Below are 1,153,433 nucleotides of genomic sequence, written 5' to 3' on the forward strand. Positions count from 1 at the left end.
TAATAGATTTTATTGAAAGGGTTTGAAAGTGATTATTTCACATGAATGGGATCCATGGGGGGGTCAAAGCTGGCCTGATACTTTGGCATAAGGAGAGAGTGACGTAATTCTCATTAAGATAAGATAAGAAAGTCGTAAATTTAAGGCTTTATTCTTGTAAATTATGACTTAATTTAATTTATGCAAAAAATGCAAAAAATTCTATTCTTAAAATCGTAGCATTTTTGTTTATTCATCATGGCCCTATAAAACTATGCCCCAAAAAATAATGAACTCACTAAAATCACTGGGTTGAAAATGTAACTGATTAACCCAGTGTAGAATTATAGCCCCATCACTTTACCCAGTCGTAACAATGGGTTGTTGTGACCCAGGGTTTTTAGGATATAACTGTTGTGTTGCCAGTTTGCAACGATGACAAGAAACAACATACTACAATCCAACAGCGCCTGTTAGTGTAGAGTCATTTCTTCAAGCTTCAAGTCCAAATCTAATACAGCACGGCCCAAAACAATTGAGTTGTAAATCCAATTCATCTCCTGTCTTTTAGCTTTGAACCAGTTGCTCCCAAGTTATCTCTGGATGTTTGGGTTTTCTGTTGCTTTATCTTTCAAATAGATGTGTGGACTCAGATAACATGATATGACCTAAAGCACGAAATGTAAACACTCGCCCAAAAAGGGCCGTCAGTCCACTCGCTTCCCTCACTGCCTGTGTGGCCAGCTGGCAGAGAGGTCAGAGTTCACATTTGATCCCGGTAAGTAATACGTCTCCTCTGTGTCCACCCTCCCCATCCAATTATATCTAGAAGTACTGGACTAACCCGTGACTGCGTGGGGCAGGAGCGGTAGGGGTCGGACATCTCCTCAGGTCAAACGAGGATTTACCGTTTCTACATGTTGACGTTTCAGCCGCAGCCAGAGAATCTTAACTATGATTTTATTTTTTCTGTTCTGGTATGAAGATTATTTGCTGATCACGAAGTGCAGCAAGCAAAGAAGACCTGGAGTAGAACCAACAGGATTAAGCTAAAACTCAATTAGATATTTATGCAGAGAGAGAGAGAGAGAGAGAGAGAGAGAGAGACCAGGAAGAGGGTGAAAAGTACAATAATATAACAATCAAATAAAACGAATGCCATTAAAATAAAATAAATGAAATAAACATGAGGTAGAAATATGGATAAACTAAGAATTAGTGAAATAATCCATTCTATTATCCAGGGCCAGTATGTTCCACAGTAAAGGGGCATAACAAGTGTCCTCAGCCGTACTTTTATGGGACTCATGAGGAGCATTAAAAAGAAAAGCAGTGGAGGAACCCAGTGATCTGACTGCAAGATAAAATGAAAGATAATCTCTGATGGGCCGGTCTCAGTAGGAGTCTGCAGTTAAAAACAGTGGGATGTGCTCTGGAAAAGGAGGAAGACAACACAAACTTCCATCTTTTGCTTTAAACACAGCTTTGTTGCTGCAGTATTTACTAATAATGATCTGCAACTCTTTTTTCAGATTGGACTTGAACAAGCGGACAACTGCTCTATCAGGACTCATCAGACTCAGGTCTCCAGGGTGGCTACTCATTTATGGGAAATTAATGTATTGACTTAGACCTTGTCTTAGACCTTAACTTAGACCTTATCTTAGACCTTGTCTTAGACCTTGTCTGCGAACAGATTTCTCCCCCTACATCCCCGCGACCTTAGTTGAATAAAATATCTCAGAGAACGCTCAGCACTGGAACAAGCATGAAGAGTTTTTTAAACTGTTTAATGTGAAGGGGGAAGGTTGTAAAGAATCCAGGGAATCATCACCAGCCCTGATTAGCTCGGTAGCTTCTTTAAAAGTCATTGGATTGGTTCAATGGTCCCAAATAAAACAGTTATGGTTCATTCTTATCAACCGTGTTTCCAGCAGCAGCAAGCGACTGTTTTCAGTAAATAACCTCAGGTGAACCCACTGGAAAGCCAGAGTGAATACGAACTCAGGGTATTTATCTGCCGAGTGTTTAGAAGCTACAGGAGCAGATATTTTTCTCAAACCAAAACAGAGCTGAAAGAAGAATGATTGTCTCCGTGTCTGCCAACATGTAATCCACATCAACTTTACAAGGTGATTATATGTCAGTGCTGTGTTTACTGCTGGTGCAGCTCTGAGAAAATACACATGAACACGCAGGCACGTTTAAATATCTTGTTTTGTTCCCAGCAACAAACACATGTCACCAATCAGAAACCTCTGGAAATGCCGTGGTTCTTCATGAAGGAGACAATTAAACAATTTTTATAGTCACTTAAGTGTTTGATACTCAAAATGTCTTTCTTCTCATAAGTGTGAAAAAAACAATGACTTGACTTGAATAGAGTTGAATACCAAGGCCCAACAGTTTCCTCATGAAACCACATTATATTCACTAGATCTGGATTTTCATTTGTATCTGCATCAAATTAGACACGCTCATAAATTTCTGTCCTCTCAGCAGGCCAGATTGTTTTTATCCGGATCCAATCATTATCTCGGGATGTTAACGAAAGTGGAAACAAAATCCTGAATCCATCCCTTTGTCCAGATTCGTGTCAAAACTGTATCGGCTCTTTGTTGGCCCATGTTCCATCTTTCCACCACGTTTAGAGAAAATCATGCGGTAATCCTGCTGACAAACAAAATAACAAACCAGAATGTCACTTTGTAGAGTGGAAACCTCCACCAAGGCCAAACAGTCCCCTTTTGAAACCACATTTAAATTCACTCGATTCAGATTTTTATTTATATCTGCTCCAAATTACACACACACACTCGTAAATATCAGTCCTCTCAAAATTCCTGGTTGTTTTAATCAAGATCCAATAATTATCTCCAGGGAAATCTGGCAAAAACAATCTCACAATGTTGAAGAAATAAAATCTGGGATCTGCACCAAAACTAAATGGGTACCTTCCTGACCCAGACCATCTCCTTCCACCAAGTTTTGTCTGTCCTCAATCCTGCCACATAACAAACCAACAGACGAACGTAAAGGGGCAAAAATATAACCTCCAGTGGACGAAACAAGATTACATTACATCACATGTCATTTGGCAGACGCTTTTGTCCAAAGCGACTTACAATTAGTACACTCAACATCTATAAGGGTCCATTTTTTTAGGGGTACAGTATCTTGCCAAGGACACTTCGACATGCAGACGGGGAAGAGTTGGGATTGAACCGCCAACCTTCGTGCTGGAGAACAACCACTCTACCCCCTAGGCCACACCGCCACAAGATAAAAAAAAGATTCAAAGCAGCTCAGTTCTACGGCAAAGCGACGAGGAAAGGCCACAATGGAATTTCCCATGATGAGCTCACACTAAATGAATAACTATCACCAATTGGCCGAAGAAGACTGTGCTGTGAATGAAAGCTGTGACAAGTAGACCTTGACTTAAAATATGCCTCCAAAGACTGAGCTTAAATGATGTTCTTTTGGACATTGTGTAAAACCGAGTTGTGATGTGGAACGATGTCTCAGTTTTAGAAAGGTTCAAACAGATGTTCAAGCAGGCCAGGCTGGACGGCATCATTTCAGCCGAAGCGCTTCTTAACCCTCTGGTCTCGGTGACCTGTGAGCAGTATCAGTGTTGAAAACGGTGATCCCTGTTAATTATTTACATGCCTGTTGTTGCTGCTGCTGGTCGGGGAATAAATGGACGGAGCGGTGTTGTTGGCTCAGATCAGTGCACTCGGGTGTCCTCAGTGGCAGAACAGGAGCAGAGGCAGTTTGAATATTTGATGGCTGCGAGGGCAGACGAGGAGCGGGGGGGAGAAGAGAACACATCCACACTATATCATCACTATATCACCTCGGGTTTGTGTGCATGTTGCTCCATTTTCTGACTCTTATAGTTTTCTTTGCTCCTCATACACCTAGAGAATCAAAAACTTGAACTTTAGTAAAGTTTTAGGAATGAAAACACTGTGTTTTTTTCTGCCGCAGAATATACACCCTTCTAGGAACCGCAGTTAGTTATGTCTTATTTATTTGGTCATTGTAACAAAACAAATTAAAAGTCAACACTAAATAATGCAGGAGCCTGGAAAATGTTGAATAATTCAGTCAATGCTGATGATACGTATTAAAAGGGAACAGTGTCGGAGTTGATTTGGCAGCACTTAAAAAAATGTCCATGTGATCTTGACAATAGCCCCACCCTCTGCCTCCAATTGGGCTTTTATGCACAAGTGGGAGGTGTGCAGATGATAGCAGGGTGTGCACCCTTTATGACCTCTGTTGTCAGCACGCTGCATGTAATTGCAACTCCTTAACCGGAGCATCAGTTTAAATATTTCATACCGCTGTGTGTGTGTGTGTGTGTGTGTTTGTATGTGTGTGTGTGTGTGTGTGTGTGTGTGTGTGTGTGTGTGTGTCTGCCAGTGAGTCTGGATGTAATGTGCTTTAATTTAAATGACAGGTCCAACACAAAAGTAAATTATACGAATGAAACCCTAAACTGCATTTGTCAAATATGTCTAGAGAGAGTTTCCGTGTCCCATCCGCTAACATGGAGGGTTGGGCCTTAGGACCTATACTGCAGCAAGTCACCAAGGGGCGATTGAGACTCTTTGGCTTCACTGTTGGGAGCATTCTGTCTTTATACACAGCCTACAGTTAAATGTAACGACTGTATTTAAAATTCTAAAAACATCTCCATCGCCGCCTGGTGGCTACCTGGTAGATTTTCTCTGTATGAGAAACACTGGACACTGATGAGCTCAATGGAATAACACCTTTGCAAGAGAATGAAAATATTTGTAAAGACCATTTTTGTCAAAGAATTTTTGGAGTGCACACATATGCAAAATATTTTCAATAAAGAGATATGTTAGTGAAGGAATGCATGAATGAAAGAATGAACTCAACTAATCATTCAGGTGATCAATGAATCCTGAAGCTATTTGCAGGCCACAGAGCGTCAGGCCCTTCTCGTGGTTCTTCTGCAGCTCTGTAAAACAAATGCACATTAATCTTCATAACACCCAATTATCCCTGAACATTTCATGATGAACAAAGCTGCGTTCAGCAGCGGCATGCTAACAAGCTGGACTCCCGCCGTCCAAGGATTGCTTCCCCCTGAGTTGTCTCTCCACTCAGAGGATGCATGACCTGTTTTATTCATCCATACTTCTCATTTGCAACAAACACACACCCACACAGAAATAGCCACACAAAGACGATGATACAGGCACCAATGAGGGCCATGAAATATTTACTGAATTTCGTTGGCTAAGAGGTTATACTGGGGAGATGCACTCTGAAATGTGTCTCAGATTTTTTGCATCTCTCCTCTCAGAAGTCTACAATTACATCCTCACATTATATCTGTCATGAACACATTAAGGTTTTTTAGGAAGATGATGACGTAATTTTTTTACGCCACACACAAATGCCCACCAATGCTGGTAGAGCAACACATGGAGCAGAAGGTTAAGCCTTATAAGGTATAATCAGGGCGTTAATCATACTTACATGCGATTGTTGCTCAAATATGCAGAGCTGGCATTTATTGGGTTTTTCATTTGCACACTTTTCTGAAGATGGAAGCATTTGTTGAATCTGACGTCGCAGGTTAGAGGAATTTAAAAGAAGAAGATGAGCAGGTTCTTGCGTGAGGCCCAATGTTGGCATGAAGGTATTGAATAAAACATCTAGCAGCTGAAGAGCCAGATGAAAACGTTTGTGATTGTACCAAAAAAGATCATGGTAAAACAGTTTCTGAGCTATTTTTCATATTGATTTTTCCTCATCATTGAAGCCATGTGTGATGTACATGCTTTGATTTGACTGTTGCAGCATCAGTCAAAGTTGAGATCAGACACAGCAGCAGCCAGTTTTGTTTTGCATCAGTGAAAACATGAAGTCAGCGACAGCTCTGGTGTTTTTCAGCTCTCTAAGAGAATCTGAAGTCTGCACATATTTGGTTGAAATGAGAGCAAAGATGGCAACGTTGTTGATGTAGAAAGAAAATCACTGCATGAAGACGAAACACAGCAAGTTCACTGTCACCTCAGTGCATGATTTGGGGTAATGGTGGGAAAACATAATGGTTTCTTGATAAATAATGTTTATCAAACTGAAGCTTTCAGTATCTCCTACTCTTCATGTTGTTGTGCTGTTGCCATTGTGTGTTTACAGACTCTGACACAATAACAAATCACCAAAGCAACACATATCATTGGATTAGTTGTAGATATGCTCCAGAATCCAATGGATAAATGAACAACTACACATTGTAACTACAATGTCACAAGACTCTTCTGCATTCATGCCAATGCAGATGAGTCTGCATAGACTCAATTGCATTGAGTCTAATTGCAATTACTACCAATGAGGTCTCACTCCTTTGTGTTTGTCGTGCATGAGGTAATGTCACGACTGTAAGCCAGCTTGAAGAAACTTTTCATGTCCTACTAAATTAAAACAAATGTTATACTTTCCTTTGCTTTAGTGTTAATCACTGGCCTGTTATCACTATTTATTCCTGGTGTTTATTTTATAAAGTTTTATTTATCATTCTATTATTACATTACATATAAACCCTCCCCTCTCTCGCAGTGTGTGTGTGCGTGCTTGACCCTGCACTGTATCAATTAGCAATTAAATAATACTAATAATAAGGTAACAACCCCAATAATAATAATAATAGTGAAATTATTTGATAGTGTGTATGAATCCTTTCCGGCATATTTCAACAATACCGTGATGTCAGGGAACTTGTGACTTGCAGACCTTTTGATATGGTTGAGCTGAGAGGTCAGGAGGCCACAGCAGGATTGTGTTAGGTAAGATGTTTTATGCTTTGTGTCGGGAGTTGCTGTGATAAGATGAACCTCGAGAGAGTCTCCACTCTCATGAGGAGAACAGGGATCTTGACCTAGATCGTAATCTGAAGTGCTTCCATTGTACTTCAAGTGTTAGGGTTTGTTTGACTCTTCGCCTGCATGTTAGACCGAGAATCTACTCTGTCGACAGATCATAAACTCATACAGACAACTGAGGCTTTTATTCACCACCGATTAGATATAATTTCTCTTCAATTAACCGTTCCTACAGAGACAAACTCTCAAGTCAAGGATTAACATTTTTTCTCTGTGCACTTCTTGATATAATCATTTTGAATTTTTTTAAATGAAGATATTTTTCCTGTTGCCGTTGCTTCCAGCTGATACATTGGAGAATTAGACTTTGTTATAAACACCCCCAGCATCACAAAGGTGATTTGAGTCCTGTCCTTTGGAAACATCATTACATCTGCACTAAGTAGGGATTTTCTCAATTTCCAGAGACTGTACTGGTTTGCAAAGGCACAAGTTTACAGAGTTCTGAAGATGAAAAATAAATAAAAGAAGTAAAACAGTTTTTTCTGCTCAATTCTGATACAGAGACCGGGGGAGAGAAAGGAGGGATAAGTACACAGGATGACCCCAACTCAATCTATCAAAACAGAGCTGTTGAGTTTGGTCAAATTTCTGATGTGAAAGCAACACAATTTAATAAAGTTGTTGACAATAAACAATTTAAGATGCCTGCTAGGTTTTAATGTCATTAAGCCTGTAATCGCACAAACAACTATTCTCCCCATTTCAAAAGCTCACATGGCGAATGGAGCTTCATCCAAGATTTTAAAGCAGTGAATTGTGACTCCAACGTCTGTTTTCCACAATATACTGCCCTCACTCCCTTCTAATTTCGAATTCTTTACTGTAGCACATTTGTGTTCTGCCTTTCTCTCAATCCCTCTGGCCCAAGACAGCCAACGTTTTTGGCTGCTTTCGTCCTTTGAGTGTCAGCAGTGTACATTTAAAAAGGTGCCACAAGGCTTTTCAGCGCTCCCCTTCCATACATGCTGCTGTGGCGTAAAGAGACGTTGATGGACTGGTGCTCGCAGGTGGTATCACTATGCTTCAGTCCGCCGATGACCTCGTACTGGCGCCTGTACACGAGACTCAAGAGCCGCAGAGCATCACTGGCCAAGCTGCAGTTCTGACAGCAGAGAGTCACTTACTTGGAATATGTTTTGCAAAATGGATGCCGCCTGTTTTCCCTAGACAAGCTGCTCTCTGCTGTCTCTCCTCCACACCTGAAACACACACACACCTGTCCAAAATCCCGGCTCCAGTTACCGGCCACTGGCTCTGTTGACCCCCGTGGTGTATTACACATTTTAAACACCTCTGCTACACAAACCCATGACAGCTGCATGTAGATCAGGTTGTGAAGCAGCCATTTTGTCCAGCTGTAATGTTTCAGTTCACAGGGCTCCACCTTTGAACCCGGCCACACCGGTTGCACTGGTTCAACTGGTTGATATGGATGATGAGCGGCTCAGGCATCATTGTGAAGTCTCGATCGACACCGTCACCTCCCATAGGCCATTCAAAACTCTGATGTCATTTTCTTTTGAATTGGTTTAATGATGAGACCCATAGACACACAACACCTTGCAGGTCATGCTGTGACTCTGGAGACAGAATAGTAGACATGCATGCTTTGCCCTGCAGCACAATAAGCAGAGTTGTCTGCCCTTACTCCTGCCTGCATTTTGGCTGAGGGACAGTCTGCTGCTATCTACAGTGATGCCAGATGCTTTAGGTGTCGTGCATGATTTTGGTTCTATGTGGAAACTCAGATTGGTTTGCCTGAAGATGTCATGAAACCTCTAACAAGCAGCTCTCATATCTAACTTACTGAAGGCTGTTCTCCTGCCCACAGAACATTTAGCTGGTAAATGTCCAGCACACATACTGGTACTGACTCAATGAAAGCGTTAGCAGGACTTGATGCTAAACAACCCTTCTTCTATGGTTCTTCTTTGTCCTAAAATACACCCTACTGGCCCAAGTGGCTCATGGTCCCACACATGCAGTAGGGGAAGGGCCACTCTCTGCATGTACTTGTATTTTGAATACATAAGTACTACTTCTACTTTACTTACTTTAACTAAATTAGATAAGTAAATGTGGTACTTTTCATTTTTTGTCTATATATTTGTATTTTTACTAACATTTTTGAGTACTTCCTCCCCACTGAAAGCAATGATAGTTTTAGACACTGGCACTATGATCAGGAATTTTCATTCCATTCCATCTCCAGTAGAGACCGCAAAAAAAGAACAAGATTTATCAGGTTGCGAGTAACAAACTCCAAACTAATTGAAATGTTGCCTTGTCTGATCGACATTATTTTGAAATATGCACCTCAAACAGTCAGCAAACATAGCATGACCACATTATAACGTTGTGATGGTGAGAGTGTCAGCAAACGCTCACCTTCAGAGCACACTAAATCAAGTTAGCAATCATTTAATTGTCGCCAACAAGGTCATTTTGAACAGCTGTTTGCAGCATCTGGAAAGGACTGATGAAAGCACAGAGTGAGCTAAAAGTGATGAGGTAGAAAATGAGCCGAAAGACAGTAAACAACTCAGTGGAGCTAATAACTGCTGTGATAACCTCACTGACGCTATTACAAGTAACAATGTTTTATAAGAAGTATTTTAAGCATTGAAATATCTCAATCCAGGCCGAGAAAACTAAAATGACAACACTCAAAGAAACTTGCCAGGCCTGTAGGTGGAGATAAAGACTACATCACCGATGCTTCAGAAGGAGGACGCCGTGCTTCAAGTAATATCAGGTGAGGCAGACATGTGAATGTCAGTAATTTGGTGTAGTGATGATAAATTTAGGTGCTAATTTTTAATTAGAGGTCATTCTCGGGTTTAGAGACTTAAAATGCCATTTGCAGAGGACAAAACGCAGAGGGAAAAGTTTGTTCTGCAAAAAATCTGGGTTAGTGTGGACAGGGTGTGAATCCTTAATGTTAAATATTGATTAGTGCAGCTTTAAGAAAAGTAGAAGGAGTAAAAAGTCCAAAAGTATTTATTGAAATAAGATTTTGGAATGGTTCTGTAATCATTTCCAGGCTCTATGGTCTAGCACAGACGCACACATGCCCACCTTCATCCAATGTAAGTCACACCACCACCACAGTTTGATGGGATGTTCTGCCACAATAATGAGGCAGCCAATAATTGACCTCACTGAACCCCTTGATATTACTTCAGTTCAGGAACCAGAAAGCACTTTAAGACACTAGCACAACCTTAAACCACACACGCACCCAATCATCCCCCAACACACACGCACACACACACACACACATTCACACACAAGTATCTCCTCTTACATGGTCTAAAAGGTGTGACCATCTATTAGGGACCAAGCGGGGGGCTCCCCTCCTCTCGTCCCTTGCAGACAGCTCCCTGCCCCTGCAGTCACGCTCTGTCATCCCAGATTAAAAGTGATGAGCTTGATAACTCACCCTGGCTGCTGAACACACACCCCCACAGGAGGTAAACGAGGATCCCTGTGTCCCTAGCTCCACCAGTGCATGAACGAATGAATCTTCAGGCTTGTTTTTGCAGGCTACTGAACCAGTAAGTGTTTGGATGTTTGTGCCTCCATGCATAACAACGTGTACATGCTGCACTGTACCAACTTATGTTACTTTAGATACACCCGTTTACGTCCAAGCCGATGAATGCATTTATAACACAAGGTCAATAGCTCTGCATAAATGGTTCAAAAGCGAATCGCATTTCTCTTGTATTGCAATGGTGAAATAATAAAAACTGAGTTATAGGAATTATCATATTCCGCATTCACCAAATAGTTTCAGATACAGAATACCATCTTGACCATTATCACTAGCATAATTTGTATGCTCTATAATTACCGTCCGAAGGCCTGTTCCACTTCGTTTCGGTCATATAGAAACTTAGCAGAGTCAGTACTTCCATCAGGACGACGGAATACAGATGGACGGTTCAGGTGTCATGAAGCCAAGCAGTCTGTTTAAAAATTGTTGGAAGAACTTAAAATGATAATGTAAATGAATTACAAGCCTTCTACAAGGATGCTGCATCTGATGAGTTATCCGGAGGCCTGGCCTGATAAAAGCCTTGGTTCCAGATGAGCTCTCACTAGCGTCATCCCGTCGACAACACCAAGTTTGTGGTGACAACCTCCTGTTGAATACCTGCAGGTGGACTCACAAAGCATGAAGAGCAAGACAAGGGGAGAATGAAGTGACGCCACAAGTGACATCATATTCGATCTAATACACATATGATTTATCTCTACATCCCCTCAGTGCCAAACATCATTTTAGTGGCCACAGGTAGCAACAGACACTTGAGGTAATCGTATCCAGTTATGTCCTGCTCCTGGACATTCAGTTAAATGATTGTGCAAAAACGTGGTGAAAACATTGTCAACGCCTGGCGTCAGGCCACACAAAGACGATGAGTGATGTGTCAGTTCAAATGATCATTTGTTAGATAAGGAAAATAGTCAGCTAATTAAGCAATCAGAAATAAGAATTTCGAATACAGGAGGTATTGGAAATAAACAGCTATTCAACCATTGGGGAAAAGTACAACTCCAGACCAACAATTATATTAAATTAAAACCATTTAAAGATCCTCAATAATCTTTAAATGGTTGGAATGGTCTAGTTTCAGTAATGCTGACCTCTCCTTATTGACAAAGTGCAGATATATTCAGTGTCAGTGTCTTGTTGTGGTTAAAGCGTCCGACACAGCACTTTGACTATGACAGCACAATACACCTCTCCAGTAAAACTGAGGACAAGAACAAGCCCCACTGTCAGACGGTGATGAAATCGTCCTCCTGCACATTAAAAAGCGTCGGCTCCATTAACTTTCAACATCTGTAAACCCTCTTCACTGCAGCAATAAACACATCGCAGCAGTTTTACTCTGCCACCGCTTGATGGAAGTTTCTGCTTTGGGAATTCTCACAATACGTTTCCATTTGTCAGATTTCCCCCAAGAGCCGGGCCACGTTCCAGCAGCCTTCCCGCCCGCAACACCTACTCAATCAAACAGGCCGCTCTCCCCTGGGGTTTTTATTTTCAACAGAGCTAAACATCTGAGCTCCGACACAAGAGCCTCCCAGTGCCTCCACTTCCCCACCACCACCGCCCGCCGCCACAGCCCCACCACCGTGGACCCAAGCTAAGCCCCTGAAACGCACCCTGCTGCAACCACGCTAATTGTGACAGATTTGTTTACTGTGCAAGGCAAACGTCCTAATTGTTGTCAAGGGGGGGCGGCAAGGAAAGGAGGAGGTGGTGGAGAGGGATGGAGGGAGCGTGTGTTGGTGGAGTGTAGAGACTGGCATGCTCGTCTGTGGGGGATGAGGGGTAATGATGCGCTGTCACATCAACAAACGTGGCAGTGGATTAGAACTCCCATAAATTATTCCACGCTCAAGGTTAAAGCCTGGGGTCTTCAGCTATAGAGTCAGTCTGAGTTTCAAGACAAAATTTCAAGGTTTAATGTTTGCCAGACCCAAGAAGGAATTCAAAGGACAAGGCAGGTAGGAGGTGGGAATTTAATAACACAAGCAGACTTGGAGTGTAGGCAGGTATGGGAGTGGTTTAAAATTCAACGTCAACAAAACCCCAGAAAGCAAAGGAACAACCCGGGAAACAGCAGAAAAGCAGATCCGGAGCACAGAGAAACGAAGGGATGTCAACAGATAAACTGACAAAAGGGAAACAGAGAGAATTTCTATCCACATAAGGAGGCGGTGGAGACAATCACAAGAAGTGTCAGGAAGGGGAACAGGAAGTGAGGTGAATGTCAAAATCAAAACAGGAATGAAAATACCGTGCATGAGGGATCAGAGAAAGTAACTAATGCCCACAAGGAAGTGTACGTAAAGGATTATAATACAAAACTCAGGGAAATCCAAAGTCCTTCACCAGGAGCAGATCATGACACAGAGCCACAGAGAAGTTAGGGCACGGTCACACAAACACAAATGCAGGGGGAATGTTGTCAAAGTTCATTAAAGTTTTATTCTCCCCTTCTAATTATCATCTATTGAAACATAGAGGTCAAAGTTTTTAATCATTCTGTGAAATACCTTTCCAAACTGTAGCCTAGCAGCTTTTGTAGCATCATTATCCAGCATTGTCTTCATTTCTACTTATCTAGATGGCGAAATAAAAAACAAAAAAGTCAGCTCAGTCAGAAAATTAGGGCAAATTGGCAGTTGTTATAATCAAAACATCTATATTTTACTAAATTTAAGTGAATATTGAAACATATTTAAGGCAAAATCCAAAGATATTGTGCAAAGTGGCTAATAATTGAGGAGAATTGTCCCTCTGGCTGATAAAGATCTAGCAGGAGCCTTCAGTCAGGTAGTGTTAGACGCTGGGCTGGGGTTTAGTGATGCACCACCATGCCCCGGTTTCAGTGCATAGTGCAGAGGAGATGAAAAACTGTGAGAAGAAGCAGTGTGTATTCCACCGTGGTGTCATCTTGTGACTGACAGCTCTGTCGATTTATTTATATAGGATGTTTTGGTTGATACTGTTAACATGATTTAAAAATTATGTTGCGCTGCTTTCAGACCTCCACTGAGCCAACCTAAATCAAAGCTGTAGGGCTAACTGTAAACAAGGAATGACTTATTGATATCTTACTAAATCAACTATTTTGACTGGATGTTCTATACAAATAATTGGCCCCTCTGTGGCCCCTGATTTTGAAAAGTCCAGGATTCGGCACTGGGACCTCCCTTAAAACCATCAACAAACAGAATTAGAATGAAAAAATCAAGACCAAGTGTAAGCATAAGGACAGATGGGAGAGAGAATTGTGTAGCGTGAACACAAAACCAAACTTTAATGAAGCAAAAACACTGACTGTGTGTAAATCAACATTGTTGCACAGCGAGTGGACAAACCACTTAAACACTGTCGACACACGTTTTGAAATCCAGAACCAGCCTGATATGTGTGAGGAGCTGCTGTGAGACATTCCCCCCCTCCCCCACATACACACACACACACACACTGGACAATGTCCAATTGAGGTTGAGCAGGTGAAAACCAGGCAAGGCACCCGGGGGCCAGATGGCATCACAGCCAGAGAGCCGTGTCTCTGCCATGTCTCTGCCATGTCTTTCCATGTCTGTGCCATCGAGCTTTCTTTTACATCTTGCATCTTAGGGGATTCTGTCAGAACTATATATCTATCAATCCCCACCAGGAAATACACACCATCATTCTAGTACCGAAGAAAACTCATCCCTCACACGTCACAACACAAGCACCACTGAGAACGGTGCCCTGACAGAGCAATATCTACCATCATGCATAAAATAAATATTTAAAAGTTAAAAGTGAGGTTTTCCAACTGTGGACGTTTTTGGACCTATCAGTTTGCCAATGGAGCAGATTGAAGGACCGAGCATCCTGTGGCATGCATCCTACACTCCCACCTCCAACATCTGGATTCACCGGGCAACTTCACCTCAGCTCCAACACCGCCAGGTGTCATACGCAAACTCAGAGTACTTTCCGTCGGCCCTCGCCGATCACACGTTCACTACTCCCAAATTAATCTACCTCCCTCCCCTCAACCAGCCTTGAACACACTGCTGCCAGATTCACCCACATCTGACACGTGCAGGAAAATAACTGTTGGGTTGTGTGATCGCATCATCACTCACCTCTCTGTTCACGAAGACCTGAACAAATACAAACTTTCACCTCATCCAATTCCTGTCAAGAACCTTTTGATGAATAAAGCTATGTTGGTGTAAAGGTTGAGATTAAGTTAAGGACGTGAACATGTTGAAACTGCAGCACTGGCTGTACAAATAGATTCTGTTAAGGCAAATGTTTCATTCTTACCTTGACAGCTAAATGTTTTCTGTCAATAAATGTATTCTAAAAGCAACTTTTAAACACAAAACAGCAGCCTGATGAAACAGTTTGACTAAACACTGATTTAAAATCAGGGGAGAATGGCTGTAACTTTGGCTGTGATGTGTGGAACTGACTTTTTCACTGTTGTGATTCTTTTTTGCTGACGTTCAAGACTTTCAAGTTTATGGCAATAACGGAGGCCAGCCACGGACACAAATTATTATTTTCGATGAAGGGTGTTCAAAAAAAGAAATCCATTTGTTCCACTTTGAATTTGCATTAACCATCCACAGACAGTGAGTGACTGTGGATGGTAAATGCAATCGGTCTTTGTGTGGTGATTGTGTGTGCACTGGCAAGCGCTGTCTGTGATGCTGCTCGCCTCAAAAGAGGTGAACGAAAGAAGTTTTGTCACTTGAAAGCCTCTCTCTTGATATCTAATAGCGTGTGACTGCCCCCTGCTGGTCGTCGTCACACTCTGCACATCCAAAATCAGTTTGCCATCATCTGACTCGTGTGAGCTTATTTCCCCCTGTGCACTGACTCTGATCCGTGTAAACAAACATCCCCTCGGAAACACTGTGAAGGTCTTGTTAGTCATGTTGGATGAGAAGTGAAAGGGCTCAGAGAGCATCCCCGAACATGAATAATTGAACAACCTTGACTATGTTGTCTTCTCGTACAAAAAAAGAAACTTTCAAACTGTCTGTATCCAACCACCCATTCCTGCTCTGTCTTCCATTCCAAGTGGGCTTTGATGTGAGGTTTATTTCCCTTCATATCGTGGTGCTATCGCTCGTCGCTGCATGGGGTCTGTACTGTGTGCCCCTCACTCATTTGCCTCTGCCTTCCATCATCCCCCCTCCTCCCCCCCCCCCCCCTCCTGCTTTTATATGACACTGGGTGTAGAGGCAAGTTCTTCCAGCTTCTTTTATTAAACAAACAGAGAGCTCTGTCTGCCGCTCCGTCCCCGAGGCGGAGTGCTCACAATGACTATTCATAAGGACAAATCCTTAACCCAGATAGACGGCCGACAAACACACTCATCATGTGCTCCTGTAGTCAAACTTTGCAGAGCAGGAGGAGATGAGAGAGCAGCTCAACAGAAAGAAAAGACGGTATCCGATGGCAGTCATGGGGGTCAGTACCTCTCAAAGCACTATTTCCTCTGATTAAACCTTTTTAATTCTACTGAGCGCCGTGAACATAGAAAATAAACACAAACAACTGTAATCAACGTATGTGTGTATGTGGAAGGCATATCTCAGGAACCATTCATCTCATTGGCTTCAAACCAGAGAAAGAGCAGTGCCGAATTTGGTGAGATTTGGACGTGAGGCTTTCAAAATAAAAATAAAACAGGCGACCAGTGCTCTATATCAGCCAGTAGGGGCTGTTTGAGGAGGAGTCACTAATGACAAGGAATCATTCTGATGCCGCTCCGGAGCATTAACACAGGACGAGAGGACAGAACATGCAGGTTTAGAACTGGCACTGCACTAGTCCATATTGCAGCTGGGCCGAGTAATATTAAGTTAAGTTTAAATAATAGGATGATCATGTGATATGATTGAAAGTTGCTTCACTGACGGATGAACTCCAAAGCTTTGCACTGAACAACACTTTAAGAGCAGTAAAGCAATGTCCCATTCAGTGACTGCGTTTACAGGGGCTACAACATTCTGATATTAACCAGATTAAGAAAATAATCAGAATAAAACACTGTCATGTAAACAGGATTTTGTGATTACCTTAACCTAAAGAAGATCAAAGAAACCTTACTTTCAGAATTTATTAAAGAACTATTAGAAATATTATAAATAAATTCAGCCATCTCCTGCCCTCAGTTGAAACTAATACCCTATCAAGAATTAGCCTGGATGCCAGACGAACTTAGCCCCGCCCACAACATTTGAGGTCGGGAAGTTCGGTCTGGAGTCGCTCTGTTGGGGATTCATCCCGGTTCGAAATCATCCGGACCAATCAGATTGTCAGGGCGGGCTTTATACGATGATGGACAGATGATCAACGGTAACGTAATCAACCACGTCATAAAAGTGCCCTTGGGTTGAATGGGCATGTTTGTTTTCAACAAACATGCCTGCCGCTGGAGAGCTGAGATTTGTAGATGCTGCCATTGAGTCTGTTTTAGAAGACATCGACAGCGCATTCATTTTGAAAGAGGAACAGAGAACGTGGAGGCGATGCCAAAGCACCGAGCTAATCCCTATCGCGCCGGCGCTTGGCTGTTCACACCGGACACTGAAGCGACGCTGAACCGCCGGGCAGCGCTAATAATATCACCCGTTGATCCAGTAGATTAAAAGCATATACTTACTTGTTGCTCCAACATTAAGCAACAGCATCCCAACATGTGTCTTTCTTGGTGTTGTCTTTATACAACATGTTCCGAGGATCATACAACTCACTCCACTTCAATTACTAATTTAATGTCATCCATGTTGAAGAACTTCGCTGTTTGCTCCATTAAATGTCGGGTATCGAGGGTAAATTACGTATTCTCCACTCAAGCCTATGTGGAGAATACGTAGTCCCCCCCCCCCCCCCCCCTCTCTCTCTCTTTTTATCTGTATCACTGCTTGTGTGGCTGTAGTGGATGGGCAGAGGGGGACATTTAATAATGTCATTGGTCAAATTAAAAGTCCAGGACAACAGAAGGGGACTTCAAAGTATTTGAATAGTTGATCATTTATATCATATAAAATATGTCATCAATATCATTTAAGATCGTTTTTCAGTGTGTTTCCTGGTGCGATACACTCGAGTCAGGCGCAAAAAACTAGACTCGACGCCGAAACGATCGCTGCACGGCGCGAGGCAGCCTTGGCGCAGCGCGGTGCTTCAGCCTCCGGTGTGACCCGCACAAAGTTTTAACATGGGAGTGGATGGGAGCCAGCTGTTATTTAGGCTTGACGCTGCGCTGAAGCGTCACTTTGGCATCTCTTCAGCGTCCGGTGTGAACCCGGCGTTATTAAATAACTCACAATGCGTTGCTTAACATACGTCACATACTACGTTGCTCTGATTGGTTGTAGGTCTATCCAATTGAGCGAAATTGTCCTGGTCAGTTGAAACACGGCCCATAATCACAGCCCAATGGAGCGGTCTCAGACTCACATTCTGACTAGAATTGTGAGTCTGACAACGTCAGGCTAATCAAGAATAGAAATCTCAGAAATAGCTGAGAATCTTACCAATTATTTAGACAGCTTCTCTCTTATCACCCCAAAATAATCTCATCTTCTAAACCCAGAACTTGTATCTTAGATCCCATTCCCACAAAAATACTTAAAGAAATTCTGGCCTAACAGAGGACGGTTCACCAAGTTGCTGGGAAGGTTTTACTGATTAGCACTAATGCTTAGAATCTTGTTTTTATATGCAGTATATCAACAGAAAGACTTTCTACATGTTTTTGGGTGTGTTAGTGTGAACTAATGATCTAGATATGTTGGTTGCTTCTTCCACACGTCTTTATGAATGCACTCTCCTGAAAGCACAGTTTATATGTAGAACAGTTAACCCCTCCCTCTCTTACCTTTCCTGAAGCCTCGTTGGGAAGGAGCAACTCTTACAGATGTTACAGTAGCACGTTGGAGGCCCAGCGCAGGCTGCAGGCTCGAGCCCTTTCTCCATCCGAGAGCTTCGAGAACCTGATGACCAGGGTTTTTACACACAAGCTTTTGTGTGTTTGAGTATGAACTGCAACTTCACAAGGAGACAATCAGTTAGAAGGGTTGTGTTTGTCTTATATCATGTTTGTTTTATAAAATTGTATTTTTATACACAAAAATTATTCAAGCCCTTCTTAGAGGTGACACGTTTAAATATCGTTTGCTTTATTCATATATATCCATTAAAATAGTGTCCATAAATATTTTACAGATGTAACACAAAATATTTTAATTATTTCACTCACCACATTCATGAACGCAAAATAAATTAGCTTAATTGGGGGACCGCCCCTAGTGGTTGATTCTCCCCCGATTTTCTTCGAGCTGCAAGCCAGAGTCACTGCGGCAGGTGGGTAAATATATTTAATGTTTCCTGCTGTCAAGTAATGTGCATTCTGTAATATTGACCAAAATATGCGAAACAGCCATAAAAAAATAATCCAGGCAGTTTTTGCTCAGCTTTTAGTCAAATCGGAATTGGCGGCAATCTGGCAAACTAGCTAGTAATGTCCGCCCTTTTCCTTGCTGAAGAGTGACAGTGACTGTATCTCACTAAAGGTTTAAGTGAGTTACAGTGGTGACTTGCCTAGACCCTCTAGTCTTAAGCTACGGGCATAGAGGACTTAGTATCTCTTTATTATCAGATACTAAGTCATAATAATAAGAAACAGGATTTTTATTTTCTTCATCATGTTGACATGGGCTTCCATAGACTTTGACCCGACAACTGATGAAATTCCTTCTATGAAACTGCAGTTCATTTAAGAATTCTACTTTATATTTTTGTTCGTAATTTTTTATTGTGTTGTTCAGCATTGTACTTAAAAAGTGTTTTGTATTTGGGTTGTTTAGGCCTCCACCACTGAGGGTGCATAGAGGGACATTGCACTCACAATCATGGGGACATACACTGTCTGAAGAGATGGAGATGTGGAGCCAGAGGACGCGGGTATCGTGATTGAAGGCATCAGAGTCATGAACAACTTTGGAAGGGTGATAATGGGGTTCATCATGCTGTTTGGAATCATTAATGCTCTTGATCGGAGCTTTCCAGACAACCTCAATACACTTTCGAGTTTATTCAGAAATTAATTTGAATTGGCACAAGCTCAATGCAAAGATACAGAAGCTGAAAATAAAGTTGTTTGCATGAGCAGGAAACACAGCCGACAAAGTTCTGTGACCTCAGTGTTTTTTTTCTCACAGTCTGACATTTGTAAAGACTGGTTTTCCATGAAATGGGACAAGTATGTTCACACGTGAAAATTTTGTCCACATAACTTCCCCTTTTCATCTATGTGACATTGACTCTGCTCTACACCACTTTTGTGTTGCCTTTTATTTCCTGATCAGTTTTTTTCTTATGGAAGCGCATTTCCGCCACTGTGATGAAGAAAAAAAAACTTGTATTTTACATTAGAACGACAGGTCGGGCTGTTCCTGCTGCCCTCGCTCTTCCCGTCTCTTCACCACGTGTGCAATGCACTATGGTATATATTGTTTGGTTAGTGAACATTGGTTGTACACTACTTTTCATGATGCATTGTGGGAAACAATGAGTGGATTATATATGGTATAAACTCAGTAAAAAATACTGAGTTTGATGACATCAAATAACCCTGATGGAGATGAGTGAATACAAAGAACTCCTGCCAGAGAGGATTTACAATGCAAAGCAGTCAGAACAGTGGAAAAAGAGTTATCATGTTGACTCCTTTGAATTATTTTAGGATGTTGAATATTTCTTCCAGGCATTGCTGCTGTAGAGCTGCTGTTTTTGGCTGAGATCAGGAAACACACAACATGCTGGGGCTGAGTTGGTGCTCGGGCCTAGAAGGACTGGATCTGAGACATGTGGTGCAAATTGTGTCTCCATGAACACATCCATGTTGTAAAGATGAACACTGGATACCTGAAGGCAGGATTCAATATCCATAGGGGTTACAGCCTGAGGATATGCAATTTGGCTATGAGTTAATTCAATTTAATTTGTGTAGCATCAAATCATAAAATAGATTATCTCAAGGCACTTTACATGGTAAAGTTGACACCTTGTAAGATTATAGAGAAAAAACTATTCTCTCTAGAGAGAGAGAGAGAGAGAGAGAGAGAGAGAGAGAGAGAAAGAGAGAGAGTGTGAGAGACCAGGAACTATTGTCAGAATAGTTGTTATAATGAAATAATGCATACCAGTATAATAATAATACTCATCATCATCATTTCTTAGTCTTCTCTTTTTATCCTTATTTTCATTTGATCTACATAGTGGATGGAATTAGAGTTGATCACAACATTAATAGATCAACATTTCAAACATCCCTGTAACAGAGGTATCATTGGATCCACGGTGTGAGCAAGACAAACAGACATTCATTCACTCACCAGCTGCACAGGGGTGGAGGCAGAGACCAGACTGGGTCAGATACGATCAGAACTATCTGCATAGTGAGATGCCTCCAGAGGTAAATGAGAACAATGTTGTTGTTTGCATCTTTGCCTTTTTGCATAAAGAGTTCAACAGAACACTGTCTATTGTCAGTAGAAGAGGAGGAGCTGCTGTTACATTTCCCTAAAGCTGCATTAGAACTAGATCAGTCAGGTGTTAGTGGTGAACACTGGCACAGACAGTCCACAGAGCAGCATCAGGATGGAAGGGATCCTTATTGGTGTCTTGTGTCTCTCAGGTCAGTGAATTTAACTGTTTGTATGATGTCTAACAGGAAATCTGAATATAGAGATTCATTTGAGTCCTCATACATAACAAAAACAATTGGTTTCATCCTCAGGGTGCCTCACCTTCTCCACATGCCTCCTCCATCAGTACCACTTTGTGTCTGATGCAAAGACTTGGACTGAAGCTCAGACCTACTGCAGAGAGAAGTACACAGACCTGGCCACTATTGAAAACACTGAAGAATTGAAGAAACTTAACGACACAGTTTCCGCTGCTGGTAACAGCTCTGAGGTTTGGATTGGCCTGTACAGTCATATTGACTGGAAGTGGTCAGATGGGTTCAACCAGAGTGGAGCTGAATATAGGAACTGGTTGACTGGTGAACCAAACCATGGATATGGCAATGAGTTCTGTTTGGTCAAGTGTTACGATGGAAGATGGAATGATGATCACTGCAAAAAACACTATAGATTTGTCTGCTACAATGGTAATGTTGTGCTTCATATTGATCTTTACTATACAACATAATGTATAAGATATGATTTTGAAAACCATTGTGTGATCTCATCAATCCCTCTTTTGTTCTCAAACTTAACTGCAGGAAAATTAGAGGATTCTAACTTTGTGCTAGTGGATACAGCAAAGACTTGGTCTGAGGCTCAGAGGCACTGCAGAGAACACTTCACAGATCTGGTCACTGTGAGGAACGACACTGACAACCACAAGATACAGACCTTGATACCAAGTTATGCATGGATCGGTTTGTACAGAGATCCTTAGATTTACTGGTCCGACGGGAGTAACTACTCATTCAGCTCCTGGAATAATGGTTACAACCCACTTGGCTCGATGAAAGTCATATGTGGTGTTGCAGATTTGGAGAAGGGAGGAAAATGGAGGTTCTTTTCCTGTGAAGAAAGAAAACCATTTGTCTGCTACAGCGTCCCAAGTGAGAATCTTTTTTTGTATTTTTGTGTTGCTTATTTTTTATTTGTGAGTTTTCTGACAGGCCTGACCAAACTGCCTAGTGTGCAACATGCAGCCCAGAGACCAGAGGTTCCTCACTCGTTCAATCTAAAAACCTTGGGTTCTATCTCCACAGGAATAACTTTCAGAAAACTAAACACCACATTAAACGTCTGTTTTGTTTCTCTCCTCGTTCTTTGTCTAAGCAGCAGTGAAGACATTGGTGAAGATGAAGGTGAAGCTAGAGGAATCCTCCTTGGACCTGAATGACCCTGCTGTGAAAGAACAGATTCTGAAACAGGCAAGTCTCCAAAACCCATCCTGAAACATTAACTCATTCATAGACCCTGGACAGATGTATTACAGAGTTTGACATCATCAAATAAACACGAAGGAGACGAGTGAATGTAAAAAAACTCCAGTCAGAGATGTTCTACAATGCAAAGCAGCAACAATAATGGAAGGAAGAGTTATATTCATAATCCTTTAATTATTTTGACAGATTATTCTTCCAGGTTTTGCTAATGTAGATCTGCATTTTTTATTTGAGACCAGGATACATAAATCTGGATTTTGGCATGATGCTATGTGACGATCACAAAATACAAACTTCCAGCAGACAAATATCTTGGTAGCTAAGCAGTTACAGCTCCTGCCACGAAAATTCATAATTATCAGTCTTGTTTGTCTCTCTCTTCTCTTCCCTCTTTTACACCCCGCACATTGAGTCTGGTTCTGGAGGTTTCTTCCAATTAATGAGGGAGTTTTCTCTCCACAGTCTCCAAAGTGCTGCTCATTGTGGGAACGGTTGGGTTTCTCTATACATTTTAAAGTCTTGGCTTTCTATGAAATGTTCCTTGAGATGATATATTGTGATATATAAGCCATATCAATAGAAATGAATTGACTAAAAACAAAGAACTCTTTTTCTTAGAGAGCAAAATAATCTGTTAAAAGTATTTCAAATAGTCTACATTTCTGTTTTTCAGCTCCAGGACAGATTGAAGGAGAATGGACTGAGTGGCGTCACCTTGAAGTGGAAAGAACAGGCTGATGGGAAAGTTTTCCACAAGGAGGAAAAAGGTTCCGATAAGAAAAAAAAAACGGAACTTTAATATTTGAATTCAACCTTAATTGCATGCGCTAATGTTTCATGTCTGCACGTACACACACCACTGTCACTGTACACAGTTAGACCATAACAATGAATGATGTTGTAGAAAAACTAGCCTTTGTGTGCTTATATACTTAAACTGTGCGTCTGTGTATAAAGAGCATCAGGAACTGTATGCAGCCTGGGAAGAATGTCTCAATAACACCAGATACAGGGAGAGTCTCCATCGGAAGGAAAATCGAATTAGTTGCCAGGCAGGTTACTAATGTTACAGCTGATTATGTCTTATACTAAGGGAATGACAAAGACCCACAGCACAGGTCCAGACCATGTAAAACAGATTTCTGGTTGCAACTGTACACTTTCACCAGACAGCGCCATATATCAGGCATAAAGAAATGTAATAACGTATGCCCCGTTACTGGAATGATTGTTTTTTTAACCTATATTAAGTGTGTGGAAATGTAATCATTACAAAAAATGCAGATAAACATCGCCCAAATCTAATGGAGTCTGGAGACAGGACCTTCTAAATCGAGTAAGGCCTGAAACAGAGGCCTCCACAACTCAATTTATATTGGTGTCAAAGTCCAACAACCACAACTTGAATTCACCATTAGAATCGATCCCTGACATAGCTGTAGGGGGAGACAAAGTCAACTTGGGAAAGTATGACACCATTAGGTTCGGGACTAATCAGAAGTTTTGAACCAATCAGGAGATGGAGAGATTCACCTCTTGATTTGTTCAACGGGTAAAATCTGAGACAATGATGAGCATATAAGAAGAAGGTTTGAAGCTCAGTCTTCAGTTGGGTTCCAGAGCCATTTCAGGTTTACATCTTGTAAAATAAAATAAACTCTACTGCATTGAACTCTGACCATCTCCAGTGAATTCTTTTGACCAACTATTGAGACTCCAGTAAAAGCAAAGTATACGTGTTGGAAAAGAAGTCAAGACTTAGAATCTGGTCCAGTATTAGACTTTTGTATCTCCAACAATGCATTCTGTAGAAGAGTCTGACCCTCATCATAAAACTGTTATTTACACTTTATAAACAAATCCTTTGTTTTCTCACTCACAGGTTTGCAAAGGGGCAACAAATAACCACAGGTTTTTAAATTTTTTCTGAATAATGTCTTAAGAATTAGAATCACATTAGTCCCATAAATTCCATAAATTGACACTGATTAGGTTCAGTTTAGGAGACAGTATATTGCAGCTTCCTATTTGGCTCTGCTGACCCCTTGGGGTAAGACCATAGACTGCAGTAGCAATGTATGCAGTTTCAGCCCCATTTACACCAGCATTCCAACAACAGGAATGTACACGCACCCTGCAAGTACAACACACACACACACACAAATGTTTATAAGCATACATATATTAAATATATAAGGAGGAGTTATGGTAAAAAAATATTCACGTGACAGTGGAATAATTCATTTTTTTATTTGATAACTTTATTAAACATGGCTTTCTCATCTGAATATAGAGTGTAAACATTGTGTGGCTGTGACTACAAGCAGCTACAGAGCTCACAGTGTATGATAGGGTTGTCAGTGTTACACTCAAGCTGTGACTCTTAGTGAAGGGATTATAAACCTACAAGTCTGTGCTATTGTCTTATGATCGTATGAGACTTTTTCTGCATGTGTGTGTGTGTTTCCTGGAGGAGTCCTCCTTCCTCTTCCTGCTGCCGTGGCTGCTCTGCTGCAGCCTGTAGGTTTTCCGAGCCTGGGCTCTCTCCTTTTCCAGGACCTCTGTGTCATCCAGAATCTCCAGACCTGGGATCTGACTGATGACGTTCTGTCTGAAGAGGAACAAAATGAAGACAAATGATAAACACCATTCACAGGATATTGTATGCAAGTTTTACATAGATGCATTTTTCATGAATTTTAAGTTTAATTCAAAACTAGAAAGGAAGTGGCGATCCAACAACCGTGTTGAAAATCACCTAGCCTGAAATTCTAGTTGAGTTCAGGTTGGGGTTTTAAAAATAAGTATTGTCAGAGTGGATTTAATGTTATAATCATCATAATCTCATTCTCTGTAACAGGTTAACAGGAATATGAATGGAATATTATATTAGCATCTCCTGTCATGTAGACACCATAACTCAAAGGTACAGTGTGTAGCTTTTAGTGACGTGATAAAGAACCTGTGGCCGCCCTCAGTTGCCATAAAACCTCAAAAGGAGTTTAGTTTGGACGACTGTGAAAAAAAACATGGCGGCCTCCGTAGAAAGGACCCGCTCCTGAAGTAATTATAAAGTACCGCTTTTTTATATTGTTGTTTGTACAGTGCACTAACCACACCAAGGCAATTTCCTGTATGTGCAAATATACATGGCAATAAAAAGATTTCTGATTCTGATTCTGATTTAAATATAAAGGCCCATTCTAATGTAAAGGGATTTGTACAATTTAGATGAAACAAACTAGTGAAAACATCACTAGGATTATTTCATAAACATTTCTGCCAATTGAGCCCTTTCAACCAAATTTTAAACACTGAACCTTTAAATGAATGCCCCATTCCGATTAGGTCAAATGTCAATGTTGGAAAGAAATGTTCCTTGATCTGCCCCCTGATCCAAATCCTGACCAAAATGTAATGCGTTCCTTTTGACCCACATTCCACATCTTATCACCCAGTTTAATAATAACCTGCACAGCAGTCTTTGCATAATCCTGTTTATTAATGACAAACAAATTCCGATGAAATCTGAACCTCATTGGTGGAGGTACCAGATTGTGACATGAGAGGTGTGCTGGTGTTTTACAATTGCATTTTCCAGAAACCAGAAAGTGGGCTTAATTGCTAAATATGACAATAGTAACAAAGAGAATGTTCGAGACTTGAGCAGAAGAGGCCAAACTGTGCTTAGTTCTAGTCTCGTGTTGATTGGACCTGTAAGGGAAATGTAACATGTGACCATAATATAATCAAGTTTATGTATACTTTGATTGATCATCATTGAATCTCTAACAAATCTAACTTTGATGTTGCTGTTTCCTGTTGAACTGAGTGAGTATTTGCCTGATTACTCCAGTCACAGTAATCGAATTAGTCCGGACACAGTGTGATAGTAATTAACTAATCAGGCATTATGATTGATGTAAGGAACTACTTTGTTGTCTAGAACTGTGAGCCAATGTATCCCTGAGAAGTCAGGGTGTTGCTCGACCAACTGATGTCATAATGACTTTCTCACCCACAAATTCACCTGACAAAAACCTTACAGCACGGGGGATTTGTGGTGATTGTAAACACTAAGAAGGGATCTTGGAAACAGATGTTACACTCCAGGGGTCTGAGAGCAGGGGACAGGATATCGGTCACCTATTTCCTTTATATCAAAGAGGCTGATCGATACGTTTGTTCCTCTTTAGGAGGAGCTTGAAGATGTTTGAAGTGCTGCTTTTCCCGAATGGGTTGGGTTAGCCAAATGTATAAATACCAACCACTGTCTTCTGTCTGGGTGCATGTGACAAACTCAACTCTGTTGTATGCATCATGCTCGAGCATTAAAGTGTGACAATACTGTAAGAGAATTGTGTCTCGTTTCCCCCTTGCTAAGGTGGGATTATTATTAATTGCCACGACAATTTGGCGGCTCGTCCGGGATGCCTAACTCATTCACGCTTCAAACCATTCTCAAGACCAAGTTTAAATCCGCGCGCAGTCGGTGAGGGGATTTTTAATTGCCCAAGAACCAGAAGTCCACCTCTCCTGAAGGGCAAGTCGTAATCGACTCCCAGGATGAGAAGAGGCTGCTAGTGAGATTATGGAATGAAGATTGTTCGATACGGCATCTGAAATTTTACTTTGAAGGAGGATACAGTATTGAAGACCACGGGGTGACTTGTGAGGTAGAGTGACATTACTTAGGGGTGATGACCCATTGATAAAGGAATTAATAAGTATAATATCAATTAATGTCATCTGATCTCTGTGCGCTGGTAAGTGAGTGACTGCAAATTTGAATGGGGAAACTTTATAGCAAACCTTTTACTGAAGTGTGTGATCTAATGGGATGTGCAAAAATTATGTGTGAGAAACATGGTGGTGACTCCTGTAAACAGCTTCTGTTGTGGATAGAAAAGTTTGCATTTTCTGAGAATTGTAGTTTTAGTATAAATCAAATACAGCAATACAAGATAAATTGGGAAAATATGACCAAATGATGGGTAAAACAAAATAAATTAGATAACATTGATAATGTGTGATTCAGAATTGTTAAATGTAACAAATAACAAGTAGTGAGCAGGGGCGCAACAGGGGGGGATGGGAAACTAATACCCGGCTTTCAGCTCCCACATTCACACAGTACTGGATCTCCTCCCTGCCTCAGCCACTCATCAGAGCCACCTGAACCAACAGCCTGCTATCTCATACCGAGACATCCAAGGACGGTCTGTCTCTACAGGACGCACCACATCAGGCGCAGCATTCGCTCCAACCCCATGTCACCAGAATCAGGGTGAGGCCGCTGCAACCATCGCGGCGCAAGAAAGTCTCAGGCCAGAAAGACTCAGTCCCATCTCCACAAGAACAAGAGCAGACGCCGATGCAGTGATGAATATCTACAAAGCCTGGACACCAGAGGAGATGCGTTGAATTTCCAGTGAACTGTCAGACATAGCGACCCAAGGAGGGCCTGCAATTTTTGAAGTACTGTCCCAAATTGTATAACAGTAAAGGCAGACTTTGAGAGAAACCAGAAGTCTCTTGCTCCACAGCATGAAACTGAAATGGCAAGGGGCCAAGTATAAAGGGACTGGCCAGAGACAGACATGCGCTATGACTGGAGAACAGATGCTATTTTGCGGACATGTGAAGAGACTCTATGAGAACAACCTGCTGAAAAGGTGGTCAGATTGATTAAAGTCTTCAAAGAAAACCGCTGAATGTTGCCACCAGAAGACCCCGACCACTGTGCGAGAGACTGTAACACGACAAGGCTCAAAAGGAGATCCACTGGACTTATTTTTCACGTATCCAAGAGACTGCACAGAGGATGAGGCATGGCTTGAGGCAGAGGCGGAGGAGACTCAAGATTCAGGTGAACGCACCCCCAACACCACATACACGTACAAACATTACAAAGAATTGTTTAACATGGCAAAAAGCAAGTGGATCTGAAGTTTTACCTGAATTATCTCTACAGGTAGCAGGCAAAATATCTTATTTCTGGTTGATTCTGGGGCCGCAAAACAACATTATCTTCCAAAAATGGGTGGTATATATATATTTTCACTGTTGGGGCATCAGGCACCAAAATTTAATAATCATATACCACACTACGGTCTGTTACCAAAACAGATGGGGATATGAATTACATGTTGACTTGTAAATTTGTTAGCAGGACACCAAATGTGGTCTTAGGCTTAATTTTTGCATTGTAAACAGGAAGGGGTTTAAGTCACCAGAACATGAGATATCCATAGTGAATATGTACAACCAGATCATGGTTAGCCACTGTACCTACACCAATGGGACCTGTTACCCTCTAGGCCAAGGTATATAACCTCAGATCTGCTTGAAATAGCACACACACACACAGCGTCATGCAAGTATCTGATTTACATTGCACAGCAACAGTTAGTGAAGGACCAGACATAAAAAAAAACTGGTTCCAGGAAGATTAAAGAAAGCACTTGTATTACTAGTGATTGGGTGTATTATGATAATAGATTGTAAGCATTGACTGTGGTGTTTACCCCACAATAGGCAAATCTTTAATATACTTAACCCATCACCAGATGTATTTCTAGCTAAAGCAAATGATGTGCAGTGGGAACATTTGGCACACACGGTCACTGAGTGTTCACAAGATTGTAAATGGGAGGATAGGGGAGAAGGAATTCAATATTCTTCCTAAATGCAAACACACAGATGCCCATTTTCAGAGCACTTTTATGGGGGAAAACGAAAATGTGTATTTAGAACAAACTGCTAAATTTAAACAAAAGGTTTGCAGTTTAACAATTGACTCATCAGAGTTACAAAAAGTGCAACAAAATGTATGGACTAATGATAAGTATGATCTGGGATTATTTTAAACTGAACCTCTCAATGTGACACCACAGAGCACACAACGTTAATGTTCGAGCACAAAATCCACTCAATCCAGAAGTAGCAGCAGGGATAACACCAGCATTTTAAAACTGGCAGAAAACCGGAGTCATCATTCCATGTGCACACTCACCAGTAAGAATGCCTATTAAATAAATTAAAATAAAACAAAAAAGAGAGGATAATATAAAAGATTCTCTGGTTCCACCAGAAAGCATGTAGTTTTTGTTTATTTTGAATTGTTGATTTTGCTAATGCATTTTTCAGTGTCCCAGTTCATCCACACTCTCAGTATTGGTTTGCTTTCACAATTCCGGGCAAATCATATACGTTCAGACGTATGTCCAAAAGTTTTGGGGAACCCCGCGCAGTCAGGTCACGGGTTATGCAAGCGAGTCTGGAGGACTTGGCATTGCCAGCGGTGAGCGCGCTGATATAAATGTTGATGATTCGATGATTTGTTCACCAACAACGCAGGCCTTTAAAGTCGACACAGTAGCATGCTAAAATATCTTGCAGACCAGGGCCACAAGGGCAGCCTGGCTAAGCTGCAATTTGGCCAGAAAAGTGTAACTTTCCTAGGACACAAAATTTCTAGCAGCGGCAAAAACATTGAGCTCAAACGAGTGGAAGCCATCCTAAAGATTCCAACACCGCTTTCTAAAAAACAATTAATGACATTTTTTTAGGGATGACGGACTACTGTATTCAGTGGATCTGTGATTATGCATCCCTGGAGGCTCCACTCCTGTATGTTATGCATGGTCAAGGACTAACACCAACGACAACCTGACGTGGAAGACAGACGCTGACACAGCATTTACCCAACTACAACAGACTGACTTCGACGCCTACACTGGGGCCACCAGATCAAAACAGATAATTTACACAGACTGTAAATGAGAAACGGGTTTCATGACAACAGTTTAGTACAAACGACCAGTGGCGTATTTCTCCTCAAAGAAAATAGATAGCTTGATATTGGGCCAGCCTCTCTGTCTAAGAGCAGAATGATATCAAGAGGTCACATTGTCAATGCCATATTCTGTATCTTCTATTCTGCTAGAGCAGCAACCTAATTCTATTAATAGCCATTTTACTCTGTAAATTGTGAAGCTCACACTAAAGGTGATTGTGTTTTCAACAGGTAATGCTCAAGCAGATACAGCAGCAGAGGAAGCGGCAACTAACCAACATACTGTTATTGATATTCCTTTTTCCTTTCTCTCACAGATTTAGCAGAAGCACAGAGCCATGCTAACATCATAGAGAAAGCAGAATGTAAATGTTTTAACAATGTATGTCAATCTAAGGACGGCCGTCCATGTCTTTTTAAATGTTTATTTGTTGTTTTGTTTGTTTCTGTTTTATTGAAAATTGTCTGGTTTCCCAAAGTACTCCTTTACGTTTTATTTCAAAGTGTTTAAATTACATTACAGGAGACCAGGACGTACAACCCCCTGGCCAGCCGTTTGATCACTTGCAAATGGGTTGCATTGAACTAACACCATGTGAAGGAAAGGAATATTGTCATGTGTCTGTTGACATGTTTTCCCTACAGGTAAAGCAGATGCCTCTGCAGTCGCAAAGGTGTTAGTGCGAGAAAACATTCACCCTAGAAATCCCACATGAAATTAACAAGGGGTGGAGCAGTTGAAAGAGAACATTGGAACAATTAAAAACAAATGGTCAAGTGCTGTGATGACACAGAACTCTCAGGGATCAAACAGGTATGTACTGTGTGTACATAACCAAAATGTTGAGCCTTGTACACACAGGTAAATGCAGCAATCCCGCAACCAGCAGAGGGCCAGTTGCATAATTGGAAACCAGGATACTGGGTGCTGATATAAGTCCGCCACTTGAGACGAAGGCCCAAGGAGTAAGTGTTGCTTCCCTCACAGATGAGGAACAAAGCAGAAGAAAGACGACAGCTCTCACTGAGGTGTAAAACCAGATCAAGGAAGAAACGGCGAAAAAGAGCCAGAAGTAACTAAAAAAACAAAAAAATAAAAAAAAGAGAAGAAAGACCAGGACCAACTCATCATAAACCAACCCGACAGTGAAATGGACATCATTTATTTTATCTTAGAATTATTTAACAGAGCTCACAGACCAAATGAGTTCAAAACTGACTGTGGAAAATATCCAAATTCAAGATCATTGTGCATGCAATGCTCCAACCACGTGTAGAATTCCCAGCTCTGCCTGCAAGCTTCAATGACACAGAATGCTGGCCAGTAAGTAATCCAGAATATAATTTTAGCATCATAGCAGGAATGTGGATAGCACCGTGGAAAACTCAAAACCAAATAATGTTCTTAGAATTTAAATCTGAGTAATTGTTCAAAACCTATATTTTCAGCTAAATCCTCAGCCCGCAACTGCTAAGTCGCTTGGCCTCCTCTGCGAGTGCATCCTATGTCAAATGTTTCTTCTGTACAGGGTCCTAGCCACATAATTACAGCAAATGCTTATTGAAATCAAACAAAAACTGTTTCAACAGACATTCTGCACTGCCAGAGAAGGGGTATTTAGTCTGTGGGGACCAGTGTTACAGCTTCTTACCAAGAGAATCCCACAGTCGTTTGTTCATGTTTTTGATTGCTATTTCTGTTATCACTTGTATGATTGGTCTGATATGCAAACAATACACTAAGGCCATTGTTACGGCTATGCAAATTGACCTCTACCCTATCTCAGACTGGATTCCACAATATGATGACGTTGATGATATATCACACAACTGAAGTACCCTCAATCATCAACTTCGGACAGAGTGTGATTTCCCCACCTTATAAAGTGTTATTGATCCATTGTGATCAAAATGACGGATTGTAAGGGAAATGTAACATGTGACCATAATATAATCATGTTTATGTATACTTTGATTGATCATCATTGAATCTCTAACAAATGTAACTTTGATGTTGCTGTTTCCTGTTGAACTGAGTGAGTATTTGCCTGATTACTCCAGTCACAGTAATCGAATTAGTCCGGACACAGTGTGATAGTAATTAACTAATCAGGCATTATGATTGACGTAAGGAACTACTTTGTTGTCTAGAACTGTGAGCAAATGTATCCCTGAGAAGTCAGGGTGTTGCTCGACCAACTGATGTTATAATGACTTTCTCACCCACAAATTCACCTGACAAAGACCTTACAGCACGGGAGATTTGTGGTGATTGTAAACACTAAGAAGGGATCTTGGAAACAGATGTTACACTCCAGGGGTCTGAGAGCAGGGGACAGGATATCGGTCACCTAATTCCTTTATATCAAAGAGGCTGATCGATAAGTTTGTTCCTCTCTAGGAGGAGCTTGAAGATGCGCTGCTTTTCCTGTGTAATTAACTGTTTAACAACCCCCTCCCGAATGGGTGGGGTTAGCCAAATGTATAAATACCAACCACTGTCTTCTGTCTGGGTGCATATGACAAACTCAACTCTGTTGTTTGCATCATGCTTGAGCATTAAAGTGTGACAATACTGTAAGAGAATTGTGTCTTGTTTCCTCCTTGCTAAAGTGGAATTATTATTAATTGCCACGACAGACCCTCCACTTCTCATGATGAATTGTTTTTCTAATGGTCTGACATTTTTAAAGAATGGATTTCCATGAGCTGGGACAAGTATGGTCACAGATGGAAATTTTGTCCACATAACTTCCCCTTTCCATCTATGTGACTTTTACTCTGCTCTACATCATTTTTGTTTTGCCTTTTTTCCTGATCAGTTTTTTTCTTAAGGGAGCCCATTTACGCCACTGTGATGAAGAAGAAAAAACGTGTATCTCATAATTATGACTTAGCATCTAATAATTATGAGATGCTAAATTATTTAAAGCACTAAATAGTGAGCTCAAGGGAAAATAACAAAAAAGCTTTAAGAAACTATTCAGGGCATTTTGTCTGCATCGAAAAATGACGTCATTGCCGCAGGAATAAAATATACAACAACAGCAACGTGGAAAATCCCAAAGTAAATTTTAAATGTTTTTTTGCAGGTTTAATGTAAAAACCCATGTGGGGTGATCATCTTTAAATGTGGAAATAAACTTGTTTCCCAAACTTTGTGCTGTGATGCACCGCTCTGCTTCTATTTACATTAGAACGACAGGTCGGGCTGTTCCTGCTGCCCTCGCTCCTCCCGTCTCTTCACCACGTGTGCAATGCATGATGGTCAATATTGTTTGGTTAGTGACCATTGGTTGTACACTACTTTTCATGATGCATTGTGGGAAACAATGAGTTGATTATATATGGTATAAACTCAGTAAAAAATACTGAGTTTGATGACATCAAATAACCCTGATGGAGATGAGTGAATACAAAGAACTCCTGCCTGAGAGGTTTTACAATGCAAAGCAGCCAGAACACTGGAAAGAAGAGTTATCATGTTGGCTCCTTTGAATTATTTCAGAATGGCAAATTATTCTTCCAGGCATTGCTGCTGTAGAGCTGCTGTTTTTGGTTGAGATCAGGAAACACATGCTGGGGCTGAGTTGGTGCTCGGGCCTAGAAGGACTGGATCTGAGACATGTGGTGCAAATTGTGTCTCCATGAACACATCCATGTTGTAAAGATTTACACTAGATACCTGAAGACAGGCTTCAATATCCAGAGGGGTTACAGCCTGAGGATATGCAATTTGGCAATGAGTTAATTCAATTTAATTTGTTTGGCATCAAATCATAAAATACATTATCTCAAGGCACTTTACATAGTAAAGTTGACACCTTGTAAGATTATTGAGATAAAAAACTATTTTACTAGAGTAAAAGAAACCTCGAGAACCAGATTCAATGTGAACAGAGAGAGAGAGAGAGAGAGAGAGAGAGAGAGAGAGAGAGAGAGAGAGAGAGAGAGAGAGAGAGAGAGAGAGAGAGACCAGGAACTATTGTGAGAATAGTTGTTATAATGAAATAATGCATACCAGTATAATAATAATACTCATCATCATCATTTCCTTTTCTTCTCTTTTCATCCTTATTTTCATCTGATCTACATATTGGATGGAATTAGAGTTGATCACAACATTAATAGATAAACATTTCAAACATCCCTGTAACAGAGGTATCATTGGATCCACGATGTGAGCAAGACAAACAGACATTCATTCACTCACCACCTGCACAGGGGTGGAGGCAGAGACCAGACTGGGTCAGATACGATCAGAACTATCTGCATAGTGAGATGCCTCCAGAGGTAAATGAGAAAAAGGTTGTTGTTTGCATCTTTGCCTTTTTGCATAAAGAGTTCAACAGAACACTGTCTATTGTCAGTAGAAGAGGAGGAGCTGCTGTTACATTTCCCTAAAGCTGCACTAGAACTATTTAAGTTAGGTGTTAGTGGTGAACACTGGCACAGACAGTCCACAAGGCAGCATCAGGATGGAAGGGATCTTCATTGGTGTCTTGTGTCTGTCTCAAAGGTCAGTGAATTTAACTGTTTGTATGATGTCTAACAGGAAATCTGAATATAGAGATTAATTTGAGTCCTCATACATAACAAAAATAACTAGTTTCATCCTCAGGGTGCCTCACCTTCTCCACATGCCTCCTCCATCAGTACCACTTTGTGTCTGATGTAATGACTTGGACTGAAGCTCAGACCTACTGCAGAGAGAAGTTCACAGACCTGGCCACTATTAAAAACACTGAAGAAATGAAGAAGCTTAAAGACACAGTTTCTGCCGCTGGTAACAGCTCTGAGGTTTGGATTGGCCTGTACAGTGATATTGACTGGAAGTGGTCAGATGGGTTCAACCAGAGTGGAGCTGAATATAGGAACTGGTTGACTGGTGAACCAAACCATGGATATGGCAATGAGTTCTGTTTGGTCAGAAATGATTTTGAAAACCGTTGTGTGATCTCAACAATCCCTCTTTTGTTCTCAAACTTAACTGCAGGAACATTACAGGATTCTGACTTTGTGCCAGTGAATACAGCAAAGAATTGGTATGAGGCTCAGAGGCACTGCAGAGAACACTACACAGATCTGGTCACTGTGAGGAACGACACTGACAACAACAAAACACAGACCTTGATTCCAAGTTATGCATGGATCGGTTTGTAAAGAGATCCTCAGATTTACTGGTCTGACGGGAGTAACTACTCATTCAGCTCCTGGTATCAGGGTGTAAACCCACTTGGCCCAATGAAAGTCATATGTGGTGTTGCAGATTTAGAGGAGGGTGGAAAATGGAGGTTATTTTCCTGTGAAGAAAGAAAACCATTTGTCTGCTACAGCGTCCCAAGTGAGAATCTTTTTTTGTATTTTTGTGTGGCTTATTTTTTATTTGTGAGTTTTCTGACAGGCCTGACCGAACTGCCTAGTGTGCAACATGTAGCCCAGAGACCAGAGGTTCCTCACTCGTTTAATCTAAAAACCTCGAGTTCTATCTCCACAGGAATAACTTTAGGTTTCAGAAAACTATACACCACATTAAACGTCTGTTTTGTTTCTCTCCTCGTTCTTTGTCTATAGCAGCAGTGAAGACGTTGGTGAAGATGAAGGTGAAGCTAGAGGAATCCTCCTTGGACCTGAATGACCCTGCTGTGAAAGAACAGATTCTGAAACAGGCAAGTCTCCAAAATCCATCCTGAAACATTAACTCATTCATAGACCCTGGACAGATGTATTACAGAGTTTGACATCGTCAAATAACCATGAAGGAGACGAGTAAATGTAAAAAAAAACTCCAGTCACAGATGTTCTACAATGCAAAACAGCCACAATAATGGAAGGACTTATTTTTTACAGATTTTTCTTCCAGGTATTGCTAATGTAGATCTGCAGTTTTTTGTTTGAGACCCGTGTAATGGAATATTTAATTACATTTCACAGCAAAGACAATTATCAATTCTGGTTCATACAATTCTACCTAGCTGCGGCTAGGGGCCAGAACACCCTGTCACTTAGTCAGACTAGGGTCAATGGCACAGAACAATGGAATCACATTTGATTTATACTAAATAAGCCCCTCCTTTCACAGAGGTAGAATGTTTATCCAATCAGCTCTCTGCGTGTTGTCTTCAGGCTTAGATTTGGTCACCTCCAATCTGAATGAGGACCCCTTCGAAAGTTACAATAACATCAGGCATCTGCTTAGACTCAGTGAACCCCCGTCTCTGCTGGATGACCCATAAAAGACTAGGTGTGAATACCTTTTGTCTCAACAGAGGCACAGATGAATCTCCAATGAATACACATCTGAGTCTGCCAAGCTGACCCGCACATGTTTTCAGTCTTAAACACACAGGAACACATCAGAATAATATTTCCATCTATAACTGTCATTCCTTGCATGAAACATATCTAAATATAAAATCTCCCATCACACCCGGAAACATGAATCATAATTCAGGCATGATTTCGATGTGACTATCACAAAATACAAACTTCCAGCAGACAAATATCTTTGTAGCTGAGCAGTTACAGCTCCTGCCAAGAAGATTTGTCTCGTTTGTCTCTCTCTTCTATCCCCTCATTTCCACCCCCCTCTCCTTCTTGCCCAAATTGAGTCTGGTTCTAGAGGATTCTTCCTGTTAATGAGGGAGTTTTTTCTCCACAGTCTCCAAAGTGCTGCTCATTGTGGGAAATGTTGGGTTTCTCTATACATTTTAAAGTCTTGACTTTCTATGTAAAGTTCCTTGAGATGATATATTGTGATATATAAGCTATATCAATAGAATTGAATTGACTAAAAACACAGAACTCTTTTTCTTAGAGAGCAAAATAATCTGTTAAAAGTATTTCAAATAGTCTCCATTTCTGTTTTTTAGCTCCAGGACAGATTGAAGGAGAATGGACTGAGTAGCGTGACCTTGAAGTGGAAAGAACAGGCTGATGGGAAAGTTTTCCACAAGGAGGAAAAAGGTTCCGATAAGAAAAAAAAAATGAACTTTAATATTTGAATTCAACTTTAATTGCATGCGCTAATGTTTCATGTCTGCACGTACACACACCACTACACTGTTAAGTTAAACCATACCAACAAATGATGTTGTAGAAAAATTAGCCTTTGTGTGCTTATATGCTTGAACTGTGCGTCTGTGTATAAAGAGCATCAGGAACTTTATGCAGCCTGGGAAGAATGTCTCATTAACACCAGACACAGGGAGAGTCTCCATCTGAAGAAAAATGTAATTAGTTGCTAGGCAGGTTAATAACGTTACAGCTGATTATGTCTTATACAAAGGGAATGACAAAGACCCACAGCACAGGTCAAGCCCATGTAAAACAGATTTCTGGTTGTAACTGTACAATTTCACCAGACAGCACCATATATCCAGAATAAAGAAATGTAATTATGTGTGTGCCCTTACTGGAATGATTGTTTTTTTAACCTATATTAAGTGTAAGGAAATGTAATCATTACAAAAAAATGCAGATAGACATCGCCCGAATCTAATTGAGTCTGGAGACAGGACCTTCTAAATCGAGTAAGGCCTCAAAGTGTGGTTGGTGTCAAAGTTAGACCAACAACCACAACTTGAATTCACCATTAGAATCGATCCCTGATGTAACTGTAGGGGGACACAAAGTAAACTTGGGAAAGTATGACACCATTAGGTTCGGGACTAATCAGAAGTTTTGAACCAATCAGGAGATGGAGAGATTCACCTCCTGATTGGTTGAACGGGCAAAATCTGAGACAATGATGAGCATATAAGCAGAAGGTTTGAAGCTCAGTCTTCAGTTGGGTTCCGGAGCCAGCTCAGGTTTACGTTTGGTAAAGAAAAATAAACTCTACTGCATTGAACTCTGACCATCTCCAGTGAATTCTTTTGACCAAATATTGAAACTCCAGTAAAAGCAAAGTATACGTGTTGGAAAAGAAGTCTAGACTTAGAATCTGGTCCAGTATTAGACTCTTGTATCTCCAACAATGCATTCTGTTGAAGAGTCTGACCCTCATCATAAAACTGTTCTTTACACTTTATAAACAAATCCTTTGTTTTCTCACCCACAGGTTTGCAAAGGGGAAACAAATAACCACAGGTTTTTTAATTGTTTCTGAATAATGTCTTAAGAATTACAATCACATTAATCCCATAAATTCCATAAATTGACACTGATTAGGTTCAGTTTAGGAGACAGTATCTTGCAGCTTCCTATTTGACTCTGCTGACCCCTAGGGGTAAGACTGTAGACTGCAGTAGCAATGTATGCAATCTGGACTTCCTGTTTTTAACTGAGACTTGGATCAGCGCTGGAGTTGGCCAGTCTTCTGTTTTCGGCGAACTTTGCCCTATTAACTGCTCGTTCATTAGCACACCGAGGTGCGCTGGAAGAGGAGGTGGAGTAGCTCTCGTCTTCAAAAATAATTTTAAATTACGGCCACTCTCTGTTGGGAGTTCAGATCGTCTTCTCATACTTGGTGACTTTAATATCCACGTCTGCCTTCCAGAAAGATCCATGGTTAATGAATTCCGTGGTGTAATAGATGCCTTTGGTCTTACTCAACATATAAATAAAGCTACTCATATTTTGGGACATATACTTGATCTTATTTTATCTTATGGCTTTTCTGTAGATAATATTGTGATTGAGGATGCCACTTTTTCTGACCATAAGCCTATTATGTTTGATGTTACCCTCTCCAATCCATTGCGAACTGCCAGAGCTCAAGGTCGTTACTCTCGCCACATAAACTCTCTTACTGCAGCCCAGATTTCTGATAGCTTTCTTAGTAAAACTGTTGCATCTACCATTGCAACAGCGGCATCATCCTCTTCTAGCCCGGATGATTTAGTCAGCCTTTTCCACTCTTCTTGCTCTTCCATACTTGACTCTGTAGCTCCTCTCACATATAGCCGCCCCAAGCAAAAATCTCAATGTTGGTTGGATGAGGCCACCCGCTCTCTCAGACAGGCCTGCCGTAAAGCCGAAAGGAAATGGAAAAAGGATCACCTAACTGTCTCCTTTGACATTTTTAAAACTGCACTAGCTTCCTTCCAGGCAGCAGCAAAAAAAGCCAGGTCAAAACACCTCTCTGGTCTGATTAGCAAACACTCTAATAGACCAAACATTTTATTTAGCACTATTAATTCTTTTATCAACCCTCCTAACTCCCCAGTTGCTGATGTATCTACTGATACCTGCAAGAAATTCCTTACATTTTTCACTGATAAAATAGAGAACATTAGATCATTGTTTACCCCCTCCTCATCACCCACTCCACCATTATTCTGGTGCACCAGCTATTTTTAACCAATTTCAGCCCATTTCTCTCATTGAACTGCAGGATTTAGTATTGCACATGAAACCCACTGCATCCCCCCATGATGCCATTCCCTCTTCTATCATAAAGGATGTTTTTGATGCAGTTGGCCCCTCTATTCAGGTAATTCTAAACTCATGCCTCACATCCGGCACTGTCCCTACATGTTTTAAGCATGCGGTCGTCCAACCCTTGCTTAAAAAACACAACCTTGATGCTCCTCACTCTGGATTCTGGTGATAATGCCATCTTGATATTACTTGACCTTAGTGCTGCTGTGATCGTAGATCACAACATCCTCCTAACCCGCCTGGACCAGCAGGTGGGTATCAGGGAGACTGCATTACTTTGGTTCAGCTCTTACCTTAAACACAGGACTTTCTCTGTCTCTATAGGCCAGTTCTCTTCATCATCTGCCCCTGTCTCTTATGGGGTCCCTCAGGGGTCCATACTGGGTCCCATGCTATTCAGCCTGTATATGCTCCCACTGGGTGACATTATAAGAAAGCATAACATCTCTTTTCACCTCTATGCAGATGATTCACAGCTGTACCTGCCATTAAAATCTAGGGACTCCATCCAATCTCTCCTGGTCTGTCTTGAAGATATCAGAATCTTGATGGCCAACAACTTCCTCCAGTTAAATGGTGACAAGACAGAAGTCATCATTTTTGGCCCCCCCAAGGCAAGATGCACTACTCTAAATAATTTAGGTTACCTCACTCCATTTGTCACACCCTACGCCAGAAACCTGGGTGTCATCCTCGACTCTGAACTCTGTTTTGACAAACAGATTAGTAATGTGGTCAAAACTAGTTTCTACCAACTTAGAGTGATTTCCCGCCTCAAAACCTTCCTATCTCATAAAGACCTGGAGATAGTAATTCATGCCTTTATTACATCACGGCTGGACTATTGCAATTCCCTCTACCTCGGCCTCCCCCAATCCTCACTCAGACGTCTACAGCTGGTTCAAAATGCTGCAAGTCTTTTAACTGGCACCAAGAGGCGTGAGCACATCACCCCCATTCTGGCCTCCTTGCACTGGCTCCCCATTCTTTTTAGGATACAGTTTAAAGTTTTATTATTTGTTTTTAAGGCACTCAATGGGCTGCCCCCAGCCTACATCACTGACCTTGTACAGCCCCAGTCAGTCCAAAGGTCCCTCAGATCCTCTAGCAAGGGTTTTCTGCACGTGCCACGCTCACGGCTCAAGCAGAAAGGTGACAGGGCCTTTGCTGTCGCCGCTCCACGTCTGTGGGACCTGCTCCCTCAGAACATTAGATCCGCCCCCTCCATTTCTGCCTTCAAATCTAGGCAAAAAAAACACTTTTACTCCCTGGCCTTCCTTTCCCCCTAACTGTTCGCCTCCTGTTATTGAATGTTATTGAATGTTACTGCACTTTGTATTGGTTTTTAGTACTTATGGTCAATTTGTATTTTTATATTGTATTATTTGCCTTTTATTGTCATTGTACAGCACTTTGGTCAGTTATGCTGTATTTAAATGTGCTCTATAAATAAATTTTACTTACTTACTTACTTACTATGCAGTTTCAACCCCATTTACACCAGCATTCCAACAACAGGAATGTCCACGCACACTGCATGTACAAGACACACAAACACACAAAAAAAAACACACACATACACACACACACAAATGTATATAAGCATACATATATTAAATATGTAAGGAGGAGTTATGGTAAAAAAATATTCACGTGACAGTGGAATAATTCATTTTTATATGTGATAACTTTATGAAACATGGCTTTCACATCTGAATATAGAGTGTGAACATTGTGTGGTTGTGACTAAAAGCAGCTACAGAGCTCACAGTGTATGATAGGGTTGTCAGTTTTACGGTCAAGCTGTGACTCTTAGTGAAGGGAACATAAACCTACAAGTCTGTGTTATTGTGTTATGAACGTATTAGACTTTTTCTGCATGTGTGTGTGTTTCCTGGAGGAGTCCTCCTTCCTCTTCCTGCTGCTGTGGCTGCTCAGCAGCAGCTTGTAGGTTTTCCGAGCCTGGGTTCTCTCCTTCTCGAGGACCTCTGTGTCATCCAGAATCTCCAGACCTGGCATCTGACTGATGACGTTCTGTCTGAAGACAAATGAGATATAGATAGATGCATTTTTTTCATGAATTTAAACTTTAATTCAAGAAAACTAGAAAGGAAGTGGCGATCCAACAACCGTGTTGAAAATCACCTAGCCTGAAATTCTAATTCAGTTCAAGTTGGGGTTTTATAAATAAGTTTTGTCAGGGTGGATTTAATGTTATAATCATCATAATCTTATTCTCTGTAACAGGTTAACAGGAATATGAATGGAATATTATATTAGCATCATGTTAAAACCATAACTAAAAGGTACAGTGTGTAGAATTCTGTAACTAGTGGTGAAGTTGCATGCTGCAGCTGACTACCCCTCCCCCCACCCTCCAAACATGATAAAGAACCTGTGGCCGCCCTCTGTTGCCATAAAACCTCAAAAGGAGTATTTTTTGGACGTTTGTAAAAAAAACAATGGCGGCTTCCGTAGAAAGGACCCGCTCATGATGTAAATATAATGTATTTAAATATAAAGGGCCCATTCTAAAGTAAAGGGATTTGTACAATTTAGATGAAACAAACTAGTGAAAACATCACTAGGATTATTTCATATAATTTCTGCCAATTGAGCCCTTTCAACTAAATCTTAAACACTGAACCTTTAAATGAATGCCCTATTCAGAATTAGGTAAAATGTCAATGTTTGAAAGAAATGTTCCTGGATCTGCCCCCTGATCCAAATCCTCACCAAAATGTAATGTGTTCCTTTTTGACCCACATTCCACATTATTCAACCCAGTTTTATAATTACCTGCAGAATTTACATAATACTGTTTATTAATAGACAAACGAATGCCGATGAAATCTGAACCTCATTGGCGGAAGTAATACGATTGTGACATGAAAGATGTGCTGGTGTTTTACTTTTGCATTTTCGAGAAACCAGGAAGTGGGTTTAATTGCAAAATCTGACAATAGTAACAAAGAGTATGGTCGAGACTTGAGCAGAAGAGGCCAAACTGTCCTTAGTTCTAGTCTCGTGTTGATTGGACCCTACGCTTCTCATGATGAAACCTGATTATATCTTCAGAGAAAAGTCCAGGAACACAGTTAAAGCCTCCGCAAATGCTGCTGGTCTGAAGCAGAGCTGCTGGGAAAGCTTTGGTGACCATGCTGCCCAAGTCACTTCCTCGTAAAGTGAAAATCAAGAGTCTGTTTAGGGGGTTCATTACTGACGTCATTGAAAGTCCGACCCTGAGAGGCCTCATCAAAGCAGGGACAAGACAGATCTGTGCCTCACCTCAAGAAAACAAGCCTACTTCTAATGTGGAAGAGCCAACTTGTCTCCTCTGGCAACTTGTCCCTCTTCGTCCACCTTGTGTGAGCAGGTGGAGTCGCAGGGAGCGCAGAGAAATGGCGTGCCTATCAATTAGCTCCGCCTTGTCACATTTGCACTAAAAGGACGAGAGAGACAGGAAATGAAAAGGAGATTGGAGGTAGTGCATGTTTGTGTGTGTGACGGGAAAAAAAAAACTGATGAAAGATTTGGTCTCATCCACGGTGGAGCTGATTTGATGACGAGAGCCAGATGGAGTAAAAGGAGATCTTCGAATCAAATCAAATCAAAGTAAAGTGAAACACCACTGCCTCCTATCACAGTATTGACAGTAATGAAAATAAGTGCAGAGCCTCGTTCTAAACCTGCCTATTTGGAATATTGTGTTCTCTTGTCCTGTGTCGATGCTCCAGCGAAACATATAACATATGCTTTTACTTTGTGGAGGAACTGCCAAAAACAAGGTGATTTTTTTTATGTTATTGTCATGATGGAGATCAGCAACCGTGACTCCTGTGAATGTCTAGATCAGTCCGATATGGTGAAATAGTAAAGAATCAAAGTTTCGAAAATCATGTGGGGCCGATTTCGACCCGCGGTTGATGTAGTTTATCTGAGGGCATAGAAGAAAACGTGTTAAAGGCAGACATGTGATGCTGAATCACACCAGATTCAACACTGAGCTTCCTCGGGCCATTTAGGAGAAAAGAGTGTTAAGCTGATAAGATGAATTGTTTGCGAGATATGTGTTCCACAGACAGACAAACAGCAGGAGGTTTTGGAATTAGTAGGTAGCTAAAAGAGTGTTTCATTCTTCAATCAAGATTAGAGCTCAGTTCCAATGGCTGCTACTCCAATTCAGTTCAGAAAACAAATAATCCCAATACTCCTACTGCTGTGGCAGAAAATGATCAATAGTAGAACCTTACGCAGCAGCTTCTCTCACTCACACAGTGAAGGCGTCTTTACAACACAGGCCACTGGTTTGACTGCCAACTTGTTTCTCATGCGTGTCATCCTCCTACACACACACACACACACACACACACATACATACACACACATCACAGAAGAGTTTCTATATCCAATCTTCCAACAAGAACAAAAAACCTGACCTGAAGGAAAGGTCATGAAGGAAACAAAATAATTCTGACAGTATAAATCAAATTAATAATGTTTTACAATACCTCTTACACAACCAAATTTCTTCCTCAATCACAATATAACCTTCTTCTACTAACATTCTCACTTGGTTTCTTTCAGTAATCAGAATATTATCAGAAATCACCACATACAATTATTGTCGTTACATAGATTAATAATAAGTAATCAAAGTAGTTAAACTTCAGGAACGTCTTTTTTGACTTCTAAACTCAGACAAAACTGAAATCATTGTGCTTTGACACAACATTTTCTGGCCAGATAGCTACCTTTGATGGCATTAGCTTGGCCCCACCTCTATTACTCTACTGCTCACCCCAACCCGCTGAGGCAGATGAATGCCAACATAAGGTTTGGCTTTGCAAATTCCTCCATTTCAGAGGGAGTTTTTTTTCTCCCACACACCCCAAAGTACTTGTTCGATGTGGGAACTGTTTGGTTTTTCTATGATTTTGTAAGGTCCAGACCTTTATATGTAAAATGCCTCGAGGTAACGTACAGTATGTCATGATTTGGTGCTGTCCAAATAAAATTGAATAGAATCATTCCTCATACTAAAATGTCGGGGGGGGGGGGGGGGGGGGGGGGGGGGCTCTCAAAACAGGTTAATTGGAGGAGCGGTGCTTTAGACAGGGTATAAAGGGTGATGTTTTGACCAAAATATGTTACAGACATTTCTTTAAGACCCCAAGGAACCATATCAACTGTGTTAAAATGGGCATAATATGTCCCCTTTAAATAAACGACAGCAGTGGTCGGCAAATTGGTCAAACCACATGTCAAAATCTAAAATCAAATCTAGAGATCACTCTTTCCCCATATTGGGCTGGACACAGACAGTCACAGGTGCAGGGGGTGCTGGCCTCCATCAAGGCAACAACATTCATAGAATCACATCCTGTTCGGAAATTCATTTTGTTGCTGTGGTCAACAAAATGTGGTCGCAATTGTTTGTTGCGGTAAGTTGCTGGAAGTTATATAATATTAACGGAGATCACAGAGAAAGTGTCCGCAAATTGTAACTGAAGTTTGTCCTTAGAGCCCAGCGTGAAGCTGTGTCTGTGTGCGAGTGTGTGCCGAATTGTCCTTGGGCAAGATGCTGAACCCCGAATGGCCCCCCATATGTAGCGGGTCAGTTCTTAATTAAGCTTTATACTTTTAGCACTGTCATTTTCACTGTCACTGTTTATTTAGGGACACCTTAGCACTCTCCCTCGTTCTCTCTCTCGCTCTCTCCCCACTGTCGGTCCTGTGGGTGTGTGCGGACGTTTAGCGTGAGCGCAGCACGTGTGGTCGCAATTGTTTGTCGCGGTAAGTTGCTGGAAGTTATATAATATTAACGGAGATCACAGAGAAAGTGTCCCCAAATTGTAACTGAAGTTTGTCCTTAGAGCCTGTCAGGCGTGTTGGTTTATCCTAAATAAGAGAAGAGCCGGACTGGTCCAATTTAAATATTTATTGAGATGCAATGAAAGTTGAAAAACATAGCTATCGACAATTATCACAGCCTAGGCTAATTATGTTAGCAATAGGTAGTGAATAATGGCCCCAAACAAAAGGGGTTTGATATAGTTATAACAGTAGATTTAATATGATTGGTTATGAAAGATTGAAGGGGAGTCGCCGCAAATCAATTTGGTTCTCCCTTGTTGGTGCACAGGCATGTCCACGCCTCTTGGCACAGAAATCCAGGAAGTGACAAGAAGCCGCTCTCTATGACGCTTCTACTACTCTGATAGTTGCTAAGCAAAATGTTCTCTTCATGAAAGGCCTTGACACAGCTGATGCCATGTGGGCCATTGGAGAAAGGAATATGATGTTCCTGCTATATTCAAACAATGTCCTGTTGATGTAAACATTAGGATCCTCGAAACCAAAACAACGAGACAAAACAATGTCAACAAAGTCACTGTGTCCGACCTCCAGAACTTTATCAGACAGCTGCTTGAAATATATTTGGATGAGTCTAAGGGAATAATGGTTTAATACCAAAAGTTAGAATTCAGAACAATTATAAGATTCATTATTAACAATATGCAGCAAGGGTTATTTATAAATCATTTGAGTACAGGCCTTATATATGGCCCAACTGCTCATGCTCCCCCCCCCCCCCCCCCCCCTTTAGTTGCAAATAGTTTCAGTCAGACCCAAATACCAGCTAGAATTTAAATTCCTATCAAGCCCAGCATGAAGCTGTGTCTGTGTGCGAGTGTGTGCCGGCGTCACCTTGGATGCACGCTGTCCCTGCTTTATTTTAATGAATTAAAGGTATGAGATAAGGATGTGTTTTTGAGTTTGTAAATGTTTTTAAATATTGTAAATGTGTTTTTAAATTGTGTGACCTAACTATAATATGTTTGTTTTATAGGGCTGCTTCCAGCAAAATAGTTACGGTCACAGTTTTTTCCCACTTTAGATTTCATTTCGATTATTTGGTTTGATCATTTGTTTCTTTGTGTTATTTTGATTTGTTCTATGGCAAGGTGCAATATATGTGGTTGACTGGGACTGTGCAATTCAGTGGTAGTGACTTGAATGGTGGTGAATTATTGGCTCCATAAAGTAGAGGCCCTCTTTTGTAATTTTGTTGTATATCGTTTGCAGTGTGTTATGTTTGGTTTTTAATGCATGATATTTTAGCATTGTACAATTGGGTCTGGAGCCTCTAATTTCTCTCTTTTTTAAGCTGTCATTTATATCAAGTCCAGGCAAGCTTTTCCAACCTTTGCACGTGTCACTTTACTGTTTGAGCAGTCTGTTTTAAATCATTTGCATCTATTAAATAAATTGTATTTTGTTCTGATATCTCAGCCTCCTGTCCCGTCTTATTCTGGATATTTGTTGAACCGAAATGACATTAACTGTCATCTCTGAACCATTTTTAATCACTACACATAGAATAACAAAAGTGCTGCAAGTAGATGCACTGTTTGAATGTGTGTGTGAATGGATGAATGTGAAACTGTAATTTAAAGCGCTTTGAATGGTCATCAAGACTAGAAAAGCGCTATATAAATACAAATCCATTTAATGCATAGAATCTTGTTTTTATATGCGCCGGGCGGGTTGATTCTCCACATTTTCTTTGGCAGCCATTTTCTCAGTCTGCTTTGAGCTGCAAGCCAGAGTCACTGCCGCAGGTGGAAGAACAAACCTTGATGAGTAAATATATTTAATGTTTCCTGCTGTAAAATAATGTGCATACTGTAATATTAATCGAATTATGTGAAACAGCAGTACAAAAATTAATCCAGGCAGTTTTTGCTCGTTTTTTAGTCAAATCGGAATTGGCGGGCAATCTGGCTAACTAGTAATGTCCGCCTTTTCCTTGCTGAAGAGTGACAGAGACAGTAACTCACTAAAGGTTTAAGTGAGCTACAGTGGTGAATTGACCAGGTCTATAACCACTAGTCTCTAGTCTTAAGCCACGGGCATTTTTAGCAGCCACAATGTGTTATATGTATAGGAATTATGAGCTCATATAGCCAGACACCGGTGGCATAACGTCCGCACAAAGTTTATTGTGTTGTTCAGCATTGTACTTACAAAGTGTTTTGTATTTTGGTTGTTTAGGCCTCTGCCACTGAGGGTGCAGAGAGGGACAGTGCACTCGCAATCATGGGGACCTACACTGTCCGAAGAGATGGAGATGTGGAGCCAGAGGACGTGGGAATCGTGATTGAAGGCATCAGAGTCATTGGACAACTTAGGAAGGGTGATAATGGGGTTCATCATGCTGTTTGGGATCATTAATGCCCTTGATCGGAGCTTTCCAGACAACCTCAAGTACACTTTCTAGTTTATTCAGGAATTAATTTGAATTGGCACAAGCTCAATGCAAAGATATAGCAGCTGAAAATAAAGTGGTTTGCATGAGCGGGAAACACAGCCGACAAAGTTCTGTGACCTCAGTGATTTTTTTCTCACAGTCTGACATTTTTAATGTTCTACATCACTTTTGTGTTGCCTTTTATTTCCTGATCAGTTTATTTCTCATGGAAACCTATTTCCGCCACTGTGATGAAGAAAAAAAAACGTGTGTCTCATAATTATGACTTAGCATCTCATAATTAGGAGATACTAAGTTATATAGAGCACTATATAGTGAGCTCAAGAGAAAATAACAAAAACGCTTTAAGAAACTATTCAGGGAATTTTGTCTGCATCGAAAACTGACATCGCCACAGGAATAAAATGTACAAAAATAGCAAAGTGGAAAATCCCAAAGTAAATTTTAAATGTTAATTTTGCCCATGTGGGGTGATCATCTTTAAATGTGGAAATAAACTTGTTTCCCACACTTTCCCACACATGAAGGCAGGCTTCAATATCCAATGGGGTTATAGCCTGAGGATATGCAATTTGGTAATGAGTTAATTCAATTTAATTTGTTTAGCATCAAATCTTAAAATAGATTAAGGCACTTTACATAGTAAAGTTGAGAAATTGTAAGATTATAGAGATAAACTATTTTACTAGAACTAAGAAACCTTGAGAACCAGATTCAATGTGAACAGAGAGAGAGAGAGAGAGAGAGACCAGGAACTATTGTCAGAATAGTTATTATAATGAAAATAATGCATACCAGTATAATAATAATACTCATCATTTATTTTTCTTCTCTTTTCATCCTTATTTTCATCTGATCTACATAATGGATGGAATTAGAGGTGATCTCAACATTAATAGATAAACATTTCAAACATCCCTGTCACAGAGGTATCATTGGATCCACGGTGTGAGCAAGACAAACAGACATTCATTCACTCACCAGCTGCACAGGGGTGGAGGCAGAGACCAGTCTGGGTCAGATACGAACAGAACTATCTGCATAGTGAGATGCCTCCAGAGGTAAATGAGAACAATGTTGTTTGCATCTTTGCCTTTTTGCATAAAGAGTTCAACAGAACACTGTCTATTGTCAGTAGAAGAGGAGGAGCTGGTGTTACATTTCCCTAAAGCTGCATTAGAACTAGATCAGTCAGGTGTTAGTGGTGAACACTGGCATAGACAGTCCACAGAGAAGCATCAGGATGGAAGGGATCTTCATTGGTGTCTTGTGTCTCTCAGGTCAGTGAATTTAACTGTTTGTATGATGTCTAACAGGAAATCTGAATATAGAGATTAATTTGAGTCCTCATACATAACAAAAATAACTGGTTTCATCCTCAGGGTGCCTCACCTTCTCCACATGCCTCCTCCATCAGTACCACTTTGTGTCTGATGCAAAGACTTGGACTGAAGCTCAGAGCTACTGCAGAGAGAAGTACACAGACCTGGCCACTATTGAAAACACTGAAGAAATGAAGAAACTTAACGACACAGTTTCTGCCGCTGGTCACAGCTCTGAGGTTTGGATTGGCCTGTACAGTCATATTGACTGGAAGTGGTCAGATGGGTTCAACCAGACTGGAGCTGAATATAGGAACTGGGGTCCTTCTCAACCAAACTATGCATTAGCCAATGAATTCTGTGTGGGCAAGAAAACGTCTGGAAGATGGCATGATTTGTACTGCCTTGAACAGTGTCGATTTGTCTGCTACAATGGTAATGTTGTGCTTCATATTGATCTTTACTATACAACATTATGTACAAGATATGATTTTGAAAAAAACCATTGTGTGATCTCAACAATCCCTCTTTTGTTCTCAAACTTAACTGCAGGAACATTAGAGGATTCTGACTTTGTGCTAGTGAATACAACAAAGACTTGGACTGAGGCTCAGAGGCACTGCAGAGAACACTACACAGATCTGGTCACTGTGAGGAACGACACTGACAACAACAAGATACAGACCTTGATAGCCTATCAATGGGCAAGGATCGGTTTGTACAGAGATCCTCAGATTTACTGGTCCGACGGGAGTAACTACTCATTCAGCTCCTGGAATAATGGTTACAACCCACTTGGCTCGATGAAAGTCATATGTGGTGTTGCAGATTTGGAGAAGGGAGGAAAATGGAGGTTCTTTTCCTGTGAAGAAAGAGAACCATTTGTCTGCTACAGCGTCCCAAGTGAGAATCTTTTTTGTATTTTTGTGTTGCTAATTTTTTTTTGTGAGTTTTCTGACAGGCCTGACCAAACTGCCTTGCGGGGAACATGAAGCCCAGAGACCAAAGGTTCCTCACTCTTTGTTTTAAACTAAAGATCTGAGTAGTTAAATCTCCACAGGAATAACTGTAGGTTTCAGAAAACTATCATCATCATCATCATCGCCTACTACCCCTTCTGGGGCTTAGGCCGCAAACAAGAGTTCTCCATGCATCCCGGTCCTGGGCCAACATCTCAAGCTGTCCCCAGGTGTAGCCCATTTTCTTGGCGTCTGCCTCCAAGTCTCTACGCCAGGTGTTTCGCGGCCGACCTCTCTTTCTTTACCCTTGGGGATTCCACTTGAGGGACTGTCTTGTGGTGTTTGTGGCTGGTTTACGGAGAGTATGGCCTATCCATCTCCAACGTCGTTGGAGGATCTCTTCGTCCGCTGGCTTTTGGCTGGTACGTTCCCACAGTTCTTTGTTGCTGATGGTGTTAGGCCAGTGGATCTGGAGGATTCGTCGCAGACAGGTATTGATGAATGACTGGATTTTATTTGTTGTATTCACCGTAGTCCTCCATGTCTCAGCACCGTAGAGTAGGACTGACTTCACATTGCTGCAAAAGATCTTGATCTTTGTTGTGATGGCCAGGTCTTTTGCGCTCCAGATGTTTTTTAGTTGGAGGTACGCAACTCTGGCCTTGCCAATCCTGACTCTCACATCTGCATCTGTTCCATCCTGCTTGTTGACAATGCTGCCAAGGTAGGTGAACTCCTCAATCTCCTCCAGAGCTTCGCCTTCCAGCATGATGGGTGCAGTGTTGGCAGAGTTGACTCTCATGACTTTGCTCTTCCCTCTGTGGATGTTGAGACCGAGGCGAGCGGAGTTGGTTGCAATGGTGCTGGTCTTTTCCTGCATCTGCTGCTGGGTATGAGAGAGAAGGGCCAAGTCATCTGCAAAGTCCAGGTCATCGAGCTGCGCCCACATTGTCCACTGTATGCCGTTTTTTCTTCCTGCTGTGGATTACTTCGTTACCCAATCCATTGCCAGCAGGAAAAGGAATGGCGATAGTAGGCACCCCTGTCTCACTCCAGTTTGTACACTGAAGGCATCGGTAGGTTGTCCCTCGTGGATCACTCTGCAGGTCATTCCCTCATAGGTGTTTCTGATGATGTTAGTTAATTTCTCTGGCACTCCATAGTGCCTGAGAAGCTTCCAGAGGGTCTCCCTGTCCACACTGTTGAAGGCCTTCTCGTAGTCGATGAAGTTGATGAATAGCTGTGAATTCCACTCGAGTGACTGTTCCAGGATGATGTGCAGTGTAGCAATCTGGTCTGTACACGATCTGTCTTTGCGGAAGCCAGCCTGCTGGTCTCTAAACTGGGGGTCAATCACATCCTTCATCTTGTCCAGTAAGATCCTGTAGAAGACCTTTGCTGGGATGGAGAGTAGCATGATCCCCCTATAATTTCCACAGTTGCTCAGGTCCCCTTTCTTTGGCATCTTCACAAGATAGCCCTCCTTCCATTCGCATGGGATGTTTTCCTCTTCCCACATCTTCTTGAAGAGAGGGTGGAGCATCTCTCCCATGGTCTCTGCGTTCGTCTTCAGTGCCTCGGCCGGGATGCTATCTGGTCCTGCAGCCTTGCCGTTTCTAAGTTTTTTAATGGCTTTCCTGATCTCCTCCCTTCTTGGTACGCTGAGGTCTATTGGCAGATCCCTTTCTGCTTGTTGGATGTGTGGTGGGTCTTGTGGGGCTGGTCTATTGAGAAGTTCCTTGAAATGCTCCGACCATCTTTTCTTCTGTCCTTCCTCCCCCATTATTGGCTTTCCCTCTTTGTCCTTTACTGGTCTTTGAGGTTTACTGGTATTTCCTGCCAGCTTTTTGGTGGTGTCATACAGGTCCTTCAGATTCCCATGTCTGGCTGCTTCTTCTGCTTCTAATGCAAGGGCCTCTATATAGTTCCTCTTGTCGGTCTTCAAGCTTTTTTTCACGTTCTTATTTGCTTCCCTGTACTCTGTTTGTGCCTTTACTTTCTCTGCTCTTGTACGACTGCTGTTTAGAGCTGCCTTCTTTTCTTTCCTCTCCTTCACCTTGTTAATTGACTCTGCTGATATCCAAGCCTTGTGGTTATCTTTCTGTGGTCCCAGTGCTACATTGCAGGTTGTACTCGCCTGTGGGGGAAGACACTTCCTCCTATGACAAGGTTGTTATTTGCACATAGTTCTGCGAATCTCTCTCCATTTTCGTTCATCTCGCCTAGACCATGCCTCCCCATTATCCTCTCATAGCCTCTGTTGTTACTTCCTATTTTTGCATTAATGTCTCCCATTAAGATGGTAATGTCTCTTTCTGAGTATCTCTGGATGATGTTCTGTATTCTGCTATAGAATTCGTCCTTGCTCTCTTCGTCACTATCGTTGGTTGGGGCATAGCACTGAATGATGTTCATGTTTATTCTTTCCTTCTTTGTTTTGAATGTAGCTGCTATTGCTCTCGAGCCATGTGCCTCCCATCCCATGAGTGCTCTCTGAGCAGCCTTGGATAGCATCAAAGCGACTCCCTGGGTGTGGTGTGCATTGTCCTCCTCATGGCCTGAGTACAGCAGCAGCTCTCCTGTCACACCCCTCTCCGTCCAGAACCCGTCCATCTTGATTCACTAAGTCTGAGTATGGCAAGGTTGTACTTCTTCATCTCGGTGGCAACTTGTGCGGTCTTTCAAAACATTAACTCCTTCATAGACCCTGGACAGATGTATTACAGAGTTTGACATCATCAAATAACCATGAAGGAGACGAGTGAATCTAAAAAAACTCCAGTCACAGATGTTCTGCAATGCAAAGCAGCCACAATAATGGAAGGAAGAGTTATAATCATAATCCTTTAATTATTTTTGACAGATTATTCGTCCAGGCATTGCTAATGTAGATCTGCAGTTTTTTATTTGAGACCAGGAAACATGAATCATAATTTTGGCATGATTTCTATGTGACGATCACAAAATACAAACTTCAAGCAGACAAATATCTTGGTAGCTGAGCAGTTACAGCTCCTGCCAAGAAGATTTGTCTTGTATGTCTCTCTCTTCTCTTCCCTCTTTTAGACCCCCCTCTCCTTCTTGCCCACATTGAGTCTGGTTCTAAAGGTTTCTTTCAGTCAATGACGGAGTTTTTTTCTCCATAATCTCCAAAGTGCTGCTCATTGTGGGAACTGTTGGGTTTCTCTATACATTTTAAAGTCTTGACTTTCTATGTAAAGTTCCTTGAGATGATATATAGTGATATATATAAGCTATATCAATAGACACATAACTCTTTGTCATAGAGAGCAAAGGAATCTGTTAAAAGTATTTCAAATAGTCTCCATTTCTATTGTTCAGCTCCAGGACAGATTGAAGGAGAACGGACTGAGTGGCGTCACCTTGAAGTGGAAAGAACAGGCTGATGGGAACGTTTTCCACAAGGAGGAAAAAGGTTCCGACAAGAAAAAAAAAAACTGAGCTTTAATATTTTTGTTCAACTTTAATTTCCTGTCCTAATGTTTCATGTCTGCAAGTATACACACCTCTATCACTGTACACAGTTAGACCATAACAATGAATGATGTTGTAGAAAAACTAGCCTTTGTGTGCTTATATGCTTGAACTGTGCGTCTGTGTATAAAGAGCATCAGGAACTTTATGCAGCCTGGGAAGAATGTCTCAATAACACCAGATACAGGGAGAGTCTCCATCTGAAAAAAAAATGTAATTAGTTGCTAGGCAGGTTAATAATGTACACTTTCACCAGACAGCACAATATATCCAGCATAAAGAAATGTAATAATGTATGCGTCCTGACTGGAATCATTGTTTTTTTAACCTATATTAAGTGTGTGGAAATGTAATCATTACAAAAAATGCAGATAGACATCGCCCGAATCTAATTGAGTCTGGAGACAGGACCTTTTAAATCGAGTAAGGCCTGAAACAGAGGCCTCCAAAACTCAAAGTTAGACCAACAACCACAACTTGAATTCACCATTTGAATTGATCCCTGAAGTAACTGTAGGGGGAGACAAAGTAAACTTGGGAAAGTATGACACCATTAGGTTCGGGACTATTCAGAAGTTTTGAACCAATCAGGAGATGGAGAGATTCACCTCCTGATTGGTTGAACGGGCAAAATCTGAGACAATGATGAGCATATAAGCAGAAGGTTTGAAGCTCCGTCTTCAGTTGGGCTCCGGAGCCAGCTCAGGTTTACATCTTGTAAAGAAAAATAAACTCTACTGCATTGAACTCTGACCATCTCCAGTGAATTCTTTTGACCAACTATTGAGACTCCAGTAAAAGCAAAGTAAACATGTTGGAAAAGAAGTCAGGACTTAGCATCTGGTCCAGTATTAGACTTTTGTATCTCACACAATGCATCCTGTAGAAGAGTCTGACCCTCATCATAAAACTGTTATTTACACTTTATAAACAAATCCTTTGTTTTCTCACTCACAGGTTTGTAAAGGGGCAACAAATAACCACAGTTTTTTTAATTGTTTCTGAATAATGTCTTAAGAATAAGAATCACATTAATCCCATAAATTCCATAAATTGACACTGATTAGGTTCAGTTTAGGAGACAGTATCTTGCAGCTTCCTATTTGACTCTGCTGACCCCTAGGGGTAAGACCATAGACTGCAGTTACAATGTATGCAGTTTCAGCCCCATTTACACCAGCATTCCAACAACAGGAATGTACACGCACACTGCATGTACAACACACACATACATACACACACACACACACACACATACACACACACACAAAAATGTATATAAGCATACATATATTACATATGTAAGGAGGAGTTATGGTAAAAAAATATTCACGTGACAGTGGAATAATTAATTTTTTTATTTGATAACTTTATTAAACATGGCTTTCACATCTGAATATAGAGTGTAAACATTGTGTGGCTGTGACTACAAGCAGCTACAGAGCTCACAGTGTATGATAGGGTTGTCAGTGTTACAATCAAGCTGTGACTCTTAGTTAAGGGATCATAAACCTACAAGTCTGTGTTATTGTGATATGAACGTATTAGACTTTTTCTGCATGTGTGTGTGTTTCCTGGAGGAGTCCTCCTTCCTCTTCCTGCTGCTGTGGCTGCTCTGCTGCAGCCTGTAGGTTTTCCGAGCCTGGGCTCTCTCCTTCACCAGGACCTCTGTGTCATCCAGAATCTTCAGACCTGCCATCTGACTGATGACGTTCTGTCTGAAGACAAAAAATGTCTGAAGACAAAAGACAAATGAGATATAGAGAGATGCATTTTTTTCATGAATTTAAACTTTAATTCAAGAAAACTAGACTGGAAGTGGCGATCCAACAACCGTGTTGAAAATCACCCGCTCATGATGTAAATATAATGTGTTTAAATATAAACGGCCCATTCTAAAGTAAAGGGATTTGTACAATTTAGATGAAACAAACTAGTGAAAACATCACTAGGATTATTTCATATAATTTCTGCCAATTGAGCCCTTTCAACTAAATCTTAAACTCTGAACCTTTAAATGAACGCCCCAATCAGAATTAGGTAAAATGTCAATGTTTGAAAGAAATGTTCCTGGATCTGCCCCCTGATCCAAATCCTCACCAAAATGTAATGTGTTCCTTTTTGACCCACATTCCACATCATTCCACCCAGTTTTATAATTACCTGCAGTATTTAACCTAATACTGTTTATTAAAAGACAAACGAATGCTGATGAAATCTGAACCTCATTGGCGGAAGTAATACAATTGGGACATGAAAGATGTGCTGGTGTTTTACTTTTGCATTTTCGAGAAACCAGAAAGTGGGTTTAATTGCAAAATCTGACAATAGTAACAAAGAGTATGGTCGAGACTTGAGCAGAAGAGGCCAAACTGTCCTTAGTTCTAGTCTCGTGTTGATTGGACCCTACACTTCTCATTATGAAACCTGATTATATCTTCAGAGAAAAGTCCAGGAACACAGTTAAAGCCTCCTCAAACGGTGCTGGTCTGAAGCAGAGCTGCTGAGAAAGCTTTGGTGACCATGTTGCCCGAGTCACGGGAAATTAAAAGGAGATTGGAGTGTGTGCATGTGTGTGTTTGTGACGGGGGGGAAAAACTGATGAAAGATTTGGTCTAATCCACGTTGATGACGAGAGCCAGACGGAGTTAAAGGAGATCTTTGAATCAATCAAATCAAAGTGAAGTGAAACACCACTGCCTACAATCACAGTATTGATAGTAATGAAAATAAGTGCAGTGCCTCGTTCTAAACCTGCCTGTTTGGAAAGTTGTGTTCTCTTGTCCCGTGTCGATGCTCCAGCGAAACAAACAACATATGGTTTTACTTTGTGGAGGTACTTTGTGCCACATCCAGAGTGTTAAGCTGATAAAATGAATGGTTTGCGAGATATGTGTTCCACAGACAGACAAACAGCAGGAGGTTTTGGAATTGGTAGGTAGAAAAAAGAGTGTTTCATTCTTCAATCAAGATTAGAGCTCAGTTCCAATGGCTGCTACTCCAACTCAGTTCAGAAAAAAAATAATCCCAATACTCCTACAGCTGTGGCAGAAAATGATCAATAGTAGAACCTTACGCAGCAGCTTCTCTCACTCACACAGTGAAGGCGTTTTTACAACACAGGCCACTGGTTTGACTGCCAACTTGTTTCTCATGCGTGTCATCCTCCTACACACACACACACACACATACACACACACACACATCACAGAAGAGTTTCTACATCCAATCTTCCAACAAGAACAAAAAAAACTGACCTGAAGGCAAGGTCATGAAGGAAACAAAATAATTCTGACAGGATAAATCAATTTAATAAAGTTTTACAATACCTCTTAACATCACTCAAAAATTTACTAACCAGACTGAAAATGGCAAAGGAGATGAGCAGCATCTATTGATGACATATTTTACATTTTGATTCAACCAAATTTCTTCCTCAATCACAATATAACCTTCTTCTACTAACATTCTCACTTGGTTTCCTTCAGTAATCAGAATATTATCAGAAATCACCACATACAATTATTGTCGTTACATAGATTAATAATTAGTAATCAAAGTAATTAAACTTCAGGAACGTCTTAGAGACAGAGTCCTGGAACTTTTTACTTCTAAACTCAGACAAAACTGAAATCATTGTGCTTTGACACAACATTTTCTGGCCAGATAGCTACCTTGGATGGCATTAGCCATTTTTTTCTCCCCACAGACGCCAAAGTGCTTGTTCGATGTGGGAACTGTTTGGTTTTTCTATGATTTTGTCAGGTCCAGACCTTAATATGTAAAATGCCTCGAGATAACGACAGTATGTCATGATTTGGCGCTGTCCAAATAAAATTGAATAGAATCATTCTTCATACTAAAATGTCGGGGGGGGCTCTCAAAACAGGTCAATTGGAGGAGCGCTGTTTTAGACAGGGTATAAAGGGTGATGTTTTGACCAAAATATGTTACAGACATTTCATTAAGACCCCAAGGAACCATATCAACTGTGTTAAATGGGCATAATATGTCCCCTTTAAATAAACGACAGCAGTGGTCGGCAAATTAGTCAAACCACATGTCAAAATCTAAAATCAAATCTAGAGATCACTCTTTCCCCATATTGGGCTGGACACAGACAGTCACAGGTGCAGGGGGTGCTGGCCTCCATCAAGGCAACAACATTCATAGAATCACATCCTGTTCGGAAATTAATTTTGTTGCTGTTATGCAATACATTGAGCTAAATTACAGAGCTCTTATTTTTGAAAAGTTGAGAAACGTGGGTCTGAAGATTTTGTCAATTGTTTATAGACCTCTGAAACAGCTGACATGTTATGTATGAAACAAATAACACCAGTTAAGTTAATCGTTGGAACTTATATATAAAAGGGACACAAGTGAACAATAATGAACAAAAATAGACTTTGTTGAGTGGGTTAGGGATAGTTTCTTTTGGGTTCATCATAAGTGACCACTTTACATTAGAAATAGCAATTTGAACTCATCCACAGACTGGACTTGTGCACTGACCATAGTAGCTCCTTGGACCATTTTATTTGTTCTATGGAAACCATCTTTTTTGATGGGTGCAATTTCACCATCTCTAAACTTCTGAGACTATTTGCAATTCTAATCTACCAATATCCTCCAGGTTAACTTTTAGTATCTTTCTGTAAAAACATTTAAATGCAGATTTAAAAATGCTTTAAAGTTGCATTATGTGAAATGTAGGTCACTGACAGTCCTCCCTTGGCCTTTGCTTCCATGTTTTAAATAGTTGTCTCTGACATCAACAGTCAAACCCATGAAACTACAACTTTATAATGAAACAGGAATTTAAACAACCTCATACACACACAATCTATTTATAGATATTAGGAAACACTGAGCTCTCACACAGAGCTCTCAACTTTCTCTCTGAGGTTTCTACGTTTCTTTTTACCCTGTTAAAAGTGATTTTAGTAGTTTTTCCTTCCTCTTGTTGAGGGTTTAGGGCAGAGGATGTCACACCTAAAGCCCTATGAGACAAATTATTTGTGAATATGGGCTATACAAATAACAGTTGATCGATTGATTGAACTTTATTTAGGTACAACACTCAGTTACTGGGAAGGTTTTACTGATTAGCACTAATGCATAGAATCTTGTTTTCATATGCAGTATATCAACAGAAAGCCTTTCTACATGTTATAGGGAGTATTAGTGTGAACTCATGATCTAGATATGTTGGTTGCTTCTTCCACACGTCTTTATGAATATCCTGAAAGCACAGTTTATATGTACACCAGTTAACCCCTCCCTCTCTTACCTATCCTGAAGCCTCGTGGGGAAGGAGCGTCTCTTCCAGATGTTACAGTAGCACGTTGGAGGCCCATCGCAGGCTGCAGGCTCGAGCCCTTTCTTCATCCGAGAGCTTCCAGGCCCTGATGACCAGGGTTTTTACACACAAGCTTTTGTTTGCGTGTTTGAGTATGAACTGCAAATACACAAGGAGACAATCAGTCAGAAGGGTTGTGTTTTTATTATATGATGTTTGTTCCTCTAATATATTATTTATTTATAAAATTGTATTTCTATACACACAAATTATTCAAGCCCTTCTTGGAGGTGACGTATTTAAAAAAAATTTTTTTTTCATATATATATCCATTAAAATAGTGTACATAAATATTTTAGAGATGTAACACAAGATAATTTAATTGTTTCACTCACCACATTCATGAACGCAAAATAAAATAATTTAATTGGGGGGCCGCCCCTAGTGTTTGATTCTCCCGATTTTCTTTTGCAGCCATTTTCTCAGTCTGCTTTGAGGTGCAAGCCAGGGTAACTGCTGCAGGTGGAATACCAAAGCTTGATGAGTAAATATATTTAATGTTTCCTTCTGTCAAATAATGTGCATACTGTAATATTGATAGAATTATGCGAAAAAGCAGTACAAAAATAAAATAAAATAAAAATTCCCCCTCGCCGTCTCACTTCCGAACAGCCAATCCACTGTGGCACTGTGCAATAACTATGGATCTTTATAATACTCCCGAAATTATATTAAATTATATTATATATAATATATATTATAACTGTATTTAATTATGTTTACTTATTTCACCCTCACTGTATAATTGTAATACGCACACCTGCACTTCTTTTCTTAGACCTTCGCACTGTTCAGACTGTTTGAATTGTTTTGTTTTGTTTTGTTTGTTTTGTGATGTGTATTCTGTGTAAGCAACTGAGAGCCACTTTACCGAGTCAAATTCCCTGTTTGTGCAAACTTACTTGGCCAATAAACCTGATTCTGAATCCACGCAGTTTTTGCTCGGTTTTAGTCAAATCGGAATTGGCAGACAATCTGGCTAGCTAGTAATGTCCGCCTTTTCCTTGCTGCAGAGTGACAGTGACTGTAACTCACTGAAGATTTAAGTGAGTTATAGTGGTGACTTGCCCAGGTCTATAAACACTAGTCTCTAGTCTTAAGCCACGGGCATTTTTAGCAGCCGCAATGTGTCATACGTATAGGAATCATATAGCCACACACCAGTCGCATAACGTCCGCACAACGTTTATTGTGTTGTTCAGCATTGCACTTACAAAGAGTTTTGTAGTTTGGTTGTTTAGGCCACCGCCACTGAGGGTGCAGAGAGGGACATCGCACTCGCAATCATGAGGACATACACTGTCTGAAGAGATGGAGATGTGGAGCCAGAGGACGTGGGAATCGTGATTGAAGGCATCAAAGTCATGGACAACTTTGGAAGGGTGATAATGGGGTTCATCATGCTGTTTGGGATCATTAATGCCCTTGATCGGAGCTTTCCAGACAACCTCAAGTACGCTTTCGAGTTTATTCAGAAATGAATTTGAATTGGCACAAGCTCAACGCAAAGACACAGAAGCTGAAAATAAAGTTGTTTGCATGAGCAGGAAACACAGCCGACAAAGTTCTTTGACCTCAGTGTTTTTTTTCTCACAGTCTGACATTTGTAATGACTGGTTTTCCATGAAATGGGACAAGGATGTTCACACATGAAAATGTTGTCCACATAACTTCCCCTTTTCATCTATGTGACATTGACTCTGCTCTACACCACTTTTGTGTTGCCTTTTAATGACAGTAGAAGAGGAAGAGTTGGTGTTAAATTTCCCTAAAGCTGCACTAGAACCAGTTAAGTTAGGTGTTAGTGGTGAACACTGGCACAGAGAGTCCACAGAGCAGCATCAGGATGGAAGGGATCTTCGTTGGTGTCTTGTGTCTCTCAGGTCAGTGAATTTAACTGTTTGTATGATGTCTAACAGGAAATCTGAATATAGAGATTAATTTGAGTCCTCATACATAACAAAAATAATTGGTTTCATCCTCAGGGTGCCTCACCTTCTCCACATGCCTCCTCCATCAGTACCACTTTGTGTCTGATGCAAAGACTTGGACTGAAGCTCAGAGCTACTGCAGAGAGATGTACACAGACCTGGCCACTATTGAAAACACTGAAGAAATGAAGAAACTTAACGACACAGTTTCCGCTGCTGGTAACAGCTCTAAGTTTTGGATTGGCCTGTACAGTGATATTGACTGGAAGTGGTCAGATGGGTTCAACCAGAGTGGAGCTGAATATAGGAACTGGGGTCCTTCTCAACCAAACAATTATGAAGCCAATGAGCTCTGTGTGGTCATGTCAGCGTCTGGAACATGGCATGATTATGGATGCCATACACAGTTTAAATCTGTCTGCTTCAATGGTAATGTTGTGCTTCATATTGATCTTTACTATACAACATAATGTATAAGATATGATTTTGAAAACCGTTGTGTGATCTCATCAATCCCTCTTTTGTTCTCAAACTTAACTGCAGGAACATTAGAGGAGTCTGACTTTGTGCCAGTGAATACAGCGAAGAATTGGTCTGAGGCTCAGAGGCACTGCAGAGAACACTTCACAGATCTGGTCACTGTGACGAACGACACTGACAACCACAAGATACAGACCTTGATACCAAGTTATGCATGGATCGGTTTGTACAGAGATCCTCAGATTTACTGGTCTGACGGGAGTAACTACTCATTCAGCTCCTGGGATCAGGGTAACCAGCCTCTTGGCTCGATGGATGTCGCATGTGGTGTTGCAGATTTGGAGAAGGGAGGAAAATGGAGGTTATTTTCCTGTGAAGGAAGAAAACCATTTGTCTGCTACAGCGTCCCAAGTGAGAATCTTTTTTGTATTTTTGTGATGCTTATTTTTTATTTGTGAGTTTTCTGACACGCCTGTCCAAACATGCAGCCCAGAGACCAGAGGTTCCTCACTCGTTTAATCTCAAGATCTGAGTAGTTCTATTTCCACAGGAATAACTTTAGGTTTCAGAAAACTATTCACAACATTTAAACATCTGTTTGGTTTCTCTCCTCGGTCTAAGCAGCAGTGAAGACGCTGGTGAAGGTGAAGGTGAAGCTAGAGGACTCCTCTTTGGACCTGAATGACCCTGCTGTGAAAGAACAGATTCTGAAACAGGCAAGTCTCCAAAATCCATCCTGAAACATTAACTCATTCATAGACCCTGGACAGATGTATTACAGAGTTTGACATCATCAAATAAACACGAAGGAGACGAGTGAATGTAAAAAAACTCCAGTCAGAGATGTTCTACAATGCAAAGCAGCAACAATAATGGAAGGAAGAGTTATATTCATAATCCTTTAATTATTTTGACAGATTATTCTTCCGGGTTTTGCTAATGTAGATCTGCATTTTTTATTTGAGACCAGGATACATAAATCAGGATTTTGGCATGATGCTATTTGATGATCACAAAATACAAACTTCCAGCAGACAAATATCTTGGTAGCTGAGCAGTTACAGCTCCTGCCACGAAAATTCATAATTATCAGTCTTGTTTGTCTCTCTCTTCTCTTCCCTCTTTTACATCCCGCACATTGAGTCTGGTTCTGGAGGTTTCTTCGAATTAATGAGGGAGTTTTCTCTCCACAGTCTCCAAAGTGCTGCTCATTGTGGGAACGGTTGGGTTTCTCTATACATTTTAAAGTCTTGACTTTCTATGTAAAGTTCCTTGAGATGATATATTGTGATATATAAGCCATATCAATAGAAATGAATTGACTAAAAACAAAGAACTCTTTTTCTTAGAGAGCAAAATAATCTGTTAAAAGTATTTCAAATAGTCTCCATTTCTGTTTTTCAGCTCCAGGACAGATTGAAGGAGAATGGACTGAGTGGCGTCACCTTGAAGTGGAAAGAACAGGCTGATGGGAACGTTTTCCACAAGGAGGAAAAAGGTTCCGATAAGAAAAAAAAACGGAACTTTAATATTTGAATTCAACTTTAATTGCATGCGCTAATGTTTCATGTCTTCATGTACACACCACTACACTCTACGCAGTTAAACCATACCAATGAATGATGTTGTAGAAAAACTAGCCTTTGTGTGATTATATGCTTAAACTGTGCGTGTGTGTATAAAAGAGCATCAGGAACTTTATGCAGCCTGGGAAGAATGTCTCATTAAAAACAGACACAGGGAGAGTTTCCATCTGAAGAAAAATGTAATTAGTTGCTATGCAGGTTAATAACGTTACAGCTGATTATGTCTTATACAAAGGGAATGACAAAGACCCACAGCACAGGTCAAGCCCATGTAAAACAGATTTCTGGTTGTTACTGTACACTTTCACCAGACAGCACCATATATCCAGCATAAAGAAATGTAATTATGTGTGTGCCCTTACTGGAATGATTGTTTTTTTAACCTATATTAAGTGTGTGGAATTGTAATCATTACAAAAAAATGCAGATAAACATCGCCCGAATCGAATTGAGTCTGCAGACAGGACCTTCTAAATCGAGTAAGGCCTGAAACAGAGGCCTCCACAACTCCAAGATTTATATTGGTGTCAAAGTTAGACCAACAACCACAACTTGAATTCACCAATAGAATCGACCCCTGAAGTAACTGCAGGGGGAGACAAAGTAAACTTGGGAAAGTATGACACCATTAGGTTCGGGACTAATCAGAAGTTTTGAACCAATCAGGAGATGGAGAGATTCACCTCCTGATTGATTGAACGGGCAAAATCTGAGACAATGATGAGCATATAAGCAGAAGGTTTGAAGCTCAGTCTTCAGTTGGGTTCCGGAGCCAGCTCAGGTTTACATTTTGTAAAGAAAAATAAACTCTACTGCATTGAACTCTGACCATCTCCAGTGAATTATTTTGACCAAATATTGAGACTCCAGTAAAAGCAAAGTATACGTGTTGGAAAAGAAGTCAGGATTTAGCATCTGGTCCAGTATTAGACTTGTTATCTCCAACAATGCATACTGTTATTTACACTTTATAAACAAATCCTTTGTTTTCTCACTCACAGGTTTGCAAAGGGGCAACAAATAACCACAGTTTTTTTATTTTTTTCTGAATAATGTCTTAAGAATTAGAATCACATTAATCCCATAAATTGACACTGATTAGGTTCAGTTTAGGAGACAGTATCTTGCAGCGTCCTATTTGATTCTGCTGACCCCTAGGGGTAAGACCGTAGACTGCAGTAGCAATGTATGCAGTTTCAGCCCCATTTACACCAGCATTCCAACAACAGGAATGCGCGCGCGCACACACACACGCACACGAACACACAAGCACACACACGTCTATAAGCATGCATATATTAAATATGTAAGGAGGAGTTATGGTAAAAAAATATTCACTTGACAGTGGAATAATACATTTTTTATTTGATAACTTTATTAAACATGGCTTTCACATCTGAATATAGAGTGTGAACATTGTGTGGCTGTGACTACAAGCAGCTACAGAGCTCACAGTGTACAGTGTGTCAGTGTTACACTCAAGCTGTGACTCTTAGTGAAGGGATCATAAACCTACAAGTCTGTGTTATTGTGTTATGAACGTATTAGACTTTTTCTGCATGTGTGTGTGTTTCCTGAAGGAGTCCTCCTTCCTCTTCCTGCTGCCCTAGCTGCTCTGCTGCAGCCTGTAGGTTTTCCAAGCCTGGGTTCTCTCCTTCTCCAGGACCTCTGTGTCATTCAGAATCTCCAGACCTAAATTCAGACCTAAGTCTGGCATCCAGGCTAAGTGAAAACATCACTTGGATTATTTCATACACATTTCTGCCAATTGAGCCCTTTCAACTAAATCTTAAACACTGAACCTTTAAATGAATGCCCCAATCAGAATTAGGTCAAATGTCAATGTTTGAAAGAAATGTTCCTGGATCTGCCCCTTGATCCAAATCCTCACCAAAATGTAATGTGTTCCTTTTTGACCCACATTCAACATCATTCCACCCAGTTTTATAATTACCTGCAGTATTTACATAATACTGTTTATTAATAGACAAACGAATGCCGATGAAATCTGAACCTCATTGGCAGAAGTAATATGATTGTGACATGAAAGATGAGCTGGTGTTTTACTTTTTGCATTTTCGAGAAACCAGGAAGTGGGTTTAATTGCAAAATCTGACAATAGTAACAAAGAGTATGGTCGAGACTTGAGCAGAAGAGGCCAAACTGTCCTTAGTTCTAGTCTCGTGTTGATTGGACCCTGCACTTCTCATGATGAAACCTGATTATATCTTCAGAGAAAAGTCCAGGAACACAGTTAAAGCCTCCGCAAATGCTGCTGGTCTGAAGCAGAGCTGCTGGGAAAGCTTTGGTGACCATGTTGTTATCAATCAATCAATCAAATTTTATTTGTATAGCCCATATTCACAAATTACAATTCATCTCATAGGGCTTTAACAGGGTGTGACATCCTCTGTCCTTAACCCTCAGCAAGAGTAAGGAAAAACTACAAAAAAAACTTTTAACAGGGTAAAAATATGTAGAAACCTCAGAGGGAGCCACATGTGAGGGATCCCTCTCCCAGGACGGAGAGTCCTGGGAGAGGGATCAATAGATGCCACGTGCAGGACAACATCATCAATAATCAAAGTCTCTAGCAGCATTTGATGAGGGTAGACATCCCGAAGGATAACCCCAACATGACATGCCAAGCAGTCCCGCTGCAAGCACAGTCCATGCTCAGCAACCATCTAGACCACCATCCACCATCCAGACCAGACGCCACTTCAGTCCTCAGTCACCGTCCACCGCCGCCCACCAGGACCCATCACAAGCCACCACCGCGGTCCTGGTCCACCGCCCGTGCCCAATGCCAACGCGACACAGGATCCGCCACCAGCACCATGATCAGCCCACATGATTCAGAATCCACCACACTGGATCCAACACCGCGACCCCCGGTGTGCGATCCACAAACTGCAATCCATGGTGTGGCCACAGAGGCCCTGGAACTGCGGGTGATAAAGCAAAGGGATTCCGGGGAAGGGGGATAGGGATGGAGAAGAGGAAGGAGAAGCTGGAAAGAGAAGCTCCGTGTGTCATGTGTCATAAAATAAAACAAGTAACGTCATCCAGGTTTTTATGTCCTTGAGACATGTTCGAAGTTTAGTTAATTGATTACTTTGTTCAGGTTTTATTGACAAATATAACTGTGTGTAATCCGCATAGCAGTGGAAATTTACCGAGTGTGTCCTGATAATGTTTCCTAGTGGAAGCATATATAATGAGAATAAAATTGGGCCGAGCACAGAGCCCTGTGGAACACCATGGTTAACTTTGGTGCGCACAGATGACTCATCATTAATTTGCACAAATTGGGAGCGATCAGAAAAATACGATTTAAACCAGTTAAGGGCGGTTCCATTAATGTTAATTAACTGTTTGAGTCTTTGTAATAAAATTTGATGGTCAATTGTGTCGAATGCTGCACTGAGATCTAACAGAACGAGGGCAGACACAAGTCCCTGATCTGAGACTATTAGAAGGTCATTAGTGACTTTTGCCAAGGCTGTCTCTGTACTGTGATTGGCTCTAAACCCCGATTGAAAGTCTTCATATATATTATTTTCCTGGAGAAACTCACACAGCTGATTGGCAACAACTTTTTCTAAGATTTTAGACATGAAGGGGAGATTAGATATTGGTCTGTAATTGGCTAAAACCTCTGGGTCTAGGGTGTTTTTTTTGAGTAGGGGTTTGATGACAGCTATTTTAAAACACTGTGGTACATAACCTGATGATAATGACAGATTGATAATGTTAAGTAACGAACTATCAATTAGGGGCAGAATTTCTTTAAGTAATTTGGTAGGAATGGGATCTAAGATACAGGTTGTTGGTTTAGAACCTGAGATTAATTTGGCTGTCTAAGTAATGGGTAGGATTCTCAGCCGTTTCTGAGATCTCTGTTGTTGGGAGGGTATTAGTGCCAATTGAGGGCAGGAGATGGTTGATTTTATTTCTAATAGTTTGAATTTTATCATTAAAAAAGATCATAAAGATATTGCTATTTAGGGATCGAGGAATACTAGGTTCGGTGGAGGTGTGACTCTCTGTCAGCCTGGCTACAGTGCTGAAGAGAAACCTGGGGTTGTTTTTATTCTCTTCTATTAGTTTTGAATAGTAGGCGGCTCTTGCTTTGTGGAGAGCCTTTTTATATTCTTTAACACTATTCTTCCAGTCTATTAGATTTTCAACATTGTTGCTGGAGCGCCACTTCCTTTCTAGTTTTCTTGATAATTGTTTTAACTCATTTGTCTGGGAATTATACCACGGAGCTAATTTACTATGTTTGACATTTTTCTTTTTTAGAGGCGCTATTGAGTCTAATGTTAATCGTAATGAGTCTGCAGAGCTATCGACGAGGTGGTCGATCTCAATGGAGCTCAGGGTTTTAAAGAATTTGTTGTTTATATCTACTGCTAATTCGGGTTTAAATGTAATTGGGTTTATTTCCTTAAATTTAGCTACAGCACTATCAGGTAGACATCTAGAAAATGAATTTTTTATTAGTGGCATGTATTCAGTTATTGAAAAATCAAAGGTTATTAAATTATGGTCTGATAGAACTGGATTGCGCGGAAGTACTGTTAATTTTCAATTTCCTCCATCTGCCCTGGGCTCCCGGCTGCACGGGACTAGTCTGGGGACTGCTCGTTAAGGCTAAGCTACGTGCTAAGCTAGGTGGCTCCGCGGCTAGCGGGAGGTGGCTAACTACAGCTAACGGAGTTTCTAAGCTGCTGAGCCGAGCTTCTAAGTCATTAAGCCGAGCCTCCATCGCTATCAACACACTACATTTATTACATGTACCACTACTGTTAAGGGAGGCAGAGGAGTAGGTAAACATTAGACACTTGGAGCAAGAGAGAGCAGTAGAGCAACAGGGAGAGAGGGAAGACATCGCTGCTATAGAGCTACGAGGGTGAGCTCAGACAGAACACAGAAACACTAAGATAGAATAATGGTTGGTATGTGCGAGTGTTTAACTACAGACCGGTGATTTTAGCCGTAGTGCTACAGAGAAACAGTTGTGTTTAGCAGCGGAGCTAATTCGCAGAGCGACCACCACCAGTTGCAAGAAAACAGGAAATGACGCAGCACGCTTACCGTAAGTCGTAGGACAATATGATGACGTTGATGATATATCACACAACTGAAGTACCCTCAATCATCAACTTCGGACAGAGTGTGATTTCCCCCACCTTATAAAGTGTTATTGATCCATTATGATCAAAATGACGGATTGTAAGGGAAATGTAACATGTGACCATAATATAATCATGTTTATGTATACTTTGATTGATCATCATTGAATCTCTAACAAATGTAACTTTGATGTTGCTGTTTTGAACTGAGTGAGTATTTGCCTGATTACTCCAGTCACAGTAATCGAATTAGTCCGGACACAGTGTGATAGTAATGAACTAATCAGGCATTATGATTGATGTAAGGAACTACTTTGTTGTCTAGAACTGTGAGCCAATGTATCCCTGAGAAGTCAGGGTGTTGCTCGACCAACTGATGTTATAATGACTTTCTCACCCACAAATTCACCTGACAAAGACCTTACAGCACGGGAGATTTGTGGTGGTTGTAAACGCTAAGAAGGGATCTTGGAAACAGATGTTACACTCCAGGGGTCTGAGAGCAGGGGACAGGATATCGGTCACCTATTTCCTTTATATCAAAGAGGCTGATCGATAAGTTTGTTCCTCTCTAGGAGGAGCTTGAAGATGTGCTGCTTTTCCTGTGTCATTAACTGTTTAACAACCCCCTCCCGAATGGGTGGGGTTAGCCAAATGTATAAATACCAACCACTGTCTTCTGTCTGGGTGCATATGACAAACTCAACTCTGTTGTATGCATCATGCTTGAGCATTAAAATGTGACAATACTCTGTGAGAATTGTGACTTTTTTCCTCCTTGCTAAATTGGGATTATTAATAATTGCCACGACAGACCCTACACTTCTCATGATGAATTGTTTTTCTCATGGTCTGACATTTTTAAATAATGGATTTCCATGAGCTGGGACAAGTATGGTCACACGTGGAAATTTTGTCCACATAACTTCCCCTTTCCATCTATGTGACTTTTACTCTGCTCTACATAATTTTTGTTTTGCATTTTTTCCTCATCAGTTTTTTTCTTATGGAAGCCCATTTACGCCACTGTGATGAAGAAAAAAAAAAACGTGTGTCTCATAATTATGACTTAGCATCTCATAATTATGAGATAATAAGTTATTTAGAGCACTATATAGTGAGCTCAAGGGAAAATAACAAAAAAGCTTTAAGAAACTATTGAGGGCATTTTGTCTCCATCGAAAAACGACATAATTGCCGCAGGAATAAAATGTACAACAACAGCAACATGGAAAATCCCAAAGTAAATTTTAAATGTTAATTTTGCAGGTTTAATGTAAAAATCCATGTGGGGTGATCATCTTTAAATGTGGAAATAAACTTGTTTCCCAAACTTTGTGCTGTGATGCACCGCTCTGCTTCTATTTACATTAGAACGACAGGTCGGGCTGTTCCTGCTGCCCTCGCTCCTCCCGTCTCTTCACCACGAGTGCAATGCATGATGGTCTATATTGTTTGGTTAGTGACCATTGGTTGTACACTACTTTTCATGATGCATTGTGGGAAACAATGAGTTGATTATATATAACTCAGTAAAAAATACTGAGTTTGATGACATCAAATAACCCTGATGGAGATGAGTGAATACAAAGAACTCCTGCCTGAGAGGTTTTACAATGCAAAGCAGCCAGAACACTGGAAAGAAGAGTTATTATGTTGGCTCCTTTGAATTATTTCAGAATGGCAAATTATTCTTCCAGGCATTGCTGCTGTAGAGCTGCTGTTTTTGGTTGAGATCAGGAAACACATGCTGGGGCTGAGTTGGTGCTCGGGCCTAGAAGGACTGGATCTGAGACATGTGGTGCAAATTGTGTCTCCATGAACACATCCATGTTGTAAAGATTTACACTAGATACCTGAAGGCAGGCTTCAATATCCAGAGGGGTTACAGCCTGAGGATATGCAATTTGGCAATGAGTTAATTCAATTTAATTTGTTTGGCATCAAATCATAAAATACATTATCTCAAGGCACTTTACATAGTAAAGTTGACACCTTGTAAGATTATTGAGATAAAAAACTATTTTACTAGAGTAAAAGAAACCTCGAGAACCAGATTCAATGTGAACAGAAAGAGAGAGAGAGACCAGGAACTATTGTGAGAATAGTTGTTATAATGAAATAATGCATACCAGTATAATAATAATACTCATCATCATCATTTGATTTTCTTCTCTTTTCATCCTTATTTTCATCTGATCTACATATTGGATGGAATTAGAGTTGATCACAACATTAATAGATCAACATTTCAAACATCCCTGTAACAGAGGTATCATTGGATCCACGGTGTGAGCAAGACAAACAGACATTCATTCACTCACCAGCTGCACAGGGGTGGAGGCAGAGACCAGACTGGGTCAGATACGATCAGAACTATCTGCATAGTGAGATGCCTCCAGAGGTAAATGAGAAAAAGGTTGTTGTTTGCATCTTTGCCTTTTTGCATAAAGAGTTCAACAGAACACTGTCTATTGTCAGTAGAAGAGGAGCTGCTGTTACATTTCCCTAAAGCTGCAGTAGAACTAGTTAAGTTAGGTGTTAGAGGTGAACACTGGCACAGACAGTCCACAGAGCAGCATCAGGATGGAAGGGATCTTCATTGGTGTCTTGTGTCTCTCAGGTCAGTGAATTTAACTGTTTGTATGATGTCTAACAGGAAATCTGAATATAGAGATTAATTTGAGTCCTCATACATAACAAAAATAACTGGTTTCATCCTCAGGGTGCCTCACCTTCTCCACATGCCTCCTCCATCAGTACCACTTTGTGTCTGATGTAATGACTTGGACTGAAGCTCAGACCTACTGCAGAGAGAAGTACACAGACCTGGCCACTATTAAAAACACTGAAGAAATGAAGAAGCTTAAAGACACAGTTTCTGCTGCTGGTCACAGCTCTGAGGTTTGGATTGGCCTGTACAGTCATATTGACTGGAAGTGGTCAGATGGGTTCCACAAGAGTGGAGCTGAATATAGGAACTGGTTGACTGTTGAACCAAACCATTTATATGCCAATGAGTTCTGCATGGTCAAGTATTACGATGGAAGATGGAATGATGATCACTGCAAAAACCTCCATCGATTTGTCTATTATTATATTAATCTTTACTATACAACATAATGTATAAGAAAAGATTTTGAAAACCGTTGTGTGATCTCAACAATCCCTCTTTTGTTCTCAAACTTAACTGCAGGAACATTAGAGGATTCTGACTTTGTGCCAGTGAATACAGCAAAGAATTGGTATGAGGCTCAGAGGCACTGCAGAGAACACTACACAGATCTGGTCACTGTGACGAACGACGCTGACAACCACAAGACACAGACCTTGATACCAAGTTATGCATGGATCGGTTTGTACAGAGATCCTTAGATTTACTGGTCCGACGGGAGTAACTACTCATTCAGCTCCTGGTATCAGGGTTTAAACCCACTTGGCCCAATGAAAGTCATATGTGGTGTTGCAGATTTAGAGGAGGGAGGAAAATGGAGGTTATTTTCCTGTGAAGAAAGAAAACCATTTGTCTGCTACAGCGTCCCAATTGAGAATCTTTTTTTGTATTTTTGTGTGGCTTATTTTTTATTTGTGAGTTTTCTGACAGGCCTGACCGAACTGCCTAGTGTGCAACATGCAGCCCAGAGACCAGAGAGGAACCTCACTCGTTTAATCTAAAAACCTTGAGTTCTATCTCCACAGGAATAACTTTAGGTTTCAGAAAACTAAACACCACATTAAACGTCTGTTTTGTTTCTCTCCTCGTTCTTTGTCTAAGCAGCAGTGAAGACGTTGGTGAAGATGAAGGTGAAGCTAGAGGAATCCTCCTTGGACCTGAATGACCCTGCTGTGAAAGAACAGATTCTGAAACAGGCAAGTCTCCAAAATCCATCCTGAAACATTAACTCATTCATAGACCCTGGACAGGTGTATTACAGAGTTTGACATCGTCAAATAACCATTAAGGAGACGAGTGAATGTAAAAAAATCTCCACTCACAGATGTTCTACAATGCAAAACAGCCACAATAATGGAAGGAAGAGTTATAATCATAATCCTTTAATTATTTTTTACAGATTTTTCTTCCAGGTATTGCTAATGTAGATCTGCAGTTTTTTGTTTGAGACCCGTGTAATGGAATATTTAATTACATTTCACAGCAAAGGCAATTATCAATTCTGGTTTATACAATTCTACCTAGCTGCGGCTAGGGGCCAGAGCACCCTCTCACTTAGTCAGACTAGGGTCAATGGCACAGAACAATGGAATCACATTTGATTTATACTAAATAAGCCCCTCCTTTCACAGAGGCAGAATGTTTATCCAATCAGCTCTCTGCGTGTTGTCTTCAGGCTTAGATTTGGTCACCTCCAATCTGAATGAGGACCCCTTCGAAAGTTACAATAACATCAGGCATCTGCTTAGACTCAGTGAACCCCCGTCTCTGCTGGATGACCCATAAAAGACTAGGTGTGAATACCTTTTGTCTCAACAGAGGCACAGATGAATCTCCAATGAATACACATCTGAGTCTGCCAAGCTGACCCGCACATGTTTTCAGTCTTAAACACACAGGAACACATCAGAATAATATTTCAATCTATAACTGTCATTCCTTGCATGAAACATATCTAAATATAAAATCTCCCATCACACCCGGAAACATGAATCATAATTTTGGCATGATTTCTATGTGACGATCACAAAATACAAACTTCAAGCAGACAAATATCTTGGTAGCTGAGCAGTTACAGCTCCTGCCAAGAAGATTTGTCTTGTATGTCTCTCTCTTCTCTTCCCTCTTTTAGACCCCCCTCTCCTTCTTGCCCACATTGAGTCTGGTTCTAAAGGTTTCTTTCAGTCAATGAGGGAGTTTTTTTCTCCATAATCTCCAAAGTGCTGCTCATTGTGGGAACTGTTGGGTTTCTCTATACATTTTAAAGTCTTGACTTTCTATGTAAAGTTCCTTGAGATGATATATTGTGATATATAAGCTATATCAATAGAATTGAATTGACTAAAAACACAGAACTCTTTTTCTTAGAGAGCAAAATAATCTGTTAAAAGTATTTAAAATAGTCTCCATTTCTGTTTTTTAGCTCCAGGACAGATTGAAGGAGAACGGACTGAGTGGCGTCACCTTGAAGTGGAAAGAACAGGCTGATGGGAAAGTTTTCAACAAAGAGGAAAAAGGTTCCGATAAGAAAAAAAAAATGGAACTTTAATATTTGAATTCAACTTTAATTGCATGGGCTAATGTTTCATGTCTGCACGTACACACACAACTACACTGTACGCAGTTAAACCATACCAACGAATGATGTTGTAGAAAAACTAGCCGTTGTGTGCTTATATGCTTGAACTGTGCGTCTGTGTATAAAGAGCATCAGGAACTTTATGCAGCCTGGGAAGAATGTCTCATTAAAAACAGACACAAGGAGAGTCTCCATCTGAAGAAAAATGTAATTAGTTGCTAGGCAGGTTAATAACGTTACAGCTGATTATGTCTTATACAAAGGGAATGACAAAGACCCACAGCACAGGTCAAGCCCATGTAAAACAGATTTCTGGTTGTAACTGTACACTTTCACCAGACAGCACCATATATCCAGAATAAAGAAATGTAATTATGTGTGTGCCCTTACTGGAATGATTGTTTTTTTAACCTATATTAAGTGTGTGGAAATGTAATCATTACAAAAAAATGCAGATAGACATCGCCCGAATCTAATTGAGTCTGGAGACAGGACCTTCTAAATCGAGTAAGTCCTGAAACAGAGGCCTCCCCAACTCCAAGATTTATATTGGTGTCAAAGTTAGACCAACAACCACAACTTGTATTCACCATTAGAATCGATCCCTGACGTAACTGTAGGGGGACACAAAGTAAACTTGGGAAAGTATGACACCAATTTGGTTCGGGACTAATCAGAAGTTTTGAACCAATCAGGAGATGGAGAGATTCACGTCCTGATTGGTTGAACGGGCAAAATCTGAGACAATGATGAGCATATAAGCAGAAGGTTTGAAGCTCAGTCTTCAGTTGGGTTCCGGAGCCAGCTCAGGTTTACATTTTGTAAAGAAAAATAAACTCTACTGCATTGAACTCTGACCATCTCCAGTGAATTATTTTGACCAAATATTGAAACTCCAGTAAAAGCAAAGTATACGTGTTGGAAAAGAAGTCTAGACTTAGCATCTGGTCCAGTATTAGACTTTTTATCTCCAACAATGCATCCTGTAGAAGAGTCTGACCCTCATCATAAAACTGTTCTTTACACTTTATAAACAAATCCTTTGTTTTCTCACCCACAGGTTTGCAAAGGGGCAACAAATAACCACAGGTTTTTTAATTGTTTCTGAATAATGTCTTAAGAATTACAATCACATTAATCCCATAAATTCCATAAATTGACACTGATTAGGTTCAGTTTAGGAGACAGTATCTTGCAGCTTCCTATTTTACTCTGCTGACCCCTAGGGGTAAGACCGTAGACTGCAGTAGCAATGTATGCAGTTTCCATTTACACCAGCATTCCAACAACAGGAATGTACACGCACACTGCATGTACAAGACACACACACACACACAAACACACACACATACACACACACACATACACACACACACAAATGTCTATAAGCATACATATATGAAATATGTAAGGAGGAGTTATGGAAAAAAAATATTCACGTGACAGTGGAATAATTAATTTTTTTATGTGATAACTTTATTAAACATGGCTTTCACATCTGAATATAGAGTGTGATTTACTGGTCACACTCTATTTACTGGTCCGACGGGAGTAACTACTCATTCAGCTCCTGGTATCTGGGTTACAACCCACTTGGCTCAATGAAAGTCATATGTGGTGTTGCAGATTTGGAGCAGGGAGGAAACTGGAGGTTATTTTCCTGTGAAGAAAGAAAACCATTTGTCTGCTACAGCATCACAAGTGAGAACTTTTATTGTATTATTGTTTATTTGTGAGTTTTCTGACACGCCTGACCAAACATGCAGCCTAGAGACCAGAGGTTCCTCACTCGTTTAAGATCTGAGTAGTTCTTTTTTCCACAGGAATAACTTTAGGTTTCAGAAAACTATTCACAACATTTAAACATCTGTTTGGTTTCTCTCCTTGGTCTTTGTCTAAGCAGCAGTGAAGACGTTGGTGAAGATGAGGGTGAAGCTAGAGGACTCCTCTTTGGACCTGAATGACCCTGCTGTGAAAGAACAGATTCTGAACAGGCAAGTCTCCAAAATCCATCCTGAAACATCATCTCATTCATAGAGCCTGGACAGATGTATTACAGAGTTTGATGTCATCAAAAAACCATGAAGGAGACGAGTGAATGTAGAAAAACTCCAGTCACAGATGTTCTACAATGCAAAGCAGCAACAATAATGGAATCAGAATCAGAATCAGAAGTATTTTATTGCCAAGTAGGTTTACACCTACAAGGAATTTGCCCTGGTTATTGTTGCATACAATGAACATAGAAACATTAAACGCAATAAATACAACATACATAGGAAAAGCAATAAAAAATAGAAAACCAGTTTATATTTACTCACTTTTTTTCAATATTTATACAAAGTAGCATTTATTTTGACATTTCTGAATAAAAATATATGAAAGATAACAGAGAAGTAAAGTAAAAAGTGAAATACAAAATGCAAAACAGTAAACAGTGTCTGATTGCAATATGCAATGTAATACAGTATAATATAATATGAGATAATGTGTTAATTTATTAATTTAACACATCCTTGAGGTGTGGGGGTTGAATAAAAGTCTGAGTCAGGTGGGGGTCCCGGGCCTTGTTGATGAGGCCAACGGCAGCTGGGAAGAAGCTGGTCTTGTAGCGGGCGGTTTTGGTCCTGATGGACCGCAGCCTCCTCCCTGAGGGAAGAACCTCAAAGAGTTTGTGACCCGGGTGGGAAGGATCAGCCACAATCTTGCCTGCACGCCTCAGGGACCTAGAGGCAAACAGGTCCTGTAGAGATGGCAGATTGCAGCCAATTACCTTCTCAGCAGAACGGATGATACGCTGCAGCCTCCTTTTGTCGTTTGCGGTGGCAGCAGCGACCCAAATAGCGATGGAGGAGGTGAGATTGGACTCGATGATGCAGGTGTAGAAGTGCACCATCATTGTCTTTGGCAGGTTGAACTTCTTCAACTGCCGCAAGGAGTACAATCTCTGTTGACCCTTTTTTGGTGAGGGAGCGGATGTTCAGCTCCCATCTGAGGTCCTGGGAGATGATGGAACCTAGGAAGCGGAAGGACTCCGCAGTGACGACTGGGGCGTCTCTCAGGGTGATGGGGGTGACACCAGGTCACCAGGTGGTCGATCTCCCACCTGTAGGCGGACTCATCCCCATCAGAGATGAGCCCAATAAGGGTGGTGTCATCCGCGAACTTCAGGAGTTTGACGGAGTGGTGACTGGAGGTGCAGCTGTTGGTATACAGGGAGAAGAGAATAGGTGAAATAACACAGCCTTGAGGGGAACCGTTGCTAATGGATCTGAATTCAGAGACATACTTACCCAGCCTCAGGCGTTGCCTCCTGTCAGACAGGAAGTCTGTGATCCACCTGCAGGTGGAGTCAGGCACACTCAGCTGGGAGAGCTTCTCCTGTAGCAGATTCGGGATGATAGTGTTGAAGGCAGAGCTGAAGTCCACAAACAGGATCCTGGAGTAGGTTCCTGAGGAGTCCAGGTGCTGGAGGATGAAGTGAAGGGTCATGTTGACTGCATCGTCTACAGAGCTGTTGGCTCTGTAGGCAAACTGCAGGGGGTCCAGGAGAGGGTCAGTGATGGCTTTGAGGTGGAACAGCACGAGGCGCTCAAATGCCTTCATCACCATAGAGGTCAGGGCGACGGGTCTGTAATCTTTGAGTTCAGCGATCTTGTTTTTTTTGGGGACAGGGATGATGGTGGAGGTCTTGAAGCAGGCTGGTACGTTACATGTATCCAGTGAGGTGTTTAAAATGTCAGTAAACACTGGAGAAAGCTGATCAGCACAGTGCTTCAGGATTGATGGAGAGACAGAGTCTGGCCCGGCTGCTTTGCGTGGGTTCTGTCTCTTGAAGAGTCGGTTGACGTCCCCCTCCAGGATGGAGAGAGTCTTCACTGTGGTTGGAAGTTGTGCAGAGGTGCAGGCCCTTGCTTTGGTGGGGGAGCTGCGGCTGATGGGCTGGAGTGTGGTGTCATGGGGGATGGTTTCAGGACTTTCCCATTGTCTATCGAAGCGACAGTAAAACTCGTTCAAGTCGTTGGCCAGGCGTGAGTCATTAGTGGAGTGGGGGGCTCTGGGCTTGCAATTTGTAATCTGCCTAAAGGCCAAATTATAGTCGGGTTGCACGCATGCACGCAAGACACGCAACACGCCCCTTTCGAGCCCTCTGGCGTCTTGCCTGCGTCCGACAATTTTTCTAACTACATGACAAAGCGACGCGAGCCTCGCGCAGCCCACAAGGCTTGTGATTGGTCTGCTTACTACATCCCGTCCGGAGTCTAGTTTCCGGTTTCATGCCCAACAATACGCGGAAATCATGGAAGATTTAGAAGAACGAATATGGACCAAATAGAAGAGCACTTGGCAGAAGAGATCCGAAAGTATGACCACTTGTATAACCCGTCACTGACTGGTCGATTTGTCCGCCAGAAATAGGCTATGAGGAGCCGGAGTGGCGATGTAAATAAACAGTCGACGAAGAAGAAGACGTCTCTTCTTTGTGTGTTTTGTCTTTGAAAGAAGTATAAACCAAAACGAGTCGTCGATGCAGCTGCGTGGCCTTCCGCGGTTGCAGTCGCAGGACTATAATTAGGCCTTAAGCCCTCTCCAGACAGAGGCAGAGTCATTGGCTGAGAGGTGTCCAAAATGTCAAAAATATCGATAGATGAGGCTATAAAAGTCGGTAATAAATTATCAGGAGTTATGTCCCTGATGTACATGAGCATCTCTCTGGTGAAAGAGCCCCCGGTTTTTAAGCAGAAAACTGAATTAACTAACAAAACAAGACAAAACATCGCGCACCAAATCACCGAAGCAGCCTTACGCGGCGCCATCTTAGAAAGGTCCAAGGAAGAGTTATAATCATAATCCTTTAATTTTTTTGACGATTATTCTTCCAGGTATTGCTAATATAGATCTGCAGTTTTGTATTTGAGACCAGGAAACATGAATCATAATTTTAGCATGATTGCTATGTGACGATCAACAAATACAAACTTCCAGCAGACAAATATCTTGGTAGCTGAGCAGTTAAAGCTCCTGCCACGAAAAATTCATAATTATCAGTCTTGTTTGTCTCTCTCTTCTCTTCCCTCTTATACACCCCCCTCTCCTTCTTGCCTACATTGAGTCTGGTCAACCCAGTCTCATCAGAAAACGTTCAGTGGCAACGTTGGTCCACTTGGAACGACGTTACCATCTCACAATCTGGCCTCTCAGAGTGTGAGATGGTAACATTTTGTCCTCCCATTGTTTTGCATTGGCGTGTTCTAACGTCACGTGACTCACAAGCTCCCGTCTGCGGAGAGGAAAACATGGCGGATTTTCCTTGTTTTTTAAGATCAAAATATAATTTTGTAACTTAGTTTGGGCATAAAAAATCATTCTGACACCATTTCTAGCGAAAAATGTGCTCTTTGCTTCCACAGTCTTCAGCCAGTTCGTGCTTATGATAAATATTTGAATAGTTATTAGAATGTTTTTTAGCGTTGCTATGAGGGTTGCTATGACGCTCTCATGCGGAAGACCAGGTCACAGCGTGGTGTTAAAATCACCGTCCCTGCGTGGTGTCCTTCAGTGATCGTGAATGTTATTCATGTTATATAATATTAATATTTGAGGATGGATTACACCTCTAATGCGAAGGATCCTGCGAGTCTGTTCATACAGAGGCAGGTCCGAGTTCGCCGACGGACCGAGAGCTCGAGCGGACATGACGTGTGGCTTGTAAACAAAACATTCGGTCCATTTAACTCAGCGCTCCGTCATAGCTGGAGCGCTTCCTTCTGTCAGGTAAGTAGTTTATTGTTTTTAAAGATCGTTACGATCTAGGTTTACAGTCCGAGTGCTGAGACAGCGGATGCGGAGTCCGTTGATACACACAATGGATGCTATTCTTCAGCTAATACGCCATTGTTAGCCACATGCTACAGCCCACGGTAGCCTGTGCTACCTAGCCTGTGCTACCTGGGAGGTGAATACATGGTTGTGGAAACCAGTTCAAGATGCTTAGCTCATCATTGAGGGACGCTACAATATAAATATAAACATGAATTTGATTTATGAATGCTTTAGATTAATAAGGAGTGTATTTCTCTACCATTACTCCACAATATTAGGTCAATTTGGTTTAATGTATAGTATGCAATATGACAATGATGTTTCCATGTTATGGAGTTGCGATTCATTTTATAAAACAATTGCTATGTTCTGTTTTTTAATCAAGGAGGATCCAAGTGAAGCGACAGGAGTTTCATTAACGTCAATAACTTGGACCGACCAGTTTGTTTTGCTTGATGAAGAGCAGGAAGGGCAGCCTGGAGAGAAAGAGAAGCCGGGTTGAGCCCACTACCATCATCCACGTACCACGAGGAAGATGAGGGAGAGAAATGATCCTACCATTAAAGAGGTACTTTTAAGTTACATACCAGAAACACCATTTTATATAATGTGCCAAATATACATTTTTATTGAATCCCCAAAGTACGCTTGCTGAAATACAAGTTAATATCACACTGAAAGAAGTTTGATCAATCATGCTTCCCTGCTGTGATTGTTTAACTGGGAAAACAACTTTTTCCACAGGAAGGCAAGTCAATTTAAAGAATACATGTGCAAAGTTTTCCTCTGTTATGTATAATGATGACCCCCATCAAACATAATGTTAGCAATCTTTACACCTTTTAATTCATACTGATTATTTCTGTCTACATGTGTGAATTTGCCTTCATTAGTTTCAGAAAAGAGCGATGATGTATCGGTCAGTGGGCGGCAGCACGAGACTCCGCAAACTAGTCTGTAAGCAAAGTAGACGAAGGCATCGAGGTTGCGGCCTGCCATCATTGTTATTTTGCTTAAGGGACTGAATATGTATCATGTAGAAATATTAGCATTTCCCTTATATCTACCAAAACTGCTTGTTTCACAGACTGCAGTTTTGTTTTGATCCGATGTGGTGTGCAAATACAACCGTATCTGCAATGGGTTGTGGGGCATTAACATTTGTAACTCTAATTTTGTTTTGACAGACTGTGAAAAGAGCGTTGAGAACATCACCACTCTACAGGAAGACACAGTCCAGTAATGGGTGTCAGAAGTTCAGTAGTGAACGACAGGTACTGTGGAAAAATGTGTGTCATTGTTGTACAATGTCCTTTGACTCTGTTTACACAAGGTTAACACAAAAAGGTTTGATTGTAATCTGATATTGGTATGAATTCATGTTATTCTCCTCTTCACAAGAAACAAACAATCCAAATTACCTGCAGAACGCCCTTGATGGAGGCTTCAGCTTCATCGTCAGACTGGCGAGACAGCAAGATGCCAACTTTGATGCCAATTTATTTGGGTAACATTCTGTGACCAAATGTATAGATAACTTTTTGTAGATTGTAAAAAACGATAACCCATTTATTAAAAAAAAACTACACTAGAATTACCGCACTGCGTTGTATGACTCCGCTAACCAGTGCAGTGTCCGTCTACATATTTCTACATATTTTCTCTCATATAAATGACACTGTAATCTCTTGACAACTGAAACCATAAGATGAGGTCAGTGTGGCCTTGTCCTTTTGACTTTAAGACAAATACACAGTTAGACAATCCGAAAACATACAGTAATGCCTCGGACGACTCGCTATTGCAGAGGCATTAAAACGTTAGTGTAGTAGATTGGATTTTATTGGTGTTCCATTGGACATCTTGTATGGGTACACCAAAAAATATATTTGGTTTCACATTCTAGATGTCAATAAGCAGAGACATCAACTCAGGAAAAAGATTTCTGTAGAAAAGAAAGCCCTGTATGTGTGTTTGTATACGCACTATTGAGACATTTTGTTTTTTATCATATATTCTCAGGCAGCACTGAGGTATTGACTGAGACGGGACGTGAGGGCCTACTCTGCGTGCTCAGAGTTCAAGCCCAGCAGGCTGCAGCGGGCCTGACATATTCCGGAACAGCAGCACAGTCTTTGGATGACTCCTCTGAAGAGGAAAACATGGCGAGGTACTTCTCCACTGATGAAGAACTGTGAGGGCTGTGATTAGCTACACTCTCTTGCTACAAGGCTACTCTTGCTACTCCCTGGCAGCCTTAGGAAGGCATTAGCTTGCTGTTGGGTAGCTGTTAGCTTCAGCATTTTTTGTTTTTAGCGGCCTGTCTGACGTTTATGTTTTTAAAAAAATCAGAGGGAAACATCTTCATAATTTAACCCTATGGTTTGTTTGTGTGTCCTTCAGTTTTTCTCAAGAGAAGCAGTACAGGTGTGCCTCAGCTCCACGGTCCCTCCTGCAGCCTCCGCTCCTGATGCTAACGTCATGTCTCCATCACACCAAGCAGCAGACCTGGATTGACAGACCTTTCTCCAGAGCTGCCCCCTCCCTCTGAAACCCCCCTCTCCAAAACACTATTTGTGTCGTTTTTAAAGTCTTATTTGCATGAGAATTGTTGATCATAACATTTCCAGCAGATGCCTTAAAGTAATGTTTGTGTACAATAAATTACATTGATCATAACATATTCGTATTTCCTTGCACTTCTACACCATGATATTGGCAGATAAGATGCTGATTACATTAAAGCAGTGAATGCTCTGCTTTAAGCAACATAAACACACAATGATCCAATGGATCTGAAGTAGAATGGGCCCATTACATTCTTTAGAGAATGCCTCAGTTATTGAAGTCAGAAAATAGCATTCTTTATCTGAGGTTCCAGTCATTTGTAGTCACAGCAAAGCACACAGGTCTGGTTGTCTAGGGACACCCATATCATATTGTTTAAGATGTGTAACATCAAGTTTGTGTCTCAGTCCAAAATACACTAAAATTAGGTGACCCAGATGTTTCACAATAAAATCTGATAAGGTCTTATGAGAAACATTCTTAACATTAAAGAAATGAACACAGAGGTTAGCAATAGATGTTTGACTCAAATCAGTAGCTGGTAATCGGCAGCCTGACTTATTCAAACACATTAATACTACAATGAATGAGGAGGGTTATCTATCAGAAATCAACTATATCGTCACATTAGGTTTCTCTTGAGCTCATGGAAATGACCTTCACATTCCACTCACTGTCACCTGAACCATACTGTTGTTTCTGTATCTACAGTGACTTTTAGGAAAACATATACTAGTGGGCAATGTATAAACATTAATACATCTTATTTATATAGAGCTTTTCCAGAAGTGCAAGTACTTCACTGAGGGACAACTCATACAAACAATATATACATATATCTTATTTCCATGTGCTAGGACAGCCTCACACTTGGATGTAAACCAATTTTAGAACACATTTGCTTATACTTGAGATCTTTTAAATGAATGTCCCAGAAATGATTTCTGATAGATAACACTTGCCTCATTCATTGTAGTATTAATGTGTTTGAATAAGTCAGGCTGCCGATTACCAGCTACTGATTTGAGTCAAACATCTATTGCTAACCTCTGTGTTCATTTCTTTAATGTTAAGTGTGTTTCTCATAAGACCTTATCAGATTGCATTGTGAAACATCTGGGTCACCTAATTTTAGTGTATTTTGGACTGATACACAAACTTGATGTTACACATCTTAAACAATATGATATGGGTGTCCCTAGACAACCAGAGCTGTGTGCTTTGCTGTGACTACAAATGACTGGAACCTCAGATAAAGAATGCTATTTTCTGACTTCAATAACTGAGGCATTCTCTAAAGAATGTAATGGGCCCATTCTACTTCAGATCCATTGGATAATTGTGTGTTTATGTTGCTTAAAGCAGAGCATTCACTGCTTTAATGTAATCAGCATCTTATCTGCCAATATCATGGTGTAGAAGTGCAAGGAAATACCAATATGTTATGATCAATGTAATTTATTGTACACAAACATTACTTTAAGGCATCTGCTGGAAATGTTATGATCAACAATTCTCATGCAAATAAGACTTTAAAAACGACACAAATAGTGTTTTGGAGAGGGGGGTTTCAGAGGGAGGGGGCAGCTCTGGAGAAAGGTCTGTCAATCCAGGTCTGCTGCTTGGTGTGATGGAGACATGACGTTAGCATCAGGAGCGGACGCTGCAGGAGGGACCGTGGAGCTGAGGCACACCTGTACTGCTTCTCTTGAGAAGAACTGAAGGACACACAAACAAACCATAGGGTTAAATTATGAAGATGTTTCCCTCTGATTTTTTTATAAACATAAACGTCAGACAGGCCGCTAAAAACAAAAAATGCTGAAGCTAACAGCTACCCAACAGCAAGCCAATGCCTTCCTAAGGCTGCCAGGGAGTAGCAAGAGTAGCCTTGTAGCAAGAGAGTGTAGCTAATCACAGCCCTCACAGTTCTTCATCAGTGGAGAAGTACCTCGCCATGTTTTCCTCTTCAGAGGAGTCATCCAAAGACTGTGCTGCTGTTCCGGAATATGTCAGGCCCGCTGCAGCCTGCTGGGCTTGAACTCTGAGCACGCAGAGTAGGCCCTCACGTCCCGTCTCAGTCAATACCTCAGTGCTGCCTGAGAATATATGATAAAAAACAAAACGTCTCAATAGTGCGTATACATACACACATACAGGGCTTTCTTTTCTACAGAAATCTTTTTCCTGAGTTGATGTCTCTGCTTATTGACATCTAGAATGTGAAACCAAATATATTTTTTGGTGTACCCATACAAGATGTCCAATGGAACACCAATAAAATCCAATCTACTACACTAACGTTTTAATGCCTCTGCAATAGCGAGTCGTCCGAGGCATTACTGTATGTTTTCGGATTGTCTAACTGTGTATTTGTCTTAAAGTCAAAAGGTCAAGGCCACACTGACCTCATCTTATGGTTTCAGTTGTCAAGAGATTACAGTGTCATTTATATGAGAGAAAATATGTAGAAATATGTAGACGGACACTGCACTGGTTAGCGGAGTCATACAACGCAGTGCGGTAATTCTAGTGTAGTTTTTTTTTAATAAATGGGTTATCGTTTTTTACAATCTACAAAAAGTTATCTATACATTTGGTCACAGAATGTTACCCAAATAAATTGGCATCAAAGTTGGCATCTTGCTGTCTCGCCAGTCTGACGATGAAGCTGAAGCCTCCATCAAGGGCGTTCTGCAGGTAATTTGGATTGTTTGTTTCTTGTGAAGAGGAGAATAACATGAATTCATACCAATATCAGATTACAATCAAACCTTTTTGTGTTAACCTTGTGTAAACAGAGTCAAAGGACATTGTACAACAATGACACACATTTTTCCACAGTACCTGTCGTTCACTACTGAACTTCTGACACCCATTACTGGACTGTGTCTTCCTGTAGAGTGGTGATGTTCTCAACGCTCTTTTCACAGTCTGTCAAAACAAAATTAGAGTTACAAATGTTAATGCCCCACAACCCATTGCAGATACGGTTGTATTTGCACACCACATCGGATCAAAACAAAACTGCAGTCTGTGAAACAAGCAGTTTTGGTAGATATAAGGGAAATGCTAATATTTCTACATGATACATATTCAGTCCCTTAAGCAAAATAACAATGATGGCAGGCCGCAACCTCGATGCCTTCGTCTACTTTGCTTACAGACTAGTTTGCGGAGTCTCGTGCTGCCGCCCACTGACCGATACATCATCGCTCTTTTCTGAAACTAATGAAGGCAAATTCACACATGTAGACAGAAATAATCAGTATGAATTAAAAGGTGTAAAGATTGCTAACATTATGTTTGATGGGGGTCATCATTATACATAACAGAGGAAAACTTTGCACATGTATTCTTTAAATTGACTTGCCTTCCTGTGGAAAAAGTTGTTTTCCCAGTTAAACAATCACAGCAGGGAAGCATGATTGATCAAACTTCTTTCAGTGTGATATTAACTTGTATTTCAGCAAGCGTACTTTGGGGATTCAATAAAAATGTATATTTGGCACATTATATAAAATGGTGTTTCTGGTATGTAACTTAAAAGTACCTCTTTAATGGTAGGATCATTTCTCTCCCTCATCTTCCTCGTGGTACGTGGATGATGGTAGTGGGCTCAACCCGGCTTCTCTTTCTCTCCAGGCTGCCCTTCCTGCTCTTCATCAAGCAAAACAAACTGGTCGTCCAAGTTATTGACGTTAATGAAACTCCTGTCGCTTCACTTGGATCCTCCTTGATTAAAAAACAGAACATAGCAATTGTTTTATAAAATGAATCGCAACTCCATAACATGGAAACATTATTGTCATATTGCATACTATACATTAAACCAAATTGACCTAATATTGTGGAGTAATGGTAGAGAAATACACTCCTTATTAATCTAAAGCATTCATAAATCAAATTCATGTTTATATTTATATTGTAGCGTCCCTCAATGATGAGCTAAGCATCTTGAACTGGTTTCCACAACCATGTATTCACCTCCCAGGTAGCACAGGCTAGGTAGCACAGGCTACCGTGGGCTGTAGCATGTGGCTAACAATGGCGTATTAGCTGAAGAATAGCATCCATTGTGTGTATCAACAGACTCCGCATCCGCTGTCTCAGCACTCGGACTGTAAACCTAGATCGTAACAATCTTTAAAAACAATAAACTACTTACCTGACAGAAGGAAGCGCTCCAGCTATGACGGAGGTGTAATCCATCCTCAAATATTAATATTATATAACATGAATAACATTCACGATCACTGAAGGACACCACGCAGGGACAGTGATTTTAACACCACGCTGTGACCTGGTCTTCCGCATGAGAGCGTCATAGCAACCCTCATAGCAACGCTAAAAACATTCTAATAACTATTAAAGTATTTATCATAAGCACGAACTGGCTGAAGACTGTGGAAGCAAAGAGCACATTTCTCGCTAGAAATGGTGTCAGAATTAATTTTTATGCCCAAACTAAGTTACAAAATTATATTTTGATCTGAAAAAACAAGGAATATCCGCCATGTTTTCCTCTCCGCAGACGGGAGCTTGTGAGTCACGTGACGTGAGAACACGCCAATGCAAAACAATGGGAGGACAAAATGTTACCATCTCACACTCTGAGAGGCCAGATTGTGAGACGGTAACGTTGTTCCAAGTGGACCAACGTTGCCACTGAACGTTTTCTGATGAGACTGGGTTGGTCTGGTTCCAGAAGTTTCTTCCAGTTGATGAGGGAGTTTTTTCTCCAGAGTCTCCAAAGTGCTGCTCATTGTGGGAACTGTTGGGTTTCTCTGTACATTTTAAAGTCTTGACTTTCTATGTAACATTCCTTGAGATGATATATTGTGATATATACGCTATATAAATATAATTCAATTGACTAAAAACACATAACTCTTTGTCGTAGAGAACAAAGGAATCTGTTAAAAGTATTTCAAATAGTCTCCATTTCTGTTTTTCAGCTCCAGGACAGATTGAAGGAGAACGGACTGAGTGGCGTCACCTTGAAGTGGAAAGCAAAGGCTGATGGGAAAGTTTTCCACAAGGAGGAAAAAGGTTCTGACAAGAAAAGAAAAACTGAGTTTTAAAAATTTGAATTAAACTTTCATTACATGTGCTAATGTTTCATGTCTGCAAATATACACACCTCTATCACTGTACGTAGTTAAACCATAACAATGAATGATGTTGTAGAAAAACTAGCCTTTGTGTGCTTATATACTTAAACTGTGCGTCTGTGTATAAAGAGCATCAGGTACTTTATGCAGCCTGGGAAGAATGTCTAATTAACACCAGACACAGGGAGAGTCTCCATCGGAGGGAAAATGTAATTAGTTGCTAGGCAGGTTAATAATGTAGCAGCTGATTATATACACTTATATATATACTTATACTAAGGGAATGACAAAGACCCACTGCACAGGTCAAGCCCATGTAAAACAGATTTCTGGTTGCAACTGAAAGCTTTCATCAGACAGCACCATATATCCAACATAAAGAAATGTAATAATGTATGCGTCCTGACTGGAATCATTGTTTTTTAACCTATATTAAGTGTGTGGAAATCTAATCATTACAAAAAATGCAGATAGACATCGCCCTAATCGAATGGAGTCTGGAGACAGGACCTTCTTAATCGAGTAAGGCCTGAAACAGAGGCCTCCACAACTCCAAGATTTATATTGGTGTCAAAGTTAGACCAACAACCACAACTTGAATTCACCATTAGAATCGATCCCTGACCTAACTGTAGGGGGACACAAAGTAAACTTGGGAAAGTATGACACCATTAGGTTCGGGACTAATCAGAAGTTTTGAACCAATCAGGAGATGGAGAGATTCACCTCCTGATTGGTTGAACGGGCAACAGCGAGACAAGGATGAGCAGAGGGTTTGAAGCCCAGTCTTCACTTGGGTTCTGGAAACAGCTCAGGTTTACATCTTGTAAAGAAAAATAAACTCTACTGCATTGAACTCTGACCATCTCCAGTGAATTATTTTGACCAACTATTGAGACTTCAGTATAAGCAAAGTATACATGTTGGAAAATAAGTCAGGACTTAGCTTCTGGTCCAGTATTACACCTTTTATCTCCCACAATGCATCCTGTAGAAGAGTCTGACCCTCATCTTAAAACTGTCATTTAAACTTTATAAACAAATCCTTTGTTTTCGCACTCACTTTTATTGTTTCTGAATAGTGTCTTAAGAATTAGAATCAAATTAATCCCATAAATTCCATAAATTGACACTGATTAGGTTCAGTTTATGAGACAGTATCTTGCAGCTTCCTATTTGACTCTGCTGACCCCTAGGGGTAAGACTATAGACTGCAGCATGTACAACACACACACGTATATAAAGGCAGGAGGAGTTATGGTAGAAAAATATTCAAATAACAGTGGGATTTTTTCATTTTTAATTTGATAACTTTATTAAACTTGGCTTTCACATCTGAATAAAGAGTGTAAACATTGTGTTGCTGTGACTACAAGCACCCACAGAGCTCACAGTGTACAGTGTATGATAGGGTTGTCAGTGTTACACTAAAGCTGTGACTCTTGGTAAAGGGATCATAAACCTACAAGTCTGTGTTATTGTCTTATTATCGTATGAGACTTTTTCTGCATGTCCGTGTGTTTCCTGGAGGAGTCCTCCTTCCTCTTCCTGCTGCCCTAGCTGCTCTGCTGCAGCCTGTAGGTTTTCCAAGCCTGGGCTCTCTCCTTCTCCAGGACCTCTGTGTCATCCAGAATCTCCAGACCTGGGATCTGACTGATGACGTTCTGTCTGAAGACGAACTAAATGAAGACATATGAGATATAGATAGATGCATTTTTTTCATGAATTTTAACTTTAATTCAAGAAAATTAGAAAGGAAGTGGCGATCCAACAACCGTGTTGAAAATCACCTAGCCTGAAATTCTAGTTCAGTTCAGGTTGGGGTTTTATAAATAAGTTTTTTCGGGGTGGATTTAATCATCATAATCTTAAATTAAAATTTGCAACCATAATGACAGGTCACATGTTAGGCCTGTCGTTTCCACATACACTGCTGCAGCGATGTAGCCTCTGAGTATCAGTGAAATGTGTTAGAAATCACAGATGAAATCAATGTTTTCTGTGGGGCCTGTGTTTTCTGTGTAGTCTATGTCACCTGTTTGTAGATAGATAGATAGATAGATAGATAGATAGATAGATAGATAGATAGATAGATAGATAGATAGATAGATAGATAGATAGATAGATAGATAGATAGATAGATAGATAGATAGATAGATAGATAGATAGATAGATAGATAGATAGATAGATAGATAGATAGATAGATAGATAGATAGATAGATAAACTACAAACCAAGAAACAAAACTCTATAACATAATATAACTGATCCACAGTCTGAGTTCAACAACCAGAGGATGAGTAGCCTTCTGTTTGATAAACATTTTTGAAGTTGTCCTTGGTCACATGCGTCTCTTTCACCTTTAACTTCACCTCAACCGAACTACCACCCGCGTCAGGCTCTTCTCTAAATCTGATTGGACGGCTGCGAGCGGTGTCCTACACTCTGACTTCGTATTGGCTTAATCCGCACGCTGCTGACAGCTCGGTAGGTAGTCGCATCAACGTGTGTCGGAAGGAGGTTGTACCCATAGATTGTACCTGGTGCTGCTGAGGAAATGGCGAGCTGGTGTGTTCGAGCAGTGAGACAGAGCTACTCTCTAGTAGCCTCGCCCGCGTTGATACGGTAAATGGCGTTGTGTTTGTTCGCATAGACAGAAACGGCGAGTTAACTCCGGCGGGCGGTGCTAAAGTCCTGTTGTGTCCTGGCTGTGTACCCGGCTAGCAGCGTTAGCTTTCCTAACGGACCGCGCTCAAACACATACTTAGACCCATATAAGAGACGTGTGTAAGTCTGTGTGAAAGGGTTTTTGTAGTGTGTGTGTAGGACATGGCTCAGATACAGCAGGGTAGGGTATGCTAGCTGTTAGCATGTCACTGCGAGAACTGGGGGATGATGATGATGATGATGACATAAGGCGACACTCTTGCCTGAAGTGTCATACGAGTTCAAGTGAACGAAGTGTGAATGGAAGTGTGCTACTGTGCTAAGTACGATGATCGCAAGGGTACATTGACTATTGAATGACATTCAGGCTAGTTGCATAACATTCTTAATAGTTGTCTGATCCCATCAACTAGCAGAGGTTAAATAACATTCACAGTACAGACAGTGTGTAGAATCTCTTAGGGGGACAGCTGGGTTAAGATGCTGTTTACAATATCTATTAGTTATACTTATTACCCTCCATGCACGTAGTTCTATTAATTGCAGTTGATCAGGTACAGCATGTTGAAGGAGATGTAATAGAATTCTACCTGTGTATTTTAATTCATGGAAATATTAATAATTGTGTATGAAGATTGAGGGACAGTCCCATTACGTTCTCCTAGAACTGTTTATAAAATGCCAGAAAACAGAATATTCACATTATAAAAGCTAGAATTCTTTGCGATTTGAGCTTATCCACTGTTTAGATCAGTTTAAGTCAGTCGCCCTTTTTCCTTTTGGAAATACAACATTCTAGATCCTGAAGAGATACTTGGCCATAACAAACTTTTAATCCTGGGAGATTATGCAGTTGACTATGGGTGCAGAGCCTGGTTAGGTGAGGTGGCAGCCAGCAGCCCCAGACTAACGACCTACTGTGTGACCTTTCCACAACAGAGGGTCCCAGCGATATTTATGTGCAGCGACCCAGCAGAAGAGTGGCGCCAGGTCGGAGGAGGATGCGGCAGAGAAGCCGGAGCAGAGTGCAGCAGAGAAAGCCTTGACGGAGGAGAAGGCCCTGCTGGAGGAGCAGCTCAGGGGAATGACAGTAAGTCTGAAACAGAGACGAGGGGGTTTGGCTCCTGGTCCTGAGTAAAGATTTTTTTTTAAACTTTGACTTGCGTTTCCGCGAATTCTTTCCAGGATAAGTACAAGCGGGCCTTAGCTGACACGGAGAACCTCAGGACACGGAGTCAGAAGATGATAGAGGACGCAAAATTATACGGTAAACATACTGTAAATTCTTCAGTTACCCCAAGATTTCCACAATAACAAACTCCTCCAGTGATGGATCCTATTTTCCTACTAAATATTCTATTGCAGCTGCATCCATGTAGTCCAACCACTAGATATCTACATTTAGCATTACTTAATTGTTTCTTAGTGACACACAACTTGTATTTGCACTGTTGACTAATGTTTTTCGTTAAATCACCAGGAATCCAGGGCTTCTGCAAGGACCTGCTAGAAGTTGCCGACATCTTGGAGAAGGCCACAGAGAGCGTGCCCAAGGAGGAGGTGACAAGCCAGAACCCTCACCTGAAGAGCCTGTACGACGGCCTGGTGATGACCGAGTCCCAGATCCAGAAAGTGTTCACCAAGCACGGCCTGGTCAAGCTCAACCCCGAGGGGCAGAAGTTCGACCCCTACGAGCACGAGGCCCTCTTCCACGCCCCTGTCGAGGGCAAGGAGCCGGGCACCGTCGCCTTAGTGACCAAAGTGGGCTACAAGATTCACGGTCGCACCCTCAGGCCAGCGTTGGTGGGTGTGGCCAAAGCCCCATAGAAATTCTGAGGGAACTGTGACAAAGTTGGATTTGTTTTGGTTGCCTGGGCGACGGATGACCTGAGGTACAGTAGACTGGCAAAGGGCACACCGCTTCCCCTTTTCCCATGACCTGTCCTCACTCCCCCTCCACCCTAAGGTGCCTCGGAGAAACGGGAATCCAGCTGAACCCAACCTCTGTATCTGGACAAGAATCATCTGTTGTTAACACTTTGTCAAGCACGGGACAGTTTTTACAGTAAAATGTCAGTTAGTCAGCAGTCATGTCTCATTTCAGGCAGTTACCGTTAGAGATCATTAAAGTAATGAACCCGGTCACAGACAGAGGCTTTCATTTCTCCTCCAATTAAAAAAAAAACTGAACTGGATGATTAAAAGTAAAATTATCATTATCCTTGAATTTGTAGATTTTGGGGGTGAGAGGTGGTGATAAAACATCCATAAAGCGCGTGGCTGAGTCTGAACTGCTGGGATCATTCCGGACTTTTGTTTTTGAATTAATTGTGTGAATAAAATGAGAAACATTACTTGAGGATGTGAAGAAAGGTTGAAGTTTGACTGGGTACTGAGGGAGGCCTTCCTCAGCCTTTACATGTAGGTAAGACATCTCTGGTTCAATTGGATGGGACCAGGCTCCGGTAAGCCAGCCTCAGTCACAGTAGTGTCCCTTTGTCTTGTTGGGCAGTAATGAAGCAGTCATGTATCTTTAAACCAACCTAATGATGTAATTAGACCTTTGTCCAGACTATCACAGTATCAGAATAAACTGAAAGGCTTGTTTTTTCCTTTTACACATTTTATCTTCAAATAAATTAAAAATTAAAACCACTTGATCATATTCATTGTGTCCTAAAATAATGAACCTTTGCCTGCCACAAGTAGTAGTACAGGACAGTGGACTTGTTTTACTCTGCATTAAATAATGTGTGTTGATAACTGCACATCAACTACAAATTCCATGAAAAGCCCCAAATGAATTAAGTGATTTTACCAATTAGCTGTTATCCAAAGCCGGCTATCTTATTCCAAAAGCACTTTTCCTCTGTTTGAGTGAATCTATAAAAAAAAGGCAAATGTTGCAGGTCAAAGTTCACCACCGAAGCCACACGGCAAATTTGCTTCACCACAGGAAGCAAATGTGCAATCACTGCCTCGCTAAATGGAGGGTAACCAGGAGGAGGCTTACCACATATTTGTGTATGTGTGACCGGGTCCACAGTAGGAACCAATAAGCTTGGTAAGGAAAGACGAATAATCTAATAACATGCAAAAACGCATTGTTGGGTTTGTGTTTTTCTGATTTACAATTATTAAATTACTCGGCACAGGTCGTGTCTACTTGTACTGTTTCACCTACTCACTGAGAAGTGAAATTTCTGTCATAATTCCTGAAAACACTGATCAACAAGACCTCATTCAAATAATGCTCAGACTTGGTCCACTGCTACAGATTGATGAACTAGTCCTCGACTATTGTGTGTTGAAGATGAAACAGGACCATTTAGTATAATAAAGTATTGGCACTTTTAATACATCTCCATACACACCTCGTCGTGTGCGACAACAAGGCCACGGGACACACAGCTCAACATTATCAGACCGGTATCATGATCAAAGGCCAAACGCCATCACAATACCAAAAGCCTCACAAAGTTATTCTTTTGTCGGACGATTTTTTTTTTAATTACAAAAAACTATAAAAAAAAATTCCATGACAAAAATACTGTACATTTCACAGGTCAGCAATTATACTTTCATTTTTTTTTCTATTTATCTTACAAACTTATTTACAGTTGGTGACATGAAGTGAGCAACTCCCTCCCCACCCTCCACCTTTACAAAACACATCATTCCCTCCAATGGGAACAACAACAAAAATCTAATCGCCATATTTGCCTTTGAGACATTTCCACCAAAACACAACACCTTGGAACATTTGGTGGCACATGCAGAATGAAATGGACCAGATAGCTTCAGCTGCCACTTCAATGTCGTCGTTATCGTTGCTTCTGGAGAATAAGACATAGTATCTTATTTTAACAATACAATGCTCGGCCTTTTCAACCAACTGGTGACAGTCGACAAATGCAACACAACATGTTGGCAATGGGACAATATGCAGCAGCACTAGTGTAAAAGGTATCCCTGTGCTGGAGCTGATCATTATGAAGCTTGTTCTACTCAATCTTCAGTGTGTATCACAGACTGTAGCTGCGTGGTTCTACTGCAAAGAGAAAACAAAAAGATAAAGACAAACCAAGTAAAACGAAAGTGGTTCTTAAAAATCGTTGATCATTTGTGCAAATTTACATTTTCTTAAAACAGCTGTAGTTGTTCTTTCCCCGTAATATTGTTTTTGGCAAATGATCAAAGAGGAGGAAACTTTGAGGACTATTTCCCGTGGCGATTAATACACATTTAGTGTTAAAGCTATCCATCCATTATACTGCTTATCCTTTTGTGGTTGCAGGAAGGGGGGGGGGAGCTGGAGCTGTACTGATGCTATCAACGTTTTTATAGTAATTGGTGGATGAATGAATAGTTTTGAGGAGGACTGAGATCAGGCTTTTGAGGACAGTGAGGCCCTGTTCACCACCTGGTACATGTTTTGTTTTTCATTTGGATGAAAAGATATTTCTTTGATCAGGTTCTCACCTTAAGTATATGACAGAAGACCTCTAGGTTTGAGAAAAGAAAAATGAGTAGGACGATATTGTTTTTTCTTTTGGGATTTTGAGAATAAAAAGTAAAAATCTGGAAAATAAAGTTGAAATGTCTATAGTCTATGGCAGCTGCCAGCGTTCCATCTTTTCAAGCTTGTCTAGTTTCTCCCCCCCGAACAGACATACATCTCAAATCTAATACTGATTACCAATCTGGGTTCATGGCTGAAAGAAAAATGATTTCCTTGTTACTAAAACTAATTTAGAAGCCAATTCATCCACGTCAGGTGTTATGTAGAGGCAGTCGTATCCTTTTAATGTATTCTTAAAGTTCGACTTTATTCTTGAAATGTAACTAATACAATCTGAATAAATAATTAATGAATTTGTGTAATTGCTTTTTACTTTATATTACATCAGCTGATGCTACCATTTCTTTTGTAATACAAACATATAATTTGAATGTATTATTTTGATCAGGAACCACTTGCACTGAATGGAGAGTTTTGCGTTTGAAAAAATGAATTTGACAGCGCTCTCTGATGGACAGACTGTGCAATGCAACACTGACTTCCACATCATCTCCTCACATATCTTTGGCACTTCTTCTTTCTTCCTGGCCAACGTATGACCCCCCCCTGCCCCTCATACCGATACTTGATAAATCTTTGATAAGGTTTTTTTAACTTCATGCTAATGCATTTGTTGAGTACTAACAACCAAGGAAGATCTGCTTTTTCTTTTCCCTTGATGCCAGTAAGAAGGAAAGAGCCTAAAAAATAATAACTTCTGGGAAAATCTATCAGAAAACTCTACTTATTGCGGAAAATTACAGAATACAGCTTTAACTGGTGAAACAGGAAACAAAGATGACAGAAACCACAAACCAGAATGGCGATTAATTTAAATGAAGGTGTGAAATGCTCCATTTCCAGCAAATGTAATATTGGATTTTAAATGTCTCCATAGGCTTCTTCAATGCAGCTGTTGCAATAACACTTCAATATCTCCACTACGACATAATATTGGTTAGCAGTGTCAATATCATCGTGTAACAACAGTATCGACACAAACCTAGTCTGAACCCACAGATTCATATTCAACCCTTCCCTTTCCAAATGCAAAAATAAAGGCTTATTTTTCTTCCCAGCCTTGGTATGAAAATAAGTGTTTTTCTCAGCATCCTCCTTCTTTGCCATGTACATATTCACAAAGTCACCTTTGAATACAAAAAATGGTGAACCCCAGTAGTTTTGTCTAGCCAATCAGCTATCAGCCTCCTGACCAAAGCAGTATGCTAGGAGGCGTCTCGGGATATCCAGCCACTTTCTGTGAGGAAGGTGAGAATGCGCTTCTTGAGGACTTTGTCCAGGTAGCTGGGCAGCCGGCTCTTGGCGGGGATGCCTTGCCGTTTCTGCAGGTGATCTTTGATGATGATGGTTTTGACAGTCAGGTAGCGAGCTGGGCTGAGGTTGAGAGAGTTGCACAGCACCTTCTCTCTGTCCGACAGCAGCTCAAAGCCTGTGAGATTCTCGATGGCAGCAAACTCGCCATCCTTACCTTCTTCTTTGATCCCGCCTCCTAGCCCTAACCCTCCAGCAATGCCTCCTCCCCCTCCGGCTCCGCCTCCGAGTCCCATCCCCGAGCCAAGCCCGCCGCCTCCTCCGCTGCCCCGTTTGGAGGTGACCACACTCTTGTTCTCTTTGCGTTTCTCCCGTTTGTGGCGTGCGGCTTCATACTCGGCCGACTCCTCCAGACGGGTGATGCCATTTCGACGGTAGCGCTGCAGCTCACGCACCTTGGCCCTCAACCCGCGCTCTTTATGCATGTTCTCAAAGAAGTCTTCAAACTCCCGATGGGCCATGAACTGGCACAGCCCCCGCAGCCTCACTCGCTGGTCCTTCTCTTCCTTGGTGATCTTTCTTTTGGGTGTACTTGGAACGGAGACTGATCCGGCTGCTGTTGCCGAACCTGATCCAATTGCGCCACCGCCAGCTCCCACCCCACCCACACCAGTAGCAGGGCCTACGACTCCCTGGGCTCCTGGTTTCTCCTTCTCCTTGTCTTTCTTGTCTCGGCCAAGGAACACAGGCACCAGGTTGTAGTCTCGGGCAATGTTCTTACGTCTCTGTCGTTCTCTGAGCTTCCGCACATACATGTCCACGTGGGAGCGTTTCATCTCAATCTCCACGTCCTCGTCGTCGTAGTTCACAGAGAGGCCGCTGATGAGCTTCTCTGCGTCCTGGTCATATTCAATCTCATAATCGTCCCGCAGCGGCATGTAGCCCAGCTGCTGCTGCTCAGCCAGGGTGATATCCAGTGGGGGGAGAGGGGTGGTCAGGCTGGGCGACAGGGGACCCCCACTGGGGCAGGTGTGGTCAGTGACCCGGTTGGGAATATTGTCAGGGATGCAGGCCTTACCCAGGTTTCCGTGGATGTACATGGTGACATAGTGTTCCATGACCTCCTGAGGAGTACGTGATGCTCCGACGTGAGCGGCCATGTCCTCCTGAAAGATGAAAAGAGGAATTTGTTAATTAAAAAGGTAAACAATACAACAGTGATCTAATAATATGGGCTGGAGCACAAACTAGAGTAGAGCTGATATCAACTGATGAAGAAAAAAACTCTAGAAAATAGCAAATCTGAGTCCTGCTTCTCAAATCAGAGGTTTTTCTGCCCGTCTGTCTTGAATATTTTTCTAATTTACATCTTTGAGTTTTAAAGAGACAGCAGTCCCCCAAGCCTGTGGCAATCTCAATCAAATTCCCCCAATTTCACTAATTAATATGAAAACTTTGTGTACATACAAGCAATAAATGAAACCCATGTAGAAGATGGTACATTGAATAGTAAAGTTGGCAGTTCAGTGGTGAGAACCTTTGAGACTTCACCCTGTGCCTAACCCTGACCCCCGGGGTAAGTCCTGAAAATTGGGTCCGGACTTTCTGCGGAGTCCGCCTTTGACACATGCACAACACAGCAGGAGATTCCCTGGTCAGAGAGAATCAACCAGAGCATCAAGGTGACGGGTGCCGCAGCAGCCAGAGGCCGGAGGTTATGTATCAATTCTGCTGCGGAGATCAAATACAGCACAAATATTGGGATATTTATCTTCTCTGAAGGCTCTCCCACTGACTTCCAGTCCCTCCAGAGAGTTCCGTGTTCAGTGCCTGTCTGAAAGCAACTTATGAATAAGGCACAGGCTCAAGGGATTTCTGCATTTAGCTGAGCCAGCGAACACAGCGAGGAATAGTTTGGTTTCCTTTGAGTCTGGCAAACTTACTTCCAAAACTTCCACTTGATTATAAATAATGCTTGATTACGGCCCTGGACCAGATTCTGTGCATTATAATATAATATAATAATAACTTTATATAGAAAGCACTTGTCTAAACAAGGTTACAAAGTGCTTCACAAGAGTCCATGGCAAAAATGTATCATCTAAAATAAAATGGGGGAACCCCAGATACATTTCTTGCACCAAATCGTAACATAAGTTTTTAGAGAAACCCAACAGTTCCTGTTACATTATGGGATTGATGGACTGGTCGAAATGAAAACATAACTTTAGTCTGGTTTGTGCTGTATAACAATTGAACACAATCATATCTTGTCTTGGACATTGTAAACATTGTTTTGTCTGTCGTCTGCTCTTTGACGTGTCACTGACGCCATGTTGAACTCTGTAAAATACAGGTTAACACTTTTCAAAGTGGCAGAGATGCTGTCCCTCTCGTGTTTAACGTCCACTCGTCCAACTTGTGCGACAGTGTGGACAGAAGATGGACAGTTGGTGTCTCGCAGCATTGCCTCTAACTTTTACTCCCGACGTGTCCCGACATGGCGTCCCTCTCACTCACATGGGACAAATGGAGAAACGTAATAAACTTAAGAAAACAGTGATGTACCCAGTTTCCAAAGCCGTACTGCTCGATAGCATCGAGGAGCGACTGCTCTTCCCTGCTGGTCCATCCTCCCTCTGCCTCGGGACCCCAGAGGGAGAAGCGGCCGCCGTCGACCTGCTGGTAGCCGTGCCATCTCCGGTGGTTCCCGATCTCCGCCCCCGCCGAGAAGCACTCCGGGCACAGCTCGATGTCGGGGCAGTCGGTGCAGCGGAGCCGCAGGTTGGTGACGTCTGCCAGGCAGTTCACGCAGTACTTCTTGCCCAGGTCGGCCATGTTGCCTGGATCCTGCTTCTTGTTGTCGGAGGCTGAACTCCACGCATGCGCACTGCGGGCCCCGCCGCGCGAGCTGCTCAATATTAATGAGCTGCGGCCAGGGCGCATGTGATTGGCTGCCTAGTCTCCAGGACAACAAACGGAACATTTAACGTTACTGGATTTAAAGTCTTTGTCCTTTAACGTCACGGGCTTTTAACTCACTGGCGTTTAATAGATAACCTGTATTTGAAAGTCTGGCATTCACAGATTCAACAACACGTATAGGTTGTTGCTCCTGCAGTGAACGATGGACAGAGGGTCAGAACAAGGAGATCACGAGGTAAAGACACCAGAAGACGGTGATGATCTCACTTCCTCTGGTGATGGGAAAGAAGGGGTCCCAGCTGTGATAGAGGCCTCACACCACGGAGAGGAAAACTCTTCAGCTCCTGTTGAATCCGCCTCCTCTGAGAGTGGAGAGCAGCTCCCTGGCACCGACAGCCCCACAGCAAGTAAACACCTGCAGGAGGACAGTGAACAGTCAGTGTCCCATGTTGAGTTGGACATCAGTGATGGCGATGGACGTCCCACGCTGCACCTTGAGACCTCGGAGAGCGAGGGGAGTGCGCGGCCTGTGCAGGAGGAAGAGGAGGAGGCTGAAGAAGAGGAGATCGCCGCTGCCAGCCCCGACCCTACACAAGGTGAAGGCCTCATCAGTGAGGATGAGGAGCAGCGTCTGTGGAGGGAACAGTGTGAAGAGAGAGATGAGGCCCTCAAACGCAACAGCCAGCTGAAGATGAAGCTGGCCAAGTACCTCAGCAAGAAGCCCAGAGACACTGTCCAGCTGGAGACACCTGGCTCAGGACAACTGCAGGAGTATGGGAAGTCCAACATCCTGACTGACATGAAACGGCAGCTGGCCTCTGACTTAGAGGTGGCCCAGCAGGAGGAAGAGGAGCTGAGGTTACAGTCCCAGGAGCAGACAGACAAGGTTGGTCTTGTTGTCAGGTTACTTACGATTTCCTAACACCACTTTCTAAGTCGTTGAAAGCTAAATGATGAACCAAGCAGGGGTGGATCCAGAGGCCCAGCTATGGGAGCCACTGGCACTATAGTGGAAATCTGATTTGCAATTTGTTGTGAATGATCAGGAATTGTGAATGAACTTTGGTCATATCACCATTTGTGTATATTGGGGGCCCTTAATGGCCCCTGATTTAAAAAACAACAGCTAATATACTGCATATTCATTTACATGTTGATTTTACTTTTGATTATTGTACTCGTATACAAAGTAATATAAGTGAACACTATGAGAACTGGTCAGTGTGTGTTGAGCAGTTGCTGCTATAGTTTACCTGATGTAACTGTCAGAATTATGTCAATTATATCAATCATTCAATCAATCATCGATCAGGGAATTGAGTAGAGTTGAAGCGATGAGTAAATGTTCTTTCAAAAGTATAGTGACCAAATTTATCAGGGTTATCAGTTCTCATTAATTCAGTATTATTAAAATGTGCGATAAATGTTAAAAAGTTACTGATACACAAACTATAGAAATTTCACCAAGTTTTATATTAACAAAATATATATCATGAACATAAATAATGGTAGTATTTAGATTATTTATCAAACAAAATATCGTTTGTTAAACACAAATGTGGCGGCAGTAGATGCAAGCATTTGCCAGCTATGGCCAGAGATTACTAACTCTCCTGCTGTTACAGCCCCACCTGCCTGCCGTTCCCCATACAATGTTTTTATAACACACAATGAATCCTCGGTATACTGTGTAACCAGTTATCGTTTCATCCCTGCAATCGAGCACTAAGAAAATAAAAAACACTGGAACAAAACAGGAACTGAGGCAACACTAATACACCGATAGAGAAATACATTTTGTGGAATCTATGCAAAGACACACCAGGGTTTGACAGACAGGTGATCTCTGGGAAATGTAGTTTTGTGAAGTCTGACCAATGTCCTCAGGGAGCGGTACTTGTAGGGTGTGTTTTTTTGTGAATACAAATCATTTAGATTGTAAAAAGCAAAAATAGAGAAACTCGAGGTGTGAAGTTAGAAAGAAGTGAGTTCATGAGACCCTCTGTAGCCCGCTCCTCATCCTGTGTGGGACAGTTTGAGGTTACATTCACCATAACTACCATAGCCCACCAAAATCTGTGACTATATTTGAAGTTACTCTGTGGGTAATGCTGGCATCAAGGAGAAATAATCTGATCCTTTCTTTTTTTTCAAATTTCCATTAAGAGTAGATTAATCTAACCCTTTAGTTGGCCCCATCTCTGCAGGAAACAGGAGTACAAGGGGTCTACACATACTGCTACACAGTCAGCTGGATGGATGTGACATGAATACTGAACCATGCACACATTCTTTCAGGAATGTGGGAACAGGAATGGGTTAGGAAGACAAACTTAGGAATTAGTAAGTCTTGTAGGAATTCAGTTTGTAAAATATAGTGAACATTGGGAAAAACTAATAATTTTATAGACTTCATGTTGTCCAAAGTTGACTTGACCACGACAGGTACCCAGTAGGTGTTGATTTTGTGTGTTATGTGCTGATCAGTGGACTAAACGGTCTCATCCTCAGGTGGAAAAGGAATGGCAAGAGTTTGTGGCACTGAAGCAGGATGTAGCCGTGACAGTGCTGAGCCGATACCTGGGTAAACGGACAGCTCAGACCAAAGTGGAATCAACGCTGGCATCAGAGCAGCACAAGCAGGACAAGCTGATCAAGCTGTGGGGGATGTCCATGAAGCTGAAGATGAGGATCCACCGACTGGAAGCCGAGCTCCAGGAGGTCGAGAATCAGCGCAAGGACCCTGTGCAGCTCTTCATTGGACAGCTGCATGCTGCGAGGCTGGAGCATAAAAAACTCGTCGAAAGGCAAAATGAGGAATCGATAAGGCTTCAGAACCGGATCCGCAGCAGCTTGGAGGTAGGTTGAACAATGCACAGGTACAGATTGTGTCCGAGTTATTCCTGTTGTTGCTTATAGGATCTCCAGTCAATAAGATAAAGTCACTATTGCACCATTGTTTTCTCCATCAGGTCCTGTCAAACGTAAAGGAGAAGCTGTTCTGGAGTCAGAGGGAGGTCGAGGCCAGGCGAGAGCAGCTGGCAAAGGTGGAGGCCATTGTTGCGAGGAAGAGAGAAGTCCTGACCACGACCAAGAATGAACCTAAAAGTCTGCAGAGGGACATCCAGAGGCTGAAGGAGAGCCAAGGCTTACTGGGGAACAGGCCCCTGCTGCGGGACTTCGAGGACACTGTGAATGCATGTGACCACTTGGAGGAACAGCTGGAGAATCTGAAGTGCCGCAGATCTGAGCTGTCGGGAAAGATGGAACAAAACCTGCAGGCACCTTGTGACACGAACAAACAAAAGACTGACACAGTACGGATCTGAAAAACACCAGCACACAAGTTTAAGGCCTTAAAATTCATAGTTTTAACCCATTTAGTGCCTTTGTGTAGAAAATGACCAATACTGTGTTTTGGGCTTCCTCTAAAATATCTGTAAGCCAAGTCAGGACAAGAGTACGATCACTTGATTGACTGTGATAGTTTCAAAGGAATGGTTTGCCTTTCATAGACTCACATTTAGTAGCTTTTTAGCAAAGAGTTAGCTAGGAAGATGGATAGCACTCTCATGTCTGTGTGTGAAGCAGGAGGACAAAGCGAAAATGTACACGTCAAACTAAGATGTTCTTAAAGATGATTTCTGCTTATTATAGGTAGTTCCTATAACATTGAAGTTAGTTTTTAGTGTTCAAGTGTGGGTTTGGTATTTGGTTTTGGAATAAAGACGAGGTGAAACTGAGACTGACTCCTGATTGGCTCAAAATGAGGAAGATGGCAGCGTTCATAGCTTCATTTGTGGAAAGTGGGAAAACGTGGTGACACATCATCCATGTTTATGTCTCTGGTGAAGGATGATTGATGTGTCATCGCTCATTTTGATGGTTCAAATCATTGAACTATCATTGTTGCATTCCTCCATTTTCATGTCTCTTCTATTGCCGTCAGTTAGAGGATCTTTTTCCTTTTTAATTTTTATGACACTTTTATAGCAAATAACCTAAAATTGAATTAGTCATAGACCAACCATTACAATAATAAAACTAAAATGAGGTTAAATCAGGATATGAAATTCGATAAAGGGCCATTTTAGGCTTTGAAGTTCCTGACTCAGTCTGTTGTATTTCCTCAGGCAGGGTGTTCCAAAACCTCTGAGCTCTTATTTCAAAGCTCTAGCTCTATGGGGGGGTTCTTCAAGAGAGGATTTACTCTTGCCTCCTTCAGAGAGTTAGGGAAACAGCCAGTTGACAGGGAAGTGTTGATGGGTGAGAAAAGAAAGAATGTCAGAAGCGATAATCCCACAGCCCACATCCCACTCACACACCCCACATGAAATGATGGCACCTGGGCAGCCATGATTAAAACAGAGCAATACCGAACGTCAACTAAAGATGGCAAAGGTGGCTTAAATGTATTTTATGCCATATTCACCATTTACCATGTGGGCAACTTTAGATTAAACTTTAGCCTAGAGCACTGCATCCTTGCTAAAAAAAAAAGGCCCACATTTGTTTTGGGATATTTGAACCACATTAGTATGGTGGGTAGTTTTATCCATTTTGTATTATATCTCTGTCCCACCAGTTGAATCACTGTACCAAGGAAAGGCACCATCACAAGGGCACAAAAAAAAAAATCTCCCTCCTGCTCACCAGCAATTTCAACTGTAACCCACTAGGAGGCGCTACTGGATTTGATTTAGTCCTTTCCATAATTTTTCTTGTGTCATTTTGTAATGTCGACATCTTTGTAGTTTTTATGTTCATATGATCTTTAAAGTGCTGTGCACAATAAAAGTTGCATCTACGTGGTTGTGTGGCCATTTAGACATGATTCTTATTTTGATACGTGTGACAGGAAGATTGAATAAGATAAGAAGCCATCAATGCACATTTCCATTTTGTGTTCCATCAACATCAGCCAGGGCTATAGGTTATAGGGCAGCTGGTTTACAAGGATTCTTTATCCAATTGTTTCACGATGCGCTGAACCCACCGGAGCTTTGGATCTACACAGATATTACGAGACCTCTTTGTCGTAAAACTGAAACAAAGAGTGGAGATGTTAATGTCATCTTGAGGATTGGCATGGTTTTGTTATGAACATTTTGAAGGGATGCTAAATAGCTTCGAGAAAATAACAGTATTTCGTAGTAAATGCAGAAATGACAGAACAGCAGATATAAAATGCACATAAGCAGTAGACCAAAATTAGAATGTATTATTTAAAAGTAATGACAGAGGTTTTCTTCTTCTAAAGTCTCTGTCATTAAACATGTATTCAAAGTCCCTTATTTACGTTGGTGTATTACACATAATGATGGTGATGTAAACTCATTAATCAGCACTTACAGTACACGATGGCCTTCTTCGTACACCTGTCATCAGTCTCCTGATAGGAACTGATTCTAGTTTTCGGCAGTGTTACTTTGTAAAAACCAAAGCAGCAGTCACTGGGACCCAGTGCATCTGAAAAGACAAATGTCGACCAATGAGACAACAACACCTCCGACAGGGAACAGGTTTAAATATTAACATATAAGTTTGTCTTACGGTTGCAGAGCACTGAGGAGAGTAGTGCAGCTCCCAGGACACACAGCAGCAAGAGGTGAGGGGCCCTCAGGGTGTTGTGGTTTTAAGGGGACCGAAGTGTGAGAGAAACTTTCCTGTGTTCTAATAAATATGTATTATACACATGTCAAACAATCATTTTAATGGTTCAAATCATTGAACTATCATTGTTGCAGTCCTCCATTTTCATGTTTCTTCCATTGCCATCAGTCAAAGCAGCAACATTTGAGTCATTCTTAATCTATTGATTCATTTATTTTAAGTCCCTCCATGAAGCATTTAAAGCACAGACTAAATAGATTTAAACAGACATAAGGACATTTTCATGCATGGATGAATATACAATATTTGACAGATTTACTTTCAATTATGACATGTTTATATACCTGTAGCAAGTATTGTCCACAATGCGTTTTGTCTTTTATTAATCCATAAAGTAAAACATGACGTCAACAGAAAGTATCGCAACCCTACTAGATGTAATGACAAATCAGATGGTGTCATTCAGAAAGAAAGCTGAACATTACACATTAAAACACAGAGCCCTCCTAATGTTCCCACTGGACACAAGGAGCACAGCCACGTTTTCTCAGAATACCTGAATGTTTAAACACAACATTTTATCTGTATGTAATAAAATCTTTATTTTATAGCATTTTTATAGCAAATAACATTAAATTAAATTAGTCATAGACCAACTATTAAATTAATAAAACTAGAATGAGGTTAAATCAGGATATGCAATATGATAAAAGAGCATTTGAAGCTTTGAAGCTCCTGACTCAGTCTGTTGTATTGGTCCACATTAGTTATTGGTGGACAGTTTTATCCATTTTGCCACAAGAAGGCCAGAAGTGCCACATCACTAACTGACGTGGACCACAGCCGTATTATATCGGCGTCCCATCAGTTGAATCACTGTACCAGAAGGTGCTCCATCACAAGGGCACAACAAAAAGAATACATCTCACATTTGTTTTCTCTCTGATAGGAGATGAGACAAAGTTCTGACACAATCAATTGAAAATGTAAAATGTTTATTGTTTATGATAATTGTTGATAATACAAACACAAAAGACAGTGAGCAAACAGCAGCTGGGATCAGTCATGGCGGGTTTTCACTTTAACAGCGATATCATTTCACAGAATTTGATTTGATGCAGCAACAGACAAAGGAGTAACTTCTTTTTTTGTTGATTTGCAGACGGGCAGCCGGTTTACAAGGATTTTTCATCCAATTGTTTCACGATGCGAGGAACCCAGTCGAGCTTTGGATGCACACAGATTTTAGAAGGCTTCTTATGCTTCTTTGTCGTAAAACTGAAACTAAGAGTGGAGATGTTAATGTCATCTTTAGGATTGGTATCGGTTTTTTATGAACATTTTGAAAGGATGCTAAATAGCTTCAAGAAAAGAACTGTATTTCGGAGTAAATGCAGAAATGACAGAACAGCAGACATGAAATGCACATAAGCAGTAGCCCAAAATTAGAAGGTATTATTTAAAAGTAATGGCAGAGGTTTTCTTCTTCTTAAGTGGAATTAAACATGTATCCAAAGTCACTTAGTTACGTTGGTGTATTAAACATAATGATGGTGATGTAACCTCATTAATCAGCACTTACACGATGGCCTTCTTCGGACAACTCGGATCAGTCCACTGATAGGAACTGATTCTAGCTTTCGGCCAATCTCCTTTGTAAAAATGAAAGCAGCAGGCACTGGGACCCAGTGCATCTGAAAAGACAAATGTTGACCAATGAGACCACAACACCTCTGACAGGGAACATGTTTAAATATTAACATATAAGTTTGTCTTACGGTTGCAGAGCACTGAGGAGAGCAGTGCAGCTCCCAGGACACACAGCAACAGGACGTGAGGGGCCCTCATGGCGGCTCAATGTAAATTTCTGGAGCTGAAGGTGATGGAGGTGAAGAGCACGGCTGCTGTTCCGGGCTTCTGAGAAAAATGTGTTGCAGGTTTATGTTTATTGAGATCAGCAACCTGTTTTTTTTAAGGGAAAAAAAAAAGGTGTTGCTAGTGTGGAGGAGGGAGGGTGTTGTGGTTTTTAGGGGGCCGAAGTATGAGAGAAACCTTCCTGTGTTCTAATAAATATGTATTATACACATGTCAAACAATCATTTTAATGGTTCAAATCATTGAACTATCATTGTTGCAGTCCTCCATTTTCATGTTTCTTCCATTGCCATCAGTCAAAGCAGTAACATTTGAGTCATTCTTAATCTATTGATTCATTTATTTTGAGTCCCTCCATGAAGCATTTAAAGCACAGACTAAATAGATTTAAACAGACATAAGGATATTTTCATGCATGGATGAATATACAATATTTGACAGATTTACTTTCAATTATAACATGTTTATATACCTGTAGCAAGTATTGTCCACGATGCGTTTTGTCTTTTATTAATCCATAAAGTAAAACATGACGTCAACAGAAAGTATCGCAGCCCTACTAGATGTAACGACAAATCAGATGGTCTCATTCAGAAAGAAAGCTGAACATTACACAGTAAAACACAGAGCCCTCCTAATGTTCCCACTGGACACAAGGAGCACAGACATGTTTTCTCAGAATACCTGAATGTTTAAACACAACATTTTATCTGTATGTAATAAAATCTTAATTTTTATAGCATTTTTTTAGCAAATAACCTAAAATTAAATTAGTCATAGACCAACTATTAAATTAATAAAACTAGAATGAGGTTATATCAGGATATGCAATATGATAAAAGAGCATTTGAAGCTTTGAAGCTCCTGACTCAGTCTGTTGTATTTCCTCAGGCAGGGTGTTCCAAAACCTCTGAGCTCTTATTTTAAAGCTCTGGCCCCGATCGTCTTCAGCTGAGAGTCTGGAGCAGTTAAACAACCCCTGCCAGAGGGTCCAAAAGTGTGAGCAGGGTTATATGGGGATAAAACATCCACGATAAACTGTTGAGTCAGTCCATTCAGTGCTTTGGAAGTCATTTGTTTCTGATCTCCTTTTATAAAGGAACTGACCCACTTACTGAAAAGTGAAAATTCAGTCCACCATGCCCAAGAGAAGAAAAGTGTTAAGAAATGTGAGCAACACAAACCCTAGGCAACACACATGTTGTTTGCACCTATTTGCATAAAGAGTCAGAACACACTTCCACATTTTGCCCACATCCCAGTCACACACCCCACATGGAATGATGGCACTTGGGCAGCCACCAGTGAAACAGAGCAATACTGAACGTCAAGCAAAGATGCCAAAGGGGACCTAAATTTATTTTGTGCCATACTCACCATTTACCACGTTAGCCACTTTAGATTAAACTTCAACCTAGAGCACCACATGTTTGCAAAAAAAAGGCCCTTATTTGTTTTGGGATCTTTGGTCCACATTAGTTATTGGTGGGCAGTTTTATCCATTTTGCCACAAGAAGGCCAGAAGTGCCACATCAATGCCTGAAGTGGACCACAGCCGTATTATATCTGCGTCCCATCAGTTGAATCACTGTACCAGAAGGTGCTCCATCACAAGGGCACAACAAAAAGAAAACATCTCACATCCTTTTCTCACATTTGTTTTCTGTCTGATAGGAGATGAGACAAAGTTCTGACACGATCAATTGTAAATGTAAAATGTTTATTGTTTATGATAATTGTGGATAATACAAACACAAAAGACAGTGAGCAAACAGCAGCTGGGATCAGTCATGGCGGGTTTTCACTTTAACAGGGAAATCATTTCACAGAATTTGATTTGATGCAGCAACAGACAAAGGAGTAACTTCTTTTTTTTGTTGATTTGCAGACGGGCAGGCGGTTTACAAGGATTTTTCATCCAATTGTTTCATGATGAGCTGAACCCACAGGGGCGTTGGATGCACACAGATTTTTTTATCCTTCTTTGTCGTAAAACTGAAACAAAGAGTGGAGATGTTAATGTCATCTTGAGGATTGGTATTGTTTTTTTATGAACATTTTGAAAGGATGCTAAATAGCTTCAAGAAATAAACTGTATTTCAGAGTATATGCAGAAATGACAGAACAGCAGATATAAAATGCACATAAGCAGTAGACCAAAATTAGAATGTATTATTTAAAAGTAATGACAGAGGTTTTCTTCTTCTAAAGTGGAATTAAACATGTATTCAAAGTCACTTATTTACGTTGGTGTATTACACATAATGATGGTGATGTAACCTCATTAATCAGCACTTACATGACGCCCTTCTTCGAACAACTCGGATGAGTCCACTGATAGGAACTGATTCTAGCTTTCGGCAGTTCTTTTTCTTGAAAAAAAAAGCAGCAGGGACCGAGATCATGTCCATCTGAAAAGACAAATGTCGACCAATGAGAAAACAATCCCTCCGACACGGAAAATGTTTAAATATTAACATATAAGTTTGTCTTACGGTTGCAGAGCACTGAGGAGAGCAGTGCAGCTCCCAGGACACACAGCAGCAGGTGGTGAGGGGCCCTCATGGTGGCTCGATGTAAATGTCTGGAGCTGATGGTGATGGAGGTGAAGAGCACGGCTGCTGTTCGGGGCTTCTGAGAAAAATGTGTTGCGGGTTTATATTTTTGAGATCATCAATCCATTTTTTTAAAGAAAAAAAGAAAAGGTGTTGCTAGTGTGGAGGAGGTAGGGTGTTGTGGTTTTTAGGGGATCGACGTGCCAGAGAAACTTTCCCATGTTCTAATAAATATGTATTATACACACAAACCCATATTTAAAGTTTAAATGTGCATCTACCATATGACTGTATTTGTGGAAAGGAGCCTTGGTAGCCGGGTTTTATCACCAACCACCAAGAAGTGATTGACATGATTTGGCCTCGGCGTTTGTGCATGTTTGGTCCAGGTTTAACTTGTGTTGTGGGGACCTTGGTTTCAGGTCTGGGCTAGGTAAGTAGTTGCTATGGTTACGGTTAGAGTAAGTGACCAGGAAGTGAATCTCAGTTTTTCATTGTTGTGTCCTTTGAAGTCTTGGGGATGTGTATTTGTGTGTTTGTGTCAGTAACTGTTTTTTAATGCAGAGTTCAACCTCATATGACCAAACTTCATTTGTAAAATTGGTGTATTGCTCCTTTAACACAGACTCCTTTGATTCAAAGAGATGAACAACAGCAGAAGAAGATCAGACATTCTGCAACATGACTCATCACAATTACAGCACAGGTCATCATTTTTATACTCAACAATTGACTAAACCACTGTAATGTGAACATGAAGAAAATGACTCACTCTCACTCTACTCATCATGTGGCCAACACATTTGCTCCTTGGAGTTGGTGAAAGGTCCTCTGGGAAACGTAGTCATTCAAAAAGAAAAGTGGTCCCAGCTGGTTGGTTATGTACAGCTCTTTATTTTAATAAAACCATCGTTTATATACATTTCAAGTGAGATACAGCTGCATGGTGACGCTCCGTTGTCTCCATGTGTCCATCCCTCCTCTACAGTACACAGGTCTCAATGAGAAAACAAATAAAGACATGCAAATCAAACAGAACCCAGGAAAGTAAAGACATCCAGATAATCAAACAGATTGATAACAGTGTATTAGACTCCTTCATTGAATTTTAACATGATTGAATTTGTTTTTAGACGAATGTGGATTGATTAAACTGTGTTTTTTGTAGTGTTAGCGGAGCTGGGAGGGGCACTTCATGGAAAATAGACAAACCATTTAAATCTACAGAGTACTAATATGAACTGGTGATGCGAGGCACAACTCAGAGGCTTACGTATATATATTTATTGCAGTCCTGCGGTGAGGCACCATCTGTCGGCAGCAACGAAACAAGCTGAGGTGATGGTGATAATTTCCTGTTTCGTTAAATCTAGAGCACGTCCCATATTTAAGCTTGAAGTGGTCCAGTCATTCACGTGTGAAAGTGCAGTCTGGAGGTGCAGAGGCCTGATGTGGACATCACTGGAATTACAGGGCACAAAATGGAAGCGAATGCCATCACACAGGTTCAGTAGCATAGCACAAGAGTCAACGCAGCCTCACAGGCAATAACGATAACAGTTGCGTTGAGAGATACCATCACCCTGACAACTGCACTCCTCACAGACGTCAACAACCAATCAGATTTCTTCAATTCATCTGCCTTTTTTCAATTTGACAAACAGGTCTGTGCAAAACTGGCGTTGAAAGAAATAAACACAAAAAAATACATCTGATTATTTAGAGGTTCAGTGTGTAGAATTTAGTGACATCTAGTGGTGAAGCTGAATACCCCTAACCTCGTCCTCCCAAAAATGAAAGAGAACCTGTGTAAACCTTCAGTTATCATAAAAACTCAAAAGGTGAGAGAGGATCCGCACCGCGTGTTAATATATAAAGTATTTACATTTAAAAGGGCTCATTCTAGAATAATGAAAACAACAATTTGTGCAATTTAGGTGAAACACTAGTGGAAACATCACAAAGATTATTTTATTTCAATTTCTGACAATAAATCCCTCACACCTAAATAGTACACACTGAACCTTTAATAGTCCTGTGTACTGTCTTAGCACTTGCTAGATGGAGGCTGACTTGTCAAAAACATTGGTAGGATTCTTCAAAGACAAATCCTACCACCCCCTACTGGTCACGATGGAGCGAAATGTTAACCACAGTGCGAGTGTCGCATCGGACGAGCTGACGAACCAGCGACATCGACCAGGAAGCTGATGAAAAAAAGGCTACAGATCAAACAATCAGAAATGTTTTATCGTGTCATTTTTTCTTAAACGTGGCAACGGGAGTCAAAAGATAACGTGCAAGGACAGGTGAAAGCGACAGGTGTTAGCCAGTGTAGTTACCTTGGTTCATCAATGCGAACAACAGATGGCGCAGCAGCAGTGAACGCGTCACATGGACATTAAGGTGCTTTAAAATACAATTTGCTTCCAAAAATCGCATTTCTCGTCTCAGTCACTACTGAACATGCCCACATATTTTAACGTTAAATATAGCTTACACATCTTCAACATATCCTCAGATTTTTCAAGTCAGGAGAAAAAAAAGATTCTTCTTATATGTCCAGAACTTGCACGAGAATTGTCACACGTCACTTTTTCTTAATATCAAACTGATCCAGAAGTTGATTTCTGTAAATTTTATGGATACACTGCAAACAAGAAATGCTAACAGCTTCGGCATATTAGTTATAGCGTCAATTAGTCACAATTCCAGAATTTGAATCTTCAGTGTTTTGTGCATCATACGCGACTTGTCCACAACATGCAATTAAGCGGATGACCAGTGGGGGCAGTACAGATTAGGATATGAGGACTGGAAGTTAAAAGAGATGTCACTGCTGCTATAACTGCTATAACCTCCACATTAAAAAAATAATTCCTGGAAAAATATCAAATTAGATATTTTAACGACAAACAAAATTAGAAGTGGTAAGGAATTCCTTTTTCGCCCAGAGGTAATTCAGCCGAAATATGCCCCCTAGTGGATAATGTAGTCCTAAAAGTGCACAAATCTGCTCATGAATGATGCAGCTCAAGTCATAACCTCTTACGTGTTTAACTTGTTAAATCACAGATCCTTATAAGCTCCAAACACATTTGCGTGAGGGAGCAGTTCCTCAAAAACCCTTCATGTCACTGGAACAAGTCCCGTCATCCGTTAGATAAATATTAAATAAACGCACAATACATTAACACTCACACCAAGAGATAAGAATCAAAACACTAACCAGATGAAATGTACCTCAAAACGTAATCGGGGGAAGGGCCAGTCCAAGTCTGACGCTGTAATTTGTGTCTCCCAGAGTAACACGTTACTATTAATATTATCTCCTTTTCCCATATTTCATAAATTTACTGTAAAGCTCATTCTACAGGCAGCTTATCACCTCTTTCAGAGGCTGAGCACATTTCTTCACTTGTAACAATCTGGTGCTTCCAGAGACACCAAACTTCAAAAAGGTGTTTAACTCCCACAAAACATGAGATGATTTCGTGGAATGATTCAGGAACTAAAATGTTCAATGACAAAAACATGTAAATGAAAACCAAACTTAGCCCAGAGAGGAAACAAACTCACAGGACATGGGGGGGGGGAAATTTACATTCACAGATCTGACTCTGGAGATACTGTTTCGGGACATTCCTCTCGGGTGGAACCGTTGGTGGAAACCGAAACAAAAGATAAGTGAAGGATTTTCGTGTGAACTCCCCCGTCGTTTCCCCTGGACGTGAGTCAGTCTGCTGGGCACATGTATGCGGGAGTGTGTGGTACATTCTTCGGCGTCTGCGAGCTACAGTTTACAGTCCACTGCTGGGCCTCAGAGCAGTGGAGGGGTGGTGGAAGATAAATAAGGCCTCGTATTCTTCCTCATCACTGACAGACCCCTTCCAGATATGTCCCAGACGATCATAGGTCTCTCTCAGGTCCCCGGTAAGAGTCTGGAGGGGAACTGGATTCCGTTAGTGGGACCCCCTGATCGCGGCTCAGCGCTTCAACACCGGGCTGCCCCGCTCCGGATCTTTCTGTAAAGCCTGCAGGACCTGAGGGGAACGTAGGTATAATTAGGATAACAATTATTCAACAAACCGTATCGAAAGAGAAGCCTGAGCCGAACAGCTTTAACACCCCACCTGTGGCCATTTCCTGTTGCGGCTGGTCATGTGCACAGCAGCGATTTGCTGGAAGAGCTGGTCAGCCGGTAAGAAGTCCGGCAGGCGGGTGAGGAACTGAGCCATGTGAATGAAGTCCATGCAGGTCAGGACGTCCTGGTAGAGACGCAGCAGGCCAAGCGCCGTGCGGAAGAGGAACTCCTCGCTGTCTCTGCAGAACACGTCCCAAACCCGACATGCCAGGTCCAACGGCAGCGACTTACTGTACAGAGTAAAGATCCTGGAGGAGAGGAGGAAGCGAGGAATGGGGCAATAGGAACAGTTAATACTGGTTTTGAGATGACAGAGAAAGGAAAGCGCATCAGGTGCATTCAGCAGAATATTCGATCAAAGTGCAACAGTCCCCCATTAAACCGCATTTAAATTCAATGGATTTTTTTATGAAAACACTTCTTAAAAACAGTACCCTAAACATGTCAGATGTCTTTCCCTAAAGCTCAATGAATCATTCTATGCAAAATAACCAAAAATATTGGAAAACACCACATCTCAAAATTGATATAGTGATGAAAATAACCCGGATTCGCCCCCTGATCCGTCTCTGCACCAAAATGTAATGGATTCTTCCTCGCAGATAATACAACCTTCCACCAAGAAATCAGTCAAGGAGTTTTTACGCAACTGACAGAGAAACAAATGATAGATAACCCCCTTGGCAGAGGTAATGAATAACCAGATAGTGTGGCCGGCAATACATTAACCACCACCACACCAATAACCACTGTGCTGTGGACAAATGACATTCTGCTTCCCCAGCAGGGACTGATAAGTTGATCCACAGAAAATTCATTGATAGATATTTTAATTAATAAGGATCAATAAATCTATTCATATTTGGGGTTATTCTTTCAAGCAAATGCCAAGAGTTTCAGTAGTTCCTGGTTCTCAAATGTAATACTTTGCTGCTTGTCCTCATCTGATATTAAATGATTTTAGTGGTGTCGCCTATTTATCATTATTATTGTTGAACCAAGAAATTGTGTTTCATAACTCAGAGTTAAAAAAAAACTCTGTGGTTGACACTAAAGCACGAACCCCAACGTGTGAATACCAAGTAATACAAGGCAGGTGGGGTGTGAATGATGACGAAGTGAAGCCCGTCCGGTTTTCTCGGAAGAAATAACTCTACACTGACTCAATGTTTGAACAAGAGTTACAATTCTAGATAACAACATGTAACCGTCAAGCATGGGAACAAGGTCAACTCTGGATGTGGGGGGAGAATATATCGTACTCTCATATTGTGGCTTCATATTTATATATAAGTTTCCGTTCCAGTTGTGAAATGACAATTTCAAACAGGTTAGATTGTAATATTATGGAATATTGAAAAGATTAAAGGTAGTAAGAATATCATGAAGGTTTTGAGGAGAAAAAGAGATCGAATAACTAAATAATAGCAGTAGAAAACAGAGGAGCTGGAGACTCACCAGTCGATTAAATAAATATCAGGGGTCAAGTTGTTTTTCTTGAAATGTGCAAAGAGCTTTGGTAGATTTTCTTCAAAGAACACTTCAAATGCCGAAAAGTATGTCAACATCTGCGAGAGAGAGAGAAAGAGAGAGAGAGAGAGAGGAGAGAAGATGGTCACATGTAGCAGCACAGACGACATCGTCCCGTTCGAATCCGCAGGGCAGTGAGTCAGAGCTCAAAACATAAACACAGGTCAGATGTGTGCGAGACCACCAGAGGGATTTCTGCAGTGTGGACCAGTTTAAGACCCTGTTTGTACCTTTTATTAACATCTGTCCTGTGCGGTCCAATCACAATTGAAAAGCTCTAAGTTCATCGTTTCACACCTGGTGTTGAAATGAATCCTTAATGTATCTCCTGTGGTCACATGGGATGAGATCTCACTTAAAAACATGTGTTCATGATGTGCAAAATGGTGATTCTCCCAGTCTGCGTTATCAGAAGAGTGCAATGACAATAATTCTGTGTGTGTGTGTGTGTGTGTGTGTACTGACAAGGCTGTGGTCGACTCTGAAGAAGGCCATCTGACACGGTTTGTTGAGCAGATTGGCAAAAGCTATAAAGGCATCGGCTGTGTCCAGGTTCAGGATGAGCACTGCTGCAATGAAGGACATTCCCTGCACCTACACAAACAAATTGAAAAAACACATAATTGTCTCACTTGGAGCTTGTATGTGTAGAACTGTAAGTATGATTTGACCTCCATCTCTGAAAGTGAGTGCAGAGAAATGTGCAGGAGCAAATGAACACAGCAATTTGACACAGCACCCTCACTGACCCTCTTATTCATCTAAAACACTAATTCTATAAAAGGTAAATCAAATCAAAGCTTCAGTCTGAAAGTGTCCGGTGAATTACAACAACATCAACCTGTGCACACATGTGAATGCATAGACCGTGCATGTGAGGCAGCTCATGCGTTGGGGTCAGTGCAGGAAGTTAGTGACTTGTTGACAAGTAGAGTGTGGGGAGAGCGTTGGGCTGTGGTGAGGAGCAGAAAGACAAACCACAGCATCTACGGGCTCAACGTGCAAACTTCAATTTGCACAAAGTAAAAGCATGATGTTAAGACCACCAAGAAACCGCTGTCATACATTTTGAATTGACACTGACTTATTAGATAGTTTGATGTTGCTTGAAGGCAACATCAAAGTTTATGCATTTGTCCCCATGGGGGTATTAACAATGTAGCACATATCAGGAGATGGCATCAAGCCTCGAGAGGGAAGGAAGATATTAGCTCCCTAAATCAACTTTTTTTTAATCTACAGTTGGTTTAAGTTATTGAGCTTTATGTCGCCCTCACCATGCATTGAGACATTCAATCTTAGACCAATCTTAAAACAACTTAGTTCTGTTTTGATTCTAAGGACTTGGGTTCAGGCTTATATTGTTTCTATTCAGCTGCTTTCAGACATGGATTGCATTATGCATAATATCAAGGGGCTGTATGTGAAAACGCAAATGTCGGTCTAAAGTCAATTGTTGGACATTCTTCAGAGTTTCTCCTGCCAGCGACCTGTCAAACTCTGGTTTCTCAGTGCGAGCAAGTGGTTGTGTTGAAGACAAAAAGAATATCAATATCTAATTTACACATTTGATTAGAGGGAATTAACAGGGAAGAATTGCTTCTGTGAGTGTGTGACTTACGTAGCCAACGTCTGGCCGGTAACAAGTGTATGCTCCCAGAATGCTGTGCAACACATCATGATAGGGCCCGCCCTGGTAAGGAACAAAATAAATAATAAAGACATAGAAAAAAATGGATTTAAAATAAACCTAACCACACGCAACATTACTCAGGAAATCCAGGGTTAGGTTTTCTTTGGTACATTAATATCAAGGTTATGTCAACCTCAGCTTTGCTTTCTCAAACTAATGTTAACCAGTGTTAAGCCTCAGGCTATTAAGCTTTCTAAGAGTGTAGGAAAAGCTAAATTAAACAATAAAAAAGGAAAAAGATATTTCTCCATTAGTGTTTTTGAATTTTTTGTCAGTGATGTCTTTAGTGTATCCTATTACTTGCTTTCTGCATTGGAAACACATTGAACAGGTAAAAAGAAAAAGCAGCCGTGACTGCACCAACGTGTTGAGCTTCTCTCACTGACCTGCTGGAAGATGCACAGTTGGGGGAAGGTTCTCGAGATATCCAGCTTGATCAGCTCCAGGCTCGACTCCCTGTCTGAAGAACCAGCATCTAATGCAAAGATAATGGTGGCACGTTCAGAAACACACAGAAAGATGTTGGTCAGAACTCAGGTTTAAAAAAAAAGAAGCAAGAAACAGTGATCGACAGTTTCTTATCTATCTTTACCATTAATTTCAGTCTCTAAAGAAAATGCTGGCGTGGCCCTCCACTTCTCTCTCGCCCGGGACAGACAGATGTTATACAGCTCTGCAGGGAAACATAACAGCATTAAGAGAAGAAGGGAAGACGGAGGTTTAAAAGACAGACAGAGAGCAGGATTACTGGACAGAAACCACTTTAAGGTTTGAAAGGATTCAGCTCATGTGAGGCGATGACAGAAAACAGACCTCCTGCCATCTCAGAGGACTTTTATGTTGTTGCACTACGACTGAATGTACCCGTCATGGCTTTAACCTGCGGCTGCCTTCCAGTGATTGTACTCGATGGAAATAATGAGCTTTCTGAAACACGATGTTGAGCTCGACACTGCTCTGGCTGATTATTCATGCAGAGGGTTTGTAAGGAGTGGATGAGAACTGCAGTCTAAATGCCGAATTGAAATTCTGCATGTCTGTGCTTGTACTCGTGCTCAGTGGACCATGCTCCTGCTCTAATAGACCGTGCATCTCACTGCCACTTCAGCTCAATAACAAACGCGACAAACTGCCACACTCATCTATGTGTGTGTGTGTGTGTGTGTGTGTGTGTGTGTATGTATGTGTGGCATGTTCACACAAATATTCCAATGAATGAAAGGAGGAAGTATCAGAGTGAGCAAATAGGTAACAAATCAGTAAATGTGACAGTTTCACTATTTCTCCTCATCCGCTCGGAGATGCACGTTCACTCCCATGACGTACCGTGAGTGATGTTGAGATCGTTGCCCACAGCCAGGCTCCACACTTTGCCTCGGACACTGGGGGGGATGCCTTGCCACCAGAGGTCTCTCACACGCCGAGATGTGCACCTGGTCGAGTTTGAGATGTGGGAACAAAGCAAAGAGGCATATGTAGGTCAACCACTTGGTCAAAATTTAAGACTAATCTATGTGTGATTCCACCCCCAAAGACTTTTGACACGCTGCACAACTCGCTTCTTCAGCACTTCCAGGCACCGATTTTAACCAGCACAAACACTAAAATGCCCCAGACATGAAACTGGAAAAATTCAAATATCTCAGATTGAAAAAAGAGGAGCCTTAGATGTAGAGGACAACGACACAGATGTCAACCCCAGATAATATCTAGACCCAATTTTATGGCCGTTTTCCTAGGTTCATGTCTGAAAAACAGCTTATGATGCTGGGCATTAGAGACAATCAATAAATCTAAATGGTATAAAGTAACATTTGAAAACTATTTTCATATTTGGAAAATCAAGTACCAATCTTAGATTAAAGGTCTTCAAAGGTCTGTAACATGTACTCCTGTACTACGCAGCAGGTTAATGCTTTAATTTGCGGAGAAGTACAGCTACCTACAACAACATTATAAGGAAGATGATGTCCTCATGTTTGTCAAGATTATATACAACTATATATAGGCTTAAGAGCAAGCTGTGGATTATCAGCACTGGGTAAGTAATAGTTAAGAATTGCTGAATCAATGAGGACACTTCACTGTATTTAACCTGAAATTAACAGTGTCTTAAAATACGAATATGATAAATGGTTTTACAGGTGGAATCGTGTGGAAAACGAGGGTGATGCATTGATGAGAACCAATTCAGATAACTCGCAACAGTACCGACTTCCACCACTGGGTTGGGGTGATGTGCTTAAACATCCAGGTCCTCTACTATATTTGAAAGCACTGGACATTTCAAAGGGTGTTTTCTTGGGGAAATACTTTGTTATACTTCTCAACTCAATGAGAGCGGTTGTACTCACGTTGTACTCCAGTTAGGCAATATCTCCTGGTTCCAGACCTGGGAGGCTGTGCCAATACTCTCCTCAAGCTTACACCGATCCTCCAGCTGCTTCTTCCTCTTCTGAGCCTCCTTCAGCTCTACAGACAGGAGGGTGAGGAGAGGTGGTCAGATACAGTAGAGCCCGGTGACACTAACAACCGGTAATATCTGGCTTTTGTCTGCAATGGGAATGGATACGATCGGCATTCACCCCAAGGTCAAATGAATGTGCAGTAGATACTGGTTTTTATCAGCGCCGATCGACAGTGATGGAAACAAGACACCTGAGAAAATGTGCTAATTTGGCAAGACAGTGAGGTGAGAGATCACCTCAGTCGTCAGTGTGTTTGTGGCATTGTTTGGGGGGGTAAACCATGTATACCTGCTAATTTTGGTGTCAAAGAGGCATAAGAGTGGGTAAAGGAGGGGATAGATTTAGAGAATGGTAGAGTCCAAAAATACATAGCAGGTTCCTGTAGCCGTCTTGGTGAATTCCGGTGCCCCAGAGATGACCTCTGACCCTAGACAAAGACAGCAGGTGAACCTTGATTCTTTTGCCACCTGTCCTCACCTCTCTTCTTGGCCTGGGCCACCATCTCCTCATACTGCTGCCTGTGTTTCTGTGTCTCCTCAGCTGGCTTGGCAGGCAGATTCCTGTATCACACAGACATGCATTTAAGTAAACGGGTTAGCAGCATTGAGTTTCTCTGAGGATTACTTGCATTATTCATGTCTGAGTGCTTCTGTGGCACGAAGAGAGGAGAACGTGCACAGGAACACGGCCACCAGCACTTCCCTTTATCGCTCGGGTGGTGGGAGATGCGGTCAGCTGGGGCTTGGATGTCTACGCTTTGTTAAACATTTATATTGATGAGGTCACATCTTATGTACAGTACTTGGCCCTTTATTTTATCCTCTAATATCTGACTAACCAGTTGTTTTATAACACTGGGTATTTAATATAATTTCTGACTTAAGAAACAGCAATCTCCCCTCACGGTCTAATGCTAATTTAATGTCCGTAATCTCACACAACTGGGGAAACTCTGCTGGTGAAGATCACGTCATATGGATTAGTATTGATGAGTATAGATGTTTTTCAGGATCTGTCTGATGACACATGTTCCTACTACACTTGAGCAAGTGAATCAAGATAAAATCCTGTACTTGTTTAGTCTTACTAAATTCTACAAATACAGAGATGATGCACTATATTTCTAATAAATTACCCAATACATTGCACCTTTCTTAATGATTTCTACCACTAGAGGGTGCCACTGACAATGGAACAAGATAAGGAAGCATGCATGTTGCAAAAAGCCTGCAGCAGCTGAACTCAGTTTTTCTAGCCGTGGTGTTGATTTTCCTGAAGACACAGAAAAACCAGGCTAAATTACACTATTGTTTTAAGTCTACATGCGGTACAGCAGTACCACTAAATGTCAGGTGAAGCCCAGTTAGGCCAAGCATATGTCCGTCTGTTTTTATGTAAACAAAATGCAAACTCAACACAAAACAAAAAAGCAGGGTAATGGAGCCAGGCAGAGGGAGGGCCATTCAACTTTCAGCAACACTTCTCGTTTACTGTTTGTGATACGAACGGGGGAAGCGGTGAGAGCTGGAATGACTGACAGGGTAATGATCAGGCAGAGGAAGGAGGGCTGATAAAGACTAAATGATGGGGGAGGATGGAGACACAACGGCTTTGTTTTCTGAAGAGTAAACCCCACTGGCGGTGAGAGAGAATGAAAAATGTCCAACGACCAAAAGGATCGACGGTGTGCGTGTCTGTGTACATACGCAGGTCTGTCCTCCAGTATAAGTGCGGTGGTAGACAGTGGCTCAAAGTCCAGGTTTTTCCTCACACTCCGCCTGGGCGACGTCGGGTTGCCGGGTCCAGCTCTGCCACTCTTTGTTTCATATTCCTGCAACAAAAACAGAGGATTAAGACAAATACACATAAAATGAACCTTACTTACAGTATAACAGGGAAACCAACTGCAGAGACCGGTTTTATTCATATTTGGATTTTTAACCGTTACAATATAAACACTGACCAGCTCGGGCCCCCTCCCTCTCTCTTTCTCTCCCGCTCTTTTGGTTGCAACAACAAACACATCGATATATTCAGACTGGGTAAAAACAATATCATTTGGTCTTCACAAACACAAATGACGCGAATGTTTATTTGCATATAGAGCAGGGAAGTGAGATCCGATCCTGGTATTAAAATGCTTCCTGAATGTGTGTCCTGTGACCACTCAGGTCTGAACAAGGCCTTATTTTGACATTACCAGTGGCAATGAAGTACTGAGAGGTGGCAAAACAGGGATGCGGTTCCACATCCAGGGAATTTTCCACAATGGTTATAGCTGACATTTAATTCCAACTATAATGATTTTTAAGGAAAAAGGAGGGAGATTGGAAAAACTTGAAAAGAAATAAGAGGGGAGGGGGGCTCATACATCCACGTTAAGTCACACAGGAACACTGAGAAATGTCCTGACAACCTTGTGACACCGTTCTTATGCCCTCTGAGCATTTGTCAGCTGTGTCTAATGAGCGTGTGGTTGCTGTTCCACCCCTGGGAGTGTGATACAGGCCTATAGAAAGAGGAGGCCATGTGACTGTCAGTCTGTTACAGCTAAAGCCACAGAGGAGCACTTGAACAGAAGTATCAGCTGACTGACTTTCAGGTTCTGTGTGTGTGTGTGTAAATCCAGCCGTCAGAATTAGAGAGGAGATAGAGAACAAATAGTGCAGGGACGACCTTTAGAGGAGACCATAGCAAGATGGTGCGTTGTCTTACTAGTTAATGAGGAAGTACTTTAAATAGGGCAAGTGCAATATGAGCGCACGCACACACCCCTCTGTGTGTCCAGAATGTCCTCCAGTGTGCGTCGAGCTGGTTAATAATGCAGGCCGAGGTCTACAGGCCACAATACAGGCGGAACAATCTATTCTTCCGGTGTGTGTGCTTGTGAGCAAGCAAGTGTGTGAGTGTGTTACTGTTAGTGATGCAGCACATTATTAATCTGCCTTTGTGACGCTGTCTGATGTACCAGAGCCTGATATCTATTGGCCCTGAGGGACATATAAAAGGAAATTGAATCAGGCTGAATATCTGCTTGAGGAGGGGGGACACGACACCAAATGAATCTAAATAAAAAAAAAAGACAAAACTACCATGAATTACTTACAATAGCCATAAAATGTATGTATAGGGCACCTGCCAGACAGTTAGTTCTTGACAGGATGATAATACTGTAAAACAGACAAACAAAGATTCAAGAGTGTGGAGTCATGCTGGTGACTGTCTGGCGTTGTACTTCCGAGCTAAATGCTATAGACAGCAAGCTAAAATGCTCACAATAGAGTTGGGTTCCCTGACAAAAATATGCAAGTTATATTTTCATTCGGGTCAGCTACTCTAATTTGTTTATGCTGCACTTGCCTGTAATCAAGCTAAACACCAGATTGTTCATGTTGTTTCTTGATCTTGCAGACCAGAGTCATGGAAAATGGGAAAGCCTGAGAGGGAAATGCCAAAAACATCTCATGAAGGTTGGAACTCAAGGGAGAGACGTTAACACATAAGACCGGAAGAAATGAAGGCAATGGTGCATGAAGCAAAGATGAGGAGGATGCATGAAGCTGGAAGTTTGAGTGGTAATGAAAAAAACGTTGTATACCGCTGGAGAGTGGATGTGATTCATGGGAAGACTGCACCCTGAGCACTGGGCTGAGAGAACACCACACTAAAGGGTGAGTCACCCGTCTTATGCGAGTACTTACACCTACTTTTCTATTCATTCACCAACTATATCCTCACTTAGACTATTTTTTTAACTGTCTTGAGCACTTACTCTCCTCCCTTGTACCCGCTTTGACTGCTTGATTTAAGATATTCAGGATAATAACCCAGCTACAGGTTTAACAAGGCATTTTGCTCATATTTGTCTTGAAAGAGAAAAAGAGAAAGTTTCTGCGTGGTCCAACATACACAGTGCTGCAACAGGCTTTATAGACCGTACCAATAACACTTTTTCCTGTCCCTATCTAAGAGAGCAAAAGGAGCAGTAAGAGGGACATTCTATTTTAAAGCTGCAATTACATTACCAGTGGAATGTAATGTGAAAATAATTTCTTGTGGTGAGGCACCTAGAAAGAATTTTTACCCAACTCTACACTCCCCCCCAGCTTGGTCATTTATTTTTGCCCCGTTTTTTCAGCTTGTTCTTTGACAGCCCAGAACTTAACTGTTTTGATTCGCACTCGCCACTCGGATCCAACCAATTTACCTGCAGCAGGCGTCTGTTTCTCTGTGAGGAGGCTGTGATGAAGCCACTGCCCTGCCCAGCACCATATGAAAATGCACGATGGAGCGATATCACAGTATTCACATCGAAGCAATCAACTTAATAAGTGCAATCTTATCATAACCATGTTGGCAGAAAAACTTGGACTATGGGCAGAAAATTGGGAAGACATCAGACTGGAAGGTCTCTGGTTCGACTCCACAGAGTAATAACAAAAAAACGAACCTGGATGGACAACACTTGGATCTGTCTAAAAATCCATGAGGGTTCTCCCTACCCCAACTGTCTAGTGGCCATGAGCAAGGCACCTTACTCCCCTAACATCTGCTCCCTGGGCGCTCTACATGGCTGCCCACTGCTCTGTGTGTCCTGCACCAGATGGGTTAAAGCAGAGGACAAATTTCCCTCAATTGCATGAGTGTGTCTGTGCATGTGTTTGGGATAAATAAATGTATATTGTACCAGTCAAATCAAAGAAAATTAAAATAAGGTATATGAATACATATTGTTTGTCTCTTATCACTGTGAGTCTGTGCTTAACTCAACATGCATGTATTGCTGCCTGGTAGGCCAATAAAAAAAAAAGCAAAGCCGAGCTTCTCACCCTGGGAATGGATGGACACTGCAGAGACAGAGAGGGGAGGTAGAGAGACTGGGGGGGGAGGCAATTTGGCATCTGTTCAGCAGCACTGCAGGTGTTACTAAGGTTGAAACAGAAAACTGCACTGAGTTGTGTCTGTGGACAGGGAGAAATGTGTGGATACGAGAAAACGGGAGGTGCCAATAATGAAATGAGCAGCGAGGCTATTAAAAGAATGAGGGTGAGAAACACCTTCAACTCATTACCCAAGTTATAAAAACAATACTGATGGTGCCATCGCAAGACTCCGGCTAACACTCAACACACAATTGTACATTCCTCTGTTCCTAAAAAAACTAGTATGACTGGTGAATCAGCACTTACACTGACAAGAAGTGATTAGCGAGAGAAGGAAAGAGACTGCACATTATTACATTGCCTTCTTCCTCCTGGAGCTGCCAACTACTTCAACTGCAGCCCAATTTGCCTTGTCGTCTTTCACACAGAATGGTGTTTGTTCCCCCCACTTTAATATCCTGTCAATCATCTCGTAAAGAAATTCATTAAAACTTGCGTTGATTAGCATGCATTTGTCAAACGTCAGTATCCACCTCTTCTTCCTGTACTAACTACCTTAACTTTAATAAAAGTAAATTATTTATTGCAATTTAATTTTGCAATAAATATGTGCAAGCACCACCAACAAAGTATAACACGACTTTTCGAAGTGCTATTCCTCATATTTGTTAACCTAGTGTAGTGCCTGTTCTAAACCTGCCTGTTTGAAATGGGCTGTTTTTGAGTACTGAATTTATCACATGTACAAAGAGACTTTATCATTGGACTACATGGATTAATATGAAACATGTAAGTAATGAAACTCCCTTGGTGCATGTTTTGTTTTTTGGCAGAAAGAAATGTACAACTGCGTGATTTCATGAATGGCTATTTGGCAACACATATATTGTCACGTTTCTCTGAAATGTTCACAGATTTAACAATGAAACAAACCCTCCCGGTCCCACCATGGTAGCCCTGAGCTTGAATATTTACTACATCCCATGATAACCGGCTGCCAGAGCAACCTGCTTTGTCACACTGGCTTTCAGTAAAGTTCTCGGATTTCACGGTTGTGATGTAAGAGCTCTCTGGGCGCCTGGCTGCACTCACTGACTAGCTGGCTGGCTGGCTGGCTGTTCATGTCCTCTATGGTTTCGAACTGCAGACACTAGGAAGCAGCTCCAGTCTTCATCCAGTTGGTTTCTGGGGCCGATTCAAGTTAAATGAAAGCTTCAACGATTAAAAACAACTGCAGACGAATTTGATGAGGGCAAAAAAGGTGCAATGTGAAAAAAAAAAAAAAAACACACCAATGTCGCAATTGCTAATAAAACTGTCAAATATTGTTTTTGGTTGTTGCCTTTGCATTACAGCACATCAAAAACCCTGCTGGTTTCTCAATAATTTAAGCCGAGAGATGAAAGACCACAGCAGGACGCTTAGACTGGTTTCACTGCAAAACTGCTATAGCTAGGCAGAATTAATTTCAAAAAATGGAAATGTTGATACACACCAAATTAATGTGATGTTCTCTTCTCATGTCATTACGTAATTAGTTATTTCGCCTGTTTTAAAACCACTACCTGGAACAGTTACATGTATGATGCAACTGTATAGCATTTTTTTTTTTGGAGAAGCTCCGATTCCTTTTATTTTTCCAACTTGTTTGCACCTAAAGTATTCGTCATCAAGCAGTAGGTAACTGCTGTAGATGATGCAATCTGCAGTGAAAACTACAATAGGATGTCATAATTGGATTATGATGTATCCAGGTCTACATAACGGCCAGAACACTCCACGTCTTTATTCAATTATTGTCTATTTCAAGTATGACCTTATTCTGGTTAAGGTAATCAGAAAACGCTGTTTACACGGCAGTGGCATTCAGACCGATGGCTTAATAGAGTGCAAATCTATCGGTGTCCATGTAAACATTTGATCACACTTGGTCATTTACAGTAACTGGAAGAACTACAGATCTGATACAATATTGTCGACATAATTAAATGTATCTGAATAACTTTCAATAGCGATTTAATCTGTAGTATCACCAGTACCCACAACAGTTACCACAGGGGAGTTGGGGAGGAGTATAGGCATAGAGTATAGAATAGAAAAGAGACAAGGCCATCATGCTGCTGCACATGCTTTTTGTTGTACTAACATGCAGTGAAGATGGGGATTAGTCGATCAACGCATCAAGAAAACCATTCATTATCTTCATCTGTCTAGTGATTTAGACAGTCTGACAATCAGCATCCTGCCCCCGTCCGAAGCCACCATGAAACACAGAGCTACAACGAGCTGAAAGAGGCTACTGTGTGAAATCCGAGCCATCATCTTCCTCTGCAGTGAATACAGATGCACTCTGATTCGGCTAGACGAGGAGAATTACAGTGGGTCCCCACGTTCGCCCGCTTGTCCTCACAGTGTTAAGTGCTCACTCACCATGAACGCTGCGGTTTCTTACAGACGGCCAGTCCTCCGGAGGGGGTTTGATTCCAAAAGCCCTAGCCTAGCGTCATTGCTGCCCCCTGAGCGCTCACTCCTGGCAACCGGACACCAAGGAGGTGCAAAGGGAGGCCAGAGAGACAGTCAAGCTGCCGACAGAGGGACACACACCGCATTGGAAAGGATGTGGTAGCAGCATGACACCCCTCTTCTCGCTCTCTCCCTACTCACCCCACTCTCTCTGAGCAGTGGCGCTACACTGAGCAGCTCTGCATCAGGTCTGTCAAAGCTGCTGCTGCTGCGTGTGTCAGTAAATCAGCACTGCCGTGTGTTATTAGCCCCGGTCTCTCTGCTGAAGGTGCTCTGCGCTCGGCTGTGCCCAGGCATCATAATCAACCCCAGAATAACAGATCAGGTTTCAGCCACTCAGCTAACTTCGTCCAGTCAGGACTGATCGAGCAGCTGCAGCTTTAGTGCCAAAACAAGCTGAATCTACCAGCTGTGTCTTGAGATTTGTTTCCCTTGTTCCCTGATTATATACTGATCTTCTCTGTATTTAAATGCAATGCTCGCACAACAGCAGTCTTGTACCAAAGATGCACAGTTTTTAAGTATTCAGTGTTCTAATATGCAAGGAACTCTTGTGCTTTGACCCCAAGTCACCAAATCTACACCAAGGAACACTGATGCCATTCTGGAGGACCATACTTAGACACATAATGTTGGTTTTCCCACGTTTGAGGGATATATTTAACTTTAACCACCTCAGTTATGCTGATCGATAAAATGCCATTCGCTCAGTTTACAGCAGAAAATATTAGCCATCACCAGTTTCAGCAAAGTTGTATAAAACCATCTTCCTCCATAAATCCCTCTTTTATTAGAGTTGACCCAGGATTTAAAGCTGGGGTTGTTAATCCTGGAAAAATGTGCTAGAAGTGGACTTTTCCATGACTTGCTCACTAACATGACTATTTGCGCTGCTTCAGCAGTGTATGCCTCTCCGGCTTGTGAAGACTACGGGTCATATGCAGTAAGTGCAAGGGTAGGGAGGTCAGGTACGCCAGCCAATCATTTCACTCAGGATTACAGAGCAGCAGGGCCAGAGACACGGATCAAATAAAAAATGCATCAATTCAGCCTTACATCCAAGTCCCAGTAATTCTGACTTGTTTTTCGTCTGCCACACAATGCAATTCAGAGGCTCAGCAGACCACAGACCAGTTTCTTTTCTCACTGCAGCCACATATGACACTAAGGCCACCGAGTGCTTGAAGTCACAGATAAGTGGTGTAAATTAGAATGATAAACTTGATCCGTTAAAATGCTCTAAAAAGGAAAAAAGGGGGAGAGGTTGCTGGTAGAAATAGCACGGGATGTCCCGCAGTAGCTGGACAATAGTAGCTGGCAAATAAAGCATTACACGGAAAGAGTGTAATGACCCGCCTTTGAACAGCCACTGGCAGCACAAAAGCTTGAAAGCTAATCCTTGTTAACCGATTCCTGAGGTCCAATATAAGGTTACAACCACAGAGGAGATTGACTGAGGATATTAAACTCTTGAGGGTGTGTATCGTGAGTGTGTGTGTTCCAGGGTCTGGAACCTATCAGTTCATTATTGATTACACAGGGGCGTCATCAATGGACACAGACCAAGATTACTGTGGCTGTAAGAGGATTGAAACCTAAAGTGTGTGATGTAAACTCTCAAACATAGCACGTAGTAGTTTGAGCTTCTTTAAGATAAAACATGTGTCCAGTTAATGCAATACTGTCACATTAGCAGATTCAACCTCTCCACATCAGCAGGAGTAATCTTGGTTGTTAATGGAAACACTTCCAACAGCTCCTCTGGCTTACATTTATAGTTATTTTAACCAAACTTGTGACAGGTTAAATGGCTACAAGTGGTACATTAACCGGAATTTCCTCCCGGTGTCAACAGCTCAAAGCCCACAAGAGCGGGTTCCTTCCCTCATGTCAGCCAAAGGGGAAACGGTAACACAATTACAGGCTTCTCCAGGCTCTAATTACATACTGCCATCTTGTTCTTTGGTTGATTTTGCCTGTAGGAAACAACCGTGCTTTTTAATTAGGCCAGAGATAAATACACTGGCACTGATAAATGCTATGTCCAGTCTGTCCTGGCTATCTAACAAAGTGCTCTGAACGACCTGGACATTTTGAATTTCAGCTTGCTGAGTGACACAAACACATGCATGTTACTGACACAATGAGCCGAGCCTGGCCAAGAAAAATAACACAATTCAAGTGTGTTAGTGTGTTATTGAAAAAAGGCCTGGTGGAGACACAGGCCTTTTTTATCAGTAATTCTACAGCAGTATTACACTTTTGTTTAAAACGGGAGGCTAACCTCCAAGCTACTCAAAATGGCACCATAGTTAGCGCTAGCTGCTTCGAAGATGGATGAAGCAAACACTATAACCATTAGAACTCACTTTTTTATCATCATTTTCTATATATTATTATTTTATATAATATCTGATCATAAAAAATATTGTACAGGGTAGGAGAGTTATATGTGCAGCTACTGGATTTTGTGTCTATGTAAATCTATTCAACAAGAGACGTTCTTCATTTGCCAGATGACAACCGAACTCTGGGATCTCTCCCCACCAACAACAAAATAAATCAATCAAAATCTTCTACCTTTTGGATTTTCTTAGGATCCTTGATGGGGCCTTCCCGTGGGGGGACTTTCCCGAAAAGCTTCCACCCTGGATCCGGCTGCTCCACTGGTCGACTGTCCTTTACCCTCCTGGCAAACAGGCTCCTGAGAGAGACGCCGGATGGAGAGTGGGAATTAGGCAGGAGGAACAATAAATTGGCCATCAAAACACAGAGCAAAAGTACAACACAAGCTATGCTCATAGTCTTTTCTGGGTCACTTGTTATGACCGAAGTCTGTGTCCTCTCATAACTACTGGGATAGAAGCCAATAGAAATAAATCACCCAACGCAACCTATGTGACAACGATAACATACAGGACGTTGATTATGTAAATACAGTAATTAAACGTCGCATCGTTTACGTGCAACCCCAATGATGGTGGCTCCCATTACCTGTCACACAGTCATTCAAAGTGTGGGGGTTTGGATGTTGTTGTTCTTTTAAATAGAGACTTTATAAAAATGCTAATCCACACGCTTTGGAAAACTGAGGCTGAAAGCACAGCAGCACAACTGTTTTTATCATGTTCATCAGAATGTTAATGTGATTGGGGGGGATAAAAGATAACGACAGGACAACAACATTGCTCATTGTGTGATGTCTGCTTCTGGGCCCTTTTGTACGCGTGTGTGTGTGTGTTTGGCAGGGGGGGGGGGGTCGGGGATATGTTTATATAATTACAACAGTTTAAAGCAGTCATTCGCCATCTAAGGTGAATTAGAGATTAAAAATAAATCAAAATGCATGTATAGTATCTCACCCACAAGCCAATGAAAAATTATCTAAAAAGGTTTTATTCAACTGCCTGAAGTTTCTTCACCCACTAAATCTGAAATGCCTGCACACCTAAAAATAAACTTCATGAGTAATAGAAACACTGGCTCATACTATTAAATGCACAATACCTATAAAATGTTACCTGCTCTACTTTATATACACACACACACAGCACCTCAAAAGAAAACCCATAAACCAATGAAACAGCAGCGATGCCTGTAAATTCATGTCAATATTATTTTAACCTTTTTTTTTTTTTTTACAAGAGTAAAAGTTTGAGCAGTTAATGGTAGAAGTTACTGGTATTTTTTGGTAATTAACCAAAGCCTCATTCGACTAATCCGAATTAATAATCAAATAAACAATCAATAGAATACAACATTTTAAAAGATAGTTCCTGCTCAAAACTTAACACTAGCACACCCCATTTAACAGTAGTAAATCATTGTTTGATTAAATGTGATTTTTGCTGCTTTCACTAAAGAACTTCACTTCCACTTCAAATGATCACGACACAGAGTGCTCGACTGGAAGAGAGGGCCATCTGCATGGATTGTTTATCTTCCATCACCTGGTGTTTAAATACCACACGCAAAGCCTTATTTATCTTCAGCGGGAACACTATTTAGCCAGCTATTCCTTTCATTACTCCATCAGAGTGGTGTTATCACAGAGCTGTCTATCTGTGGGGGCTTTAATTAAAAGCCGCGAATGAAGTGGTCAAACAAAAGGCCTCATCTGACCGAGCAAGGTGAAATAACAGGCAGAGTAATCAAAGGGTCCACACCAGGCTGTTTGCCTCTGATAAATCTCAACAAGAGCTATTCACCGTGGCAACTGCCTTATGTAATGATAGTGCATTGACACCACTTGGACCCAGCTGCGAGGACCTGAGAGATGTGGAAAGGAGGTGTAAAACTAACAAAGTAGTTTCAGGAGGATCAATTTGACCTTTGACCTGCTAACTGCAGCACAGCATGGCCCAAGGGCTCTATGCTGCCTCCAGGGGAGTGCTGACAGGACAACATGCTGACAGACACTGAGTAGATACAGCTGATAGCGTACGGTGTCTGCGGCTGGCTCCTGTGTTTACTGTGGACAGCTGTAACGAAGACACGTGGCCTTTACCCGCTGATAACTCTCTGAAATCTGATTGATGATTTATCGAATCTGTCCGCACAACAAAATGTGAGTGCAAGTGCACAGTTTTAGCACAAGCAGAGCGCAGGCTTTTTAGTTAAACCATTGCAAAATATGAACGTGCACGTCAATGAGTCCTGCACCCAAACTAAAATACCCCACTCTTGAATAAAGAAAAAAAGGCTATACTGCAATTGCAGGTGAGAAAGACTTAAAAGACAATAAAATTATCATCCTTAAGCCTGCTGAAATGTGCAGCACTGCCTCCTTGATGCCTCACCTTGTAGTTAATAACCACACTATTAAAACCGGTAACTGGTTTGTAATGTTGTGGCTGATCACTGCATGTTGCCTGTGCTGTAGAATCTTCACTCAAATCAACAGCACATGCTTCTATTACACTTACACTGCAGCATCAGGTCAACGTATCAGGCTAGAGCTTATAGGAGCACAACTCTGAAGACACATCCAGTATGAATTAAGGTTCCAATTAAATTGTGAATTATTCAGGAATTGCACAAAGAAACATGCGTACAGCTGTAACTTTCAAAAGCAATGGATTGAATTTAAGACTCGTATCTCAGGTCATCATACACCACAGCACAAACCGAGGGTGGAAACAGTAAACTGTAACAAAGAATGGAGCTATGGGGAGTGTTGAACTTTAGTAACCACCATAAAACAATACTGCACAGATCAAAGTGCAGAGGCCGACTGAATTCTGCCTTTAAAAAAAAAGAGAACGTGACTGAGGCTTGGAATAATATATATGACCAAGTTATTTTTAGACCTGCCAACAAACAAATTTCCACAAACCCTGAGCATCATTTGCATTCAGTCCAAACCAAATGTGCCTCAATGTGACAGCTGAATGGCTGCCGCTATGGTCGGGTGCTCAAGTGGAACGGCTAGAAAATCCATAAAGAATGACAGGATGTGCTTGTTTGTAATGTTGAGTTCAAGCCAAGGCTTTGCACTGCACTGGTTTGTAGTCTCTCAAGAATGTCCTTATGTTCAGTCTTGAAGTGTGCAAATAAGGTGATAAGGGGTCCCAGTGGTTCGTATGGTTCACTTGACAATGAGGATGCCTCGTACACAAATACCGAGCAAGCTAGTAAAGGAAGGAAAGCAGAGTACACCAAGTTATTTTCCACACATCGTAAAAGACACAAATGCACTGGAGCTGCTCCAAGCATTTAACAACACTCAACAAAGCAAAAATTCTATCCAAGGTAGAATGTGTATTTAGTCAACAAGGAACCGGCAGTCCAGCACAAAAGCCTCAGTATTCAACTTCTCATCAAATCCCTGCTGTTTTCTCCCAGAAAAAATAAATAAATAATTATCTATAGGGAAGAAACAAAAACTGTGCCGTGTACAAATGTACAGGCTGAAAGAACAGCAATCATTGAACAAGCTTTTATTCAGACAAAAAGCAAATCATGTTTCTGTTATCCTACCTGTCGATGTACAGAAGAAGTGACGGGGATGCCATCCTGGTCCTTCACCACAAAACACAATGAGCCCGAAAAAATAATCAAAACAACACAGAGAATGAAGCAGCGAGTGGTTGATCTTTGAAAGAATAATGGGAGGAGAGACACAGGAGAGCAAAAACTCCTGACTAAGTCCAAGCTCTCCCTGAGTTCAGACTCATTGGTTCCACCGAGAGTCTAACACAAATCCTACACAGTCACCGGACTCAGGCAGAGTGAGACTGTGAAGAAACTGCTGCTCCTCAGAGTGCTCCCCCCCGCCCTGGGTGTGAGACACAGGAATCTGAAGGGTACTCAGGGAATGAGTAACTTCTCCTTGTGAGCGAGGAGTGATAACAGAGTGATAACTTGACCGAATGAGAGGGAGGTGTGGATTTAAATGAAGTACTGCTACTTCACATGTGATACATCACCCTGAATCAAAAATCAATTACAGTAAGCAATAGTTTACACTGTGAGCATAACAAATTTAATTTAACAGTCATCACTGTTAGTGGCCACCATTTCTAGGGTTAACCAGTGTTGGGAAGGTAACTTCAAATATTCATAACACATTACTCTTTAAACGTAAAAATCACATGACTCAACTAGAATGGCGATGAGCACAGGCCACCGGCAAGGTCCAACAGTCGCATTAAATTTAGACAAGCTGCACTAAATAATCTCCAAAATATCTCTGAATCGTTGGCCCCTGCGCCGAGGAACGCCATCGGACACAGGCCTTGAGTTTTCGTGTTGGCCGTCCATCTGTCCAATACCCACGAATGTGATATTTCAAGAGTGCTTTCAGAAAACTAACAAATATTCACTTTGACTCAAGAACTCATTACATTTTGGTGGCCGACGGTCACAGAGTCAAGGTCATGTGACCTTACGTTGTTTTGAAATTTCATCACATCTGGCATTCACTCGACTCAGTGATGACCTTAATAGAATTTGGTGGCCAAAAGTTCAAGGTCACAGTGGCCTCACAAAGCAATTTTTTGGGACTTGTGGAAGCAATATCTCCAAAACGCCTTGAAGGAATTCATTTAATTTTGACAGTCAAAGGCCAAAGGTCAAGGTGGCCTCACAAAGCATGTTTATGTTTCCCTTTGGCATTATATCTTAAGTTCCGCTTGAGGGAATGTCTTAAAATTTGGTCCAAACTTTCACTTGGACAGGAATCTAAACTGTCATTAGTGATTATCCTCAGAGCACAATGAATGTCTGTACCAAATTGAATTTCAAACAATCAAATAGCTGTTGATATTGTTGGATCTGACTTACAGACCAACACTGCCAATCATACAGCCAATGCTAAAGCTGTTAATGTGGCTATAAAGTAACAGGACAATCTAAAATGTAATTCTTATGTTCACCTGTGCCTGTTCAATCTATTTAACAATCAATACCATCATCAGTATCAGTATGAGCCACAGCATATGATAATACTGGTTATTATCAAATTATAGAATAGCCCTGCAATAACTAAGTGTTATGTTGTTTGTTTTTTACAACTTGCAGTTTATTACTTAGTGCTGTAACGCTACAATAATATTGTTTAATCGCAGGCTATGAAGCAATCCGTCTTAAAACCTTGAGGAAAATCTTAAGCCTTTTCCAATGACACGCACATTATAAAACAACACAGCAGGTGTGAGATTCACAGCTAAGGAAAGAATTTTCAGCAAGCAGCATGGTGCAACATACACCCAAAATGAAATTAAATAAAAAAAGTGTAGCGTGGCAAATCAGTGAAAGGAAATGACGGGCCTTTCTTATAAGGTTTGTTATGGCTACATGTGTATGAGGCAAGAGAGTGTGAAAACAACTTTTGCTTAATTTTGAGCAACATTTTAAAACTAGGGCTGTGAAGCAGCACTGTGTGGGCCCAAGCACTAGCGAACTTGGGTCCTAATGCGGCCACGGGAGGAGGGAGGACAGGGTCCGGGAGAAACGGCCCCGCATTGTGTGCGTTGTGTGCTCCGAGGGAACGATAACCACAGGCTTTGTTGCTCTACACGTGTACAACTGTGCATTTCTAGTCCTCAAAAGACTCTCATGGTCGTCACGTGCCTCGAGCTGTTGTCTTGCCTGAAGACATTTCCTGGTGCCACCATGGGGCGCTGTGATTTTAAGTCATAGTTTGTGTAGATGTCATCAGGCCAAGACTCTTTTCATACATGTCCAGTTTAGAGTCGATTGGACCATGTGAGTCATACAACAACCTTGTGTTTGATGGGGGTCAAAAGTTCGTCCGAAATGGCCACTAAATCCAAAATGCCCAACTTCCTGTTGCACTAATTGTACGGGTGCCAGGGACATCTTGTTTCGTCCGGTCATGATAAACGTGTGTACCCCATTTTTTTGAAGATCGGTTAAACCATAGAGAATTGCTGCGTTTTAGGAGGCGCTGTTGAGCAATTTGCAAGGGCCATTTCTAATTCCTCCAAAATACATACATTTTCACCTGGCCTGACGAGCCGATGGAGAGTTAGAGTATGTCCTAAGGAAAAGCAATAGGGCCTTCAAACTGTCAGTGCTTGGGCTCTAACAGGTCGTATTATAAACTCAACACCATTGTCAGAGCAAACTGCAATACTACTGTATGCAAGTTCGTAGTGGAGGAAAAGGTCTCTGAAGGTGAGGCTAAGTGCAGATAAAGGATCTTGTTTGTCTAAGAGCAACAGGCGGAACACTTCCCTGGTCATTTGCTACTCTTCAAAAGAATCTAAGAATGAATCCACAAGGTTACCATCCCCCAAACAAACAGTCACAGGACTGGGAAGTGACACTTTCTACATGGAAGAATTGAGTGGTCCCACAGGGCTGCCAACCAGTTTCTAAGCAAAATCGGTTGTTCTACTTTGTTTTCTCAGCTAAGACGGTGCTAATGAGGAACTTTCTTTTCCTCTACAGCAGTGGTTCCCAAACTCTTTACAGTCTCGTACCCCTTCAGACACCCCTCACCCAGAGCCGGCTCTGTCTGGGTCCGAAGGGGCTAGCTTTGGAGCTAGACCTCCTACTTGAAGAGAGCAGTGGACTCCTCAGGCGTTCATGGAGACGTATAGCTTTGCAGTGTTGGCAGTGAACGCAACAGAATTACGTCTATGACAAAATGTCATCTAGGAAATTCTTTAGGATCAATTAATCGATTGTCGATTATTCATGCCCATCCCTCGTTTTTACTAACGGTCACTAACCTACCTGTAACTTTTATTGGCAGTGTAATTATTTTGCTGAATATGGGTATACATGAGTATTTTTGGCAATGCGACTTGGCTATTTAGAATATTTATAGCTCAGTTTGAAAATGTAAAGGGATTTTTCACTTTGAAAACGCAAATAAAATGTTCTCCCCATGTACCCCCTGAACCACTTTGCGTACCCCTGGGGGTACATGTACCCAAGTTTGGGAACCGAGGCTCTACAGTATAAACGACCAGACTATATTATTAGATGTGCCCAAGCGTTGATCTCTGTCATTAATCTCAGTGTCCTGGATTTGGGGTGTCTTAAATCTAAAACTTTCCGAATGCTGTAACATATTGAGCTGAGGAAATGGTCATGCTCTGGAGAAACTGTAATACGCAAGAGAGGAGGGAGGGGATAGGATGTCTTGGCTAAACGAGTTTGTAAAACATTGAGCAATGTTTGCCTCTGTAAGGCTACAATAAGGTCTTCAGCAAAGACTGTAATGAGAGGAAGTAGAGAATGCACAATCATCTTGCTAGGGCTGCCTACATTTGACTGTAGACAATAGAATGAATGATAGGGACATATTCAATAGCACGAAATCAAAACGATAGAGATAACGTTTGTAAAAATTATGGTTGGTTTTTAAAAACGTATGCTGTGTCTTATGTGAACTCACCTGTTGAATAAGCTAGCTAGAGGTCCAAGTTTATTTTGCCTGACAACTTCTTCCTGCTGCATGACACCCGACCCCGGGTAGGGTCGCACGGGACTCCATGCGTCTCTGGGGTCCCCTGGAGAGGAGGACAGCGTGACGTCTGAGAAGTGAGCGGTGCCGCTGTCGTCCGTCTCCAAGGTGACAATGGCGCTGGAGTCCGACGTGACGGTGAAATCCAAGATGTCTTCGTTGGAGACCGACAGCTCGGTGCTCATGCTGGACACGCTGCACACAGAGATGTCGTCGCTGCGATTTAAGGCTCCGCCCCCGAGACCCATACCCGTGGGGGCTGATAATCTGACACTGGGGCTGAAGAGGCGGATAGAGTCATATCCGCTGCGAGGAAAGGTGGAGGATTTGCGGATGGTGTTGTCATCATTCAAAGGTAAAGTTGCAGGGGAATCATGGCCTGCGTTGTCTGGGCGTTGGTGGGTATGAAGGATGGGCTCGGGAGGGTTTATCTCGAGAGTGGGTATACCTGAGTCCTGGGAAGTCAAGCTGTGGCTGTCCAGGTCTGAGTAGCTTTTCTGGGGACTGCTGTAGTAGGTGGGGGTAGAGGAGCAGGACGGCTTGTAACTGGGCAGGACGGGATCACGGTGTGGGGTTGTGCTGGTTTCATGACAGTGATGGTTGGTGTTATCATGGAGGTCAGGGGCAGTCAGATCTTTGACCACAGAGCCATTCTCCACGACGGCTTCTCCAGACACACCTTTAAAAAGAACGTGACTGAATTAGTTCTTGATTTTACATCTTTTCTAAATGGGGGGGGGGCATAAAAAAGGGACGTAATTTAATTTAAACAGTGGGCCAATTTGACTTAATACATTTTTTTTAAATCCACATTGAAACATAACTGCCATCAATTCCACTGATTAACTGTGAAGGCCAGTAAAACACAGGTCACCTACGATTGCATTAAAACATAAGGTTACCAACATGTGGATGGACACATCAAACACATAAACATGGCACATGGTTCACAGCAGAATAAACATTAAAAATGTAATGTTTATCTGTCCAATATGTCACAAATAAATATTTGCAACACTTCCTGTATTTATAGTTACTGTAGTTATCTCCTGGCTGCAACCATATTTATATGTATACGTCTCACATTTGCTGTGTGTCTGTATATTATGCAATATCATTTCACAATTATTTAAATAACTTAATAAAAACCATCTCCAACATTTTAGATGATTGATTTATTTATAATGAATGAATGAATGAATACAAATGTGAGGATTTGCTGCTTTTCTCTGTTTGATATCAGTATAAATTCAATATTGTAAGATTATTTATTTTTTTAAACGACGCCTTCACCTCTACTGCATTGTAGTAAGGATAATTACTAATCATGCAGAGCCGGCCCAGAGGATTCACCTTCTGGCGGTTCGTTTGAGTAATTGATGATTTGTTTAGTGATATTGTCTGCACCACAGAAGCCAAATACAAAGGGACACTTGAATAATTACATTATATTAAGGTCTCTTCTGAGAATGAACCCTTCAATGTTTCCGTGTATCTTGTGCTCATCTAGTGCATTAAATAGATTTATGCTAAATCAGGTCACTAATTATAATTACAAAGTTGTATAAACAATGCAGATAAATGTGGAGATGAACAGAGAAAACTCATTTATGCTCCAGGAACACACTTAACCTGCCCTGGTTGTGAGTGATTCATGCTATTTTATAAACAAAACAATCATCAGTCTACAAATTGAGAAAATAGGAGATTATTAAAAAAGGGTTTCTGCTAATTAATCAGGGTCTTTAGATTCATACGAGTGTAGGAGCCTTGTGAGATGAAACCTAATCCCACAGTGACCAGGCTGTAACTGGAGTCTCCTGTGTAACATGAACAGGGCTCCAGCAGGGCTACACCATGCTGTAACTCCAGCTGGGAAGCAAAGCTTTAGCTAGTGTGTCTATAAGCTTCTCTCAAAGATGATGCTGTAACTGAGAACACAGTGAAACCACTGAAAAACCCCAACATGGGTCTCGTGTACTGGTTGACACACAAAGCTAGATTCTTGCCCAAGCTCTAAACCCCGACCTGCAGGTGGTCATGTGAGCCTGACAGACTTTGTCCCAAAACACAGCAACAGGTTCTTCCTGTGCCACAGTGGAAATAATGTACAACAAGGGCTCACCAATGAATGACAGGCGGTTTACACACATGTGCTATTACATTCACACTGTACTCAATTTCAATTTGATACTGTACCACTGACTCATGAGGCTTAATTCACTAAGGAGTGAACAACTTGAGGGCCAAACCCAGTCCTGTTTTGAGCTGCTGCTCTTATAGTCTGCTTTGTTGAGCGCACACACAATCCAACACCATTAGCAACAGGCACAATGAGTGGAATGCAACTTAACCATCATCTTTTCCACATAATGGATTCCATCACTCATTGTGACACGTGATGAAAGATCAACAAAGATACAATACTATTCAATTTTTAAAGTGGCCCTTCAGCCAAAGATCAGAATGAAGGGAGTAATATTACTATTATTACTCAATTTAAGAGGTTTTCAAATGTATGAGGCTGTTTTTCAGTGCAGCTACATTTCACACATCTACTTTCATTCAGAATCCTTTTCTGGCCCGACAGAGGATATGACCTCACATTTTAACTTGTGTGTAAGCTGGATGTTGAACTTTAGAGCCTGACACCAAACCTCACGGTTAAAGTGTGGAGTTAAACGTTTGAGTCATGCCCCACTGCAGACCGGCTTCTGCCCAACTAAAGACTGGTTTCAAATAATTCACAAAGTGGTATATTGGTTGTTTAGGTATACATGTCTACCTCAGGAAATGGCCTTCGGTAAATGAAAAGAAGGCCGCATTCTACACAGATATTAAATCAATCATAAATGCTGAGTGTTGTGGTTGATCAACGGGGTAAAGCTACACTATTTAGGGCCGCGTTTATGTTTGTTGATTTTTGTCTAAGGAGTTTGGTGCGGTGTTAGCAGGGGAAAACAACACGTGTGGTGTCGGGTTGGGAGTTTGCGTGTTTCTTGCCAACATTCATCCATCGCGGTGACTCACCGCAGCGGCTGTCCCTCCGCTCCTGGCCGGTCTTGTTCGCCATGCCGCCCGGGGCCGGGGGGATGCTACAGGTGGGTGGCAGGTGTGCGCTCCATGGTGATGCTGGGACTACCGCTGCTGCTGCTGCCGCTGCCGCTCCATCTCCTCCTCCTCCTCCTCTAACGCTGCTCGGTGGACACACACGGTGTCGGACAGCTCAATGGACGGATGCACAAACCACACTCGCATCCAAGGGCCGGAGAACACAAACACCTCGGACAAGCCGGACTCTCTTGCCGGACACACTTGCCGCTGTCGTACGTTTCCTCTCCGGCTCTTCCTCAACACACGCCAACTTTAAGTTGAAACACGACGGACGTTTTCTCGGTTCCGTCCCGCGGCATCAACACGGGAGAGGATATTCTTCCCGGGCGTTAAACGAACTGGTCGACCGGGCACATCTTTTTTATACGAGTTTATCCGGTATCGTTAATATTTCATACCTGTCTCCGAGCTTCCGCCGCCATTTTAAAACAAACTTGTGTGCAGGGAGTGCGGTGTAATCGAGTGGAGAATGCTCACCGTCGATGGATTCACCTGTCTGGACCTGCAGGCATTAATAATCGACCGCACAACAACCGTGGACCAAATATAAACAACCTGAGTTTCTGTCTTCGAACACTAAACTCTACAGATCCTCTACTTTTAGTGTCATTGCATTTTCTTTTTATTCATTACATTAGATGATATGTCTTCTAAGTGTCTCTTTTACTGAGAGAACATTGCTGTTGTTGGGGTTGACGTTTATCAAAATGAATGAACATCTAATAAACATGACATTAAAGTTACCTATAACTGTTGTCGATGTCAATATACAGTGCAAAACAAAATAATACAATATCTACTGTTTCCCATTTCAGGCCCCAGAACAATGATTTGTGAAATTTCAATATTAAATGTGCAATATTACAATATTGTTGGACTATATTCTGTTGCATATATGACTTTCAATTTTTTTATATTTCATGGGGTCTGAATTGTTTATTTATATTTTATTAGCAGTATGTATTTCCCTATTTCTCTCAGGTGGGACCAGTTAAAGATCATCTCCTCTTTAAGACCTTGGGACGTTAAGTGGACATAGACTGTCCTCTGTTAATCATATTCAGTCCATTTGTGCCTTTATTGTATGAATACATGTGGTTGTAAATATATAAGATACAGATGCGCAACCAAAAATATACGTATCTTTGAAATTCAGTTTTCAAAACATGTAGAAATATCACTTCAGTTTGGTTTTATTTTTAAATAATCACTTGTGACACAAAGTATATCAAGTTATTTCAAGAAATAGTCTCATTCCTTTTTACCTGCACAAAACTAGATACAAACTCCCAATAAATTAAGTAATGTTTTTGTTTTAAGGATGTAGTAGAAGTCCTCAAGCAGTACATTGTGTAGCCCCTTCAGAGACCTGCAAAATGGTCCTGCAGCATACTCACCCTGCCCTCTAGTGTCTCCAGGTGGTTGTGGAGCTAAGTGCGGCACCTTCCTTTCTCAGTAGCCACCACCAGGGCATATGTAACTTATAATTAACTAAATAACAAGTGTGAAAGAAGGACAGGGAAGTTTATGGGTTGAGGTTTGGTTTATTCCTTTATTAGATGTTAAGAAAATCCACAATGAAACAAAATAATTTACTCTGGGTGTACATGAAATTAGAACACAGCTACTCAGGGGAGGGGGGGAGATGGACTTTAGGAACACAGAGGTGGGGTGAGGGTGAAGGGCCTTGATCTACGGGGGAATGAAAGACGAGGAAAACACAATGTTTTCAGTGCAGGATATATTCTTCGAACCAAAGTGCAATTGAAAGCCACCCAATCAGTGTCGTTCCAAATGCGTATACCCTCACTGAATACATTTTCTCGTCATACGCTGTTTTTTTCTCTTTTTTTTCCTTTAAATACGGCCTATCAAAATGGAAGAATTAAATGAGTAAAGGTGTGATGCGTTCCTTTCAACTCCCAATAAGTGCCTTTTGTGACTCTTGCATACATTCATACACTCATACAAACAAGCATCACATTCTTTCACTCATTGACGCAACCTCAATCGTAATATTTTTTACTTCAACCAAAACTATTTTGTTCAACCCAACATAAGAAGATGGAGTGTGATGTTTGCATGCTCCTTTTTTAGGGACATTCCTTGGTTTGGTTTTTTTTCTCACTTGTCCCTCACTCATAATTTATCAACATGCAAAATTAACTGAATGAATTCTCTTCATATACTGTTGACTGTTTACATGCGCCAAGGAATTGCATAGGACTCAGGGTTTTTGGGACTCCCCTCCGCATTGCTTATGCAATCTCAATGGCTTAGTTCTTTTTTTTTTCCCTAAAACTATAGCTATAAATGAACAACAGTCCTCTCTGTGGTTTGCTGGGAGAGAACTGTCAGTAATTTCTGTTCTACAATCAAAGAAATGTTTAACATTAATGCACTGTCACCGGTCCGAGTGTAGATTATGCAGTGATGCTTATAAAAAATTCCTGAGTGTCTGATGACTGTCAAAGAAATGGGACATGACCCTGAAGTTGAATACCTTTCATTCAGCTACTGGGGGTTAGGGTGGCATCGGATTGAGGGGAAGGAAAAAAAAAGCGCGGTGGGCCTTTACTCTTTGCATTTGTCAAAACGAGGAAGACACTTCCAAAGCCATGCTCAGAATAGAGACACCTTCACCTGCGACAGTGCATTATTTCTAATTACTCATTAATGGAGGGATGGTTTGAGTTCATCTGTGCTTCAGTATCAAAGTATGAGCCAAATAAACTGCCCTGCTACTGTCCTCAAAACCTGTTCAAAAAAATGCATCTGTAAATGCTTTAACTAAATTTAATTTTCAAAGCACAGGTCACACAAAAGGTCAGCAAACCACACCTCAACACTAATCTCTTCAGGTTTTTTTTGTTTTTTTAATTCCCCGAACACGTTTGCATTTCTGTGAATGTGCGCATCTGCACAGGTTCACATTTCTCTGAGATGAGGTTCTCAGACACTCACTCTGAACAGGTGCCATCACAAGTTCTTTGCTGACAAACACAGTGAGACATTACTTAATATTCCGACAAGATATATTGTAAACCAAAAAAAAATAAAAAAAATAAAAAACACATGTCACATGGAAAAAGCATTTGTATATTAGTGTGATGATGTAATGTTTGTTTTTGGTTTAAACATTGCCCCGCTATAGATTTAGTTTAGTTGCAGCATGGACAATTGATTCGCTCGATGCAGAATTTGTCCTTTCTGCTTGGAGACAATGGACTGAAAGGATGTGATAAAAACACAAGATTTAAATACCTGCAGGGCTTTTCTGTTTCAGCTGTTACAGGCCTGACAACTAAGCAGCTACCTCAAAATAAAAACCAAGCCACATTTAGAACAGTTTTTCCTCTTTAACAACTTTCGAAAAAATATATTCATGTAGTCTCGACTGTCTGGACTACAAATAAAACTGGGCTTTGCCGTACGTCAGCCATATAATGGATCTTCAAAAAGATGTTTGAACATATTTATAGCACCAATAGTCTGTACCATAGAAATGACAAAAAATAATAAAACAAAGTTTCATTCAGTTGCAACGCAGGTGTCTGCAGAAATGGCTGTCGTCATGTCTTTTCACAAACCTTTTTTCTCCCCCCTAACTCTTTTACAGCATTGCATTTCAAGTAGATTATTTGTATTTTTGCCAACAAAACTTATTTTTGATTTTCCGTTTTTTTATTATTTTTGAAGAATTTTTATTATTTTAGCCTCACAAAAACCGTACTAAGTCTACTACTAGCTTTTGAAAGACAATCACCATTCAAAAATCAGACTCATTTATAGTAACTTCTCACACGTGGGGAATTTACGGATATTTAGAAGAAATCTGCACACATTCTCTACTTCACATTCAGAAAGTCTTCCAACCAAACTAACTCAGTGTAACTCAAACTTTTACACAACTCAAAAACCCTAACATCCTTTATTTTGCCTTTCTGAACACAAGATGGAAAGTAGAGGATGCGACTGCAGTCGTTTCACACAACGTTAGGTTTAACTAGAAAAAAGGAGTGAGACTGGCTGGACAAACACACATGCACAACCATTCAGACACCACCAACTACCAGTAACCTGGTTCAAAAGCAAATTGGTGGGAACAAAACTGACAAGGATGGAAAAAAAGATTGCCCCTACTTACTAACTGAGAGACTTGAATGAGGAGCAGTGTACAGAAGAATCAACTGAAATTCTAAAATGCATGTTCGCACATCACTGGCATCACTCAAAGACAGAACATATTTTTTGAGTTTTCCTATTTTTCACTCACTTCTTATTGATCTGATTGTTGATTACACATGGATTTAAGTTAGTAAATGAAAACCAGCAGGGGTTATGTGCGGGTGGGGGTTTTGAACTGGTGTCTCTTTGCTGGTAGAGGTCCAGTCAAAAAAGGAGAAGAGGGTTTCCTCTTGACGACAGGCATCCTCTTCAAAACTGGAGCTTTCAAATGTTGCTGCTCCCTGGAGAAGATAGTCAGGAAAAACGTGTTAGAATGTTACATAAGAAAATATCCACGCTGACACCTAGTTATACTAAACTGAACCTATATCTATTTTGTGTCAAATGTCTTCACCACATAAAAGTTCATACCAAAAATTTGGATTCTGCTTTGAGAGGTTAAACGTTTTGATGGATCAGCAGGTGCAGCAGTAACATACAGACTCCCTGACACTGAATGTATACCTGACTGAATGGCAGGATAATATTGTGGGAGTTCACACAATCAATGACTGATCGTTCTTTGTTTAAAAATATAAATCAAGGTTTACAATCAAGAAAAATATATTTTATAGATTCCTCTCTTTTTCAGTTTCACTTCATACTTTGCCCACATCCAGATGCAAAAAAAACCTTTTCATAACTTTTCCTGCCCCACACAAATAGCAGTGGTCATAGACCATATTGTGTTCAACATTTAGCTGTTAAGCATGTTTCGTAATTTTTTAGTAATGATTTTAACCCCTTATTTTGATCGTCCCTTACTTTGAAAGAATATACTGTCAAAGACATTAACAGTCAGAGGTTTGATGTATTGTGAAAAGAAAAGTATTGAAAATGAATTGTTAAAAATTATATATATATATAATTTCTAACTTTTTCTTTCTCCCAAGAAATGTACCTGTACATTGAGATCCAGGGAAAAGGGGGGAGCAGAGTGTGGTCTGCCACCAGCACTCATCTTGCTGGTTACCTGTTCCTCCCTGTCCACTTATATTTAACAGAGGGAACTAAACAGGACAAATGAGAAGTGGTTAAGTGTGTTTCAGTAAACGGCTGACTAAGATATCAGAGATGGAGCAGCAGACAGTAGATTGTGAAACACTCAATGGTTAGCTGTATATCTGTATTACAATTCTCTAGCACACTGGGCATAATTGCATATTAATCTCAGGGAAATTATTTCAAAGAAATCCTCACCTCTGGCATATCTCCAACAAAGTCATATGCAATCCCATACTTGGGGATCTGACATGCTGGTGCACATAAGTAGGACTCTTTTTCTTCTGAAGACTCCTCTTTTTGAATCTTGTCTACTGAGACATCCGTCTGTCCACCAGCAGTCGATGCAGCTGCTGCCGTTTTGCAGTCTAAGCAAATTTCTTGCTCAGCGATTGGCAGGAGGGTACTGGAGCCCTCCTGTGAATCCAGAGAAGTCTGGGCACTCTTCTCCATGCCAGACTTCTTTAATCTGGGTAAAAATTTACCAGATTCCAGTTCTGACTTCCCGTAATAAGGGCCCTCACATTCTGCATCCTCTTCCAGAGGTTTGAGGTCTGCCTGAGGATCATCAAAGACGTCCACCGGCGCCAGGACGGGAAAACTCATCTCCTCTTTGTCAGTCTCAGCCTCCGAATCGCTCACTCCAACAGGAGACAACTCAGAGGCCGAAATTGGTCGGAAATGGGTCCTGGGAGAAATGCGAATGGCCCTGTACTGTGTCCGGTTGATGCCATATATTCGTGGGTGGAACACTTCACTCTCCGAGTCCGAGCACAGAATAGATTTGGGCTTGAATCCTGGACTGAAAGAGGCCATGTCCTCAGGCTCGAAAGAACACTCAACATGGAGGACTTGAGAGAAGGGATTGTTTAGGTTGAAGGATGCGAACGGGTATTCTAAACCTTGCTCCTCACTATGCAAGCCTCCGTACGATCCAAGCAAATCTTCATGGAAGATGAAAGAAAATCCCTTATTCAATCCATCTCCGCCTCCTTTGATGGCCTGGTCACTCTGCCCAAAGGACACAAGAGGCCTCCACAGGGGCCTGTGCCCAGGGGCAAAGCAGCTGCTCCTGTTCATGAACACATCTGTGCCAGTGATGGTGAGCATGTCCGAGCTAGAAGCAGATGCAGCTGCGGCGGCACACTTCAGCAGGCTATCTTGGGTGTCACTTGGCGGCACGACAGCCCAATTTTTGTCACCACTCACCGTCTTCAGCTCTCCATACACCCCTCCTAGGATGAATGACGTGCTCTCCTTGTCAGAGCTCAAGTCCCAGGGCTTGGACGGAGTCATGTAGTCCCCAGAACCATCTACCTTTGAAAGTTTGTTTTTGGCTAGGTCCTGTTCTTGTTTCTTGCCTTCCCAAAGGTGATACTCTGACCGCTGCACTGCCTTTTTCTGAGGCCCCCGAATTGGAACGCCTTTTGCCTCCACCTCCAGACAGCTGCAGCAGTAACTGCCGGACTCATCTGAGAATAGCCCCTCACTTGGATTTTCTACTCCTTGTCTTGACATTACAGATTTGCCATCTCCAATTGCAGTCCAAATGTCCTTTATTATTCCTGAGCTGTAATCATCACTCTGTTGGTTTGTGTTGTCTGAAAACATGCCAGTGCTGTACTGTTTACTCTCATCCTCTTCCAATGCGATTCCACAAATGGACTCCAATTTAGATTTTTTGGTGGTCTGATTGGATGCTGTGACAACGCTGACCTCATCACACTTGTGGCAAGTCTCCACTTGCAAAAAATCCAAGATTTCGTCCTCTAGATAAGCACCAGAGAGAGGAGGGATCATACAATCAATCTCTTTGTTGCCAATTTGAGCAGCATCCTCTGTCGCAGCATTTCCTTGCTCGTTGTCTGAACGAGTCTCCTCTGAATGTGACCACGGACTGCATGTTCGAGTTGAAAGGTTAGAACAGTGTTCAGTTTCGTCAAAGGCACTATTTTTGGTCCATATTAGCAAACGAGACTGTTTATTAGAATGTGGGTCGAGACAGCTACTAGAATCTGTGTTGTTTTCGTGACCAACGGTGAGTGAGTCGCGGGGAAAAGGGAAAGTGGGACTGTCATACTGCAGCTCGAAAAGAGAGAAGCAGGATGAGTTCAAACCAGATGGTTCACCGGTGGCTTCAGGAACAGGTGGCTCCTCCACATTTCCAGATAGTTTGCTCAGGGTGAACGAAACACTATCGAGAAGGGGGGAGAGGCGAATGGGAGAGTCCCCTACGAAGCTTTCTCCATCGATATCCTCTGAAGTAGAGGGTGAATAACATCCCCACACTTGAGCCATGTTTTCCAGATCCTCCATTAAGAATCCAACAGATCCCGTAGCTTCCTGTGAGTCTTTCCGTATTGCACTTTTCCCTTGCTGCTCAAAGCCATCTAACACTAAACAACAATCTGCCTCAACGTCTCCTTGCTCTTTGCTTTTTTGTCGAATCATGCTTAAGATCCGACTCTCTTGTATTGAGTCTGAGGCACTAGTATCCAATATGGATTGATAAATATCAACTTCATAGAAGTGAGTGAATTCAGACAGATGCTTGTCATCTAAATCTCCATCCTCTGGCTGAGGGCAGCTGGAGGTCCCAGTGAGATCCGCAGTTTCGTCTTCTGCTTCACCAGGCCCTTCCACAAAGTGCCCATCCACAAACGAGCCTGCTGCAAGGTAAGCTCTCTGGTAGCTCTCATTGGCAATGCAGATTCCCTGGATTCTCTCCGGCAGCCTCTCCATGTCAGTTGACATGGCAAAGCCGTCTGAAGAGTCTATCTTACTTCGATATTTTGTTTCCAGTTTGCTTTGTCTGCTGCTGAAAGGTACAAAATACTCTGTGATGGGCTCAGTATACCAAAGTGGCTCCTCCATGTATTCCTTTTTGTCTGCGGCCTCAACCCCGAACTCTTTTGCTTCCACCCAGCCTGGATCTTTACGAATCTCCTTTAGCAGCCTTTTCCCCTTTTTATAAAGCTGTGGTTGTTTTGCAGCAATTCCGGTGACGCCGCTGCTGCTCCCCCCTGTGTTTCTTCGCTCGTCTTTGTCAATAACCTTCACCTGGAGCTTCACCTGTCCACTGTTGCGTGTTCTCTTGTTCTTTGCAGCCTCTCTGGATTTGTGCCTTATTCTAACTGCCTTGCTTCTGGATGACTTGGTGTCACCCTGGTTCCCACTTGAGCTGGAGCCCGCCTCACTAGAGCCTGACGACCAGGATCTGGGTCTGTATTTGCCCTCAGATCTGTGTCTGGTCTGTCTCTTAGAATGGAAGGTAGATTTCTCCTCCGCTGCTGCGCCACCATGATAACGGTTTTCCTTCTCCTTCTTGCTTCGTCGTTGCTGGCCCCGTTCACAGGTGACAATACACGCGTCTAGATTTCTCTCCTTTGCAGCTTCACCTTCACTGTTGCAATCTTTTGGGGAGGAGGTGTCCGTGCTGGTCTGTGGGGCTGCAGAGGATGAAGAACTTGAGTATGCGCAGGTCTTTGCCTTGTTCCACACCGTCATGATCTCTTGGAGACAAACAGGTTTCTCTGACAAAGGAGGAAAGGCTTCATAATACCTGCAGTTAAAACAGACAAGAGAGAAAATTTGATTTAAATGTATTCAGAGCAGTAGTTTAATAAAAAAGTAAATAAGGGTGTTTACATAATGGTACATGGTATCCATTATATGGCTTACATTTCCACCTGGTCCTTTGAAGAGGGGGACTCAGCTCGCTCTGGAGACTGAGAGCCATCAGATTTCTTTTGAATCTGCTTTTCCTCTGTAAAAGACATTGAACAATAAGACATCATATTAGAACAGTTATTACTCAACTTTATTTTTAAATTAAAAGGAAGGAATAAAGCAAACCTTTCTGTTTGTTTTGGATATCCTTAAGTTTAGAGCAAAGCTCTTCAACCAGGCTCTCAATTCCAGAGTTCTACACAGAAGAACAACACAAAAGACAGATTTATAGTAACATAGTGTCAAATAGGTCAGCAAGGAATGGTGGATGTTGAACGATCCAAGAGTCTTCGGTAAGAATGCAGAATTGCAAACAGATACTTTGACCCCATATGTGACACAAAAGAAAGAATTAAAAGGCATGGGGTTGACACACATCATACCAGCTGACTTGTGAGAGCACAGGCATGCTTGGCGATGACTGTGCTACATTTAGCTGCGGTTTAGAAACGCTTTACAAATAAACAAAAACAAAAAAAAAGGCCCAAGTTGTGAAACCTTTAGCATTAACAACATGTTTGGCTTAATGCCTTGTCAAATTAAGCAACATCAAATGTGAAAAACATAAAGGACTAGGATTGAAATAAACAAAACAGCCATGTTCAAATGTTAGCTCACTCCAAATAGTCACTGTCAAAACAAATGGCTAATCAAATCACAACAAATCTGCTCAGTGGTATCTGTCCTGCCACACTCATAAGCCATCTACTGTCCTGTTAATTCTTCCAGAAATAATATTCCCATTTCCTTACCATGCCACCTCATGAAAGGCAAAGCAAGCTTTTCTCCTGCCCCGTGTTCCCTCTTGCATCATTGTGCTAATGCCGGTCAGCTGACAGCCGACCAAGTCCACTGCTCATTGCTGCAATCCTGTGCAGCGTGTGCTGGTTAAAAAATAGACTGCAGAGTCCAGTCCCCAGAGAAGAGCTCAATACTCCTCTTGCCTTACAAACCCTCCTCCCCCACCGCCTGTGTCACTATCAGCCAAAGCACACCTTCCTTACTACTGCTGGCCTCAGACGAAAATGTAAGCTAATCGCTCAATCGATTTTCAACCAACATACAGAGGACACTATTTGAAGGTTGCTTATTATAAGCAGGTAGAGCATTTGTTTTTTGTCAACTAACAACGTAGAACGGCTGACCTTAAAGGTTCAGTGTGAATGTTTGATCGACATCTAGTGATGAGTTTGCAAATTGCAGCCGACCGAATACCACTCACCTCATCTTCTCATTTCATTTCCAAGAGTTAAGGCGAATCTACTGCGGCCTTCGAGCAACATTAAAAACAAGGAGGGGGCCCTTTCTGATTGGTTTGTCTATGTGTGGAAACATGACAGTGCAACATTAAGGACTCAATAGAGGTATTCCTTGTGTTGTAGATGTCCTGATGTAGATATACTAGGCTCATTCTAATGTAAATAAATGTTATTTTTAGTTTAAGGGGGATATATAAGTATTAGGGCCTCTTAAAGGGAGAAAACTACGAGAACAAAGTTATAATATTAAGATACATGTCATTTTACTAATATCAGATGATCAGCCTGTCATCTACGCTAAAATAAGGAATCGGGAGTATCTTGTTAAGTTATACTTTAGTATAGATTTCACAAATAACATACATCTTTTGGCTCATTAGCATGAATGATAAGCTCTATTCTGAAGAAAAAACGCAGACCTGGAGGAATATATTTGCTTAATGGTGACAGCAGAGACATATTTGGTTACATCTGCGTGATATTCAAAGGGTTTTGTAGTTTCTCAAGTAACAATGAAAGTGTTCCTTCAGTGATTCAGAAGAAGTGGAACACCAGCAAGCATTGCTTAGCCTTGCTGATTTATTATTTCCCTTTTACTCTAAATAATTTGACTTTTAAATTACATCTTAATTCTATAATATTAACTTTATTCTTTAAATATCTAATGTTTTCCCTTCAATATGGCCTTAATACTCAATCATAGCAATGCTCAAATGAAATGGCAAATAATTCTACACACCTTTAATATAACCTTTATAAGAAAGACTAACTGATTGTGCTTTTACACCTGCACTGCAAATCTAAACTTTTGTGACATAATTTAAGCTTTATGTGAGAATGCAAATGTCCAAATCAGTTAGACCAGGCATCAAATGGACTATACCCTGCCAGCCCCGGTGCAAAAACTGTGTGTAATATCTAATTGAGCCTCTGTGTGTATAGAGCAGGTCACTTGAGGTGAGAACACATCAGACACAGACCGGCTTTGGAATTCTGCTTCACATGTGCAAGAGTAACTCCCCGATTCTTTGATTCTCCGGACATTGTCCAGCGTTCATATGAAAAAAATTGTCTTGAAGGTGTGGCCATTCAGCTATCCACTCAATTAAGATCTTCTCTTGTTCAAAGCGTTAGCCTCCCACACCAACAAAGCTTCATTCACTGACTCATTGTGATTCATGCAATTAATATCTACATGACTGCACCTTAACAAGCAACCAGGAATACGACAGTAGCAGGTTTCTGGAATAATTACACAAATGACAACTTAAGTCTTCTCCATTCTGTTTTTCCTATTTTTCTTTCAAAAGCTCCATAAAAACAGGTCAAACTGTTTTTGTTTGCCATACCTCCAAAGCAAAAGGGGTTTAGCATAATGATTATTTCACACCTAAGAAAAGTGAAGCGTCATTTGTCCACAACTTGAACATTATTACAATCACAGTATTACATCAAACAGGCAGAACAATGCTTACTTCATCAGATGCGGAGCGGAGGCATTGCACAGCGGCTTGTTTCTTAATTTCCTCAAGACTCAGGTCAGTCCCTCCCTTCTTCTTACTCTTACCCCATTTCTTCCCAGTTCCCTTCTCCCAGCCCAAGAAGATGTCATTTTCCTGTCAGGCACAAACCAAGACAAGTCAGTGCCAAAGGACAAACTAGTGATATAAAGTAACATGGAAAAAGCCTAAGCATAATAAAATCCCACATATAAACTATACATACATATGATACATTAGTATGGGCATTTCTATACATGTGTATGCATCATAACAATGAACACATATCAGGCAAATTGGATCAGAGGAGTTAGTCAGAGGTACACAAGTCATGAGATGAAAGAAAAGCCTCATTGTTAACCTATCCTGTAAAAATGGACTTCCTCTAACAAGGCGATTATAACCCCCACACCAATTTCCCCTCATGAATAAAACTCACTTCTAAAGCATTCGACAACACACAGTGAAAAATGTTAAAAGCTTTCTGACTAGACTTGACATATATGTTTGAGGTTGTCTGAGCCCACCTGGTCCTGCAGGTCGTAGTCGTAACTGTCGTGCAGGAGAAGGCTGAGGACATAGCGGGTGTAAATCATCGCATCAATCCCGCACTTCTCAAGCTCCTGGCCAAGCCAGCTTTGCACAGGACCCAGTGACTGGAGAAGGGACATCTCTGAGGCAGGCAGGGGGCCCACGACGGGGTAGGGGCAAGAGAAGTTTTCAGGAGGAGCAGGACCGTCTGAATCGGTGCTCACTGGACGCATGGGACCTCAGGTGTTGGCCATTCTCAGCCGGAGCAGCATTATGATGGATAATTATGGGTGGTCGTGGAAAAGGGTACGGAGAGAGGATGAGGCAGAACCTATCTGGAAGAGGGGGAAGTCACTCCAGCAGGATGCACCCAGGGAGCTCTACATGAGGAGACATGTAGTAGCTTTTTTTCTTTTTTTTTTATTGCTTTAAGCAAAAGGTTATTTTACTCATCAGGCATGGCTTAAGCTGCTGATAGTTCTCAGCTGCTGAGAAAACACAAGATGTGTTTGCGTCTCAGTCGGAGGGGTCAATTGTTTGGGAAGGTCTCACTTCACCGGCACAACCTGAAACAGAGCAACATACATTCACAAAATAAATAGGTGTAAATGAGATCATTCACTGACACTCTACCAGTAGTCTGAGTTTAAATCATGGTGATTTGATTTTTTCCTGAAAATACTGCCCACTCAAAAGAAAGGGACATCTCACATTGACATGGATGTGTCTCAAACATTCACAAGAAAGTTATTCACATGTTTAGTAAATGCAATCTAAAGCCACCTTTCCACTACCACCCGCTAACATCTGGCTTTTTTCCGCAGCGGAAATGGATACAATCGGCATTCACTCATGGGTCAAAGGACTCTGCGCTAGACAGAGTCCTTTTTTTAATATTCAGGTTTTAATCTGCTCCAGCTCTGATTGGAAGTGACGGAAATATAAGACCCGGGTGAACGCACAAATTTGGCAAGACGAGGAGGTGAGGGGGCACCTCAGTTGCTGGTGCGGTCGCCACGTCGAAACTCCTTGACTGGCAAAGGGAAAGGAGTCAGACGTCTTTTTAGCGAATTAACCCAAGTTTAAAAAACCTGCGTAGAGGTTTGTCTCAAGGTTCGACTTGAGAAGTGTCGTGACCACATTGTTTTGTAATGTTTGAAGGAGGCAAGGCTTTGCTGTACATCTGAGAGAGGGAGAAACCCTTTAATAATAACAGTAATAAAAATAATAATCCATATTATTACTTGATTATCATGACCCCCAAAACAAAAAACAGCTGTGTGGTTTCAATAGGAACTGATTAATCCACCTACAATTAAAGACACGCGGTTTTAAATTAGAAACATTAGATGACATATTTAATTTTGATGAAGATCCTTGTGGATTTTGTCTAAAGACTATTGACCCTTTAATGTACAATGTACAGTCACATTAGTTTTGGTGAGATATCTAAACCTGGTTGTGCATTGGAACAGTATTTAATTTCCAGATTTGTACGGTCTCGACCTTACTATGTTAAGTGCCTTGACATAATGCATGTTGTGATTTGGCACTATACACATGTTTCAAGTTTTAATTTTCAGTGGGTATTATGTCTCTCTCTATATATATATATATATATATATATATATATAGAGAGAGAGAGACATATAGAGATAAATAGAGAGATATATATATTGGATTTACTTTTATGACTTTCATTCTTACTCATATGGGTAAGAATGACAGTCATTAAAAGTCAATCGAATAGCTGTCAACCCTCGCAACCTCGTTTTAAAATAAAAAAAAGTACTTCACAAATATAGTGTTTCTCCTAAACTAAATTGAATGATGTCATGTCCAAGTCTTTTGTCTTTTTAACAAAGTCCTTGCATCACAGTTCGTTAAAGAGAGGATAGGATGAAACATAATTAATCATATATATAAAATAGAATACAGTGGACAGAATAAGACTAAAAATAAAATTTAAATAAAAAAAAAAGTATATTTCAAATGAATAACAAGTACATGTATGTGTATACAGAGAAACACAGAACCAGTGCCTAAATATAGATACAAATAAGCAAGTTAAATCTTACAGAGAAACTTGGAACAAAAGTGGCAGTAAGTGGAAAATATAAAGGGGTTCGTAATATGGGATATTGCACAGGGTATTGACATATTGCACGATAATGAAAAAAACTGTAATATTACACATACTGCATGTGAATTGTATTATTGAGAACTACATATATTGAATATTCTCTGAGCTCAATCTTGTTGTCGTATACAAGCTGTTGTTTTCCCTCTCATGGTGAGGAATACACCCAAAATGTCCCGGTGAGTTTCCATGACAAAGCAAAGCGTGACATGCGGACACATGTATGCGAGTGTAACAGTGCGGGGAAAGTCTGCCTGTCATGTGCATGTGTCTCATATGGCAGCAGTGGGACGAGGCGGCCGACGCGAAGAGCAAATGGAGGCTGTGCTCGTTTGATTGGCTGGATCGCTCGTCAGTCGTACAGTATGGAGTTGCCCGTTGGAGACGTCAAAAGGGCAAAGATAAGAAGCTTTGCCGCATGCAGCCACGCGATCCCGGCACTCAACGCCATTTCACAGAATAAGGACGTGCCGGTCTGCTACATCAAGACAGAAAACAGCTGATGTGTCTGCTGGCTCTATCGATGAGTGCTAAACATGGCTGACCAGTGACAACTACAACCCAGCTGTTTCAGTGTGGATCTTACCCCCCGACTGCCCCGTCCACATTCCAACTTCACCCCACAATCCACTGGTCTAATCTCTCCGACAATGTAGTATATTTAGAGCAGAATTACGCTGCTTTCCTCCTGGTGTGTGTCTGGGTGCGGATCCTGACGGTTCGCTTGTATCAACGCTGCATCGCTTGGCTACACACGACGTTTGAGACCAATGGCTAATGTCACAAGCATGTTAAATTAATACCCGGTCGGTGGTGAGAGGGGAAGTGTCAGCCGACACCACGCTGACTTTTGGCTGTTAACTTCGGGTTAGCAACCACCACTTGGCAGTCAAACGACAAGGTTAGCTCCACCACCGACCTTTAGCTAATGCTAGCTTAGTTAGCTCCCGGGAGCTCCTCGTCCTGTATCCAGTTTAATAATATTAGTGATTCCTTGACATGCACATGACACACTGCGTGTTCTGTGTGAAAGTCGTCCAGTCCCAGTGTCTCCTCGAAACCAACGAGGCTAACGCAAGTTTCGGAGTCCGACGGTAGGTGAGCGGAGGCTATTTGTATACGGTGACATTAAAGCCCCGACGGTTCCCCATTACGGAGTTAGCCAAGCAGCGAACCCGCTAACGTTAGGCCAATGTGGACTTCCATTCGGAAACACGGTGCCAACGGCCGCCAAGCATGTAGCGGAGAAAGCGGATTCCGTGCGAAAGTAGCGTTCGCCTTCACGTCCTCTTGTTGTTGTTACCGAGGGGGAGGAGGAGCGGCTGCCCCGGTGAACTACCACAGGACTGTCAGTCAGTTTCCCTTCAAAAATGTGCGCCATAACGTCACACGGCGAAACAGTGCACTCACTCAGACGCGGGGACACTCAGCGGAGGCGCCGCGGCGAGAAACAAGATGCAACACCAGAGGTTCACGTACCTGCCGTGGGCTGAAGCAGAGAGGAAAGGGGAGCGGCTATTTCTCTCCCGCTGCCGTTCCGAGCTCAGGCTCTGGAATCCGCTGCGGTAGCATCGCGTATCATGGACGCCGACAGAAATGGCGCTGTCTTCACATCCAGCGCTTCTTCAACAACGTCAGGAAAACCGGCGACATTCGGGCTCCGGCCGCAGTGGGGTCGTCCCTCGATGACACATGCCACCTCGAGCCGCAATGTCCGCCACCGGAGGCCAGTTTCACTCCGTGCAGGGCCACTGAATGCGCCGCCCTCCGCGTCGTATCCAGGCAACACGGCGAAGTTCCGCCGTCCTGTTCGCGTAGGTTTGATTCCTCCGCCAGAGGATTGCATCAGAAGCCCAAGTAGTGCCCCTACCCTAATGGGACATGCTGCATAACCACTCGTTAAAGTCATCACATGGAGTTTAATCAATGAGAGGTTGAGGCTGTTATAAAAAGAAAAGACTAACAAAACATATATATGCATAATATGATATTATGTATAATTAATACTGGATAAAACCACCACAGTTTCTGAATTAGTTATATTGCATTTTGTACATTACATGTCATTTAGCTGATGCTTTTGTCCAATGCAGATGGGATAGAGTGGGATTCCAACCGGCAACCTTCTGGCTGCAGAGCACCCGCTCTATCCCCTAGGCCACACTCTCCCATACATTTTTGCATAATTCAAATTAATATTGAATATATATATATTAATATATTCAACAACAGTGAGCGGGTTAAACTCATTTGATTTAATCTAATTAATGAGGGTTTGAGGAAATTATAAAAAGACACACGTAACAACAGAAAAATCTGTATCTATATATATTAAACAAAATGCAATATTACTTACCTCAGAAACCTTTTGCATACTATTGTGTTGTAGATTTAATTATTATAGACCGCTGACGGAGCTTCACCTTCCAACCTCATCTCCTTTTATCTTGGCGGACTCTCACCACTGTTATCTCTTTTAACTTCTCGTACTACAAAACCATGAATTGTGTGTGAATGTTGGGGGCAGCGCATCATGCTTTAGATTGACCACCTGCCCTCTGCCATTGGTCTATAGTGTGGCACACTTCATCCGCCCTCTGACCCCAGGGGTTAGGATCTCTGGGACAGGAGGCGTCAAGGCCTATTGACCAGCTGTTGACACTCCGCTGCACACACACACACACAGATGCACACACCAACACACACACACAATACAACAGCATCCGCGTCTATCCCACCCTTTCAGTTTTTTTTACCGCAACAATGCCCCCCTCCATTCTGTCTTATACACAAGACAAAGACAGAATAAAGCTGCAATACGTTTACCTTCATCGGGCTGTATAAAATGAGCTACAACTACATGTGTAATAACACATGAAAGGTAATCATCTTTATGTGTTTGTGGAGTGTGTGAGTGTGAATAGGGACAGAGCAAATGAGGTCAGTACAGGAGGGTATGGAGTCTATGCACATTGGAGGAAAATCAAATAATGTAGACCATGCAAGTGTGTCGCCATGTTATAGAGACAATGTGTGCAACATCAGGACAACACGCACAGTCCCCCAGGGCCTGTTAACAGAGTTGTGCTTATGATCTTTATCTGCAGCCTGAAGAGCACTGCAGCCAAAGGCCTTATATTGACATATTGACCATCTGCAACACAGGGGACCAATTGATCAGGAAACTGTGTTGCTTTTCACCATCAATATATGCGAGAATATATGGACATGGAAATAATGAGCTGACTTACTGGAGTTGTCGGATTGTTATTATTTCTCTGCTGCCTAAACCAACTGCTTTTTTTCCTCCGTCACTGATAAAATCTCATCTGTACCTCAGCTTCGGGCGCAGCAGCACGCAGCACTTTAACATTCGCCCAAGTAACATCTCAGCCTGAGCCGCTCTCTCTCCGCTCCGTCGAATCTCTCGCTCTCTCTCTCATTTGCCAGTGTTAATTGAAAGTCAATTGGGAGCAGATGGCACAGTTAAAATATGACCCATAATCCCCTTGCTTGAAGGGGGTGGGGGGATGGGTTGTGAGAGGCCTCTGGGTGATTTCCCTCCTAATCAGGAGTTGTGAAAAAGCAAAGAGTTTTCCAACAATGCTCTCCACCTTACCAGCGGGTTCACAGTGCTGTCTGAGGTGAAGCCAGTCAGGTTGGGTCACTGAGGTAAATCCTTTATTAGTCACAGCTCACGTGTTAGACAGCATGTGGTGCAGACTTGGGGTGTAGTGGGAATGCAGACGTTTCTTTCCGCTTAGTTTTAAGAGCCAAACAGTGTCTCAATGACTGGGACGGTTCAGAGAAGCTGAACTTACATTACATGTCATGCTCAAAAAAAATCACACACACACGCAAAACGGATTCAATGCCGATTGAGAGGATTTAAAAAAAAATCATAGAGGGGCGGTATTTCTTCAATCTGTTGTATGGTAACAAATAAGACTAGAAACCTACAACTATAAATGGTGTTGACATATATGTTTAACTGCGTTATATATCCAAATGAATCAGGATAATAAATGAATAATTATTGCCTGGATTATTAGAAGAAATTGCTGCTAATTTTCAGTTTCAGTGATTAGTTCTATTTAAGATACTGTAGTTTGTCACTTTTCGTCCTTATGATGTTTTGACCAAACTCATGAACTGAGTCATCACTAGTATCCAGACAGTCACATGACAACATTCCTCCTAAGAGGGACTGGTGCCATATGCGCAGAAAGCAGCCACCAACTCTCCGCTGCTGTCAAGTTGACACACTTCTCAGGACACTGATCCTTTCACAGAATTAAAATACTTCCCCGAGTAGCCAATCACAGCCTGAAGCATTCATCAAAGAGACCAATCAGCATCTTTGGAGAAGACACAAATCCCGCCCCAAAACAAGCCATGTGACATTGGTTCCTCTTTCCTGTCTCCAGGCCTGTTTATCACCGTCTGCTCTCTGTACAACATTCGTGCATATTTATGTGCTCTCACCCGATGCTGCTGTAATAGTTCCTGCTTGTGTTTTCGTTTGTTTCCTGAGCTTGTAGTTGTGCAATGCTTCCCCCGGCATCAGCCTGTATACCATATCTCCTCTGCCATATTTATTTTTAATGACTGAAGACATGCCATTACTTGCAGCCTCCCTGGGCTCAGTCCATAGAAATTCAGGAGAATCCGATGAGAGAACAAAGCGGGAGATGATGAATGAAAAAGACTAGTAGGGTCTCCCGGTGAAAAGGCAGTGTCTCGGCGTTGAAGACCCATACGAAGATGCCACAAGACCTTGTGGTGTGTTGTAAAGACAATCACGTGACCTTCACAGCGGAGTTAATAGGTCAGGCCCGCATCTGTTTTCTGCACCTGGCCGTTGCTGATGCTGTTGATGTGTCTGTGCTGGGAACCTCCCTCTGTGTTGTGAATGTGTGAAAAGCTAAATTCTAAATTAGATGTCCTTACACAACAGTATTTAGCTCCCGAACAATACAAGTTAATTAAAGTGAGTTAAAGTTCAACAATGCCTAAATAGGTCATGTATAATTAGCCACAAATAATTAGTTAGTTTCCATTTTTTGTAACGATGTGGTTTTAACGAGCAGCAAAGTTTGTTCTGCCAGCAGCAGCACATAACACACAACACAAGAGAAAGGTCAACTCCAGTTGTAAACGATGTGTGAGGCTCTTCTTGATCTGAAGGAGCGGATCTCCCTGTGACGCAGATAATATCCCAACACAGAGCTCAATCAGTAGGTCAGTAGATACAGATCAATCCGTCTGATGGCTCCGGGTCATTGGTCTCTTCCTATTACAACAAAAGGCCCCCATCACTCCAGGCTCTAACAGCGACACCCCTGCATTCGAATTAACAGCCGACATCTTGGAGTCGGTTTTAATAAGGCTCTGAGGAGTTCTAGGGTTGCTGATGACATGTGCTGGCTGATGGTGACGCAAGACAACTGACAACGCCTAAATGTGTCTGTGCTGAAGGACTTCATGGGGCTGCTAAAGATAAAGGAGGACAAAGTTTGCTTGCCATGAGTTTCGCTGTGTGTCTGGGTATATGTGTGTCAGAGAGAGAGAGAGAGAGAGAGAGAGAGGGAGAGAGAGAGAGAGAGAGAGAGAGAGAGAGAGGGAGAGAGAGAGACAGAGAGACAGAGAGAGCAGGGCCTGTCCTGGACAGAGCACAAACATTGCTCGTTTTAATAACGTCACAGTCAAGTGGCTGTAAATGCAGGAAAATGTGGATTACATCATGGTGTCACAGTCTCTCCACAGAGGGCCTGTTATCAGCACAGAACAGACCTGAGTGTGCTCTCAATGCAAATAGCATGGCCTCAGTGCCCTCTGTTAACCTGCCTGTTGTCTGCAGATGATGAAAGACAACTCGCTTCCACAGGCCTGTTCTCTTTTCTTTTTCTCCTGTGTCTCTTTTGCTCATGTCGATCAAAGGCTACTCAACGACATACGCAAGCTTTAAAAGAGAAAATAAAAAGCAAATTCATCCACATGTACATTCTCATGTGCAATGATGGAAAAGGGACAGTTCCATCATTTTGTGAGATACACTTGCTTGCCGAGCAAAAACAGGGGAAGAGGTAAGAAAACAATTATCCAAACCCAGGAACTTCACAGCAAGGCCAGGACTTCAGAGATGAGACGGTCTGACCCGGAGAGGATTTCCGTGATCTGCGTCACATGTTTGTTACTGTCGTCACCTGGCAACAGAGCTGCAGTTGGACATGATGAGCAAATTTGAATGCCCCTCTTTTTTTTTTAGGCCGGTACCATTAGCTATTAGGTTGAGTTTAAGTCCAATACCACAGTTCATCACCACAGCACATCGAATCCTGGGATAGTTTGGTCCCAGAACAATTCCACCACTTGGAGCCTTCATTTCGCTGGGATGGAAAGAAACTTTTGTCAGCTGCATTTGCCAGAGCCTTTCGAAATGGGACAGTCTAGTCTCATCGCTGCTCCATCGCTTATATTTGCCCAAAACAATGACAATTTTGTGAGAACCTCCTTGAATTCTATGATCAGCCGTGTCAGAAACTTTGTAATGTTAAAAACCAGACAACACAACCTTTTCAGTTTGGTTTGGTCCATTTTGCCTGAGGCCCCAAAAGTCCCTTGAAACAGGAGTTGTGTGTAAATGTGTATTGTATCACCACTGGAAATATTCCCCGAAACATGAATCATTTCTTATCTTTTTAAAACAGTGCCAAGCTGATGTAAAAAAGGATAATATATATGTAGGAATACGTATGTCTTTAGTAGGAACTAATGGATGAGGGACTGAAACGGAGGAAATGTTGTCAGTGTTAAACGAGATTTAAAGTAAACATTAGAATTACATTCATCCTTAAAAATATTCAACCAGGAGTGATGAGGATAAAATAAGCGAAGAGCACTTTGTTTAGAGCACATCGACATCAGTGTCGGCCCTTGTCACCAAAAACTCTCTTGAGGTCTGTGTCGTCTATGTGCAGATCTGGGATTCATCTGGAGATACTTGCGATCCTTTTTTTTTTGCACCTGCCGCATTCTATTGAAATGTCATGAACACCCCCGCTAGCTCACTGTGAACCCTGCGGAGGATCTCCTGATGTTTTCTCGCATAAGCTCCTTCGGAGGCCAGAGCACTTAGGACTCTCACTCTGACATTTGCGTCAACAACCCATCTGGATGCATCTCCGGAGTCCAGTGCAGGACTGGAAGCAGCTTTAGACTTCAGCAATTCCCTTTTCACCTGCCTCAGGAAATTGTTCAGCAATCAACCAACAGACTAACGGACAGAGGTGAAAAAATAACCTCCTAGGTGAGGGTAACAAATGCACTGCTACCCAAGGGAAAATTCTCGCACAAGCACCCCCTTACACCATAAGCCTGTTTAGAGTGTATGTGTAGGTCAAAGGTGACAGTGCTGACACGGCTGTCTGGTATGACTGAAGGCTGCTTTCTGTCCCCCCCCCCCCCCCCCCCTTATAGTTTACAACCTTTAGGTCGTGTTGATAAAGTCGACGCAGCAAATCTTATCAGCAAATCAAAGATATTGTTGACAATGGCATTTGGTGGTGGAGACAGTGTCGCACAGCCGGGCTCATAAATCCGCAATCACGAGAGACAGGGCTTTAGTCTTCAAAGCAGGCGGATCCCACCATCCAGTTTGACAGAAATGGCCTTGGTGACACTAAGTTGAGAGGAATGCATGGCATGGGAGGAACTCTGTGCTGTGTTCTTTAAGCCCTGGCAACTGTTTGTTAGCTGCAACGCAAACCTCCAGTCAACAGGTCATTCTTGGAAGACAGGTTTCAAGGTGAAGAGGAATAAAATGGCCTTTAACAGAGCTTTTATTTGGCAAATGATCATCTTGTGGTCACATCCTCTTTTGCAATGTAGAAACAAAGAAGTTATTTCGGTTCTTGGTTATCATACAGTCTCAGGCTTTACGACTTACAAACCTGGGTCCCAGCAATACTTCTTCATTCTGTCCAAAACAGCATACCATATAGCAACATGGTACAAACTATAAATAGTATTTTCTACACTGTTTATTTTGATGAAAGAAAGAAATAAAAATGTATGTTTTACATTCTGAGGAAATCATCAACAAGGGGAAAATCAAGTATTCGAAACAGGGTTCATGTGCATGCGTAGGTCAAATCTGCTTTTACCAATGTGTATCTTTTAGCCACTGGGGGGCAGTGCAAACAAAGTTTAAACACAACTAATGAAGTATTTGGACAACGGGTTAGCAAACACTTATTAACAACAACATTTTTTCATAAATTGTTCATTCAAAAATATCTATTAGAGCGGCTTTAATGATATTTAATGCTATTCACTGCATTTGGCACAATATTCCACATTGAGACTTGAAATTATCTCTGTGATTACCCGCTATTATAACATATTTTATTGCAAATCTTACATTCATATTGTATTTGATTCATATTCCTATCCTTACCTTACCTTTGGAAACAACCACTGCAATTTTGCACGCTTGTTTGTTATTCATAGTTGGTCATCTCTTGCATTAAGTCTCTTGCAATGCCCTTGACTTGTGCTGTAACACAATTATTTACACAATTACATCTATCTATCTATATATCCATCTATCTAATCAATATTCAAACAGCCTGTTAGTCAAGCAGTCACCAATCAGGCAGCCTTTGAGTGTTCGCATCTGTATCACAGCTCCTCAGTAAAACCCAGTGACGGCTACCAGGGCAAGAAAAACCTGCTCGGTTAAAGTGCAGAGACAAAGACCAGCAGTGTGTTTATCGTGATTCTCCCCGCTGAGAAGCCAGGCCACGAGATGAGCTGGACACCCTGGCAGCTCATGTGACCAGAGATGTGTGGCTTGAAGACAGAATGAGGTATTCATAAACGCTCTACCTCACATGGCCAGAGCTGGCCCGTGTGTGTGTGTGTGTGTGCGTGTGTGTGCACAACACCCCAAACACCCTTCATGGACTCATGGCTTTAGATTGAAGCCTATGGTTAAAAAACATTGTTCCAAAATTAGATATTTGATATGGATGTTACTGTAAAAAACAAATTTATCATGAACTCACCCAACTACACAAAGGCTCCCTTTCAACTCGTTGACGGAGCCGATCAGACCTCGTTCCAGTCATATCTATTTACTGAGTGACTGAAACCACTGGATGCTTGGATTTTCTGAATCTTTGGATCTAGAAAAACAAATTGCTTCATTTCTAAAACTTTAAATATCCTCCTGGATTTCCACAGAGGGTCAGTAATATGGCTGTAGGTGGTACAAGCCATTGCTAAGGCCGGCATCTTTTAAACACCTGCAGTCTAAGAAAATAACAAACATATTAGTGAAAAGGAGTGATCTCTTACTGTTAACACATTATTGATGGTATTTGGTAGCGATGCTCTGCAGTGTGATGTGACGTGCAAGAGAAAGATACAAACTGAGGATTTTCCACCAGCATTTCATATGAAATACCTCTATAAAAGATAGAAAATAAATTAATAACAATTAATAATGTTATTCTTATGAGTAATGAAGGATTTGTAAAGGCCTGAGTATGGACCCACTTTGCCGGCATGTGCGAGGATCATACCTGGAGCTTTCGACCATCCCACGACCGGCCTCGGAGGATACAATGGTGTAAAGTGGTAACAGTGTGCCATGTGAAATACATTGTAAGGCATAAAAATGCTATTCGTGTGTGCTATTTGCATTTTATTTGCTCCTACTAAATCTTTAGGAGTGGACAAGGATGCAAATAAAGGAAAAAACACAACGGAAAAAAGAAGCAGAGCACACCAGTGCACCACCTTCCCACCTGTATCTCCTGACTCCAGAACGACATCCTCCCTCACTCTGGACACCTAATCCCCATAAGCCTCTGTAATGCAAAGAGAAAGCAAGGGACCGAGAGTGGAAGCGGCGAGAGGAGAGTCTGAGCTCAATGACTTTGCAAGCTGATTATAGGCCCGCCACGTTTCCCAATCGGCGCTGTTAGGCCTTAGACTCTGCATTGTCAGATCAGCTGCAGGCACGTGCAACCCGGAAATCATGCATATGGCAGCATTTCATGGTGATTGTTATAAATCCCTGCAGTGCATTTTGCAAGACTGTGCCAGCCAGTAGGAAAAACCTGAAAATGATAGTTTACCTGCCACTAGGGGGCAGCATAGGTCTTTTGTACTACTGCAACCAACTGGACGAGCGATACAGTGTGTTTCTTGGCCAGTGCTTCCTGGTGGGCTGACGGAGCGATGGCCTGACCCTGAGACTCACTGAGAATCACAGAGGTGGATTAAGAAGCAGCGTGTTGCCTTATCTATGCTCTGAGCATGATATAAAGAGAACTTCTTTCATTTTATTTTTTCTAATATAAACAGATAACTGTATATCTTCAGAATTCAGTAGGAACTGTCTACATTTTTAAAAGAATGTAAATAATACAATATCACTGCTTCTGGATATATGCGGTATATCTCATTGGCATTTAACTGTCACCTCAAGTTTTGGACTACTACATATGGGGAGAGAGACAGAGAGAGAGAGAGAGAGAGAGAGAGAGAGAGAGAGAGAGAGAGAGAGAGAGAGAGAGAGAGAGATTCATTCATTTATTTCAGGAATAACCATTTGTATCCTGTTCATATTCTTGCAACGTCCAGCCACATCTTTTCACACTAATCATGAAACACATGACAAACCTGTTTAGGTAGAAACATTTCTTTAATCAGCAGATTGAAAAAACTCTGAAAAACCTGTTACTACAGGGATTGTATGCTGCCGCTGCCTCTGGTTGGCTGCACCCAAGGGTGCGGTCGACCTGCTCATTTATTGCATAGCTTGAAACACCACGTGGTGATACCAGCAACAAGGGCCATATATTCCATGAAGTCGATCTCCTGGTCCTTATTCTGATCCAGTTCCTTCATCAGTTGATCGACCTGTGTTTTGCCCGCCGCCTGAACCTGCCAACACAACACCATCATTGTTGTTAAGATATTAAACCAACATTTTATTTTACATTCTCTTATCTTTACTTGTCTTCACAGCCAAATTAAGGTAACTGAAAGACACATGAAGAGGCATGAAGGACATGAAAAGATGGTCGTTGAACCTGAAACTAAAGCCTCGTCTTGCCACTAGTTGAAACAGGTAAATGGGCCTTATGAAGCGTCAAATATTACATTACATGTGATTTAGCCGACGCTTTTGTCCAAAGCGACCTACATTTTAAGAACTCTCAGCATTTATGAGGGGCCATTTAGGGGTTCAGTATCTTGCCAAGGACACTTAGGCATGCAGATGGGAAAGAGTGGGATTCTAACCGGCAACCTTCTTGTTGCAGAACACCCGCTCTATGCCCTAGGCCACGCTCTCCCTTATACTGAACCTGGATTCTTTAAAGATTCCTAACTGATGCCCTTTACACCACAAATCAACTGTCAATTTAAAACAAACCTCACATAATGCAGAATGAAGCAAGTTTAATGGATTGTACTGTACCTCGCCAAGGATAGGCATCTCGTTATCCATCAAAGTCTTGAACTCAGCTTTGGTTAAGGTGTCTTTCTTTCCCTCAGCCCCTGCATATTTTTTAAAGGTTTCCATCAGGAGGATGGTGGCAGCCTGGAATGTGGTAGGATGTGCCATTGCGAGGTGGTGAACAAAATGGAAGAAAAGCAAATGTCGACAGAATGGTTGATGTGTGAGGAGTGGAAGAGCTGAGAGGCGACTCTTTATATATCTTTTGATAAACCGGTTTGAGACCGTAGCTACAGCATTCTTTCAAAGGGTTGTGCAGATTAAGAGTATGACTAAAGGTACAACTATGTTAACACCTCTTCAATTGTACAACCCCCAATGTGTATGCATATCATTCAACAAACCACAGGACACAGGGGTATTTGATACTGTGAATTGGCTCATTTGAGATCATTTAACTGTGCAAGGTATAAGCTGTGTGCTGGTTGTCCCTTTGGGTGCCTGCACTTGATCCCACTGTAACACTTTTAAACCCACTGTCAGTGTCATTGTCGCATCTGCTGTGGCTGGTCGTAAACTTTACGCTACAGATAGGAAACATCGTGAAACACATCGTGAGACATTTTTACAGTTTTGCAAGTGGACTGATTGTGTGCAATTTGGTGTGGAAAAATTGAATTTAAGGGGTTTGTTGGGCCTTGTTGCAGCTCTGCCGAGATCTCCATTTTTGCTCATAGTTTTTTGTACTTACTTTTGACAACTTCTGATAAACAAACCTCCCTGTGTGACGACCACTATCTTTGCAAGCTGCTTTTTGCAAACATGCTGTATTGCGAGAGAGGTACTTCAAGCACTATTAGTTTCACATGCACGTTCCCCTTTCCTAGCTAGACAGGAAATGCGGTGAGTGTTCTTCATATGTCTTTTTTGACCACCTGCTGCAACACAATAAAGTCATTTCCTGTCCTGTACGACCTTGCATCTTCCACAATGCAAACATGCGTACATACATTTCCATATTTTTGGTTCCGTAGCTAAATTAAATTACAGCCTGTGTTTAAGTGTGCCTTTAATATTTTTTGTATTTTCATTTGTCATATATTCGACCTATATTAATGTTTAAAAACTCCTTTTCTTCTCATTTCACATGTACATAATAAATATATGTACATTTATATACACAAAGACATATGTGACAAATACATAAATAATAATAACTTTATGTAGCACTTTTCAATACTAGTATCAAAGTGCTTTACAACAAACAAGATGAAACTCATAAATAATACTAATATTCATAATAATAAAGATAATAAGTAATAATAAGGTTCACGACAAAGGCACTGTCTCTTTGGTTTTCAGTCCAGACTATGGAATGATTAGCAACGCCCTACAAGAGAACGTGTCTTAGCTTGTGAAGATAAACGGTTTAGGGAGGGGCCAGCCCAGGCCTATTTTTTGTATTATGTCAGAAGCCGAGCAGCAGCATTCTGGACTTACCGTTGACGGTTGCCTGATTTCTGAGCAAGACAATATAAAGGGAGTTACAGTTGTCAGAAAGACCTAACCTTGCTGTGTTTCTTAACTTATAAAATCCTGTTTCCACAAACCTCTTAAAGGGGGTTCAAAGCCAAGGCTTTAGTCAAAGACCACATCCTGATTTCTGGCTGAGCAAACACATGCATATGTGAGTGTGTGTGAGTCTGAGTGTGTTTTTGCGTGTGTACTACTTGTACCTAGACCTTACAGGGTTAGGACGTTTTGGGAGAGTGAGGACATTTTGGTCGGTCCTCACTTCATGACACACTTTTAGACTGTTTAAGACTAGTGTTGCACGGTGTACCGGTACTAGAAAGGTTCCCTTACGTTAAAAACGATACGGTTTTGCATATTTTTAGTACCGGTACTTCATTGAAATAGCAGCAATCAGAGCGCACTCGCTGCTCCGCTCCCAGTCACACTGCTTGCTGACTGCGAGGGGCGGGGCTGCCAGCTCTCAAACATGCAGGCGGCCCTCACTCTCAGCGAGTGATCTCAGGGGAGACATGGCTCTTGCCGACCGTCCTCGGCTTATTGAAAAGAAAGCCGCAACAAGCGGCTCTTCAGCCTCTCTGCAGCGGCTCCCTGTACAGTGTTCATATGTTGAACGGTAACGTGAGGGAACGTCACGTTAATTTTTCACGGCTCCTGGTTTTATCATGCTGGCCTGATACGATGCTGATTTGACAAATTAACGTGACGTTCCCTCACGTTATGCGTGTGTGTTTTTGCGCACTTCGAAACATTACACTCCAGTCACTTGAATGTGTTCTTGCCCTATTGCATGTATTCTCGTTTAAGACGTTGATCTAGCTTTCAATTTGGCTGCAAGAACGTAGCTCAGTTCATTGTCAAAATTAAACTCGATTAAGAATTAAGAAAAAAATTAAGAAAACGCTATACATGCAAAATAACCTATAATTTCACTTATGTGGGCCTGTAGGCTAATACTAATATAAATGCCATTTGTTAAGTATCCAAAAAGCTGGGCATGAACAAGCTGGTAAAAAAGGGAACCTTACAGATGTTTTATTTATTACTATCAGATAAACCAGTATCGTATCGTATTTGTGGTATCGTATCGAAAGTATCGGGTATCGTGATATTTTGGCAGGTATAGTATCGAAGTCATAATTTTGGTATCGTGACAACACTGTTTAAGACTTGATTTGAGGGTTAAGGTTAAGGAGCCAGGTAATCCATTATGCAAATGAGTGTCCTCACTGAGATAGAAGTACAAGTATGTGTGTTGGTTTGTATGGTATGGATATAAAACCAGTTACCTATTTTAATGTTGTTGCAGAAAACAAAACTCTGAGTAATTCAACTTGGACTGAGATATACTTGCATCTTCCCATGAGGGGGTTTCAAAATGTCCACGTGCAATAAAGCCTATAATGTAGAATCGTCTCACAAGGCATCATCTGTATTTTGGCTCCTGTTCATATTCTTGCACTTTCCCACCACACCCTCTTACTGCTCCGGATTCCACACTAATCACACAAACAGGTACAGTTAGATAAATAACTTTATTCAGCTTCTCCAAAAAAAAGTTACTACGAGGAATTTAAAGCCGATTAGGCCTCCATTGGGCTCCATCCAAGGTGTGCGGACAACATGCTCACTTCTTGCAGCCACGGTTGTGGGCGGCACAGGTCAGGGCAGCTACAAGCACCACAAACTCAGTGAAGTCGACCTCGGAGTCTCCATTAAAATCCAGGCTATTCAGTAGCTTGTCCACCTCAGCTTGGTTCTTTGCTGCCTGCACACACCAACACAATCATCAATTTGCTGGATATTCTTACCATGGTAAAAATTTATAAATACCTCATTTTATTTTGACAGGCAAATTCTATACCAAACGGTGATGGGCACTAAACCCTTAAATTAAAACATTTTCTTACCATTACTTAAAACCGTTGAAGGGGTTTTGTGATGTGCCAATATGTAGAATCCTCATTTTGTAATACCACAATCAACAGTCAATACATTTTCAGTGTTTTTGGCCTCTCTTGTAATTTAGCAAGAACCTAATATAGTACAGAATGAAGTAAGTTTAGTTGATGATTATCGTTCATGAGGCGCATTAAACAGGTCTCAGTGCTCCACCCGCCCCTCCCCTGGGTTGAACGATACCTTGAGCAAGCTAGGAAGCTCCTTCTCCAGCAAAGTCTTGGTCTCAGCTTTGGATAGGGTGTCTTTGTTTCCGTCACCCGCGGCATATGTATCAAAGGTCTTCATCAGGCCGGCAATTGCTGTCTCGAGCTGGGTCATGGTTGCTGCTTGTGAGGGTGGTAAACACGGTAAAAAGGAAAATCGGAGAATGGCAGAGGAATAGAGTGGGGAACCCGAGAGGGGACTATTTATATACCCTATGAAACATATTTGCAAGATTGCTGATAAGGCTTTCAACGGTCATGAAATACCATTTTTTTTGTGTTTGTTAAAGGTTGTGGCTCAGCCTGTGTTAACACAAGCTCAATTCTGTAACACCCAATGTACACATTACCTCCCAAACCAAACACAGCCTAGCCGTCTATTGATCGAAAGTGAGGTCTTTTCATTGAACCAGACACAGGGACATCAGATTCTGATTTCAATTTGTTTTGAAGTTAGCAGCAATTATTTTACAGTGAAAGGCAAAACGTGTTTACGAGAGGAAACATGACAGGGCTTATAAAAGTTCAAGTACAAGCTGTGAGTATACTTGTCTTCCTTATGGGGAGAAAAAGCAAATGCCCATAACATTAATCATTTCATTCAAAGTGAATACATGTTTTAAGGTTAAAATTAATGTTAATGTCTGCTAAGGTTAGGTTAATGTCAGGGTTTAGGTTCGGGTTAAGTTAAGACAAGGTTAAGGGTGGGTTATAAGGTTAAAGTTAGGTGAAGGCTGGGTTAAAGCTGGATAAGGTTAAGTTTAGGTAAGGTCTAAGGTTAGAGTTAGGGTAGGGTAAGGGTTAGGGTTAGGTTAAGATTAGGTTTAGTTTTAGGTTGGACTAGGGTTAGGGTTAGGGTTAGAGTAAATATACCTAAAATCAATGGACGACAATGGGGTAAGAGCTAGGTGTGTGTGTGTGAGTGCGTCACAGTATTCATATGATACACACTTTATGTACATGTATGTTTATGTATTTTTCTGTGTATTACAGCCATATGCCTTTAACAAATTGGACTCCATGTAATCAGCTTGAATGACATGTTAAAGACACAAGTGCAGAATATACAGCAGCCTACTTCTATATCCCGTTGATTTGGTGAGTGTGTTTCTACGTGGCCTTCTTCTGCGAACAAAAGAAAGGTGGTTGTTTGTTCACAGCTCCTGCAGGACAGAAAGACACTCCTTCTTTCTGTGCAAGTAAAAGACACTCCTTCACATGCACGTTGAAGTGTTCTATGGTACATGTACATTAAAGTGTTCCACCTTGGCACATGCACTTGAAGGGTGGAACACTTATCTGGCATGTGAAGGAGTGTCTTTCACATTCTTTCAATCCGAAGCAGGCTGAGTCATTGGGTTTGCATTTATGTTTGAGACTTGGTTGCCAATGGCGCCAGTATCTATCAACTCATTGACTTTAACACAGCCGCAGAGCAATTATGAAGGAATGTCACAAAGAAATCATGCGTTATGGGTTTTAGTGCCATCTGGTGTACATGCTCACACTCTGGCATACAAACCATGAAAGAAAAAGATGCAATGTTGATAATGTTTGACATTTCTAATGCTAACACAAATGATGCTTCGCGTTGTTAATGCAGACCTTAAGGGAGAAATAAAAATGATAGGCAATATATTTGTAAGTGGACAAGAGGCGCAAAGCAAAGCGACACAGTCAGTGCAAATGTTTAATTTTTAAGCACAAACATTTGATCATTCTGGGTTAGATGGAGGATTTGAAGTAGCTGTCACCCATTGGCTTAATTTCTTGTCTTCAAGCAGCTACAGCTTCACATCTTTTGTCCCAGTTGCTCTTTTGATATTTAGTGTTAACCTTCAACTTGAGTTTCATTAATGAACAAATGACATGGCCTTGACTGGAAAGCATGGTCAAAATGAATTTACAGTAAGAGCCAGTATTTATCTTTATAGATGTTCTGTATCCACTCGGAGGGCCTTGTGTGGTGAATGTACGCACACTGCTACTGCGACCGTCACAGGCTTTGTTTCCACTTCCTGTCCCTGACCTATTATGCAACAACCCCTCAACACCACAGTTTCCTTTCAGTGTCCTCATCGTAGGCACAAGTCACCATGGGACCTGCATCTCTGCTTCTGCCTCAACACCTCTCGCTGGTGTGGACCACAGTGTGATCACGTCAGACCCTTTCAGTGTGAGACAAGTAATACCGTCGGTAAATGAACACACACACACCATGTTGTGACTGAAAAGAATGTAATCCACAAAGAGGAATAAAAAGGCAGTTTATAGAAAAATAGTCAAATATTTGCAAATATATAAGCTTTTACATAATCCATATGGATCTGAGTAAATTCTTTGACATTATTCAAATCAAGAAAAAGTAAATACAGAAAACACTTGAATAAGAGGCAGTTTAAAAAATATATTTTACAGAATCAATGTAGAGATAAGTAAATAATTGTACATTATTCACATGAAGAAAAGTATAAACAGAAAATACTGGAAGATGAAGGATCGAGCTGAGTTGATCCTCATCCACTTTCTTTGCTTTTCACCCGTTCAAAGTAATCAAAGGATTCATACACTGGTACCTGACACTGAAAGAGCCAGAAAGATATAAACCAAAAGGTTAGTGTAATTGTATAAACACAAATGTCAGATAAGGCTATTACATAGTCTAATGGGTTTGTGGTGCTCAAAGGTCAAAAGACCTGATAATGTGCAAACTTAAAACTGAGTTGGCGTGACCCACAGGCACACTTAGTCAGAAACAGGATGTCATTATATTTCAAACTTACTGGATTACTTTATATTGCTCCAGGCTTATAATATAATTTTGTCTAATTAAACGATGCCAGACTTATAGGGGAACATTTCTGGCCAGCTACAAAGTGTGTGTAAACTTATAATAATTCAATTTCTTGTCAATACATATTGAGATCTTGTGTGTGTTAGTGTGTGTATGTGTGTGTGTGTGTGTGTGTGAGCTGCTGACATGCTGCCATTTGACTCACCCACTGAGAAGAGCCTGTGGAGGAGCTGGTGCTGTGTTTATCCATATCTGCCTCTTCGGAGTCAGTGTGGGGAACCTCGTATATCACCCTGACTGCATGTGCTGAACCCGTGGAGCCACACACACACATAACATATGCACACAAACACACACACACACGCACACACAAATAATTAGCAGGACTGTTACCCAAAAACACAATGAAATATACAGTTGCGACACAGAAGCTAATCCTGTTGCAACAAGCAGTGTTCTCATTTTCAGTTGTCAGTGGTGTACCACCTGGTTGAATTCTGAGTTCCTTACATTTTCATTAAATGATCCCCGATCCAATCTTGTTTTAAATCTAGTGCCCCTGACTAAATAAAGATGCTCCAAAATCAGGCTTTCAAAAATGAAGCGTATTGACAGTGAAACTAAAAATATGATAGAAAAGAGTGCAATGATTTATTTTCCTCAAACAACAGTGAGTAGTGGACTATCAGAAGCTTGACTCTAAATAAAAATAAATGTTACACTGTGTCTGCTTCAGGTCGCGCTTCCGGGGTGTGCAGCACAAGTAAAACCCGACCCGTGATGCGGCCTCTGTTCACAGCCAGTATAAATGAATCCTTTATCAAAATAACCATGGTCACTTTTGATTGACAATATCGAAGAGTTATTATTATGTTTATGATTGAGATTGCTGTGCCGTTTAAGTATTTTTCAGAGGTGTTACAATTTTTTACCCGCCCCAGTTACAACTCCACCTTGAAAACCAGCCTCTCAGATAAACATGGAATTGAATAAAAACAAGTTGTACAGTTTTACCATTTGAAAGCGGCCAGGGAGTGTAACTGCCAGCTCATTTGCGCAACATTTTTTTTTTTTGAGAAACTGAAGCCGTAATCTCGTGACTCTAATCTAATCTGGGTTTTAACAATAATATATTTACTCATATGCAACACTACTGATATTCTCTGGTTTTATTTGGCCCAATGTATCCAAAATAAGTCAAGGGATTTTAGTTTGGGGCATGGACATTAATGCATTAAAAGAATAACATCAATAATGTTTCAAAATCAAAATCAATATCATTATGGATAATTCACAGACTAATCTTAAACTATCTGCACAATTACGTACGTGGGAGAAAAAGTGTTTTTTTTCTAATTTGACTGATCTGCCCATTTGATGTATAGGAATACATGTAATTTGGGTTAATAATGTAATACACCAATAAGACAACATTTTTACTTGTACCACGTCTGATTCGCAGAATGCAGTAGCAGCTGAGCGCGATGAGGAGCAACAGACCCACAAGAGCCGCTGCAAGTATAATGGGGACTACAGCAGAACGGGCCGCAGGGACATCTGGATTTCCTGGTGGGGGGAAGAAAAAACAATGATAATTGCAGAAGATATGATTATGGTCATCTAAAATGGAGACTACATGGGTTGCACTTTAAGATGTGGAAAAGCACATTTGTTAAAAACCTTGCACTCAGCATTTTCTGTATTTAGAACAAGCTAGATTTGACTGATCTGCCGTTTTAAAGGCGATATAAAGCTTATATTTACAGAAAAGGCCAGATGGCAATTTTTGAACAAACATTATTTTTACTAGTTTTATCCATATGCAAACCAGTAAACCCTTAATTCACAGAATCAAGAAGTGGTGTTTTGTCACCCACCGGTGTTTCCTTTGGGCTTAACTGTGATGACGGTACCATTTCCTTCAATCTGGACATAAACCGGTATGTCCACATCCACTTTGCAGATGTATTTCCCTGATTCCTCTATTTCGATGTTGGAAAAGGTCAAAGTTGAACAGGAAGGATTCATCTGGGATCCTTGAGACCGATTATTCAAGACGCTGGACTGATTTCCAATTTCTGTCTGATTTTTCAGCCATTTGAACTTCATTCTTTCAGACGTCGAGTTGAAGCAGCAGGTGATGTTTAGAGCGTCGCCCTCCGTGACAGAAACATCAGGGGTCTGGGTCACAATGTCTGTACATGAAGCACCTATAAAGAGTACACAGTGGTGAATAAGGCCGTATACACTGCATCATTTCAAGAAAAAAAATCTATGTTCAGACCTCACAACATTCTGAAATGGACTGTTTACACTCATTTATCATTTAAAAAAACTGGAACAGCAGAAACAAATTGATCAAAATCATAAAATATTCCAAAAGATATTAGCATGAACTTTTGAGGAACAGGATTTCTACATATAGATAAATTCATTAGCTCTTGGACCAACACAGGATTACAAGATTCGTCCTCTGACAACAATAGTTGATGTAGTGAGCAGACTTGGTGACTTGGTTCTGAGAAGTCTTGCACAAAATCTCATTATTATGACTATTGTCTGTGATTAGTAAAAAAGTTGTGTTTCTACTTACTGCGAGATGAGATGGCACAGAGAGAGCCCAGCAGCAGACTGCTCAGAAGAAGCTTCATCTTTTCACTGATTCACCACTGACTACTGCCACTCATCTTTCTCTGGTTTATCTAAGTCCCTCCCACTTAACCCACTCAGAAGACATAACATGAACCAATGTCATTTAAGCCCTCACAAAATACTCATACCACACACAGGAAACTATGAGATTGTGCAACTCAGATTATTTTTTCTCTGTTCTCCTGAGAGAGTTTCAAGTTTTATTTCCCTCTTACACAGAAACTGAAACAATAAAATCGGTAACCAACTAGATATATGTTAGGAGAAAAATGTCATGACTTTGTATTGTTTTCGTATTGATCAATCATCAGGATCATAATTCAGACCGAGGGCTCAATGTGCGGAGCAAAGGAGGCTAGGCTGGAGCTGGGGTTCTCACAGACAACAAAGGCTGAGCTGAACAAAGATACTACGCATCCCATAAACCATTGCAAATAATCACAATGACTTCTAGTGCACTTCTTTAGTTTGACCTGGTTGTTAATGTAGTGTTGCAATACATCGTAGTACCCCACTTGTGTGTGTGTGTGCAAAGCATCAACATTTCCATTGTGACAGCAAGCTCCACCAGACATCGCTACTACACCGAAGGACCGTGAGTAGTGTAGTATTTATCCTTGACATTGAAAGAAAAACACAATTGTTTTTAAAGCAGCTGATGAAATACAGACTTCTACAGGAGAAAATACCATAATTTAATGATCAGGTAGCTTGTGGTAAGTCCATATGTGATGGTAACAATGTCATGGCCGATAATCAACATCTCTATTTATAAAATGAACGGGATTTTTACATCAGAAACCACTCTGTTGAGCATCATAGTGTGAGTAGGCCTTCATAAGGCCTTGTATAGTGTTGTAAGGCTGCAACTTTAAAAATGAAGGCTACGTCCCACTCAGGGAGCACACACAAATAAAATTCAAGACACAGGGTAAAAAATTTTAATTACATGTTTTGCAGAAGTTTTCAGAAGTTCTCAACATGTTTTGCTTGTGAATATTGAATCAAATGAGCAAGAGATGTGTAACTTTTGTTGTGACAGTAGTCCAGGGAGAATAGGAGGAATTACACTTAACAGTTAACAGTTTGATCTGACTTCATCCACTTGTCTTGCTGCTTCCATTTATTTCGTCTCTTTCCTCTAATTCTATTCTTTGGGCTGAAGTGTCCCGATTGCCAGGGGTAGCTGAAACAGGAATGCACTGATCAATAATTCTCCATATAATGCAACATTTACAGTATCATCACACTTGAGGTAGGTTGTATTTCACTTGGTACTTGCTGTTGAGCTTTAACCTTCCATCTGTAGACGCAGGAGAAGGTTATGATAAGGACAATGATGGGAAGGCACCTCAGGGTGTAAATCATCACTGCCTCCCAGGCACCATCTGAGAGAGAGACAGCTTTAAAGACCTTTGATAACACTGCTATAGAACCTTTTTTCCTGGATCTTGTTTCCTTTACTTGCTGTGTTTTTAAAGTGAACACTGACTTTTATTCTTTCTTCTTTGGGGCCAGACGCAATTATTTCCCTTTCTCCGTGTTTAGGTGTAGAACAAATTCTAGCACATCCAGTCACTGATTGGTTTGATGCACCTATTAAGCCCATGTAAGCGAGTGTAGTCACCTGATCACACTGTTATAGACTTGTGTGTCATCTGCATAGTGTATTTGGATCTGGACCAAATTTCATATACTCATATATATTTTTAAATTCTGATTTGATTCGTAGTCTTCCTTCAGTTTCCACTACCTCTTATCTGCAAATCAAACCGACAGACATTGCTCTAAACAACCTGAGCCCGCTGTTCGTGCGACCTGCCGACTGGGCCAATGAGAGTGGTCCCACTATCAGACACCAACACCTTTCACAGTTTTAGAAATGCTGTGTTGAGGCCTCTAACCTCACTGCACAGTGTGGGAACTGTTGACCAGTCGTCACAATAATGTCGACATCGCAATGAAGCATCTAAAGGCAAGTGAATGTAAGCTTGATACCACCTCCCTAAATCAATGTTATCAGAGCTCTCAGAACTTTTCACCCCACTCATTTGTTAGAAAAGAAATCAAAATATATATATATATATATATATATATATAAAAAAAAATAGCTACATAATAAAGAGTGAAGTTCCTGTTTTATCCATATTAAATATTAATCAGAATCAGGTTTATTGACCAAGTAAGTTTTCACAAACAGGGAATTTGACTCGGTAAAGTGGCTCTCAGGTGCTTACACAGAATACACATCACAAAAACAAACATAACAAAACAAAACAATACAAGCAGTCCGAACAGTGCGACGGTCTAAGAAAAGAAGTGCAGGTGTGCATATTACAATTATCCAGTGAGAGTGAAATAAGTAAACATAATTAAATATAATTATAATATATATAATATATAATATAATATAATTCTGGGAGTAACTGTACAGTGGTTATTATAAGGATCCAGAGTTATTGCACAGTGCCAGAGTGGGTTGACTGTTCAGTAGTGAGACGGCGAGGGAGAAGAAACTGTTTTTGTGTCTGGTGGTTTTGGTGAACAGCGATCTGTAGCGCCTACCAGAGGGGAGGAGTTGGAAAAGGTTGTGTCCAGGGTGAGAGGGGTCTGCAGTGATCTTTCCTGCCCGTTTCCTGACTCTGGATGTGTACAGGTCCTGGATGGTGGGCAGGTTGGCACCGATGATCTTTCCTGCAGACCTGACTGTCCGTTGGAGTCTGTTCTTATCCAATTCGGTGGCCGATCCAAACCAGACAGTTATGGATGTGCACAGAACAGACTCGATGACTGCAGTGTAAAAAAGGATCAGCAGCTCCTGAGGCAGGTTGTGCTTCCTAAGCTGGCGCAGGAAGTACAACCTCTGCTGGGCCTTCTTGAGGATTTTATTGATGTTGGGTTCCCACTTCAGGTTCCGGGAGATTGTGGATCCCAGAAACCTGAATGATTCCACAGCCAACACAGTATTGTTTAGTATGGTGAGGGGGTGCAGGGCTGGGGGGGCTCCTCCTGAAGTCCACTGTCATCTCCACGGTTTTAAGCGTGTTCAGCTCTAGGTTGTTTCGACTGCACCAGAGGATCAGTTGTTCGACCTCCCGCCTATATGCAGACTCATCATTATCCTGGATGAGGCCGATGACTGATGTGTCGTCTGCAAATTTGAGGATTTTAACCGATGGGTCTTCTGAGGTGCAGTCGTTGGTGTAGAGGGAGAAGAGCCATATCCCTGAGGTGCACCAGTGCTGACTGACCGGGTGCTGGATGTTATTTCACCCAGCCTCACCTGCTGCTTCCTGTCTATCCGGAAGTTTGTGATCCACTGACGGGTGGAGGCAGGCACAGTGAGCTGGATGAGTTTGGTGAGGAGGACTTCTGGGATGATGGTGTTGAACGCCGAGCTGAAGTCCAAGAAACAGCATCCTTGCGTAGGTCCCTGGGGAGTCGAGGTGTTTCAGGATGTAGTGCAGCCCCATGTTGACAGCATCATCCACTGACCTGTTAGCCCGGTAGGCAAACTGCATGGGGTCCAGCAGGGGGCCTGTGATGTCCTTCAGATGGGTCAACACCAGTCTTTCAAATGATTTCATGACCACAGACGTCAGGGCGACGGGTCTGTAGTCATTCAGTCCGGTGATGCAGTGTTTCTTAGGGACTTGGACGATGGTGGAGCGTTTGAAGCAGGAGGGGACTTCACACAGCTCCAGAGATCTGTTGAATATCCATGTGAAGATGGGAGCCAGCTGTTCTGCGCAGGCTTTCAGACAGGAGGGTGACACACCGTCTGGGCCTGGTGCCTTCCTTGTCTTCTGTCTCTGAAAGAGCTGGCACACATCCTCTTCAAGGGCCGTCAGCGCTGGTGGGGAGTCAGGGAGGAGGGGGGAGGTGATAACAGGGGGTGCTGATGGTTGTGTGAAGACCGGGTTGGAGCGGGTGAGAGGTGTTAAGGCCAAATTATACTTGTGTTGCACGGACGCACGCATGCACGCAAGACACGCAACACGCCCCTTTCGAGCCCTCTGGGGGCTTGCGTGCGTCCGCCAATTTTTCTAACTATACGACAAAACGACGCGGCCCGCAAGGCTTGTGATTGGTCGGCTGACTACATCCCGTCCGGAGTCTAGTTTCCGGTTTTAATGCCCCACAATACGCGGAAATCACGGAAGATTTAGAAGAACAAATATGGACCAAATAGAAGAGCACTTGGCAGAAGAGATCCGAAAGTATGACCACTTGTATAACCCGTCACTGACTGGCCGATTTGTCCGCCAGATATAGGCTATGAGGAGCCGGAGTGGCGATGTAAATAAACATTCGACGAAGAAGAAGACGTCTCTTCTTTGTGTGTTTTGTTTTCGAAAAAAAAAGTTACTCCGCCTAGTGTTCTGGCGGTGAATTGCGTTTAGGAAGCAAAAACCAAAATGGATCCGTCGATGCAGCTGCGTGGCCTTCCGCGGTTGCAGTCGCAGGACTATAATTAGGCCTTTAATGTGGGGTCATCAAACCTGCAGTAGAACACATTCAGATCCTCAGCCAGTATAGGGTTCTCCATGGGACGGGGGGAGGTTTTCCTATAGTCAGTGATGTCCTGCAGGCCTCTCCACACTGCAGCAGGGTCGTTAGCTGAAAACCTGTTTTTCAGCTTCTCAGAGTAGTTCCTCTTTGCCACTCTGATCTCCTTAAAGCCTGAAACATGCTTTTGCGTTTTCACGGGCCCGTAAGCGCAAGAGCCCTTCCGGGTCCCTTACGTGCTTATCCCTCCTTACGTGCAGACGGGTGTCGACCCCCTTTTCTAAAATTTACGGCAAAGCTCCGCAAGCTCACTCAGCCCGCAAGGCTGTGCTTGGTCTGCTCTACATCCCTTCTGGAGCTGCATTTCCGGTTTCATGCCCCATAATACCGGCAGAAATCACGGAAGATTTAGAAGAACGAATATGGACCAAATAGAAGAGCACTTGGCAGAAGATATCCGATAGTATGATCACTTGTATAACCTGTCACTGACTGGCGGATTTGTCCGCCAGAAAAAGGCTACGAGGAGCCGCAGTGGCTATGTAAATAAACAATCGACGAAGAAGAAAGAAGGCGTCTCTAAGGTCGTCTTGACAAAAAGCATTACTCCGCCTAGTGTTCTGGCGCGGAATTGCTTTGTAAGACGCGCAACGGTTGGGGAAGCATGAATGAAAACGAGTCTTGCGCCACAGCGGCGTGAAAAGACGCAGACGCAGTCGCAGAAGCATGTTTCAGGCTTTAGTCAGTGTGTTTCTGGCCTGGCTGAACAGGATCCTGTCCCCACTCCTGAAGGCCTTCTCTTTAGCTTGACGAAGCCGCTTGAGCTTTGTTGAGAACCACGGTTTATTGTTATTAAAGATGCAGTACGTTTTGGTGGGTACGCATATGCCTTCACAATAACTGATATATGACGTCACAGTGTCCGTGAGTTCGTCCAGTGATGAAGATGCAGCCTCAAAAACACTCCAGTCAGTGCAGTCAAAGCAGGCCTGTAGCTCCAGCTTTGACTCGTTGGTCCATTTCCTCACAGTTTTCACCACAGGCTTTGTAGATTTTAATTTCTGCCTGTAGCTTGGGAGGAGATGAAGCAGGCAGTGATCACAGAGTCCCAAAGCTGCACGGGGGACACAGCGATATGCATTCTTCAGTATTGTGTAACAATGGTCCAGTGTGTTTTTTTCCCTGGTGGGACACTTAATGTACTGCTTGTATTTTGGCAGTTCACGGCTGAGATTTGCTTGGTTGAAATCCCCAAGAATAATCAGAATAGAGTCCGGGTGTTTTCGCTCCGTGCTGGTTAGTGCCGCTGTGCCTCGCTCACGCAGGCTTGAGGTGGTATGTACACGCCGACCAGAATAAAGGAGGAAAACTCCCGCGGTGAGTAAAATGGTTTGCAGTTTATGGAAATGGCTTCTAGCTGAGGAGTGCATATTTTCCATAGCACTGTGGCATCCGTACACCAACTTTCGTTGATGTAAAAGCAGATTCCTCCTCCCCTCGTTTTCCTCGTTAGTTCCGTACGCGGTCCGCGCGGTGAAGTTGGAAGCCCGGCAGATGAAGGATGCTTCACTGAAATGCCAGGTTTCAGTGAAGCACAGGGCAGAAGATACGGATAAATCCCTGTTTATCTTCTTTAGGAGCAGCAGTTCATCCATTTTGTTGGGCAGAGAGCGGACGTTTGCCAGGTGTAACGCCGGGAGCGGAGTTCGGAACCCCCGCTTTTGCAGTCTAACCAGCGCTCCAGCGCGCTTCCCTCGCCTGCGTCTCCTCCAAGTTCCACAGAGAGCTGCGGCTCCTCCGACCAAAATCTCCAAAAAAGTGTCTGGGTCTGTAAAGTCCGGTGAAAGGGTCCAAGGAATGGAACGTCGGACATTCATTAGTTCTTCTCTAGAAAAAGTAATCGTAGAGGGAGTGCTGAAGACCGTACAAATAAACAAAAACGTGAAAAGCATGAGAGAGCGCAACACCGTGGCCGCCATGCGCGGCGGTGTGAAGTCCCTTGAGCGACACCTCAAGCTTGATGCTTCTGGCTCTTTTACGACAAAACCACTCTGTCATTTAGTCTTGCCTGTTTATATTAACATAGACCTTGCATGTTAATGTCAATTTTAATTTTAAAGCACCTGGGTTTGATCATATTTTGACTGATCCCAGGGATTAAATGTCATATAATAACGTTATCTTATAAATGGACAAATTCATTCTTGATGATGTTTTTTTGCATCAGCACCATTCATTCCATCCCTTGACAAACCAATATATGAGATGACCTCTGAGTGCATGTCAGGCCAGTGGTATTCTATCACCTACCGCCAAATGTGTGCAGAACTGTGTTGCCATCACTGATCCCTCTGGGCACAACTGTGATGACAGTACCATTTCCTTCCATCTGGACATAAACCGGTATGTCCACATCCACTTTGCAGATGTATTTCCCTGATTCCTCTATTTCGATGTTGGAAAAGGTCAAAGTTGAACAGGAAGGATTCATCTGGGATCCTTGAGACCGATTATTCAAGACGCTGGACTGATTTCCAATTTCTTTCTGATTTTTCAGCCATTTGAACTTCATTCTTTCAGACGTCGAGTTGAAGCAGCAGGTGATGTTTAGAGCGTCGCCCTCCGTGACAGAAACATCAGGGGTCTGGGTCACAATGTCTGTACATGAAGCACCTATAAAGAGACACAGTCGTGAATAAGGCTGTATAAATTGCATCATTTCGGAAAATAAATATATTTTCAGACCTCACAACCTTCTGAAATGGACTGTTTACACTCATTTATCGTTTTTAAAAACGGGAACAGCAGAAATAAATAAATCAAAATCATAAAATATTCCAAAAGATATTAGCATGGATATAACAGGATTTTCTACATTTATATAAATTCGTAAGCTCCTGGACCAACGCAGGATTAAATATTCACCCACTGACACCAATCATTGATGTAATGAGGAGATTTGGTGGCTTGGTTCTGAGAATTCTTGCACAAAATCTCACCAGCAACAGATGTGTTATCATCATAATATGACTATTGTCCTATATTAGTAAAATAAGTTGTGTTTCTACTTACTGCGAGATGAGATGGCACAGAGAGAGCCCAGCAACAGACTGCTCAGAAGAAGCTTCATCTTTTCACTGATTCTCCACTGATTACTGCCACTCAACTTTCTCTGGCTTGTCTAAGTCCCTCCTACTTCACCCACTCAGAAGACAGGCCCTCACAAAATAAGTAACACTTAGACCACAAACACAGGAAACTATAAGATCGTACAACTCAGATAGTTTCCTGACAATGTTTCTTATTTCCCTCTTACACAGAAACTGAAACAATGAAATCGGATATATATAGATATATGTTAGGAGAAAAATGTCATGACTTTGTATTGTTTTCGTATTGATCAATCATCAGGATCGTCATTCAGACAGAGTACTCAACGTGCGGAACACACGAGGCTAGGCTGGAGCTGGGGTTCCAACAGACAACAAAGGCTAAGCTGAACAAAGGAACTACGCATCCCATAAACCATTGCAAATAATCATAATGACTTCTAGTGCACTTCTTTAATTTGACCTGGTTGTTAATGTAGTGTTGCAATACATCGTAGTATCTAACTTGTGTGTGTGTGTGCAAAGCATAAACATTTCCATTGTGACAGCAAGCTCCACCAGACATCGCTACTACACCTAAGGATCGTGGGTAGTGTAGTATTTATCCTTGACATTGCAAGTAAAACACAATTGTCTTTAAAGCAGCTGATGAAATATAGACTTGTAGCTTCTACAGGAGCAAATACCATAATTTAAAGATGAGGTAGCTTGTGGTAAGTCCATATTTGATGGTTACAATGTTATGGCCGATGATCAGCCTCTCTATTTATAAAAATAATGGGATTTTTACATCATAAACTACTCTGTTGAGCATTATAGTGTGACTAGGCCTTCGTTAGGACTTGTATAGTGTTGTAAGGGCTGCAAGTTTTACAAGGACGGCTACGTCCCACTCAGTGAGCACACACAAATAAAATTCAAGATACAGAGCATCATTTTTTATTTACATGTTTTGCAGAAGTTTGCAGAAGTTCTCAACAAGTGTTGCTGGTGATTATTGAATGAAATAAGCGAGAGATTTGTTTCTTTTTATGTGACAGTAGAACAGGGAGAAGACGAGGAATTACAGTTAACAACAGTTTGCAGCTTCATCTGACTTCATCCACTTGTCTTGCTGCTGCCAGTTATTTCGTCTCTTTCCTCTAATTCTATTCTTTGGGCTGAAGTGTCCCGATTGCAAGGGGTAGCTGAAACAGGAATACACTGATCAATAATCCTCCATATAATGCAACATTTACAGTATCATCACACTTGAGGTGGGTTATATATCACCTGGTAGTTGTTGTTGAGCTTTAACCTTCCATCTGTAATCTGAATTTCCTTCGGGATTAATAAAGTATCCATCTATCATCTATCTATCTATCTAGACGAAGAAGGAGTTTATGATAAGGGCAATGATGGGAAGGCACCTCAGGGTGTAAATCATCACTTTCTCCCAGGCACCATCTGAGAGAGAGACAGCTTTTAAGACCTTTGATAACACTGCTATAGAACCTTTTTCATCCTGGATCTTGTTTCCTTTACTTGCTGTGTTTTTAAAGTGAACACTGAGTTTTATTCTTTCTTCTTTGGGGCCAGAAGCAATTACTTCCCTTTCTCCGTGTTTAGTTTTAAAACTGATTCTAGCACACCCAGTCACTGATTGGTTTGATGCACCTATTAAGCCCATGTAAGCGAGTGTAGTCACCTGATCACACTGTTATAGACTTGTGTGTCATCTGCATAGTTGAAATGAAAAAGATTCATCTCAATTATTATTCAACAATCTGAGCGACAGGGGATCATGCAGAAACAGTGGAGCTTATCAGAGTAGCATGAGGATGTCTGGATGGTGCAAGACACAACAGGATCAGAGATATTGTAAATTCAACTAAAAAATATAAAAAAAACGGTTTGATCTCCCACATAGACCAGTGTGTTGAAGTTTTTATCTCACAGCCTGGTGTCACATTTGCATGTGACTAAATGAAGGTAGTGGTCATAATGGCACTGGCCTCTGGTGTGGCACTTATCCATTCAGTGGCTTATTTATTAAAGATAAAGATTTGATACAATATATAAAATGTGTAAACAGTGATGCTAAGTATGTAATGTAATTGCAATATAAAAGTCTTTGTATACTAGACATATCCTCAGAATGCAGACTTCCGCCAAAGCCCAACAGTCTCCGCAGGAAACCACATTTATTTCACAAAATCCAGATTTTTTTTAAATTTATTTAACATTTTATAAAAACCTTGCACTCAGCCCTTTCTGTACTTAAAACAAGCTAGATTTATCCGCCGTTTTAAAGGGGATAGTTTTATCCATTTGCAAACCAGGTATTTTTTAATCCCTTAATTCAACATTATCAAGAAGTGGTGTTTTGTCACCCACCCGTGTTTCCTTTGGGCTTAACTGTGATGATGGTACCATTTCCTTCCATTGGCCATGAACCGGTATGGTCACATCCACTTTGCAGATGTATTACCCTGAATCCTCTATTTCGATGTTGGAAAAGTTCAAAGTTGAACAGGAAGGATTCACCTGGGATCCTTGAGACCGATTATTCAAGACGCTGGGCTGATTCCAAATTTCTGATTTTTCAGCCATTTGAACTTCATTCTTTCAGACGTCGAGTTGAAGCAGCAGGTGATGTTTAGAGCATCACCCTCCGTGACAGAAACATCAGGGGTCTGGGTCACAATGTCTGTACATGAAGCACCTATAAAGAGACACAGTGGTGAATAAGACCATATACACTGCTTCTACTTACTGCGAGATGAGAAGGCACAGAGAGAGCCCAGCAGCAGACTGCTCAGAAGAAGCTTCATCTTTGCACTGATTCTCCACTGACTACTGCCACTCATCTTTCTCTGGCTTCTCTAAGTCCCTCCTACTTCACCCACTCAGAAGACATAACATGAACTAACATCATTCAGGCCCTCACAAAATAAGGAACACTCACACCACACACAGGAAACTATAAGATCATGCAACTCAGATTATTTTTATCTCTGTTCTCTTGACAGAGTTTCAAGTTTTATTTCCCTCTTACCCAGAAACTGAAACACTAAAACGATCGTGGTCTGTCCCTCCTTATGGGCTGGGAACCAACCTAGTTTTGTTTGGGTTCATAGTTTCATAGGTTATCCTGCTGTTTTCATAAACAAGTTACCCACAATCCATCACTGATCATTGTCAGATCTAGGAATTATTTTTCATTTTCATAAACATTGTAAGATTGGGCAATTTTTAACACTTTCCTTGATTTCTCTGAGATTAATCCTGTTAAAAAATAAAATCAGGCATGTTGAGGGGACTAACGTTTATGAGTGTGCGTAATTTGGTACGGATCCAGGTAAAACTAGAGCTACGATGTTGCACTTGCGGGCCCGAGCACCCGCACATTGAAGCCTGTTTCGATGTCGATCCTTGCCTGCTAATTGCTCATTGCGGTCCACGCTATCAAACAGCACATCACACTGTGAAAATGTTATGTAAATCGAATGATAGTTGTCAAACAAAGCTTACTTCCTCTTGCCAGTAGGGGGTGCCATCACTATTATTACGCACAGACATATAGATCTGTTCAAGTAAGCGCTCTGATGTAGCTTGGACAATGCTACCACAACATCAACTGCTGTTGATACACACATGTAGTTTGAGTGAGATAGAACCATGAACACTGAAGTTACAGCAATTTCGTGTTTCACGGCAAGTTTATGAACTTTGGCGTTTGACGAAAAGTCACTGTAATCTCATTCCTACATTATCAATGTCTTGAGACCCATTTGATACAGTTTGACATGGTTGAGGTCAGTGGATGAGGAGGAATACATCAAAGTGTAAGACACTTGCAAAACATTTCCTGTTGCCACCAGGGGGCGCTGTGATTTCAAGTCATGATTTCTGTGTAGATGTTATCAGGCCAGGACTCTTGTCTTACATGTCCAGTTTAGACTCGATTGGACCATGTATGTTCTAGATACAGAGCCTTGTGTTATGATGGCGTTTAATCAAACTTTGACGCCACGTGTGACGAAAAAAATCGATCTCTAAATCAGTTTTTATCTCCATCTTGTTTTGATGACACTCATCTGAATTTGAAGGTGATCTGATGAAAGCCCTGGGACAAGTACTTCAAAGCAAAAATGTGGAATATGGCCTAAATAGCGGGCTTCCTGTTGTGTTTTCCATAATGCGCTGAGAGACTTTATTGTGCATCTGGTCATGATACACCACTGTCCTCATTTTGTTTCGATGTAATTCCTTGTTATCACTTTATTACTATACATTTTATTTCTGATTATTCAATGATTACACTGCTAGTCTGCAGGAAACATTTTTACAAGTTAACTGGACCTGCTGTGCACTGACCTACAGTCTATTGCACTGACCTTGGATAAGACTGTTATTGAACTGAAATGAATTAATTGCTAGTGCACTGATTTAAACCTGCCAATGCTTTTCACTGAGATTAGTTTTCCAATCACATAGTTATTTCCAGGTATGCTCATGTAAAGAGGTAGATAAATGTATCACCAACATTCAGCATCTTATCAGTTTGAGCCCACTACCTGAAATGATCATCTGAAAGTTCTTCAGGAAATCCTGGTAGTAAAATTGACATGAAAACTCAACTCTTGACAGTGTCTCCTATTGACCACCAGAGGTCAGTGACTGTTAAATGTTAAGTACATCCTTTGTCACAAGTTGGTTTTAATGAATCTGTAACCCCCCAAAAAATCTGAATGTTAAACATGTTTATCATATTAATATCAGCCAAAACCTCTTAATTATTTATTAAAAAGGGATAAGTGAACAGTGCCATTCAGGGTCCTGTCAAACATGTTACTGACTTTCCAGTTCACACAGTGACAGTGAATCCAGGCAGTGTGTTTTAAGCTGGTGAGTGGGCAGGCAGGTTAGTTCTTCGGCAGCAAGCGGACAGGAACTGAAGAGGACAAGTTTAAAATAAAATACAGGCAACAAGTAAGATAAAAAAACTCAAACCAGCCGTTGAGGTGAACCGATGGGGGAATATTTAATAAAAAAGCTGGTTTAATTTACACTTTTGCACATAAATGTTTGCTTGACAATTTAAGGTGCAGTAAAAGACTTGCGCTCCTGTTGTCGGTAGTAGGTAAGTAAGGTGTCAAAGTAAGGTTTCAAAAACTAAACAAAAATCTCAAAGTATAGTAAAGTATTGTCAGTTAGATAAGAAGGAGCTTAAGCTGGAAAGCTGACGTGGGTATTCTATCATGGCTTCTGATGGCGCCAATGGCACCAAGTCTGCAGAGATGTTCAGGTAAGGAAGTGGGACGACAACTGTGAGAGACAGGGAATTTTGGATTAACGGTAAACCTGGTCTTACTCAAATCACTTAATGATGTTCAAAGTTGTTTCTGTAAAAAACAAAAACTACTCGTAAACATAATGTGCAACTTGTTGTAATGTGAGGCATCAACAGCTAATGTAGCTTCTGTTTTTTGAATATAAAACAAGAAATGTCATTACCTAGATAATAACATGCATTCATATATTTTTGTCTGTTTTTTTACTGCGATTAATTAAAATACGATGGGGTTATTTTTACTTATATCATATATGGGAATTATTAAATGCAATTGTGGTCCTATGTTGTAAACTTTATGGTTTAAAATTAACTTGATAAATTAATCTTATCCTTTGATGAACTTATCCATTGACCTTCGATGACTTCTTGTGTTGTGTTCATGTAGAATAATCCTCTCTATGAACAAATCTCACTTGCTTCTTTGATCGCGAGATGAGCAGCTGCACTTTTCAAGATTCTGGCGCAAACTCTGCGATTGACAGAATACACAACTAAGTGAGATCATTTGACTTTTAATGTCCGTCGCACTGTTATATATTATAACATATTCATGTTTGGGTTAGGGTTAGGGTTAAAGCTCAAATACATTTTCATAGAGTTTGTTGAGTAAATTAATCACAATTGGTACTTATGATATCCAGTGAGCCATATTAATATTAAAAATACTGAATATCTACAGATCCAAAATACATAATGTGAATTTTTTACAAGAGTATGTGACTGAGGACCCGTTTATTCTTTCTGGTGTTAAGTAAATGTACTTACATGATTTCTGCTGTTCTGTGTTTGTACCCTCATAGTTGAAAGCACTGATTGTAAGTCGCCCTGGATAAAAGTGTTCAGTGTTTGAGTGGAATAAGTCCAATTTAACTCCTACAATGTCAGGGTACAGATTTGTCTCATCAGCCCTGTTCTCTTATACAAGCATTTAATAGATTCCACTTGTCCACTTCCACCATCTTCATTTAGTCTGACCCAGTAACATCTACACTAATGCTCTCACCTCTGCAGGAATCCATTTAGATACCAAGATTATTCATATAGACCCTGTAATTGCAGAGATGTGCACTTTTGATTTTACGGTTAAGTGGGAAAGGGCCGAGTTTATAAGAGGATAATAAGCTGATGTTAATAATGATGATAGCAAAACCTATTTAACAGAGTTCAAAGTTAAAAACCAGTGTGTTGAAGAGCATTTGGTGGATCCTGTCTCTTGTTGGCATATGATAATGGACTAGGATTACAACAAGCCTGATGACACTGCCTGATATATAATATTTCTCCTCAGATACTCAACCATTAATGACAATAATCCATCATTTCATTAACCTTCAGTTGTGCGACAAAGTATTTATTCTAATCAACGCTGCAAAAACCCTTATCTTGCTAATGTGCTCCTTTACACTTGTCATATATTAAACTACTGTCCATCCTGGGAGAGGGATCCCTCACATGTGGCTCTCTCTGAGGTTTCTACGTTATTTTACCCTGTTAAAGTACTTTTAGTAGTTTTTCCATACTCTTGTTGAGGGTTAAGGGCAGAGGATGTCACACCTTGTTAAAGGCCTATGAAACAAATTGTGATATGGGCTCTACCAATAAAATTTGATTGATTGATTGACTTCAACTACAGTTAAACGCTTGTCACATATTGTGTTAAGGTGGGACCGGAGTTTAAATCATGTTTCATTTTTCAGGCCATTCATGGAGCCCAAAAGTTCTCTACGGTGAAGACCAGATTGTGACTCTCAGGTTTGTGTCCAACCAGGAATTCACAATAAGTGTGTTCAAGCAGTGGAAACTGGCGTTGATGACTCAGCTTGCTCTCCCCTTTGAAGAGCTCAAGAGGATCTGCCTGCCCAAGAACAGGCTGGAGAAATGGTGCCACATGCCCTTCTTTGCCAACACTGTGACCGGCTGCTTCGTCAGGGTAGCTACTGAATCCAGCATCACCGACCCACCTCACTGTGTTGCTGAAATTGTGTGTGTGATGGAGATGAAGAAAGACCACCAGTTTGGATCAAAACGGCCAAACATGGTTTTCGAACTCAGGCAGGTAAAGACCAGATTGTGCCTCTCAGCTATGTATCCAACAAGGGATTCACAATAAGTGAGTTCAACCAGTGGAAACAGTCGATGATGGCGGCTGGGAAGAAAGTTCCAACACCGCAAATGATAGCAAGTAAGGAGAAGTCGGTGAAAAAAGCCTTGGATCGCCCCTCCACTCAGGGAGAGTACTACGTTATGGTCGTTGCCACGGGTAAACTGTCATTACATGATAAACCGAGCACTGCAAATAGTCACGGAGATGCCGACATGGCGGGAAGGAAGTTCCATGTTGGTGGTGCTGTTTCTGCAGCGTCGGGGAGATCTGCTAGCACCAAATGGAAATGGCAGGTCGAGCACAGCGAAGGGCCTGAGGCGAAGAAAGCTCGTGGAGAGGTGACTCAGCCTGCTCTCCCTCCTGCTTCTGCAGCGTCGGGGAGATCTACTGGCACCAAATGGAAAAGGCAGGACGAGCAGGAACCACCGGAAATGATCGCAAGTAAGAGGAAGTGCATCAAAGAAGCCCTGGATAACGCCTTCACTCAGGATGAGTTCGACTTTTTTGTCGCCCAGAAGAAGAAACGATTCCGAGCAGCACCTTGACCACCTGAGGGCGACAGAGCGCGGCCTGGAGATCACATTCCCTCCCATTGCCAAGTCCAGGAGACCTCCCGTTCTTAAAGCACAGACTGACTATTAGCCCCCCACCATCCTGCCACCACCTCCCAAAAACAAATCCCTCATGCCCGACAGATCATATGAAGTGAATGTCATTTAACTATGTCAATATTTCAGTACATTTTTATAGTCAAATGAATAGCATTTGCCTGTCTGTGTGTGTGTGTTTCTATTAGTCTTTACAGTATGACAGTATTCGTTTTGTTTATTAATATGTTTGAGTGTCACTTGATTTACACTTTAAATAAATGATGTTAGTTAACATATCGTTGTGATTGATTCTGTGTGATGGTTCACTCTGACAACTGAAAGTTTCCAAAAAGTAATTATTGGTCACAAAATGGAAGTGGCAGTGGCGCACTCGTGTGGTGAGATACATCATCAAATGTGCACATCGCACGGTGATGCTTGGCGGTTCAGTACTCAGGTTCGACCAGCAGAGTGCGCAAGACACCCATATTTTCATAAAGCCACCGAAAGACCAGAATTGTGACTTGTGTTTCCTATAGGCGTTATCCACTGCCACATCATTGTGTTGAGTATACACACACACACACACACACACACACACACACACACACACACACACACACACACACACACACACACACACACACACACAATACACACACACTACACACACACACACACACATACTAGATTGCATGGGGTGTGGCCCTCAGCACTGGTGTGGGACCAGGTGTTGATGTAAACCAGTAAGAGGAAATGCAAACTAACTCAGTGTGACACACTATCCTGGCTGCACCCTACTTCCTTCCTGGAAACAATGTAAGAGAAGTTAATGTCAAAGACTTAGTAATAATATTTTTATTCCCGATATATACATATACACAAACAAACATATACAGATGAATATACATACATATATGTACTTACATACATTCACATATGTATATATATATATACAGACAGACATACATATAGACAAGTGTATATATAAATATACACACATACACGTATATATCTATATACATACAAATGTACTTACATACACTCACACATATGTTTATAAACATACATACATATACAAATAGACACACACATACTTATAAACATTCACACATATACATACATAAACGCACACACACAGGTTCTGTCTCTTGACAGGAGCTCTAGCTAAGAAAAATGTAAAGGTTTTCGCGGGTAATTAACGTGTCACTACTCCGGAAGTGGATAACGTTTGGGCGGTGACGACACGCGCAGATTGAACAGACGCAGCTCGCGGCCATCCCCAGCTCTACGGATTCCCGCCACGTGTAGACGTGGACGAGGCTCCAGAGGAGACGTTTTGTGTTTGTGTGGACGAGGCTCGGTTTCCCGGCGGAAACACTATGAAGACACAGTGACGACAAGGCCAGCGTTTAACCCGAGGTGAGCCCCTCGCCACCATTATCAGGCTCCGCATCACGTTAGCTCGGTACGTACAGATATGGCCGCGGTATCTCAGTCGGGGGGGGGGGGGTTCGAAGCGGGACATCAGTGTTTGTGTGTTTGTGGTCGTGTGTTGAGGAGGGGGCTGCTGCTGGTCCGCTGGCTTCCTACTCCTCCTCCTCCTCCTCCTCCTCCTCTCCTGCTGCGTGGTCACTCTTTCACCGTACTGTTTTGTTATTCAATGCGTTTGTCAGTAGCTCTGTGAGGATGGAACCGACTTGACTTTGTTACGAATTACCTGCTTCTCTATATTTACATGAAGACTATGGTAATTTATTCTGTATATATTTCAGTAAGAACCGACATGTGTTCACATGTGACAGTGTAACACACCATTGAGAGTGACACACAATGAATTTGTTTGCCCGCAGTGAAGTAAATGGTCTGTATTTGTGTAGTAACACAATTGCAGTACCCAGATAGAGCAGCTGATCATTAAGGTTTACTGTATTTTCTCTTTTCCTCGTGGTGACAAAAGCTACACGGACACCGCTGCTGTGTGAACACACGCTCACACTGGGAAGACTGGTAATCTAATGAGTCAGCAGTGAATCAGACACATTTACAAATAGCATAACTGGAAGGCCTCAAGCACCAGCAAGCAGGACCACTGAGTCAGTGTTTGCCTCAGGTTATTTTTAATGTGATCTAACATTGTTATTTTTTGTGGTTTGCTGCCACTTCTACTCAGTGTTTCGTTTTCACAACCCCAATCTTAAAATGTTGGTCTTCAGGTCTGACATTCATTTGTGAGAATAGCTGAACTCGCCTGCGAGCGTCCATATCAGCAGCCTTTCCTGTGGTTGTGTGAAGACACTGGATCGTTTTGATCTGTTGCAGCCTTGTGCCAAGTCACCTCATTTAACTCACTAAATGAAAACCGATGTCATGATTTAGTTTTTGTACATCTTTGCTGTGAGTACTCGGGAGCCTCGTGGGTCTCTTGATCCCTTCTGAAATGTTGCAATGTCTTTATAAACATACACAAGACAGAGGATGTTGTGCATTAAGCAAAGAGGGATTTCTAAATATGAGCTGCACAGTTAAAGTGCTCGACACAATGCTCTGTCGGTAACTCTACAGGTAGCGCAGTGGGTAGAACAGAGGGACTGTGGTTCATAGGTGGAGGGTTCAAGTTCCAGTGTGGATGGGACTTAAACAGTGATTTGGAGAGGCGGTGGACTAGTGGCATAAACTTGGACTATGTGCAGAAGAGGTCTCTGGTTCAACTCCACGGAGAAACAACAAGACGAACCTGGATTTTGAACTGTCCAAAAATCCAAGAGGATTCTCCCTACTCTGTCTAGTGCCCATGAGCAAGGCACCTTACTTCCCCAACATCTGCTCCCCGGGCGCTGTACATGGTCACTTACTTCTCTGTGTGTCCTGCACCAGATGGGTCAAAAGCAGAGGTTAAATTTCCCTACCTGTGCATGTCTGTGCATGTGTCTTAAAACTCCTCCAACCTCATTGCGTGGATGTTTACTTTGAGTTGCTCAACCTCATGAGCAGGTGTCTACTTTTCATGTGTCATGTCAAATTAATTGAATTTACCTAAGGTGGACCCGACTCATGGTGTAGCCGTAGACACATCTTAAAGATGACTAATAGAAGTGGTAGGCACCCCAGTGACATTTCTTAAAATTTGTTTTCAATTTTTCACTCTGCCAAGGCCCGACAGTCCACTTATCAAACCACATTTAAATTCATTAGATCGGGATTTTATATGGATCTGCAACAAATTACACTCATTAGATATCAGTCATTATTTATGATTTTCTCTGAGATAAATTAACATTTTGAAAAAAACATTAGAGGAAGTGAAAAACACCTCTTGGTTCTGCTGCCTGGTTCAGATCTGCAGCAAAATTCTCTGGGTTTTCCCCTGACCTATACCACATGCTCCCACTAAGTTTAACCGTAGAGCTTTTTTTGCAAAACCCCTGCTCACTAATAGGCAGACAAAGAAAACCCAGATTGAAAAAAAACCTTCTTGGCGGAGATAAAAGTTTAAACTAACAATTTAGTAGCACTTTAATGGCTTACGTATAGCACTTTGTAGTTTGGCTCCTGGTTGAATGCACTAATTGTAAGTCGCTTTGGATAAAAGGGTTAGCTAAATTAAATGAAATGGGGGGGGGAAAAAATGAAATCTGTTTTCTGTGGCCTGCGTGTTGTTCCTCTGCATGTCAGCAGAGGAAGGACAGTAAGAATACGAATTTGATCTCCATCCACCAATGTGACCCAGATCTGATTGTTTAATGACAGCACAAATCACTTGGAACCTAAGTCACACAGTATGAAGTCTCTGTGTGAACAGTGTCAAGCTCCTCATAAGGAGGCAAAGGAGTGGGCGGGAGTCACCTGGCGACAACAAACATAGAAGTAAGCTGCAGGGCAGGCGGTCAGTGGAAGGACAGTGAAGTTTTAACAAGGTACTTGGGTGACAAGTCTGTACAAGTTACTCCTGAGGAAGTAACCGGACTGTGACAATTGAACAGCGAGCACTCACATCTGTGTCTCCCATGTTTATTACTGACCTCTCCTTGTTTACTTCCAAACACAGCGTGCTGCGTGTGATACTGGCCACATTTAAAAGATAATGTAAACAGCTACTCTAAAAAAAAAAAAAATCCAATTGAGTATGTAGAATATATTATCAGTGGAACCGCCCGGACCAGCAAATAAAAAGCCTTTTGAAGACATGATTTCTGTCTCTGGAGGAAAACATAGCTGCATTATGTTTCAAATACTGTTAGTGCATGTGTGTATTGAAAGATACAGACAAGAGAGATTGTCTGTGTAGTAATGGTTGTGTGTTTTTAAAGAGCAGCTGCATTCTAAGGGACTGACCTCTGAAGAATGATTTGTGTTTGCCTGTGAAGGCAACTATGCTGGTAGTGACCCGTTTCGAGTGTTCATGCAGGACTTGCAAATTGTTCTCACCTTTTACATGTTTGCCTCGGTGATGTGGGAGGGGCCACTTCTCCTGTCTGTCTGGTACATTTTGTTACTGACAGAGAGGGAGTGATGAATTGACCCAGGCAATAAAGAAGGTGGAGAAAAGGGCTTGAATGCTAAACGGCCCCCTCAAAAGATGGGCTTTGTCTGTCCTCTGGTTGTTTGCGCTTCACTAGCGTCACTAATAGACACGTCACGCTTTCATTAGCTGCAGGGGGAATGCTTTTTCAGCAAACTTCACGTTTTAGAACTGTGATATATATAAAAAGTATCAACTCTTAATTAAAATGTCTGAGAACAACTTGACCTTTGTGATATATTTTGCTGACTTCTGTACTTGCATATATACCTAGAATGTTAACAAAATGTACAAAATTCAGAGAAATAATATTTAAGGCAGAGGGATGTTACACAATGGTTTTCTTCTAATCGCGTCATATCAGTAATACTTGTGGCTTTTATAGTCTCTGCTGTATTTTCCGGGGCAAACAATGTGTGACGATGTAAAAACACAGTTCACCAGTTAGCCAATTTCTCCCTTCCACTGGTTGTTATGATCACTTGTAATGACTCGCCATTATTCATTGCCGTTTTCTGTGTAACACAAATACCACTTAAATAGATTAACCATGAACATGTTTTTTTCCGCCTGAGTCGCATCAGGTAGTTTTTCATCTGCAAATGTCATGAAGACAACAACTCTCATGATCCCACGCTGCCTCCCAACGTCGTTTGTTATTGTTTGGATGGAGAGACCCCTAGTGGCTGAAGTTTCATGTTGTATCTTTAAGTATGGAATCTTTTAAATCATCTGGTCCTATGACTTCAGCCTTTTAAGTGGCTTATATCAGGCTTAGTGACATTCCTGTTGATACTGGGGGCTGTGACTCTGTCTGTTTTCAGCTCCAAACTTAAGAGGACTCAGGATATGTTTTTTTTGTGTAAATTTGTGTGGGTCTTTGTTACATACGCACACATACAAACCCCTGCCGGTTGTTTGACTGGCTTTTGCAAAAGATCAGTAAGGATAGTCATTATTTAGTTTACCTCCTGCTGATATCCTTGCCTTTGATTCAGCCACACATTGTTGCCGTCTCGCAGCCATAACAACTCCCTTCCTATGCTTTTTTTTTTTATCCTTCCATGACATGTTGGTAAAATAAACACAACATGTTGTTAGTCCTGTCCATGATTTACTAGAGCATTGTAATTAGTTCTGCTCTACTGCGTTAAACAGGCTTTTTAGTTAAACTGTAGTGAACTTTGACTGAGCTTATATTCTTCAAGCTTTGAGAACATTCCACTGTCTCAGTGATACGCAGATGAGACCATCTCACCAGGGAATAAACAGGCCTTTATTTTTAGCCTAGCTTGTAACTTAATGTACAACACATGGGAACCGTGGAAAACCGAGTGAATGGAAGTGTCGACTGACAGGTTTAGGGAAGTATCCAAATAACTGAATTGACGAACAAATAGAAATGAAAGTGCAGTCAGTGGACAAACTATTTGCTTGAGCCAATATAGAGAACCTCGGTCTAGACTCTCAAGTGTGAAAACCCCTCTGATCACATCAAACTGCAACTAACTTCATCCTAATACTCACAGGTTCACGTGAGGTAACGTAGCAGAAGTCAAGGTGAAACGACGTAAAGCCTTTTATGTCCAGACTCGTACTTCAGAGCGTCTCTGGTCCAGCCCTCACAGCTTCCTCTCAGAATACAAACGCATCTCAGTTGGAAACCCGCGGAGGAGTGTCTTAAAAACAAACTTACGGACATGTGGCTAACCTTTCTTCTCTGCTGTTGCCCTCGCAGTTTCACCAGAACCTCCTACGTCAGGATGAAGGAAGGAACAGACGCTCCTCAGGATCGGTGAGCTACAACTACTTTCAAACGAGAAACTCATCACTCGTTCAATTTGTCTTTGTTGCTGACTATGTTGCTGGTGTAACAATTAAGTAACATTAGAATTGCACTCGGTAGAGCACATACAGCTATGGTCTAATGGTGTTTTTTTGACAGGTTTCTAGCCCTATTTGTAATATAGAGCCGCTGGAAAGGCCTACACCCTTTATTAACCAAAAATATGACCTTCTGGTCGAAGGAAAATATTTTGTGTTAATAGTGGCTGCCTGTTCTTTAAGAATGATACTGTAATGCAGTGTCCAGCTGGCTGCTTTGTTCAAATAACACTTCTTATTCACAGGGGCTGCCTGGTGGGGATCAGTTTCTTCATTTTGGGCCTGGGAACACTGTTGCCATGGAACTTCTTCATGACTGCTTCATTGGTAAAAACTTTATACTTCTTCTAAATTTCCTTCAGGATGAATAAAGTGTCTATTTATCTACCTCTGACACAATATGCATGAAATGTTTTAGTTTCCGTAATAGATGATATCTTATCAGTTCTTCAATCACCTCTGCGTAAAAAAACCTTTCTCCACAGTGACTTTTAAGAAATTGTTGGTCCTGAGCTTCACTTAAACTTCTTAAAGAATCACATGCTGGATGGTTGGAAATGGTCAAAAAAAACTACATCATGTGATGATAGGGAACGTAAGGGATTGGATTTGTCGGAGATGGTATTAAGTGATCATGCATGTTATGCATTCTGGGTGAAGGGTGTTGTTATACCCTGAAGGGGACCCTTAAATTCACCCAGCCTGTCATGTGAATGAAGGCACGCGCAAACACACATGTTCATGTGACGGAGCAAAGCCTCTCTTCACATGGATGTTACCTACGTGTACAGCGCTGCAACCTCACTCTTGACAGTAGGGTTGCATCCAGGGATATTTTCAGCTGCTGATAGAAGATGTAAGAACACTGCAGGTCTCACGCAGCAAAGCAAACGAGGACGATTATTTCAGTGTTGCAAGGACTACATGTATCTGGATCTATGCTCCAATCAGCCACCTGGATTTTAGGACAACATAGCTTTATTTTGTCAAAAAGCTACTGTAAAAATTAGTATTGATTTCCTGTCTGCTAATAAAGCACAACAACTAATAAATTGTATTATGATTATAATTTGTTGGTTTTTGCCACTTTATGCTCACTCCGTGCACTCCTTGAAAAGACAAATTTGACTGCTTGATTAAATTAAAATGACTGATCTTCTATAGTTGGTTAATGTAGTATGCAGTCCCAATTTTATGTATCCTTGTGTGAAGTGGAAGTAGGATTTGGCAGTGGTGATCTAATATCTGTCCCGCTGTGTGTGTAGTATTTCCAAGGTCGTCTAAACACAACAGAATGGAGCAACGGCACAGCGGTGATCCAGAAAGATTACTACTTCAACAACTGGATGACCCTGCTGTCCCAGCTGCCCCTGCTGCTGTTCACCCTGCTCAACTCGGTCCTCTACCACAGGTCAGTGACTGGGTTCCAAGTAAAGATGATGTCATCAGTGGGCCTGGCCAGTGTTCAAAAAACTATTCATAAGAATGTAAGACTTTTTTTAATCTAGGAACAGAAAGATATTCAGTTGGAATAATGCATCTTGCTTCTAAACAATAAATATAACGTGTTAACTTTCACCAATTGTCTTTTACATATATGTTACTCAGTCTTTCCCACTAATAATCTTGACTGTGGTGGCCCACGGTTTTTCTTATTTGTGCTGCCACAGTTTATTAATGAAACAAAATACATTTTACACTCAAATCATAATTACATAAGAGATTAGGTGTTTTGCTCTGTCGCTGCATTGTATATCTGTGCCTTGTGCTCGCCCTTGTTATCTTCCACAAAGTTTTTTAACATCCATGCAGAGCGTTTGATCTTATAGTCTCAGCTGCAGTTGTGGTATAAAATGCAGTTCCGTCTTTCATGCGAGGACTTCTCTTTTACTCTAGTCTGTGTACCTGCCATTTGGAATTTTTTGCATATGAGTGTGTGCCTGTATTCGCCGCCTTGCTGCCACCATAGATTTAATTAATTCTGTGAAATTAACGCTGACTCAGGTGTAGTTTTCTTCCAGTTTGGTGTAGAAGTCAACACGCTCTGTGTTAAATCACTAATGTGGATGTCGACTGTTCTTCTTTCAGGATATCGGAGGCGATGCGTATCGCAGGCAGCCTCGTTTTTATCCTGCTGCTCTTCATCCTCACCGCAGTGCTGGTCAAAGTGCCCATGGAGGCAGACCGCTTCTTCTCAGTAACCATGGCTACTATCTGGTTCATAAACTGTAAGTCAGTGTGGTTGAAAGCCTGAAATAGCTGTCGAGAGTGGCGCACGGTTGAAAAATGTTGAGTGACACAACACTTGTTCCCCCCAGCGTTCGGTGCCGTGCTGCAGGGCAGTCTGTTTGGCCTGGTGGGTCTGCTGCCTCAGAAGTACAGCACCGTCTTCATGAGCGGACAGGGCCTTGCGGGGACCTTCGCCGCCATCGCCATGCTGCTAGCCATAGCCAGTGAGCCCCCCACACAAAATGACACTTTGTGCTTGATCACCAGTTGCCTAGAAACACATGAAGAGCTAGTCAAGTTACAACACCAGCCCCCAACTCAAAGACACTCAGTTATATATTTTTTTAATAAGCTTCTCCCTTCAACAGCTGGTGGCTAACTCATGTCTTTGTGCTTTGTGACTCAGGTGATGCAGACTCTGAGTCAGCAGCGTTGGGTTACTTCTTTACACCATGCCTGGGAACAGTGGTCACACTCTTAAGCTACCTGCTTCTACCTCGACTGGTCAGTCAGTTTCCAACTCTGCATGACTACATTACCCACACTCCTTTCAACATCTACTAATCTATTGTGAACCCACTCTTTATTAGCTATTAACACAATAGTTAAGGAATTTACACAGTCGCACTGAAGCAACTGTTGTCATGGTTTTAACATTTTTGTGTTGGAAATTAAACTTAATAAGTAAACACATAACCAAGCTTCTTAAGATAGTTTCCTTTAGATAGTTTGATACTGTGGAAAATCTGAATTTTTTTTGAATAGCTGTTTTAACCTCAGAATCTTTAATGTTTTGTGAGGATTCCCGGAAGTGAAACAGAAGCCAAATGATGGCAGGACTAAGTGAATTTTTATTTCAATGTGAATTACCTTCTAACCCTGTGCTGTGTTAACATGTTTCATCAGGATAATTCACATTTGTGTCTTCATATTCTGTTTTGTTTGTGTATTTTTCAGTTCAAAGGTCTAACTTCTGTTGTCTGTTTTTTCCATGCAGGAGTTTGCCCAATATTATCTGAAGAAAAGCAGCAAGTATGAGGCAGGCGCCACAGACGAACTACTGAAAGGTGAGATGGCCAAACTCACCCTGCACAAACTCCCTCATTTGACTCTCTGAATTATTTATTCTGTCTCAAAGCGACACTCATTTCACCTACTAACTTAATTTTGAATTGCGATCTCTTTAATATTAACAGCATTAAAGATTCAGTTTGTAGAACTGCTGTGACGTCTATTTGTGAAGTTTCATGTTGCAGCTGAATACCTCTCACCTCAACCTCCTCTTCCATACATGAGAGAGAACCTGTAGTAACCTTCAGTTGTCTTAAAAAACTAAAAAGATGTTTAGATGAAACACATTAGTGAAAACATCACTGGGATAATTTTATATAAAATTTCTGCCAAAAGATCCCTATCCCCTAAATCTTACACAATGGACCTTTTGAGCTGATCAAACATTTGTTTGACAGTGAGCGAGCAAGCGTGTGTTCTCAGTTCAGTCCTTCAGTCTGCTTGAATCAAATCAATTCAGTGGAACATTATCTTATTAAGTCAATTGACCCCTCTGTTTATCCAATTAGAGTCCCAGCAGCGCTCGGACAAAGACAGAGCCTGTTACATTGACACACGGTCCCACACACACACTCCGCATAAGCTGTGAATACTCAAAAACCCAAAGAGGAGCTCCGACTTGCATAATGCAGCCAACCAGATTCCATTTTTCCCCCAAACGTACCTTAAACAGTAAATGTTTTGTATATATTAGAAGAACAATGGACTTATTTAGTCTCACAATATGCAAATATGATAACCGAGCCTGAATAACGCGCATAGGCTTGTTTTGTCTACAGCAGTGATATATGTGATCCACAAAGTTTACAATTGCCACAGAATATTGATGGGGAAGGGGTTTACATGATCAGAGATCAGAGATGTTGGTGGGTTCAAAGTGACCAATCGAAGGAATGGAGCATCAGCAACTGTCGCAAAATTTAATTTGAGCTAGCATCTGGCTGTCGGTGTTGAGTAGTCGCAAGCGTGAAAACCCAGCCATGCACAAGGACCATAAATGCTTAGTTGTGACTATGCCTCTCCGCTCGCAGATAATGCTCTCGCGTGTGTAGATGGAGATGCTCCCCTGTGTGTACGGGTTTTTACTTTCATTTTGAGACAGTATAAAGACCACTTTACATATTCACCTGCAGAGAACAGCACAGTGGAGAACAAGAAGCTGAACGGCCATGCTAATGGATCGGTGAGCAGCAGCGAACAAGCCGAGACAAAGGTGGACCCCAGCCCGGAGGACAATAAGCAGGCCTTCCTGTCACTGGAGCAGGTGGAGAAGTCACAGGCAAAAGCCTCCGTCATAGAGGTGTTCAAAAAGGTAAGTTTCATTGAAACTACGACAATCAATTGTTCTGTATGTCAGATGTTGTAGTGCATCATGGAGAAGATACTTGTTGGTTCACATGTTGTTGGAATAATCCGTGAAATTACCTCCTGACTAAATAAATGTATGTAAACGCCATCTCAACTTTTAGCAACTCAGAGTTGCTGACCAAATCACTTGATCACCTGATCTTCTTTACCATGTAAATCAATGAAAGAGGTGTCAGGTTGCTCTTAAAAGGCTCTGAACAAATGAATATAACATGTTTTGTTAACAGCTTCCATACATTTTTCACATTTCCATTTCAAAGCTTGGTTCAAAGTCAGAACAAAATTCACCACTCGGGGAAATTTGACCTTCTGACGAGCACTTACATGCACATTTAGTCCTGTCATGTGTATAAGCTGTTTCTCTTTTCTTTTCTTTTCAGATCTGGGTGATGGCCTTCTGTGTGACGTTTGTGTTCACAGTCACTCTGTCTGTCTTCCCTGCTGTCACTGCAGATGTCAGAACATCATTCCCAGGAAAATGGGGTATGACTGAGCCTTTTTTTAACTCTGGTAGATTCCTGCTGCAAACAACATACACATACTGGACATCTATATACACAAAAGATCAATGCATCAATTAATACGTATTGCTCATATTCACAAATTATAATTTGCCCTATAGTCTTAACAATAAAGGTGCAACATCCTCTGTTCCTAATCCTTGACTAGCACCAGGAAAAACAAGAGAATGAAATGCCGAATACTCAGGGAGGGACTCAAGTGAGGGATGGAAGTGCAACAGAAAACATCAACATGATTATAATACTCTCACCTGGAAAATGTCTATACTCTTTTAAGTTGTGGCCTAATGTCAATTCCTCCTTTGTTCTTTCACCAGACCGCTTCTTTCTGTCAGTGTGCTGCTTCTTAATGTTCAACGTCAACGACTGGCTTGGCCGCACCATCACCACCATCATACGCTGGGTGAGTGTCTATGTATCTGGGTGAGATTTAATCAATTACATGACTAATTTCAGTTTTATAATAATCAGATTCCTCTTTGTAGCATAAGTTTGTCCAAATGACGTATCTTTGCCATTTTCTAGTTTTATTTGCTTTTTTATGCTTTGTCAAATGCTGATCAACTAAACAACAGATGTCCAGCATAGACAACTGTAATAAAAGTCAAAGATTGCAGCATTTTTTGAAGACAGACATAATACAATTAAATAGATAATCCAGGAAATTGAATACCTGACAAATGAAAGTACTCAGACTGTTATGTTAAGACTCAGCTGTGCAGCCAAGCTTGTGACTCTGATCGTAGAAACGACTTAATGCAACATGTTGCTGCACAACACGTATAATGTTTGCCATGTTCACTATCTTACTTATTCAAACATATGCAAACCTATACTGGGCAAGGACAAAGTTCAGCTGGTTTAAATGTTCTGCTCCTTTATAAGTCTACATCATAACCGTCCTGAAATACTGTACTTTTCATTCCACTACAATAATCTTACTGCTAGTTGTACTTAACACATCAAACAAACTATTATCTTTTTAAATTGCTGCTTCGTTCCACATAAAATTACAATAATAATAATAATGTCATCAGCTCCACCTCAACCAGCTGCAACAGTAACATACATATTACATGTTAAAGCCTGAGCAATAATATTAATTCATGGCAACTATATAATAATATATCAACCTGAGAAAGGCCACTCTACACATATATTGCTTAAAAAAGTAGTACTTTTTTTTTTACAGACTTACCTGTGATGTTGTCTTTTTATATTTATGTTTTAATCCCTTTTAATCTTTTCATTGGTATTTATTTCCTTTAACGCAATGTTTTCTCTTTCCTTTTTTGTTCCGGGTCTTTTTTTGTATTTACTGCCTTTGCGTGATGCTGTTATTTGTTTTTATTAGTGTGAATGACTTGTTGTGATTGCCCCTCTTTCTGCTTTGTCTGTCAAAGCACTGTAAACTATAAACCCTGCACTTAAAGGTGCCATATAAGTAAAGTTATTATTTTAATTAAGATCATTTTTACATGTGTTTTTGTTTTGATATAGTTGGGAATTAATTCCTCCTACAGATATTAAAGGCAAGACGACGTTGTTTAAAAACAGCAGATCTCTGATGCCTGATACATTTCTATTGGCTCACAGTAAATACAGCTGTCAACCTCTATTGTATCCAGTTCTGTGTTTACAGAGCATTCAGGTGAGAGCAGTGATTAGTTAGTGATGGAGAGAACATGACGCACCGCCTCTTTGTCCTTGACTGGAAATGACCTCAGTCGTCCTCCAGTGGAACAATACTACCACATATTAAACTGGCTGGACGCCGGACGGGATCACTCGCTCTATTTTGTCGTCGTTACTTTTTGTTGTTTTTATGTCATTGTGTCAGACGGTCCCATCTCTCCCATACAACTGTGTTTTCTCAGATCCCACGCCGACACTTCGAAATCCCTCCTGTAGCCCACATCCACACTACCTCTGATAAATCCAGACCCTCTTAATGTCCTCACTCTACCTGATGTCATCTTCTCCTTCTCTCTTATTTAAACCCATCTTTCCTGTCGTCCCCTCTACAGCCTCGCAAAGAGTCTCCTCTGTTCCCGGCGCTGGTCGTCTCCAGGGTGGTGTTCATCCCTCTGCTGATGCTCTGCAACGTCCAGACTCGCTCCTTCCTTCCCGTCTACTTCTCCCATGACGCTGCTTTCGCTGTCATCATGGCTCTCTTCTCCCTGTCCAGTGGCTACTTCGTCTGCCTCTCCATGTCCTACGCACCACAGTGAGTACACACCCACTGATGCTGAATAAAGTAATGAAATAAGGAATGGTCTAGATGTCACTCCATGATGCAAACAACATCCCACCTGTTACTGCAGTTCTGGGCATTTGAAAGCTATGATTATGAGCTGACCGTAGGTACACGTTCGGGGGGTGTGAACTGTTTGAACTTGTTGTGTTAGGCTCTAAGATAAGAGCTACTTAACCATTTTAATAGAAAGAAATGACCAACATCACAACTAGCTCTTTATTTTTTTTAATATGAATCTGCGTGTTCAATACATACTAACATTAAAAAAGTTAACTAGTTATACGTAACCTATCACTTTTGACTCAGTCAAGCCATGAAGCTCTGGAAAGTAATGAAAAGTTTCAAACTATATTACTGGTTCACGATGAACTATTTTAAAACATCCCACGTATTTACACTGATCATCCACAGAAACAAAACCACTTACCAGCTCAAATATCGTGTAAAGCTATAAAGTCTCCACCAAACTAGAATAAGTTTTGTAGATAGAGGAATAGCATCATGTGGTATTCATACACATTAAGCTGAAATTATGAATGAAGAAAATACACAAACCTTGATAACAAAGACTTCACGCTTTGCAATAAGCAACCCTCTTAACCTCTGGTGACAAGAGACAATCATTTGGGGCTTTTGGTGTAGACAGTGGATATCCAGGCCAAGACTCAGTATCTTGTCACTCGTCTACACTTTCTTTCTAAATCTTACCTGATATCATTAAAACCTTTAAGAATTATAAGCTTAAATATGTATATATCTTATAATTAATTAACATGCTGTGCAGCGCCAAGTCTCTAAGGGTCCTTGAATGCACCAACAAGGTGTGTTGGTGTGGTATCACCCTACGATCACCATGACAATATCTCATCACTGTGACTAATCAAACTGAAGGGGGCTAAATGCTCACTGTGTCGACTAAGCAGTCTTTCACAAAGGATCATGTGACTAATAATTGGTCAAGTACGGTCAGTAACTCTCTCTCTCTCTCTCTCTCTCTCTCTCTCTCTCTCTCTCTCTCTCTCTCTCTCTCTCTCTCTCTCTCTCTCTCTCTCTCTCTCTCTCCCTCTCTCCCCCCCCCCACAAGGTTAGTGGAGCTGAAGGACGCAGAGACTGCAGGAGCCCTGATGACCTTCTTTCTGGCCCTGGGTCTGTCTTTAGGAGCGGGCTTGTCCTTCCCGCTGAGGGCGCTGGTGTAAACACACACAGGAGAAAATTAGATTAATGGACCTTTACTTTTTTTTCATCCGAGCACCCCAAGTGACACTTTAAAAAGACAACACACACACGCACTCAGTTCATGAAGTGGCTTTGGTCAAAAATGGCAAGATTCCCTTCAGATGTAGGAATAAGGGAAATGTTGCATAGTCCTGATAACTGCTTATTATGTTGCCTGAAGAAAGCATTTAGAGAAGATTACCTCTTTGTTCGTTTCCCATAGGATTGTTTTGATTGTGTTACTGCGTTATTTGGTTTACAGTTTGTGTGTGTAGATTGACTTTTTGATTTGTTTAGGGCATTTAACACTGCTGATGTGTAGAAAAGGGAATCCTTAGAGATGCAGGTTTAAATGAATTTCAATGTGCTGCAATCAATAGGATTTATGTATCGTCTGTGTTCTTGTTGCCACAGTTGATCTGTGTTTACACTCTAGTTTGTTTGGCTTTTGATAAGAGCTAGCTTCTTATAATTTGACTGATGGCTTGAACAATTACAGCAAGTCTATCTACCATGTGTTTAAAACATTAGCTATTTTTGATGATGGCAACTTTCTAGGATTATTTTGTTTTATAATGAACTAGCACGATGCTGCAGATGTAGAACAAACTGTTCGTTTAAATGTCATGTAATTTACCGATGGAAGGTTAATGAGCTGCCGCATGGACATGGATGGATCGGGAACGAGCCAAAGGGAGAATCCATACAGGCTCATGGGGCCCTGTGGCAGTGGCAATGCCAGTTTTTCTTCTCCTCGACAAACCTTCCCTCTCCAGCATTTAGGTCACTGCTGCCATCTACTGGTCAGAATTCCCTCTTTCTTTTTGATTTGAACCTAAAAACCTCTGAATAAAACCTGAGAGACTGATGTGCTGTGACATCACAGGTTACGACTGACTGACAGGAAACGGCATCAGGTGGTGGTTAGTTGTATTTCCAGGTTTCAGGTGAACAGGTTGAGTGAGCGGAGCAGCATTCTTCTGCTGACGGAGTAAAACATGTCGCGGCTCCAACATGTAGTTTTAATTTAAAGTGAGTTTTTAAAACGGATGCTCGTCCTGAGGACTATCGGGCAGCTAAAGCTTTCTCATTTAACGTACCAGTGTGTGATGATTTTTGTTATTAGTAAGAACACAAACAATGATATAATTTGGGAATATTAGTCATTGTAGAAAATAAGAAACAAACATAGAATTTTGTATGGATATTTATATTGGCCACATAGTGTTGTTTTTTTTTATGTTGCTACCAATGTGCTCTGCTCCAGTCACAAATCTCAGTTTTTCTATTTTTTATTTGTAGTGCACAGACATCTTCATGTATTGAATTTAACTTGCGGTACTTTGCAGGTTTTGTATCACAATGTGTATGGATGGAAAAGTGTTTAATAAGCCTTTATTTTTATTATTATGCAAGTGTGCGTCTTTTTACTCTGCTGACAGTAAATGAGTGGTTGTTACAGTGTGAGGTGTCATGTACATGTTGAGGAAAAAAAACATTTGCTGCTTCTCCGAAATGAACCAAGGGCTGACTCCTAACGGACAATTTAACATGGATTGGATTTTTATTTGATATTTGTATTTTATGTATTTGTTTTAGAGTGTGACTTGACACAACATGAAATGGACAAATACATCAAGCAGTTGTCAAGGCACAACAGAGTATTGAGTCCTGTTGAGGACAAACTATTCTTACATTTCAAAATAAAGTCACAACATTACAAGAAAAAAGTTGTAATTTGACGTAAAAAAAAGTCGTAATTGATTGTCTTCTCAATTATCACCTTAGTCTCGTAATATTACGACTTTATTCTCACAATCTCTGAATCCTTCTTCCTTAACATGGCAACCATTTATTGTAATAGTTAACAAAATGCCTTGAATCCTCTGCCAATCCCAGATTTAAAATATAGTGGATGCCAACTGAACATGATCTCTGTTCATGTTCTATGTGATGCTCTAAATGTTTGATTCCATGTTGATAACAAAACAAATTGTTTTTAGGTTTTGTTTACTCCGTTTTTCCTTTGTACTTGCTCAAGTGGTGTTTTCTAGAATGATGACACATGGGGCCGCTCTCGGGCTTTGGACGCTCTGTAGCTGCCGCTCTGTCACATTCAGCCTTAACGATAAAACAAGAAGGTCAACGTTGTGTTTGCAACAGTTTTATATCGTCCGTTTTCTCAGTCAATGTATTTAATTCAACAACACAAAAATCCACCTGTTGTGTTTTCTCCGATCTAGTACGACCATAACGTTACCTGCTGTTCACCCGTACAGATTATGACAGCAAAGGGAATCCATGCATGTTCATTATGTATGTGTATAGATTTGGCTGTGAATAAATGGATGGTTCCAACCAGTTGTGTGTGTGTTGTTGTTTTAAACTGGTTGCAAGATAACACAAAAACAACAGAACTGTTTTCCACGTAAATTGGAGTAAGGGGTCAGGGAAGAATTATTTTACTTGATACTAGATACTTGATATTCGCGGCAGAAAGCGGAGTATAGAGAACTTCTCCCTCGGTCACCAAATCAAATATAGGGTTCTGCTTTTCATATGAGTATAACCGAGATCACTTTAGTCACTATAAATCTGGAATTTGTTTAATTCTTATTGGTTTATTGATTCTGCCTTGAAATCTGAAGCAGCGAATCCTTCAGCCTTAATGAGCCTGTTCCAGTTCAGGCTTCTTCACATGTCACTGCATCATCAGGACCAGAGATCACTCATTCTGATTAAGCAACATAATTAAATTAAGGGATGAATGTAATTACAAAATGTGATCACATTTTCCCCCTCATTTTATACCTTCACTTACTTGTAAAAATGAAATTATGACAGTTACACAGTCTGAGGGGTTAATATCAAAATAAGATTTTATTATTAAAGAGAAAATCTTTTGATGTTAACAAATCCACCTTTTAACTGCTTTACTGATTTAGCAGGATTATGTTAGCCTGGATTATTTAAGAAAAGTTTGCACACACTTCTTCAGGGCTGATGTCGGATTTGATTATCGATCTAACTAAATTTGAGGCTCAACCGGAGCAACAAGTCCTCAACGACAAACCTGTAATACAACCCTAACTGAACTAAAGACTTCTTGTCCAATTCCATACAAAAGAGTCATGTTCTCATAAGGTGGTGTAGCGGGTGGCACTGTCACTGTCACCAAACAGCAGGAAGGTTCTTGGTTTGAATCCCGGTCCAGTCTGGGTCTGTTGGGGTGGAGTTTGCATGGCCCCCCTGGTCTGTGGGCGTTTTCTCTCTTTTTCCCCCAGAGGCAAGATTTACAGACTGAGGCAGATTATGCAAAATTGTCTGTAGGTGCCAATGCTTGAGTGTCTCTTTGTGTTCGCCTGTCCAGAGTGCATCCCCATTCTTTATAGAAACCAAGGTTAAAACAGTATAAAGCTCACAGGTCAAGCTCAGGTTGACACAAAGCTTGTCTCTTATCACATCTCACAGCTATCTTTGTTAGGACACTGCATTGAACTAACCAAAACCGTATACCTAACCTTTACAAGTTCATACTTAACTCTGTCTAACCTTCAAGAGATAGTTAATCCAAAAATGGAAAGTTCATCCAAAAATGGAAAATTCACTCTATCTACTCACCACTATGCATCACCATTAACACTTCCCCCATCCCCCCATCAGCGATGTAGTGAGCAGATAGTTTGAATTAAAATTTTGGGGTGAACTATCCCTTTACCCAGGACCTCAGAATTGACGTTTTGTCTCATTCGGCTTCAGTCCCCATAGGGTTCTACTGGTCCTGACAAGTCAGTGTTTACTGGAATAAGGTCCTGAGGTGGTACACCCACGTTTGAAATGAGTCCTGAGGTGGAAGAACGACACAGAACGTCCATGTGGATTTATTCCCTGTATTATTTATTGAAAACCCAGCTGTTGTCATTGATACCTGTTGTTTGTGTGTGTGTGTGTGTGTGTGTGTGTGTACAGGCAGGGAAGTAAGGAGATGTGGTAAACTAAATTAGCTGTCATTCTGTTGTCAAGAAAAAAAAGGCAAAAGGACAAAAAGACAAAAGAAAAAGAAAACACTCTGATACGCTACAGAATGACGCCTTCGCTGTTCTCGCATATTTTCTTTTTTAACACTTGTTTTTAAAAATGTTACACGGATGAAAAGCATCGAGGAGGAAGAAGAAGAGTGTGTGACAGCAGCTCAGAGGCAGATCAGAGAAATTAGATTTTTAATGAAAGACAGGTTTGGGTGCGTCTTTTTAAAATCAGCCGCCGCGCTCGTCTGTTTGCCTCCGCTGCCGAGCGTTGCTTTTACTCAGAGTTGTGAAAAGCCAACAGGAGACAATCACCGAGTTCGCTCTCATTCCGTATCTCCCTCCCTCCCTCCCTCCGTCCTTCTTCACCGTTTCTTTGGGGGTTGGGCTGTGCGGGGTGGGGTGACGGGCCGTCCCGAGTTCATCCCTCCATACTGGTACTTGGCTTTCTTCTCAGACGGCTTCAGGATCTGGGAACGGACACAGGAGATTTAGCCTTTATTTCTGTGTATGTAATAAATACCTCACAATCTCAATCTGAGGTACTTGTACTTCAATGTATTTCAATTGAATGCCTCTTTGTACTGCTACTCCAGTGAAGTACAGAAGGAAATATAATATATATAAACTCTGCTTCAATGAGCCTTGTAAACAATGAGTTACATGTTCATCATAACAATGTCCAGATCTTTTCTTTCTCAATTTCATTATTTATAATTATTGATCGATGTATTCATTACTAATACCAATAATATAGATTTTTAAGCTCTGTCTTTGATTGTGCATAGTATCTTTCTTCCTTTTTAATCATGAGCACATCTGTTGATCGGGGCGGTGAAGCTGCTGCACCGCAATGAATAGAACTGTTACCAAATATCAGTTACTTTTGGTGACAGCTACTTAATTAAATCAAAAGGGACTTCCCTGATTATGTCAATCTTGTCATATGTCAGAGGTGTGTCAGCAGGATTAGAACTTGTCAGGAGTTTATGTTCCTGTTCATCTGCTTTGTGCACGCACTGGGCACCAGACCCATGTCTGTACTTTGACACGACTCTGTCAGTAAAGCATACCTGGAAGGAGCACATCAGGGTTTCATCCACGCTCATCATGCCGCCGGCGTTGTCGAACTCTCCGCAGTAGTTTGGAGCCGAGAACAGAGTCACCAGCTGCCGCTTGGCAAAGAACTCATAACCGTCTTCTACCACCTGGGGGCGTCAGATTAAAAGGGATATCACTCACTGGAGCCCTGATTCATGGCATCTCCATTAACATTATGTGAACAGGGTTTTTCAGTAGAGATTCGTTACACATATTCTGATAACACAAGGTAGTGGTAAACCTCAACTAGATGCCTTGTTAGACTGATGTATTAGTCCAGTTGTTGATTTAGTCTGGGGAGCTGGTTTCCTATGTATTTATATTGTTGAGAAATGGAAGGTTGTGTGCGTGGTACCTGGTGGGCTCTGCAGATCAGGTCCAGGTCGTGGCGGTTCAGGAACTTGCTGACCACATCCGCTCCGAAGGTGAAGGAGACGCCACGGTCATTCTCGCCCCAGCCCTGGACGTCCTTGTCTGGGTCCGACCACAGCAGATCGCACAGGAGGCCTGGAGGGGGGGAATACACAACTTGTCAACTCCATCGTACACCCCAACCAATGCTAATCAGAGAAGAGGGAGCAGCTGCATTCACACAGGACAACAAGATCCATGTCTGTGTTTGACCTTTGATCAAACATGTAGATCTGGGTCAAGGCATCAAATTCTCTCTCTGAGCTTTGCTGTAAATCCACCTGAAACTACCGGAAGCTGCCTTTTCTTAACTGGTATTAAAACATCAAGGCCTCCTTTTGTATATACACACACACTTGCTTCACATCCAGACACTTGGACTCTCCCTAGAAGACCATAAGAGGATCTGAGACGGTGGCTGCCAGCGTTCGAACACTAGCTGCCTTATAAGGACAGGAAGAGGGCGAAGCCTCCAACTGAGAGGGGCTTCACCTCCACTGGTTGTTTCTTGACCTATAAAACAACTGTGTTCTTCTTGGGGGGGACAGAGAGATTAGAAAGTTATACCACTATATTATTTTTTGATGAATTATCCCTAATGTCACAACCAGCTACAGGACCAGGCCTCAGAGTGCGAGGATTTGTAAGAGACAGACGCAGTGAGCAGTTCCTCACTTCTTGCGTCCTCGCCTCGTGTTTGGAACATAAATCATAGCAGAAGAGCCCAAACAAATATATCAGTGGCTCAGCTCACAAGAGACTGGACCTGGAGTTATATTCATCTCAGAATCACTCCATGGAAAAGCAGCAAAAGAAACACCTCGGCCCCAACAGCAGCTCCCTCTGAGCAGGACCCGACCAATAGAGATTTGATCTATAGCATTTTTCTGGAGGAGGTGAACGAGGGATCGAAGTTTGATGTATTACTGCAGAAATTGTCGGTTGCTATGGAGCCGAGTCATCACAGTTTGCGTCCTCCCTGTCGCTGTGAGGTTGTTTAGTTTGCAGTGGGAGCAGGATCGGACGTTTCGTGTGTGTGTGTGTGTCTGTGTGTGTGTGTGTGAGCAAACCCGTACAAGGTCAGCCAAGACAAAAACACTTTTTAATAACCGTGCCATCATCAGTTACCATCTCTCCTCCCACAGACTGCAAATGCATGTCCATGCCTAAACATGACCTCCTGGCTCTCCTAAATATCAGCAGAGAAACAAGTCTTCTCCGAATTAGAAACGTCATTCTGAGAGTTTGTTACCAGTTGGGTCAGATTTCATGCACTGAGAATCCCAATGAATATGCGCCCAGATTTTTCTTGTTTATCAAAATCAACAACCTGGCAGGACATGGTAATAAACCATTTCAAGATCTTTTCCTTCCACATATGCAGAGTCAAGGAGCAACTGACTCAGACATTCGCAGGCTCCAACGAAGCCCCTCCAAAACATTTCAGGAACATGTCTCTTAGGAGAGCCACTAATCAAGGTAAAATACAGCTCTCAGCCAACACAGCTGAGTCAGTCGCAAAACTGCATTTTTATGAAATGGTTCCCAAACATCATTCTATAGTTGAGTGGTGGCTGCTTTTTTATATTTCATGTGCTCCCTGGGTCACCATCAACGCAACAGAGCATGATGTGACTTATTTGTCTTGAGCTGCAGTATCTAGAGGAAACAGCAAGGTTGGGTTTTGAAATAGAATACAAATAAAAAAACTGGGCAGCAATTAAGTACATGAATGAAAAGTGGCTCTGTACAGAGGTAGATGGTATAGAGACATGAGGAACATCTGGCCTGCTTTCAGTGTGTGTGTGTGTGTGTGTGTGTGTGTGTGTGTGTGTGGACCCACCTGTGTCAGGCACATCTGTGGGTCTCATGATCCGTCTGATCTGCTCCATAGACTGCAGGTCAGGAGAGAGACCTGCGGGCAACACAACAACACAATTTCACAAGACTAATACACTTTGTAAATCTCATCACCATCATCGTCGTCATCCTTCATCATCATCGTCCCCCCCCCCCCCACCTCTTCATCCTCCTGCCTGTGCAGGTATTAACCCATATCACTGAAGCTGTAAACTGGCTCTGACCCATTTACCTCACATCGGATTTGTCTAGAAGGCTCAGTTAAACTGTGTCTTTCCAGATCAGGCACAGCTCTACGCTTTCGGGATGTGCACAGAAACATGCATTCGTTATATTCGACATGGATACCTCCGTGGCAGCAGAAGATCTTCTCGTCCACTATGGCAGCGATGGGCAGGCAGTTGAAGCAGTCGGTGAAGGTCTTCCACAGCTTGATGTTGAACCTGCGTTTACCTGTGGGATCGACGAGGCAGCGAGTCAGGAGGCCCTCAGGGCAACGAATCATGTACGGCTCATCAACATGTTCACGAGTTCCACCAAACACATCACACATGCCCAACTGGTCACCCTCAACCTGTGCCTGTGCTAAACCCGCCTGTCTGGAACAGGCTGTTTTCTTGGCCTGTGGTGATGCTGTTTGCAGCTTTTCTTTCTGAAACTGTAAAAGTGACCTGAAGCGATTGAGTAGAGTAAGCCTGCTGCTCTAGTTTGTTCAAAGGCTAGTGAAGCTCCAGTAAGCACGCAGAACCTGAACCGGAGAGTTGTTGTGCTCACAGGCTGTTAAAAATACACATACCAAATAAGGCAGCTACAATGAAAAGATATTCATTCATGACTATTTTTGTTGCTTTCCAAATGTTCCAGTTTAAGTGTGTCCTTGTTACCAAATGTCAAGGTTTCAACAGTTATAAGTTGAAGGACTAAAAGCAGCACTGTATCCCACTTATTCAGCTCGATTCTCTACACACATGCATAATGGAGCTCGCTCTACCACAATGGAACTCGACCTGAAAACGGAAACACACTCGACTTCTGTCTCTCTACGTGGGAGCCGAGCACTCACACTCGTCGTAGAAGCCGTAGATGCGGTTGATGGAGGCACACTCGTGGTTGCCCCTGAGCAGGAAGAAGTTCTCGGGGTATTTGATCTTGTAGGCCAACAGCAGGCAGATGGTCTCCAGCGACTGCTTCCCTCGGTCCACGTAGTCCCCCAGGAACAGGTAGTTGGCCTCTGGCGGGAAGCCGCCGTACTCAAAGAGCCTCAGCAGGTCTGTGTACTGTCCGTGGATGTCACCTGGGAGGGAGCAGGGATGGAGGTTTGAGGACGGACACAGACTACATGGTGAAATTTAAAAGAACAAGGTCAAGCGAGGGGGGTTACTGACCACAGATTTTGAGCGGAGCCTCCAGCTCCAGAAGGATTGGCTGACTGAGGAAGATCTCCCGGGACTTGATGCAGAGGCCGCGCACCTCAGCCTCCGTCATCTGGACAATCTTCCCCGGACGACATCCTCGCACTGGTGGAGGGAAAGGGAAGGTGGAGTCAGTATGAATGCACAACGTAATGAGTGGCGGTCTTAATTAGCGACCAGCGATCCGACCGGAGTTTCCTCAGTAACTTGTTTTCCCCGGTTCCCCTACGCCTGGGTTGCTCATCACATAACTGTACACATCACCCCCCACAGGATAGGTCTTGAAATGAACTCCACTCTAAATATGGGAGGCCGAGTTTAGTCAACAGACAGTGGATGGAAACGGCCTGTGTCGGCATTGTTGATGTTGCTGGGGGTGTTTTAGAGACACTTCCTGTTGTGTAACAGGGAGGAAAGAGAGAGGGGGGGGGGTCACTTGACAATAAACTGAGGGACTCCGGGTCACGGACTGTTTAATGTATAGAAGGCTGTTAATGAATTCAGCAGGGCAGGTTAATGAAACGTAATAAATGAAGCAAAACCATGTGGGGGATTTCAGAGAAGTGACCTAGCCTAAAGGTGATTTATTGCGCTGCTCAAATTACAACCTGGTGTATTTTTAAGTTCTAATATGTACACAGCAAACAAGTGAGCTGTGATCCTGCATCAGGGTGGTGCTTAAGGTTAGTCCCTTTAAACCTATAAGTGTTTCCGCTGCTGAGCAAGAGAAACACAAGATAATATGAAGTCATCTTTTCAAATTTAAAGATTCCAATCCAACACATTTTAAGCAAAGGGGATGTGAGATTAAAACATTTCTACAGTCTCTGCACCACCACCGGGATGATTTAGTTTTTCAATACTTTATTGTAAAGGGGGAAAAATGTTGTATTCATTTCGTATCTTCTCATCTTACACTTACACATCCAGACCTTGGTGGTCAGCTGTACAAGAGCTAAAACATACAGTCTCAAATATCATTCAGTAAAAGTTATAGTAACTGACTGTATAAAATGATGAAGTGAAGAATTGATGACGTCACGTGGGATTATAAGAAGTTAGAACATGTTATTTCTCTACTTTCTGAAGACAGTCAATTACCCTACAGTTGCACTAAAAATGGAAAAAATGGATTATATAAAGAAGCCAGACACCTCCTCATTTACTGCACCAACCTGAAAGCATTTTGTAACTCTGCCTGCATTTGTGTGTTTATTATTTAGCAGGTTTACGCAGAAACTACCTACACAATGTAGTTTTGGTGTGGATCCGGATCAAGTAATAATTTTCATTTTCTTTAACATTATGAGGTAAACCGTGTTGATTACATATGTTAAGAATTTCAGTATGATGCCCTATATTTTTCTCCCCGTGCTATGATGAATGTTAGAATCACAGACGCCTCCTCCTTCACCTCCTTCCCCTCCTGCTAAGAGAAGTGGGCCAGGTCTGACTGAGACAGCTTCGGTCAGACGACACCACAGCAACACGATGGAAATCCTAGCAGGCGTCAAATGGTCTAATAGGTGAATCAGACAGACGTGGTGGTCAGAGAAAGAGCAGCAGCTCCACGGCAGTTAGAGTATTTAAAGTAGAAGGTGAAATAAGGAATCTACAAGTATCACATTCCTGCAGCACGCAGCTCTGAGGGTGTTCTCTACACAAAGTTTGAAAGGACAAAAGTGTGTGTAGCCGTGTGTGCGTGCAAACAGGACCCTGATATGTCTGCCTACTGTCGGCCTGTCCGTCTGAGACCAGACACAAGATGTGATCGCACGCACTCCACCTGAGGGTAACACTCTTTCACAGGTAAACACAAAGCACGGCAACAAAACAGGGGCACGTGGAGAATATGATTTTAATGGTGCGAGGGCTGACCCCCTGAAAAGTCCTGCCGTGGTGTAGAAATGCAAACACGTTGCATTGCTGGTATTTTTGCAGAACATCTCCTCCAGTGAGCACAAGCAAGGAGTGCCTGAATGATTTCACAACCCTCCCTGATAGCTGTGTGATGACGCGCTTGCAGGTCTGTGCTAGCTCAGCTGACAGGGGAGGCCTGATATAGGACGGACACGCATGCACACACACACACACACACATCTAGTCCCACTTGCCTGGAAGATCCCCTTTCATTATATGGTGAGGGCAGAGCCAGGACCATGGATTTCTCGGTCTCCTGCTTCAAACACACACACACACACACACACACACACACACACACACACACACACACACACACACACACACACACACACACACACACACACACACACACACACACACACACACACACACACACACACACACACACACACACACACACACACACACACACACACACACACACACACACACACACACACACACACACACACACACACACACATCATAAAAACAAACACACACACACACTGTGATCCAGTGACCTTGACTTCAGAGTGTACCACTACGGCCTTGTGGGGAGGTATCCCAGCATCCTCTACTTTGTCACCACTGCACTGCAGCTTTCCCAGTGAGATGAAAGCGAGGGAGTGAAAGACACTGAGAAATAAAGAAGACGGAGAGAGAAAGAGAGAGAATAGGAGGTGGTACCCAAATCTTATCACCATGGCAACCCAGCAAGACCAATTTCCAGCCCGTGTTGGTGAGCGAAGCTGCTGCTGTATCTCGAGGGAGGGAAAGGAGCTGATTTGCAGATAAAGTGGCATCACTGCCAACCCACGCCCTGCATACTAACATGGACTGCATCTGACAGCAGTGGAGGAACCCCAACAGGATACCTACACAGCCGCGCACACACAAACACACACTTTACAATTCAACTTCCCATACCAGTACTTCCGAGGTACGACCCGAGATTTTTAAAACATCCAAAAACTACTCCTTAAGCAACAAACTAATAAAGCAAGCTTTCCTGTCCTACAGTAAGTATTCAGACCGAAAAATATTACAAATACTACAATTCAACTGTAAAGTATACTCTCAGTAGTTCTGTGGATAATGACACTGAGCCAGTCAGAAACTGTTGGGAAGTGTAGGATGCAGGAGGTTTTCCCTTTATAATGCCCACGCCAGGAACTATAGAGATGTTTTCGCCATTCTTACATTAATCAGACTCTCTGGATTCCCTTTTCATGAGTTACATACAAGCATCTGACTGAAAAACTGCTTCTGAATGATTGGGTGGTTAATGTTCCACCCGCTTCTCTCAGCTGCTATGAGCTCTCGATCAGAGTGAATCTCCGCTCCGTGTTCCAGTTAATTTCTCCAAATTTGGTCAGGCACCTAAGTCTGTCTCCCTCGGTTTTTAGGCTTAGCTTTAGTCACACTCCGACCTCTTCAAAACTGAACGGCTTCTTTGCCCAGGGTTATGAGGGTAAAGATGCCTGCAATTCAGCCAACTGCAGCCTCTCTCTCTCTCCCTGTTCTTTTCCCCCCAAGCCCTTCTTCTCCTCCCTCCACCTCCCTCCTTCTCTTCATCTATTTATCTTTAAGTTGTATTCTTGGCTGTGACTGAACTCCTGGGTCACAGTCCTCCTCCACCTTGCCAATGAACTGGGCTGACGTCAGACGATGACGCCTCATGCCCCTCCCAGAATACTCTTTGCATTCCAGACAGCTCCCAGAGCCTTCACATGGTCACGGCTCTGGCTGCACTAAGGATACTCTCCGGTTGGAGCATCTGCAAATCCCATCATAATCCACGGTTTCAAATATTTTTGTTCTGGGTGGAACTATGTCTTTAGGACAATGACTACCATGACACTTTACTCCACAATTTCCAATTTAAAATCATCCAGAGAATAAATGGCAGATTGGTCAACATTAGATTTCAGCTCCAACCCCACACTTGCATAATATAAACTGACAACTGTCAAAATGGCTTCTTCCCAACACGGCGCTTCACCTTAGTTAAAGTGACTGATCTGCCCAACATTATGCTGCATGTTGAGCCACACAAGAAACAACCTACGGCACGGAATGACTGTGCGAGCACTCAGTCAAACCATGACTGAGATAAGTTGCAAAGTATATAGCAGGGAAGAGCCTGTGTGGCCAGTTTTGGAAATAGACCGAGGGCTGGAGCACAGAGTCACAGGTTCAAGAGATTCTTGTTTTATTCCCTGTGGATGGTTTAATAACTGCCGGTAAAAAGTAAAGAAAAAATAAAGACTTGTATATGTTTTAAACCCAAAAGACAAAGGGGGTAGTGATCTACAAGAGGTTGTTTTCAGTCATCACTCTTCTGCTTCACTTGTGGCAAACTCCTGGCTAAGGGTCAAGGAGGTCAACCATTTTTCCATTCATTTAAAAAGAGCAGAGTTCACTTGAACAGTACACAGGGTGGGACAGAGAGACAGACTGAAAGATATGTGACTTGCAGACAGATCACTCCTTCAAGGCATTACCATATAAGGGCGTTACTCTATGGAGGAAGCAGGCGACTCAGTCGGGACAAAGAGGGAGCGCTGGACGGCTCTGTTTCTGTCATGGGATGGAGAAAGAACAAGACTCGCTTGGCACAGGCCACGGCTCCGTCACCGAGCGAAGGTCCACAACAATGTTGCGGCTGTCAGCTGCAGCGGCAAAGAGCTGCGTAAGCGCGTTCACGTCAGCAAGCAAACAAACACAGACCCACACAGACTGATGTCAGCACAATATCTGGAGCTTAAAAATAAGACAAGGGCCATACGTCCATTTTTCAACTGTTGAGCTGCCAGCACGCTTTCCAGTTTCGCCTTTGTTTGAGTTGCAAAATAAAACGCTTAACAATGAAAACTACTTCTGTTGAGCTCATGTCGACTTGTTTATTCTAGTCCTGTTATGGTTGTTTTACTGCATTCCTTTGCTGTATCTTTTGTAGTATTTGCCACTGAACTTGTTTCATCCGTCTTTATTTTACAGACCGTTTTATCAGGGACATGCAGGGTCACGAAGCTGCAACGAGAGACCCAAACAAAACAAAAAGATGATTAAACATGTTTAATCACCTTTATAACCCAGTGTTCTTTGTCCTGCCACAGTTTCATAAAGAGCCCCCTCTCATAATAACATGAGAGATCTGTCTGTGTTTGCTCTGTTGCTGCATTGTACAGCTGTGTGAAGCGCTATTTGCAGTTTGCTTGTACTATCGTCCATAAAGTTGTTACCATCCACGTAGACAGTCAGACCTCATGGTCAAAGTTGTGAGCATACCCGCAAGTGGCATCAATGCCGTTCTCTCTCTCTTGTGCAACAAATGTTCTTTCACTTTTTACTGTATGTACCTGTCACTGAACCACAATAGATTGAATTCATTCCGTGGGAATAAGAATGTATCCACATGTTATTTCTTACTTTTTTCCATTTCCAGTATTGAGAAAAACTAGAGTATCTGACTTGAATTTGGAAGTTGGGTTAAAACAGGATTTCATTTCTGGTACTGCCAAGAAAAGATACCCAATGAATCTAATGGGTCAAACAGACCATGCATTTTTAATCAGGTATGACTGTGCATGTTTTACTGACTGCTGCACCAATAAAGATGCCCAGTCAGACCTTTTTTAGTTCTCAAACTCCATTCTCTATTCTTTCCAACTGGGCACGAGGCCAGCAGCTCCCCTCCGCTCCTCCATCCGACGCTCACCCACACAGTGGCTATGGAAAACAGTGACCCCTCAGTGAACACCAAACACAAAGCAACTCTGGCGAGGAGAGTGGGAGCGAAAATTCAAGGCCAAAATCCTGACTGCTGTGGCATTTCTGTGCAGGCTTTGCATTTTCAGAGGACATTTTGTTCGCCTTCAAGTGCCACGGGTGAATGGATGTCTTTGTGGGGCCAAAGAATGGATGAAATTGAGAGGAGAGACTGGGGGAGAAATAAACACTGTAGGCGCAGAAAGATGGAGAGATGGAGAGGAGCGGAGAACGAGAGAAACTGAAGCTTGCGTGGAGGAGACACAGAAGGCGAGGGAGTGAATGGAGGGAGAGGGCAGGGACGGGTTTTAGCTGACAGCCTCGCTGGACAGCTGAAAAGCCAGAGTGAGCACTGTGCCATGTTTGGTGCCAGGGGGTGAACGCTCACCACTGCACACAGGCTCTACCATTGTTGTTTCCACAACAGAGTGCCACGCCAGCAGCCTGAACACCACGCAACACAGCAGCAATCCCAGGAAAACAAGCATGGTGGCACCAATAGAAATGCATTGTGAAAGAGCAGAAACGGCTCTAATGGTACATAACCAACTAGATCATCTATATTATACTGCACATGTACTGCCTCGAGTTGTTTTCACCCATTTAATCAGTTTTAGGGGGGGAATTGTCATTGTACAATTTCCCAAATTAAAGTGAAATGATGTCATATTTGCAAGAACAAGGACAAAAAGGTGAATTCATAGGCAGCAGAGTACAGCCCAAATTATTTAGTTCAACTCTAATGCTTCAGCCTTACCTTGTTTGTAGTGATTTATCCTTATTCAAATTGTTTAAAAGATATATCCAAAAAGGACAAAACCACTTCCGATTGGAGCTGGAGTCGAATGAAACCAGTGTCATCGCCAGTCATTTGACTCGAGAGTGCATACCGATTCTGTCCATTAAACAAGTTGTAAGCGGTTGCTACTGGGTTTTTGACCAGTGGAAAAGGGGTTTAAGTCTTAAGGCATCTGTCATTGACCTTTAGTTACCACTCAAAGCCACACAAGCAGTTTTCAGACATGCCGGGTAAAATACAGAGAAATGGCAACAGAGTTTAACCACAGTTTGCCTTTCGCGAATGCACAACACAGCGGTTCTCTGCACAGACGCGTTCACAACACAAAAATGAATCCTTCGCACTATTCAGGCGACAGGTGAAACAGCAGCAGACAGAGGCAGGGGGTGATGTATTAAATCCGCTGCGGAGATCACGTGAACATGGTTAAAGCTCCCGCGGGAGAAGCGTCATCAAACCCCCACACTCAACGCTCACTGTGAATCCAGCGGGTGGGATCCTCTGCTGGGTTCATGCATAGGCTTCTTCGGAGAAAATACGGAGAAACTGCAGAGTCCCAGTTCATGTCTGAGATCCGCTACTGAGCTACTTAAGAACTTGCTGACCTTAGTTGATTGAATAAAATATTTTCCTTAGAAGGAGCTTGTTCAAAAGACACTTAATTCATTCACGTTGGAGGGGAATTTAATGATTCATAAGTTTTAGAGTACGGATATTACAGTACAGTTATTGGTATGAACATTGGTCCTGAACTATAACAGGAGGTTTGTTACAAGACTTTTCATTTGCCACATGCAGAACGTACATTTTCAAATATGTGACGTGTTGTCTGTTAGCAAAACCATGCGAGCTGCGTTAACCACTCGAACTACAGGTCATATGGTGAGGGCAGACAAATCAAACAGCACCGAGGGAGCCTCTTACGTCAAAACAACACAAAAGGTTCCCTCGCTGCAATTGCTCGGGAATTACACACTGCCCCAACAAACACACTCGCTACCACTGGATTAACTGTGTGACATTTTATCGGTAGAAAGTGATGTACTGCTGCCTCTAATAATCAATTAAAGCGAATTCTAAATAAGGGAATGGGGATTATCTCAAATCTGTGCAGTGTAACAGCCGTGTCAAACGCGGCATGGACAGCTCCTGAACAGAGAAATGCTCTGTGGGAGATTTTATGTACTCATACTTACTGGGTTACAACTTAGCTGGCGTCTTTGCCCATAAACAAAAATGAACCAATGTCTTCAAAATGCAACTTTCCATGCTGCGTATCCCCCCTCACTGGCTGAGGTATGGGCCTGTAGTGGCACATAAAGCCTACAGGCCACCTGTGCTGGCAGGCCGGACAGAGGGCCTGTTGTTGCTCGAGCACTGGGCCAGCGTGGGCTTAGCATGGGCACACTGGGTAAACTGGGTTCTGTGATGTCTACTTTACTGTCTTAAATCAATGAGCCAGGGTTAAAACAACAATTAGCTTGTAAGTGAGGTCAATGTACATTTTATAGAAGGAAAGGACTCTTTGCCCAATTCATTTTAAATCATGGAATGCACAAATTATTAGGTTAGTAATAATACAGTATTCAGAAGTTTAATTATCAAGCTCATGATGATGGCCATAACAATTGTTGTTCATGGAAGATTTAAAATGCCTCAATTAAAACAAATGAAAAAATATAAGAAAATAAAATTTACATTGTATGTTATATGTATTTTCTATATGTGTGTATTCACGATGTTATGATTACAAAACATGATTAAAGAAATAGGTATCTGCTAATAGTCCAATTTAGACATTTTAAATCTTTCACAGTTCTCGGTTAAGCAAGATTATAATTTGATGAAAGCTTAAAGAACAGCAAAATGCTAAATAAAAACAAGGTAAACCAGGATGTCTACTGTGAGTGTGTGAGTGTGTCATCGAAAGGGTAGGTTAATTTCTACCAGTGACAGCTGTGCCTGTTGACATTTACTAGATCAGTGTGTGCGTGTGCCTGCGCGCGTGCATGTTGGTTCTGGACTGGCATGAGAGCAGAGGGGGGAAAAGGAGACCAACCCCCTGTTGAAGAGGTTTAAGGAAATCCTTTCCAACCTGAGAAAAAAGGTCTCTTTATCCTTACAGACATGGAGAAAGGATTCCTGTTCATGAGGAGCTTTTTCTCTCCACTGTCACGAAAGTACTTGCTCTATGTGGTCAACTGTTTGGTTTCACTATAAATATTAAGCTCTCGACCTTAAAGTGGCTTGAGATAGTGTAAGTTATGATTTGGCACTATACATACACAATTGGATTGAATTGAAAATTGAGAACACTGGGAGCAGAAAGGTTGTGGCCGTCTAGTGGAATTCTAAACGAAAGCTAGCTGTAGATGTAAATCCAGTGAAGTAAACCAAGACGAGGGATATCAAGGTTCCATAAGCAGGGAGAAGCCTGTGAGCGGTCTTTGTGTTGCCCAAAGGTCAAGTCCTAAAATAAAATGCAGCCCCAACGAAAACAAACCGACACACCAGGGACAGTTTGAGTGTGTCCATTTGGAATTCTGCTTGTGTAATGGCCAAAATACGTCCGCCTGTGTTAGACTAATGCCACTTCACCCGTTGATATAAACAGTAGGCGCTCAGCAGGCAGCTCTGGCCACCTGACCTGACACAGAGTGATTTCATCTTTTGTTTGCAGTGCAGTATCAAAGTTATATATGAATCCACATGAAGTTCCTCCAACCCCCATGTTGTTGTTCCTTTGGGTCTTTATGGTAACATTTGTGTGCTGTGGTCCAAGTACATTTTCAGCCTCTGACTTAGGCGGGTCTTTCTTCTTGACCAGCAACAAGTTGGTGCCACTCTAGCCAAAATGGCTGGACAACGCCAATCTTAATTTATGGAGATTAAATTCCTTCAGCAGTTGGGAGGTGCAGACATCACTTGTAAGTGAGAGTTGAGACTACTTCAAAGTCCTTCCATGCTAAGCTATCACTATCAGCCTGCAGATTCACCCTTCATATCATATCAAGAGCGCTGGAAGGACATAGATGGTTGGATAAATCCACAGCTCACATCTAGAACCCTTTACACCCTGATCCCTCACATTTCCTTAACTGAGGTTTTCTACTCACTGCATGAAAAAAAAAAACATCACTAATTATGAAGCCAGCTAGCCAGCTTACAGTGTAGTCCTACCCAGCTGACAGTACAGACTCACACAGCTGCGTTAAACACACAATGACCAAAACAAACATTATTATCTAACTAGTCCCAATCAATCCACATGATTAGCTTATACTGACATGAACAGCAGACTTGTTCAATAGGAGTTGTTGACCAATGTGTATGTTTGTGTGTGTCTGATCTTAAACACACAGATTTGATTTGTGCAAGAGAGACTCCATCATGAACGTTTGTTCATGAGTGACACGGCGGTGACGTGTTTACTGAAGACACAGAGGGACACTGTCCCAGAAGAGAGACAGACAGATCGGCTCACCTGTGTCGGGATCCCTTATTTAGCACTGCTAAGAAACTCACCCACTGCTACTCAACACATAACAGTGTCACAGGAAAGACAACAACATGTTCTTCGAAAGTACAGAGGTTACTTTTGTGCAGCATTGACAGCCTCAAAATATTGACATCAGGGAAAAGCAAAAGAAATATGATCAACCAGACACATTAGCTTTCTGGGTAGATGGAGACACATAACATGACATGCAATTCTCATCATCCAGAAGAAAACTGAGAAACCTGGTTATTTTAGGAATGTGTGATGATATGACACAACCGTAAAGATCAGACCACCAGCAGTTGCAATGATGTGAAAATATCTGCAGGATAACACTGTTCTGTTAAACTCCTTTAAGATCTTTGGCAATTTAAAGATGATCCGTCTATTTGGGGAATACAAGAGTTGTAATTCACATTACAAAAGCTTATTGCTCTTTGCGAACAACCTCTCTTTAATTCGGCTATAATCAGAGCCAGTAACTTTCATTGGTTTCTATAAAAAAAATCTCCCATCGTGTAATCTGCACAGCTCAGGTGTATCTAAAATTATAGAAACACAAAAGCGTATGTTGTGTGTAAACATATTAGGATATACAGACTCTAACAATGAAGTGTCCTCTCTCTTCTTATGCCAGACCTCATTCCAAAAAATGCTTTTCTACTTAAGACAGGATATAAACTTAATGGGCAATACTAAAACCGCTCATTTAGAGGGCAGGTACTTGCCTGGAAAGATTCGGCTACCAGGATTTCGCTATCTGCACTTTATTTAAAGAGAAACGACAACTTTTGGGACTCTTGTGGCAACAAGCTACCGCCCATCGTAGCGTGTGTTTGGTTGTAGCAGAGAAAGCTTGTGGGAGAGGAGAAGTTTTTAAAGCCTGTGAAACTTTGTATGGTAAAAACCAAACTAATGATGCAACTCAAGCACTGAAGCATTGAACCAAGGTGGCAACTCGTTGCTGTAGGCGCAAACAGTCCTGCAGCAGCAACTTTGATCGCGAACTCAAACTGTGATTCACGACAACAATAAAGTGTCGCAAACATAACGAACCGCGAGTTAATCTGAAAACAAGACATGATCGAGATAGAGGCGTGTGCCTGTGATCCGCGTTACCGACCGACGGGACTAGTTTCTGCTCACTCCGACCCGTGGCTCCGTGAGCTAGTGACGCGGCCGCTTTTCTTATCAACTTCCTCCCACAAAATGAAAAAATCGAACTCAACAACCCCGCGGGAAAGAAGCGGTGAGCTACAGGGACGCCGTGAATGTGCCGAGCCGGTGGACTCACCCTCTAAAAGCCTGGAAATCAGCGAGTCGACGTCCAACTCCCCCTCCGCCATTTCTGTACCCAGCAGCTCCGGCCTCCCTCCGCAGTGTGGAGCAGTGAAGGCACCGCCTCACCGCACTGAGCCTCACCGCCGCCCTCCTCCCATTCAGGAACACGGCGCTGCCTTCATGGACCCCTCGGAAACTCAAGCCTCTGTGGCAGAGGCGGCGGGTGGTGTGTTTACTTCCCCAGTAAAAGGTTACACTCACAATATGCAAACAAATAAAAACAGAAACCACCTGAAGAACGTTTTTAGAATGTAATGAAGAACGTGTGTTTATTCCCGACTAATTATTGAGACTTCAAAAGAAAGAAATACAGAAACTTTGTCAATAATTAAACTTTAATCATGAAAATGCGCTTGCCTAAGCAGCAGACAGGTCAAATTACATTATATACACTTTTCACTACGGAATAGTGTTTTGTAAAGAAATTTACTTGACTAAAGGGCAGTGGCACGATGCAAACTGTATTTGCACATCACTATAAGGAGATGTTTTGAATTGTGTGGAAAGACATACATATATATTTATATATGTGTGTGGGTGTATATAAAAGTATAAACGGAATAAATTCACAATGATATAAAATATAATATGAACATAAAAAGGTATAAATATATATATATCATATATATTATTGTGAATTTAAAACCATTTGCATTTACATTCAAATGGGTGAAAAGTCTTAAGAGGTGTATATATATATATATATGGAATAATACAAAATAATGTGATATAATTGGTTTACATTACACACATAATGTGTAGAGTCTAAGAATCTTGACTCAAGGTCTTCTTACCTTTTCCAGGGCTTTCAACCAAACTCCACGGTCTCTCCTAGCAGGTTGGGTTTAGGATTCCTCAACCATTTTTCTTTAAACAGCCATTAGTATCCCTGCTCACGTTAGAAAAATGATCGTGTGTGCAAACATTAGTGCTGTTGACATGAACAAATGTAATTGAAGAAAACTGGAAGAAATAACAAAAAAGGAGAAACATGACAAATGTCACTGAATAATATCATGGGCCAAATACAGACTGTAGATGCTGATTTATGCAACTGCAGCGCCCTCTCCTGGTAATGTCAGGACATGTACGTGCAAAAGCTTTCAAATGAACTGTTTTTAGAATCATTTAATTATTAAAAATAGAATAATGCTTGTCAAATAAATATTATGATGGGAGGTGTTTCCTATCAGTGTCTCGCCAGTGTCGAGGCCTGAGACAAGGATATTGTATGTGGTTCATTGTGCTGATTGGAACCTCGTGGGTCAATGGGGGAATAGTTGTCTGAAGATGTTTGTAAACAAAACTTAAAAAGTTCAATCAGAGCTGGGTGCTGGACACGACCAGGGTCTGTTTACTGCAGCAGCCCTGAGAATAAACCTCTGGCACAGACGGAGGTGGATCCGGTCTGAAACTCTCTGCCAGGTTATGACTAAGGCCAGAAGTTATTCTGTGGCTTCTCCCACTCACAACTCGCTTTTCTGTTCCTCTCTCTACTGCGTCATCTGGGTATTTCCGCACTGTTTGGAGTGGGTGGTGGCAAGTAGCAATGCAGGGGAAAGACAGAAGGGTGCAGCTGTGTCAAGCCGGAGGATGACACAGGAAACATGCGAGTGTTCTTCAAAATAACAGCACAAAGTTCTTCAAATTACGTAAGAGTACGTTCCAGATAGACCTTTATTATTTGTCTTCTGTTAATAGATTAAATAACATGCAGCTGTAAATCAATAGTAAGCTCCTACATTGCAAGACACACACAACGTCCATAAACGGACATAATCAGAACAACAAATCACAAGGTATTTGTGTTTCTCTATCCAGAGTTTTCATCTCGAAATCCTGACACCTGTCAATAATACACAATTCACGAAGTACGGTGTTGAGTTATTTTTATGTTTTCCTGGAAAGACTAAACAAGTTAATATGTGTTGATTTAAAAATGGTAAAATGTGAATCAAGATTCCATTGTTTTGGTTATTATAAAATACAGTTTAGAATTTCCTAAGCACTTTTAATACGATTCTACTGCACATTTCGGTATGCAAACTTGTAAAGTACATGAATAAATCCAAAATATTATTACTTAATAAAGATAACACTTGATAGGAACTTGGTTTGCGTAGCACCATTCAAATCACCCGAAACAACAAGCAACAAGCAACATGAAAATAATTCGATGTTGTTTAAAATCGAAGACTGCAAATCTAAAATCAAGGGCAGCAAATACAAAGATTCATTTTAAATGAATCTTATCAATAAAGAATAAAGGAAACGTAAGTAATGGCTTTATAACAAATCCGGTTTTTAAAAGTAAGTCTTGAAAGTAAGAGCTTTATTTACAGGCTTTTTGTGTTGTGGATCAGTAAATCACATTTTTAGTTTAATCACTTTTAAGAATGACAACACTGAAAAACACTTCATAATCCATCTGCGTCCAAAATGTCTAGTTGCAACTCATAACATAGAGCGTTTATGATTGAAAGAACTGACATACGGGTCGCATATACCACATTAGGTATGTTTATATATTTATATTTATACATTTGTCTATATACATTCAATTTTGAAAATCCCAAAATGAAGTGTTTCTATTTAAAAAGAAGGAAGAAGCAGCTAGGTGAAATGAACGCCCTGCTGTGGTTCAGTCACGAGTTTGACTTTGGATAGAAGCGTATTACGCACAAAACAAACAAACAGCTGCAGCAACAACGTTCCTCGGACAGAAGTTGTCACCGGAACACGTGTGAATGTACCTGCCTGCAGCTTGACTCTTGCACACTGATGTAGGTGGAGCGAAGGAAGCGACGGAACGAGAACTGTGTCAAGAAGTTAGGAGAGTGTGCAGCGACCTGTGGCTGAAAAACAACCGTATACACAGGGATCGGGTCAACGGGGCCGTGGAGGGAGAAGCGTGATCGCGACGCTGACGCCGCCATGGAGGGTGAGTGGATCCGCCGCGTGTCGGTCCGGACTGTTTCCTCGCGGAGGGCCGCGGAGGTGAAACTGTTCCAGGGAGTTGTTGTCTGCGCTCGGTCCGGGGGAAAGCCCCGAGGAGGAGCCTTCTCTTCCCGGACACTAGCGCACCCATCGGGCTGTGATTCACTTCTGCTACTGTTCTCGTGTTTTGACAAATCAGATCGTTTCAAATCACACTCACTCCTCTGTGCGTCACGTGACCCGCTCACCTGGCATCGCTGAACAAAAAGCGGCCGAGATCAAGGCCCCGACGGGCCACTCCACCCCATGGAATACGCCTTTGAAATATGTGGCTATTTAATTATTTTCTGTACATTGGGGGGGAATTACGAGTTGTCATTCACATTGTAACATGCTGCGGTCCATTGTGAACAATTTCTCCTCAATTCGGCTAAAATGTAAGCGGGTAACTTTCATTGGTTTCAATTAGAGATCCTCCTGAGTACGATCGGCCCACGCTTCTTACTGCCGCCCACTATAGTTTTAGTACAGGTGGAAATTACGCTCTGTGTGTTTCACACATACTGTGGTGAGATCCGGTCTGTTGTTTTGTGACATATGCACGCCGACATTAATGTATCTTGTGACGATTCAAATCGGTCCCTGCTTCAACTTTGTAGTCATATTTACATTTCCCTCTAAACGAAATAAACAATAACTAGCAGGTTTTTATAATGGAGATCGATGCGTTCAAGCTTTTTAACAACAGAGACTCCCCAAAACAGATTTACTTTGTTGATACACATGATTATTCCATTTGTAGGAGTTGTTGATGTATACACATTTTAAACAACACTAAAAGTCAACAATCCATGAGAGGAACAGGACTCACACATGTGTCTCAGATGCACCAGCTGTGTTTTGATATTAATACTTTCAGTGATGCCACCAAATAGTGGTGATGTAGGATGCTTTCACTTTCACAGCATCAAGTCTCAACAAATCGACAGGGATGACTTTAAAATATAAAGCTGTGATTTCACACATTACACATCTACTTATACTTATGCTTTGTTTAATGCCAATATCTACTTTATTCACACGTAAAATCACCAAGTACTGGCCTCTTCACATCTGTCACTGCTTGGTCCAAAGCTAAGATGCGAAAAAGTTCTTTGGTCTGTGGCCGGGTCACACGCCTGTTTCAGCTTGGAAAGTGTGTAGCTCCTGCTGTCGTACAGAACAAGTCCTGCAAGCTGCAGGGTGGAGCTCTGACCTCCTGATCCAAAGTCGCAGCGTGCTTGTTTCTGTGAATCTCAACGATTCACTAACCAAGAATCTGAAACAAGAGCGCTTCCTGCTCGTCCCTCTCAATGAGACGGGAAATTTGACACTGATCTTTAACAGCCTGTCCGTATTTGTTTGCTTCACTCTGTACCCATTTTTCTTCTTTGTGAGCTCTGGCAGGCACATTTTTAGTGAGAAATTATATTTAGCTGGGAAGCTACTCGCCATCCCTTGACCTCTTTGGACGCTGCCGTGTCTTGAAAGATTTCCACCCAGGCCACCACACTAATGACAAACTCTCCCTAAACCACAAATACGCGCTGATGCTGCATTTGGTTTGGCGCCGTGTGCATGAGTATAAACTGTGTACTGCTCTTTCTTCTGAGACTATACACTAACAGTGTTGCACTTGCTTCTCTTGTTTTCTACCCACCACAGTGTATAGATGGGACATGAACACACTCAACCCAGGTAAGAAGCTGTTTCCCTCAAATGTAAATCAGTGCTGATACTGCCTGCAGACTTTTCACGTGTAAACATTTCAACACCCTGTGTACCGATGACAGGCTATGTCCTTGTTGACACACTGACAGAGATAAAGCCTTGTAGAGAGGCAGGGCAGTTCCACAATCTGAACAAGGTACTTTTGTGTTTTTCGAAAGTGACAAACTGCATTTAATTCAGGCAGGTTCTTCTTCTTCCTCTCTTCCTTTCATGCCTGCTGCGTCCGACCAAACAGCAGGCCCCCTCATAGAGATTATTGAGCAGCCAAAGCCAAGGGGGATGAGGTTCAGGTATAAGTGTGAAGGACGATCAGCCGGCAGCATCCCCGGAGAGAAGAGCAACGACACCACTAAGACTCACCCAGCCATCAAGGTGAGTCCGGACCAAACATTTTATCGCACGTCTTCCAGCGGTGATCTATTTAATGTTGCTCTGCCGACTTAAAAGGGTGCATCATCTACTTTAATGCCAGATTATGTTACTTTTTATTGTTCTGCTACGACACTTCCGTACTTGCCTGCATTGGTTTGGGTTAGGGTTAGGGTCTGGCAAGAAAAGCAAGAGCTTTGTTTACCATGCCCGACCCCTTGTCGAGTAGCTTTATGTGTATATAATGGTTATAATGATTATTTTCTAAAAAATAGCAGCAGTTTTCATCATGTGACCCAAGTGTGGAACTAAAGGTGCGCTCAGAGGAGTGCATTACTCTTTCAGGGCTGATAGACCGATCTATAACCATATTGCATATATTGAATAAGTGAAAAATGAAATCCTGGTTCAGCTTCAAAATGTAACTGATTCCTTCTTGGGTCATGTGGAAATCAGTTCTGCATTTTTTTCAGTAATCCAGAAACAAAGAAACAAGTGACAACATCACCCCCTGATTGGAGATGATGAATGGAGCAGAAAGGATTATTTTTACTACTTTTTCGAAGGCTTTAGAGGAGGCCGGCACAGTGGAGCTGTGGTCAGCCCCATCGCTAACCACAGCTCCACTGTCCCATCTCTTCAGATTGTGTAAGAATCAAACAAATGACCCAACATAAATTAGTGAGCTTTTAGCCATTGCTTCTTAAAGATTGTTGAGCTCTGAAGCATTTGTAATATTGCTGCTTCCTGTGTTACAAAGCCATGCAAGTTATTTTAAGGGGTTTCATCAGAGGGACTGGTGAGATCAAACCTTTTAACTAGTCTACTAAAACAAACATCCACTCTTCTAAAGTGCTCTTAAAATTGAATTTTGGATTCACCGAAGTGTGACACAAATTCCTCCCACAGGTACACAACTACAGCGGCCCCTTGCGTGTGCGCATTTCGTTGGTGACAAAGAATGCACCGCACAAGCCTCACCCCCACGAACTGGTCGGGAAGGACTGCAAACATGGCTACTACGAGGCGGACCTGCAGGAGAGACGAATACACAGGTACGTGTGCAAGCGGGACACTCTGTATTTTCATGCACTTCAGATACACGCATTAAATCCTGCTTGTTGTGACTCCATTTCAGCGTTCACTTCATTTCAGTGTTCACTGTGCTGCCTCGGGGGGGGGACACATTTCAAACCAGAACAAGGTGGCATTTGTTAGGGACTGGCCTAGAATCAGCCTTCATCATTTGCGGGAGTTGGTGTGTTTACTGTCGCCAGTCGCCCCTTGAGTTTGGATCTGAGTAAAACATTAACAGCGAAAACAAATTAACGACAAGCTCAGTTTCCCTCTGCAGACTCTGCTCTTTGTCAGCGGCCTTTTTTTAGTTCTACATCTTCAAAAAATTTAAAAAAGAAAAAGTGGAAGCAGCACCAACTGATAAGATCCCTTTTTTGTAATTATATAACATTTTATATGACGTCTCTTGTTTTCATGTACAAATATTGATATTTTGATAAATGCTCATTGAAGTGCAGCATGTTAATGGCTCCTGGACTCTAAAGTTAGAAAAGAGCTGCACTGTAGTTTATATCAAGTTGTTGTCTGACAGGATTGTGAATGAGAAAGATTTACAGCACATTGTAGTTCATAAGGTCAAATAATATAAATAGAAAATTACACAGGGAAGCTTGATTGAAATTCAAAATATGATAATTTCTCATGTCCTCCATAAGGTGTAATCATATTCGGATCATATTTATAAGATAATAGGAGTACATGGCTATTTGGAGACACGTCTGTGATCAACGTCGATAGAAGGGTTAAGGCCTATTTCTTGGTTCGGACACAAAGGAATTTTTTTAATGATCTGGAATACAGCCAGTAGGAAGGGAGGTGTTTACTTGCTATAATTACCAGACTGTACACAACGACAATTCAGTTAAGAAGTAACCATGAGCAACCCAATCACTTTTCAGAAAATTGAGATTAAGTAAGTCCTGGATCGAGCCAAGAACAGGAGCAGAATTATGGATCAAGTGCCCTATCTCTCCATGTTAAAGCAGTGTCTCCCATCAATCTTCTGGACTGAGGCAGCTCACCAAATTCTAATTTATCCTACCACAGTTTCATTATGAACCCAATTTGATTAAATGCTGTAGTGAGAGCACACAAAATTCCTGGATATACCCATTTATTGGGATCCACACCAAGATAGTACTGTAGAAGACTAAGGAAAGTTCACCTAATTTAATTTTATGTGAGTTTTAAAGGTGGTTACCAGCATTCTATTGCAGTGGTTATTGGCAAAACGAACAATATTAAATCAATTAAGCTTTTAAATAATTAACAACCTTATTATAGTAATTGTGGTCTGAAATATATCAATTTCTCGGCAGTGCAGTCAAAGTCAAGTGTTCTTCTACTTCCACCCACTCTCAACTCGATCGTCTGCTGAACCTGGGATGTGGGTAGTGATCCAAAGTGATGATGCTTTATTATTTTTAAATGTTGTTTTTATGGGAGCAGAAATGTCCAAAGCGGGGGTGCAAAGAAATTAAAATGGGGGTTAATGGACTGCACCATGTGTGAAACTGTCAATTGACTATTCACCAACCGTTACGAGTCGGTTCCAGACTATGCTATATCCCATAAAAAGCTCATAATATCCACTACTACAAGTGTTCGAATTAGAGGGCAGGTGTCTGCTTTTTGTCTGAGTCTTTTTCTTTTTTTCTTTCAGTTTTCAGAACCTGGGCATACAGTGTGTGAAGAAGAAGGATGTAACCGAGGCCATCACCTGCAGGCTGCAGACCAACAATAACCCCTTCAACAGTGAGTAGTCGTGGTTCCAGACGAGGGTTAGGCACAAAGCACTTTCTCTGATGTTGGCTACTGTCCTGAATACATTTGATCAAGCGTGTGTCTTATCTTTACTCTCTCTCTGTTTCACTCTCCTCCGGTTTAACACCACATTTGTATCTCAACCTGCACCTAGCATTATGTAGCTAGCATTGCTTTATATAGAAAAAGTTCCACAAAGCACCAGGAGCTCAAACTTGTTCAGAAAATGTATTAAACAATATGGCATAGTCTCCACCCAAATATTCACATGTTACACACATGACAGAATTAAGGCAAAGATAATTCTAAACAGAAAAACATCAAAGACGGTAACCACAACATCAACAGGAAGTTTAATTTGTTGCTGCCCAACCCTCCACTGATACCTCAATACAGACAGAACTGCATCTGACAAAAGCAGTGCTCTGCCAGGCCGATGTGTCACCCTTTCCTTCTCTCTGCTCTTTCTTGGCTGCAGTTCCCGACGCGAAGGTTTGGGAAGAGGAGTTTGACCTGAATTCAGTGCGGCTCTGCTTCCAGGCCTCCATCACTCTGTCTACAGGGGAGCAGTTTCCTTTGGAGCCTGTGGTGTCGCAGCCCATTTATGACAACAGTGAGTGGGCACACATGTCAACATATATTGTATATTTGAATTCAGTAGATGCAGGTTTATTTAATCTCACGTATTTTAAATATTCATTTGAGGAGAGCTTTGTATCTCCTGCAATGTTTTATCCCCCTGACACTCTTTGTTCCTCTATGCATCCAAACTTTTCTGATCAATCTGAAGATATCTTCAAGTAATCATTTGTGACTGTGTCCCCTTTTTATTATTTTTTACAATTGAATGACTTCAGTTTCTCCACAGTAAGTTTGGAGAATTTTTTGTTTACAGAATGATTTGGGGGGAGAATGTGTTTTAAATTAAATTGTGGTCATCAAGACATTTTGATATTCTCTGTATGATCCTGTGCAGAAGAGATGTGTTTAGTCTGTATGTGGCATCATGGCCCTGTCTCAGCTCAGGATCTAACACCGATTCAATATGAAACAAAATTCTCACGCTTGGTTTGGTTTCACTTTCAAAACGTGACAATTAGTTATATTTTCAAATCCACTCTCCTACGATTATATACAGTAGAATATTTAAGAAATAAAAAACGTTCTGTTTCCCTGTATTGGATTTATAATCAAATTGGAAAGGCTTTGATTTGTCAGCCACAGCCCAAATTCCCCTGCCTCTAGCAGGTGTCTGGTATGGACCTGTAGCTTTGTGGGGGCTATTTGTGTAATTGTATTTTTTCTTCTGTGTTGCAGGGGCCCCAAACACAGCTGAGCTGAAGATCTGCAGAGTCAACCGCAACTCTGGAAGCTGCAAGGGAGGGGACGAAATCTTTCTGCTGTGTGACAAAGTGCAAAAAGGTACAATATGTCTGCGCTGTACAATAGTTTTGCATTTCGTCCCCCCCACACTGTCTGCAATGGTCCCATGTGGCCTTGTTTGTTCATGTAAAACTTAACTTCATTTAACAGAACATAAATAGAACTCAGAGCTGACTAAGCAGGTCTAAGGCTTGCAAATCAGTCTAAAGCAGTTAAGCTGTAACCAGTTCACATTGACCCAATATAAAATATGAGTTCATAAACTCACACCTCAATGATACAGGTCCAAGAGGTTTATTGTTGCTGTGTTTCTACAGTATGTCCTTTCAGTTCAGATGATAAAATAGATGACCTCATAAATTACATACGTCACAGTCCTGCGTCCTTATTTACACCTGCAGCCCGATAGAATGAAATATGAGCCACTATGGTGAAGGAGATAAAGGCTTTGATTTAATACAAATTTGTGAGACACACCTACTTAAAAAGAAAGTTGGCCAACTTTCATTTGAGGTCACTGAAAGATAAATCCATAAATCTAACAATACAAGATAAATTGGCAAGACAGGCTGAGAATCGAAGAGTAATAATCACTTGTTTTCGCTCATCGAGTTACACTGAACTCACATGTATGCTTAGAGTTGATGCTTGAATTCAGCTCAAGCTAACTTTCCTCATTAGCTGTCAATACAATGTTAAAGAGTGCATGGGAAATCAAAAGCACGAAAACCTGCATATACCTGCTACATTAGTTTAAAAGAGGTGTAACACGTGTAACAGCACCTACTGGTAGAGAATATCTGTTCAATGTTGTTTAGCACGTAGACCCTGCTCTGACCTGTCAGACCTGGTGTGAACATCCGTCCTGATTGATCCAATCACAAGTGATCAGCAATAACTACAGGCCTGAATGTGTCCTGTATGCATCTTGAGATCTGATAGCTCACACCACATTTTTGAGGTGGTCTGTGAAACATTCTCTTCCCTGTGTGAATGAAATCTGGTCCTGAGGCGCCGGCTACTCAGCTGATGTCCTCTGACCCACTACAGTTCCGAGATAACTAACCAACAGAGTCACATCAGACTCCTCTCATCATTTGGGCGTTGGGAACAGAAAGGACAAATGTAGAGCGAGGAAGTGAGATCCGATCATAAGTGGTTACAGCAGACTGAGCTCTGTTCAGTTGTGATTGGATCTGTCAGGAAGGATGTAGCCAGGTCTGAACAGGGCTGTAGAGTTCAAATTCAAAATTAACTTTCAACCTCAAGCTCTTTCCATACAACCAGCGTGAAGCGGTGTTTTCTGCTACATGTGAGGTTTCGTTGTCCGTTGCTGTATCTGTTATGAGAAGTGCATTGCAAAGCAGTCTGTGGAAGGAAAAGCTTTCTTCCTGTATTCAGACGCCCACTTCTCATTTCCTATTTACTTATAAACCAGTAGTGTGTCTCTACTGGAGACTAGAGACTCCCTGGCGACGCTGCATTGCATACAACTGGGTCTCTAGCTGTCCGTGCACAGAATGTTAAAACAGCTTTGTAATGTTCTTTTCAAAAGCTGTTTGAACTTTCCCTTCAACTTGTAAACTCAGTTTTTGCCCTTTTGTAGCCGCTTTCAGGCAATAAATCCTGAAAGTGTCTGAACAATTGGATTTCGGCTTTATCGGGACTTTCACATATTAGGAACACAGAAGGAGATTATCCTGGTCAGCCGCATTCACAAAAGCGAAATCTCCTGAGAGTTTAGAGGAGGGGTGGCGCCTGGCAGGAACCGGAGTTCAGTGCATTTCTGAAAGCAGTTTGATTCTCGGCTTGAGCTGGATACACATTACCTCAGTGTAAAGACACTGTGTGAACCTTTAAAATGAACTACATTCTAAAAATCATTGGTCCTGACCTCTCCAGGAAAATGTCAGGTAGCTACTTTCTTCCCAAGCGGAGCCACAATAACGTCATACTTGTTCTTACTAAACATTTATCAGTTAAAGCTTTTTACAAGGCTTGTAAAAAGCTTTTGCCAAACTTTGTGTTGCATAGCAGCAGAACTGATAGCACATTCTTTCATCATGACTTCAAGCTTTTCTTCTCTCTTAATATCCTCAATGCTCAAACACCAATGTCCGATTTTGATTCTTCTTTCACGCGTTGAGTCCATTCTGAGCTTCTCCTTACATTTCCCGCCTTCTACTCCCCTCATAGAGGACATCGAGGTGCGTTTCTTCCAGGACTCTTGGGAGGGAAAGGGCACCTTCTCCCAGGCCGACGTCCACAGGCAGGTGGCCATCGTGTTCCGCACGCCTCCCTATCGCGACTCTAATCTCAACGAGCCCATCAGAGTGAAGATGCAGCTTCGCCGGCCGTCTGATCGCGAGGTCAGCGAGCCAATGGACTTCCAGTACCTGCCTTCTGACCCAGGTAGGACACACTGTGCTCATACCTCATGCTCCTGCGTGATACCTTAAGGTGGAACTCTCCAACCTGTGTCTTATAACTTTTTTTTAATGATTTTTGTAGATGAATACAGACTGACTGAGAAGAGGAAGCGCACAGGAGACATGTTCCAGAGCCTGAAGCTGGGACCCATGTTGTCTAGTGGTATGTTGATGAGATTTGTTCAGTGGCCAAGACGTCAACACAAGGGCATTAACAGAAAAAACACGAATGCAGAAGAGACTAAACAACTGCAACGCCAAACAACACAACTTCAAAGAAAGTTAACGAATACGGATGTCGACAGTGAAACGAGCAGAGTTGCTTTCTGTGGCAAAGCGAGCCGTCGTTTATGTAAACCCAGTCAAGCTAGCCGCCATCTTAAACTTGGTGCTTGTCTATCCAAGGTCTTAGGGTATGATTGAGTTCTTCTTGAGGGTGCTCCAGAAATCTGTATCGCAGCAGATCAAGTAGACAGGGATACAATTTTAAGCAGCAGCCAACTTGACTGGGTTTTCACAAGCGATTGCTCACTTGACAGCAGAAAAGGAGTTCTGCTCTTTTCATTGTCAACATCGTGATCGTGACTTTGTTGTGTAGCTTATATTGTAGTGATGACGCTTTTGCATTTGTTTTTTTCGATAGTGTGCCTGTGTGAGACGCCTCAGACACAATAGATTTCTTTTCTGTCACTCTGCAATAATATAAAAAGGTAACCGCTCGTGGATGTGTCCTGCAGTGTGATGTAATCATGTCTGTTCAAATTTCAGTTACCATTCCACAAGACAGACGGCACATAAGCACAGCACGGAGAACAGTCACAGCCAAGCCTCCATCTATGAACGCACAAGCTGGTGAGTCTGTTGAATCACATCACACATGTTGACGCTTCAGTCCCTGAGAGGGGTCAAGAGGTCACCTCTGATTTGAATAGTGATAAAAGTTGATTAAAGGACGAGTTAATCGACAGAAAATAAATTGGGAACTATGTTGATTATCATTTGTTTCAGTCGTTTATCAGGCAAATTTGTACGGTCCAAACTGGACAAATTGAACTCCTTTTGAGTTTTTATGACAACTGAAGGTTACCACAGGTTCTCTATCATGTTTGGGTTAGGGGAGGTGAGCTGAGGGGTATTCGGTTGCAATATGAAAATTCACCACTAGATGTCCCTACATTCTACACACTGAACTTCTAAACTGATGATTTGGATTTGGAACCAAAATTTACTTGTTTGTCTGATGTGTGTATTCAGGAGCTGTAGTGCCATCTGGTGCCAGTGCAGGGAAATCTCAGCCCTCCTACTTATTCCAACAACCGGGTCAGCTCTTCTCAGTCCAGCCCAAGGTAGAGGCCTCTCCCTCCATCTCAGCTGTGACTACAAGCCAAACATGGAAGATCATGGAGAGCCTGAGCCTGGGCAACCAGCCCAAAGCCACACCAGTGGCCAACTTCTCAATGAACCAGCCACCATCTTCCTCCTCCTCCACCTGTACTACCACCTCCACTACCAACCCGGACTACTCAACCGTCAACCTGTCTGATCTGCATGAATTCTTCCCCAACATTTCCTCGGCCATGGCCCAGGTGCCTTCCCCTTCTCTGGGTAGCACTGCATCCTCGCAGGCCAGCAGCTCCTACACCCTCCAGAGCTCTCATTTCCGTGTGGACGCACCACTGGATGATGATATCCCAGAGTTCCCTAGCTTTTCTGAAGCCCAGGCCCCAGGCACCCTGGACAGCCTAAACATGGATGACTTTGTGGACCTTCTGAACCCCCGCCTCATGAGCGAGATGGGAAATTGCCAACAGGCGGCCCCTTCCAGCTCCTCCACCATGGGCCAGAACACTTCTGACCCCGCCAGCAACCCAGGAAGCACTTGGATGAATTACCCCAACAGCATCGTCACCTTGCTCCAGAACGAGGGCTCAAATGTCGCATCCAACAACATCCACCATCAAGTTCCTGTACTGGATGAGTTGGATGAGTTGATGTCCGCTGACGAGGATCGTCTTATTTCCATTCTCAACAGCGAAAGCCATGTTGGGTTTGTGTCAGGACACCCCAGTTAAAGTTTGTCCACTTGATTTGTTTTTTAACGGACATACTCACATAGGCCGTGTGCTGCCCATTTAACCTTCAGAACTAGAGGTCCTTTGCTGTTACCAAACGCATAAAGGAAACAAGGTGGATATGAAGGGCTGGAGCAGACAGAATGTAGCAAACTGCTCACTGTGGATGTGCTTGTTGAAATACCAGTAAAGACTTTTTCCGGTATTCAATGAGCGTGTTTAGCCAGGCTTTATCAAATGAAATATAAAGATTTCATTGCCCTTATCAAGCCTATGTTTAGCATCATTCATTAACTGTCTCTGCATGCGTCCACATGATAGTGGAAGATTTACCCACAGTAAAATGTTGGTTTTAACAAGACAATCAGATGCTGGAGGCGTCTGTTCAAATGTTTTCCTGCTGAGGATATTTTCTGTGAAACATGTTAAGCATGTTTTGGGTTTTAAATTTAGCTGTACTTGTAACAACCCTGGTAGCTGTGGTCAGCGTTGATGTGTTGATCGCTGTATTTAAGTGAAATGTGTTTGGGCCGCCTTTCTTTTTTTTTAAACTACAGCAGCCGGTGTATCTCATTAAGACTTTAATCAAGTTAAGAATCAAGTCTATGCAAATTTTGTCTCTTTTAATTAAGTATCTCCATGTAGTGCTTATGTAACGTAACAATGGTTTTTGAAGATCATCAGCAGCTGTTACACCCCTGTCTCTATACAGATGCCTTTGTTCAGAGTCATTTTCCAAAAAAGCAACATTAATGAGTACATGCTTATAGCACAGCAGATTAAGAGGTTCAAGCTTCACGCTCTGATCTCACCCAAAGCTCAGCTTCCTCTGCTCTCATCAGCTTCTCTAGTTATTTTATGAATGACGGTGTCAGACCTACAGTTCAACTTGCTTTACTCAACAGTTTAATATGCTTTGAGACATCATTAGGCGGCTTTATCCTAGTATTATGTAAGCAGGATTGAACTCTGTGCAGTTTTTTTCCTGTCATAAATGAATTCTGTCCAAATCTAAACACATTGTACATGACAATAAAAACAACAGCATATGCATGTGGTTCTTGAAAGATGTTTTATTTGGCAACTCTGAATGAAAAAAAATAAATGAGATGTATACTGTCAAAGAAAAAAAAGAAATGCATATACATCAAGGACTTCTTGAGCCACTCTCCGTCAGGTGAGTGTCATTGTGTTAGAATCAGAACCACAAGAATACAAATATTCTTACTCGTGATTAAAATAGTCAATACAAAAAATGAGACATTTCAGCATGGTAAGACAAAATTCAAATGATATTTAGTGCCGTTTTTGCAATAAGGAAGAACGTGAGAAACATTCAACCACTGACTCCAAAATAAAAATCAGTGTTTTGAACTATCCAGCCAATCTCATGGGACCTTTTATGTGCCTCTGCATTTACCAGTCCTGCAAAACGAATCCTCTGGTTCCGACCGGCTTATGTCACTTCAAGATTGGTGACTTTGTTGGTGACGTGGGAGCGCCTCGGTACGCACTCCAGGTCAAATTTGCTCTCGTAAATGGTTGGGCAGAGCTTCCAGCGGTTCCTGCGGTAGATTCCCAGGTGTGTGTACACGTCTGGCTTGTAGGAGAGGGAGCACTTGACCCCTGTGGCACGGATGGCAGAGTCCAGCCTTATAACCTGGCTCTCATCAGTGAAATTCTCGTTATAGCAGCATATGACCTGCTGGGGATCTCCCTTGGGATCGAAGGCACTGACTTTAACCATGGAGATCTTTCCATCCAGGGTTGCCCTGGCCACACACTCCCATGCATTGTCCAACTTAAAACCAGAGTCCAAGTGCATTAGCCACTTGCCTGAGAGGACCCTGTGGTTTAGAGCCAGCTCCTTCACTGTCTCGAAGGAGACAGACCGGCCACTCCCCAACAGTTTATCCCAGCTGTCCTGGAGACCCATCACATCAGAGCCACTGGGGCCGTGGTCCGGGCCCAGCACGGCGATCCAACCCACGGGGCTGACACCGCTTTCCTCGTCGCCGTATCTGTACACTTGCGAGGGCCTGTTGGTCTCCAGCCAGTCGTCGAACTCGGACCTGGGCGTTTTTCTGCAGTCGAACACAATCCAGGGGTCCAGGTCTGCGGCCATGGACTCAGCGGCGTAGGTCTCCGCGGCAAAGGTGGTTTCCACTTCGCCATCGACCGGGGCCTCTTCCTCCTCCATGTCGCCGTCAGTGGGGGAGGCTCGTGCTGCATAAAGGATGGAGTCGTGCGTTAAACCTTGAACTACATATTCAGCCGCTGTGTTGGTCCAGACGGTCCAGACCCAAACACGAGTGGACAGCTGCTGTAACTCGCGGGTGTTTACTAGTGCTGCTAGCTAGCATGCTACATTAGCAACACTTGTTCCACGCCTAACATCTGTCCACCCCAGACCCACTTCCGTATGAAAAAGACTTGTTAACCTTTTCGTGTGTGTACCCTCCACAGTGGACACGCGATAAACCCAAGCAGAAATAAATATAGTTTTACGTGTATCTAGTTTCTTTGTAGTTAGCAAGCTGGTTAGCCATTGTAGCGATAGTTCATTCTCGTCTTCTTGGATAAAGAGTGAACCCCAGCCGACTGTTCCAACTAACATTATAAAGCACTGATTTTCTCGAGGACAATTGAAATGATCGTTGTTTGTTAAATCGTTTTTGTATTAAAGTTGTAGCCACCTGCAGATGTTGAAGTTTCTTGTCCGGTGTGGTTCTCCCGCACACGCGTAGCGCAGATGATGGTCTGTTTCCTTCTGGGTCCAAGATCCAAATGACAAACTTCACTGTGATGTCTGACAATTTGATATCAATTCATGTATATCTGGATGTAACATTTGATAAAGCAACGATAACAAAGGCAACTTAGTCTTACTTTTAAGGTTGGATTCTTGCTATAACAACGGTTTTATTTATCAGTGTAAGCAAATTAAGTACTGAATAAAATAATGTAGTTACACGACTCTTGGTCACCGGGGCACTCGGGGATGTGCACATCTATTGGTTCGATATTATTGATTATATTGTATAGATATCAAATGTCATTCTCACACTATTAATCCCGATCAACAATACTTTCATTACTTTATATTCCTCGTGTGCTCCAACATGACGGCGCTGGGACCCTGCGGACTGATGCGCGAGACAGGAGGCGACGAGTGACGACGACGTGCTAGCGTGTTAGCCGGCTAGCCACCGCTATCTGGTGTGTGTGTGCACGGAGGAGGCGATTTACACATGATATAGAGTAAAAATCCAGAGTATAGTGCGTTTTATTTCAGGTCGGTCTCCCACGCGATCCAAATATGCCCAGCAAAAAGAAGAAATACAACGCCAGATTCCCCCCGGTAAGTCTGAACTTCGCCGAACCGGCGTAAAGATTAGCTCGCGTTAGCAAACTGGTGTGAATACTGCTAAATTATCCTCTAGCTAGCTTGAGTAGGATTTGGCCTGTGTTCCTGCCTGTGGGGCTAAGAGGTCAGCTAGTAAACACAAGAACTTTACGACTAAAATGTAAATTGTGCTATTGAGACGTCATGTAAGGACCGTCGCTGGCTTTATTTGCTCCCCAGTGTTTACAACTATTCATTAAATGTGCGCTACGTTAGCTAGCTAGCGACCCCACTAATTAACGTTGTTTTTAGCATGGCATGCTAAGTGAAACTGAGGGGTGAGGGGTTAGGGGTATCGGAGTAAATCAGCTGTTTTCTGTAGGAGCCGCACAGTGAGCAATACATCAACAGGGCACCTGCCACAGTAGATGTGATCAACACGACGGGAGTTAATGGTTTTAAACGTGCAGGCAGTGGAATACCACTAATGGTCTAAACTCAAACTTTCTGTATTGTATATTGCTAACATTTTCATGAAAGGGTTTGGGGTGAGAAAGTTGCTTTGAGTCTGTTTAGAACTATAACGGTAAAGCTTTGTGGTGTCACCGTATTCCCCTGTATTGACTCCTTGTGTACCCACACTAAACAGTCCAACCCATTTGTCATTACAGGCGAGGATTAAGAAGATTATGCAGACAGATGAAGAAATAGGAAAGGTGGCTGCAGCAGTCCCCGTTATAATTTGTATCCTTCATGACAAATTTCCCACAGATCCGCGGTCTGGATCGTCTGTGATCATCAGTACAAGTGGTGTGAATGTGTTGTGTGTGTTATGCGTTCCGAATTCATTAATTAATTCATTCATTCATTCATTCATTCATTCATTCATTCCAGGGCTCTGAAAGCAATTGTTTGACTTGAAGCTGACATATTCGATCAATTGAAATAATTGAAAGAGAAAATTGAACTTATGTTGTTGTTTTAGAATTACATCACTTTTTGCTTTTGTAGCATATGATCGGCATTTTTAATATTATATATTAATATATTAACTGATGATTGACAAAGCATAAGTCACCCCATCTGGCAAATATATGGATATGCACTCTATAACATTATTTCAAATAACAGGCATAAGCAATTCTAAGTGATATTTTTCATTGTCATTATTGTGTTGCAGTCAGCCTGTTCATGTCTTTCATCATCATAAGTTGTGAACGTTTTCAGCCTCAATGCAGCGTCAGTGCAAGCCAGGCCGTGTAAGTTAAATTTTTTTTATTTTAATGATGGACACAGATCTGCTGCATCACACTTTCCTTAACGTAGACGTCAGCGAGAGCCCTGGAGCTTTTTTTGGAATCGTTGCTTACGAAGGCCTGTCAAGTCACCCAGTCTAGGAACGCAAAGACGATGACAACGTCACATCTGTAAGTCTCTATACTTCTGTAGTTGTGTGTCTTTCCCTGGTGAATTCACGTTGTTGGATAATTATAGGATATTACGCTAAAGTTGTGTTATGAATTTTGGATGCATGTAGCTGAATATGTGCTATGTCTTTATTTCCTTTTTACACATATTTTTAGGTGCCATATTACACATAGAAAACATTGCAGTTAAAGCATCACAAGGGCAAAACGCCCTTTGAGGCGACTGTACAAAATCTCAATCCAGTTTAGAATTAAGCTAAATACTGGACCAGTATCCCCAATTTAATTGCTAGATGCTTCTCTAGGTTTCGGTAGAAGCTCCTGAGTAGACTGAAACCGAGGCTGCACCAACTCTAGTCCACCTGGTGGCAAAATGCACCTTTTAATCAGGTTTGCCTACTGCCAATAAACACCAGATAAGAAGAAGAAGCAGAGAGTGAGCGCCACACATACACACGTAACAAACCTTCCCCTCCGCTTCACTTCCAATCTGTACAAGCGAGGGGTGAAAATATATTTGCTTCCTGTGGCAGAGAAAATCCACATGAAGGCTTCATGTGGAGTTCAACTTTGGTGAACTTTGATCCATGATATTTGCATGCATTTGTTTATGTGTGACCGTGCCCTGGAGCAGCAATATAATCCCTCGACACTGAGTGACACACAATGTTTTATTTGTCAAAACAAACATGAAACTCTGTTGGCGTGATATCAGAAATGTTGCCGGATCTTTTTTAGTTATCTTTGAGACTATGTCTGACATATAATGTGCTGTATGTGTTCCCAGTGCTTCTGCTGAAAAGTGGTCTCCCTCATGTTGCCTCTCAGAAACTTTCACACAACTCATCAGACAGTAGTGAATGTGACTGTCCTTAAAAAGTTCATAAAATTATGTTAATCATGTAATTTAGCTTATACTAATGAAATTTGTTGTTATAGTTGTTATAGCCAGTTCATATGGAACCCGCTATGTATAATGTCTTAAACTGGACCAAAATAAAAGAGAACCTCAGAGTTTTCTAACTGTTCTCAGTTCTCAAAATTCTCAGTTTAATGGGCTGAAAAACTGTGGAGATCACATGTCAATGTATCAGAAGTGACGTATTAGTGTTAATTGAGAATCAGAAGTGTGGATGTAGCCTTAGATCAGGCCTATTCAACTAGTGCTGCTGAGTGGATTTGCAACAAACTGCCACATCAAATCTCCTGTGCTTTATCTGAAAGTATTTATGGGCAAGAGTGAGATGATAGTATTATTACTCATTCAAGTTGCTGTAATGAATATTTAATTTGATTGCCTTTTCAAATAGATATGAGGCGGATATTTTGCTGACTGAATGTGTCAGCAGAGTAGAGAAGGCAGAGGTCTGACTGAACAGTGTGTGCTTGTGTTGTTCACAGAAAACAGTGTATTGAACTGGAGCAACAGTTTGATTTCCTGAAAGACCTGGTGGCAACAGTGCCAGACATGCAGGGCGAGGGGGAAGAGAACCACACTGAGGGGGGAGGAGAAAAAGTTTCCCGCAGGTATCTCTCTCTCTCACACACACACTAACACTCACATTTAGAAACCCTTATTTAAGCTATTTGTAAGGTCATGTTAACATTTGCAGCGTTCGTTTCATTTTACAGTTGGACGAGAGACCATGCGAGCCATGGGAAATTGAGTAAAAGGCTGGAGCTCCCACTGCTCCAAGTCTTTCATTGGTCCCGTAAAAAACCTTATTTTAATATACAAAAATAATTTGTTATGATGGGCTTATTAATTACTCAATTCCGTTTTTTACAAAGGATATAAACTGTACTTTTTAATAGCCATGGCTCCCAAAGTGCCCATGCCTTGCCTCTCATTAAAGCTGCTTACAGACATGCACTGAACTCTGCAGATCCTAAAGATTTTCTCTGGAGGGGCTTTATGTGAGAACACAAATGTCCGAGAGAAAGAGCCTGCACACTCTGTCTGGCCAGTCCCCAACTATAGAAAGAGTCCACAGAAAGTGCAGATTAGCCGTTGTTAGAGCACGGCACAAGATCCTCCACAGGACTCACCGCGAGGGAGGGGTGTGCTGAAAACATTTCTGACTCACGACAGAAGCAAAAATGAAAGAAACTAAAAGAAAACAAATATCTTGAAAAACCGTTGCCATACATTTGGAAGACACTGACAAAGATGTCAAGAAAGCTTTTGTTGAGCTGACGCAGATATCCTATAGCCCCCCCCCCCCCCCCCCCCGACTAAATCCTCTGAGGATTTCAGTGTTGTTGTGTCTGAGCAGAGAATCTCCTGCTGTGTTGTGCACCTGTGAAAGGCAACCTCCTCAGAAAGTCTGGACCCAACTCTCTGGACAGCCTACAGAGGTCGTTTCAGAGGCTTCCTAAGATAAATCGACGTAGTGAGGACTTGAGTTTTGTCGCCATAAGGAAGCAAATCTCCATGTTATAACTAGACGCCACACACACACGTGACTACCCCGCAAAGTGGATACTACTAAGATCTTCATGTTCCATACACAGTCACTGTATCTCTATACTGCTAAGTTTGACTTATTAACCTGTTTTATCACTTGATTAATCAATTTATCATTCTGTCTTCTCTGATAAGTTCATTCACCCAAACTATTACAATACAAAGTAATGAATCCCAAACAGGAGAGCCATCTTTACATGCATTCAAAGCCAGTTACCTCTTCCTGCTTCTGCTGCTCCTCCTGGAAAAGGACATTGATACAAGTATTGTTAGTCATCTGTGCACTCTTACCTTTTAACTTTTTCCAGTTTATTTTCTTACACAAGACTAACTAAAGAAAATAAGAAAAGAAAAAGAGCACTTTTATTCATCTTCACAGAGCGAGAACTAATTACTGAGGATTGTAGACAAACGAGAGCAGTATTGACTGTCAAATCAAACATCCCCATTGCTGCTAAATTGAAGCAGAGAGTCTGGCAGAGAATCACACCCAACATAAATTAGCAAGATCTCTTCTTCCCACTAAACAGTGTGGCCGATTCGATTCACATTAATTTAAAGTGGTTGCAACCTGCTAATATTGAGATGTTTCGCCTCTGCTTTGAGGATGAGGCTTGTGGAGTCCCAGCATCTATTGAATATAAATGGCTCAAACGAATTTCCATCAGCAGTGTTGGTCACATTATTCTCTGCTTTGAAATTATCTCCAGTGATTTTAATGTTCCATTTTGGCTGTCTCACAGATTTATGCTGCAAATTGACTTTCTAATTTTTAATTAGTTTTATGAGATGTTAAAATGTGTGTAGCTGTGGTGCTTTGTGACCAATAACATGCTCACACACATATATATAAATATAAAAATGGGTATTAATGCCCAAAATATTAGTGTTAAAAAGTGTTACTGAATGCAAACAGTTTTAAAAGTAAAAAATGTGTGATAACTTTCCTTGTGTGAGCCATTTTTCAGACCAGACAGCAGCAAACGGCAGTCCTTTACTCTGGTCTGCACAGATCATGAAATTTATGAAGAATCTTCTAGCACAGCCATTAATCAGATGTCTCCAAATGTTCTTTCCACTTTTTAAAAGTTGATTACCTTCATGTGTCGTTATATAACTTTTCTAAAAATGTTTTATTTTACTCCCAGGGGTAGAAAACCTGGAACTGGACGCAAGAATGGAGGGGTCGGCTCCAAAGGAAAGGACAAGAAGTTGTCTGGCACCGAGTCAGAACAAGAGGTGGGAGCTGCGTCTGCATGCCAATAACTATCTGCCAGAGGCCAATAACTATCTGTAGCTTGAAAGATTTGTGGAGAGGTGGCTCATTGTTGTGTTCCTCGTGATTGATGTAGGATGACTCTGAAGACAGCGAGACGGAGGGGGACGAGGAGGACGGCTCTCAGTCCAGCACAAATCTACAGGCTGCAGCAAGGTTCAACAGGTAGGGACACAGATCGCCTGTGTTACTATGATACTGTGTAAAAAAAAACTGCATCCAAGACATCTGGACATATACAGCAAGCATCGGCATCACCATGTGCGTCTTTGTAATTGTCTTCTCAGGCTACATACCCTGAGAGGGGCTTGGGTATTTGCATGTCTAGTCTGTATCTTGTGAAAATTAGGAGACTTTTGTTTGGCTATGTTCATTGAATTTTCATTAATTTTGAATAAGCAAACATTTGTGACCTCATTAACACTTAACAAACATAACTTGACATTTAAGGACGTATTCAGGAAAAATAAGTGGCGCTTAATAGGGCGCATACCTCTGACAAGGCCCAACAGTCCCGGGTGTTTTTAAATAAACATTCGAGCTAGCTCCTGCTAAAGCTACACTACCAGAAATAATTTCGCTCAAAAAAACTGTACTGGCCAGTGTTAATACAGAACAACTGATGTTTTAGAGTGGTGAAAAAGGGATTTGTGAAAAAAGGAATCTGCATTTTTATCTGAGCCAAATGAATATACTAGATTGGTAGTTTTGCATACTCACCATTTTCAGCTGTATCTGTGGCATTTCTGATGCTCTTTTTGGCATCGAAATATCTAAGATTCATGATTAAGCTGTCAAACTTATTTTCAGTCAATCCTATTAAAGATAAATTGTCTGAAATATTAAAAAGTGGCCACAGCCAAGTGGAACTGCTACTGTCATAACTACTTTTCTATCATGACACTGGAATAAGCAACCATTAGCTGACTAATGATGATCATTTTTTTATCAAATAGTTGCCAATTAATTGTCTGTGAATAGACTTATCCCCATTTGTCTTTAAAGTCACACTCTGCCGCCACTTCGGCCTCCAGGGACCATCTCAAGGTTGTTGTGAAGCTCAAACAGTAGCACAAGGAGAGAGGAGTCCTCAAGTCATTGAAGATGCTCAGTGTTTTAAGGAACACAGCAATGTCAGCCTAACATTAGCTTACATTAGCTAACATTAGCCACCATATGCTACTCTTCACACCCCACCAAGACCCCTGTGAATTGTGTCCTCTGACTTGTCATTGGTGAGAGGATGAATGTGTGATTCCTTCTCTCAATGTGTGATTCCTTCTCTATAGAAAGTGGGGCAACTGGAAGACCACTGCTTCTATGAGCCATTTAAAAATTGTGCTACACATGTTTCCATGGAAATATGCTATTTTCGCATTAAGCATTGCACAAAGGTACGGCACCTAAAGGCAACTCAAAGGCAAAAGAATATGAGATTGTGAGGATGAAGTTGTAATATTTAGAGAAAGTCATACGTTTAGGATACGTGCAATGTTTGGACGGGGGTAAAGCAGCTTTGGGAAGTACCCAAAAAACACAAACTGTTTGGTTTATTGATCGGTTGATAGAGACCAAGCCAAGCTTGTATTGTATTATATATAAATGTTTAGTACTAACTATATATAATTAAGTAAGTGATATGGAGTGTAAAACAGGGAGCCTTGAGACCTTACAATAATATCAGACCGCAGAAGGTTGTGTTTAATGATGTGTGCTTTGTGATGCTACATCCCTGATCTCTCACACGTCTGCCTGTGCCCCCACAGCTCCGACGCGCCCCCCCAGTACATGCACACGGGCGACACGGTCTCAACGGGCAGCATGGCACCAGCACAGCCCCAGGGCACCATGGCCTTCGCCCCGCACCCCTCCATGATGAGCGTGGCACTGCCTCCGCCAGCCCCAGCGCCGCACAAAAACGAGGATGACGACGACGACGATGAAGACTATGACTCTTAGCTCCATCTCGCCACCTCCTCCACCAATCATTCTCACAAACACAAACGCATACACTTTCAGCTTTATTTTCTATCTCTTGCGTTGTTGTTGCGGCGGGCGCTCAAAACAGTGGAGGGAAAGACTCTTCATCACAGCCTGCTGGCAGAAAAAACCTCTCGACAGCCGGCTGAAAGAGACTCCGCCACAGGAAACAGAAAACTGGTTGTATATTATGTGTTTTAATTTTCATTTTCTTTAAAAAAAAAAAAAGGGTTTATTTTATTGTAGAGGAGAGTTCAACAAGGATGTTTTTTAACAAGTCAGTCGTTCTATTTTGACTATTAAAAATGGCAGTCGTCGCTGTTTTCGCCATGAGGCCCCCGGCAGACAGGATAGGTGTGGTTTGTGTTGCCTCATAGCTTTTTCTTTTGGCACTTTCCTTGCTACCATGATCCTCTGTAATAGACATGATAAAGGGAACGTATCCGTCGTCATGCAAACCCTCAGGTTGGCTTCAAAGAAAATAAATCAGCAATTGGTTGTTAAACCCTGAAGTATAGCCTTTAATAATCGTGCAAAGGCAAATAATGGAGAGGAATTCAGGACAAGAGCTTGTAAAGGTTGAGGAAGGTGAACACGGTTGTCGAAGGGAAAAGGTCAGGTTCTATATATTATATTATCGATTGGCTATGAATAAATGCTGTTCGGGCTTTTCATCAACAAGTCAGTTAAATTATCAAACTGTAACATAAACGAGGATGCAGGTGTATTTTTGCTATAGTTTAGCAAGCCGCAGCTTTTTTTGAATTAGTTTCTATTTTTAATTCATGCTTTTTATCAAGAGGACTGTAAACGTTCACGACCACAGCCCTGGAGATGACCATATCAGCTGGTTAATGATTTACATTGTTGTTTTTGATGCTGTCAGTCATTTCAAGCTCCTGTATTGTTTTATACGATCATTAAATTCCCCCTGAATCGCCCATCAGAAGAATCCAGAACCATGACTTTGTTTTTAAAGTTGTTCGTCCCCTCTTAATTTCTCCTCTGGTCACCCCTCCAGTCATTTTCTCCTTTATCTTAGATTGTTTTAGATGTAAAGCAGAGACGGGGCTCCCATTTATATGTCGGTCTCAGTATGTTTCCAAATAGACATGGACACTGTATTGTAAACTTTTAACATTCTTTTTATTTTGTATGGGTGAAATAAAGTTCATATTTCAATTTAAATAAAAGGTTTTCTTGTGTTTTCCATGTCAGGGAGATGAGGAGCCTTAGGTGCTTCCTCACGTCACGCGAATCAACAACAGCGTTCAGCTTCAGATGCAGCTTTTTGTTCAGCAGGTGGAGGAACAGCACAGACTTCTGCTGTATCTTTACCCAAAATGCTTCAAAGTGGCTTCCCTTTCGATTTACAATTGTACATGTTTAAAAAAACGTCCTACTCTATGCTGTAGCTTCGTCTCCTTTTGGTTTATTTACTTTGTGTGTGAAGCAATGTTGAAAAGTTTCCCCCCGGACGTATCTTGTGTGGATTTATCGGCCAATGACTCATGCAACCTGAAAGACAAGAGCTGTTTGTCCTCTGTCTCCTGCTGGCAGTTGAATCAGATAAGCACAAGACACTGCAGGTTTCTGAAAAGGTGATTGTTACCATCACGGTCACACACACACACATACAAACACACACCCTGCTCCACTTTTCCTTGAGTCTGTGTGATTGTCCAGCCTCCTCGCTCCTCCTCCTGCCCTCTTTAATTTATTTTTTAAATTTTTTTAAATTTTTTTAAATTTTTAAATTTTGTCGTGTTAATGCAGCCGCACCTTCAACCCCCACCCAACTGACCAAGCAACACAGAGTCAGGGCTGCATAAACAACTGCATCCTTCCTGCACAAGCGTTGACTCAGCGGACTGGGAGGAGGGTGGAGTTTGATGTGATTGTGTATGTGTGTGTGTATGGGGCGGGGGGGGGGGGGGAGGGTTGACTTTAGGAGGTCGGTGTCTAAACAAGCGGCAGCCATGGTGCAGGGAAGCAGGGGAGGGGAAGGAGAGTGATCAAAGGGCCTGCGGGAGGAAGCACACTGTTTCCACACAGCAGCCGGCGGGGCCAGAGGTGGCCCTGTGATTCCCAGCCCCTCCCTCCAGTCGCTGTGCGCTGCTCTGCTACATTCGAAAAACATGGGGAAATGTGGCAAAAAGAGGAATTCCCCGACCTTTGCGAGAGCAAAATCCTTTCACATGTGCAGCCACTTGAAAAGCACGTGTTTAAAGTGCACCTTGTGTTTCAGTCTGTGGCCTTGATCACAGGGAACAGTGGGAACCAGCTCACGAACACACTCTGATCTGTACTGGGTTGTTTCTCATTTCCAGCTCTGTGTCTCTGCTCTGGTTGGTGGTGGAATGAGGGAGTATTCTGTCATCTAGGGAGGACAGAGTAAGACACGGCCAACTTGATTTCATTTTAAACACATGGCTGGAAAGCACAGAGGACAAAGCAGATACAAACTGCTGAGAGTTGAGATAACAATCAGAGATCATTTGCTCAAGTTAAAGTTGCAGGATCTTCCATTACATGTAGAACAATGAAAGTACTATCTACAAGAGGTAGTTTAAATATCAAAGTTCAGGGGCTGATCTATGATTTTCCTAAATCAGGGGCAACAAAGGGGCCACCATTTACACAGAGGGGACAGTTATATGTCCAACATCCCTACAAAACTCCTGATTCAGTAACAGGCACATTGAAGTCGTTCCTTGTCTACTGTTGGCTCTGCAGCTTTGATCAAAACCACACATCATTGAATGTATTTGGAAAATTCTTCATGCACTTAGTAAAAATCTTAGAAAATACAAATTCCTACCAAATGTTCATATTGATCGTTTCATTTAGACTGTTTGTGTGAAATCTGGAACTGCAAAGCAACCGGGGCTGTTGAAGAGAGAAGTTTAAGGACAGGACAGAGAGTTTGAGTACATACATGATTTTAGTTTTCTCGTTGCATCACTCTGCACAGTGGATATTTGTTCAGTGTCCTTTTTATTGGAAACAACTTTTATTTTTGTTGTGTAATATCTAACTAACTATCTGACAACCATAATATAGGGTATATGGTGTGAGATCATTACCAGTGTGTCATGTTAATGATTGGACACCGGGTGGCTCTTGAAATCAGTTTTTTTTGTTTGTACATTAGTGGTTTGGTTTACATGGAAGCCGATTCAGACAAAAGAGGGAACATGTGTAAATGTCCAAACTTTGATGGGATTTGGGTTAAGTGTTCCCCAGAAGTGGAGCCAAATCACCCCCTGGTCCCTGAGGTCATAAACCCTGCCTCCTCTGTGTGAGCAGATGGGACAGAGCACGATGTCAGATATTAAGACAGGTGTTGTTGTTTACAGCACCAACACCGACTCTTATTACCAAATGCTCCTTTGAAATCCTCGCCACTGGCTTCATTTCTGTCTGGCAGGAGGAAGTGGAGACATGTCATCCAGCTTTAACAACACTAAAATGTATGTAGCATCCTTCAAAAGACCCAAGGAAGCTCTATATGCAGTCTATTGTTTTGACTCACTTAGATACCTAATCAGGTAAGAGATTTTCTAAATTTTGACTAAGTATCTCCACATTTTGTCGTGAGTAGTAAAAGGTTTATCCATTTTTTCTTTTTGATTTACTTAACAGAAATTGTCTTACATAGAAAGATATGAACTCATAGCTATGAAGTCCGATCCGAGGAACAAATATTTGTAGAACATTTTGAGAAGATTTACGTTAGATTCTAGCTTAAGTTTGTTTGAATATTAGATTCTGTTTAAATAACTTCATATTGCTGAACGCTTTGTACATTTTATCATAAGAATTGGCTGAACTATTCTGCTGCTTTTAAAACAGGAAGATGAAAGCGAGAGTAAGAGTATTCTCTTTGGAGTAAAACTATATTTCCCTTTATCTCATGTAGAGTGTTACAGCGGTAAATCTCAACCTACTCAAATGAGTTTTCAGTGTAGGCTCTTCGGCCGCAGTTGGGTAAGTTGCCCCCATCAAACTGCATAAAGCACATGAAGCCTACCACATGCTGAGGCCTTTTAAATGTATTGCTTTAAGTGAAGCTTCAAACCCCCCTTTTTATGTTCAAAGTGACACCAGACAAAAGAAAATCTTCAACAAATTTCTCCTCACAGAAACCCAACAGCGGTACTTTGTCCTTTTCTCTGTGACTACAGGCTTGAATTTTAATGAACCAATGTCCTTGAATATTTAGTCTCACCAAAGTGTAACATTTCAACCGATTCCACAGGAAAACAGTATACCATACTGTTGTAATGTAGCAGCAGACAGATGCAAAGAATCAACCAGGGTGTAAAGCACGCACGAACATATAGCATATATTTAAAATATTCTTACATTTATATACAGAATAAACTTTAATGAGTGTGTTTACAGCATCTTTCAAGTAAATTAATTTTGTTTTAATAGAGATTATGGATTTTGCACCTGTTACCATTAACGTAAAGTCATCCATAGTAAACAAAAATAACTTCTGGGGTGAATTTCAAAATAAGATAACAACCGGCACAAAAACTATTGTCCTGCTCAACTCAACACTAGGACAACCTCATTATTTTTGGGGAGCTTTAATCTTCGTCCTCTCCTTACTCTAGATGTTATTTTTGTGGCTATTGTTTTACTTCAAGCTTGTTGAGCTGCCAGTGACCTGATACTAAAGTTAATTGGAGGATAACCATAAGAACAAAGGGATATCATGAACTCAAAATCAAACTCCCATGAAAACATTATACACATATATGCATATATGTACACAATTAGATAATTACTTGACTATAATTAACAGCTTATATTACTTTTGTGCTATTTTGTGCACGTGGAGCTTGTTGCTTGTTATCTGAAATGCGTCACATTGCTTAAATCATTATGTCTGTTATGTTTACATGTCTTAGGGAAAACAGGACATGAACTGTGTGAAAGTAGATGTTTTGCTCCAAAAACAAATCGTGTAAAACCTAAAGAATACATTCTCCCTGCTCTCTTAAACATAATTAAGGACTATTAATATATTTATCCATCAACATATCTATCATGTTTTTACACTGTATATATTAGATCAATTCCATTCATATTTTTCTACATTTTCTATATTCCTTACACTTAAGTATTGCATGTTACTTATTACTTACTGAGGCCTATTTTGACTAATGCTGCTCTGATACTGGAAATGTCGCCATTGTGGGACTAACATAGGATTATCGTTTCATATTTTTATTAATGGCTATTTATATATTCCAAATAGATCTGGATTAAAAAATTCGGCGTAGACACTTATAATCAGGGAATTATTGGACCTGTACCTGTGAAGGCATGTAATATGAACAGTATGCAAGTGTCAAAATAAGAAGAATATGATGCTTTATTATTCTATCGCAAATGCCACAAATACACAGCGAAAGGCAAACATTTCAATAAATATTCCACAGGTCGCCTGTTACTCAAATAAAGCCGCTCATGAGATCGGTTTTACGTTGATAGCGACGACCGGAAATGGCACCGCTGAACTGTGTCCGGCTTGACCGTGGCCTGTCATCTGACTCTTTTCCTGTTGGGAGAGAAGAAGTTTAGAAACCCCACCCTCCGCACGGACTGTCAGCGCTCACGTACGAGTGGTTCGAGGTCCTGACGAGTGAGCACCGACCTACGGACAGGAGCGTGATGAGACGCGCTGGTGGAGGCGCAGTTCCGGTGAACCACCGACTGTAACAGCGGGACCACCGGGCGGCACCAGGCCATGCGCTCAACTCCGACGAGGAACTAACGGAACCTGTTTTTTCTTTCCTGCGCGCTGCTCCCTGGGAAGTGGAGCCGAGCAGGTTTGCTGCGCTCTTCCTGTTACTAAACTAAACTACTTTTTTTTTTTTTTTAACTTCTTTATAAATGCGCAGCTCGTTGCGTGCTTTCTTGTAATAATGGATACCCACGCGCACTGGGATGCGGGAGCGCAGCAGAGTTGCGGGCAGACGCGGTTATTGGAGGTTTGGGCTTAACGCGACCTGGCCCTGAAACTTGTCGTAAAACTCTGGTTGGCCGGACTGAATGCTCCTTTCCTGCTATTCTTCTCCGCTTCTCAGCGCTTCCTGCTTGTGGTGGCCACTGCACTTAATGGCTAAAAATACATAAAACTCAAAATGGACAACCCAACGCTGTGGGAATCTTAATCTGTAGTTGCAACAACCAAGTACTTCCCAACAAATTTTGGGCTACTTTATTTTCGTCTTTATACTTTTGGTCCTTATAATCTCAGCTCAACAGGTGGCAATTTTTGCATGAGGTACGCCACTGGCATATTTGCCCATAGTGAGGTGATTCAGAAGACTCTGAAGTACAGGCCGGTGAAATGAGATTGTGCTCAAACCATGTGTTGGGGAAACCACACACCACATCACTCACACAGAGAGAAATTCAGTGGCGAGCGACCATGCTGCCTTTCTGAGCTTTGATCCAAGGCAAGAAAACAAGAGCGGTCCCTCGACTGGTTCTGCATTTTCAAATGTAGAGGTTTGCGTCTCACGTGAAGACGAATGAAAGACACTTGCTGTTCAGTTCTCTCTGAATCCTCTCCTGTAGCCCACTTGTCGGTCAAGCGCTTGAATACATTTCACTGGTCCCTGATGAACCAACAAGAAAGACAGGAAAGGGAGCGAGGTTCAATAAAGTACTCCTTTGTACTTTATTTTCAAACCCTTCGGGTGCAAAATCGGATCCAGTCAAAACATCTGCGTGAGGCTCCATGGAGCCACTGAAGAACATATTCAGCCGTAGCTCACTGACGAACTGGAAAAATTTGGATCAATCACAAAAAGGGAACTTCACCAATCCCGTGTGGACAGCCTTATTCGACTATGAGGCGTCCTGTAAAGATGAGCTCACTTTGCGTAAAGGTGACCTGGTGGAGGTCCTCTCTTTGGACTCTGAGATATCAGGGGACGAGGGCTGGTGGGCGGGCAAGGTCAACAACAAGGTGGGCATCTTCCCGTCTAACTATGGGTCCTTCAAGCCAAGTGGATACGGGAAACTTCCAGTTAGCGGCGTTGTCAGCGAGCTCGGCCCGGCCGTGGTGGGCGAGTTCGAACCTGATGTGCTGGATTTCCGGGAGCTGAGCCTGGAGGAGGTCATTGGCGTCGGTGGCTTCGGGAAGGTTTATCGTGGTGTATGGAGAGGCGGGCTGGTGGCCGTGAAGGCAGCACGCCAGGACCCCGACGAGGACATCAGTGTGACGGCCCAGAATGTGAGGGCGGAGGCCCGTCTGTTCGCCATGCTCACGCACCCGAACATCATTGCCCTGAAAGGTGTCTGCCTGGAGGAGCCCAATCTGTGCCTCATCATGGAGTATGCATCAGGTGGCCCGCTGAGCCGGGCGCTGGCAGGGCGTCGCATCCCGCCACACGTCCTGGTCAACTGGGCCGTGCAGATTGCCAAAGGGATGTTGTACCTGCACAGCGAGGCCATTGTCCCCGTCATCCACCGAGATCTCAAGTCCAACAACAGTAAGTCCATCGCGTCTGCAGTGTTGATTAATTTTGCTGAGTTAATTTTATTTGAGTCTGTTAGGGATATACAGTGGAAAATAAAAGGTATAAACATTTGCTGTGGCTTCTGTGGGGCAACATGTCCCATGGCCGCAATGGAACATAGTGTACTAGTGTACACAAAGCTGCTAAAGGAATCTCTTGGTGTTTACAAGGTCACATCCAGAATAAAGACCATTTAAACTCTCAACACACTCAACAAATGCCTCCGGTAGAATTATTAACTCTTTACTGTTGGAATTTGAATTCGCTCTCTACTCATGACTCTGTACCATATTTGTTCCAGTCTGATGCATCGTGCCTTGGGTAATATATCCACGTTAGCCTGAGCTCCAGCTCAAAATCATGACAAAGCACTCGAGATTAGTAGTGTGACGGCACATCTTTTTGGATTGAGGCCCAGTCATGTGACTCCCTGGCTGTAAAAGATAGGCCAAGGCTGCAGAGGCCAGAAAGGCCTGCAAATATGTGTTGTTGACAGCACAAAATGCCATGCTTTTCTAGCAAAGGTCAGGAATTCAAGGAAGCCTTCCATCCCTGCAACACCACAACTCACACTTTGGACTTTGATGCTGTCCGGGGGTTGAGGGAAAGGTCTTGCGTCAGTGTTTCAGGCTCTCGTAGCAGACACGTACGCATTGGACCTTGTCATTAAAGCTACACAGGAGGAAGATGCTGATAAAGCTTTCTGGCCCCCCCCCCCCCGTTTGAAGCAGAACAAATGCCTGTCTCAGCTCTAATGGGGCTCATAGCTAACCTAAACATTGAGCCACCTGAGTTTCACAGCAGCCTCCCCTCTGTTATTATCATTCTTGGGATGCAGCATCAAAGCCCTGTCAGCTCATTGTCTGTATCTGTTTCGGTCAAAAAGTTGCTGACCTCCCTCAGCTCTTCCTGTCGGCTGCTGCAGATCTTCTTTGCTCAAGGACACCAACACAGAAAACGATAATGTTTGCTCCTTAATAAAAAACGTAAATTAGCCTAGGTTTTGAGAATATGGCCTTAGTTATTAGTACGTGAAGGGTAACGTCCATGATTTAAGGTTAGTTTAAAGAATTGGATCCCTATTCAACAAATAATAAGAAAATCTTTCTCCCACACCCTTCAACCTGGCCATCCTTTTCACTTTTGACCAAGTACCAACTGTTAAACTCTCTGTCTTCCTCAGACCATCAAGCATCGCTCTCCCTCTTCCTCTTCAGCATCTGCTCACCCTCTCTTTCACCTCTCCCTTATCTTCACCCCTGTGTCAGGTTGTTTCCCAGCTAGACCTCTCTGCTGGAAAAACCTCTCCTGTAGTGCAAAGCAGAGTTTTTGTTAATATAATCTTTGTATATGAGGCAGGTCGGGGCGAACACAATCCCTCTCTCTGTGCGCGGGGAGATCCTATCGCTCTCCAGCCTCCTCCAGCCTCTTGTTATTTTTTTTTTAATTCTTTGTCCCTGGCCTGCCCCTACACGTCTCTGTACAACCATAGCCCTGCTGTGCCACTGAGCAATATCCTGTTGTGGCGGTGGAGGGGGTGTGGAGGAGGCGAGTGGGAGCAGCGGGGACAGGAAGGGGGGTTAATTTAGAAAGAAACCCTGTCAGGGTTGACAATAATGTAACGTGATGTAAGTGAGGCGCCGACAGGTTTATTCCACAGGTGCAAGGGCAGTTTGACTTCTTTTAGGGAAAAATATAACAGAAAAAAACAGACAACAGGCCAGTTTGGTTGGCTGTACAAAATGTACTAAAGCATCAATGGTAAACTTCAGATTATGGTGTCAGTTCCTCAGAATAATGGTGCAAGTTCTTCTTTTTAGATCTGCTGTTGTGCGCCAGTGCAATCATACAGGAAGACATTTTTTTCTGAGGCAGAAAACATATTTCCAGTAGCTGTAAGGATGTGTTCATAACAGAACTTGCAGGAAATAATTTAAGGAGAGGAAATGGGTTTAAAAATAGAACAACTCCTTTTTATATATGATATGATGGTTAAAAAAATCAATCTTAACATCATATTATACTCCCATCAACCTAACCTAAACCTAAACACTAGGGGAAGATAGAGACCACCAGCTTACTACTACATTTAAAAAAAGAGATTGCTTTTGCCCATAAGGCCAGAGCTGTCACAGTGATGGATTGAGGTGAATAGTCATTATCCCTGAAGAGCTTGCCAAGAGTTGTAGTTATAGCTAATGACCAGTGGAGCGCTTTGAGTTGTTGGGAACATTCTGATGAAACTGGATCAAGGGCCTGTATGTCTGGCGGCAAGACTCTTACTCACCTTAAACTAGTACTGTATATCTCGTGGTGGTCTTAATGGGCATTGTTTACTTTTAACATACTTTTCACTCGTAGCCATGGCTAGGTCTGATAGCAGTGGTCACACCAGAGTGGCACAAAACCTTCATAGATCCAAAACGGGATAAAGGCATCACCGCACGCCATAAAACTCTGCAGAGGCTTTAGTTAGATCTGGTGGGGAAAGTGCCAAGCTAAGCACTCGCTGGGCTGGAACTCGTAGGCCCTCTTTTTCCCCAGGAAGAAGCCACAGTTAGATCTTGGATCAACATGTATTTTTTTTTCTTTCCACATGCAGACAAACATCTGATACATCCCTCTACCGGCATGTTTTCATTCAGGGCCCCCACTGCCCCACACTGCAGTGCACTCAAAACATCCCCTGTGTGTGTGTGTGTGTGTGTGTGTGTGTGTGTGTGTGTGTGTGTGTGTGTGTGTGTGTGTGTGTGTGTGTGTGTGTGTGTGTGTGTGTGTGTGTGTGTGTGTGTGTGTGTGTGTGTGTGTGTGTGTGTGTGTGTGTGTGTGTGTGTGTGTGTGTGTGTGTGTGTGTGTGTGTGTGTGTGTGCGGCTGGGTGTGTGATGTTTGCTTGTGTGTGGTGAACTGCTCTCCTGTTACCACTACCCTTACCCATACCCATCCCCTTTTCAGCCGGAGGAATTATGGGGGCACTTCTGACATTTGAGGTATTTTGTTAGTTATTTAGTCAAGGGAAGATGGGCATTTAAACACAATAAAGTTTGGACATGCACCTGTATTTTGTTAAGACAGCTGTAGCATTGAATTTAGTTGGTAACTGAAAGAGAAAGAACACACAATCCTACATACAGATAGGAATAACAGTCGACTTTTGCCATCGGATCTTTTATTGACATTTTCCCTGAAAATAATTCATGGATCTTGATGTAAAAATTTAAAGGATTGATGTCTATTAATGTATGATATTTGGTTTAGCTTGATTAACATTTTTGGGGGGTGGCTAGCACTGTTCTGGCGTCTTTCTGTATGTAATTTGCATGTTCTCCCTGTGTCTGCCTGAGACCCTCAAAGGATAAGTGATATGGATTATAGCTGGATGGATTGATTGAATTTACAAGGACTGTTTGGCCTTGGTGGAGGTATGCCCTCTACTGAGTCTTACACCAGAGTCTTCTAGTGTTAAATACATTTGCAGTTGGTGAGTTTTTATCTACTGCTGGTATAAATTAATATTAATAATTGGCTGCTCGGTGGTTCGATCCTGGGCTCCTCCAGTCTGCTTTTTTTAAGTATCCTTGGGCAAGACACTGAACCCCACATCGCCCCTGACAGCTGTATAGAATGAGTGCTGAATGAAGAAAGATTGTAAAAACGTGTGTGTGAATGCAACTCGCATTGGAAAGCACTTTGCGTAGTCAATAGGACTTTAAAAGTTCTTTATGAATACAGTCCATTTACCATCAATGGGGCACTTTATTAAATCTGCTTTAAACCAGCAATGTTAGAACCCATGTCCATAGTGGGTTTGACATCCCCTGTAGGTAAACTTCTCGCTCCGCTGTCGCTGGAGCCAAAAAAAGAATGGCAGAGCCTCAGTGGGACTGAGGGTGTGACAAGCCCGAGGCAGCCGCCGGGACTGACTGTGAGAGAGCTGTCAGTCTGTCTCTTGATAAGCCCTGCTGGCGTCTTAATGGACCAAATGTAGGAATCACTGCCAAGTCAAACCAAGTCATACAAAGGAAACTGAGGCCTTTTAGTAGAAAGACGATTGACACCGGCATCGCTGGGTATGTCCATTAGAGAAACCTTAGACACATATCTACACACTGGCTTAAATATTGAGCCAGTAATGCTCATTCGAACAATGAGGAATCACCTGCAGTGTGTAGCTTTTCAGAATAAAAGCACACACAGAAATGGTACACATGATGTCCCTGTGCTCCTGTAATTCGAATTTGGTTGTCAACGTCAAGTCTGACATTTCTTTTTACTTCCAGAAATTTCAAGCACATCTCATACTCATGCTGGAAACTCTTGATATAATAATTGAAACTAATATTGACTGCATTAAATGACATGAAGTTGAAAGGTCACAGTAAAACCGTAGTAAATTGACATTAAGGTCGGATTATTTTGGCAAAGCTGGTTATATCTAGATTATGACTCATCATTAAAGAGTATAACACCCGGTTGATACATAGATTAGTTTACCTGGTCTTTTCAGTTTCTTAAACATTGTGATTTACTGACTTTATTTTTCATGCATGATATTAAACTATTGTGCATGAAGACTGAACTTAAAATAGTTGGGCCCCACATATACACCTGGCTCCAGATGTTGAATTGTCTGTCATGTCTGTCAAGTCTTTAAATTCTGTAAATTCAGTAACATGTTTTCTAATAAGAAAAAAGGAACTGGAGCATTGGAATGAATAGCAGATTCAGCAAATGCTTCATCGACCCCGTTGATCTCAGTGTAGAAATTAACTATAAACTATAAACGAGGAACATTCGCATTATCTCTGTGATGCTGTTTAAAATAATAACCCTTCAGTTTCATATCAGAACGGTGAATACATTAACATACAGTGCTGTTTTAGACTCTGACCTTTGTAAGCCACTCAGTGTCCTCCTCCAAACTCTTTGAATGACTCAACTAGCTCACCACTTTTTGATCTTCTCCACCGTGAAGAGCAAATTTATGCATCGGCTGAGTGTTTTCATTCAGTGGGAGGTGTAACCTCAAAAGTCAAATATGGCAGAAACTGCATCATCATGAAGTAACCCATCCATAAACAAGGCTGCATCTCCAGCGCTGCTTTTGCTGAATGGCGGATCTTAAGCCTGAAACATCCTTCTGCGACTGCGTCTGCGTCTTTTCACGCCGCTGTGGCGCAAGACTCGTTTTCATTCATGCTTCCCCAACCGTTGCGCGTCTTACAAAGCAATTCCGCGCCAGAACACTAGGCGGAGTAATGCTTTTTGTCGAAGACGACCTTAGAGACGCCTTCTTTCTTCTTCGTCGATTGTTTATTTACATAGCCACTGCGGCTCCTCGTAGCCTTTTTCTGGCGGACAAATCCGCCAGTCAGTGACAGGTTTTACAAGTGATCATACCATCGGATATCTTCTGCCAAGTGCTCTTCTATTTGGTCCATATTCGTTCTTCTAAATCTTCCGTGATTTCTGCCGGTATTATGGGGCATGAAACCGGAAATGCAGCTCCAGAAGGGATGTAGAGCAGACCAATCACAGCCTTGCGGGCTGAGTGAGCTTGCGGAGCTTTGCCGTAAATTTTAGAAAAGGGGGTCGACACCCGTCAGCACGTAAGGAGGGATACATAAGCACGTAAGGGACCCGGAAGGGCTCTTGCGCTTACGGGCCCGTGAAAACGCAGAAGCATGTTTCAGGCTTAAGGGGTGCCTGGGTTGTCCCGAGAGGGAGTCTGAAGGAGGTCACCTGGGGCGAAGCTCAGCTGCATTGCTGCCGGCTCACTGTGTGTGTCAGCGGGTGATAAGGCAGAGGGGAGCTTGCAAGCCAAACTTAATATAAATATATGGCTCAGTCGGCTGCCTGGCTATACCATTCATTCGCCTACATGATGCAGAGCAGTCTATCCCAGTCTTGTGAACACGATATCTCTAGAGCGCCTTAAAGGAATTTCTTAAAATTTGGTACAAACGTTAAGTTAGTTTTGAGGATGAACTGGTCAATTGTGACCTCACAAATCATGCTTTTGGCCTCTTGAACATGACATGTCGAGCTTGCCTTTAGGGAATCGCTTCAAAATGACCAGTTGTCCCTTGAACCCAAACATTAATTGATATGATTTCAGTAATCAAAGGTCACGGTGATGTCATATGAGTTATTAAAATGTAATTATATACACTAAAACTGCTTTGGTTGGCAAAGGCTTTTGACCAGGTAATTCTAGTTTTGTTAGAATTTGGACGTTTTCATATCCTCAAGGTGAGGTTGAGACTAGTTCCATGCCACATTGAGCTGCTTAAAGAAACAATTTTTTATGTCCCTTAAACATATCATAGCTGTACTACTTCAATCCACAAGTTCAAACATTACAGCCTCTTTAACTGATTGTATTTCGGCTGCCTCTTCAACATTTCAAGTGCAAATGATCAGCAGCGAGCAACACATGTTATTATCTCATTAATGCACTCCTTGTTCCAGGACAAAAAAGCCAAAGCCACAATCTCAGGGTGATATTATATAGAAGTAGAAATTCAAGTCAAGCCACTGTCATTATTTAAGTGTCTACGATTGTAATAGTGAAGGCAGAAAGGAGAACGTGGGAAAGAGAGAAAGGGGATGACATGTAGCAGATGGTCTGGCTGTCTGAGAGTCAAATCTGGGACTTGCTGCTCAAGGCATTTACATTCATGTGGTATGTGCCCTGCCCCGTAATGATCGATATTTAATCAGGTCCAATCTGTATGCTGACGTTTGGGTTTTAACGAGAAAATTATTTTGGTCTATTACTGCAATTTCTGCACCATTCGGCCAGAGTCTTCATAGCATATAGAGCATGTGCCCACACAATGGCTGCAAACCCACGCCTAATCATGAAAGCTGCACTGTGTGTGTGTGTGTATGTGTATGTGTGTGTGTGTGTGTGTGTGTGAAGACCAGGCAGGATGAGTGCGGGGAGGAACAACAAAACTGCGTGGGGGGAGGAGGAGAGGGATAGAGGGAAAAAGAAAAGCAGACACTGGAAGGTCAGCGCGCACAGGAAGTAGAGAGGTTTACAGAACTCGGCCAGAGTGAAAATCTGACCTCGTTTTTTCAGTCTGCAACCTCATTCTCGGCCCGGCCTCTATTTTTTTTACTCCAGATCACAAGACCATACCTATGCAAATGAGTAAAAACCTACTGTATGTTTGTTGAAGAGAAAACCTTTCCAAGGATTTTAGTTTGCGGTGAGTTCTGCATCGAAGCCAGCTTGAGGCAGTGTTACTTATCAGTTCCCTACACAGAGTGGACATTGTTCACAATATATTGACTTCTTTAACATCCTTCTCTCAACATGGCTCCTTTGACATTCCCTCGGGAGAAAGCACTATAGTAATCCTGTAACCCATTTTCGATGGATCGTAATATAATACAACTGTTACACGTCCTACATGTGTTATGCAGGAAAAAGCTATATCAGCACAACAGTAGGGAAGATAAGGAAATACCCTATATTAAGGTTAAGACTATTCACCACCGGTACAATATATCCCTACACTGTATGGCTATGCAATACTATACAATAATGTATTGTTCTCCTGTGATTTAACATGGAAAGGCGTGAATTTCACACTTATTTTGTTGAATAATGATTGGGTCACTGGAGTGTAAGGCCTTTTTAAATAGAAGACGTGCTGCTTCATATTTGGCTGCTATATGTAGCTGCTTTCGTTTTTTTCATGAAGCATGGTTTTATGGCTCCAGATAATATAATGTTAAACTGGAAAAGCACTCATAGAATGCATATCTCCACCAAGGCCCACCAGTCCTCTTCAAGTCAATCACGCTGCACTGAATTTAACAGACTCATAGAAACAAGTCCCCTCAGTATAACAGATTCAGTTTCATCTATCCAGGAAATAGTCCCTGGGAAAGGGACTTCCCTGATCAGTACCACATACGTCCACCAAGTAACGTGGAAATCCCTCTGGTGTTTTTGTGTAATCCTGCTAACAAACAGACAAACAGACAAACAAACCACTATGAAAATATAACATCCGGTTTCAGGAATATGAAAAGAATCAGTAATGCCCTGGCCTTCATCATTGTCCCTGGTTTTAAAATACCCCAGACCTTTGTCAAGACAGAGACCGACATACACTATCTAACATTAACCTATATTATAAAGCTATTTATCCAGTTAAAACAAATATCATGGTGTTCTGCCGTTTACATGCTCACTTTTTTCTCATCACGTCTTTTCTGCAACATAAGTTCAAGCAATCAGGTTGTGTTGCACTAAAAAAAACATTTTCTTGTCACCTACATTCAGACTTGTTTGCCCGTTTTGCCAGGGTTCCTCCAGCGTGGTGTAAACTCAAACAGGAAAGTTGAACAGGTTCAGGTTCCTGGAAAACATTGTATGTGGTCAAAAAAGAGGTTGTATAGTGATTTATCTGTTGGCGATGTGCTGCAGAGTCAGTGCAGTGCGTTGTTCTTTTGTACCAGCTCGTGCTTGATCCATCATATTTACCATCTGACAACATCTGCCCTGCTGACTCCTGCTACCCTGTAGGGTCAACACAGTAAGGACCCCCCTGTTCGAGTTTCTAAGGAAATGTCACTAAGGAAGGTTAATTTTCAACATGTGAAGACTGGAGGCTTGTTAATAAGTGACTGTTTTCAGGACCTCTCAGCCTTCATACCTGGAGCTTGATACTTTGCATAGGGAATCATTTGCAACCCCCTCTGACAGTGTAAATGCTCGAAACAGAATATTCCCCTGGGTATGTTTCACATCAATGTGACGATGATAAGCTGGTAGCTTCATTTCTGAATTGTGTTTAATTAAAAACGGGCTTGTCTTGGTCATATTATCATTTGTTTTGTCGTTGTAAAATGTGATATGTTTGGGTTTTTTATTCTCTGACCCTGAAACGTTTTAATAAGTGTTTTACTCAAATTTATGACATTTTATTACCAAAACAATTGATCAATTCCTTAAAAAAGAATCAACAGATGAATTGATAATGAACATTATCATAAAGAAAAACACAAATTTATTGCACCTTTTTGTTTCAATCTCAATCTTACAATAAAATTGTTTGTCCTTCACCCATTCATACACATGTTCATACGTCTATGAGCAGCACCTCTATCACTTTTCAACTCAGTTGCTTATGCCTCTTTTAAGCCAAAATAAGCAGATATAAGCATGCCAATATCACAAAGCCCGAGTGGACTGCAGACTCATCTTACCCGGAAGTGAACTCCCATTGCAGACAAAAGGCAGATGTTGGTGTGTTTCTTGGACCAGCGGAAAAGGGGCTTGGCTGACGAGAAGTTTCACCACACAAAGAAACAGTCAGAGATTAACCGATTTTGAAAGCAAGCCAACAGGTTCCTCAAGCTTATTTGGAAGTGTTGATGAAGATGTGAAGTGTTGCATCACGCCACGCAAAAGTGACACATTAAACTGCCATTAGGGATTTCAGGTATAACTAAGGACAGACTTGCCGTGTAGAGGCTGAATAAAAATGTACTTGAACCTGAATCGCAACTTCATCAAGTGAGGAGGAGATACGTTGCCTCAGACTGACTGCAGAATCTTCTATTCATAGTTACCAGTCAGTTGCGCCCTGTTTTGTAGTAAGTATTATTATTATTATTATAGTTGTGTGCCTCAGAGCTAAGACGAAACTCCAGCGGAATGAGTGCTGGTTTCACCGTGAGTTGACATCTGCTGCACTATGATTATGCCCTATCTCTCTTTCTCTCTCACTAGCTGCCTGGTCAGAGGTTGCCAGACTGTCTGTCAGCCTATGGCCTCGTCCCTCAGGGGACAAAGCGCCCGTTCTTCCTGGGGAAAGCCCCCACCCTGCTGGAATTCTCCCAGCGCCTACGGGTGCAGGGCAGGGAGGGAGGGAGAGGGAGGAAGGTAGAAAGAGCATAGATTAGACTAAGGTTGCACTGATGGGGCTATTTAAATAAGTTAATACAGTACAGATATTTATTTTGACTTGGACCAATATTGAGCACCTTGAAGTCCCCAAATTCTTCAAGACTTTGGACTTTTGGGTAAATTCTTATTGTTTTTCTGGATTTCTTTCTATCTTTGACTTATTTTCTGAATAAAAAAATAACTGCAAACTATTATAACAGATTTATACAGCGCTGTTCTGATCTTATCTTCCACTCAAAGCACTTAACAGTACAAGTCACATCCCCCATTCATACACACATTGCCAGAACAACTACCATGGGCCCTTTAGGAGTCAGTCCCTTGCCCAAGTACACTTTGGCATGCAGACTAGAGGACCCGGAGTTTGAACCACCGACCTTATGGTCATTGGACAACCCATTCATATCTCCTGAGCAACAGAGGCCTGTAATATCAATATCGCCCTGATTTGAGAGAAAGTAATTAAGTGAGGTGCAGAGTGAGGAGGCAGAGAGCGCCTCTGTGGAGCTGAAGTCTGCATGTGGCACGATATCGTGAAGGGACTGGAGGGTTAGAGAAAGACCTGCAGCCGAAAGGTTACCGCCTCTATCACTGTTTGTTCAGAATTAGACGCATGTCCTTGAGCAGGACGTTGAGCCTTTACAAGCTTCAGCTCTTTTTGAATGTCAGGCGCTGCAGATTTAAGCTACTGCCGCTTCTGTTCTTGTACGACACGCATTACACTGTACCACTTGATATCTTTGGAGCAGTGGGTCATTGTTTTCAGACACAGGTGGACAGATTTTATCACTTGTAGTTTAAATAGCATTTTCTCTGTGAATTGCTCGAAAATACTGTATCCAGCATCTGAGTTTTTGTTGTTTTTGTATCTTAAACCACAATTGTTAAAAAAATGATCACTTGAAGGCTACATAGATTACATGCAATTGCTCAAAGAGTGAACTGAATGCTAACATACCATAGGCAATAAGTCAACATACTCACCAGGTCTGTATTGCAGTGAAAAGTGAGCGGTGGGCGATGAACGGTGGCAGCACGTATCACATTAAAATCAATACCTATATAACAAGTCCAACATCTATCTCATAATATGTTGCATATGAATTGTGCAAGCACAGGAACATAATTGATCCACGTCAGATTTTGTAAAATATTTTGTTAGATATCAACACATTTTTAACTCCGCCAAAGTAACTGATGCAGATCCAATTCAGGGGGCGAATCCAGGGACATATTTTTTTACTTTCTTTAACAATGTGGCGTATTTGAAATTGTTCACATTTTCTCTAGGGAGTAATTCATGGATCTTAATGAAGAAAATCACCTTTGAGGAACTGATTTCTATGAGTATGTGAAATTTGGTGCCGCATGATTGGATTTAAGGGGACTGTTGGGCCTTGGTGGTGGTATGTGGCCTACTGTGTGCCATTCTAGCCCCAGGAAAAATGTAATAATGGCCTTTTACTTCGGTCGAGCAGAACCCTGCCTCGCTGGGTTAGGGTTAGGGTTAGGATTAGGTCACTGTATTGACCTTCAACATTACAAGAGAAAAGGCGTTTAAGATGTGTGTTTATCTTACTAGGACAGTGGGAAGAGCAGGACAGAGGTGTTAGCCTAAACTCACCATGACTGGCTTTCACACTGTGGAGAAATTTGTCCTCGGGCCGCTGTAACTTCCTTGAAACACAAGGTCACTACATTGGCAATGATGTCACAACAAATTCTCTGAAACAATTTTTTTTTTTTTTCAAGAGCTTGAGCTGATTTGCACATTAAGCTGTGGATTTATTCAGCTATTATGAAATCTAAATAGGCCTAAAGCGCTTGTAATGACATATGAGGAACGTGGGAATTGTAAATAGTCTTTATTTGGCCGGGATGGTAATTCTTTAGCTGTCAGGTAGCTTATTTTAAATCAGCCCTGGAATGTCTTGTGCAACAGCTCCTGATACTGGGATCCTTGCTCAGGTAACTGTTCCAGGGTGGACTCAGTTCCAGCACCAAACATCTTATCTAGGCTGCCTCGCTGGCAGGAGTCATGTCTGCTACTGACACACTCTTGTTTCTGAACAACAAACAATGCCAAACAGAGTCCTGTTGCCATGGAGATCTGTCACGGTGTTTTTGTGGCGACACTGTCGGTTTCGCCTCTCTATCAGGGGGATGTTCTGTCTGGGCAAGACTGATCTAGTCATTCTACTCGACGGTATCCTTTGAAGGAACGGTGGATTTCCTGCCCTGCTTTGCCACTTTTGTTAACACACCCACTCAAAATGTGATATCAGGTGGGAGATAACAGAGGATGAAGGCAAGAAAGGAAAAAAACATGTGTTGTTTACGTGTAATCTATCTATAAATTGTCCTACATATGGCGATCATGCTCTAGTTATTTGTGTTTCCGCTGTTTCTATAGCTCCTCTACACAGCATGGTGTGGTGGGTGTGTTCTTTCTGTTTTTTTTTATTGCCACAGCTTCCTCCAACGCCCCCCCCCCCAGACTTCAGCGCACGACTTAAAACCTCCCAACTGTTCTCAGTACAGTTTTGAAGATGTCAGCAGCAGACTTCGTGTTAAGTGGGGGTGTGGCTGATTTAGACACAGTGTGACAGTGCCGTCCAGTAAGCAGCTGACTATTGCGGCAGACGTCGTGAGAGCGATGGCGGTGGTGAGAGGAGGGAGGCCGCTGGACTGCGGATGCCCTCCGCCTTGTGTGTGTGTGTGTGTGTGTGTGTGTGTGTGTGTGTGCGCGCGCTGAAACTGCGATGCTTTGGTGTGGACATGCATGTTAGTTTCTATGCCTGATTGTGTGTGTAGGTGTGTGCTATAGATCTATGCATACACGCATGAGTGAGTGTTTGTGCACAGGTAGGCTATATCTATACGATAAGTGCAGATTAATTTATATTTATGAGTCATGCATATTGATTATGTATGTGTAGGAACCATGTTGTGCATGTGCCTGTTGGCCTTTACAATAACTCTCTCTCTGTGAGTGTGGGTGCCATACTGGTGCAAGATAGACCTGAGGCCAACAACTGTGATGTCATTTACACAGCATGCCTCCCTACATGAACATATTAATATCACAGGATGGATACAAGGTTGTCTATAAGTCTGTCTGTCCATCTTCCTCTGTTTGTTTGTTGTTATAGTTGCCCAGATGTTTTTTGCCCCAAAAAAGTTACATCATGCAAGTATCAGTTTAACATTTTCCTCTGGAGGTCAAGCCTATTACAACAACTGTGAGTTGGTTTATCTTTAAAGGTTTTCATGGTGTAATGCTCAACTTCGGACACATCCTAGCTAGCCGTCTCCCCCTTGTCACAATCTTTATGCTTAACTAGGGTAACTATACACTGTCCACCTGATGCCCAAATATGATACCGATATTCTCCTCTCACCATTCAAAATAAAGTAGATGAGCATATTTCTCAAATTTCTCACCAGTTCCAATGATGTAATGCAGCAAATATCTATCAACTGTACATAGACAGTAGCAGGTCAAAGGTCAAACTTGATTGTCTTCAAGTCGGACTTACTTGTCAACAAATGGGGATTTAAAGGGCCACAATTTGTTATTTCTTGGATAGTGTAGCTCACTGGAATTCTTAACAAAGACAACTCATATAAAATGTCTGTTAAAAATGGCCTTAGTGATACAAATTGGTTGATTGGGATTGTGCAGACTCATTGTCATCACATTTGATAAATTACATTTTATAAAGTAGTAGTAGTTAAATGTTTGTGTCTTAGAGCAGAGATTTCTCACAAAATCGAAACAGAATGTGAGTGTGTTATGTGTAATGTGTCTGTTTGCCCATGTTGAATGACTGCTGTGTGTGTGTGTGTGTGTGTGTGTGTGTGTGCGTGTGAGTGTGTGCGTGCACACAACATTATCTATAATCCTGCTTTCTAAGCCCAGACAGCCACTTTTAGCTGTGCCCTGTCTTACTCAATAATATGATACTGATCAAATTCTGCACCTCTTTCTCGCGCTCTCTGTCACCTCAGCTCGTTTAACCACAGCACCACTTCCCCCCCCGTCCGTCGCTGTCAGTATCTGGAGCCACGTGGCCCCTCTTAACCCTAGTTTCTTAAAATAGGTGCTGTCGTTAATGTGCACAATGAACGGTGAGCAGGAAAAAATGGGCTCCTGTGTTTTTTTCTTCTTTTCTTTTATAAAGTAAGGGGCTTGCAGGTAATTGGGTGATACCGGCGTCACTTCCTGGAAGTGAGGTCACGACACAATGAGTGAGCACCAGGGTGGAAATGGGGGTGACTGACCGTGGACTATTTTTTACCAAGCGTTGACCAGCAGATCGGAGCCTGTTGCAGTTAATACACACACACACACAAACACCACTGCCACCCCCTCCCTGAGGGCCCGTGGCATTGACAGCAACAATGACTCAGCTGTAGAATGGACAGAAATGATTTCCTGCAGAAAGGTTAAATGAGCAGGCACTTTTTTGCACACTGTAGAGCTTGTTTTTGTTTTGGCCATTGGCTACTTTTTATTGGTTGTGCCTTCTTCTCGAGGCAGAAGTCGATTTGACAGTTTGAGATTGACTTTCCCTAATGCAGCCCCCCCCCCCCCAATTTATAAAGATGTCTGTCTGACTGTTGGAACAAAGGGAGAAACCTCCATTGACTGTCTCAGTCTGCACCTGTCATCATGGGACAGCATGGACAGTATGTTTTCATGGAAGGGGTCTTTGGGTAGTTTTTGATTGGACTGGGTGAAAAAAATCCTCATTCAAATACACAAGCAAAAGAGCCAAGTCTTCCACCCCATCAACGTACACCGACACTCACATAGCAGACAACACAACCTCTTGTGATGCATTCCTTTGTGACGTCAAACTCGCTGCCTCTGGGCTACGAGGCACAGGATGTCTGAGAGAGAGAGAGAGAGAGACAGACAGACAGACAGATAGACAACGGCAGAGACAACAAAGAGAGAACCCGAGTGGGTCGTTTATACATGAAGGCATATATAAAATTCTTATTTGTGTAGTGAAAGAAAAGGGAAACTGGGGGTCGTTTTCTTTTTTGTGAAAAACTCGGTAAAAAAGGAGGAAACAAAGGGAAAAAGAGCGGCCCGCTCAGAAAGTCAGAAAGTGACTGCAAATAGCAGGATTCTTACTTCCCTATAATAAGTCAAATTCTTTGCTGCTTCTCCGCCCTGCGTCTGACGGCCAGCCTTGCCCTGAACGGTGCCCATCCTGCCAGCAAAGGGGAAGAGAGGCCCGGCTGCCGATCATACCGAGACATGTGATACAAAGTCACACCACAGCCACTGACCTCCTTGGCTTTATATTCTGTTCTCACAGAGACTCGCCTGGAGAACTTTCAATGCAGTGTGGCTGTTTACCACAATAAGTTTACTCGTAGGTTATTACATTTCCCCCAGGATCAATAAAGTCTCTAGCCATCTATCTATCTATCATCTAACTTTTACAATGTGTACTTATCTCATTTTGGATTTCTCTATTCTCGTCCTCGTTTACTGACTGTATGTGACTAATACCTGGCAGCAGCATTCCATATCTGATCTCATGTGATAATCCTCAGTAAATCCACTTACTGATTCAGATCTGCTTTACTGAATCCCGGGATCATCATGTTTTTCATGTTGAATTTACAGCTAGGATCCATGTAACATTAAAATACCTCTGTTAATACACATTTAACTAGAAAAAGCCCAGATTTAAGGTCCAAATCCATTTTAATTGAGTCTCTGAAATTTGGGAAATATTTTGTCATTCTTTTTTGGTTTTAAGGTCAAATAGGGAGTCGAATGTTCCTTTTCCGTGTTTTGACATCTCAACATTTGCTGAATCTCAGTCTCTGAGCCCTTTGGCTATCATCTGACATTGAATCGGCCTTTAGGGGCAAGAGCCAATATGTTGTTCACTTTACTCTGTTTACAGCCTGACTTGTTTCTCTTATGACAGAAGTTGAAGGTTTCTCCACACAAAACACAAACGGTGATATTTTTTAAAAGGTTTTAAGATTTTTATTGAGTGTACAAGCAACATATAATTATTCATGCATCTTGATGAAAATAATGAGGCACGTTAAGGGTACTAACATTCATGTGTAATTTTGTGCAGCTCCAACTAAGAATCTGGATAGAGTGAATTTAAATTTGGTTTCATAAGGGGACTGTCTGGCCTCGGTGGAGCTCCAAGTGCTATTCTAGTTCATGTTGTGATTTGAGTGTAACAAGCATTTTTTGGAGTTATATTAAAGTTAAAGTAAGTTAAGAAAGATGCACCCTGTGAGGCCTCTCGTCTCAGGAGCAAAACCTAAAGCAAATCAGCTGTTGTCGGCAGAAATGGCTTAATCAGCAGAATGCATCTTTAATGATAAATGGTGAATGGTAAATGGTTTTGTATTTATATAGCGCTTTTTCTAGTCTTGATGACCACTCAAAGCGCTTTACAGTACAGTTTTACGCTCACCCATTCACACACACATTCATACAGTGCATCTATTAGCAGCATTTTTGTTGTTCTATGAGGACCAAATCAGGGTTCAGCATCTTGCCCAAGGACACTTCGGCATGCAGGTGGGGAAGACTGGAGATTGAACTGCCGACCTTCAGGTTGGAGGACAACCACTCTGGAGGAAAACAGCCTCTGACAAACATAAGAACTTAACGTGGCCTAAATATAATTTTTTCTCATGCTGACACACTTAATGAACTAGGTTGGATTTGTTTGTTGCTGTGGGTCTTTAGTTTGACACAGTTTTAGTTTGAAGGCCTGTTAGACTGCACTTTATAGCTCTGTGAGGCAACTCTGTGTTCTCTGCTCAGAAAATATGAATGGATGATAAGTTCTGGAGTCTAAGAGCTGCTCCCTGTGACGGGCAGTGGGCCTGCTGTCAAAAGAAGCTGTGTGACTTTTCCGTCACGAAAGGAAAAAAAAACATCCATCTCAAGTATTTGTTTAGTCTTACGTCAACGTGATATCATACTTTCATAATTCTCTGCATTTTCCAGGCACACAAACAACAACCCACCCATCACCAGAGTAGGAATTGAAAGATTTTAGTGATGGAAAACATTTACTGTGAAGCAGCAGCATAAGAAGTGAAGTCTCACTGCAATAACAGCTCCAAAAGTAGCCGTGGAGAGGAGAGCCTGTAAAATAAGAGGTAACTAATAAATAACAATTAGTGGAACAAACAACCCCACACACATCGATAATACAATGATTAGAGCAGTTGCCAGACTCTATAAATACAAAAGGGTGCTTCCTCTCTATTTGCCTGTGTGGCTAACGTGTGAGCTAGTTCGCTGATGACACAGCTCGGCTGAGGGTGGTGCCATCTAAACCACGCTATACACAGTAGGAAAACACATTAGTTTCATGACCCGGCTGCCATTCACCTGTAAATGTTACCCTCAGCCATTTAAAGGGAAAGAGCTGCCTGATAAATCTAATGTGAGGGAACTGTGTAACAGGATACTTGTAAGTGTTGGCCACTGTCAGTTTGGATTTGAGCGGCCCACAAAGAGGAGGAAGAGGAAGTGAGAGAGACATGGAGAATGTGTGTCTCTAGTTTTCTCAGTTTCGAGCAAGAACAGTGTCGAACGTGTCTGCAGGGATTCATTTCCTGTCGTTTGTAATCACTGATTGTATATTTTTTCTTCTGTGTCCATCAGTTCTCCTGGCTCAGCCCATAGAGAACGAGTGCATGGAGGGTCTGACGTTGAAGATCACCGACTTTGGCCTGGCGAGGGAGTGGCATAAGACCACCAAGATGAGCACCGCCGGCACCTACGCCTGGATGGCCCCGGAGGTCATCAAGTCCTCCACCTTCTCCAAGGGCAGCGACGTCTGGAGGTGTGTGCGTCTGTCTGTGTGTGTGTGTGTGTGAAGCACAGCGATATTTAGCTGCCATGGAATTTACAATGGAATTCCGATGAACCAAATCCAGGACTTTTTTTTTATTGTGAGTGCAGGTGTGCTCGCAAGGTATTTGGGTAATCAAAAGCCTTCTGTGTTCGTAATAACTCCTGAGAAAAGGGTATGGTTTGAGTCATGGCCCCTTAAAGGAATAGCTTCACATTTTGGGAAATATACTTTTAATTCTGAAGGTTGACACCGCTCATATCTCACTAAACATACAGCGAGGGACTGCATTAAGGTGGTTAAGTTTCGAGAGCCACTATTCTAACATGATCTTGTGACATCTTTTAACCAAAAGGTCACATTCATAACAGCTTCATTCTTATCAAATCAGAAAATAAGTTAGCCTCCTGACATTGGAAAACTGAGCTACAGTTTAATAGTCTGATGAGAGTTGTTAGCGGACTGTGTGTGTTTGCTTTTAAACACTTTAATGGAAGGTTCAGGGGCCAGGCAAATGCCCGTGGAAGGGATATTGAAGTAAAAAAGATACAGGCAGTCTTCAACTTCATAAAGGTGCGCCATTAAATAATGTACGTTCAAGATCGTCTTCTAATTATTTGCAGTTCTTCAGCTAAGTGGTAGAAAAAGAGGGGCAAGGGTGAAAGTGCAGAGAAGCGAGGGTTGGGGGGCGTGGGGGGGGGGGGGCAGTGATGAAGAGATTCAGGGACGCAGTGATGGATTGCAGTGAGGCCGCCGCAGCCATGTGATGGCGTCTCTTCAAAGACATGCTCTGTGCTTTGTTGTGGGACATGTGTGCTGCACACTGTCCCATTGTCCCCGGCATAGACAGAGGAGGAGGCCACACACCAGACCACACCACAGCTTTTTATCTGGGAATAGTTCTGTGTGTGTGTGTGTGTGTGTGTGTGTGTGTGTGTGTGTGTGTGTGTGTGTGTGTGTGTGTGTGTGTGTGTGTGTGTGTGTGTGTGTGTGTGTGTGTGTGTGTGTGTGTGTGTGTGTGTGTGTGTGTGTGTGTGTGTGTGTGTGTGTGTGTGTGTGTGTGTCTACACGCTCCTATCTGTATGTGTTTTTGGCCACATCTACACAGAGGCAGAAGAGTCCCTCAACTATGGTCTGTGGTTTCACAATAATGACTCGAAACAACTGTGATTTGTTGAGAGGGGATTGGAGACGGCTTCTAAGGGCTGTATGTGAATTTGCATTTGGAATGAAGTGAGCCGGGGCCGTCCTTACTCAGCAACAGGGAAATATATAAATATTGAATTAACTTAATAATGCATTCACGGCTTTGCTGCATTGTGGTTATTGCAGTGACTCTCATATGCCAGGGTTTAATTTTAATCCTGTGGATTTGGACCATATCATCCATTCGTTAAAGGATCTTTGCACACTCATACAGAGTCTATGTGAAACCAATTGAGCATTGCGGGACAGAGAACCTCTTTGAAAGCGTCCTTGAAAACACCAAAAGAGATTCTGCTCTGGTGCAAGCCACTTAAGGAATTTTCTGGTACTTGATAGAACCCCATTTTCCCAAGAGAGTGTAGTTCTTTTTTTTTTCACTATTTCAATGGGCTCTTTGCTCTCTCACTATCTCACACGTACATCCTCTCACTTTCCATCTCCCTCGTCTCTCGACAACAAACCCACGGCACCTCATTCTCACAGCAATCACTGCTCAATCTGGAGAACGACGAAATGAACGAGTAGCAGGCGGGGCGGCCCTGCTCTGAAAATGAAGGGTCATCTTTGTTCTAGCACTCTTTCTCATTTGTCCATGGCCGCCCGTCTCCAGAGCTGCCACGCGGAGACGACGACCGCCTCGGGGCGAGCCGGCGCTCAGCGTTTCTGCACAGTCACAGTGTGTGGAAGTAGTAATTAAAGAACTAAATAAAAAAGGGCTGCGGCCTGAGCTCTCCACTTAGCGAGCCTCCGCTGCGCGTTCGGTCGGGTCCGGGCGAGGGCTAATTGACAGTGTGGGAGATCCATGTCCTGCACCAAGCTTCAACTTCTTGGGACACAGTGCTGCTCCCATTGTGTGGCCTCCAATGTCTGTGTGTGTGTCAGGGTTCCTACAGTCATGGAAAACCTGGAAAAGTCATGGCATTTTAAAATGTGTTTTTCCAGGCCTGGAAAAGTCATGGGGAAAAAATGTAATCCTAAAAGTTTTGGAAAAGTCATGTAAATTTGTTATATTCATATTTAAAAAAATTCATATGCTTATAAAGAAATACGCCCAAAATATAAGCAGCTACACTTGGCTTTGTGTCATTTATGTTATACTAGGTGCCTTAGAATTCTCATTGTTAATTTTAATACTACATTTTGTCACTTTTTCGCTTATACACCGAGATTTCACAAACTTTTCTGTCATGGAAATTTGGTTTAAAGTTATTGAAAAGTCATGGAAATCCATTGGTCAAAATGTGTATGAACCCTGGTGTGAGTGTGTACTTATATCGTGTTTAGTACAGTGACACTGCAGCAGCTTGATTCAAAGAATTTCCAGTGTATCATCAATTCCAAAGAATTCAGACCTATATGTGTTACAAAATACTGCATAATGATGCGTGTTGTGAAATGATATACTGTGTCTAATTCTGTCTCATGTGTGTTCCCCCACCCCCTCCAGCTACGGTGTTCTGCTGTGGGAGCTGCTAACAGGAGAGTCCCCGTACAAAGGGATTGACGGACTCGCTGTCGCCTACGGAGTCGCGGTCAACAAGCTGACGCTGCCCATCCCTTCCACGTGCCCCGAACCCTTCGCTCAGCTCATGTCAGGTGGGGGTGCGCACCTTTCGTGTGTGTAGCGATGTCACCAGATGCCCTCGTGCCAACGCTGCTTTCAGTTCGGTGGCGTGTGCGAGTCCCCCTGCGTGTTATCGTTGGTGTCCCCGGCATGCCCTCTTTCCATTTCCCCAAAGCTGGGTTGAAATTGAGCAAACAAATTCCTGTATGTTAATAACTCGACTGTGCAGGGGAAGTGTGTCGTGCTGGGGCCACCAGCGTGTTTGTAACTGTTTGTGCTCTTCCCTTGTTTAGTTTCAAGTTAAAAAGAAATGTCACCTGGGCACCTCCTAACATGTTTACTGGTTTGTACCGAACGTACGATGCTTTGAAGCAGACGCTGTGTGCAGTCTTTCCACTTGGCCCCACTTGTTGTTTTACTACCACTGTATTCATAGAGGAGATCAGTGCACAAAAACCCCCGATAGCCACCTCAGAGGATTAATTAATTGTTGGATTGGTTTTTGATCTGCTTGTAAGGCCCCAAGTGTTGCAGCAAATTATGCGAAAACCCTCACAGCCAGTTAATAGAGCATGACACTTTGAGTGAGCGATCAATCTGACTCCAGATGTTCACACCGGCTCACACTCATGTCTGGAATGTGTGGGAAAATACAAACGACAGGTGTTGCTGCAGAATATTCCTTCAATTAACAGAAATAACCAACTCCTGATGGGTGATACAATTGGTCTGTTTCCAGTGCAGATCAGTGTCTGTGAGGATTTTGGTGAATCACTGAGTGACTTCCTTCTTTCACGTCCCTTGATTCACGACAAATGTCCAAAGAAGTGAAACTGTAGTGGAGGCAAGATTTTTCCATTTTGTTTTGAGGAATCAACATTTTCCAACTTGGTACCGAACTAAATACATCTTATAGTAATTTAAAGACACAGAGGATTAGAGTTGTTCCAACATAAAACTCCTTAATATCTGTTTCTCATTGTGAGGAAACCTATGCAACTGTACAGATAATAACCCAAAGAGTGCTGGTGTGTGGTGTAGAACCCGCTGTCTGACTGTTTGCTCTATTCGTAACAGAGTGCTGGGACCAGGACCCCCACCGGAGACCCAACTTCTGCTCCATCCTGGCCCAGCTGACGGCGCTGGAGCAGCAGGTGAAGGAAGAGATGCCACAGGACTCCTTCCACTCCCTGCAGGAGGACTGGAAACTGGAGATCAAGGACATGTTTGATGAACTCCGGGCTAAAGAGAAGGTAAGAGGCACCGTGCGAGCCACTCGCGTACCAGGTTTTCTCCAATGATCCTTGCGATCCATTCAGCTACGCAGATTTCTCATCTCCTGCTAGAAGCTGACTTATCGTGACTATCTCCTCTCTGGTGTAACACTCTAGTCATGCTTAATGAGTGCAAAAAACGGCCACAGACAACAGCGTTTTATCGTTTATTTTATAATGCTATTGGGACATGAAGTGTTTCAGAAACAAATTACCAACTCTACCTTTAATAGATAAATCCATTAAAAAGTATCATGGGAGTATATTATTGCTACAGTTTTACCTAGAAAGTCACTTTAACTAATATCAAACTGTTAAATGTAAAATGCATCACTAGACAAATATACAAATAAATAAATTGAAATAGCAATAATCTTTGCGCCAATACACTTTTACATTCATACATTTGTAATTTATCTCCACAGACGGCACATCAAAAAAAAAATTTTAGTTTTGGATGTTCATTTTTTACTCTGATCTTTGTTTTTATTTGGTTGGAACAGTATCTAATGTAAGGACCCTGGAGGAGGAGCCCATATAGGGAACACTTTAGATCAAACACTAATCTGTGTGACATCAAATAAAATATCAAACAGAAGCTGCTCGTCATCTTGCCATTAATATTGATGAAAGGTTTCCCTGCGATCAACTTCACTGTCACCCAGGAGGCGAGGGGACCGTAAACCTGCAATTCCTCAGTCATGCATGATTTGGGCCCTGCTAATATTAAACAGCTTCCCCCTCCTCCATCAGGAGCTGCGGTGCCGCGAGGAGGAGCTGAAGCGAGCGGCTCTGGAGCAGAAGTCCCATGAAGAGTTCCTGCGGCAGCGCGAGCAGCAGCTGGCCCAGTGGGAGCAGGACGTGTTCGAGCGCGAACTCAGCCTCCTCATCCACCACCTGAACCAGAACCAGGAGAAGCCTAATGTCAAGAAGAGGAAGGGCACCTTCAAGAAGCACAAGCTCAAGAGCAAGAATGGCGAGAAGATCAGCATGCCCCAAGGTGTGTGTCTGAATGTGTCGGTGTTTGTTTGAAGTGTCTTTGATTTGTTCAGTCCCAAACAAATACAGCCGGATTGTGTCAGCCTGCAGTCTTGACGAGAAATCCTATTCCAATAGCCATTACTGGCTCAGACTCAACAAGCAATAAAAACAACAACAAAAATAAAACAAAATGCAAGAGAACAGTGAAGAGGAAGTGTGTGTGTGTGTGTGTGTGTGTGGGGGGGGGATGTTCTGTGGTGCAACTGTTTTGTAGCTCAGCTTTACTGCAGGGCTGGACTCATGATATTTGGTGCTGCATATATGTAATAACTTTTAAATTGTTTTCTTATGTTTTTAGCACAAAAAATGCAATAACTTAACTTAACAATAAAGATGCAGCTAAAGCGTTGATCTCACACTGACCCACTCGCTCTGTTGTTGCTGCTGTTTTCCCTGTCACACTGAGCTGGCTGCTGCTCCTTATGTATCCTCGACTATCACAAAGTCACATGGGCCGCTGCAGTTCTCATCCACTGGGGTTCAGTGTGTGCGAGTGTATTTTGGGCTGAGCAAGCATGCGTGAATGTGTGTGTGTGTGTGTGTGTGTTTCTGTGTCTGTTGTGTGTGTTGTGGTTAGGCCTTTCCCAGCAGCAGTGGGGCAGTGATGTGGTGGGGGTTTGATGAGAGGGGAGAGTGAGCCAACCACGCCTCTACACTTCCTGTCTATGGATACTCTGGCCTCTCTCTGTCTCTCTCTCTCTCTCTCTCTCTCTTTCTCTCTCTCTCTCTCTCTCTCTCTCCCTCTCTCTTGCTCTTTGTCTCTCTGTTCTTCTCCTCCCTAGTCTTTTTATTGTACTTCTGACCTTTTTTTTCCTTCCTTTCCTATTTACACCAATGATTATTATTATTTAACTTCATCCGGTTCAGTCCCGCTCTTTGCCCCCTCTGGAGTAACTTCTGGTTTATCACATATTCTCAAAAAGTTGAAATGAATAAGAACGTGACCAGTTTGTTTTGTTTTTTAGGAATTAGGATTCAAATGGTTTTTATTTCATCACACTCACGGACAGCATTTGTAGTGAAGTGCAGGGTGGTATGCTCTCAAGGCTGTGCTAAAAGGCTAGAGTAAAAACATCAGAGCCAGGAAAAGAAATGGAAAGAATGAAGATTCAAGGATAAAAGACATTGAGGCTTTTCTGTAGCATTGCAAATTTGGCTCAGTCATGGTTACATAGCGGGTAAATATAAATAGAAACAAATCATTTTTGCGAGAAATAGAGTGATAGCATCATTGGTGTGTGGCTGTGGCACATTTGAAGTAAAAGTAAAATTATATGAAGTCCTAACGTAAAATTGTAGCTCAGGTTTTGGCTGGAGTTGTCTCAGTTAACTGGAACCATAGACTCTATATTAAGATGGACAACTTATCTCCATTTCCTCACAATATCAAGAGATGAAGCCAAAATATAGTAGAGAGCAGCGCTGTTATCTCACACTTTTGACTTCATTTGGAGACAGAGTCTAGGCTGTAGCCATCAGGGGATTCAGCCATGGTATTGGGTCCTGCTGATAAATGCACTGGACCAATCACGAGTCAGACTCAGCTGTCCATCATGACATTTCGCCCAGTTTTTATCGAAAAAATAAACCATGGACCTACATCAGTGTGATAAGAACTAATAAACATGACAGAAATGATTGTTGGATAAATTTGATGTGTGTATTGATTTGGGCCATGTCCCATACACTAACATGGAGGAGGAGGGATTTATGACCTATACTTCTATACAGCCACCAGGTGGGCCGTCCTTTGGCTTCACTTTTGGGGATCTGTCATGTACATGTCTTTACATACATTCTAGGACTTAAACAACATTTTTTGAGATGATCTTACTTTGCTAGCTAGCTAGTAAAACAGTCAAGAGTACAACGAGCAACTGCTAACCAATGGCAGGAGCTGCTATAAGGCCTGATGTGTGTCTTTCTTTGTGGACAATCTGTGCAGTTGAATAATGAAGTTGTGACGGCAAACCACACAATTAACTCTGTACCTCAAATTAATAGCAATATCTCATTCTGTCCTCACTATAGACCACTGCACTTGATAATGTCGGTAAATATGCAATTTAAGAACATGATTTAGTGCTTCAAGGGAATTGATGTTTCACATGCACATTCATTTGAGAGAATAATTTATTTTATAATTTCCCTCCTGGCTGCGTTGGTGACTGTTAGTAAAGCCTAAGTTTGTTCCCTTTGAATTGACTGATATCTTTGCCTAAATTAACGTTAGTGCCCTTAAATGGAACTAAGCCTTAATAAGCACTTAAGCTACGCAGCTTGTTATAAGCAGTAGTATTTGTGGCAGCAGCATTCTTTTACCTCTTGGCTAGCAGTTACGTGCCATTCGATCCCTTAACAGAAATTAGCCATGTAACGTAAGGATTTGAGATTTGAAAATGCATTGCTCTGAATCTACCGGAGAACTCTGAAACTGCCGTGACAGCCAGTTAAGGCTTTTTGGGAGAAATAAGGAACCTAAACACAAGTGTTGCAACCTTCAGAACAGCTGACAGCTCTTTGGCGTGTATGAATGTGAAGTCGAGCGAGGAAACCCAGAGTTGTGTGTAAATGGAATGGTAAAATGGATGGCCTTTAAATAGCTCTTTTCTTGACAACGGCCGCTCAAAGTGCTTTTACACTACAAGGCACATTCCCACACACATTCATACAGCACCTCTCAAAACCCGCATATCGATGATACAGCTCAGGCAATTTGGGGTTCACTGTCCAGCCCAAGGTCACGTCGACATTCAGACTGGAATGGATATATATATAAATGTGTGTGTGTTTGTTTGTTTTTGTTGCAGACTTCATCCATAAGATTACAGTGCAAGCATCCCCCGGCCTGGAGAAGAGGCGGAACTCTCCTGATCTGGGTTCAGGCTCCTCGCCCTCCTTCGGCCCACGTTTCCGTGCAATCCAACGTGAGTGCAGCCATTTTTTGTCCTGGATGCACATGTGTGTGTGTGAGCCTCCAGAGAGATTTTGGAAAAAACAAAGAATGTCTTATCTCTGGCCTTGTTGCATGCACACACAGACTCTGTTACAACATTACATCTCAATTTCAGTTTTCAAATATTCTTTCATGTGCTCTCAACCGCCCACTCGAATTCTTTGTCTTCCCCTGTTTCCCAGTGGGTCCCCTCTTGTTCACTCTACCCTTCCCTGGCTTAATGCTTTCTCTCTCTCTCTCACTCACACACACACACACACCCTTTTCCCTTTTCAATAGTCTGTTCCAGTCCAAATATTATCTGACTTCCTCTCAGCAGCTTTCTTTCCCACTGCAGCCTGACTCCGACTGCAGTTAGCCCAGCGCTGCAGTGGGGGGAGCCATGGAGCTGTATTCTCCATGCAGAAACGCTCCCCAGTTTTTATATGCATGTAGTGGCTACAGTGCGGTTGACTGAATTAAAAATATGCTGGGAGGAATTCACTGCTGCAGGAGAAGGGGTTGAGAAGGGTTGCAGCAGTGGCAGAGATTTACAATGCTCCTCCGCTTGTCAGGCTCGCAGACACACGCCCCGAGATCGAGCCTCCTTCTGAGGGAAACTGGAGGCGGTAGGTCACAGGCCGTCTTAACAAAACCCAAGAGGAAATTTGTGGTGCAGCAACAGGCAGTGAAAGGGATTTTTTTTCTAAACAATTACCACCGGGGGTTGGCATAAAGGCACAAACTGCAGTGAAACATTTATCTGTAAAAGTGGTTAGTAAATCCAAAACATCTGTCGGCTTCATTTATTCATTAAACAGAGGGCTGGTTTTCTTTACTTCCTAATGACTCCCCTTAATGGCAATCACTAAGCCAAGAGTGTGCCAGTCATTAAAATGTGTTTAGTGGATATTTATGCTTGCCCTCTGAGTAGAAAGCAGTGATTTATTGCTGCTGCTTTCCAAACATATTTGTCTAGAGAACTGCCAGAATGATTTGCTTTAGTGCACAGCGCTCCATTCAACACGGTTTTTGTTCAGTGAACACAAGTTAGTGAAGGGGCTGGCACAAGAAGAACCTACAGAGCGATTGTCTTTGAGGGCAAGTCTCCCATTCTGCCCAATTCTACTGAATTCAATAAGGGAATTAAATCATCCCACATTTTTTCAGGGAATATTTTAATTTGGGAGTACAAGAGTTAGCATTTGAACATCTCCGTAGACTGTTATCTAATGATTACAGCTGCCCTCATTTATTTTTGCAATGGTAGCAGGGTTAGTTTTATCTACTCTCTCACTGGTGCTCATTCCACCTCCAGTACCTGAGGTGTAGAGGCTTCTACATGTACTGTGCACGTACATCCTCTGCTGTATATGCTATCCATATTATTATTATCATTATTACTCCAATTGAGCTAGTGGTGTGGCTCTAATGAAGGCATTGTCAGTTGGTCGACCCCGTGCTTTTGTCCTGAATTAAATATTTCAACAGCCCTTGCATTGATTGAGATCAAACTGAGTTCAAGCTCTCATTTGTCATGTGCAAGTTAACATAGGTTCTAAATGATAAATGGTCTGTAGATATGTATATAGGGCTTTTCAAGTCTTGATTATTCAAAGCACTTAACAGCACAATTCTTTGCCATCCTTTATAAAAGAGTCCTGATCAATTTATCTTAAGCGCCACCCCAAATAGTTTCATTCATTTAGATAAATATCCTAATATTTACCTGAAGGAACATAATTTGGATATTCAGAGGATGACTTAGATATAGATGATTAGTTAAGATTCACCCCACGCATCGGTTTGTGACGAAATACCCTCAAAACTTAAGCAGCTTTTCAGATATGCACTGAATTTCAGTGATCCTCTGGACTTTCTTAAAACAAATAGAAGACACAGACGAAGTTGTTGAGAGAGTTTTGGGTAATAAGGGCTGATGCCTGTCTCGATGTGATTTAAACAACAACACGTGTTCTCTGCAGCAGAATTAATACATTACATTCTTCCTCTGCCTGCTGCCCCTGCCGTCACCTGAACACATTTCTGTGTTGTTGCGAGGGCGTCTGAGCAGAGAACCTCTTGCTGCATTGTGTAAAATGCGAAAGGCAAACTCTGCAGAAAGTCTCAACCCAATTCTCCGGACATATCGAAGAGTGGAGTGCCAATACCTCCTCCAAGGCTGGTTGGCCACTTTATTATCATCAGCATATACATGTATTGCATTAGATATATATATATGTACACAGATATTTTCTACAAACTGCTCATATTTTGTCATAATATCCATTCTCTGATATTCGAAATAAATATGTGCTACCATAGAGTAGCTGAACAAAAACAAACACCCCCTAAAAACACTTACTTTTAATTGCAGAATCCAGATCATTATCCAGAGCAGCACAACTTTTCACTTGTACATTGACAATAGTACTCTCAATTTTCTTAATAATCTCTGCACTGATACTTGAGAAAGTAAGTGGGGGAAAAAAAGTTGTGGATCTCCGTGCAGTTCCCGATCTGCCCCACAATTTAATGAGTTCCTCCGTGGGTCATGCCTCAGCCCTCCACAAAATATCATGGAAACCAGTTGAGAGGTTTTTTTTAATAATCCTGTCAAACTCACTAACAAGCAATCAAATGCAGATGGACACATAACCTCCTCAGCTGTAGTTGACGATTGCATGCTAATACTAAGACGGTGAACAAAGTAAACATTACAACGGATCAAGATCTGCAATTTGCACAGATGTTTGTTTGATAAGTAGCAGCAAATGAATATCACCTTTGTTAATAATGTATAACGGAAGTAGAAATGCAACAAGGGGCCTATGATGAGTAGATGAGCTAATGGGGAAATATACACAAACATTACAACCATGTAAACATAAAGATGATGACATGAAAGCGGACAAATTGCAAAAGGGAAGGGAGTGTTTACAGAGGAAATGCTGGGTTTTTTTCTATTTTCAAGCCCCAGTTTGATATTGGTGAAATTGCAACCCTGACACTATCAACTGACTTTCTGTGGATGCTTTGAGAAACATTGTGTCAGAGAGAGATGGGAGGCAAAGTGCACGAGCCACGCCGCGATTGTAGTACAGGCCAATTGAAACAGAACGAGTTGTCCGTTCAGAGAGCATAGCTGCAATTTCTGAAGCCGCAATGGAATTGACAGGAGCGAGCGAGGGAATCATTGGGAATAATAGCGCCAGAAGTCTGTGAAATAAAAACAATAGATTTAAAGTTTTTTAAAGTTCTCTTCTCCACTTTTGTCCCTTCCTTTGTCAAACGTGTCAGCCTGTGTGTCGAGAAGGTTCCATTTGGCTTTGTTGGGGGTGTGAGGGTAAAAATGTGTGAGTGCAAGGTGTTGTGGCAGGACGCCCAGTCTGTGCATGACTGAATTTTCACCTGCTTTGTGTTTGGAGCACGTGCCAAGCGGTGGGGAGGTAAAGAGTGTGAACGCTATTTGAAATTCACAGCTTTTATTTGCACACTGTACTTCCTGTCATCTTCTCTTAAGTCCCTTTTCAATTGGTCCAGAAACCCACTAACATCTGACTTTTGTATGCAATGGATTCAATCAGCATCCCTCCTTTCTTTTAGCCAGTTTAAAAACCTGTGTATACAGTACCTACTGATTTTGGAGTAAGATATGCTCCTACATCCTTCCACCTCCTGCTCTGTAAACCATTCTGACATTGCCCAATAGACTGTATCCCCTATAATGACGTCATCATCACACAATTTAGAAGAGAACTTGTTGAAGTTTCATGAAATGTAGCCATGGGTCAGTTAAATGTCACCGTGTCGGAGACGAGTGTGGGCCTGCCTTAATTGTTGTTGTTGTGAAAGATGCCTTTTAAAAAATGCCTCACTCACCTCATTAGAATACAGCCGGGTGGCATGCATACTGATAATGTGCCCGCTTATATTTTTCTCCCTTTTTCTTTGCAGTCAGTCCCAGTGACAACAGCAGGTCGTTCGGGCTGAGCCCAGTCTGGCCTCTCGAGGCGTCCTCTCTCAAACAATCCAATGGAGACCTGAGGCTGTGTCCCCACTGGAGGCCCCAGAGCCCAAAAAGTCCCAAAAGCCCCAAAGTGCTGCGCCTCAGTCCACAAGAAAGCAGGTACAGCCTTTTCTTTAACATGTGAACATTTAGGCTCTACAAGGACTCAACTTAGTTCAGCAGCATGCTTCAGTGTTTCCTAATTTTGTGTCGCTTTCAGTCTTTCGATGAGAGCCAAGCTCCTGGGGTCAGACAGCAATGAGAACGGAGACTCCAAGGACGACTTTGAGGAGTACAGACCCTCCACCCCCACCCCTCCCACTGCACAGAACGGTAACCGGAGCCCTCCATCACTTTCCTAAATGCCAGTTGCAACTTCCATTAGCTGGTGTTATAATTCACACTGGCATGGGTGTGAATTATAAATAGATGCTAAATGAATAATAAAAGCACTGAGTGTTCTTTTTCTGTCTCTTTCTTCTTCTCTATCTTTCTAAAACTTAAAAAAATCATTTTTCTCTCTCTGCAGGCTCCTCAGTGAAGAACAGCCTGCGGCTTCCTCTACCTCAGGGAGACTCGGGCGAGGAAGGCGGCTCCTCCCCAGCTGGCTCCCCCAGGCCTGAGAGGGGTTCCCACAGTGGCCTGATTAAGGGCACGCATCAGGCCCTGCTCGGGGGTGCCTCCCTCCTGGCCTCAGTAGGATTGGGTCGCTGCCTTGATATGCCACCAAGGGTGCCCCCTCGGACTAACCCCCCATCGCTAGATGAACGCACCACCTACGAACTGGAGATCTCCTCCCCTAAGCCCCTCATTTCAGACCCCCCAGTAGTGGACGATCTCATCTCACTGTCCACCTCTGAGCCGCTCCCAAGACCGCTCCTGGATTTAGCTCTGCAGTACCAAGAACTCAAGCCCTTGCCCCTGACTCCACCGCCGCCAAACCGGCGCGAGAGGAGTGGCCACCGGACGCCGCACAGTCCACAGAGCCCCAGGACCCCCCTGCAGCACGACAAGAGCATCCCAGCGGAATGGACACTGAGTTCCAATTCTTCCAACGGGGAGACCAGCTGTGAGGCCTGGGAGCACAGAGCTGACAGGAGGAGGAGGTCCAGTCAAGGCCTGCACACCTCCCAGCTAGGTCAGTTTTTCACCTTATGGGGTATTCCACCAATTATAGAGGAAACGATCCTTACACTATGTGAAGTGTTAGAAATCCTCTGACTCATGCCCGGTGCTAGAAGTCATTTGAAGTTTATTTTGACCATTTTTGTCTTGCCTCGCAACCTTATGAAAGAACATCTCCTCTACTGATTAGGACTTTGGTGTCTTTTTCACTTAGACGCACCAAACACTAAAACTGGATCCAACTTATACCTTGAATAATAATTTGCATATCTCCGGTAACAGCTGGCCCCACTGCTCATACTTGCTCAGCAAAGCTAGCATCAAATCTTCTGCCTCTGTTGTTTTCCCTGAGAGTCAGAGATTCTCTTTTATTGCAAAGTTGACGGCGAAACATGAGGCATCACAGCTGAGGTCACAGAGCCTGAAAGTGCTGGATTCAGTGCTGCTGATCATCTGTTCATGAATTCACCAAGTATTTCTGGGCTCTCCCTCAGAGTCTTTGGCTGGAGCCCAGCTGTGCATTATGGTTGTGTTTAGTGCGAATATGCTCATATCCAGACATGTAATGTGTCTTGTATGTTGTGTTAAATACATGCATGACACATGATAAAAGAGCACATGCCAGAGGGATTAGAATTCATTATCCCCTCCAAATTACATTTTGAAATAGGCAATTTTCCATTCTCATGGGGCATATTTACACTTGTGTTTTAATTCTTGTACAGTGCCCTGCTCCCAGACATTATCTGCATACCAGCTGCTTTCATTTACAGTGCATTGACATGTTTTTCCACAAGACTAATATGCGTATCTTAGAAGCACTGACACAGTTTAGAGCTGAAAGGACGGAGGCGTGGGTATTGGTTGTTTTAAGAGCGAGTGGGCTTTGCGAGGGGCTTTGCGAGTACCCCCTGGGAACATTTCACACTCCGTATCTGGTCCGCTTGACTCACAAAGCCCCGGATTCTCCACAGAGCCGCTCTCCCAGCGCTGCCCCCAGGTTTGCGAGCAGACATCTCTCGCCTGCTCCACCGCCAAACAGCCGTGATCTCACAAACCGCATGCGCTCATTACATGGGGCGCACAGAGGCGAAAAGCCACACTTAATTAAACAGGGAATGTTTTAGCTAAGCGTCTTATTATGTTTATTGAGCGCATGACTCAGATGCATTGACAGACTGCCACAAGGTTACTGGCTGTGAATGTAAGCTTGAAAGAGGAGAGAGATGGATTTTGAGGATACCGCAACTGGTTTGCTCATGTGACTCCCGATTCCCCTGTCATGTCAGCTTTATCTTTTGCATGCAAGGAGAGATACTGTTCACGTAAGTAATGCCATTTGGCAGACCCATCACATTTGGACATGACGAATGTTCATCCAAGGTGATTTATTCTGAGTTTAATGTTCTTGTCGGTGCTAATTTACACTTGCTGCTTGCAGCTCCGTCATGTAGTTACACGGCACTATGTTGTTCTCAATGTAGACTAATTACATCAACATTCTGCGCTGGTGCTTGTTCCACTTCTTTTTGCAACAGTAGTCTTCCACTTTCATGTTTCTGTCTGGATCAATGTCAGCATGTTTTGAGAGAGTGTGTTTTCTAGAATTATGCACAAACAAGTACTGCATTCAGATGGGGCAGGAATGCATCAAAGAGCAGTGGAGCAGCAGCTTGAAAGCACGTTCCAGATTAACAATTAAAAACTCCTCCAGCAAGACCATGAAGGACGGGATGATGAAGATGTTTAATATGTTGAATGTTTAAACCTTTTTTTATATATATATTAGTCTTGTCATTTTTCTCATCTTACAGAGTCTGTTGTCGACGAGAAAGTTGTCTAGAATCTTTATATAATTATTCAGGATATCTTTGCCTCAGCTGCTAAGTTTTTGACTTTTGTATTTGAATTCTGTCATTCCTAAGTCCCTCAGCCATTAGGAGTTTTAATTCTAAAAGGCTGCAGCGCACGTTTGATGTTTTTCTTTCTGTTCTTTCCAGTTTTGGACCTGCCCTTCTGCCAAGACACACAGGACGCCGAGGATAAACCTTCTGTGCCCTATTCTCTCCACCCCAACCCTGCCCTCTGGAGCCCCAAAACCCGCCGCCTGGAGGTCAGCGTCATCCCCCGGCCCCGCCCGTCACCCATTCGCCCCCGCATCGACCCCTGGAGCTTCATCTCGACTGGCGGCGGGAACTCAACTGTGGGCCGCAGTCCTATCCGCTCGGACAGCAACCCCCTGGGCTATCAGCCTTCCCCTACAAACCCGTTCACCAACTGTGACCCGTTCCCAACACCGGACTGTGATCCATTTGCCCTCAAAGCTGACCCCTTGGGCGACTCGGACACAGCTTCACCATTTGACCCCTTCTCAACTCCCTTTCACACATCCCGCTCCGCCCCGTGCTCCACCAACTGCTCGCCCACGTTGCCCTCATTCCGCATAGTCCCCCTCAACCCAGCCGACTCGCCCCTGATTGACCTGGGATGGGCAGCCTGCAGCAAGCCCCTGGATGGCACCAAAGAGAGGGCTCATCCCCGCCGGACAATGGGGCTCAAGCCCTTCAAGTCCCCTACTCAGCTCAGAGATGACCGTTTCTAAACAAGGCCTCGTCCGTTGGCTTGTGACCACGTCTCCCTTCTGAGTGTTAAAAAGTGCAGTTTTATCACAGGAACACAGACCAGGACTGTTTCCACTACTTTGTCCTACATCTTAAAGGAAAGGTAAACCAATAGCTGGTGCCCATTTCATTCTCCCTCTCTATCTCTGTTTCTCTATCCCTTTGAAGGAGCAGACCACAGATCACTAGTTCCATCTTCCGATCCTATCAAGACTGCTCATATCACCTGCTTTCATCACCCCCTACCTTTGAAGCATTGTGACAATGCAGAGGTGGATAAGGCGACTTGCACGGCTTCATCTGTCTCTACCTCTCTGCAGACTGAAAGCATTCAGTACAATGAAAAATTGGAGTGCCTTATTTTATGAAGTGTTTTTAATATATATCTTTTCAAGGTTCCTTGAATGGATAATCTGGTGCGTAGGGAAGATGCTTTGAATTTGGTTTAAATTTGCAAATCAGCTTAGCGTTGCTGTGGAAGAAAATGTCGTCTCCATGTGTGTGCGCATGTATGTCTAGACTTATTGTTCAAGGAAAGCTTACTGTTGTTGTTTTTTTTAAACAGTCTGCCCTGTTGCATTATGGGAGAAAGCATGGAGTGGATATTCTAGGCTGCTCATGCAATCCAAGACAAAACCATGACCCTATTCCACTTGGAAGCAGATAACATTCCAGTCACATTCCTCAGGAAATGCCAGGGATTGGATAGATTCATTGGGCTGGCAGGCGACAGAGCCCAGGAAACAAGACAGGGGAGCCCTCTGCGTTCCCTCCTTATGCCAAAGAATGCCACTGTGACAGTGTAAGAGCTCGGACAAAGAGGGTCTGCAAATAAGTTGTTTCTGCCTCCGCAGAGTGCCAGACGGGTGGGTTCGCCACACTGGATGATACAGAGAGAAAATAGTATTTAAACCTAACTTTGATATACTTTTCTGTGGTTGCTTGACTTGTATGACACTATCCTGACTGTCCTATCACCACCCACCTGATGCTTTAGGAAGGCTCAATCAAAAATTACTATTAGAAGATACTACAGTGCATCAGTATGGACGCTTCCTTCAGTCATCTCCACAGTGGCCTCACAAAGCCAGCCCACAATGTCACAGTGCACCACTAACTTGGTCGTCATTGGTCCTTTCATCCAGCTCTCGAACTAGATCTAAAATGTTACATTTCTTTCTCGTGGATGCATCAAAATTTGTATTGAAGAAAGTAGGAGCTGGAAAATTGAAATTCAGTTTTTTTTTTACCCCTGTAAATTGGATTTCATTACAGTCGCTGCTGCCAAGAATAGAAATATATACAGACAATGACAAAAACAATAAAAAGAAATCAAAAATATAGATCAGAGAATAAAATGAACGTTTTTAGAAAAATATGTGCATTATAATACTAGATATAAAATACAAATTTGATAGGAGAGATCTGAAACCTGATTCCAAAAGATTTGTTTGACATTGCTGACACCACTATCTTATCTGTCTATTCAATGTATTCAACATCAACTGCAACTTGCTACCCCTGGACAGAGCCATGCTAGATAAGATAATCATCTCCTGATGTGAGAAACATATTCAGCTTACGCACATGAGAGAGGTATTATTACCATTTAACTCTGTGCAACAAAAAGAGAAATTTCTGACAATGTCAAACAAGTCCTTTGGTTAAATGCGTCAAACATCAGATGTTTGAGGGAGGTTGTGAGTTGTAGGCTGGCTTTGCACAACTTGAGCTACGGCGTTACTGAACTCTACACACAGTTCTAGGGACAGAAAAGAAATCTATCCTAAACCATTATGTCAGTATTGAAAACATCTGGTAGGAACCTCTAGATTACTGTGACATGTCCTCAGAACAGATGCAGCAGAAACGTTTGAGCATTTTAATACAGGGAGGAATTTGTAACAGATACACTGACACAATATCTTTTTTTTTTAGCATCAGTAGCCTCAACAGAGGAGACTGCACCTGAGCAACCAGGGACAAATGGCTTCATTCCAATCTTGGCTCACAATCATTACTGTCAGCGGTTGTTCCACACACCTAATGTAACATGTTCAGACAGTTTTCTCAAAAGGCATCCTGGGAAATGCATGAGGTGTGGCAGGTCACAACATCTCAGACTCGTGATGCATAACCGGAGTGAGCCGGGATCCAAAGCGTCTAGTCCAGTAACCTAATTGGCGTAGGTCAGGCATGTGAGCAACTGGAAGAGACCCACTTACACAAGGCCTAAACTCGTCATGTAACCCATGTTTTCACTGGAGCATTACAGGGTAGAAATACTGACTGGGTTCATCACTGACACCGTGTCATGCGAAGACAATAACCGCTTTGTTCCGATGAAGTGTGAAAGACCTTGTCTCCGAAGGGGGAAAGCTTTGAGATTAGCCTAATAATCCTGCTGACGAATGGAGGAGGTTGATAGCGATAATTAGCCTCTTGATAAGAGCAGGGAGAATTAACAATGCGTTCGGATATCTTCTTAATTAATTTCCCCCAACGTTACGTAAATGCCACGCATCCTCCTCACAAGGTATTGTAGCTGCTTGCTGCATCGGCTTCCATCTCGGTGGAAGCCGCGCACTTTCAATGCATGAAGTTTGTGGGAGTGTCTGTGGACTCTCACCTTTTCCTGTGCCCTTCCCCCTCAGGTGATGTGGTAGATAGCTGTGCTCCTTTTTTCTTTTTACTCCCTTTCCTTAGCTTGCTTGCTCTCTGGCAGCTTTTTTCTGGAGGGCACACTGCAGAGCGTCCATTTCAGTAACAGCCAGGTTTCTGTCCGTGGAAAAAAAACAGAAAGTATGGCACTCATTCAAGGACAATCCATTTACTGGGGAGCGCTGGGAGGGAATCAGATTTGTTTTGGATGGAAAGGGGAGCTTTATTTTATGTTTCTGTTGCACATTAACCTATCTGTTCCATCTACTACTGGACATCCAAAGTAGTACTCACTGATAAGAGCAGGTAGATGGTACAGTGAAGAGTCCAGCCATTTCCAATGGTCAAAGTTCTGTATGGCTCCACTTGAGGGGGTGAAAGGCCCGCTGTTGTTGAGAGGGGTGAGATGTCATTCACTTGGGGAAAAAATTTGAAATAATGGTGCACACTCTTCTTGAAAGCCTTTGTGGTGTTGTAATTGGTTGTACAAATTGAAAACTGATGGAAGGAGGATAAAAGAATCCATTGGCATTCAAAATCCTTTTTAATGTCAAGGGTTACACAGTTAGTTTGAGAGAGCTAATAAGACGCCTACTTACCCACCTCCACACACACCTGGCACCTGCTCTGTAAAATGGACTGGAGGTGTTGGAGTGTCTGTTTTGGAAAGACACAATAATTGTACAAATTCTTCTAATGACATAGAAAAGGATGTAATTTAAAAATAAGAGTAGAATACAAAGTTTATAGGTTATTAATGTTGAGAATGTGGAAGAGAAAGCAGCAGCTCCTCCATCCTAGTTGCTTCTCCTGGACGGATACAGCTGGTAGGATCACCCACATTTCATATCGACCGCTTGTCCAGTCTCTCCTGCCATCAACAGGACATGAGCTGTGTGGATCTTCTTCAAAGTCGGGCAAACGTTGAAGGTTGATTTATCTGTTGTCTCCCTGAGCGCTTTTCCCTCCCTCAGCGCTTTTCCCTACCCGTCCTCTGCTCTCGTCCTCGCCGCCATTTTATAGACGTGACAAGGGATGAGTTATTGACGCGTCTCTGTGTCAACACACAAAGTCACAAGAGCCATGCTCTGATAATCATTAGGCTCGGAGGGCTGTTATTGTCAACAGAGCTCTGTGAGTAAAACAAAAAGGCTACACAAAGGAAATTGAGATGATTGAAACGTCTGGCTGATTATTTCTGTGACAAATACAGCGTGTGTGTCAAGTATCCACTTCAAACCGCCACTCATGTCTGCTCTGGATGTTCTCAGCGCTCACTTTAATTCCCCCCCCAGAGCTTGAAAAAGTGTTACCTGCCGTTTTCTATCAAGGGCCCGCAGATTGAGTCTGGCTACATTAAATATTACTTGTAATAACAGCAGTCACCATGGATTTCACATTTAAGTTATTGCCTGTAGTCAGAGTTGGGGAAATTCTTACTATTTCTGGAAATCATTTCTCGGAAGTATTTGATTTGAAGTGGAGAGAAACCTCACCTGCTGCCAAATGACCTGTTCATGCAAATATGGTGAAATGCTTAAGAATTTGAAATGTTTTTGGTAGGACGTGACCGGGACACGTGCATGACGGGAACGAGCAATTCTTAGTTTTGGCTGTCGGATTTATGAGCCATGACTGCCACCCATCTGCCGCACTTCCATAAGAAAGTCCTGATGGGTTGTTTGCGACGCTCTGCTCTCGGAGGCATTGCTCCATCCGTCATTGGAAATCAGCCTCTCTACAACAAGCAGCCAGGGAGAGTGGAAGAGAATTCTCTGCAGGAGGGAGCGATATCTGGCCACTAGCTCCACAGGGCGGCAGGGAGCAGACATGATTTGATGATCTTAATTCAAAGCTCAGACCATTGCCTCAATCAGCGAATGGCAAATTGCCAATACATTGCATGAATAAAAGCTAATGAGACGGCACAGTTGAGCAACCCAAGGCCGCGACCCTCATCACGCCAAGAGGCACCGACTAGTGGCAGTTGTGTTTCGGAGCCATTATCAAGAATGGGGGGAAAAAATCATATCGCAAGCCACTTATTTGTTGGCCTAGTAAAAGAGTTAACAGTGAAAAGTGCTGCCAATTGTCAATAGCAGATATGTTTACATAGATTCAACCATATACTTTATGTTAAATAGTAGCAGCATCTATTTGTAAAACCTTCTGTATACTCCATTATTTTTAGATCAAAATTCCAGATAAAAAAAAGATTTGTTGTACACACAGACATCGTATTGAAGTGCTAATCTAGTTCCTGCTGGAGCCAATCACGTAAAGCTATATTTTTTTACACCCCAAATTATTTTTTTGCCCAACACTATTATTTGTTGATGTGTTCAGGAATATTTTTGACTTGTCTGATAAACTGTAACTGCACTTTGCCAGTTTTGGTGCTCCATAGTCCTCCGTCTGTTATTGGTAAATCAGGACATATGGTCAAAAAATATAGTCATGGCTTTCGATACTTTAACATATTCAACACAATGCTGACGCTGTGATTTAATTCTAGTTTATAAATGTATCAGTATGAACCAATCAGTGCGTTTGTCACAGTGACAGCCTTGTGGCGGGTGATGCTGGCAGAAGTTAATACTTTTCTCTGATTACATTGAGCAGGGACATGTGCTACTGCTGCTGTATCGATGCAGTTAACCGCCAACAGCAAAGCAAGCATCACACGGTTGTGTAAACCCATCAGTTCTAACAACGGAGAAGATCTTGTTCTGAGAAGGACTGAATCTTGGTTCTGCACAGCCGTCTCTGTAAACATGCCAAGCTCCGGGGGAGATTTGTGAACCTTGAAAAAACTGAATCTCACAGAATCGCTCCTGCGCTGAACCATTCTGATTATTGAAAGTAACAGAGCATCTCTACGTGGTTACTGAGAAAAAATGTAGAACAACAAGAAGATTGGGAAAACTCAGGCCGAATACACTCCACATATTGATGATTTTTTTTATTGATTAAGTCTCACCTTGGCGGCTCAGTGAAGAGTAAATTGTGAAACGCCTAACTAGATGCCCTGGCATTTCACTGGCTCTCACCCGATTGCACCTCTGCTTGCTATTGTTCAATTAAGTAGATGTTACAAATGTACCTGGTTATCAGGCCCATTTCAGCTGTCTCCCGGTAGCCGTCGGTGCCAGAGACTCATTATTGCTCTTTCTGGCTCGTATGAAACTAAAGCACCTGTCCAGGCCTTTGTTTGGCATTAACAGGCTGAGACCAAATGATCAAATATGACCTTTCTTTAGCTGTACATGAATTGCATATCCCAATAGGGACGTGGACAAAAGCCATGTCTGGAACAGGCCCCCGCAAAGTGCGAAAGCTAATGCTCGGTCTTTCAAAGAGTGAATATTATTTCTAATTTGCTACTGTCTGTGCATCCAAGGTCACCATCTGCTGTCCTCTTTTTCTGTATCAACGAAAACTAAACGAATCGGCGCCATGAAAGGATGACCAATTTGTTTCGAAGACCACAGTGACAGGCTCTTGGCGCTCTGTTTAGAAAATAAACATGGATTTTAGCTTTGAGATTAAGTCAGAGGCCCACACACTCAACCCCCCTTCTCTCGACAGCACACAGCAGCCCCATGGTCAAGATTATTGTTCTGCGAAGCTACTGACACTCAATTACTTCATGATCTTTCTACAGAGAACCTGTTCACTCTTGAAATGTCTGCTCCTAGTGCTGGATGAGTGCACTGAGTAAACAAACCTTGAGCAGACTGATTTATATTTTTGTGTGCTTGACATTGTTCACAGATAAAAGCAAACGATTAGTTACTACTTTTGCCTTTTATCTTAATCATGTGGAATCGTTCTACAAATCAGGTGCAGGAGCTAGTTCTACACAACAGTAGGAACTAAAATGTGCCCTTCAACCTGTGGTATGTAATTAGAATTTAACATTAATTTAAAGCTAAGGTTGGTGATACTGGAAAAGCTAGAGCTTGCTACATTTTGAAACAATGCAATGGATACATCTCCACCCCTCACAACGACCCTCTCGCCAAAGCTATGCCCCTGAAACACATGCTGAAAAATTGCTAGAAGCCGACTTGCCCATGTCTATTACATTCCTGGGAGGGACACTGGCTTTTTTATCATTCTTTACAACACTGTCTGAGAAACATTTTACAAAGACCTTACATCTGTACATTAGTAGGCGGCCTTTCATTCACCTCAAATTATGTTTCCCGCCTTAAAATGCTAAGCAGTCAACCCTCTTCAAAATTGTCCCATCATGTGGTTTATGAATACTTGATTAACTGGAATTTTTTTTTTTCTGTTCCTGTGAGTTGATCAACAAAATATCAGTAGTAACAAAAGTCCAATGTCCACATTGGGTTTTTATGCCTTTGCCTATTTACACTTAATTTAACACTCAGAGTTCTAAGATTACAGACGACACTTAACCTGATTAATGTCTTTTAAAGCACAGATATAATTCAAGTTAAAGTATTTGACAGCAGCTCGAGGGTTTTTAACAGTAGGTGGTCTCTTTCAGGTGCTCATGCTGGGGCTTAACTAACTGAACTCTAAATGATCCATAATAGAAATTTTAAATGGTTTGGATGGTACAAATCCGCATGACTCACCGGTCACATCTCTTCCACTCACAGCATCACATTACTGTAAAAGGCTTTTCCTTCTGACAGTTTCCTACCAGCAAGCTAGGGGCATATACAAAATTTATAAATGGGGGGGAAGTGGATATTTATAAATGGCTATCTTTTTACACACTGGATTTAGAAATATTTTTCTGTATTGATGGCTATGGACGCAGTCTACATTAGGATGATGGATGATTGCTTCATATGATCAAAAACATTTGTATAGGTTTTCACTGGAGTATTTAAGTTGCGTGTATGGGTGCTTCACATGAGGCAGATTAACTTTACATTCCAGTTCTCTGAATTCGACCAAATCTGTATCAAAACGATTCCTCTACAAGCCAGAGTATTTTTGTGTAGTAGAAAATTCAAGAGAATTGCCTGGTAGAGCTTGAAATCTGTTTTATTGTGTAGATAATTGCAACATCCCAAACTTAAATTCTGGTCAAATGTCCCCTTGGGGCACCCATACTGAATTTTTATGTGCATAAAACTGCTTGAGGGAGATGAGGATTTTGTCACCACCTTCAAGTGGTGGACAAGGTCGACCTCTCCGTCTTTGTATCTATTTGCTTTTAATTATAATTGTTCCAGATTCATTTCCATGTCTTTTTTGTGCATGTGTGTTTTATTACAGCCTAGGCGATGTGATAACGCAAATGTTGCATTGCCCTGGCAGCCATTTTTACATCTCTCTCAGAACTGTCTCTGCTCTTTTTGAGTTGGAGTTTTGGTGGTCATCAGGCTTTGAAAAATGCGTTATTGTTGCATTTTTGTGAAATCTCGCACTGGGCTGGGCCTAATCAACTGTTTTTATTGTTGTGTGTCAAGAGGATTATTTCTGTATACAGTATGTGAAAATGTTTTTATTTCTCTTGACTATTATAATGGGTTTTAACCTGTGGAAAAAAAAAAAAACTAAGGAAAAAGCTCAAAAAGAGATGAGACCAAATAAAATGTAACACTCCAGAGTTGTTTGTGACTTTATTCATATTGAATCGAAAAAGGTGCAGCTGAATTTGTATCAAACAAAAATGCAGCACCCTATATACAGTATATCCTTCTGTCAGGCAATATTATCAGCTAGCACAGTTGATAGACTCTCCACTGTACTATGCCTGACAAATCTAATTAGGTAGTCAAACTTCAGGAATGACTTAACGATTTTTACTTATGAATTTACAGAAAAGTAAAGATTTTAGTTAAACGCCTCAGCACAAAATTCCCTTATCGTAGAGTCCTTTCGAGTGGCATCACCTTGGCCACCTGTTCTATCGTAGGGAATCTTGGCCGTTGTTTTTGACTGTCCTGGTCTCTATGGGTGTATTATGACAGCTATGAAAACATGGTGCCTAAGAAGGATTCTGACAAACTAGTCCAACTAATGTTTGTTTCGTAGAAATTCTCATGCGTCTGTTATCTGCATTGGCTCCCTGTTGAATTCTCGTTCCTTCTCCTGACATACACATCCTTAATGGTCAAGCTCCACCATATCTCAAAGCAGTGAAATATCCCAATAGATAACGTCACTCTCATCTCAAAATAACGGTTTACTTGTGGTTCTTCGAGTTTACAAGAGCAGAATGGGAGGCGGCACTCTGTCCTTCCATAGGCTGCTTGTGTTCTCTCTCTCTTTCTCTTTCTCTCGCTTTTGTAGGCTTTTCTTCTCTGTCCTCATTCTGAAGGTACCTCAAGGGATGCAGGGTCCCGATCTGACACTATTACTCAACACTAATTACTGTCTTTTCTGCTGTAATTATATTTATCACCATTAAACCTATAACATAGATATACAACTCTTTCTGGTCACTCTCTTCTCTTTCTCTCTTCACCGTTCCTCTTCTTTCAAGCCTCACGGTCGGGGCAGGTCGCTGTCTAATATATAAATGCAATATTAATACTGTATGAACTTTGAAATTGTGTTAATCTTTTCTGTCCTGAAGATCCAGAGAGCAGTCCCTATGGTTTATCAATACAATCATATATATATATATTTCATGGTACGTTCTGCTCCAGACAGAGTACTTAACAAAGAAAAACAATCTAGTATTCTTAATTACATAATCTCATAACTGTATCTTTTCAATTCATGAGGTATTTGCCTGTGATTCTTTTGTGTTTATTTTACTATTATATCATCGTAATTTATCCTTTTGGGTTTAAAAAATGGCTTTACAGTCTATCCAATAATTGTTGAGATACTTCAAAGCTAAAATGTGAATCTTCTTGTGGCACTTGAGGGAAAACCGGGGAATCGCCAATTTCACGAGGGTTCACATCGTGTGAAAAGTGATAATCTGTATGGACCTTCATGCAGTCCCTCCGCATGTCATTGGGACTTTTCATTTTGGACTAAAGTGGAGGAGAAACCTATTGAATTGCTGAATACTCACTAAAGTGGCCAGGAAAATATGACCTTTCTGTAGTCACCTCCAGTGGACAGATGTGGTCATTTCCCTCCAGTTAGTTCAAACATTAAGCCTGAAATTGCATCGATCCTGCTACAGGAGGAGGAAATATTCTTTTATTAGCATAGTTCAACATTTTCTCACATCATCTCCCATCCATAAAATGAGGACTAGTTCAGTGGAAGTAATGACTCTGTGTGTACGTTCTATTTCTGTCATGAGAACATAAGATGTTCAGTGGTGAGAACTGGTGCTTCACTGCTACAATAGAGGTTATGGCAGGGCAAGGGTTGTACTGGCGTGTGTGTGTGTGTCTGTCTGTGTCAGTGGTTGTGTGTGTATTCATTCATAAACAACAAGTTTATGAGAAGAAAGTGTGAGTGCATTCATGTGTCTGCATTTTGACCCCGCGTGTTTGACACATGAATGCACTCACAATCTTTATTTTAGTGCCACGTCATACCCGATGTTCTGTCTCTTTCCCTGTGTGACTTGCCATCCTGAGTACAGATGAGATATAATGTGGTAGAATAGATAATGATGGCCTGTGTTTTTGACCCACATTAAACCCTACAGCCCTCAGTCTGATCCGATTTTTCATGTGAATAACGATGAGGGCGAAGCTAAATTGTGGGGTAGATTTCTGGAGAATTAAATGAGACTAGAATTAAACCACCACAAATTTTACAGGGGGCATTCCGAGGCACTTCAGGGATTTGTCAGAGCCTGAGCTACCGAGGCATCAGCCACTCACAGATGTGTGTTTCTATGCGCATAGACTAAATGTATGTCTGATGTGATTCGTCTGCCTGATGATTTTGCGCTTGGATGTCAAAAATTGAAAAGGGCTGCATGGAAATCGCAGCCGATACAAGTGAACCCTTCAAAATCGAATGTCTCCAGAGAGAGGCCATCGACTCAAAATGTGAGTTTGAAGATTGAGAGGAACGACATGAGGTGGGAGTCGTAGGGGGAGATACCACGGTGAGAGAAGAATCTGTGACGTCAGCGAGGCTTGACGGTGCAACTCTGCACACCTGGCCCTCCTTTATCCCAGCGCGGGTTTCAAAGGCTTGTGTTGCCATGGACACTGTGAATGGAAGTCTATAAAGCGCAGTGATGTGGCTCTGCTGTGCCTTCTCAGTGAGCACTAAGTGGGTTTTTTTGTTTGCTTTTTAGTTGGTCTATTTCCTTAAATTATTGATTTCATCTTTATTTAAAATATTTTGTTCTGTTCAAACAATAAATGAAGTTGAATATTTAATTTCTTAAGGTTGCACCACCTTATTGAACATACTCATGTTGATAGAGCTAAGGATGGAAGAATCTATACACAGCATTAAAGGAGAAAATGATAAAAAAAAGATACATGATGAATACAAACCAAAAGCACAACACCTATGTACAATCACATTCATTCATTTTATGTCCTTTTGGGGGCAGGAGATTTATTTTTTGACATAATATAATCCCACCATGTTATGATGAACAATTGTTAAAACACTATTTACACATCATATTGATATTCCACAACATTCATATTCAGTTTGATGTACTGTTCAGGCCCTGTCCTGAATGTAGATCCATTATCCACATTTCTTTTAGCTCTGGTTTGGTCCCCACCACCGCCTGAGGAAACATTCAGCTTTTTAGCAGCTAAATGATCTTTAGCTGGGTGGCTAACTCGTAGCTCTTCTCCACTTCATTCCACTTATTTGACAAACTGTGGTGCTTTATACGGTGGCCTTGAGAGCTCAACGAACAGCAACTTAAGAAAACACGTGCAAGTTGACAAAACACAAGCAAAGTAAGAAAACACCTTCATCAATTTCACAACACAACACAACACATTACAGAAACGCGCTGCAAATAAACAAACGCGCTGCAAATAGACAAACGCGCTGCAAATAGAGGCGACAACACAACGGAAGTATTTCCAGAGGACAGCTAAAAGGGATGGACACTGCTGCCACATGAGACACAAAAACGTCCAATACATCAAACAAATTCGTTTCCGCACGGGGGTCAGCTCCTCAGCCCCTCTGCAGTGGCTGTACAGTACAGTGTTGTGCATATGTTTCGCTATCGCTGAACTTAACGAATCAGTTTTCATATTATTAACATGAACGTAACGATGAACGTGAGTGAACGTCACGTTCATTTTTTTAATCATCATCGTATCAGGCCATCACGAAATAATAGGAGCGTGCGTGTGTGTGCGTGTGTTTGTGAGTGTGTGTGTGTTGCGAGCGCACTCCGAGCTCGCCCACTCGCTCAGAAGAGGGGGCAGAATGTCTCTTCTGATATTAAAGGTTTCCTCCCCCTGCACACTATCGACAATACATGGCCTCACAAACAGGGGCTTGCTTGTTAGCGCTGTTTATTCAGTTTAACAGGAGAAGACGGCATGTCTCTAAATCGGACCATCTTCAGAGCTCAGAGCTCACTGTGGGTCTGTCCGAGCGAGGGGGCGGGGTCGGAGCCCAAGTGCGCTGGCTAAACACACACATTCACAGGCACACACAAACGAATGGGGCTGAAGAGCCACAGGTTGCCGACCCCTGTGCGGAACCGAATTTGTTTGATGTATTGGACGTTTTTGTGTCTCCTGTGGCAGCAGTGTCCATCCCTTTTAGCTGTCCTCTGGAAACACTTCCGTTTTGTTGTCGTTTTGTTGTCGGTGGTCTATTTGCAGCGCGTTTGTCTATTTGCTGGCGTTTCTGTAATGTGTTGTGTTGTGTTGTGGAATTGATGAAGATGTTTTCTTACTTTGCTTGTGTTTTGTCAACTTGCATGTGTTTTGTCAACTTGCATGTTTTTTTAAGTTGCCGTTCGTTGAGCTCTCAGGGCCACCGTAGGCTTTAGCTATATGTCATTAAAAAGATAAGTGTCCAAATATTTTATTGTAAATTAATTTGATGATTTCCATCTAAAATAGTCAATAATGAATGAATTTGAAGAAATTACACTTTTTGTCCTCCATGCTTCGGAATTATAACTAACTTTTTCCCTTCACAGCTCAATAGACCATGCTCAGCATAATTTATTTACTCAGAGCTGGCATCGGATGTTTTCCTTCTCAGCTCAGTTCAGTCGTCAAATCAAGCTCCCACAAGTCAGGGTCTTCTATTCCCCTGCAGAGAATGTCTTATTGACATTAATGAAGAGCGGGAATGAACTTCTCTCCGTCTCTCTCCATTTCTCTCTCTGCTCAGCTGCCTTTGCAGAGCAGCAAAATGAAAAAAAAGGAACAAAACCTAATGCTTCCTCGAGATGTGATTACACTTGATTCTGATGCCGAAGCTGTGGAGGGGAGGATGTTCATTACTTTGTGAAAACAATTGTTTTGGGCACTTTTATCTGTCTCTGTCACGCAATTGTCAGCTTCCTCTTTATTAATTTACTGTCATGGATTTAATTATAGACAAACAAGAAAGGAGAGGATACATTTTGCATTGGGTGTCCCTTGCATCAACCCCTCCATAGCAAGACAGAAACCTTTAATAATATTAGTGAAATATACGTTTGAAATGTTTTTTAAACTTGAAATAACTCATTACTTCTGTTGTGACATGTCCAGATGGCAACTTAGTGTAGAAGTACTGAAGTTTATAAAAACAAAACAACTGCCGTCAGGCAATCAAATACGTGTGATGTTATTCAGCTTTGGAATTTAGGTGTTTTGTAACGTAATAAATGCAGTCAAATATGTGCTGCTCAAAAGAGACACTAAGTGCGATATTACTATTTTTCACGAGTTGTATTATTATGTTTTGCGTCATAATTTGCTAAATATAATGTTCAATATTTATTTTATATTACCCAGTCCTTGTATCATTCTCATTACTATTTTCTATTGTCTCTTTAGTTTAGTCTCATGTAATTTATCTTCATTTGTATTGTTATTTGCAATAGACCCTGGTTCTACATTAAGTATTTTTACACTTTTTATTTTCACGTATACTAAACTTTATTTTTAGATTGTGTCTTGCCATAAACTTTTCAATTTCACTTATATTTTTTAAACTTAATACTTGATTTATTCTAATACCATATTGTATATTGTACAGTCACTATGATCTTGGAGCAAGCTGGAACAAGAATTTCCTTCAGGATTAATAAAGTCTTATTTCTAACACTGTCTTCATGAGTCCAATGAGAGGAAGTCATTGAACTAAAATGCTACTGGATTTTCCGCAGAGCCCTGTGATCTGTGGACAGATGTTTAACAGCCGGTGTCCAATTTTGCCAAATAAACATATTGTGGAAATTGCGATGCAACACGAGGGCCAACTTCCATCAAGTTGGACACACAAATTGTGCTCCGTTTATTAGCATCCAAAACAATAACAAACAAGATGGCTTTTAACATCCCAGCATGCCCTCGGGTCTCAGACGTCACCACGTTCCCATCATGCCTCTGGATCCTGACGTCATCACGTCACCCGGCATGCCCCGGGGTCGACGTCATCGCTCTCGTAGGAGACTGACGCCGACTGTGCCTGTACTGAGCGTGAGGGTGAATTATGTCAGTCCCCTATTCACTACACAACTCCCCCCAGAATTCACCATAACAACAAAAAACATATCACCGGAGAGGTGGTCGCAGTAACCGGCCAAAACGGCTGTGTTTTACAGGGGGTGGAGAAATCACTACCATGGCCATTTGATAGACAAAGGAACAGGGGGTGGGTGCAGAACTGGAGGACGCCCGCGTCGTGGGGGCTGGGCCACCTCAACGGGCCTAGCCACGTCGAAATGGGCGGGTTTGAGGCGGTCAATGGAGCGTCTCTCCGGTTTGCCTCCCATGTCCACTGTGAAATGTTTGTCCCCCACCTCCAACACGCGAAATGGGCCCTCGTAGGGCGGCCGCAGCGGTCCTCTGTGAGCATCGTGGCGAACAAAAACGTATCCCGCCTTCCGAAGCCCAGCGGGGATGTGCGACTGAGAGAGGCCATGCCGGGAAGTAGGGACAGGTGCGAAAAGCCGCGCATTGTCCAGTAGCGTGGTCCGCTGGGGAACCGCAGACCAAGGAACGGTGGATGTAGGAATGAAATCCCCTGGAACCCGGAGCGGCTGGCCATAAACAAGCTCCGCGGATGAGGATTGCAGGTCTTCTTTTGGCGCAGTCCTGATGCCCAGCATCACCCACGGGAGCTTGTTGACCCAGTTGCAATCCTTGAGGCCAGCACGAAGAGAAGCCTTCATTGACCTGTGGAACCACTCACAGAGTCCATTAGCCTGTGGATGATATGCAGTTGTGCGGTGGAGTTTTACTACGAGGTTCTGGGCAACCGTGTTCCACAGCTCGGATGTGAACTGTGCGCCCCGGTCAGAGGAAATGTCCGATGGGGTGCCGAACCGGGCAACCCAGGTTCCGATAAATGCCCGTGTCATCTCAACAGTTGTCAACGACGTCAGTGGCACAGCCTCAGGCCAACGGGTGGTCCTGTCAACCATGGTGAACAGGTAGGTGAACCCCTGAGAGGAGGGCAGAGGGCCAACCAGATCCACGTTGACATGGTCAAACCGCCTCTCTGGCACCTGGAACAACTCTAAAGGGGCTTTAGTGTGTCGATGTACCTTGGCCCGTTGGCACTCCAGACAAGTGGTAGCCCAGTCTCTAACATCCTTTTTATAGGCCGTGCCAAACAAACCTAGCCGCCACCAGCCTCTGCGACGCTTTTGAACCAGGATGGGAGAGACCATGGATGGCATCGAAAATGCAGCGTTTCCATCCCGAGGCCACGAGCGGCCGAGGACTGCCTGTGGAGATGTCACACAGGAGCGTGGTGTCAGCCTCCCCAAACACGACGTCCTCTATCCTCAAACCTGTAGTCGAGGTCCTCAGGATGTGTATGTCTGGGTCTGTGGACTGGTCCGCTGCCATGCTGCCGTAATCCAGGCCAAGATGGACTCCTCCTGCCACAACCCGTGACAGGCAGTCCGCCACCTGGTTGTCCTTACCAGCCACGTGCCGTAAATCTGTGGTGAACTCGGAGATGTAGGACAGATGACGTTGCTGGCGGGCGGACCACGGCTCGGCCACCTTGGCCATGGCGAAAACCAGCGGCTTTTGGTCGACAAAAACGGTGAAGTGTCGACCTTCCAGCAGGAAACGGAAGTGTCTGATGGCAAGGTAGAGACCCAGCAGCTCCCGGTCGAAAGTACTGTACTTCCGCTCGTTGGCTCGCAGTTGGCGGCTGAAGAAAGCAAGCGGTTGCCTGGCCCCGCCCACCCACTGCTCGTAGACTGCACCAACAGCGTAATCCGAGGCGTCTGAGGTGATGGCGATGGGGGCTATGGCAGAAGGATGCGCCAGCATAGCGGCGTGCGCAAGGGCTGCCTTAGTCTCTGCAAAAGCTTTGTCCCTGCCCTCAGTCCAGTCCACAGCGTGCGTGGGCTTACCTTTCAAAGCCTCGTGCAGGGGCTGCATGAGCTGAGCGGCTCTAGGGATGAAACGATGATAAAAGTTTACCAAGCCAAGAAATTCCTGCAGGGCTTTCACGGTGAGTGGGCGTGGAAAACGTGTGACCGCCTCCACCTTCGACGGGAGAGGGACTGCGCCGTCCTTAGTGACTCTGTGTCCCAGGAAATCTATGGTGGAGTGACCAAACTGGCACTTGGCAGGGTTTACGATCAGGCCATGTTGGTTGAGCCGCTTGAAAAGTGTTCGGAGGTGCGACAGGTGCTGAGATTCGGACGTGCTTGCTACTAAAATGTCATCCAAATATACGAAAAGAAAAGGCAGGTCACATAAAACAGAGTCCATGAGGCGTTGAAACGCTTGGGCTGCATTTTTAAGCCCGAACGGCATCCTTAAGAATTCAAAAAGACCGAACGGCGTAATCACCGCTGTTTTTGGAACGTCTAGTGAGTGCATAGGCACCTGATGATAACCCCGGACGAGGTCTACTTTAGAAAAAATCACCATCCCGGCCAGGTGTGCTGAAAAATCCTGTATGTTCGGGACTGGGTATCGGTCAGGTGTCGTTGCGTCATTAAGTCGCCTGTAGTCGCCACATGGGCGCCAGCCCAAGGGGTGACGCCCACGGGCTGTCAGATCGGCGGATTATTCCCAGGCGTTCCATGTTGGAAAACTCTGCTTTAGCAACGGCAAGTTTGGTCGGGTCAAGGCGTCGAGCACGGGCGTAGACGGGTGGACCAGTAGTGGTGATGTGGTGCACCATGCTTCACGGCCGACGCGGAGAAAGTGGGCTGAGTGAGTGCTGGAAAACTAGCCAGTAACCGGTGGAAGTCCTCCGATGTAGACAGCATGCTAGACAATGGTATGGAGTCAATCCCGCTGAGTGTGCACGTATAAGAACAGAACGTGACGGCGTCGATCAAACGGTGGTTCTTTACATCCACTAACAGTCCGTGCGCACACAAAAAATCAGCACCCAGGAGGGGAACGGCGACTTTTGCCGTGACAAAATCCCAGCCAAACCGATGTCCCCCGAAACACAATTCAACGTACCTTAGTCCATACGTGCGGATGGGCGTCCCATTAGCCGCTTCCATAGGGGGCCCGTAGCTGTCGGTCACCATATCCAAACGGGAGGCAGGCAGGACGCTCCTCTGTGCCGCCGTGTCGCACAGGAAAGGTCGTCCGGAGATGTTGTCCCGGATAAACAGCAGCCTGCCGACGTGGCCGACACTCATGGCCACTACTGAGTGCCGGCCCTGGCGTTTCCCAACCGGATTAAAAATATACCAGTGTCACTTTGGGAATTAAAGACAATGCATGTCATCATCATCCTATCCTCAACCAGGCTGGGCGCCATTAGGTGGAGGGAGCACGAGCCTCAGGGAATAACCTGCAATCGATGCAATTTAAGTTGCAGCAGGAAACGGTGCAGAAAACTAGCAGGGCAATTGTGAACCGATTTATACAGCGAGCCTGTGCACAGGCATTTTGTGGAGCAACAAAAGAGCCACTGATGGACGTTAACATTTTGTGAACGGCTGAGAAAGTCTGAGCGCTCCCTCCAAGTTTAAAATGACACGGCACATCACACAAGAGGGCAACTGGGGACAAGAGCTGAAAATTAGCAGCGGCTATAAACTCTCTGCCTAGCCCATCAGTTTCATGCTCTGTATTGGAACTGTGTTAAACTGCATCATCCCTATCGAATACAGACAGTGCCACAGACCGTATTCATCCTATTGAGAGTGGCACTGAGAAGAGTGTGACTATGAGGCGGTTCTTATTTTCTCATCTTTTATTGAGGTTCCTGATTTTTAACGGCAACAATAAAACCATCCAGTAGGAAATACCCAGTGGTGGGATGTAACAAAGGCGATTGCTTAGTGAATGTACTTCAGGACATTTTTTCTATATCTGTACTTTATTTTTTCACGGGTACTATTCTCTTTTACGCCACGTTATTATATCAGCAAATACCTGAGCTCTCAACCCCCCAACTACATCTTGTTTTTTTTTTTATTCAAACGATAATGATAGGGGAATCAGTTTATTGATCCAATCAAAGTGGGCAAGTATAATTAGACCCCGCCCCCTGCATCAGCAGCATCACTGGTGGAGAAACACATTTAAGACCGATCCTTAAAAAAACGTTTCATAAGGGAATAAGCTACACTCAGCGAGTACTTTAAATTTGAATACTTTAAGTATATAGTGCATATAAAGCAAGTACTATTAAAATACTAGTGATATAAAAACAACAACATGCAATAACTAAAATGTAGAAAGGTTTATGCCACATTAGCTATTATGTATGATTTATATAACTATAACTGATTTCAATATTACATTACATTACATGTCATTTAGCTGACGCGTTTATCCAAAGCGACTTACCATAAGTGCGAAACGCAGAACAAAAAGAATCAAGAAAGTACGATTTCTTCAAAAAAGCACTACAAAGTGCTATAAGTAAGTGCCATTTAAGTGCTACTAAATTGTAGTGCATGTGTTTTCAGACAATATCCCCCCTAACCTGCAACTATAGAATGATTGACTCTATTTCAGCCTTTAAATAATTAAATTCAGAGGTAAAAAATCACAAGGATTTTTTATTTATAGCTTGTTTGTTTGATGTAAAATTCTTAATAGGGCCTAATTCTTACTTTTTTAAAATATCAACATCAGTAGTCTGCTACGCAAAACTGTACTGTCTCCAGATACATGAACGGTATTGATGTACTAGACCGTTGCATTAAGGGAATAGGCAACACTCGCCAAGTGCTTTTACTTTGAATGTTTTCAGTTCATTTAAAAGCAAGTACTTTCTTACTTTACATGTTTGTGTATTTGTTTGAAGTTTTGATTCAGTGAGATGTCTGAGTACTTCATCCACCGCCGTAATAACCAAATATATTATAAAGGTATTTGTATGTGTAAAATCTTCTTCTTTCTATGATTTGTCCCCTTCGCCCTGCTGTACCTTCCGCCGCCACGAGGGGAGCTTTGCAGCACACGCACCTGTTAGCAGGTCCACGTGCGTCACCACAACAAAAAACCAGGATTTAAAGTGTTTATTTATTTAGATGACCCGTGAAACAAAGATAGTTGGTGATGGACACACGCGTGAGGAGCACTTCACCGCGGGAGGAGGACACACAATGACTGATTTAATGGAACTACCACTGGAGCTAACCATGCTAACAGAACTGGGCCTGTACAAAAACATGGAGGAGACCGGGTCACGTAGAACTGAACTGAGACGAGACCAGAGACACACCTGGAACTGAAGGTAGGACCGCTTCTGTAACAAAACATCGATGCTTTGTTTGTGTGTTTGTTTAGCAGGGCCACAGGTGGTTGGGCTCCATGATTAATATTGTGAGTGAACAGCGCGGGGGGGGGGGAGAAACTGGACCTTGAGCTTCAGTAACTCAGGTTTGATAATCTCTCTTAACCACTTGTTGATTTAATATATAAATAATAGCTGTTTTCAATTTATACACAGCCAATAATTGTTCACTAAATATTTCCAATTGGAGAATGTACAGAAGATCAGGTGTGGAAAAAAAGAGGGTACGCAGAAATATATTTTGATAATATTTAGAGTTTTTTATATAACCCGAGACCGGAAATTGCAAGATACAGAAATATAAAATAACAATGTCAATAATTACAATAATACTAATGGTAATGAGTAAGTTCAGAGGGAACATTTAATTGATTACTCACAGGAAGAGATAACAAAATATAAATTATTGAAAATAAAAACAAAGCAGACAGGACTGAAATGTTTAAATATAATGACATTAAATCAAATACAACAAGGAAGTATTCACCATTAAAATAATAATGCAATAGGGTTAAGAGTAAATGATGACATAAGTAAGCAGAGTTCCCTGGCAAGGTGCTTTTGACCTCTTTATATATATAATTGTTAAGTGGAGATATCTTTTTGTGCATTCCTCAATCATGGGGGTTGAAATGACTCTTGCATTTGTATTTAATTCTAATACTGTTATTGTTAACTTAAGGTTCAACATGCTTGTTGTTGCTCAATGTGACTCCTGACTGGACACATGTGACGTAAGAGAAATCAGGAGCTCGTGACTTGAGAATAAAACTGCAGCTCTGTTGCATGTGGGACGGCATTTCCTCTTTTCTTTCAAAGGTCTGGAAATGTAATTCAAAGGATGACTCAGTGTTTCCTTTGTTAAATGAGATAAGTTAAGAAGCACTGAAGCTCCTTTCCCTAATCCTCCAGCGACTTACTATTATTATTATTATATCACTGAATTTAATTTGGCAGTTAGGAACCTTCCTAAGATAAATACACAATTTGATTGCAGCCTTGGATAGGAAATGGGTTCTTTATGGATATAGTATTTCACTGGTTTGCAGGAAATGGCTTTATTTAAATTCTGTCTGGATGCATGTTACCTAAAGGTTGCATATTTGCCTCAGTGAAATTGGGCCTATGTGTGGCCTCTGTGTTTCTGATAGACAGCAAGTATTTATCACGCAATACAATTATCATTGATTCTTAATTTGCGGTTGATGGCAGCTTCATCTCATCTCACTCATTCACAGGAGGCTTTTATATTCTGTGTGTTTTGTAGGAGAGTGTTACTTACCCCCCCCCCCCATCTTGTCTGTTCAGGGCTGAAACAGTTTTCATAGTGATTAATAGGTTGATTCATGTTTTTTGAGTAACCGAGTTGCTTGTTTTTAAATGTGATAAATGGCTCCTGGAAGGTTTTTGAGGCCCAGGTGATTTTTGATGGCCTATGTTGCTGTTTGTATTTTTGCTTAACTTAAACAATTTAATAATTACCATTTGTTATTTTTAGATATCTTTTTTTGTATAATGATCTTGGACATGCATTATTAATTAAACCACTCTTATTTCTATGATTAATTGACATTCCATGCACTTTTTAAACAAATGTGATAACTGTCCACTGCAGCTTCACTGAGTTTGTTGCGACAATTTAAAATGTTTTGGTCAACTCCATCTTCAGTTTCCATATTCCATATACATTTTCAAAGCTGTAGTGAGAAGAATGGATACATGTATAAAATGGCAGTAATTGTTTAGATGTCATTATCAAACTCTTGACAACAAAGAAAGGTGGTCTGATATTTTACACCAACCTACAAGCTTTATTATTTATAATTATGGATAAACAAAAACACATACATATCCATGATTGACACTATTTCCAAAAGCTGAAGCAATAATGCATATATTTAAAGGTAATCTAAGTAGTTTCTCTTTCTACCCACTCTATGATTACGGCAGCTAAAAAACCCCGGAGCCTCCTGTGCTGTGACATGAGCTGAAACGAGGCCCGAATACAACACATCCATGATGCATGAAGTGAGAAAGTCTTTATATACCTCCCTATATTTAAAGCCTCACATCTCACCTCGAGATGTGTTTTTAAGTTTCTCCAGGAATTCAGGTAACTCTCAGGAGGTCACCACACTCCTTCGCACATGTGTAGGTGGTGTTAATCATATCAGAACGTCTATGTTTAAATTTAAACCCATATACAAATATTTTTTCTTTAAATGCCCTTGAGGATGAACTTCTCTTTCTGCACTGAAAATGGCAGGATTATCATTTGCGTTGTCATTTTGAGTCTAACTCGGGAGCGTTCTTTGGTCTGTAAACTGATCTGAAAATCACTGTCTGGCAGGATTGTAAGAGCCATTGGAGCAAGTGCATTCACGATTTTCTGTGAATCAATGCTGAACATTCAGGAGCAGAAGTGTCTGCATTTGCTTCAGAGCTTGACCATTTCATCGGTTTGCCGATATTCACCTCTCAGAATCATATTGCAGCGCATTGGCCAGAATGTCGCTGATATATAATTATTTCAAAGTATTACCTCTAATAGCAGTCAAGACTGTGATTGGCCGCAAACAGGAGATAATATATGAACTTCTTCTCCAAAGATTGTGATGGTTTACTGCAATACCTGCAAAAATAGGCCAGGGATCTGTATCATAGCTGCACTGGTAGAGTGATCAATGAAGAAAATATGAGCATTTATGTTATTAAATTCAAGCTCTATAGATTTGATTGTATTTTGTGTTTTATTTTGATCTATAGATAATTATACCAAGATTGCAGGTGAATTGTTAAATATTATGCCTCAATCACAATAAGTTTGATAATGACATCTAAAGTATATTAATATATATATATATATATATATATATATATATATATATTAATGAGTGCATTTTTTTTTCACAGTTGTCAAAGTGCTTACCTATTATTGGAACTGTTGGTTATATATATAAATATTCATACAATGTGGGTATATATATTTATAGTAACATAATTTTACCCTGTCCTAAATATGTCCAAAATACATTTCCCAACATCATCAAAACTGATGCATACGGTTTTAATGCAGACTGTGATTTGAATACTGAGACATGCACGACCATGGTGGCCTCTGTGTGTGATCATCATTTTGAAAAGCAGCAGCAGCAGCAGCAGCGTTTGCAGGAACTACATTATTTCCACGAGACCCTCATCTAAAATGCCTCTGCTATTTCCAGCCTTTCTATTAGAAAATGTCAGAACCCCAGGCTTTAAATCTATTTCGTGCCGATCTGATGCTCGGTTTGTGCTCACACAGCCAAATTGCACAAAGTCCTTTACAGGGTAACGAGTGAACCAGAGCAGGAAAAGAGCCAGGAAGTGTGATAAGAGTGGCTCACAGCAAAGTGACACTGGAACAAAGATGTCCCCAGCGCTTTACCGGAGGAAAACCAAGACGTCTTCAGCCAAGGATAACGGAGCTCATTTCTACTGTATGAATCAGTTCACTTTAATGCTGATGTCATACTAAAAGTTGGAGAATCAGCGAGACTGAAATCAGGCTGAAGAGGGCATCCAGTCAGTTGAGCTTGTGCACATGTAGCCACTAGAGGGCAGTGTGTAAGTGCACAGCCGTCTCCTGTGGGCCGCTGCTGCAGGACGTAATCGCATGAGACGTAGTGCACTAATCTATTCCGTTTGTTATCACTGTTGCCTGCCATTTTTTTTCCCACTGTGGCTTCCCATTTCGCCCCCAATCGGGAATTGTATAGCAGCGGTGCATCGGGTCAGGGGTTGAGCATGTCTTCCCTTTGCCGCGCTCACCTGGAGCCCCTTTGATGAGCTGCTGTCAGAAATAGCTTTACGCGGAGGGGCTGACTAATGATGTTTTTAGGGAGAGTGGGTCCTCCCACCGCAGAGAGCGGCACACATAACCGAGCAGGGCTGATTGACAGATTGAGATCACGGAAATTACAGACAAAGAGTCTTTATGGAAATACGTGCTGAATTAAAACATTACACAGTCGTCAGTCGTTGCTCCTTTATAACAACAGAGTGAGAATCAGGGCAAGACCAAAGGAGGAATATGTAGTTTTGAATTGCAGGAATTTCCACTATTGTTATGAGCTTTGCAAAAAACAAACGTGCTTCAGAATGACTTACTTGAGTCATTTGGATGATATTTGCTGCAGTAGCGTCCGACTGATCAAAGGTTGATTTTGCATTTCACCTCGACGTGCTTCACCTGTCTCTGTGCTGATTTGTCCACTGTTCTTGGCCGCCTGTGACAAGCATATATTGGTACATGGGAAAATAATGATCCGTCCTCTCATTTGCTTTCACAACTAACTCACTTTAACAGGAGAATGTCTGCAAAGGACTGTGCAATGCACGCCAGCAGAACACAGACAATTACACAACGCAGCCTTTTTTTTAATTTATTTTGCAGCAGCCGATAAAAGAGCCCTGAGCAAATGTGCCTGCATGCATGGGAAGTTTTCGAGGGAGAAGTGTTTGCAGGGTAAATATCGCGGTTGGCCTTAGTGCATGTGTACAGAATAATTACATGCTTCATTGTTTTGACAAAAACGGGCAGAAACAGCAGCTATCTGCTGCTAATTTAGCTCAGTTAGTCCCAAAAGAATGGGTGTGTGTGTGTGTGTGGGGGGGGGGGGGTCAATCTCATTGGCTCTGGCTCTGGCTGTGAAAGGCACAAGAAGCTCCAGTGTAATGGACAGTGGGATTTCTCTAATTACTGTTTAGTGGATCCATTGTCGCTAATCAGATTTTTAGGTTAATTTACTAATGGATGTGAGTTGAAGTTATTCTGCATTTCTCTACATTTTAGCCTTCAGCAAATACAGGAAGTGCAGCGGCAGCAGAATTACAGACAAGATATTCTGATGACTCATAAGTTATCTCTGTTATCGCTGTAATTGATGATGACGCAAGGCTGACCATAAATCAAGCTGTTTGCAACATGGAGCCTCACTCTTTGTCTTGCTAGGGTTTGATTTTCTCAAGCATTTCTTAAAGAAGAGTCACACCTAACACCTTTTGATGGAATTTGTATAATCAAGGACGTCAGTTAGGAATGATTGAGCGACGAATGCACACAGAGAGAAACTCCATGCGGTCCATTATAATAAAATAAACTCATAGTGGACACAAGTTCATTTAGGTCATGTCCAAATCACTTTCTGTTCGTTTGACTGTAGCCAAAATGGCTTATGTGCCAGGTGCATAGTTGGTTATACTTGTACTTGTAGGTGGTTGTTCTTGTTTTATACTTCATTTAGTTTTTTTAGGTGTAACATCTCCCATTTTCTTTAAAAGCCAGTAAGCAAAGAAAGTTGCATGTGCTGCTTTGCCAGCAATGTACTTGGTCCATGTGCAGCTTTAACTTTAACTTGTGGAAAAATTGACGAAAACTATGACCTGAATATTAATTGACAATGTTTTTTAACGATGTAAACAAGACCTAAACTGATTTAAAAGTAACACCATTTTTGTTGAAGATTTAAAAAGCAGGCAATTGGACCTTTTTTAATGGAAAGTCTTATTCAGATACCTGCGTCCATCACAGAGCAGTGGAACCTTTGGCGGCGGACTAGTGGCAGAAACTTGGACTATGGGCAGAAAAGGTCTCTGGTTCGTCTCTGGTTCGACTCCACGGAGAAACAACAAAAAGATGAACCTGGATTGATACCAGGTTCATCCATCAAACAAGAGGATTCTCCCTACCCTGTCTAGTTCCCCTGAGCAAGGCACCTTACTCCCTCAACATCTGCTCCCTGGGCGCCGTACATGGTCGCTCACTGCTCTGTGTGTCCTGCACCAGATGGGTCAAAAGCAGAGATTACATTTCCCTACCTGCATGTCTGTGCATGTGTTTGGGACTAATAAATGCATCTTAATCTTAGCATCTTAATAAGAGGAACACAGTAGCAGAGGATCTGGTGTCAGAGTTAAACGTTGTATTTAAACTCCCAAAACCAAAAGGGAACCTAACATCATTATTGAGACTGAATAGGCAATCTTTTTTTGAAAGTCGCAGCATCTGGAGGGCAGCATGATGCAGAGCAAGCCATTATCCACCTGATTTGATAGGTTAATACAAGTTCTAACCTTAGAGAACTTGGAAATGCACTATTTCATGTTTTTCATGAAAAATATCAATCACAAAGCCAGGGGAATATCTAAAGATCTGACAAATCGAAAAAGATCTAAAGTGCAGACATTTTGCCGTCACATGGCGTGAGTTTATCACCCAGAGGTAAAATGTCCTCCTCGTGGTCTATGTAGTCTTTAGTTTTGATATCAAAAGGAACTTGCGAGTTCTTCCTCTACGTCTTTGCTAGACGATATACGGCGTCACTTCTGGAGACGGCTAAACCCCGATAATGAATAGTTGTCAGCAAGTGAGTGAATCCAGTTTGGTATTTTAACATCACGTGAAGCTGCAGGAATGTTTTGTCAGTGGGTTCACCTGTAGTCATGGCAACTGTACACAAAATTGCTGATAGCTGTATGATTAAAAAGTGCCAGAGCTGCTACTAAACTCAGTCTCTTCACCTTCAACACATTTTTGCCATTTCATGCCATGTACTGCAACACTCCTGTGTCCACATCTGGGTCAGCTTGAATCTGCTTATACAGACATGTTACCTAGGCAAAAATGTAACACATGCAATTAAACTTCAGCGTCCTAAACGGATTAGTTAAATATAAATAATTATCTGTACTTTGATTAATGAGCAAAAAAAGACCAGATGATAAAATTGGCCAAAAGAGTATAAAATAGTTTCCTGCGTGATGATTTCCTCACCACCAGCAGTCTGCCCGGCTGCAGAGGGCTGTTGGTGCAGCTCATCTTTCTCCCTGAGACTCCGTCCCAGGGGATTTGAGAGTCCATGTCCTGATTCATCACCTGCAGTGGTGCAATTGAACATTTAAAGAGGAACCAGGGGTACACTGTAGAGTGTAAGCCGTAATAAATGGTGTTCTTAAGAGCCATTCATTGCCTGTCCCGGGCACATGGAAATGATGACGGATCAGTTTTCTTTGCCGTGCCTCGTTTCTTATCCAAATGAAATCCGGGAAGCCCATTCATCCTGCTTAGGAGATAATAAATTGGTTGAGTTGTTGGCTGTATATAGACCTCATGAGTTGACCCACCTCTGTGCTCACTGCTTGCTGGGGTCCTTTACCTTCCTTCTCTTTCCGCTCGCTGTCAATGTCGTCCTCTCTCTTTATGTTCACTTTTTGGAACAGAGACTTTATAATAGAGTGGCTTAGTCCATTCTTCGGCCATTCACACAAATTGAGGCATGCGCACAAATAAAATAAATAACTGACTACAGTCTGCACTCCTAGCTTAACTAATGTTTTTATGGCAGAATTTAGTATTCACGGTAAAAGGATGCAACAGCTCCTATTGGAACAACTTCAAATAAATTAATTAAATTGATTAATCTCATGTATGAAGCCATTATTTCTAGATCAGTGGATCTCTGATTAGTCTAAACAAAGGAAATGATCCAATAAAACCTGGTAAACATGACTGATAACTAGTTAAGATGCACAGTGCAATAAATGAGCAGTTTTACCAACAGTAATGGATGAAAAGAGCAACTGGCAATATGAAAACTGTTAAAATTGTAGAGAAATACAAATTCCTGTGAGAAACATCATCGCAATGATTAACTGCAGGACGGAACTAACTGTCTTGTCCTGTTTCTATTAGTGCAGATGTGACACGTGCTGCAGTAGTATAGTAGTATAACCTTTATGTCAAATCTAGATGGCTCTTCCAGAAGCGTTGTTAGTTGCCAGGTGATCTTAATGTTTAAGACGTGGTTGAGCAGACTTAGCAGTGTATTACTGACAGTTTGGTTCTGACCCACTCAAATTGCTTTACAGTGCTATACCAGAAGTTAAAACTTCTAGAACAAATCGGCTTTGGCTGCAGTAATGGTTTCAAAATTGAAAAAAAAATTAAAACAACAAAGACACGGTTCATCTGGTTCAACTTCCTGGTAATTTATATAAAAATTCCACAAAATCATTTTGTTTCAAATGAAGACTAGATTCCCATTGAATCTGGATTTATCTGTCCAGGATGTACATTTCCTCTTACTCAGTATCAGCCACTATTGGCTCCAGCCCCCACCTAATTATGAATATGATATTCAATTTCCGCCAATAAATCCCCCACATATCCTACACACTGGACCTTTTTAAAAAGAGGAAAAAGGCTGGATTAATTCTAGATTACAGTGTGGTCTAATTTACAACAGGCATCTGTGATCCCTCTTTTGAAGCCCTGTTAATGAGCAAGGAATTATTAAATATGAATCACAGTACTGTCATTCTAGCGGCAAAGTAATTGTACTTGCAGACTCGAATTAGCATGTTTTAAAGGTTGCCAAGACTAGAGCTAAATTCAATAGTGTTGCAAAATCTGTAACAGGAATTATTTGATGAACAGATATTAATCAGCAAGTTTTGTTAATCAATTAATAATTTGAGATACTTTCCTGCAAAACTGCCAAAGATTAAGTGCCTCATAAAAAGTCTACTGAAAATCTAAAACAAGGAATTTGAATACTAACTGAATTTATCTGTAATTAAATGATTTTGCAGCTTTATTGCACACACATGTTTGACATGTTGTGTCTGTATTTAAACAATCATTACAAATAAGACTGTGGTTGCAAAACGTAGTGTCCTTGGACCACTCTCTACCCCTGCAGGTGCTCTTTGCTGTCTTCAAAGACTGAGTTAAAACATAGTTTTATGCCCCACCAGCGACAGCTGAGGCAGAGGCATACGTTTCCCTCTGTCAATTCCCCTGAAATGTGGATAAAAGTTGCTCTACTTTTGGATGGATGTTTAATGGTAGTGGCAGCAATCAGTGGGTAGTCGTATGGTCTATGGTTTTCCTGCAACTTGTGACATACTCTCAATGACATTGAATGAATACAGCAAGAATTGCAATAGCAGGATTGGTGTTGGTGATAAAATAACCATGCTGTCTTATCTGTGCATTGTATTTAATCATGTCTTATTTGACTGCCACAGCTGTGTATCTGTTTTACCCCTCACTCATGACGTGCTTGTCATTATTTACTGTTAATCATTAGGTTGACTTAAAGGGACAGAAGATTTGTGATGTTAATCCTCCCAGAAAATTCATCAAAAAGAGATATTATGAGCGTTCAATATTGGGTGTTGTGAAACAGTGATTGAAAGCAAGTGAATTTGATTGATGAGTTTAATTATATTTGTTTTGTCAATAGCTCAGAAAGGTGTAGTCTGTCATAGCGCTGATGGCTTTGCAGTAGGTGGAGGAGCTTTATATATTCTTGAGTAATTCAAAATTATCAAGATAGTGAGAGTGAACTTGAGTCTGATTTATAACGAAGCCTTCATATGTCGTGGCGTGTGACTCTGGCGTGTTTACATGTGGAGTCGATGATCAAATGCTTGAGTAAATGAGATCCCAGGAGACTCAGTATGGGATCCTATGAGGGAAGTTACATAGGCTCATTTCCATACATGACAGACAGGTGGGAAATGAAAGAAAGAGTTTTACCTGTCATGGTGTTGTTTGGTGTTTCAGGGTTAAAGGTTAAACATCCGAACACAGCAGATTCAGTCTACTGTGGTCGGACCTGCCGCTTCTTTGGGTAACTAGCAGTGCAGCTAAACTGAATGTCAGCTGGCATTTATGAGATGCTCCGACTTCATCCTGGGAATGGATGTTTTATACATACAGAATACATAATGAGTTGTTATGATTTCCATACCTGGGGAAAACACAGATGTGAACAAATAATGGTTTATCAGGTGTGACGCTGAGAAATGTTCTAGGTAACGGAAAGTTTCTCAGGGTGACAGATAGGTGATGGTTGGAGGCATTTTGTCACTTTTATTGGCCAATTTGACTAAACTGACAATGAACTTACAGAAAAAAACACTTATTAAAGCTCAGCTGTCACCTATAAATGTGACTGAATATATTTACTCTTTTATTTTACCATATCTGTAATACCAGCGAATGTATTGCTTGGATATAAAATGACAGATGATGTTCAAATTACACCAATTAATTTTTTTTGTATGTTAATGTGATTTAAAGCAAAGTTGCAAACAATAGACACAGAATAGAGTTAAGGAGGAGGGAAAAGCAACAAGCACTGCTGTATTGATTGTGATGATAAATAAGAAATGGTTATGCAAACCATGCTTAAAATTCAATGTGGCTTAAACCATCATGGTTTTGCTACATTTATTCAGTGTTAGTAACTTTAGATAAAAAAAAAAAAAATCTGCTGCAAGTGAATCAGTTTTCTATTAAATAACAGCACAAATCTGTAGATATTGGCAATACTTTAAAATTGGAATTAAATTGACTGGTATCATGGTGATAATACATTTGAAAAAAAAAAGAAATCTGTGTCACAGTTTTTAATCCCACTGGTGATCAGATAATACAGTGTGATGATGAAAATGTCAATGATTTTGGTGCCAGTAAACAGCAACCGTCAACAGCACAATCAGTCTAAATGGATAGGGGGAAGCATGAACCCGCGTTGGCTGCACAGAAAAATACCCAAGCTGTGGTAAACAATTCCACGCTGCAAAAAACAAAAGCCAGCAGCCCTGATATTTCTCATTTTTAAGGTTGCAATTCAATGTGGCACGCCAGAATGTATCACTCCTCTGCCCCATTCAGCTTTAATTTCTCCATTCCCTTCTGCTCATATTACATTTTATTCACTCGTCTTCTTTTATTGAGAACATCTCGAAAAATACTTGAGCGTTAGCGGAAGCCATTACATCTTCCTCTGCCTCCTGTGAGAGGGGGGGGGTGTGTGTGTGTGTGTGTGTGCCTTAAATTCACACGTACATGAACTGATGCACAGAGGAAAAACACACACTCACACAGTTGCGGTATCCAATATATTCAAAATGACAGGTGCAAGGAGACTGTATGACATTACTAACAACAATGTCATACAATGAACAATGATATGTTCTATGTAGACACACTCATATGAAGAACACATTCGGTACATGACGCCACATTGTAACAAATCGGTCTTGTATGTGCAAATGGGTACGTTGAAACAAATTACACACCCGCAGGAGGAGGAGCTGCTATCTCAAATATATTTGATGTATTACAGCTTGTCACTCATTCAATGTAGTAAATGGCTGTATTTCTAACGTAGAGCGCAATGTGTCAAAAAAACATGTTTTTGCTCATTCAAATAGACCTACATACATCTCACACACATACAGACTGCCCCCCCCCCCCCCGTCCAGACCACTCTCCTGTGCAAGTGTGTGTGTATTTTTATATCAGGAGGGAACAGGGAGAGAGCCTGGAGAGAGCGAAAGAAGCGAAGCGCCAGAGAGCGAGTTTCCTCGTGTTGAGTTTATAGACAGTATTAGAAGATGGAGGCGGACAATTTGAATCCAAAAAGAAGCAGTACTGGATCCTTCACCTGGCACTGGTTTTTGTTTATCAAGGAACGGCAAAATATGCAACCAAAGAATTGCCACAAATTCGTTTTACCATTTGAAATGTCACCTTCTACTAAATGAACAATATCTGAACCTCACATCTGTCCACATCTCCCTTTGATACGTACGGTATGATGATTGTAGATATCCTTACCAGCACATTCCTCCTGATCCACTAAGCCTAACAGCTTATCTAGTAATGTTGAAAAGAGTTAATGATTTCCACTCTGGCTCATACCTCACCGTAACACCAAGTTTGAAGAAAATCGTTTCAGTCGTTTTTTCATAATCCTGCTAACAGGCAGCAAAACAGCAACGAAAACATAACCTCCTTAGTGGAGGCAATCATTTCAACCTCCCCTCTGCTCAACAGTAAGTCACGTTTGTGTGTTTAACACCAATGATGGGAAACAAACACAAAGTAAACTTCAAGTCCTGTAGCCTACGTGTCCTAATAACTTCTGATTAGTGTTTGTGTGTTTGTTGTTATCGTATAATGTGAGCGCAGGTCAGCGGAGGACTGAGGAGGGAGGACGTCCAGCAGGGTGACGGAATGTAGTGAAAACCCGACCGTCCTTGAATGCACACATTGGGGAAAGTATTAACGTAATTGAGCAGAATTAAGTCGGTTAGAGGTTATAAATGTCGGTTTCAATACATTTTCGGTTAGTTGCCCAGCCCCAATCTATAGGCAGCTATTGTAATTGCGTCTTTAAATCATTTTAAAGACTTAAACATTTGTCTCAGTGACAGTTTGGATCTTTGCCTCTGTGGTGCACACAGTCTCCTGCTTTTCTCTTCCTGTTTTTGACCTATTTTCACAAACTCGGTGCACAAAAAGTGCACTTTAAATTATGTTGTTTTGAAATGTCTTACTGAGGGTTTCTTGTTAAAAACACTTTTTTGTTGTCTCAAGCTCTGTTTTTGTTAAGGGTCTAAACTAGGCCACAGTATGTGGGACTACATCATTTTCTGCTGTTGAACTGCAGTTGCTTTGTTTGGAAAAATATATGAATGCTTTGTTACACTTAATCCTCTCTTTTGCATGGAAGTTTAAATGTGTTCCAATAGAAACTACTAGTAATTATGAATGTGAATGTTTTAATGTTGCAGGGACTGTTGAAATCATTATACTGCTGTGGTTGTTTGCATTAAGGGTTAAATTGAGTATTTATGAGGTTCTCTCTTCAATATATATATTAAGTATCGTGATAAAGCCTTAAAATATTGCTACATTATACTTATACCACAGACGGCAGCCAGGGGATCAATATGTTTTGGCTTCACTTTCAGAAGATCTCATGTTGTCCTTGGTTATATACAGACATTGACCTGAAGTATCACCAAGTAAGCACAAACAACAGTAAATAGACACGTCCGCAGGAAACAGTATTCCACACTACTGCAGTAAAACAGACCACTGCTATGTGTTTTCAAGTGATTCATAGAAACATTAAAATAAAGCTGCTGTTTTTTTATGTTAAAAGAGATAGTGGAAATATAGATTCATGTAGGTTCAGGGTTTTTCCATTAATTATAGTTTCAGCTCTAGCTGTGCAAGTTCTCTCAGGGGGAAAGGCAGTTCTCAGCAGGCTGGCGACATGTCCACAGAGCAGGGACATGTGGGAGACACTGTAGAATGATAGGTGGGTTAATAATGTTACATATTATCATTTGATATTTGGTTGATACATAAAATATTAACACACCAAAAACAGCACACACTTTCATGGGGTCCTGAGAACCAGTATCTGAGATTAAATCAGTTTCACTACGCTAACCTCAAATTTGAGTGCGTGTATGCCGCTGTGGTTTTAGACGCAGCAGTGATGTCTTAGTGTGAATTCACATCTCTCTCTGCAGGACAATGCAAAATCAGTTCCAAAAAAATCACTTCACTTGTTACACACACACTCATTAGCCCAGGCAGAGGGCAGGCTGGTAATGAGTGGATCCTGGTTGCGTGGTCAAGCTGAAGGGTCTTTGGAGGCGGTGAGGTCAGTCGGATGCAGCTTCACTGCCATGGCAGTTTAATTAGAGCATTCTATAATGGTGCCCACTCTTGAATAACCCTTAATGAGAACCCAGTTATTCTATATGTCCTTAATTTGTTCAGTGTGACTGAGGCCAGGAATAATCTGAAACAGTGAATGGTTATCTGAGGTTTGTGGGAGTCGGGCTGGGTGTGGTGGTGAGGAGAGGATTATTATGTTGGGAGAAGTGTGTGTTTGGGAGTCAGTTTAGCTTTGTTCTGTCAGCAGGGAGGTGTGGGCTGTGTGGAGGGGGGGGGGGGCTGCGGGCAGCTTCGAGGTGTGGACAATGTTTCTGCAAGCCTCGACGTTGACTTTACATTTCCCAAACACATGCACATAAGCATAAGGGTGATAGTTGCCATGACAACCGGGCAGAAAAAATAGTAAGAGTGGGATGGTGAAGAGCGTGCGCACACACACACACACACACACTCGCTTAACACGTAAACGCTCTCAGAAGCTAAGTGATTTTATAATCTCACTACACATTTGTCTCCTCCACCCCTGACATCTCTCTATCTATTGTTCCTCACCTCCCTTTCAGTCGCTCTCTCTCTCAGTTTCTCACACTTTGCGTGAGCGTCCAGTATATGTGTGTGTGTGTGTGTGTGTGTGTGTGTGAGACAGCGTAATCTGCCGACAGCCAGATTGATAGGTAAGACTGGTGTGTTTGTATGGCTTCATTCCAGCAGCGGAGGTTTGAAGGCAGCTACCTGTTCATCCATCATCCTCCCCTCTGCCCCGCAGTCTGGAGTTGATGCCGCAGTGACAACCACTTTCTCATACACACACAGGCTCAGTCCTGCTTATCTTATATATTATACACATGCACATCCATACTGCCTACTGTACAACAATATACTCTTGTGCTTTAGGCTGACAAAAGCACATTTATACACACACGCAAAAACCCACTTTAGAAGATAAACCTCTGTGAGCAGCCACACAGGCACTTACACTCTGGAACAGACACACACACACGATTTCACTTTATAAGGCTTGCCTTACTTTTCCCGTGATCCCTCTGTGCCCCATTTTCATCCCCTGCTCACCATCTTGTAGCCTGTACTTTTTTTCATCAGCCCCCTCCTTTCCCCTTATCCTTGTCACTCCCTTCCTGCTGCATTCGCAGCGCTGCCTTCCATTTACGCACTGCTCCGTACACATATTTGACTTGTAAATTGAGGCTCTATTTGTGTCATGCCCAAGAGGTGCTGTCAATTAGTCTAAACACCATGACACATCTTGTGAGAAGAGAGTGAGGGGGAAGAAAAGAGAGAGGAAAACCAAAGAGAAAGAAGAGGTACAGATTGGTAGAGAGAGACGTAGGGCGCTTTCGCCAAGTGTAGCATCATAGAGAGACCCCCCCGGGGGTAGAGCAGATCCCAGATCATTGTGAGTGTCTTCAGACAATACCCCAACTCCAGCCTACTGAACGTCTTGGCAGGAAGCTCTGATCTGACACTCAACCCTGGAGAGCCGCTGAAGCACAAGAGAGTGCCGGAGAGGCTACTGACGCTGACTGTCCTGCATATGGTGGAGAGGTCTCCTGGGGGGTTACTCAGATGAGGATGTAAACATTTACTCACAACAAACACCCTGTTATGAATGAATTAGAATATGAAACATGTACAGCAAATGATTAGAGGATATAGAGCCCATTCCGTAAGAGATAAATAAAGTAGACCCAGGTGGTAGAGAGGAGTCTCCACTAACCAGTAGATCAGTGTATGAATGGTGTTTGAAAGAGAAATGTGCTGTGTATAGAAGTACTGTATGAATTTGTGTCCGAATGGAGGAATGCGACTTGTACTGTACCTGTTGTTGGGACAGCTGTGGTTTGAGAGGGAGCTGTGGTTTGTTGTCGGTCTTCAAAGGTGTTTGTAAGTCACAAACAGAAAGAGGACCCACTGGTAAAGACAGTGCTCCCTAGTCGTCATACACCTAACCCACTTTTAATGTCTGATCCTCAAAAGTTAAACTGGCATCAATCTGTACTGCCACAGTTCACTCTGCTGTCGGCAGGTGTGTGGCTCCAAAGCTCTTGAGGCCACTCACGCATAATGCCTGTATACCTGTCTGTTTGTCTGTTGAGCCCCCCCCCCCCTGTCCCAAACTCTGCCTGGGGGCTCCATGATTAAACACTCAACAACACAGGCATCTCACAGCCCATTTGAGCTTTTACTCAAGAAGGTAAATAAACAAATCAAGTCTGAGGCTGCCCTGCTTTTTCTGATGCTCACGTGCCCCCCCCCCCGTGCACAAATACACACTCGAGCACAGCGCTGATAATTTGCACAGCAGGGGCGGCGGCTGCTGAGATGGTGTCATTGTCCATCGTCTGTCTCAGCAGTGACGTCACATCTCAGATGATCACTTAGTTCTCAGGCATGTTTATCATAAAGCCTTGTGCCAGTGGGGAAATGATGCCGTGGCTTTGTTCTGGGCTTTTTACTTTAATTTGATGGATGTCGAGCAGAGTGGGGCTGTAACAAAGCCAGTGAGAAGGACAACAAGTTTAGTCTGGAAATGTTTGAGATTGTCTCATCGCAGTGGATCCATGCATGTGTTTGAGTCACATTTTACAGATTGCAGAGTAAACTGGAGAAGCGGCCACAGGGTACGTCTCACAGTTGGATGATGAAATAGGAAGGAAACACCGCACAAATTGGAGCAGAGAAGTCTTGTTCTTCCTTCCTTCCTTACCTTTACTAACCCCTGCTCCAGATTCATAAACAGGGGTTTCAATTTGATACCGTCTTTGGTGTTTGTGCTGATTCAATCCCTGCGGAGGGAGAGCTGTCTTTTGAGTCACTGTTTTAAATCTGATTGCAGAGGAATCCTTTTTTATCCTCGGGGACACAAAACTCAAGCAAGACTCATATTTAGCACAACAAGAGGTGACAGAACAAACAACCTATGAACAAGGTCTATTATTTGTATAAGAGTAGTTTAAGATGATGATTGACTGATGGATATTGACTCCCACCCTGAGGTTGATGATTTCAGCAGTAAAGATCAGGATTTGGAATTATGGACTGTGTTGTGTAGTGTTCATCATATATATAAAAAATACGATGCTGGTAACAAATTACTACTTATCACAGATGAAACAATAACAGCATCTGTCTGTCTCAGCTCTATGTCATAGCCAACGGTACCTTGACTGCTCTAAGGTACTTGGATGAAATCCTCAGAGCGATTGTCAGAACTTATGCTGGTGCAGTGGATCCTGGGTTCCTCCTGCAGGACAATGACAGGCCTCATGTGACCAGAGTGTGTCGAGGCAGTTCGATACAAACGGTGGCAATGATCTAGGATTTTAAAGGATCTTAATTGCTGCATGGAGCTGAGCTGCTACAGCTGTTGACTGTGTTAGCGATTGGGCTGAATCAGGGGCCAAACTACTTCCTGTAACTAACCTCCTGCTGCTTTTTCAGCACATTACTCCTCCGGTCCATATAAGTAAAATGTACCAAAGCTCTCCTCCATTATCATTATGCCTTGTCCATCTGTCCGTCCCATTACTATGAACAGGATCTTTCAGTCAATCTGAAGAGGTGGGAGTCTCTCAAGATTTGCTCTCCCATGCACTGTATATAAAGATGGATGATTAGTCTCTGCCTCATGCTATTGGACAAAACTGAAGCAAAAACATCCTGTATAAAGGTGTCGCCATCTTGTGCTTTTGACCTCATTGGGAGCCAGAGTCTGCGCAGTGGAAAGCCGCGTTATCAACATTCCGCTTACAGATATGTTCAACCAATACTGAGTCAGTCTCAGCTGTAGATCATGACGTTTTATCCACGTTTCAATGTGATAAGAACTACCAAATATGACAGCAATCATCTTGAGAAAAATGTATTCGATGTATGTTTGACTTTTTGTTTTGGCCCATGTCCCATTCGCTAACACGGAGGAGGCAGAGTGTATTACCTTTATGCAATATATACAGCCTCTAGGTGGCGATCAGGCTGATTTGGCTTCATGGATGTTTATCTTTTTTACAGTCTATCGATAAAGAAAACCTACTGTCCATCCTCCAAGATTTTATTTTTAGTTATTCACATTGTTATGAATGTCAATGGAGTTTAACATTTTTGTATGTCTTGAAAGGATTTCAAATTGACCGATTGGCGTTTCATATGTATAGGGTTCTGGTTTCTATCACTGGAATTGTACAAATTCAGCCACATGGCAACAGAACTGAATGTTCTGGCATATAAAATGTACTCAAATCAAGTGACTGTGACATTTCCATTTGTACTTTGATCAGTAAACCTGCTTGGACCGTGGCCTTTGTCTGTAACAGGTGCCCCATTGCCTACAGTGGAAAGCAGAGGTTGACTGCTTATCTCTACTCCTGCCTCCTCTGCAGCTTCTGCTAGACCTCTGCCTCTTTTAAAGACAGCCAGTTGTATTACATGTGATGTAATGGTCCTCCCCCTTGCATCTGTAGCTTTTCTCACTGCTGCGTTTTCACTTATCACTCATACAACTCAACAAACATCCAGCCTGAGACTGGCTGCTCCACAAGCATTTATTCATTAAATTAAAGAGAATATTTTCAAATGATTAGGCTGAAGCTGAATCTGATCAGGGCCCGAGAGTTAAGGGAGCAAGAGATGCACAAAGTGCTTAAGTGCCAGTGTTGGTAATTCATTTACTCCAGCACTGTCTTGTACTTTGTTTTTGCTGCACATTTTGGTGCAATATTAAAGGTCACTTCATTTTCAGTCCTGGTAAAACCAAGTAATGTGCCAAGATACACTGCCATGAAAAACAGAAGAGCAGCAGATACACATACTGTATCTGGAATAGTTGTCTTATGAGTATGTATAAATAAAAAATAGCTCAACAATGCATTGACAGAAATATTACTTTGAAAAGTATTTCCAGATGATTAACTTTTGGAGCTAAGTAGTCCAAAAGCAACAAAATATGCTTGGAAATATATTTCTGCAAATAATAAGGCAAGATAGTCAGTCTAAAGATGGAAAGGGACATGAAGACACGGTAATTCATCTCTGCATCTTATTCGGATATAAACGTGAATAGATTGAAATATAATAGCTTATCATATGGCAACAAGGTTATCACTATGAAATCAGAAAATTATATTATGTATTTACAGCCTATTTAGATTAGATGGCATTATCATAATCTAAAAACGCAAGATTGCCTATGCATGTTATGACCTCTCCAATGCTTTGTATTGCATTTGTACGGTCATCCCATTAATTACTATTATTTTACACTTGTAATTTGTGGAGGATTATAGATTACCGTCGGGTACCAGGGTTAAAAGAGAACTAGTACTGTGATAGAGGAAAGCCCAACGCCCACACTCTGTTTGCGTTACAGCCGAGCGTGTGAAACTGATGTGCTGGTTCCTTCACCTCACAGCAGCCTCTGCCTCCATAGATTCATCTTGAAGGACACATTAGTGTTGTTTGGTCTTGGGCTTAATTTCTGGCAAAAGAGGTAAACTGATCCAATATTGATTCCCATGAGACCTGTCACACAACGTCCCAATTCTTCACCTCGTCCTTCTTCCGGTCCAACGGAAAACCAGTGGAGTGAAAATGACATGGCGGTGTTCAGTCAGATGTGCGTGGGCTGATAAATTCTCAAATTGTGGCCTATACTTACCTCAACTGCAGATGGAACCAGACGTAAAGACATGTTTTATAGTAAAGGGCTTATGTGTTAATTTATTGTAAGTAATTATTTTATCAAGCACTGACAATAGCCCTAGATACTCAGATGTATGTGCAGCTCAGAATTGACATTGGTCGAATAGAGTTTGGAGAATGTCATAGCTCCTTAGAATATTTTTCCGATTTTCCATACTTTAATAGTATGAATAATTCACGACTGAAACAAAGGAGCACTTATCAGCCTCTGTCTATCAAAAATCTGTGTTAAAGAGAAGTCTCAGTGGCTGCCTGCTGTTCTGGATTGGAGAGGTGTTGGATTCTGTTCTTCATTTGTATTATTACTCTCTAAAGTTTGGATCATCAGCATCTCTTCACAATGCTTTTTATTTCCCAGGCAGTGATGTGATGATTAAAGCTGCAACCAATTTAGTTATAGATTGGTCTGGTCCGTTAAAATGCATGGCCAATATATATTATTTTTTGTATCCTTGAGCGGTGACACAGATATTTCACCTCTTCCTGTTCATGGTGACCCCCAGTGTCTGAGAAAATTATAGGCAAGTTCAACTAGTTTTTCATTGTGGCCCTCATAACTTGCTCTTATTCAATAATTTTAGAATAAATCCTTGAGAGGTGACACAGATCTTAAGTTACTATCGTAACTTAAGTCATTTCCTGACTATATTATTTTTCCTCTTACTATACTCTAGTATTTTACCTTAGTATGATATTTTGTTATGCTTTATGATTCACTATACTGACATATTTTTCTTCACTATGCTACGAACTTTTTATGCCTAAGTATACTAAGACCTTTTTGGTTTTACTATGCTACACCGAAATTTTTATTTATTACCATTATATCACATTTCATGCCTTACTTTACTGTGACTCTTTATGCTTTTCAATTCTATGACCGTTGCCTATATTATGACAGTCAAGCCCTACTAGACTGTGACTATTGTGCATTACCAATTTGACACAATTTACTTGATAATAACATGGGAATGCCTTACCTTTTTTTTAGATTATACCTCACCATAGTGTTGAATGGTTTATTATACTAAGACGCTCTAATTCCTCATTATAACAGGACAGCTTTCAATTAAAAAACAATGAGATACGATGCCTTCGTATAGTATAAAACTTACTGACACATTTCAATGCCTTACCGTGATATCGTCTGGTCTTTGACACTGGGGGAATAATTAAATCTCTTAGAGCCTCTTGTGAAGCATCTTCACCAAGCTGATTGGTCGTAGTCTGTCCTTGAAGGCATGAACTCACTGATGATTGTTGCACTTTCATGTTTCTAAATTGTGGATTTCCAGACCAGACAATAAGGCACGGTTTATTGAAAGTCATCATTGTTTCATACAATGCTCTCATAATCTTCTCAGCTGACAATGGTTTTTAGTGAAATTAAGAAGCATACCGGAAGAAATGTCTGTTTGGGTCTGAAACAGACATTTCCGTCAGTGCAGGTAAATTAAATGATCTTACTTTGTTTGGTTTGGTTTTTTTTCAGTCACCCATGATCACAGCCAAGCAACACTTATCCAATAGCGCTCTTGACTGATCAACTGAGGTAAGCCACACCTCTGTTAGTCATAAAATGAAAACACATTTTCAAAAACCATTAGCTCTGCCGTTGCAGATCTGATCACAAGAAACTGCCTAACTGCATATCAGTACAGTGGTTGACTCTTTTCTTTTTACTTCAGTGTCAACACGTCACCACTGCACAGGGGTTCCCAAAGAATACAAATGATCCCTGCCAGTTCCAGATGTACTGTCCTGAGAGGATCTAGACCTCTCCTTTGTGGTAAGTGATAGCAAAACATTCTCTGTACCACTAATAAGCTCCAGCTTTGTTTCACTTGATGAAACATATTAAAGAGTGTAGTCTGCCCTGCTCAACAAGGGGTTTTAAGAACTCTGACACTGTAATATGCTTGCCCCCCCTGCTCCTTATCAACAGGAAGTATAATGTTTCCATAGTGAATTACACCCAAACCATCCCGTATTTTTATCCTATATTTCGAAAAATTGGCTCCTCTTAAGTTATGGACAAAAAGAGAGAATTTCTTCCTATGATTTATATGAGGTGAATCAGCTGGAGTGTAAGTCAAACTGAATCTAACAAAATGAAATATGTCGGTGTGGTCACATCCAACATTTGCTACTTTTGATTACAAATTACAGACTAGACTACAATCTCCTGCAGTGGTCAAATGATAAAGGATAATTTACCTCTGGTTGTCAAAATCTAGAATAACGTACACGTTGATGTATTATGACATCCTACTGGACATTATATAATTTATGGCTAGTGTGGCCCGGTCGTTACCTTTGAAACACAGCGTTGGACTGTGGAACTTCGGTAGTCTTCAGTGATGACAGTCGGTATCAGATAAAAACATTACAGATAATCTTAAAAAATGTATCAGCATTTGTACTGATATTCGGTCGACCCCCTAGTGTTCAGAGCACTGCTTGCACCTACAAATTTCATGTCGTGCAGAGAGTTTGCCTGAGGTTTCTTCCTCCTTCACCTCCTAGGAGGAGGAAAGAGGAGGAAGCAAATCTGGCCCGTGATATATAGTTAAGTAGATGAAATTGTCCTGCACTAAAGTCTGTATTTCTGACAGTGAATGCATGCTCTTTCAGTCAAAGCACTACAATGTAATACCCTGCCATTAATTGACTGTAATTTCTAGGTTGCTAAAGCGGAGCCACGAAATACAGCAGTGTGTAAAGCATCTGACTAGAATATGAATCTTTCAAATGAGTTTGATGCAAGTAAAAAAACTTGTCCAAATGATCAGCTTGAGAGATGAAATCAAGGGAGATGATGAAGAGACCACGCAACACAGGGAGTAAGAAGTATATAACCAAGTGTATTCCCTCTGTTAATGTACACATATTTAGAGTCATCTCACTGGAACACTTTACAATAACATTTAGAAAGAACAGGAAGATACTGGGAGGAGTACGGTTGAAATGGAGAAGGAGCGAAACCAGACAAACGGGGCAGGAAAGTGAATCAATTGAAATGGTGGCCATCTTGTCATGTAGACATAAAAAGGCAATAAACAAACAAAAAAAAGATGGAGGATGGGTTAAACCTGCTTCTTCACAGGGTACGAGGACATACAAAGAAAAAGGTAAAGATGGAGGATAAAAAATAGATAACGGATGGATTTAATGGAGAACATGTGGTCTCATTTGCTCAATTACCAAAGAAAATACATACAAATTTTGGTTTCCCAGAATCAAAGACATTTTTTTCTCCAAACAGGAATGATAGGAGGGAAAACACATTTCTCTTAGTAATGGAATGAGAGTCAAATATTTAGACATTTCACCAACTTTTTTCTGTATTTTTCTCTTCTTTTCATGGTACAGTTTTCTTTTTTTAATAGAGTTGAGAAAATTGGAATACTAGAGTTCTTGTTGTACATCTTCCAGGGAACTGCCGTCCGACCTTGTCATTTGTGTGCTCTTCCCACAAAGTTTGCTTTGCCTTTTGGCTGCCATCAGTCCAGTCAGGCCAGAGACAGTTGCTTTTTCAGCTGCAAGGTTTCTCTCTCTCTCTACAGTGGAACTCCAGCAAAAATCAACTCAGAATTTTCCCTTAAATGTCTCTCATTTCTCCAGAGAAAAGAACCAAATAAAAAAAGAACAGTGCAAACCAAAGTGACTGAGTCTTGCAGCACGGCATTTTATCAGTCATCCGGTTCCTGTTCATGAAAGGGTGAGGTCAGGGGGAGGCAGAGGACTTGGGTAGTGAGACTGTCCTGACGTCAAAAATCCATCTTCGCTGCGCAATATCAGCGAACTCCCACTTTTCCACTCGCTCACAATTTAGGTCCATAGGTATCTGCAACGTCTATACATATATTTATAATTTTATAGAACATAGTTCATCTTGTTTGCTGGAGTTTTTTTCTATTTTCCGGTGATTAGTAACTGCGAGGACGTGACAGTTTCTCTGCTGGCCCTCTAGGGGGCACCTCCGAGCCCCAGAAACATATGACACAGATCTGCTGGAAAGGACGACCAAGGGGTTTTGGCCTCAACAAGTTTTTGGCGGCTAAACGTACAAGTTAGCATACGTTAGGTTGGAGCGGTGGTATCTCACATAGTTGCTACGTTTAACATTGTCATGATCATCAATCATCGTCATATTTTTTGTTTTTTTAAACTCCACAGAAAGAAAAACAGTTTTTATCTCTTTTTCGTAAATTAATACTACATGCTTGAAACACGGCAGAGTTAACGATGCATCAGCTGCATTAGCCGTAGACAAGGAGAGAAACAGAGTGCACAGGCAAATGAGAGGAAGAGAGAGAGACATCTGGTGGGGGGAGCTGGATTTGGCAGTATTTTGATTTTACAGAGGGATTTCATGTTGCTAACTCAAGCCTAGTTGGAAAATATAAGTTGATACTGGCTTTCACCACAAGCGCACCTCAGAATGAAGTACAGACCCTGACACAAATACTGATGGTGGTGCTTTCCTACAGTTCTCAAGATATTAAATAACCTGTCATATACTTATCCATAAATCACTGTTTTATCAGCATGTGATACAAGGGTGTTGGCACAGTATTGCGTTTTTAGGTGCGACAGCCTTCCCTAAAACACACCACGGTCAACAGTTCATAAGAAGTCTAGAGAATCAGAATGTACTGAACACAACCATGGCTTTTTTTGGCTCCCTCTGGTTAGACTGGAATATGAAGGGTCACCTGACAATACTGAGTTTATAATGAATTACCCTCTGTTATGTTCTCTTTCTTTTATACCGCCTGTCTCCCTTCTTCTCTCTCTCTCTTTCTCTCTGTTGTCTCTTTCCTTCTCTAAGTGCGTCTGCTGTCTGTCTCTGTGTGTCAGGGTGGCACTCCCTCAGACGTAGTACTCTTTGTCTTTGTTTTTCTTGTTCTTGGTAACCGTCTTGGCAGTGCTAGGCTGTTTCTCCTTCACCAGGGTGCCGTTGCTCTGCGTGGCTGAGTTACTGATGTAGTTGCGGCTCTGGTCCACCTGGTAGGAGCCCTCGTCGCGGTTGCGGTATTTGTACATGGCGTAGAGCAGGATGAGGATGCAGAGTGCAGCGGCTGCCACGATTCCTACCACCATTCCTGTGGTGCTGCTGGACTGCTGGACCTCCACAGCGCCTGGGAGCCCTCTCTCAGGAGACGTAGGATCTGGAGTGGGAACATGAGGGAAATTTGGGGGGTAGGTTATTCCAGGGACTCTACGGTGGCCCGGGTCTGAAGAGGGGTGGGCTGGCGGCAGCAGCACTTGGTCCCGGGTGTTCATTTTCCCAGCAGGGATGTTGTTGCTACTACTGCTGCCGCCAGCAGCCGGCTTGATGCGCGGGATGAGTTGGTCGGGGTTGGCCGTGGGGGTGGAGGTGAGAGGTGGGCGGTGTGAGTTGGGAAAGCGGGAGAAATGGCGGTCGCGGGGGTTCTGGACGCCACCCTCGGCGGCCGGGGGAGGAGGGAGCACAGTCCTGTCGGTGACCAGGTGCGAGTTTTTGTAATAGTCCTCGTCATCAGACTCCGTCATCTCCCCCGAGCCGTATGCCGACACTTCGATGGTCTCCTCGCAGTCCTCCTGGTCCAGGGGGCATGGGGGCCGGCCGTTGGGCAAGGGGAAGGACTCTTTGGTGGTTTCGAGCAGGGTGAGGAAAGGGCGGTAGGTGGTTGGGGGCGGGGGGATAACTGGATAGTGGGTTGCGATGGATGGGGGGTCTAGGGAGTCCACTGTTATTATTGGCAACACTAATTCACCTCCTAGGACAAGAAAGAGAGAATGGAGGAAAATAATGTCAGAGACTACCTGAGAAAGAGACCACCTCCAGTCAACAGAAGAAAACAGTTCAAATGAATACAGCAACACCAGTATTAGAACAGCACTAAGACTTAACATGAGGTCAGTTCTACAAGTTTAGACTGTTCTATTTAAAAAGTTAATAATCTGACTAACCCTGAGCTGAAATAAACTAGAAGCTGTAAGAAAATTCTCCATTACTGTGCTTCTGATCTGACCTAACTCCCTAAACTTTACATGTCAAATGACTAAAACAGGATAAAATCAGACTACAAATTACACTACAACTTAACATCTATTGTACTAGACAGCCTATCCTTCACTGCTAACTTTCCTGTCTTACCAATTCTTAATACACTAACGCTCACACGTTTCTGCTGTGATTGGTTAAATAAGATAGCAAACCACGAGGTTCAGGTCACTTACATCAACAAATTGGCCGCATGATTTTTGCATGAAAAAAAAATTACAAAAAGAAAGCTGTGTAAGATTGTTCTTGGATAGTGATAAACAACTTCCCCCCCCTTTGTTTACCTCCTCTTCTTGTTCGTTATTCGGTATATATTGATAAGTCATTCAATGTGTTCCTATTCCTCAATTTCCCCCTATGGTGGTTTTTAACTCATTTGTCATTGGCTTAATCTCTGTGCAAACCCTCAGGAGTGGTTGCAGGAAACCGATGCCACTACTTTCCAACACAAACTCTCAGTACACATTAAAGAACACTGAGATACACATTATTAAACACTGCTGCTTCCTTTTCAAATGAGTCTCTGATGCCCACTTCCCTCCCAGCCACCACCACTAGTGAACAGTTAAAATTGTAATCTAATTGTATCCAACTTTAAAATGAACACCCAGATTATATAAAGGTTATTTGGATGTAAAATAAAGTCAACTGTAAGAAGGAGGAATTCTACCAGTGTATGGAAGCCCAACTAGGGTTAATGGTTAAATATAGTGTGGGATATATTAACAGAACATGGCAGAATATCATTATTATACACTACATTTGAATTTGAGAGGGACACAGTCAAGGAAACATTAGAAAACACATGGCAGGGGGTATTAGATCATGGCATATCTTGTTGGGAGAAAAAAGGGAAGGTAACAGCAACACATGACCAAAGAAATGCCAACATCACCAGCATAAAATCATGACTCTGGCTCTTTGTTCAGTTGAAGAGGTAAATCAGTGTGACTCAGTGGGAGAGGGGTTGGGTCAGGCACTTCTGGGATGATGGGGGAGCTGGAGGGGGATGTTTTGGGGACTTTAAGAGTTCCCCGTGACCTCTGATCAGCTCAGCAACCCACCCCTCAAACGTAGTCAGTTGTACAACCATACAATTTCACTCAAAGAATTGCTTTGTTACAAATGACGATGCATTGAGTTAACAAAGCCCCGGCAGCACATCAGCATATAACAACACACTTGACAGAAACAGGCCTTAAAATGAAGAAAAAAACTTAGAGGAGTTGAACTTCTTATTTCAATGCTAGCGCTAGAACTTTCTATTATATTTTCTTAATTTTTTTCCTGTGTTTGAGGGCTGTGTTTCACCTTGAAGGCTGAGAGAACAGCAGAGCATGGTGGCTCATTTAAGGAAAAGAGCACCAAGCTATATTTTGCAAGTTGTTTTTTTTTTAAATAACTTGTCAAAGTCAGAAAAGAGAGAAACTGTTTTTCGGGACCTCAGAGATACGAGATGAATGCGTGACTGAGGGTGAGACGCTACTGTTATCTTTACTTTGCCATCTGTCTGTGTTGCAGAGATGCTGAAAGTGCAATTTCAAGCTTTATACCTGCTGCTCCGAGTGCAGCCCACCCATTACTAAGGAATTACCTCCACTCACTGTGTGCCCCACTTGAAGTACATGTGGTTGACATCCAGTATGACTGGCAGGCAGTGGCTCCTTCTTTATCGTTGCCAGAATAGGAAGATTTTGTTTCTCAGGAGGTTAATATTAATATCTTAAAGAGTATCTGTACAGACAAATGACCTGCATGACTCTGCTGTGCCCTACTGCTTAAGACCTGAAGCATGGAGGCATCCTCCCATATGACTGGCAGGCAGTGGCCACTGGAAAGATAATGAATCTCAGCCCTCAGACACAGTGAGCCACATCTCCAAACTGGAGGGAGTTATCAAGTGAACCATCTTTTCATTTCCTGTTGTGTGACCCAGACCTACAGCACCCATAGTTTAAACCAATCAACAACTTAGATTGGCTCTCCCTGTTCCTGTCTGTATGCAGCTGTGATTGTTCAGTCGACACCCAGAGGCAGGCTCGCAGCAGGCTGACAGAGTTTAGTTTGGGAGGGGAAAAATAACAAGTCACAAACAACACATGTGTTCACCTGCTAAAAAGCTGCCAAGAACCACACACTGATAGAAAAAAGGGGGAACTGGATTTGTCACCGTGAACATGAGGTATTAAGGTATTTTTAACATTTCGTACACACTGCCATCAGCCTATTTAGCTTTCAAGCTCTTACTCTCAACTGAGTCACCTTGTGGTTTGCACCAAAATCAGGCGTGAGCCCAATTTGGATGCAAATATATATTTTTTTAAAGACATACAGCATGATTCCAGTGCACGTCTCTTTCTTTGAACATTGTGTGAGTGTCGTTTGAGCGTTAAAGCGAGGGAGACTCGAAAGATATTGAGCCTGATTGATTGAGTTTGACTCCAATGATTTGAACGGCTGAGGCAGAACCACGTTTGGCCCACATGATGACACTTCTTCTTTATCTTTACCCACAAGGCTGCCAGTATGAGTCATACCCCCCCCCCCCCCCTCTTTTTACTCAAAATGAGAACAGGGCAGATGGATACTGATGCATGTATGTTGGTCTACTGACAAACATTGTTATTCTGCCTTTATGTTGCCCCGCTCACATCCATTTGAAATATTTAGAGCAAAAAGGGTGTTTGGAGTTTGATGATTCTGTAATGCAGCTTTGATTAGGCTGCAGATGGAAAACTCAACAGCGTTCCTTCGCTGGCTGTCAAATCATGCCACAGTAGGGACAGTTGTGGCCATTATCATCTATGCTACAGGAGTGAGAAAAATAGCTGCTGCTTCTTCATACACGTAATTCCATAAACTGCTGCTGTCACTATCAGGCAAAGTGAATTGTAGAGACACAAAGAAATCATGCCCTGCATATGTGGTGTCTCATACTGGTGACAGTCAGTGTCACCTCCTTGCTGCTCAGTAGCACCTGGACCCACCCAATAAAGCTGACTGGATTTGTTGTTCCTGCCACGATGATGTGAATCTCTGACATGAAAAGAGAATTTCTACCTGATGCGTTTCATAATCTACTGCTTTGCACCTGCTTTGCAGTGGCCCTGTTGCTGCCCCACTACATGGGGGCTGTAGCTTGTTTTTTTTTCCTTTTACGCGCATTTATGAAATTAAATAACTAGGTTAACCCTAACTCTAACCCAATTAATAAGCTTAATAAGATATCAGAATAATGAGGGAAACTGTTGAAGCTGTGTTTAATCGTTAAAAACATTTGTTTATTTAGTTTTTTGTTTCAATCAATATCACTAGTTAGATTTAGACTTTTATATTAATAATAATAATAAAAAATAGTCATATTACTTAGTTTTGAGTTTATGCTTTTGTTTTGAAGGTACTGAGCACCAGGCGATATTATGGTTAGGCAGGCATAAGCAGCCAGGCACCAGGGAGGGTTCATGGTTTTGGCAGGGCAAGAGACAGAAACTCAATTGCCCTTTGTGTGTTTGTTAGAGCCACTTAATTTTATTACGTCGTGCCTGTACTGTGTAATGACAATAAAGGGATCTAATCTAAAGCTTCATTGACTTTACCATAAAACTAGTTATTTATATGTACCTATTATGTAAGTGAGCACTTACATAAACCTCAGGCCGGATGGATTAACCCAAGCTACCTACTAGAGGTGCCAAGTCAACGTTATTGTCTATCAAAGTAGTTAGCATCTGTGCACAAGCTGCAACCGGCAGATCTCTTGAGTACTGATGGTGTTATCTCTAAAGCAACAGTGTAGCCTAAAGCAATCAAAATGATACATCACTGTGTCTGACTACTTCCTTTGTGAATTTGCAGTCATTTGAGTTCAGAAACTCAAGTGATTGAATGGTTCAAACACTACAGCTGACATGTTGTCACATCACTGTTAGGCATTACAGGGCTCATTGCAGTTCCGTAGCTGACCAGATTTGTAAGACGGGAAATTGTGTGGCTCTGTGATGTGCACTGCCCATATGAATACTTAACATTACGCTATTAAAAACATAAAACTGTCCGTGTCTCAGGACTAAAGTTTCACAAATATTTTTGTGGTAGGACTGCTGGAACCCTGGTAATGTTGTTCATGCAAATTGTAAACCAGTGGTTTTTTTTCACCATACTCATGGGAGAAACTATGATATTAATTGTTGAAGTGTGAGTCGAAAGCCCCCCTGCTGAGAAAACAGGGGCACACTAACACAATTTACTTTATTTCTTTCATACGCTGCTTTGTGTTAACGTCAGGGTTTAATTATTATTTCAATGAGATGTGTTTTGAAAATAAATGTTTACAGGGGAATTCAAACAAATTTCATTTTTTTAATGTTAAAGTGTATTTAGCAGTAGTCTGAGCACCAGCCTGTGTATTTCTTTGTTTAGACTCACCTGTTGTAATAACTCCCCTGACTCTATGAAAATTATAATCCTTCTCTTTGTTAATGTACCTCCAATGACTAAGCAGTGTGTATAAACTGCTGTTACTATAACACTGTTCATCAGCATGTATATATAAATGGTGAATAAATAACGAGTGGTGGAGTAATTAAATATTGATTATTTGATTTAAGCTTTATTTTTCCTAAATTATGTAATTTGTTATCAAAATTGCATCTTAGAATGTTGAAGTTATTATAAATAAGCAATTAAGATAGGTTGATAATTTATTAATGACATTTGAAATCAATTATGTTTTTTCCATTTCAATTCAGTTTATTTTTATATCCTGTATTATTCCTTTCATCCAGTTTCTGATACTACCCTGTTTTAGAATTCATTAACTATCTTTTTCTTACACATTCTAAACCACTTTGTTTATTTGTATTAGTTATTCCTAAAATTCCGCCTAAACTCTGATCATAGTTGCCACACAACATGATCAAATGTGAAGAATGTTTAAAAATGAGAAGACTTCCTCAGAAGCATCAGCCTGTGGAACCACACACCTAGCCTGTAGAAACAAACAACTAACCTGCGAAACAGGGATCATTTAAGAATCACACTGACGGATATCTAACCCCGAAACACATCTTGGTGTTAGATATCCGTCAGGCCAAGTTGCAATCTTGGCCTAAAAAGAACATTCGCAGGTTCTTACTATTGCGATGACTGTTTCTGATGAATTATTGAAGAGCTCCTCTAAGCTCTGATCTTGTCACAGTAAAACCCATATAGTGCCTCTAACATCCTGCTACTGATAAGTAGCTGGGAGGATTGCAAGAAAGAAGGAAAGTGAGGTCGTGCTGAGGTAGAGAAAAGACCCGAAGTAGAACATTGAGATGAAGAAATTTAATGAGCTTGTGTTGGAGGAGGAGATGTTTATATAATTTCTCTGTCTATGTCACAATTATTGCCTATGTATGCTTTTAATCTAAGTGTGTTCATGTGAACATACAAATAATGTATCTATCTGAATTTATGTGTGTGGGTGTTCACTTTGTTACTCCATACACACTACATTCTTCAACTGTAATCCAGGTTCCTACTTCCTGGGTCTCGTCGCTCTCCTAACTCATTAACAACGCTGGAGGATCCACACCAAAGCCTTAAGTGGATGATGTAATTAAGGCTTCCTAACAAAGTCAAAGTTTAATTAGCCTGGTGGGAAACGCGGGAATCGTTCACGCAAATTTCACTCTGCTCACACTTTCAATTTCGCATTCCTCTCCTCGGCCTCCTACTTCTCTTCTCTCAGCAGCTCTGTCTCTCTCCTCTCGCCGTTTCTCCGTTCTGCTCTGAGCGCAAAGGAACGTGACACAAATCTCAATGAGGCTCAGTCCCTCACAAACGCAGTCCTTCCAGCTCTTTCCTGATCATCGCTTCCTCTGGTCATTTTCTCCATGCCTCCCCTGCTTGGTCCATTTTGCATCCACCCTGAGCCTGTCACCAAGCAAACGGCCGCATCTGGCTGGAAATCATCATCTCAGCTCTTCACATCGAGGGTCATCACTTAGCTCTAGGCAGTTAAAAAAAATCCTGGACCAAAATGGAGTCGCAAGAAAATAAGTAGCATGCCTGGCATTGTGTGAGGTAGTACAACAGCTGCAGGTAAACACATCTGTTCAGCAGACGGAGCTCCACCGGCTCTATAAGAAGGTGGTGTATTGATCCCCATGAATTCCCAGCAGTCATATCTTGCTGGGCTTAATAGAAAATCCACAACTTAGTTTAACATTTTTCCTCCTTCCTGAGGGCACTTCAATAAGCTCCATTCTCACGTGTAATTGAAAACACTGGGAATCGCTGCTGTCACACAATGACTGCAGGCCTGTGTCTGCGGAGCAGTGATGGAGAGGGGACATGTTTCACGGACATTGTTGATTCCTCTTTCCTTGTCCACAGTTCTCACCCAGGCTTATCCGACCCGCTGGGGCTCCTCGCAGGAACGCCGGTGTTATCTGGAAAGTGCGTACGGAGCATGTGTGTTTGTTGTTTCTCAGGAGAAATGGCTGCAGAGAGAAAACTTCACTCCCACAGAGTGAGAGAGACAAGAGTCTGTCTGGAAAGGGAGGCGTGTCTGCCGCTCTGTGTGAGTGTGTTTGTGTGGGCACAAGAGAGAGAGAGAGAGAGAGACTTGCATTTCCCCACAGGAGATTAATAGCATCCACTGAAAAACTCTCATTTCTGTTTTCGATAAGAAGGGAATTGAGCCTCTATATCTGTCCCAACCACCTACAGAGACCACAGGAGAATGCCATACTTGAGCTCAGATCAGGTTCTCCTCACACCAACATACTGATTACTGTAATATGCCGTCAACAGTCCAGCAAAACCTCTAATCCTCATCCCTCCAACAACTTCTTCAAATTTGCTCTAACAGAGTGAAGCGTTTTTCACAAAAAAAGATATTATGGTTATTGTTACTGTGACTGACTGTCCGCTCTACCCTCAAGACCATCACAAGAAATGTCCGCAAACTCGCCTTGGTGGACCCATGTTACGATAAGCGATAGATACTTGTTATTTGCCTTTCTTTTTTATTTGTAAAACCCTTTGAATTGAGCCCATAATAATCTCTACAAACTGTTTTGCTGGGGTTTCTTCTCCCTCAACAGTTGCTTCCCAGGATGTGTCCTGGGCTAATTTACAGGTATCAAACCCCTGATCTGATTGCTGTTTACTGTCCAAAAACGGAAACATAAATAAAACTGATTTAAATAACACTTGAGCTTTGGTTGTAACTTGCAAAGCAGAATGGGAGGAGGGCTTATGAAACGTATAATATTTAAGATTTGATTTAATTATTTCTTCCATAATCTCCTGTTATAAACCACACCTACCGTTGCATGACCCAATCAAATGTAATGATCCGATAAACCTCTCTTAAAACTAACAGGATGTACTTGTTCACTTTGAGGTACTTCACATTACTGACGGTAAGAATAGTAACTTCTGTTTCAATGGGACTTAAAACGTCAGGTCTTCAGATTGAATCTAATAATTAAGAATTTTTCATTAAAGTTGCTAGTTTTTAACGATTGCTTATGCCTAAGGTCATATTACTGCATATTCAGAAGAACAACATATATATATTATAGTCGTAGTTTTCATTGAGGCAATTGTTTTTATCTCTATCCTACCCACACCAGAGTTAAATCCATTATGCTGTCAAACAGGATCTTTCAAGATAAAATATCATTAACTATGGATATGTGTGTGTGTTTTAGGAGCTGTTCCTTTAGAGGCTGCAGTGATTTGGATCACACTGCTTCACTGTGTGGGATTCTTGGCAGTTTTTGACCGTGGTCAGCTTAATAGAGCTAGAAACCACAGAGGCAGGGACTTGGACACATGGCCTTTAACTTCCACCTCCTGTCATGGTGTCAGAACATTGCTTGACCCGCTGTTCGTACTAACAGCGTCTCAGCCGTCGGGCCTGCCAGCCTACAGCTGTGCTCCGCGCAGAACAAGCTGCGTTTCCACATTGTCCTGCCTTGTTAAAGTCGGGGCAGGAGATCGGTGCAACAGCTGGATAACTGCCAGATAATACCACTTGGCTGAACACTTGATGGAGCGCAGTGCTGAAGACTGCCTGCTGCTTTGAAAACCAATAAGAAAGGAGTTTCGATCAAACAATCAGAGCTGCATACAGAGGGCTGCGGAGTCATCAAGTGTCACATGAAAGTGCAGTAAGGAGCACAGCATTTGTCTACCTACGTTTCTAGACTGTGCTTTGTTTTTGTATCAAGCACAATGAAGACAGAACTCCCTGAGTTGACTCACCATTTCCAGGCTCACACTCCTCCAAATCTTCGTCATCGCTAGGACACTCGGCTGATGCCACCAAAATGTCATCCGCATTCTAGAAGAACAGATACAGGGAGCAAGAGGACACAGAGTCAGGACACATTTCATTTGGGCAGAGGATACACAGAACATCCATGGGGATTAAGAGCTTCAGGCATCCACAGTGAAGATCCGTCAATCCAGGGGAAGAAAATATTTCTCTGGTTATAACATGACATTTTTCTTGTTTAGCTATTTGTTAGAAGTAGCAAATGAGCTGTAAAGGTGGGGATGCTTTATGATTACAACCTGTGTGTCTATAGTGAAAGAAGCTCTTTCTGGACAAACTTCAAGGATCAGAGTAAAAAACAGCATTAATCCTCCATTGAATAGACACAATAAATATTATATAGACCTTACCCTAATTAAACCTCATCTAAATGAATGATTCAGTTGTTCACCATCGGTATTGTGAACATAATAAACATGAATTATTTAAGGTGGTTATTTATCTAGTCAATGATATCTTGGGGTCATCTGAGAGCAGTGACACTACGGGACCTTGGCTGAGTTGTTGTGTTTATTCACTGAGTCTAAACTGCAGAGCTCTAATAGTTCACAGCTGTACCGCAAACTTCTAACTCTGCTCCAAGTTACTAAGCTCACTGAGGCTCAAAAACAACGCACTGAAGTATCCCTTAAAGGAGCTGTGCTGCGTGTGTCACAATATCCTGACTCCAACCTTTTTCAAACGTACTGCATGAGATGATAAATCACTGTGTCATTTGGTCGGTTACTTGCTTCTGCTGCCTCCCAACACTCAGGGAGAAAAGACTGATGGAGGTTATTTTACCATGCACACGTTTCCACATACCTCTGCGCATGTGTATAATAATATGTGCAATGTCATGACTGAAAAAAGAAAGGGGGAAGTTCAGTCAAGGGCAGCTTGACAAGCACACTTACTTTACTTAACCAGTAGCTAGTGGCCAGTCACTCAGAGATAGTAGCTGTTATCCTCAATATGCACGTAGAAAAGTACAAATATACACACACTTTCCTTTTTGACCTACAGTTTGCAGACATTTCTCTTCACCTGATGCAAACAGATTACAACTGACAAGGTGGTTCAAACTTAGAAGCCAAGGTTTGTCCTCACTCCTGCATGACTCATACAGCTGCATGTCTAGACACCCTAGAATCTCCTCCCTGCTGCTATCCTCATTCTCCACTTGTTATTCAAGATGGGGTCATCTGATTGAAAATGGAGCCTTTATGAGCATAATTGATTCAAGAGACACACTGCTACGTAGTCTTCTCTGTTATTTATCCATGACCTGGCTGTAATCAATCCTAAATTAAATTGTTTGCTTTGGAGTGTGTGTTCAGCTCGCCTGGCTCTGTCAAATGGGCCTAATGACTCTGCCTCAGTTACCGAGCAACATCCCAATAAACATGCACTTACAGTTCTAGTCTATCCATGCAATCAGTTCCCTGAGTCCATATACTGCAGCACATAATGCATCCCTGAAAAAGGGCACTTTTTAAACATAAACAGTCGGACATAAATGAATGTTCTAAGCATGTTGTGTTTGAGGCGACCAATGTTTTAATCTTTTTGACTCAATGCAAAATTAGTCATTTTTGCTGGAGTTGTCACAGTTGTAATTTAGTTTAATATATGACACACTTGTAAACCTCAATTCGCACCCTCCCCCTCTTGAACGCCCACAGCATCAGCGCTGAGTGTAATTCACTTGAAGGAAAATGGTCCCTTGAGGCCCACTAACGCAGTGCACTGCTGAAGGAGTGCCTCCGAACTCCAGTTGGACACGGTCAGAGCTCTCCAAGTTGAATCTACTTCGGGTTGCATCCATTCAAACAAGAGAAACACCTGGGACGGCTCTCGACCTCAGACAGCAGCAGCACAGGCGCAGCTTGTGATCCTAGTTTTATAACATCCTGACACCAAATTCAGGTCAGAGCAAGACAAGTGATGACTCCAACAGTTTCATGGAAACCCACAGTATCGGGGAGGGGGGAAAATAACATACCCCCACACACTTACATCAAAAGGTGGATCTTTTATTCTAAGCATCAAAGCGCATTATTCCACCATGATCAAAGCTACAGCGCGGCGGGTTGCTCAGATCTTTTGGAGAAATTGAAATTTTGGTTTCCGCTCGCTTGCTTTCCGCCACCCTGGCCCGTCTCCTGTCTCAGAATGTGTTGGTGGTTGCTGGGGATATTCATTAGACTGCAATAGTTCCTGTTAGCTTTGCCTTTGTAATAGTATTAAGCATACTATTACTTTGTTTGCTCTAGCACAAAATTACACCACAGGCTCCATATGATAAGGTATTGGTGTGAGCTGGAACTGATAGTTATTACTGCTTTCGATTCAAGTTACCACACACTCACTTTCTTTCTTTTAATCCTTTATTCCTCCTTATTTGGGCTATGATATATGATACATAACTCGAATAACAAATAAAGTGAGTTATCAGTTTCCCGGCAACATACTGTATGTGGAGGTAACTCAGTAAGAATCTATATAATGGCTGACTTTCATCAAACAAACCTATGAGCCACATAGGGTTATTTAATCATGTTGGGTGTATAATACAAAATCTGACTTCATTACTGTCAAATTTAAACAGATCTGCTATTCTCTCTGCTTCACAGTTCCTTTGTATAAACAGCTGAACCAATCAGGTAGGTGGGTTGTCAGGGACGTCATCTTTCTTTGCAATTAGCGACAAAGAAAGGGAGAGCACAAAGCAATCTGAATCTGCATATTTCTTGGACTGCAACAGTGATGACTAACACAAGATTGGAAACAACACTCTCTCTTGATTGGAGAATAATGTCGAATAATTGCTCCACAAACTGATCACAGAGAGTGACTAAGTTGTGTCAGGTTTGTGATGACACACAAGTTCCCGAGGTGTTATACCCAATTATAATTAAAAATGGGGGTTTAAAGTTGTTTTAAAAAAAAGATAGCCTTAGTGTTATGTAACACTGAGGCACAGAGCTTGTCCAGATATTGAAAGGATCACACAGACATCCGTTTGAATTAACTAAGAAATCACATTTTGTGTCACTCTGGGTGAATACTACAATTTCCATGGGACATTGCAGAGAAGAAGCCAGTCAGAGTCCTGAATATGAAAACCCTTCTTTTCAATTGGGAACTAAACATGGCACCCTTGTTACTGAATTCATCTAAAATTAACCCAGATTCTAAGAAAACAAATGGCTTTAATCTGCAGACTGCAGAAATTCCCCTTGTGAGTCAGAGTTATTGCCTCCCCTGAAGTTTTTGTACACAGACAAGGGACCACATGTTTTTCGTTAACAGTTGTTCATATTTTGGCCTGATGATTAAACCAATTTCATGCCGATCCAAGCTGTCTGCACAGCTACGATACACTCCATTGGTGCTAAATACCCAATTTTCTTCTATTTATGACAAACTTTGTTTGCTGCCGTGAATGTCAAAACAAACAACAGTACTTCCTGTGCACCGCAGGATTTTTCCCAGGACAGACACACCAGACACTGAGTGTTTACAATGGCAAATATAAGAGATTTCCTACACTGTCTGGTGGCCCTCAGTTTTTCAAAATCAATATAATCCTTTTGCTTTAAAGACTTTTTGGCTTATTTGACAGGCTACAACTGTGTCTACTCTAACCATTTAACGATATCTTGACAAATCCTGGAGTAAAAAATATTTTGTCACACTTGGAGTGTCTGTAGGAATAATCAGGACTTTGTAGCAACGACACACCACAAAAAGGATCACATGTTTTTGTGTGCACAACAAAATTTGCTCATTTAAGAATGTGGATTGACTCGTCGTTAGTATCTATTCATTCTCATGCACATATCCTAAATGCTATTTTGGGCTATTGTGACAGTACACCATGCTCAGCCAGGTAAATAATAATAAAAATAAATAAAAAGGATGTTAAAATGTGTGCACACTCACTGTAAAATAGATTCTTTGCAATAAAAAACACTCTAAAGGTGGTACTCAGCTTTTTTATGACCAAACATAAACGTCTCTCCGCGAGTGCAGCACACATTAAGGCTTGTAACAACAGAGCAGCAGAACACTCTCCGAGTTCTCTGCTATCCGAAAATGGTTCCAGATAATTCATCAATCTGTGCTGTCTTTCGCTGCCAATTTCATATCACAGACCGCTGCTATAAAAGCTGGTTAAATGATAAATGCAAAATAATGTTTCGGCAAAAAGTCTGGAGCCCAGAGAAATACCACTGAACTGAGTAGATGGCCACATGTGACATCTAAGAGTCGGGCTCTTTTGATCCCATGTTAAGAGAGAAGTACCAGAAATGCTAAATCGCAGACCATGTCTCAACAACCAGGCACAACCTCGACATTTTTGTAAAGAGGCTTAACTGACCTGTAAGTGCACAAATTCTCAACTTGCTTGCAGTTACATGTCAGCCACAACCGTGACTGAAACTGCATGTGCTTGGCTGAACATTTTTGAAACAAGACCACCTTTGTATCTTTTGTCAGCTGGCATCAGAGCACTGCCTTGATGAGGCTCTGGAGGCTTTGTTAAGTGACTACTTACAAGAAGAAGAAAAAATAAAAAATAACCTGGAGTTGAGCAGTGAGCTCAACTAACATTGCAATTTTCTTTCTACTTGGTGTTAGCAAGGCTCACCTTCACTTCGCACTAATTGGCAACGCTGAATTTATTCATAATGAGGTCGATAGAATGCTGAAAGGAAGGGATCTGCTGAGGTTTGATATGATGATAAAGGGACAAAGAGTGAGCGAATCCAAATCTATTCAGCATCTGCTGATCATGGTTGTCAGGGAGGAGTGTCTTGCTGACTGATCTAAGATAAGCTTCTGTGGACATGAGTCGCACTAATGAACACATGTGCATAAGAGAGACACACTGGTAATTGGCACCTTGCCCTTGTGTTTCTGGCAACATCATCTAAGTTGGTTGGACGGCTGAAGTTTAAAGTATGAAATGGACAGCCTTTAAAGACAAGAGCTTTAAAGTAATTCCAGTTCACAGCTGTTACAATAATGTGGAAAAAGGCTGACATAATGTACATCCAACATAGACACGGTAATCGTTTTCAGTGATGACCTGGATCTTTCAAAACGCAGCAGTCTTTTCGCACGGCACACAGCATGGGGCTGGTGATATTGTGTGCGGACTGAAGCATATTCCTCCATGGAGTCTGTTATTTGGTCTTATTATGAGAGGAGTGGGCCTTGATGACCCACGCCTTCCATGTAGGGAGGAGCACTTTCCTGCTGTTTGCTAATTGCTGCTTATAATGCCGGCAGTTGCTACACTTAGCATATGTGGATAATCATTCGACTATAAATCGCAGCCTCTCACACGCGCGTGAAGAGGGGCAGTAAGTATAAGTTCATGGTACCCTAAGTTGTTTTGCTGTAGCTGCTGCGGGAGCTTTTTTTCATAACGTTCCTCCCGCCTTTGTTGATGTGCCTGGATGTGCTATAATTTCCAGCATCATACCACATCTGGGGTTTGGTCAGCCATATTGTCTTGGAGCGAATCAAAATTGCTGTGTTGATTGGTCTAATAGGACTAGCCACACAAAGCTTCTCTGCCACTCCCTCTCAGGCTGGGGGTTGTTTGAACATCTGAATGTGGCTGAGGGCTGACAAGGGGAAGCTCGCTCATAACACTGAGCGAGCTTCGTGACTGTTTGACCTTGCAGCCGATGAACGATTCCTTTTGATATGCAAGCCTTCACGTCTAAGGAGGGTCATCTGGTTACTTGGCCATGCTGTTTAATCTCTCAAATATTGTTCTCAGCACTTTGAGATTTTGGACGAACTTTGGAAAGCCAATTAAAAGTAACTGGCAATGTTTCATCACAATGCACTGCAGTGAAATATCTCCCCCGCTCAGTGACTCAAACAGCAGCATCTTTTTGCTACGGGTTCTTCTTGTGCTTCTCAGTGGGAGTCATGCAAATAAGCTTGGAATTACAAACTCACCTGTGTAACACTGTCCCTCATGGTGGGCGAGCGCTGTTTGCGGGTTGTGGTTGTTGCCATGGTTGTGGTTGTTTCCATGATTGTGGTGGACATGTCAGCCAGCGGGGTGGTGGAGGTGGTGTCAGTGGTGAGCACTGAGGGCACGTCACCCACCAGCCGCAGGTTACCCTGGGTCTGGACATTGGGGTCGGCCTCTGCTGCCAGTTTGAGCACCTGCAGGCCATTGTAGTACAGACCTGAGATCTGGCCCTGGAAGTGGCGCCCCGTCTCTCCACCACCACCAATTTTGATGAACGCCTGGCTGTTGAAGATGGTCAACTGGCGACCTGATATGCGAGAGACAAGGTGAAGGTCGCAGAAAGGAATGAGAGAGAAAGTGGAGGTACGAGAGGCAGAAAAAAGAAATCATGGAAAGAAGGAAAGCAGAAGAGAGAAGGCAGAGAATATAAATGAGTCACAGTCTCTAGGTGAGCTTCCACATGAAACACAAGGTTGTACATAGTGTGAAACAAGGGATATAGTGGGACTGTTTCAATCACAGGGGATGTCCTGAGTAACACTTTAGGGAGATTGGACCCTGACTTGCTGTGGCTGCAGCCATTACAGAGCTGGGCACGTGCCATTTTCCCACAAAGGCATTCTGAATCTGACAGTCAAATAGATTGCAGGCCAGTTGTGGCTTGACCCTGAGACTGAAAGTTCACAGCTAAATGCATCTCATTTGCCCTAAGAGAGAATGTCTTCGAACAATGCCGGGTCTGTGTCATTGACCTCCAATGCACCTGTGCTGCACAATGATAAAGTACCTCTGCCAGCAGAAAAAAATGGCACCTTGCTCTGCTATCTAAAGGAGAAATATAGGGTCCTCATTGGAAGGAAATGTTTAATTCAGCAGCCTCTCTGTGGTCATTACCATTCATCTGGATGGATAGATGGATGAAGGGAGGATAAGGTGGTCCATTTAACCAGGGTCCAATACTAATGTGTTACCAGGACTTGTGGTGAAGGGGTGGGGGGCGGGGCAGGGCACAGTCTGACAAGTGTAGTTTTTCTCTATGGATTTTCTTCAGCTGATGTCAGTTCAGGTTTTATTAAGACTTTCTTTTTTTCAGAACCAATATTTGCCCCCTGGCTTCCCTCGGGGACGTCCAATCATGCACCATGGACTGATGTAAACCCTTTAACCCTTATTATATTACCATCTAGATGGTGAAGGCAAGTGGGTTAGAAAACAGACCTGATGAGGTAATCATTAGAACAGAAGGTCGGAAGGAGGCAAAGAGCTTTTTTTATGGATTAATCAATCCCTGTAAGGAAGGAGGGAGTGTGTTTGTGAAAGTAATACTACACTAATGTGTGCATTTGAGAGGAAAATTTAGACTCTCTGGAGAAGGTAGGCTACGGACTTTTGAAATGAGATACCTCTCTGGCCTAATGGGAGTGTGTGTTTCTGTGTATGAGTGTGCATGCATGCATTTGTATTTAGTACTCTTTACACAGGTATGACAGACTACTGCTCTACTTCTGCTCATGTGTGGACTTTTGCCTCTCATGCACATGTCATTTGCAGAAAGTGTAAATGGGTGTAATGATGACGGATTAATCTTCTGGAGGTCTTTTCAATGTAAGTGTTGTGTCCTGTGCGGGACTGGCAGCCAGCGAGGACAGCATTCTCCTCATCAATATAGAAGCACTGGAGGCTGGCCCCGGCCCCATTTGTTTTCAATAAAGACAGCAGAGAGGGTACTTCATCACTGTAATTATGATTTACTCTTTCTACACTTGCATGTGCACTTGTTCTGATTCATGTGTAACCCTGTGTGGGTTGATTTATCAGACAAACGTCGATTAAATCACATGTGTGTGTCTGTTGTGGGCGTATAAACCACATATTCAGAGTCTGTGTGTCAGTAAGATTTCTATAGAAGAGCTGGAAAGATAAATCTATTCCATTGAGATGGGCCATTACACGTGTCATCCCATTATCAGGTCATTAGGCCCATCAGGGGCCCACAAGGGACCTAGCTCCCCTCGCCTAACTTTATAATGAGACTTAATGTCTGGCATATGCACTGTTGACATAATAAGCTGAGTCTCACTCTATTATCTCAATACCAAATGCATGTTTTGCGTGGGAGTGATACTGCAAAAAAACAGAAGGAATGGGGGAGACAGATTGTGGACATCAGCAGGGAAAATACAGGAGAATAATTGCACTTGTGTACATACAGAGGGGTTGAGAACACAGGCAAGACCACACTCAGAAAATCACAAAAGCAATGTAACCCTGCCTCATGCCTACCCCTCCCACCCCACTTCCAGTCCATGTCCTTGACCAGAGGACACACATATATACAACCTCAGCACATCAGCCCACAGGGTCTCCCTTTTCAAGCAGTCGACTCCCACTCTCCATTGAAAGGGTTGGGGAATAGGAAGAAGTTGAGGACACACGTGAACATCTGACTTCTTGAATGCTAAGAGTCCTCTTAGTTTGCTAATCAGCTCAAGTTCCTCTACAAATGCCCGACTTTCTGTGTGTGGGCTGCAACTCCTAGTCAGAGTGTGATCTGCTCAGAAAAGACAGTGTACTCCAGAGACCTTAAGTTTATTGGTGTCCCAGTTGCACCCTCAGTCAGTGACACAGTCATAACTAAGCCATATTGACAAGTAGCTTATGGTGTAGAAGGGTGGGGGGATTAGAAATACCTCCAAAAGTCAGCGCACATACATCGGTGTATCATGACACATTTTTTTAGGTGTACAAGCATCCATGGGGTGACCGATTTAATCCTGCAGGTGACAATGGCCTCCTTCTCAAAGGGAAAAAAACGCAGAAAGACGAGCCTCTAGTGCAGGAGAGCAATGTGATCTGAGAGTGAGACGGGCCAAAAAAAGAGGAGAAGAAAGGTGCCCCCCAGACTATATGAAGGGAAATCATTGTTTGTTTTTCTAGCTGTCTGCTCAGGATGAGACTCTAACAGGGCCTGATGAAGTTATTGTTTCAGGGTCTGCCGGGTCAAATCAAAAGTGACATGCGGTTTTAGAGCCAATTTTGGAAGCGGCCATGAGCGGGGGTGGAGTGGGGTGGGGGTTCGGGGGTAGAAAAAAAAAAGAAGCCGCTGCATGACAAGCAATCACAGCACGTTAAGTGACGGAGCTGGGTTTGGCAGTGCTGCTGAGAAGAGGGTGTGTGTCGGGGGTTTATAATAACTCAGTGAAATGACCTTTATGTGTGTGATAGTTGGCCTTTTCAAGTAGTGTGTGTTGGCCCAACATTTATTTACATACGCTTTTTCCTTTGTGTGTTTATGTGCGCTTGGACAGCCTTGTGTGTGCAGCAGACAGCCCAGAACATGGGGTTTGCACATTGATGAGGGGCTGTTGAAACAATTTGGCTTGATTGCGTGGGTGCTGCCTCATCCCTCTCCCCAGGGCTCTGAAGGTGATAGGCATTTAATGGGCAGAGGTTTGTGCTCGGGAGGGGCCGGGGCAGGGGGTAAGGGGTTAGGAGGGGGGAGGTTGGCAGTCACTTATTATAACGGACATTCACGGCCGTACACAAAGCCTTAATTAACCGCAGTGCAGCCACCGGATTGATCAGGATTTCTGCAATGAGCCACTGCAGACGAACTGAGAGACTCAAACTTGATCTAGCCTTCGATCATTTGTCTGTCTACCTTTTAGGGTGTGTGATATGGCAAAACAATATTTGTCAAGTTGGGGGACAATTCTACATTTTTTATTTCCTTCTGCTCAATTTAAACATGCTTATATTGTTTAGGTAGCTCATGCTACTATAGTTTACTTTAATATCTTACTTTAATACGTTACTTCAACTTACAAGGCTATCAGATTCAATCTATCAATCCATCCCCAGGAACAAATATTTGAGAGGTTAGTTCTGTTCTTCTTTTGATTCTGCACACCACTCTCCTAACTCTGTCAGTCCCTATTACATTTGAATCCATATAGCTTGTTTTTATAGAAAACCATTGAGGGAAGTGGAATGCACAAAGAAGCACAGAGTGCCCCTCAACTTTAGGTTACAACAAAGCAGAGTAAAAATAGCGCTGGGTAATGAAGGGATGTACAAAGTAACATGCTGGAAACAATGTAGGAGGAGCCTGAGGATGGCTGAGCAGTAAAACCCATATTACCTATAGTCATGTTAATAAGAGCTAAGGGTTATTACTGATGAGGATTGTATTCTTTTTCTGTTCAGTCCAAAGTTTCCTGAGTCGACATGGTGCTTCAGAGGTGCTGCAGCTGAGTCTTTGCACTTGTCCTATAGACAGGAAAAACATAGTATCCTAGTTGGGAGCTGTGCACTCTTTGATGCTTAAATGGGGCATCTGGGTAAAAGAAAGCGGTCACGACTATTTCTAAAGGCATTATCATCTGCAATCACACCCGCCTTTGGTTGGATCACCCGGGGGGCTTAGTGGCTGACAGGCCAGCAGCGCTCCGACTTCGATTTCCTCGCCGAATCATTGTGGTAATGACCCCTGCATGTCACAGTACCTTGGGGGGGGGGGGGGGGGGGGGGGGGGGGGGGGGCATTTTACATTTATAATGCACAGTGGAATAGTGTGCAGCCCTCCCTCCCTCTGTAAGCTGGCAGGTAATCAATATGAAGGGGGAAGTGGACTTCCTCATACTGTAGGGCATACAGTGTCTTAAAAAAAACGTAATGGTAGCTGACTTTAACAACAGTGCAAACACATCGTTTCAAGTAAATTGCAACTATTAAAGATACATAACATGTTTGTTATTTTTTAGCTGACCATCGGGCAGCTCCTAATTTATCTTTTCAAAAGAGAGAGAGAGAGAGAGAGAGATAAAGTAAGAGGTCGAGCAGGGACTGAGAGAACGGGGACATGAGAGATGACAGGCATGCGGTAGGATGACACACGAGGAGGACAGGGAGAGAGTGGGCCTGCATGAGGATAGAATGTCAAAGAGACAGAGTGAGGGCACACAGGGAGTGGATGACAGGCTGGATAAAAAGAACAAGAGGAAGGGCGCAGTTTAAAGATAGTGGCTGAAGTAGAGAATAGTGATGCGCAGATTGCAATTATAGAGGTTTGATCCGCAGGTCGGTTTGTGAAAATTAACATTTCTGATTAATACCGTATAGTTTGGGCATCATACATCATTAACGTGTAAAATATGAATTACATTCTCTTAAATGTAAACGACAAACAACTTGAAATCTTTGAATTCCTGCAACGAGTGCTGCAAGCGAGAGCTCAGCCAGGTGCATCATTGAGGCCAGGCGTAGTCTAAATTTTGGTGCAGTTTGCAATTACTAGTCAATGAAAACAGACGGCCCTATTTTTTGGGCAAAGGCGCACCGTGCAAAGTGTGCATTTGATAATTAGGTGATGTTTACAGATGTACCATATTTTTTCCCCCCAAATGTCACCAGAGGGGCTCCATTAGTATGCAAATACATGGTACCATTTGAAATTGTCTAGAAAAACTATTGCTCTAAATAAATGTGAATTTAATTGAAACAGGCCTTCTTAGGTGTAATATGTCACCATATTGTCACCAGTAGAGGTGGAGTGGATTGTTCATGTGGCTGCGGGTTTCTACATTGGAGAAAATAATTCCTTCTGGTGGGTGATGGGCGGATGAGTCAAGCATACGTGCGGATTTGGATGTCATTAGAGCCGATGCGCATATCTTTTGTAGAGACGGACGTACAGTAATACCAGAGTAGGTAGGAAAAGGTAAGTGCACTTTAGTGCCTCCCATGTAGATGTTATGGAACCCCTGGTGAATATACTCTATCGTCCCACTGTCATTTTCTAGTGCGGTCTGCTAATCACATGGTTAACCTTGCGGTAATGAAAGGGTTTTATTCTATGTACCTGCTGTACGTCTCGCTGCATCCCTGTGATTTGACCAGAGAAGATGCTCATATAGAGGAAGTGGGTATATATTTACAAAGGGGTGGGAAGTATCCGAAAATAACATATTAAGCCAGATGTGCTGTCATAAATACTGCTGTGATTATAGACTTACTGTTAAGAAAAGTAAAAAGTACAGAATGTTAATTGTGTTACTGGAAAGGGGATGGTCTTATAGGACAATTCCCTGTCTTCTCACAGTAATAGAAACATTGTGCACGTAGTTTGATTGCTGAGAATTCTGGGAACGCTGAGTTCACCCAAAAGACCCCAGCGGTGAAACAAAGGCGAGCCAAATGTGCAGTACCTGAAGTGATAACAGAAGTGAATGATCCCAAATGGTTCAGTCTAAACATTGGTATGCACACTTTACTGTCTCAAATATTTATGGGACAAATTTTTCATATTACAATTTACATTTTCAGATTACATTTAAAATCATATTCATCATCATATTCTTGATGTAAGTAATCACTTATTGATTACATTTATCTACTTTTGAATTTCCTCAAGCTGAAAAAAGACTGTAATGCAGGCTGAGATGCAATTTCTGATTTTGCATACCTTCAAATGCAATTTTGTCTCATATGCCAACAATGTGAACAAACCATTTTGACCCACATATGTAACTGATTGTGCTGCCTACTCTCCAGTGTCAAATTGGGAAAACATTATCAATTACAATAATCCAGGGATGTTGTTTTTTTTCTGGTTTTACAGAGATATCTTATTCCTTTTTTTTAAGTTGGAGGTGCTGTTGGTCTTCCTCCTTCAGCCATGTTGGCTGTAGCTGTATTTACTAACAACTATATGTAAATGGAGTGCATTTATATTTCACTTTTGTAGTCTTAATGACCACCCAAAGTGCTCTACATCATAGCACTCACCATTCCAAGCAATTAGGGACATTGTGGGTTACAGTGTCTTGTCCATGTACACCAACATGTGGACTGGAGGAGCTAGGGATTACTGGGCATCACTTCCTGTTTGCCTGAGTATTTTTGAAATGTGTTAATAGTTGGGTGCAGGTTGCTCTTCTCTGTTGCAGGATCCATCAGTGCAGGGGTAACAGTAATGATCACATCTGTCAAGGTCAACTTGATCACTATAAGCATGATAACGATCACTTTATTTTTCTTCGCATGTAGATCACCATCTAATTGACATTTGTATATTAATAATAGCATGAATAAAATGTAATCACAGATAATCGTCCAATCATCATCTAGTGGAGTACTTCATTATAACCTAATTATTTAATCAGCATTTGTAAAGGTTTTTATCTATTCCAAAGTTCTGGCTGATCACTGCAACCATGATAACTACTAACAGCTTCCTCTGTATATGATGGAAAGTTAACTAAGATTAGTTGCAGGAACAGGAGTAAAATTTAGTTTGTAGTTATAGCTTTGCATCGATGCACCATCCTCCTCAACTTTTTTCCTGAACACAGAGAGAAATGGCTCAGATGAGATGTGGTTGGTAATTCCTAGCTGAGCTGGGGGAGTGGGCTGGGTTTGGGCCACGCTCCACTTGCTAACATACATATTGCTGGTTGGAAGCTTTAAAATAATGGTTGTATGTCTAGAACAACCACCAGCATGTAGGTGGAGATGAGGGGAGGGGAAAGGGGGTGAAGAAAGGATGATCCAAGTGCACCCATCCCTGTTGGAGGGGATATAAGAAGGAGTACAGCTGGAGAGAGCAGTATCTTTCTCCCACCACCCTCGTCATTACGCCTCTCTCATCCACCTCCTACTCCTGTTATCTCGCAGAGACGAGGAATGCCATATGGTTGCAAGAATCCTCCATCTGAAATGTTTTCTCTTAGCCGAGTTACAGGGTGGGAGGGATGGCCCAGAACTCACCTCTGTGAATACAACACTTTGTGGTGTGCAGAACAGATAGTTGAACCATTTGGAGGCAGCGTCTGTACAAGTTTGTGTTCATAAATCCTTCATTTTGCCTGCAGAATTTGTCGTATCAGTATCAACAAACAAGAACTCCCTCTATTCCTATTTTCTTCTCCGAAGGAAAAAAAAAGACAGAAAAGAGAAAGTCGAAGAAGACTGGAGCACAATGGGGGTGGGGTGGGATGCTGACAAAGTCGATTATGAAGTGTTCCCCAGTTATCTCCTCGGCACACGGCTCTCTTTGGTACTTAAGAGCGTTTTACTCCTTTTAACTTGGGCTGGTTTTGGGTAGAGCACTATGAATTAATTGTGTTTTACAATGGGGATGAGGGGCAAAATGCAGCATGAAGTTAGATGGAAAGCTTTGCAAGGCAGCATGGAGCCCTGAGGTCCTTGAAGGCAGCTGAGGGTGCAGAGATTGTGGCGGTGAATTTGCAGGACTCTGGAGACAGTAGATTGGATTTAATCTTATGTGGCTCTATCCCGGCTCCTATATCTGTATGCAGATCTTAAACAAGAGCTCCTGTCGCCGTAGAGACACAAAGAGAGATAGCACGGTGGTTAGCTGGGGACAATCTTCTCTCCTTTTATTCACTCCAGCTGTGATTGTGTTGTTTTCAGGCCATTTCATGGTTGGGGAACATGAAATAATGGCAAAGCTTTGCTACAGCCACTTTTCTATTCATGAGCAAGCCTTCTACCATTGGAAATGTTTCCCCTGCTTCCCTCAAATATGGCCAGAATGGCCCAGGAAGATCGAATGAGAAAACAAGATAGTAACTCAGCGGGATACAAAGCTCATCACAGGGGTACTGAAAGGCAGACTCATACGGATTTGCTCTCTGTTGACTGCAGCCTGATGTGAGAGAATCTCTGAAATAAAGCTGGGATCATGAACAGCAGATCTGGACCAATTCCGGGCGTGGAGATGTTGATTTGGGCTCTGGCCCCACACCAAGAGGGACGACTTGATTGCTTTCGATTAGGGAATGGGGGGAGGTTCTGCCAGACCATTAAACACTAAACATTACACCGAATTCTTCAACCTGCTTTTTGGGCCACAGTGACCTGGTGTCCTAGTATTCCTCCTCTCTCCTTCCCCCTGCACTCCTGTAGCTCAACTTAAAGCTCTATCATCATGGTATTGGTTTGCTCCAGAGGGACAGGCTCCAATTCTTTTGTGAGCTTTTTTGCTCATCTGCTAACGTAAAAGACGAAGGCAAATTGATTACTACTGTTTTTTGTAATCTTTGTTTCCTAGTGGAGCTCCCTGAAGAGTCGGAAGCTGCAAAGCATTGTTATTGTTCCTGTAGAAAAAAGGGCTCCACTGACAGATGAATGCTTGCAAAGTTTTCCATGAAAAACCTGGGATGACAGATCCATCACGTGGAGAGAGATGATCTGAGTACGTTTTGGCTCACATAGAGCTTCTAAAACTTTTGGGACTCCCTGTAATGGCTGCCGTTTTGGATTTAGTCAGCAGGCACTGAGTTGGCTAGAGATGCTCACTCTGATCTGCCCCACACACAGTAGAGGAGATGGGCTGAGGGCCTCAGAACGGCATGCAGTGACACAGCTTTCTTTGGGGACACTGCTGGCCGAAGCGACTGCCATTATACATTGGTGTGACTAACATCCTGATTTGTATGAGTGATGCGAGTGATTTGTCTACTTATTTCGTGTCTTTCCAAACATGCACAAAATGGTGTACACGTCTTGTGATTGGCAGTATGTGGAGTTTTCCCATGATTTTTGAGTTCAGTCAGACAACTCACGTTCGATCATGTAATATATTTATTACACCGATTTAATGTTTGGCGTCTAGGCTCCAACTTAATCACTCCCCCATATGATTACATAGGAATGATGGGAGTGATGAGCAAATACTTGTAACCCCCCGTTGGAGCCTGCAGGTGGATGCTGGGGTGGTTGAGGGGCTGAAGTAACTGGTGGCAATACTGCAGCAGCAGTGCATGCAAGAGGGGTTGATGGGAAATGTCACTGGTTAAATAGACCAACTGATAAGGTGGGAGTGTATTATAGATGGTTGTGGAGAGTGGGTATGAGACATGACGTATGTCACATGATGTATGTAACATGATTGGCGCAGGGCAGCTTGATTGGCCTGCCAGAACTAGCTCGCCGGCGTCGCCACATTTTTGCATATTCTAGGAAACATTGATAAGACTGTGAGAGGAGACCTGTGGGGCTGATGGTTTGTGCGCTCTGGTCAAGGGCTTTTTAACATGTTAAAACCCTGTAAGGCAACATGGTAGGAAAATCATCAAACATTAGACACAAAGACACTGGTAACACAGCTGGGACCATTTGTAAACATCTATTACAAGAGGTCTCGGCCTTTCTATGTAAAGTAAAATAAAATTTTATAAATAATTGAATGATCCAGACTGCTAACCACACACAACAGTCAATAACCCTCATTCAAGTGCTCACAGACTGTTCACCAAAATGAGCAAATATACACAAAAATACATCCAAACCATTCCTGAGTGGTGAAAACAATAAATGTTAAAGGGACCTTTCTTCAAATACATTCTGTTTCAATGAACCAGAGGTCCGGCATTTTTGAATTTGGTTATTTGCTGTTTTAACCCTCTGAGTTTTTTTGTGGACGTTGCTTGGAGTTTTTTTTTCTTTTAGTGGAAGTTAGACATTTGTTAGCTTTTTGTTTAGTTTTTCGTCCCGAGTGATGGTCGCAACCTGTCCAAGTTCTTCCAAATACTGACGTCCAGGTCCAATTGCATTCAGACGTTAAAACATAATTTATAACTTGGTTATAACTGAGGGCTCGCTGAATTTTTCACCAGCAGGGCGAAGCCGGAGGGTTGATCAAATTGTTTCAATCAAGGCTTGCAGGGGAAGGTGGGAAGTCAGAGAAGCCCTCAGTGGTTAGTGTGGGTGGAGTTCGATTTGCTGTTAGGTGGTTAGATTCTGCTTAGATGCTTCTTTGCATTAATTTCTAGCTGCTTCCTTCTCAAAGCAACAAACAGCTTTAACCCTTTGAGCTCGGAAATGTCTGGTAATCCCCCTCATTATCTAGAGTTTTACACTCTTTCTGTCTTTCCCAAACCACTTTGCCTCTTCAGTCCATGACGTGTGTCTGATTTTCGATGGAAGGAATCCAATCAGATAAACAAATGAGCAATCCTGCACGTTGTTCTGAAGATGCACGCTGATCAAAGCTGTCACTTGAGGTCTGATTGAGATTATTTGTTCATGTGATCTTCCTGCCTCATCTAAAGGATTGGATGCAGGCTCATTTCAAACTATAGAAGCAAGAGAATAATTCATTCACTTTCAATCTCATTCTCTTTATAGTTTAATGGCATGTACAAATCATTTCATAAGCGGGTAAGTCATTTTTTATTGATCCAGTTTCTCATTCAACTTTAATCTCCATCGCCTTTTTCATTCTGATTTGTGTCCTCTCTACCCTGTGTAGTAGTGCACTCCTCAATGCAAAGGAGGTAAGAAAAAGTGAGAACACAGGAGCCGCAAATAAATGCGGGATTGTTTTGTCTCCATGTAATAAATATACAAGAGCCTCATTTATCTTGTTATCTGTTAGATGAATACTTCATTTTGCTCTCGGAAAACAATCTTTATTATCGTCATCTGTTTAGTATTTGTTTATAATACAGATTCAGAGAAGCCCCTGAAGCTAAATGGCTAAAGCTTAGAACTTCTAACTCAGTGATTTTAGTAGATCTCTGAATCCAATCAAAAACGTTCATCTCTGGACATTCTGATAATCTCCATCAAAAAATATCTGTTGGTTAAAATGATCATCCTTGTATTTTGGTTATATTATTCTAAATTGTGCTTCAGGTTCTCATAACTCTTTGTTAATCTTAAACTACCTGAGTTCACCATTTGCAAAGTGCATGAGAAAGTTGTTTTAAAGAATCAACCACCTTCAGCAACAGAAACACAAGCCACATGACAAAGACAAAGGGGTCGGGACATTCGGCACTCAAAGGGTTAAAGAATCATCACTTTGATGGGACCATATTCGACACTGAGAACATTAGTTATGTTTGATGGGCCGGAAACTGCGCCCACACGCTGCAATGAATGTAGACTGATCACTGACCAAACACTTCAACAGTCCCTTTAACTTTTAGTGACTTTCATGGGGGAATTCTTTCTTCTTGGAAATCCAGGGATTGTGACAGGTCATACAGTGTTTGTTTGTTTTCAAGACTGAAAATTAAATATAGTCAATGCAAGTTCACATTCAGCCAACAAAAGACAAGGGAAAAGCATATGGAATCAATATTCTATTTAAATGTGGTCAGGTTATTCGGGTGGTTATGTTGGGTTATTTGGGGGTTAATCCTCTGAAGAGATGCAGACCCAGTTTAAGGTGCTTTACATGTGGTCCCCTGGTTATTTACACACCAATGCTACAAAATGGTGGTATTGCTCAAAGGTATTTGCTGGCATTTCCCTAAAATGCCAGCAACAGCACATCTTCAAGTACAAATCGATTATTGGATTATGATGTATCGGCCAATCACAATTGGGCCTGTTAAGTATTTAGTAAAAATACTAAAAAAAAAAATGTTGAGTGTTCTAAAAAATGTAAGTCGCTTTGGATAAAAGCGTCAGCTAAATGACAAATGTAATGTAATGTAGTAGATTAAAGGGGACCAACAGTTCTGTTAAAGAGCCAAATCACAATCACCCTTGTTGCATGGCACTGCACCTCCTCCAGAGTGGTGGTTAACGGTAGGTTAGGCGGTTAGATCATTAGTGGAGTTAAAGGGATTTTATTACCTTTGTCGAGTAGCCACTCATCAACTACCCGACCGAGTCGGTATGGGATTCTTTGTCTAGCAATAGCCAGGCGCTCATTATCAAAGTTCCCTTTAAGAAATTTGGAGAAGACAAATTAAGAGAGGTCACAAAAAATCTGGAAGTTGAAAGGTTAGAGGTTAGAAGGGCAACATGGCAAATGTTTAGCAAGTTATGTTCTTTAAATCAGCTTTATTTAGGACAGGAAGAACTTGAGGATGTGTTTTTAGGCTGGTTGGTTTGGTTAGACAAGTTAACAGCATTCTAGTTACATTTAGTTTAAATGATTTTAAAATGTACTAAAAAGTTAAACAGATTTATGAATTATTTAGATAAAGCATAACTACACTTGTAGAAGAGATATCTTCCGCAAAGTGAATACACTTTAGAAACACATTAGCGGTAATGAAGTAAATTAAGCTAGAGTCGCACAGAACCAGCAATCATTGAACAACACACTTAGTACACTGTAAATGAATAAAGCAGGAAAAGACACATCAATGTCAGCAATAAAGCATTGTTATTTCACACGAGCGTCAGATAATCACACAGTAGTAAAACAAATTTCATGGTTGTTTCAAGGAAGACATACTTTAGTTCCCTCTGCACACAAAGAGTCGCTGATTAGGAAATCACTACCTCGCAAATCCGACAACAGGATGGCATTCTGCCCGTGGAGCATCACTTCACTTTGAATCCGACTTTTCCAATTCACCTAAAGCAAAAAGGACTTAGTGAAACTGTCTGCACTCTGTTTTTCTCAGGGTTTTTCCTCTCCCTTATGCAATAATTGAGCACTTTTCAGTGGCACTCGGCAATTAGCATCACTTCATCAGCGAGTCAAAGAAGTTCCATCGTTGCTGTGCAAACTTATTATCCCGCACTTCACTTCAATCAACCTCTGGGTCGTACTGAGCACATCTCCAACACTGCCAATAGAGGGGAGGTGAGAGCTGGTGGTGGCCAAGCTGGGGGTTTGATGAAGTCTAAAGTGGTTGCGATGTCAGAGACTTAATTAGGAGTAATTGTGTATGTCTAAAAGGAATCTCCAAAGATTGCAGGCTAAAAATAAGACCGCTATGCTGGCATAGTGATTCCCCAAAAAATGGGGTCAGGGAATACCCAGGTGTCCTTGAAGAGCGCCAACGAATACAGAACATATTTAATATATTATTTCTATAATTTACAGGAAAGTATTTCATTTAAAACACAACACAATAAATCTAACAAAAAAATGTGTCACTTTTCGCATTAAAGGAGATGCAATTCAACTTTTAGGGGCTATTCACACAGCCAACGACATCATATCACTTCATTACCCACGAATAGCACCATAGCACGACTGTCATAGTTCTGATTGCATAACCGAGCCAAGTAGCCTACTACGGTAAAGCAGACGTTTCTGTAATGACCTAATGCCGTGATTTCAATCTCATTCCCCAGTGAACATTATCTTTAAAGTCTCAACCTGACTTTGAGTCTGTTTTAGTGGTTCTGTTACCATATGAAATGTTAAGGAGCCATACGGTTCGACAATGGCTGCAGAGATTATCTGCAGAGAAAATAGTCGTAGTCAGAGACTGAGGGAGGGCTTGGGAGCAAAGTCTAAACAGCAAACAGGAGAGCTCTGAAGTAAATCCTGCATCCTAATTAGTATACTTTGATTTTGCTCCCTTCGCTGCTCTGTGCTGCTGCAGTGATCTAAAATAGACCACCTCTCCTTTCTGCAGTACCTACTTCCACTCCCCAGGGGTCTCTCTACCCACGCCTGCCTGCGCAATAATGGCTCACACACACTGAGGAACTGTGTATATGAAAATACATAGTTGTTTGTGCATAGAGAGAAAAGCTACATTGAAAAAATATAATGACAAGGAGTTATTATATAATAAAATTATATATATTATATAATGTTATTATATAAAAATATAATGACAAGGAGTTCCAGGTTAGACATGGAAGAGACGGTGGTTCCAATGTACGGTAACATCCGACTCGGTGTTATTCATATGCTGCACCTGGAACTCTGCTCATCTGGGCGAGAGAACTGACTCAGAAAGGCAAAGATAGAAAACGAAGCAGTGAAGCTCTTCCTGGATGTTTTGATCTTTGAATAATCTATAATTGGTGGTAACGGCGCTTTTTACTGCCTGAATAATAATAACAATAATGCCGGAATAAGTCCTGGAGGGGATGTGAAAAAACTAAAAGGTGGAGCAATTTATAGGTGATCAAAATAACAACAAACAATGAGAAATATATTGGGAGTCAGGGAGATGAATCAGGGCTGTGATTCTATTTTCACATCTGCTATCTCATCTTCTATCTTTGTCTGAATCAAATTGAGGCAGCCGCTTCCAGTAACTTAATCCTATGAAGGATCCATTTTATCATCCAAATAATGGTTGATAATGAGTATTAACTACTTCTCTTGTTAGGTATTGCAGTAAGGAAACTGCTTCTCCAATGGTCTCACCTTCCTTTCCTTTGTGCCTCCTCTGAGGAATAGTTCCTTCCTCTCTTACTTCTATTGCGCTTTCCTTAATCCCCTTTTCCTTGTCTTACTCACTTTATCCTTCGAGCTTCCTTCTTCCCCTCTAACCGCTCTTCTTCTCAGCCTGTCCTTCCCTTGTTCTCAAACAATCCTTCATCCAGGGTTCATTCTTAACCTTCTGCCAAAGTCCATTTCCCATTATTTCTTCTATAGCCTTTACTCTTTCCTTCCTCCATCCAGTATGTCCTATTCCCTCTCTTCTTGCACAGTTTTACCTTTTATTTCTCCATTTACCTTCAGTTTCTAACTTCCTCCTTTTCCCTTTGCACCAATTACTTTTCTTTATTGTTAATTCTTTCTTCCTCCTTCCCTCTTCCCCCATCCTTCTTCCCAGCCGGGTAACACGGTGAGTTTTGTGGTGGGAGATTAAATGCATCACAATGTAATGCAGGCATTGTCCTCCATTACTCCACACAGTCATACTAAGTGCTTGGAAATGAGATATTTAAATGCTAAGAGAGACATGTATATGTGCAGTATGTAATATGTATGTTCTTTCCCTGGCAAACACAGGAGAGAAGAATCTACATCATCAACCCCAATAATCACTGAGGATCAACACACAATGGTTTTGTATCTATTCAATAAAAAGACATAAGGTAAAGCAAACTGAGGAAGTGATAGAAGTAATACAAATCATGGAAACCATATTGTAATTTTGGCAGCCACCCTCACACATATTAATGTAGAGATACAGGAAAAAATAATGCCATAAAGTTCTGTTGGACAGCTTTTGTATCTCCACCGCAGTGTCAGGAAATGTAAATTCCTCCCTGTCCCGCTTGTTTGTTTGCATTTGCTTGACTGGGATCCTTGGAGAAATAAGTCATTCTGAGTGAACCAGAGAAGCGTCTCCCCTCTCGCTCGTCTCCACACCAGCTGAAGCCTGCTCTGCATGAGAATGGGGGGATAGATTAAACATCTGGACCCTTCTCTTCTCCCTCACCGCCTTTATCGCACTGGCTCCTCTCCCACGACTATTCCCTTTGCTTGATATGAAAGACGGCAAAACAATGCAATCGGACCTGGCTCTCAAGGAAATCTGATATACAAGAGAGAAATATAAACTAGTAAATCAAAACGTGCCTCTTAGCTATTGAGGAATATATTTTGTCTTTGATGGCCTAGCGTGACTTAAGGACTCAAGTGGCTGCAGTCAGTTTAAATGGAGACTCATGTTCTCTTAATGGTGCGCTCCATTCAATCACTTCTAGAGAGGAGGATCTTCAGCAGGTCTGAGAGAAGATCCCTGATTTTGCCACAGCCATGTGACTCAAAGTGAAGGGTGGAGCTTACCAGAGATGTATCTGGTTGCATTATGTGAAATGTAGGATACAGTATTTTTGTAGCATTATCAATATTAATGATTTCTCGTCATCTTCTTCACGAATTTCAAAATCTATTCAAAGATTTGCCTGTTAAAATTAAATCTCACTATCTGAAAAAATAAGTATAATGATAAATATCTGTAGCATACTGTGTCGTATAACTGGTGGACATATGGAGAAAAAGCTTGTTTATTTTAAATATAGAGCAAACATATAACTAATCTTACACGAGGTGTAGGACAATGTATGGATCACAAACCAGCAGACTGAGTGCATGTCCCAGGCTGCTCCACACTTACTTACACTAATCACGTTTGTTTGCCAAGCCACAAGCCTCTGGACGCCCTAAGGTGCAGACTGTCCACCCTGAAACACTCTCTCCTCTCTGGAAGACAGAAACCTGTCTTTTCATCTCTCAAACCCCCCCGAGTTTGGAGCCCGGATCATTGGCTACATCAACAGATATGATGTGCCTGTGTCCGGGGTGGGGATCACAGCTGTTGTGCTAGGGGCAGGGCAAGGACCCACTGACTGACTGGCACCTCTGGGAGACAGACGGCAAGGTGGAGGTCGGAGCGAGAGAACTTTGTACGAGCTGGGAGTGTAGAGTGTCAGATTTTTATGTCTGTCTGGGACAGTTGGGCTCGAGTGTGCTGATAATCTAGCATATGAATCACACACTGTTCGGTCTTGCCCTCTGTCTCCTTCCGTATCGGTGCATGTGTGACCACATGTGAGTGCGTGTGTGGAGACTCTCCCAGGAGCCAACTGTATATCATGTAGCAGGCAGGCAGGCAGCCAGATGCCCTTGTACAGGACACACGCATTGGAAATCCATCCACAAGAATGGAGATTACATTGGAGACGACTGGCCACCAGCCATCTCACTCTCCCTCCCTCACAGAAACCGCTCTCTGTCAAACCAGCCTCATTCTGTTTTTCATTAGGTAACTTTAGATGGATTGCTCTCATATCCACTGGGTGTTTTTCAGAGCAGATGGTGAGAGGAAACCACTGCCCCATGTACTGTAACCCTATGCTACGAAATTCATCTCTGTTCTGAAATCCCAAAAGTCCTGTTTTCTTAAAAAGTCATACGGCATTATAGATAGTCAGCCTGTTTCACCAATCTGATGCTTCTTTGTTTCAATATTTTTTAGGGACTCAGTATTAACAGGATTACAGTAGTAAAATTAAGAAAATGTTACATATCTAGGTTGTTTGAAGTTGAATTAATCTGCACAACCAGATCTGATAACTTTAAGATGCTCAAAAAGTGATATAATTTATCATAAGATTGCATTTCTTTGCAGCATTTTTCCCTCTCCCAATTCTTTTAAGACAAAGATTGCAGACAAGTTTTCTCTTCATGTGGAGCGGCAAAGGAAAAGAAAGCCATTTACCTCCTAACCAGTCTCCTTTGTTCAATGTAAATACGTCGCCCACAGCTTGTGTTGGCATGCGTTTGAAAGATGAAATCGCACTGTTTTAACTACTCATCTTTCATCTGTGCAGCAGTTATCAATCCAACAGCTCGTTTTCATTTCTTCTCCCCCCTCTCCTCTCACTTCGGCGGGATCCTCACCACCTTTCATCTCGGCCACGGTGGATTTGTGCGAGGGTGGCTGCCAGAGTGAGCCAGAGAAAGCCCCCCCATCCCGACTCATGTGGAAATCAAAGTTGTCACTTCTCTAATTACCCAAAGCAATCTTTTCCCTCTCCTGCTCTGCACTACTTAGCCATTTCTCCCTCCATCTCTCGCTCTCTCCTCGTCAGTACTTTCTTCACCACTTCTCTGTTCTCTTCTCCTCCATCATCTCATAGCCACAGGCCAATAATTGGAGATACCTTCCAACTGTGCAAGATCCAATCAGAGGGAGTTGCAGCGCACCAGAGGCCCAATAAGAACTCACAGAATGAGGTGGAGCTGTCGCCAATAACAAGTGGCTGAGCGGGTTGACTTCATTTAACAGCCTCCGATTTTTTCTGCTGTTTAGTCCTGAATTGCGTAAAATAAAATTTATGACAAATGTCAGTCATGCATCACATCGGATATATGACTGACTCCCACACAGTCTGGAGCCCAACTTCAAAAACTCCAGATGCTTACTCTACTAACTACTAGAGTTAATGAACGTGTTCATAATTTGTGTTTTAATTCAGCCTGAGCAACTTGAAATGAGAACCCCTCAGCTACTTCAGGGTATCAGAAGGACCATTCAAACAGGAATTCTCTTCTTGATAATTTTTTTAATGCTAAAAGAAAAATGTAGCAGTGTAAACTGACGATCTTTGTGGTTTTTCAAAAGACAGCGAAGACTTGCACTCTGAGAGGTTCTACTAATCATATGTCATTTGTTATCGTGGGTTTCTGCTCACTCGTCCAATCACTGTGCCTTTTATACAACACAATTTTTAGTAAATATCAGAAATAGAGAGGCTTTGATTCAGTGGGTGACATTTTGTAAATTCCTGTCAAACTACTTGTTAATCAAATATTAACAAGTATATTAGATTAATATATTGATTAAATACTAATAGTATTTAATCACATATATCATATGTTTATCATAAAAAGTATCATGGTTTGAAAAGCTGAATGTTTCTACATACATGTATCTCCTCTGCAGCGGAGCAGCCGTTGCTGCGGCATTAATTTAGTAGATGAGCGGGACTTTCATTGTGCTGCTGCAACACTGCAAACTGTCAGGACTTTAAGTGCCATAGATCTCAGACACATGAGAATAACCTATAGCCCACATAGGTGTCCCCGCTCATATGAATGGGATTTAAAGGACATGAGGCCACACTGTGCTGTGTTCATGTCCCAGCTCGCTCCTTTGACTCTCAACTTCTGCTTTATGGGCATCAAACTCACTGCTTCCATATTTCTTGTGTGGAGGCCTGAGCTAGTGAAGTGAAATCTAGTCCATATGCCTCCAGCTATTTGTCTGACTGTGTTGTCTTGTACAAAGTGCATCACTCTTCTGTCCTAATCCTGTTGGTCTCCCCTACTTTTAGCATTTTAACTGACTCAGTTGAGTGCTTTCATATTGTTTTTGCCAAAGGGAAAAGGGAAGCAGATCTTTTGGGCGCCCTCTACAATGTCTCTTTATCTTCCATGTTTATTCACGCTTGGTTTTCTTTCTCTCTGGGTGGGGAGGTGGCCATGACAAAGATGGATATCTAGACACAATAGGGACATAAAGGTCCAAGGGATGATACAGAAAGAGTGCAGCCAAGACCTTTGTTGACTCCTTTTCTTAGACCAGTTGAGTAAGAAGATATTAAAAGCTCCAGCTCTTCTCTCTGAGCGGTTTTCTCCCACACATAGATCTTCTCTCCTCCTTCGTGAACCCACTTTCCTCCCTACTTCTCTTTCTTTCTCTCCCTAATGGTCAGCCGCCATGCTGAGCTGATTTCTCTAAACGCCTTACAGAAGGAAAACAGGGAATGAAAATAGCCCTCTCTGTACCTGGTCCATCTTTCCTCTAACTGATTTATGATCGGTAGTATGCGGTGTGCTAGTCTGTTAAAAATGAGCATTGACTTGTCGGAGTGCATTACAAGTACCAAGTAATTTGTGTGTTTGTTATGAAATTAATCCTGGCTTGTGGATGATGTAACAATATGTGTGTGCACTCTTGCATGTCAGGAGCGTGCATGTGCCGTATCAAGCTTTATAGGGCCACTGTTCATGTAATCTTCCCTGCTGTGATGCAATCCAATTTGTGGAACGTGCAAATCCTCATCCATCACGGCAGAGACAGTGGTTAGCTTCCAGCATGCATACTGGATCTCGCCTCTCTTTTATTCCATCCAACACTCATCTCCTCCCTCAGTCTATCATTTTTCAGAAATGCATACCCGGCACTTGGTGAAGAGTGCTATTGCTTTTCCCCTGCTTCCACGCAACCCCCAAACCACCCCCAGCATCCTCGGTCCCACCGCCACCGCCACCGATTCCACTTTCTAATTCTAATTTTGCTCAACCGCAGCCTTGTCAGAGACTAAATCAACGTGACAGTTTTATAGCAGATTTACTGTCAGAAAATACTGCCATGTGAGAAAGAAACAGTAAGTGTGAAAGAAAGACGGCACACTGTGAGCTCTCACTGGTCATAATGACACAGTTATGAGCCAGCAAAATATGTTAATCACAGCCAATATGGTGCGATGGTGACAACATAACTACGGCTGTAAAATGCTAAATGATTATCCAAAGCTCAGGGGGGCACTGCGATGAAGCCCGAATGCCAAGTGTGGTATAAACCCACAGGAAAAGGACAGATTTTTCCTGAAGCCCGCTTCTCACAAATTTACTGTGGCGAACTTCTACAGTCACAAAAAATGGAAATGTGAGGCGAATTACAAAGAGACAAGATGATGATTAGAAGCCGAGTCTGCATTTCACGCAACTACACCTACATATTATTCACTGCACACATTCTCTCATTCAAATGTAGATGTATATACAGCACATGTATATGCATACAATTCAATACAGATGATTAAACATATACATTTGTACACAAGCAGTCACATTAATATAAAATAACAAAGACAAAGGTATACTATAAGCTATACACATTGCAATCATATAAGCACTCTCAAAAGTGCTATAGTAGCAAATCCTATGCAAATCAGCAAGGGTTCATTTTATTCCTCAGGAAATTGACTTTTCCTTTATAGGGGAAGAATATGTTGCATCTTAACTTAAAAGCTTCACATTTGAGCTTTATTTATTGCTCATTGATGTTACTGAAAAACAAAAGAAAACACAGAAGCTAAAAAAGCCCAAAAGCAAAACTGAGGATAGTCTTTTACTTTGTTTTGCATTCATTTCAGAGTCTGTATGGGTCAGAGGGGATAATCCCAGCCTGGGCTACGTCCAGTTCTGTCAGCAATACTGTCTTGAAGAATATACCCTCTTTTGAAGTAATTCTCACTGGAATAAATATTACCTTATTTCTTCTAACAAGAGGAACCTGTGGTCTGGAAACACAACAACGAATGAAGCCTCAAAGCTTTCAAGCCAAAATTTAGAACACTGATGAGGCCGCTGTGTACTAGTGGTGTGTGCATTTGATAATGATGCCCACCCTTTAGAAAACCTGAACTAAATATTCTTCCTTGCTGTGGTATATAATTGAAAATAAACCAGCACTAAACAGTTAGCAACATGGGGTCTGCTACCTTCGTCACAGCAGATGACCAGTAAATAAAGGGAATTGGGTGTGAAACTGTACAATTATGGTCCGTATGGCACTCCTGCTAACATCTGCCTGTTTGTCTGTGGCCAGGTTGAGGTGCTCAGTGTGACACAGGGCTGTTTTTATTGAGCCAGTCTGCCATTTTGGGAATGTGGAAGGCAGGGTGGGCCAATAACTGTTGCTGGAAGACCCACTGGGGACACCTGACACGCTGGATTAGTTGGTCGGGTGCTCCTCTGACACTTTTTGTCTGCTCTCTGTCCATCAAATGCATACATACACACACAAAGACACACACAAACAAAAGCACAACGCGTGCACACAAACACATATGCACTGTCGCACATAGCATCAGACCCGGACCGAAAGGGACTCCCTAAGGACTATAAACATCACTTCGTGGGACGTCAGGAGACGTGTTGCTTTGCCGATGAATGTGTCTGACCCGTGACGGCCATGTTTGCTGTCAACATCCTGTCTCCCTCAATCATCACCTCGCTGTGGCCTTCTCTTTATAAGCCTGCTGCCGGGGCCTTAACGGAGGCTTTGTGCAGACAGCAATTCAAACTCATCTGAATCTGACACATCTTTCGGACTGTGGCCCTAATTATATTGTGCAAAAATGTCAGAAAAGGATACACATAGATAACCCGTCTCCGTGCTTCTTGTGCTAGATGACAGATTTACATTCTCTACAATTCTCATTCCTTTCCTCTGGGAACGTTTGCATTTCTTAGACCAGGACTAGAGGAGGATAAATGCCACGTGTAAATTTGTGACCACAAAGCATTAGACAGGGTTCAAAACTGCAACAACATCCCAACAAGATTGTTTGATTTGTAACACAACCGTCCTTTTGGGGAAGGAGATTTCACAGGAAACTGCACATCCTTGTTTTGTCAGAAGAACTAGACATATTTGGCACCTGTGACAACTAATGGAGAGCCCGGTTGGTGGTATCTTCCAACCCAACTTCTTTTTTATTTTCATCTGGCTATGTGGTCAGTGTAACATGTATACTGGGAAATGCCAATGCTACTACATAATTTAAGCATCAAGAAAATGAAGGAGGTTCTGAACACGCTCAAATACTGAGCATGGAGTGTTTTGTCTCGTTTAGAGAATCAAAAGATGTCTGAATCTGGGTTAGAGAAACTGGTTTCAACTAGGGAGCTTCCCCATACTTATTTCTCCGTTCTACAAGATATAGCGTCACACTGTCTCGTTGCCTTGTTCCTGTCTCAGTTAGGAAGATGCAATCCCCACTTTCCTCGCTCCATCCCTGACTCACTCGCTATCTCCCCTATGTATTCCTCCGCCCTTTTGTGCCTCAGCCTCATCCGAGGTTTTGCTTTCCTAATGTGTAACATCTCTGTTTCCCCAGGACGCCACCCCATCAGACGATGATGAGTACAGCCTTCAAAGCAGGTGCCGAAGCCATCAAAGCACGCACCCCAAAATAGTTTGAAAGGATCTAGTTCACATAAATGAATAAAAGCCATTCTACAAATCAACCAACTACACCCCCCCCCCCCTCTTCATCCATTTCCTTTCTTCATTTCCCGTAACCTCCTAAAACTTCACACGGGTTTCCAGCCCCCTGCAGACAAACCCGAAACTCCTCAAGTAAACTAACAATCAACAACTAAATAACACCCTTCCATTCTTGATCAGCGGAGGAAAAGGAAAGAAATGTTTGACTACGACAACAGCAGAAGCCAGAAGGGCGGAAGGTAGGAGGAATAAAAAGAATACATTATTGGCTGTGCATTTGCATTTCTTGATGCAACAAAACGGATATGGATGATGTCGCTCACTTGCCATTTCTAACACGCTGCTGCGTTGTCGTCATCTTCTAAGCGCTTAGTGCTACTGTTGAGTGCCACTGTTGTTGAAGGCTCTTCTTTGGCGTGTTTGCTATAGCGGAAAGAGGCTGTATTTACATCATAACAACAACTGAACGAGTGATCTGTCAGGGCTCTTCCTCTTCAGCCTCACTGTGCTGATGTATTAGCAAGAGAAAACACTTCTCTTGATGCCAAAACATAGCTTAAAAATATGAGATCACTGCTGTGACACAGGATGCCACACTCGCACTGCTTCATGTCAACTAGAGTAAATATCATGGCTACATTAGCAGCACTCTCCCTTCCATTTTAAACAATGACAGTACATAGTGTTTTTAGACAACGGAGACGGACACACTGACTCCACGGAGGAAAGAAATGTAAAAGTCTGATGTTGAATGTAAGAAACACTCAAAGATTTGAAAAACTTCAGCAGGTTATTAGTTTTCCCCCTGATCATTAATACCTTACACCAGCAGGAGAGACTCGCTTCGCCTGGTATTCACCGAATGCAATTTGTGATTGGAGCACAAAATGTCTTCCTTAAAACAACCATGAACAGAGGGTAAACACAATGGAGAGAGAAATTAAGTGAGTGTTTCTGTACCACCAAAAATAGCCTCATCATTTGGGCCAAAATAGAATTCCATGATTATCGTTCAGTCGCAGTGACTCATTGGGTGCTTGCCCTCATTTAAAGTCTGTATGTGTAATGATGTTGCGTCAGTGTTTATCTTGGAGCCAAGGCATGTCTAAACACCTCCACAGACTTTCCCAGTGTAAAGTGTTTGTTTGGTGAGCATAGGCTACAGATTGAGCTCTGTAGCCTATGCTCACCAAACAAACCTAACTGGCACATTCACATTGTGCTGGCCCTGATTCAGTGCTGGCTTTCACAGTGCCAGGAGCTGCACTGAAAGACTAACTGCAGAGAGGTCGATGCTCTTAGACGGGAGATTGCTTGCCTGAGGAAACATGTTTAGCTCTTCCTGCTTTTTAGACCAGATCCTGACTTAATCACCTAGAATAATGCAGACTGGAGCCCTTACAGAATGTTCTATACAAATTACTTGAAGAGGCAGGTGGCACACTCAATAACATCCCTCTTTTTCTCTCCATTGTGTAAGCAAGTTTATCTGAGAATCCAAACTGTGAAGGCTTTAATCAAACATTGCCCAGATTCAGGACCTGTTCCTACCTGAGGGGAAACGTTCGATGACGGGCTGGTTGTCCACCTGTAGTGTGGCATTGCCACCACTGCGTGTGAAACGCACCACATGGTATTTGCCGTCGCTCACCATCACCGCGCTCTCCTCGATGATTATGTCGTCTGTTCCCACGTTGAAGATCACGCCGATCTTTCCCCGTTCCTACAGGCAGAAGACAGAAGATAACATTGTGAGGAGGGTGTAGCTAAATACAGTGCAATCAAGAGTCCTTAACATTTTTAAAAATTACACAAAACCAACCTTTCAGGGAAAATAACTTTTTCTAGGTTTAAAATTTTAAGTCATTTTGAGTCATTATAACATTCTGTGTACAACCTATCCTATGAAATCTCTGACTTTCTTGCCTACATCTTTAATAGCTGCCTGGTTAAAAACAAAATTAAGGACATAATCAATCTCTCCAGGTCATTGGTCTATTATCCTGCTTCAGATGGAACATCAGATCTCCATCACATCAGCCTCGTAAAGAACAAGTACTCACTGAGGACTCAGGCACCTTTAGAATTCATCAACCCAGTGACCCCCTCCCCTCTCCCATCTATTAGTGTTGACAGCTGCCCACTGATTCAAGTTTATTACAGTCAACCGCCTACTCTACTCTCATCTCCCGCCATCTCTCTGCTCTCTCTCTGTGGGTCCTCTCCTCAGTCCCAGGAAAGGTCAAAGTCATTTACAGAGTTACAGTGTGCAAAAGATGCATAGAATGATGGGTGGGGGAGCGAGAAACAGACAGAGTACATATACCAGACAGCATCATTATAGACCAATTCTCTATCTGCCAGTAAATCTTTTGTCGCTGTTTAGTTCTGCACACCCAGAAGACCCTGCTGCCCAACCTGGAACACTTCCTGGTCAAAGCAGGGTCACGCTCATTTGCAGACAGGGTCACTGTTACACAGGGCTCATCTTCCCACTGCAGCAACAACTTCATTGATTCCATTATCTCATTAGGTATGTGCATTTATTTTGCCACCTTCCATATGCCAAGATATTCAGAGGTGAACGCTGGGCTTTTGCTCGCAGCGGTTTTCAATTATTCATGGGTTATTAAGTATTTAAAAACGAAAATCCCCCCCCCCCCCCCCCCCCCATGTTAACAGAACTTAAAATAGCAAGTTAATTGAGTAAATAAGTGCAGAGGTTGTACAATAAGCTAATGAGCGGTATAATCACAAGTCAAATTTATGCACACTCTAACCACTACTCTGTGCTGCGTGAAGTGGGTAATATTGAGCTAAGGCCACAGTATGGCCATGCACTGATGACAGCCATGATTAGGCTATTAATTGAGCATGCTCAAATGGCAGTGAAGGAGGCAGTGCTGCTGGCCGTGATTAATGCTATAGAGGGATCAACAGAATATAAGACACAGATCAACGGTCAGAATAAACAAGAGGAATAAATGTGGAAGCACAACAGGAAATAGATATACAGCAAGGAGCTCTGTAGGAAGATCAGAACTGAGTTAGAGCAAGATGAGTTTCACAGAGTGGAGCCTGATGGACTGCTCAACAAATGATCTCATTCTGCAAAGAGGCTTGGACGTCTCAAATGTCCAAGTGCTTCAAGCTTCCAAGGCACTTAATCAATTGATTCATGTTAGGGACTGACCCATGCAGTCTTGACACTCGCTCTCCCCATGCATTCCAAAATCCAATACTGATTCTCAGACATGAATATGAATACAGTCAGAGAGAGATTAGTGGGGCACGTGCTAATACAATTTTAATCAAAACTTCGACTATTGAAACCTTTGTAATACCCGCATGAAGAACAACAACATGGAGATGGTGAGTGAAATGTGTGTAGATCAACTGGAGAAGCCAGGATTGTCTCTGCACCGCATCAGGAAGATTAGAAGAATCATAACACCTTTGCCTGGAAAATGTATTCAATTTGCCAAGGCAAAGCAGAATGAAGCAATGCTATTATGACTGAGAAGCAGAAGGGAGAGTGAATTTGAGTGATATTTACAGAGATTAGCATTTGTGTTCCGCAACATTAGGGTTCTTCCTGGTGCTGAGGGAATGTATTGAGCTCATTACAGTGGGAAGCCGATGGGAACCAGTGTTTTTTTTTTTTCAATGATTTTAATGCAGCGGTAATGGCCATTTCCCTTAAATGAACATATCTCTGGAAACAGAAGCGGGAAAAAAAACTCTTTGAATGACTGGATGCAGTGAAGCCTGCAACACTGAAACCGAGGGACTGGGAGGTAACTGACAATAAGCCCTGGCTGCTCTTTAAACACTAAAGCGTCTAAACTACTGCTTAGCAGCTCTAAATCTGCTGCAGCTGTCAGCCAATGTCAGGAGTGAGAATGTTACGCTTTTTCCCTTTTATCCAATGGCTAGCACATTTTCCATCTGTTGGTCAATCAGTGGTGCAGGTAGGGGGTCCGCTGTACACTAGAGGGAAAGCTCTCTGCTTTATGATAGATTTTCAATCACATCCAATTTTAACCTCAAGTTTCCGAGGAAGGCAGCATATCTCTGAATTACGGAGGTTCAGTTAAACAAAGACCTTGAGGGGATATTATTTTTTTTAGTTTTAACAGGAAAGATTTGCTCAGATGAGAAAAGTAAGAAAGTTGAGTATAGATTTTCTCTTGGATAATATTTTAATAACTAGACAAATATTTAAGATCTCAGTACAGTGAAAAAAATGTTTTCAGCAGAGAACAAATTGCTGATGTGCTTCTTACATAACAGTAAGTTGACAGCAGATTTTAGTTGCTGCAATAAAAAAAGGAAAAAAAAGTCTCATTAGAGTTTCTCCTTCCTTTTTTCTCAAAGACAAAGAAAAGTGGTGTTGGAATTCTGTGCAGCAGCCAGACAAGAAGGAGCAGTGCTGGAATACGGAGAGCATTTCCATCTGAAATATTTCAACATGACCTTGCAGCGTGCGAGAGTGCATAGAGGTAAACGCTGCTGGCGAGATCGGAATGAGAATGAGGAAGCATTAGAACGTGGCTGCATTTGGCCTGTGGGTATCAGGGTTATCAGCAGCCCTACGAGAGACCTGGCTGATCACGCCAGGAAGAAAAGGAAGAGGAAGGAGGAGGAGCAAGGTACAGAGTGTAACACTGCGATAACAACACAGGAGGAACCTTGATGATCCTCACAGGCCTCAAGGTCCATTGACATCTTTAAAGCCCCCTTAAAAATGTCAAGATGTTGTTCTCTCGCTTGTAGTCAATTAAGATGAGGGAAAAACAGACCAAAGAAGATTGTGAATGCATTTTTGACGGCTTTTGTTTCTTGGTTTCATTTCTAAATCATGATGCGCTTTTTCCTCGAATACCCCCTACAGCTTCATCTCCGCACACATCTCCCTCTTGATCTATTTGCATTTCCTCAACATCTTCCTGCAGTCGCCTCTTAGAACTGATACATGACTTCCAAAAAGGCAAATTAGAAAGAGGAAAACAACAGGGAATTGACAGAGATGCAACTGCCGGATAGACTGGCGCCTGGATTCAGTAGGACTCTGGCAGATACAGTGGCAGTCGTTTTAAATCCCTCGAAGTGTTTTGCATTTTGCTGTCTCGACGTGCCTCAAGAATCGGTGGGAGGAACATGGCTGACCAGCTCCGGAATTTGCTGATTCGAACAATTTGGTTTGACAGATATCATATTAATAGTCCGGCGGGTGGTGCAAATGCAAACTATTCATCAGCCTCTCTCTTCTTTGCCCAATAATGATCTATCACAGCCTGTATCTGCTTGACGAACAAGCACAAGTATGTGGAGCTGTAGTATTTATTAGCTTATGAATCACCCAGTGGAGCAGCGTGGACACTGGAAATGATTGATAAATAGATTTTTACTGGATGGCCAGCAAAAAAGCGATCAATCGTACCCTCTTTAAACCACAAATCTGACACTTCCACATGGTTTCAGGCAGCTTCTATTTCCGACAGTGGTACAGCTTGAGCAAGCATTTCAACTATACCAGCTCTATGCATTAATGTTAAATCTTATGTGCTATATGCAGTTAGGTAGGATATTGATATTAGTGACAGATGCCCCACATGTTTGTGCAACTAAGCCTGATGTATCATATTATGGTATCTTTGCATCTCCCTTCTGAGGATATAGGGCTAATCAGCTTGTAATCACGTGATGCATAATGTCTGTGAGTGGACAACGGCTGAGGCATCTGCTATATGCTACAAGGAGAATAGTATAGTGGGCTAATCTTCCATTCTGAAACTGCAGCGTTATGTAAGAAGAAATAGGCGGCTGCATAACATTCAGACTCCTCGCTGGCTAAATCAGCCACTGCCCGTTCACTTAATGTGTGCAGAATGTTTGTGACCAAGAGAGGAAAGGACTAAGGGCCAACAGCCATTTTGTAACTGAAATGCTTTCATGTCTTCTCCTCTCATTATTCACCTCAAATGACACAGGGCTCGAACACAGAGAGGCATGCGTGTAATCTCAATTTGGGAGGCAGGGGGACGAGAGGAGGGCAGCTTCTAAACACTTTGCAGATGGGTTGTGCTTGATTCCATTTACCACACCTTCTCTCTTATTCTGCTCAGCCAACTCATTTGTATAGGTTTGCAGTGGTCTCTCGCAGTCACCTTGAGAAAGTTGCCCTTCATCTACTCATCTTATTAGCACTTTATCTCTGCCTCCCCCCCCCGACTCTTTCTTTTGGCTTATTTCGTTGCAGTGGTCACGGCTGTCCATTCTATTCTGAAAAGAATGAGCGGCAGCTCTGATGGAGAATCAGATCTGATTGAAAAATCAATGAATTAGACTGATGGTGTGGGTGTTTGAATATACTGGATGAGTGCTAATGTGTGTGTGTGTGTGTGTGTGTGTGTTTGTGTGTGTGTGTATCCGTCTGAATCTGAATCTTCCACCAGAGCTTGACTCACGCTGGGCTTACCCATTTGTCCCGGAGTAAACATACGCTGGCAGCAAGCCAAAATGCAGCGGTGGGAAGCAGCATTTATGCTAACAAAGGAGACAGGGAAAAATAAATCAGCCAAAACATCATCTGCCATAATCCTGATTATGTTGTCAGCTAGCACCAAAACTCCTGTGTCAGCCACCAGTCTCAAGAACCAGAAAAACAACACACGCACTCTGACTGGATTCAGGGAAATGTGCACCACTGAGACTGTTGATGGATTGTGTCCTTTAGCACAATCACCATCAGACCTGTAGGTGTGAATCCCATCTGACCCACCCGCTCCCACTAAAACACAAACACTCATGCAAACATGAGAACGTCCTTGAGTGAGGTTATGCTGAGCGCCGCCACACACCACGGCCTTGTTTACAGAGCTTCAGAGAGCTGATGGATACACAAACTTAAACGCACACTCACATATTCAGGGATTTGTTTATGCCTTTTGCTAGTGGCTGGGATCCAGCTGATTGGAAAAAGCTTGAGATGGGGCACTGCTTTTTGTATCTGTGGAAAATTTGAAAAATATCTCGGTCTTTACGTCTGCATTTGTGAGTACAAAGCATCTGTTTTATACTTTATACCATTGTTGTGGCAGATGACAAACTCAGGCTTACAGAGATCATTGGTCTTTAAGTCATGTGACACAATCAAACTAGCACAGTGAGCTCACTCAGGTTTACGTCCCTCCTATGGTTGGGCCAATCATAACCAACTATCTAAAATAGGGCGGTTTGATATATATACTGAAAGAGAGGCATCGCTGGAGCATTTTCGTTAATAAGCTATGGCTGTCACTGATAACGATATGAATCCGCTATCACAACAGTATTAACGATTGTTTGTAGAGAAATATAATGGTGCTCTGAGGCATTTTGGTCTACGACCTTTTAAATCCAAAATTAAGAGGTTCCACACCCATTTAAAAAGGTGAATTGATCTCCCAATACCAGAAGAAGAATAGAAGACCACAAAGGTAACATGTTCAGCTTCTTCCACAAGGACAATCAGAAGCAACACAGTTTATTGCCACAACGACTGTAGGAATCAAACCTGTGACCTTGTGTCTACACTCAAGCACATCTAACTGCCTCTCCATTAAGTCCATGATGGAGACATTCTCCACTTCTGATGAAAGTGACACAATCTTCAAGCATCCATCAAATGTTGCCTGTCTGCCTTTCACCGCCTTATCATCAGAAAAGGAATTAAATTTGAGTGGTCATATTAAGGTAGTATGTCACCTTAGTACTCAAAGAGAATCATCATTTACATCTCAGACTCCTCGTGCTGCCAAGAAATGTGTTAAGAAAGATTACATTCATCAGGATGCACAAGTGAAACCTGAACATCTCAAAAAGCACATTCCTTTCATGTCAGTAACCAGAGATGGATGGAGGATGGAGAAGAGCAAGGACAAATATGGAGAATAAACAACGAACAGATATGAGGAATAATGGGGAAGGGCAGGAAGAAGCGGTCATGCAACGATATGATGAAAGAACAAGCAGCAAGAAGGTCTACAGAGGAAGAAGTGGTAGAGATCCACAACACTGGAGCTGCGGGGGCGTATTCCTTGAGGCCAGAAAAACCAGAAAAGTATCTGTGTTACAGTGGCGTTGGAAATCGATTTCCATCCGCCCACTCGACATCCCTAGTACCAAAAGCCCTGGTAGGCCCAGACACTGGTAGATACTGGCCAGTTTTGGGGACTTATTATGGGACAAAGAGGCTTACAAGACCAATAAGGTTTCCCATCCACATCCTTTTATCCTTTCCGCTTCTTTTTTTCTTCATTCAATTATCCTTTGCCTTTTCCAGCTCCACATAATCCTTCATCAATTCACTCAACACAGATATGGCAATAATCCCTGCATCTGCCACTCAGGCTAATTATACTGCATACCTTTCTGTAGACACTCATTTAATCAGTGTAAGAAAACTATTACAGAATTTAAATAGCAGATAACAAAAAGGTATTTGCTGCCTATTAGAGCAATGAGAACCTCAAAATCAAGTTTGGATTTTGTTTGGAATGGAGTGGCTACTGCCTCACCTTCAGATGTCCTCCATCATCATGTCGCTCGCTTTGGCTTTTACCTTTCCTCCTTTCTCTCCATTTTCTAATCTGTCTGCCCTCATCAACCACTCTTTCACTCCCAAGAGGCTCATTACTGTGTTGACTGGAGTTGCTAACATGGGTTTGGTAGAATCCAATTGATCCAAATGCTCTTGTGGGTGATCGGATAGAAATAGTGGATACTCCCAGTGTTCTATAGCTGATGGAGAGAAGTGTATAAGCTTTAAACAAAATGAGTTTGCAGATTATTCCTGCCTGGCAGCATAAATCTAGTAAAGACTGTGAAATGAGATAGCTGAGTCCTTGAACATTGTTATTAAGCTGCCTTTTGTTTCGTAGCTCTAAACAATATTAATCCTTCTTGACATTGTATGGGTTAATTGTGTTGCATGGTGTTAACTTTGTCTTACTAGATACTGAAACGAAACCATAATAATAAGGAATTTATGAATACATCAACTTCCCTGTGCTACTTATCCCTATTAATATTAACCTTGATAAAAAACGGTTCTTATTTTGGAGGTACAGATGGAATGTCAAAGGAATAATGTCCTAGTTCACTGTTTTGTGTTCTTAAAGTACCTTTTAAATCTTTAAAGGCTAAAATCCATTTCACTTGAAAAGAAGTTAATGGTGGAAACTTGGACCGAAGAAGAGACATGAAAAAAAAAAAAAAAACTGAAAACTATTTGATTTATAATTAGACCTGATTCAAAATATAGCTGAGCCAGACAGAGCAGACGAGTAGATAAACACCAGTTCACAGTCAATTGGAAAAGAAAGAAAGTCATAAAAAAAAAGAAATAATAAACATACAAAGACCAATAAAGCTGGAGCCTACATATAGGTTGAGCCCAGCCGGACTCCCAAAGACATCGATCTGCATGGAATGGACTGCAATTTCTCTTTTCTAGTCTAACATTCACCCATTCCTCCACACATTATTGCAGCACTTACTATACGTCCTTTATCTTTCACTTTGAAATCTGGGGTTCAGTGTCTTGTCCACGATCCTTTGACTTGTGGACTGGAGAAGTCAAGAATCCAACCACCACACTTCAGATGACGACTTGTTCTACTTCCTGAGCCACAGGTCTACAACTGCTCAGTAATTTAGTGTGATTAATGCTCTTCCCAACCCATTGTTTCCTATAACTCCAACATCTTTGTCATCATATAACTAACACGCCTCATGTTGCAGTTATAGGAGAACACTGGCTATGCTTGTTCATGTATTGTGTCCAAACAATGGAGGACAAGGTTTTGTAACTATGTAAACTCTGTAAAGAGGGAGCACGAGATGACTTGAGCATGTAAGTCTGGAGATTGTGTGAGAGAACAGAACTGTGCCAACGCCGTCTCTTTTCATCTTCAGTTTGCGCATACAATTTGTCATGCTGGGGTATACACTGCAAGAAGAAACTGAAACGGGAGATTACCTCTTTTGTCTATCTCTATTTGATGATTTTACACTTTGTGTGACTGTGTAGCTACGGGTGGTGCATATGTGTGGATGTCTGTTTTGGTTTGTTTGTGTACGTGTTTGTTTTGAAGCAGCCGGTTCCTCTGTGCTGAGGGGAAGCGAGTTAGCCAGCTGGCCGAAATAGAAGGGAATGACTGTGACCTTCGGACAATTTCGAGAGCAAAGTGTTTTTCTGTTCATTGTTTTCTCCACCCTTCTCCACTTTCTGTCCTCGCAGCATCACTTTGCCTCTTCTGCTTTATCTCTTTTCCTCTGCACTGAAGAACAGAGCCGCAAAGAAAAAATACAAGAACATGATTATGTGAGGCTTTTACTTCTTGGCCTCTCTTTCCTCCTCTGCGGTTGCAAACCTCTTTAGATTGAAAACAGCAATGGTACATATTGTACGGTCTGTGATCTTGACAGATTTAAATAGTGAACCTTTCCGGGCACAATGAAAGAGAAACTCTGAAAGTGAGAGCCCTGCTGAGAAGCTGAAGAAGACCTATACCATAAAATGCAGGCAGGATGACAAGCTGCACGCAAGTCATCATTACAAGTCCTATACTGAACTCGGAGGTCTGATCCAACAGTAAAAAATAGTGTCTCTTTTGAACTGGACCACAGACTGCCCTCTTTCTAACTCTGACTTTCTCTCACTCTCCGTATTCTCTGCCATGGTTCTGTCTCTGTTCTCTGAGCTGCCTTTTGCCACTCTCCATCTGTTACCTTGATAACTCAGCTTCTCTCCCATTCATCCTCTCCCCTCCCCTTGCTTCCTGCTCTCTGTTTTGCCTTTTAGTCTCTGCGGGCAGGGCGTAAGGTTGAAGCCCAGTAGAGAAGAACGGCTGCCGAGCACACGGGCTAATATTTGCCCTGCGCTAAACTGAGCAAACAGGGATAAAGCGGACACAATCTCTTTCTGTGTCTCTGTCCCTGGCTGTCTGCCTTGTTTTCTTTTCATTGCCTTCCTGTGTCTGTGCTGCTGCTGTGGAGCCGACTGCTGGTAAACCAATGCACACAATGTACACATGTTGTTTCCAAGCAAATCACTGGGTGTGGGACAAATCTGATACCATAATCCTTGCTGCTGTGTGTCTTTCTACATCAGTGTGCGCAGCTTATTAGGTACACCTGTTCAATCCAATTCAACTCCCATGGAATTAACTCTGCACTTTTGAAGCTTATAAAGGTCACATCCTGGTGACAATTGTTAAGCTTCCAGCATCGCAGCAAAGAAGGAATTACATAGCTAATGGAAGAGGAGGGAATCCATCATTTGTAGCCAATAGCAACAATCATTGCAGTGCAGAAACAAGAGTAATGTGCCTTGGTGCAGCAAGATAGAACGTAAGGATATGGAGGTCTGAGTGGTGGATGGGTGTGTAGTATCTAACCTAAACTCCTCTTCCACTATCAAAAATCCATCTCACATCCACTTACATCCGGCTTTTGTGTGCAATGGGAATGAATACAATCGGCATTCACTCCCTGGTCAGACGATTCTGCAGAAGACATAGTTTGTAATAGTCTCTGGCTCCGGTTGGTCGATGAAAACACGACACCCAGGTGAATGAGCTAATTGGGCAAGACAGTGATGTTTCTATGAACCATAACAATGACAATCAACATCACTAACCAAACTTAAGTTTATCATCATTATGTATGAAATATAAAAAATTAGGACATTTTAAAATAATCAATCACAACAGGCACTTCACAGAATCAACATTGTTTCCAATGTTCTTGAAACTTGATGGAACTTCTCATTATTTTTACATTTCAAGCTAATCATTTTTGTGGCTGTAGTTATTGGCATGAGTCATTATCTAAAACTCATAATATGTTCATTCATAACACATTCATGCACTCCAGGCCACCTTCAACCCTTTGAGGCAGAACTGTTGCCTCGAGTCGTTGACCTCACATCTGTCAAGTGCTTCTGAAGAGCTTGTTGCCTAGTGGAGCCCTGCAGGCCCAAAACGAATCTGTCCTCTCATACCTGTATCTGCGCGGTTAGAAGAGCCTGAATGGGTGTCGGTGACTTTGTGTCACTAATAGGTTGGGAACAATTTGATGAGAAGTCCAGACGAGACAGATTGTTTGTGCGTTCATGTGTTCTGCATATATCAGATGGGAATAAAATGAAGATATCCACATGTGCTTCAAACATCCATGTTCTTCCTCAGTTGAAGTGAGCTCAAAGTAAGGCTTTCAGTAAAAAAAAGTCCTATGTGATATTTTCTCCCCTGTGGCAATCACTGTTCAACACTGAAAAATCACCTTCTTTCACCTCTGATTAGCTGAATGTCTGCCGTTCCCACATCTTAGGCGAGATCGAGGTGAGAGCAATGTTCTACATCAAAATCGTTGCTAATTAACTTTAAAACCCTGCCTGTGAAGCAGGGAAATAAAAGATATTTCGTTTTTGTGAAGTGCTTAAAAAAAAAAAACTGAACTGCTTCTTCAAAGACAAACACAACTCACGGCAAACACAAACAATCGTTTTAAGATCAACAATTGAAACAAGGTTCATTAAGATTAGTGAATTGAATTATAAAGAATGCGTCGTGTATTTTTGGTGTTTGTGTTAGTGGTGTTTATAAACCAAATCAATAAAGACAACAGTAACAGTAAATGTAGCAGAAAGAGTAGATATAGTTCCGAACAAAAGCATAAACTCCCTGTAATACTTCCTTTCACATTTGGACTACAGATGGGGATATGAATAACACAGTGTATTCACAGGACCACAAATGTCAGTTTGAATTGCTTAAAAAATTTAATTACTCTGATTTCTCTTAATGTTCCTCAAAGGTAATTTGACAGTGACATGAGTGAGATACTGTTGTACCAAATGTTATTTCATGCAAACTGCTGCCGAAAATACTTTTTAAATTCCAGGTCCTACATCAAAATAGATTGCTTGTTAAAAGCGACAAAGGCAGAAGAAAATGTCAGTGATCTCAATAGGGAGCTGGTGTGCCACAGACCATTATCTACCTGAGTGACAAGAAACTGGGAACAAAGCAGTTCAAGCTGGCGACACCGATTTTTCTATTCAAGCGCTGAGAATTCTTCCTTATGTAATAAAACCAGTTAAATTAAGCATGCCAACTTTACATTAACTCTATAAATGTTGCAGCCACGTTTCACAGATTACGGAGAAGAGAAACAGCGGGGCATTGTGTATTAAATAGCAGCTAATGAGCTCATATAGTGCACACTTAAAAAATTCAACAAGAGGTAAATTATCGTGCAGCAAATTGGAACAGAAGATGAATAATTAAATGTATAAATTACATTCTTCTACCCTTTCGCCTGTGTCTAGATGGGGTGACTGCTTTTACAGTCAAACATGGTGCGGATGAAACACTTACACTGCATTGTTGCAATCACTCGGAGCAGAGGCACATAGATTAATATTGTAACCTACACAGCGCTCGACATTTTCCACTAAAATAATTAGTGCAGGGATATAGACTATTGGGATTCATGCCAAATCATAAAGGCGTCACTGCATTCTTAAAGGCAGCAGTGAACACAGAAGCACAAAGTGAATGTCGTTTGTTGCTGATGTCAATGTTGTTTTTGACTGTGGTTATAAAAAAAGAGCAGAGGGTTTTGTTTTCAAGTGACAGTGACAAAGTTGCTCTTAATGCATCGACGCCGTCTGCGGCAGTGATAGCTCTGTTCGTCATTGTTTACAAGGCAGCATCACAGGAAACCCCACCTCCCCCCCATCTCTCCCACAGATGTACATCGGGGCAGCATGTCAGGGTGCACGCGCCCCCCCCCACCTCCCCCCCATCTCTCCCTCAGATGTACATCGGGGCAGCATGTCAGGGTGCACGCCCCCCCCCCCCCCCACACACACTACCTGAGACTACAAGGCAAGACTGAACACACATATACCCACATTGACAACATGCTCACACCTTCCATCTCATTAGTTATGCTGGTATTAGTCGCTGCAGCCCAACATCTCTGATTTAGATGGCTTTTATGATTTGATGTTTCAAGTCACAGGGTAAAGCTGCCCCCAGCAGGTGATAAACACCACTGTCTCACCGGCTGCAGGTGCTCTCGCTGTGTCACCACAGCAACCCTGCCGTGGCAGTTCAGAGTGCCACCGGCAACGGTTGTCTGTCGTGATGAATCATGTGCCAGGAAAATGAACATTCATGGCCTGACATTCAGTGTGTGTCCACTCCTTTTGTTAAAAATGTTTTTCCCCTACCCACTACATAACCACACACACAAAAACTTGAACTCACACTCCAGCTATACAGCATTGTCTGTAGAAGAATAGATGGTTTACAATAAAAATGGAGCAGGCACTGTGAACATCATTGTGATTGTGCTGTCAACTAGCAGCAACAATTTCCCCCAAGTGTCAGTCTGTGGCACGTGCACACAAACACTAAAGAATGCTCCTCTCTCCTCTGACATCTGCAGTCACAGTCTTTTCAAATCAGCATCATTTCTACTGCAAAAGCCAGAATTAATCAAGTGAGTTCAATAAGTATATATTCTATAGAATATAATCAATAATTAAGATCAGTTACTAATCCATTTTAGCATTAAATCATCTGCACTTTGAAAATATTCTCCTTCACAGTGTTCTCCAATGAGTTCAGTCATTTAAAGAAAACCAATGTGCCAATGTTTACTCCTAACAAGTGACAACTGGTTGCACTTCCTGTACACAATACATTCATTAACAGTTCAAGTGTTAGCAGCTGCAATGCAAACTATTGCGTTTATCTAAAAACTCTGATGTGTGGTGAGCTGTTAATGTTTCATGGCTGTGTTCGCCCAAACTCAGGATCCTCTGCAGAGAACTTGAGCAATTCTCTACACATGAAACACTCCTACTAGGGAATATCCTGTGTCAGCAGGCTGCTGTATTATACATCTGTGCGCCCTGCTTGTGGCCGGACTATGATTTCCTTGCCAGTGGGCAAGTCCACCTGTACCAGGTCACTGGGAGGGAAGCCAGCATTAACTGTGTGCACATATGCCTGTCTGACCTACGCCGGCATGGAGCAGTCTGGATGAACGATAGAGGGGATCGAGGCAAAGGCATAAAGGACAAACAGAGGTCATATCCCACTGGCCGATGGGACCTCTGGCTCGCATACATGGTCCTGCAGTGCACACACACAGAGGGATGAACTCATCTATAAATGTGCACAAACATAATGCCAAGTGACCTGCATTGGGTCAGAATAGGCATACAAACCCACCTGTCCTTCTGGACTCATGGGTCGTGTTTGTATCTGTGCCAGACCCCCCCTAACACCCACACACAGAGGATTTATGAGGTTGTGTTGTTGGTTATTTACAGGTTTTGCTCTGCTCTATTTACTGTCCATAACTGAGACTGTTGGCCTTGTTTAGCACTACTGGGGCAGAACCACTTACTGTACTGTCAGAGTGTGCGTGCCTGTGTAAATGTGTGTGTACATGTGTGCGTGGCACCCACTATAGCTCCAAAAGCCAGCTCCTATAAATCCACAATGATTTAATGTGAGCTCTTATTTACTCTGACTTCTCGCGTGTGTCTCCTGCTTCAACACACACGTCTGAGGCAGAAAATATAAACACCACGCCAGTGTGCAGCTTCAAAGGCTGACGAAAAAAAAGATACCTGGATGATAAAAGAAATCACACATCAAATATCAATCACAGGGCACCTCAATCGCTTCAAAGAGCGTGCGAACGCTTACGAGAGCCCCCTCACTCGATACTCAGACACTACCCACTCTCACCCGCTCTCTGCCTGTCCCCTCGTAACACTAACCACACAACGTATCAGCCAATCGAGCAGGGAAACCTCAGACTACGCAGCTCATCACTCCCTCCAAATAAATGTCTTCAGCGTTGGCATTGGGATGATGGAGAGGGGAGACGTGAAGGGGAGCGAGGATGAACGGCAGGAGGGTGAAATGAGCAATTCATTCAGTCCACTTAAGAGAAGAAAGTCCACAAATACCTGCCATTTAAACTGTGAAATCAACATTCGCCTCCAACCCTCTTCTAGTCTATGAGTCCTACTACGTTTAATGAAGAGGAAGGGCATTTCAAAGTGAAGGAGCACACATGCACACTGATATTCCACTATTGTTGGAATTTGATAATGGTCATGTAAACAGCGTACTCAGTATTGGGAATTGTCTGATGAAGACGTGTGATATGCAGATATTATTCAGGTTGTGGGAGCACTGTTTGCTGCAATTTCAGAATAAGCTTATTAATTTAGATTTGATGTTGATTCCATTTCATTTCATCCAATGTGTAGTTTTTAGAAATACATGCAGTATACAATTGAACAACACTTACCCAGTGCAATGACTCACAGGAAATTCAGCTGGTGTTGGTTGGGACACATGCTCAGCTCTGTTCTGGCTTTGTTTTTGTGGTTATGACAAATAACTAACTACGGTAAGGAAATTACAACACTTGGTGAATGATAGGTGCATTTGTTGCAGTCTGGAGAATGTACACAAGGCTTACATTCAGGTTTAACTTCTTCTTGCACTGAATGTTGAAATTGTACGAGAACAATGAGGCGTGTTACTTTCCAATAGGAACATACATTTTGAGGTACACTACATTAGTTCAAATATCAATGTGCCAAATACTGCATCAGGACAAAATCACATTGTTGTTGAATGCATATTGCAGTTATGTTTAACAATCTGCTATATTTTGGGTTATAACTTAATATTCAACATTTCTAAGAGTGCTGTCATTAAAAACTAATAACATCTTAGGAAACAGTTTTTTTTCTTTAAATCAGGATTAGTGTCAGTACAGTTTATGTAAATGTTCTCAGTTCTACTGTAACCTGCATGTCAGACTCAGAAAATCCCTGTGACTGATTTAGCTGGATGTATGTGAGGACTGTGCAACAAAGACAAACAGAAAAACCTTTGGTCGGGGCTTACGCTCAGCGCTCGCTGTTCTTCCGGTCACGGACTGCATATTGACGGAAATCATGTAATATATATCACCATGCATGCGGAAAATGTTACAAGAGATTTGTATGGGGAGCTCATCTCCATGCTGTCACACACACAAACACAGAACACTCATATGTTGACAGACCGTAGCCGAGTGTGTACCAGTGGCAGCACCGGGCAGTGCACCAAACATGCAAACAGCACGACTGTGTGTCATATTCAGCCTCTGGACACAGGCATTGTACATGCTCTCTACTGACATCTAATTAAATAAGTAGGAGCCCAATGAATACGAAGAAACACCAGCGCCAAAGTACATCTGTGATCTTCACCAGAGAGCCATGGTTGGGCGATAATGTAGCGCCCGCTGAGTACAGTACATTACGTGTGGTACAAAGTTGATGTAGGTTGGAGAAGAAACGACAGAAACAGTCAGATAAGATCAACGTCGGTTTTGATCCATCACACTACAATACACTGTTGAGTCTATGAAAAGGGACCAAGCTTAGGATGATGTGTTATTGTTTTTTTAATAATACCAAAAAGAGTAATAGCGACAATATATAACTGTCAACTGCAGAACTTACTTGGTAGCAAAGGAAAGGTACAGACTGAGGTAATATTAGATCAAGTAACAGTCTTCAAGGTTTTCAAGTAAAGAAAGTAAAAAAAAAAGAAAGAAAGGCAACTATGCTACAATCTACAAAAGTCTGTGACCACTGGAGTTTGGATCTTCATCTCAGACAAACATATCATCCTGGACAGCTGGCTATCTTCACTATATGCATGAATGTGTGTATTTGAGTGTGTGCTTCAGAGATAGACTAAAAAACATGGGGATGGACTTGAGCCGACAACTCTGCCAACACGCATCATTGCCTATCTTACACACAGGCCGCACAACACCTAAACCTCTGCCTCAGCCTCACACACCTGACACCTGCCCTCTCCGCCGCTGCACCGGCCACCCCCTGACACACACCACCTGCTGTTTGCTTGTATACACACACACACTGATAGGTTTAGACAGGAACACACACGTATGCATACTAGCCGTCTACTGGTACATGTGAGGACTTTCAACTGATTTTTATTTTTAAATAGCATTTTCAGTCAAATTTGTTTACCCTGAAGCTCAAGTCCTAATCCTAAACCACACATTTAGGCCTGTTTAGACAAATCATATACAATCAGCTGCTGGTCTCCCTTCATGAAGGATATAATGTTCTATTTTATTGTACCTGTTTTAGAAAAATGCTTTGATTCACCTGTGCAGCTGAGTCAGATTATGTTGCTCTGTAGTGAAAAGCTCTCAATTCAGTCTCAATTCAGGACTTGCATCCTTCAGAGGCTGCATTCGAAGGCTGATTGCGTCACAACAGCGTCACTACTCTGTCCCATTTTCAAAGTCTCTTCCAAATGCAACCTAAAAAAACATTCTTTCATCTTCAGGAAACGAGAGCTCCAATGGGTGGATCCTTTTTAGCCCAACCTATCCCATGATTCATTGCGCTTCAGTGGCTAACTGTTTTTCCAAGAGGTAATGGTCGTAGCATGAATGTGGTGTGACGTTTCAATTTGACTGAACAGCTAACCTGGACATGTTAAAAAACAGAATGGGAATCAAAACTCTCTCGTCATGTCCAACTGCAGCTCTGTTGCTAGGCGACAACAGCAAGGGTGGGACAAGCTGGTGACGCCAATCACATCCTCTGTAGACCAGACCAGCTCATTTTGGTTTGGCCTGTGCGGTCTGTACCGTGTCTTCTGAATCAAGCTGCCCCTGAATTGAGAAACAGCTTCAGTCAAGGTCAACTACAGATCTGTTTGTTACTGAGAAAAACAAAGACCACACCTCATTTCCAATGTCTGCCTTTCCCTGTAAAGAATCAGGACCTTGACTAACACACTTGCACATGCACTACTTGCCCCACTTGCAAGTAGCCTATTATTCAGGAGAAGGTGAAGGCTAATGGGAAAACTTCCAAAAGAGTGGAACAGGGATATTTTGAGAGCTGGCCCGATAAACAGAGCAAAAAGCACCAGAAAAGGGAAACGGAGAAGGATGAAAAGAGACAGGAAGTCAATGAGTGGAACCTCATGGCCGCTCTCTGCTCCCGCTCGCGCAGCCACGGAACAACAAACTTTTCCTCAGCTCGTTAATTGCGGTGCCATTGGCAGACGCTTGTGTCTCTTTCTCATTAATCCACTTCTTAATTACAAAGCAGAAGGAAAAATGCAGCGCTGCTCCTGCCCGAATTTCTCCTAATGAGACTTCTGCCTTTTTTCTTTCTCTAGCTTCCCATCTTCTAGCTTCTCTGACTCTCTACCTCCGGCTCTGCTCCTCACTTCACCTGTGTCTGTCTGGCTGGTGTCTCATGCCCACCAAAGTCTTGGTAAAGTATAGAAACCCAGCAAGACTTATAGGTTCTTTTATCAAGTGGGTTGATATGAATAAACATGCATTTATCAGAAAGGAGATCTTTAGAGATCTTTATCTTCATTAAACCAATGTATGAATATATGACATGTTTTTTGACTCTGTTGTACATTTATCTTTTGCACACACAAATGTTAAGGTACAGTTTTAAACAACAATAACAAATGCATATCTTTTTCTGTCATAAATATCTATTTTGGTTAAACGTGCAATATTTTATTTTGTGTTATTGAAGCCATTTATTTCAAGTTTTCTGTTTCTGTTCTCCTTATTCATTTTCATAATTGCTGAATATACATTTGCATAAATACTACCCAGTTGGTCGTCTCCCCCTGCTTCTCTTTGTACTCGTTATTGTTTGCTTCTCTCTTGAACTCTGCCACCTTCTATTTATCTCTCTCCCCTTGCTTCTCTCCACTCCCCGCGCTGCAAACATTAAATAATAACTCATACCCTGCATGCTTGGGTGTAAAAATTGCGTTCTTGCACAGCTAATTGCACCTTGTGTAAAAGACCAATGTATATTTAACAGAAACTCATGCAGTTATGATGGATTTTCAAAGTTTCTGGTGCATGCATGTGGATTTGATTTGGCCTCTACTCTTTTTGTGATTATGGATGTGCAGCGTCAGCGTGAATGTACAATTCATTTGAACTGATAAACACAGATCTCAATTGTAATGATGAGTTAGTGTGTGCCTGCACACTCCTTGATCAAGGAGATAATACATAATGGAGATTGATTACTGCGACACTGATCAAGGCAGCTGATGTGATAGGTTAGGGTTTGCATGTCAGGGCGCAGCTGGAGATGCTTCATCGAGAGTTGTTTACATGTCAGAGGCTCGCGGCTCGGAGCTCAGTGTACATGTTTAATAGTTGGCTGTTCTGCTCTGCTTGGTAAGGCATTGACTTTCAGTGAGGTGTCAGGCAGAGACGCAGAAGAAGCTGGGAAACACTGATCGCTGCCTCTGCCTTGAATCTCATTGAATAGGAAATGAAGCGACCCACACAAGGGAAATAGAACACACACACACACTCAAATGCACGCACACGCACACACACACACACAAGATGTTGAGCTCATCATAGCGACAGGTACGAGTAATGACACTTGGGGCCACCACTGGTGAAAGTCAGCACCCACCCACCCACAGTTTTGTGAGGTGATTATTTGCATTAGATAAAAGTCCTATTTCCATATAACCCAGATGGCCCCATACTTTAAGTGTTTTGACAGTGTCTGTTTGAGTGTGTCTGTTTTGTGTGTGTGTGTGTGTGTGTGTGTGTGTGTGTGTGTATGTATGTGTATGTTGTATACTGTGGATTCTTTGTTCGTGTGCCAGAGATAACGTCAACTACAGAGACAGCACGATATCAGAGGCATGGGTGTATGCAAATGCATTGGTGTGGTGTTCAAGCCCTTCAGTCTGAGTGCTCGTGCAGTGCACGTTCTGTGATGGCTGTATACGCATCTGTGTGTCACATTAAAGGCCTTATCTTTCCATGAGGATTAGAGTGCGTAAACTAAGCCCGGGGTCTCTGATTCCCCGTATCAAACACTATCGTCACTGGACGCCACCACCGCTCTCTCTATTAAAGACCCCCTCACATCCAAGGTAATGGGCCGTAGATAGCTCACTGATTTTACACAGCTGAAATGGGATTATTCATCCCCATTGTGATCGTTAAGGACAAGGTGAAATAAATAGCCCTCATTTGTAGCTCATGATGAGCTGTTAGTCAGCAGCATGAATCCACTGTGCATTACCATGTATACACAGAAGGCATTTTTAGGCTAGTGTGGTGATGCAAGCAAAAACTACCAGCTAATGCAAATTGCTCTTCAAATGTAGGGATTGAAAAGAGCAGTCAGATTATCAGGCAGGTGGTAAACAAGCACCAGTGCACACATTTGTTACACAAAACGTATTCAGTAGAGAGAACTAAATCTTTACCAAGTTCATTGCTGTCTGTCTGTAGTAAACATCTATAAGCAGTTTTCCGGACGTGAACTCCGCCCTATGGGGTCGAGACCTTCTCAGACATTTGCCTTTCACACATGGAGAACCCAGCAAGACATTCTCCGGTCAAATGCATTCACAACAACACATATCTCCTGTGCGTTCAGGCGAGGGGAGGCCCAGCATGCAGAGGCAGGACTTCATGTATAAATTCTGCGGCAGGGATTAGTGACAATGTACATTGTCTCTGGTGTCGGACCGAATCAACAAAAGCTCTCGGAATTCGATGTCTTTCCTAGTGGACATCGTTGTCTGCGTCTCTTTATGTGTTATGGCATTTCTTTTTCATCCTATGACATTTGTATTCTTTCTGATCTTTTCAGGTTTCACGGCAGTCACAATCAATCAGACATTATCTGGAGGGCTGGCAGGAGAGACTACAGAGACTGACCGCAGCAACTGACTCAGACGTTTGCTTTTTCACATGCAGCTCCTCTGGTTCATTTCAGGGGATTATCCAGAGGTCGGTGCATGTCTGAAAGCAGTTTAAGACTTGGCTTGAGCTGGACATACATTACATCAGTGTAAACACAGCCTGTGAAGAATATTGAATATTGGTCTTGTCCTCTTGCAGACATTTTTTACAGAAAACTCAAATAGATTAATCTTTGTAATGGCCAAATTAGATGCTTTACATTCAGCCATAAATATAGATATTAATAGTATAGATTATTGTCAGATAGATGAATTGCAGCTATGAGCAGTGACAGTAAGGATGTTGCATTGAAGTACGTTTTTTAAGAAGTGTGACTAATTCAGAGCATGCTGGACATTTTTCGGCTAAAGTTCACTTCAGAGCTCCCACAAAGTCTTTTTAAAATCAATCTGTAGAGCACTTTTGTGAATTTTGGTCCCAGTTATGAATGATCTGTCTGCACTGCGTGCAGCAGTTAAAAGCAATAGGAGACTATTGAGCTGTTATTTAGGGAGAGAGGGAAGCTGGAGGGTCCGCTGTGGAGGCAGAGTTCTGATCCCAGCATACCACATCCTACAGGGGCCGAACTGATCTCAACATTACTCCGATTCACAGGGTTCTTCCTTAACCTAATTCTGCCTTCCAGCCAGACCTGGGGCGTTCCATTCTCAAGGCAGAGAGAGGGGAGACTTTTCAGATTTTGGGTTAGATAGCCTATGGTAAGGTGCACGCTGGCAGCATGACCCTCTTCCTGGACAGCAGATGCTTCAAAACAGTGAGCACAGTACCGCTTTGCACTGAAAGAAGAAAGGTGAAGAGGCAAAAGAAACTGAAGAGGGAGATGTAAGGTGAAAAATTCTAGGATTGTATCCCCTGGGGGAAGAGGTGTTTTTGTAAAGCTGTCTTGGCCATAAGCAGAGACTGACAAAACAGATAAATCCACAATCGTCGATGACGCCTGTCTGGGACAAGCTCCTGCACCATGAATATTTCAGTGCAGCTGTAAAATGTTGGTTTTCTGCTTATTTAACAACTGTCTTGTTTTAGTGTGCTATTCTGTTGATATTTTTGGAGCCTTTTTTATGTGACGAGTAAAAATGTCGGAGTGAGTGACATGTTTGTATCACCTCTTCCATTCTCGCAGTAAGAGAAGAAAGCCTATGGTGGGATTGCATCCTGAAATGGATTCAGTGAGTTCGAAAGGGTAAAGAGCCAGTTTTTGGAAGAAAAAACAAGAGCCGTTTATCTGGATGCAAAGATTACTATTCACATCTACTTAACACTTAAACTAAACCACCACCAGAAGCTTCTCTGACTCTATGATGCAGATCTATTTCTGGAAATGCTTAACTAAACTACAGGAAAAAGGCACTGAGCATCTAGGCTGCAGATATGAAATTATGCTTTGATGCCACTCTTCCTGTCACACTATTTCAGCAGAGGCTGAGTGACCATTAATGGGGAATGAATGTTTTTTTCCCCCATATGTATTATAATTCTCCCGGGGAGCGCAGGTCCGGTGATAAATGAACAGCCACCTGGGAAATGTTGGAGCCAATGGGAGCCATTTTGGCTCCATTATTCTCAATAAAAGGCAGGTCAATGTGCCACCCCTCCCTCTTGCATCCCACTCTGCCCTCCCCCGCACGTCATTAAAAAGGCCTCAGTGAATAAAGCCAAGGGAACATCCTTAGTTCAGAGATGAAAAAGAGGCTACAGTGTCTGGGGAGGATTGCAACGACGTGTGTCTCAGAGCGATGCTCATACGAAGTAAAGACTCTGGATTTGTTTTTTGAGTGAGAGCTCTGTATTCAAAGTGTGTCTGTGTGCATGTGTGTCAATGTGTGATATATAAACTGGTGTGATTTTGCCAGCGGATATTAGTTTTTCTTTTCACTATTTTAAATAAATTGCCTCTCCTCAGCTGAATATCAAGCTGAGTGCAGGTACACTTCTACAGGAGTGTAGCAGTACATTCAGCGGTGCCTCTCCATTCACTCAAACAGACGCACTGGTGCACTGTGCATCACCACTCAGCCTGTGTGTATCTGTTTACAAGCCTCAGTGTTGCAGAGCTTCTCTCCATCACCTACATGTCAGTAGTGGTGAATTGTTTTTCTCCTGCAGCCCCTCTCGTTCTGCAGTGGCTGGAGATTGGAGTCCTGACCCAACGTCTTGAAGACGATCTCTATCTCATGTTGGCATCTGACAGCCAATAATGAAAGCATTTGAGGGCTTCATCTGAGACCCCTCTTCGGTTCCTGCCTCCTGCTTTTCCCCCAGACTTTTTTCCTCTGTTCTTTACAGTTTCATCTCTGTCCTCCGGCTCTGGCTCACTGTTGCCTGACATCCCAAGTCTGTCCATCAGTCTCCCAGACTCTTAAATTCATCCTTGCCGATGGAATTGTCCACTTGCTAAAGTGCTGGCTATCAAAGAGCTTGCAGTGTGGTCGACAAGTGATGGAGTGTTCTATCAGTGCCAGAGCACGCTGTACTCTGCTCCTGGAAACCTTTACTTTGTGTTGGGGGCTGTTCCCAGCTGTGGCCGTCAACCTCTCAGTCATTTACAGCACTTCAACTTCTCTGACAACAAACGTTCATGCACATTATGACGATTATTAGTGTACGACTTTGGAAAATTGCCCTGACGCAGTAAATGCATACAATTAATCATACTACTGTAGATGGTCTAGCGCTACACACACAGAATCTTTCAGAATAATGAGACTAGCCGGAGCTGACTGCTGACGAGATTCCTCACTGGGATGAGAATATGTACAGTGTGTTCATTGTGCTCGTTCTGGAGGAGGCAGGCTAGAATCTGCAAAAGACAGATCACCTGGTAAGCTGAATCCCTTTAGGACTCAGTTACATGCTCTGCACCTGGCTACACTACAGTGAGAGGGTACAGTTTATTGTATCAGAGGTTTACGTCAAACATTCTCTGCTTCTTCATCCTTGACCATTTTAGGTATTGGAAACCACAAATGTTTCATATAACTTGCAACATTTTAAAGTAATGAACTATTTTTTTAATAGTAATTATCAATGCAAATTTGAACCGTGGATGGGGTTAGCGGCTAACCCCATCCAGTCAAAACGGTCAGCCAATGAGTAATCCAGTCGTGCTATTCTCATGAGAATAGCACGACTATTCTATTCTCATGAGAATAGCACGACTGTGCCAATCACGACTGTGCCAATCTTTATTTATTTACAACCATGTCATGTTAGGGTGTCAGACGCTTGTTTCAAATCAACTGATGTGAAAACAATTATCATGATGGGATTTTTTTTATAATACATTTTGATTATGCCAAATAAAATAAGCCAATTTCTCAATTCAACTTTTTCATGTTAACCAATTCGACTAATCAAAAGGCCGCCTGACTTATAGCATTTTACTATGTAATGGGAAAAATAATAGTGAAGAGTTTAGAAAGAAGATTCAAGCAGCAGCAGTTTCCAAAACAGCCTCCATTCCTGGCAATATAGCCATAATTTCAACAGCAAAAATATTCATACATAAACATCTATGTCTACTGTCGTTTGTGCAACACAAACACTAAAACTGCAAATGCCCAAACTTTAAATCTGAAGAAAAACTTTAAGGTCTGTTTCCTTTCAGTTAAATGTGGGAGGCATTTTACGTGGGGATTTGCTTCATTTATTTTCATCACATTGCTCGTAAACCCATTTTCATCTGGCACAGTCGTCTAGTTTATAAAGGAAGCATTAGCTCATCTCATTAGTTACCATGTGATAATGAAGAAACTAATGATTTTGGATGGTTAATTTGTAAAATGCATTTATTAGCATATCTTTTGAAAAGTTTCAGGAGAAAACAATTGGACTGCACCCTTTTTATGATAATTTAAATGTTTGTCTCTGAAGTAACTCTAAACTATTAAACATATAATCCTGCTTATTATGGAACTACAGAATTACAGAATGCAAATTGTATTTAGTAGATTGCAAAGTAATCTGATCCAAGCATTTTTGAAGATCATGCATTAGTTGAGAATAGAGATGTACAGCAATACTTATTTTAGGGTTGATTACAATAATGCTCTTGACATCTACCAACACTACCCAATACTGTACAACTAACACATTTACAGTGAGTTGACTACAACTGCATGGTATCATTAGGAGGTGAGCGAGGGTTAATGAAGTCTTAACTAAATGATTTTGCGGCTGGGCTCTGGTTGTGCAGCCACATTCGCTTGGCTCCGTTTCAACACCTCTGTGACAGCTGAACATGGTGAACTCTCATGTTTTGCTTATGTAATAGGCCCCATCCACCACCACAGCTGAAATGCAATTATCATTTGGCTGACACCAAAATGCATTTTCATGCCCGTGGCCACTCACGATGCTATTTAGAATTTCTCAACTTTAGGCGAGGGAACAGGGGAAGAAAAGAATGGAAGAAGCTCTCTTTCCCTCGCTCTCCTTTCGTCCTACTTTTTGGGGGTGAGCTAGAGGAAGAAGGCGCTCCATGAGAGAGAAGGAGGGGAGAAAGGTAGGGGGAGGCGGAGGCGGAGGGGGAGCGGGGAGAGGAGAGGAGAGGCAGAGTTTCTGGGAGGATGCGATAATGAGGACAGTTAATTCAGAAACAGGGTGTGAGAGCCAGAGATTAGCCCGCAAGCACGGCGATGCAGTCCACAGATTTCCTGCCTTGAATGGCTGTCAGTGAGGGCTGAGGGGCTAGGATGGGCCACCGAGCTGAGAGGAGTGACAGCTTTAATTAAGGATGTGTTTGGGTAAATATGCATTTCCAGGGTCAACTTATTCTGCGTGGGAGACAGCTGCGAGAGCGAATGGTGGAGGGAGGGATGGAGAGGGGAGCAAGAAAGGCTAAGAAAACCATGATGACAGCAGTTAAATGTTAGAGGTGAAAGATGTTAACTTGTCTTTCTGTTGCTCCACCCTAATTTTTATTCTACAGTACAGTATAGCTCATATACTGGATTGATAGTGCTTCTTTTGACTTTCCTAGTGATCCTCAGTGGCTGAACGTTCGCAACAGGAAGTCAAGCCAGCTGTGCCTGCCATCAGACCTCATGACATTTTGACAGTGTGATCTTTTATGTTCTGAAAGGGGGTATATATGAGATACTGTAGACCGAAGGAAACATGCAGCGCAGTTCTTCTTATTCGATTCAAGTGAGTACATGTACTAATGGACCTTTCCAGACTAATTTTTTTTTTCTTCTTCTTTTTACACTAAACCTCATGACCTTCACCAGTGTTGGAGGGAAATCATTTTGCCTCTCACATCTTCTTTTGCATCCCCCACTTCATCCCTTTATCTCCAGTACAATCCCCCTCCTCTCGTCTCTGCTCATTGTCCCAGGCCTGTGCCTAAATGCAGCTCTTTCATCTTTGTTTTTATCTGTCCGATCAGTGAGGCGCTAGTCCCACTCCACACAACTCCTCAAAATATAAAGTTAGAAAGTCTCCCAAATCCGGGCAGATCAATGGATAAGGGTTGGCAGGCCTAGCTAATGGAATGCAGCTCGTGCCCTAGATTAGGATGTTTTCTTCGCTTGGCTGTCCTCAAACCATCATGAAGCCATACAAACATGTTTGTGGTAGTGGTGGTGGTGGGGGGGGGGGGGGGGTAGTTGCCTGCTGAGACAGGCAGGTGGACAAACCAATAAACACAGACGATGTGGATTTATAAACTGGGAAAGACTGTCAAATCAGCCAGGATGATGTTAAAGGGCTTTTACTGCAGATATTTATAATAGCAAAGATCTTTTGATATGGTAATTTGCAGAACACAGTTACAAAGTCAAATAATAAAAACTCTATAGGAGAAGCAATGAAAGCAATAAATGTGCCCCCTCCATGAATAATACACTCCTCCTTTGTAAATGTTATGCTGCATCATGAAAGCATTATGATCGTCTTAGTCATGCACAGTTGAGATTTAAGTGACATAACACAGCAAAGTTCAATGGCATAAAATGAGTGGGCATGTTTAGATAATAGACAGATGCTAAATAACAGCTCGCCAAATTAATTGGGGGGAACCTGAATATCAGTTGTAATCCCTCCATGCACAGGAAAACTGTAATGCTTAAAAAGAAAAATTATAAGATTGTAACATTAAGGAAGTGGAGGCACCTTGTCGTTCAGCTCCCACAAATCACTGTGCATTATAGTATTCATGTAGAGCAGGGTCTCGCTGAAAAGAACTACAAGCTTGGCTGACTTTTCCTAGATAAAAGACACTGACAAATGAAGGTACAACCAAACCTACGGAAAAACAGGCGGATGAGTAATACCCTGCGACACTAATGGACATCACGACCCAGAGGTGGCTTTTCTCAGGGCACCAACGGTACGACCAGGGGAGCTGAGTCAGTGTGAAAGTACGCAGGAGAGAAAATGAGCAACGTGATGATGCAAGACTCCACCACTGAGCCCATACAGGAAGAGAACGGGGCAACGCAGACTCCAATGGGATTTTTTCTGATTACATTTTTGCTAAATGGGATTAGTGAGGAGGGTACACGGTTGGATGCACCCAAAGGAAGAAGTGGGAAACGCTCATAAAAGATGGATATCTTTCATTCACTCCATCCCTGTCACTTGCTGCTAATAGCTTTTGCAGCCATTGCTCTATAGCAGTTTGGCTCTGCAGTTAATACGTGTATGTGTTTGTGAGCTATAGGTGCGTGTGTGTGATTAAAAGACATCAGAATAAAAAATGTCACTGCTGCTCATATAAAGTAAAGCAGCGTCTCCCTAGCAGGTACATTTCATACATACTCTAAAGTCCCAAACTCAAATAGCTTTGTACAACTTTGTTTTTGATTAAGTCAGAGAAAGCTGTTTCTGAGTGGAAAGTTAACATTGTCCTCTGAGTGACTCAGAGGCTTTGCTTTATTAATTAAAGCTAAATTAAATGCTGAAAAGGGGAAAAGAAAAGCACAGCCCGACGCCTCAGTGAGCAACACTGATGTAAGAGAAAAGACAGATTGATTTTTTTAATGCATTATTTAAATTGGTCAGACATCCTTTTCAGCAAAACACATACTATGCTACATGTAAGTGCATTGAGCACTGGGCTGTGCTGCATTAAGATGAATCATCGCCAACACACCCCACTAAGTCATATGTAGTTAACAGTGCTGTGATGGAGTCTGAAATTCTTTGAAAGGTGCAAAGCAAGTGATATGTCAGAAAAATGATATTCAGTCCCACTGCCCGGAAATTATGGCACACAGCTGAGAAATTCCAACATTTTCATTTGTAATATTTCAAAGAGTGTCAAGTGCTCTGTGGCTTCGGTGAAAGGTCTCCCACTTCATGATCAATTATGTTGACTTGTTAAAAATACTCTGCTACCTACAAGGATAAAAATGGGACAGGCTGGATACAAAGTTGTGCACGAAGCACATTCTCATCAAGGTGCAAAGCTACTTGAGATTTTGATTATCTTCCCAATCAAGTAAACTGCTCTCCACCGAAGAGGCTCGCAATGTGTGACATCCAGTGAAGATGGTGGAAGGCAGGAAGGGGGTAGAGACATGTGGAGGAAACTGAAAATTAAAACGATCAAAGCAGGATAACAATGGAGTGCAACACTTTGGGTAATATTGTGAAACATGGGGCTGGAGTTAAACTGCTGCCTTCTCATATAAAAGGTTTCATTTGTAGGGGTTTTATTGAGGAGCTTTACTGCCACATAAAGGTCTAAATGCTGTTTCATAAGCTTTTCTATCCTGCAACAAATAGTGTACATTTATAGGGTCATCAAATTTGCATACAGAATGTTAATTACAAATACTGGCTAGAGTGAAAGTCCTCTTAATCCTCACATGTTAGTCCTCATGACCGCTCTCAAGTTAATCACAGCCTCCATCAGCTTCACACCGATCTACCGTCAGCTGCAGAGATTCACATCAACCTCTGTGCAAAATGTGACTGCAGGGTAAATGCTGTATTCATTATCCCCAATATTTTACTGTCAGTATTTCATAAAACTAGTGAAATCACATCCAATGCTTTTTTAACCTCAGAAGGAAATCTGTTGTCACGCTGGAGAGCTACAGCTGCTATGCTGAGGTGATATCATGTAGCACTCAGCTCATGTCTCTTGAATTATTCACAGCCTATGTGGTGCAGATGGGAAAGTGAACTTGTGAGAAAAAAGAAAAAAAAAGATTGCACTGTATTTAGCTTTATTCAGAAAGTACATCCAACCACATTAGTTTTCTGTTTGAGTTTTAAAGCCTAACTCTCTGGATGTGTGTATTTTGACACTAATGCTGAAAGTAGCTTATTTTTTCTTACTGCGGTTTCATCTTGGTTTTATGATTAGTTCTTGGTTTCTGTTCTTTTTCAGAGTTAATTTCTTTCTTACAATTTGCTGTTCTATACAGATTTGACTTGACGATTCATAACAAAAAAGGTCTTTGTTGACCATTTGAAAATAGTAATATCATTACATTACATGTCATTTAGCTGACACTTTTGTCCAAAGGGACTTACATTTTTAGTTCACTCAACATTTATGAGGGGCCATTTAGGGGTTCAGTATCTTGCCAAGGACACTTAGGCATGCAGATGGGAAAGAGTGGGATTCGGACCGGCAACCTTCTTGTTGCAAAGCACCCGCTCTTTCCCCTAGGCTCACCCATATCACTGTGATATCGTTTAAAGCCCTTTTAACGGTAACAGTTTGAAATAAACCACCCATAAAATGCAACTGACTGATGTGAACCAATTCACATATGCAAAAACGTTACTTGAAACTCCAAAAATGTAAAGTGCTCTTCAGTGATTAAAGGTATTCTGGCACTCTAGTCCAAGACCACTTAGCAATATAGAGTTCTACCATCTGTTGAGCATTACCCACAAACTAGGGAGGTGCACTGGACGTCATTGACTTCAATGGGCTGTGAATATACTTGTGTTCTTTAGCTGACATTCTGTCGTGAATATAGAGGAAACCTGTCCATTAACAAATAAAACTGATGTCTCATCCTCAGTACAAGCCTAAAATAAATTACCACACCTAATATGTGGAGAAACTGTGATTTATAACATTCTCAAAGAGATTTGAACATTCCTGACCAGCTTTGGTTCATCCCTTATCCACATTTCATGTCAGAAATGAGAACAGCCCTCCGCTGCCCTTACCTATCAAGACGGTCATCATTGTGACTCAGGACATGTTTTTCCTGTTTGATAAGAGGTCCATATTGGAGGTCCAACAGGGGAGGAGGGAGGAATTTTGAAAACCTCAACTGACGGATCAGTTCAGAATGTGGACATTTTATGGTTTGTGTCATTAGAAAGACTCAGTCATATACATATGGGTCCAAATCTCTGATTGAACATAAAGTGGAATCTATCCTTGACCTATTCACCCACTTTAGGATTTTCATGTTCAATGTAAATTTAAAAAAATGCTGTGTATTGTTAGGTATTTTTAAACACTCGTCTGATGACTACAACATGCAGCTTTGTCGACCTACAAGTGAACAGAGAAATGAGGAGTTGTCTGCTTGTCTCCACCATGTGGGATAGAGATCATGAGAGTTTTAATTAAATAATCACAAACAGATGAGGCAACAAAAAGCCAGCACACTGCCGTATGACCCAAAGGGGAAAACAATTACAGAAACATCTGCTAAAGTGTGAAGGAAAAATGATGAATCCTTTGTTTTTAATAAAGAATCCTTTTCTCTTCATGTGGTGAAAGCTGACAGGAATTGAAAGGTTTAGCTTCAGGCCATGGTAAGGCAGTTGCTCAGCTAGTTTTTGCTATAATCATTTCAGATATATCTTTTGCTGACCAGAAATTCCAGTAATATATACTTCTCGATGGGGAAAAACTGAAATTTTCACTTTAAAGGGCTCATTTGTTTTCTGAGTGAATCTAAAAGGCATTGATATATAGTATGATCATCACCCTTGGGGCACCATTTACATTTAAGCTCCGAGTCGGAAAGGTTACCAATTCACAACTGCATGAATTGTCTTAGTATCTGCCCCTCCTTCCTCCTGACCCATCGTCTTGGATTCATCCCAATCCAAAACTATCAATCAAAGTAATTAAAAAGACATCACTGAAATGTCAATGTGCTGTAATAAAGCTTATTAATGGTGCCCACATTTTGTGCCGGCGCCTTCGAATGATGGAGGGCCAGATGTTTGGAGCGATGGGCGTTTAAAAGTACCATGATCACTAACTAAAGGTCTTGGAGGCTTTTTGTTGCTGTGACTTAAATTGAGGGAAATGATCATGATGAAATGCATTCGCTCTCTGTGATTGTAATTTCCTGGGTTGAATTATAGGTTTTGAGGGAAGCAAGGTTGAATGAAGGGCCTGGTTGAGACCAAGGTGGGGGTGGATGAGAGACGTGGTCTGACGCCTGGGACTGGAAATCAGGGCACCTTGTCTCAGCCTGGCGTGCACCCTGCCTTCTATCATAGTGTCCTTCATAGACACGGTGTGCCTCAGTCATCAGACCAGCAGTATCATTTTCAACACTATCAATCTGATACACAGTCTTGTCTCCCATAAGAGAGGAGGGAAACACGGGGTGATGGAAAAAAGGGCAATAAAGCAAAACCAGTTGAAAGGGTTGACTGACAGAACAGTCAGAGAATGATGATAATAAAGTGCCTGAAGCAGAGGGAGACACTATTACAAAGTAAATGAGTCATCCGTCCTCAGTCAGAGACATGCAATGACAGCCAATCAGGTCACTTGACCTGAATCAGTCATCATTTATGCAAATTAAACTGGTGGGGGGACTGGGTGGGTGTGGAGCCTGATTCAGTTGTTCATACTGGCAGTGCAACAAGCAGGAGAAAGAATGGTAGTTCCGAGTTGAAGAGGAGGAACTTGTCACGATCATCCCCGGAGCTCGGTGCTGTGTTTGTATTAATGGGCTAACAAACTCTGCCCTGTTTGTTGCAAAGCCCTGTGTGCTGCTTTAAGGTCACCACTGCCTGCAAATCACTGTTTTGCTATGGTATAAAGTGTTTGCACTTTGCATTTTCCTACTAGCAGGCATAAAACTTGATGTATTTACATATTTTTCATGCAAGGTGCAGTGGACAGAATAGCCCGGGGCCCGTTGAGCTGTTTAGCTCTACATGCTTTGCCAAGATGATTCTAAAGTGGATGAGTCTGTAGTGACGTGCAGTTGCCTTATGGCCCTCGGCGCTGTGGCAAGAAAACACTTGCTGCTATTACGCAAACCTACCTTCTTAATTAATGGACTAATGTAAAACTTACGAGAGGATCACTGTCTGAAAAATTAGATCCTTCAACCTCCCACTATCAGGGAATGTCACGGTTCGTAAGTAGCTCTCGACAAGAGGCATCTTATGCTGGAAAAAAGTTGCCAAAGTTACTCATTTGGCCAAATTATGATGGAAGCACTGCGGTAAGCCAGTTGCCTTTTCTGAGGCCGAAACAAGATGTGATGCCACCCCCAGAAAAGAGGCAGGGTTTAAATTTAGATTCAATCTAAATATATATTATGTGTTACATATGATCAACTACAAAATTGCTGAATAAAAATTTAGCCAAACAACTGAGTTGTAATTTGGATGTTATACTACATGATCACCTCATCGAACACACACACACACACATACAACTAGATCTTGCAACCCCAATTACTGAGACTAGTAAATATAACCTTCCTTCAGCCGGTGCTGAAGGGGCCAGAGCCAGACACTTCCATTTTGGCTGAAGAAAAGACAAAAGTACTGCAGACAGTGCCAAGCAGCATGATGAGAAAATAAGAGCCAGGAAGAGGGTGGTGGTGGTGGGGTGGTGGGAGCAGTTGAGCAGATGATGCGGCCCCAGTGATAGAACAGCCAATCGCTACACTGGATTTGGCAGATTTAGAGCCCACAGATAATGGTTGGACAAAAGTGGAATGGCACTGAATTGAGTAAAATAGAACAGAATAGAACGTGGGTAGCTGCTTTAAAAAATATATCAGAGAAGCAATCTGTCAGCTATCATCTGATGACAAATTAACCTCTGAGGGCAACAGGCAATATTTGTTGGTCTCCTTTTCCCCCCACAGACTCAGCATATTCACGTGCACACTTTCTACAGAAAATACATAAATCTACTTGTACTTACTGCTTTGCGTGATTGAGGTAATTGAAGTAGTGGGCGCCCCACTCCTCCCCCAAAAATCCCCATCATATCATCCCTATCTATGATCTGCATTGTGATCTTTCATCTCCATTTTGAAAATGAATGTTGAACGTGAAACAGCCTTTGGACTAAAGAGAGTTGCAGTGTCTTAAATGCCACTTTGACTGCAGCTTTGAATGTCACTACATCTTCAGCTTGATCAAATGGGACCTCTTCAGTCACCTCTTTCTGTTCGTCTCTGCTTTTATTGTATTTTTCTCCTGCTCTAATGTATCTGTCAACGATACATGTTTTTGTTTTGGGGCCTTTCAGATACAGACGATCGGGACACTTTCCTCATGTTCCTTTAGATGCTTTCTTTTAAAGTGGTTCAATAGATTTATTGCATCACTTTCTATCGTAATATCTGACTGTGCACAACTGAACTACTGTCATACTACTGACGGTGAGACCTGTTCTTTTTTTGGCACCAGCTCTTCTTCTGCCTTGCTGCTAGCTCATGTTTAATTGTTTTTCAAATACGAGTACATAACGCATGGAGGAGACTTCATGAAAGAGACATGTGATACAATTTCTTGCTTCTATTTGGTGGCAATCATTCTGTTATCGGCGTTATCAGGGACAGTGTCAATTTAATAAAATTTCATAATCTCTAAGATTTGGCTGAAAAGTAGATTGTAAATCATCATGATCTAACATGATTCTACACCCCCCCTCTTGTGTATGTGTGTGAGACCACTGTGTGTGAGACCACTGCTCAGGGATCTGTCATCCGGCCCATGTGTATTGTCTGTGCTGCAGTGACAATAGTGACTATTGACTATTGACAATAGTGACTATTGAGTGAGTGTCCTCTTAGTGAGGACACTCACTGGCATAATGTTTTCCCTAGCCCCTTACCCTAACCATCAAAACTGAATGCCTAACCCTAAAACCAAGGCTTAACCCCCAAACAGTCCATTAAAGTCGGGTCACAAAGTAAGGACCGGATAGCTGTACAAGAACACAAACACGCACACGTACACAATGCTGTTCCTTTGAGTTGTTGGCTTTTTGTTTTAGCATAAACGTACGTACTTTAGCAGTACATACTTCCATCAAAGTACTTGATAACCTGCCTGTTTGTAAGGTCTGAAAAGCAATCAAACTCCACTAAAGCTTTATTTATTCATTTGGCAAACACTTTGCATTTTATATAAAAGGAGCGGCAGCAACATAAAATGTAAGTTATGTCCAAAACTCAAAGAGATTGTAAACTGACCATTTAAGTGCTGCAGTTTGGTTGAGTATTATGGCATGGTTAATAAAAAAATACAGCAGTGTAGATACACATAGACAGTTATACAGTCAGATGATGATTGCTTAATCCATAGAGCAAATGTCTGGGAAACTCAATGAGATGTCCATAACCAGCCTTTCCAGGAAGGCCGGCAGCAGGATGTGCACCGTAAGTGTTCTTGGAAGCAATAAAAGATCGTCAATCCTCTCAAACAAACTTAAAAGAAAGATTCAATTCACTCCTTGTTCCTTTACATCTTCCCCTGCAATGTGTGCAGAACTGTGCATGTAGGTGGAGGACACAGGCATGGGATAGAGAGGCCGGAACACGCATATACATATGGGGATGGACATGCCCAGGACGCAGACTTCCCGACAGTTCTTATTAAAGCGTGCCTTATATCTTAGGTGGCAGCAGCCAAGTCGCAGCCCAGGGCCCATTTATTCAAGAGGGGGGATAATGAATTCTTTGTGGCATCTCATCTTCCCATCACTATTAATCTGGCCTTCTGCAGGTATCTGGGCCTCCAGACTGGAACCTCACACATGCAGTTGCTTTACCCTCCACAGATTTACAGGCTTTCACCCTCAGGATGCTAATTGCGCATGAGGTTTACCATCTACCCCAAGTCAGTGTTATAACATGCATGACATCCATCACATGCTGTCTCATTGGAGCACAGAGCTATGGCTATTTTACATAGCATGATTTAATACCTGATTTTACCTAACAAAATGTGTTGCTTTGCTATTGACTAAATACCTGCAGCCTGCTCTCGTGTTAGAACCCTGGGAGCACCACCGTTGTTCACCTCTATAGCGTGCACACCAAACACAAACACACACTCCCTAAACCATTTTGTGCCAAAGGCAGACGAAGAAGTAATTTACCATCCACTGAAAGTGGCTAAAAAGAAAGGCAGGGATTAGCCACAGGCCAATTACAGAGTTGGCTAAACCCTGTCTAACTGGAACAAATACATGGCATGGTCCAGGCTTTTTCAACATGCATTAATTTGCCCATCTTCAGAGCAAGGTGAATAAAAAATAGGTGGATAGAAAAATCCAGAGAGAGAGTAAATGAGCTTTAACGTGATGAAGGACTGAGGGACAGAGAAGTAAATATGTTAGAGAAATGGCTGTTATTTTAAGTAAAACTGTGCTCTTATTGAAGAAAAATAAGAACCCAGAGGAGTTAAATTATTAATGTATACTTTGATGATGGCACAACCTGTCTATGTATGATACTGTCTGAGAGGTTGTTTTTTTTTAATATATATATATATATATATATATATATATATATATATATATATATGGTAAAGAAGCTTTTTGCAGACAGCTAAATAACAATTTAATTCAGTGTCACTCAAAATAATAATTGCATTCAGCTGTGACATCATGAGTCCACCTCGGTTGGCACAGAAAAAAAAATAGACTGCTGCACAACTGAGTTTGGACTTCAACTCAAATTTTTATCTCATGTCTCCTTCCCTCTGCATTTCTTGTGTTGCCCGTGGAACAAACACTGTGACGTCTAAAAAACTACTTTCCAGGTTAGAGGGCAAATTAACAACAGCACGCCAATCAGCTTAAATACACAGCTATACAAGTTAAGTTGAGACTGTTTAATGGTAAATGACAGGGTCTTTATGAAATAAATCAACAAAATGTTAAAAAAAAAGCTGTCAGTTTTAATCTCATTAGATAAAACTCGCTTACAAATTATCTTGACGCCTCTGCCTGTTCAACTGTCACATATATACACCGACATGTAGGCAGAATTTCTGATGAAATGTTTTTCTTAAGAGCATCTGTTTCTTATATAATAATAAATACTTTGACATTATATTAATTATGTGGACTCAAAACAACAAGTAGTTACAAGGTTAATAGAGTATTAGCTACAGTCTTATGGGGGAATGAAGGGCCATCATACTGTAATAGCAGTGGAGGAGACGCTAATTCAAAAGAGTGAAGACCTCAGTATTGAGATGAGGTGTGGAAAGAAAATGTTGCAAACAGAAGGATCAAGATGTGGAGAGGCAGCGACTCAGGGCAGATTGTATCTATCGTGACTTTGATAAGGACTGAAAGGTTACATGACACCCTGGCCTCAGCTGATACTAACCTGACCCAAGTAACACTGACAGGGCGAGAAAGGCCGAGGACAGGGCCTTGCTGGAGGACACGCCAGGGTCATAATGTGTTACATGCCCGCAAGACCAGAGGGTCGATGCTTGTTGCTTGGCAGAGGATGCTGATTCGGGCAGTGTGGGGATATCTGGCTCTGTCTGCTCATTTTTATAACATGAGCCATATTCCACTGATCAGAGAGTGTCTGAATCATACAGCGGTTCCGTCCTGGCTTTGACAGTCCCGTCAGCTCATATTTGGATGTCGGAACGAAGTAGATAAAACGAGAAGTTAGGATGGATCTCTTTGTACAAATGCTGAATCACCTATGTGAGACAGGGGTGGCAGGAGGCAGCTCTCACTGGAGAATGTATTCAGGAGCTGCCGCTTTATCAGATGCTGCTGAACACACAAGCGGTGACATTACACGATTTCCTATCAGATTCAAAGTCAACTCTATGGCTGCTGTGAACAAATATCCAAGAGAACCGCAGCGGTGTGTGATCACTTCCGGTAATTATAGGGGGATCAGCACCATCGTAACAAACACCTCTTGGATTAATAACTAATAGTTTCCAAGCAGCAGACTAAAAGTGCTGTAGGACACTGGGAGCAAGTTTACATTTTAATTAAAGCTCTTTTTAAATTTTGTGTTTGATCGGGGAATTGGTTCTTTCTCCCCTACACCAGCCAACTTGGAGTGGGAGATGAGTGCTGCATCTCTAAATACAGGAGAGAGAAGACAGTGGCATATCCTGTTAATATCCTTGTAGAATAAAACAATGCAACAGACATCTTAGCTGCATACAATACATTTATTGGTTGGAGTGTATAGCAATGTACCTAGGGTATACTATAGGTATAATAAACTATATAAACTATAAGTATATAAACTGTGCAGGTGCATTCTCAGTGCTGGTGATGCTCCTTCACACAAAACACTGCACATCATAGTTTGGCTCTCGTGATGCTTTAATTATAGTTGTACACTTAATACTAATAACACTCATATATTATCTATAATTTTTGGTTCAAGAGGAGACTAATGGACCTGATAAATAGCAGATAGGCTTAAGAAAAAAGAGATAGAGAAAGGTGTACCCGTCACTATCTCTACCCGTCACCATCTTTCTCATTCTGATGACCTGAACCTGCGTCTGTTTGGTTGAACGCTAACTTTTTGTGAGACAGAGTGGGCTGCGAGGTGTCGGTGTGTGTCTGGGGCCACAACCTCCGGCAGTCACGAAACGTCGCCCAGCATAACTGGCAGATTAGGGTGACCTTAGCTCTCTTTATCTCTCCAGACAGACATTAGACTTTCTAATATGGCACCAGCCCGAGCAGGGGATCTCATTTTATAAATGCTTGGCTAAATGACCCACCAGCCGCCACGGCTATGGCTCCATCTTTACTATTTCTTTTTCATTTTCATCATTCCAGGGGATAATTAAGAGTCAGGGACTTGTGGGGCCGGTGATGTGTGGCTGGGTGTCGGAATGCTACGTTCCTCGCAGCCTCACATGGAGGCATTTGCTCTGTTTAATGGCCTTTTGCCCTTGTTTCTTATATGTCACAATATCAAGATGCCATCTAGGGCTAACAAAATTATTCCTTTCAGATACTGCCCTCTGAAAGATAAGAATTATAAAATGCTGTGTATCAGGCATCACATCAATATAAGCGTTTTCAAATCTTAAAAAACAAACAATCAGTTGCCAGACTAACCTGATTTAATAATATATTCCCTCACTGTGCTTCATTACTGCTGTCGGTCTGGATTGTTATACATGTTTTGACTGATTCTCAGACACACAAGCTGCTGCTCAGTACAACAATTCCTTTTAATCACACACAATTGATACAAAATATATTCACAAATATTTAGTCAAAAGTTAAGGGTTGATCTTTAATTTGAGTATTTAGTATGAATTAAGTATTCCTCTACTTGATGATAATACTATATTAGTACTGTTTACCATCTCCTATTGCTGTATTGCAATTTAATAGGATCAAACAATAACTAACTTTAATTTACTATGTACTGCTTGTTTAAGTATTATATGTCGCAAAAAAACACACTGTTGAAAGTGAAATGCTTCTTCAAATAGGCTAAATTAGAAATCGTGCCCTGAAAAGCAGGTTCCATGGATCTCAAACATCTGCAAGTAGCATTGAAACATGATAACATGAACTACTCACTCCAGCATTCTTCCTTCTTTCTCTCCCCCTGATCCATCAACACATCCACTGTCATAGCAGGAATGAACCTCTACGCGCTGCCGATCTGTTATCTGTTTCACCCAGATGAGAAAGCGATGGTTGTGCCTGCAGTTCACATCTCCGCGTTTGTTTGTGTGTTTGGTTTACATGCATGCCACTGTCGGAGAAATGTGTATTTTTTTAAGTTATCCTGAAACCAGCTGCATTCGTATTCTGTATTTGCAGGACATTTCTTGCTTTTTTGTGGATGTGAAAAACAAAACATAACCTTGTATGGTACAGAGAGATCGATGAGGTCTTGTTGTGCTTTGTGGATAATTGGGAGCAGTGCAATGGTGATAAATGGTAGTATAAACACATCACATAATAGTTATTCTTTTTAAGAACATTCATTAGTTTACCAGTATTCTGGCGTGATTTATGTGACATTTTGTGGGTGAGAAATTAAACTTCTTATTGTTTGTACACACTGCACTAATGTAATGCATTGTTTTATTTTAATATCATTTTTATCAGGACTTGTCACAGCTTGCATCAATGAAATACAGAATGTTATTTTGTTGTAGTAACAACGATTCAAAGACCGTGAATCTCTGTTGAGGTTCTGATTGATTTATGTTTCTGGTCAATTCTTTTTATGGTCTTGCAGTAAATACAAACAACAGTCTACTGAATATAACAAAAAAAGAGACAGGGAATGTAAATGTTCACATAATATTTTAGTATGTGCATTGATCCTTATTGCTCCGTGTGCTCATAGTTGGAGTTGAAACACTTCATTACTCACTCTACAGCTGAGAAGCACCTGCTGTCTGAGAAAAGCAGCAGTATTTCTCTGCTGGCAACACGCCTTGTCACACTTTTCATTTAACATCTGATTCAGTGGCTAACCTGCAGCCCCCTCCCCTCACAGACTGTATCCACTCTCAAATGTGCAGGACCCTCCAGATTTACACATTAAACACTGGTAGTGCTGTACCAGCTGTCTGGTCGACTCCCTGAATCATCAGGCCAGATGTGCAGCTAATTGTCATGGCAAGCATGGCATCTCAACACCCTGCCGTGACAGCCTCCAGCATGGACAGATTTATGGAGCATGTGTCTGTGTGCATGTCTGCATGCATATGTGATGTTTGGAGTGTGAAAACGTTCCTCCCTGCTTCCCCTCTAAACCTTCCAGCCTGTGGGATGGCTCTGTCAACAGGAACTATTGTATGGGACAATATAAGCAATGACCCTTTTGCCTTTTTGGCGCAAACTAGATTTTTTGGGGATTTTTTGTCCATGAAGATCGAGGAGAGTGCAGCAGGATACCACAGAGCTGTACACCTGGTGGGGGGCACCAAAGCTTAAGAGGCCACACCCCTGATCGTCTGACCCGTCAAAGGCTCTTGTTAAAACAGCAGGTGGAGGCCCTAGGAATAACTCCTGGGTCTTCTCCTCTTCTCTGAGTAACTGGAATCACAGTCAGTGCTCAGGTCATCCCTCCCAGGTCGGTTGCAGTGTATGAGCCTGCACATGTGTCAATGCATGAATATAAGTGAGTGTGTGTGAGAGAGAGAGAGAGAGAGAGAGAGCGAGAGAGAGAGAGAGAGAGAGAAAGAGAGAGAGAGAGAGAGAGGATGGACGGAAAGTGCCTGTTGTTTACGCATCTTATTTCCTCTCTGATGATAATACATCTGCTGCAGACCACTGATTAGTTAGCTCACTGCTTTTGATCAAGTGGATCCAGCGAAAGAAATAACTGATGCTCAAAACATCTGCCTCATATCTGCCAGTGTAAACAGCTTGAGGACGCCGCTGTAAGTGATTGCTGTTAATCCATCGAGGAAATGGTCTCCTTGGCCTTGACTATTGCCTTTTTCTAATTACTGGGACTGTCAGCTTTGATAACTTCACTCTATCTATCAAATATGTATGGATTATGCCCCGGCTGAGTGAGCAAAGATTGCATAGCTATGTGAGACCAGCAAACAGGTGGAGTAAGCAAGACGGGGGAAAGGCTTCATTTGTCAATACGGAGACTGTGGGCGGCCCTCTCCTCCATTTATCATGCTACAAAAGCAGTAACGTGGATCTGCAAATCCAACGGGATCTTCTTTAAACGCTACACCACAAATGCCCGGCACATGAGTCAACAGTGGCAAACTGTCCAAACTGACATCCAACCTGGTCACCATGGAGGGAGCTTAAGCCGAGCAGAATGGCTGGGAGAAGATCATTTTCATCTGCGTATTAATCAAACAGGCATATGGGTTCAACTAATTACTCTGGGAAGACGTCCAACTAACAAGTCTTTTTTTCCTCGAGTTGGCCCAGCTCTTTGCTCAGGAGATGAACAGCTTGACGGCTACTGCCCCAGGCTGCCCCAGTCTTAGTTGGGTGGGATGACTCCATTGGCCCAAAATGCACAGGATAATAGTCAAGAGTTGGTGGACTCTGACTTGGAAATAACCCCTTATGCAAATTCATGACCCTGCCACTGCCAGGTACAATCTTTAACTTTACATATCTGCTGGAAAATGTCTGATTCATCCCTGCTACATTTGCTAATCTGCTCATGTCCCCAAATGTCCCGAATCATAGCCGATAAAATAACGTCTGCACATTTCCCTTTTTGGGCCCCTTCCTGCCCTCATTACAGTCAAAGTGTTGAATTTTCCATGCCGTACTTGCACCAGCTCTCCCCTCAGCCTTTTGCTACATCAGCTACGGATATAAGAGTCCTTACTCAGCATATCAATCTGAAGCCTGACTCTTTAAGTGCAAGTGCTGACTCAGCAAAGATGGAGCGGAAGAAGAAAAACATAGATATTATAAAAAAAAGAAAATGACACACTGAGTTGGGAAATGAGGAAACACGAGAATAAAATGAACCCACTCACTGTTGCTACTTCCTCAATGTCGTTTGCTAATTTCAAAATTTCAAAAAAGGAGCTTCCAACTAATCTAATGACCTGTATGTTTGGTGACTCCTGCTTGCCGGATTAAGTATTAGCCCAAAGTTTATTTGCTGGAGATTACCTTTGCTTGTCTTTATCTTTCACTTGCAAATTATGACGTTCCTTCCATCGAGCAGAGTAGCTTGTGATTTGTTCTCAGAAGTTACCGCTCAAAGTGAAACTCACAAAACAAGATGTGATTACAAACTAATTGACAAAAGGCAGTTGCTGCTTCTTGCATGTGATTGTCCCAAACCCAACTGGATGAACCAAGGAAACCCAATTCCGAGTGGTGGCAGCCACTGAATGAATGATGAACTTCCTTCTCCTCCTAAATTGTGCAGGAATAATAAGATGACACCAATCCTTCAATCACTTATAAGAGGTTCCTCCCCTGTGACTTTGCTTCCCCCTAAATATTAGGCATGTGTCTCCGAGCATGCGAGACAGGTCTGCTCAGAGAAAATCAAAGAGCCTGACTTGACTTTGCAGAGTAGTCTCAGGCTGACACAGTTCTTTTGTTTGCATGTTTTCCTCCACATCTTATAAACGTGTCACAAAAGAATCAATCACCTCCCTCTACAGGTCTTGATTTTCACAGCTCCTGTGAACGCAAGCTTCAAGAAACAAAAGCCCATTTTTTTGTGTTCCCTTGTTTGCTGATGCCATTTCCTGTTTGACTGCTTGTGTGATTCCCTCACACTACCCCACCCCCAGGAGAAAGAGCAGTGGCCGAAATGAAAGCTATGCAAATGTTCTCCCCCATCCCTCCTTTTCCATCTCTGATCAAATTCAGAGCCAATTCTAACACAAAGCAGACACAAAAGACACACAAGAGGATACAGTCAAAGACTACACAGTAAACAGAGTACAAGCCGATTGTTGTTGAAAAGGGGGGAGAGGGGGGATTGAGTGAAAGAAGAGAGCATTAAGCTGCTGCTCCTTTATGTCGCACGGATAACTGATACACTGTAGAAATGATCAGTATCATGCAAAAGAGGAGGGACCACTACAGGGGAATCATAATTATGACTAAACCACATACATCTGTTTAGAGAAACATTTAAAGCTACACATAAACTTCCCTCAGCACTCTTTTTTCCGTCTGTCCACACACGTCTCAAACTTGACCAATCCTACAAATCCAACCCAAACTGGTCTTCACGACAGATTTACCAAACAGCAGCCGCGGCAGGGGAATCCTATTTGCAGCAGATGAAAGATGCAGCAGTGAACAGTCATGGCATGGTCTCTGTGACAGGCTTGCAGAGACCCTGGGGGCCCATTGGACATCGGTTATTGCTTCTCCGACAACAAGATTTCATCTCTCTGGGAAGACAGGACAGTTGAATGCTCAGTGAGCTGAGACCTCACTCACCCATATCAGCAGGGATGGATTACTGGTGAAAATACTGGACTCGTAGAGCAGAAAAAATTGAAAAGAGAGAAGAGGGCAATGTGCTCAGTATGAGGGATAAGACGACATTTTCAGTTTTGATCTTAGAAGTGAAACTTGGATATTGTGACTGTTCTTTTTAGTCTCAGACCTTATTCTACAAATGATGTAAGTTAACTGCTGGGATATGGTACGACTGCAAAGTCACCACAAAGTAAATCCAATGAGATAATTATTATGAGCTGTCAGAAGATCAGACAAGCTTTGGAGGAGAACCAAAAACAAAATGGTAAAAATTATTACAGAACTGCCTGTTGTGAACAATTATCATTAACATGCACTGTGGTTGTGCGCACAGCTTTCCTATTAAATGCTGCCATCAACGCACAGGGGGCTGGAAAACATGGGCAAGATTCACATTTTTATGATGGTACAAGCTGACATGTCAACACACAATTCAAGACAGGTGTGTGATTGCAGAAGTGGTTGGGTGAAGGATGGCATATATTGACAATAACACTGTTTCCAGTAAATGTGGATTGAATTGCCATAGATGACAAACTAAAGTGCATTAACACTTCCCAGGTTTGGACTTTTCAGTTCGGGCCGAAGCAAAACAACAGATGTGAAATGTACCTCTAAACAACACATAATCTAACTGGATCAAAATCAATGAAAAGTGGCGGACAATTCATTTTCTCCCTTCCAACAGAACTTTTCCTACACACCTATTCAAAAAGTACATAATAACGTGTGCCATACGCTCATCTATGAACCAGTCAATGTCAACTATAGATTCAACCTCAGTGAAATAGTAAAGGATCACGGACAAGCCACGGCTCTCTTCCTGGTCCAGCCGTTCTCCCTCGGGGGATTTATGTGGAATTGAATTCAAACATACAATGGTTTTTATTAAGAGCTCCTTAACTCCTCAAAAAGAAGAGTTTTTAAAAAGCCTGTTCTCCTATTATCTTTGCTCTACAACGACCCCTTTTTTAAAAGCTTCCCTCTCAGCCATGACCAGTTTTATGCTGACGGCTTCAGACATTACTTCTTAATGGCGTTCATTTTCTGAACAACAAAAGCAGTAAATAATGAAGTGGTTTTCTCGTGGTCTGTCAACAGCAGAATGGTCAATGGACTTGCAAAGTTAAAAAATGGCGACAGAGAAAAGATGCATTCATCATTTCTGCCTTGAGCACATCGCAGATGCCTTGAAAACATAGACATGTAGACTCTTGCATGAATGAGCAGATGTAAACAAATGTTTTGCATCTCTTGGCCATCTCTCTCTCTCTTCTCAGCTCAGTTGCTTCTCCTTTTTTCTACTTCTGTCAGTATGTTACTTTCTCTTTCTAAGCGTCATTCTTTCCCGTTCTGCTTTCAGCATCTCCTTTGTGTTCAAATATGTTCAGGTTGAAATACCCTCCCCAAGGTAGTTGACAAGTACACCGAGATAAGAGCGAGCAAGGATGTGGTAACCGAGTTTGGGCTTTAAGCTGACCACTATTTTAAGAAAGAGGTGGAAAAGTTCAAAGCAGATCTTTGGACTAGCATGACTGTGTTGATTTTCCTCACTGCAACAAAGCCCTCGAGGTATTGGGCAAAGAGCTATGCCTTATTTCTCCCAAGGGACATGGGGCAACAGTGATGCTCATTTGGTGGCCAATGAGATATTAAAGGGGAAGCAGTGCACTAAATAGTGGCTTTGCAATCAATAGAAAGCATAAGCTTCATTAAAACAGTACAGAAAGTCAATAGACAAACTTCCATGGAAAGGTCGAGTATGATTTAAGAATGTGGTGCTGAACCATAGGGGAGAAAATACACAAGGGTCAGCCAAAGTCCAAAATGTCTTAGATAATGCTACGAGGCAGCTCCCAATGATACTCAAGGCACAGCCAGATGCTGGGGGGAGGTGTTATGAACATTGGGAGTTTGCATGGAAGCCAAGGAAATAGGTGTGTGTTTTAGGATGACATATCCACTGTGGCGTATTAGTCATAGAGAATAGTTGATAGCAGCAGCAGCAGCATTAGTAGGTGTAGATTAATAAGAATGCAAATGAAGGCATCATTTCTAATGAGTGATGCTTGTTTGTGTTGTGTTAGATGAATGTAGATACTAAACAGGACAGCCTGTCTTTGCTAGTCAGGGGCTTACTGAAGTGAGTGAGGAGGGATAAAGTGCATCCAGAAGGAAAAAGCAGGGTGGATGGTGCAGCTGTGACATTCGGAGAGGACCTCACAGTGGTCTGTGCCTCAGGGCATCTCACCAAAGACAAAGCAGACTGGGTAAATGTATGCTTTCTCATCTTTTTCCACCATCCATGCTCTTGACTTTCAGTCTTGGTCAGTCTCAGAGGCAGACGATAGAAGCAGCCAGTGGATATGGCTCAGGTGCAGGGATCCTTGCTGGGCTCCAAGAAAATCAACATGACAACGAGTGATCATGGAAACTGATTAGTGGGTAAATGTTGGAGGCTGGTTCTGGGATGCCAGAATCTACCAATGAGCCCTTTGGAGATTTAGTTGTTTAGTCAATGAAATATTGACAACATGCCCACAACAAGGTGAATCTGACGCCGGTGATCCGCACCTTTTGGCAGAAGGGGTAGTTTAACAGCACATCTCTTTCCTTCCCTCCACCTTCCTTAATTCGTTCGATTCTTTTCTACTTTAACTTTACCACACAACAAACGTAAAATACCACACATTTACACAATCTTCAGTAATATGACACGGTTATGCCGGCTGTGTCAATGCAACCTAATGCCAATTGCAAAATTTTTATGGAAATCTATAAAAATAAAACACAGGCATCAGAAGAAGACTTCTGGACTAAGCTGAACCAGTGTGTACTCTACAAGCATGTAGCAGGAATACAGGGGTAGATTGGTGGATGAAAGGAGATGACGAGAATGAATAGAAAGAGGGTAGTTTGCCTTCCCAGGTGATTATTAAAGGCAGGATGGAAACCATACAGACAGGTCTGCTCTCCTGGACCCTAATAGCTTATTGATCCAAAAGTCCATCTCCCACTTTGTTCTCACAGGATACATAGCCAGAGTGAGCTACATGAACAGTGACCAACAGGCAGTAAACAGAGGTAAGGCCACTTTGTTGACTAAAAGATTATTATTTTTATTATTTTATAATTATTTTTAATGGACTGATCAGTTACAAGTTTGTATTGTCCACGATTTAGGTGGAATTTTAAGGTGGAACGATAAGTGAACTACAGTTCCTTGATGTTTAAATATGAGGACAAATTAAATGTAAGCGACAGAACCATCAGCCAAGAAGGAAAAGCGATCCTGCACTGGAGTCAAGTCTTCAGATTATGTTTTACGGGTGATAGCTTTGATACTCTTTTACTGTCCACACCAAACCCCGAATTGCTTCTGATGTATGAGCTGCTTTGAACAAAACATTTGTTAAATCAGCCTGGTGTAATGTAATGCCTCCTCTCTGTGGACTCGCTGAGGCTAAGGCGTAGCAAACCACAGTGCAGTGAGGTGCAGATAAAATAATCAACAGTTGTGCATTCAATTTGATTCCATTCATCACTTTGTTCAGAGAGTATATCTCAAGAGTAAATCAATGCAGCGTTTCTCAGGCAACAGCTGCCCTTCTCTGCACTCAACGGGTTTTAATCACATTGAGTTTGTGACCACACGTCAAACAGCAACTTCTAACCAGATGTGAAAAGGGGTGTGGCCAGAAGTGCTTTGCTAGCTTAAGGAATTATGTTCTTGAAATCCTTCCAACCGGTGCAGTGAGCCGCGACTTTCTGACAGCATATAATTCAGTGTAATAAATAATTGGCCGTCTAATAGACCACTTACATTCAAATCTGACACATTAACAAAGCCACACAGCGAAGTGAGGCGAGCCGCACTTCAGCACTTCTGAGTCACGTGTTGGATTTGTGCTCTACGTCTAACATCAAGACAAATAACCAACAGGTACAAGAAGCAGGCTCCTGTATTTTTTGTGTCAGTAATTAAACCCATGCTGTGTATAACCCTCTACAAACATCACCAGTCAAATGAAAGGATTTTAGTAATGAATGGTTGCTTATTCAAGAAGTCTACGGATCCTAGTGAAGGAAGTGGGATTTATAGGAAGGTCTGCCTCCTAATCTCCTTGTTAGCCCCCAATGATGAAACATCTAAGGTAGAATCTGCCCCCCCACCACCTATCTTCAGTGAACACACCACACCCACATGGGACGATTAATTAGTGATGTGAAAGGGGGGGATTAATCGATATGCTGTCATCCTCCTGCCGACTGAGGAGAGAGACCCTGCCAAACCCACCAGGATCCGATCTCATTACCAACGGTGGCCCAAGCTCCCCTTTGTGAGGCAGCTGCATTCATCAAAACAATGCCTCCCTTTCCCCCTCAATTGTTCTACACGCATCCTCTGTCCGTCTCTCCCGGCGTGCTTGGCTTTTTCTCCCCTGACAAGATGAAGGAGAGTAGGCCAGAGTAGTGACACCCATTTAAGAAAGGAAGTGTTTGTGTGTTTGGGGCTTGTAAATAAAAAAATAATAACAAGATGCAGGGTGACAATAGGGCTACTGTTGTAAATTGTGACTTTGAATGAATTCAAGAGTCTACAATGTCTAATCACACCTGTCCTGTGAGAGAATGTGAAGGTGTCCTTGCAAATGTGTCTGTACACAACTTAAGCTGGAAACTCAGAGCAGTGGGCGCTACTGACAGCTAGTCGGGAATAATGGCGTGTGTGGCTGTGTGTTTGTATGTGTGTGCGTGTGTCTGTGCATGCATACACACCCATTCCTCTGTGTGTGTGTCTGTGTTACCGGGGGCAGGGAGTGGAGGATAAAAGCCTCTGCCTCCCTCTGACAGTTTTATCTGCATCACCATCTGCCTTTATCTGACGCCAGCATCTCTCAGCTCCCCACTGCACTCTGAAAGCTCTCCATCCACCCTGTTCTCCTCGCCACTCATCTTATCCCAGGCTGCCGTCACATGTCAGATCACATTTTCAACCCATAATTAAACAGGTGTCTACTTAAAGCCTTGATAGATAACCTGTGGCTGTCGGAAAGTGCAAATGAAAAAACGCAGGGCGGTGGTGTATTAAAAAAATGTGATTCTCATTAGTGAGCGGTGAGAGTAAAGGAGCTCATTTCTGACATTAGCATCATGAAGCTCATGAAGTCAGATGCTGCACTTCACATTTGACTGCTGGGATGTTGGCCACAAAAAGCTTGTGAACAGAAACATGAACACTGGGTTGCACTATCCCTTTTCCTTTCTCGGCCAATTTGTCACACGCTGGGCGAGGGGTAAGGGTGGGGTCAAGAGGAGAAAATATAGCCATGTCCCCTTTACTCAACGGCCCCTTCCCTTGCTCTCTGCCCCTGCTCGGAGTAGACAGCTGAAGTGAGGGATGTGTCCCTCACGCGTAATCAGAGTCAGCCCTTATTTAATGCTATGAGCCGGGACCGGACAGCCAGTGATGGAGGTATTCGGGTTGGCCCGCTGTGCGCTGTGCACTGGCCCATAACTGCAGATGAGACACATCCCACAGAGCAGTTACTGCGACAACTTGCCAGCTGTAAATGTAATGACTGTCAAAGGTGAGCGGTGCCTGTGAGAACAGCAATAAATACAAACAGACACCCTGGAAAAATATCGAAAAAAGATTGTGCAAGTCCTTCTTTGAAAGGTGCATCTAAACCACCACAGCTTCTGTCAGGCCATTTAGTAAGTTTATGAGAAGCTCATGAAAATAATGACTCCGATACTTGTTGCTTCATTAATGAAAACAGCTTCATAAAAACATTAAAAAGTAAACAAAGCAATGCACATTACTTCTGCTGAGAGTGAAGAACCTGTAGTTCCTGTTAATCCTGATGAGTCATAAAGCAGAAGACAGTAGACGCAGTATGAGTTAATTCTAGACACACTATTTCCTCAATATTGAAGCACTTAGGGATGTTGGATACATAAGGTGAGTTGGTCTTCCAAACTTAGGTCAGCTCGATGCCATAGTTTGCTAATGGGCAGGGTAGTGGCTGACTGCATCACTGTCACCTGAGCCAGGCAGCAAGGACAGCAGAGCATGCGGCAGGAGAAAGATGAGGCATTCTAGCCAAGGCAAAATGAAAGGCAACACTTTCTGCATGGCAAACTTTGGAATTGCCAATGTTTGTGGAAAACTCAGGCTGTCAGCACAAAAACAAAAAGGATAGGACCCTAGGGCAAACACACCAGACTCTTGTCCTACATCGCATTTATCACACTGCAAAGGAGGAATGTGCATCCTTAAAATAACACTTGAACTATGAGGTGAGCTGTCTGGGATACGGACTCAAAAGTCTCATCTTAAACCTGTTCTGAAAATGTCATTTTATAACTGTTGCTAATGAAAACTATAAGGGGAGATCTAAGACTGCGACCAGACACATGATCAGCAACTTAGGCTCCTTATACTTGGACACAGTTTTGGTGCAGTAAGTGAATTCAAAATGGCTAACCAAAAGAAAAAAAGAACGTACTGAAGATAAACACTGCTTTTGGCTTCAATAAACTTTATTCTTTAAAATAAATTATAACCTTTTTCTTTTTATGATTGAGTTCCAAGGTCTTGCAAGGACATCTACCTTTTCCAGCAGCCACAGATGGGAGATTTAGCTATCAGCCCACTTCGATATCTGTCTGTACCCTTCATTCCCTGAATCTCACACCCCAGGCCCTGATGGTAGAAATGTCATGAAGATTGGCAAAGATGATGTCCTGCCCTCCCAAATGACCATTTGTACTTCTGTTGAGCTAACACTCTGTGAAAGACATCCGGGAGACTGGGGGACATCCTGTCGACTAAATCGAAAGAAAACAGAAAGGCTCACTGAAGTAATAATAATTGTGTCTGTTCCCATTGAATTCATGCCGCGAGTGGTGAAACCAATGGGTATTTTCAATGTCGGAGAGAATAAAGTTTGTAACGCAGGAAATTAGTCACATCTTTTGATATTTGCCACTTCTGTTTGGCTTCGATTCCTGATTGAAAAAATGTGAAGATTCATTGTTAACCTCTGGAACAAAAACACTTTCTATTGTGAATATTCCCGAATCTACAGCCTGTTAAAACGTACAATGTGTAACTTCTCCCTCAAGGCATTTAAGTGAGCTCTTAAATGAAACCTCATACATAAACTGGAATGGCGTCAAAATCATGGACAAGGGAAATCCAGGAGTCCATTCACAACCTTCATCAGAAATCATCATGCAATAGAATTCTGTGAAATACTGTAGATGGATCCAGGAGTAGCAAAGCAAGCTGAAAAAGACCCAGCTTTACAGAAATAACATTTTGTCTAAGAATGAAAGACGACAAATTTGATAAGTGCGAAGTCTGCACTGACTGATTAAACCAAAAAAACTGCCAGCCTTCTATAAAAACAGCTGTTAACTCAGACGAGTGCATTACTCCGGTTACAACTTGAGCTACGTTCTACCGGCATGATCATTTGAGCACACAGAGTAAAAGGTGACCAGACTTACTGAGTATTCTTGAAAATGTTCACCATTTATCCAAGAGGCTTAATTAGTTCTAGTGACTCTAGGGGAGTTGTGTGGTATTTCACTTCTCTGGATGATTGAATGCAGCGGAACTCCCCACACCAGTCAGCAAAAGCAATGAAGTCATCTGGATGAACAGAGAGTCCAGCTTGCTATTTATTTGGTTTACTAGTGCTTGATGTCCCTTGACCTGGGTGACGGAGGAGCATTAGACGCACCTGATAAACACTGCACTGCAACAAAAGTATGCACCGTCATATTTGGTCTGCTCGGCGATGAGTCATTCCTATGGCATTTTCCAGATAATGAATTTCAAAGCTTTTTCATCAAGTACTTTCAAAATGTCAGCGGGAAAGTTTGCCGCACTTTCAGACACAGTAAATAATTAGTGGAGTGCACGAAACAGGGTCTTGTGGGGATATTTCATGTCCTTTTTTTTTTTTTTTAAAGCAGTCCCACTCAGCAGATTCGGCTCAAGCGCCTCATCCCACAACCTCCACTTTACATCTTCTACCCTGGTGCCTGATGTTGCCGTGTCAGGAAGATGAAGATTTAGTGAGTGATGTCCTGCCCTGTGTCAGGTAATGGAAGGGAGTGGGTGGGGGGAGGAATAAAGGAAATGGAGGCCTGCTATAAGTAAGGGAGGGTATAGAAAGAGACGAATGGATTTGTAGCATCACATCCATGGTGGCATGTTATGAACAGACGGTGATGTATCATGAGACAGAGTCTGTGAAACCCACTCCATATTACGGACTTATCTTAACTTAACAATCAATATAATAATTTCCTTTATGTGTAATTGTGGACGTCTGTTCTCAAAAATCTGAATTTCAAAAAATGTCAACAATGAATTGAAACGAGCACTTTTAAATATGCCAATTACGTTCTTTAAAATGTTATTGGAGACCATGGCACAGGCTAATCTAGAATGAAAAGAAAAAGGCTATTTGGGAACCACGAGCCAAAGCTAACGAAGAAGGCCCAAGGTATGGTACCTCAAGGCCACCATCACTGTTTGAACGTAGAGCTATTTCATAGTTTGATTGGGTCCGTGAGGCCCCCATCAGGCGGAATGATATGAGGCCACGGCTCTTGGGTTCTCAGGTCTAATTTGCCTGTACTCCTCGCCTCAAAGAGAGACGGGCATAATTAACAGGACCCAAACACCCACCACAGGCTGAACAGAGTCATTTAGGGGAGCGACACGGGAGGAATGGCAGCAAATGAAATGTAATTGCAATGGGAGCAGAGAAGCCGGGCTGGTGTGGCTGAGGCACTGATGTGTTTGTGAGACGGAGAGAGAGAGAGAGAGAGAGAGAGAGAGAGAGAGAGCGGGCCAGAGACGAGGCAGTGAGGGAGTAAATGAAAGGAATAAGTAGATAGAGACGATGCACTTGAGAGAAGAATGAGATAGTGAGCAACAGGATCAGATAAACGGAGAGGAGCTGTTCCTCCAGGTTAGAATAAAAAACTAATGCACTGTACTTACTAAAGTACTTAAAGTTGAATCGAAGTTAAAGGATAAGTTCCCTGAAATTACAAAAATAACTTTATCTTGCCAAACTTTTGTGTCACCTCGCTCTGCTCATATATGTTGGATTTATTTCCCCAGGAATATAGATATCTGCCTCTGAAATTTCTTGTGACACCCTATAGGAAAATTAAAGATACTATGCTATAAATTATAGAAAAATATTAACACCTCATCCCGAAAAACTAAATCTCACTCCTCAGGCTATTCTACAGTAGATGCTGCCAAAAGTTTAAACAGGGTCCATTTCTGAAACAAGTTGTTTCAGGATAAACTGAACAGGTCTGTGTCTTGTCTTGAGTAATCTGGATGTATTAAATAAGAAGTTCTAAATTGTTCCAGTTGACCTACATCACCACTTCAACTCCAGCACCAGTTGTTGCATCAGTATAGTCATTGTCATTATTTATCACTGACAAAATATCCCTCCTCCACTCCCCCAACTCTTCCACCTATCCCTCTCTCCTTCCCATCATGCATCCCTCCGTCCCTCTCAGTTTACAGAGCACTGGATGGGAAGTGACCTGGGATCAACTATGTTCCCTGTTGCTTCCAGGAATGGGCAGCTCGAACAAATTGGGGTCACCAGGATGCTCTCACACACACACACACAAACGCTCACCTACATGTACACGTACACACACATGCACACACTTGTGCAGATAGTGCAGTTAAGACTAGAAAACAGTGACACAGTCGTATCTCTACACATCTTTCCCCCCAGCTGTTACAGGGAAACACTGTCGTTTGAATGAATATAAACTCTGGCTGTAACTCACTCAAACAAAATTATTAACATGCCATTTAATGACAATTCAATCACACTCCACGCAGTTGCCGTATCATGTCTAAAAGACCTTATGTTCCATCTTAAGTCCTAATTAAAAAAAAAATGAACTTTAGTATGACTAATTATTCCTGAGATCTAGGAGTGCACAACAAGTACACATTCATCTTGTGTCTCCTCTTTCTTTTCTTTCCTCCACTGCTCCTGCTTAGTTCAAAGTACAATTCTCTCCTTCCTTATTTCACTCATTTCTTCCCTCCTTATTCATTCTCCAGTGACTGTGTATTCTCCATGGAATCACAGTGCACAATGCAAGTCATTTTTTTCCCTTTCTACCATTCTTATATAGGTTCTTCCAAATCCCCCATTTTTTCTTGGGGTTTTTCTCAACGAGGCATCTGATTGAATATAGATTATGATACATTCTCATTCCCCCCTTATTACCCCCTGAGGCGGTATCTTACTATGTGCAGCTCCAGGTAATCTCCCAGTCCCTTGGCACTCTCTACCCTGACCAGAATGGCTTCCTTCAGCTGCGTGCTGAAGCCCACCGCCAGCCGATCTGCCCTTGTGCTCGGCCGGTCATTGGGTGGCCAGGTATATGTGATGAGGGCTCCGCCTCGCCCGAAGATGTAAGTTGTCCCAGCTGCAGAAATAAAACAGGGAGAAAGTTGGACAATCATTTAGTTACAATGCAATAACAACATTATAAAAGCTGGAAAGACGACTTCCGTGTTTACAAACACAGATGCAGAACATGATCGGTCTCGGATACAAAAGACTGATCATGAAGCTTTCTTATTAATATTTGTCATACATTTTTAGATAATTTGCACGCACAGACATTGAGAGAAAAGTCACATTCTGGCTCACAATATGAATTCTACTTGAAAGCATTTCACAGAAAGTGGAAAAATGGCTGGCTTGAACATTTCCATTTGTAAACTGTTGTTTTACTGCCAGTGAATATCGTGATCCTGAAGTCATGTTTAGCATTAGCGCTAGCACTCGCACCCGTGCTGGCTGTCACTGCTCTTTGAAATGTTAATGTTCAGGGCCTCTGCTGTTACACTTGCCCTCGGTTGCCTGCAGTTGCGTTGCATTCAAACTAGGGCGAACTGACAAACTTTGTGTTGGCTATGGTGTCAGTATAACCAGCACAAGTCAACGTCAACAAAATAAATACCTCAGATCTCCGCGTCAAAGGTACTTTGCCTCAATTTTTTTTGATTTACAGCATAAAAAAAATAAAATCCACCTCGTTCACTGAGCGGTTTCACGTTTGAACTGGAACAGAGGAGTAAGGACTTGGCTTGACTTTGATATGCCCGTTGGTGAATGAGAAATGACGGGCGTTGGCTAGGATTAGCATAGAGTATATGAAATATGAAACCTCACTTTTCAACCCTGTGGGCTGTCTGTTTTCCCTTTCACATACATGCAGGCACACATATATTTTACACCGGATGCTTGTGCAAAGACTGGTGCATGTATATGTATCTTTATGAAGCTGCATAATTTTAACTTTGCCCAAACTGCCAGGCTAACTACACGGACAGCCAACTCAGGCCTTTAAAAATTTGGATCTGACTGATCATTTTGTAAATCCTTATCTCAGTTGTTGATAGCCTGACCATCAGAGCACTAGTGCCCTTTTTGGAGATGAATGGGGTCAAATTAAGCTTTGTTTTACTCCACAATTTGGCCCCTGGTCATATGCAGCATTTTTGGTCCAAATTCAAATATTTTCCATTATAATGATGTAAATAATAACTATTATAAGTCCTCACATTTGAGATGTGAACAAGCAAGTGGCTCCTACATGAAAAAGCAAATCTAAATTAGCTGTGCTTTGTTTTTAAGCAGTTTCTCTAGTTGCAGATCCTCCGGTATGGACACAGCATTTTGCAGCACTGGGGTTTCATACTGTGCTCATCTCATCCGTAAAAGCACAAGTTCTCTCATATGTGCACACAAAGACAAACCTTTATTATTTATATAACCAACAAATCTCAATCAAGGTGCGCTCTGACCAGAGAGGATGGAAAGCAGAGGCTGTGATGAGGAGAACAGGCATTTAAACTGCAGCTCACTCTCTTTTTTTCTCTCTGTCTTTCTGCTTTTTTCTGGCTCTGGCTATTCCTCCCTTCCTCCTCCTATCCTCCTTCCCTCCTAGCGGAGCTAAGCCCTCTGCTGAGCTCTTGTTGTTTTCTTGAGGCTGTATTATTTTAGCGCTGACTAATTATCGCAGCATGGCAATGAGGGCTATAAAGAGGTTGTGTGCCGGAGGAGGGAAGAAAAAGAGAGAGAGGGTGAAAGAAGACAACGGGCTAAAGAGGCAGGGTGTACAGGGTATGGGAGTGTGTGAATTGTCGATGGTGGTAAGATGTGGAAAGTTGGTGTTTTTCTTTTTTCTTTCCTGTTCTTATTAACAGCACAGCACTGGAGCCAAAGCGACCGACTGCTGCGGAGGATGGAGGAGGAGAAAACATTTCTAAAATGGCCGATAAAATTAGGGTGGGAAGCCATGTTATTATAGAAGAGAAAAGAGCCATGTGGGGAAAAAAAAAAGAAAAGCTGAGCACAGGTGAATGGATGTGACTACACTGGAAACGTGCAGCGCTTCCACTCAGTCAAAATGTGCCAAGTCTGGTTGAAGCAAATCAACACACAAACAAATTGATGAAAGTTCACCCATTTCTTTTTTCCTGAGTCACTGTGTTCCTGATATGACACTGGTCTCACAGGTCTTTCTGCTGTTATCCGGTTGATAGTGGCCAACTTCTGTACAGCAATCTTATGTGTGTGTGTGTGTGTGTGTGTGTGTGCGTGCGTGTGCTTTTCTCTGCTCTAAATGAGGGGACAAAGAAGTCTCAGAGTCACCGGCGGGTGGCTTGACAGGGTGCATCCATGTGTCACAGTGTCTCCAAGCAAACACCTGCTGCTTTGGTTGAGACAAAATACTGCAATGCAACACACACTAATGTTAGATGAGATGGAGCAGAAAGAAAGAGGGAAAAACAAGTTTATCATGACAAGGAAGACAAGTGCAGAAGGCTGCAGCTCGGCTTCTAACACAATCTAAAAGATGCAACTATATAATCTCTGTTTTAGCATCCTTGCACTGGCTGCTTGTTTATTTTAGGATGATTTTAATATTATTTTAATGAGCTGGTCCCTCCCTATATTTCAGACAGGATTGAGAAAGTGTTACTAACCATTCACAAATCTAGGTAAAAAACCAAAGGAATCAGAGCCTTTGCCATGAGGGCCTCCATAAACAAATTTTGAAGAAGCGATTAGACTTTCAGAACCCTACTTTTTCTCAAAATTTTAGAATCTCTATATAATCTCTGCGAAAACGTTATTTTGTGATGTCTATTGCTTTTATTATTATTATTATGATGTTGTGAAGCACTGTTATTTGTGTTGAAACATGTGACACAAATATTGTAATGTTATTATTGTTATTAAGTCTGAAGAACATTTATCTTTGGCTGTAACCAAGATAATGATTTCCTCAATATCACAAAGCGTCATAGGCAAACCATGTAAAATAAAATTGCAAACTGTTTCTTCCCATCAATTAAGTTTTGGTCTGTGTTGCAAAATGGCCAGCACTGATGTGCTATATGTAAAACAATATAGCAATAAAGTGGGTATCATAGGTTACATATAAAACAAAAAAGGAAAAGGACTATTCATAACTTTTTTCAATTTAATTAATTATATCTGCAGTTGAGTTATAAACTCATATTATCCCAAATGTTTGCTGCAATTTTCAAATCTAAAGGAGTCTATGATCTGAATCACTGTAACTGTGTTTCATCTGGTTCACCTCTCATGTATACTATTGTGAAATGTCTTGATCCAGTGTTTCTACCAGTATTAATTACCACATCTACCAAGCTGAGGAGGAGACCTCATAAAAAACCTCTCAGAGACAACATGTCTCATGATCCCACTTCATTTCACGACATGATCAAACTATTGTTGTTTTGACTGAGGTTCCCCAGCAGCAGAAACTCCCAAATTGTGCATTTGAAACAATGTGTGGTGTTGCCTTTTTACTAACCTCTCTGAGAAGCAAAGGTGCAGTTGTTGTAGCACTTAGAAAACCTCATAATGAGGTTTATAGTTCTGCATTCAAACTGAATATCACATTGGGGTGTTGCCTCTGGGTTCAGTCTCCTACCATCAAAAGACGCTGTTTCCATTTTGTTACAGTCCAACATGAACCTAACCTAAATAAGACTAAACGATTTTGGAGTTCAGAAAACATCCATGTTGATTATATTTGTATTGGTCGAATTAAAGTTGCTACTATGTTCCTAAGATAATTTATTGTGTATGTGTGGATGCACAACTGTCCACGTGCAGAATAAGGCAGAGACATCTGCATCTGTCTCACAGCAACTATTTGCCTCTATTTGAAAAGGTGAGTAGTAAATTAGTACTGCCGAGGGAGTTGTTGGCAAACAAAATCCTCGCCAGGTATGGATTCCTTGACCTTCATTCCACCGCGCTCTAATCAAGCAATCAGACTACCTGCTTTTGCTAGAATAGCCATAGTGATGGAAATGCTCTGTTGCACCCAGGTGTTTCACAACCCCCCCCATTGAAAAAAAGACGCTAAATATTTATTACTTTTGTTCAATTAGCTCTGGGGCCATCGATCTGGCAAATCAATCCTACCTGTGGTGATAGAGGTGGAGAGAGTGCAAGGAGATGAATCAAAACATTACAGGACGCCCCTTAATTATTATTTCCATTCACACGGGCTGGCTGGTAATTTCGTTTAGAGAAGAACGGACCAAAAAATACCCCACTTTCCTTTTTCCATGGATCAGTGGGAAAATAATCAGAAAAGTCTAATGAATCACAGCGGTAATGAAAAACCTATTGATTTTGATTTTGCACACCCCCTCCCCTTTTTCCTCACTCTTCCTCTCTACATTGTCGTCAGAGAGGAGTGCATTTAGCACTAAGTTTATCATCCGGGATGCTTTCTCTGCGAGGGGGGCATTGATTGGTATAGTGGATTCCAGGCAACTCTCATCTACTGTGGGGATAAGCAGGTCATATCGGGGAAAGCAGAAGCTACCATTTTTCATTAAGGCTTGTGGTCAATGTTGCCGTGTCCAACGCCAGCCGCAACGCCTTGTGGGAGCTGACAGCACGAATACTGCGAGACAGGCTTGCGATAAAATGAACAGTCGGTGAGGAAAATAAGGGACTGATGAAGTCAATTCTTTAGAGGCAATAAGCCCCGAGGCTGCACGGCACTGAACACCCACGTAAATTTATACATAGCTACTTCTTATTTTAAACTCTCAGACAGGCTCTCAAACAATAACTCAATAACACAGATGGTTCCTCCAACCTTCATGTATTATTGCATCAGCGCTGACTCTTTGGAGCAGTTAAGGACGGAGACAGAGCTATTGATTCCTTTTTAAATGAGGACACTGAAAACCTTCTTGTTTTGCTCTTTTTTTGACATATTATATTGGAAACATATATTCCAGAGACAATTACAAAGGGATGTGTAGACTGGGAGTAAGAGAGAGAGAGGGGGGGATGGGGTGATGGCCGAGATGAGACATTTGCCAAAAGTTTCCCGACAGCTGTTGATCTTTGAAGCTGCAGAGATACATACACACATCCTGACTCAAAGTCAGTGATAAGAACACACACACATGCCCCTGCCCTTGATCTGATAGATTTTTCTCCATGGTGGTGTATTAGAAAATGCAAAAATGTCACCCCGAAGATTTGTTGTATCTGAAATAAAAATAGCAAGTCCCCCCCCCCCCCCCGATGTGGTTGGATAATATCTATCTTCTATCTATGCTTTCTATAAGGCTGGAATGGAGAGACCTTCCTGTTACATGAGGCAAGATGACACTTGATTATGGAGGTCCCAATGCTTCCAATACTTTTACCAGAGTCCAGGTAGGGTGGCTGAGAATAAGATGACATCATTTATTAAAGATAAAATCTTTTTACTAATCAGATTTCTGCCAGGCTGACTTTCAAGCATCTATTACGATGCAAGTAAGAATTAGTCATCCTGATATAAGTAGGAAGGATAAGAGAGTAAAACTGTTAAGCCATATCAGAGCAGATTTTTTGAAGCTGCAACTTAATCCATCACACACCTTACATGATTCTAATAGTTCTGATCTTGTTATATCCTGTCCACTCTATACCTCAAGGAAATTCAAACTCTTCCTTTCTATTTGACTACTTCTGATCTCGACAGGGTGATAAGAGCTTCAGTGGTAATTAGGTCCGGAGAGTTCTGCAGCACTAGCTTGGAGATGGGGACATTGAATCCCAGTCGCCTGAAGTATTTTGAAAAAGAGTAATTGGACTGACCTTATACTTGGAAAATCAAGGCACTAATTAACTAATTATATACATATTTCTCATACTGTACTGTACTCGTCTATATCCGCAATTGTGGAAGTGAAACACGTCCCCTTATACTACAGTCATGTAGATCTCAAGTATGAAAGTCTCCTCGAGTGCCTGATTCACTTCAATTAAAATGTTAAAGTGAGCATGCACACTGCTTAATCATCACAACACAAGCTTCAGACTATGAGGTCAATCAATGTCAGTGAGGTCTTGCCTTAAAGCAGCTGCAGCATTTTGTACTGGGGTTATTGATGGTAAGGGGCCCCACGGGAACTCTTGACATGGGAAAACTAATCTAGTTGGAAGTTATAGGAAGTATCAGTAACAGTAGTCAAAGTCATCGACCACACCCAAAGGGCAGCTGATCATCAAGGCCCTGCAGAGAAGAAGGATAAAAACTGGATGTTATCGAGGGATTTAACCCTTTAAACCCTTGCTACAAAAAAACAAAAAAATATATCTATGATTAACTAATGGGGTTGCTGGAGTCAAGATCAACCACCAGAGCAGCAAGAAGGACATAATCCCTCACTGTCCTCCCACTGGTACAGAGTCGATTGAATTTGTTGGAATCCTGGACCAATCCACTATGTATTAAATTGTGTGTTACTTGAGTGCCTTTTGTTGAAGACTTTAATCTTATGTGTCTTATTTCCAGTTTGCTGTTCTTCTAACTGGAACACCAATAAGTGTGGCCCTTTGCCTTGACTCTTTTCACACAATAATGTAATATTTTCTTGCCTTTTATAGCTGCACAGTTTTTATGACATCTCTGTAAAAAAAAATTATAGCTATGATTCGAAATCACTGATTGTGGCTTCTCAATCTGTTTGAGCCAATTAATACAGTTCATGTTCAACATTGAAGGCTAAATTGATCTTTTAGTGTCTGTGTCTGAACTACACTATTAGGGAGGTTATAATGAGGGAGTTACATCACTTAGAAACTGCTGCTTATTTTTTCCAAGTTGATTGGCAAATCTATGGAGGACCATACATGACATAAGTAAAAATAAATAAATAAATAAATGTATAAATAAATACAGAAATAAATAAATAAATGAATAAATAAAAATGGAAATAAATAAATAAATACAGAAATAAATAAATAAATATGTTAATACCAAAAGAAATGTCAAAAGAAATGTCTTAAATATATTTTAACATTTATTTTTTCCCTGATACATTTCCTTTGCATTTGCAGTGTCCTTATGCTAATGAGAAAGGCGGGCCTAACCGCAGTCTCATGCAGGATTGGTCACAGGAGTGTAATGATCCAGCCCTACTACTTCTGCCTTTCAATGCTGGTGTCCAGTAGCTGTTTGGGACGTTGAGCCAGTTCACACTTAAAATGAACTAGTTCAAGTTCAGAGGGTTAGTTAAGGTTATTTTTTATTGGGATGATTTAGCTGTCAGTAGTCCTGACTGTGAGCGACACGTCTCGTGTTGTACTGAGCACAATGAGCGAGCCATGAGGAGAAGGAGGAAACAGAAACTCCAGCTCGGTACAAACCACCTGCCGCCTCTGCTCTGAACATGAAGCCGCTGATCTCTGAGCAGATGTGACCAGAGAAGCTCTGTGTTTTCACTGTTTCCACTGTTCCACAGAGTCACTAACTGGCTGTTTCACGGTGAAGAGCTCAAGTCTCAGTCACTGCCCGTGTCTCTGAGCGAGTGTGTGGCGGAGCGCAGGGGCTGTGTGTGTGTAGCTCAGTTGACCAATCCTGCTCGAGACTGAGGTTAGGCCCGCCTTTCTCATTAGCATAAGGACACTGAAATGTGGAAATAAATAAATGTGGAAATAAATAAAAGTTGCAATAAAAGTGGAAATAAATAAATAAATGTGGAAATAAGTTTAAGACATTGATTTATTTTATTCTGCATTTATTTCCATATTTATTTATTTATTTCCACATTTATTCCAACTTTTATTTTTCGATTTCAGTGTCCTTATGCTAATGAGAAAGGCGGGCCTAACCTCAGTCTCGAGCAGGATTGGTCAACTGAGCTACACACACACAGCCCCTGCGCTCCGCCACACACTCGCTCAGAGACACGGGCAGTGACTGAGATTGAGCTCTTCACCGTGAAACAGCCAGTTAGTGACTCTGTGGAACAGTGGAAACAGTGAAAACATAGAGCTTCTCTGGTCACATCTGCTCAGAGATCAGCGGCTTCATGTTCAGAGCAGAGGCGGCAGGTGGTTTGTACCGAGCTGGAGTTTCTGTTTCCTCCTCCTCTCGGCTCGCTCCTTGTGCTCATTACAACACGAGACGTGACGCTCACAGTCAGGACTACTGACACCTAAATCATCCCAATAAAAAATAACCTTAACTAACCCTCTGAACTTGAACTAGTTCATTTTAAGTGTGAACTGGCTCAACGTCCCAAACAGCTACTGGACACCAGCATTGAAAGGCAGAAGTAGTAGGGCTGGATCATTACACTCCTGTGACCAATCCTGCATGAGACTGCGGTTAGGCCCGCCTTTCTCATTAGCATAAGGACACTGCAAATGCAAAGGAAATGTATCAGGGAAAAAATAAATGTTAAAATATATTTAAGACATTTCTTTTGACATTTCTTTTGGTATTAACATATTTATTTATTTATTTCTGTATTTATTTATTTATTTCCATTTTTATTTATTCATTTATTTATTTATTTCTGTATTTATTTATACATTTATTTATTTTTACTTATGTCATGTATGGTCCTCCATACAAATCAGGAGAATAATGCCCCCGCATTTCGTAGCTCAATCATAGTCTACAAACAGCACATTTTTAATGACAGATTGTTACCTGCTTTAAAAGAACGTCTTCAAACCATATTTTGTTCTGTCTTGCTTTAAAACTCAAATTGGACTGAAAGCAAACTTTGAGTTTGTTAAGAATGAATTCATTTACTTAATTTGGTAAAATAATTACTTTATTCATTGAATGATTGCGGCGGTGTCAACTCTGTCAACAGTGCTTGTCTCTGTCAGTTACCACTCAAACTGTTGGGAAATGACGTCTGTCAACTTCAGATGTCTGATATTATTCCCATCCAGTTTTCTGCCATCGGGGACTTGATACACAGGAGTACCTTTCACAGTTTGGGAGGATTCAAATGTTTCTCCTCTCTTTCTTTCAACAACTTGTAAGGTTTGTTTGAAACATTTCAAAATGCTATGTCCCTTGAGGGTAAGCGACTAACAGACTGATACGTAAAAATACAATGCTCAGCTAGTGCGCAGATGCTGCCTTTGTCTTTCAACAACTATACTTAAATGAAGTCCTCCACTGGGAGTAGGGGGAAAGGCGGTGGGGAGGTAGGTAGAAGAATAATATAGGAAGGGAGCGATGGAGGAGTTGTGAGAGGTTCCTAGGCAGACCAGCACATCTGCCCTGCATATATATCATCTAGAAGGTTTATTGATCAACCCCACATACCCTCCTCTATCTAATAGCCTGCTCAATAGTCTGCTGACTTTGAGACAGTGCTGCCCAACAGAGTTGCTTAAACGGCGAGAAGCAATTCTTATTTTCATGAAAACACACATGGTCACACTTACTGATGCATGGATATTCAGTACATCAGTTCCTCGTGGCGTTAGTGATTATTCCAACCTTTTGTTATGGACTAGCATCCTTTTTTAGACTACATGTATAAGCCTGAGGAAATGTCATGACAAAATTTACTTCAGCTATCATTTGCTTTTGCTCCACATTTAAAGAGCCGAGAAGAAGATCAAAAAGCAATCAAGTGGTTTGAGAAGTAATAACGCTGAGTCATCGATGTAAATGACTGTACTATTGTGTAACTGATGCTTGGATGACTGTGGGAACAATGACGTGCTGAGGAGGAGCATTCAAAATACAGAGAAGAAAAGATTCTCGTCTCGACAGTACCGAGAGGATATAATCTGTGATAATTTGGTTGGACAGTTGTGTATCAACAGAAAAACAAAACTGTCGAGGTCAGAAAAGGTTTTATTGGGAGTTTGAATGTATAAAAATACTGTATATGCGAGCACAGAGTAGAAAAAGGAGCAAATAGATCAGAGCTGAAAACCGGCTGACACTCGGCAGCATGCAAATACAACGCCATCCTGTCATGAATGTGCAAATTAGCATATTGCATCATCGTGCGTGTCAGGCTTTAACTATTTTCCAGTTTTTTATTTTTACCAGTTCACCAACAGTTCTATTCTACGTCAACAATTTCACACTCCCATATATCCAAACTGGGATTGACCTCGTCTTGAACTAATGCAATGATGTAACTCAGATCTACAGCAGCAGGAATACAGAGTTGTTCTTGACTACCGCAGGAAAAGATTATTGGCTTCCTGGAAACATCGACTGGGGCAATGAGGCTCTAGTTGAATTTCATCCAGAATCTAAACATGAAATATTGATTCAGAGACTTTGGGGTACGGCAATGTATCTTGCAGCATCTATTCTACCAGAAGTATATTGCAAGTAGGACATTTCCAAAGGTTTGTGGTAACTGTGTTTATCAGCATTAATATAATTTGGCCACACATGAAAGCAGGATGTGACACCTGCACACCAAAGTCAGAGGAGTCTCTTTCAGACATGAAAATGTTTGCCTCACACATAAGAAGAAAACATTCAGGCCCATGGTGGTGCCTGGGACCACCAAAAGCTCTCAAATGTCATTGTTTTTTTCCAAGTCAGCATCTTCTATGTCGCTCTTTCATGCCAAGATATTCGCTTTTTGCCTACGGCGCTTGTTAGAAATAATCAACATCCACTTGCTCACTGTGAATTTTCCTGCCTTATTCTCACATAGCTATTCTCCCATACAGCCCCTCTGGAGAATGTGCGGAAGTAAGTGCATGTCTGAAAGCATCTACACTGAAAGCAGCAATAACTCTACTAATAGCATTCCAATCAAAAATCAGCTGCAGACAGAGACACGTGAATATTTAATCTCGAGACTGCATTGTTTAATTATTAATCACCTGTTTTCGGAGGGTCCGCATCAACAAACTGACCCCAGCCCACCACCCCTCAGCAAATGTCCTTCAAAACACGGTAAAAGCAGATTACACAGAGTAAGTAAACGTCTGCTGGTGTTTGTGTTTAAAAAACGAAACAATGAACAGTAGCTGTTGTGTACCAGAGATAAAATAGAGAATCAGGGACTTAAGACCGAGAGTGGAGAGGTGAGAGGAGACAGGTGCACTTTGCGTATCAGCAACATTGGCATGTGATGCATGAAGAAATAATTACAGACCAGCTCAGTATACCATCCCTACTTCCCATACAGAGTCATTAGACCGTGATGTTCTGAAAAGGTCAGAGTGTTTTGTTGCTGCTAGATCTATGGGAATACTTGTGTGTGCTCTTCTTGATATAATTTAATACACATGGACGCTATTAGTGTTAACATCATCCTAATTACGTTGGAGTAGCCTTCAGAGTTCATAAACAAACAAAGGACAAAGCCGGGGTGAGTTATTCCATCCCTGAAGTGGTGACCTCATGAAAATTGTAAAATTACACAAACAGGAACAGGATGACTTGTTAGGCTGTAAACATGTAGCAGTATATAAAGTAAATACAAACCTATGGATAAAGTCAATGTTAAACAGCTGATGAGGTCTCGAGTGTACAGTGACAAATGCCCAACACAGTTTCTCAAAGTGACAGCCAAATTGCACATTTTGTACAGAAAAGTAGAAAACCTGAACTTTAAGGATTAATTATACAGAACTAAGAAAAGCAGCAAATTGCAGCAAATGGCCTGTATTCATACAGCCCTTCTCTAGTCTTGATGACCTCTCTGTCATGCGTGACTCACACACCGCTAGCGCAGCCGTCCTGGGCAATTTGGAGTTCAGTACCTTGCCAAAGGACACGTCTGCATGCGAAATGGGGGAGACTGCGATAGAGCCGAAACCCCTCTGGCAAGTGGATGACCCACTGTACACTTTTTAAACGATTCATGACAAAACCTTCACACACTAAACAATATAATTATCACTAGTCTGTCTCCTTGCATAAACAGAAAAGGAGACAAAAGACAAATGAATCTCTTAGTTTCAATGTTTACCATTGCAGGACACTTAGATACTGACCAAAGTAACGTAACTGAGCTTCCCGACTCTGCTTGCGTCGCCCACTGGATAAAATTAATCTCCACTGACCTCTCTAGCTTGTTACATGTTTGTAATGGCATCTCTGAAACACCACTCGTCGCAAATAGAGTGAGTAAGTCAGCACCTTTCACAATCAGTTTATCAGAGCTTACATCAACTTCCACTTTAGGAACTTAAGAGCCAGGGCTGCAGAATACTTGACCGGTTGGAGCAGCATTTGAGATGGCTGTTTAATGAAATGAGCATAGTGCGCTGTGGGGCTCAAATAACTTATTATTGTGGTATTAGAAGCGGGGAAGTGTCAAAAGAACAAAGAACAATGTGCTCAGCTAAAGGAATAATGACCTTCATCTTGGCTGAGGAGAAAAGATGCTTATAATGGATGTTGGTGGAGGGACAGACAGATGCAGTGGGGGAGGTGATGGAGAGCGTGATTGAAGAGAGAGAGAGACAGAGAGAGAACATTAGACGCAAGGGGGATCAATGGGAAGCCTCTTCCTAGGAGCAGGAGCACAGATCCACTCTGTTTCATTCCCCAGGACTGTATTCCTCAGACTCCAGGGTATCCCACATCAAAGGTGGAGGCGGATGAAGTGGGGAGATGAAAGAACGACACAGTCTGTAGTGGATGTGTGAGGTGCATGCATTAAACATTGTGCGCATGTATGTTGAGCGTGTTTTGAAATGCACGCAGGGTGAGCTGACACAGGTCAGTCCGCACAGGATTCTTAGATCTTGTAAAGCTTTGACTGTTGTTGACACTTGAAAGCTGAGGGGTGGGATTCAATGTTGCACAACTGAATGTCCATGTCTGCCCCAGTAGCAGGTCTATTACCCATTCACACAGCTATTATGAGATCATATCCATATAAGACTGGCCCTTTTGAAGACTGAAGGTGGTCCAATCCCCTCTCATCTAACAAGATTAAAATCTGACACACACTGCTGTGGGAGATTTGGAGCTGAACAGCCAAATGCTAAAAGCTGAAATTGGGTTGGACCCAGTACATGGAGCAAGAGGGCGATTTAAAAGTACACATATATATATAAGTATCAACCAGCCATCTCTCTGAGGAACCAGAGTAGTCATCTGAAATGTCATTGGTGCCTCTGTGCCGTGATGTCAACTGCCGAAGTGCCCGAATAACGCAGAGACAGTCGATTGTATTCTTTTTGTCTTTCCTCCCTCGTTTCAGCGAGCCCAGAGGGACTCCTGGACAGAGGCGACTGTCTGAGTGCGCCTGTCACAGAGCTGATTATTCACACGTGGGGGGAGCTGGCAAGACGGACGAGCTGGGCAAGGGATGGGAGATACTAAATAAATGACCGTCTGCGCTTTGCTGAGAGCCCCTCAATGGAAAGCAAATCAAGCCGAACCAATGATGTGATGAGACAACACCCAAACACGGTGAGAGAAAGGAGAACAGCAGAGAAGATTTGCTGTGCTGTGTCTGGAACCAAAACATTTAGCCAGAGGCACGTAACTTGCTCCTTCCCCTTTTTCTAACTGCCTGCCTGCCTCCCTTTCTTTCTTTATCTTTTACCCTCCCTTTGTCCCTTGATCCCCTCTCTTTCTGTACAGATTGGCAGTCAAACACAGCAGGCTGTGGCTGTTACATAACAATCCATTTGTTGGCTGGTGCTGAGAGAGTGCTTGGCGGCCAATGCACAAGCAGCAAATAAGGCTGCTGACGGGGGTAACTAAAAATTCACATATGCTTTTGCACACAAACAAAACAAACACAGACTGTAAGAAGATGGAAAACAAACACTGGGGTTGCATGTGGAGGTCTTGTGCTCTTCGTTGGTGCGTCATATAAGCAGAGGAGCCAACCGGACTTCCAAGCAATCTGCTGCGTTTAATAATGTTGTGTTAAAGTCACAGATTTTTCACCCTGTGCAGATCATTTGTGATTTATATAAACAAATTGTAGAATGTTACAGCGCTGCGTTTCCATTTCCTTTGGAAGGAAATGAGCCATAAACCCCGTTTCATGCCGATTGCACATGCCTTCACTCCATGCATATGCAAGATCACTGCATCTTTAGTCCGCAGGGCCGAATTATTATGAAGTCAAGTTGAGTTTATTTACACAGCCGAAAAACACAAGTTTGTCTCAGAAGGCATCTTCCTCTATCCAGTCATCCCTCTTTGAACTTAATGAAACCATTGAGGAAACTAAAATGTGCATTGTTTTCAGTCAAAAAGGGGACATCAAATTTATCACTGCAGTAGCTTAAGTAGCTTAAGTTGCTTCAACTTAACCACAAATAAACCTTTAGATGGCTGACTGTTGTTGGTTGTGAGATAAGAGGGAAATATTATTATGGAACTGCAAATGGAGCACAGAGCCGAGGAAACTGAATGGATGGATGGCTCGACAAAACCTTAGACCTCAATTGTTTTCTCTCTCTCAGAATCAGGGTGCTTTCTCTAAACAATGATTGCGATGTCCCCTGAACTTTACATGGTAAATCCCAATATTTTATATCCATGCAATTTCAATATCATATATATGCAATACCGTACTGTTTAAAGTTATAAACAAAAAGCCAATTTATGTATTTATATGGGTTTATATTGTAGTATTGCTATTCGTCCCTTTTTAGGTCTGTCTGTGAATAGGAGAAGGTGTTAGCAAGTCATTACTTATAACTGATAAATGTATCTTTACATACATGTTCTTCTGCACGTTTGCCTCTCACGCAGACTTTCTATACTTTTGCACAGGTTTGGTTAGTCCGACCTTTATGCAGCACATTACACTCACATGTAATTCCCTCAGCTCGCAGCCCGGAGGCGGTGCTTGAACCTAAGCTGTGTTGATGAATACAAAGAACCTGCATTTTCTTGAGGGGGACGAACAGGGCGGGAAAACACGAGCCAGTGTTTTGCTGCGGGCTGTTTCAGAGCCTGTTGACAATGTTGGGACAATGCGTGGCAGCACGGGTGAGACGGGCTGAGGCTGTTACAAAGCCATTTTCAATTCTTAAATGTCACTGTGGTGTAACTCTGTAAAGGAGGAGGAATTTCTTTAACGCTGAAAAAGACGATGAAAAGACCAAATGTGTGGCTCTCTGGTGTGAAGACATTTGTTCTCATTGCATGCTCATTCAAGTGCCTTTAAGTACAAAGGACTGTTCACGCTCCCTCTCTAAGTGAAATAAGACAGGTTATAGAAATGAATTGAAGCCAAGATGGCTGAAATAAATGCTGGGAGGCAAATAAAGCACAAATCTTATTTCATCTCGTCTTATTAACAGATTAGAGCAGATAACAGCGCAGTTGCCCCCAAAACACAAACAGAAAAGTGATTTGATGCAACCAGGCAGCCATTTCTTTGTCCTCGCACTCCAATGGCATCTCCACCATCACAATAACTCCAGCGCCCCGACCGGCCCCAAACTCATTTCCCGAGCTCCTACTTGGTGTGTATGCCTCGGCTAATGAGGAAAATTAGACAAATAACGAGGACAGTTCACCCTGGATTTGAGTCAACACATCTCAGACAACAGCCAGTCTGGGGGGGCCTCACGATGGCATGGAAATATATTGTTTCAGCTAGTTCTCGCTGGTAAACAAATCGCTAACATTTTCTCTGTAATTAGCAGAGCTTCCCTGCCAAAGCTTGGACGGGAACAGGTGATTACAGGGATCACAGCAATCTTACAGAGCCTTCAAGATGTATGACATATACGCAGAGTATTTGTCAAATCACACAGAGAAGCTTCTACGCCCCACTGTCTTTTGGAAGGTGCTATTTTTTTCTGCGTTCTCTTACTGTCTCTATTAGCCAAAGTTTAACAAGTTTTGGTTCGCTAAGCACAGGTGGAAACTCCTTAAATACATGACACCCACTTGTTTAGCTAAATACACGAACACAGAGAGTAAATGGAAAAAGGAAAGTGAATCTATAGTTTAGCTCCAAATGAGTGCTATATCCTTTCAGGCTCATCGAAATTTCACATTTCTGCACAGTGCGTTGACTTTAACAGGGTTTATGATATGTGATGTGAGCTCCAACCTTGCAATAAATGATGTCTGCATAGAAAAAAAAGGATTTCCAGACACATCACGGCTGAATGCCCCTCTCGGCAAGACCAAAGGACGTGCCAACCCAAAAAAATGTAAGAGGATCATTTTCAAATTGGAGCTGATTTTGTACACAGAAAACTCCTGCAGTACTTCCTCATCTCTCCTTTCCTTCCTCTTTTCTTTTCCCTCCCCATCACTTTCAGTCAGCAGATTAAAAAAGGGTTTTCACGGATGTCAAGAAGTATTAGCTTCTTGTACGAGGCTATGAGGATATAGAGATAGACCTCCTCATCTTGTGCTCCCTATCTTATTTCTCCGCCTGCATCACTCGGGTTTCAGTGCATGAAGCAAGGCTGAGGCCCCCTAGCTTTCATATAATGACATTGCACAGTTGCTCATTTAAACAAGATTCACTGACAGAGAGGACGAGGTGAAATGTAAACGTAGACCATGATTCAGAAACACAAAGGCGGTTACACGGGTGAGTCATACTAGATACAACTCAACAGTATCTGCTTCCATTCTGATCATTTATTTACAGTTATCAGAGCAGCTGCAACAAGATGTAACATTTTGCAACAGAATCACTTGGGTCTGCAAAGAATCTCCAAATTGTAATAAGAGGTAGATTAATGAAGTGAATTCACTGCACAGAGGCTCAGAGGAAAGTAGGAAAACATGATTTTACTGGAAACTGTTTTATCCAGAATAAATTGTTTCTGGAAAGACAAAATGCCTTTTTTTATTATTCACCAATGTGAAGTAATAAAAGTACATATCTGAGCGAAGGACAATTTCAAACTTTGTCATTTAGTGAACTGTGTTTATGACAATAAACACAATCTTTAATTTCTAGAATCAACAGAAGCCATTTTCAGTCATGACCTGCAGAGGAACTCATACACTAAGGGGCCAGATGAAGAAGGTCCACAGAAACTTTTAAGGCTCTCAGTTGGACATTTGGGTTCACACGTACACCACCTCCGATTAACCTGTGGAGGATCTCAAGAGTTCAGTGAATGTCTGAAAGCAGTTAGAGGAACAGGAAACATATGCCTAAAACTAACATAATATGGTCAATTAATCTAAAAATTGCAAAACGGTGCATAATTATGATTTGACTAAAGAGCATTGTGGTAAAATGTGTCCATGTCTAATATTTTCAGCAAGTTATCCCAATTTTTAGGTCATAGCAGTAAAGACCCTTGCAAGTGGAGCTTTTCTGCGGCAATTTTTCTGAAAACATTCAGAAAATTGTATCTAGCCTACATTGCTTTGTGAAGCTGTGACTGGTTGGAAGTATGTCACTGTCTAAATGCTGGTGGAGACAATCCCCGCTAAATGAAATATATCCTGTATATACTGCTACATCCCAGGAAATAGGATTCAGCACGGAGCAGGGCTGAAGAAAAATGTGGGCTTTCAGCAGCAGCAGGTGTTTGAGCTCTGGGTGATCTTGTCAGTGGAGACAAAACAAGAGATCTCCCCTCTCAGCAAAGTCATAGGCAGAGGTGAGATTTATGGGGAGGGGAGAGGAGAAGATGACAAAGGAGAGAAAGAATGAGCTGGTGTCAGCCATATCACAGACACGTTAGCTGCGGGTGCAGATGGAGCAATGAGATGACACTTTGCTCTCCATTTTCTCTCACTTCTGTCGCAACCAGCATGCAAAGGCAGAGGGAGAGAAGGAACGAGACAGATGGAGAGCGATGGTTAAAACCCAGATAAAGGAAGGAGGGATGATGAGAAGGGAAAGAAGGGATGAAAGATTGCTAACCTGCCCATTACTCCTTCCCCCTGCCCTTCAACTGCTGCTGCTATATTCTCTGTGTTGTCTCTTTCCTCACCGCCCTCAATCTCTGCCCTCATTTCTCTCTCTCTGCAGAAGCCGACACAGGCCGCACTCTGCCAGCAGCCTCGTCCCAGGTATGATGAGGAGGCCTTGCTGTTTTTAAAAGGGTTACATTGGTGAGATTTCTAACATCCAACACACCTCCTTGCCTTTAGCAATACTAGGACAAAGTGGTGGACAGGGAAAGGTTAGAGTGAGGACAGGAACGATGGAGGGATTAGGAGGGAGGCCTGGAAGTGATGAAGCATGAGGCAAAAAAAGAGAGGCAACATTGAGGGAGAGGCAAAGAGGTGAAGGGGAGCTGGCCCTTTTCTCACGTCAAGAGAGATGGGACAAGTCTAATACAGCAGATTTTTGGGATTCTGAAAAAGGAAAAATTGGGTGACAGCCAGATCTCCATGAAAGACAAGCTGACAAAGGGCCACTACAAGAATGAAATACCTTTCTCAGGCTTGTAATCTAATGAGCCAAAAGTCAGTCAGCTCTCGTTCTGCTCTGAGGTAGCACCCTGGCTCAGAGTGGGTTCACAAGTGAACAATGTAACTTGAGGGCGAGACCTAATTGCGCTTGAAATATTGATCAATACAATCGTAAAGCTATTCCCCAACGGGTGGCCTAAAGAGCTGCCTTACAGTGACAGGGGCAGATTTCCTCTGCTCACATCTGACCGCTCCCCCTCTAAGGGAACGGGGAAGGAGAGAATGGCTGAGTGCTTTTCTCTTTGATTGAAAATCAAATGTTAGCTCGTGGCGACACTAATATCCATCTTACCAAGGCAACCTGTGTTCTGACATGTAACTTCCCTAAAAACAAGCAGGTACTGTCTGATAGAGAGCAATCATATTTCTTGATAATTGTTAAGCAAAATGTCTTATTCAACCTTATTAGCCACTAATGGTGAAAGCAATGAGAAATGCTTCTTTATTTAGAAGCATTTCTCTATAAGACTTTTATTGATAAATAAGACTTCCAATCAGACAATTTATCATAAAGTCTAAATTTGTATGTGCAATATCAGGGTTATAATGTTAAATACAACTGAGTTTAATTATGGAATCCAACTGAACATACACAAAGTTTATGAGTGTGCATGACTGAGTGGGATGGCTTTGGTGAATAATACACTTGCTCATACAAGCAAACAGACGACAAAGCAGCTCTGCTGTAGACAGGAGCCGAGAGAAAGGGGAGACATTAACAAGAGAGATGAGGGACCTGTATCAGGGGCTGCAGTGAGCCGAGGGTTGTGTGTGGCTCTCCCTCTGTTTCATTTACCCCTCGGTGACCAGCCGCCACATGGTAATAGCAGCAATGTAAACCACTCACTTCAAAGCCATCACAAGCCATCTTCTTAACTGAGCGCTGACTTTTGAAATCATCCCATAATGTGTGTCCCATTTTCTCTCTTCCTCTGTCACTGGTTCCTCCCTTACTTCTTTTTCGCGGAGCTTGTTAGCTTCGGACGACTGCTGTGCAGCCCTCTCAGATCACAGGGAAACTGTCGCAGCGGCTGGCAGGCAAGCGGCCGGGCTGAAAGCCTCCTTCGCCACCCATCCCTGGTGCATTTGGAGCTTTAAGAAGTTTGACTCTGCTGGTTATGTTACACATGCCAGGGTGGCTACACTATACCCATCTCGTTAACACTGGCTTAAAGGCATTAACCAAAGCTAACGCTTCATCTTAACCCAGTGTTCTTCACTGAAGCAGCCACAGAGGGAGTTAGAGCGCAGGCCTACTTGACGCTGCTTCATCGTTTAGGAACAACTATCCACTGGGCTACAAATAAACTGGGTTTTAGTCTTATTAGCTGTTATTGCCATGGTTAATAACAACACCCACAATTCCCTAACATTATAAACATGTTTTGCAAGGCACACAATCAGCCCATTTGCTTTCTCGCCTGCAGCTTATTGCAATAAATCCTGCTCCTTAATGCAATTTCAGATCCTTACCCTTGCCACGTCAGAGAGCTGACAAGTTTGCAATATAAACCCAATCTCTGTGTAAATATACAGGTATGTTAGAGAAATGAAAGCGATCACCGAGGAACCAGGAGTTATGGTGCATGGATGGAGTGATTTACAGTGGCCCTCAGTTTTGCAGTGACCTACTTTAGATTTGGCAGCGAGGGAGAGAGAGATCTATAATAAATGCATCACAGCTCACACTCTCCATGAGGTTTGTTGCAACAGCCAGAAGTTTCTCTGCTGCTGACACCACTTTGTGTCTTGTAGGATTCTATAAGAGATATACCTCCACACTTAAAAAAGTGAATCAGGTTGTAAGTCAAAACTAAAATCAAATATATATTTTTTTAAACAAAGAAGCATCATTATTAGGTGAACATTTTTCTGCAGATTTGATTTCTCCATGAAATTTGTGCACAGAAACACTGACATGGAAGTGGAATTGGAAGAGGAGTGGGATGCTCTCTATTTCTCAACAAACATGAAAACAAACAGCATGTGACTCAGAGCATTAATGGCAGAGGGAAGTGAGTCAGAAGTTTCAACTTGCAGGAAATGTGTGTGTATTTATCATTATAAATAGCTGTTGTGAATGTTATACATGTAAATACTGTATGCATATTGATAAATAGAATAAAATAACCTCATATCACTCACTCCTCGCCCCCTGCCTCTCTAAATCAACCTCACTCTTCACAGTCAATCACGCTACTTGACTCATTGTTAGTGTTACACTAATCAACCCGCGCCTATTAAAATCCATTCTCTCCCTAGCGGAGGCGTGCTGTTGACAGGACGGGGGAGGAGGAGAAGGAGGGATGAAAATTGGCCTTAATAACAAGCGTACACTGGTCGCTGTAATCACAAAGAAAAGGGGGAACGACAGAGAATGCGGGAGCAAAAAATTAGAGAAGGACTGCCCTACATCAAGGGACGGACAAAAACACAACTGACCTTTTCAAAATCCGGACGCTTGTCAGTGAGAAAATGGAGGCCGATGCAACTATAAGCTCTAACATAGAGGAAAGTCACTGTGTATGAGCTGCCTCCAAAACTTCCTAATCAATTTATACTTCTCAATTTCTGGGGACAAAGTGACGCAATGACTAATGTCTGACTAAATATGATTAAGGTCGAAGTCATAAATCATGTGGAAGTAATTAATCACTTCATGTAGGTCACTAAACTACCATCTCAGAGGAAACTTTGGTCATGGAGCCTTCAGGAAGCCCCTTTTCCACTGGACAGGAACCCGCTTGTATCAGAATTAATTCCTGGGTCATTTGACTCAACTCTATCTGGGTGGACACAGTGATTTTGGTCATTTTTCTAGCTGATGTGATGACACCGTCATGGAGGCAGTCAAAGCTGTACATCTGTCTCAACCCAAGTGGCATTCAAACAATGTTCAATTTATAGAGAGTGAAGTAAATGACAAAAGACCAACAGCCAGTACAGTCACTCATCTCCATGCTGCTTTCTTCTGCTCACTAATCCTTTTTACTGATGTCGAACATGAATCACCACAAATAAGCAAAAACATGTCTATTGGCAACGGGAGATCGTTTTCACTGTGTTTTAAAAAACCTGCACAGATATGCTTATCATAAACAATGAAAATGTAAAGTCAAAATCAGTTAGGACCCTCATTAAGTTACTAATGGCAAATCATAGGGTTGATGAGGATAAACAATTATTGTGCTGGACCATACAAGAGAATGTCCACAGTTTGCACATAAGAAAAAAACCCACAGAGACTTGCATCATCTCATTCTTTGTAGGCGATAAAAAGAAACACAGCGTACTCCTTCCTCTTCACTCAGTGAACTGTGCAGTGAGAGCGGCAGCCATTTTGTGCCTGTGTTTTCCCCCCAAGCCTAAGTGCTGAGAGAATAAGGAGAGAGTTGGGATGGGAGCCAGGACAGTGTTTTGGCAGGAGTAGACATACAGACCAATGCATGACAAATGAGTGTGTCAAGCATACTGTTGAGCCCAGGCAGAGACCTGCCCAGCTCATCCGTTTGATGAACACGGCACAAGTCAATTTGACTACAAAGCCCCCCTCGCTGCTGCCTCATTCGCACTCTCTTGTATCTGAGAGAACAAGGAGGGAGCTGTCTTGATTTGTCTCCAGGAAGGAGTACGAGGGGCCGAGGGGATGAAAGCCGGGGTGCAGTGGGGAACAGGGAAACATGGGAGGATGAGATGGAATAAGAAGGAACATCCTGGCAGCGATTGGGGCGAGATGGGCAGCATGGGAAGACAAACAGATCGTGAATCAGGGGGTGACATGCAGACGGAGATGGTGGCAGACAGGTAGAGACAATGACAGCCTAATACAAAAAAGGACAGACTCAAAGGAGTGAATGTTATAAGGGGAATGAAAGAAAAGTCAACCAGTCAGAGGTTTAAATTTGTAAGCTTTTTTGCCTCTCTGGGTTTTATGATGATTTCCTGTTTTAGAAATACTCCTCAGTGGGGGCCACAACTCCGTCAGAACACATACAATATGCATACAGAGCAGAGCCCTTGATCTCCCTGCGACAATAAATCATCCCCTCCTGACTGTTTTATGCTCAGCGAAGCACTGGCTTTGACGACACTTCATTTCATGCCAATTGTTCACCCCATCCCAACCCGGCCGCCCACCCACCCCCTCCTCCGTCAGCCTCTTCATTCTCTTTTCATTCGACAAAGGCAGGCTCCTGCACGCGTCTGATTAAAAAGCTTGCTCTGACAAGATGTTGGCTGCTGCACGAGGAAATAAATGGCACCAAATGGCTGCGTGTGTGTTTAATTTTCAATTTGGCAAACGTGGTTGTGCATACAGAGCTGAACTGTACGGCTTGGAGTTTTTCTTTTAAAATGCCCCTCCTCACCTGAAATGTCACAGATGCTGGACTGTGTCGTTCACGAAAAGAAAGCAACGTTTTAAGTTTATTTAACTATAAGGGAACACAACAACAATACTTGAAGAAATTACACAACAGACAGGTCTCCATTCCAAGACTTCACTTTGAGTGTGACCCACCACCACTCAACATCTGACCATATGCGTGCGTCTACACTGAAACATAACTAAACAGGGCTCAACAGAAGATGGAAGAAAGAAGATTACGGATGTGGTGTCGCTTTCTCTAGTGCTGTTAAATCACTGCTGTGCCTCAAAGCTGTCTGCTTTTGTTGTTAAATCAGTTTTTCCAAGTGTGTTTGTGTCTGTTGATGTGCGTGCAGGGCCGGTCTTTCCTACAGGCGACATAGGCGGTTGCCTAGGGCGCCATTCAGAGGGGGGCGCCAAAAACTGCGCAGAGCAAGAAATAAAATAAAATAAAAAAGGCAGAGTTTTTGGCGCCCCCTTCTTTATGTGGTATGGCCAAAAATATTGTATTTAATTACTCTGACAGTAATTTAAGTAGTTTCATTAGAGAAATCAGTAAATGACAGAAGCACTCAGGTGGAATGTTTGGCACTGGAGCAGTTGCACCCCGTACTGTCAGGTGCAGTCTGGATGAGGAACTGAATGCTCTGTGTCCTTACTGCTGCTGCTTCCATCCTGTATTCTACAGGGTAGTAGTGGGTGAGAGTCTCCTACGTTAGCTCCTAGAGCCTTGCTTGATCACCACGGGTGTCATTGAGACGTGTTGACTGGTAAAACTTAGAAACTCCGCTGGGCAGTGAGGAGAGACACTGGCATACTAGGTGGGCGGGGCTACATTCGCCTGTATAGGTGTTTATTTTACCTGCACGTCGTCTTGCAGGCGGGTCGCAATAGTATATTGTTTACTTTACAGTGTGTAGTTCAGCTCCGACACACACAGACTCTGTAATTCATGTATTGTTATTGTGCCTTATAAAGACCAGTTATAAGCTAATGTTCAATAGGTCTATATTGTAAATGTTTATATTTCTTTATGAGTGATGATGTATATTAAGATGTTTGGAGGAAAGAGTCACCATAATAATTGAATGTATGTTATATGCACTTAAAAATGCAGTTACACTCAAAGAAATGCTTGTACTTGAAATTGTGTTTAATTTGAATAAGATGCAGTCTGGATGTGGAACTGAATGCTCCGTGTCGTTACTGCTGCTGCATTCAAGCTGTATTCTACAGATATACTTTAATTAGAGTAATTTAAAAAAAATTAATCTAACATTAGGGTAAAATGAGGCAAAAATTTAGGTACGAACCTCCTTGGTGTTGTCAGAACATGCTAGCACATTGAGGCTTATGGTTAGAGTGTGTGTGTCCAAGCAACTTCGACAAAGAAAGAAATAATTTTGTAATAAGTTTTCGTGTGGGGGGGGGGCGCCAGGAGAGAAGCTTGCCTAGAGCACCAAATGTGCTAGGGCCGGCCCTGTGTGCGTGTGTTGGTTTGTGTGTTGGACTTCCCAGACTGGATGCCGCATGTTAAGTAGCAGATGCTGATGTTCCTCTGATGGGAGCTGGTTGTAAATCTCCTCCGCAGACAGCGGGCCGACAACAGTCCATTAACTATAGTGACTCCTGCTTCTGATTAGCTGGTGGACCCGGGTCAGCCTGTCCCCCTCTCTGACACTCCATGTTGTTTACTGCTCCAGTCCTAGAGGCAGTGCACTTGAGGGGGCTACTGACTCAAGAGCAGTCCTCGCCGCCAGCATTTTTTAAGTGTTTAGTGAGTATAACATCGATCACCTGTCGAAGCCTCACACAAATGCAAAAAATTAATACATTATTACCCATGTTCTTTTCTTCTAATCTTCACTGGCAGCCAATCATTCCACACAAATCTTCCATTTTCTATGATGTATGTTATGAACATGTTCAACGAATTGTTTGATATTTGGGGGAATTATTTTGCTTTATATATGATGATCTATTAGGGACCCCATATTTTACTACGAGCTTAACAAGGGCATATTGAGCTTATATTGAAATTATTTAATGTATCTATAAAAAACATAATGATTCACCACTAACATTTCATACACTGATCTCTCAAAAGTGAATCAGGTAAGGAGAGTGTGAAAAAATGGAAGGGACAGGCTGGGGTGGCTGAGTAGGGAGGATTCACTGGTCCTACACAATGCTGACTTGAGTTTGGTTTAACTAGGGGTTACAGTAACATTTTAAAAGGTGCATGTGGCAAGATCCAACCTGTTTGAAACAGGCTGAACCTGAATATAAAATAAAACTACATTATTAAAGGACTGCCATACTTTTACACTTTCAAGTACACTGATGGAACACAAAAACGCACAATATCTGATCTTTGAATAGGGCAGAGTTGGCATTTAGTGCTGTGGGAGCAGTGAATGACATATTTCCACTCTGGACTCTTCTTGTGCAGCTATGTGCCTTTTTCTCCATTTTCCATTCGAACCATCAAATGTTTATAGTTCCATCTGCCTGCTTATCCTCTTCCTTGAGATTTTTCATCCATGCAACCCACTTATCTTTCTGCTGCGTCTTGTTTCCGATCATCCCTGCCATCTAATCTCTGCTAATGCAGGTCATTGTCATTGGAGGAGGCGGCTTGACTGTGTCAGACAGCATGATAAAGCACTAATGATGCAGGTGCCAAATTAAACACCTGTAATGGTAATCCCACCAGATGCATGGCTTAATATTGCATTGCTACAAGGCACATCAGCTTAAGAGACATCGGTGTGTCAGCATCGTGCACTGAGACTGTGTTGTCACATCTATGGCAAAGAAGATGCAACTGAACAGGAAAGCAGGGAACATATACCTGCACGTATAAAGGGGGACTACAGGTGAAGAGTTAAAAGGATAAAATCAAATGTGAAGAGGGAAATTCCAGACTCCACAGAATGTCAGTGAGACACGGAGCCACCTCAGCACTGTGTCTCCCCGAAGAAGAAACAAACAAACCTCTTCACCACCTCCTCCCCTATTAGGCATTAACAAGGAAATGCAGGTCTCAGGAGCACGCAATTTATTGATGTCACATTAAGGGATTTTGGGCTAATGAAGTCCTTAAAGAAAGACTGAAGCATCCTGGGTCGCCCACAGGCTCCATCATCTGAATCAGTCCCATCTAATTAATCAAAGGTTTCGGGATGGGGACCAGCCTTAAGGTAAGTTAATTAAAAACACATTTATCTTCAGGCTGAATTAAGTCTTTACTTCTGGAAAAAAAAGAAAGAAAACAACTTCTCAACTTGCCTGTGGCCCGTCAGATGCATAAAGTGAAAAAGCCAACTGCTAATTTAGAGCTATTCAAGGGTAAGCGGATTGCACAGAGTGAGGCTTGAGGCTTAGTGCAGATTGCAGGGCAGTGTGTTTAATGCAAGAGAGATAGCAGGGTCATTTAAAGCACCACTGAAACCAGCAGCTCCACTCCCTGCAGCTCCAAACCTCTGTTCACACGTTGTCCCCGCACGATATTCACTCATTTGCTCTCTGTGACTCTACTCTTCACTGAACTCACTTTAAGTCCTCCGGTCATGTCTGTTATCTATATTTCTTTTTTTTTACGATCCTTATTCATATTCAAGTGGAAAACCGAGAGGGAACAATAAGTCTCCGAGGAGTGAAGACGGGGATCAAACAAATGCCTGATGGACTGATTACCTTTAATTCTTGAGTGCCATTTGAAAAGATAGAGAAAGTGAACTCATCTGACTTTGCCTCAACCAGATCAACGCAGCCCACAGAGCATATTTTTAAATCGTAGGAACAATGTGTGTGGGCTTTTAGAAGTCATGGACATTACTGCTAAATTCTTGGCTCTGGTTAGTTTCATGTTTTTAAATTTGACATGATGTTGTAGAAGTAATTTGCAGAGGTCTGGAGGGATATCACATAAAGTAGTCTGCTCTGGGACATTTTGATACATATTCATTCTTCTGAAGCAGACTGTGAATAGCTGAGCATACCCTGTCTCCAGTCAGAAGATGATGAGAGCTGATAGGATATGAGAGTGAGCCTGCAGTGTTCAGGTCTCCAAGGACATTTCCTCCACGGGGAAAACAAATGATTCAAGATGAGGCAGAGAGGGAGACAGAGAGACAGAGCATCTGTGATTGCATTGCTGTGCTTCTTACTATTTACTGCATGGGTATTTTCTCACAGCTGAACAAAGCAGGTATTCTCCCAAAGTAATTTTTACTTGACTGTCAGTCATGCTGACAAACCCAACAGCGGCATATCAAAACAGGGAACACTTGGATCTCACCGTAGCCTCTGCTTTGCCTGTAATAAGTTTGGTCATTCACAGAGCAGCGGGTGTGCTGCACGGAGCATTTGGTTTTCATGACTGACTTTATCTTTCAAATGCAGACGCAGCACGACAGAGTCACTGACCTCGTCTCTGAGATTAAATCAACATGTGAAAAAGCCCGATTTTACTCATGGTCAAGGTGCATAATGCCCTTTTGTACTCCAGACTGAGTAGAAGATCTATCGGTTAAAGTCATTCTGAGTCAAAAGTCAATGATCTAATCTGCTTCTCACTTATATTAATAGGCAAGTGTAAATTTAACAAATAAAACTAGCACTTTTTTGTTCCGATTTTGTATCAATTAGAAAACTTTTTAATTACCTCTTCCAAAGAGGTGATGTTTTTATGTGCATTTGTTTGTTTGTTAGTTAGCAGGATCACACCAAAACTACTGGATGGTTTACTACGAGACTTGGTGGAAGGACGTGGTGCAAGTCAGAGGAGAGCCTGTTACATTTTGGTGTGGATATGGATCAGAGGCAGAATATTTCTTTTCACAGGCTTAACATTGCATGATAGGATTTGCTTCAATATTTACATCTATTTCTCAGAAAATTAGGTGCAAATCGTGATTAAAAACATTGAGACAAATTAAGGGCGTTGGTATCAATGAGTATATATAGCTGTTTGTGGAACTAATAAAAATCTATATTGATTGATGTTTTCATAAGGGTGCTTTTTTCAGCTATTACTTTGCAACAAATATGGGCTAGAACACTGTAACCACCACCAGTGTGTAGCTGCGAGATGTAATGTGGCCTTAAGGTTTGTTTCAATTCAGAGAGACAGTTTGGTCTTAGCGGAGGTTTGCGCTCTACTGATTTCAATTCTTGTTTTCTATTTATTTCTACATAGTGAGAAACCACATATTAATACAGTGTGTCGTGATTTGTACTCAGAAAACTATCAGACACAACTGTCTACATGTACTCTCATGTTACAAACCAGCCCTTTCACCAAACACAGGTACTGATCAGAAAACAACACCAGTACCAGTAAGTAACGTTATTTACTTACTGACAACAACCATGCTATGGTTCATGTCAAATTGTGATTATGGTAAATTAACTTTACCATGATTAGGGATGGTCAGGGTTAGCTAACTATGATACCTTCTGGAACGTTGAAGCTATAGTTTAATGACTCATATGAAAGTTGCACGAGCTGCAAGTCCCTCTAACTTCTTCTCCTCTAACTTCTTCAAGGAGATTTTACCGGAAGGTAAATTATAAACAGAGGTCTTTCACTCTCCAAAACAAACGCTTATTAAAGCAGTTTCACAAAGAAAAAGGTTTTTCTCCATGGAGAGAGGACATCTTGGGGGACGCTAATAACTCAAAATCCAGACATAGAATGACTGCACACTTTCATCTACTTAAAATATATAAACGGAAAAAATGTTATCGCTAAATTTCATGCTTCTGTATCAGCTTAGCACACAGAGATATGATGCCATTGACAAGCTGATTAACCAGTTTTAACACACAGCACTTGTCTGAAATTAAGAGACACAAACAACCCAATATATGTTTACCCACACCCATAACCCCTTCTCTCACTCCTTTATTTTTCACTGGTGAAAACCTTTAGGGCTAAATGTAGAGGAGTAATCAGGACTAGATGCCTTGATTGGGAGTGTAGAGATGTTATACGTTGTTCAAGTTTGAGTTTCTCTATTTAAAGCTTTTTTATTATTTCCTCTGGCCTGTTGTAATATATCCTTGAATCATCCATTTCATTTTCCGTATCCCACATGTCGCTTCCTGCACTTGCAGCCATGAACTGACTCTTTTATTACCTGTCTACTGGCCTATCAACTCTCATAACATATCACCACATGATGCTTCTGGTTTCATTACCTCTACCAAAGATAAGACAGACTGATATAGTGAGGAGACTCGTCATTTCAGCTCAGCACAATGTTCAGAAGCTATTATGGGAATAATAATTGCAATTTAATCTGTAGGGAAAACGGCTCTTAATAAAATCTAGCTGGTACAGATTCCTACTTAGATCCTTTCACAAGCACAAAAAACATAAATAAACCACTGAATGTTTTGAAAATGTTTGAAAATGCAAAGTTGTGGAGAGCTGATCAGTGGTTCACACTTTGGTAAAAGTTCATAGACAGGTGTTGGTTTAGTTGTACTAATGTCAGTATTCTTCTTGAATTTGGGGATTTTCAATCTTCAGCTTAGAAATATATGAACTCAAATCGATAGCTTCTGCTACTTTGAAATTAGACTTTGCACCTCATTCCCTAAAATCAATATAAAAATGACACTCAGGTGAGTGGTTCACTATCAGATTTTAGATACAATCCTTCCTACAACTGTGCAGTTTTACCACCATTAAGTGTGGTGGCCTTTTTCACCCTCACACTCATCACACTGTTGACTGCAATGGGTTAAGAAAGCATCTTCAAGAAAGTGTGTAAATGGTTCCTATTACAGAAAGCACTTCATCTGACCTCATGCATTTAAACAGGCTCATATATTTCAAATACAGCTGTTGGAAAGGGATCAAATGAGAAAATTAAATTGCAGCACACAAACTCCCGTTGGAAGGTAATGCAAATGCCTTATGAAGTGTCAGTGACAGCGCAGAGACATGCCTTCTCTGATAGGCTTCCTATGTAGAGCAGGCAGTGGGAGCGTAAAATAAGACGGAAAAGATGGTTCTCATTATTATGAAAAGGACAAAAGGAGACAGAGAGGAATAATGAAAAGACAGAAGGGTGGCATGAAGCCAGAAAGACAGATGAGCAATTTGCCTTTGTGGCGGCGAGGAAGAGCAGGATGGTGGCAGAATGCACACGGAAATGGAGGGAGATGCGAGTGAGAGAGGGCTAGACGAAATGAGCGAGAAGTGAAGCATCGCGTCTCTAATGCAGTCTGCTGTGAGCTCTAATGAGCAACCCAATGATACTTTGTTAAAGGGAACCAGCACAGAGTGGAGCAGTCGATGAAAACTCCAAATGTCCCCAACTGGTTTCGCATAAATTGGACCCATCAACAGCACAGAGGTGGTGCCACAAGCTGCCCTCATTTACAAATAGGGCAGGTAATTTGCCTCTTTTTATAAGCCCCTGTATATTGATTATTTGTTATAATATTACAATGTCCCCTGACTATTCCAATAGGATACACAGAGGAAGTCTGAAATTATTCAGTGGTGTTAGCATTCCCCTTGTCTTTTTAAATTCAATGCAACTTCTAAATTCTATAACACAGACCAAGCTCTTTGACAACGTACAGTAAAGGTTTTCCAGGGTTTTAGCTAAACATGTAATTTACAGTAAATTGCACACAGTGCCTTAATCACTGCCAGAATGACAGAGCTATGTTTTCCAGAACAAGAGTTTTAATTAAAATGATACGTTCTTACCCAGAGATCTATTTTAACAATGCCTTCCTTTGTTTCGCAGGTTCACAGATACAGTATCACAACCACTGTCACTCTCGTTCAAAAGGGCTAAAATCCTATTAAAATTCATTAAGCAGTGGAAATGCCTCAAAATTGAAGAAACGTCAAGCCCACTATGCAGAGTGGGCTTGGCGTTTCTTCAAGTCTTTTGTACCTGCTGCCGTAACCTGGCGTGTGGTCTCTGACTTTTCTACCAAACAAAGTGAACAAAATAACTCAATTTGACATTTTAGTGCACAGAGTGGAATTCTGTTACTTACCTATTTGGTTGTTGTCAAGGCATCAGCAGGAGCATGAGCAGAGAGGGAAAGAGAGGGAGAGAAAGAGACAGAAGTGAGAAATTGGTTAGTTCAAATGCACCTGGACAAGACTGTACATTCATCACACAATGATAAATGCATCACTCATTCATCATACTTAGCCATGGCTTCTCTTTAGAGGATGTAATATTTTTCGTCCTTTGCACAAAGTCATTCATCCAGGATGGAAAGAAAAGAACCAAGGCTACGATCAAGAGCGTGATGTGGAAGCCACAGAACATGATGTGAAAGGTGCACGTCATTTTTTTAGCCTCCAAAATCGACAACAACTTTTTTTTCAACTGCCAGCCCCTAAAGTGACCTTTTGACAACACAGATATAGCTTGACTTTTACTACTTGCACTGGTGACATTATGTGCTGGCCATATAAAACGTGTTTGGCACAAGCAATCTTTCCAGACAGGCTTTTTTCGATTCAGGAGAGTATTCATTTTTCAAATTTCCAAGGTCTGATGACCTAGCTTGTCAGAGCGGCATATAAAGAGGACAGGCACTGTCGTCTTCTCTATTCCTGATACTGGACTGAAAAATGCAAACAGTGTGTTGTGATGGAAATACACTGGACGTTGATGAGCGGGTCAGAGAGAGACTAAGGGTTTCTATCAGAAACCAGGGTGGTAGAAGATGGGTTTGAGCATGTGATGGCCCAGAATCTGTGCAGACACAAATGACGTAAAACCAAAAATTCTAAGACAAAGGAAACCATCCATAACCTTTGCTACAGATACTGCAATCCTGAAGTTGAGGAATATGCAAGTGCATATGGAGCAGCACAACAAAAGGCTAGTCCATGAGACTGTTGAAAAGCATTTTGATTCTGCTGAAGTCGTGTTTTTCCATCTCCTCGCTTTTCACTATCTAGGTCAGCCAAGGAAGATTCTGAGAGGAAGGCGGGAAGGAAAAAAGGATCAGGGCTTGTGGTGTGGAGAGGGTGTGTGTTTGCAGTGTTTGATTGCTTCCTATTTTGTCCCCAATTTAGCGAAACGGTGTGCAGACGGTGCAAGAGGAGCGGCTCCAAGTGAAAATTTGGCAGGCGGCGGAGGTTATACTTCAATGTTTATTAGCAGCTAAATTTCCATATCAAACACAGCAAGCAATAACTGCTTTGTTGAGCATTTTGGCCTCAATAAAAGGGAGTGAGGAGTTTGTGGTGGTGGTGGCGGGGGGGCACCTTGTAAGACGGACAGAGTGCCAGCTTTCAAAACGCCTACCTCCTGTCACAGAGGGAGTGGTGGGGGAAGTGTTCAATGCACCTCCTTAATTAACAACACAAACACACACACACACACACACACACACCACCTGCTTTACTTTCTCCGTCTGCATTAATAGAATCATGCTATCAGATACCTGCTATTTTCTCCTACTAAATCCAATTTGCTGATATTTCGAGAATGTCTTCTCCTCCCCAAACCCCCTCTGCTCCAATCGTCTTATCGTATTGCAAACAAACTGTCTGGCTCTGTGCGCCCTGAATATTAACACACTGGTGTAAAGAAGGGAAGGTGGGAAACGTGAAGAGAGGTAGGAAGGAAATCAAGGGAGGAAGGGCTGGAATGCATCAGTCACTGTGCAAATAAAGAGCTGATAGGCTGCAGCTACAGCAGTGACATGCTGTAAAGGTGAGATGAGCAGGGAGGTGAGGTGGTGGTGGAATCCGCCTGGGAGTATTACCAAATTATCAAAGGAGAAAAATGTATACATACAAATTTGAAAAAGGAGTCCAGTGTACAAAAAACTATCATACACCTCTGCACTGCAGTATCATATCTTTATTTTTCCACTACCCAAGTCACATCCCCCTCACTCATGTTAACTTATCATCCTGCGGAGATGATATGACTCCCTGCCAGGAGAGGCCTGTGTGTCCCTGCTAGTGCCCACAGGCTTCAAAATCACAGCGAAACATCACCCAAACAAAGTGGCACCGGTGGGGCATGGCCTCCTCCATCTGTGTCACGCCAAGAGGGAACATGAGACCATAAGGGCTGCTGGGATTGCTGCGAAGCCCTTACCATTTACTGGCATTTCAGAGGGAACGAGGCAGGAGGGGAGGGGCAGTGTGTGTTTCCGTTAAACACTGTTAGCATGCAAATCAGGATGTTGTTTATAATTCAGACTGAGAAAATTATGCTAAGTGTTGATCCATGCTGCGTTGGCAAGTGATTTTTATGAGTGCTGAGTTGTAACATTGAGTCAGAGAGAGTGTGCATTTTACAGAGCTGACGGGGAGGAAACTCGCTACCTCAGGATTGCACACATTGCGTCCTTATGGTTAGCTTTGCTGGCAGTATTTGTTGCGAGTAGAGCAGAGGCAGCATTTGGGGTGGACTGCACTTGTGTCTAGAGCCTAATGAGATGGATATTTACTGTGCTACGGCCCCTCCCTACAGCGCTCAGTTTGACCCTTCAAATCCATTCCAATGATTTCATTGAACATGTATGAAAACAATCAGATGCATAGGGACAGTAAAGACCCACATAAATGCTTGTCTTGGGCTCTATACCCTATATGTAAGCTTGAATAGCAACATTTCAGAAAGAATGAATCATATTAGTCCATGGGAAATGTGACCCCAGCATATACTAAATATCCTAGTCGGACCCTTCAGAAGGAAAAATGTGTTGATTTTGTGAAGCACGCAAACTTAACCATCTGCATGCTTCACAGAATCAACACATTCTTTTGACATAGCCCATAGCTCAGTTACAGGCAGGCAGGTTGATTCAAGCCTTGAGGTCAAGAAGTACAGCCCCAAGTCACTGGTACCTTGCTAATGACCAGGAAATTGCTCAGCAGCTGTCTGTCGCCCCCCGACATTCACTTCTCAGCTCGCTGTGCAGCTCACGTCTGACATTTGGCGTGCCATCCCATGAACACCCATTGCGCCTGTTCTACTCCCACCACCCCCACCTAATTCTACATGTTTATCCTTTCTTTCCCATCCCGCCGAACAGCCCCCTCCACCAGACTCAACACTTCCCCCCTAAATGTCAAGCGAAGCCTTCTGGGGAGTAATGGTGATTTCATGCCGGACACTGAACAACTATAAAGCCATCACAATGCAACCGTAAAAGGGTGCACACTGCTCCCTCTGGGCTTTCAAAATGCAATTAAATACTCAGATGATAATAACAAACAGTGAGGTTATTTTGTGGCATGGCTTTGAGGGGAATGGGCCTGCAGTGAAGCTATTTGAATATGCAACAGAACCTTAAATATGTGTCGACGCACAGGAGAAGAAAAGACAAGGTGGACAGGAAATGTAGGGAAAACCATCATGAGTAATGCAGAGGTGCAATACAGAGGTAAATACAATGCAGAGTGCCTCTGCATTGTATTTGCATGTGTGAGATCTTGGCCCAGGAGTGAACTTTGCCCCTCATCTTAACTCTCTACTATTATGTATTTCCCCAAAGACAATATACAAACACATGAACTGGTAAGCCGCTAGTTTTAAGGTAAAATTAAAGAGGTAGAGGAAGGTAGAGGGCTTGATTGAGCAATGCATGTGTGTGTTCTTTGCTGTGAGAAAGTAAATTATTTACAGTCTACTCCTGACACAGCCATCACCATGCTGCGGAGAGCCAGTGCCCCAGGCAAACAACCCTCCTCCTTTTCTGTTTCTCTTTTTAGTGTTTCTCCCTTTGTTTCCTGTCTCGTATTCAATGGTTCACTTACCATTTTTTACCACTCAAATGGTGTTTTAAATATTATAGCAGATAGTGTTATGTGCCTGAGTGTAGCCTGGAAAATGTATACCGTACATTTCCTCAAAGCTATCTGTCGGCCAAGTGTTTCTGTTTGCAAATAATGTCAAAAAGGCATGTATAATATCGATATTAGTTAGACATCATATTTCATTTGGTTGTTGATTTGCCCGGGTGAGTCAATGGGAGTAATGATGAAAAGCCAGTCCGGAAAAAAAAACTATAACAGAGTCAACAAGCATTACAATTACCACAGAGGTTGAGCACCATTCTCTCTCCCATGTTTGCCTTCCCCATTCCTCTCTTGGGGACTCAGAGGGACAAGACAGAAACCCAGAAGTGAGGTTGTGGTACAAAATGAAGAGTGGGATTGCGACGGAGCGAGTCTCAATGTTTCTCATCCAGGCCTTTGATGTACTAGGACAACTGGAGAGAGGAGAATGGAGGAGGGAATGGAGAGGAGGGGAAGACGGTGCTGTGGGGTACGTGTGCGTGGAGGAGTTGAGGCGGTTTTCATTTCTTGCCAGCGTGGGCTTTCTCTCACAGCAAATTGGCTGCAGCGATTGGAAGTCAGTGAGGTGAGTGAGAGGAGCAGGGAAGCTGAGGTGCCTGCGAGATGGGGCAAAAGATTTCCCAAGGCTCTTTTCACTCTTTCCATCTTCTTCTTCTGGCTTCCCCAGATATAAAACCACATTCAAACTATACCCTCTTCAGTGCAGGATTGACAATAACAGACTGGTCCCAGTGGACTCTCCCTCCCACATTCAAGACAAAAGCTGTATTTAACAGCATTAGACAACACTATGCTGTGTAACTAAAAGCAGCTTTCACACATTATGATACCATCTCAATGACCACAGCCAAGCAGGTATTTCCATTTGTATTCCTTCCTGTAGATTCTCACAAGGTAGTGTGAAGACTTCTAGCTGGAAATCACAAAATATTCATTTTTGACTTGTGACATCAATGAATAATTGGTTTTATGCAAGCTCACTTTTTAGCTCTGGTAGTCAGGGTGAAATTTTCCTGCACCTCTAATCTTGTCTTCACTGAGCAGGAGTGAAAATAAAAAAAGTTGTAAACTTTTAATAAGACTCCAAACTTCACTATGAATCTTCATATCAAATGTGTGACCTTTAATAAAGCTCTTAATATCTTCTGCACATCCAATATTATTTTTTTTTAAATGTCAAATAAAGAAAACTTACTTTATAATATTTTTTGCCTTTTGGATGCAAATACTGATACAAACAAGATATTTGCCAATGCCTAAAAAACAAGTTCTACAGATTGAAATGGTAATACCATTCAGTAGTCTAGTAGGAGTGACACTTTTACCTTTAAATAATGGATAAAATGAAGCCAAGGTTAGAAGCAGGATTCTGTGTTGGCTGATTAGCTCGAGAAGCAGCAGAGGATCAGCAGCCTCAGCAGTAGAGAGCGAGAGCCTTGATTTCAGCACCATGGACAGCTCCCCCGGGCTGCTGCAGCTTGTTCACACTCATCAGGGCCAAACACGGGTCTGGGCCCAGATCAACAACTCCACATACTGCATCTCCGCTTGTTTCACCGCTGCAGCCTGGCACGCGCATGGATCCCTTACACGCCTGTTATGTGGCGCTGCAGTGGGCACATGGCCTGCATGACATGGCTTTTCCATTAGGTGAAGCGGTCGGGTGGGATGGTATATATCGAAACAACAAAAACTACATCTCTCCTGAGAGCAAAACTCGGAGATGGTGGCCTGGCTATGCTCACTTCGTGATGTGCTGAACATTGGTAAAAAAGGAATTTGCATTTGACACTGCATTTGAAATAACTGTGTATCACCCATCAAATTCAAGTAGAGAGGTTGAAGCCTCACAATTCTGGGCAGGTTGTTCTTCTCATACTTTTGTTTGTTGGAATCTGGGAAGTCAACGAGTACATTGCAATGGTCATTTCTATATGCAATGTATTTTACAATGAGCCCCCACCTACAATGACTAACTGCTGAATTACTGTAACCAAGCAGAACCCTTGTATTGTATTCCTTTGTGTGAGAATTCTAATGTGCAGCACCTCACTCAGTATCTTATGAAAATATAAGATAGAAGACGCCAGGACACACCTCAAGGTGAAGACAGCATTAGTTCAACATTAAATAACAAACAATGATCTTTCATCTTCTCTGTGTTCATTTGCACATGTCCTGTACTTGATTGTGAGTCTATCTGCAGTAGGTGACCAGAGAGACGAGAATAGACTCCCCAATAGGAACTGCCACCACAGCTGACAAGCAGTGAGATGATCAGATGGGCTGCAAACATCCCCCTTTCTGTCAACATTCATGCATTGTTTAAGGGTGATAAGCACTGGTGGCACAACATATATAAAACATAAAATAGCTTATTTTGTTGTTTTAGATATGTGTTGCAGGTTGTAACTAATTCAAACCCGATGCTAGACAACAGTGTATAGTATGCTGGAATTAGTATTGCGTTTTATTTTGATGTAATTGCCAGCTGTGGTGCATTTCTAGCAATCCCAGAGGTCTATGGTTCATTTGACTAGATGGGAGATGTTGTAGCTGTTAGAAATTCATAATATCTATAACTGCAAATTGCAAGTCGGAGGCTGAGGTGAGAGGTTTGTCCCAACTGACTGCATGCAATTATGGCTTGACTGATTTTACACGAATGCTGCATTATCTCAAAGTCTGTTTCAGTAAAAACTGTAAACTATTGTAAAGTGTCATTTTCACAATTTCTCAAGCTGCAAGTATCTGTAATTCCTCCCTTCAAGCTCTGCCATGTTAGAGGAGATATCTCCTGCAGTTACATGAGTAGCCACAGTGTAGAAAATGCCAGCCAGGGTAAAGTTCAGGCAGGGACATGAGTGCTAAACTATGATCTTGACAAAAACGAAATGAAGATGTAGTATAGAGTCCAAAGTTACTGCCTGAACATGCTTGAGAAACCAGCAGGAAGTTATGCATTTGTGAATCGACAGGTGCTGCTATTCTACTGCAATGTGGTTTACTGCTTTGGCCTCATTTCTCTTCATACCTCTGTCCACTTAACCACCAGCTGTTTGTTGGTCTATCACATAGTCAATATATGTCTGATTCTCTCCTTCTGCCCATCTGTTGGTTATTCTGCAGGTTTATCAGCCTGTCTTTTGCCAGAATAATCACAGATATATTAAGACACGCGCACATTCAGTTTTTTCATTAAATAAACCAATGTCAGGAAATGACAAGCTCTCCCAGCTTTTTAATTTACAGCCAGTGTCCGCCCACGTCCTCAGAGAGCTGGTCTAAAACTTGTCACTGCCAACTGTCAGGGGATGACAAGGTAATTAATAGTGTATCACTACAAGGCTGCCAGCTCTTGCAGGAGTCGGACCCACACGATGCTCTGAAAAAACAGGGAAGCATATGGAGAGAGGAGAGATTTGGAGGCACGGAAGAGCATGACACGTTGACAGATGTAGCAGGAAGAGAGTGGCACAACAAGATGTGGAAAACCAGACGGTTCCCCGCTGTCGAGTGTAATCTCAGAATGTAAAGGATGCAGATTAAAACGTTTCAATGCAAAAACAGACAAAAATCTGATTTAAACTACACTATCCGAAGCCGTAGGTGGGTTACTCTCGGAGACTATTCTGTGATTGAAAAGCTGCCTTAAGCTGAGGGGAAGCTGTGGACATTTTATGAAGCCATTAATCAGCAGAGCAAGCACCCTCAGAAATGTTTAGCATCTCTAATGCAGACAAAGTTTGCCACTGTGTTTCATCCATCTCTCTTGATAAAGTGCCATCCAGTGATGTATAGGGGTATATATGCACATTCTGCAGGAGTGGAGAGATCAATGGTGCTAAAGGCTTGTCTTCAACCTCTTTGATAGATTGCTTATGTCGCTCATGAAGCTAGTTGCCCCCGCATAAACTAATACATTGCAAAAGTCAGTGGATATGGTGTACTTAGGCCAACAAAGTGTCAACTGGAAGGTATAGGGTGTACATTTTATTCTGTTCAGTAAAAACTTAAAAGAAAATAACACATTTGGGCTAGGAGAAATTATAAAACAAGATATTTAACTGTTATAATTAAGTCAATGCCAAAAAATGCTTTAAAATGATACAGTTGCCGTTTATTTTGATGTACAGGCCCATAAGGTATGTTGTTCAGAAACCTGATACAGGAACATATTATAATAATATTACTGCTTTTCCCAGCAATGAAAAGAGAGACAGACACACACACGCACGCACACGCACACACACACACACACACTTTAAAATGTCACAACATCATTATCATGCAGTATTGATCCCGGCAAGGGTGATTTGAATTCCAACCAGGATGGATGCGACAGTTCTTTGGCTAACACGACGCCAATGTCTTGCCCATTCCCGGCAGAAAACAAGCTATTGCTAGTCCCCTCACGACCACCAAGATAGTGGAATCTCCCTTTAATACATCCATTGATTAGAAGCAGAACACCTGGGTTCTACGGTGTGTTTGTCATGCAGCAGCACTGAGGCAGAAATATGTCCCATCACTTCAAGGGATCAACAGCTTAAGGGTGTTTCTAATGTTCATGAATTTATATTTCTAATCCTGAATGATGGGGCTATATGGTGGCAGTTGCCCGCTCATGTAAAACAAAATGTTCATAAACTCCCCCTCTAACCCCCCCACACCGTTCTACACCATAGCAGCTTTGAGCCCCCCCATGCATGTGGGACTGGCATGAGGATTGCCCAGAGGATAAAACATAGGGGGAGCTAACCATCCCCAATCACATCCTGCTGCAGTATGACGGCATATGACGGCATAGGTGTGTGTGTGTGTGTGTGTATAGGTGTGTGTGTGTGTATGACCTTGGAAACTCAGCTTAAAGCTCAAAAACGAAAATGATGTACAACAATTTGAGAAAAACTTCTGGCAAAAATGTCATGAAGAATCCAGATCCAGGCACTCAAATTGGTTTTGAAAATTATAAAACACTTTTTCAATCTGTTGGAAGCATTGAAATACACTGGTGTGTATAGCACCTCAAATTTGTTGGCATAGAATACCTTCCATTAGCACCAGTGGTTTGAGGGACACCAGTAGCACTCAGGTCACCTCTCTCTAACACACATGACGCGTTTGACCTTTGAGCATGGTGTAAACAATGGCTTCAACTGTGGTCATCACACCGGATCAAACGCACACACTCTGGACTCTTTTCTGCCACACAGCTGGATCTGATAGGTCTGTGTGCATTGTGCATGAGCTAGTCCTTTTCTATTTCTCTCTCTGATCCTTATGCTAGTGCAGATAATCAGAGATCATCTTATCTCCTCTCTCAATCACTGTGATCTCGTAGATTCAGTGTCATTAGCCTGCTCTGCTCCCCTGTTTCCTTCAATCACTTATACTATTTCAATTTTCTTTTTCTTCTGCTGTCTCTGAACAGTGCATTAGCATCACCGATGCCACTCAAGGGTTCAAGTGCTCTTGCTGTCTCTCTGTCTTTGACTCGCTCTCCTACTCTTCAGTTCTGCACCAGTGCGAGGAAACTATTTTCAGGTATAAACTCTTACAGCGGGTCATCTGCACACAGACATACATACACTCAGTGGGTTTAGCCTCTTTGTCAATCCTGCTTGCTTATTGCTGTGACCCAAATAAGGTTATGTTATATGTCTAGCGCACGCAGAATCACTACTAATCACATTACAAAGGGAACTTTCATCAGCACTTTAGCACGTATGTGTTTGTGCCGAAGCTACAGAAACACAACATCTCTGTAATTGTTGGACGGTTTTACAGGCTGTATTAAGAGGTAGGGCCATAGTTCAGTGATATTTTGGGAAAAGAAGAGAGGGTCTAACGTTTGCGATCTCTTTTTCCTTGTCCATGTGGAGCACATTTTCAGTATATGGTAGATAACAGATTATTTGTTTTTCAGGTTGCGTGTTCACACAAGGCTGCTTATTTTAATTAACTGTACCTTCAGTGCATGGGAAAATTAGAAACCAACTTTTTGGCTGCATGCGAAAGCTTAACTTCAGCTTTTTGCTGGTGACATATTGCATTTGGGCAGCAATAATTAGATGCTAATGGAAAATTTTAACAAGTAATTTTGTCCATATTAAAAAATCCAACAACTGCTACAGTCTGAAGTGAGGCTAACCCACATAAAAAGAGGAAACATGATGCTGCAGTATCTTTGCATCAAATGCCGAAGCGAGGAGATTCTCATTTCTGTTTTCTGTTTTATCACTTACGTCCCAAAGCCATCCGCCACCTCCAACACACAGATAAACTACTTGATAAATCCCCAGTCCAAGAGACAGAGGGGGGCATGCATTTAAGATAATGAGTTTCTAGCATCACTGACTACAGAGTATTCCCCTGTCTTATCACCTGCTGCCGTCACTCACTAATGAAGTTGCTATTTCCAATTACTGCTCGCTATTAGGAATCATTATTAAGCCTAGGCTGTTATTGTGGTGGCTTCTGAGGACAGAGGAAACGCACTCAAACCTCAAGTGTTTGTACAGTACATTGAATGGTGGTATTTACCGCAAGACCGTTTTGGAGGGAGAGACAACATATTTCTTCTTTCAAATAAAACTTGAATACATGAGCAACAGAGCAGAGTAGTTGAAATCAGCAGACTCAAGGGTATTACTGCTCCAGTCTTACCTGAATTAATTCAATTCATGTTTATATAGTGCAAAATCCCAACATACATTTTCTCAGAGCACTTTACATTGTGAGGTCGAGAGTCGACGATATTTGAGTGGGAAACCCGGGAGCTGCCACAATGACCAATCATTTGGTGGCAGTGGAGAGTAAAAAACTTTTCAACTTTTAACGAGAAGAAACCAACAGAACCAGTACCATGGGCGTCTGTCTACCTCAAACTGTTGGGTTGATACCCCCAGAAGCTATTTTTCTATTTGCCCTGGTTGAATAAATAAGCATAGTAATCATTATGACTTGTCAAGCCCTGTCCATTACAGCTACAATTGAGTTTGATAGTGAACACACCTTTAAAGATGTAAAACCAATGTTAGTCAACGTTATCTTATAACAATCACAAGAAGCAGAGACAGGGATATCACACTGACAGTAGCTCGGTGGACCAGAATGCAAGAGTTAACTTCAGTTAAGGGCTTCATACTCTTTACCAGGAATACAACCTCTCACTTGCTTGCTCTTACACATGCACACAATTGTCCCATTGTGTGGATGAAGTAGCTCCACGCTAAAGTCTGATTATGTGATTAATTAGTTCTTCCATTGACAACATTTATATTCATTGCGGCTTATAGTGATAAACGTGTAGTTACGTTCAGTCCACAAGAAAGAAACAGAGAGAAGATTTTATTCAATAATAACCATTTTCTTTTTGTGCTGAGCAACTAGGAGTTCACACACAATCTTCATTCATAATTTACTTACAGTCTGCTCTGTCTAAATGTATTTAAAGAGGCTTCAGCCAGCGAGCAACATGTCTATCTATCGTGTAGGTGTATCCAACAAGGCCAAGGGGTGCTGTAGTGGGTGTGAGTGGGTATTTGCGCCAAGCAACTGACACCTTTGATCATTATTGTCTACAATCATCAGCCTGTCCGCTGTGATGCTGCACTTGATCAATCTCAATGCCTGAGTCTTTCCCCTTCAATCCAGCATGTCGCAGTCTTTCCAGCAAAGTGATACAAAACACTCACTCACTCACTCACGATTGCTAAAATGTTCCATTCCACAACTTCACCTGGAACAGCACGGAGCAGTAGAGGTGTTCAAATCTGACTTTTTCTTTAGCAACTTTGATGGAAACCGAAAATTATATAAAACTGCCGCAGGGATAAAGTGTTAGATGGGTGTGTGTATCTGTCTCTAGAGTGACCTTGGGAGACAATGTGTGGTTTTTGCTCATGTGTATGTGCTTGTGTGGAAGTTTTCCACCAATCATCGGTTCTAGGAAAAAACTATCATTTGCACTAACAGCAAATATCAGTGAAGCATGGCGTGTGTATGTATGGCTACTCTTACTGTTTGTCTGCACTGAGCTGCAAAGCCCTTTTATCAAAGGAGCTATGAAAAAGTGTGTGATTTATCGGTAAGCCACAGAAGAGCACGTTGTGCAATCACTGCACATCTTTCCCTTATTTGTATGCATTTATGGAAGAATTGTGCAAAACTGCGTGAGATAAGATCAGTTTGGCTTAACATACTTACTGATAGATTCACACTATTTACAAGGGCCAGTTTTAGTGAGAGAATCGTGCCACTGAAAAGCAAAGAGTGGATATGTGCTGGGTTCGGGAGTAGGAATTTAAATTAACCTGCATTTCCACATAAATCTCAGCAAGAACGGGCGAGTGTACCGCAGAAGAGTTCATTGGAGCTGCAGTGAATCAGAAAATAAAGTAAAGCTTCTGTGAGAGGAAAAAACATCACCAATAATAAATCAACATAATGTAATTATTTTTTAACACCAAACAAAGTGCAGACTGAAAGTCGTCGCTGTGCGGTTCATAAACTTCAACCTGAAGTTCACTCTTCATAGTATTATGTTGCAGATATTGTGTTTTGCTGCTGGCTTAGAAAGTCAAACCCTAATTACATGCAGACAGAGTACAAACAAGTTTTTTCAAGGACATAAATCTCATCCTAAGTGTTTTTGCCTTCAGGCAGAAGATTTTAAAGACGAGGTTAAATAATAATCTTGCAATCGTGTGTTCTACAAACATTCAATGTGTTTCCCTGATTTTCTAGTTTGGTATTTACTATTTTAAGCGTGTTTTTAAAGATGTGACGTAGAAAATTGTAAAAAGAATGAAGCTCGAGAGTAAAAACAAAGAAGACAAAAGCGAATTTGGTCCATGAGAGAAGATCCTTGGGCAATTGAGAATAAATCCTTCTACAATCAGCGCTCCATGTTTCTCCTTCAAATGACATGAATACACACTTTCCCTGCTATTATATTTTATCATGGTAGAGTGAAACATTGACCGTGGAGACGTGGAAATAAGCACGGGAGTTCCGGGTGGTTGGTCAGCGCCATACTCTCGGAGGGTTAACCCTGGTATTCATACCCCTTTGTTGAAAAGAAAAAAGGGAGATGGAGAGATGAGGAGTGGGACTAAAGTGATGCATGAGTGGCTATTTCTGCTTTCAGTGCCTGCACCTCCGCTGAAGGACGTGGAGGATATGGAGTGGGCAGAATGCTCAAGGAAACCTAGGCGTAAGGATGCATGATGGGAGGTGGCATTTGTAAGAAAAAACAGAGGGAACCTTTACAAGTATTTTAAATAAATTAGTTTAAATGGGAATCAAGACCATTTGGATGGATGAGTTACCAACATATTTAAAGAGTCTGAATGGACCTGCAGTGTGACTGTTTGCAGAGAGAAAACATTATCTGCAGAAACACATTTTGCAGTACGCATTCAGTAAGTGAGGCTGTTCTCTATCAGAAAAACATTTTTAAGTCCCTTTCCACTGGTCAAAAAACCCACTGACACCCACTAGCATCTAGCTTTTGTCTGCAATATGACTGGAAATAATCTGCATTTCCTCCTTAATCAAATGACTCTGCAGCCGACACAGGATTTTATCAGCTCAGGCTCTGATGGCAGTTATGGAAACATAACCCCTAGGTGAGCGTGCCAATTTCATATTCTTCCTAAGTTTAGCAGTCTAGACGTTGCACTTTTTCTGAGCGACATTATGATGCTCATTTCCAGACGTTGGCACATAAACAACCAGTAACGTAGTGTACTTAGTTTTTTAAATCCTACAAACTGATTTTTATTTTCATTTTCTTTGCATCATGCAAGATGCATCACTGTCAGCACAAGCAACTTGCAATGGTTGTGGGAAAGAGTTAAAAGGTCTTCTCTCGTCATGGTGCCACAAAATTACTGTAGGTAGAGGTCCGGGTGGAGGCCAAAGTGTATTTGTCCGGCTTTAACACCAGACACCACAGTTTGTCATTGTGTATGTAAAACACAGTCAGGATTGAATTCCTGACCCTTCCCTTAATTTAACCAAATGTTATTAATTTAAAATTTGTGAAAAGGTTAAGGTGTTAGATCATAAAAGAAGTGTTCTGGTGTACTGCATTGTTTAAAGCAGCACGGTCCTATTAACCCACTCGATAGTAATTGTATGTGGTGTTGTAGTTTTGAAATTGAATTTTAACTGCCCATGTCCACAGACTGCACAAACCATTTTCAAAAACAGTGGATCAATTGAAATTTGGTTTGCATGTCAGGATATTGATTTGTTTTCTGCTACAAGAGAAAATAAATCTGTCTTAAAAATGTTACTGTCTTTAGCTTTGTTCTCACATTACTGATCCCAGGAGAGCAGTGAAATAGAAAGGAGAGTTAAAATAAAAAATATGATTCAGCTTTGCCTCATTTGTGGCATGTTAGAAAATAAAGTAACCCAAGACACAAGGCCCCTAATGAGTAGCATTAACTTCAAGGATCCGACAATCGATGGAAAGAATATGAGCCAGTCAGCCAATCTTTCAGGTGCTGAATTTTTCTTACTTACTCGATTTCAGGCATGTCTGCCTGAAATCAGACATGCGCTGAACAATAAAACAGCGATTAGTCTGAGCTAATTCATTAAGACCCAACTAATCATTTGACCGTAATCTATTGCACTGTGACTTGTTAGGAAAAGAGAAGATGCCTGAGTTGGTGAAAGGCAGCTGATGCCACCCAGGACAACTCCTTTTATAATTTCATCGAGGGACATGGGCCCATCTGGTGTGAAGCTACGCCACCAACAATAGGTCGACCTCGACCGAATCGTCGTGTACTACTACTCCGTCTTCCCTCCCATTTAATGCACTGACAGACACGGAAGTATGTGCACTGGGGAACCACAATGTCCTTGTGAGAAGGGGACAGATGTTCTTTAGATGGAAATAGCCGACAGAAAAAGGATCTTATTATATCACCAGAGATTTGGAAAATCCCTTAACATGCAACTTAATGTTTTATAACGCAATTATGAGTTGCAGCACATGATACTTTTTTTTTATCATGTGTGACTGAAAACAACACACTCAGCAGTTGTTGTTGTGTTCGTTTCTGACTGTACTTGTGCCCCCTCACTTTCATCCTCCTCCATGTTAGGACGTCAATAAAACCTACATGGATGACTGACTTTTCTTCTGCACGCTGTATCAATTGCTTCTCCGGCAATCCAATAATCATTTATACCTGTGATGGCATCAGTCATGGGAAGATAATAACCGAGTCACTACGACGGATGAGTGTAACAAAGTTCCCTGCCAGCTCAGGTTTGAAATGGCCTGTATGTGTTTATGTGTTGATATACAATATCTGAGTAAATGCCTGTACTCTGTCATGAATTACAGGTCTGGATAAGTAAACAGAACAAGTGAAGAAACGTATAGAGCTAAAGTTACACACACACACACACGCACGCACGCACGCACACGCACACACACACAAACGCAATGAGTCGGCAGGAAGTTACAAGTAGTACTTTGCTAATAAGTAGGACACCTTTTCTTTTAACTTGGACTCGTTCCTTCGCTGTGTCTTTAATTAACACTATGCTTCTCAACTTGACATCTACCTGTCCCACTGCTTAACTCTAGTGGTAAAAATAACAAATTAAAACTTTCTGAAATTGAGCAGCTGGTCTGAGGACACAAAGACCGGGCTATAACTTTATTTAAGACAAATGAAAAAACTCACTGTACAACTTCAGCTCCTGATTATCATAAACAATATGTTCAACGGATGAAAGAAACTTATTTCTTAATAAAGATGCAGCTATTTAGCATATGTGGGCATGTTGTATGTGCTTTCGTACATTTAAATCTCCCTGTTAACAGATGTGCCAGGTGCATCCTGTCACCAATATACAAAATGTGCACAGACACGCTCCCTATTCACTAGGCATTTAAATACAAAAATAGGGACCTATGTCTTGACTGACTGCTCCTGGCCTTAATGATGCGCCCGGCTGCGCTGAATGAACGCTCGCTTGCAATCTCGTTGAAGGAACGCACCAGGCTCTCTGTCTTTGTCGTTTACATTTCAGAGAATGTAATTAGTATTTTACACATTAATGATGTATGATGCTAGTGTCACCCACCCAAACCCATCCGCTATTAATTCGAAATCATGAACCTACCCACCCAACCTGCAGATCAACCGCTAGTCTGTGGGTATGACTGCAATCCGCACACTAGTGTGCATGTGTGGAGCATCAGAGTCTCACTGCCGTCCAGTTGTGGGTAAAGTGAAAGGCCTGCCTCCTACTTCTAAGACACAAAGAGGCCACACTGAGCACTCACTGCTCTGTCTGTAACTAACTTCAATGGTAAATCCAGACACCCTCACCTATGCTTCACTTCTTTTAAACATGACTGATGTTGTCCCCATACAAAGCCTGATATGCTGCTACAGAATAATTAGAGAATAATACAGACAAAGTCTCCCATGATAACCTTCACCCACAGAGGTTGTATACAACTTAGCTTTTTTATCTAATCTCTAGACGCTGCTTTATAAAAGCAGCTTTTGTAATAGGATTTTTGTGCCTTTACCCATCACCTCCTACATCTTTCCTTATCAGAACTATGTTCCTGCTGTCTTTGCTTGGAGAATTCAATCTTACTGGCTAAAATGTCCTTGTAAATTTACCACACTTGAAATTCCCCTGTGGATGATGTTAAAGCCATAAGATTATGCTACATCTTTGCTAGAACGGGCTACTAAAGAAACATAAAGGAAGAGGACTTGGGCTAGAACTCTGTTGTGCTTATTCAATAATTGATGGCTTCAATCACCAGCTATAACAGTCCTGGCTCAAGCCTGTGCAAAAACGATACATGGTAAATAAAACAAGCTGCGAGATGAAAAAGAGACGGAGGCAGGCTGAGAGAAAGACGAGGTGAGATACAGAAATGAAACATGAGGACAGGATGGGAGGGCAGTGAGGGAGGCAACTGGACTCGAAAAGCTCAGCTCAACGATGTGCTTTTATGGTTCTTCAAGGTGTGTGGCTAAGTTCCAACTATAATTTATGTACACGCTCATACACAGCTCGGGGCCAACGTGTACTGAATACTGCTCTCTGCTTATACAGTTTTCTCAATTTGCAAATCATTTCCCCCCCTTTCCATTTTTTTTGTAGAACATTTCCTGGTTTATGGGAGCGATGAAGGTGAAGTAGGGCTGAAGGCTAGAGCCCCTCGTTCCCCTCTCCCTTTGGTACCAAATCAAAATCCCCTTCAGGACTTTACTTGTTGTATCTCATTTCTCTGTTAAAGGTTCTCTTATGAAAAGCAGAAGTGTACATGTTCAGTGCCAGCTGATATCACAGTCAGTACTTGTTCTTACCTGCAGCAAAATCACAAATCCATTCATATATGCTGCTTTTTTTCACAAGCAAAAGCAAAGAAAAGATATACCTGTCTAATAATGCGATCCTAAGCTGCTATTCTCCGCTTTCCCTCAATAGCTGTTCTCTGTGTGCGCGCCAGACCTAACCTGATTGGTGTCACCAGTGGGTTTGAGACAGAGGAGTTCACAAGCCGATTCAGAATGCAGCCGGGCGTGTGTGAGGGTGGGAAGTCGAGCGGGCAGAAGGAGGGGGGGGAAATGCTGGGCTAAACACCTGGGTCATACAGCTAAACCTGCTAGTTTCAGAGAGCGGTCTAAGAGTGAGGAGGAGAGAGAGTGACTATGGTTTGTGCCCAGGCCAACTGGAGCACTGGATTGAACAGATGTTTGTAAGGAACAGGTTGTGCAGTGACACAGATTCCCTGAGGATAATTCCGTGAATCCACACCCACTGAGAGGTAACAAATAGATCTGACTTTTCAGCTACACCCGACAAGCTCTGTGTATCTGACAGGTTACTATGAATAGTTACAGGGGATAAAGTAACAGTTTGAATTTCTGTCTGACCAAGGCTGATCCCGTCACCTCAACACGTCACATGAGCTTAAACAGTGTAGTGATATGACTTTCTGATAACTCTCTTTTTTTTGTGTCTGAATGCAGATGGAGCAACAGCGGCCACAATGGCTTATGGGCCCAATTACCTTCTTTGACAGGCCATTTTGCCTGGAGCTGGCAGCTATTAGCAACCCATCACCTACCGTTGCCAAGGATGTTCCCAAATAAAGTCCCCCCTCCCCCCCTGCAGAGACAGAGTAAGCATAGTGACCTCCAGCACACTCAATTATGGAATAATAATCCAGGACGGTGGGCAGCCCTGACTAACTCCTAATTGGGGGTCTTTTTATGTATGAGGTTGGCTTTAAGTTGAAGCAACGCCGCTGTGGGGAAATCAAGGCGTCTCGTCAGGCCTGTCACTCAACCAGAATTGCTTAAGATTGAATTCATTTCCATCTTTAAACAGATTGGGTCATTGCTGTGCAGTTCTCTTCTGCTCGTCCTCATATCCAACACTTATGAGTTGCTAAACAAATTATAACAGATTTGTATTTCCTATTTTATTGTGTCAAGCTGTAAAAGTATCCTGGCAAAGTAAGGGAGGGAGTGGCGGGTGCTCTGCCAGCATTGAAATCTTCAACATGGCAGTCATTGCTGCAGTACAGCACTGCTATGTTCTTAGTGAAGTCTGAGGGATAAAACCCACTGGCTTATAGAAGATAATGTTGAAGTACAACTGGGCCCACATTCCAACTGTGACAGACAGCACTGATGTTACTAAACACTAAAGACTTGCCTACTGGTGTTAATATAAAGTTGCACAATTTGATGTCAACACAGGGTATTAAAAGTTACTAAAATGCAATGTTTAAGGCAAAGGATGATAATTAAGCGGTCATATATGCAGATTTCTGTGAGAAGTAGTGATGTGAATGTTTCCTCTTTGCATGTGCACAATCTGCAGGAGAAAACCATGTATTCACTCAGCTAGCAAGCATACAGCTCAATTCCCACAAGCCTGATTTTATTATCATAACACCAGTTAGCTGCTGTTAGTGCTGAAATATTACAGCTTCCAACAGAAATAGAGTGCACGCAGTTTTGAGCCATTTAAAACATTGGCTTATCTGTGCTGAGATATCTGTGGATGGGAAACCCCTATTTTCACGATTCAGAGGTTTATGGAAGATAGGTTACACTGATTGTTTTCATACTATCCAGGAGCTTTTTAGTTGCTTTCCAACAATGCATTCATAAAAGTCCTGAAAATAGTATTTTTTTTATTTGATGTTTGCTATGATATCACGTACAGTTTACTGTAACTCTCATTTTCTGTGATTCTGTACGCACAACCATTCTCATCTCTCTTTGCAATAAAACAGAGGAAGAGAGAAGCTACACTGCAGATTTTTGCCAACCACTTAAATTAATTTAACTCACATCTGTCTAATAAAAAGCAACATGGACAAGACAGTCTCATATTTGAGGATTCATTTGATTCCAGATTACTTGACTTGTAAACATCAATCAAGGCTTTCGTTTAGAGAGGCAGGGATACACGGAGAGAAAAAGAGGAAAAGCTCTGTGAATCCTGCCATTTCCATGTGGGTGACTGACAGACTTTCAACACTGTTATCCACCGGGGAGTGGTTGCTATACACCTAACCGCCCAAATACTGGAAACCATCCGACAAGCAAACCGAGGCTGATTTCACACATCAAGTGAGGGCGGAGGGGTTAACCCTAACAAAATGTCAGCTTCAATCAAATGTGAATGACAGCCTTCGGTCTTTGAACTGTCAGCGCATCTACAATAACCCAGCACACACAGCCTAGCTATCTCAATCTGCCCAGTGCTGGCCTAAGAGAAGATCTAGCCTTTTGCGACAGGTTTTTATCATGTTTTACTCTTATCCTCCACTTTGCTACAGGGCAAATCTACTGCAGTCACCCAATAATCTGTGAAGTGCCACTTGGCAGTCCGTAACCAACTACATACTCAACAGCAGCCACTTAAAGCTACGCTATGGCTCAAAACAGCTGTCCTTAAAGCGAACATTTTAAAGTCCAGTCCTGAAAAGTAATACTGTATAGGCAGTGAGAGTGTTTCTTGTTTTTGTGCGTATAAAGAAACAAACAAATTACAGACTAAAGTTTGATTGTGTATTATGTGAAACTGTGAAATGTAACAGTGAAAATAACTGGTTGTAAAATACTATAGTACTTGTTCTGGCGGTTTAATTTCAATATGTGCTGAATACATTTTCATTTTCAATTTAGTGTCCTCCCAACTTGTTCAATCCCTAGTGTCACAGATAAACATGGACTAAATTATTGTGCCATTATTAATTCAAGTGAGGAGATTATATTAGTGGCATACAGTGGGGGGAACAGCTTGTTTATCAAACCATGCTGTGCTTCAATTAGTCTAAATAGTCTGGCCTACCATGAGACATACAACACATTAAGCCACGAGGGTGAGTTCTCCAAGTTTTGGTATATGTGATGGATCTGGCATAAGCTCAACATTGCAAATAACATAAGAGTTAATTTTCTTGTGAGTGGGGGAATTAAGTGGAATAATACAGCAGAAAAGGGGGGAGCACTACCTTTCCATCACTGAATCCTATCAGGATCAAATTTAGAAGGAGGAAAAGCAAACTGGGCCAGTGTGAAGGAAATGTCAAGGGATACAAAGGCTAAGAGGAAGCACATACCCACCAATCAATTTTTCACGCCCCATAACACGGACACACACAGCCATTGCTGTTAATTTCTATCCCAACAGCCCTTGCCTTGAATTTCTTATTTTTTTTGGATCAAGAGAATCAGTGACCTAGAGAAAGGTATGAGTCCTGCAGCGTTCTGACATTCCCCAGCAAGGTGGACAGGTGATGATGAAGTGCACCAAGTATCTTCAAGCAAATTCCTTTGGCTACGTCAGCAGGCCTTGTGTAACGCATTACCTTGGCTCATATGCATATGCAATGAGGTGAGAGGACGATGTCCCATATACATGTCAAACAGCTGCCCAGAAAGGATGCACCCACTGAAAAAAAGAAGACAGTCTGCTGTCAGAGCTGTTACTGTGCTTATATCATATCCCTGTACTTGCAAGATGCTACATGCTGGGGATCCTCTTAGTCTCTGCATCCCTTGAAGAACACTTTTGTGTCTGCAACGGTTTTTTCCATCCTCACTGTTTTTACAGTCACACACAAGCCCTGTGGATCTCTCCCTGTCAACACTGTAGTTAGAAATGATGAGGACTAGAGGACAACCGAATTGGCAACACCAAATTGGAGTGAATTGAGTGAGAGATAGAAAACAACTTAAAATGAACAAGTTCCTCAAAAAGCTGAGCTGCAAAGCACCACTGGGCCTTGCATCAATCATGACAAATTAGACCCATGTCGTTTCTGTATCTTTCCAAAGCGGTGATGCAGCGACAAATTCACACCGACTACTTTTCTCCCCAGAGTGAACTGATGTCCATGTGTAGGAGGTGCAGGTTTGCCACTAGCATATGCTGTGTATTGCATATTAAATTAAATTAGCTGCTTCGTATTGCAATAAAGCTGTCAAATGGGTTGGATGTATTACATTCCAGCAATGAGAGTGTGTCCATAAACTTTAGAAGATTTGTTTTTGAGAGACAATTCTTTGGGAGTGAGGGTGAAAAATGCTCACAGCTGCTTGGAGTCAAAGCTGTTGTGGGCAAAAGCCACCAGGTCAACCAAAAAAACATCGGGTGCCCAGGTTTCTGCTTATCATTTGTAAAACCATATCTACAAATAAAAGCATCTTAGCACAGCGAACCCTATGGTCTGTGCTGGCTACAGTGTTCTAAGGTTAAAGAGGGATCAAAGTATGTCTGCCTCTCTTGACCTGGCACCACAAAAATAGAACTGCAGGTGCTTATGTCACGACAGCAGCAATAAGACATGAGGCAGAATGAGAGAAATAGGAGCCAGAAGAATGGGGGAAGTCAGGTGGAACGCAACCACTAACCGCTGGCAGGGGACCGTGCCAAGCCCTGGCCTGGTACATCAGCACATGGATTTATAGGCTGATTTACCTCGCTACTCGCCACTGCATAGGCCATTAAGCTTGGCTCCAACTCCTGCCCTCCGCTTCCACTCTCCTCCCCGCCTCCACCTCGTCATTAATTCGGTCTGTGTGGCACAAACTGTCACTCATCAGACTTTTTACATGGCACAATATTAATTATGTTTTTCTCGGTTTCTCTCCTGTCTGTCTTGACCTTATTCTTCATGACAAAGATCTCAGCCCATCCCATTATTTTTGCTCTTTATATGAGAGTGCTCCAGGTCATGTCTTTTTCTGTTGATAGTGTAAATTAATAAATAGAGTCAAATTGAACTTCAGGTCCTTTTTAAATACAACTGGCCGCTTCAAAGTGTTGCTATTACCCAGCTATCATAAAGCCTCCTTTGGATGACATGGAATCCAAGGCCCACTCAATCTCAGCCACAATGTACTGAGCTTCATGCTGGAAAATAACCTTACTAGTCTCAACATTATGTACCGGTAACCCCCGATCCACCTAACATCACCAAACCCCTTCTGTCGTTGGCCGCCCTTCAGTTTCCCATTGGGATAGTCATTACTGCAACCATGCCCCTCGCTACTTTTTATCCAAATGAAAATGTACGAACCACTGATTACGGAAGCCGTTGGGAAAATCAATTCTCATTTCGATGGGAAACATTTGTCTTTGCGCTCTGGCGGCCCGCGGAGATTTGACGGCAAAGTTTAACATAAAAGGGTAAGTCTGTGTACCAGGCGAAGAGGGGAGGGAGAGAGGCGGAGAAACACAGAGGAAAAGAGGCGGAGGAGATGATCTACCGTATGTGGTGTGTTGCAGCAATGGTTGTTGGATGTGACGCAGGTATGAGGGAGGTAAAGATACAATCGAATGTCCCCTTCTTTTTATTGATCGCGTGAGAGGCCCAGGGGACTGAGGACCCTCAGGCAAGGTAGCTGACTGCAGAGAACATTCAGAGGAAGAGTAGCTGAGTGAGTTAGCTCTGTGACATTTAAAGTGACATTAGTGCTTTGTAGAAAGACTATAAGAAATGTCCAGATAGAAAATTAAGGCTGGTCGATAACAGGCACAATGTATACATTTCATATCTTGGCATATTTGCACTCCTCAAGTAAAGGTTTTTTTTTCTTTCCTGTTGTTTTATGAACTTCTCATGCTTTCTGTAGAGACGGATAGATTGTCTTATACAAGAACAGAGTTTTTTAAAGCTATTTTATCACCAAACCTGTAACCTGCCTAAGAGTCCTTGTGTGTGACACTAAGTCCTGATCAGCAAAAGGGATGCTTGAGTATTCGGAAGATCATGGAACTCCAGGGAACGGTAAATCTCACATGGCTGAAAGATTGTTAGGCAATTATTATTGACCAGCAGCCCTATTCGCCCACTGTAGATATACTACAGCCATTTTGTGTAAAGTACAAATTGGCACTTTAATTGGGACATTGTGTTTATAAAGAGGTCAGTGAAGCACTTGGTATTGTAAACAGAGGAATGTTTAGCCATGTATGGGGATGGCATCATCTCATCATGACCATTGGTGTTTTGGGAGATGCCTTTATTCTGACACAATCTAAACATCAGTGGTAAGGACAGAAGAAATAAATGACCAAAACAAAAATAACCTAAAGTTGGATTGTTTCCGCATGCTTTTGTGTTTCTGGTTCAGTTTTTCCTCTCAATTTCACTGCTGGTGGCTGAAGTGCATCAGAAAAATATTTGACAACAGAAAACTGCTGATCCAAGACAAACCTGAGCTGGCTGCCTCCTAGCAGAAGCCCCTGGGTACACGTTTGAAATAGGACCTGGACCAAGGCGAATGTGCACACAGACACACACATTGACACAAACACAAACTTGCCAGAAGGCATTTTGCACTGAAAAAAATATATCTTGTTTATGTGCTGCTAATGTGCATTACAGGAAATAAAGGTAAATACCCTGGCAGGGGGATAAACATTATAATTTCTTAAAGTTCTAGAACCTTTTTCATGCAAAGCTCTTCGACTGAATCCATTTCAAATACCACATTATTCTCCATTCTCCTTAGCTGCCTTTATCAAATCAAAGAACACAACCTGGCAAAAAAAACTTCTTTTCAACCACCATTATCCAATAACTCCACCACATACACTGGTAGGCTGGAAAATGAGGGGTTACGCTATCTTGCCTCCTACAGATCAGAATAGTCAACAAAGTCCAATTTAAATCAAAAGCTGCGCAACACAGAGTACTGGCAGTGTACCAGTTTGACTGTGAAAGTGAATACATAAAAATGTAGGTGGAATAAATTCTATTTACTGCCATATTAGCAAAATTAATATCACCTCTATTCTTCAATGTTATGCACTGGCCTACATTCATCCTAGTCTGATTTATTCAGATCCATGTGTGAATGTTTCTTCTTATGTGCAGGAATGAGAGTAGACTAAATTGTCTGCATCAGCTTAGAGTAATAACCCATGTGTGGGAAATGGGTTGAGGCTCCAACCTAACTGTATCACAAAAGAACGAACAGCAATATCGTGGGGTAGAGTCCATTATAACGTATATTATTAGTCTGCTGTGCATTCTGGCAAACCTTAATATTTGAGAAATACAGCCGGGGTGTGAGTCTAGCTGCTGCGAGCAAGTCCCGAGTTATTTTTGTACGCTGCTCTTTGTCACTGTTTTGCATAGAAATCAACGGTTTCACAAAACGAGCAGAAAACATGGTAGTTATGCAAAATGACTGTTGAGATAAGAATGTTAAATTTTAAATATGATATTAACTTAATAAAAAAAAAAAAAATTGGTTTGCTTTTGTTGCTCTTTCTTTTTCCTGTATTTTTGTGACAGCTGCTGTCTCCTTTATCATGGCCATTAAATCTTTGTGTTGAAGACATCTTGCAATATCAGTAATTGCTATATAAGCAAACTTTTTTCTGACCAAGATGTGTCAATTACAAGCTAGAATTAGATCACTCTGCTGCCTGTTTAGTAACTGTTGATGTTGGAAAGTAACTGCAGATATTAACTGAGGAGAGTTTGGAAATCAAGACTTTAGTATCTAGACTGAGATGGAAAACTGGAATTTTGCATATGAGCACTGCCATGGTCTTAGCTTACCTTACCTGTCAGGGTCGGAAGTAAAATGTGCTTTGAGCAGTTTCTTATCTGTGTGCCAAACGTATCTCAACGTTTGAGAGATGACATTAGAGACTCTTATACCAACAGAACAGCAACTTCCAGACACGGAAAAATAAACTACTCTGAAAAATCTGGAGAATTAATTAGAAAAATGCAGCACAGGCAAATAAGGATCTTGCTTCTGCCTCTGTGTGCCTTTTCAGTCACCTGATACATGGACTGTTAATTATGTGTATAATATGTCTAATGTTTTCACAACTGAATAAAAAGATACTACAACTGCAAAACAGGAAGCAATTCATAGGATTTTAACTATGGTGTCCAAGCCCAATGTCTTCCAGCACATTTCCCCCAAAAATCTATCTCTTAATTAAGATGGAAGCTTTAAACTCCATTCCGCACTCTCAGAGGGAATAACCGGGTGCTAAATAAATCCATTTCTAATTGCATTTTGGTATCATCTGTAAATTTATTTAGATTTTAACTATGGAGATCTTGATTGCATTCAACTAAAACAATATTCTTGCTTATCAAGGAGGGATGCATTTTGAAAAATAAACTTAGCATAAAAGTGGCAAGCATTAGGGATTCTATCCTCCTCTAACTGCCCCATCTCAGCTGGTATGGATGTGCTTTTGTAGAGGAGACACTAACACATGAAAGAACTTCCGGAACACCTGAGCCACCCTCAGTTTCCATGATAGCACCTGCTGTGGCTGTCTGTGAGTGATCTATGCACAGGTACAGTATGTGTGTGAACAATCTGTGCGTGTGTGTGCATGTGGGCACATGCATGGGTACATCAGCTCATTGGGTATTCTGAATTTTGATTATCTTGCCTTCAGTACTAAGCACCATTTTAACTAAGTATTTAGTGAAGAGTTCAGTGCTAGCAGATGGATGTGTGTTGGAAGTGTTTGTGTGAATGTGTTTGTATTGTGAAATCTGGAGGATAGAGGGATCATCACCTTTCATCTTTCGATATCACAAGCAACTTGGTTCAAGGATACTTCAAAATATAGATACTGGATGGAGAGCTGTGCAGCTTTACAGGGTGTAAGATGCAAAATGCTAATGAGCTGTGCAGATATTTATCTATTTATAAGTTTATGTGTTTTTTTATTAATCTGTTTGCCTTGTTGTTTGTTTATTCCATTTTGAGGTAATTCAAATAGGGAGCTCAAACAGAGATTAGGCAGCAGTTGGCGTGATTGATAATTTAAATGTATTTTTCCAAAAACATTTTTTGAAACAACTATTCAAACTGCAAAATGTTGGTAATTTCTATAACGGAATAAGGAAGACGGCATTACCATAAGCTGCTGTTAAATTATGACTGGAGAAAAATAGTCATGCTTAAGGTTTTTATTAAAGTACAATCAAAACAAAGGTATGGGTAAATGTAAAACTAAGCAAGATAGAAGATGCTAATAAAAGCAAATACACACAGAGTACTATGTATGTGCAAACATCTTCTCAAACCCAGTAAAACTATGGATCCTATCTTACAAGCAGAAGTGGCCTCTGATCAGAGGGTTGGTGGTTTGATCCCAGTCTCCCCCATTCATCATGCCAAAGTGTCTTTGTGCAAGGTACTGAACCCTTAACAGCACCCATGACGGCTGTGCCGAGTGATGGGAGACAGAGATGATAAGTGCGACTCACTAGATGCACTGTATGAATCTGTGTGTGAATGGCACAAACTGTACTGTGGAGCTCTCATTGAGTGATCATTAAGAACAGAGAAGAGATATATAAATACAGACCCTTTACCATTTACAAGCATCACCTAAATGTTAGAGTGCATTAGAGAAAAACTTCAGTAATCCGGATGGAACAATAGAGAGAGGGCACGTGAAGGGCACATACGCCACAATGCACACTGCCTGCAGACATGCCAACACCTCTAAAACACACACACACTCTTGAAAATCCACTTCATGCCTGTGTAACCATCCAGATGCCCAGCTGGGAGCCCGCCGAACTGGCTGCCAAAAACAGTCTGACTGGTAACAGCATCAGAGGGGCTACTCCTTGTCCAATCTACATTAAACCCTCCCCAACAGGTTGTGCCAAATCCATGTCAAGGCTTGGACCATTACTTTTCCTTTCCACCTTCTTTAATCCCAGCCTCAGCAGGCTCCTTGTAACATGGCTGAACAGGCAGGCTGTGTAACCTTAAAGCAGGCAGCTGTTTGGAAGAGAGAGGAAAGTCGAGATGACACGAGTTGGCAAGCAACGGGAAAAGCTGACATCAGTCTCAGTCAGATTAGTAGGGTAAATGAGTGGATGGATGGTCGGATGGACTGGATGGGGTATGGTAGAAGTGGGAAAGAGTGCAAACTAAGGGACCCCTACCAGGGTGAGCTTGTGTCTCCACACAAACAAAATTGTCCATTGTCCTATCTAAGGTGTCGGGGAAATCTCAATCTCAGATTAATATATAAGTATAACGTTGGACAGGTAATACCAAAATTATTTGCATGAAGGGATAAGTGACCCATGAAATTCATACAGACAGGGACAAAGTATAAAGTACCTTTGCAGAGGAGAGACTAATTTAGTTTGAGTGCCTCATTGTCTGTTGTAGCCATTTTAAAAACATTGTTGGTCATATCAGGAAGACAAAATCAATATTTATCATATTCTAAATTACATTGTGATCGTGCACACTGACGACCAATTTAGAACACAGACAATTCCATTTGAAACTATTTGCAAATAAAATGGGATAATAAAAGGAAGCACAAACACAGGAGTCATGGAGCTACCCCACATAAACAAAGAGGAGTTTCTCAGCGGTGCATTAGATCCTTTTCACAATAAAATTGGTTCATGCCTGAAAAGACTTTGGCCCTTTGAGGACTTAGTGGACAGGAAATCCTGTGCCAGGGTTTGGAACAGCAGTTGTGAGAGGGCCAGTAACCAAACCAGGATAGGTGGCACAATTTAACCAGCAGCAAGGCAGAGAATGACCCCAGCCCTGCAGGCTGGGCTTGGGTTAATGAGAGACCTGACTACAACAACCAGGGGCTGGGGGAGTGGAGGAGGGTTGCAGAGAGGAGAGGAGAAAAAGCTTAGAAAGATTTGGAATGTAAGGGGGAGAGATCGAAAATCAAATCCAAGTGGGACTGAAGATGTAAAGAAAAAAGAACAGGACAGCGAGTTTGAGTCAATTCAAGTTGTGACAGCTGTTTTAAATGCTGTTGTGTTTGTGATCATACTCTTTTATCCTCTGCCTCAAACTCTGATTACATTATGAAAAGTATTTCAAATTAATTAAGTGACTGTGGAGAAAGATGCCATAACCAGTAGGGTTTCAAATGTCTTCTTTGCCTTACAAACCATGATAAAGATATTCCACTTTCAACAAAATAAAGTAGAGGAATGCAGTTAACCCTGAAATTAAGAGCTTAGCCATGACCAATGGATGTTCATTCATCCTGAAATCTGAACCATTAACATACAATACACTGCAAATATACTCTGAGTTTTCTTTGGAGCTTTTATGAAATTGCAACTCCCAAAACACAGAATGGAACAGTGCAAAGGCAGGCACAGAGACTGGCAGGCATTACTGGAGAGAGAACATCTCCATATTTATTTATATCATCAGCCCCGTGGCCTAAATATTTAGCAAAGAGCCTGCTTCAAAAGAAGGCCTCCAAAGCAAGGCCCAGCCCAAGGCTATTACTCGCACTGCTCATTAAAATGAGACCAACCTGCACGAGACATGGAGGGTGATGGAGCGAAAAAGAGCTGACTTTGATATTGTGTTGATTTCTCACAAGATAGACTATCCCATCAATAGTTTTTGTCCCATGTGGAACATCTCACCTGCAGACAAAAAGAGAATACCAAGGCTCCTAGTCGAGTGCTGGTGTGTCTCAGCAGTGCATTGATCATGATGGTGTAGGATCCTTGGGTAAATTCATCACTTTGACTGGATGGAGAAGTTGCTAACGAGAATGGGGGAGATGGAGAATGACACCTTGATGCAGATCTGTATTCTGTTTATCACGGAGATGAGCAGGCTGGTCCATGATTATATGCAAGTTATGTCATTGACTCTATGTCCTCTTTCGTTGTCCACCTACTGAATCCATTTGCACTTTTGGGCATTAAGGGGTCTGCATTATATTCAATAAAAGCATTTTACCCTAAACATATTTTGTGAATGATATAAACCCAAACGTGTAGCTTTCCTACATGCAGTCCAGTTGAAATGTTGCATCCCACCTGGGGTTGCAGGTTTAATGCACTATTCTGGGCCATATGTCTAGAATGCAGCATGTGCCTCTTATTATCGTGCCTCTCATACTCTCTTCCTTCTCTCCCCTTGTCCCATTAGGGCCATAGCGGTGCCTTGACTTCCCGCCTTTCCTCTTGGTAATTACCTTCTCTATCCCCTCTTTTTCTAGTTGTCTTCATTCCTCTCTCACTCTCGTCTGTCACCCTTCTTCGCTTTCTTCTTCCCTGGCCCCAGAAAACTCATACATATACATGTCATCTCTCCCAGAGAGTGCCAAATGCGTTAAGCACAGCTTGGAAATTAATGGCCCCTGAGCAATGCAGCGGGCCCAGCAACACCACATGCACTCTGTGGCTGAGGCGGTGGGGAGACTGTTTGACGGTAGAGGATGTGAGTTTGTACGTACATGTTTTAGTGAGAAAGAGATTAAAGACAAAAATAAGACATCCAGCATTTTAGACAAAGGCACGCTCTACATTTTTTTTTTCCGAAACAGACAGAATACATTAAATCCTATCACTATTAAAGATGAGAAGACAGCGTAGACCTAATTATTCTTGTGATCATATTGTTCGCAATTTTTTTCTTATCCAATGAGGACATTGCAGCAAAATTAATCCGGATAGAAGAAGCCATGATGCTAGAAATAGCTCCTTTTGCTGCAGTTCCTTGCAGATGCACGGGATAGATCACCCAAATTGGATGTGTCCGAAAACATCAGTGACCATGAGCGAGAATCAGAGGTAATGCATATATCCATTCATTCACCAGGGATCCCATGTCACATTTCTATATCACAGTGGTGCGTTCACAAAGTCTTGTCAAAGAGAAATTGGTGCTAAAACAGAATCCTCAACATGGTGTAAACCAATTTCCATTGTGACAGGGACTTCAGTCAAAACATGAATGGAAATGGGATGAAGATTTACCAGCGCTATGAGTCGGACACTTCCTGGTTTCTCCCAGATACTGTAAAAGCTCCAGTGTCATATGATGGCAGTTACGAATGTCAGCTAGAACACAGGGGGTTGGAGACTGCTTCAGTTTAGAGGATTGAAAGAAGAAACTAACCTCCCAGGATGAACTCACCAGAAACATAAAAGATAATACACTTGAAACAAGCTTTGATTGTGAAAACATTAAAGTGCAGATATAACATGTAGATAGGATGTTGAGAGAGCTACCAGTTCACTATTCGTCCCCTACTCATTGTCAAGGCAAGTTTCTTTTAATGATGATCTTGCCCTTTGCCAAGTAGTTTTTGATCCATCAACCTACCGATATCATTGTCATATATGTAGGTGATAGCTCAGAAAACACCAAAGCTTTTGGAAAGGCAATAACACATTGGAAAACATTTTATGCACTACTAGACTCTGGTTTTGTTTAAAACTTATTACATATTTCTATCCATAATGACCTTATCCACACAAACAAAATGTCATTTGAAATCTGAATCTAACAATTTTATGTTTAATCCCCACTCCAACCTCGTGATTCACATTACGCCTTCTTAAAATAAAAGGATTTTGCTTTCTAATGAAAAAATCAACAGACAAGCCACACGGTAAAAAGGCTTAACCGAGTCCTTACGAAGCGAGAGGTGGACATATGATGAAATAAACATTGCACTTATGAAATATGCAGGTCTAATGTGAGTCTCTAGGGTTGTGTAAAATGTGCTGCATGGTACATTAGACTAAGGTGCTCGTTCTTTTGTTTTCTCCACCAACTTTGTATATGTTCTTTCAACACACACACACACACACACACACACACACACACACACACACACACACACACACACACACACACACACACACACACACACACACACACACACACACACACACACACACACACACACACACACACACACACACACACACACACACTTTTTTCGCCTGACTGTGTCTGAAATAACAAAGAGTGATGGCAAAATGGATTTCAATGAAAGGAAAGTATTTTCTGAGTGAATCAGTGTCCATAAGAACTATTACTTCTTCCCAGGCTCCTCTCCAGTTCCCCAGAGATTTCTGAAACTATCGAGCTAGACTGAGACCATGGTGCTTTCATTTAAACGTTAGACAGGAGAATAATGCAGCAAAGATGACTTCTTCTCCATCATAGACTTCTTTCTTTACCTTCTATACCTTAAATTCCCTTGGAGGTTCCACTTTCCCTTTTTTATGTTTTGCAACATCTACATTTTTCCCTTGTATTTGTGCCTCAGTTTCTTCCAAAACCTTATCTCCATTTTTCCTGATTCCACCCATCTCTCTCTGTCTTTCACTGAACCTTAAAAAGCAATGAAGGAATAGGGATGATCCAAATACGCAACAAGATCAACGTTTGACAACAAAACATCTTCTATCTAACATGCAAACACACATGCATCCTTCTCGTCCCCAGCCTGCCCATAAAGCTACCATCCAAATAGGTATGTGTGTGTGGCACAGAGATAGCCATAACACAAACACAGCAAGCTCTGTAGAGCTTTCCTGAGGCCGATAAACTGTCTATCCTTCTCCCCCAAAGGTGATAATGTCTGTTATTAAATCATTAAAACTGGCACTTTAAACCATCAGACCCGCTCAGACAATGATGCACCAATGAGTAGCTCCTCATGTACGCAACTTGCCCATTCAAAAAATAACATTTTGTCAGCCTGAACATTTTTTTGAAAGTGAAGTGGTCATTATAAGGAGTTAACAGTGCCTCGAAAACATCAACAAAGAGAGGGTCACCAGGCAAGTTGAAAGATTGACACTGTCCATTTGGCCGGCCAAATATATTACCGTCATTTGCATGTGCTATATGGCTGTTTGTATAGATAAGAGAGAGTGCAGCATGAGTGCCTTTCAGAAGCACGCACACACACAGAAGCATTGGTTATGAATGCAAAATACTACATTATTAATTATACCTTGAAGTGATAATGGCTTTTGGACTTATGAATCACATCATATAGAAAAATAAACCTAGCTTCCAAGAGACATGCCACACACTCCCCCCTCACACACACACATCAGACAGGTTTCATGCTGTGAACGTCAGCATTGTGTCGAAGGGAGAGCCTCTTCCTGGTGGTAAGAGGATTGGCTGGCTAAAGACCAGTGACTTTGAAGGCTGCAGACGCCCTGAGGGGGGCTTCGGAAAGAAAGAGAGGGCCAAGTCAGTTGAGCCGCGCAGCTGAGAAAGAAGCTGAACTGGATTTAATAATTGTCCCTTCATCTAAAGGCTGATATCCAATACAGCAGTGGAACGTCAGCTAGTTTACGTGCTGAGTTAAATTTTATCTGTAGGCAAGGGCCTTTGCCTTGATCCATCCACAATAGAAGGTTATTGTTCTTTTCCCCCGGGCGTATTCCCCACCATGTTTTCATGTCTTTTAAGATTTTAAAATGGCTGCAGAAGGGCTTCTCTTCCTCTCTCTTACAATGCTAGAATAATCCAGTCAAGCCATTCACCTTCATTTAATGTTAATAGAAAACTGAGTTGATACGCTGTACATTTGTGTGACTTTTTGCAGTGTTAAGTCCAAAAGAAGGAATGAGGGCAAAGGATTGGAGAGAAGAACAAAAAAGAACTGGAGCTGTGTAGTGGGCAGAATTAGAAGCCCTTCCTTCCTGTGCTTCAAATGGATTAAATAGACATTTCTGTACTTGTTCTGTATAAGTATATGTCATAGTATATACTAAAAGTATACATCTTTCTGTTCTGTCTCACACATACATTTCCGCCTGCGCAGTTTGTAACATCGAACTTAAATTGATTCTCTCATCAGCAGTAGCCGAGCTCAGGAGCTCCTGCAGATGGGTGCTTAGTGCAGCCAAGCATTTCAGGCATAACACAGACCCACTCCCCTTGGAGTGCTGAACCATTCCTTCATGCTAGGCGCAGTTTAACTAACATCTTTCTCTCCAAGCAACATGCATATACACAAGAATATGCTGTTTTTGAGTGCAATGCATCTCGCAGCTTAGAACAAACTTTACTTCATTATTAGATGATATTCACTTTCTTATGATATGTTGCATCAGAATGGCAAAGATCAGTTTAACTAATTGGACCATAATCACTTTGTGGATTAGTTTTCCTGTCCTCTTACAGTTTCAACCGAACATAGGTGGTAAAGCACTGATCCGATCACTGTGACTAGCTGATACCAAAGTGAGGGGAGAACATTTGCTCTCTCTTGAAGAAAGAAGGCACCACAAGAATTTGAATGCAATAAATATGCTGTCTATGAGTAAAGACAGATGATTTGCCGATAACCCTTAGGCCCATTCTGTCCAAATCTATCTATGTATGCAAGCCATTCCCACATCTCTGTATTAATAATTCACCATAAATACAAAACAAGAAACCTTGTACTATGCATTAAGGCCTGATGTCTCTGCAGAAAGGCATTAGGCATCCAATGTAGCTTTCAGAAACACAGCTCTGTGTGTTCCCCCTCTCCCCCACAACCTTCCTGTTCCATATGATTATATCCATCAACTACCTTGCCATCGATCAGCCTTGGCGTTACCTTCTTCTATGTCTGCTCGCTATGTTGAGCTCATAAAACATCCAAGACATTATTGTGCATTAGACAATAAAGATGTGCTGCAGGGAAATTCCATTAGCTTCTATAGAGAGAGGTTACATGAATAGAGATGTCTAAGGTCTTGACTGAGATGATCCATCGAGCTCTCCTGGGTTGACGTGCAACAGCTCGTGTGTCTTATATGACAGAACATGTGTTACAATGAGAGCAGACTTAACCAGGGTCAATTTGCATAACCATCTATGGAAATTACGTCATTAAAGAGGAGGCAATTCAGTTTCTACCTCTGCTACAGGTTTAGTCTCAGAGACACAGATTATTAAACCCATCTTCTTACTCTCTCAATTTTCGTCTCTTTGCAAGGTTATAAAAACATGTAGTATCACAAAAAAACGGTAGCCATATATCTGTGAAAACTGCCAAGGATATTCATGCTCACCAGAGGACAGATCGGTCACAATCTATCTGGCAGAGAGCCACAACATTTGTTTAACACAATCTGATTTGGAAAAAAAATTATGTTAGGACAAGTTTGACACTTCATGTCATGCTATGAAATCATGGGAATATTTGGCTAAACTGGGGCATATTTCCAGACGTAACTAGACAGGCCTGCAGACTTTTTGTTCTGTTGAGCATTCATTTAAGCCGTGACAGTTAGTATGAGAGTATGAAAGCTGTTTTACAGTTATGGTTCGGCGTTCATAAAATTCTAGTGGGTGTTGCACAGAAAAAGTCTGGTCTGGTAATGCTGGTCACTGCAACAGTTGGTTATGTGTCTTGGCTGCCTTTGTCCGCAGATATAACATCAGTGTTCTTCCTCCTCTGTCAAAGCCAAGCATCTCTAACCTTAAGGTTACTGCCTGCGCCCACTCACTTCCTCTGTAAACTCTCATTCATTCTAATTCCACTTGGTTATTTTCTGCCCATTTCTCAGTCACGGTATAACTAACTTCTGCCAGATTTCCATACCTTTGGCTCCCTTCCTCCTCTTCTCTGCCACTGTTTTTCAGCTGCACTATAATCTCAGGCTATTGTATGTTCTTCTCTAATGCAAAGGCTGGTCTCTAGAGGAGTACGCTTTAAAGCAGAAGGACAACACACCAATTATCATGGTTGCCTATATCTTTTTAATGGCTGAGGACATAGTTATTTTCTTTGTCTCTCTCTCTCTCTCACTGCTTATTCATAAAGCCATATCCCGATGAATATTTACGATATAACTTATGAGTCCTACTATATTAAATTTGCAGTGATTCAACAACAGGACATTGAATTACAATGTTAGGTCTTGGCCAAGATACTCTTTCTGGGTAAATGTCATACTATTACAAATGTTTAATTTAGGATTATTTAGTTTGTTCCATCTCATCTAGTTATAATTGCATTTTACTTGTATTTTAAAAGAAGTTCCTTGGAAGCTTCAATTGAGTTGTAGCATCTATTTTTATGATCACAATGTACAGAGTATACATTCCCTTTTCATGTTGTTCCCCTAACTTTGACCTCCCTACCCACCATTCCATCTGACATGTCCTCTCTCATCACACCCTCATCTGTTTCCCAGTGGCAGCTTTCATCAATCTCAATTGTCACTGGGCCTGTCAGTCCAGATATGCCATCACTCTCCATCTGAGTCAGAGGGTTACCTCAGTGAGCCGCTTAACTAACCCCATAACTGGCTAGACTGGCCTTTGTCTAGGACCCTCCATCACTCCACAGTTGTCTCCTCATGTCTTCACATTAGTTCTGCAGGTATAACTGTGGTGACCAGAACTAGTCCTCATCTCTGCTACTACAACACTTTAAACACTAACAGAATTTAACTGGGATCAGTCAAGTTTTATTGTTGTCCAATAGTCAAACAGTAGTGTTTAAAAAAGTAGCAGTTGCTCATTATCAAACTACATTAGGCGATCAACATCCACTTCCATATTGGTTAGGGCTTAAGGTGCTCTGGTCAAAGCTAATGTCAGGTGCCAACTGTATAACTGATTAAATACTTGGCATCTTCACCAAAAAACTGACCTTTTTGCAATGTGTGCCCCATTATTTGTTGGAGGTAAAAAACTGTGAATGTAAGGAGGTGCATTGCAATTATTTCAAAATAAAAAATGAACCTGCTCTGTGTTTCTTAATTAACGACTTAATTATCTTGCTAATTCAGAAAAACAGGAAAAGACCTGCTTGGTTTTTCTTAATCAACAAAATAGTCAACTGTATAATCCAGGAAGAGGCTCTCACTTTCATGGGAGCAAACATGTCCTATCTTGCTAATTCAGAAAAATAGGGCTGCTACTCTGAATTAACAAGACTTTTTTTTTTTTTTAAACAAGATATTTAGGTTGTTATTTATCAAAAACAAATTTTAAGAATGCAATTCACTCCTGTATAAATAAACAAGGAAAGAAACAAAATTAGCTATGGAGTGTACCTTGGGTTCAGGGTTATACCTATATGAACAGCAGGTGTTAGTGAAATGTCAATGTTGAAGCAGCTGGTTTGTTAGTGAGAATAATCGAGGACCTGAGCTATGACTCCCTTACTTTTTCCTTGACAACTCAACTTTATAAACTACAGTTTGCTAGGACTGGCCGAGAATTCGGAGATTGTTCACTCTTTGTGTTGCTGCCACTACAGCTCCTGTTGTTGTGACTTTAAATGCAGGTGCATCAGAGCAGGTGTGCACCCGCTGTGCGTGCACTGTTTGCTAACAAGAACAGACATGGATGCATAATTCTGTTCCTGTGCTATGAATACATTTGTGTGTTTGTACAGTAGATGCACAAACAGCCAGGCCCAGTGACTGTATAATTCAGACTACAGGATACCCTGGGATGCAGCCCTCACTCCTCGCTTGGTTACTCAATGGGTAAAAAAGGAAATGTACCTCTGATCCAGCGGCAGCTAGGGAACCTGAAAGGCCAATCAACCCCTTACCCCCCACCTAACTTTTATAAAGAAATCAGTTGAAAGTGCCAGGGAACCAGAGGCTATGAATATATACCGTGAAGTTGCTTCTTCCTTGCTATTCAATGTTAATTTACCTCCATTTAATAGACCACTGAATGGATATGAATCATACTCCAAGGCTTTGCTCCTCTATTGTTGGAATGGCTCTCATGTGCTAATACTCTTTAGGTAAAGTCCTTGTGGCTGATATCAGCCCTGCTGTGTGTTACATTGATCTGTTCTGTCAAGGCAAAATACAACGCTCAAGTCAGATCAAATAAATGAATGATTGAGGTCAACGCGGTAAAGTTTGAGTGTGTGCGCACAGACCCCAGATTTCACACCAACATCCATGCTTCTGAAGTGACTTTGGGAAAGAAAAAGAGTGTAAACACTGTGCTTGCCAAAAAGGAAATCTCTGAGCTATACTCAGACACAGCCATTAGTGAGATTGGCAATGCTCTCTCCTACTGAAGCTCTCCCCTCCAAACGTCCCACATTTTATTCGTCCTTCCGTCCCTTCAAGTAGCTCGGCCTCTGTCAACTTGCATCTAGACAAACAGCAGGGGGAACAGTAATGCTTTTATTGGAGAAACATAACTCCAAGTGATAGAATTGCATTAGCTATAATGAGGGGACCAGAAAATAAAGACAAAGCCACCTTGTTGCAGCTGGTAAAGACGGACAGAAAATATTGAAGATGGGGGATGAAGCCAGAAGGATAAAGAAATATGAGGAGGGAGCGAATGAGGGGGTGAGGAAAAAGGTACTACGAGAGGGAATCTAAGGATATCAGGGGCATGTGGCATGAAGGAGTGCATGTCGGATGGCAGAGCAGAGGAATAAAAATCAGGGAGTGGGAGAGGGGGAAGCAGATGTCTGATTCACTGACTCATCCTCCTGCACCGGCAGCAGGCATCACAAAGCCAGTAAGACAGAGAAAAAATCGAATAATTGCCACGGATAGACGTAGGTATATCAAGGTAAAAAGGTGATCTGAAACTGAAGAAAGGAAGACAATGGAAACTGCAAAAAGCAAGAGTAGAGGTGTGCAGAGCACCGGGGAAGGATGTGGAGAGGCAGTGATTGCTGCAGTGACTCTGCTGGGACTGGAGTGGCTTGTTGCATCAGATAATACAGACATCAGGAATAACCGACTGTAACCGACAACACAAACTCTTTTCAGAATATGTCCCGTCTTTTTATACACATACATTTTTGGTAAAGAACAAAGGTTTACAGTGAATGTTCATGTTAAACAATTGTGGTTGGAGCGTTTTATGAAATGTGAGACAAATTATGAGATGGTAAAAATGACCATGGCAACCACATTTCACCATTCTGAATCTGCTGGTGATATGGCATCTTGAAATGCAGCTGGATTGCATGCTATGTTAGCCATTCAGTGCATTTGACAACTTCCATTGCTGTAGTTTTGAAGTTGAGTTTTGATTTCATCATTATACAGATTGAGCAATTATTATATCTGCTTGGTGCAGGCTCACAAAGCGGACTGTTTTCACCACATTTACAGAAGAAACATATACATATATTCAAATATAAAGACATTGTGTGTCCTGTAAAATGAATGAAATGGTATTTTGCTTCCAATTGTGTTCTGAATTATAAGGCACAGTAATGCAGCCCAGAGGCTTGTTCAGTGGGTTTTAAACTAGGGCTCCATGGGCTCTGGTTCTCTTCGTTGTGCCTCCACAGTTACTGCCCCGTTCTACTCCACCAAGGGGACTGCCCCAGGGGAGCCAATTAAGAGTGTCCGCTGTGGCGGTGACAGCTGCTACAGCAGCAAGCTCTGAAAGCCTCCTAGCTCCACATCACTGATGGAGTAATACTGTAGAACTGTCTGGGAACGGAAGGGGGGAGAAGAGAGAGAGTCAGGAGGGGAGAAAGGATCAATGAGGACTAGCAGTCACCCTGAAAGCATCAAGAGATCACGGCATGATTGAGAGGTTCCCCTCATAGGGGTGTGACATCAGGTTGTGCATCTTTTATCAACTTGATGCTCTGCTTAAAGACAGCTGTTCAACTCATTCATTAGGATTATTCAGGTGGGACATTTAACTAAAAGGTTGGTTTGATTGTCATGTGTCTTTAAACCTAATATAACAATAAATCATGCCATTGAAATTAAAATATATTTTGGAAAATCAAATATTTTTTAAGATCTTTAAAAAACATGACTTCAGTGTTATCTATTTACGTCAATTCTGGTCTTGTCTTATAGACCTGTAAAAATCACCAGCTGCTCCAAACAATGTGTGCGCACCTTCCATCCTTAATACCCTCATTCTACTCTGTAACTTTCAGTAAAGAACAAACAAAGTGTCGTCATCCTCCTTGTCAAAGACACTGCGGTGAGGGAAGCGAGAGTAAGCAGTATGTTTTTAGAACACTAATGTTACTGAATCAGGGGAAGTTTTTAATTGGGGCCTCTGAGATAATGCTTATAAGGCAGATCACCAGCAGGGCTGACAGTGGTTCAGTGACTTTGAATTCCAAGACGCATTCTTACGCTCCCATTTGTATAACGTAGCAAGTGAATCAAAATGCTGTTTTTTTGTTTTTTTTTACTTCAGGTGATTGCCTGAAATAACCTCGGTGTTCTGTAAAGTACAGGACTCAGGGTGATGACATCACTTATTTTTTCTTTTACAAAGGAGGTTCTTCCACTTTTCCCTCCAGATTCCCCTCTGCCTTCTGTTCCTCCTCATTGATTGCTTAATGCAACACAAAGTTGCGTCACAGTGACTGATTAAGAGCTTTTTTTCTTCCGACAGTGGCTTTTTTCTTGAAAGCTCTGACAGCAGTATCCAGCCTTGAAACTGGCTTCAGAGTCAGTCCAAGTGGCAGCAAAACGTGCGCTGGCGCTCGCAAAGTCCCCCGTTTCATGTTACAGGAACCAGCTGCCATGCAGCACACCTCAGCTACCACTGTAATAGCACAAAGGACTTCCTGATACAGGACGAATGACAGATCACTGTCTGCATTAAGCTTTACATCATGGAAGATGAATGTAACTAATTATTACATCATAGTTATACTCAGAACATTGTATAAGTACATGACCAGGAAGATAATTGATAGATAAAATGCCTGACCTGCAAGGAAAACATCTCTCCACACCAGACCACTGTCAGTGAACTACCTAGCACTATACATAGCCCTACCTACTTCAGTTGAGGATGGAGACAAGTCCGTAGAACATTTATAAAATTTAAAGTGTAAACTTAGCCCAGCAAAGTTATTTTTATAGTACTATTTATCAAAAACGTTCACCTTAATATCCATCACAGGTTGAGCTTCGAAACAAAACGTTAAGAGGATTGGAGTAATTATTACCTGTGTGGGATAGCAAATTTATCTCAGTCACAAATTTGCTATTTATGTGTCAACCATTATGGTTAGAGGCAACATTTAGATGGATTCTGTGGTAAATTTGGTACAAAGGACTTTTCTATAATAGTTCTCAAAAGAAACCCAGCAAACACTGATTATCTAATAAAGAAATCCCCATCTTACAGCTTCTCCACTGCATAAGACGTCCTTGAGTCTTAAGTACATGTGTTGAAAAGATCATCAGATATAATTTGCCACACCTGTAACAAGGTATTTGTTCCATCCTAGTGTGCATGGCTTAATTCATAATCAAATAGTAATGAGACACAGCCAGAGTGAAGTGGATATTCTCCTGCCAATCAAACCTTAGCTTCAACTGTTTGTTTGGAGTGAAAGTCACCTTTCCAGATGACTGGATGCCAGCCCCTCTACCACCCACACATAAATACACTGTCTACACGCACACACACATATGTATTTTACTTTACTGCACACACATACCTCCCACTCTGTGAAGAACCTTGTGTCAGTTTCCACTCATCAAAAGGTATTGAGATGACAGTTAGCAGAGCAGTTCTAAGCACAAACAATGTAATATGTGTTGCATGACTCTCTAATGAGCTTGGCAACTGATTCTATTTCACAAATTGTACTAACACACACAAGCACAGCTGCACACTAACCCACGCACTGCAAGTATTTGCTTTTCTTCACTTCTCAGCTTCATCCACAACACATGCATTGTGGTTAAACTTAGTATATTTACTCTTGTTTCTGCTGTATTAAATACATGAAGAGAAAGGGATGGCTATAATAGGCAGCCAACTGTCCAAATCCACATCCTCAGGTCACCTCGTCTTTCCTGACAGACTTGACAACCTTCTGGCAGCTTCTATTGAAGAGAGCTTCTGCCATATCTGACATTTGCCACCATTAAACAGCAGCCATGGCTTTGTCGCTACTCAGAAAACGTGTGATTTAGAAGACAAGGTTCCTTCCCACCCCAAATAAGCCGCAAAAGCAGTTGAATGACAAGACAGCTAAATTAATGGTGAGAGAGGTGGATAATGTAGGGAGTTTTATACAATGCAAAGCTAAAGTTGATGGTCAGCTCTGACAGATAATTACAGTTGAGCTGACTGTGTGGTTGTCTTTACTAGATAACTTTACTTGATGACTACTGGCACTGATAGTCGTGGATGCAAATTGTCCGACCCATCTGGAAAACAGTCATATTTCAGCTGGTTAATCAAACCTTCTGACGTCAGCACTGTACTATTTAGAGAACTGTCATATGGATACAGATTTCCTTTGGTGCCATCTTGACAGATTTGCATATTGCAACACGGTCACATTGGCTGTTACTGCTACTTGTTTCCAGCTTGTAGGGAAGGGGGACCAATATGGCAACAGAAGCACTGGGAGGAGAAATAATAGAATCAAACGTGTGCCTTGGTGATTCACTGGACAAAGGCACATATTAGGTATTCATGATATCGCTGCTGGCTCTTCACGTAAGAACTGTATCTTATTAAAATAAACCAGAATTGCCATAAACATTCACAGTGATTCTGTTTTGTAACAAAAATCTTGTAATGATTGCAGGTGAGATAGCAGTTACTTTAGGTCAGCCAACCAAAGGAGAAAACATTCTGAGGGAAGAAGCACTGCACACTGTGGTCCTCCTCTGAGCCTGTTGACAGTCTAATTGATACTGTTGGGCCACAGTCCAGAGGCTGAGCACCAGACACTGGAGCCGACGGTGAGGACAAAGGATTGTAAAACTTTTGGAGGGAAAACATTCTCCAGCAGGCCTGAGAATCTCCCCCTGGTGGTTGGAAAATGTCCTGAAGAGCCTTCAGGACCCCCGCTGAGTTCCAAGCCCCGCCCACTGAGGTCCAACTCTGACACTCAATTGGCTTAAAGCCAGCATCATCCTATGACCAGCACCTCAAGGAGGCAGAACCTCTCAGGTAGAATAAAACCACTGAGACATCAATAATCGCTGCCATTTTTCCCTGCTCTGAAGACGTCAACAGACCCCTCCGGGTCTTTCCAGATGATTTAGTTGCTAAAGGGGGCAACCAGAGTTATTTTCTTTCATTTCTTTCATTGTCTTTTATCTTACTTTGATAGAGACTATTTTTGTTTTTAACTTGAAAAGGCCGTGCACAGGAACTCGCTCGCTGGCCGAGCTCAGAGACTTTCTTTCCAAATCCACAGCGGCGTTACCGCTGTTCATTCCCTGCAGAAGAGACGAAGCAGAATTCCGTTCCAAGAGCAAGAGAAGTTCGCTCGATTCGGCCCAGCGCTGACCTCCGTTGCAACCACGAGGCCCACCGGAGCACCGCTTAAGAGGCCAGGTTTTCACTGATTTGTTTTTCAGGAATCCGCCCGTTCACACGCATCCTGAGGTTTAACGAGACATTCACTGGACGTCCGGAAATCCGCGCCCAACGCGCAAGCAACACCACGGAGGTCACAGTAAGAGGCTTTATTGTCTGGGCAGAGACTAGTTTAAATACTTAGCGTGTCATTTTTTTGATTGTATGTTTGTTTGTAGATCGCTGATCTGTTTTAACCGTGCTACACGGCGGGCCGAGACGTCACATCCGGTTCCTTTGTTTACTGTGTTTTTGAGAAGCGCGCGGTACAGAACCGGTGCTTCCTCTTAACGTGTTACCGTCAGAGATATTGTGCGGAGATTGACATCTGTTAAAAGATAAATCTCACGTAACTGGACTGTCTGCTTCGCTGGAAGTTTGTCTCTGACGATGTGTTGAGAACTTTCCTGATCTCTATATCTCTCTCTCTCTCTCTCTCTCTCTCTCTCTTTTCTCCTAAAACCTGTTTTTACACACGTCCCGACCTACATTTATACATTTCATGTTACATGGAGAAATCTAGATTTAAAGAGCCTTTATACATCTCGACGCCATTCGGCGCCAAAACCACGAGATAAGAAATCCCTTTGTCTTAAAGATCCCCTTTGTTAAGGTCAGTGACCGGCAGCCATTTTGCTTTTCGCATCGTGGCTTCACTAGGCAACCTCCATCTTGAAGGTACGTGAATGTAACATCACCTTGAATTTGGCCAGATGACGTCACCACGTGACCTTGTCATTACGCCATAGCCACTTCCCCCTTTTCTTTCTCACACACACAGACAGGCAGACACACACACGACCACACGCACACACAGATACCCCGTATCACATGCGTGGTCTTAATTGTGATAAGTGCTGCTGCTGTTGTTGCCATCCTGGAAATATTGGAGTTTGTTAAATGAAGAATCATTGAAATAACATTAACTTTATTTCCCCTTTTAATAAATACTTTTGTAATTAAAGTATTTGTATTTCTGTGATTATTTATGCATATGTATGTGAATACAGCTGGATAACTATAGCCTGTGCTCGAACTTAAAACCCTTCATTGTTTATTATATAATCATTAATACTAAATATTGAGATTATTAATATAACTTATAGCATAGAGACTGATATTTAAAGATTGAATTGTTGGTCCCTGTAACCAGGGTGGTGCCCCGCGCCAATAAGCAATTATTACAGATTTGTATTATTCTTAATTGATAATTTTATTGTTTTCATTAATTATTTTAACTATTATTAATAGATAACCGTATAATTTCTAATTAAATGTGTTACTATTATTACTTAATAGCTTTATCATTTTTGATTATTTTTAAGAAATAATTGTTATTTTAATAATCATATTTCATGATTATTAATAATTAGCTAACGTCAATTCTACTCCTACTATTGCACAACAATACATGTGGCAGATCAGAGAGAAAGAATGTATAAAGGCTTAACAATCCTTTCTTTACTTCCTTCTTGTGTGCTGCCTGTTGACGCACAAGACATTAATCAAGGAGCAAGAATTGTTTCCTCTCCACAGCATGGCACAAAAAAATAAAACTTAATTTGCGTCTGAGGCAAAGAGAAGGGTAATGTTGCATGACATTCTCTTCATATCGCCGAGCTAGAGGTCACTTCCCCGCACTGAGAGAGGGAGAAAAATAACACTATCCATCTCTCACCTGCTCACCCACTGTGCCTGCATTGATCACCCCAACTCTCTGTGCTGCTGTCCTTCCATCTATTTGGCCTTGTGTGACACACACATAGTAGCAGTGTCATAACAAATGTCACTGCCTTTGTGAAAGTTGATGGACATTAGTTTGATAATGACGTTGACGAAGCAACACCATCTTCCAGTGCAACTGTTGGTAACAAATGGACCACATGTCAGCCAGAAAGCAGCAATCATATCGGAGCTCTCATTTCACTACCCAGCATGCCTCTATGTTACAATTAATCCTGAGCCTTGACACTATAAAAAGATTCTTTGCAAGTTATATTTACACAACAAAATGAATTAAAAATGCGATGAACATTTAAAAGAGTTAAACGTCTCTACAGAGAATCACACACATTAAAGAGGATCTCTTGAGCTATTTTTGGACATGATTAGCAATTTTTTACGTGAGTGAGTGTGCGCTGGAGATACATTTACATTTGCTCAAATCAAATAATTCATAAGAGATTAGTAGGATACAGTGCATTTAAAGTCTCCCCACATCATCTGCATACTTTCAGCCTCTCTGAATCACTGACAGCTCAGTAAAAAATTGCTGTGGAATCCCACATCTTCCGTCTGTGTGTAAGGATTAAAATCGCTTCCAAAAGTAATACAGTGGGCTGTTGTAACATTCTTGTAACAGTAATTACATTTTCAGTGAGTTTCCGAATGAGAAAAAAAAAAAGGTTTAAATGTTCCTGTTTAAGATAGTAAAATGGTACACTCACTATCTTTCACTTAAAGGCCTCAATCAGAGCCCAACATTAATTCTGTTTATTACTCTTGAACAGCTCTGACTTTTGATCCCTAAAGTACAGCCTACGGACAATAGCCTCTACCTGTGTATGAAATGCAGTCGATACTCGCAGAGCGTTATGTTTTACTGCACTGTATGAGAGACCACAGAGCAGCTCCAGAAAGGAATCGAGGGTCTCTGAATGTTTGGAGGAACTGAAAAAGCAAGACAGATGACTGACAGGTAGGGATCACGGAATCTCACCGGGGGAAATGTTTTATGTCAAGTGCAGTACCGGGAACTCCACCTTTGCATAAATGCAAGAAACACAAGATTGCTATATATCACTCAGGCTAGGGAGTATAAACACTTAGTAATAATAATGGAAAGGAAAGAAATACAAATTAGTAAGAACGAGCTTATAACAACACTAAGTCATTGGCAAATAGATCAAGACTCTTGTACATTAATTGTTTCGAATGCAGACAGACGCACTCATGGAGACAAGTAGACGACGGAGGGTCAAACACGTTCAATAGCAACTGAGAAATTGTGTCCAGGTGGACGCCTTAATTAACTTTGTGCCAACCATCTATCTACCTTGAGCTAGATATGCATGGCTACTGTGCATGTTAAGTATCTGTTGGTAATTCCTCAAATGCTTAACGACTGTTGCTACTCCCCCAAATGAGTCTTGTAGCAATTTGTTTGTCTTTGACAAGATGCCAGGGTGTTTGTCTTGGTAACATTAGAGCAAGCAGGTCTGTAATCTGATCACTACAAGAGCCAGCATTACTAAAAATACAACCCAACTAAATGCAAGGCCCACTCACAGCACAATAATACTTGTCCCCGTAGGATTTGGTTTCAGGATGACAGTTAGTTGTAATCTAAACCAGTTTTGTGGGTAAACCTAGCCGTCTATCCAGGCTGAAAGGGGCAGGACTGCTTTTCGACAACAGCTATTAGCCGCACTGATGAATATACAGATACTCTGGTTCTTCACTAACTCCAAGTTTTCAGGGCAAAATTTACAGCAGAAAGCTTTTAACTGATCCTGAATTACGTTGAAGAGTCAAATTAAGTTTGAGTTTTCAGTATTTAGGAGAATTTTTTTGATGCCAATTTCAATCGATTTGGCTATGGGGGCCATTTGGGCCTCCAGGATAAACAAAGAAACAGATGAAATGTCATGTATCTCCCTGTAAATGTTTCAGGAAGAAATCCTACACTCAGCAATGCAGTTTAAAAATGGGAGAATGTAGGGAAACTATCCATTTTCAAATTCTCAGCCAGACAGAGCCTCTTAGCCCGCCCACGCACCTTGCCATTGGCGGTCAATAATCTGCCCAATGAGGAAACATTACTTGCACATACTGTCATTTGGAAGAAGAGAGGGAGGTGGAGGAGATGGGCAACTGAGTGATTTGCCTTGCATGCAGGCCATGAGATAAGCCTCTGGGTTCCCCCCATGAAAGATAAAGGCCCCCACATTACAGTTATCACAGACAGATTATAGACTCCACTCTCTCTGTAAGTACAGGATGATGCTGGATAGGCCTTCACAGCTCCACTACCGTTAGAAATGCTCTGCCTTCTCTGTTCTCCACTGCAATAAATCTAGTTTACGGCCACCTCAAGTTATCGCTTTCACTTTACTGTGAGCAGATATTGACCTAAACTGTCCCTCCATTGCATGATGATACAAGCTGCACCTTATTCACATGCAATCTGAAAACCAGGTTCTACAAATAACTGCAAACGCTAACTACAGAATAAGATCGTTAATGGTGGTCTGGTTATTCACGTTAACTCTATGCTTTTATACATGAATGGAATTAACTATCTGCTATATGGGAAGACCGTTGATGCCTCCATTTTATTTCTGACCCTCTTCTGTGGTCAGGGTTATTTCCATCAAATGTGTTTAATAGAGTGGTAAGTGATGAAAAGGAAAATGTCAATGCACATTTTAATAGTGCCAAAAGTAGAATAGTGTATAGGCTGAAAAGCAGAGGTTTGGACCTTGTGGCCAAGACCTGTACAGCTGTGCAGGACTTTGGGGAGTGGAGTGGAAAGTAGTATGGGGCTTGACTATCTCTGGTTCTGCTCCAGTAGTGCCTTGGTTCATTTCTACAGCCCCCCCCAAAGGCCCCAGGGAGGACATCTAACTGTGTCAAGAATGTGTGTGCAAGATCATGAGTTAGGGCTTCAATCACACTGTACCGGGGCTCTTTCACTCTCTATAGTTCTCTCTCTCTCTTACTCTCCAATCTTGCTTTGCCATCCCTGCTGTGCAAGCTCTCCTCTTTTTCCCTACTCTATTAATCTCAACTCTTTGCACCGTACTTTCTGATATCCATCAGATAGCTCATCCTACTCCCCATCCTTCTGCGATATGGAGGCTGCATGCAGCGATGACTAGTGGTAGTGGCAAGGGTAATGATGGTGATGGATGCTGTGTCTGTCAGTCATCGGAGCCTTGGCAGAGATGTGTCAGATGAAGATGCGGAGATCTCTGATCTTCCCTTGTACTCCACAAAGTAACTTTCTGCTGGCAGACCATGTGTGGGTGTGTACATGTGTGTATATGGTTATTTATGTGTTTTGGTGTATGCACAAATATAGGAGTTTTCTGTCTGTTTAGCACCTTGAGTAAACATTACATTTTACATCCTGACATATTATTTGAAACAGTGAAATGGATTGGATGAAGCAAAAGGTTACATTTTGCCTTTTGCACTAAAAGCACAATGGGAGTTCCCAAGGACTACAAACAAAATTATAAAATGAAAAATCTACAAAACAAGAACGGCCAATACGGTGCACCATCCCATGGGTTGCTTCCTTTGTCAACCAGATGAAATAAACAAAAGCTGACAAGGAAACCCCCGTTGACATCCTTCTTGCTGTGAGGGCTCTCAGTCAAGGAAATTACATTAAAATATTTGAAGGCAACACAACAATGGAAAGTTTATTTTTAAAGCAATAAAACGCAGGATGGAGCCTCACTGGAGACCAGCCGAGGAAAGCTTGCTCTATAGATGAATGTTTAATGGCTCATGCACTAAATGCAATAGGTAGTGAGAAATAAGGCATAGAATATAGTAAATGCTTCAGTGATTAGTCATTAATCAGTATTGAATTCATTTGAACGGTTTGAAGTTTGCTTTGCTCTTGAACATGCATCAACAACTACAGAAATCATTCATGAGAATTACAGTACTGTGAACCAAAGCCAAGATGCTGCAGCTGCCAACTACATTATCTTGCAAGACGCTGAACTCAATCACATACAGAGCAAGGGGGACTAGAAATAATTATTGTTTTGTCAAGTTCATTGTATGGCTACTGTACTGTCCCATCTAGCTTAGGGATGCCCTGGATGCAAAGGAATCTATCCACAATCAAATCAATATTTTAACTGAAATGATGCAATCCCAACAATCATCATTTCTAATTAAGTGCTTACAATTTTAGAGGTTAATTGTTATGTTTTCATATCATGCAATACACATTCCATATAAAAATGTCAGGATTTTGATTTTGAAAGTGAATACGAATTTTTTCTCTTGTTTGATAGCATTCCCTTTCATATGTCAAGTGCACTGACAACGTCATTCATGTTCAAGGCTTCACATGTGTCGACACTGTCTTTTACTAACAAAAGTTGAATATCCGAATTTCGTCACAGATCTGTATAATTTTCCATTATAATCAAATATTTTACTGAACAATATATTTATTATATACAATTTTATTATATTGTAGGCTAGTAGTTCCTTGACCGCTTTGTGAAACAAACCACACTCAAAGGCCACTTGAAAACTGAGGTTGGAGGTGGTGAATGTCAGCAGGAGATCTGCATTTACATAGTTGCAAAGCTGATGAGTGCGGTTTCCTTTGCCTCCCAAAACTCCTTCTGCAGAGTAGAAAGACAGAGGTGGCAGTTTTTCAAAGCATCAGTCATGCATAATATAAGCCACTTTGTTTATTAATGGCGAGCACTCCCAGTGCAGACTTGAATCCTTGGCGTGGGCCCCCAAGTCGCACTACTTTAATATCTGGCGGCTAAATAATTAAAGTCAGCTTACATCATCGCACCCTCTGAAGATCCGGCCCCCTTGTCTCTGCTGTATACAAAGCCCAGCCGTTGCCTACGCTGTAAAGCACTCCCACTTATGAGCCTGCATTGTTTCATGTGCTTTGGCAGGGAAGGGCGGTATGAATGGAGAGAACATCCCTGCAGCCTAATGCCAACTTATTCCAACCAAAGGGAAACGGTTTGTTAAGACAAATTGTGATTTAAGTACACCTGCTGCTGTTGATGTAGGGTACAATTTAGTTTGTTAGGAGGAAAATGTTGATTTAAAATGTAATGTATGAGACTGAATTACTATTTCAGTAACAGTAATCAACAAAGAAAACACCGTCCATGGCGTAGCTTCAACCATCTTTTTAGCTTGAGCAATGTTTGTGGCTACATAAGAAATGAAAAGACCGATGACATATTGGTAACTTGCAAATAATAAGAGCCTGAATGCCAAATCCATTCATATGTGGTAGTTTGTGACATATTGATTGCTGTGTGCGTTCTTTTGTTTTGGAGGGGCATTAATCAAACCTGAGGTGGAGGAGTATCCCCAGCACCTCGGCGGTACAAAGCACTGTCTTTACCATTGTGTTGGGTAAAACACGCGTTGATCTGGTCGCCACAGTTGTATATGACACCTTATTTTGTGTCGGTGCCTCCACACATTTTAACTCGTCGGATGTATTTTTTGTTATCTACTGTTATAGTTACATTAAACTGCTATTTATTATTACTACATTAACTTCCCTGACATGGGAATATATGATTATGATGCATTAAGATTTTGAAAAAACATAAAATAAACTTTGCAACCTCTAAATGATCATGACAATCTGCTGGGTTTTCTGCCTCAACATTACAGTAACAAACCGGCTTTTTGCAGAAGACAACTTTTACCCAAACACTCAGGGCTAACTTCAGTCCTTGGCTGAGAGCTGTGTGACTGTTACAAATACTCAGGAAAGAAGGCCACCAAGGAGACACTCGTATGACAGCAAGCAAAAAGCATATACAGCTACCAGGCAGCAGAAAGTTTGAGGGTATTGCTGAAGTGCATTTCTGGTATCAGACAATGGAAAAGTGGATTTCAACTGCTGCAGAGTAATGCTTGAAACACCCACTTTCCTGCTTTACACTTCAGAAAATGTCAAAAATGCACAAGCCTGAAGCCAAGTACCAAGCAAGAGACCAAGAAGTTATTGAAAAAAGAAAACATGTTAAAGCTTTGCATTGGTGGGCTCTGCGCTCAAAAATCTCGGAAGTAACTGAAGATGGATGACACACTCGCTCCATTTTTGGCCTTGGCAGCTTTTCAGAGGAGTGGAGCCTGGCACACTTGGCCTATATATGTCCCCTTTTCACTGTAGCACAAAGGGGATTGGGAGGGTAGGGGTGTGGGGGCAGGACAGAAAATATAAAACCAGCGAGCTTATCTTAACTGGCCAGAACACCTGAGGCGTTCTCTCTGTTTCTCATCACTATGCGCATGTCCGTGCTCGTGGTTGTGCACCCTGGACTTCGTGTGGAGGGAGAATCATGAATACTAATGATGTTCTCTGAAAGAGGAGGGTTGTGACTTGACTCTCAAAGGAGAGCGCTCAACAGCTCTCCCCAACATCCCTACACGTACACACAGCCCCTGACCTCCCTCTGCCACCAAGAGATAAAGTGGTGATTATCAAACATAGGCCATTGGTGAAAGAGAAGGACAGGACTTCTTCAGAAGAGCGGGCCACATGATGTGTGGTTTTCAGGAAAGATGGTGCTTAGACCGCAGGACTCAGAGGGCTAGTGGTTCTACTTGTGCAGGACACGGCAGATGTATGGGTGTAGGCAGCAGCTGACCTCATCAGTATGCATGTGCGACCTACAAGCAAGCAACACCACACAGAGGAAAACAAACGGAGGCTGTTCTCCCAAAGGAAGGAGAAGATGGGGAGCAGCAGTCATGGCTTCAATCTGAGAAACAAAGCAAAATAAAAACACCTAAAGATGATGGTGCTAATGAGATGACCTTAATATAGACTGGGGGTAAAGTGACAAGTGAGAGTGGAGAAGGAAAATAACACAAAGAGAACAAAGACAGTAATGGATTGTAAATTATATGTTTAGAAACACCACTGGCATTGGAATTAATCAGTCAAAATGGTAGAAGATAAAGAAGATCTATGCTACAGATGACGATGGGGAATTGAATTTATAAAGTGAGGTCAACATGTTTCAACACTATCTCTGCAGTTACTTCAAGGGCACTGTGTAGTGGGTTGCAATGATTACCACAGACCAGCAAAAGAGGAGGGGCTGGGGCATCCACCATAGCAACCCTGTAATTAACATCAACACAGAGAGTAGACCCTGTGGCTGCAGGCTATTTCACAGTTTAATTTAATGTGGGCAAACTCTTTTGTCATAATTTAATATTGCTGTAAACGACCATTTTCAGTTTCTTCCTATTTTCACTTTTTGATGTCCGTTCTGTTGCTCTAATTCATATTTTGAAAAATGGCTAACAACAAAATTCATCCCTGCTTTTCTGAGTCAAATAATTGTTGTCCTGTTTTATTCTGCTGCCTAGCAGTAAACAAAGCTTTGCTGGGGTATAAAACAATGGACATGTTTTCCTTTTGAACATAAAAGAAAAACACATTTGGGTGATACTCACAGAAACAAACACAAACCACTTGTAAAGATGAAAGGATGCCCAGGTGATGTGAGAGCAGTTGCAATTATGGCCTTGTCTGAATTTTAAATCAGTCGATGGCTTGAGGTGATCGAGACCAACCTTCCATTTCCTGCATCCCTTCCTTCAGTCGCGTGTTTCAACAAACACAGCTGAGGTTGAGCATGTCCTCAGTTTCAGAGGTCAGCAAAGATGATGGGTAGGGAGTGAGGTGACTGACGCTGCTGATTCTTAAAATGTAACCCTAACCCACTGTGGAAGGTGCTTCAACCTCTGGGACATTATTATAATATACACAACATTCTGGGCACGTTAGAAAGCATGTGCACACACACGTATGACTATACTTGTTCATTTGCTGGAAATTGCTCAAAACAATTATATTCTGTCCACTGCCAAGGACAAAGTGATCCACCCAGCAGTAAAATCTCTTGGAAGCTCACCATCCAGAGCATCAAAGACAGGCTGAATCAGCCCCATGCCTCGGGTTGTTCAGGTATGGATTACCACCTATCTCAAACCTTTGCTTTCTGTTTGCAATACAGGGTCATACAACATGTGCATAGGTGTGTGTGTGTGTGTGTGTGTGTGTGTGTGTGTGTGTGTGTGTGTGTGTGTTAGTATGTGCAATAAATGTAGCCAGACACACCAACACAACCAGTCATGCCACTGGTGCAAAAGAGTGATTATCACACAAAAAAGATGCTAATTTGTTTTTATTCAGAAGGATGTCGGCTGTTCACACCTCATTGCAATCTTTCTAATTGCAGCGTTTTTGCATTCATCCATGGACTTTAAATATCTTATGAAGAACATACAAGGTACTTTTAATGCAGCACATCTGTACAGGACAATTTAGTTTTACAAATAGAAAGCCGCATTTTGAAGACAGACACTTAGGGTAGTTCTAAAACACGCAGCTCTTCATCTGTTTCACCTTATCATGGCAACGCTGGAGGATCATAAACAATGGCAAATAGTGGGTCCCATGCTATAGCCCAATTAGATATTGGTTTGCTGATCAACTTAAAGACACGGAGGAAGATATGTGCTTAAACCTAGTGCCGTGTGACAACAGCTCATTCAAAATGGTTCCACCTTAATGCTCACCGACTTCCATTTAATCATCACATTTTTACAAAACATGGTACGTGTAAGGATCCTTTTAGCCAACACGTAATGCAACACGTAGGTATTATTGCTGGTAATAAGCTATGCCACTTGGTTGACAATACATGGAGAGCTGGCATTTCAGACAAGGACTTGATATGCCAGACTGCAATAGAACTTTGTATGATGACTGAAATTGACTCCCCAGACAAGGGCAGCATTCTAATGCGTGTGCGTCGTTTTGTAATGATAATGAAAAACTTCAAGTGTGCTACTAAAAACAACGCAAACCGAATGAAAAACAGAAGTGTTTACTGTGTAGGCGTACATTAGTAATTGCTTCAGCATACTGCAAGGCAAAAAAAGAACAGCGGCTACAGCCATCCAACAACTTAAATCATTTCTTGCTTTTACTTAGCTGTTTTTTTTAATGATCTGTTCTTTGCAGGCAAGTCCACCATACTTGCCTACGACTCTAATGCGTGATGTGGAGCGACATCCCGGCTAGGGCCTGAGCTCACGGTTTGCTATGGAATTGTAGCCTTTCCTATCCACAGGGCAAACAGACCGTTTCTCTTGCAGGCCAATATCTTCTGGCAGCCATAAATCCACAGAGAGAGCCGGACAACATTTTATGTTAATTATGTCAATTTAAATAGCTTAGCAGCTCGAGATGTAGAGGTGCAATCCAATTATCCAAGCTAGAAGGAAGAGAAGACAGGAAAATATAAAGAAAAAAGGAATAAGAAGAGGATAGTTGGTGAGGTGTAATTTTAGAAGGGAGAAATTGTCTGTCTGCTGTTACTCAGTGTTTCTCTCGGATGGACTGCCTTGTGCTTTTAGGGAGTAAACTTTTAAATGACAAAATGAGAAAGTGGGCATTGGGATGGAACACTGTCAATTTTATATTGGAAAAAATAAATGATTCATCCTCAGTTACTGAAAACAGAGATGGGAATTGCTGATTGCTCTGTCAACACTTGGCTCATGCTCAACATATGAAGTAACAACAACACAGATGAGAAGTGCTAATATGCTCATCTGTCTTATAATAAGTGAAGGTTTGAGAGACTATGAACAAACCAAGGATCATCCTGCCTCTCTCGCATCAATCACATCTTGCTACATCTAATAAAAAAAATGTTGACAAGTGTCCAAAACACAAATGCTATAGCCCCTGTTAAGCAGCAACACAAATAAATCAGTGAACATTAAAAATTACAATGAAATTGGAAACCACGGCCAGTGCAGACCATGCTTTCAGCTGCATTTAAACCAAATCTGACAGCCAATTCAGCTCTTAGAGACAAAAACAAATCAATAGATAAATGCAGAATTCCTCCCCGTTCCTTTTTTGATGTCTGTTTTATGCAGTGGAACACATTTGTCATTAAAGTGTGACAAAGCCTCGTGGATAGAAATCCTCTAGTTTTAATTTTTGTTTGTACAGTATAGGCTATGCTATAAACTGGACCTTACTAAACATTTTTTGTTGGCATTCAATTCTCACAGACCATTTAACTGTAAATAAACTCTTTAACAAACTTTATTTTTATTTATCAACACCTTCCTGAAAATAATACATACACCTTTAATTCAGTGAACATTTTAAGAGCTAAAGATGAAATGTATATAAGTTTAACAAATTCAAGGATTTGATGGATCATGATACTCGCATTCAACGTCCAAAAATCCATAATCAATTTTGTCTTTGACAAGACCCTGAGATATCCCCTCTATGGCGCAGGTTAGCCCTCATTAGTGTGTTCGGTCACACTTTGACTGTGAACTCGTAGCTGTGTGATGGGAGGAGAATGTGGGTAACCATAAATCCATTGCAGTACCTAGCACTAGGGAAGAGACTGCGCGCTGATAATGTCTATGGAGGCTCACCGCAGCCAATCGACCACAGAGGGCTATGTGAGGCTCCTCTGCCCATCTGACACCGGATTGATTGATACAGATTACAGGTATACTGAGTGAGAGAGAGGAGAGGTGGGGAGAAGGTAGGGGGAGAAACGGATGGTCAAACAGAGAGAAGAATGGCTTTAAATGGAATGACATGAGCACGAACATGCTGGGATAAGTAAATGCTGTGAATGTTTCGTGTCACAGTAATATATATACAGGGTGTTTGAAGGAGCATGGGTAACAAATTCAGAGGAAATGGGGGAGAAAAATTGCAGCGGTAAAAGCTTGGGGTGGGGAACATCAAAGGAATCATCAGTGTGAAACTCTGCCTCATCCCTGACAGCTTAGGCTAAGAACAGTGCAGCAACTGATGCACCACAAACCACTGAGCCAGAGACATACACTATAGAAAGTAGGACAGTACAAGGAGTGCTCAGACAATTATCAATGGATTTTCCTGAGTACATAATGTACCGTGACGCACACCATGCAAGTTTGAGCATCCCAACAACCAGTTGAGGCCATTTTTCCTTTACTGTCTGCCATCACGCGTCAACAATCATGCTACGGGGATGATTACATGAATCTAAATTGGCTACAGTTCAACACATCAGACCCAAGATGGCTGCTGAGCTTGAAAGGCAAGCAGCAGACCCCAGCTGGCCGGGGATGTGCTGAAAGAAAAGCCCAGAAGGGAAGGGCTTCTGGAAACATCTTCTGCCAATTTGGGGACATGAATCAAGGCTCTGGCCTATGGGGAGTTGTGTCAGTGAGGTTGGTCACCCGGGCCAGGCTCCTTGCAGTCTTTCCAGACATGACAGAGATCAATAGATGGATGAACCAAATGCCTGGGCTCATGTAGTCAAGTTGGAGCTCACTGCCAGCTTAAATCAACTCAGAAGAAAATTAACTGTCATTGATCCCCTAGCTCTATGCCATTCCTCTCATTCATTCTCAAACATGTACTTTGGCATCTCGCTTATGAAAATCAACGGTCAATAATTGGCTGAAGTGTATAGGAAAGACTAACACAAACATATACGCTTACCATGGCCCCCACGTGTAAGAAAGGGCATCCGGTTGATGGCAATGGGCACAGTTCCATGCTTGTTGTGGAAGTGGTGGACATGGTGGGTGGTACTGAGGGAGGAGGAAACTCGGGCGGCCACAGCTGGGCAGGGGAACACCAGCAGTGCCAGAGAGAGCACTAGCCGGAAAAGGAAGGCCGGACTGGCCCAAACCACAGTTGATGCTGCCGCTGGCTTTGGTACCAATAGCAACCCTCTGTCCACCTCCACTTCCACTTCCTGTTCCATGGGGGCAGGGCCTGAAAGGGGCATAAGGCCCCTCCCCCTCACACAACACAAACAGGAAGTGAACATCTCAAACAAATCCGGGGCCCATGATCCCCGGTTTTACAAGCCCAGGGGAGGGGAAAAACAAAATAAGCCAAAAAAAGGAAGAAAAAGGATCCTGTTTGAAAATCCCAAAGTGATTGGAAAGGAAAAACAAAAATTCCTTACAGAGAAGAAAGACTCCAAAAATCCTCCAACAGTCTAGTATTGATATCCAAAAGCTTCTGAGTGGATCCTTGAGAACTCCCACTCTTTCCCTAAAAATCTAAACCTCTTCTGTGACACTCAACTTTCTTGTCACCCAAAAGCAAACAATCAAAGCTCAGCAGCACAGAATTAACAAACACAAGACTCCATCTTAGCTCCTTGAAAAATATCTTGTGTACAGCGCTTTGAGTTAATTGTTCGGCAGGGTTTCCTTTGACTTGGGAAGATCTTCAGAGGGTTTTTCCACTCATAATCCAAGCCTCCATTGCGAAGAAAAAGACTCCCACCATCCCTTCTGAGCTTTCTGGAGACAACTTAAATGAGCAGTATCATGGATAAATAAAAACAGAGAGCAAAAGGGAGAGGCGAAAAAAGAAGAGCAGAGACAAGGGTGCTATGCTGAAGGAGCAGCCAAATCCCGTTTCAGGGCTTTGAATCCCTGAAGGAGCTGCGAACCCGTTCAGTCTGCAGCCAAGAGCCGGAAAAACAAGAGATGAATACAAAAAGAAGAACAGGACTGTGAAGAAATGAAAGATGGTGTGAAGGAGGAGAAAATGGTTGTCTATTTCCAAATGCGGCGGTGCTGAATTCCTTCTCTTGTTTTCTGACCAAATAAATCAATATGGAACGCAGACCCGCACCAAGAAGACACCTTCACTGGATTAACAGATAACCTTAACTCTGAAGCAGCATCAGAGTGGTCGCTGTCCAGCTCAAAACAACAATCCTCCAATCCTTAGACTTGTGAGCAAGCTCCGTCCTACGAGCAATTACTCTTCACCCCTTCTGAAAATGAGTCAGTTTCCTCTGCCCCTTTAAACGCTGCTTTCCAGGGTGGGAGGCAGATGAGAAGCAGCCGCTGGTCCTCTCGGTGGAGCTCCGACACAGGGTGCTGCTGCTGGCTTGCTGGGAGAGAGTCTGATGATGATGCTGCCGCTACTGCCGCTGCTGCCTCTGCTGTGAAATTCATGCTAATTGAATCAGAGGCTGCAGCAGCGAGTGCATCCTTCCTGCCCGCACAGCTCTTCCTTCGCTTTTTCCTCCGATCAAGTCAGACAACCCATCCACACACATACACTTAAATAGCACACGCACGCGGCTCCGTTCTAAGCAAGGCAAAAAAAAAGGGGAGAAACAGAGCGGAAGAGAGAAAGGTGGACACACTCAGATCCTTTGAATACACAGGCAGTGACTATGATACTCTGGGCAGAGCGGAGAAAGAGAGAGTGTGTTTGTATGTGTCTGGTAGGAGCTGAGAGCGTGAGAGAGAGAGACAGAGGGGGAGAGAGAGCGCTAGAGAGAGAGAGAGACAGAGGGGGAGAGAGAGAAAGAGAGAGAGAGAGAGAGAGAAAGAGAGCGAGAGAGAGAGAGAGAGAGGGAGGGGAAAGATTGGAGATAATTGAAGGAGGAGAGCACGCACACAGAAAATATGGGAGGCACACATGCATGTCGGGTTGGATGTTTGGACACAGGCGCATACACAGGGACTCCAGACAGACAAAGACAGACACTTACAAACAACACCACACACATATGTCTTACACCAATGACTTGTCCGTCATCACACACATCCTCCAGAGTATGTGCAATGTATAGTAGGTGGAATATAAACCCTCCATTTGGATTAGTTCATAGGTAGACACTGAAAGTACAGCATTTTAATAAAATTGGACTCACAAAAATGTTCAAATATAAATTTCTCTTGAATTCTGCAGTTTGTCCTAGAAACCCTGTAAGTCAGACACCATTTTGTTAAGTGAATAAATACGTTAACAATTCAAAGTAGCAAAATTATAAATAAGTCATAAATAGGTTATCATGTAACACTTGAAAATGCAACTATCTTCTAATTAAAATCGTATACATTTTCGAGTTATTTATTTACGTGAACCATAATCTTTCACTATATAACCCTGTGTGTTGATCCACTAGTCAGCAGTCCTTAGTTTTGCTTGGTCGCACAGATGTGCCAAACATTTAGCAGGTGTGTCTCTGTATTTGTATTTCATTTGTTGTGTCACTTACTCTTTGCATCTCCTCTGTGTAAGTTACACTCACACACACAGCCTGGCCATGGTCCCACTCACTCACACAATGACACACCAAAGCATAGAGGAGGGAGAACAGGAGGTGATCGAGGTGAGTATGTCGAAAAGTGACAAAGAGAAAGTGTGAATACAGAGTATCCACTACGAACCAATGCTGTAAAACGAATAGCAGCGCTGCTTCAGGGTCAGATCAGAAGCAGCGTCAGAGTCTCTGTACGAATGTCCTCCCTTAACAATCCTGCCGACTTGCGCTTACTATATTTTACCTATAAACACAGACACTCATCAACATTATTAGAACATGAACAACACTAATGTTTATACATAGTCTTTGATTGAGAGTTTATGAAAACACTTATTAAAAGACGTTGACACACACACACACACACACACACACACACACACACACACACACACACACACACACACACACACACACACACACACACACACACACACACACACACACACACACACACACACACACACACACACACACACACACACACCTAGGTGAAACGCTGAGATACTGACCTAATACAATAATAAGCTAAAAGCTCTTCTAAATCATAACCATTCTGTTTTCTGTGCTGATTATATATACCCTGAGCCGATTGTTTATTATTTATTCAAGAGCAATTTTTGTTGACAGAGTCAGAGAGCCCATTTTATTTATTGTTTTGGACGTCTGTGGTTTATGTTTTATTCATTTATTATATTTTCATATTACGTTTCTCATTTCTCAATTATATCAGAAGGCTAACATGGTTTGATTTATGATTTCTCAGACAAAAAACAAACAACAAAATAATAATTGTTAATAATAAAAACAATAAATAAAATACATATTTTTAAGAAAGCACCAGGTTAGAGGTTTCCTTGCACAGTTTACAACTTTCTTTCTGTGAAAATGTATTTCATATCTAGGCAAGATTGGTATTGTGCCCTAAAATATCGTTATATAAATCTATATTCGAGCAAATCCAATGGAATCAAACACAGCCCTAGTTAAAAAATGACCTACGCCTATGGGAACTGCCAAGAAAAGCTGTAATTTGTACTGCGCTGCCAAAAGGCACAACCAATGTAAAAAAGTTATTCAGGAGCAGTTAGTTGTTGTGCAACTACAAATGAAACAAGCAGATAATGATGGATATGGGGGGGAGTGAGAATCCCTGTCATCAGCTGAATCATTTACACAATGAGACATTTAATAAGGACTACTTCTCCCCCATCCTCTGTAAAGACACATTTCTCATATTCCTCCAATGCATTCATTCTTCATTTTCCTTATCAATTATTTCTCCTCTCTTTTTGTCTTTTGGTTTGGCCCGTCTGCACTCATACTCCTTTCAATCCCAATTCCTCACTATGCATGTTTGTTTTTCTCCTTGCACACCATATACTCATTTTCACATATTCTTGTCAAAGAAGAGCCCAGGGAACTTAATATGGGCAAGACAGAAAAAGAAGAAGAGGTGAGGAAAACAAGAAAACCATGAAACTAAGAGTAGTGGGAAAAAACAGGGGATGCATGATAATGATGCAGAGAATGATGTGTATAGTTCAGAAAGAAATGCAGACACAGGATTGCAAGGGGAGGGGAATTCGGAATGAGAGAGGGAGGGAGAGAGAGAGAGAGGGGGGGGGGGGAAGGCTAGAGATGAAGGGAGATTGTGTGTCAGATAAATCATGGCTGATAGAGATCACAGCTGGGACAGGAGTTCCGTGCTGTAGACAAGAAGCAAGACAATTGGCCAAAGAAGGAAAGGCCATTTTAGGTCTTCTGCAATGGAACGGGTCAGAACTACACTGATTCACTCACTCATATACACACACATGCAGAGAGACACAAACAGGTGGCAGACAAGAGATGCTGTGTTTGATGCTGACAGGGTGAAGGAGATATGACACACATGGTGACACAGGTCCTGATTTTGCATGTGAACTGCGGAACCTCTGAGGAAAGATGATGCATTTTACAAAATCAAGATGTTGAGCATAACCTTTTTGCAGGTGCAGCTGGACAAAACACAGCAGTCCGTAAAGCACAGATTTACTACTGGGAACTGTGTAAACTTCAATGGTAATTTTATATTGATGATTCTTTCATTTAATATTGTGTCAAATATATAACTTTATTGTATAGAACAAAGAGTACATTTGTTGGAAATGATTTGTTACTATAGAAATACAATTTAATTCTAAAATCCTAAATTGTCCTAATGTGGTGTTGATATCCAGGTATTCCTTTTTTGGATGTTCATGTTTTTGACTGAATAAGGTAATACATTGAATATTTTTTTGTTTCCTGGTTTATTTGAGTGGTCGATTTATTGAATAAGCTGTGTTAATTTTACACTTTTAAGTTTCATTCCAGATCATATTAATTCACCTACTGGTTCAATAACTAAATTTAATTAAAGTCCTGGAAATGCAAATCCATGTTTTGTTCCTAAATATCAGATGAAAGGTTTTGAAACAAGGTCATTGGATCTGATTGAGGCCATAGGCTTTCCTTTCACCCAACCCCATATTTCTGCAGAGCACTGGAGATGAAGGCTTTATCAGCATCTTGTGTAAATAGCACTGCTGGTTTGATTTGGGTGCTTGATTGATGAGGCAAGAAATCTATTCAAATGAAGGTATATTAGCAAATTCTAATGTTTTTGTAGTGAAAAAAATGTTTCCAAACAGAAAGGGACAAGAAAGATAAAATATGCAAAATAAAACTAAAACTGTGTAAATGTTCAAATTAATCTCTATGTTAAGCCAACAATTTATAATGAAATGTCTATCATGGTTTTCATGATCAAACTACATCTAATCATATTTCATAGTATATGAAACATGGTCTGTGTTCAATTACTGTTCTTGACACCATAGCTCTTTCCTTATGAGGAAAGTGTGCGGACTGGGAACTCATTACGACATAAAACACAAAGGACTGCCAACACCTGCTGCTCCACTCCCCTCCCCTCCAGCAGAGGAAAAACAGGGAATACAGAGCACACAAATACACACAGGTGAACAATCCCTCCAGACACATGTACACTAATTGCACTGCACACACTGCCATGAAGGTCCTCATTGTCATGTGATGCAACATCCTGGTCCCCAAGGCCAAAAAGCCTTGGCACTAAATACAACAGCCTCGGCCCAATGAAACCACAAACTCCAAAATCCCTCAGGGGAAGTGAGGTCACCGATAGAGGAAGTGGGATTAGTTTACTGACAGACGTGGGATCAAAGCCTCCTGTCTATAGTCTAATCCTGAGGAAACCATCTCTCCATTATACACCTAATTAATTACAGTTCAGTCAGACACCACCCGATGTTAAGAAGCAACAGCGATGTGACACAAAGTGAGAGGGGATTTTATTTTAAGACTATTAAGGGTGGTATATAGACAATGTTGATGTATAGATATATTTCAAGGGTTTAAGCAGCAATACACATGACACCCAAAGAGGACAGGCTCGAATTGGGTGAGGTCAGGGAAGTAGGACACGCAGAATGTCGTTGCTCGCACAGCCGGGGTAGGCGTTGCAAAAAAAGCAAGTCATACATTTTTTACTCCTGTCTCCTGTTTGTGCTATTCAGTAGCTTTCTGCAATACTGTGTCCCCGGTGTCCGCCGTTTATGTAAGTGCTCTGTTGAGAATCTTCCTCCATACTGAGTGCTAATGTCGGCTACTCATATAAGACAATGAAAGAATGGTTTGGCATAAGCATTGCCAGTTGTAAACTCATCTACCAGAGAAGTAATTCAAAAGTACTTCAAAGCCTTTTTTGGAACAAAATACTTGCCTGATCAAACTTTATGGTCTTCATAAAATTCAAGTTCTTAAAGATGTCTTCTCAAACTTTTTTTTGTATCTCTTCATTACAAAGAATGTTATTTTAGACTAATGACATTCACTCTACCGCCAAGCCTGAAATAATGCAGAAATAAATGAAGGCTTGACTTACAACACAATTGAAGTGCCTCTGCAGTTGATAGCGCTTCAATTTGTCACGGTTGCGGAAAGAGCGAACATGGTAACTGTGCCAACTCTAATTGGCAAAAGAAGAGGAGGCAAAGAAGGTGAAGCGAGGTGAACAATGACCTAAGGCCAAGTGAGCCCAGTACCATAAGGGACAACAGTTTTTTTACTACGATATTATTATTATTATTAAATATGATCATTATTATTTCTGAGGCTAGGGAACCATAATCATGGTTAACGGTATCAATATAAGCTAAAGACACGTTGTACAACAAAGCAGCCATCGCAACCTGATTTGAAGAGACTTATGATGCATCCCTCATAACCTTTAACAAGGCAACACAATGCTTCATGACTAGAATATAAAAATATATAAAAATAGATCATATCAGGCATTTGAACAACATAAGTCTAATTTGTTCTGGCCAGACTCAAACTGTTCCTTTTCTCTGTAAAACTGTATCATGTCATCTTAAGTGAATGTAAAATATGCAGCCCTCAGTCTTGTCAGTTGGCTGTCTAAGGCAGGGAAGGGCAGGCACATGGTACTGCAGCCTGATTATGGCCTCTGGTTCATACTGTTTATTTACTCACTTTAATATGCTTCTCTACGAGAGGTTCGGCAATTAAAGTATATTGGTTTTCCACTAACACACGATCTGTTATTCTGCAAGTAATCATATGCATACATTGAGCCACCAATACCCTCATGGTGAATGAAAGCAAGATATTAAGCCATCAATGCAGCTGATGGGTGCCTGTACGTTATCGACAAAGAAATCCATTAATAGCATTGTGGCTACACCATCTTTTAAAAATAAGAATGCTGAGTTAAATGATTGTATTGTAATGGTGTTAAATGATGGACAGAAAAAACGGGGTCGAGTTTGACAGTGAAAGAGATCTGACTTGCTGGCTTCAATAGTAATAGAAAAAACAATATAGGGGGTAAGAAAAATGGTTTAATGAAACCGAGCAGATCGGGATGAAAGACAGAAGAAAAAATGTAGGGATAGTACATTTGGTAATTAGAGGGGATGGATTAAAGGGAAACGTGTGTGTTGTTGGCACAGGACACATCAGCTCGGTAGAAAGAGAGCGAGAGAGAGAGAAGATAACTGGCTAGGGGGGTGTCTCCTGTTTCGCTTGAATGGAGGAGCAGGTTGCACACATCTTAATCATGTGAAATGATATATCCTCAAGGGGAGAAAGGGGGAGAGAGAGAGGAGATGAGGGAAAATATATAAATCATTTCCCCCCTCTCTTCCCTTTTCTACCTTAACCCATCACCATAAAAGCCATTTTCTTAGAGATTTCATTAACGATCATATTTTGAATGACATTGTCTGCCAATCTTATGTTAGCTCTCCCTTTCTTATTTAATTGGGGTTTTGCTAATTAGAAATATTTGATATCTATCAGTGGGTTGAGATGTTGAATATTTAATCAGCAGAGGTATGGCTTGCCCCTCAGGGTGCTGTAATGGTGCCTCACCCTGGTCTCATCAGTTGAGTCAGCTTTTTTTCCCACAGTCAAAATTATCGACTGTCTTGACAACACAGTAGCAGACAGGGCTCAGGTGACTCTAGGGCCACGACTGATGCTCCAAAAAGGCTTCTTGGTCATGGATTCATTTTGAAATGATCTCTATAAAGCCTGGTGCTGTTTGATTTTCTTTTTTTTATTTTATCTTTGCCAGAATTGAATGCCTTATAATCATTTGATTATGTGCTTTCAAAATAAAGAGTAGTAAGAGCTAAAGTTACAGGTTGTTGTCTGATGTTCTCCTTTCAGAGAGGAGCACAGTCAGGAGAGAAGCCGCAGGTGTTTTGATACTAAAACATATTAGTACTGTTTCAAGATATGCCCCACAAATATTGAGTCAATAGTAACAAGGCTTGTTTGTGGGTACAAGTTATTAATTTGAGATACAAATTACTGATTGGTGCCACAATAAAAAACAACAACTAATTTACTCATGACACCTGCAAGCTCGGTAGATTTCATCTCTACACAGACAAAATACATTGTCTTTTTCTGCCTGAGTGCTGCAGAAATGCAAAATAAAAGTGCTGCTGGTTGGAAAGCTTTCCCCATCTCTCTCTGTCTCACCTCTACTTATCTTCTCTCCATTGGTTCTTTCCTCTCCCTCCAGCCATCCATCCATCCATAGCTGCAGCCCAGCTCTCTGCGGTGAATCAGCTGTCACTGTCTGTCCCTCCAGCTGTGGGCCCAGCTGTCTGAGCCAGATGGGCTCATCTCCACCTCAGCTTCCCTCATCCATGATGTCTATGAGGGGCCCCCTAACCTGAGGCAATGGACAACTGGCCTCTGAGCATATTAGTCTCAGTGAGCCAAAACAATATGGTAAAGAGATGTTTCTGGTGCACTTGACAGAATAAATGAGGTGTCATTGTAACTTACACTGTGACTCCAAGCTGCTTTGGCTCTTTATTGTTATTAGTGCATAGCAGCAAAAACCAGCCCTTTTTTCAAGTGATTACTACTTACCTTGCAACATCTTCAGGAGGTGATTTACAGGTTTACTGGAACCTGAAAATGATTCCTTTCTATGTGCCATTGTGAAGGTAATAATCAGGGTACATGCTCAAAAGGTGGTAGGGAGGGAGAGTGCCTGCTAAAGCTATTCCAGAATAAAACTGGCTCACAGTAATCTCCTGCACACAGGGAGAAATTTTGACAAGGATTTAAGGATTTTAAATACAATTTCTAGACGCAATGAATACCCAACAGTAGCGCTTGGGAGAGAGGGGGCCAAAGCATGGTGCAAGACAGGAAGTTAGGAAAGGAGAGGGGCGAAAGAGAGAGAGTATGATAAAGAGAACGAAAGAGTCATCATCTTTCTGTGGCGCCAGATTGCAGAGCTCTAGGGTATGAGACGCCCCGGTGTTTCAAATGCCTGCTGAATCAAATCTAATTTATCCGCATGTGAAGAGGAGCAGCAGTTAATGGGAGAGTATTGTGAAAGAGGGTGAAAAAAGAGAGATCGTCAGAACGACAGACAGAGCGCACTGCTTATTTAGGACATAAGCCGTTTATGATGCTCTGTTGGTGTCCATGTTCGATAAATTGAAGTCCCTATTGATTAAAACTCCAGATAGGGAGAGCCGAGTCCTCGCTGATATCACTGAGATTAACACACAACAACAATGGGTAAGCTGCAGGGAACAGATTGGGGAGAAAATGAACTTGGCTTTATCCTGCACATAAGAGATACATGGCTCGAGCTGCGGTTTAATCTGTGGTTAATAACATGCATGGTTTTCAAGAGAGTCAGTGATATTCATGTACAGTAGTCAAACGCAGATATTGTACATACAGACATGTTTCACTGTATTTAATGTTTTCAGAGGGATTTGCACATTAAATTATATAAAAAGAGCAACCTGGGCTAAAAAGGCTTTTCATGATTGGAGCTCAGGTTTTCAGTGAGCACCGCTTCCCAATATGTTTTTATGGGAGTCGCTCAGTTAACACACAAACACGAGGGCAGATGGTACCATGAGCCCCTAAGACAAGTTGTTTGCAACAATAGCACCTTCATTCTCTTAATTGAGACATTTGCCTTCCTTAAAACTCACATTTACCACATTGATGGATTTCTGTAACTGATTCCATCAAGCAGCAATAAATCGGCTAATACATAGATCTGTTCTGTCTTATGCTAATTGGCTAAACAGGCTGGATTACAGGCTCTAAATAAAACCTGTTGCTAAAACCAAATAAGCTCTGAGCAACCAAGATATGAAACATCAGACATTTCCGGGAGACACAATTAAGCGCTGCTGAGAATATGCTGTTGCTCTAATTACGCATGATTTGAATCTCAGGTCTTAATACGTCTTAACTCAACTGTAATCGGTTATGTTCCTCTTCAGCACATTTGTTAGTGGAGACACTAGAGTGATGTAAGTTAACACATACGGTGGATATATTTATGTACAGTAAATGTTGTCTGGCCAACTTTGCAATTATTTTGGCCCCAAGTAACAGTGACATTTAATTTTTTAAATAGAAAGTTTACATAAAATACTCATGGGCAACAGGAAAGAGACTATATGACAAGAGAAACAAATTGAAATAGGAGAGATTGTGTATCAAGGAGAATGGACTGTAATAAGTGTGGAGTAAGGCAGATAGTAACGTAAGCCAGACCCTATCTCTCAATTCCTGCACCGAGTGTCCTTCCACCAGGGAGTACCAATCTGCTCTTGATATTCCTACCTGTCATTTGAATCCTTTCCCCCACTACATATCTTAAACTTTATCATTATCTCCCCCTGGGAGGCAGTTTGGTCCTAATCCCCATCCTGATGTCAGCTGCTTCTTGTTTCATCTCTTATCTAGGTTAGAAACACTTTCCACTGATTTCCCCCCCCCCCCCCCCCCCCCCCCCCCCCCCAGTTCTCTCTATACAGTTTCACTTATCACCGGTAATACAACTTTTTAAAATGTCCTTTTAGGGTATGTTTTGGGTGGATTTGTGTCTACATTCAGACAAAATTGTGTGTGTCTGTGTGTGCACTATGTTGTGAGTGCAGCATAAGTACAGAGGCTCTGCTGCAGTATAGCTGACTGGAATCAGGATTTCAGAGTTAATGGACAGGGTGACTGCTGCCTCCTCAGTGTGTCAGCCTTCATTACACGCTCTGCACACATACGCCGCCGCCGCTGTCCGCTACAGGGCAGCACAGCAGCTGAATACACTTAGGGAAGGCAAAATACAAATGAAAACTATTTAGTCAGTGCACCAACCTTTGACAGTATTGTGTCGTGTCAGGTCTGGTTACTTTACTGTGTGGTTTCACTCTCAATCAACACAAAGGTTACTTCAACACATTTTCTCTATTCCATGTCTGACCTTCTCTCATCCTCCACTGTTTGTGCGTATGACGGATCAATGATATTGTTTTTGTGAATGTCAGCTAGTCTTGTTACTGATCGCTGATACATTTCTTTGGAGGGATTTTCTTTATATAAAAGCCAAAGAGTAATCCGTCGTGCCCAGCGAATCTACCAGTTGGTGCCGTTTGACACAAAAGACCTTGGATTCACCTGAAGAGCCAGGCCCCCTACAAAGCCAGGTCTCCACTCTTTCAACTGACCCCCAATTGGATTGTTCAACCCTACTATAGTCTGATAGGTGCCGGGAATACAGAATGCAACAAAATCATCATTTATCTATACAATGTGGCAAAGCTGGCAACCCTGCTCACAAATCCCTGCAGTTGACAAATCAATCTTTCCTGCAGATTTTCTCCCATAAAGCCAATAACACGTAACCGTAACGACAAGTGGGCTGTGCTCCTGTGGTTGGAGTTGTAATTTGATGGATTTTGAATGAGTATAACATGGACTCGAGATTTGATCTTGAAAACTTCAGGGTGACATTACGTTGAACTGTACCTAAAGTGTTTGACAGAGGGAGGAAGAGTTATGAATCAAAAAGAGATGAACAGGAATGTCCTTGACATTTTCCCACTTCTCTCACATCATTCCATTCTCCCTCGTCGTCAACCTCTTTTGACCAATAGCCAATAGTGCTTCCAATAGTGCTTCAGCTCAATAGACGACATTAACCACAAGTGCAGGCCTCCTTTCGAGTGGCTACATGAGAGCTCATTAGGGATGAGGCTGATGGAGACATCAAGTTCTAGAGCTTATCTGTTGAGTCTGAGCAGCACAAGGTTGAAGGGTTAACATGTCCAGGTTATCAACATGCAGATGGGGAGGCCTGCTTTGAATATGTGAACATGACTTTCCATTATTGTATCGACTGCTGCTGTCAATCAGGATGGAAAAAAGTGCTGTGCTGCACATTTTAATAGCCGGGGACTGACAGAGATTAATTAGAACAGCGTCACCAAAATGATTATCAAACAATAACAAAGTAATTGATGGGTAAACACATTTAGCATCTTCATTTTGTTAATTAATGTCTTAAAATATTTAGTTCAATGTAAACAGCTCAAAAAAATTAAAGGAACACTTTGAAAACACATCAGATCTCATTGTGAAAAAAGTATGTTGGATATTAATACTGATATGGACAGTTTAATGTGTTAGGAACAAAACGATGCGACATCTTTGATGGAAATAAAAGTTTTCAGCCTACAGAGGGCTCAATTTTATAGATACCCTGAAAATCATAGTGACAAAGTGATGGGGCAGGCTTGTCCATTTTGCCAAAATTCAATTTCTGCAACTCAAAATGCTTCTCAATATCTTGTGTGGCCCCCACGTGCTTGTATGCATGCTTGACAACGTCGCGGCATGCTCCTAATGAGACAACGGATGGTGTCTTGTGGGATGTCCTCCCAGATCTGTCTAAGGGCATCAGTGAGCTCCTGTAAAGTCTGAGGAGCAACTTGGCGGCGTCTGATGGACCGAAACATAATGTCCCAGAGGTGTTTTATCGGGTTTAGGTCAGGTGATCGTGAGGGCCATTCAATTGCATCAATTTCTTCATCCACCAGGTACTGCCTGCATACCCTTGCCACATGAGGACGGGCATTATCGTGCATCAGGAGGAACCCAGGACCTACTGCACCAGCGTAGGGTCTGACCATGGGTTCAAGGATTTCATCCCGATACCTAATGGCAGTAAGACTGCCGTTCTCTAGCCTGTAGAGTTCTGTGCGTCATTCCATGGATATGCCTCCCCAGACCCACCACCAAACCGGTCATGCTGAACGATGTTGCAGGCAGCATAGCGTTCTCCTTGGCTTCTCAAGACCCTTTCACGTCTATCACAGGTGCTCAGGGTGAACCTGCTCTCATCTGTGAAAAGCACAGGGCACCAGTGGCGGACATGCCAATTCTTGTGTTCTATAGCAAATGCCAATTGAGCTCCACGGTGCTGGTTCAGTGAGCACAGTGCACACTACAGGACGTCGCGCCCTGAGGCCACCCTCATGAAGTCTGTTTCTGACTGTTTGGACAGAGACATTCACACTAGTGGCCTGCTGGAGGTCATTGCTCAGGCAGTGCTCAACCTGTTCCTCCTTGCACAAAGGAGCAGATGTCGGTTCTGCTGATGGGCTGAGGACCTTCTACGGCCCTGTCCAGCTCTCCTAGAGTAACTGCCTGTCTCCTGGAATCTCCTCAATGTTGTGGAGATTATGCTGGGAGACACATCAAATCTTCTTGCCACGGCACGCATGGATGTGCCATCCTGGAGGAGTTGGACAATCTGTGCAACTTCTGTAGGGTTAAGAAATTGCCTCATGCTCCCAGTAGAGATTATGACTCTAATTAAAGCCAACACTAACGGAAAACACGTTGAAATGATCAAGAGGGAGAAACTTGAAATGGCCTCCACATGCAAAACCACTCCTGTTTTGGGGGTCGTCTCATTGTTGCCCCTCTAGTGCACCTGTTGTTAAGTCCATCAACACCAATGCATCTGAAACTGATTAACAACCCCCTCTGCTACTTAACTGACCGGATAATTATCAAGAAAGTGCAATTGAGTTCATGCCATAGCCTGATAAAAAAGCGTTCCTTTAATTTTTTTGAGCAGTGTATTATCCCCCCCCCCCCAGTAATTCTCACATACATCTTCGCCTTTCTCCCTCTTTCTCATCCTCATGCACAATGTTTGCACACATTCAGGGCTAAGGCACGTGGTGACATCGCCAACATAACAATTAGTCCTGAAGCTTTTGTCTTCTTCTCCAGCTAATTGAATGAACTACAGTGTCTGTATCAGTGGTTATTAAACTGAACCATGTAAAGCCATCATGAACAAAGAGAGCAACAGGGTAAAAAAGGCACAAGTGCACACAACAAACAGAAAGAGTGCTGCAGACAAAGTGCTGCTACAGTGGTTACATCATGACAAATCTATGATGATGTGCATTGAACATAGGCTATTACTCGACTGTTCATAATGCAAGCACCAGTTATTTTTGCCTCCCATTAGTGAGCTACTGATCTAAATTGCTCAGACTACATTCGTATAGGTTTTCGAGCACATTCATTGAGCTTGTGTGGGCGACAGTGTCCTGTGCCACACTGAAGGACCGCCTATTCAACTTATGTCCTCTGCGTAAGAGGAAGAACATACTCAAGACATCTCTATGTCCATTTTGAAACCACATAGAGATATGTATTTAACTTGCATCAAAAATCATGGTCTGTTTGGTGGGCCTGGAGCATGGCAAGGAGGCCAGCCTGTACATATTGTTTTGACTACATCTTTTAATTCCCAGCAGACTTAAAATGGGAAGTTTATTGCTGTCTCCTGCCAAATCAACATAATTTGGTCTTTGCAGACATAGACAATGTATGTGTTTATTTGTATATACAGTGGGGAAGTGGGATCGGCTCGCAAGTGTCACACAAGACATTGGTAGAATGAGAAGTATTGTAATGCCAGATGTGAACTGATGACCTGAGACATATGTTAATTTGTGGTATGAACATGGCCTATGTGGCCTTTGGCTAAACTGACGGACTGAAAATAAATGCATATGGGACTCACTGCACAGGGGCAGCTTCTACATTTTCAGAATTTAACAAGCAAGGTCCCATGAATGGATGTATAAGAAGAACAAACTTAATGACAAGTATTTTGTGATGGGAAGTTAATTAATGCTGTCACAGGTTGACAAAATGTATGCAATGTTTTAGAACCCTGATTGATATCACGTAAAAAATTGTTAATAGCTGTCTTTATAAATTTCTGAAATATTTTTGAATGTATCATCAAAATGATTGATCGGCTCTATATGGTTACTTTGTCTCTATATGTCAGCCCCCCACGCCGTCCTGTTCAAGTTAAACCATGACTATCACCCTATGTCAGTTGGATTGGCGCCAGCCTCCCTGCAACCATCAAGGACAAGTGGTATAGATGATGGATGGATGGAAGTATCATTAGCCTCAGGCAGTAAACAAGCTTAGGTACTACTGCTCAGACTAATGTCATACGAGATGTTAAGTGCATTCGTTTTCAGAACTAGATAATGAAACAAACCGTACTGGTGTCTATTTTGGTTAACTTAGAGAAATGCAATTATGTTGTCTGATGAAATCCCATTCATAAGGGCAAATATATTGTTAACTACATTTAAGCCATATGGGAGCAAAGACCAACAGAAAAATCTATAATGAGGGCTTTAAGTTATGGTTAGCATCTGTTTGAGCATTTCTAACTCTCTAATGTGATCATAGGTCAGAAACAAACTCAACAGAACTATGGTCCCAACATAGCTTCTGTTTAGCTTCACGTTTGCTAGGGGCGGAAACCTCAGGCCTTCATATCTCTTTACATGCTCTGTGCATGACATGGCATTACTTATTCATATGGACACAAGCCATGTAAACACATCACATGTGTGCACTCAATAATTTAGACAGAGAAAGAGGGCTTGGTAAGCACTTTCTAGGTGTAATCCATATCTTAAGATTGGGCGAGGACAAGACATTCATCTTTACTCTCAGCTGTCAGACGATGTCCGGTGATTTCAATAGTGATCTCCCAGCAACAGTTTTATAAAATGTTTAACTGTTTCCCATGACAACTAGGCTACGTTACAGTTACATATCTAGGGAACAGTCCGAGTGATAGTGACAGCACACATTATTAGTTTATTAATGAGAGGAAGCAAAATAATGCAAGTCTGCTACATAAATGCTACATCCACCGCCCTGCCCTTCACATTCCAACTTACACCTTGCTTCATTATTGCAGAAAAGGTTCTTACACCAGAACTGTATCTCTCCATTCTTGTCCCAAGTGATGCAATGTGACAATAATGTCTCACTAACCTGAATCCCATTACATAGGTAATTTACTGCAAATACTAGAACAAAGAGGAGGAAGTATGTATCCAAACATTTTATTTTCTTGCCATTTGTGTTACTGACGATAGATGGGGACAGTTGGCTTTCCGTCCTCTCTCCCATCCTCCAGCTCCATAGCGGGCAGCCCTAATGCCGCACTGGGCTTATCAAAAGCCAAGATGACACATTTAATTAAAGACCTTTATTCAGCTCGGCCCGATGTCTGGCCCCGCTTATGCACTGCAAGGTTTGTATGAATCACTATGAGACAGGAGCTGATAAAGTCATTAGGCTTCCACACTAATAAGAGCAAATGTGCAGGGGAGTCCTTTTGTTGGCCAAGAGATAGGCAACACTGGAGCTTGTAACATGAGAGATAAATGGTTATGGAAATAAAAAAAGAACATACAGTGGAGGATTGCTAATCAAGGATGATTGGAACTACAGAGGAAACTGTGATGAAAAACAGCACATGGGATTAATGGAAAACAAAATGACTGGGTTGGAATTCAATCAGGGGAGGAAATGGGTCTCTGGGTTACTGGGACTGGCTTGCAACTATAGGTTACATATAAATAAAACATGAATACAACATTGACAACCTATGCTGTGACATGGCAGTTATTCTTAATGTTTTCTCATATTAGTTTTTTCCCCTTTGTGTTTACTGTAGTTCAAACATGGAGTCTGCTTCTCCAGGCAATGAGGTGTGATATGATTGCCAGGCAGTGTTGAGACTGGAGCTCACAGGATCAAATTCAGTCACACCTCATGTAACGCAGACCTTTCTACCTCAGGGGGCAAGGAAACTTTGTATTTCACATAATTTTGTTAAAATAACCTAATGAGTTTCAGTGGGGCCGAAAGCATTAGTGCGTGAACGGTTATTTTGGAATATAGGACAAGATGTCCCCTTGTAGGGATATTCACCACTCTTAACACCTCAGGGGATTATCAGATGCAGATGGAAGCTGTCATTTCATCCCTATTGACAGTCTGGAATACAGATACTGGAATATTCTACTTGCTCCAAGAAACATTCAGCAAAATAGTTATAAAATTATCAATATTTCCAAAATAAAAACGTATGAACACATGGGGGAATTTAGGGAATGTGGTAGATTGGGTAATGTGGGAAACCTAAGCTTCAGTCAGTTCTGCGGGGCAGGGACCATTAGTACGTGAATGGTTACAAAAATATGTGAATTTTTTTTTCCTCTTGTTCTGGTTCATTTGTTGGCTCTCTCGTTGTTTTATTTTCACTCCCTTGGCCATGATTACAGTGCGAACATTTAAATAATTCAATTTGCAATGCCCAGCTACATAATAATATTCTTCCTCCTCTGCCTTCTCTTTTTCACTGATGCTTCAACTCCCCGTGGGCAGATTTTCTCCTCTGTCTTCCTCTCTCAGTTAAAAAAACATGATGGTGTGGAAATGGCACGTTACTTTGATTCAATCAATTCGAGTCTTTCCCCTCACTTATGTGAGCCAATGCAAATCAAACACAAGCTACCCCTCCCCTAGCTCTTCTATAGAGGACTTTTAATTAACCCAATCCACTTGTCATCATTTGGGGTTTAAGTGGCCATACTCATTTCTAATCAAAGCCACTTTCACTCAGTCATAACAGACCTTTTAAATCCTTGTTTAGACTAGATACAATACCACTTGATCCTAATTAATGAATCCTGCCAAATATGTACTCCTGATTTTGTGAAGTGCACTTCTATATTTTAAAACAGAAATTTACAGAGGAAGAAATGTACCTATTGGGGATCTACCAGGTTTTTCTAAAAATTTTTAAATCTGTCACATCAGGGGGCAATGACCATTTTAAACTTAATAAGGTCGCAAAAGATGTGTCCCACAAAGTTAATTATACCCCAAAACACAAACGCCTAAAGCAGCTAAACTTGAATCAAAGGCACTGAGACACATTCTACCCACTGTCCAAATCATTTATATTTCTTTAAGATGTTTTTTTTTTTTTTTCATTTTTAAAATGAAGCTGATTTATGATGCAGTCAATTGAAGACATCCAGTTTACAGTTCCCAGACTCAAGCTGTGCATTAACAGTGTGTCATCATATCACCATATGATTTGTATTACCAATAAACTCAATAGTACAAATTCTAAATTGCTTTTTAATGTGAAAAATGATCAAACTTTAAATTTATTTTTTAAAGTGTCTACACATTCATTTAATTTTATTTTAATAACGAAAAATCACAATATAAATTATCTAAAGGCATTTTTCAAAACAATTCCTCACTTTCATTTGGTGCCAGTTATTAAGTTTGTGATGTTTGGTAACACATACAATCTGATACACATGTATAACTGAGGGGGCAGGACAGTGGTGTTACTATAGTCACCCCCTCAGAGTAACTTCACACACTGACAAGCAAAGGATTAGCAAACCTGTGCAGGCACCACACCAGTAAATCACTAAAGACGCCAGAGGTTGGGTTTAACACCTTTCCAATTACAGTTCAAACAAGAGCGCGGTAATGTATTTCCAAGAAGGAAGAGTCAGCAGCTGTCTGTAGATAGGTCTGCCTACCTTAACACTATGCATCACACACCTGGTTAGCATGCAAAGTAAACAATGTTGATTTTTACAGTAGCAACTCCATTTAATCGAGTGCAGGAACACCGGGCACCAAGTCCTGGCAACAGCGATGTGATACCTGAGCATTTCAAAAGCTTACAGGCCTCAAAGGACAGTCCCTCTGAAGACCATGGAAACCATATGCAATCTGGTATGGTATTTATTTCTCCCTCCAGGATTTGGCCTTTCAGATCATATTACTCTTCAATTACACGCAGACTCCATAGATTGTGGACTCAAATGCAGTGACAGGATGGGGAAGGACAGCAAAGTTCATGTGAGTTAATAGAGGGGAAGATGGAAAGATAGAAAGTGAGAGAGCGAGAAATGGAAAACATGGTGGTCAGATTGTGCACTGGCACCCTTCTGCTGTGTTGGCACAGGATCAAGAGCCTGATGGCCAATTAGCAATAAGTAGCTGGCAGGTGGAGGTCTATAAGTCTTCAATATCACACATTCAAACCCTTCCTTTCCTTTTCCCCTCCATCCTTTGCACCAATCCTTATTTAGTTTTTCCTGCTCCAGTGACCACTCGCCTCTTAGGGCATCGTTCTGAGGCTCCTGACCCTCCACGGGGGCCTGTACAAGCAATATGGCATTCACTGTAGCATTTATGTGTCTGCTCCCAACCAGACTACTGGACTGCCAGGGCTGCAGGGACTCGGTTGAGCTACTGGCAGTGAATAAGACACGCTGGAATGTGCCAGGGATTTTATGCGTACACTGGTACACTCATACAAACACATACGCACACAAACAGTGCTCTCATTATGACTCATTTTCTACCTAAAAATAGAGGATTAAACTGCAGTTCCTTGCGAGTCATACCGTTTGGCCACAGTACAAAATAATCTATTGGGGAATTCCAAAGAATTCGAACCTGCAAATGCCAACCAGTGCCACAAACCCTTTTTTTGTGGTCATCACCAATATGCCCTCAAGTGCACGTCATAATTGGATTACTTTTTGAAATAATTTAGAATATTGAAAACCTTTTTGCTTGCTTCATGTCTTTTTGGTACCCAGTACCAAAGAGCCGACATAGTAATATCCACTCATTAGGCCTTGAGGAGGCATATTTTAATTTAGTTTCATGTGATTGCAGTATCAGGTGCTGTAATCTGTTAATTACTTGAGGCTCAAGGTGTTCCTTGAGTTGAATACATGATCACTGTGAAAGAATGAAAGATGTATTTTTCCTCTACAGTGAGCAAATCTCAGCATAAATGTACGCAGTGGTAGATTTCCACTTTCACTAAACATGCTCAGTTAGGATTGATGACAAACACTTCAATCTGGACCACCTTCGTATTCAAACGCTGTATTGTAAATACTTAAACTTAACAGTAATTCCTATGACGCATAGTAAATTGGTTTGGAATATATCAAGTGTGAAATTTCTCAATAAATACATCCTAAAAAAATCAGCATCTTAGCTTCCATGTGTAGCTGAAGAATGTTGATGTGCTGGTTGTTAGTCAAAACAACAGGTTTTTAACTAGACATCAGATTTTAGTTTCAGGACACTTGGTTCAGTGTTTTCAAGAGATATTGACAACAGATGTTGGTACCCACTAAGTCACACTGGGTCCATGCTTTTTAACTTGTTACCTCTGTTCTTTTGCATCTCTTTGGATCTCTGACTATAAGAGCATCCCCCATATCCAATTCCATTCTCCTGCTCCTTTATTTAACAGCGGCCACACTACATGTTGTCTTAAAGGAAACAAAAATTGTAGTATGACACTAGTTCAACATTTCCAGCCCATTTCCTCACCCTTCCACTGTCATCTTTCAGTACTTGTAGATGATGTTCCGTCCACCCGTCATTCTTCTACGTGATCTCTCACAGCAGGTTATCCTTGTGAATACTATCAAGTGGGGGAAATACAAGATGGAATGTGTGGAAGATTAATTGTAACCACACCCAAATACATTCATTAAAATTCATAGGCTGTATGCAAAGCATAAATAAGTCATGTTCAATATATCAAAAAATGATAATCTATGAAGTGTATTATAAAATCTAGTAATAAGTCAGTAATTAAAATGTTATAACTAGTCTAATTTAAAACAGGTGGTATTCTTCATTTCAATCCTGACGGTAGGATTTTCTCAATTTATTTCATATCCCCACTCCAAATGCATTTCCCATCAAGCACGGATAGGGCAGCCCCTGTGTCACACTTATGACAAAGTCCTTTTCGGTCAGCTAGCCATTCAGTTCGTAATTGTGGAGTATTAGTCTGTGATATCAATCAGACACTTTCACTGGTGCCCGTGCTTTCTTATTGTCACATGTATCAATCAAAGCCGACTTATCAGTGGTGAGAAATTAATCAAGGGATCAAAAGTATTCTGTGTTTCCCACAGAATTAGATTCAATCTGTGGCGGTGGTTATGGGGGCGATGCGTGTGTTTATGCCACCCCTGACTGCGCATGACGGAGCCTGAGAGACACTTACACAGAGAGAAGCCTGCCCAGGACTGCATGCTCCATACAGGGACACATATAAATACGGAAGGTGTTCAAATCATCTTTTCTACGTGTGAAATATCAGCCTTATTTCAATCTTTTTATACATTTTGCCTACAAAAAGAACTAACCTTCAAATAAAAGAATACCATTGTGTTGTTGAATAATTATTTAGTTTGTCTTATTTACTAAATTAAGTTGAAATAACCTTAACAGCATAAAGTTGATTTATACAATATGGTAAAATGTTTCAATTAAACAATGGTGTCAAAGTATGGATGTTTATATATAATATTTATGTGCACATTTAACACATTTTCCTCTTAATTTAAGTCCCATTCAATCACACACACACACACACACACACACACACACACACACACACACACACACACACACACACACTACAGTGAGAGAGATAATCTAGCCCCTATGGACATGAGCTGAAGCTATTGGTCCTCTGTGTCTCCCACCACCCCCATCCCCATCTACAGCACCACTAGCAAAGGAAGACCTTTCCCAGCTTGCCGACGCATTCCAGAATATTACCTCTGTGTGTGGGAGCGTACCATATCGTAACTCTCAGTTATGTGGATTTTATAGCCATATAAAGCAGTTAGGTAATATCAAAAGGAAATGCTGTTGTTGGAGAGTTCTCACACATCCAGTCACATTGATACGTATGCAGTAGCTTGGATGGGATACAATAAGTAGAGAGGAAGTTAGTCTTGTGCTTGTGTGAAATCAATGCCTCGTACATCTGTTACGGACTCTATTCACGACACTCATGAACAGTTTGTGTATTCATAAAATTCACTCCAAGTTTTGTTTATGCATCTGCTTTATATAACTCTGCACTCTAGAGACGCACGGATCAGCTCTGACAACACCCGCATTCACATGCATTCTTGACTCATCTGCCATCACCAACTGAAAGGAGTTATCATTTCCAATTAAAAGAAGTGCAGATCAATGAACATTCCACCCCACCTCTGCTGGAGAAAATATTGAGATATTATGCTGGTTTCAATTAAATTCACATTTATTTAGGCCTTGGGAACGAGAGAAAAATAACTTTACTAACAAGACCTGTTGAACTGAACTAAAAGAGCCTCTTGGGATTGAGAGATGAGACATTTCACATTATCACATGATGCAGCCATGTAATGGACTTCAGTTTGACACACATTCTTTGCACTGACTATGAGGACACTGTTGTGGAAACATTTGCAATTAAGAATCAATGAAAACCATATGGACCTTTTTCACGCAGCATGACACAGGGAGTGTGCTTGTACGTATCTCTACATTGGTGATAGGATGCACCTGGTGGATCTGGAAACAGGGAGGGATGAGATGTACTGCGCGTGTTAGCAGCGGGGACTGAACCAACCAGACATTGTTGTCATATTCCACTTATCCTTCCCTTCCTTACATATAATATCTGTAAAGGGTTAGGGGGTTGTTGTAAATATCCACCCTGCGAACAGGACATTTAACTGAACTTTGCACGCCTTGGCTCCAAAAATAGGTTTAGCAAACTAAAAAAAAGTTATATTACTCCTGGCCTTAATGATGCACCTGGCTGGGCTGAATGAGATCTAACTCCCAGCGCTCGTTGCAGGAATGCACACGATTCTCATTAATACCCCTGTATTAATCACAAATGTTATTTTTTTTACCCTACCTGAACTACCTGAAGATCAACCGCGATTATTTGCAGGTATAACTGCAATCTGTGCTTCCCTATATATAGTGCACACAGTCATCTCTTGCTTTGTTTACTCTGCTGGTAAGATATATGCACTGCAGCACCACTCCCCAATGAATTCATCAAAGCAAACAACCTGGCTCCCAGATCAGTCAGGACAAATGGACATGAGTTTTTTGTTTTTATATATTTGTGAAATTACCATCTACACACTAGACCCAAGGGAGGGACTGCAATGAGTGGATGCTAACCTAAGCTCTCAATGGAAAGCAGTCATTATTGCGAATGTAAAAAAAAGTCTGTTATTTTCAAAGGACGGCCATGATTGTGTCCTTAATAAAGTTGGCCTTCTCTCACATTCAGCAGTTTATTCTGCAGGGAACATTGCACGTTTGGAGTCTCAAGCACCAACGGCAAAAATTAAGCACCCTGGTTGTCCTGGAGAAGGTTACTGGGCTAGTCTAATTAAGAGGCCAAGTGTTGAAAAAGTTTTAAACATTGGTGCACAAAGTCACATTTTATGGGTCTTGCTATGTTATGACCACCTATTTCAAACCATGCCCTTTAATGCATGGTGAGGCTTAAAGTGAGGCCACCGGGTGTCTGGGAAGGTTAGTGAGGTCACAGGGCATAGGAGGAACCAATAACAGAGTAAACGCTAGTAATTCACTTGCTAGTTTTTGACTGAACAAGGCTGTCTGTGTTGACCCTCCCCCCAATGGAAAATTGCCCAGAATGTAATTAAGGAGAGAGATGTCCTTCAGGAAACTGCTACTTGAGTTCTCCATCACCAGAGAAATTGTTTTAGGTTTCTATCAAGTCTGGGTCAGAATTTATCTAAAGCATAGTCGGAGACTGATTAAAGATGGCGAGCAAGAAGTAATCACCTTGTTTTTCGTCTTCCCCCATCCACTCTGCCTCTTCATCAGTGCTCACGAGTTGTGGACCTGTGGAGTTTTGTGATGACGCAGGGCTGATTTGCAGTGATATGCTAAAGTATGCTAAAGGGAAAAATACATTTTTCTCTGTCACTTTGGTTTTTGGGCTTCATATTTCATATCCCTCCTGGTGTCGAGGAATGCCCCTTCACCCACCTATTACACCGTTAATCACTTCTCTTCCCCCCTTTGCACCACCCTGCCCCAAACGTTTTGCTAGCTCTGACCGGCTCACTTGATGGTGCCTGATTTAAATTCACTGGATCATTATCGCTGTAAATTAGACTGGTGGGTTGAAAAGCCCGCCCTGAACATTTTGGATATAGGCAGCTTCGAGCTGTGGCGCCCTAAATGGGTCTTTTTCCTTGAATTTGGAGATGAGGGTCATTGTGGGGTGACAGAGGTGTGGAGAGGGGAGATCATTAAAACATAGCTGTGAGAACTACACTTCATCACCAGGCTGGGAACATACACACAGATACCTAAAATAATTCAGAGTGTGTTTGTGAGAAGCTTAAACTGCCATTCATAGTTTGACTCCATCAGAACAGTACATCTGTTGAGCCCCCCCTTTGACCCTATGGGAATCAATGGAAGCACTCTTTTTACCCATCTCTTTTCATTAACCATCCGGCAGTTTAAATACAGCGCTACGCTCCTGGTGTATAAATACTCCTTTGTTGTGATCAGGCCTTATTTTCACATCAGCTGTCTGAATGAAATTTTAGATTCAAAGATCTAGGAGAGCTACTCATTTGCCACAGGTCACCATCCCTCCTCCATTGCTGTCTCCACCTCTGTCTTTCTGGGTCATGATTTTGGAAAGCTTGGCTGTCTGAGGGAGGCAACCAGCCACAGTGCTCAGGCACAACGTCCTGACAAGTAATAACAGAAGCAGGTGAGTTCACATCATTTCTAATAACTGTACATGTCTCACAGATTAATTTGTTCTTTCAAGAGTTGATTCACAACTTGAGTGTGCCAGCATCCAGCTACAAGTGCAAAACTTGCACACACACATTTAGTCAAACCCCAAACATGTGAGGGCAGGTGCCTACAAGGCCTTTCTTCTGTCATCTTCTCTGATGAACTAAAACCTGCGTATATCATCTCTGATCTCTTTCATGTGTCCATGGGCTTTTAACAATACACAAGTTTGAAGCCAATTAGATAATAATAGTTATTGAGATACGAGGACAACATACAGAGAGAGAGAGATTATAAATGCTCAAACAAACAAAAATGATCGAACTAACACAATAATTAGTTTTTCAAACATACAAGTCAATATATATAAACTTCAGTAGCTTTAGTGGCATTGCAATTTCTCTATTTTTTAAATCTGCGAAAGCAAATTTAAATTTGATGACAGCTTAAGACTGTTGCCCTTACTCTTACCTACACAGAAGTATGAATATCTGAATACTGTATGAGGCTGACTGAGTGCATTATTGTCACACACATGAGCTATACAGTATTTCAGTTTAAAAGTTTTAGCACTGAAACCATAATATCTCAGGTGATGCTCCAAAAGGAGTCCAGGCTGATATTCATCACTCTGGACTTTGCTTAATCTTCGTTCCAAGAAGGGATTGAAAAAAAGAAAGGTGGGCTCTGAGGGGTTTCCTATCACATATGCATGTGCATATGAGGTTGGGAATTAGCGACTCATAGCACTGGAACATCTCTGTCACACTGTCAGCAGCAAAAGACAACATTGAAGCCTGATGATTAAAATATCCACTGGGATAAGATGCAAATATAGCACAAAATTAAACAGCTTGCTACAGCACGTCTACTATGGAAGCAAACATTCTCAAAATGTTGAGTGAAAGAGACAAGGACAGACAAAGGATTCTAAAAAAAAAAGCTAAATTGATTATAAACAACAAAAACAAACGGAGAATAGATCGTCGAAAGCCTTCACCTCATTTCTTCCTGCCTGTCACCAAATAAATAAGTGAGGCAGAGGAGACTGGAGAGGAGAAAGGGAGAAAGGAGGGATGATAGATCGAGACAGACTATGCATGGTCAAGCATGAAATCACACGTGTGCAGCCCTGCACCGGCTAACAGGAGAAATTAGTAATTGAGTGTTGTACTTGACATCTAACAATGGATCCTAACCAACGCCATCTTTGTGAACGTGCAGCATCAAGATTAAACAAGAGCTGAGGTGAGGGGCATGGCTGCAGCTAGAATTTACACTGACGTGTCAGGGTCGCAGGGACAATCTGTGGTAATGTAAGGGGGGGGGTCACTAGATAAGATGCTGAGCCCACTTTTCTCTTGACGGTCAGGCCCGTTGCTTCTCTGGTATGTAACTGGCATTAGTGTCAGTGGGTGTGAATGGGTGAATGAAAAGTACATTGTTCTGCACTTTGGATATAATGTGATAATTATAGATATGCAGTCCACTTACAATTTACCAAGAGTATTTGTGAGAAACACTTAGGGCTATCTCTAATAGATGCTAAATTTGTCCTATTTTCTACCCACACAACACCCAGACAGACATCAGCAATGGCTAAGGCATAATCACATATTCCCTGTGGCAGTGCAATAAACATTTAGAGCAAAACAAAATCATGAAACAGAATTATGATCTCAAATCGAAGCAAGAAAATTGTCAGTATTATTTTTTCAAGACGTGTGCAGCCCTAAATAGGTGTGGTAAGATAAGTTGCATTTTTTTGTAAAAATGATTACAGTTACATGGATGTTGTAAAACACTCCAGTCTTCAAAGGGCAGTGTTCTCTGTTTGGTGAAATCTTTATAAATCTACACACCCAATAGTTGAATTTTGAAGGAAACCATACACTCATTTTCCTACTTCTGTCAGTTTGTAGGAAGTGAATGAAAAATTGAAGGAATGTAGAAACAACTTCAAGATGCTGAACAATCCATCACACGCCCTGTGACAGGTGACAAAGCTGTGCCACATGTCAGGAGTAATTGACAGCCCGTCACAGTGATGTGATGGAGCAAGTGTGTCATGTTTTTGACAAATTCCGGTTGCCTCTATTGCTTCATCCTAGCACCTCTTCCTGTTGTTGTTAAAGGGGAGGAGCTGAAGAGACAGTGAGGGTATTACAAATACATTGTCTGCTCTAACAACTTCACTTCTCCGTGTAACTGTTTCCCTTTTCTTCGACCTCTTCCCATCGCTTCTTCATGACTGTCAGTCTTTACCTTTCTCAGCTTCCATTACATTTGGTTTCTCTCATTCAGCCTTTATCTCCCTACTCTTTGTACCATCACTACAGGCTCCTCTCTTTTGCTCTCGGCTTGTCTTGACATTTTCCCCAAGCAGAGGTCTGAGGCCAGATGTTGCAGTCTGATTTGAGCCATTTCATGTGTTCTCACAACAACAAGAAGAGATAGTGATGGGCCTGGCAACAGCTGAGGGATGTAAATCACAGAGCAGAGGGCGAGGTATTTGTGTTGGAAATATGGAGGGATTTAAATTCTATATCGACTGTGTAAATATATTATTCAGGCTTGGATCTGTTGTATGTATACTTTTAAAATACTTTAATTAACAGTGACAAGTCATAACGCTTGCGAGAAAACCAAACTTGACACATAAAGTAAATAAATCAATTATAACGCCAGAGGTCCTGATACAGAATATAAATGTAATGCAGCGGATAAAACAAAGAGCAACAAAACAGTGTAACTCCCATTCATTTCAGCTGAACTGACTAAGCTCTGAAACAAACCTAATAGAAGCTCTCTATATACCCAAGGCTTATACTCTCCGGTTGGTTAAAAGTCAAGTGAAGGTAAACGAAACTCAATCTCAAACTTTCTTAACCAATCACACCAAAGTTTTGTATCCCAAACCATTTCACTTTAAACTGATAAAGAGTCCATAAAAGATGATTCCCCTGACACCAGCCCATCTGACAGCAAGATGGATTGGGCGAGTAGCTCCAAAAGGAACTCTAGTTTTCTCCTTTAAACCAGTGCGGGTATGAGGGGGAACTCTTGGCACATCTGTTCTAATTTCTCAACCTTGTTTGCCACCCACTTGCTCACAGGGGTCTGGGTCCCAGCAGTGAAGGGGGGAAATAGCTCCATGCTAACACACTCATTGTTCTCTTTCATTATTCATGGAGGCTAATGGAGGTTTGGATAGCGACCACCTGCCGACAGACTCAGGAAGAATGGGGCTGAGAGCAGGGGGAGCGTTTTATCTCACCTCTGTTTTGTCTATTTCCTCTTTTCCTGCCTCTGCTTCATCCGTCTCTCAGTCTGTCTGTATTGCTGATGCAGGGCTTTAACAGTGTTTCAGTGAGTAAGAGCTCCTGGGCCACTGCGTGAGTAATGGGACATTGAGAGCTTCTGGAATAAATAAATGGGACAGTGAGTGTCTGGAATAAATAAAGGGGGGAGACTCATACAGCCCTGCCCCTCCTTGCCCCAACTCATCATCTACCAAACCTGCTCTTTTCTCCCATCATTGCAGTTACAATACTGCAGGTTGCAAAGGGATCAAACTTCTGAACTATACTTTAACAGTTTTTTTTCTATCTCCTTTATTGAATAGCTATCTGTAATTTGCAAGGATTCACGTTTCAGTTTTTTCGTTTTATAAGTTTCTCCACTTGAACTGAAGGGACAGTGGCAACTCTGTACCCAAGCAACTTTGGGACAAGTGCTGACGTCTTTCGATCCATTCCCTGCATCAGGTAGAGGGGAAAAAACTATTCTGACTAAGCAGATACTTTCTCTGCATGAATTATTCAGCACAGAGGAGAACTCTCTGATTCGCAATCATAATGGGAGGTCCTGAAGTGGTGCGCCTTCCTGCACCACCTCATATATATTTCAGACATTTGCAGAGCCTCTGTCATGTGGGAAGTTGAAAGCCTGCAGCGATGGAAAATGACTGACTTTGGATACAGGAGATGATGTCCTGAAAAGTCAAGTTACTGTTGATCTTTGCTAGTCCCTATGTTGACTCTGATTATTGTTAATGCCAACACAACAGACACAAAAACCAATCATTACTGGAAAAAAGCCACATCTTAACATAAAGAGGAGCTTGTGTCTGCTGCAGCAGTTCATATAACAGTATTTTCACCGTCTGCTCTTGTCAGCAATGGCTGGAAAACGGCATATGTGGCCAAAAAAAAAAAAAGCTATGCTGTTTTTTTTTTCATTCGATTAGGGACCAGACTCAGATACTTTTAAAGATGTATGTGTTCACCATCATTCTGGCCTCCAACTTGCCATTACTATTGACAGACTGATACATCACATCACAGTGCCTTTAGTCACTTCCTCTAATTTTCCACCCAACTCCAACACTCTTGTTTTGCAAGCTATTAAATCGTGACTGTTAGTGTTTTCCCTCTTGTCTTTCATTGTGACTAAAGACAGTCACAGAGCGGCTTAGGCTCTGATGAGGACTATCCAATCCGGAGAACAAGGTGTTGTCTCCGTCTAACTGGCCTTCATCCGGTGCGTTGTCCTGCTTGCTGATGCTCAGGCTTGGATAATTGCTGTCTGGATTCTCCCAGCTAAGCACATTCCTCCAAGTGATTATAAGTAAAAAGTAATGTTTGGGCACATATGAGTCTCTGTGTGTGAGAATGTTTGTTAGATGCACAGAGGCATAGACAGTATCACACAGCACCAAAGCTAATCAAAAAGATCTGTGTGGACTCAACTAATACAAACGCAACAGAGTGCAGACTGCTGTTATTGAACTGATTACCTGTCAGACAGGAGTAGAACATGTCTCTGCTCACTGCAGCTGGGCTGGGGAATTCAACGTTATTTGTAATTTCAAAATATCCCAGCAATAAAGCAGTGGGGTAAACACCGATTTAACTGTGTGTCTAATCGTTGAAAGACAACTCTGATAAACTTTCCAAAGTATTTATTACACACTTAAAATCATTAAGTCTATTAAATGGCAAGTCAATGATTATGTGAATTCTACTGAATGATATTTGTCAAGAAAAATCTGAATCACAACATTTTAAGACTCATCACATGTGTCTCGTGACTAACAATTAAATGTTGTAAGACAAACTGTACAGGTAAAGTGGACTGCATAAAGTGATTCCCTTTATCGTCAAGTGCGCAATGAGACATTCTACTAAGCATGGGAAATCCTAGAAATGTAAATAAACAGTGGAAGCTTTGGCAATAGTGGATGTTACACTGGTGCCACATACAGCAGCCCCAGTATACATTCATTTTAACACTGCAACCTCACCATGAGCCACATATCCTCTCAAAGTCACTATTACACCCTGTTCTATCTCTACATCTGTACACTCTTTTCCTCCTTGTCTTCCAATTGCAGTGTATGCATTAGTCCAAAGCTGTATATGGGCTTACTTAACAGGGGCTTGATTAATGGTGAGGACTCGTCACAAAGCCTTTAGCTTCTAGACTTCCTCAGGAGAGAGTTGAGGGACAGAAGTAAGGAAGGGGAAGTAGAAGTCAGGAAGGGACTTTTGGGATGGAGCTGGACTACACCTGGTGTAGAGACAATGAGAAAGGGAGAAAGCCGGGATGTGTAGAAAGGATTGAGACATTCAAGCTGAAAAGAAACATTCACCATGGCCGAATCTATCAGGTATCAACTTATCTCCAATAGGTACAAACTGTAAATGGGTCTCGTGGCTCATCTAATTCCCCTGCCAGAGTTGTTCACTTCCAATCTTCCCCACCCTCATCATGATATGATTTTGGAAAAATTCTACATGAGAGCTCATTTAAAATATTAATGGTACTTAAATCAGTGCTGTCACAGACCAACACTCAGATGTCATTCCCTAATTCATAGAAAGCATGTTTTGAGGTATGAAACAGTTAGAGAACAGTAAATCAGCAACAGTTTGATAGCATATCTGTAATTCTTGGGGACTGACACAGATTTGTTTTGATGACTAACCCCAGGCCTAACAGATGCCTTCTCCAGTGTCTGCAGATGTTCTCATCAGATTAATTTGTGGCTCTGTTTTTGACATTGCTCTTTTTATGCAATCCTCTTATGAGATCCATCGATTAATAAGCGCAGCAGAGAGCATCGCTCTGGACTATGCTCAACCCAGGGCATTCTGAGCTGTACTGCTGTGTTCATGGAGCACGCACACACACCATTAAAGTGATTTAACATTAACACAGAACCACAAGAGTGTGATTTAGAAACATGCAACAACTACAAAGTGAAGCACAGCGGGTAGATTGGAATAGAGGATATGGGTGGATGCATGGAGAAAACCATGAAAACTAGGGATTACATGGATAAAATAACGTATTCTATTTAATCATATAGTTATTTAAATTATGCTTCAAATTGGTGTCATAATTTCACACCACCTCCTAATTGCCATTGCTCACTTTGAGCTTGATTTAATGATAAAAGCCTGCTTTCCTCACACAGAATGATTATGACGTCTAAGTGACAGTCACATCAGAACGTTCGCCAATTCTGTTGTGTTTTCAAGATTGGGCAAGAAAACATTTTGTTTAACAGAGATATAATTCTTCACTCATGTCTTTACCTTCTAATAATTATTTTCCTGTGCATGGATAAAAATGTCTTCTTTGCATGAACACGCTCGTTCGATTTGATTTGTATGATGACGATGAGATGCTGGACTGATGGAGATACAGAAGAGGAGAGCCGCTCATCAATTCTTATCTAAAGTAATCACATCCTGCGTGAGAAGTAGCAGATGTGGTAGTGAGTGCCGGGTCACTCTTCAATGACAGGACAGTGACATTGACAGAGTGGGACTAAGAGAGTTAACTTATCTCAAATTCCCACTGAACACTTGAATCCAGTATTGACAAATAATATGATATGAAAAAGTCCATAGCTGTCATTGTCGGCGATGCAACGTACAAGCACCGATCAGGACTCACTTCTCCATTGTTGCGACCATTATAACTGCACTGTCCTCTATTCCTGGAAGTCAGGGCAGGTTGTATTGATACCTTTTCATATTCAGTCCCTGTCCTGTGTTTGTTTTGTCCTAACTCATGCTTTGGAACAAATCACAGTGCACTTGCAAAATCATCATGAAAGCCATATACTGGAAAGTGAGACAGACAGGAGCAGGCAGATGGAAGGGAGGGAGGGTATGAACGAGCCAAGAAGAGGCTGCATTTAGAAAGCGATGAATGGAAAAATAAAAAGGACATAAAATGATACATAACACTGGTAATAACAGCTGGTGTTGCTGGCACTGCACTGTTAACATTTTTTATCTCAGACACACTGGTATAATAGTGCTCACATTTAGAGACCTCTGCAGGAAGGAAAATGATTGTAAGCAGAGGGCGGGGACAATCCATCAATATATTTTGCTCATTTGCAAAACAGATCTCATGTCGTATGTCCGTAAATCACCTAAACAAAGGAGAGTGAAGTGAAATAGGAAAACACTTTACAGGTGAGGGCCACCGGCACCACACATGTGACCCTTAACCCTAGAATTCCAAAAGTGGTTTGTGGACTCAAACACGTCACCCACCCCCACATCGACATAGTAGTAAGTAGATAGTGAATGGATTTTCTTTTTTGGGTGAACTATCCTTTGAAAAAGCGGTGGAGACAGAGGGTAAGGTGTGGATGCCCAAAACCACAAGTAAATAAAAAACACTTCCTGCTGGCGTAAACCATTTATATAAAACTGTCAAATATGAAGACACCTATAAAGGGAAACCCAGTTCCACTTGTTATTTTTTGTGATAATAATTGCGTATAAAGAAAAATATAGCACTTGTAAAACAATTTATATCTTTTAGATAATTTGTAAGACATCCAACAAGGAAGTTCCTCATTCTTCATGTCTCCAGTCGGCCCTCGCCCTCTAACACTTGAACACGCCGCTGTCTAATCAGGATTAATTGGCCCGTCTTCGCCTAATAACGCCCGGTGAACTGTGCTTCTAACATTTGCTTGGAGTGACAGCTTTGCTTGTTCCTCTTCCTGACCTTTCCTTATTTGCAGCTTCAGGCTCGGCATTGGTCCATCTTTCCTTCTCGCCGCAGTTTCTACAGGTTCATTATCGTGTCTGCTTTACAGCGAGTTCCAAGAAAGCCACTGCACACGATGAGAGGTCAGTCAACAGACCTCACACAGAAGATGAATATCAGGGCCAGGACGGTTCTACCTGCAAGCAAACGAGCTGCAGCGTGTCTGCAAATAACAAGCCTCTGATAAGATCCTGATGACCAAACTGTAGACAGATACGATATTGATATGACATCCTGAACCAATGATGCCACTCTACTGAAACCTCACTGGAGACAATGTATTTACCCTGAATGTCTGGTCAGGTGAATCTGGTATCGGAGTGTCTCTCCTGCTGTTATAGAGACAACAACCTTTGACGGCAATGCACGTTCATAAGCTCTGCTCACAAAGAGCAAACACAGATCTACACAGGGATAATGATTTTGGCAATTTGGAGCAATTACTTGTGTGAAATGACTTTCAATAGGGTTTTGATTGCGATGTCTGTCTCAACAGGTCAGTAATTTACCTTCAATAGACAGCCAGGGGAGTGAGAGAAACATGCTTTCACATTAAATGGCTTTCCTGCAGTTAAAGGAGCATCATCAATTATCCCACTGAAACACCCTTTTTTCTTACTTAACTACTTTATATACTGAGTGCAATATATTGAATGATAGTTTTTTGAATAATCAAAACAATTATTGAACCAGAATACAACAACTCGAGACGCAAGGAGGTACCATTGAAGGACTATTGCTGTGATGCCATGCAAGCAGCATGTGCAGGATAAGTCTACAGATACAAATATAGATATTTGTCCTGATTATTATAATCACAGTGCATTAGGATTTTATCCCCTCCATACTTATACATATACACTCTTTATACCCAATTTAGTAACCCTTGCCTATTTAATATCTATATGCTCATTTCCTCGTCTTCCAGACAGTTGCCTGCTGCTGTAAGACTGTAAGCCATCTATTATAGTAGTTAACGTTGCTGGTGCTTTAAATCTAATCTTGTATAGAGTAGACCCGATCTACTGTCTTTGAGTCTCTAGACACTCAGAGAACAGACAAAAGTAAAGTGAATGAAAACTGCATTCAGATGAACGAGCAGGGTGAACCTAAGACTTTTCATTGTTCTGACAGAGGCATCAAGGATTGATTAAACCGACGGTATTAGGCAGCCATCCCCTTAATTACCAGCACTCTTGGGGGCCCCTCAAGTGGCCGGATGGCCCCTAAGCAGGCACTGAGTTTGTTTATACCTCGGGCGAGCTCAGGATACACATATTACCTTCACTGCAGTGTGAGTCTCTGCCCTGTTCTTTTTTATTTAATGCTGTAAAGGAGAACACCAGCACATAAGTAAAAAAAAAAAGTCAATACTGACCAATTAGGTAATCTGAAAAGGTGATGTATAAAGTCAAAATGTATAAAGTCAATGACCCCCATCAGAAAAGGCGCTTACTTGGCTCCCTAGTTTATTAGTACACAAAGAATGAGCATTCACTGAACAATATAGGCTCCTGTGTTTCTGTTTGCAGGCTAGACTTGTCCGTGCCTTTTGATTCAAAAGAAACAAGATGACTGTTTCTGCTATTCAGACTGGCAGAGACTCTGTTTTGGGTTGCCTCTGGGCCTCTAATACAGTTTGTGTACAGCTTTTGCACACGCTGTGATTATATTACATCAATGTGTGTTTGAGAATGTGTGGAAATGTATGATTGTGTATGTGGTCCAAGCTGAACATTCTGAAAAGCGGCATGGAGTGTGAAAGATATGCGACTAAGCAAAAGACTGCTCTATATTGTAAATGTTCCTATTGTACAGGGCTGTAAGAAGAAATACTGTGCAGTAGCACCTGTAAGAGTGTATGTTTGTATGTGCAACAATGTGGGAGTTGGTGGTTTAAGCACCTGCCACATCCTTCTCCTGGGAATGACCGCAGTTCTTAAAGTAAAAAGCAAAGTATGGACTACGCCTCTAAATTGTTATTTTCCAGTTCCGAGATAATACCTGCCTCCTTCATCTGTCACCGTAATTGTTTGTTAATACAATAGCCATCATGTCAGTATTGTTGTTATATCAAGTGTTTGTCATATTGTCCTTATCATACTTTTCCTAAACTGCAGCCGTCGGGCATTACGTTTGGAGGAATCACGAACCAAATAAAGCTGGCATTGAACACTGCTTTTTCAGATTAGACTGAACCCTCAGAATGAATGACAGACAAGGCCATAGCTAAAATCCTCAATGTATCCAGGTTGAAGTCATAAAACTTTACAATGTTTTGGGTAAGAAACATAATTAATATTTATAGTGAACTTAAATCAAGGTAGAATCAGCACAGAATCACAACATATTTATCCCAAACAATGCAGTTGGTATAGGGTTGGGTACCGTTCACATTTGAACCGATGACGGTACCTGGCATTCTGTACTCTACTCTTTCTGTATAACAAAACAATGTCTGACTTTCAACAGGAGGAGACGGGATCACTAGAACAGGTTTCCACTCTACTGATTTCATCAAAAAGTTAACAATACTGTTGACCTAAGAAGACTAGCCAGGCAGTTTAAATGTTGATTGTTAGAAATTACGTCACAATGGCTAATTTTCCCCCCAAATACTAATCTGTTTTTTTATTCAATGAGTCAAATCTCTTTTCATTGCTGCAAGTTCTTTTAATATTCAGCTTGTCTTCCGATGACACACACTCACACACAAACGGTGTAACCCGAGACATGTAAACTAAATAAAAACTACTAGATTTGGTTGACTGTGCGTGAATGATTGCGACAAAGTGTGTAGCAGTAAAAACTGACAGACCTGGTAAAAACTGTAAAAAAAAATTAACCCAAATGAACACTGTAAGAGAACAAAGTGGATATTTGCATGGTGCCTTGGTGACATGGTGGCCGGGCTGTGAGCACTTTGATGGTCGCTTGGTCTGTGCCCTGGTGCCGTGCAACGCTCCCTGGGTTTCTGTGTCATTGACTCGCCTGTGTGCACTGATCAGAAATGAGAAATGTTCAAGGGCTGAGTCACATGCTCTTGCCTTCTCTCTCTCTCTTTATATCTCTCTCTCTCTTTCCCTCTCATTCACATATACATACTCTGTCACCCAGATGCGCTCAAAGGTACCAACATTTGGCAATAACCTGAACCGGGTAGTACCGACATAATTTGGTCGGTACCCTTAAATGTACAGAGTTAGGGACCCAGCCCTAACCTTGTATACTGTTAAAATGCAAAAGGTGCAACAATCAAGCAATGGCAGCATGCATGATGACAATGATTCAACATAATGGCTTCACAGTTATCTCCAAGGGTCACAGACAGTGGAGAAATGCAAGAACACATTAAAGAGAATCGCATTAAAACGGTTGTAGCTTGCAGTTAGCCAGGGGAGAGAAACTAGCTTCAAACAAATCCATTATTTAATTGAGAATGGCTTTAGAGGGGGGGCACAGTAGGGGATAGAAATCATTGGAAAGCAAACACTAGTGCTGGAAGGGTATTAGCAGATAGGCAGAGCCATTAGATGATGCTAAGAATACAAAGATTACAGCTTTCACCGATGCACAGTTAGTGGGTGTTCATTGCTATGTGCGTGCATTTGTACACTTAAGGATGGCAAATTAATAGAACACAAACTTGTGCACGATTGTCCATGTTTCAGAACTTATCGCAAATCACAGACAAAATCCCTCTTTAGAACCCAACTCCCTTCCCAAATGTTGAGGCATGATTCCGTTGGTGACAAAACATGTTGCAGTCGGTACAGGATGCTAAAACGGCCAGAGAGGACAACAAAAGGTGGGGTGGGGAGATGGAGCTTGTGAGAAAGATGACACCTAATCCAGATGTTTTTAGTTAGTTCCATCGCTGTAAAATAGTGTGCCACGTGAACAGCTGTTGCTATAAATGGCTGAAGGTGCTGAGATATTGTCACAAAGGAAACAAGGTTGATTCTGCTAGTTTGAGTCCATGGGGAGGCTGTATGTACACTAGAAATTGTATGTTTCCCTTCACAGCCAGTTAACGTCAGCAAGCCTCTCGTGGGGGAGACCTCAGACAGACACAGAAGGATTTAAAATAGCCTTACTCCAACTATTGAAATTTATCTTGATATTTCCTTAATCCCCAACCCTTCACTGAGGTCAGAGGAACCGTATTAACAGTAGTGGTCACCCAGCATTACATAACGTACAGAATTCCCAGTTGAGACACATGGTATAAACACATGGTATTTAAGGGAATAATCAAAACAAACAAGAATTAGACTATAGTCAATACCAGTCTGCTACAAAAATAAGCACCCAAATCTACCAAATGCAGATCTTTTTATCCTCTATCAGACATATATATAACTATCTAATCTAACTGCAGTGCCCTTTACAAGCCCAGACCACTTGCTCATGTCATTCCTAGAAGAGCATATACTCTATAAACCAGATCCAGTTTAATAACAATATCGGAGTGTTCCATATCTGGGAAGTAGAAAATGGGATCAAACAGAGAACCACCAACTGACCTCTCTCAATTAAACCACTAAATACAAAGTTCTGCCAGTAAGCCAACTTGAATAAAAACGGCTTGACAACCCAGGGGCTTAGGGTTCCATTTGTAGAGGCAATGATCTGGGCTCTTAGTCCAGTCAGCTCAGCCCAAAAGCAGTCTGATTGAAAAAGATAATCGGTGCGTTTTGGATCTCCACAAATCCTGAGACCCTTGGCATGATTTACTGGCTTCCCAGGCAAGTCAAACCAATCCGAGGAATGTTTCTGGCCAGACAGCCTAATGAAGGAGAAAAAAAAAATTATGTCGCGATGACTGATTAAGTCATTAAATGAAGCCGTGGGGAAGGAGGAGATTGAGGTGGGCCCCTGTGAGCGCAGCACAGACCTTGTAATTTGTATAGTTGCATATCAGTGACAGGAGAACAAGGGTAAGGTTGAAACCCATACGCCTGCTCAGCTGAGACACACTACTGAATGCTTAATGGAGTTCCCTGGCAATGCTGTACTGTGGCTACCTGAAAGGGCTTTATGTAGAAAATGCAAATATGTGAATATTCTGCTGGGGGATATTTTTCAGTGTACCACCATGACAGAAAATGCAGTCACACCCTGAGCTGTTTTTTTTCCTGAAAATAGTATATAGTAAGAGAAAGAGCTTGCCTTTTGCACTATTCTTTGCACTATCCACTGAGAAGATGAACTACATCATCAGTGCCACGACTGAACCTATCTTCAACTGAATAATGGAATAAGTTTTTTTATTTTTTTTTTACATCATCAAAGCATACGAACAATGTTTAGCTTGACGCTGGGAGAACTCCCAGAAAATAGCTGGGAAACTTTGATGCTTAAAAATGTATGTGGTAACGGATGAGAAAGTAGAACACACAGCATGTTTGGTACATCTCCATCCTGTCCATGGCAAACTCATCAAAACAACCGTAATTACTGACAGAAATACAGCAGGATGTTATTAAGGAAAATGTGATACTGAGAGCCTCCTGCAGCTGTCTCTCCTCCTTGCTTTCATTGGAATTTCTTCAGCGTGTCACTGAACTTTGTAGATGGAGTTCGGTTCTAGCAAGGCCAGGCTGCCAATGTCACTTCGCCCTCTGTGTTTATTGACACTTTACCAGAGAAAACCTGCCACTTTGACTTGCCTTCATACTCCCACTGTTACAGGCTTCAACAGTTGAAAAAAACACTGTGTTCAATTGTGTGCACAAGAAAACACAGAACTTCCTAGATATTGAGTGACAGGATAAAATGGGATTGCACTGATCTGCTTTGAGTAAGACATCATTCAAACAGTGTTGCAAGGTGTCAAGAATGAATGGCGGCAAAAAAATAAACTTACAGAACTCTGGATTTTTTTCCTTCACTTCAAGAGGTTTTACTTTGAAAAAATGTGTAACACTGACGGATCCTCCCTCCTTACCATAAAAGGCTTAGGCAGCAAAACATTACTGTATTGGAATGAGAAGAGAACAATATTAATGTGCTCAATATCCATTATGCCCTAGAGAACTGAAAAATGCTTATCTTTAAATAAGCTGGAGGAACTCAAGTAACTGTGACAAGCCATTTACTGGTCGTAATGTTAGTGTGAAACACGACACTGTAGCAGTAAGAGCTATGTGATGTCTCAGAGTGACAACTCTATTTATATCCTGGGCTGAGTTTGAATGATGACTCTTTTTCTGACCAGTGTTCTGTTACTCAGAGAGTACAAAAAATGTCAATAAGCCGGGTGGAAGCCATTGATCGGCAGGAGGGGAGAGGAAACAAGAGAAAGACATAAAAGCAGATTGCAGAAGAGACATGGAGACAGACAAAAATGGTGGAGACCAGACGAGAAGAAAGTGTGTCTAAACAAATCACTAACACTCTGCCTATAGTTCAGAATCCACGTGACTGCACGCATGTGAGCAGTTGCAATGTTAAATGTTACAAATAGAGCTTAATGTAACCATCCACCCCGACTCCAACTATGAAAATTTTATATAGAAATGTTAATAAATTGTGTAGAATATATTGTTATTTTTGTATAAGGTCATTTTGAGACTATATATATATATATATATATATTATATATATATAATGATTAGACTTTTTAAATCAATTGTTATTCATTATCTTTTTAAATACCCTCAGGTGACTTACACTAGTAACCATTATTAAATGATCATATAATGCTTATAAATCCTAATTGAGAAACCAAGGTAATGAGAATGACTTGATTATGGTAAGCTAGGTCTTTAAATGCAACCGGTTATATAGATGATAATAATTACAATTTGAATAGGGGTATTATCATGATCAATTACCGCTAGATGTTTAATGCAAATTCCATCTAAACAATGACATCAAAATCATAAAGAAAGTCAAACTTGTAGTTTATATCTGGAAAAATACTTCTATACATCAGAAAATAGGAATAATTATTCATAACAATGTCAGAAATGAAACCAATCACTAGTGCCCACACGAAGACCAACGCCTGCAAATGCAAAAATATAAACATGACAAAGCTCACATCAATTCTCATCAGAAAATTCCTGAGTCACTTGGGTTCCACCAAAATACATTATACGCCACCAGGCCAATTAATCATTGAACTGCTAAAAAGCTCCCTCACAAAGCAGGATGAGCTTGGATGTGCATCGGGTTGCGTTCGTTTTTGCACAGTGTGTCCAGTTGTGACTGCATACTATGTCTGCAGTAGAGCAAACACTGTCTTTGTACAGGAACATGCTCATAGTTCAAGAGATAAGGGGATATTCAATTGTTTGTGTACAAAACAGTACTAAATAGTTTACACATTCCTCCCACACATTTCTAACTAAGTTGCAGAGTGAAGACTGAAACCTCTGAAGGTTTCAGATGTGTAAAACGATTCTAAAACGCATCGTGCTCCATGTGTGAAACTGCTGTCACGACATGTGACCAGGCCAAAAAACATGACAACATTGTTAAATAATGCTACAACAATGTTGAGGCAACAATAGCGAAAAACTGTGACTAATCTTTAACATGAGAATGTTAGCTACAGTGTCAAATGATTGAGCACCTCCCCTCAATGTCAACCCAGCTGTTACAATGCATTACCTCCCAGTTCAACTCAGTGAGGGAGTGAGAAAACATCCTGACATGACAACCATGTGAGGGGGTTTGTTTGCAAAGCCATTAACCTTATTGCAGTGTTACACAAGCCAAGCCTTGTGCTCAACTGAGAGGAAGAGAGTTATTATGACAAGCACTGCTTTAATGTATTGAAGCTATTCCTTGAATAAAAAGAAAAAAAATGAGTCCTAAGTACCTACGGAAATATCATGTAAAAAAGTAAAATTAATGTTTAATTTTACAAGCAGCTTACATTACCATATAATGATCTGAAATGAGAACTGCTGTCCTCCAACCTGACATGGTTTCCATTTATTCATAGCTCCCATTGGCTCACTTGAAATGGTACGTGCTGGATCTTGTACTACCTGGTTTACAACTACAAAACCTTTTCTCTAAGTTTAAAATTAAAGGCAAGTTGAAGAAGGCTACTGCACACTGATTTGGTGGAGTTAAAACATTGAAGAAAATGTTTTGTTCTTCCACAGAGAAAAAAAAGCAGGTTTATTGAAAGACTGTGGCTCAATACAGAACCACCACCAGATCAAGATGCTCAGCATTGCCAAAGGAGCTTTTGTGTCAGGTAAATGTGTAAAACAAAAAAACGTTGCCCCTGCTGCTGAGGGTTGTTTTTAAAAGTAGGTTTTGTTGTGTGCGACTGGCTCCACGCTACTGTAACAGTGTGTTGTTGATTGCCCTGAAGTGGCAATGCTACCACGCCTGCCTTCTTGTATCATTGTTTTGATGTGCAACTCTGATTGTTACTTTTGAGTAGCTATTCATTATGGTACTACAGCAGCACAATGATTACAATAACTTCAACAATCAAATAATACTGCTCAAGGCCTTAATATTATAACCGGGGAATACAGCTTGACATGTGACACACACACACATACATCATCATAGCACAGCTGAAGGCACACAGATTCTCGCAGGTATTTCTGACCTTGTGAAGTGGGCTTACCCATAAAAAGAATGTGGGGCCATTGAGCTGCCTCTCTCCCACAACGTAACATCTATCAAACATCTTAAGCTGTTATGTAAGAAAACTGTGATTGGCATGTTTTTCTTTCCCTTACAGGTTAACATCTCTATTGATCATTCGAATGATTTAGTCTCCTGACTTGTGATTGAAGTCAACTGAGTATTCATATGGGCGAGATGTTCAAGATATAAAACTATGGCTGTACTGTTTTACAAAAAGTGAAAGGCTACATAAAAATAAAGCATTCAATGACAACTCAGAGACTTGAAATCTGTCAAGTTGTTGCAAACACTACAAGAGTAGTTGGCTGCATTGATTAACCTGGGCACAAGGCTGAGCCAACCTAACCATGGTACAAAGATGGATTAGGGCTTCGGTGGGAGATGTAAAACATCAGTAGAGAGACTTGCTGTCTGGAGTTGGATGCTTTTATAGCTACAAAGCTGAATCAGGTGATATATGGCTACAGCTCAGATGACATCCAGATTGGTCTGAGACCTAAATGGACATGACACAGCCATACTTGATTTTCACATGAATGTAGGTCAATTTCCCACTGCTGTGCTCAAATGCCTCCCTGGTGAGTATGTATCACAAACCTAGGAGGGTGTTTAATGATGTACTCCAATTGATGTCAACTTTTGGCCATACTGTTTCTTTTAAATGTATTTCTTGAATGGATATATCATGGATTCTTAGTCAAGGTGAGCTCTTACGTTTGGACTTTGGCCAGAACTTCCCTGCGATCCATCCAACTAGCAATCTTACTGGAGAGGGAAAGTAGCAGGGGCCAAAACAACATACAAAAAAAAATTCATATGCATATTCCCCATCGTAATGCTGACATATGGACAGTACCTCAGTGAGCAGTTCTGAGATACTACTTGTCCACTTGCTCTTTTCCCTTGGCACTGCCTTCACAATTGAAGCAGTCACACACGCTCTGGCTCAACTGTTACTAGAGCACCACACTGCCAACACATGAATACCACATGTGAGGCCGTCTTGCATGCTCTCTCCCCCTCTCAACAACTTCTTCATCTTTCACTTATGCATGTCAGGGTTGTTGATGTTCTGTCATTTCCCCCTCAAACAAATCTCCCGCTGCCTTCCTCTCTGAATTATGCAGCGTTCTCCCTCCAAACATCCTCTTCCAAATATCTTCTTAAGTTTAGTTTTTTTTTTACCGGCTAGAGACAGTTGGTTTGGAATTGAATTCAGCACCAGGGACAGTTCCCTGAAATAGACCATAGCACATATCTTCACAACCAAAGGCAGGTTCAGCAGGCCTCAGTTAGTGTTTGTGTGTTTGGGTGTGATTGATATTTTTGTTGTGATGGTATAGAGTCTGTATAGATAGTACTAAAGTATGGTTTCTTAATATGGTATTAAATACTAAACCGCTTATCATCATTTTTGCTATGTTACTAAACCATATGCCCAAATGTGCTTACTGCATCTAGAGTAATACATTGTGGATGTTTGCTAGTAAACCTCTTCTACTTAAAACCCACCAAAACATTCAATACATGCCAGTGACCAATATTGTTGGGAACAAATGCAGAACCAATTTAAGCAAAAATCTTTTGGATTTAAAAAATTGAAGATAATCAACATCAACAAAATTTAAATACATCTCAATGTTAAATATGCATGTTGGAGTAACACAAGTAGAAGAAATACACATACACCTGAATTGTCAGTTTTTGCTCTTTGTTTTGGCACCTATTTTTAATTTTCTTCACACATATACACACAGGCAGACACACTGAACTCACTGAGCCCGCTGCTCCTGAGTGACAGAGTAATCAGTGAATAAACACTTCAGAGATGACATACACTGGAGAATAGATCACAAAGCATACTAAACACGCAAGACTTGTCAAACCATGAGTCACAGACTGTGTGTGTGAGTGTGTGTGTGTGTGGGGGGGGGGTTTAGTTGTGCGCTTGTGTGTGACTGTCAGCCAGTGCAAAAACCTAAAGCTCTCTTACAAGCATAACAGGGTGGAAACAACAGGGGTTCTGATTAATGTTCATTACTTCTTGCTTTTCACATCAAAAATACTGCATTTGCGTGGTTTTCGTTTTCAGAGCCAATTAAGCACCATCAATGGGTGACATGTAACTGAGGTTTATTGGGGTGGCAACAGTGTTCTTCCTGTTTAATTATCACCTCTCCCTACGTGATACACATTGCTAAATAAAAAGGTGTAGTTGTCTGGGTGGTGGTGAGTCCTTCCCCCTGTTTGAATCGTTTTTTTTCGGGAGCCCATAGCAGACAGAATCAGTTAAGCCTGGGAACGCCTCTCCTCTCTGAGATGACAAATAACCTTGGCTCTCGGACCACAGACAAACAGTTCTTGTTGCATATTTCATCCTCGGTTTCTTTCGGTTTCCTGTGTGCAGCTTGGGTTTTATTAGTATTCTGGGTGAGGAGGGAAAAATCGGCAAAGCACGGATGGCTAGAGAATGCAAAGTGGTTTCCTCTAACTAGTGCTCCAACAAACTGTTTTGCGTCTTTAACTGAATTTCTGTCTCCCTCTCCAAGCTACTATGAAATACAAACTTGTGGTGGACCTCTTGTTTACTTTGACAAAAAAAATTGCCATGCAATCAGTAGCTTACCTTAGCCTGAAATATGCAGAGCCAAAGAAGATAAATCATGTGGAACGCACAACCTTCAGGCACCAAACACTGATTCATCCTTTGTCATCAGCCTGTATTACAATACTAGCTCCTATCAAGTAAGGAATTTGTTTTCCACATCTAAAAGGTAAGGGTGGGAATCATATGGGAAGCTCCCAACATAGAGGGAACATGGTTGGAGTGTAGGGACTGACTGCACGCCAGGTTGTCTCCATCACTAAGGCTGGGATATATTCTTGAGGGATCTTTGCTTCTCTGGAGAGATCTTTGTTGGCTTGTTTTTTGTAAACTTGCTAACAAGCTCCTCAGCATCTTGCGGCTGTATTCATCAAAGCAAGCCATGAAACACTCTAGAGTTGCGATTAAAGGGAGCTACAATATTAGCTTCTGGCAAACATAGTGAGGATGTAACCCTGCCATTGTCAAGATGTAACCAAGCATATAAAGAAATTAAATATCCCTGGATATTTAATAACAGCATCTTAAATCTATATTGTCACTGAGTAGAACACGACAGACAGAGGGGTACAAGTTAAAAGAGTGTTTACAAGCCGAAACAGTTGTGATTTAAAACCTGCCTGAATGGCAGATTAACACGATTCAGACATCGCAAATGCAGAGTCATATCAAACTTCAAAAACATTGGCACATCAATGAGAAAAGCTGCTTACTTCCATTTTTCTGCTAAAATCAATGTAGTTTGTTGTTGCTGCACCCAAATGACCTGATACTGGTCATGCAATTATAAAGATGCATTTTACACATCTGTGAAACAAACATTAAGAAGACAATTTCCTTTTTTGGTTGAACTACACCTCTAACTTAGCTCTAAAGAACAGGAGACTTGATGTCAGCACAGCCAATTCAAGGGGGGCGATCAACAGCCTTACCGACAGGCTATTACTGTCAAACAGGCTCTTGTTACGCACGGTGCGCTTGCTGCGGGTCATGCTCTTTGTGTTTAAGATGTAAGGGAAATGTCACCAGTTGAAACTGGATGGTGTCTATACCCATGATGGTGCTAACAGCTCCGAGTGCTCAGAGCATTAGATTTCCATCTGCGCAAACTAAGCACTAGTCAAACATCAAACATCTGATTGTTCGCTCATGGCCACAAATACACCCTCACACAATTGCCATCTCCTTAGTCACCCATCACCTTTGCACTCCGTGACCAAGTGATGAATCAGATAAGTGATGGGTGATTAGCAATGCTTCCCCCTCGATGTCACTGCCACGGTTGACTGAAGTGGAGGGTGTCGGGAGGAGCGGGGGTGAGTAAGGTGGTGGCCGTGTAGGGTGGGAGGTGTGTCTTGTTAGGGGGCAGGAAGGAAGCATCGAGTGACGTTACTTACACAAGGCTTGACATGTGAAGGGAGAGGGTTCATTAAAATAAGCTGTTTACATGTGGAGTAAATAGGCCCCAAACACACACACAAGCACCAAACTCTCATTCATTCTCCTTCACCACGCCCTTCAATCAATGTGGTCCACTTGAAATCCTGTTGGCAATGGTGACTTTTAATACATTAGAAAATAGTGTACTGCAATATTACGGACATGATTTGATTTTTGAGGTGGCTGGCTAATACCGCTGGTCCTGTATTACGTCTTTTATAAATAATTAACGCTGGGAAAGTGAAATCAGTGTCATTAAACACTTGTGTCTCCCTATGTCAGGGGATGATAGAGCAGAGGCATGTCTTATTCATTTATATTCTCAGGTAACTAACTTTCTCAGCTGTCCCTCTTTTTTGAGTGTACTGTAACTCTGTTGAAATAAATGGAATGTGAACAACGGTGCTTTCCCTATGTAAACACTGTCTTATCTCCCTACTCCGTTGAAGCCCCCCTATTGTTTATCTCCTGCACTGGTAATGGGACAGAGTAATTTCTCATTTGTAGCAATGTCAAAAAGCAATTACAAGCCTGTGACTAAAAGCCACTGAACAATGCCCACCATCAATCACTGGAGAGGAAAAAGGCCGAGTGTGCAGAGACATTTCAACCCGCCTCTTATTTCCCCTGCCTCCTGCTCTGGTATTTGTGCGCTCAGCTGAACTCGGCCCTGGCTTTACGGCTGCTTGGGCACCACTGTGGAAGGATAAAAATCTGTTGCAGATAGCCAGCTAATTATTGGTACTGTTTGCCAAGCTTAAAAGGGTCTGGATCCAACCATGGCCTCCGCACTGTGTGTGCTTTAACTTATAATTATATCTGCTTACATCAAGCTCTCCTCATAATGTCAACATTTGTAACATTGGTGCAGCAGTTTTCACATCTGTGACTCGATAGCGTTAAAAAAAGACACATTTTAAAGATTATCTTGAATAAAGATGGAGATACAGCGTTGCTGGAGGTGTCATTTTCAATTTGCTATTGCCTTTTCTTTAACGGTCACGCGGTATGAATGAATCATGTCTGGAAAGAGATCAGAATATTTAATCAATCTTGATGTCAGAAATTGATTGTAGCCACCTCAGGCAAGTATTGGCACCTGCTGAACATGCTAGTTCAGATTTAAGGTTTGTACATGGCATTCAATACTCATTTAAGTACAGAAAGAATATCGGCCCTATATTGAGGTAAGCTTCCACAGCAAGTTGTATTTTTTCTTTTCATGCAACACTTTGACTTTGAAGCAGCATTGACCGAGGGCTATTCTTGATCGATCTTCTGGGCATTACACTGTGAAGACAGCACCCAGTGTCTCTCAATCCATCTGGCACGTCCGCATTTGACATTTTCTCAGCCCAGGGCCTGTATTGACAGCCTATTTCCTTTCCCCAACCTCTGCTTACCCTCCAACTTCCACCTCCTCTCTCCCCCACACGCTTTACACCCCTGCAGGCCAGGTATATCAAGAGCAGAGGTGGGTGTCCACAGATGCTTACTAAATATGTTTGTGCTCCGTCCGTGTAGGTGTGCATTTGTGTTGCCAGGAGGTGACCCTACTACAATGTCCCTTTGGGATTCCAGGCAGGTGCAGTGCACAGCAGGTAATGAAGCTTAGAGAGAAAGAATATAGCTGCAATTGAAAGAAGGAAGAGAGGAAGAGGGACAGTGAATACGGGGGGGGGGGGGGATTCTGAAATCATAAAAGGGATCAGTGTGATCACAGAGGGAGGAGGTGGGGTTGTTTGGGATTGACCTTGGGGGATTCTGCATTGGAGAGAACACTTCAGGTGTGTCCAGTGTCAGCGACAGTGCTTTATGCCATTAGTGGCGGTCAAAAGGTCAAAGCACTGAACACAAGGACTTGGAGGGGCGTGCAGGAAGGTCAGGTCCCAACATACACATCCACACTTTCTCTCACATGTGCACATTTAGCTACGAGGACAGGGCCATCGGATGCACAAGTACGACCCACTGCTTTAAGCATCTGCACTGATGACTATTTGATGAGATTTGATGCTGGTGTATTGTGAGCTTTATCAGAAATGGCAAGGGCAGCCATGCATTTCACTGTCCTGTCTTTTCCCCTCTACTTTGCGGTTGTGTGTCTCCCTCAATAACCCCCCCCCCCCCCGCTGGCTTAGTTTTACCATTTCTCTGTTGAACAAGCAAAGACAGAATGATTATGCTGATAAATTCAACAAAGACAAGCTGAAAGACTGAGTCAAAGGACACACAAGTGATTGAGCGTGCACGGATGTTTGAAAGAGTGCATGTGTGAGCGTGTGCCTACCCTTGTGCCTTTGAGTATGAATGTTTACTTCTGTACATGCTTTGCGCTCCTTCAGCATTCAGCGTAAAATTTTATAACACATTCTCTACCTGTGAAGTGTTTGAAGTTGTCACCCAATGTTTCCAACTGCGGAGCTACCTGTGGGAGGCCGACGTGGCAAACTTGACCGACTTAAAGTTAGAGATTTAAAGATGCAAAACAACTCAACACTTGTCATCTTGTTGAATCTGAAGTCAACTGAAATATAAAATTATATACTGTAAAATATATGCAGCCATGCCGTTGGTGCTTTTATGGACATCAAAAAGTGCTGTATAACTCAGAGGTAGATTTATGTAGATTTGTTTATGTCTTGACCACATTCTTTTAAAAGAACACAATGAGACCCTGACGCTACATAATCTAACACAAGCATTTTACAGAGAAATAGTGTTATCTTAAATGCTCAATATTTTATTAATAGTTTCGATCAGCCCGACATTTGTTGATGAAGCAGTGTGATGAGATAGACGGTTTTTGAAAAAGAAAATATCTTACAGGTCTCTCTCCCTCTCTTCTCTTTCTTTTGTTTTATCTGTTGCAATTGCCAGTTTAGTAAACCTAAAGTCATACATGGACCTTGATGCTTTTGGTCTATGCGGTAATAGGTACACTTCTAAACACGCTGTACGGGGGATGGCTGTCTCTCCCTCTCTCTACTTTCACTGTCCTTCCCCAGGGGGCACACACTGATGTTTCTTTTTTTCCAGCTCATGGGAATGAAAATGGAAGTGACAGAATATAAAGGGATAGAAGCCAATGGGAAGCAGGATCCACAAATTAAACATCTGTTTCTGTACATCTCTATGGATGGGGGGGTCTCGTGCCTTTGTTAGAATGATAATACTAATCATGTTTGCAAGTTGTGCGTGTAGGTGTACACCTTGTTTGTGCGGCGGTCACATGCGAATATCTGTATTTGTATTTCAGTGGGGTAATGCACAGATATGTGTGTCTTCATGCTCTTGCACGACTCCATCAAAATGTAACAGATGACTTCATGTTAAAAGAACAACGGTTTCCATTTGTGGAAGCTTATTATCCCTGCCCCCTACCATTACAATCTTTCACTCTGGCCTGGGGGGCAGCTGCCCTCTCAGGACATCCCTCCACAATCTTATCACTACATCTCTGCAATCAATATGAAATGGCTACTTTCTTTTAATTATGTAATTCATCTTCTCCACACTCTGTGTCCAGCCCAATTTTCTTTGCCTCACCCTATCCCTCTCTATTTCTACATATATTTTCTCTTTGTTTCTCCAATTTCTTCTTTTAAATAATCATCCCCACAGTGGTCGAATGCACAAATTCAAGGCAGGATAAATAAACAGAGACATCCATTTCTACTTCTCCGCCAATGACTAACAGACTCATTTGGCCCATAATAATTTTTTTTGCGACCTGTTTGCCAAGACTTTGGCATCCTACTGCCACATAATTGCATCTACGACTGATTGTTATGTGCAAATGAAACTTAAGTTAAGCATGTTGATTACTTCAATTTCAGGTGAAGGTGAGAGTTGCTGCCAGACGTCAATGACACAGGTAATTTGTAAAAGTGTGAGCTACATCAAGTAAGATTTGATGCATGCATGTTAGGATCTAATGATTGTAATTCAAGGAAGGACCACTTGTTATTTGTCCAATTACTGTTAATGAATTAGAAACATTTGCCTCTCAGTCTATAACTGCAATTGAGCATTCCAACCAAGAATGAGGACATAGGGAACACCATTTGGTGGAGAGGGCAAGCCAATAATTTTTCTTTGAGAAGGAAATCAATCAGAGGCAGAAAAGCATCCAATCAATCGCTGCTTTCTTCTTCTGTGAGCCAATGCTACAACTGATGGTTTTTCAGTTCACTTCCAGAAACTAACTTAATCTCTAAACTGTACAAATGTCAAGCTAAAAGTGAGACTTCCTATAATAGTTCTTGAAAAGGAGGAATGAGGTTATCACCCAGCCTGTAGAGACAAAAACTAGAGACAAGAGTCGAGGCAGATGCCAGAAACCTGAAAACAAAGTAAGAAGAAGTAATACGAATAAGAGAAGATGACAGTGGAGTGGATTCCACCAGAGCACAGGTATGGAGTGTGTGACTCATTAATGCTGGAGATGGCTGCCTCACTCTCTTCACTTGCCCTGCAAGCACCAATCAGCACAACTTATCTTTCCCCTTACATCTTTCTTTCTTGTTCTGTCTGAAGTTTTCTGTGGTGCATGCACGCGCACACGCACACACACATAAAGACAGCTACTTTAGACATGAAACTACGGTAGAGACAAGTTTCAAAGCCTGAACGATTTCTCAGAGCTGAGCATACAGACTGCATCTTAAACCAAGAATCACCTGCTCTCTATTCTTATCTCTTCCCACGCTGACACATGCAAAGTGAAAAGTGGCTGTGATTGGCCAAAGAGCCGACTACCAGAACACACACGCACACACACACGCACGCACAGAGGGGATGTGACCAGTAATACATAGATGAAGATGTTTCCTATTTATTTTATCTTAACCTCAAGTTGTACATTTTCTGCTTTATTTGTACACATTTATTCAACCTCTGATCCAGTGAGACACCCTCCAAACACAGTTATGATTAATTTGAGAGAAAAATGGGAAAATTTCTTGGAAAATACTTCACTATTTGTAAGACACTGTTTAACTTGAAGATAACAGTAGGTATGATATCTTCCGGTTACCCTGTTTCTAATAGCAACACTGCATTAAGATGTCAAGTGTCATTGCCTACAATATTTTATGTGGGATGAATGGAAGGCACCAGTGCAGCAAATCACTTAATGATAGGTGATAATGAAGGGAAATTCATTTTGAACACAGAAATTTTATCTGAAGCCGTGTTTGTATTGCCCTTATAAAAGAGATAGATGGCATATCACCACCACATTAATGTTCATTATGATTATTTATTACCTAATATGGATGCTGCTAATGTTGAATGATGAAATTGCAGGACAGATTTGACAAACTCTGCGGTATATCAGAAATTAAATTCAAATTACATTGTCACCCATAAAGGAGCATTTTGAAGCATATCATTTTAACAGATGCATGTCCCACTCAGTATATTGTACATTATTCTATCATCTAAAAAGCTACCACATCACTGTGTAAAGGGATCAATCATCCAGTATACTGTATGTTGTTTGCTACTTTTGACCATGGAAACCCATATGACTCGATGTGTCACATAGACTTAACAATACTTGAAAACGAAAAAAAAAGCCTCCCACCCTTCTCTATCTCCCTCTTTGTCTTTTTATAATGGTTGACAGCTGTAGTTGCCATACGCTCCTCACTGGTCTATCTCCCTGTGTTCACAGTTTCACTGCTGTAATGAATCACTGCCACATGGGAGGAGGGTGGAAGAGAGGGTGGATGAGGCGGAGAGATTAAGAGTCAGATAGAAAGAAAGTAGGCATTACCATTAAAGTAATTCAGAGTACTGGTTCCAACCATTCTGCTGCTAACTTTTTCACATTCACACCTGGTTTTTGCAGAAAGTAGTCGTTACCATGACACACCCAAAAGACAGTCACCTTTTGATCATTTTCAAATGTTGAAATTTTACCTAATTCCTGTTCCTCACTTCACAGTTTATGCACATATTCACATTGCGTTCACATCTTTCTGACATACAGTTCATACCTGGCATCGAAATGTTATGTGTGTCTTGAATATCTCTGCAGAATTAGGTTTCCAGATCAGGTTATGCCAAGAGATAGGTGACAACTGCTGAATAGTTGTAGTTTCCTATGATATCGTGTTAAAACTAATATGGGAGTGTATCAAACCGGATGCACATGTTTACTTGTCAGCACACTTTCAGAGACAAGATCATATTTGAGGGTCACTTTAAGTCCCCAAAACCAACTAAAATCTCTTAGTTGCGTGAATAGTATGTGTGGAAAGCTTGTTGTGCTATACATATCTGTTAGCTGTGCAGCGCTTTACTGTAGCGAGAGTCACAGACACTTCATTGCAGACACTATGCACTCACCCACCTTCTCTGACTGTGCTTCGTGTGTCTGTAAATAGTTAGGGTTGAACCACACGTTTAAGAGCTAATCGTATATGTGCTCAGGTCAGCGAAGATGCACGCAACAGTGTCATAAATAAACACGTACAAGCTTTAAGCCCATCTTAAGTGACACAAACCACCCACTTAATTTTGAGTGGCACCATCATGGCTTGTCACTCAAACCCATACTCTAAATCACTCTCACACAGATACACAGATAAACAGGAATACAAGTCAGCGAGGACGAGAACTGTGAAACGAGGTGAGCAAGAGACAGAGAGCGAGTAAGACAAAGGGAGAGTAAATAATGAGAAGGGCTGAGGTGAAGTACAGCAGCAGTAGGGGGGGTCAGCCTTTTATCTTGAAGCAGAATATCTAAAGAGCGGTGACTGCACTGTGAACTGAGAACTGCTTCAATATTTTATCACTGCAGCTAGGCCAGGCATCAAAAGTTAGGATTTCTCCCCCACCTTTTCAGTCCTTGACAGGCCCAAATGCCACCAATGATAGTGTGGGCGGCGTATGACATACTAAAACTGTACAGTGTCACACTTTTTCTTTCTCTTTCCATTTAATCTTTTCCCCTTTTACCTTTTGCTTTCCTTCATTTCCTCCCCTAAACTGCATATTAAACTTTATCTTGAAAAAACAGGCAAAGTTAAAACTCTGCATTGAGCCAGTGGATCTTAATTGTAAGCGTATTCTAATGCAGTCTAAGTTGTGAAACACACAACAAATAGAGTTTAAACCAGCCTGGACAACTCCCAATGTGCACTGACTTCAAAAGGCAGACAAAAAAATGAATGGGAGGAGAAGGCGTTCCTGCTGTTCTAGCTCCTAAAATGACCAGATTTCTTGCTTCAGAGCAAAAAACTCTGCTCTGCTGTGCACTGCTGCCATGTATTTACACAAAACTGTGGCTGGGCCCTTGGGGAGGTGGGGGGTGCTGCTGCAGGCATATACTTCTTTCTGTGCATCCCTGCATCTCTATTTCCCTCTCTCACCCTTCTTTTCTTTGTGTGCTACTTTAAAATAAGGCCACTAATATGTTGCAGATGTTGGCCTTGATATTAAATTGTGTCTAATTCTGTTGTGATTAATGTACCTGTGTTTCATTATTTATATATTGTGGATTTGATTAATGCCACTTTATTGATAAAACTAGGACCACAATACGTACTGTAGCTTTGATCCATCTGATCTGTCTCATGTTTTAGAATGTCCTTTAAATATAAAAACCCAGTGAATGCGGGGATTCAGAGACAAGGACACAAACGTTCCAAATAATACATCTGCTTTTCTTTGGTAAAGTTTTGAGCCTTGATTGGAAGAACATTTATAAAGTTGAGGAATTTAGCAGGTTTATCACTGTGGAGGACTATACAAAACAATTCATCAGCTATTACTGATTCCACAGAAATGTCCTAAAGTAGGGAATATGAATGAGGTATGCCAAACATGTTTTTTGAATATGTTTTAGGAGAGCTTATCCTCTACTATGTGTGTTTCCACATCTTATAAACTATTTATACGAGAACAAGCTGCAGTTGCTGTGTTCAATCTAGATCGATTTATATGATGTCATGTGAACCTTCGGCCTTTTCCCAGTAGCACATTATTTCTCTGCTGACGTTGCCTGGCTGCTCAAATCAGGGTTGAGTCACTATGTTCCTTGCTATTGAGAATTTCTGTGATATACAATCAAATGTAAAATCCCCCCCGCCACCTCGCAACATGTGTGATATTGAGCAGTTGATTGAAAATGAAACCAAATGAGATTGAGCTTTTGTGGTGTCTGGCTATATATGCCCAAGATCAGAAGTAATCCAGCTGGAGGATCAGAGGGAGAACAGGGAGCGGAGATTTGTGTGAGAGTTCTGGGGGAGCGAGAGACCGAGACGAAAAAGAGAGAGGTGGAGACTATTGATCAAGCAAAGCTGTGTTGCCTGTCGATATGGGCCTCTCTTCACAGAGTGGAATGACACAAAATAGGGAGGCGATATTTAATAGATTGTGTGTCCGCGCGTGTGTGTGTAAGAGGGAGGGTATGGATGTGAATTTGTGTGTGCATTTGCACACAGTGGAGAGGCCTGTATGCAGACTTCTCATGCAAGCTACATCTGTGGCGAGCAGCGAAGACAGGCTAATTCAGGAGTCCGCAAAACATGTATCGGAATGAAAGGAAAATCATTGCAGGAAAGGAGAGGAATATTTATTTTTTAGTAATGTTATGATTTTCCAAAAAGAATAAACAGAAGAATGACAATGCTATGTGCGTGTGTATGTGTGTACAATCTATATAGTTTGTTAAAACCACTGATATACTAGAGGGACTAAATATGAGAACTTACGGTGCAGCAGGGAAGCCTAATGTTCTGTAATTTACAACAATATATACTCACTGGAAAGGCTACAAGATTTACGCCAATGCCAAGGAAAAAACGAAACACAGTGAGAGCTGAGGGAGACAAAGCAACAGCTATTGGCGGACTAAAGCGATGACGCCAGGAATAAGGACAGCTAATTGAACTGTAGGACCCAGGGAGGTGGTGCAGCTGAGTGTGGATTGGTTGAGAATGGCAGGGGGTTTAAGAGGACAGAGCCAGAGTGGGGGGAAAAAATCTTGTCGCTTCTCTTCCACTGCATTTCAATGAGAGTTTAACAGCCCTCAGGTTAATCCCACAACTGCATGTGATTTTCAATTCATTTCCCTTCTAGTTGGTCAGCTATTGTCCGTACGGTTCCCTAATTGAACAGGGAGGTGGAGGACTCGATGGGTTTCTAGTCCTGGAGGCCAACTCTCTAATGGGAGGGGACAGGGAGGCATGTGTACTTAATACTAGGGGACAAATCATGAACCCATGTTTGTATAATTAAGTTAATTCTTTGCATAGGCTCCAAGATGCTAATGAGCAATGTACCTGAGGCAATGACAGGTATGCCAGCTTGTGTTTCTTTCACAATATGTTTCTTTCAATTTCTCACGCTTGCAGCCTCACATGCAAAAGACTTGCCATTGTCAGCAATAACTCTGGTTAGGTGTAACCACACATTAGAACATGTAGTTATCTGCACCAGTGTCACTAAGAGCAACACAGTGTGTGTGTTGGAGTGTCTACGGCCCTGTAAACACCTTGTGTTAACATGTTTTTTTTTGTGATTCAATCCCAAATGGACAACTCTTAATCTGTTATCACCTGGCATTAAAAAAGAGAGGTGGAGAGACAAGTGAGGAGAGTCTGAATCAATATCATGCGACTGGGCTGTGAAATTATTTTTTTCTAATTTCAGGAAAGTATTGAACACAACATGGTGATCAGTGTTGATATTGAGGCGTTGGTCACAAACAAATCAACAAGAAGAGATAAAACATGTTTTTGATCCATACTGGAGCGAGTCTTCATGCTATAGTCTCCTTGGCAAGATACTGAGCCACAAATTGCCCCTCATAGCAAAATTGCTGCCCATAGATGATATGTATGAATGTGTGTGTGTGAACGGGTGCATGGCAATAAACTGTACTGTTAAGTACTTTGAGTGTATATAAATATAGACCATTTACCATTTGCGTGACACATGTGGCCCAGACCAACCACGAATGGGGTCTGGCGTCATCTGATCCAATTTGAGTGCGTTCACACCTGTACTAATAGCTGTCCACTTATGATTGGATCACAAAAGCCGCAAATTTATACCATGTGTGTATGGGGCCTGCTGCAACTTATGACAGAAGCATTTCCCTCCCGGCCCCCTTGCACACAGGGTCCAACAGATTCAATGTGCAACATTATGTAGCAATAATTAAAGAGGAAACCTATTTTCTGCAGTACAGTGGGCTTACCGATTTCATGAAAGCTGGTCAATAATACAGTCTTAAATTAAATAGCACCTGGACCTCTTTTATATCAGGCTCCGGTGCACATTCCCAGTAATAAATTCCCTAAATCAAGTCCAACCATGTATGTGTACCCCATCAAGTCACAGGAGAGGAACAAAAAAATGTTGAGGCATATTCTTCAATTCACTTGAATTTTAAAACAATAATCCTGAGTGAAAGGGATGAATTATTTCAACAAAGCACAACACACATGGACATACATAGTGCAAATAAATTATTCAAGAGTAATGCTGCTGTAAGCACATTTTCTACCATTTGAAGGAGGCAGATTAGCTTTCCAGTCTTGTTTGTTTAGCCAGGGTTAACTAAGGCTACTGGCTGTGTATGTGCTGGGGGTGTTGCCTTAATGTTGATGCAGCATTTTGTTTCATGGTGTCATTTTTGCACTCATTTTCCCTCCCACCTTGGCTTTTAAAAGCTCTTACAGTAGGAATATTTTGTCAGGCCTGCCTAAGGTTTCCTCCAATACTCGCCAGCTGACTGGGTGGCCTAAGCTACTCTATTTACACAGAACAGCCTCGCTATGAATAATGCAGAAACTGCCAAGCACAGAAGTGTAGACTAGGCAGTCGGGAAAAAGTTCGGGCTTGCTTTTAGGCGGTCAGGCAAGAAAACACAGTTGGTAAAATAATAGAGATACATCTGTAGTCAGTGATATGCCAGACAGAGAGGTATTAAGCAAAAAGATTCATAGAGACAGGTCGGACGCTCTGGCTGCATCTTTCTCAGCAGTCCACACGATTAAAAACCTCCTTGATACTCTGATGAGTGCATGTATTATCAATTTTACAGACATGCATTTTGAGCAACAGCAGGAATGGCTGCATTGAGAGAGAAGTAGCTGTCATCGCTCAGGATTATAAATGTGGTTTCGGCTCTGCTCAAGGACACTCATCTACTTTGTTATGCTCATATGCCACCTGGCCTCAATCGATCCCTGGTCCTCCTCAGATGCTTTAGACACATGTGAAAGGGAGGGGAGGGAGGGAGAGAGAGTGAGAGACAGATTACATATGTCCATACATCCTACAAAACTTGAAAACAGACCATTTTGAGTTTGTATAGTTACCTGAAGTTGAAATATTTTTTCAGTGGGTAAAACAAACCAATCAGATCACAAAAAAAAAGGAAATATGAGCAGGAAATAGATAGAAAACGAAAGAAAGATAATTCAAACACAAATAGAAAGTAGGTACAAATCTCATGTCTATTCTGTAATATGGGTATTTTTGCATTGGAACATATTCAAATAGTATATAAAATTTGATTATTGTTGTTCAGAATACCACAATTACATTTAAAACAATGCTGCTGATAATTGTGCAAAGGACTATAATGTGTATAATCCCTTATGCAAAAGGGAGAAATAAGAACCAAGGACTAATGACCAAAGTGGGAAACAGTATGGAGAGTAGGAGGGTACCAATCCATGTTTGATATAATGCAGCTGTGGGCTGCTGCATGTTTAAATTATAAATCTAGAGTTTGTAAGGAAACATCAGATACTAATCACATGTTATCAATGGTGCCCTACAAAGTCAGAGTCACTCCCTGTGAGCAACAGAAGTTCTTGAGGGGAGATTTTGATTTTACACTACAACTTTCCAACTCCCTCGACAGCTATGGAAGGGGAGCTTTGAAAAGCGCGCCATCACTCTCCCGCTGTTTCTGTCTATATCGTCTTATGCTCCCTTTCTCTCGAATGCTCTCCTCTGTACCCAGCCCATCCCCATGTCATCTGTCAGAGAAGAGAAATCAGAGATATTGAAATCAAGCTATAATGTTAAGTGACTCAACACAGACATATCTCCATTGAGTCAAAAGGTCTTAATCACAAAGAAAACAATGGAGGGCATATACAGGAGGGCAGGGTTTTACAATGCAGCCCTATTGCAGCAGTAAATAAGAAGTAGTCCTCATGAGAATAATATTGTTGTGTAATACAATTCCATGAGGGGCTTTAACAGAAGAAATATGGGATAACCAAGAGGGGACAAAACATCTATTAAAATGTCACAGCTTGAATCCATGAAGTGATATGCACGTCATTGTTTATTAAATCTTTAGGGGAGGGGAGTAAAGTATATTCTTGATTTATCACCCTCTTTGGCCACCGGATTCCGGAAGCTTTTCGCTTGGGGAACTCCATTACTGCTCTACGAACAGAGGAAGATGCAAGGGTCATTTCAATCCAACAGAGTACGAAAATAAGTGCCAAGGTTTGGGTTGAATTCATTTTTTATCTCTGCTGATAATCACCATTTCAATGAATAAAAGAGAGTTCAGACTCCACACACTTTCATTCATTTATCATCTCACATGCGACCATTAACACACACAGGAACATGAACTCTGCTATGTTAGAACACATTATTACCACTTGGACGAGGCAATTACAAGAGCTACATGGACCATTTTCATTAGTGTCCAAATAATGAAGACATTTGACAAGAAGTAGAAAATTTCATTATAAAAAAAATCATCAACAACTGGGAATTTGCTACAATATGTGTTTAAGACGCATGGAAACATATTATCTTTCTGGTTTCCCTGTGAACTCGCATAGCTGCTTAACTTTATTGCAGTTCAAGGAGAGTTCTGCCTCTACTCCTTAACAGCAAACATCCATGCTATTGATTATTTGTTTCCCTTTTCAAGAGGTTTTGTGGAGAGGGAAAAAATATCTGAGGTGTTAAATCTTGGCTTCAGATGAGGTGTTTTTCCAAAACCCATTTTTAGCTTCTAGCTAACAGTCTGCAAATAGAGATACTGTTGTTCAAGGATATCATGAGTTCATGGACATGCAGTGTCTGAAGATTACATCTTTATGCAGCAACTTTAATCCATGCAAGTTTCCCCAAAAAAATTTGTCCTTGGGTTGTGTCAGAACTACATGCCTACAACATCCACCAAAAATGTTCAACACAACCCTTTATTCAGCTTTATAATTGCTGTTTTCAAATGCTTTATTATCATAATCATCTCTTAAAATGTGGGGATGGTGTGTATAATGAAGCATGTAAAGGAAATGTTTCTGTAAAACATTGCCAAGTTATCAGCTTGGAGAAAGTCTGTTATTTTATCCACATTTCTGATCTAATCTGACTTTTGTCATGGCGGAGTGTTCAGGATGTTAGTAGTCATTATCGCTATTGCATTCATTTGTATATATATAATTACCATAAATGCAAAATACATTGAATCAAACAAGGCATATGTCTGACTCCACTGTCTGTTCAACGGCTAATTTCAGAAAGTTATCACTGCTCTTGACTTAGTGGGCAAAGAGTGAAAGGCTGACCGATAATGTTTGTAACTGAGGATTGTTTTTTTTTAAGAGCATAGGATCAAATCCAAATGTAAAGAAACATTAGAAGAAACAAAGCAGTGTGAGATCAGTCTTTTAATTATGTCAAATGTGGAAGAAATCTGAATTATTATGCATGGGGCCTTGCTGCACAGTGCTGTATATTTCTAATCAGTGATACAAATGTTTCTATAAGCATTTTTCCTGAATGAACAATTGAAGAACTGGAAGTCTGGCTTGAATACAATTGTCAGATCACAATTAAATGATCATCATCGTACTATTGTTAAAACCGGTTGCACTCGACCTACAGGATGTACCGGTAGAAAGTTATGGGTGCTGTTCGGGAAATATAAGGCAGGGAGGTCGAGAAATTGAAGAAAAGGAAGGGCTGAGGAGGAAGACAAGGTCAAGAGGAAACGCAACTTGTCATTTCCCTTCTAGGTGGTCAGCTATTGTCCGTCCGGTTCCCTAATTGAACAGGGAGGTGGAGGACTCGATGGGTTTCTAGTTCCGGAGGCCAACTCTCTCGACAGCTCAACCCCTAAAGGAATAAATACAAGAATGGTGTGTGTTTGTGCGTGCCTGCTTTTTGTGTATCTGTCAGTCCTGATGATCTACCACATCAGCTTGACTAAAGGTTTCTGTCCGGGATGATGCCCAACACACACACACACCCACCCACACCCACACTCACAACCTGCCGCATTATGTTTGGCACTTGTATGGCATTTGGGAGTGTATTTGCACCACTGAATTCAATCAGGTCCAAATTATTGACACTAGTCCGATGTGCGACGCTGCTATTTACAAGGAACCAACAAATAGAAAAAATAGATGACCTGCTTTGGTTTTACCGTATTTTGATTCTCTTTCTAAATCCACAGACACACACACATGAAATATCCCTCCTGCCTTTTCCATAGTGTTATGCCAGAGTAATCGGCTTTAGATAATGTTTGCAAGTGGATGGAATTATCTCAAATCAATTACAAGGCCCCTTTAATTGTCTTTTAGTGCACATTGTAGTCTAAAATCTCCAATCTGTAATTAAAACCAAGGAATGGAAAATCTCCACCGGTTCAACACAAAGCACAACTCACCGAGACCGACAGAAAGTTGCTTTTGGTTTTCCTGTTCCAAAGAGACAGGCAACAGTCTGGCTTACCTGCCAAATCTACCAGGATCACAAACAGACACTCTGGAGAGACTAGATGAGGAGCAGAGAGTTTATTGAATCCTGAAGGAAAAGGACGTTCACTCTTTTCGTTTTTTAAATACAGGAGTTAAAATAACTGCACTTAATAATGTTAAAGATAGCTAGTTTGGTTGCTGAAGTGTTCTTATCTTGTCTTATCTACCATACAGGTATTGCAGATTTCATTTAAGTGTTCCAGTCAGTTGAAGACGATAGCTAAAGGACAATTTCCACCTAAGCAATATGTTGAGCATAACGCCCTGGGCATCAAAGGGCACAGAATGTGTTCATCCACCCTCAACCAATCCCCTTCAAGCTATTGACATGCTGACTTTTAAAGCCCAATGGGCTAAGCACTGCCATCTTTAGAGGAAGCCAAAATTGCCTTTGCATGCCCAAACACTATTTCATTCCTCACTCACGCTCACTCCATTCCAACGCTTTCCATCCATCCTTTCATTTCTCTGCTCATGCTTTCACTCACAGAGCCTGCAAATGGGAAGATAGCTGCAGCCCCCACCGGTCTCACTCCATCTCATTTCTAGAGCAGTAAACAGCTGAGAAGAAGACAAGACGCTTGTGTGAGTGTGTTTGTTTGTGTGTGTGTGTGTGTGTGTGTGTGTGTGTGTGTGTGTGTTTGTGTGTGTGTGTGTGCGTTTGAATTAATGGGCAATAAATAAGCACACAGAGTAATTATTCAGGATTCCACCTGTGTTTCCGGGCTAATGAGGTGGCGGTTAATTGCTGGGTCCGGACAGCAGCTCTTTGGGACAGGCTGGCAAACAGAGAAGATGTGAGCCGCAGAGGAGGTGAGGAGTGAATAACACTTAACATAAATGGGAATGAGAGTAAGAGGAAATATGAGCCCAAAAAGCAGGTCAGACGTATGGTCTATGTATTGGATTTTATGCTCGACCATGCTTGTGTCTCTCCCAGAGAGCATCTTGGGTGAAAACAGTTGATTTCCTTTATTGGATCAGGGGTTTGAGCGTAGAGTTTTCCTTTTTCTCTCCTCTGAGGTTTGTGGCTCTGCTTTCTCATTCCTCCTGAGTTTGGGCTGAGTGATTTCAGCTGGTGATGAGAATCCCTTTTAGTCTGTCCTAATCTAAACTGTGTTGATCACTGAGTCTGTGTTGTAATCAGTGTGACCTTCGTCACAACAAGTGGCCTGGCAATCAATGATAAAGCTAAACCAAGTGCATCACGCAAACAGTGAAGTCAGGATCCGAGAGGCTTTTCTGCTATTTTGCAAACAGGAGCCATTTGTCTGCTATTTTTCTTCTGCTGTATTTCAAGCGATGCAAGCAAATGACCACCTAAAGAGTCGCTGGAGTGGATGAGGGTGAATGCATTTCAGTGATCAGGTTTCATTAAAGTTTGCTGGGGAGGGATGGCAATGGGGGGCTAGGCGTGACCAGTGCCTGTTGAAACTCATCAAGGTTATCAAGCATTAACAGTAGGCTAGCAAAAGTAAGGGGCAGCTTAGTGAGCTGAACTTAGTCCTTTAGAGTTGTTGTCTATTCGCCCAGTCTAATGGCACACAATATGACTTAATATGACCAAAATGTGCAACTTTTCAGCTCTGACCTAAAGGAACAGTATGATTTTCAACACAGTTGGTTGAAGGCCAACTGTTAATATTGATTAAGTGATGATTTCACCTTTTAGTCAGCTAAACCTCAATATTTGAAATATATAATTTTTATATATTTTAATAATATTTCTTTACATTTTCGTCAAATCCAAACCATTACTGGTGTACTGTTGGCATTTGACAGTGCAATAACTTCTTTTGTTTGGAGGTTGGTGCAATTTTTTGTAATTTATTAATTCACATATTGGGGTGGTCTGACATTGAAGGCCACTTTATGCAGTACCCATATATTCTTCAATGACAAGCTTTTGTTCTGGAAGACATCAGCTTGCTTTGCTGAGAGCGCGGAACTAGTGGTGGAGAAAAAAGAAACAGGTGAGGGAGTGCAGGGAGGAGGTAGATTGAAATCAGCAGTGCTGCAAACACTCTGGCACTTTGCACTCAATTAGTATGCCTGACAGCACTATGCAACGGCAGCTGGATTCATTCTACACATGCATGTGTTGTGCTCGCCCAGAGAGAGCATACAGCTGAACAAAGAATTGCACAGCCTTCTCCTCCCACCCTGTCCATCCCCTCTCCAGCTTGTTTTCTCTTCGTCGCTCTCTCGCGATGCACAGAGAATGAGAGCAGGACAGAAACAAATTCCTCGTACAGCGGCCCCTTACACAGCATCTCTGTCTGAGTTGGTTCCAGATGAATAAGGCAGAATACCAAGTGGCCCACTTATATGCTGCGCAGAGACAAATAGACCAGTCAATCACTGCAGTCTGCTGCTGAATAACAACTGCTCGCTTGTGTGTGAGTTTGTGTTATGGGTATGCGATTGGGGGGTATGAAACAAGTTGTTTCACAATTGCATGTGTGAAAGGACATAGTTGTACAGTTGTGTGCATACACCTCCAATTCCAACTGAATGTGATTTATTTTTCAGTGTAACACCAAATGAACCACATGCTTCTACTGTCAATGAGAATGTAAGAGAAGAGGCCATTTTAGAAAAAGGTATATTTGATAGAAAACATGGCTGGAGAGTACTCTGGCAAATGTGTCTGTTGAGGCAAAGTCTGCAGACACTAATGTAGAGAGGAATGCAACAAAAAACTATTTCAGAAGCACGAGTCCCTTCCGCCAAGCTCAGCCTCATATATCAGTCCCCCCACTCACCCACCTAACACACACACTTCACTTATCCGAGTGTAATGCAGTCAGCCTGACAGTGCAAATTGACCGACAGAAGAGGTCACTGAAGAAGTGCAGGCTATTCTATTAAATAACATGGAAACTTCTCCACGTAGATTTGAGCCAATGTTCTTGATCCAAAAACCTACTCAGCCGTTGCAGTACAAACTGTTGCAATGCTCTGACCTCAGCAGAATAGTGTTGGGACATGGTTTTTGTGCAAACCAAAGGCCTCCTTTCAGTGAAACTTGTTACAAACATGCCGCATGTGCTTTTGTGGACTCAATCCCCCAAGATGCCACAGGTTCCATTGATCTTACAAAGTCAAGGAACTCAGTCTCCCAGAGGATGTAACAGGATGCTGCATGTCCTGGGGTCTGGGCAATATCACACAAAGGTGTCAAGAGCCACCAGGGTCAACTCCTATTGGTCACTCTGGTCCAAGACCTGTGAGGTCACCGGGGCCAATATAAGGAGAGGTCTCCCCAAGATCTTTCTCTCTTTCTACAATCCTTCGAAGGCCAGCAGGCTGTCCAGCCTCTCTTCTCCTACATCGCTAAGGGGGGGGGCCTGGCTGATCCAGCCTCTTTCTCTGTCCAACCCACAACCGGAGGTCAGAGGTGCAGCTCCCCTGCCCACACTCTTCAAGGAAATCTCCTCGCTTTCAAGCTCTACCAAACTCCTCGTAGCGACACAATGTCCTGCAGGAAAACTTCAACCAGCACCTGAGCACACGGCTCGACAGAATCGCGAATGCAGAACTCTACGACCACAAAGCCAGGAGACGTCACAGAACTGCAAACTGAACAGCAACTTCTTTAACTCTTTCCCTCGGACTGGTAACATAATCTGGGCTTAATAATTATACTACGCTAAGCAAGACTGTTTATTTGATTGGTGTGTGTTTATAAGTTTGATATATGCTGTGATGTTGTAGGTACAAGTTAAATGAAGGTTAATGGCAGTTAGGCTCGCCACAGGCCAAACCTCAGAAGAAGGGGGGGGGGGGGCTCTTATCTGAGGGACCATTTTTAAAGCATGCTAATTTACATTCACACACACACACACACCTCCTAGTTAGTTAGTTTGATTGTTTAGTAACTTGTGTTTTTATACTTTATTATGTTCACAATAAATGTTCTTCTTTCACAAATGTTCTGACATTAATATTGCATAAGTGAATCGTGCCAACCGTTACACTGCTAAGAACTCCATAACCTTCATTGTTCATTATATAATCTTTATGGTAAAATATTGAGATTTCTAATTGAACTAGATCTAAATGAGACTGATCTTAATCAATAAATTGGCTATCTTTTCCCTTCTATGAAGAGTGGTGCCCCGCGAGAACTTTAACCAGTGAAAGTTATGATATTTAATATTAATATTTTAAATATTAATGTTTTCTATTTTATTTTGATAACCAAATCTATTGAGTGCCTAAAGGCACACCATTCTATGGTAAATCTTTTCAAGCACTATTGCACAACAATAGCTACATATACAACTTCACAAATAGTGAGCAAAGTGCAGCTTCTTCCCCTGATCCATGCAAGGCAACGGCATTAACCCTCGGCCATGTTGATCACATCCAGTATAAACTATCTGCTACTCAGACAGCTTGGCTTCCTCAATATTGCCTTTTCCGAACTACCATGTCAGATGGATGCACATCACTAAGTAATGTGAGTAAAGCAGTTTACAGTCCAGTACAGTCTTGTGATGGGGGCGGGGCTGAGAGGGAGCTCTCAAAAATAGTTTGTTGACTAGGGAATTAAGGAGGAAAGAAAACATCTACTAAAAACATCTGCATTTTTTATGATACAAAGGAGAGTAAAAACATAGAATTATGCTTTAAATAATGCCTGAGAGAAGTCCACATCTGCAAATTACTGAATATGGCCTTAGCCTCTTCAGATATGTCAACCAAAGCAGATGACATTAAAGTAATCCAACTTTAAAACCAGCATTTCATCATGTCACCTTCCTTTTGTCCTCTGCCCGTCCCTCTAGCAACTGTTCCTTTAATAGATTTAGAATCATTCCAGAAATTCAAGGATTCATAGCTGGGCTAAATTACTTGATTAAGTGAGTTTGATTATTGGAAGGCTTTTATTCTTAGCAAAGAAGAGCAGTCTCTGTAACAGTTTTTAGAAAATAATGTGACACTAACACTCCATTGAGACGAGGACTAATGGAGCTAATGGCTCATTCTCCTTTCCAATTAGGCAACTCTAGGATTCAATAACCTTTCAGAGGAAAAATGTTGCACAATAGAAGCTTCCCTGTGTATAATATCGCCTCCATTCTATCGTGAATCAGGATTCATAAATAACAATTGTAGCGTCAATAACTCTGACAAACCTTTCTAGCCGGAGTGAAAAAATGACTCTGAGCTTATAATGAAATTAGACTTAGGCAGTGAAACTTGACTGCCGAGTTAGTCATTGATACTTTATGGACCACAAAGACTAAGACCAGTCAGTTTCACAGGTCTGAATATTTCTATAGCAGGTATATCTTTTCATTTGCGCGGTGTAGTCTTCAAATGGACACACAAACCTACAACAATCTTAATAAGTCAGTGGTGATCACTCTCTCCAAGATTAATATTTTTTCTTTGATGACAAAAATTGAGGTCAGAGAGCATAAAAGGTATGTGTGGGCAACAAATATGTGCCTGGCTGGTTGGTTAATACAAAATGTGCTTGACTGTACTATCTAAATGTATGCACCATATTTTCAGTGTGGCAGCTGAATGAGCGACAAAGAGGGTGATCATATGGCAGTTTGCTTCTATATGACTCATTTGAGTGGCCTTATTTCTGCCTCTTCTTTTGGTGACACACACATATTCTTATAAAATATTATTTATGAAGCTAAACAGAGATGCGACCCATACACCTGCTCATCCCGGTCTCATTCTCATTATGCATGCAGGCACAGACAACTAGGATACGAGCTATATGGTATATGTGGCTACTGACAAGAAACTACACAAAAAAGAGGGACTAAAGCCTTTCAACACTCTCCATTTCACATAGCTAGAAGACACATCAAGGGCACATGACAGAAAACAGGGGAAAGCTATGGCGAGCAAGAGACTGTAACCCTGTGAACTGGGCTGGATCAAACTCTTCATGTCATTTGTTTCTATTGCAAAAACAAAAATGATGCAAAATCGGCAATACTGGCGCATCGATTTCATGAATTCATAAATTAAAATGCTTCCCAGTATATTAAGTCCTACCTTGCTTTTCAGATGAGGTTCAAGGAAAATTCTCCGATAGTTGACGGTTTGTGACAAATGTTGATTCATTTAAAAGGCTCAAAGATAGAAGGTTGCCTGTATGGCAAAGAGCATTGAAACGCAAAGATAAGAAAGAGGAAGCGAACAAGCCAAAAGGTTCAACTCAGAGCTGGCTGTTAAGGTCAAGAGATGAAATAAAGTCTTCTAACGTAGCAAGATGGCAGATATGAAGCCAGGAAGGAAAGCCTGAAGATGTGCAGCTGCTGTGAGGAAGGAAAGAACAATGCAACCATAGAAACCAACTTTAGCAAAACATGCACACTCCGACAGAGGCTGACACACTAACACTTTTGGGATAAAATACATAATGTATGCAGAAATGTATTGGGCTTTGTAAATATGTATCCTTCCAGCTGTTTAAAAGTTATTTACTCATGTTAAATTATCACTTAAGTTAAGAATAACCTTGGTTTGGTTTGTCTTATTTCAAACTGGCATCATTTGTCAATAAGTAAGAAGTGGTGGCTGTTCTCTCAGACATTGTATATGTGTGATATTTTAGTGTGGCAGCCCCTCAACAAGAAAACATTGCACATGAAGAAGACCAAGAGGAGCTAGGAAGAGTGGACTTCAACTTGCAGCCCATTTAACATATTACTCATACTGCATGAACAGAAACCAAGTGGATGATGAGTCTGTGTTGATACTTAATCATATTCATTAGTTTGAGATGATTTGGACTTTATGTTTTAACAGGACGGCCTGTAGTGCAGCCTGCTTGAATGTTTATTTTTCTCAATTGCAGTTATACAATTCATTTGATCCGGCTGCTGTTGAAGTCCTTCCTTCCACACACACACACACACACACACACACACACACACACACACACACACACACACACACACACACACACACACACACACACACACACACACACACACACACACACACACACACACACACACACACACACACACACACACACACACACACACACACACACACACACACACACACACCTCCTATTTCTTTCCACAGAGCCCATGTTGCTAGGCTCCCTGGTGCCACGCACTTTCAACTGTCATCTGTGAAACCAGCACGGTTAAACCGCTAACACTCCCCATCGGCAAAAGCCCACTGCCGGAATCAGCACTGCTCTCCTCTCTCCATCGTTTGTACTCCTCTCGCAAGGAGCTAGGGATCTCTCTGCTTATCTCAGCAAGGCTGTCATGCCGACAGAGCAGTTATTATCGCCTTCTCCTTGCTTGAGTCTTTCAAGAGCCAAAGGAACACCTCCCTAATCAGCCCCTGACTGTCATGCCGTCATATTCTGTGTAGCTAACATGGCAGCAACGTGACAACGGCATCGGCACACAACAGTCACAGATAAACTTCATAACTTCATAAATGAAACATAGGGTGCTTAAGACAAAACAAGAAAGGAGAATGTGAGGGTGATACAGCTTAACTAAGCACACATCACTTAATAAGCAAACAAAGACTTATGAAAACAAGTCTATTAGCCTGTCACCTGCCTTGGCCCCTGTTTAAATCAAGCCTGTGAGGAGATCTGAATGCTAATTGTACACATGCTCTACCTTACACCAAGCTAAGCTCTGATACATAAGATCTTAAGCACTGAAAAAATATTATTTATATTACCAAATCATGTTATCTTTAAATCTTGAACATTGCTAATGAAATGAGACAGTACACTGAACACCTAACACAAGGCATATCATTCCACTACTGACAAAATAAATGTAAAACTTACGCTAAATGTCAGTGAGTTAATACATTTTATTTATTCATAAGCACATTTCTAATATTCAGTAATCAATATTTGAAAGATGAAGTCTGTTGAAAGCAGCTGGTTCAAAACAAGGCCACATGTACGCACTAACCATCATCTTGGAAAAGAAGCAGTTAAAACCACTGAAATAAACAACATCACTGTAATATGGGTATTTCACCCCTTCTCCAAACCTCCCTGCTCTTACTTGCCACCAGCCGCCTAGCAGGTGACCACATGGCAGGAGACCGCTAGGATTTAAATCCCCATTTCTCATCACGGCATGTTTCTGCAGTGCCTCAGCAGCTGAGGAACCAATCTCATGGCAAAGTCAGAGTTGTAAAATCTGAAGTGTTACTAGGAATAATATGTGAGTAAAATTTATAGACCATTACAGAGTAGTCCATGTTGAGTGCAATGTTGCCTACAATACTGATTGTCAAATATTGGTATTTAGGTGTAGTGCTGTTAAAGCTGCACATGGCCAGATGTGTATGCATGCAGAGATACAACTGTCTTATCAGCTTAAATGACAAATTAAGGCTGTAGAAGAGTGCAGCATCCCATTTCCACTAATTGAGAGCCTGAAGATCCACACCAATGATCACCTAAAGCAAATGAGCACTTGCGAGAACACTGGATGCACCAATTATGGTTACCCAGACAACATGAAATAGGACACATAGTGCTGTGTACCTCAATTACTTTGATTAATTGAGTAATGGGAACTTTCAGATGTAGTCTCTCACTGCCACTTCAACAGCAGAAGAGCAAAGTGTCTTGTGCAGCTTTAGAGAAAACAAGCACCAGGAGCAGCATATATCTGACCCTGCAAATATCTACCAGCAACACTCACTCCAGCCATACACACTTAAACCAACATTAACGACAAATCACTTACGGTCATTGCAGAATGAGCCACCATAGGACGTCATCGTGCAGTCGCAGGTGAAGCCCTCCCACTGCTGGAGACACACCCCCTGATGGTAGCAGGACTCCTCCGTACAGGTGGTACTGGGTCCTGAGGGCAGGACCAAAGCAACAGTTCAGAATTTACTCAACAGTCCCAAACATACATGAAATTCAAGTAAGGGACCAAGCATGGTGCACAGAAACCAACTAATGAGGAGTGTGGCATAGTATCTAAAGCATTTTCAGCTGAGCCAGACACACAAACCCCTCAGGCAGTGCTGCTGGCTGTCCACTTCTCTGGGTAGTGGCAGCTAAGGAGGGTTTGTAAGGCTCTGTTTAGGAACATTTGACATTTACATTCAAGCCCCCCTTTCATGTGAAAGGTTTGGTACTATTAGCTCTGTACACACCAAAGATAACCAACAACCAAAGTGATGCAAACCGTTGAGCATTGGTGGCATTGATATTAAACCTAGGAGTTAGGATGGATTTGTCATGCTGCTCTGTGTTGGCTGGATGTGTCAATAAAGAACAGTTACCAACTACCCTTCTGGTCCACATAAGCTACAGCGTATCAAGGCCCTGTCACTCTGTTACTAATTTATTTCTTTAAACAGAAGAGTTATCCATTGCATATTCTACCTACTGTTATCCAATCATTGTTTGTGTGAAAAGCGTAAAATAAATATCATATTTCTAATTATTGTGTGAAAAGATCCAGTTACGAGAACTAAACTCAGTAGCTGCTCATCCATAGACTGAAAATGATTTTATTAATGTTGCTTAGAAATGTATTCAGATTATATCTGACATTAATTCAAGGTTGAAACCCTGTGTAATCGGAGGACATGGGGCAAATTTGCATTGGAAATTAATGTTGTTCGAGGTGATTGCAGTTCAGCATCTGTGCGTGAGTGTGTGTGTGTGTATGTGAGTGTTTGTGTGTGTGTGCGTGCGTGCATGCGTGTTCAGGGGAAGGCGTGAGGGTGCTCTCGCCTGTTGTTCCCTCCCATGGTCATGGATGGATGAAGACATTTAAATTGTCAATTAGAGACTCCACCGCTGTAATTTATCAGTGGAATTCCAGCCACTTATTGAGATAGGTAGTGTGACAGACTGCCATGAAAACTTCCTCACATTGTATATACTATTGACCCAAAAGGTTTCATCACTTGAGCTGACATGATATGGAAAATAATTGATCAAGTCTTTGCTCTAATTGACTCTGTATTATTATAGGTTAATACTATCTAGGTATACTACTATCATTGTTAATTTTCCTTTCAAGAAAACCCTATTTTTAAATAGCTGCTTTGAAAATAAGATAAAAAGTTGATTGGCAGAAAAAAGATTAGGATGCAGATAAAATCTAAGACAAAAAAATTGTGTCTAAAAATAAGCATGTGTGCTAACTCTCTTGTTGGCGGTGGTGAGGATTCTCATTAAAATCTCAATTAAACACAAACATTTCCAAAGAGCCATCATTCATTGCCAGACTCATTTGTTTCCACATAGATAAACCAATATCTCACTGTGCCTTTAACAAATGGCCCAATTAAAAAAGCCCCCCCCACCCCCAAACCCCTCAAAAAATTAAAAAAAATAAAACTCAAAACAATAAACAATCCATGAGAGCATTTACTCACTTTGCTCTCGCCCAAAATGTTAAGTCAAATTGAATTATTTTTCACTCAGCTTGTTCTATTAGTATGTCTGAACCACCTTATTGCCCCATTTATTACTCACTAATAAAGGGCCCCCCTGAGGCGCTAATTAAGCACACTGTAATGCTTAATAAAGTAATGTAATCACTTCCACTGCCTTTTCTTTCAACTATTGATCGGCCAAACTCTGTATGGCTTCCTGATAACCTGTTAGTAGGTGCCTCAGGTTTGTTGGAACATAAAACTCCATGTGCCACGTTAGCTCCAAACGTTCAGGAAAATACTGGATACTATACGGAGGGGGTTAGCCTGACATCACTGTAAAAGACCACTGTGGACACAAATCTCCACTTCCTGGCTGCTGTCTACTGTTTTTGGGACTCGCTCGCTGTGTTGCAACCGAGACTTCTGTAAGCCACAGTGAGATTTCCATCAGCGCTGTCTGACTGCATATGCTGAACATTAGGATTCCACAGTCAACTGTTTTTATAGCTTTTCAAAGTCACGTCATAGCCTTTTTATCACCTTATTACTGTTACCTTACCTGGACTAAGGATTTTAGTCATCAACATCTGAATCTTAGGTTAGAAGACAAAAACAAAGCGAGGTCCTGTGTGCATTAGGGAGCCTCAGAGTAACATCGCACATGTTTAATGTGAAACTGTTAAATCCAGTTTTGAATCACTGTGAATAGCCTGGTTAGTTGGTTTAGGAGGGGAAATTAAAATTATTCTAAGTAGGAAGCGATAGACAACTTTAGCTCTTAATATTGAACAGCAAAAACTTTTTGGTAACTGTACTTTAAATACTGTACTTTAAATGCTCAAGTACCTACTGTTGTTTTACTTATTGCTACATCATATTTATATTAATGGAGATACAGTGAGTCAGCAACACACATCTTGTGTATCTTCACTTCAACTCTTTTGGTCTCAGTCTCCTTCCCTTTTCCACACCATGTTCTTTGCCGGTAATCATCTGCTGAGCTAGTACAGAGGCACAAGAAAAAACTCTGTGTTCTGGCCTTGGTCTGTCCTTAGGACTACGCAGCAGCCACCTCTGACCACTCAGTATTCCCAGTCCTCAAGCAACAGTGACCTCAGAGCCAAGTCAGGAAGGATGTTGGCAGTGGTCCATCCGCAGAATAACACTGCATTTTAGGAGAGTAATCTTAAGGACTCCTGCACAGCCAAAGGACTAGCAGTTGATGGAGATGGATTAACTACAATACTATTGCTATAGTTTTAACTACGTTATGTGATGTCAGCCTTTGGCATCTTTAGTGTAGGGTGAAGAATACTATTCTGAATATGTTTATAGTAAAAATTCAGTTTTTGATGTTTTCCTGCAATATCAGCAAGGGAATACATTTGCAACAGCCTCAGGTTGTGGTGACCTACTATTTGTCAAAAAGGTCCACCGATTCTATAAATGCTAAATTACACATGCTCAGCTCCATGGCACAATAATGTTCGCATTCATTTCAGGTGCCTGCAGGAGTCAATATGAAAGCTTAATGTAGATTTAAACTGTCTTTGGAGCCAAGTAATTGTAGTGTCTAACTGTAGGCAGGTAATAAGGCTGGCAGCAGAAGTAGTAGTATTAAGGATCAAGTGAAGAAGGCAAAGAAAGCACAGGATCAGTGCTGCATTGAGTCGGCCAGTGCAGTCCTCAGGGAAATCAAGAATGTGCTCTCCAATGCTCAGTATGCCATTGAGATGTGTGTGTGTGTGTGTGTGTGTGTGGGGGGGGGGGGGGGGGGGATTAACTACTCAACACAGGAGCCATGTAGCTGGAGACAGGACGGTGAACTGAGCGCAGCAGACATAAAACACAACAAATGCAAGATTGATGAAGAAAAAGCCAATGAAGGTGGGGGTGTCGCTGAGATTAGCCACACTGACAATACTGTCCTGAGCTGTAAGTCTGGGCTTGGTCACTGGTGTATATCAGGCAGCTACAGACCAAATGCACCGTCTTACTGTACTGGCATCTCTGCACAGAAGGCTCAGTGCAGGTGGAGGCGCAATGTGTAATCAGACCACAGAGGGAAACAAATCCAATTTATAGATACAAATAAAAACTGAAAAAGGTAGAGCAGCTATTTAAAGCAGAGAATAAAGGTGCCATGTAAACATTGTCCTTGTACTGTATCAATGTGTAAAATCACTTAAGAACGTTTTTATCTTTTTAATTAAATTAAACTACTAGTATTTGTAACAGTAAGGAAACCAAGAACTACTTGCTATTATATCCATCTCTTCACGACAGATTGAAATTAAATCGTACAAGAGGCAGATTGCTGCTGCACTCCTGACTTGTTTTCCTTATGATTAATGTCATGTTCTCCAACTTAGCTATCCTTAATGACAATCAGTATAAAGTTGTCCTCGAAAACACAACATTTGAGCTAAAGTTATGAACTGTTCCTGTAGGTGATGGACAGCTGCTTCCTCCACTCACCATCGCAGCCTCGTTCCACCTGACCCACCCTGTGGAGGGCGTCTGCGATCAGGTCGGGGAGTCTCCCATTCAGGTCCACGGAGGCCAGACAACCTTGGTACCCATCCCGGGACGCAATGAGCTTGGGCAGATTGCTGTACATGTTCTTCGTCACGCCACCGATGTACAGCTCCCCTGCAAAATACACAAACAGAATCACTTGTGAAATTTGAAAGATCTTAAATGTTTCAAAGTTTAAATAAAATATAGAGTTTATACAAAAACCAACTAGTGTCTGTTGTTCCATTTAGGGATTGAGGTAGAAACAAAACCAGTTGCTTGTTTTTTAGGTGCCTGGGACCACAGAGAGCATGAAGTTTGCAGGTGTGTGTGGTGTCTTCAGCTTTCAGTGAAGCCTTATTTACTGTACTTTTCATTAGTATGATGCAGAGTGGATCCTGGCCCATGATCTTGCTGCCCATTCTTACACATAATGTGTGTTTTGCTCCTGTCAGTGTCTGAGCCCCGGGGTGACACTGTTTGTGTTTTTTAAAGCTGAATGCATTCTCAAAAATGATGCCTGGCAGCAGGCAGATTTGTATCAAGCCTAGCATTGTTGGCATAGCTTTCACTTTGCTTTGACTATATGGATTTCTAATAGAGTGTATTACACTAATTAATTCACTATTGAAATCTCAAGTGTCAAAACAAGAATCACCTTGATTGTGGGAGAAAGTACAAATGAAGCTTTACACTCTTGCTCTTTACACTTCTCAGTTCAATGATGCCAAATTCCATTAAAATATGTTCTTTGTGTACAGACTAAATGTGTGGGTATATACTGTCAGATGACTTAATCTGCCATTTAATTATGAGACATTGATGTGCAGTAAGTTAATTAACATGAACGTTCATGTTCATAACAGACCACAGCTGAAGGGAACAAGGCTGAGATCATACTGAAATAATGAAGTCTACACAGCACACATTTAATCATTTACTTGCTCGATATAACATTTCTTGCTGTTACTGTTCAGGGCTTTTCAATCAGGATTTTTTTGGGGCCGATCACAGATCGTTTGAAGTAGAATTGGCCAATGCTGATATGCAAATAAACACTACAGGTTTTAATCCTACAAGTTATACCTTCTTTTTTTTTTTTTTTATTCAATGCCACATTAAACTCCTGTATCAGCCCATGTTTCAGCTGCACTCTCAGCAGGTGCAGAAGTGAGAGGACTTTATAACTAAACTATATGAGCAGGACACCGATGATGTTTTCACATGACAGAGAGATGACAAAGAAAGGCATTAATACCAGAGAAATGGAAAATGTGCACCCCGTTTACACCCTGCAGCGTCTGCCCTGCCGTGCTGTGACAGGCTCTCACCCGGGATTCACAAACCTAATGGATCGCAATAGGAGGTTTTACAACCAGATCCGACTCATGATAGAATCCCCCGCACAATATGCAATAAAAAACTGCATCGCCCCGTTTACAAAGAGTTGTAGACAACGTTTCACAAAGTTTATAAAGTTTCAACTTGAGAATTCACACTTTTAAAGGGGATTTGGTGATATAACAGCGTACAAACATCTGCTGCTTACATATGAGCACAAACACTAGAAGAGAAGTAAGATGCCTCACTTATTAGCCATTTCCACCAAATAACTATATGTTAGAATACAACAATAAAGTGTGCCATCTCAATTCCTTCTCATCTCTGTTGAGCATTGCACTTTATGAGTGACAGCTGGTTTGTTTTTCCTCATCTGTTCAAACTAATTAGAGTGAATATTGGCCGAATAATCTGAGCACCCCTAGTTACTGTCATTAAGATCGGAGGTGGCCTTTGACCCCTTTGTGGGAGAATGGGGTATATGATCAGAATAAGTGTAGAGCGTTGCTGAAGCACTGGGCTTTTGTGCAGCAGCAGATGCAGGTAACAGGCCAAAAACATCTCAGGTACCTAGAGACACAGAATTGGCATTAAAGCCAAGCAGCATGAATGTTGGGATCTATGCTAGGGAGACACATCCACTGACAAAACGGTTGTTGTGAAAAAGGTGCCAAGAACATGCTCTGTATATTGCATGATTCAAAGACGTAGCTTACAGTTGACATAAATATATTTTGCAGCAATAAGCCTGAAGCTATATAAATAGCATTTGATGCTTACAATGATTCATGTCATGATCCTGTCTATATGCTGTACTCTTCTCTTTTGGGAGAAGAACAAAATGTACACAACAGCACTTTCTCGTGAAGCAGACTTTGTGAATCCTCAGTTAGATGATAAGGCTGAGTTTTGAAATATCTCGGCGCTCAAGCACAATTAAGGCCTCTTTACATTATAACATAAAAGGAAATATCAGTCCACTTTTAAGCCCAATTATTTTCTCTCTTTCTCCCTTCCTTGCTCAGCCCTCTGTTCTGTGGAGTTGTGCAGAAAATGCCAAGTGAAATTATGAAAAACACAAAGAGGCCTTTGATGTAAGTGCATATGAATAAACACAGTTTGAAATGCTTCAGGCTTTTCTCATCAACAAAACTCCTACTTTACACTTTATCTTTAAGTAGGCATAAAATGAACATCCAGCAAAACCTTTCACACATGGGTGAGATCCTGTAAAGTATAGAACCATCAGAAAACCTTTCTTGTCAGAATTTTTTTTCCCCCACAGCTGAAAACTTTAGCACTTTCAACTTTATCATTCCGAGAAGCAATGAGCCACGAGGTCAATTATATGTGGACTTTGTGTAATGGAATGAGTCAATGATGTTTGCCAACTCCTCTCTGGAATTAATGAGTACTTGACACATCATATTTCCCATCCGGGGCTCCCGGGCATCATAATCAATAGGACAAATTCATTATCTGTCTGGCTGAGTGATGCCCTGAAATCGCAGCTCTAAGAACCATTTAGCAAATATGAAATTATTGGTGTGAAGTTAATCTAAAAAGAGCAAACAGCGCATTTCCTGCAGAAGTCCACAGCATGTTAGAGATTCTACTAGCTGACTGCATAACCAGAGTGTACGGGCGAGATGTACTGTAAGGAATAACTTATGCAAGTTTTTTTTTCTTTAAGTGGCGTTAAGACAACCGAAGATGAATAAATATGCGGCGCACTTGCACACACCCACTCAGGGAAGCAGGCTGTCGCTTTGTTCGGTTTGGAGTTGAACAGAAATCTGAATTACAGATTTCTCTGGGGAAAGTTTTGACTTCCTTGCCCATTTGGCCCACAAACAGTTTGTTCTGTGGCACACATAATGGCTCCTCCACCTTGTTTTCATATAGGTGTTTACTAAAGAAGCTCCACTTGCTGACAGTGAAAGCTGTTAGGAACATGGTTAGCGTGTGTGAAACTCAATGTCTTCTCAACACTTATCCAAGTAGTGGGACATAGATAAACTCATGCAGCTGAGTGAAACAACAAAAACCTGTTCATATTTTTTTCTAGTGTTTTTTCATATAAATTAATGTTTGTTATTTCCCAGTAAGGTGTCTAAGGAAAACCAGTGACTCATCTGTTAGGCCCTGTGTATCACACTTAACAAATGGTGTCTATATAAATCAAAGTTTATTTGGCTTTGTTTAATACATTAAAATGTGATTTAACACCAGAGATATTTAAATGCCCCACAAGATATTCTCTTGCTTGACCTGATATATGTTTGAGGTTCAAGGTTTTTAGGACTACTCTAGAATGGGCAGGTCAGAACAATGAGTAACCATTCTACTCCCAGCCAGAAGCAGTTTCCTGGTCTGACTCTGCTGCCCCAGCAGTGATGAATAGCAGTGCTGCTGAGGAGCTCAGAGAAACCCACCAGACGGGACCAATTACAACATCCCTGACATCGCCAGAGACCACCACCTCCACAGTTACCATAATGACCTCTCATGGGCCAATGGGAGGGGTTAGAATGCTATGATACGGGTGCCCTAGAGAGACACTCGCAGCTCAATCTGGATGAGAACACTGATTCAACATTTACACTGGACAATCAGGGTTTTCAGAGGGTTTTAAGTAAAGTATAGATCTCTGTGATGATGGTTCAATTTATCTTCCATGGTGAGAAAACATCATATATCCAGATTTGCTGACATGAAAATTGGATCGGTCAGTCAACAGAGAGATGAGTGGATGACCTTCTGACACATGACAGCCCCTGACAACTTGTTCTTTAATCTCTAGGAAAAAAGAGCACTGGCTGAAAGGCATTAGTATGTTTGAGACACTTCATGTGAAGTGTTTCTCTATTTCCAGACTAAAGAAAATCTCTAGTCTTGATAGCTACTCAAAGTGTTTCACAGTATAGTTATTGCCCTTTCGTGGTTCAGAATCTTGCCCAAGGACACTTGGGCATGCATACTGAGGAAGACTGCGATCAAACCTACCACCTTCTGACGCCTCTCAAAAGCAATTGGCTAAGGTGGCAGCACACAGCACAGCTTTTAAAGAAAACGGGTGGCAATCTGATTTTCCAATTTACAAAAAACATCCATGAGTAATTAAGGAAATTAGGTACAACCCTCTTGAACCATGGGCCTGAACAAAATCCAACAGTAATATTAATGTACTTGTTGATGTATTAGGTCAGTTTGCCTCTTCAACTCAGGATAACACCTATACTTTTTCCTGGCCTTTAATTGGCTCCCAAGTGAAGCAACGATATTGCAGCCTCTGCCCATATTAAGGAATACTGTGAGAAACACTTTTTATATCCTTAACTGAGAGAGGCTTGATGATGGGAAGAGGCTATAGATGCACAATGCCTGGTCTCATCTCTAAACAATAGTCAGTGCTCCGTGCCAAGTCCCCGGTGAACCCAAAGCCGACCATTAACTCTCATTAAATGCTCTATTAAGAACCTCTGCCTCCCTCTCGAGTTCTCACTCTCTCCCCCCGTGTTGCTTGTGTGTGCTTCGCTCTCATGCTGGCTCCAATTGTGAATAATTTAATGATTGCTGACACATGCAAACACACATATATGCTGTGAGCAGTGCGAATGAATAAGTGTCAGTCGGAGGTGGGGTGTTGTAGGCGGGGCCGGAACAATGGCGGCCAGCAGGAGGTTGCAGGGAATCGGTGATTGCTAATTACACAGGTGCTCTGATCTACAGAGATGCCACAACAAGACGATTGGTGTAAAGGATAAATGATGGTGCTGCTTGTGAGCTAATTGCTGATGCTAAATTATAAGTTGGATAATTATGTTGTGTCTCGGATGTGTGTGTGTGTGTGTGTGTGTGTGTGCATCTGAAAACAAGCGGTACAGAAATAGATTTTTATAATTCTGAGAAAAAGAAAAAAAAAGGACTGAAGGCAACTCAAGCTGTAATTATTTTATACTGTATTGACATGTTTTCACACACTGGTGCATGCACTCTCTATTTTATGCAACTAAAGGTGGTGTGATTAATTGTCCAACCCTCTCTAACACACCCTCTCTTTACACAGTGCCAAACGACTACAGCAAGCAAAAAAATAAATATATATATATATAGTCTGCATATATTTGGCATGCTGAATCAAGATGCTCACAATTTGAGCAAAAGTCATCTGTATTCAAATTCAACCTTCCTCCACACAATTGCTACCTTAAGCATGAAACTGGGCAACTGATGTTTCATTGTATTTGTCATGCACTGATTACTTCTTTTGCAATGCAGCATGTAGTGTGAAACCTACTTCATGTTAAAGATGACTCACTACGTTTTTTTATCAGACTACCTGCTTGCTCCTTTTCTCATTTGCAATCAACAAATTGTAGTTTGAACCGCAACCAGTCCAGTCTGTGTAGCATTAAATACTTTACCCACAAAAATGAAATTCATGGCATAACCTAACTAAATTTTTACAATATACACGTACTGAGATTCAGTGGAAGCCGTCGCAATGGGAAATAATTTCAGGTGTGCCGGGAGGTGTCTGTCATTATTAACTATATGGATTTCTAATCCCTTGGGGCACCTTATGGACATTTTTTTTTGTTGATAGTTTTGCCTGTAATATGTTTATCCCAGTGTGTGTGTTTTTTGTGGAATTGTCTCTGTGTAAAATAAATATTACCTTTCGGCACCTTTGTGACAAAAATGGCCCCATTGAAACCTTTTACAACAGAATTTTGATCCCACGACCATTTGAACAAAAACAATGCATTCAATGTTTGTATGTTTTCATAAAATATAACATACTATATTTCACCCTAGTATTTAACATATGGAAAACGTGTTTTTTTTTTTATTAACCATTGTTAGACTACCTGCTTGCTCCTGAACCATTGTTAGTAGTACGAGAGCAAACAAATATTTATATTTTGTATGTTATGGCAGTTTTTGGCGAGGGGCATATTTGTCTTAACCGTATGGCAGGTATTATTCATTAAAATGTTATACTAGAAAAAACTAATAATGCTAAAACATTAATGATGTTGCTTATCAGTGACATATGCTAGGCTCTTAACACTCCAAAAATTATCTCATTGTGTAGTATAAGGGTTAGGGTTTTGTGTATTTTGGTGTAAAGCAGAACTTTACAGTACATCTAAAATCAAAGCCGCTTCACAACCATTTATGGGAAAGTGTGCTGTATCAAACTGAAGCATTATTTCCCTACACAAAAATGTATGTATATTAGAGATAATAAAGTAAAGTCTACTCCAAGGTGCTGGAAAGGAGGGTTCGGCCGATCGTCGAACCTCAGATTGAAGAGGAACAATGCGGTTTTCGCCCCGGACGTGGAACTACGGACCAGCTCTTCACTCTCGCAAGGATCCTGGAGGGGGCCTGGGAGTATGCCCATCCGTTCTACATGTGTTTTGTGGATCTGGAGAAGGCGTATGACCGGGTCCCCCGGGAGAAACTGTGGGAGGTGCTGCGGGAGTATGGGGTAAGGGGGTCTATCCTCAGGGCCATCCAATCCCTGTACTCCCAAAGCGAGAGCTGTGTTCGCGTCCTCGGCAGCCAGTCAGTTTCGTTCTCAGTGGATGCTGGTCTCCGCCAGGGCTGCGCCTTGTCACCAATCCTGTTTGTGATATACATGGACAGGATATCGAGGCGTAGTCGTGGTGGGGAGGGGTTGCAGTTCGGTGGTCTGAGGATTTCGTCACTGCTTTTTGCAGATGACGTGGTCCTCATTGGATCATCGGCTTGTGACCTTCAGCACTCACTGGATCGGCTGGCGGCCGAGTGTGAAGCGGCTGGGATGAGGATCAGCACCGCTAAATCTGAGGCCATGACTCTTAGCAGGAAACCGATGGATTGCTTACTCCGGGTAGGAAATGAGTCCTTAGCCCAAGTGAAGGAGTTCAAGTACCTTGGGGTCTTGTTCGCGAGTGAGGGTACTATGGAGCGTGAGATTGGCCGGAGAATCGGAGCAGCGGGGGCGGTATTGCGTTGCTTTACCGCACCGTTGTAACGAAAAGAGAGCTGAGCCGCAAGGCAAAGCTCTCGATCTACCGGTCGATCTTCGTTCCTATCCTCACCTATGGTCACGAGGGCTGGGTGATGACCGAAAGGACGAGATCACGGGTACAAGCGGCCGAGATGAGTTTTCTCAGAAGGGTGGCTGGCGTCTCCCTTAGGGATAGGGTGAGAAGCTCAGCCATCCGTGAGGAACTCGGATTAGAGCCGCTGCTCCTTTACTTAGAAAGGAGTCAGCTGAGGTGGTTCGGGCATCTGGTAAGGATGCCCACTGGGCGCCTTCCTTGGGAGGTGTTTCAGGCACGTCCAGTGGGGAGGAGACCTCGGGGAAGACCCAGGACTAGGTGGAGAGATTATATCCCAACACTGGCCTGGGTTGCTCGGGATCCCCCCGTCAGAGTTGGTCGATGTGGCCCGGGAAAGGGAAGTCTGGGGCCCCCTGCTTGAGCTGCTCCCCCCGCGACCCGACCCCGGATAAGCGGATGAAAATGAGATGAGATGAGATTAGAGATAAAGATACCTGAATATTTGTTTTTTCATGACTGCTTGGCATGTCATGTTGGGGTTGTCCTTCGGGATGTCTACGCTCATCAATGCTGCTAGAGACTTTGATTATTGATGATGTTGTCCTGCACGTGGCATCTATTGCACTTCTGTCCGTCCTGGGAGAGGGATCCCTCACATGTGGCTCTCTCTGAGGTTTCTACATATTTTTACCCTGTTAAAAGGGTTTTGTGTAGTTTTTCCTTACTCTTGCTGAGGATTAAGGACAGAGAATGTCACACCCTGTTAAAGCCCTATGAGATGAATTGTAATTTGTGAATATGGGCTATACAAATAAAATTTGATTGATTGATTGATTGATTGATTAAAAACCATGTAACTGCAACCTGATTGACCCAAACCCAACGAGTTGGTCTGTGGGTCCCTGTGTGGGCTTCTGATATGTGCCAGCACTTGCTGGTGGCACTTTGTGAAAGATTGTATAGTGACACAGACAGGCACCATAACACATTTTCATGCTTCCATTCTCCCCCCATGAAATGTCACTTCGTATTCGTTGTCCTTTTGCTTTGCCTTGGCTGTGCTCTTTTCTTTCTACTCCCCGTCAGTTTTTTCTCACTTTGCTCCTTCACTATCTTTTACTCTCCCTTTTCCACATATTTGTCCTAATCTCCGTTGCCCTTTCATTTTCCACCCTCACTTTTTCTGCTCACAGCATACTCACCCTGTCCTTTTTTTAAATCTCCCTTTTCAACCCATCTTGTTTTGCTTTACTTGATTCCACCCTAAATGACTTCAGAGTCTGTGTCAGTTGTTCTGCTGTATCATTTTGCTGGTCAAAGTCTCATTATACAGATTTAAAATGGCACAGATGGATGTGAACTTGCATTGATGTCTTTTTGTGACTGACTGTAGGCTCACAGAATACATCTTTTAAGATATAACATGTAATCACTTTGATCTCTAGCTGTTAATCGGTATCCTAGTTCACAATAGCTGCTGTCAGTGTCCTAGAAGTTATTCTATTATTCACAGTCTGAAGAGCAGCTCTGCAATTTCACTCCAATCTTCCTCACCTGTTTAATATGAGAGATGTGTTCAATCAAATAACTACAATTCTGTAAAAATATCTTTCAGGGGAATATTTTTAAAGGTGGATTTTGCATGTTTCTTCCTTTTTATGGTCTAAAAACAATAACATCGCAAATGGATGAGCGCCAATTTTTCACTGTCAACATCTATTTCTGAGTCTGAGATGGAGACCGGTGCAAAGTATAAAGAAGAAAATGCACCTATGACAATATCCTATTCATGAGGGAGCATTATTACTAGCAGGGCCTTTTTCAGTGGACTAGAGGCCAGCCAATAAGGCCCAAAGGAATTCATGATGAAGACAACGTCAGTCGCATTCGCTTCTAAATAAGGCCACAAGTGGAATGATGTGGAAAGATGTGGTATATCTATTTTTTCTATTATTTATTTTGGGGACAAATGTTTGTAGCCAATCCAAACAAATTTCTATCACCCAGATCTTTTTACCTCACAGACCATGTTTTGCACGTTAGCAAAATGCAAAAAAAAATATGTTTGTGAATTGGACAAACTGCAAGCAACTGCAGCAGCTGGTCATAGGAATGAAACTGTGTAGACATGTATAATACCATTAATTCAAATCCATTAAAGTTGCTATTGTATCACGTAATTCCATGTGTCTACTGGCCCAACAAATTGTAATATACCACAGATTCTCTATAAATTTAAGAGAATGACATCCTATGAAACTGATTACAAACTATTCAACTCACAAAGCATTTTACAACTCAACAACGATATACAGTATACTCAGATTAATATGACTTGTAGCCCTTTAGGATTTGTTTACATTATATTTTGCAAGCTGACTAACTGACAGATTAAACTGCATTTTATTTGCTTTTACTTTATAGTTTTTCGACAAGTCCAGGCCTACAGACAAATACACTCAGAACAAGTGTTGTCTCCATTTCGGTTACACCTCTTGTGAAGAAGTTGTCTTTTGATGAAAGGGAGAAAAGAAGAGGGAGAGGGGAAGGTGGGAAAATGGCCAAAACTTTGAGTAATGCCATAGTAAATTGTAATGTTAGACAGGTCAGGGAGGAGAAAAAAGCTAAAACACACTGCTCTATTCCAGCACTCAAGCTACCTAGCCCACCATTTGTTGAGAGAGGCCTGACACTCAGCGGAAAAATAGAGGGTGTATAGAAGGACATGAGAGGGATATGAATAAACAGGGAACACAACATCTTGATAAGAACCATACATTTTTAGGGGACTTTGCAAAGGACCGTCAGTTTCTTAAGAAACCTTTCAGACTCATTCAATTTGTTATAGATCCAAACTAAAAATGTAACTCATCAATACTCACACTTTAAAGATAAAGTGGAAACATCTCTTTGCTGTGGCACTCAATTGTCTCTGGTTTTCTTCAACTATCTGACCATGAAGATATGTCCAGAATTGGGTTCGACAATGTCAACTTAAAAAAAACCTGATTCATTGAGTCCAAGGAATAAGATAACGATAAGATTGAGTTGAGAAATGGAAAAAGTTTAGTTTCTCAGCAGCACTCCATCAGCCACAGCCTGGGTGAGAGTTGGGTTATCTTAGAGTGGCTGTACAGAAGTGTCTTTGTGTGCAAGACACATGACAGCCTGCCTAGTGTTTGCCAAACAACATAAAAAAGGCTCAAAAGAAAAAATGGATACGTATACTCAATACAAATAAATCTACAACCCAAGTCCGCAAAAAGGGGACGAGGGTTTGACAACTTTCAGAAAGTACTTCATATAAGTTGATTTACATAAAAGCCTTGACATTTTTACTTATTTTTCAGTTGAGTAAGAGGTGGATTATAAAAAAGACAGGTGTTTATCGAAAAATGATTTAGGTTAATAAATGGCAGTAATTCTACAATAATGGGGATTTATCAATTATTAATATAAAAATAGATAGTTAGGTGTTGTTGATTTACATTAACGATGATAAAGGCAACGTCACAAAAAGTTCAGATAATGACAAATTTATTAATTTCGGGTGGATGAACTCAATATGGCTCACAAACAGCTTCCATCGTCCTCACACTCCTGAAGCTTCCCATGCGGAGATGTCATGAAAGAGGCTGAGAAACTGCTCGAGACACTTATACTATCTGACAAGAGGCACTAATCCAGTTATGCTGCAAGTGACTTGTTTAGTTATTATTATGCAAATGCATCCAGGCGCTGCTTTGGCAGATCTTCATTACATCGCCGCGTCCCTCTGTCATTCATAATTCTGCACCAGGTGCAAACTAAAGCACTGTTTAAGAGGAAATTGAATTAGGTACATGTGTTGCAGTACATCCATAAAGTGGTTCAGACAAAAGTGACAATTCTTCAGTTCTCTTTTTCAAGCTACATCAGATTTGAACTGAAAACTTACTTTCACATCTGGTACACTGTTTCTGCTTGTGACACTTTCAGCTGACAAGACTCAAGGGACCACTGGGAAGCTGGTATGGTCCAGTTTGAAGGCAGAATAATCCATCTTGAACATTTCAATTAGCAGAATGAGTCTTAATATCTGTTTGCCTAAAACTAATTATTAATTTTCTTGACACTACTTATCTGCCTGATTAGGTTCAAGAAACTGACACTTGTCTTAAGATAATGGAGGAACCATTATATCCGCCACACAAGGTCCAATTGTATTCGGAGTTAGCATCAGATAGCTCATCTACTCCTTAGTGTCTTTGTATTCAAAACAGGAAAATATAACAGTTATCTTCAAGACTGGCAAAGAGATTAATGGTGATGCCCCTAGCACACCTCTCGTCAAGCCTTCATATGTGTATCATAAAAGACTATTGGTAAAACTGGCAAAGTACATTAGAGTGGAATTCGCTGTTGGAAACATACAGTATCTTGTGGATAAAAATAATAGCCTTTCTGTTTATTAAAGGATTTTTTCTTCCCCATGAATTCAATGGAGGTTTTATTGAGCGAACACCTAGTAGCAATTACAGAACCTGAGTGGTGAAGTCCCCCTTCAACGGTTTCAGTATTGAGCTTATTAAGACCTTGAAACATTTGAACATTGACACCCTTTGAGTTAACACTGTGTGCTCTTCTAGAGATTATGAGGTCAAGAAAGCGTCACAGCAAAGACATGTAATTAGTGCTGCACATCACAGCAGTTGCAGAACTGTATTTCCTCTCCTGTTTCCATGGTGGCTGCAGTAGAAATGTATTGGATTTCAACGACTTTAAAGGCTTTTCACACTCACATGCCAATGTGGAAGAGAAGGATAATACAAATTATTGTTACATAACAAAAGTTATGTTATTTAATCTCCACACAATATAAGGAATAGATTGTGCTTACACCTAAAGGGTTGGCTTTAAATGAGAGGAAATGATAATCTATTTGTTACAGCGGGATGACTGTGCCCAATGTGTTGCCAATACACTACAATGCTCATGAAGGGTGATTTATGTAACATAGTGTTGCCTGCACAAGGCCAAATGCTGGCAACCTCTTTTTGAATCGTCAAAACTGATGAAAGCTCCAACAGCAGCGGTTTCAGGGTTCTAAGCTGTAGGAGTCATGTTCCCTTTATCTGACAATGTGGATACAATCATGTTCCGTTTTAACAAATACACTTTGATACTATGTCTTTGAGAAAGACAGTTGAGCTGCTAGGCTCAATTTGATCCTCTTATGGAGAAGCGTAGCAGAAGAATCCCCCCTGGTAGAGAGAGAAGCACATGGAAATTATCTACGTAGTAGGATATTAACGTTCAAGTTAAATATATCATAGACCACCTCTAAAATGAGCCAGATGAGGTGGGAGCTACTTATGGACTTCAGTAGTGGGACGTCATCAGCCTGTTGATGGGAACCATTCAGGCTCGCCTGGCACATGGTAGTTGTTGATTAGCAGAAAAAAAGAGCTGGGGCAGAAAGACTTTGGCTTTTATTGTGTCAGAAGCTCAAATTCACCAGTTGGATAACTTAAGAACTTGACTTTTTGTTTGCCAGTTGATTCAAGTTCAGCTTTTAATTTCAGTCAGCTAAAGAAGAATATTGCTTTTAAGAGTTTTCCTCAGAAGGTGACTGGGCTCTTCCACACTTACAGGAAAAGCAGATAGGGGCTTGAAGTAGAACAGCTGTTCAATTGCATCAGAAGAAATCGATGGACAATTTAATTATTTATCCAGTTTTTGGAAATTCAATACTTTGGGAAAAAGGTTATTGGGAGCCGGTTTGGACACTAGTAAACGTGTAGGTTATGTATGGCCACAACTATGCTTACACTATAAGGAATATATCAAAGATACAAATTTGACGATCATAGACTCAAAAATAGGAGGAAATAACATTTTACTATGATAGTCTTGGTTGTAGATGTATACAGTACATCCTACTGAGATGCCATTGACCAAGCGCCTTATAATAGAGCTGATAAACAGACGTTATTCCCTGGTTATAGATTATATACTAGGCAGGTCACAGGCATGCATATATAAAGGTAAGCATGCCACAACAATTTTGTTCTTACACTACACACTATATTCTCTCATGGAAATATGTGAGTAGATGTGTCTTAAATATCTGGTTACCACTTGATGCTGTTTGTAATGTCCATTATGAAAACTACAGCTTCCTCTCTTGGACTGTGTTTGGCTGTTGTGGGGACTGTGGGAAAGAAAATGGTTAGAATGTGTGTTGCACCTGGTATTCTGAGAGGCATCAAGATGTTTACAGGTAAACAAGTATTGTGGCAGGATTAGCGACTAGTTTAGCTTGGTTTGTCAGACATTGATATTAACCAGGACACAAAAGACAGAAAAGCTTTAAGCTGATCAAATGGCTAATCTCAATTTTACTGCTGGCAAGAGTAGAGCTCATTAAAATGTGTGTACCTACTTTCCTCTCTCTCCTCCTCTCTCTCCTTTGCCAACCCTCTTCTCTACATTGTGTTTCAATTTGTTCTGCATTTATTGAAAAATTGAACATTTACAATTCCACACAAGTATGTCTCATTAGCAAGCATCTTCAAAAGAAAGGGACAGGCACAGTCAAAATGTGGTGTGCCAAATTATTCCTCCTCTCTGTAGTTCGTCAACCTGAAAAGGCTTCGCTTGTTTTATTCTACTGTTCTGCCTTGTGTCACATAACTGTATTTCATAAAAGTATTAATACCTTTGATATTGTCATGTTCGTTGCATTGTGAAGCAAGTTATTTCAGGGCAATCTGTGTTTTTACTTCCTCTACCACATAACCAACACTGTTCACCACTACAACGTCAGCATTATAAATAAAACACCATTACTGAAACAACTCACAGTTGCTAGAACTTACAGCAATTTGATTTATTTAATTGAGTTTGATTTGTTAAAAGTGTCGATGATTTGCATTTTACTGTAAAGGTCTGGAACAGAGAAACAAAAATGTTTTAATCTAATTACTGCCATTTAGAATTTATTCAAGTAATAATTCCCTTGAAAAGTGCTATACATATAAGGTAACATTTTTGTACTCTTATATTCTTTGTTATCTTAACTATTTGTTGTTATATAGGGCATTTCGCTTTAATTAAATGTTTCCATTTTGTTTAACAAGGGGAGTGCTGTTTGCTTGGGTTCACATCTAAAACTTTTTAATTCTGTGTTTTTTTTATCATGTCAAATTGTAATAAATGAGGAGGACATGCACATTATGCAGCATCAACACTGGTAACTGATTTTAATATTGTGGCTTATTGTTTACATTGTCTTTGGTCTTTGTACGAGAACACTCACCAATCAACCTTAACCTGTCCTTGGTGCAAGGTATCAGATGTAGCAATAATGAATTAATGATCAATATACCTTTGTTAAATTAATTGGGGAACGTAGGTGTGATTAGCATAAACAAATGGGGACAATTAGCCCCTGTCCACCCCCAGTGGTACTACTGGTGAGTGTTACTCAAATGAAGACATATCATATGAGACCTGCTGCTTCCTGTCATAAAGAGGAAGCCGCTAATTGTTCCTGCTATCATCGCCAGAGGTTGTTGATGGTATTTTTAATTTCTGGTAATTACACCAAAGCCGCAACAAAAAAAGAATGTACCGACGACAACCACCTGGCTGGCACACAATATTTCAGTTCTTGACATATTTATTTATATTTTGTATCAAACAGCCTTATAAAAATAGTAAATAAAGAAATGGGCCCTAAGGTCCATGTAGCAAAATATTAAAATGCCCTGTGGAAAAAAAGACCCTACATTATGAAACCTTGCTTTTTTAAACACTTTCAAACGAAAATAAGGGGATGTGTTTGATGGAGCAGAATCTTTTCCCCTGAATATATCCAGTGATAATCAACAACACTTTTACTGCAGGAAATCGGCAGCTGGGGAGCCATGTTGTCTACAGATACAGATCTGTACTGTTGAGCATCCCCTATTGGTTTACATTTAAGGAAATTCCAAAACTTACTTCGTCTGATTTCGTCTATGGCAATTTTAATCTGTTAGAGGCTACATTCTAGCTCAGCTATGCAAATTGGTTATGTGACAACAAGTGGTTCTACTTTGATCATGATGTACTATGCTAGTGAAATGTATATGGACGAAGGAACACTCTCTCTCCCTTTGCTTATCCCTGCTGACTAATTGTTCAAGACAGTCAAGACTACGGCTGGAGGCTGAACTGTACAGGTCCTAATGTGTAATTATTATCATATCAAATGAACAAGCACAAATTCTGCCTGTTCCAAAAATCTGAACTCTGTTTGGCAGTCATTTTAAGCCTCTCATGATTTATTGTATTGTTCACCTTCAGTGGCATGACTAAAATATTATTTTTTTATCATGTCTTGTATTATCATATTGTAAAGCTTCTGTGGCATATTTGATAAGGCTCCTTTTAAACTGATCGCTGAGATAATCAACAAGGATATTTCGGGGGCAGGAATGTGGAAAAATAACCTGCTATCACTGTGTTGTGCAGGTTGTCAGCAGAAATGAAAGACTTCTATTCCCTGCTTGGTGTATGTTCAACATGTCTTCTTCTGAGACCTGCATTGACTACACAAAACTAGATCCACTCTGTGCTATCCTCGGGGGCCGGGTGTGTGTTGCTCCCTCATCATACTTAAGCTGACAAAGAGGGATGCCTTGAAGATTTTTTTGCTTGTCCAAAGACAAAGAGGAGTAAGACAGAGAGCACAAAACCCATTTTCCCCATTTTCTCTGGGCAATTACACAGATAAAGCTTAGAGAATTGTTTTTTTCTTCGAAATGCAGGCAGAAATGGTGTTAAAACAGAGCAAAGAGATTGAGTGAGACAATTTAATGATGCTATACGACTTCTGTTTTGTTTAGTTATTTTTTTTTTTTTTTTTCATTTCACACTGTCTGTGTGACTGTATGACTTCCATAACATACATACCTAAAAGGGAAGAAATGTGTGGTAGTTTACATGATATACATGTCTGTCTCCACCTATACAGGTTTAGATCTGGTGCTTTACTCCCAAGTTTATGGCACTGTAGTGCTTGAGCTGTGTATGATATTTTAGCAAGGGAATTGTCACAGCAGAACCAAAGAGCATGGTTTGAATGCCAAATTAGATAAGGGAATTGAATAGTGAGACGTCTTGCCCTGACTTAAGTCCAACCATTATTCTTCCCACTAGCACTGAGCCGCGTCAACCCCCCACCCCCTGAAAACAAGAGTTGCTAAGATAGAGATAAGGGTCAATGAAAACAACTAAGTTTCAGAACACTGTGTCTCACAGATTAATAAAGATAGAGGTTCACTCCCCAGCCATGTATACCACGAAGATTGGGCCTTGAAAAGGAAAAAATGTATGCCTTCTGTTTCATTTGTGAGATAATTCATTGTGCAGTGTGTCTGTAATTTTGAATATGCAAATAAAGCCATTGTTGCTGCATGGCTCTGTAGTAGGCAGCTGAGGGATCTTGGGGGCGCACGCTTGGTTGGTGGGGTTTTAAAAAGGAGGTGGTACAATTCTCTGTTAATCAGTCAGGCTGAGTGAGACAACGGTTGTATAGCTTTGGAGAACACTGCTTTTCCCAAACAATGAGAAGACAGATTATCTTTACTTTTCCTAAACTATAATGACAGCTACAGGTGTGCATCTCTTCTGCTGGGGGATTAGATGTGATGTATTTCTGCTTCATTAGAAAGGACGCGGTGCAACATGACTGCAAATGGTGGGAGAATTTGAAGATGGCGTAGGGATGAGGGTTCTGGCTACGACGCAATCCACGGTCCAACACCTGCAGCATAATGTCAGTGATGATTGAAAACAGTCTCTGTCACAGCCTGGAAGCAATTAATCAAGGTCAAAACCCAATCTAATAACATACATCAATTACCTTACTGTAGGAGATCAACGGAGCAGATATGCTGTAACGACTGCACAGATGATGTGTTTTTTCCATCAATCACACACAATACATAATGAAAGCTTTATGTTACAGCTTGCTATACTCAAAAAAACAAGCAAACATTACATCTGGGAATTGCTGTTTGAAGTAATTACATTCCTACTACAGCGCATATGTGACAATACACATACATGCATATTGCATTTTATTTCCATTTCATCAGACATTTCTGCGTCATAAGTCATTAACTATAATTGTTACTGCTAAAACCACTACAAGATATTTCAAACTATTTAATCCTTGTGTCTTTGGCCTATGGAAGTTTGTTGTTTGCTCAGTACTATTGTCTGTTAACAAGAGGACCTAAGATTATCCTTTCTAATTGTAGCATGCATACACCACAGGACAACGAAAGGTAAAGTGTCAATAAATCATGTCTTCCTGAAAAATATCAGGGCGTCTTCTGATGTTTGATTCCGAATAGCGTTCAAGCGCCCTGGGAGTTCAATCTGATGTGTTTTTACACAACAACCTACAGTGCTCTCAAGAGCACATGAATCATCCAGAGCTAATCTTAATACTAGTAGAGACAGGCACTTGAAAGAGTCTAGCATGAAGGACACTACCTTGCAACCTCTGTTGTCCACTGTCTAGTTCCTATTGTCTCTCTTCCAAGTAAATATCTCTTCATCTTTGATTACCATGCTGTCAATTGTTGGCAGCACAGGAAGCAACTCCCCAGCATCTAATTCATACATCAGAAGACACGACTTCAGACATCCAAAGGCCACAGCTACCAGTCAGCCTGGACCAGATATTTTCTACCACTTGGGTGCCTTCTAACCATTGCTATTATTTCAAGAGGACTCGTGAGGGCAACACACTTTAAAGTCAAAGTAGTAAAGGTGTCTCCATTTAAAGTCACTGTTTCCTCAGTAAAAGTCAAGTGTACTCAATGTGACGATGTTTGTTCCAGTCAGGCAGGCAGCTCGGTTGAAACAAGTGAGTGAAAGTAAAAAAAGAAAGGAAAAGAAACAAAGCACAGAAGCATGAAACCATAAGCTGCTAGTGTTTTCAGTTTTATGATTCCTTTTTCACCTTGGTCTTTAGTGTTTAGGTTTTGTTAAGATATCAGTTGGTAAAGGATTCTGATGTTATTGCCCGTTTCCTGTAAAGCCACAGCTGTAGAAATTTTGAGAATACCAATGGATGTACAATGATCCTATTGTAAAAGCCACTGTGATTTTGAAAGTGAATCTAATTTAGATGAATTTGAGCAAGGGTGCTCTCATGGCTACAGGCCAACAACACAAAAAGGGACAAACCAAGGTTGACAATAAGATGAGTAGTAAGTATTTCCCATCAGTAGCTATGTTTTCTGGAAAAATCGATAACTGAGCACTGGGTGGCCTGCTGTTACCTTTGAGGTCCAGGTTACGGGCTCCATTGGAGTGCTGAGTAACGGTGCGTGAGTCGATCTTTAGCGTATGCATGTTGTTGGCATCCCGGGAGACCACCACGTTGTGCCACTGGTTGTCATTGAGCGGCTTGTCTGAGTTGCCCTTCATCAGCGATGGCCCGTTGCCAAGGTCAAAGATGTAGTGGACATACCTGTCAAGAAAAATATCAGTGTAAGGACAGTTTGAGGTCATTATTAAAAGTGAATCATTGCATCTCTGTCATAACTCATTTTCAGGAAAATGGGGACAACAATGGTTCATATTGATCTGGCTTCACATTACAAGAGTTATTTTATTCTTCTCAGTGACCCCTCACTGATACAGGTCACAATCAACAGCACTCAACCCCTCATTTATCATGATGGAGTGATTGGAAAATCTACCATGTTTCTGATGTATTGCTCCTCTTCTCTAAGACATATTCTGTGGTAAATACATACAATTCAAGTTGATGTCTGCCCATGGCTATTACTCACTGGTTTGACATGTAAATATAGAAACCTGCTTTTGTCTCCAATCCCTTGTTTGCCCACAGGCATATGAGGTGGCACACTTCCCTCCTTCACACAAATATGGCTCTCTTTTGTGTTTAGGGTTAAGGCAATTGTGAATGTTCTATTGAAGGTATGCATTTTTTTTTTTCGTTTATTCTAGTCCCTTTATGTAGCCTCTTGTCTTTATGCCGCAGAGACAGCTCAGGCTTTTGTGTTACAACAAGGCTAAGTATAGAGCACAAGAGGAAGAGAGACACAATAGCTAAAGCCTCTTTTGATCCTTAATTATACACAGTATTTTAGGTGAAAATTCAAATCAGGTTTTCCAGGGTTCAAGATCCTTCATGAATTGTCCAAAATACTTAATCAGAGAAATGCACAGTGCTCACACATTTGCAAAGTAGTCAGATTGTAAAACAAGCACCAATGACAGGTTTTTAGAAAACCAGAAGTAGATAGTTCTACACTTTCTGTTTACCAGCAAATAACAACCTCCAGGATGTAAAGATTTCAGCCGACCTTTCATAAAAACTGATAATAATTACTCACATATACCTAACCAACTCTCATAAAAAAAAAAACTGATGATCAGCCATAACATATATTTGAAATAATACTTCAGTACACACCGTGTTTGGGTTTGATTTGTTACAAAAGTACATTCCGTGACCTTCAGCCCTATGCAAACTCAGGTAATTTTCTGTTTTCTGTCAACAGCAGATTGGAGATGCAAGAAGGGTCAAACATAGAAGTGACATTAAACGTTTTGACCAGTGTCCATTTTTTTTTTTAAACAACTCACCCTTTCACCAATTCCACAACAATGAAGTCGCTCCCGTCTCCAGAGTTGAAAAGCATCAGGCCTTCGGGCGTGGTGGTTTTGAACTGAAAGAAGAGGTGCATGGAGGCGTAAGCTTGTAACGTTGCTAACGCTAAGTAGCTGCCTTTCGTCCGAAACGTCACCGGATCTGCAATGATGTGGCGCATGCCGAAGCGGGCGTTCAGCTCGCAGTAGGAGATGTCGCCGTTTTTACACTGGTCTAGATATGGCAGGCCATTGAAGGTCAGGCCCTGGAGGTGGCCAATGAAGTTTGAGGGCACTACAGATATGAAGCGACGCTCGGTCATGATGCCCGTCTCGATGTTGTGGAACTCGAGACGTGTGTGGGCACCAGTCATCTGGCCTGTAACGTTGAAGAATATAGAAAAAACAAAACATCATGAACTTAAAAATAGAGATATTATTGGAACGTTATAACCATTAGTACATACATATATGCTTTCAAGACGAGTAAGTTAAACGTATAAGTCATCTATATACATTTTTTATTGGAAAATCCATGTTAATATTAAAATGCAGAAGAACTGAAGAATTCCGGCTGCATACACATTCCACAATTAACAGAGTGTTAACTGTGAGATGCTGAGAAATGAGCTTGGCAAACTGCCGATTAATATACTCTGCCAAGACTCCCTGGGTGCCCTTTCTCCTTTTTTTTCCCAATGAACCAGTTTGTGAAAAGAGGGTCAATCTATGCTTCTGGCCTCGACGTGCCCACTATCTTTCCTCCATCTAGCTTCTCATCTAGCTTACACTCTGTTCTCACCTATTCCTTCGCCCTTTTATCCTCCTGCCTGGGGCCACAATACAGTGAGCACAAGTGACTCCTGCCTTTCTCTTCACCTTTCATCCTTCTCCTGCCATTTTTTTAGTAGCTGGCAGAACCTGTTCTTGCGTACTTTGTACACAGCTGCTACCTCACAGTTTTCATTTTTCTTACGTGCTCGGTCTCAATTGCATACATTTCATCCAGCTCTTAATAAATGGTATACATTTAAAACTTGATACCAATCTCCCATAACTTGTTTAACTATACATTTTCGAACCATAATTCTGATTCATTATCCTCATAATTAGTCACCTTCCTTTTGAAGATAAAAAGGTAACATGGTTTGTTCGAGTAAATCCCATCCTTACAGTCACAAGAATTTCATTAGCTGCTCCTCACCCCAAATTAATCCTTCTGTGTCCCAAACCCAACTAACCTTCCACTGTGACATTATCCACAGACAGCTGCAGGCTCTTGCCTCTTCGCACCACCTTCACCGCGTGCCACTCGTTGTCGTTCAGCTTCTGCCCCGCAAACAGTATCTCCGGGCCTTTGCCTGTGGCAGGGAGGGGGGGATCAAATCACAATCAGCACAGCGGGGGACAGTGTTTGTGTCTATTCACGCACCCACACACTAGATATACACATGATAGGTGACAGAACTATTGGAGAAAATCAGCATGTTTGCGAAACGGGATCAAATCACAATCAGCACAGCGGGGGACAGTGTTTGTGTCTACTCACGCACCCACACACTAGATATACACATGATAGGTGACAGAACTATTGGAGAAAATCAGCATGTTTGCGAAACATGTTCATGTGATGTATTTTCCCAGTATACCGGAAATGGAAGGAATCAAATGTATGGCCTGACGGACTGTGAAATCTAATGTCTTCTGAAATGCTCAGATAGCTGCAGCAGGATGTCATCGAAGACAGTAGGACATATACCTTGTGATAGGCTTAGGAATCAGATTAGAACAGGCAGCCAACGACGACTGGAGAGGTGCTGTTACAAGCATTATATAAAGTCGAGTTCTGCTTTCAAAGAGCCTTTCATGTCTCAGTTAAGCAGATGGAACACTCGCTTAACACGCACTATAAGTGGAGGAGTTAATAGTTGAGACGAGGAAGTTTAACCGCTCATCCCACAAACTGTTCTCCTCCCCAATTCCCCCTTTCCACACCTCCACTTCCAATTCCCCTCTCCTCCGCTCGCCTCTCCTACTGCTGTTTCACCTCACCCACTGAAAGGCAAAAGACAGTTTGATGCAATGGTGTTTCAGAAACGTTTAATATACCCTAATGTCAGCAATAGGGAGGCACAGCAGGATAAAACATGTGAATTAAGACTGTGGTCATTCACAACCTTTACAATTCACCATGATAAAATAACATGATTCCTGGCCAAAGTCAAAGCATTGGCTGTCAGGGATTAGTTGACGTCAAAAAGTATGTTTTAAGGATTCAAAATAGAAGCGTCAAAGTTGGAAAGTATAGCAACGTGGCTTCAGAAGTCAAAAAGGCCTGGCAGGAGTGGCAATGCACAGTGTCACAGCATCGAGGTGAATGTGATCAGTGGACAGAGGATTTGTGTGTGTGTGTGTGTGTGTATATGAACAGTATAATGAGAGGAGACTTCCACCTTGTTTGCAGCAGGGCAGACTGAGATAGCAGAATGCAACAGGAGACCAGTCACTTGTGTTCAGCCACCTTCTCTTCACCACACTTTTAGGCACTGTTGTGTCATTGTGGCCGGTAAATAAAGAAACTTAGACATCCAAAGGTATTTATACTCGATAAGTACTGATGAGTTGTTTAATGCACATCCAAAATTAGAAACTGCTCTTCACTTATAGGGTCATTGGCTCTAGTCTGACAGGCTGGCTGCCTGGAGCATTAGTGTATTATATACTACAGAACAAACATGAATTTTAACTCAATTTACTTTATTATATTGTTTTTTTTACATGTCATTTTTGACTTAAGCCACCTGAAATGGACCGATATACTTTTGATCAAACCATGTGTGAAGTAAATATAACGGAAATGCCTGCTATATTGCTGCAACGAGAGCAGGAGTTTATTAAACTTACCAGCAAAAGTAAAGCTGAAACAAAGATAAATAGGAAACAGCATAAAAAAAAATATATATATATATATATATATATATATATATATATACATATATATAAATATATAACAAATAAAGATCATAAAAACCAGGAGTAAAAAGGAGCCTTTAAAAAAAAACTAAAAACTGAGAACCAAAGGGCAACAGAGCAGCCGGAGAGCTGGCTGGCTGATGCAAGATCGTAAAAGTTAGAAGAGTCTAAGGCAGCACAAATGAAGGGGAATGACTACCCTTTAGAATGGAGGCCATGCAATATTTATTTAGCTTGGCTGCCACAGGCCGCAGGAGAGTAAGGGCCACTGCTGCATACATAGCAAGCACTGTTTGAAACAAAATAACAGTAACAATGAGGGAAGATAGGATATATACTCTGCTCGAGCTAGCCAATCAACCAGAAGCTCTGGGTAGAAGGTGGTAGAAGTGCAGCCTGGGACCCATTAGGGTGTAGGGGCATAGGGTGATGCACAGTTTCAACACACACCCAAGGCCACTGTCATACTCTCTTCTCTAAAGTTGGGTTGGGCTATTCAACCATTCAAGAATAACTTGCAGAGATCAGGAGGATGACAATGAAAATTATAACACGCTATCTTACATTACATACATCTTACATAATTTGACTTGCGTGTTGGCTTGACGCCCAACTGATGATGTGAACAGAATTAATCAAAACATATTCCTCAAAACCTCATACTGATGAAACACCTGGTGGCATATTGCTGAAAGTGAAGTGAAGCCTCACTTCACTGCCCAGGTGAGATTGCAAACAAGAAAGCTGAGAGCTAGTGGTCCAGGGTTAAATGAGCCGCTAAGCCTTTAATGCAGCCACTTGCAGAGCAAAGTACTAATTGCTAGAAAAACAAAGGGGGACGCAAAGCTCATTAATAACAGAGCTGGTAATTATTGAAATGCAATTAATTCTCAGGCTGTCACTTGTGCCCTCTTGCTTTATGTTGGCGATCAGCATGGCAGAGGGCTGCCTTCACATGAACAGAAGCTCCTTCTTTCCTCATCTCTGCATCTCTTTTGTCCCCTTACAGAACCACTATTTGCCTGGCACTTCCTAAATATGCCACATGGGAGACGAAGACGTGCCAGGGAGATTTCTTAACCAGTGTAAAAATAGCCAGGAGTGTAAATTACCTTCATTGGCTGTGTCACCACATCAGAAATGAGAGGTGTGATGTTTGCGGGTTGTTGCACTATTACCAGCATTCATCCATCAGTGGCTGCTCGGTTCTCTTGGTAGACAGCCATCATTAATGTAATCGGATCAATGAAACACAAGCTGACAGCAAATGGCTGCTGTTTGTTGCCATCAGTCTCTATTCAGGCTATGTGTGTGCAGTACTAGAGCACTGTTGTATAATTATCCTGTCTAAACCACAATCAAAACAATTTGAGTGAAGCTGAACATCAGTGTTCAGTAGGCTATGATGACAGCATTTCTATTCTAACAATCAGCAAATTACATTAAAATGTTTTTCTCTGAAAGTGGCACAGAGATCGAGAGATCATTCAGACCACTGATGAAAATGTTTTCACTCAAGACGTCTGACCATCTTAAAATAGAAGCATCTGACAAATTCAATAAGTTGCCAAGCACAATGAATTGTCTCCTCTCAGTCACTGACACACCTCAACTATAAGCCCCAAAATGAACCTAGAATGGTGAAACAATGTTATGAGACATGTTTCAGTTTGGTTCTTTTACATTCTACATGATACTGGGCCCTGTGTGGTCCATCCACCCCACTGTCACTCCAATCATTCCTGACTGATGCTGGCCACAAAGCAGCAAGCTTTCCCGAAATGGTTCTTACGCTAACGAGCGCAGCAGAGTCTAATGCTGACCAGGGGGCTCGGAGCTTGCCAAACAGGAACGATCACTGCTAGCCAGAGCATTGGCTTAACGACACTACCACAGCTTGATAGGGCCACAGGCAGTCCCTGGCAAGTTTGCTGTTGGTACAGTAGATGGCAAAATAACCTGCCATGAGTCATGCAGTCATTCACAAGGGCAAGCCACTGAACTAAGCAGTTTATCGGGGTGTCTGAAGCATATGTATTTAGAGTGGTGGGATTATACAGGTGAGGGGTAACTGCTGGGTGCAGTGTCAGAAATTCAAAGAGTCAATGCTTGCTAAGGGGATTCAACATGATGTTTGAGCTAACCTGACTGTGTCCCAAACCATTCTGATGTAGAGAGTATCACACTTTATATTAAAATGCTGTATGGATTTGAAGGTATAGCAGAGAAAGCAACACATTTGCATGTAATACATCACTGTAGCATGGGAAAGCCCCTACTCATCCCTGAGAGAACAGACATTTAACATGGAACAGAATGTATCTGCACAATGCTGTGCCCTGAATGTGCCACTTTGCCATTTTTCATCTCAACACTGACTCAACTTAACAGGAGAACCTGAGCTGCTATGTAAGTTGATTTCCCCTTTTACAACAGCGTGATATTCTGTTTTACGATGTTTGACAGAACCTGCCATCCTCAAGTATAGGAGACAGCAATGAATGCCAGTTCAAGCTCTGTAATTCAAATTCCCTGCAAGAGAACATTATTATGAGCAGCTAGCAGGACGTTTGAGGTCACGAGTTTCCAAGAAGCGAAACATACACACACAAACACACACACACACCCACACACCCATGAGAGAAAAGAAAATACAACAGTGGACTGCAGTCCAATTAAAATGGGCTCAAGAAATATCCACAATCCCCAGAGTTTCATTCTCAGCTCAGCAGCCCCACTCTGAGGAAAGAGGAAGGACACTGATGCTGATGTGAGTTTTGACGAAAATGTGGCGCGAGAGGATGAGAGACTGAGCAGGGGGGAAAGAAAAAAGAAGATGCGGAGATGAGGGTGGATACAAGATGATTGAAATGGATTTTTCATGGAGAGCAGTAGAGGAGGTTAAAAACACAACCTGAGAGACCAACTGCTGGCCAGAGGGAGTTGTAACACTTGGCATCTTTGTGGATTAATATGGAATACGTGGGGACAGAAAAAAAGATGTATCAATAAAATTAAAAAGAGAATGTGTGTATGTGTCATATGAGTGGAGGACTTATTTATGTTCACGATTAGCATTTACTACCAAGTGATGGACCTCAGGCAACCCCCTGTTGTGCACCCATCTGGGAAAGCACATTGTATAGTGAAGACACTCTTTTGTTAAAAATCACACAGAAATGAGCACATCCTGTTTAAGATGGATAACACTTTCAAAAATAAATAAATTGAATTGGTTCTATAAAACTGAAAACATAAGAAACACCCAGCAGGATTGTTATGTTCTGAATGGCAGCATTGCCATGAGAATCAGAATTGAGCCATCACCAGCGCTGGGTGGTGGATGGGACAATTCTTATTGAATAATCTTTATTCAAATTGAATGATTATATTACTAAATATGAAGTATGATATCAGAACTAAGTTAAACAATTGGGATCTTTGAATCAGCATAGTGTATAAAAGTTAGAAAATGTCATCATAATGTGGCTAATGACATTGAGTTTGTTACCCGCTGAGCTTAGATTTGACAAAACTTTTCTAGAAATGGTGTGGAAATGTCCAGCAGTCTTAAAATGGAGCATATTGGTACACCTTTCATGGCATGATATGCACAAAACGGCAACAACAGCTGCAATATGTCTGTTGGAGAGGTGTAAATTATATGTAAAATAATTAAAAGAATAAATAATTATGGATATTTCATTGTATCTTAGTCTTGTGCCATTGCCGTTACCCAGCTAGCTAGTCATAATTAACACTATTTAGTAAATGCATAATTCATGCTTAAGGAGGGATTTACAAATCATCGTCTACAATGGAAATGTGTCAGGTTTCTTAGATGTACTGTAGTAGGCTCTGAATTGATACTACATGGCTTTCTTGCTACCTACATTTGTGGGAGGTCTGCCTGTGCGTGTGTATAAGAGAGAAAAAGATGACTACATTATACCTTGTAGATGAGAGCAGCATGCTGCACACAATAGATACATCTCCCACACACAAACACGTGGCCCTGGTTTCCTGCCAGACCAATGTCGGTAATTGGACCATTGGGGTCCTGTATTATCTATGTGTAGCAGATTGATTATAAAAGGAATGAGGACAGTTTTTTTGAAAGAAAGGGCATTTTGGGTGGTCCTCGACCTTGTAAGCTGTTTTTGGGTCAGAATCTGGTTTGATGGCAATGTTTGGAATTAAGTTTATTGTTTGAGGTAAAGTAGGGGCCTAGAGAATGCATTATTTAAACAAATGTTCAGTGTGCATTTGTGTGTATATGTGCGTGTGTATGGCAGAGAGACTATAAGTATAAGAATGGTACCTGTTTTGAAAAAGGTGCTGAAACGTTGAAACTTTAACTTATGTTTCAGGTTATAAGAGTGGTGACAGCAAGGGTTTGGAGGGAAAAAACCCTTATTGGAGAGTAGGGGCAGTGTGTGTGTGTGTGTGTGTGTGTGTGTGTGTGTGTGTGTGTGTGTGTGTGTGTGAGTGTGTTACAGTATGTGAGAGTGCCAAAAGATAGAGAGATGCAGTGTCAGCAAGGCAGCTTTCCCAGCCAACAAACTGGCACAGGAACATCATGGTGTGGCATCATGGCACTTGTTTATGTGGGAATGTGTGGTGATCTTCAGGACCACATCTTTAAGAATGTTTGAATTTGCCTAGTAATGGTGATAAACAGCAGACTACAAGTAAAAAAAAAAAATTTTGCGTGTTGAAGACTTATTATACAAATATGCATGTCCATTTTACTGTTTGAATGTATGTGGTGTTTGAGGGCGAGTTGAGGTTTATGTGCCTACCCCATGCCCCCTCTCTCCTCTGCCATCTGTGCTGCTGGCATGTCTCCTTAGAGCTGGTAATGAAGAGGAACGCCATCCCCCTCACACACACACATACTCCGTTGCTTCCTTGTCTGCGTCTCAGAAAATCCTTTTCTTCTTTTAACACAGTCTATATCCCCTCAAATGGCTGCATAACAAACTACTGTCTACAAAAACTTACATGAATTCACAAACAGCTCAGCTCAAAGTATTCTGCTTTTTTCACACACCCTCTTAAACTGCATCTCCTCACAATCTTCTCAACTTGCCATTGATTTGCCATTGATTTGGCAGAACCCAGCTGCCTGAAATAATATGTTTAAAAAATAAATATCATTGACAGGCCTGTTCAACGTTTTTCCTGCATAGAGATTTGCCAGCGCCTCCATCAAATTCCGTGCCACCACCACTTCCCATCTTCTAAATTGTAGTACAGTGGAAACTTCTAGTATTCATGTTTATCCCAGGTCAAATTGATTACTATTACTATTTAAACAAATTGCAATGCTTCTTTATCATAGTCCCAGAACCTGGGGGAAATGTAACCAACCACACACACACACACACACTTGCCGACTTGCGCTTACTATATTTTACCTATAAACACAGACACTCATCAACATTATTAGAACATGAACAACACTAATGTTTATACATAGTCTTTGATTGAGAGTTTATGAAAACACTTATTAAAAGACGTTGACACACACACACACACACACACACACACACACACACACACACACACACACACACACACACACACACACACACACACACACACACACACACACACACACACACACACACACACACACACACACACACACTTTTTTTGTCTGTCTGTCCTAATATAATGCAGACCCTACTCTGCACCTAGTAATGTGGACTGCACATCAATTTTTAAATATTTGTTTCCTGGTCTCTACTGAGAACTAACAGCCCATCACACCCTTGTTTGTGCTCTGGACTGTTTTGAGGGCAGTAGTTCAGGAGGGTTTTTGGATGCCATGCCTCACCAAACCCCACGTCCAATGCCCTTTTGCCTGCCTCCAATGTATTCTCCCCTGTGCCAGCTTGGCCCAGAGCAGATGGGTTGGATCGGCATGGCATCACACCGGCGGACACAGTGGCATGTCAAACAAGCGGTCACAGGCCAGCACAGGCATACTGTACAGCCATATGGGAATAATGTGCGCTAAAATCACGTTGAATAGGGACACAGAGTAGGATGCATGATTTGCCTTAAAATCTGTATAAATTGATGAAATGGTATACATTTCTGAAAGAACGCAAATGTACTCACAGCAAAGATAATTTATGAGAGACGATAGTAAAGGCTTTAAACTTCCATGCTGCAAGCACCATTGCACACATTCAGATGTGTACGTGCACAAACACAAGCACACGCTTCTCTTCTCATCTTATGACAGTTATAGCAGCAGACACACACTGTGCACCCACACTTGGCATCAGACACACTCACAATCACAATCCACTCTATCCATCATCAGAAAGCAATGAAGGACTCACACACACAAAATGCTAAACCACGCTCTCCAGCCCTTACACTTGCTCTCATTCACACACCGACACACACGCCCTCCCCTCGGTGTTCCGCAGACGGTGATGATGGCCTGTGTTTGGGAAGTTAATGGCTGTTTGCTCCTCACAACCTTCACACTTGATTACCCCAGTCGACTGCTGTCTGGACAGCAGGGCCACAATTCGACACCATACAACCCTGCTGCCGCTGCTCTCATATGCTAAACACGTTTGTTAGAAATGTTAATAGAGATTGAGGACGCTCTGTGCAAAATGCTATGTGTCAAATCCCTTATGAAAAGCAAACAGGGCATAGTGGTATCTGTCCAAGTTTGCTGGTGTTATTTAAAAATGAAAATGATTCATCACTGCATTTACAAGCAAAGAAAACAAAGTAAAGGTACATTGTGACAGGTGGGAGAGCAGACTTTGTTTCCAAAGTGCTTAGAAATATGCAGGTCACATGTTTATTCATTCAGCTTTAAGTTATTCAATGTGTTTTTTTTCCGCTGCATATGATTATTATCTGATTTGCATTTGAAAGTGAGGTAATGTTATGCCCAATGGCTCATTCGGGGAATTACTATAAACTGAAGGAAATGACACAGCCAACTGTAGGGTTGCAAATAATAGCAGGGGTGATTCAAACACTGAAACACCTGAAGACTATGGTGGCATGAAAGCAGCCTGATAATTAACATTTACGCGAGGTGTTACCTGGACCTGATCTTTACAGTTTAGTTGTCTCAGGTTTATTTAAATCAATGTATTTAGAAAATAATACAGTAAAGTTATTGGTAGTTAAAGCAAACATGTAAGCTTTTAATTCAAAGTACTTGAATTAAAAATAAGACAGTAGAAATTATGGTTGGGTAAATATAAAAAGTTTAAAGTGAGTGACGAGGAAACATAACAATTTGTTTAATATAATTTTAATGTTTATTAAAAACTACTTAATATCACTTTTACTTAACACCCTCTGATATGTTCTCTCAATCCTCATGGCAGGAAATAATGAAGTTATTACAGTGTTCTGCAATCATATGTCTGAAATTGAAGATACAGATAGTGTTTCCCCAAAAGCAAAATGCTCCCCTCTAATACACAAACCCACCAGCAGGCAATCAGGTTTATTCATCATGTGAGGGCCTCTCTGGCTCATTTCTGTAAAAAAAACTGTCTTTACATCCTGCATAGAGGAAACAGCGAGATGACGGAATCCAAAGCTTTTAAAGCTGTTGGTTACTGACGATGAGAAAACTTCACCTTTAAAAATGATCTCTTATTCAGAACAAAGTACTACTGACTGACAATGAGCCAGTCAAGAGATCTAGGCCCCATAATCGCTGGGGAGTTTAGCCTGTATTTTCAAATAAGTACCATTTGTTTTGACTGAAGCATGATGGTTCTTAAAACCTAACTGAAACTCTATCGATGCAAATGACCTATTAGCTATGATCGCATGTCATACTCTATATTTGGCCGGTTTCTCTTCTACAGCCATCGAGGCGTCTGTAGAAGTCCCATGACAGGTTGTAGTTGTATTTTGTGTTTATGAAATGTAATGTTCTAGATTCGGTGGAAACTATTGGAGAGGGTATAGTCATTCTCCTGTATTTCTTTTGAGCTTAGTCATTACTATTTTAGACTGGGGACATCTTTCATCTTTTGCTCGGCTGCAAAGATGCCATCTAATAAGGTAGAGGTAAACACAAAAGTGCATGTTTTTGACATATTGTAGGTTTTAAAATTTGATCTGTTGAGAATGCTTCTTGTTTAAGAAGAGTTTACTTCTGGAGTTAGACAGGTGTTCTTGTTTAGTGGAAATGAAGGACAGGCGTATATAAAGTATGATTTGTTCTCATATACTTATAATGCTACTTCAGTGCCACCAACACTGCCAACACTGTTTATGTATTTCACATATTTATTGAAGTTAATTACAACACTACAGGTGGCTGTGTCATTTCCTACGGTTTATAATAATTCCCATTGAGCAGAACATGACCTTACTTTCAAATGGAAATCAGATAATGAGACATGGCTTAGTTTTTAAATATGAATCACACTGGAAGCTCTTCAGGGGTGATTTTCACTTATTTGCTTTGTGACTGTTTTGTATTCTTGTTTGCTTTGATTAGAAGACCACATATCCATTCAAAGCTCTGTGATAAAGAAATTATGAACACAACACTCTATGTTCTTAATTAACTTAAAGTCTATTAATTACAGCCACAGACACATTATGATTTGAATGGGCCTTGGTTTAAGAAAAAAATGTTTACAATAAATATGCCACGGTGAGCACAGGAAAATATTTATCCTTTGGCTAATTGTGATTCATTTAGATTGCCGTTTTTTTCTCTATTCAGAATCTAATATCGAGATAAATATGCCTGCTTGAACTGAACAAGTAAGCAATGATACACATTATAATGACAAATGTGCACATACGAGTAAAACAAATGGGGTTTTGCAGTGAATTTTAGTCTACTGCTCAGTTTAATTCAACATTATTGTTCACTGGTCTTTTCCATGTACATCTTAAAATGAGTCCTGGAAGATTTGCTGAACTCAATGTTGAGAAAAACATGTAAAATTACTTGTTTCTCATACATATGTCTACAAGTACATACAAAGACAAAGGACTATGTAATTAGGCTCTATATAGAAACATATGGCTGTGACATCATGATTCACGACCAGTAACTGCCTTCATCGACTTTCAGATTTGAAAATGTCCACGCCAGATAGTTTCTACAGTTTCGTCATTGTGCAAAAAAGGATAATTTACCATATGGTTATTATATACACACAGAGACCATAGAAGTAGAAATGTATTTTCTACTGCTGTGCTCTGTGGTTTAAGAGAGCGGTGAGAGTTCCTCAATGGAGGAAAGTGACCCATATGGACAAGATATTTTTCTGTAAAAGCAAAGACCAATACCAGCAGGTTATATAAGGCTGCAGCAGTTAATATGGTTTATATGGTGAGAGACAGGAATGTCTTTGCTCTTCAGAGATATCAGGATAAGACCTCCTTTGACGATAATGCCATTTGGCTCCCATCTTAAGATATCATGTTTTCTATCTCAAAGGATTGGAGGCCTATCGCTGCAGATCTAATGAAAAGCTGGGCGTGTGTGTGAATGTTTGTGTGAGTGCACACAAGTGTGCCTGCACGTGTCCATTCCAAATGGCAGCAGTATACTAACAGCAAAAAAGTGCTGTGATGAAAATGAAAGATATGAGCAGATTACTCTGATAAAAATGCAAGGAGACATCTACATCAAGACCTTCCATCTATCGGCCCTTTCCCGCTTCCCACTCCTCAATTTACAGTTGCTCCTCACTACATTTATATTTTTTTCTTTCCTCCCACTAACCATTGTCACAATTCTAACCCACATTTCTCAACAATGAATCCATCAAGTCCCCCCTAAAGCAGCTCTTTGTTCTGTGTTATGTGTCATATAAATCTGTGAAGAGAGCTATTTCTTTGAGGGGAGTGGAGGGGTTGTGGGGCTGTATTTTTGTGGGCGTATGAAAGGGACTGAGGATAATTAAGTGGGGAGGTCTGGCAGTCAGCTGAGGACACCATAGCATGCTGACACAACAGCAAAACAGCCCCCCTGCAGCAGCATCCAAAACATCTCAGGCGTGGTGCTGCATCACGAACAAGGACTAGAAAGAGGGGAGGTGGCCGAGTATGAAACTGTGTCTGGGTATGTATCACTATGATGATAAGGGAGGGGTCGATGAAAGAAGACGAATAAGAAGTGAGGGGAGCAGCAAACAGATTATAACCCCCAGCCATGATTATCTACGCCTGCCACTCTGACCCCCTGCACCAATTACTGTGATAAGGCAGCCACTGTGTTCATGTTTGTGTGACAACGGGAGTCCCACTTTGAGGCAGAAATATGTGTGCAATGCTTTCTCGCATACAGACATTTGTATTCACTGCCTGCTATCAGCGGCCACACACTTTTTCTTTCCCACTGTTCTCGCTGATGTGCAGGAGGGGTGTGCTGGTGCTTTAGCATCCATGACAAGATAACCGTTGTTGATAGCCTCTGGAATTGCAGATGGCCACCGCAGGAAGACATATTTGAGTCTGGAAGAAGTTGAGAGGACAGCAGATTGATTTTGTGAAGCTGGGAATAAATCATACATTTTGCCCTTCCGCTCAAGAGTTTTGGAGCTCCCTTTGGATCTTCAAACACAGGCAACACACTCCTTCCCTTTCATACTACCATCTGCAACCTCCCTCCTTAATTTCCCGTTTGATGCTCACCTTCCATTGCCTGCTTCTTATCAGTTTCCTTCGTTCTCACAGTTTCTTTTTTTTCCTTCCCCCTGCTCACATCTCGTACCCTAGCATTCTAGAAAAAGGTCCCGGGGGAATGCTGATTTATGATTTAAACCGTATTTCCCACTATTATGTGGCAGGAGGGGATGGCCCCAAGGGATAGCCATCAGTCCTGCAAGGCAGGATGGGCTTAGACAGCTCCAGGCTGTTGCGGGTTCTCTCATTAGAGTCTGTGTAATGAGTCCAGATCTAACCTGTCGCCGTCGCCATGCAGCGCTGCAAGAAGGCAGACTGATCATGAAATGAAGCAATGCCCATCAGGCAGCCACATCCAAATTCAACATTGCTCTCAATGCAGTTGTTGATATCGGATCAATTCGATATCTTTGTTTTGTAACAAAAAATCTGTGAAAAACAATTGCAAAAGGAGATTTCACCCAATGCGGAATGGGAATTTTTTTTTCTACTGAAGGAGAAAACAACAGTGGGATAAGCACTTAAGGTTTCTTTGTTGAAATAGTGATTGCATGCTCCCATGGTACCAAAACGAAAAGCGTTTGGGCTTATATATACATTTTGAGACTTTATTGTAACACTTCCATAAGTTCCAAAAAACGATAAGTGGTTTCATGAAATCCCCAGCATCAGTAAAGCTAAAACACTTAAAAGCGGTATAATCAGACACACTGTTCAGGTCAAAGCCAGGAAAGAGACAAGCTTGCTATCCTCCTGCCCAACATTGTCCACAAGCCGTTCAGTGGACAAGGAGGGCAGAAAGTGTCTTCCTTAACATGGCTGCCTCCCAATACTAGACCAGGCCCACGGGACGAAAATACAGAATGTACCGTTTTTCCACCTTTTCTATGTTAAATAATTGAAATTGCCCAGAGTAGAAGTCAACAGTGGAGATTGGTGTGGACTTCCTTAGATCTTCTTCATTCAGCCGATATTACTCATAACCTCTGTCTTCCCTGTTTCCCTTGTCTTTCTTTGTCTCATTCTCTTTCCACTCGTTCATCTGTCAGCGGACATCAGTATCTATACGCACTCACCACCCCCCTGCACTGTGTTGTCAATGTAAGTTTTGTCTCCATCTGATGCGCAACCCCCCCCCTCCTTCCTGCTATAACTTCTCTCTCCTTTGGGTTCAACATTGAAGGGCCTTTAACAGTGAAACAGTTGTTGAATGTTTTTTAGGCCGCTGAGCATTAAATCAGAGCAGAGCACTGCCTTAAAAATAGTTAATATAAATGATATACGACTAAGCCCTGTAAGTTTTTCGTTCAACTATGGTCCATCACCTTCCCAGCGTGTCCTTCAGCTGGAGTGCCCTTCCATTTGTGAGTACTTGGCAATAACAGCTCGTCGACTCATTTGTGCAACTCCGTACAGCGGGAGTGTTTTGGCTGATCGTCTCTCCTGAGCTGCTTTTAATAGCAACAAACAGAAGTATATATTCTGCATCTCAAAAAATGTATTCAAATGAATACAATAAACGCAATATAGGGGGAGTCAATAACTGTTTAATAAAATATTTTAAACAACCGACAAGGACATTCTCAGTTGGTCAATCACCCAGACTGCAAAATTGAGACTGTAAGAGCTGTTTGAGATTAGTGAAGTGGGCTCTTATGACTATTGTAATTCTATTTGAACATACTGACAGAAGCTGGCCTCAGACTACAGTAATTGCTATCCTCACACCAACAATATGCATAGTGACAGAACGAGGTCAGAGTACATCTTGATGCATCAACACATGCAAAGAGCAAAATTTGATACAATATGGGGAAATGTATTGAAGTTGAGGGAGAGTTAAGAAGACATGTCATTCAGTACATGATAATGGGCCTTGACGTTGTTTGCCACCAGCAAATAAACCGAACAAATAAGATGACGTTGCATGAATGCATGTATTTCTGTGAATGGTGATTTCCATGTTGTTGAAAAATTATTGATTAACGACAACCTGCTACTGCTAGGCAACTGTCAGGAAGAGCTCACTGGTGCTTAGCAGCTGGCTAGTATCACACGGACGACTCTTAATTAAAGTTAAACTTGTTAACTGTTGGGAAATGTGCAACTAATTGCTGTTATCCATCGCTGACCTAGATGATTGCTTGTAACATAAATCTATTTATATCTAATGGTGCAGCCATACTCCGAGGGTGCACATATCCAAGACAATATGTTAATGACACACTCTTATTGGCCCTTTGCATCGCATTGGGCCTGGAGTTTTGGAGGATAAAATTAACATTAAATATGAAGAGGGCTAACCTCCATTGGAGCATTAAATTGACTTAAAAAAATCAAATACCAATCCAACCATATCCAAAATAAATGTTATACAGTCTAACTCTGATACATGCTTAAACTTCACAAACTGTAGGATGTTGTGCTGGAGGCAGCTTCTAGTGCCTATTGCAAATCCATCTTTGACATCTATTAGGCTGAGTTGGGCCGGGATGACTCATGATTTGAGTTATTGGAAACTCATTAAAATTCAATATTGCTATGAGTAAGAGTAAGAGAGCTATCTGCTTTGAGACAAATGAGGGAGCTATATAGTTATAACAGTGACAATATTGGAGAGTAATGTACTAATCATCTTGCATTAAAACACATCACTGTGCTATACTTATCAGTGTTTGACATCGCTAAATAAAATGTGAACATACATTTACATAGCTGGGAAATGAATTGATTAAGGGACAGGTAGTGTGTTATTGAAAAAAATATACTGATGTATTAAGTTACAATAAGGGAAAATCAATAGGATTTTGTGCATCCTTCCAAATGGTTTGATTTCCTTATAGTGATATGACTCTTGCAATAAACCTGATACCTGAGGTTTAGTTTTTTACTCACATGGGCATGGTTAGCCACACTCTCTATTTCATACCACTGGTCAAAATATGAATATATAAAACCTCTCAGCCATAGTGTCAATGCTGTATATAAAGTACTCAATCCCATGAAACACATTGCTTCTGAAATCGCTAGTGGCCACAAGGCTTTAACACAAAGGTTTTGGTAGTCTGCATGAGCAGTAGCAGCTGCCACAGCTCAAAAGACCAATAGAGACTCAAACCACGTCAACAGCAATCTAAATAAAAAGCATCACAAGACTATACATACAGCACATACCTAAAGTAGATTAATAGCATTACTTCATATCCCATTCTTATTAATAAAGGATCAGTAGATTTACCTAAATGAATTATATTGAATGAACGTGTTGCTCAGATGTGTTATTTTGGCATTACAAGTTTAGCCTCATTATTACAACACTAACCCATGTGATTTCAAAATGTATTTGGAAGTGAATAAAAGAATACATCTAAAATCATAGTTCAAAGCAGTCAGTAGGTTACTTAATATTGTAACAGTACATTGCGTACAGGGTTGCAGTGCCTCAGTCAGGCTCTGTTGTATGATGACACTGATGTACAAAGGCACAATTAAATGACAGACAGGAGCAGACCCTACACTGGAGTACACTCCTGCTGAGGAGCTGGCCCTCAGCAATAATGAGTATTGCCCCTTAATGGAAGGGGGTCTCTTCAATCCCTGGTACGAGTGGTAGTTTCAAACTACTGGACTGCAAATAAAACTATTTTATTGTTATTTTTGTTTCAACTGAAGAATATGACACTGATAAGTCATTCTCTCAGATAATCATTAGCTCTAATTTAAAAATAAATGTCTGTGAAAGCTGGGCGGTTTGCCTATATGTATGAGTGTCACCTCCTACCATCCTCTATGCACTGAGGAGATATTAATACAAATGCTGAAGCAACGTTTTGAAGATAACGTACTGGGTGGTTAGTTGTACTTTTATTCACTCTAGAGCAGGATAAATGTGCAGTAAGCCCGGTGTGCAAGCGGGATTAAGCCACCAAAAAAGACGAAGTGTAACAGAGACTGAAGGTGGATCTTTTGTCAAATTACTGTTATCACATACCCCATATTACCTTCAGGCCCGGCCCCACCTCTAAGAAGATGGACTTTTTTGACTGTAGGTTATACATGGACATAGAATAAAATGGAGAAGTTGAGAGCACTTAAGATGAAGAGATATCTCATTGCAAGTTTCATCTAGTACATAGCCACTAAAAAGATAATTTTTGTTTACCTTTTGAAGCTCAGAAAATGAAATGAAAGGCTGCTGTTGACGATAATGTCTTCATATCACCCATGATATGAATGCAAAATAGTTATTAGTATTTATTGTATAAGAGCTCTGCAAAGAAAAACATGATCTCAGTTTCCCAAAATTTGACAAGAGTTCCCATCCCATATTTGTTAAATAACCATAACAAGCACAAGCTTTCCCTAACCTTAACCTAGTGTTTAAAGTGACATTTGCAGAATAGACTAAACTTAATATAAAAGTGACAAAACTTGATATCACTGGTACTGTTAGGTAACACAAAAAGCAGATCATATTCAGCTCTTTTCACAGAATGTCTACTCATATAAAGTACCAATAAGTTCCATTAGTAGTATTTTTAGGTTTTGATGGTAAGCGATCCTTACAAGCTGAACTGTGATCAGATCAGATACTCTATCTACACACGGACACACTGTGTCTCAGTCTGCTCTGGAGAGTGAACTTGCAGGTGGATAGGCCAAAGGGTATGACATTAGCAGATGGAACACTTGTGCCCCACATGCTGGCCATATGTCATGCCAAATCTAATCTGGCACTAAGAGAAGGTGTTGCCGGCTGCAGAAAGGCCACCTTTCCAGCAGATATCATCAGCCCGACACCCTGACCTGAATGCAGCAGAAGGCTTACAGCCCTGCTCCATATAATGTCTGGTTGCATTACGGTTGGAGAGCAGGGTCAAAATATATCACAATAAAAACACAGGGCTGAACTATCACTTCCTAAGTCCCAAAAACTGTTATTTCAATCATCTCTTTTTTCTGAAGCTGTTTTTGTACCAAATAGTTACTGTTTAACCTGCTGGGTCCATCAGTATGCAGAGAATATTATTATTAAATCGTATTGTTCATTTCAAGGACTTTGCACAGGATATGCTGCAGTGATGTGATGTTAAAGTTATGGTGGGATACAGAAATTCATATTCTAATCCAACAGTCACAGGCTAGTGTAAACATATATATGCAGAGTTGGGTCAAACTCACATAAAAGTGCAAGGGATATAAATGTTTATCGCTACACACTGCTGCTAATGTAAATACAAGCAAGAAAGCCGACGTGCATGGGGCCACCAGTAGAGACTTTGGTGCACTGATTTTCTGAATCAAATTCAAGGCTTTAAAAGAGTAGGAAATCGACCGGGAGATGTCATGGCATAGAATAAATTGTTTGCAGCTCTGCCTGGTTCGCTCTCCCTCTTTTTCCCCTGGTCTCTCCTGCTCTACTTTATCACTCAAACACTAATACTTAAGGATCTTTAAGAAAGTGTGACCGAGTTCCCACAAAGCAGGGCACTGCTGTACAAGGATGCTCAGTCAACCAAGAAATGTAAAGGTTAAATATAAAACATTCCTGGTAAATAAAAAACACGCATCGGCCGAAATTCACAAAACAATGACTAAGGACAACATTTCTAATGTTATTTTTAGTTCTATGAGGAAAGCTGGCAGCACAGGAAGACTGAGTGACTAAAAAAAAATGAGAAAATATAAATCTGTCCTGTTCTGTGACCCTAACCACCTTATACATGACTTGTAACAATCCAACACAATCTACACCAGGTCTAACAAGCCCAACAGAAAAGGTTTAGATCCCTGAGGTGAAAGAAAAACACACAGCTTCCCTCTCCCTCTCCTCCCTTACTGCAGAGATCACACACTATCCCCAGTGCTTGCCCGACATCTAGTGGTTAACTTTGGGTATGGACATTTTGCATGCATTGTTTGAATTGTGTGTCACGCCATTGGCTCCACACATAACAAGTGATGCTATTCATCGTGCATACAGGCCACCGCTATTCAACGTGGAGGCGTATGAAGTCAGGAATAAATAGCGTTAAAGGTGCATTTAAGCGCCTACACACGGCACATGTAGCAAGAGGCACAGAGCACATGCAAACACATCTGTATCAGGCTACAACAGCTCCAGTGATACACCATTTTACAACTTTAACCATCGCCATACCACAACAAAAGCTTTACATAAAGCCATTATCTAACTTCCGGTTTATTTACAGGGCAAAGTTCAACCAGCTCCTCTACACACTGTCCAGCACTGGACTGGTCACATAGGAAACATGCTTGGTCCTCGCAGCTCATTCTGCTGACTACAGACATTCAGCACATATACAAAATAGAACGGTACAGGCGCCATGACGCACTCGAGCTAAATATAAACACAACAGAAACGTAACTTCTGCGCAAACAACAGTTTGGGATTTAACACACGTGGGCCCCTCACGCAGAGATAATGCAGAGAAAACACTTCAGTTATCGTTAGCTGACGCACTTGGCATCCATTACATCGACGCCTCACAAAGCTTCTCTGTTTGATAGTGTGTTGAAACCGACCTGTTGCCTCCAGTCGTCCATTTGCAGCACTAATTAGCGTTAACGAGCAAAAGCTGTGCACAAACTCACACAGCTCATTAGCATCACCTGCTGGCACAACACGGGCACTACACGGGCGCTCCATGAACGGCCCCATTATTAATCCATTCATACGAGCTAACCTGGAAACACAAACCGCAACAGAAAGGAGAACAACTTAAAAACACAATAATTGGTAGTAATTTAAAACACACAAGCACAAACATGAGATTTTCTCCATTGCTGTCATTGGGGGCTGGCAGCACTTACCTGTGGGCTAGTTGCTCAACTGTCACAGGCCATGATAGAAATAAGTGTTTGCTATCATTCTGTCAGCACGGGGCACGATAAGACAAGCTTTCTCCAAACATGGAGCACACACACACACAACAGGTGCTGCCTCCTCTCTCCGCGGATAAGCAATTAGCTTACTGGGAACAAACCGGAGTTTGGCCCACGTAGAGAAGAAGCAGCACCTGCCTGTGGAGCCGTGCAGGGCCGAGCGGAGCCGAGACTCAGCGCCGCATTATAGAAACAGGAAAATTGAGTGTGAAGTGGCCCTTTTCTGCATGAGTGTGTGTTTTGACATGGGAATGAACAGAATGGGAAATGATCAGGGAAATAATGAAGTGATATCCTATTTAGAGAAAAGAGGAAAAATAAAGTGACAGCACTTGTGGAATGAAGGAGACTACTACTTAGATCATGCATTGTACAAACATATTAAATGAAGTATATGAAATAAGGCAAAATGAAAAATGGCATTGAGAGAGAATGAAATGAAAAAAATAAAATAGCCAATGCTTACCAGAATGAAAGAAAATATGGAAGAATGGAAACATGGGCATGAGAGCGGTGTCACTGATCATTGAGGTCAGGAGAGAGCAGAAAAGGGCCACTGCACAGAATCAAGATGAGATAGACAGATACATTGCTTTTTTTAGTCAGAAGAATGGATAGAACCACTTACTGAGGCTACAGTCTATCCTGATACAATCTGGCGGGAGAGAGAGCGAAATGGTGAGTTGAAATAAAAAAAAATAAAAAAAGAGAATGAGAGAGAGAGAGACAAAAAGAAAGAAAGAAGAGAAAGGATAAAGAGAAAAAAAAGACATTTTACATCCTTCAAGGTACATTCTGCAGACAATCATTGCTCTGGGGCCACCATCCGGGGACAGACTCTGAGTCAGGATCACCCTTTTCCTCCAGCAGTCCCATCATTCATCCCCTTTCCACCCACTGCCCCCAAAGCACTGCAGAAGACTAGGCTCACACCGTGGGATCTAGACGGCAGGATAGCAGGAAGCCATGTTGGCACTGCTCTTATCATAAAAATTACATACGCTATTTGAAGTGCTCTCTTGTTAGCATATGAGCACATGATAACAAGTTGATGTGATTTAAGAGGCAATATAAAAATTGACATGGTGATTTTGAAATCATAAGGTTCTATCTGGATGAAGTGTAAAGTATTTAAACCATCCGGCTGAACCTGCATCGAGTTTCTCTCTGTTTTAATAATATAAACACAACATTTTGTTTATTTGAATTCCTTTTGTAAATCCTAGTAACATGGCATGAAACACGCTAAATATAATACACGTACTGTTAACTTCATTAAACGTCAAATAGAGTCAAATAAAGCCTACAATTTCAAAATCACATAGTTTTCGCCAAAATGAGATGATAATGACACCAGGTGTTTTCTCTCCTGACGCGGATTGTAAATGAACACTGTGAAGCCCATTATGTTCCCGCTGTGTTCAGATACCCTGCTACCTGCAGCTGCTGTGCTGTCACTAGAGCACAACGTTGTCATGCCCCCTTTAATTTCCACCTTTTTTCCCCCTGGCAGTTTGAGAAGCCTTCTGCAGCACTTTGGGGACGAGAAACCCAACAGTGTAAATGACAAGAAAGGGTGATCTGCACATCCCAGCCACTGCACGCCTGGTGCACACAAACCACAAGGAGTAAGCCCCTGCTGTGAACTGCTTGCTACAGGCAGTGCGGAGAAAGAATACAAGCCGAGGCTCCCTTTGCAGGGTCACTGTAAAGTCAAATTGGTACCCCCCCCCCATAGAATTACGGAGTACAATTAATTAACCACTATTCTGCCCCATCTTGTGGTTGCGAGCTACATGTGCATGTGGCAGTGTGGCTGGGTTGTGGTCTCGAGCTGTCAACCGCTACAGAATAGTGGACACAAACAGCCAGGGACCGGCGTCGTTTTGCAGAGATATGGCCCGATATAAATACCGGTGCATGGAAATGTATCTACGGGCCACATATGTAGGTTGCTTGTGTTTCTTTAGGGAGGATAATACATACAAAGTGATAACAAGACTGTGCCAGGCGTCATCTGTCAGCTGACACATTGCACAGGTTACCGTCATTATCTGTCACTAATAGTGTCTGATAGTGTCAGTCCTGGCTTGCTGGTGTGTGCTTTGGAGTTTTTTTCATTTTCTTATTGTGATAGATCCTGCACCAACTGCTGTGCACAGGGATCTTCAAAGTTTTAAGCCTGTCTTTATTAATTTGCAGGATTTAAATAATTGTCACAAGGAAAAAAGATTTAACAGATATGGAGGACTCCATGTTGATTGTCAAATGTGGTTCATGTTTGTTGTTAATTAGTTTGCTTGCAGGAGTCAGTATTAACATCCTGAGCAGAGCTGCGTAGTGTTTTTGAGGTGTCATTTAAGCACAGTAAAAAAAGGAGGGATGGGACTTTTATACAATTCATTTCAAGACTGTATGTGTTAGATGGGGATTCATAATAGGTCTGTGGCCCCGTGTGGAGCTTTAGTCCCTACAGCTGTGAGTCGGTCCCTCTGACTGTTTGATCCGAGGGCCGCAGACATACAGGCCATTGAAGGGATGAAAAGTTCCATCTTTTGAGTCATGGCCACTTGGGGGTGATTATGAGCGAGAGGAGAAAAGAGGAAGAGCGAGACAGAGATAGAAAAGAGACAGAGAGAGAAATAGAAAAAGAGGAACGTCCACCTTTGTTTATCCCACCACCTGTTTCCTGTCTCTACGGTGGCTAAAACTCCCATTTTCAAGGGTGCATCTCTGTCACGCTCCTCCTCGCTCACTGCTGAAAGTCTTTTCCTTCAGAGGGATCAGGAGAGACTTAAAGTATCCAGAGCTGGAAGGTCATACCCATCTTCCCCAGGGCGCTAATATTCATCGCAATGAAATTTTAATAAGTCAAAAGGTCTGCATTCACGAAGCCGGTTATTAGAGGGAATGCATTCGCTCTCTCTACGGAACCATCCATCTTGCAAACCTCGCGCTACAATTTCACTGACCTTCTCCTCTTCAAGCTTGCCATTCAGATCTCTTTAAATCCACTTTAAACTGATGTGTAATTACCAATGATGAGGATGTGTATCTCCTCCTAATAAAGCCTCTGGGCACAAGTGGATCAGACCAGCCTTTCACATAGCTCCACAACTAGGTGGAATAGAGCAGGACCGTGAGGAGGAGCAAGACAGGAGCAAGGCCACCTTGAAGTTTGTAGAGACAGGCTAGTGGGTTTAGGGTCCGGGTGGGGCCCAGGACGGAGCTTTACAGACGGAGCTTTATAGCGAGAGGAGGTGCTGAGGGGGCTTCACAGGGAACAAAAAGAAGACAATGAATGAGGAAGGGATGGGGAGGGATAAGGGGTCAACGGATATGGAACAGAAATGACTGCAAGGTGGCTCCCCACAGTGGGTGAGATAACTGTTCTGGGGATACCTCCCTCATTTCACTTTACATTATTTTGCTTTAATCTTGTGGCAGCAGGCACTTCATCAAATTGTAGAGGAGAAGTTTCTCTATTCATTCCTCAGTTTTCTTTATTAATTATAGCTTTTGAGAACGTTTAGCATTCCTAATGTAAGCTGGTGGGTAATAATGGGTATAAGTTATCTTTTTAGCTTACTATACCGCCAACTTCACCCAATACATGAAATAAAATCAATTCTTTTAGACAAAACTGATGAAACTGAGGGATAAATTAAAAAGCTTTTGACCACCCAAAAATGATAGAAAAATAAAAACAAATGCCAAACCATTCCTACAAGTTCAGCAGTATACGATGCTAAAAGACAGTGTGAAGATGAGGAGACAGGGGGATGCTGAGGGAAAGGTCACCAGGTACATGTGCCATGAATCACAGTGGCCTACCAAGGTTCACGGTGAGCTTGACTCGGCCTCCGTCCAGCTCCAGGCGCAGGGTGTCTGCTGACTCCTTGGAGGTGGAGGCCATAAGCAGGCCGTAGGCCCGCTGAGACATGAAGCGCAGCACCACATCCTCGGCCTCCGTGTGCATGGTGAATGGCATGATGATCTTCAGGTACATACTGCCATCGTAACTCAGCACCGTCGCCTCTGTGCAGGGGTGAAGGAGAGGACAGAGCAGTGAGAAAGTCGGTATAACTCATGACAAAGGAGGGAATGCTCAGAGTGGAGCAGAGAATCAGACAAAATCAGACGAGGATATCAAATATGTATCCATCCATCCGTTTGAGAGTCGCAGGGGGGATGGGTGAGAGTAGGGGTACACCCTGGTCAGGTCACTAGTATATGACATGGCCAATATACAGAGACAAACAAGCCATCACAGTCACATTTAGAGTTTCAAATCAACCTAACCAAATCTGCACTTGTGTTGGGGGATAAACATGCTAACTCTACAAAGAAAGAACCTGGCAAAAAAAGGATTCAAATCAGGAACCTAGTAGGACCTTGCTGACCACTGTACCACCGTATCCCCCTCAACTGTCAATATTCCAGAAATCCAATTACAACCACTTGACAAATGTAATGACACTGAAAAACCCCCCACAAGAGCTGAAGTCCAAACTTCCTTTAGAATAAATGGATCTTCAAATATGTTTCACTATATTAACCTATCTTCACACATCAGATTTAAATGAAACTAATGATATGTAGGTCAAAATGAGTATATTTTTAAATGTCATATATTTTAATACATCTATAATATTGAGGGAACATTCAGTGAGAAAGATGAATTTTAGCAAATCCATCAAAAGGATGGTATAAATCATTGATGTGTTTCTCAGACAGGTAAGATAATTAATACAAGGCATGACAGCGTGTAGGCAGCTCCTCCAGGCCCTTACCTTTTAGGTTTTAGCAATTGCACCTTTAACTGTGTAATTTCCCTGATAAATATAATTGTGTCTTCACTTGTGTCAAGCTGTTGTTTTTAAGTGCAGGGACTTCTTACATGAACATTATATTTTCATCAAATTACACATCAACTTCCAAAAGCACAAATTGAAGACATGGATTGTTAGAAGGGAGAAACATAAAAAGGACATATTCCCATTCTAGAGTCAGACCAGACAAGAGCAGGTGGCTCCTGAATCATCGTGTCCACAGTCGGTACAACGATGGTTACACCCTTAGATGCAGCCATGCCAGGAACAGACTGCTGTGTAGAGTGACACATCCCAGAGGGGTAATCATAATTTATCATGTGGATCAATATGTCTCACCACAGGCTAACATAAGTAGCTGTCATAGGGGTAATTCACAAGTTTAGGTTTCTGAGCGTACAGGAACACATTGTTTAAAGATGCAGGAAAGTCAACTGGTAAACACAGTAATGATTTAATCAGACATAGCTGGATCAACACATTTCAACCTCTTTGAAAAACACCCTTCTTACCTAAAATGGGATGAAATGTAGAATAGGTCTCTCAGTCATCAAACTAATCCATAGCTCATAAAGCATATTCATTATCGCCCTGGCCCCTCCTCAAAACACCATCGATGATTTTAATTTAATGTGCCTTGGAGGAATCTTGTGATATCTTTGAGGTTTTCTTCGTCAGGTCAATATCATTGATTGTCCCTACACTCTGGTAATCTATGCACTCAGTCTACTGATGGAGAAAGAATTGGCTGGTTATTAGAACAGTGCTCTCTGCCACATGCTGCAGTAACACAGAACTCCACTAGATGGCAGAGGAGCATCAGTAAAATGCCACACCTGCCACCTGAGAAACCATAAAAACAGCAGCCTTCAAAATAAAGACGTTTCATCCTCTACCTGCACCGAGCTGATTTGAATCCCATTTCTCCTTCCCTCATTACCCTCCTTGTCCCTCACAATCCCGGACTGTCATGGCTCACTCAGCCCCATGGACGTGCAAAGACGAAGCATGAAGTGAGGCGTCTGCGGCTAATTGGGAGGAATCAGACGTACGTGGTGCTGTTTGACTAGCTCACCTCGCGCCACCTGGGTTTGCATGACTGGCACAGATGGCGGCAGTAGGCCTGGCTGCTCTGACTCGCTAGTGCCATCCTCTCAGTGCTTCAGTCTCGACCCACCCCCCCCAGGCTTGTGTGGCACTTGGTTCACACACAGCTCCCTGTGGACCTCTTGCTCCTACATTACAGCAGCTGCTTGGTTGTGTCAAATACAAGGCAGTGCATTGTGGTACGTGCCGAAATACTCATTCTACCCTTGTTTTCCTGCTCTGGTTCATTGGATGGAGTGTAAGACACAAGGTGTTTACACTTTACCAATGATAAGCATGTCTCTTTGATTATGAGAGGTGATGATTTGCTTCACTATTATACCTCTTTTACATCAAAATCAGTGGGTAAACAGGCAAATAACAAATAACCTTTCCATTGCCAGAAGTGGAGTTGGCTTTTCTTGTCTTTTCTTTTCTTTCTTTCACCTGGTGCATCATTTTCAACGTCACTTTTTGTCTTGCCAGTCTAATGTGTTCTCCCTGCTGTCAGGTTTGCATCACTGCCAATCAGAGCCGGAGCCGATTAGTGTTATTGCTAAATCATTTGAACCGGGAGTGAATGCAGTTTGAATCCATGCCCGTTGCAGACAGAACTCCAGATGTTACTTGGTGTTAGTGTTTTTTCTGACAAGTGCAAAAGGGGGATAAGAAAAGTTACTGGGTCATTTGGTGTGTCTTGTTTGGGGTTGAGAAAGAGGCATTTGTACTAAATTTTATACTAACAATGTGTTGATCTCCTCAGACATCTTTCACATTCCTTACCTATCTCACAGTTGGAGCCCAGGTATCCGGTGCTGGTACAATCACATATGTAGCGGTTCCAGCCCTCTTTGCACAGACCTCCATTGGCACACGGAGTACTGCTGCAGCGCTTCTGAAGCTCCCGCGTGCAGAAGCTGCTCACGCCCAGCGCACTCTGGATCTCAGCCAGGCGGCGGACGTCGCGGCTCTTGCCGTCGATAAAGAGATCGCGGACGCAGCCCACGTAGCCGTAGTTCAGCAGCGCTGTCCAAACCTCTGGCGGCAGGATGAGGTCGGACTTAAACTCCGGCAGCCCGCCCAGGAACATATCACTGTCCAGGTCCAGGATTTCACTGCCCTCTGGGGAGCTGAAGGGCATGCTGCGGCTGTTTACTGAGATAGAACCTAAGAGACAGAAACGCAAATATTGTGCAATGTCACAGGACATCTTGATCAAATTGTGACATGCTTCTTGTATTCAGTGGATGAATGGAAGTGTGTCTTAATGACTCAAAGAGACAGTGACAATGGTTGAAACGTGTGATGTGGATGGGTGGGTGTGTTTGTGGATGAGTGAGAGGGTAAGTGAATGCACGGCTGAGAGGGGCTGTAAGTGAATAATTTAAGGACCCGGACCAGACACACAACAGACAGGGAGAAAAGAAGACAGTAGTGTGGTAGCCTGTGTGTGTGTGGGTATCTGTGTGTGTGTGTGTGTGAGTGTGTGTGTCTGATGTGTCTGTAATAGGCTAAATGGAGGAGAAGGGAAGCAGAATGCAGCAGGGAGTGAGTGGAACAAAAGGCTCTCTCCCGTTCTGTGATTAACGACTCCGTCTTAATTTTCTATTAAAAGCCAATTACAGCGGGTGCAGCGGTGAGATCACATGCATGCGTGCACACACGCAGACACTCATTCACACCCTTCCTCATTAGAAGACGCTATTAGGGTGAGCTATAATGTCCAAGGTGCTTGCCCACCTACAGATCATTCATCAGACACTGCACACTGAAGCACAATGCTCCTGTTGTGCCCACATGCAGGCGGAGTCATCAGAGTGCACCACGCAGGTATGAACAATAAACTTACATTCATAAATAACACTGGGTGTATCATTAATAGTACGTGCCTGGACTGGCATAATGAGCTATGGAGATTTAGAATATGTCAAAGTCAAGTCAGTCTGTTCCTCTGCTGTCACTGATGAAGCTATAATACTATCTGACCCTTCAATCTCATGCCTATGGGAACTACAAAATAAAACCTAAGTAGCAGATTGCGTATAGTAGTACACATGCATATTGCTGGCTTTGTAAAATAACAGCAACACTATTTTTAAAAGCAAACTATGTTGATAGAGGTCATAACAAATTCCAGTGCAGTTATTGAAAGTCATGCCAGGGATGGGTATAAAATGCAGAGGATGAATGTGAATAACTTAACATCCAATAACACAGATTTCTAGATGATGTGCAGCCCTCACCTTTCCTTCCTTCCCTCTGGAAATCCACATGGCACCATTCACCATCATTGACCTTCTTGTTGCTGGCCTTCAGCTTTGTTTTTCCGGAGCCCATATCGATCAACAGGTACATATACCCGTCCAGCAGCTCCATGGCAAAGTAATCTGTCTTCAGCTCCCGACCGGGCTTCTGCTCTTTGGGACTTGGAGGACGGCCGTGGCTGAAGAGCAGGAGGCCACTGGGCTCCGTCGTGCGGAAGTCAAAGGAGATGGAGCCAGTCTTCTTGGTGTTCCACTTGGGCAAGGAGATGAAGGACTCGGGGGTCTCGAAGGTGACGGGGTCTAGGGCGGCCACGTCCTCGCAGCGGAACACCAGGTCACCGTTCAGGCTGATCTTAGGGTCGCGCTCGATGGCCAGCCGTGACAGCTCCAGCTTAAAATCGTTGTTCTTGTACACCACCTGGACGGCAGAGACAACAAAAGTTCCAAGGTTATAATTCTGAATAAACTAGCAAGATTTTGGATTCAAAAACCTCATCTAGGATATCATTACTGTTTTAGAAAACGTTTCAATAGCATACACACAGAATAGAGCTGCATGAGAGAAGAACATCCTGTCCTCAATAGTGAGAGCCTAGCCATGCATCCTAATCGCTAAAATCACGCTCCAGTGTCATTTAAAGATGCTGCTGAGAAAGCTCGTCAGCAAGTGGACAGGATGAATCAAAACGTGAATGCAATACACAAGTTTCTTTGGAGCAGGAGTGTGACAGCCGCATTGACACAACTCACTACCGGAGCTGATTTTCAATCTCCAGCCCACAGTTCTCTATAACAAGAAACTTAAGTCGGACGAGTGCTCCACTTACTGACATCCCATGAATTGGTAATAAAATCATTCACACAAAAAATGTAATCCCAGAGAAACCACTTGGGACTAACAAGTTGCCCCGGGCGAGCTCTCATTGATTCTACTGATGTCTGCGAGTGTTGTGGTTGTGTGGGAGCGCAGCATTCTGAGTGCGTCTGGCTCTGATCACTGCCATATAAACTCCCTCATCTTCGTCAAATCCATGTAATGTACAAACTATTTGTCTTAGCAGAAAAAAGACTCAGAGATGTATGTGCCCAATAAATGGGTACATTTTTTTTAAAAGGCTCCAGGGGATTTCCAGACACAGGTACATGTTGCCTGCAGCCTTATTGCAAATGGCTTTGAGAGCCTTTGATGAAACACGGCTCCATTGTTTCGGCTCAAACAGTGTGTCTATTCCTCACTGTGTGCATTCATAATGGATTATGTGCTACAGGTAAAGTCAATTATCCTTGTCTTTCATAGTTTCACTTCTCCTTCTATTTGTTGAACACTCTGCAGACAGGGTTTTGAGAGGCCATCCTCGAGGCATGTGTGTGTGTGATATAGAGAGCATCCTGCTCATATGTTCAGAGCTAAACTCTCTTTCTTTGATAACAGCAATGCCCACATCCCTTGTTCCCTATGACTTGCCCTGTGAAATTGAATTACTCAACTCTTTCAATTCTCAACATATTGTTTTATATTGATTTAGAAAACCAGTAGGATCTATTTCTTTTGGTTGACTACACCCTGGCAGAGAGATTTGAAACGTATCTCTGATCGTTACGCATGAACATTACACCAGGGCCACACTGGATGCATGAGCGGTTCACAGCAAAAAGTGAGTGGAAATAATCGTCCACCACCGTTTCCATGTCTATCTGTTAAATATGTCACGACATAAACATTCACAACACTTCCTCTACCTGTTTCAAAGTAAAAGCATTCCAGCTTCTCTGTAGACTGAATCCATTCCTTTTTTTTTTGTTTAATGCAGGATTTGGAAATGTTTGGCTCTATAGTGTAGTGTCCTGGCATTTAGTTGACCGATACTTTTATTTGAGGAAATACACTAGTCATACCACAAACCAGATATAGCTCCACAACACACACGCTCCCTGTGTGAACAACAGACACCATGACACACAGCGATGCAGCCGTCAAATCCAGCTCCATTATCTTAGGGGTGAAATTATTAGGAACTTCTGGATACACTGATAGAATATGGATTCTTTCCTACATCTTGCTTCTTAACGATCCCCATCTTGTTTCATCAAACCAGAAAACAACTTCCTACCCTGAAAATAGAGAGGTAGACGTGGATCTGAATTATTATCTGAATATTAAGTTACTCTTTTGTTTTTTTCCCGCTGGTCTGTTGGTCATATTTGCATCACTGAGCTTCTCATCTCGTGCGATGTGGTTCGCCATATTGGTTTTTTTTACTATCTAATTTCACCACAGCACTGATGTCATTCCTCATTGTCTTTCACTCTCTCTTGTTCCAATACCCTCCAAATCGATTTTTCACATGTATCCTCACTCTCTCCCTCTCTGTCAAGCACCACGCCTACGCACAGGCACAGAATGGAGCATGAGAACACAGATGTGCTGGGTTTATTCTTGAGCCTAAGCCTTCCTTCAGTTATCTCCCACATGGGCCACGCTGCCACATGTACTGCACATCTCGTCATGTCGTCATTAGCCAAGATTATTCCTGGTAATTAGCCATGATAACGATAAAACTGGCATTTGATGAGGTGTGAGCTTGTCTAGATTAAGGTGTTAGAGACAGAGAGGAGGCGGTGGAAGAAAGAATAGGCAGAGGGAGGAAGCGGAATACTTATTTAGACTTTATTTATTTTTAGGTATTTATTTTTGATGATCCATGCTCCGCAGCGCCTGTTGTAATGATTTTAGAGAACAGCTTGAACAGACAGCTTGTATGACAAGATGAGGCAGGATTGAAGGCAGGAAACAGGCTGCACCTTGAGTCTAGGGTCAGTTTGTACCTGCAACAGGGCTCTGATGATTAATGAGAATACCAACCGAAATGTAAGCTTTACTGGAAAAATCACTCTTTATTTGCACACTCAATTGACTCACACAGGGGACAATGAGAAGTGTCAATAGACCAATTAAACATTTTGGTCCACGTTCTTCTCAAAAACTGTGAGTGTGTGTCAAAGAGGATGATCCATATATCCTTGATGGTTTGGACAACATTTCCTGTCAGTTACTTCTTAGGTCAATGATAATTAACTCTCCCAAGGAGGTTATGTTTTTGTTTTTCTGATGTGTAACTAAACTTGTTGAAAGGATGCATATGGTTCAGTCAAGAACCTATTTGGTGGAGATCAATTTTTTTAAACTTTATTTTACATTGCGTCTCATCTACCTCTCAGCGAATTATTCATTGATCTTCATGAGAACATTTAAGATTAGGATTCCTTTAAAATCAAACATGTTTAGGGGACTAGTGGTGCAGATCCAGATCACAACTTGCATGTGGTGAATTTGAATGTGGTTTCATAAGGGTCTGTTTGGCCTTGGTGGAGGTTTGCACTCTACTGCCATTCCAGTTGATAAATATGCTACAGCAGCATTGCCACGTATGAACTGTGTAATTTTCTAGTGTGTCTCCTGAAAGAAGACTACACATGAAACGAGAGGAGTAGCCAGGGACAGCATTAGGCTAATGGCAGTACGTAAAAGATGGTGGGAGAATACAAGGGAGAGGTGTTAAGTCACAAGGGAGGCAGGAGAAGATGGTCAGAGGTACAGAGTGGATCCATTAAAGAGCGAGAGGCATGCAGGGTCCTACTCTGAGAAGTGTATCAAGAAGTCAGTGCCTTTGTAAAGCAAATAATCGAGGCGATCTAAGGGGTTTCCATTTAAAGGCATGTGCTGACTCATCTAGACCATACGCCTTTCCATCATATCTCCATCCCTCGGGGCTGTCGGGCTTTGCACAGACACTTTGTAATATGTCCTCTTCAATATTGGAAGGGTAGGTCACAACAACTCATCTAACAAGTCAAACTGCCCACAGGTGAGAAGCTCGCTGGCCTTGTCCACTAATAAATAGAGCTCTCGCAAAACTTTAATAATGTCTAGCAACAAGGTTTCTGACCCTTCTTTGATTCGATTTTTCACTCCCGGCTTTTTGAATTCATTGACATGGGCAGCAGAGCCGCGGGGTGTTTTTGTGCAGGTTTAACTTCGCTGATCTTTCGAAAATCAAACCGTGTGGGGCCCCGACATGGACTCATGACTTGTGCCTTCGCTGTTCTAATGGTACGACTAAAGCAGAGCCAAAGCCTTCCTCAGGGGTGGCTCCATTGATTTGTTTTGCCATTGAGAAACCCAGCATATCCAAAACCCTGCAGGTAAGCAGGATAAATCAGCTTTCTTTCCCGTAGTTTACTTGGGGTTATACATGTTCCTTTCTGTTTTTGTACAGGTGCTGCAACAGATTCATAGACAATCCACCAATCAATCGTAATTTAACACATATTTTATAAACTCAAATTTCTGACAGGTTCTGATTATTGTCAGCATTACCACTTAATAAAGCTGCTGCCTTGTGATAAGCAAATATGAATGTAAAGGGCAAAGGACCATTCCAACAACAAAGTCTGATTTGTGGTCAGTGGGGGAATGAGTCAGGGTGATGGGTGGCTCGCGAAAATGTCATCATTCAACAAAGGTGAGAGCAGGAGGAAGCTGCAGACAAAGAGAGAGAGCATCAACGTGAAGTCGGGAGGGCAGGAAGGGAGAGAGGGTGAAAGTGAGCAAGGGCCAGGAGGAGAGCGAGAGCATTCATCTAGTGTATGGAATCAGTCGAAGAAATCAATTTTTAATTTGGCCGTCAGGGTGGCAAAGCTGGCGTACCAACTGCACTACCATGGACTTAATTACACAAAACTGCCCCTGAGAAAGGGAAGATGAGAGGAAGATGGAGGTGAAGAAAAAATGATGAGAGCGGTGAGAAGAGTGAGGAGGACGAGCAGGTGAGGGGGGTTGAGAGAGAGCGAGTGAAAGAGATAGACTGAGATGGATGGAGTGTGGATTGGGTGATCGCAAGGTCACTGTCTGGGAGAGAGATGAAGAGGCGGAGGTGGACAGAGACAGACAGTGACGTGCAGAAGAGGAGAGGGATCTGTGGAAAACAAGAAGACCCGACTTCACACCACGCCGCTGTGCTCAGAAACAACACGGGCACATCACACGGCGTATGATCATAGCATGTGGGTCCCTTTGAACGCGCGTGTAAGCACACACAGGACATACAAACTTCATAGGGCCTCAGTGCCTTGCTTGGTGTGGTGCCTTCTTTACTCTTCCTCTGCTGCGCTTTTCCTTTAGATTTCTGCTGCCTGGAGGGTGTTTGCCAAGCGTATCAAAGGCGTTTGACCACAGTGGCGGCGGGATGAAAGCCTCGCCCCGGACCACAGCACCACTGATTATCCAGGCTGTGCCACTGAACTCACACAGGGAGAAACATGCAGCTGACGACCCCCCCGCCCCCATGTGGGAATCTTAAAACTCTCTACAATTGACAACGGGCCGTGTCAAACTATCAGCAGACTATTCTCAATTCAGGTACATGTTATAATTCTACACAGTTATGAGACATGCTTTTCAGTGCTGACCCAGACCTGAGGTTAAATGAAGCCCTCTGCAGAAGGTCAAACACGATTACACTAATGTAACTTCTCACTGCGATTTGCCTGGAACCTATCCTCTATTATCTACCCCGTCTCACCTTTACCCCAAAACTTACACACACTTCTTTCTTTCACTCTTTTTCTAAAGGCAGCACCTACTCTTGCTTAGCTTCTTATTGGCAGATAGCTAAGTCTTTTTAACAGATTTGTTAATGCTCTGCTCTCCAACAATTTGTTTTTGTCATGCGATTTCCAGGTGCCTGCTTCATCACCTCGCTTCTTAATTTTCACCTTTTTCTGCTAGCACTTGTCATTGTCTGTTTTTCCTACTGTTCACAAACCCCCCTCCCCCTTTCCCTGTGCTTGGTCTGTACGTTGTCTGTAAATCCAGCCTTGCCCTGATGAGAGAGCAGATAGTTAAACGCCTTAGGAAGTTTAAAACCCACTAGGGATCCTCCGGATAGCAACCCAAATAATGAAAATGTAATTCTACAGGCATAATTAAGTTAGCGATAGGGCGATTACTTTGCAATCCATTAAAAGTGATGGCAAAAGTAATTACTTATTCAATCAGCGTGGTTTCACGAGGAAAAGCAATGGCACCATGTTGCGTCGCCTCTATACAAGTCATTACATTTACAAGGGCATAATACTTTAAGCTGTGATTGGTCCTCTTGACGGCTTGTTAAGCCATTAATTTAACCCTGGTGAAAATAAAAAGTATATTTTTTTGTCAGAGTTGAAGGAAGAAAGTATTATAAGGCCACTGTCCCCCTGCATATCCAGCCACCGCTGATTTGTGGCTGTGTTTAGTGTGGGTGAATATTAAAATGTGAACCTGTCTGAGATTTTCTTCCATCCCACTGTTGGAGTGTGTGCAGGGCCTGTGTCAGTCTGCAGTGTGGTTAGAGGAGGAGGAGGAGGAGGAGGAGGGAATAACACATGAAATAATTCAGGATACTGTTAGTCTGACACCTCCTACTCTCACATATGGGAGTTATATCGGCACAGGCTGATGACTCTCAAGTGACTGTGCCAAAGTCAATACGCACTGTGTTTGTGTGAGTCTGCGTGAGGATGAAGCTGAACTACAGTTGAACACAGGGGATCTGTTATCACCACAATTTTGTGACGTTTCTATGGTTTTTCTTAGGAATGAGAACGTTTTACCCCTAGTTTTCAGACACTATTTAAATGATAAAAACATGTTTAAATCCACACTCCTTCCCATGAGGCAACACAGGATGCAGGATGGTGCAGTCTGAACTGCTTCCAAAGCAAATAGCCGACTAGCTGGAGGCAGGGGAATACAGTATAAAGAGTGGATGTGTGTTTGATCAGTCACATACAGCAAAATCCAACGAAGCCACTCACATCTTTAAGGCAGCCCATGAAGTTGTTGCTGACTGGTGATCCGGGCAGATCCGCGGTGTTGGGGCTCCCTCCGATGTAGAAGAAGTCGTCAGAGCCCAACATGGTGTAATCCTCCTGGGTGTAACCAGTGGTGGTCAATATACCATCCACTGAGATGGTCACCTGGCATAGGCGTGGCCCAAAAGAGATGAAAAAAGACAGGTAGAAAATAGAGAAGGGGGAGAGAATAGAGGATGACGAGAGAGCAGAGAAATTAGAAGAATGAGGAAGAAAAACAAGGAAGAAAATAGATTAAACATAGGTAATAAGCGGGGGCATCCCCTTATTTTGTATCGCTTGGTTGGTTGGCTTTGGTGTCAGTCAAACTGGGGGGGGTTTCACTCTAGGGTGCAGTTGCTGATGGAAAGGGACCAGTGCTGTATTCACTGACTAAAGGCTTGAACTGTAGCTGATACTGGTTTAAGTGCCTCATAAGCAAACACTCTTTTAAATATACAGCTTAAACACTCCAAACTATCATAAACTTAGAGCACTGACTGAAATGCTACTCAAAATAAAGTTCAACAACATGATGTTGTAGGCAACACTGCCTTCACAGTATCAAAATGTCTTCCCTCATAGATATTCTGGAACATTCCTCATTTGAACCAGCCCTCACTCAAGGAACTACAAGTAAAAATAACCCCCCTTTCAATATTTAATTGCCTCGAGTCTGGTCTTTTGTGCAAGGTTACACAGCCTGTGCTGCATGTTTGGTTCCTAACAGCAGAAAGCGCTGGGTGGAATCAAACACAGCCACAAGCTGATGCTGTGAAACAGTATGGACTGAAGCACAGCAAACAGACTCAAGAGCCAAAACAATGAATATGTAAAAAAGCTGATGAACAAAGTTACATTTGTGTGGCTCCCCCAGACTTCACTCACAGGCTGTCGTTTTTTCTTTGATTATATTTTTGGTTCAAATGACAGTTTGATGTCTGTAATATTAACGCTCAGTAACCCTGTATGTCTGAACCACGGTGAGTCTGATCAAAGCAGTTTTAACCTCAAATACAGCGGCATGTGTGGAGACTTTTATTGATGTAACGTTTGCACTTACAAGAGCAGGTGAAGCAACTGTTTTAAATGTTACACCAGACCCTGACTTGTCAATGTACTAAAACCTGAAGAGAGACTAAAAAGGGACATGAGATATACTCAGTTGTATGTTTAAAATTGTGAGGATTTGCACTGCACTCCTACAGTAATCATTAAACCGTAGTTGTATTTGCTATCAGTGCCAAATTTATGCTACTCTACAAATATCCAGCATAAATACACCTACTTGATTTGAAGAGGCTTCTGGTTTAGTGGCCCAATTTATAGTCTAATTATCCTAATCGAGCTGGCCTGATCAGAAGGTGCAGCACTCGTGCCTCTGATATTCAGCATCAATGTACACAACATAAATACAGCCCTGCGGGGAGCCACGACCATCTGTTTAAAATGACCTGCACTCTCGAAAATGACGCAAGACCAAATCCTCGTTATTTCATCTAAAGTCCAGCTTTATAATTCACATTTAACACACTTCACTTTGCATGTTGGATCTAAAGTAACCTTAGAGTAGCTATCATGAGCCAATTTTTACAGTAATAGTTGGCTATGAGTCTGTGGGAAACTTATTCACTTGGTTTTTCAACAATACAAAAACGCCCTGTGCATACAAATTTCTTATCAAATATAAAAACTAATGGTATGAGGTTCAGGTCCACTCTTGTGGCAGCAAACACTTATAAACAGAAAGCTGGAGAGAAACCTTAGCAACTGCACTCTAAAGATCCGTCCCCCCATCCGGATGCTTGTCTTCTTTTTCGTGACTATTTTTTTTTCCTCATTTTTTTTCGTACTTCCCTTGTGAACAGGGCAACTCATTTTTATGTCTGCTGTTGCTACTTGGTGGGAAAGACCATGAACATTCTGCGGTGGACAGTGCTTGTGTGTTGGGGTGTTTGGAAGTCTTGGTTGGGACTCTCCGCGCCGTCACTTCATTTATCTCCCAGTGACAAGAGAGGAGAAACTGGGGAAGGGCTCACGGAAAGCTCCTACAGGGTCTGTCCAAAGCTGTCTACCTTTGGTTTGACCTTCTCTCAAGGCAAGGATGTTGGATTTGAAATGTCAGAGGGTAGAGATATAACTTGTAAAGCTTGTGAAATTAATATGTTGACTAAAGTTCAGAAGAAAACTGACGTATTATGAAAGGAGCAGGCTGCTGATCGTACATCTTCAAGGCTGGATGTGCTTAATGGGACCACGGCTGATTAGCATTGGTTAGTTGGCTGCCAGACACCTATATATGTTCAAACTTAACAGGGCAAGTAAGCAATTCGCATTTTGTTTCTTTCTCTTGCTCTCTGCATCATCCCAGGTTCCAACACTTACACGATTAATCAGAGCTTTCGATGCATGCTGGGTATAACAAAATGAAAGAAAAGACCCAGGGTGATCGTTTTCTATTCAGAGATCCATCATTTGATAAGAGGTTGGACTTAAACATCAATAGCAAACCCACAGAGACAGTATGTCAAATATCCAAAATAAGCACACTGATAAGTTAAAAAAATTAATTGAAAATATGATTAAGTACAAAACCCAGCAAAGTGTTTCCTATTAGGTAATTCCTCTATCTAATTATTCACAAGCAAGAAGTTAGCTTTTGCTTCAACCAGAGTGCACACCCATCCCGTTGAGTAACATTACCAACACTTGCATCACTGGCCAGAGGAAGGCAAGGGTGACGATATCACAGGTTGTTAGTTGAAACACCCTAGTTCTCCCAGCCAGGAAGCCACATAGCCTTGAATTAATCTGCCTCCATTATTATCTAAAAATGTTCCTTGCAATTTCCTTGTCACTAAGGTCGGAACTGCCTTGTGATATTGACTAGCAGCAGCTGAGAAATACTCTTGATGCACTGGGTGCTTGTGGCCATGATAGGTACATTTGATTGAAGCAAAGATAACAGCTTACTTAGATTACCCACTTGTCTATAAAAACAAAGTTAACTTTCACTTTTGTGACATATATCTACAGATGTGAACCTCCATCATCTTATCCCTTAGTTAATTCTCTATACTTGATGGTGATTTGGCACACAGGTAAAAGGAAAGGTTGAAATGTTGGATCTATGTCATTAAATAAATAAAAACATCAACGAGTGCCATCCCTTGATTGTTGGAGTATTTTAAGTTATTCACAGAAACAGAACCAAAGCACTGCTAAGTGAGGACCCACAGAACAGCCAGGGTTAGTGACATTCACTCCAAGGCCTGGCTATACTGCCACCTACAGTATTTGATGTTACTCCATTTCTTTATCCGATAACATGACATGGTGGTACATTGTATAATGCATGATAACCGTGACATGAGACTGATCAACAAATCTTTGTAATTGAAAGATAAATAGAACGATAAAATAAATTATTGAACAGTCTGTCTGTGCTTAACATTAATCTATTGGATATACGTTAATCAAAATCAATAGATTTAGAATAGTTTGCCTAATACAAGCAGCTAAACCCCAAACCACTGCTGCTTCTGCAGGACTACTTAATTTGTACTAATCTTCTCCTCAAATACTTCTTTAGCCCACTATCTAAGCAGGTAAACTAACAAACCTGGCTGATCTTTGCTGAACTGTGTCCCGGGTACAACAGAAAACACAGAGTAAATGCATCTGAAAATACTGTGAAATAACTGCTTTACCTGCGAAGATCAAATCAGGAGAGGCATTCCTTTTTACCCATTCACATGCCGCTGAACGGACTTCCTCAATGGCCCTGTGGTGGGGGAATGATTTATTTTATGTTCATAACCCCCATTCTATTCAATCAATTTTTCACTTGTTTACTTGTTCCTTGTAAACCTCCAACTACCCAGAGAACAATAAAGCTGTATTTGTGGGTCCTCACATGTAGTGCATTGTGAACTACCACTGTTCTGAGTGTGGAGTCCTGTGGTGAGCTCAGCTGACCGTGTCACTGACTCCATGACTCCATGACTCCAGGCTGCTGAGCACAGAGGGCCCCATAAAGTGGACGCCCCCCCCCCACACTCGCATCAAGTAAACAAGATGGGTGGAGATGATTCCAGCTGTGCTAGGGACTGTACTGACCACACTAACACTGCACATAAAAGGTCTTATTGATTGCAATGAAGACAACAATGGACTTGAAATAAATCCACAGTACACTTCAACTATAATTCATTTGTGGGTGTTTAAAGGAGACATAAAACGCTTTTTCAGTTTTTCTCTTTCTTCTAAGATTTATTTTATTTTAAGAAGTTATGTTTTCATTACTGTTTGTGTTTGTTATAATTTTTCAAAAAAATACTTAATACATTTTATTCATATTTTATAGATATGGGGTATTGGCCAAGGAAAAAGTCATTCACTTAAGGAGTAAATTCAATTTTGGTGATATTTTAAGATTGCGTTTGAGGTGGTTTGACCAATCACAGGAGACAGGGCTTTATCAGAGGGGGCGCTTTTAAGTAACTTGAGCTAAAACCAAATGTTTTCAGAGAATGGCTGAAAGTGATGCACTTCTTGGACTCTGAGTAATAAACCAAATCTAAATTAAGAACATGAATACAAGTATAATATGTCTCCTTTAAAGTGCAAATCAAATTGGCTTGGATATGTATCTAGAGCCCATCACACATTTCCAACATACTGAGGGCAGACATAGCTCAACCACTCTCTTATAATGATCTTCAGGAGTCTGGTAGTGACTCACAGTATGTGCTGATAAGGGTAAAATAAAAAAAAGAAGGACATGAGGAGCACAGAGAAAGTAACCTGGGTAAAGCTTCCACTACTCCCATGAAGGAGCTGGGAAGTATAAAAGCAAGTCTTGAAGCGTATGTCAGTCATATCCCCGATATAGCACGTGAAAATGAGAAATTTGAAAATGGTATGGTATTTCAAGCTATATCCTGTCAGGCCCTCAGCACATATAATGGGAAATAGCTTTGTGTGAACCACTCACTCTCGTCACATACACGTCACCTAGTTAAAAGCACAGATCATTTCCAAGCTTCAATTCCCGGGGGCATGTAGTCAGAATCTGCAGTTCCTTCGTCAGCAACTTCCTGACTCATATAGCCTCGCTCTTCCAGCACCCATCAGTACCGTCGTACATTGACGGCATTATCCATGGAGAGAGTTGGCATCAAGCTTACCTTTGAAGTGCATCACTTACCCTTGTTGGCACTACATCTGATTACTGTCATTTTCAGGGAGAAATAATGCGCTATATTTGGGACATTTTGGACACATGCACACATTTCTTCCCCATTGGTTGAGGTCAAAGTCCGACCTCCTTCAAAAGAAGGATGCTCAAGAGAGAAAGGGAAAGAAATGGTTCAGATTCAGCGGTGGACTTCGATAGGTGTCTGGCAGTTTGAGAAAAACTATTAGCCGGGTGTAATCGATGTCCAGAGACGGTTCTGTCTTTTAGTAATAACTATGATATATATATATATATTTTATGATGTAGCCATTGAACTAAGCTACAACCCTAGGTTAGTAAAGGCTTGAGGGAGGGTTGGGAAGTTAGGCCGAGTGTCATTTTGACAAGAGGATGGGGAGAGAAAAAGGGGGGAGAGTTCATTTTTAAGCTCTGTGCCAAAAAGAGTTAAAAGGGTTGGTGGGTGAACGAAATCGGTTAGTACTTTTGTAAGTAAGGGAAAGTCAGACACAAAAATGGTTGTTAGTACAGTTACAACAAAGGTTTTGATTCAAACAGTAGATTAGTAACACTGTTTTAGTAAATTTAGTCAGAGTGGTAAGAGTAGGTGAGGATTCTTTAAAAGTCCTCTGCAATTTGTATTGCCCGAACCAGATCCAGATTTGGACTGAATGTGTTATTTCATGTGACAAAGGTTTGCTTTTGTTAAAAAGAAACAAAATGAATCCGTCCAAGCTCACGGACCGACACACACAAGCCATGCACTTAGATGGGAAGATGACAGGAAGATTGGTTAAAGAAGAGGGGGTGTTCAATTAGACACAACAAACACAAACATAAAAAAAAAAAAAGAGTAACCATCTGATGCAAGATACAGCAAAATGGGCAAATAGTGGAAAAATGAATTTTAAATTGCACAGCACAACACCAGACAAATGAAGAAAGAAAGAGAACTTTCAATGTTCAGGTTGTTTTCGGTCGGGACAAAGAATGCCACAGCAACAAACACCCATTTAGACACGTGTACAACAGACTGACACAAGCTGGGCTAGAGCAGCATTTAAATCATGTGAGGATGCTGATGTGGAAAGATTCTAGCCAATAGAAACATGCAGACAGGGTGCAGGGACACAACCACTGTATACTGTCAGTTTAGTGGTGGAGGTGAGGACATGATGGGACCAATGTCACCAATCACAGATGAGATCAACGGTTATGAGAGGGTTTTTTAAAGAATGGGGAAAACTGAGAGGGGACAGAAGACATGTCTGTCTTGGTGAATAGAGCAGTTTCTACCCCAAAGGTCGGACCAATGAACTATCACTTGTCCTCCATGCAATTGGACAAAAGGCTAGAGGCTAAACGGATGCAGTGACTTTCTGCACACTCATAACAACCTTTTTTTTTCTTTCTCCCAAATTGTGTGTTATGATGAATTGGCGAGATTTATTCCTGGAGGCATCAATCTTCTATTCACCAAGAAAATGAAAATCTGTTTCCCCTCTTTACGTTTTCCCTTTTTTGGGGTAGTTTTGCAAGATAAGGTGTGAGGTCATTATTCATTTTAGTAAGTTAATTTTGAAGGTTAACTAAAGTAAAAAAAAACAAAAAAACATACATAATATTAAAATAAACAAAAAAACAAAAACAACAAGAGGGTGTGGCTAACATGTTTCATGGCCGTATTGATTATATTAGGACAATTGATATATGTATGTATATATGTTAGCCATTATATATACATATACATATATACTCAATGCAATCTGTATACCAAAACTGAAATAGAAACAAAAAGAGAAAGATTGGGACGGGGGGTTTCAAGTCTCTTCATGCAAGGGGTGAGGCCAGTAAAGTATAGGAAGTATAAGTTAGTGTTAGTGTTAATGAGGGGTCGATCGCAAACAGCTCAGATTTACCCAGGCAGTTCTCTTTATGGTCTGCATCAATGGGCAGAGAGCTTCATCTATTGATTGGAAAAGTCCAGGGAAAGCAAGTAAGTCTGATAACAACTATGTGCTAATGCTAAGGTTGGTTTACCAGCGTGCTTCAGCAGGACTCAAGTTCATTCAGCCTAATAAAAGCCTCTGTTAAGAGTCTTTCTTTTTTAAAAGTTGACACGTTATTGCTACAAACACCCCTCATCTGCTGCTCTGTAAAGGTGCAAGTACTTTTTCCTTTTCAGTGCTGAGCGTCAGTCAGTACTCGTGGTTGCAGTTGAGTTCAGGAGACTATTGGCACATTGCAGCTGGATTAAGTGTGCATATGTGTGCGTAGCAGAGCGGGTGTGTTCAAGTGAAGGTCTGGGAACAGCCCCATCTTGATCATAAATCACTCTGAGGCCACTAATGGGATCAAGCCCTCATTTAAGGCCTACTTGACAACGGGGGCATTGACCACTAAATCAGGAGTTGTAAATACTCTTCATGACTCCATAAACCCCCGGATGGTGAGCTTGGATAACAGGTGGCTCCGATAACAGGTCCAACTGAGGCATCTTAGCAAGAAGCTCTCCTCAGGCCCAATCCTCTAATGGTGATAATAGTTGTGGAAATCCATGAACATAAAGTTATTTACTTCCTCTCCCTGGAGCTGCCATAGTAACATGTTTATCTGCCTGAGAAACCTGGTGCATGCACTCACTTAACAAGGTTTGTCTAAGAAAGTTAATCAGGAGGAAACGGATTCACAAAAATTTAAGATAACTCTTTACTACTCTTCAAATAATCGCATTGCATTACTATTCTTTATTTCTTCATACGGATTGTGTTTTAATTTATAGAAAATCCAACAAAACAACCAAATAAAAAAAGAGACAGAAAAAAATAAAAAGCAAAAGAATAAAAAAATCTTGAAACCTAAATTTGTCTGTATGTTTTGTTGGGGCAGACCTCTTTGGATGAACAAGTCAATTATTTTCAGGAGGGGAAGAACTGGATGGCAATAAAAAAAAGCAATAACATATATATAGGAAGAAGGCTTAAAGAAAAACAGAGAGGTGGAGTTTTTCAGCTACCTTGATGACGGATTGTACTTTCAGTAAAGCAAACAGAATAGAAAGAGGTAACGGAAAACCCAGGGCAAACCAAAGTATAAGACAATTAGAATGATAGCTACCATATAATGCAGTTTGTTTACCATAGCGTGTCCAATGCCTGCGTGCTTCAGGAGAAAACAGGGGGAGGAGAAAGAATAAAAAATAATGATAAACCTTAAACTCAAGAAAACACACCTCAACCCCAAAAGGCGGGAAAGAAAAAAATGAAAATTCTCCAGCTTCTCCTCATAAAGGGCAACTCCATTCTCCACGAAAAAAATTGTATGTAATAGTGAAATAAGATTTAAAAAGAATATATATTCCGCATTGTTTATGTAGTAAAACATCCAAATAAAGAAATAAAGAAAGCTACTATTTCGATTGAAGGGGTCATCTACAAAATAAATCCATAAAGAACCAAAGGAATCAAAAGGATAACAATACATTTGTTAGTATGTAAGTTGCAAGTTAATTAGAGAAAACAACAGATGGCTCACATTCCGTGAATGACACAGTGTTAGTTGTTGAAATCATAGGAGGTAAAGGGGAAAGAAAAATCCACCAATGAAAAGAATCAAATTGGAAGAATTCGGAAGCTTGTTGTTAGTAAAAGAGACAAGAGTTAGCAAATCAACCTCCACAGGGGGGACTTGGGTAGTTTCGATGGGGTGTTGGTTTTTGAGCGGGGGAGGGGATGAAGGAGAAGTACACCAGTATTAGTATTCATTCTGTTTGGCTAATTTGGTCAGCGGGAGCCTGCTGGCAGTCGGGTCTACTCCATTTTCACAATGGCGTTTGTTAAGTGATGGGCGTTGCCAATCGTGTTTTCGTGATTTCCCAAGTAAGGAGCTATTGTGATATATGCAAGAGAAAACCCAAAATAAATCATTGCATTGTAGAAAGGAACAATTGTGGTTTATAACTGCACAGTGTGTTTCCAGTGTTGAAGGTAGTGATGTGAATTCATCAGGGCATTAAGGAAAACAGCATTAGGTTAAGCAACTATTGAGCATGAAAATAAAAGACAGAGGCATTTCATTTAGGGTTCTGGTATCTGCAGCATCCTGAAAGAGAGAAAAATGTCCATTAAGTCTTGAAAATCATTTCTCCTATCAACAGCAATATCTGTTGTCCCTGAGAAGAGAAAAATCAAACCACAAAGAACATGAAATGTCACATTTTCAACAAATCTTGGTTATCACTTTTGTTCGTGGTATGGTGAAATCTTTTGCCTTCATGAGTATTATTTCCCACCCGCAAAGATCTGATTATTTTTGAGTCAAGTGGACAAGTCGGCAGATGGCAGTGAGAAGCTTAATGGATCTATCAGTGAGATCTGCCCTGAGTTTTCCCTCTGGACACAGTGGACGTCTAGAGGACATCTCATATCTTGATCTGAAAGTTGAAACTGTCCACTGCTGCAGGTGACCATATCTGATGCACTGAATTTTGACAAACAAGGGTGAATGCATTTGATCCCACGTATTGGGACTGGTATGGTGTGTGTGTTTGTGTGTGTGTGTGTGTGTGTGTGTGTGTGTGTGTGTGTGTGTGTGTGTGTGTGTGTGTGTGTGTGTTTGTGTGTGTGTGTGTGTGTGTGTGTGTGTGTGTGTGTGTGTGTGTGTGTGTATGGGACGGGCCTGTTCTATTTGTTCTTGGCGTCTGTGTGGAAGATCAGTCCAAATGCTCACCAGCAAACAGGCCTCGCTATGGGGCTAAGAAGCAGATTTCAGGAATCATCCACGCCCACGCTTGGATCAGGGGTCACATTAACATGCTGTCGCCAGTCATCCACTTTGTCTAATGACACCTCTTAAACGATTAACTAGGCATATCCATACTATTCCAACAAAGTGGATGTGATAAGAAGCTTGAAAAAACAGGATACTGACAATGGTTTAGTTTAGTTCGACAAATTTACCCTTAAAAAGGTGACAATGACTGACCTTTTCAGAACTCATTTGAAGACACGTTGGGACTAAAGAGAGGAGGGACGCGACATACATTTTTTTCTCTGTACGATTTTAGATCCCCCTCTCAGACGTTTGATAATGATGTTGGATTTGGACTATTCAATCCCTCAGTTCTTTGACAGAGCGGCCCTGGGATGGTGGTGAAAAATGTATCCTTCGAAAAAGATTGCTGATGCTCTCTTTGAATAGAACATGATAAAGTGATGGCAGCGGGTGAAAAGATGTGTGGTGGAAACGAAAGGAAGCGATTGCATTTGGAAGCTGGATGCAAAGTGCCTGCATCACCTCATGCAGAGTGAACATGGAGGCTGTTTGTCCCACTGACAAAAGGAAGGACGCAGAAGTGATCCATTTGGATCCTGTGTGTGTTTAACACCTGCTTTCAGTGAATGAGGAAACTTAATTTGTTCTTTGTCCATTATTTAATTTGCTCTTTGTTCCTTTGACTGCATTTGGCATGTTGATTTGCTCTGTGGAGGTGCCGTGATGAAGCTGAGCGGGAACTTAATTATGATGTCTTCTTTTAAGTTTATCAGCACAAATATAACCTGATCACTCACTTGAGTCTGCATGGGGAGTTAGACTGGGGCTGAGAAAGAAGCAGGCAGCGCTTTATGAATAACCTGCCCGGCTAGAGAGAATGCAGCGAACCGAGCCACTGAAACTGATGCGTGAACGTCGATGCAGAGAAGATCTAGAGGCATAGCTGCTACACAAGTCACAGTTTTTACTGCAGGCTTGATAGCTGTAAGCTCTGCTTAACTGGTGCTCCATTGTCAAGATCAATCGTGCAGAAAATTAAACTTTTGTTTCTTTTTTGTTATCAGGAGGGAGACAGAATGGTCTGGGAACTGGTTGCTTTAAAGGGGCTCCTGTCACAACTCCCCAATTGTGTTGCACTTCATGATGTTGAAGAAGGAGGTGTGTGCAGCCCTGATGGAGCGTTGAAGCGTATCGAGTATAGAAGAAACCTAATGGGCTGACAACAACAGAGAGTACTGAGAGATACATATGGCAAGGGATTTTGACTCTAGCACAAGACTGCTATAAGAGTATGAGAATAAAATGAGAAAAACCTCACTGTTTTCTCTCCTGTCCATTTTACTATCTCACTGTAAAGTTTCTCTTCCACACTGTCCTTGTTACAAATTTGCCTCAAAGCCAACATGCTTGGAGCCCCTGCTGTGACAGCCCATCATCCTCTCTGTAATTGACCCATGTGGGAAAAGGAAGGCCGTGATATTTGCTTAGTGAGGACAAAGCTCAGAGTCACGTAAACAACCGCAGGCCCAGACAAACAAATTACTGTTGTACCTGTCCCAAAGGTGCCTCTGGGTTAAGGAATAAACATACACGGTATTATTGCATTTTGGAAGATGAGGTAAAAGAGGGGGTATGAGCTAATGCTAGTTCTATTAAAACGGTAAGTCTCTTTGCTTTGGAGCTGTGGATGGTGGCAGCCTGTATATACACAGGAGCAGCAGGACACCGGCCAGGGTTTGCCAAGACGTAAAATGATGTTATTGTTGAGACGCTGATCTTTTACACACCCGTCAAGGTGGACGTTACTGAATTGCGGCCACAGGCGAATAAGCTGAATAAATATTTAATGACAAAGCTGTGAAAATGATCAATGGATAGTGCAGCAGAGCCAAGATACCCGGCCCAGATAGATTTATCATTGTAAGTGAGAAAGCGCTGAGACTGATGACCGCTGGACTATAAATTTCCCAATTTAGGCTTTTAGAAAAAAGCGATATAACACCTTTTGTGTGATTGAATTATGGGGCAGAAGGGAAAGAAAAATTAGGTGCTATTTGTCACCTGGAAGAAATTTCACCGTCTAAATGAAGATGATGATTGGTGACACATAAAAGACAGTATAAGCCCAATCCATGTTTTATAACGTCATGCTATTGGCTCTTGTACGTTTATGCAAGTGTTCTGCGACGAGCTGTCCTCAGTTACACGGCCACTCTGTGGGTGACCCTGTCAGACACAGTGGACCTGGGCTTCAATTCAAAATTGCTCTTTCAGGTACATTTGGTTCTGCATTTATTCCAATCATCCGACATTCACTCTCGACTGCCTCTGTCTGGCTCCAAGCAATGGGAACTGGCAGACAGGCTTCAGGTGCGAATATAAATGTCACTGCAATTACGGCAGAGAGGAGTCGGCAAACAAACAGTGTGCGAAGGTGTGTGCTTCTTTAGAGGTATGTGTGCAGAGAAATTGCAGGAGAGCATATTGCATATTTTGATGCAGATGGTCATAATTATCCTTTAAATTTCTGTTGTGCTTCTCATTGTCTACATCTCTATTTTCTCATCTCTGACTGACATATATTATCTTCAAACACCGGACCTTTCTTCTCCTTAGATTTCATCGTAATGTCATAGAAGTGCAACTGCTGAGAATATAAAAAAAAAATGTTTCAATACAGATCCACTGCTTTTAATTACATGCCCTATATTCCTGGGTTAAAATCACTTCATTGTATGAAATGAAACATGACATTGTGTGGTGCCTTTTTCTCACACGCTCTCGTCTCCATGTTGAATTTGAAATACGCCCGATTTTATTTTCTACAGACAGATGGCTCAACGGCAGACAAGGCATTGTAATTTAGGAATTAATAATATATTGGACAAAAATATTTACTGTACAGTTACCCTTTATTTCTGTCCCTTAACTCGTGTAAGTTTTGATCCAGTTTGTGAGCGCACAGCTGTAGCAGCTGAACATGAATATGGATGTTGTTCAGAAAGTCGATTTGGCTGTTCTTGGTTGCATTTATTTCGTATGTGCTTGTGAATACGCTTGATGAGGAAAAACTAAGCAAAAAAACAAACCTTACCTACAGAGCACAAAGTATTCACCCCAAAGATTGAACATTTGTTTTCCTACTTTTGAAATCCAGCTATATCATCATTTATTTCTTGTACATGTAACAATGTTGTAACGATGACACTACTTTCTCCACCAACAGCGATATAGCAGATTTTGCCTTTACTCTCAGAGTTCTCTGGTGTCAGTAAGAGTTACAAAATGATCAGAAGTCACTAACTGAAGCGAGGGAAGGAAATTTGATATTGACTTATGTCTCATTTTACGACATATTTTCACACTGATAGTCTTTCTTTTACAGGGCTGCTTCACCTTATTCTTTTCCTAAGTCGCTACACCCCTCTACTCTTCCTGTGCTCACCTATAATCTATTTTTCTATCTCTTACCGGATTCTGTCTCACTAGCATTGTATTACGCGGTTCCACCTGTTTCAATGTGCTAATGGTTCAGAGATGTGTTAGCCGATTAGAGGCCTGCATGACAGCGGTATGAATAAACATGAAAGAGCTATCGCAGATACAGGTAGTGGCAAATGAGGCTGATGAGTAACTGAGTGTGGGAATGCAGGCAGATATGCTAATATCGTGGAAATGTGATGCAAATGAGCTGGGCTTTCTTTCCCCTCAAATGCAGAGAGCCTCTCTGTGATGGTATCAAACAGGACACACGATGTTTGACCAGGAGGTGCTTGTAGTTCGGGCGACGCATGAGCAGAAACTGTGCTTGAAGTTCTGGCCTTGGTGGGGAAAGAAGCACGAGGGAAATAAGTAAATAAAAAAATAAATAAACGCACATCAACACGACGGCTGCTCCTCACAGCGCAGCTGGGGAAAATTATAAAATACTTAAAATGACATTGGCAGTAAACTGAGAAAGGATTACAGGGGTGTTAGCATGTCATTTTGTGCATCAAACAAATCCACTTCTCCTGCCTGCCTTGAATAGCAATCCCTGTTGTCACCATAAAAGTGCTTCGCTCTGCAGGTTGGCTTGGCAGAGCACTCCAAATGACATTTTCAATTTGGCAACAGGAGGTCCAGTCATTATGCTAAACGCATAATGTTGACCTTACTGAGATGCTAACATTTGAATGATAGGAGCTAATCAGCAAACGTATGTGTTTGCTGGCCATAACATGCAAAACAAGGGTTCCAGATTTGAAAAGTTTGAGTAATCCATCACGAAATCTGGTTATTTTAGTCATTAGTTTATCCAATTACTTTTGCTCCAAACATATTTATTCTCATCTTGTCCCTATGTAGGAAGAAGGTCCAAGCCCCATGCAGGGCACAAGGATTTCAAACGCAACTACCGAGTAAATCAGGACTTGTCAGACATTGTTTTATCGCAATCCAACAGACAAGAAATCCAGAGAATGGCCACACAACTGGGTCTAGACTTTCTCTGGAGTTTGCCTTTCATATGAAGAACGCAGCTGAGAATTCTCCTCTCAGATGAGCTCACAGCACCACAAATCTCCAAAGCGTTAATTCAAGGGGTGGTGCAGAATGCAGGAGGCAGGATGTAACATCTAAATTCCACTGCTGAGGTCACATAATTTGTTTACAGCACATCAACAGTGGCATCAACCCTCATCACCGAACGCTCTCAAATCAAGGTTGACATCTTCATCATTGTCTTACATGTCTGGTTCCATTTTCACCCTGAGGTATTTTTATTTTAGTTTTTTTTCCAGTTTTCAGGGCAGGAGAAAGTCCAAAGCCTCACACTCGACTATATGCTTTCTCATATACAGCCCCTTGAAAGGCTAAGCGCAACAACTGTAGTTCTGCCGCCATGCAGGGACAATTCGCCACCCAACAGAACCGCAGATACAGTTGCTAAGTGACAAATTGCTAGCAAGAATGGACAAGAGAGATGGAGTGAAAATGAGACAGAAAGGGAGGGGACCGTGAGCAGGAGAGAATAATTGATTGGCTCTCTCTAAGGGAATCTGACTGGGAAGGGAGGAAGGCTGGGTGAAGTGGGGGATTGACTGATGGACGAGGATGGGGAGGAGGGGGAGTAATTGCAGCTGATCATGCCTTACTGAAATGGCTGAAAAACAATTTGTGGGAGTGTGGGAGGTTGAAATAGGGGGAACAATGAAGTGATGGGGAGTATCCGCTCTCCTGGTATTGATTGAAGGAGGGGAAGGGTTGATGTTCTCATACTGTCGTCTAATATGAAATATGCACCGCCAGATAAAATACGACTCTTAAATATGTCTTAGTGACGGGGATTACACAGTCTGAGTGAAAAGGCTTCATTGCATTTACACATTCTTTAATTCCAAAAGGAATAGTGCATTTGGGCGATCACTCTGCTTCTCCCCGATCTTAAAACGCTAATAAATGACAAGGAGTCTCCCTGATGAATCTTTCAGTCATGGCAGCAACTGATCTGTGACACTGTTTAATCTTCAGATCAGTCTATAATGTTTTTTTGCGTGGGAAGACTATTTTTCATCAGAGGTTTGTCATTCATGGATGTGTTTCTTTCTCTCTGCTTCACTCTCTGAAACAGCATATGCATGCATTGTGAGAACAGTGCGTGTTAAGACGTGCACCTAGTTAGCACCAATCTCAATTATGTATGGAGGCTACGATGGGTTTAGAATTTGATGTGTTGTGCTCTGAACTGATTCATCTAATGTTGTATTGCTGCTTGTAAAAAATGTGTATGTTGTTTTACTATCAATTATTACGAAGCCTGCTGCTTCATTCCCTGATGCCTACTGGGCAGACTCTAAATGTGCAAGATGGCAGCTTTCGTAATCTGGATATTTTGGCTTCATTTCTAGATGGTGTGAGGAAGTGGAGACACATCGTCCATCTTTATACAGCACCTATGGTCCTAACAATCAGGAAGCTGCACACATGCCTGTAGATTCACAATGACCAATACATAACCAATAGAGTAGCTTTATTTTTATCAAAGGTCTATCACTCAAGATGCTGGTTAAGCTATTGCCCCAGTTTGCGAGACAGAGGATGTTGGAACGTTTAGTTGTAAAAAAAACAAAAACCGTTGTCCCTCTCCCAGTGCATTCGCCCCATCCTCCCACTGCTCCGATAGTCCTTTAGTCTCAGATGACAGGACTACACTTCATTTCCCACTCTCTGTGCACACAATCGTTCATTCCACTCGCTCGACTCCTCGTGAGCAAACAGGAACGCAGACATACAAGCACGCTTTTCCTTCGACCTGGCAGCCTGTCTCATGTTTCCTGACTGACTGACTGCCTGCAGCGTCCTGTGGGAACCATGTGCCTGTTGAGAGACAGAGAGGCAAATAGACAGAGAGACAAAGGCACAGATAGAGAGATGGAGAGATAGACGGAGGCCTATTTGATTCAAGTGGTCATCAACTTGGATAGTTATCCTTCCAAAAATACATTAACATATAAAAGACTGGATTTCTGCATTCCTATCTTCCCAGTAGATTGAAATCAGAGCATCCAACATATTTCCTGGCATTGTCTTTTTAAATATCTAAATGCACCATGAAACTGGTTTGTATCATTGTCAGAGAGGCTGCTGGAATACCACAGCAAACGGATATTTTACTACATCAGAGGAAGCCATTTCCACTAAAGGCTGATTTTCACGAGACAATAGCAGCACATGTATGTGTACAGGTGACACACACAACCTTTTAAATCCAAAGATGAAAAATCTTTATATTCACAGATCCCCTTAACTAAACTATTTTATTTTACTTTAAGATTTTACAAATGTCTAGCTAGGTAGTTTACTTCTTTTATCTTTCTTTATCTCTTGCCTCTCTTCTTCTACTCTTTTTATTTGAAACGCAATGCTCCCAGCAGGCAGTGCTATCGGAGCCTGTATGTAGATTTAATGTTCAAACACAATACACTTTCCATACTTTAACACACAAACAATAACTACAGCACTGAACATCTGCCACCTTGCGACAACCTTGCACTACACACAAATCGACCGATTGACTCTGAGTTGCTGCAGCGACAGTACTTAGTGACACAATAACACGTTGTTTAAGTTATCCAGTAAAGGTAAGTCTCGCAAATTAGTCTGTCAAGAAACTGATTGAACCAGGAAGATCAGAAAATAAATACTCAATAATAACAAAATATAAGGCAACAGAATGTGCAGATATTTAAAACTATGTACTGCCCATGTATAAAGAGGACAACCTTAACTGCTATATTCATGCTGACGAGAATGTCCTTGCACACTTAATATTTGACCTAGATTCACAATGTGATGGGGCTGGTGCAGTGTAAGGGATACATCTATCATTCCACCAGTCACCCAACACGAGGGTTTCCATCTTTGTCTCCGCCCTTCTGTCTGCACAGTGCGTAGACAGTGTGCGTATTCCCGCAGGAGAGAGAGGGCAAGGATGGTCACCGGTGCTGAAGTCTATAACATGTACATGATGGTAGATCATCATGTCAGGGGGAACAGAGGGAGGGAGAGGGGGGCTGCCTGGCTGCTTATGCTAACCAATGATGCAGTGAATGTGGTGAGACAGGTGAGGGTGTGTGTGTGTGTGTGTAGTGGGGAGAGATTTACAGTGATGAGGTCAAGGCCATTGTCCTTGCCTACATACGATCTCTATACCGCAGGGATTAGACAAATTCTTCAAACGCGCCATTATCCACATGCACACTTGCAGTTCCTCCAGACGCCACCAAGGGGAGCTCTGAAGCTGTACTGCATTATTGGCTGTGGAACATTTCTGCCCTCCCCACCCCTCTGCTTCCTCCTTTCTCTCCACTCTCTTGGCGGAGTGTCCCTATCACCTCACCTAATTCTGTCTGCTTCATTTTATCCTGCACAAAGCTGACAAATTCATAGGGTTTGGGGAGAAATATGTTGAATACACACATATGGAGGGAGGAAGAGAGAGAGAGAGTCCAAGAGGGAGTTTGGTTAGTGAGATCTCACAGGCTTGACTTATTTCTGCAGCTTACTGATGCAGTGGTAGATATGAATGACATTAGAGGAGCAACAGACACAGAGTGGATGAGACTCTGCGAGACAAATGGGGCTGGATGATAACCTGAGATGGGATTCAACGCCTGTCGCGTCGACTGCAGGGCTGTTTGCAACACAAGATATCATGTTGACTACAAAGGAAAGAGCAGTGCACAACGATGAATGTGTCTCAATGTGGGTTCTATGTTGACATTTCCAGTCATGTTTAAACAATGGACGCTGTGATTAACTGTCATCTAAGCCAAACCAAACGTGGTGGGAGGGACAGGACCTGCATCTTGATGGACGAATCATCTGAACTCGTCAATATTTAAAGCTAAACTTAATGTGGAAAAAGGGGAATTTGATGTTTGGAGTCTAAAGGTAGACATGTAAATATATTTGGAAATTATACTGCATAAAGAACAACACTCGTAATAAATACTTGCTCTGATCAGCTTGTATTGAGTCAGTTTGTGTTTGACAAGTCCAAATTCAGCCATCAGTACCCATCGTTGGTAATGTCTCTGCAGTGTAAAAGATGACATTGGGATGTTACTGTTAACGTATTCATCCTTTGTTATTCCCGAACTCCTACCACGTCAATTGAATGCACATTTCACACAGAATAATAGCAGAATTGAGCACATTTTACTTTTTCTTTTTTAATTTGTAAAGTAATTAATTGCTACTGATTGTTAAGATCTACAATATATTTCCTTCATTCCTAGACCAACGTGATATTAAAAGGCATCAACATATTAAGGCTTTCCCTACAGTGTATTCAGGTGTGTGACCATATGCAGCTTCACGGGGGTCAGTCTACAATTTGGCTGACATGTGTGCAACTGGGTAAATGGGTGCTTGCTCTGAGAGACCTTAAAGCATACAAGTGCACATTGATCTGCTGGGTATCAGTGCAGGAGTAAACACAGGGTCAGAGGTGGTCAATGGCATCGATACCTGGCCTCCTTGGGTCCCTTAGTGGGGGAACGCTCCAGTGTAAATCTAGAGAGCCCTGCAACACTTACGCTGCCTCTTAGGTCAATTAGAGCAATCTGTTGGGGACTCAGGACGCTGTGGGAGTTAATGGACATCGTCTGGACAGTGGACGTGAGTGGTCAGTTGTGGATTGTGACATAGACAGTGCAGACAGATTGCAATATGTTGATTTAATGGTAAGTCAGGTGCGATTTTTGCATTGCTTCTTTTTTTTTTACTTCTACCCAAAGAATATAAATTATATGGAGATTAAATGAACACTGTCTGATGTGCTTAGTTTAGTTTCAACGTCTGTTTTTGAGAACAAATCTTTGGATTTAAGATTAGTTGTTCTTCCCACTTGTGTTAAAATTATATTCTGATTGTTATTAGTAAATGATAAAGATATATTATAGATATATATGTGTTTAAAACAATATTAAATTAATGTTTCAATTAATTTAATATTGCAGGGACAGAGCCTTTCTTTGTACATGTATAGACAGCTGGGCACATCGATGGAGAGACAGATAATAACAGTGTTTTGTGTTCCCCATTTGCCTAATGGTCATTATGGTGCAGTTGTCTGTAGATCGGTTGGCTCACGCTGTAAATCTTTAAAATCGTGTTGGCTTCCCGAACTCATTAAGCCAGTCTCACTCTGGTGATCACACATAGTTCTACAGCATTACATATTTGACCCCGACTGTTTGTGTGTGTGTGTGTGTGTGTGTTTGTGTGTATGTGTGTGTGTGTGTCAGAGCAGGTCCATCTGACTTTCGGTGTGTGATCAGTAGCCATTATCCTAAGACAAGCTCCGCATATGCTAATAGAACATCAGCTCCACAAATCTTGGACCATTTCCATGTCTAAGTTACTTTACTGAAATATATTATGATTATTGCTTTATGACAGAAATTGCAGAGTCTGGTTGGCATTGAAATCCCCCCACTATAATTCAACGGCACTTAACATCCACATTAAGAATCACTTTGCTCTAAGGTTTTCCTTTTTTTTTTTTTAAGGGGAGTCATTTTAGTGTCTTAAAGTACAGGAGTTTGATATTATCTGCTTTTTTTCCCGTATTCAAACTTTCAGGGGGCATTTTTGCAGGTGCAAACTTAAAAGCTGATGTACCATCTTTTTGTTAATGCATTCACATCAGGCTCTTTTTGCATTCAAGACTACTTACAAGGCCCATTATTAGGTCTGACAAGACATTCATTCCAATTACAATTACCCAAAAAAACGTGAAGAAGTAAGCACGGCAAGTGTAAGTGGAATTGATTGTATCTCACTACTGGTATCTGCAACTGCCAATTGATGACCTGGAGGATCCAGAGAGGATGCTGTATGTGCACGGCCACGTGTTTGGCTGCGCATGTGTATTGATGTATCATGCACAGCCTCGCACCAAATCACACCCGTACACGTATAAATTCAGGTTGAATGTTATCTTTTGTTTCCCATTTGCAACAATTAACGATTTGTAAAGATGAGTCTGGTTATTTGTTCAGAGAGGGCTTAAGTGCATTGTCACCTTTGATAAATTAGGGTGCATTCTATTTGTGTAGCCAAGAACATTATGTGCATACATATTGAACAGACCACTTTCTGCAGTGGCTCTTCAATAACGGCCAACGACAATGTCCTCGGGAACACCACAACAGGCAGAGCTAAAATCTAACTTGAATAACAATTAAAATCTCATTAGACTGCGATGACTTTTCAACTCCTGCCTTTGAATGACATTTGAATATGAACGAAGGTGCATCTTTTCATGTTTTAGAAAGGAAGAAAGAAAGAATGAAACAGCAGCAGCGGCGGCCCTCTGTTAACTCCACTTGGAAAAATAAACTTCTGTTAATGCAGCAACAACAGAAGAGAGAAGGATGGTGAGACACACTCGCTGTACGATCCCTGTGTAGAGAGAAATGGTAGAGAGTCAAATAAAGCAACAGAGATAGGGTGGGTGGCAAGGAGAGGCCCCACTCCAACTGCGGTGGCCCTGGATAACATAGGCAGTGTTTACCTGGCGCAGGTTGCGGGTGACGCGCACGTCATGCCAGGCATTGTCGTTGAACTTGCCGTTGACGGGCTCTACCAGGGCCTCGAAGGCCCCCGAGCCCAGGTTGATGACCAGCCACACGGCTCCGCTCTTCAAGGAGAGGTTCACGTAGTCGGCCGACTTCCCGGTGTGCAGCATGAGGCCGTTGCGTTGCAGCGTGCGGAAGGACAGGGTGATCTCGTCGGTGCTGCTCTGGATGGGCGTCATCGACAGGTCGTAGCAGAAGAACTCGTTGCCCTTGAAGGTGGCCACCGACTCTTCCTTACCTGGAGAAAGGAAAGACAAGATCACACCGATGTTATTGCCTGTCTAACTCTGTACTTAAGGCCAATTCCATAAAAACAGAGACACCAGAGAATTTGTAAATTGAGACCACAAACCAGAAGGCATTTAACACCTGTATAGAAACTCTAGTGCCATTCGTTTTTTGGCTGTGTTACTGCAGCGCAACCCACACACACCTAAGCACAACTTTGAATGCTAAGCCCTGTACATACCTACGGTGTAGCCCCGCATGAATTGGGCTTTAGTCAACAGTATAGGATTAGCATGGTGAATAAATAGCAGCTTGGTTTAATACACATTTTATAACTGACAAAAACAAAAAAAAAACTGTCCACAGGAATTTCATGTAAAGTACATTAAGACACAAACATACTAAAGAACTGATGCAAAAAAAGAGTAAATGGAAGGAAAGAAAAGGTGTTGACAACGTTGTTACAGGCTGTCAGTCTGTCTGCAGCACATGGCCACCTTCCACGGCAGTGAGCTCCGTTCACACACTATCAGTCAAAACAGACCATTTGTTCAATGGACACATGTCAAACAGCTGCAGTCGAACAGCAGCGGGGATGACACAGTGTGTATCTGACAGCAACTTCACCAACACCTGTTGCAGCAGCCTTCATAACACTCAAACCTAAATCACAGCATTGAGTCTGAAGCCAATGAGCAAGGAGAACTCGTGAATAAGCCTCTATGTAGTTTTCCGTACCGTTTTCTATGATTGTAATTACCTTATCTTAATATAGTTACATCTTAAACTAGGAAGAATGACAGTAGCAAGGTTTCTCCCTGGACTCAACACTACAAATCCTGGTAGAAATTATCTGTTTCTCGAGGTAATAAGCACGAAGGCACACAACACCACACAGCAACAAGATCTCTCAAATGACTCTTCCTCCACTAGGAGGGTGATACAAATCAACTGGCTCCCCGACATGAACTGTGATCTGAAGTGACACTCCACTTCCTGTTCGTTTGTCCCTCCCCACCTCTGGTTCCCCAGGGAGGTCAGTTTGGAGAATCAGACTCAGGTAATAAGGTTTAGGTCTGAAACACGAGGAGGGCGAGGGACAGGGCTGGTGGGGGGGGGGGGGCAAGGGCCCTCCTGTATGGGCGGATCATCAAATCTAGTTTATCCTGAAGTTCCATTACAGCAAAATCACTCCAAGACCTCGGTGCATTTCCCTGGAGGGAGAGGCGGGGGCCAGCCGGAGGGGGTGGTCCTCGGGCAGACAGATTGAAACCCAAATCTCATGAGGGAGCGAGTTCGCCACAGGAGCAATCGCAGGTGAGAGGAGAAGAGGGGTGATGGATAATCGTGTGTCAGTTTGATAGCTGTGCACTTAGTACTGGGACATGTCCACGGATTGTGCGGTAGCCTACATCAGTTGATTACACTATTTCATTAAGACCAATTTGAGGAATAACAGCCGCATGGAAGAAAAGGAAAGGGAGCTTTAGTGACCGACTGTGCAATACAAGTGCTTTGTAAAGTGACAACAGCTAACTGCTATATTTCTGGGACATTAAAGGGATGATAGAGCTCACGTCGAGACAACGCATCAACATGACATGGGTGCATGCACTCACATAAAAGAAAAACATTTATAGAGTCGGAAAAAGAGAGAATGTGAAGGACAAATGGCATCCAGACAGGGACAGCTACTTAAAAGAGCATTTTGGCTGAAATCGAAAGTTAGACCAATCTCAACTGAAGTGTGAATTGTCATCAAAGGAGAGAGAGAATAGATGGAGAGGGAAAATGACACTGGGGAGGAAAAAAAAGAAAGAGAAAAGCGAATCCCCCAAGTGCAGCCTCCTGGCGGTGCTGATGTAAGAAGAATAAAAGCGCGGCAAATGGACCACAGCAACCATTTTCAATTATGTATTAAAGTTGGACCCCCTCCCAAAGTATGGGCTGTTAACAGTAAGCAACAAACAGCTTGCGACTGCTTCCGTGAGCTCAGAGAGATTGAGCCGAATGCGGCGGAGAGACACAAGCAGTGAACGGAGGAAAAAAGAACCTTTTGTTTATGTCTGTTTAATGAGCAGAATGCTGAGAGAGGGAGATAAAGCTGGAGAGGATCAGGGAGAGAAAGGAGGGGACGGACTGCTGCACCAGTCCGTCCTGTCAACATGCCAAGAAAATGCAGAGATAAGTTTTCTCTAAGATCAACACAATCTTATCATTGTTGCTCTTCACTTTAAAGGCAGACGTAGGAGAACAAACAACACTGACAACCCGGTTATACATTGTTATGTTATCTAAACACTCGTCATACTTATATTGCAATTCGGGTTAAGTAATTTTGAATATGCTCCAGGAAGCCGTGATCCTGCTCCAAACTGCGGAGCACTGGAAAAGACCTCCAAGTTTCCCAGAGGGGGGAAAAGAAGATCACCTCAGCTTTGGCTTGCAAGACACAAAAACTAATATAGGGAACAACTCTTCTTTCCTTCTCTGAGACCACTTTAGCTCCTGTGAATATGTGCTTGCCTTTATACATCTGTTTCTCCTTTTAAATCCACTGTACATCTCTATCTCATCATTTCACTCCCGCGGTACCACTCTTGTGATTGCATGCACACACAGACACACACACGCACACACACACACACACACACACACACATATACAGTCGGCGCACACACGCTTTTCAGTCAGATCAAATCTCCTTCCATAAAGCCCAAGAGCCGCGCGCTGCAGCTTGAGGTAAGACAAGACACATAAGCACGAAGCGCAGACTAAAGTGCTGTCAAGGTCTCAATTAACCTCACGGAAGGCCCTGACTACATTACAGAAATGACTCATTTGAAATTTAGCCACCCATAATAGCGTCTTTATTATTAATTAAATGTCGACTTCCTCTGGTATTAGATGCCATTGAGCCGAGGGAACGGACCTTGAGTAGCGGGTAGTTTTAGGGGTCAAAGAACGATACTGCATCTAGTCAGAGTGATCTAACAGCTGTAATGTGGAAAGCCAGTGTTCACCAACTGTCCCAATGTACCTGCTGGCTTCAGCCTTTCATGGTGCTCGCGTCAGGCCGCTTCATCGTTGCGTCAGATTGGTACGCTCAGCGGTTTGGGGTTTAACATCTGAACACAAACCCCAAACCGCTGTCGGCTCTTGAAGTGCTACTCTCTCGCTGCCATCTGATTTCTTTAAAAGAAAAAAGTAATAACCTTCCAAAACTCCTGATTGGACTTTAGACTTTATCTTACTCCTTTCAGCCGTTGTGGTTTATACAATATAGAGTCAATAACCTCCACCTCCAGTACAACCTACATGGACCAATCATATCACCAGCGATAAGCACTTTGCTGCAGCTGAAATGCCAAATGGCCTGGCCTCAGAGACCCCTGGCCTTCACTGTTGTTGAGGGGGTGCTACATGTCTGCATGCTACACTGTAAAACTGTGAGGGGGAGGAAGGCCAGAGGAAGAGTCTTGAATTCCGGCCTGAGTGGAATCAATGTCATTGACTTGGTGGACCATCACACACACTCTGAACCGCTTTACAATTTACATATTGGTCTTGGGCAGCCATGACAACCCTGCAACAGCTTCACTCGTTTTGATCCGAGGGTATTTATAACAAGTGTCCCTAACCTGGAAAAACAGAGCATCTTCACTATTGATGAAATGTCACAAGGACACAAATACAGTCTGTGCTTCTCAGTGCTGCCCTGAAAGTGCCATTTAAGGCTTGTCTTTGGTGGATATCACAGTAATAAAAGTGCAGTGCAGCATGCGTTATTAAATTGGATTCAGCTCAGACGGAGAGAGAGAACAGGTTTAATAAGATGAGCTGCATGAATAGCTCCATCCAAACTTGTGTGGTGCATTAGTCAACGCATAATGAACCTTAACATCCAGCTTTTTGGCCGATTGGATTACATATTGGTAATTAGGCAGCATTACAAGGAATGAGGTAGAAAAAAAAAGAGAGAATGGTTTCAAGACAAGTGTGTGTGAAAATATCCAAAATCTAGTTGACCACATGCTGGCAAATCCTCTCGTCACATCACATTACCTAGCCGCTCCTGCACACGTGCATGCACACTCTTCCACATGTGCATGTACAGTCATACTCTATTAGCTCGCAACAAGTTGCCATCCGCCCCACAGAGACGGTATCAGCTATCAGCTTTGGAGAGCCAGCGACATGAGAGAGGGAGAAAGTCAGGGCTATGTGAGGCTTTGATGCCGCATGAATCAAAGACGCCTGCTGGATCCACAGACAGAGGCCGGTGTCCTGCTGTGGCTCCGACGCACACGCAAACGGTCTGTGAGCGTTTGTTTGTGTATTTAACGCTTTGCCAGTGTTAAAGAACTCGCACATGCAAACATGCTCACAAAAAAATCTAGAAGATAAAAGGCAGCAACCGAGGGAGGTTCATGGCAACAGACTGACCGAAAGAGAGGACAATGCAGATTTTGTAGATTTTTAAAGGTGGGACGAGTTCTAGTGTCAGGGTTCGGCGGAGCAGGGGGGGACAAACTGTTGAGGTTGGATGATGATTGATTGATGGCTCCGATCTCTGTGGCCCCTCCCAGCTTTAGGCTTCACTCCTCATGGATTTTACCCTTTTGGTCTCCCTCGCTCATAAATCCCAACTGTCAGCTGTCCTTCACAAAAACATATGTTGGATTCGGAGCTCGGGCAAAGGCCCATGAACTTGTCTCCAAGGCCAAACTGTCGTAGTGGCAGTGTGCTGGGCATCATGGGACTGTGGCAGGGTCATCCTGAAATTAGCAATTTACTGCCAGGCACTGGGAATGTATAAATAGCTTTATAATTACTGCTATAAACTTGTAGATTCTGTAGATTCTTACTGAGAGGGCTGTGGTTAAGATGCTTTGAAGATATATTTCCGCGGGGCTGGTGAGCTTATACTTTTGCCAAAGCACAAACTGTACATATTTGTGTACTAAGATTTCAGTCCAGATATTTGCTACACATAGAGTTCTGTTCGGTCCACCCTTCAATGAGTACTTGATAAAACACTTTCCCTCACTTAAAGCTTGGACAGCATTTGTTATTCAAACTTGGTTTGAATTATGCCTGAGCACAAAGACTGATACTACATAACAAGGGTTAGGGTTAGGGTTATATACTAAATCTGCCAGACCAATACTTTGTATTATCAGATGATGCCACGTTGCCAGAGCCCAGTGTGTCCCGTCCCCTGTGACCTCATCAATCAAAATGAATGACATTAACACAGCACTGTGATTGGTATCAACTTGGCCTTCAGGAATTTTCTTGCCCTCAATTGAGCCCCGCCCGCCACATAACAAACCGACTTGTTGAAGTACAAGACACAAGGAAACACAGCCAAACTTGATTAGGCTGCATGATCTTGATTAACAAACATTACTGCTATGACCACCAGGTTAGTAGTGATCAAAGCAGTTATGTGTCTTAAAGCCTAACTATCACCTAGAAAGTATCCTCCTGCCCTGCAGGCGCTGTCCTGACCTGGCCTGTGAAGCTATCTAGTTAGCTGTATTGGTAATTTGTGAATAGGTTAATGGATCCATGTCTCTGGTCTCTCTTGGGGCTACTCACATCGAGCCGAAGTAGAGGAACATTGTTCCCATTCTTCTCCCATCTCCTTTCTCTGCACCAACCTGGTGATTACTGTACATATTGATCCGTGGACTGATTGCAATCCTATAATGAAAGAGCCATAACTTTCGGTCTCCCCAGCTCGTTGGCTGAAGGCTCTTTCTTTCCACTTTCCATTCCCTCTGACCTTATGTGCTTGTTGAGCCACAGTGAATGTGCCATCACGCCATTTGCAGTGTTTCTTTTGTTCGGGGGGGAATGCTGCCAAAAAAGCAGGAGGGTCAATATCGAACAAGCGGTCTGCAGTAAGGTAATGTATGAGTACAAGTGTCACTTGAGTAGTCTCTGTTGCCTTTCTATTTTTAACCTCTTAACCCCGGCAGACACATTGTACTTTCAACCAAGTTTGGATGAGCCAAGGTTTCCTATGAGAGAGCATCAGCTTTTTCTAGAGAAAGAGGAAGAGCTAGAGAACATTATTCCATGCATCATATACAAGGAAGAGGACTGTAGTGTGTTGGTAACTTTCCTTGAAAGGTCATCGAAAACATATCCGAAATATCCAAATATAGTTAAACTAAACTAAACGTATATATATTAAAGAAAATAGCTATTGCCTGTCCCAATTGTCTGTCACTTCTAAAAAAGTTTTTTTTTTAATTTTTGTTATACTGTACAGTGAAATTAACCAGTACATTGTGCACGTATCTGCCAATGTAATCACCCACTTGACTTTAGTAGTAAAAGTCACATCCATGAAGTGTCTACAGACTTTATTCTTACCCATGACTTAGTGCACTGGCGGAGGCAAGCATTTCAAGAGCCCTTGGCATAAAGACACTTGATTCGATTATTTTTTGCTCCTCCACCTTTAGATGTAGCTGCGGGTCACCATTTGAGAGAGCATGGTTCGTTTTAATTTAATCCCGTACGCCATAGCTTTGATTGACAGAACGTGAAGGTCACAGTGTGCAGGGGGCAAAGAAGTAAAATAGAAAGTAAATCTTTAAGTAGAGCTGGTGAGAAAAGAAATGAGCACGATTTGCATATGAAATCTGTTCCCCACTGGTACACTCGTACTGTTAATTGGGTCACATAACCCACACTGAAAACAAGGAGTGTCTCCAGTTGGACAGCGTTGGGAGCAATGCGCTGCTGTAGTCCAATTTTTCTGATTCCCTCTCTCAATGTCGTCTCGACCATTTTAACTGAGGCATTTTCATAAGACAGTTTTACATGCAATCAGAATCAGATTCTGATTCTGGGTCAGTGATTGTCTAAGAGCTCCATGTCATCGTTAATGATGTCGACCGTTTCTTGTGTTTGACTCGTATATATGACCAAACATAGGCACGACACAAGATTGATCCTCTTTTTAATGCCCACCAGTGATGTCTTTGACATTTGAAAACCACAGAGATAAGGATTAACTTCCAATTAGTGATACACAATCACCAACATGTGAAGCAGAACCTTGGAAGTTGATCACTGGCCAGGGAAAAGAAGAGGCTGACAACAGCATAGGTCAAGGAAGCAGTACATGACTGCAGCCCTTCCAACATAGCGTTCATTGTAACAGGGCCCTCTCTCAATGTCGTCTCGACCATTTTAACTGAGGCATTTTCATAAGACAGTTTTACATGCACTCTGATTCCCACATTTGTGTTCTTGGGAATAATTTCAGTTAGTTGAAGATACGACTTAATTGGGGATGTAGATGCTGCTGTAATTATATGTTGCCTTGGAAACAGTCACTTTTGTAACAGTACCATCAGAGCCCATGGCAGCCACCTCGTGACTCCACCCCACCTCCTTCACTCTCTGATTTGCACTTTATTTCCTTTTTCTCGTTTCTCCTTAGCCATTTATTTTCTCTCCCACTGTGGTTGTTAGATGACTATTATCACAGTGGAGGGCTCTACGGCAACACAAAGAAAATATCATGTAAAGTGACACTGGCGATAGCCTTGTGTTTTTCCCCCCTGAAAACAGAGCTCCTTTGCTGACAGACCGCAAGAAAGGCAGAGTACACTGCTCAAAATAATGGAGGCAACACTTAATGGTCTCAGTATAACACCAAGTCAGTTAATCTTCAGGGATATCAATCTGTGCATTTCGGAAGCACAAGTGACTGTGAATACATTTCACCTGCTTTGGTGCAAATGAAACAGGTGCAACAGAGGAAAAAGCAAGACAACAACCTACAATGTAATGTTTTTACATATGGGATCCACAGACAGTTTCTCTATGCTTATCCTTACTGACTGATTCTGGGTCAGTGATTGTCTGAGAGCTCCATGTCATTGCCAAAGGTGCCTCGACTGCTGTTATGTGACCAGATGAAATACTCAGAACAATTTTCAGAACATATGCTGGTGCAGTGGGTCCTGGGTTCCTCCTGCAGATCAATGCCCTGCCTCATGTGACCAGAATGTTTCGAAAGTTCCTGGATGACGTAGGCATTGATGCCATTGACTGACACTAATTTCCTCCTGACTTACATCCATTTGAGCACCTATGGGATGTTATGTTATTAAGATTAAGATGAATTTATTAGTCCCAAACACATGCACAGACATGCACAGGCAAACTCATGCAGGTAGGGAAATTTAACCTCTGCTTTTAACCCATCTGGTGCAGGACACACAGATCAGTGAGCGACCATGTACGGCGCCCAGGGAGCAGATGTTAGGGGAGTAAGCTGCCTTGCTCAGGGGCACTAGACAGGTTAGGAAGAATCCTCTTGGATTTTTGTTGTTTCTCCGTGGAGTCGAACCAGAGACGAACCAGTGACCTTTTCTGCCCATAGTCCAAGTTTCTGCCAATAGTGCACCGCCTCTCATCGATGTATGTATTGGTGCATCCACCATGTACTGCCACAGACTGAGCTCACTGTGCTCACTGATGCCCTGATCCAGGTCTGGGATCACCAAGGACACCATCCCCGACTCATAAGGAGCAGGCTGAGTCACATTATGAGTTGCCATGATGAAATTCAAGCAAGTTGGATTAGCCTGTAATTTGTAAATTGCATGTACATTTTGGTGTGGTTTTCAGTCCAGCCTACAAAGGGCTGATGAACTTGATTTCCATTGTATATTGTATGAAATGAGTGCCCTGGTTAGAAACATGGAACAATGTCATTATGTACCGCTCAAGTCAAACATCATTTACTGGACCAATGTTGTAAACAAGCCATAGGACTTCTTTCTAAGATAACTCAACTGTACACTTCCTATGTGTGGCCATTTTCTGCTACAGTGACCAGGCTAATGTCCACATTCTTTACCTCAACAACATGAAAGAAGCCATCTGAAATACAGGTATGGATTATTTTTTTCTTCCAATCGCTCCAGTGAGTATTGGTTGGTCTTGGCTCATTAACTCTATATTGAGCTGTAGAGAAACCATCTCACAGATGACAAAAAAATGTGTGCATACTTGCACAAAGCCCCTTATTTACAGATACAATTACAATAGCCTAATATCTAAAATACAGTATATAACTTAGTCTTTGAAGAAAAGGTTAGAGTTGCGATGTGATCTGACAACCTATAGAGAAACGTATATCTCCTTTAATGAAATACATACTCTTGCACAGTTTATCATGAACTGTCACTCTGCCACTCTCAATAAAGACAAACAATGTGGTATTGTTTTTGTGAGGGTTCTTTGTGTTGTTTTATGTGTGTTCTTTTAATTGTGTGAGGATCCTTGGCAAACAGCCTGAAGAATTATCCATTGTAAACGGCTTTACTTAATATGGTAATGTCATCGCCGGCAGTGTAATGAAGTAGTGTAGCTGTTTAGTGTGTGCGTGCACGCTCTTGATCACATTAAAATAAACGTGTGCTGCCGCACAAAGTTGTCCTCTTGTTTGGAAACAAGCTAAAACACTATCGTAGACAAACAAAGTCGGATTTCTTTGTCCATTAATGATGTCGACCGTTTCCTGTGTTTGACTCGTATATATGACCAAACATAGGCACGACACAAGATTGATCCTCTTTTTAATGTCCACAAGTGATGTCTTTGACATTTGGAAACCACAGAGATAAGCATTAACTTCCAATTAGAGATACACAATCACCAACATGTGAAGCAGGTAAATTCTAGAATCTTCACCACCCATGGGTTGTGCAAAACCTTGGAAGTTGATCACATGGCGAGGGAAAAGAACAGGCTGACAACAGCATAGGTCAAGGAAGCAGTACATGACTGCAGTTCATTGTAACAGGGCCTATAACACATAGGAACCTCCAGATTGGGTTAAAACGAAATAAAAACGAGTATTTGCCATGAAGACGTCACAATGGATAAGACTGAGAGTTGTGGCTCAAAAAACTCTCTCTCTCTCCCTCTCTCTCCCTCACACATGCACACACATACTAAACAACAACCTGAGTTGGGTGAAATGCCAATGTGGAAACACTAACAAGGCATCCAATCAGTCAAAGGAGTTGTAATGAGTGAAACCTCTTTCTGAATACGTTTGACCTCCTGAACCTGCTACTGACAAACACCAGAGCTGAGAAACCAGGCTGTTTGCAGACAAGCACAGAGTTTGGTATAATGCATGGGGTTTAACATTGTGTGCCTGACAACTTTCAAACTATGACATGCATGAGGGTGACATTTCAAAACTGTATGAAGAAAGCTAAGCCAAACTCGTGTAAGACGGTTATATATAATCAATATTTCCACTGACATTTTAGGGTAAATGTTAAGAAACTTTCACCTCTGATGTGTCACAGACTGGACAACAAACACACAGCAGGAGCTTAAATAGGATTAATCTGCTGATGTATTGGAGACCCTTTAGCTAAATGCTAACCTTTCTCTCTGGAGGCCTGTCAATGATGGATGTGGCAACATGAATCAGCCCATGTGGCACAGAGTGAGACAGAGGCATTGAGCTGTGGAGATAACAGCTTCCCAAAATTAGATTATAGAAGAGCAGGGAGTATTTTTGTTCCTGCTGGTTCAAAACAACTGAGTTAAGAGAAGACAAAAAAAGTTTTGTAAAAATACACACAAACTCAAAAATATAATTCCAAATCTTAGTAGAAAAAGTTTATCAATAACTAAAACAAATCCTTCTCCAACTATACGGCATCATATTCTGCAGGAAAAACTTGGGGAAGATTTCAGTGGAATGGATGTAGGTGTCTGCAAACACTGAAACATGTACTGTCCCATGTTCATATGTTTACTAAAAGGTGGTCTGCAATTGTACATATTAGTACTGACTCTCATCTGGGAGGCAAGTTTTTTAAATATTGATCACACACAGAATTTGCTCTAAAGGTAAAAGTACACATTCATTGTATATTGTATGTCATAGTCTTGTTCGTCTACAACCCTCTGCATCGCCGAAAAAACTAGTACAACAGCTTGTCAATTCATTTTGGGTGGGAGGGAAAGGAAAATACAACATGTAGTGTTAATAAGTCAAAATGAAATGCTCTTGTATCTGCTCATTTAAAACTCAATCGATATATGCATGAAGTTAAGGATTCTGCACATGAATGGTTACTGAAATTATAGTGTTGATTACGGTGATCAGTTCTTAATGGTAGTTGTTGTCGTGGGTGGAGTGGAAGGATAAGACTAGTTATTGACTGAGATCCAAATCCACTCCAAAAACTATGACACCCATTTACAAGAAATGTCCTTAACAAATCCTATTCCATAAATTGGGGTGATGAAATTTTAAAACAGAAAATAAGAAAGGAAATTAGCTGCAAATGGACGCTTTTTCAAAGCATTGATTACACACCCACTCACAAAGACATCTGTTACTGGTCAGGCAGCTGCTGGTTCTGAATTATTGAGTTTGAATGTGTGTGTATAGGGGGAACCTGAGCGGCAGTGTCATTTCTTCACTTCTACATGTCTACTGAGCCTGCAGGGAATTTTCACTTACAAATGTATGTTATATGTAAACCAGTGCTCTTACTTAGGATACAGACAAGCTCAAATTTTGACATCTGCTGTAACACAAAATGAGTCTGACTTGGGCAGAACATTTATTTTTTCAGACACTTCCCTGCAGCCTTCTCTGAATCAATGTCTCCTCACTCACGTCTGCCTAACTTGCAGCAACATTTGATATGGTTAAGTTCTATCCACCAGGATAACTCCTGACCCTGGCAATTAGCATTATCATCCTTATGAGGGGGGGGGGGGGAATCCTGCCTCATTAGCTGACTGGCTACCCATAAAAATAAACAAGATTTAACACATTAATGCAAGCCAGAGTAAATTTGTGAGAACTAATGAGCTGAAATATCCTGGATACGAGCACTGCCATTTTAACGGTCTTTGTTCTCTAATGTTTATATAGCAGGAAGCACTCAGGACTTGTTTCTGCACTGGTCCCACATATTGTAGTTCTGTATAAAATTCAACAGCTCACAATTATCAGCAGTCTGTTGCCACTGTTAGCATCCCAGTCTCAAGCTCCAGAGTATTTCCCTTCTAAGGCACGTTACGCAGAACATTAAAGCAGTTGCAATATTACCACCAGGTGGCTCTAAAACTTTTCACATGCAAAACAAGTACATTACATTTATGGAAATTCAAAATAGAGGTCATGGTAAGGGATGGGGGTGTGGAGACGTGGTGTTGAGGTCCGGTCCCATACATATGCTCAACCAATCATGAGTCAGCCTCAGCTGTCATGACATTTCACCCTGTTTTTATCAAAATAATAACTAATCTTTGAGAAAAATGTATTTGATACTGTGGTGTTTACGACCTCCACTGCAGTCAGCCACCAGGGGGCATTTCAAATGCTTTGGCCTCATTTTTCGGGAGAAGTCATATCTTCAACCTTTAAATATAGTTTAGTGTTGGAACAATAGAACAAATGGGGTATTTCACCAGGGCGATGTTTTCATTTGTACAGCTTCTAACAATGAATATTTCACTCATTAAGTCTCGGTGATGTATAGGCAGGTGGCCCCGAAGTGAAAGCAACACACACACACAGATCCATATACCTGCAACAGCGCCCGTACACAATAACGCACACAACCTACACAGCTCTTCTTAATCAACAAATGAGTTCTGTTGTTAGTTGATGCTACAGTGGCCATTGACAGTGAACTAGCAGTATGGGTGATGAGTTGCTTGTCTAATAACCAAGGCTGCATTTCAATTTCACAACCCAGTGAACAGCCTGCTTAGCCATATTGCTTAGCCTGGTGTCATATGATATGACACCAGGCTTAGCAAGAGGCTCTGTTTGTGTGCAGCTGTGCCGCTGCTGCTGAGGACGATAATAGCAGAAGAGTTGCACGTTAGACCTCATGGTTTATACTGATGACTTCAGCTGTTTGAGCCAACCTTGAAACAGGTTGAACGCGGCGGAAACTTTTGTTAGGAGGAACAAACATTTACGTACATGCACAGAAATAAGGCAAATAAACATCTACCCCCCGCTTGGTGCTATGGGGGTCCCATTATATTACTGTAGCTTGAAAGTGACTTTCCCTTTATACTCATCCCTTTAGGCCTAGCCTGTGTGATCCATGCAGGCAGCGCTCTATGGCACTCTGGTCTAATTAAAGACTTTTATTCACTGGCTCCCGCTGCCCCTGCCTCTCCATCTTTGTTTGTTCTTCTGTGTCTAAGTGAGTTTGTTTTTCAGGCTCACACAGAGAGTTCTGCAGCAATACTGGCTTCAACATTCTTCTCTTTCCTTGCTTCTCAATTAAAACAACTCTAATAGCAAGTACAGCAGACGTGGCATTATGGGATTAGTTTTTGTTCAAAAAAATACTAAACCTACAAAAATGGGCAAATACCCATCAGGTGTTTGCATTCAACATTCCCATAGCGGTCTGCAGATGCTGTGGAGAGTTGTGCCGGTAGAGCGGCAGGACCCTCTCTATCACTCCCTGAAAATCTATAACACCTCAGGCACTTTCTTCTCATGTACAACCGGGTGTCTCAAGATGTTGTCTGATGTGTTGTGTAGGTGTCCATTGATACTTGTTGGTGGGCGACGGCTGACATAAAGAACAAGATCAACACAACCGTTGGAAAGCTCACATCCCAGTGCATGATTCTTTTCGTCCTATTTCTGGGGAAGAACCCTGTGTTAAATATATGTTCCACTGATCCACTCGTGGCTCAAATGACTCTGCAGTAGACACAAGTTTTAATCGGCTCCAATTGGCAGGTATGGAAATGCGACACCCGGGTCAACAGCTAATTTGGCAAGACGGCTAGGCGAGAGAGCGCTACAGTTGTCAAGCGTTTGTGACGTCAAACATGACGCACAGGGGAAAGAAAACAGGAAGGACAGCTCCTCTACAGGCAATAGGAAAGGAACCAACTGCCTTTTTTAGTAGGTTTACTCGCTTTAAAAACAAATCCAATCCCATATTTACCCAGAGAATTGGTGTGAAAGACGTATAATATTTGAATACCTGCGGCATGTATGCCTCCTTTCTTGCAAACTAGAATAGGAACGACAGAGAGTGGTACTTTCCATGTATTAGCACCCTGTTACTCTGCATCACTGCAGCCCCCTTTCTCTTGTTCTCTCCCCCTCCCTTCTTCCCAGTGGTCATCATTTGCCTTGGATTTAAGGACACACACATCCTCTGAAGGCAGTAAGTTAATTAGACACTGGGCCCTATCTGTCCTACTCATTCCCTGTCTCTCGCTGGCTATCTGAAGGCTCAGAAGAGTATTGCTGCTTCTGTGTACCCACACAACCACACACACACACACACACAAACACACAAACACCTCTGTGCAGTATCGTGGGCAGTCACTCGGCGAGTGTATGTGGGTGTTTAATTGCATGTGTGCTGCAGTGTGTATGTGCTTCCAAAGGCCTGTGTGTATTGGATGATTGTTTTTCTAGGCGAAAAAATTCGCAAACAGACGACTTTTTCTCACATGAGCTTGCTTTGCATCAATGGCTTCTTTCCCCTTAATATGACGGCGGCCTCATCACAACCTTGTCAAACGTAGGAGACGTGACTCCACTGTGACTCCTGTGTCAATGTCACAAGTCTTTAAGCCGCAGACATGTGAAGTGCTCCCTGGAGGCCCGGCGAGCTAACCTTGAACAAAGAACTAAGAAGATAAGGTTCGTCTGACACCTCAGGGTGTTTTGTGACAACTCCCGCCATTGTTCACAGTGAGGACAGAGTGGAAATCTATCGCTGAGCAATATGTGAAATTTCATGGCATAAATAGTAAATAATTACCACTTCTTTGAAAGAAAAACATGAAAGAATGTCCCAACACTGACTGTGTCAACACTGTTGAGGAAAAAGACCAAATTAAATTTACTAAAACCTAGTTTATTTTGAGTTGATTTTTTTTTTCTTCAATGTCACAGTTCAGTTTCCGGTGCTGCATGTGTCATAACTAGCCAGCAGCACCTTGAAGAACAGTGAGGACTTGGAATCGCTAATCTGCTGTTGCTCATTCAATTTGATGATAAAAATGTTTTGACTATCTAGCTGGATTAGTCAAACACTATGGGATGGATAAAAAGGGAACTTTTTTCCTTAACTTTAAAATTGTGAGCTACAGTATTTTTCAACTTTTTCACTTATTTCTCAGGGAGCATTTCATGGATGACATGTTTAGGGGACTGATATTAATGAGTGTGTGCTATTTGGTGCAAATCCAAATAAAAATATGGATCTTGTGAATATAAATATGGTTTAGTAGGGGGACTGTTGGGTGTCATGCACTCTACAAATTGTAGTTTTCCTATGAAGAAATCACTGTTGCCAAATAAACTATTGTTGGCAACCATGCACAATGCTAGCACTACACAATATTGCTCTGAGTGATATAAAGTAAATCTGGCTTCACTGGAGAAATGATACCCGCTAAATTGAATGTAACTTTTATATCATCATCACATAATTCAACTTAACAGCCCTTGAAAAGCCAAGAGTTAATTCTCCCCGACAGCAAGGACCAGGTCGGCAGATTTGTTCCAGGCCTCCTACTCAGAGCAGTGATCATCTGCAGTACAACACTATGTGCTAAAATATGCTTTTCACTTTTTCGAGAATAGACCAAGTGGGGACTTGTAAAAAGCTTATTTTCTTGTTCTCTGTAGGAGGAAACAGAAATAAGAAAGGGCAAACAAGGATCAGAGCAATTCATCTAGATGTATTCAAACCACTGCAAATGGAGATGCTTGTAACACTTTTTATCGTGTAACAGAATTAAACGCTGCATGCTAATGAGCCAAAGATGGGCAACAAAGATAAGTATCTGAATGTTAAAATACAATGACTAATTATCCCTAGAGTTTCCTTGGAATTTGTGGGAGGAGAAACAGAAAGGCAGCCCTGACTAGAAGTCGAGAAACCTCATCACACTCCATCCACATTAAGGGGAAAGTATTGTATTTATTGTTTTCCTTTCTGGAGCTCTGCCTTGGCTTTATTCTGTCTGATGGGCCCATACATAGGGGCCAGGGTCCACACTTGTGTTAAAAGGTAAAGTGGCAGCCTGAATCCACTCAATTTCTCAGACAGAGAGTGGTGGATTATTCTCCCTGGCTGTAATAGAATCTGCAGTTTGGTGATTCCATAGAGGGAAGGCACAAAACCAATGTGGGGGGAAGAGGGCATGGAGAGGAGAGATCAGATGTTTTTTTTTGGGGTCTATCCAAATCCTAGCTATACTGAATAGTACATTAAAAACATCTTTGGTTGATGAGCTGCCTGAGTCCTCAATATTTAAGGAAATGTGAATATAATGTACCCTGACTCATCTCCAGCACTTCTCCTCCACTCACTTCCTGTATCTGCTGTCATTCAAATTTCATCAATATTTGAGTGCTGATTTAGGATTTAGGGCTGATCTAACTCAATGCCTCTAAACTCTCTCTCTCTCTCTCTCTCTCTCTCTCTCTCTCTCACACACACACACACACACACACACACACACACTCTCATCCACTTGCTCGTGCAGCGCTCCAAAGGAGCTTTGACACCAATAATTAAAGAGTTATTGAAATTAGCATTGACTGGCCCTCGTGTTGCTGCGGGGTGCCAGCAAAGATTCTCCGCTTTGATCGCATAAGCTTTCCCTAGATTCTATTAAACTGTCCTCTTGCGATTGACTCAGTCGCACAGATAAACACACACAGAAACACACACACGCACACAATATAAAGTCATGCCACATTGAAAATTAAAATTTTTACTTTTGTAATTAAAAGATTGAAAGAAGGGAATTGATTTGCACTTATTCAACTTGATATGCTTTCAATCATGAACCATGTGTAAATACAAACACTGATGCAGCCTCTTGCAGCTGAAGCTTTTCCTTTTGGATAAGGCAGCTCGTAGTATAGGAATGATGCATACGGTTGTCAATGCTGGCACAATATGCAGTAACCCATTAAAAGGAGGAGACATGTGAAATCTCATGTCAAATCTCCCTCCATTTGCTCCCCATGCCCGCATCCCCTCCATCCTCACCCTCTCTCCCTCTCTGCATATCCATCAGGACTGATGTCTCTCATTTCCTGTCCTGTTCTCGACTGTGACCCGCCCTCCCCTTCCTCACCCAGCGAGCGAGATTGCATGTGTTTTTGAATCTCAACAAGCCGGCTCCCTTTGCAGCCCAGCAACCTTTCCTGCGCTGCCCTCACTTCCTCCTTTCCATCTTTTCTCCCCACTGTCAAAGCCCATTCTCTCCCTCCTTCACCAGCTGTGTGGAGCAGGGGCCCGCTGTGCCAAGTGCCATTTGATTAGCCTCTTTCTGGCAGCCACAGTAATTCTACGGACAGTTCCTCTCTTCCTCCCCCCCCCCATCCATTTCTCTCCTTCACTCTGAGCTGCGCATGCATCATCATCATTATCGCCACAAAAATCATCATCCCTCTTGCAATACATCTCTATCTGCCTTCTCTCATCATCTTTTTCTGCTGCATTTCCCTTGCAATTCCCCACGCCAGAAAAACACACACAAATCCTTCCATCTCTCTGGTAGTTTTCTCTATTTATTTCCCTCTTTGAGCCCCTGTTCCCTTTCCCTTCCCATATATTAACTCCTTCTTTCGTCTTACATTACCATTCCATACCGGCATTCTGTCTACAAGTTTACATTTTCTCATCAGTCCAGCTCAAAGCTGCTACGCCATAATTTTCCCAGATATGCGGCAGCAAACAAATTCAGCACCTGACCACATTTAGCCCTGCGTATACGACCATATGAGCTGTGAGATGAGGGAGGGAAGGGAAAAAAATCAAAGGACGTCAGGAGAACGGGGAAGGAGCGGAGTTGGGGATGGAGGAAGGGGGGGAGGAGAAGCTGTTGGACAGACAAGTGGATGATGAGAAGGGAGGAGGGAAAATTCTTCGATGGGGGGAGGTGTAGAAACAGTGAAATATTCTCAGGTACAAGCACCTCCCGCTGTGTTTCCCAGGAAAGCTCCACAGTGTTGGCGCTGAGTCTTTTGTTTCTCACAGGCCTCTGGCACAATAAGTAGCACACACCCCCCCATCAAGACCAGCCAACTCTACCAGCACATACACACACAAGTGAATATTTACAGATAAACAAAAGGGTCGGTGGTTGGAGAATCCCAGCATGGTGATCCTGATCAATCACACTATTGGATTAATGGAAAGTTATGTATAGAATCATTGTATAAACAACTGAATTATTCACATTGCTGCCATCTGCTATTATTTGCCCTGCGATACTGTGTGGAGTGTGTATGTTACTAACAGCTTCAGAGGAAAAAACAACACCACCCAGATCAAAAGTAAAAGCAAAACATCACAGTCAGTGAGAACTCAGTGCAGAAAACGCTGGACTTTCAGAAACGGGTCCAGCTGTCAGTGTTCAAGAAAACTGCAGCCGTTCTACTGTGAGGTAGACGGAGCGATTCAATGTATTCTGGGACACAAAGACGGGATTCCAGGAAAAAGCAGCTGAAGTTTGGGGGAAGGACTGAGTGGTATTTGGCCTTTCAACAGAAATTTTAAATGAGAGAAGACAGGAGGAGTGAAGAGGCACTTGTAATCATGGGAACTGTGGGAAGAGGTAAAGGAAACTCTTTGTCTGTGTGCGTGTGTGTGTATGTGTGTTTGTGTGTTCTGATTCTGATAGGATATGTTCAAAAGGAAAGTTGTTCACCCCTTGTTTCTCTTGCTCATTGTGCATTCTTCACCGCTGGTCAATACAAGTGTTCATCGTACGATAGTTAGTCTGTCAGCATGATAATGGTACAGAATTTACAAGATAAACTTGTTTTATTTATGTGAATGGAAGTTGCAAACCATTAGCAGCATATGTCTCTGTTCTCGTCTTCCCCCATGTTTGCATTTCCTGGAGTAATTTTAAACTTTTATGGTGCATTTAATGTGTGTTCTAGATATTGGTAAATGTCAGGTTTATTCTCTTTCTCCCTTTATAAAAACTCATATGTATGGTATGTGTCAATCATAACCACACCACGAACATCTGACAATCAGTGGTTGTGACATGGCTGACTGGGAGGGCAGCTTTAGGAACAAGAGATGAGTGTGGGAGGCCTGGTGACTAAGGACCCCAACACACGGCCACAAACAATGTCAACTCTGCCCGCTAGGTTCACAATTCAGACTTCTGACACACTCAGGCAAAAGCTCAACATCAAATCTCAGACCTTTTGTACTGGGTCAGTATTGTGACCTTTTCATAAGCATGACTCGGATAAATGACAATATCCTGTATGTAATTGGTTTAAACACATACTGCACACATCACTATAAAAAAATATAAATTATTATGGGAGACATTTGATTTAGTCTTTCAGAATCACTCCCTGTTAGGGCCGGGGCCATATTACTTTGAATCAACATCACAATTATTGAGGACTTTTAGACCGATTAGGATTAATGAACGATAATTTATTAACACATCACTCTATACATGTTCTAATCGTTGCCCAGCCCTAGCCCTTGTTATGTCAGCCATGAAACGTGTGGATGTTTGTGAGAGGCATTTCCTTTCTGTTTACTGGGGATCCGTGGCTGCATGCAGTAAAATCAGATACTGTGACCACCTCACACTGTAGACTCAGACATACAACTCTAGATAAAGATGGACGACATGGCAGCTTTCCAAAATTGAACCAAAAGTGCCCCGATTGTCGTCTGCTGGCTGGCTGCACTACAGGTGATAAATCCTGCCTCGTTCAGGTTAGTGGAGGATACATGGACCAAACCAAAAATTAAAAATACATATTAAAATTTCTCAAGATGGGTTCTGTCATTTTGGGTGGTTACTTCTTCACTTGCTTAAGTTCTGATCTTTCTGGTAAGGTGGTTTTAGTTTCTAATTTAATGGGATGACATATTATTATTGACAGCTGAGACTGTCCTGCGATTTATCGAGTGGATTGGCAAGACCTCACTACCCTGCCTCCATCACCTGAACGATACTGCACAGACTTTGACATTTTAAAAGAAAAAGACAGGCACAAGCTGATAATTGCAGGAGCTGTAGTAAATGGAATTAGTTATTTCTTGAGTCTTTGCACTGTAGCCAAATCACCAGCACACCAACCTACCAATGAGTCGAGCAAATGAGTGGCTGGCAGCACTGCACACCGCTGCTTGGCATACTCTCATGTGTCCACTCTGGCATGACCGCATTTCTGCCAACCATCAGACACAAATGCTTTCAGATACCCAACACAAATCGCCCCCTGCCATCAGCCCCATTATCCTGTGTGCAGGCCTCCCTCTGCACCTCCGGCCAGATGCTGAACAAAGACAATAATAGTACCAGTGCAGCTACACAATTTGTGCAGTGTCGGCTAATTATGCCAACATACGCAAAAAGCACTTCACATCTGCAGTGTGGCTCCTTTTGCAGTGTTAGATAAAATTTGATTCGAGATGCGGGGCAAACCCGAGCCTGGGCAGTTTTTTTTATCTCTCATGATTGGATGTGTTTACTGACATCTCCAATGACTGCTGCAATAGCTACCTCTGAAATTTCAAACACATCACACCAGTTGGTCAGGGCAGAAAGCATGCAACTTAGACCTGAAATTGAGAGGGAGAAAATAATAATTCCACTCCCTGCTTGCTTACACATGAGTTTGTCCATGTGGGATGCCTTCAGCTCGGGGAAAACACCAAGTCAGGAGCTGGCAGCCCTTTAAAAAAAATACACCCCGTCCATTTATCACAGCAGGCCTCACCTTCTTTTGTGTTTGCCAGTGACAACCAAAATAGAAATCAATGTGTCTGGGATAGCATAGGAGCCTGATGCATTAATGTGGAATCGATAGCTAATGTCACACTCATTTTTCCTCATTCACCAACCAACATGGGCCAGGAGGAAGGCAGGAGCTGGTCTGCACAAATCCAACCGAAATACTCTGAGGTCAAAGAGACCTATCACAACAGCAGAAAAGGTTCCGCTTAAGATCCCAGAAATGCATCACACAGACAGTGAGACTCAATGTGCAGTCGTAGGATGTCTGATGATATCATAAGGAGAATAAACAAAAGTCTCAGAAACAAGCATAGTTCTTCTCCCTCCAAGCCACTACAAGCGTCCCATAAAAGCCAACTCCAGTGCTTAAATATATTGATGGGCCAGGGCCTACAATCCTCCACCTCTTCTTTTTTTTGTCAGCACAAATGATTTAGCCCTGGAAAGTTGACCATATAGATGCATGTTCTCTGAAAATGATAGGGGCACTGCTCATTGTTATTGCAATCTCCTCTCTATACAGCGGGCGCCAGTCGAAATAGGGTAAACAGAAATCTTAAGAGTCCATGGCATTGTTAACAGAGCAGTGTTTGGTAGGAGACAGACAGCTCTCCACTGTGATTGCCATGGGGAGAAAACATATACTTTTGGACAGGCTTTGCTGCCGAGCTTTGAATGCAGGCAAACTGTTAAGCCTGTGTGTGCTGCAAAGCTGGTGTCAACCATCGCTCTGTGATAAAAGCCCAGACTGGAGGCCTAATGCAGTTCAAAGGATTGTTGTTGTTATAATAAAACCAGCTTGCATTTATTCTTATTCTTTTGAGGTGACAAGTAACAAATGCCACTCATAACAAAAACATAAATAAATATAGATTTTGAACATCAATATCGCAGCCAATAAGGATTTTCTACATTGAGCTAAAGTGCATCAATGGAGTCCTGTACTGAGAAAGAACGTCACACACCCGCTGTTTGTGTTGTGATCCGAGCCTCTTTGTTCTTTGTTTTCATAGCAGGTCTGGGTGTGTGTTAATGTCCGTGTGAGTCCCCCCTATCTCAAAATGTGGGCCCTCTCCACGTTCATAAAGCGAGATGACTCCGGCAGGGATGTAAACATGACGTGGGTGGACACAATCATTTTGGGACCCCTGTTCAATGTGTTGACATCCTTCAGAGACCAAACACTGCAAACACACCCATCACCTCTCCACCACGGATCAGTTAAACCACCAACTCTGCAGCCACAATGAATTTCTACCCAGTCTGTACAGTCTTTTTTATTCTTCTACATTGGAGAGTAGCCTCAGACTTTTGGACTGTATATATCTTAAGTTTCTCAAAACATTTGGTACAGAGTGAGAAGGTAGTTTAGGGAGACATTCCCCAAAATGACACCACAACTTCAAGGATCGTAGATAAGTGTGTCCGCGTGGGTGTCCGAATATGCACATATGCAATGTGTGCTGTACAACAAGGTGTGAGCATGCACAAAAAAAAAAAAATTGTGTCTCTTGACGTGGCCCGCAGATTAAATTACTTTTTCGGCATGGACGGTGGGGAGGGGGAAATTGAGAAAATGATTAAAAAATAAATGGAAAAATGATTTCCCATTCTGGGCCCTGTCACAATGGAGGGAGAAGGCAATTGGGCGATTGCATGCTTATTTGCCTGGTTGGGGCCAAAGCACGCCCGTTGTAGCTGCTCATTTAAGACATTACCAATTTATCCTCCTCTATCTCTCCAGCGCACTGCTGACCGGGGACTCCTGGGCCAGATTACCTAAATGAAATAATCCTAATCTCTGTTCGCAGTTAATTATGTCCAAAGGAAAACAATCCTTGCTCCTCAGCCCGCTGAATTGGTCCTCATGTGAATATACAGCGGGTGACCTTGAAGCTTACAAGCAACTCACAGTTCTAAGCACTAATGTGAGTGTTTGGCGGGTTGTTTTCTGGGTTTAACATTTCACAGGTGAACTGAAAACTGGAAAAACAACAACTCCTCCTCAAACATCACAGTGACTTGAATGTGATTGTGATATTACAGCCTAAAGTGGCATCAATATCACATACACTTCCATCAACTTAAAATCCTATACCGTTAACCCTGAATCCTGACAACAGACCAGAGATCAGTCACATGCAGGATGCCTCCACTGCCCTCTCCTTGTAGCGGGCCACGCACTCACCACCTCAACCTCTGCACCTTCATCCCTTGTTTATTCTAATCTGCACCGGGGCCTTGGACGTGCCGGGGTTGGGCTTGGAGAGGTGGGGTGGAATGGAGGGAAGGGCTCCGTCGCTATCCATCAGGAATAAGTTGCCTATAAATTGCCACATCCACATCCACACTTCACCAATCGCCACATAATTACATTTCAAGACGTAGCGCACGCTGACCTCAGAGAGGAGCTTGCTGTCGTAAATAAAGGATACAGTAAATATCCAGGCTCTGCTCTCTCTGAGCTTCCTGACGCCGCGTGTGCACATAAATAAATAAGACGTATACTTACACATTCATGCTTCTTACTTTACTTGGAAAGTTAAGTTTCTATGTTGATTATGTAATCATATCAGCTTAAGTTTTTACATGTCATCGTACATGTGACTACATAAACTCGCACACATCTTTGCAGGCTCCTTCAAATCCTTGCATTTACTCTCTCCTGAGCCCCCTTCCTTTCTTGTTCTGGTCTATTAGAGACAAGGCCTTTGTGGTAGTTTAGAATGATGGATTTAGGGATTGTCTTGTCCTGTTAATTCACCTGTAGAATGAGGAGGGGCCATGGCGGTTCCTAGGGTTCAAAGATCCAGTGTAATGTCCCCGAAACATTATAATCCCATGTATAGTTGCAACCAAAGTGTGATGCATTGGTTTGATGACAATCGCTTTTTGATTTAAATCAGAAAAATGATATGATGTTACTCAGCACTGTCGTTGGTGAATGGAGAAACCTTAAACCTTCAATAGGAGCTTACTGCCACTGCAATTCCAAAGACATACACAACATAGAGCTGTTCAGATGAATCCATTTGAGCCATTTTAAATATGAACTACAGAGCTGATGCTTTCAAAGCTGTTTACAGGCATGAATTCCAGAGAACATCTGGACAATTTGGTGCATTCTCTGGAGTTTGCCTTTCACATATGAAGATTGTCCGGATCCTTAAGGTGAGGAGAGCCGCCTGGGTTGAGCATGCAGGAGAGGACAAACATTCTACAGCGGAAATCACATATTTCTGTTTAATTTTAATTTTTCAGCGACACTGGTATCAGCCATTATCAACAAGAAACTCTCTTGACATCTTTGCGTGTGTCTTTTTTATGTCAGAAACCACTTTTACATCCTAACAGATATTTGTATTCTCTTAGTTTTTTTTCAGTAGCAGGTCCCTCACATGTTGGAAATGTCTTCAACACATCAACTTTCTCACTGTGAATTCTACTGACATGTCCCTGCTGTATTCTCGCATGAGCTCACTCAAACATTCACTGAACAATTTTACTGGGGGGCTGCAAGGAAAAAGTTTATAGAATAACGGCAGTAATGAACCCCAAGAACGTCTGGATTTCAGTGCATGTCTCAAAGCTGCAAAAAATGTCAGAACAGGCTGACGAAGACAGACCAGGCAAGGCCCCTCAGACGTTTTGTTTCTGGAAAACTGACAAGAGCGATGCTTTCAAACAGTTTTCAAACAAGGCCCAGTGGAAAGCCTTCCACCATAACCAGCAGCTGAGTGGAGGCTGAGACTGAGCAAGGGCAGCCAGCACAAGGTATCCCTGTTTATGTCCTGCTGCTCCGACCCTATCTGTTTGCCATCCATCAGTACTTGACAATCCTGACAGCTTAGAGAGAGATAGCACCTCAATACCACTGGGATAGGATGGGAAAAGATACAAGCACAGACCTGGTGTGTGTGTGTGTGTGTGTGTGTGTGTGTGTGTGTGTGTGTGTGTGCGTTTGCAAGGGGAAGGAAGGGTCATGCCTTGCCACTTACCACTTCCACATCCTCATCGTACACTTACGATATGTTGACAGACGAAGACAGAGACAAAAACAAAGGGCAGGAAGGGGGGAAGGAGCACTAAGGGAATATATGTCTGAATCTGTAGCTGTGTGTATTTGTACCCGTGCACTTTGTTTCTAAGTTGAGGCATTATATAACCCTTTTGTGATACAAAACCAACATAAATTATGACATGTGGCACTGCAAAATCAAAATATGGCATGAGTAGCATAATACAATCAAACAAAAAAATTGCCTTTTACTGATTATAGAAAAAATGAATTAATACGACTTTTCACATATGTTTAGTGTGTCCTCATGGGATAAAAAGATGGATTAGACTTGAATGTTTCCTGCAGCAGGACCAATAATTCTAATATATAGGGTTAGATCCATGTCAAGGACATATAAGTAATGGGTAATTCGGAGAAAATGTATAAGCTCATCAAATCATATGTTAGGGTTAAGATTTCCACAGTATGATAATACTGTTCGATAATATCAGTTATTTTTTATAAGTCCACTACATTGCATCAATGTGACCATTCTATATCAAATCACGATATAATCATAGATTAGTATTAGTCGTGCATTAATGGAAAGGACGGATTTTGCTGATGCTCTTTTCAATTCTGTATTTTTTGTTCAACAGCAAATCATTATTATCATTGTGTTGAAGTAGTCATATTTTTTTTTCTCAAATAACTAACTGATTGAATGTTTTGTAAAAATACTGAAAATAGCAAGAAATGTCACAAGAACTCAGAATTAATATTTTAGGTAAGATTGATTCTGTCTGCATCTTTTGATCGCTCTTTCTCTCTCCTTAGCACACTACCACATACACACACACACACACCTATGTGGGGATACTTCTGTAGTACATTTTATGGTCGATGTTTACACGTTCACATCTTTTTTTTAGGGATTTAACTTGTAAATGGAACACCTACTCTGATCTGCATGGAGGAATATCCTAAGTATCCCAAGCTGCTGATTTATGTTTTCTTTTTCAGTGGATGTAGATTATCAGACTCGCTTCTCTCTGCCATTTTCTCTGTATGTGTGTGGCACAATGGTGACAAATGCCGAGAAAACGAGGTGCACATGCATTGTTTAGGTAAGATTCTGTGGTAAATTGGATTATTTTTTTCTCCCAACATTGGTGATATAACCATTATGTATTTCCATATCATATACAGTAACCTGAAAAGCAGGATAAAGATGAAACAATATTCACAATGACTGACACAACATCATTTGCAGCCCCAACTAAACACCCCCCTAATTTTGTGACTCGCATTAATGCACACACATTCACACACATGCACTAACAACACAGGCAGCAAAAAAGTTCAAGTAACACACAGAGGGAGTATGACTTCATTCTTGTTTCAGGAACAAATTACTATGTTGCCTGTTAATATAGACAATTAGAGTGCCATATTGACATTGACTGGGAATGTTTGTGACAGATGCAAGGACGTCTTTTTTGGGTATTCCTGATACATTGCGGGCACAAGTACATGAGGTCACCATGACCTTGACCATTGCTGCCAAAATTGAATTGGTACATTGAGTCCAACTGATAATTTTTAATAGATCTAAAAGGATTCCCTGGAGGTGTTCCTGAGATATTGTGTCCACGTGAATGGAATGAATAGATATCTTTAAAACATATCGGCTCTGGGTATTGCCTGTTAAAAACAGGACAATACTTCAACCTGCTGTAACACAAATACTTGATGAAAGTGAACTAAACACATTTTCCTGCCACTAAAATAGCAATGCTTATACAGGTATATGCACACTTAAGGCTTTTAAAACATGCTGTTGCAGGAGGGTGTCAGCATGTGAACTGCAGGGATTTTTTTTTTATGCACAGTTGTGTGTACATAAAGTCATGCTGATAAATGGGAGGAGGGAGTTCAACACACCACAAATACCTAATATCTCAAATATATACATATTAATGTATTTAATTATCAACATGACATACACAAAAATCTTTCACAAATTCAGCATGGTGTGTTAAGCACAGCGAGCACAAACAAGTCAAATGAATATCAAACAGATGTGGATTCTTTGCTGAACAGCACAGGTAGACTCCTGAGTGATCCCAAGGGAGATCTTAGAGAGGTAGGCCCTCTGAGAGCGATTTCAAAGCATATTCAGGTACCAGGAAACCCACATACACTCTCGTCCATGTACACACGCACGCACGCACACACGCACACACGCACACACACACACACACACACATGCTGCACGCACTGAAGAAGAGACGTGGCAGAGCCATATGGACTAAATGGATTAAGCGACAGTGGATTGGGCTGGCATGCTGGGCAGGTAAGTGCAAGCTCTGTACTGAGCAGATGCTTCACAGATGGGGGTAGTTGTGTGCATTTTGGGGGAAGAGACATGCCATGCGTACGGTCGTTGGGAGCTTATGAACAACACACCATCAACTGCCGGTGCTCGTGCCAACTTGTTAAACAATGTTTTTGTGCACACGTATCTTCTCGTGTAAGCCTTTATGTGCTTGTCTGTGTATTCACAATGGTTATCTCCCAGTATTAACTGCATAGCTTAAAACACATCACAGAATCAACACAAAGGACCAGAAAACACACACACTCCTGCACCTTTGAGTTGCAGTTGCCAAATCCATCATCTCAATAAACAGATAAACACCCAAACTCTCTAAGATTCCCCGACAGGGCATCCGGAAAGCCCAATCACGGCCAATAAGGGGGCTAATGAACTCTGCTCATTATGTAGATGCTAATCATGTAACACAATCTTGTAATTTGACACACTTGATTTGTGAGGGAGGAACCCCTCGCCTCCGTCCCCCTCCCTACCGCGATCATCGTCATCCGCCCATAATCCACCACTCCCTCTCTCCAGTCAAACCATGTTTTGCCATTAACAATCCGAGCAAGGCACAGTATGAAGCGTGTGTAGCTGCAATGTGCATAATGAGGTGCTTAGGCGTGTTTCACCCACTGAGTAGTGCAAGAGGAGAAGGACTGGAGAGAGAGAGAGAGAGAGAGAGAGAGAGAGAGAGAGAGAGAGAGAGAGAGAGAGAGAGAGAGAGAGAGAGAGAGAGAGAGAGAGAGAGAGAGAGAGAGAGAGAGAGAGAGAGAGAGAGAGAGAGAGAGAGAGAGAGAGTTGGAGCTGTCATTGTATAGAGTCAAGGTGACTGACGGTTGATGTTTCAGTAGGTGTGTGGCCATGTGTGTAACAATATATGCATATTATACTGTACACAATCGACATAGTTGTACAGACACACACACACACACATACACCTCTTATCATCAACAATATTGATTCAAGTTGGAAGCATGCACAAAAACTGCAGTTACCAAGTGAGTCAACAAGTGCAGGCTGTTTTGTGACTAAGGCAAAGTCGAAAGATCCAAAAAACAATGTCTAATTGAAAAATAATGAGGAATGAAAGGACTCCAGTAAGTAATGAATGTTTAGAACAAACAACAGATCATACAAAAGCTGAGCTGACGGAAGTCAATCAATTGTATTTGGGATGTCACTGTCAATCAAACTTGATTTATAAACCTGTTTCCAATCTGCAGCACATTAGTCATCTGCAGCTCTGAGTGTCTTAACTCTGACTTTAAGAATTGTATATCAAAATTGTATAAATATCAATAATAAGAGCTTTTTTTTTACTTTACCGACTTTTAAACATGCAATAGTATTAATACATGCACCACATGTGAATGTGTGGCACATGGAAATCTAATCAAAGCAGTTTTTGCAATCTTTTGCGATATGTCTATCGCGCACGTTGATATCACGACGACAAGATATTTTTCAAAATGATGCGCAGCCCTAGTGGGAATGTTTACAGGCTAATGGTGATGACAAATCACTGATAATAAGGCCATGATATGAATTATAATATTGACAGTGATCATTTTCAGAGAGAAACCAAGTTCATTGTTACATTCTGTTAATGTGATAATGTATCCATGTGTTTGTGTGGCATTGTGGTACATTTTAATCCTTGAACTTGGCATTTTATTCTTTGTTGTCTTCTTTGACGTTAGCTAATATATATGAGAATACCACACAATAGTGCTCTGTGGTTGATGGAGCAACGTTGTTCAACCCTTTGTAAGCGATTGCTATTTTATGACACAACTGAGCGTTCAGCTATTGTATCTAATCCAACCTCATAATCTGCTATTACAGGACCAAATCCAATTTTCATGTCAACAGAGGCGGCATCATCCCACACTTTGTAATACACTGTCACAACAGAATGGATGTAAAGACGCCATTGCTTTCCCTGCAGATTTCATCCTCAGGGTTTCAAATTCTCCAAAATAGTATAGGTACTGCTTCAGTTGATTTAGTGCACCGTTTTGTGAAATTATATTTAAAAGTAGCAACAGATTATCAATTTAATTAACGCATTCATTAATGTCTGTTTTGCTTTAAATACTCTTTAAGTTGAAATGAGTTTTTTCCAATCATAGCCCAAATTAGCAAAACATCAAGGTCCTCAAATTGCTTGGGTCCAAAATTCCGAAACTCCACGAAATTCACTTCAGTATACAATCCAAAATAGATCCTCACAATGATAGACAGACAATGAGACAGGTAAGACCCTGAGGACGGACCGACGGCGGGAAACTGAGAGGAACAATTCCAAGTGCAGCGCTCTGAGTCAGAGGCAGAGGACGGAAACTGTGTTTGTTTCAACACACAAAGCCATTATGTATTTGTTAATGAGGGTGTCAATGGGATTGTCATGGAGTCAAAATCAAACACACCCTGTTATCTACAATGTGGTGGAAATCTGTGTCATTGCTCCCACTGTGGTAGGATGTTGTTATATCCTTATTAGGGAGGCATTCAGCAGGGACACAACAGACACGGGGTACAGACGTTATTGCCTTTATTAATGTGCCGTTGTTTTCTCTCTGATGAAATGCTCCCCTACATCACTGTAAAATGAAACAAAGACAGTAAGCAATTTGAATGATAGCGTGAGGGCGATCATCTTTTTATCATTAATTAAATGTAAATTAGTATAAAGGTGGATATTTAATTGAACATGTCAAATACATTTTGGAAGGTTAAATCGGAAGGAAACCCTACTTCCCCACTTCGGAACCTCTTTATATCAAGGTCCTCAAAATATTTTTACAGGGGAAAAAATGAATTAGGTAACAACAGACACACTTACACACTGTAGCCTAGTCTGTGTATTAGGAGCAACTATTTATACCTCACTCTATGTATTATTCTGTTTCTTGAAAGCAAAAGTATGGATTTGGGCTCCATAATCAGGTGGCCATGAATCAAGAAAGGCAGAGAAGAGCACTAATGCAAAGTACAGCAGGCGCTGTCAATGAGGGTCATGGTATTTAGCATCGTATTTATCAGTGCACTAGATACTGAACGCTCTCAAGAAGTCAATAAACACCACTTTGAGGAGACCTTTGCACAGTGCAAAAAACATGAGGAATCTGCTCTGCAGGGAGACCATAAAAGTGCCCTGCATGTTAAACTTTATGAGGACACATTACCGTGCAAGCACATGAAGTATGTATGGATAAAAGCATCACCCACAAATAGAAAAGGGTGTGTTTGCTCTCAGTTTGGTTCCTGAAGAATGCCTGAGCTGCATAAATAACAGCATTGAAAACCTAAAAATGTCTCTTTAAAGACAGTCAGTATATAAATATGCTCTGCTTCAATCTGAGCATAACAAGATGAAAATGAGAGCTGAAACTGCAGGGCGTCCTTCTGTTCCTCAGCAGCATTTTCATGGGATTTGATGGCAATGCCAGAGAGACACTTTGAATAAATGTAGGGAAATGTCATACATGAAACCCTGCAAAGCTCAATACAAAAATAATCTTATGGAAAATCCTTCTATCAAACAGAATGGAATGATGTGTATAAATAGTATAATGTCAATATATAATGGATATAGGGGAGACCAACATCTGGTTGAAAGCAAAAGCACTGTTTTGAAGTTTGTTTAAAAAAATGGCTCTACTGTAAGTCATGTCACATTTTCAAAAGTCAGGTGTCCAAGCCACTACAAAGCTGCAAACAACTGCTGTTTGGCAGTCATGGATTTAACAGGTTTTTCCTCGTCCCTAGTACTACAACACCCTGGCACCTGGAAAGAGGCAGGCTTGGCTGCAAGCCCAGAGAGCAGCAAATCTCTGGAGTGACGATGCCAGGCAGTGGCACGGACACCCCATCACCATGGAGACAGGGTCCTAACTGGGAGGCAGGCAATATGACAAATGAATAGTGTTGGACGAAAGAAGAGCGACCGAAAGAAAGCAATGGATACCTGAAAAGAGACTGTGGGAGATGGGATGCTCTGACACATCAACCCAATGAAGTTAAAAGACTGAAACTTAAAAAAACAGAAAAAGTCAGCGGCATCAAGGCTGTTATCTGTGCTTCTTGTTTTTCTGTATGTTTTGGTAATGTTGAGACTTGGTCTGACCATCACCTTGACTGTCATGACCATGAGCCTACAGCTATCTCTCTGACCATAACACGTATAAAAAGTGTTTGTGTTCAAATCCTCTGTCGCGACCATGAAAGCAGATGGTGGATTCCTCCAAACCTCCAAAATATTAGTACAGCTCCAGTCAGCCTCTATTCTGTTCTTTATTGTACAAAATTAAATGCTCTGCTCAGACCACACGTACAACCACATATGTTACCGCCGTCCAATCCTGAGAAGGATGTGGTGTAGATTCACTACAGGGGAGTCTTCTCACCATGACAAGACTGTGTCATGTGTGACAGGTGTGCTGCTGTGAAAAGCCGGAGAAAACGACGTGATTTATCATGACTGACAGCCTATCCCCACCCACGCCTACTGTACGACTGCTAATGGCACAGTGCGCCACAGAAAGCAGAGCAGCAAAGCAATGTATCGCAGCAAGCACTTTCAGCACCATGGAAAGCGGCAAGGCTAAACGGGTTTGAACTGAAAGATAAAATAAAATAAATCCATCAAGAAATAGATATTGAAATGCGTAACATTTTTCAAATTTGCTGAACCACATGTTTTTTTAAATCTACAACACATTTTGGTTATTTGAACAGACAAGAAGGGGGCAGGTGGCCTAGTGGTTAGAGTGGTGGCTCTCCAACAAGAAGGTTGCCGGTTCAAACCCCACTCTCACCCATCTGCATGCCGAAGTGTCCTTGGCAAGATACTGACCCCCATAAATGTTGAGTGTGCTAATTGTAAGTCGCTTTGGACAAAAGCGTCAGCCAAATTACATGTAATGTAATGTAACAAGAAGCTGCAAATACCATTTCACCTCATTTAGGTTTTTTAAGCCTCAACTGTAATTTTGGCTGAGAATTTAATTAAAACATTAATAACCTGCTCAGTATGAATTTGTCCTTCGTTAATCTGCCTCTGCAGCACAAAACCGCGCCACTTGTTTTCAAAAATGACAACCACAAAAGACATTTGTTTATGTTGCAACGTTTGTGTTCAGTAACAATGCTTATGCATCTGCCAGATGCCGTAGCATTGTTGAATGTAAAATATTCAGTATTATATATACTGGATAATTGTGTACTCATTTTCATGAAAAATATGGCATGTAATGGCAGTCAATTAATCAACATATGGAAAAAGGATTCACAGACAATAAAAGAGATGTGTTTTACGCAGTGCACATATACTTTTTACAACACACTCATAGTGAGCCAAGTGCCAGCTGTGCTGCTGGAAACTACTCCCTAGAGCAGGATGCTGTACAAATGAAGGTCAGCAAGACTGTAAACCAGACCCCAAAACAACAACACAAGTGAGATCCATCAATGAGGTTCCCATCACCTCTGGACCATAAAAACATAGCAGGCAGCAAAGCCAGCTCTGACTGGCGTATAGACGGGGAGGGAAATATTAATTCATCCAGAAGAATGCTGAGACCTGGAGTGAGAGGAAATCCAAGATGACAAGTTTAAAGTGGGGAAATGGTTCCCCACTGTTTCTAAACAGCCCTTGAATAAAAAAAGATATATTTATTTTTGAGACAAAAAAACGCAAATAAGACCGACCACACTCGAGGTTTGGACGCAGGTTTCTGTTTTGAGTTCTAACTGAGAAGCATCCCTGTCACATTCACTGTAACACTCACCACTAAATTAAGTCTTGATTTTTCATTTCCATCATCGCTAACTCCACCATAACCACAATGTAGATGATTTTAATCAATTATGCATACACGATTCAAAACGATCTGCACATTTCTAATTGCCTCCCCACTGATCTCCATGGTTACAAAGGCTCCTAGCACCACCACTGAGTTTCCTCCCCGTTACTCGCTACAATCAGTCTTTCTACCTCCCCTCGCTCTAATTTCCCTCATTAACTCGAAATCAGATATTGAAAACGGAAGTAATGCCCTCATCCATTCTTAATAATGCTTATAAAGATGTCGTTCCTCCGTCTACAGACCAGGCTCACTTGCTCGTCTTCCTCCTCTCGCTTATGTCTTTACAAATAAAGCCCAAACCTATGAAGTGTGTCAACATCACTTAGGGAAGTGGGTTGATAACAGTGTGGAACTGTAGTGGGTAAAAACGTCAAGAGATGTAGTTATACAAACATTTCTCTGAGGACTTTGAACTTTTCTTGCGAGATGAATAATCCTTCTTTAAACACTCTCTGATGTGGCAGGATAATACGATGAAACGAGCAATTTAAAAATCACTGCACAAAGGTCCTGTCTCTTTATTCATCTATTTTTGTCGTTCGTTCGTAAAACTATTCCTGATGTGTTCCCTTGTTATGCATTTAAAATATTCTTTAAATTGACTTTCCTATTGTAGTTGTTTTGTTTAGTAGAATGAGCTCACCCCTATTATTACTGATAAGTTATTGAATGAGCTCCCCCACATGCAATCTTTATATTTTTTTCAATACCATACCTTAATAATAATCATATTATATCTAATCTAATAGTCAATGTATCCTATAGATAGAAGTCGGTGCAAATGATTGAAATACAGGAGTCACTTTAGTCTAGACAGTGTTTGATCTTGTGAGAAAACTGTGCTTCTAATTCTGTTCTATATTGATGTTGTGACAATTATTTCAGGCAAATCTTACTAAAGGCAGAAGCTGATGTCCATTTTGCCCAAACACGTTATGATGGATCTGATTAAATGCACACTGCATAAACTGAAACGCCTCCTCTGTTTACTGACAGTGCAAAGCGGAATGCCAATGATGAATGCAATACAAACCTACACATGCATATAGCCTGCTGTATTAACTTATATTCATAGTTTGGAACGTCAGAGTTTATTGCTGTGAAACTTTGTTAACGTAATTCCACAAGCACATTCCTACTTCATTCAGATTGGAAATGCAAGACTCAATTAGGAATTACAAGGCTGCTTGTACAGCTGTACAAACCAGTCAACCATTTTTAAAGGTATCACAGAGCAGCGATGAAACAGCAGGACCAGTGGTCCACACAGACCCAAGGCATGTCTGGTAAAATGCACAACCAATTCTTTTACTTACAAGGCCTGACCTCTCGAGTCCCAAGTTCGTATTCACATTTTTAGACTTGACATCACAACTAAGACAGAGAGTGTGAGTAGTTCATAGTTTTAATTGCACTGATCTGTGTTTTCAGAGACTTTGTGGTGATTCACCGGAACATTTGTGACAGAAAAAAATTCAAAATCAAGACACATTCACAGATCGACATGAAAACGAGGTAGAGCAGGAAGTCTGAACCCAAAATGAGTTTGTTTGGGATTTCATAATGATGCTCTGAGGATGCAGCTACCACTACAAAGTGTGAGACTAACAATGGAAGATAAAGCAGGTATTGTGTGTATGTGCGTGTGCCTGCAAGCTCTTGCATTTGTTTTTTGTTTTTACTCTTCTGCCTATGATTTTTTGTTCTTGAACTCACGTTGACGTTTACACAAACACACACACAACCCACACCAATCCAACCACCTACACTCTTACATTGTGAAAGCATCTAAGCAGTACATGGCTGCTAACAAGCGCTCCCTTCAGCTCTGAGTGTTGATTAGGCCAGGGAGTCAATAAAAACCGCAGTCGGGGCCCTGGCATGCCACACACACTCAGGTGTCTTTTATCAGCCTCCCCCAAGCCCTCAGCATCGCCAGCAGTCAATATCTGGAAGAGACTAATCCATAACTGCAGCAGCAGGGTGTCTGACGTGAGCCCACATGATTAAGAGTGAACAGTCGAGCGACGTTAACACCAACATCTGCCGAGCCGAGAGCGACACTTGTGTCCCCATATCGTAAACAGGCGGACCACAGAGAAAACAGATGAATGGGCTTCAGTTTGCACATGCACCAAAACACAGACACACACATGTGAAATGCGCTTTTTCACATAAGACACTCATGCGGCTCATTTGACACACAGCTGGGCGACTGTCGGGCTGCGCAGACAAATGCTTGCCCTGCAGTACAGGGAAGGGATAGGTGTTTATTTTCTCTGTGACGGGGAACACTTGCACTGAAACAGGAAAGGGAGACCTGTTCACACAAAGGGGGGAAATGCTGCATTGTGCGTGCACGCTAATTAACACACGCAGGAGATGGAGAGGACTTCCAGTGGATGGCTTGGAACCACCCCTCCATGGATAAACAAAAACAATCCGACAATCTTCAGACAGCAATCCTTGCAATCATAGGAACGTTTCCTAACGGTCTTAAAGGAATAACCTTTGACAGAACAGAGTAGGTCACCATGCTGATATCAGTAGCTCCATCACACAACTGAGCTACAAGGCATGCATTCAAAATTTCACTACGTTTTTCCATGTTAATAGTTAAAGGATCAAAGTCCCTTCCCATTAAATACAACAAAAGAAAAACCCTAACAAAAAATTATTTGATTGATGAAGACTGTGATTAAAAGAAGCACATTCCTGCACCCATGGCACAGCAAAACATCTCTCCCCACCTTAGGGTGTAATAGAGTTTGCTACTGGTGCATGGTAGCCCCTGGCGGGGATCGCCGTGCCCTTTGTGAGTGTGAGCCCAGCATGTGGCCGCTGCGGTGCTGTGTCTGTGCAATTGTGTAAAGCACTGCCGCCTGCCTCCGTGATGGATGCCCCTCTTTGTAGCACAGGTTAGAAGGCATCCTTGATGGGATAGGCCAACTGTTCATCACTCCCCAGCCTCTACCTCTTCCCCACCTCTCCTCCGCTGCTCCTCCTCCACACCTCCATTCATTCTCCCCTTCCCATTCCGGCTGTACATGACGAATGGCCTACACAAGAAATGCGCTCTACGCTATCTAGCCATTTTTCCTTCGCCACAAGCTTTTCTTCACCCTTTCATCTGATTGCATCTTTTTCTTGCTCAACCTCTTTTTTTTGCCATCCTCAGCCATCCATCTCTCGTGGAAAGGCCGGTGGTTACTGAATCTCCAGTGTTTTTTCATTTAGTTTCAATCTATAGCCTGACAAGTAAGACTCGTCTTTGCTGAACTAAGCCAAATACCTTCCTAATAAACACTTTCTCTCATCAGTCTGATCGAGCTTTAAATTGTTATTTACCGTCACATCTAAAGCCAGACTAAAACTTTACTGCATCATTTTGCATTTAGGTACATTTATGTATTCATCAGGGACAGACAACACTCATCTCTGATAATTGGAGAGAAACTTTGACGAGAATCTGTTTGAACACAGCCGCAGCACCCTGAGTACGTCTTGATTATCTAAGCAGACATCCTCTCTGACGTGTCGGTCGAACAACATTAATCTGTGTTTACCCAAAACTGCCAGAGAAGATACCCTGGGATTTATGCATACTCTCAATTCCTCACTTCAGTGAAACAGCTTCTACTGCTGCTACTCATCCACTTACCTAACCAGTGAGATGTTCAGCGAAATGCATTAGGGTTCAGCGTCACACCTAGCCATTACCAATGAAGCCTATTGCAGTTTAACTTTCCACTCAGACGATGAGCAGGGGAAAGAAAAAATAAAGAAATATATATAAATATATATATATATTCAGGACCCAAATTACCATCCGCTGAAGCCAAAGAAAACATCTTCTGGGATCTAGACAGGCCGTCAGCAGGCTCGTTAATGGGGGTGACTTGATAAACGGAGTAATTCATCATCAATTTCCTTGGCAAGGCACTGCGGAGACAAATTCTCCGCTCTTCTGGCATGAGAAGGGGGGGTGCCCTGTCCTGGATGATTAATTTGAATAAACACAGCAACGTCAACATTAATGTTGATTGCTGATTAAGTTCAGATCCATTATGGCCCCCTCACAAACTGATATGCCAACACCCCCCCCCCCCCTCCATATTTGTCTTTATTCATCTATTTCTCTCCATCACGTAGTCATTAGCCCTCTGTCTCGTTTTCTCTAACCACATCTTAAATCTCTGTGCAACCATCCAAGGGGATTTCCATGAGTGTTTGTTAGCATCAGGTGCTAAATGGTCTTGTAGCAGGTAGGGAAAGACTGAGCCAAGATAATAAGCAGAGCACATTCTGCTAGCTGATAATGTCTGATTCAATAGCTACTAGAATGCCTGATTATATTTTCTAGGAACCCTGAAGTCCTAGCACACTGGTTTGCACACTTCTTTGTTTATTCTCTGCCAGATAGGTGAAATAAAAAGAAAACAAGCCAAGCAAGATTAATAGGAGAAGCTCACAATATACGGTAAATCTTGATATGACTAAAAAGCAACATAGAGTTGCCCCGGATTAGTGCCCGTCTAGTGGACGCTGAATCCTATTTGTGACAACAAAGCAGGCCCAGTAAGAAATTATGCTACATGGATAAGGCCTACTTACACGCATCCCAAAGGGCCCACACAAAGCACATCCACCACCGTAACCACAGCAGACTCTTGTTGGATTTTTTTTTTTTTTTGTAGTGCCCAAAACCCAGATTAGAGTTATGCAACACATTGCCCTGAAGCTATTAAAACACAGACATATGCCATTAACACCAATGTCACCTCTCCCCATGAGGAGCCTGGAGGAGGGATGGTAAAACAGGTTGAGTAATACTGGCAGTCACGATGTAAAAGCCAACTGGGTTGAAAGCGTCAACACTGAGAATATTGCCTTTGACGACAGAGCGCCGTGTATTGACAAAGAGACAAATCAAAGCAGTAAACTGCAGACTGAAGGTGAGGACATGAGCAGGCAAATGGACCTCACACACAGGAGCAGACAGAGGAAACAAATAAAATTGGCTTCATTCACTTTTATTGAAAGAGCCTATATCAGAGTCACAATTACAAAATTGCTGTTAATCAACTGTCAACTGACCCATCATTGATCAAATATTCAGAGAATGTGTTTTATGGTTCATCCCAGGATATATTTGGCAGTCAGTTTTTTTTTATTTGACTTGATCTCTGTTTTATACAGTAAATCATCGCTTCTTTCTGAACACATTACCATATATCATCTTCTCCCTCACGCTGCCGTTCCCAACCAAGATATTTCACGAGGCATTAAGAGTCCATCCTTCAGAGTAGCTACGGACTTGTTAATAGTGAGTGTGAGGGGTTATTTAAATCAACCAAGATATGCTGTCTGAGTCCCCTGTTTATCACGCTGTCATGTGGTAGCTAGTGCTGATCACTAAGACCAAAACATGATCTCTTCCCGACACTAAAGCCTCGACAGGTTCTTAATCTCCCGGGTTAGCCCACCCCATGACAGCCGGGGTGTTGCTGTGCATACAAATCGCTGCTCCACTCTGCCACATCCCGACAGGAAGATAAGTAGCTCTGGCTCCTGCTGGAGACGGACAACTTTTACTGGGGTTTCAAGGCAAGACAATTGGCACTGAGGCCACACACAGTTCACAGCAATCTGGATACGTATATTGATATATACTTCCAACATGTCAATTTAGGTATATGTTGTACAACTCCGGACAGACACAGACCCACATACATTTCACAGTATATTCAGCTATGACGGACACACAAGTTAAGCATGATTTTGAAGTGCCTATGAGGCGAGGGTTGTGAAACAGGCATAGTTGCCCCGAGGAGTTTAATTCTAGTGTTGCCATGACGATGGCAGAGTCAAGATGTGCCCTTAGCCCTAATGAGCTGCATGGGCGGATATGGAGGGCAAGGAGGAGGGTTTGCAAAAAAAAACGAACAGCAAGACTGCATACATATGCTCTTAAAAAAAACAGTAAGGAACACAGCAGAGTGTACCGGAGCATTTGACTGGTTCAAGGCAGTTTTTACAACACACCATCACCCGTGCTTACTTTGGAACCACTGTAATTTTCATTCACATGCAGGTAATTGATCACATGCTCAATCCTGCATGGATATATAAAAATTGCACACTTAAAAAGGTAAATTAACAAAGAGTAGTAGCTTCAGGCTTTGGCCGGGATTGGGCAGGATGGATGTATTGTGATTGCAGATCAGTGTTTGGCAGCATCTCCAAGACTGAATGCTGTACGGATTTAACACCAAGTCCGGGGGAGTCACATCACCTGAGGTGTGCAGCATAAATATCCAATCCCCATGCTTACTTCTCCTCTGTAGTCGACAGTATAGGCCTTACAGAGACTAATGATTCAAGCTGACGAAATGCTATTTCCTTATGCATAGCTCGCTCGCTCGCAAAACTCCGTGAGGATCTCAACTTTATAGGCTCAAAAAACAAGGTGAGGGTAAAGCTGGGGTTTTGAAGAAAAAATAATGCATCAGCATTTTTTTTTCTCTTCATTTCCTCAGTTGGTAGCACTTATTTTCTCTCATTCCTACCATGTTGGTATTTTGCCGCAGAAATCCCTGAGCAATTAAATTCGTCTTGACAGAAGCTCCATTCGATTTTCCAGTTGAAGCAATGAAGAAGCACCTGGTTTCCAATAGTCACATACCAACACTGCACAGTGTTTAGACCTGACCCATCTATACTAATAAGGGTTGTTATGTATAGCAATGCATAACATTTTGTTAGCATGAATCTCAACGTAATAGACTGCAGAATCAGGGATCCTTGGTGAGAGACTGACTGCAGACACACAAATCTAGCGCCTCAAGCTGTACCGGACATGCTCCTAGTCTTCCCTTCAGCAGAAATGTCATTGAAAACATGGAACTTATGACAGATGCACTTACATATTCAAATTTTGAGATGGGGAGGATGGATAGAGTTTTCTAAAAAGAAAACATCAGCAAATACACAGAGGAGATGATGTATTCCGAAAAATTATAGGTTTTCTCTCTGGCCTGTAGTTGAATACAAGACAAACAAAGACCAACCCTTTTTTTCCAGGTGATTGCACAGTCTGATCTGAGGGAATGCAAGCCTGACTGACACTACAAAGGATTTGTTTGAGCAACTTATTTTAGTTAAGCCAGCTATGAGTAGCATCATCATCATCAGTTCCAGCCATTGCATTGTGTGATGTAAAGTTGATTTACATCTTTCTAGTTATACCAAAAAATATATGGAATAAAAAAACGATGTTAAAATAAATTTAACATGTTAACAAAGAACAAATGAAGAGAAAGTTACCAAAACGTATATAAAAGATCATATATCCATTCAATAATTTATAATGGTCCATGACGGACAGAGACAAGGATATCATCCTACTGGTCTGGTCTCAGGGATACCAACAATATTTACTAGTACAGGGAGCGAATGGGCTAGTTCTTTTTGAATGGATAAAAATGATAGATTATTGAATTATCGTTTCCTTTTACTGGATTCCAAACCTAGACACAACAAAACCACTAAAACTTCCCTTCAACTTAATAAACATTTAGAGAACGGATCTTTGCCTTTTTGTTGCCTCTAACACCGTGGATACCAAATGTTGGAATTAAACTCTTCAAATGGAGCTCATGGAAAATATCTTTGATTTAGCATGATCATATAATGTTAAAATAATATAAAGGCTATTTTTAATTCCTGAAAAAAAGAGTGTGTGAAACATTAATTACAGTCTGTTTTCATCTCTACAGTATCACCAATGCCCTCCCCTACTTCCTGTTAAGGGAATACATGATAGATGCAACGGGGCATAAGTTTCTGCATACAAATACATTATCAACACAATCAACAGAGTTATATGTGAGTGCTGTCCAAAACACTAAGGCTAAATTTAGCCATGGAGAGCGTCATAATCGAATCAGAGAAGAACAGAGTCTCTAAACATACTCTCTCCCTCGCTTTCGTTTCATGAGCAGTGTCTGGCTGGATGAGCGGGGCCTTGGGCAAAATGAAACTGGTAAGATGTGTGAAGTCTTCGCCACTGCATTCTCACTACTCCTATCAAAATCCAATTCCCAAGTCTGTGTTGTCTGACAAAACTATATTTCTGTATCCATTATCAAAGTAATGTGGACCCCATCATGCAGATACACTTTGACAGCCATGGTGAGGGCCTCCATATACAGTATCCTACAATAGCAAAGCAGTAAGCAATCGTCATATCTTGTCACTAGGGGCCTTTCATTGTACTTGTAAAACGAGCTAAATCTAAAATTTCAAAAACCTTTTTTCCGCTCCAGGCCGGATCACGCCGACTGCGTTGTACACATCTTTTCACATGCAGTTCTCCAGACAACTCCACTTGGCAGATCATTCACACACAGTAGGTATGCTGGAAGCTTCACTCCAGCAATTTTGGCCGTTAAATGTCTTAATCAAAGGGATAATATTTAGGGAGGAGAGTGAGTGAATTCCAACTGCCTAGTTTTTCTCCCTGCTAATGAATTCAGCTCTGCATATTCATCCAAGCAATACGACTGACGTGGGCTTTTGATGGTTAACAGCGCAACGACTCAAAAGCAACACAAATATTTCATCGCTGGTGTTGTGGAAAACACAAACACCTATTTTAATGACCATGCAGGCTCCTTTAAAATGCTCTGCGATTCAGACATTAATTGGATGACATCTGGAAGGTCAAACATGAATAAAAAAGATGTATAAACCATACAATGAATATATATTTGTTAAGTCAGCGGTGTAACCATGGTTACATTAGATGCAGACAGGATTGTTGACAATCTAAGCTTTGATTAATACCTAAGTCTGACGCAATATAATGTATCCATGACCCAGCAGCTGCACTTTTGTTTCTAATAGGTTAATGCAATCAGAAGATCTCCTGCCACTGTGCCCCCCCTCTTTTTCAACCCAGCCATGAAGACAAAGCTGCTCCCCCCCCTCCCCCACCCCCCAACACACACAATCATTTCCTCCTCCAACGCAATCCTGCCACCTCTAACCACTTCTCTGGCTCCATCCTTTCATCCACCCACGCAAACTTCACACCTGCAATTTTATTATTCACTTAACCCCCACCATAATGCATGTTTCATATCGCCAACTTTCTTGATGGATTCATGTGGGTTGGGTATTTGGCTTTCTTTTTGATATATCTGCATATTTGCAGCAAACACAGAAGCATTCCCTAGGTAACGTCCATTCTGTAAGGAGTGAGAGGTAGCACTGGCCACACACTAGCAAACCAGGTCATTTAGCAAACCAGGACATTTAACTACAGTGACGGGTGTTTGAATGTAGCACTTTGTTCATGGCCTTGCATTGGCATTATTTCTATGTCTCAGCCAAAGAATGTCAACTAAAAACAAAACATCAGTCCTGCACACTGGCCTCTTTAATGACATATGAATGCAGACAACTCAATCATGTTGTTCAAAAAAAATTTAATATAATGACAAATATAAATAATTCCTCAGAATTAAGGCCATGCATGACTTTCTACAATAATGAAGCAGACAATAACTACTTTCTCTGTAAAAACACATTGGAGTAATTGTGTCTGAAGCAGAGAATTGAGTCAAAGTCTATGATGGTCTGAACTTTTCTGTTTTCTTTGTTTTGCTCGTCTTTTATAAAACCAGTGAAATTAAGAATCCACATTGCTGCTCTTTCTCTGCCTCTATGCCTGAGCTGTGGTAATAACAGTAAACTTGCTGTGAATATTTATTCCCAGCGCCTGTGCCAAACTACCTGTGCACCTGTCGATTGGCCCGGCAGCTGAACAGATCCATCAAATGGATCTGTCATGTGGTGTCTCTCGGTGTTTTGATGTTGGTGGAGCTTGGAGGGAAGCCCCATTAGCCGGGAAACTTCAACACACGCAGGTTCACAAGCATGCATGAGCGAACTGGCGCCAGCAAAGAAACTGTGTCTCCATCTCGTACTCGAATTGCTTTTGGTCCAGTGTAACTGTATGTCTGTGTTTGCACCATGAGAACACGGATCTTAGCGAAGACATACATTTGCTGACAAGGGCTGAGATAAACAGGGTAAGGCCAGCAGAAAAAAAGGTGTGATGAGTCTGAAGATGCTAAATACATGAATGAGAACATTGAGAAGGTCTTTGGTATGAATCCAAAGCATGGGGTTGAACAGATAAGAACTGGCTGTGAAAAGGAAAGCTGAGAGACACAGAGCCAAAGGGGCAGCTGTGAGGTGTGAGGCCAGCCGGTGTCCCTGATGGTGTGCCATTTGTGAGAGTGTGCATTCATACTGACCCATTCTCATCAAGAGAAAGAGGGGCCAACATTCATCGATCACTCTGTCGAGCAGACTGTGTGTCAAGTGCTGGGGTCTCGACACCTGCTGCAGGTGGAGGCAAAGTAGAGTGGTGGATGATGGTCAGATACTGAGTTCTCAGCCCTGGCTATGAGTCATGTGTCGTCTTCCTTTAACCCACAGCTAACAGGCCCTTTTCACCCTCTGTCCTTTGCGCTGACCTCGACGGCAACCACTCAGCCAACAGAGCAGGCACTGACGTGTTCACTCACATGAGCCATTTTCTTCAAAGTGGTGGTTCCATATTTTAATTTTTTTTTAAGATAAAACTGACATTTGTACTGCTTCATCTGTGCGTTGCCTTTGCAAGAGCAGCCACACCCAAAGTATCTTGAGATTAAAGATTGTGCAATCACTCATTTTGTTATCAGGGGCTGTCATCAGCCACAAAGAATTGAAATATGTAAAGAAGCAACAGTAACTTGAAATATTTGTATTGGTCAGCCAGAAAGGCATGACAAAATAATTAGCTGAAATTGAGAAAGCGACACGGCAAGACTCGGAGAATAGGAAAACGTAAACAGCCCCGATGTGAAGTGGTTCATGAGGAGGATGTTGATGTCGTCCCCCGTCATCTCCATCACAGGAACACAAAGTCAGGAAGTCTGCTCTGGCAGCAATCACTGCAGGAGCGGTACAAATCACAGGGCCATTGTTTGTCCAAAACCACAATCAGGGCCGCATTGTCAGAAGGCCTGTTGTACAAAAAGCCTGTGACTCCCCAACACAATTAAAAGTTGTTGCAAAGTGAACCACAGCGGTTGTAACTCTGCCTCAAACACAGAGGAGCTTTTCTGTCCACAACAATGGGAGCATCCATCTGAGTTGGCCTTGCTGTGAACGAGGGAATGGACTCTGCTGCTTTCGACAACGTACTGTGAAAACTCAAAGAACACACAGACATGTGTTTACATCAAAGCTGCGGGGAGAATTTCAAGGAGAGGTTGAACGGTGTGCTAAGACAACACAAGTACACAAAATACACAAATATATATATATATATATAAAGTTTCCAGACTAATGGGGCTTCCCTCCAAGCAGTCATGATTGACAGCTGAGCCAGACTCGTGAATGGTCGGGTACTGCTCAGCTCCACAGCAACACAAAACTCACTCCAAATACGTTCAAAAGTCTCCGATGGTGGCTCCAGTATCAGGGAGAGTTTAACGTCATTGTTGTAAAACAGGAGGAAGTGGAGAAGTGTTGTCAATCTTTATTTATACAACGATTACCTAGCTGCTGTCTGTTGCAATATATATATATATATATATATACATATAACTATGTTTATGTGTATGTATATACATATGTGTGCCTGTTAATATTTTTCAGTATAAATATTTCTGTTGCCATAGGGTGGATTCGCTGTGTGAGATTTTCATTGAACTATGTCACACCTTTTTTTTGTGTGCATATAACAATATAGAACCTCAAATCTTGGCTATGGGTCCGACAGATTGTTGTGTAAATATCTAGAATGCATACTTGTAAATGTCCTCATTGAATATTCCTGCAGATGACATTGAAACCAATTAGGTATAAAAAAAAAAAAAAAAAACTCCTTGAATGTAGCATGTTCTGATCCAACAGAGTCTGACTAAACAATTGAGGAACAGGAATGAGCCGACCACCTGCAAAGTTAGAAGAAAGAGACTGAAGGACCCCACTTACAAAAATAACACCTCTAAAATAACATGGCCGTTGATGAGGAAATTAACAAAAACTAAATACAAAACTAAAGCTTTCAACATGAATTCATTGAATTTACTCTTTAGTAGCTTTCCTTAGATTGGTCAAGTGTGAGATATAAGTATTTTATGCTTGGACGCTTTTGTCAAATTGCTTGTTTTGTTAATAAATAAATACAAAAGGTTACATTGGCATTGTGTCGAATTTACTCAGAATTAGTGAGATTAAGTCCAGCACCACATTGTTCAGCAACTACTCTCTTTATTATCTCCCTTTCCTTTTGATGTCAAACGTTATTTTTTTTTAAATCCCTCATAAATTTGCATTTTCTCTCATCTTGCATGTCCATAAATCCACAGAAAGTGTTTCACGGGGAAAACCACCTATTCCCTGCGTAAGTCTTTCATATACTGTATACTCTGTTTCTATTTGTCTGTCAAGATTAAGGAGGAATTCAAAAGGGATTTCATGTAATAATAACAGTGGCTCCACCATCCGCTGGGAGGCCGACATGCTGTTGTTCCCAATCAGAATGGTGGATTCTGATTTAGCCTGCTCCCAGCCAGGCTGATTACAACCTGTTTAGAATGGTGATTACAAAGAATAGAGGGAATGTCAAGCTGCAAGGAAGAGACAAACAAGGGGCAGGAGTGTTCTATGGAGTCAAAATGATGCATGTCTTTTTGAGCATAACAAAACATAGATACCAATTCATCATTAATCTATTTAACTCTGTTGCTACCACAAATGGGTGAAAAATAAAGAAAAATAAAGAGCAAGCCAGGCTGGTATGTGGAAAAAAGGAAAAAATCCAGACAGCTGGCTGCAAAATTCTAATTATTCCTATGTTAGAAAATGTTTTTGTTTTATTTTTTCTTCAGTCTGCATCTGTATCTACCTCATGATTAAAGTGATAGACAACCACGTTGCTAATCGTGGACTTGCGGTGCTTTAATTACCCTGCTGATTTAAACAAACAAAGAATTTTGTAAATTGTTCAAATTGTCAAATATATGATTGTTTTTGAAACATACTAGTTAAATGGCAAACTCAATTGTTCATATTGCTGTAGCAGAACCGTTGCTATCAAGTGCTCTTAAATTTTCAGAATATATAGGCATAGCTGATCTGGATTTATTGCCACTGCAGTGTAGCACTCTGTCAATTATGACATGTAAGTATTTACTGGAGAGGCTCAAAATCCTCTGAATTCAGAAAAAATAAACCGTACTACTTAGATTTCATCTTTATACTAGAATTGTGCCTTTTAACTCTATCTTCAGCCCCCTATTAGAAGGCGGACAATACTACATATTACTGACTTGGGACTTCAATGTACCCATTTACTGCTTTGCATACACGATATTTCAACAGTGGGTATTTCATCTGTATCTCATTGTAAATGCTCTTCCAATGAAAAAGATAGACATTACCATTGACTTAATTTTTCTTACCACAACAGCTGAATGACAAAGAGCATCGCCACCCTCTCAGCAGCTGAATAATGCAACTGCTGCCTGTCACTACAGGGAGCAGCTAACCGTCAAATACAGCTCAATGTAGCCTGATTAGCTTCAGTGGCGATGCTATCTGACACTAATGGTGTATACTGAGCCTCGACATTTTGCACTGCATGAGACTTTAATTGTGGCACAATCCAGAACATCTTACTAGTGGAGCAATATTCGAACAAGACTATTATTTTATATACCATTAACGTCGCAATCTATTTCAACGGCAAGCAGGTTGACCACATATGCATTGTACAGAATTGTACCTTTGCACATACCTTTGTATCAAGGTTGTATATACAACCATGTGTGAGTTTATTAAGTTAGTAAGTAAGTAGAATAGCTAGCTCAATCGAATGAAGTTTAGTACGGCAGTTGTTGCATTAAATCTGCCTTCATGAAGGTGTCATTGTCTGTGTACAAGCTGTTGTTCTTGGTGCAGTTAAACTGCAATGTGTGAATCCGTTTTATTCTCATCTCCATCCCCTTCAAATTAATGAGGGTAGATTTAACAAGAGACACACAACTTTGGACATTAATATGCTGTTCAACAGCAACACAAACCCCCAAAGCCTCCAAGTTGATCATCCAGGTGAATCAACAGCTCTCAAATGCAGTTTCCACAGAATCACTGAATATCCAAGAGGGAGGATTTATAATGTAATGTCCCTTATAAACTGTCAGCTACATATGCTGTATATATGCATTTGCTTTACCAAATTATTGTATCTATGACGACAAATACACATTATCATATTCCAAATCAGTTCAACTTGTCAAACAGACACATGTTTCCATCTCCATCCTCCACACATCAATAAAGTGAAACTCAAGTTAAATGTACAGAAAGTCAACACACTGATTTTCTTTGTGATTCCAGCATTGAACAGCATGTCAGAAATGTGTCCATTGCTAGACACTGGAAAACAGAAAATGCAGGTGCAAATTTGTCCCTACACCATCTGCGTATAAGTAATCCAGTTTATATATATATATATATATATATATATATATATATATATATATATATAAACACACACAATGATGAAGATGATGTAGAAGTCGTAAAGAAGGTCGTCCACTCTTAGGCCCATTAAACCATGTTACACAGTAAACACTGTTTGTCAAAGAGGTCCCTATGAATCAGAGCAGTCCTTGGTTACACCCTCAGGCATTTATCAAAGGCTTCCCTTTGGATTGCAGTGTCCTTGGAGGAAAAATGCATTCTAATAGACACAATGCACAAACGCGGACAACAGCACCCGTCTTCATGAAATGTACAGTTTATCAGAATCGAAGTGAATTCACAACATGAAGACAAAACTGTATACAAAACATGCACAGGTGTTTTGATTTTCAAATCTAAGATCCCCGTTATCTATGTTTAAGTAGTAATGTAACACTATTTGACATGACATAATCTACAATGACTGAGACTATATAAGTAATATTTGAGTAGCCACTCTGTAGTTGAAACACTTCGTACAGTGCAATGTACGAAGTGTGCAATGGACAGTGTATTGTAGCAGAGAGGACAAATAACAGGGAGTATGAAAATAACAATTGGTTATAGATGTTTGTTTGGTGTAAATGTTAAAATAGAAGAGCCCCTTTAAAAAACAAGCAATCCATCACAGGCCCCGTTACATGGACATCAATCCTCCAACTATTGATCTTGTTCAGAATAAGACATTATTTGTGGGGCTGTGGCTGAGGTGGTAGGGCAGTTGTCCTCCAACCAGAAGGTCGGTGGCTCGAATGCCATGCTGAGGTGTCCTTGGGCAAGATGCTGAATCCTGCATGGCCCCTCATAGTACTACGAGTATGATGCATACACAGAATGTGATTTATGTTCAGGTGTTTTCTTGTGCTAATAGATCCCTAATATCATATTCCTATTTACATGTTATGCCATGACCCATTTTATAACATCCACTACGCCAAAATGTCTGCCAGTTTTAAAACCCCACCCTGAATAAGTTTAATGTGCAATGCTAAATATAGCTTTTTGAGTGTGTCATTTGTAATAGTGCAAAAGCTACAACTCCTTTTTATTCTTTCATCTCCAGATAATGTAACTAAGGTCAAACCACTCCACATGTCTCAATTAAATTGTTGCTTATAAGACTGAGTATGAACTTATTTGGTTGGTTGGTAATAAGAAAATACTGCATGCGTGGTAGTATCTATTTCAGACTATTCTCTTAGGTTAATATTGAAACACAAGTGTCCATGTAAACGTTTTTTTTTTTTTAGACTTGATAACATTCTCCTTAATCTTGTTGCAAACAGAACAACAGCAGGAGTAAAGAATCATAAATACCTAAAGTGAGCTGAAAGTTGTCAATAACTATATAGAATGTTATTGTTTTTGCTCCCGTTTACTGTGGTAACAAAGTAGAAATAGATATTAGTAGATTATAAACGTTGCCATTTGGGTCAGCTTTTGGCTTTTGCAGCATATTGTAGTTCACATTTTGTCTAACAGCTGGCAGCCACACAAATTCTGAGTGCATATCATAAACCCCGACATGACTGGGGAACGTGCCGTCCCAGCAAATCAGCTTTACTACACAATCAAATCAAACAAGTGGGATGCTGGGCATTGGACAGAATACCTCTGTTTTTCATCACTAGCAATTCTAACAGAAAGAGGACATAAACACCTGTCAGCACTCTACATGACATCCGGGCCTGCTCTGAATTCCATTCAATGCGGTGATGGGGCCGGAGCAAAAACTGAGCTATATCGCTGTCAAAGGCTGTCAATGCTTTAATAACAGAGAGTCTCTGCTGTTCTCGCATGCTGACAGGAATGCATATTTCCTTTGTCTGTTGTTTTTGTCCCTCCTTCCTCCAGAGCCACCATCTGCATACCTCTGTCATCCTCCCTTTTATTTGCCTGTCTCTCTTATCGTTGAGCCCTTTGACATAAATAGAAACATTGCTGAGATATGGAGTCATTTTTTCTGGCCTCCTCAATCTTTCTTTCTGCCAATCTCTCTACTTCTGTCTCGGCCTTATCCAAACTTCCCCTTCCATCCACCATTTACTCCCTCTTTTTACTTCCCTTCACGCCCCCTCCCTTTTCTTTTCCGCCTCTCCCCCGCCCACCCCGCTCTCTTCTGATCTGTAAGGCTGCTCATGTCTCTAAAGTCACCCTAATCTTACAACATCAGCTCTGTAATGCGTCTCATTATGAGTGGTGGGCATGGCAATCAGAGTTATAAACCCTCGCTCTCCTCCAACCTTCGCCTCCCTTAAATCCACTTTAATTCAAGCTCCTGAGTGCTCCGGAGGGGGCGGGGCTAGGGGGGTGGGTATAGTCAAGGCAGAAAGTCCAGTATCATTCAACACGCACAGACTCGCGCATTCCAGCTATACGTAAACACACACCAGCGGTGACTGAATCCTAACACATACTGCCACTGATGATGATAAATATGCCATTGGAGCCTTTCTTTTGAACTGCGGATTATGTATAAGCACGTGTGCATCCATCAAACCACAAATAAGCTGGATTCCTACATCTTGTGCTGCGAAAGCCAGACTGCACAGGATTTACACGTGTGGATAAGAAAAGACCACAGGTGGTGACATGTCCTAAACCATCACTGGTGTTGTGCAGGCTGTCAAGCACATGCACACTTGAGTTTCATTATCATGTCTTTCTGTTTTTCCGCAAATGCAGTCCTCCATATGGCTCATTCTCCCATGCGGCTAAGGTTTCTAAATAAGCTTTCTAAATATATTTAATGTGCGTGTGTGTTTAACTGTCTTCCTCTCTAGGAGTGAATTCTAATTAGAAAACATATGAAAGTAAAAAATAACAGGAAGAAGGAAATAAAAGGGCAACATATCAGACGGAGGAGGAGTCAGAGAGGGCCGGTGTTAGCATTGTACTTTTGCCTTTTTTGTGTGTGTTTTTATGTGAGTGTGTGCTTATTGGATGGACAACACCGTCACTGTATATTCAATGGGGTAGACAAACTGCATTTCTGCTTCGCCCTCTGTCATTTAGAAAACACAATCTATATCTTTATGTATTGTGAAATGCTTGCAAATCATTGATAATCCATCTTAGCTGGAAACAAATACACAAAAAAACTGCAGGGCAAATTGCTGAGGTGCTAACTTAAATTCCACATTTTAGTTATGACTTTGCTCCGGTGCTTGATAAAACCGCTAATCTTCCACCTGAATCGATGTTTATGAAATAAAGTTAAGCCACACTTGGTGGCAAAAATTGGATATTGAATGGTGTCATGCAGCCTCCTATACTTTAAAGTGCGGCGTGAAAGGTTACCCGCACACAAAGAGAAATGAAAAGTACATACAGGAAGAAAGAAGAATCTCAGAAAAAAAGAAAAAGGAGAAAGATTTTGAAAAGCTGATACAAAGAAAGTATGGCCCACTTCATCTGCAGTGACACAACAGCCTTGGAAAAAGAGTGGACGAGGGACACAATGACGCTGAGAAGAGTAGAAGTGTTGCATAACAGTCTCGTCTACATTAATTACCTCTCAGGCAACAGAACGTACGCTTCACAGTTAAATGGGAGGGGAAGGAAAGACAGAGACGGTGAAACGCTGCACAGAAAACTAAGATATGTCACACCACTGTCTGTCCCTGATGTAGCCTTCCTGTTAAGTCTTGGATTATGTTGTGATGGCAGGTTTCATATGACCCAACATGCTGTACACGTCTGTCACTTGCAGTAGTGAGAATGAATCTGATATCGATATCTAAGGAGAGGGAGAAATCTAAGTAGCATAAAATACGGTCTACAAATGTAAAATAAATCCTATCTATTATGTTTTAATTTATAGTGTTCGCTCATATATCTTTACTTAGATTGGAGTCTGAGAGGCATTTCTGAAAAACAGCATGATCCTTACTGTTTTATTTTCTCCAGAGAAAAATTGCCAATGATGCGCCATTCTGCTCCGAGGAATATTCTGTCATCTCCACAGTCACTAGGCACACACGCACAGAGCAGACTCGGGGCAACACACCCTCACACACACACACAGGTCAGAAGAGGAAGATGGAAGGAAGAGCAGAAGACATTCAGGTGAATGGAATGATTAGGACTGTTTTTGTCAAGGACCTATTTTTAGCAGAGTGAGAAAAACGTCCCTCTATAGAAACTAAAAGCCGCTGCGCCGGCGTGTAGTACGTCCATTTGCACTGCCAGGATGACGCACTTTTTATGATGTCATCTGTCCTCTGGAACAGATTGCATTTAATTGGTCGGTCATTTCACAGCCGCACACCCTTCTTTTAACAAGCACATCTATCAATCACACACAGTCTTGTAAAAACTCAATCATCTGTGCTGAGGAATGGAATCGCCTTAACCTTGCACTACACTCGCACAACATTTTATGTGAGTGCTTCAGTTTGAAACAGAGGACTCTTAGATTGCGCACATACACAGATATACCAACATTAATTGCATAGGATCTCCTTTTTTCCATAAACACATACTCTGTTGCAGCTACTGGTCCTTGAAAAGGTACAATGCTCACTGAGGCACCTTCCAACATGAATCCCTTTGTGGCTGTGCAGTGATATATCAACCTTAACCTCATAGTCTTGCTGTGTCCTACCTCAGTATTCTCCTAGTTTGCAGGCCTCAGTAGCACAGATAACACTCCAGGTCTACCATCCGCCATTTATCACCTCTAAGTACCAGCCCACGAGACACTTTACTTTGGTGGAGGAAGAGCTGAAGGAGTTAGATGCACTGATATTGTTCATTTACATAATTCATCCCCGGAGGAGTTTATCCCTGAAGATCTCCATGACAACAACATTATCATGAGATCAGTGCTGACATCCTGACCTTCTCGGGTAGATGGACAGTTCTCGTTATTATCATTTCAAAACAAGCAACTAGCTAAACAAGATGTATAAAGAAAGCAATGCTATATTTGATATGATACAGATAGAACAATCTTTTCCTCATACAAAGTGAACCTAGCAAGCATATAATCTACTTGTTCCCCAGCATACATCTTTGCCTTTATATTATGGCGAACATCAGACCTGATAGTAACATATCTCCTGAGAGATCCTATCTGAAGGTGAAAAAGTTCAGACCTGGTATTAAAGAGCTTCTTGAACATACTGTGACCACTTGTGATTCCCTTCTTCATATAGTAAACAATTACGTAATTTGTGCTTAGATTTACCACATTTATGTGGTGATCATTGTTTATATTGTAGTACTTAGTACTGATCACTTGTTATCCTATTACTCGGGATGGATGTTAATAACAGGTCTGAAACTGGTCAAACAGATGAGCAGGCAATTCCCCTTCTCTCATACAATTTCTCTATTTTGAGATGAAATTACTTTTTTTATTTAGCTAAAACAGTTCAATACATGCAATAACTTCATTTCATTTACATAATGTACATATATCCTGAACCTGAAATGATCACAACGAAGTCTGGAAGTTAAATCCCTGAGCTGAGCAGATCGTATATTTAAAGATTCAGACTCCAGCACACAGGAGGGAAGAAATGACCAGCTGCATGTAAACGTGTGTTAGAGATGAGCTAATGGAGTGAATGTCATCAATAATTCCGAGCCTCAAACCAATTTCTCCTGGTGGGCAGATTCCTCATGTGCATGAAAATGTACTCCGTGTCTGCTGAAGCAGTAATGTGCGACAAAACAGCAAAGGCATGCATGACTTTGGAGACTCCCTCTGCAAAGTGATGCCAAGCATGATTCTCATTTCCCCGTCGAGCACCCATGTTGTTTGAAGAGCAAATTCAGTTGTGACGATTGAAGAAGCTTTGGGCATGTTGGACTTCAAATGAGGTTTAGTAAGGCTCATTGTTGGCAGCAGAAAACAATTAAACAGTTGACCAACCTGGTCCTTGGTCAATAGAGTAATGTTTATCATGCGGAGAAAGATTATGTCTTACTACCTCCCTAATATGCCTACGTAGTATCATTCCACCAAAGCGTGAGCACACGTGGGTTTAGAGGGAAAATAACTTTGAACTTATTGCTGTATACTCAAAAGATTAGATACAACCCTTTCGGACAATGTGCCAGACACAGAAACCCATTTTCCACAGTTACACCATCAACAACTTGATTTGAGTTGTGTTGTGTCCTTTGAATGTTAAAACAGACCCCCGTGTCTTTTACCAGTCTCTCGCCCGGTATATAACTGTAGCTACTTCTAATGCACATGTAGAGAGATATACGAAGAAGGGAGAGGCTACGATAAAACCCCGTGCCAGCAATTGACATCCGCTTGCTTTTGCACCATAAAACAGTGGAGCAGTGATGCAGCAGCCTCCGCCACACCACCAACGAGGATCCTGGCCCTTGTACTTGGTACTGTGGAGTTCTTTTATGCTGCTTTATGGGATGGAATATAATATACACCTGGCTGCTGGAATAGAGGAATATACACTTTGTAAATAACACTGTTTTTTCTCATTCAACTTGGTCTCATGAAACAGTTCGTAAGATATCGTAGTTATGTCCAAATTTTCGTAGAGAATCATACGAGTTTTTTGCGCTACATTTTCGGACCCCCGCGGAGCTCTGATAAAGCAAGATGGCGGAGATTGCTGTATTCCTTGTGGAAAACACTATATTTTAGCAATGTTTCAATGAGTTTTGATGATATCTATGTTGAGATATGTGTGTTTCAGATTTTCATTCATGGTTAAAAAAACAAAACCCTATTTTCACAACCCTAACCTCAACCAGGAAGAACGGTGGTGCAGACTTCATATGTCATTTCATATTAGGGTAAGGGTTAGATGAATGTCCGCCATGTTTTTTTTTTTCACGAAGAGAGAGAAGCGCATAGGTCACCCGTCCCCAGCCTCCTGACACACAATTTAGTGGAATTCATACGAATTTTAGTGCATTACTTTTAGTAGCATTTCCTACGAAGTTGTGATGAGACCAGCCCTGCAGGATTTGAGTGCCCCGCCCCCCTCTCAGCCTATGACGTATTTTCCGGTTGTAATCCCATTCGACGCACTCTAGCATATCGTTTCTGACATATATGAACCACAACAAATCGCGGGAGTTGTTTTTTTTCAGAGTTTTTGGGACGGTAGACATGCGAGATACCCAAATTAACATGTAGAAGCACAACAAAAGTGGAATTTCATAATATGTCCCCTTATGCATGACATAATTGTAATGTTTAATATTTGTTAACATCATATAATATACATATACATTATGTATGTTATATCACTTAAATACATTTAATAGAACTTTAAATTCCTCCTCTCAGACCTGATTTCATGCAGAAGAAACACAGGTGAACAAGTTATAGGTGTGACTTAGTTGTGAGGTTGCTTCTTCCTCCTCCTCAGTCCCAGATGCTGTCTAATATTTTTCCAGATCGAAGACTTCTTCTTTTTGGGCGTCTCCTCAGACAACTCAGTCTCCACAGGTTCTGAAGCAGGGAGAGCATCAGAGAGGGACTCCAGGTAGGCAGGTTTTTCCACAGGCTCTCCTCCTCCTGCTTCCTCCCCCCATTTCTCCTCCTGATTCTCCTCATCCCTTTCCTCCTGCCACTCCTGATGCTTGACATCCTCTCTCTCCCTCTTCAGTGAGAGTTGAGAAGTCATTTCCTCCACTTCTCTCTGCAGAAGCATTTTCTCAGCAGCACTTTTACAGAGACATCTCATCTCCTACATTATCTGCAGAGGGAGGAGGTTCTGCTCAGCCTGGAAGGAGTGCATCTGAGACATGACTGCTTTCTCAAGCTCAGCCATCAGGTGGCTGGCCTGCTGCCCGGCTCTGAGGTTGTCCGCTTCAGCCCTTTGACTGATCTCATTGTTTGAAGCTCTTAGTTTCTCCAGCTCATCTAGGAGAGCCTTGACTGTGCTCCTCTCAAACTGCAGCTCCGAAGCAAACATCTGCTGCTTGATTATATAAACCTCCTGCTGCTCCCCCCATTTCTCCTCCTGCTTCTCCTCATCCCTTTCCACCTGCCACTCTTGATGCTTGACATCCTCTCTCTCCTTCTTCAGTGAGAGTTGAGAAGTCAGTTCCTCCACTTCTCTCTGCAGAAGCATTTTCTCCTCAGCAGCACTTTTGCGGAGACATCTCATCTCTGCAATTATATGCAGACGAAGGAGGTTCTGCTCAGCCTGGAAGGAGTCCATCTGAGACATGACTGCTTTCTCAAGCTCAGCTTTCAGCTGGCTGGCCATGTGCATGGCTCTGAGGTGTTCAGCTTCATACCTTTGACAGATCTCATTGTTTGAAGCTCAAAGTTTCTCCAGTTCATCTAGGAGAACCTTGTTTGTGCTCCTCTCAAACTGCAGCTCCGTAGCAAGCTTCTGCTCCTTGTAATATCTCTGGAAGTCTGTCTCCTGGTTTTCCACAGACGACTCAGTCTCCATAGGTTCTGAAGCAGGGAGGGCATCAGAGAGGGACTCCTGCTGGTTGTTTGGTACAGTTTCATCTGCAGGTTTGTCCACAGGCTCTCCTCCTTCTTCCTCCCCCCATTTCTCCTCCTCTTTCTCCTGCTGCTCCTCCCCCCATTTCTCCTCCTGCTTCTCCTCATCCCTTTCCTCCTGCCACTCCTGATGTTTGACATACTCTCTCTCTTTCTTCAGTGAGAGTTGACAAGTCTGTTCCTCCACTTCTCTCTGCAGAAGCATTTTGTCCTCAGCAAATCTTTTGCGGAGACATCTCATCTCCTCCATCTCCTCAGAGTGCATCTGAGAAATGACTGCTTTCTCAAGCTCAGCCTTCAGGTGGCTGGCCTGCTGCAAGGCTCTGAGGTTTTATGCTTCATACCTTCGACTGATCTCATTGTTTGAAGCTCTAAGTTTCTCCAGTTCATCTAGGAGAACCTTGTTAGTGCTCCTCTCAAACTGCAGCTCCGAAGCAAACAGTTGCTGCTTGATTATATAACCCTTCTACACCTCCTTGTCATATCTGGGGAGGTCTGTCTCAGTGAGGATCTTTCCTCACTTTCCTGAGGGTTTCAGTGTCCTCTTCGCAATCCTCAGACTGCTCTGTGTCTTCATCCCAGTCACCCTCCTCCTCCCCATCCCCAGGCTGCCATATTTCTTCATTTGTATCGCAGTAGCTTTCTTCCAGCTACTGCCGTTGTAATTCGGCCAACTTTGCGTGGGCCTCTTCCCCTGTACACTCTCGGTTTTGGCGAATGCGGGCTCTCTGCTTGCCCAACAGATGTTCAAGATAACTGACATCTCGTTGAAATGCGTGGCAATCAGCTTTGACCTGTCCAGCAGTGCTTCCGATGTAGTCCATGGTGATCAGTTTGAATCAGGAGCAATCTTATTGTTCAGCTGTTACTGGTTGACCTCTTATCGTCCTGACAATCGTAAGACACGGGGTAATCAGTAGGAAATGGTGTGAGTAATATGCTGCAGTCATTTTTATATGTGTAGAATGTTCTATAATGTTCAAGATCAGAGCCATTTCCAGGATGTTTGGATTTTTGTGCGTGTATGTGTGTCCAGGTATAGCTGATATAATGGGGACCTAAATATGTCTTCTTTAACCCTTTGATACAGAAGCTATGATAACCCCTTCTAAGGGATAACATGGGTTAAAAATGACCCGTATTGGCCTACAATGTTTTGTCATACATGGCTGAGTGTATCTTTGCTATATTTTTGGAAAACAATTTATTTCATCATTTAATATTCAAAGTATTCATTAAATATCTTGTTTTTGATTACCACAAATCATTATCTTCAATTTATTTTTTCTCAACTTATGAACTTAAACGGCGTGACACCGTTTGAGCCTGATGTGAAATATGTGAAGTCGCTTTTGCCCATTTCTCTAGCTGCTTCTTTGGAATGGGCTAACCCTTGTCCTGTGTTAATGCTTCAGAGCTATTTCAGAGTTATTCCTTGTCAGTAGTGAGTCTTCCTCGAACTTTCCATAGAAAGAAACCCTTTAAACTGCGCCTATGTTTACATTATACACATGCATATATATGCAGTGGCCGCACATCATTCTGTTTACCCGCGATTCTATGTCTTTGGATAACGACGACCTTGATGACTCAACTGCAAGACAGTTTATAACGAGCCTGATTGCAGAGAAAGCTAATTAAAATAACTAACATGTAAAACATTGTAACGGGTCCTTTATGAATTGAGATAATTTACATTGTTATCCTTTGCATGTGTGTGTCTCCATAGCAAGGTTTGGATCATTTGTCCCTGAATATAACTACTTGTGCATGTGCACGCTTTAGCTCTGTGCCAACTGTATGTGTCCTGCTGTGTGTATGTGAGTTGGGTCATATCCAGACAGGTTGATTCATGGGCCTCATCCCTCCTATTGGGATCCCTATTGATCAGGCCAGCTGTAGGCTGCTGCCGACTGTGGCTGGGAACCACAGAGCAGTTATCGCTAACAGATACACAGTCGGTCGGCATGATGGGATCCGTTGGCCCTGAGGCCTCACTCGGGTTGGGAGAACAGAAATGTTTTTTATTTTTGAAATTATATAATTTAATAAAATGTGAGATTGCATGAGGTCAGATGTTTATTTTTTTTTTGTTTTGTTGGCTTAAAGACGCAAGGTGGTCCGTTATTACCCCTTTAGTCTGGTTTGATGACATTCATTTTCACTTATTTGACATCGCTCAACCTGGGCAATTGATCTGTGTCTCAGTGTTGACTCGGTTTTAATCCCAGGGCAGTAAATGTTTAGTTTTTTGTCTATAATGCAGCCTTTCTAGCCGTCTGTCACCTTTTCCCCCTGAGGTGACAGGAATAATCTTTTCATTTCTGCCTGTGCAGTAGAAAAGCACGTAATCGGATTTTGTTACATTAGCGCAGGTCTGATCATATCTCTGCTGTGGCAATATATAATGAAATGTTAGAGCTCAGGTTATGCAAGATGGAAAAACAAGAACAGTGTGTGTGTGAGCAGCTATATGTGCCAGAAGCTCAGTGTCTGTCATGATGATATCTCAACGGGCGGCTTGCTGCAATATTGTTTAAATTTACACAAAGATGCAATTTAATATAGAACATTATTGTAAGAGGATATTGATTTAAATGTGCTTTATTAATGTTTTTTAGTCTGCACTACCATATTTATTATGCCTATGCAAGTTATACTTGTTTATAAAGTTACCTTAATTGTTCGCTTTTGCGTCTTTTATTTAACTTTGAAGGATATAAATCAAATACCTTTAAATGTCTATGTATGTCTAACTGTGGGCGTGGACATCTGACAAGTACTAGCGCATTTTCCCAATGGCAGTATTTAAAAATCCAAAAAGATTTTGGAAAAAGGTACACAATGCATGCTCTTCTGGACACAGACTCAATCAGGGCTTGGTGTCTCACACACCACACTGCAGAAGTAGAGTTCAGAGGTGTGTGAACACTCGATTAGAGTCTGCAGGAGTGGGCCGTCTGCTGCTGATGTTGTTTGCCATCGCCTCCTCAGACCCACAGTCGCACTGGCTCGACCCTGAGGCAACGCAGACAAGTTGTGATCTGTGTGTGTGTTTGTATCAGTGACTGTGTGTGAGAGAGACTAGAACAGGGGTCGGCAACCTTTACAATCAAAAGAGCCTTTTTGCCCCCTCATCCAACAAATATAATTTGTCTGGAGCCGCTAAACATATTTGATAACACAGCTAATAAAGTTTTATATACAGTTATTCTCGGCTGTGACCAGAGAAACTGCGTTTTCACTGTTTCTGATATTTTTCAACAAAGTCACAGACCGGCTGCCTTACGTGAGCGAGCTCTGATCTCACTGGCTGTGTCGCTGTGATAGAGTGCAGTCTAGTGGCATATCTTAAAATCTCTCCAGCCTCTACTAGTCATTTACGAGCTGCATCTTGAGCATGTGCAGCGTAGATTTCTGAGGATGTACATAACCAAACAAATGAACATGAATACATGAGGTAGCTATCATGAGCAAACACACATTCATTTTAAAGAAAATATAAGGCCTACTTAAAAACTACATTTAGGATTAGGTATTGACAATTTCACCAAATACAGTGTAACTGGATCCTGCCCCGGACATTTTTCATCCACGACACATAGTTGCAAGCTAGGACTTTCAGTTAATCGACTTATGTTATTCATCATACATGTATCAAATTTCGTTGTATAGTGGAACTTTATAATGACTTTCAAACCGTTTTCTGACACGTCGTCGGGAGCCTCTCAGGCCTTCTGACGTCTCACACCATGCATGCTAATGAGGATTAGGTGTTGTCAGAGTAATAGTGGAAAAAAAATCAAAACGAGTATAATTTGTACCTCCTATCTTTTCACACTGATCCCACACCATTTCTTGTTTTGACTTACATCCATCAGATGTTTTTCATTTTATGAAAAAGAAAGCCATACCCTAACAGGCTCCACAGCCACCATCAAATCCAGATTGGATGTCATCAACAGGAAATTCACAACAATATAGTGGACACTGACTGAAAATACGGTGTATTCACATAAAAAAGTATGTGAATCTGTCCTCTGTCCTATTATATTCACTCACAGCATCAAAGGGGAACAAATGTAATCAAATTAAGGAATGAATGTAGTCGGTTAAAGTCACACGAGTGAAAGTGCACTGATGTGTATGTGTGTGATGGCCTGTGATAATATATGCGATTGTCCCTGGGCAGTATCCGGCACCAGCTGTTGGTAATAAGCTGTGGCTTTTAATGGACGCTCCCTCTAAGCTGCGGAGCTACAGGGCACCAAGGCTCATCTACAGCGGCGGCCTGGCACTATACTTAGTAAACACGCCTGCTGCTCCCATATTATAGCCACATTAGTCTGGCCCCTTTTTTTTCCATCTCACATACTAGCTCTTCCTCTACCCCCTCATGGAGTCCAATCAACCTAATAGATCTGCAATGAACCTGCCGAGCATTGTAATGAGCCTTGAGTTCGAACAAACGCCAGAGGACATTGTGTGAATCAGTAGCGGGGAGGAAATATGAATAGAGATAAGACGTTTCTTAAAAAACAGGGATTAGCTGCAAGGTAAGATTGAGATGGAAAGATACACCGTGGATGTCTAAGTTTTAGTCTTTTGTCCTTGTGAGTCTGTCAGTGTCTTCCAAGAGTGTGTGCGAACATTAAACAAACTCTTTTACACATTAGCTTTTGAACCTCCTCTGGCTTTGTATTCACACTGCTACACTTACTTTCCCATGGGATGCAGGTTTAGCACACAGTATGTCACACGTTGCTGCACGTTAGTGAATCTCCAAATGGAATTGGAAACAGCACCTCTCTTTTAACCTCAACATATTCACCTTTTCCCTTATCATTCGGGAAAACGGATAATTGGAACACAATTTCACAGGAAGGACGTTGGCTCTGTGTTCTGATCTCTAAACAAGATGGAAAGATTAAGTCTTGTTTCTTGAGTGAGAGGAATCAAATCTGAGCGTTGGTGGTCTGTGCAACTTCTCTTTGATTGTGGGGATTAGAGCTATGGATTGTTCATCGCTGTCTTAACAATTACTCTGAGGCTAATGGAAGCAGACGCTGCTAATCTTTGCATGCTGGCACCAATGTAGATCTAGCAGTGCTCTTCCTTTTGTATCCCTGGTGTGTAGTCTCGCCCTGCTCAGCTGAATACACTAAGCTCAACGATTACACACTATTAACAGAGCATCACTCATAGCAAACCAACACAATTTCTGAGCAGTCAAGATATTACAGTTTAATTTATTTGTTTGAGTAAAAAGACAGGCTGCAAATTTGAGTGATTTCCACTTCAAGGATTTCAGTCTTAAGGCAGAATATTAACAGAGCGATTGGGGGAGTCACTGTCAGCAACATAAACATAAAAGAAATCTTGATTTATACTCATCAGTGTTCATGATGCCATTTCTTAGCCACAAAAAAGCCGCACTGAATATACAGCCGGACAGTTGTGGTTTTATATGCTGGGAGAAAGGGTCAAACATGCAATTCTTCATCCACCTAGCTCCACATCCAGTCTGACTTGTCAGAAACAACTGTTTCCAATCCTACATATATAACCTATCATCCAAATCAATTCTAGCCAGTGGGAACAGCCTAAAAAACACAACTATTTCTCTTTGTATTTACTCCCTGATCCACATTCTGTGAAGCAACAACATAAGCTTACAAAGGGAGGTGGATCAAAAAAACAAATAACATAAAATACTTGTCAAAACAGCCTGTCAGGAAACTCGTGGGTGGGGAATAAGCATGACATGGTGCCCACTGGTAGTTTTGAAGAAAGCATGTACTACAAAATTTACATTTTGATAATGATAAAATACATTGGACCAATATAAAATCCCCAAAAAACCTCATCAGGATCCAAATGTGAGATGTATATCAGTGCCTGAGGAAAGGGAGCATGTTTAAATTGAGTAATGGACACAAAGATTGAGCCAGTGTTAATTTAATTTTAACTGAATTAGAATGGACAGGTTACACCACTATAACTCCTCCATGTATGTCTATCATTTTACAATCGATAAATCTATACAGCCATGCAGCCTTCCCCATTTGCAGCTTGGAGTTTCCGCTACTTAAGCCGCCGTTGTGTTAAGACACAGTGAAGCATAAAATGGCCTAAACGGTGCCTCAAATGGAGCAAATGAGTGGCCGTTTAATTGCAGTGAGTTAAACTGGTTCCCTGTGGTAAGGTGTGAGAGTCAGAGGCCTTGAGTAGTAATTATCTCAGGTAGCTATCTCATTACCGTCCTCCTTTAGTATGTAAATGTGACCACAGGCTCGGTTGTTATATTGTGGATTGGACATTTTGTTGTGCTCCCCTCGAGGCTGTGCTGTTTATCACCAGATAGGAGGAAACAACTTAAGTGTCAGATGCGTTCCCAGGGATAACAGAGAGTGTTAATTGTCTTTGTGTCTACATGTGTGACCCATGCATAAGACTCGTTCAGTTAGGTAGCCAGGTTGCTTCTATCAAACAGAACATAGCCTCACTGTGAAGCAATTTAATGATCAAGGTGATTAAAGGAATTCATAAATAATGAATGATATGAACCATTTCAATGTTTACAGGGGGGCTGATCCTCCAGACCTGTATTAGTTCAGAATAAGACAAATTAAATAATAAATTGTCCAGCTTTGTATACAATCTCAAGGAACATTTTTTTTTTATTTAAAACTTGGAAATCACAACATTTGTTTCGAAGTAGTCCTTAAACATGGTCAGATCATTATGTGGGCAAACAACCTAATGTAACTAATAAAACAATGACCATTTTATTAGTCTTGTCTATATTAAATACATTTACAATTTAAATTAAGTTAATTTAAGTTCAACTGGAGTCAGGAGCTCGCAAATCTCGAGTCCAATACATGAGACCACAAACCAGGGGGTGTGGGTTAGGGCGGCTGTAACCGATAAAGAAAACAACATATTGACTTTGCAATTCACAAGAAGCCTCTGCTTATGTGAAACATGTCTCATCAAATTAAGTCTGAGAAGATGTACGATCAAGAATGGCTGATTTGCATAAAGCTAGACAGGGTTACATTGTAATCCCAAACGGTTAATTGGCCAACAGCTACACAAACTGCCTATAAATGGAGTTGTTTCAGTTCTGTCGTCTTTCCCCAGTAAGTGGGCCTTAACCTGAAGTTGGCCTACAAGTAAGGCGACACCTCACGGGAAATATAGCACTATGTGAGGTGTAAAGAAAATGCTGAGTTCCTTTGAGAAAATATTACTAAATATTATTAAAGTGAAGTATGTGGTGGAGTGATTTGAGGCTGATCTGAGTTTGCTGCCTCTGGTACTGACAGCTCACCATCATAGAGGGGGAAAGTAATCCCTGAGTCTATCAAGGTATCTTAAAGGATAATGTCGGAGTGGCTTTGCACCAACTGAAGATCAGCAGAAGCTGGGTGATGCAGCAGAACAATGACCCTAAACGTCGAAGAAAGTCTACTACTGAATAGTTCAAACTAAGAAAATCCAGCTTTTGGGAGTGGCCCAGTCAGAGCCCAGATGTTAACCCAGTGCAGATGGTCTGGGATGAGCTCAGAGAGTCATATAATTCAGGGAGCTCTGACACACATTAGAGGGTGAATATACCAAATGAGCTGGGCTCTGTGAAAGATTTTAAGAAGATATTTCAGTTGGGTCAGTCACTTTGACGGGGCTGATTATTTAGTCGCTTCTGCTATCGTGGAAAAAGGAGCAATTAGTCATGGACTAGGTAATTCAAATAAGAATGCCTGTCCGGTTTGGATCGGGCTTGATTAGCATTCAGGCAGGTTCAGACTGCAAAAAGCATCTTGACGAATGGATTCTCCGAGCTCAACTGTGCCGGAGTCACATCCGACCTGAAAGGGCCTTTAGAGTATGGCTGAGCTGCAGCAGGTCTGTGAGTAACAATGACCAGTTGTTTTGATTTTGAGGGGGTTTGTATGACCATTAAACATGGAAACGTGGAGAAAAACAATATGGTTCACTAAGAAACAACCTCTACTCCAGCACAGAGCTGGCATTCCTTATTTTCTCATCCAAACTGGAGATGTGCGGTTCGCTGATAATTGGTGCGAGCATGTGTGGTGAGCAGGCCAATGCCTTCGCAGCATCAGCATGAAGAGGATTCTGATGGCTCCGACTCGCCTGGCATTGGCATTTGAGGGAGGGAGGCAGAAAAACAGGGGAAAGAGAGATGCATATCATCTGAGCTGAGGAGTACAAGGCTTGAGAGAGACAGAGACAGACAGGGAGATGTACAGGGAAAGATGTCTCTGCCTCTGGTAATGCTGTTTTTTGGAGTCTGAATGAAATTCAGCAGTAGGATAAGGATCTCTGCCTTTAGTCCGCCTGTCAGCCTTTACATCTGATGGACACCAATTACCTGTGCCAACACCTGCCTCTTAAGCCCGGCGGTGGAAAAAAAAGAAACTAGACAATTTTGAAGAACAGCAATATTAACTTCCAGCAGTCAAACCCTCACTGTCAGACTGGTACGGAGCTGGATGTGCCATTATTTCCAGTGTGGGTTTGCATAGCATCTATTGAATTTTGACAAAGGCTCTGGGGAAGGATGAGTGTGTGTGTCCCTGTACTTGTATCATTCTGAGAACCATTTTAAGCACAGACCCGAAAGGGTGAGGACATTACTTGGAAAGTCTGGACATTTTGGCCTGTCCTCACTTCTTCAAAGTTAAGACTTGGTTTTATGGTTAGAATTAGATTAAGGTTAGGGTTAGGAATTTAGTTTAGATGGTTAGGGTTAGGATAAGGGACTAGGGAATGCATTATGCAGATGAGTGTCCTCACTAAGATAGAAGTAGAAATATGTGTGTGTGTGTCTGTGTGTGTGTGTGTGTGTGTGGGGGTGGGTTGGTGTGCAGGAGTGCTCGAGTGAGAACTGGCAGTAATTCACTCAGCTGATCCAATTTTCCAAAACTTATGAGAGCTATACACAGCATCATATTTTAACCAATGAAGGAGATTGGACAATGATCACAGGCTGTTACTCACTGCCATACAGTAAAGTGAAGTACAGTCTATTAATAATCTAATGTAATAGGTATTTGCTAATATTTATCCACACTTTTATTTAAAACAAAAATACACTATTTAATTCACCCACAAGCTAATATACTCTTCACCACCTTACTGGTTCTGAGGCAAGAACATTCATTAACTTATATCTGCTCAATATGCGACGCATCACTGTATGCCCCACATTAAAATAAAGCATGAGCTGCTCAGAAACCCCTCAAAGGCCTACAAATTGTGCATGCGCATAAGTGCACACATGGCAGAACCATGTTTAATTTGCAGACTGACACAGAAACAGTTTGTATCTGAAAAGCAAAACTGAATTATCTCCCTCTTCTTTGCCCGGTGGTCTTAATGAAGATGAAACGCATTTTGCACCGGCCTCCCAGATGAAAATTTAATTAGTTTTTTTTCACTCCTTCACCCTTTCTGGATCTTGATTTTTGCAGGGTAGTAAGACATGGGTGTGGTATCTTGAGTTTGCATCCCTACTCTCCCCTGCACCCCGGGGGCTGAACGTGTACCCAAACCTACTGGGTCCGAGTTGCAGTAAACAGACAGAATGCCACATTAGTATTCAAGCGACATCAGAACCCTGGACCAAACACTCACTGGACAAAGCTTGACACACACACACACACACACACACACACACACACACACATACACACACACACACTCTCAGACAAAAATAGTTTCCGGACAAGGAACAGGAGACATGCTTGAATTATCACAGCACAAAACTCTCGGGGAAAACGTACACCAGTGGATTGATTGAAAACATCTTTATCACGCCCTCTTTATCACTTGTGTGAGAATAGAAAAAAAAAAATCTCATTCCATGCTACACATTCTGCTGTGCTGTAGATTACCACCACACATTCATAATGCATAGAGGGTACTGCAGCGAGACAAAGCCAATTATTAGGAGGCGAGCGATAACACTGACACATTGCTAAAGCAGGAGTTGGCTGCTGCAAAGTGCTGCGAGCGAGAGTTTTTAAACTCTACCCATCTCATTGGTTTCTACTGGTTGTGTGAGGTGTTGATACGTCCCATTAGTCTGTCCATCTCCCTGTCCTTTCCCTTGCTCGAGTCTCCCACCCTCGCTGATTCCAAATGACATGCTGATTGAAAGCTAGCACACTGTGACATGTCAGCATATTTACAGATAAAGCCTCTGCTCGTGCTTTAATAAATACTTTAATGGTCCAGAGCACTTCAGGCCCGGTACACAACAACAAAGAGGATGAAATAGAATTTGCCCATAACTGCATTTCTTGCTCATAAGTTATATGAATGGGGAAGAGCTAGCTAAAGGAAAGTCAGCCGTTAAAAGTCGTGAAGATAAGCAGTGTACATCAGCATTGCTACTACGTGTCCCATTTAGAAATGGGAATCACACAATCACAAGGTGCACTAGTTGAAAGTCTGATAATCAGAATCCAGCTCAGGCCCATGAACATATAATGGGGCAAATATAACGACAGGCTTTTTTACTGGCATCCATACCTCCAAGTGTGAGTCATTGCATCTGAGCTGCTACATGAGTCACTTTCACAAACTTCATGAACTTGAAAATGACAGAGGAATAACTCATTGAATCCCGGGTCCTGATAAAGCAGGCAGTGCAGCATAACAGCATCGCACAGCACAATGTCATTCACCCAGAATTGTCCCTGTGCTCTCAAACCGGTTAGTCATTCACTGAAACCTTTCGAATTTGCATTTACATTGGAAAGCAGTGCATTTTCTGAGACTGAGCAAAACGGGGGCTAAGGGTTTTGTCTTCTCGAAATAAACAGTTAGAAAATCCCCTCTTTAATATACAATACCAACAAATGGAAGGTAATGTAGTAGGCAATATCAAATAGCTGCAATGCATAAATAATGTAAAAGAACAGGGTAGGAGGCAGACAGAGAAAAAGTGCTGAGTTCAAATGTGATTTATAATCAGCAGTTTGTCAAAGGAAAGTTTCCTTGTTCATTTAGCGCTCCCACTGAAGATAAAAGAGATAATTGGTGTTTGTTTGTGAGCATGTAAATGTTCACAAATATCCCAGCTGTATAATAACGAGGTGACGGAACCAGTCTGTCACTATGGCAACAGGGTGAGCGCATATAAAAGAACATGCAAAAGTGGCAGAAAAGTACGGAACGAGGACGACTTACCGGCTTGAGATGAGTCACCTGTGAGAGGACAAGGGGAGAGAGAGAGAGAGAAAAAAAAGAAGATGGATCAGTTCAACGAGAGGAGCAGGATGTCACTTAAGTATACCTGCTCACAACAAAATGAGATTCAACAGCAGGGGGAGAGAATAAAAGAAGTCTGGCTGGAATTAGCATGAAGACGACTGCCATTCCACACTTTGGACTCAAAACTGAGCTGCTAATTGGGACAGTGGAGGAGCTTGGAATGTTGAGAAGGCAGAAATCCTATTTTATTAATTCAAGTTAAAAAAAATCTAAAGTTGACTAAAGTCTGAGCAAACTTCTTGACAGTCCACTTCTCTTGCAACTGCAACAACTCCTTCAAGGTCTCATTAAAAAAAAACTGCATTGTGTGGTTCCATACAAACGATTTTTCCTAACTGTAATTACCATGTTTTCGGGACTGTTAAAAACACTGGATAATATTATGATTTTCTTTTTTAGGTTAAAACAGCCTAGCCAGGAGGAATATTAATAATACAAAATAAAATGAAGGTAAGGGAAACCAATTATAAGAATTCAACAGTTTAGTGGCACCAGTATTTAGTAACTTCTACTACACAGTTAATAGGTGAGACATCACTGGGTAGGGATTGTGCTTCAAGTCACATCCGTTGACAATGACATGACACATGTGCGATGCTTCAGGTAGACTTTACATCGTGCACAGTTACTGTCAGAGAATCAAACAGGTTGACAGACAGTGACAGAGCAAGAGAAGAAATGAACGGGAGAGGGTGGGAGCGGAGGCCGGGGGTTCTAAGGACATTTAGAGGATCACCCAATACAACAACCCACAGTTTAATAAAAGAGAAGCAAATAACCAGGGCTTAAATCCCATTTGACATTCATTCCAATGTCTAACAGATGATTCAGTAAAAAGTGTTAAAAAACATGCATAACTTTTCATATCATTGATCCACGCTGTCAGGTAAGACTCCTAATTAAAAATGGGAGCTGCTACATCAGCTAGCAGGTGTTAAAGAAAGTATTAAAGTAAGTATGCAGTGGTCGTGAAAATCAATTATTGATGGAGGGTACGTCCAACTTACTTGTGAAATGCATAACTTTCTTTCAGGGTAGTTGAGCAGCACACACACACACACACATACACACACACACACACACATAAACACACAAACATACAAACACACACACACACACACAGACAGTGCAATATCTGCACCTGCTGCATTTTTCTAAATTCCAAAACAACTGTCTTGGGCCTATGTGCCTTCCTATTCCAGGAAATATCCTACGTATTGTTCTGTATTTCTCTGTTCTAAAATGGCAGCGTGTTTGTAATGTGTGATAAGAGTGTAGCTTAAGATTGGTAAATGAGCACTTAAGAGACTCGTGCAGTGACCATTCTTAACCCGCCTGTTTGGAACGTTTTGTTCTATTGGCCTCTGTTAATACTCCAGAGTTACTTTTTGATTTTTTCCTCATCATTACTGATTCCTCCTTAAACAGTTATTTTTGGTAATGTTTTATGTTGAGTCTTTGGTGCAGAGTGACGTTAGAAAACTGTGTTTATCTAAAATAAAGACTTCTTAGACAATATTTTTCAAAAATTGACATAATCTTCACACCCACAGCTTATAAACAACAAATTAAAAGCTCTATAATTCAGCTTAATATAAACCACTGCAGCCACAAACAATGTTTTGCTTTTACCATAAATACAAATTGGTAAAAGGGGAGTGATTCTATGAATGTTGCTACCATGACGGAGATCAGCTAAAGGTTAGAGCGTTAAATGTTTTGAATTGTAATTAAATCTCTCTCTGTTGTTGACAGTTTTACCTAAAGACAAGCGTTGATATAAAGTTCATGAGCAGACTCAAATGAACACAGTCAGGGAGAGGGGATTTCCACCACAGGCCAATGAGCTGCTGGTTAGTGATCCCTTATGTCACTGCCAGCCATGAACAAAGTGGCCCATGCAGGACAGGCTGTCATCCATATTGGCGAGATGGCTACCACTACATGTCCAAGGTGAAAAGAAGCCTCTTCAATCCCAGCACATGGAGCAGAGTGGGAACGCCAGCCAGAGCAGATGGAGCGCAGGGCGCTTTGCCTTGCAGCACCGGCCTTGGGCTCGAACTACAGTCCAGGCACACAAACTGAGACAGAGCTTAAATGCTCAAAGTGGAGGAGGGAGGTTGAAGCCGAGAACATGCCAGAGCAATGAACACAATCAATATGGTCCCGTCTCTCAGGTCTTGTTTGTTAATATCCTGGATATTGACAAGGATTTCTCCGACTCCCAAATGGTATCAGCTGCCGTGCTCGCTCTGATATCGACAAACCTGCTCGAAAAACAGGAGGGTAGCCAGTGACACAGGCAAGTAGGTAAAGTGAGTGTTTGTGAGACAAGACACAAAGACAGGGAAAGAGCAGGTGAACAGATAGTTGGCCAAACACAACTCTTGCAACTTCTCCCAGGCCAAAACAGAAACCAAAATATAAGCGAGATACATGCTCCTGTGTGATAGCATGTTATGGCAGCTGTATATGAATATAAGCTGAATGCCAGTAGCAGTTTGGTTCTCAGTTTTTCATAAATTTTGATGTGAAAGCTGCTGAGGTGTAGTGACACTTCTGAAATTGATTTGACTTTTTTTGCCCAGTTACATCGTCCACACCATCGTCATTGAGTATGATACCCATCATTTCACCCAACAATGCATGTGACATTTTGTGACCACAAAGGCATCAGTGAAAAACACACACAAACACACACACACACACACACACACACACACACACACACACTGTTAGATTTTGGTAATTCAGTCTCACAGCCAAGAAGCAGTGACCCCTGGCTCCTGTCGATTTACTGTCGATCTCTTAGCACACTCTCCAAAACCCTTTCAGCAACACTGAGCTGTCAACCTGTCTTTCCCTTGAATGAGAGTGTGGAGAGGACACGGCACACATGAATGAGTGACACACACAGCACTAAAACATTTGTGTGCGTGCAAAAGGTAACAAAATAAACTATGCAAGGCCGTGTAAAGGGCAGACTTTTCAAGACCACATTGCAGGTTACCAGGAAACAGAGAGTTATCCACATATTGGCTGCATACCTGGGCTCAAACATGTTTACCTCAGTCAAAGAGGTTATATTTTCACCTTGTCCATTTGTTTATTGGTTGTAAGAAAGATAAGGTAAAAAGTATTGGATTGGAGAGGTAGATCTTTGAAAAAAACACACAGTTACTGGCTTGCTCTCATGCAATTTTTAGATTTTTCAACTTTTAAATCATGATTTAAAATTATGGGACAATCATTGATGTTATTGAGCCCTCTTCACATGTAAGGTACAGATCATTGTTCAGAGCAGAAAAGGCTCTGGATCCAGTTCCAAAATGAAGGTTTAACAAACTCTCACCCTAAGTTGATAACCCTGAGATAAAAAATCCGATCCAGAACAACTAACTCAGTTAGTATGACGGGATATAAGGGCCATATGGAGGAAAAAAAAGGAGAATTTGTGAATAATGTTGACATATTACGCAAATAAAGTCAGAATTGAGTGGGAAGATGGAATATTGTAGGGGTAAAATCGAACAAACATTTCCTCCTCCACAATAGAGGTTGTGTGGTTCATTCTTCTGAATAAATCTAGTTTGCTATTGCACAATATTTTTGACATACTGATACTTGGTGCTAAAGAGCCCAAAGATAAAGTATAACATTATTTATGTAATTTATACAACAGTATAATTTAATAAAATGCTCCCATATTCATCATATTATGACATTACTCTCAAAATATCTGATTTATTTGCCGTTAAAGTGGCCCTATTACTCAGTCTACTCAGAAAAAACATAACCATTCGTTTAAGGGCTTCGATAATGCAATCCAACACACAAATGGGTAAATAAAAGACAGAGCTTCCATTTAATATGAGGATTTGTGGCGATGCACTTTTATCTTTAAAACCACAGCAGTTACGAGAGAGCCTGAGTTGAATAAAAGACACGTTAAGTTACCGTTTTATTTTATTCAGCGAAGTCCACTCAACCACATTAGGTAGCAGACTTCAATTTTCATAATGGATTGTATAAATTTGTGAAATTCTTTATCTGCTAGATTACATTTAGAATTTTTTTAAATAATCTGTAACCAGGAGGGGACAACGTGCCTCTGGCAGCAGCAGACCTTGTTTCCATAAGAAAAATATATCTCAGCTACAATTGCTTTCAAACAAATTTTTACATGTGTTTACTTTGACCAGCAATATTTCAATCAATATTTGGTGAGATATTTCCATTTCAATATCCTACTTTGCATTAGTATTACTAACTTCAATACATCTCGTATCTATGAGTATCTTACTTTTGTTACACCCTTCCTTTTCTATTATTGTCTTATTTTTCTTTTATATTTTTTTATCCTCCTACCTTTAGTGTGTCCTCTTTAAAATATTTTGAGATTTTGAATGTTGTTTCCCTCGTTCCCCATTTCTGTATTTGTTGAGTCCTATTTTAGTTCCTTATTACTATGGAGGATATCTCACTTTATGGATAGAATATGGCAATTCCCTCATCTCAGGTTCAACAAATACTAAGCCAACTTTCTAACCCCTAGGCCCCAGGTGTAAGAAAAACTGCTAACAGTGGCTTTGTTCAATTTAAGTGTCCCAGCTATGTCCAAAGGAAGTATAATCAACAGACCGTTTGGAAAGCCAGAGGAGAAACATCAAATGTGTCATTAAATTGATGTAGACTAATTGGTCATTGAGGTAGCTAATCCCAGGGTCCTGGTATGTGCACCCTAGCATTCAAATAGTTCTGTCACCTGAATTTTTCAAATCAAATTAAATCAGAATACTGACAAAATACATAATATTAAGCTGCTTCAGTCAGAAATGTCTGGTTTGCATTAGCAGCATTTTGATTCTGTGATATGTCACCACAGACACCCTCATGTAAATAATGCAATTCTTCCATAAATCCCAAGTCTGTTAACCTCATTCAGCAGCAGACATGAAGTAACAGATGTGTTTAAATATAACGGCAGAAAGCGAGGCACCATCAAGATGGGTTTTTTCCTTATGAATCAATTAATTTCTTCAAAAACGTTTACTTTGCATGAGTCTTAGTAAATGTTTAATTCTAAATTGTACATGTCAGTCACTGTCTTTTGACACCAAACAACAGATAAAATGATCCTTTTAATGTGACCACAACTATTACACATTTCTCAATACTGTGCCAGTGGTATATACAGAGTGAGATGATTTTGCATTTACTGAACCCCAAATACACTACGCAGAAACCTCTACCCTGTCTATCTACTCATCCTCTCATACAGAGGTGAAGGTTCAACTGCTGGAAAGACTTTCTTTCTATTTTCCACAACAGTGTGAAAACAATTGAATCTACCTGAATCTCTAATTTAGATTGTATTACTAAATGGGTGGAAACAGTGAGCTGCTAATACCATGTGCTCTCGAAATGTACAAGAGACAAAATAACCCTGCCATCAAACACTTGAGGTTCACCGTAGACAATGACCACCTGTCTTTGGGTTTTCACTGTTTGCATTGCTTTCATGTTATCTGGCTAGACTTTAATGAAAAACCAAGGCAAAAACTGTTCTAGTGAAGAATGGTGATCAAATATTGAACATGAAGTTAATACTGGAGAGGGTCTAAATTATTCATGGCATGGAATCCATTAAATGGTGTAAAGATGTTGCAAAAAAGATACATTATTACTCAGACTTTTCAGGTTATTGCAAAACCTGTTGATTTATGATATGGCAGTATCAGTAATCATATGTGGTGGCACTTAACTCTTTGGGAGTCCTCTAAATAAGTGTAGAAGATTGTTGTACCTTTCCCTCATCTTTTTATTTCACTAGTGTAAAGCTTTATTGAAACTTGCCAGCCTGTCATCTGGTCAGTACACTGACGCACATAACTATGAATAAAATAAAAAAATGCTCCTGGTCAGATAATAACTTTTAATCATATAACTGATAGCGTTGATGCATGGGTGAATGGGTAATTGTGATATTAGTGGTAATGTTTACATGTATCTTTAAATTCAGGGTTTGAATACAGATTTTGACTTATTATGGCTATGGTGGAAGCTTCAGAGTTTCAAAGCATTTGGTTCAACCCTATCCTAAACTACACCGTAGCTTTGAATGTTAGTCTTCTTGGCTGATAAGAGTAGAGCCTCATGTGCTGTTCATTCTGAGATACGTTTCTGCTAACCACAGTTGTTAAAGGAGGTTATCTGAGTTACCTCAGCTTTTCTGTCTGTTCAGACCAGGCCAGTCATTTTCCCCCTGAGCTCTGTCATCAACGAGGCGTTTCCATCTGCAAAACTGCTGCTCACTAGTTGTTTTGTTCTTGTTTGTTTTTCACACATTTCTGAGTAAATTGTAGATTGTTGTTGATGAAAAAACTAGAAGATCAGCAGTTTTATAAAACCTCAAATCTGGCTCTTTGGGACAAGAAATCCATTCAATGTCAATTTTCGGATGCTTCATGACACTCTTGACCTCGCCAAGATTTTTCAGTCAGTGCCAGATAAAAACATCATATACATTACTAATAAGCTGCTTAGGCTTTACCGAGTTCAATGTGAGGTAACATTTTCCAGTCAAATGCTGAGAACATCATGTGGCTACACTACCGCATTTGAAGTTCTTAAATCGTACAGGGCTAAGAAATCAGGATGTGACATTCAGTGCATCTGTTCAATTGTCCCTCAAGATGTCACTGACAAGTAATCGTCCTATGTCTAGTCTTTAAATAGCATGCCCTGCTTAAATCTTACTTTACAAATCCTCTGTGCGACAGTGAGTAAATGAGTTTGAGTTGTATAAAGCATAATCTATATTTATTTCTGCCTGGAGGAAAACAACTGAAGGTATCACAGTTTTAACTGCTTAACCCTTTTTTATTTAATTTGCATCACAGTGCTGAGAGGTGCGACAGTGACACTCACTGAAATAGAGCGACACTTCTTATCTAATCATTTTCATTTGGGTACATGAACCTGGCTTCCATGGCTTAAATGCTAAGCTCTTCAGCAGTTGCATTGTATAGGAACGAACTGGTGTCTGCTAAAAAATGTTACCCAGATAGCATGCATTATAATGAAGTGAGAGAATAATTCCAAACTTGTGCTGGAGTGCCTTTCAAAGCAGTGCAAGCGAACAGGGAATAAAAACCCGCCTTGAATAAGTGAAAAGATAAATGAAGATAAATTCCTAAACATTATTCCCATTCTGCCTCTTAATCTCTGTTTTGCTGTTTCTCTTCAACAGATTATCTTTGCTGCTTTTACCATCCTCTCTCCCTTTTCTAACGCTATTCTTCAAACGTATCCAGGGTCTAAATGGGCCAGAGCCCATCGGAGCTGAGTTCCGCCTCCTGAAGTTCGAAGGACACCCTGCTGGAGCTGACCTCCATCTGCTTCGATATAACATCATCATATTGCAGTTGGATCTTTTTATCTACTAGTTTACATAATGGGCTTATTGACGATGTCTCAAACTACAAACAGATAGTCAAGGTGATTTTGGCACTTACGCAAATTGATAGTGAGGTTTATAGGTTATTTATATTATTTATCCTCAGGTGGATCAGTGTATTCATTAAGCTGCATTGCCTTGATGGACTTAACATACATAACTGGTTAATGGCTGTCTTAGCTTCGCAGGCAAAAATATATTAATAAGTTCACTTTCAAACCCACCAACACTGTCTTTCTCTACGACACACGCTATTGACAGCAGTATGAATAGGCAGCGCTAATAAGGAGCTTGGGGAAGAAAAGCTTTCCCATAACTATCATTGAAAGACGCTGAAGCTTTGCTGTCTGCTAGTTATTAGGATGCAAACGCTAACGGGCTGTAGGGATGCGCGTGTCGGGGTTTGTTAGTGTCCACACCCGTCCGACCCATTAAGAGAGTAAGTCTTTACCCTCCATCCCACACAAACATGCTCTAATCAACCATGCCAGACCAGTTAACTGATCTCTACCACTCACACGTACACACATACTGAAACAACACAGACTTAACGGTGACACTCAAAAATATAGCAGCCTAGTAAATATATAGACCTTTGAGTTTTTTTAGTTCTGGCCTAATGCATCCTAAATTGTATAGTGCAGAGACATGTAAGTGAGGTGGTGGTTACTTCTCAGATTATACAGCTTAGTGTCAACAGGGTCATCTGTATGACAGAACTCTCTGATAAGAGGGAGAAGGTCGGCTGTAATCACAGTAATTCTTGATGTTATTTATAACTTTCAGCATAAAGTGTTCAAATGTTGTTAAAGCAGTGAAGTCTTCTATCTGGATTCAAGGAGTACTGTGATTGATTCTGACTCCTGACTGTTGTCCACAACTAGTTTACACTCTGTGACAAGCTACTTAGCCATGTCATTCAATCCATACAGTCATATAAAGGCAGTTAGATCCACTTCAACTCTTTAATCTTGTACATCGTGAAGCTTCCTCTAAACTTTATTTGTAGTATTTCAGCAGTATTCTCAACGCTAATAATGTCACACTACATTTTGAATGTAATTGTAAAGAAGAATTGAGACTGTAAAGGTATTATATTATAATGGTCAAATAAAGAGCTTCATCAAAGTATATTTAATGCATCATTTAATACAGCAACACAGGTATGTACTGTTTGATTTATGTTATTTATGTGGACACATATGAGGAAAATATGGCCACCAATGACAGGCCACTGTGATCCTATAGAGATCAGTGTTTCGAAAGGTTAGTTTAGTAAAAGGATATTCTAATTATTCTACTTATACACTTTCCACTTTTCACAAATTTAGCACATTTTGAGTGTTTTTGTTATAAAGAGAAATTCAAACTATTAAAAACAAACACCTCGTATCCTGTAAAGCAGGTTAAATCATTGAAACCAATTTGGGGTGAAGTAGAACTATCATCTTGGCCTCACTACTCCGCAGCAGCCCTTCAAAGAGTAACAGAATCCTGAAAGGAGTGTCGGTATAAAGCAAGCCCTGAGGCCATGTGTGCACTGTAATATACTACCCCAGAGGTAGGCTATTGTTCTTAAAAGAGAAAAGGAAGGAAAACTGTGCTGTCATCCTGCAAAACCATATCTTCTGGCATGTTAAGAAGCGCCGTGTTCTCTCTGATCACAGAAGGATGGAGTCCTTCCGTATGCTCGGACCTACTCTGAACATGAAGCATGTCTGCTGCTGAGTTTATCTGGCCCTACACCCAAGGCTACCAGCTCATCAGAGAGGTTACTTAAACAAAGGACCTCACTGCCACTAACATAACCAATGTTAACTGGCCTAGCACAAATGCAGGAAAAGAACAGTTCATGGTTTTCTTGATGAGATGACTCCGCTTTAAACATAGTTCAATCTCTGAAGCCTGAGACTTGCAAGCGCATTTTAATTCACCACGAATAAACGGGCAAGCCCGGCTACCTCTACCATAGGTGCATTCAAACTGACAAAACTTTTTCACGTAAGACTTTATGATCCACATAAATACAGCAGCTCAGCCTCTTACAAAGTGTAGCTTGAGTTTTATTTTCGAGTTTTTGTCTTAATTTCAGTTTCCTGTGTGTGTGTTCATCTTCCCCACTGATACAACTTGCAATTAGTGGCTTACCCTAATTTACAGTGCATGCAATTAGTCTGCTAAACCACTGCATCAAAGGCTTGAAGAGTGATGAGAGTTAAAATAGAAACCTTTTAACATTAATAATTCTCAGTAATGAATTGATAATTGACGGTGTCCCACCCATTAATGGCTTTATTTTGACATCACCTGGATTTCTCCTTTGCTCTCAACATAACTTGCATGGCTGTTGGTGTTGCGCCTCACAGACTACCATCAAACATCTTTTATTACACATGTTAATCTAAAATAGCTTAACTACCGGTGTTAAAATTGAAAGGAACACTATCATCAATGTTGTCTTGCAATTAAGGAAAACTTAAAGATATCCAATAGATAACGACAAGAGGCAATAACCACAGAGACGATACAAATCCAAGTAAGAGCAAACAAGTATGTGACGCATTCAAGAGGCATCAGCATACAGTTAACAGATAAGTTGGTTTTACAAACTGTACGTTTATTGACTGACTCTTTCCAAGTCAGGTCGGATCCCGCTTGGCTGGCCCTGTTTTTCTATGATTTAATATAATGCTTGTTCAATTCTCACTTCATCAGCAGCAAACAGAAGTAAAGTAACGTTATAAATATTGGTTAAAAGATTCATGTGTATTTTATTGGACGAGTAAGATGTGCTTTAAAAAGACTCTCCTAAGCATTAGATCATAGACAGGGTCATCAGACAGTCCCAAGCAGTTGAAATAGATTAAATATGTGGCTCTGACACTGCCGGTGGAAAGTGGGAAAGAGCCATCGTGAAAAGAGGAACTTTGGAAAAATAGTAGTCTTTATGTTTGCTGTCCGTGTCCGCGCCTTAAACAGTTCACAATAAAAAATTGTCATTGTCATATCACAGTATTCGAATATTTAGGTTCCATTAAATCATTTGATAGCCATTCATCTTTATTTCAGTGAAATAAAGATGTAGGTGTATGTGTTTAGTCACATGCACAGGAATGCTATAGTTTGTTTGGGATGCACAGAGAGCATCAAGCACAGTGATCCCGACTCAAAAGACGTGTCCTATTAGGCAGCACATATTTTGAGACTCACAGTAAAGAATGAAAGCAAAGTTAACAAGCACACAGCACCGTTCAAAGACATGGTACACTGCCTAGGTAATTAGGATCAAGCAATAGAATGCAATTGAAAGTGTATTCTGCAGTCTCCTAAGCACATTGTTTCGGTGTTGAATCTGGGCCAACACTGGATGTAAAGATATTTCGCTGTTTTTTGAGTACAATATGAATGTCAGGTTTGCAGACACTTGGATGACACCACGTGAGCAGTATGGAGGCATGTTGTTCTTTTTCTGTACTCCACTTCACCCACCCCTCCATTGGCATAGTGGTGAGTAGATAATGGGTGAATTTTCATTTTTCATTGAAAGTGAACTATCCCTTTAACACCTGATACAAAGTGATATAATATTTCCTATTTATTCTATTTATTTGTATCCAGCTACATTCACAGAACATAACAGATGATAATTGGTGATGCATTTATCCAGCGCTTTTATACTCCAATCAACCACTCAAAGCACTTAGAGCTACATGCCATTTACACACATTTGTTAACACACTCACAAGTTGATGGCATAACCATAAGAGGCAATTTGCGGGGTTCGGTATTTTGCCCAAGGACACTTCAATATGTAGAATGCAGAAAGCGTGGGATCTAACCACAAACTTAAGTGGACAACTCGGTCCACCTCCTGAACCAGAGCTGGCCCTAGGAGAAAGCTGTGTTGCTAGGTAACAGCGACACAGTTCGGTTGATACCTAGAGTGATTCTCTGGTTTGTCAGATGGATACTGGATACATACATGGTTCTAAATGAAAGTGAGTGGCTTTTTCAGGAGAAAACAGTGAGTCAAGACTGTAATTATGGACCTGCTGGAGTGCAGTGTGGATCAGAAGGACACTGCAGTGTCTAGAGTGCATACAAATAAATAATAAATAGAAAAAAGTTCTCAGGTTGATTTGTAAAATGTACCTTTACATAGAATTATCACCTCACGGTTGTATGCCTCCCCCGTCCGGTCAAGTTGGAGTTAGCATCCATTTTTGTTCAGATTCATAAATACAAGACTATGTGGTGAAGACTTTGAAGGAAATTAATTACTTATATTAAGTATATTTTTTGTAATATTTAGGATACTCAATCTTACAAAAATACCTAGATATCAGCAAAAGATTTTTGTGAGCTCACACTGACAAATCAAAGTGAACAGTGAAAAAGAGAAATAGCAGTATATTGCAGCTGACGGGCAGGATGGACAGGAGGTCACAATGACCTTGCCGTGATAGCAGAGACCTAAAACACATCTGGGTGTATCTGAGCCCACTCGCTTGAAGATATTGTCCTGTTCACCTCCCTCAGGTCCCAGGAAGACAATTTAACTATTGCTGAGTGAAACGGTGGACTCATGGTAGCTATTGGATGGCTGACACCTCTGCTTGACAGTGATGGTAGGAAAATGAAAGAGACTGTTTCAAAGTTTTGACCTGACAAGGACAAGTTTGACTTATTGAAAGGTCTAACTCTATGAGTTTCAAAGCATATAGAAATCTCTATAGTGATGTGATACATTTTGAATGCTTGATCCTTCAACTAAGGCAAGTTCTTCTGAAACATCCTTAAGAAATACGCGGCATCTCTTGACAGTCGAGCATCCTAAAAACATAATGCCTCTGGCCATGGCTGTGTCAAGGGTGTGGAGGCATAAACGATTTAGAAGTGATCAGTAGTAAGTCAGGGATATTAGCTCAAATCAAAATTCACGATGCAGTTCATGTACAGTGTTTCATAGAATCAGAGGGAATTTGCACATCCTATTTCATCCAGTGTGCTGTTTAAAATGTGTTGCACACGTTTAGAGTGCAGCCCTCCACACATCACACTGTACAGTGACCTTGAGGGTGTTTGCCTCTGATGTGACACGGTACCTCTTCGTTGTTGGGTAATGCTTGAAACCAGTGTTTGACCAATTCTTCACACACACCCACAAATGTGCACACACACACACACACACACACACTGATCCCCCTCTACTTGTGCCTCTGCACACCTCCTTCCTAGACCCTAGTCCTTGCTTTAATCCTCTGGACTCTATGCTGAGGCTGCAGCCTGGTAATTCACCAAATCCCCTTCTGCTACCCTCAGCCCACACCTCTCCTCTGATGTCAAGTGCTCCTTGACAGTGCACATGGCAACACACACATACATACAAACATACACATACAAAGGAACCCTCAAATGCCTCAATATTCAGATTTTATATTCACTGTGAACAATGTGTTCTTGTCTTGCGGTAAGAAGAATTTTCTTTTTTCAGGGTTTTCAGTTGATGGAGCGTCAGCGTTTACAGCCTGCATGGTTTGGGTCTGCTTTCTGGCTCTGTAATGAGCTTATTTTTATCTCTATGTTCTCAAAACTGTCTCTGAAAACATCCACATATTATAAAGTAATTGCATTGGATGCCACCAAAGTGCTCCCTGATTTGCCATTAGAAAGCTCCCCATAAGAACAATGGGTAATTTCAGGCCTGTCTTTGAAACTGTGAATGTGTCTGTCAGGAACACTGAAGACTATATACAACCTGAAATGTTCTTCTTTCTTAGCAAGTACAACGATAACGGATAAAATGGGCAGAAATAGAAAGATATTATTCTAATTCACGTCATCTACACTTATGGTATTAAAATGTTCATCTCATCTTGTAAGATATTCTTCTCGTCCAAGGGGTCATTGTATGAGGGGAGTTGGTGGATCATTTTGATATGCCAGCAAAACAGTTGTAAGCGTGTATCATTTATCTCTAATTACTGCATATGAAACACAAATCAAACATTGCTGCCAAACCTTTTTTACACCCCACCCTGTTCAACCCGTATAGCATCGTATTACACACTGCAAGATAATTTTCATGCCTTCAACTAAGTACATGTTGCCTTTTCAGTGTTCTCATTTGGTTCCATGGTTCTCATCTCTATGATAAACTGATTTAATCAGTTGCTCGGCTGGATAGGACATCCAGTCTTCCTGCTCATCTGAAACAAGCTACCTAGGCACCTGATTGGAGCATTGAAAATCCTAAGTATTTTTTAATGATGCCTGCCGGAGACTTAGTGAAATGTCCAGTCAATTACACAAAGGCAATAAATAAGGGGAACTGTGAGTGATCTCAAAAGTCAGGAACAGGTGAAAGAGAGAAAAAAAAGTGTATGAAGAGGACATATTATTAATGGAAAATGAGGATTTGGCAGAGTGCGACTTGTCTATGGATGGGGGGGAAATAATGATAAAGCAGCAAGGAACCAGTTTGCTTTGCTGCTTTATGAAGAGTTAAAGTGAGAACTTAATAAATGCTGGAGTAGCCGACCATCAAGGCCTTCTCTCTGTTCCTTTATGATTAGTGTACTTGTTTTGTTGGATGTGATTTGACTAATGCTATAATGCTGTAAATCTCCGCCCGAGTTAATGGTCTGTGGTTACTTTTGCAGAGCCCGGCTGCTTGATTAAATTATTCACTTAGTATCAGTATTAGTTGATTAATCTTCCAATTAATTGTCTGGGTCAAAGTGATTTTAACTTAGACTTTGTTTAACAGCTGACTTGAAAAATGGTAGCACTTCTATTTGATATTCACTCAGTGAGTACTTAGTACTGTATTATCGTGAACACGGTATATCAAGAAGCCCTTAATGGAATGTATTCAAATTTGATACAAACATTGGACTCAAGGATAATCTGATTCTATTTTGATGGTAGAGGTCAAGGTCACAGGGGACACATGAAGTTTATAAAGTTGTTAATGTCTTTCTTGAATGAAATATTTTAAGATTAGCTTGAGGGAATACCTTCAGATTTGGTATAAAAATTCATTTTGGACTCAAAAATTAATACTTCTGTTTTGGTGACTGTAGGTCAAAGGTCAGGGTCATAGAGAGCTTACTTTCCTGTGAATGGGATTTATCAGGACTGACAGTAGGGAATTTCATCACACATGGCACAAACAACTTGGACTCATGGATGATTTAAATATAGTTGTGAAATGTCAAGGTCACTGTGACCTCTCAAAGTACATATTTTGCCTTGTCAATGTACTATGTCAGTAAAACCTCAAGGGACTTCTATCAAATTTGACAAAAAATGTGACACTTGGACTCACCCATTAACGGCTTAGATTTTTGTTAGGGTAAGGTGGCCTCGAAAACATGATTTGTGCCTTGTGAATCCATTTGTTTTTCTTGGCAAGTTTATGTAAAACTACTGAGCAGGTTTCCACGGGACGTGGGACGAGAAAGAACCCATTGAGGTTCCTGCTCCAAACAAGTGGCGGATCCAGGATTTCCCCCCCACTTTCTTTCACAATGCAGGACATTTTCAAAGTTTCACAGGGAATAATTAATGGGGGAAATGTTTGGGCATAAACGGGGAACTGATAATTATGAAAATGTTCAATTAGGAGCAGCCTAATTGATTTCAAAAGGACTGACGATATTTCAAGGGTACGCGGGTATAAAGAAAAGGTCATTAACTATGTATAAATTTGAAAAATGAAACAATAAATAAAACTGGATATTATTCTGGAAAAAATCGGTTCACAGATTGGAACAATATCTATTGCTACACCCTCTGCAGCACTATATAGTGTGGTACCAATATGACACTGTGCAGCAGAGAGTAGGACTGTATATAGCTATGACACTGGAGAGAAAAAGATAAATAACAAATGAAGCTGGTTAAGGTTTCATCCCACAGCAAGATCATGACCTGTAACATGCCTCTATACTGCGAGTGTTTGCAATTTGCTGCACATCCATATAAGCAGCCAGATCTACTGCATTTTAATGTAATATGTTTCATCGGGGGAATGTTAGCGCGTGACATTGTTATGCTCAATTTCAGACACACAGAGAAAGTATATTTTTTTATAATTGGAAAACAAGAAAAAAACTGTTTCTGTTGTGTACTTTATCTTCTGTGCTATGGACAAATAGAGGTTGGACTATGAATACACTATAATAATCAACTTGGAGAAAGGCTGAGAGCTGAATTTCACACAACTTGAGGTTCATTAATCGTTTCCAGCAGTGGTGCCTAGAGAGCTAGGTACTCTATTTTTTTCCCCAGCCTGTCCAGCAAACAATATCAACAGTCACATGTAAGACCCCTCTTTCATATTCAGTAGAGCTACAAATGGGGAAATTGGCAATTAATTTATGACTCCAATGCTGCATCAATACCAGCCCACACACTTCAGAGTGTTGATGCATTTTGTGTTAACTTAGTTGTCTGTGGGCAAATAGTTTATTTTTCCAACTCTTGCATAGAGCTGATTTGTAGCAAACAGTGTAGACCAGAGTGTGTCACCATTTATATTGTAATTTTTGCGTTATGAATGGTTAAAAAGTGTTCACTTTGGTTGACATCTTGTTCTAAAAGAGGTAGAATAACTGTCACATTTTTATGTTTGAGTAGTTTGCTTTTTAATGGGTTTGGTCAATATATATTTTTTACCAGGAAGACAAATACAGATATGACCCGCCCTACTTGGCATCTGATTGGCTTACTTTGGCTAACTAACCAATTACAGTAAGATGGACGAAACTTTTCGCTGTCCTAGGAAAAAATTGGCTTGCAGGACACGAATGAATGATGCACACAACAAGTGATTTAGAAGCGGGCATACACCATATACCTCCATATACCCTGCACTACACTACTGGTTTACAGCCAAGTTTGAATGCCTTTGCTCTCGCTTGGTTAAACAAGTGTTAAATGCTTCACAGAGCACATAAAGTGCTCTGAGAGAGTTTTGTCGCACCCTTAATCTTTTACTGCCTCAGTGGAGGAATGGAGGAACTTACTTTGTGCTACAACTTGAATGGAAAGCAAAGAGAAACTTAGCAAACCAGATTTTCATTTGGTTTCACTTTTCTTGTATTTGTTTTTATGTGGTGTCTTGCAGAGCACACTTTGATACCCAAAGGCCAACCTTTACAATAGGTAAGCAAAATCCAGAGTCAGTCAGTGTGTCAGTCTGTCAATCATGATGCCACATCCCTTTTCAATAGCATCAAAAAATGAATTGAAACAAAACTAATCAGACAATAAAAAAATGCACATTCGCAGGATAGGAAGTGCATTAAATGACAGAGAGGGTAGGACCTACTACAACTAACCAACAGGTGACAATTGGCTTCAATTGGAAGCTGTCATGTTATTCACCATGTTGTCCATTTTAAATGTATTCATAACCATGAACTTTGAACTTTAAAAGGAGCTAAGAAAATGTGTAGAGGGAGAATGCAAGAGATGGAAAAAAGTCTGACGAGTCAAGAAAAAGCGAATGTTCTCAAAGCCAGATGAGCTTACCCTGAAGTCAAAGGAAATAAAGGGGTGACGGGGGCCAGGAATAAGAAGAATCAGTTGATGCAGGGCAGGAATTATGGGATAAGGAGCAGAGAAGGCATCAAACTGAATCTCCTTAACACAGTACAGAAAAAAGCAAAACCTCTAATAACTTTAGCAACTGCTGTTTATAAAGAAATGGATGCACATCTAAACCTACTCACTTACAGTAGCTGTTTCATTACAGAGTTCAAGTAAGTACACACACACACAACTCTGATGGAGATGGAATGGAATCACCTCCAGTGTTAAGCAATAGGAGTTGTGTATTCTTTTTTGTAGAGCTAAAGACTGTGTGCATTTATTGAATTTAGATAATTTGTCAGCAGATTATCAGATAGGCGTACTTGAAGTATAACCTAAGACTCCTAAGACTCTTCTAATTGAATAAAAGTCAAATGAGTATTGCACTTTTGTATTGGAGAAATAAAGTTGTACGATTTTCAAACTAAGTCACACTCCCCATTAAATATCTTTCAATTTACTTTCATGCGACTCACGAATCAAACTGATCTCACTTGACCACCTCATTTCTCAGTCACTATATATATATACATATATATATAATACATAAGGAGCATGAATTTATGTCATAATATAATAGGCTTATGGGTCTTCCGAAGACTGATTAAATACATCATTATGTGTTCTCCATTTGAAATGAACCTTTTCTATCTGTGCATGTCCATAATTACCCATGTGATATACTGGAATGAAAATGACGGACACAGTCAAACGAGATAGAGAAAAACCTCAGAGAATGACTGATGTACTATGACACATAGTTTGGATGAGCAGTGCCTGTACACTGTTTTACACAAAATTTCCTCAGGAGGGCATTGTTGTAAAAAGCTCTACCCTCCACACAGAGACACTTATAGTGTGATGCAGGTGAAAGAAGAGGAAGCAGGCCTGTTGCATGAGATAACATATTATTTAATTTTAAAGGAACAGGATTTATTAATCACATTTTACACCAAAGTTTCACATCAGTTTGAAGCGCAATGTCTAAAGTGGGAGAGAAGATCTTAGCACTCATAAACCTTTATATTTGCATAGGCCAACGACATATAGTGTAACGTGTACTGTAATTCTTGAGTAGTCATTTTTCTCCCTTTTCCGTAAAGGCAAGGGCACTTAAATCATACAAATGAAAAATGCTTGCCAACTGGCTTTGGGAATATGGAATGCAAATCATGCACCCGGAGAAATAACTATGATATCTTATTCATGAATGTGCTTTAACATTTAAGCGGGCATATAACTTACACAGGACCTCTTTTGTTCTCAATCAACATAAAAGCTCTCAGTCTACATGAAGGTCTTCACCTCTGCGTAATGGCTTCACTTGATGTTGTGTTTCCTTTCTTCCTCAAACCAACCTTCTCACTCAGTCTCACCACCCCTCTCTCTCCTCATAATATCTCAGGTCCCCCGCTGCTTGCTGAAGAAATTACCCCTTGTTCTGATTTTGACCCGTAATTTGATATTTTTCTGTGTGATCTCGGCTAAGAAGGTGTCCATCAGAATAGCTGTGCGTCCCCGCTGACATTTAGAACAGCAGTCATTAGTTATGCACTTGATCAGAACAACAACACAAATCCCCCCCCCCCCCCCCCCCTTCTTCTACCTGCTCTGATTACACGGGCCTCTAATGTTATTCCACTTGGCTCACTGACTCTGCTTGTATGCTCCGGCGAGCACGAAACCACCCATTGCCCTGTGAATTCGCAAAATTAGCAAGGACAAGAGGCGGTTTTCAGAGAGGCTGCAAGCTTTTCCCTTTGTTTTAATTTGGCGGAGGAAATTGGTTACGTGCTGTGTTAAAAGTTAAATAATACAAGTACAGAATAGCATGTCATTTCAGTCTTTCAACTTTTGATTGGTACACACACTTAGCAAGTGTACCTGTGACAAAAGATTGCATTTAAAACAGCTCTTGAATTTTCATGAACCTTGGTGGGGAACTTTGGTGCCTGGCTTATTCGACAGTTGACCTTGATGCTAAGAGCACAGAGTGAATCCGCTGAAAGCACTCCAGACAGTTGGCACTGGCTTCTTATCTTAACAAGGGGGAATTATTTTGGTTCACCAAGCCCCAGTTATATCTGGAAAACGTCACTACACAAATTGTCTGCCCAATTAAACCCATTTGGAGATCAGATAGGTAGCTTTGATCAGTCCCAGGACTGCAAAAAGGAGCCATTTGGAGGACAAGGTCACTTTGAGTCATTTCTCAAATGCTTGCAGCTCTAAACGAATGCGATTCAGCCGAATTCTGACCTGCAGCATCCTGACAGTATACTGACACCAAGCTGAGCCATCATGTTCTGAGGAGACAGGTGGGAATTTCAAAGTGCATTGCACAGAAAGGTACTCAGGATATATTCATTTAAAAACAGTAGTGTCGTCCAACATTGCCTTTTTCACATTTAATTGAATAGCTGCTCATTTATATTTCGTCATTTATTAGTATTGAGGCAAGCCTCTCTATCGGAAATGACTTGGAAACCTTTCAACACATTTTTCTCTTTGTCTTAGACATTGTATTAATAATATTTACAAGTCTGTCAAATATATAATTAAGCAGAACTCATTCCATTTCAATGTTTTTATTCAAACATAATTAGCAGGATGAAGTTTAAAATAACTTTAATGTCACATTAACTCTGTTGACAGTGCTATAGGCAAATAGTGGCACAGCTCAAAACCTTGGGTCAATTATGGACATAAGAGATTAAGTCTACATCAACTGTCCTGTAACACAGGAAGATGAATATCCCTGGCTTCACTGTGTTTAATTATTAAAATAACATGCGGTGGGGGATTAGAGGAGGTGAGCGGGAGGCAAGGGATCCGAGACTGTGACTATCTGCTAATTAGCAATAGGATTGAAACACTCAAGGGGCAAAGACACTGTGCAGTCAGTGTGTTAACCGATATGCAAGGTGAGGCTCCAACACCACGTGGAATATACTGTGATCACACCTAATGTGTGGTTAAAGCATGTTGCAGTGCGCTCTTTTGTCTTCTGTCACGATGTGTGTTATTACGCTCCCTTTAATGGGACATCCGGAAAAATGGGAAAATGTATATAAGCGAAGCTGCACATGTCAACTGCGGAACCAGAATATTGTGTGATGTGAAACTTACTTTTTAATTTCTGAGGGTTGGCTGTTTGTTCACATTTAAAAAAAGTAAAATAATATTATTATAGATTCTCTTCTTTGGTTCAACTATGACCACTGCTCTTGCACCACCATCAGGCAAACATTCTTATTTTCCACTGAATAAATTTGCTTTAATCGTACTATATAGTATATACTATATAGTATATGTACCGTACTACATATATGTAAGACTGCGTTAATCAGATTTCAAGGTTGCAGGTGGGGGTCAGATTCTTCAAGGAAACCATCAAACTGACGGGTTCAAATCCATCATGGCTGTATAGTAAATATAAGTTAACCAGGGAAATCGGCTGTTGTTTACATAAACATATATTTTTTGTGTATAGAACATAAAAATAACATGGAGCCACAAAGGAGAGAATCAAACCAAGCCTCTTTCCCCCTCAAGACAACATAAAGGAGATGTTTTTAGTCCCTGGTTTGACTAAGTTGGCCTGGCCTCTTTTCTCTACAGATTTAAACCCCCACATATCTTAATAATGTTCTCCCTCTCGTCCAAATCCCCTTATTCAATTATGGCAGCCTCTAATACATGTGTCAACATGTTTCATTAGTCTGTTCTTCTCTCCCACCAAAGAGATTATTGCTATCTCCTTTCTTTTTATTTACTTAATGCAGAAATATAATTTTCCCGGGGAAAGAGAGTGATTATTTTTGTCCATTACGTTTCCCTCTCATCGGCTAGCCAGAGCTGCTTTTTCTTCCTGAAAAGACTATTAAATATGCGTCCTAAAATTTACTTATTCAGCTTTCAATTTTGCTGCAGTCTACATTTAAATGCTTACAGATCATTACACAGAAAAGAGCCGGGGTTTTTAACTCTTGGCTCTCTCTCTAAACGCATGGAAAGCTTTTATCACAGAGCCGGTTTTCATGAGCGTTATGCAACTGAACAATGCTAAGACTGTAGAAATAAGATATGAGGCAGGACCGCTTCATCGAGTGTGCGTGAGAATATGTGTGTCATAGAAGAGGGTGATTAATTCTATGACTGTGCGATCGCTTTGATGTTCCTTGTGGTAATTGTTGGGAGTTCCTGCTCCCTCGAGGGTTTTACAGCAGCTTCGGTTTTGTACGAGTCGAGAGGGCCGTGTGTAGGCAGGGACTAGATTACACATTACAGCACATGCATGCTCTGTGGATTTCTCCCTGTGACACTACAACTGAAGAGAGCCCGAGCTGTGGAAAGCGAGGGCTCTATGGTCATTATCATTCTGCTCCTGTTACACTCATCTTCTGATGGGCCTCATCCCTCCGTTGCCCCTCCTTCCCGTATCCCCTTCACTATGTCCACGTATCGCTGTCTTCATCGGTTTCCCCTCACCACCTGATTTTGTCTCTCCGGAGAGCAGACAAGAGTGTGGAAACAGGAAGGGAAAGAAACACAGAGAGATGGATAGAGCGCAGGAGATGACACGGATGAGACGGAAAAAGGCAATGGACGGAGGAAAGGAGGCAGAAAAATAAAAGAAAGAGAAGGGAGTGTATTTCTCTTCCATTTGGAGAGCCTTAAATATATGGCCCTTTAGCTATGCTCATATAAACAAAGTTCCTTAGGTTAAACGTCACCAAATGAAAATATGACACAGTCTATGCACTGCTCATCCTATTTCCCTCCCTCACTTTCACTTCTTTTGTTCTATTCCGTGAGTCTCTCACTCCTTGCAGTACTGAGTGCCATGACTCAGTATTTTTGTTTACTACTCGTCCAAATAGCTTTACTCACATTTCCCACATCCTCACTTCTAACATCCCCCACCCCCATCCTCACTCTGTCTCTAATCTCTCTTGAGCACTACTCCGGCCCTCCCTCCCCATTATATTTCCACCCTTTCCTTTTTGCCCCCTGTGACCTTAATTACAACATGTTAAAACCTGACCTGGATCCAATTTCCAGCCTCTGACCACACTGCCATAAGATTAATTCCCCATAGGCCAAATTCAATTAAGTCCTCTCTAAATAAGGACCACAAATGTATGAAAAAGGAGGGATAGAACAATAGGGTCACCAAATTGAATTTCGGGAAAAAACATTGGGGGTAAAGGTCAACCCAATTAAAGGAAAACATAGAGGATAATAGCTTTATCCACTAGTATCAAACATGATGGGTATTTCATTTGTTGTGCTTTATAATCATGCTATTTGTTACCCAGGACTTCATTATGTATGACTATATAGGCTGCAACAACCTAAAGTTGGTGGTTCAACAAAGTCTGGAATTACAATAAATATTTAAACAAGTCTTGGTGGTTGAACACCTTGCCAGAAGTAATAGTCGATTAAAATTTTATGCATCCTATAATCTGTACGAACGTTAGAGAGGTTTTTATCAGTTAGATTCATATCTAAAGATGAAGTTGGTTAGTTAAAAAAATAATTGCAGTTTTATTTAGGGTTACACAAAGTAAATGTGACAATGACAAGAGCCCTGAGGCATAGGGGCACGTTGGCTGCGTTTCCGGACTGTATAAATGCATTAGGGCAAGCAGGTCTAGAACATGGCGTTTCGATCGGAGTGCTTACTGAGTGTATGGCTAGGATTTTTCGAACAATGGTTTTCCTTTGAATTCCTAGGATTGTGCTATAAATAATGTATGGGGTAGATTTTGGGTCACTCTACTCAGTAAAGTTGTTAGAGACATTATCTTAAAGAAAAGATTATCTTGTGTGCAAAGGAAAAAGAAAACTCAGTGTATGTTTAATATTTGATGTAGTCGACTGATGCTGATTCGTGGACATTACCCTTGTGTCTGGCAGCTCTGAGACGAGGGTGCGGAGTGTAGAGCAGGAAGATTCATCCACGGACCACATTTAATTTTTTAAGAATAAATGGATTTAATGACTTCTCCTCCGTGGATTTACTCCAAACTCTTGGGTCAGTGAATGCAGAGTAATGGGCAGAGTCCAGGATAAGACAGAACTACTCCACAGTGCTTCATATTTAATCCATGTGTTTGCACTTTAGTATCTGTAAATTATCTGTGCCCCTGTGTTTTCTTCTAGTACAGCAAAATTATGGGTAATTGTTATAATATTTTGGTTTAGCATGCATTAAACTCATCATGCAACGGAATGGTAGTAATGAGGGTCCTTTATTGTACAATTGTAGTGTGAGGTCAAGACACTTTGAATTAAGTCAGTTATATATATATATGCATTCTGTTTGACTTGGAAAATTAAATCAATTCTGAACAAATTAAAAGCTTAGTGAAGCTTAGTTGCAGAATATTCAAGTTTAACATAACCTTAACCAAATTTGTATTATTATTATTTATTCAAACAAATATGAGGGACGTTGTAATATCTTTGTATTATATCTTCACAGAGTTAAATTCCGCCATGTATTTATACCCAAAGAATAAATATGTTGTCAAATTTAGTTTTGTTTGTATATGTATTAATCTATACATATTTGTATTTCATTGTATGTAGTTTTATTATAAATTCATTAAGTCAATTTTTGTTTTGTTTGTCATTTCAATCTTTCAAACCTCAGTCCTAATTACTTAAGGCTAGATCAAGTAGGGTTGCATTTTACTTTAATGTATTATAATTAGTACTTTTCTAAAATCAGATCACATTAAATATTGTGCTGTGCCAAAACGCACATCAGCCCCCACGGCCTCGGAAGCAATTTACGTGACATTTAAAAGCTTGTCAGATTGTATTAGATTAACAGATGAAAATTAATATAAAATAAGTGACAATGAAATTAGCATCACAAAAGATGTATTTGCCCTTACTGAGAATACCATTTTCATAATTTTTGGGCTGTAATAAATATTACTGTGATTTGTTGCACACTGTGAGGAAATGGGTTCAAAAGTATTACAAAAAGGTTCATGTGTACAGGTTGAAAAAAGTTACGTCAAGACAGACTCGTTTCCCACAGATACGGTTCACATAAGTCATGATATATAATAATATCTGATATTTCGTTCTATTTCATGCTTGTTTGGATGTTGCAAGCATGTTTTCTTGACAGAGACAACCATTTGTTTTATTCTAGGTGGATATAGCACACAGTATTGCATACTGTGCACAGCCATACGGCTACAATCTGTGTTTTAATTACCAATTCACGAGATGGGATTTCAGAGCCAACCCACAGTGTTTACGACCTGCTTGTGAATTCTGCCTTCCGCCATACATATTTAGTCAAGGTGGACTGATTGCCTGGGAAGATAAAGGGAGGACAATAGAGAGGGTGTCATTAAGTTACTACATTTATACTCCAGGCATTATGCTGCTCGTACAAAATGAAAGAAACTCACAGTTAAACTCTTTTGCCTGTGTTCTTGCAATTCCTTGAACAGATGGAAGCCTCTGTATTTTCTGTTTGCCCTTAGTTTTTCACTGTTTTATTCAAACTGCAATGACTTTATTTCTCTAGTGAAATTGTGTTAGTAGTCAAAACTTAAATCCGACATTAGGAGTTTGCATTTCTTCTGATATGACTCTGCTATCTCGGCGTTTGCCGTTTTAATTTAATGGCTTGAAATGAGGTTTGAGGAGAGAACATCTATATTGCAGTTGAGGGAATTGACTGCGTGTGCATGTGTGTGTCCGCTGCATAGTCAAGTGGGAGTTTTCTGTCTGTATGATGTGTCCTGTCACTTTCTTTAAGTGAAGCTGCCAATAATGAGGCGTGACTAGCCTTGGAAACACAATGCAGGCCTCCAATCAATCTCAGAGAGGGGGGGGGGGGGGGGGGGGGGTGTTAGAGGGACTGGGACTGTCACACACCTCACACAGTGTCATTCGCTTCACCCAAGGGACCAATTGAAGGTCAGACAGGGTGGCCTCAGTCCAAACCTGTCAATCAGAATTAGCCTCATGATGGTGATTTCACCATTAACTGGGATTAACCCATACGTACACTGCTGACCTGTTAATAAGAACATATCATAAAGTAACCGTTGCATATCATCTTAGTCAGGTACAGAAATACCTGCATTACATATATCAAATTTTTTGCTTGGACAACTCCTCTTTCCCATCATTGTCAATATTATAGTTTGAGTTTTCTCACAAAAAAGTCCCATACCCATACATCTACTCATCTCAGGAGTTTCTCTATATGGCTGTGAGGACTGTGTTTAGCAGATTCAGGCTGCTGTAGAGACTCTATCCATTTTACACTGCTGCTGTGTCAGGAGAAATTCTTGCCTGTGTGAGAGCTTCTGTCATCCTGGCCTAATGTCTCTGCAGTAGCCTCGCAGGCTTCGAGCCAGACAGCCCACCATGCCCAGGCTGCTGAGCAGGGTGGAAGAGGTCACGGCAAAAACTCTGAATGATTATCCCCTGGGACACACGATGAGGAAGAATGATTATGTATGGAGAAGATCATAAGGTGTGAGTGTTCTTGGTGGCACCTTAAACCTTGTTTGAGATTGAACAAGGTTATATTTAAACTGTCAACTAATATTAATTTGTCTCTTCTTTAGCAAAATGTTAATTCAAACTTTATTGTTGAACATTTTACATGATTGCTTGAAAAGTTTAAACGGTGAATAAAAGATTTTGGGAAAATGTTCCGAAAATAAACGGAGAAACTAAAACTTAGTGATCACACACAGATTTTATAAAAACACCACATTTCCGTAATGGATATGCTCACGGATTCCTTTGGCCCAAGCAGGACCTCACGGTTTTATTGGTGGTGATGGAATGAATGGATTCAGGTTAAGTTGTTGAGATATGTCCCTGTTTGAAGAAAGTTTTACCAGTATAAAATAAGAAATGGAGGAACTATTCTTTATGTAATATATATACAGTTTATTTTCTGTAAGATTAGAGTGCTTAAATTATAACTCATTATCATTAGTCCTGCTGCACAGCTTTGGAAGTTGGTGTGGCAGAATTGCACCCTGTTGCTACCCACTAAAGTTAGAGAAAATTGATGTTGCCTGGCAGGAGATGCAGTGGAAGTTGTCTGTCAGAAAGAACTTCGACAAATGGGAGAATGTGACCTGAGAAGTTCTCACCTCATAAGGTGCCATAGCATTGCAGAGGTGGCCCACTATCATCATTGTATCATGTCAGTGAATCTCAGTGAAAACGTCTGAAGGTCTATAAATTATAAAGATATGTTTTCAGTATGGATAATTCAAACATTATAATATAAATATTACTTATCGTTCTATATCACTTGTCATTTATCTTGCAATAAAGTGCTTAAGTAAGAATGAATCCATTAATATGATAGATACTAATTTGTTTTAAATGGCACTAGACATGCTTATTTTGCTTTAAGTTAATTTGAAGTAAACATAGAGTGCACAGTGTGATATCTTTAGAATACTGACATGATCAGCATTTTGCTTTGCTGCCTATAAGCGCATGTTCACAACTCATATTTGGCCTTCCATTTAATTCATATTTGTACGAGCGAGGAGTTGAAAAAAAAAAATCTGCTGCCTGTGACAAAGCAAATCTGCAGCCCGACTTTGCATGGAGTTTATCTCTATAAACCTTTGACCTGCGATAGTCGCTTTGCATTCACCTAAGTGTGACCGGGCCTTTATTGGCAAAGCTTAATTTACGAACACAAATCGAAGCACATCTGCAGTTGAGCAAGAGAGTACTTTGGTTTTACTCGTGTAAGCCTTCAGTAACTGTTCTCAGAAATAGTGAGTAGAGGAACAACCACTGTGGAGAGTAACATTTTTGGAGGAGGCAAAGAAGGTGAAGGGGGAGTGATTGAAAAAAAAAAAAAACTCTGCACAAGCATTCAGAGAGAGCTTTCAAAACCAACATTTGGTTTGTGTTATTCCTTCTGGATCAGTGAGTAACAAGACCTGCCTGCTTATTAATACAAACGTGTGTTTTTATCATAACGCTCACAACGGAAACAATCCAGTCTTTGTGACAGCAGCGCCAGCAGTCAGACCACTCGGAAAAGCTCTGAGGGGAAAAGTTAAAAGTTGTCTTTCTAAGTCAGTAATCAGTAAGACACAGCGCATAATTTGAATATCAAGTATCTTTCACTGCCTTGAGATGTTGGCATTTTGTCAGTAGGAAATGTTCTAATACAGCACCAACAATTGCATTGTGGCTTGCATGCCTTCTCTCCTGCCCTTTTTTTTTTGTGGGTTTTGATATGGTAAAAAAATTATACTACTACTGCAACGAACACTGTTTTATCTCCGCCACATTCTCAAGCCAAAGTTAATTCAATGAGCTACTTCACTGACAGTGTGTTTTTGTGGCTCTGTGCTGGATTTTTTTCATTTGTGTGTGTGTGTGTTGTTTTTAAATGTACAAATGCATAGCTCTGAGTAGTATGCTCATAGCTTAGAGGAGAAAACAGTCTCGGTGGCTCAAATAAAGCCTGGAGAGATTTTAATTATAGGGGAATTAAAGAGGGCAATTGACTGTTATTTATTGCAAGAAAATGTGTAGATGGGTTTCTGAGAAGAAAGATAATTTGAAGCCATGTATATATGAAAACAGAAAAAAAAAAAAGGAAATTGCAATTTAGTTAATTTAATTGTGTTGATGTAAATGAAAGAAAAATGTCCAGACTAATGTTTGGGGAAAAATGCGATATGGACTCAAGACCAAAACGTCTGTTTCTCAGGGCAAGCAAAGAAAGACTTTTAGGTAAGATTTAAAAGAGTTTCTTATTTATAATTAAGTAATAGTGAATTTTTAAGAGGCTTTCCTCTAATAAGGGTTGTATTAAATAACAGTTAATAAATCAAGCCAACTCCTGGTCTACAATATCAATAAAAAGAGTGTATGAATACTGAAACAACACAGTGGCCCATGGACTCTATAAAATGCGCTTGGTGAGCTTCCACAGCGATGGCTATCTTGACCTGGACCTGGTCTATTACATTCGAGGTAAGATACCGATCGGGCAGGATATTCCCTTAATTTTCACTTCAGTATCTCCAGGGTGATCTACATTAAACCTGCCAAGAGACAATCTCCCAGGGCCTGGTTAATTTGATTCCAAGTATGCACCGCGGTAGCCTCTCCGGAGGAGGAGGACGTGGTGGCAGCAGGAGACTTCATTCACATGGAAACCAAGTGATCCGTGGGCGAAATCGTCCGCTATTCCAAAGCCAAGGGAAATGTTTCCAATTTAGAGCCATTTAAGTGCACGTTGTTTTTTCCTATTATTGGAAATGGTAGTTTTATTTATTTAAAGGGGCCCTTAACTGGTTTGTTAGAGCTGAGATGGCTTCAGGACTGCTGTTAAGAGCGATATGTGAACACCTTGGACACAGCTGGGGATAGTAAATGGCAACATCCAGCAAAGTATAAAATGGACGGTTGATATAACTGCAAATTGAGTTTCATGAGACGGATGCAATGTTATTGTTTACTGTTCATGGTAAAGTATAATTGAGTTGTGCTTGCGGACCAAGGTGATATTGCATATATTCACAGCTTCAGTTAATGTCCCTGCAGAAGTGTAAGAACACCATCAAAATAGAACCTACAATTATCCCATCGTACCATTGCTTTGTTTGAATATAAAGGTCAGTGCACTTAGGCAGTGCGTTAACTATGTGGCGGTTAGACAAGTCACAGTCAAACCTAATTTTTCAATTTTGATACTGATTCTCAAGCTCAAAAACGTAAAGTTTAAGAAGTTCAAAACTTCAAACTCCAAGATAAAAATAAAACCCTTGTTCACTTAAAATGTGTATGCACATTATCTGGAGAGGGACAGTGACTTGAAAGGTTAAGACCCGTATGAAACTTGACCCTATTGCACACAAAGTAAAAGGGTTGACACCTTGCAGAGAGTGTAAAAGGAGTCCCAACATCGTGATGGTACATTAACAGCTGCCAACGGGTAAAACTCTAAATCAAATTCAGAATCACCGGATCCGAAGGGACACTCTATTTCTGACCCATTTCCCACCTTTATGAATATTGTGCGGAATGTATTTGATGTTGCTCCTCCTAAATTCAACCCATCACAAAACAATCAAGACTGTATTACTAGGTCAAGGTCAGTAGTGCTTGCCTTCAGGCTACTCTTGCAGTTTTTTCTCCCAAAGGATGGCCCAAAGGGTTTCCTCCTTTTATACTCATCTTATTGTGCTACAGCTTTTCTTGAGCTTGAAACTACATCTCTTACCAATCTTACCATCGCATTCATTTGTTTAGTCCGTGATAAGTTATTAAGAGCAGAACCTAACTGTTTCTTGAATTGTCCTCTGACTCCAACATTTTAAATAAATGTAAGACTTTTCTTAATTTGCAGACAAAGTGTTTGTAAGAATGTCAAATACTGTCTTCAATTTGTAAGGAATAGCTGTAATCTCTGTTTATCAAGAAACACAGCCTTTCTTATTTTATTCAGAGAGTTCACGTCTGTCAATGCTCTTGAACAATAATCACTATATGTAATCACTATGTTAAATGTGCTTTTGTCACATCATATCGTGCTTTCTGAGCATGCCGCCCAATGTCTGGGGCCGGTACAACGGGCGGGCAGATAGAGATCAGCAGTGACTGAAGCCTGGGGTTTGTCCTTCCTGCAGCAGTGAAGGACAGCCTTGGGTTTGAGAGGAGACTGACATTGATTTTCTTGGCCTGGTTATGTGATGGCTAAGGCACCTGCTTCTGATCGTTAACATTGACCAAAACCGTTCTCTCTCTCTTTTTTAGTTTTTCTTAACAACATGACTACCCTGACATGCACAGATGCATATATGTGCACCCACAAACACACACTGAAATGCACAGACTTCAGGAAAGGTGAAGCAGGGGGAGCTGAGAAGTGGCTAAATCCTCCGGTGAAAATCATCTAATTCGCTAACATGTCACACGTCCTCGCCTTTACCAAATTGGTTTATCGATTTTTCTCTTTCAAGATGTTTTTTGGCCGTCCACTGGGAACAAACCCTGTATTAATTCTGGCTACAGGGTGATCAATATAAATGGCTGGCTGGGCATTGTTTGATGGAACAAGCATAATCAGCTACTTTACTTTGAACTGAAAATATAGTATCCATCCCCAAGGTAATTTACCTTGTACCTTGTTTTACTTAACTTGCAGTGGTTAGCCCGATGAAAGGGAAAAAAACAACAACACACTGATACCTGACCAGGACTCGTTTTGTTTTATCCCCAAACAAAATTATGGATTAAACATCTGAATGCCTGTGGCCTATTTATCATATGTTAGAATTTGAAAAAAAGTACTGTAGAGGTGTCGGAGACAGATTAGGTTGGTCGCACGCACATTAAAGCAGCTCACCTGTGGGTTTTGAGTGTGTGATATATTCAATTTACTCTCATTATCTTTTATCCCTCACCTTATCTTCCACAATCCCAACCCTGTTTCTATCTCTTTAAAAAAAAGTTGCGAAATTCTCTCTATCATGCACCTTTCAACTTTATATCCTGCTGCTTATGATGCCAGATTGATGGGAAAGGCACAGCTACAGTATGCCCTGACAAATCGGAGACCGAATGTCTGATGTTGAGACCTGGCCATGTCTCGGGGGAGATGGTGGAGATGGTTAGATGTCAGATTTCCCACTCCTCTGGCATGCTCTATCGTCTCGATGTGTGCTCTATGAGCGTGTGGCTCGAGTAAACAGTCGGCCCAGTTTGGGATGGACTACAGACAAGGATCTGAGGTAAATGGCAGGAGGTTAGGGGATATGTTACAGGGGAAGGAAGAGCAGAGGCTGCATAGAGATGAAGGGATTATGGCAATGAATCATCTGCTGGTGGCAGTGAATGTCTTTTGAGGATAGAAAATTGTATTCTGTCTTTGTGGTGCGCGGCATAACAGAAATGAAGTGTTAAACCTGTTGCTTTGAGAAAATGAGAGAAACCTTTATAGTGCACACGTTTTCTCCTTTAATGAACTCTGGAGTGAAATTGGGGTTTAAATAGATAGTAGATTGGCAAAAATGTCAAGGAGAACAATATCTGACCGTATTCCTTTGCAACTGTGTGTGAACAAAATAGGAATGTTGTAATATCAGTGGGTGAGTGAGTAAGTAATAAATGAAGATATCTCAATTTTTGGAGTAACATATCCCCTTCTTGGGCAATGAAACATTACACAACTATTATAAATGATGTGATTTTACAAAGCCAAAGTTGATATCTATAAATGTCTTATTCTATTAAACCACCAATCAAAACCTGTACTGTAAACAGAGAAATGGGGAAAAGATGGGCTTTTTTGTTATTAAAACAATTGTCCATATTTTAATTTACTGAACAGCTAAGAAATCAAATTAAACTAAATTAACCACAGTTAAACTGTAAAATACTGTGAAACCACCTTGTTTCATTCAACATTACATTACATTATTGGATACACCATCTCTAGATATGCCATATGAAAAGACAGCATGAACTTTGTGAAAAAAGTTAAACTGCACGATTATTATTGTAATCTAAATAAAAAAAACATCTTCAAGTGACAAATTAGTTTAAACTACTGCTTTCTGTGGTTATTTTTGAGCACCATTTTAACTGACACACATGGATGATCTTAAAAGGAGGAATCAAATGCATACTAAAGCCCATGATGACAAGAAACTGCAGAGGAAGAAGAGTTTGTGTTAACCCTTTGGCATGTCCTGGTTATCTGGAATAATTTGTGTTTGTGTGATCTAAACTTCATCAGTACTTCACAAATATAAACAAACACTTCATGCGAGATTAGGAATGAGTTTCTTTCATTTTGAGGTTGAACCTCCTTTAAACTACGCAGCGTTATTTCAAGCAACAGAGCAGCCTGAATATCAGACATATTCTAAGGATATTTGCTGTGAACCAATCTCTGAGCTTAGTCCACATCATCTCTACAGGGGGTGGGCTCTGACTGGGCCTCTCCAAACTTGGCTTCTACTGATCTTCAGCTCTGATAAGATCAGGAATGATACCTTGATAAACTTGAAAATCTGTTTTCCTCACCATCGTGTGGAGCTGTTCAGGACAACAGGCCGCAAAGCAGTCCAAATAAAGATGCTCCCTCCAGCGTACTTCAGCTCTGGAACTATATTCTTATGTTTGTATGCAGTACCCTCCTCAACCATATGTAATGCTGCCTGTTCTTTCCAACCAATTTAAACTCAGTTATTTTAAGTACACAAAACATTTTCCCTGTAGTGATGTGAGTGTCATTGTGCTCTAGCTAGCATGCTCTAAAGGCATGTAAAGGCAGAACTATAGGATGCTGACTGTGAGCCTTTAACTGTTACTATGGGCTAGGTTTTCACCTCACTGAGCATCTGTATTTCCCTTTGGAGTCCTATTAGCGTGGCGCCTGCTTGATGGAAAAGTAGCCACCACACAAAATCTATATTAATGGACAATTTGACTGTGAACTCTTCGGGATTGCAATATAACCTGTTATACCCTCGGACAAATATGGAATTCTGGATGGTCTTCTGATATCACTCTTTTGTTAGGATTGCAGCAGATTCCGTATTGTCACCTCAAAATGAGGATTTTTTTTACATTTACAAATTAGTGCTGCCCCACACTTATGTGCTAATACCATTTTGTTTAAACTATCCTTGAAATATATATCTAAAAAATTCACAAGAATGAAACAATGACGTATGTTATGAGTAAACATATATTATTCATTATTGTACCTTGGATAAGGACTCGGTCATGTGTTGAGACACATTGATAAATTAATGCAGATAATTCCAAAGGATAAAATTACTATTTCTCACCAATCTATAAAGAGCACTGGTATAATGTTGGAATCCGAACTATGTTTAATGATACACTTCATTGTTTACAATCATTTTTGAGCTGAGTGCAGCTTTGACAACGGACCGAATGTTTTAGCCGGAGGGATATTCCACTGTAGCATGGACCATCAAGGTTATCCACATACTGGCAGAACTCAGCAAAACAGAAGCAGTAACTGTGATGGGCATGTCGTTTTCAGCAGGCAGATGAAACTTTGACCTTCATCGTCTACGGTACCTCCCATTTGGGGGGGGGGGGGGGGGGGGGCGGGGGGACATGAGAGCATGCTGGACGTGTGTGCACAGGGGACTGGCTTCACTGCTTCAACAACCAGTGTCATCCACCCCAGATGCAATCTAGTTTTGTGGACAACTTTTCCCACTTTTGGTTAGTATCTTGAGATATTGTGACACTTACTTAAGAATAGGGTTTCTCTCTCAAATCATAGCCACAAACTAAACTGAGGGAAAAAATGAAGCTCTCTTCACTCTAGTAAAGGTCACAACATTGACTGGCAATTGCGCTTGTTCACTTCTTCATTTCTTTCTTGTGTTCTTTGCGTTAATGTTTTTTTTCTATAGACTGTCCTCAGTGCAAGGCCAGAGGCAAAGAAAGGTCAGATTAACTTTCTGGAAAGAAAACAGTTTGCCTGGACTTGTCTTAGTTTTAAAGGCATTGTCAGTGTAGACAAAATTAAATGACACTTTCAACGGTGCTGATGATTAAAACACAAGTGAAAAACTAGCAAAGGTAACAAAAGGTCAAAGGTCTGTCGGATAGAAAGAAGAGTGTGCGGTTAGATTAAACAGCTGTAGTGAAATATGCATGTGTGTTGTAAATGCATAGCATCAAATAAAACACACCAACATCCACACAATTACAGTCACATCTTCCCATAACAAGGAGCTCTAACACATAAGTTGAAGTTATATCAGAACTCGCAGGCCTTTAAAAACACTGAATGCCAAACAATGGGAATGTCAGCAGAGTGGTGATAAGAAACTCTGCACATTCGACAACACTTTCACCTTGAAGTGTTGGTGAATGGAAGTCTGGACACATTTTTTTTTTTTTTTCTTGACCAACAAACACATTTCCAATATATTCAGCAATTTTTTTCTTGTCGTTGATACAACCCAAGCAGAAGGGATAGCAGAAAAGTGTTACCTTTAGCCCCGGGTCAGGTCGTCGGGGTCAAAGGTGGTCAGAGGTGAAGGTCCAGGACGTTAGCCATAGGACAGGACAAGGGGCGGGACACACATTGGTGGAGGTTACAGAAATGCACAAAGATATGGCGGCAGGGAGAGCGAGGAGGAGCAAGAGGCACAACCCAAAAATATGAGCATGTAAGGAGAGGAAGAAGGGGACAGCAACCAGGGAGGACTTTACAAAGGGTCGAAAAGGCGAAGGAGAATTTATGAAGAAATGAAGGGATATGGCATCGAGGAAAGGTAAGAAGCAGAGGAGGAGACTGTGAGGGAAAGCGGCTGTATAGAGGGGCTTGGGGCGAAGAGGCTGAGTCAGTTCCTCTCAACAAAAAAAAGAAAACCAGAACCAAAACAAAAAGGAATGAACCCATACCTTGGTCGTTTAACGTCAGGTGCGCCAGACCTTGAAAGGGAAAAAACAGAAAAAAAGAACAGAAAGAGGAAGAAAAGAAGGTCATAAACGGCACGGGAAGAAAAAAAGCATTGTCACAACGTTGGACTGCAGTTTGTGACAGACATCCTGGGGCAGATTTGGATGTCAGAGTTCAAATCAAAGGTAAAACGAGAAAGAGAGAAGAGTATAGAGAGAGAGCGAATAGTAACAGAAAACAAGCAAACACTTCTTGAGTGAGGTGTGGGGGGGTTTAGAAAAAAAAGCATTTTCATTTGGTGCAACCCCCGAAGGCTATTGCTCTCACAAATGCTTTTTTTTCCTTTGGAGTACTTATGGAACACACAAAGAACTGTTTGGCAGCAAAAGACTCGGACTGAATTCGTCATCTTCGACAGTTTTCAAATCATGAAAAAAAACAAAGAATCTCAGCTCTGCAGGGTCTCACACAGAGAAAGGGTCAGAGATAAACCTGGGAAAACGCTACCGGATCAAATGTTTTGTGTTGTCTGTAAAAAAAATTATAAAACAAAGCCGAAGATTATCCCAACACAGATGTGAGAGTAAAGCATCACAATAGCCGCCTAAAATAGTTATTTAGCTTACTGTAGGCTATTGTGCACACATCTGGCAAATCTGCAAATCAATAGTTTTGAAAGATGTCCACAATCAGCGTCTGCTGCACTGGATGATTCCCAGTAACCTCTGAAACAGGTCACAGCAACAAACAAACCATTCCATATAATGTAATAAGCCATATATGCAAAGACATTCACATCATCATGAAACATTTTGTACACATTAGAAAATTGGAACAATGTTGACACCCTGATATCTTAGTAGGCTACAATGCAAGTGGCACCTTTCTGCCATCATCAAAACACCTTGAGTTTCTGGTTAAACACATCTGAAGCCAGACTGGTCGCAGTGCAGCTGTCCCCAGAGGAATAGCAACAACACTGTCAAAACGTACTGCTATTAGCAGAAGCACCTCGCTGAGCAGCTTCAACCTATCAAAGGTCGTTCCTCGCACTAAAAGGAACAAAAGACCTCAACCGTCTCTGAGCAACTTTGTTGTTGAGTGTGTGTTCACATGCGCACTCCAGCTTAGTCTGTGAGGAGGAAAGGAAATATTTCTAGTTCTAAAGCAGCAGCATTTGCATCCACAATGACACAGCATCATAACACACAACAATATGTCTTACTGTTTGAAATATTACATTCAGCCTCCACAGAGCACCTGTTTGGGAAGACTACTAAGCAGAGAGACATAAATGCCTGGTAGGAAAGATAATATTATAATATCTCTTCAAACAACTTTGCCGACAGTTTTTATGTACCATAAAACATCCGGCAGGGTGTCTAGTGGATTGAAATTATTTGAGGAACACCTCAAAATAGAGAAATAAACAAACGACTGAACATGGTCTTAAAGCAGGGTTCATTCTCATAAAAAACAAATGACTAAAGCAAAGTGGATTTAACCCGAGGCAGCAAAAAATATCATCATAGAGGTCTCAAAAGGTCGACACTTTTCAAGCCAACTTGTCTCCCCCTAATCAATACTATCTCAAACGCAACACTCTTGGTACCACTATCAAAGAGCTCAGTCTTAATATCCCTTCAGCCTCAGGACTGTGCAGTGTTGCAGCACTGGAATGTTGTCTTTCACTTCTGGTTGGAACATCATCAGTCACCAGCATCAACCCGATTCTCTGATAAAGAAAAAGTTTTCAGCCTAAAATACCTTTCAGTATAGATTCACATCCCTGGTGGCTGCAGTTTTTTAATATTCAGCACTGGAATGAGTGATTAAGTGAAACACATAAGGGTGTTTTGCCTTGAAACTGCCATACTCAGCAAATGCACTAGGGGTGTCACTCAGATGCCTGTGGTTCGACATATATATCAAGGCCAGGATACCTGAGGTGTTCCACTGATACGTTTACATTCAATTTCCTTTTTTTTTTTTTGTGGACCAAGAGGGGAAAGATACCATCCAATGTCGTTGCAAAACACAACCAGGGGCCTGCTATTCGTCTCCAGCATGAATGCACTAAACACACTTGAAGCGCCACAAGCAAACAGGTAAATCCGAATGCAAGGAGCACAGACGCTCTGATGACTTTTCACTACAAGCTTCCTCTATTGCCCTCTTTCTTAATAACATCTGTGATTCAGGGGGAAGAGGAAATGTACAGGCTGAGTGTTTTATTTATCTGGATGCCGTCAGTTTCCTGCCGGCCCTTTGCAGGGAGTCCAATCATTCTCACTCTGCCTCCCTCTGTTTTTGTTCCCTTACTCATAATCCATTAAGGAGATAAGGCGCAGGCTCCTGCAATGAAACAGAACGGTGCTGTCACTGCATACCAAATCATTCAAATGCCCCCAACCCCACCCCACTCTCATACTGCTCAGGCAGGCAAAACGAAAGTGGCACAATGGCATGGTGGAGGAAGCCTAGAAAAGGTATGGAGGAGTAGGAGAGAGAATATACACAGAGCAAAGGGGAGAAACAGAGTAATGGGAGCAAGTTGTCATATGGCATCCTCACAGGCTGCTTTGACTGGAGACCTTCAGAAAGGGACACAGGTGGCAAAGAAAGGACAAAAATCTATCAGAATGACAAATCAATCCCCAACTATTGTATCAGAAGGTGAAATGAAAAATTAGAGAGGATGCGATGTGATCTCTGCAACATACCAAACTTTTCTATCCACGCAAAAACCTTCTCTCATAACAGAAAGACAGTAAAACACAAACACACACCCACTCACAGCCAGTCATACACGTTTTTTTTGCCAGGAAGTTGGATGCTCAACTCCTAACATGTCAGCTCCTGATCAGGATGTGACAGCCTTTACTAGCAAGTGGTGTGATGGAGGGGGAAAAGACCCGGCAGGTCTGAAAAGTTAAGTGTAAAACATTTGAACATAACAGACATAAGGAAAATATCTATCCCTCAAAACTACAACTCTACATCATTACGTGAGCACGAATCCAATCACAGCAGCACACATACTGAGACCGTGACGAAAAGCCTGCAGAAACGATGAGTCTCCCCATCTCCTGGACATCTGAGCATTTGATTAGTTCCTTAAGTCTGTGGCGAGTACAGATGGGAGTGCCAAACGGAAACCAGCGCCGATTGGAGAGCAGCTCCGATTGGCTGGTTATGATTGAGTGACAGATGGTGTGTGGTCATAATTCTGTCATTAGGAGAAGAAATGCTCCGGTCTTCACTGGCTTATTTTCCTTTTCCTTCACTTTTTCTTACTCTCTGGCTCCACATCCAGCCTCCATTGCCCAGCTGCAGCTGCCTCCTGCTCTCTTCTTCCTCATCTGCTGCCTTTTCTTGCTCCTCTTTCAGGTCTGATGACCACAAACCATTATTGTTTTGCAAACTACTGATTTCATCCAAATTACTTCTGGTGGCTCCTGCCACAAACTGCATGGTAAAGAAACAAGTAAATAAGGTTAACCAGGTTTTCATCTATGAGTTCATCAATACACCAGACAGATACTTACTCTTGGCGAAATGCAGTCAGCCACCATATACAAATAACCCCATGGTTAATACAATGGCTTGTATCATAACGATCACATGAATAACAATTATGTGATTGCCTTTATAATGTCTGGTAGCCTCATCTGCTTGTCCTACATCGACTAAAAGATGAAGATTAATGTGCAGACGTGGTCCTTTTTTAGATGCTCTGTATTCACACACAGATTGTGATAGGAAAGGCTTAATAAAAATAGAGATTTATCTGATTTAGTTCACGTAATGTCGCTGTTTTGTAATCAGCATTCAACTGGTACAGCGTCATCTTGATGACCTTGTAAGGAATTCATTTGTCAAACCTGTTTCTCAAATATTCACAGATTATGATGAGCCTCATCATCCAACACACACACACACACACGCATACACACACGCAACCCAGCAGATGTGCTGGGTCTCAGGGCAGCAGCGCGACACACACAACTGGAGGGAACAGAGAAAAATGGAACTCATCATCATTATCCCCCTCTTCTGCACTTCCTTTCATCACACTTCCACCATCCCTCGTTCATCAGATGGACACATGGACTAAGTCACAAGGAAGAATGTGGTTGCTTCTCCAACCCCCTGTGGTGTCCGGCTGGCATGCTAAATAGCATCATCCTCCAAGGACTCTTGCCAGCATATGGTCAACGCACTTTACGTGCCTCTGGAGGACCCATGACACGCTGAAGCCTCTTCTTTACTCGCTGATAACACAACAGAAGTCACACAACATATTTTTTAAGGACACTGCCTTTGATGACTTTAGCGAGAGCCAGCAAGAACTATCTTAGTGTATAAAAGTCATGAAGTATAAAATAAGAACAATAAATGGTTTTATGTGCAGCTTATTGCTTGATGCACCCTTGGCACGAGATATAAACCTGCACAGTATCCAAAACGTTTGACACATCCACAAATCATTGTCTTTTACTGGGCCTGGGCACAGATAAAGTTTCACGGCAGACTCATCGCTGTAGGTCTTGCGTTGCTTAAAAGTGCAGACATAGCCCTCGAGGGCTCCGAAACAAACCAGGCCAATTTGTAAAAACATCTGCTTAAAAGAAGTTGGAAAGCGGTTCTGATTGAATGTGAAGAATATTCATCTCAGTAGCCTGATCTATAATGCATAGTTCCTTTGCAGAGCTTAAGCAATATAGAAACTGTGGCAAGTGCCTTAATAATTCACTGTGGATTTCTATTCTATGAGAGAGAGAGAGAGAGAGAGAGAGAGAGAGAGAGAGAGAGAGAGAGAGAGAGAGAGAGAGAGAGAGAGAGAGAGAGAGATCGAGAAAGAGAGAGAGAAATAAAATTGGAAGGTAAAGGGATGAGTAGACTCCTACAATCTCACAGAGAGCTATAGATTGATGTCAAAGGTTCCCATGTCTTTCAGTGCCTTAAATTATTAACACAGAAGTTTTCAAAGGGAAGGAACATGTTAAGTTCTACAGTTTAATATCAAGTAGAATTTACCCAACGAGTCCACAGTGGCTTACCGGCAGTGCAGAGACATACACAGCGGCTCACTGAGATTTTATTAAAGGATAAAATGCTTAGAGTGAACATACCCTGCCTTGGTCAGAATATGTTGTACACGCTGTATAGTCTAGGAAACGTCTAAGAAACCGCTCTGCTGAACATCAAAAAGGTTTTATTGATATCTGCCCAAAGAGAAGAGAAGGGCTTGCTGATATTAAACCTTGTCAATTATCTGATGTCTGCACTGACCCTCATTCAAACAGTTTCATAAATCCTTGGGAAGGCTTTCATCTACTGGTGCTAATTAGGCCAAAAGGTTTAGTTTCTGTCGGTGTGAAAATTAAGTCAGAGATCCTACGACGGCTTCATGTCTGTCAGACGCTGCGGTGTCTTTTATAATGGACTTATTACATTGTAGAAAAGCAATGATGCGCATAAGCCATGGATTTATGAATTAATGTATTAAAGAATAGTGAATGTCGCTTCATTTGGCAACTATAGGGAGCAATGGCTTGGGTGGAGCTTGGTTATTAGCTAACAATGACCGTTACGTCTTATTTTGATGAGGCTGACTCGCATGTCAATCTAGCAAACATTAAAAAAAAAGATAGATTTTGTATTTCCAGAGTTTAATTGCATTGCCTGGTTTCTTTGACTCAACATGCAGTGGCTTATTTTATTTGTATGCATACAGAGATAACTGTCACTAAGAGCAGTGTCTAAAGTGAAGATGTACCTGTAGAGAATACATAATCCAAAGAAAATGCAGTGGCGTTATTTTTTATTTTTAGTAGCAGATCTATATATTTTGGTGATTGCATGCGTCTTGTTAAATTGTAACATTATCAAATTCTCTGAGTTAAATTCCAACTTGTACGAGGCTGGGCCAAGAGACTTGATACAATTAGGCCAGCGACATTCGTGGAGATGCACCAATGCAAATTGGTAAATTTAATTGTTCCTTGTTGTGGCATAATGACCACTGGTCGAAGAAATTCCGCAGGATTAACTAACTAAATAATTAACTACAATTAATTGGCAATAATGTGAGATTCTGAAGACTGACCACAGCTGTTTTTCTGAAGGATAAAATTAAGTTTTTTTAGTTTTTTTTTCCAAACAGATTTAAAAAGCCTCAGGTGATGAGTATATGAGATTTGGTTTGGAAACCTCGTGCTATATCATTTAATGCTCCACTATTCCAGTTAATTAGTTATGTAGAGAACATGGTGGATTAGATATTTCTCTAGTTGGAATGACAGTTCTTCCCTGACAGTTGTATCGCAGTCTATTTGCTTTGAAGGCTACGTATCACAGGTTTACGTTCACATTCCAAGATTAAATCAAATTGCTTCCTTTTACCATAAAAATGTAAAAGCAGGGGATTTAACACTGGCTGCAGTTAGAATTTATTTATCCTGCTTCTCTCTGGGTATTATTGATGAAGATCAATCTAAGTTTAAAGGTCAAAGTAAAGCAAATATATGCTCATGAGTACAACTGCATGTCATATTAACTTTCATGACCACTGTTTTACTTCTAAACATATGCAGTTAATATTCACAAATTGTACTATAAAGGATTTCATCCCCTGAATGTAACAGAAAGAAAAAAAAATACTTTACATGTTTAGGTCTTTACTTGGAGAGCTTGTTTCCTGGCAGAATGCCCCAGATTCTCAAGGTATCTGAATAAAAATGACACTCCTATTAAAGCAAGTTTGAATTCCCCTTCTGTGCGTGTGCGTGTACGTGTGCTCGCATGCATTTGATTTCCTTGGAAATACCACAGGGAACTGTTGACCCTAGGCGAGGCACTTAAGCTGAGCGAGTGAAGCATTAAATCTTTATGGTCACTTTCCGCGTTACACAGCAGCAACAGCCATCATCTGTCAGGAACGATACACTAAGTTGTTTGGAGGCCTGTCAAATGATGTGATTTAGTATTCAAAGTTACAATAACACAGGGCCGCACTATAATTGCAGACAGAATATTCAACCAATGTTGCCACGACAGATACAAAATATTATCGTCCTCTGTTTTGGCTCAAACTTTGGTGACAATTGCTTTAATGTTTAACAATAAAAAAATCACTGACTTAACTGAATGCAAAATTAAAACATGACCACTTCATGCTTAATCATTTTATTCAGCAGCGACTTACACGTTTTGCAGTGACCTTTGTTTATTGGCTTAATAGCTGTCTATTTTGTATGTGGGGAGATCTTACAAAAACAGATCTCACGTCAAGATAATATGCTCCCCCACAACCCCTATTTACCTCCATAATGCTGAGTGAATCACTCTGACTGGCACATTTTGCTCATGAAAACACATTTAATATGTCATGGGATGTGTCTGGAAAAATAAATCAGAGCGTCTCGGAGATTAGCGAGGGGTAGAGATCTGAACATTTGCTGCTCCATCTTAATTAAACAGTTCATAAATAACTATAACCTCCGTATGACGAGCCAAGAACTTGGAAAAATTCTAAATGTTTTCGCCACCGAAGCTGGCACACAAAAGGATGTTGATGATTTCTTCTCTGATGTTAATTTACACAAGACAGGCTAAAGACGCTCAGAGGAGCAGCAGTGTGTTTACAAGCTCTTAAATAAAACTCCACTGCATTCTCTTCACAGAATGGGCCCCACCACTACTGATAGAGCTGTGTAATATAGCAGGAGTTGCATCCCCCTGGTCTGCAGTGTTAAAGCCCAAATTAAAATGGTATCTTCTCTCTGTATTTCCGTCAGTTGTATTAGTTCCAGTAAGAGTTCCAGGCCTGCAGGAACCAGGCTGGGTGCATCTCGCAAAAACCTCTAAATTCTATGCCTGACCTCCATTTCCCTTTCATTTATGAGGTCAAAACTAATCATTAGCTCCCACTGAGATATGATGTCCTCTCCCAGAGCATCCATCTGTCCTTCCTCTCCTCTTCCTCGTCTTTTGCCATTGCCACAGATGCATCCCAGTCCATCCGCTCTCTTCCTACAGCCAGTTTCATAGAATGAATGCCTTTGATTGCCACTTCTGGACTGTACTCATTAGGGAAGCTGAAAACGGAGAGTGGGCCACAAAATGCATGTCATCCTACCAGTTTTTTTTTTTAGTTTTTTTTTATTATTCTTCTTCCTCTTTCCGGGAATGGTGGAAGCTATGATTGCAACACCAGATGTGATGGAGAAACCAACAGCATTGATAGGGGGGAAGGAAGCAAGCCCTCAAGTGGATAATTAGCACATGTGACTGTAAATCCTTTCTTATTTAAAAACCTATAAAGTGTCTCTACTATCCACTCTGCCAAACCAAATATACCTGCATTGTCCTGTAATCCTCATTCTGATCTTCTTATTATTTTGTTCGTCAATCAATAATATTCAGAATGATATGTCCAGTTATTAATGGCATGTCTCAACAAAGGAAGTTCACTCCAAAATCCGGGAGGCAAGAAAAGAATAGTCTTTCACTTGTGAGAACCATTTTTACCTTTTACAGGCTGATACGCTTTGGAATCATTGTCACTACTCTGTTGCAGAACCACAGTAAAACCCATGTCAGTGAGATAAAGTAAAAACAACAACAACAAAATCTCCTAGTCCTCTGAGCCATGGAAGCTCCAGTCAGGGCAAAGTAATCTACGGGGACATTAGTACAAAATAGCACCTTGCCTTGAGCGTTTGGGGATGTTTAATGTTTCATTTTGACAATTCTCTCCCTTCAGCCGGTGTTTAGGAGCACATATCCTTTTCCTCTTCACTAACAGCATGGCAGTGAACTGTAGTTTCCCGTCAGGGTAAAAAAATAAAATCTTAATGACTTTCCTCGAAATGTGGCTCCCTGTGATGTTTTGCGAGGGCGACTTCCTGTCTTGTGTTGGGGGGGTGGGCCTCAGCAGGTAACTACAACAACATCCCATAATGGAAAATTAATGTCCTCCAACTGAGATGACGCACTAACTTCATTTAGCTCATTGGGTCGGGTAAACACCATTAGACCATGGAATCTGCAGTGCTCCTAGAAGTTCAGTCATTTGAGAGAGATGGGTAATTATGGCTAAATTAATAGAAATTGTGTTGCAAATGTATTCATAATTCATGTGTCTGTGTTCTGAAGCTGGAATTCACTTTGTGGAGAAGAATAAACAGCTTGATTCAACTCAGATTGGAAAGTCCCAACTGGTGTAGCCACTTTGCAAATTGGCGAATAAAATGGTTGTGAAGAAGTTGCTCACGCAGACTCTTCTTCAGCCAGCTGTGAAAAATTAACAGTAAAGAGTTTAATCAGTTCTAATCTGTTAATTGTCCTCTAAGAGAGATAATACTCGTGAATAAATACATTAACAACGTTTTTTTAAGTCTTTTCACATCTAAAGACTGTGCAGCATTCTTAAAATTCATCTTTGAGATGTAAAGCTAGGGTGGGTTATCCTGGAAAAGATACAGCAAGAGCAGGTTACTGTTTGAAAAACTACACCCCACCACGTCCCATCAACCTTCTTGTAAATACTACGCCCAAAAAACAATGTGAACTGCATGACAACAGCTGACATTTCTGTGACTCGCTCGCTAACTTCTGGCTGGTGTGTGCCTTTCCCACTGGAGACTCCTGTCATGTGCAGTGAGAGCACAGGCAGGGGTGCACACAGGCAGAAAGGTGGATTAGTTAGTTAGTGACAGACAGGTAAGTCGGCCAATCAATTAATTTATCACTCTTTATTTAATGATGGCTATCTGGACATGAGAACGATTTCAAGTAATTACGAACCCTACCTTTAATCTGTGCTATTTGAGAAACAGCGTATGTGCTAAAAGTCAGTGACAATCAAATATGATGTGTAGCCTTCACGTGAACATATAACAAAAGGTTCTGTCATGAAGGTTGTGCCATGGCGTTAAATGGCAGAACTCAATCCTAAATTAAGGAAACAACAAATGTCAAGTTGTTTTTTTTTTATCCTGGAGACAACAGTATCTCGTTTAGTTTCAGCTGCTGAGCAAAAAGCCCCGCTGCTTGCTTTCATCTCGCCAAACTCTAATTAGGCAAACTAAACAAATACGAGCACGAGAGAGAAGTCCTCTGCCTATTCAAACAAAAAGACTCCTGAGTTTGAGCAAGGAGAAGGAGCTGAAGAAAGAGAGAGACAAAGAGAAAGCGAGAGCGAGAGAGAGAGAGCTGATCATAAGAAAATTAAATGGCACTGAACCTTGTAAACAAATATTTCAACAATGTTAAACACAATGTAGGCGACGTCTGGTGCCGCTGCACTGTGAAATAACCCTGCTCCGTTTGGAATTGGGTTTTCACGTATGATGGGTGAGGAAAAAATAGATAAATAACAAAACTAAGGGGACAATATTTGTTTATTTTTTTTACAATTTTGTGTGTCTTTGTCCATTTCTTAAGGGGCTTCAATCAATTAAACAATGTTAAATCAGTTGCTTTGAATAGACAATTTTACACGCAAATATAACTGTTCAAAACAGCCCTGAAAAGCTTAAAATCTGCAATTGCTTTTCTTAATATTTTGTCATAGTTTTTTTTACAGTGTGGTGCATTCCACCTTGAAGTGTCAGCGATATATCCTTCAAAACTGTATGAGCCACTATAGTCAATGGGATGAAAGAGAAAAAAATACATTTGTTTTCCCTCAACAAGTTTTGTTTCTCTTGAAAGTCCCTCATCACTTTTAGGCCTTCCATGGACAGATAGACGAGATGCTGCCTGACCCTTGTTGGCATGGCAACTGGCTCCAGTATCTTCCCCACCATGACGACGGCCATACTGGTGTATTCACATTCATATTCTGCTTCACATTCCTCTGCTCCCTTTATATCTCTCCTCCTCGGTCATTCTCATCAACAGACTATGTCTTCCCTGTTCTCTCTTTTTAATTTACCCAGTTTTCTATGCATCATCACCTCTTCTTTGTCCCCCTCTGTTATTCGGCCACACTACTCACTGAAGCTCACTTTCCCCTGTCCGGAGTGTAGTTCATTGAAACCAATAATCTTGGTATTGTGTAATTTATCACATTACCTGGCCAAATACATAATACACCGCTCTGAAAAGTCACAGGGGGTTTGCATTTGGAAATGGTATAAAGCTGAATAAGAGAATTCTGTAATTCTATTAGAATGCAGTTGAATCAGCAATGATACTGAAAAAAAAAAAACAGGTCTCCTAGTTCATTGCCCACTGAGGTATACTCACCAGGGAATGCACATATAGGGCAAACCTAAACCTGTAAGCATCCGACAGAAAACCTAATAACACTGATTAAGTGCCAAAATGTATTGCATTACTAGCCTCAAAAGTAGGCTTTTTGAAAGGAGGGTTGTAAAAATCAAATACATGGGAGCCACAAGTATATTTGGAGAATATTATATATATGTTGATGTGTCAAATACAGATACAAATATATACTAATCATATTGATTTCTCTGGCACCTGGCTATCTAAAATAACAAGAGAAACAGATTGGAGCCGTCTGTTATGCTTGGGGATCTTTCTGCAGACCAACACAACCCTCTGGTGCAAGACGTCCATGTTATCTCACAGCCACACCTGATGTGTGTGTGTGTGCAAGTGCAAAGATGATTTGCAAACATTTTATTTTTTTTTGCTAATGCCCTTGGGACTCTATTACTGTATTTATTGTAAATATTGTCATCACTATTTCCATCAAAACCATCACCGATACTGCCGATTTGGTTACTGCTCATACAGTGTAGGATCACATAATCACATAGTGCCGTTATGCTAGGCTCTGCTGATCCCATCTGTCACGACTGCATCCTAAGATCCGCTGTGATGTTTCGAGCCCCACAACAGCTCTTTAAGAAAACCACTTAGTCTGTTCTCTTGGCTAATTTTGTACCCGTTGCATTTTGTTTACTCATTTAAACAAGGGAAGATAAAATTTGCCTATAGTCGAATATTGCTTGACAATTAGCAACATTTCTACTTGGTAATTGAGAGGTGGCCAGTACGACCTCCCTAATCTGTGATCCCACCTTCCTCCGCCCCCTAGCCTCTACCTTCACCTCTAGGTAGGGACCTGGCGGTACATCAGACAAGCTCGGTGCAGCCTGAGTCACCATGTATTTGGCACTGGATGCCCTCATCCCCTCCATGGCAGCAGTGTGTCTGCAGCTGAATACCAGTTACAGCTGGATCAGCTCATCCCCGGGAAGCCGGGAGGGGACTGGATTAGCGGCTAGGAACACACACGAGAGAGAGAGAACCCTAAACATGTTGCCTTTGTCACTTCTGTGTTTAGTAGCAGGGGTCATTACGTGGTCACCAGTTTACAAGTTAAAGAGGGCATATAAAACACTTACAGAGAAAACTGCTTCCAAAATATTGTTCCATTGTACTTGTTGGGCTTGTACTTGATAATTACCCTGGTTTAAAAGATCAAGGTCCAACCTTCTCCTATAAATCAAAGTATGGTCTCCCTTAGGTAAATTGAGTAAATATAATTTTGGTGGGGAGTGATTCTGTTTTGTCTATAGTTTATTTAGACTGAGCCATCAACAGTTAGTTAGCATGAACTGTGAGAGTCAATGTTACAAAAAAAAAAGAAGGAGATAAACAAATGGAAAATGAACGGCGTAAACAGATTTGTCGGCGTAACACCTCCACTCTTTGATATCAAAGTACAGTCTCTGTGCAGTGTAGTGTGAAAACACCAAAGCGATGACTGGCTAGCAGGAAAGATATCGGGAAAATCAGGTGGGGGAAAAACAAGCTTCCTGAGGATTATTGCTCTAATCCATGATACCCTATGAATGCTAATATGCCGGTTCAAGATACAAAGAACAAAATCCCCTGTGGCCCTGCACTGCTCTCCTTTACTTATTAAAAGTATTTTTCTTTTTTATTATGTGACACTATAATGATTCTGGTGATGCACAAGAGTGATTACATTAGCATGTGATAAATAGTCAGAACATGTACACATCTGAGTCAGGCATATCGAAGGAGCGATGTTGAGTGTCTTACATCGGGTCACCAGGGATCAAGCTGCCACGAATTGTCGGGATCATCTGGTCTCTCAAAAACCTACAACGCTCTAACTGAAGTGTAAAGTATGCACAAATATATAAACTAAAAATAGTTCTCTCTCACTCTTACTCAGGCTATGTACTCCTGAGTCCAGAAAACTGACTGGAAGGTCACTGAACTGCATAATCTATAATCCAATTATATGCAATTATTCAATATCCCTTCTACTACAGCAAGGAACTTTATCTGACCAGGGTAGGGAGAGAAATTGAAAGAGGAAGCCATTTTTCTCAATGGGATACACTCCTTTGGCAATGAATCCCTCATCAAAATGAACAACTGCGATTTCTTTAGGTGCAGCGTAATAACACTAATCTAAAACAGAAAACCACAATGCAAGCATGTTAGGTAACGTGACGTGTGAGAGGTGGACGTGATTATGTAACTGAAAACTGATAAAAAATGTCCGGATCAGTTTGACTTGGGTTCTACACTGTACGAATACAGATTGTCAAAGTATGCTGTGTATTCAACAACCACATCCTTACTCGCTGATGTTCTGCCTGAAACGTATCTCGGTAATTGTCTCATTTACAGGGTGTGATAACAAGTGTAAATATACGATATAAAGACTAATGTGTTGTATTTAAATCAAAGAATAAATTAGATGCACACTATTAATTTTCGAACAGGGCTGAACGAAGGCAGAATCTTAGGAATGCCCCAGATTACAGTGATTCAGTTCAATCAATTTCCATATAAGCTTCTGTAATTAAAACGAATTGCTCGGCGAAAGACGGTACCTGAAACCGAGATCAGGATTGATAACGGCTGTACTGAAATGGATTTGCCTTGGAAAAAGAGTCAGGCAGCAAAATCAATAATAGTTTCTGAGTATTTTATCAGTGTCAGTAACAAAAGTATATAATTAGAGCTGCCTCAGAAATACCAAATCAATCACTAGGTGTTTTTTCCCCACCTTATTTGTAGGGCCACACTCTTCACTGATGTGTGCTGTTTTTAGTTAAAATGATACAATGAGTAGCTTCCTCTGGCTGATAACTAAATATGTAAAAAAAATAAAAATGAATGAATATGAAATAAATGCCATTGTGTGTATCCACGCCCTTATCATTTCAACAGCATACTTAGTGTTTCCAAACATTCTGTGGGGTCCGTAAAACACTAAATACAGCCATTTGTAATCAATGGGTTAAAATTGGTGTAGTGCTGCCTTGTCTGCATCCAAATCCCCCCCAGAAACAGTCCCCTACCCCTCCCCCCTTCACTCCCATATTGCCTCTGTTCTCCTTTCCCGCTATGCACCTTCAGTATCTCTCGGCTCCTTTGCGTTTAGTGAAATCGAGGGAGCTTGGGGAGGAGGCAGAAGAGTGATCAGTCATCTCCACTTCGTATCCCTCATCAATGGTGCCTCTTGGGGCTTCAACCAACAGATATGGGCATTCGGCACTTTTGAACAGGCGCCATCTGCCACTGCCGTCCCTGAGGCAGGGTGGCAAGCTGGGGCTTGGCCCTACGCAGGTGAAACAGAATATGAGTGTCTATATGTGTGCGAGTGTATCACCCTGAGTTACTGGGTACGGTTATACATATTAATGAGCATCTGTGGCTTACCTGGAGCATGTCTATTGAAATGCTATACACCAAACACCTCGCTATGATGCAATGTTTATTTATTCAAGTGTTGTTATTATATTTTACTTTTCCATTATCAGTCTTCTTAAGTTACCTACAATCTGCAATGTTCAAAATATATATAATATAAATAACTGACCCTGTAGCCAGCTAAACTAATGTTGGTTTAGCTAGCATAGCTGTGCAACTCCAATATTATGAAAAACAGTAATGTTGTCGGAGCAAAGATTGGCTATGGTAGTGATAAATATTGGATGGGACTACAAAACGTATTTAGTGCTGCAGCTAAACAGTATTTATACATAGAGAGTGGACGGGAGTAAGTGATCTAAGGTTGAGACAATTGTAATATGTTTTCTCTGAGTAAGTGCTTTTATATTAACATAGCGTTAACTTCAACTATTCTGATTTGTTCCAGAGCACAACAGAGATGTGTTTTGAGGGAAAGTTCTTGGTCCTTAGGCCCTCTGGGATATATTTCACAGTGGCTGTTGTGTAGTGACATGCTAAATAGCAATTTGTTTAATTAATATAGAAAACACAAGTGTCTAAAAATACAGGTTTAAGTCGTTCTTCAGTTTGCAATATCAGATGTTCTGAATGATCTTCTGCACCCACCAGCTGGGTCGTGAGTTGCTGTAATAGCAGTTTTCCTGGTTGTATACCATGGATGACGCCTGAGGCCAGAAGGCATCTATTGCCTTGGCTCGGAAATTCTTCCCTTGCAAATCTGACAACCTCTGCCATATGACCCTGTCCTGTGGTGGGCTCAAGCACATTTCATCCATAATATTTCCTTCTTCCAGGCATATATTGTGGAGAAACTGTACAAGCAGTGACCACCTTGGGTTCAATCAAAAAATCCAGTGGCAAAGAATGAAGACCTATGGCTCTTCTGCAGGTTTTTATCCCTCAGAGATGCACCTTGCCTCTGAATGGTGCCCGGTGACGCCCAGCCTGGTTTGTCCCCTGTTTGATCTGATGATGTGTTTGACAATGCAAGAAAATCTATCAAAGCCACACAAAATGCAGTGCTAGAAAACTCTGAAAAACTACCAAGAATGATGTACCACAAGTCAACCAGAAGATGAAGAGCAATGATTAGCAACTCATTAGCTTGACTCCAGACAGGGTGTTAATGTCCATGTAGCATGTTAACAGGGGCATTCCTTGACTCACGGCAAACATGAAAGTCAAGTCGGGTGTACACATCAAAAAAAGGAACTTGCACAGATTATTTTGACATCCTAAAAACAAAATTCTTATAATTTTTGGAGGCTTATTAATACAGGACTGTAGTGCACCCATACAACTACATCACATCTCTTCAAATTGTTGGTGTAGTATTTAGAAATGTGCCAGGCTAATAGCAGTGAGGATTTGACGCTCTGTTATCTTTGCTCATTATACCAAAAGGCTGTAACTCTGACCCATATTTACGCATGTTGGTGGAGAAACAGCTCAAACAGCATAGGAATAATTATACATATAATTATTAATGTTTTTGTGGTCATGTGTGTGCTACTGTACCAGGAGCTTTCACACATGAAGGGCTCTGGAGGCCCAGCTAGCTGTATTAACTAATGTCAAATAATGAAAAGCCTCGGAGAGAAAGTCTTACCATATTTTTATTGAGCATAAACAGAAATAGGTAATTTACCCTAATGAGCTGGTCTTTCAAACTCATATGGAACTTAACATATGAGTAACACAATGGAAAGCAAAGTGCTTGCAGAAATGTCCTCAATGTATGTTGCCGGGTCTCTAGATACATATTATACAAGCTACAAAAACACAAGTAGAATGATATGAGTGTCCTTTGGATTTTGGGTGATGATGCTTCGCTGTCCTTTTTTTAGGGCATGGACAAAATGTGTGTGTGTGGGCATGTGTGTGTGGGTGTGTGTGTGTGTGTATGTATGGGTGCAGCGTCCTCTCCTTATCTCCTTCTGCCAGGCTACTCTGCCGACATACACTCCAAAGAGCCCCTAGTTGTCATTCATGGCGTCATGCAGCCCCGAAAAATTTCACCATAAGGGGAAGGGGAGAAACAAAGAGAGAGAAATGCACACTGTGAAAGTGGTGAGTGGTGCGGGTTTGAAGCCCAACAAGCCACCCGTTACCTCGGTGGGGGTTTGTTATCTCCTCTTTTATAGCTCGCCCTCCCTGCAGCAACACCCACACACACGGACACACATGCACACTCATACATACTGTGCTTTAGGGCCAATCTGGTGTACGCCATAGCACCTAGCACACTAAAAGGCTGTCCAAATGTGTTGTGACAGGCAAGTTAGAGAGAACGGTTAGTGCAGGACTTACACTCAAAACATCTGCTCAAACAAGGTAGCGACAACAGAAAGTTTCTCAGGTTGTATTTATGCAAATGAAAAGAGAAAACATAATGTGTGTGTGTGTGTGGTGTGTGTATATGTGTGTGTGTGTGTGTGTCTGTGTTTGTGTGACTTTTCCAACATAATATACCCAAATTGCCAAAAACGGTGGAAAGAAGGTCATAAAGCATTTTATAATAATTATGTTCCCAGTGGAAACAGAGCAGCAATGATTTGAAATATTGTGAGGTCAAATCAGAGCAACATTCTAATCTAAAGAATATTCAAAGCCATGACTCTGTAAATATGAAAAGCTCTTAGTTCTCAGCAGCTGCAAAAAATATATATTTGTCACAATTTGCAGTACACTGCTCTTCACTAGGTGCTGCTTTTTGCACTTTGCATGAATTTGCAAATTGTCATTAGGTTAAATAATTCACAGTTGAAATCCCAAGGAATTTATTTATTTATTTCATTGATGCTGAACAAAGATGTAAATACGCAGAATGGATTCCAGCCAGAGCTCAATACCTGGCAAAGTGGCTGGCTAACGAGTTTTAGTGCAAGACATTGTTGACGTTTTAGCCACGGGGGAAGTTTTCCAAATGAATTATGATTATGAGGTAATGTATTCTTCCCTGTGCATATTTTGCAAACCTGTGGGGCTTCTACATTGTCTTTCCTTTTCAGTCACATTGTCCTACAGTGTATGTGATGTAATGGACATTTTGCCACAAAGTCACAAACTGATGCGATTAAACTGGCGCAGTGTTGGTAGTTTAAAGGTTGAAAGAGGAGCAGTCTAGATGACTTACTGCAATATAAAAGCATGTGTCTGCAAAGTATTGGATGTACATTACACACTGGTACAGAGACTAAAAACTGTTCCCATGGTGTTACTTGTTTACAATAATCATATTATGATGAAATGTTATATGGAGACAAAACTGCACTTAGCTAAGCAGGCTCAAAGTCCTCTCAGACTTAAATTGGAAATCTAATCTTGTACATGCATGTGAGTGTAGTAGAGAAGACTCCCTCCTCGTCCAAATGTTTATCTCTATGTTTCAGTCACTCACACACAAACGCACACACAGTAGGTTCTGGCCAAATGGTATTTGTGCGATTATCATCTTGTGGCAGCTGACAACTCACGTGGTGACAACACACGGTGACGGGTGGACGGCATCATAAATAATGACTGCCATCAATTCCAACTGTCTGGATGAGCAGTGTCTCATAACGGGCTGAGAAGGCAAGGAAAACACAAACATATGCTTGCACACCTAGACAGTGATTTATAACCCTTTTACCGGCAGCATGCAGGTGCATGAGCAGAGACCAACACACACAGAAATGTATGGGCAGCTGTATCATTATATCTATTTCCATTCATTGTGGACATTCTAAGCTAAACCTTAACTAGGACCTCAGAAATAATATTTTGTCTAATTGCCTGGGCTCTTGTCAGTATTTGCACTGAAATACACATGCACACAAACAAACTTGAAATGTCGTTAGAACAGAATCTGAATTGCCTCCGATACTATTGGAGATGCCTTTTGAGTACACATATATATGTGTTTTTTTTTTTATTCATCCAATTAAAACTGCAATCTTCCTTCTTCGCCACTCCAAACCACCAGTTGTGCTGTACTGCCATTGGCAAGTAGGCTACTGTTTTTAGAGCAGAAACGAAGAAGACATGGTTGTCAAGAGTTAGCGAGAGCTGGCTTAAATGTCCGCCATCTCACAATATTTCACACCAGAACAGTTCCACAAGAGAAACAAGTCAAAACTCTGAACTTGTCAAAACTATTTTGTCTTTTTGCATTTAAAAAAAAGCTAATTTTACCCCTAAGGTATTTAGGCATGTACATACGATTACCACCAGGATTCTTCCTTAAGAGGAATTCACCAAAAATAAAAAGCATCTTATGTGTTGACAAGTTGTACTTTTCACAAAAACAGGTTTTAGTCTGATTTAGATGAATATATATTGCATTGAAAAAACAAAGGACAATAGTGAAGCATTGAAATGACAGGGTGAATAGCCTGAACTATCCATCAGATGTGAATCTATATTTTGACCACATTTCATTGCTGTTGTGGTGCCCTCTTGAAAGCCCTCTGTCTACCTTTTGCTGCTGGAATAGATTAAAACATCCCGTGTTTGTCACTGATTTGACTTGATGGACAGTTCTATTACAATCCCTCGCTCGTCTCTGGTGTCGTTGGTGTGTGGGTGTGTTTGTATGTTTGTGTGTCTGCCGTTTGCATGACAGCTCTTCCATCTGTGCACACAAACAGTTGTTAAGAAGGACTTGCACCTGTGATGCACAACATCCATATACATGTAATCTATTCTGTAAGCACATCATGGCAGATAAGACTAATTGGCAGTGATGATGGTTATCTTGTAATTTAAGTGTGGCAAATTTTAAAGCAGCAACACATTTGAGCTGATTGTCCTTATCTCTGCTTACTTTGAACACAGACTCGCTTGTGAGCATGTAAGTGCAAAAACACCAGTGAATGCAGGATGCAGCAAAGCAGCATCTCAATGATGTTTTTTCCACCGGGTGCTATAGATCAGAGCATGGGCTCACACTCCAGGGCTTTCATGCTCAACTCAAAAATTCTGTCCATTCCTTCAACTAGTTTGTTGTCAATCTATCCTGACACAGATTCACAGAAATTATGAAATGCCAGCAACATCATAAAAGAACAATTGGGTTGTTCTGTTACACGTCCTTGGCTATTTTAGGATTTAAATGAGAAAGGTAAAACAAAAAGCTAAATATCTCCTGGCTGATGGAGAACTAAATTCTGTTATTTTGTATTACAGTATACATTGTACAGTGCCCAAACAACTAGTGCACTATACGCATCTAGTTTTGTTTTTTATTTTGTAGCACAAACTGCACACTTGTGGTGCAGCGTTTTGCTCTTCGTATTGATTCTCAAACATCCTGTTGGCAGTACATGGGGGAGGAAAACAAAATCAGTGGTGGGACACTTTTGGCTGCCGCGTGAACATAGCGTGGTTTTCCCAAATGATGGCTCCTCTTAAGCTACATGCTGTCAGGGCAGGACTGCACTCGACAGGGAAGCGATAAGATAAGAAAGTGTTTATACAGAAAAGGCAGAATAAATCCCCTAAGAACCCTGCAGTGGCCTGATGTGTCAGGCTGCCACGTTGGACTGATCGTTGTCAAGGTGTGGGGGTGTTATTACCTTGCACCGGGTAGAAGCTAACCCTGCTAAACAAATAACACCTATCCCATTAAAATGCACCCGCACCTCTGTTAAGGACCCTTCATGTGTGTCTCTGTGGCAGAAAGCCCTCCAGTTTTCTGCCTGCCTTGTTCCAATTTTCTTTCTCTTGGTGCTTCAAGATTTTCAAGCAGATAATCAAAGAAAAGAAGGTTAAATGTCAAGGCTGCAGTGTTTAGGTACATCCAGGAAAATGCCGGGGACAAATTGTATACAGTGTGATTAATGGAGTTTAAAATATGCAGATGTATTCACTCTGGAAAGTTTCTGCCTTTGCATCACAATCAAAAAGATATGGCACTGCATGGTGTCAATGGGAGTCAATCAGAAGTGGTGCAGACACAGTGGGTGTCTTTCACGCTTCAGATTAAGAAGCATTATGGGACACCACTTTGACAATAAATGCTTTAAAGACACAATAGAGAATACATGAATTAATTAGCTAAGGAGATGATTTCTCTATTCAAAGACCATAAGTGTGGGCTGATTGCAGCCACGCATTGAATAATCACATCTTTTAAATCAAATTAAGTCTGAGCAGTCAGTCGACTTTGTTGCTCACAATCTAAATCAAATGTATAGGTTGGTGCACATATGATTGACTACGGACCCACTCCATCAGCCAAGGAGAGCTGAATGTCTATGAGGTAGGTTAGGTAACAAGGTGTAATAATTGCCTTAATCAGGCCATAGGCCCCCTCAGCAACGACTCAAGTGGATTTGATTTCAAAAGCACCGGCTGATTTGGCACTCATGGTGTGTGAGATTTGCTCTGCTCTTTGTATTAGTGTCCATTAGCTATTGATTGGCCGGTGTGAGAACTGCAAATAGAGACACTTGGAATAAATGCAGTAATAGTCCTTATTTCTGAGAAAAGTTAGGTCAGTGGCAAATGTACTTTGAGAAAGTGCTTTGTCGTTTATTGCAATCAAAAGCAGGGAGCTGGCTTTGCAACATACTGTACAGGATCAAGAAAATAAACAAATTATATTAAAACAATTTGTTCAATGTGTTTTAAAGACAGCATTAAATTGCATTAGCATCCATATCTATTTAACCTAGTTATAGTTACTTAGTTTTACTACTTAATAAACTGTGTACTTTCTCATACTCATCTATTTGTACATTTAAACGTGTTGTTCATTTGCATGATCAAAGATTGATAAGTAAAATCCTTTGATTAATCAAACTTGACTTCTGGTAAGGTTTGTCATGGATAATAGAGATTTATTGGACATGTACATGAATAATCCGGTTCACAATTAGCTGTTTGCAAAACTGTATGTAAGCAGAGTGGGAGGTAGAAAGGAAAGACCATTATATGTATTTATGAGTGACTGTATTCAAAATATCTTATTAAGTCTGACTCTACACTGAAAAACAAAGTAGCTGCTGGAAGTCTATATAAGTTGATTTCCATCACTAAGCAGATGATTATTTGCTAAATTCAGATATTTCATGCAGTGAGGCAAGGCTGTTTTCTGCCAGTGACTGCAGCAAGTCTGCGCCAACATACAGGCACCAGAAATATCAGCACCTCAGGCTAAATACGGCATCTACCATCCCTAATACAATTAGCATAAGAAAGTGGTGGCTCTGGAATAAGGTCAGGGTAAAGGGAGGCATGTGAATTCTGACCAGCTGCATGCAGGTTTAATGTATCCAAGTTAGTTCAAGACATGTAAAAACACTGAAGGGCTGTATTTTTCCCTGTCAGAGTGGACCCATGTCCCTGACAAAGTTTTCCGATGGGTTATAGTTCACATCAATTCAGTACAAGGGAAGACCCAAACAGAAGAACATTTTAAATGCCTTTTAAATGGCCTTTTAGAGCTTCTGAGTTCGGACATGCTATAACACCACATGCACTTCTCTGCAGCTGGGGAAATCTTGAGAAAGCACCTATTCGTCTAGTGCAAATCAAAGATCACTGCAATGCACCGAGACAAGAGAACAACAGAGGAGCACACTCTAAGTAAGCCGCTGTCACACCGCAGAACAAGGGACGGAAGATAAAAAAGCAGTTTCAAATAAGGATCTTGCAAAGTCATTTAAAATAATTGTCTGCATCTCTGCTTTGCTTTCCAGGAGACAAAGGGAGACGACGCAAAGGCCGGCATCGCGCTTGAATAAAGCCAATCTAATTTGGGAACAAAACAAATGCTGGACTCCTCATTTCCTGATGACTCACATCCGAACCAAATTTTCTGGATATTTGATGAGCAGAACAGGTGCACCAAATACCTTCCAGTTAAAAGTCAGAGAAGTAAATTGACATGTATTCTCTAGCCAGGGCTGTGCTAGGATGATTTGGTGCAAAAATACAAGGAGCAAAGAACGCCTCGGGGCTAGAGATACAAAACATATTGGAAATGAAGTAGAGTGCAAATGAATACTTACGTAGTTCGCTTATATTTCTACTGATCAATACAAAATGTATTTAAAGAGTAGCTGGGGTTTGCAGAGTAAATCTTGCATATGAACTCAGCACATTTTAAGTGCATCATATGTTTAGAGTATTAGGGTCCAATTGTGGGAGAGTAAGCAATCCAGCTCAAACAATAATAATCTCAAGGAAGTGAATTATTGAAGCTGTTTTCACTAACAACCTCTCATCAGAGTCACACAAGATTTGACATTTTATTGCAATGCACCATGGATCCCTGAAGCCCACTTCAGGTGAAGTGTCCGGTGTGTGGATGAGGTGTAATGGACTTCTGTCACTGTTCGTATCAAACAGCTCATTTCATATGTAGTGAGCTTGGGGCAACCCAGGCTGGAGGTGTGATTACAAAATAGGACAAAGTGGGAGAGAAGAAGAGGTATGAGTGTGTGTTCCTCTACTTATATCTTTATGAGGATCTTTTTAGACACGTGTGTGTGTGTGTGTGTGTGTTTGTGTGTGAAATCTGAACTAAGACTTAAAAGATAAACCCTGAATGCATGGATCAGTGTACTCAAGTCTTGACTCGATATGAAGCCTCTGATCCGTTCTTGATTCTCCCCAAACAATGTCCTTGATGGCAGGAATATGAGTACCTATCCTTAGCATGAATCTACTGCAGGGAGGCACTGCTCCAGCAGGCATGCACACAAAAGCTGTGCGATGAAGAGAGACATTTATGTTTTTTATGGCATCTGCGATTTGCACAAAAGTAAAGCAGTGTCATGAAATATGTATTAGGTGTCTGATGTCATTTTGTGTACAGAAAAGGGAAAGGTTGGGATGCAAGAGGACAGAGTAAATAGCCCTATAGGGGAAAAAAAGCTGAAAGGAGGTAGAATTTGTCAACGCCTGGCTTTGACTGATGCCTCTTTTTATTAGAACACTGATGGGGTCTCCATGCAGAGGAGTGGATAAATAAGGAGAGAGCCGAGTTGATTCCTTGAACTGTACCATCTCCCTCTTTAACTTCAAATACCTCTATCTTCATGCAACTTTCCCTTCACTGACGTCAACGTCCTCCACTGCTTTACTGGGCACAGGTTTTGGGCTGTCACGTCGGTATTGTAAACACCTGCCTCAAAGTGCACGATGCGCCAGGGATGTCAGTCGTGTTTCAGGGCATATATCAGGTCCATAAGGTGTGAGGAGCTGATCCCTTTATTTAAACCATGATCAAAACCCTCACCCATATGATTTGGTAACAGATGTTTTCATATATACTTTAATGGGACACAAAGATTATTTTTTTTTCTCATTTGTTTATTGCAGCGCCTGCTCATGATGTCATATTTAAAAAGATGCATCAACCAATGTTATTGGATATTAATAGGTATTTTTGCAAGATGTCTAAATTTGCTGGCATAAAACATAGATTTAATTTTGGCCATAGGGAAACAGGCTATTCAGTACAGTAGGACTGCTAAATACTAATGATATATATGTTTACCATACAATTAATAAATACTTTATATAAGCACACCGACAGGCAAACAGTCAGGGAATTACTCCGGCAAAAATGGAGTGATCTCTATTCAAGCTGTGATCTCACAGTGGTGTACACTCACCTAAAAGACTCTAAAACAATCAATATGAATCTCATACACATTCAAATTGGTTTGAGCTGCTCTTTGGTTTTACTGCTCATCCCATCTTGACATTTATAGTACAGCATGTTCGTCATCATAACAGTTAATTGGGATATTTGATATTTGGTCTGAAGGATAATGGTAATGGGTCGACTCTGGCTCTGGATTGTATTTCACTGTATCACAAGCCTTTGTTGTGTCAGTTACTTTTCACCTACTCGCTATATTGAACAGGACAGAAAAAACAATTGAACCGACATGCACCTGCCGTCAGCAAAGTCTGTGCATAGGTAGTGAAGAGTATTTGTATTGATCTGTTAATTTAGAGAGATACAGAGAGTTTATCTGCAGGATACAAGGATAAGCTTTAGTGCTTCTCAACAGTCTGAAAAAAATACAATAATGGATCATAATGGAGGTTACTACGTGTATGCATGTGTGTGTGCGTGTGTTTCTGTCATAGGGTATCTTTGGGGACACATTTCAGACAATTTAATGTGCTGTCACCAAATGAACAAAAAAAGTCTGATTTCATGGTCAGTGTTGGGATTTAGTCTTAAGTAAATAATGTAAGTCTATGTAGAGACCTTAAATGTGTGCTGATGATGAGGAGGGACTAAAAGCAAGTGAGATAGTGGGCTTATTATAAAGGGTTGTGTGGAGATAGTAGGGAGAGGTTGGAGGTGCAGGACAACTGCAAGCAACAGATGTGTATCATTTCCCATTTTTGAACTGCAGAGGTGAATGCAATATAGCATGTTATTTGTTTACAACATACAGAGTTGATCTGAATGTTGTAAACATAGAACATGCTATATTGCATTCACCTGTATCTCCGTGTGTGTTTGGTCAAAGCTCATGCAAGTAGGGTTGAGTATGGCTGTTGGTAGGTTTAAGGGCACCAACCGATTTCATTGGTACCAAAGTAACTACTAACTACTTTATTATAATAAAGGTGAAATATTTCAGTGGGTGAGAGGGCAGCTTGGTGAGAGAGTTAGACACTGAAACATCCCTCAATATCAGTGAATGGTGGCTAGCTGGTGAAGCTGTCCACAAATGCCTGGTTTTTAGGCTGAAATATGTTCCAACAGGTATAATACTTTTGAAACACACACACGCAGCTGCTTCATAATTCAAAAGAGGGACTTTCTTTTTGTGGGAGTGACAGCTCAGGTCATTTAAAAGCAGCTGCAATTTTAATGGGGCAGCACAGAGTTCTCCGAATGTCTCCAAGTCAGAACACAGTGTGAATCAGCTCCAACACAGGAACAAATCCTCTCACTGACAAGAGGCCCAGAAGCTAATGACCCTGTAGGCTCTGGCCCCAGTCTGGTGTACTGCATGTATTTGGCCAATAACAGCTTTACCCTTCCTTCACAACGTGCTCCTGGGGCCCAGGGATCTGAAATGAATGCTTTGTTATATGTGATTATTATTTTCCTCACGATGAAAGAAGTGAGTGTGAGAATGGTACAAAAGACAAATGATGCACAGAAACTGCTGTGATTCAACAGTTGCTTGATGGAAATAGCTCACCCCTATATATTGGTTTCTAAAGAGTGTCTGTGTTGAAGAATTGAGCTGCATATAACATTGCACAGCATTGAGGTATTTTCCATGAGAAAAGAGGAGTGGAGTCATTTCTATGAGTCTTGCTTTAAGAGGGGGTAAACAGTGCACCTGTTATTTTGGAAATTCGGCTCCTTTGATGTGCTAATCTGTGCTACCTGGGGAAAGCACTCCTGATAGGAGTTTAGTAGCTGTTGATGTGTAAGTGTACAGCTCACTATGGAGAACACTAATGGCTACTAATAACACACAGGTATTGCAGGATGAAGTCTGAAAAAAAAACTCTAGGGCACGGACAGCCCTGTTGGGACCACAAATGCTGACAATAATTAGGCAGGGAAATAGCAATAACAAGATATTCCATCCTGGTTCCTCCTCTTTGTCCCATTAAATTGTTGTGGCAGTAAATAGCAGGTAAATTGGTCTCTTCAGGATCTTTGGGATTGCTTATTGGTCTAATGGCTAGTCTGGCCGTCTGCTACATTCTGACACTCTTTTGTAAAAAACAAAACACAATTATTTTCCGTTGATGTTGAACTTAGCCACCACATTTAAAACTCTCCTATCAATCAACAGGTGTCTCTTGAAGCTTCTTTGTATGAACATGTCGTCTATGTCCTTTAATAAATTACAGCAGTAGTTGGTAACCGGGTGAAACCACGGGTCAGAATCACTGCCAAATCCTTTGGATAATTAAGAAACTGACGGACTAACCACTGAAGACAGCTGATCTCCATCATGGCAATAATATTCACATAATAAATTCCTCAATTCTTCAAAGTAAAATAACAGCCATTCAGCAAATCATTTAAACTTATACATAATACACACTCGTAAATAGTAATAAAGCAACTGCAATGTCATACAATTTAAAAATGTTGACTATAAAATCTCCATTGAAGATAAACCAGGTATGATATTCACAATGTTTTATACCCTCACTCTGCAGCCTAGACTGTTAATAAAAAGCTCTGCAGACAATGTCCATCACACAAAAAATTAAACAGTAAGCATATTCACAAGCCGTGCAAACAGGCAAGTAGACAAAACCAAAAAAGCACAAGCAGCATGGCCACTGCAATACTGTCACTGCAAGACTTTCATTTCCCATTACAGACATTACCTCGTGTTGAGTGAAATGGAAGAACAGCGGTGAACAATGGTAAGAAAAATGGACCACCACCTTCAAGTAGCGTGCAGAGTCCTTCTTGTTCCTTTTAAAACTATAGCATCAATCTGAAGCTGCAGGGATCAAGGATCAATATAAATTTAGCGAAATAATAGCTGAATGGTAAGAAACCATCTTGTGGTCACGACTTCCAGCCAAATTAATTAGAGCAACAGCTCCAAACATCAAGGACTCTAATGCCAGTCCTTGCATGGCTAAAATCTCGACTAAGCAGCTGGGGGGGATTCACAGACAGGAAGGCAGACAGTTTTAGCTCGGTATCAAAACTCCACCTGTCACTTTGCTTTTCCTGATTCCCCTTCCTTCCTGCTGAAGCAAGACAGATTGCATTACATATAAAAAAAGGGCTCTTCTCAAGTTCTTTTTATCTATGCTGCTAAACCAAGAGTAGAAAATCAGTATAAATGACTCGAAAAAGGACTGAACAAATTTCAGATTGGCTATATTGACCGAATACGACTGTACGTAATATATATTTTTTTGCATATATTTGTTATTATTGTTGTTCGATTTGAACCTTGCATTTCAGTATTTGAATGTTTGCTTTGGGAAATCAATCTACAAATACAGTATACTGTGATTTTACTCTTATCATAATCTCTCTGTGAGATGGGATAAAGCCAATTATAAATGTTATTCTGAAAGCCACTTTGATTTTAATCTCTCCTGTGAATGTAAAAGTGGTGCTAAAAGCTTTTTTTCAAGACTGTGAACCTGAAGGTGCTAGACTAACTCACATAGGCAAGGTTATTCTGCTACAAATAAGTATCTAGGATTGTTGAGTTCAAACACTGTTTGCTTCTCCTGAGCCATGGAAATCAAGATAAAATGTATTGTTGCCTCACAGTGGCGTAAAGGAAACAGGACATCCCTCCCTTGTTTGGGTCTTAATCTCTATGATTCTTTGATACTGCCAAGTGACAGCATTTAATGCTAGAGATATATTTTTTCAGGACTTGGTTTTCAAGGTCCTGGTAAGGAAAGCATGTTTCTAATCAACCACCACTCAAAACTCGGCAAAGAGGAGGGGAAAAGGACTCTCAACTGCAATCATTCATTTTATCCACCTGCCTGGCTGCTTGAAATGAAAACAGGCCGGTAAGATGAGGGCCCGAAGGGCGAGAACCTTGGGAGTGGGCATGTGTCTGCCTTTCATACACTGGTTGGATACGCATCTGTCAGTGCTGTCAGTGCAAACTAAACAGTATGGCAATGACAGAAGTGTGGAACAAGAATAAGAATAAAGTGTAAAAGAAGGATGCAAAATTGTGAGATGGGGGTGTGATCTTGAGTGAAATATGTATAGCTCTGCTCGAAGCCGACTGGTTCGTGAATTGCTCCCTAACTACTAGCGATCTTCTAGTCTGACGTTGTCATACTCAGAATATGAGTCTGATAATGCTCCATTGGGCTGTGATTATGGGGCGTGTTTGAACCGAACCAGGAAAAAAAATACCTCTTCGCTCAATTGGAGAGACCTACAACCAATCATAGCAACGTAGTATGTGATGTATGTTATGACGCATAGTTGTCGTCAACTGAACTCAACTGCACGCACGCTACAATGAGACTAACGTTATGAATGTACTAAGTCTGAGTTAGCGAACCTACATCGGCATCTATGATACTATGTTTACAACATTTGATTAATATCACGACATTGTGAGTTATTTACTGAGTCAGACAGTCAAGACTTTCTATGATCACGTTTCTCTGTTCCTCTTTCAAAATAAATTTGCTGTCAATGTCTTCTAAAACAGACTCAATGGCAGCATCTACACATCTCAGATCTCCAACGGCAGGCATGTTTGTTGAAAACGAATTCAACCCAAGAGCTCTTAACGATTAATGATTTGGTGACTTGGTTGATTACGTTAGTGTTGATCATCTGTCCTTCATCGGGCATAGTTTCTATCCAACGGAGCAATGCCAGACTGACCTTCCCGAGTGGGCGGGCTAAGTTTGTGGGCGGGGCTAAGTTTGTCTGGCATCCAGGCTAGCGATCTTCAGCTTCTCTCCAGCTGAAGACCCTGGTCTTGTGCAGTGAGAGCATGGGCAGGGTGAATGGATGCAGGCAGATCTGCTGGTGACAGACAGGTACACCAGTCAATCTTTTCATCTTTATGAATGGATTGTCATCAGAGTATTAAGTACCACCTATGGCCACATTAGAATATGGACACAACTTAAAGCCTGGTCAATAGTTTGTCACACACAAACACATCACCCCCAGTCATGGCAAGGCAGCTAAACTGGTAAACAGCTTCCAAAACAAAAAAAAAGTATAAATAATAAAGTCAGCTTCGATCAACACATCGCTGCCATCCACAAACAAACCCAGCCGAGGGACCTCATCATACGCAACATCAGAGGTTTCTGAACAAAGCTTTCTATTAACCCACATCTTCTGACATTTCCTGTTGTACTGTTCCCACTCCGTCTTTACCCTGGTAACCATCACAAAACAACAACAAAATCAACAGCATCAAACATACTGACTTCAAAGTCACCTGCCAGCCTACACTCTGTCTCTCAGATATGAAGGACAGAGCCATAACACACTCTAGCACCCATAAGAGCAAATGACTGATCACCCAATTCAACCCACACTACGAATCGCTGCCATCTGTGAGAGATAAAGGACTTTGAAATGGAAGAAGAGTTCAGTTATACCTTCTTCAATAAAAGCCCTAAACAAACTGAATCGTTGACATCATTTAGAAATGAATATGTTCATGTGTGAGCATGGGTAGAAGCAGAGAAAAATATTTATATAGGTGGATTAGGCCAAGTTTGTATATCATACATAGCAGAAATAGTAGTAGCATAGTATGTTTCTTTGTGGAATATACCGACAGTGGTCCCTTCATCCATGGTTAACCTCGGAACACACTGTGATGGAGAATGGTATTGAGGTATTGGTTTGAGGGGTTCATCTCTTTAGAATTTTAATTGAATACTGCAATACTGCTTCCTGAGATGGTTTTACAACAAATGTATATATAAGTAAAGTTACGGATGTGGAGGCTGTACTGGTCTTGGATTTTCTCATACCTCCAGGTCATTTTTAAGTGTATTGGTTTTCTTTTTAGATTTGTGGAAATCTGTTCAGTATTTTTTGCGTAATTTAGCTTGCACTCTTTTGCAAAAAATAATGAACTTTCTCAAAAATAAGATATAATTGTATTAACACAATAATTTTCATTAATGTTGGTTGTATTGTAGGATTTTTGTATCATAATGTAGGTGTTGCTATGGTATACCGTAAAAACTGGAAACAAAGTGTCAAATTGACCCCATCCTAATCTATTATTTCAATTTATCTGAATCAAATTCTATATGCTAATCTTTCCGTGCCATTTGTAATAGGTAGGAGCCAGACACAGTGATTCCAATGCCTTTAATGTAGCAGCCTGCCCCAATGACCTCATTTGTGGATCCACAAACTCTTTAATGCGGTGCTGCCCTGCAGAAATAGGGTCTCCCTCATAACAAATTTAAGGTTTACAGGGTGACTCTGTAATTGAGCTCAGCACAGCTCAATGCAGCCATGATATACTCCTCTGCTGAAGGTATGTATGAGCAGAGTGCATAAAGGACGCCTGTGCAGTTATTATGCCAAATCATTACTACAGTCAAATAACAGCATGCTAGTTTTCTGCTTCACAAGTTTATTCTGGTCTTGCTGTCCTGGTGGTGACAATGATTATTTTTTTCTGTGATGGGGGCTAATAGCAGTTCACAGGTTAGGAAGCCGCCTGAACAAACCAAATAATAAAAACCACAGGAGCTCAGTCGTGCTATTACCTAATCAGAGTTCTCTTTATCATAAAAGAAAAGAAAACAAGAACAACAACCCTTTTCTGTGCTTGCACAAACACAGACATTATCTGGGTAAACAATTATTCACAGTATGTGTAAACGCTGATTACAGCTTCCCCCTGTTGTGTGTACTGGGAGGGAGACATTCACTCATCAAATATGGATGGGATGGATGTTGATGCTTTCCATCATGGCACTTAATCACGGCCTTCAGTAAACAGTAAAGGACAAGCGAGATGTGATATGTGAACTGTAACTGCTGGCTGAGAAAGTAAACACTTGCTGTTTTGCCTACTAAGTATGTGTGGATAGTGGGAAGTGATGATTGGGCTCAAGATAGGTTTGGACATGTTCATATTAATGATAAACTCGAGGTTGTGTGAAGACAGGCCTACCCATATCAGATCATGTCAAATGGAAATGAAACATAATAATTGTAATAATTACTACTGAGTACTATAGTATATTGAAAGTTTGTCATACTGGTAATGAAGAAAAGTATATGGCAATAATTATTGTTAATTATGTTTCATCCCCCAGCTCTATTCTTGTCTTCACCCAAGCATTATGCTGTTACAGGCTGCCACAGTGGTGAAAACACTGACCTCAAATGACGTTGTGTGTATTTCTGTCCACATACGTCCTGTGTACACAGTGCTGGTCGCAGAGACACTCACACCTACAATCCCCTGACAAAGCAATATGTTTATCACCCTGCCATGGATTTTCTCTCAAGCTGAATGATGAGCTGGAGTCACTTGCAAACATGCACACACCCATTACCGCGCAAGTTTAGCATGCAGGACTCATCGACCCGCAGAGCACAGACAAACACAGCCCACAGATAGGGAATGGAAGAGAAAAAACCTGTATCACGAGAGCGACTAACCTCTTGATCCGCACCTGATCTTCGCTTGTCTTCAGAAGGCAGGATCAGTGTCAGGCTAAGGTCAAAAAGTAAAGTCAAAGTGCCTATAGGGAGAGGGGATGAGGTTTAGCCCTGAGCCACACTCTTCAGAGGTTCAGGTGGAGGGCAAATTTGCAACTAAAAAGGAATAGAGGAAATGGAGTTTTTTCATGGAACCATGGAAAGTAAGGTTGCCATACCTTCGTTAAAATCAATTTCAAGGGCTTTTTAAAGACTTCCCAGGCAAATGGGATAGAAAGAAAAAACCCTGCATTTTAACACATCCTAGCCCCCTATAGCTATCTGTCAAGATTAATCAATTTGAGGTGGTATGTTTCAGGTTACTAGGAAATAGTCAAGGTCAAATAGACACAAAAAATAATTAATTAAATTATGAAGATAGTTATTAGTATAACTAATACAAAAATGGAACATTCCATGCCATATATTTCAGGATTTTAAGTAGCTGTAGGAACTCTGGGAAAGCAAAACCCTCATGTATCTGGGCTAATGGATCACACTCTTAACTCGTTGTTTGAGAATAGCAACAAAGTTTCATTCTCTTTCGATATTTTGAAAAAGTGGACAAGCAGCAACTTACACAAACAAAAGTCTTGAGAAGCTAATTACCATACAGGACTAACTAATGCTTGCTGAATGCAGTGCTGTTAATTTTAAAAAGCCATTACGTAAGGTAATGAATATGCGTAGACTCGGGGGGGGGGGGGGGGCAGTGGCTCAGCAAGCTTAGTGTTTACTCTGCTTTAAAAGGGTGCTGCTTGCATTTGGGCTCATTATAAGCTGCTCTGTATTCAGGGTAAAAGTAGGTTATAGTAATTCAAGGATTTCTGATGTATAGACTGAATCAGGGCAGTTATATAACCAGTATGTGCATTAGACTGCTGTAAATAAGTCTTCAGATTCATTTCTGACTGAGAGGACTGACCTACAGTTTACCTGGGTGGAAAACTACCAGCAGGAATTGGCCATATTTGCTAATCTTTTAATTACCTGTTTTCTCAGAGTGAGGATATGAAACTGTGTGAATGACTGAACTTTGTGATTTTGCTAAAATACCATGGCCCATGTATGGCTACCTAATTCTGCAAACAGCAGTCTATGGAAACAAACACAAATGTATATCCAGTGTGGTGGCAGAGGGACTTACACCCCAACAGTAGAAAGGGCAAGGCACCCTGTGGTAAGGTAAAAAAGGAAGGGAGGTGGACGTGTATGGGACTGGAGCTGTGGCTAAGTATGGCTGCCACGTCCACTACTCTGACAACTAATTTGCCCTAACATTTCAGCAAAAAGGTCAAGCAACCCTCTGCCCAAGTTTATGAATAGTGTAAGGGAGCTCAGGCTGACAGAGAGGAGAAACAGCGAACAAGGCAGGTAGAAGGTCTCTTCATTGACTTGGCTTAGAGAGCAGGGGGGAGGCTGCTCTTGTCAGTGTCCAGATGGGAGATGCTCTGTATCCTCTAAATCAGGAGTGGAGTTCTGACCTTATCTTATTCAACTGGGCCACTGGCTTAAGGCACTGAATCGTTCAGCTTGCACTCTCTAGTGCCTGCAGACTTCACAATGGGACACAGAAACACACACAAAAAACAAATTTATATATTCTTCCTGTATGCAGAACCCATAGCCTTAGGCATTATAATGCTTTTGGTCTTCCAGGATGTAAATAAATATACTTTCACACACTGCTTCATTTTCATATCCGAGGGGAGTTAATGCCATTCACAGACATCTTTCTGCTCATGAGGATACACAACACTGAGGTCACGGAAGTCTGGACAACAAGATAGTTCACAGTTCAAAGATAACAGGCTTTATCATGAGATGAAACGTATACTTTACTACAAACCATTTAATCAACTTAGTGGTTGGCCAGTGGTAATATCTAACAACACCAGTCATGGGTGTGAAAGATATGGACAGGGCATAGGACAATACTGACCAACCATTATTCCAATAGTAACAAATATAAACTTTGATGAAAACTACATAAAGAATTACCCTCATGTTTTGAAAAAGTCTGACTGAACTGGGAACTCAGTTATTCAGTTATGCACAAACAGACTTACACTTAAGACACAGCACGGGCTCTGCACATTAAGCTAAACGATTAATTTGACTAGAATCTCCTCCCACATGTGACTTCTTTACTGACTCTTGAGCTACACTAAAGGATCGCATGGCTCCAGAGTTACTCTTCCCTTACTCTTCTCCGGCCATTCACACCACGGTCCCTGTGAACACAGACAATTCCCTGAATGCTTTCTGTCCAGATGGGCCGAGCCGGCGACACTTGTTCAATTAAAGGCATGAGGGGAGACCTAACCACTTTATTATCTGCAAGCTGGCCCCACATTGATCAGCCTGACTGGGACCACTCACAGACTGGGTGACAGCTTAATCTGGGTACTGCACATGCACAAACGCAGTCTTTCACTTTTTACACACGCACTCACTGACATATGTCCCTGCCCACGCACACACACCACACACACACACACACTGATTCATATACTCAATCTAGATGTGGATATACTGTGGATTCTGCACAGGTGTAGGCGTCCATTTGTCTGCCTCATGTTAGCAAAAAAAGAAGAGGTTTTGGGGGATTGGATTGGTTTCAGTCATTGCAAACTGTCAAGCCATGAAAACAAATGATTTTATTTCTTCCGGTCTCCTAGTGGAGCCAGCAGAAATCTAATTGCTAGGGTAGATTTCAAGACCCAGTGTGAGGTACAAGCTTAATGACTACTTGAAGCATCAGGATTGTTCTGCAACTTGCTTTCTACATGTTCCTTTTGGTGTTCAGATGACTCAAACAATCCAACAACAAATCTCCCTGACTTATTGTAGGACATTAAATATAAATAAGGTACAGTTGATCCAATGAACATGTACGATGATTTTTAAAGAACAATTTTATAAACCAAAAATCCGAAGCAAAATCAGGATTATTCTGTATGATAGATTGACAAAGTAGATAGTGTGATAGTCAATCAAACTGAGGCTGAATTGAATGTGGAACCAGCTGAAGTGTGTCATCAGACACTTGAGAGAGAAGTAGATATACACACGTTCAAAATACAGGGGATCTTGGGGGGTCCAAGATCCCCTGTATTGACACTTGAGACTCCCTGAAAGGCTCAACAGCTAAAATATGGGGGGTCTCTGGCATACTATGCACAGTTATTACTTTTAGGATTAGGACACACTTTAAGGGTACCATAATTATGATCATCATCATAATGGACATAATCAATCATAATGATGAATTGGTGAACAACGGTGACACACAGCCGTTCTGCGGAACAACCAGAGCTAGTGAGGCCTGAGCATCAGAATGACGTTTGGATGTTGTTTAGCAGCCGACTGCAAGTGGCACTGTGCGCTATGGATGGACTTGAAGCGCCGGGTGCTTTTCCTCAGACTTGTTGGTCCTGTGACTGGGCCATTGGAGCTGTCCATGGTCCCTGGGTCCCTGCCCCTACTGCTTGACCTCGGGCTGAAGGCTGTTAAGCAATTATGCCTTGGGAACCCTAATGTCTAGCAGCGATCCTGCTGCCGCATTTCCTCCATTGTCACTTCCCAACTGACCTGCGCTCATATGAGTTAACAATAAACACCAACGAAGTTGCTCGAGTTTATGAGACACGCATTTAAAAATACATTGAAACACAAACACACACACACACACTCACACACTCACATCCTCACACACTCATTCTGTCGTAACGCCGCAGTGTTTGAAGCCCTGTTCATGCATAAACACATACATATGATTTATGCAGGTTTTTATAAAGATCTGCTCTGAGTTTCATTGATTGGAAAAAAGCTGAGGAGCAGAATCCCTTGTTGACCAGCGGACCCACCTGGATACTGTAAAGTACAATCTGAGTTTTTCAGCACACTCAGTCTATTCGTGTGGAGTGTCAAATTTATCAAAACATAATTGATGTTGTTTATTTATTGAATGCTTAATGTATGACATATATACACCAAGGTTAATACAGTGACAGTCAACAACAGTGACGTCCCTGCAGTCATTCCCGCCCGAAACACAAACAGACGTACATGTACACACTCAGATACAAATACACACACAGAGGGCTGAAAGGCCACGTGGTGTATACTAACACTTTGTAGATGACGGTGGCTTACTTGACAAAGTGAAACCATGGTCTAGCTGAACAGTCATTAACAGTGAATCCTAGTGAAGTATCTGGGCCATGTCTCCTCCTACTGAAACAGCCTGCTGCTTTGATGCCTCAGCTCTTGAGGTTCCCGCTAACCCCTCCTCTACCTCGCTCTATCCTTTGTCTCTTGTTTCCTATCTCTATCTATCCATTCCTAGCTCTCTGCAGTCCAAACCTTTGCTTTTCATCACTCATCTCCTTTCTCACCCTTACAACTTCTCCCCTCATTTCTACTTCTCCAGCTCCAAATGTTCACATGCTGACAAATCAAGTAGGCCAGGCCTAAGCCACTAGAGGAGAGCACTGAGAGTCTTTGGTATTAAAGCTCCTCCTCTGTGGTCCTCAGAGAATCAGAGACACCACAGATAAATAAATAACAGCGGTAGGGTGAAGAGGCTTTGTGGCAGCTGCTGAACAAATTCATGGGGATTCTGATAAGAACTCATCATAGCGGTTAGGCCACACTTACAGTGAACGGAAAACAATTGAGGAGCCTTGTCTGCAGAGACGTTACAATTCAAACATTTTCATCATAGATGTCTGGTTTGTTTAATGTAAACTAAGCTGTAACTTCACAGACTGTATTTAAGCACCCAGAGTTGACCTGATCATACACACTGCAGAGCAATGTGAAAACAGTATGAGTTCACACCAGTCCACAATGGAAGAAGATAAAGCTGTGTTTGCAGATGCAGAGTGGCAGCAGTTTGAATCCAGGACAGACTCATTTATCAGTGGTATTCATGGATAATGCTTAGTATATTTAAAAATAAAAAGTTATACAATGTGTATTTGTTAAGATGGCCATTTCCATTTCACATCAACTTATAAAAGCAAATTGGATACAGAAGATGAAAACACATATACATATATATATTATGTGACATAATGGCCTGTGTTCTGTAAACTGTAGCTTTCACACTGGTGTATAGCATGTATATAAAATAGCATCAGTTTAATGTGTTTTTTCCTCTGTGTCTCTTCAGTTGGTAATTGGTATGGCTTTAAAAACAAGAACATATTTTTTAAGAATCTGCTTTTTACTCACCATATGCAAATGGTGCTTAATGATGATGTGGATGGTAAGCAACATTTCTTTGATTACATTCTATGTAGTGTAGAATTTTCATAGTGGATTTTTAAGCCAACCAATAGAGAAAGATAAAAAAAAATTCAGTTCAGGACAAAGAACTAAATGTGTGGCTGTGCAGATTTGAGCGCAGAGCCTTCGTGAAAACCTAAATATCTGGCTGGTATCTAAAAACACTAAATCCTGAGCTTATGTCAAATTGTCAAACAAAACCTGTTATCTACATATGAGAAATGATTTGGAGTTTTTTTCCCCCCAGTCTATCTCTAAGGAACTTACCATACAGTTGGATATTAGAGACAGAATTAATGAGGCAAACATTGCGTACATCTGGATTCTCTAGTCAAACATTTTGTCAGGATGAGCCTAAAGATATTTTGGGGATTTGGGAGATGTGACTGTTTTCACAATTTGTATAATTTGTATACTGGATAAATTCCTTTTCTTCTCCTTGTCAGTTTAATGCTTTTTGCCCCTGCATAACCATTCTCAACAAAGGCTTATGTAGGTGGTCGACAAGGGTGCCAAGTTCAGCACTGACAGGTTTGGTAGGATGTTTGTCACTTTAAAGGAAAACACTTTTTTTTTTTGTTTTTCTTCCTCTGGGCATTTACTTCTACACTTTAATCTGCAACAAGAAACACCATGGTATAAATTAGAAATGTATCATTTCCATTCAGCTGTGTATGCATCAACTTATTTATTCCAAAGGTTAAGTTAAAGCTGAGGTGAGCTTTGATTACAATGCGTCTGTCATCATGGTATATCTGGTTTAAAGCCGTCTTATTACACAAGATATGAACAGATTATGACATGTGGAGGAGACACATATGCAGCTTTGTAGAGTATGTGAGAAGTTGTGTGTGTGTGTGTGTGGGGGGGTGGGGTTAAATGTGATGTATTTATTTATCTGCTGCTCATCCTCACAAGGTCAAAGGTCAGGATTTGCTACAGTGCTGCATTCCACCAGTTGGTAGGGATTCAGTGTCTTGCTAAAGGCGTTTCAACATCTTGAATCAAGTGTCTGCTTCTAAAAGGCTTAAACTTGGATGAAAGGCATTGCTTGATTGCCTTCATGTCACTGCACAGTGTTCTAGACCAGCAGTAAACACTGTTACACAGCCAAAATGCTTCAGCTTGCTTTGATTTCCCCCTGAGATTAGGGTTAAATGCTATTTGTTTATGCAATAAAAGCCAGTAATCAGTAGTGGCCAATGCCATGTACCTTATCAACCATTTATGCACACAAACTTATCTGTGTTTAATCTCTATGTTTAGATCCCACCACATGTAAAAGGTTTCTGAATTTAACTTGAAAATAAATAAAGGCGATGACTAAAAGAAACCCAATGAAGTAAAGAATTAAGGCACCGCCAAGAAAGAAAGCAAAGGACAAATTAAACAATAGCAAAAAAGTGAGATGCTGATTGCAAGAGACGAAAAAGTGACAAGAGATGGGAAAGGGAGAAACAAAGGGGAGGATTTGGTAAGAGAAAAAAACTTTCTCCAATCTACCCTCCTTGAATCCCAAACTAATATCATTTTACATTCAGGCGGCGGGAGGTAGGTCCTCAGTGGCAAAACAAGCTTACTCAAGTGTTACAATTTTCCCATTATGAAAGGGAGGGAGGGATGAGATGAGAATAGCTGTATTCCCCAAACGCCTTGTTTTATTGGTCACTCTTATTCATCTCACCGGGCTATTGATCTCCATTTTACCAGACCATTTCTCTCTGCACTGCCTCCATGCCACCAACAGCCCTTCATACATAATAGTAGGCGTGCTAAATGAATGTTTGACAATAAATAAAGGCCTAGCTGAAACGAGACAGCTGAAACAAATGCTCACCTGGTGAATGCATCAGCTTCTCTTTGAGAACATTTGCAATTTGGACTGAGAGTCAGGTGGTGAAATAGAATTTTCGGTTGGTATTACACATCAGAGGAGTTAAGGCTCCGACAAGTTACAGTGATGGCAAAACACACATAACCTCATATGCATGTGTCATACATTTGTGCAAAAAGAGCTTCACATTCTTTCGTGTCTTGAGAAGAACCCATTTACACACAAATGATGCATGCACTCACGTACAAGAAAGACAAATGTGGCGGTAACCACTTGCCTCAACCTTTTGGCTTCGCGGACAGATGGGAGTGAGAGTGAGTGCAAGTGCTTTTATTTTCTTAGTACTGGCTGTCGGGTCGGGGACGGGCAGGAGATGGACTTTTTTGCTGGGCTCTGCCCAAATGCAATCTCTCACAGTGTCACCTGGCCAGCTTGGACCCTTAGCTTTACAGTCAGTGGCATTACATGGCATAATTGAATTCAGAAAAGGATGCAGGTGCACAACAGGAGTGTTGTGACACAAATAATAACAGGTTTGGTGGAGAAGGAAAATAAATGTGAAGCAATGACTCTTTGCTTGAACTATGGATAAATCTGGTTATGAAAGTGTTCGTTGTTGTCAGGAGAATAAACAGATGAGTGTTAGCTTCAGCAGTCCTGTCTGGTCACACAAAGGCAACAATCACCTACTTTGTAAATGAGCTACTATGATCTCTTATAATAGTGTCAAACATTAGGAGCCACCGAAGGAACAAGGTTAAGCCTTTATTAAGGACCTACCACTTGTGTCTAAGGTGCTGTATTTGAATGTATTTCCATAAGAGGGCAACCCTATTATGTTTTATAGCTCTAATTTTTATTTCACCATATTAGGTATACAGTGTGGGCGTTTAAGAAACCTGGTTTAGCCTGTTAGTCCTTTGTATGCCATTAGCTCACTTAACAGCACACTGATGCTGGTACTGAGTGCTTCCTCCCTCTGCTCTTTATGCAGCATCAGTTCTTCTTGGCATAGATTCCACAAGATGTTAGAAACATCCCTCTGAGATTCTACTCCATATTAACATGAATGCACCACATCATTTCTGCTGTACGCTCATGCTGCCAATCTCCTGTTCTACCACATTGCAGAGCTTTTATTTTAGATTGAGCTCTGTATCACACTGACTTATATGAAGTATTATAGAGTATTAGCGAATTGTACAAGTGTACATGTACTGATATATTTTAGCGTCTCTGTCACCTTCAGCTGGCCATTCTCCTCTGACCTTTGTTATCAACAAGGATTTTATTTTTACAGCAGCTCACTTGTTGTCAAGTGTTTTCTACAAATCAGCAGTTTCAGAAATCCTCTAACAAACCCATCTGTCCCCAACAAGCATGCCATGGTCAAAGTCACATGCACAGATAATTTGTTCCCCCCTATTCTGACATTTTATGTGAACATTCACTTGACCCACTTTCTCTATTATGTTACAAACTATTTATTCTAATCAGTGTTGTAAATACTGTTATTAAGATGATTTTCTCAGTCACACGCAGCATCTATTGCATTTGTGTCTGTCCTGGGAGAGGGATCTCTCCTCTCATGTGGCTCTTTCTGAGGTATCTCAATTTGTTTTTGTTTTTTTGGGGGTAGTTTTTCTTTGCTCTTGTTTAGGGTTAAGGATAGTGGATGTCGCACCTTGTAAAGCACTATGTTTCAAACAGTGATTCCTTAATATAGGCTGTACAAATCAAATTTTAATGATTGATTAACGAAAGCTCCTGACCTATATATAAGTTTGATTTTATGCACGGTTGATAATTGTGAGCATAGCGGTGTACAGGTGTGCCACATAAAGTGCTTTGTGAGTGTGTCCACTCTATATATCCTTTAATTAGCTAAAGGTGCATTTCATAACTTCTTATAGAGGCGTCCTGCCAGTAAGCCTCTTAGCAAGAACCTATACATTAATCTAGCAGGAGAGGGATGAAGGTGATGACAAAGGGAGGGCAGAAAAAAAGTAGGAGGAATTGTTGAGAGGGAAAGGATGAGAGAGATTTAAAAAAGGTACAGATAGATGGCCAGGAGACAAGACAGTGATTGATGAGACGGGGATAAAGCCTAAAGATGGGTGAAGGGATAAGAGAAGAGGAAGAGAGCAAAACATCATTGAATGATCGATGGGTGGATCAAAAACAGGAAGAGGATTACCACCACTGTATCCCTGACCGGGCATAAATTAGCTGGTGCAGACAACAAAGCGAGTGATGAGGCAATATAAACTCCAAATACCTCACAACCCCAAGGTCCACTGGGAAATGATTAAAAAGTCTGTCTTTGTTTTTAATCCTATTTCAAAAGCAACAATGGTACGGACGTGCACAACAAATGTTCGTTTTGCACACAGAGGCAAGAAGTACTTTGATGAGAGAGTTCAAATCTCTCCCAAAGCTCCTTGTGGTATGTCATGGTAATATAGGAAAAGTGCTCAGGTTACAGTTTTTGTGTTGTAAATTTGAGAAATATAATAAACTCAAAGATCGTTGACTTCAAAACATTTTGAAGAATATGCTAAAGTAAAAATTGTCAATCATCGGCTAGTTAAAAGTGAGTGATTCAACAAAAACTAACCCAGAAAGCAATCTAAATAGCTTAACTATGGAAAACAAAATGTACACTATAGTTGTCAAATACAGGCTTAAGTAGGGAATATGTAGCAATTTCAAAGTTTGACAGAGCTGTACTAGACTTGAAAAGAGAAAATAAAGAGGAATCTCAAGCAGAGCAGCACAATCTGGCACATGCAATCCTCTCCTTCACACACAAACACTACACCCCACCATAGCTCTGGGCCATGCATTGTCCAATCCATTTCTCTCTCCATCATGGCAAACAATATTGCCTAAGGCCATGCATGTTGACACTGAAGCATCTGGAGTTGCTCACAAGTGGACGCCCACTCCATCCCCTTAGACTTGGTTATCACAAAGCAGAAAAATAGAAAGAGAGAGGAAAGAATAAAAAAATAATCAGAGCTCTGTGGGGTGAAATTATCGTCTTGTCAGAACAGGCATGGCTGGACTTTGGCTCTTCGAGGACCCGGGGACGCATAATCTCCCGGCAACATCTGGCAGTAGCTGGGCAGGCAGAGGGAACATCAAGGCATCCTGCTGTCCAAAGGCTCTTGAGCAATTTCAGAGCTGACGAAAGAAGTCATTCAGCTCTGTGCCACCCTTTCCATCCCCGGTAATTTTTTTTCCATTCAATGAGGTTACTGTGTGAATATGTGCTTGCTTATATAAAACCCATTCTCTTCAATCGGACGTGAGTAGAATGTTTGCCAGCAATCTTCCGCAATGGATTCCTTTATTTGAACACTGGAAATCTCCCGTGCGTTCAATGAAAACTGAAGTTAAGCTTTAGTGATCTGAAAGAACGGACAAATGGTTTTGTTACGCAATGCTATTATATAAATAAATGCCTTATAGTTCTTCAATTGCTATAGCGATGTACCATTTATTGGCAAGACCAGAACCTTTTGCATTACCCAGGTGGTGAGCCTTTTCGCCAATGGAATTCAAAATAACAACAGCAGCTGGAGTTTGAATAAGGATCATGTACATGCACCGTTTGTTCCAGAAACAATCAAATCTAGGTTAATACCACAATGACATCAGTAGATTTAATATTTGCTTCAAACTCTTGTGTTTTCGCCTTCTGTTGCCTTGATGCAGACACATTTGGAAAACACTACATTTTTTGGTCAATGATTCTATTCTACTTATCTCTCCTGAGCAAATAAGAACAAAATCCATAATCTTGTTTGGATGATCCAAAGTAATCTACTATAACTACAGACCCCTCTCAAATCTATAATCCGATATCTCTGGCAAATATCAAACTCCATTTATTTTTTTTACGCTGGGGGAAAAGAAAAAAAATGTTACTGCCCTCCCCGCGGATGAGATTAAGTTGAAGGTCTGCCTGGCTCGGAGAGAAAAGATCATTAGCCTTGATCAGATTGATTAAGATCAGCGTGGCCAGCTCGGAACATCCCTCACCCAAACACAGCAGTGGGTCACTAAATCTATCAGCCAGTCTCCGGGGCCAGCAACACTGTCCACGGTTAGATTTGATCTGTTACTATCCAATTGTATAACAGTCATTTTTCTCTCAGCCATGTCCATGGTCATAGTCTGTCAGACCATCAGCTGAAGTTAAATTAAAATGACTATTCTTCAGCATATGAAAGAACAGCATTTTACTGCCTTAGTTTGTTAGTATTTCATTACTCTTTCTTCTTTGGTATCTAGTCTTTCTTGTCACAATTCAGTTCAGTAAGATTTAAAATGCCTTGCACAATGGCACTTTACCAACAGTTTGCTACCAACAGATCCAAGTAGTTGAAATGGCTACTTGAGGTCACAACCCCCTTCGCCTAAGCTACGACTGCAATCAGCACGTCGTGACATTTCTTTAATAACCTCCACGGGAAACTGCTGCTACATACACTGGAGTTTACATAATGAAACTATACATCACACGTGCAGTCATCCAGGGAAAGGACATGCTTGGCGGTACGCAGATGGAAGCGTGTGGATAGCTCACCGGTAAAAACAGGTCAGTGTTGCAAGCAGATCGTCAATCAAGGTCCTACAGTGGGGGAGCCAGGGCCACCAGCCACCTTCCAGGGCCACCAGCCTCCCCGGGGTGTTTCTACATATTTCTGCATCATCAATCTCAACCAACCTTTGACTACACGGTCACTGACACTTATTAGACCAAATCCGGTCACAGGCTAACCCTAAAAATAGAAATATGGAAAAAACTGCAGGTACAATCTCTGGATTTGGAATCAGAGACAATGAGCCACTAAATATAAATAAATATATATATAAATATATTGAGCTATGTCTTGTTGATACACAACACTCTGGGAACTGGAAACACAGCTTGTATATGTATTTAGGATTTGTGTATCTTCACATTAGAATATTCCACATTGGAATGTGTTTTTTGTGTCAAAATTAATGAAATAAAATATAAGGCTTCAGATCAGCTTTAATACTCACTTTCACATTAGTGTTATGACGTCACTGAAGAAAACAGGTAGAGCCCTGCACCTGTCCCCCTCTCAAAGTGCTGGGAGCACACAGTCAACCCTGTAGCACCCCTTGTTGTAAAATTACAACGTTACCTTTAACCATCCTAAAAAACAATCTGGCTTTTTTTTTCTTGTTTTTTTACCACATTTACATAGTCATTGGGTCCTATTGTTCAGTCTCACAATGTTATTGGATCGTATATTTGTTTATAAGTCACGCCTTCTGGCCATGAACTCACACAACCTCTCAAGGTTTCCTTCGAACAACATCTATTGGTTTCATTGGACTGGATTCATCAGATGCATGTAAGTAAAATGTCTTTTATATTTTTTTTGGTTGTTATTATAATGTCTAGAGCATGTACATATGTAGTTAGTGTGGAATAGATGCATCAAATTTCTTTTAGAGCTTATTATATAATTGTTGCAATTATACAACACTGGGTGAATGTGGTAGTCAAAATAGCTGGCTTGTTGCAGTGGGCTCAAACAGGTTGTGTTCCCTCCACTACACCACTGCCTGAAACAGAGTATTTTCTTTATACATGGATAGTATACATTCTACCCTTGTGTTGTGTTCTGGTCAAATTTGAGTGATTTAAAAGTTTTATCTCTAAAAAATGTAGTTAATTTGATCAGCCTGACCTAAAATTCCATGACTTTGTCCATGGAACCATTCAGTTCTGGGGACAGGAATGTTCCTGAATGTGGGGTGTGGATGTAAGTGGGGGGATGCATGTTTTTCTTTTAGTATGATAATTAGAGCCATTAAACCATTTACATTCACATTTACATTTAGCAGACGCTTTTATCCAAAGCGACTTACCAGGCAGACAGTATTGTCTGCATGGAAAACATTTCTACCCTGAGCACTTGGTCCACCACCCTATCTATTCCTTCAGGTTATGTACTACAATATATAAAACATATATTCATGTTAATTAATTGATATTTTATTTTCAGAATGCCACCAGCAAGGAGAGAGCCGCGATACACGGTGCAGGATGTTATTGACCTGGTCCAAAATGGAGAGAGTGAGGTTGAGATTGAAATCAGTGACACAGATGAGAGTGATGAAGACTCTGATGAAGATGTCTGTAAATAAGTGGACAAAGAAAACCAACCACCCATGGTCTGTCCAGCTGATAATAACGTGGACATCGAGCCAAAAACAAGGAAAAACACCATGCCCTGTGACAGGTATCGCTGGCTGAAAAAAAGATTTCATCAGTCCCAACACAGATTTTTCTGGTCTGGATATCAGGAAAAGACATCCCTGCCCATATTATTTGTTACTTTAATACAACGTACAAAAGTACTTTTTTTGAGAGTCTAGTTTAACTTCTGGAGTCTGGTGAAAAACTACAGAGGACGACCTAGTCCCTTGTTAGTGGTGACCTACCCTTCCATGAGTAGGTCATTCCTCTTCTTCCCCTTCCTCTGCTCCACTCCACCTCCTATTTCTAACAAACAAGGCTTTCTTGCCCCTCACCTCACTCCTAATCAGTCTAGGAGCGCTAATCTGTCAAGCACTGTTGCCAAGAATCGTAGGTATGCCACCATTTATTGCTATTCCCAACCTTCCCCCTGACATTTTCTCATCAAGGGCCTCAGTGGTACTGACTTGGGACATGGCTACAAGGGCGTGCTCACACACACACACAGACACACACACAAACACATAAACAAACACACATAAACTGTCTTTACAAGAGACTTGCATTTCTCATGAAGGAACAAGCTGAGAAAATGCCAGCTGCAAGTGTACACCTTCTACACATCAAGCTGAGAGCAGGATTTAAATAAAACTCACTGAGTTAGTTGATCACAATGAAATGTTACTATGATATATGATTCCATATTTCCAAAATGCCACAAGATAAACAGCTAATGCACCGTATAAAAGACTGAAAGACAACTGGCATTTAAGATTTCAGCTTTGAAAGAAAACCTGGTGGAAGAGGGTGTTTGTTTTAGTGATTTCCCCTGCCGGTTCAGGCTGTGTGATAGGTAATCCATCATCTCAGACTCAGAGAGGAGAAAATGCAACTCAAAAACATGCAAACACACTCATATACCCCGACAACGCGTGGCCACGCAGAGCAGAGATCCAAAATAACCTGTTTCTCTTAAGTGTGACAAACAGAAAACAAAAGGTGAATCTCTTCCAGATCAGAGCAGAGTGGAGAGAGACAGGAGCCTGCAGACAGACAAGCTTAAGCTGATCTATCCATCAAGGCACGCAACATCCAGCACAAGGTTAGTGCCTGGCCCAAGGGCTAATGAGGCCCCTCAGGGGCCCCCACTTGCAGCCCTAGTTCACTGTTGTTGGATACAGGACAGGGAGGAAAGCAGGAAGACAGCATCTCAAAATCACCATGTCATATCTGGTTAGCTTTGAAAAAACCTTTTTGACTGGAAATTTGGCTCGAGATAGCCAAGACATCTTGACAAGTTTATGTGAATTATGCTGCCATATGCTTATATCTATAGAAATAATAAAAAAAGTCAAAACAAAACCAAAATAAAAAGGACAAGAATAAATAAACAAGATTAAACAGGGATGATTTTGGTTGTAAAGCCATTGCTTTTGTCTTATTCGGAAACTATAATTTAGGCCCCCTAAAAGTCACTTATAACCGCAGTCCAAACTGACAATGCCCCTCCCTGGAGGGAGGGCAGAAAAGGCATTCATAAGCAGCCAGCATCAGAATCCATGACAGCATTAAGGGAAGCCATCAGAGGGCCTGAGGAGGAAAGCATCTGTCTTACCTTCAACAGCATACTCTTCAGCTTCAGGGGAGGGTCCGACAGGAGTGCATGGAAAGAGACAGAGAACAGAGTCATTAGTTGGTTACTTCTTCCTCAAAAAACTGTCTTTCAATGTTATCTTCAAAGAAAACCTTCACAAGATCAAATCTAAATAAAGACTTGAGGTCTTGGAGCCTCAACAGCAAAGCAAAATAAAGTCTACTCCCATGAATATTTAATCTGACGTCTGTTGTCTGACTTTCCTAAAATTCTGTGACTGTTCCAATAATCCATCTAACACATATTTCTCTATTTGAAAAATACCAGACAAGAGGGTTGAGGACCAGCATTCCATAGCCACACTACCCCCCCCCCCCCCCCACACCCTAAGGAGCAGGAGGCTTCAGTCAAAGAGGATCCCCGACTGAGAGAGGGCGACTCTCACACACTTCACTCCTGCTAATGATTCAGTGAGGGGGAGTCTAGAGATGAGGCTCAACCAGGACGCTTAACATAAAAATGCTACCCTACAGCAGCAGAGGCCAGCCTGCAATGCTAGAATATAAAACTGCTGCCACCTAGCACTCTAGGAACCCCATGTTGGAAGATGAGGCACAGCCGGAGAATGTAAAGCAGCCAGGAGCTTTGCATCCCAGAGGAAAACTTGGCATTTTGATCTGCTGGGACCTGGGTCTTCGTGCTTTGCTGCTGTGATGAGTAGTAGCATGGTCAATAGACAAATGTGATGATACTGAGCTGGTTCATTGTTTTTGCATGCTACAGCTTTTCGGTCAGAATAATAACAGAAACAGTGGAAGCATACAGTGTCGTCACAGGCTTTTGTGCCACAGCAGCACACAATTTATGGAAAACTGTGAGGTCAAAATATACTACATTTTAGAGTTGGAAAGGGCAAATCTATTTTTCATATATGGTGCATATGCTGCTTGTGAGTTGGGAAGCCTAGACAGTTAGAGTTGCTTTTAACATTAAGATTTGATGATAACGGCGGCCATTTAAAAGTAAGAAACACACCATTTGGCCCCCTGAGGAGTAAGAAAAGCGGATATCCCACAACACACCAGTGGTGTTCTTGAAATAAGGGATTCTCTTGAACGCACCCTCTGCATGAAGAGAATCGCTGGTGTGCTTTGGAATTCAGTACTACTATCGACCTCTATAAAAGCATTTTCAAAGTGTTTTGAGCACAAACAATAGTTATTAGAAATCACAAGGTTGATAAATAATGACACCAGGAGGAAAAGATAAAAACTCTCGGATGACCCCCTAGATATGACGACGCAAAACATTATCAGTCAAGGGCATTTAAGAAAGACGAGAAATGTTGACGAGTCAAGGCAATTGTCACCAGTGATGCTATTAACCATAAAGACATCAACATTGATAATAACTGAAGCCCTCTGCAAGTGTTCGAGTTTGGTGTGGTGTATTCAAACAGCAGAAAGGAACCAGCAGGCTTATCGGTGCATCTGCACAGCTTAAAGCATGGGGACTGCGTTTGTCTCATGTGGAGGAGACGTTGTTTATATAATCACTGGCCATGACTGCCTTTCCCTCATTTCATTTCTGATCATCGTCCATCATCCTTTTTTTTCATTGTCCTCTCTCATATCCTCCCATCTCTCTCTTTCTCTCTCTATCCAAAGCTGGAGCAGAGGATGTTTGATGTACAGTAGAGGGTTTTTTTACATCATCATCGGCCATGACTCTGTATTTCCCCTCCATTCATCTCTCCACAAAGTCCCTCATACCCTCTTTCTTTGTACTCCCTCTGTCTTGCAGTCAAAACTCAGCCTCATGGAAGTCCATATTTCATTAAAAAAGAGGGACACCGCTTTGAGGAAACAGACAAATAGGGTTTTTAAATGCTCTGTAACACTAAAATGTATTTATAGACTGACCTGGATTTTGATTTTCTATAAATTAAATGCATGGGGAGTAGCCCTCAGCAGACTCTCCTTTGCACCTAGAGTGTGTCAACAAATCACATTCAAGCTCTCAAACTTTCATCTGCACTTGTGTTGCATCCCCCATTTTGCACTTAAAAGATACTCCTTGTCTGTTGAGGACATTAAGAATGATCTGTCAAGAGGCCCCACTATAAGATTTAGTAAGCGCCGCTAATTGTTAAATCCATATCATTTTGAGGTTGAGTCTGACTTGAAATATAATCCTTTTGAGCAAGCATTCTTTCTCCCTGGAAATAGTTCTGAAATCTAGCCTTAAGGATGAAATAAGATTTCAGTCAGACGCTTGCTAGGTTATGCCCCACCCTTTGGAGCATGTCCCTTTCATGCCATTGATAGTTTCCAATAGTCTTTACCACCCATTATCTTTATCCCAGAGCTGTTTTTATTATGGTCTATCCCACATAGCCTTAGGCGTTCAGCTCCACTGGGATCTTAGTCTTTTGACTGCACTTTGTGATTCATATGGGAGCATGGAGAAAGAATGAAAATGCTCAAAAGCTTTTCTGTGTACTATAAGAGATGTCCCTGTTTAAAAAAGAGGCTCATAGCCGTATATTTCTGGGATAAAAAAAGAGGAATACACATTACTTATTGTAACCTTTTTCACCCAATCCAAGACTAACAAGACCTCTATAAGGGTGAAATGTAGACTTAAACTTGTGTTAAACCGACAGCAAGTCAAATGTGTCATTTCTTTCGGATATATCTCTAATTTACTGTGCAAAACCTCCAGCGATAAACGCGATAAAATTGTGTAAATTAAGCGAGAAGGCAGTCATGGGATATGAAAGAGCAGAAATCAGACATGGGCTGCAACAAAAATAAATAAGCAAATAAATACCAAAGTAAAATTCAGATGGAAGCTCTAAAGAAACTGGATTTCTACACCAATGAATCCCTGCAGGCTTTGGAGGCAAATGAGAGACTTTTCAGACCTAATCCTCACCAAGCTAACTAAAGGATTACAGAGGGGAGAAAAAGCACGGCTGCATTGAAAAACACTCTCCTCTCTATCACTATCATCCCATTTCCTCACATGTGAAGGGAGCTTCACAATTAACTGCTGGTTAGATAGACAAAGGGCATGAGGAGGCATACGGTTCAACATGTACAACAGTCTGATATAAATCAGTATAATTGTGAAAACATCATACTTGAACTGCATGTAAATACAAGTAAATGAATTAAGGAGCTATAATTAAAAATATATATATATTTACACAAGAAAATCTTATATAAAATAATATTGTTATGTGTAAATAGTATAGTATAGTTATACTATTTTGTGACTGTTGACGCCCTGTTGTCAAAAATAATCTTTATTTTTGTAAAATTTGCATAACAGATAAAGGACTGAAGCATTGATCAATCGAGCCTTTGTTAGGTCGGAAACATTACAGGTATGACAATATATGAGGAGCATCATTGTATTATCATATTATTTTTCTTGAAAGTAAATAACGCATCATTGATTAGATAAATGACATATTCTTGGTATAGTCACATGATATACTGTGTTCCGATACTCTCAAAATGACAACTTAAGTGTTAACGTTTCTGAAACGTTTGAAAAAACAACTATTTGGAGGGTTGCTCTCAGAGGAAGTGGTTGGTTTTGCATGAGAAAAATGGTATTGTTTGAATATTTCCATCATACCAATACGTGTAAACACATTTGTCTGGTTGGCTCATGTTTCTGTCTGTTTTCCAGCTGCAGTGTAGCTAACCTGGGGTTTGTAGCTGAAATGTATCATAAAGCAAACACACCACCAGAGTGGACACCAGGGCAGAACACAGCACAACATTTTCTTTGGATCTGTACACAGCACATTACCCAAACAACACTGGGCTGGAGTGAGAGTGGGCTGTTTGTGATTTTTGGCCAACAGCTGAAAACACATAGGCGTCACAGCGCTGTAAACAACACACTGGCTCTTTTGATTTCTTCAGCATAACTTGTATTGACTTCTACATAATGCACAGTGTAGCCACATAAAGGGACAGTTGATTCCAAAACTTTGTAAAATCCATGAGGACGGCCTTTTATTCTAAACTTCAAATACAGACCGTTATTTGACATTGTCCCCATCTTGTGAGTTAGTCTAGTTGCACTGGAAAGACTTTTAAAGTATATTATGTTGGCCAGCGCAGTGTCACTCAGGAAAGTGTGATTTCAAAAAGCAAGAAGGAGAAAAGGAGAGAGACAGAGAAAAGGCAGTTTCCATCCAAGGCTGTTTGACATGTCCTCAGACAGGCACGGAGGAAAAGAAATGACAACATTAGTGAGTAACAGAGATGGAGTGCACACAGAGAGGAGAGGCAGATGGAGAGAAACGTACACGGAAATACCCCAACCCCCCCCCCCCCCCCCCACACACACACACACACACAGACACACAGACAAACTCCCTATTGGCCCCCTTCCCCTCGCTCTTTACATTCTAATCAGAGGGAAGATTTGTCCTGAGCTCGCCCACATTGTCCGAAACTTTCTCTCTGAGTGACAAGTTAATCCGCACGACATGGCCTTTGCAGATCCCATACCGAATCTCGACAGCGAAACACACAACTTTCGCCCGACAAATTTGGAAATGTAGTTGAGGCTTTTCTAATCATGATAAAGCAAAATAGAAAATAAACAAATTGACTGATTATATTGCAACAGCACAACAAATACAGTATTCCTCATTTAATGCAGAATGTCAGGAAGGGAAAGAGATAACTGGGGTAAAATGGAAGGGATTAGAGAGATGCAACATTTAACACGTACAGTTGCAATCAGAAATATTCAACCCCCCAAAGATTTTAAGGATTTATCAATTAAAGTAGACAGAATCTTGTTCTTTGATCAAAATTGTGCTTCGGATGCCTTCTTTATGAGTTGAGTGATACAGAAAATCAACACGGAAAATGCATGATGTAGTATTTGTGTGTAGCAGTATATTTTGTTAACCATGTCACAATTATTCAACCCCTATATAATATAGCTTTGGGAACTCTATACTGATCCTTCATTTGCTTCAGCTGTGATGCATATATAAACCCCACCCATGAAGGTATTCAAGGTGAGTTGCAATCATGGGAAAGACAAAGGAGCTTACACAAAAGCTGAGAGAGGAGATTATTTCATCACACCTGAAAGGCCTTGGGTAGAAGAATTATAAAAATTATATTCTAAGAGACACAATTGGGAACATTATAAGGAAGTTTACAACTGATGGAGCAGCTTCAAACATGCCTGGCCATGGAAGAAAGCCCAGCATTTCATCAAGGACCCTCAGCAACTTAGTCAGAACAACTCAGATAAACTCCTGTGTGACTACAAGACACCTACAGGATGACCTGATGAAGGCTGGTACAAGTGCTGCAGTGGCAACTATAAGACATGCACTGAATAAAAAAGGACTTAATGGCCGGCTCCAACACGCACTCAGCTCTTGACCACAAGCAACATCAAAAGTCGACTAGAATATGTCAGGAGGAATTTGGATAAGCCTACAGAGTTTTGGGTGACAGTTCTATGGACTGATGAAACCAAACTGGAACTGTTTGAACGTATGGACCAGCGGTATGTCTGGCGTGTGAAAGGCCAGGCTTATGACCAGAACAATACCATCCCCACAGTCCAGCATGGAGGTTGGTCAAAGATGATATTGGGCTGTTTTTCTGCGGCAGGAACTAGCAATCTTTATTGTGTACATGGCATCATGGATTCACAGAAATACCAGGCCATTTTAAAGAGGAATGTGATTCCTTTTGTTGACAAATTAAACCTTGGTGATCATTGGACTTTCCAGCAAGACAAGGATCCAAAGCAAAATCTCCAAGTCCAGCTTGGTTGAGAAAAAGATCCTGGAACGTCCTGGAGTTGCATTCACAGACACCAGATTCAAATTTGATTGAAAATCTTTGGTGGGATTTAAAGAAGGCAGCTGCAGCATTGAAGCCATCAAACATCACTGATCTAGAGGCTTTTGCACTTGAAAAATGGGCAAAGATTCCAATCGAGAGGTGTAAGAAGCTTGTCCGCACTAACCGAAAACATTTTTAGAAGTTATAAAAGCTACAGGATGCGCCACAAAGTACTGAAGCTGGGGGGTTTAATAATACTGCACATGCACATGTGTTGAAAGAGTTACATTTTTCATTTGAACTTCAAAGTTAAGTCAACTTCTGTTGTCAAAATAACTAAAATACGCATCAATAAATATCTTTTGTTGTTTGATGAGGTTTTTTTGTCATTTATTGTCATTATCTGTCATCCACATCACTATAATGTCAACATATTTGCACATAATGCTAAAGGCATATACCTATCATTTGCATAATACAATCTTAGATTTTCTCATATTTCCTATTTTTATATATTTTTGCTCTCAACTGAACAAGAGGTGCTTTTTATTAGTCTGAAAATCGGTTAACAGAGAACCTGGGGCAAGCTCTGCCAAGGAGCAGACTGACAAAAGTTAAATAAGTAAAGTAAAGTTAAGTTGATAAAAGCCTGTGGTTCTCAAAAACCTTGTGGACAGACTTTACATTTGGTGGAAAGGTTAAGCCATGAGCCAAGGAGTAAGTTGTTATTTTTGTTGGTGCAGATCAAGATTCAGATGTAGACAGTAAGTATGAACCTGTCATTGGTGGTTCATTCGTAAAAACACTGTCTGCCTATTACTGGTTTTCCTCTTTGCTACCGGAAACAACCTTGCACAGTGGTGACTCATAAAGCAAATGCAGGTTTCCGAGGGAGGTCAGGAGGAGGTAATAACTTAAGATATATTAATGGGTACGTGTCTCTTCTGCCAATGTCATAACAGCTCAGCGAGTTAAAGTCCTAGGATGTAGGTAAAGGCAAAGGTTAAAGTATATCAGGGACATTGGACCGGGGTCATCATAGACAAGGTCAGACAGAAATAAACTGAGATAATGAGAGACAGGAAGATACTGTGAGGTTGTATGTACACTAAAGGTGGAGATAAAACCTTTCTTTGCTGTTAGGCGAATGAATGAACAGAACAGAATCCAAACAGTTTAAATGACACAAAGGCTAATTAGGTAAGAGAAGATCACTTGTCGACTACTAGGGAGAGGCAGGAGGCGAGGATATGCAGAAGGACAGCAGAGAAAGACAATTTGATAATACTCAGATAAAATATGGGAGTGGAGGTGGGGCACTTATCAAAAACAGGTGATTTAGTGGACGAGGTCAAACCCAGCATGAAATTGTGTTCGACTTAAAGACAACCTACCGTAAAGATATGGACGGCACAATAAAGTTTGTAAGATGACTGGATTTAAAAAGATGTGCTCGATTATCTCTCCTGTGGGTGTCAGGTGATTGGCACAAAGCAAAGTGTGACAAAACTCAGAACTGATAAGCAAAACACTCCTCAGAGGCACGGCAGAGAGTTATCTGACTCTTTTATCTGTCCACTATTTAAAGTCTTTTCAACTTTTTTTCACTTTGAACAAGAATGGATTGCGGCGAAAATGCTTTACGTGAAGAGAAGAACATGAGCTTGATAACTGTAGATATACGGAATCAGACTTTTTGCAGACAGCAAGAAGCAGCACTTACAAAAAAAAATCATTATTGATTATATTTGAAATACATAGGATTTTTAAATGCAGGTAGCGTCAAATAAAAAAAAAATGGCAGGTACTAAATTGTGTGTGTATGTGCTTTAGCATGTGTGTATGCAAAGCCTGGTGTATCTTTCACCAGTCAAGCATTGTTCTGGCAGGGCTGCTTTCCTCTCCAGTAGGCCCCTTGAGCCTTGCAGACTTAATGACATTTGATTTTTCAACTCTGCTGATTTTTCACTACATTTAACCGTGATTTTCAAACTCCATTGAAGTTGGTATTAATATAATTCACATGTCACCGCATAAAAATTCTAAAGCAATGACCAGTTCTCAGTTAGCGAACGGATATTCACTGCAGGATGAGCTGGAATTCATACCACTCTTATCTCACAAAGAGATGCCATTCATCACCGACTAACTTTGCTAGATTGTTGGATTAACAAAAAGCAAACTGCACCCACTATACACTTTTCATTACTCCATGCAGGCAATAATGCTGGAGGTCACACATGGTAGCAGAAACAAAAACAAGCAACAGCTGAGAGTGGTTTCTTCTGGTGGAAAAAAACCTGAAAGCTGAGGTACACAATCCAAACAAAGCATGTCTTGTGGCTGCCTGGAACTCTGGGCTATTAAGTTTGCTGTCAGTGGTGCTTTTCTGCTATTTTCTACAACGCAATGAGTTTCTCCCTGGATGGCAACTCAACACTGATGAAAAATGGCAGCTATAGTCGGCTCTAGCAAGCCTTTACTCTTTATTTAAAAGTGTTTGAAATCCAAACCTGACTGCTGGCATTTCGTATTGAGTTTTATTTTTCTATTAAGGTGTATTCTAGCTGTGTTGGAAGTATCTTAATGTGGCATCGTGTCAAAATACTTGACAAACAGCAGATGTGATATGTTAAAGGATGCTTTTAGATTGGACACATTAGGTAATCCCAAACATTCTGGGTAAGAGTGACATTTATTCTCCCAAAATACACACTATGTTCTCTCGACAAATCTGACTTTTCATAAACATTTGAAATGATTTCTTGTCTTCCAACTAATCCCTGTTCAAGGTGACCTAAAAGAGATTAGTTCCTACTGCTCTTAAAAATATCTGACTATGATCACAAACTGATCAAATGACATGAAGAGATCATTATTTGGGGGGGGTTTACCAAATCCTTTTGTCAGATTATACAATATAACAAAGTTTAGATGATTACGCAAATATACAATGCTAAATTCAGATTAATGGTGTGTTTGGGGGATGGGGGTTTAAATCAGCATTTAATCTGCTACAGGAACGTTATATTATTCCCTCATATTACATAATGACGGTACCGTAGGTGTATTGTAGTGTTCATTTTCTACATGTAGACGTTATACATGGTGAAAAAAATAACCACATTTCTCATAAACTCTGCAAACAGGGCTAACTACAAATCATTTCTAAAACAAACTCAGGTATCAGTCAAAATAAACCCCATGAACTATCCTTACTACTTTCACGGTGCACACAATCTGTGGCTACACATTAAACTGTGAGCCTTCAAGAAACCGATATGAGGCCTTTTACTCTTACAGAGAGCAACTATAGGCCTGTAATAAAGCCGGCGTTTACAAGATTAACAAGTATTGACTGCAAAACTGGTGTAAAAGGAGAAACTAAGAGTGGATGACATCACTGGCTGTGTGAGACAGGCTGCCAGCATAATCTCTTAAATCACTGCCTATTTGAAGCCACTTTCTGAGTCATCAGCACCAGCATCAACTGCATGCGTGGCTGCCACACTTTAAAGATTCAACTGTTTTAATACTGCATTCATTCATGCTCTCTGATTCTGTGGCAGCTGTAAAGAAAAAGGCTCACATTTGACATCAGAGCCCTGCAGTGACATTTCACCCCAGGGGCCCAGCATCTCTACTCTACACTAATGGCTACGAGACTCCAGCCAGGGTTGGGTTCCCGGTGCTAAAGATATGCGTACTTGTGATGCTTTGAGGTGGATTTGGATTCACCAGGGTTCACCGGGATGACACATATAGTTAGGTTCAATCAGCAGTGGTAGATCCAACTTATAAATGTCACTAACCGTTAGCTGGCAGCTACTCACCTCGCTCCCTGAGCCTGACAACTGGGAGCAAAGACACATCAGCACACATTTAATGACATGTTTGCAGCTTGATTTCTTCACCAGACCCCCGACTGAGTGGGCGATTTGACTCCGTTTCAAACAGTGCTCTATAGTGATCTAATGAAGTGTTAATATCATGTTTCATTCTACCATGTAGACGTGTGCACGGACCGTATGCAAATTTTAAAAAAGTTCAATGAACAAGAGGATAAGGAATATTTTATCAATCTGGTACTTCAAACCAAAGTCATGTGGAGCAAACATGTGTCATGAGCTTTACTATTTTTGTATCACTGCAGGAAGGTCAAGGGGGGACTGGGAGGAGGGGGTCTGACAGTTCATCGATGATAACAGCACATTAGTATCGACACCAAGAACTCACTGGGGACGGCAAATCTTATCTTTGCCAAGCTAGGAAGACAGGGGAGATGGGAGGAAGGGGGAGATAATGGGTAAAGGGAGGAGTGGTAGAGATGAGTGGGGGGAGTGCAGAGAAAGGGTGGGGGGGGCGAGGGAGATATGAGATGTAAGAAACCTTGGCAGAGGGCTTATCTCTAAGGTGAAATAAGAAGCAGGATGAGATTGAAGACGTGTTTATAAGGGGTAGAAATTACCTTAGAAATCATTATAAACACAAGCTTTGCAGGAAAACTTAGAAACTGAATGTAACTCACTTTAATATAATAAACATTTTATGGTATTATTGGATGGCCCAATGGTGCAATGGTAAATAGCTGTGGAGTAAGCAGCGTCTGCATTTTCCAAATAGATACAAAATGGTATGGCATTGCCTGAATTCCGTTGAAAACATACAACATATCCATACAGGCATCGGCCCATATCACCAAGAGCTCTCGAACTCCATTGTCTTTCAAAGTTAACGTCTTTGTCCATGTCTTCTATGCTTGTGACACCTCTTTCATTCTAGACATATCAAATGTTTGTGTGTTTGGTACTTGCTTGCACATGGGCTCATTTGGACACTATCATTATTAAATTATTAGTATTTACGAGGGCGATAGAAACTACAGAGATGGTCCGCAGACTCAGACAGTTCCGTTCTCACATAAAGTAAACAAATTGTATGTCCAGTCACATTCAGGACAGCTACAATCCACTGCAAGGAGTTGTTATTTACTTGGCATTAGATCTATTGAACTCATAATGTTCCCCCTCCCCACCTGTCAGTTGTCTCAAGCTATTCTTTAGTTTGAAGACAGACAAAGGGAGACAGGCACAGTTGGTGGTGCTAAAAAGATAGCTGATTATCTGACTTCTAGCTTATATTGCTAACTTTGAAATGAAAGCTGTCTGCCACATACATTTTAAAAAGTCAAAGTCAAGTTCAAAGTATATCTATGGCAAGTGTAAACACAGTTGCAAGCCCTGCTGATACACTGTAATTAATATCCTTATAACTGCATGTTAAACTGCTGAATGCAGAATGTCAAGGTTACTTTCCACTGAGATTCAGAGACAGGCCGATTGTGTAAAAATGAATGGTGGTGTGCGCTCCACTAGTACCACAGTAAAGTTTCAGGAAAATTAAGCTTTTGTTTGCAAGAGCAAAGAAGAAGGACAGCAGAATATGATAATTGACCCCAAAATATGTAACAGTCATGATGCAATACAAATGAAAGCAAACATGGTCAAATTGAAACATTTTCCTCATCATTATGGATTTCACTCAGAACCCAACGGTAATAGGTCAAGGATTATTTGACAGGAAATAATGTGTCATACTCAGCATGTTACTGTATGACTCACCGGTCGTCATAAAAGAGAGGCTTAAAAAAGTTTGACCCGCTTCGACTCGTTTGACTGCGGAGACAAATGTATTCTGGATTCGTGAAATTCAGGAAAAGACCACCATATTTTGTATTTGTGTTTTTGGTGGTTTCACAAAATGCTTTGGGGAAATAAAATAATATATATTTTTTAACATTACTGGAAACAGTAAGTTGCTTGCATAGGGGAAGTCGCACTCAAAGTTGCTCATAAGAATTGCTGTTGGCTGTTGCACAGTTTTGATAATAAAAAAAAACAAAACATAAAGGCATAGGATAAGATAATACAGTTTGAATATCAGTCTCAGTGGGGGATATGTGTATTTGCCAGAGAAATCTAAAGGAAAAATAAACATGCACAAAAAGTGACAAGAGAGCCTGGAAGACCAAACAGCATCCAAGATTGAAGGGGGATGAGCAGAGCAAAACAAACATGCTGAGCGCTAAAGAAAATAGGGAGGGACAATAAAAGGAGGAACAGTGGGTTGGGGGGTGACAAATCTCTTAATCTCTCTGTCGCTCTGTTTGTTTTGTGCTGGTTTTGGCCTGAAGTCGCCCCTCGATCCCCTAGTAAATTGCCTGTGTCGATCCAGCCTTACAAGCTTCTACACACTCCCTGAGTCCCTGTTAAAATGGTCACGCCAATAAAAGCCCATTCACTTGTAATGAATTGAGAGGGGCTAAAGACTAAAGGGGCTGATTTAGTGACAATTGTTGATGATCCTCGATAGAGTTAGGATTGAGCTAGCCAGCTTGTCCAGTCCCACAACATGGCTGGTATTGTTGGGGATTTCTGCAGAGAGAAAAAAGAAAGGGCGCCATTTGCATTTCTTAACATCCATCTCTGAAATAGCCGTCTACTGTCTGAAACACCTCATTGTGGATAGACTGTAACCAAATCTTTGAGCGTGCGGCATGCTCACAGGATTCCGCCATGTGCCTCCAGAGACAAAACAAAGCCTGTACACAAGTAACAAAGCAGAAAGGAAATGGCTGATCATGGCATGTCATATAAAGGATGCTCCAATTAAGGGGACAGCACCTCAAACTGTCAGGAATCCCCATTGGGATGGAAAGCCACAGATCAATCCTCTTTCTGATAACTGCCCATTGAGTTTACACTCAATCTCCTACTACCAGAGACGGAGGGTGTGAAAAAAAAATCATGGTGGGGTAATGGCAGTCAAATCCCTGGGGGGTTACATATAGAGAGAGAGTTGCTGATGCTGTAATCTCCAGGTAAACTGTTGTAACCCTCACGTCCATGCTCTACATTCTTGGACTTGTGCTTGCAAAACTATTAACATTGAGTAGTGGGACTCTAGCAAAATGCTCCCCCCCCCCCCCCCCGCGCCACGAGCCCAACGCAGCTGTGAAGTGAAGAGAAGCTAATGTGACTTTGTTTGGAGCAGCCCGGTGGGCCCCGAGCTGCCAAGCAGCACACCCCTGGATAACATGGACGAAGGGATTCTAAAATAGATAAGTGCGGAGAGCAAGAATTAAATACAGAGTAGGCAGGGGTTATATTTTACTTCTTTGTTTGCAAAAGCTAAACAAAGAGCAAAACCTTTTGAGCCCAGGTGAGCTGGAAATCTTGTTTTATTTCTCGCTTTCTGTATCAACAGAGGAGTATTGATTTGTTTCTCCACAGCTTTAAAAGATGAGGTGTTATGTGCAAAGCAATATGCTGTAGAGAACACCTATCATTTTTCTCCAGCAAACTTTAAACAAATTACATAAAAAGGAATACAATCCAGCGGCTTTAATGCCTAATAAACACTATTTTTTGGGTTAAAGCCTCTAGGCAAATGCATGCTCTTGATACATGATTAAAGAACAATCTGGAAACCTGAGAGTAATCATTTTGGAGTAAAAATAATTATAAAATGTATATTTTTATAAAAATGACTATTTGGATAACCTGATATTCCATTTTCTTTGGAAAATATCAGCTCATTCAAATCATTCACATCAGGCATACTTGTATTCATCAATAAATATTCCTCTCTGATTGCTTTTCCTACAGGTTTATGGATTAATATCATGTAGGCTTTGTACAGGTTACATAAAGACATATCGGTATAATGTATATACTTCTAGTAAAAGGGTTTCATAGTTTTCCTTAAAAGTTGCCTAGCAGAAAATTAGGGCATGATGAAAATATATTGCAATCTAAGTCACAGTGTGAGCATCTTTAGGATCACCCTGAGTTTTACTCTGAGGAAACTGAACTTTAGATTTTTACATTTATAAATAGGGGAAAAAAAAAATATTTGTTTTTTTGCATCCTGTTATTTAAAAAAGCAAACGCTTGTTGGGTTTTGGGCCATGTGCATCTTTCAGTTGTTATCAAGGCACTAAAGTTATTCACCCACTGAAGAGGTCCAATGAATTTACATAGTAGACAACAATGAAACACACAATGTTCCTTTCATGTTACATCTTGAGCACATTTGAGGCCATTAAGAAACGACCCCGAGTAGTCAGCCGACCTCACTTTGAATGAACGCTCCTTCCAGCAAGGCACTTACAAATATATTAAAAATCAAACTACGCAAGTTACTGTTGTGAGTGCAAGGTCAAATGCAGGGAATGTCAATTGCTGTGTTAGTGAACTGCAGGTCCAGTATTTTTCTGTTCTTCACCTTGAAGAGAAAGAGATGTAATAGATGTTGTCACAAGTGGGAAAATGGAATGCTGAGCTTTCAAGTACCATCGTTTTTAAGAGGCTGCATCTCTGTCAGATGTAGACGGGAAAAAAAGGTAAAAATGTAGAGAGTGCAAAAAAAAAAACCAGCCGACTAACTTTGAACACGCCCAAATTCAGAAAAAACAGACATGTCAGTGTCAAAACGAATGCTTCACAGTTTCAACACCTACTCACCCATCGTCCCAGATGCCAGTGTGCGTCTAACTCAGTGCTGTATGAACAGAAATGCTGCCGTCTTTGTGAAAATATGCATTCAGAAAGAACAATGCAGAAAAAAGGGTGAAGTTTCTGAAAAACAGTTGGATGTGTGGGGCATCCCATCCAATGCCTTTATTCAAGGTGTATGAGAGTAAATCAATACTCATTGTACATGACATGAAGGCAGGTAGGTTGCCATGACCTACATTATCTTACATAACGTATGACTCAATACTAGAATAACTTTACATGGTTAGAATTCAGAACAGCTTACGAGGAAACACAGTGTATTACATTAAATACTTTCCTGTTAGGACATTTGCACTACAGTGTACAGCATTTGATTTGCAGTTGAATCAGAATGCAAGTTTTTGGAAAAGGTGGGAATGTTAGATTGAATACGTTACATATGCAAAATCGTCATTTGTATAATGCTGATTTCTATATTATGTTTAATTTATTTTGATTTATCCTGTCTTTTTTCTTCTTACCAATTGATGTGGGAGTCATGTGGGAAAACCCTAATACCCTTGTTCTAGTCAGCAAGTTAGGTTATTTTTATCTTTGTTTTATCTATTTCGTTGGTCTTTGGAGAGATATAGAGTTAACTTTGAGTCATGAATCCATATCAAAAGAAAATAAATAGATCTAAAGAAGGAATGACACATATAGCCCAGCTTCTACTTTATAGATATTTTTTTTGAAACACTAACATGCTAAGAGTCAACTTCAGCTCCAGCACATTGCACTGATGTGTGTGTGAGAAGCATCTGAGGAGGTCCATGAGGCAGAGCACCATGAGTTCACGTAAATGTTTCAGACGGATGGGATGATGATGTCTTTCCTTATTGACTGCAAGTCAAGGTAGTGCACTTTGCGGTGATGCATAACGCCCATGCTACAAATGATTCAGGTCCGCTGAACATTTCTGAATATATCAGCAGAAGACAAAATGAAAAAGCAGCTAGTAAGGTTCTCATCTGCAGGATTTAAATCCTCTTGGTTGAGCGTTACATCAAAGCCATGCTCATGAGATATTTCAGAATATAATCATGAGGATTATCTTTCTCCCGGTACAAGCTCATCTGCAGGACATTATCAGTCCCAAATATTTCCTCATCCATTTTATAGCTTATGAATGTACTTTTTTAATTATTTTGATGAAATTAATCATTCAACATTCAGCACACAATAAGAGTCAGGAATATAGGGATATGATGCTATAATATCACAGTATTGCAACATTTAAAATATACCTAACTCAAAATAGAATTTAACCTTCTCTCTCTCTATTGGTAAAGTAAATTAACATTTCTTATGGAAGGGAAAACATATTAAAAATATGCATGTATTTGGCTTAAAAAATAACTGAAAATGAGTTGAAAGCCTGGCCAACACGTGTACTGGGAGGAGTAGGCTGTCTTATAATGTAGGTTAATTTGTAAATATAATGTGATTCATTCTCAGACTTAGTAGTAACAGCTATGGTGTTGTTTGGGGGTGTGAGCTGTGAAATGTAGTGCTGTGCAACCTGGATGTGCTCATGAATTTGGGGCAATAACATATATTTTTCACATTTTACTACAGTAAGATTATTCAGTATAAGTTTTTTTTTTTGTCCCCCATATCATTTGTGATCTAACACACCACATATATACCAGCCAAAAACAGAGAATAAGATGATTCAATTATATATTCCTAATGAGCATGAACTGGTTTAGATTAGGCATCACCATGAGATTAAGTCAGTGCTGCATTAAGTCCAATTAACCAATGGGTTCTACCATGTCAAATAACCAAACTTCTGGGCTGCACAATCACAGACCATAATAAAATTCAGCATGCTGTTTGGTCATAAAAGAAACCTATGGAACAGAAATTTAGATATAAAATCAGTGTAGCAATTTCAGTAAGATCAGGGAAGATGCGGATCAATACAAGGTGATCCTATTGTCTGTAAGTAACCTGTGGGTTTGACGTAGTTTATCAGGTGTCGGTGGAGTGTGTGAAAAGAAAAAATATGCATGCGCATTTGCAATTGTAGTGCAAATCCAAAACATGGCAGGATGTGATATGACATAAACAGGTATATTACCCACCCCTAAAACATCCACCCATCCATAATCTATACCATTCATCCTATTGAGTGCTGTTGGTGAAGCTGGAGACAGTTTGAGCGACATTGGGTAAAAAGAGGCGGGGTACATCCCAGGAAGGTTGCCAGCACATCTCAGGGCTGAGATGCAGAGACAAACAACCATTCACACTCAAATGCACTGCTATGACGCAAACTAACCCGACTCTGCATGTCTTTGGACTGAAGGAGGAAAATGGAGTGGCTGGAGGAAACCTTCGCACAGGTAGAACAAAGAAAGACTCCCGCAGGCGAAATACTGGCTCCTTTCCTAACAAGGCCACAGTGCTAACCATTGCACCCTCCTGCTGAAATAAGAGGCCTCTAGGGTCAACTCAGCTTTATCAATTGTTTCTTGTTGGCATTCACTCAAAACCATCTGTTTTACATTAGTGCGTTCACAGGAAATAAAAATGTATAGAGCATAATGTTCCTACTGAAAGAAAAATGACCTCAACATTGTGATTACAAATGCTTTAGCAAAGCTATGTGACTTGTTCACCTTTATCTGTTTAAAAAAAAAAAAAAACTGATTCACGAGTCTGCCCACCACCAGACACCACCCTTAGCTTCTTTGACCAACTTAGACAGGATATGAAAATTGGGTGTTGTGACATTACTTTACAGCATATACAGTTCTCTATAAAGGTCAGCACAATGTGAGTGCAAGAGACCACGATTCACAGAAGCTCAGTGAGAGGCGGAAGGTAGAGAAAAAGAGAGGGGGCATCAGCTTTGACCTAGAAGGGAGTAAACAAACAACCAGGTTAGAAAGATGAGGTGGCGCAACAACACGTTGCTGGTGTTAAAATGACTTTCAGGCGAGTCTGTTGATCGTATCCAAAAAACAACACTTTTTACTCACTAATTCATCAATTAGACACATACCTTTAAATTTTAATGAAATGTCTCCCTTTAATCTGATGTCTCAGGTTTACTGCACCTGAATGACTTCCGCTTCTGAAGGTCGCAGCCAGATAACCATGGATGCGGAGGTGATTAAACTGGCTGACCATTGATTACTGTTTTTCAGAGAGCTCAACTCATTGACCTCTTACAAACGTGGGATCAGGTAACATTCATCATTAATGGCTTCCCTTGCTAATGACGGCGGTGAAACCTCTACTTGCCCACATTCAATAATATATGTGTGCAGAGCGCTAACGTCCAATCATGTCAACCACAGAGTGAGATCACGTCGGGCTGGGTGTGAGGCATCTCCTGCATCACTGCACCGCGCACACTTCACGTTTGGATTTCCTTCTTTTCAATCTGAGATTATGCTGAATACTCAGATTTTTTTGCAGTGGGAACCTCATTGTCTTGGCCTCCTTTAGCACCTCACCACCAGGCAACTGTATTTTGTGAGCGTGAGCAACAGTGACTGAAGCCTCTCTATTAACCAAGCTAATAAATGATAAGCCAGAGCTTCCTGATTTATTCATTTTTATTGAGCAATATGTGGAGAAAAACCATTTCGATAACTTGCCATTTGTAGAACATATATTGTTCTACTTCTTCACCACCACACAATGATGGGGCCAATAAATAAAGGTCAGAGCAACAATAAAAACTGCTCTCTGTTACCGTAACTGCACCTTTTCACAGCGGCACGCAAGAGAAAATCCTGTGTGCTCAAACACTATGACTACACACATGGTCACACATGCACACAAACCCCACAAACCGAACCCACACATTGCCAAAAACACCTGGTATCTACCTCAATCTCCTTGAAAGGTCCCCTGCCAGTAACGTGCAGTTAAGTCTCAGACATGCGTAAGCTGTGCATCATTATTTTTTGGTTCCACTTCACCACTACTTATTGTAATTTCATTAGCACAATCACTGTTAGTCTAATTACACAGACATCTTTTGCAGCAAATAAAAGTTAATGAGCTTTTATGAAAACGGCTTGACGTGACCTTTTTATTTATTCATTTACCCCCCCCCCCCCCCCCCCCCCCCCTGTCAAATGTGTAATGTGGAAAGTCCCCAATACCCTGGGATTGGGAGGGATTGACACACCCTTCTTAAACACACCAACAAAAAAAAGCATACACTGCCAAACACTCTTTTCCAATCAACATCAATGCCCCCCCTCCCTGTTTTCCATAGATCATTTAGCCTTGTCTTCCATAAATCTGCAAAATGCCCTTTTCAAGCTGCTCATAAACACCCTCATAGATCTCCCAAAATGCCACCGCACTCTGAAGCAGGAGCCGCTGATGGTAGTGAGCCTACATTGGTGCAGCTCCCTGCAGTCAGTAAGTGACGAATGTCAAAATGAAGTGTGCTTTACAGTCGGCCAGGCACAGGCAGGGCCAATGGCTTTTGGGAGGAAGTGTCCAATGGAACTGGTGAGGTGCTTTTCAATTGTATCAAATGTAGAAGTGTTACTTGTAAAAACCTGATGCAGTGTGTCAGGGAGTAACATTATTTCTACTCTGCTAATACAGAGTACATTGGTGCCTGGCATTGCAAAAAGGTGTGTATGGTCAGCTAAGGATTAACTGCAAATATTGGATTCAATATCATTGTAAAAACCTGGTCTGCCCATGATGGGATATATCCACTGTAGTATATTTTCTACTCTGGTGGAAAAAGTAAAGCATATATTACTGATGTGTATGTAAACTAATGCTTTTTGATTCTGTTTCAACCATATTAAGTAGCTGTTCACTGATATGATTACTGTAGGAATTGTATCTATGTCAAATGATCCGTTTAATAGGACAAGTACAAAATAACAATTTGATACCAACACAATTTGTGAACAAGGGACTTAATACAAAACAAGAATAGGACTTCCAAAACCCACCCTATCAAATCCTCTCCCTCTGCAATAGTCATAAACTGAATTATTGCTAACACAATCAGTATGTGGCCTACTTATTAGCCTGCTCTTTACTAGAAGGAGCTTGATTATCTTATTGCCTTTAATGTCAGAAAAATAAGGGGCCGGGGGGGGCGATGGCTGCTGCTGTGAGCCACTGTGTTCAGCCCTGAGAGAACAGGGAATCGAATTCTGCAAGGAAGATAGATGTTGACAAAGAAGGATAGATCTCAACTGGAAAGCTATTACAAAGTATATTGTTTTTAAATCTTGACGTAAATTACCTCAAGGAGCTTCTAGCACCATTTTGCATTCCATAATTCAAGTTTGTTGCAAAAGGAATCAAGTAATAATATATTCATATGTACAGCAATTCTCTAAACAATATTTACACTTTCATAATCAGGACAAACCATATATATTCATATACATACATAACCAGGCCTGTAAAAACCATAGTTATAGTTAGAAAGAGGTTCAAGCAAAGAATTATGAGAATGGGAATAACATTGTTTGTGCTTTTGGTAAAGATGATGGACTTGGCTGTAGTCTTCATTTTAGTTCAAGAGCACATGAGCCGATAGCAGGATATGTGAATCAGTCTCGACTGTGGTTTGCCCTTGATTCAATTTGATTTGCTCGGCCTTGCACGGATGAGTAACTTAAAGCTATTGCATGTCATCACCTGTCATTTTGTACCCATCAACCCCTGCATCTTAGCATCCTTGTACTTGGTACGGAATAGATTCTCACTCTTAATGACATACACTACCTTCCTCCTGTAAAATACTTACTTGCTCTCTTTCAGTCATCTAAGAGCAGGGATTTGAAGCTACCAATGTTAAAATCCGGTCTTGTTGTGACCGGCCCCAGTAAAAAAAAACAAAAACAGACTAAAGTGCCTCGTGTGAAAAGAGATTCACATCCACAACCAAGGAAAAAAACCTCTTCAAAATGATGCTCTCTATGTGGAGCACAACAACTGCAGTATCTGTCCAGCCACTAGAACAAGACCAATCATCAGTTTCTTTCACTGGATGAACCGCTTCCCATTTTAACAGATCTCCTGTATAATATGATGAGTGACCGCCAAACTGATGTTTTCTCCAGAAAAAGAACAAAACAATCGCACCTACAGCTTTTGTTGCTTCTTCACATTTTTCATTGCACCGATTTATTATGGGTCATTCCTATTGGGCCACGAGGCCTTTTGGTCTGCAGCCATTGACGACGCCTCTTGGACATACAAATTAAGAAAGATTCAGGACCCATACACCAACAGGATTAGTTTGTGACACCAACACTATCTCTCGAAAAAAAGCTCTCCCTCTGTACAACAGAAACTTTGATGAAAGTTTTGCACCACAAACTAAATGGGATTTCTGAATGGAGTACTTTGTGTTTGCCAGACAAAGACAGTGAGCGAGACACACTCCGGCCTCAACGTTTCAGAAGTAGCTGAATTTGTTTGAGGAAATGAGTTTGGCCTGTGGCAGTGCCGTACCAAGAACAGGGCTCCAGCCTCTTGTTCTGGATTTGGGACATGAATTTCTGCCTGAAATTCCTGCATTATTGTCCCTCCCAACCCTTGACCTCATCGCCAGCCCCTCGCTTTCCTCCATCAGATGAAAACATTCATCATTCCCGTATGTGAATGTAGCAACGGGCACATAGGCTCTTTTCCGTCCCTCAATGAGACAGAAGTCATTGAACCATGGTGAGGGAATATGGAGGAGGAGGTGGGGTGGAGGGTGTACCCAGCCATTGTTTCAGTCCTGTTCAATAGAGTGGAAATGAAATGGGCTGTGGGTGTTATGTAAAGGGACAGTGTGCAGATTTGTAAATGAGCAAGGGGGTCAGTGAGTCACCAAACAGGAAGGAACAGCACAGCGGGAAGAGCCGCCGCTGGAATACATACAGGATGAAGAAGTGTAACGATGGGTGGCATGTCAGTTGTACAGTGTTTCTACTGAGAATGACCCCAAAATATTTTACAGACAGCAAAATACAGCAAGCAGTATTATATTTAATACCACATGAGTTATGGATGAACACAGACTCAGGATGTATACATATTTACAGTAAGGGAGCAGGCGATGATATCTATCCAACATTAATGGACATTGTATTTGCATATAAACCACATATGACAGCATACCAAGTGTGTGTCTTCTTTTTAAAATTATACTAGCTTTTTTGTTTGATTTCTTGCATTTCTGTGCTGCTGCTGCTGTTAAATTTTGCTGCACATGGACATGACAGTTGTATTCATACTTTGAAACCTCAAAATGTTTAAGGGCCAACTGTATAAGTATTGTTTTATAATGGTTATTCAAAAGGAAGGTTAGCTGACATAACGTGATGCTGAATCTCCAGGTATAAGAGCGGATGTAGTATCGAAGACAGCTGGTTGGTGGGATTACAAACTGCATGGCCAGCTGCCTGCCTGTTTATCGATCCCTCTCTGTCTGCTAGTTAGGGTGGACTTATTTTCTAGTGAGAACTGCCTCTGAAGTGACAACTTCAACCAAAGGCAGGCCTTACAGGATACCTATTGTTGGCAGTCATGCTCACCCCTCACTCAACCCCCCCTAAACGCTCTAAGATGAGCGTGTTGAGCTGCTCTGCGAGCTACTGATGTGTCACAGACAAATCACTGCAGTGAAAGTTGACTGGACTCGAGGCACGCTGCCAAAAACCTAAGAACAAAAGAAGGGCTTTGGAGGAGACGAACAGAAGGGAGTTTACTGGTCTCCTTTATTTGCCTCCTCCTCGCAGCCACTTTCACACTCCGAAAAGCTTGATCACTCATGTAGGCAGGTCAGAAAGAGTCAAGCGTATAATACATGTTTCAGCAACTTAGGCCGTCAAGCGTGAGTGTCAGAATTTACTGTTTTTACCAGCTGGTAAGTGTGCTTGATTTTCTCACTTAGGCTGTCCTTCATCTGTCTGCTGCCAGTGTTTGATGCAATCAGAGTTGGAGACTGCTACAAAACAGAAACGTTTGATGAAAATCAGACATTATGGCAGTGTAGCGGTCTATTGGAAATTCAAGTGTTGCTCAGCTGGTCACTGTTTGGTGGCTTTGGTCGTGAGCAACAGGTCAAAGGACGATGACAGTGGACGCAGACAGTGACACAGTGATCAAATACTGAAAAGCCAACTTCTGCTCTCACAATAATTTAATGAACAGTAATTACGTTTCCATTCCGAGAGGAAATCAACACAACACCGTTAGCATGTTTAGCCTATTTTCTATAAATAACATTCTGTATGTTGTTTTGGCCTAGATATAAGTTGTGCCTGATATCAAGGGAAATCAATGTTTTATTTATTAATATAGAACATTGTCTGAATCATACTACACAATGTTGGTACGAGTTTCCACCTTCCAGTCAACTAGTGGTCACCATTTATCCCATTCCACATTATGGAGTACAGTTTATATTTGGCTATATTTTTTTGTGTACATTAATAAAGAGAATGGCTTTTTATATTTTTTAAATAATGCAAATTTCCAAGTATTATTACTCGAGTTGATCATTGGTTTGTTTGTTTTGCCAAACAGTCCCACAGCAGCTGGAGCAGAGTTCCTTCAGCAACACAACGCATTTGCAGTCGTCTCTTATTCCCATTTGTACAGCTGTAACACAACGTGATGTAATCTGTTAAGTATTTTAAATTGCCTTAGTCTGAGCTTTGTACAAGGGGCAGCCTTGATTTTTTCATCGATCGTTCAAGGAGATACCATCCTCTAATCATAAATGGGTTGATGGGGCTGTAATATAATATTGTGTACAAATATTTAACTATATTTGATTTAACTAGTTGCAAGTAAGGAGCATGTTTTCAAATGTGTCTCTATGCTCAAAATGTCCAGAGGAATATTTTTATTAGACAGCATTAAAATGATGATACTTAAGGATTCACTTTTTGAAGGTTCATGGTCATTGATTAATTCAAAGAGTTTTTTTTGTGTGATATTAATACAAAGTATGACAGCACTTGGTTATTCAATCATCTTTTAATTATTTTCATTTCATGACATTTGAGTGATTTAATTTATTGTAGAAACTGAGTCTATTCCAAAGATCCTTGTAGATTACTCTTTTAATGTTGTGTTTTTTAAAGGTTCATATCATGTGTCACACGATTGTTGTTTAATGTTGATGCTCTGTAGGATGGGATCAAATAACTCACTATATTGCTCACAATCAAAGGAAATATAATAGTGGAATAGTTGAGAAACTGTAGAGCACAATTTTTTTGGTGTGAAATTCTTTCTATTTATTTTGAAGAATGAGATCATTCTGTCAAAGGCTTTTAACCAGGACTTTAATACTGTGACAGGCCATACTCTTAGAAATAAAGTTTACAGTAGGAAGTCTTTTTCTTTACTGTGTCGGAAACTTCCAGCATTCCATCTATATTTACCTTTACCTTATTAATTACGTATGTTTACTTTTTGTTTTGATTTTCAATCTTAAAAGTTTTTTTAATTATTTTGATGCTTTTCAACTGTTCTACATCGTAACCATGATACTGCAGTGTCTATTTGGAGAAAACAACTCACATTTTCCCCAAGTTACCTTGAAACCGTGAGAATGATCCACATTGAATGGTAATCTGATCGATGTAAAAAAGACAATTTGTATTGGAAAGGTAAAGGATCACAATGCAGTAATATTCTATACGTTTGAATTTCTACACCTCTTTATGAAAATTCATTTCAGTTCCCATTTCCTCAGCTAATGGTTCAATAAGTAGGCTGAATAAAAGCTCTGCAGCTGGACATTCATGTTTTGATCCTCAATATAAGATGAAAGATTTTGAATTGAGATCATTGGATCCTATTGAGGCCACGGGCTTTGAATAGATCACCCAGATCTGCTGCATACAATTTTGACCAAACCCATATATCTGTAAAGCACTACATATCTAACTACTAGACTAGGACTGACCAATTCACTCATGTTTTCTGTTGATTGTTGAGTTTTCATGAGACCACTGTGTATCAGCTTTCAGATTACATGGTTTGATTTTGCTACTCCTAGATTTGCTTATAGTATTGAACGACAGTTATTACAACTCAGAGGGCCTTTATTGATTGATTTTATTTTATTTGGACATGGACATGACAATGTCATTGGACGAACCAGATGCATTGTTTACAGTGTATTAGCATAAATGCTAGTTTACAACACCTGTCCACAGGAGGCTTTTTGAAAACAACAAAAGAAACTGAACAAGACAGAAACAAGATCAAATACTGATAAAAACCTGATAGTGATAATTAAAAAGAGTAAAAATGCAGTATACAGTAGAGTACAGAGCAGCATGATCAAACAATAACCAGTTGTAAATTATTTGTGTGAGCACTGTTGATTTGTTTTGAGCCGTTGTTTTAGTTCTCTGTTAAAAGTGTTGCTGTTAGTCTATAGTTTTAGACTAGTGGGCAAGAGGTTCCATTGTTTTGCCCCCTTTGCAGAGAAGACAGACTGACCGAAAGATGTCCTGTGCATGGGAACAAGACAATCACCATTGATGGAGGCTCGTGTATTTGCCCGACGAGAGCTCTGACGTCTGATGGCCAATTCAGACAACAGTGGTGACACATGGTTATTTACACACTTGAAAAACAATTGAAGATGACTAATATTAATAAAGTTATCAAAGATGAAAAGGTTGTGTTTTTTTAGAATGCCGTAGTGTTGCCATCTCATGGGTTTCCGATCCATGACTTTTATTGTCTGTTTGTATATTGAGAAGATAGGTTTTAATGCAGTAGAAGAAGCTTGTGACCATGATGTGATACAGTATGACAAATGAGAAAATATCATAGCGTGCATAAATAATTTGGCCGTTTGACATGACAAGTCCCTTCTTATGAAACGGAAACAGTTTAGATTTAGTTTTGCCATTTTTGCAACATACTTAATTTGCATAACAAATTATAAATTCTGATCCAGGATGATGCCCAGATATTTTACTTCATTTACTGATTCAATTAATTCATTTTTGATCCGTACCTTGAAAACATCGGTGATAGGCCTATTACGGATGGAGAAGCACATAGAGACGGTTTTCTTCACATTAATGGTCAACTGAGATGCCTCAAGCCATTTTGAAATGCTGAGTAATGCTTGTGTCAGGTGCTCACCTGCTAAGCTGGGTGTTTTACTGGAAACATGGATAACAGTGTCATCAGCATACATTTGACAGTTGGACCCCGGACAGCAGTTTGGTAGGTCATTGATATATATAGAAAACAACAGTGGACCAAGTACAGACCCTTGCGGTACACCCATGCTGTTGGCACGCAGATGGGACCTGACCCCATTGACCCTGACACATTGTTCTCTCCCCTCCAGGTAAGATGCAAACCACTGCAGAGCTTCTGATGACATTTTGAACGATTTTAACTTGTTCATTAGAGTACTGTGGTTTACCGTGTCAAAGGCCTTTTTTAGGTCTAGGAACACTGCCCCAACAACATTTCCTTTATCCATTGAAGCTTTTATGTTTTCAAGCAAATAACAATTAGCTGTTTCAGTTGAGTATTTCTGTCTAAACCCAAACTGCTGTGGATGAAGCAGCTGGTTAGACTTTAGATGTTCCATTAGTTGCTCAGCTATAATTTTCTCCAGAACCTTTGAGACAACAGGGAGGATAGCAATAGGCCTATAATTACTCGCTATGTCCTTGTCTCCTGATTTATAAACAGGGGTAATTATTGCAGTTTTCCAGCTTTCTGGGAATATTTTGGTTTGTATAGACAGGTTAACTAAGTAAGTGATTGGCTCTAACAAGTAGCTCTGATGTTTCTTGATTAATGCAGCATGAAGATTATGAATATCTTTTGACTTGGAGTTACTCATGTTTGTGATCACCTTTTCAACTTTATCATGAGATACCAATTTAATATAAAAGGAGTCAGAATGAGCATTGTCAAATTCTTTGGTAGATGATTCCGTAGCTTTAAAATTACTCGCCAGCTCTTGTACAGACTCAATAAAAAAGCTATTAAAAACATTTGCAATGGACTCATTACTATGGATAAGAGTATCACCTACTTTCAGACTGGTTATTTTGGGGTGTTTATGCTTGCTGGAGTTGGTTAGTTTGTTTATATGTTGCCACAGTTTTAAACTATTACCATTGGCCTCTTCAATGAGTTTGGAGAAGTAATTGGTCTTGGCCTTTCGTAATTCAGACACTACTTTGTTCCTCAGGCCTGTAAAGACAAGGTGGTCAATGTTGTGTTTTGTTATTAAAGACCTTTTAAGAGCAAGATCTCGCTTTTTAATGATCTGAAGGATATGACTGTTGACCCATGGAAGAGATAATTTCTTGGGTCTGCTTTTCCAGGTTTGTGTGTATTTATTACATTACATTACATGTCATTTAGCTGACGCTTTTATCCAAAGCGACTTACATTTTTTTAGAACACTCATTATTTATGAGTGGCCATTTAGGGGTTCAGTATCTTGCCAAGGACACTTAGGCATGCAGATGGGATAGAGTGGGATTCGAACCGGCAACCTTATTGTTGCAGAGCACCCGCTCTATCCCCTAGGCCCGACTCTCCCCTATTTATCAATTAGATCACAAAGGGTTGAGACAAAGTTGTTGGCACTGTGGTTTAGATCTTGCTCTTTAATTACCTTTTCCCAATTAATTTCACTCAAGTCATGTTCAAAGGCACCAACTTTTGACTTGGGAATTGCAGTTGTTAGAATTAGATTTTCTGTTTTGTTGTGGTGTACTAGGCGTTTTTTTGTTAGCTTTCGTACCATCAGTGTCATATTATGATCTGAAAGGCCAGTTATTAGATTATATGTTTTTGTAACCCTCTCTGGCCTGTTTGTAAAACTCATATCAATAAGGGTTTCACTTTTCCTAGTGATTCGTGTAGCTCTACTGATCAGCTGTTTGTATTTAAATTTCTCCATTGTTGATTTTACTTTTGATTTACCACTTTTATCCAGCCAGTTGATGTTAAAATCCCCAAACAACATACATTCATGACAGTTATCGACAACAGAGAGAAGATTCTTCAGTTCATTGTAGACATTTGCATCATGTGATGGCGGATTATAAAGTACAACAATATTAAATTTCATTTTAGGGGATAGCATTACATTCAATCCCAGGCACTCTAAATTCAGGTCCAGTTTAAGCTCTACACAATTAAAATGTTCCCTGATATAAATTAAAAACACCCCCTCCCCTTCCCTTGGCCCTATCTCTCCTATGGCATGTGTATCCTGATATGTCAATTAGGTCAGTAGGAACATTAGGATTTAACCAGCTCTCAGAAAGGCACAAAAAGTCCAAATTAGAGTCATTAAGTACATTCCGGATCTGGTCTATTTTAGGCAGTATGCTTCTGATATTGATATGTCCTCCCAATATACCTTTAGGTTTACATTCAGAATTCCAGATGATTTTGGCATGATTCACAGTTTGAAAAAGTCTTAACTGCCGTTGTTTCTGGATTGCGAGATTAGTGAAGTGTTTTATGACCCTTTCGGGCGTCCGTCTTTGTTGACATTCATCAGCTTTCACAAACAGTTCACCGAGAGAACGACAGTCCACTGCCGGAGCACCACACGAATCAACACCAGGCGCCGAACTCACCCGAATGTTAGTGCCGCTGGTGGTCCCGGGCTGGCCAAGCACCACCGCCGCTGATGAAGCAGCAAAAAGTGCGGGACTATACAACTCCGCGCCTCCATTAGAGCCCGAAGGGCATGGCTGAAACCGCCGCACCAGCCCGACAGGCCCTCCCAGCGCGATAAGTGGACTAGCTCGTCCACCCATCCATGCCTCCCCAGTGGAACCGCAGCGATAAGAATCCCCTCCGGCCAGCCGATTCCTAAGGCCCACGACCTCCGTGGCCCCGCTAGGACAGACGCTATCCGGCATCAGAATCTGCGGAGTCTCTTCACAGTTCACATTCTTCCCTTGTTCCACTTTGAGAAGTAATCATCCCCTCAGCCATGGCCTATTCTTCTACTCCCTCTGTTGATGTGGTCCTCCCAATTTTCTGTCTTTTATCTGCTGGACTTCCCGATGTCAGACGGCCACACACACTCATACAGAAACAGAGAAGTCTTTTAGAAAAATCCCCATGTGACTCCCTTCACAGGTCACTTACTCCAGGGTCATACTGGAACAGAGGCGAAGAGCATGTCTGCTTTCTGCCAGGAGAGCGGATAGGTGCCTACACAGATTCAGCCAGACAGTAGGGACTGAAAACATCTCAGACTTCCTGATGTTTCAGTGACAGCCATTTCCTCAAGAGTTCAGGTTTTTGCCTTAACATCTTTTGTCAAAGTTCATCTGAATTTCTCACCATTGTCATCTCATCCATACAAAGAAAGAGGGTTCAGGGTCCAGGTAAGATGGTCCAAAGTCTGTGTGTCCAGAGACACAGTTGATATCAAGCCTTATCTTTATCAATTGAAGTAAAACGGAAATAATTAAACATCAGTGAAAAGTTTCCACTGTTAGAATATGCTTGGGGGGGGGAATTCAATTGAAAGAGCGTATTCTGATACATTTCTTCGTCCTCTGACTTGCAGACAAGATTGATATTATTTAAGAATCCAGGCACTGATTATATGATCCCTTTCAAATGATGTTATCCGTCTGTTAAAGTTTGTATTGAGTTATTTGATGATTAAATACAAAACACAGCAGTTATAGTCCTCCCTAGTCTTTGAATCTTGAAGCGGGCACCAATCCTGCCTTCTCCACACATTCCTAAATATTCAGTGTTGCTGGTTTTTGTTTTTCCAATACCTTTTTTGCTTAAACTTTGGTCCATAATTCATTTGATAGTGGGTTTAAATCTGGATTTCTGTTAAATATTATTTAATTTCCTTATTCACCCTGCTTATTTTTTTGCTCATCATATCAGTGGAATGTCAGGGACTGGATTTTGTCCTAATATTAAATAAATAATTTCCCTTTATTTGCCTGATCTTGAAATTAAGATTTCTGTACCTAGAAGTCACAGCTATGCATATTTCAAATGTACAATATGTCAATCAGATAGGATCATGATTGAGGAAGAATGCTGAATGTATAAGAAATATGTTCCACATTTCCAAGAATTTGCTGAGAGAGAAGGAGTGAGTCAAATCAGTGGGAATGTCTGTAAGAGCAAAATGATAGGTCTCTGATATTACAATATAATGTCTGTACCAACTTCAGCATGTAAATTCAGATTTTCGGGTTGCGTGATGATAGCTGCAAGTTCAGTTACCGTCATCAACTCCAGTCTTGGAAAATAGCTTTGAGTCTCCAATGACCGATGTAGAACATTTGATGATCCCACAATGAAACTGCTATTTTGAGTTCATGCGTGTGCAGTATTGTGCATGGTTCTTTCTTCTTTGCTTTCTGTGCCTTCATGTTAGTGACTAGCTGTATGTTTTCCCCAGACCTACAGCAACACACAGCTACACCTGTACCAGACTTTTTTCCAGCGCAGGGGGAGGAACAGTGTGCGGTCAGCATTACGTGCAACATTTCACACTAGGCCTCTCCAAACAGCGGAGGAGTCCAGTCTGTGTTATTTCCACCTCAGTGGTATTCTACCTGCTCACTGGCCTGCTCCCATCCCTGCTGCCGGCCACCTGTGCAGAGCGACAACACACACAGGCCTGCACACACATCACCTGGAAAAACCAGGCCATATCACAGTAGTTACCTGGCTAAAGACAGACAAAATAAACAGATCCATCTCTTGCCCACCGGCTCGTGCAGAATCCGTGTCCAGTTGAGGGCTGGTTTGTTGCGTGCATATTTGTGTGTGAAATAAGTATAACAATAAATGTGTCACCTTGGTAAAAACCCAGCACAGTCATGGCTCATTATTAACATCTAAGTGGGAGGAGATAAAGGGATAATACCAGGTTGATCCGTCATTCAGGAGAGTGAGAAGAACTATAATGTCTCATTGTCTTGAAGGCATAATGGGAATGTGTGTATTATTGGTGCAGAGCTTGCCTGTTCAATTGATCTTCCCTCTCAATGGCCAAAACTGTCTTTTTCATTAAGAACACAAATAAAACATGTAATTCATTATTGCCCCATCTGCCCTTTCTTCACAAAATCATGTTTTAGTGTGCAGATGCAGAAAGTGATTGTCTCTGCTCATTTTGTATGCATACAAGCCAAGATCACACAAACACGTCAAGAGAGACTGAATAGAAATATATGGAAGGAGCTTCAGTGGGGTAATGAGCTAATATAAATGTAACTAAAATTATATGAATTTCGGCATCAGTCAAAACATCCCTGATGGAAGCTTTGCGTCATGATGCAGGATCATATAGTGTAAGTTCCACTAAGGAAGATAATCCACTCTGTTGTCTATACAAGCTGGCATCCATCCACCAATCGGTGTTCAAAGGGAAATAAGGAGGGTTCGATTTATTGGTATTCAATCACACACTAAAGCAACAATCGTTCCTGGTGATTACTTTCAAGTAAAGTACTGTCAAGGCTTCTGCCTATGGAAGCTCCAAAAGCAGGGGGAAATGGAATCACACTAAAGCCAGCGCTGCCTTTTCATCACAATAAAATGGGGAGTTGGCATTATCCTCTTGCAAGAAAAGGGAAAGGTGAGCTGTCGGCACGTAATAGACCAGATGTGGTAAAGTGTTGAAAGGGTCAGAGCATCTTCTGGAGTTAAACCAGAGAGAATAGCTCCAGTGACAATAGAGTAATAACATTTTTAAGCTTGATCAGACATGCGAACAGCGGACAATTCTCTTTGGGACTGTGATTTATTTTATCTTCTCTCTCTCCTCTCTCCCGCTCTTGTTCTTTCTTCCATATTCATGAGCTAAGTCTAATTTTACAGTATTTCACAATTTACAATGCTACTGGTGACTTTGTATGACTTTGTTGCAATAGACGGGCCCAAATTAAACCAAGGCTAAACAACAAGCATGCGGGGGAAGGCGATGCATTTATTGTATCTCCGAGCTGTGAAAGATGATTCAAATAAATGCATGGCTTAGTGGAAAACAGAGACAACAGCTGGCAGTGAAAACAAGACTAGAAGCTGTGCTCATTGTATAAACTTGGCATGAACTCCTGGCATAACAAGATTAACCCGATTTTCACAGGAACTATGTTTCTGCACTGACATTGAAGTCATGTAATTCCTAACATCCAGAATGACCTCCAATCTGAACCCACCCCTTCAGTTTAAGTCACCCCCTGGCAATAAGCCTACTTGGTGGAGAGGGGAGAAGATAGGGGTCAACCACTATCACTAGCACACACTGCCCATGGCATTCTAATATTTGCAATTAGTACTATATGTCCTGTTCAGGATCCAATAATCAAAAAGCCCTTTACCAAGAAGACTGTGAGTCAATATGTATCTCCCTGCTAAGTTTTTGAGCAGCAACGCTTTATGTGAGTCAATGTGTTTGTGTGTTTATGGAAATGCATGATTAGGTCCTTTTGCTGAGAAGGATGGCTGTGAATAAATATGCGGTGCTATGTTATGACAACTGCTCAAAAAGCATGCAAAGACTGAATAATTACAATAATCATTTCAAAATGTCTGTTTTTATGCATCAAATTAGCGTATTATCATATTGACGCTTGAAACTGAAAACTGTCATTAAGGTTCACGTCTGTCTGTTAAAACACAAGTTTAAAGGGGAAAAAAATTGAAAAGTCTCCCCAGCACTGTTTTTGTTGTATTCTTTGTTGCTCCTTTTTTGTGAAATTTCTTTCAACCATCTATTGACCTGCCTGGGAGACACAAGCAAGTCTGAAAGTCTCACCACTGAGGCACAAAGTCAGACTTCCACTCCACATACATCCCCTGGTCTATGCATTTCCGCAGACACACAATCTACAGGCCGGCATCACAACTTGCCACCAGCACTCACAGTGTGCCCCTAAAGCAGTTTCATTTTCCCTGACAAATATCACTCTGGGCAATCCTTCAGAGACATAAGACCCCTTCTTGGGGCCATGGGACAATTGTGTCACTACTACAGCAGTGTTGTTATGTCATGCAGCGTTTTTTCTGTCCACCAACCAGCCCTCATAACAACTTTGTCCTCTCTGCATGCAACATCCTAAAGCCTATCCCAATGCTCTACTGTATAACTGTTGAGCTATCCACCTTTGGCAAAACTCTTGCATTGCTAGCATCATGTTCTTATCTCAGCCTTGCAGGTGAAGCATTACTGGCAAACCTATTTGTGACCTCTATCACTCACTGCCCTGTTTTCCGTACAGCATGGCGCCCGACACCTCAGGATATTAGGCTGATTCACAAGGTTATTGCCCAATGCAGAGAGCACAGGACTTATTGTAGTTTAGTCGGTGAGAACAGGAAGGGAATTCTGTCTCGTGCTTTCGGATAGGCTGTGTCAGATAGCCACAGCTCCTCGATAAGCCCACTTATTTCATTAAAAAATGCTTGAGTCAAATTGGAAGCAACGCAATGAATAAATAAATAAAAGCAGAAGTTTTATCCTTGATGTTGTCAAGTCTCGCTTAGCTGTGAGGCGGGAGAGCTCTGATGAGCCACAAGCGCAAACAGCTTGCAACTTGAGTGAAGGCATTACAGCAGCAGCACATCAGCAATCAGACCTCATTTCCTAGTAATTTGATGTCGCCGACGCTGTATTAACTCCATAGGTGGTCCCGTCTGTTTGGAAGGCTCGATAAATAAATAAATGTCATAGAACCACTGCGGTTCACAGGAGATCTATAAACTAATAATGAATGCCACCCTGCTTGTGCAGAAATCATCGGCGATGGCAGCTTTGCTCCTTTAGGTAGTCTCTAAGGGCCTATTTGAGTCCCGCTTGTTGAGATCAAGGCCTTTTCCTTTTTTTTTTTTTTGCCTGCATCAACAGTGTCATAAGCCACATACTCAGGGTTAAGGGGCACGATAGAAGGCATCAGAAACTTCTCTACTCCATTTATCAATATTGTCATATTACAGTGGCAGGGGTCTTTGGCAGGCGGAGGGAGGGGGATTACAGTCCTCTTTTGAAGCTCAGCTGGCAGGTGCTTGATTGAAGTGGGATCCCAGGAAAAGGGCAGGGGCTCAGGAACAGTGCAGGTTTTCCCACAGTCTGTGTCGACAGCAACATGTTCTGAGTCTCAACACTCCTCTATGCTCTCACGCCTTTTTTTACACCATGCTGTTTCCTCCTCCCCCCTGAACCTTTCTTCTCCGCCTCCAACGTATCAACTTTCAGAGTCAATGCACAGACAAGTTGTCCAGCAGAGGACCACAGGGGGTCACCTGATAAATGGATCTCTTATCAGTCACAATCCAGTCAGTCATCTTTTTCACCAGCAGCCTGGGGTTGAGGAGCAAAATTAAGAGTCTGCAGGAGCTCAATGCTTCGCTACCTTTCTCTTTCCTCTCTTTGTTGACTTTCTTTCTACATCCTTGCACACATGGGTTTGATAAACCGAGCTGTGGTTTGCTCCCTTCAGGTTTGGGCTTAGAGTGCAGAAGCTATGAAAGGACAGAGTGATTCAAGTCGCTGGACTGTGATAAAAACAAATGATGAACATGAGGAATACCTCCTCAGAGGATCGAGTTGATATAACGGAGGGGCAGAACTTACAAAAGGTTGCAAGTTGAATATATTAATGCAAATAGGATGTTGCTGGTGTGTGCCTTTCAAACCTACTGATTTATTGGCTTTCACTAGTGACCCTTCAAAACTATGACACGATAGTTAGGGTTCAACCCAATTGAAAAAATGCAGAGAATATAAAAAGGAGAATCACAATTCTCTTAAAAGCAAATGTTAAATGCAGTAAACTGATATTATTTTAATATATAAAAACATAGCAATACATCTGACTAAGGCTAGAGAGAAATTGCTGAGCCAATACAGCAGTATTTTAATGTGCAATCATACATAAAAGATATTACAATGCTGTAATCCCCAACACATTTCCTTTCAAACATATTGTCCTGTACACTGTGCATTATGACTTTGGATCCCAATGCCCTTTTCAGTCCAATATCATATGGACACACACAACTTTAAAAGATAGTGGCCTTGGATTCATGGAACTTCCTTTAAGCAAACAAGTTCCCTACATTTGAATAATTTAGATATACAGTATTCAAATCTTTCATTATGAAATGATTTCGGTGTGCAGGTAAGGTCTCAGTTCATTCACAAATGGCAGGATGGAGTCGCTGATATTGAAATGGGACATCCTCTAGTGACTGCAGCTTCTGGAGAGCCACCTGTCTCTTAATTAACGGCGTACACAAATAGTCAGACCCTGAGGGTATGAAAAATAAGCAAATTGCATTAAGTGACCCACCGGATATACTCCAAAAATCCATGTATATGAAATCTTCAGCAATTGACGTCTGTATAATAGGGCACTGATGCTACGGAGTGAAAACAAGCCATCAGAGAATCCCTTCATTGATCGGCTTTGTTGTTCCATTAGAAAAGCTGTCTAATGTACTACAGCCATGCGTCGTTAGACATACTATTAAATCACAAGTGTCATAACTGTCAATAATCATCTCATCTGTAAATATTGTATATCATGTTTGAATAATCATAATGTTTCCCTGACATGGTCTCAACGCACTTGAGAATTTAATGCAACAAGGACATATTTTCCTTTCTACTTTTAGCCATATGTCTTTCCTGCAGCTTAGTGAGAGACGCGATGGATAGCAAGTGACAAGTGACAGGGATGTGTGAGCCAGACTTCTCATTCACTAACCCACTCCTAGAGTGACAGCAGGGGTAGAGAGCAAGCCTTAATTGCATGTGACGGCAGATCACGCTGGCAGGGACCTTCAAGCCAATAAGGACTCACCTGAGAAAAGGTTAAAGATGGTGGTGGACCGGAAAATCCGATTGACACCATCCAAAGAAGACTCTTGCTTTTGCTTTTTTGCCCCTAACCGACAGACCACCACGCCTTTGTATCAAGTCAAAAGAAATATCTTTATTGTTTTTAACATTCACTGACTACTTTCAGTCAGACAACTTTACCTATAGAATATGGGGGGTTATGGACTCTGATCTGGAGCAGTTGTGTTTTGTTTCTTTGATATAATCCCTGTTTTATTCAAACGCAACAATCACCAGTTAAAAAATGTTGGAATAGAGTTAGAGATTTAGATTGTAGGTCAATATATATACTACTATACAACTTCTTTTATAATAACTGAATGTGTCCACATCCTGGACTTTGGTGTACCAATTCAATTATGAGATTGGATTAGCTCTAGTAAAGTGAAATTTTGCACAAAAATCCATCCCTACCATGTAAAGATGGCTATGCAAGCATGTGAATATGACTAAGATGCCATAAAACCCTACATTCTGTTACTTGGTAGGTCTTCTTAAAAATGTGTCCCTTTACTTCGAAACATAGTGATTATTTGTGGCTTACAGCTTTTTTTTTTGCAACATATTATAGTTTTTAATTAAGAGTATATATTTAGATGAACTCAGCACAGACGCTCTGCTGAAGACCAATAGTAATGAAATACAATTAAGACTATAAGCATAGGGGCTTCAAAAAACGTTATCATATACATGACTTGGATTCTGTCCACTGTGTTGCTGATAAGGTTATCAATAGAATGTGTTAAGGGCATGTTAAAGGCCACAACCTTATCATTAGCACTATACCATACTTATTTAGGTTTACAGGACAAGATAATTGGGAGCTCAATTATCAGGCAGTAAGCCCCCCCCCCCCCCCCCCATCCCCTCCACAATCTGAGCACAAACTGCCTCCGTTTCCACCCTCACCAGTGGGAGCAATTATCACCATGAAGTATGACTGGTGGAGTGTATGAGGGTGTCCCCCCTGCTCTTCCCAGCCTAGTTCTGTCACCATCTTACCCACATATTACCGCTCAAATTCAGTGCCCTGCATCACATCTTTACAGATTTAAGGCTTTAACATTTTGAGCCATAAGGTTGAATTTGCTGAAAATATGCTTAAATGATCTCCTGCCCAGAGGAATGTGATGTTACAACCGAAAGAAAGAAGCACTATACTTCCAGTACAAATGCAGCTAAAGCCTTGAGAATTGGCAGACAAGAGCACGCAATGGGAGAAAACCTGATTAAAAAATATATATAAAAATGATATTCATCTTCTGTAAAGGTATGAAAGTGTACGTTTTATTCTAACAAAACGCAGAATGTACGAGCATGAAACAAAAACTTGATATGTCAAAGGTGGTTTGACATATTTACAGGGGCCACATACCATTTGCCTAGTTAGGTTTTCAAAAAAATAAAATGGCTACACAATGTCATTAGAGTACAGTCACGAGTGAATCAAAAAGTAAAGATATGATTGGATCAGTTTTGAACACTATTGATACTATACTTCCAATTGTTTTGGAAAAAAGCACAGCCAGGATTGCATACAAACTTGAAAATATCACTCCAAAGGTGAAGTTCAGTGGAGGGAGCATCACATTTTCAGGCTGCTTTGATCTGGCTTTGCTGCCTCTGGTCCTGACAGCTCGCCATCATGGAAAGGAAAATGAATTCCCAACTTTATCAAGGTATCTTAAGGGATAATGTCATAGTGGTTGTCCGCCTGCTGAAGATGGGTAGAAACTGGGTGATGCAACAGGTCAATGACCCTCACCAAAGAAGTGAATCTACTACAGCACAACTTCAAAAAAAGAAAATCCACCTTTTGGAGTGGCCCAGAGAGAGCCCATGGCAGACCTTAACCCGGCAGAGATGCTGTGCATTGAGCTCAGAGCGCTGTTCATAGCATCTCATCCTAAGACTACGGCTGAGCTGAAGTGGGTCTGAAGGAGAACTGTCAAAAACTCCTCCTGAAAGCTGTACAGGACTGACTATTGTGTATCTAATAAAAGCTCTTGTTTGAAGTTATTGCTGCCAGAGGATGTCGGAACACTTGTTAAATCTAAGGGTTCACTTACTTTTCCCTGCAGGTGTCTTGAGTGGAAACGTAAAAAAAGGACACTGTAGAACATAATGATTTGTGTGTTATCAACTTAGGGACATGGTGTTTGTCTACACTTTCATTCATGTACAGCTTCTTATCAAACAAAGGCATTAAAAAACACCAAGTTCATGGGTCTAAAGAACGATGCTGAGCTTTTGACATTTATAAATTACAGCAGCTGATACACCTAGATTTGTCTGACCTGTTGGGGAAAATAGCATCTATTCATGGCAGACCCTGTTAAAACATCTCCACAGGCTATAAAAAGGACAGGGTGCGTTTGAAGTTGACGCCTTAACTCCCTGAACACAGATCTGCTTCTCCCTGTCTCTTCCACTCTGCAGCTAGAGGCTCGCCTGAGGTCACGGCATCTTGCTTTAAGGCGGAGGGAGGAGGGATTCCTTTTCCTGACATGCGGGGTCCAGCCCGGTTAACTGCAGGGCTCCCTCATGGATCCAGGTTTCTGCCATATTCCCAAGTATATAATATAAAGTGATGATGAAAGTGAATTGAAGAGTGGTGAGCAGTAATAAGCTAAACAGCTGTTTTTGAACAGTTTCCGACATGGCACTGTCAAGTGGAAAGGCCTGCTGCGTAAACACTTTCTTACCTCATAAATGTTGATATAGTGTTTATATCACAGCCAGAGAAAACTGCGACTATGGACGGATAACATCACATTTTCTGTGACATGGCCAGATACCATTTCTTGTCACAAGTCAAGAATGAGGAATACATTGTATGCAATATAACTGTGTAGGTGAGGGATGATAACTTTTCATAGCTGACTGCTGATCATTTACCAAAAATGTTGTACCCATCATGTCATGTCCAAGTGAATTTTTTTCATTATCAGGTCTAAATATTAGGAGAACAATATTCAAATGTACAGATAAATTATTGTAATTGCTGGACTAGAAATTGCAAATACCTCAACTTAAAAGCCAGCCATAACCCAGATATTATGATAAGTAGATAGCTGTTGTTGGCCAAAACAATTTACAAAATAATTGTTACACTTCAGATACATGTCTTTAGCTTGTGTAAGCCACCAAGTGTCGATAGAGATGATTTGGCGTCACTTTTGGGATGCAGTCATAAGATGTTTTGAGACATGGCCTGCGGGTGAAATCCGGAGACTTGGCTAAAAAGTTTACCCAGAGTTTGCATTTCACACAATGCAAAACACAGCAGGAGGTTCACTGCACAGACGCGTTCATAACAGCAACTAATCCTCCACATTACTCAGGCGAGAGGTGGTGCAGCTGGGTGAAGCAGACAGAGGCAGAAATTGACATATCAATATTTCACTACTACATTTTGTCCAGTGCATGTCAGAAAGCAGCTATATAGTCTATGAATTAGACTGTCTGGGCAGACTTAGGCCAGATGGTTAGAATGCTAAGTTCAAAATAATTAAAGTTATATGTCAATTAAATAAGTAAAGACTAAACATTGACATTTCAGCCACTCTAGAAAAAGCCTGAAAGTTACAGGAATTGGACTTTTATGCTGAACTCGCAATGTTTCTCCTAGAATGTTGAGTAAACAGCTCTTATTGCCAACATTGGCCTCAAAGTTGTGGCGAATACTTAAAATTTGAATCAATGTAAAGTAATTAAATTCACTGCGTTGTGCATTTGCAAATTCGTAGAGGGAAATGACCACAGAGACCAATAAATTCAATAAATGCTGATTATAGGTTTTGTATTATACTGAATTCCAGTTTTTCACCAGAAATACAAGAGTCACATTAACAAAACATTAATCCTGTTTTTCTATTTGTTGTTTTTATTGAATTCTATTGAGGTGACTGTGCATTTCAAGCCTGACAAATGGCTTTAAAATCCGGTGCAAATCCAGCCCCGGTGGCAACCTGAACGACTGTTCAGCCTGTTGAGTAAATTAATGTATTAATATCTCAGGCAGTCATTACCCCTGAGAGCTCATAGCCGCCTTGCCCTGCACTGTCATTTACAGGTCAACAGAGGATAAAGCGAGGGTCAGCATCAATTATAAAAACAATGGCCCACAGAGGCTATAATCACAGTCCCCAATAGCAACAGGCTTGCACATAACTACTTCGAAATGGAAACAGAATCTCTGATTATAGCAAGGAAGGTACAGCTACACAAAAAAATGTCAAGGTTATATGTTTTCTTGCATCTCTTTGAGCGTTCAATGTGAGATAAAATCTAACATTTTGTCACTGGTATAAGGTTGGAAAAAATTGGCAAAACAAAACCTTAATTTACTTGATTAACGTCAATGAGCAAAATGATTAACCCTGTTGGAACCAGACATGGATGAAGGGTGCTAACAGCTGAGTGAGATCACTGCTATATATTTACATGAAGGCAACAGAGGATACAGACTCTACAAAAGACAGTAGCAGGATAAAAACCTGCGCTCGAGGCAGATGAGATGGCGCAGCCTCCGTAAATTACAAAAACCTCAGCTGTCATTTTCAATTTAAAGATTGTACAGATTCCACTTTAGGCAGACATTCATCATTGCAAAGGATTTCTAAAGTCTGGAAGACAATATGTTTTGTTTTAAATTAGACCTTTGTGGCTAAAAGCTTGCAATCAATGTCCAAACTATACAGACTATCAAATCATGAGTGTTAAATGTGCATCATTATTCATTTATGTAACACAGTCAAGATTATATTGCAATAACGTGGCTCTTCTTCTTTCCATCTCGGCTTCAGACAGACTTGAAGGCCACTTCTTTCTGTCGAAATCCATTCACTCTCCGTATGCTCTAATATACACATCAAGGCCTGCCACTTCCAAAGCTTTGTGTTCATGGGCAGCATTTATAAGTAAAGGGGATGGTAGAGAAAACCCTACATTTCTCCATTAAACTCTCTCTGTGTCTTATCCAAATAAATGCTAATACTGGTGCTGTTGTTGTACTTATGATTTATTTATTTAGGTTTTTTTCATTAAAAAAAAAATACCCCCCACTTTCTTAAATTATTGACCTTAATTGTTATTAACCATAGACAACACCAGTCAAAAAATAAAGTAATGACTTTTAATGTTCGGTGTTAGGCAAGACTTTAGTTTGTAAATACTATTAAAAAGCTTTTAAAAAGTCATGCTATTTGCCATTTTGATAGCATTTTATAGCAAGCCAATTTACAGCCAATGCACTGGGTTTTAAAGAAAAAAATTTGGTTTGGCATTAAAACAATGCTAAATACAAAGTATTAGTTTCAATCCCAGTTTCAAAAGAGCTTGCTGTTGCCATCTTGCTGACCTGTTTTGCACTGAAATTCCACTTTATAAGGTGCTTCCCCTATCAGTGTTAATAATTAAAAACTGTGTAACGAATTTGAAGTAGAAATAATAAAAAAAAACAATACTACTTTTACAATTCAAAAAATATTTATTTTTAGCTTACTCTTGTTACTCTTAATTAAGGGAGAACAATTTATGATTGTCTTAATTTAACCCATTACATCTTATTTAGGATATGACATGTTTTGCCACACAATGACGTATAATGACTTTATCAAGAAAAATTGCAGCTCTTGTGATTTGGGTATTAGTCTTTTCAGAAGTTAGCACAACAAATAGAGTTCCATTTAGGAATGGGTAATAAATATGCACTCCTTAATCAAGGTATGTGTACTTAATCAACTTGTTAGTAGGGCTGAAACAGGGAATGAAATGAAACTAATGAAAATTCTAGGATCTGTTTAACCTCATTTAAATTATTCTTTGGTTTTAAATGATCTGTATATTCGGTAAATAAAGAGATAATTACTATTTTAATTGATTTCACATAACCGTGAGTGAAAGCTATTTATACACCAACATCTGGAACTTGGATGTGTGTAATAGGATCAAAAGTAGCGAAAGATAGAGAAAGACCCAATAACTATCGGTGACTACAGGGAGTTATTGTGAGTCCGTTGGGAATGAATGTCAGTGTCAAAGGGGTTGTAGTTTATAGTTTCAGTGAGCCAAGAAGGGAAACTCGTTCTTCTGATATTGAATCTCTGAAAAGGACCATCAGCTAAATGTGTAAATGATCAAGTAGCATATCTTGCATCATCTAGACGCAGACACATGAATACTATATATCGCAAGTGCCAAGTCTCATCATTAAAATTGATCCCATGAAGTGATGTGTTCTTCCTCTCTTTGTTGAGCAGGCAGCAGTCCTTTAAAAACAAGCATTTCTTTGACATCACCCCTTCCCCACAGAGGCAACACAAGCGCGGCACGGATTTGTTAGTTCAGACATCTAAAGTGTCTTAAAACCAACTAAAAGTGAGCAAGCGATAGACCTTTACATCCCACCCACGTGTTGGATGAAAGGAACAAATACACCGCTGCTCTGGCAGCCATAATGACCCAATTTACGGTGCTTGAACCAAAGAACATCTCCAAAAATAAATTAACGCTGATCAAATGAATCTCTTCATGCGGTATTTCTTATTCTTGCTATCCTCTCTATCTCTCACTGTGGATCAGTCACCGCTCTCTCCGCAATTTCCTCGTGATCCGTTTGTCTCCTCCTTACTTCCATCTCCATTCTCTCCCTCTCACTCCATCATACTGTCTCTCTCCATTTCAAAAGGACAAATGTTTCCTGCAGTCACTGTAGCACTGCATTGGTATTCTGCTCTCAATTTAGCCAAGAGCCAGGCAGCAGTATCTGCTCGCAGCAACCACACAGCAATCTGACACAGAGCACACAGACAGACAAGGAGGAAAGGATTGAGGAATTAAGGAACTGTGAAATATGAGACAGGGACAGGGCGAAAGACAGACAAGCAGATAGACATATTGCTGTCCAGCCATAACATCATGTGCTGTGCTAAGGGGGCTTTAACCACCTAGAACTTATCCACAAGAAATGAAGGATTGAACATTTGTTTGGCTTCCTCAAGGAAGCAGTAGACGAAACAAGACAGACTCTTGAGCTGCACTGTTAAGGCCTGCTCTAAACTTTCTACATCAAAACAACTTAAAGACTTTGATCTAAATCGTGGCTGCAGGCTGATTATATTCGTATGACTTCAGATCCATCAAAAGCAATTTACAAACAAAAATATGAACAAAATAGTCTATTTGTTTCTCTTTCAGCGCAGCAACAGCTTCTCTGTGAGTACCACAAAATTGCGAAGCCTTCAAACAATCAGCACATAACTGGCAAAGTGATTCTTATCCACCTTTTGAAGGCTCTGTAATTACAAGTTATTTCATCCAACAGAACAATGTAAGAGCTGCTGAGGCTATTGATTATATATGGCTTTTGTAGTACATATATTAACAATATTGATAGAACATATTAGAGGAAACTAAAACGGAATAAAGTAGGAAAGTCTAGTCAAGAATGGTAATGCCTTTCCTGATGTCTGCATTGGGAATGAGATAATTCACAAGTAGGGTGTGCAGATGGAAAGAAAGGGAAGAGGGAGTTAAGTGTGAGAAGAAGGGTGGCAGGACTACGAAGTGCTGACAGTGGGCAAAGGTGAAAACGAGATAAGTGGAGTAAGGGAGTTAACGCGGGAGAGGCGCAGAGGAGGAGGTAGGTGAAGAGAGATGGAAAAACCCAGATAGCCTTGAGAAGAGAAGGCGGGTAAAGGAAATGCCGCGAGACAAAGAGAAACAGAGAGATGGATGGATGAAGGACAGGGGAAATAAAAACCACAGATATGGAAATGGGATGCGTCACTGAAGGAGGGAGCCAGAAGTTTAAAACAGAACAGAGTTTGACATAAACTGACAGCACAGGAGCACAACCCAAGAGCAAGTGAAGGCAGGAGCAGGGAGTATTCCAGAGACAATAAGCTTGGAAAGAAGACAGAGAGAGAGGGAAGAAGGAAAGACTGAGACAACAGAAGGAGTCAAAGCCAGTCAAAAGAAGACCTACAATGTGCCATTTTGCATTTGAAATGTTCTGTTTAGATATTCAGCACCTTTGATGTTAAGTATTGTTTTAAAAAAAAAAAATCCCAGGCACATTCAATGTAGCACCTGAGTCACGTAATCCTAGGCAAGCTTTTTTTTTTCAAGCAAAGAATATTCTTTAAAACTATTTGACAATAATAGACTGCACAATGTCTGCCTTAAGTAGCTCTTTCAGAAAGCAACACACAGTTCCTCTGAGCTTTCATGAGGTCAACACCTCAAGTAAAACACTCTACAAGAGCAACTTCCTTCCACCCAACACCAAGACATAAGTCATTTATGACCTCTATGCAACTTAGAGAGGCCATGGAAAGGCTATTTGTGTTTCATTTATACACATAAGAACGATGCAGCTTTCCTCTGCAAATCCTTTCACTGCACTGTCCCCTCAAGTAAATTAATTGCTATCAAGACATCCCAACACCTGAAAGGTAAAGGCCAACTCTTGCATCTAATGACATAGTATAAAGATTTCGAGGACCTAAGCAAAAAGTTGTATCCTTACCTACAACAGATGGATGTTTTACAATACAAAAGGGGCATTACACAGGAACAATTTCATTAAATCGGGGTTAAGCTGGCACAATATGATGGTCCCTTACCTTCTTTGCAGTACTTCCCCTTGAAGCGGGTGTGGGTGCAGTCGCAGTGAACTTCTCCATACTGAATAGAGCAAAACCCTCCGTTGAAGCACGGGTTCTGTTTTGTGCAGAGGTACTCCAGGTCGCTCTGAATGCCCTGGCTATTCAACAAAGTAGGAGGCATCTCCCCGACCTTCAGATTGGATATCAAGCCCTGGAAGGGTGGCTCGTACTTTACTGTACTGGACGTCAACGCAGAGAGGCGCACATCGGGTGGGATGCCACCTACAAACAGGTCACTGACCACCGCCATCTCCTTCCTCTTGGACTTGACCTCGGCCACCTTTGTTTCTCCATCAACCATCAGGAGGGTCTCACGAAAGTTGCGGGTGAGTAAGACCATGTGCCAGCGGTCATCATTCACTCCTGTCTCCATGTGCAAAGTGGCTGGCTCGGCACAGTGGATGGCAAAGCGCAGCTGGAGGCGCCCACCAGCTATCAGCAGCTCCAAGAAGTCACAGTTGCCACCATCATCCAGGTAGAGTACCAAGGATTTGCTAATGTTGGTCTTGAGACTGAAGCTCAGCTCGCCCACTGATCCAGCTTCCCAGCGCCCATAGCGTGCCCATTGGCCAGGCGCCCCACCAAATTCCAGCATTGTCACTGTACTGAGCAGGCTAAGGATGGCCAGGGGCCACAGGGGCCAACCCAGGAATCTTAGCACCCTTGTCATGCTCAAAGTTCCCAAGTTTCCCCTTCTGTTCTTAATGCCTTACAGCTCTACTGAACCACAGAGACTAAGTTCAGTACAGCTAACAGATTTGAAATGTAAACAGCAATTAGTATATCACACTGAACAACTGGGATGTAAAGCTCAGTGGGGAATGTAATCCTCTCAGGGGCCCTTCTAAAAAATTTCTAATGAATCAGCAGTTATTTCTCCTTCTCTCTGATGTGGAAAAATGCTTGTCCTTATCCTGACTCTCTCCTTAGTCTCTCCATCAGTTGGTGCCTCTGGGACTTGGAGGAAAGGAATGAGCAATAGCAGGAGAGCAGTAGAGGGGGTGGGGGGTATGATAATTGCCAAACAGTCGTTTCTTCAAAAGCCTCTTAGTCTATCCTGAACTGAAAATAGAAGCTTTGTCTCTGGAATCCAGATCGCAAAGCAATTTCCAGGAAATGTGAGCAGCTGCCGAAGGCTTGAGGGAAGAGTCATCCGATTGTGATCTTTCTTCAAGGGGTGTGCAAGCAGAAGAACATTTGCAAAAGAGAGGGAGTGGTAGAGAAGACGGGTATTAGAGCTTGCCGGTGTCTGATAGAGCATATGATGTGTTCATGGCTTCAGCGTAAACACATGCTTCTCCTGAAACCTATCGACCACAAAGGTTTATGCAGGTATGGGTCCCATCATTGTGGGGGCAGGTCGGGATCTGAAAGAAACACAGACACAGAAACTGTTAAACACAGGCGAACAAAATACAGTCGGTCCATGTAAAACTGTGACCTATCCTTTGTCAAATTAATTAGCAATTATTCTGTTGAAATACTTAATAATTTATTTTATCCTTCATCTGCTTTGCCTTTGGTTTCCTCTTGCCTGCAGTTTCAGACACCATACACTGTATATGAAAATCACTACGTATTTTCAGTTGAAACTGACACTCATAAAAAAAAAAAATGTCTTGAGCCAAGCAATAAATACGCCTTTTGAGTTGAGTGTGGTTGCATACCTCCCAGAGGAGCCTGGGCAATATGAATGTCTTATTTCATCTGCTCACTCTCTGTCATGTCAATAGACACATCAAGCAATGTTATGAACCCTAACACAATGATTTAATTTGCAGATAGGAGAGTTGTCATAGATGTGGAGTTTTTTTTTCCAACAGAATATAATGATGCCCAACACATACAAACACACTACGAACATGCGTATGCAAATGCTCACATCATTAAAATGAGATGTGTTCAGAGTGGAGTGCGGCAGAGTCTATAGCTGGGTCTTGACCCAAGGGCTTGACCAAATCCTGATCCATTATTTATTATGTGAGATTTAAGTTCCCCTCACAGACAGTTTACAACCAAAGCCAGGCTCGTCCCTGCTCACAATCCCTTGTGCTATTCTGCCACGACTTCAGTGTGACAATAGCATTGACAAAAGCATACATGCGGGGTGGGGAAGGAGGGGGGGAGTAAGAGGGAGCATAAATCATGATCTCAGAGGGGTGAGATGGAGGAAGCACATGGACATGTGAGAAAGAAAAATGGGAGGAAAAAAAATCATGTTGCAGCATGTCTTCCCAGTCTTCAAATCAAGCTTTATGGGTAGTATTTTTTTCATGCTTGGCTCAAGATCATTAAAAACTTTTACCTCGATTACAATTAAGGAACAATTGTACTTTGCCGCCCCCCCACGTCGGATCACTCCGGTCACTTTAACCCTGAGGTCTTAGCTGTGAGTGTCACATCAAGTATGGCAGGGGAACTGCACGCACGCACAATGTTTCAGAGTAAACTTCAGTACTCTACGTGTCCTAATAACTTCTGTTTGTGTTGGTTTTTACAGTTAAAGTGTAAAGTGAGCACAGGTCAGCGAGGAGGGTGATGTGCATCTACCCTCACTCTGAAGCAGCATGTCGGGGCCGCCGCCGAGCAAGTGAGGTTATAAACGTCAGTGAAGATAAAACATAACATGTTAATTGCCCAGCTCTTCCACAAATATGAATACACTGATGGCTTCATAGCAAATGATATTCAATTTTTTCACAGTTCTACCAAAAGGGTGAAATTTACAATCATGTGATGCTTTATCCCATTAGGGCATTAATTCCAGACATATTGGCATTAACTTTCACTAATCAAATATGTTTCACTCTGTACGATACATTTTTTGTCTTGGCTGTGCTACCGGGTTGGTTTTCATGACCAACAGATACATTTGCCATGCCACAGTGTCAAAAATCAATTAGTATTGGTACTTTGGTGGATACCAGCAGAGAGCTTACGCTTATTAAATCAACCATTCTTGAACCAAAACTGTGTCCCTTTTCACTTAAGAGATTTGGGATATTTCCTTTGCCAAAATGGGTATCCATTAAGTTATTTCTGTTTGGTTGGGGACCACGCAAGACCGAAGCAGGGTTTCTTTGTCTTTTCACAGTGTTGTGTTTATAAAAGTGTTGTATGTCGAGTTTCCGTGTATCCTACGCGCATTGTGTTGCCAGTTATTGGGGGGTTGTGGCGGGCTTGGCTACTATTAAAACCCAAGGACACTGAGGAAGCATAACAAGCCTCAGGAGATAACCAGAGCTCCAAGGGTTGTGCTGTGTTTGGAAGTGTATTTGATTTTGATTGATTCTAGTTGTATGTGCAGTTCCCTGCATTCAGCAGTGTGAGGGTGAGGTGTTCATGCGAACAGTTTGAGTTTGTGTGCGTCTATATTTATTCCAGCATTTGGGATTACAATTTCTGTCACACTTTATGCCACAATGTCTCCTCTACAGCACCTCACCGCACCATTGTTTTTACAAATGACTTACACAAACCATCGTTGGTCCAGTTTCCCCCCCCCCCCCCATAGGAAAACTATCTTGCTCACAGTGCTTGGCGGCTAGCTGCGGCAGAGTAAGGCAACCAGGCTGAAAGACCAATGTGTACCCAGTCTCATTTAGCCTGACATGCCTTCTAATCCAAGCAAAGCTCTGCAACCCTCAGGATGACTGCACAGTCATGTGAGCTACCACCGACCCATTTCCTCTCACATCATCCCATGAGGAGTGTTGGAATGAGCTTGACAGGAACTCTGCTCCAACCGAGTCCACGCCGCAGTGGAAACCATTCATGTATTATCTTAATTCCCTCACTTGTGACAAAGATTGGATGTTTTTGAATATGGCAAAACCTATTTAATTTGTACAGTCTGTCATACAAAAACATCATATGGACCAATGTATCTAAATGCAACACCTGGAAACAGGATATAATTGTAAATAATGGATTTGAGCTAGTTATTTCCATGCCCGCTGCAGCAATGCACAGAGACAAACAAGTTGCTAATAGAAGAACTTAGAGATCGATCGTACACACACAAAATTATAAGGTTAGATTTCTGCATTCACAATTTCTTCAAAAAGATCCAGCTGCTATGATCCCATATACCTATTACATGCTTGAGTAAAAGCAAATCAAGCATCTTGTAAACAATCCAATCAAAATTGGTTGTGGAGGTTTTCAGTCTGAATGCGATACAAATATATATGACCACCTGCTTTCTTGTGTGTAGTTGGGGGACTTTCACGGTATTTCTGTGGTGTTGTATTGTGGAATAAAGACTTCCACAGTGTGTGCAGGCTTTTATTATTCTTGGAATAAATGTGTGTGTTTTGGTATTTAATCCATCTCTTGCAGTGCATTGACTTGTCCCCAGGTTTTCAGATTCCCCACAGACCACACTACACCTGTTGTGTGAAGCTGTGCCAGGCTTTCATCTTCCTTCTTCTGCAAACACTCGGCTCAAAGACAATCATCTGAAGTCTGGTTTGAATACCTCTCTGCCCACTAGTGCAACACAGAGTTCAGTGCGCAGTGCGCAGTGCCTATTTTCCCCTCTGAGGGGGAGACACCTTGTTTAGAACTGTAAATATGACACTGAATCACTTTTCAAGTGCATTTGAAACAGCTGAAGTGTATGCAATATTTATACAGCACAATAATCTAGAGAAACGATAACAGAGGTGTAGCGCACACAAATATTTACACATAAATCCTTTTTTTTCATTGCACAAAGACACCTACTCATGTGCATTATAAACACAGTTTCCACATGTAAACAAGCGCGTGAACACACACACACACACACACACACACACACACACACACACACACACACACACACACAAACCATATCATGGTAGGAGCCATTAATCCTTGTCTGTGAGAAGCTCAGCAGTGTACCATCCGTCAGTATGAGGCTACTGCTGCTGCCGCTGTGCTCTAATTAACCAGAGAAGCCTGCTGAGCCACTTTCAATATTTCTGGTCAAGATGGAGAACACAGATTTGAAAGTGAGTTTGAAAAAAACAAATACATGGAAGAGGTGGTGTCCAGATGTCTTGAATAGCATGGATCAGGAGAGGAAGCTGGAGAGGTAAGCGGAATGGAAGATTTGGAAATCAGACAATTCTGTGGGAGCTTTATTTCTCCTGCCAAAACACTCCCTACATGACCTAATATAAAGTCAATGTAGTTTGAGATCAGCCTAATGAGAAACATCTTCATTTTCTTTTACTCTTGCTATCATAACAGCATGTTGATTTAAAGGCAGATTAATTGGTAGAAACTGCGTATATGAGTTTCAATCTCAAGTCTGTTATTAATGGAATGGAGCTCTATGATTAATAGATTCTAGGATTGACGTGGACACTGACAAGGACTTTATAATGTTAAAAAAACAAACCCACATTCCAAAGAAGAAATGAAAGACACAGAAGACCTTGAAGTTAGTTGAAAATAAATTGAGCTAATCAGGATTGTGAAAGGTGAGCTACATGACACAGTCCCAGAGTCATGTGCACCATGTGAGCTAACACAGAGGTGAATTGCTTTTATATACTACATCAGACCACTGGCTTTGATCAGCCTCGTCAGCTGTAAGCCACCAGTGACTAGCGCTAGCTGTTACTGCTAACAGCACTTAGCCCTTTTGAGAAGATGCTAATCAGAATCAGAATCAGAATTATTTTTATTGCCATGTATATTTGCACATACAGGAAATTGCCTTGGTGTGGTTGGTGCACTTTGCAAACAACAAATTAAAAAAAACAATAGCGAACAATATAACAATATAAAGAAAACAACAATATATACAGTTAAAGAGTTAAAGAGTTATGTGCAGATCAGGGGGCTTTAGCCTTGCTGTTAGCTCTGTAACCACCAGATTAATAATGACTTTAGAGGCACTTCTTGTTGCTCCTTTTGCCATGACACCTCGGCAGGTTGAATCATGGGGAGAAAAATAATATGCTATCCAAGCTCAAATGTCGTGAGGACGCAAAGTGAAAGCAGTCACACGTTGAGCAGGGAAAGACTATAAAAAAGAATATAGTGAATATTCTGAAGCTTGTTTTAGGCTCTGCAGGAAAAGGTCACCCACATTTCTCCTTTATCAATCAATCAATAAGAAGAGGCAGGCCGGATTGGAGGCTTTGGGACTGTGTGGGAGGAGAGGTTGTTTCCAACTAGTCTGGCTGGTTGCAGATCAATTGCAGACACAAGACGCAGTGGACCCGCCTCTGTAGATGGCAGTGCTGACAGCCATAGATGACAGAAATGGAAACATGAAGGCACAGAAAGCCACATCATGTAGGGCAGCGACAGCCGAGACTGGAAGACACAGGCCTCTCAGCGTTAGCAAATCACTCATAACGACATTATTACGTCCCTGATCGAGCCAACAAAATGGCCGACAACGGGAGAGAAGGGAGTGAGACTGAGCATGAGGGATGGAAACGAAGAGGAAAAAGTGACACTCAGCCTGCCATGCTACTCATGACACAATCACAGTGACATGTAGTAACACATGCACTTACACACATCGTCCCCGTATAACTCCGCCATTAGATCTGCGTGCCATCAGCCAGCCTCATCACGCTGCAGTGTAATGTAGTAATAATGCAGTGAGACAGAGGGAAGGAAAGCTTGACAGGGAGTTTCTGCACTCGCAATGTAACACTACCGTCTGGCTCCCTGCTCATCCAAGCTCTAAATACCTCTTTCACTTGTCCTTCTCTCCTATTTTTTCCTCCCCGATTGACACTAACCTCCTCATAATGCCTCTCATTTCCCCATCACACCGCTCCCTCCTCGTACTCCCTCTCTCAGCTCATGCCGCCATCCATCATCATCTAACGTTGGTTCCACCTACTTGCAACTGTATGGAAGCGTAAAAGCTCACAGATGACCAGGTGTGGCCAGCGTTGAAAGTGTAATTCTAAATGAATCGGTGCAGCGTGCATGCGGCAGAATAATGGATTAGCCATTGTCTGAGCCCTAGGTTAAGCTTTGTTATGTTATCACTGTTGCGTGAGGGGGGGGGGGGGGGGGGGGGGGGGGGGGCAGTGGTCCTGGATGAGTATCAGTGTGCCAGTGGATTACAGCAGGTGAAAAAAACTGCACTTTGACTACTGTGCTTGGGCATATTATTGGGTGTGTGAGTGTGTTTGTGTATGTGTACATATTTAGAGTGATGTACATGACTACTCAAACACAGCTCTAGGCAACAAAAGTATATTTTCAGTATGCATGTTTAGAAGTGCTGCCTTCCTCTCTCAGCTTCCTTGAGTAAGATACTGAAACCCTACCTGTTCAACTGTTATAAGTTGCTTTGCATGCAGGAAATGTTAAATGTTTGCTGGGGGCGAGCGAGAATGTGGCCGATTAAGTGTGTGTGTTTGAGTGCATATGCCTCGCAGCATGCGTGTGGCTGTCTCGGTGCCTGCAGATGTTTTGGTAGGAAGCGCAAGGCTCACTGGCCAGGCCTCAAGACTCTCCCGTTCCAATTAAACAGCCCACAAGCCTGCAGCTCTGCTTGCCTTATCTGGGGAGGGGGAGGGAGAGAGGGACAGAGGGAGAGAGAGACAGACAGAGGGGAGGATGAAGTGACAGAGTGAGACAGCATGTAGGAAAGACAGAGGTGGTTGGAAGGCAATAGGAAGAGGAGCGACAGAATAAAAGGATAAGTCATCCCCCAGACATCCTGCCAAGCAGTACTTCTGCATATGCTCTCTATCTTCCAACTCCTACCCGTTCAAAGAAACACATACACAAACAATCTTTCCTCCACTCATTCTTTCATCTTCACCCCATCACACACAGCAGAACCTCAGTGTGGAAAGTGCAGAACTGATGGTGTGCAGTTGACAAAAATATTGTGTTTATTTTGGTAAATAAACATTGCAGTGTCAATAGGGACACCGGGTCTTTTCTATAGTCATTGAAAACTAGGAAAAAAAGACTAATTTAGTATCAGTTAGTTGTTGTACATGAGTTTTGTTTAATAATGAACAAACAAATTGGTAAACCTAATTCAGTCTAAGGATTAATTTAATTAACTGCGAGGGGGAGCCGATTTAATAAAGATACAAAAATATGTATGTTTGTTTGTTACGTCACTACTGTGTCCCTTCTATTCTACATTTAGGCATATAAGTACTGATCATCAATCTTAGTACCTGTGATACATGAGACTGAAACTGCATTTGCTTTTAAATTGTTGTTGTGTTTGCAACTGTGAGATTGCCTCTAGAAAGCTGCAACAAAAGGAGGGGCCATTAGCAGCTGTAAATAGTGGCAGCTATCCCATCTTTCTTGCACGTTTATTGGGGCAATGGCAGGTGCAATTATGGTCCACAGGTACCTGAGTGGCCAATAAGGGCAGTAGCAGTCAACAAGCATATAAAAGGGAAGGTAGGTAAAGCGATCCCATTCAGGGAACACAGGCATTGTTCCTTTAATTCTTATGAGGCCATCAAGAGTTAAATTGGAAGTTGGTGAAAATGTTTGTATAAAAGGCAAATTTTCATTAATGTTTTGAATTTCAACAACGCTTAAATGCCTGGAAACATAAAATAAAGGCAAATGCTGTTGCTGCTTGTTCATGCTCCTCTCTAAAATCCAGGTTCAGGAGCCACCACGAAGTCAAACACCATAGAGCTAGCTGGCTGTAATATCAACACAACCGGCTGCTTCACAAGCTGCTTTGCCTTCTCATCACAAATGAATTATGGAGGAATGTGACAGGCAAAATAGGAAGGACAGCAGATTGAAAGAAAAGGATGTGAGATAGAGCAGGAGAGGGAGGGACACCGAGACACACAGCAGTTCAGAATGAATTGGCTGTGGTAAATGACAGTCGATTACCATCTTAAATATACTGTCAAAAAGCTATTTTCCACAGGCCTGATATTTGCATCTTATTAGGGCCAACCTCCCAACCTCCCCAAGTACCCATTTGCCTATAAGTCACCTGTGCACTCATCTTATAGGAGTCCCCTTTTTATGAGAAAGGAGAGATAGAAGGCTGAAAGCTGGGGGAGGCCAGTAACGAAACCTCAATTCAAAATTTCAAAATGAAATAAGCCTTATTTTTTACAGTAATCATTATAATGGAAGAATAGAGATTTCCCAGAGGGAATGTTGATACATTTGTGTAAGAGTACTGAATAGTTTATTTCAGGCAAGGAGGAGTCAAGGAGGAGTCAAGGAGGGAATAATGAAGTTGGAAAAGTTTAATCAATTTTGTTATGTGTCTATCGGCTGTCTTCAGCTATCATAAAAATACTATAAGCGACAATCTGAATCCTGGTATTATTACCAACCTCTAATGTTTATAGGCTTTTAGACCTAATAGCTAGTACAACTCAGAGAGAGGTAGATGTTAAAACTCAAAAACTTTCAGAGGATATCTTGGCGATGGCAGATTTGTAAACAGAATTGACATTTCAATATCACAGCTCAGGCTGATGAAGGATCATATTGATAGAAATACTTCAGAGGAATCAAAAGAAACACAGCCCACTGAAGACCGGGGGAGTGACAAGCAATACAAGGACGTGTGTATTTTCTACTCAAAGTTCCATCTTAGCGATTTCCATTGATGTTAGGGCACCGATATGATTACTAAGAGTCAAGGCCCACTAGCATTTGCTGCAGGTGAGCAATGTGTTTAATTTCACACAGCATGTAGACGCGCTGAGCTCATTATTAGGCTCTAAAGTCCCTCAGAGCCCTTCCTATGGTGGCATATTGATCTGGGCAATGTGGTTGAAAGCAGTGTTTTACAAAATACCTCTCAACCAGCTCTCTTCTCCTGTAAGTCCCAGCAGTATGTTGTCTTCCTCTTTTGAGGAGGAAAAAATGAAGTCACTATAAAATTCCTGATGAAAAATTGAGCTAGCACTGCTCTGAAAACATTGATTCAGGTCTCTTTTAGTTCAGCTCTAAATCTCAGGGAGCAGGAACATGCTCCGGCATGCAGTGCCACATTGAGACCCGACTAGGAACAAGATGTGAAATGACATGTAGCCTTGTATGTGCACATACACTTACACAAACACAAGAAGCAGTGATTAAGAGGATAAAATATGCATGGATTTGCAATTCTCTGGGAAGAGGTAAGTTAGAGAAAAGCATCCAACATGAGCTTACAAGACAAACTGCATCCTCCTCCCAACAGCCTCAGTGGGGATACTAAAGGATAAAGTATGACCCCTCAAATGAAATAAAATAAAAAACATAACACCAGCTGCCTCTTGGGACAACTGAAACCACTCAGTGCCAAACCAAATGGAAAATCTAAAAGACAGCGGTTGAGCTGATCAATGTAAATGCACTGACTATGACCTTGTAAAAAGGTGTGGATGTCATCACAGGTGTGTTTGTTTAGTAATGTAAGGTGCTGATGATGACATTATCTTGAGAGGAAGTCAATATGCTCACCTATTGATTTTGCATCATAACAGAGGCTGGATGTTTGTGCAGCTTATTGCCTATGGACTGTTGTGAATGCCGTATGTTTTCCTATTTGTGTGTGTTACATCTTTTCCTCTGTGCCCTCAAAACACCTCTAAATAAAAACACAAACACACTTTACCTATCTGCAACACAGACAGTGCCTTAAATGTTGTCTCAGTAGTTTGGTGCAGAACATAAACTGAGCTACTGGGTCATACATTACATTTATCTGGAGTGTACACTTGTGAACTAAATGTGTTGAGTGTCAAATCACAGAGTTGTGTAATCCTTTGAAGAGAGGAGTTGAGGACAAAGGCAAAGAATTGGTTGTCAAAACAAGAATCTAAACAGTCTAGCTGGTAATATTTCAAATTGAACTCCAATGCCGAAAGGTAGCTCGGGAACATTAATGTGGCAATCTGCAAACTTTGTCAGATGAGGAAAGGCAGCAAATGGAGCCAACACTTCTAATCTCAGCACCCCTTGATGTACTCCACAAGAGTGAGGCATCCTGCAGTGAGCTCTTAACATTTAAGAGCTCCACAGATATTGAGCTGACTGGTGTCATCATTAACACCAGCATTGTCACAAGCTTATTTCCCAGCGGGAACATTTCTCACAGACTAGAATCACTTCTCCCGATTATTCCTTTATTTTTAGTAAAGACAGGAATTATTCAAAGCTTTACATGTAGGACATAAACTCATTGCCACTTAACTTGTAATCATGTTAAAGTGTTGAGAAGGAATGCATGGTACAGCATGCTAAAGCAACAAGAAAGAAGAATCACTCCAGTGAGATAATCTTGCTCTGAAATAATAATCAAATCAATCATGTTTGCAGTTGATCTATTCAATTTCAGAGTTGCCGCCATCAACCTGAAACGGGTAGTTTCAGTGGAGGTTGATTTCCTTGGATTGTGGGCTTATGCATTATAAAGTGTGTGTCTATACCTTTTCCAAGTATTCTAATGCTTATGTGCTTGGTCATTTTCATGTGTGAGTGTGTTTGGATGAGTGCAGCTGTGAGGTGAGATGAAACTTTTGATTTCCATGGGAAATTTGGTAACTGTAACTGAAAAATATATTTAAAGAATACAGCAGAGAGAAAGAGAACATAAATACTGATTTATAAAAAAACATCCAGGAAATAACACACTGACAATTTCATACAACAAATTATGTGTATGTACATTTGCCTCAATAAATGGGAAACAAAAAACAGCAATAAGGAGCATATGAGTTGAGGACAAATCTCTTCCCTTCAGCAAGGTTTACAAATTGTCTCGCTTTCTTTATAAACACAAATGGGCTACAACAAATGGAGCCACTGAAACAATACCTTATCATACAAATTAATCTGAAGAAGGACATTTGCACCCATTCGCCATGATTACAAACTGTACACAAAACAACGTCCTCTCAGCGACAGTGTATTTGCCCCACAGACACGTGAAGCGTTACACCTCAACACCACAGGGGTTATCCCCTCTGACACATAGCTGACTGAACTACAAAAAGTACACACTGTGCCCATTCACCAGCTTTAAACTAGCTTTAATGCAGAAGTATGAAATGTTACATTATGCTGCAGTGAATTACAAGACAGGGGCCAATGGATGAATGTAATGTAAATAGGGAAAAATTACTAGGTCATTTATGCAGGGTTTTCTTTTAGATTACAAGACTTGGTTACTGTGCCTAATCCAAAATAAAGCAGAGTTATATGTCCTAGTTTGGCAATTAGTTTTCACTTTAAACTGAACCTAATTTAATCCAAAAAAAAAAACCTTAATTCAGACAGGTCTGTGTTTTTTTAAATCCAGACCTTTCTGAATCCTGGTATTACAGGTTCTGCTACCACTGAGGAAATTAATTAATGACGAGCAAAACCAAGTTCTTAGCTTTACTGGAAAAATAAACCAGGAGGAAAATCTGTCAAACAGCCAAGAATCACGTCTGTCAAATCTATAGTGAGCTGAACAACAGTGAAACAGGAAAAATGTTAACTGTCAGACAAAAGATGTATACGAGGGGGATGAGACAGTGAACGAGGGATTGACTTGCTTCAGCACCTCAGCTATCTAGTCAAAACAGTGAGCTGTACAGAGACATAGAACCAAACTAAATCCAAAGTCCTATAAAAACAACACGCACCAATGGGAAAGCCATGATTTACATCGAGTGGAAAGATTATAATTGTATCAACGGAGCACTTCTCAAGCAATAAGAGCAGAGTGCCTTCGAAAGGAGACAATATTTAAAACAAAATGAACAAAGAGGAAAAGTCAATAAAATAAAATATATAAAATTCTTGATAAAAAAATAGCTCAATGTCACCGAGATAAAGTGTGCTATTCATTCAGCTGGTGGGAAATATATGTTCTATAAAAGTAGGTATTCAGATTTAAAAGCAACAACACATTCAGCTAATTTGCTGCCCCAGAAGCTAGAACTGAAAAGGCTGGATCATCCTTTGTTTTTACCTTGTCCTGTTAAATATTCAAATTGTATTTTCTGTTTAAGAAAGTTCCTAACTTAAATGAGTCAAGTATTTAGTGGCAGCCATGATGAGAGCTGGACACTTCAATATGTGTTTCCTATACCATTGCAGGCAAATGTCGAAACACCAGAGAGACAATCGTGTGGTTGTGACCTGATCCAGAACTCATGGCGTCACCCACATGAAAACCATTCTCATACATTTGCCGTTTAACTTGTTAACATTATAATCCTGTTTGTTCTGTTACTTCATCTCCACCAACAAAGTTAATGTTCCTCAACACTTTCCCTTTGTTCACAAAAAAAATGTCACAAAGAATATGAAGAAACTTTCAATAACCATTTCTGAACACTTGTCAACTCGCCTGGACACTTTCTTTCGCTCTCCTAGTCTCTCCTAGTCTCTCCTCTCCTGATACAAAATATGCATGCACGCAGGATCGTTTTCTGGATGGGCGGTCTGCTGTGAGAGGGACATGAGAAGAGAGTGAGAGAAGCCAAACTCAAAGATTATTTTCTATATACATCACCCATCCCTAACTGTATGTATACAGCATTGTGTGTGTCACTGCATTTATCTTTTGTTTGTTATAGATAAAGTTGATTTAAAAAAAGAAACTAAGATCAGTTTAAGTGCAGTCTGATTGTTTCAGCACTGGAGTAATGTCTTATCATCTTTCCTTGACCTCTTACGAAATACTTAAGAGATCAAGGAAGGATGTAATGTCGTTTTTTAAGTGGTTATGAAAGGAGGATTTTCGTTAGTTTAAATGCCCACTCCCGTACTCAAAGGCCTCTTTGGAGTGAAGGTTGCAAGTTATAAAGTTATGTTCTCCGGTGCCAAAGCCATTCAGAGCCTTGTATATGATTAAAAGAACTTCATTCCAAAAGAGGCTAGAAGCCAGTGCGGTGAAGCCCAGATCTGGGTGATGTGTGAGGAAGGGGATTGTTTTAGTTAATAATCTAGCTGCCTAAGTTTGAGTTGAGCTGGCCTATAGCTATATATACACATACATGTCCAGGTGAGTAAATATGGCATTACAGTAATGGGGGCTGGAGGATATACAGCATGTATACATGAATCTGTTACTACAAGACAATTGTCCAAATTTTTGAAATAGTCCTCCCCCTCTCACCCTCTTTTGGCGACTTTAACCTCCAATGCTGTCTGTGCCTGCTTTACAGCCTGACTGTTGTTGTTCTAGGTTATTTTTTCTGCCAAGTCAAACAGAGTGTCAAAATGTCATGTTTGCATTTTCTTCTATAATCCTTACATAAAGTGTCCCTGTCAGAGAGAGTTTAGGGAGGTATTTGGTAGATATGTGACACGTTGGCCCAGAGGCCATTCCATTGGATTTTTGTCAAGTTGCTGAATGTCAGGAAAACATAAAAAACAGGATTAAAAAATAAAAAATACACTGAAAATTGAACTGCAGTTGCCACACTTTAGTTCTGCAATTGCTTCACTCCTCAGCCCAACTCAAATGTTGACAGAAACTACATGATGTGTATATCTGATATATAAACATAAAACTTTTTAAATATGTATCCAATGAAGCATATCACTCACAGTTAGGTGGAAATAGTAAATTCTAGAGCCGGACTGATATGGATTTAGGAAGTAAATATTCAGAAAGCAAAATATCAGCCGAAATGTACTTGATTCCCGGGATGACGTTATCAAACACTGATGGTAAAAACCTGTAATTGAGGCTTGCTATTTATAGTTTAACAAACAAAACAAACTTTGTAAGAGTTGTTACATGCTTTTTTCTTTTCGGTTTACATTAAATGGAAAGGCTAGTATCGGTTGACAGATAAATCGGTTGCACTCTAGTGTATTTATTCATCAGTGAGGACAAAGCAGCGAAGAAAAAGAGCAGCCTGTCTTTCCGAGTCTTGAAGGTCTGAGGAATACATGTTTGTTTTCCTTCAAGGTAGCCTGAGGAGACAGTAGTGGTAGGAACACTGACTGTAACAGGTTAAAAGGGTGAACTTTTCCAACAGCAGCTCTGCTCCTTTGGTGGTGTATACTGGTCACCCAGCAATATTTTAAAAGCAAACCCACCACATTAGTCTATTTGTAGCTGTTGAAAATCTGTAATATTGCATTCCTCCAGGTGGAGAATGAAGTGTGAGGGTTAAAAGAGCATATTGAAAAGTAAAGTTATGATTCCAGAGACCATTTGCAGGTCAGATTTGGACAATGTGCTCACTGTTACCCAAATAATAAACATTGCGTTTCTCTTGTGTCCTTGACTGGCTTCATATAAACCTAGAAGTTATTGTTTGATATTTTTTTGAAGAGGTGAGGAAGACAACACAACGTGACATGAAGTCTTGTTTTGACGTATACATTTCATTCGCAACCTAATTTCTAGGTAGTACCCATGGACCCTTTTGCTGCAGCACAGAGCCCTCATCCTATGCAATCCTATTCTCTCTCTGAATATGAAATCATCATATATCATTCATCACACTCCACCTGCCATTTAATTTCTCCATCTCCCTAAATAAACCTGCAGCCCCCTGTATTATGTTCCTTTCAGCCCTCTTTCTGTATTTACCTTCTTAAGCGCCTACTAACCACTGTCAAGACCCAACAACAATAGCAGAAGAAAGGCAAGCAGCCAACTGGGGCGTCAGTGAACAGAAACAAGCTCTCCCTTTCATCCCCAAACATTACCAGGAGAGTAGAGTAGGAAATACGGGAGGGGAGGGGGAGAGAAAGTTGGGAGTAGACGAAGAGGAGGCAAGTGAGACTAAAGCGCTCCGTAATAGGCTAAGCATGGCAGGGGGACACAAAGAGGCCCCCTGCTACATAGAAAGGATTTGTTGAGAGCAGATCTATGTTGATTGCTTTCCAGACAGCAGCGAGGCCACGTGGGAAGAATAAGGCGAGTTCAGGAAGACTGGAAACTGGGAGTAATGCATTGAAAACAGCAACAATGAACCAAGCTGAAGGACACACAGTGATGATAGTGACAGTAAAAGAAGAGGAGTTCTCAGGAGAGGCTGCAAGTACAAATGCATGGGGAGCTTTGGCTGCCAGAATACAGCATTAGTGTAAGTCAGGCCATAGCCATGACAAGGGGAATTGTTTATTGGATGGAAATAGTCTATGTATTCATAGGACACAAAGTGGGAAGCTGCTACTCTGTATAAGAGTGCACTTGTAGGATATGATCCAACCAGGTGTAGGATCCTTGAGGGGAGTCGGGAAGTGTTTGCATGTGTTCAAAAAACATGCCCAAATATCGATTTGCACAATGTGGAGCACTGTGGCAGGGAATGCAGCAGATAATAGAGAAAGCCTGAGCTGTGTTGGGAGCAGGAAGGTAAAGGGAACCGAGCGGGGAGAGAACATCCAATTCAATTTCGTAACGGTGCCGGCTCAGAGTACAAACACAAAGGCTTCATTACAGGCAGATCCCTGTTGAAGGCTGGTGTTAATTCACCGTCTTCAAGCACGAAGAGAGGGAGAACAGCACGGAGGGTAGGCAAAGGCGGGAATGGAGAGAGGGAGAGATGAGGAGATCTGCTCTGAAGGAAAGAGAGAGAGTTCAATACCAGCGGCGCCACTTACAGAATGCTAACACCCTCTTACTATGGAGAACAAGGAAAGAGAGTAATGACTTCCATTATAATCTCTACACACATGTGAGTGCCATGTAAATAAACATGGTGTAAACAGAGGCATGCTATTGCATTCATAAATCTTGTTACACATTAAGTGATCAATATTATAAATAAATCATTTACAGGGGTGGGACTAGAAATAGGCTTGTTTGTTGATAGACAGAAGACTAAGATACAGCTTCCACATTTGTAATAGTAAAACAAAAAAACGATATATTCGTTTTTAGGGAAAATAGTGCCTATTCATTCAGTTCAATGTTTTTCTATTTTTTACATTTATTATGTTATGCATCAGCAGGCCCATACATTTTGCTAGGATACTTGGATGGACGAGGATCAAACAATGGGTCAGTTCGGAGGCATGAAATGAAAACAAGTTCTACAGCAAAAAATCTTCCTGGGCTCGTCCACATAGTGAATCATACAGCTTATTAATAAACACTATCAGATCAATACCGGCCATTAGTGTTAGAAACAGAAAAAGTAGGATTATTGTATGCCTCCATTGTAAACACTATATTTTGTGTACATGTGTGCACACAGAGTTACTTTCACACATGCGCTAAACCTCTTTACAATGTGCAAAAAAAAATACGAGAGCTTTTGGTAATAAGGGCCTTAGCCAGTGCAGTAAAAAAAAATAATGTCATCTCTGTAGCAGAATTTTAACATTTCGTCCTGCCTCATATATGCTGCGCCACTCCCTCGCCTCAACACTCCAGATATTTATGTGATGTTGTGAACGCTTCTGACTGCAGAGTCTCCTGTTGGGTTCCTCAAGAAAAACTCAGAAATTTGTTTGTAAGTTAGTAATGGTACATATGTCTATATGGGTTCACCTGTAGTAATTTCATTAACTATTCTATGTATTTATTATGTTGTTGTTATGAGGTGATTGCTGGGGGCTAAGGACAGATAATGGAGAGTCATTACTGCCTAAAAGCTGTCAATCATTAAAAAATGTCACCATATGTGAAGATCTCTAGAAAAAGTTTAGACCTCATTGAGCCAGGTCATGTCTGTAAACAGCTAAGGACATATAGAAAGTAAACTAGAGTCTTTACAATGTTTTATTCTATCAAATACGCCTCTGCCTCAGTAGGATCAGCAAAGTGGATGTGTTTAGTTTCTGTATGGGATTCTCATTTCCTCCATCAACACTGCTAAATATCTGCCAAGTGTCTTATTGATGAATCAATTGATCTCCTCACACAAGAGACTGTTGTCAGTTGTTAAGCAGAGGACTTGAGTAAAACTGCCATTAGTATCATGGATGGAAATGTACCTGCAGTGGACAAAATGTTTGTGTGAGTGTGTGTGAGAGCAAACAAAAGCAGCGTTTTTCTAATCGCTGAAGGTCAGTGGATGCAGTACCCAACACTACCCCCACAGACACAAGCTGTGAAGCCCTAAAGCTTGATTACACAGGAGAAGTGTGTGTCGCTCACACACACACAAACAAACACAAGCTTACACACACACACAGCAGGGCCCCAGGAGCAGACAGGTGTTTGGTCCCTGGTGAAATGCCTCTCCTCTGGGTGTGAATCAAGCTGTGGCTGGGTGATAGGTCGCTGAGTGAGTGAGTGAGTGAGTGAGTGAGTGAGTGAGTGAGTGAGTGAGTGAGTGAGTGAGTGAGAGAGTAGTGTCAGAGCAGATTAAAAAATGCACGGCTTTCCTCTAGCTGGCGTTACAATGAGTGTCCTCACACGCTGCCCGTCACCTCTGGGAGCTCGTGGGATAGAATGAAAAACGATGAAGCCGAAAAAGAGAGGCTGCACCAGCAGCTCAAAGGAGAGAATAAAAAAAAGAGAGGAGAAGAGGGGAGGACGGCAGGTGAACTGTGATACAAAGTCGAGTATTAAGGGGTTGAAAGGGATTAACATGAAGCATTGAGGGGAGGGGGGTCAAGGTTCAGCTCAGTTGGATGAGAGATGAAAAACATTGACCTCTATAGCTCACCTGATCTCACTCCAGTCAGGGTGCTCCATTATCAACTACCGTGTATGAAATAAGCTCAGCCAGCAGACATGACACTCAGCCTATCAAAAGCATCATTAAAAAACAGCCTTTGCAAATCACCACATGCACTCAGACAGCGACTTGGCCAAACCCTTTGCACTCAGGGAGGATATGATAAGTGTGGCAGCAGAGCAAATGCTGCCCTCCGCGATGGCGTGCACGCTGTCAGCACGTCCAAGAGAAAAAAACAATTCGGAGAAAATAAAGAAACAACAGGTGTCAACAATCATCTGGGAGCCTCTTGGCGACCTTGACAAAAAGGAGGATGTCAACTGTAGCGTGATGAAAGAGATTCCCTTCAGTGAGCAACAAAGAGGATAAATAGAACGGAAGTGGCAGAACGGAAAAAGGGAAGGATGAATGTGTGATGCAGCACACGTGTGTATCCAGAAAGCTTTTTAATTGTGGGTAGAGTTGAGCTGAGGTCCGCTGTTATTAACTTGTGTATAACTGAAACAATCACCAGAGAAAAGGTGAACATATGACATATGGGTGTGAAGGTGTGCTTGTCTTTGGGGAGTGTCATTGATCTGGTAAACTCGTGAGATGATAATAAAGGGACTAAGGGTACAAATTAGTCATCTATGCACACACACACACACACACACACACACACACACACACACACACACACACACACACACACACACACACACACTCACACTCACACTCACACTCCACTTTATGTCAACTACCAACCCAAGACAGTGACATAATACAAATTTAACTAGCTCTCATGAGATGGTCATAATGTATCTGAATTAGCTGATCTATTTGTTCACCAATTGAGATTAAGTAAACCCAGAATTACCAAGTCATCTAAATTTCCCAGTATTAAATTATTATCAATAAGTCAGTAATGCTTCATAAAATAGTAACAGAAAAGCCACTTATTTATTTTTTTGAAGATAAAACTATTAATAGTGAATATGGCTTTTTTTTTTCTTACAGCATTCTAGGGAGGATTTTGAAAAATCTGAAAAAAGAAAAGAAAAACCAAGATGAATTCGAATGTTGTCACTTCATATTTTTCCATCTCAGATGTTTAACAAGCACTGATGCATAAATAATACTGATGAAAAATAACAATAATAAATGTGATAAATTTTGCCATTTTTGTTTGATAACCATTTAGGATCATTGCCAATTACCTTTTTTTTTTATATATGCATGAGCTGAAATATCCAACTATCAGGCCCTGCCCCCCAATGTGGTGTTCAGGTGGTGGATATGAAGAACAGGAGAATTTCAAATCCAAGATGCTCACAAGAGGAAGCTCAGATGCTAGCGGTGCTAGCAAGATCTAAGAGATAGAGGGCAAGGCTGTGAGGGGCTATGAATGTGAGGAGGAGAGTTTTTTGAAGTATCTTTTAGCACACAGGGAGCCACTGAAGCTGGATGAAGAGGGGTATTATATTGTCAGTGGATTCAAAACCAGTAATAATTCTTGCTGCAGACGACTGTATCACTTGGAACCTTTTTAGAAGGATTTTTTTTGGGATGTTCAGACATGTCACCAAAGCATTTCCGACGATTTTGGTGCTGTGGTGAGTGAGCTGTGACCTGCCTGCCTCGGCCCAACCTGTTTGTACTCCCTGCACATAACCATATATAGTATGTATCGTTTAAAAAGACCTTGTATGATTTTGAAATATTTAACCAATCCAATCCATTATTGTGATTTATTGGAAAATTGCTCACCGAAGCTTACACACCAGACTCCAAGAAGCATAACAACAACTTTGATTAGCAGAAACTCTTTGACCAACGTCTGGTGGGTTTTAACTTCTTACACTGAGCTTAAGAAGCTTCAGAGTGCAAGGCTGATTATGTTGCTAGCAAGAAATCTCTCAAATCCTAAATAACACATCATTTCCCTCTGGAATTTAACAAATTAAGTCATGGAGACAGACAAAGAGGATGAGGGGAGGGGGGCTATGCATTTATGTTTATATTTGCAGTCAGTACATTTGCAGTCTATTGAATACCCAGTGTGGATTAATCCTGCCAGCTTTTTATAACCACGAGAATAAGGACAAGGTCAGGGGTGTCAATAATTGCGAGTACAGCGCACACCCTAGTTCGATGCGTCAACCAAAATATATCACGTCAAATCCATTACTGCCATGAAACGCATTTTGATCATAGTGCTGTAAAATAAAATGTGAAGAAAGTAAAGTGTTTTTGATACTTTCTGAATGTATTTTATGTCCTTTATGTGATTTTTTAAGACCTTGCTGTCTCAAAGCTAACAGTTAAAGTGCTGTGTGAAAAACTGCAGTTAAATCCAAGTGCACAGATAAACACAGTGCAGGCTTTATTATGATGAGGTATTCATTTTCACTTTGTAAATATACTATATATCTACTAAATACAGTCACTAGTACCAATACAGACATTTAAAGGACCACTGTGTAGGAGAAAGTACCAACTGAATACCACCTCCCCTTTGCTTTCCCTTTGCAAGCAAGTAGGGGAATTTATGATGGATTTCAAGTAATGTTAAAAACACAAAATGTCTTCCCTACAGGCAGTGAAAAAAAAAATGGTGGTGGAACATAGCGAGCTCTGTGTAATGGACCAACTCTTGGAGTAGATACAAAGGGATTATTCTAAAGTAGGGAAAACACAACCATTTTTATTTTAAAGTGATTATACACCAATGAATATATAATTATTAATATGATATCCAGTTTTTGCCAATAGATCCCTCTAAATCCAATAGACTGACGTCTCAGATGTGTAGTCATCAGCTGCTTCCACACTTTTAGGGAAAAAGTGAATTGCCATTCAGAAATCATCTGTCGGTAATTGCCCGTCACTTTCATTCTGCCATTCAAACAATGTCACATCACAGAACTCTACAGCCAATATGCGAATGAGGGTAGCCGTGAAAATGAGAATCTCACCGCTTCCATTGACTCTAATGAGTTTGCATAGCCAATCAAGACTGTCTCCAGTAATGAGATCCAATGACACCTGTAGGACACTCAGCCAATACAATGAGACAGTGGTGGTAAAGTTAAAAGGAGAAGACAGCAAGCTCGACACAGATCAATGTCTATTGTTTTTGCTTGGAAAGGACAAATATCATGGTCATACAGGAGCTGGAAATGAAGAGCTGCATGTACCCTTGCTTCAGATTTCAATTGGTGATAGACAAGAGTTAGTTGGAAGCAATTTATTGAAGAAATATTACTTATTGAAAAACGAGTATAAAAAGCAAAGAGGAACCTAACTAGATTTAATTTACTGTTAATTCATTTTCAGTTTTTCATGAGTTACTTTACATTATCCTGAAAGTCCACATCACCAGCTTACTTACTTACCAATGTATGTGGCGGGGTAATATGAAAACCCAGTTGACTGTCTGAAGTACATACATTTGTTTTGACAGTGCAAGGTTTCTAACCTTTTGTATTATTCCAATGGGATCCATGTCAAAATGTGTCTTAATATTAAAAACTAACCACTAAGAACCAAAATAACAATCTTACAGTTATAGGTCAACTAAATTGTGGGAAATTTGGTCACTATCTTCCCTTGTGTTCTGGAGTGAATACATTGAATAACGATGATGTAACGATGAAGCTGATCTTTGACCTTTTGGATACAAGATATGGCCAATAATGTATCTCTAGGAGTCAGTGACATTTACCTTAAACCACCAAATACAGATTGTCCTTGTTGTCAAGCAAAATGTTTGGACCAAATGTGAAAAATTCCCTCCAGGAACTCTTTCTGAACAGGCCACAGATATACGTAGTCTGATGTACAACAACCCTTGTCGACTTAAATGTTGTGGCTGATCAGTTCGTAATTTAATCCTATGTGACCCAGTACAATATCTAGCCTTTAACACAATTAACATGGCCCATTAGATCCAATGAGCCTCAAGACCACACACGTAAAGCACAGACTTGGAAAAGACTGCATGTGACTGTTTTGTTGCAAAGGACAGAGCAGTCTTTGTATCGAGTATCAAACATTTACACTTCTTTTGAATAAGTCAACAGTTTTTTAGGGTTAGGGTTAGGGTTAGGGTTAGGGTTAGCCCCTAACCCTAACCCTAACCCTAACCCTTTTTTTTTCATACAGCTTCATACATATTGAGATAAGATCACCTTAACTGTACATCAGAATAGCCTGGAGCTTGAGTTTCCCGCAGCTTTTATCTGACTCTGTTGTGGGCTATCAGAAGAAAATAATTCACTTGGAATAAGGAAATAGGAACAGTGTTTCTATCAATGACATTGATGAGATCTCGGATAGTGACGCCTAATATCTGGGATGATTCAAAGGCGCCCTGAGACAGACCAGAGATATCTTGAACCAGCACATCTCCCTTCCCCCTGTGTAGTAAAGGCTGCCTAGAAAGGCTCTGCTGATTTAGGTGAGGTAAGGAGGTTTGGGGCATGCAGGAGTCGGTGTGTGTACTCCCTCCCACTCAAACTCATTGTTTCATTTCATCATCCTTCCCTTCCTGGCAATCACAGTGACTCCTCGCACTGTGTGTGGCTGCAAAATTTTAAGTAAACACTCATCTGTGAAAGATCTCTTGATCTTAAAAAAAGAGAAAAAGAGGAGACTGACAAAGAAACACACACAAGGAGTATCGAAACCAACATTTAAAATCTCTAACCAACTTAATCTCAGTAATGTTGGCTGATATTCTTTCCCAGATGTGGTGATTACCCTGTCAAATATCCTTCCTCCTCACTCCCCAACTGATCTGCGCTCCCTTTACACAGTACCATAAACACCGACACTACCTTATTAAAACATGTATAGTACTGAAGCTTACTTTGTGTTGGTTTGATTCGCTCTAGAGTTTAAATGACAACACATTGAAAAAATGTCCAACATTTTGCGTGGACACAGTTCACATGCACAAAACAAGAGATGCACAAAGCCAGGACATCAGGGATAAAGTGACCAGAACGATCCGGATTCATGATGAGACATCGATTAATAACTAAAATGAGTGAAAAGCGACAGGCGATGAAACACACACACACCCAGGTCCACACCCCCCTAGATTATGAGGCAATGCAGTGTTTATTAACCTCATTGGTGCAGAAAAACCGATCCTACCAATGTTAAAGACATGCAGGAAAAAAGCCAGTGGGTCCTTTGCCGTTTTAAATCACTTCATCATATTCTTGCTTTTTAATTCATGTTGACTCATTATGCAAAGCAATGATATAATCGGTATATTCTAAAATTATCAGCTTGCAATCTCAATTCCATTATTTCCATTAAGATGTCATTAAAACTATTTACATAAACCATTATTCTGCTCTGCAGATAATATCGATTTCACAGAACTTTTCCCATTTTCACAAATGAAATGTTGTACTGTTAGATCTGTCTGAGTTACTTTGGGTTTTTACTTAATAAACATTCATAGAAGATCGTATCAGCAGCTGTTTGAACAGTGAAAGCTTGCATAGCAGATTTTTATTGGAGCGTTAGTGGCAAAATAACCCATAAAATACCACAATGCTTAAACGGATTTACTTTCTCAAAACAATTCTCATTTCCACTAATAAAACGTCCTTTGATAGTCAGGATAGGATGCTGTTCTTGTATTGCTATTCAAAACTGTCACTTTATACCTACAAATTGAAGTGTTTAGTATTTTGTAGAACAGACAGGTAAGCCAGACTACATTGAAAAGACAGGGCTTAAAGTTCAACTTCAATGCAACAAAGATGAGTCAACCTGTTGCAAAATAACTTAAACCTTCTCAGTATCTTCCAGAGTAGCCCAGTTACAATCTTACTGATACCAATCCTTAGCAGTGACAAGGAAGAGCCATACTACCATTAACAGAAGGTGCTTTTAGCCCCCTTGAAAATGATCCCATCAACAATTTGATATTTACACAACCTGAAATTTTGAAAGAGAGTTTCATACTGGCACAGGTGATTTCTTTGGAAATTGGTGTTTCATTGACTGATCAGATCAACGAATTTGGATACTGTAGGTGAACCTTACTTGAAGGTGTTAAAGATGAAAAAAACATTACTCACAAAACTCCACAAAATTAAATGGAAAATTTAAAGAAGCTTCATAGCAGAGGCTTTGGTCACATGAATCTGAAATTAATTTGTGATTAGGTAGAGTCCAGCCTGTTTGGTGTGGACCTTGCCAAGACTGCCATTAACAGCATTGTGCTCACTATGAATATATGCTATTACACCCCAATGGAGAGGCGGTGGTCTAGTGGCAGAAACTTGGACTACGGGCAGATAAGGTCTCTGGTTTGTCTCTGGTTCGACTCCACGGAGAGACAACAAAAGACGAACCTGGATTGATCTGTCCAAAAATCCAATAGTCTCCCTACCCTGTCTAGTGCCCCTGAGCAAGGCACCTTACTCACCCAACATCTGCTCCCTGAGAGCCGTACATGGTCGCTCACTGCTCTGTGTGTCCTGCACCAGATGGGTCAAAAGCAAATGTTTAATTTCCTTACCTGCATGAGTGTGCCTTTGCATGTTTGTGCATGTGTTTGGGACTAATAAATGCATCTTAATCTTAAATTTAATCAATATTGAATGAAAATATGTTTCCCACTTTCTAGTTGTTTGGCATTATAATTTTCCAGAATTCAAATGTTTGCAAACATGTTTACGATCATTTCTGTGCAAAAATAGAATGGAACATGAACCTTAAAACACACCAGTAAAACACTTGAATTTGCGTCCATGCTTACAGTGCCATGCTAAGTCCAAAATGTAAGGCTGGTTAGAAGTGGAGGACAGGCAAGGAAGTGAGGGGCCGAAGGAGAATAAAGATTGAAGGATGACGCCTGTAGGACCAAGAGGAGCAACATCGGGCAAAGAAGATGTGGATGATTAACAGTGCCCGCGCAAACTGGATGAAAAGGTATGGGTGTTGTCTGGTCTCCACTGCAGAGGAAACCCAGAGGCAGGGATATATACGCCACTGATGCTGACCCCCGCAGCAAGGGTCAGAGCTGACAGCAAAGCAGCAGTCCCTAAGGCCCGGTTCCTCAGCAGTCAACACCATCATCGCCTCTCCCTGTGTGCAGAGTAACTCATAGCAGATGACCTTTCAAGAATCACAGTCAGTCTAACCCAACTCTCCTCCCTCCATCTTTGATAGATCAGTGCAAATCAGCTTCCATTAAAAAACCACAGTACCACCACTAATCCTTTGAAATGGGATGATCAAGGGTGATATGATGGTAGACATCACATTCCAGCATAATTGCCATTTGACTTCTTAGTCTTCACATGTTTGGTTGGAAGCAGTGATAATAAATCATAAGTGAAGGAGGGAAACAATTTCATGGAAGCTGTAGCATCCTCGTGAATTGCTCAATCTATTGAGCACTACCTTTGAAGCTGATGGAGCTGATTAATTATTAAACAGGATCCTTTAACGAGCCAAAGTGCCTTGACTGGAGGCCACAAAGCTAGGCCACAAAACTATGTATAGCCTGAAGAATAATTTACACTAAAATTAACAGTGTGCAATTTTGAGTGCACAGACCAGCACCTTTTGGCATCAGGGTCAATGCTTGTATCTGCATGTGTATTTTGACCTCTAAGCGTTCCATTTATACAGCGAGGATATTAGCCAAGGGTAATGCTGCACTTAAATATACTGTACGGAAAGTGTGTGTGCTTCTGTGACAACACATGAGCATGGTGCATTGTATCTCCTTTATTTGCATTTACTAGCCTCCATATTGCATGTTTTATTTTCTAAATGAATGGGTTAATTCCCCTGTGTCAGATCTAATGAGGTGAGCTATACGAAGACCTCCTAACCTTCGTCTTGTATACAAGATAGTTTATTCAGAACGGGTGAGGGGCCAACAATCAGGGAGTGAGTAAGTTCAGCAGAAATCGTACAGCGTATCGTCAGTTGGCATGTCTCATGCCTCACCAACAAGATTACACATGCATGCACTCTGATGTCCCACAACAATAAAGTAATCGGTAATTGTCTTCTGTGTTGTTCCGTCTGACTGCACTCTCTGCTGCTTTCCCTTTCTTTAGTAATCTCTCAGTACCTCATCTCCTTTCTCTTTTCGGGTCACATCTAAAGCATATGGATGGAGGCTATTCAAGAAAATGGACAACACACACAGCAAAAAGAACATAAGTAAAGAAAGCATTGTTATTGCCAAACAACAAAAGAGGGTTTGTGTTTGGCTCTTGATGGCACGAAGGATTCAAAGGAACATAATTAAGGCATTTTTCCGTTGTCTTCAGCAAATAATTGTGACAGACTGGCACAATAACTGACTGCACAAAAGATTTGTATAGCTGGCTATAATTGTTTTTGTTACCACTGGGTACAGCAAACATCTGAATTGTGGTTTAATTGGAAGTATTTTTTGTCGTTTTTTTTTGAATGAAATAACTCACTTTCAAATACACATTGTTACACAAAGATGTTGCTGCAGAAAAAACACTTAAAAAAAAAATCTTAACTTGAGTTAGCATTGTACACATCTAAGATACAAATCTACTTGTGGAAATGTAGAATTAAGGATACTATGCTATATACTTAGAACTGTGAAATGTTATTCATCATCTTATACATAAATCCACAACCTTGTGTGGCTTCCTCTGTCTATCTGCTATACAAGGCAAAAGACTAGATCAATTTGTAGATACAGATCTTAGGTTTGCAGACGGTCCCTTGTCCTTCCAAGGGTCAACTTTACTTGAAACCACAACAACCAACGAACACACACACACACACACACTTTCTCAGATCCAACTGTCATCCTTAAATCTCTGTTTAACCCCTTTATCAGTCCACTTCCTTCACATACCTCTTCTTAGGATCTAATCAATAGGACAGTGCTAAGACTAACACAAGAGGATTTGTTCTACATCAAATCCAGTTCAAATACAATCCACTTCAATCGCAATGAGGTAAGTGTAATGTATACAGGGAGTGTCAGGGGACATGCAAGAAAGGCCAGGGATCCCCACTGTTCCAAACATTGGTTGGATTTCTCATCAGCCTCCAAATTTTCCAGTATGCAATCCTCACCACCTGAGTCAGCAGGACTTAAGAGAATCAGGGTTTTGCAAATATTGGATATCACTTTTTCCATCACTAACCAATCAGCTGCTTCTGGAGTATGGCAGGCCAGACCAGCATGCGACAGTGCAGCCTGTCCACCCGAGGAAACTCAGAACAGCAACTGTGATTATGTTATGACCTTGACAGTGTTCACTTTCAACAGAAGAGCATACTTCACCAACATCAGTTTCACAAAAGCAGAGCTATTGATAATTCATTAAAAACAACTTAAATAAGCTATTAAATAAATAATCTGTAGCTGCAACTCTATTTGCACAGTAATTGGCAGCTTCTGTGTGTGAAACTACACATAGGCTGCAACATGTCACAAGGTCATGCAACCAGCACAGCAGCTCAATGAGGCCAGAGCAGAAATCGTCAAGCTCATGATTCCAGCGTCATTCACTTCCCTCTCCTCCTGCACTTCACCAAACATGCTGCCTCCACAACAGTGAGCGCAGTTAATTGAATGGGGGACAGCGAGCAGGTTGAAAGAAAAGATTAGATATAATGAGAGAAGAGCCTGTCTGCACAATTACAGCTTTAATTAAAGCCAGGAAGGAAGCCAGAGGCAGCAAGGCTGCTAGCCAATACATGTAAAGGTTATCTTACTGGTGGACAAACATGAGGCAAAGAAATAATCACCGCTCTATACAAAAGTGACTAGCATATGGCTGGCCTGGCCAGTATGTACATGTTGAAACACCTCAGTGATGCAGCCAGTAAAATTATAATGGTGATAAGCTGTTGTGGGTGTTGGGATTTGAATGGGTGCCCTTTCCAATACCAATCCACAAAACCTCTTGCCTCCAGTCTGCTGGACTCAAGTAATTCAGTTTTCAAACCAATACATCAGAGGCCACTTTGGGTCATTTCCGTGATATATAGGCATCAGGGACCAAAGTAAACACACTGTTAGATGTTTGAGCCTGATACAAATTATAGAGCACACACACATTGTAACAGCATCACAATGTTTGTCTGAAATCTTAATTCTTTAGAAATTGAGGAAAATTATATTTGATTTTTTTTTTTGTTGTTTTAATATATAGCATAGCAACCACTGGCTATACAATAACCAATCTTTGTGAAGCTCATTATAACCAAAGTCAAGGGTGTTGACTTAACTATTGTCATTTTTGGGTTCAACAAAAAAACATGACACACTCTGTAATTAAGTGGAATTAAAACCTCTCAAACACAGTGATAAGTGTCACAAAGGTAGGATTTCATGCGGCACACAATGAAAGATGCAGGGATTGACTGTGGTGTGGGTTTATGTAAAAAGCTAGTGTGCTGCTTCAGCTATAGTGGGAGGCAGCAGTAAGAGCCTGCCAAGACCCCAAAGGAGCTCAAGCCACGCGGAACACAAGCTTAAATCTGAAAGATGTGGATCAAAAACGTGGCTCCAGCTGTCGTGCAGATAACTGAACAGCAAACTGTTAATTCATGTTCTCTCCTCTGATCTGTAGACTAGTCCCTTCAGACCTACATGACAGGGTATTGACATCCTGGAGGAAATCAACAAGACACTAGGCACACTGGAAGATCTCACTCTTACCTCTTAGGAGAGCAGAATGCTAACATCTTTTTGTGAAGGCAGTCAACTGAAATCAGTTCGCCATTTACATCAGTTATCGTAGCACAGGAAGAGGATTTCAATTGATCAACTAAGTCTGAGCAGTTGGAACCTGGCAAACTTCTCAGATGTGGGACTAGTTAAGGAATATATCATCTAAAAGGGGTAATCTATTTTCTAAGTTTATTTTAAGTTCAGTATAATATTCAATAAGACATTTTAAAAGTGGGCAGAGCTTTTGGTTTGTCACATTTACTTTGCTAAAGTAAACCCATACTTCAAAGCATCTAAATGTATACAGCATTACTGAAGTCAAAAGAATGTAAACAGAAACAGAATTTCAGAACACTAATGAAAACATCCCCACTTGCAAACAGCTAGAAACACTTTTTGTAAAGTATTTATCAGTTGCTAAATTGAAATGCCTGCAGAACAGATTTAAGTGAATAACATCCAAGTGCTAATGGCAGAACCAATTACCCAAGGGCTTAACATTAGTTCAATTCTCTCCAATTAGGAAGTGCAGTTAGACCTATAGAATAATCTCTTGACAGTAACACGTGCGGGGTGTCTGGGCATGTCTTTCCATGTGAGGATAAAGAAAAAACACTCGCAACACGTCCTATTCTATCATGAGCTCACATGACTTATAAGCATGTTTATGTCTGCTATGATAACTGAATGGGAAAAAAGGAGATGATGCTACATGCCTGACAGGATGAAGATACAAAGAGAGGGAGACAGACATGAAGCATGGAGCTCCATCATGTTCAATCTGTATTGAGGCAGCACTAAATAATCCACCATTCCGCTCAATACTTCTGCTTATGTAGCAAACAGCCTTAAAAGCTCCATCTTAAATCTTTATGACCAGGGCCCTCATAAACTACGCCACAAATGCATGTCTCTGGGGAGGCTTGCTAACAGCTCAGACACACTCTTTATTAAGAGGCGTACAAACCCCTGGACTTCAAAGAAGAAAGAACTGTGCAGGAAATATAGCACTCTTGTAAAACTTGAACTTCAATTTCCATTAAATTCCTTTTCCAATGGCTTTCACAGGAGCCCATTATGATACGACAATTAATAATCCATTTTAAAGATAAAAGAGTTCCTGTACAGAAACAATTTTTCAAATATGTGCAGTTATAGTCATAAAGTTAAATACAACAATGGTTATCTAAGGTAAGCCCTGCACACAAATGAATACTGATAAAAAATCTCAAATTAGACCAAGCTTGTGTTATGCTTATTATCCTGTGCTCAGTTCAATTCAGTACTTTGTAGTCCCAATAGAGGGAATTTGGCTTGCAGCAGAGCACAGATAGAAAATAATGGCAATGTTCAACATCAAACGTTTTTTAAGTTATTGCACCTTTTCTCAAGTATTTCATGTCAAACCTCCAAAGCTAAATTTAAATAACACAGGGCACTAGCTTGTATAGACCAACCTCTCAGTCCCTCAAATCCCAAGAAATTTGTATAGCTTCACAAATGCATATGGGTCAAACTTTAATGAACTTATACAAATCCATATGATTGGGCACATTGAGGGGACATTATGTAAATAAACTGATCATTACACGGTTGGTCTCCACAGCTTGTAGTACACTGAGTAGATGCGACCCCGAGTCACCTTTGTTTGCCCCCTGCCAGCAATTTGCAAGTATGAGGGAGAGTCCGACCAAGCGTGTCGCGGAGTCAGGGCGAATGCCATCCACCCACACATAAATAAACTCATTAATAAAGTGGCTTACATGCAGTCTCACATTTCATCAAAATGCAAAGTGCTGATTTCAATGTACCCTCGGGGGCGTACTCCATATTCCACTTAATTATTGCCTTGGAATTTAGTGCCCTTTCTCTTACCCTAGTCTTCCCCCTTGCTCTGTTTTCCCTCCCCCACACTCGACACTCCATATTCACCCTGACCCACTTGCTTCGTTTCCCTATCCCCTCTCATGTATTCCTTAAAAGAACGGTGGAGAGACTAAGAGTTATTATAATGGGTTAACGTGGGACTTTTTCCTGTCAAGACGAAGATGTTAGCACACAGAGAAGGTTTGCAGGTGTCCCTGTGCTGCGATACAAATCAATGCATAATCCTGTAATCCTTCACCAAAAGCTGACAAGCTTGGGCAACAGGGAAGCCTGACAGGGCTACAAGGTCATTATTTTCTTTCTGTGCCATGGAAAACCAGGTTGCAACAGACCTGTATCCTATAATAATGTTGCATCATTGTCATCATGAACCCTTGTATTCATCTCCTCCTTATCACTATCACCTACTCTGTTTAATATTATAGCCACTAATTGGGTTTTCAGTGCAAGATCAGTGTAAGTCCCAAAACATGTAGTTCACACACTTGTGAAAGACAAAATATACAGAAAAACGTTAACCATGAATAACGAAGTAAAGAGAAACTTTGTACTGTTGAATATTTCATATCAGCCCTTAAAGAAGAAATACGTGCAATAAAAAAAACTATTACTATTATTTTAACTTTCAATCACTCTTGACTACACTGACAATGTTCCAGTCAGCATGATGCAAGTGATGTGCTCAGATGTTTTATAACCTAGATTATCAAAAGCAGTATTTGGATTGTGATGAATTTTAGCTGATTGTATTGATCCAATCCGAAACTGCATTCAGAATTTAAAGTTTCATGAGGCACCACCTACCACCTGGTAGCGCATACCCCTCTGCTTCTCTTTGCTTTATCTTATGGTGGGACAACCTTCTTACTCGTGGTTTTCTTATGCAAAGAAAGTGATGCCTTCCAAAACAATTTGGAAAAAACAGGGTCACTTGTATTTGAATGACTCACAAAAGCAACTGTTAGAACAATCGGATGCACACACAACATTTGACAGGCTGGTTGTAATGCTCAGGGTTAATGCAAGCACAAAGACAACAAAGAGAAATGAAAGTGATAGGAGGAGAAGCAAAATATTGTTTTTATAAAGTAACATTTATCTGATATGTTAACATCACTACCTAGCATATACTAACAAGACGGTTTCAATCAAATATGAAATGAAAAAAAAAATTCCTTCAGAGTTTTTCATCATCCAAATCAATGGATTTAATAGATTTCCAAATGCTGCGTTTGAGGTGGTTATTCATGTAGTAGTTCAAATAATTCACCGGGAAAGCTTTGAAGTGATAAACTGAACACTCATTCTGCATGTCATGTCCAACTGTTTTCTTTTATGAGAAAAGAATCACATCAGCAAGTAAACAACGAAGCACATCCTGGAGAACACTATTTCAAATGTGTCAGTGATTGTGAAGCAGAGCCGACTTGGACAAATTTACCCTGTCTCACAATCACATGATTGAAGCGAACCATCACAGAAGGGTCTATAGCTAAATGCTGCCAAAAACAATAAACTCAGCCTTGACGTCATGGAATAAATCTGTACAATGGTCTTAACCTTAGGCTTAAGCTGCATTGCAGATCTGGGATTACGGTAGTATTTGTTTTTGTTCTGTTCTGAGTAACCGTTTTATTTCAGTCAAAACTGTAATGAAGCCAAAGATTGCAACCGAACAGAAGATGATTTCAGAGATGATTGAAACAAAATGAGCTTTGGATGTGGACAGCTCTATTTGTTATGTTTTTTGTATTTTGAGCAGAGTTTGTTGCTAACAGTGTACTAGATACACCAATGTACAAAAAAGTAAGGGCAAGCTTGGGTTTTTGGTATGTTACTATATTCTATCAAACCTAAATCAAATAAATAAAAGAAACAAAATATAATGAAAAATATATATATCAATAAAAAAAAAAAAAAAAAAAGTGAAATTAAGCAATGCCTTCCTTTCCTCATGCTCCAGTACTTTGTTGCTACCAAAAATAATCCTGCATCCTTTGTAAGAACCACCTGACCTGATGCAGTTGAGAATTGTACACAGCTCTGGAGAAACTTGCTGGAGAAGTCCACCTTAGAGGGAGGAGGTACCTGAAAGAGTGTTTGGATTTTAACATCTCACATTAATGGATATACAGAGTGGGAAATAGATCTGATTTTCTCTGAATAAAAACCTAAGACTCAGCCCCAAAGTGTGCCCCCAAGGTGCAGCAATTACATGGCATGCAGCATGTTAAGTCCTCACTGACAGCACCACATGAAGAGGAAGGACCTAGTGACAGTAAGTGATAGGGAGGTCACAAGAACCAATACTTTGGTACCATGCAGATGTGAAATTAAACTCTTTTTTGTAGTACCATAGGTACAGAACAATACCTCCCACAACCGCAAAATGATTGCCGCCGCTACTTCAGGATCAGGGCAGACACAACTTACATGTCCGGTATCCTCTGACTGGCTGTATTACTCTGCCTCATGTGCTCCCTCCTCACTGACCTGCACTCAGAAGTTATTAGAGACATAGAGTACTGATGTTGACTTGAAATCCTCTAGAGTTTGAAACACGCATTTGAACACATTGGAACATTTTATTGATTACTTGAAGGCTACATAGCCACTGTTGTTAGTTATGTTCAAATATTTTCAAATGAGGTGTGGGTTGAAAGACACCGGATTTCTTTTGTTTTGTTTTTGGCAGAGGTATCTAATTGGATATCGAGAACCGATGGGATTTCATGGTATCGATATCACCCTCAAAATTTTTGGTTGGAGGTTCAATCTAATTCCGTGTCCCAGTGTTTATTGCCTATTAGTCTACCTTTTGATACATCTATGTACAAAAAAATATTTGCTACTATTTAATGACTCATTATGCTCGCAAGGGCTTTTACTAATTTGCACCCAGTGATAATAAAAAATAAAAAAAGGTATGTAATAATACTGCTTTTGCGAATATTTATCTCCCTTCCTAGGGCTAAACATATGCAGGTGGAAATGGCGGTTAGTAGGCCATAACAACAGAGGGCAGTCTCTAGTTTCTAGCTACCGTCAACTCACTGATGCACAATTATTTTCATGGTTCAATAGGTAAATATGCAGAATCGAAAGAGTGCAGACATCCATTTTAAAGGATCTTTAAAGTGGATGAAGTGACTTTCCCTTCTTTTGAGAAAACTAATGTTGAATTCCATAGATAATATGAAATTTACCAAAGCATATTCAAACCGCACATAAATATCTAAGTTTGTTTAAGTGGTTCTACTGAAACCAAATTGACAATGATTGAATGCTTAAGAAACCAAAACTTTTAACAAAAAAGGATTTCAGACCACATAAATGCTGGCCGGGCGTCTCCAATCAGCCTTGTGTAACAGAACTGCCAGAAGATGACTTAGTAGCATTCGTATAGGCTTCCAGCTAGCCCAAGCCATATGTTGTTTGAAACTTGGAACTGTGAGAAGAATATCATTTAACTGCATTCTATATTTCAGTGCCACCGTGGTCACGAAGCTACAAATACACACACACAAACATCCCTGCAACGAAAAACATCACATCTCATGCCAAGAGTCCACCTACCTGCCCACCCATTTACATGCAAAGCATGCCATTTATGCCACACACAATCAATGCACAGCATGACTGTATTTGTGCCAAACACGACTGTGATGTATGTATGTGTAGCAGATAATACAGCAGAGTAACAGAGGCCAAACCCAGCAGCTGCTATTGTCTCCATGCCTGGAGGCTGATATCGGGAGGCACGGAGACCTGTGACCCAAGATGAGCCGTCTCATTCTGGGCAGAGAGTGCATAACAGGGTTAGCCTTTCTGGTCATGAATTATTCCACATCCATGCCTCCCTGACTACCTGTAGTCAGCTCTGTAGAGACAGAGTCAAGGGGCTTTGACTGACAAAGCCTTTGATCCCACAACAGCCATGCACTCTATGATCAGCGTCTCTCCGAAGGAGGGAAGACCAGAGCTCCCTTGACACGTCTTCCCATTGAGCTGTTTCTCTTTTCCTCCTTCCAGCTTAGTAAATCTCTCAGTCTTTGTCTGAACTTTAGCCATCTGTGCTTCCTCCTGTTTTTTAGTTTGCTGAATCCCAACATCGGTGTCGTCTAGGATTGTCTATTAATTAAACAATGTCTTTGGTAATTAAAACTCTGATGCTGCGTTATCTATACCAGCTTTAATTAACAGTTGCAACATGCTATTCAGGTCAGAAGGTCCATGTATTTATCACATTGTTTACTTTTGATCAGCTCAGTTTTGCTTTCACATTCCACAATTTGCGGAGCACACAAGACATTTGTATGGCATACGCACAACCTGTCTTCACTATTGTGTGCTTCTTCTCAGTCTACTTGACTTAAATCAAATATGCTAAATTGCTTTGCAATAAGAAAAACCCAGCCTGCATTATAGGTATCTGAAAATGTTTCTTTGTGTCAGAGCATACCAGCCAACATAGATGTGTCTGAACAGGATTTGGACACCCTTTATCTATTCAAAAGCATAAATAAATTTATCGCACAACAAACATGAAACACTGCCAACAGCACATTCTACCTTTAGCTCTAGCAGCGGTTTAAACTGTCTTTCTATTCTCTTACAGTGAACCCAACATACTCTATTTTATAACTGTCGCTCAGTAAAAACTATTTGACTGTTAAATTTGGCTTCAGGGAATAATAGAATATTTTTCACCATTTTCAGTGATTAATTAATTGATTATTCAAATAATTGTCTTACACTACCGCACTCAGAAGGAATAAAATAAAAGCAATATGACCTGGATTTTACTCACCATGACTATAAACAAACTGCTCGTAAAACTGGACTAACCAGACAATGTGCTGACTGACTCACAATAAAACACTGACTGAAAACACTCACTAGTAAAGATATAGAGTATTGGGTTTACAAAGCCAGCAAACAGCAGTGTTTCCCATTAATTAACTAGAGAGTGTAGCAACCTCATGTAGTCTAATCTGCCCCGGAGCAGCTTGTATAATAATGATAATAATAACAGGAGGTCCAGAGTGCGACCAGAAATCGGGGAAGTGTGACTAAAAATGTTCTTTGGTCGCATTGATGCGCCAAACACTTAGCTGGTGTGTCTACGTGGGTTTGATTACATAGATTATTGCCTCGCTCTCATCTCCTTTGCAGAGTTTACACTCACACACACACACAGTCTCCTATCTATGTGTCAGACCTCCACACTCCTGCCTGCGCTTACTTAAAATTAACAATACACACCAATAGAGAAGTTATTAGGAGGGCGCAGTACTGCAGTTTAATTTGTGTGTGTTTGATTTGCTCCAGAGTTTGTCATTATGAGTATGTGTTATTTAAACACATTGAAAATAAGCTCCAAAAAATGTGCGCATGCAACACATACAACACGATAAGCACATAGCCCATTGTGTTTAAGTGACCGGAACAATCTGGATTCATGATCTCACACCATCGAATAAAACTCTTAATAAATGTGACTGTCAGTTTGTGTGAAGAGTGATAGAGATGAGCAGACAAACACACACACACGTAGGTTATTTATTAAACGTATTTTCGTGGTTGATATTTTCAAAACACACAAAACTTTAACAATAACTTAAAGTTTTCAGATGAATGTTTCTTTAAATCAGAGCGTTTCCTCGTATCTGCTACTTAAATCAAATAGTTTGTTTCTGTAAGTAACATATCCGCATTCCCACTTGTGACCTGTAATCAAAGATACAATGCTTGGCCTAAATACAGCGAGTGTGTGAAGAAAACTGTACAGAGGTAACCCCAAAGGGATGAAGAGTGGAAATTCTGCAATTGGCTGAAAATGGAGGTTTAGTTATCAAGGCGTCAGCATTTCTCGCTGATGCCATTACATAGATAGTTTCAGCTCACAGTCTTTGGTTTTGTTTGTTCTCCACTTGCACGTTAGCCCTTGTAGCTAAAGGGGCATTGTCATAACCCCAGCTGCATAGCAGGCAACAGGACAGGGCTAGAGGGGCACCGCTCGAGCTGCGGAGAGGAAGCCTTTGCCAAACACAAAGACGAAAAGGCACTGGGTGTACTATGTGGGCATATGCTGACATTTTGGAACATTCATCTGGTGCAAACAAACTCAAAATGTACACCGTCTCTTTTTGCTCCTCCTTCAAACCCCTCTGCTGGGTTCTGTTCAACTTTGCTTATGCACAGCATCCTCTGTCACGCTCTTCATGAGCACCACAATCCTTGGGTAATCTCATCTGTGCATCAATCTCATTTCAACCACGACGGCCTACAGCACACCAACGATTAAACAAAGCAAGAGAGCCACAAAGCATCATTCATCCCTTCAGGGTGGCGTCCAACACAGTTCTTTTCTCAGGGACCTGGAAAAACTTGTGCATGAAGAATATATTATCGCTTGTTATGTAGGGATTATTTGATGGACTGATGAGACTGCAGAAAGCTTGTGTAAGAACAGCAATGATATGAACCATTCAAATGTGGAGCAAGAAGTGACAGATATCCTGCAGGGTTTCCCGTGTGGGTCAGATGCTTATATATGTATTACAAAATCTTCACCAATCTTAAGCAAACATTACAATTCTCTAAATTCAACTGCAAGATAACCTTGAGAGATTTGAAAATACAAAAACGGATTTGTCAGTCTCTTTCACATCATGTAAATCTTTGTTTTAAACTTCACAATTTGTCTTGTCATATTTAAACTGTTTATGCTAGTCAACCACCATCAGAGTTTTGTATCATCACTAAACAGGAGGTTCAATGAAACAAGACCACCACCAGAAAATATCCATCTTGGGCCATTTTTGTCTGAAAAGATTTAGCAAAGACAGCCTGAGGCTTGGAGTCATTTTTTCCATCCTTTGTTCAAACTTTTAAATGAACAATATTTCAGTGCACCTCCTACTTAAAATACAACAATCCAGACAATAAATTCAGACAAACTACTTTGCATATAAGATGATTGTAGCAGGCTTTCATATGCACTAAGTTTTAATCACCAGTTTTCAGAAAATGTATGCATTGAAATTTAGTGAGTAAGAGTAAAATACAGTTTATTTAATTTTTAAATACATTCCCTGTATAATGATAAAGAATTGAACTGAGGTATTTTTACAGAAATATATAAGGTACAATAACCCTGACATCATATCACCATATTTTTCTCCTTTTTAATTTAACAATTGACATTTATTTTTAGAATGAAGATGAAAGACATTCATTTAATTCTTCATCCGGACTAAATAGTTACCACACATGAGGTTGAAATGATGGGCTCAATTTTGCAGATGAGGGAGGGTCAATTACAGTGTAATGCAGCATCCCAGTGGAGTTATTATGTTTATATTGCCAGTGATAAGTCAGGGATGATGCGGTCTGTTTTTATGACTAAAGCATCATCAAGCATCAGCAAAGCAGTAGTAAAGCTTGCCCTTCCTTCTGAGTGTGCGTGCGTGTTTGTGTTTCGGCCCCAAGGGAAAAGATACGAAGGAGGATGGGTCCCTAAATGCAGAAAGGAAACAACATTATTAATTCATCCCCTTTAAGTTGAGTGAATATTATGTGCATGACTTTGCAGGAATGTGTTCTCAGAGACGATACACAAACAAGAGCATCTAAAGATCTGTAGTATTCCTTCATGTGTCTCAGGCAGCCGCAGCAAGTGAAGCATCCACTGTATTTCAAAGTAAGAGAAACTTGTGAAATCTTTGCATGAGACAGTTAATGAGGCAGAGAAAGAAAGCAAGAACAGGGCAGGAGGAGGAAATGAGGCAGAGATAGACAGAGCACAGGTTGGTGTGCTGATCCAATGTGTCTGTGTCCCCCTGAGAGAGCTAAGCCTATTAGCTAATAAAGAGAAAGTGGATGGAAACAAGGCAGAGGTGGCCTAATCAGGTTGGCCTGAGGTGTAAAGGCTTAAATAGTAGTGGCTGGAGACCCCGGAATGTGTAAGACAAGGACCTCTCTCACAGTTAGTCGTCCTCAACATCTATCCTGAATCTGACACCCATGTGGATGAACAAAGTCTCTGCTTTGTGTAACCCCAAGGAGCTTCTCTTTTAATTATTGCAGTGGCCTGCAATGGTCAGTTCCCACGTTTCCATTTTCTCATTCGCCAGCAGAGCAGATAGGGTAATAGAAGTGAGGCCACAGCAATGGGAATGGAAGCAAGCCTTGAAACGTGCTAAAAAAAGATAGATGAGCCCTGCAGGCAGTTCTTTACACTTCACTGGTTCTGTGCACATAAGGACTACGCAGTATAGAACTTTTTTTGGGGATATATCTATATACCACTTGCTGGCATCATGAGACGGGGAACTAGAATATATCACACTATAGATTTCTAGTGTGAGCACAATGCACACAGGATGTATCTGAGGATTAAAAGGCATATCTGCGTTTCCATATACTGTGTGTGACTGTGAGAGATACACTTGATAAGGCCACCTTGCTCTGCAAAGAAAATGCCATAGTGAACCAATTATGCATAGATATCAGCTGATAAGGAAGCAATACAACTCAGCATAATTGCTTAAAAAATGAACAATTTTTCCTTGTGTCCTTTTGAGTACGAAAAAATTACCACACACCATCTCATGCTAAATTAATAACAGCATGATGGTTATTGCACTGGAAGCATAACAGACCAGTGGAAAACAAAGCTGCCTAATCAGCACAGTTGCGCAAAGGCTGTTCATGTGATCCAGTAGTGCACTATTATTCTGTGAAAGTCTAGAGAAATAGGTTAAACATGAGCCACACAGACAAAACCTGTCAATGGTGCCAAGTGACAGGCCCAGAATCTATGAAATATGCAATGTTCAGAAACTGTGGTTTAAAAAGGGACAGACAGCATGCCCACTACACTTATCAGGATATCAAGATACACCCAGTAATGTTAAGACAGATTTGTAACAAACAAAGCTGGAGTGCAGACGCCAAGTCAGCAAAACTGCAGCAATGAGGGGAGATAAAGAGGGCCAGAAAAATGTCATGTGCCATTTGAGGTCAGAAGAGGAAAGGGGCATGGACTTAGCTAAGCCTTGGGACCAAATTATATCACTGGCATTAAAACATATTGACTGAGGATTTCTTATCGATGATGCATCCATGGACCAGAAGGTCCAGACTTTGTTTCCTCTTTATAAACAAATTAAACATGTCTTCTGCTGACAAACCAATAAAATAATTGGTTAAATGTCCAGCAGATCCATGCTGCCAAATGTAAATCGACACCTTACACCACAGTCAACTTTCTGCCACAAGATTAGCAAAACCCACAGTACATTAGATGTCTAGTCATACCTCAACAGTATCTTAAATTGTATATGCATAGAAAATCCAGGACAAGCCCACCCACATACTTAAAAGACTGAAGCATGCACCAACATTGTGTGGACAGCAGAGTGTTGCTAATTCTGCCGTGCATGCATTAATACACTATTGGAGAGGAAAAGAGAATTAAATGTGGCACACAACAGAAAGAAAAGTGCATGGCACTTTCAACTCAGAGACAGGAGAAGGTACTCAGGGATCTCTGGCAACACGATGCATATTGCAATAGAAGTAAAAAGAGGGGGGGAGGGGGGAACTAAAAATGTCATCTTTATGTAGGGATTCCATCCCCCTGTGAAGAATTTGTCCCTGCATGTCCCTTCAAAGTAAAACCATTTGAGACCAAGCGTCCATGCTTAGATTATGTGAATAATTTTGATTGGATGAAACAGGGGACAGCAATAAAAGATAACGTTTCCAAATGTTTACTTTGGGATGATGATTGATTTGGTGAAGTCACTGGAAAACCATCTACCATTAAAAATTGACACGGGTGTGTCTGTGGCAGACGTTTCATGTATTATTTCAAGTGGAATGAAGAACTTTTATATCAGCAGATGGAAATGAATTATTGAGGGGCCTTAACCATCCCCTTCCTCCTCCATCTTCTCCCTCCCATCTCTTCATCTGTCCCACTCCATTGCTAAAGTGGCAGTGGGGTCCATTGAGGACCTGTGAGTGCACTAATGCTTTGACCACACAGTTTTCTTTTGAATTCAGTTATAGTATGAAATCAGATTTTCATGAACTGTACACAGACTCAACTCACATGCCTCAAAGATATACAGTAAATGCACACTTTGTTGAAAGCACTTCACAAAAGACTTCACATTTAAAAATCTCAGGCTATTGGTAAAATGATATCCTGCATCTCAACACTTTAAAAGCAAGCTTTGAGAGAGCCAAGTTGGATTCCCACCAAGGTCTTTAACAGGCATCTTTAGGCTATCGATTTATGCTATAATGGTGCTTAGAACAAGAACAGATGAGCATTTTGGGTTGTATATGCGTGTGTGTGTTCGTTTCTGGGGAGTGGCAGTGCTCTATTATTTATTATCTTTATTAAGAAGCATAATGGCACTGACATCATTCCCATGTATTAACACACACAGTGACCCCAGTGTCTGCTGGTGGTGGCTTGGAGCCTGCCGGGCTATAAACAAACAGTGTTGGTCATGACCCAATCCGCTGCTAATGGCTGAAGAGCAAAGGTTAGCTTGAAACACATTTCTACAATATTTTATTTTGAAATTAGTCCTCACCTGTTGGACTGTTCCTCATCTATTTCACAGCCTAGCCATCAGTTTGTTCTCTGCTCCGAAGCCACTTTATCATACATCTGTACAACCGTTTACTATTGAGCTACCAATCCACAAAGAGACTGAAGAAACAACTCTGAATGTAGTCCAATATAATCAAATGATTACATATTAAATGCTATTAGTAATTGTGAAGATGAGGATGAGTCTTTACAGTCCAGTACTCAAGTAAAACTGTCCACACAATGTTTCTATGGAGACACACTCTGAAGGGGACCTACCCAGATAGATTCTTTAACATGAGCATCCATGGTTCCAATAAGTTTTCATACAGCACAACAGCAGTGGGATTCTTGCCATCTTCCTTTCATCACAGCTATGTTACAATGATTGTCTGGGACTGCCTGCTGATAGTATTTTCCTTATATTATTATATTTTGAATTCCTTTTTTTCCTTAATGCATCCATAGCAACCACAAGCCAAAAGCATTCCTGACTGTAAGGTCAATGCCGGCTGTACATTCAAGTTATCCTTTCACCATCGAAGGTTACTGGAGAGAATAGCAAACAAGTGCAATCCTGGAAAAAAAATAACCGAATTACAGTAAATATGCAAAAACTAAAGCCATTACAGTCAGTCTGCTGGGGGGGAATCAAGTAGTCTGGCAATTTGCCTTTTTCCTGGAAGTTCCACTGCTCTTGTTTCTGGGGTATTGTTTTCCTGCTTTTTTGGTCATCATCATTTCCACATACAGTGTTTTGTAGGCTTAAAGCATTTTTCACACTCCACTTGATGTGATAGTGGGAAAGGTAAAACTTGATGAAACATGCCCATGAGAAACCATGAATAATTCAGAAGGCTTTTATCCACAAAACATTTGTTTTTGTGATCTGCTTGTATTTTGGGAGATTTCTGAGCTGTGTTAAGCTCCCGCACTGTTCCTACTCCATTGTGGAGGAACACAAAATCATCACAGAGTAGTGGTTGGCCTTGACCGAGACTCATAGCTTATAAATCACACACCTGGCTCATGTCGGAGATGCCATTTACAGTAAATAACTCTCAAGGAGATGAACACTCTCACACAAGAGTCACATTTGCAATCTTGTACCAATAGCGATCATTTTTGCATTCCTTTTTATCGATAGAAATTTAAGACGTTTAAAACATGTTTTGAAAAACAAAACACGCACAGACAATAAACAAGATAAATCGATATCGACCGACATGAAAATAATAAATCTAATTTGGCTCTGCCCTACGTGTGAGCAAAAGTAATTCTTTAATGGACTGAAGACGTTCATTTATCAGTCCTCCACTCAGATTATATATTGTTTATAGCAAGGCTTTATATGCCTGTACGTTTGTTTTGCATGTGTTAATACTGAAGTTTTGTTTGTCTTGGCATCAGCCAGCGTATATAGTATCATGTGCCAATTTAGGCGACCTTTTTTCTGCAAATTAAAAATATAACTGCTGCTCTTGCATGAAGGGTGAAATATCACTGTAAAAAAGGGCAGTATGATATAACAAAAATACCCAGATAAAGATACATTGGTTACTCACACATTTTTTTCCCTAACCCTTTGACCTATCCAGATGCCTCTTCCAAAATTCACCTCATAATCCCCAAACACCAAGCAAGAGAGAAAGAGCAAACATTATTTACCATCCCTATGGTTGTGTCATAATAAAGCCAAACCACACTTATACATAGCAGATGTCTAGGTCTCCAGTCACGACTGACTCTAACCCTATAACTATATTCTGCTAAAAAACAGGTTTACTCTACATTTCCATTCCTTTAACACTCATTAGCATATGCCATCATTGTCCAGATTGCTCAGCTTGTTCACTCTACTTTCACAATTAATCTTATTCTAAACAGTTTTAATCTTTGCATCTTGGTAGATACACCGATTAAACAACAGAACACTGCACCAAACTAACTATATTGTATTTTTGACATCCACCTTCATACAAATCCATGTTTGTTATGTGGGCCAATAGAGCTGCTCATTCATTCATGCAAATCCTTCCCAGCTGGAGGAGTAGGATTAGAGGGGTAGATGAAGTCTGACTGTGGGATGTGGGGGTACTAAAGATGATGTCAGCTTGGTAACCTGAGCCTCTGGCCAAAGATCCCCAAGTGGAGGAAGAAGGGATCAATCCGTGGGTTTTATTACTCTGTCTGAATAGGTAATGTCTTGAGATGAGCCCTACTATTGGTGTCTGTATAAAAAGCAAGGCCGAAAGAGGATCAGACTGAGAGGAAGAGAGTGGAGAGTAAAATACTACAGGAATGAACTGAAAGGAAATAATTTTATTTTTGTGATCAGTTTACTTTAGAACTGCATAGTTTTGTGGCAGTAGGAGAAAGATAAAACTAATCCATTTCAATGCTTCTTACTGAATTGTCCCCCCTAAAATAAACATCAAGATGAAACTATCAAAGTTAAAACTACCTATTATGCCTCAAAGGAGAGACAATGCTATTTGCACCACTTGCCTGCTGTAGGTACACAGTGATTGAAGTGATGCCTATGGACTTACCAAATAATCCTGCACACTTAAATTCTAACACGCATGTGCACGCTCAGACACACACACACAGACTAACATGCCCACACTGCAGGGTGAAACATAACACTGCCCCAACTGAGCAAGTGCAAAAGTGGTAACAAAGGCTCCTTTAGGTGGATAATAGAAAGAGGAGTACTTACAAGTTCTTATCTCCCTCTCCGTCTGCAGCTTTCGCTCTCCCTTTCTGTCTCCTATCCACCCTCGTCTCAGCCCTGTCGCTGCTCATGTAGATGTGTGCATTGTGGGAAACCTGAGGAGGATCCATTACACTCTGATCAGTCACCCATACCTTATTTTTTGTGTGTGCAGGCTAAAGTTCATTTAAGTGTGTGCATGTGAATGCTTGTCTGCCCTTTGTCTAATGGAGCCAAACAATGTATCATTTGGATAAACCATGGCATAAAAACATCCACACTAGTCAAAGCATCAAGGGATATTTAGAGAAGATACAAATCTAAGTGATAACTCAGGGGGAAAAAGGGATCAAACTACAATATGTCCGGAACTGGTGCAATGTGTGCAGAGTCCAGTTCTGTCTGCATGCGTAGAGGTTAGAGACCAGGGCTCATAAACACACAGCTCTTCTCTAACTAGGTTATAGGATTTCTCTCTTTGTCCATTAGCCCGGTAATGAACCACTGCCCTTTTATGACTTCCCACAGTGGTACACGCTTTACTATCAGTATCTCTCACCAACTGTTTCTTACCCATTGAGCACCGGACGAACTGTTGGAGAGATGGATCTTCATAATAAAGAAACATATGATTGGTATTTTCAGACTGTGGCAGTATATTGTTTCACGAACAATCTATACACATACTGCAGATGGCAAAAAAAAAAAGTAAAACTGTTTTCCTACAATTGTTTTGTGGTATTTTCTACTTAAGAAGTTATTTTTCAGTGTGAACAGCACACACAAGAACATCTTTAACGTCTCAGACATTGTTTATATAAAAACAGTTATTATTTCAATGCATTAAGTTACAGAAAAAAAAAAAATTCAGCTCATATTTTTTCGATTGCATTTAGCTCCAAAGACAGCACATAACATTTTAAGCATGGCTTAATCACAAGTTGGGGCAAGCGGAAGAGTGTTTTTTGGGGGATTTGGACCAAACAGACCCTTCTACCTAAGCTGATACTTCTGCTTCATATAAATTGATGAGTCATTTGGACACATTGTGGTACATTGCCAACATACCTTAACCTTTGCAACAAGCTCTTCACAAGAAAACAACCAAAACAAGTGCCTTATTTACAGTTCTTCAAGTGAGGTTCGACTTTCTTAACCCAGCTGTGGGCACTTTGATTGAATGTACCCTGTGTAGCTGAGTGGCGTTCCACAACCCTTTTTGGCATGAGTGCACTGCACTGGAGTCAGCAATAAGAAGATCAGATCAATAGCAGTCCAGTAGATTGCCTGTGTGTGTGTGTGTACGTGCATGAGAATTCTCCCTCCCATCAATCCACAGCTCGATAGCTGCTTATTCTGCCCTAAGACTACATCAACTTCGGCGACTCACCGTGGGAGAGGGGCTCCAAACCAACATCGATACACAGCATGCTGAGACACAGGGAGAATGACTGATTGAATGAAACCCTAGAGTGGTATTTGAGAGCAAAGCCTCTGACAACAACAGCTCTGGCTGTCAGGCTTCCAAACAGACACAAAGCCTCAACACAAAGCTCCAAGGTTAAAAGGAAGAGAAGAAAAAACAAGAAGAATTTTTTGTTTGAATAAATATTATTACTAATAGCTTGGAGGTGAAAAAGGCAGACAAGCTCATATGTCAAATACACCAGTGTTCTGAGGGTTTAAATATTGTCAGCTACAATGTTTGCTCTTGAAAGGACTAATCTGTGTTTGCTGTGTGGAGCTGACAGCAGAATTACTGTAACTCCACTGGTAGCAACAAGTGTCTCTTTCGACTCAGGATCTTTCAACACTGATCCATTTGGTAATAGAGAAACAATTGACTAGAATATCTCTTACATTTTGAGATACTCAAGGGTTAAGGTGTCTTATATATATATATATATATATATATATACATATATGGTAAATAAGTTGAAATACAAAAATTTATAAATATTTTCGAGAAAATACACAACATTTGTATGGTAGAATGTCTACTTAAGGATGTATTTAGGAATACGGAAAATTGCTATCATGTATAGGTGCAGCAATTTAGCAAGCATGCACAAATGTTAAAAACCTGTTTGATCAACTGCATTGTTTATTTATGCCCAAAAATGCTGAGTCAGGCAGCCATTTTCTAATTTCCTCTCCCTTCCACTTCAATCAATCTCCTATTGGCTGCACAGCAAAACTTGTGAATTCATTAATCTGGAGAAGGAACCTAAGTGCACACAGCCCACATTAACAGAGAGCTTGTCAGCTTTGTTTTGTGTTAACAGTATAACAAACTGACAGTTATTTGCACAAAAATTTATACAAATCTTGGCACTTTTGCACAGAAGTGGTAACAATGAGGTCTCAACCAAAAGAAGACCGACTTCTATTTCAGAGCAGGAATCATTATCTTTTTCACACAGATTCAAGTTCAGGCCTCCTGCTACACACTGATGAATAAGTAAAAATGTATTCAACATGAATTTTGTTACTATCCAGAGTCCATTAAACTCACACTGAGCAAGATCAAATCACAAATATCTAATGCGAGGGATAATGGATGAGATGTGACTCCCTCTGGTCTCTGTCCTTTTCCTTCTTTAAGTAACTGACTGAAGCGTTTCCATTGTGGCTGAAACAATTTCATTCACATGAGATTTACGGTAAAATGAAGATGGGACTTACTGCACGGTCAAATGTAATTGTGGAGCTCAGCGGTGGATTTGCTCCCCCGTCACTTTCTCCTTCTTCTGCAGATTATGCGCTTGTATTACCCTATTCAGGGGCAGCCCATGAAGCCCATTCTATTTTCACCCCTGTTTGGTGTGCAAATGTCTGGTGGCGGAACAATGAATTTCCAGTACCTGTGCCAAAGATGAAAAATCAGACGTAAAGAATGCTTCACTAATCCTGCCTCTACTCTATGATTTAATCCCACAGGAAATAATCCTACTTTACAGTAAGTCATCTGAGGTAAAAGAACACCACAACAAATGAAGGGGACAATGAGCTGTGGGTTTCATCTTTAAAGGTCAAATTTACTTAATGCTCTGAAGAGTGCTCTGACTGCAAATGCACAGTGTATCTGAGAGGAGTTAAGACTGATACTTTGAGGTGCTAATATTTGTGAAAGGAAACTGAGCAAACAGTTCAGAAGCTCTAACCTCTCTTGATTTCATATTATGGGAGAACGGCAATGATCAGAAGACAATGCATGTTGAATCCTTGTGAATCAATCCAGTAATTTATCATTAGCTGCTTTCTAAATTAATTTGTCCTATCTCTACCTGTGAAGCTGCCACTCATGTACTGTAGAGGTGCTTAGCCTGGATATTATCCAGTATTTTAAAGAGGGGTTTTGGCCTTAGATCCAGAGTGCACTTTCATTATCCAATACTTATCTTAATAAGACATATAGCTTTCAGCCTTTTTATGCTGTACTTAGCATTTACATCTGCATGTTGAGCACGTCTAAGGCTTATATTTGTCTGCAGCATTAGAATTACATTTCCAGGAATTCAGACGACCAATCTGTACCTCAGTTTTTGCATAAGTGACCATTTCGTTCCTGATATAAAGGACACTTGAAGTGCTTGATATACACTCCTGATCAAAATCTTAAGACCAGTTAAAAAATTGCATGAATTTGCATTTTGCACTGTTGAATCTTAGGAAGGTTCTAAGAAGAGTTTCAAAATGCAAAAAGAAGAAATGGGAACAAGAGCCCAAAAGTTGTGAGTTTACAACAATTTAACTGAAGTAGGCTGTTCATCAGCTGATCAAAAGTTTAAGACCACAGCTCAATAAAAAACAAAAAACCTCCTCAAATTAAAGTGTCAAAACCGGACTCAGTAATGAGTAGCTCCACCATTATTGTTGATCACTTCAAAAATTAGTTTTGGCATGCTTGATGCAAGTGTTTCCAAACGGCTAGTGCAAATGATGCGCTAAGTGGTGAAGATGGCTTCACGAAGGGCATCCACTGTCTGGAACTGAAGTCCATTTTTGTAAACTTCCCTTGCCATCCATCCCCAAATGTTCTCAATTGGATTAAGATCAGGGGAACACGCAGGATGATCCAAAAGAGTGATGTTATTCTCCTGGAAAAAAGTCTTGGTCAGACGGCATTGTGAATTGGAGCGTTGTCCTGCTGAAAAACCCAGTCGTTACCACACAGACGAGGGCCCTCAGTCATGAGGGATGCCCGCTGCAACATCTCCACATAGCCAGCTGCTGTTTGACGCCCCTGCACAACCTGGAGCTTCATTGTTCCATTGAAGGAAAAAGCACCCCAGATCATGATGGCGCCCCCTCCACTGTGCCGCGTAGAAAACATCTCAGGTGGCATCTCCTTGTCATGCCAGTAACGTTGGAAGCCATCAGGACCATCAAGGTACAAAATGTTCTTGTCAGAGAATAAAACTTTCTTCCACCTTTGAATGTCCCATGTTTGGTGCTCCCTTGCAAAGTCTAAACGGGCAATTTTGTGGTGTTGAAGGAGACGTGGCCTTTGAAGACGTTTCTTGTTTTTGAAGCCCTTCCTTCGCAGATGCCGTCTGATGGTTATTGGGCTGCAGTCAGCACCAGTAATGGCCTTAATTTGGGACGAGGATCGTCCTGTGTCTTGACGAACAGCCATTCGGATCCTCCGGCTCAGCACCGGTGAGATTTTTTTGGGTCTACCACTTGATTTTTTTGTTCCATAACCCTGAGGATCTTTTAAGAAATGCAAAATGACTGTCTTACTTCGTCCAACCTCAGCAGCGATGGCACGTTGTGAGAGGCCTTGTTTATGCAGTTCAACAATCCTACCACGTTCAAAGACGGTGAGCTTTTTAACCTTTGCCATCAAGAGATCTTCACAGTATGATTACTTGACAGGAAATGACATGGAATCCAAATTTTTGCACAGATTTTGGCTTTTAAAGGCTGTGGTCTTAAACTTTTGATCAGCTGATGAACAGCCTATTTGAGTTAAATTGTTGTTTTCAATAAATTGCCTGATCACAACTTTTGGTCTCTTGTTCCCATTTCTTCTTTCTGCATTTTGAAGCTGTACTTAGAACCTTCCTACGATCCAATAGTGCTGATTTTGATCAGGAGTGTATGTACAGACATATGTAAAGGGTTCTTGGGTCCAGTGAAATATAAATTCAAGCCATTTATTATTATTATTATTATTGTATCTATCCTCCTCTATTAGGACTTCCTTCTCAGCTAATGGGGACCAAATATTCTGTCTTCAGCAAATTTATTCATCCTGAATGACAATAACATTGGACTGCTGACACTAACTTTAGCTTCACTTCGTACATGTTACTATAGATGTGTATCCTGTCCAATTATGGATTGTCACAAAGGAAAATAAAGCACTGTGTCCACTTTGTTTGGTCTCTAAAAATCTCATGAGGAAAAATATTATGTCTTCCTACAGAAATTAAATTCCTTTTCAGGGTTGAAATGGAATTACTAAATCGGGATTCAAACAAATGGTTATTTATCCTACTCCCAAAAGAGATGGCAGATTCACCCGAGGACTCTCATAGGAGGATCAGATATGAAGCAGAAAAGCCATCTAAGGTAATTTAGCTGGTATGGACCTTGTCATCATCCTTTGCTGTTGTGCTGCCAGCTAACCACTAGCCAGCATCACAGGGGACTGGCACCGAGAACCGACAGTTGGAGAGTGGTGATGCCCAAGTTCACTCACGGTGACAGCTACTGCCTTTTGAAAAAGTGGCCACAATGCCACCAAAGGGAACTGGGGGATAGGCAGGGAAAAGTTCAGCCGTCTCATCTCAGTTTACCATCGCTCCCCCTGCACTAATCTGACAGCTGCTGTACGACAGCCTGCCTGGGAAGCCTGTTTCTTTCCGTGCCCTCTCTTCCTCTTTATCTTAGCATATATACTTTCTTTGCCACCACGTCTTCCTTGCACTTACATTTCCTCCCTTTTTTGCTGCCTCCTCCGCTCCCTCTGTGTCTACTCCCTGCCTGACATCAGATCAATACCATTTCTCCTCCCTCTGCCAATGAAATAAAATATAATGACAGCTGACTAGGGGGTTAAGTAGATGAAAAAAAAAATTGTTAATTTATTTTTGTCGATAAACTATGACATGTTGGATGTGGTCTTAGAACATGTTTTTCAAAGAAAGAATCACATCCTCTGTGGTCTGAGTAAGACAGTTATTCTTTCCTGACATGGAATAATTAAACATCAGATTAGACAGATTGGTCAGAGTATGCCAAATAACTTATTGGTAAATCATCTGCGGTCACCATTCATCCTGACTAGCCCTGCATTAGCTCAGTCACTGCGGTGTCACACACAGCTTATTAAACTGATTGAAAGGTTACCTAAGCTAAGTGGATGAGTATAGCACCCACTGATTGATCAATGCATGACTTGATTGATTTCAGGGGAATGGGGCCACTGTTTCCAGTCTGAAAATGCTGATGCAGTGCAGTCTCGTATACAAGCAGTCAGACCACACTGATTTGTTCCTTATTGCCTCTGATGAAAAAGCAACTTGAGTGCACACCCACAGGATGTATTTACATGGCGACCAGCCATTAGTACCGAGAAATATAAATATCAAATTATATCAGCTATGATACAAATTCTCCATGTCCCTGCTTTCTTTTCTAGTTCTCAGCCCATCTAAACTACCCAATGAGGAACTGCTAACAGGATGTTGCCTATTAGATCCTGGGATGGTGGAAGTCTTTAACTTTGATGTGTCATCAACATGCCGCCTTTATAGCAGCTCGGCAATTGGAATATTCCCTTCCGCTTCTCCAATAGTCGGCTAATTGAAGATGAGGGACTGATGATTAATTATCCCATCCCAGAGCACTGTTTACTAAGATGATCGCCGCTGATGAGGGGTGATTAAAATTGAACTGCCACTCAAATTCAGGCTTGGTGTCAAGCATTGTGCAGATTAGTTGATATCAGCGTTTTTATAACTCCCTCCACCATTGTTGCCAGTCGTAAAAACACTGCTGTGATTCGGTCACCCCAGTAATATCACAGGGAATGAAGAGAAGAACTGCCAACATGCTGAGCTGAGATATCGACATCTTTCACTCAAAAGGAGATGTTGAATCCCGTCTACACAAATGTTGGCATCTATCTTGTGGCCATATCCAAGTCTAACACTGCAGTAAGTCTACTGTATGGATTAATAAAATGCATCTGTTCTGGCAGATCACACCGGGCACTCACATTTTCATGTTTAATTCAAAAAACAAAAGAGATACAAATGTTAAAACCAACTCCACTTACATTCCTTATATTATTAGGGCTAAAAACAGACTGCACAGACAGGGACAAGGCTATGTGCGTCACTGGTGACAGCTTAACCACTGCAGTAAGCACAGAAGATTTATTGTTTAGTTTGCCTTGTGAACACATGTAGTATGCTGTCATGTGCACCCGAATGATGGGTACACAGAGAGGACAGGTGTTGTGCCAAAGTCTGCCTGCACGCTGAATTGCTTGCTTGTCACAGGAACTTGCAAAGCACCTTTAGAGATGTTTTTGATGGCGCGGATGTATGGTTGGATTGCTCCCGGTGCTACCATCGGCCATTCCAACTATGACAGACAGATTAATGTGCTTGGGAGAAAGAGAGTTAAAGATGTTTCACTGTTTTAAGAGAAAAGTAAAACAATGTCCAGTTCATTATGAAACTGTGGCGAGCTGCAACAGTCTAGGTAATTAATGGCAGACCGTGATGCTAGCACCCAGCTTACATTATCATCCCCTGCTACATTAAGCATGAAAAGAAAACATTAGTCTATATTTTGTAAGGACAACTTTCACAGCAGATGCAGATTTTCAGAATACAAAAATTAAATAAATAACAGCAAAATTTCAAGACATGAACACTGATATTGTTAAAATAGAAAGTCATTAATACCTCTTTGTGTACAGAAGTCTCTCTTTGGTGCAATGGCATTCTGTCAACCTGATGTTTCATGTCAAATGCAACACATTTCCATACACCAGTCTTGGCATGTTTTTTCCACAGGTCACAGTGGACCCGTTCCTGCATCCACACTTGCCACCGCCACTTTACAATTGTTGTTGTTATTGTTGACTTGCAGGTGCTCTTATTTTCTTCAGACTAAACCGCTTAAAGCCCAATTAGTCCTGAACGACTCAAATCTCCAGTACCTACAGCATACATGATGCCTACCAAACCAGAGTACTGTAAAAAATAAGTGCTGTAACTACCGTAAAAAATTACACAATTTTGGCACCGACTTGGTACCTGAATATCCAAACATAAACTGTTCTGCAACAACAAAACTATTACGTTGATCATCCAGCATTTTTGAAGAATCTTTCAAATCAAGTTGAAATAAGAAAACAAATATAAAGATAGTGGAAGTTTTCCTCAACTACATTAGTCCTACCAGTTGGTATATGGTTCACACCAGGAACACAAATTGGGACTTACTGGATTCTCAGAATCTTCATCCATCTGCATATTGCAACATGATGGCCAAAACCACAATTACGGAGTAGACTGTGGCTTGGCCCTCGTTTTTGGTCATTAGGCATGTGATGAATGTGCCCAGGAACCACACAGGAAGGGACATGACGCCCAAACGGCAGGCAGCCATAATGACTAGCTGCATTTCATATAAACAGATCAGTCATTTGCCAAAACAAACAGTGCCAAACTGTGGGTGACGCAACCCAGAGAGGGGAAAGACAGCCTGTGCTTGTTGGTTTGGTTTACTTGGACCCATTATTTGAACATTAACACGGAGCATTTCATTAAAAATACCCTTGGTACATATACAATATCTTAAGCCACTGTAGAATAACTACACAGGCTCCCAGCTCCTTCATTACCACTCCCACGCACATTTGCAAATATTCATGCAGATGGAGCAGATGTTTACTGTTATGAGCATTTTTTATTTAATTCTGTTTTCTGTTTAGATGTTTGAGCAATAGCTATCAGTCATCTAGCATTCAAGGACCAACAGAGTAAACTGCATTGAGCTTAACAAAAAGAAAATGAATGAGAAAAGTAAATGGGTTACATAAGGCTATATCCCACACATATTATGCACATTGTCAATTTGTAAGTGGAAATTCTGGAAGAAAATAAGAAAAACTTGAATAATGAGTAAATAATTTTTGCTAAGCTTCTACTATCAGATCCAGAAGGAGTTTTTAAATTAATATAAGCAACAAATTCACTCCTGTTGTCCACATTATGCTTAACCCTTCAAGGCTTGACTCTTAATTGCATGATCTTGTTGCACGTGTTTGGGTTTTCTTTTGATTAATTAATTAACAGTCATCTAAGATTTGAATCACATTCATATGGACACTCAACTACAAAAGGAAAGACAGAATGAAGAGAGCATAGTCTGTTGTCTTAACTGCTGGATGTAAAACAGTTCAACATAGGCGCTGCCTGTGAGAGCTGAAATGCCCCCTAAGCTGCATTTGCCTTGAAATAAGAGTGTTAAAACAGACTCTGTGGGAGAGGAGATGCACAACAGACAGTCGGAGAAAGCAAACAGAATAAGAGAGGGAAGGATGGAGAGGCTGGTTGTTGAGAGAAACCCAGAGGGACTGTAAAGCACAGGCTTTTTATTTGAGTATTTGAATATTATTTGAATATCAAATGATAGCAATTTTCTCTGCCCGTGTCTCCAGCGGGACTCTCTAGCACTGAGTGTGTTTGTGGTAGTAACAGTTACCACAGTGAATTTAAGCTCCACTTTACATGTCCCCACCGACAATCAGCTCCAATCTCCTGCCTTGCCTCTCCCCCCCTTCCTTCACATCTGCTTCCTCTTCCCTTTTGCCTATACTCCTCTTCCACCTCCTTGCCTCCCCAACTAAGTATCATAATTCCTTGTTAACACAGCTAAATTAATATGTTGTCATTAAAATAGTACTAGAGGGCTCGAAGCGAGTTAAGCATTACAGCGTTATAGTACAAACAAGATGTGGTGGGGTGTGAGGTTGTTAAGTGAAGATATGTGACATCATGTCCCCTAAATTCCCTTGTGACTTAACTTTCCCAGTCATGTTTATCCAACTAAGCGGTTTCCATTCTCTATTTGTATAGGAGCTAATGCAAGTTGTGCATTCATTCACAAAACAATTGTATTTGCAATCCATAGGTAAGATTAGCCCCCTCATGTAGGATCTCTCCATATGATTGAGCTTCATTATCACAACCATCCAATTCACACAGCACAGGAGGATGACCAACAAGGCAGCCTGCTAGTGCTAAATTATGCACAATGACATCTTACACATGCATTTTTCTGCTATGCTGTGGGGCCTTGAATGCTCAACGTCCTTAGAGTGGGGGAGTCTGCACTGAAACCCAAACCACAATGGTGTCTCGACACTACTCTCGTAAATGCTCCAGACCCAACTATGATTTAATCCTCATTATACACGCCGACATCCTCCGCAGTGCCATCGTTTCAAACCACAGTCTAAAAAAATGATTGTGGGCCATTATAAGAGAACGTATTACTGCGGCCACATTGTGTGCGGCTAAAATGTGTCTTAAGCTAATTTTGGGTGATCCGCCGCTAGGCTGGAAAGCAAAAAGACAGTCGGTGAAAGCAGCCAATAAGTGAATGCAAAAAACAGGGGCATGCAAATGCAGATTCCCTAACACATCCAGCAGCAAAGAGGAGATGTCTATAGACCAGAAAATGCAGCTGAAAGGAAGTGTGAGGGAATTTGATGGGTGGGCTGCAGTATATTATCTCAGAGTGATGTAATACAGCACACACAATTGATCGGGGAGGCAAAGTGCTGTTTAGCTGATATCCCTGAGTAATGGCAAATTTGCATATATTTTTCCTCAGTGCTCAGGTGGCTATGCTAAACTATGCTAAACTGACAGAAGGCCGATTGAAATAAATGATGCGTCTGTGGGCAACCACTATGCCCTGTGTGCAAGCATGAATTTGTGTGAAAATTCAAAAAAAGTAGGGACAGACTAGTGATTTGGTGCAAACTAATCTGTACCTACTGTACATAACTGCAAAATCTGGGACTGTATTCATTCTGTATGCATGGTAGTGTCAACATAATATCTTTGCTTGTTATTATACAAGGATGTTTTCAGAATTCCTATGTGCCCCGTAAGCTCTGATTGATGGACATGGCCGACAGCTGTTAAACATTTACGCAGGGCCTCATGATGAAGCAATCATCCACACATCAAGAGGTCTGACGTAAATCAAGCAGCCAGCCAGACCCAACACACACACACACACACACAAACACACACACACACACACACCTATCTCGTGGAAGAATACTAAAGATGATGAGCATCAAAGCAAAATCATTCTCATGTTCTCCCCCAAAAATATACTCCGCTCCACATCTGCACCATCTTTAAAAAGTACACAAAATTCGACATGCAATTCTCCCTGACCTCCTTTCACAAATAATGAGCAAGCAGTGTTGCGTTGGAACTCAGCATGCCAGTAACATTAGGCCATAAGGCCTGGGCTAATTCAATTATAAAGCCTTCACATACCAATGGGCAGCAGCTCTGCAAGAGGCACCCTACACTATGAGACATCCCTTCCCTGTAAACGAGAAAAGACAATGTTTCTCGCCTGCAGGCTAAGATCCATGAATACTCTCGTCCATCCACTAACACACACACACACAAAAATATGAGTGCTTCTACTTCACGAACACACTGACACACAGAGAGACCATTATGGTGAAGCTAACGAGACGCAGGCTTACTGCAGTACAAACACAAACCTATGTAAGATGACCAAGAGTTCAAGGAGGAAACCAGTGAAGCATACATTCGAGATGATTGACCTTTTAATCTGTTACCGCTGGGCATGTTTTACGTTCAAGATGTCGCTTGTCCAGTCATGACATCACTGATGAGCAACTAGGTTTGAGGCACTGGAAATGCTCTTCAAACCCTGTTCTGTCCTTTATGGTAACTATAATACTATCTCACCATTTGAACAGAGCAAAACTAAATATTCTAAGAAGAGGTTCAATTCTGTAATTTCTGACTGTCCGAACCTTAATGTAGAAAGGATACTGTTCGATCATTGTCTATGTGCTAGAGCCAAACCAAAACTGTATATTACTGTAATGACTAAGCACTAACTCAGATAACAAGTTTGACCAGTCGGATATAAGTTCAGAGGAAGGAAAATCTATAGAGTAACTAGTGGAAGTGTTTTTTGTGATTTCCAGCTTGGGTGAAATTATAAAAATGTGGCTTTCAAATTAGATAGAAAACATTTAGGTTGTGGATTTAGATTTAAAATGTGCTCTTTCTCAGCCTGTGCCTTAAGGAATATGATTATTATTATGGGCAGGGGGTTGTTGATTAATATAAACTCCGATTTTAGTACTTTAACGAATAAGATTCAATGAAAAAATCACCAGTCCCAATCCCATGTACAAATGATGTGGGTAAGAGTGATTCTTTAACAGCAGGGAGCATAACACTGCAGCACAGTGACATTTAAGTTTCATCACAAAGCCACAAAACCACTATGATCAGTCAATGTAAGCCAGCGAATGCACCACTTAAGAAAACACTTTAAAATCACATACCCCCTGTTACAAAAAACTAACAAACTGTTGGCCTACAGCAGATAATCACTGATGTTATGACTATAGGAAAATGGGTGCCACATACAAAAAAGGGTCATGCATTGTTGAGACTTACTGTAGTGTCCCTCAGAAATGAAGCTCCAAGGAATTTGCTGCTTTTCTCGTTTTATTTTTTTAATTCAGAAACTGAACACAGGATAGTGTAGGCCCTAGCCAATGCCACAATAACAAAAGCCTGTCTGACCATGTCTGTGCTCCTAGCTAGACTCGTATACCCCACTCTCTATTGACAGTCTCGCCTCAAATTATCAGGTAAGAAAAACCTCAATGCCCCTTCCAGCTTCCTTCCAATCAAAATAGCAGCACTGACAGGCTTCCAACACATTCGCTGACACTGTAAAACGCAGTAACTGCACCACTAATGTGCATTCTATACACGATGAAATAAACAACCTTTAACACAACAGCCCTGTCTGTTACAAGACTTCTAACAACAAAGGTATGACACTGCTGTATGCTTACAAAATGGATGACAGAGCATGCTTACACCGTCCCAGGAAGACGGCACTTTGCTGCACTTTCTCAGAAGAGAGCAAGCCTCACGGGACTCCATGTGGAGATGCTAACTATGACTATAACCTATGATTCTATATTTAATAATATTAAATGAATAGTTTTACTGAATATTGGAGTAGACGACACTCACCAGGTTGACGTTTACTTTTACCTCCTCCAGCTGCGTTAATGGATTTCCTTTGTATATGCGCTGTCATCGAGACAATTAAACCAGAAATATACCTGCTCTGGCATTAACGCTACACTAACACCAAACATGTACTGTTCCCCAATGCCAAATGCATGTTAAACATTTAAAAAAAAACTTACATGTTTTCTTCATCCTCCTCCATTACTGTCCTCCACTTTAATTCAGGTGTGTCAACAGCTGCACGTGATTAATTATCCTTATTATCCCAGCGCCATCACCTGTTAGTCAGGTGAACCCAGACTGAACCATTTGGACAGTGAGTGTGTGTGTGTGTGTGTGTGTGTGTGTGTGTGTGAGTGTGTTTGTGTGGGGGGGGGGGGGGGGGTGGGGGGGGCACATATTCTAGCGCTATTGAGCAATAAAACAATAATAAACTCTCTGTGTAATTTAAACCAAGTGATCTGAGAGAAATCCCAGACTTTTGCACTTCATCCAGGCTCCTCTTCCTGCCGTGTGATGGGTAGACTGTGACCAATCACAAGGCAGCTCGGGGAGAGGCCGCTCCTATATTGGCTGTTGGGCGGCTGCATGTGAACGGCCTAGCAGACACCTCACAGGAAAGCTTGCCAATCCAGCATTGGAAACAACTGCCAACACATCCTAAAAGAGTGATAATATACGCAGTAAGTCACACGTGGGATATCTCTCACATTCAATTTCAGAAAGGCATGCAGCCTACAGCTAGCTCTGACACCCCCCCCCCCCCCCCCCACGCGCCCCCTCTCAGGAGTCAGAGGCTAGGAAAGGCCCGAAGGATTGAGAAAACTGTGCTCTGCAGTAAGCAGTAACATGTTTAGCATTTAACACCGCACAGGAAGTAAAGGTCTCTGCCGTGAGAATTAGTTCCTCTTTCTCTGACGGCGCTCGCTTTCTCCGCCTCTCCCCTCTGCCTCGGCATGAACGCGGATTATGAGTGATACGTCCCTGCTCACATTGCATCCAGAGGCGTAGTCCGTGCCGCCTTGGCATCTTGTGACTTATTGTCTCTCTCCCTGCTGGCCCTCCTCCCTCCCTCTGCTCTCCTCTTAATGGGAATGGATGATAACTACGTTCTCCTCACTCCTCCACATCACTAGCCACAATGGACCAACTGCCCCCGCACCCTGCAGCTCACCATCCCATCCCCAGAGTTCTCGGGCGGCCGATTTGACGCAGCACAGTCAGTGGAGCGTATGAATGGAGGACAGGATGGTCTGGTAGCGATACGCAGACAGAGAAGGCAGACGGGGCAGAAATAAAATCCTCAGCCCACATGTGGGATTCATCTGGGTTTTATTATTACCATGGGACTTTTTTCCTATCTCAGACTTGGGGCTGAAAAAAAAAAGGTAGGTGTAAAATACTATTTAAGGAGGTGTAGAAGAGTTAGTGGAAAACACGACTATGGTCATGATTTGGATTCAAAGCCCACAAAATAATAACCAAATTGCATATAAGCCCCAGCTTGCAGTACTATTTGGAACTCCCCAGGAAATGTGTGCGAGAGGTGAATTCAGCTGCCACCTGTTTCCCTGCATCCATAAACAAGAGCATTAGCAATTCCCTAGGCCTCAATAAATTCATTACAGCAGCAGGGAGTGGACCAGGGGGGAGACAGATAACCCCTCCGTCCAACTCCACTGACAGCCAAGGTGAGCCAATGTCAAACCACAGGTTGCTCTCTGTCTCTGTCTGTCCCTTTTCTTGGTAGACTCTTACTGTGTTAAGTGGATAGAGCAAAGATATTTCTCCCCCTTCTCCTCCCTTACGATTTTTTGATTTCTCCTCTTCCTCCCTCAAAAAATCACTTCAATTACCTTGCCTCATTCTGTCTTCATTTCTCCTTTTTATTGTTATCACTTCTCTTTCATTGTAACCTAATTTCTTAACACTCCTCACTCGTCTTTCTCCTCTGACTCAATACTAGCCCAGGCCTGGCATTGATTGGGAGCTGCCTGCACTCCTGACTGAAAGCACTTTGCCTTTTGTAATGTGTGCCGCTGCACAATGGTGACATAACTAATAATGGCTCCATAGTTAACAATTATGCACACACACACAAATATAGGGTCACTGCAGAGGATGATGACCAATTCGATTCTTCTTCATCAGAGGAAGCTTAGTCTCTTAAGATACCGAATGGGTGGATACATATTTTGTGACTGCTGCACAAAAAATGTCAGGCTAGTTTATGCCTTTATGCATCGAAACAATTATCCAGACACTTAAGCTCATTTAAATCCAATTGAAAATGTTCAAACATGTGTTGTAACGAAGTTCAATGCAGCAGCCTTACAAATGCCAACATGCAATCGCAGCTACAAGGTCACATCTACAGGCTAGCGCCTCTGAAAATGTGTTCAAAACAATAGTGTTGGTATTGTTACATGCATCAATGCAACACACAGTTTAATTGGTCTCATTTCCCTTCAGGGTGTAAATGTTTAATGTTCACTGAAGTGTACAATGTGTGAAAACAAAAAAGAGGGGAGATTAAGAAACAGATAGCTTGTGTTAGTGCATACAACACAAACATAAAAACCATCTTAAATGTTCCCTTGTCTTTGCCTCAATTGCAGCCTCAGTCTCTCTCTTTCTCTGTGTGTCTTTATGACACCCGACAGCTGTCCCTGTGCTGTGGCCTATCAGAACCATATGCAGGGGTGGGAAAGGCATCAGCTGCCACATCAGCACAATGACATCACCTGTCCCTAGGTCACAGGTGGTGCACGGGGAGGACAAAAGGGCACACACATGCACCAAATGTGCACACATACTTAAATGCATATGCTTTTCGTTTGCTTTTTAAAGTTCCTCTTACTTGACTGTAAGGCTCTGTAAAGGATGTGAACTTTCTAACTGAATGGTTGACATTGTTATGTCACTGTGAAAATACTTCTTAATGCCGCATGATGAATATTGAAGACAGCATTTTCTAATTCGATAGAAACCTAATCTACTTATATGCTTTCTTGCACAGACCCACTGAGTACAACTGCTACATTATTAAACTCTATAAATCACAATATTTTCTTCATTGAAAAAATACTTCTGTTGCCAACACCATTTGCCCACTTCCGAAGCTTACATATTTTTACAGCTACCTTAAGTGCACTAAGAAGCTTGGGCTTAACATGACCTCATCACTACATTTACACCATGACCTGTTGCGAAACCAGGAGTCCAAACATCAAAGGGCTCCAGTCGGCAGTTCTCGCCCTAAGCTTCCTTTATGCTGGTCTCAAGTCTGGCTTGATTTTTTTTTTTTTTAAATAAGGGAAAAAAGCAATATTAGGGGAAAAAAGGCAAAACTGGGGTAAGGAAGAAAAGAGAAGGACGGCAGGAAGAAGTGAGGGGTGAGAAAAAAAGTCCTGCAGAGTCATCACAGGGGAAGCTGAGGGCTGTAAATCACACATAATCATAGTAGTCTTAATCCACAGGGTTGGCAAGCCCTTCCTGGATTCACACTAGTCAAGTATGGGGGGAAATGGCACAACAAACACACATACAAATATATACACAAACACCCTTGAATCCTGAGTTTCATGCTTATATACTTCACAAGACTTACAATTAATTTATGTTACAGTAAAAAGCACAGTAAGGACGGTAAACAGACACTGCTTCAGAGGGAGAAAAAGACAGAGAACTAGAAGCAGAGACCGAGAACTAGACTGAAGCACAGTTTGAAAGTGTCTATTAGAATTAGCGTCTGTGGCTCAGGGGTTAGAATCCCATTCTTCCCCTTTCCAAATACCGAAGTGTCCTTGAGCAAGATACTGAACCCCACAAAAAGTGCTACACATAGATGCACTGTACGACTGTTTGTGTGAATGGGTTAATGTAAAACTGAAGTGGTCATCAATACTAGAAAAGGGCTACAAAAATAGAAACCATTTACCATACCATCCCTCTTCTCACACACATAGTGGGACACGTACATGCACACATCTAATCTATCAGAAAAAGAAGGAGCAGCGGTTCTCCTGCAGTGAGCTCCACTAACAACAAACTCAGAGTACACTCCATGTAACACACACACACACACACACACGAACACACACGCCTGCACACACACACAGACACAAAGACAGTGAGAACTCTGCTGCAAAGCCTTTGGACATTGGTGCTTAAAGAACAGCTCCCCTGTGACTCTTTAGTAAAGAACAGCAGTGGGAAAGGGGGAGAGGGACTCCAGGATCTGGATCTACCCAAGGTGCTGAAACCCTCCCTGAGAAACAGCTGGTTGGACTGAAGGAGAGATGTGGAGAGTGGAGAGAGGAGGCGAGCTGTCCAAGTTACTAAATCCACAGCATGGCCCTCCCTCATACACCGGCGATCTTTGCATGCAAGGAATAAGTTCCTGTCAGACCGTTTACTTGTACCTTTGATGGTGACTGAGTTTTCCAATGGTGAACTGAATCTTCCAGATGGTCTGCTGTTCACAGGCACAGTAGACTATTGAAAAAAGGTGATACTGTCTCCTATTAGACTGACCTAACTTGTTGACCTACTGCTAGTTCCAGGAAATGTAAACAGTACGAGCAAAATAATGGTTTAATGGTAAAATCAGTTGTCCTGTGTTTGTCAATGTATAATTCATGTATGTAAATTTAGAATAACATATATCAAAAGCTACATAAAGAATATGCTATGTGTTACCAAATATGTCTAGTATGTTAAATAAGCTAGACTATTATCACAAATAATTATAAATAAATATATATATATATATATATATATATATATATATATATTTAAAATGAAGCATCACTAAGCTTTGGATATTGTTATTTAGCCTGAGCTATGCTAACAGCACAGCACTGCAACCGAGGCAAACAAGGGCTACTGCGAATGATGTAGAGATTATGTAAGTGCATTATTAAAAAAGCTTAGCAGCACAGCATTATTAGAACACCGTGGACATACTTTATTTTGCATTAATACTGCACTGTGTATTGACTCTGTAGAGAGATTTATATTTAAAAAGTTGGTTTCATGTTCCCCAGAGCTGCAGTGATGAAATATGAGTGCAACAATTTACACTGGGCCAATCGATGTTAGGAGTTTTGAAGCACAATTAATAGTCTAAAATTTAATTCATTATTGATATCTACTCTCAACTAACATCTGCTGGCTTTTTCTTAGACACTACAGAATTTATTTGTTTTTTCTGCAGGAACGATGCATTAATCCTGAACTAAAGCTACTATCTGAGCTCTGTAGAAGCAACGATGTCTAACAGGGTGATCCAGCACAGTTAAATGAAGATCCCTTTGTGCACAGGGAAAGCCAGAGTTGAACCTGATGTTAAGCGACGAACCCAATCGTTTTCTTTTGTGTGAGACAGGCAGGCTCGTGTGGGTAGGGAGCTGTCCGCGGTGTTGAATTGACAGCAGCTTACCACTGCCGTACGGGGAGCTGTCTGTGAAGTGTGTGGTGCCGACGGATTGTGTGCACAAAGCATGTCCTTCCTTGATGGTCATGGTGTACTTGCGGCCTACCCCGCAGTGCATTTTGCACCCATTGTTTCTGGTTCGGCCGCACAGCTCTGAACCGGAGATGCTGGAGGTGGCATTGCACTGCAGAATGTGCCATAAGCACTAAGTGACATGAAGGAAGGTCACTGAAATTCTCAGAACTGACACTCAGCATTTCACTATAGGCAGTGGACAAAAGAGGGACCTGAATGAAAGAATTATAAATGAATGGCATTCAGAACAATGTTAAATGTATGCAATGTTTTGGTAAGAGGTACCAACCCAGCAGATGAAGCCTGGCTGAAAATCTCCTTTCTGTTTCCACTCAACCCATCCTCACCTTGCTATGTATAAGCCTTGAGGGCTGCCTTTTCTTTTCAAGGAGGGTTAATTTGCAGTCGCTCTTCACTCACTCAAATATTTATACAAATACTTTCTACAATTGAGAGGATGAATAATTAAATCACTTCATGGACCGCTCTTAACCTCAAAACCATAAAAGAAATAAATCTGAGGTAAAAAAAGTAAAAGTTTCATATCCATAATTATCCCATCCATCCATAGCTCATCCTTTAGGTCGTAGGGGAAGCTGGAGCCAATCCCAGCTGGCATTGGGTGAGCGGGTTCGGGTTTACCCTGGACCGGTTGCCAGTGCATCACAGACCAACATACAGAGACGAAAACTATTGACGCTCAAACATACAGTGTCTTCAAATAACCACAATCTGCATGTTTATGACTGTGGGAGGGAGCCAGAGTCAAAGAGTAAACCAACGTAAACACAGGCAGAACATGCAGACACCAGACGGAAAGACACAAGCCAAACTGGGATTCAAACAGGTAACCTTGTGGCTCTGCGACAACTGCCTTTAGTAAATATTATTTGAGTAACTATTATTGCTGCTACAACATCAAGGGAATAACTCTGCCATACTGAGAGGGATCTCCTATCTCAAATTCTTATTTAATATCTTAAAACAGCCTCAAAACAACAACTACAAAGTCTTCTGTCTTTAATATGATCATTTATATTTCTTGCAAATCTACAATAGCTCCCGGAACTGAGCCGCTGTGCTGTGAGGGCGCAGCGACCTCATTGCTGTTTCTTTCCTCATTGAGAAGACAAAAACAAAATAAACCGGGAGGAAGATGGAGCTGTTAATGTTTGCGGCGAGAACAACACGCCCGCTCGCTCGCTCTCCCCTTGCTCGAGGCCACACAGGTGTGACTAAGTCTTATGGATTCATAGCTGATGGCAGAGCGGGGGTTAGCGAGTGAATAGTGGGTAACTGGAGCAAAGTGCCCGCCTTGCAGATAGCAGCATCCTTAGAGAAAATGGCTTGGCAAGAGAGAACGCTTTCGATCGATAGTGCGCTGAGGAAGTTTGAAAGGGCTTTGGTGGGGCTGACTTTTCCACACAGCCACTGTGTTTTGCAAGACCTAAGAGGTCTGCTAGGTACCTATGATCTGCCTGTATTGTTTTTCTTATCTCTCTCTTCCTCTTGCCTCAGATTTTTCCTGTCTTCTCACTTGCTACTCAGATTTTCCATCGGCCTAGAAGCTGTTCACTGTGAAGATATTGATCTTTTTTCTCCCTGTATGGCCCGACATTAGATCTGAACTATATGTCCGGTGTAATACTTATTCTGTGAGTGTAATATCGAATAGAATCATGTTTATTTTATCTTTATTAACTTTCTTGTTTGTCTCTTTTATTTTATAGAGCCATTTGTCTTGTTATGCTTCCGCTGGGCAAGAGGGCAGGTTCATACCTCAAATTTCAAATGTATCAGGTAAAAAACTGGCTTTTATCTTGTTCTATCTTCTCTATTATAGATCTATATGTGTCATCTGAAACCTTTCTATTTAAACTAGTTTTAGTTATTACTCACATGTGGTTGCCAGGGTCCCTGTTTTCAATTTGCATGATCTTGGTATGTCTGCATGTTTTTCCCTGTGTACTCTGGCTTCCGCCCACAATTCAAAAACATTCAGATTGGGTTAAGGTGAATTGGGGACAGAGGTATCTTGTATAGACATGAATGTGTAAGTGAATGGTGTTTGTCTCCGTGAAACACTGGTGACCTGTCTAGGGTGTACCCCACTTTCCACCTAATGTCAGCTGGGATCAACCCTCAAAGGATATGCTTTAAAGATAATGAATGGATGGATTTTTAGTGAGATTCATGTGAGAAAACATTATACAAATATTTTAAAAGGTATTTTGATTGAAACACAATGTCGCACCTTATAGATTTAAGATCCACATGCATTCACTTTGATATGAAAGGCAGGTGATCATTCAGGCCGATCTTGACTTTCTGTGACCGGTTGCTGAAGTAGAGGAAAAAAAAGACAAATTTTTTCTCAAGCTACATGAAAGAAATATCCAGTTTACTAGGGTTTTCTGAGAATAGAGTCCCTACTATCTAAATAGGATACATCAGCCTGGAGCCTGAAATACATTATTAATTGTGCAATTGCAACCATTTAAAAATATATATATGTATCTGAAACTATTGCGTTAACAGTGTAAGGAAATCTTGTAATTTGTCCGCTATAGAAACATATAAAAGGGTGATAGACTGACAGGCCGCAGCCATGGTGAAAATCTCTGATACATTCCCAGGGACTCGGCCTGTCAAAATAGGCACAAGCATATCTGCTGCTAATACTACTCTCTCTCTTACACATACACACACACACACACACACACATACTCACACATGATCAAACACGCTCACTTCCTGCCGCCCACACTCCACAGCTTGCCGTACACCAGGGGCCATGTCAAATCGCCGAGTTATTCCAGGGACTCGCTGGGGAGTGGGAGGCACAAGTCACCATACATGCCAGTCCCCAAACGCCCAGGCCAAATGGTGTGTCACACCAGCTTGGAAGAAAGAGAAAACACTGATGAATCCTGGACTGCTCTATTTAGATATGGGATAGAGACAGCGAGAGGGAGAGAGAGACTTGGAAACCTGGTAAGTGCTAAACCCTCACAATTAGCACCATTGATGGGAAAAGTGGCTTTGATCCCAAAACAATCAGATCTGGGCTTATTTAATTTCTGGGCCATTTTATGAAAGGCTGCTCTGGGCATTTTCACACTGTTTGAATTAATCATTGCCATTGAATATATCTAGTTCAGTTCAAACAGTGCTGGCTTTAATAATACTGTAGGTTGTATAAGAATATGACACAACCATTTTGGCATATATTAGGCCAGTGCTGTAGTGTTGCAGCCACACAATGCATTGTGTCCCAGTGGACTACGCTGTCCCAACGAAAAATCTTCTTTAACCCTAACCTTTATGCTTGATTATCACACTTCAGTTAGCAACACACACAAAACAAGGGTTTTAAAACATTCCCAGCTCTGTTGCAAGCCAACAGCAATATCACAAAGAGCCTCTGTAGAACGGACCGTCTTATTTCAGTTCAGCATTCTCAGAGAGACCACCTCTTTCATTGGTCAGAGGATGCAGCTAATGAGTCACCTGTCAACCACCCATCCATCCTGTAATGTGACACAAGTGTCACAGTCTGCTGATGAATTTTTTTTTATAGGGGGGGCTGTGGGGGGGGGGGGGGGTGTATGACCCATAATAATAATAAGTGCATCCTCACTGAAGATGTTCCTATAGCTGAACAAATCAGAGACTGGAAAAGTGAATTCATCCCTTTATCCTGTGGAAGAAAATATCTTCTTGGGGAGCAATGATAACATCAAAACTCCAGTGAATCCCTGGTTGTGTTGTGTTTGCTTTAGGGTTGATCAAACTGGGCAGAAAGATTACTTTAATATATGTAACATCAAACAAAGGATTGGGTATGCTGAGTTGTGAATTAGTTTATGTTTTGAATGGTACCGTGAATCATAATTGAAAAAAGCATGGATGGGATGAGGTCCAAAAAAGTTGAGAACAGCCTGCACTGCATCACAGCAGTTAGTCAGCAAGTCCCACTAAAGTTTTCTGAATGGATGGTTGAACTGAACCAGCTGAACTGAGATGGAGGGAGGGCAGAATGGCCTGTAATGCTGCAATTCCTATCGTTCCTCTTGCCTTGCCGTCTTTTCCTCTTACAGACCTTCTGACACATACAGCCTTCGTTTCGCTACCTTTTCCCTTCAAACCAGGAAAGCCGGAATGTGACACAGGCCTCATTTGCCCCTGACAACAAAGAAAATGGCAACAACAACAAAAAAGCAAAAAACGATCTGCATCAACACTAAAGAAGCTTTTAAACTAAAGTTTGGAGCAGTGCAGATGCTGAAAACAGAAAGTGAAAATCCCCACTGTCAGAAGTACAATTAAAAAATGTGCTTTTTTTCGAAAGTGGGATACAAAACAACAACATAATAAAGCTACGGTGTATGTGATTGAGTTTGAGTGCCCGTTTGTATTTCTGTGTTTCATCTTTGAATCACAAATTGTGTCGCTCAATTGAGCTTCTCTAAACCTGGCTTATTACAAATGATAGAATAGTGCTGGGATATTGTTTGACCCTGCCGGCTCAACCTCGTCCTTCGGCTGCTGAGAGCTCTCGATGGGAGAGGTCTATGGGATAAATGGTGACCATTTCCGTGCTCTGCCCTGGGACCGTGTGCAACGAGAGCGCCATCATATCTGTGACAAGACGAGCCTGATGAAGGTATGCTGGCTGCACAAACCCAATGCAGGCCCGGGCAGCGGCAGCAACACCTCTCTAAAAGGACCCATTGTGCCATGCCAAAGCCTTTCCCTCTCCGCGCTGAAGTGGCCATTGTGGCCCACAGAATGGCCATCCCTCTTCATCGCTTGGCAAAGAAAGCGCGGCGGAGTGTGGCCACAGGTGCAGTGGTGGACAGTATCTCCACATCCTGAACCCCATCAGCCTCAGAGTGCCCCCTGTTGCCCGGCTCATTCTTCCCACGGATGAAGACACTCCACCCTAATTTCAGCCAGTGAATAGAGTGTAAAGGAACAGGTACATTCTAGTATTGGAAATAGCGACATATCAGAATTGAGCGAGGGGTAGAGAGATGTGAGCTTGGGAGGTTTTATTTTTAGCATGCATAGCTCAGGTTTGGACATCTTGTATTGATTTGGTGGCGGGGATGGTTCTTTGAAAAACAAATTCACCCGTGACAGGATGGACAAAATCCTTATGGATTTACTGGTAGAGGGGAATACACTGTGGTGGGGCACAGCAACTCTCTGAATTATACTTGACAGAGAGCAGTACATGCAGTTGTTCAACAAACTCCCCTGAGAAGCCATTTGAGAAATAGGATGAGTTAAAAAAACAGATGGATTGAGAACATCTTCTGCACACAAGTCTGATGGAAGATGAAGGGATTTCTAATCGGTGTTCACAGTGGTGAATAAAAAAGTGTTGAATATTGAATAATAACAAAACGTGGATCTGTCAACAGAGAAGACTCTTAATGCCATAAACGTACATGCAGAGAGTCCATCCCCCAAAAATGTTTATACCAATTGTATACAATAGAACAGTTCAGTATTAAAGCAAACTAGGTCACTATAAATCATGTCAACATGCCCAGTATCCTTAAGAAGGTGCAGACTCTCAAGATTCCCCGTATCACAACATCAGAGACAGGATGGCAACTCCTAACACAAAACATTAAATATCTGATCTAAAAAATGATGTCATTGATAATATTAAATAAATTGAAGGGTATATAGGTAACACATTCCCTGACAAAGACACAATAAGTATTAAAGTGCTCTAGACGAAGCTTGGTACTGTGAATGTGTTTTCCTCGTACTGTCCACGTTGCTTACATTTCTTTTAAAATACCACACAATAATAAATGATACATTTCCTAAGAGAAAGGAAATGTGGATGCATTTTATCGCCCAAATAGCAACTAAGTGACTGATCGCAATGTCCAGATACTCTTTGCAAGTGGATGTCATTGTATAGTTAGATATGCAAGTGTTATGCAAACAAATTGCATGATTATGCAAAACTAGAAATAGTGTGGTTGAGTGATATCCCACAGCATAAGGATTAGTTACTAACACCCACTCTTCAATTATGAGCATAAAACTCCTATGTGTTTTTTTCCAATATCCCTGTTACGCAACCTGCTCCACTTTAAAATAGGATCTTTTCACTGCTAATCACATGTTAGCACACCCTGGATTGGATAGGCACAGTTCATACAACGATAGAGACGCTTTTGTGTATGTGTGATGATGCAAAGCCAAATGAGGCTTGGTGTAACAGGCTTTGCTGCAAAAAAAAAAAAAATCAAACAGCATTAGCTCTTACTTCTGACTCCGAGAGGATGAACTGTCATTGAGTTGCAGGTGAACATGGTACAGCGTCATAGAGGGTGAGGTTACATCGGTTCGCTTTGTTCCGAACATGCCCTTCCAGATGGGGAGGTGGTGAGTCCGGGCTGATATTTTGAAATCTGAGAAACAGCAGCTGCTTTTGCGCCCGACTAATTTAGGTAAAGCAGCTCACTGGCAGGTGCTAAAGAGAAACGTCCCACACCTGGAACACAGGCCAGTCCGTAAAATGAGTCCTCTCGAGGTCTGGCTGGAGGACAACTGACGGGGAAGGCATTTGAGTTGGGGCAAAAAGGAGATAGGGTGCAGACCTCTGTTTAATTTCTCTATTATTGATTCTCTCCTTTTCGAAGAAAGCCCAACTCAACCATAGCAGCAAGGATCTCGATTGAGTTTCTTAAAAAGGCGAGCAATGTGATATTCCAAATATTTCCAATCAGGCTCTCACTTGAAGCTACAAAGAACATCTTCATAAATCCATTTGCAGTGGTTGCTTTTGGGAGAAGGGTTGATACTCAGATAGGAAAAAAGGGGCTGGGATTACATTCATTTCAACTATTTGAGAGCGGGGGGGGTGGGGGGTGGGGGGACCCTCATCCAAGATTCAGATGTACTTGCGAGCTGTGCTGAATGAATTCATGACCCAATCTTTGTGGAATACCGTGGAGTTTGCGGCACAGTTCCAGGATTCCAACACCCAAGTCTCTCCACTCGCTCAATTAGAAAGACCAAAGGCAAGATGTTAAAAGCCGCACAGAGCTTTCAACTCAACTGGTGCCATCACTAGACAATTTTGTGTTTTTTTCCCCTCTCCAGCTGACAGCTCGATGAAAGAGGTTCTTACTCTGACATCTCCCACAATAAATGTCCTGCCGGATTTCCTACAGCCACGGCCACACAGGAGGGAGGAGCGTAAAGTTATAGGATCGATAGGCCATACAGTATCCTCTCCTCCCTCCTTGGCTTCTCTGTCTTACGCCCCTTCTCTTTCGCTCACAAATCCATCCATGCAGAGACAGTGAGTGGTCCTTCACTCCATCTCTCCATCACTGGCTCTTCCACCACTGTTCTGGTGACTTAATCAAAAGAGAAAAGCAATAGACGGGTTGGAGTAAGAGCAGGCCAGGCAAGTCTTCCCCCACCATGGCCCCCATGGCTAAAATGGAGGGGGAGTAGGGAGGGGAAAGAGGACATCTTTCATTTTCCTATCACATGTTCTCCACTTTTTTATGTAAGCGAAAGTGTCTGTCTTCTATATAGCTCCCCTAAGCTCCTTTAACCTCTCCCGTGTCCCACTCTGTGGGCGGATTGTGGGCAAATGGATGGGAAGACGGATGGGGGCCAGGCGTCGAGCGGCAGACGAGTGAGTTAATGAGGCAGATTGCTCTCTTTGCCGACGTGCGAGGGATTACAGGCAGATTACCCATCCGGATTCTCTCCGCGTCCAATTCCGCTCCCTCTCGGCCTCTGCCTTGGTAAACTGGAGGGGCGCGGCGTGGGGAGGATTGAGAGGGCCCAAGTTGTGACAGAGGTGAGATAGAAGACAGTGGCTCCGCTCTCTGTCAGGGGAAGATGACAGCTGCTCAAAACACTGACCTGTGAGCGGATTGGTGTTTATGACTGATGCCTCCGATCTGACAGCTGCTCTGAGGACTGCACTCGACCTGCCCATACCATCATGAGACCAGTTCTCGTATGACTCACATGAGATCCATCTCATCTTCACTGAGTTAATTCTCCGAGATAAGTCTGATATGCTAGTTCTACAGATTCCGCCCACGGAAAACCAAATAGCAATAAGTCACAATCTGCATTTGAAACCTTTTTTTGTTGTTGTTCGAGCTGCCTTCAAACGCCATGCTGTCTGCGTGTTGACCCCGAATGATTGCATTGGAGTCGGAAAAGCTAGAGATTTACATGCAGGAAAGTTGAAGCCTCGTGTCAGCGGAACAAGTGAAAACAGAGGGAGGCACAGGACCTCAAATCCACATCTTGCACTTGCCGAATAACAAACACTGAAAAGGTCTGGAAACATTATTCAAATTGCAGGAGAATTTGCAATTATTATAAGTCGTCTCGCCTCACAAAGGTAATGTTAAGCACCCTTCATGAAGTGCGCTGAAAGCTCTGAGAACAAAAGGGGAATCTTGTATGGGCCCTGCTCAGTGTGGCCTATTATTACGAAAAGTGGAGAAGGCTTTTTTAGTATTCAAAAAGCCATTGTCAGAATGTTGTTCGACCACGTTGATGGAGGAATTCTTTTTGTGAGGTTTTCCTATGGTCGACTGGAAATTAAAAGCTGGCCGCCAAAGTTTACAAGGGAAGGGTAAAGGTAAGGTATTTTGATATGCTTTTCATCCTGGCTGTATGAGTCTGCACTCAGGAAATGAATCACATCATCTTGCTTAATTAATTCCAATGTGGACTCAGTATGCACTTCCACTTCCTGTGTCTGATTAGGCCAATCATCTTTACATGATTTGCCTTGCAAGAGTCTAAACAGGGACACTTCACCAAACTTCACTACTGTGAACGAAAATCCTTGTTTGTAAGTGTTACTGAGTAAATGCATTAAAATGAACTGGCACTTGTATTTAACAGTACTAATTGTAGTGATTAGTACCACTGTCCCACAGTAAAGGTCTCCCCGCCTTGCTGCACAGTCCAGTAGGTGATGGAGAAGTACAAATTTAAGGTTATGTATGTAATATAACGGGGATCTTATTTATTATAAAAGTTCACACAGCTTCACTCTATAAAGACAGAATAGGTCAGATCCCCACTGGCGTTTACAAGGTCTCTCCTCGTGTGGTGTCTGCTCCCACCCTCTCTCTCTGGTCGCGTCCTTCCCATCCGGCTCATCCCTCGGCGCGGCTCCACTAGACAGCATGTGCTCGCTTTAATCAGAGCTTCCGAAGGTGCAGCTAAAACCCAACAGTGCGCATTTGCACCTCGTAATCGCGGTGTCTGCTGATTCGGACTACCGCTGTGCTTTGTAGGCTGCTCCTGGGTCGGGGGATTTTGTGTAGAGACACCATTACGCGCCCCAGTGGGCGTTTGGCGACGCGGTGGCGCAGGAGGCACATGCAGTCGGTGCAAAGGATAGGCCGTACAGTCAGCTCCAGAACAAGAAGCCACACATGTCCACGCTCAATGTCACGCAGTCTTCTCATGTACGTGGGGGAAAAGACTGGATATTAACACACAGGGTCAGATCAGAGCCACTTCACTCTCCAGCAGCCAATCATAACGCAGCTGCCCTCTTAAGAAAGTATACCCCCGGGTGGCCTAATTCACTGTGTCACAAATATATATACATATTGTTTTAATTAAAAGACTAAATTCAGGTAAATATTACTGGAATAAAAATGATAATAAACGTGCCCAACTATTCGACTTAACTCTCCGGTGGCAGAACCACTGGGATTACAGGGGTGGAAGGGACTTGGAGAGAAGAAAGTGGGGCTGTGTGTGGGAATTTAGATCCACCAGTACATTGTACTCACTACACTACAATGCAGGCTCATATTTCACTCCAACCCGGAGCTCTTACAGTGGGGTCTGTAACAATCCCTCACAAGTCGTCTGGACGTTGCGTTAACACTGCCACGGCTTCAAGAAGCACAACAACTGACTTTCCCTCTCTCTTTCCTGCCGAATTCCCACACTCCACGCCACGCCACTGCTGTCACGCGTGGGTCCAAAACATCCATGTCCATCACTTGCCCTCCTCCGCACTCTCACACACACGCGGATTCAACGCGTCTGCTCCCGGAGCCGCAGAAAACCAACAGCAGCCCCTCAGATCCACTCGCCTCCCCAATCGCCTCCAAATAGTGACCCATTACGCATCGTTCGCCGCCGGCTCGCACTGAACAGAACAAAGCCAGCAACTGAACTGCTCGTTAGTCTAAGCCTCATCTTTAAATTCTTTCACCTGTCATCTTTTGCAAAATCATGACAGGCAATGAGTGCCTTTGCAGAGAGGGATAAATCCTCACAGACAGGGAATGAAAAAAAAAAAAAAACGCACTGAGACGCATATTGTCACCACAGCAAAGAGGGGAAAAGTCCTTACTTGTGTTTTGCAGCAATCCCGCCCGATATCATTCTCCAGGACTTGAGGAGGTTTGTACAAATCCCTGGATATGGCCTGGGTGCAATTTCAGTGTTTCTTGTTTAGTTTTTTTATTTTATCCAGAGCGTTGATAAGACCAGAAAGCAGGTTTTCCACCCCCCTCTCTTCTCTCCCTCTCTCCTTTAAGACAGATGTGAACGATCCTGGCTGAGTCGCTCCACCTGCATCCCTGCCGTCAATACAGCGACAAGGAAGGAGAGAAAGAGGCAACTTCAGGTCCTCCTTTTCAGATTTAAAGCGCCTCAACTGCTGTGTACCGAGGAAGCTTTTACTGCGGAGGTGCCGTCGCCCTGCGTCTGGCGGATGCTCCTGCTCGTTTCGGTGCGCTTTGACGCATGATCCTCCACCTGCATCCGCTGGAGAAGGAGACACGGCAGCATCAGCAGCAGTGGCAGCGGCACCGCACTCGCAGAGATATACGCCCCGCTCCGGCTGGTGAGGGCTACTTCACCCCGGGGTGGAGACGGGGAGGGCGGTGCACTGCTGGCTGCTTCTCTCCACAACTATCGTCGCTACTAATAGGCAGTTAAGATGTGAGAAATAAAGGCTGGTCAAAGAGGAGGATAATATCAAACATACCCCAGAGGACTAAATGTGAACCAATTATAGCATTCACGCCATCTTGATATACTGGAATCACAAAATGATACGGATTCAAAGGACAACACATAGACCTCATACTCAATAACTGTGAAGGGTAATTACATAAACAACTTTGAGTTAAAATGGAGCAAATACTAATGAGTCACTATTTCTGATAAAAATGTATAACTATCAAGCACCTCTGCTATTATTCACTAATGACTGCCGATACCCACATTTCAGTGACCAATTATGTAAACCAAACAACTTGAAAGAAGATCCGTTTTTTTTTTTCTTCCACAGACGACATAATCCTAATTAGTCTATTTACTTAGACACACACACATTTCCCTCATGAAGATTGACGATCGCCTAAAAAAGGTGAGTAAACAATTGTAGATGCATTAGGGCCCCTTGGGGCAATTTGATCAGGCCCAGAGATTATATACAAAAAACTAACAGAAAAAGAAACTCAGACAGATTGAAAAATTCTCAAGGCAGCAATTATTTTCTTTCCCCCTGATGCAAGAAAATAACATAAAGTAGTCGAGCCAGCTGATGTGTCTGACAAGCAAGGACACAAAACCCTTGAGCTGCAAAACAATGATGAGCTCAGACGACCTCCCTCGAAACCAAATGTGCGGAGAGTCGTCCCAGTCTCAGGAGAATCTGACTCTCAAGTTCTGCTCAAGACTGACTGACCGGAACCAGAAAAATACTGCTTTGAGAGGCATCATCTTTATCCATGACCGAGATATTACTCTGATATAACTCTGTTCAAAGACTTATTAAAGCTGATGGATAAAGAGGTGGAAGCACTGAGTTTAGATGGATTTACGTCAGCTGACAGGAACCTATATCTGCAAGATTAAATGTTTCAGTATTACAATGGAACAGGATCAAAATAAGACGTGCTGTCATATACCAACAGGCCGTTGGTGTGTTTATTATAATGCTGATTATTAATTAATGTGATTTGTAGGGGGATGGTCATCCATATTTAACTTTATATATATATATATGAAACCGGGCAGGTAGATTTCCCTGCTGCCTTTTCATTCATGGAATGTGTAGGTATATTGTTTTATTTAATACAATTGTTTCTGGATAACACTGAATTGGCGGATTGGCTCACTCTGGTTGGCAGTGTCCAGTGGGAATGATAAAGAGGTGCACTCAATTACTGACAGTAAAAACTCTACTATTCGAATATGCATGAAAATACCCAAATGATCAATGTAAGTGAACATAGTGGAGCTGAATTGTGTGACTTTAATTAATTTGGATTTGATTTTTGCAAAAGCTGAAAGCCCTAAAATAAAAGAGGTTCTATGTTATCCAAAGATGCCCACCTGTCAAATGTCACACGCATTCACAGGTATGGTATTGTTGTTTTTTTGCCTTTGGTGTAACTGGACAAATGTGCTCAGATAATCTGAGCAGCAACTGTTGTACAGCTTCTCTCCTGTTTGCTAATTGGATTCAATTCTCGCCATTTTTTAAAGAGTGCAGCCAGTTGTATTCTTCAACTTGGTTAGATGTGTTTAGTTTGAGTTGGGAATGTGAAACAGCCCTCGGATCAATAGCTTGAATGAAAACCAGGCGGGCTCTGAACCATGCTGCCCTTTAACAATTTCTCTTGTAGCGTAATATTTTAAAAACACAAGAAGGGTCAGCTTTCACTATAGCCAGGCCATTCTCTTTCTGCAGCATCATCACATGTTACCCTACAGACTAACCTGCTGCTATTGCTCCAGGCAGAAAAACAAGGGCCTGCACACGTGGGAGCATTTGATCTCTGCTGAGACGAAGGTCATTTGGGTCGGGGAGAGCATTTGAAGCTGAAACTGCGTCCCCCCCCTCCCCGCTCTGATTTTCACTTCATTTCCTTATTCCATGGTGTCAGACGCCGGGCTGACAGGGCTCCTCATTAGTAGCCCTGCTTGGTCTCACTGTGGTCCGCAGTTTTGTCTCATTTCAATTGGACTGCGACTGAGTCTGCTCATCATGTCCCACATCATGTCCCACATCATGTCCCAGTAAAAGTCTTAATTTCCACCTGTTCTGTCCATACAAAGGATTCATCCTTATTAGTCGGACTAACATTGACTTCCATGTAACGCTGATGATTCTAAAATTGTTGTATTTCCATTGAAATATGTTGAGAATTCAAAATTAACTAAATCCAAAAGCCAGTTAACACTTCAGCGGGCGATAAATCAGAAACCATTGGGAACCATTGCACACACACACAATTGACACGTTAGTCAATAATGTGTCTTTGGAGTACTTTTACAGTGTATCCCATCCATCTCGCCATCAGCTTGCACTGCCTTAAGAGTCTGTCTGCGTCAGAGGCAAGCAGTGTGCCAATGGAGAAATCACAGTCCCAGTCAATGAACCTGGAGGGGGTGCATCAATCACTGGCATATAAAGCAGTGTGGTGCTGGAGAAGCCTGTCAAAAGAATATTGGCACCTCTCAGAATTAATTTCTCAGGACAAAATATAAGATTAAAAACCAGTGCTGGTGGAGGGTAGGTGGCCCATTGTGACTGCACAAAAAATTGTGTCGGGACATTTTTTTAAAGTTATACCTGCATCTTTGTGGAAGATGAGTTTGCAGAGAAACCGATCTGTGACCTAGTGTTAAAATGTTTGATTTGTCCAGTATTGGACAAGCAAAAACTTACCAGTCTGTATTAGAAATGCCCTGAGTAAAATTTTTCTTAAAAGCTCAATGACTTCGGTTTTGATTTTTTAGTTTTTTGATTAACATTTGCTCTATATTTAATATGTATACATATACAAATTATTTGTATTTGAGTCACATAGAAATATATATATATATATATATAGTTGTTATCATGTACACAGAGGAATAGTTGGATTCACACTGGAGACAGTGAGTGGGGATTGACATCTTGAATGAAAAGGTTTACGGGGCTAAAACTGATTACAGTGTTGGGTCAAAAGTAAGTCTTCATTCCCCACAAATTCTAAAGACAGGAGAAACTTGTAATGTCCTCGCTGTGAGCAAAAAGAGACAAAAAATGATTTAGCACCAGGAGCAAACAACAGAGACTCATGTCCAAAGATTAAGATTAAGAAGTCGTCCAAGGGCACACAGACACATCTGATGGATCACAAGATATTCCAATAAGCTGTACATATACATATATATATATATATATATATATATATATACTGTGCATTTGAAAGGAAAGCATCTTGAATCTTGTTGTTGGTTGACAAACATCTTCTCAATACATACTGGAGGTCTGAGTCATCGTCTGAGGCTCACTTGTGTATACAACATTTGTCAGGGCCCTGGATTTCACAAAATGGCAGGTCACCGCACTCATTGTTAGATATATACTTCCATCAAATGTGAATCCATACTGTTCGGTTTAACAAGAGTTTTCCATTCTAAGGCGACAGATAAAAACATTAAAATATCTCACAGTAGACAGATGAGTAGTAGTCACCTGCTGAGTGTGTGTGAAACACCAAATATCATCAAATAACCACCAGCCTGTTATCATGATCTGATTTGAATCCAACAGAGATTTCATGGCTTTTAAATATCGGCATAACTCATTCCGGTCTTATGTCTTCCAGCACCTTGATTTAATATTCTCTACATATAAAGCTGGCTGATATGATAAGCGTTCACTCATGAGTAATTCATTTCATTGTCGGAGGACCCTGTGAGGTTGTTGTTTTTTCCCCCTCGCTTTTTGTCTCCATTGCGCTAATTAAAACTAATTGAATTGAATTGATGGTACAGAGCCCCCGAATCACAGCACCACTATCGCAGTCCTGCTCATCCCTGAAATGAGACAAATCAAGTGTGCCGTGTAATCAGACATGAACAAAAAAAACAAAACAAAACATCAACACGCCAAAGAAGCCATCTCCCTTGTCTGTTCTTATTGTTGGGGGCACATTATCACATTTCCATCAGGCCCACAAACGATAACTTGGCATAAAGGAGCAGACAGAGGGTTTGAACTCAAGTAAATTTGGTCGCCTTAGATATGACAGTGGTTCTTATACCCACATTAAAGCTCTTAGCTTGAAAAGAATACTGCAAGTCCTACAGACTAAGTTCAGAGAAATCAACTTTATAACAAGGAAATTATGTCATAGAGAAATTCAACTCATAGAACATGATTATGGTGTAATATAAATAGCACATTTTATGATAATGCTGTGTAGGTGTATGCAGATACAGCACTAGCTTACTGTGTCCATAGAATATTATTTCTTACCTCTACAGGATGTTCAGGTTCATAATGAAAGACGAGATTAGTTGACACAAGTTTTGTGATAAAAACAATATCCTACAAGTGACTGACAGGTCAAGGTAACTTATAGAGGAAGTGGAAGTAGAAGCTAAGTGGAAGTGTAGCTCTGTGCAAAGTGTGTTTTATTCATGGTAGTAGTAATAACTTTTATATTCTTTGATCGATTAAAAAACAAAAAATTCAAGGCAAATGATTATACAAATTTTGAGGACAACTCAAACACAGTTATGTCCAGAACAAGATGATGACCCAATTTAAATATCACACTCAAGGACAGATCCAGGACACTGTTTTCAACAGGAATGAAAAGGTTTAGTAGAGGCATTGGTAGCCTCTCCAAAAACACACAAACAAATAAATTTGGTCAAAAAAATCAAGCTTGGTAAAAACTTACCAGAGAAAACCTGAGGAAAATGTAAGGAAAACACTGGATCGCTGAGAGGAATCTGACAAGAACAACTGGTGAGGAACACAGGTTCTAATACAAGTGGGCAGGTTATCAGTGAAGAGGGAGAGAAGACAAAGACAGATACATCAAGAGTACCTCAACAGTTAAATAAATGGCAGGAACCTGAAAAACAGTCAAATTTATTTCTGAAAATTTGTGCTGATTAGTAATCTTAGATTCTGTTTATTGATCTTGCATAATTACAGACACTTCTAATTTTGACTTCAACATAAGAATTCCAAAAAATACAAGTTGTACAAATTAAAGCTGTGGCTTCACTAACATCTGTTCACTGGGTTTCCACCAGATATTTTAACAGTTTTCTTTGAAGGCTGCTTTTTAAAAAGCGCCTTTCTAATCCAAACAACCACTCAAAGTGCTTTTACCAATTCAACAGCACATTTTCTCCCATAGAGTTCTATCGTAGCTCTTTCAGAGAACATTCACAAAGCAAATGGACTTGATGAGTCAGGGATCAACAACCCACTCAAACCTCCTGAGCCACAATGTTAGTGTCTGAAAGAATGGATGAGAAAATTATTAATTGCAGTTGGTGGAAACCCCCTTAGAAACCTCTGCACAACCGCTGGTAGACCCTGTTGTAAAACTGGCCCCGCTAACTGTGGTGCACTCTGGTTCAAACTGAGTGTTCTACCACCTTAAGTTATGCATAGAGAGCAAGTTTACACAAGCAACTTCAAAAAGTTAGTTGAAGCAAAATATGAAGTTAATTATGCCGTTGAACATATGTTGCTTAGTTTCTTCAAAAATCTAATTTGGCTGAGCAATTTCAGGTTTTTGTTTTTTGAGTGAAATGTTCTCGCATCAATTTATGAGCAATTTTGTTCGATTGACTTATCATAGGTAATATAGGGGCCGGCTAAGATACGTTAAAAATACAATGTCATTAATGTTTATGTGTGAGAAGAGGCTGACGGCCGAAAGTGGTGAGTACATTATGTTGTCAATAAAAATCAAGCAGATAGAATGAAGCAGCTCTGGCATGGTCACGCGATCGAGAGAGAGAGAGAGAGAGAGAGAGAGAGAGAGAGAGAGAGAGAGAGAGAGAGAGAGAGAGAGAGAGAGAGAGAGAGTCACCTCAAGCCTGTGGAAGCTGAGTCTCAAGGACAATCCACAACACAACCCCGCCAGGTCAGGTTGGAACTTTTTACTCGATGAGCTGAGAGGCCGACAGGAAATTGGACGGGATTCAGGGAAGGGAGCGCTCACTTGTGCTGTAAAGTGTTAACATGACGGGGAGAAACCTAAATGCCTCCTTTCAGATCATTAAGTAGCAGGGCGAGGCAAGGTGGGTGGAGACACAACACTTGTCATGGAAATTGATCTGTTTCCATTGTGTGTAGGAAGAATGTCGATTAATGGTCAACAAATGATGCAGAGGCAGAGATGTGGTCGGCGCGCTGACACCGTGAAGAGAAATGGGAGTTGAATATTTCAGCTGCGAATCTGCGCCGCTGCCCTCTCAGGCAAATTTGGAGATGTGTCCTCGGAAGAAAAATTACGGCGTCAGTGTTTTTAGCAAATGCCCATTAACAACATACAACGTGTTTCTGTGCAAAGCCTCCAGCGACAGGAGGAAATATGACTCTTGTGCAAATAGAGTGAAGGGGGGAAATAATACATTGTTTTTTGAGCCACAAAGAGTGCAGATGGACAGATCCACAGAATGTCAGACTTTGACACAGTGTTTCTTTTCTTGACAATAAGCAGCACCAGTTTTTCTTTAAAGCTGTGGTTGCTCCCCAACCTTAACCAAGGATATTTCTTTATAATAACTATGACGACAAAGATCTCTTAAACCCTACAAATTGTTTTTGCGAACCTGACCCACCGCAATGTCAGATCAGAGAAATTCTCCTCTGTCATCCTGGGGAAAGATTACAAATAATGTGTTTTGTTTACCGTGTCCTTCCAGGTATATTATGTCTTTTATAGCTGTTTTTACATTGATTCGTATTTCATCCATCCATTTATACAGCTTATCCTTTGTTGGTCCAGAGGGACGACGCTGGAGCCAATCCCAGCTGACACTGGGCAAGAGGTTGGGTAAACACCAGACAGGTCGATTTCATGATCACTAATGAGAAAATATGTTTAGATCGAGTTTCCTCCCCTCCCTCCCTCTCTCCCTCTTATCAGCCAATGGAAGTTTGCAAAGTCATCTAAAAACACTTTTAACACTGAAAAAAAATGTAAACAAAGCTGAAGATGAACGCTCAAAACACACTCACACAACTGATTCATGTGGTAGGCTACATTCGGTTTCACTACTGAATTTCTTATTAGCTCAGTGTTGCACATTTACACTTGTTTACCCTGCAAACCCTGATATAAATCTCCTATTTGCATTGCTCACAGTTCAAACCACGTTTTGCACTGCTACTCTCCTACACGCTATTAGTCTCTGCTCCCCTGGAAGTACAGAACCACAAGAACAAGAGACACTGCACTGCCTCTGTGTACTGGATGGTGCATGGCCTGGGATGCCTGCACGGATTGTAACCATCAATTAACCTACTAATAAATTACTGTTGAACACAACAGGTGTTCATCAATGAGATTATGAATGAACAAATTCATTTCCCAAAACAATTAAAAATTATATGGATTGAAGATCGAGGATAAAAAAGCAAACGCTTTGGACAAACTAACGGCCTCATAAACAAACATACATAAAAGTTTACCGCTATAATATTGTTCCCACTTTGGCTCATCCTGTTTTACACCTAGCGTCGCTCCTTCATGAACTTTCTGCCTCTTCATCATATTAACTATCCCCAAAAGGACGCAGACATAAAGGCAGAGCCGCTGATTGGGCGACGACCGGGTAGTGTCGTTGTAAATCAACGCACGGTGCTGTCAGCAGGATATCTAATGGAATGTCAGTGTTTCACTTGGTATGAGAGCCAATGAAAAGCCATTGGTAATGAGAAAATACACATGCGACTACAAGCAAATCGTATGTGATGGACCATTACCTGGATTTGACTGAAGGAGAGGGAGGAAATAAAGGAGGTGAGGGAAAAAGAGCACATCAATTATCTCAGTCAAGAAAAAAAACGGCAGAGAAAATTGGAGGAGAAAAAAAGAACAGTGTCTCTTTGTTCAGTCCGTCTTTGTAGCCGTCTAACCTGCCTCTTAGATAGGAATCTGCAGTGATGAAGGGCATTGTGGGAAAATTGTGTGATCAGCATGTATGGAGAGCAGGCGTGCTCTGCTCCCTAAAGGCCTAGTCATGATTAGATGATCAGGCATGATGGCTCCGAACATATTTACCCCCATAGAGCCCTTTGGACATGGTGTGTGTGTGTTTGTGTGTGTGTGTGTGTGTGTAATGCAACAGTGACAACATCAGCATATTTGCAGATAGTTTCTCCTGCACACGAGAGAGACAAGAACAAAGATATGTGGCCGACACACACCACTGGAGATGTGCTGTACGGTGTTTGCATGTGAAATCCACGTCAGAATATTTACCTCTGCTAACAGTAGGAAAAGGACGACACTTTGCGATAAAGATCACAGATGAAATTGAATCCTGTGTGCGTGAATTTCTCTGTGTGTGTGTGTGTGTGTGTGTGTGTGTGTGTCAAATAGGGTTGTACGAAACGTGCAAGATAAATAAAGTTGACTCGACTTGTCTCCGCGAGTGTACGGCTTGTCGCTGAGTGCGCTGCTCGCCACAGCGTGTGCACAGATCCCCATCAGGAGGGGGCCGCTTTCCAAGGGGGCCCCCGCCGGTGATCGCTGTTGCGCCGGTGAACACGGACAGCTGTGTGCTGTGTTTGTGTTTGTGTTTGAGAAGGTGAAGTGTGTGGGGGGGGGGAGCATAGTCTCGTGCGTGAAGCGCCACTATCGCCCTCACCACGCCTGGCTGCTGATAGGGGACACACTTTACACACAGTGTGAGGGGAAGCAATTATTCCCTCTCTCTTTTATCCCCCCCCCCCCCCGAGATGGGGAGCGCCTGCCGATGGTGAACAATGCCGCCTTTGTGCCGCGCTATCAAGGCTGTGAAAATCAGCAGTGAGGTCCCCAAGGCCCCTCCTGTGAGCGGCATGTGTAAATGTGCTAGTGTTTACCTGGTGTGGGTGCATGTGGGTGCATGTGTGTGTGTGTATGCGTGTGCATAGTTATGTTGTGTTCTGTCATTTTCAGAGACAGTTTAAAACTGTGAAAGTTTTTCTGTCAAGATCAGGACTAGTTAAAAGAAAGAATATAATTTGCTAATTACCAAGAGGTAGAAATGAGCATCACCCCCCCCCCCCGTCACAAACTTGGCAACAAGCTCAGCTAAACACCTCATGCAGCCACCTCTGTATTGAATATGCCCATGAAATTGGTATTGATCCTCTAATCTCACTCTGAGTTTGACAGAAGATACGCACATTTACAAAATGCTTCTAAGCATTCCCTTCAAGTGGACCGGGATTTGGAATCAGAATATAACACTGTGTTTTGATTATCTATTGAAAACAATCTGAGATTTCTTTCAATGAAATACTGTTTCTGCAAAATATTTATCGAGGTAAAATTTGACCACACCTTGAAAGATAAGAAAGATATGAATAAGAATAAGACACGTTCAACTGAAGCCCCGCCCACAGACTGCACTGGTCACCACTTTAGTCACATTTTATTAATATTGAACATGTCGCATGTCCAAATCGAACCAGATTCGACACTGCACTTTCTCGTGCACTTTAAAACACAAATGAAAAGTGTGAAACCGATAAGATGTACGAGTCACGCGATATGTGTTCCACAGACACACAGAAAGAGAGACTGACATTTGTGGTAATAGGAGGAGGATGGTGCATCATTTGGGCGAATATTCCTTTCAGTTAATGTAAACAGAACAGTTTAGTTTGATTCACCAGTTTAATTTAAGCACTATGGGGATGCTCAACTTCACCTTGCTTCTGTTGAGTTAGTTAGGAAACGGGTCTCAAACAGTAACTTGTATAAAACTGTACACACACAGTGAAAGTACGAGAAATAGGCCTTACTGGAAAGATAAACCTCTGTGTGTGTGTGAGAGTCTTCAAAGAGATACTAAGATGGCCTCCTTTCCTCCTGATTGCAAGTCCCTCATTCTGCTCCACGTGCAACCTTTCTGTAACTCTCTTTCTTTCTCCCTCTCTCTCAGTTAATCTCCCATTCTCTTTCTCCACCCCCTCTTCAGTTTAATTTGCTCGGCATGGCGTGGAAGTATGCATTTGCGTCAGCCAAGCATCCGCGGGGGTAACTGATGGCGCAATAACCATAGGGAAACAATGCTCCCAAACAGGAGGGAGTAGGTATCGCTATTGAACCATTAAATAAGGGAACGCTCAATGCTGCGTGCCACTTTCCAGGAGGGAAATTACCGTCTTTTTCCAAATGCCTGTACTGTCTACAGCAGGACTGGCCTGGAACCAAGAGAAGAACAACGAGGAAGCTGAAGATTGGGAGTTTTGCCATTGTAATTCTTTAATGGAGGATCAGATATACAGTATGCATGAGTGCAACTCATACACTGAGGGTGGCTCCATTGTGACTGACTGAGAGATGCATGGGTGTACATATTTGAGTTTTCACTATCAGTGCTAGTCAATGATAAAAGATGGAGAAGATACGATTTTATGATGGATGCTCGGGTTGGGTTAATGTCACATGTAGGGTTGCAAAGGGGCGAAAAACATCTTTCAAAACTCTATTTTAAAGATGTATGGAATGCAGCACACGCTGCGCGTTGAATTTCAACCCTGCACTGTGCATTTCTCCATCACTTGTGCAGATAATTCCCAGCATCCTTCACACTACAGCAGGGCTATCGAGACCTGCTGTAGTGTGCAGGACTAGTCAGGTTTCGATGATATTACTAGGGAAAATATATTAACATGCTGATTGAGGATTGTTCATCTGTTCATCTAGCCACCTTCTATTCATTTATCCATCAATTGTAAAATATTTGTAATAGACGATTCCAACTATTTATATCTCTTTTACAAGCTTTTTTCTCATCTTATTCTACAGAACAATTCCATGTGCACTATCTCATGTGTGGAGACATTTCACCCCAGCAAATGTAAAAGGAAAGGATGTGTACATTTGGTAATACTGTGCAAAAACCTATGTTAAGAATGACACAGATCCAGAAGCATATAGTCAAGTGCCAAAACAAATGTTTATATTTATGTCTGTATATGACAAGGTAAATACAGTTACTTTAAATTACCCACTTAATTCCCGTATATTCCTGCATATCCCCGTTAATTCCCATGGAAAGTTTCCAACATTCCCGGAATTTTGCAACCCTAGTCACATGTGACTTGAGCCATTTGCAGAGATGAACCCAAACCAGCTTAAACTTTTACAAACACAGAACATGCAGGTGAGAGGTGGCTTCTGGGTAGAGCATTCAGGGGGCAGCCCACAGGGTAATGATGTGAATTTATTTACAGCACATCTACACGGACGTGAGCCATAATCACCAAAATCTCATGAATCTTCTCGAAGCTTTCCAAAACGACCCCTTTGCCTGAGACTTCTACGTGTATTTCACAAGCGATATTTCTAATCTTTCTGGTTTTTACAGTTTCTCATCTGCCAGGTGTTAGAAACATCATAATCACACCCCCACTCCCTCAATGTGAATTTTTCCAACATTTTCCTACTGTATTACAAGAACATCTATCTGTAAAATGTCCTGAGCAACTGCGTCTGTCACATAAAGACACAGAGGGCTCCAAAAACAGGATATGACGTATATATATTTTGTTTACAGCACATTGACATTGAAATTGGGCCTTATCACTACAACCTTGTATCTCAATGCCTTTCCAAGTTGACATTTTCCACGGCGTCCTCTACGTGAATAGCTCCTCTTTTTCATCCTCATTAACAGGCTCACTTGCCCGCTTTGAATTTTCTGGACATTTTCCTTCGATACTCACACACTGACATTTAAGTTCTCACCAGGAGGATGTCTGGACTTCAGTGCAAATGCAAAAGCAGCTTTAAAGCAATAGGGAGAGCTGTGGTGTCAGGTTCTCTTCTAGAAAAGATGCTTCAAAGTCATTAAAATTCCACATCCACACTGGTTAAGCTTTTTTTTGCTGTAGAAATGTGCATATACATAAGGTTGAGCTGTCACCCTGTACTTTTAGTTGACTTGATTGCAGATAAAACCTATAATGACATTATTAACAAAAATTAAAGAAACCGTTTCCTCACATTCTACATGTCACACTGCACTTTGTTCAATGCATGCTGTGGCGCTAATTGAACCTAGTTAATTCTGGTGCTGGATTTACCACATAACCGACGTGTTAGTCAATTTAATTATATTTAAGGTGCAATAAACTGGGTGCATTTTCACACAGCAGCTTTTTCTGTTAATTAGAATCTTTTTACAGCTCTTTTATTATTACTCTTTTTGTCGCTAATTGTTTTAGACCAATTTGCACCAAACCTAATTGGGACAATTATTTCAAATGGAAAAAAAGTAAGAAATCTGCAGATGTAGTTTGATCTACTGCCAGCGTTTTAAGGTTGCTATTCTTTCTATATATATTCTCTTCCTGACAAAACGACACATGCACCATTTAGATTGAGGTGGTTTGAGAATAAATAAATAAAAGCCAAATGATGTGAAACTTTGACAGCACCTTGCATCATATCTCATACAAAGATACAACAAAGTGCAAGATTTACAGTTCAAGGCTGATCCTGGTCTTACGATATTTTCTTGGAAGGTTTGTCGTTGTCTTATTAAAAAATGAACAGCCTAATCATCTGGCAAAGGTAAAATACCTTCAATACGAGGCTCTACTATCTTATGTACTCTAGAAAGTAATTTCACAATGTCACTACAAAAAAATATTTACTCTTAAGACTTTGCAGCCAAAAATTATTCACAGTATTTCATTTCCAACTCTCTGTAGTTATTATACTTTTTAAATATTGAAAACTGGAAATGAAGCAAAGAGAGGATCTTAATGATCCGTTCTCATTACAGTCTAAAATTAGCGCCGACTTAATTACAGGTAGTCTAATCTCCAAAGGAACACCCTCCCTGAAGTGTGATAAAAAGACTTTTGGTATGAGTGTATATTTCTGGGCCTTTTTCCTTTTTAAACTTAGTCATACGTTTTCCTTATTTCCTTTGATATCTAAAGAAACTGCAGATGAATGTCATTTTTTTTAGATTGCCTGAGCAGACACAGAGTAGCTTCGGCAGTCTGCTATAATCTAAAACATCAAGTAGGGTTAGGGTTAGGGTTAGGAGGAGGACATCGATAACAGACTCGTCCTATAGCAACAGCCTGCAGGGATTGAAATGCACTGCAGCTCCAGACAATTAGTATGATGTCATTTTGAGAAAGTCCGAAACACATTCTATACGTTCTATTTTGACACTGTTTGAAGTTTGAATAAATAAATAAATGCAGAGATAAGACTGTAGACTGTGTCAACTCCCTACCTAATTAACGTAGGGACACAGAAACAAAATGTGTATATCGAAATGAATAACTAAATATTAAAATGTAGAATATTAATAGAACACAGAAGTAAATAATTATACAGAAATAAAAAAATGGGGAAATACAGATATAAATAAATGTGGAAATCAATCAATAAATGTAGAAATACAGATAGCATTTTTCATCGCAAACTGAATATCATTTTTGTTTATTTAGGTAATTACATAATTGTTATTTTCATGTATTTATCCATTTATACTTGACATTTTTGGTCCTTTCTATCTTTCATCTTTAGCCTTTAATTATGTATAGATGACTGTCGCTTGTAATGACCTAACCCTTGTTTTTGTTATTATGCCATTACATACACAAGCCTGCCATCATAGTTAAAAGGGCTAGAAAAGCTAAAAACACATCACTAAGAATAATCTGCCTCTACTGTTAAACTCTAAGAGTTTTTCATTCAGACTAAACAATACTACTCATTTATTATTGGAAGACATTGGAAGGAAGTGGTGGAGATAACACACAAGCTTATTCACACTAATAATATCTTGGCAGACAAAAGTCAAAGGTTGCTACTGTTTGATTTATACTATTCTAGTATTTCAAGAGGGGAGTCAAATTTGTTTCAGTTAATAATACAGTTGCTGTAGTTCATAAGACGTTTAGACCAATTTCACCGATTTTAACTATAGGAAAAAATGCTGTCTAGTGTAAATCAAACAAACTAAGTATAATATTATTGCTGTCTGTGACTGTTCTTTTTTCTTGCAACTGATGATCACATCTTCTCATTTCCCTCAGTTCCCTTTTACATGAAACCTAAATCACGAGTCTCACAGTATTCACAATAAATCAATTAAATGGTAATATTGGTCAGAGCCTGTGGATAAATTGCTCCATGCAGTTCATGCATGATGCCTTGCTGATCCTTCTCCATTTCCTAATATCACCTCATTCGTCCATTTTAATTGAAATGACATCTCTCGTGCATTTACTCGCTGTAGAGGATCCAACTGTTTATAAGATGTTTATGTGTGACCAGCATATCAAATCACTGGCTATGTTTATTATGGGTTCTGTACATGTACAGAAAAATGTTATAGATCACTTCTCACAATTATATGAGGGACATAGACTGTACATAAAAAACATAATAGACTCCAGGTCCTGAATGTGAATGCTGAAGTGGTTATAAACAGCAGAGAGCAACTCCACAGTAAGTTTCGATAGAAGTCTATGAGAAAATGACTACTTTGTTGACTTGATCGTGATATTCAAGTCTTCTGCAATACAGCATTATGTTTCATTTTATAAAACTTGGCTCCGGTTAGGGTAAAACAGACACTAAAGCACAATATATACATTTTTCTCAATTGAAGCTTCGATATCTTAAGCTCCTACAGTCCAATGTGTGCAGGTAGCAGGTTATGAATTTCAAGACTGCGTCAGACGCACCACTTGCTCCACACCTGCATGTTTAAGGGCTGGCTTCAAAATTGAACATGAAAATAGAGCCTAAATCATATTATGAGACAGTTACTGGCAGGTTCTTTCTCCATACTTCTGTGTGATGTGCTATAATTGTCTGTTAAGTACTGGTGAGTATTTCTGAAAGGGAGAGATGGGGGTAAGGAAACTGAGCCGAGTGGATTTTTTTAGGTTTATTGCAGCTGGTTTGAGGCGCGGCAAGGAATATAGAGACGGAGCCAGAGGAGGAAGATACGGGTGAGGCGTTGCTGTTAGGTCTTTATCTGTCATTGTGTCATGAAATGGAATTTCAACTTAGTTAGAGAGCAGCCGATGTGCTTACAGGTACAGTATGTCTCATAGTCAGGCACTTATGCGGAGTCTGAAAATGCTCACCCCAAATCCTGGGAAAAACTTCTGCATAAACTTAAGCGAGCATATTTACCGCTCGTCTCTTCCTAAAATGACGTTTAACTCACTTTCATCTCTTATTCTCCAGGGCAGGTTTGATGTAGAGAAAATAAATAATGTAGACATCATTCACGGACAGCAGCCGCGCCAGAGCCATGCAAACTCTGTATCTATCTCAATATTTTTAAGAGGTTTCATGGACAGGTCAGACAAACCTGAACAAGAATGCTCCCCACTGAAAAAACATTTCTTTCTTAATTTCTTTGTAATTAAAGCATGCAATTTCATTTTACACACAGTGGGACAACTAGATGTTCACAAACAAGTCTTTCTTATTTTTCTTCCTGCAAAGTTTGTTTTCCTAATGTCTACCGCCATGGACAAGAAAAGAAAATGTTTGTTGGTAACAAAGGGAGGGAGGGGAATCCCTACTCAGTGTAATGGGGCTCTCCTTTCAACTGGAGCAGATTTAAAAGTATTTGTGTGAAAATGTGAACATGGGAGAATAATCACAGATGCTCTCTGTTTTTGTGGTTGACTCGGGTTTGTTTCACTAACAGGATGCAAGGTCAGTGTCTGAACCCAGTTTCTTGTTGCCAGACATATCACACCACTGACCTACTTGCGTTTGAGTGTGTTAGCCTCCAATACCTCTGTCTTCTCCCCTCTGCCTCTTTCACTAAAGCTGCTCTCAGACATGTACTAAAGGGCGGACAGGGGCTGTAAGTGTAAGCACACGTCTGAGTCATTAAGCCCATTTAACAATGCAGCAGGAAAAATTCATAGTAAGTAGGTTGGCATGGTGATCCAGCACGAGACTGACACAGAACTCAGGAAAAATCCCTACAAAGTTTAGTGTGGATATTTTCTGGAGGTCAGGTCTGAAAGCTGCATTTGTTTCATTTGTAATAGTTTGAGTCACGTTTGCCCCATTTCGCAAACAGTATGTTCCAAGCAGGTTCCAAGGTTTCAAATCTTGCTATAAATGGATTCAGTTATAATACTATTGGCGGCACAGTGGTCCAGTCGATTTCACTGTCGCCTCATAAGAAGGCTCTTGGGTTTGATTGGTGTCCCTCTGTGTAAAGTTAGCATGTTCTCCCCTGGATTTTCTCCATGTAATTGCTGTGAGGACACTAAATGTGAGTGTCAAATTGGTTTGTCTCTGTATGCCGGCCCAGTTATAGGCGTTGACCTGTCCGGGATGCACCCGGCTGTGCAGATTTCCATTAAATCTTTCCCCTTCCCCAAAGATAACAATCCCAAATAAAATGTAGAATAATATTGGAATCTACTGAGCCCCTTGTTGCTACACTTTGTCCATCCAAGCATGGCACATATAGAGTTTACAGATGTAAATACAGAAAACACAGGCATAATTATTGCTGTGTTTTCATTTCACACAGAAGTAAAAACAGCAGGCCTCATTTCTGTCTGAAAACTGTTTTTAGTTTTTTTCTTTTCCGGGAATAATAAGAATGGAATTCTGTGAAAGGATCTTAAATATGCACTTGAAAACCTCATGAATGATATGAAACTAAAAGATGAGGAAGCTAATGCTGCAGGCAAAACGTCTGCATCACCAGTTTATGATCCATGAAGCCGACATGGAAATAAAGGAGAGGCATTGTTCCTGTATTTACAGGAGCTTGTTCGCCATTGCATTGCAGAGCGCTGTATTAAATTAAATTGTTTTCTTTCTACGCTCACCAGATTGAAGCAAATTCAAACAAACAATGTAGAGAGTTGATATATGCTTCATATTCTCAACCATTTCAACATGTGGAATAAATCCAAAGCTTGATGGGCCTGTCATGCCTACTTATGCTTATTAATATATGTCCATGGGTGGGGGTAGTAAATAGTCAATTCCCAGCCGACATCAATGATATGGATGTTTTGATAGGCTTTGAATTTGAGATTAAGATTGAAACTGGCAAGTGCTGATGAAAACACTTGTCATGATAGAACTTTTTTGTGTTTCTTTAAAGCACAGGGACTTTACTGTTGATGAGGATGTATTGTGATACATTGTAAGAATAAGAGCATCATGCTGTAGCATTCACTAACTGCTTTCATGGTTGAGGAAGAGTTGATGCGCGACAACAAAAGAAAAATGACAAACAGCAACAAAAAAAAAACCTGCCTAACCCTAATCATATGTGTCTTGCAGCCTCTTTACATCTCATCGGTGCAGGGCTCATTGATGAGCGGCTGACTTCCTTTCTTGCAGCAGAGATCAAAAATATTTTCCTGACACTCAGATGATAAGTGTTGTTTTTCCCCGTGCCCCTTCTGTCTTTTTTGGTCTTTTCCTCCCCTTCTCCTTTCAGGCACAGTGTGGAGGCTTTCTTATAAAATCCATGAAAACTGTGACTTTGCTTGTACAGTCTCATGAGGGGAGCGGGATGCATTTCACAGGTTAGTGAAGTGTGTGTTTGAATTCCCCCCCCCCCCCCCCCCCCACACACACACACACAGCTTGGCTGTAACTTTGACCCTGTTATTCCAATGTATGGGAGACAAACCCACAGTCAGGTGGGAGGGATGAGAAGTATGTTGGTTGAAGACTTCTTTTTTTCTGGATGTTTGTGGAATATCTAAGTCAGACATATTATTGAATATCTTTGAAAACCGTCTTACTAAATGAAGCTTAGTTCTTGTGACTGCTTCCCAAGTCCTGCCATGTCTAGGCTCCACCAGCTCATTCTCTCTTTTCATCAAGTCACAAATCTGTCATGAGCTGTAAAAGTGTAAAATGTCCTCTCTCCATCCTGTCGTTCAGCTGTCAGTTCGGCACCTCCACCCCCTGCCCAAGCTCAACTCTGGATACCAGGTCTAGCTCCCTACAAACAGTCCAATCAGAGGCGAACGTGAGACGTCCACACTTCATACTGCCTTCCTCATCACCACAACCAGCATCTAGGTTCAAGGTTACACAATCCTACATATATCTGAAGCTCCTAATTCATAGGACCGCTTCCATTGCGTTCTCATGGGGTCAAAAACCAATGTTTTAAGTCTTAGGTAAAAAATATATGGTTTGTACAAGGCAGGAAAATAGTAATCATCTACTATATAGTTACTTACAACCACTCAAAGCACTTTACAGTACAAGTTGCGATCACCCATTCACATACGCATTCATAAATTGCCTCTTTAGGCAGTTATTTTCCTATCACACACCGTTCTGCTTGGAAATGCTAACAAGTGGAGCTGGGAATCGAACCATTGGCGTTGCGGTTGGCGGAAAACCCCCTCTTCCTCCCGAGCCAGAGCGGCCTGTTTCGAAAATATCATCAATTGAGTTGAGGAAGTGAGGATTTTTTGACTGAGAGAACTTCTGTATTTCAGGACAGTGTGTGTATGTGTGTGTGTTTGTGTGACTGTGTGTGTTTGTGTGTGTCATCCTTTGACTCCTCCTCAGCAGTTAAAAAGCTAACCTTTCTTCAATGGGTTCCCCCATAAAAGGTTTGCATAACCACTAATTATGCTAATTAGCTGTGGTAATGAATGCAGAAAGGTGCTTACACTTCCCTCCCTAATGTTGAGCTCCATGTGTTATCTAAAACCACCCCCATGTTCCACTTGTCACTTTTATGGAAAAGGCTTCAATTTGCCCCAGCGTCCAAATCACAGGGTGCTTTGTTATTGAATAATCTCCTACCTCACCACATGATGGATGCAAGAAGAAGCAATGGTCATTCTCCTTCAACTAACAGTTGTTCGAACTCGGTGGAGCCGCCCACGCTGCATGCTGTACAAGGCTGTATTAAAATAGTCAAGAAGTCACAGGCTCTGGAGTAAAACAGTAATTTAAAGGTCATGAAGAGGAGACTTCATTGTCCTTGTTGGACTTTTTGTATAGTTCTAAACAACAAATCAATTTTGCACAACGAAGGTATGAGACACTGGGACATCATTGTATGGTCGGTGCATTATGATAATGTGAAACAGTTTTAGGATTGGGTGTGTGTCTGCCCCAATACACAGCAGCCACTTATTTTTTATCCTGGGAGTGGAATTTGATGTCTGATGTGTCAGTATGTGAGGATCTTAACCTAGAGGACAGAGCAAAGGCAGCCATCCATGTTTTTCCTTGAATCCTACCACTCTATCAAAGGCAGCGATAAAAAGCTACAGCCGCCTTTCACGTTAATATAATGTAGCAACAATTGTCATACTCAATTGATCACGTAAAGCCCTTTTTCAACTGGACTAAGAAGTCACTCACATCGGGCTTTTATTTGCAATGGGAATAGATACAATCAGCAATGACTCCCCAGTAGACACCAGTTTTTAATCGTCTCTGGTTCCAATCAGTAGCAATGGAAACATGACACTCTGGTGAACGTGCAAAATTGGCAAGCAAGGTGAGAGAGCGCCTCAGCTGTCTGAGTCTTCGTGACATCGATCGTGACGCACCGAGGGGAAAAAGAGAGCAGTACCTTTTTGTCGGCGAGATTACATCTAAAATGTAAAAGAGGAAAGAGTCATTAACTGAACGAACCTGCAAATGTAAATTCTCAAATGCAAGGATATTTTATTTTATTTTATCCTTATACACTTTCTTCCTTATTATCTCCTCTCATTCCACTTTCCCTTGCAGCTTCCTATGCACCACTTCACTCCAATATCTCCGTTTCACTTTGAACCACTCCCACCTATACCCACAGAGTGGCTGCTACAAATAAAGAAGTATGGTCATACCGCTTGCTCTGTCATCACATTAGAAAGAACAATCACCCGAAGAGTGATGGGGCTTTTAAGGCAGCCACTGTAAGAGGAAGACAGGAGTCTGGAGAGTGGGTGGCTGGATGATAGCGATGGTGGGGGCTCTAAGATTGGTAGTGCAGGCGAGATGAAAGGGATCCTTCAGTCACAAGCACGCATGCACACACACACACGCACACGTACACACACACACATTTCAATCTCAGAGAAACACCACTTGCAGCGAACCACAATATCCCCATGCCAAATGTTAGCCTTAAGTAAGTGAAAGTTTGTGCGCTGGAAGGGAGAAGGCTCTGTGTGTATCTCTTTGTACTGTATATGTGTCCTTTTTTATTTTGACCAGTAGTGTTAGTCCAATCTCGATCCTCCCACTCTCTCCTCCATCAAGGACGGAGTGGGATTCAGTTCCTGGTGTCTCATGTGACTGCTTGCCATTGGCTCGCTTGAGCTGAAGAACTCGACGGTGCAGCATTTTCCTGGCTCATCCCGAGGATATCTGGGAATAGGGGGTTATGTCTCTGAGGCCGGTATAAGACCCTCGGGGCTCCTGTTCAAACCTCCAGAGACAGGAGCTGCTCTTTGGGCTGCTGCGCCTAGGGCTAGGCACCTTTCCAAAGGATTTGCAAAGGAAGAGCCTGTCAGAACCAGAACGATGAGAGACTCTGTTGGCAATTCCGTCTCTGGGGATGCACTGTCTTTAAGTGGGTCCAGTACTAGCCATATGCCAACAGCACTCGGCCAACATGGTGAGTTTTTAAGGCAGGTGGTGATTAGTGTGATTCATGGGAAAAGGACAAAGACGAAAATGCACATACGCAGCAGAATTAAGGCTCACACTCAGACAGACGAAGCATAAAAATCATATTCTTTCCCCAGTATATCCCCCGGGTAAGAGAATAAGGCATCACCGGTGAACTGAGGATGCTACAACAGATTGTGTGTGAACCACATCTCTCCTCTTCTTTCCTCCCCTCAATACAAACAGCCACATTATTGAAAGCAGCAAATATTTTTGGCAAAACAAATCCCTCCGCAGGCTGTAAGCCTTATTGCCTTGGACAGCCTCCTTTGGTGGCACATCCCGAAGGGTGGGGTTTGAAAAAAAAATAGGTGAGATCCGGAGCAGAGCCTCGCTTCTCTTTGTTCTTTTAATTTCCTTCTTCGGCGCTCCTGTGCTGTAACAGAGCCAGAATGTTATTGGTATGATTACTCTGTTGCACTATGTACCAGAGTGGCAGCAAAATGAGCTTGCAGTTGCCACTATCTCCTGCCCAACTGAGTGCCTGCCGCCCCAATGGACCAGCTGATAGCGGCTGCTGTGTATGAGATTCACTCTGGCCTCTGGCAACTGGCCTCATAACAGGATGGCCTGAGAGGGACACAAAGTCCGGACCGGAGCCGAGGTTGAAAAGCTGCTTATCCTGCAGTTGGGTCCCCAGCCTTAGGGTGTGTGTGTGTGGGGGGGGGGGGGGGGGGGGGGGGGTTGTTTGGGTCAGGGTCAATGTTTCCATGGTGATATAGGTTATTTGTTTGGAGGCAGTGTTTGTCCCCGCTGTGTGACACCTCCGAAAAGACAGCAGAGTGCTCCATGGACTTGATAAATACCACAGAGGATATAGTTACACACAGTATCCACGTATAGATAATTTGATACACAAAACGTAATTCTGTTGTCACATTTTAATTAGATAGATGTTATGCGTAACAGCACTTTTCATTGATAGGAAGCAGAGGTTGATGTGACCTATACCACCTTAGCTGGATGTTGGCAAGCCATCACAGAACGGAAAGTTGCAGCATGTAGGATTTTGGTTGGATCTATTGGCAGATAATAAATAAAATATGCTAATAATTATGCTTACATTAGTGTCTTATCATAGCAAACATATACAGTTTATAAAGATGAATGACATGACAGCTTCCCTAAAGTGAAACCAAATTCCCCAGCACTCCCCCATGTTAGCAGAAAGGACAGGGGTCAAACAAATATGCATCGAATACAATTTTCTCAAAGAAGAGTTTCTGTTATTAAAGGTAGTCTTTTGATGCAATAAAAATGGGGAGAAAGGTCCTGATTGACAACTGAGACTGACTCGTGATTGGTCAAGCAAGCATACCAGCGCGACATTAATAGCCTGGTTCAACACCACAATCAATTCTGTGAAGATTATTGCTAAAACCTGCCACGTGCAGGTATCCAGCTTATTTTGGCTTCATTTTTGTACAGTGGGAGGAAGTTGTTTGTCTGTATATACACTCTGTGACGGAAACCCACAATCGTATTTATCAATTTAGACCAAGTCATGGAGTGTGCTATTTAGCAACAACACTTTTCTACTTGAGGCTAAAACAGACAACCCACACACTGGCTGTAGTGTGGGCCTTTCGTGATTTGATGTTGCCTCATTGCCACAGCTGAAACAAAAGGGTGCGGTAATGGGGAGGTCAGTTGGCTGCAGCATTCCACATCACAGAAAGTATGGTATGCCTGACTTTGGGGACTCCTAGCGGTAGTATCATTACAAACAACAATAACCCTCAACAACACATAGGCCCCGTCCCAATTCCTCTCCGTTAGCCCTAAACCTTTGCAGGGTAGTGTGCCCTCCAAGCGTTGCCACAAGGGGTAGGATTTTTGGCAGCAGCTCACTCAATTCTACCACTGTTGGGAAGGAAGCTATACTACAGTTGTCTCCTTTATGCTGAACCCTCGACACATTCAATAAACACAATATATATTAAAAACCACAGACAGACAGTAATTCATACTTGTACCCTCTACAGAGTAAATGGTTTTAATCATACTGGAGCATGAACAAGAAAATGAATAATGGTTTCTCTTAAGTGCTACCAGCTCATAATGGCTTAACACAAGGAAGGTACTTTAATACTCCTGTATAGGATGCTGTGAAGATAAGTAGATAACAAATATTCTAAATTGTTCATTAATTCAATTAATTATGAGCTCATTACTATAACTTGTCAATTTGGTGACAAATGTTGTTGATTTTATTACAAATGTGGAAACTTAGGTGCTTCATATCTGTTGTGTTTGATCATTGATAATAGGCAGAACACTTTTTTATAGCCAGCAGCTGCATGCTTGCGGGTATAGTTGGCTCACCAGCAGAACACATCTGATGAAATGATCCTTAAGGGCAAACACAGGTTTAGGAGGAGACAACTACATGCATGAGTAGACGGTGTAAGCCTTTAGTGTGTCTGAACTCTCGTGGTCCCCCACCAGCCTGGTTATAGATCTCACAGAGGCAGCGGCTTGTAGCAGACAGAATTTAGGCTCAGTGCTAATAGCATGGTGTACTGAGCCTTGGGAAATTAGCTGTGCACTGAGGCATGCCACAAGAAGCTTGGTGAACCTCAGTCGGAGGAAGAGCAGTCACACATAGGTCAGAGGAATCAATGTCCTTTAGGGACCCAGGGGCCGAGCTTGAGAGCACTGAACTCTCGCTAACCTTGGCAAGTGATGCAGTGTAATTGCACTGGTGCAGTGACGGGTGAGAACTGGCAGGGGGTGAAGGTACTAGCGGTGTCTGGGGGTGAAGCTAAAGAATGCAGTGTGGGGAGATACAGTATGCTTGGCATCGTAACTGAGATTTTAAAAAAGTAGCATTTTTCATTTGTCTGGCACTTATTTCAAATAAACTTGAAACTGAATAAAGTGGACATCCGTGATAGTCGAAACCAAATTTGTATGAGCTTCATAAACTCCAGAGTTAGTTGTGCTGAGTCTCTCACTTTTATACACAGTACCCACATTTGTCAAAATGCAACCGATAGCTACAATGTGTAGTACTTGATTCAGGGAGAATATTCTTGCTTGTAATGTATGTATTTAACCCTTCATGCAGCTTGGCTTTTGTGTATCTGACCTTAGCTGTGGCATTTCTTGCTCATGCTTAATACTTAGAGTGTTTACCTTCTTTAAAATAGCAGTTTGTCTTTGCACTGCATTGCAGCTGACATGCCATCTATAGTGAACATCTGACAAATGTGCTGAATAAATGGCCATCGGCCGACTTTTCCCAGTAGAGTGTTGGTGACCAAGCTGTCCCCAAGCAAGTGACCCAGGTCTGGTCGGCCTCTGTCACCAGAAGAAACCCTCTGAGACTGCCTCTACTCAGCCATGAAGCACCAGGGAGGTGACTGGGGCCTGGATACATCAGTAAGACTGCAGCATAGGCCACTGGTGTTAGAGATCACAGTCACAGACAGAATGCGAGGGAGTGTTTACAGTTTGGGAGAAGGAGCTGATGGAAATGAAGAATGATGGTGGCAGAGGGGAAGGATGCCCCTGTCTCACTGATGCAGAGAGACACTGTACTAGAAGCAAAAGTGCACACCAGAGAGGGCTGACCCCAAGAAATTTAAAACATTCAGTGTCATCACTAGCGGTCTACTTTTGCAAAATCCCCAGGCTCAGTATTCAGCACCCATACTCTCTTATTTTAGAACTTAACATGAAAACATTATGGCAAACACAACAAAGGACTTAATGCTGATATTAGAGCTGACTGGTACATTGGTTTTATAGTCATCACCATTGTGATAGTGCACCAAAACATGGATTTTGCAATACCATGATCACTGAAATCCAAAAGCCTTATTATGAAATTCTTCAATTGCTCAGTTGTTCTCTAAATACTTGTCATTATACAGTTTTTCTTATAGCAAAGTAAAAAGTAAAATTTCTAGCCGGATTCTGCTGCTCTCACACAGCTCTCCCTGGCTGCAGGGGCCGGGTGCTGCCTGCAGTTGATGTCGAAACACTAAAGCACCACACAGAGTACAACTTGGTTAAAGTCTCCCGGTGTACAGTTTGCCCATTTACAAAAGCAAAGCAGGTTGTTGAACAGTTTTTTGACATATTTCTAATTAATTACACCTGCAACAATAAAAAAAATATTAGTATTGTGTTGAATTGAAGCATCATATGTTCACAACTTCGTACTTGAACTCATCACCTGCATGTGTGCTTCTGTGTAGGTGCTAGCCTGTGGTGCTAGCGCTGCCTAATATTATACATGATGACATTGTGCGATCACCCTCTCAAACTAATAATAAGGAACTAAGGAATGCTGTAAAATGCACAAACTTCACAATTCAATAGTTCCCATTATTTTACATGTTTTCGGTAATCACTTACTGACATGCTAGCATGTTAAGAGACGAATGACTGATTAAGTTTACACTGTCTCTAAAGAGAAAATGTGTGGACAGCAATTCAGGAAATGCCTGTTCCCCAAAAAGGTCATATTTGTTGGCTCAGTTTTTAATCATCCCACATGTTGCAAACTACAGTACTATACAATAGATTGTGGCTTGGACTTTACTTTGCTGTCAAAACCCGTCCAAAACTAAACGAGCCTGACCAAAATGGTAGGAATCTCAGTTTTTTATCAAAAGCTGACTTGAAACCAATGCAGTTAATATAAGATGCACAAAAAATGTGTGTCCCCATGCATGCACGTTATTGCTTGTTTCCCTGATTACATAATGATTAATATCTCTGAATATGAGGAGGAAAGCTGCTAGTTTGCGGACAACCAATCTCAACATCAGTGCCACCCTAGGCATTGCTTACTGCTGACACGCCATATATGGCAGGATTAGTAAAAGGTGGAAGGATATCCCTAGACAGGACAGGTTTCTCTGTCCAAAACTTAAAATAAAATACAGTGATACTAATTTTAGCCAAGATCCTAGCGCCTGCCCCTAGCTGATACGTTACTTTAATAATCGAATTATCCTTGGACCCCATTAATTAGCTGTAAAAAATACAACAGTCACAGTGGTTAACTTTCGGCTTGAATGACCATTAGCTTGTGAGACCTAACCAACCAATGCCCCACTTTCAATCAAGGGTCTACCCATTGTCCAACAGCCCCTCCCTTTTTTTACACACATTCAAAACACTCCAACATGAACGTGTCTGTGTCTGTCAGCCTCTGTGCATGTGCCCACTCATCATGAACTTTCTGCAGGAAGCAGTGCATCATAGCTATACCCAGAGCCGACTAAGGCACTGTCCTGCTTACGGTAAATGTGCTAATTGTGTGAGGAGCTGGGGTTTGGCGGGGTGTGTGTGTGGGGGGGGGGGGGGGGGGGGGGTGTTTTGCCTTCTTACTGTATATTTCAGACATGACTGTTGGCGCTTCTTGTTTGAGAAGGACATTGTGGGAAAGGTCAGTGCTGTCTGAAGAAAGTGGAGCACGCTCAGTGCTATACATATCCTTGCCGGCACTGCATTCAGAAAGCTACCTCCGCTTTGCAGTGAAACTACCTGACCACAAGTCGTTAATCTGTTTGTTTGATTTCTCTTCAGGTTGAACTTTATATTTTGAAGACAATTAAAGCCCTAAGGAGATTCTCCCATTCTTTTTCCTGGCACGTCAGCCTGAGCGGTTGATTCAACGTTACAGCACTTGGCACAGCAGCATTAATTAGCTTTCTCTCGTAGTGTTAGCATCAGTGACATATTTTACAATCACTCCTTGTGAAACAAGCACCACATATGTTTCAAAGCGCAATGGGAGCTATTTAACAAAGAGACAAATATAGAAAGGTTCATTTGCAGTGAGCATTATTTTTGGTGATCAAGCCAGATTTATCAAGCTTTCATCACTTAGAAGAGACAAAAAATAGAAAGCACACGATTAAGATCGCTTCCAAAATACAATAAATCTATATTTCTTATGCATTATTTTTTTAGGAAGAGCACAACCACATGTCATCCAGTCTAATTCAATCTGTCTTTCTCTGACATATTTTCCCTCTGCCACAACACTAAGGAATGGCTACAAAAAGTTACACTATCCAGCATGAAGAAATGTGAGTGGACAGTCAAGCCAAATGTCATGAAAACGCGTTAAAAAGTTGTGAGTCAGAAAAAAGCACTGGTCAGAGAAGGATGACAAATGCTTCACTCGCCCATGACCGCATGGCCCTGAGAAAAACATTTAACCTGTGTTGTTCCAGTGCTGCTGTATCAGTGGCTCAAGCACATAGAAATGTCTGTATAAACTGGAGTTGAGGAGATGTGTGGGTAGATCAATCCATAGTAGCTATTTTGAGAAGTGCTTCCTTCAAATTTATGACATGGTAAATAGGTTTAAAGAAAGATCCTGGCACATTTCGACAAGACTGTTGTAGAGACCAACGCAGATGCATCTGAGTTTATTGAAACCAAAGAGGCGATATTTGGAGAAGCTGGGTTTGACCTTCGTCTGTGAGCTACCCATCGGACGTTACTAGCTGTCAATCACACAGTATCCATGCTATTGTCTATTGACTCAAAATGGGACCTTTATTTACACAAAGACCATTATGCCATGTAGAAAGATTCCTTAAAATGTTTACTGGCGTTGTAAAGGCGGAGAGAAGTAGAATCCTGCTTTCATAGGCTTCAACAGAAACATTTCCACATTTTCACTTTACTGTCCTTCCCAGAGTATACATCATTATTTGAAATATCACACCGATGTGAATTATAGCACCACTTACTACCCAGTCTTTTATATTGGGCAATGACATTACCATTTGTACAATATCCCATGGAGCCCAGTGGGCGGATCATGAGAGGTTCTTGTCAGAGGGCCAGTATTTAGAGACCAGCAGACTATGTTTTTGTGTGAGTGACCCTCATTACTACAGGGGGCCAGTTCCTCAACATGAGTGTAGGAGGGCTCACTACTGTAGTTACTTCATTATTTTCCTCTTGGATGCAGCAATATCAAAGCCTTTTTTTCCATTATGCTTTTGTCGATCATCCGGCAACACAGTTCAGAATCACTGCAACATTTTACAACTAAGGTTGCAGCTGAATAATAAGGCTGACATTGACGTACAAACCATGAAAATACACACGTTAATTTACTTGAATACACACATGTATTTATAGCCACATCTACTCATGGTGTAATGATGGGGCAGTGGTATTATAAGCCTATTAACGTACGCATTGACACAGTCTAAGATGTTGTGCCAGCTGTCCTTCCTGCATTTGGCAGCTGCAACTGGATTATGCATTTGTTGTAACACACTCAGTTTTGGACCCAAAAACACAGAACACGAGACTTGAGCCAGTTTCAACAAGGAGAAATTGCAAATAGTATTTAGTATAGTATTTAATATGGCATGTTATCACCAGTGACTTTAGGGAGGAGGGTTACAAGGAGAGCTAGTGGGGGGGGAGGGGGGGGTTCTTGTGGTGTAAATGGGTTCTGAGGTGTAAATGGGTCTTGTGGTGTGGCAGGAGGAAGAAGAGCTGGACTGAACTAACACGGATTTGGGAATCCCACAAGTGACCAGAATGGAACTGGAGGTAAGGCAGGAAACTGAAATACAGTGTGGTAGCCTGAACAATCTGGAGAGGCCTGGATGGATGGACTTGGGGTTAAATATTTAAGGAGGATTGGCATTGATTGGTCGAAACCAAGTCGCCACACCCAGTAGACACAGATATAAGGAGAGGTATAAACCAGGTACCAACAAACACCCAAGGGAAGGGCAGAGAAAACTATAAATGAGGAAAATAACTCTCATGCTTAAACCCTCGAAAACCTCATTCCTTGAAAAAAAAGCACTAAATTTATACAGTTGATAACCAGATAACCAAAAGATATCCTTGATATTTAAATCTATAGGGAAGACATGAATAGAGACTGGTGGAAGGAACAAGACACAATAATCACAAAGGCAGGAAAGAGACTGGATCAGGAAGTAAAAACACGAGACAGCTCGAGGAATTCTTTATTTTTTTAAAGTCCAGAAAGACCCTCTGATGGTAAGATCATAACAATCGCTCAATTCCTGTGTGCATTTTGAGGACCATGTTAGACACTGGCCTGACTGTATCCATTGAAAATACTTAGCCCGCAACAGGAATTCAAGCTTCTCCGCTCAGCCAAGCGCATCATGTGGATGTGTTTGCCTGTGGAGGAAACTAAAGCAACCCTCGTGTTGGGATGACAGGGGTGACATTGCTCTGAGGCTCCCAATTCTACTCGCAACTCCCCTGTCTGAAAGCTGTCTTCGATTGACTGATATACATCAGATTTCTTTTCCCGTGTGTTTGTGTGCTTGTGTTTTGTTTTTTTTTGCGTCTTTCTATGCATTTTCTTTCAACTGCACGTCAGAGTAGGGGACAAACATGTCTGTGAAGTGTGAGTATTTGTCTTTGCTGTCTTTTTCTCGTCCATGGCCTTTGGATGATGAAATTGCTGCTCCTGTGTTCTGACACGTCCTGTCCCTTCACATCAGGCCTCTGGGATGGAGACTGTCAGTGTGGCACGCTCGCGTTTGTCCCTGACTCATACAGTACATCTCCCTGACACACACGTGCACTCTCTCACAGTGTCTCTCTCTCTGTCTCACACACACAAACATACACACAGATGCGTGACTTGATGACATCGGAGGGCATTACCATGACTTACATTTGTTCCCTAGAGAGTGACTCGAACCTTAATCCACCATTTCTCGTTTCACACAAACATTGACCTAATCTTCACCCAAACCTTAAGCAGGTATATAAGGCCAGTGTTTACACTGGAAAAGGCCCTTAAAGGGTAAGAAAAGTGTACAGACAGACAGACAGACACACACACAGTGGCATCTTCATGACTTCAGAGGACACAAATTTGACTTAGATTGAATTCCTGGAGAGTTATTCTAAGCTTAACCATTATTACCAATTGCCAAACATAATATCACCCTAACCTAAACCTAAACCCAACCTTAAAACACTGAACACCTTAAACATGTATAATTTAAGTCGTCGGAACATGCTTTTTGTCCCCATAAGCAAGAAAAGTCCCTTTAATGTGACTGTGTAAACATAATTAGGTCTCCAAAACATGAGTCATACCTGGACCACACACACACACACATCAGCAGCACAAGCACAGACTCAAGGTTAGATCTCTCATGTTTCCTCCTGTATGTCTTATCCAAAGGTTAAATAAGTGATCAGAGAGAAAGGCGTTCTCTCACAAACGGTACCAAAATGCCTGCAGACACATTAAATCACCCATGTATGGACACTCAGCTTCTTCTGATGTGATACATGGCTTAATACTGCTAGATTGAAGCTGTGTATGCTCTTAAGCTAATGGCCGATAAAAGCACCTTTTATCCCCTGACAGCTCGCTGCTCAAAATGTACCCTCTTTCCAAGTAGGTGAATCTAAGGGGAGGAGCAGGGGTGGCATGGAGGAGGAGGAGGAGGAGGAGGAAGGGGAGAAGGAGAAGCTGCGGTGTCAAAACAGAAAGAACCCAATATTGGAGGAGAATTGCTGTAACACGGGTTTGGTCCAAAAGGCGGAAAACTCATTTATGCTGAATTTAAAGAGACAATTCTTCTCCACAAATAGAAGATCAGAGAGCTGCAGTTTCAGTGGAAAGCTGAGGAACTAAAAGAAGAATTTGGCTTCTGCTGACATGTTTTGCTTTTCAAAAGCATTTTGTGTGACGAATATTGTACTTGTTTGAGCCAGAGTCTGTAAAGCTGAGAAAATCAAGCTTCATGCCTCCTGTTATTTCCATACTCAGCTCCTTTGGGGCGGAGTGGATTTGTATCCACCATGTTGCCGCAATACTAGCACCTGAATGAGCAACTTGATTCCACACATTGTTTTTCATTCAAGCCTGTGTGGCTGGTTTAAGATATATTGTAGTGAAATGGGTAGGTGGGTGCTGCTTTACACAGTCCCGTGCATCTAAGGCTGTAGAAGTTCCTATTTTCTCAACTCATCATCCTCACATATTTGCACATGTGTGTGAACAGAGCATGAGACTATTTTTATTCAGTTGACCAGACCGAGGGGCAAAGGCTGCAAAAAGGCAACAGCGACTGAAAGTACAGCATTGATTCTTTGTTCTCCCTTTGTGTGTGGGCATTTTTTTAAGATGTTATTTCATTGTGGCGAGAGTTGGGTCATCAGCTGCCTGTGAAACATTCTCTCAATTGTCTGGATGTTCACTGTGTGATCCATGTTGGAACACAAAGGCTGGGGTTTGATGAGGGGTTAGGTGACTCCTCTTGCAGTGGATAGATCCAAATTGACTCAAGTGATTGTCCGTTGTTATCTGCTGAGGTTTGCAGATATTTGCAACTGAGTTGGTTAGGTTGTGTCCTGGGCACCTTCCCTGGTAGGTTTGCCGGGCAATCAAAACTGAAAGAAGACCCCAGGTAGACTTAGAACTCGCTGGAGGGACCACAAATCCGAGCTGGCCTGGGAACGCCTCGGGATCCCTAAAAAAACTCGAAAGCGTCACTGGACACCAAACCTGTATGGCTACGTCTGCAAACCAAGCCAGGATAACAGACAAACCGGTGGCACTGACACCAAAGCAAACTGCAGGTGAATGGGATTTCATCAGTGGTATAGGCAACATTCTAATGCAATCTAAAAAACCTCAGTAGTGACTTTTTTGAGAAAAGAGCTAATTTAAACCACAGAAATTGCTACGGACCTAACAGTTTACTACCTCAGATTTAAACAAAAAATCAAGCTTCAAATGTCATGGCTTGAAAGTAGCTATAAACACTGCACAGAGGTCACGTAGGGTTATGGCGAGTGAAGGTTAAAAATACTGCATTTTGAGCTGGTCATTGCTCTTTACATTATAGATCTCATTCAGCCATTTACACACATTCATCCAGAGCTTGCTACACATGGTGCTTTGTCTACAATGCTGTTTATTGCTTCACCTCTTGAACCACCTGAGCACTTTAAGAGTTTTAAAATGTTAAATGAACTCTATCCCAGTAACAAGAGGTGAAAAAATACACCCAAGGTTCATGTGAAAGTGAGCAAGAGGAGGTGAGAGATGTTAACATCTCACGTCTTGTGTCCCAGCCCAGATCTCACCTTTCCCCCCTTGATCACATTTCCTCATTAAACACCATCCTTGAGGCTCAGATGGAAGCGACACTGTGTTGAGGGTTCAGGATCTAAATTGCAGCAGGTCCCTTCTTGCCCTAATATCTTACCACTCCCTTCCGTTGACAGCTATGAATAAAATATTCCCTTTTCGCACAGGTTTTGTCAGCCTTTTGATGTGCCTCCCTGCTCATCATTGGAAGACAAAGCATCGAGCAAGCGCAGGCTTTGAGGTTTTGATAGCTCATGTGTAGCCATGATAGAAAGCTCCTTGCCATCGCAAAAGCTTTAATCAGTGCTCCTCCAATATGTTTGAAAGGGCTAAATTTGAAAACGGAGGGGGGGACAAGCTTGAAATAGCCATCGAACAAACAAACAACTGTCGATGCAGGACTGTTTAAAGTTCCTGGGGTGGCACTGCATGGGAGTCTACAAGATGGCTGCCAAAAGAGTGATTGTCTCACAGAACAGTGAGGGCGTTTTCACACCTGAGTTGAATGTCTCAACGTCCTGCAATTGGTCCAAAAATCCAAACACTAAACTGCAAATAAATCAAACCATGGCTCAGTTTGATCTAGTCTTAGGCCACTTCCTTTGTTCATACTAAATTTGTTTCCAATCTGTCTAAGGCACTTTTCACACCTGGTGTTTTAGTTCAGTCTAAAGTGAAAAGTCCAAAGTTCATGACCAAACAAGGTCGGAGTGAAAGCCACTCACAAGTGTCATGGAATCAAGGCTGCAGAGAGGCACTGATTCTATCAGTTCATCCCCTTTCTTGTGGCTTAATTGTCACTGATGTGCCATTACTCTTGTTTGTTATGAATCACCAAGGTGAGTGATGTCATCTGTTGGGGGATGGTTTCTATTCACCTGAAGGAGCTGAGGCTACAATTGACTCTGACGGGAAGGGTGGAGAGGCTGGCTCTGATCTGATATCTTCCCTGGAGTCCGACACTCAGAGACCCAGCTATGGCTGTGATCATCCCAGATCCCTCGCATGCCTGCTGACTCTGATCTCCCGCACACTCTCTTTCTATAATTGCCACAAGTCTTCTGTCATGAAGTGGTGTGTTTGTACCCATAGCTTTCAAAGATACCTTGCTATTGATAAAGCTCCATTTGAGAAGAGAGCTTGTTCAGAAGCCAATATCATGTGTCTGAATATCTCTCAACAGGCCCGTTTGCTGCCTGCTGTTAACATCTTTACTGTGCCGTCATTCCCTGTTTATTTTATTGATTGACAGTAAAATTTTCTCCCAATGCCAAAAAATCTTGACACTTAATTTCCGTGCTGTCCCTACATTTATAGGTCAAACACTTCATTACATTGTGGCAAACCGAACGCTAAGAAAGGCCCTTTAAAAAAAAAACTGTGAGTGTTAATTGGAAAAAAAGCTTTCATCTTGTGGTTTGAGGAGGTGACCTTTAGGAGAAACGATGATTTTCAACAGATGGAAAATGGAACACAATATTGATCAAGAGTGAAACTATGTGGTGATGGGGACCCTGATACAGACATGAGGAGCTCCATGGCAGAACATTATTAAGAGGACACTTTCTGTCTGACAAGACCTACTTCAGGAATTGAACCAGAGGTTTGAGACTATTGTATGCTATCTGAAGCAGTGACGCTGCACTTCATTTTGAGGATTAAAGGATCCGTATTATAGAAATTTACACTACATCTATCTAATTTCGCCTGAGCATTTATCAGCCCTCCAGGCGGATGCATTTTCTGCCTGACCTAATCAGGTTTAAAGGAGGTGAGACTCTGCTCTCGGTCCATTAAGCTCATTAGGAAATGAGTGAGAAACGCTATGTGAGGAGGTAGTAATCTGAGCGGGTGTAATGTGTGATATCTCTGCTTCAAAACCTCCCACTCACCGCCTTGAGTCTGTCATCCGTGTTCACTGTAATAACAGAGGTACAAATCCCTGACATTACTGTAAGCGTGTACACTCGTCTGTCCATGTAGCATGATGGAGTTTCCGGACTGACGACAGCAACTCCACACCGCTTCTCGCTAATTAAAAATGGAAAGGCCGATTCAATTTAGATTTTCCCTTGCCATTGCTTTAGAAAAAGGGAGAAGGCAGTTTAATATAAAAACATGACGGAAAGGGTGTAAATTGTTGTTAATTAGAGATTCTCTGGTGGGCTTCTCATATCTGTGCTGAAATCATAAAAAGCCATCACTCAAAAGCCTCCAAGCTATGGCATGATCGCCCTGATCACAGATCAAGCCAACAGCTACATTCTCCTTTGGGCTTGTATTATTTTGGGGTTATTTTATTGGAATATCTCTTCAACTTGTTATTTTCAAATTGTTAGACACTTCCTAATATTGTTTTACACTTTAATCTGGGTTCAATGCTCATTTTTTGGCAAACACTGTATAATAAATTGTATTTGTCAGTTAGGCCACTGCTGATCAGGGGACTGCTAAAAGGAAATGTAATTTCTACAGTATTGTTCACATTTGTTTAATAGGTTGCACTGGTTATTTTGTTCCATTATCTAATTTCTCATTAGCGCTACTTAATACTTACTGCTACATTTACACATTCATTAAATAATAGCAATAATAATAATAATTTAAAAAGAGAAGAAGAACAAGATAGGCTTAGCCTGTGTGGTGTTGAAGACTCAAGAAGTACAGTGTTGTATTCTGTGAAATTTGAACACACAATATGATTAATCTTTATATACTTAGGAAACAATGGCGACATGCACTTTTAAGTAGTAATGGCTGTGTCGCATGGATATAAGTGAAGTAGCAAATCATGACAACAGCCATTCACAACAACGGCACATTCACAATAACGACAACTGATTCTCCAGTTCGGGTGTACACACTGAACTGTGAATAAACAGGTGAACAGCTCTTTGTGCTGCAGTAGTGCTGCAGCTTCCATGTTCTGCAACCAACATCACCGCAGGCCAAGCAAACAGCCAATTCCAAAAAGCCATGTTGAGAAGTAAGAAATATGAAGATTTAGGACATGGGATGGTAATTCATGAGCTATATTAAAAAGCCATCAGTAATCCTAGTACTTCCAGAGCGAACAGCTATCATAAACTCATTCCAGTCATGATAGGCATTTGTTTTGTGGTAACAGAAGGCAATTAATGATGAAACAAAACACTGCCCTTTATTCCTTCCTCCTATACATAAGGAATAAATAGTTTTTTCTATTAATACCACAAGTATTTGTTTAGATAACATCAACCATTTGAAAGAAATCAAGACGTAAAAAAAAAGGAGAGAGCAAAGCTTAGACAACATAATAGAAGCTGCGGTGAAACAAACTCAACTGCAATTACATTTGCTTTCAACAAACATCCCTGTGAGTAATCTAATTATGATTCAAGGTCATATACATTACAATGTATAAACATAAGACATATTTACCAACTTTGAACTCGTGTTGCAGTCACTGCCGTAATTGATTGTAATGCTATTCTCTGCATATTTCATTATGAGAGCCACGGTCTGTCATCCACACAGGTGCGAACATGATAAGCGAACCTCACAGAGATGCTGCGGGTCCAATTCATATGCTAAATAGGGAAATGATGGTAAAGCAAAGATAATTAGAGAAGGAATGAAGGAAGGAGCAGGGGAGAGGAAGTGAAAATTAGAAAAGTGGACGCAATGAAGCAGAAAGATTGAGGCACTTTGGAACGAGCCAAGTAGTGCAAGCACACACACACACACACACACACACACACACACTACCCCCCCACACACAAACACGATGCAGAGTAAAAGCAACTCCAGTGTTGAGTCAGAGACAGATTCTCCTAAGCAGAGGAAATACCAGCACCTTCAGTAAAATTATTAATATTATTATCCATCTGATTTCAAGTCAAAAATAACACACGATCAGGCTACCGACTTTATATTGACCTGAACTAGTGTTTTATACCACAAGGCCTTGCAGCCAGGCGCTCGCACGTTAGCATGCGGCCCGCAACACCTGATGGAAATGCCAGTCTTGATCTGGCAATCTGGCGAAAATGAATTAAGAAAAACCTCAGTCGTCTGTTGAAGGTCTGATAAGGTGGCCGTCCCTCTCCAGACAGGCCCCTTGCCTGTTGGCGTTCTCGAGCTGCATGGCAGCATCAGCACAGATAACAATATCCTCTCATGTTGCTTTACACATCAGGTGAGTCTGTCTGCTTATCAGATGAACGTTCTATCCTGCCGGGTGAAAGCGTTTTTTTTCCCCCCTTGCTTTCTCTGGTAGATTAATTAAACATGTTAGTCTTTCCTGAGAGACAGAGAGACTGAAAAACTATTCTGTATTAAGCAAAAAGTTGATTCAACCCGGAGCGGAGGTTCTGCTTAATTATGTGGAGAATCAAAGTGCATAAAGCTTGTCTCAGTTAAATTTCCACCTAACAAGTGGCTTCTCAGTCGTCTTTTATCACATACCCACAGATCTCTGACAGATGCCGTAGGAACATTACACAACCACAAAGTCACCGGCTTTGCTTACGTGAGGTAGAACTTTTAAAAATAAATAAAATCTTCTTTCATCCAGCCCAAAATGCTTTGGTGACCATTAAGTATAATTTTTTTTTTTTTTTCTCCTCTGGTAGCTGCAGCTGATACTTTGAAATGAAATTCAAGAAGTGCATCGTTAGCAGTCAGAGCAGCCGCCTCTCTGTGGATTAACAGACAAAGAACATTTCACTTCACAGTTTCGAGAACGTAATCTACTCAGATTCGGCCTCCCCATTGGGTGTTTGGATTCTATTAGTGTCAACTCTGGTTGTACTATCTCCTCTTTAACTCTCTATACAGTATGCACCCAGTGTCCCCATTCTTGTAAAAACAGTATCAAAGGAATTCAATCCTTGTGGGCCTATTCCATCCCTGAGGATTCACATACATGCAATAACTGCTTAACTTTTAATTATCCTTAACCACAATGTATGTTAAAGTTGCTGCTAGCCATACTGTAAATAGCTTATGAGGAGATACAAGAAAACAGCGTTTGTATTCCATCTTCTGCATCTAAACTACTTCAGGACCTAAATTGTTGATTTTTGCCAGCACTCCAAATCCACTTCAGGAATAGACTGTAAATGAAGATGATGAATTTGTCTCTTCTTCCTTCCACTATCCAGAAATAAAGTTAGAACAAATTATGATGCCTTCCTGCCCATGTGAAGCCAGAGACTGCGCATTAGCAACAGGGAGAAGGGCTCAATCCCAATGAAAATATATGATGCCCCTCCCACTAAAGAAACTGTAAAGCCAGTGTCAGACTAAATAATGAAATTGAAATATAATTTTAGTGTCGGACTAAGTCTTCCGCAGCTCATAATTAGCCTCTCTTGTTTGTTGGAAAGTGTCGTTTCTGCCGCCTCTCTCTCCACCAAGGAGCCACTTTGATGGTCTAATAATTACCTCCATTGTCAGTGCAAAGGCTGCTGGGAAAGTGGTGCACCCTGCCATAATATAAATTCCCAAGGACTGCCGTGCTTTGGTAAGTGCACATTTTCTCTGGGAATTGGTCTGTAACTTGATGTTTTTTACACAGCAAGGTTTTGAGCTGGACAATCTAAGTTGTCCGAGCAGCCAAGTAGCCCTGTGTTTTGTTCAGACGTGTCAAGAACTTGGTGTATAATTAGCTTTTCCCCCCAGTTAAAAGGATTTGATTCACCTGTGCTCTTCCACTTTATGGGCAGTAAGAGAAAGAACACTGATAGAAGTTTATTTAAAAAAAAATAATATCCTTCTCCGTTAACCTTCTATTCAATACTGGATCCGAGAAACACTAGTGTACGACTGGATTTTGCATGTTTTTAATATTGTTTGGCTAAATTCTCCCCAGTGATTAGTGATTTGTGAGAATTGAAAAAAGAATTCCTTGTAGGGTTCTGTCCCAGCTGACACCTTCGTTCTAATTTCTTTCAAAGATCTTGAAGCTCACTCCCCCCCTTCCTACTGCTGCTGCTGCTTTTCTCCATTACTTTTTGAGTTTCATTCTCCAGCACACCAAGGCTCTCCATTTTTATTATAACTTAAACTTTCTTACTTGTGGGATTGCTAGCCCACTCAATACACTCCAAACTTTTCTGTTTCATAGCAGTACAGTAGATGGAACTGCTCATTTTACCTTGTTTAATTCTGAACTCTTTCTGAAAGCCTGAATTCTCCTATTTTCTGTTTTATATGGAATGGCTATACACTGATGGACTTCATATATATATATTCCACTTAGGATGCCTCGCAACAAAATTCTACTGGGGTTAAAATAAACAGCATTTTCTAAGAAACAAGATTGAGGCTCAACAACCAACCTTGGCTCTGTAAAGTTAAATCTTAATGCAATGCTGCCTGCAAGAGTGTGAACACGCAGATTATTGTTCTTCACTGTCTTAGTTTAACAGTAGAACATATTCAATTTAACCACTTTCACACTACACAACTTTCTTTTTCTTTTAACAGTTGTAAAGAAAAGTAAGTGGCTCAGTTTTTTTTTTGTTAAGGGTAAAATTTATATTCTAGTCAGATCTTTTTAAGACGTCATCATTGTCACCACTTATACTGACAACAACAACCTTATCAAACTGCAAAATACTACACTATATGATGGTCATCTAAAATTCAAGCTTAATTTATGGTTACAATTTTTTGAATCTGACTAAAAACTCCAACAAATACTACACTGTGTTAATGTGCACTGTGCAGCAGACAGAGCTTACACTGTTTACTTTATCTTCCGGGACAATAGTAAGATAAGGGCAGAAATATTAAAGCAGAACTGTCCATCTGTCGTACTGTTTCATGTTAATGCTTTTTGCTGATCTTTGCTTTGCACAAACCCACCCTCTCTCTCTCTCTCTCTCTCTCTCTCTCTCTCTTTCAGTGCCTCCTCTCTATCTCTCTCCATCTCTGCTGTCTGCCTTGTGAGTGTCGCAGTCAGTGGATCGCTGTGAAATGCCAGCTGTCAGAGTGACAGACGCAGTGTCACCTCAGTGCAGCCACGTCAGTGAGGCAACAAGCCGTCAACATGTGCACTGGGTGATAGAGAGAAAGAGAACAAGAGCGAGTGGGGCAGAGTGGATGCGTGTTTGGAACTCTTTACTTGAGAGGACTAATTAGTGTTTGCGGTGTCATGTTTTTTTTTTGGATCAGGGTTAAGATGAAATTAAATCAAGAGATTAAACATGGAGCGACTGAAGGACAGAGTATGTATAGTGTAAATGCATATCACTGTGTGTCAAGGGGAGAGCAGCAGCCTGAGGTGAATAGGGCAAAGGTTGTGATGACAGAGGAGGGAGAATCAGAATCAGAATCAGAATTCTTTTTATTGCCTTGTATATTTTCACATACAGGAAATTGCCTTGGTGTGGTTGGTGCACTTTACAAACAAAGATTGGTGGTAGTGCCAATAATGTAGTGTTATAAATTATGTGCGAGGGTGGGGGGGGGGGGGGTCAGCAGAGTCAGTGTGATGGGGGGGGCTTGTTTGTGAGCCCCACTGCCATGGGGAAAAAACTGTTCAGGTGACGCGAGGTTTTAGTCCTGACGGCCCGGAACCTTTTCCCAGATGGAAGTCTCTGGAACAGGTGGTGACCGGGATGGGAAGGATCAGCGATGATCTTGCCTGCTCTCTTTCTGGTCCTGGAGTGGAACAGGTCTAGGAGAGCCGGCAGGTCACAGCCGATGACCTTCTCAGCTGACCGAATGATCCGCTGCAGTCTGCCCTTGTCCTTGGCAGTGGAGGCAGCGAACCAAACGGTGATGGATGAGGTGAGGATGGACTCAATGATGGCTGTGTAGAACTCAACCATCACTTTCCGCGGCATGCTGAATTTCCTCAGTTGCCGCAGGAAGAACATCCTCTGCTGGGCCTTCTTGGTGATGGAGGTGATGTTCTCCGTCCACCTCAGGTCCTGTGCTATGATCGTCCCCAGGAATCTGAATGACTCCACTGTTTTAACTGGGGAGTCGCACATGGTGAGGGGGGCGGTTTGGGCTGGGCTCCTCCTGAAGTCTGCAGGGAGGGAGGTGATGGTGAAATGCCTGGTTATAGGGCAGGAGGAGGAAGAGTGATGAAGAGGAAAAAGGTGATAAAGAGAGGAGGGAGTGTTACACAGATACTCTGGGGAAGAAAAGTTTAAGTGATCAAATCAGACTAAAAGATCAGACAAAAAGAATAAGGGCTGAATAAAAAAAGAGAAGAAAAAAAGGCAATGTACTGTGGAAAAGCTATAACCGTGGGAAGAGTAAAGGGATCAAAGTGCCCAAATGAGAACGGGCGATGGGACGACGGTGGCCACATATTAATCAAGTGTCTAAAATAGATGGAAAGAATTTAGATTTTCGAAAATCTACATATTTGATCAAGCTTTTAACAAATACATATAGCATATAGAAATTATGATTCTTCAGATTATGATTCTAAAAGAATTCTGAATAAACCATCTCTAATCAATCACCTTCACATCCAATAATTGTCAGAGAATTGTCCGACATCATTCAATAAATATGTATTATCATATGTACACACAAACACACACATACTTTTATAATATTAACTTGTTCATACGATATCTATAATAGACTAGGAGGAATTCACTAAAACCGATTTATACAGCAGTCACTTGGCTTGAAAATATTTGATGTACTCGTAGAACAGGGAGCCAACTTATCGAGCAGCTTTTTCAAAATAAAATTCCTCCTGAGTCCATGTTAAGTGTTAACCTAATATTTTTTCGTATGACATTATGCCCCATATGGGAAATCATTCCTGAGGCAACATGATGTGAATAGAGTCAAATCAATTTTGTCCAGGAGATTAAGTTGCATAAATAATGACTGTGGGCTCCAAGTAAGAATGGCTGATCCCACAGTGAAAAATCGGGCCATGATTTCAATAATGTTAAAGAATATAAAAAATAAGCAGAGCGGCCTTTTGAATAACTTCTAAAAATTACAAGCTTTACACTGGGGTGATTGTCAACTTGAGATAGAAATCTGTAGTAACAGTTTTTCTGTAAATTCTCCAGTGGCATTTGGGTTATTCATGAACGCCAATCACTCCTGGGGTCCCTGACCCGGCCCTCCATGAATACTAATGACCATAAAATGGTAGGGCTGAAATTCACTTCCTTAGCAACCAAACAGAAGGCTGGAGTAGATATCAAAATAAGACGACTGGCAAGTCAACAGAATGCTCCGACACCTCTCTGGGAGACGACAGACGACAACACTTTCCCCCCGGGGTCTAGGAGAAAAAAAACAAATAGCATTTATTCGACCTACAGGGGAGAAATGCGAGGTGCGGCTACATGCACGATCTCAAGGAGGGAGCGGGCGAGGAGAAAGGAGAAAGAAAGGGAGTTAGAGAGAGTGAGATATACTGATGATGGGGCTTTTTTAGCCCCAAGAAAAGCAGTGAGTCATCCAATCGTGCGTCCTGACTCACTGCGGCTTGGATACATCCACTGCCCGGGGACATCTTTGGTCACCGTGGTTACAGGGCACTTGAGTTATAACATACTGCCGAAGTAAGTAGGGTGGAAACTCATACATCTATATTTACACGTGTGCTACAATATGTATTTTCAAAACAGTAGGAATCTAAGGCTCGCTGAGGGGTATCTAGGTTGCCAAAAAGCAGTAGGCAGTGTTAATAATTGCTCTGAATCTGGCTGTTATTTCAGTCCCCAGCCAGCGGGGAGATGCGCTGTCAGTGTTGACAGACAGACCCTGAATGACAGCGCTGCTTTCCTCTCTCTCATTCTTTCTCCCCCGCCGCCATTGGCCAGCATCTCTATCTGTCTCCGTGTGTTCCGAGGCCTTATAATGAAATTCATTACTGTTACAGATAGGAGAGCAGCACCCGTTGAGAGATCTGTGTAGAAAATCAATCGCGAGCTGGTTCAGTGTGGGGAAAGTTCTCTGAGGTTTCTGAGATGTAGTTGCGGTTCGTGTCTGTGGCCTCTCCAGCTTTGGTATTTGCTCTCATCAGTGGCAGGATTTCTGGCATTGGCAATATGATACTTTCTTTGACCTTGAGGGGGGGGGGGGGGGGGGGGGCTCTGGTCTGCGCCTGCTACAAATAAATATAGATAGCGTTGAGCGAACTATTTGATTTAGGAGAATAAAGTACAGTATCGAGTTTGAGTGCTGCCATCTACATTTATACCTAAAAAGACGGAAAAGCAAAGCAAGGTCAATGTCTGGCACCTTGAAACAAACTAGAGATGGAGACGGATATTAAAAGTTAAAGGTTTACTCATTGAATCATTTTTATTGAGCCAATGGGAACTGAGAGTGAGAGAGAAATGCACTGCTGGGCGTGAGGTGTGACTCAGTCCCTCTTAAAATGTTATGTAAACAGTAATATTACCTTTGTGTTTCTCCATGTATATTTTCTCCCTGAATATTAGTCGTGCATGATTCATCTGGTTGCTGGCTGGTTCATTTCAAGGCTGATAAGGAGAAAATGATTATGTACCAGCCTCTGAGAACAACAGGAGCCTTATTCTAGCCTCTACTTACTGTAGCTGGCTGCTCACCTTAAGCTTTATATTACTCTCTGCATTATTACCTCAGGACCTTGTTTATACAGGACTTAATATGTTTTGTATTATCATTTCTTGGCTTGGACTAACAGTAAACAGCTTTCATACATTATGTGGTGACTCAAAAAACTGTGGAAATATATGAGAAAAATGTCCTCCTTATAATCAGTAGGCATAATGCGCAGCAGCAAGAAGTTACTTTATAATGTTAAAATCATTGAAATGAACTGCAGAGAGTAAAATCCACTGCATTTGTTTGTACCCTAGAGATAATGTCTGGTGTAAAGCTTGAAAAGAAGATTAACTTGGTAGTTAAAGCAATACTTGTTAGTTTTTACACCTTAAAATAAGAACTTCAAAACATTTTGATGTAACATATACTTATAATAGAGAAAATGGCATTGGCCTGTCATTACCACAGCATTACCTGGACATTTGGAACTGCACTTTGCTACTCTAGTGTATCATGCTATAACTGTACAACCTGCTTTACAGCATATGTCACCTCTAACAGCCAGAGCTAGCAGTTAGCCAAACAAGTCCATTGGATTGGATACACATCATTCTTGGATATTGATAACTCGGACGGCCACTTGCTTGCTCTGTTAGCTTTTTAGCTTTTCAATAATTGCTCTACTATGACTTAAGTGCAGAGAATGTGGAACATTTACTGCCTGACGCCAAAAACCTTGAAAGTCCACATGGTTCTTTGGCAACTCATTCCTACAACAGTAATTTACGCATCCCACCTGTAGGCCGAGATAGATTATAACCAAGAGTGATCTGGCATTATGTTGCTCTGATTATGTGTTGGGTCTTTGTAAATGTTTTTAGAGTTACATTTACAAAGAGTCCTGCTCCTCATTGTCAAATCTTGTCTGAATCCGTGATGTATTCCTCAAACAGGTAAGGTAAGGACAGAGACAAATAAGAGCAAATAGGCTAATGATATTTACTTGCAGCTTGGTATTTGCAGCAAGCAAACTGTCTGAATGGAACACACACAGTAAATAGTGGACAAGATGGTCACAAGCGTCTGTGTGATGGAAATTTGTAAATCTGGCCAAGTCCACAAGGGATCGATGAGGTGACAATTTATGACTGCAGTTGTGTGAACACCTGTTAGTTGCGTTTTCAGGGGGGGAGTTTCCCTGCTCACTGGACATTTAACTGTGCTTTGAACTGTGTACCATGCTGCACAGGGATAGGGTGCAAGAGCTTTTTTTAAACTAGTGATTGAAAACGTTTCCACCACAGAGGGGCCTCAATCAGAGTCTATCTATGAAACAGTTCTTTTATGCCAGTCAATTGGTCAGAGTGTGAGTCCGTATCTGTTGGGGCCTCAAGTGTCGCATCTATGTGGGCGTGGACTGTGAAGGGGGTGCCAACGTGAAACTATAAGCCGAAGCAATTTAAACATTAAATGTATTTTAAAAAAAAGCTAGATATCGGCTTTATATTGGCTTAAAGACTTGAGATGTTTAGGAGGCTCAAAACATGTTTTGTGAGATGTGTGTGAATATTCTCTCAGGGCATTCTTCAAGGTAAAAAAGTAAAAAGGGTTTTGTGAGGTCACCTTTGACCTCCAAATTTGAATCTGTTCATCCTTGAGTTCAAATAACTTCTTGAGCCAAATGGAATGAAATTCACAAGAACATGACATTGACCTTTGACCAACAAAATCAAATCAGTAAATCGATAAGTCCAACCGAATGCTTTTCAACATCTTTCCTCAAGGCCTTCTTGAAATAACCTTTTCATAAGAATAGGACAGATGGACAAGCTGAAAACATAATGCTTTTTTTCGGTGTCCTTTGGGATATTGCATTGAAAACTGTTCCTTTATAGAAACCATATTTTGCAGTACAGACAGAAGAGGCAATGGTAAGCAATGATAAAAAGAATGTAATTGCCACAGTAAATCAAGACTTTCTGCCTCTTAAGAATGTTAAACACTCGTAACACAAGCATGTAAGATCATAACAGCACAGCAGTGTGACCGCTTTTATTAAGAGTCTATTTCTTGAATGGGATCGGCAGGAAAAAAGTCCTTGATATTCTAGTCTGGCTGAGACAAAGAGAAGTCATTCTTAGTTCATTTTCCTCCGAGCTCCACGTCTCCATCTGAAGAGCTCGTCTGAATGCAGTGACCCTGCTTTTCAATAGCTGTGGCTGCAAATATGTGATTCCGATTCAAGGCCTTATCTGCTCCCTCAGAATAAAATAGGGTCCATCACTCCGCCTGCTTAATTCTCACCCCGGCACCTTCAGGGGTCAGTCCTGAAACTTTGTTGCCACTTGTCAGCTCCTCCATCAAATCCCCGAAAGGCTGCGCTCTCAAACAACTAAAACTATATTTCTTTTATAAACCCCATTGTAAGTTTGTGGTGATAAGAGAGTACGGCAGGTCAGGACGCCTTTTGATAAGCTGAGGAGAATAGGAGAAAGACTTATAGTATTTTATTAGAGAAACACCAGTGAACTTTTGCCGGTGACTGTTTGAAACAGTTTTAGAAAAGTGCCAAAAATATAACAGTAGAAACAGAGGTCGGAAATGAAGCCTGAAGTGAGCTTTTTACATTTGGTATTGTGACTGTTATTATTTTTTCACCTAGCCCTGATGAAGTTTGTAACATGGCCTGGTGAAGGGTAATGACATGAATACAGAGAGCCCATGAAAAATCTTATCATCTACTTTGCTTTTTATTCATGATTGAGGATTAAAAGAAAACCTCTGTCTTCAGTTGAGTTGTTTGTTTACATGACGCTGCAGCTGCATTTACTGATCTCATGGATGTTGCCATCTCTTTACTATTCCTCCAGTACTTTTTATGACTCAACCTCTGCAGGTGGTAGTTAGCTGGTTTAAATAAATACAAAATGATTCCTTTGGCAAAATGTGTCAAAATATGGAAAAACCCAACAACTCAGAAACTGATATTCAAAGGTTTTGTACAGTTGAAAATATATTCGGAAAAACATCAAGGTTTGAAAAATACAACCACTCTCCAAACACAGCTTCGAGTTCATATCCGCACTTTGAGCAAAGATTCTAATGAAAATACTTTTCAAAGCAGCACATTTGGTTAAAAAAGTGGAAATCTTCACGATATACGGTTATTCTCAAACTTCTCATGGCTCTGGAATTCATTTTGATTTAAAATTGATTCTAACTAAATACAAACCGAAGGGGTTGCCTCTGTGTTAGATTCGTAAGTAAGACACTTTAAATCGTCAAGCCTCTATATCACTGAAAGTTAATGACGGTTTAAGAAATTCAGAAACTCAGAGAACTGGAACCGGACCAATTTACCTGAACATGTATCTGTGAAATCCCTGAGATAGGTCTATAGCTACAACTGCCCTTTGAAAACTGATCAGTCATAGCACACATTTGCATTCGCGCACTGAGGTCATCCCAGATTTGTGAGGAAAGGTCATCTGTGTTTTGTCGTCTAGTCCAGATTTACATCCTCTCTCATAATCTCCCACCTCGCCCTGGAATTCTCTGACGGTGGAAGCGTCGGAACACACGGAGGTGTCCGCGCTGAATATGCATGAATGTCACACATTGTGTTCCGGATGCATAGGTGTCAATGATTTCCTCCTGTCATTATCATAAACTGTGATTTATTGCAATAGTAGCACGGCTGCAGCGCTACATGATTGCCCAAAGCAGTGGCACATAATATTCTAACCTGCATAATCAGAATTTCCCTCCAGAAGCAATATTACTTGCGATGTTCTGACGCTTGGTGTTGTTTCAATTGCACACTCCATCTGAAGTCTGGAGGGGGAGAAACGCCTGTCACTTTTCATATCGCGTCTTGATTTATTTTGAGCAGTTATTAAAGTTCACCTCAGTCGGAGAATTTCCATAATGATCTCTCTTACATTGGTATATATGAGACACAGGGACTTGCCTGGGCCCACCAGCAGTCTCTTATTAAATTTATTGAGCTGTGAATTTACTCAAAGGCATATATGATTAATGAAGGTAAGGATCCAATACCATATCGGTGCCTGTGTCACAACTTCACAACACACAGCAAAACTCTAATGGGGGAGGAATGCACGCACGGGTTTCTCTCATCTAACATGGAGCATTTCAAGGTACGGTGACGCTTTTGTCCATCATGCTGAAGTGTTACAAGATGAGTCTATAGCAGAATGCGATTACTGCATTGATAATTGTGCTTCGTGTTTGGAGGTGGTAAGTCCATCGACCTCTGACACCCCAACATCTGGCTCTTTGGCTGCTATTGAGGAGGAAGTGTTGTGCATTTTGCCACAACAATAACTGTCTGCTTCAAGTGTGCGTTCAAAGCTGACACACTTGAGAGGCAATGATAAACAACTTCAGAATGCAGACAACATACAGGGGGGCCCAACGCAGTGAATAATTTCCCTGTATTTCCGAGGCGGAATCAAGTCTGTGGTGGCGGGGAGATTGCCATTGCGTACACGCTCCTATAAAGTGCTGAAAACTGGCTGTTTTTTCTTCTTGTCTGCCAGTCATCTCTCAGCAAGAGTGCAATCCCATGTGGAGGGGAGAAACAAATTAAGCAATATAGAAACGTTCAGAAATACATACAGTATCTGCCAATGGCGGGCTCACGCTTCAAATCTGTCAGCGCACCCTGGGAGGCTGGCGAAGGCTCTCGCTGGGACATAAACAGATGAAAACATCTCAACTGCCAAGCGCTCCTGTAAAAATTCCCAAAACACTCTTCAAGACAGAGCTGTAGTGTTTGAACTCCGTGAACTTTTCACAATTTGCTCATTACCCTGGGCTACAGGAAAAACATCCCTTTGCTGTCTGTGTTTAGTCTCACGCTAAGTCCATTTCCAAGCGTGCGGGAATAATAAGCCACACGTGCCGCCTTGTAAACAAAACAGACAGTGTCACATTACAACTAAAGCATTTAGTGAAACATTACAATACATCACAAAAGGACCGAAATACAAAATACCTCTACTTGATTCCACAAAGGAGTTTTTATCTGCACTTGTTTGTTTGTCTGCTAGTGAATGACGGATTACACACAAACTACTCGACATGTTACCATGAGACTCCAGTACTTTATCTATTTCTCACAGAATAATTCTCGGATCATGATGAAATAAAAGGCCCTTTCAGATTTGTAACAACAACTGTTAGCTAGTCCAAGTCAAGTCCTTCCTTACCATTATGCCTTTCAGTCCTTTCACATCATTAATGTCAGACTGGGATCCTCTGTTAATGCTGAGTGGCTATTTATGAATGTGACTATGACTCAGGGGAGGACACTAGAATTCTTCCAGGAAGGATTTCAGTCCTGTTCATGCTCTTGTCTGCCATGGATGCATTGGTTGTTGCTTTGCTTCCCCTGTGATGCTAAGCATACTGACACCTTCCCCTGCATTATGCAAAAGCCTTGCACATGGGAGTTTTCAAAGCACTGCAATCCCATCTTCCAATGAACGGATGAGTTTTGATCTTCCCTGATATCAAAAGTGGTGAATGACGGATGCGGCAGCCATATTTGTGGAAACATTTGCCACCCACTGCAGACTGCACAGACATTAACACTCTTTAGTGACCTCCTCAAAAGTTTATGAAACAATCAATGCAGACTAAATATAATTCCCCTGGCTCTCCCACACTCTCACCTTGAGGCCGTTTCCTCGCCTGCTGTGATAACAAACCTTGAGTGCCCCCTCGTGAACCAAACAGAACATTGTTGCATTACAATATACGAAGCTGTTAAGATTACACAACTACACAAAAGACCATAACCATTACAGTGCTCACATCGCCCTGCCCTCGCCCTCGATGCACACTGCAAGTCGTTGCAGCCGATGCTTTGTCAATCCTCCGCTCAATAAAGCCAGAGCCCCCTGTGGCCTCCCACTCTGTCACCTTTTAATTACAAACCATTAATATTTAAACAGAATCGAGGGAAAAAGTTCAAGTCAAGGTTCACGGAAACACAAACTTTACAATGTACTCCCTTTATGTCCGACTTTCTCTGGACTGGTCACAACACCACTTCTCTGACAGACCTCTTTCTTCTCACAATGTCTGCTACTCTATTTCGTCACTCCGCCCTACTCTCCCCTTTATTCTTATCCCCGTCACTCTCATTTATCCTACCGGCCCAATTTCTCATCTTTTCTGCCTCTGACTATCAGCTACGGGGTTCATAAAGGAACGACACACAGACAGATCTGCACAGATGAGTGCATGGGGAGAGAGTCGGAGCACTCACCTGCATCCATCAACGTAACTGTGAACAGTTGTTGAGCCCCTGCCAGCATCCTGACATCACAGTGGGAGTTACAAATGGATGTGACACTCCTGTTCCTTTTCTCACAGCCCTCTCACTCGGCTTGCGTCCCTCCCTGGCTGCGGCGTTCCCTGAAATAGGGTGGGTATCTCTCACAGCTGCCTATTTTCAGTCTTTCACCTACAGCATTTTAGAGATGTGAGCGTTAACCGCCGTCTGCGAGAGCGTCTGAATTTCACCGGTGGCAAAAGAGTGCGACGTCACGTCTCTCCCCGGCTTCCACAGTGTGAAGAAATGACAGTGAAGCATGTGAATGTTTGGATTCAGCCAGTCTGACTGTGGGGGATAATGGGGTGACCTTCAGGCATAATAAGGCTTGGTTCTCATAAGAGCAAATTAATGTGCAACCAAAGAGCTTGAGAGCTCTGTGTGGGAAGAGGTGGGGCAGCAGAACCCAAAAAAGGTCATGATTACCGTCATTAAGGAAAAACCCTAGTGTTGCATTGTCAGACATATTTCTGAAGTGAAATGAACAGACTATTGTTGGTGCTGTGAGTCAACTGTATTATTTTGATGCTATTTTCATGTAAAAAAAATGGTGAATTGTTTGGTTGGCCACAGAAATAATAATTGGGTTCACAGAAATCGAAAAGGCGGTGCAGTTATATTTCTGTATAATAATCCTGGAATTAAAAGGGAATCATGGCTGAGACCAAAAGGATGCTTGTGACTGTGATAGGTCCTTCATTGCTCATCAGCGTTGTGTCCACCCTCTCAGGTTCTTGGCTCCTGAATGCACCACGGGAAACGTTTTTAAACTCTTTAAAAATATGTCTACTATATACTTAGTCCGGTAGCAGAGATGTCTCACACAAGCAAAAACATGAACGCACACACAAAAGAAACACAAGCACAACAGAAGTCATCGAGTTACATTCTGCAGTCAATACCCATATAATGGATGTGTGGGTCAAATGAACTGTCGCTTGTGAAATCCTGGACAAGCCATTCCACACTTATTATTTGATGCTTGTCTATTTGAGGTGTCACAGTACAGGTGTGTGTAGCGCCTCTACCATCCTCACTACACCTCAAATAGACAACCATCACTTAGCAATAATTCAACAAGATCCTTTGTCGACCTCATCCATTGTGACTGTGTTTCTGTTTTGTGGTGTTTTTGAGTGTTGGCTTTTTATTCTATTAAACACTGGCAGCATTTTGGTTAAAATAAAGAAATACAATTTATTTGTAGCTTAATGATGATGCCTTTTGCTTCTGTATGATAATTTCTAAAGGGCAATAAATGCAAAAACATATATTATGATAATAATAATATAGTAATGATATCTAATTTCTAATGCACTGACCTTGCATTACTTTAAGTATAAGCTCACCACAATCGTATACAACTACGGGCTCCCAAGAGCGGACATTGGTAATTGGAAAAAAATACACTGTGGTCTTCTTACAGTTTAATGTCAATATCTTGAGAGCCGCCGTAAGAAGCCAGATGTTTGCTGCAGTTTGGCACTTATAATATGAAGTTGAAAAGCTTTTCACGGCTGCTTGTTTAATGCTTTGCTTGCTGATACACAAACACCACCCCTAGTCACAGATGTTTTCGGATGTAGATTACCAGCTCCCTCCTGAATTAAAAGTCATTCTGAAAACACTGCAAGAACCTTTTAGATGATGTGCTACATCCTAATTTGTGCTTCTACTTTCCCCCAGAGTTCTGTCTTTCTTGATGGATACTGGACGAGGGGACCGGGATGCCCAGACAGTTGCCGTCTAGTCAGCTGTTCACAGGGCAGCCAGTTGCGCATGTGGGGAAACCGGCTACCACCCGAAGCCCTTTAAATGCTGACAGGCACCATGGAGCATAAGTACATACAACAAACCGTTTGCATCCAACAACATATCCTACTGTACTTGGGAAGATCTTAAAATACCCTAATCCTAAACTCAACCAATTTCCCTAATCCCCAATCCGAAGTATTGGCCTCCATAATCATTACCCCCTTCACCAGAGCAACAGCCCTCCCTAAATGTCCTCATCTTGTTAGTTGTATACTCTTTCTCATGTGAAGTGAGTCGATTTTTATTCTCCAGATGGCAAATGCACTGTAGCACATGACAAGCAGTCACTGAGTGTTGGTATTGACCGAAGCTAACCTACAGGTTAGGAACAGCATGTTAGAAGCAATGCTCACAAACAGAAGCATGCAACCTGCTCTCTGCAGCTCACGGACACTGTCATAGAAAGCGGAAAGCTTTTTAGCGAGTCAGATAATACCATGTAGCTCCTCTGCTTTAATACTGCAATAACTACAAATGCAACAAAGGAAATAAAAAGAAGTTAGTACGTCTACAAAGACTCTTGTCCATGAGTGTTAAGATAAAAATGCAAGGAGCATCGAGAGCCTGTGCACGTGAGCCGTCACAGACACAGTGAATTTTAGGATTTCCTTTGTAAGTTATATCCAATTGTGAATCTCCACTTCTCACAGTTTCAGCTCAGTCACTGCAGTATGTACGAAGGCAAACTGGCACTCACGTATATGCACATACTTACCGGCATATACAAGAGGAGGCTCACAATCTAAAACCTTCCAGATCTGGAGCTCCTCTCAGGAGAGACAAACCAATTAAAAACGACAGTGGAGTCTTATCCGAGTTCTGTCTTTGTGTTGCTTCAAAAAAAAATCTCCCTTCCTCATTTTCTTCTCCTCAACCCTTCTCCCCTTCCCGTCATTTGTGGGAGCTGGTCTAGTTTTTAAGGCCAGTGTATGGCAGGGTGTGTGTTAGTGTGTGTGTGTGTGTGTGGGGGGGGGGGGGGGGCATCTTTTGTGCCTTTGTTGCTCAGGATATTTGAGTGTAATTGCTACACTTGGTGCTAATTAATGGCAGAACGGAGATAAGCTGGCAAGAGACTCAGAGCAGTATCTGTGTGGACTCGCTGATAAAGGGACACTTTCGAGAGGAGGCAAAAACCCACATGACAACCTATCAGAAGTGAACTAACTGAGAGGGAACAATCCTTTCATTATAATTAGGTGGGATATATTGGTTAAGAGTGCAGCCGGAAGAAAAAAGTTTTTGTTTACTCGCTGTTTTGTCTGGAAGCCCTTTAAGAGAATATCAGCCGATGGTGGATTCCAGCCTCTGTTTACTTTTGATTGTCGCAGCATGTGACGGAGAATAGTTCTTAATGAGACTCAGTGGTCGGTCAAAAAGAGGTCAACAAGTCAATATGAAGCTATAAACTGTTACTTCTTGCTTATTGGTCAATGTTATTTAGTCCTTATCGAAGCTTTGTCTTTTAGTTTGGAAGGATTTAAGATGTAAAATTCCTCTGATAGCAGGAAAGAAGTTCATACACACACACAAACACACACACACACTTTTGGGTATGACAGCCAAGTATGGTTCAGTACCATGTTTTTGTTCTGTATCAGCCTCAAGAAGTTCAGAGGAGTTAATCCGTCAATGACGACAGACCCTTAATATAGAGGCCAAGGAGGAGAGGGAATGTGTGCTGAGGGATTATGGGTAAGCAGATGAGCAAACACTAAACATTATAACAGTAAACACTGACAGACTGGCTAAAAAAAAAAGGACTACCAATACAAAAATCTAGGGATAAGGAGAGGAGCTGAGGCTGAATTTGGATAGGGCAGGGTGGGGGTTGGTGATGAAGTGGTTCCCCCTTGCTGTTTGCAAGTTTCTTTCACGACCACAATTTTTGATAACATAGCAATCTGGGAGGACTCATCCGCAGCTATTTTCAGTCATTACAAAGCAAATTATAGCTGAATGTCAAGGCAATTTCCACAAAATCACTGGTGTTGTGGAGATAGACATTGGTCCTTACGCCTGTCCTTTTTTTTTTCTGCTGATGGCAGTGCTTCTCACTCCGCAGTTGAAACCTAAAGTATAGCTCCATTCTCTCGGCTGGGGCCTATTATTCATTGCCTCGGCCCTGCAGAGATTCAATTCCACAATCAGTCTGTTGAACTTGGCATCAACAAAGAGCGGCCCGCTCCCAGTGGACAGCTGCTTTCTCCTTCCTATCTTCTGTCTTTCACTCACATGTCTTCCTCTCAACAGGCCTCGCTCCCCCTCTCCATGATTGGAAGTGATAATGGAAACGAGCTGCAGAGCACTGATTATTTTGGTCACATTTCATCTCCACAGGGGTTTCATTTTAGTGGCTCGCTTTGTTATCCAGGAAAGGACGGTCCCACGTGTGACATGACAACCTACGTGTAATTTGGTCATAGATTGGCACAAAACAGACAAATCAGATGCAGATTCTTGGGTTTGCACTAATGAGGGAGATAGAAATGCAAAATAATTTCCCCTCCCTGCTTATTATGTATTTACCTGTAGATATTGCACAGGTGATGCCGTGGACGGGGAAACAATTTGAGTCCTGGCCAATTATGAGGCGGCGCAACACTGATGCTTTGACAGGTAAGAGGCGAGGGAGCACCAATGATGGGCCGCTAAATTGCCCCTGAGACAGAGGAGGGAAGACCTGACCCTGTAGCTCACTGACAGGGTTAGGAAACAAATATCTTCGCCACAGCACAGGGGAGGGCAGCTGGGCAGCTTCAGGATTCTGACAGACAGACGGAAAAAGAGGCTAGTGTCTGTCGCGGTACGGCTACATGAGAAAAACAAAGGGGGCTGCAAAGTGTTTCCACACCTGTGAACCGGCCTATTAGCATGTGTGATCACTGTGTTGGTACACAGGCTTAAAATATAAAACACTGAATCCAAACACTGAGACCGACAAGAACCTGCATCTCGCCATCTGTCTTTCCTCTACCTGCAACGCCCCCTCCCCGCCTCTCGCTTCACGTCTGCTCCCCCTGCAGCGTTTGTGTTTACTCGTTCTGCGGCAACAGTTTCTCTTTCCTTCCTCTCTCCTCTTTCCACTTCCATTCTTTCCGAGCCACTGGCTGGGGCCTTTAATCGTTAGTGGCACCTGTCCCCAAGAGCCGTAATGTCCCCTATCCATCAGTGGGGGATGACAGGCTGCGTGCCCCCCCCCCCCGCCGCCGCCACCCCCTCCGACTGAGGCAGGTGGGGAGGGTTCACACTCTACCAGACCAGAGCACTTGGAGGGTATGTGTGTTGTAGAAGCTGATGTTCACGGCCACTGGATGTGGACTCTCAATCATTGAGGCCTGATGTGCATGTCTCACCCCTCCTAGCTCAACTGCAACAGCGCTTCATACACATCCCCAGGGGGTGAGGATGTGGGATGGAGAAGAAAGGAGGATCGAGGACAACCAAGATTTTCCTCTTAAGGGATGATTCATCTCTAAATTCTGTGGTGTCCCCTTATGTGGTGACTGATGCTGGCCGTCTACAGGAAGTCATCCAGGTAGCTAAGCACTGGAAATTATGGAACTCAATTAATCAATAAGCGGATTTCAGATCTCAAACAATATAAAAAGCTGTATGCTTTTCAAAATGTCATCTAGACCTGATTGATTTAGTTTCTATCTTGAGCATTGAAAAGATTCAAATCAATTTCTCATTATGAGATATTTAGATTCAGTGTGTGTAAATATGATTGTATGATGTGATTATCATGATTGTCCCAGATTGAAATGCAGATTGAGGCTTTCCAACCCTGTAAGGAAGGAATTCTGGGGCCAGCGTGCAAATTAAAATAATGGTTTATTACAACTTGCGTCACATTTCCTTTTTCCCATCATCAATCAATCAGTCGTTAATGGAGCATTGCATTAGTTTAGGCAGAGCACTGATGTAGCACTCGAGAGCGGAGCAGCCAGGCATTAGCTGCTTAGCTACCACCTGACCAGTAATCGTGTTTGTTTGAGAGATTTTAGCTGGAAGGTGTTTGTTATGAGGGGAGTGGGTAGCTCTCCCCACAGATTCCTAGTTGCTGCTCTGATAGTTCCATTAAATCTAACTATTTTTTGCTTTTAGGAGTAGTTGAGGAAGTGGGCACCAGTTTCCACTAGCAAGATCACTTTCTCCTAGTAACTTTCAGATTCCCAGTGCACTTTGAAAAGTCGTTCACTGATGTCAGGTATGTGCATTACACTTTTAAACTAGCACTTACTAGAGTGCATACCTCTGCCTAGGCCAAACAATCCATGCTCGCGGTTTAGCTCTTAGACTAGAAAAATATAAAGGACAAAGATTGTTGTCTGATAAATAAAATAAAACTCATGGTAGATGAGTTTTTATTGAATTGAGTCGATGAGTCGAGGTTGGATATCTCCACCAACAAAACAGTTTCAGTTTACATTATTTTTTCCCAACCTCATGAGGTCCCTGTGACCTTTGACCATTGAGATCTGACAAATTAATATTTGAGTCACAGAGGCAACTGGTCATAATTTAAGAAATTCACAAAAGTCCAACTTGAGATATCATGTTGAGACCAAAAACATGATCATGAGGATAGCGTGACCCTGACCTTTGACCACCCAGATGTAATCAGTACATTTGTGGGCAATGTTCACAAAATGGGACAACCCCTATAGTGAATCCCTCGAGCCACTGGCTGTTACTGTCATAGAGGCCTATAAATTATGGATCCACCTTTTAGCCAGATTAGTCCGGCAGACAAATGACAGGCAAACGGATGGGTAAAACATGACCTCCCCAGCAGTGTTCACATGGTGAAAGGAGTTCACACAGACTGGACATCAAGCAGCAGGTCTGTGATGTGCTGCTGAACACGTCATTATGTTGTTAATGCTGAATTTAATGAGATGATAAAAAATACCTTAGGACACGGTACAAATAGGAAACAAGCACGATGAATTTTTCCAAAGATATTTTCATCTGTAAATTATTTCACAAATTTTAATGCATGCCGAAAGTGTGCACTTAAGATTTCATGATGCAGGGAAAATGGTCCAAAATAGGAGGTAAACTAAATATTGGATAATAAAATATGGTCAGGAGCCATAAGTTAAAGTCTCCTGTGCCTCAATACAGAACAGAAATGACAAAGACTTTTAAAAGGGGGACATTTTAAACATGCTTAAAAAGTATTGATAACCTGGTTAATGTCACAATAATACAAGGATGTCATTATCCAACTAACCAGACATTACAGGAAACACTGTGTATGAAAATCTCAAAATTTACAGGTATTTAGTGAAGTTGAATTAAGTTCATTCAAAAGGATAAATCACTGCAAAAATCATTACCCACTCATCATAAAGTAATATAATGAAAATATCAATCCTTGGAGCAGCAGTGGATGTGATGCCTTGGGCACCAAAAGGTCCAGACATGGTCCCGGCCCTGGTGTGTCTTAACTTTAGTGAGTTCTGAAATACATGCAGTCAGGCGATCAGACTAGTTGTAAACAAGCAAAAAGTGTACAGATCATAAACTGGACATTAAGACGAATGACACTTCTTCCCACTATCTAGAAATGAAGCCAAAATAACCTGCATATAAACGCTGCTATCTTGTGCCGGTTACATATTTTGGAGCCACTGTCTCCAGCAGTGGTCACGAGGATGTACGAGCATAAATATACACAAAGACAGAGAGTTATGCAACTTTATCTATGCAATGCACAATATTCCCAATTAATATCAATTCATATTTAATACATCTGTTCGATGCACAATATTTTGTTTTTCAGTTCAACTATATGTTCTGCAGAGAAGCTGCTACTGCAGCACAATGTTTCTACATATATGCTTTGCCTTTGATATGGCCATAAATAAGACTATTTCCCTTGCGCCCAAATAACTACTAGTGCTATACAGTAAGAAGCCATTCCTTTTTTTCGCTCCTGCAAGAATTTCACAATAAAACCCCTTTTTCTAAACATATTAACTGATTCGGTCCACTGTATACTATACTATTCCATATATATTTCTTACTGCTCATAGTTCTTATATCTTACAACACCTGTTAATGCTGTACTATTCCATATATATTTCTTACTGCTTATAGTTCTTATATCATACAATACCTGTTAATACTGTACTATTCCATATATATTTCTTACTGTACATATCTATTTATTTACATTCCACTTTAAATACGCACAATACTCTGCACTTTACTGCCTTTTTTTACACTTCTGGTTAGATGCTAAACTGCATTTTGTTGTATAAGTACTTGTACCGTGCAATGGCAATAAAGTTGAATCTAATCTAAAAAATTGAATCTAATAAAAGCTGGTGTGCTTTTATTTTGGAACACACACAGAAAGTGGTGACCACTGGTATACAGAGTCGTGTTTAGAGGGAGCAACAGTAATCGAGGTCCTGCAATCCATGTGTTTGACCAATTGGGAGACAGTCTTATCTGTCAATCATGACATCATGCTCCATTGTGATATCATCAAATTACTAATTAATACCATGCTCACAGGAACAATTTGCCCTTGAACATTTTCATGGTTCTTTAACACGTTCTTTGACCTTTTTAGTTTGATCCAAGCCTCTAAAATTGAGGAGACAGGGTTTATGACCTATAATGCAGCCAGACACACAGAGTTTATTGATACGCTTAAGCTTCACTTTGGGCGAGTTGTCATGTCGTCAATCTTTAAATATAATCTATGGTCAGGACAATGTATAGACTTTGCTTTAGTTGGAGGTAAAATCTAAGTTTGTTGTCTGTCCTCTTCTGTGTCTCTGTGACGAAACCTTTACCAGTATAGTACTCAGACTTCACTTCACTCAGACTCAATGGTTTCACAGAATTAAATGTACAGCTCCATCAATTTAATGTGTCTGCATTAATGACACTCATATACCCACGGGTATATGAGTGTATGTAATCATGTCACCAGGTTCTATCCCATCTTACAAGGGAGATCATGAAGTGACAGATCACACGCTTTTAGCATTTCTAAAAATGACAAAGATGGGGGGGAAGACGATGCGATCAAAGCTGATCAGGAGGTGAAAAATTTAGATTTCGTTTCATCATAATTAAAAGGTGTCTGCAAAGCATATCTTCACTTTCATCTGCTCTCTCAGAAATCACATAAATAGATGATATGAAGCTCATTAACTGCTGTCTGCGGGGAAAGGTGTGCCAACACCCTCACCATTCGCTACAACACATGTCACTCAGTCGTAATTGGAAAATTCTGCACAAATGAAATCAAAAAAGATGATCAGACGACATGCCAGCATGAGATACATCTCTTTCTCACTCTCTCCTCTATCTCTATATTTGGATGCAGGAGATGAACAGGAATTATTTTGCAATAGGAAAAGCATTTGATAGAAACATGTTTGAAAAAAGATGAAGGTCTATGCTTCCTTGAATATACTCTTATATCGATTTGTATGTCCTTTTTTTCCCTTCTTGTTACCATTTTGCTGGACATTTTATCAAGTACATGTACTATAGCTCGGGCAGTAATCCAGGCTGCTGGCTGATCCAACAGAGATTGTGTGATGAAAAATACACAATCTCTTTAAAGTTGATCTTCTTTGTGAAAAAGGGGAGTCATATGGAAATACAACTGTAAATGCAGGATAGTGTTTGACTGTATTGGTCTATTGTACAAAAAACTCAAGTTTCCCAAGGTGATGGAAATGCGGGGAGACACTATATACCCTGTACAGCTAGTTCCAGTAGACAAAGTTACACTGAGAGTTTATAGGGATGTCGAACTCTAACACTTTTGGAATCATAAGGGTGCAATGTAAGCTGGGCAGCAGGGCGGACCTAGGACCTGCTTCCTGGTGTCATCGACCACGTTTCTGCTGCACTTTAACCACATTTGCAGCTGGGGTTTAAAGTGCAACTGGGAGAAGAATCCAAGTCTGAAGCCACAGTCCTGGAGGGCTCAAAATTGGTCAGGACGGAGTATCTGCCCCACAGGCAGAAAACTAGTTGAAGTATCTCATTCAAGAGTTAGAACTGGAGGGATTGGGAGACCAATAGCAGGATCCTGTGCAGTGTCAGCAGTAAAGTGGACTTTGTATCGAGCTGTTGTGACGAAGATGGAGCTGGCAGGGCTTTTGATTAACAGTTTAGCAGAAGCATGTGCTGCGCTGCTCTTCTAGAGAGTCGTGATCTCGCCTGTTTTTTGCATGTGCCGCGTGCGTTTCACAGCAAAATGTACAGTGAATTGATTTTTCACCACAGTTTCAAAGTCAATGTGAGCTTTATTGTCATTCAGACCATACAACAAGAAGAGCACAGCAGAACAGCCTTCACACACCGCACACTCACTCAATGAAATGCATTAACCATAATAGAAGAATAATGCTATTTTACATGCTACTTTAAGAGCCAGTAGATCAGGTGATTGAAATTAGTATAATTCAAAGTTATGTGTGTAATATTAAGTGTATATATTAAGTGTGTGGGCTGTATATTTTTCCTGCCTGTCATCATCGTCACCTTGATGCCTGTTAAAACATATTTTAAAATGATTCTCTCTTTTCAGAACATTACTGAGTGCTGGGAACTATCATGGCCTGTGCTCTCATATGCCAAAAGGTAAGTATTGATTTCTCTTCTATTGTTATTTAATGTAAAACAATAGAACAGGCAAACAAGACAAGGGCATAATGTATTTTTTTACTGCTAGGTGCTGTGTCTTTTGCCTTTTTCTCTACGCCACCTACACTACAAAAGATTTCTCACAAATACAATATTTCTTTCATCAAGACATGGTCTGGATCACCGGGAGCAGCTACAAGGTCATCACAGCAATAAGAAGGAACCTCTTGTCCACTCGTCTTTGGTGTATGGTTGTGAGTCACGTTCATTTCACAAAAGTACTAAATCTTAGAAATATTTGAAAATGTATATCTTTTTTTAAACTGCTTTTAAAACGAAATATTTTTGACTGCTTTGGACCATGTGAAAAGGTAAAGTATTATTTGAGTCATGTGCCCTATTTTCCAGCTGTATACATAACCTTATGAATGCCAGGTGTTCAAAGTGTGCAGACAAATCATCCACCATTATTATTATTTTCCCTTTTTAAAGCTGAAAACTCTTGGCTTACACAGTCTTCTTTTATCCTAAAATGCTGGGACCAATTTGGCCAGAAAATTGCTCGACATTTATCTCAAAACGTGGGCTTAGAAAACAGCAGCATTTTTAAACAACAAAGGCATTCATCAGGCCGACTGGCTTTCAGAAAGCTGTATAGGAAAATGCATCTGAAATGAGGTGTGCTTCACACACAGCCACTTGTGCAATCAGGGCCCCACTGTGGGGTGTTTTCACACAGAAAAGCGGGAAGGGGAAAAGAGGATCAGAATAGGGTTTGATTATTGATTGGTATGTGTGCAGAAAATACCAGTCAACAAGTGTGGTGTGTATTACACTGTGTCTAAAACATCCCCTGAACAGTGTTTGTGTGTGTTCTTGTACACGTATCTCTGTGAGCATCATTTTGAGCCTAAATCCTACGGAGTGAATACATTTCAGGAAAGTGGGGACATTTTGACCAGTCCTCACTTTCTCACCCACTTTTAATGGGCTCTTTGTGGGTTTAGATTTTGGGGTTAGGGTACAGCATTTAGTTTTGATGGTTAAGGTTAGGGTGAGGTGCTAGGGAATGCATTATGCCAATAAATGTCCTCACTAAGATGGATGTACAAATGTGAGTCTGTGTGTGTGTGTGTGTGTGTTATTACTGCTGCTCCCTGGGCACCGGCTAATGTGTTGTCAGTGGGGTTTTTAAAGGCAGGATCACTTTCCCGTGCCCTTCAGGAACCACTCAGATGTGTGACCTTCACCACCACAGGTGCCTCATGTCCCGTCTATCCTTTCAGATTAATTCACCACTAGATAGGATGACGAAGTGTGTGTGTGTCTGCTGTAGCATTACTACACCAATTTGTCCTGAAAAGGAGAACACAACATGGTAACTCCTAAAAGACATGTCAATGCCCATAACCTCTAAATAAATTCATGTCAGATGAGTGCTTGAGCTTCAAATTAGATCTAGTTAAAAATGAATAAATAAGTGTTAATAAGGGTCAAGACCATTCATTTTGATCCTTGTTCTGAATTGTTTGATCACTGAACTAATTAAAGTGCTGTTATAATTACATGTTTGTGGCTGTATTCATATTTTCTTCTAATATTACCACATTTTATTAATATATTTTACAGTAAGGTAACAATTTTATGAATATAACTTACCAACAAAATGAAGTGGAACACAGGATCCTTATGATGAAATTACTGATAACTATGGTAATTAGTGATCATCACAGGATTATGAACATATACTTGAACAGTTTCTGGAAACATGAGCTTTTTATGTTTTAGCAGCACTAATGTCAGTATCAGTTTCCTTTATTTTTCTAGTGGCAGCAGAATTGTATCAGATATCTCACTGCTTAATAAATCCAAACCTATTTGCATTGGTTGATATGACTGGAATTTCTTTTTTTATTGTAATTGGCTGAAATGACACTTTCACACATCTTGCTGTAGTGCCAGGTCCACTAAGTGTGGCCGCCTCCTGCTGACCGCTGCCCCGGGGGGGAAGCATGGGGACGTGTCGGTGTGCTGTTCACAGAGCCTGCAGAGTCGGTTAAAAGCGGCGAGATCAAGGTCAACCTCCATCAGAGGCTGCAGCAAATCAGGGCTGACATGACCCTGCCATCGCCACATGTCCGGGCACCAGTGCTGCAGCCGAAACCTCTATCCCTCCTCCCCTCCTCCCCCGCTCTCTCGTCCTGGTCTTCTTCTCTCCACCCGCGAAAGTGCTGGCTCTGCCAAGAACCTGCTGCCCTCAGCACTGGAGGAGGCATGTCTCACGGTCTGTCTCTCACTAACTAACGCACACAAAAGAAGTCCCACATATTTCTCTACTGTATCCTCAGTGTACCTTCCCTCCCCTGTCATTCTCCCTGCAACCTTTCAACACCCCCACCACACCCTCATCCTCGACCGGACTGAACCCACCATGTTGCCCACGGGCTTATTGTCTTTGACGGTTGAGTATAAACACAGAGCCTTTGCTTCAGTTAATCAGAGTGTGCACAGTGTGTGAGCTGCGAACAGCAGTTGATTCTTTATTCTTAAACACGGTGCTCTGAATTCTAACCAGCCCAGAACCAATCAGGAGAAAATTCACTTTTTATCTGGGGTTGTGTGTTATGTGTGCACCGCAGTATGTGTCCTTTCGCATTAATCTGTTTGGCAGGATTGCTTCTTTGGAATAAGAAGTTTGTGAAGGCAGGAAATTGGTGCCATTTGGCTCCGCGAGACGTTTTTCTTGGCATTTGTGCGGAAGCCAAGAAGGATTGTGTGTTAAAAGTCTCTAACCTGTCTCTCACAAGGTTGGGGAGGATGGTGAAATCCAAAACAAAAGGCAACAGTCGCTCCGGCTGTACAAAAATGTGCAGCTATACGGACACAATGCACCTGACTGAACAATTTCAACAATTTGAGCTTCTCTGGGGATGAGCTACCAGTTCAATGAAAGTGCTCTAAAATGCAGTGGCTCATTTTGCCAGTGCATTGACACTGTTACATTCTTTTGCACTCTATAAAAGAGGAGAAAAGATAAGCAAAGTGGGGGGACTTTTGATCACTGAACCAAGCAATGAGGCTGACCGGAGGGATTCTTTTTTAACACAAAATCAAACGGACGGATGAGGAGGTGAATATGCGCCGCTGATTTATAGTGTCCCAAATTGAGTGACTGCTTTCATTAACATTTTCTTCCTCCATCCTCTATCCTTTTCTTCATCTATCCATTGCGTTTTTAGAGCAATCCATCACTTGGAAAAGAGCAATAAACAGTCACAAAATAATTAAGCTGCTGTAATCTCCAGTGCTGTATATTTTGGTGAATTGTACATTTTATTTATGGCCCAAAATGAGAGAAGGTTTCTTGACATATGAATCTTGATGAGAGCGTCATTCTTTTCCAATACAGGCAATCTGAACGCTGCTGTGGAATCAGGGCACAAAAACATTCATCATAACTATGGCCAACACCTCTTATTTAGTTTTTTCTTGGATGGTGCTCAAGTGCAGGGATTTTCCACAGTGAGCGTGACAGGAAATGTATAGGAAATGTTGATAACAGCATGTATTGCTATGAAGCTCTTGAAAAATTGTTGTAGAGTATGTATTTATAGAGGATTTATTTCTTACCAACTTAAATAATAAAACAGCCTACTCTATGAAAAGCCTTTTTTGGAAAACTTTTTATAGTTTGGCTTCAAATCCAGATCAATGTGAGGTTAGGTTTAAGCAACCAGAGCTCTTTGGTTAAAGTTGGTAAAAAAATGAGGAGCACCGAGCAGAAAAAAAGTTCTTAACTCAATAATCTGTAGCTGTGCATCAGTTATAGTTTTTGGTAATTATCGAAACGCAAATGAAACATGTGATCGGTCAAGAGTTTAAATATGTATACACAGAATCAACATTATGGATGGATAATGTTAATTTAGACATTCATCTGAAAGAGACAGATAACCGTTTGATAAACGGTCGTGAACATGCGTCACATTTCATGGTTTGAGCCTTTCTTAGCCTGACAGGCGTTGCTTTAGTGATAGTGCTGTGTTCCCTACTTCTCAGAAATAATTTTGGTGCTAATTTTATAACTAGCTATTATAAGTATGGCCAAAATCGTAGCCATCAACCTCACTGTCCTCCTCCACTAAACAGGCAATTTACTCCAAGTCTTTGTGCTTCTTTTGTCAGGATAGACAGTTTCTAACAAAATCGTTTGAACGTCCTGATACTTAAATTATTTGGCTCTGATGTGACAAAAGCATTTTTTTGTCATTCGTGAAACCTATTCTTAAGTTTGACTTAACAAGATGTCCACATTCCTCATTTTAACGTCAATGATTTGATTTCACCCCTGTAAATGACAGAATAACTAATATTGCAACTTAATCCTCATGAAATTATAAGTTTATTTTTCCTTCTTTGTAAAATAAAGACTTTACTCTCAAACTCTCGGATATTTTTCCCTGGTACTTGGTTATAAGATAAAAACAACCCCAGGTATTTTATATACGTTTTCTGGATAAAGTGTTGAGCTTCTCTGCAATTTGTCATATTCTCTGACTGCTTGTGCTTCTTACTCCATTCAGGCCAAAGCTAAGGAAATAAAACCTCAATAGTAATAAGCTATAGGCTATAAAAAGTCAAATGAATCATCACAGCCACTCCACTTAGGAAGATGAACACATACCTGCAGCTCACATTGAGAAAGTTCAACTAATGACATAAAATTACTGTAGCCAACTGCAAGCAATGGTACAATGATGTGTTTCACTCTAGGACTGCAGGGACTGCTACCATCAAGGACTCAATTCACTCTTTCTTTTCCATTGGATTGCTTATGAGAATACATTCATTTCGATGTCATTTGGATGACACTGCTGGATTAATGATACTTATGACTTAGGGTTTTAAAAACAATTTCTGGGCAGACTATTGCTGAGCGAATTCCCCCGTCTCTTAGAAAAGAAGACTTATCTTAAGTGTTCGGAGTTAGACTCATGTGTTAAATCTTTGCCTTGATGTGGTTAGACAAGAACAGCTGCTATGAGCTCCCTAATGAATTGAATACTAGCTTGTGATTTAGGAGATTCCCTTAACCATGCATCCTGTGTGCATGTGTGTGTGAATGTGTGTCTCCTAATTCCCTTTATTTTCTTTTAAGTCTTTCATGGCCCACGGACCTGAACGTGTGCCTGCAGGTGTGTGTGTGTGTGTTGAGTTTGTGTTCAAGGCTGTGGTCCTCCTGTGTCTGTGTGCTCGCCAATGATAACCGATAAGTGAAGTGGGAAAATAATAACCCTCCCTCTCTCCTTCCCTCTCCCACACCATCCCCACTTTGTCTCTCCCTCTGTGATGACAACACTACCGGCTGGAGTACGCCGCTTCTTGTCTCTCGGCACATTGTGTACCCATTAACAAGGTCCTGTGCTCAACACAGCCCCCCCCCCCCCCCACCGCTTCCCCAATCCTCATCTTCCTTTGCCTCTCAGTCGTCACATCCACCGAGTGCTGACACAATCCAGGGTGAGGCTAAAGCTCTGCTGCGGCGAGCTTGCACGATAGAGGGGAGCAGCGGCCCGGGCCTGGATAAGAAACGGGTAAGGGAGTAGGACGGCGGAGGCGGTCACACTCTTAAGTATTAAACCTTATTAAAAGATTAAATTTGACAGAGTTCAGGCTCATTCCCTCCTTGGCCAGACAACAGGACCATTAGTATCTGGAAACACTTGCATGGCATGCTGCTTAGTCCCCATTAATAAACGGAGCTAAAATTGAGAAGAGGACGGTTATGGTTTGGCAGTGGGTGGGGACCTGATAGATAGTAATGTCCTTGGCTTTGTGATGTGCAGCGTCGAGGGATTTAATTCAGTTGCCGATGTGGCATAGCATGGTGTAATTTGCTCCAGTGACACTGTCTGGAATCAGAAATGGGTCCTCTACGCAGACACCTAATGCACCCAGAGAGATTTTTTACTCTCGAACTGAGGCGCCCATTGATTCCTCACATTTTAAAAAGGCATTTTTACAGCTGCAATAGTCAAGATGATTATTTAAAGAAGACATTTGAGTGCACACTTTTTGAACATGCTTCATCATGGATTGCACTTTTCACCATATCCACAGGCCGTCGCCCACAGACACCATTTATGTCTGAGGAACACATTAAGTGTGAAAATGTGGCACTCCAACCTCTGAAAGATTCAAATGATTGCAGCAGGTACAGGAAAAAGGAATGTATAAGATTTATAGACACAAATAACAGCTGTAGCTGAATTTATATTGAACCATTAGTGCCATCTGTCAATGAGAGCACAGTAACAGTCATTAACATTTCATTGCAAATGTATACATTTACAATTTACACCTGCTACCTCTTTATAATATTTCATTTTGCCAATTCTTTCACTTGACATATCTGTACTCTGCTCATCTCCCTGTCTCGCACAAAGTCTTACACATTTTCAGGAGGTGGACGTTTGCCATCACAATCCGTCTGTCTCATGTCTCTCAACTCAGAAAACCTGAATCTTACCCTTTAACTTGTCTTCTACTCACACATGTTCAGGCACTTTGACACAAACACATCGAAGAAAGCATATTCATCATTTTGTCTCTCCAAGACAGATTGAGCCTTGCATAGGGACAAATTAGGTAAAACAATGTAAATGAGCCACAGGATGCATCAGCCTTTCTGATTGGCTATCGCTTGACATGTCACATGCAAATGCACAATTATTTCTCTATGACCTGCTCCTTCCCATACCCATGTCATAAGTCACAACGCCAGCACAAATCAGCAAGTGCAGAGGCTAAATGGAGAGGCCTATGTACATGACTAAGCAAAAGGAAACGTAGCATAAATATGGAAATGAAAATAGGGATGGAAATTGCCCTTTTAAATGATTGATTACAATCTGTATTCTAAATTGAATTTGATCAATCCAGTTATTTCCCTCTGTTTAGAACTGTATTTTCAAAAAGAATTATGAATAACAGTTTCTAATTCATGAATTATTTATACACATAATCACTTTTTAATGTTAATTTTGCAAACCTCTTTGTAAATTCTATGATTTATTGATGGATGGTATTTTAGCTGATATATTATTTTACAACATTTATTTTAATTCTCATCACAACACCAAATAATGAATTACTTTGAAATTAAGGATATCTATAGATCAGCAAATTGATAGTTTATTAATTCTATGAAATGCTTTACTACAATTTCTGTGAAATCTCTCCATACACCTCAATTTAAAATCACAAAAAAGGGGGAAATGGCAAATATCCTTTTCCAGGGCTCTTCCAATCTGCTTTTACTGGGAAATTCTCACCTAGGTCAATGTGTCCCAAATATTAATTGAAAAAACTGGTAGTGTAGTCACATTATACACAGACAAAGACACAGTCTCATAAACACACAGATAAGAACATAAATGAACAATGTCAAGCACCCATTCATAAATACTCAGGTTTCATATGGAGGAATAAGAGGCTCTTCTCTCCATTCACTTACTCAACTGACGTACATGGCTGTGTGGGAAAACTACATGGAATGTGGTAGTTGAATCCGATTATTTTGTCAAATATCGAGGATTCGTGTAAACTATTTATAGGCTAAACTATAGACAGATCTGTTTGAAGGTTTACTATGAATGAAACAAATGATGGCTCTTCATTTTTTGCTAATATTTAATCATTTAATATAAAATGACCCTCTTGTCACCTGTCAAGGACTTTAGCACTTTAGCACTGCAGAAGCAACTTTGTCTCTCCAAATGATCATCTTGGTATAGGAAATCTCTGCACGTTGGTGCACCAACACAAACAACAGAGTCAGATAGAAGCCTGGATAGTTCCACTCTCACTGCCGACATGTGTGCAGTCAGACTGAGAGATTTGAGATTTTGCAGTACAGTCAACTTGAAAGTGACTCAGGAGAGGCAGATAATCTGACACGTTATCTGTGACGGGATTCAAAGGCAGCAATGAGAGGGGACCCCAGGACATTATGGGGACTAAGCAGCTCTATCTGGCCGAGGATGGATCAGCACATGGTGGGGTAGAGCCGCTTTGATCATACGGCACACTCACACAAACTGTGGAGAGAGAGATGATTGCAGCCTCACTCTTCGTGTGCAGTTCATTCCAGGTCTCAAATAACTAGTTACAGCAACATCTACACAAAGGCATTTGTGGTTTGTGTCTTACCTTGGAATGAGATTCAACACAATTAGCGTGAGCACAATGGCATATTAGAGAGAAAAGTGAAGTGGTTCTGAATAAACAAAAGGCTTGAGTGATATCCCTGACCCGCTTGTTGTTTGGATGCTTGCTTTCTATTCTCTGAACATTCTCATTTTACCAAAACACAAAAAACCTGAGAGGCACTTTCGTGCCAACTTCTCCCTCCGCGGGGGAAACATGATTCCAATGCACAATGCTGAGTCCATACAGCGCACAGCCATCGGCAGAGCACTCTTTATAGATATATATAAAGTTTCATCTTGTTTCTGGTGCTTTTCAAGTCATGTTGTGTGGAGTAAGAGAAGTCAGGGATGATATTAGACATGGCTCTGGAGCTGTACACAGAGTCCTAATGACGTGAGGACATGGGATGTGCCTCAGCCCGGGGCGCCACAAAGGGACCAGTGTGTTGGTTATTTAAAACATTTATTTTGAAACGACACGACTGGGGCTTCATTCATTGTGCATGAGCCACACACACGGAGGGATTTCTCAGTTGACATGAGAAATAGAGTGAGCTTTTCCACACGCAAATAAAAGGAAACTATCTCTGGACGCATTTCGATTGGAGATTGAAAGCAAGATCACGATACTTAGTGTCCACTTGGTTGTCAGGTTTGGGGATTCTCTTACTCGTCTGTATTCTGTTATTACCTGCCAATGGGAAAATGACCGCATTTCCTCAACAGGGGGAAAAAATGGAGAACCCTTCAGGCATCGCACAAAGGGATATTTGTATCAGGATGCTAAGAGTGCGCAAACAGTCACTACTTGTTGATGATACGATGGAATACGAACAAAAGGCACAAAATAAACTCAGTAGGAACAATTGGTTGAACATCCAGATCTGGCTCAGGGCAGAATAGCAACTTTGTCTTTATTGTCACTGTAAACAAAAGGAAAACTCAGCGAAAATGGAAAATGAGCGCATGCAGAGTCCATCGCGACACTTGTTTCTCCAAAGCCGTCAATGGTGCTTTGAGGAAAATGCTTAGATCAGCATATGCTGACATGCTTTCTACGACAACGCTGTTCTATCATGTTCACCAGTCATGAAAAGCTGTGACAATGGAAGAGAAGAGACCAAGTCAGCAGAGGCCAGGCCGATGGCAATTTGTGAACAGCACAAATAAATGCACAAAAATGCTACACAGTTAAGAATAGGGTCATTATAGGGAGAATGATTAGCATTATTGTACCTCAGCATAACTTTCAAAGTGTTTCGCTCACATTAATGAACCTCTGATTTAATTCACCGCTCCACTGGCACACTAAGTGACTCAAATCGAATGCACCCACAGGTTCGTGCTGGGTCAAGCTAACATGCACGTGGTGGAACTGTTTCCTGACCAACCTGAACTTCAGCAAGACGTGCACAACTTTTTTTACCTTATGCACGCTACATGGTGTGTAAATACTGAGCTGGCCTTCTTATTGCTTTCAGACAATAGGCCTATGTGATTGTATTTGCATAACAAGCAGTCTCTGTTGTGTTTACACTGTTTATACATCTCTGTAACATCTACCCTTGATGCTATATTCTGTTGCCAAATCAGTTACAAATGTAGCTAATGCATCATTAATCTTACCACGATTGTCTCATTCTATTTTCTTGCTGATTCTAGATATATATACAGTGGGTATTACAACAGCCCAGTTTCTATAAAACATGAAACAATGAATTGTCATTCTGTCGAGTCAATCAAGTTTAAACCTGAATGAATGCACATTTAATTCTTAAACATAAGTAGGTTAATCTACTTACATTTACTCCAATGCAGAATTTGTTCCTGGACTTTTTTTTTGCAGGTTTAGGTTTATTTTCATAAAACTGACTGTGCCTTCACTTCTATTCAAGCAGTATTTCTGTGCCCCACACACATCATCAGCTACAAAAGAAGTACTGCGCATACTGCACAGTGAAAAAGACTCTGCATGATCCACTGCTGTGCCATTATTAGTTCTCCAGCTCGGCTGCTCTTCAGGCCTCTTGGAGGTGAAAGATGGTAGGTGTCTCCTAGAGAGCCATCTGTTATGATTATGGAAACCCTGAAGGGGTGAGTGGTGACTAAAGTGGGCTTCTAATTGAATTGGGTGTAGGGCTAATCTTGTCAAAGTGCTGGGGTGGCTGGCACCCTTGCCAACTTCTCCTCCTCAGGCTCCTTTTTAACCCCATGCTCGAATAATGCACGACACAGCAGTTATGGTAGAAATATGCTCTATCTTTACTATATGTTATTGGTGTGGTACAGTATGAAAAGAGCCAAAGGGTCAGAGAGTCTCCATGTCAGACATTTCATTGAGGGTGAAACACATGGACTTGGATTTAGAGAAGAAATGGGCAACATATGCCATCATCTGAGACACAGAGCCCGTAATGTGCCAGGGTGGCACCAGCCCATACACATTAATCCTTGGCCCACCTCAGCCAACTACGATCAGAATACATATAACCAAATGATATGGAAGAGACACATACTTCTGAATAAAACAGAACTATGAAACAAGCTATGGGAAGCCACTGGAATGGGATTCCCACAGACAAACAGTGCCTGCACATTTGCTGCTATCCATGAGCTGATAATAGTACTGAAGCATCACAGTCGCAGTCACACTGACTATCGGTACCACTTGCAGAAATCCTGCCCCATTAGTGGCCCATTAAAACATCAATAAGGTTTTTAACATCCAGGCCCTGCAGTTGGAATGAACAGGTTATAATGTCCAAACTGGTGTGTACACCCATTTTCAGACTGAGCTCTGTTGTATAGGCAATGCCTTTGTAATGCAGATTGTTGCAAAAATGATTGTATCATTTTTTTAACTTCTACTTTGAAGTTTCTATGAGTCACTTTTTTACAGGCCCATTCAAAATAAGAATTCTGCCTTGACCTCTGCAACAACTCCCCGTGTTTTGCCACTTCCTCATCACATCAAGCTACCTGAGCTGAACTTAGCATCGGAAACATACAGAGGATGACTGTTCTCTTGGAGTCAGTGAGAACATCACTGTTTGTCAAAATATATCTTTGAGCTTGTTCCTGTCGGCTGATGTTTATAGAGGAGTGAATTAAAAACTGGAACTTCTAGGATTGTATAAAAGGTAAGAATATCTCACTGGAACACCAACCCTCAACAGTTTAAAGTAGATGCTGAATGTGAATTAAGGTACAGACGCGACTGGAGCTGGTCGTGATGTGACGTCTGCACACAAGCCTCTGTGCCAGGAGGCTTAGCTACAGAGGATATCCTCAATCTCTAAGCAACATCTGGGTTTGAGATCCATTTTCTGGGAATAATGATGTATATTTGTATATCCATTATCTATCAATCAATATCTTTTTAGTGGTGGTGGGCTGGTGCATTGGACAATAACTTATTCAGTGAGTCTTGTGTCAATATTACATTGAGTTGTGGCTGTTTAATGTCTGAATAAAGTAAACTTGCTAAAATCAGGACAGTAATAAGTGTATAATCAATTAAGAAAAACATTCATCCAAACTCCCCCCAGATACCCCTTCAATCTGAAAAGTGCTATTCAGACATATGAATATATATATTCATCAATACACCGGTCAACTCCATTGGCCTGATAAAGGTTTAGTTGTAACACAGAAAAATGTGAATAGTGTGTAGCCCTCTCACTCAAATCTGGTTTGACTAAATTACTTTTATAGAATGTCCCTTTAACATATAAAAGTTACTGCATGGGTTGTGAAATGGTGAGAGCTACGAAATATAGTTTCTGGAATGGTGTACACTAAACACAACTCAAAGATGACTCTGGCTAGGATGCCAAGAGGCCTGGTTAGTCTATTAATGTAACTGTACTGGCAATGAGCATTGATTTCCCATGCAGTTTATTTCAACTGTAACTATAGCCCTTATTCAATATGAAACAATACAATCAACATGAAAAAAAAAATTGGAAAGACAAGATTTGAGAGCAATATTAATCCGTTTTATTTCTAAACAATATAACTCAGCTCTCTTTTTCATTTTACCTTAGATTGACCCATGAACACATGAAAACACAGCTTTATAACCCTATACTAATACCCCGGTTTTTTTTTTTTGAAAGGTTCAGTTACTGGTACCAGTGTTTGCGCGCTTGTTGGAGCTCATACAGAAATCCTCTTCAAAAGAAAAGTCCATATACTCACACCCGAATCAGGCAAAAAAATGAGACACGGTAAACTCCTTGAAAAGGCAACCTCTTCCAAGAGGCAGCAACACGATCAGGAACCCGTCTAGATGCTCGGTCCAACACCAACTCCTCTGCTGCAGCACGTGGCAAAGTCCGGCCTTATCCTGGCCTCTCCCGTCCACGCAGTTGGTTATGCTAACCGCTAGCAAAACAGTCCCGTACTCGTGGTCAGCTTGCGTTAGCCCGTTAGCAAAAAGCCACAGTTCTAAAGCACGCTCGTTTACACTCTTAAGCAAAATAAACAAACCCTCACGCAAACGCCCGGTTGCAAACGGTTAATAGTATAACTGTTCTTCAAGTTAACTTTAAGTTTTCTTCCATATAACATAGTCTCTTCAGCTTCTTCTCGCAGCTTCCTTTTTCTCCCGCCCCCCTGGCCATCCGACAGGTTAATCCCCAATGACCAATACAATGATTGACACCTGCTTGAACAAATCCAAACCATAAAAATAAACTGAGGGATTCAAGGGCTCTTTAATACGTAGGACGTTTCTTTATCTAACACAAACTTCCCCAAATTAACCAGATACATGTCAACAACATCATTACCATTTCAGGCCCACATTAGTGACAATTTAGCATAAACTGTACATGTAGGAAAACCTAATTTAATCAAATTAGAAGGGCGCTACAAGTGTATTTAATAATATTCACTGGCCACTGTGAGAAGCTTCTTTTGATTAATGTGTACAGCTCCACTGCACCACTGTCCATGCTTGACCTTAATGTCAGCTCATTACCAGCTTAATTGAAAGCAGAGAGTCGGAGCTGTCCCATGTCCATGCAGAACTTTTACGAAACGTGAACAAGGTCCTCTATCGTCCACAAACCCACACACATACACACACATGCACTCATTCACACTGTCATCACACTTCATCTCAGAGCTGGAGATCTGAAGAGGCTTCCTCATTAATGTCCCACAGGTGTGTGTGTGGGTGGGTATAGATAAGTGTGTGGGAGTGGGATAGCAGATGTCTCATATTTACTACAGCTATGGTACATGGTTCTATTTTATAACATGTGGATATTCAAGTCATTGATACAAATTCAATGTACTGCAGTGTCATTGAAGTGATGATAAAAACCTATTATCATGTTTAAAAAAAATGTTTTAATGTAATGGGCTGATCTAAAAACTTGTTAGCCGTGTGTCAATTGCCAACACAACTTATCCGGACGAAATACAAAATCACACAAACTTCTGAATCAGCCACTAATTTGGTGTAATAGAATAAACGGTGGGTCGGTGTGGCCAAGGGGGTAGAGCAGGCGTTCTCCAACATGAAGGTTGCCAGTTCAAACCCCACTCTTCCCCATCTGCATGCCGAAGTGTCCTTGGCAAGATGCTGAACCCCTAAGTGGCCCCTCATAAATGTTGAGTGTACTAAAAATGTAGGTCGCTTTGGACAAAAGTGTCAACTAAATGACATGTAATGTAATGTAAACATTTTCCTGTCCACACACTTGAATCTGAAGTGTGTTGCCTCCCCGGAAGCTGATACACAACTTTGGGTAACTTTTTTTCACAAAGTACCAATGGCTTGGCAGGTCGCCTCATTCATTCGGGGCTAACTGGGGTCTGCAGAGGCTACATTGCATTGTTGTTGGTGAATAGTGTATGCCATCCACTGCAGCATAATGCAGGCGAAGAGCTGAATGAAGCGGAGGTCCTCACCCTGAACTTTCTGCAATGAGACCCTTTTCATTTTGGTCTCTGTAAAGTGACCTTCATAACAAGGCGTTGTGTGGGGATGTCAAGCTGGGTGTTGGGAACAATAGTCAGTGGGCAGGCCAGATAAATGCTGGTTTTACTCGATGCATTGTATTTATCACACCCCTTGAATGTTGTTATCACTGCCAATAGGTATTATTGTTTTGTGTTCGTAGCTTCAGTCACATCTTTTGTGTCTTTTGTGAATAACTGTTCTTAAAATAGGGCTATTCATTTGCTACCGTTTATGAAAAAGATTAATCCGTAATCATCAGCGGTTCAATTCAAATGTACTTTCTTTAGTAAAGCTGGTAATTCTTTGAATTATAGTTTATTTTTGATACTCCCCCTGTGTAATTGGTGAGCTGAGATGTAGAATTCACAGTAAACAAAGAACTGTTACTCCTCTGAAAAGGCAGGGTTGATAAAGAATGTTTTAATGACACATTTATCTTCAAAATGATGGTCTTAATATCCTTGAGGCTGCACTGGTTTGTTTTCTTTTCTGATCCAAACACAATCAATGTCAGTTTGTGTAATTGGCGCTGATAAAAGCTCCTAAAAGACGCACATCTCCACCAAGATCGCTCGCCCCCATCAACATCAACGATGCACACGCAATAATACTGACCTTGGTATTTGGCAAAGCCTTATATTTTGACACCACGTTGCTTAATATTCCCCCTGCTATATTGGGCCCCATCGGAATAATGAATTCCACAGCTGACCACTTGGCTCACTGGTACCGCTGAGGCCCGGCACGCGTTGGACTCACCAACATCTACAAAAGATGACAGGTTGAACCGCTGAGGTGTAGTTCTGCTGCCCTAAGCAATTCTTAGACCGCCGCTAATTGATAGGAGCATTTACAGCCTAGAGTAACACCCCTGTGTCAATGAAGGGAGGCATCTGCAGGGGTCCCTGCCACTTATACATGTATGCATGGTACAGTGGGATATTGTGATTGGTTTGGAAGCCCTGCAGAACCGCAGCAGTGACCTTTTCTCTTTTTCTTTCTGTTATTTGAAGAGAGAGGCTGAGGTTATTTCACAGTGAAGGGCACCCATTTTCCTCACATGGGTAGCTTGACATAGACAAATAGGAAGAGATGCGAGGAAGGAGAGACAACTTAAAACCAAGAGTGAAACAGCGCTGGTAAGGGATTATGGTGATTTAAAACCTCTCCAGCCTCCTTAATCTCCTCCCCGTGGTTTGCAGAGACGAGCTGGAACATAATGAAGACAGTCCATCAGTCCATCGGGCTCTTTATTTGAGCTTTCCATTTTGCACAGTAACTGCGATTAGGCCGACATCCAGAAGCATGTGCCAGACTGAAAGGAATCGATGTCTCTGTGCAGCTGGCATGTGTGTATCTCTACAAACCTATTGTGTGTTTTATTTGCATGTATGCATGCATGTCCACATAAATCTGTGCTTCATTTCTCTGTCTCCTCACCAATTTTCCTCCCTCCATCCTGCCTCTTGTCTTAATGGCTATAGGCAATCGACTGAAACGGCAGGCTTCAGCAGGACCACAGAAAAGAAGTAGGCAAATTAATGATCCTACATCACTGCTCAGATCAGTGCTGAGACATATTTCCTCTCAGAAAAAAAGCCACCTGTGTTAGATTATCTCACCACTCTTTCACTTAATCTCTCTCCTTCTTTCCTCCCCCTCTCCGGCAGCCTTGTGTTCTTAATGCATTGCTGCCCTCACCCTGAAAGTGGACATTTATTTCGTTGGAAGGAGAAAAAAGCCCCAAATAAGGGAAATTCGCAGGGAGCTGTCCACTCCACTGGTGCTGAAACACAGAAATTACTGGCGCGCTGCAGGGCGACATGGAACACAAACCATCGCACAGGACAGATCATTACAATTTCTGTGACACATTTTTACCTTGAAAGCAAAATACTAAGGGAAGATGCCAGAAACAATTCAGATGGCTCTTTTTGATGTGCGCCATCACGATTTCTCTCTCACACACACCCCTCCCCAAAAAATAAACAGCTCTTACTTTAACTCACCTGCTTTGCCCTAGCGATTACTATTCCCATATTACTGCAGTCATAAATGAAAGGCAAACACAACCGTCTGCTTCAGTAACTCTCCTGACAATCGCCGACGCCGGCTGCTTATTGTCATTTGTCAATACACTCATGAATAAAGTACAAAGGCACTCAGAGTAATGCAAATACTTCTTTTTAGAGTAATTCTGCCCGAAAACAGGAGAATAGAACCAAGACGGTCAGTGCAGCCCTCTGTGGCAGTGTGTTAAGCGGAGGGAGCCAAGAGAGAGCCCTGTGGCATAAATTGATTGCTAGAGACATATGTTGGCAACGCTGTATTTCACTCTGTGTGAAATCTACCCTATGGGTTAGACAGGGTAAAACAAGGAGGGTGGGAGAGGGAGGAAGTGTGCAGTGGAAAAAATGAAGATGAGAAATGTGCTTCAGAGCAGGCAGGAGAGTGTGTGTGTGTGTGTGTGTGTGTGTGTGTGTTTGTGTGTAACATCTATGTGTGTATTATCTGTGTGTGCACCGGCTGACATTGTGCAGGAGAACATGCATGAAGAGCTAGGTGGCATGTGAATATATGTGTGTATGCAAATGCACAGCCTTGCACAAATCCTCTGCTTTGTGTTAATGTTTATGTGTGTGATGTCTACACACAGTGCAGACCTTGATGATAAGCGAGGCATCTCACCATGCTGAGTGGGCCATTTAAAAGACGCCCCCTTTTTCTGGCAGGTCCGTGGAGAGAAGTATGATGGAGGTGGAAGCATGGAAACAAGTGTGTGTGTGCGCGTGTGTGTGTGTGTGTGTGTGTGTGTGTGTGAGAGAGAGAAAGAGAGAACATTAACAGCCAGTGGGGACTGGGCAACAAGACGTAGAATGCTTCATGGTGTTTATGTACCCCATACATGAGCATGTATTTATTCGTACACATATTCATACATGTTCACACATCAGCCCACAAACATGCAAATTACATATCAGCAAACAACAAGCATGGACGCAAATCGTATATCAGCCAACTCGATCCACCTACCCACAAACACACCCACACAGACCACATGCAGTGCCTCCATTAGCTGCACTTTCATGTAAATATCCTTCATTATTCACATCTCCAAGAACTGCTCTGATGACACAGTTACACAATTTACCACGCCGATGCTGCCTTTGCTAATACTCTGACGTTGTAAGATATGACTGTAGAGATGATAGTAGAATATACTGCAGTGATATCTGGGTCTGTGAGTAACTCATGTGACTTAGAAGAAGCTGCCCTGACTTATTTATGCATTAACAGGGAGCCTTCAAACACACACCTCGGAGCATGACTGTAGCTTTTGCAAGCAGCGAGTTAGACAGAGGTGCTGTGATTTGTATGCACACAGCAGAGGTCATTACATCTGCTAATCACCTGTATTCATCATGTGCGACATGTACTAACCAAGAGGGTCTGTGGAGTTATCTAGGAGTCTTGAGATCTAGAAGAGAATCTAGGCTATGTAGGAGATGAGGGCTGAAAACGGGATCCAGTTTTCTCTAAATATGGGAGGGTGGGAGGGCAGTCAAGCATCAACCTCATGGTGGTGCTCACACGGAGGACACACAGGGATGTTCTGAAAAATGCATAAACAAACCTGTTGGCTAGGGTTGCAAAATATTTAAAGACGAAGCATCAGTAAGGTCAATTGCTTACATGTTTATCAACTGTACATGCAAAAGAGGAAACAATATATTTTCATCTTAGTTTCCTATTACGAATAAGCCATGCAGTAGACTGCCAAGAAAAATGTACACATATGGAAGTACTTTGCATTAAGAAACTAAAATGACACTTAGCAGAGCGCATAGATCCACTAAGCTCAGATTTATATTTAGATCTGCATCAAATTACTCACACATATTTCTCTGTGATAAATAAGAAAATGTTGATCTAGAATTACCGCACTGTGGTTGTATGGCTCCTCAAACCAGTACATTGCCATGTACATATTTCTACATATTTTATTTCCAGATTCATCTAAGGTCACTGTGACCCTTCATCTTTGAGTCCAATTGAACAACTGAGCAAAAGTTGAAGAAATTCCCTCAAGTTGGTCTCATGTATCACATTCAAGAGTTTTTGACCTCGACCACGGAAATCTGCAGTTAATCAGCGTGGCCAAGTCAGGCAAAACGTGTTTTAGAGGTCAGAGTGACCTTTGAACACCAAAGTCTAATCAGGTCAGTCATGAGTCAAAGTGAACCAGGATATTCTTAAGATAAGGCGTTCACAGGAATGGGACGGAAGGACAAATGGACGAACAAATGGACAACCTAAAAACATAATGCCTCCAGCCACTGGCTGTCGCCGGTGCAGAGGCATAAATCCCATCTTTCAATGCTAAAGACAGTCTCAAAAAAATATCCTGCATATGGCACCTGATCTGAACGGGTCCTTCCTGCAGGGACCAGTCATACAGCACCCCTCCACATCATTTCAAAGTCGTTTTTGTATTATCCCGATAAAAGACACACAAACACAGACAAACTTGTAGAAGGAGGTCAAAATAACTTGCTGAGATTTGTTTACCACGCAGCAAGAAACTTGTACTTAACTAAAGCTTCAGTTTCAGTACATTTGAAATTATCAAGTATTTGTACTTTCCTTAATTGCCTCGATTTTATGCTACTTTAATTTAACTTTATTTTGCTATTCACTGCATTGGACTACGTTCACAGGAGACATTTGGACAAAAAACAGGCATTACTATTAACATTCATGGTGGATTTGCTCTATTCCAGTAAGGCATGATAGTGTGACAGTGAGCCAGCTTTCTCAATAGCATGACCATGGTAGTGAAGTGGCCTAATTGAATTCAACCATCATTGATTTTATGATTACAACGGTGCTTTCACTGTGATATGTCAAAATGTCCTCTGTGAGAAAGCCTGTTACATTTGTATGCCCAAGATGTTCTTTGTAAAATTATGTGTAATTATTCAGTCTTAAAAGCTTGACTCGAGGGCAAGATGGTGTAAAAGCAGAGTTTCTTCTTTTAAGACTCAGGGAATAGATCAGCAGTGAAAACAGAAAACAGTAAAGTCCAAGGTAGCATAAGCTAAACCTGGTCAGAGGCTTTAGAATGTGCAGAGGATAACAGATACCGCGATTGTTGTGGACTCTGTTCAGGGGGGTTCAACCCATGTAGACAGGAACAGCTCAATATCCAACATATTATTTCTGTTGGCAGAAAAATGTATAAGATCAGACAGATGTGAACGATAAGTGTGGAGTCGTAAAATCGTCTGAAATAACAGATGTCGGGTTTGCTGCAAGAGAGATGATCCAATTACAAAAAGAGTCGGGTCACAGTGAAGCGCAAAGACGACATATGGAACGGTGAGTTGTCTTCTTCACTGGACAAAATATTCCTCTGGAGTATGAATTGGCAGCTGGTGTATGTGTGTGTGTGCGTATGCGGGGTGTGTGTGTGTGTGTGCGAGACAGCAGTGATGAAGCAACTGGTATGAAAATGTGGAAGAGGGAGCAAAGGTAGTGTCAGGACATGGGTGGGTGTAAGTGGGGAGGGGGATGATGGGGACCGGAGAGATTTTGCCTTTTGAGATCTAGACAAGAAAGGCAGGAGTAGGCGAAAGAGGAGTGCAGGTAAACAGAGCGACAGGGGGATGCAAGGAGATGTTTGGCAAAAGCACCGAAGCCCTCAAAAGGGAAGAAACATTTTCACACTTTTTCCATCCACTTTTTCCTTTTTGTTTTGGAGACTCCCTCTCAATCAGCATGGATCCTCACACAGAGGAGCAATTTCAAAAGGCAGGACTACAGACAATGTGGCTGCCAAGCGTTTTGGAAACAGGTGACTAAGCCCGGATCAGTAACTGACCATGAATGAGGATGTCTCTTCCAGGCTTCAGAATGTTTCCCAGCAGACGGAGCTGCACTGGCACCGAAAACGACGGGTGGAAGGGGTTTTTCTCCCACGGTTATAATTTCCATTTCATAAAAGAGAGCGGGGCGATAAAGAGCCCTTTGTGAAATACCCCCCAATGCCCTCACCAGCATAATGAAAAGCAGGAATCAATGGGAAATAACTTGCTCTCTTCATTTGTCATTTGGCCGTGTGATTCCTGCCTGTGTGCGTGTGTGTGTGTGTGTGTGTGTGTGTGTGTCTGTGTGACAGACGCATGGAAGTTTCAAATGAAGCAGCTGAGGAGAATTTATAACTACACTGGATTATTTGGATTCAGGAAATTGTGTTTCCTAGTCATGCACTCATCACATTGGCTTTGTCCACTTTTCAAAGGCATATCAACAAAAACACTAGTTGTCCAACGGCAAAAGAATGGATGAAGTAACTGGATGAATTAAATGATGTTAATATGTGAGGTAGAATAAATAATGGGGTATATGCAACTGAGAGATGAGAACAATAATTAACTAATTCATACTTAACATTCATAGCATTAAACATCAGGTGATATCTTGTTATTATTTGGAACCAGCAGAACTAATGACATTCCCATCAGCCACAGGTGTACTGTGCATTTCTTGCTAAACGTTACCAATGCTAAACTAGAATAAGATGAATACGCATAAACATTTTACCTCCGTGTTAACATGCTAATTTCAGTATTTCTCTGCTGTGCCTGAATACACTCATTGACAATCTACTAATTATAACCTAAAGCATGTTAATGTAATTTCCTGCCATTTTTTGTGGCCAATGATACGACAGTGCATGCTAACCCCTTTATCTGGGACCATTTCCAGGACAGGTTTAGGAGTCTGAACCCCAGGAAGGAAACGTAGGTACCCAAGATGTAGATCACCTCCTCAGCTGACAATGTTCAAAAGCTTTCACAGGTTTAATATACTCATTCTACCATTATGTAAAACTGTACTATTATGCTATCACAGTACTATTTCCAGATGTCATCTTGCTTGAGATCTTAGACATAACTCAGGTGAATGTAGTCATATCCCTTAGTGATTCCGAAATGTATTTTTAAACCTTCAGAAAACTGAGATGTTAATTGAAGTATGTGTATGTGTGTGTGTGTGTGTGTGTGTGTGTGTGTGTGTGTGTGTGTGTGTGTGTGTGTGTGTGTGTGTGTGTGTGCATACATATATATACACACGTTTTGTAGGCTATAGCTTTTCTTTGGCAGGAAAACACTTGAAATACAATCTAATATCTCGCACATGCATGCACATGTAGACACCAAGAGTAGCAAAACACACATTAAACGCACCGTGCACATCCAAACAGCATATTTCCCACAGCACCAAACCTATACATATGCTCAAGGCGATGCATAAATCAGCGTGATGTAACTTCATGTCCTGGTGGCCACATGCCACCAAAGCACAGCCAGCAGTCAGGCACGTGACAACCAAGCAAACACGTCACCGGAGACATCACAAGCTTTTCTTGGGTTCCGTCGCTTTACATCAGTCTCTCCCTTTCTCTCCCTCTCTCTCTCACACACACAACACACACACAAATACTCACCCGCCATCTGAGGAGCCATCAAAATGCTGAGTGTAGAGATACTCGTTCCTCACCTGCCTCACACATGAGTTGGTTTGGAGGCCATTTGTCACTGATGAACCCCTCAGGCATGGCACACGACAAGCAGAGATTCATTTGAGGCATGTCTTACATGTTCTAGTTTTTTTTCCATTGGCTGAAGGCTGTGACAGTTTGACAGCCACACTGTAGCTTTTGTTCCATCTATTCCAATTTTACCCACATTCAATTCATTCACCTCAACTTAATATATTGATAAAGGCTCCCTGCTGTATTATTCAATCCTGGGCTTTTCAGTAGAATTTCATTTGAAGATATGAAAAGTTTTCGTTTCAAAATCAGCTGTTTTATATTTCAGGCTACAGTGAATTGCTGCCACTGCCGTTATAACCATCATTTCTAAAAAGAGATCTGCTCTCTGATGCTTCGAATGATTTCACAAGGAATCTGAAAGACATCACAGTATTTAACTGCAACCATTCCACACGTTTCATATAGACTGCATATGTGCAAACAAACGTGCCTCAGTCCTCTACTTTAAAACACTGAGCAGGCTCATTTAAGCAGATGGTACTGAAACTGTTTGCTCGTTGAAGCGGTTACATATTCAGACATGAATGAATCAGGAATAACTTTGATTCACACTCTGAATTCTTTCGCAGTTGGTTATTTCAACCAAGATAACCAGGCAGCCTTTTATGTATTGAAGCCGGTTTCTTCACACTATACAGCCTCTATAGCTACAAATGATTGCATCATTTCGATTGATTGATTGATTATTTATTTAAGCCTCGGAAAATATATTGAGAAATAAGACCCTCATTTACAATGGTGCTGAGAGTACAATGAAGAGTTAATACATTGAAATAAAAATAAGAATGAAAAGGTCATAAACATCATTTTTGACAATTCAATAAAATACTATGGTTAAGTCAACTAACAGTAACAATCACTGCAGGAGAAGTTAGTTGTACATGCGATAAGATTCGAGAATTCCCTTAATGAAATAAATAAGCACAACTTTAAAGATTTTTGGACCTCATTCCAAATGTAGGGTGCCTTATAACAGAAAGCTGTCTTCCCCAAATTAGTATTAACACAAGGCAGATAAAATGAAAGCCAGCTCTGGGAGCAGGTATTAATGTTTTTACAATTTTAGCTGATGAGAGAGGAGAGATATAATGGCAGTAGCCCAATGATTGTTTTGTAAAGATCTTCCAATGGCCATCCCTTTTTTCAGACAGGGCTGGCCAGCCGACCTTGTTATAAAGAATACAGTGGTGTGTGCCATAGCAGTCTCCAGTGATTAAACACAGAGCAGAATGGTATACAGCATCCAGAGATTATAAATAAGTGTGGTTATAAATAACATCACCATAATCTAAAACTGATATAAAAACTGACTCAATAATGCGTTTTCTGGCAAGGAAAGTGAAACGTCACCTATTTCTGTAGAGAAATCCCAATTTTATTCTTAGCTTTTTTACGAGATGATTCACATGTGGTTTAATACAAAGTTAACATGATTAAATTGATGTGTGTGTTTGTCATATCTAGTTGTATTTCTGAGTGTGAACAAAAATGTTACTTTAATTTTAAAGCCAGTTTAATAACTGGCTAGCCCCCAAGGAATTGAATGTCAGAGCACCCTGAGAGAAGTAGCAAAAACAGGTAAGATTTGCTTGTTCCATGGATTTAGCTTAGCTGTTGTTTTCAATTTAGCAAAACAGGTCGAGCATTCAAAGTTTACTTCTATTGAGTCCTTTCCCTCATTCGCAGACCAACAATGAGATGGAGCAACCCTGTGGTGTCCCTGTTGTGAGACCCCCGACTCCCGCTCTCTATCCCAAGCCATCAATCAGTCAAATGAGTTTCTATATATAACCCTTTTGTTCATTCATGTGTCAGTTTGGTGTAATGGTGAACGATCATTACACCTACATTTAAAAACACTTAAAAACCAAGCTTTCCATCCATCCATTATCAATACCGATTACACCATTATATACATAAATAGATATAATATCTATTTACTTTAAGAATTGCAGGGGGGCTGGAGCCAATAGCAGCTGACATTTACTTGCTACACTCTGGAAAGATCACAAAAACCTCTAGATCACTAGTTGTATATCACTTTAGTCAAGTAAAGTAGCTAAACAGGAGAAAACATGTTGAATAATGTAGGCATTTTACTTTTTCATATCAAATATGCCTGAAAGAGCAAACATAGACATATCTAATATTTTGGACCCCTCAAATGTATTCTCCAATAAGCTGGAACCAAGTCATGCACCAATCAAGACTCTCCATTTTTTTCTGACTAGTTAACGCCGCAATGCATTTTGGCATTCTGCACTAATACAGCTTTTCTGCTGCACCAGAGCATTTGCCGATATATTTAACATTACCATAGGTTAGGCTGTACGCACCGACGACATGTCTGGTTCATTAAACACAATCCACAAAAGTTCCTCTGGAGTGTTATCACAATGGTCCAGAGAAGAAAGTAGAACTAAAATGAGATGGAAATCTTAATCAAGACATCACGCTGAATAGATGAGGAAGGTGCAGATGAATGGATCCTCTGAGCTGAACACACTGAATCTCTGTGAATGGCCCTTTTGGCCAAGGAATTTTATAGACAATCGTATTATATGTGGAGCATTAAACACACTGCCATTTCTAAATGATCCTCAGCATATTAAATAAAGCTATATACACATCATGTATGTGTTACTTTTTGTAGCCATGTGACACACTGTTGGCTGACAGTGAAAATGCTCTCTTTGAGGATTGAGATGTGAAAGAGCTCATCTGAGGATTGCATGTCCACACAGGCCATGACAGGCTTTACTTGAAATGAATGATAAGCTAATTGATCAATAGCTGATCAAACATGGCCGATAGCTAACATTGTGAGATTATAGGTTCCTCTATAATAAACACTTGGGTACAGCATACTTGTGACACTAGATGGTGATATACTGTACAGGTGTAGTATTCTCTTACATGGTTTGCAGTTTTCGCTTCTATGGAATTGGATATATCAGTGTTTTATATAATGACAAAGGTAAAATTGCAAAACCACTAAATTAATTTTGGATATCTGTAAATATTATATGATCATTATTTATACGTATTTTAACTTCTGATATTTGTAATGTAACGTATGTTTTAAATGTTTGATATTGGTATTTAATGTTTGTTTTAAATGTTTGATATCTGTATGTATGTTTTAAATGTGGACCCCACTAAAAGTAGCTCTGTCTTAGGGTAGAGCTAATGGGGATCCTTCTAAGTAAACAAATAAAAGTAAACAAATAGGTATCAGCCGATGCTTGTGGCAATAAACAGAAATATCTTCAGATAGTTAAGTTAAATGTTTTTTATTTACATATGGATATTTTTTATTTTATTGAATTTGATGCGAATATAAAAACGATAACATGACAGTAGCGTTATAAATATAAGCATCAGTCACTGAAAATCTAGCGTTGGTCGACGATTGTTTGATCTGGGCAGGACTATTTTTTTAAAGTCGTCATCCCTCAATGTGGCATGTGTCACACTCTTACAAATGGAGGTTGTGTCTGAAAGTAAATACCGTGCACAGTGAAAACATAATTGCTAAAGCAGCCGCGATGCAATGTTGTGAACACATCAGCGCTGATAGGGGATGAGAGGAATCACTTGTGTGTAAAAAATTGCCATTCAAACTTGGTCGATCAATCGAGGCAGCCATTTAAATGTTAATGATTAAAAATAAACTGCTACATTGTTGGTGGAAGAGGGGTAAAGCGTGGCCCGTGCAGTGTTTATTCTGGAGCGGTTTAATTGGTGACAAGGGCGTGTACCTTCTCGGAAAGCGAGTGCAGAACAAGAGACATTGACAGCTATTTTTTCAGCTGAGAAATCACTGAATACAAAAATCAATCTGGCTTAGAGAGGTCCTGCATTTATCATCATGTGACAGAGATATATGTCACGTATCGGAACGGTGCGCATAAAGCTCATTATCATATGTCACATGGGGCATGTGGGAGTGGGAGTGAAAATGTGCCGTTTTTTCGGTCTGGTGAAAAATATCACAACATGATTTTTAGTGTGCAGTGTTTAAAATGTCAAAGAAAGGCAACCACTCGGCCCCAGTCACAAGCCCTTGTAGTGTGTGTCAGAGCCAGCTGAAATCCAACAGAAATAGGAAACCACTGCAGCAAAAGCACCACATATTAACAGAAGGTTCCTAGTGGATTCGTGACAAGTGTCCAGAGCTTTCCATATAAGCTGCGGTGGACAACAGCGTGTTTCAGGAAGGATGAGGAGTGAACAAGAGAAATCCATTAGCCTCACCGACTAAGAGGGCTGTCATATTTATCGTTTGTAACATAAACCACCTCTATATCCCCTCCCTCTTTCTGCACTCTGCCTCCTATTCCTCGTACCTCACCACTTCTACTTTCATGGCACCTCTTTCAACCTGAGGCTTCACACCTCCCCACATTTTCTCACTTCCCTCTTTAATCTCATCACATTCTTCTTTTTCTTCTGCCACAAATTTCCTTTCAGCCTGAGGAAGAAAAAAAAAAAATGAACTCCCACCAAGGTTGCACCTTCATCTCCCGTGTCCACCTTCCATTCTTTGCTTTGGGTCGACAAAATGACACCGACTGCAAACAAAAGGTTTCGGTGTTAAGGACAACCTGTGGAGCTGTGTCACACCCAGAAATAGACTGTTTCTCAAAGAGATTCTGAATCAGCAGGATTGTGTCCTCGTGTCAGCCATGTGCAACAAGAGTCTAGCTTTCAGTGGATAATGAGGAGCTACAGTGACAAGCTTTACATGGAAAGCCATATTCAGAATTTTAGACTGATTGAGCGAATAGGACACTGCCATGTAAAGAGCATTTTCCAATTTTCTTAACTTAGCCTAATTAAGGTCATACTCGAAATAAACAATAATCTATTTAAGACATGTGGACTGTTCGGACATTATTCACATCCGTGGACTTTATGACTATATCACGTTAACCTAGTCAGCTATAATTAGACACAAGTGAAGACAGTATCTCAGTTACTCTATGAACCACACAGAATCTTAAATGTCTTTATTATATATATATATATATATATATATATATATATATATATATATATATATATCATGGTTATTTATATGCCACAGTATAGAGTATTTTCTCTACCCACTTTGTAAATTAATGTATGAATTAAAAAAAGTTTTTCAAGTTGTCTGAGAATTCAGAAAGAAAGAGGCCTTTATAAATCTGCAGCAGGACTAAAGCTATACTTGGGTGCACTGGTGCTTTGAGCTAAATGCTAAACATCAGCATGCTGACATAATCACTATGCTAATGATAATGATAATGATAATGTTTAGCAGTTCATATTTAGGGTGTTTATATACCAGCATTCGCTCATTAACACAAATAAGCAGAGGCTGACATGAATATTTTTAGCTTTTTTGCTCATCAACCAGTGCATTGGACAAATTAGATTTTGACCCCATGATGCCATTAGCTGGAGTTTATCACCGGCGTTATTGGAATGTGTCCGTCAGGCTCCTTCAATATGTGTCGGAACTTTCAACGCACTTAAATAGTTGGAATGATAGTGATTCAAAATTTGAAAAACCTGATTCTGGCTCCAGGTGAAAAGTCAGGGGATAAACAACGTCAGGAGAACTCCTCCTTGGGTGCCATGGATACGTGTGTGGAAATAACCATGGCAAAGCAACCAACAGATATGAATATATTTACTAAAATGTGAACCTCATCTTACTGTTACAAATGTCAACCGCATGTTCGGACCAGTGAGACATTACATTTCAATTGATTTATCCTGCTGCTAAAGTAATTGACAAGATAACAAAAAGTCATTGGATTTATCCTTTCTGAGTTGAATAACAAAATATTGCAGCATCCATTAGCTCGTACATTTCAATCTGGACCAACCAACTGCTGTCATACCTAAAACATACATAACCATCACATTTATCATAGTAAGTCAATTTATCTTTAACCACTTTTTTGGAAGAGTAGTGAGGCATTATTTACTTTACTAGGACCCAAATCCAGAGGCCACATAAGGACAAATCCAATCTATAGGCCAGTTCTTTACACTACTTTGAATATTTCACGAACTGATATTTTCCCCTTTGTTTAAAAAAAAAAAAATCTCTGTCCTCACTCCCCTCATTTTCAATTATATCATTCCAGGCCAGGCAACACGAAAAACAACTGCACACGTTGAAACAAGCCTTCTGGGCCAAGAAGTTTCCTAGAAAAGCTCGACATCAGATTCATGACCTATTCTTAAACTGCAGAATTGTTCGCATCTGTGTTCTTGTATTGATCTTCTGTGGCCTCGCCTCTTTCCTCTCTCCTCCTCTGTGCCCCTGCTCTTTGACAGGCCTGTCTGCTCTGCATGTCATCCTCAGCACCTCAGACACCATGGGAGAGAGAGACGAGCTGAGACAAATAGGTGGCTGGAGTTACAAGAAGATTGAAAAAGAGAAACCAGGTCTCAAATTAGTGACTCATGGTTCTAAAATTGAAAGGCTACATCAGGGGCTGAAACAGCAATTGAGAGGAGATTTGACTCCATCCAAACCATCAGAACCATTCATTTTTCATGAGTATCAGACTCGTTTTAAAGTAGTTGGAAAACTATGTCCATCTAGGAGGAATATCCAGGATTACCAACCCGAGCTTTAAGATTACTCAACAATGAGCAATTATTGATGGCGATTATCCAAGGCAAACTCATTGCAGTACGTAGCAGTAGACTGAATATATATGTATATGCAACGTCTTCAATGTCATATCATCAATGGTCAAGTTGACTGTTATCTTAGGGCCCAAGTAACACTGAGGCCAAAGGTTAAATAAAACTCAGGTAACAGGTCTATTATTAAGCTCAGTTCAAAATCATTGGATTTGACTTTTGACTACTGCAGCTCATCTGACCAGTGAACATGTGAGGACAAACTGTACCCCATGCAGTGCACTGTAATTGCAGCTGAGTGTGAAGTTTAAGGTCAAGAGCAGTCCACTGAAACTGTTCCCAGGCTTTAGGTTTCTGCGATGTCTACCCATGTGCTGTAGTGTATTATCAATGCTGCATCGAGTTTCAGTGCTGTAAACCACGTCAGATTGGAGGAGGGATCGTTTGTAATGGGATTACTTGTTTGTTCCCCTTTTCTGAAGGAACCTAAAACAGAACAACTTGCCACATTTCACGTAGGATGTTAGAGAGTCGACACTGTGATGCTTTCTACGGGACATGATTACAACAGTCAGGCAACGCAATAGGATGCAAAAACACACGAGGAAAAGCTGGTGAGAAGGGCTAACTGCACTGTAAACAAGCTGTAATGAAAGAGGCAGATTGCCAAGACAGAAGGGATGCAGGGAAACAGAGAGAGGTGGGGGGGGAGAAGGAGGGAGAGCGAGAAGGAAGCCAGAACAGGAAGAATGTTCAAAGGGTTTGTTGTAGCATTTGAAAGAGGAATTTACAACAGGCATGCAAGCGGCACACAACAGCAGGGCTTTGAAGTGTCTGACTATGTGTGGAGATGCCGATGCTCAGATGCCTGATTAGCTGGATAGACTTTCACACCCCCTGCTGCACATGTTGCTGCTGTGATACTCTCACCGAGCGGGGGCTGTGGCGATAGTCAGGGTCTCAGCTGGAGCTCTCTTCATAGGTGTGTGTGGCGTGTGCGTGTGTGTGCGTGTGTGTGGAGACGTGCTTACATATGCCTGCAATGTTTGAGGGCGTACACTCATGTGGGTGGAGGGGAGCTATGGAGTATTACATGGGAAAGTGTACAGGGACACGCCTGTGTGTTTGCAGACAAGACTGCCGGCATAATTGAAACGACAGCTTCCCCTGTGAAGGGTGCACCGGAGTCAAGTGGTTTGAGTTCCTAGATAGCCCCACCCACACCACCAGCGCCAGCTCCTCCCTCTTTCATCCACATCCTCCTCTCTCCTGTTCTCTTCCCTCCCACTCACCTCCTTCTGCTGTGATCCAGACCAGGAGAGAGAGACTGGCGAAGGAGCTTCAGCTCAGCTTCCCTGACCACCTTCTGTGGAAATAGAAAAAGGAATATGAGGCACATAACCTACTTAAAGTACACATACAAATATCTTTAAAACAAAAGTGGCAAATCTGGGAATAGGGTTACAGCTTAAAAAAAACAGTCCACTCTAGATTTATCTTGAAATCTGAGCTCAACATGAATGAAAGCTATTTCCTTCTAGTATCTGTTAAAATTGGAATTTGGGAAAAACTAAGATAATATTTATAGCACTTTTCTCATCTTGATACACAGCCCACCTTCTCTTTAAGGATGACCCGATCTACCACCTGGGCCCCCTGCTGTTGCCAGTAGTTTAAAGAATAGAACAAAAACGTCCTAACCCAAAGACAAGTTCAGCTTACACTAACAACAGCTAATGAAATGTTGCAAGTTGATGAAAAAGAAAATGGAATTAAGTTTATTACCAGTTTATCAAAACTTCCGAATGTACATCAGATTGAAATCCGGCTTGTGGATGTTGCTGCAATGTTAAATTAATACAAGTCAAGAGATGACTACTTTATTATACATTCTCCTAAATAAACCATCTAATTATATAGTAACATTCCAGTCACATACATGCATGCATGAATACTTGAGCTTATTGAAATAAAAACACATCTACAGTGTAGCTGTATATGTTACGTGACAGAGTGTGTGGGTGCATGTGTCACTGTGTGTTTATCCATGGTTGCATTTGATGCTGTGTGAGTTTATGGGTTGTTATGTGAACATGCATGTACATGCTGAGGTCACCGCCCAGCAAACAGCTGCACATTAGTCCAGCTGGATCTCCTGGGAGCATGCATGCTGAGAGGCAGCAGCTGAGGAGGGGACGTTGGAGGGAGAGGATGGTGGTGGTGGTGGTGGTGGGGACATGGAGATTGTTTCAATAATGTACTACATAAAAGAGGAGCATTACTTGTGTATGGATTGGTTGAAAGGCGTTAGACTTTAATACATTCACTTTATTACTGATAGTCACAGGCTAACTGTGCTCTAGTGTTATTATCTGAATTCAATATTCTGAACTCAATATTGTATTATGAGAAAAAATAAATGATCAGGTGATAAAAAAAGTAACAAATAATGAACTGTATATAAAGATGGACGACATGATAGCTCCCCCAAAGTGAAGCAAAGGGGTCTTGATTACTGTGCAGACTCTTGCTCCAAATGACGTCTCTTCAGCACAAGATGGCAGCCACTGTATGTTGGACATTTTGGATTCATTTCCTGATGGTGGGAGGAGGAAGAAATACCACATCTTTACAGCGTCTATGCTACCAATGCAATGTTAAGTTTAGTGGTAGTGTTTATTGGCAAGCATAATATAACAATACATTAACATATCTAGCTTGATGATCCATTTATGTAAATGCATTTAAGTAAATGTGTTTACATACTTTTACATATATCTATTTATCGCCTTGCCTCGACTGGAATGCACACGCCTCCTTTAATTGTTGCATGAGAGACCTGGAACTTCATGCCCCACCATGCCTCTGCTGTTAAGAAGACTGTCATACTGGAAGTGGAACTGTGGGATGCTAGTTAGCCACTCTGCGTGTGGTTGATGGCTGGGGCGTAACAAGAGCCATGGGTGAGGGAGACTGATCGAGGGAAGATGGAGCTTCACACCCCTTCACTACTACGCTTCGTCCCTACGTGTCAGGCTCTGCCAGCTCCTGCCATCTGATCGGCAGCTTTCTTTCTCCAGTTGTTTACTCTCGAGTTGTGAGGATCTTTATTCGTTGCCACTCTATTCCACGCATCTCTTTTCCTCGCTGCGTCTTGTATTTTCCTCCTCCTGGGAAAAACTGCCAGCCTCTCCACATTTAGCCCGGTTCCATCTCTGACTCATTGTGTTTGTGAAGTCGCTGTCAAGTGTTAGCAATATCCTTTATCCTGCATGGCTATTGCCTGGTCATTCAGGTATCTCTGACGTTCTGAGCCACTGAACTGACCAGCAAATGTGCTTGACAAATGTATTTGACCTCCTGAAGGCACTTATAGATTCTATAGCAGTGGTGTCAATTCAGTGAGGTCTCTTTGAACGATGTTTTCCAATGTTGTGTGCAATATCTGTTACTATAATGAGTGGCAATATTTGTAAATCAGAGGGAAATTCCAATTCTAGATTTTGCTGGGTAGTTTTCTAACTAAGGATATATCAGTATGGGGAGTTGATTTGAAAACAGCACTGCTCTAAAGGCGACATACTTCTAAATGGTGTGTGAGTGATTTGCATGTTCTTCAATTAGGAAATTAAAAAAAGTTAAGTTAATACATAATCATTGTTTTTGGCAGGGAGGAGCAAAAAGTGTCACAGCCATCAGCTTACTCGTAATGGCGCTTCTGTCCCCCAGCTGTCCCTTCCATACAAGCTGCGCAAGTGTGTGTGTTTGTGTGTGTATATGTGAGTGCGTGTCTGTCTCTGTGTGTGTGGAGCTTATTATGTTTCTCTATCAGGCTCTCTCCCTGACAACATAATTACGACTTTCAGCGATACACTGAAATACAGATCGCAAAACTGCAACCGGGAAAGCGGCTCCTTTTTGACAGGGTGGTGGTTTATGAGATGTTTGTGTAGGGGGAGAATTTTTTTTTTTCTCTTTTTGTTCTCCATTCTCTGTACTATGGACAATTAGTAGCGTCGCTAGTGTCACTAAGAAGTTTAGGAGGCAGGAAGCGAGGAGGGAGGGAAACATGACAGCTTTCTGTCTGACTTCAAGTGAGTAGTGAGCATTTATACTGAAAGCAACTTGTTTGATTGATAGGGGCTGTGTATGGGCAAGAGTCTGGCTATACAATCCAGTATATTCCTTGGTATCGTGATACTGTAAGAAAGGCTAAATATATTGCTTTATAAGTTTGTGCAAAATAAGCAAAGGAATTTATATTTTCCTATGAAACGATAACAAAAATAATGAAAATAACAAATATAATATAATGGTCATGTATGATTAAGTGGCCCTCAATGTCGAATTGGCATGTCTTAGCTCAGCTGGGAGATACCAGCACCCTTTGTATAACAGTGATGTGTTGTAACCTCTATTTAGAGTAACATTCTGAGTCAAGGTTGGTGGTATTCAGTTGTGTGAATTTGGGGTTATATTTGAATAGCAATTTTGTAACAAAGGTACACAGTGATTCACAAAAGATAACAATTAAATCAAACCAAACATTAAAAGATCTACAAAAATTAAATAAGCAGTTTGTAGGTTAAACATTTTTTAAAGAAGGTCATAAAAAGGGATTTAAAGCAGTAACAGAGGCTAGAGTTTATGTTCTCAGCTGGGAAGCCATTAGAGTTAGAGGGCACCTAATTCAAAAGCATTATGGCTTTTGGTCACCAATCTGGCTCTGAGCTATCAGAAGATCAGCTGATCTAAGATGACATGCAGGGTGATAGAGAGTTAGTAAATCCTCCATATACACAGGGGATTGGTGGCGAAAAGCCTTAAAAGTCATCACTGACATCTGAAAAATCAATGTGAAAACAAACAGGAAGAGGAAATTGGCTGAAGACAGATTATAACACTGCTATCTAGCAATCGCTACATTGTTTAGACTGTGTAATTTAGCAAAGGTTTGATGCTTACTTTTGTTCCTAAGAAGCCCATGTGATCTATTATTGAAAAGTTGTGTGTATAAATAAAAATGTACAATATAGTGTACTGTAATAACAGGAAAACAGGGAGATATTTACGAGCAAAAGGAATTGAATAGACAAAGCTGTAGACTCTTTAATCTCATAAACCTTGTTTGTGTTTTACACTTATTTATAATTATAATAGAAGTAAAAGTTGGGAGAACAGCACCTCTGACAGGGATGTCATCCTTTTCATATGAAACAAGATGTGTCCCTCTGCATATGTCCGAACAGAAAAACACTTTTGGTTAGCATGACCTGTGGGTAAAGTCCGGAGAATTGGCCTAGCAGTATGCCCACGGTTTGCCTTTCCAACATGCACAACGCAGCGGGAGGTTCTCTGCACAGAGAGGTTCACAACAGCAACAAATCATCCGCATTACTCAGGCGAGACGTGGAGCAGCTGTGTGCAGCAGGAAGAGGAAGGAAGTGACTTATTAATTCTGCTGCATAGATCACACGATTTTCCTGAAAACACAGACACCTTCATTGGTGTCTTCTACGTGTATGGCATTGTTTTAATGCCATATACGTGAAAAACAATGTGTTATAGGCGTTATTACCCCCCCACTTGCTTGCGGTGAATCTAGCATCGGATCCCCCATTGTTTTGTCACATCCGAGTCTCCAAAATTTCTTTGGACTTTAAACATGGAGGATAGGCTGAGAAGGTCCAGAGATAGCCCGGAGCCCCTCACTCAGACTTCTGCCTTCACACGTGCACCTCCCTCCAGAGAAAATAGAGGATCCGCAGAGTTCAGTGCTTGTCTGAATGCAGCTTATGACAAGTGACAACTGCGTGCAGTCACAGACAAACCGACAGTGGCTAACTTTAATTAGTGATGTGACAAACCACAGATAACGTGTGTGGATGGGTTGAATTTTTCTTTCTGGCTCCAAGCGGCTTAAGGTGTTTGCTGTGATATCAAGATGATTTTCTGCATGCCTGACATTACCTGACTCATTGGAGGAACTTATTAAAAAGCCAGCCCAAAAATTCAATGAATGGGCTTGCAGCTATCGGCTCAATACATAATGTAGAACAAAAAGACTGAATTGCAGTGAACCAGGAGAACAAGAATATACTAACAGTGTAGTGGGAGGAAAAGATAAGGCAGCAGTTAAAATTAAGCCCTCCAACCCTAGCGTCTGAATAGCACGGCTTTAAACTGACTGACTGTCTAAAGAGAGAGGAACATTTCAAACGTACAAAGGGAAACACAAGTGTTATTAGGAAAGCTCATCTTCCCGCACAGCGGACAAAAACACTTCTCATAGTTACTTTATCAGAGAATACTTTTACCCTCTTCTTGTGTCTCTGTTTAATGCAGTGCAAAACGGCAGTTTACAAGTTATAAACGGACAGAAGCTGTTTATAGTTTATATTATATTATCAAATCCTAGAAAACAGGTCAGAATCCAGGGGCACATTACTCAGATTACTCAAAAAACGATTCTTGACGAAACGTGTTGTTGATTCTGACCTAGAAAACAGGTCAGAATCCAGGGACACATTACTCAGATTACTCAAAAAACAATACTTGACGAAACGTGTTGTTGATCAAGAAGAATCCATTTAATGTTGGTGCGGATCTGGATCAGCGGATTTTTTTTTTTCAGTTCAGCTTATCATTTCACCAATTTTCCAGCTAATAATTCAGAGGAATGGCGAATGAGTGTTTACAATTCGGTGTAGGTTGACTGAATTTAAGGACTGTTTGGCCTTGATCTTGGCAGAGGCGTGCGCTGTATTGAGTGCTACTCTAGTTTGAAGATGGTTTTTGGCTTATGAGTCAACAGAATAGAGTCCCTTACACCTAAGGAGGAAATGGCACCCAAAAATATACATCATAATGTTCAAAATGAAACTGCCGCAAATTAAATGTCCTGGATTAATGATGCGGTATGATGAGTTTTTTGACCACGTTTACAAACACGATAAGCAACGATTTGTGGTTGAGATCATTTGACAGACAGTGATTACTTGAGTTTCTGTAGCAGTATTGACTTTCTAATCATCTGACTGATGCGTGTGTGTATGCTTGTGCACTCGCATACCACTAAACACACACATGCCGGTGCTGAACACCACAGCTAATCTGTTTGCTCTCTGGTTAAATAACTTTGACCTGTATTTAACATGGAGCTCAGTTCCGGAACATAAAGGATTAATCCAAATTAACCTGTGTACTTTTCCTCGCGAAGAAACCACTCAAACTTCAGCCTATCATGACTGAATTAACATACTGCACGCATAAGGCCATAGCTCACATATTTATATTACTACACTGCAGAGACGGGAATGGGACTTCCTGTGTGCCACTCGCAACATCTAAATAAATGATTGAACAATGGTTACACATGTCGGCCATAGGAAATAAAAGCATTTGGCTTATAATGCACTATTTGGAGGTCGTTGAATTTTCAGTACCTGCTAGTAGAAAGTGTAAGGTTAAGTTGGAGAATGTAAGCCATATTTAACAGTGCTTCAAAGAGTGATTTTATACCATACAAAAATGGCATATATGTATATATATATGCCATTTTTGTATATACATATATATATATATATATATTTTCAAAAGGGGCTGTTGTTCTAGTTTGCCTGGTTTTCTCTTCTGTAGTCAAAAGTAAACTTTCCTGACAGGTAGTGTAGCTCAGCTGCTGCAATCTGTTTTTCCAAAGAAGCTACACGGACCTCTTCACAAGTTACAAAAGTAATTTTGACATAAAAGGGTGTCCGTTCAAATTAAAAGATAGATTACACACTGTAAGGAGTTGTGTAATTCTGTTGACCCGCAAAGTCAAGCACCACCATTCCTACAGAAAAGGATGATGACAGTGATTCAGCGTTATTTCCACAGCCTCTGCAGTACTTAATCTGAGGTGACTCAACGTCCTTGTGGTTATAACGTACTGTTCATGAGAAAAACATTAACGAGGTGATGACAATTTCAAGGCAGGCTCCACTGTTCATGGATGTGTGTTTCGTGATACGTATGATTTAACACTCAGATATACGGCCATGTGGGACATCGATTGCCTCCACGTCAGGCAGCGTTCAGATGGGAAAACATCTCCTTGTCTGTGAGTCATCAGTATGAATAATGACACCTTGGGCGGAATGTTTGTTCACAGCTCCCCCAAAAGAACGCCAATTTAAAAGGAGGCAAAGTGAAGGACGGCCCGCTTCTCTCCGAGAGTGGCTGAAAGGTGACAGGCAGCGACAATACACACAATGCACACACACGCCGGGAGTGGAGGACTGATCAGGAAAGTAATATGTGCTGTGGGTGGAGGATATACTTTGAGGGTGCCTGTGTGCTCAACTGGATTAGAAAGTTGAGGGAGAATAAACACAAGCAAACAGGAACATATATCAATCTAAAGCTGTGAACTAGAATGCACAAGGCTGCTCCCTGCAGAGATGTGCTATTTTAACCAGGAAAGCAGATTTACACATTTATCTCACTATTTTTAACTGCGTCTGTTTGTGCTTTGTGTGTCTTTGCTGCACTGTGCGCTGATGCATAAACATGTTTGAGTGCGTGTGTGTGTGTCTGTGTGTGTGTGTGAGCATACGTGTCTGTTTGTGTTCATTTCGGCACCACCTGCATCCCAGTCACCTCTCTGCTGCAGATTTTCCACTTAACATGATAGAAATGCCTTTGGCAATGAATAACACATTTACTCTCTACTGTACCTCGGGCAAAGTATTCCATGATCTGTTTCGTCTGCTGGAAGATGTTAGAAATGGGGGGGGGGGGGGGGGACTCTGCGTTGCTCCAGGAAGCAGAGGGTGAGGAAGCAGCGTGGGTTTTAAGGTTTGAGGAAAGAAATGCTTGAAGAGACAGAAAAAAGAAAAAGAAGAAAGATCAACCCCCCCCCCCCCAAAAAAAAAGAGAAGGGAAAAACTGCTGCAGCAGTCAGTAATGATTTGTGTCGGCTCCAGAACCGTGCTTGCTGGGAAGGGAGAAACTAGAGTGTGCATTTGTGCGTACGTGTGTTCACCTGCCCGTGTGTGTGTATGTGACTGTGGGTGCATACAGTGTGTGTGTCTGAAGGCTGAGTGCGGAGGGGCTAATGGAGTGCTGATTGCCTGGCAGTAAGCAGGCATCAGTGGGTAATTGCAGCTCTGCGCTGTAAAAGCTCTAAAATGAAGGCACATTTCACATTCGATCACTGAGCCTGCAGTAAGGATCCATGTTGATGAAGGGTTAGAGAACATGTAGTCCCATATCACGCCTTTAGAGGTACATTTAGCAATAGACGCATTGGAAGGATACTGAGCAGCAGACCTGCCTGGCTTTGGGTTCATATGTGTTTGAGAGAGTGATTGCGAGCTGCTTTCAGTCGATTGTCAGTTGCCAGAGTTGAAAAGAGAGTGAAGACAGACATTGGGCAACACCGAAGAGCCATGCAGATGAAAAGAACAAGGTGGAATGCTGTGAGGTGGCGCTTGTGTGTCGTGCCCCTGTTTTCTATTTCCTTATGTTTCCTCTCCCTTTGGGCCAGCTTGACGTGTCACCTTGGTGAACCGCGCTTGTGTTGCCAGGCGACAAGGTTGCCTGGGAGAAGCACTTTGATGAACAGTCACAGTGGGTTGGTGGTGGTGGCCCTGCCAACACAGCGAGCACAGGGAGGGACAGGCGGGGAAACACACGCATGTGCATAAACACATGCCACGTTGAGGTGTGTGTGCAGCCAGAGGGGTCAGGACACACATGCACCCAGCACATCCAAGACTGGGATTCTCATTTAACTGCAGCATAAAGACTCAAGCTTCTCCTAAGACATATACAGTATAATGAGAACAAATTTATGCCCAGGAAATTTGAAGTTTTTTTTTTTACGTTACACAGAATTCTCAATTACAGTAAAGGCAGTGATGATTAAAAACCCATGTATTTATCACAGTCAGAAGCTGGAGTAATCTCCTCCCTGTGTTTTTCAAAAATCTATTAAAACATTTCAGAGAAACATTCTCCTCCCTCAGCGAATATAATCCATCATTTTTGAGGACAGATTTTTCCTTGACATTACTTTTTTACAATGCATCTGTAGTTATTTTCAATATCCCTTTGACGACCACAGAATGTGCACTGTTGTTTGAAGTATAAAACAACATATTTTGTCTTCCAAATTGAAAGACAAAATATGATTCAATATAGCTGCACACAATCAGAGAATAAGAGAGGCGAAAAAAAAACACAAGGTCAGCGGTCATCAGCGGTCAACACCGTTAAAGCTCAGCAATTTGGTGTAAAAACAAAAAAGGCTCTCTGAAGGCCGCCAGTATCCACAGTTGTGTGCCAATTAAAGAATGGTTTGATCAGTCCAAAAGCTTCTAACCAGCACAACCTACTGCCTGGAGCTGAGAAGCTGTAGAATGCAGTTTCCCTCTGCATTCTCAAGGTAGCAGCCTGATCTACCGTGGCCATGGTTTTACACTCACTCTCTCAGTGTTCAACGTGTTGGGGACTCAAACTCTGACTGGTTCATAAAAAGCTTTCGCGGTCACTCGAGGAAAAGTACCTCTTGCACACATAAAAAGATGTGTTTTACAATTCCAGGGGCTCCGACAGCATTTCAATTATAGCTGCAGGCTCACAGCCACGACTCTCCCAGCCTTTCCAGCTGGCTGCATACACAGATGCACAAACCACTGACTGTTATGTTTGGGGTTATGATAAGGGGTTGTGAGGGCGCTGCCTGCAAACATGCAGCTGGTGGTTAGAAAAACAGGGAACTTGCCAAGTCAAAAATATTACTGAATATTTCTGTTTTTTTACAACTCTACTGCAACAACTTTCAACAATACCTTCTTGTTTTGACCAGATTACATTTTCTAACAAACATTATGAACATAACATAAATAATTATTTAGAATGTGGTGGCATGCCATAGTCTTAGTATGAACAGTTTCATTATGTTCACAATAAAATGTTCTTTAAATTAGTGTTGCATCATTTTTTTCATAGCAGGGCTGTGTGAGAGTGAAATTCTGGGAAAAGCTTGCAGACCTGGCAAGTCACACACTGAACATATCAGTAAAAAACACTTGTTCTCAACCAGAATATCAGATAGGGCATAACAACGTCCATTTGCAGTGACTAAAGTATTTCTCTTTGTGGTTTATGTTCACAGCGACTTCAAACACAACATGTTTTCTACAGTTATTTATATTTAACCTAAGCAATGATGTTTCCCGAGCCATCTCAGCTGGAGGAGAGAGAGGTTGCGTCAGCAGGGCAGTGCCAGGTGAGCTGATGAACACAACTGTAATCAATCACACTCTCCTATTAATTCAGAAGCGACCAAACTGAGTGGAGGAGAGACTGACAGAGACGCACCCGAAAAATCACAGACAACAACTGTAGATCCACAGAGATAACAGAAAGGTCAGTTTAGTGGAAAGAACAGGGTGCCGGTAAAGCCAAGCAAGAAGGCAAATGGTGGTGAGGCATCCTTATACTGTGGTTGGTGCATTACAATAAAGATCTGTGGTCGAATCTCTGTGTGCTTGTTCTGCGAGCCGAGAGAATGTGTTACAATATCCAAAAGCACGATAAAAGAAGTACACCACTGCCTTATGCTTAATGAAGCCAGTGTGCAATTGTAATGTTTCAGGAGAAAAGGGCGATCAAATCAGGAATATCCAGAGTGTAGCCAACTTTGCACACACACAATTTATCCTCACAAGTATATTTACTTTGCAAAAAAGAATAACTTTCAACGCAGTCTATGTACAGGACACACTGAGATGCCTTGGTTCCAATGTTATTGGATAAATGCAAACCACAACCTCAAATGTAAAGGAAAAATAAGGAGTTGTGTTTTTCACTTTGTGGAAACAACTGTGGAAACTCATTTCTATACAAATTCACTATACCAAACAAATCTATGGCACAACTTGCTACACCAAAGTATAATTGCAGATTAAGAAATCTGCATAAAACCTGCCTACATCAACTAAGTGGAAATTGCAAATGACAAACAATCTTGCACAGTATTTTCACTGAAGCTGCTAAATCAGAAAGTCCAATCAGGTTGCAAAAATAATGAAATAGCTATATGACTGAATAAATTGTCAATCTGTAACATGCAGATGGATGGGGTGAACTGGTGCGTGTATGTAGAGTACTTATGTTGTGTGCCTAATGGGTGCATAAACGGTGTGGAGTGGAGTGTGGTGTGTGTGTGTGTGTGTGTGTGTTTGTGTGAGTTTGGAACCCACACATACACTAGATGCTTGGACCCTGTCATTCCATGGAGGAAACTCTCCCTGTCTATCTGTGTGACTGCAGGATTAGCTCCATGTCACATTTCCTATAGAAGAAAAGCTCGGTTGACACTGAAATCCTCATCAAATCATCAAATGTCCTCGTGCTAAACATAGCCCACTCATGTCAGGCCATGGGAAACCGTCAAGCCGTCTGCAGCAGCTGCAACTCAAACAGAAGACGACACGATCAAAATGTCATCACTCAGAACTGCTGCAACACCCACCTTTGTGAACACAGAGCCTAGGTCTAAGGAGTTTCAACACTAATGCAATAGCAATAGAGTTGTTAGTGAGATTTGTTGAAAGCTCCACCCTCTGCTGGGGAACTAAATGACCTGTGAAAGCTGGTATGAGGAGCACAAAGCTGTTGTATATAAACAGATGGAACTTTTTACAGGCATACACTGCAGACTATGTGTGAACACCAATAATTGGAATAGCTGCCACGTTAACATCCCCACCACATACGTGTGGGCGGATTGGTGCATTTGTAAATTTCACAGGAATGAGTGGAGAACTGGGAATTTCTTGTTTTGTCTGTCTGCAAATGTGTGAGGGGATTTATGCAGAGTCTGAAATGCATCTTCTAATTTTCTGACAACTTCATATCAACAAACAGAATCTTCACTCACTTTCTTTGATTTGAATTATGCAAAGAGGCTGCATTAACATACATTGGCTTCAAAAGTTCAAAGGGTGAAAGTGGTGTTTGTAGCTCTTTAAATAAAGTTCACTAATAAAGGCGTCAGCTAAATGAACTGTGATATTGTGTAAAATATGTAACAAATACCAAGCTTTGTTACTTGAAGGTAAACATGAGGCACTTGCTGACCACAGATTGTCTCACATGAACACTAGATCTATTTAACAATAGAACGTTAATTATTGGTCTTACAAAGCTGCTTGTTCAAACAACCTATGGGGTTGACTTTCCTATATATTTACTAAACATATATTTACAGCCATTTAAAATTGTGACCATCCAGAATTCCTTTTGGAAACACAGGTGACCTCCTTATGTTATAATGATACAATGTAGCTTAATACTTGTCAACAAACAAAACGCCTGATTGAATCATTATTTATAGATATAAGAGAAGCTCGCTCTAATTAGGCAAATATCATGCAAAAAACATTCTCTTTTCTATTGCTACTGTATTTGAACTACATTTTTTACTTCAATACTTCAGATATATATATATATGTATTGTGACAAATAGTACAAAACATTGCATCAGTTATATTAATCTTTACCATGTTTGTCGGTTAACTAGTGGCATTGAAGGCTGCACATGATTAACTCTGAATAACTAACTTGTTAAAATAAATAAGATACATTTTTATGATCTACTTTATATGAGCCTCTGAAGAGTTTCCCTTGCCTCAAGTCAACCACACTTGTCTCCAGCATTGTCTCTCTCTGTACTCTGTCCTCTTGACAACTTCTTTTAGATGAGGACATTTTCTGCCCAGCTGCATCTTTTAATGAGAAGGATGATTCAATCACCATTAGCAACAGCTGTGATAAATACTATTGGAGTTAAATGTGAGGAAAAGGGGATAGTAACTGAAATGAATCGATATTCTTTTCGGTACGGATGTCAGCGGTATATTCTTCCTTTAAGAAGTCTGATTTCTTAGTGATGCCGATATTTGCGTCACATGTTGTTGCTTATTTAGGAAGGATTCTGTGTGTCCAGGTCTATTGAGGGGGTGTAATGACTGAGTCCATTTTGTCAGGAAAACTGCAAACCAAAATGAGCAATATAAAAAATCCAGAGCCAGTGGTAGAAAACTACAACTGACTGATTTGTCTTCCTTGGCTTGAGGCAGTAGCAGTGAGAGTCCAATTTGAGACTTAAAGAGCAGAGCATTGAAGGTTGAGGGAGGATACCGAGACCTTTTCACTCAGTGAATTAGTATGGAGTTTATTGCACCTATATGGTTGGGCTTTTTTTAAAAAGGCTTGGAAATGCTGTTGAATGAGGCACTTGAGCTGACACCAGAATACTCACTACGACTGGATGCGTTTGTTCAATGCCAAGAGATTATTCCCGAATTTAGAGTAAAATATATATACTTTTCAGCCCAAAATCCAAAGTGCACTTAGAGACTTTTATTGACCCATCTCAGCAGCCCTTAGAATGTTCATGTAGTCAGTTGTAGAAATATACGAAGCATTTGATTTTTTTAAACAGACACACTCAACAAGAAAGGCCGGTTAAAGCTGGGGTTGGTAATACTGGAAAAAAGCTCCAAGAACAGGTTACACTTGGAATGAAATGCAACTGATACATCCAATCCCCTCCCTTAGGCCCTCTTCTCAAAGCCTTGCACCCAAAACACTTCAACGTGCACAGTCTATAAACACCTGGCAATCGTCTCCAATTCAAAAGGTAAACACCTCTGGCTCTCTGGTTTCCTCCGGTGCTGCACAGTGTAAGTTGTTTTGATTTACAGGCCTGTCATACCAAATTTTGTTGTATGATATATTGTCACAGAAATGATTGTGATGTATTGGATTAATGTCATAATATCATTTCATAGAACTGATATTATGATAATATTGTAGCATAATCATTTTTTGAGGAAAAAAGTTTGAATTATTTAGAATATTCAGTCAGACATTTGAATTACTAATATTGAATTAAATCAACAAACCATAAGTAAAATAAACCAAACACAATTAAAACAATAAATAAAATGGACTCTCTGGCTCTGTTACAAAATTAATATTAAACCTTTGGCGCATGATATATGTTACCAGCTCGGTAAACAGGTTTGGAAGATTATGATGGAATTAGATATTCCAGTCTTCCTCTAGGACTCTGTGTGGTAGTGTTTGTAGGGGTGTGTAGGTGTGTGTAGGTGTGTGTGTGTGTGTGTGTGTGTGTTTGTGCGTGCGTGTGTGCTCACATGTCACGGCTCGTTGCCCTTCTCTAGACACAGATATGAGATGAGAGAAGCAACTCAATAATTCGCTGAAATGTTGCTGCTGATATTATATAAAATGGTGTTACTCATGGGTAAAGGCATATGTTAAAAGATCAATTCCTCCTTTTTATGAATCGATATCAGACTAGTTAAATGAAGATCAACTTCAATCAGAGAATCGATTTTTTTGAAATCCAGCACTAGTTTTGCTCATTAGTACCACAGATTTCTTTTCCTTCAGTTTTTTTACATTTTATTTATCGATGGCTATCGGGAGTTGAAGAAACAACATACCAACCACTGGCAATTTCCATATGAATTTTAAAAACAGCATTTCCACTTGATATTTTGGGTGTAAACCTGTCCTCCTGAACCCGACACTCCTATGTTTTTGTTCTTCTTCATCTTGTCGTCATCTGACAACAACAACAACAGAAGTGGCGGCGGCGTTGGTGACAGTGCCAGAGGCCACGCTGCTCTGCCACACAGCGATCTGGCAGTCTGTTTCCTCCAACTGATCCTCCTCCTGCTCCCGTTCCTCTCTCCCTGCCTTTCCCTCAACCTCCCTCCCTCTCTGTCTCTGCTGATAGACACCTGAGCAAGACAAGGGGTCAACAAGGAGTCAGCTCGCGTAACTGTTTGCGAGTGTGTGCGGTTGCTGCAATCGATGGGTTTTCATATTTGGCAGCTGTCCTCTCGTCGTTTTGGCTTTTTCTCCTGCTCCTGTCCCTTTCATCTATAGTCTCTCCATTTTGTTTATACGGAAAATATTGGAGGAAAAAAGGTATGCTTGGCTGCAGTGGAAGAAATTGGCATATTGAAAAGAGAAGATGTGATTGATACAACATGCAACGTGCTGCAACTATTACAAGCCTCCATGTATGCTTATTTCAACCATGACAATGATTGATACTTTTGATTTGATTCACATTTATTACATGTACCATAATAACCATCATCTTTCTGTAAATAAGCATCCTTGCATTTGCTCATCCGGACAACAAAGTGTAGATGAGGACGTTGTTTTAGGTATTTTGGTCATAAACCAATATATGGGACAAAGCCCCTATGTACTTGAATAATCATTATTATTACAATTCATCCTAAAGGGCTCATGAATGTCTGTACTAAATTTCATGGTAATCGATCCAATAGTTGTTGAGGTATTTCAGTCAGAACTTCAAATGTCACCACGATTTGTGGCGCTACAAGAAAAGTCAGGGGAACGCCAGAGTCATTAAGAGATATATTCTGGGCACAATGAAAGTCTATTGCAAAATGTTTTGAAGTGTAAACCACTTCTTTATCAAGCTGTGGCTGAACATTTTGAATATGGCAAAAACACTGTTTTGACATTGCGAGATAGGGCAATACACCTGGCGGAGGTATGCGCTCTCTAGGTCACACACTAAAACACACCAACATCGTAGATCGCAAAAAGACATTCATATAATGTTTAGCCACAAGCAGCTCAACTGAGAAGCTTGGAGGTGGGTGAAGTGTTTTGCTCATGGGCACACAAGTGCTATCAAACGGTGCAGAGTAAGTTTGATGCACTTACTACCAAATTTTCTCAGATCCAAACCAGTCTACATTTCTCATGGGCTGCCAGCTCTGCTGGTTCATCACCCATTTCCACTCCACCAGTATTTCCCTCCTTGTACCAGACAGGTGGAAGTGCTCAGAAATAAAAAAGTCAATATTTACCATGTTATTTACAAGCATCAGCACTAAGCCCTTTGGCCATGCCAGCCTTTTCCCTGCTTCTCTCCCTCCTCCTTGGCTAACCTGGACCATTTAGGATTTATGTGGGACAACTATCCTGTTGGAGCCATTTAGTAGCTTGATCAAAGATGTGTCAGTGTTGGGATTCACTGCGCTGACCCACAGGTTAAGTGTGTTTCACACACGGTGTGTACAGTATATCATGCTGTGACAGACCAATGGTTTTGTATCACCGTGGAAAACTTGAAACCAAATACGAGCCGGAATGGATTTCTCTCTGCGATACGAGTGTGACACAGTCGTAACAAATGAGTTACTGCAATGATATTGTAAAGAATGGATGGAGATATAAATTTGGAGGTTTTACTGTATGTACTACAAAAGGTAGATAGTGTAGACATCAACAAGAGGGTAACTATGCCGGCACCCACAAAGGGTTACGTCATGCAGATATAAAATAAAACCTAAAATATAAGAATTATGAGATATAATAATTAGGTTTTACTTGGACACTAGTGTGGAAAACTCAGATGATTTAATTCCCATGGGGACCATAGATCATCAATACCCTGAAGATGAACTACTAAGGCCAAACAAAGCGCTCTGTATGTGTGTGTGTACTCAAGGGCAGATTATTAGAGAAGCGGATGTCATGAAGCAGTCTCATACACAAGCTTGAATAAACACAGAAACACATGAACCTTCTCCTTTTCTGTTGCTAAATATAAGAAACAACTTGTGCTACATCTCTTCTTTTATATCAAAGCCATTAGTCTGCCGTCCTAAGGTCCTAAGTCTGAGACTGTGGGTCTCTGACAACGATTGGAAGAAGACACCCTCACCCAAATTTAGCTTACATACTTAGTTTGGTCCTAGTTGTGGAGTTCAGCGTTTCATCACTTGTAGCAGTGGAAACAAGTTGCCCCACTTTGTCCACCAGCTAGTGGCTAAGTTTGTCTGGCGGCCTTTTGGTGCTGGGCAGGTCGGGTACAGTTGGTCTTAAGAGCTTTTTTGTGGAAACTGCTGCCTGCTGAGAGAAGAGAGTGAATCAAAGCAGTAAAATGAAGGCCCGGTTAACAGAACAATGAGCTGAAAGTCAGTGGAGAGTTCTGTATGAGGGGAGCTGCAGAGTTCTCTTTGAGTGACTCTTTTGTAAGTAGTCATGTAATTCACCGGTAAGGTTAAAACATTGATTCGCTACTCTTTTTTAAATAGTAATAAATCCAGCTTAAATTTCAAACAGGCGCAGGTGAACAACAAGTGAATGCAGGTTGAAGAGGAATTCACTTGTTGAAGAGGAATAGTTCATGGTTTGCTCTCAAACCACCAGTTTAGTGGAAATATGTTATTCCATGAAGACAAGACCTTTTATAAAATCTTGTGGCACAAAATTTCAAATCCTAGCCAAAATAACAAATAATTATTTGTAGTAATATTTGATCAATTGAAATTACTCTCTTAATTTTTCTTGCATTTTCCCCAGATCCCAATTTGAGATCCACTTGAATATAAAGCTTTCATTTCAGTCAACCCTTTACTGAACTCTAAATTGTCCCTTCACAGTGAACTTCCACTTCTGTCCATTACATCTACACTGAGTACAGCCTTTCCTCAACAACCAAATGCCGCTGTTACCAGCAAAGATCTCCTGATATTTGAAAGCACCAGTACAGTCGGCCATGTGTTTCCAAGCCTCACTATATAGACACATGGGTGTTATAGTAGCTCTAGGGGATGCCTATTATCTGCCTGCAAGGGCCTCTAGGCTGGCAAATTGAGGGGCAGCTACTTTGGAAAGGTCAGGTCCCAAGTCAGGAAGGTGCCATGGTTTCTGTTTATTACACTCTTCCAGTTATTACTGTCCTTCATACATGTAACCATCTGATGGTTACAAGGGGACCAGTGTGGCTGATTAGCCCAAAGGCACTAATGTAGATTGACCTCCCAGATCTGCGCTAGGGCTTCAGTATTATCTTGCTATTATAAGTGAATAAATCGCAACAGATTTCAGCAGGTTATGTGACAGAAACCCCCAGAGAAAAGCATTCTCACTACCACATTTGTCTTCATCCTTTTTTAATTAATTCATTTGTTGTACCGTCATATGCCCCACTTAATGGATTTGTATTGTTTCGAGTTGTTTCCATTCTTTCCCAGAACAGACAGCTCATCTCTCTGCATATTTAAGTTGAATAGAAAATATGAAAGCACCGTTATGAACTTTTTCCAGGGAGCAATTGTATTGAGCGATTCAGTTGTTTGTTTTGCTAGAAGGTAACTACTTGGGCAAAGATTATAAATGAAATCTTTGCTTTGCAGTAGCTGAACACACTGCTCAGATGTAACGGCTACTGGAATGTAGAGCTGTATAACAAGCGGTTTTATCTTAGCTGTCGGGCTGTCTTAAAAACTGCTGTCCCACTATATTTCAGAGGGTAATGTTGTACTGTTTGTGTTGTGTTATTTACTTGACTGCTGCAGTAAGTGGTTACCTGCGATTTTACATAGAAACATAAGTTTAAAAACCTACTGAGAAATTGACCACTATATCAGTTTGCCATAGGGCTGGGCAATAAAACAATACTGATAATTATCACGAAAAACTAATTTTCCTCAATAGAAATATATGACATGGTTAAAACAACATCAGTAGTACTCATTTCATCCACGACAACACAAACACGCACACAGCACAGCGTATAGGAGCATTAGCAGCTCGCATGCTACTGCAGCCGTGCACACCAGTACAGAAGATGTTAAGATGACAAGTACGAGTGACGTGTTACCGAAGAAGGAACCCAAATGGTCACAGCCCAAGGCTCAGAAGACGAGGTTATTTTCACAGGAAGGGTCAGAGGAATACGTTAGTGTGGAGATATTTGGGCTATTTAAAGTCCGACAAGAAGCAGAGTGGCTTGCACCGCAAACTGTGTCAAAAGCATGTTCCCACAAAGGAATACCAAGTAATACCATTAATCTTTGTTACCATCTGAAGCAGAAATTATAGAAATAGGGATTTGATTTTTATCGTAATATAAAAGATCAACGAAAAGTCCACAAGGTAAAGCCAACAAATTTGTATCTTTGAGATTTATTTGAGACATAAGTTTTGTCCTATAAACTGGTAGCCACAGGATTAAAATACCTGACAGTATTTGCAGTAAAAAGTACTTAATTAATGATAACTATTTCATACTCAAGCAACTAATATAGGGAAACGCTGCACATTGATTCATTGGTATTAGTATGACTTTAAGTAGGATTTTGAATGCAAGATTTTATTATGGTTTTAGAAGCCGACATTGAATCCATTTTATATTTATTTCCTCTACAGTGGTGCTGCATTTATCCAAGTCTACTATCTTATTTGGTTGTTTATTTATTTGAATCCCTGTATTTCAGTGACATGTTACTTACTACATAGATACATTAAATAAGTTTTGTATTTCTTTTTCCATAATTTATATATAATTGTCCTACAGAGTTACCAAGAAGCTGCAATCAGCTTCAGTTGTATCCATGTGCCCCCTCTGTCTGCTGTATGTAAATCAGCTGTGTGAACTGATATAACCATCAAGATCATAAGAGTCTGTGGTGCTCGCAAGTGCACTGTGGAATGTGAAATTGGTATAATCATGTGAATTGTCCCAGCAGGGAGTCCTGTAACTGCTCTGCAGCAAATGGATTTATAATGACTCCGAAAAGTGTAAGGTTATAGTTAAAGCCATCAGTGAGCTGCGGTGTTACTAATTGTGGTCATATTGAGAACAGGTTTATCATGGTGCCATTAAGTAGGCTAGGTAGCTACAACAGCACTATACACTGGCACTCAACATGAAAAGCAAACATCATATGTAAAGCAGGCGGAGAGCCTCCATTCTTTTATACTCTCATTTGTAAAGATTTATGTTTGATGATGTAAATAGAAAAAATATCCAACTTCTCTAGCTGAGTTTGCCTGGTTCCAGTAGCAGGCACGACTAATTACAGACATAGAGGTTGAATGATTTTTCTGTTGTCTGGGAGGAAGGAAGGAAGCCAGACAGACAGACAGATGGACAGATGGACAGATGACTAACAGAAAAAGAAGAAAGATGGATGGGCAGATGAAAGACATCCAGGAAGGCACACTGAAAAATGAAAGACAGACAATAAAAGGGAAAAAAAGAAACAAATGGATTGATGAAAAGACAGAAAGAACAAAATACACAATAAAGAAAAAGAGACAGACAGACAGACAGATAAAGAGAGAAAGGAAGAAAGAAAGAAAGAAAGAAAGGATTGCTCGCTAAGCAGGGGTCGTTTAAGGGTGGCCAATCATCCAATTATCTGTATAAAACAGGTGGCACCTCATTGGGAAAGCTCATTAAAATGGCGTTCAATCTTGGCTCTTGGCTGCCTCTGGAAATGAAAGCCCATTTCCTGTTTGGACTGTTCAATTTTTTCAATACAATCAGGCTGCAAGAGAGGAGAGGCTTTTCCCTGACACTGAATAATTGGATGTTTGGATGTCAGCCAGTCAAGATTTACTTGCCATTTCTCTAGTGGAATCTACGGTGGACTGGGCATCATGATGGGGTTTGGTCTTAGGCCTTGGGCATTGTCAGTAGAGCAAAGCATCCCATCTGTTCTGGGTTTGTCTTTTTAATACCAGAGCTGTCCTTTCCTCAGATCTCATGAGTTTCCTATATCCGCTTGATTGCTATTCATGATGCGTGAAAGTTCAAATTGAACTTGTGGGTAAAAGGTAGCTAAACCAGTAATTGTACACACACACACACAAAAGCACTACAAATGCCCTTTATGGGGTTTTCTTCAGTTCCTGGTAGTTAGAAGAATCAAACAATGCACAATGACTTTTTTTCAATATTGCAAATGGTCCATAAAAAGGTCAGGCTTTGGTTTTCATAGCGATTGCCCACAAATGTGGAAAAGAGATGTTGATTGGGGAAAGGTGGGAATTGGTTTGCAAGTGTATGCTTTACAGTTACTGTGTCAGGGACAATAAGTCTTAATGGCTGTAAGGAGAGAAAAGCATGCAGCACACACTCGGCTTTTTCCCACAAACCAGCTGTCCAATTTCTTGGTAGATTAAGATTAACATTTAAATACACTATAAAAGGTGTTCATTATTACCCACAGTGCTTATTTGCCTATACAGTGGAGACGAAGTTACCAGACCAACCCTGTGTCTGAAAAAAACGAAAACAGTTTTGGTTGGTTCGCTCGCTTCATTAGAATCGCTACAGGTGTTAGGTTAAACCATTAACACTTATAATGTGGCAATAATGATCGAGTCTCATTGTTTCGCTCACGTGCATCAAAAAACTACCACCAAGGAAGAGACCCAACTCAATAGAATTCAATTCCAATTCAAGCAATTTTATCCTTCAAAAGATTATTAATGGAGGCAGGCAGGCAATATAAATTACTTAAGTACTACAAGTACAAGAAAACTTAACAGTTACTCAAATATACACACGGTACGACACCCTAGACATACAAGCTGTATTTGAGAAAGATACTGAAACCAAAATAATTATTAACCTGATAAGAAAAAACAGTTCCTTCAGTACAATGGCAGTGTTTTGAGTGGATTAAATAATCATCCTACAGTTAATACACCCCTGAATATTGCCCACTGATTGAGACCCTGAAGCAGTCCATTCGGCCTAAAGGTGTTCGCAGTGAAAACACCGACAAATGTGAAATCACTTGTCTGTATAATGTGTGTACTTATTATCCTGGTTTGTGCCATTAAACAGACTCAAATGTACAGTAAAAGGCTGTGTGGAGAGTGGTGGAAGCAGCTAGTCTTCCTGGAAATTGCCTTATTTGTGTACAGTAATTAAAGTAATGTCTTGCATTACTGTGGTGGTTTATTTCAGTTAAAAACAAGTAGATGAAGCACCTCCAGGTACGTTTTGGCACTGTGCTCTAACCACTCTCAGAGGGCTGGCAAACGAACATAAAAATAAGCTGGAAATGTTTGATTGTGATTAATCACACTGCATATTTTTAAAGATAAACAAACTTGAAACTATTTATCATCATCTGAGCAGGATTTCCATGGCTCATCATATGGTCAGCAGTGGCCCAGTGTGTCCCGTTATGTGGAATAGACCAGATAGGAGCCAGGTAAGGTGGGCCAGGAGGCATCCCCAGTCATCCTGAAGGAGGAGAGCTAATCCTCCCAGACAGCGGGGAACGGCTGCTATCCCGGCCTGTCACAACCACTCTTGTCCCTCCCAGCTGAAGCCGTCACACTGAAAAGCCATTGCGCCAAGGAGAGGAACAAGACACACGGCTGGGGTGGGGGGGACAAGGTACAAGGTATAAAAGAAGAGGATTTACATGCGTGGCTGTTCATTTTATGCCACCCAGAGGACTCGGGTGGAGTAGGAGGATTTATGATACTATCTGCGAGAATATGAGGCTGCAGAGGGAGTGAAGGATATTAATAGTTTTATTATTTGGTTTTTAACACCATATGTGATGTACCGTCTGTTCACGTGGTCCTCCTATGGCCTCCTCTGTGTAAATTCAGATGGAAGCAATGGCAGCGGAGCAGTCATCCAAAGTAAACAGTGTAAACTCAGTAATGCAAACGATACACTACACAGAGCACCATCTAACGAGTAGCATGGTTTCCTTCTGCCTCTCTTGTTCCGCACTAAATTCTCTTATTCACAGTACATTCAGGCATCTCTTGAACCCACAGCAGACATGGGCGTTCGAAGAGACTAGTAAGCTTAAGCCGTTTTACTAGTTACAGAATTGAACGGTCCATAAGATTAATCCATCTCACATAGAGCTTCACTACTCACTGTTTTTATTTTAAGAATGGGTTGAATAACTGTGATGATGAACCAACAGAGAACCAAATGTTCTACCGCCAGTGGTTGTAGGATCACTTTAGGAACACTAACCTTCCCGGCCCCAACTAGCAAGAGCTGGAGGAGACCAAAAGAGAGCTACAAGGAGAGTGAACAGTACCGATTCTGGTAAACATGTTTAATCTATGATCTATTGTCGGAGTCAAACCCGCCTTCAGTCCCTCAACCAATGGTTACTGCAAACAGTGAATCGCAGCAGCAGGAGGACAGAGGACAGATACTAACTCATGTCTGTGTTCTTTTTCCTCTAAATCTTCACTCAGGAAGTACCAACAGCACCTGCAGTAACATATTTATGATCGATCTGTCCAACCATATCGTAAAACGTTTTGCTTTATCATGTTTTATCATGTTACCAAATGATGTTCTCCTGGTTTATGTGGAAAAAAGTGAATACACATTCTTTACTTCCTTATTCTTCTCTTCACAATAACTTAATAGATCTTTACACCAGTAATTAATATCATATTGATCATAGTGGCATTAAAGTGTACCAGAGGCAGCAAATCTAGGCTTTTATGGCCAAACTTTTTTTCTGCTGAGGCATGCCCTGGTCCCCTGTCAGCAGATACTTTTGCCTACTGGCTTGCGACCTAGCTTTTAAATAAACTCTAACTTTGATGGAAGTATCTGTACTTTTTTTGCAAAATTATTCATCATATAATTTTCAAGAGCTAATAATATAAATATTTTATTTAAAGATTGTTGTGCTGCCCTCTGGTTTAAACTTTGAGACATTTTCAGATTTCTCACAAGATACTTTCTTTGTTCTGGTCTCACTTCAAGATAACATGACTGCAACTTGAAAAACTAGATTGGTCTACTTAGAGTTAACAGCTTTGTCTTAGTATGAGATATACCTCCTGAAAGCCAAATACCCACTAGACAGGCAGAGAATGCGCTGCCACGCTTATGGAAGTGCGCAAGGTGCAGCGACTTTCACTGGCAGGGAGAACCAACCATTGCATGAATGGACTTGCGGTGACTGGGGGGGGGGTTTGTCACATGTGAAAACACAGCTTCCCCCTGACCAGTCATATTGAAAAATGCCATCTGTTGTGGGTCTTTTATATATAAATAAAAAAAGAAGTAGAGTAAAAAATGGAGGATGGGGGCTTAGAACGGAGAGAGAAAAATAGATCAATATTTAATTTTCTCCCCGGGAGATATGTTCAGGCACTAATCAGCAGTGACTGGGAAAGATGACACCTGGAATAGCAAGCAGCAGAGCTGAGCTGTCCTCTCCTTCCACCACATATTTTGCCTCCCAGGGCAGTCTCTCACTTTTGCTCTGCGGCCCCCGTCAGCCCCACTTTTCTCATTTATTCAGTCAAACCCATCTCTCCATCTCTCTCTGTGCTTCCCATTAGCTGTACAGCTTCTTTCTCTTACTCGTCTGCCTCCTCTGTCATTCCCTCGTTACCGCCTCGTTCATCCTCTGCCCGCGCCGTCTCACTTTTCCTGCTGCCATGCCTGTTGCCCTCACGCCCTCCCCTCTCTTTCATCAGCTTCTGCAACCAATCCCTTCTTTCTCACTTTCAATCTTTTGCTCAATAAGTCCAGCATGACGGGCCAGCAGAGATTGGCCTTGCAAGAGAAATCAGAGATTCACTTAACAAAGTCACTGTATGTGCAGCAGGTATCATTCCAGCTGTGCGTGGAGCTGCTAATCCTGCGTTGTGTGCCCTTTCTTCATTTCAAAGCTCGCTGGCTGAGCTCTGCACACATGAATCTTGCCTCATGCACACATACAGTACTCTTGGTGGAGATATATGCCACTTTCGGATCGAATAAACCATCTGACTTGGGAGGTATTTCCTGGAGAGAAGAATTACACAGCGCTGACGGGATTTCACCAGACTGACGGTGGTTTGATTTGCAAAGCTTTCACATTTTCATTTAGCAAAACAGAGCAAGCCATCGGAATTTCCAAAGCTTTTCAATTTCATGTTCCTTCGCTCACTCCGGGTTGAACAAGACCTCAAGCGTAATGAGCTTCATTTCCAACTAGAACAAATTCACACAAATTGGCTCTTATTGTTTCAAATTACTGCTCTGATGTCTGTGCCAGAGATGCTTGCCTGATAGCAACGGGAGCATTATTTTCAATAAATGATTCCAGCGGTGGAGGAGTTATTTCGATCCTTTACTTAATGAACTAATGTCACAATGTTACATGCTACATAACAAGGAAAAGTCATGCATTTAAAAGGTAACTTGTGAACTTTAGCTGTGAATTTTCCTCTAAAATGTGGTGTAGAATAAAAAGGCAGCCGAAAATAAAAATAGTCAAGCAAAAATTCATGTACCCTGAGACCTATAGAGGGGCGGTGACGTTAAAGAAGAGGGATATGGTTTGGTCGCCGCAGTCATCGATGTTGGCAGTGTTACAGCACATACTGAAAATATAACTTGATAACCAGCCACACCACTTATTCATATTTTATAGCTATGAATCTGGTTTGGTTTTGTATATCAGTGGTAGATCCCACGTTACTAGTTATCAATCCGCTGCAGTTACAAAGTGAACGCTAGAACAGGGGTTTTATCAACCGGGGGTCTGCGGCCCCCTTGGGGGTCCGCGACGGAATTGCAGGGGGTCTCTCGAAATTTGCTATGATATTTTAACACATTTCTAGATTACTCTTGAATATCGTGAAAAGTATCTAAATAAGAAAAATATGTCTAAAATAATATAAAGGTGATGAGGGGAACCTTGAAACCGGCCTGGGGCAAGAAACTACAGGTAGTTTTCCCCTGTGTATGCGTGTTAAAGATAGAGGTAGAACAGCGGTTGAGCTAGGTAGAAAAACTCTCAGGAGGTCTTTGAGATGTAGTTGGTATGATGGGAATTTTTATTTTCCCAAAAAGAAGGCCCAAAAAGGCAGAATTAATAATGAAAATATTAACAGTCATCCTTACCACGTTCGCTGGTTGAGAAACAATTTCTTAGGAGAGCTCTAAGACTAACATCTATCCAGTAGCAGTTCTCCCAACAGAATGAATAGACACACTTAAATCGGGCACAAATCATGATTGTTATTGATCACCATTTCTTTAACGTTCCCTTCACATGTCACGTGTCTGTACATTTAAGTCATGAATGTTATATATTGATGTACATATGGTTCTGAGATGCAGTACAACTACAAACTGCATTTTAATTATGTTTTCAATTCTTAAGCAATGAAAGTCAACCGTTTTTGTTGTTTTTTACACAGTTTTTTCTAGTTTTGTATGAGGTTTTTAAATAAAACCAACATGGAAAACCAAATGTTAAAACTACTGCGGTAGAGTGTCTGCTCTGCACAGCAGCAGAGTAGAGTGGGATTGCAGCAGCATAATTCTGTTTAACCAAACCGAGTCAAAGCCAAGCCAGATCTGTGCCGGCAGATGATTCGATTTTTCTGTCCCAAACCGTCATGTGTCCCGTTGGGTTCAGGTCAGGTAGTCACGCTCTCAAGCAGTGTCGCATCGCAGTGTAACAGATTCTTATCACAGGAAAGGAGAGTTGACTGACAGGAAAGTTGAGGATTTGGTGTTAGAGGACGATCGAAATTCAACGTTACACATATAACTCAGCAAGCGCTCGACAGACACAGAGTCAAAAACATTATTTTGTATTGTCATGAGTTTACATTCCAGTGGAACAATCTCCACACCATGACATTCCAACAGAATGGAACAGGAAATCTTAAAACAAATCGCACAACATCATGTCACTGATAAATCACTTTCCACTCGCTCTCCCTCTGGACACAAGTCACAATTTGCTGGTACAACTGATCAATAATATCAATAGTAATACCGCCACCTTAATAAATGGTACAACTGTCCATGTCCGTAACTCAATATTGCAAAGTAAACATCCAATACACGTGTCGTTCTTACCTGTTGCGCTCTAGGCTGGTCAGGGATCCACTGCCTTTACCAGCCTCATAGAGCTCTGCTTCATTTTGTTTCGACCGACTCTCTTTACTGGACATCCTCGCACTGCAGTGTGAAATATCATGAATAATACAAATAAAAAAATGCCTTTTAACGTTAAGAAGAAATTGAAATAAAAATGAATGGATCCACACCAAAATCTGATGGCTTCTTTATTGACCTATAATGCATCCCTACACCAAACTTTGTAAGAATCGGTCCATAATTTTGAATCCGTCCATATACTGATTGTATGTTGCCGGCCTTAGACCTATGTATACATAGGCCAGTGTCAAACCCGTTGCACAGTGTGGAGTAGCAGATAAGTTTAGCTTCAGCTCACTCGGTGAATGATTTATTATGCAGCTCCAAGGGATTTTAGATTTCTCTAAACGCCATCTAGTGATATAATTATTAAAAAGTATTGCACTAAAATATAAACAAGTAAATCAAATAAAACAGACTTTATTAATCCCAAAGAAAGTTATTGTGCTAACTTGCTCCAAGACTATATATATATATATATATACACAAGTTAAACTCAGACTATATAGTGTAAACAAATTAAAACGTTTAACTCATCAATTTGGCGATGGACTATTCCTTTACATACACACAAACCCACAACAGAAATACTGTACACATACACAGATCCACTTATATTTACTAATAAACAAAAGCATTTGGCTATACAATATTGCTAAAACAAACATGTCCGTCCACAGCAGATTCCTTTTATCCACACAGCAGGTGAGCTTGGGCAGCTGCTGGCATCACGTGACACAAACACAAACAAACAAACACTAAACTCATCTGGTAAAATAAAGTTTAACACCGCAGCACCAACAATTACCTGCAGCTAAGGCTCCGTCTATAGAAAGGGAAATAAAACCACTGAGTCTGTCTGTCTCTCTCGCTGTCTTTCCCTCTGTCTGTCTATCTGTGTCTCTGTCTGTCTGTCCCTCTGTCTGTCTATCTGTGTTTCTGTCTGTCTGTCCCTCTGTCTGTCCCTCTGTCTGTCTATCTGTGTCTCTGTCTGTCTGTCCCTCTGTCTGTCTATCTGTGTCTCTGTCTATTTGTGTCTCTGTCTATCTGTGTCTCTGTCTGTCTGTCCCTCTGTCTGTCCCTCTGTCTGTCTATCTGTGTCTCTGTCTATTCGTGTCTCTGTCTATCTGTGTCTCTGTCTGTCTGTCCCTCTGTCTGTCCCTCTGTCTGTCTATCTGTGTCTCTGTCTATTCGTGTCTCTGTCTATCTGTGTCTCTGTCTGTCTGTCTGCAGCATCCCACGTGAACACGCACAGGGAGACGCCAAGTGAGAGGCGCAGGTGAGGGGGTCCTCACGTGACGTAAGCTGATCGACGGAAGCCCAGTTGTTTTATGTATCTAAACTTATCCCATCATTTAAAAATACATTTTGTGAGTCTTTGATAAATCATTGTCATTCATTCAATTGCAGTATGGAATCGTGTAAAGGATTATATATTATGCAAATCTAACTTTAGTAAAGGTGAAGTTATATAATTGACTTCATTATCAACCTAATGAATCTGTGAGGTACTTTTCAAATCTATAAATGCAGAAAGGCAAACAACACCTTCAATTTCACAGGATTTCTAAGTGAATTTAAAGAATATATCAAGACTCTGCAGCTTATAGACAAAAGTAACAAAACTGTCCAAATTAACCATCAACTTTTGAATGAGCATTAGAAAATAGTTTTTTTTAAGTTTTCCTTCCACTCCTTTCTATTGATGTTAAATAAAATGTTTGACTTATATCTATCTATATTGTCACTTTAACTGTGTTTGTGTATGTGTGAGTAAAGATAGATCGTTTATGTTTATATGAATTATTATTAATTATTTAATATTTAACCACAATTCTCATCTATCCAAGGACTTCAGAAACTTAGATTTGATCTCTGTGAGGTCTACTGGTTAGTGTTCATTCTGGAAATGGTCCTAAAGGGAAGAATAAGTCCAGCTAACACACATACACACAAAGGTGAACACTTCCAGCCATGCCCTCTATGCACTGGGGTTTGGTGCTTATGGTCTAAATTATCACGTCAACAAATGTTCCGGGTTTGTTCCTCCACTGTAATTTACTGCTTTAATAAACCAAACATTTCATCCGATCCCTTCTGCAATATGTGCAGAGAATGAGAGAGGGAGATAAGAGCTCTCAGAGGTAAGTGGACCTTATCAAGTTGACAGAAAGGTTGTCCAAGGTTGATCTGTGGTGGGCAATCGGACAGCTACAGCTAATCAAGCTGCTCTGCAGCCATCCAGCGAGCGTGCACAACCACACGCACACACTCACACACGGACGTAACCAGAGCAAAATACAGACTCAAGAGACAGAATTACCATAACAGACTTCCATTTCAATATTTCACTTTCCAGAGTATTTCTTTTGACACGCATCTGTGGCCTAGTGCGTAGTGCTGGCTCTGCGATGGAGGAAGAGAATCTGTGCGAGTGTGTGGATGGAGGTCTCTTCTGTCCACACAGAGCCTCTGGGGTGGAGAAGAAAGAGAGGCAGAGAGGCAGAGAGGCAGAGAGAGAGAGAGAGAGAGAGAGAGAGAGAGGGAAACCTTTGGCACCAACAGGAAATCCCAATAGCTGCTCCCTGCGTGCACTAGACTTTCTCTCTGACTCTCTGCATGCACTGTCAACCTGTCTGCACACACACACACACACACATTACAATAAAAACAGACAACCACTTTCACAAGGTCACACATGTGTGTGTGTGTGCATGTAGGATTGCAGGAAGTGCCGCTACAAGTCAGATATAGTTGATATCGAAATGAAACCCCCTATTCGGGCTGTGACGCACAAGGTGACTGATCACGTATGCATGCAAACACACACACACACACACACACACACACACACACACACACACACACACACACACAACATCTCCCCTAGTGGGACAGAAAGTGTTTAATTAATACTGACACCAAACTCATAGCAGGCCTCTGTGTGATTATGTGTGTGTGTGTGTGTGATAGGATGGGCCCGGTCGTCTCTACAGCTACACTATGTGGGGCATGAGTGGCCATTAAATATTATGCAAAGCTCATTCCCACACAAAGTGAAGCCAATCTCCCTCTCAATGTCACCTACCAAGTCTTAAGAAGCCCTCAATTAAGTTATTAGCGATTCTGCAGGGCTTAACATGGGCGCTAATGAAGCAAAGTATGGAGGGGAAGTGATCATAATGGTAGGAAATATGGAATCTGGGTCACGGTGTTTTGCGGCGCTCCCTCCTTATTTTCCACCGGGTCAACGGTAATACGTCGTTGATGTGTTTTGAAATGGTTGCTGGTATATTTCAGGCTGGAACAACAAATGCTGTGTATTGGACACCAGTAGGGTGAATTCAATGCAGTGCCATCTCAGCACGTTGCAGAAAGTGATCACATCACACTCCTCTTTTGCTCGTTTTATCCATTTGTCATTTCTTCCTCTGACAGGTGGGCACAAGGTTACTGCAGTTAAAATCCTCAGCCATAATCTGTATAGATTATTTAAATGGACTCTCGTCCATTCCGATTACCAGTGGTAGTCTGTAATCTGGTGGTCTCTCATATAAAGTTTGTTTTGAATGTTTTGCTCACCCGGTTATCAAGACAATATTTACACAGGACCTTGTAATATTGTACTGATAGAAGGGAAAGTTATCACAGTATGACATATCCATTTCCTATTGAAAGAGAAATGTAACTGCAGATTAAAATATTTTCTGTCCCTTTGTCATTCCCTCATTTATATATGTTGGCTTATTCTTACTCAGGACCTACAAATCTGGATGATAACAAAAATGGTTATGAAAACAAAAAAAACAATAGGAATTGTTCTTTACATAATCAGACTAATAATTGTCTCTGTCATCCCTACCCCCCCCCTCCTTTGCTCCGTCATCCTCCCCTCCCTACTTTTCTTCTGCCTCCAAACTTTCTCATCCCCTCATCCTCCCTTTTCTTGCCCTCCCGTCTCTCTGACCATCCTTCCACTCCTTTGTTTCCCCTCGGTCCTTCTTCCTCCCTCCCTCCCTGCCTCCTGCAGGCAGTCGCCGCCTTGCACAAAGTGACGCGATGGTTGTAATTGGCTGCCCTCTGCCACAAATCAGATCACAGCTGGCGCTGGGGGTGCTCTGGCAATTACCCATAACCCCCCCCCCACACACACACACACACACCCCACCCTACCCCTCGGATCAGGAGCTATCTCCAGAGATGAGAAGAAGACGGGCAAGAGAAAAGAAAGAGAAAGGAAAGAGACCCCCCCACCACCACCACCACCACCTTCTCTATTGTTATCGATTAAAGGTATTATAGACAACAGCTCATTCTTAAGTGGCTCCTTTTCAGATTATCGCCGAGCTGATGGGACGAAGCACCGAAAGGGCAAACGATGATAAAGACCCACTCTGTTTTTTTAAAACATCAGCCGTCAGTTACCTCTCTTCTCTCTCCCTCTCTCTTGTCCTTTTTCTCATTCCCCTGCCATCACATTCTGTGTGCAAGGAGAAAAGAAGCTGATGAGATCTTTGGGCCTGTGAGCAATTGACTGGAGATTGCATGGGCTTCTCAGACGCTCCATCGACCCTCCGCTCTCAGCGAGGGGGTCACGCTTGATGTGGTCCTTTATTAGCTCAAATTAGGGCTCTGTGTCTTCAAAAAGGGAACATCCATCTCCTTATTCATTTGTTCTTCTTGTCCCATTTATTTACTTAGTTGGCTTGGCAGTGGACTGTTTGGATGGAGCACATTGGTTGCCCGAGGCAGGGACACAAATAACGTCATATGCACATTAGTTACAAATCACCAATACGGGGTGAAGGTCACAGAAGGGGAAGTAGGTGAGGCCAACAGGAGAACGGGAGGATGGGAGAAAACAGTCAGCAGCGGCTAGGGCTACAGCTAGCACCTTGCATCTCACAGGAGAAGGTATCGGAAATGTGTCAGACTGAAACTGAAGTATTGTTTTTTCAAAAGAGCTGGTCTAAAATATCTGATGGAGCTAAAACAAAGGAAGCTCAAGGTTTGGTCAGAAAAGCTTTGTATTCAGGAGCCGAAGACGTGGATGATCATTTAATTCAAATCTATAACGAGTGCTACAACAAGGATTATATAATTGGAATTATTAGCACTGATGCACTTTTATATAGCTGGTCAAGGTGGAGGGAAACAATTTTTCTGTTTGTAACAATGTCTCTTATAAAGCTCATTATCTACTTTGTGTGTAATGCTATGATCTCTTTGCAGCTGTAACGTAGGAGTCGAAATCACAACATTACCCTTTAAAATGTCAAAAACTTAAGCCCGAGTAATGCTGTGATGATCCTGGCAGCAGAGTTTTGGATGCTTTGGACTCTTTTTGAGAGTTTATTAGAAATACCAGTTCGAATGAATCAGAATCAGAACAAACCCCTGGTAACGCCTCAAGATGCTGATGTAACTAACGCTTGTTATCCGTCACATCTAAAATGTAATTTTCTAGTTAACAGCTTGAATTCAAAATCTAAATAAGTAACTCCGACCCTGCAGTGCAGCGTTCGCTGCTTCCTTTGTTTCCAGCCGAGGGGTTCAAAGTACAGATCTTTCATCACTGACTTGCCGTTGCCCTGATTCACGACTCAATTATTGTCTCATTAACGTGGCGTATCAATTTATAGATTGATGGCGGTGAAAAGCCGAGGACCCAGAGGTGCTGAGGGATCAGGCTAAAGAAACACTGTTGAACATGAGCAATTTGGTAGATACTGCAGCATTTCTTGTAAATGGAGGTTAAGGGTGCCTCCTGGCTCATCTGCGGCTGTGCAGTCAAACGGACGGCGGTGAGCACAGGGACGTGTCTTCCTCAAAGGTGGAGGTTTTCTATGTGTTGGACAGAAGACACACAATGGCTATGTACAAAATCACTCACCACTCAGTAGTGAATTTGTCCTCTTGTATTCCTGTCAAAATGTTAATTGAAAATGTTCATACCTTATACAGTGTATCTACTGCTTCTTCTTACCAATAATAATATTTGTAAAATATGTAATATGAGCAGTGCAGGTTTTCAAACATGTTTATTCAACATACTTTTTACCTGAAAGTGTTGAATGAAAGTGTAAATGTGAAATAAACATTTAAAATGTATTATCAGCTGATGCCGAGGACATTTGCGACATGTCCCAACAATTTTTTTTTTATTTTACTGATAAGCTCATTATATAGTGCTCTATACAGAAGTCCCCATATAGTGAGTAGGGGGAGATTTCTGACAAAGCCATTCCCTCGACATTCTCTTTCTCTCCTATAGGGCCCCGCCTCCACTGTGCAGATCCAGAATGTCACCTGGCTGAGTTCTCTCTTGCCTCATGTCTGTTTCAACACAGCAGGGCCCCGTTGGACTGAGCCATGAAATGTGTTTCCATGTGTTGTTGTTTTTTTTGGTCAGAGTAGTTCGGATGTGGTTCATCTCGACAGGCCGGGCCAGCGTTTTCTCCCTCGGCTCCGGTTGTTTCAACAGTCTCCATTCGAATTTAAGAGGAGCGAAGGGGAGGTGGAGGGAGCGCCTGCGAGGGGCTGATGGGAGCAGACAGAGAGTACAGGGGTTACCGTCAGACACAGAGCCTCTCTCCTCTTGTTATCTCAAATTCTCTCTCTGTCTGATCACGACTCATAGCCCCGACTCAACTCGAGCAAAGAGGAGTAAAGCTGAACCCCCCCTCAGCCATCTTCACTGCGTACAGCCCCTCTTCTCTCTGCCCCCCCCCCCCCGCCCCTCTCTTTCTCTCCAGCCATCCGACTCGGGGCGGTGTGCTGGCCTTTAAAAAGGCAAACTTGTAATCTGATAATTAACAATCTGCTAAATTTCTCAAAAGGGAAAAACCAAGAAGGGAGGAAAGTCATGAGAAATGTCTGCCTCATGCCTGTGAGAAGGGTGACCTTTTGCCGAGGCTGGAATGGCAGGCGAGGCGAGGCGACTCACTTAGAAGCATTTAATTAGCTCCGCTCACGGCTGTGTGCGCTGCCAATGGACAGAGGAGGGAGGACGAGACGGAGGAGAGGGGTAGTCATGGAGGCACTACGAGGGAATGATAGTCCAGATGTCTCTTATTCAAAATCGTCTATTTCCATGCAGCAGTATGGGACTCACGCTGCTGTCAGACCTGCACCGAACCCCCGAACAATCACCTGGCATCCTAGAATGTGTGAAAACAGAAGGAGATCCTCTGCAGGATTCATGGCGAGAGAGTGGGTGTGTTTATGACGTTTTTAACCCGTGACAGATGCAACAATTTAAAGGAAAACACACGTAGAAGACACAGATGAAGGTGGGGGCCGATGCCGGTGTCTGCTGGTTCAACCTGAATGCCCCCGAAATATCTGTGTTGCTCTGAACGTGCCTGTGGGGAGAATCTCCAGCTGCGTTCTTTCTGTGCTGAGGGCGAACTCCTGAAAAGTCAGTGTGCACACATTCTGCGGGGGTTCATGTCTGAAAACGACTTTAGTGTGGAGGGAAGATGGAATAAGCTGAAATAATATTTTACCCAGGTTCTGGGATGTTTTTGTTGTTGTTGTTTTTGTTGTCGTTGAATCCTCAGGGAGCAGCCTGGAGGTGAAGCTCTGAGGTCGTGAAGCGTGCCTTGCGAAAGAATGAAAAAAATAAAAAAAATAAAAAGGAAAATAAAAAGACACTTTCTTACCGTCCCCCTCTTCTGTTCTTGCCTTATCTACATCCCAACTAAGAAGCAGTGTAGAGCCACATCAGCCCTGTGGCACGTTCAGTGACCCCCCCCCCCCCCCCCCCCATGTGTGTCACATTGTACATCTGCTGTAAATACAACAAGGCTTGCAAAGCAGTAAGAATGCACATCCTTTATTTTAAAGAAGCTATTTCCTCCTCTCCATGTACTCTGCAGTTGGAGGATTAGTCGATGAGCACCATGCCTCGGTGCTGTTTCTCTATATGTTAGTGACGTCCCGTAAAGTTCTATTAATATTTGCACGGTAATGACACACTTCCTCCAACTGGGATCATTTAACTGGCTTCGCTGCCTTATTACTTTATGGGGCACGCCACGGAAATGTATTTCTGAAATCAAACAGAGCGCACCGTCTTAATGTCAAACGCAAACAGAAGTCTGGCTTTGATTTATTGGAATAGAAAGGGGACGGATGTATCCGAGGAATCCATAAACAAAACCGGCGATGGCAGTCGATTCAACGGACTCAATAAAGCCTCATCATTCTGCTCCATTTCAAGCACACACAGGCAAACGGTGGATTGAGATATCCTGGTTGAAGCTCCGGGAAGTAACCAGAGCTAATGCACTTAGAGGGTTAATCACTGCATTTGTATGCAAATATGTATTTAAGTGTGTCTGCCCTTACGGGAGGGTTTAATGAAGGAACTGGGCGCAAGCAGTAGGTGACATTCAGCACCTGCATAACCTCAGCGGATAGCTTCCCTGACGCTGTTTGTGAATGTTAATTGCTTTTTCGGCGTGCCTCCGCCTCCCAGGCCTCCACCCGTCCCTCAGTTCCCGAGCGACGTGGGACTCCTCCTGTCTTCATAAGCCAGCACGGTCGTTTTTATAAGAGATGGGAAATCCTCTCAGGAATTGTGTTTGTTGTGTTAGAGCATGGTGCCAAAAACCGACGCCTGCATTATGAACATGTCCCAGTGAGGAATAAAGAAAGAGAAGAAAGCAGGAACTTCAATTATCAGAGGTGCGACCTCTTCGCTGGTTGTACCTGTTGGAACGGATGGCGTAAAATCCTCCTGTCCTCTCTGCTCCTCTTCTTCTCCACGGTATAAAGCGAAAGATTTGCATATCCAGTTGAAAAGAAAGCTAATCCATCCAAATATAATGGAATTTCTTTTGCCAGGACCTTACATAAGACAAAAGAAACCAGCCTCTATATATTAATTTCCCCCAATTCCTCCCCAAGAGGAAGCGAGATGAGGAGAAGGGAAGTGAAGATAGAGATCTTTCCACTTCTGACAGGGGGCCGTGAATTGAGGTAATCCGCAGAACTGTGAAAATTAAAACCTCACGTGTTAGATAAATGCAAATAGACCTTTTGATTCGGCTGCAGAGGGAAATTTGCTCAAATCAAAAAGATTAGCACCAATAGCTGTGGATTATGTTTCACTTTTATGCTCAGTCGCCTCGCTCCCTCTCTTTTTTCCATGCTGTTTCTCCCTCGCCCTCTCTCTCTGTCGCTCTCACTTCATCCAGATTTCAGGCAGGATATTAAAATCCTGCTGTTTCACGGTGAGGCGGAGAACCAAGCACTGGGATGATTTGATACAGTCTGTGAAAAATACCTGTGGCCTAAATGTGGCCTGTGACACTGATATCAGGTACGATCCATAAGTGCTTCACCTCGTCCTATTAGTAGGATTCACATGGCAAATTAAATATTTAACAGCAGGACTCAGCATCTCCTTATTTCTGCAGAGCGAGGCTCAATCAGCATTGATATACTGTATATATATACATATATATATATATCTCCCGTCAGTTTTGGCTCATAAATAAATAATGCACAATTACCGCGGCTTGTGATTGGTTGAAAGTGACACTAAACATTTATGAACGCCATGAATCTGAGTTGAAACACCAGCCATTTACTCTGGACTGATGTTTAATGGGCTTCGTTAAGTGGACGATAAGGCCCAGTGTGTTTCATGGCGATCACCTGCTGCAGCAACAACAACCTCTTTTTCTTAAAAAACAAATGGTTCCAGTTGCTCGCAGGCTCCCGAGCAGCAGAGCATTGATTTTCCTTTTGTCTGTACGCGCGTGTGGTCGCGTCAGACACATGTCTCATTAAGTGGGAGGCTCAGGGTGGAGGCCCGAGCTCGAAAAACAATAAAAGACGTAAGTTCAAACCGTCTCTCACACAAAGCAACGCACACACGGTTTGACCCCGGCCATTAAAGAAGACAAAACCTAAACAGTGTTAAACAGAAGAGCGAGAGGCTGAAAGTCTATTCATCGTCCACACATCAAGCTTCACAACGTGTAGAGCTGAGAAGTGTGTGTATTTTTAAACAAAAGCTGTGGGTTGTCGCCATGGCACGGTGACATTAGAAAGAAAGGGCAAAGGTATCACAGGGATCAGTGTGTGTGTGTGTGTGTGTGTGTGTGTGTGTGTTCATTTGTGTGGATGTGAGAACATTGCCCTGACAACTAAACCCTCTCTCATATTATTGAGCCCAGAGACGTACGTAGCTCCAGTGGGTTGCGAGGATAGAAGTCATAGCCCGGAGCCAGGGGGGGGCGGGCTTCGCATGATTTTAACAGCATTTGTGGACAGTTGTTTTTTTGTTTTATTAAATTGACTCAAAAGTAATTGTTTTAGCTTTAACCTCAGCTTATCGTGAGGAGGGAGCTTCTAAAAACAGCATTAGTATCAAATCACACCGAAGCAAGAATCAACTCACGCCTTGTGGTAGTAGGCCTGGGGAAATGAGTAATATATAACACATACTTGCAGGTTGTGGGTATTGTTGGTTTTGGATAGAACAGAAAAGCATAACGTTATTATTAAAGGTGTTGTATAGTAAAGATTATACATTATTAATGTAGCCATTGCTTCAAATATAGCTTTCACCACTTTGGACTCTCTGGCTCTGCATTCACTAAAGATTCAGCACTAAATCAAGACTGTGAATAAAATTAATTTGCATGTAAAAGTTGATCCATCAACTTAAACTGGCAGAAGGTAAGTTTAGCTTGGCCCTTTCCATTAACAACACAAAACATACCTATCTTAAATTGTACTTGTTAACTTTTAATGACAAAACAAAGAAGGTGTCTCCAGTTATCTTAAACTGACACAGGACTCTCCTCATAAGTGGTACGTGCATGTATATGAAGATAGAGATAAATGCTCCCCTATAGTGAAGCCCAAGCGTCGCAATCGCCACCTAAGTGTTGGCTGCAGTTAAGGTCGTGAATCCTACAAGTTGTGTTTGGAGGTTATGAACCATGTATATATTGCAGCTGTCACATCTCCAAGATAGTTGAGGTCATGTTTCTTGATTGATTTAGTCATACTCACCTCTCGTCTTGCTTCAGGTCCCCCCCCGACCCCCCCCCAGCCCTCCTGTGTTTACCACTCCTTGGATTACCTGCCCCTCCCTAATGTGTGCCAACCGTGTCCAAGTGTCTCCCCGCCCTCGTGTAGTTAAAGCCCCCCCCCCTGCCTTAACAGTAAAGCCTTTTGTACTTACCTGTGAGCCTGTCGAGTCGGGCTTTTGGGTCCTATTCGTGTCGGTGTGATAGCGGCCCCCTTTTTTAGATCTCCCCACAGGATTATACTGGAGCATCAGAAATCGCAGCAGCACAAACAGGCCCTGTGTATCTTCTAGGATGGGGTTACCCACAGAGTAATAAGTACAAGAGAAGCAATATGTGAGAATGTTAATATGCGGCTGACTCCTAATATACAAATACGATTTGCTCTGTCAAAGAGGAACCTTAATATAGATTGTTGCTTAGTCTGCATTTATACCTCCACTACTTTTTGCAGCACGATGGCAGAATACGCTGTTTCCACAGCGTGATCATCAAATCATGGAGCTAATATGTTTTATTCTGTCACTGTATATTTCTAAAGTCCCACAGGGGGGGTTGTAAAAGCTGACTGTGCCGACTTCATCGCTGTCCTCTCTACATCTTTCCCTCCCTCCTCTTTCCCGCAGATTGTGGAGGACAAACGCATCACGGCCCTCATAAGCCTTTTTAATCAGCGTGAGAGATTGCCCACATATCTGTTAACTCTGTCACTAATGGCTATTCTTCCTCATTAGGGAACGCTATCGCTCCTCTCCCTCCACCACGTGCGGGCGTGATCAATTCCTCTATCATTTAGGCCCGGATCAATCTCACGGGCCCTCTTCCTTTTTAGACCGCAATATCTCCCCCTTCCATCATGATGCATTACAGCATCTAATTAGTCACAGAGCCCGGGGAGTGGAAGTGGAGCACGGGAACTGTACAGGTCTGTACTTTCAAGGTGGGCTCCTGTAGAACAGATAAGTCTTCATTAGGGAGAAGAAATCTCATACAGCCGCGCAGAGAAGACACACAGTCGGGGGAAAGTTTCCTGCCGAAAAGTTTAAAACATTTATTGTGTCTGTGCAGTTTGTCAGTTTGATGATTCAGCTTTGTGTTGTAGTTCAAATTCTTTCCCCTTAACATTCTTTGCAACAGTGTGTTTGTATCCGACATACCAGCGTGCCTGTAAAAACAGTAGGAGCGCTTTGTCAGCACAAATTTTTATTTTTGTCATAAAAAAATATTGTGAGATGGTTCCCAGTACAGATGAAATTGAACTAAAGTAGGATTTTCTGAAATCCTTATTTCAATAGAAGATAAGTCAAGGTAGTGATAAGATAGTGCCACCTTGCTCCAGATTAAACACCGCAAAACTATTAGTAGGTCTAATGAGTATTAACACATATAGTGTTAATGGAGTATATGCAGATCCAGTTCTTGAAATAAGAATAAAATAAGTTACGTGAGATGATGAATTTGTACTGAATTAAAGTGGCAGTAAGAAGTAATAATAATAGCAGTCAGTAATATGGAATATTGTACATATTGAACATAATATCATGAAAAAACATGTTAATATTGCACATAGGGTAAGTATTCATTATTGATGGCTTGTGATAGGCTGCTGTGTTGACTTCATTATTCCAGAGTCATATCCTTTGGGGTAGAAGTGAATGAAAGCATGGATGGGCAGATTTTTGGTGAAGGCCTTTGGGAGCCGTGGTTTCTTAAGCGTTTAGCTGTTATAAGGTCAACACAGCCATGAAAAGCTTTACAAACACATAACACTCTAGATAAAACCTGATGTGGAAAGTCTTAGCTCACAGCGCAACAACAAAGAAAAGCCCTGAAACTCTGTATAGTAAGAAATATGCCATTCTAAGAATGAACAAAGAGACCAGAGAATGAAAGGATGGACTGAAAGTTCTTTCCCCCCCCCCAATAATTTAACTGTTTTGATGACGCTTCAATCAAACGGATGTGAATGAAGTTGAACCTATTAACGGGCAGCGCAAGGTTAAAACAACAATGCTCGGCTTTGTGATGTGCAGTTCGCCGAAATATTACACGTGATAAGGGGGGGGGTTTAATTATTCTGTGAATTTCACGCCCAATGAACAACGCTGCTGAACTCACTGCAAAGGCGGCAGCTGCTACCAGGATAAACTGCAAGTGATTACATTTTGTTTTTTCTCCCTTTAATGTTTTGGAATTACGTTGTTGGTTTAACCTGTGCAATGCTACCCCCCCCCCCCCCCTCGCCCTCGGTAGTGTAGGTTAAACAAAAGGCTGCTGTTAGCTCTCCGCCGCGCTCATCGAAACATCCGACTGGGGGATAGAAAGAGGACAGGGGAGGTATTATTTATTAATAGTCAGTCTCCCCAAAGCTCTGTAAAACATCCTGTCGGGGTCCCTGAGGTGAGCGCACAGCTTCAGAGCAATTAAAAGAGGAGGATGTGAGAGAGCGAAAGAGAAATTAACAGGGAGGGAGGTGGGGTTGGGGGGGGGGGGGGGAGGTCTTGCCATGCAGCCACAGGGCCAGTAGGTCCTGTTCGTACAGCTTTAACGCCTGGGAGTACAGGGGCCTTGAGCGGAATCCCCTTCCCATGTCAGGGATCCCTTGTCTGGGTTTAAACGCCTGGAGACAGGGCTAAACCCTCCCTGGAGGATGATTGGAGCAGAATATGTGCAGGTAGTGGACCGCTGCCTTTCTGTTGGCTCTTGATCTGCTCTAATTCTCGGTGACGGCAGAAGACCCCTCTCCCCAGTCCGGCAAGACGTTTGAATCAGGTGCAGTGCGGAGATGCTAAACTGCCCCCGGGCGTGAATGTGAGGTGAAAGGATTATCTTCTGTGTGCGTGCCCTGTGATAGACTGGTAACCTCCGCAAGGTGTTTACCTGCCCACTCTTGCATGCTGGGATACACTTGACAGACTCCAAATAGGATTGAGCAATGTTAAAAAAAAACTAAAATACAGATGAACATTCCAAACAAGCCCAGAGGCGGCCAATGGCTACAGCTTCTAGATATCGCCCAACTCTCAAACCATAAATTCTTAAATATCAGTCAGATGCTTCCCTCACAAGCCTTTCTATTCATAAACCACTTTTAAGCAGGGCTGTGTCTATATCCATCAGCAAGTGCTGTTAGGCATCATAAAAATGCTTAAGTGGTCTTTAATAAAAGGTAGGTTTTACATGCCTCTCAGGTACGTTCTCATAAAAAGCTGAAAGGCTTTGGCGAGTCGTTCTCACTTACAGGCGCGTAAAACCCGAGCATCCTCTCCTCAAACCGTCGTGACAATAAGAACGATTTCAGCAGTTTTTTCTGTTGTGCCTCCAGGAGCCTTATAACCCTGGTATAATCACCCCCAGATGATGCTCGGCCCCGGTATCCTCAGTTGCCCCTGCTTTTCCTCCTTATTTCTCTTTCCATTCCTCTCATGTCACTCCCCATCTATGATTATATTTGTCATGAGCTTGATTTGATCAGAGGGAGGGGAAGAAGGAAAAAAAAAAACTGGAGAAACGGAGGACTGGGAATAACTCCCTCCTCAAGATTGAGGCGTTATGATACGTACATTAGTTCCACTACTTTGCCATTCTGTGCCCATCGTCAAGGTGGCTTACGCAACCGAGCAGGCGGAGACAAAGCGACTATTCTGGGCACAGAGGCTGTGTCTCCCCGCAGAACCGTGAAGGTGGAGGTGCTGTGGAGTCGGGGCAAAGAGAGAATAAAAAAGAGAAAGCCGAGGTAGCAGAGGGATCGGAAAACCACATCTAAAGAAAAACAATTATTTACTAGTGCAAATAGAACAGCAGGGGGAGGACTGAGTACTTTCGTCCAACGAGCTTAGTGAGGTATCCCAGAAAAATCCTCCTGCACATCCTCCAGCTCTACTTGTGAGATCCCCACGGGGGTTCCCGGGCCAGACAGGATATGTAATCCCTCCAGTGTGCCGGGAGACAGCCCCGGGTCTCCTCCCGATTGCCTGACAATGCTTCCACAGAAAGGAACTCAGGAGAGGGCCAATCATTTCCCTTAACCACCTCGACTGGCAGCCGCTCTGTCTCCGACGTGTCCCTGAGGGCGAGCGGAGACACCCTGCGTAGGTGGCTCACTTCGACTTCTTGGGTGCACAGGTTTTTTATTTCTTTCATTCTGTCTTTCGCGACCGAAGCGCTGCCAGAGACCACAAACCAAGACAGATCTCGTCCTCCCATCTCAATGACCGCAGCCAAGAAAGATATGTTTGACTTATCAGCGAGTATATGCACGTTTTTTAAACATGGGTAAACCTGGAAAAAGCGATTATCTCCTTTCCCATTGCCAGTATAGAGGGATTAGCCTTTCAGTTTTTTTTCACCACTCTATATGAAGAAAACCATCACTGTTGCACGTTGTTCCCAAGTTGTAAAAATCACTGCAGATTGTCACCAGTGCTGATAAAAGCGTTGTGTCTACTGCAGAGTCAAGCCCCCTTTCCTCTGGTCAACAAAAACCATTAACACCCACTAACATCTGGCTTTTATCTGCAAATGGGAATAGATACAAGCAGCATTCATCCTCCGGTCAAATGACTCTGTGGCAGACACAGGTTTTTACTGCACTGATTGGCACTGATGGAAATGTGACACCCGGGTGAATATGTTCATTTGGCCGACAGCTGGAGTGTTGTTAGCTTGTTACACTTCACGTGTTTTTAGACAATTTCCAAAGATGACTACGCGTTTTTTTAGTTTTGTGACATCAAACATGACACAGCAGTGGGAAAAAAAGCACACAGACAAAACTAAATTACTGGGAATGGGAGAGGAGTCCTTCCCCTTCATCAGCAGATTCTTGAGCTTTTGGCCACCAGGTAGGACGACCCTCTGGCTACAGATGTGAGCAGCTCTGGCCAGAGGGTCAAATAATACTGAGAGTTACTCTGTGGTTGGAAAGATTCAAGAATCCCTTTTTTGAAATGTACAGAATGAGGCATGGTGTTAACGCATCTTAATTTCATGGATGGATGGATGGATGGATGGACGGACACATACTACCATCTGATTATCAAGGACTAAATTACTTTTCTACCTGGGTCTATTTAAAAAGGTTAAAAAGAACGATACCTTGAGGGGGGGTTAGCAGCTGATCTGGGATATTTGGATTTCACAAAAGGCCCAGCATGAATAATTCACCCCCAATCGCTGCCTAATGAGCACCAAAGGGACGGACAAGGAAGGGTCACAACTGCTCCAGAATTACACGTTTGCCATAATCTGCCAAAACTAATATTTCACATGGTGCATTAAGTCACTTCAGGGCTGCAAATCTCTGCAGTTGGTGTTTGTTTACACTCTACCTGTAGATCCTTGGGTTAATTGTACCATAAGCAGCACTCACACATCTTCATTCTTCATGAATTCGTACAATTACATCCACTGAAAAGGCACCAAGAAAGGCAATACTAAAATATTTAATACTCAACTCATGCCGACTGTGGAACCTGCACCTCACATATGAGTAAATTAATAAATGAATGAAGGACCTGAATGGTGCAAAAGGCAAAAAATCTGTGGATGACTGAGGGACTCTGGACTGAAAACACACTTTCTGATGCATTCAGCGAGGAAATGGAACTCACCTTCCAGTTAAATGATAGCCTATGTTCACGGAAATCTCTCTCCCTGAAATGCAGCGTCGTTTATGCACACGCACGCTTTTATGGCCTCGTCGTACTTGTGCCTCCTCGAACAGCTGGAATGTTAATGTGAAACAAAGTGCAGGTTTGGATCCTAAAAATATATAAAAACGAGAGAAAGGGAATAAAAGGCACAGGGAGCGTGGGGGAACCCGCTTGTTGTTGGATCTCCTGACAACCGCGGCAACCCAGCCTGGCGGGTTATACATAGATAAGTCTATCGCTGACACCCGGGTCACGAGATACAATCTGCAGGTCCGGCAGTGAAAACACACTTGCCCCGCTCGCAGAGGTTTGTTTCTCTTCCTCCTCGCCTTCCTCCCTGTGTCCTGCAGCTTCTGGGGGGAAATTAAATATGCCAGCCATCCCCGCGGCACACAGCACGGCCATTGATTTTGTGTCAATCCTGAGGCCGCGGTTACTCGATTTGGTATCAGTAATGGCTAAATGAGACCTCTCCGAGCAGGGGGAGGCCAGGATTGGAAGAAGGGTTGACAGGTTTCTCATTCTTATTATCTTCATTTTAGCAAGACGGGTGATATTCAACCAGGGGCCCGGCTCTTGTTTAGCATTCCCCCTGATGACGAAGGTGCTTCTTCAACTCTGTAATGTTGCACAGCGGCGCCAACAGGTCCGGCCTCACATCCCGCCTGGGGGTTCTTTGGCAAGAGTTCAATTTTCTTGAAGCAATATTCATCACAGCCGATTCTACTCTAATGAGGATTCCAACCCCCCCGACAGTGCCGAGCGCCTCACCAGAGTCAGCGACGAGCTTAATGCAATTAAGGCTGCAGCCGTCTCGCCGAGCTCCTTTCGACTTTCCTCTGCGAGGGGACAGTTTGCACGGCTACTTCTTTTGACAATGTGGACCGGGGCAGATAAGCAGGGCCTTAGGAGACCAACTTGGATTGAAATGTACTGTCCCCTTTTCAAAGAAAAAGGACAACTGTGTTATTTTCTCTCTAAAGTCAAGACAAAACAACAAAAAAAAACGAGTGAAAAGATCATAACACAGTGGAGATTCTGTTGTGGTGACAGTGGATGGTGTTTCTCAGCTTGTGTTTGCGCGTGTGGGCGAAATCGACACTCCGAGAGAACTGTCAGCTTAAGGGAAAAACAAGCGTGCAGCGACATTTAATTAGATTTTCAAAATTTGTGCATATGCATAGGTGGGGGGGGGGGGGGGGGTTTAATGCTGGGAAACAGAAACGAAGGACGATGGCGGTGCTGCTGTCTGCCGTGTGATGCTGCATTGTGATTCACCATCAGCCCTGACAGTGGCTCTGTTTGCCTTCTTGCCTTTTGCCACATCACTGGCACCTTCCCCAAAGGAGTCCGTCCTCGTCACACACACACACACACACACACACACACACACACACGCATGCTCCATTTAACAGCTCAACATTGCCACCAAGTGGAAACCACCTGCCATGACCCCCCCCCCACCACCACCACCCCCATCAACACCACCACCACCTTGCCACGAGGTTAACAGCTCCAGATGCTGGCCATCAGCTGCACCGCAAGGGGATGGCGTTGCGGTTGAGGGTGTCACGGCGGGTTCAGAGAGACGGGTGGGGCATCAGCGCTTTGGCTGCGGATCCGGATTCATCAAATCAATAATCTGTTCATTAGTGTTGCAAGAGGACATCTGATTCATCCATTGTGCTAAATCCTCTTTCTCCCTCTGACGACCTTTTAATGTGCATCCATAGCAGCTAAAAACAAAACATCTCTATATCCCAATATCTCTGGCAGAAATGCTCATCTCTCCGTCTTATCTGGGTGCTCTGCATTGCAATCTCTTTCTATTTGGACGGCGCCATAAACCTTGAGCGTCTGCTGAAGGGGAAAATGACGCCTTAGCTCAAATGCGTTTCGGCTATCAGGCTTCCGGATCTCCCCTTTCCTCGCAATCAAGGTGGCAGCGCCAGAGTGCTAACAATGTGTGAGCTTATTTCCCTGCTGTCTTCATTGCTATGTAATTAGCTGCAGCGCTACTCAATTTCCCTCATTGCAGACCTTTTTTCCGATCAATGTCAGTCAGGTTGCTGGCTAAATGGCCCCGCCGCTCGGAGGGATTTTCTATAGCTGAATGGACGGTATCAATCACGGGGCTAAAAGAGACGTTCGATGCCGTGGCAGTCGGCGATGGCCGCGCACGCTTTAAGACACAATGGTGCGGGCTCCCAGGGGATCAGTGGGGTGATATGGGTGGGAGCCTGTGATATTTCCAAGAGGATAGTGCATTAGAATGTCAGGTTTACGACTGCTTCCTTTCTTCCCCGTGCCCGGTATCGACCCCGATCAAGGTGCTGACACAAATCTGAACGTTTCAATATGGAGTTTGTCGTTTGCAGGGTTCGGTGCTCCCTGTGTGGAGGCCGCATTTGCCTCCTTTCAACCATTTCTGCTCATTCTTCATACATCAGCTCTGGCTATTTATCGACGATGGATCGAGAGTGTCCTCACTGGTCGGATAGGCCGCCACGGGAGACGCACAGATCACGGGTCGCATAATCATGGGGTTAACGCCGCATGCATCTGCGTGCGTGACCGAGGTCGATAGGCCAAGTTACCTCTGCAGTTCACCAGCTCCCTGTTAACGGACACGGAACCACATGAGAGCATTTAGCAGTATCATAGCACTCGATATGATATGAGCGGACTCCAAGGCTGGATATAGCCAGATCAATGCCTCCCCTCCCCCCCCCCCATGAACAGAACACGCATAGTGGGAGTCAGCACTCGGAAGGCCCAGACTGGCTTCATCTGTGAGAGTAATAAGATGTGGCATCGACTCCAAGGCTCATTCGGGGCTGGTTATTAATGTCTACAATAGAATGCCAGAGGACACTGGATCACGGTCGCACTAAGGAAGTGTGTGTCTGTGCGTGTGTGTATGTGTGTGTGGGGGGGGTTGTTTGTGTGAGTGTGTGTAGATGCAGATCTGCGTCTGGATCAGTCACTTTTGAGGGAGGATGTGGTGAGAGACAGATTTTTGGGGGGAAATTGGAAGTTTGTTTGGCTCAAGTTGCATGAGATATGAACTGTGTCCTAACTCAGGGGTCCCATCCTTTAACTTATGTCAAATTGACCTTACACCTGCTTTGTGAGGTCACCGCAACCTTGACCTTTGACCTCCAATCCAGGTGTTCCTGAAATAAAGAGATAGAAGTGGACAAAAAACAAAATGGCTCATTTTACTGTTTCACAAAGACAAAGACAAAACCTTTTTTCTTTTTTTTTTTTTAGTAACATTCTTATTAGTCACAGAAATTCTTTAAACCAGACACCAGGTTTTGGAAAGACGCCTCCATTTAATACTGACGAGTCATCTGGAGACTACAGGGAGCAGCACGGAAAATCAGTCGTAGAAGATTCATCCTCAGAGTAACAGCGAACATCTTTTCGTAAGGCGGGGGAGCGACACAGAAGGACCGCCAGCTATTTAGCTCTTTATACAGAAAAAAATAAATACCAGCAGTGGGATGAGTCTCAATCAACGACGAACCAGCAGTTAACAATATGGCACTCGAAGTCTGAATTCATCTTGGCGCAGGCACAAGGCAACGGAAACATGTCCTCTGGCAGGAATCACAAGACCTCACGTTTCCTAAATAAATGAGGACTTGCCATGCTGGATACAAAACAAAATACAGGAAAGTAGAAACCCTCAGTAGCAGAGACGTCTGGCCATAGAGGAGAGAAGCATGCGGGTTAAAAAACAGCTAAATACAACTTGCATCAACACAGATTTCTCAGGGTAACGTTTTTTTATAGACCCTGCTGTCAAATGAAAAAGCCTCATAACTCCAGTTTGGGTATTATCTGTTTGATTATCATATCTCGACTGATGGAGCACGTTGAGGAGTCACGTTTTCCCTCTCTCTCTCTCTCTCTCTCTCTCTCTCTCTCAGCTTCTTCATGTGACAGCAGCGTTCCACCGTCATACATACTGCGATAGAGCATAGATCGCCGGTGCACTGGTACGAGACAGAACTGCATATACCGAAAACATCACGACGGGAAAACAACCACGGGACACTTCCAGATAGTCAGGATACACATGAAGAGAAGTATGACGCCGATCAAAGTCCGCCGTCATTATCACTGTCCACGTGGTCGTCTCGGTTTGTTCGCAAAGTGGCTTTTTGTCGTCAACACCGAAAATCAATCTTCCTTTTTTTTTATCTGACATTGTAATTTCAAAACAAGCCGGCGAGCAATACAAAAAATTCTCAGATGAGATTCTCAGATGAAGGAGACAGCAGCTTAGTCTGGGTATAGGTTTACATTCTTGGCAATGAGAGCACCTCTATTGTGTTTTAAAAGAAAAAGGAAAAAAAGAAAGTAAACAGCCGTTCCAATCTGCAGCAAAGTGAGCTCAAATTTGACTTCCTCTGACTTTAACATAGGAAAATACAATATTGTGGATTTTATTTCTCTTTTCTATAGAATATATAGTGAGATTTACACAAACACTTGGTCGGCATGGGATCAACATGTAGAGACTGGACATAAAAAGACCGTTCCATTCACATTGGTCTTCACATTCACGTGAGTCAGCCGGAGTGGGGTTGCTGTTGTGGCGTTTGTCCACCGTGTGGCACCGTGTAGGTATCCTGACTGGTGTTCAGTGCAATTTCTCCTCAGCGTGGGGGTGCTGCCAGACTCACATACTGCAGCACGTTCAGCGTCTGGCTCCCTCTGATGGACGGTCACCAATTTGGCCTCCTGCACACCAACCGGAGAGAGGCATTTAAAAAATAAGAGAGCTGCCCTCACACTTCAATTCAAAGCTCCTGTAAGTATTGTCATAAAGAGACTGATACAGCGAGTGAAACACGTTTGAATGCTCGAGGAGAATAAATGAACACGTCTGTAGTGTGCAGAATAGCGACAGATCTGGGAACCCAGACCTCCAGGAGGCCCCTTGAAGCCCTGCAGTTGCTGTGTTGGTTTTCAGTTTGTGGTAATCTGCTTAGATAAACTGGATTGGGAATATGCACCAGTTATTTACAAACCAAAAGCCCCTGAGCCCTGAGGCGGCAATTACCATCTTATAGAGGCTGCCTCTATATTCTCCGACCTGAAAACCTGTGTTTAATCAACCTGCCATGGACTGACTACTCATTTTGCTCACCAGTAGGTTGACCTGGACACTGGTTCTTGAATATAGATGTGAATTATTGCTCAGATGGTCATTTGCCAAATTAGCCATTGGCCCCTGCATAGCTTGCAAATGAGCGATCCTCGGGGAATCACCAGCTAAATTGCAGGAAGTGCCTGATAAGAGGAAGGATGGAAAAATGTCTCCAATGCAGATGTGTGTATTTTTACTGTTACCTCCAACTAGTGTTTTTTTTGTTTTTTTTATCCCTGTCAGATCATGATTTTTTTTTATAAAATAAATAATTTGTAACGGTTTATGCACCTTTATAAAAACAGCCATGTTTATAATATTTATATTTTTATTCTACCTAGTATTTGTAGTTTTCAACCCTTTTTCATTGCTGTGTAAATTGTGACTTTACTCAATGGAGGATCAATAAAGGTGCATTTTATCTTATGGTATCTTATATTTGATTGACACTAGTGCTTTTAATTGAGCAAATGAAATTCAAGCCACAGGTCATGTACCATTATGCTAATTATTTCGGCAGGTAGCTATGATAGCAATTTAAAATCTACGATTGAGTGTTTGACACTCCTTTTTTTTTTAACTGTTCACATTCAAAGAGTCCAGGATTTGTGGGCAGGCAAAGGTACTGGAGGGGCTGCAGCACCTCCAGCAGGCGGGAAACTGTAATTACAGGGCATACAATTTTGACAAACAAATAATTGAAAATGAAGTTAGCCTAACCTCCAAACATTTTAACTTTTCATATTTCATTTTGTATTATTATGTGCAGCCTGACTAATGAGCAAATGTAGAATATGATGAAGATTATATTCAGGACTAACTGAAACAGTGCATTTTAATAGTGGATGGGTTGTGTCTCCAAAACTAGTTGAGTTCTTCAAAGCTTCTTAAGTTTGCTGTGTGTTGCAGTGTAAAATGTTCAAAGCTGGTATAAAATGTTGGATATTCAAATTAATTTAAACATCCTGATTGTTGAACTGTATTTAGGACAACAGGAGTAAATTCTAGGTAATAAAAGAAAACTATTGAGTGAGATTTAGTGATTAATAAGGTTATCATGAAGTAAGAAGCATAAACCATCTCTCACCTGGTTATAGGTGGACATCGAACACACCTTCCTCCACCGACTCTATATCCTCCTCTGCAATCACTGATGGAAACAGAAAGTGAGGGGAGAGAAAATAGGAACAGATTTGTCAACAAATGGGAATGCAAACAGACACAGACACACACACACACACACACACACACACACACACACACACACACACACCAAATCTAATGACATATGTGGCCTCTGTCTGTTTACTCACGCCTGGCTCTATTGTCTCTACCAGTGATCATGCAGGTCCTCACTGATATAATAACAGAGCCGGGCAGGGCACCGCTTCACTAATAGCTGTTGAAAACGCTGCGGCGGTGAGTCACTGGCCTCGCCGTGGTGGACCAATCACATTTCAATTGCAAATTACACTGTTGTTATTGAAAATATCCGCCAAATGTCAGTTCACAGTATGCTTGGGGGGGAACGGACGGACCAAAGCACCCCCTCACAAAGTGGAGGGGTCTAGAATAGCTGAAAACTGAAAAATTCCTCTGAGCTCACAGAACTACTGTGAGAGAATGACTAGATTCAAAGACTGTTTTGAAATGTTAATTCTGTTTCTATTTATTGAAGGATTGTGAGGATTTGTATAATATTATGCCTCATATATACAATCAACTTAATGAGACTATTTTATGCTGCATTGACATCACATGAAGGAGACGAAAGATTTACACCTGGAAATATCATTCACCTTCACCTGCCTTGAGGATTCAAGTGTTGGATGTTATTTCACACTCTTGATGTGAGCATGCAGAAAACAACTGCATTTAACAGATATCATTTCTTTGTTTATAAGGAACAATGTCTATAAATGTAGTTGCCGAGTTTACAATCGTCATATCTTAAAAGTTCTCCATCGTGCCAAGCAATTGAAAATTCTTCGCTCATCTTTGCTTTGCTACTTTGCAAGAACAACAGGAAATGTTTTTTTGTGTCTTTTTAACAAACCACCCCATCACCACTCACCTGTGTTCTGCAGGCTGGGCGGGGTGTTGGCAGGTGGAGGGAAGCTGTAGGATCGGGCCTGCAGAGCCGGCGGCGTCTCGTGACTGATGCTCTTGGTCCTCTTCCGGCACTCGACGGCCAGGCGGCTCCGGCAGGCCTTGTGGCAGTTCACCCCGCAGGCTGCCCCAGGAGCATCCGGGTGGAGGGGGAAGTACGGCGGCAGGGAGCGGTGCCGCGGCGGGAGGGGCGCACAGCGAGGTCGGATGAGAGGGAGGGAGAGTCGTCGAGAGGTTGAGGATGAAAGGCCAGGAGAGACGGGTGGAGGGGGAGTGGAGGGGAGAGAGAGGGAGAGGGTCAGACAGAGGAGTGGGGGCCAACACAAACATGGAGGCGAACAGGAGAGTGAGTGGCGAAGGGGGAGTGCTTCTACACGCCATGCAGACACGTGAACACTGGCACGCGGCGAGGCCGACTGTGCCCGACAACAACTCAGTCAACCAGTGGGCGTCTAAGAGCGGAGGGGCGACGGGCCAGCACCAAGAGAACATGTGAGAGACAACCAGCCTGAATGCACAATAAATCACCACAGTAAAACTAAATCTCATTTGTCCTTGACGCCGTTCAGAAGAACTTAATACAAAAGGTGTTTACTAATTAAAATCCCACGTCCTCTTGGAAGCATGATAGACGTCTTTGAAGGAAAACAATTCTTCTTCTCCTTCGGTCAGGAAGTCAGACATCACCCTCTTCCCCTCATAAGTGGTCAAGTGTCCAACGTATTTCATGGCGAACTGTTTGCCTTGAAATGACTGAAAAGCAGCAATTGAAAGTGTTTCTTTTTGTTTAGCCTCACTGCAATTTCTCTCTTGTGTGTTTATTGTTAGTCCTTGTAGCATTACTGTATCAATTAGAGTCATTGTACTCCGGGGGCGCATTAACAAACCCATGAAATTGGAGGGGTATGGCCCCGTGGCCGTGGCGTCTCACACCAGCACTTTAACAGAAAACACGAGTGCAAAAGCAACACAACTGAAACCCAATCACAAAGGAAGTGAGCCACAAAAGATTCAACAAGCAACGTTACTTACTGAAGTCAAGTGAGACATTGCTTTTGGGAAACCAAGCCGCTTGCTTAAAATGTTAAATTGCTTAAAATTTGAGGTGTTTGCAGTGTGATTCTTTGAGCACCCATAATGGAAATATGAACCTGTAACACATTAAATACATATTCAAAAATATAGGCACCAAGGATTTTACAACCGAAGGCTCAGGGACTCGACGGCAGAAAGTAACTATGCTCGCTCATTAGTCAATATTACATTGTCGCTCACTTACGCTGTGGTCATGTTTCCATTGTGTGGTTATTACAGTTAAGTTGTGGCTTTTTGCGTTCCTGTTTCTGTTACTGTGCTTGGGTGAGATGTACACGTAGTATGGGGGAAGTGCTGGGGCAGCGTCATATTCATGGACAATTATATAAATTGGTATTGATTATCCCTCCCAACTCCCGGCAACAGATGGATGAAAGATTTTCCCCAAAAACATTGAGCGTTCTCCTATGAACACACGTCCAAGCAGACTAAAACACACACACACACACTGACTCTCAACATGGGTGATTCATTTTAATAATGTCCCTGCCGCTCTCTCTCTCTACCTCCCTGCGTACGGGCTAACAACGGTAATGGGGATGAATTGGTGTGGGAGCTTTCATTGACTTCCACTGGACTCCTTAATGCACTGAAATGAGAGAGAACACTCCACTCCCCCGTCCTCTCTCCCCTCTGAAGGAAGTGTCTGATCGGGAAGGTTTGGGTGGGAGGGGCGGAGTCGGGGGGGTACGAGTGGATGCTGCGTGTACACTAAGTGCGAAGTAATGCATGAATCAATTTGTCAGTGTCTCTTTGTGTCTAGGTTTTCTCACCTTCCTGCCGTTTTCCCCTCATTTTGCTCTCAACGGCAGCAATCTGGTAGTCATGTCTGCCTTTTAGAAAGTGGAGCACCTTCCAAAAACTGTGTATAAAAGCTAAAATACACCCAAAGACCCCAAAGAAGATAACGATATACCAAAAGAGCGAACAGCTGCATTAACATTGGAGCAACCACGACCACAACTGTAAGTAAAGTCCTGCCGCGCATACACGTCCGTCCTACTTCCCATGCTACTATGGAAACTAAAGTGAATACTGCCACCCTCACTCCTGTGCCGTAAACGTTTATATCCCCATTTATCGGAACGATTGGCAAAGCAATGAAATGTTATCTCCCCGCTGGAACGTCTCACACGGCCAAGCTGTAATCAATCACTCCGGCGCTCCGGCAGATGGAGCCCGGCGTGATTTGCATTTTAGATCCAGCGAAACATTCTCCAAAGTTGTTGCCCGACATCTGGACGGAAACATGTGTAGTGTTGAGTTAATTACGGGGCTGAATGTCGGCGGATGATCATTACTTAACTCGGAGCATTAACGGAGAGCATCGACGGCAAACATCCACAGGGAGGAGGAGGAGGAGGAGGAAGAGGAAGAGATGTGTCTATTTTTTAATCTAATGACCACGAGGAGAGGATGGCAGGATGCGTCGGGGGGGCCTGTGTGTATATGTACATTTGTGAAATGAAGCAGCTTCCTCACACACTCGTCTGCTGGGAGCCTTGAAAGGGCAAATAATTGAGCATTGAGGTCTCAGCCGACGGAGCAGATGTTAGCGAACAGAGCTCGCTGTGGGTGGACACACAATAAAAGTGTGATGAATTGTATTCGATAAGGTGTCGTTGATGACATTTACTCGACAGTTCAACTATGTGGATCTTGTGTCTGTGTGTGTGGGATTGATGGCCTCAAAATGAATCCCCTCATTCTTTGCAGGCTACTGTGCACATCTGGGTGGAACACACATCTGTGCAGCGGATGTGGAAGCAGAAGAATCGCTCTCTTACCTTTACACTTGTAGCCTTGCTTGTAGAAACCCCAAATCTACAGAAGGAAAGACAGATAGAAAGAAAGAGAGAGAGAGAGAAAAGGTCAGCGGGGCTGGGTGTTAATTAGGACCAGTTCTCATAGTTTCCATCTCGGCAAGAGGGGTGTTGAAATAATCATGGTGTTGCCATAGTTTTTCAGATGAAAGAGGAGAAAATGTAACGATAGGCCGACAAAAGGTCATTCTTGTATTAAAATACTCATCATTATCAACCCAGATCCTGAATGATCACAGGTAGAACTTTTGTTTAAATCGTGATTCTTTTTTACCTCCAGCACTTTGGTTTTTAACATGATGTTGAGGTGGAACTATTAGGAATGAATATAGATTGTAGAATTATCAGCAGAGGCATCCAGTGGCTGTTTACTTAACTGTCTTCTCAAATTAAGGCCCAATGCGTAGAATATGTAGGTGCATCTACTCGTTACTTAAAGAAAAACTGTAATACGAGTAATTAATGGTAGATACAGATATTGATTCATACTATATTAAGTACAGGTTATTACTCTATGAATTTCAGAAAATGACATTAACCACTTATCAGACCAAAGTAGCCTATATCAGTATATTCAACTCCTTAACCCTCATAGTTTTAAATTCATTCACTCGAGCACCTCATATCATAAATACATAGCAGTTATGGCATTAATTAACAGGAGCTTCTAGGTGTGTGGATCTTCAAACATTCTGTGATCATTTGTTGTTGCCATATTTTGACCTTTAAATTCGGTGTGCCACCCCGAAGAGTTTTAATGGCCACTCGTATTTTAAATTCAGGGAGTGCCACTGAGAAGGGGGCCATTTTCACATCAACTCTCTGAAACGACAGATGTATCACTCAGTTTCAATCATACAAGCATAGGATTTAGGCAGAGTACAATATTGAGCGCGCCATATGTTAATCACTCACTTCCCAACCTGCTATTAGTTTCTGTTCGTTTCACTACAGTGTGAAAATGGGCCCGCAGCTCATTAGCAGCTCAGTGTGGTGAGCAACCCTCCAACATCTTTCACTGTCGGCTGCCCAGACGAAACTTTTAAATAACAAGATTTTGCATATCTTGGTCAGCCATGGAGAGTCTACAAAACAGATCCTTCCTTCACCTTCACAACCAGACTCATTTGACGCTTATTTTCTATTTCGAGTACGTTCCCAGGCTCGAAGCTGCCCTGAACTGAAACGAATAGAAACCTATAACTGCGATAAATGGGAAAGTGGATAAAATTAGCAGCTAATGTGAAAACACAGCTGTAATTCACATCTTGATACAAGATTGTGTCCTCCACAAGAAAAGAGGAGCATGATGGAACACAGAGAGGTGGGAGGATGTACGGAGAGAGAGAGAGAGAGGCTGAGGGGAAGAAAAAGCAGAGTGAGGGGAGGTCGGTGGGGACATGGGGGACGTGGGGGGGTTGGAAGGGGGACCGAGATCAAGAGGGACGCGGGGACGGCACAGACAGTAGGGGGAACAATGACTTGAAAGGGGCGAGCCGGAGATCACACACTGTCCTGGCACATCTGAGGAGGTGCACAGAAAAATATCCTGACCTCTCCACGCATGAACACACACACCCACACACACACACACACAAACCTATATGCATGCAGACAGATAACACCTGTAGAGGCACATACAGTATATACAGAAACAAAGACCAACACACACACACACACACACAAACACACACACGAACCCAGTGGGAATCCGTGAGCACAGCGAGTGGCTCCACAACAAACAGAATTTGCCGGCATGCATTTAAATCTTGGAAAGAACATTCATGTTATGCTGGATGATGAAACAAAGTTTTTTATAAATAGTTTCAGAACTAAATTAAAACAATTTTTTCCGACCAGACATAACAAAATGACAAGATCACATATTCTGCTCCTGCTTTCCAAAACTTTTTGGTAAATACAGACAGATACCCACATTAAATGAAGTTGTACTTTAGGGTTGAATTTACTTTATGTTGTAAGGGAGCAGTGAGTTCCCGGAGTCACCCTGAGGTTGGCAGGAACCAGCAGGGACAGGCCTCCACTGTGGGTTCATGCTTAGTGGACATACACTTCATATAAGATCTATTGTGTCTATCTACTCATTTTAAGATGGTAAAAAAAAAAAAAAAAATAGATCCAGCAAGAGCAGGCTACACTTTGAAAATCAAGACAATTTGATTTATTGGTGGCATGGGACATGAAGAGGATTTGGCCAAAATTATTAAATTACCAACCCTACCGCTAACTCCCAGAAAGACAGCAAATAAGTATTGAAATTTCAAAGTGTTCTTTTAAAGTCTTTGAAAGTTTAAGCCTCCTCAAATCAAATCCGAATCCCTCCTCCGCTGCACGCATGACAGAAACAGGGCTGAGAGGATTGAACATGAAGCTGATGCCATCATTCTATATATACCTAATGAGCTGTGTACTCCAACATGTCATTCAACATGTCTCCAACTGCTTTGGACATTTAAAGAGGATTTTTTTTTTACAAAGGGTCAACTTCATCGTGGGTGGCTGAAGCAACCGGGACTGGACACAGATTTGTTTGGACACACCCCTCTGCACTGCCAAATACTGCGAGCCGGCGCGATAAGGTCACCCGAGGGACACCATCCCTGAAGGGTTTGTTTACAAGCACTGGTTTGTGACCTAAATGCAGAAAAATACATTAACAAAGCTGTTTCCGCAGTTTGGATACTACGGACGATTCCTCGGTAGGTGTGATCACGTACAGGAAATGGAAATGCACTAGATAACCTTGTCAGGCAGCCAGGAAAGAATGTGTGACTGCAATGAGACAGTTTACGTGGCAAAGAAAAACCATGCTAATGCTCTAACTGGCTGCTTTTCCGTCACGTTGAGCCTTTGTCCCACTTTGCGAACGCTCCGGCAGCGAGAGAGACAAAACAAGAGATTCGCTTCGACTCGCTCCTGCTCCTCTTTTTATGACCCCCCCCCCCAAAAAAAAGAGGCTTGTGCGTCCCACCCCGCAGACAGTCTCTCATATTAAGCAGCTCGGAGCCTGTAGCTTAACACTCGCCGTATCCTCCTAAGGATGCATCACTTGCTACTGTGTGTGTGGATTTAGTAACACTCGTCCGTGTGCCATTAATTAGGATGTTAGGGCCGAAGGTGGCTGCGGGCAAAACTGTGCGAGATTATGAAGATCCATGTGAGACATGGGAGGTGAGTGAACTGTGCAGTGTTTACAGGGGGATGGTGTGGGGGTGGGGGGGGGGCGGCTGGGCTTGTACAGCTTGTTGGAGACAAGTGCTGAAAAATGGACTGCGGGAAAATATTGTTTCTGCAAAGGAGCCAAGAGAAAAGCACCGGGCGGGCAGGGGAGGAAGTGGCTGGTGTATCTACCTCTGACATCCACCCACTCACACACACACACACACCTATTCAAAGGAAGGAGCACACTGTCAGAGTCCTTATCTCTCCCTGCTCTCTAGTCTGAGTTCCCCCCCCTCGGGATGGTTTGAAACTGCCTGACTCTCCTCTGGAAAAGAGGCGCTGGTGTGTGTAAAGGTGTGTTATTGTGAGTCTACACATGCAGTACCATCTATGACACACCTACAATCTCTCTCCGGCCACGAAGAAAAGAGCAACGAACGCGGTGTCACCTCAGCGATGAGGGGCCCCCCTTTCCTGCACTCATTACAGCTGACTCACTGTCAGAGTGTTAAAAAACACGGGGATCATTGTGCAGGGGGGGGGGGGGGCTTTGGGAAATGTTAAGGGGGCCAGAGGACACACAAACACACTGCAGCAGAAGAGGTCTATCATCCTGCCCAATTAACTTCCTCCCATATTTCCCAGAATGCTGCTTGAGCAGTGTGCGGCTATTGCTCAAAGTAATTGGCGTTGCCCTGACCTGACAGGGGGGAGCTCCTCTGAGAGATGGGGCGGCCGGAGACAAACAAAAATGAAGCGCAGATACAAGTAATCTGTGCAGCGTGAGTACCGCCGACCTATGAACCTTTGAACGCGTGCCATCGATGTGGGTTAGTGAAGAAATCGATGCATTTGAAAAGATGTAAAGAAAAACAAAGCAAGGATCAATATTTGTTTAAGGTCTACCCATGAGCCTGGAGGGTTACTTATTCACACAGCTGACCCAGTATTAAAAACTATCTGTGTATTATCGCCTGCACGGTTTTATAAGTGAGGAAGAAGCACCAGCTCCAAAAAAAGGGTTACTTTTCGCTGTTTACTCACAAAGCCGGCGCAGTGTTCACAGAATGTGGGCTTGACGTAGGTGTTCTCGGTGAAAGTGTGGATGAAGCCCATCTTGCAGTTGAGAAGAGAGCTGGCTTTCATGAAGTAGTCGACCATCTCCTCCCTGCTGATCTTCCCATCCCTGCGAGAGGAGGCAAGCAGACAGGAGAGAGATGAGAGGGGTTTGTGCGACAGACTGCGGTGAGTTGGCACCGTCATGCTCAGTCGGGGAGCTGGAATCGGCACAAATCTGAAAAAAAAAACTCACTGGTTCTTGTCCAGTTCTCCAAACTTGCTGAGGTAAGGGAAGTTGTTCCTGATGGCTTCAAATTCCTCCTGGGAGATGTTGCCGTCTCCGTCCGTATCGAAGTTCTTGAAGACGGACTGTAAGTGAGAGGGTTCTGAGGGTTAACTTCAATGTCCATCCGCTATAAAGCACTGTTAACTAATAATATATCTTCACTTTGAATCTAGACTGTAATGGGCAAAGTCTACAATTCTCATTATTTTCATAATGAAACTATATGAGTGCCCATCGCCATCGGTCCCATTATATAACCACATTTAAAACAACTAGATCCTAGACCCTTGATTTACCTCTTTTAATCTCTTTCTCCTCCTGATTTTAAATTGCCCCTGTGCAGCACCATGAATCTACCTCTATGTATGAAATGTGCTTAATATATAGCTACATTGACCAACAATACCTTCATTTTTTACATCAGCAGCCATTTATTATTCATGGGTTCTGAAAGGATTCCTGCAGTCCAGACCGATTAAAACGTTTCGACTTGAGGGTATCGCGTAATCTCACAGTTCCAGGACATAAAAATGGTGTTGGCAATTTTCATATGACCGACCAAGCCTCAGTGATCATGTGGAAAGATTACAAAAGGCCTAGAGCACTTCGCAGTTATGTGGAGATGGCGGTAGAGAGGATAACGACAAAAAGATCACCCTTCCCTTTCCAGGAGAGAAACTCACCTCCACCATCTTCTCTATGTGTTTCTTGATGAGCGTCGGGTCGGCGTTGGGCTTCACCGACACGGACCACTCGTCGATCATCGTTGGCTTGGGGTCAGGCTGAGCGGGGCCGGGGCTGGAGTTCTGCTGCGGGGCCAACGAGAGACAAAAAGGCAAATAAGATCGATATCAACACAGGGAGGAAGAAGGTGTCGTCTTTCAGGGAGGAGAGGGGGGGAAAGGCAGCTGCTGGGCCGTGCAGGAGTCAAGGGGTTACGACAATAGATCAGATGTCAAGAGGGAATGAAAACAATGATCTCCAATTGTCCTGAGGGACACTTTTCTTTGCACCACTCTATATACATTTGTAATAGCACCCACATTACACAGGGTAGGTCAGCTGTGGGTTCTGTAGGGCAATTTAGCATGAATTTAGGATATCTAAATAAGGATGAAACTGTGTCAGGACTCTAAACTCTCTCGGCTACATAAAGCAAGTGACATATCTGGAAAAGGTACGTCAAGACAGGTGTAGGGTGGGATATGGGTTTTAAAAAAAGTGTCCATCTTTGTGCTGCTCACCACTGGTTTCCGTGGTTCTCTCTGTAGGGACATCTGGTAGATCTCCTCCTCTGTGTGGTACTGGTCCAGTGATACCTGCACAAACACAGGGCACCTCAAGTCACCGCCCATCCCAAACTCCATGACATATGTTGCCCTCAGTAAAGCGTAAACCTCCACCAAGGCCCGACAGTTACCTTAAATTAAAACAAGCCTACAGCTTAGGCCACAATTTGTTTCCCATCCCATTCCGTTGCACATTTGTTGTGGTAAAAAGCCCTGACCCTTTTGAAGCTGCATTTAAATCCACAAGTTTTCAGAATTTTATTCTGTTCAGCATGAAATTTCACACACGATATAAACATGCAAAATATATTCATATTTCATCAAGATATATGAAAATTTGGAAATCTTAGGAGTGATTAACAGTGTCCATGTGACATTAACTTTATACATATATTGGTGCTTTTGTAATAGTAATCACTTTCAAAACTGAATACAAACATATGTAACTTGTGAAAATTGGCATTCCATGATATGGGCAGAATCTAAAAAAGTGGCAGTGTTGCCCCAGTGATGTCACTACCTCTGTACCAGCACTGTAATTTAGTAGAATTGTATTATAATTCTGCATCATTGAAATGGGACAATGGTTTGTTTATGGGAAGGCTTTAGTGACCCAAAATGTAGACACAGGGCCGAGGCAGGGAGGTGAAGTGAATACGCAGGCTTTCATATCAAATCCATACTCAAAAACCGAACAGACAGAAGACACGAAGCAAGATGGGGAGACAAGCAGAGAGGGACAACTGATCACAGGTGAAACGTATCAGGGCAGGTCAGACCATCTCAAGGAAATGAGACAAAGACAGGAAGAAGAACAACCGAGAGACACATAAGGTAAGTCGCTTCAAAGTAAAAACAGGAAATAATAACAGATATAGTCTCTAAGGGGCAGAATACGACCCGGTAACAATCACTTGACAGCAGTTGTTGTTGAAAGCTATCAGAACGGTAGCATGCATGAACAGAGGAGTCCGCATTTAGACATCCTCTCTTTGCATTCATGTCAGAATAAAAGGAAAAATGTTTATTTTATGATAAAATAATAAAACATTTTTACAATCAGCTCCAGTAGCATCTAATATGAACTTGAATGTTACTTTTATCATATGCAAACTGTATGTTCAACACCCACAAGTACAAAACACCATAGTCTTTAGGCAATACAGTAAATAGCCTACACAACCTGAACTATGAAACAAATACAGGTGTTAATGTGTTGTGTTAATGTGTTGTTTAAATGCTCTAAACTCATTAGTATGATATGATTACAACCGTAAAGTTTTTTTCCAAATGAACAAACCAAAGTCAGAATAACCACTTCAAAACTGTTAATGGGAGCTTCCGAGGAGCTTGTGAATGCATCGTTGTATCCGCAGCTGTAATTAAAGACCTCACAAAACATCAGAGGTCATGCAATGGAAAAAGTTAGTGAAACAGACAAAAAGTGAGAAAAAAAGAACTATTGGAGCAGCAGATGTTACAAGGACAAAATGTGTTTTTATAAAAGACCTGTAAGAGGTCCTGCATTTGTAGCAATAAAACTGTTTTTTTACTTAAATTAAAGTTAATAATCATCCACACATCTAGTCAGGAGGAGGGTCTTGATTTGACCTTGTGAGCTCTACGTATTTCACATATTTAACAAAGTGGGAGGCTCACACACACACAAACACAAACACACACACACACACACACACACACACAAGCTCATTAAAGGAGTCGTTAACTCGAGGCGTGGCGTACGTTGACACAGCCGCTATGGCAACAGGTGAGGAGAGCGCGGTGTCTATTTTTTGCTCCAGTAAACGCGTGACAGCAAACTGCCACATGTGATCATCCACTGCATCCGCTGTTCCCCTCAAATAAGTCTCCTCCTGGCTCCTCTTTGCTGTAATCGTGTTTCCTGCCTTTCATTGAGTTAAAGTTTGGCCTCCTGATTTGCAGCAGAGTATTTACCACCTTCAGGTTGATGTAATGAAAAGATTTCACTTGGGAGGCTGATGAAAAGAGGGGAGAGAGATTTTAAACCTGCTTATTGGAGCTCTCCACCCAGGCCTTCCCCTTCGTTTTTTCATTACTTTTGAAGGATTTATCGACTTTCTGTCCCTCTCCTCCGCTGCGAGCCAAGCGGCGCTCAAGCCAGATCAACTCCGATAAGCGCTGGCGTAAGATAATTGGGTATTGGCTCATGTCCGGCAAACTTCCCCGCCGCCCCTCCGCTCCAAAACCTGTCAAGTTGTTTTTCTCTAATTTTCACAGGAGGGGAAAAAAACGATGCAGAAAGAGAGACGCCAGCTGCAGCCTCATACAAACACTTGCAGCCACACAGCGGAACCGATCGCTTGGGGATTGCTCAAACTCAGTAAGCAAACGGTCTCAAATTCAGGAAACTCTTATCTGCATCTGGCAAATTCTCACTGATGCTACGGCACCAGGTCGGCTTTCACGCATCAGTCTCGCTCTTTCCCTCTGAGGGCTGGCGCTGAACTTAAGAGGATGAATCATCCTGTGATTAAGCCGCGGAATGTCCTGATTTGTTTGAGCTGCACTCAAGCACAGATAACTCTCACTTTAAACATGAAAAGTGGGATTTTACACATTTGTGAGAAAAGCACTTTCCACCTTTAGAACTGAATGAGTTTCATGAGGCATGTTTTTGGAGGATTATCTTGGTGGAGGCTCCAATTTCTTCCTGTTCTTCCTGTTTGGGGACTGACACAAGTGCAGCATAAGGAGTGGGAGAGCAGCTCAGACTATACTACAAAACATTATAATGATACCCTTTATTTCAACACCTCTTTTCTTAAAGTAAATGTTTTAACCCCATTACTACGTTTTGATTTGAAAACGCTCCACTCTGGCATCCACACGACTCCAGTTGTAGAGCCACTGAAACTGAGAAGATTGGAAAGACTTCTAAAAACTCTGAGGCTGTGTTTACGTCAAGGGGCAGAAACTGAGACATTTGAAAACGATGGCGTAGACACTCACAACCACTTGTCGATTGGGTCTTTCCGGTCATGACGTAGCCTTCGCTGATTCGTCAGGCTCCTATCATGTGACCCACTTCCGTAAGAAAACAACCAGGCCCTAAGCCTCAGGCTACCCACATAGATTGCAACATGGACAATCAATAACAAGCGTTTTTGACCTGGTTGTCTTTGCAAACAGCTGTTGGGCAGTTACATTCTACATTTTGAAAATTATACAACTATTTACATGTGCAGGAGACAAGCTATTGTTCAAGCAATCAGCCAAAAGGTTACGTGGACAAATATTTGTGTGTGAAAAGGCTGTTTTAAAACTAAAACGTAGTTGTAATATGGACGTAGCCTAAGTTGAGCCTGGTCTCACCTTCTACTTATAACTATAATTTTGTATGTATCCACGGACTTTCAGCCTAGTCATTATTCAGGGAACACACATCTTCAAATCAAACTGAAAGTGGTCATTTAGGACACATGGAGTACTGAAGGCAGCTGCATTATGGGAAATGTAGGATCCAGCTGTGTCCTTGGGGCAGATTCACATTACGGGAGCTGAAAGTCAGGATACCTTCTTAAAAATGTGTTTTTACAAATTGGAGAAAAATACTTTTATTAGGTCTACCAATGAGGTTATGATTGTGTCTGTGTTTGTTAGTTTGTGAGATTATACAAAAGCTTTATCTGGCATCAGAGTCCATAACATGTAATCACAAACCAACAATATTCTATCAAATGTTTAAAATCGAAAATGGTTTAGTAAAGACTAAATATTTAGCGATACACTGTCTGTTCTGACCGCACTGGACCATCATGTATCTTTTTAAGACATTTGGATTCTTTGGCTACATTTAATCTCCAGTCTGTCTGTCCGTGAGCCAATTAAATCACAGCAGAGATAAGGAGGTGTAGCAGGTCGCCTGTTTCACTGGCTGGACACAAAGTGTATTTCTCTCTCTCAAAGTTTTCATCCCACATCCGTTTTTCATGTGGCCTGGTACACGATGTTCTTTGAGTCTCCATCTTTAATTCGTGCCAAACATCTTTCAGCCTGGACTCTGCACACACACACACACACACACACACACACACACACACACACACACCCACACAGAAGCTGTCCAGTCTTTGCACTCACCGTGAGCAAGTTGAGCAGGTCCATGTTGGCGTCGACGTTAGGCGGCGTGGTCTGGATGAGCGCCAGCTCTTGCAGGATGGCGTACAGCTGCTGGGTCTTGGCCAGGTTGACCCGCGTCTTCTCCTTGTCGGCCCAGTCTGGCAGTGCCACGTGCACGGCTATCAGGTCCTTGAGGTGCACACCGAGGATGGGGAAGCGAAAGCCGGAGCACTCGGAGAAGCGCTTGCGGTACTGGCTGTAGTTCCCACATGATGTCACCAGTTCAATAAGGTTGTTGAAAACCTGTAGTTGAGTGAATGGGGGGGAGGGGGGGGGGGGGTGGACACGTCAGGGCGGGATGAGATGGGATGAGAGTAGATGAGAGCTGGCCGGAAACAGAGAGTCTGTCTCAAGAGAGATTTGTTTAGAAGGATCAAAAAGATTCTGGAACACTTTCCTCCAGATGGACTTACATAACCGACAAGACACTGAAACTCTACCAACTGTTGCGTTTAACTTTTCACAGACTTAAAAAGCTTCTGTGTAGGAGTGTAGGAGATTGTGTTCACTTGATGTCTAAATGCATCCACGTGCAGCGAACAACAAACGCATGGTTGTTGATGCCAGAAAACGGTCATTGTCGGTTGGAGTTGTCTGTGAACACTACTGCACCTTGTTGGTCTCTGCGCTGATGTGGCTCTGCGTGTCTTTGAGGCGAGAGATGGAGCTGTTGCTGAGGCCGCCCACCACCGCCATCAGCGTGTTGAAGTTCTGCAACTGCAGCAGCTTCTGTTAAAGGATGAGGAAGATATCGGGATGAAACCATAGTGGAGATAGTGTGTGAATGTGTGAGCCACTGAAAAACAGGATAATGGGGAGTGTTAGCAAGAAGGTTGTGCAGGTTATAAAAACACATTTAAATGAGTTACAAGGGTCCAGAAATGAAAAATAAAAGCATCAGAAGGTTAAACCAGAGACTCCCGGAGGAGCTGGAAATAGTTCAGTTGACCCAAGTTCACACCCTCTGCATGAAACTAATCTTAGTGGCCAAGATATTACCGAACGTTCCATCCTGTCTGTGTCAAAGTTAGGCTAACACTTTGTGAATGGCACACTGCGGGGCTCCACGCTGCCCTTCAGCCTGCTTGGCATCTCAGCGAAAATCAATGGGGTTGCAGCTGTGTGGGAGGGCTGCCAGAGGGGATCATTTGATTTAGCTCAAACACTCTTTGGAATCAATTGGCAAAGCGGCGTGGAAGGCAGCCCAGGATTTCCAGGACCGTTTCAGTGCTCTGTGTATTGTTCAAGACACTTGCACAGAGAACATACTGTGAAATGGGACCCAGCTTTTGCAGCGTGCATGTGCCGCTTTTTGCATTTTAAATCACAGCACAAGTCCTCGCAGCCTTTAAAAAGAAAGAAAGAACATGAGTCATTTGTGATTTCTGAAATGAGACAGAGCCAGCACACCCCGAGGGAAGCTTTGGGGAAATGTCGCGGCTACCTTCTGTGCTGCCTGCGACTACATTCCAAATCAGCATGAGCAGGATTTGTTTTTGGTCCATGCACGTGCTTGCACCGGGCAGCGAATGCCAAAGTGTGAGGCATTTCAAATTGGCAAAGGATCAACCAGGGGGATTTCCGGCTGGTGCGAAGTGTCTACCTGTGTGGCCGCCCCATTCTGCACACAGGCAGAACAACTTTGGGATGCAGTCTCAAGGAGCGTGGAACACTCAAAAGAGCTCTCCTGACAAGAGTCCTGCTGAGGTGTTGGAGCACTGGTGTTTTCAGGAAGAGGGAGGTGCAGGAACCTGCTGAGCCCCTCCTAAATAAATTAGGAGTGCTCTTCTGCAGATAAAGAGGCGGACGAATACATGGAAAAAGGGGGTGGCCAGGACATCTCCTAATGATGAAAGCTAGCTTTGCACTTTGTAACGAGGATGTACTCAGAGAGCAGTGCAGGATACTAGAATGAGGATTCTTCTGCTGCACTATCTGTGGCCGACTGTTTTTTTATACTTCTATATTTATTCAAGAACGTGGTCGTATTGATTTCACATTCAGATTTTGAAACGCTCAAATACACCTTGTGCTTAGATTTTCTCCACTCCAGATTCAGCTATTCTGCTCTCTGATTTTTTTTTTTTATGCTGGTCTTGGATTCCAACAAATAGAAAGACAGGTGAAGTTTTCATTTGTCCAATGACTGTGGGTTTGTTGGCTTTATGTCTTTGAGAAACCTGTGTGGTAGGTTACTTAAACCAGGATCATGCACTCTTACATTGGCTTTCCGTTAGTGTGCCTAAAGAAAAGCAATGCCACCTTCTCGTAGCAGAACTCCAGCAGATCATTGGTAAAATGAAAAGGCAAAATCAAGGATTCTTCCTTTTCCCTACTTATTTTCTCCCTGTATCTTATGGGAGCAGTTTTGCTTGAGAGCGTTACAGAATCTGAATCAATCAATCGTGTTCTCACACTGAGAGACCCCCCACTCTTGAATAAAGATTGAAAAGAAAACCACACGACTGCAGCTCCCTTGCAGAGTGAGTTTTGGAAGGCCCAGCCCATCTGACAGCCCAAAGCAAATGATCCCATCAAGGTGAAACGGTGTGAGGCACAGTGAAGCCCTGGAAGCAATATAAAGGGACGTTTTTATAGTGAAAGGACGACAGCCTCCAGACACTCCAGAGAACCATGTAAGGGCGGGGGGCTGCCATCTGGGAATTTGGCAGTGAGACACCAGATTAAGTTAAGATTAGGATAAGAGCCACCGTGACCTCTAGATGGCCCGCAGATGATTTCATTTCACAACTTTAGCAACGAACGGATACATGGAGTTTACATAGAGGATAGTTTGACCGTCATAATGGCCGGAACTGCTGTTAAGTTTCTATATAAGAATTTGTTTTGCTAAGTCTCTGTTGAATTAAATCGAAGAAATAAATTTAAATGGAACAGTTGGTTCCCCACATTTCATTCCTCTCTGTATCATGGGTTTCAGATGCAGCCGAGACTAAACGCTTAATGCTTGAAATTAGATGTTTTTGTCCTGACATATTAATGCTCACAGTTGAAGTGGATGCTCTCCAGATAAATATAACTCAAATGAAGGCAATGTTGTTTTAAAAAAAAAAAGGCAATTAAGTTAAAGGACCTCCCTAAGAAAGCACTCAGTAATCAAGCTCTACTAAAAACAAGACCAACTGTTTTTTATTCCTCATAAATATAGGTTTATTACACTTGGTCAGATCTGAACGATGCACGTGGAGGCTCGCTGGTGATCCCTCTACTCACCGAATTCTTTCTGGCCAACAGGAAGTGTACGTTCTGCATAATGGATCTATAGCTGCATCCCTCTGAGGCTGCATTTCAGGACCAATTGCATCACATTGGCGTGACTCCATTAACCCAATTCAAAGGCTTCTTTCAATCGCGGCTGACAAATGTGTCCTTTCATCCCAGGGAGGTGAAGGCTCCAGGGGGATCCTTAGCGGCATAACGTGGTGACATACCGTTTTTCAAGAAAGTTCTGAGTATCACGCTTCAACTCAACTGAACAGCTGGTCCCCCCGTCCCCCCCCCCCCCCCCGCCCCCCCCCCAGGCCCATTAAAGGCTTTGGATAATGCCAAACATGCACCATCACCCAGCTCAAACCAAACTGATTCATGTTATTGCTATTGGAGATGCATGATGAGAGCAGATAATAGGCCTTTTTCTCACAATATGGGCCACCATAAAAGAGGAAATGACTGCTATAAGGCAATCATTTCCTGTCTGTCTGCGATATGAACCCAAAGCCACCGCATACGAGCACCTGAACACCACTCTGTCTTTAGACCTTCTCGGTAAGCAGCCGTACTGGGCCCAGCAGACATACCTGTGCCAGCCTGATGAAATGGGAGATGACGGCAGCTCTCTGCGGGGCGGTGGGCTTGCTGAGCACCATGAGCTGGATCCACTGGGAGACGCTGTTGAAGAGCGTGATGAAGCGCTCCAAGATGGGGTTGTCCACCGTGCAGCCCTGCATCACAAAGCTGTGGTAGTCCTGAAACTAAAAGGAGAGGGGGAACATTGGCAAAAACTTTTACTTCATTTATTTGAGATGAAACTACAGCTTACACATATCCTGGTGTTTCATTAAACTCTTGTGATTGCATCATTAGAAAATTGGCTGTCTACTTACACCATCACAGACAAACCACCGGAGAGGGAGATTTCCTTATTTTGGGTATGAGGAACAAACCCCAAAAAATATATTTAGAATAAGTTGATTTTACTTGTGGTATTACCAGTAAAAAACACTTATTCTAAAGATACCTTTTTTTTAAACAGATACAAATATAAATGCGGACATTCACTGAAAAGATCCTTATTTTTTATTTAATTCAATGTTGCTTAACATTTATAAGCATTAGGCAATTGAATAATTCAGTTATTTCATGTTTACCAAGCATGGAAGTTTTATAAAGCTCATCATCTAACTATCCACAAAAATGTGACAAAAAGTTTGACTTGTTTCCACTTATAACTAGTGGAGACATTTAACAGAGAATTCAGACCAGTATTTATCAGACACTAGATTAAAAGCAGTAACTGGTTTTAATAAACCAATCTAATCTAATCTAATGCCAATAATTGTTACAACAAAATAGGTTTTTGATTCAGACTCTTTCAAAACAAACTGTTGATAATGGATATAACTCAATTAGCCAGAACATTCAATCTGTGTATTTTGGTTTATTGTGGCTTCTTCTCTTTCACACTCAATCAGAATATCTTTCGAAGCAAAGCCAAATCTCTGCTACTGCCCACTTCTCGCCACTAGCACCATAGCGATTGAAAAGATACATTTAGAAAAGAGTTTAAATCAGTACAAACAAACAAAGTCATTTTCTCTGCTTCCCAGAAATATCACTTGAAGAGCCAAATGTTTCCAGACAATAAATATAATTACTGCCCGTGAAGGATTTTAGCTCCCATTGCTTAGCAGCTACAACGTCCTCCCATGTAAACACTGAATTACTTAAGAATCCAAAGAATTCAAAAAGCCGTAAACATCCCACAGGATGCATGATGTTCAGCAGCTGCATCGCAGGCTGCGCTGGCACTGACCAGGATCTTGCAGAAGGATTTGTACTCCAGGTAGGTCAGGTGCTCGGCCAGTTCACAGGAGTCAAGGTGGTCGAACAGGAGGGACATTTTCCTCTTTTTGGACACCGAGGGGACGCGCTGGGTCACCTGCCGCTTCCATTTATACGATGGCCTGACAGGGACGACAAAGCATATTAAAAGAGATGTAACCTATGTTATGAAAGGTTTCTGTTCTTGGGTGGTGTGGAGAAATATCATGACATCATGCAGGTCAGCTTTCCACAGGCTGCTTAGGTTCAAAGCTGAACCAGAAACATACTCATTGATATCAGTCCCCTAAATGTGCCTGATTACTCTCTGGGATACTGGTGATCATTTCCAAAAACCGTCCTGTCTTGCAATATTAAAGAATGTGAAAAATTCCTGTATCCACCCCCAGATCCGCACCCAAACGTGGTAATGTCTCCAGTAGGTTTTTGCGTAATCCTACTAACAAACAAAGAAAAAAACATAACCTCCTTGGTGGAGGTAAAAATAGCTCCACCAAGCTACATGATGGAACTAAAGTGATTCAGCTTTTCTATAGAATTAGTTTCCTAATGGAGCGCTGAAGGGAGGTTGTGCACAAATGGCTTTTATGGGAAAAGTAGAAGTCGCTGACCCCTGCATAGCACAGCCCAGCAACGTCTGAGAACAGGCAATGAAAGGGCACGCTGACATAAACACCCGCACACACAGAAACACTCATTCACGCTGTCGACGGCACGCACGGCTTTCGGCGGCCGGCACACTCACACACTGTCGAGGTCAATGAGCTGACTCTGGCTCTCATTGCCCTCGGTGTTCAAGAGGTCTTTATAGTCTTTGATCTGGTCAGCCAGCTCCGGGCTCAGATTGAACTCCGCTGGAAACTCCGAGATCCAGTACCTGGAAGGCAGAACAAAGGGTTTCAGAGAGAGAGAGAGAGAGAGAGAGAGAGAGAGAGAGAGGGAGGGAGGGAGAGAGAGAGAGAGGGAGGGAGGGGGAGGGAGAGAGAGAGAGAGAAAGAGAGATGATAAACACGGAAAAAATTCAACGAGGTAGTGACTTGTTTACATATACACAAAAATTGTACTGTCACCGACACCAGGTTTAAAGAAGACATGCTTTTTCAGATTTTTTATGTCCCAAGTGTGTTGTACAGATTTTGTTTTTTTATTAAAGTAAGAAAATGTAAAAGTCCGCTTTGAGAGAGAGTTCCTCTTACAGAAAACACTGATTCTAAAGTTCCTGAAACACCTCATCAGTAGCCCTTCATTTGCATAATACAGTTGATAGAGTGGCACGCCCCGTAGCAAAGCCAGGCGAAGTGAGGGGGGGCACATTTCCTACATGCACTGGAAGTGGTTGACCAATTCCAAAACTAAAATCCATAATTCAAGCACATTGGGAAGACAAGGAGGGGTAGCGAGAGAACAAGGAATGATATTTGGAAAGACCAAAGTTCAGAAAGGAGGCAAACTGTAAGGGGCACTAGCCAGACCAAAAAGAGAGGTCATTACTTTAAAAGGTGACAGATTCTTGTTCGGCGCCCAGCAGTGCAGCTCTCCTCCTGTGATCTGAACCACAAGTCAAGGCGAAACCTTTCGACAAACATGCTCCAAATAATACTCAAAACCAGGAACAGAAAAAATCCAAGGAGATCTGAGAAAGAGAAAGGAAAAAAGAGAAGTGCCCTGTTCGGCATGTCCCCGGCGAGCACACAACGAGGAAGGATACTTGAGCACCAGCTTCTTGGCCATGTCCGTTGAAGGGATGTACCAAGGGTGCATCATGAGGAACATACGCACCAAGGAAGCATCCTTCAATGTGCCCTTCTCATCTGAAACACAGAAACAGGGTGCCACTCAGCATAAAGATGCGACAGCTCATGTATCATCTGCTGTATGTGAAGTGGTCGTCACTGTCTCATCACCAACATGCACATTTATACAGAAGAAATTTTTCGACACTTTCCATGTAAAAGTTAACTTGGTGGATCGCTGGATTAAAATTATTCATTTATTGCAAAGACACAATATTTGAAAAACCAACCAAAGGCTCTGATGCACGCTTCCACCAGCTCGTCCACAGTGGTCGACTGCTCCGAGAATGTGGACTCCATTGTTCCTTCCCTCTCCGTCTTTCCCCTCGTTTCCCTGTGATTGGTTTGAGTCTCTTGCCTCTTACTGAACAAAAAAAAAGAAGATGAAAGGAAAGGATCAAGGTCAGGCAATTATGCACAAGTAGAACAGTCCTGTATCGTCACTTATTTTGCACGCTGCTATTCCCTCTGACATGAGCAGCGGCTGTTTACATTCAGGGCTGGTGTGCTGGTATTTCCTGTTATATTTAATTGGGATTTCTTCCTGACGATGTCATCCCCTGCTGATGTGAGGGCTTGATTTAACAAATTCAAGGTGTCAGTGCTCGTTATACTCGGAGGAGCACAATTTAATTAGACAGGCTTTCAGTGGAGAGAGTTCATATGTCTTATTGTGGTTTAAAGATTCCGAGGTTTTATATTTATACTACTCTTAGCTATCTGAAGAGCTGAGGATTCATTCAAGCTTTCGTATTAGGTTTAACTGCATGGCAGCATATAAAAATAGATTATATAGCTTCTCTTCAACCAGATACAACATTTAAATGTTCCCTAATGCATCAGTAATGAAAATCAAATCAATAGAAATAACCTGCATTTACAGTGCTTTTACTTCTGATAATTTGATTATAATAAAGTACAATTTGCTTATAATGCCAAGCACGTATTAAGTATGAATACATTTTAAGTATGAATACATTTTAAATCACTCAGTCTAATTAAAAACATAAATCCAATCTTAAATATTCGACTGGCCCTTTCAGTTCAAGCCGTATCGTTACCTGCGCTGTTCTTCAAACTCCGATAATGTGTGAAGTCTACATTCACACATCCATCCCTGCTTTATGAGTATGAACTATGTTGGTATGTGGCACGGAGGCAAATTCCCCATACAAATATGGTCATATCTGTGGCAGCATGTGAAGTCATGACAGTTCAGACAACAGCGTTGACCTCAATATGGTTTGTCAGAAAGAAAACTGATAGAAGAACCACATGGCCAAGTCAGGAAACCACACTTTTTTATCTGCTGTTGACACGGCCCGAAGCAGCCTGCGCTGTACAATACGATAGAAGGAAAATAAGTATTTAATACATATCAGTATATTATTACATATATATATAAGATTTGAACGATATTTAAGTCCCTTATTTATTTTGCAGCAGCAAGTGAAGTATATGTGCAGCGGTATTTTTCTTGAGGATTGCAAGCTAAGTCCTGATCACATGAAACCATAGCAACCACGGCTTACTGTCCAGTCACACTTTCACACACACACACACACACACACACACACACACACACCTCTGTGCACGACGCAAGTGCACAAATGCATGTTTTTACCTCGAGAAGTGTGGCAAACGAGTAGGATCAGCCTGAGCGATGAGCATTTTTTTTCTCTGCTCTAATCCTAAATGCACGTATTGCGTCTGAAGAGGTAAAATACACTAATCCTATCATATATGTAGGTTACAGCTCGAGCTGGTGGTAAAATAGGAGATTTAAAAAAAAAAAGAAAAAGCCACTGGATGGCTCACTGCAGATAAGCTTGAAGGTAGTGCTGAGGTTATGATCGAGGGACAAAAGCTAGGACGCGAAATCCGCTACAGCGCATCCGTGCTGCTGTCGCGTCTGCTAATGGCTCTTCAATGGTGTGGTTTTGAGGCAGAGTGTTGGAAGGGTGTGATGAGTGTGTATCTATTGTGCGTGACACAATGAAGCCCACCACTACGCTGTCTCTGCTGCAGCGTGGTGGGCGGACACACTCAATTGCAGGCTTCCCAAGCTGTCTCAGGCACACACACATGGACACACACACACACACACACACTCACACACAAAGGAAGAAGAGCTGTAAAACCTCCAAGGAAAAAAACACCATCAAGACCTGTGTGACCTTGGGCAGCAATATTTCTAAATCAAGTCCTCAGCATTGATTGATGCGACTGCTCACATCTCATGGATACGGCGGGGAGAAAAGTGGCCTTGGAAGTCGGTTATTGCCAGACTCATTTTTTATTGATGAGAGTCACCTAGAGACTAAGGTGTAATGGATCTCACCGTGACAAAATACGCATCTGTTTCAGGTCTTCAGTTTAACAGTTAAAGTCAGAGCGGGCTGCCCTCCACGGCCGACTGAGGATATAAAACCACACTTTCCCCGCAGATGCAAGGACGCACCGTTTCCATCGCTCAGGGGCCATTAAACTGCAAAAGAGATGACATGCCGGGGGTGGGGGGGGGGGGGTCTGTACCACCTGTACAAAAGCACAGTCTGGGACTGCAGCATGATGATACCATCTTGACACCCAGTCGAATACACCATTCATCATAGCGCTGACAGGAGCTCTTTGTCACGACCCGGGGAACAATTCTACCTGGGCCTTTCGGAGAAGTTAGAGAGCGACTGGCCCTCAACAAGACGCGCTGCCGTTCAAATAATTCGCCCACGACCTGAATTCAGATGCCGTCTCCACAGCTGTGAAGTGGTGGATTGATTGTTCGGTGGCCCACACTGTGAGGGCTTTGGTGTCATCCTCGGTTGCCTGGTGACGACGGTCCAGGGCCATCGATCAGGCAGATTAGGGGGTGTGATGGGGGCACAGCAGGGATAAAGGGAAGTTTGACAGGTGCAGGGTCAGTCCTGGCCATCCGGAGTCTGTGACGCCCCGCCGGTCGAGTGGGCAATGAAAATGTCAAGCCCCTTCGGCTAAACAAAGACAGACACCTTCTCTCTGGGGTCCTTTTTGGATTGTCACTACTGTAGCCGCAAAACATGAAAACCACTTTGTAATAGCTCAATTTTGACCAGATACAAGAAACACAGGCTGAATCACTGAATTAGTGTTTTCCGCTTTTGAAAATATCAATTTTCTTTACCTAGACCCATTTATTCACAGGGGCTCGCTATAGAGTTGGCAAAGCAGGGCCATGAGCTGAGAGAGGGGCCCCTGAGAACCAATGAATACCCCAGCAATAAGTGAGAACCTTTAGAAATTCTATGAAAGGCAATATACAGGAGACTGCAACGACACTGCCATCAGGAACCCCTTTACACTGCCCCATGCCGCTAGCTTTCAGCAAAAAGCTTCCTAAGACTAGGGCATCTATAATTATATTTATGCACAGATTGCACTCAGTTTATAATTTTGATACTAAAATAATTGTTGGCAGATTGGAAAAGCTTGTTTCTTGGGGTGTTAGTGGCTCGGTATGGTTCAATGTAGGGTCCCCCAGGTCCCTTTTGCCTGGGAAGGCTCCTGTATACATGCAAGGAAGTGGATTAGACTATCCACACTTAAGATTATCCAAAGTGTGTTTTTTTCCTTCAAATGAAGTGATCCATTTGGTGCCTACATGCTTTCCCCCTGTTTCAATCACATCAGGCCATGCTAAATGTGTCTTCTCACAAAGCCCACACATAAGCAGAAAATTGGCCGACTATAAAAATGTCTTAAAATCAACAGAAGCACTGATTGATGATAAGACCTTGACACACAAACACACACACACAAACACACAAACACGCACACACACACACACAAACACACACACACACACACATACACACAGATAATGATATCCATCATCCTATTGGTATTTCCATAATGGGCTCATTACCATGCTGGTAAATACCCAGAGCTAATGTATGTGTCTCTATATAGACATTGATTTTGTTTTATACCCTCCATACTGACATTTGGGTAAATTTGATTGATGATTTCACAGATAGCAGCCCTGAGCCAAAAGCTGTGGATGCATTTATTCCCTCTTGGGGAGCTGTTAATTGAAAAGGTTCAATTGCCAGCCTTGTGGCAGTCGAATTCACCATACACCATGTGGGGATGGCAATGTGGGTTGAGTGGTCAGTCCATCACGTCAGTTTAAATTGACTGAAGTGATTGACTGACTTGGGATACATCTAATGAGGAAAAGTGGATTGATCGCTGCGGTTGGGGCTGAATTGCTTTGAACGCTATTAGATAGATGGGCGTGAGAACTGGTGCAGTTATTCATCTTCCCCTCAGGATGATTTGTAATAAAGATGATGATTCCCTCACTCCCCTTATCTGGAGCCACCATAGGGTCAAAACTAATTTTGCATGTTGAATAAGCTGATGTAAATGGTAAACGCATTAACTGTACGACATCAGCCTGGGTTATTCATTCATGGCATATATTTTCGAAAAATATTCTTTGTACTTACTAAAACCAGTGGCAGCGTTGGTGCCTTTGTCTTGGACATATTGGTCACATTCCTCTTTATTTCCTGTCACATAGGAAGTTATGAGAAAAAATGTCTGTGCTGTCTCTCCTTTTTACCACATCCTTCACTGGTAAAACAGCCAGCTATCACTAAAAGCAATGTGATTTAGGTCCAGCAGCAAAATATATCTATATATCAAATTATTGGTGAAATATTAGATTAGATTTAGCCCCAGATTTTTGGTGAGGGCCAGGAATCCTGACTTTGAAGCTTGATCTTGTCGTTGCGAGGCCGTGTGGCCACAATCATAAGACAGAAAAACCACTTCTTGACATTATCTCTTGCACAACACCTCCTGGTTTTGTGTCAGGAAGTTGTAGCAAAGGTGCCGCATGGCGCGACAGATATAGTGCACCAGAGGGGCCCTACAGAGCGGCTGGTGGCAGGCTCTATTTACAGACTGCTGGGTACTGAGAGCAGGAAGGGAAACGCTTCCTTTTCCCTGGACATGCAGAATGCCACATCGGTGGGGGGGCACTGGCTGCAAACTGAGATTAGCAGCCGCAGTTGCTCCTTAGGGGAAGGGGTGGGTGGCGGTGGGAAGAGAGGAGGAGCAGGGGGAACGGATGATAAAGAGAGAGCGACTGGGAGGCACAGAGAGGGCGTACTATATCCTCACTTCAGCTCAGTCAAATGTGAGAAACCGAGAGAAAGAACTGAGAAATGAAACAGGGAGAGTTACACATGATGGGAAACTGTATGAAAATACATGCAACAAGTAGGTGGGGGCACACCTGCTTATGTGGTGTATGCACAGTTTTCATAATGTTGAAATAACAGAAGGAAGTGCAGGGATGACAAATATGCCGATTTCACAATGCCTTGCTGAGACCCAGCAGCTGCCAGAGTTTAATGTTTTATTATGTCCTCCAAAACTAAAAAGTGTCACGCATCCTGTTCCACATCTGGCACGTTCTCGTAGCTCACATCTCAACTTTCGGACTTTAAATGAAACGCCTGATATGTGAAACAGAACAAGGGGGGAGATCGCATGTGCCCTAATATCGGCCCCTTTCACCCCCCAAACACAACAATGTATCATTGTGTCGCGCTGTTTTTGCCGCTTTGGGCTGAGGCTTCCTGCTCTAACGTCTGTCCTTTTACCAGATATGAAAGTTTGCCTCATAACAAACACCGGAAGGGCGTGTATGTGTGGCTGTGTGAAATGTAGCGAGCGTACTCTCTGTATAAATAGTCTTGCACAGAGAGCGGGCAAGTTTTTTTTAAACACACAGTCGTTTTTATTCAACATGGTTTTTCTCTCACCTTTTTCTTTCTCTACATAAGAGTGTTTCCTCACTTTGTGCGTACCCCCCCCCCCCCACGCACATAACTGGTTGTGTGATGAGTGACAGATGAGGACACATGGCGTATTGTGCAAAAGAGCAAACCTGACACATCATCTCTTGCAATATGTCCCTTGCAGTGCACACACATGATTCCTACCAACGGCCAAAGTATCAATTTCTGGACAAGCCGCGGTCAGAGTTCACTTTCTGGTGTTCTGTAATGCTGAAGTCAGGAATTTCACTTCCTGTTTTTACAGAGAGTTACATCAAGGGTGGGTAAATATGATTTAATGACAGTATAATACTCAGAAATTTGAGCCTTTGCCAGTAGGCTGCATTATCAGACTTGAGATTATTGTGAAAATTGATAATTTATGGATAATTCATGAGACTGTTTGGTTTCTACTTCCACAATACTGCAACATTTTGAGAAAAAACATAAAATGACTAATTAAATAAGTGAGCAGTTGAACATAAATCAGTGTGATAAGAACTTTAAATGACAGAAGCATCTCTTTAGTTTGGTCTATACTAGCATGAAGGTGGCGAGACTTGTGACCTTTTCTGCAGCCTGCCACCAGGTGGCGATCAAGACAATTTGGCTTCACTTTTGGGAAGCAGTCATTTCGCCCATCTTTTATAAAGTCTATGATCCCTACCGGTTGCCTGACAAACCTGTTTCTAGTTCCTAGGCTCCTGTGTAGCATGTAGCTCTTTTGTATAAGAGTGATAACTATCTTAATCTCACTCCTGGCTAAATGAAACTCCACATATTTCCCAGAATGTCAATTAGTCAAGTCATTGTAGTCGATTCAAAGCAATAAAATGAAAGACACCAAAAGGAAATTTAATCTACACAGACAATCCTAATTAATGAATTTTGTGTTTAGTACTAATTAGTGTAATCAGTTTCAGCTAGTAATTCCCAGTATGAGCCATTGCAGCCGTCACCTTCCCCGCGTGGCTTTAGGAAAACATCCACCCAGAACAGCCACTGCAATGCACGGCATTTCTGAGTCCTTTCATTTTCACACAAGCATGTCTTCTAAGACATATCTGTGGCTCACAGAGCAGAGCCCAAACTGTACATCTGGTGAGAGATGTGCTCTTTGCACAGTGTTTATCTGCTTCATTTCCTCCTGCCTGTCAGAGTTGCCTCACTGGGCTCTATGGTGTTTCTTATGCATCAGTCCTTCTGAACTACCTTCGTGCTGTATGTGTAAATGCTGTTGCACATTCACAGAGCTCTTCATTACCCCTGCAGACTTTTGAACATTCGAACATTTTGAACTGGATAGTTCCTGTTTATGTTGTATTCCGTTAATTCAACTCGCATCACTTAGGGAACCACAAAACCCACAATTTCCTGTCATCATAATGCACCATTCATTAAGCGAATTCAGACGAAGAGTGGAAATGAGGGATCATTGCATTCACGGTGAGTAAGAAAGTATATAACAATAGAAAAAATGATGTCAGGACAAGTGTCAGACAACATACTTCCCTCTTCAGAGTAAAATATTCAAATTCATATAAAATGATTCAGATGTAATCCCCAAAATGCAATGGGGTTTTGCCTCGCCTCCTCTTCATCCCTCCACTGAGTTTGGAGCAAAAACGGCTCAGCACTTTTTGAGTAACAAAAACAGACACAGGTGAAAACGTGACCTCCCGGGTTGTTGACAGCGAGTGCAGGATACCGCAGGCGTTGTTGTTTTGATTCCCTTTCTGAAAGTAAAGCGTGCCAAACACCTAGCACAGGGGGGGAGTGTGCAGTCAACTGAAAACAAATCACAATTGTGCAATCACCATCGCCACTCATTTACTGCCGGCAGTAATCACTCGCTGAGATGCAGCACCAGTGACTTTTAATGCACCCTCCTTCCAGGCAAATCCAGTCTTGCGTTTCGCCCCCCGACCGATTTAATTCCAACTGCAGTTTGATTTACAGCTCTTCAGATCCGACAACTTCCCTCCCCTGTCTCCCCCCCAGTGCTGCTGCTTTTCAGCTCCTGTCCGTCTTTAAAGAGAGGCAGAGCAGAGTGCGCCGACAGACTGATGGGTTACAGGGTCTGTGCCATTTCATGGGCACTGCAGAGGTGACAGGAGAACAGGAGGGACAGAGGAATGTACCTGTTACTTTTGCAGTTTTTGAAAACACCCTTGAACTTGTCTGCATTCAGAGATGTCACACCCACCCGTAATTGTCACCGTTTTACAATCACTGTTCTGAACTGGTGGGAGTCAAGCCTACACTGCATCTTTAAATCATCTTTTTTAAATCATTTAGAACCCCTCTGTAATAATGCTATTGAAGACAAAAAATATGGGGCGAATGCGGAGGGGGGGGGCTTGTTGAAGTGGTTTGAATTCCATTGTCAGTGCCAATGACCTGAACAAGCACTGCGCGGTTTCAATGAATGACTTCAAATATGCTTGGAGTGAATGTGACCTGGCAGGTTATGTGTGAAAAAGATGATGCAGGCAATTAGGAGTGTAGCACACGTGCCTCTGGAGGAATAGATGGGATAGGCTAATGAAAAATGTGATCGGGGGGAAGAGACAGTGGCAAGTGCATTGGACCGTTCACCCCAATCATGGCAAACATCCAGCGAACATGCCTGAGCTGCTGCTCTTGCCTGCTCCCTGTAATTATTATCTTCTTTCCCTAATTTTCCTCTTTGTGTAGTTGATTTTTTTTAGTTTTTCTTCTTCCTTGCTCCTGTCCTTCTGTTCTGCTTGATGGTTTATTTTCTGTCCTCTCCTCCTCCCCTTCAAATTTGTTGCTGTTGGTGCTTTGGCATAAAGCAGCAGCCCTTCACAATGGATCCAATTATGGCTGGCTTTCCTGATAAGTGCAACAGTGGTTGAGGTGGAGGAGGCGGCTGGACGCAGTGCTAAATATCAAGGGTGGCCACTCCAGAGGACTAAAGTTATTGCACTGCAGCAGCAGACGAGAGAGAGAGGGAGAGAGAGAGAGAGGAGAGGAGGGTATGCAGAGGCTTTTTAAAGAATCTCCTCGACCTGATTTTTACCACTAATCTGTTGCTAGGTGCTCTGAATCCTTCTTCTTCTCAAAGCTCTATATCATTCAAGTAAAGCCCCACTTCACTTGTTGGCTACATGAGACCACAGGGACCACGGTTTACATTGGAGGTACCTGAAGATCAAATGAGCCAGCACAAGATCAAATTACTGATTTCAGACTAACTGTTTTATTGATTTATGCTTTGGAGACAGATTTGTCTGCACACACGTCCGACGTTGATGGCTGCTACCATTTGCATTTAGATGCTTATCTGGACGTGGACAAAGGGAGCTTGTCCGGCATTCAAAGCAGGAACAGTCCATCAGCGACACCGAATGCCAATTGCACTAACTCTGAAGTGACTTCTCTCTCTCCAGCAGCTGCAAAGGCTTTTCCAGAGAGGCAACGAGTCGCAGCCCACAAGTCAAATCTTTTGTGTCAATCTGGCTGCTCTCACACCAAAGCCTGACTCAGTGAAGTCCGCAGAGGAGCCGCAGAGCGAATAAGCAGCAGCCGCGACATACTCAGATGCCTCTTAATCCTCACTGTTCTGAGCGTGATGAGAGGGAATCACCTTAAGTCATGACAGTGAGACAGCTGCGGCCTGTAAACCACAGCACACACTCGAGGAGGCTGGCTGAGAGAGAATAAAGTGAGCAGCTATAGTCTTTCACTTGCTTAGATCCGAATCACAATAAACTGGGACGTGGCCTTGGGAGATTATCTCAGCACAGAAGTGTTCAATGGTTATAAACAGAGCTGCCTGAAAGTCAGTGTGAGCATAGCTTGATTGACACCTCAGCAAGCTCTGAAAGGTAAATGGTTCAGCATCGACCTCCAACGTCTTCCATCCCCTCCTCCCACACAGGCTCAAGCCATAACTTTTGGATTTCAACACAGACTTTTTTTGTTACCATCATTCTCTGGTCAAAGCAGGATGAACACCCTGCCACTCCCTGGGTCTAGTTTTAGGAGTAGGCATCCCTCCATCCTCCTCTGCTCACTGATGCTCCTCCTTCCTTAAGTGATGCAGATCGCCAAGAGGCAGTGCCATCAGTGCGGTTGAAGCTCTAAGCACCTGAATGTTATATTATGGTAATTCTATTTGGAGTGTGTGGCCTATAAATAAAGCTGTTGCACTCTTCCATGCACTCTTCTACACAGCCAACAAGTCGTTAGACTGTTTATGAGCTGGAACTGACTGGGAGCCTGTCTTAACAACAATGAACTATTGTTGCCATCATGCTCTATAAATGGCACACTCATTTTCATTGTTCCACTAGTAAATATTTCTTACAGCAGGATGGTGCAACCCATGCCTTCTTCAACTCTGAGCACAACACCTGTGAGAAGCTCTTCCAACGCAAAGTACAAAGATCCGCATCCCTAATGAGTCACCGTAACATTCTTGGGGCTGCTGTGGTGCCAGCGGGCATGTCCACAAGTGATCCTGTTGCAATACAGCGGTGCACCGATTACGGCAACGTCAACTGACAAAGTGATGACATATCTTTGGAATTAAACAGGCAGGTAATGCCTCAAAAACACACACCCAAAGTATACATGCTGGGACCTGCCGTGCGTAAAAATGTCCAAATGAGCCCAAACAGCCTCAGTTTTGCTCCAACATGCGAGTTCTGGCCCAATGCTTACCTTCAGAGTTTGAGGGGCCCCATGCTCTCAGAGGAGAGGCTACAGTGATGAACAGTTGAGGAGTGCGCGCTGAGGAGAAGACGGTTACATCACCGGCACCCCAGAACTCTTTGGTTCACCAAGTGGCAGCACCGGGTCCTGCGGTACGAGCGAGGAGGCGATGACAGGAACCCACAGAACCTCATCGGAGAAGAGCTGCTCCCTGGTTCCGGCTCCCCTGTTTCTGTGCTATGCGGCTGATTCTTTCTTCAAGGCACATTAACCCTACAACACGGTCGCCTCCTCTCCTGGCGCGCACGAAGCCAAGTTGTGGATGCGGCCGTGCGTCGGAGCATCTGGTCGCAGTTGGACCGCGTGCCAGCCCCTCTGTTGTTCCAGCTGTGCGCCTCGCGACCTAACTGCAGAGCCACAGTCCCTCCTGTCGGTGGTTACGCAGCAGCACCACGGTCCGTCCACATGCTGCTTGTGTACGCGCAGCTCCGCACCGCCGCACACACCATGTCAGTGCAGCGAGCCTGTCACAATCCGTACCAGTATTTTAACAATAATAAGAAAAGCCAAGATGACACAAAATAATGCATTTTTATCAAATTGAGTAAAAACAGAATCCAAATGTTGCTGCAATGAGTTAACAATTGTGTGTTTATGCATTAGTGAATCTATTAAAAAATACAGAAAATTGTGTGTTTATGCATTAGTGAATCTATTAAAAAATACAGAAAATGTTTATTGACTGACTGATAGGTCAGTCAAAAAGTGAAATAGAAACTAAATGATATAATGCGTCATTCTGTGTCTCTGGACAAAGTGAAACTCATGCAGCGGTGAAAGGAAACGTGCAGTTCGTCTCGATTGGTTGTCACGGGGACTTTTGATTCCGTTTTTAAATCAAGCCGCCAATCTCCAAATATAGGTGGTGTCCTATTCTAATTGCGATATTTCCGACAACGCTTGAAGGCAGCATTTATAGTCCTGCCCTACCAGGAAAAGAAGAAGAAGAAGAAGAAGAAGAAGAGAACCTGAAGTGACCGTAAGTTAGTTTTTAGACTCAACCACTTGTCTTTGTGGTTGAGCCACTGGGGATTCGAGTAAGAAAACAAAACGGAAGAAGAAGTTCTGTGATTTGCTCTCATCTTTACTTATTCGCCTTAGTGTCATGAGATGTGTTGTTGTGTTTTGTTAATTGCACCATTCATACGTCTGGAAATATGTTTGAATCAATCAGTTGAAAGTACAAGTCACAACAAACGATTTGCTAAATGTCATAAAAATCCTTTCTCCACAGCAGTGTGGCCGTTCTCTTCTCGGGTCCCTTTAGTTCAGGGGCAGAGGTGGGGAAACCAAGAGAGGAGGATATCTTTATTTTGACAGGCAAGAGCTGTGACATCCGTTTGCCCCAATGGACAGTCAGGAGGTGGGGGATTTACTGGAGGAGTGCCTCAGAGCAGCAGCAGCAGCGGCTCAAAGGTCCAGCCAGCCCACTGAGGCCGAGAGGCTGAACCAGCGCAGCTGCACAGGTCAGACACAAGAGGGTGCTGTGGAGTCAATCTTCACTTGGCTGGAGGAGAAGTCACATTGGGATTTAGTATTGTTGGTGGAATTACGCCGACGTGAGCTGCTCCACACACACAGCTTGTGTTGGGAATTTAAGACAAAGACTTTCTCTGCAAATGCTCAATGAATCAAACAATGCAATCCATGCAGCTGGTGTGAATTATAGGGGATTACCTTTTATTTAGCTCTTCAGTGGCACAAACTGGGACAGTGTCCACTGTAAGCTTCCTTCTCAACCCAGTATATCCCAGTCCCCTCTGCATTTCCACTGCCCACTAATAATATGTCTCCAGCAAAGGAACAAGAAGACAGCTGAACAACAAATAAAATACTACATCGTACTGAGTATTTTAATCCTTGTATAACACTGAGGCAATCATACCACACAAAATACCTCAAGCAATGTGTAGCATTTACGGTTGGAGCAAAAAACTTGATTTCTCCAGCTTTTTTCTGTTTGAATTGCAAAATGCACAAAGCTTTCTGGTATGGCTAATATTATTTGCATGCAAAAGTTTACCAAGTATTCTACCATTTTTGTTGCAGCTAAAAACGTGCACCCGCTCTTATTTATTTTCTGTAGACTTGCTGTCTGCAGGACTGGCCTCTCTCCTGCAGGAAGCCATGGACATGAAGTGGCCCTTCGTGCCGGAGAAGTGGCAGTACAAGCACTCAGTCAGTGCAAGTGACAAAACCAACCTCAGTGACCTCATCAGCAAGCACCTACCTCAGCTACTGGTAATAATCACCCAGATAAAAAGTAATTACTCTTGTTTTCTTGTCGTTAAACCAACTCACGTGTGTTCATTTTGTGGCCAGGCTGTTTTAAAGGCCTCCATTGTGGCTCGGGAAGCCAGCACTGCACTGGCAGTAGTCTTCTTGGTGGACCGATACCTCTACTGGACAGACGAGTCCACCCGGCTGCTGAAAATCACCAAACTGCTCCACAGGTGCCGACCTGACACACCGGTGGCGCCCCAGCTGGTCATACGACAGGCTAGGGTCTACCTAAACTCTGGTATGGTACAGTGTGGTGGAGGGGTGGGGTTAAAATACTCTTATATTGGACGAGTGGATAGGTAACTAGTTATCCATCAATTATAATGACAGATTTGAGAAATCCTATTGGTTGATTTAAACGCATAACATGGAAATTAGACATGAGAAGGCTTTTTATTACCTTGTAAATATAACACATTTTTTTAAGATATATTAGCTGTTTGCTTTGATTATGCAGGGTTGGATGAATGTGAACATAATCCTCATCTTCCCTACAGGCAAACTACAAAAGGCAGAGTACATCCTGAGCAGCCTTATAAACAATTGCGGGGCCACAGGTAAAGTCCTTGCTATGTCATTATAGTGGCCTTCATTTGCAGATTACACTATATGGAATATGCTGAATAAATAGAACATTAATCTCTAATTTACAGGTTGTTGGGTGTACCACACTGAAAGTGACAAGACTCTTGTGCAGGCTGTTAGTGTTCAAGTGCGTGGAATGATTTTGCAAAAGCTGGGTAAGATAATTTTTTGAATAAAAGAGGGAACACTGACCGCTCTACATTTTAACACCTTCTTCACTGCTCTGTTTCAGGCTTGTGGCTTGAGGCTGCGGAGTTAATCTGGGCCTCGCTGGTCGGCTACTATTCACTTCCTCAACCTGATAAAAAGGTAGCCTAGAAAGAGCATGTCGCTGCCGCAGTGGCACAGCACACTATGAGTTTGTCAACCTGCATGACCCAGTTTGCACAAGATTGTAAACCTTTGCTCTGCATGTCTGTTTATTTTATAGGGCATTGGAACTTCTCTAGGCTTACTGGCAAACATATTGGTGTCAATGAATGATGAGGACTTTCGTACTTTTAGGACTGATCAAAATAAAGAATTGGTAAGTCTAGCCGCCATCATTTATTTCATACCATGGGCTTTTTATAAATTGGTTTATAAATTTGTTGATCTGTTGTTTTCGCCGCAGTCCTTACTTGGAAATGTGAGTCATCGTCTTCTTTCAGCAGCCCAGGCAGCGAAGATGGCAGTGGTATACAGCCAGTACACGTCACTGTATGTGTTGACGAATGTGGTAAGCCATTCACCTGACTGGGCATTGAGTTAAGAATGCCTGCAATTGACAGAAATTAATAAAGTCATTTTTATCACAAAACAGACATGCTAGCTAACGGTAAAGCAAAACAAATTATTCGCATAGGAATTTCTATTGACAGACTCTCTTCTTTTTCTTTAGGTAACTCAAGGGACCTGCTTGTTATCATACAGTTTCTCATTGGAGTGCCCCAACTCACAAAGGCAGTCTTTCCTCCAGCAGGCTAGAGAGGCATTTTCCATCGGCCTACTCACCGATACAGAGGGCAAGCAGGTCACCAGCAAGCAGGAGCTTCACACCTTCCTCAAGGCTGCCTTTTCCCTAACTGTCACACACAAATGGCTTGGCACTCCTCAGAAGGTTGTAACGCAGGCGACACAAGCTTGCCATAAAGCTTTAGCAAATTTCTATGATTACTGTCATGCAGCTAGCCAAGACAAGGATAGCCTCTGTGCTGAGATCATGCACCTGGTCACCCAAGTCAAGCTTCTGCTGCGAGTGGAGCCTTTCTTTAATTCAGATAGGGGGTCTTTTATTCCCGACAGCTACAGAAACATCGCAGACGCATCAGTTAATTTTACTCTGGCCGGTTTCTCTAAGTTGATGCAGAGATTCCAGAAGTATCGTGCATCGCTCTGCGAGACAACCAACTCCAATTGTAAGGGAACTAAAGACGAGCTAGATGGGGCGAGGCTGTGTATAACTGCGCTCGGGACGACCATGGACCCACTTAACACAGAATGTAGCACTGAGGCCTGTACAATGGCAAAGGGTACACCACAAGGAGAGCAGCCACATCTGAGAGGATTAGATTCATCTGCTGGGCCTCCACCTCAGCACTCTGACCAGAGTACCACTCAAGGAAGCACAGATGAACTTGGCTCATCATGGCAGAACTTCTCCTTGAGTGGTTCAGGGTCTTCTTGGCCCAGCAGCAGTGGATACGTAGGAAGTAGTGCTACGGAAGCGGGAGCAGAGGGTAGTAACCAGAACTGTCTGACCACTGAGGTTGACGATAGCTTTCTCCTGTTCCCTGACAAAAACATGAAGCGAGACTTGCATGTCTCTAGCTCTACTGTTAATTCCAATACAGTCCCAAGACTAGCAACACCTGCCACTTCCTCCTCCAATGGGAGTAGTGATTCAGAAAAGTTTGAAGCGATCCAAGCTGGAATAGAGACACTGGCCACTGAGGAGGATTGGATGATTGCTGGTGCTGGTGTAGTGCAAAAAACATTCCTAGCTGATGGAGAACCACAATCTTTGTCCCAGCTAACTCTCAAAACATCCTCCAGCTCTCTCAGTGACAGTTTCAGTTCCCAATCATCATGGGAGCAAATTTCCACAGACCTTGCCTCGCCCACAAACAGAATATCTCAGCTATCTAACCGATCAAAAGCAGGAACCAGCCAAACCAGCAAGTCATCTGAGTCTGACGGGAGTTTCTTCCTCTTAGAGACACTTGATTCTGAGACCACTGGTTCAAGCCAAGTTCCCACGAACGAGAAACAAATATCTAGAAGGGATTCCAGAATTTTGTCCAAGCCACAAAACATGGAAATGAATGTTGACCCAAATATTGTCACTGGAACTGACTCTGTATCTGTAAAACCTGCTACCAAGAGCTCTTTAGCAAACCCACACCCAAACCTTTCCCAGTGTGCCTCGACTGAACCTTCCATGGATAGTTCATTTGACATAGTAGAGATGAATGAAGTCTCTTCCGCAGAAAAGGTGACTGTTCCTCAGAGCCCCTTGTGTTACACCTGCCAAAATCAGAGCACAGCAGGTGGTGTTGTCTCTGAGAGACCATATTTGTTGTCACAGAGAGATTACCGAGCCCTACTGGCTGGTGTTTGCCACGATTGTCTGATGAAGAGGTTGCACAGTGACGAGACACAATTCAAGCTTAAAGAACACAGAGCCGTCTACAGTAAGTATGAAGTCCTATTTAAGAATGTTAGGTATGGCTGGAAAGCTGGCATTGTGTATGTGTGTGTGGGGGGGGGGGGGGGTATAGTTATGACAGCTATGACGGATTGTTTTAAAATTTGGTGTAGACATTCATGGTGCCCAAAATATGGAATTGTAATGACTTTTGCTTAGCTGATCAAAGTTTTTACTCATACTGCAGGTCTATATTTTGTACAACTGTTTATCATTTCAGTACAAAAGGATTAATTGCATGTGGTAATCAACGACTTTGCTTTGAGTTAAATAGTTAAAAATTTGTAATATGTGAAATATCTGATCAAGGGACATGACATTAGTTACTGTCATTCGTATCCCCCTTAGGTTGAATTGTAATAACCTTGGTGGACATGTAAAATGCTTTGTTTTGTAGTAGTGGCAAATAGTAGCATGCTAAAATGCTTAATTAAGAAAGTAAAACCTGTACCTCTGTCCAAAATTTCTCTGGTCCCATTTGAGAAGCCTTTGCATCAAAACAACCCACACAGTGGGGTAGTCTGCAAGTAGTGTAAAAACCCAGCTGTGTCTTAAGCAGTACATAAAACGTTGGTTGTAACGGTCTCTGAATATCCAAAACCACTAGGTGCTCTACATTTGAAGTTCTCAAAAGCACAAGGACTGTGGACGGCAAGGGAGACCTGTGTTTACATCGGAGAGCCAATGGGGATGAAGGGCAAGCAGAGAGCAGCAATATGGGTGCAGTTTTTACACCAAGAGGAAAGGCTAAGCAGGTACGCATGCTGCACATTCTACACACAACCAGACTGTGATGACTTTAAGCCTCACACTGTCTGTGTGTTAATGTCCGTAGTTACGTCGGGAAGGACTACCTGAAGCCGAAGCAGATCCAGTTTCACCTGGGAGATGTGGAGAGGCAGATGACGGCCCAGTACTATGTGACAGAATTCAACAAGAGTCTCTACGACAGAGATGTCATGGCCCAGATCTACTTCATTCCCTCAGAGGCACTGTTGGTGAGGCCGAGTAATAAAGATGCCAAACATACAACAGATGATGAGGAGGAGGAGAAATAGCAGATACACTCATATTAAATTAACCTTAATCACACAATATTACTTTAATAGCATCCCTTACACATTTATAACACTAACACTGGAGACAGCAGAGTGTAGGATTGGCATCAGCGGCCTTCAAGCAGTTTTCTTCCAAACCCTTATGTAATTCCCCAGTACACCTTTGGGTTTACTGCTGTTAATATAGAAGGTACTATAATGTGTTGTCAATATAAAATCTATAATACCACATTGGCGTAGTGGTACAAATATTTGCTTAGTGATATTGTTTCTCCCCATCTGATCAAATCAGACCAAATAAAACAATATTTGTCCTTCATTAATTTACCATTTAGCATGAATACTAGTTCTTAGTATAAAGTCTAAATAGTAAAACTGCAGGGTGTTGACAGAACAGTTTCCTTTTATTTCCACTTCATATTACTGTTATGGTACAAATACATATGACTGTAAATGTGTGTACATTTCCTAATGGAACTCAGCGTTTCCCTTTTGTAATAGATTTTGGATGGTGATGAGATCGTGGGGTGTGTGTCAGTAGAGCCCTACATGCTCGGAGACTTTGTCAAACTGACCAACAACACGGGAAAGAAGGACAAGAGTTTCCAGGCCACAGAATATGGCCTCGCCTTTGGACACTTCACCTACATATTCTCTGACTACCAGGAGGTTGTTGTAGACCTGCAAGGTGTGTATTTGTGTGTGCGTGTGTTTGTGTGTGATGATTCCCCACAGCCTGTGCATTCTTGTCACTTTGAAAAGATGTAACTGTCTTCTACCTTCTTTTTTTTCATAGGATGGGTGACAGCCAATGGCAAAGGGCTTACCTACCTCACTGACCCCCAGATCCACTCCACCAGGACCCCTCGGGGCCCCTCCAACTTTGCTGCCAGAGGCCTCAGGTACTTCCTGGAAGAGCAACACGGCCCCGAGTGTAATGGCATCTGCCGGCTGCTTCAACTAGCTCCAGTGGTTGGACAGCCCCATGTTCCCACCTAGAAACATTGAGAAGTGACACAGATTGATAGATTCCCCAGTTGATTGAAAAGATTATGTTTCAGCTTTTAAATAAAATAAGAGTATAATACACTTGATGCAATTTTAAAGGTTGGCACAATTTGCACAGTGTATGGTATTTCTCAGTAACATTTCAACAACTAATCAATTCATTTCAACTGTATCAAGAATACAGTTTATATAGTTAAAGTTTATATAGCTACTTGTCAGGGTTGGTTTTTGAAAATGCGACATTTTGTGATAAAGCTTCAAAATGTATATTACTTCTGTTTGAGTATTTGCTCTCTATTCACGACACATGACACAGGAAGTAAAGTTTTTACTTCACATAACTTCATTAGGAAAATATTTTACTTCGTAGGACTGAGGGCATGGAGAGTAAAGTGAAAGAAAAAATAGCCCAGTCATATAGTAATTTTATATCCTATATCCTATCCTATAAAATAAAATGTTCCAGATACAGCCTCACCTGCACCCAGCTGTATATCATAGAAAAAACACAACTCAGATAAAATGCTTCTGTTGGTTTGTTTTTGTAAATGTATTTTTGTATCTTTTGCTGTTTCGTGTATGTTATTGGATTGTTGTCTAACTGGAAGAACAGTAGGAGTCACCTGACACAGTGACTCACCTGGCATATCAGCACTGTGTAGATCTGACCTCACGGGCTCCTTAGCTTGTGTAAGGTCTTCAGCAAGTTGAACTTTAAATTGATAATTCAACACTGTTTTGCAGGTAAATAAATAACCCTGCAGTCATTGGTAATAGTTTGTAAACATACAGTATTTGTTAATTGTAAACAAGTGGCAAATGTAAAAAAAAAGAAAGTGTTCTTCATTCAAACATAATGGGTTTGTGATTTGGTCAAAGTCCATGCAACGATATTAAGACACCGTAAATGATGAGAATTAAATGACCTGTTCTACTTAAATCAGTGTATTTCAGTCAGTCAGGTGACTGGTGTGGGCTTGCAGGTCGGATAAGATATATATCGTTAAAGATTTATTTGTGACATTCAATGTCACCAGTGTTTACTTTCTTATTATAATGATAACAATCATTTTATCTCCTTGTTAATCAAACTCTTAAAATTACACAATAACGAACTTTTTTCTTTGCAAGACAAGTCAAAAGCAATACTGCTAAACTTCCCACAGAACATCTTCACATTAGTAAGGAGGCATATTTTATTAATATTAAAAGACAGCGTGATGCCTTTGTGCAATAAAGAAAATCACCGACATGCAGGTGCTCCAGTGTCACGAGTGCAGTCACACACACCTTCAGATCATATGACTGTGATGTCATTCACAGGGCTATTAGCACACACACACCTCCTCTCCACTCCACAGACAAAACTCCAGTTCTGGGTTTATGGTTTCCCACTTTAGCTGAGACAAACACAATTCTTCACCCCTGTCCCACTGAGCCCTGGCACAGACAGACACTCTCCTCAGAAGCACTTTATTGTAGTGAGCGTCACCAAATAAATATGACAGGTATTTGCATTCAGTGCCTTGTAGGTGACTATGTTATAGGTTTCGTGGGGAAATATGGGTAGATGCTGTGTTTTTATAACAATTGTACACACAAATGGTTTTCTTTACATAAAGTAGAGGAGGCGTCATTTGGGGAGGAGACACTGACTTTTACAGCTGATGTGAGTCTGATAACAGAAGCCTTTCCCTAAGCTGCATGAGGATTTTTCCTTTCATAAGCCTCAAAGGGTTAAAAATAAAACCTGGAGGCTGGACTTTCTCCTGGAGCCTCAGTGTCAGCTTATAAGGAAGTAGCTCCTCTCCCAAGCACCAGACTGTCTGTTGTGTCCTGTGAACCGGAGCATGGAAACCTACAATATGAAAATCTTAGCAGTTTTCGCTTTTGTACTGGCAGGCTGCCTGGCTCAGAAGCCCCGCCCATGCTGTAAGTAAAAAACCAGATAAAAGACAGATGTGTATGTTATATTGAATTTTATAACAGTCTTATTGAATGCAAATTTTCCATGTTAAAGTGTAAACTTTACTGAAATAATGCAGTGTTATACTTCCCTATGTTTTTACACAGCAAGTCCTCGTCTTCTGAGTGGAGCCCTCATGGTGGTGAGTGTTTGTTTTAGAGTGCCTTTTTAACCTGAGAGCAAGTAAGACACGTGAACTCACTCATATTATCTGTCTCCAGTCCACACAGAATGAAAAGCTGGAGGCCTACATCAGATATGAGTATGATGCAATGGGACAGAGGATCCGGCTCAAGGAGCTGGGCGCCTATGACAACAAGAGCTTCACCTACGATGCTCTTCTGCTCTTCAGAAAGGTAACCCGAGCAATGACACTATCAGCACATGAACTCGTTCTGGTGAGCAATCGCTCCTGAACCAAAGTGAAAGGCAAAGGGAAGTTAGTATTTATTCGAAGTCAAAGCACAGAGATCTGCACCGGAAGATTAGTCTGTCAGGGGTAGCCTATATACAAATTCTAATTCAGATCTCATTACTATCTTCAATGGGAGATAAGATTTACCATAAAGGGAAGTTCATGTGTATTTCAGTTTTTGCATAGGGAATCAGGACTTCTTATACTTCTCACAGGTGTCAGAATAACAAACCCACTCTCTTCAACTTACAAGCTGAATAATCATTTGATCGATACACACATAGATGGATTACAAAGACCACTGGCCCTGGCCCCAGACCCCTAGCCATGCACGCACATAGCACACGCGTGATATACAAAGTGTGTGTTACTCCAAAATTATATTCATTCATTTGACATGTTAAATTGCTGCCATTTTAGGTGGTTTGTACATGGCACGTGCAGCAAAGTATTTAAATCTATAGGAGTTTACACAAATGAACATCAGATGGAGTGCAGAGCCGCATACCACCACACAAAACTGCAGTGAAAGATATCTGACCTGAGGCAGTGGCTTCCATCTGGCCTTCTTTAGAGAAAAGTCATCCATCAAGCCGTTAAAGGTCCCACTCCCGGATGAATTCCGATTCAGTGACCACGAGTTACAGCATGTTCATCCTGGACATTGTCAGGACTGCTCTCCCTCACAGTTGCTGAAGGGAAACTGTCAGATACCATCTTAATGCAATGTATAGGCCTGTTTGAACATCCCATGATAGAATCTGCTCATCTACAAAATGTTCAGACAATTTTGTAATCAAGCAAAAGTTTCAAATTCAATATTAATTGATTTTAACATTAATAAAATTAAAGCCTAATAATACATCATAAGGCCAAGGGGCTCCATTGGCTCCAGGACCCAGGAATCCCATCACTGTGTACACAGCGATCTCTGTAAATGATTAGTGTAAAGGTCCTTTGAAACATTAATCCTCATCCTTCAACTTTTATCCTTCAGGCTGTCATGTATGAGATTAATCACAAAAACCATATATGCAAGAAAAGGCCTCTGAAGGCGGACTTCCATCCCATGAGAATCCCCAAAACTGCAGGTCTGCTCGGCCAGGCTGTCGTGGGCAGCTCGTCTGGACCCGGACAGGGACTCCTGGTCAACACCTGGATGGGAGATCTGCCCAACAAGCAAGGTGAGACCTAGCATGTGAGGGTCAGAGCTTGTCTCTTCATTCACATTACTTCATTAACACCATCAGTGTCATGTCTGTCCCTCCAGGAAAGTACGTGAGCACAGTCACTGAATTTGGATGCATTCCTGTCGGCACTTCGTACCAAACTGACAGGTTCGGATGGGTGGTGACCAGGTACTGAAGGATTCAAATCAACTCTACAGCCAGAAACTGTTTCATTACCTGCCAGGTGTTCACTGTGTCCCCTTCTTTCTCTTCACTAGCTTCTTCAACAACGTCATTGGAATTACAGACCCGGGTCAGCTCAACCCTCCGGACTTCTGCCCAGATGCAGAGATGGAGGATGATGAAGAGGAGCCAGTCGACTTCGTCAGCTTGTTCCTTTGAAAGTGATAAAGACCTCCTTGAACTCGTGCCTCAAACTGTCTTTGAGATTTTGAATGAAAATAAGTGAAGCCACTGAATCAGAGTTGAGCGTTTACTTGTGCAACAAACATGTGTAACTCAAAGCTTCTCTGACTAAATTTTGCAGAATTTATCTTTTTTATTGTTGAAAATGTCATTTTTTCTTATCACCAATTGATTAAAAGCCTGTGATGTAAATTGTCAACAATTCATTTTAGCACCTTTTCCCTTTTACAGACACCAAATAAATGTTACTTGCTGTCTGCTACAAATATTAAGCTGATCATTTGCTAACATGTTTTACAAAATGTCCTCTAGTAGTTAACAGTTCATACAGCTTTAAAATCACCAGTTAACTAAAGTTGTCTTCGAGACATACACAGTATTACATCAGTGAGAAGTAAACCTGCATCAGTTTTCTTATGACTGTACATCACTGCTACGTAAAAAGGATATTGTCTCATAATCTCTGTGACCACATGCATTTTTTTAATCAATAAAATTACCAAACAAGTGTGTCTCAGTGTGTAATGAAAATATACAATAGGCTTATTCATATTATTAGGAAACATTCGAGTTCACAGAATCTACATTTCATCAGAAGAAATGTCAATCTACAGAGAAATGAACACCCTCTAATGTTTTCCTGTTAAAACACATTTCTAATACTCAAATTGCAATTCTGATCTTTTACTATATATAAATGCATTGTTAATATTTCCTAAAATGGGTTAGGGTTAGGGTTAGTAAAAGAAAAATAACAGTAGTGAAAGCACAATATATCATATTTCATTGATTGATAGAGAAAGCTAGTCACATTCATTCGGACAGACAATACGGAAAACATCTGAACCCTTACTATCTTCTTTTGGTGTCGATGTCTTGAATATTCTTCTCCCTCCATCAGTTTCTGTTGAAGACACGGTTTTCCTGAGATCATACAGGCACCAGGAAACTACCATCAATATCTTGTTTACAGGCTAAAAATGCTCTTTCTCAACTCTCCACAGGATTTCAATTTGAATTCTGTTCTGTTTATTTAGAAATTTTGTTAAAGCGCATAAATTGCATGTACCTAGAATAGGGAAAGAGTAGAAAGGTGATGAAATACTATTTCAGGCCAGATTCAAGATACAAGATACATTTATTTATCCCAAACACATGCACAGACACACTCATGCAATTGAGGGAATTTGTCCTCTGCTTTTAACCCATCTGGTGCAGGACACACAGAGCAGTGGGCAGCCATGTACGGCACCCACTGCAGATGTTGGGGGAGTGAGGTGCCTTGCTCAGGGGCACTAGACAGTGAGGTAGGTAGAATCCTCTTGGATTTTTGGACAGATCCAAGTGTTGTCCATCCAGGTTCGTTTTTTGTTGTTACTGCGTCCAGGTACGTTTTTTTTGTTGTTACTGCGTGGAGTCGAACCAGAGACCTTCCAGTCTGATGTCTTCCCAGTTTTCTGCCCATAGTCCAATTTTTTCTGCCACTAGTCCACCGCCTCTCCCAATGGTATGGGCACATTTGAATTCCCCTTTTATAGCGACAGGACAGGTCTGTAAGCTGAGAAAATGTGTAACTGAAGGCAGCCTCACCCACTTGTATATAAGGAAGTGAACTCTGTGAAGCAGCAGCAAAACGTTCCTTCCTGCGTATCTGACAACAGGCAGCATGAGAGTCCTCGTCCTGTTTGTGTGCCTGTCAGCCGGCTGCCTCGCTCAGAGACCACAACAATGCAGTAAGTAGCCTTCACAACACAGCTAAAGTAAAATAAGTTTTAATTTATAATGTCCTGTCACAGCACTTCACACACCTTTTATAAATTTCAGCATATTGAGAAAAATATACTGTGGAATGTGGAAATTGCTATGTGATATAAAGGTTCCATTTAGGTTAAACCGCTTCTTTGATTTTGTCAGCATCCCCTCCACAGCTGACCGGAGACCTGTCTGTGGTAAGTCTTAACATCTTGTAATTATGCTGCTGTGTAAATGCCAAGTCTCTGGCTGATATTACATTTGAACGTTTTCATTCACCCTTAATAAATTACTGGATTATTTTTTTTTGCAGTCACAGGTGGGAGGTTAAATGAATAATACGATGAATCTTTTAAAGTTACAAAAAATGTCCACATTTCAAAGACTACCAAAAATGAGAAGCTGCTGGCCTTCGCCAAGTACAGCTACGATTCCCAGAGACAGCGCATCCGCCTCACAGAGTGGGGGGTCATCGGCAATAAGACCTTCCACCTCGACGTCCTTCTGCTCTACAGACAGGTAATGGCCAAACATCTGCTTTGGGAAATGTGATTTACAGCTCAGCTCAGTGTGTAACACCATCCTGTCCTGTAGCGTGTGATGTATAAGATTAACTCCAAGAACCACACGTGCTGCAAGAGGCCGCTCAATGTGGACTTCCACCCACTGGCAATCCCAAAGAACGCGACCCTGCTGGCACAGGTTTTGCTGGGCAGCTCCTCTTTCCCGGGACAGGGAGTCCTGGTCAACACCTGGGCGGGGGAGCAGCAGATGAAGGAGGGGAAAGGTACAGTAGAGGAAGTAAGAGGGAATGAGACTAGATGTCATGTGGTGTATTGAGGCACATGACTGTCAGGGATGGTCCCTTTTTTTTTAAATTTCATTCCTTCTCATTCTCATGAACCTGCTTGTCTGTTGCGCTGCCCCGGCCTCCTCGTGATCCGCCTCTCTGTCTGCAGCAAAGTACATGAGCACCGTCACCGAGTATGGATGTATTCCTGTCAGCACTCTGTTTCACACCCCCAAACATGGATGGATGGTGACCAGGTCAGTGCATCAATGAACTATTCAGAAATGCTTTTTTACACCTGACAGGGAATAGGGCTTTTTTATTTTACTTATGTTACTATTGTCAAAAGGTCTGCTGTAAGAAACTTGTACACAATCAACAACATAAGAGACTAATTGTGGGGGGGGGGGTTTTATATGCTGGTGTAAAACTACATAACACTCTTCACACATTTATTGACGTTGGCATTCACAAACAAAGACAAACTTGGCTTTGCGTCATTCCAATTTCTTTTCGGTATTGCAGGAGATTCTGGGACTTCTCAAGGGTATTTGCCTGTTTTAACCATGTTTTCTTCTTTGTGTTTCACCCACAGCTTTTTTAATAACATTGTCGGACTACGTGACCCTCAGCAGCTCATCCCTCCACCTTTCTGCAAGCACGCGCAGCTGGAGGAAGAGGACGGACAAGACCCAGCGACCTTCTTTAGCTTGTTTTAAAACAATAGGCTAGATTTTAAAATGTATTGTGCACTGTGACTGTACACAGCTCTTTTGCACTGCATTATCACTTATTTAGTGGCATGTGGGTTAAATTTAGGTTATTTTTCAATCAGCTTAAAATAGTAAGTTTGTTGTGGGTTTAACATTCTCTTAGTATAAACAACATAGTATATTAAATATAAATGAGGAGAGAAACGATAAGTACAATATCATTTCACTTAACAAATAAAATACACAATTACCATCTCTTTTTGGACAGAACATAAAACTTATGAGATTTTTTTATTTTGTATTTCCTTACAATAAATAATATATGGTAAAGACATGAATACGTGGTGGCAGCAATAAAGACAAATGATTTAACCAATGTTGAAATATGTAGTTAATGATACTGATTAATAATAACAATTGAACAATCTCAATATAGTATGATATTATTTTTGAGGGACAGAACTCCAGCAAATAAGGCAGTTAAATGTGTTTTCTCAACCTACGTGAAATCAAAGTTGTTTCTGTCTTTTTGACCACTTTTGTTATTTCATCTTGAGAACACCGAGATCTCTTTCTGGCTTCCTGAATAGGTTGGTCTGCTGGCCACTAGATGGCAGCAGTTACCAGGTAAAAACTTGAGACCATGGTTGAGAAATATATAGATTTTCTGGCAAAATTGAGTCAGGAATAAAACAGACTCTTTTAACAATGATTTTCAATAATTTAATTTATTCATTTCAAGTTAGTGATGTTTAATAGAGCGAGGAGTCACTTGGTAGCAGTAATAATACATTCCCCTTAATTCTCCGACCTCCTGCATGCCAACATCGGCTGCCATCGTCCCCGGCTCCTGGGCCTCCGTCTCCAGCCACAGCAGCCTGGCATCAGGGTCCTCATCAGAGAACTGGAGCAGCGACCCCGAGCCCCGCAGCACTTTCAAGCACTGCCTCAGCACCAGGCCGGCCTTCCCCTTCCCCTCCTTAGACCTCAACAAGGCGTCTATGGTGCCCTTGTCGATGATCAGGTCCACGCTGCCAGAACCAAGGTGCTTGAGAAGGTGTGTGCAGTCCAGCTCCACAAACTCCAGCTGAGAAGAAACATTCTGTGGTTGAATTGCTTTCGCTTCCACGTGCTCCTTCATGAGTCGTACAGCTACGGGCGATATGTCAGCACAGGTGACCTGCACCGGCACAGGAGAGTGTCTGTAAATACAAGGCCCAAGTGCTGAGGTGCCACAGCCCACGTCCAGGACACGGAGCGGAGCACCTGGATCACACTTGTGCTGTAAGAGGGGCATTATGAAGTCCCGCACAGACTCAAAGCCAAAGAACCACTCAAAGTTCTTGAAGGTGGGTGTCCGGCTGTTGTTCTCAGTGTAGAAACGGTCCCAGGTTGCTTTCTTATCCATGTTTTCCATCAGTTCAGCTACACATAAAAAGAGTGAATTCATTATATTCAGTGGACACGAGCAGTGAAACACAGACAAACAGGAGGAAGAGGGGCGGGAGAGGACGAGGGACGTCTCTAGATGGTAGACGATGTGGAGGTTTAGAGGTTACTGAAGATGAGCGCAGCTTTCCAGACTGCAACTCACGAGCGCTCTCTGGTGGCATGAGTCTGCCCAACCTTCGAGAAGAAGGAGTCCACCTTTTCAAATATACTGTGTATATAAATAAATAAATGTCGTCTTCCCATACGGTTGACGCTAACTGAGCATTGGCCCAGAAAGGTCCATGACAGAAACACAAAGTGGCGTTCTGAACCATGGTTACCCATATAGGTTTTGTTTTTGATAGATTTGGTGATGAACGTGATATTAAAACCAGTATTCATATAATTTATTAGTATATAAAGTGTGCAGTATCTCTTTAAGCTCTGTCAGACAAATTTCTGTGCTAATAAACAGTGGTAACGTTCAAAGATGTAATAATTTCATTAATGACAGAAAATTGAATTGTAAGACATTGATACCTGTTCTTGGGTTCTTTAGTCAAATTACTGAACTATGCAGTAACTTAATTCTCGTTCTGAGTTAGTGTAATTATTTAGAAACGTAATTTAAAAAACGTAAACTTTTAAATAAAAATATTCAAATAAAAAACTGGAGAACGTGTGTGCTGCTAAACCTGCACAGAAACACAATTCACATACAGTGCAGATCATTAAAAAACACTTAACTATTCAACTGCATCATGTCACAGCTAAACCACTATAGGTGCTAGCAACCTATGAGTGCTAACCAAGTGTAGCTGCTGCTAAGGGTGACAGCTAGCTCGTTGTAGCTGCTAGCCTAGCTTCGTTAGCTGCTGTGATACAGCCAACCCGGGGCAGCTGCTAGCCTAGCTTCGTTAGCTGCTGTGATACACCAATGTGTTAGCTGCAGTTTCTAACGTGTGAGTCAGGCTAACTTGTGCTGCAGGGTCTCCAGGTGGAAACGTACCTGTGAGAGACGAGTGGTGCCGCACACAGGCTGCAGCAGCTCTCACTCTGCTCAACAGTGTCAAAGATTTGAACATTTGTCCTTCTCCACTTGCGTCTTTGAATTTGTACACCGGAAGAGCTCTCACTCTGCCCCGACCACAAAATTCGATTGTTGTAGTCCACTAAATTGTTAAAGAGACAGCGTCTCCTGCTGCTGTAAGCCGACGATCTTTGAGTAGGGCCACGCTGAGCGTCGGTGACGCGACTGCGCATGGGTGAGAGGAGATGTAAACAACAACACAACTGCTCCTCTGAACTTTTTTCAGTCAATGGTACAAAATAACGCATCAGAGTGAGAGTTCCTGTAGTAAAGGGAACAAGTAAAGCTTCACAAGCAGGTGTCAGGTCTGGTATTAAGGCTATTAGAGCTATGAAGCTGAAACTGACACTCAGAATTAAATATATTATTGGTGTTCAGTGTTAATGGCATTCAAAGCTTTAAGACATCCAATGGTTGAATATACAAGAGCTACACTGTGAAGAAGTTTATTTGAAGTTTGGAGTGATCAGAAAAATGATAAAAGAATCAATCAGCAGTGCAGTTTCAATTGTCATTTGTCATTAGACATGAAAATACCTCCAAGTCACTGGTTTCCGTCTCTTAAAGGTGAACATTTTCTGTTCTTCCCCACTTACTCAGATGAACTGAACACCTTTGGATATCCATCCACTATCAGTGCCGCTTGACCCCCCCGAGGGCTGCGGGGGGAGCCAATCACAGCTGAGGTTGGGCCAGCAGGCTACATTCATAGGCCGCCAGCAGACAATCACATATTTGAAGATGTGAGTTATGTTTCAGAGGAATTGCATTAGTCTCCATGAATCAATCAGGACCTGATCATGCAGCAGCCACCGAATTCAACGACAAGATAAGATGTAAATCCCTTTAATAAAACTCAATGAAACGCAGTGTAACAAGGAAAAGAATCCAACATAAAGCAAGTAGATAACATTTACAACCACAAAAAAACCTGTACAACTCTAAATGCCTGGAGTCACTTCTATTTGTTTCCATGGATTCTTTTTTTTTCTTTTCATTAACCATTTTCTGATGACTGAGGGAGAAAACCTGGGAACTTGGGGCGACCAGGGTAAGGGAGGCATGTAATGTCATTTTTATTTTTACTTTTTTCAAATACATGAGTGTAAGTGTAATCTCATACACAGATGTATGATTCATCAACGTGGCTGTTGAAGTTTTTTTTTTAATAATTAGTTTTTTCGACCCGCTGCCAGAGCGTACAGCAGGAGGAGGAGGAGGTGGGCTGTGACCAGGAGTGTTATTTGTACAAGATGTCATAATGGCCGGGTCTGTAGAGGAGGAAGATGCGTGGGTCGCCGCCTTCGGGGAAGACGTGATGATTGACTGTTCCACCTTCTCCTCTATCCATGTACTCCACCAGGATGGATACGTTCAGGGCCTGGGCTAAGGCGATGATGTGAATGTGGTCACTTTCTTTAGACATTGGCTCTACCTCCTTGGAAAAGACCAAAAACAGGATGCATTGGAGTTAGATTTCACTGTAAAATAAGTAGTAATTGACACAGACAATGAACATTATGGTCATAGAATGGTTAACATATGTCAATAGGTTCAGCTGGGTCCACTTTCCAAGAGATAAAGGAAGTGAAAATTGAAAATAAATCTAACCTGCTGACAGAACTCCTTCACAGAGCGTCCTCCCTCTATGAAATGCTGGAAGAAGCCATACTCTCGCTGCAGGTAGCCCGAGGTTAGCAGCCGCAGGTACACGACCACGTAGTCGGACACATTCTGGTCGTTGAAGGAGTTCAGCAGCTCCTGCAGGCGTGGCTGTTTCTCACACAGTTCGATCAGATCCATGAACTTAGGAGGAAAGATATTATATATATTTTGTCAGATGGCTATGTACGAATAACATTTTTCCAAGAAGCTGGTCCAATACTAGGGTGTCTATCTGCTCTTGCTGACATAAAACTTCTCATAAAATAGGTTTAAACATTCTGTTCACATAAATATTCAAAATAATAAATTGACAATTAGAAGCATGATTTGTTTGCAAAGTAAAAACTCACAGTATTGTGGAAGTCTTCAATGGTGAACTCGGTGAAGCCTTCATTGACCAGGTCCAGTTTACTTTTTGATGCAACTGCTTTGAACCTAAGGAGACAAAAAAGGATAATATTCTTATCCTCAAACTTGAGAGCTGCCCACAGAGGGCCGGTGTTGAGGATTGAGTGATCCTTTTAATCAGTGCCAGTGATAACTCATGACTCCCACCATATCAGTAATATGTAACCAAAACACTGTGTGGCTTCCTTTCTGTTGGGTTATTGGTGGAACGTTCCAAAGGAAAGAGCTAATTCTCAATTTGGCCAAATAAAACGTGTTGCAATGATGGTAAAGGAAAAAAATTGCATTTCAAGGAACACAAAATATTTACAAGGTAATCATCCACTACCAGGACAAAATTAATTCTGTTAGTTTCCTAAAAATAATTGTACGGGTTGTCCAGTTATGCTCCGGAAAAAAAGAAGTGATTACAGACGGATGGATATACTGATCACTAAATTCACTCTGGGCCTGTGATTCTATCAATGGACTGATTTCCAGTCTGGGCCAACATGCAGCCATTTGAAGACTAAATTGTGCTTAAGACTAAATTTAATAGTTCAAGTTGTGAATTTCAATCATGGGATCCATATCTTCTACTATTTAAAAACTAACCACACCCATTCTCACCTCTGAAGTTCTTTGCTGTCTTCTAACAGGGATTCGAGATGTGCGAAACCGAAGGCTCTGTAGAAACAGTTCCCATCAGGTCGCGTCTTACGGATGTACGAGTATTGTTTGTATAGGTCCTGCAACAAAACAAACAGAATTACACCATATTGTAAGATCAAATCGAGTATGTGAATATGTGATAGTTTTGAAGAAAATGGGCTCCTGGTCTGGGAAGTGAATGTATCATGATGTGGGTGCAGTAACCTGAGAGCCAGTGCTGTGGTTTGACTGACCTTGATCTTGAGCTGATAAATTGTGTCTTCATCCGCATACTCCCTCTGCAGCACTGACAGGTCCTGTCTGTCCGACACTAAAGGGTTACTGTTGGCGATCTAGAAACCAACACAGAAAATGAACAATGATAAATGCAATGCCAACACTTAACTTATGCTGACGAGGACAGAATCATTGATTACACCTTTCAAAACTTGCTCTTGCTTATCAAAAGGAATTTCTCACCTCCTGCTGAATTCTGTCCTGCTGAGCAATTATGGCCTCGTCATATGCGAGGCAGTTCACTCCTGTAAGATAAAGAAGGCGACAAATCAGGCTTACGGGTTAAATACTCGGATGGACATTGATATTTAGATTTGACTGAAAAGTTTGTAAAGCTGTATTCAGACATGTACTGAACTCTGCAGTTCCCCTGTATTTTCTCCGTGGGAGGTGCTTTTGTGGATGCAAATGTCTGAGTGAAACGCCTCACAGTCTCTGCTGACTTTCTCCGCCGGACCTCCTGGTATTAAGTCCATAGAAATTCGGGAGAATTTGATGCGAGACCACAGCAGGGGATAATTGCTGGATTCACAGAGGGGGGGAATTGGGGAGGATTTGCGGAGGATTTTTTTGCTGTTGTGAATGCATCTGTGCAGAGAACCCCCTACTGCATTGTGTGAAAGGCAAACTGCGAGTAAACTCCATATCCAATTCTCTGGATTTACCCGCAGGCCATGTTTGAAATCAGCTTAATGAGGCCTGTGTTTCTTAGACATATCAGAAGGAAAAACTAGACAGGTCAAAACTTGTGATGTAAAAGAAAAAATGTACAATTGCCATGTTAGAGCAATGTCAATGAGTAGAAGCATTGCTATGCTATGGAAGTTGCAGTGGAACTTATGGTACAATATGCAATACATGGCGATGACGACAATAACAATTCTGCGGTAAATAATATATCCCAAGACAATCATATAACTTTACATCAAACCTGTCTAAACTGAAGAATAGCACAAATGCCCTTAAGAGGTAAAATGCAGGTATTTAGCATAATTTGACACAAACTGAGATTAAACTATTTATAATTAAAGTGCATTAAGTCTGATCTTATTGACTCTTTAGTCCTGAACAAACACACTTTGACTTGTCAATGTCCCAACGTTTCCACGTCGATGGTTTCTGAAGGAACGCATCAAAAGCGTCCATGTGTACTTAACATGCACGTGTATATCTGCCTGCATTGCTTGTGTTATATAAACCAAGTGGAGGAACAACCTGTACAGAAACTGCCCCCCCCAGCAAATCAGTTAATTATCTCTTACTTTATTCAAGTTATTACAACAAACCACGTGTACCGATCCCTTCCTGTGTATCTGCTAAGAGGCCATGTGAGAGAGTGTGTTTTTCGTTTGTGAAGCCACTGCACTCAGGAAGATAAAAATAGAATCAGAGGGGTATGCCTGACATGATTCATTTTTGTTCTTATTTAAAGAAATGAAAGACAACAACAGTGTTCACGAAGGCAACTTAGTGTCCGCATTTCACCAAAAGACGCATTAGGTCCAGAGACAGCGGTTAACGAGGAGACAAGTTAATCCACAACACCAGCTAACGTCAATCAGCTAAACCTGGCTAGCTGCGACCTGTGCGAAAACAAAACAATTGCAGTCACGACGAGTAGCGTCGTTTTGACCGCTAATCTTGTGCCGTCCCGCCTTTGACGCTGTTCCTACACTTTGAACGTCGCCTGGGGTGAACGGCTCAGGGACTGTCACCAACAACTGCCGCCTAAGTAACTAAACAAGCGGCGTTTCTTCCTTTGTGTAGCGACGGTAGCTAGCGTTAGCCAACTAGCCCTGGCCCTGTGTATCTCCCCATCACCACCGCTGCATGTTAGCCGCCACCACCACCCGCTGTCACCCCACACACAGGCCCCAACGCGGGGCAGACAGTAGTGTAGACACGGGCCGCACCGGCACAATGGATTACCAACCTGTTTTCTCGGTATGTTTTACGCTGTTACGGTTTCCCTCTGCCTCCATCTCTCCCTGTGATGATTCCTGCTGCTCCTCCGCCATCTTAGCTGTGGACTTCTGCTTCCTTCTCCTGCGTGACGTCATGCTTTACGCACTTCCGGGCGGTGGCTACCAAAACAAAGATTACAATTTTATTTATTTATTTATTTATTTTTGTGACTCTTAAAAAAAATCAACAGTGGTATATCAAGTAAACTATAAACAAGAATCCCACATTTTTTATTTTAAAAAGTATTCAGGTAAAGGTCATTTAAACGTGAGTATGTCGATGTTGAAGGGCTGCAAACTATTTTCACCATAACTAAAATGTCAGAGTTCAACGAACAGTCAAATCATAAAGAGATTTAATTTGAAAACTTCTATAAAAGGAAATTTCTGTTGGTAGTAAATTGGTTTAAAGATTAACAAAGGATTCAGACTTGAATTAATACCAGTGTTGTATAATGTATTTATCCAACCTGATGCATTTGACGTGTTAATTTATTTAGGTTGCTGATAAAGATAATAGTTAAAATGTTAATAACTTTTAGAAACATCCAAATGGCCCCTAAATTAAACAGGAGGCCCCTGGACAACTTAAACTTTCTGTAGGCTATAACAGTCATTCTGTGCACTAGTCATATCTATCACTCATATTACACATATATTTTTTCTAGTGTTTATTATATTTTGTATTGTTTTAACTATTTCTATATTTTCTTATTCATTCTGGTACAAACACAGCACAACATATTCCTTGTATGTGTAAACCTAACCCTAACCCTAACCCAGATTCTGCAGTGAGGAAAAAATCCCCAAAAAAAGGACTCTCATAGGATGGACAGAAGTGCAATAAATACATATAACAGATCAAACCAGAAAGAGAATTATACCCATTAACCCATGATGGGTCATTTTGAGACCCTACATCCAAATCTTTATTTAGTAATTGATGCTTACATACTGCTTATTCTGGAATTAATGTGTGTTTTGTAAAAAAAAAAAAAATACCCCAAATTAACTGAAGGGAAGCAGTTAAAATGTGAGGGGCAAAAAACGACATCTGATCTTTTAACTTAACCACCTAATTAAATTCCACTACCATCTCAATGGACCTGAGCAAACCGAGACCACTCTCAATATGAAATCCATCATATTTGGACGATCAAGAAAACAGGATGTATTCCGAAGCCTATTTAGGCATTTAAGTCTTAGTTTCCTTTATGAATAAAGCAAGCATATTTATTTCAACCCATCAACAAAACCCTCAAAATGAATGAAAAGCAAGGTCATTTTTTTCCTCTAAATCACAGTGGAATGCAGATTTCGTTTATATGCTTATCCAGGTCCCTGCACCTTCCTGCAGTACACATTAGGGGGCACTGTCTACAAAAAATGCAGCTTATGTTAAAGTTAATACAATTACCTGTTGGGTGCTACTGCATGATATGGCACACTATGTTTGCCACAAACTGGTCCAGTATATTTTAAACCCAACATTTTTAACTCTGATATTTTTTTCTTTCTGATATTTGTCATGGAAAAGTTGTATTTAGAGATGACAGCATAATACAACATATTAAACACACATATTCTAATAATACTTCATATTTGCAAAAACAAATAAAGAGCAGAAGTTAATGCTTTTATATCTTCCCTTTGGCACAATGCTTCCCGTTTCAGGGCTGTAACAGAACCCAACAATAGTCAGAATACAAACACACACAAATATATACATGTAAAAAGGTAGTCCATGGATAAAGAACACATGTTTGGTTGTACAATATCAAAAACAGATCATGTAAATTCCCTTTTGGTGAGATATTGTCCTGTCAACCTCCGGTAGACCGAAGAAACTTTATACTGTACAAGAAGTTAGACAACATATTTAGCCTCTATGATCTTTAGTGAATTTAGATTCACAGTTCAAGCAATACAGAAATGAAAAAACAAAAAATCCATTAAAATGTATTATACATATATTTCACAGGTTCTCCAGCTGTCGTCACTTTTGCTTGCGTGTGCATGAGGATGCACATATACGTAACATATATTTAATTTATTTTGACGGTATGTACATGTTTAATATGTATGCAATATAGTATTTCAGCCTTTTTCCCGGTTACAATTATGTATTAACTTTATGTGTCATCTACCAAACAGAGGATACATACTGTATATCGAATTTGTTAATATACTTATTTACTGTATATTATTAATGATTGTTTTCAAAACACAACTTCAAGCAACACTGTGCAACAGCAGCTTCAAAGATAGTTTAATGGTGTTTCTTTCATTTCAGTCCTCACCCTGAATGTCTTTTCTTGCTCTGTCACTTTTGTGAGCGGGTACGATCTCCTGTGAGAGATGTGAAACTCACTGTTACTTGCTTAAATTGTCAAAATACAGGTCCAGCAAATTCAACAGTATTGCCGAACTGTGGATCAGTTAAAAAGACTTAGAAGTCCTTAAAAAACTGCGTTTATCTCCAGTATTCAATGAAGACACTTATAATATTAGACATTTTAAACAGTGTTTGGTGTATTTGCTAGAGCAGCAGCTCTTTTTTTTTTCAGGAAGCCGGGGATTATCTTTCAGTTGCGTTTAGTTCAGACCTGTCAGAGCTCAACTCAAAATACACAAAGACTTGAGCCCAACACAATTATTATCACGTGTGGCTGCAGAGGGCGCTGTTGCTCAGTCAAAGTTACAGAGTGATACTCTATATTCATTCTGTTATAAAAAAAATACTTTAAAAAAGCTTTGAAAAAAGGAAATCATTCGAAATTGCATTACACATTGATATGATTTACTCTTTGCCAAATTACTACATGTGTAAGACACATTGGTTAAGTCTTTTTTTTTTTTGTTGACGGCTAATCTGATCCAAACCGTCTCGGTGCTTAAGGCGAAGGCTCGAGGGCAGAGAGCCAATATGGCACAATGGTATGCATGTTGTAGGTGTGTCGAGACAGTAACATCCAATGGTTTGGATCAGATCCTAAAACACGTTGCGTAAGGGAACTTAACACAGGCACAGGAACTGAATAACACTAAAGCAAAAAATCCACCCATGGTGTTGTAATCTACTTGTTTTATGTACCAACAAAGCCGTCTCCTGCATTTCCTGATTTTCTGCTGCACAGAAAGCACGTCAGTTGCGTTCACCTGTTAGTCACAGGAAACAGCTGTCAGGAGTTGGAGCGGGTCCACTAATCCGAGGGGTCGGTGGTTCAATCCCCAGCTCTTCCATTACACTTCAAAATGTCTCTGAGCAAGATACAGAACCATTATGGCCCCAATGTAGCATCGGTGTGTGACTGAACGTGTAGCACAAGCTTTCTATGAATACGTGGGAATGTGACCTGTAGAGTATGAGCTAAAAAGTTTGATGAGACTATATTAATGCAGTCCAACTGGAAATATTGCGACCATGTCTTTGTTTGTGGCAGTAATGTGGGGGAACAGATGTCACAGCGCTGGTCAGGAAAAACCCAATGTCAGAAATCCATACAGAAGACGCTTTGGTGGGACATTTTGTTCTATTGCACCATTATCCCTCGGAATGAAGAAGATGCAGCTTTATAGTCAAGGTGCACGTTTTTCCTAATCAAACACAAACTGGTTTTCCGGTGACCCCTGGGTATCCTCATTCTGACCGCCTGTTATTTTCCAGCCTCCAGCTACACTATCTGAGCCTTGTGGATCAGGGAGGCATGGGGACTGATGGCAGTGGGAATCGGCCGGGGTTTGGGTCTCAAAGTGCCATTGGTATGCTGATAGCGGGGGCTGTGGGCCTCGGACACGTGTGAGCTGTTGGTCTCACTGTCCTGGTCGTCGGGATGCTCCTGACTGGCGGGACCCCCCAAGCCTTCGTCCACCTCGTCCTCATCATCCGTCACCGGTGGATAGCTGCAGCTCAGTGGAGGGTGCTGGTGGGTTTTGCTGGTGACACTGCCCGGCCGAGAACCCCCGCTGTCCGCTGGCATGACAGTGCTGCCGTTCAGCTGTCGCACAGTCTCCGTGGACTGGACAATGGGGAAGGTTGTCGGCATTAGAGGAGGGTGGAACCGAGTTTCCTGCTGCACAAGACACAAGAGGTAGATGCGCTTAGCAATTGAGTCATCAAGTAGGGTGAGTTGCATTCCACAATTTGGTGAAATCAGGCTTGGGCATGCCCAGAAACACACACACACACACTCACGCACCCTTACCAGAGATATGGTGCTGTCTCTTACAAACGTCTCCACTCGGAGTCGGTTTTCCTCGTCTCTTTCCAGGAGCCTGTCTCTCCCCCTTCGCGAGTTGTTGTGAAGGACTGGTCTGCCCAGGTAGTCGTACGCTCCCCCTCCTCCTCCTCCTCCTCCTCCTCGCCCACCTGAGATTGAAGAGCGGCTGTCCAGGTAGTGGCCCTGCTCCTGTCAGAGCACAATAAAGTAATTAGGTGGTGTTGGGATGGATTGGGTGTCGTCCGTTCGCACCCTTATTTCAGGCCCGCAGAGACATAACTTAACAGCAGTAGTTTGGTGTCTTGGGAAAACACCCTCATTTGCACTATTTGCTGAGAGTTTGATGAGTAGATCGATAACACTCAGATGTGGCTTAGGAGGTAGAGCGGGTCGTCAACTAAACAGAAGAATCTGTGGTTAGCTCGCCTGTTATGTGTGACGGAGGATGTGATGCACATGTGTGTGTGTGCGTGTGCGTGTGCGTGTGTGTGTGTGTGTGTGTGTGTGTGTGTGCGTGTGTATGCTAGATATAAAGCTACAGCTTGGCTTAAAGATGAGAAAAAGGGGAAACCTTTAGTCAGGCTGTGTCCAAAGCCATAAAATCTGCCCCTCGGCCCTCAAAGCACCAAAGCACTCTGGGAGACTGGTCCCTCACACACTCATACAGCACTTCTATACATAGAACTTCTGCTCTTCTCTGAGATGCTCTGCAATCAGAATTGAAATGTTGAAGCTCAGAACGCAGCCGCCTGGCATCTGAACAGTGAAGCCTCATTTTCAAACAGATACTGACCCCGAGGGAGGAGAAGCTGGTCCTCAGGGTTCCCTCCACCCTCAGAGGGATGTTCTCCTCCGTCTGCAAGTAAAAAGAAACAGAAGGCCGGATTAGCTGTCGGACTCGATATAACCAAACTTGGCCAAAACAAAAGCCTGTGCATAAAACATCAAGCCCCTTTCATTTCCTCCGCCAGCCACAAATAGCAGTCACCCATGGTTGTAGAGCACAGAGCAAAGTTTTCATCACAGTAAAACTTTTCATAGTATACGAGTGTGTGACACATTCCTCTGATTCTGAACGGCCTTAATCGGGTCAGGAGAAAATAACAATATTACCGCTCCTCTGGTGTCTGTGCTGACGGAGTGCATCCTCCTGATAGAGGCATGTCTGGAGAGGGTGGAGATTTCCTCCCTGTCAGAAACAAGCGATGGAGGGAAAAGAGGAGAAAGATATTTAGATGATTCAAGAAATCCACTGTGGATCATCAGAGCACTTTCCACACAAATTGCTTTCTTTTCTTTGCTGTTATTTTATGAATATTGGTGCTTGAATTGTAACATGTTATGTAATACATGATTTACTTAAGTTTCGTCTCCTCTGTCATCTCAATTAGGCACTTTAATATATCCCCTTACGTCTTCTCAGTGAGCTCCTTCTTCAGCTTGCTGCTCTTGCGTTTGTGGTGACACGTGACTGTGATGACGATGATGAGCATCAGGAGCAGCAGCCCGCCAGCCACAGCCCCCACGATGAGCATCAGCAATTCTTCTGGCATTTTCGGGTCCGCGCGAGATTCTGTGGACAGACAGTACGGGAGGTCGAGGCGGGATTAGATAGATGTGTGTATCTCCTCTCACTACATGCAACTTTTATTATTAAGGCAAATCTCAGTCTGTGTTGTGCTGTCGTCTACCTGCCACAGTAATGTCCACCGCCGCCTTCCCCGCTGACACTTCATTCTCTGCCACACACTGGTAGGTGCCTTCGTCGGACAAGCTCAGGGGTCGCCCAAAAAGGAGTGTTCCGTTAGGGTGGGGGATCACACCTTCCGGCAGCTCTTTGCCCACTCTGCAAGACGGAGTTACATTACAGGGAATTTTAATTAAAACTTTGGCCTTTTACTTTATAATCTGAAATAACAATTTTGGCAAAAGTGGCTTGAGTGCCCACATGCACCATATATGTGGGCTTTAAAAAAGATTTACCGTGCAATAATCATTCTCTCTTTATGTTATTTCAATATCACACATGGGCAATACAAATTATATTGCTTTGAATTTGTTTTAATTTTCTCCATATTGGGAATAATGAATTAATCTTATCTTATATCATCTTATCTCATCTCATCTTATTATTCTTTATTATGCACAGAAATGCATTTAGTAAATGTTAACAAAAAATTGAGGATAGTGAGCAACAATTTCAAACGTAATAATATTAATACTAATTGGGAATCCTACCTTTCACAGATCAAACACACAGAAGAAGTGGAAAAATAAAACTGAATGATGCACCCAAGAATAATAGTTTGGGGTGCACGTTTGCATGTTGTGTGTGGTGGAGGAGAATGTACTTTTATTTCTTTTAAAATGGATATTTTTCTAGTTCTGTGTCTCAGTAACATTTAGTGTATATCCTGTATTTTTCTTTTTATGTAATCGGTTTAAACAGAGTGAGTACTACTTCTGCTACTTGTGTACTTTGCCTGTAGCTTGTACAGCTGTGTGCTTCATGCTGGCCTGTAGTTTGTGAGCATTTTCAACCCACACTGCTGTGTAAAAACATCATCTGCACATGGTGAAACTAACCCGAGCTTGTTACACCTACAACACAGTGAGCCCATATCGCGAGCAGGAAAGAGGAACTCTCTGTTTTCACAGACGCAAAAGAAACATGCTCACGATAACATCTAACACAAATACACACATTCAGCATCATCTTCCTCCTACCGCCACCACCACAGCCCAGACCACAAACACATTTAAACACATACACACACTACTCCACTCTCTCTACCTTCTGTATTATGGGCTGCACATCCCTTTCCCTTTTTTTTTCTCATCCCCCTCTTCCTCCCTCCTTCGTGTGAAACTATCTCATCCGCTTTTGGCACAAGCCGCAACATGACACTGTGACACCAGATATTTCTTCACCTGCCGCCTCCTACTGACAAATCCAACTGGTTTTCCCACTGCTGAAGATGTGTGTTTGTGTGTGTGTGTGCGTGTGTGTGTGTGTGTTAGTGAGTTAGTGTTGTGCGGGCGTCTGCTGAGCCACACTCACGAAACCTCCTTTCCCAAGGTGCGCTCCTGTGACTAACAGCAGGTAATCCGTGCCTCATCATAACAACCCAAATGAGAAGAAACGTTTCACCTAACATTTCATTTATTTCACATCTGTACGTTCGAAAGATTTCCCCTCGGGGCCTAACTGTCACATCTCATATCTCTATGAGAGCCATTCCTCCCAGAGTCACTTATCGCATCTCACATTTTTTCGGGGCTGAGCTCTAAGCCACACCCTGAGAACAAATTAAGGCACCAGGGGACGGATCCTTGAGATGACAGCAGGTGACTCGAGCAGAAGGAGTCAGGCATCTGGGGGAATGAAACCCTCAACGGGGTTTAAAGCCAGGCAGCGGTGTGACGCCTTTAAATGACACATCCAACATCTGAATCTGTCAGTTTCCACTGAGGCAGCAGGATGACAATGTCAGGGCTTGTTTGGTTAAGTCATGTGGAAGGGGGTGGATATCCTCCCACACTACACTGTAAAAGGTTACTCCAGTCAAGTGTCAAAGCTGCACAAGAAAGTAAATAAGTAACTAAGTAACTAGAAAGTACCAAATGTTTATATATATATATATATATATATATATATATATATATACAAGGTATTATATATATAAAATATATATAACAGCAGCATAACTGCTGAAAAAACATCTATGGATTCAGAGGAGGTCACCGCCAAGATATGACAATGGAGGGGCCCCTTGCATTAGGGAATAGGACACAACTCTTTCAGTTCTATACTTTTAAAAGCAAGTACTTACTTTTACTTAAGTATAAACATTAACGTTCATTTTTGTTTATTTATTTATTCTTCTACCTGTCTATATGTTTTTGTGTCCTGTCCAGGGTGTACCCCAGATGGATGGATGGATATAATTTATGCTCTTAATCGTTACTGTACAAACATTTGAGTGATTTGATCTCATAATTCACAGCTTTTTGCAATTAAAAATAGTACTTAAAACAAAACTGGCAGACTTGTCTATTTAAATTGAGTTGATGGTAAAAAAATGAACTACTTTTCCTGAGGTGATCATAATAATTTAAAGTGTATGTCAATATTGTTTTGGATTATGTGCCACATCTATTCACACGGAAAAATAACAGAGGATAAAGAGTCATTTGTTATTTTGCCTCATGAGGACGAGCTGAGTTTAACCTTTACTGAACATCCCATTAACGTCTCCTCGCGGGGGAAACCACAGCAAAAGATACTTGGTATGCTCAATCCAGGGTTTATGAGAGAAATAATAATGACCAGACACATCAGACAGTTAGTCACACGTGTACCAGACAGCATGAGGGGGAGGCGGCTCTGACAGTACCTGATCCAGGTGATACTCGGTTTGGGGTTTCCTCCGCTCACGCACCTCAGGGCAGCGTTCTCCAGACCGATGAACCAGTCTCCACCGTAGCCAGACACCTCTGCATGCGGCGGGACTGGGAGGAAGAGCAAAAAATGTACTGAGGTTTGTTCAGCCGAGGCTATTGAGGGGGGAAAGGGAGGGGTTGTCTTTCACGGGGAAGGAGAACAGAAGGATCATTTAGCTGATGAAGTTATTAAGGATACAGTGAATTCTACATTTTGGCAAGAGACCCTATAATTCTCTAAATCAGAGGTCTTCAACAGGGGGTCCGCGACCCCTAGGGGGTCCACAGAGATACTGCAGGGGGGGTCGCAACATTTTTGGTTGATTCGAAAATTAATTTTCTTGTCAACCAATTGTTTCCAACAAATGTCTTTAAATACACATTAACATGAATCCAATATATAATAGCGGACGGATAAATGCAGGCAGAAGACGTTATCATTCTGTGTATTATTTGAATAGCTTAGTATTGATTGCACAATAACAGGGTAGCTATGTTTATACATGGCACTAGGCCCAGCTTAATAAAAAACACAATTTCATACAATATATATAGTAGGGGGTCCCTGCTCTATCTCTCCATCAGTTATGGGGGTCCTTGTCCTTAAAAACTTTGAAGACCCCTGCTCTAAATACTTTGAAGTGATGCTCACAGCTATCAAACAGGAAATGAATATTAAATGTGATAATTCCTTGGCCAAGTTTGTGTTTTTTGTTGACTACTCACAGTAAACTACCAGGCTGTTGCTGAGCCTGCGGGGCTTCTTGGAAGTCGGGTGCCACACCAGACAGTCCAGCTTCATGCCGTTCATGCTCCTCAGTGGGTGCAGGGAGTAGTGTGAGGTGACCGCCCCGTTTTCTGAGGTACGGTTGGTGGACTGGCCGTTCAGGGCGCTCTCCCAGGAGAGGCGGGGGGGCGGGCGGGCTATAGAGCGGCAGGACGCGGCCTGTCCGTAGGACTGACCCTCCACCATGATCACAGGGTCCAGGGAGGAGATGGGAACGGCTGGAGGGTGGTTGCATCGAGTGAAGATGAGGAGAAGTCAGTGAAGAATGCAAGCACAGATTTAAAAGTATGAGCTATGGCTGCCACATTTACACACTGGTCATGGAGAGAAGTGATAGCACATACATCTCTGCACCAATCAAACTAAAGCAAGATAATCTAGTAGGCTATTATCCAATAAAAATCCTTTAGAAGTAGTAAATAGACGTGGTTGAAGCGCTAAACAAGACCTTCAACAGGCCATTTAAACACATGTAACTAACTCTTTGCACGGCAAGAAACTGACATACCAAAAATATTATGAGGAATTAATAATAATATAAAAGTGCATTCTTTTTCACATGCTAATGACTATTACAGGAAAGTAATAGTTGTACTTCTTGTCGGAAAAAACTAATACTATTTGACATTTAGATTAAAAAAAATAGATTACATTATAGCCAGTTAATAAATCGAAATAAGTAATGGGTAATATTTGTAAGATATTAAAGTAAAATTGAGGAAAATATTGTGACAAATGTCTCTGAAAAGATAAGATAAGCTACTAAAATAATACTATTGAGAATTAATAATAATATAGGATATATGTTATGTTTCCTAGGTTTGGACTTGTTACTTTATAAGGAGTGATAGGACTGAGAAGTCTAAGTATCTTTTGGAGTAATATCATTTTGTAAAAATATCTCAAGAAAGATAATTACTTCTTAATAATAAAAAAAATGCATTAGGCTTCCTATGTTATTGCTTATTGCCTTTTAAGGAGTGAGTGGATGTCAACGTGGGAACGACAACTCACTGTTTGTAGTTTTTCACACAGGGGATTAATCGGTGTGTCCTTGTTATTGTGTCACTACATTATTAGTCATGTAAAACTCATTATGCCTCACAATTCACGTGAATCAAGTAAACATATCACCATTTTCATCCATGTACAGCAAAATATCACTCATGCTGCTGCATTAATAAACTACGCTGTTCTTTTTTCCATTGCATCAGGAAGGGACTCACTCCATACGGTGAGTGACATCACACTGTCGAAGTTGCCGGAGGGGAAGGTGTTGATGCGGCAGATGTACTGCCCCTCATCTGAGACCTCCGTGCTCCGGAAAACCAGGGACGAGTCCACCGTGGGCTCGCTGCTTCTGAAGTGCACTTTACGAGACCACGACCCAAATGCTGCAGGTCAAGAATAAAGGGGAGGAGAGAGATGAGGAGGGACGGAGTTAAAGGAGCGTGTCAGGAAGGATGTGACACACAAATCTGAAAAGGATTAAGTCCAGCAAGTTCAGGACAGACCTGCAGGGTTGTTTTTGTCACTTTCAGTTCCACACTCCCGCCTGCACTCATGCTTGAAATTACATCTACATTCCGGGCATTTAGCTCGAAGTCTTATCCAACACGTCTCACACTCACAATGGGTGAAGGCTCCAAATATCAAGTCAACACAAATTACAAGAAACCCACAAAACAGTGCAGAGTTCAAGAGCCTTGGCGCCCAGCGTCTGTCACAGTTCTTGTATATGGCTGAGGGACACTATTAGTGCGGACTGACAACTTGGCGCAGCACTCCAGAGTTCACTGTGTGGAAAGGGGGAAGTTATCCAGTTGGACAATATGTTTATTTTTGTCTGCGCTGACTGACCGGTTTGTCCGTTGGCGTGGTGTGCGGTGATGATCTGCTCCTTGCTGGCCCCGGGTTTCTCCTTATACCAGGTGACCTGCACCACCACCACGTTGGGTTCACTCGGCTCGTAGCGACATGGCAGGACGGTCTCCTTCTCGGCCAGGGAGCGGATACCCTTTTTTGGGGGCTGCTCTACAAACACTCCCTGCGTCACTGGGAGGAAAGAGGAGAAGGGATTGGAGGATGATACAAATGATTTCAATCTGCATTATGCTGAAACTAAATTTGACAGTGACCTTTGACCTACAACCTAAACCTGGAAGTCTGTCCTATTACAATGTCTCTGCGCACCTCAAGAAGACAGGGGCCATGAGGAAGTGGCTTATCTTACAAAGCCTGTGCACTTGAACGTGGTTAGGCCTCACTAATTTGTCTTTGCACAACCTTCAAGTTCTGACTATAGCCATTAGCTACACGTCTGTTTAGTTAAGCTGGATAAAATGAACCAAAATGAAGGTCAAATGGTTCGGTACTGTATTTCAAACAGTACCACAGTCATAATAAATACTTTATTGCTTCATATCATTATTAATGAATACACCTACATTTAAATAACCTGCAATAAACATGGCAATAGAGGTGACAGTAATCAGGCTCAATATTTGTTTACAATAATTCTGTCCGCAAGCAAGAAAACTTTAACGAGAGATCATAAGAATCGCCTTTAGTATAAGACTTAAAGGAAACCATAAAAGAAATTTGAGCTATTCAGTGAAGCTGCAGTTTTGGACTTTGGTTATATTGAGGAAAATGGAAACAATATGTTAGTGAAATCGAACCTGGGTTCTCTAATTAATGGGTTGAGTTTGAAATAAATTATTAACATTGTCATGTTAGGGAAACGAGGGGAATGACACTTTCAAACTTTAAAAGGTTCTACTAACTCTTTCACAGCACTTAAAGAGTACCGCTCCCCTTCATTTAATTGAATTAGTTTTATTCTATTTCATTTATTTGCACCTACAGAGCCTTTCCTGTTCTCTTTTATGTTTGTCTATTGTTTTGAATATCTGTTATACACATATATTACATGAATAATCTTACATTTCTTCAAATAATTGAATAGAAATAAGACGACAGAGATGTGGTTATGAAAAAGCAGTTAACGGGGTTTATCACTTCTCATTTTAATCACCAACCCTAAACCAAAAATGGTAACTTCCTTTCATATTACGTTTCATTGTTTGTGACTGGACCAAAGTTTGTCTCGTTGTGTTTGGTTTAATGTTGACAGCATATACCAGGGGGAAACATGCAGTGATGAAATGTGTGAAAACCCAACTGTGATCGAAATGTAGGGCGAGAGGGATTTAAAGAGTCCTCGCTGTGCAGACAGAAGTGAGGGAGGAGAAAGAAAACAGGTTGTCTATCAGAGGAGCTGAGTGCGAGTGAAGATATGTCGCTTAACAAGTCGCTCCAGATCAGCTTCGAGGCAAACGCAGTCTGTGTCTGAAGAAGGGAGTGAGAAATTAAAAAAGGCCCCAGGGAAACTGTGAACTGAACAGAACTGTGTGTCTCACACGGTGGAACCGCAACACACTGCAAAACACAAACCCAGTGTTTGCATGAATATCTCTTGTTGTCTGTTTGTTTACAGACCAGACTGGCCAATCTGTGTGATGGAGACAAACAACAAAGTGACACCTTATCTTCTCCTGTCCTCCAGCAATCTCATAAAACCAAACACACACACAAACACAGACACACACATACACACAAACAGGCAGACACACAGTAGCATTCATGACAGTCATGACATGTGGATCTCTGCAGACTGCATTAAAAGACTAAATATGAAACCAGACTGGCACTCGGTAGAGCGTATACCGCCTCCAAGGAAAAACAGTCCCCTTAATTTCAGTTAAGCACACTCATATATATCAGTTGCTTAAACATGCCAGATATTATTTATAATTTTTATCTTTTTGTGTAATCCTTCACAATTAAACCAAAAAACAAAAACTGAGGTTAACAGAGAACTTCTGCTTGATGGAGGTAGCTCAAGGAGTCAAACGTTTCCTTGCACCTTTCCAAAGTGCACTACCACTTGGCACAGTGCTCGGATAAAGTAGAATTTCCTTTTTTGTAAAACCAAAGTGTTGCCAGTTCCACCAGGAGGTTCCCCACAGTGTATTATGCTATTGGTGCTCATGGTTTTGTTGGGCTTGTGTTAATGGTGAGTGATTTACTATCAGACAGCGTGGTTTCCTAATGGACATACACCTGCAGAGATTGAAGGAGAGCAGCTTGCATGGAGAGTGAATTACAGCAAAGGAGCTGCTCCCAAACACTGATGGTAGAACAATTCACAACATGACACATTGGGTGTGTCGAAGCCCAAACACAGTTTTCAGCAGGTGCCCCTAAAATGACCCCATGAGGAAATTGTTTGTAGCCTTTATTTCTGATCCCTCTCCAGTTTGCTGCCACAGACAATACAGAAACTGCTCCAGGTGATTCTAACTGGTTTTTACTGATACCTCACATCTGTTTAAACAAGCCCAAATTTTCATTTTCACAATTATACCATATGATCAGTATCTAGTTTGGACTTGTTACAGAGTTTAAGCGTACAGTTCTTTCCGTCATATATTACTTGGAAGTAAACAGTTGGCTGATACGATTGTCGTTCCCATGCTCGGAGGTACAGTCATGCTTGTAATGCTCACAATGAAAGCATTTGCAAGTAGCCTTGTGTTTGCCATCTTTATCTCATGTGTTTGCTTGACACCAATAGCTACTTAGCACAAATAAAACTGAGGTGACATGAATGCCATTAGTTTGACAGGTATTATGTCGGAAACCATCATCTGGTTAAAATATGGAAATGTAATTTTTGATAGTGCTATGTGCAAAATGTCCCTCAATTGAACAAATGATAACTTTCACAGTACCAGTACAAGAAAAAGTCCAGGAACTCGAGTCACTCGAATTCATCCGCTGGGGATTGTGAATTTCAAACGGCAAATTGGTTGAAAAGTAATTGCTATATTGATAAAGCAGAAAAAATCCTCATAGAGCTCAGCTGCCATTGTGGCCAATAGAAAACTAGAAAGTTGAGATACAAGGCCAGAGCAATGATGACACTATAGGCTGTATATAAAGATGGACGACATGACGGCTCCCCTGAAAGTGAAACCAATACATCCCAATTGCCCCTTACTGGTTGGCTGGAGTATAGATCATGATCAACCATGCCTCCTCCATGTTAGTGGAGAGGACATGGGATAAACTAAAATGTCTGTACGCATCAAATAAACATGGTTTATATCATTCTACTTATATATTTCCAAGTGGTCATTCAGCTGCTTCCTACCTGATCGCTGCAAGCACATACAAGATACTGTAGTTCCCCTTTGTTACCCTAACATGCCGCATTGATTTTTGACACGCTGTTGTGTAAAAGACCACTGTGAAGAAGACATGACACCCTGAGCCATACCAGTCTCAGCCAGTGTGTGTGTTTGTGTCTGTGAGAGAGAGAGAGAGAGAGAGATTACATGTGCTGATTAATACCTGATGTGGGAGAAACCGTTCGACTATGACAGTGATTAGTGTGTGATTCATGCATTTACCATCAGAGCCGATGACTGTACTCCGGAGGCAGGTGTGAGTGTGTGTGTGTGTGTTTAAAATCTGTGAGAGTTGGTTCGCCCTGAAGTTGGAGCCTGCTGTGGAATCTGCCTGTGCTGCATATGGATTAACACTCGGCCTGTAGCTGCCTTTCTGTACTGTGCGTCTGACTGTAACTGAAAGCTTGTTTCAAGGCCCATTTCATCTATCATTGTCTGACACTGTGATAATAGTTGAGTGTTGTAGAACTTAACAGAACTAAAAGGAAATGGGCTGACACATGCTGTTCTTCCTGATGCTTACATGTACTCACACACACACACACACACACACAAGCACACCCACTAGGAGGGTCTGCGCGGTTCAGACAGGTGGAGACAAACTGATCAACAGCAACAGGTTTTTCCAGAAATAACAGACAGCACTACAGGTGTTTTCCTCAGCTCAGGGTGTTTGCAGGGAAAGCTGGCCACCTGCAGAGCGTGTGCGTGTAACCCCACATCAGGACGTGATGGGGATCGGGCAGCTTTCACAAACAACAAAACCAAAAGGTCCCTTCTGCAGATGTAGTCTTTTTTAGATGGAGCATTCATTCCATTGCCTATTTGAGCTTTCTTTCAACTGCTGTGCCCTTTTCCAAACCTCACACTCATCTGTTGTATTGGTTTAAGGAGTAGAAGGCCCTCTAGACAGCAATTAGGAATATTAAGGAGATAAACATGAAGAAAGGAGATAGTCTTGAATCATCAACATTAAGAGACAGACAGAGAATAACATCTTAGAAGAACAACACTGATTCCTGCATGGTTGGACAAGTCCTCTTACCAAAGATCCGGAGGATAAGGAGACACAGGGAGGGACTGTTCAGCAGAGGTGTCATTATCCCAGGTAGGTAGTGATAAATAAAGGAAAAGTCGGGACAATCAGTCCAGAGAGGAAAGTCCTAAGAGACAGGCCTGAGTGGAGCACTGGGGCTGTCTCATGCCTGGTGCTGCTGGATCATCCCTTTTCTTTCTCTAGGCACCAGCTCCTCTCCGAAGTCTCCCCCTGGACACACCTGTCAAAGCTGTAGCAGTTCACCAACGGTCCTTGTGAGAACGGTAAAATCCTTTGAGTCTGGTTAAGTGCTGGTTGGTGAAGAACACGCCATAATGTTTGTCCCTAGGAGAAAAGGAAAAAAAGGCGCAGCTCTACCTGTTTGGATACACCTGTTTGCTCGACCATGCAGCACCACCCCCACTCTCTCTCTCTCACACACACACACGCCGGTGCACGCACACAAAAGTCACCATTCCGGTTTTGGCTGAGGCAACATGACAGTTATATTCTCGCCTTTACTTGCTCTGCTCGGAGGAGGCAGGTGAAAAGCAGCAGGTTTGCTGCATCCGCGTGACGTGCGGGACGCACGGTGCCAAAACCCAAAGGTGTCCCCTCCCATAGGAGATAGAGAAAATGGATCCTGCCATTTTAAAGGGATAATGTCAAAGATCAGAGCTCTGCGGAGACACCAGTGGGTTAATTCAGGCCGACATATAAAGACAAGGACAGAAGAATGATCACGTGCCAACTTGAGTTAAAAAGAATCACATTTAATCAATATGTTTAATTGTTACTTTCAGATGAAATATCAACAACAACAACAACAACATTGACGACTTGTACATCAAAGGCTATAATATTTAGCTTCATCCTTTGTCCCGTGGTCTGTATTTAAAGATGGACGACACTCCTCCACTTTCTCCCACTATCCAGCAATTAAGTGCTCATTGGAAGCAAGAGTCTGCGACGTTGCCACGGTAGTAGAGTCGGAAAAATTAACATACATCAGTGGGATAAGAACTCATCAAACCTTTATTTGACATGTACCTCAGTCCACATCCGATTCATTAACATGGAGGAGGCTGTGTTTTGGACCTATACTGCAGCCAGCCACGTTTATTGGTTCCACGTTAAAGACACAGCTAAATACTTTTCAGACTGACATGCAGTTCATGAGCTTCCAGAAATAATACTTAATACTTTTTAATTATTTGTATGAAGGGGTTTGTGGCAGGAGGTTTGACTCTCCGTGTTGAAACATAATTGTGGTTGCCCTCATTTACTACACTGTCCTTCAAGATCTCCCTGCTGTGTGTGTGTCTGTGTGTGTGTGTGTGTGTTTTGTGAATGTGGACAGGTAAGGACCATACCATCACTGCCATCCTGTGGTGTACTGGAAATCAGCCCCTCTTGCACAACGGTCTCTCACGTCTCAGTATCAAAACACAACAGGGGACAAATATAGTTTTCCATTTCCGGATGATTTTCAACCCCTGCAAGCAATACAACTTAAAAGGTACACAAGAGGTACATTGAATCCATGTCTTATTCATTGAAAAACATTCACACATAACTGACGTCTTTCAAAAATTGAACATTATACAGCAGAGGAAAAAACCCATTTCCGAGAAATGCCGATTCTGATCTCAACTTCCCTCTTTCACGCTCTCTCGTATTTCTTAATTTAACCTCCCACCGTTTTCTATATAAGCAAAAGGGAAATGAAAACTGTGGCTCACAGTTTTGCAATGTATGCCATGGATAATATTCGATATTTAAATAGGAAAAGAAAAAACAATGCAATCAGGTAGAAAATGTCCATCTTGCACTCGAGCTCTTCACTTCTTCATGCCGATGGTTTCGTACGTGTCCTGGGCATGAGGGGTCAAACCCTAACAGGCAGACGGAGAAGGGGAAATGAGCAATCATGTGCAGGGTTACATTTTAATTTAATGAATTATGGTTATTATTTAACATCATTAACAGCTTAGAAACTCACAGTATAGATGCCCTCTTCAACGTTCTGCCGGGGGGAAGGAAACAACAGTGTGAGACACAGTGGAGGCAAACACATCAAACTGAGCTGGAGACTCTCTCTGTGTGTCGCTCGACTGCGACAGGATGCGTGTGTGTGTGTGTGTGTGTGTGTGTGAACACGATGTGAAAAAGGAAGAATAAGAACAAGCTACATGAGGAGAGACGCAAGCCAGAGAGCACCGCACTGAGATGTGTACACTATAGAGTGTGTGTCTACATGTCTACGTGTGGTGGATCTGCAGGGTTTGCGGCTAGTCATAGGAAATAATAGACAAAAAAGGCAAAGCTGTGAAACTGCTCCAGGACTTACAAGAATTTTCTTTTCTTCTTATGCTTAGTAAGTTAAAACCAAGGGTATGAATACCACAAAGTATATATGTGGTCAAAGCTGCCGTGTTCACTTCTGATTTGAAAGCAGCTCCGGATATTTAGTAGCTCACTTCTTTAAAGTTTGGTGAAAGACAGATTGAATAACACTTGCGAAAGTAGAGGCAGCAGGTGCAGGTGATGTTTTCATTTTGAGACTCAAGTATCGACCTAGCTCAGAAAGGACTGGTTCTTACATTTCCCACAATGCAACCAATTGCTACTAACCTTCCCTGATTCAGTAGCAGTTATAAATGTCACATGGGAGAATTTAAGCAGCATAATATTGACTGTATTCCTTTTTGGTTGACGTATGTATTTAACAACGTGTTGAACTGAATGTCATTTTTTGTCCTTCTTTTTCTGTTGACAAGAAGTATGTTGTGTGTCGGTTTCATTTTTCTAGTTGCATGCATGTGTTTCGCCCACTGAGGTTTGACCTGAGCACTGTGGTTTACTTCTGCCTGCGCAGGGGCCTCCTGCCTCAGTGAGTGTGTCAGATTGGTGTGTATCTTCAGTGTGTGCATTCTCTCATTACCTGCTTTCCTTTCTGAGGGCCAGCTGGCTTGGAGAACTGTTACAAAAAAGAGAATCACGTCAAATTCATTTTTTTTGTGTTCTATGAAAGTCAGTTAAAGATGAATTAAAGATTAAACTAATCACTCTAGTTGCACATGTGAAGCAACACCCCAGCTTCGAATGTTCAATTATTCTAATCCCAATTTTGCAGACGACATTCTATTTTACGTTTTCAAGTTTTCATGTTATTTTTATGCACATGGGGGCGATTTCCCCCCTTTAAAATGAAACAGTGGAGCAGAGGTATTTATCTACATCATGTAATGTGCAAACCTTGATTTTGCAGTAGAGCGCTGTCAGGATGAGGCCGTACAGAAACAGGATCCCATCCAGCACATAACAAATATACGGTTCCGGAAGAAAGGCTGAGAACACACAGGTGAACAATTGGTGAGGAGCAAAAACCATGAACAGAAACAGCACTGCCACACACCTCGATACTCATCATTTAAATGGGCGACATAAAACAGACTCCTGGCGCCGGAACCACTTTAAATAAACACACAAAGCAGGAGATGGTCAGTGAGCACCCATGTCACATGGTGTCAGTGACGATGACGACACTTCCTTGTTATTTACAAAACGATTTTATTGAAATGCGACACCATTTCAGATTGTGAAACAAACAGATGCAGCTGCCGTTACATAAAAATCCAAAGTGTGCAAAACAAACAGACTGAAGCATATATTAAAAACAAAGAATGATACAACATTCTCAACACTGTCTCACTTTTGGATGTGGATCTGTAACTGCAGATCGTTCCAGTTTAAAAAAAAAAATGTTATAGGTTTTAAAAGTGCTGGGCTGCATCTTTATCTGTAAAAAGAAGGACACATGTAAGCAAGTTTTTTAAACTGGCCTCTGTTTTCCACTGTATTTCTGACTGAGAAAAAAACCTGCAAGCGTTAATTAGAATCATCACGGGTACATGTGCTATTTATTCTATTAGTTCACAAAACGCATGACTTCACAACATCGAGGTAAAACTAACTTCCCCTGTGAGTCCCCTGCAAATGCAGCATGTGTTGCGCAACTCTCCATTCCATGTTGTTATATTTATGCAGTATAACACTGTAAAGGTTCCGTTTCATTTGTGAAGGGATTCATGATCAACAACCTTAAAAAGTGAGACGTAGATGTATTTTATTTGTTAACTGCCATATTCCATCTGCTTTAGGTTTAAAGAACATGATCACGTCCTTCTTCTTTGTATTCAAAACACACAGGGAGTGCGTCACAACACAGAATGTAGAGGCAGCGTGTAAAGACAGCGGGATGCGCTGAGCACAAGTCCTCGTATCGCTGTGACGGGTTTGTTTGATTCAAATTAGGGGCAATGACACAAACTCTGGAAAACTCCAAAGGTTAGAGAAGTAAGAGAGTAAATGAAATAAACATGTTTTTACTTTTAATAGGCAAAATAAATCAACATCCATTTGAGACTATTGAAGAAAAAGTAATGACAGAATTTGTTTTGCAAATTTAATATTGTTTGATAGTATTTTTCCTCAATAGTTGAATATATGAATGAATATACGAATGAATGATTATAGCGTATGAATATACGCTATAAAGATAATATGTTTTATTTTTCACATTTCAAGTTGTTATTAATGCATATTTAAACTCACTCGTTTTAATTAGGTAGAAAAATGATGTGGCATAATCCAGACTCAATAAGTCATAATTAAAAAATAATATATATATATTTTTTTCAGTTTAAACTCTGTTAAAGATAAACCAACTTTTTAAAATACACCTATGTTACATACTTTAACACCACACTATTTTAAGTATAGAATGCACGTAAACTAAAAGACTAACATTTATCATCCTACATTTTGACCCAGGAACCATTACATCAATCCTGTGATCAAACGTCATCTTCTGTCATGTCCTCTCCTTCGTCTTCCTTTTTCAGTTATCACAAGTTCAGGGAAATGAATCACATTTCTAAATTCATCAATCACATAACCGTGTCCACGCTCCACTTAGAGAATCCCTAAAGGATAAATAAGATTACTTCCACACTCTCAGCTCTGAATGCCCGACTGCAGATGTGTGGAGAGCGATGTGTTGTTTTTTTTAACTGCATCAACATCTCCTTTTTGTTTCCGCAGCTCAAATGAAAGGGCTGGTGAAAAGTAACCATCGGAAAACTGTGACCAGAATAACCTATGATCTGATGTTCTATATGTGACTGTCAGTAGGCCGAGGTCAGTTGTGGTTTGAAATGTTAGCTCTCAAAGCCTAAATGATCACGCTTGAATTTATTTATATCTGCCAATTATTTATTGGAATTAATTAATTATTTGGTCTGTAAATGGTGAAAATGGCGTTTTTTTCTCTTAAAAAAGCCTCAACAACCCCAATATATTTATTTTACTATTATACAAGAGAAGGAAAAGTCAAAAATATCACATTTGAAAAGTAGTGACCATTTTGTCTATAGCATGATTAATTACTAATATTGATCCCAACTAATATCCTGTCAATCAATTGAGCTCAATAGATATTCTTCTTGATGGCCAACAGTTTGCATTAGAATCCCAATAGCCCAATTATTGTCTCTTTAAAGGGTAAATATACCATTTGTCGGTTTATTTGAAGTTACCCTCATATTTATTTTACTTGACTTACTTTTCAAAGCGACGTATTAAATACCGCTCATGTTTTTTTTAAGTATAGAATTTAAGATTACATGCAGCACAAATATAGAGTATAACAGCAAAGTTAGTAGAAATGAACATAATGGGGCTTTATGATCAAAGCCCCATTATGGGGTGTGATCGTCTTTATAGGGACAAAAAGCAAGTACTTATGTCAAACATTACATTTTAAAGTGAAGAAAAGTTTAATCATTTAGGTTAGAGTTATTTTCGGTGTTGTTAAACGGAATGTGCTTGTGAAAGAGAACTGTCGCACTGAACAGCAGTGTCAGCTTCTGCTTTCACAGTTCTCCTAAGTAAGATTGTTCTCACGATTAAATGACCACTGCGACGTTTTCAGACATTAAACCAGATCGGTATAAAAAGGTTAAATTGCAGTTAACACTCACCATCAGCTCTGCCAAAACACATCCACAGAGGAAAAGCCACCAGTAGCGTGCTCCTACCCCAAACGGCCATGATAACAGAAACTCAGGACTGGGCTCTTTCAACAAGCAGCAAACTCAACTAGTTGTGGTCTTTTTCGTTTCCTCTGTTCTTGCGAAGACTAAAGTATTGCATTAACCTCACAGAGGGGAAGTTGTGGTCGGAGTTTGAAGTCCACTTGTCTCGGTCTCATCAGACCACCCCCCCTCCACCATCAAGCCAGAGGAAGGACACATCGCTGAGGCCTCGCTGCCACCTTCACACTTTTTTCTCTCATGTTCTCAAACAACTCGAGGAAATGGAGCATTTGAAAAAAAATAAAAGAATGAAATAAAAGGGATCCATCACTTTACTGTTCTGGTCATAAAATATTTATTAGGGTTAATTTGGACATTGTACATCAACGATAATGAGCAGGGTCACCTGTCAAAAGTCTCACTACAGCCAATAGTGAACAGGTAGAGAACCTGACTAACAGATGCGCGAAGGGCAGAATGACTTCTCTTCAGGGGAGCAGGCCATTAGCAGGGTCACGTTAGCGGTCCACTTCGCCAAACACTATGTCCTGTGTACCTGAAGGAGGGAGAGCAAAGGACTCAATACGAGGCAGCCACATACACATGTGACTTTCTGCAGATGAAGTAGCTGTTTGTCCTCCTGAAGCATAAAAAGTGTACTTTTAAATCATCACTTTGAGTTTGACACCATCTTACCAATAATGGCGACAACATCAGCTAGCATGTGTCCTTTGGCCATTTTATCCAGGCCCGCCTGCAAACAAGAAAGCATGTATCAACACTCAGTAGCAATGAAGACAAGCACCACTATTCTGGCCAGTAAGCTCATATTAAAAGGAAGTATACATTATTCATGAGATTATAGCCTGAAGGTAATGCACTAACTACTCTAATAGTTTGTTTATGCAACTTTAAAGACATTTTAGCCTTGAAGACCAAAATTCTAATGACTGCGTCGAATAGAAGTTCATGTACCAATGAGCTAAGAGGACGGGCAGGAAGGAGGCAAAGAGGGGGTTGGGTCTGTGTGCTTTTAGAAATGGTTGTATAGTGCTATATTAAAACGTACTTAATGAACTAAAAGTAGCCTTTAGGACAAGATATTAAACGTGCTGAATAATTGATGGCGGCTGTGTTTAATATTTCACGGTGTCTTGTTAAGTTTTTAAGAGCGCACCAAGTGAGCGAATCCAGGAGCTTTGATCTTGCAGCGATAGGGTCTGCTGGAGCCGTCCGACACCAGATAAACACCAAACTCTCCCTGCAAGAGACACACACAAATACACAACAGTCAGCATATTACATCACAATAATCCCAAGAGGCCCACAAAGGCTTCTCAATTAATTAAGGCTCAAAAGTCCTTCTGTATACTGAGGATCTACAATGGGACCCTGTGACACTGTTTTTGTTTGTTGTGTTAAAAAGGGGACACTTGATCTATGGGGATTCTATTTGAACATCTGCAGTTTATTGAGTTATTTCCAAATGTGTTATTTTATACAGAAGTAGTAAAATTGTTACATTAGTCATTTTTGGACATGAAATCCAGAAAATGTAAGCAACATTGGGTCTGGACTTTGGCTAGAGTTTGCTTTTCACACATGAAAATGCAGAAGGATATTCTCCGGTCAGACGCATTCATAACAACAGGATTTAACATATTCATTTAATGTTTCTGTAGACAGCACATCAACACCAGCATTAGCACCCCTTACCAAAAGAGCATTCCATGTTAAGATCTTTGTCAATGTCATCCACATGTATGGCTTCTCTATTTCATCCTCTGATGTATATATTTTTTTATTCCAGTTTTGCAATTCACGTGTTAGAAACATCATTAACGTGCCCACTAGCCCACAGTGAATCCTCCTGATAATCTCCTGCGGTAATCTTTTGCTCATTCGGACATTATCCAAAGTTTTTGAAAGGGGTCTGGCAGGAGAATCTTCATAGAAAATCTGCAGAGACTGACTCAGACATTCACATTCACATACTCACATGCAGCCCCTCTGGATAATTTCAGGAGAATATTCGGAGTTCAGTGCATGTCTAACGGCAGCTTGTGAGTGTTTTTACCTTTGGTGCCTCCACAGCTGTGTATGTAGACCCTGGGGGGACCTGGTAGCCCTCTGTGTACAGCTTAAAGTGATGGATCAGAGACTCCATGGACGTCTAGGACAAGAAGCACACAAGACATGTTAAGTCCCTGCAGCTGCTTTGTGAAGGCTGCAGAAAAGCTCATGGAAGTTGACTCTCGGTTGACTGAAATGTAAAATTATAACAGTAAGGTGAACTAGAGGTGAACTTCTGCCTCAAGAGCACCCAAATTAAAGTGGATTGTTTAGTAGAAGTGGCCTAATTCTGTAAAGAGGGTAGTGCGAAGACAAATTAGCGACAGCAGTGATATTTAATTAACACAGAGGAAAGCTGAATCGCAGGGGAAAACCCAGAAATGAAAAAGGTGCCAACATTTTCAAGATCAAATGGCCTCTAGCAGTTTAAAAAAAAAAAAAAAGGCGTCTCGAAGAATGAAGCAGCACTCACCTTCATCTCGGACCTCTTGGGTGGGGCCACCTTGGCGTCATCCACCTTAATCTCTCCCTCTGGCATCATGTTGAGTGCCTGGTGCATGATCCTGAGGGACTGCCTCATCTCCTCCACTCTGCACAGATACCTGGAAAACACACAGAAAACAGTCGAAGCTACTTTATAGATGCCGTTAATCCTGTGGATAGAAACATCCACTACAACTCATCATGTGTCATGAGTCATTCTGAGAAGGTCACTGGCGAGGAGTGCAAAATCTGTCCTCACAAACCAGACAGTCATTTCTTTGATTTTGTCTGGATATCATACAATTGATTAATGTGTCCTGTTCTACACCAACAGCTTCCTTACATTCAGTTTTTAGATATTGTGATGAGAAACACTGTTTGTGGTGCAACAATGAAAATAGTCAACCAGCGGCAGAATGAACACGTTTCTCATATGAAAGCACCTCCCACAAGCCAATGACTGCATCTATCCATCAAAATATCATGATTAACGCTTAGTTGTATTGAATGATAGAAAACTAATTTCCTTACTCAATTAATGAACAAGATTCTGGGTCAGTGACAACTTCCAACATGGATACACAAACAAAATGGGGCAGAAAAACTAAAACAATATTAATAAGTAAATATTCCTACCTGTCATAACAATCTCCTTTGCTCCCGATGGGCACGTCAAACTCCACCTCGTCATACTTGTCGTAAGGCTGAGACTTCCTCAGGTCCCACTTGATGCCCGAACCTCGCAGCATCACTCCACTGGTTGAGGAACAATGAGGAAGGGGATAAAAATCAGAGCTTGTATTGGTTTCTCGTGAACAAAACCAACGAAGCTTTACGAATTTCTAGTGGAGCTTAATGTTCTACATTTCATTCAATCAGCCAGAGATTTGAGAACGTCATAAAAGTGAATTGACACACTTATCAGAAGGGTTACCTGAAGCCATAGTTGAGGGCATCCTCAGCAGAAACCACCCCAATGTCCACAGTACGGTTCTTCCAGATACGATTGTTGGTCAACATCTGCAGGAGGAAAACCACCAGCTGCAATTATTTACTGCAACTATCTCCACTTCATCCTTACTGGGCTTAATCTGAGCTTGCGAGAGATGAAGAACACCGTAGAGTCACTCACCTCTTCTACCTCATCGATTCTAATGGAGAAATTCTTGCACCACTCGTAGATGTCGTCCATCAGACCCAGGGGCAAATCCTGGAAAACATTTAAGACCATTATTAATTCAAAGATGATGCGAGATAGTTCGAGGAGGTGATCTACATTTGTCATGTACTTGATACGTTCTTCTAACTGCAGGATTATTGACTATAATCAGTTCATCGCAGGGTAGCTCCGATTGTTCTTTCATTGCAAGACTGTATATTTTACCAGTCCTATCTTTGCAGCTTTTGATACAAAATACAACTTTCTTGAACAGATTATTTTGTCAACCCTCTGAAAAGAGTTTGCATGATCTTGTTAAAACAGATGCAAAATATAAACAGTAATAGTTGGAACACTTCTTTTTGCAGGAAGCCATGTCCTCTTTCTTCTACCTCATTCCATTGTAGGCTTACAATGATGTCATCAGGTTTCACAACATGTAGTGAAACACATTTCGATAACACTTGGTGGAGCCAGAGAGTAACTCTAGTGGTTCAAATAACGTTGACTTTTGAGAAATATTTTGTTCACATTTCTATTTTTGTATTTTATTAATTTAAATATCATGGTTTATTGACTTAGATATCACAGACACATCATCAGCTCTGACGATGAAAACAAACCAGTCACAAACAGAAAATGAGGAGGTCATTTCTCCTACCTGATGAACACCACCAGGTCTGATGTATGCAGCATGCATTCTGGCTCCAGACACTCGCTCATAGAACTCAAACATCTGAGAGGAAACAAGAGTCAATTAGAAGAACTCATGCAATACACAGTTAAAATATTCCATTAGTGTATTTAAAATGTGTGTGTTCACACTTGCTCCCCCCATTATAGCATCAGTTCTTAGACCTCCCTACATTGTGAACAGTGTTCCTGCTTTGCCTTCCGCCATTGTATTTGGCTAAAACTAAACTAGAGGTGGAGGATTCTGCGCTAAATTTGCACTTTAGCAATAAACTCCAACACTAATCCGAAATTATGACCTGTGCAGTCCTTGAAGTTTACTTGTATTGGTTTTGATTTAAAGTCAAATATTTTGTTGAGAAGCGCACAGCCAGGATGCTATTATCCAACAGCATCGTTTAATAACTACGACTGTCATATACCAACATATATATATTATTATTTAGAGAATATGCAGGTCTGAAAACAGTCCCATATTAACTTTTACAAACTATCTCAAGCAGGGTGATTCTGTGAAAAATACTGCAACAAAGCATTGAGCAGGAGGAATCCTGACCTTCTCCCGCTCCTCGAACAGCCAGAAGAAGGGGGTCATGGCACCAATGTCGAGAGCGTGAGTGGTGATGGCCATGATGTGGTTCAGGATGCGGGTCATCTCTCCGTACAGCACTAAAAACACAACAAAGGTCGATTGGTCGATTTATTATTTTTGATTGATAAACAATAACTGGGCACAGATTTTCACTATTAACAAATAGTTTTATGTCGTTTTTCAAGCAAACATGAAAACAATTCATCAGCTCTAGCGTGTGTGTTGTCTCTCTGGTAAATATCCACTGGTTCTATGTCGACTTGAATCTTGGGAAATTTAAATGGGGATTTTTCTTTTGCCACTTTCAAATTCACAGACCAAATCAATTTGAAAATAGTGCCAAATCAGATTTGCACATTACAGAAATAGAACATTGATTAATCAAGATATTTTATGGTTTTAAATCATTTGATTTAACATTTGAATCCTTTGAAGAATCTGCACACACTCAGACTGTTTCTGTACCTCTGATCCACTGGGCACGGGGTGGAGCTTGGATGTTGAGCAGCTTCTCCACAGCCAGAGAGTAAGCCTCCTCGTTACACATCATGGAAACATAGTCCAGACGGTCAAAGTAAGGCAGAGCCTGAAAGAAACAGAAAAGAGGAACTGAAGCAGGACTTCTAAGAATTAAGTAACACATGACACGATAAAGGGTATTTCTAAATCATACTGAAACATTTCTGCTGGTCATTTTCATTGCGCAAGATTTTGGTTTAAGGCCGTTGTCAGGTGGTTATCCAAGAGAGGTATTATAGTCATGACCTCTTCAGTGACAACATTTTAGAAATAGATGAGTTAGACAATACAGAAACACAATATTTATAGACATTGTCAGTGGTGTAATACCTGCAGATAGGTCTTGTACTCTATGAGCTTCTCTGTGCCACGGTGAAGCAGGCCAATATGTGGGTCACATTTCTTGACTGACTCTCCACTGAGCTCCATCACCAGACGCAGCACACCGTGAGCTGCAGGATGCTGGGGGCCGAAGTTGATGGTCAGGTTGGCGACTTCCTTCTCTGCAGGAGGATCCTTATCTGAGAGAAATAAAGATATAAAATATTACACCTTTAAAGTATGAAAAAAAAACATTTTATTTAGCTATGCAACTGAGCTGTGTCAATGTCATTGCAAATAAAGATTGAGATGTAGCATGAACCAACGTTTAATAATAATTTGGGCTACCAGATAGTTCTAGTTTTAACGATGTACAGGCCTAATGCATTCGTTTCATTAAACTTGTACCCATAGAGCCACATAAGAAAATGTAAAAAATACTCAATCAGGTATAAATCCAGTGTAAATATGAACAATAATATGTAAATTCACAAATCTATTAACGTGTTAGCTTTCACACACATTTGTGTATGAAACATTTTACATTTCCATTTTACTTGAATATGTCACAGCTTATTGTTAAATGAATAGTAAGTGGAGATCAATGCCTGGCCTGAAAGGTGTCACTGTGCATGTGGATGATGCACAGACTGTATATAAAGAGGGATGATGGTACCATTCCATGGTGGCGGGGTCCACTTCTCATTGAGGGCAGTGGGGTACATCACTGCCCCAGCAAACTGCTCCGTCCACTCCACATCTGGCTGCCATTGTTTCTGCCTGTGAAAAACATGGAAGGTATTCTTACTACGAGGTGAACTTGTGCTGGGAATCGTTTTGAAGAGCAGATCAACAGAGCTCATTAGAAATACATGATAAATCAAACTGTCTGAATGTTGCTTATTATTCTATTGAGGCTGTCATTTGGAAGTGATACGAATCTGGGACTAACTCTCAGATCTAACTGATGATGGAACCATAAAGAAATTGCATATCTCCTCAATATAACAATAAGTGTATAGGGCTTAAAGTCAATAATAACCCTGTATACTGCTGTATGTGCTGCCCAAATGAGCAAACCCATCAGAAACAAAACACAAATTGATTTTAATATACAAGCGCTCTCGTTTCTTAGGATTTGACATAACAGGTCCTCTGGTTAGCTAGCAGGATATCAGCTTCGTCTTCCACATCGGTCAACTGCACTGCGACGTAATTCAGAGCCTCGTTAGCGGAACATTATCAGTGTTGTTTAACAGTCTGATCAAATACTCCGACCTCAGTCTGAGCCCAGAGGATGCACCGAGGCTGTGGTCAACACTGACACACGAACACACTTGGCTAACAATGAGAAGCCTAACAGCCCCAGCCTACCTAGCATGAAGGCTAGCATAGCACTGCAGCCTTAGCGACTTGTTAACTTGGAAGACACGAACGCCATTACAACGTGCCTTTCTCGTACAATCTTTTCCCATTTAAAAACATAGCACAATTAATAGTAGAATACTCTCGTGCTACCCTGAAGTCGGCATAATTAGCATTATGCTAACATGTTATTGTGGGGACTCCGCCTCCTGCTGCACACAAAGCGACGCATATCGTTATTTGAAGGTTTGTTAACTTACCGGCTTTGCAGAACAGCACAGCTAGGACTCAGCAAACTGTTATTTAATAATACTTTAGTTGAAGGACGTCCTAGTTTAGTAAGCGACCTCAACATTGTGGCCGCCATCTTGGCTGTTAGACAACCTCTGGCCAATGACGTAGAGGAGTGTCTTCTTTCCTTGTTTCAGAGGCGCATGCGATGTGTGGCTGCCACCTACCGGCAGGAATTATCCCTTACTATGTACAAAACTGAAAACTGAACTGAAAACTTTATTATTTAATTAATACGTCTTTAAACAAGACTGTACCATTACTACATTTGTATATATTTTCATTTCGTTATTTTACACATTTGTATTTGTTTTATTTATATTATGTTTCTCCTCATCTTATATTTTGTTGTATCAAGATTTGAGTAGTTATATTTATGTTACCTTCACTGATGTCTTTAATTTGGCTTGACAATTGTTTTTAAAACTATGCTTTCTGATTTGTTATTTAACATATCCCTGGAAACCTCTGTGTATGACAGTGCTTTAGAAATAAACAGCTTTGTCTCTCCTTAAAATGAATAAAAGGATGAATTCAGAATAATTGTCAGACCTTTGCATAACATTTACCAAGAGAGAAAAACAACAGTGATTCATTTTTATTATTTCTAATATTTATATGTTAGTGACAGAATAAAGGACAAATCCCTGCACCTGGCATAAATTAAATGAATGGTATTTGTAGCATTTGCTGTGAATTCATCAAATGTATGTATATGTATTAAATAAATGATATATAACATATATCCAATAAGTGTGGACGAATATAAAACAGGTTTAAAAAAGAAATCCATCCTGTATTTGGCCTCCAGTACCCATCTGATTAAAGAAGACAAATTCTGCATTTTATAAAAAACAGTGCTTTTATTTATGTAATACTGTGGAAAAATAATTACATACCATTTTTAAAAAATATTGAAGATAATGAAATTAAAAAATGAGAGTTTAACGTTCGTTGTACATCTGTTGAACAGTTTTCTCTGCTACGAAGAACAGTACAATAAGATAAACATTGGATTTTTCTAAATTCAAAGACACAATAATACAGGATACAGTCCTACCAGAGGTATAAAAGTACTGTAACAGGATTGTGAGCGAAATGATATGGACATATACAGAAACACACACCCACACACACTTGGACACAGACATGCACGCACACACACATACTGTATACACACTGACATGCATACAACAGCCGCGCGCTCACACACACACACACACACGAGTCGGTCACTGCATGTTAACAGAATCCGTCCCACACACACAGTCATTCACACGTCTATACAAACACACTGTACAAATCGATGTGTGCGCGCCAACGCCCACACACTCTCCCTCTTGGTCTCTCTTGGTCTCTCTTGGTCTCTCTCTCTCTCACACACACACTCGCACACACGCTCACACTCATACACCACTATATGTCA

At 41.6% G+C, this 1,153,433-nt stretch overlaps 25 protein-coding genes and 4 long non-coding RNA genes across 47 annotated transcripts in view; 10 read left to right on the forward strand and 19 right to left on the reverse strand.

Moving 5' to 3' along the window:
• Window positions 1-79,128: 79,128 nt before the first annotated feature.
• LOC133950099 (uncharacterized) lies at window positions 79,129-81,566 on the forward strand. Of its 2 annotated transcripts, none has more exons than XR_009920226.1 (4): window positions 79,129-79,195; window positions 79,629-79,811; window positions 80,431-80,517; window positions 81,266-81,566. It is a non-coding gene; the product is annotated as an uncharacterized LOC133950099 (long non-coding RNA). The 2 variants fall into 2 exon arrangements; XR_009920227.1 differs by lacking the exon at window positions 81,266-81,566 and adding an exon at window positions 80,645-80,730.
• A 1,709-nt stretch (window positions 81,567-83,275) lies between these two features.
• LOC133950068 (uncharacterized) lies at window positions 83,276-85,651 on the reverse strand. Its single transcript, XR_009920225.1, has 4 exons — window positions 85,365-85,651; window positions 84,659-84,745; window positions 83,763-83,910; window positions 83,276-83,529 (listed from the first exon to the last, which is right to left on the reverse strand). It is a non-coding gene; the product is annotated as an uncharacterized LOC133950068 (long non-coding RNA).
• A 3,738-nt stretch (window positions 85,652-89,389) lies between these two features.
• Window positions 89,390-92,247, forward strand: grpel1 (GrpE-like 1, mitochondrial). Its single transcript, XM_062383964.1, has 4 exons — window positions 89,390-89,550; window positions 90,532-90,682; window positions 90,778-90,859; window positions 91,073-92,247. Exons 1-4 carry the CDS (start codon window positions 89,483-89,485, stop codon window positions 91,417-91,419), a joined length of 648 nt encoding a protein of 215 aa, XP_062239948.1. The 5' UTR covers window positions 89,390-89,482; the 3' UTR covers window positions 91,420-92,247.
• Window positions 92,248-94,163: 1,916 nt separating this feature from the next.
• On the reverse strand, window positions 94,164-98,263 carry tada2b (transcriptional adaptor 2B). Its single transcript, XM_062383963.1, has 2 exons — window positions 97,994-98,263; window positions 94,164-96,591 (listed from the first exon to the last, which is right to left on the reverse strand). Exons 1-2 carry the CDS (start codon window positions 98,261-98,263, stop codon window positions 95,380-95,382), a joined length of 1,482 nt encoding a protein of 493 aa, XP_062239947.1. The 3' UTR covers window positions 94,164-95,379.
• A 28-nt stretch (window positions 98,264-98,291) lies between these two features.
• Window positions 98,292-102,093, forward strand: cfap184 (cilia and flagella associated protein 184). Its single transcript, XM_062383962.1, has 3 exons — window positions 98,292-99,236; window positions 100,862-101,209; window positions 101,323-102,093. Exons 1-3 carry the CDS (start codon window positions 98,553-98,555, stop codon window positions 101,677-101,679), a joined length of 1,389 nt encoding a protein of 462 aa, XP_062239946.1. The 5' UTR covers window positions 98,292-98,552; the 3' UTR covers window positions 101,680-102,093.
• Window positions 102,094-103,300: 1,207 nt separating this feature from the next.
• Window positions 103,301-105,904, reverse strand: ccl36.1 (chemokine (C-C motif) ligand 36, duplicate 1). The gene is made up of 3 exons (XM_062384514.1): window positions 105,742-105,904; window positions 103,708-103,819; window positions 103,301-103,394 (listed from the first exon to the last, which is right to left on the reverse strand). Exons 1-3 carry the CDS (start codon window positions 105,809-105,811, stop codon window positions 103,301-103,303), a joined length of 276 nt encoding a protein of 91 aa, XP_062240498.1. The 5' UTR covers window positions 105,812-105,904.
• A 3,360-nt stretch (window positions 105,905-109,264) lies between these two features.
• On the reverse strand, window positions 109,265-139,112 carry tbc1d14 (TBC1 domain family, member 14). 3 transcript variants are annotated; one of them, XM_062384036.1, is made up of 14 exons: window positions 138,605-139,112; window positions 135,506-136,253; window positions 128,215-128,338; window positions 119,935-120,059; window positions 118,706-118,788; window positions 118,115-118,232; window positions 117,087-117,193; window positions 116,353-116,433; window positions 116,147-116,235; window positions 115,689-115,760; window positions 114,533-114,661; window positions 113,996-114,105; window positions 112,527-112,785; window positions 109,265-112,436 (listed from the first exon to the last, which is right to left on the reverse strand). In XM_062384036.1, the coding sequence occupies exons 1-14, from the start codon at window positions 138,645-138,647 to the stop codon at window positions 112,380-112,382; spliced, it is 2,145 nt and encodes a 714-aa protein (XP_062240020.1). In that variant the 5' UTR covers window positions 138,648-139,112; the 3' UTR covers window positions 109,265-112,379. The 3 variants fall into 3 exon arrangements, with proteins under 3 accessions (XP_062240020.1, XP_062240021.1, XP_062240022.1); XM_062384037.1 differs by lacking the exons at window positions 135,506-136,253; window positions 138,605-139,112 and adding an exon at window positions 131,614-131,836; XM_062384038.1 differs by lacking the exons at window positions 128,215-128,338; window positions 135,506-136,253; window positions 138,605-139,112 and adding an exon at window positions 125,542-125,836.
• A 1,108-nt stretch (window positions 139,113-140,220) lies between these two features.
• Window positions 140,221-154,746, reverse strand: kiaa0232 (KIAA0232 ortholog). Of its 2 annotated transcripts, XM_062383631.1 has the most exons (8): window positions 154,555-154,746; window positions 150,932-151,501; window positions 150,381-150,521; window positions 147,773-147,842; window positions 147,599-147,683; window positions 144,116-147,479; window positions 143,817-143,925; window positions 140,221-143,157 (listed from the first exon to the last, which is right to left on the reverse strand). In XM_062383631.1, the coding sequence occupies exons 2-8, from the start codon at window positions 151,166-151,168 to the stop codon at window positions 143,141-143,143; spliced, it is 4,023 nt and encodes a 1,340-aa protein (XP_062239615.1). In that variant the 5' UTR covers window positions 151,169-151,501; window positions 154,555-154,746; the 3' UTR covers window positions 140,221-143,140. The 2 variants fall into 2 exon arrangements, with proteins under 2 accessions (XP_062239615.1, XP_062239616.1); XM_062383632.1 differs by lacking the exons at window positions 150,381-150,521; window positions 150,932-151,501; window positions 154,555-154,746 and adding an exon at window positions 148,399-148,580.
• A 12,851-nt stretch (window positions 154,747-167,597) lies between these two features.
• Window positions 167,598-168,438, reverse strand: LOC133949538 (protein S100-P-like). The gene is made up of 2 exons (XM_062383447.1): window positions 168,224-168,438; window positions 167,598-167,849 (listed from the first exon to the last, which is right to left on the reverse strand). Exons 1-2 carry the CDS (start codon window positions 168,359-168,361, stop codon window positions 167,709-167,711), a joined length of 279 nt encoding a protein of 92 aa, XP_062239431.1. The 5' UTR covers window positions 168,362-168,438; the 3' UTR covers window positions 167,598-167,708.
• A 1,499-nt stretch (window positions 168,439-169,937) lies between these two features.
• LOC133950333 (uncharacterized) lies at window positions 169,938-181,353 on the reverse strand. 2 transcript variants are annotated; one of them, XM_062384583.1, is made up of 7 exons: window positions 181,274-181,353; window positions 180,512-180,874; window positions 173,634-175,080; window positions 172,918-173,250; window positions 172,481-172,606; window positions 171,246-171,346; window positions 169,938-170,828 (listed from the first exon to the last, which is right to left on the reverse strand). In XM_062384583.1, the coding sequence occupies exons 3-7, from the start codon at window positions 173,689-173,691 to the stop codon at window positions 170,763-170,765; spliced, it is 684 nt and encodes a 227-aa protein (XP_062240567.1). In that variant the 5' UTR covers window positions 173,692-175,080; window positions 180,512-180,874; window positions 181,274-181,353; the 3' UTR covers window positions 169,938-170,762. The 2 variants fall into 2 exon arrangements, with proteins under 2 accessions (XP_062240567.1, XP_062240568.1); XM_062384584.1 differs by having other exon boundaries at window positions 169,942-170,828; window positions 172,487-172,606.
• Window positions 181,354-182,283: 930 nt separating this feature from the next.
• LOC133950209 (uncharacterized) lies at window positions 182,284-184,141 on the reverse strand. The gene is made up of 3 exons (XR_009920238.1): window positions 184,067-184,141; window positions 183,688-184,015; window positions 182,284-182,498 (listed from the first exon to the last, which is right to left on the reverse strand). It is a non-coding gene; the product is annotated as an uncharacterized LOC133950209 (long non-coding RNA).
• A 6,443-nt stretch (window positions 184,142-190,584) lies between these two features.
• Window positions 190,585-206,768, forward strand: LOC133949687 (equilibrative nucleoside transporter 2). Of its 2 annotated transcripts, none has more exons than XM_062383634.1 (13): window positions 190,585-190,811; window positions 195,604-195,660; window positions 195,995-196,076; window positions 197,015-197,160; window positions 197,838-197,977; window positions 198,068-198,202; window positions 198,385-198,482; window positions 198,976-199,045; window positions 200,183-200,361; window positions 200,798-200,900; window positions 201,256-201,341; window positions 202,966-203,165; window positions 204,280-206,768. In XM_062383634.1, the coding sequence occupies exons 2-13, from the start codon at window positions 195,629-195,631 to the stop codon at window positions 204,389-204,391; spliced, it is 1,383 nt and encodes a 460-aa protein (XP_062239618.1). In that variant the 5' UTR covers window positions 190,585-190,811; window positions 195,604-195,628; the 3' UTR covers window positions 204,392-206,768. The 2 variants fall into 2 exon arrangements, with proteins under 2 accessions (XP_062239618.1, XP_062239617.1); XM_062383633.1 differs by having other exon boundaries at window positions 190,585-190,765.
• A 1,518-nt stretch (window positions 206,769-208,286) lies between these two features.
• Window positions 208,287-224,648, reverse strand: LOC133949688 (serine/threonine-protein phosphatase PP1-beta catalytic subunit). The gene is made up of 8 exons (XM_062383635.1): window positions 224,488-224,648; window positions 213,193-213,324; window positions 212,871-213,101; window positions 212,156-212,260; window positions 211,791-211,862; window positions 209,892-210,043; window positions 209,509-209,643; window positions 208,287-208,905 (listed from the first exon to the last, which is right to left on the reverse strand). Exons 1-8 carry the CDS (start codon window positions 224,537-224,539, stop codon window positions 208,801-208,803), a joined length of 984 nt encoding a protein of 327 aa, XP_062239619.1. The 5' UTR covers window positions 224,540-224,648; the 3' UTR covers window positions 208,287-208,800.
• A 2,574-nt stretch (window positions 224,649-227,222) lies between these two features.
• Window positions 227,223-239,388, forward strand: rela (v-rel avian reticuloendotheliosis viral oncogene homolog A). The gene is made up of 11 exons (XM_062383909.1): window positions 227,223-227,475; window positions 229,176-229,208; window positions 229,477-229,613; window positions 230,520-230,665; window positions 232,351-232,442; window positions 232,930-233,064; window positions 233,769-233,873; window positions 236,031-236,246; window positions 236,346-236,426; window positions 237,032-237,115; window positions 237,518-239,388. Exons 1-11 carry the CDS (start codon window positions 227,469-227,471, stop codon window positions 238,333-238,335), a joined length of 1,854 nt encoding a protein of 617 aa, XP_062239893.1. The 5' UTR covers window positions 227,223-227,468; the 3' UTR covers window positions 238,336-239,388.
• A 4-nt stretch (window positions 239,389-239,392) lies between these two features.
• c24h11orf68 (chromosome 24 C11orf68 homolog) lies at window positions 239,393-241,545 on the reverse strand. Its single transcript, XM_062383910.1, has 3 exons — window positions 241,434-241,545; window positions 241,032-241,105; window positions 239,393-240,561 (listed from the first exon to the last, which is right to left on the reverse strand). Exons 1-3 carry the CDS (start codon window positions 241,457-241,459, stop codon window positions 239,792-239,794), a joined length of 870 nt encoding a protein of 289 aa, XP_062239894.1. The 5' UTR covers window positions 241,460-241,545; the 3' UTR covers window positions 239,393-239,791.
• A 15-nt stretch (window positions 241,546-241,560) lies between these two features.
• On the forward strand, window positions 241,561-250,013 carry drap1 (DR1-associated protein 1 (negative cofactor 2 alpha)). Of its 2 annotated transcripts, none has more exons than XM_062383911.1 (7): window positions 241,561-241,696; window positions 242,353-242,425; window positions 243,015-243,108; window positions 244,510-244,635; window positions 246,724-246,814; window positions 246,928-247,016; window positions 248,618-250,013. In XM_062383911.1, the coding sequence occupies exons 1-7, from the start codon at window positions 241,655-241,657 to the stop codon at window positions 248,808-248,810; spliced, it is 708 nt and encodes a 235-aa protein (XP_062239895.1). In that variant the 5' UTR covers window positions 241,561-241,654; the 3' UTR covers window positions 248,811-250,013. The 2 variants fall into 2 exon arrangements, with proteins under 2 accessions (XP_062239895.1, XP_062239896.1); XM_062383912.1 differs by lacking the exon at window positions 248,618-250,013 and adding an exon at window positions 248,141-248,584.
• Window positions 250,014-254,202: 4,189 nt separating this feature from the next.
• On the reverse strand, window positions 254,203-265,708 carry LOC133949870 (uncharacterized). 2 transcript variants are annotated; one of them, XR_009920199.1, is made up of 3 exons: window positions 265,605-265,708; window positions 264,673-264,754; window positions 254,203-254,406 (listed from the first exon to the last, which is right to left on the reverse strand). It is a non-coding gene; the product is annotated as an uncharacterized LOC133949870 (long non-coding RNA). The 2 variants fall into 2 exon arrangements; XR_009920198.1 differs by lacking the exons at window positions 264,673-264,754; window positions 265,605-265,708 and adding an exon at window positions 254,503-254,641.
• LOC133949864 (mitogen-activated protein kinase kinase kinase 11) lies at window positions 255,052-298,202 on the forward strand. The gene is made up of 10 exons (XM_062383908.1): window positions 255,052-256,351; window positions 273,983-274,163; window positions 276,826-276,974; window positions 278,020-278,195; window positions 278,970-279,216; window positions 282,068-282,184; window positions 286,150-286,321; window positions 286,422-286,534; window positions 286,731-287,339; window positions 289,327-298,202. Exons 1-10 carry the CDS (start codon window positions 255,595-255,597, stop codon window positions 289,926-289,928), a joined length of 3,123 nt encoding a protein of 1,040 aa, XP_062239892.1. The 5' UTR covers window positions 255,052-255,594; the 3' UTR covers window positions 289,929-298,202.
• A 33,311-nt stretch (window positions 298,203-331,513) lies between these two features.
• Window positions 331,514-930,112, reverse strand: nrxn2b (neurexin 2b). Of its 6 annotated transcripts, XM_062384235.1 has the most exons (23): window positions 930,020-930,112; window positions 856,283-857,691; window positions 812,410-812,430; window positions 765,557-765,586; window positions 730,966-730,983; window positions 663,328-663,629; window positions 650,631-650,654; window positions 642,260-642,421; window positions 635,381-635,819; window positions 633,921-634,304; window positions 631,054-631,257; window positions 627,848-627,874; window positions 607,926-608,045; window positions 606,682-607,063; window positions 605,346-605,536; window positions 586,583-586,756; window positions 582,445-582,564; window positions 426,618-426,799; window positions 373,807-373,978; window positions 361,649-361,738; window positions 349,018-349,343; window positions 342,981-343,059; window positions 331,514-334,434 (listed from the first exon to the last, which is right to left on the reverse strand). In XM_062384235.1, the coding sequence occupies exons 2-23, from the start codon at window positions 856,992-856,994 to the stop codon at window positions 333,545-333,547; spliced, it is 5,049 nt and encodes a 1,682-aa protein (XP_062240219.1). In that variant the 5' UTR covers window positions 856,995-857,691; window positions 930,020-930,112; the 3' UTR covers window positions 331,514-333,544. The 6 variants fall into 6 exon arrangements, with proteins under 6 accessions (XP_062240219.1, XP_062240216.1, XP_062240214.1 ...); XM_062384232.1 differs by lacking the exons at window positions 650,631-650,654; window positions 663,328-663,629; window positions 730,966-730,983; ... (2 more) ...; window positions 856,283-857,691; window positions 930,020-930,112 and having other exon boundaries at window positions 331,514-333,843; window positions 642,260-642,413; XM_062384230.1 differs by lacking the exons at window positions 627,848-627,874; window positions 650,631-650,654; window positions 663,328-663,629; ... (3 more) ...; window positions 856,283-857,691; window positions 930,020-930,112 and having other exon boundaries at window positions 642,260-642,413.
• A 135,817-nt stretch (window positions 930,113-1,065,929) lies between these two features.
• On the reverse strand, window positions 1,065,930-1,100,752 carry LOC133950021 (RAS guanyl-releasing protein 2-like). 4 transcript variants are annotated; one of them, XM_062384175.1, is made up of 17 exons: window positions 1,100,286-1,100,752; window positions 1,089,999-1,090,132; window positions 1,089,684-1,089,786; window positions 1,089,467-1,089,523; window positions 1,088,721-1,088,852; window positions 1,087,947-1,088,097; window positions 1,086,712-1,086,885; window positions 1,083,506-1,083,622; window positions 1,082,855-1,083,136; window positions 1,078,688-1,078,762; window positions 1,078,127-1,078,252; window positions 1,077,411-1,077,526; window positions 1,077,143-1,077,284; window positions 1,072,880-1,072,916; window positions 1,069,963-1,070,121; window positions 1,068,976-1,069,038; window positions 1,065,930-1,067,479 (listed from the first exon to the last, which is right to left on the reverse strand). In XM_062384175.1, the coding sequence occupies exons 2-16, from the start codon at window positions 1,090,066-1,090,068 to the stop codon at window positions 1,068,980-1,068,982; spliced, it is 1,800 nt and encodes a 599-aa protein (XP_062240159.1). In that variant the 5' UTR covers window positions 1,090,069-1,090,132; window positions 1,100,286-1,100,752; the 3' UTR covers window positions 1,065,930-1,067,479; window positions 1,068,976-1,068,979. The 4 variants fall into 4 exon arrangements, with proteins under 4 accessions (XP_062240159.1, XP_062240158.1, XP_062240157.1 ...); XM_062384174.1 differs by lacking the exon at window positions 1,100,286-1,100,752 and adding an exon at window positions 1,091,393-1,091,504; XM_062384173.1 differs by lacking the exon at window positions 1,100,286-1,100,752 and adding an exon at window positions 1,090,830-1,090,902 and having other exon boundaries at window positions 1,078,127-1,078,249.
• A 414-nt stretch (window positions 1,100,753-1,101,166) lies between these two features.
• Window positions 1,101,167-1,108,896, forward strand: alpk1 (alpha-kinase 1). Of its 2 annotated transcripts, XM_062383496.1 has the most exons (14): window positions 1,101,167-1,101,315; window positions 1,101,571-1,101,802; window positions 1,102,423-1,102,577; window positions 1,102,659-1,102,857; window positions 1,103,117-1,103,176; window positions 1,103,273-1,103,359; window positions 1,103,437-1,103,513; window positions 1,103,635-1,103,730; window positions 1,103,818-1,103,922; window positions 1,104,085-1,105,876; window positions 1,106,498-1,106,645; window positions 1,106,726-1,106,888; window positions 1,107,450-1,107,636; window positions 1,107,745-1,108,896. In XM_062383496.1, exons 2-14 carry the CDS (start codon window positions 1,101,685-1,101,687, stop codon window positions 1,107,945-1,107,947), a joined length of 3,390 nt encoding a protein of 1,129 aa, XP_062239480.1. In that variant the 5' UTR covers window positions 1,101,167-1,101,315; window positions 1,101,571-1,101,684; the 3' UTR covers window positions 1,107,948-1,108,896. The 2 variants fall into 2 exon arrangements, with proteins under 2 accessions (XP_062239480.1, XP_062239481.1); XM_062383497.1 differs by lacking the exons at window positions 1,101,167-1,101,315; window positions 1,101,571-1,101,802; window positions 1,102,423-1,102,577 and having other exon boundaries at window positions 1,102,673-1,102,789.
• An 833-nt stretch (window positions 1,108,897-1,109,729) lies between these two features.
• Window positions 1,109,730-1,112,439, forward strand: LOC133949581 (ependymin-like). Its single transcript, XM_062383498.1, has 6 exons — window positions 1,109,730-1,109,888; window positions 1,110,030-1,110,064; window positions 1,110,144-1,110,278; window positions 1,111,335-1,111,521; window positions 1,111,608-1,111,695; window positions 1,111,785-1,112,439. The coding sequence occupies exons 1-6, from the start codon at window positions 1,109,807-1,109,809 to the stop codon at window positions 1,111,906-1,111,908; spliced, it is 651 nt and encodes a 216-aa protein (XP_062239482.1). The 5' UTR covers window positions 1,109,730-1,109,806; the 3' UTR covers window positions 1,111,909-1,112,439.
• A 1,105-nt stretch (window positions 1,112,440-1,113,544) lies between these two features.
• On the forward strand, window positions 1,113,545-1,115,564 carry LOC133949863 (ependymin-like). Its single transcript, XM_062383907.1, has 6 exons — window positions 1,113,545-1,113,665; window positions 1,113,847-1,113,881; window positions 1,114,069-1,114,203; window positions 1,114,279-1,114,471; window positions 1,114,644-1,114,731; window positions 1,115,070-1,115,564. The coding sequence occupies exons 1-6, from the start codon at window positions 1,113,599-1,113,601 to the stop codon at window positions 1,115,191-1,115,193; spliced, it is 642 nt and encodes a 213-aa protein (XP_062239891.1). The 5' UTR covers window positions 1,113,545-1,113,598; the 3' UTR covers window positions 1,115,194-1,115,564.
• Window positions 1,115,565-1,115,896: 332 nt separating this feature from the next.
• cskmt (citrate synthase lysine methyltransferase) lies at window positions 1,115,897-1,117,959 on the reverse strand. Its single transcript, XM_062383906.1, has 2 exons — window positions 1,117,628-1,117,959; window positions 1,115,897-1,116,612 (listed from the first exon to the last, which is right to left on the reverse strand). Exons 1-2 carry the CDS (start codon window positions 1,117,701-1,117,703, stop codon window positions 1,115,930-1,115,932), a joined length of 759 nt encoding a protein of 252 aa, XP_062239890.1. The 5' UTR covers window positions 1,117,704-1,117,959; the 3' UTR covers window positions 1,115,897-1,115,929.
• A 179-nt stretch (window positions 1,117,960-1,118,138) lies between these two features.
• Window positions 1,118,139-1,122,800, reverse strand: otub1b (OTU deubiquitinase, ubiquitin aldehyde binding 1b). The gene is made up of 7 exons (XM_062383905.1): window positions 1,122,642-1,122,800; window positions 1,120,892-1,120,953; window positions 1,120,666-1,120,764; window positions 1,120,391-1,120,509; window positions 1,119,724-1,119,808; window positions 1,119,320-1,119,514; window positions 1,118,139-1,119,146 (listed from the first exon to the last, which is right to left on the reverse strand). The coding sequence occupies exons 1-7, from the start codon at window positions 1,122,766-1,122,768 to the stop codon at window positions 1,118,949-1,118,951; spliced, it is 885 nt and encodes a 294-aa protein (XP_062239889.1). The 5' UTR covers window positions 1,122,769-1,122,800; the 3' UTR covers window positions 1,118,139-1,118,948.
• A 1,487-nt stretch (window positions 1,122,801-1,124,287) lies between these two features.
• nectin4a (nectin cell adhesion molecule 4a) lies at window positions 1,124,288-1,138,861 on the reverse strand. The gene is made up of 11 exons (XM_062383904.1): window positions 1,138,423-1,138,861; window positions 1,133,983-1,134,177; window positions 1,133,349-1,133,516; window positions 1,132,062-1,132,340; window positions 1,131,290-1,131,404; window positions 1,128,584-1,128,738; window positions 1,128,306-1,128,465; window positions 1,128,006-1,128,081; window positions 1,127,686-1,127,748; window positions 1,126,878-1,127,081; window positions 1,124,288-1,126,745 (listed from the first exon to the last, which is right to left on the reverse strand). Exons 1-11 carry the CDS (start codon window positions 1,138,475-1,138,477, stop codon window positions 1,126,347-1,126,349), a joined length of 1,869 nt encoding a protein of 622 aa, XP_062239888.1. The 5' UTR covers window positions 1,138,478-1,138,861; the 3' UTR covers window positions 1,124,288-1,126,346.
• A 304-nt stretch (window positions 1,138,862-1,139,165) lies between these two features.
• Window positions 1,139,166-1,144,754, reverse strand: fcer1g (Fc epsilon receptor IgFc epsilon receptor Ig). The gene is made up of 5 exons (XM_062384085.1): window positions 1,144,458-1,144,754; window positions 1,141,672-1,141,763; window positions 1,141,358-1,141,393; window positions 1,140,416-1,140,439; window positions 1,139,166-1,140,308 (listed from the first exon to the last, which is right to left on the reverse strand). The coding sequence occupies exons 1-5, from the start codon at window positions 1,144,525-1,144,527 to the stop codon at window positions 1,140,255-1,140,257; spliced, it is 276 nt and encodes a 91-aa protein (XP_062240069.1). The 5' UTR covers window positions 1,144,528-1,144,754; the 3' UTR covers window positions 1,139,166-1,140,254.
• A 95-nt stretch (window positions 1,144,755-1,144,849) lies between these two features.
• ndufs2 (NADH:ubiquinone oxidoreductase core subunit S2) lies at window positions 1,144,850-1,152,109 on the reverse strand. The gene is made up of 14 exons (XM_062384084.1): window positions 1,151,977-1,152,109; window positions 1,151,028-1,151,131; window positions 1,150,361-1,150,551; window positions 1,149,977-1,150,097; window positions 1,149,476-1,149,588; window positions 1,148,888-1,148,962; window positions 1,148,200-1,148,277; window positions 1,148,002-1,148,087; window positions 1,147,704-1,147,823; window positions 1,147,057-1,147,186; window positions 1,146,589-1,146,684; window positions 1,145,689-1,145,772; window positions 1,145,208-1,145,265; window positions 1,144,850-1,145,067 (listed from the first exon to the last, which is right to left on the reverse strand). Exons 1-14 carry the CDS (start codon window positions 1,152,081-1,152,083, stop codon window positions 1,145,030-1,145,032), a joined length of 1,401 nt encoding a protein of 466 aa, XP_062240068.1. The 5' UTR covers window positions 1,152,084-1,152,109; the 3' UTR covers window positions 1,144,850-1,145,029.
• Window positions 1,152,110-1,152,861: 752 nt separating this feature from the next.
• Window positions 1,152,862-1,153,433, reverse strand: part of kirrel1a (kirre like nephrin family adhesion molecule 1a) — a 31,258-nt gene continuing 30,686 nt past the window's right edge. For both annotated transcript variants that reach the window (XM_062384415.1, XM_062384414.1), the window contains exon 15: window positions 1,152,862-1,153,433. This exon is cut by the window's right edge and continues 2,073 nt beyond it. The gene's annotated coding sequence lies outside the window, so the exon portion shown is untranslated.

This window comes from Platichthys flesus, chromosome 24 (genome assembly GCF_949316205.1).
Source record: "Platichthys flesus chromosome 24, fPlaFle2.1, whole genome shotgun sequence".
Lineage (NCBI taxonomy): Eukaryota > Metazoa > Chordata > Actinopteri > Pleuronectiformes > Pleuronectidae > Platichthys > Platichthys flesus.

Coding starts and splice junctions, on each gene's coding strand:
- grpel1 (XM_062383964.1), top strand. CDS start 89,483: ATGGCGAGCTGGTGTGTTCGAGCAGTGAGACAGAGCTACTCTCTAGTA. Junction 89,551..90,531: donor GCCTCGCCCGCGTTGATACG/GTAAATGGCGTT, acceptor TTTCCACAACAG/AGGGTCCCAGCGATATTTAT. Junction 90,683..90,777: donor AGCAGCTCAGGGGAATGACA/GTAAGTCTGAAA, acceptor AATTCTTTCCAG/GATAAGTACAAGCGGGCCTT.
- tada2b (XM_062383963.1), bottom strand. CDS start 98,263: ATGGCCGACCTGGGCAAGAAGTACTGCGTGAACTGCCTGGCAGACGTC. Junction 96,592..97,993: donor AGTACGGCTTTGGAAACTGG/GTACATCACTGT, acceptor TTCATCTTTCAG/GAGGACATGGCCGCTCACGT.
- cfap184 (XM_062383962.1), top strand. CDS start 98,553: ATGGACAGAGGGTCAGAACAAGGAGATCACGAGGTAAAGACACCAGAA. Junction 99,237..100,861: donor CCCAGGAGCAGACAGACAAG/GTTGGTCTTGTT, acceptor TCTCATCCTCAG/GTGGAAAAGGAATGGCAAGA. Junction 101,210..101,322: donor GGATCCGCAGCAGCTTGGAG/GTAGGTTGAACA, acceptor TTTCTCCATCAG/GTCCTGTCAAACGTAAAGGA.
- ccl36.1 (XM_062384514.1), bottom strand. CDS start 105,811: ATGAGGGCCCCTCACGTCCTGTTGCTGTGTGTCCTGGGAGCTGCACTG. Junction 103,820..105,741: donor CTCCTCAGTGCTCTGCAACC/GTAAGACAAACT, acceptor TTGTCTTTTCAG/ATGCACTGGGTCCCAGTGAC. Junction 103,395..103,707: donor TGTACGAAGAAGGCCATCGT/GTACTGTAAGTG, acceptor TCTTTGTTTCAG/TTTTACGACAAAGAGGTCTC.
- tbc1d14 (XM_062384036.1), bottom strand. CDS start 138,647: ATGGCGAACAAGACCGGCCAGGAGCGGAGGGACAGCCGCTGCG. Junction 128,339..135,505: donor CTAGCTAGCTTATTCAACAG/GTGAGTTCACAT, acceptor CGTCTCTCTCAG/GAGCCTGTTTGCCAGGAGGG. Junction 118,789..119,934: donor ATACTGGAGGACAGACCTGC/GTATGTACACAG, acceptor TGTGTGATACAG/GAATCTGCCTGCCAAGCCAG.
- kiaa0232 (XM_062383631.1), bottom strand. CDS start 151,168: ATGCGTCCAGTGAGCACCGATTCAGACGGTCCTGCTCCTCCTGAAAAC. Junction 150,522..150,931: donor ACTACGACCTGCAGGACCAG/GTGGGCTCAGAC, acceptor TGTGCCTGACAG/GAAAATGACATCTTCTTGGG. Junction 147,480..147,598: donor TCAAAGGACCAGGTGGAAAT/GTAAGCCATATA, acceptor TTTTAACTGCAG/GTATTATGAAGCCTTTCCTC.
- LOC133949538 (XM_062383447.1), bottom strand. CDS start 168,361: ATGACCCAGCTCGAGACAGCAATTGCCGGCCTGATGAAGACCTTTGAT. Junction 167,850..168,223: donor AGCTTCCTAGCTTGCTCAAG/GTATCGTTCAAC, acceptor TGGTGTGTGCAG/GCAGCAAAGAACCAAGCTGA.
- LOC133950333 (XM_062384583.1), bottom strand. CDS start 173,691: ATGAAGCTTCTTCTGAGCAGTCTGCTGCTGGGCTCTCTCTGTGCCATC. Junction 173,251..173,633: donor CTGTGCCATCTCATCTCGCA/GTAAGTAGAAAC, acceptor TACTCTTTATAG/GTGCTTCATGTACAGACATT. Junction 170,829..171,245: donor CCACAGGCTCTTCTCAGTGG/GTGAGTCAAATG, acceptor TGGCTCTTTCAG/TGTCAGGTACCAGTGTATGA.
- LOC133949687 (XM_062383634.1), top strand. CDS start 195,629: ATGAAGGAAGGAACAGACGCTCCTCAGGATCG. Junction 201,342..202,965: donor TCACCACCATCATACGCTGG/GTGAGTGTCTAT, acceptor TCCCCTCTACAG/CCTCGCAAAGAGTCTCCTCT. Junction 203,166..204,279: donor TCCATGTCCTACGCACCACA/GTGAGTACACAC, acceptor CCCCCCCACAAG/GTTAGTGGAGCTGAAGGACG.
- LOC133949688 (XM_062383635.1), bottom strand. CDS start 224,539: ATGGCGGAGGGGGAGTTGGACGTCGACTCGCTGATTTCCAGGCTTTTA. Junction 213,102..213,192: donor GGCTCCGCTCAAAATCTGTG/GTCAGTAACCCC, acceptor GCTCCCTCCCAG/GTGACATCCACGGACAGTAC. Junction 211,863..212,155: donor GATCTTCTGCTGCCACGGAG/GTATCCATGTCG, acceptor TGTTGCCCGCAG/GTCTCTCTCCTGACCTGCAG.
- rela (XM_062383909.1), top strand. Junction 229,614..230,519: donor AGACTCACCCAGCCATCAAG/GTGAGTCCGGAC, acceptor TTCCTCCCACAG/GTACACAACTACAGCGGCCC. Junction 233,874..236,030: donor GTGTGACAAAGTGCAAAAAG/GTACAATATGTC, acceptor CTCCCCTCATAG/AGGACATCGAGGTGCGTTTC.
- c24h11orf68 (XM_062383910.1), bottom strand. CDS start 241,459: ATGTTGGAGCACACGAGGAATATAAA. Junction 241,106..241,433: donor GAGCACACGAGGAATATAAA/GTAATGAAAGTA, acceptor TCTTGGACCCAG/AAGGAAACAGACCATCATCT. Junction 240,562..241,031: donor AGAAACTTCAACATCTGCAG/GTGGCTACAACT, acceptor TCCTTTATGCAG/CACGAGCCTCCCCCACTGAC.
- drap1 (XM_062383911.1), top strand. CDS start 241,655: ATGCCCAGCAAAAAGAAGAAATACAACGCCAGATTCCCCCCG. Junction 242,426..243,014: donor AGCAGTCCCCGTTATAATTT/GTATCCTTCATG, acceptor CGTAGACGTCAG/CGAGAGCCCTGGAGCTTTTT. Junction 244,636..246,723: donor GGAGAAAAAGTTTCCCGCAG/GTATCTCTCTCT, acceptor TTTTACTCCCAG/GGGTAGAAAACCTGGAACTG.
- LOC133949864 (XM_062383908.1), top strand. CDS start 255,595: ATGGAGCCACTGAAGAACATATTCAGCCGTAGCTCACTGACGAACTGG. Junction 282,185..286,149: donor ACGTTTCCGTGCAATCCAAC/GTGAGTGCAGCC, acceptor TTTTCTTTGCAG/TCAGTCCCAGTGACAACAGC. Junction 286,535..286,730: donor CCCTCCCACTGCACAGAACG/GTAACCGGAGCC, acceptor CTCTCTCTGCAG/GCTCCTCAGTGAAGAACAGC.
- nrxn2b (XM_062384235.1), bottom strand. CDS start 856,994: ATGACAAGGGTGCTAAGATTCCTGGGTTGGCCCCTGTGGCCCCTGGCC. Junction 650,655..663,327: donor TCACCCGCAACCTGCGCCAG/GTAAACACTGCC, acceptor TTTCTCCTGAAG/CACGCAGGCATTGGACACGC. Junction 361,739..373,806: donor CATCGAACGTTTCCCCTCAG/GTAGGAACAGGT, acceptor AATTTCTTAAAG/GGAACTTTGATAATGAGCGC.
- LOC133950021 (XM_062384172.1), bottom strand. CDS start 1,090,879: ATGTGTGAATGTAGACTTCACACATTATCGGAGTTTGAAGAACAGCGC. Junction 1,086,886..1,087,946: donor AATCCTTCTGCAAGATCCTG/GTCAGTGCCAGC, acceptor CTCTCCTTTTAG/TTTCAGGACTACCACAGCTT. Junction 1,083,623..1,086,711: donor ATTTCATCAGGCTGGCACAG/GTATGTCTGCTG, acceptor ATCCTTTAACAG/AAGCTGCTGCAGTTGCAGAA.
- alpk1 (XM_062383496.1), top strand. CDS start 1,101,685: ATGGACAGTCAGGAGGTGGGGGATTTACTGGAGGAGTGCCTCAGAGCA. Junction 1,103,177..1,103,272: donor AAACAATTGCGGGGCCACAG/GTAAAGTCCTTG, acceptor TCTAATTTACAG/GTTGTTGGGTGTACCACACT. Junction 1,103,360..1,103,436: donor AATGATTTTGCAAAAGCTGG/GTAAGATAATTT, acceptor GCTCTGTTTCAG/GCTTGTGGCTTGAGGCTGCG.
- LOC133949581 (XM_062383498.1), top strand. CDS start 1,109,807: ATGGAAACCTACAATATGAAAATCTTAGCAGTTTTCGCTTTTGTACTG. Junction 1,110,065..1,110,143: donor TGAGTGGAGCCCTCATGGTG/GTGAGTGTTTGT, acceptor ATCTGTCTCCAG/TCCACACAGAATGAAAAGCT. Junction 1,110,279..1,111,334: donor CTCTTCTGCTCTTCAGAAAG/GTAACCCGAGCA, acceptor TTTATCCTTCAG/GCTGTCATGTATGAGATTAA.
- LOC133949863 (XM_062383907.1), top strand. CDS start 1,113,599: ATGAGAGTCCTCGTCCTGTTTGTGTGCCTGTCAGCCGGCTGCCTCGCT. Junction 1,114,204..1,114,278: donor TCCTTCTGCTCTACAGACAG/GTAATGGCCAAA, acceptor CCTGTCCTGTAG/CGTGTGATGTATAAGATTAA. Junction 1,114,472..1,114,643: donor GCAGATGAAGGAGGGGAAAG/GTACAGTAGAGG, acceptor CTCTGTCTGCAG/CAAAGTACATGAGCACCGTC.
- cskmt (XM_062383906.1), bottom strand. CDS start 1,117,703: ATGTTCAAATCTTTGACACTGTTGAGCAGAGTGAGAGCTGCTGCAGCC. Junction 1,116,613..1,117,627: donor GCACCACTCGTCTCTCACAG/GTACGTTTCCAC, acceptor TTTTATGTGTAG/CTGAACTGATGGAAAACATG.
- otub1b (XM_062383905.1), bottom strand. CDS start 1,122,768: ATGACGTCACGCAGGAGAAGGAAGCAGAAGTCCACAGCTAAGATGGCG. Junction 1,120,765..1,120,891: donor AGGACAGAATTCAGCAGGAG/GTGAGAAATTCC, acceptor GTTGGTTTCTAG/ATCGCCAACAGTAACCCTTT. Junction 1,120,510..1,120,665: donor TTTATCAGCTCAAGATCAAG/GTCAGTCAAACC, acceptor GTTTTGTTGCAG/GACCTATACAAACAATACTC.
- nectin4a (XM_062383904.1), bottom strand. CDS start 1,138,477: ATGACACCTCTGCTGAACAGTCCCTCCCTGTGTCTCCTTATCCTCCGG. Junction 1,133,517..1,133,982: donor CCACGCCAACGGACAAACCG/GTCAGTCAGCGC, acceptor CTTGACCTGCAG/CATTTGGGTCGTGGTCTCGT. Junction 1,126,746..1,126,877: donor GAGACAGCACCATATCTCTG/GTAAGGGTGCGT, acceptor TGTCTTGTGCAG/CAGGAAACTCGGTTCCACCC.
- fcer1g (XM_062384085.1), bottom strand. CDS start 1,144,527: ATGGCCGTTTGGGGTAGGAGCACGCTACTGGTGGCTTTTCCTCTGTGG. Junction 1,141,394..1,141,671: donor CGCTCTACTGCAAAATCAAG/GTTTGCACATTA, acceptor TTTTTGTAACAG/TTCTCCAAGCCAGCTGGCCC. Junction 1,140,309..1,140,415: donor TTGAAGAGGGCATCTATACT/GTGAGTTTCTAA, acceptor TCTGCCTGTTAG/GGTTTGACCCCTCATGCCCA.
- ndufs2 (XM_062384084.1), bottom strand. CDS start 1,152,083: ATGGCGGCCACAATGTTGAGGTCGCTTACTAAACTAGGACGTCCTTCA. Junction 1,151,132..1,151,976: donor TGTGCTGTTCTGCAAAGCCG/GTAAGTTAACAA, acceptor TGTTTTTCACAG/GCAGAAACAATGGCAGCCAG. Junction 1,145,773..1,146,588: donor CAGCTGTGGAGGCACCAAAG/GTAAAAACACTC, acceptor TGTCTCTTGCAG/GGAGAGTTTGGTGTTTATCT.